Source organism: Lepidochelys kempii, chromosome 7 (genome assembly GCF_965140285.1).
Source record: "Lepidochelys kempii isolate rLepKem1 chromosome 7, rLepKem1.hap1, whole genome shotgun sequence".
NCBI classification, from domain to species: Eukaryota; Metazoa; Chordata; order Testudines; family Cheloniidae; genus Lepidochelys; species Lepidochelys kempii.
In genome coordinates, this window is record NC_136386.1 from 102,820,229 (window position 1) to 103,973,661 (window position 1,153,433).

Sequence of the window (1,153,433 nt, forward strand, 5' to 3'; positions counted from 1 at the left end):
GATCATAGTGGACCCTTCTGGCTTTGGAATCTATGAATTCCAGATCCGACACATGGATCAATTCTTGGTCTTAGCCCTTCATATTCTATGGCATGGATAGAGAATAAGTATGGCCACTCCTGCTGCACTAAATAATTCTGGGCGCTGATGTATCCTTGTGTACATGTGTCACAAAGATGAAGGAGTGTGCTTGTGCACAAGGATGCAACAGGATTCAGAAATGTATGGTGAGCAAAAGCAGTCACACTGGTTCCCTATTGGTGTCATGTCTTTTGGGTGATGAGGGATGAACACTGGATGGATCTTGGTTTTTGGTTTGCTCAGGCACCAAAATGTTTTGGTGCAGCTGGAAAAGCTAGATTTCGTCTCTATTTAAGCATTCTAGGAGACAGGTTTTTTTCATTTCTACTTATGTGGGATCTGTTTTTTTACAGTACTCATGCTCCAGAATGTCTTGGGGTCCAAACTGCTTTTGGTGCAGTAAGAATGGCTAGACTTCTCTATTTTAGAGTTTGGTAAATAACTTGTCATATTTGTCCTTCCTAGGAAATCAAGCTACCTCCGTCTGTCCCATCGCCAGAGAAACTGAGCCCTTTTAAGGCACTGCAGCTGGGAGTGAGACAGACTTGTGCTTGCTCAGCTCAAGCTAATACACTAAAAATAGCAGTGTAGAATTGCAGTTCAGGTGGCAGCTCAGGCTAGCCACCTGATCTCAGACCCACAGGTTCAGGTGGGCTTGAGATCCAGAGCTGCTGCTCAAGCTGCAACATCTACACTGCTATTTTTAGTGTGCTGGTTTGAGCCAAGCTAACCTGAGTCTGTCTATGCAGCTTGGGAGGCTTGCTCCCAGTTGCAGTGTAGACATACCCTCGTTCCCCTGAGACAAGGTGGGTGAGTAGACAATGAGCCTACACCCTATTCCTATGTTATTCCTACAAGCAACCAACCTGTTTGCCTCTCATTCTCTATTCAAAGCAACTAAAATTCATCTCTTTTCCCTCCAAAAACCAATTTTCCTCTGCCATAGCGTCCTCCAAAGCAACTGCTATCCTGTTTCTCCTGGCCCTAAGTTCATCTTTCTCTTTTCTTCACAGAGAAAAGAGGTGATAAGAAGATAGTCTAGTATCTGAGACTGGCAATGTCTTTGCCAGCAGGCTGTCTGTGAGAGTTTCCCTGGAGTTATCTCTCTGTATGGATCTATTCTATGACTATAAAGACTGGAGATTATCACTCCCAAACCCAAAGTTCTGGGGATTCTCTCAAAATTAGAGTATGTCTAGCGGCTATTCCATGTGTGGGGTGTTTCAGTTATGAGGGGGACAGGTGAACAAAGGAGCTGACCTTCTCCACCTTCTTCCCCAAGTCCTAGTTCCCTCAAAAAACCTGAAAGGCAGTATATCTTTTGAAGTAAAGCAAAACGTTCTTATTGTTTTGCTTTATTAAGAAGAAAATGGGGGAAAAGTAGTGGAGAAAGTTAAACGGATAAAATTTGGAAAGAAATAGAGAGGGGAGGGGCAAAATAGCTATGGAAAATCTGAGCAGCTATATTCTGCTACAAAAAAAACTGACAACCGTAGGACCTTTGTGCGCTGATGCCACTTCTTCTCATGCTGACCAGTCCTGCCTCATTACTTCCTTGTACTCCCCTGTCTATCCCTCTGTATTCACCTGTTGTCTCTTGTCCTATACATAGATTATATCCTGGAGACAGGGACCATCTTTTTGTTCTGTGTTTGTACAGTACCTAGCACAACAGAGTCCAGCTCCTAGGGGCTATGATAATACTACTACTACTACTAATAATAATCATAATCATAAAACTACACTAAGGATAATTAAACCTAGTATTTTTAGGGTGAAAACTAATCCCTTGCAGGGGTCAGGAAAAAATCTTTACATTCAGTGCATTTTGTGTTGAGCCACCTCCTGAAGCATTATTGCCTATTGTTGGGGCATTGTTCCAGTATCTGATCCACACAGCAACCCATTCCTACCTAGTCTTTCCATACACCCTCCCTCCCACCTTCTTTGTGTTTTGTTTCCCAATTCAGAGGTATGCTGCACCATAATATAGATTCCACCACCTAGAACATTGTCTGCCAAGGACTAGACTGAGACCCTGAATCTCATTGCTCTTTTAACTAAAGCAAGCCTTTAGAATTCAAAGGCCATTGCAATGTGTTGAACCACTGTACCCTTAGGCATTATTCCGTGGGGTGAGGAGATCAAAAGTGTTTCAACAGCAGTCTCGGCTCATTATCTTTATCCTGCAGTATTGTGTAACTTTGATTTAAAGAGTTTATATTTAGTAAGATGAATGAAATCAAACTGAAATATTGAAACAAGTGTTCTTGTTCCATTTACTGCTTCTTATCTTTGTTTTTCCATGCAAATGAAAGAACAAATAAAACAGAAATGTAGCACAAGTATTTATGTCTATGGATAAATATTTTGCAATGCTATACAGTCTATACAGTTCCTCTGGTGCTTCTCTATTTGTGAGGGGAAGCTCCAGAAGAGGTTGGCATCTGAAGCCACTGTCACATGTTGGCTCACAGATCTTCAAAACTACTGATGTAGTAGTCTTTTCTAGCATTTACAGAATAAATGCTAGTCTGGGATCCGATTTGCTTCTCTCTTATCCTGGGGTAAATCAGGAGCTACTCCACTGAAGTCACTAAAGGCATAAGGAATGAATGTGGAGCACAGAATAGTGCCCTTAGATGAAGTTTAGTTAACTGTGGTTTGGTGGTCTAGCCTTTTTGTATGCACTATTGTTTCACATCTCGGGTCCCATGTTCAAATCTGAAATTAAATTTGGTGGCCTCAAATCAGGCTATAACTGCACAGCTGTCTACATGATGACAGCAGCATTGGCAGTGTTTGTTCAGGTGGCAAGTAAGGGCCAGATTATGCCTTCAGACTGGCACATACAACTTAATTGGCATATGTATATGTATGTATGTATGTATTGACTAACTGCAGATACCTATCAGAGGCAGAATTTAGGCCTAAAATAGGAGGAATCAGAATTCAAGAGAACTGGAAAAACGAAGGACGCTTGTGCAACTCCTACCTGCACAATAAACTAAATCCTTGTTCTATTGAAGCCAGTGTCAAAATTATCTTTATCTTCACTGAGAGCAGGATCTGGTTCATTGTCTAGTTATACAGCTAAAACTGTCCATTCTTTACCTCTGTAAACACAAAATTCACATAATTAAAAAATATATATTTTATAGACTCACATGAGGATTAATAAAATCAAGTACTAATTATGATCCAAATCCTACAACAGGATCAGCACAGGTGAACCCATACACATATATTGAGCCCTGTTAACTTCAAGTGAGGTCTATATTGCATTGAGTACTTTCAAAACTTTCATTTTAGTGAAAGCCTGTAAAAAACAGGAAAAACCCAGTTTAAACTATGATAGCCAGCAAATAAGATTCCTGCTGATTCATAGTGCACAAATATTCCTCTGGTACTTTCTACAACAAGGGAAAAGTATGTAGTGTGACAAGACTATGAGACTGAAAGTATGAAAACTGTTATTTTTTTTCAGTAGTCAAATAATATTATGTGTTCTTGGGAAGAAAAACAATAATTTTCCATCAAAGTTTGAAATGTTCTAGTTGACAGATTTTCCATACATGTACATAACATGTTTCTACATACTGCGTATATGGTGTACATTACTTACCAATCTAAAGCTCCATCCCACTGCTAAACAGCACATCATATGCAAAATTAAAAATTATCTTTAAAAAGTGAAATTAAAATGAGTTAAAAAATAAAACTCAAATCAGGGAATCAATAACAAACAATGTCTGCAAATTTTATAATATCACTGCATCAGCTGTTTGGATCTGCAGGTTCTGTGTAAATGCACCACGTAAATTAAGGGTCAACTCTCTAGCAGTAATATAAAACATCACTCCAACAGGTTTCAGAGTAACAGCCGAGTTAGTCTGTATTCGCAAAAAGAAAAGGAGTACTTGTGGCACCTTAGAGACTAACCAATTTATTTGAGCATGAGCTTTCGTGAGCTACAGCTCACTTCATCGGATGCATACCGTGGAAACTGCAGCAGACATTATATACACACAGAGATCATGAAACAATACCTCCTCCCACCCCACTGTCCTGCTGGTAATAGCTTATCTAAAGTGATCATCAAGTTGGGCCATTTCCAGCACAAATCCAGGTTTTCTCACCCTCTACCCCCCCACACACAAACTCACTCTCCTGCTGGATTTGTGCTGGAAATGGCCCAACTTGATGATCACTTTAGATAAGCTATTACCAGCAGGACAGTGGGGTGGGAGGAGGTATTGTTTCATGATCTCTGTGTGTATATAATGTCTGCTGCAGTTTCCACGGTATGCATCCGATGAAGTGAGCTGTAGCTCACGAAAGCTCATGCTCAAATAAATTGGTTAGTCTCTAAGGTGCCACAAGTACTCCTTTTCTTTTTGCGAATACAGACTAACACGGCTGTTACTCTGAAACTAGTAATTAGGGTTTCTGTAAGAGCTTCCAAATGGAGGGGTCTTTGGAAGAGTGTGTGCACCAGAGCCATAGCCCAGATTACACGACTCTAGTGTCTTCTCATGTGTTCTAGGATACAGGTTTTTCCACTGGACTTTGATAGTGTTATTTAATGGCAGACAATCAGTGAGAGTCTCTCTGTTTCTACTTGTGGAAGAGGTGTACACTTGAGCATGCCAGGATGTGAGATGTTGCAGTTGTGCTATAAGAAAGTAAAGTAGAAAATTATGAAGGGCCATGCCCCCTCTCAGCTGCACACCTCTCATTACCTTTTTAGGGTATTGTAACAGAGTGCAGGGAGTGATCCAAGCAATAGCCAGGTCCAGCAGGATGGTTCACCTTCCAAGGTCAGAGGTGTAAGGTCTGGTATAGCTGTGCAGGGGGTGAACAGGTGATCCTGCACTGCTAAGTAGTTCCCCAGGAGAAGCTGATTGGGGTAGTTATCTAATCAGGCTGGTGGACTGGATGAGATAAAGAGCCAAATAGCCCACCCACCCAAGCCTGATAAAGAGGCACAGGAAGGAAGGGCTAGGAGAAAGAAAGGAAGAAAAAGAAAAAACTGAATAGGGCTAGCTGAGCCTAATCACATAGAGGCTTTAGAGAAGAGAGACCTCTGGTCCTGTCAGGTCCTGAGGAGAGGGCTAAAAGCACTGTAGATATTGTAAATAGACAGTTGCACAGGGACTGTAGTGATATTGGTGGAGGGAACTTGAATGAAAGGTCAGTAACTACATACCTGGTGGGGTTGCTGTAGCTTCTGTAGGGGAGAAGCCAGGAGCAGAGCCAGGCCCTGTTACAGATATATGTGGGGATTTTTTTTTTTTTTTTGCTCCATAAAAGGGATTATATTGGAGATTTTTATTATTATGTAGACTAACTGGGGTAGTGACAAAAAGTAGTTAATTTTGGAAAGAACTGTCACCTTAATGATGTTAACTTTGTCAATAAGTGTTATCAGAATGGCAGGCCACTTTTTAAATCCTTAATAATTTTATCTAGGAATGGAATGTTAAGTGGAAAGTGTATTTACCTTAATGTCAACTTGTGGTGGAAAAAAGTTGAATTGGGCAGGATTGTGGGAGCTGTGCTATATAGAAAATTACACTAACAACTTCTCACACTTAAGGATACAAGTTAATAGTTCACCAAATTCTGGGAGTAATCTTAATATTTCAGGCAGAGATGTTTAATGAGTATGTGAATAAAGTGTTCTGGATTCTAAATCATAGGAAACTTAATTGTTCAAAGCTTACTCATGTCAAGTGGACTTTAACCTTTACTTGAAATCAGTGAAACTACTCACATGAGTAAGGATGCTACAATTAGGCTCAAAACAGTGACATAAATTACTAGTATAATATACCTCAAAAGGTAAAGGAACTCATCTTAACAGTCAGTCTTTTATTTGCAACCTGATTCTCTTTGCACGAACATTAATGAGCCAACAGAATAGTATTTTATATTCTCTTATTTTAAGAGACATAATATTACCTGTTTTAAGTTATTGTTGAAATATTTACAAGCATTGGACATTCTCGTTCAAAATCAAATAATAAATCCCATGTGCATAGTTTGAGTGGAACTCGCAGACAAGAACAAGCAGAACAAAAAAATCTTTATAAAAGTTTCAGAGTAACAGCTGTGTCAGTCTGTATTCACAAAAAGAAAAAGAGTACTTGTGGCACCTTAGAGACTAACCAATTTATTTGAGCATAAGCTTTCGTGAGCTACAGCTCACTTCATCGGATGCATACTGTGGAAAGTGTAGAAGATGAGCTGTAGCTCACGAAAGCTTATGCTCAAATAAATTGGTTATACTCTAAGGTGCCACAAGTACTCCTTTTCTTTTTATAAAAGTTAGAGAAGTACCATGCAGGTAAAAACAAGTATTTTGTTTTCAGAGGACCATCTGTTTTACTGTGTAAATTCCAATTGACTCAATATTTTTAAAAAGAATGAGCTAAATGTTTCAAACTTTAGCATCAAAACTGAAAAACATTTAAAGAGAATAGGTGAAAAAAGATTACTTGAACTATAATGTATGCGAGTAAAGTCATTACTGATTACAAGCTAGATAATGATGAGTTAGAGACTGACAAGCTCAAGAGGAAAACATGCATTATCCTGTTAATAATACTTTGCACTTATGTAGCACTTTACATTCTCAAAGCACTATAGAAATATTAACTTTCCTTCAAGAGAGAGAAAAGTATCATCTCCATTTACAGCTGAGACACAGCATTTTCAAAACAGGCAGGCACCCAAATGCTGAAGAATCCAAAGTCAGAGACCACTTTTTGAATACTTTTGCCGAAGTGACTTTCAGAAGGCCACAGAATACATCATTAGCAAAGGCAAAGTTAGACTTTAAGAACTCCCTAATTCTATCCTTAGTTCTGTAGAACATGTTCTCCTTACGCTTTTACTGTCGCATGAGTTGGCTGACCATTATATTTGTGAGGCCATGGGCTGTTACGAAGGCCATATATTATGGATATGTCCAGGAACCCAGATTTTTCTAAAACAGCATTTATTCAGCTTTCTGGATTTAAACAATGGTAGCTTTGCTTAAACAATAGATCTTAATAGTTTCAACTCTGTCATTGAGTAACTTTGTTTTTGTTTTTTTTACTTTTGGCTATTTTTAAAGTGCTTCCTGAACTATGAAGGAGTCTCTGTAATATGTTCACAAGTTCACCTGGAAACTATTTCAAACATCATGGGGAGTTGATACTTAACTGTACTAAATTTGAATACTACATTCCTTCAGTATGGTCTATATTTGTAGTTCTTTAGTTCTAACCCTATATGTTGCATGCACAGTCCGTTAGTTTCTTTCAGGCAGAAAGTATGGTAATTTGAAGTTTCTGGAAGCTTTCTTGTTGAGGCTGATTAAGGTGTTACTATCTGATGGCTGTTATGATGACCTATTGTATGCAAAAGGAGTCATGATCTCTGTCCATTGCATGGTGGAGAGCACACATTATAAAAGCCACCATCAGAAATAGTATTGTTTTGGACAGTCTGAGGGCAGAGGCCAAGAACTTGGATAACCATGAAGGCTCAGCTATTTCAGCATTTGTGGTGACCCTTCTAGGAAAAGGTTAAGGCATTTTTATTGTGGGGTAATTCATACCGTTGTTCAGTGTGCTTTGGGTCAAGGCCCAAAGTAAACAGAAGTCCGTGGAAAGACTATCATTGACTTCAGTATGCTTTGGATGACACCCTGCATAAATCAACTGAGCACTTCACTCTGTCTCGTACCTTTCATAAGCACTAAACTCACTTTTTTACAAATATTGCCAGGTGTAAAAATTGCCATAGGCTATGTTCGCTCTATAATATTATGTTTTTATTCATTCCTGTTCTTATATTCTTAAAAATTTAAAAAGGAAAATTATCAAATTATAAATATATGGATGTACCTTTTCAATCTCTTCAAAGCAAAGACAAAGAAATGGTAAGGCAGTTTTAAAAAGATTGAATAGTTGCATGGTGCTGAGCTTTACATCTAAGCCTGGTGTGCATCTGTGCCATCATTTCCCTTTTTGAGGGATTTCTCTTCGTTCCTTTTCCCTTTATAATCTTTGCTTTCAGTCCTCACTTCTTAGCAACCTGTCTACTTGTCATTGAGGGTGTGACTCTCACTCACTTTGGTGCCTGTCATTTAATATTACCTAGATGAGTAAACTAGAGTCAGTCTTCTCAGCAGGTTGAGTTTATTGCCTTTGCAGAGCTGCCATGTCCTGCTGGACTAGGAATAAAAGATCAAGTTCATGATCCAAACTCAATTCCCCTGCATACAGCACAGATTAGATGCTGAGCTCACTGAATTGAAACGAATATTAATGCCTTAGATGGAATTGTGACAGAAGATGAAGATTGTCAAGTTTGGATCAGAAAGAAAGATGGTTCTTAAAATGTCTTCTCGAGTCAAGGCTACTCATGATCTGTAGTGACTTCAAAATACCTGCTATGAGAAGGTCCAGTTATGGCTGAAAGGGACCATCCTGCCTTGAAGGGCTTTACAGAGTTCCCCAGCACACAGAGTGCACCTAGTGATCCACATGCCAAAGGAGTACAGCGTATTACAGAGGGGTATGCCTAGCCAGCTCTGATTGTCAGTGCATGGAGGATAGGAGGGTTTCCAAAGCCCCGTTGCCTCCTCAATTCTTTCTAGCTGCTGACCACACTGCTTGTCAATGCCAATGTCACTTTATAATACAATTAATTAAACTTTAGAATTTGAGAGGTCTATACTTGGGTGTGCGAGTTTATCGTTGTGTGATAGCTCTCTCAATACTGTACAAATTTAAATTTCAGTACAACAGAGTAAGATTTTTCCCCCCTAAAAGCTGGTAACGTATTTGTGTGTTATACCTATCTGTCTTTGGGGTAGACAAGCAGACACAAGAATTGTCTTGTAAAATTGTAGTTTCTCTTTAACAAGCCACATTGACAGGCAATTATTCATGGAGGCTGTTCTGTGCTAAATGTTTTTTCATGCTGTGCATCCCTGTCTCTTGATTGCAGGAATGTGCTCCTGTGAATTCTAATTATAAGTACATATGAACTGATATGTTCAAAATAACTTACTAGAACTTCTGCTTCTCTGTAATATTGATTCTATTCTCCTGCATCATAGAGATATATGAGCTCTGAAAAAGAGTATTTAAAAGGAAATTTATTCTTAGGAAACAGTTTATTTATTGTAAAACAGTTTCATTATATTCTTTCACTGGCATAAATTTTGTTACTGCTTATCTTTCAGGGTAAACTCAGGTGGCCAAATTCTGCCCTGAAAAGTCAGTGGCATTGCATAGATGTAACAGAGGGTGAAAATAATCTAATTCTCCTCTCTCACTTATAAATCAGGAGGTTCCACAGAGGTTCTCACACAAAGAGTAAAATCCTGACCATCTTGAGGTTAATGAGAGTTTTGGATTGAAGTCCTGGCCCCACTGAAGTCTAAGTGTTTTATCATTTACATTAAAATACTGTATTCTGAAGAGTTAAGGTATGTCTGCTATAAATCAGGCTTCCATATGGGAAGAGATTAGTAAGAGTGGGACTTTTCAGGTTTGAAAAGAGACAATTAAGGGGGGATATGATTGAGGTCTATACAGTCATGACTGGTGTGGAGAAAGTAAGTAAGAAAGTGTTATTTACTCCTTCTCATAACACAAGAACTAGGGGTCACCAAATGAAATTAATAGGCAGCAGGTTTAAAATAAGACAGAAAATATCATATTGCCACTATATAAATCCATGGTATGGTCACATCTTGAATACTGTGTGCAGATGTGGTTGCCCCATCTCAAAAAAGATATATTGGACTTGGAAAAGGTTCAGAAAATGGCAACAAAAATTATTAGAGGTATGGAATGGCTCCCATATGCGGAGAGATTAATAAAACTGGGACTTTTCAGCTTGGAAAAGAGATGACTAAGACGGGATATGATAGAAATCTATAAAATCATGACTGGTGTGGAGAAAGTAAATAAGTGTTATTTACTTCTTCACATAACACAAGAACTAGGGGTCACCAAATGAAAATTAATAGGCTGCAGGTTTAAAACAAACAAAAGGAAGTATTTCTTCATACAATTCACAGTCAACCTGTTCTTTGCCAGAGGATGTTGTGAAGGCCAAGACTGTAAGAGGGTTCAATAAAGAACTAGATAAGTTCATGGAGGATAGGTCCATCAGTGACTATTAGCCAGGATGGGCAGGGATGGTGTCCCTAGCCTCTGTTTGCCAGAAGCTGGGAATGAGCAACAGGGAATGGATCACTTGATTACCTCTTCTGTTCATTCCCTCTGGGGCACCTGGCATTGGCCACTGCCAGAATACAGGATACTGGGCTAGATGGACCTTTGGTCTGACCCAGGATGGCCGTTATGTTTCTTATATATTGAAAATTGGTACTTGTTACAGAATGAGAAGCTCCAACTGCAAAAGTTAGATGTGGTTCTGGAAAATCTGAAGTGTTTGGCTCTAAAGGTTTGATTTGGCCCATTGTGCCAGTACTTAACCTTTGAATCTGGGTCTGGATTTATAACATCCCCAGAGCTGAGGGACATTTGGATCTGGAATTTTGTTTCAGATCCAGACTGATGTGCATTACAGTGGTAGATGTAGTTATCTGTGTATACATACGGTAGGTTCTGTCACAACTTAAAGCAGCACCTTGGGATTCTTTGCCATTGGAAGGCACTATATATGTAAACTAATGGGCCAGATTCACACCCGTGGGCTCAGGGGGTGAAAACTGTTCCCACACTTTCACCTGAAGACAGCTGTACTGGGCAGGAATTTACTCTTGAAAGTCAATCACTGCTGTACCTTCTTTGGTAGGTTCGACCAAGAAAAGCTGCTCTAATGACATCTGGAACCCTGTCAGAGTAGGCTGCCCTTGAGAAGTGCACATCTTTTGAATAGCCTACCCTGACCCTTTCCTGGGTCAATCCCACTCAGTTTGTGGGCTGCATCTGCCAGTTCAGCAAAGCTAATTTATAAATTAAATTAACAAGGCAATGTGTACATGGTGATAGGAATGTACCATTTAATAGAAATCCTTCCAAATCAATGATGTACATCTGCTAGGAAGAGAGTGTGTGTGTGACAAATAATTTTGAATCGTAACCAACATGTGTAGTATTAATTATGTTTAATTTAGGAAAATGTTTACTCATGCAGAAACAACTGTTTTAGATCAGATTCTATGTTTATTTCTATAATAAGGTGTAGAATTAAACATTTGCACTTTATAGCAATACTAAATTTACGTTAAAACATTTTTTAAAATGTAATTATGCTGTTTTGTTAGTGTCAGCTTATCCTGTCAAGTACAAAAACAAACTGCATGATAAAGAAGCACAAGGAAAGCATGCCAGTAAAAATATTATAAAATGCTTCTTACTTGTAGGAGAAAAGCTAAGTGCTGAAATGTCATGCTGCCTCAGTAAATATAGCTCTATAAGGTCATATAACTGACAGAAGTGGCCAAAAGGGGTACATCTCAACATTTTATTTAACTTAAAAAACTAATTTTACATTGATTTATAAAGAAGAAATCCTACCAGACAAAACTGTTTTTTTTAAATGAATTATGCAATTAGTGGGTGAAGGGAATGGACTGCATGTAAAGTATCTGCACTTCAGTAAAGCATTTGACATGGTGTTTCACAAAATCTTGCTTGACAAATGACTTCAAAATGGATTGGATACAAACACTATTACAAGGATTAGTAAATGATTTAAATAATGTAATAAGCAACGAGGGTGAAATCCTGGCCCCACTGAAGGATTTTGTCCCAAGAAAGGAGTTTGGGTAGGTTTCTAGTAGAATGCAACAACAGTCAAACCTTGCTTTGTTTTGATTATATGACATTCATGCTGGGTGAAATATAACTTTATGACCCAGGCCTGGACAAGGGCTATTCACTCTGCATTTGACATAGTGACCACATAAATTAATCTCTGTGGGATGTACCAGGGAAGCACCTACTAGTTTTCCACTAATTTTCTTTTTCTAATATGACTAAGTCACTACACTGTGTCTCAGAATAGGATCAACACCCGATGGGGAATCGGACCTCATATGTTGAATGTTCACTTTCCTTCTTCAAAATTGCGTAGTTTCTAAAGCTTCTGAGACCATATAGAATTTGCATCTTGTGTTCCTCTTACTATGTATGTCTGGTAATGAGTCACGCTGCAAAAATAACACAAAACTTCTGATGATGTTGCATCATGAGATGGGAAGATACTGCACATCTTAGACAGATCTACTTTTGATCTCATTATTGCTGGATTTACATCAGGAGCAACTCCTTTGAATCAGCCTCATTAGTATTTTAACTAGATATTGTGAATAGTGATGAAGGTCATTCATCATATATGCAGCAAATTAAGCAGAATTACCATATGACACCAAGTGAGATATATTGTTCTTCTTTGAATGCTTGCTCATGTCCATTCCACTGGAGGTGTGTGTGCTCACCACATGCACTGGTGCCAGAAGTTTTTCCCTCAGTGGTATCTGTAGGGGACCAGCTCTGGCGCCCTCTGGAGTGGCGTGCATATGTGCCGGTATAAGGGACGCTGATGCCCCCCCCGTTTCAGTTCCTTCTTACTGCCAGTGACAGTGCTGAAACATACCCTTGCCTCAGCAAGCTTTAGCTTTTTCCAGTGTTCTTGACATTTCTACTGTATATAGTTGTTAGAGTAATTTTTGTATAGTTCTTCCTAGTTCTGTTAGTGTTAAGTGTAGAAATAGTTTGTTAGTGCCTATCAGGTGTTAAGTGTAGAAATAGTTTGTTAGTGCCTATCAGACTTAGCACAGGGTTGGGGCATGGCTGGTCCCCGGCCTTTAAGTCTTGTGACCGCTGCAAAAAACCTGTGCCCATCAGTGATCCTCACCAAAGCTGTCTGAAGTGCTTGGGGGAAACCCTTCATAAGTGACAAGTGTCACATCTGTAGAAGTTTCAAGCCTCACACCAAAAAGGAGTAGGACATTTGGCTTTGAGCGCTCCTTATGGAGTTGGCCCTCACACCGGCCTCCAAGCCGGCAAGATTGGACTCCGCTCTGAGGACCTCTGTGTCCCATAAAGGGGAAGGAGAAAGGTGGAGGTGAGCAAAGACCCGCATGGGGCAGCTCATCCTCTCTGGATTATAGCCAGGCTTCAGCATCCACAGAGCTATCGAGCCTCCTCTGAGATCTGCCTGCCACCCCACGAAGCAGCAGGAGCATCTGGCACCTGGCAGTGCCATCCACACTGCAGGCCTTCCAGGCTGCTAAAGACATATTGTCCCTTCCATGCTGCTGACACCTACCAGAGAGGTTGCCAGTTTTGGAGGCAAACCCGGCCTGGGGCCCTTCCAGCACTCCCCATCTGGGCACCGCGGCAGGTGGCATCCCGACAGTGGTCTCCAGAGCAGTGCCACTGGCCCTTTGATACAAGCCAGCTTGCCTGCCAGAGTTCCCAGCTCCGCTTCCCAGACTCTAGGCATCCTTCTCCGGGATGCCAGCATCAATCATCAGCTGTCTGGCGCAGATATCACCAGTGCCCAGAGATCAGGCACCAGTCCCCTGAGCATCTGCGTTGCTCTCCGGACTCATAGCATCAATCACTTGAGTCATGATACCGGTCCCTGGAGTCCCATCACCAGTCTCTGGATCATCTGTACCGGTCTCCAGAGTCGAGACAAAGGTCTCCATGCTCCCAGTCAACAGAGCGGCACTGTTCTCAAAGCGCGAGGCATCAATCGCCAGGTTACCATTGCCGATCTGCTAAGCACTGTCACCAGAGATGAGGCACTGAGCTCCACCATCCTGGTCCCGGTCCCCAAGAGAAGAATTGGCAAGGAGGAGGCTGTGGTACTGCCCTGGTCCCCGAGACAAGTTTCTTCCTCCTCAGGCTTGGAAAGGGAGGAGGACCATTGCCTGTGGGCCGAGGACGCATTGCCTGCGGGCCAAGGTCACCTGCCTGTGGCATTGGGATTTCCCCTAGCACTGATAGGAAGTACCTGGCCACAGGGCCAGTAGCTGGCTTCTTGGCAGTTCTGGAACCCTGGGGGGTCCCTCAGATGTTGGAGCATGTGCACTGGTCAGTCTTGGGACATCTGAGAAATGGTCAGCGATGGTCTCCCACCTGCCTCCTGACTGAGAGGAGGAGTTGGAGCAGGGTGCCTCAGGGTAGCCAGCCTCAGCCAAGGCTCCCCCAGCAGGGGAAATGGAGTTGACTGACCACCTGTGCCCACCTCCTCATCCTCTTCACCTTATGAGGCAGTAGCAGGGCCTTCCCATGCAGTTTCCCAGGATGAGGTGAAAGCTTACTGGGAGGTACTTAAAAGGGTGGCAGCAAACCTGGGGCTAGAGGCCGAGAAGTTGTCACAACCACCTAGCACCCTATTTGACATTTTGAGTGTGGCCCCCCTCTTCTAAGGTGGCCTTACCCATCCACGGGGGAGTGGTAAAGCTAATCAAGGCCTTTGGCAACTCCCTCCTCCCTGCCTCCCATCTCCAAGTGGGCGGAGATGAAATACTATGTCCTGGCCATGGGCTTTGAAAATCTTTATACCCGTACCGCCCCAAGCTCTCTGGTCGTATCTGTGGCCAATGAGCGTGACAGACAGGTGCAATCAGGTCCGACCCCCTCCCAGCCTGAATCCTAGATCCGACACCCCTTTTGTTTTCCAACAGTTTATTGCCCAAGCCGGGCTTGGACTTCAGTAACATCAGACCACTGAGTGCTCAGCACTGTGGTAGGGAGGCATATCCTCCAATTCCTTTCTGTCCCCCCCTCCCTCCCTCGCACCCTCCCACCCCATTCCTCTCAGGGACCCTTCTCATGAGCTTCTGCTCGCTCATGAGTTGCAAGGCCTCCTGCGGGTGGGAGCCGTAGAGGAAGTTTTACAGCATTTGAGAGGAAAAGGGTTTTATTCCTTCTATTTTTTTTTATTCCGAAGGCCAAGGAGGGGTCTACGCCCCATCCTTGACCTGCGGAACCTCTACAAATATCCCAAGAAGTTGAAGTGCCTCATGGTCTGTCTTGCCTCTATCATCCCCTCCCTGGATGCAGGAGACTGGTATGCTGCCCTTCATCTGAAAACACTTACTTTCATATTTCGATATTTCACGGCCACAGAAGGTTTCTATGATTCATAGGAACACCCACTACCAGTTCACAGTGCAATGTCAGATCTGATGGCCCAAGTTGCTGCCCGCCTGCTCACCACAGCCCAGGTCTGCCTCAGGCTATTTGGGCAGTGGTTCTCAAAGCCAGTCCGCCGTTTGTTCAAGGAAAGCCCCTGGTGGAACGGGCCAGTTTGTTTACCTGCCACATCTGCAGGTTTGTCTGATCGCAGCTCCCACTGGCCGCGGTTCACCACTCCAGGCCAATGGGGGCTGCAGGAAGGGAAACCAGCACATCCCTCGGCCCGCGCCACTTCCCGCAGCTCCCACTGGCCTGGAGCCGTGAACCATGGCCAGTGGGAGCCGTGATCGGCCAAATCTGCGGATGCGGCAGGTAAACAAACCTGCTCAGCCTGCCAGGGGCTTTCCTTGAACAAGCGGCAGACTGACTTTGGGAAGCACTGTATTAGGGCACTTGTTGGTATGCATTTACGTTGTCCTGCATGCAAGACTGCAGCTCAGACCCCTCCAAATGTGGCTGGCATCAGTCTAGTCCCCAGCCAGACATCACCTGGACATATTTCTCATGATCCCGCCACGGGTACTCAACTCCAGGCAGTGGTGGATCCACCTGGACCCAGTGTTGGAAGGTGTTCCATTTATGAATTCATGACTCAGTGTCCCTGGAGTGAGATGCGTCTGACCTCAGTTGAGGAGTGCACCTCGGGGAGTGCACAGTCAGAACTCGGGGCTATGGTCTCGAGAGGAGCTGTCACTCCATCCACCTGGCTTGTAAAGAGTTTCTTTACCATCTGTCTGGTCGTGTGCTGCAGGTGTTGACAGACAACATTGCCTTCATGTTCTGTGTCAACAGACAGGGCCAAGCTTGATCAGCAGCTCTTTATCAGGAAGCCCTTCACCTGTGGGACTTCTGCATCCAGCATGCTATCCACCTGGAAGTCTTGCACCTCCCTGGCATCCAGAACACGCTGGTGGATCACTTCGGCAGGTCCTTTTTCTCTCACATGAGTGGTCCCTCCATTTGGAGGTCATCAGGATGCTCTTCCACAAGTGGGAAGCTCCCCAAGTGGACCTGTTTGCCACCGGACAGAACAGAAAATGTCACCAGTTCTGCTCTCTGCAGGGTCTCAACAACAGCTCGCTATCTGATGCCTTCCTCCTCTCATGGTCAGGCAACCTAATGTATGCCTTCCTGCAAGTCCCACTGATCAAAGAAGTCCTCTTGAAGATCAAGAGGGAAAGGCTTGAGTCATTATGATCACCTCAGCATGGCCGCACCAGCATTGGTTCGGCACACTCGTGGACTTAGCGGTGGCAGCCCATGGACGCTTCCCAGCTGCCCAAACCTGCTCTCTCAGGAACACAGACAATTACTGCACCCTAACCTCGCTTCTCTCCACTCCACAGTGTGGAGGCTGAATCCCGAGGAGCAGGCCTGCTCTAGTCAGGTCCAGCAGGTCCTCCTAGAAAGCAGAAAGCCCTCTACCAGGGCGGCTTACCTGGCAAAATGGAAGTGCTTCTCCTGCTGGGCATCAGAGAGCAATATCTCTCCAATCCAGTCATCTCTACAATCCATCCTGGATTACCTGCCTCACTTAAAGCACCAGGGCCTTGCCTTTTCATCAATCAAAGTACACTTGGCAGACATAACAGCTTTCCACCCTCATGTCCAGGGTAAATCTCTATTCTTGCGTGGGATGACAATCGGGTTCCTGGAAGGCCTTGAAAGACTTTTTTGCCACCAGTTTGGAATCCGATTCACCAATAGGATCTCAACTTAGTCCTCTCCAGGCTCACTGGCCCTCATAAGAACGGCCATACTGGGTCAGATCAAAGCCCCAGTATCTTGTCCTCTGACAGTGGCCAATGCCAGGTTCCCCAGAAGGAGTGAACAGAACAGGTAATCATCAAGTGATCCATCCCCTGTTGCCCATTCCCAGTTTCTGGCAAATAGAGGCTAAAGAAACATCGCTGCCCATCCTGGCTAATAGTCACTGATGGACCTATCCTCCATGAATTTATCTAGTTCTTTTTTGAACCCTCTTTTAGTCTTGGCCTTCACAACATCCTCTGGCAAAGAATTTCACAGGTTCACTGTGCATTGTATGAAGAAATACTTCCTTTTGTTTGTTTTTAAACCTGCTGCCTATTAATTTTAATTTGGTGGCCCCTAGTACTTGTGCTATGAGAAGGAGTAAATAAGGAAGTGTTATTTACTTTCTCCATACCGTCATGATTTTATCGATTTCTATCGTCTCCCCTCTTAATTGTCTGTTTCCCAAACTAAAAAATCCGTCTTATTAATCTTTCTGTATATGGGAGCCATTCCATACCCCTAATAATTTTCTTTGCCCTTTTCTGAACCTTTTCCAAGTCCAATATATCTTTTTTGAGATGGAGCAACCACATCTGCATGCAGTATTCAAGATGTGGGCATACAATAGAGTTATATAGAGGCAATATGATATTTTTTGTCTTATTATCTATCCTTTTTTAATGATTCCCAACATTCTGTTTGCTTTTTTGACTGCAGCTGCACATTGAGTGGATGTTTTCAGAGAACTATCCACAATGACTCTAAGATCTTTCTTGACTGGTAACAGCTAATTTAGACCCCATCATTTTATATGTATAGTTGGGATTATATTTTCCAATGTGCATTACTTTGCATTTATCAACATTGAATTTCATCTGCCATTTTGTTGCCCAGTCACACAGTTTTGAGAGATCCTTTTGTAGCTCTTCCCAGTCTGCCTGGGACTTCATTATCTTGAGCAGTTTTGTATCATCTGCAAATGTTGCCATCTCACTGTTAACCCCTTTTTCCAGATAATTTATGAATAAGTTGAATAGGACTGGTCCCAGTACGAACCCCTGGGAGACACCACTATTTACCTCTCTCCATTCTGAAAACTGACCACTTATTCCTACCCTTTGTTTCCTATCTTTTAACCAGTTACCAATCCATGAGAGAACCTTCCCTCTTATTCCATGACTGCTTACTTTGCTTAAGAGCCTCTGGTGAGAGACCTTGTCACAGGCTTTCTGAAAATCTAAATACACTGTATCCACCGGATCCCCCTTGTCCACATGCTTGCTGATTCCCTCAAAGAATTCTAGTAGATTGGTGGGGCATGATTTCCCTTTTCAAAAAACATTTTGACTCTTCCCCCAATAAATTATGTTTATCTATGTGTCTGACAATTTTGGCCTTCCCTTCGAGCCTCTGGCTTCCTGCTCTCTTTCCCACCTGTCGTGGAAGGTCACATTCCGTGTACCTATTACCATGGCGAGGCGAGTCTCCGAAATTAAAGCCCTGACATCAGAGCCCCCATAGGCAGTGTTCTACAAGGACAAGGTCCAACTGAGTTCCCATCCGGCCTTCCTGCCAAAGGTAGTCACGATTCCATGTCAACCAGGATATCTTCCTCCCAGTGTTCTATCCAAAGCCACACACCTCCAACAAGGAGAGGCATCTGCAGACACTAGATGTCAGGTGTGCCAACTTGGAGCCCACGAAGCCCTTCCGCAGCTCTACTCAACTCTTCGTTGTGGTGGCTGACAGGGTGACGCACCTCCTGGTGTCCTCCTAGAGGATTTTGTCCTGGATCCACACCTGCATCCATTCGTGCTATGAGATAGCACAGGGTGTGCCTTCACCGATAGTGACAGCTCATTCCACAAGAGCTCAGGCATTGTCGGCTGACTTCCTGGCTCAGCTCCCAGTCCAGGACATCTGCAGAGTCGCGATGTGGTCATCAGTACATACCTTCATGACACACTATGCCATCACCCAGCAGGCCAGAGATGATGCTGGCTTTAGCAGAGCTGTGTTGCAATCGACACGTCCATTAACTCCTACCTGCCTCCAGAGATACTTCTTGGGAGTCACCTACAATGGAATGGACATGAGCAAGCTTGAAGAAGAAAACAACTTGAAGAAGAAAAAATGGTTACTCACCTTTTTAAGCTGTTCTTCGAGATGTGTTGCTCATGTCCATTCCATGACCCACTCTTCTTCCCCTCTGTTGGAGTTCTGGCAACAGGGAATTGAATGGGGTGGGGCGATGGCATCCCTTATTCTGGCTCATATGCACGCCACTCCAGAGAGTGCCAGAGCCGGTCCCCAATGGATACCACGGCAGGAAACACTTCCAGCACGCGTGCATGTGGCAAGCACACAGACCTCCAATGGAACAGACATGAGCAACACGTCTCGAAGAACAACAGTTACGAAAGGTGAGTAACCTTTTCCTTTTTCAGTGACAATAAGAAACAAATATAAACACCCCCAAAACAAATAGTTAATGAAATGGTCAATTTATTGAAAAATGTATTGTGACATGTTGAGCACAAAATCTGTAAAATGGAAAACTTGGTAAATATTAGCTTTTTAAAACAAGGGGAAAAAACATGTTGAAAGAACGCTCTGCTTAACCCCAGGAATCTATGATATTGCTCTGATATTACCAAACATGAAAACTTGCTTCCTTCAGTTTGGTAGAAATCCACTCACTTTAACTCTTTGCAGGATTGAGTTCAAAGGGTGATAGCACATCCTCAGCTTTCCTAAGAAGCTTAGCACTTTGCAATATTTGTTTAACTAACGGCACATCTACACCGTCAGCAGTGAGCCTCAGAGCCTGACTCAACTGACTTGGGCTTTTACTGTGGACCTAAAAGAGCAATTTCGCTCTTCAGGCTCAGGCTGGAGTCCAGGCTCTGAAACTTGGTGATGAGGAAGGGTCTCAGAGCCTGGGCCGCAGCCTGAGACCAAACATCTACACTGCTATTTTTAGCTCAAGTCCTGCCATCCCAAGTCTGGCTCTGAGAATCACTGCTGTTGGTGGGGGTTTTTTTGGTTTTGGTTTTTGCTATTTAGACATACCCTAAGATCCCATTTTAAAAAAATCCTTTCTATATCTTCCTTATTCATGGAGATACTTAAAACCAGCCATGTAACTATTAAGTCTTGTTTCTTGAACTTGTCACCTCAAGAAATAGAAGTGACTTAACTTCTTAATGGATTGTCTCTTAAAGATAATCCACGTTATCTGACAAAAGTATTTGAAATGGTAACACCTTACAAAGACAACATAAGTAGCATTATTTTCTGTTTCAGTTCATTTTTATTGCAGCTAGCATTGCAGTGAAAGGTCTGATATTATACTTCCCACAGTATGCAATTGGAATTATCAGAGTTCATAAAAGTTGGAGAATTTTGATAATTAGTTTTGGTTTATTAGGTAAACCCTTTGCAAAGTTAAATTACAATTGTGAAATATTAGAAGATAAGTGTATTTAGGTGTCCTGATAAAAATAAGTTTAGTGCATAACTTCCCAGTCATCAATCTGTAAAGAAACACTCCTTAAAATTCATTATCTGTCTTTCTCAAATTCAAGATCTTAAAGATGCAGCATTTCAGAAGCAACTGGGAGATCTGCCCACCGTAATTCTGTATAAACAATATACTTTTGGGACTCAGTAAAATCCAACTAAAATCAATTATGCATTGTCTTCTTTATCAGTGCTGGAAATTATGATGTTGCAAAAGACCTACTTTCCATGATTTATCTAGGTGTGATTTTTCCCAACTGAATGAGTATATGAAAACAGAACATAGTTTTCATTCACTGATACTTACCTTTTATGGCTGCACTTAGTGTTTACAGATAGCTGTATCAGCACCGATCCTGAAGACTGCTAATGAAGACTGACATATTCTGCCCTTTGTATTGCATACTACTTTGTGGGTGAGGGGTGGAGATTTTGGTGCACTCACAGAGAACTAGGATTTTCAAATATAAAATGGGAAATTAATGTTTTATCATACACATGAATTTTTTATTGTAAGACGATAGCTTGAAAGCGACATGTGGGAATGGATTTAGCATTATGCTGTGTTTGTACCTACAGTCTTGGAGAACTATAAAACTCCACCCATCCTCCATGGGAATTCCATTAAATAACGTTGAGTTAGTGTACAAAAGTCAAATCTTGCTTGGAATTTTAAGGTGTACCCTATCTTTAGGCTTATTATGAAAAGTAAATTTTCATCGGCTAACTTCCCCAGTGGCATTAGTGGGTGCAGCTCCATGACATCGCACTAGTTGTCCATTTGGACAGTGGATGTAATCATTTTGTGTTAGGGACAACAACCTCATATTAAACATGTATCTGTAACCATCAATTATAACAGAGAACTTCATAAATAAAGTGAAAACAGATTAGTTCAATTTAGATTCACACACTGGAAGAAAATCAAATACAGCCAAATCCTTTACATACAACTCTCTTCCCAACCTTACATGCTCTGGGCCAAATTCAGCATACAGAAACAGCCCTGTCAGCTCCATGTCAAGTATACTAAAAGTTGGTCCAAAACTGTGTGAATGTGGTAAAACCGTATAATTTGCACAGACCTCACACTCAGAAAGAAGATAGTTGGGTCCCCATATTTTATTTTCATCCATCTGCTCTTTGCCTTTCCTTCCATACCCTTCCATCTACTGCCAAATTGCACCATTTTTATAGTTCCTTTTCACATTTTCTGACCAATTTGCACATAACACGTAACTTGCATCATCATTTATATCACCACTGAACTTGGCCAAGAGACTTTCATGGGAATTCCACCCACTTACTCAAGGCTTATCCCAGTCTGACTTTAAACCTCTCTCTCTTCCTTCCGAAGACAGGGAACATTATATAAAAAAATAGGAGCTTTGGAGACATAGTTGGAAGCAATTTAAATTAATCTATTGCTTGTGATCTTGGCAGGGATTAGGACTCAAAGTGAGTAGATAGTCTTGGAAATTCTTTTAAATATTACTAGCCTTGTTCATAAATATGCTGTCTATAGTTCTATAATTATTTCTACAATTTCTAACTAATTCAATTCAGTGGTAGGCACCATAGATCATGACCCTGATTCTGATCCTGCATGCACTTGTGTTAATTGGTGTAACTTAATTTCAGTGGTATTACTCTTGATTTACACTGCTGTAAAAAAGATTGGACTCAGACTTCCACATCTCCACACTAAATAAGATTTTCTGCCTGCTCTTTCATCTTTTCAACGCCTTTGGCTTTTTCTGAAGTAAAAGCACGTCTCACTGTTTCCTCACAATTCACTCCAAGAAAACACTAATTAAATAATCATAGAGATGAAGGGCTGGCAGGAACCTTAAGAGATCATCTAGTTCAGCCCATTGTGCTGAGGCAGGACCCATGTCTGACAGGTGTTTGTCTAACCTGTTCTTAAAAACTTAAAAACTGATGGGGATTCCATCTGTGAAACCCATTCCAGTGCTTAGCTGACCTTATTGTGGAAAACTTTCTAATTATATCTAACCTAAATTTCCCTTGCTGCAGATTAAGTGGCACTTCAGTAATCAAGGAAAACAATCACAATCCTCTCTATAACAGACCTTAACACATTTGAAGACTGTTATCAGGTCTCCACTCAATCTTTTCTCAGGACTAAACATGCCCAATATTTGTAAACTTACCCTGTAAGTCAGGTTTTCTAACTCTTTTATCATTTTTGTAGCTGTACGCAGGGATCTCTCCAATTTGTCTACATCTTTTCTCAAGCTTGGTGCCCACAACTGAACACACTACTCCAGGTGGGGCCTCACCAGTGCCAAGTAGAGTGGGACAATAACCTCCTGTGTCTTACATAGGACACTCCTGTTAACGCACTCCAGAATGATAGCCTTTTTTCAGCTGCATCACATTGTTGACTCATTCACTTGATGATCCACTGTAAGCCACAGATCCTTTTCAGAAATATGACTGCCTAGCCAATTATTCCCCAAGTCAGCTGCTTGATAACTGGAACATGTTAATGGGCAGGAATGAAAGCTGGTTCGTTCTAATTGCTCAGAGTACAGCACCACAGAGGGGAGCAATCTGGTGATAGAGGGCTCTAAACATTTCCCAATAAATCCTCTCAATGTGGCAGAAATGATGGATCAAAAAAAAAAATGCAGTAACCAGTACAAGATGGAACCTGGGCTGTAGGCCCCTAGAAAGATGTGTATTCTTCTAAAAGGTCTGAATGGTTGCCTCACTAGGACTTTATCCAAGTTTGGGGGAAGTTATAATCCAGCAGTAACCTATACTTGGCAGGATAGATTTGGACAGGGAACTCTACTTTGTCTGTTTCTGACACTGTTAAAGCAGATATTGGGGTAGTTAGACACTTCACTTCATGCAGGTTCAATCAGCCATAGCCATGTGCCCTTAGCTACATACTTATTTAAATTTACCATACCTTATTTTCCATCTGCAAACTCCAGATTTACTCCCTCACCCTACATTTAGGTGTCTAGGTAGATTTCAGACTCTCATGCTTCTGAACGCTTGTACCATGCAACTTACATCTTCTCAGTATTTACATCCCAAGGGCCAGACCCTGGACATCACTGTGTGCCATTTGCACCAGGCTGGTGGAACAAAGGGGATAACCTTGAGTGACAAAGGTGAATCCCTTGAGTAACATGAAACTGGCTCTACATCACCTGTTCCTGTGGAGAGCAGAGCAACAAAGAGAGGAGAAGAGAGCTTGGCCAGAGCAGACTGCATACCAGCAATTATAGGATGGAGGATCAACTTAAGGGAGCCGCTACTGCTTCCTCAAATTAGAGCAGCTTTATGCCTTTTTTAACTACTCTGGAGTCCAAACCGGTCTTGTTTGCCCTTAGGATGGGAGGTACCCACTCAGCCAGATCCAAAAATTAGGTCCCCCAACTGATTAGTTTACATGATAGGTTTCAGAGTAGCAGCCGTGTTAGTCTGTATCCGCAAAAAGAATAAGGAGTACTTGTGGCACCTTAGAGACTAACAAATTTATTAGAGCATAAGCTTTTGTGGGCTATAGCCCACTTCATCGGATGCATAGAATGGAACATATATACACACACACACATACAGATAAGTTGGAAGTTACCATACAAACTGTGAGAGGCGAATTAGTTAAGATGAGCTATTATCAGCAGGAGAAAAGAACTTTTGAAGTGATAATCAAGATGGCCCATTTAGACAGTTGACAAGAAGGTGTGAGGACAGTTAACTTAAGGAAATAGATGCAATATGTGTAATGACCCAGCCACTCCCAGTCTCTATTCAAACCCAAGTTAATGGTATCTAGTTTGCGTATTAATTCAAGCTCGGCAGTTTGTCATTGGATATCTTTTTAAGATATCTTTTTTATGATATCTTTTTAAATACCTAATGTAATTGCCTCGGTGTTTGATACTGAAGTGGTAGAAGTGTTCTTAGAGATGCATATCTTGAGTTCTTAGCTCCTGAGTGAATGAACACCAATACTGAGCAATGCATTGTTACAGCCATGGGTAATTAGGTCTGGGGAGCTGTATTCAGTATTTGCTAAAAAATGGAGATTGTGCACCTCTTCTAAAGAATTCCATGTTTCCCTTGAATCATTAAATACCATAATGAGATGTTGTGTATGATTAAGGTACATCTGGTGAAAGTTACAATTTAACTAGTACTGAAACTTTTTAATGTTTGGTGCTTAATCCTCATTTATGTATGGTATACTCATAGCACGCAAGAGAGAATAACAGACATGAATCGCAGAGTTGCAGTGACAAAATAGGGAAAGTAAAAGGCCTTAAATTGGGACTTGGAGAGTAGTTTTCAGTTAGTCCTTCAAGAGAAGGTCAGTTCTTAATCTGGGAAAAACAGAATATATTTCTGAGAGATTCTATTCAAATAGACAGAAAGTGCCTATATTTGGAATATAAAGAGCCTATATTTGTCCAGGGTATTGCTGTTGACTTTTGATGAGAAATTTCCTCATTGATAGAACATGTTTTATAACTGTTTTTTGCACGTTTGGAGTAGTACGCATCTCTTCCTGCTGATTAGAGCCTTTTCCTCTCTAGTTATTTGTCTTTAGCCTTTTTGATAAATTGGACTCTCCAGAGGAGCACTCATGGAGTTTTTATGCATTACTTACATGCATTTTAAAAACAATATAGCATATTAAAAATTAATGGAAAAGTTAAATATGCACCGATCACTTGTACTAACAGGAATCTGCAAAATATATATTGGAGTCTGATACATGTTTAGTATTTTCAATTCATTGTGTATGCCAGTCTTCCTGTCGTCCAGAGCAGTCCAACAAGATGTTAAATCTTTCTGCTCTCTTTCAAGAAATGAATCTCCTGTGTCCAATTAGGTTTTTCTTTTTTTAGCATCCGCAGGGTTAATATCTACAATTAATAATATACACTTTAGTTAATAGATACTATTAACAGACTTCGTAAGAATTAGTCTTGCATTTAAATCTCTCTGGTCATACTAACAAATAATTTAGGACTAAATGAGTCTGAAGCCTTAAGCATTTGATTGCATTATAGTCTTATTTATACAACTCCATAGGTGTTCATGGTACTATACAAGGGATTCACAGTCTAAGATACTTAACACAGCAAGATCTTTATGGAGATCATAGGAAACAGGAGGAGGTGTAGAAGTGTGAGGGTTATACAGTAATGATACTTCATGAATTATGCTCATTGTTAGATTCTTGTCTTGTTAATACCTTTTTCATTTATTAAATATTGGGGACCGTGTCTGGAATGAAGGCCAGGGGGAGATCAATGATGGAAAGTTAACCAAAATAAGATGTTTTGAACAAGGTCTAAAACAGTGGGCATATGTGGTACACAGGTTTGTAGTGTGGACTTATATCCAAAGCAGTTTTGTTTCCGTTCTGAATTTTCCTCAAAAGGTGATCCAGGTTTTCTTCCTACATTTATTAGTTAGCCTTCCATGAGGGTTTTCAATGCAATGTCTAATAGGTCAAAAAAAGACCATAAACTTCACCCTGAAATAATTTTTTAGCCAGTGAAGTTCATGGAGACCAGATGAAGTGTGCTCCCTACAGAAAATACCAAGGTTCCCTGACTTCATCCTTTACCAAGAGGAGGTAGGTCTGTGCCAAAAACATAATCAGTCAAGGAGACCTGAAGACTCTGGATAGCATGGAGCTGTCCCAAATCAATTTCCATCCCCACTCCCAATCTTCACCAAACAAGAGACAACTCAATACAATGTTACAATCTATAAAACTTCAATATCAATCGTCAATATCAAGAGATGTTTTTAGGAATGCTCTAAAAATTGTTTCTTTTTAAGCAGCTGGGATCTTTCCCGCCTGAAGAAAGCATTAGCAATCAACCACAGCAATGGTCCCAGTATCTCTCTGTTTACCGTCACTAGCCGAGAGGGTCATGACTCATTAGGCCTACTTTCACGCCAAAGCCCACAGTTCCAGTAGCACTTAAAGAATCACACTGGACAAACTTGGAACTCTCTTTGCCTCTTTTGGGTATGAGACAGTACAAACATGGAGGGCATGCAGCGATTTGAATTGATCCTTGTTGCAGCAGGGAGGATTATGGCTACAAAATGATTTTGAAATAGTCTGTTTTTGGACCTCAAGTTCGCCAAACATCATATATTTGTATGAAGTCCATGGTCATTTCTCAAAGCAGAATTTTACCTGAATTTATTAACACCGGCAGAAGTCTCTACAGAATACTGCTGCTTCTTGCATAGTAACACATTCTGGTATTTTTATGTGATAGACTGATTTATGCTTTCGCACCACAAATCATTTCCCCGCCCCCCTCCTTTTTTTTTTTTTTTTTTTTGCCTTAAAGCAGAATCATAGGATTGGCAGGGACCTCGAAAGGTTATCTAGTCCAGTGCCCTGCACTCGTGGCAAGACTAAGTGTTATCTAGAATAAGACTTTCTCCTGAGATTTTTCATCCTATAGACTTGGTCCCTTAAATAGCTTCTTAGAAAAAACAAAGGATTCAAATTTTATGATCAGAGGTAACTTCTTTCTTTTTGAAAAACTGATCAATGCCCACCCATTTACCATGATTAGTTAAATGTGGAACTAAAGGGGAAAAATGAAAATAGGTGGGAGAAATAATTGGATGGGATATAATTCTCTTTTGTCACAGCTGGCATTTCTTTGGGTTTTGTGCTACCATAATTTCCATGACTATGGATCATAATTAGCACAATTCTGATTTATTAAATCCAGTATAAGTCAGTTGCCATTGTATTACAGTTAATCAGTGTCTTGTTATACTGTTCATTGTGAGGGCCCAGTCTTCAGATGGCGAAAATTGATACAGCTCGACTGGCTTCATGAAACTATGCCCTTTTACATCAGGGAAGGATATATCCCTGTCACAGGGTGCTCTCTCTCACCATAGGTAGCACTGCCTCCTGGCTGTTTGGAGAATTAGCTCTTTCAGGTCCAACACCTCCCCTTGTGGTCTTTCCCACCATTGTCCTCTTTCTCACTCCGCAGCCCTTCTCTCACTCCAGAAGCTACAGCTTCCACTGTGTAAGTTAGCCCTCCAGTCAGGTGATGGTGTGGTTTCTCCTTCTGGGGTAGAGAGTATCACTGGACACTCTGTCCAGGCAATGCAACTCCATCATTGCCTACTAGGAAGGAACCCAGGCCCACCCACTACTCCAGGTTCCTGCCTAGGGATCCTACAACACACAGCCAAGGTCTGCTTAGTCCCCATCCTTGCTGCTATCTCCTGGGCTGCTTCCTACACTACCTCCCACAGGTTCTCTTCTCCACTGTGGTCTGTTCAGGGTATACCCTTTCCTCAGGGGCAGGCTCCTAGGGATTCTACTCATTTCAGAGGTTCCCTCCTTCCAGTACTTGATTTGTGCCAGGGCTGAGCCCCAGCACTCTGAGCTTGGCAATCCATAGCTCCAGCACCTCTTGGCTTGCCACATCAGTTATAAAAGTAAAAAAATTGCTTGAGTTCTACATCTCTTTCATTACAAATGAAGCACTGCCTCCATCCCTCTATAATACACAGAGGGTAGGTGCACTGTCTCCATTTCTGTTGCCAGCTTCCTGGCTTTATATTAGCCCAGCCCACACCTGCTTATCTGAGCTTCATCCTCCATTCAGGGGTTGCTTCTCCAACCTAAACCCTTCATGTGTGGCCTATCACACTAATTGGCTCTTACTCGCCTTCCTTAAACCTTTCCAGGCTGGTGTGGAGTGAATACCCCATCACCCATGATGTCCTTTTTGTTTTTTCAAAAAATCAAATAGTTATGTGTAATAAAAAAATGATCCAAAGCCAATCACAGTCAGGAATTAGCATCCTAAATAACATAATGTGCTTTTACATGTTTGCATTTATTTGATACCTTGTTCACTCAATGTTCTTTTCCTTTTGCAATTCCCTTTTCTTTATATCGTGTTTTCATTGTCTCCTTTCTTAAGTTCTTTACTTCATTATTTTTTCTTTTCACTTTTTACTTTGATATTTCTTTCTTCATGTTACTTCCCATGTCTCTTCAAATATCAGTTCCTCTTCCTATTGTATATGTTTTACATATATATTTCTGCGTTTGCTTTTCTTTAACTTTTCTATAATTTTCATGTTTTTTCCCTTCTATTGCAATTATATGACTAAGTTGACTTGAATTCTGTCAAAATGTGAGATGATGTGAATGAATAGGTCATTTTTGCAAAATTTCTGACTCAAGATAAAAAAAATAGTGTTTTTTAATCATGTACAGTGATGTGTTCAGCACATCTTCATGAGTATGCATAACATACATATAAATGTTCCAGAGCCACTGGTAACCTAAGAAAACTCATAAATCTCCTTGCAAAATATGGCATTTTTTGTTCACATGTAAAAATTAAAGTAACATTTTAGCCTTTATCTTCAAAATCGTACAGTGGATTGTGTGTTTGGGAAACCTCCTTGATAGCTTCCAGAGACTGCACAGCCTTATTCTATTTTTCCTCAATCTATTTCACATTTGATGGATTCTCTCATTTTTTTCAGACTTTCTATAACATTCCCATATCCCATTAGGAGACTCCCTTCTAATAGGGTACATCCAAAAATGCTTAATAAAAAGACTTTAGAATTCATTTGGAAATGCAAGAGTTATCATGTCAGAGTTCAAAGGGAACCTTTGGGAGTGGAAGCTGAGATTCTTATACAGTATTTCTTTTGTACACAGAAAGCTCGGAAAGAATCACTGGAGTTGGTTCTTAAATACTTGTGACACCAGCAAACAGTGAGGTTTCCCATTTCAAAGTGGTCAAAAACTGCTGCATAGCTGTTTTTATTTAAAATGAAAAAAATTCTATTATTGAGAACTTATTCTCAAGCGCTGTCTTTACTAAAATTGCTCAGAAATGACTCTTCTGATGAGATTTTACAGAGAACAAGATGGCAGTACTTTTTACTACATAATCCTCACAAGGGAGTAATGAGGCCTAGCTTTCTTCTCATGGCAGGAGTTCCCAAATACAAAAGATCAGCTGGATAAATCATTATTGAAAAATAATCTTTCATCTTCAAGACATAATCACTAGTCAGCCAGTCTTCTACACTTGGTCTCCATGACTGTCTTGAAGTGCATAATTTACCAGCTTTGTTTAAAAAAAAAAAAAAAGTGAACAAGAATATAAAAAAGAGTGACAATGGGAACAGAGTGGTTCTCTGCTGCTCTTTGCTAGACACTAAAATTCCTGGACTGAATAGAGACACTGGATTTATGGCTTATTACAACAATCTGTAACCCACTATCCCTCCCTCCCTCAGCTTTTTCCCCTCCTTTCCCCGCTGTGACTGGAAAGATGGCCATTTCACCTTGAATGGTTCCCTGAAATATGTGTTAACTACTTATGCTAAACAATATGTTCCACAGTGTATGTTTATACTGCACCTAAACACTGACATCTGGCCACACTGGCATCTGGCCTGTGCTAGCTGACTGAGGCTCGCAGGACTCAGGCTAAGGAGATGTTTAATTGCAATGTAGACATTTGGGCTTGGGCTGGAACCTGAGCTCTGGGATCCCCTTCCCCCCCCCCCCCCGAAAGTACATTTCCTAGACCTGAAGAAGAGCTCTGTAACCTCAAAAGCTTGTTTCTCACCACTAAAAGTTGGTCCAATATAAACTGTTACCTCACCCACCTTGTCTCTCTGCTTCTCTAGCACTCAAAGAAATGTTCTATGCGGAATATTTGTGCATAGAATCATAGAATATCAGGGTTGGAAGGGACCCCAGAAGGTCATCTAGTCCAACCCCCTGCTCGAAGCAGGACCAATTCCCAGTTAAATCATCCCAGCCAGGGCTTTGTCAAGCCTGACCTTAAAAACCTCTAAGGAAGGAGATTCTACCACCTCCCTAGGTAACACATTCCAGTGCTTCACCACCCTCATAGTGAAAAAGTTTTTCCTAATATCCAATCTAAACCTCCCCCACTGCAACTTGAGACCATTACTCCTCGCATGTTTTATAAAAGACCAAAATACAAGAAGTATTTTAAGGGGTACTGTTTCTTGGAAATATTTTTGTTTAAAATGGGATCATGAGAGTATATAATAAAGTACCTAGCTCAGTATTTGTGTGTGCACTTTCCCAGTCCAAATACATAGTCACAGTATTTATGCATGTAAACCTGAGAGTGCATGGGTGGCGTGTGAACCACTGGTTGGGAGAGGCTAGCCCTGAGTCCCACCTCTTCTGTCCCCCACTACCAGAGCCCAGAATCCCCCACTGCAGCCACCTGCCTCCCACCGCAAAGCACTGGGTGGCATGGCCCTAGCCCCCACAGCCTCAGCCCCAGAGTGCTGGGTGGGTGGCATGGCCCCAGTCCCGGAGCACCCGTGGCCTCAGCTCCAGCCCAGGCAATGGCACAGGGGAAGAGCTGCAGACAATGGGAAGCTGGAGGGGGCCTGGGTCCTGGGAGTGGACTGTGGGCAGGGCCATGTCTGGCTGTTTGGGGAGGCTCCTCCTCCCCCAGCCTATGATACCCGCTGCCCATGTGAGAGTGCAATTACACGCAGACTTCAGGCTTCCTTTTTAAAAATGTGGCCCTTGCTGTTTGAATGTTGTGTCTGTATCTAACAACCTCAAAGTCTTTAAACTCTCCCAATGCTCAAACTGAGTGCAGCCAGCCTCAGGACAGCACCTTTTTGGAATAGGCCCAATAATTCTTGCACCTCTGATGGAGTATCTAGGCTAAAACCTCACTCCTGACTCTGCCTCGTCTAAGATCTGAGGTCATGGCTGCTCTCTGGATCATAAGTCAGAGTTTATCCTGAATACAACAGTATAAATAAATAACCAATTTCAGCATGTTTGGAGATTTCCTTCATCTGTTACCTAGGGGCTTGTCTACACTTATGGCGCTGTAGCGCCAATGCAGCTATGGTGCTGTCGCGCTTAGTGAAGACGTTACCTATGCAGTTGAGGAAGTATCTCCCATTGCCATAGGTACTCACCCCCTGCCCCACCCCTCAAGAGGTGATAGCTATGTTGATGGGAGAAGCTCTCCGTCGTCATAGCACTGTCTACACCAGGAGTTAGGTCATTATAACTGCGTTGCTCAGGGGTGTGAATTTACCATACCCCTGAGCAATGCAGTTTACTGCCATAAGTTTGTAGCGTAGACCAGGGCTAAGATGTCAATATACATTGGAATGGATCTCTACGCTATATTTAATCATGTTCCTGATACACAATTTCCTGCCGCAAGCCCAGGCCAGTGAGTGACCTGCACTCTGTCTAAAGTGCCTTGGGGAAACTCAAGTATAGAGAGAAGTGCCAGATCTGCAGGGACTATAGACCACCCACTCAAAAAGACATTTTTCTGAGGGCCTTGCTCATGGAGGCAGTGCTCAGACTGGCCTGGAAGCTGAGTTGCTCTGAATCAGTACCGAGCACTTTGGCTTACATGCGAAGTGCTCCACGAGCACCATGCTCTTCCCTGCACTGTTCTCCCTCCATGGTGCCAAGGAAGAAGCATAAGAAACAATGAGCCAAGAGAGGGCACTCTCTGGTGCTGAAGAGGGACAAGCAGGGAAAGACTAGTGCAGTGAAATCCGTGCCGAGCCACTCATCCTCCCCAGAGCCACTGTTGGCTCTGGTGACTCCGCTGAGAGCACCGAGTACAGTCCGGGACCTACCTCTGACTCCCAGGAGTGGTCATGGGACCTCACGCCTGCAGCCCCCTTCAGCTCCAGAGGGTTACCAGGGATAGAAGGGATCAAGGGGCAGTGAGCTCCATCACAGCACCGACCATCCCAGTACTGTCAAGAGGAAAGCCCTCCTTGGTCCCATTGCAATGGTCTCCAACCTGTCATAAGTCACCAGTTCCCTGGCACCCCCTGGAGGTAGAAGCAGGTACTACACCACCAGGTCTCTGTGTGAAGAATCTTCTTCACGGTGCAAAGGGGAATCCTTCACCCTGTTGAAGAAGTATTGGCACCCGACCTACGCACCGGACTTCGATACCAGCCCTGCAGCCAGCGCTTGGCCACTGAGCCACTAGCAAATGCAGTGGCAGTACTGGAACCTCTGGGGGCTTTCCCCGGTACTGGGGGCCCCTTCCAACCATTCATACTTGGTGGTGTCTGAGAGGCTGTTATGCTTATAAGAAGCAAACTGGGTCTTTTTCAGGGGAGAAGGCAATATACCATGTTTATTGAAAATACAACAATTAGCATATGCATTCAATCACACACACACACAATTGTCCCACCAGTCGATGTTATAGTTACCAGTCCAGATCAATCTAGTGGCCAGGGAGGAGTAGGGAGGAGCCGGAGTCTGTCGGTCATGACAAAATGCTCTGGGGAAGTCTTGGCAGGACGAACCCAAAGTTTCATGGCAAGGCAGCCTGTTTATATAGTGATTTTCCTTCATTGGGACCAATGAATTTTGCATTGTTATGCTGTAATTAATTGTTGTTTAACAAGTGCTTGTTTTTTTATTAAGTTTTTTAGAGAGTTATCACATGGTGGTTTTGATCACAGCTATTTTGTCCCCATTGACAGGCGCCTGTCTTAGTTTTAGAGTTGTTAATCTGCCCTCCTTTGACATTTCAAAAGGGGCATATTGCAGCCTCCTGGCGCCCTTGCGTTTGTTTTTGGTTCCTCCCAAGAACATCTGGTTCAGTGATGGCCTTCACACTTATCTCTTAACACACACATTCCTCATTCACACACAAAATAGAACTGATTTACACAAAACATTTTGAACAGGGACATCAAGTTGCAATGCAAAAGAAAAACAATCATGGCATTCTTTTACTTATTTTAAAATGCTAAACCTACAACAAAGTGGTGACTCTAAAAGGTCTGTTACTGCCTTGAAATCAGCCCAGACACAGATTCTGGTTGATGCAACTCTACCAGTGGCACATTAGGCCATTTCTTTCTGCTGTCTAAAAAGTGCGGCTGGCAGGATATGGTCAAATCATACATTAACACATTTAATACATGCTACATTATTATTTTATTATTTTTTATTCTTAATTCTAAATTAAACAAAATACAAACATAAAATCCTACTACTACATGTCCCCCTTTTGACCCCTCAAGAACAATTCTTGAGTGGGTCATATTTTATACAACTGTTTCATAGCAATATACTCATAGGCAATTTAAGCTTGTGATTGTAATTTAACAAACTTTTTTTTTTGTTTAATAGTACATGCAACACATTTTTAGCAAGCAAACACAGGACAATACTAACATAACTAGTAATGGGTGAAACATAATAGATAATATGCCCTTAGAGGTTGGGGATGAGCCTGTAAAAAAACAAACAGTGATAGACTGATTTTTTTTTTTTAGATCTAGCAATTTTAGCATGTTTTTATTTGCATGTAATCTTTGAATGACACACTTTTTATATTTTTTTTGTCTTTGTTGTAAAAACATTTTTGTTTTTCACACATGATTAGTGAGTGTGCCAATTTAGGTCAAGAGTAACAGAGAAATTAACCGGGGTGGCAGGTATAGTGCTTTGTGCTTTTTTAATTTTTGATAAATAGTATGTGTGATTGCTAGTATATAATATATGGGCAGTATATTTACATTTATTTACTGGGGATTGGCTAATACTTGCATTTTTTTTAAATATTGTTTTTTAGGATGTAACACATACATATTGTTTGTTGTACAAAACACGTTACATTTTTTAGTTTATTTTATATATATGTTTTTAATTATGTGTTTTTGCTGCATGGTTTTGTGGTGATAGGTAGGGACAAGCACACCCATTTTTGAGGGCTTTACTCTGTATACCTTTGGGTGTTTAATAATTTATTTTTTTTAGCCCACTGACTCATAACCCGGGATAACCCAAAAGGATTTTATGGTTAATTTTGGGAGCGGGCTTATTTTTTATATTTTTGTTTTTATAGATTGTTGGTGAGCAACTTTAATAATCATTTTACTTAATAACAAATTAGGATTAACCATGATGGAAACATATTGCATGTATTTATGTTTGTAAGTGTTAAACAAAGACCTTTTTTGTTGTTTTAAAAGATGCGTTAATACCTGAATATTTTTACCCAGAACATTTTGTGATTAAGTGAAGCTAAACCAAGAATTTGCATTTTAGTACATTTTATGGCTAAGGCAGTTTTATTTGTATTAAGTTTATAGTAGTATTTGCTTGCTTGTGAATGAGACTATTTTGCAGTTGTGATAAGGAACTTAATTTATTTTTAATTATTTTTAGAATTATACTATTTATCATTTTTACTTTGAAACTGATTTTTTTTAATATGGTGTTTATTATATTTTGTTTTGTTTGGCTTTTGTAGTGTTGATGTGTTTTTATTTAGGCTGTTATAATAGGAAGGGAGTAGGGTGAACATTTGGGTTTTAATTTAGACATGTTTAATTAAGTTTAATTTTATGCTAATTTTTATTTTTATTAATAGTGGATTTAATAAAAAATTATTGGATTATTGTGAGTTATAAACAATTTTGTTTTTTTATTTTAATTGAGGTTTGTTTGTTTTTTTGAATGCATAGTTTTGGTTTAGGTTTTGGTGCATGTGTTTGGGAACCATAGGTTTAATTTATTATGGACTATTGGATAGTACCCCACAATAATTGTTAGTATTGTTTTTGTTTTAATAGGCTTAATTTTTATTTTTTAGTGGCTTGGTATTTTTTTGGTGTTTATAAGGTGAATTTTAAGTTTTTTGTTTTGTTTTATTTTTTAAAGGCATACACATTGGTATTTTTTAAGGGTTTTAAGATTTGGCTAATATTTTTATTGTACCATTTTATGTGGATTACTGGATTATGGGTAGAAATTTATGATTGGTTGGCAGGGAGTGAATTATCTTTTAAATATTGGCTTAAGGAGGGCTGAATTTTTTTTCCCATGATTTCTTTAATTATTTGGTCACTAAAAGTTTTTAGTAGCAGGTAAAGCTAGAATTTACACTGGAGTTTTATTTTTTGTGGATTAAAATTGTAGTGGTTAAGTAGCGCTTTGTGCTTAGGTTTTGGGATTTTTTTTTTTGCAAAGAATTTTATCATTATTATTCATGTAAACAATTTAATTTGTGAAATATATACTTATTTTAGTTTTTTTTTAATATGGCATATTAATGGGCTAAGGCGGTTTTTTATGGAGTAAGGGCCTATTTATTTTTATTTTAGTGAGTGATTTTTTTTTTTTATTTTAAGGTATATGATTTGGTTTTTTGTTTTTTATAGGGTTGCCTTTGTGGGCCTTTGTTTTTGAATTTTATTGATTATGTGTTTGATGGCCTGATAACTCTATACTGGAGGGTGGTTTTATTTTTTTGTAATTGTTTGAGCCATTGAAAATAATTATGCTGGGTTATATTAGAGCCCTTTTTAAAATTTTCTATCAGGTAATTAGGATTATTAGGTGCACTGAATGTTCAAACGGAATTTGAAAGGGTTGAATTTTTGTCTTTAGTTTATTATTGCTGCGGATGGCAGCCAAAATTAGAGGCAGTTTATTTGGCCAGGTTTTTTTTGGCGTGATTTACTACTTTTTGGAGTGCTTTTTTAATAGTGTGATTTATGCGCTCTACTTGGCCTGAGGACTGAGGCCGGTATGGTATATGGAGCTTTTGTTTAATTTTTAAGGCTTGTATTATTGTTAGAATTTATTGTTATAAAGGTTTTTTTTATAAAGGCTTTTTTATTGTTAGAATTAATTATTTTAGGGGTGCCATATTTGCATACTACCTTATTAAAGAACTTTTTGGCTACTACCCTGGTGCTATTATTTTTAGTAGGAAATACTTCCACACATTTTGAAAAGGAATTACCTGTAATTATTACCAATTAATATTTGATTTTTAAATTTTTTTGGCAATTTATTAATACAATTAATTTGAACCCTGTGCTATGGCCCAAGCCTTTGTTGGTGCATTACGGGTTGCCAGTGCGGGAGACGAGCCTTGTCCTGAATGCAGCACACACGATTTCGGACCTATGTTTTAACATTTTTTATATACTTTTATTTTGCTACTTGCTTTAGCTTTTTATTATTATTATTTTTATGCATAAATTGATGGGCTTCATTAAGTAACTTTTGATTTTTAATTTTTTTGGCATTTGGTTTCTTGTATATTGTTGTTTGTAGGGTTCCATTGTTGAAGCTTATCGTGGTGTCCAGGAAATTCATGCTAGTGTGGGAGTGTTCCAGAGAGAGTTTAATGTATGAATGGTGGTAGTTGAAGCTGTGGTGGAAATCTGAGGGAGTTTAAGTCGTTTGTCCAGAGGATGAAAATATCATCGATGGATCTCAGGTATATCATTTGATTACTACTTATGCTAAATTACCTTGTATTTAGCTATTCCTTTCTTTTGTTTTTTGTTCAATAACCCTGCATCAGAACTGGTGCAAATTTTGGAAGCCTGGTTGTTCATAGATAGGAAGTAGTTGGATGGACTAGATTAGTATATTCATCAAGATTCATCTCCACAAGCAGCATTGAGTATTTGCATTGGGTTTGTTATTGGTATATCACCCAGCAGAGAAGCTGGAGTTTAAACACAGCTGCAGCACTCTCATTTTAGTAGAGAGCTGTGATAAAAGGTTTTCAGGATCAGGAAGGTTTTTTTTATATTGTTAGGGTAGTTTATATGTTGGGACTGCAAACCTTGTTATCATTAATAATGTCTTTTATATTATAGTATACATCTTATTTCATGTTCAAAATTAAATTAGCAGCCATCAGCACATCATAACTCCACAAGCATAAAGGATGGGCAAAAAAAAATAATAGAAAACTATTTGTGTGGGAAGTGAAAGTTTTCAAATAAAAACATGTGCTAACTATCAGTTTCTATCACACCAGTTGGTCTTTGCTTTGAAGGATCTATTTAATTATCTTCTTTGTTTAAACCCTGCCGGGTGTAAATTCAAGCATATTTAAGGGAAGAATGCTCACAGAAAATCAAAACCTTTCTGGCAAGAACCCCATTCTGCTTTTATTTTTAATATACAGTGGTGCTGTTTTCAGCACTGTAGCTAAGGATCTGTGTCATTGTTCCTACTAAAACATCCATCATCAGGGATTATAGAGTGACTGTGAAAAATTTTCCCTACAGCAATGTCATGCAAGTGTTGTTTGCATTGAAAACTCTTTGGTGCATGGTGCAAAGCACACTGTTGGCAGTCCACTAATAATAAAACTAACAGAATACAACATTTTAATGGTACAGTGCATTGAAAACACTCAAAGGTAGAGAGAAGTTAAAGGTAATTACAGCATAAGAAATCGAGACACAATACAATTGCACTAATTGTACTGAATATATATATTGTACAAAAGGGATATTAATACAATGCATCCATGAACACACATAAAGGATCCAATCATCAGGCAAAGACTCCCGTTGACTTCAGTTGACTCTTGTGCTTGGGTAAGGCAAGATCAGGCACAAAAGTACATTTAAATACTGCACTTCTTGTCTGTTATCATATGTCCCACTAACCATTACAAATACATGCAAACAGTACTTTGTCTTTGAGTAGGGATTTTTTAATGTCTTTTGATTCAGCCTGCAAAACAATTATAGAACTGTGTATTACAGGTAAAAAGGATATGTGATGGGAATACATCCAGGTCCCAAGAAACCCCCAGACAGTTTTACTAGAGTTGTGCAGCTGGGGCCAAAACCTACAAAGCAATTTTCCTGGCAGTCTTTGGGAGAGCAAACAAGGCCAGCAAGAGTTAAATGGCTGAAGGCCGATTCAGTAGGGACTCTTTAAACTAGAAGACCCTGTTCTGAGGAGTAGGAAAGGAGCAGTTGGTGGTGATCCTGGTCCTAATCTGAGGGGAGAGGGAGAGTGCAAGTGCACTGTCCTGACTGTTTCCAACCTGCACAGGAGGAACAAAGTTAAACCCAGCAAAGGGCAGAACTCTGTGGCTTGTGTATCCTGTGAGCCACTAGGAAGCCCACCCAGGGTTATATTGTATTAATTTATCATTGTCTCAACTTGGTCATAAATCCCTGTATTTCCTTAAACAGTGATCCTTGCCTGCTAAAAAAATCATTTACTACTTATGTACTATTTGTGTCCGCATTTTTTCTTGTTATAAAGGGAAGTTTTTATCCTGTATATTTGACATGTTTTTGAACAGGTATAAGTTCCACTACTACTCTTATATGGATCACCTGGATCGATCAGTCTTCAGCTGTCGTTAAGACTGACTTGATCACAACACGCCCTCCATTCTTCTCACACTCTCGCCTTTCGTCTGTTAAATATATTTTTTACCAGGACTAAAACTGACTGGATATGTGTTTTGATGTTTTTTGCCATAACTTATTCCATTAGTTCCCCTTCCCATATTCACCCAGCTCATGTAACTAGGGCAAGAGGTATGTAGTTGGGAATGGAAGTGAATAATTAATCAATATAGTCATAATATAACTTCTCTGGTGAATTTCATGAATATTTTCAAATTAAATATTCAGTTTTTTGGGTCAATGTTCAGTTCTAGATAGACTTTTCAAATGTATAAACACAATTATATTTTCAGTCACTGGCAGGCGTCAGGAAGGGATTATTTTTCCCTCAATATATTATGGGGTTATTTTTAATCTCCTTCCTCTGAAGCATCAGGATGGCCTGGACTGGAGATGGGACACGAGGCAAGTTGATCCAGGGCTCTGAGGTGGCACTGAGCTCTCTCTCTCTCTCTCTCTCTCAGGTGTTTGACTGGCTGGTTCTTGCTCACATGTTCTGGGTTTAACTGATTTGCCATATGTGGGGTAAGGAAGGAATTTTCCCCTAGGTCAGATTGGCAGTGACTGTTGGGGGTTTTGCCTTTCTCTTCCGTGTGTTGGTGCAAGTCATGTGCCAGGATTATCTGATTATATCCCACTTAATCATTTCCTTTCCATTGCAGGGGCTTCAAACATTAGTGCATCTCAGAACGCCCTAATCTCTCCCTCTGGCATGTAATACTCTAGTCTCCTGTGGGTGTCATTTACTTTGGTCTCATTTCCATTGCTGCATTTAGTGTACAAGTGCTAGGGGGTGTTGGTGGTCTGTGATATACAGGAGATGATCTAATGGTCCTTTCTGACCTTAAACTCCTGACTCTAACTAGGACTGTGCATGTACTCACAATTACTTGATGTGAATGAGACAAAAGGAAATGGAATGTATAGTCTGCTGGACAATCAATAAATCAGGCTAATACATTTCTTTCTCCCTTAATCAGACAAATCTGGAGTCTACTTACATAGACAAGTCTAATATGAAAGAACAGGAGAAGACTTAAATCCCCCAATATTTTTTAGGCCTGATTGTCTCCTCTTAAAGCTCCTCCCTAAAACTCTCCTTTCTGGATGGAAGTCACATGTTCAGCACAATAGGAGAGAATTTCTTTGAAGCACAGAGGTTTGTCCTGATCCACTGAAGGGAGAAGTGGCCAGACTCTAGCAGAAATGGAATTACAATGATTCCATATGAGAAAGTTGACCCAAAAGGAGAAAAGATAGGAAGAAAACCATATTCTGGCATTTTCTTTCTTAAATGTCTTGAAATAAGAGACAAGATGACAAAAAAGTAGAATAGTGCTGGGAGAGGGAATTGTTCAAATATGAACTAGTTCTAAGATTAAGTTCTGATGAAATATGAATGATTTTCCCACTAAATTCAAGTCCTCTAAAGGAACAGAACTGCTGGCTACTACTAAAGGTACTGAATGCAATAGACTCCTAGAAAGGGCCACCAGATTGGAACAGACTGTTGGGGCATTGACAATTAATGGGGATATTAGTGACCAGCTCTAGTCAAAGGATCTATAGAATTTTAATCTTTTTTTTCCCTTTGTGAACTCACTCTAGTTTTTGGTTGGTTTGTTTCTTTACTTGTAAGGAAGCAACATCTTAACCTAAGCTAATGTCACCTATATTAATCTCAGTGGAGAGGAATGAGTAATTGGCACATTAATGTAAATTCTTTGGAAGAGGGGAAAAACACTTACTTTGAGTTTTAATATTTCAAGTCATCCTTGTTGTTTCTCAATCTGATATACAGTTGTTTTTTCCTAATTCTATATTTGCTGTTTCTTTTGGGGGATCAGGTTAAAAAGGGAAGATCTTATCATAAAATTTTAGAAATGTAGGGATGGAAGTTTGCTGTTTTACCTTTAATATTGTTTCTCTGAGAAACTGCCAGCTCTCCTGAACAAGATTTCCCCTTAGATATTTCTTCCCATGGGATCTTACCAGCCAGTTCTCTAAGTCTGTTGAAGTCTGTTTTTTTTTAAATCCATCATCCTTATTCTGCTGCTTTCAATCCTGGCTTTCCTTGGAATCATAAAGTCATCATTTCATGATCACTTTGATCAAGTTGCCTTAGGTTCACAACTAATTCTTCCCTGATTGTCAGAATCAAGTCTAAAATCTGCCACTCTGGTTACTTCCTTCACTATCTGAAACAAGAACTTGTTCCTAGCACATTCCAAGAACTTATTCAACATTTTGTGTGTTTGCCATATTTTGTCTGGGTAGTTGAATTCTGCCATCACTACCATGTTTTGGATATGTATTTGTTCTGGCTTGTGAACTAGAATCCTTCCTCAAATGGGGTCCAATACAATGCCCATCGAATTCAGATGCTCAATTAATGAAAGCATCTATATTCAAGATAGCAGAAACTAATTATGCCCCCCAATTTAAGCACTTGCTTGTTTAGAAAGCACTTCAGCACATGTTTAACTGTATATGCATAAGTCCTGTTGAATTTAAAGCAAAGTTTAAGTAAGGGATATGGTTATTCATGTATTTAAGTGCTTTTCAGAATCAGGCCCATAATTAGTTTCGAGATAATAGCTATTAAGATTTGTCTGGTATCTGAACTGACTAGTGACTGTTGCTTCAGAATTATAGAATTTAGAAACGGAAAATCTCTACTAGATTATCCATTCAATTTCCTTAAATAAATGTTTAATTTAACTGTCTATGTCCATACAACACAGCACCCAGCATTTCCCTGAGAGACATCCTAATGAATCCCATTGTCGGGAAGTTTGTCCTGATATGCAGCCTAAATGTTCCCTTTCTTCATTAAATCCAGTTACTCCTCATCACATCCCTTCTTGCTATCCTAAATAACTCACCTTCTATAACTGAACCTAACTACGGATGCATAAATTAGCTTTCAACAATGTAGCTACAATGGTATGTGAAGATTCATAAAGATGTACCAAAGTACTTGGGAATTCCAAAGGACTGAGGAATACAAATGAGGACACTTGTGTTGTTATATGTGGTTTCATCTTTTTCAAGGTGTACATGGGGCCAGTAGGTAGGTTTGCAAAGAGTCACTGGTTCTGGTCTTTTCAGTATGTTGGTGATTTCCATCTCTATTGCATTCTCATCCAACTCACTAAACACTGTCAAACCCAATAACCACCCATACACCTAACTGAGATATATAATTTGAACACTGGATGTAGGAAATACCTTAACCTGCTGGTATAGGCTGTGCTGTGTGGGGGAACATGAGCAAAAGAGCTATGAAGTGAAGTGTGATGTGTGGTTTGTTGGAAACCATCAGCAGATGTTCAAGGCCTGGCCTTGCTCCCTAGGTATTTCCAAAATACTACATCTGTTCCCTCTGGTATTCTGGGTTAAGTTTTAAGTTCAGCAGTAGAATAAATTTTCTAATATTATTATTCCATATAAATTGGTTGCTTATCTTTTCAAGAAGTTTAAAGATTTGTGTTTGCTGAAATCTAAACAAAAAACAAAGTGGTCCATGTGACATTTTTGCCTGCATTTTAAGTCTTTAATCAAAAGAGGATTTCCCAAAATAGAAAGAGTGAGTGGATGTGAGAACTGGCAATTTATATTTTAGAAAAAGAAAGCTACTTCAATTAGAAAGGAAGCAATTTCAATGGAGAAATTTCAATGTATCTTGTTCTGTGTACTCTCTCTCTAACATAACAGAAATGACCTATGAAGGGGCATGGAGAAGTGCTTCAACTTAATGTATTTTTAAATAATTAATAATGCCTTTATATAGGGCTGTGTTCAAGAAACAGCAAACTTTCTTTTATCAGTGAAAGGGTAACTTAAGTTTTGAGATCAGATAAATCTGAGTCAATGGCTAGATTTTCCTCTGTTTTTTCTGACACTTGTATGATTCAGAAATATGTTTGGAATGATGTACAAAATAATCACAAGTTATCCAAAAATGAAGATGCTTTTCAGAATAAAGATTTTTTTTTTTGGATTGGTGAAACCAAAAGACCTACCCAGTCCATTCCGCTGCTCTCCAACATTTGCGGTCTGCTTCTCTGGATGTGATTCCAGTTATCGTATCTTCCTAAAATGTCTTTAAATCCCTCCATGCTACTTGCCATGGTCATTTGACTCTATCAAGCTGCACTAAAGCTTTATGCCACATATTGATAACCTTGGTGAAAGGTTTCTCAGGGATGCCCTAACTATTTATTACTTTCTTCTTCTATTCAAAATGTGACAATGTATTGTTCTTCTTCCTTGCAGTGGGATTAAATCTTGCCTTGATAAGCTTCTTAGATACTTGTGACCTAATTGTGGTCTACTAGTCCATCAGATTTCAGTAAGAATGAACATGTTTTAGCTCCTGAAGTTTATCCTCATAAGTGTGAACCTTGTTAACCCTCTTTTGTACTCCCCTCCTCCCTCATCATCTGAAGGTCTCTTTATAAACAAGGCTTCCAATAGTTAGGAACAGCTTAACTACTTTTCAGTCTTCCTCATGTTCATGAATCTGATGTTTCATCCAGGGAAAAGGATGATAAAGATTTTTAATATTAACACAGTGAATTAAGATCCATCTGGCCCCATCAATTCACAAAGTCTAATAGAAGGGCCTTCAGGCATTGAGAGGGGGAGGGCAATGAAGCAGGAATAATTTCCCAAAGGGATGAGAGAGAGTTGAAAAAAGTCTGAGTGTGAGGTGTGGGAGGCAGTGGAATTATTTTAATGATCTATTAGCCGTCCTTCTTTGTGATTGCATTGTGATGTTTTACAGTCTCTTCTCCTGCTGGGCACTCACACCAAATTCTACCCTGCAACACTGTTGCAAACAAAAAAAAATGTATTTTTCCTGTTATGAAAGTTGTGTAAAAATGATGTGCAATGGCTTTAGTCCGAGCACCCTTTTTGTAAGAATATGATGTTAACAGTAATGTCAAAACTAGATTTCAGAGTAACAGCCGTGTTAGTCTGTATTCGCAAAAAGAAAAGGAGTACTTGTGGCACCTTAGAGACTAACCAATTTATTTGAGCATAAGCTTTCGTGAGTTATAGCTTATGCTCAAATAAATTGGTTAGTCTCTAAGGTGCCACACGTACTCCTTTTCTTTTGTCAAAACTAGAGTTAGTTAGAAAGCAAAACTGCAAAAATGTTTGCCCCTGCTTTTTAAAAATGTACAGCTTCTCAAGTTGTAGTCTTCTCTTTCAGACCACAGGCTCCTTTTACCTATCTTAACTCTTAATATGAGCACCTGAGACTCCCTGCAGAAGTGTGGGTTTCAACAGTCAAATATATCTGGATGTTTTTCAGAGTTTAAGGAATGGCAAGTTACTATTACAAATGTTACCAAACAGCTACGCAGTTTCATTTTGAGCTCAGGTTCCTTACAATCTGCCACACCAGTCCTTCACACAAAGATATGCCATGCAGACATTGAAGATAGAGGCAGAACATGAGTTAGCCTAAAACAGTACCCTCTGTGACACCCTTTGCCCTCTGTAATACCCGTGGAACCTCACTGAAATCGCAGATGATTGAATCAGGCCCCATAAGATTTTCAGTGGGATGTGGTAACTAATGGCTTCCCACATCAAAAGAGAGCAGAAAGCCACTGACTTGGTCCAATCAGAAAGGTTACTCAACTTAAGATTCTTTAAAATCAAAACCCAACCCACAACCAGTGACCACTTTCCTTTAACTTGTGGTTTCCAGCTTCAGCTGAAAAACGTTTCAATGATTTTGTGGGTGATATTGCTGCTACAGAATACAGAAAGAAGGAACTAATATCACTTACCACTATGTATATGTCTACATCACATGCTTCTTTTGGTGGTGTGGAGTGCATACACAGGTAGTCCTCCATAGCATAGGTATAAATAGAGACTAGAGTGAAGACATACCTGGAGAGTGTAGGTTTATATGCCAATACACACCCTACATGGCTTTCTACTAGCCCAAGCTGTGCCTCCCCATTTATGCTGCTGGATCCCTTCTCCACCTCACACAGCTCCCCGTAGGGAAAGACTCTGGCAGGGGAAAAATCTCTCCCAGCTCCCCACTGCTGGAGCCCTTTCCTCCCTCAGGGAAAGACTTAGGCAGAAGGGAGCAGCCGAAGCCTTTTCCTGCTGCCTCCCCCCCATGCCAGAGCCTGTCACTGACATGCGTAGATGCAGCCTGTGTTTCCCGGCTTGTGTAGCTACATGTACCCTACCCACCTACACCCATGTAGTGTAGATATAGCCTGTGATTAGCTTTAGAGTTTTACTCGGTGTGCACTTTTAGCTATTCGCTTGTGCAAACGCACAACTTGTTGAAACTTTCTTCCCAATCACCCACTATGAGATATTCATACAGAAATAGGATTTAAGTAAAGGATTCATTCATTGACCTTGGAAAAAAATACAGCAGAAGAATTTGAAAGTGACTCCATCACAGCTTTAACGTGGGTATAACAACATCCAAAGGTTTGCACGCTGGTCCCATGTTTGTGTGCAATATGTTGTGAGGACTGGTTTGTCTGAAAATGAAAAATGATTTTGTTTTAAACTGCCGTGTCCCAGGACACTTTTTTAAAGGAATAATTTTTTAGTCTTCAGTGAAGCATAAGAGAGCTTACATCCAGAATCAGCTAGGATTTGCATGAGTCACTTGCCCTTTTGCTTCAGGGCAGGAGGTGCCAATTTATTGAGAGGGTTCTGTTGATTAGTCTGGATCCAGGAAACCAAAGAAAAGATAGCTAAAAACTGGTGGTGATAGGGAGGGAATACTACATAATTAGTACAGCAATGAGTAAATTATATTTATTTGTCTGATAATTTATGATTATTACATGATAGTTTCTCTTTGTGCAGCCATTGCTTTTGGAAAGAATCTATTAGTTTAACATTCTGTTTCAATTATCCTATAACTGAGTCTTCAGCAGCCATTTTAAAACATGAAAATCACATCTCCCATCAGTCAGCTAGGTACTTAAGCCAAGCGAAAGGATCTAGAAGAGTGTTTTTTGAATTTTACTGCAGAGTTTTCACACTAAAGTCACAGAAAAAATAATTTGGACTCCCCCTTGGGATTTTTTTTTTTAAAGAAGCTGGTGGATTTCATGCTTTCCCAGTCTTTACCAGGGAAATAGAACACTTGTCAATTATTGATGAGATGTGAAATAAGGGAATTTGTATTCTCCAAGTAAACCCATAGTGCATTGGCATATGGGGATAATTTTCCAAAATGAATTTTTGCTAATTTTGATGTGAGTAAGCTCTTTATTGCTGTTCATTCTAAAATAAATAGTTAGTAGTTTATAGAGGAAAAAATGATGCAGGGCAACTTTGATGTTAGATTCAGGAGCCAAAATTCTTTTAGGATTCTCCCATGGTGCACAGGCCAGTGCGAGGGTCTCCTCACCACTTAAGCCTTACAGTGGTGATGCACAGGAGAGCCACCAGCAAAAGTGTCTCTGCGCTAACTCTGTATACAACAGCGTAGAGAGCAGTGATGAGTTTGCCAGGGCATGGCATCCAAGTTAATACACCTCACACAGAGGGGATCTGGTTTTACTACTTGGGGCATTCTGTGACTTGCAAGCAGTGATAGGATTTGCCCCTAATTGAATGAAACTAAGTGTGTTCTGCAGTTTATTTGAATGAGAAATTTTTAAGTCATAATTATAAAGGCAGAAGGGACCATTGTGATAATTTAGTCTGTCCTCCTATATAACACAGGCAATAACGCTTCCCTGAATTAATTCCTGTTTGAACTAGACTATGCAGGGCCAAACACATATAGCAGGGTCTCAGCTGGAGTACAGATGCCAAGCACTGGCTGACAGCCAAGTGTTTCTTGAGTCTGGCCCTGGAGAATGTGAAGCAGGAGGGATTTTCCTTTGCCAACCTCTCTCTTACCCCAGTCATTGCAGTGCTGATAAAGTTTTGATTTGGGATTCGGTTCATCTAGTTTAGGAAGCTGAGCCTCTTCTGGATCACAAGGAATGTGAGACGAACACTATCATCCCCATTTTGCAGATGAGGAATTGAGCCAGAAAGAGAGGAAAAGACTTGCAAAAATGCCCAGTCATTTTTGGATGCTTTGTATTTTTTTTGCGGGAGGGGTTGTTTGAGTGCTCACCTTACAACACCTTCAAGGGTCCTGATTCTCATAGGGCAGATGGTGAGCACCCTCTGCAAATCAAGTTATTTTATGGTATTTCAATTTGAGCACCCACATATCTTTAGCTATTTCTGAAAATCCTGGTCTAAAGTGACTTGCCCCAAGTCGCACAGGAAGTCTGAGTGCTAAGAATTTAACATCGGTCTCCTGGGACACACTCTAGTGCCTCAATCACAAAAACTTAATCTGTAAACTGAAAACTGGTTGATGGGAATATCTTCTTCCCAGAATGCTTTTCACTTTTGGAGAAGAGGGGCTAGCATAGAAGGAAATAGTGGGCTGGATCCCAAAGTGCCATGCAATCACTCTGCACCACCCACTGACAAAACCTGGCTGTGGAGCTGGCATAACCAGCTGCAGGAGTGTTACCCCAGTACAGGGGAAGCTGCTGACGGCATTCAGCCAGCATAGCAGCACCTACATCACCACCTTCCTTGCTACTAGTGTAGGTGGTTTAGCCAGTGTGAAGGGGGTATGGGTGGATTCCTAATCCACTGATCAGCCATTAGAGCATGTAGCAGGCTGCTATGAACACATCCCCGTGTGGTATGGCATGCTACCAGAGCCACCCTACCTCAATTTCTTTCCTGAATCTTCACCACCAACTCTCTCAGCTTTCAGCACATTCAATTACCAGCTTTCAGTTGCTGAAGTGACTTAGTCCTCCAGCAGAGTTATGTACAAGTCCTAACCTTCTAGGGCATTAGAGTCTGAACAAACACACATATTATAAGGGCTCGACTCAGTTTCTCCCACTCTTTAATAGAGCACTGACTCTTACAGCTGTTCTTGAGCCCACCCCCAATCCTCTCCCCTAACCCAGGGGTTTCTGTGAAAAGCTAGCTGAGTTCTTCCACTCATTTAAGCTCTTCATGACTTTTTATGAGCACAGGTGCGCCTCAGCCTATTACCTGATTTAGTCACCAGACTATTCAGCATCTCCTCCACCTGGGGGAAGGCTTGCCAGGTCTGTTACAGATGCAGTTGGGCCCAGGGCCCTCTTAAAATGGCCAGCTCATCCTGTGACCGAGATTTTGACAGCCACCATAAGGCTGTTCTGATTTATGTCTGGGGTCTAGACAAGCAGCAACACAGGCTCAAGTTTGGGGGAGTGTAAAAGTGAGCTGTATCCCACCTTTTGCATCTTCTCTATTCTGAGTTTCACCAAGTACAGCTGGACCTAAAATCTGTTCCTAAATTTAGTCATCATTTGAACAAATAAATTGGGATAGCCTGCTGATTTTTATCACTCATTTTCACTTATGGCTCAAAGGCCAGTTTCTACCTCCTTTGCATTTATACAGCTTTAACTAGGGTTGCACAGACATCTCCTGGGGAAGAATTTGGCCTAGGAAAAGCAGAATCCTGGATGTTTTGTCTAGGACATACCGCTCCATTTCTGTGGATTCTTTCAAGAAAAAAGATAAAACAAGAAGAAAATGTATTAGCTTTTTCATTTCTCCTGAGCTTCTTTGAGTCTCCTTTGAGAGAGGTAGGAACTCTCCCAAAGATGCCACGCAATATGAGAAAATGAGCCTCCAGCTTGAGAAACACTGTGCACTCCCACTGGAAAGCTTCAGATGTGAAAGTTGCTAGGGGACAGATATAGTCTAAGTATTTGAAAACAACCAGGGTCTTCCTATCTTTGCTCTCTTTAGTATTTTGCATTGTGATATTTACATAGTGATGTTTATATAGCGGTCACAGGCTGCCATGTGCTATACAAACTCCATGCAATAAACTCAATATTTTTTCAGAGGTTCCCAGGCTACTGACCTTACTCTTGTAAAAGACAAGCAATTGTGCTACTCCATGTTTTCTTGGCTTTTCTTCGCTTTCTGAGTACAAAGAAGAGGAGCAAGCAGCAGTGTATCTGTGAAGCAACACAGTGGACTCTACTGCAAAACAAGCTGTATTCATTAATATGTATTCCATGGTGATTTTGTATTTCATAAGCTTCTTTTCTATTTCTTCTCAAGCCCTCAGGAGATGGCAGATGTTTCCAAGTATCACATTGTGAGCAATGTCTTCCTTTACTGTGAAGATTTCTTCTCACTTTAAAGGATTAGGAGAGGAAGACCTTAGTTGTTTGTCAAATGTTTAGTCAGCCAACACTCCTGAAATTTCTGCAGTGGGAGAACATTCTAGAGCTTTTGCTTTTTCAAAAGTCTAAACCACTCATTAAAGCAGGCTACATATAAGTTTAGACCCCTTACATTTTAGAAGACACAGCTGATCTACAGTAAAAAATCAGAAGCAGAAAAGTTGCAGAACATCTCTGGGTACACATTTCTTTCATTTATGTATTTATTTTTAAAGCAAATGGTACAAAATATTTTGGTAAATCAGATCCACAAATTTGTTTTCTAAAAAAGTATTTTCTGTCATGTAATGTCTCTAACTGGAGAAACATAACATATCAATACAAATTTTTTCCTAGTTGAATCTCACCTACATTTGCAGTAAAACACCATAATATTTTTCCAGATCTGAGAGGAAGAAAAGAAAATAGGGACACTAAAAACCTGTTTTTTTCTACTATTAAGTTGTTATATGTTAGTATTCAGACTCTCAGATCTGATCTGTGATTTTTCTTTTTTTTTCTGGTGGTTGCATTATTTTCATTTGTAATAGAAAATGCTCTTATAAGTGCATGGCAAGAACTTTGTGTAAACAGCTTTTTTGATAAATTACAAGAATTTGTAGCAATAAACCCTTCTTGGGGTAAAACAGCTGATCTTAAAATGATCTAAATGCAGAAAAATATCTACCACCAGAGGGCACTAACATCTTAATGAACAAAAGCTGATGGGCAATTGGCACCATAGAGTATGTTTTTAATACTGTTCCTGAGCAGTGACTTGTGTCAAGACACTTATATGCTCTGTCATGAAGGCAAAAGCCTGCTGAATAAAATTCAGAACCATTAGTCACTTAATTTTACAGGATTCTTACATGCTTTGCTGGAGTATTGTACCTCAAAGGAAAAAGAGGTAGGCCTAAGGCGCATTCATTCATCCATGATGGATGAGCATACAGAGGAGTGCATGTTTTTCCATGGTATACTCAATTGCTGTCTTAAGAATGCCTTGTGAAATGGGGATAAATATTAGAATAACGCAGGCAATGCTTTACCCATTGGGTATAATTAGTGCTAAGTTACTGATTATCTAATAATAATCAAGACTGGAGGCTAGTTAACTTATAGAGAAGCTTTGCTTACCTGCACTAGCAATCAGTGAAGGCAAAGCAGTGGTATAATAAGTTCAGGAGATTTAAATAATATAGAAGATGACCACTGAACAAGTGTTAATTGTACAGCTCAGGTAAAACCCAGATCTTGTTCACCTGGGCTTAAAATGCAGCAGATAATTTTTTTTTAAAAGGACAGCAAACATGAGCAGTTTCATAAAGTGCTATTTGTTGTATTCTATTATGGAGTTTAAGAATAGCCTCTGATTAGGGGTCTCTTGTACATGGAGTGTCAAGTCTTTGCCAAACATTCTACCCTTTTGACATTTAAAATACTTCACTGCAAGACTATCTGAGGTTTAAAAGGACATGGTCAAGTTGTAAGGCCCTAGTATTCATTTACCTTACTTTAAAAATTATTCTTCTTTTCAAGTCTGAAGATGGGGACTCTGTCTTTTTAACTGAGCTTTCTTTCTTTGAAAAGAAAAGAGTCAGAATATAATAATATAACAACACAATTTATTTTTATATAATGTCCTTCACCTAAAGTATTTAGAAATGTTTTACAGAATCAGGCTGGGTATCTTTCAGACCAGGATAAAGTAACTTGTACAAGCAGAAAGAGATGTGGAATAGTTATATAAAGAAGGGAGAGAGAGAGTTTACTTTTAAGAGATGGATTGTGCCTCACAGGCACTTCTGCATGTTGGCTGTGGTGCAGAAAAGGATTGCCCCAGCAAGTGCTCCAGGGGGCATTGTGTCTGGCATGTAGGTGGAGAAACACAGCAGCTGTGCCAACCATAAGAAAGTGCAATATGTTCTCCTGATCAGGGTGTGTCATAGCCCTTCCTCCTTCTTTGCCCCACTGCATCCCCTGAGGTGACTAGCGGCACGAGCTTCATGCAGTCCTTGAACACCAGGGAACCCAAGGACTGTAATTTGGCCTTGCTCACAGTTAAAAATGGGGTAAGTTCCTTGTGCAGCTACATTAGAATAAGGTGCAACCTAGCCTTAAAACTATAGAGATGCAATTATTTCTGGAGGCAAGCTACAGAGACAGGAGAATAGAAGTAGGTATTGCTGGAGGAAGGGAAATATGAGGGAAATTTAGTATCGGACATAGGCTAAACTGAACAGGATAGGTTTAAGGTGAGACATAGAATCATAGAAGATTAGGATTGGAAGAGACCTCAGGAGGTCATCTAGTCCAACCTCCTGCCCAAAGCAGGACCAACCCCAACTAAATCATCCCAGCCAGGGCATTGTCAAGCCGGGCCTTAAAAATCTCTAAGGATGGACATTCCACCACCTCCCTAGGGAACCCATTCCAGTGCTTCACCTCCCTCCTAGTGAAATAGTTTTTCCTAATATCCAACCTAAACCTCCCCCACTGCAACTTGAGACCATTGCTCCTTGTTCTGTCATCTGCCACCACTGAGAACAGATGAGCTCCATCTTCTTTGGAACCCCCGCTTCAGGTAGTTGAAGGCTGCTATCAAATCCCCCCCACTCTTCTCGTCTGCAGACTAAATAAGCCCATTTCCCTCAGCCGCTCCTTGTACATCATGTGCCACAGCCCCCTAATCATTTTTGTTGCCCTCCGTTGGACTCTCTCCAATTTGTCCACATCTTTTCTATAGTGGGGGGCCCAAAACTGGATGCAATACTCCAGATGTGGCCTTACCAGTGCTGAATAGAGGGGAATAATCACTCCCCTCAATCTTCTGGCAATGCTTCTACTAATGCAGCCCAATATGCTGTTAGCCTTCTTGGCAACGAGGCACACGAAGAGAGGAAGTGACTCAGTGGATCAGCATGTATGCCTGTATGACCCACTGAATTCTTGAACACCACTAGCCCCAAATCTGTTTCTAGGTCTAATTTATTTAGCTAAAGCCTTTTCTTTTTTTTCCGGAGATGAATATTCCAATGTTTCAGAAACTCCCATTACAGTACTTTAAAAATCACAGTTCAATTAGCTGCCATTCCCATCATTTATTGTAGAGTCCATAGCTTTTCACACATAGTTTATATTTTCAACTCTTCCTCATATGCACAATGTACTGTAAATGAAATTAAAACAGGACAGCTGCAATGGATTTCGCAGCTGGCATGAGAAGCTGCCATGACACCCTTGAGAGAAGGTGAGGAACCTGAGTAATGCTACAGATCATTTGGCAATGGTTTTGTTTGCAGTTTCACAGAGGTTTTTACATTTGTATGTATGTAAGTTGAGTACATTGTTGCTGTGGATCTCCCACATGTGAGTAAGAAATTGAATTCTTATGCAGATGTGTGTCAACAGTACATAAGTATGAGGTTCAGTGAGCATGCAATTATGTGTGAGATTCAATTTTGAGCTTTTGAAGGCATCTTTTTCATTATGAAAAATACTTATATAATTTCTGCAGGATACACATTGCACCGTTCTCTCCTTGTTTAAACTAAAAGAAAAAGTACTGCCAGGACAAAAATTCCACTTGCCTTTGCCCCCCTCCACATGGATTCTTTTGTAAATGCAAAGTGGTATTCAAGAAAATTCTTGAAGCAGCAGATTCATAATTTTCCTCTCTGTCCCCATGGCACACTCTCTTGAAAGAACACACATTCATTCTATCATTTCATATCACCCCTGACACTTTCAAATCACACTTCACTCTGTGCATTTCAGAATAACACATTCCACACTAGTTTTGACAGCAATTTATTTTCTTCCTTCTTTCAACAAACAGTCAATATCAAACATTACAGCCACAACAGATGAAAAAGTCACAGTCACACTGATATCACACATTGTCATGGATTGGCAGACTTTGTCCTATCACCCAAGAAGTCCTGGAATGACTTAATAGCACAGTGTTTGTCTGGTTTTCAGCCTCCATCCAAGTTTTGGGAAGACTTTCAGAAAATAGCTTTATGACGTGATAGTTTAACTTTTGCCAGCTCCAGTTAGGCTAAAATTGAGTCAAATGGTCTCCAACACTAGAGACTAGTTAATCAGTTGGTGTAGTCCCCATTAGCTGACTGGAGCCAAGATTCAAACTGGGATACTTGTCATTGACTGCAACCAGCATTATCAGGTGAGCTGAAAATCAAGGTTGGATCCAAACTACAGTCCTTGACCTGAATATTCCTGAACTTTTAAGTGATTAAAATCCAGATTCAGTTCATAATTTTGCAAATGGTCATTGTCTCTACAAGTATTGACATTCTTCCACCTCCTCTGATTGATCTGTAAGAAAATATTTCCTCAAATAGATATGTAGGTAAGCTGCAAAATTCTGACCAGATTTAGATTCAAATTCCTCCAAAGTATGATTGAGTTTGGGTGAGGTTCCAGTTTGGGCCATCTCTATCAAATCCTACAAATCACTTCCTCTTTAGAGTAATAAAATAATCTTTCTTCTCACAAGCTTTATTTCTTTTGCCATTGTAAAGTATTGGCCCTATATATAAATATAATGTTACTTTATTAAATCAAGTCTACTATCTTGATTAAACACAGTTATTGAGATTTATAAAATTTTAGATGGTTAAATAAAGGAAAAATAGCAAAAAATTTAAAAAGAGGCTTGGAAGGATTAGATTTTTATTGTCAGTAAACATCTATTTCACCATACCCACACAAAAACCAATGAAAAAATATTTCCATTGATGATAATAGAAGTTTACAGACAGATAAAGTACGAAAAATGCTGCTTGAGAACTTTAGAGCTTGATTTAAGGATACTTTGTATATTTGGACATGAGATGCAGAGTATTAATGTTTTAACAGTTAAGGTTTTAACTTCCTGAATCTCAGTCCACTATCATTAAATAATTGCCTGAAACACCACCCTACTCCATAATTTCCCAGGACTGTGAAAACTTAAATCAATATTAATGTTTATTTTAAAATACTTTTTTATCTGTCAAAACTATAAAAAAAATTAAAATTGAATTCTGCCAAACCTGTTTAAAAAGGACCTGAGATAAGCAAGGCTGTTATGACTGGAATAATTCAACTCCAACTTCTTATTCCGTAAACCAGTGTTGAAATTTGGAGGTATTTCCTTTTAGAAATTAGAATCTCAATAAGGAACTCTATAAGATATGGTAATCTTCTATAATAACTTTCATCCATACATTTCAAAGCACTTTACAAAGTATCATTAGACTCATTTTACAGACGGAAATCTAAGACACGGAGAAGTGAAGTGATTACTCCAAGATCAAGGGCAGCAGATGAAGGATGGCAGGTCAGTTGGAAAGCCAGAAATAAAAACTAGGCGTGAAATCCTGGCCCCACCGAAGTCAGTGGAAGCATTGCCATTGACTTCAATGGGACCAGTATTTCACTTCAGGTCTCCTGACTCAGTCCAGTGCCCTATCCACAAGAGCATGTGAATTTCCCTACACATAGCAGCTGTCCTAAATATATCAGAGTGGCTGTGAATCCATTCCTTTTTGCAGATGTCAGCATTCTGATGTCCCACATCAGTTGCACTTCTAAGGATAAGGCTCAGTGCTCAGATACTTTTTGAATAGTGTCTTTGTGTATGAACATTCAACACTCTCTTTTCATCTCCAACAATATTTTTTACAGAAGATGGAAACCTTCCCTGTCAAAGGTTTAATGAGTCACACTGATCATAAGTACAATTCACTCTGAATTAAGCTTTTGAAATCTCATTCAACAGTTAGCGAAACATTTTCTTTAGTTTCTTTGCTTCCTTTAAGGTGTTTTATGAATGAATTATTCCACCAAGAACATTCTTAATTTAAAAAAAATAAGACCTCCTTCTAGCTGTTCAGTTTTTAAAATGTTCATAATAATCTAGATCAACATGGCTCTTATTTTCATTTGTATGGTTCTTAATTCAAAGTGTATTTTTGTTTTCATATATTAAAAATATAATTGGGAAGATGGATAAAGCTCTGGGTAGAGATTTGGGCCAACTTTGCTAATGGCATAAGTGGGTAAAACTCCATTATAATGAATCTGCTTTCTGTTAGCATGAGGCCCATGCCATCAGAGCATGGAATGTTGTTTTTCTCATCATTTATTTTTAATTTTTTAAATAGCACCACAGGTGTGCATGCTGCTAAATTGGCAAATGCTTGTTCATTTATCTCAGCTTCTGAAAATGTCCTCATCCAATGCTCAGAAAACATGTAAAATCTTTATAAAAATACAGATAACAAAAAGGATCCAGTTTCCCAGAAACCAACACCCTGTTAGGTCTCCATAATTTAAAACTTAAAGGTGGATTTTCAGAAACACCCAGTCTTGGCTTGAACTCTTCTTCTAATGAAAACCTCACTCTTTCTCACCACCCTGGTTATCTACTTGTTGCCCAGCCTGCAAAAGCCCAGGACAACATATGGGTCTTGGAATATGACCTGAAAGTGAATCAAGTTCAGCGTCTGGTAGCTAATGAGAGAAATAAATTCTACATTCCAAGACTTTTCACTGAAAACCACCTGCCTCCAGTCCCTGGTAATTAAATCAGGGGGCTGTTAATTCAGGCACCTCAGCTGATCTCAGTTACTGAAGTATCCCACAGGGAGAGATACAGGCGATGGAATAATCAAGACCCAAATCCCTGACCCAACAGCTAAAGTTAAACTGAAAACACAATGAAAGGCAAACGGACACAGAAAGGTGAGAGAAAAAAACTGGGTGTTTAAGAAGCACATTTCCCCATGGACAAATAAAAGTTGCATCACAGATTTTTTTCTCTAGTTACTCTATTAATTTTTATACATATTTGCATAAATATATAAATGAGTAAATCATCTTGAAATGAAGGACTAGCATTGGTAGTCTTTGTGGAAGAATAGAATTTTAAGAAGAGATTTGAAGGAGAGCGTGATCTAGCCAGGGACTTCAGCTCATAGAGGACATGAGGCAACTAAACCACAACTCCCATGAGGCACCATGGCAGCATTTCCTAATCAAAATATTTTGGCTGAAGGCATCAGAGTGTTTTTGGTTTTTGCCAAAAAGCAGATACTTCTTCATGAAAAATTCATTGAGTTGGAAACTCAATTTTCCATCCAAAAATAGTTTAGAAAGAATTTTTTTGACCAGCTTTAATTGCAAGTCTTCATAAATCCTACTTAAATTCTTAAATCCCACTTAAGCCTTACTTTAAATGGTATACAGTCCTCTTGCTGGCCATCTGCATATGGGTGAATTTCACTCTCAGAGCACTGGAATCCAGTCAGGAGGTTAGGTTGAGTACTGCAATTTTCTTGAAGTGCTAGAAGCTCACAGAAGGTTAAAAAGATTTCAAGGAAATAAATCCTAGTTAAAATGGGGAATTGAAAGGAAATCAGATATTCTATAATCAGAATTTCAGATTAACCTGTAACACTGAAACTTTTAAACAAGTACATAGTCCAAATGCTGCTTGCCTTAATGTCAATGGTAATCTCCGTAGAGTACATCCTTGAGCTAAAGAAGTTAATAGCTCACCTTTCCTGATCACTCTTGTTACAGTCTGTATGGTAACACCCATTGTTTCATTTTCTCTGTGTATATAAAATCTCCCCACTATATTTTCCACTGTATGCATCCGATTAAGTGAGCTGTAGCTCACAAAAGCTTATGCTCAAATAAATTTGTTAGTCTCTAAGGTGCCACAAGTACTCCTTTTCTTTTTGCAGATACAGACTAACACAGCTGCTACTCTGAAACCTAAAGAAGTTAATTTCAGTTATAGTAAACTACTGCATTGTCCGTGTGTGTGTGTGTGACAGAGAGAGAGAGAGAGAGAGAATGTAATATATGAGGCTCGTTTGTTTTTAGTTGGGGAGGGAAGTTGTGGTGATGGAGTAAGGAGGTCGGTAGGGTGAAGTAATAGTATTGTTCTGGGTAATCAGTAAGATGTCCCTATGGTTTCAAAACTTAACCCTTTGATCCTGATTCTTCACTTGTGCTGTCATTGTTTACACCAGTGCAATGTGAGTGCAACATGAGACGTCACCAAACCAGAATGATTTTACAGCCATTTTACCCTCCCTTTGTCCAGGTGGAAATGACTACACAAAGTACAAGGCAATGGAGAATGAGGCACAGAGTCTTTATTTCTGTATTTAATTGTGAAGCACTATAGGACCATTAAGTATTTGAATACTTAGTTTTGAGAGAAGAATAAAATGAAATAGTGAAAGATTGTATCCTTGTTTGCTTTCCATCTGGTAAAACACTTCTAAATAAACTAACTGACTAAACTGTACTCCTCATAATAAGCACAAGCTCTTGATCTAAAAACATCAGCCAGCTTTTAAAAATCCAGTTAATTATTAAACAACTCATGAACATTTTGGCTGCATGACTGGCTTTTGTGCATTAATCTGATTAACCGTATTTCCTTTTTGAGTTTATTTAGATAACCTGAGCTGCTCTTCTTCTGAACGAAAATAATTTACTTTAATTTTTTTTCCAGGACAAGGAAGACAGTAGGTCAATTTTATGTAAGATATACTTTTAAGAGACACTATGCAGAAATGAGACTGCTCTAAAAATGTTAAGAGAAGTGGAATAACTGGATTGTGGCTAAAGGCCATTTTTGGCACTTGAAGGTCGCATGGAGAGCTCATTCTCAGAGGGTATGACGGAAGTGATGTAGGCAGAGGTAATTACTTTGCTCATTCTATAGAAGAAAATTAGATGTATAATCATAGTCTTTCCAATTAAAACATTAGCATGTTACAGTTAAGTGGAAATACTGATTGCAGTTATATGTACATTCCACCTTTCTAATGCAGCTTCAAGGAAATAGGACAAAACTGTCAGTACTAAAGACATGCATATTTAAGGGCTTCTGTTTTATAAGTCAGATCACTTCTTGATTTTATTTTTTGTTTTTAATTTTTTGCATTTCACTTCTTAAAAAGAGATAGCAAATATTTATCCCATTGCTGCTTGATCTTTTTGATTGTGGATTCTTCACAATAATACTGCAAAGCTGTAATGTTAGTATGTGTGTATTTTCCCTGACAGCGTGTAGCTTAATTTGGGAATGCATGTAATTAAGTGGGTGAATTTTTCATAATGAGTTTTTATGATTCCTTCCAGAGTGTGGAATATACATTTCAAAAGTGGAAATGATTTATATCACAGATCTTCTTATGAACATTATTCTGTCAGGGCTGTTTACATATGTGCAGCATTGCTCTGGGAGTGAAGTGCTCACTGCCGCTATCATAGGCCTCTCTTCTGCCCTGTATATATGAGCTCTGCTGGATGGTCCTCATTAGCTAGCACTAGTTTGGTGGTGGAGTCATATTGCTGTGCTGTAGATAAAGAATGAATTTTGTATAAAAATGAAATCTGTGGACAATAATATCTATAATAACAAGCCACTTAGGATCCAGGACAGTAAAAAACAGTTTGGCATTTGAAACATACCAATGATAATGACCAGCTCATGCTTACCTTCCCTTTTATTTTTCCTAGTACAAATTTAGGCTCCAATTCTGCCTGCATTGAAGTCAATGGGGCTCCCTGCCTGTGCACAGATCTGTCTGTGTGGATCAAGTTGCGGGACTGGAGCCTTACTACTGTGCAGTATTTCAGATATGTGATTTTGATATGGGGGAGATTTTCAAGGGCTCGAAGGAGAGTGATGTCAATGGAAGTTAGGTGCCTAACTGTATGCCAGTGGGAGTCAGGTGCTGTAGTGTAGTGTATAGGGTAGTAAAGCACTTCTCAGGCTTAATTTGTAGCATGTTGTATGGTTAGTAAAAGTAATTTTGAGAGTGAGGCATTTGTAACTTTTTTGTCCTTTACATTAATTCAGGGTATGTTGACACTGCAGCTGTGATGATGATTCCCAGCATGGACAGACAGACATGTGCTAACTGAGTTCGAGCACTAAAAATAGCAAAATAGCAGTGTGGCCACTGCAGCTCAGGCTAGCCACCTAAGTACGTACCCAGCCAGGCAAGATTATACTCCATCATCTAGCACAAACCACTGCCCATACCACCAGAGCAGCACTGCTGTTTTTAGCACACTAGCTCAGGCAGCTGTAGTGTAGACATACCCTAAAGGGGAGTTGAATATACTGTATAGGAATAGGGTAGTATCCCTTTAAATAGTTGAGTCTGCTAGCGGTGTTCACTGTGTTCTGTGTTTAGCTCATTGCTAGAAGTGAACCCAACCAGTTTATATTCAGTAAACACAAGTTGTTTGAACCCCAGCATGCCAATATGGTTCCTAATATTATGTTTGTATAAAGAGCAAAAGGCATAATAGGAAATTAACTCCCCTTTGTGCCTTTTTAAATATCCCCCATTATTCTTAATAATTTGATATAGAGCTAATCAAGGTATCTTGATTATCTAAATAATTCTCTTGATAATCTAGATTTTAGAAAACTCTTGGCTTCAAGATGATATCATGTGGCAATGAGTGCCACTGTTTTTAAAAATGATAGAAAATAATTTTATCTTCATCATCATTTCAACCCATTCCAAACACTTCAGAGTTCTGGCTCACTCAGAGGTAGAAATAAAAAAGCAGAAACACGTGCAGGAGCTGAACATTAAAACCAAAAATATTAACCTAATTTTCAAACTGTTAAACATATGAATTGGGTTTTGTCTCAGAGAAGAGATAGGTGAAGTCTAATCATTCTTATTTCCTCAGCCAGTTACCCACCCACACACAAACTCCAACTGTAAATGTCTTTAGAGGTTTAAAAAAACCTACATGCAGTATATGAATTACATTGTAAAATATATTATGACATAAGCACATCCTTAGCTGTGAGCTAATAATAGTATAATGCAACCCAGCAGTGAATGAAATCAAATTTTTTAAAAAGAGGTTGTTTGCAAGTGTGCGACTCCCCAGACAATTGGAGATGGGCCTGAACTACAATAATGGTTCCAAATGCCCCCCTAGATTTTGGGCATTTGGGATCTAGAAGCCAAGTGTGTGACTTGGATCCATCTCTACAGAGGCTACTTTTATTATTGTGTTCAAATAGAAAAATCCTTTCTGATGCTTGTTTAAGTTAGTCATGGTGCAGGACTTACCCCAGCAGCTAAATGTGTTTCCTGGAGTGAGGCATACTAATGTCCCAATCCTGTAACTGAGAGTGTGTTGAGCAGACTGCTGGTCCTGCGGGGAGCCACCCTGAACTCAGTGGGATCCTGTGCAGGCTCAGCAGTAATCTCATCATCTATCAACTAAAGGATTGAGATCTAACCTGTTGCATCACACAAAATGCCAATGTAAGCATGGATAGCACACTTTGAACCTGCGTGTCTCCAAAGTGGGGTGTGGTGCCCCCGGCATCACAAACCTCAATGGAAAGTGGGGTTATTCACTGCCTATCAGTTGGGAAATGCAGCTTGAATGTTGAACAAGTACCATATGTTCTGAAGGGGTGAAGCATGTTTACCCCTAGGGTCATTGCTCTCTTGGGTCTCTAAAGCTGCCACTGCCAGTGCCTTATGTGATTTCTACAATATGTTCTTGAATCATTGATTCTGCCCCCCCATAACTACCCACTGTTGTAGTCCAATTTCCAGCTACATGTTTGATGTTTTACTCTTTCAGCCTTAGGGTCTTTGGTGCTCCTCATGTTATTTAAACTGATTAATGGGTTCAAGCATCACATTTATATTATCTTGTCTAACTCCTGCTTTCCTTCTATCAATTGAGTAACTTAAAGTAAGATAGCTTAACATACAATAGCTTATCCCTCTCCACATTACTTCCTTCTGTCATTTGTTATTCCGACTCCTCTTTGCATCTTATTTTCTTTTAAGGATTAAGTGGATATCCAAATGTTTTAAAAACTATTTAAACAAGATATCAGCAGCATATTTCAAAAATACATTCGTAAACACAGTGGGCTAATTCTCCCTTCATTTGTGTCTGAGTAACCCCATATGTGCAAATGCAGTTGCTCCATAATGCACACTTAGGCCAACTATGTGTCCTATAGTAGACATGACAGAAAATTTGAGTCTTGTCAATGAAGAGTATAAAAGCTTTTTGTAGAAGCATTTGTATCAAACTTTCTTAGTATAAAATGGACACACGGAAGCATAAACTGGGTCTTAGATGACAATGGTTAAATCATAACTTTAAATAGTGTCTTATGATGGTAAAATATACATTGGAGATGTCAAATCAGGGTGCATGCTCTAATGGCTGTGTCATAAAAATAAGGGAGGGGTAACCACCTTTCTGTATACAGTGCTATAAAATCCTTCCAGGCCAGAGGCAAAACCCTTTCACCTGTAAAGGGTTAAGAAGCTAAAATAATCTCACTGGCACCTGACCCAAAATGACCAAAGAGGGGACAAGATACTTTCAAATCTGGAGCGGGGGGAACAAAGGGTTCGTCTGTCTGTGTGATGCTTTTGCCGGGAATAGATCAGGAATGCAGCCTTCCAACTCCTGTTAAGTTAGTAAGTAATCTAGCCAGAAATGCGTTAGATTTCCTTTTGTTTAATGGCTGGTAAAATAAGCTGTGCTGGATGGAATGTATATTCCTGTTTTTGTGTCTTTTTTAACTGAAGGTTTTGCCTAGAGGGATTCTCTATGTTTTGAATCTGATTACTTTGTGAGGTATTTACCATCCTGATTTTACAGAGGTGATTCTTTTACCTTTTCTTTAATTAATATTATTCTTTTAAGAACCTGATTGATTTTTCATTGTTCTTAAGATCCAAGGGTTTGGGTCTGTGTTCACCTGTACAAATTGGTGAGGATTATTATCAAGCCTTCTCCAGGAAAGGGGGTATAGAGATTGGGGGGGATATTTTGGGAGAAGATGTCTCCAAGTGGGCTCTTTCCCTATTCTTTGTTTAAAACGCTTGGTGGTGGCAGTATACAGTTCAAGGACAAGGCAAAGTTTGTACCTTGGGGAAGTTTTTAACCTAAGCTAGTAAGAATGAGCTTAGGGGGTCTTTCATGCAGGTCCCCACATCTGTACCCTAGAGTTCAGAGTGGGGAAGGAACCTTGACAGGCTGTATGTTTCATTTTCTCTTTATTTAAATATGTCATGTATAATTTTATATTAATGCACAATCATAAATACAAAAAAGTTTTAAATGTTGGTGTTTTATTTCATTGTTAAATTACAATGAAACTAAAATGGATTTAATATTCACATCCAGCTTTATACTAAATAAAGTTGTCATGATTAATGTTACGACAAGAAAAAACAAATTAATTTTTAATTAAATTGCTCTTGCAAGATCAAGCTAAATGTCTATAACCAGACCTGGCAGCCCTTTCTAGTTCAATATGCCAACTAAAAGTTCATCCTATATTATATTTAATATAGATTACACCAGCCATTCATTTTTCAGTAATACAGAACATTCTCCCTGTTCAGCTGCAGGGGTAGATATTTTTTAAGCCCTTCTTGGTATCGCGTCACCTTTTCTTTGTCACCACTTACACACTCTGGGACCAATTCTCAGATTCCATTGATCTGTACTTGGTGCAGGACCTGAGGAAGAGGAGGAATAAAGGTAGTTTTATGCCCTCTTACCTTCTCATTCCCTCAATTCTGGGATTGGCTGGGGGCCAGCTGGGCTCCCCCCACATTTTAGAGCAGTTTACAGTGGTTCTAAATTGCATCTGCCTGGCAACAACCCTAACAGGTCATTCTGTCAGCTGGGGAATAGTTGGATTATAGCTGCATTCCAGCCAGAGACTGCAACTTCTTTGAGGCAGGGACCACCTTTTCATTATGTGTGTACAGCACCTAGCACAATGGTGTCCTGCCTTCTAGGGGCAAACACAATATAAATAATTAATAATAATTAAGGCAATAATATGCTGGGGATTAGGAGGTGGAGTTGGTACTGAGCCAGTACACCTGGCTTAATGGACACCTGCGGTTCCCCCACATCAGGACAATCATCATTTGGCTATTTAAACCAGCTTTACAGCCCCTGGAATATACAGAGTGGCACAAGGGCGTCATTGCAGACCTGAGACTAAGGTAATCTATCTTTTACTTAACCTCTTATGTTTTTATTACATTGTGTTTATAATTTGTCATACATAAGATATAATGTATGGTGATGTCGTGGTGGGAGTCTCCTATAGACCACCGGGCCAGGGGGATGAGGTGGATGAGGCTTTCTTCCAGCAACTCACGGAAGTTACCAGATCGCAGGCCCTGGTTCTCATGGGAGACTTCAGTCACCCTGATATCTGCTGGGAGAGCAATACAGCAGTGCACAGACAATCCAGGAAGTTCTTGGAAAGTTTAGGGGACAATTTCCTGGTGCAAGTGCTGGAGGAACCAACTAGGGGCAGAGCTCTTCTTGACCTGCTGCTCACAAACTGGGAAGAATCAGTAGGGGAAGCTAAAGTGGATGGGAACCTGGGAGGCAGTGACCATGAGATGGTCGAGTTCAGGATCCTGACACAAGGAAGAAAGGAGAGCAGCAGAATACGGACCCTGGACTTCAGAAAAGCAGACTTTGACTCCCTCAGGGAACTGATGGGCAGGATCCCCTGGGAGAATAACATGAGGGGGAAAGGAGTCCAGGAGAGCTGGCTGTATTTTAAAGAATCCTTATTGAGGTTACAGGGACAAACCATCCCGATGTGTAGAAAGAATAGTAAATATGGCAGGCGACCAGCTTGGCTTAACAGTGAAATCCTTGCTGATCTTAAACACAAAAAAGAAGCTTACAAGAAGTGGAAGATTGGACAAATGACCAGGGAAGAGTATAAAAATATTGCTCAGGCATGCAGGAGTGAAATCAGAAAGGCCAAAACACACCTGGAGTTGCAGCTAGCAAGAGATGTTAAGAGTAACAAGAAGGGTTTCTTTAGGTATGTTAGCAACAAGAAGAAAGTCAAGGAAAGTGTGGGCCCCTTACTGAATGAGGGAGGCAACCTAGTGACAGAGGATGTGGAAAAGCTAATGTACTCAATACTTGCCTCTGTCTTCACGAACAAGGTCAGCTCCCAGACTACTGCGCTGGGCAGCACAGCATGGGGAGGAGGTGACCAGCCCTCTGTGGAGAAAGAAGTGGTTCGGGACTATTGAGAAGCTGGACGAACACAAGTCCATGGGGCCGGATGCACTGCATCCGAGAGTGCTAAAGGAGTTGGCGGCTGTGATTGCAGAGCCATTGACCATTATCTTTGAAAACTCATGGCAATTGGGGGAAGTCCCGGACGACTGGAAAAAGGCTAATGTAGTGCCCATCTTTTAAAAAGGGAAGAAGGAGGATCCTGGGAACTACAGGCTAGTCAGCCTCACCTCAGTCCCTAGAAAAATCATGGAGCAGGTCCTCAAGGAATCAATTCTGAAGCACTTAGAGGAGAGGAAAGTGATCAGGAACAGTCAGCATAGATTCACCAAGGGCAAGTCATGCCTGACTAATCTAATTGCCTTCTGTGATGAGATAACTGGCTCTGTGGATGAGGGGAAAGCAGTGGACGTGTTGTTCCTTGACTTTAGCAAAGCTTTTGACACGGTCTTCCACAGTATTCTTGCCAGCAAGTTAAAGAAGTGTGGGCTGGATGAATGGACTATAAGGTGGATAGAAAGTTGGCTAGATTGTTGGGCTCAGCGGGTAGTGATCAATGTGTCCATGTCTAGTTGGCAGCCGGTATCAAGTGGAGTGCCCCAAGGGTCGGTCCTCAGGCCGGTTTTGTTCAATATCTTCATAAATGATCTGGAGGATGGTGTGGATTGCACCCTCAGCAAGTTTTCAGATGACACTAAACTGGGAGGAGAGGTAGCTACGCTAGAGGGTAGGGATAGGATACAGAGGGACCTAGACAAATTAGAGGATTGGGCCAAAAGAAATCTGATGAGGTTCAACAAGGACAAGTGCAGAGTCCTGCACTTAGGATGGAAGAATCCCATGCACCGCTACAGACTAGGGAGCGAATGGCTAGGCAGCAGTTCTGCAGAAAAGGACCTAGGGGTTACAGTGGACGAGAAGCTGGATATGAGTCAACAGTGTGCCGTTGTTGCCAAGAAGGCCAATGGCATTTTGGGATGTATAAGTAGGGGCATTGCCAGCAGATCGAGGGACGTGATCGTTCCCCTCTATTCGACATTGGTGAGGCCTCATCTGGAGTACTGTGTCCAGTTTTGGGCCCCACACTACAAGAAGGATGTGGAAAAATTGGAAAACGTCCAGCGGAAGGCAACAAAAATGATTAGGGGGCTGGAGCACATGACTTATGAGGAGAGGCTGAGGGAACTGGGATTGTTTAGTCTGCAGAAGAGAAGAATGAGAGGGGATTTGATAGCTGCTTTCAACTACCTGAAAGGGGGTTCCAAAGAGGATGGATCTAGACTGTTCTCAGTGGTAGCAGATGACAGAACAAGGAGTAATGGTCTCAAGTTGCAGTGGGGGAGGTTTAAGTTGGATATTAGGAAAAGCTTTTTCCAGTGGTGAAACACTGGAATGCGTTACCTAGGGAGGTGGTGGAATCTCCTTCCTTAGAAGTTTTTAAGGTCAGGCTTGACAAGACCCTGGCTGGGATGATTTAGTTGGGGATTGGTCCTGCTTTGAGCAGGGGGTTGGACTAGATAACCTCCTGAGGTCCCTTCCAACCCTGATATTCTATGATTCTATGATCCACCTTTTATGTTTGTGTAGCCAGTGCTTAATGTATTTGTTTTCTGTTTTTTTTTAACCATTGTAACTCTTCCTTTGGATCCTAGAAAAAGGAATATTTTTTTTCCTGGCCACTTTTGCCTTTTAATGTTTAGTCAATGTCATTGGACCAATAGAGAGTTTCACTTAAAAAGTGACGGCCCATTGACTTTTCTGGGCCTGTTCTGAACAGAGCTGAACATGACAGGGCTTACTTTGTTCAATGATAACTTCAGCTTAGAAAGATTCTTTCTGAGCCAAAACATTGTTGTGTTGCAGTGTTAGAGACATATGAGACCACAAATAACATAGGGTAAAAGCTAAATGCAGATCTGTAGTATAGCTGTGCATAGCATTTGTAACAGAACTTGAAATCAGACAAAACTGTCATGAGCTGGGTTTTTTTGTTTATGAACCTGAAACTCAACCCAGTTTGCAATGTCCTATTTTATTACCACAGAACATTCTGAGGCATTTGTTTGTCATTTTTGGTGGGGAAAAAAGATTCCCTAAGTCAAGTGATCCCACTCATGTACCTATTAAAAATATTTGTAAAAGGAGAAAAGTGCAGTCTTTAGGTAGGTCCTGATTTACACCAGAAATAGATTAGGATTAATGTGCAGTCCCTAATCCTCCTACACAATATTGCTGATTACTTCCTACCCTCTTTTATCATGCAGTTGTTCACTGGCCCTCAGACTAACATGCTCAAACCATTCTGAAAGTGGCAGCTAAGTATGCAGACGTGCTTTATGCACCTGCCCCACAGTCTTTACATCTCTGATTTTGTTCTGCGTTCCTCTTCTATCGTGAGAGCTATTATTTTCTATGTTTTAATTATAGGACTATCACCAGTTGTTAACTTTAATAACTATTCCTTGCTCTTGAGGTAGGCAAGAGACATGACCCTCTTCCCCCAGACTGATTGGAGAAGGCAGTGCACATTTAGTGCAAAGACTGAACAACATATATAAGGTCGGGGAGGAGGGGAAGGGGAAGAATCCAGCCTTTTTGACCCTTGCTTGCTGGAACTTTTTAGTGCTGAGGAGTGTTGTTAAGGCTGCTAAGTTGTTAATGCTGCTCATGCTGCTTTTCTTGGATCTCTGGTGTTAGCTGCTTGAGCAGGGAGTGCAGCATGCTGATTCAACAGACCTCAATATTATTCAGAAAGCCAGACCACAGGTTTGGTTTGGCGGCGAAGGTGCTTGGCCAGGTTTATTGCTGACAAAGCATGATACTAGTACCCTATAGCAGGGGTTCTCAACCTTTTTCTTTCTGAGGCCCCGCCCCCGACATGCTATAAAAACTCCACAGCCCACCTGTGCCACAACAATTGGTTTTCTGCTTATAAAAGGCAGGGCCAGTGTTTGGGGGTAGCAAGCAGGGCAATTGCCTGTGGCCCCACGCCATAGGGGCCCCGGCGAAGCTACATTGCTCAGGCTTCGGCTTCAGCTCTGGGTGGTGGGACTCAGAGCCCCAGGCTTCAGTCCCATGCGATGGGACTTTGCTTTCTGCCCTGGGCCCCAGCAAGGCTAACACTGGCCCTGCTTTGCAGCCCCCTTGAAACCTGCTCATGGCCCGCCAGGGGACCCCAGACCCCTGGTTGAGAATCACTGCCCTAGACCAGCTCAAAGATGCCCCTCCTATGACTTCTCCTTTAATACACTGATACCAACAAGTTAGGTATTATGCTCCAGATGTTGTTAGTTACCACCCTAGTCCTCATAACTGCTAGTTCAAACAAAACATCCTTATCCATTATCCTGTCATGCCCTCCTTGTCTTTGTGAGGGGTTGGTATGGTCTTGTACCATCTCTTAGGAATGCGTTTATGTAGTTACTTGAGAGATCTGTGTGTTTTTGTACCATAACTCTCTGGTCAGGAATGTGCTTACCTGGTTAGCTGATAACCAGTGTGTTACTGTTCTGCCAAGCCAGGCCTTTTTGGTTCACAGCCTTTGGTTCACACTGCTAGTTAAGCCTAGGCCTCCAGCAAAGCCTATATTACTTACTTTTCACCTATAATAATATACATTGTTGTTCACTGCAGCAAGTCTTTGACTCAGTGAACATTTCTATTTCATAATAAAGTCAGAAATCCAGTAACATTTAAAGAAATTTACAAAATTAAATTAATGAGTAATGAAAAACTTGGGATCTGGTTTGCTGCTGATAGAATCGCCATTACTTTCAACATGCTAAGGGCTAATTTATACCATTATGCACAGTTCATACGTAGAGATGCAGCGGAAACTGAGCCATCCCTAGAGTAGCCCCAGAAGAGGCTGAGGCATCATTCCCATCCTTCTTCCCCTTTGCTTTGCGGGTGGCTAGCCTACACAAGCAGCAAATTACAACCCACCCCTGTGTTGGTGGGTCTGCATGGTCTGGTGCACTGATAGCTGGAGCCAAGACTCCTCCCAATCCCAACCCTCCCCATCCAGTCCTAGAATACATATGAGCAGTGCACCTGATCTAAAGTCTGAATTCCAGTTTGTGTGTATGTGTGTATATATATTTATTATATTTTGTATATATAAAATTTTATATATAACAGCTTTTTTTTTTTAGTAATCTAGGGGAATCTGTCTCTCTTGCAGGACTTGTGGGACAATACAAAACTAAGGTTTTTGCAGGTGGGAGTCGGAGAACAATGAGGGAGTGCATATTGGGGGGCAGGATGGGAGCAGGATTAAAAAGATGGTGTCACGCAGGACTCTAGTTTAAGTCAAAATATGGTGTCATGAGTATATATTTTCAACAGAATGAACCACTTGCCCCACATTTAAAATGATTAGTTTAGTATAAAGATGTGTTATATGTTCTATACTAGTGTTTTATTACAGTAAACAAATTGTTGCCGGTTTGATTTGTTTAAACATGGAATTTGAGATAAATCCTCTTACATGTAAGAAATTTGCCTAGGTGCAGTCTGTCATATACAGGGGCTAGAAGAAGGCATAGGTACCACTTAAGTGCCATTTTGAGGGTTTACGTAAGACTAAAATGAAGTCTAGGACATGTACTGGTCCGCTGCATGGAGTGAATTTCATTCCATCTGTTGAAAACATGCATGTTCTTATGTTATAACTTCTTGGTTTAGATGCTGGATTTTTTAATTGAGATGCACACTTTCAGTTACTGTACAATACTCGACATACCTTTAATGATTAATAAAATTTGGGGATGTAAATATTTGAACAGTGCTCTTTTAATTATCTGTATTTAATGTGATGTGACTCAGTGAGCTGGTATCACAAGTTATGGGATTTGGAGTCTTTCACCTCTACAGGTCAGAGGTTTATCTGTTTCTATACACCACCACTTATTATCCTTTGATAATTACTTGGATTATGCACAAGCAATACAGTTTCTACTGGGTAGGTGTCCACACCACTAAAATTATCAGAGTAATTTGCACCCTTATTAGTAAAGAGGCTAAAGACTGAATGGGGTGATGACAACTGAACTCTGACATCCTTCATAAAGTTAAGTGAATTAGGTTAAAACATTTTGTCAAGGCAATTTGCATCATTAAATCCAATTGTTGCTTGTTCTGTGAATTGACTTGACTTGAATCTCCAAGGCTGCGCAATTTGGTACATTTCATGAGCACTAAATTCAATTTTAAAATCAAGAAGAAACCACATTAGTTCAGAGCAAGCTAACGTAAGTGGGAGAAGTTGTATTTGAATTTCTGTATCCAGTGTTTTCCCCAAAGATCAAAAATAGAACAAGATACTAATGATATCAGCACTTTTTTGTTTTGGTAAAGAAACAATAGTCCTCTGCTAATTCCATCTGCACAGCTCTCTCTTACACTGCAACAGAGCTGTCCTTTGTTCGCTGAAGGAAGAACACAGTCACTGTTCATATTAGGGTTAATAATATTCTGTAAATTCTTTTAGAAAAGGGTAAACATTGTGATGGGATCTAAATCAGGCAAATAGTTTTACAAAGCTTTTCAGGCAAAACACCGATCAGGGTTACAAAAAGTTTTCAATTACAAGAAGACAGAAAAGCTCTTAAATATAATAATTATTTTCACTGAATTCACTGAAGAGTTAGTGATAGATAAGCAAGAGTGATGTTCCTTTAAAAAAAATTGATAAGTAGCTTGAATGTTTACAACTGATCTTCTCTGGAGAATAAAATCCCCACATGTTTTATTCAAAATGCCAAGGGCATCAAAAGTATAGAAATATTTGTTTCCTTAAGAGGAAAGTGCACACCAGTAAACATAGAACTGGTTCTCATTTTACAGTCACCATACACTATGATGTTCATACTTCTGCTATCTGAGAAGGATCCATTATTTACATGCTGCATGGGGATTTCATTCATGCATAAGTCTCATCAGGTAAGGAAGAATTTTGTCATGTCCTCTGCCTGGATATATTTTCTCTCTCTGTACCAGTCACGATATAGTCTAGGGATGTGGCATGTTGGCGCAAGGCATTCATGTTGTGACTATTTTAAATAAACTGAATAATTGTTCTCAACCTGATTTACTTTTACTTGATGCAACACCAAACTAACTATGATGGGTGGAGACCATCCATGGTATATGGGCTCAATGTAAAGAGGGCATTTGTTTGAATTCTTTTAATAAGGGCTCTTGTTTCATGAAGAAGGCAGGAACATGAATCCACTGAGCTGAGTAGTCAATGAAATGCCCAGAAGTAAAAAAATAACACCATATCCCCTCAAAAGAAACTAAATTACCCATTCATGAATTCATGGTAATCTGTTTTTATTGCTACTTAATGGCTTGTTGGATCTGTTCAGCCCTCTGCAGATAAGCTCAGAAATGCTACCTACATTGGAACATCTTTCATAGCTGTAAATGCTGATCTCACTGTAAAACATATTAAGAATCCACAGACATGAATTTCTGGCATGCTATACCTGTGGTTTCTTTTCTTTTTGAAGAATTTTAAAATACTTAAATTCGTGTCAGATTCTGCATATCCCTTTTCATTACAAGCAAGGAAGAACAGATTAATCCCATATGTGTTAAAACAGTCATTGGAGCTCATTTATCATAGAATCATAGGACTGGAAGGGATCTCGAGAGGTCATGTAGTCCAATCCCCTGCGCTCATGGCAGGACTAAGTATTATCTAGACCATCCCTGACAGGTGTTTGTCTAACTTGCTCTTAAAAATCTCCCTGGAGATTCCATAACCTCCCTAGGCAATTTATTCCAGTGCTTACCCACCCTGACAGTTAGGAAGGTTTTCCTAATGTCCAACCTAAACCTCCCTTGCTACAATTTAAGCCCATTGCTTCTAGTCCTATCCTCAGCGGTTAAGAAGAACAATTTTTCTCCCTCCTCCTTGTAACAACCTTTTATGTACTTGAAAACTGTTATCATGTCTCCTCTCAGTCTTCTCTTTTCCAGACTAAACAAAGCCAATTTTTTCAATCTTCCCTCATAGGTCATGTTTTCTAGACCTTTAATCATTTTTGTTGTTCTTCTCTGGACATTCTCCAATTTGTCCACATCTTTCCTGAAATGTGGCACCCAGAGCTGGATACAATACTCTAGTTGAGACCTAATCAGCACAGATTAGAGTGGAAGAATTACTTCTCGTGTCTTAGAGTAACAGCCGTGTTAGTCTGTATTTGCAAAAAGAAAAGGAGTACTTGTGGCACCTTAGAGACTAACCAATTTATTTGAGCATAAGCTTTCGTATGAGCTTATGCTCAAGTAAATTGGTAAGTCTCTAAGGTGCCACAAGTACTCCTTTTCTTTTCTCGTGTCTTGCTTACCACACTCCCGCTAATACATCCTGAATGATGTTCACTTTTTTTGCAACAGTGTTACACTCTTGACTCATATTTAGCTTGTTGTCCACTATGACCCCCATATCTCTTTCCTCAATACTCCTTTCTAGGCAGTCATTTCTCATTTTGTATGTGTACAACTGTTTGTTCCTTCCTGAATAGAGTACTTTCCATTTGTCCTGCCAATGAAATACAATTGGTAGCACTGCTATGCTTTTACAGATAGCACTAAGGATTCAGTTTAGAAGAAATTTAGGAGTAGGCTGACTTTGGTCTTGTGCAAATGCAGGAGTAGGGGTTAGTACAATGAGGCTTCCCTATCACCTCTATCTCTGTACAGTTGGCAGCCATTATGTAGCAAAGGAATGTAGTCCCTGCACTAGCATCATTGGTAACAGCAGCCTCCCAAAGAGAAAAGGTCAGAGGAAAGGCTGAGGCATGTTCCTATCCCCTTCTATACCTTACTTAGAGCTTGGTGAGCACAGAGAGGAATGCATACTATACCCAGCAAAGGACAGCTATCTCCTGCCTACACCATGGTCCTGCTGAGCTCCAGGAGGAATGCTGGTGGAGTCCTCCTCCTAGGACTGCCACTACAGTGTCACTCCCTTGATAGCCTTCTGGCATAGGGCTGTGTCTTAAAGGCACAATCTGTCCCCTAGTGTAGGAAGCTGAAGAAATTCATAGATTGATTTATACACCTGGCTTTTATTTGGTATTAGGACTTGGCTGGTTTCTTCAGAGACTAGAGAGAAGAGGACTCACCCTGGAAACACCAGCCATGAATGGCTCCCTAATCAGAGATGGATAAAATATTGTATTTTTACTTGTTGCAATGTTGTGAAATATTTTCTGGGGTTTTCCCCTCAGAAATCGTAAACAAACCAAATGTAGAGGTCAGAGGCTGCCTAGCTCGGCACAAAACAGCTGGGGAAAGAGGATCTCCCTCATAATGTTTAGTCCAACGATTAGAGCACTGAACCAGGATATGGGAGACCACTGGTTCAAGTCCCCACTCTGCCTGAGGAGAAGGAATTTGAACCGGGATTTGCCATCTCTCAAGTGAGTGCTCTACACATGAGGCTACAGAGTCAAAGGAGGGATGAAAGTTCTCTGCAAATGGGAGGATGGAGGGGCGAGTGAGGGGAGGCACTAAGGCTCAATGGAAGAGGGAGTAGAGCTGGCTGCAAAAGAGAGTCTGGGGATTCTATCTGGTCCTAGGCCCATTCCAGCCCCTCTGGTTCCCATTCCCTGCTCCCCCATCGTATCCTGGTTGCTGCTATGGCTGCTTCAGCCCCTCTGGGTCCTGTTCTCACCTCCACTTCCCCTGGGGGTATATGAGTTTTCATATTTCTATTTTGGCTGTGCTAGCCTCCCCCCCACCCATTACCATTTGGCTGCTGTGGGTTCACGAAAATGGGTTTGGCTGCTGTGGGTTCACGAAAACGGCCAAACTGCGGGCTACCGTGAAGCTCCAAGGGAAGCAAATCCGCCAATAAGCACAAGACCCACCAAGGTAGAGGAGGAACTTTGTCACAACTCCTAGTTCGGGGATGTAATTGGGTCAGGAGATTCCAGACCAAGCCCTAGCCACAAAGCAAGGAGAACTTGAGAAACTGACTAACTTTTTCACAGTAGGGGGACTGCATTTTTTGCCAGACAATTTAAGGTATGGCTGTTTATTTCATCTTTATTTTGGTTTCCCCTGGCTGAAGCAAGGCTGCCTACATTAGACAATGGACTCTCCCCTTTGGGCCAAGCTGAAGAAAGCCTTGGCCTCACTGTGGAAGTTGTCCAGTGCAGAGGGGCTCCATGCTTAAAGCCAGCTAGTGTGCTAAAAATAGAATGTAGCTGCAGCTAGCTGCCCCATGCCTACACACATTATCTAAGATCCTAGGCACATGTATGCTATTTTTAGCACACTAGCTCAATGAGAGTTAGTGCAAGTAGGTCTCCTTGGGCTGGGAATAACTTGAAGTGTAGACTCACCCAAAGAGACAATGGGTGAAATTCTGGCCCCACTGACGTTAGAGAGTTTTTTGTCATTGACATCAATAGGGGCCGGATTTCACCCAATGTTTTGTTTTTCCTTTTTGTTGTGTCCCTCCCTTTCGTTGGTACATAACACTGTAGCCTTAGGCTGCCCTTGTAGAGGGAGCTTTAGAACCTCAGTTCCCTGATGAGCTAGAGCAAAGTCCCATGATCTCCTTCCAATCAATAATTTGTTTATGATGGAATTATGGTTCAGGTCAATGGGTCTCTATATGTGGCAGAATCTGATGAAGTGCATGGCTTTTTTAATTTCATCCTAGACAAAAAGTTGCTGGAAGACGATTGTAAAAAGCTCCACCGACTTACTTACAGCTTTCCATTCTGTACTGGGGCCAATAGACTTTGGTAATGGGTTCATTTTAAGTAAACTCTTCCATACTGGGACCATCCCTTTGTTATGTGTTTATACAGTGCCTTGCACAATGGGAGTGGGGCCGCTAGGAAATACCATAATAAACATAATATAAGAGGTTTTTTTAAAGTAAGGAGTTTGCAAAATATATCTAATAATCTAGAGTTGTAGATTTGTAAAGACATAACTGGCCTAATTTTGTGCAAATCAGTGCATAATTTGTCACTGCAGCTTCATTATAAATGAAGTTCTTTCATTACAGAATGATTGCTGGAATTATTTTCTCTATGTAGGAAGTTTTGTTTCCTACTCAAACGTGTATTTTGTCTCTTTCCTTACCGAGGACATTCACTATACCTATTATATAGTATATGCTCAATTACCAGTCACATTTAAAAAAAAAAAGCTTTTGCAGAATTCATATAATTGCTGGAGACTCTCTTATGAAGGCCTTTTAAAATTATTTGGATCCAGGGGTTTTGGTCTGAAAAATACAGCATCTTGCTTTGTAAGTGGATAAAATCATTGGTTCAGAATACTTTACCATAATGTGAAATAAAACTGCTCCTTTGAAATCAGAGAAGAACTTAAAGTTTAAGTGATAATCATGGAGCAGTGGAGCTACCCTGCAAGCAAGCAGATGAAATATAAAATATCAAATGGTGTGAAGGGGCTTACTAGGACAGTGTAAGGCCACAGGTGAGACTTCTGCATTCAAATTCTCTTTCTTGATCTTTGGAAATAACAAGCTTGAAAATTTAACTACTCAGTTTGTACATTTTTTGGAAGTGTAACAAGTTAGTTTAATAGCAGTGCCTTTTCAAGAGATTTTCAGTACCTGAACTCTAAACAAAAAGTCCCGTTCATCTACCAGACTTCTTAACAACAGCAACAATATTGTCAATAACATGCAGTATTCTGGAATCTGTATTCACAACTGTTGCAAGAAATATTCTTCAAGGGACATAGAAAGTGTGGCCAGGAAATGTCCAATAAAAACCTAATGTACAAAACTAAAAAAAAAAAAATGCAATAACAATGGATTTTGGTGAAAGTAACTGGTTTTCCAGACACAGCAAAGCTCAAATGTGTTTCATCTACACTTTCTGACAAAATAGAGAGCACGAGGTTTGTACAAGACTACTTAACTATAGGAAAATGTCCATCTGTATATTTAGTGGAAATTATTACATAGTAATAAAAACTTTTAAGATAATATGGTGACGGATGTCATGGAAATGTCAAAAATGGATGTATACATTAAACTACATGTTTAATTTATTTATCTGATTTTTCAGTTTAGAACAGAAACCATACATATGCCCTTACAATGTGCATTACTGGCTATTATAATGTTCTTAATACAGAAAAGGCTGATGAATAAGGGTCTGATCTTGCAATTGGATTGCTTGTTCAAGTAAGAATTACTTGCTCGAGTAAGTGATTGTACCATCAGGTCTTTTACATTATAAATTTAGATATAAGATGACCAACTCTAAATTACACAAACTTATAATAGTATCAATTTAAGAGTCTGTTGAAAGTAATTAATTTTCTTAGCCTTTAAAATTCTAGGGGAAAAAAATCTGGTTAGTTTTTTTGATATGTTTCTATTGTTTAATTTAGGCATATGTAATACACCTGAATGGTCTTTATATATACTGAATGTTTCAAACAATATAACTCATCTCATGTTCGGGAGAGATTATTCTCTTATAAAAGAGAACTGCTATGTGAAAATAACAAGGATAAGAAAGTTTTAAAGATTAAAATGTCAGGGAGATAAACACATTACTTTGAAACATATTTGTATTCTCCAGCTAGTTCAAACACGCAGGCAATTTATCTTTCAGAAAGTAAACATGCATGAAATCTGATCAGCTTTTTATTGTACATGGAATAAATTAGGCAAGACATTGTAATAGACTCCTATATAGCTCATTTACACATCTTTTGATAAATGTAATATGCAGCTTCCCAGTACTTTGTGAGACATTAACCTTCTTGCATATTGATGCTGCTGTTCTGAAATCTGACGGGCAGTCAAAGACCTTTCTTTCACCCTGTGGAAGAAAGCAAGTCTCCTACACAGGAACGACTTGCTCAGTATTCTACAAATGTAGTTTCTTCAGAGTCCAGTGTCTTATGTGAATTCCCATCTAAATATCAAAGATTTAAGGAGATCAAATAATTGCAATAATAGTAACACAGCAAAGTGTTATTCACAATATTGCAATTATCCAGTGTGGAAGATGGGCAATTAGAATACAACCAATTGGTGCTTGATGGGAAGATACTGCTTATTCACCAGTAATTAACAGGAACCGTTTAATAGTTCTTTTGGTGTTGCAAGATAATACAGTTCATTCAGATCTGATTGAGAGAATGGTCAAGATCTTCAAGAGTGACTAGTGATTTTGGATGCCCCAATTTTTGGATGCCCCATTTGAGACACCTTAAATGAGCCTGACATTTGAGAAAGTGATGAGCCCACTCTCAGAAAATCAGTTCCCTTCAAGTGTCTCTCAAGTTAGGCACTCAAAAACTCAAACAACTAAAATCAACAACTAAAAACTCAAACAACTAAACAACTAAAGTAGTCACTTTTGAAGATCTTGTCAAAAGTGATTGTTACATATGTGTCCTACAAGAGAGTATGTAACCATAGGTTGTTTCTTTTAAAACCTTTGGTTTGATATATTAGAGGAACTATGCAGCTGTGTCTCGAGAACTTTGAGAAATGGTTATAGAAAGCTTGCTGATAAATGACAGTGAATTTCTACATTGTGTGTGATGGTCTGATTGTGGAAATAAGTTTGCAAAAGTTATTTTTTCCTGCAAAGAGAAAAGACAGCCAGGAAACTGCATCACAGGCATATTATAGGTTTTTTATTTTGGTAAGTTCAAAATCCTTACTAGAGAAATACTAAGGAAAAAGTGAAAGAAATAATATTTTAAGGCCAAGAGGCAGCCAAGAGGTGGGGTCAAGTACAATGCAGTGTTGACAGGTTGTCAACCTAGGCTGCAAGCAGAGTCCAAATGGTTGCGGCAAACCAGACATTCTTTGATAAATAAGTCTCCTCACTCCCTGCATAAAGGTCATGTCTTGTTTATGGACACAAAAACATCTTCACTCAGACAAAGCTCAGGATCTGCCCAACCTGTGTATTACCTGTATTGCTATATGGTTCAGAACCTGGATTCTCTTTCATGCAGACCCCACCACACCCCAGCACACCACACACAGATGCTTCACTGATGCCCAAAGGGTACCTGACCTGACCCTTCCTGGCATTGCCTGTGGAGCTGCCCAAGAGATTCATAGAGTTGCAGAATTGAGCCAGATCTGGGAACTTCACTCCACAATGCCTGGTGTGACACCATCAACTGTGGACATTCTGGCTGGTCCAATGGTCCTCAGTAAACTATGCATATTTGATGATGATTACTGGGCTAAGCAATGTACACACATAGTAAGAGAGAATCCCTGCCCCCAGAGAGCTTTTAGTCTAAATAAAAAATACTTTAGATTTGAAGGTCTGTGCATTTCTCTATAATTTGTGAAAGAGAGAGCACCATCTTACCTGCCACCACTCTGGTATACTTTCCACCTGGCTACCTTTTGCAAGGTGGCTGGCCTCTTCAAGGGAAGATGGGTCCCAGCCCAGCCTGTGGTACACCCAATTCCCTTGCCAAGGTGGAGAGAATGAGTAATGTCATGTGACATGTGAGTCATGTAGATAAATCAGGTCTCTGGGGATAGATAAGAGAGGCCTGTGGAGACTATAAGACAGAGAATGTCCTGTGTCCTTTTGAAAAGGAGACTCCAGATAAGAAGTTTGGGAGTTGCTCCTTGATAGGGAGAAAGTTGGCATGATCAGTCCCCCACACAGATTATTCTTAGCTCCTAGGGTCCTGGACAGGAGGTAGTACCAGCAGCAGGGCTGGAGAACGGGAACATGTGAGCTGAATGAAAAGCTTCAGCCAGAGAGTTGTTTTTTTAAAGTTCAAAACAGCCCCCAAGAAAAGGTGTTCTAAAAGGCCACATGAAAGCCTTTATGAGTTACTGAGGAGCCCAAGAGGGGAAACTGAGACAGCAGCAAGAGTAAACCCCATCCAGGCGAGCTGCTCAGTGCCTCTGTGCCCAAACTGGAATAGAAATAATTCAGCACATATGATTGCTGAAAGGTCTTGGAAGCTACTGCCCACATAAAATTCTTGCTCTCATTTTTCAGGCATACCTGATGGTCAGTGATTGCGTGACAGGCATCATCTGCTCCAGAGCATTGGATTAATGATGAAAGGTTGTTCTCTCACTTCCCTCACATCACAGTACAATTGTAGTTAGTGGACTGTATGCTCAGTGTGCAGGCTAATAGCAGTATTGTCAAACTAAACATTCAAAACATGAGACTTTTTTAAAAATGGAATTTTATTTGCCTTCTGATTTTTGAACATGTAAGGTAGATTTAGTTGACATTTTCTGGCTTTTTTGCAAACTCGGAGACTGAGGAACATACTTTCACTTTTAAAATATGATCCATAAGTCTTTACCTCTAGGAGCTAGGGCTTTAAGAAAAACCTATAAACTGGTGAGACATGGCAATGCTGTTTAATAGTGCCAAAAGATTGCAGCCAGCGGGATTAATTCCTGGTGTCTGTCAATCTCTGTCTGAGAAATTTTTAAAGAATTTTATTATCCATGCAAGAAGTTGGGCCAAAAAGGGATCTGAGAGTAAAGAACAATTAAACAGACTTGCTATTTTTCTGGAATCTTTGTGCCAAATTTTAGACTAATTAGCAAAATCATCCTAATAAACCCTTGACTTGGTAAAACATTTGAAAACTAAATATTTTCAGTTAAATGTACAGTTTATTTGATGGGTTTAGGACTTGTGTGATGGTGAAAAATTGCTCATTAGTGAAATTATTTGCTGGCTGCTGGGATGGAAAAGTGTCTCTGTGTTTCCCTACCTTGGGCATGAAGTGTCAGCTGCTGAGCCCATTGTCTGTCTGCGGTACTTATACAGTCCTGGTTATCAAAGTATCTGAGACCTTCATAATCTGTCTAGCGTGTTTATCCTTGCAACACTCCTGTGAGTTGGGGAAGTGCTATTAGTCCATTTTACAGATGGAGAACTGAGGCACAGAAAGACGGGCTCAGAGTTTTAAATATATTTCAGTGGGACTTATGTGCTTTTTAACATCCCACATTAACCACCTGTCTGCATCTTTAGGCACCACGTGACTTGTCCAGGGAAACTGGCAGAACAAGAAGCTGAATCCAGATCTTTTAGAGTCTCATGGTAGTGCTCTAAGCACTGGACCATCCTTCCTCTCCAGAGCTCACGACTCTGAAATCTCCCACTAGCCAAAGGCTACTAGTTTTAATGAAATCAAGTTTCAGATAATCTCAAACAAAATCAACATAGTGAAATCAAAAAGAAGGATCGTAATTGGCAGAGCTCTCATAGGCTCTGCAGGTTCTTCTGGGTCATCAGTCCAATCTGATTTACAGGAACTTACTGCCTCCTCCACGGCAGCTATCACTACAATTCTGATCATCAAAACTCTTGAAGAACATGAATGTCAGCAATGACTGTCAGGATGTGAAAATCAGTCATGCAGTTAGAGAACCCGTGTGAGTTGGCTTCATCCACAATATTAACATTTTTCAGAGTAGCAGCTGTGTTAGTCTGTATTCGCAAAAAGAAAAGGAGGACTTGTGGCACCTTATGTCTACACTATGGAATAAGGTCGAATTTATAGAAGTCGGTTTTTTAGAAATCGGTTTTATATATTCGAGTGTGTGTGTCTCCACAGAAAATGCTCTAAGTGCATTAAGTGCATTAACTCGGCGGAGCGCTTCCACAGTACCGAGGCTAGAGTCGACTTCCGGAGCGTTGCACTGTGGGTAGCTATTCCACAGTTCCCGCAGTCTCCGCTGCCCATTGGAATTCTGGGTTGAGATCCCAATGCCTGATGGGGCTAAAACATTGTCGCGGGTGGTTCTGGGTATGTATCGTCAGGCCCCCATTCCCTCCCTCCCTCCGTGAAAGCAAGGGCAGACAATCATTTCGCGCCTTTTTTTCTGAGTTACCTGTGCAGACGCCATACCACGGCAAGCATGGAGCCCGCTCAGGTAACCGTCACCCTATGTCTCCTGGGTGCTGGCAGATGCGGTACGGCTTTGCTGCACAGTAGCAGCAACCCATTGCCTTCTGGCAGCAGACGGTGCAATATGACTGGTAGTCGTCCTCGTCGTGTCCGAGGTGCTCCTGGCCACGTCGGCTGGGAGCGCCTGGGCAGACGTGGGCGCAGGGACTAAATTTGGAGTGACTTGACCAGGTCATTCTCTTTAGTCCTGCAGTCAGTCCTATTGAATCGTCTTATGGTGAGCGGGCAGGCGATACGGACTGCTAGCAGTTGTACTGTACCATCTTCTGCCAGGCAGGCAAGAGATGAGGATTGCTAGTAGTCGTATTGTACCATCTTCTGCCAGGCAGGCAAGAGATGAGGATGGCTAGCAGTCGTACTGTACCATCTTCTGCCAAGAAGCCATGAGATGTGGATGGCATGCAGTCCTTCTGCACCGTCTGCTGCCAGCCAAAGATGTAAAAGATAGATGGAGTGGGTCAAAACAAGAAATAGACCAGACTTGTTTTGTACTCATTTGCCTCCTCCCCTGTCTAGGGGACTCATTCCTCTAGGTCACACTGCAGTCACTCACAGAGAAGGTGCAGCGAGGTAAATCTAGCCATGTATCAATCAGAGGCCAGGCTAACCTCCTTGTTCCAATAAGAACGATAACTTAGGTGCACCATTTCTTATTGGAACCCTCCGTGAAGTCCTGCCTGAAATACTCCTTGATGTACAGGCACCCCCTTTGTTGATTTTAGCTCCCTGAAGCCAACCCTGTAAGCCGTGTTGTCAGTCGCCCCTCCCTCCGTCAGAGCAACGGCAGACAATCGTTCCACGCCTTTTTTCTGTGTGGACGCCATACCAAGGCAAGCATGGAGGCCGCTCAGCTCACTTTGGCAATTAGGAGCACATTAAACACCACACGCATTATCCAGCAGTATATGCAGCACCAGAACCTGGCAAAGTGATACCGGGCGAGGAGGCGACGTCAGCGCGGTCACGTGAGTGATCAGGACATGGACACAGATTTCTCTGAAAGCATGGGCCCTGCCAATGCATGCATCATGGTGCTAATGGGGCAGGTTCATGCTGTGGAACGCCGATTCTGGGCTCGGGAAACAAGCACAGACTGGTGGGACCGCATAGTGTTGCAGGTCTGGGACGATTCCCAGTGGCTGCGAAACTTTTGCATGCGTAAGGGCACTTTCATGGAACTTTATGGAACTTTCATGGAACCCTGCCCTGAGGCGCATGAATACCAAGATGAGAGCAGCCCTCACCGTTGAGAAGCGAGTGGCGATAGCCCTGTGGAAGCTTGCAACGCCAGACAGCTACCGGTCAGTTGGGAATCAATTTGGAGTGGGCAAATCTACTGTGGGGGCTGCTGTGATGCAAGTAGCCCACGCAATCAAAGATCTGCTGATATCAAGGGTAGTGACCCTGGGAAATGTGCAGGTCATAGTGGATGGCTTTGCTGCAATGGGATTCCCTAACTGTGGTGGGGCCATAGACGGAACCCATATCCCTATCTTGGCACCGGAGCACCAAGCCGCCGAGTACATAAACCGCAAGGGGTACTTTTCGATAGTACTGCAAGCTCTGGTGGATCACAAGGGACGTTTCACCAACATCAACATGGGATGGCCGGGAAAGGTGCATGATGCTCTCATCTTCAGGAACTCTGGTCTGTTTCAAAAGCTGCAGGATGGGACTTTATTCCCAGACCAGAAAATAACTGTTGGGGATGTTGAAATGCCTATATGTATCCTGGGGGACCCAGCCTACCCCTTAATGCCATGGCTCATGAAGCCGTACACAGGCAGCCTGGACAGTAGTCAGGAGCTGTTCAACTACAGGCTGAGCAAGTGCAGAATGGTGGTAGAATGTGCATTTGGACGTTTAAAGGCGCGCTGGCGCAGTTTACTGACTCGCTTAGACCTCAGCGAAACCAATATTCCCACTGTTATTACTGCTTGCTGTGTGCTCCACAATATCTGTGAGAGTAAGGGGGAGACGTTTATGGCGGGGTGGGAGGTTGAGGCAAATCGCCTGGCTGCTGGTTACGCGCAGCCAGACACCAGGGCGGTTAGAAGAGCACAGGAGGGCGCGGTACGCATCAGAGAAGCTTTGAAAACCAGTTTCATGACTGGCCAGGCTACGGTGTGAAAGTTCTGTTTGTTTCTCCTTGATGAAACCCCCCGCCCCTTGGTTCACTCTACTTCCCTGTAAGCTAACCACCCGCCCCTCCTCCCTTCAATCACCGCTTGCAGAGGCAATAAAGTCATTGTTGCTTCACATTCATGCATTCTTTATTCATTCATCACACAAATAGGGGGATGACTACCAAGGTAGCTCAGGAGGGGTGGTGGAGGAGGGAAGGAAAATGCCACACAGCACTTTAAGCACAGCACTTTAAAAGTTTACAACTTCAAAATTTATTGAATGACAGCCTTCTTTTTTTTGGGCAATCCTCTGTGGTGGAGTGACTGGTTGGCCGGAGGCCCCCCCACCGCGTTCTTGGGCGTCTGGGTGTGGAGGCTATGGAACTTGGGGAGGAGGGCAGTTGGTTACAGAGGGGCTGCAGTGGCAGTCTGTGCTCCAGTTGCCTTTGCTGCAGCTCAACCATACACTGGAGCATACTGGTTTGGTCCTGCAGCAGCCTCAGCATTGAATCCTGCCTCCTCTCATCACGCTGCCGCCACATTTGAGCTTCACCCTGTCTTCAGCCCGCCACTTACTCTCTTCAGCCCGCCACCTCTCCTCCCGGTCATTTTGTGCTTTCCTGCACTCTGACATTATTTGCCTCCACGCATTCATCTGTGCTCTGTCAGTGTGGGAGGACAACATGAGCTCGGAGAACATTTCATCGCGAGTGCGTTTTTTTTTCTTTCTAAGCTTCACTAGCCTCTGGGAAGGAGAAGATCCTGTGATCATTGAAACACATGCAGCTGGTGGAGAAAAAAAAAGGGACAGCGGTATTTAAAAAGACACATTTTATAAAACAGTGGCTACACTCTTTCAGGGTAAACCTTGCTGTTAACATTACATACATAGCACATGTGCTTTCGTTACAAGGTCGCATTTTGCCTCCTCCCACCACGTGACTACCCCCTCAACCTTCCCCCCTCCCTGTGTCTAACAGCGGGGAACATTTCTGTTTAGCCACAGGCAAACAGCCCAGCAGGAATGGGCTCCTCTGAGTGTCCCCTGAAGAAAAGCACTCTATTTCAACCAGGCGACCATGAATTATATCTCACTCTCCTGAGGATAACACAGAGAGATAAAGAACGGATGTTGTTTGAATGCCAGCAAACATACACTGCAATGCTTTCTTCTTCAATGATTCCCGAGTACGTGTTACTGGCCTGGAGTGGTAAAGTGTCCTACCATGAAGGACGCAATAAGGCTGCCCTCCCCAGAAACCTTTTGCAAAGGCTTTAGGACTACATCTAGGAGAACCGCAAATGCCAGGGCAAAGTAATCCTTTCACACGCTTGCTTTTAAACCATGTATAGTATTTTAAAAGGTACACTCACCAGAGGTCCCTTCTCCGCCTGCTGGGTCCAGGAGGCAGCCTTGGGTGGGTTCGGGGGGTACTGGCTCCAGGTCTAGGGTGAGAAACAGTTCCTGGCTGTCGGGAAAACCGGTTTCTCCGCTTGCTTGCTGTGAGCTATCTACAACCTCCTCCTCCTCATCATCTTCTTCGTCCCCAAAACCTGCTTCCGTATTGCCTCCATCTCCATTGAAGGAGTCAAACAACACGGCTGGGGTAGTGGTGGCTGAACCCCCTAAAATGGCATGCAGCTCATCATAGAAGCGGCATGTTTGGGGCTCTGACCCAGAGCGGCTGTTCGCCTCTCTGGTTTTCTGGTAGGTTTGCCTCAGCTCCTTCAGTTTCACGCGGCACTGCTTCGGGTCCCTGTTATGGCCTCTGTCCTTCATGCCCTGGGAGATTTTGACAAAGGTTTTGGCATTTCGAAAACTGGAACGGAGTTCTGATAGCAAGGATTCCTCTCCCCAAACAGCGATCAGATGCCGTACCTCCCGTTCGGTCCATGCTGGAGCTCTTTTGCGATTCTGGGACTCCATCATGGTCACCTGTGCTGATGAGCTCTGCATGGTCACCTGCAGCTTGCCACGCTGGCCAAACAGGAAATGAGATTCAAAAGTTCGCGGTTCTTTTCCTGTCTACCTGGCCAGTGCATCTGAGTTGAGAGTGCTGTCCAGAGCGGTCATAATGGAGCACTCTGGGATAGCTCCCGGAGGCCAATACCATCGAATTGTGTCCACAGTACCCCAAATTCGAGCCGGCAACGTCGATTTAAGCGCTAATCCACTTGTCAGGGGTGGAGTAAGGAAATAGATTTTAAGAGCCCTTTAAGTCGAAATAAAGGGCTTCATTTTGTGGACGGGTGCAGGTTTACATCGATTTAACACTGCTAAATTCGACCTAAAGTCCTAGTGTAGACCAGGGCTTAGAGACTAACCAATGTATTTGAGCATAAGCTTTCGTGAGCTACGTAGCTCACGAAAGCTTATGCTCAAATAAATTGGTTAGTCTCTAAGGTGCCACAAGTCCTCCTTTTCTTTTTGCGAATATTAACATTGTAAATGTGGTATAATAGCAAATGTGTTCCTTAAGCCATTTTGGGAGGGGGGTCAAAAACCCATCAAATCAGTAAGAACAACTTCATATTTAAAAAAAAGGAAGTCAGATCATGTACTTGCACAGCTCTGTAAATCTGTGGCCTACTTCATTAGAAATTATTCAGTACTACAGAAATTGAGTAAACTAAAGCAGAATGGGCTGTCAGTTTTCCACAACTTTTAAAGGTGTCTCTAAATTTAGCCCTTGCCTCCAGACTAAAATGGTCAGCATGTATTGATTTATGAAAAAAATAGAATAGAATAAATTTTATAGCTTCTTCCATGAAAAATGTAAGTCAGTACACTTTGTAGAGTTAACCAGTAGCACTCTAGAGTTTAACAAATCAAGAGGAGTTTGAAGATATAGGCAAGGAAGAAAGGGTCATTTACAACATTACAACAGCAGGTTCTGGGGAGGAGCAGATCATCCCCAAGATGTGGAGAACAGACATGAACACAGGCCCTTGTTTCCTCTGCACAGTACATTGGGATTGGTTGGATATGCAACGGGATTGAAACAATGATACATTGTGCATGTTCCCGCCACACAATAGGGAGCAACTGAGCTCCAGTGGATAGTGCTTAAATGGCACAGTTTGGTTCTCAGAACTGTATTGAGAAAGCTCTCTTTCCCCCAAAGTGGCTCTTGTCTTAGATTTTTAGCTGGAGGAAGCTGAGATGAAGTTTCTGTTTTCAGTTCTCTTGTGATTTTAATAGTCCATTTTTGAGATTGATAAGTGTACTGAAATAAATAAGGAATTGTCATTAATGTGCCTTGGTCTAGGATAACTCTCAGAATACAACTGTGACTGAATGCTTCCCTGTATTCACACCCTACACACCATTATAATAATGTTTATACAAAATATGCCTTGTGAGGTATCATTTGAAAAAAAATAAGTTGCCGGTCAATAATATCTTGGTTAAATGTGTGTAGCAACGTTATATGTAAAGTTCTGAACATAAGCTGAAATTGACTGAAATGTGTTGCCCATATAAGTCTGAGGAGCAGGTAAACATGTTTCTCAAAGAGAAAGGACAAGCTGATGCTTCTAGCTATGTGTCATCAAAATTGATTGGCAATTACCAGTCAGGTGGCCATTCTTTGGCATGTGGGGGGGGGCAGGAACAGGTCAATCTGCATTTTAACAAACAACAACATAGAACCTCTTTCACCATGAGACTGTCTCCATCCTCACAGCAGGAAGGAACTTTATCTAGGAAAACTTTATCTACCTCGGGAAAATGCATTTCACAGGGGGACTGGACTATAAAAGTGAGGGGCAAAACACCTCAGGTTCTCTTTCTTTCTCTCCCTCTTTTTTCTTTCTCTTTCACCTAAGATGACAAAGGAACCAGTCTTTGGACTTTGTGAAGGGTTATGACCTGAGAATTTGGTCAGCGCTATTTCTGAGAATGGATGGTAAGGATTTTACCTTGAACCAACTCTGTCTTTTTAAGTTTTAGTTACTAGAATACATTTTATATTTATTTCTCTTGTAACCATTTCTGACTTTAATACCTTAGATTTTAAGTGAGTGCAAGTATAGCACTTTGTAGTTATACATTTATCTTATTTTTAATCAAAACTAATCCACTGTTGTGTTTAAACTGTACTGTTTGGGTAACTCCAGTTGAAGTGGCAAACTGTTGGATACTGACCCCTTACATGGGCAACAGGCCTATAATATCTCAACTGTCCAGGAGAGGGGTGGACAGTGCAGAACACAAGTTTTTTGGGGGAAATTTGAAGGCTTGGCAGTGTGTTGGGGTTGCCCTGCAAGTGTCATCCAAAACTGTTGGAAACTGGAGTGTGACTGGAATGTTGCTGGCAGGCTGCAGCTATACACAGGCAATCAGGGTGTGACCTGCATGCTGTTTGATTGTTTGTGAGGGGCCCAAGTTGGGAGATACAGCAGCAAAGCATTGCGAGGCACCCAAGATTGCAGGGCAGGTGGGGATGCAAGTCCTCACTAGTTTGGACTGCACCCCAGAATGTGCTAACTTACAGCCCAAACTTTGATTACGATGTCATTATGGTAGTTATATAATTATTTATGTACACAATAATTAGTACTTCATAGTATACCCTACCGTCTCACCCATTCCTACAGTTCTTCTACTTACAAAACTCTCATTGATTTCATTGTGGTTATGCACACTGCATATGTCATCCAGTAGATGGTCTTAAATTAAAATTTCCTCTTGGAAATTGACCTGCATAGATCAGGAGGTAGTAGTAGTGAAGACTGATGCAGAGGATGTGCTATTGAATTGGGATAAAAATATTTCACGGGAAAAGGGTAAAATCAAAGACCAAGACCTGCATTCACTAGTCCTGCCATTCTCTCTCCTTTAAAAATCTTTAAACTACTTAAACTGTAGTTGTTGATGTACCAAACAATCTAAAAATCATTCACATAGCTCCCAAGCAATCATGCACTTGAAGAATGTGAACCAGCATTTTAATCTGACCTTTATGAACCTTCAGAAACCAAAAAAAAATCACATGGGAGAAGAGTTTTATTCTGTCTCTTCAGTCAGCACTTTCTGAAAAGAATAAAATCAATACAATGTAGGATTTACACTGGGTTTTGGATGAATAGGTTATAAAAAAAACCCTACAAACTGTTCAGATAAGGTCAAAGGAAAGAAAAGACTCAAATAGCAAATTCACCAGTTTCCATAGGAGAATGCTCTTCATGTCTTTATATTTACCTGGTGACTGCAGTATTGACTAGGAATACAGAAATTTCAGGTTGAGATCTGTGTATTCAGTATGCAAAGGTGCAGGATATTCTAGATAATAGCATTTACCACTTATGTAGAACTTCATTTTTCCAAAATTCTATACAAAACAAGTTTCATACCAGTCCCAGGAGAAGAGGGAACTGAGAATTATTGTCACTTTATGGGTGGAAAGGCTGAGACACTCAGAGGTGAAGTGGTTTGCCTAGGCCCACACAGTGAGTCAGAGGCAGCTCTCAGATTAGACTTCGGTTTTCTTGGCACCTGGTGACATTATGCAATCTGCTTGACTGCCCTGCCTCTTGGAGAGATGCTCCATGATCCTTGCTGAACACTGGAAATTAGAATCCAGCCCTTAGAGTTGTGCCAAAAATGACATATTTGGAGAAAATTCTGGTTTCATATAATTTAGGGCTGGAAGGGAACTTAAGATGTCATCTAATCTATCCCTCACCCCCCGTACTGAGGGAGAATTAAGTATACCTAGATCAGCTTATTTTTCACATGTGTATGTGAAATATTTTATAAAACCACCCTGTATGCTAGAATGCAGCCTCCCACACTGGAAACTCAGTACTGCAAAATAATGCTTATAAAGTAATGTGTGCCACAAATAATCTTAAAGAACTTCACAGACTCTTTGTCAACATCATATTGGCCCAGCACCAAAAAGTAGGCCTCTTCAAAATCAAATAGAGAGGTCCTTCACCATCAAACAGCAACTTTTTGGGGGGAGATTTAATGTGGCTAAAGATCTCCATTAATGATCTGGATGATGGGATGGATTGCACACTCAGCAAGTTTGTAGATGACACTAAGCTGGGGGGAGAGGTAGATATGCTGGAGGGTAGGGATAAGGTCCAGAGTGACCTAGACAAATTGGAGGATTGGGCCAAAAGAAATTTGATGAGGTTCAACAAGGACAAGTGCAGAGTCTTGCACTTAGGACAGAAGAAGCCCATGCATTGCTGCAGGTTGGGGACCGACTGGCTAAGCAGCAGTTCTGCAGAAAAGGACTTGGGGATCACAGTAGACCAGAAACTGGATATGAGTCAACAGTGTGCCCTTGTTGCCAAGAAGGCTAACACCGTATTGGGCTGCATTATCAGAAGCATTGCCAGCAGATCGATGGGAAGTGATTATTCCCCTCTATTTGGCACTGGTGAGGCCATATATGGAATACTGCATCCGGTTTTGGGCCCGCCAATATTTGGATGTGAACAAATTGGAGAGAGTACAGCGGAGGGCAATGAAAATGATTAGGGAGCTGGGGCATATGACTTATGAGGAGAGGCCGAGGGAACGTGGCTTATTTAGTCTGCAAAAGAGAAGAGTGAGGGGGGATTTGTTAGCAGCCTTCAGCTACCTGAAGGGGGGTTCCAAAGAGGATGGAGCTTGGCTGCTCTCAGGGGTGGCAGATGACAGAACAAGGAGCAATGGTCTCAATTTACAGTGTGGGAGGTCTAGATTGGATTTTAGGAAAAGCTATTTCACTAGGAGGGTGGTGAAGCACTAGAATGGGTTACCTGGAGATGTGGCGGAATCTACATCCTTAGAGGTTTTTAAGGCCCAGCTTGAAAAGCCCTGACTAGGATGATTTAGTTAGAGTTGGTCCTACTTTGAGCAGGGGGTTGGACGTGATGACCTCCTGAGATCTCTTCCATCCCTAATCTTCTATGATTCTAATTGTATACATCTGGGAACAAATAATGTAGGCCATACTTATGCGATGGGAACATTATCTTGGGAAGCAATGACTCTGGAAAAAAATGTGGTTTTGGTGGACAATCAACTGAACATGAGCTTCCAATGCAATGCTGTGGCCAAAAGGGCTAATGCAATCCTGGGATGCATAAACAGGGGAACCTTGAGTAGGAATAGAGAGATTATTTTACCTCTATATTTGGCACGCCAGGGATAACAGCTGCTCTGGCGGCCCCAGAAGAAGTCCCAGAGGTCCCAAAAAGTCCTGGAATCTGTGATATCCATGACAGAATCTTATCTTTAGTCATAGTGGTCTAGTGAATGAATGCATTCTGAATACTTCCATGCTCAAAGTCATGGCAACCATATTAGATCTGGATATATTTCAGACTGCTCAGAAACACAACCAAGGAAAAGAAGGCAGTGGCAGGAAACAATTCCTCTGTAAAGAGGTTGGTGCATCATACAATGAGCATTTTGGACTGCCTACCATGCAGGGGAATATTGTAAATTAGTTTATATGAAAAAGAGTGTAATTGCAATGAGACACCCACTAACACAACAGAACAATTGTGAGTAGTCACAGATCACACCTGCAAAACACAAGCACAGGGGTAGTTTATTGCCAGATCAGGTTGATACAGATGAATTTAAGTAATCTATTTATACAAATATTTTTTAAATTCACAAAACTATTTAAGGTAGAAATTCATTAATGGAATCTGTGCAGACTGAAAACACATTGATTTCTAATTTTTAAAACAAAATATTTGAAAATTGGTACCACATTTATTAACTTGGTTAGACCCAGCACAGTGTTTCTCCATTTACTGTTGAAGATGTTGCAAAGTCCTGAAGTAGTATACAGAATGCAGCTCCCTGCTCTGCTGTAGGTGTTGGTAACGTTATCACATTTGTAGGGGAAGTACAGACCTCTAAAGTCATATCAAAAGTTTTTTACTATGCCTTTTAAATTCCTACGTCCCAATTCTCTGCTGGCCTAACTCTACAGAAGTCAGTGGTGTTAGGCCAACAGGGAAATTAAACATGAGTACAGCAATGCTGGGTGAAATTCAGCCCACTGTATACATCCCATAAAAGCGCCTATGCAGTAAAATCCTATTTAAATGGCTTACGTGATCCATAGGGTGTCTACACCAAGGTGAATTTTGTTCATAAAAGATGTCAAACCATTGTTAGTTTATTGTTATAAAAGCACTCACCTATAATAAACGAGTATTCTGTGTCAATTTGGGGTAGGTTCAGAGATGTCCATGCACAACTAAGCCAATTCATCTCAGTCTAGTACAACATTTTTTAAGGCAAAATAAAAATGAGGCTCATTTGGATTGTGGAACCATAGCATTTTTATTCATATCCAAACAAGGGAATAAGCTACCATTTAAAATCAGACAAGGGATATTATCTCTGTAATAAAAGGCAATTGAGAATCTAAATGAAAAATCTAATGCTTTTTCATGCTGATTTATTTTAGATTAGAAAAAGTTAAACCAGCTGTAAACATGAATTGATGAAGCATGAAAAGAGAATAACTGCAGAGTGATAAATTTCTGTTTCATGGTATAGGTTCAGATTTGCATTAACTAAAATAAGTTGATCCATAAGCTTCTCCAATACTTAATTACTGCTGCAGAAGAAAATGTAAGAGATCAATTGTCAACATGATATGCTAACATAGATCAGTTTGGTCTAGGTTAACCATCAAAGATTTATGCTATCAGCAGAAGGGTGAAATGACTATTGTGATGGAACAAAAAATTCAGTTCTATGCAGGCTGTCCACAAAGAGCCATCAGAACCACTTACACCCATAGATGGATGTATGACAAATGGGTAAACTTCACCCACAGAGCTTGGTAATGCAGGCAGTATGTGCTTAAGAACACCCAATTCTGTCTTCATCTGTGCATGTTTGCATATCATGTTGAAATGAATGAGAGGCACACAAAAAAGTGATTAGATAAGTAGTGTGTTTTTAGCTGCAATTCGGCAGCTAAGGAAAGGAAAAACCAACTCCCTATAACCAGCCATTTCTCTCTGGACAACTGTGTGAAAGAGCATCCATACACCGTATAGGAGAATATAGGGTCTGAACCCCAAAGACTAAGTAATTGAATCAACTGATTCTATACAACATTATTGTATTATAAAAGTGCATTAGTAAGGTTTTTTATGAAAGATGGTGACCCTCTGGTCATTAATATTATTGTGTGATGTATATACAGTTAGTATGTAAAGAGTTATGTGTGTGTGCTGGAAATATGTTCCTAAAATATGTTTTTGGGGGCATTCCTGATAAACATTTATCCTAGACAAAGGTATGTGGTTTTTCCTGGTTATGTGTGTCTCCAGTGTAAATTGAGCAAGTTGATGCCAGACATACAAGTCAGCAGGGAGATGGGAAGTCAGTGGAAAAAGACAAACAACAAGGGAGGAAAAACTTTATCTGGGGCATACAATTCAAAAGAATACATTTCTAAGGTTTACTGGACTTTAAAAATAAGAGAAGAGAACCCCTTAATTATTCATCTCTTAAGGGCTAAAGAGGACAGCATCCTCCGATGCTGTGAATGTTGAATCCTCCTTCCAGAAAGACTGGAGGTGCTTGTAGCTTGATGTAAATGAGAAAGCTGTTTAGGTTAAGATTGTAGCTTGCTAAAGTTAAGTTTTGGCACTAGAAAGTGTGTTTTGTTTGTACCCATACCCGTTTCTGTTACCTCTGCTTATAATCATTTAAGTCTGTGGTCTTGTAGTGAGGCAGAGTGGCCTCCCTCTGGACGTGAGGCAGAGGGACCACTATGCTCTCCCCGGTGGGTGGAGCCAAGCCAGCCTTGCCCCCTGTGCCGGAAGCAGAGGGGTGGGACAGGAAGTATAAGAGGTGGGCCCTTCAGCTCAGTGGAAGCTGGAGCCAGTGAAGGAGGCAGATGTCTCCAGCCTGCTACAGGACTCTGGACTAGCCCCTGAGCCATGTGACACTCTGCTCCCAGGGGAGACTAAGAGTGGGGAAGAGCTGCTGTGACTGCTGTCATAGAATCATAGAATATCAGGGTTGGAAGGGACCTCAGGAGGTCATCTAGTCCACCCCCCTGCTCAAAAGCAGGACCCATACCCAATTAAATCATCCCAGCCAGGGCTTTGTCAAGCCTGACCTTAAAAACTTCTAAGGAAGGAGATTCCACCACCTCCCTAGGCACTGTCTGCCACTTACCACCAAGGAGACTAAGGACCTGAAGACTATGGAGTCGCACCAATGGACTGGGGTAGGAAGTAGCTCAGGGGAACCAGACATTAGTCATGTTGTGCAGTTGCAATACAAGCCAGTGTGTTTCAGCAGGATCCTGCTGACCCAGTGGCAGGACTCCCTGCCACTCTTAGGGCCCTGGGCTGGGACCCAGTAGTGTAGGATGGGCCTGGGTCTCCCGATTCCCCTGCCACCAACCCCAACCCTGGGGTAGCAGCCTACTCACCGTAAGCAGAAGGCCTGTGCTTTGCTTGTGGCTTGCCTCAACCAGAAGACTGCAGGCCCTTAGACTATGTTTGGTGTCTGCCTTAGCCAAGAGGCTAGGCTAAAGACTGCTTAATTGCTTACTGCTCTGCCTTGCCCAGAGGGTTAGAGCCCAGACTGTAGTTACTGCCTGCCTCAGCGGGAAGGCTCAGGCTAAAGATTGCTTGTTGCTCTGCCCTACCCAGGGAGTCAGAACCTCGTGTGGTAGGCAGTTGAGACACAATTTAAGCTCCTGCAAAGCTCTGTCTTGCTGAGGGAGAGGGGTAACACAGTGGTTCCTGGTTCTGGGCAGCCTGAGGAGAACCTCACAACAACCAACAGTCCACTGGTCACAGTGGGCATAACTAGGAGCAGCCAATGTTGATAGAAAGTGACTTCTTTTCCAGGACAAGAGAGTGTTTTGTTGATAGAGTGGGGCTTACCATGTTGCAGTTTATCTGTAAGAAATTCACTTGGGAATATAGTTGGTGAGGCAAAAAACGTTGCTTCCTCTCATCTGGTAGTGTCTTGGGGCACTTTCTCCATATATTTAATTTACTTACATTTTTAGTGATAATGTTTTATTAAAAATCAGATGCAGTGGCTAGAATATTTTGTATTTCATGTTTGTGCAACACAACTCACTCTGTCTTTACAGTGGGAGCAAAACAGGCAATTTATATTTGGTGCTTGTCTCTAGATGTACATCAAGTGCTAATCTCAAATGTGAGTTACTTCTATAGTTGATATTAACTTACATATATCACACATCATTTACGACAGGAAAAGATTGAAACAGTTGCCTTGTAATGACCTATTTAAGATTATCCTTGGTTCATTAACTTACTGTATATATTGATGGTGACAATTGGCACCATCAATACCTAATTACACTTCATACCTAATTACTTTTTCTGGTGAGCAATTGCTACAGTTGCCACAGATGGTCAATGGGAGGGCAACTAGTTGCCTCGTTCGGAATACGAGGGTAAGTTGTCCAGGAAAAAAAGTTTGAGAAACCCAATCCCAGAACATCTGTCAGGCATATTATACACTAATACAATTGGCTGATGCCACAAGAGATGATGTATTATCATCCACATGACCCCTTCTTCTAGATGAGCTGCCAGCTCTTCCATGACATCCCAAAGCAGTTCGGCCTCACTTACAACAACAGTGAGGGAGTCTGAAGATTGTTTTAGGAGTTTTGGCCCCATTCTAATACTGACTGGCTGAATGGCGATAGAATGTTGTGTGGCTATAGCAGAGCTCAATCTCTCCTCACACATGGTTTGTAAATGTCTGGGGAAAAGAACACAGCTTGGAGTGGGCTTCAGATCTCTCCAGTTCAATTGTATTGCTCAAAACACTGTTCCATTTTATATTCCTAACCAGATAACCCTACTTTCTTTTTTAAAGGATTCCTTTGAAGATGTTCTTAATTAAGTAGAAAACAAAATTGCATACAATTCATATAAAGACACACAGCTAAGCAAATGTCCTGTGGTTTCAGACACCTGCTGGTGTTAAACTTCTTTAAGGGAACAGTTACAGAGTCACTAAATAGAATTTATCATTTGATTAGATCTTTCCATTTAATTTCTAACTAGATAAAAGACAGATCCTCATAAAATATATTAATTAAATATTACTGAATTGATGCAAATGGCATAAGGGAATTCAGTCTGATAAAAGGTATCTTACTACATGTTTGTACAGCCTTAGCACAAGAGAACAATTCATGGCTGGGGCCCTCTAGGTGCTACTGTAATACAAATAATAAACAGAAGTCCGGTAACCACTGGGGGCTGTTTAAGCCAATAGTTCACTCTGACAATCCTGCAGCCACCACCCACAGTGAACTGGATTCTAAATTAAACAGAACATCTTCTAAATAGCTGATAATTACATCAAGAAAAATGGAAATAACATGGCCCCACCTCTCCAACGTTGTTGTCTTCAGTATTATATATGTACACACCATTACTAACTCATTATACCCTATAGAAAAATACCAGAGACTTAAAATATGTTTTTCTCTCCTCTATAACATAGCATAATCTTTATCAGAGGGTATTTAAGTGTGTAGGTTGATCATGGCTTGTTGTTTAGTCTTTGCTGTTTCTTTGAAGTCATCCATATCCCAGCTTCGTTTTCTGTTAGAATTAGCTCAGGGGGAAAAGAAGAAATACATGAGTATGATTCCACAGCTAACTGCCTCTTTGGAGTCCTTAATCAAGCAAAATTCCTACCCTTAGTCCGAAAATGCTAAAATGCTCTAGGATACTGTTTTTGCTTATTTTTATACTGGTATTAACGATTTTAAGATTATATATCTTGTAACACAAGTATGTGCAAGAGTGAGAGTTTTGTTTTTATTTGATCAGTACAGATTGTTCTCATCTCAAAAAGATCACTGTCTATGGATCAGAAATTAAAGTCTTTCTTATACAGACAAAGAAAACTGTTTTCAGGCTATAGGAATATTCGGTGGAGCATTTATTTACCACTTCATTTACTAATTAGTAATAAATAATGATACATTATCTTTGAAGTACAGGCTAGCCACAAATATAAAAATACAGTGCAATGGTAAGGACAAGATGTGAGGCAGATTTGAATTTCTAAATAAAAACAAAAGCTTTCAGAATAAAAGCCACTGAAAGGAAAAGAAATGCAAAAGAAAACTTGTTGATTTGACTTTTGGGATTATGAGAAGATTGCTAATTAGCCCAGGTTTGTACCAGCCATATTGCAGCATGCCATATAGCATGATTAATGGAACATACAGCACATTTTTTCATGCATGATGCATTTTAAATGTAGATAAAAACCCCTTTTTTATAAATCATGTTTAATGTAATAATGGTACCCCTAATGTGGTGTCACTAAATTGCAACCACACAAGTGAGTGTGTCAATGTAAATTGTTTGCAAATCAAGCTTTATTTCTTTGATGAGATCAGTTCTCTATGTGGGGGCCAAACTGTCTAATGTGTATTCACTTATTGCTGTTAGGTTAATGGAATGTTTCAGTTCAGAGACTGCAGCAAGAATAAATACAGAAAGAATACTGTAGGGCAGGAAAGTAGGATTTATTAAAATAGCAGTCCCAGTTTCATTTCCAATTCTCCTAAGTAACAGATTGGTGGCCTACCTCAGAAAAGGAATTTCTCTTTCATGCATAAAAATGATACCTATGATCAACTGGGGCGTGGGATCAAAGTTGGTATTTCAGATGAGACTTTTGTACCCCACTCTCAGCTGAGAAAGTTTCTTCTTTTTGGAATGCTTGCTCATGTTGATTCCAAGTAGGTGTGCGCGCTGCATGTGCACAGTCGTCGGAAGGTTTTCCCCTAGCGGTACCTGTTGGGTTGACTGTGGAGCCCCCTGGTGTCATGCCTTCATGGCAGTGTATATAGTTCCCTGCCAACCCGCCACCTCTTCTTACCGCCAAGGACAGTAGGAGCTGCTCTCTTCTCTTGCTACTGCAAGTGCACCTAAGCAGACTCAGGGTCTCTGGTCCCAGACAGAACTTTCGCTGCACATCAGCGTCTGGGAGCTGAGAGCGATTCGCCTCGTTTGGCAGATGTTTCAAGCCCATCTGGAGGGCAGATGTTTATTGGTATTGACCGACAACACAACAGTGATGTTCTGTATAAACAGACAGGGTGGTGCTTGCTCCTCTCCCCTAGTCTGGGAAGCCCTCAAGCTGTGGGACTTCTGCATTGCCCACTCAATACATCTAGAGGCATTATACCTTCCAGGCTCTCGAAACGAGCTGGCTGATCATCTCAGCAGGTCCTTTCACAACCATGAATGGTCCCTCCACCTGGATGTCGTGATCAACCTCTTCCAAAGGTGGAGGATTTCCCAGATAGACTTCTTTGCAACATGGAACAACAGGAAATGTCACCAGTTCTGTTCCTTCCTGAATCACAGCCCGGGTTCGCTCGCAGATCCCTTTCTCCTCCCTTGGAAGGGGCACCTGGTGTATGCATTCCTGTCCTTCCTGCTCATACACAAGGTCCTGCTGAAGGTCAGAAGAGAGGGAGTATCAATGATCTTAATAGCACCAGAGTGGCCATGTCAACACTGGTTCACCACACTTTTTGACCTTTCGGTGAACATCCCTATAACACTGCCGCTGGTCCCAGACTTGATCACTCAGGACCACAGCAGCCTCTAGCACCCCAATCTGGAGTCTCACCATCTCACAGCATGGAAGCTCCATGGCTAAACACTTCAGAGCTCTCATGCTCAAATTCTGTTAGGGAGGTTCTCCTTGGCAGCAGGAAACCATCTACCAGGGCCACTTATTTGGCTAAGTGGAAGAGATTCTCAATTTGGTCATTACAAAAGGTCACTCATCCTTTACAGACATCAATTCCTCTTATCCTGGACTATCTATTACACCTGAAACAGCAAGGCTTGTCAGTGTCATCAATAAAGGTGCACCTGGCTGCCATCTCAGCTTTCCATCCAGGGTCAGCCAGCCAGTCAGTTTTCGCTATCCCCATGGTTGGCCGATTCCTCAAAGGACTAGATAGACTGTACCCTCAAATAAGACAACCAATCCCCGCACGGGATCTCAACCTGGTGCTCTCAAGGCTGATGGGCCCTCCCTTTGAGCCCCTAGCAACATGCTCTCTCCTCTACCTCTCCTGGAAAGTAACGTTTTTGGTGGCTATAACTTCAGCCAGGAGGGTGTCTGAGCTTGTGGCCTTGACTTCTGAGTCCTCCATACCATTTTTTATAAGGAGAAGGTACAGTTGTGGCCACACCTGGCTTTTCTCCCAAAGGTAGTTTCGCAATTCCATGCGAACCAGGACATATTTCTTTCAGTGTTCTGCCCTAAGCTGCACGCTAGCAACTGGGAACAAATGCTCCACCCCCTGGATGTCAGACAAGCATTGGTTTTTACATTAAATGAACAAAGTCATTTTGGAAATCAACTCAACTCTTTGTTTCAGTTGTGGAATGAATGAAGGGACTCCCCGTGTCATCCCAAAGAATCTCCTCCTGGATCATGGCCTGTATTAGGACATGCTACGACCTGGCAAATTTACCTGCCCCCACACTGACAGCACACTCCACAAGGGTGCAGACGTCCTTGACGGTGTTTCTGGCACAAGTCTCATCCAAGACATCTGCAGGGCAGAAACATGGGTATCAATTCATACGTTTACATCACACTACTCCATTACACAGCAGGCCAAAGATGATGCAGCATTTCAAAGAAGAAAAACCGGTTATCTACCTCCTCTTAACCTTTGTTCTTTGAGATATATTTTTCATGTCCATTCCAAGACCCACCCACCTGTCCTTCTGTCAGAGTATTCTGGCAAGAAGAAATTTCAGACGCGGTGGGTCAGCATGGACCTATATACACCGCCATGAAGGTGCAACTCCAGGGGAGGCCTCCAGAGCCAACTCGATGGGTGCTGCTGGGGGAAAAATCAGATATGGTAAGTGCTGTTAGAAGTGGAAAGTGACCAATTCCATGTTCTCCATGTCCAGTTGTCACAGAACTTAGCAAAGGCTCTCTGCTACTATCAGGTAGGATTGCTGTGAGGGGGATCCAAGCTCAGAATTCCAAAAGTCTGATGCAAAATATCTGAGGTTGAGGGCAGGAATGAACAACATCCAAATAATAGTCTTGGAGGATGTCAGAAATTCCCTTAGTCACTGAATTCCAACTGCCATCTGAAGGGAAAGCAAACCAAAGCCTAGTGAATTCCCAAGAGTTCTAGGCCATTAGTGGCTTGGCAAACCAGGATGAAAAGGGCATTCCATCCACAGAGTTGGGGTGAAAAAAAACACACTATGGACCAATTTCAGGCTGCCTCTTCTGTATATGTAAGAAATGAGTTGAATGGAAGGAGAACTGTGGGACACAGCTATCAACCAGCAGAGTTCTCATTGCATGTGCCTCCTGATGCCAGAGAGTAGGATCAGGGGTGTGGTGCTTTTTAATACATATGCTGCCTGACTCAGCTGTGCAGACTGCTCATATAGATTGGCTGCCTGTCTCCTTCACTTATATAGTTTAATGGCAATATCAATAAACATATTCTAAAACCATTTTTCTCATGCTAGAATGGCCTTTGAAGGTATCTAAATTATAGCTTATTAGTTGGCGCTGTTCACGGAACCTCCGGTTTCTCTTGTCTATCTGGACATATATACCTGGCACCTTGTTTTTGTAGAATCTCCAATATAAACAACTTTGTGTGATCATCTTGGGTTAGGGTCTCATTAACAAAGGGACTGGCTAGTAGCTGGAAATAGGACCTTCAAGGAAAACCCAGAGTTCTGTTCACTTGGAAGCAAATCCTGCCCTCTTCTTTGGTGCCTCAAAAGATCCCTTGTCAGTAGACCTGGTGCAGTTCTGCTTCCCAAAGAGAGGTGTTACTGAGGGGATGATATGGCCAGTCTCCCACTGGAGGGAAGGAAAGAAGGGTCCAAGAAGTGCTGCTTCAGTCTTTGAGCTGAAATCTGCATCTGCTTTATTGTTGCTTTGTGGCCTGCTCGGAAGATTAGTTTTCCTCCCATTGCATCTGCCCAGGTACGTGAGTTGTGTGTGGAGGATTTGGGAGAGGTTTATGCCATTAGGTTCCCTTAGCAATAATAGGAGATACATGTACAATTCCCTCTGTGTCGTACTCTCAGCTTAGGTGAAAAAGAATTTTTCCTTGCCGTCTTCTTGGTTTGTCTCAAACTAATCATGCAAGGACATTCAAATACCAAGAGAGGTGTTACATATTGTAAACAGTGTATCATGAAATAATGTACTGTATAAACATCATGCTTTCCTCAGTAATTCTTGTATCTGTTTAGCTTCTTGTTTCTTCTACATTTTTCCAAAGCCAGAGGTTAAGATTTTGGATGGTTGGGTTTCTCCCCTTGACTGTGTTTTTAGGAGGAGGTTGTGTCTGTGGCGATGAGCTAAGGAATGGTATTCCATTTTATCATATACTTGTGTCTAGTGATTTGCTATGGCCCAAAATGTAGTCTAACACTGGTACTGGCTGATGCTAATGCTGATCAGTTTCAGCTTTTTATTTGACAGCTAGACAAGCAATTTTTCAGACAGCAACGAATATTCAAGGGCTTCTGTTGTTTTGCCTTATTACTTCAAAACTGATGTAAATTTACTCCAAAATTAATGCAAATTAGATGCAGCGCTCAAACTCTTGACAAGTTTCCCTTGCAGCCCCAAGTAGACAACTCTTTATGGGAAGAGTGATCATGTAGTCTGGCCTCCTGTATAGCATAGGCCATAGAACCTACATGAAAAAATTCCTAAAGCATATCTTCTAGAAGAACATCCAATCTCAATTGAAAAATCGCCATTGATGGAGAATGCATTGAAACCCTTGATTAATTACACTTACTCTTAGGGGTTATTTTTTTGTATTCCTTATTCGCAGTCTCAATGTGTCTAGTTTCAATTTCCAGCCATTGGATCATGTTATCCCTTTCTCTGCTAGCCTGAAGAGCCCACTATTAAATATTTATTCCCATGTAGGTACTTAAAGGATGTAATCAAATCACCCCTTAACTTTCTTTTTGATCATTTAAATAGATTTTGCTCCTTGAATCTACCACTATGAGGCAAGTTTTTAAATCCTTCAATCATTTTCGTGGCTCTGAACCCTCTCCCATTTCTCAACACTCTTCTTGAATTGTAGACACCAGAACTGGATGGCAGAAGTGGCACCAGTGCTAAATACAGAGGTAAAATAATCTCTCTATTCCTACTTGAGAGTCTCCTTTTTATGCATCCAAGGATTATATTAGCCTTTTTAGTCACCGCATCACACTGGGAGCTCATGTACATCACACTGGGGCTGATGATATATCCACCCTGACCCCCAAATCTCTTCTGGATTAACTGCTTCCCAAGATAATCCCCCCATCCTATAAGTATGGCCTGCATTTTGTTCCTAGATGTATATATTCACATTTAGCCATATAAAAACACATTGCTTGTTTGCATCCAGCTTACCAAACGATCCAGATCATTCTATATCAGTGACCTCTTCTCTTCATTTTTCATCACTCCCCCAATCTTTCTGTGATCTGCAAACTTACTGTGTTATGTTACATAGAAATGACGCTATATTTTCCATAGACTACAGTCCATAGTGGTGCTCCAAACAGAATAAGTATAAGGAAGAATTCTGATCATTTGGGGTCCTTTTTCTCACTTTTGTGAGCCAAAGCAGCATTGTAGGCATTGGATTTGCAGGATTGAGGGCAGTAGTTTTGAAGGTGAAATAATCTTCCTCTTCTAGGCTATCCCCATGCACTGCATCATCTGTTACTCTTCCAAAGCAGTAAGTCATCCTCAGAGTATTTTTTGTTCGTTTTTTTTTTTTTGCTAATGATAGACTTCCTGTTGGCAGATTTGTCTGTTTGGTTTGAGTAGGGGTCTGGTCATTTGAACTCTTGGGATCTGTTCCCAGCTCTGCTATTAACCAAGTATCCCAATTACTATGTAGCTCAGTTTACCCTTCTGTAGAATTTCCAAACTCTGCCATGGCTTACCAAGGGCTATTGCAAACATTAGTGTTCGTAAAGTGACTTGAAATCCTTGGATGAAAGGTACCATTTAATTTTAAGCATAATTCTGATATCTGTGGGTGAAAAATACAATTCCCCTGGGTTCCCCTATCTGATTTAATACTGCATATATGTGAAGAATGCTCCGGAAAAAAATATTTATGGTGACTAAGCTTCAAAAGTAACTGATTCATTCATACAAAAAAATTTTCAGGCAATTACTGTACATGAGTCATTACCAAATCCTGCTGTTTGCTGCTTGATTGCTTGTCTTAGTGAAATGTTATTAATATAGCAGTGGATGGAAAGAGTTGATAACGAGGTAATGTTTGTGTATTTTTGTGACACTTATGCCAAAATGATCATTTAGCATATTATTATTTTAAAATAAATAGTGTGTGGATTGAAACAACCATGGAACAAAACGATATGTTAACTTGTGCTGATAGATGATAATTATTCATCAGCTATTTGTTTTTATTTAACGCACCAACAATTCTATATTGTCCTCCTGATACAAAAAGGAAAGCCTGCCAAGGGTAATATGATAGAAGCCACTAAACTGAATTGGCTCTTGGGTCAGCTGAAAAATGTTTTCCTCAGATGAATCTACAATATTAAAATATCCATTCTATTACGAGGAGTTGTATATGTTCCCATTTCAGAATAGTTAATGCTTAGTAGCAACAGGTTCTGCTTAGCAATTAATATATCTGTAATAGTAATGAACTGTATAAAACCTTTGGTAATATGAAGGATCTATAGAATCATGTTTGTTATATTATTTAAAGTCTTTATGAAGGCTATAATGGGAGAAAAGTTCAAAAGCAGCATGTAATGTTGAACACACAATCTCTCACACCTACATTTTTGACAGGCTTGAATTTTGGATGGGTAAAAGTGATTTGCACATGCAAAATAGGGAAATACCTGACAAATCAATTTACTTGTGCAAACCCCAGCTGTGAATTTGCAGAAACATGCAATAAGGGACAAGTTTGTAGAATTTTATGTGCCATTTGGAGCCCATTTTGAAAATGTGTCTCAGTGACAATGAATGGCTTTTTCAAATAAAAAACTGTAAGGGATTGCATCTATTATGTAGATTGTGGCAGTGTTCAAATTCACAGGTGCTTTGCAAAAACTGAGGAAGACACAGTCCCTGTCCCTTTTTAGATCACCTAAAAAGATAGATGGGAAATAGTAGTAGTTCACCGCTCATGTCAGAGGTGTTTGGGGCCTTTCGTACTTCTCAACTCATGCTGCCCACTCAGTCTGTGGGCTCCCAAGACTGATTTCACCTCTGGTAGAGGGGAGGGGAGTCCTGGTAGCCCCTTGTACCCTTGCTGCTACTGCTACCTAGGAATCCACACCCCTCATCATAATGGCTGTTTTGACAGTTGCAAACTCATCTGCTAGTTTCCCCTGAGCAGCTCCACCCCCACAGCCTCAGATTAAATAGAGTCTAAAATCAGGACTGAAAACCATCTGAGCCCAGATTAAATGAAATGGTTTTAATATTCCTCTAAAAGATTTCTCTCATTGGCAGTGAACCGTGGACTCTCTCATCCATGCCTGGAAATCTTAAAATTCTTAAGGACCAGCCTTTCAAATGCAATGAGTTAGAACTGGCTTCTGATGCCCCGGGTTCAGTTTTCCCTGTGCCTGACAAAGTCCAGCTGCACATGGTTATATTTCCTACTACTAACTGAGGCAATAAATAGGCTCAGATTGGGGCAGTCACTGGGTTCTCACCAAACTCCATATAAAGGTGTTCCGTTTTCTTTCTTACACCCATTAATGGATCAGAGTATTTGCCCTTCACCCAAGACAGTTTCACCTTTCCCAGAATTTCCCTATCTCTTCCAGATACAGGACAAGGAAAGGCAGCTTTTGCCAGACCCATGCTTTTAATGATACGCTCTTGAGTGGGTGTGGGGTTGCTGTTGTAGCAGAATCAGCCCCAGGATTTTTAAGCTGTATTCTCAACTGACGCTGGGCCAGAGAATGAGACAGTAAAATGTAAGGTCCTGGTCCAACTTCTATTGAAGTCAATGAGACTCTTTCCATTGACTGTAATGAGAGTAGGATTGGGCACAAAGGGGATTGGGCACAAAGCCTCAGCTGGTTTAAAATGTCATAACTCAGTTGAACTTAATGGAATTATGATTATTGAATCAGATGAGTCTGTGCCCTGAAATTGGTGCGCTTCTCCAGGAACACATAGCTCTATGTCACAGCCAGAAGGATGATCTGTTTTCCAGCTATTATAATGAAATAAATTCTGACATGCAGAATGGGTAATCATGCAAAAGTACCAATGAGAGAGAACTAATGGGTTAGGGCTGATCTTTTTGAAAAAGTTACATTAGCGTAGCCTCACATATCAGGGGTGCGAAAAATTCACACACTAGGAGACATAGTTAAATGGACCTAACCACCCATATAGACAGCGCTATGTTGACAGAAGAAATCTCTCAACCTAGTTACTGTCTCTCAGGGAGGTGATTTACCTATTAGAGAGATGGGAGAGGTTCTCCCATTGATTTAAATGTGTACACTGAAGAGGAAGGCTGCAATTGTATCACTGTAGTGTTTTCAGTGTAGACATAGCCTTACAGATGTACATTTATATACAGCATCTTCAACTACCATGATAAATAGTTCACTGTATTAGCAGAAAATTGGAAGTCTTTATTTTTTAAATGATGGATTGTTTGGGGGAAATCTTCATTTCAGATACAAAACAGATTTAAAACCAATTATTATTATAATCACCAGTAAGATGATATATAAGCAGAGAGATAGAAACTCCATCCAATAGAAATTCTGAGAGGAAGGCAGCAACTCAACCCACAACCAGCAGATGCTAAAACCCACTGGCTTTTACTAGGCTTCTACTAAGTACATTTTGAAAAGGGATAAAATACTGTATTATCCTGAATGGCCATTTTCAATATAATACAAATACTGTGCGCTTTCATATTGCTACACAAGGGTCTCAGAGAGCTGTACAAATATTAATGTCCATGTCCAGTAGGGAAGTGGTGTTCTCATGTTTCATAGGGGAGAAATGAATCAAAGAGAAGTTAGGCAGCTTGCTCTGCATCACAGAGTATATATATCCATGGCATATCCAACCACAGAATCCACATCCCCTGACTCCTAGCTCTGTGCTTTAGCCCTAAGGTAAAGTCCAGCCAGAGCTATTTGCGTTGCAGATACTTTGCCTTTATATTCATTTGTAAAGTAAGTCTTATTAAAGGTCTTCCAAGAGGACTCTGGTTATTGCCCTATCTATGGAAAGGAATAACTAGTTCTGAGATGATAAGTCTAAACTAATAGTTTTCTTCATAGGAAAGCTAGGTTAGCAGAACTGTCAAGTCAATTAAATAGAGCTGCAATTAAATATTGAACTGTATCAGAAATGACTGAAAAGCACTTGGTCTGACTCATGGGAACTCTGAACTTCTTCTCTGTAATGCTAGTCATGCAAGATAATCTGGTTGGGGTCAGCACACCAGACTTTTCTGACTAGTTTTGCATGTGTAACTCCCTCCATTGAAATGCATTTGCCCCCTCTCTCCTCAGTTGCTTCCTTTTAGCCGTGACTACTCTCGTTAGTCTCTTTAGTAGTAGGTTTCTTTAATCTCTCTAGGATGAGTCTCTTTAGATCATGACTAGTCTTTTTAGTAGTAGGTCAGCCAAGCATTTAATTGTACTTCAAGAACTCCAAGTGGGTGAGCACTGAGTTAAAAAAAAACCAAAATAAACAAAAAACTAAGCATTTACCATATATGGTAACCCAAAATCAGCATTATTTAGGGCACAGGCTAGTGCAGAAGAGGAGACTTAGGAAGTTCTCACAAAATCTGTTGTGATTGCTAATAGGCACACTCACATCTTTTGAACTACCAGAACTATTAGATTCATATGTATTTTAAATTGTTGACATGCTACATCAAACATGCAGAGTAATTTCTCAGTGGTAGTAAAACCACCTCTAAACAATAGATATAAGCTGTTAAATTCAGAGAGAAGTTACTTTACATACATTAAATTAAAGTGAAGGTGCATATGTCACAGATCTAAGCAGTTACTAAACATAAAAGGTATTTTTGCCCTATCCTTGCAGATGGCCACAGACTAGTTTCGCCTCTTTTTGCAATGCCAAGGACAGTTACGCTTTCACATAAGAAGAATCAAGGTTACAGGGCTTCTGTTGAAGTGGTTGTCAACTCAGCCCTGTTTCTTTAATTGCCAGTGCCGTCTAACCGTGCAGCCTGCAGGAGTTGCACCACTATAGCTCTGATCATTGATCCTTGTGATTCAGTATTTTTGCTCAGAGGCATAAGTCAGCACGTTTAACGGATCAGTTAATGGTTCATGATCAGTCATTATTTCTCCCTCCTGATCCATTTTAATTCTGATATCAAAGATGGAGTAATCCTTACTTAGGTTAGAAGATATCTTTAAAGCCAGGGCAAAATTATATTATAAAAGCAGTAAGACTCTGATATGCAGATCTAAAGGAAAATCTAAACCTAAGATCTGACTTGAAATTAAGCAGCCAGTGATGCTGAGCTTAGTTTAAGCTATTACACCAAGCAATTCAGTAAATACTTCACCTTTCACTTAGAAGTATTTGAAATATGGAAGGCAGCTTTCTCTCCTGGACAATGGAACTCTAGGAAAATTATTAAGCGCAGGCTCAAACTCTTTGTTTTGACATTCAGGGGTGACCCAGTGTGCTGATGGATTCTGGAACGTTTGTAATTATAGGTCTGATTTGAACTTAAGCTTTTTTATTTTTAAAGCCCTTCTAGTATTCAGCTGGAATTGAAGATGAAAGAGAATGAACATGTCATCACAAAACTGTGCTACATCTTTTGAAAGACATAACAGGAACTGGATTTGGTAAAGACCAATTAAGCCATCTTGTCAAAATGCCTGCTACCGTAGGCATTGCTCTACAGTATTTTTTCTAGAGCTTTAAATATTCAGCCCACAAGGTCTTGCTCTCAAATATTCCATAGAAGAGGCTTGGAAACCTCTGAGTATCCCTTCATGAAAATGGACAGAAACACACACACACTTGTCAGAGAATTGAGATTTGTGCCCCCTAAAGAAAATAATCTAACCCCAAATTTGACAAATATCCTGGGAAACTCATGGATGCCCTGTGCCTCAACACCAGCCCTAGCTTCCTGGCAGCAAATTTCCTAGTACCTCCCTTTCCCCTTAAATGGAGGTCCACAGAAAAGATAATACAGCCCTAGGCAAGGCTGTCTTTCCTGACTAATTTCCATGTGTCTGGAAGTAGTTTCCTTGTGGCTGGAAATGGAACAATGTGTGACTCTCCCTCCCTCACACCCCATTGCCAAGTCTACATCTAATACCTGAGCAAGTCAAAACACCCAAGTAGCCTCTTGGTTTGGCAGACACTGATTTTTTTCTATATGGTTTTTGTGAAGCATAGGCTCACATGACTCAATTTCATTAACTTCTTTGTTTTCTCAAGATCTGTTTCCTTCTCAACTGCCAGTTTTTCAGGAATGGATAATTCTGCGTTTAACTGAAATTGCAACACCCACCTCTGGCTATACAAAGAAGCATTAACATACACAAATCAGGTAATATATCTAACTACCCAACTGGCGTGCACAAATGGGCACTGATGCAAAATCCAGACACACAAATTTAAATGAGTTTGAGCCTGGGAATCAGTGGCAGAGTGCCTTCATTAAGGTGGGGGTGAGGGAGAGTGGAAATGGAGCAGAGGGAATTAAAAAAATTAGGAAGAAAGTGTTAGCACATAAGGCTGGAGCGGCAGAGAATAACAGAAGGGAAGCAAAATGCAGATTCAGTGGAATGGGAACACACATCAGGTGTTTGGACAGCATACAGGCAATATTAGATGATCTTGTGGCAGGCCAGCAGTAAAATGAGGTCATGCTGCAGACAGATGGAACCTAATGGGCAAGGTTAGAGGCCTTTAGAAATTAAGATGTACAAAAAGAATAGGAGATTAGAGGTGGGATTGACACTGAACTGCAGAGACAATGAAGATGAGTGAAGAGAAAAGGAGGATGAGGAAGAGGAGATGGATGGTTACTCTCTAAAGATAAATATTCCAATTTGGTAGATAACCTTTTAATAGGCAAAATCCTTTGAAAAAACAACGAGGAGTCCTTGTGACACCTTAGAGACTAAATACATTTGTTAGTCTCTAAGGTGCCACAAGGACTCCTCGTTGTTTTTGCTGATACAGATTAACATGGCTACCACTCTAAAATCCTTTGAGACTTTCCTAACTGTAGAGGGAGCCCAAACCCTAACAGTGGATGAATGTGGGGAAATTTTGGGACTAACATAACCTGCATGGTACAATCCCAACTCTATAAAATGGAGCCAGGCCAGGACCAGACACCTTTCACTTTGAGAAAGTTCAGATTCTGCTTTACTAATAACTCATTTAGGTCTGCTCAAAACCCCCAGAAATAAAGAGATATGGTATCCAGGATCCATATTCTGATCCCTGTCTTGTACTCCAGGACTGTCTCTGCTCCTCACCTTAATAGACAGGGGATAGCCACATCCTATATATTTTAGAAATCATTGGGTTTGACAACTTCTGAATGACTGAGCTGTTCTCTTCCCCCCACTCAGTCTTTCTGTGTGGAATGAGCTATAGGGCTCAATTCACTCTCTATCTCCTGACATTTTCTGCTCTCTTCCTCCCACCTTGGAGGGGAGAACTTATGTGCCTCTCTTCCTCATTCCCCCCACCATACAATCCTATTTTTTCCAACTATCTATGTCTATGGCTGTATCTGTCTCTGTCCCCTGCATGTTATTTGTCAGTCCTTCCTCTCATTTGTGCCCCTTGTCTTCCCTTACTTTGCCTATCTCATATTTGTCTCCCGTTTCCTTTTCTGAGTTCTCCCTTTTTTTGTGTTCTCTCTGTTTTGGCCCCCTTGTATGTGCCTTTGCCCTTTTTGTGTCTCTTTCCTTCCTTCCCTTCACTACAGCATACGGAAAAGGGAGCTGATGCTTTCATGGCCTTGAGCAGCAGTGAGGTGAAGGCTGAGAGCTGAGTGCTCCTCTGGTACCTGCTTGAGCCTTTGCTAGCTGATGTCTAAGTGCCCAGAGAAGCTGAGGTGGAAGGAATATTGCTGCAGGATGCTTTGCTTCTGCTTTGCACTGCACCTTCTAGTGGCAGGGAAATATACTTACTTGCTGTGACAGCTGCCTGGAATTGGACTGGGACTGAAGAGATTCAGGAGTGTATTTGAAAACCCTGGGCAGTCCAGGCCAAAATGAAACAGCTGGCAAGAATGTTCTGTAATTGCATGGATGCAGGTGTGTTTTGTTTTAATGAAGGTTAGCCTCTCAGCACTTGCCTGTGGAGAAGCAAGTTTGTAAAAACACAAACAAAGCACAACCCCTACCTCCACATACACAAATATCCATGAATCAATCTATCAAGTGCATTTGAATAATAAATAACTAGGAGTAAATAGCAATCTACTCAGAGAATGTCTGGAAGCAGAAAGAGGCTGAATTCATTAAGAAAATTATTTGCTGTGACTTATTCATGCAGCAATATATGCTCTATGGGAATTCCTATGCAGTAATACTGGAAAAGGAAGGCCAGAGAACATAATGTGATGCAATACCCCTGACTTTCATCAGAAGGACTATTCCTGTGATGATGGGATGATTATTTGGGCAGAGCTGAAAAAATTTGGAGTAACAGCTGTTAAAGAAGCAAAATTTCCTAATGGCTATTTCGGAAAATAACTGATTTTATTAAGAGGAAGACATTAATTTAAATGAAACTTCACAAGCAGGCTAAAGAGGGAAATTTCTAGTTTCTTCTGGTTCCATAAAAGCTCCATCCACTAAAACTACTGCATCTGTCTATTAAAGCAATATATCATCAGAAGAAACTCATCATGGATCATCAAACCCTGTAGACTTGACACTGTTGCCTAGCTGCCGGTGAAAACTGTGGCTCTAGCTTTATACAAATTACAGTTTTTACAGGTATTACATAGATGGTCTCTCCTGGGGCATATATAAATGATTAAATTTAAGAGTGGTCCTGAGTCCATGTTTGGAGGGACATGAATCTTCTACAGTTAATTTGTCGCAACATGAACCAAAAATGTTACTGTTGGAAGGGAATCCATTGCAAATATACTTCACGTGCTCAGGATAAGTTTCCTGTTATCTAACTACAGTACTTTAATTCTCGATAAATCCTGTTATAATTAAGCTCCTTATAACAATACTCACTCCTCAGAATGTTGGGCCCCTGCGGATACTGGTGTAACAGAGTGCAACATATCTTCCTGCTAAAAGACAGCAACAATTTATGATCAGATGAGAAGGAATTCATGATTTAAAAATCTCTGGTGGTACTTGAATAGCAGAAAAAGAAACGAATATGGAAGACTGATGCTTCAAATGGAATGCTAGCAGTTGTATTGGTTGCATAGTTTTGTATCCCCAGCCACGCACTATAGTTGGCCTCTACACATTCCCTGGCACATAGACAGTGAAATACTGAAGACTTTGTTGGAATTGCAAGCTATCACTTCAACAGGGTTTGTTTGCGGAAGGAGAGAAGGGAAGGTCCTTGTCCTGCTTGCAGGCTAGGGGACTCTGTAGTGAAGTGTGTGATCAGCAGTTAGTCTGGACTCTGGAAAGAATCAGCCTAAAGATGCCTTCAGGAGCAGCCTGCTTTGTGTCTTTCTGTTTTTGATTACTGTGTATTATTGTTCTGGAGTTCTAAGAATAAAATAGAGTTTCTCTGTAATCTTCCAGCATGATTTTTATCTCACTTGTCTCTATATATGCCATGGACATAACATAGACCCACATATAAGAGTGTACAAATATAATTATTTGATTAAAAATTAGCTGCTGAAGGGCCTTGTCCTACAAATTCTCACATCAGAGTTCAGTGCTTCCAATGGAATTACTTCTGGTAGCAAGCTCATGCTCAGTAATAAGTGTTGTAGGATCCGGCATAAAGATAAGTGCCTTCTTTATAAATGCAATAAGATGTTTTATTTTACTAATATGATCTAAAAAGATTCTTGTTTGCTTGTTGCTGGAGTTACTTTATGTTTTTCTCAGCCAGTATGAGTAGATAGGTGATTCTGGATATTATCTGTTTGTACTTCCCCCCCCCCAACACAAGCATATCCTTGAAAGAATTTACTGAAGTTACCTACTCTGTGCCAAGAACTTAGAAAGCATAGTCAAAACTTTGTTTCACATAATAAATAATCAGATCTGTTATTATGCAAAGTGGTTGGAAAATTTTGGTGGTGAAAGCTAATTGGTTTTTATCAATACACACTGTATCCACAATAATACTTAACTTTCTCTGACTCCTCTAGGTACTTATGGCCTCCATCAGAGAGTATTTGAGCACTTCCCAAAGTGTTTAAAAATAGAAGGACAAATAACAATCTCTCCCATCTTTCCAGCCTGGGCAAAGTAGCCTGATCAGTTTGCAGTTTTTGTGTGTGGGTGTGTTTTCTGTCTGTCATGTGTGAGTTTGACAAATTTATTGGGGGAAAGCTACATCAGAGATGGGTTTTGCATTAAATTATTAATGTGATTAGGTCATTGGTCATTCTTATCTGTTCTGGTACTGAGTTTTGTTGTCTTAGTGCAGTTCCTGTCAGTGTTTTGTCTCCTGCGCTCACAAGCCTCTCTGTATTCTGTAAAAAGAAAAGGAGGACTTGTGGCACCTTAGAGACTAACAAATTTATTTGAGCATTAGCTTCCGTGAGCTACAGCTCACTTTAGCTCATGAAAGCTTATGCTCAAATAAATTTGTTAGTCTCTAAGGTGCCACAAGTCCTCCTTTTTTTTTTTGCGGATATAGACTAACACGGCTGCTACTCTGAAATCTGTATTCTGTATAACTCTTATAAAGAAAAAGGCAGCACAAGTTAGCTAGTAAGATAAAATGCTCCTTTAAAGATGTGGTTCATGTTTATTGCATAATGACAAGAAAAAAGTACAGTAATTAATATTAACAATTGAAAGATTATAGCAAAAATCTCCTATTACCAGTTTCTCTAATCCACCTATAATTGTGTACCAAGCTACCACTGAAGCACTTAAACCTTAAAAAGCTTTAGTAAGAACCAGAAGGCAATTGTCTGCTCTAGCATCTCAGAGGAGTGGATGTGGACATAATCCAACTGCTGTCTCTTACTCTTTCCTTCCAATATTTCTTCCATCCCTTGGACAACTTGACAATCTTATAATTTTGACTTCCAAAACGTGATAATTTGGCTAGCTACTAAGGCTCATAAAATCCACTGTATAGTTTTTGTGGGAGCTCTTACAAGGAGACAGCTGAAATTAGAGTGTAAGGGTCTTCTCTTGTACCATTGAGGCCAATGGGAGTTTTGCTCCAATGGGAACAGAATCAGGCACAAATTAAGCAGGTGTGTATTTTTTCCGGCAAAAAGCATATTCTCTTTTTTGTTTTTAGTTATAGATTATATTAGATATATATGTATATATATCAATACACAAATGCATGCATGAATATAGTATACTGGGAGTAGCTCATCAATGGGTCTATGACAATTTACATCAGCAGATGATTTTCAATATTCTAAAATGGTGATAAGTAACAATAGTTTGGTTTTGTTTTTATGTAATTCCTCTGTAGTTTGTCTTAAAAAAAAATTGAATGATGTAGATCTGATTCCCACTAGTTTGTATTACTTTTTACTGAATATCGGGAATGGTAAAGCTCTAGTAAGCTAATTAATTTTACTCAATTTTGACATACTGCTTAAATCAGCTTAGAAATGCCACAGCTGAATAAACCCATCTAAAAGTTTATGATTGCTTCCTTTTGAGGGACTTGGTCACATGCCAACAGCAACTGAAACAGCACACTGAAAAGAACCACTTAATTAAATAACTGTTATAAAAGCAGGCAATGGCAAAATGTGTAACATTCCTGATGATATTTTTAAAAATAATAAAACGAAGGGGTTTTTCACTTATATATTTTAAGGAGCATGGCTGTGATTCAATAGTTAAGGTTGTAAAACAGATTCTGTTCTAGCCCAAACTTGATCACACCTTTAATTTTTGCAAAAATATTGGTTCATCCTTAATATTTACATACTCTAGGTTCTAATTTTGCAAACAGTTAGGGATTGCCCATATGTGTAAACTTAATCATGTGTTTATCTGTTTACAAGATTAGGGCCTTAGTCATGTTCCAATAGAAATTTGTTTTGACAGTGGGAGTGGGAAATGTCAGGTTAGTTAAGAAGGATGTTTTTAGATTGCTTGTTTTTAGAAAAAAATGAAAGGGCTCAATTCTCCTCTCACTTTCTTTGGTGTAAATCAAGAGTAACACCATTGAACATAATGGAATTACATTGGGACAAAAGTAATGTGAAAGGGGAATCAGGCCTCAAGTTTTTAACTTTTTGATGACTGGTCTAGGGCTGTGTGTGTGTGTGTGTGTCCCAGCACAACTCATGAAGAGATTGGTCAAAAGACTTCAAACATATTTTACACTTTTATTCTCAAAGTAAACCAGTGCCTGTGCCTCATTTTACTATTTTTTGGAGTTCCTTTTTCATTTGTTGCTTTCTTAATTTTCCACCAATATTTTAAATTCTAGTCAGTGTTTGTGTAGATCATTAATTCTGTGTTTATTCCTGCTGAATTTGCAAGGCCCACAAGTGCAGTCTGTGGGCTTTATGAGCTCTATGTTGACTACTGTAGAGTTTAATGACTGTGGACAAAGATGCAGCCATTAGAAGTTACAGAGCTCCTAAATTCTGTATTCAGCACTATGATGTTATTAATCTCCAATGCAGTGCAACAAAGCTTCTAAGCTTTGTAATATAACCACCAGTCTACTAAGTTTAAGTATGACCACTCCTGAGCCACATGTTAATATTTCATAGTATAATTATACATCCACCTTTGTACACAATTTTCTGACCTGTGCTCTGTATAGTTCAGCCACCCCCCAATGAACTTCTTCTAACTTTCCTACATCCTCCTTAAGTCTGCCTCACTATCCTTAACCACATAGCCCCATCTACCATAAATCACCTCTATCCCACTGTTGGGAACACTGGGGCATGGCCACTAGGTAACTCGAGGGGATGGAAGACCACGAGTGTCGATGAAGCCCCCTCGCACTAGGCCCCGGTGTCCTTGGCGCCCCCCCCCCCCTGCCTGGAGGCACTCGCAGCAGCTCTGCGTGCTAGGCCCAAGTGTCCTTGGCCCCCCTGCCTGAAGGCACACACAGCAGTTATGCTAAAAATCTGCAACAGTATGTTGCAGAGTCAGACTGCCTGAAACTAAGCAAGGCCAAACAGGGGAGATATGGAAAAACAATGCTAAATAAAGCAGCTTTATGTATAGTTTAACAAATAATACAAAGAATCAGGGAACTAGCTGGGAACTGGATTGGCTGGCTATATGGATACTTAAAGCAGCTTGCTATTAAATAAGTATGCTAAAAAAAAGAATGTATAAAAGCCTGTATAACTTCCTGCTCTGTTGTACAGGATTTGAGATTCAAATCTCCCTGTACCTTTTTGAAGCTTCAAATAAACTTTTCTGCTTCTCCACCCCGTTGTGATTGTTGGGTGTAGCACACCGGGTAACGAACCAACTCAAGCTGTTGTTCAGCCTCTCGGCACTGGGTGCCGGCAACAGCTTTTGGCGTCCCTGGGTGGGCTAGAGGCTGCAATTTAGCCTTGCCCGGACCCCTCCTGGAGGTCAAGGATTGCGGCGAAAACCGACGCCCAGCGCGCACCGGTGAGTTCATCGGGGGCCTCGGAGGAGACGCAATTTGATCGACCCCAGAGGGCACAATGGTGCAACGCACTCATATAGTGGAGAAGCTGTTGTGGACGGCGGTGAAGAACCGGTCCCTTAGACGTGGGGGAGGAGCAGCTGCAGAACGGCGGTGAAGAACCGGTCCCTTGGATAAGGTAGGAACCTTTTAAAATCCGGATTATATGCTCTGTTGGAACCTGGGGACGCCCAGAGTTACCCTGTAGGTATGGGACAGGGACAAAGCTCAGAGGTTAGGGCACGGTGTACGCCCCTAGAGTGCATTCTAGCAAACTGGAAGGTATTTGGTGCGAATCCAATAACTAAAAGCCAATTAAAACAATTCTGTACAGTTGACTGGCCTCAATATCAACTAGAGGACCAGGAGTGGTGGCCACCAGAAGGGTCAATTAATTACAACACGATCCTTCAGTTACTCCTGTTCTGTCAAAAAACAAGGAAATGGAATAAACATATGTATGCGCATTTGTTTCTGACTTTATGTACTCGACCAGATATTTTACAGCGCTGTTATCTAACTCCAACTGGTTTGGTAGCAGCTAATGTTAGTCCCCAGACCCCCACCCCCACTGTAATGGCAGAGCCGGTGTTCCCTTCGGCCCCTACACCCACACCTTGTAAGTCCCCAGTGGTTGGCCTATACCCCTTAATCACCAAAACTAAAGTCGCCCGGTCTGGATCGGACAGGCGTCCTGCCACAACTATGCAGGTTTATACTCATGTGCCCTTTAATCCAATAGACTTAGCAGCTTTCAAAACACAGGCTGGGGAATTCTCAACGAACGCAAGCAGGTTTATTTCAGTCTTTGAGGGGTGCCTCAGTAGTCACAAGCCGGACTGGAATAATTGTAACGTCCTCCTGAAAACCCTGTTGTCTGAGGTGGAGAGGAATCAGGTTACAGCTAAGGCAAGGGGAGCGTCAGCTTTCAAAAAAAAAAAAATCTATCTGTCAAGTTCCTACCCCAAGTAACCGTAAGCGGCTCAGGGCATTTCTGGGTATGGCAGGCTTTTGCAAAATATGAATCCCAAAGTTTGGACTGTGGGCTAAACCCCTGTACAACTGTGTAAAAAAAGCAAATCATAACCCCTTCTATTGGACCCCAGAGGCTGACAGGGCATTTAAAATCCTAAAAAAAAAATTAATGGAAGCCCCGGCTCTGGACCTGCCGGATCTCTCTAAGCCGTTTCAGTTATATGTACATGAACGAAGGGGGGTGGCCCTAGGAGTGCTTACACAGCTGTTAGAAGCATAGAAGCGTCCTGTGGCTTATTTTTCTAAGCAATTAAATCAGGTTGCAAAGGGTTGGCCGGCATGTTTACGGGCGGTCGCAGCTACTGCCCTATTGCTTAAGAAAGCCGAGAAGCTAACATTGGAAGGGGTTATGCAAATCTATACTCCCCATATGGTCCGAGCCTTATTAAATGCAAAGGGAGGGCTTTGGCTCACCCAGGCTCGGATTGCTCGGTACCAGGCTAAGCTGTTAGAGAACTCTGAAGTCACCCTACAGCCTTGCCCCTCCCTTAACCCAGCCACTCTCTTGCCAGAAACAGAGGAACAAAAACATGACTGTTTAAAAATCATAAATGTCCAGTACTCCAGCCATCCGGATTTAAAGAATGTACCTCTCCCAAATGCAAATTATAAATGGTACACTGATGGTAGCAGTACTGTAATAAATGGGCAAAGAAGGGCGGGTTATGCTGTTGTGACCCTCCATGACACTGTGGAAGCTGAAGGTTTGCCTGCTGGGACCTCTGCCCAGCTTGCCGAACTAATAGCCCTGACCCGTGCACTTGAACTGTCAAAAGGAAAGCGGGTCAACATTTTTACTGATTCAAAGTATGCTTTTGGTGTGCTGCATGCTCATGCTGGCCTATGAAAGCAAAGGGGAATGCTGACAGCCCAAGGCTCCCCAGTCAAGTACGGGCCCCAAATCCTCCGGCTCCTAGAAGCCGTACAACTCCCCTCGGAAGTGGCGGTGGTACACTGTAAAGCCCATCAAAGGGAGGATCAAGATGTGGCCAGAGGTAACGCCCGGGCAGATAGAGAGGCTAAGCATGCTGCCACCCTGCCATCCCCTCAGGCTGAGAACGCCCATATGCATGCCCTTATCCCATCAGTAGGGGAGCTTCCAACCCCTCAGTACTCTAAAAAAAAAAAAAACAGCTAACTGACAAACTCAGTCTCCGGAAAAAAAAGGAATGGCTCCATTCCCCAGAAGAAAAGGTCCTCTTACCAAAGGGCCTAATCCGGCCAGTGCTGCAGAAACTACATCAAACCACTCATGCTGGCAGAAAAGCACTTATCCAGCTAATGGAAAAATACTTTATCACTTCCGGACTCCGACCCCTGGCTGCCCAGGTACAAGCGGACTGCTTAGTCTGCCAAAAAAATAACCCCCGACCGGGACATCCTGTGCCACCAGCTGCCCTAGAACCCACTCTGGGCCCCAGACAAGTGTGGCAAATAGACTTTACTGAGTTTCCCCGGACTCAAGGGTTCAAATATCTCCTTGTTATAGTGGATCGGTTCAGCGGATGGCCAAAAGCCTTCCCATGCCGTAACTGCACTGCCAGGACAGTGGCCCTCAAGTTTGTTAAGGAGATCATTCCTCGCTTTGGACTCCCCCTGTGGATGGAATCTGACAATGGGACACACTTCACGTCAAAAATCATTCAAAGCATCTCACATGCCTTACAGATCCCCTGGAAACTCCATACGCCCTGGAGACCGCCAGCCAGTGGTGTAGTGGAGCGTACCAATCAGACCCTTAAACGGCATCTCTCGAAAGTGTGCCAAGAAGCCTCACTGCGATGGCCTGATGCTTTGCCCCTCGTCCTACTCCGTATCCGCGTTCTCCCAAAGGATAAATTAGGGCTAAGTCCCTTTAAAATTATATTTGGAAGGGCATGGCCCATGAATGGCACCCCGGTTCTGTCAGGGGAATGGGAGTTGGGTAATGTTTTTTTGTCACAGTATATGTGTTCCCTGTCTGCTGTTCTCTTGTCTCTTCACAGGTATACCAAGGATTCCCAGCCTCTCCCCTTGGACACTACCGTCCACTCCTTACAGCCCGGTGACTCTGTGCTTGTTCGCACCTGGAAAGACGAGCCTCTCCAAAAAAAGTAGAAAGGACCCTATACCGTCCTGCTGATCTCCCATACAGCGGTAAAAATCAAGGGACACAAGAACTGGATCCATCACTCTCGTCTGAAGGCAGTACCTGCCCCCTCGTCAGCAGAACAGTGGACTGTCCAACCTGCTGACTCCTCATCTAGTGACAATCTCAGGCTAAAGCTACTGTTTAAAAGACACAAATAGCGGGCACCTTAATGCTAAAATGGGCCCACCCAGGTACTGGAGACCCTGGGTTGGGAAGACTCTGGTAATAATTAATTGGGTAACATTGTTATTCTTTGTATTGGTATTTCCAAACTGTGCATATCGGGAGCATAACTCCTTTGTTTTGCTTGCGCACCATGTTGCTACTTTAACAAACCAGACTGATTGCTGGGTATGTGCTCCAACTCCACTATCCCCCAAAACGGAAATGCCTCTTGACATGCTGCCCTTGACCCTAGCAGAATTAGCCACCACCAAAGAGCAGGAAAGAACGGACTCACCGTTCTGAAACAAGACCTCTTTACAGCAAGCCACCTATCAGAACCAAAAGTATTCAGTTGCAGTACTCACTGAAGGAGTGTTATATTTTACCCAAAACCAATCTAATCCCTATGGGCATCCTGTGGAAAAGAGCTCCTGTGTTATTACACAGTGGGCTAATGGGTATTGAATAAAGACCAACAGGGAAGGCCAACGGTGTGGGTGTAATGGTTCCTCCCCTTTTAGGGAAACACTTACAAATAATCTTACCACAAAAAAAAGGTTTGGAAATGTAATTTGCCGTCCAGTTAATATCTCCAATGTAGCAAGCCAATGGTGGGTTTGTAGTGGTCCCTATGGCAAGTGTAATTTAAACAGCACAATTAAAAATGCCCCCACTTGTACCCAATCAGGAGAATGGGATGCCCCCCTAGGGGCATATGAACTGTTTAAAAAAGCAGCCTTAAATATCCCAGAAATCCCCTTAAGAAACAGTCCTTATTGGGCCCTACAGGGTCACTATTTTGTATGTGGCCGAAAGGCTTACAAGGTGCTGCCAGCCAACTAAACAGGTAGCTGTTATATAGCTCATGAAGTTCCTCATCTTTCCATAACTGCCACACTGCCCAAAAAAAAATTAAAAATGCCCAAGACACCTCTGTTAAGTCACAAAAAAAGACCCTGCGGCGACTGACTAAAGCATTGGCGGGCAATATAAAAAATCCCCTCACAACCAAGAAGCTGGTAGGGTGCTCTGTACTAAAAATAGCACCACTGTTTACTGGGCCAGCCCTGGCATGCATAGGCCGCTATACTGTAAGGCTGCAAATGGTACTTAAAAAAATAGCCTTAAAGTTAAAGGACTCGGTTAGTAATTTAGGGTCAGCAATAAAAACATTAAATAAAAAGGTACAGCAGCTCAAAACGTTTTCCCTCCAAAACAGGCTGGCTTTGGACTATCTCTTGGCATCCCAAGAAGGGGTTTGTGCCCTCATCGGGCCCCAATGTTGTGTATATATAAATAATAGCAGTTATAAAATCTATAAAAAAATGGTACAGGCTAAGGCCCATGCCCGAGCCGGAGCACAGGTTGCCTATACTGCCCCAAAGAACAATTGGTTGCAAACCTTGTTTTCAGGCTGGGGTTTGTCGTCTTGGCTTGGTGGTTTATTTAGCCTGCTATTGAAATTTCTCTTTCCTGTACTGCTTGTATTACTGGTATTATGCTGTGCAGTATCATGTGTCAGGGCCCTTTTGCAAAAGTTAATAAGTCATTCTCTTCAGGGCTATCACAAAATGCTTATGCAAAATCATATTGTAAAAAAATAAATAGCCCAAGTAAGAAAACTCAGAGCCAAGGCTGTTGAGTATTCTCAAAGGGGGGAGTTGTTGGAAACACTGGGGCATGGCCACTAGGTAACTCGAGGGGATGGAAGACCACGAGTGTCGATGAAGCCCCCTCGCACTAGGCCCCGGTGTCCTTGGCCCCCCCCCCCTGCCTGGAGGCACTCGCAGCAGCTCTGCGTGCTAGGCCCAAGTGTCCTTGGCCCCCCCGCCTGAAGGCACACACAGCAGTTATGCTAAAAATCTGCAACACTATGTTGCAGAGTCAGACTGCCTGAAACTAAGCAAGGCCAAACAGGGGAGATATGGAAAAACAATGCTAAATAAAGCAGCTTTATATATAGTTTAACAAATAATACAAAAAATCAGGGAACTAGCTGAAAACTGAATTGGCTGGCTATATGGATACTTAAAGCAGCTTGCTATTAAATAAGTATGCTAAAAAAAAGAATGTATAAAAGCCTGTATAACTTCCTGCTCTGTTGTACAGGATTTGAAATTCAAATCTCCCTGTACCTTTTTAAAGCTTCAAATAAACTTTTCTGCTTCTCCACCCCGTTGTGATTATTGGGTGCAGCACACCGGGTAACGAACCAACTCAAGCTGTTGTTCAGCCTCTCGGCACTGGGTGCCGGCAACACCACAGAAAAAATTTGCTTGTTACTGCGCCTACTACTTAGTGACTAGAGACCCTTCCACTCCTTGCTCTCCTATTATGGGCAGCAGCTCACATCTTACACTTGGCACACTGTCACTGCTGCCACTTATCATCCCACTACGAGATGAAAGCCTAATGTACCCCATTCACACTCCCCATTATTGTTCAGGCAAGAAATTCAGTTCAATCACATCTAATTTTCTGACCTGGGACAAAATTCTGTTCTTGATTACACGTACTGAAATTGTAATATGTATTGGGTGATGGGGCTGCTTGATCTAACTGTCTTTTGCACCTCTAATTTCTTTGACTTTGAAAAATATAGAGAGACATCCGCATTATTTGCACATGCTTTATTTTTATTACGTGGAACCCTCCACTCACATTCCATGCAGACATCTAAATTAGTCATATAGGAGTGGGAATAGCATTTGCATTATCCTCTAATTGTTTTCCTAAATCTTAGCACATAATCTTGTCAGTCAACCTAAGTGACCTGTTTTAGGTTTTAATTTACCTCAGACCTCTCATTCATTTGAACTCCCTGGGAAGCTACATCCTGCCTAGCATCCTTTGAAATACCAGACAAACCTTTATCTCCTAGTTGCATTCCCCCCTTTGAATTATTTGAAGAGGTCAGTGGTTTCTCAGCTGACCAGGCAAAAGGGCTAGTGAACCTTTTTAGTGAAGGTTAATTTTCATAAGTTTGCATCAGGGTAATAATGTAATTAGTAGAGTTAGGAAATAGGATCATGGCCAAAGGGAACTGTGAAACTTCATACAGTGAATGATGGAGTTACTCCTTGTAGCCAATTGTTCTTGGTCATATAGGTTGTCATGCCTGTACATTTCACTTAACATAAAGCACAATATCAGCAAATAACAAAGCAATCTAAGTATGCACCAAAGAGATGTATAGTACTTTACAAGGCAAGCAAAGACAGGATGAAATACTGGTCCCATTAAAGTCTGTGGGAATTTTGCCATTGGCTTCAATGTGGCCAAGATTTCTTCCAGAATCTTGAAGAGTTTACAATCCAAACTGACTGGGGGAAATGCAACAGAGAAAGATAAATGGAACAGTGATTCTCAACCTGTGGCCCGTTGTCCGCTTGCGGCCCAGTCAGCACAGAGCTGCAGCCCATGTGACATCCTCAGGGCCATACAGGTAGTATTGGATGCGGCCCACAATGGTAAACCAGTTGAGAACCACAGAATAACATAATAGGTTGCTCAGGCACATCATGTTAGCTTACTGAGTGTTTTTGTTTTTGTTTTTTGTTCTTTTAAATTTATTAGAAGATCTAATGATTAACTAACTAAGAACAGGAAGAACTGAAAATACTTAGGTAAGGTTATTTAATTATCAAAGACAATTGAAAATTTTAAAAGACACCCATGGTACTTTCCTCTTGCTCTGTCTTGCTTGCTGCCACATAGTTATTTTTTCAGAAGTAATGGTAGACTTTCACAGGTTGAGGAGTTGTGTGTTGGTGTGTGTGTACGTACATCTGTTTCAGAATGAATGAGCTAGATTTATTGATCAGTGCTGTGGAGAGGCCAGTTTCCTTAGAATCAACTGGCAAATTTTACAAACATTTTAAGACCTGATTCTGATCTCAAATGCACCAGTTTAATTCCATTGATGTCAGTTACTCTTGACTTATATTGATATATGAGAACTGAATCTAGCCCTAAAAATGTGGCATCACATTTCAGTGATCTACTCTATTAGCACACTTTCATTTTCTGAGTTCTTTAACACAAATCATATTTATTTCTTCCGATTTCTAAAATGTAACTAGAGATGACCACCTCGTGATCTGGGTGCTTAGTCTATAAACTAAATCACAATAATTCGGAAAGATGGTCCATAAACAATAGCTTTATAAAAAAGATAGGGCTGGTCGGGTGGGGAAAGATGTGCTTTTCACCATTTCTAGAAGGCATACTGGGCTCTGACAGACCAGGGGCCTAGCAGTGAGTTCTAAACCTGAGGGTCTCTCATAGAGGATTCCTGTTGTCTCATTCTTGACTGTGGTGCTATGTCATGGGAAATTACAAATAAAGAAGAGAACCTTAATGAGGCTCTATTCCAGGTATTTGAAATAGGCCATGAATGGCTTCTCTCTCTCACTCACTCGTCGTATATCCTGGAATATACACTAGATGTATTGGCCACACAGCATTTCAACAGGGACATCCAAAATAGCCAACTCTGCTTTAGAGTGGAATTATGCCAAAGGTGGATTTTAAATGGAAAAACTTCACGTTTCAGCATCAAATTATACACTCTCCTTGTTACACAGTGACAAGGAGATGACCTAGTACTCCAGAGCTAATTGGTTTTATTGAACAGTGTATGAACATTACCAAAAGACAGCTTGCTAATGCTACTACTTGTGGTTCTGTGAAGTTCCTGGGACAGATGATGAATATTCTTTGTATTGTAGTAGCACTTAGCAGCTTTGTTGTGCTAGGTACTGTACAAACGCATAATAAGATGGTGCCTGCCCCCAAAGAATTTTACAATCTAAGTAAATACTGAGACAACAGGTGACTGCAACCATATGACAAGGAGAGCACAAGATAACAGTGAGACTATGATGATCAGTGTTTAACACTATGCAGAGGTCAGACTAGATGATCACGATGGTCCCTTCTGACCTTAAAGTCTATGAGTGGGATAAGCAACAGTCACAGGATACTAGTTGCCTTACCATTGTCAAGTGTTTTTTAGGAGTCATGGCAGAGGTGAGTTTTAAGGAAGGATTTGAAAGAAGAAAATTAGGTGGCTTTGCCAAATGTTCCATGCAGCCATAATGGCTGGCCTCAGACACAGAACAAAGGTGTTTGTTGGAAAATATGGCAATGAACGCTGGCACTGTTGGCAGACTGGATGGAGGAATCAACACTTCAGTAGCATAGGAGAGATGATAGAAAAGGTGGAAATAGGCCATGAAGGGCCTTTAAAGTGAAGACCAGTAGTTTGTTTGATGCTGCAGACAAGGGGGAACCAATGGAGAAGTGATGTGGTTTAAGTGAGGAGCTAGAAAAACAACCATTGTAGCCGCAAGGATATAAATGGGGCAGGAAGAGATTTCTCAAGGTCAGAGAGGAGGAGGTTGTGGTAGCCAAGACAAAAGATTATGAGGGCCTGGCAAGGGTTTTAGCTGTGTGGATGGAGAGGAAAGATGAGATCTATCTTAGAGGAGATGTGCAGGAAGAAGGAGCAAGATTATGGACTAAATTCTATGGAGCTACACCAAATTATGCCATTTGATGACATGGCCCCTCTCTTCACAAACTCTGCTCTTCGTGTTACTGTGAAGCAGGGGCCTTTGGCAGGCAATATATTAGACAAGATCATTTATTGAAGAGATTGTACATTTATATCCATTCCCATAATTTTCATTTACATGTTTAAGATTTTTTTATGGTAACATTCCTTGGTTGACATGTTTCCACTGTAAATGCAAACTAAAAAATTTAAGTTGAGGGTAAACAAATATTATTTGTTAATAAATACAGGGATGCTGCAAAGATCAACCTGTGTCCCATGTCCAGAGGTTGTAGTATTTATGCTAGGTGTACAGTGTTGTCAGCTACCGTATATATTTATTTAAGTGCTATGAGCACAATTAAAAACAAATATTTACTAGGCAATGAAATAGCTCGTGTTAAATTGTAAGGTCTTCAGGAGAGAACTAATTTAATAAGTACAGGCCATTTCAAGTGCATTGTCAGTTTAAACAATAAAATTGACTCAACGTATTTTTCTGTTTATTATGGGAACTAAGATAATGCAAAAAGCAAATGCTTCTCCTTTGTACAAATTGCTCTTGAACATAATCATTAAGCAGTAGGCATGTCTGTTTATAGAAATAGTTGTTCTGTTTAGCTTGATCTCTATGTCACAGATTCCTGGTAATACAGAAAATGATTCATAAATACCCTTTTCTGCTAAATTAAGATGAAGAATTTACAGACTGCATCTATTTTTAATTCCTCAAAATTAGGAAGGATACAGGTCTAAGTTTTAAATACCCTTTGCACCAGGGCCCTGCCTGAATAAAGAGATTCTCTGTTAACATAATTTATTATAATTTTGATATGAACCTTTCCAGGGTGCTTTTATGTCTTTTTAGGTCCCAGTCCTGCAATTGAAACAATGGGACTTTCCATGACCATAGGGATCTGTGTTAGTGAATCTGGTTGCAAACCTTTAATATCAAATGCTGTGTTATAACATTAGCATTCATGCTGCAGTATACTTAAGGTTATATTATTTTTTCCAATGAAGTCTGTCAGCTAAGATGATTATTTATTTGTATTAAGATAGCATCTAGGAACCTCAAACAAGGATCAGCGCCCCATAATACTAGCTACGCACTGTAGATATATGTAACAGAGAGACAGTCCCTGTCCCAGAGGCCTCAAAATCTAAATGACAGACCAGATGCAATAAGTGGGTGAAACAAACAAGAAAGATTTAGAGTGAAATCCTGTCCTCAATGACGTCAATGGCAAAATGCCGACTGATTTCAGTAGGGCCAGGATTTCACCAGTATTATGCAAGATCTAGGGGAACATCATTGGTAGTCAAAACTGAAATGAACTAATCTGCCAATTTTTAAATTACAAGTTTATGAAAGAAAGATATTTTGTAATTTCAGATATTTTTGCACTCCTCTAATGGGAAAAAAGCCAAGAAATTTGGGGGAAAACATCTAAATGAAGTTTAGAAAAGTAGTTTTCATGGAGAATCAGAGAGAATATTGTGGGACAATAGCAGTTAAATTGTTGAGGGCAAATGGCATTTGGTTCAATTCCCTTTTCGTGTGTGAAAGCTTTCCACTTATGTTTTACTGTAAAATTGTTGCTGATGACTTTTTAGCAATAGAAATGCCAAATTGTAAAGCCAGAAAAATTACTAAAATTTTGGCTCAACTGTTGACAACTTGAGAAACTGCACCATCTTTTAGATACTTATAGGAAATGGAAATTTGTGCCCCACTCCTACAATCAGATCCACAAACAGCGAGTCTGGATCCATGCAGAGACCATCTGAAATCAAAGAGGTTTGATATGGATGCAGGGCTCTGTGCTCATAAAGTCAGTTACCAGACTGTGGCCTAAATGAGTGTGGCGTAGAAAGTGCTGGGTCCTCTCATCTCCCATTGACTTCTATTGCAACTGAAAATGCTCAGCACCTTGTAAAATCTTCTCCTAAAAAGGAAAGATAGAAGGTTAATTATACTCCAAGTGAATATTTAGTTGCTTTATTTAATGCATAGAAGAAATAAGCCAGCATACTATATCTGTAGCCCAAATATCTATACTGCTGCAACTATCTGTGTCTGTCTTTGCAACCTATCTTAAGGTTATTTTTTTCTCATTGTACTGATTTATACAATGCAGTAATTATATGTCTCAAACAATGGAGCAGAAATAAGACAAATGCATTTTGTGTATTCATACGATCTTTTTCTTCACAAAAAACTACTATGCAAAGGGTTTTATTGTATTAATGTGTAGGCAAAGCTACTTGCTTCATGGCTCTTTTGAAAGTGCCTATAAACATATTACACAGAAAAACACACGTTAAAAGAACATTATTAAGTCTGTAAAATCAATCACTCAAAAGTTAAGAAATTCCAGAATTAAGGTTGCTTCTGCAGATGGAATCTTCAGGGACTTTAGCTGTAAATCTGCAGCAAGTTTCTACTGGCTACATGTGAACTGACTTTTTCAAAGGCTTATGACTTGGCTAAAGTTTGGCTGACTTTTGCCATGGAGAGCAAAAGGCGCATACCTGGCACAACAGTGACTCCATGCCAATTTCAAGTACTTGCTCCAGAGCATGGGGGGCGCTAGAGCTTCTGAAGGAAATAGTTTCCAGAATTTTTTAACTTGGGCATAATGATGGATCTTTTGCTAAACTCATTCTTAGAAACAGCTGAGCCAGTTTTGCTGAAATTTCCCCCCCAAAAATTCAACCTGAGGCAGCCACGTGACATGGAAAACTTCAGCTCAAAGGCTTAAAGTTTGGCAAAGTTAGAAGCAATTGAAAACAGAGTCTTATAATAGGAAGTATCGTACAAGTCCCCAAGGTGATGCTACTAAACCCATCTATCTTTGTGTATCTATATATTTTAGGTGTATTCTTATCACTTGGCTAGTGATAGAGGTATAAAAGAAAGAATCAAGATCACTGTCTGCTGGTGTAAGGGCCTTCTCTTACTGTGACAGTCTGAGGCCCTGTTCTTAGGCTAAGGCCTTTGGCTAAGCAGCAGAGGCAGCCATAAGCTGGGAAGTGACCGGTCACATCCTCACATTCCAAACTAGTCACATTGAAATAAGGTGCTATTGGGCTGTTAGGCACTATCAGGACAGGATTGTATTCCTATCACCTCCAGAGAAAGGGAAGTGCCTAGAAAATGTAAAAGGAAACTTAGTTTGATAGCATCCTGTCTGGCAAGAACTCACTTATCAATAGCTGGGATGTGAAATCCTCACTTCTGTATTGTTTTGTCATTATAGTTCCCACTTTGCTGTTGTTTGTCTGTATAATCTCTGTCTGGTTCTGTGATTGTTCCTTTCTGCTGTATAATTAATTTTGCTGGGTGTAAACTAATTGAGGTGGTGGGATATAATTGGTTACATAATCATGTTACAATATGTTAGGATTGGTTAGTTAAATTTCAGGAAAATGATTGGTTAAGGTATAGCTAAGCAGAACTCAAGTTTTACTATATAATCTGTAGTCAATGAGGAAGTGAGGGGGTGTGGTTGGGGGTGGGCATGTGGGTGTGTGAGATGGGAACAGGGAATGGGGGTAAGAAAATTGGAATCATGTTTTGCTAAAGGGGGAGATGGGAACAGGGAATGGGGGTAAGAAAATTGGAATCATGTTTTGCTAAAGGGGGAGATGGGAACAGGGAATGGGAGTAAGGAAGTTGGAATCATGTTTGGCTAAGGGCAGGAATGGGAACAGGGACACAGGTGTAAGGCTTTGTGGTGTCAGAGCTGGGAAGGAGGATACTAAGGAAGGAAACTGGAATCGTGCTTGCTGGAAGTTCACCCCAATAAACATCGAATTGTTTGCACCTTTGGACTTCGGGTATTGTTGCTCTCTGTTCATGCGAGAAGGACCAGGGAAGTAAGTGGGTGAAGGAATAAGCCCCCTAACAGTAAGTCTAGGCACAGTCAGTGAGTTTGTTGTGGGAAAACAGCCCCTTTAAGCATGGGGGTCAGTGGGAACTGTAGTCTCCAGAATAGGCACAGGATGATGGCAGTGAGCTGACTGAGTCATGTGTCTGCCTGATGGAAACTCTATAAAGGAATACTGTTGACTCGGTCTTGTGAAGTTGAGTGTTCAGGTAAGACCCTGAAGGAAGCCCCTCCATGGGGACCAGGTAGGACACCCCGGGAGGGTGTGTCCTCTCCTTTCCTAGTCTGGAAAAAGATGGAAATACCTCTGCTGGCTAGAATCAAGTATTCTGAGTTTCTTTGCTCTTTCTTTGAATCCTTTTGTAGTAAACCAGATCTGAGCAAAGAGCCTTGGACTGAACTACAGTTTGGGCTTTATTTTACCTTCCTTGGGTGGTGTATGTGCCCACCAGCTTACAAAATAATGTATCAATGTGTGCCTCCTAAATGTTCAGAATGTTTAGGCAAGATACAAACCAACAAAAGCTTGGAAGTTCCATTAAATGCTGCCATTCTAGGCTTAAGACCTGCTCCTGAGTTAATGGCTTGAGTTAAGGAATCAGCATTATCTTTGAATTTTCTAGCTTTTGTCATTTGTTTCACAGCTTGACACTTTAAAAATACTTTGTTTTTTCTGGAATTTTAAAAATACAAATGGGAAACAGTGTCACAGTAGAATGACAGGTTTCAGAGTAGCAACCGTATTAGTCTGTATTTGCAAAAAGAAAAGGAGTACTTGTGGCACCTTAGAGACTAACAAATTTATTTGAGCATAAGCTTTTGTGAGCTACAGCTCACTTCATCGGTTGCTTTCCGAGTAGAATGAATAACTCCATTGTAAATCAAGGCTTTGCACTGCTACTGATCTACAAAGCCTTAAAGGGATACGCCTGTACTATCTCACTACCACAACTCATCGCAATATCTATAATCAGCTAGTTTGTTATTCTGAAGCTCACTTAGTCAGAGACCTGAGGGAACTGTTGGTAGGGCTTTTTCAACAATGAAGTCTATGGCTTTGTCACAGAACCAGCGAAGTAAGGGATAAAAAACAGGCCACACGTTGAAAGACAGATAGCAATGATGGGTAAACCAGAGGGTAGGATGGAGAATTGATTGATTGACTGACTGACTCACTGATTTTCTGCAATTGAACTGCAGCAACTAGATACTATAGTGATAGCTACTTTGGAGATACCAGTAGACATTTGGTCCCAGATCTCCTCACTCCCAAACCTGTTCTGTAGTTAAATGATCACCCTTTCTCTCCATAAACACAAAATATATTTTCTCTAGGTACTATTATATAAAATATATATTCAACTATGAAAAATCTGGAACATGTACAAACCATTTCAAATTCTATGCTATAACTTATGTGACAAAGCTCCATCCTCGCCTCCGTGGGTCCCACGTTTCCTGGCAGATTTCACTAGCCTCAGAGGCTCGCTGTGACCGTCCACGTAACCCTTCTCTCTCTAGAGACAAGGGTCACAGTCTACTGAGCCATTTTCATCATAAGCCAGCAAGGGAGGTGAGGAGAAGTTATCCTTCCTTGCACAGTCTCTATTGTCTCCCAGTCTCAGTGATTAATCAGGGGGCAAAGTGGGGGGGAACCTGGGCCCACCCCCTACTCCGGGCTCCAGCCCAGGGACCCTAATAGTATCAGCTGTGGTAGCTGACCTTTTAGAAACATGACATGTACAATTCCCTGGGCTACTTCCCCCACAGCAGCCCTCACTTCCTCAAGCTCCTCTTCACCCTGACCTCAGGGCCTCCTTCCTTGTGCCTGATATGGTGTGTACTACTCAGTCTCTCCAACAGCGCAACTTCCTCCCACAGCTCCTGACATGCACACCCACCTCACTAACTGAGAGGCTTTTAACTAGTTTCAGCGAGCCCCTGATTGGCTTCAGGTGTCCCAATCAACCTAGCATTCTCCCTGCCTTCTGGAAAGTTCGTAATTGGCCCTAGGTGTCTTAATTGACCTGGAGCAGCTGCCATTTCACTTATCCTGGTCCCAGGGATTTGTTTAGCCTGGAGCTAATATTCTATCTCCCACTACTTTTCTGTAGCCATCTGGCCTTGCCCCGTCACACTTAATATGTTCTAGATATACTCTAGAAATAAATATCTATATGGGTTACAATTTTAATATGGTAAAACTGAAGTATGTGAATTTTGGTGATTGATACATTTGTACAAATACAATTTATGAACTATACAGTATAACAGTACATATCTTTGTTTTGTACTGAATACTATCTCTTAGATCTTAGCGAAATCCTTGGAGGGGGTAGCATTTTTGTGATCTTTTCAGTATAGAATCATAGAACTGTAGGACTGGCAGGGACCCCGAGAGGTCATCCAGTCCAGTCCCCTGCACTCGTGGTAGGGGATCTAGATCATGCCTGACAGATGTTTGTCTAACCTGCTTTTAAAAATCTCCAGTCATGGAGATTCCACAACCTCCTAGGCAATTTATTCCAGTGCTTAACCACCCTGACAGTTAAGAAGTTTTTCCTAATGTCCAACCTAAACTGTCTTGCTGAAATTTAAGTCCATTGCTTCTTGTCCTGTCTTCAGAGGATAAGGAGAATCATTTTTCTCTCTCCTCCGTGTAACAATCTTTTATGTACTTGAAAACTGTTATCATGTCGCCCCTCAGTCTTCTCTTCTCCAGACTAAACAAATCCAGTTTTTTCAATCTTCCCTAATAGGTCATGGTTTCTAGACCTTTAATCATTTTTGTTGTTCTTCTCTGGACTTTCTCCGGTTTGTCCACATCTTTCCTGAAACGTGGCACCCAGAACTGGAAACAATATTCCAGTTGCGGCCTAATCAACACGGAGTAGAGCAGAAGAATTACATCTCATGTCTTGCTTACAACACAATATATCCCAGAATGATGTTTGCTTTTTTTGCAATAGTGTTACACTGTTCACTCATATTTAGCTTGTGATCCACTATTGACCCCCAGATCCCTTTCCGCAGTACTCCTTCCTAGGCAGTCATTTCCCATTTTGTATGTGTGCAACTGATTGTTCCTTCCTAAGTGGAGTACTTTGCATTTGTCCATATTGAATTTCATCCTATTTACTTCAGACCATTTCTCCAGTTTGTCCAGATCATTTTGAATTTTAATTCTATCCTCCATAGCACCTCCAACCCCTCCCAGCTTGGTATTGTCCGCACACTTTATAACAGTACTCTTTCTGCCATTTTCTAAATCGCTGATGAAGATATTGAACCGTATCAGACCCAGAACTGATCCCTGTGGGACCCCACTTGTAATGCCCTTCCAGCATGACTGTGAACCACTGATAACTACTCTCTGGGAATGGTTTTCCACTCATTTATACACCCACCTTATAGTAGCTCCATGTAGGTTGTATTTCTCTAGTTTGTTTATGACCAGGTCATCTGAGATAGTATCAAAAGCCTCACTCAAGTCAAGATATATCAAATCTACCAAACCTTCATACCTATCCATAAGGCTTGTTATCCTGTTGAAGAAAGCTATTAAGTTGGTTTGATGTGATTTGTTCATGACAAATCCATGCTGACTGTTACTTATCACCTTATTATTTTCTAAGAGTTTGCAAATTGATTGCTTAATTATTTACTCCATTATCTTTCCGGGTTCTGAAGTTAAACTGATTGGTCTGTAATTCCCTACATTGTCCTTATTTTCCTTTTTATAGACGGGTACTATATTTGCCCATTTCCAGTCCTATGGAATCTCTCCCATCTTCCATAACTTTTCGAAGATAATCGCTAATGGCTCAGATACCTCCTCAGTCAGCTCCTGGAGTATTCTAGGATGTATTCCATCAGGCACTGGTGCCTTGAAGACATCTAACTTGTCTAAGTAATTTTTAATTTGTTCTTTCCCTATTTTAGCCGCTGATCAGACCTCATTTTCACTAGCATTCACTATGTTAGAAAGTCCAATTGCTATTCACCTTTTTGGTGAAAACTAGAACAAAAAGTCATTTGCCACTTCTGCCATTTCCACATTTTCTGTTATTGTTCCCCCTCATTAAATAATGGGCCCACTCTGTCCTTGGTCTTCCTCTTGTTTCCAGTGTAATTATAGAATATTTTCTTGTTACCCTTTATGTCTCTAGTTGAATCTCATTTTTTGCCTTGGCCTTTCAAATTTTATTCCTACGTACTTATGTTAATTGTGTATATTCATCCTGTGAAATTTGACCTAGTTTCCACTTTTTGTAGAGCTCCTTTTTGAGTTTCAGACCATTGAAGATCTCCTTGCTAAGACAGGGTGGTCTCTTGCCATACTGTCCATCTTTCCTACACAGTGGGATAGTTTGCTCTTGTGCCCTTAATAATGTCTCTTTGAAAAACTGCTAACTCTCTTGAACTGTTTTCCCCCTTAGACTTGCTTCCCATGAGATTTTACCTACAAACTCCTTTAGATTGCTAATATGATTTCTGATAGGAAGGAAGCTTCAGAGGGGTAGCCGTGTTAGTCTGGATCTGTAAAAGCGGCAAAGAGTCCTGTGGCACCTTATAGACTAACAGACGAATTGGAGCATGAGCTTTCGTGGGTGGATACCCACTTCGTCGGATGCATGTAGGCTACATGCATCCGACGAAGTGGGTATCCACCCACAAAAGCTCATGCTCCAATACGTCTGATAGGAAGGAAAACATTTGTGAATATACCATAGGTTAATCCTGTGTCATCCTTGTTGTTTAAAGTATCAGGAAGGCTATGTGTGTGTTTTGCTTTGATTTTGTAGAGAAGGTACCAGTCTGAGTGAATAATGTATTGACAATAATACAATAGTTGCAATGTAAAGAATTAGCTATTGAACTGTCAACAGCACTAGTGGCCGTAAAAGATGACGTCCTCACAGCAATGGGTATAGGGGTCATATCTTAATGCTGATGCTACTCAGCATCTCTGCAGCTTTCAAACACAATAATGCAGAAGCTGCTGCTGACCCACAAATATTATATAGGTGAAGTAGATGGATTACATTGCAATTTCCCTAATCAATCTCTTGAACAGGACCCAGAGAGCAGTGATAGGTAACTTCTCTTGTTTACTGGAATGATTGACAAACATCAATGTTAGTATTATTTTATCATTGAAATTTTAGATGAAAATGAAATTGTCAAAATGGAATAAATGACCTCCAAAATATCACTTGTTGAAAGCTGATATTTTTTCTTTGCAATTTTTTTCACTCATTTCTATTGATAACGGGAAGATTTTGAAAACAAGTGTTCTCTAACAAACCAAGAGATCATTAGAGAAACATGTGCAAGCATTATGCCTCTAGATCTGTTCTTAATTTTGCTCAAGAAGGCACTCAGGAACAAAGAACACCAGTTTAAATATTAACGTCAAGAAAATGCAACATTCATGTGCTGCAGCCAGATAGCCTGCCTGAATGAGGTTGGAAAAGCATTGACAATGTAGTGTTGTCAATAAAGCCTGCATTTCGAGACACACATACTAACTAATCAGACTAAATAAATCAGCAGATCCAGGTTTTATCTTCACAGATAACCCTCATTAGCCCAGTGAGCTTTTCCTGAAGACAAAAGAAGCAATGAATCGCTTCATTTGTGTTGCTTGCATGGAATGCTAATGATGGGAGGTGAGAATACATGAATTATTCATGCCTGTCAGGACTGAGAAGGCAGATCCTGGCTTTTCCTGTTACCATTGCAACAAGTGGCCGCTGGCCTAGTCAGAACAAGGCCATAAAACATTTCAACTGAAACAGACTAGAGATCCCAAGTATGCCTTCTGGAGAAAGGAAACCCATGTTCCTGAACTGTACAGAACACATTCAGATGGATTTAAAAGCTAAACCTTATGCAAAATGGACCCAGGAAATGAAGCCTTTTGTGTCTCAAATTTACTTTACCATAAACAACTCTTCTTTGGAGAAAGAATGTTGCTCTGGTAAGTTTGTACAAGTTGAGCTTTTCCAAATGAGTTGGAAACTGTTTTATATTTCATGGCAAATGTAACGTGCAATGTTTTTCTGTGTCTTGCAAAGGAATATTGAATAGCTTGCCTTTTTTTAATTTCAAAATAGATTTTAAAAAGCATACAAATGGTAAGAGTGATGACACACAATTCTGCACATTGTTTTAACCCTAGAAAAGATGTAACAGCAATTGCCTTTAAAAGTTAAAATCAAAACTTCTAAAAATTGGTCTGCATTATTAAATAAATATTCCCTGACAATCAAATCCTAATAAGATTTAAACAAAGAAATAAATCTTTGATCCAATATCTGGTTTCTTGCAAGCAAAAGAAAGACTAATGCAACATAGTATCAAACTAGAGAGGCCAAAAGAAATCTGAATAGTACTCTGCAGAAGGTATTTTGGTTCTCTGCTTTAAGTTGCATATTTATGTACACTTTGTATGGTTGCTGCTTTGTGCAGTAAAACACATTTTTGATTGATCTGGGCATAGAAATAGAGAACAGTGTAACATTCTTATAGGTTACATAAACTATACTGATGTAGCATAAATTAGTTGAAAGCAAAGTAAGTAATGAATCTTATTTTTCTAAATAAAGAAATGACAGATGCTGTGCATGTAAAACACATAACAGTGGGGAAGCAGTGTTTGGTGTCTGTTTCCATTAGCGTAAGGAAGAAAAGCATCTGAAAGTTTTTATTTGTTAGTCAACACCACTACAACTGTAAAATTTTCCATAGTCTTGATTGAGCAATGAAAAAAATCTTAGTGTTTACACGATTCCAATAGAATTCACAAGTCAACTGACTAAGTAGAATTTTTCATCATAAAAAGAATTGGAAATAAATAATCAGTGTCTAAGATGTGAGGCCAAAATGTTGTTAACTGTCTTGTGAAAATATTGATTGTTTTGGTGTATATTCTGCTTTTGATGTACATTGCGATAACTGTCAAAGTGAAGAAAACAATCTTTTTATTTCATGTCCAGAAGAATCATATTTATAAGAGTTGAAAAGAGCATGTATTAAGGCAATGTACTAAAGCAAATTGCTAGGTAAATTTTATGCAAAAAGTGGGGAAAATAAGGATATGTAGACAGGGCTACACAAATATGGGGTGTGACCTAGCAACTCTTACTCACAGGAGTATGCAAATAAGTAGACACTATTGTCTTCAACAGAGTTACTCACATCAGTAAGGATTGTAGCAGAGGGCCCATGTTTTACCAGGAAATAACTGACTGTCTTATGTGGCTGTTGTGCAATGTAATTTGAGCAGCACGGTTTTTTAGTGATGTGTTTAAATGCCTTAAAGTATTATGATTAAATTAGAGTTTACAGAATGTCTTTTTTTGTTTTTAAAAGTACAAAAAATAAAAATGGGACCATATATTAGATGTGTCAGTAACAAAATACAAGACGCACATGATTTATTGTAGAGATGTGCTACCGGTGGAACAGCACTACTCACCTCAATTTATTTTATTTGTAAAAGAGATTAATTTTCAGTACATGAAGCATGCAAACTTTACCTTGCTTTACACTGGTGAGGGTGCATCATTTAGCATAGAGAACACAATGACACCATCTCAAGCTACTTTAAGCACTGGACTATAACACAAGTAGAATTGGTGCCTCTCCCTCGTGAAATGTAATGACTCCATGCCTGCCAAGACTTCATAGTTATTAGTGGAAATAGAACTCTGGAACCTGTGTTCCTGGCACCGAAGTTCCTATCACTTGGGCAAAAGGAAAGGGTCTATTAGCTGTATTAGTACTAGGGCTTACATCAGATTGTGAACTGGAGCTGTTGGCCTGCCTTAGTGATGATGTGGAACCATGTTGACCCATGGGTAGCTCAGGGAAAAGTGGTGCCTTTGGGGCTCACTGATCTCTCCCGGGTCCCAGAGGTGTGGTAACACTGCACCTTCCCTCTGAAACAAACTTGCTTCTTTGTCCATGAAACAATACAGAGAGGAGGCCTACAGCCTTCCCTTTGGGGGTGAATAAACCCCCCAGGGGTGCATGGTGACTAAGGGTATAGTTGCACTACAGCGGCACACCTGCAGCGTTGCTGCTGTAGCGTAGACACTTGCTATAGCGATGGAAGAGGTTTTTCTCTCACTGTAGTAGATCTGCTCACTCCAGAAGTGGTAGCTAGGTCAATGGAAGAATTCTTCTGTCAGCCTAGCAGTGTCTAGATGAGAGCTGGGGCTGGCTTAGCTACGTCTCATGGGGTGTGAATTTTTCATACCCCACTGAGCAATATAGCTAAGTCAACGTAAGTTTTAGGTGTAGACTGGTGCTAAGATTGTTCTGTCTCTCAGACCTGGATGCGCAAAGAAATGCAAGTTTCCATATGCACTTGTAACCTATCGCATGGTGTATTGGTGCTTATATACACTGCAGGTAGGTAACTTGAGCAGATGTGATCACATACACTTGAGGAGGTGTGCCATTCCATCCAGCAGAGGGCAGGGAACACATACACCCTCTGTGCATTAACCAGTAAACATTACAGTGGGAGATTGTGAAAATTCATCATTGAGAAACTCTGTATGATGATAACAATAAGAACAAACAGTCCTTAGACGCTCTTGGTACCCTCAACCTATATGGTAGCTGTGATAATAGAGCTGTTGCTGTTGAAATGTAAACATGCCAATAGCTGCAGTGATAAAACATTCACGTTGTGGAAACATTCTTCTGTGTACTTTGGAAGGACAAGAACAAAATGGAAGAGCAATACTATGAATATCATAAAATCATAGTTCTGGATGATAATGTATCATTTGCAGATGATATGAAACACCTGTTGCCTTTTGTAATGGTGTTTGCATTAGATAGAAAACAACAGCTTGACTAATTCTCTAATTTTTGATCTGTTACATGAAAATAATTCTCTTGTTTTCTAAGTGCTGAGTTTTGTTATATTATTTTTACCCACTCATGCAGATTTGTTGCATCCTTGTCTTCTAGTGTTCCTCATTTCTCTTTGCTTCAGTTTGTTTAAAATTTTTAAAATAAAACAAATCAATAGTTTTAAATTTTTGCAATAACTCAGTAAGGATAATAATGTGACTAAACACGTACAGCATAAGTTGGTGGGTGTGTGTCATAAATATAAAGGGAAGGGTAAACCCCTTTGAAATCCCTCCTGGCCAGGGGAAAGCTCCTCTCACCTGTAAAGGGTTAAGAAGCTAAAGGTAACCTCGCTGGCACCTGACCAAAATGACCAATGAGGAGACAAGATACTTTCAAAAGCTGGGAGGAGGGAGAGAAACAAAGGGTCTGTGTCTGTCTGTAGTCGCCTTGGCCGGGGATAGACCAGGAATGGAGTCTTAGAACTTTTAGTAAGTAATCTAGCTAGGTATGTGTTAGATTATGATTTCTTTAAATGGCTGAGAAAAGAATTGTGCTGAATAGAATAACTATTTCTGTCTGTGTATCTTTGTTGTAACTTAAGGTTTTGCCTAGAGGGGTTCTCTATGTTTTTGAATCTAATTACCCTGTAAGATATCTACCATCCTGATTTTACAGGGGGGATTTCTTTATTTCTATTTACTTCTATTTTTTATTAAAAGTCTTCTTGTAAAAAACTGAATGCTTTTTCATTGTTCTCAGATCCAAGGGTTTGGGTCTGTGCTCACCTATGCAAATTGGTGAGGCTTTTTATCCAACATTTCCCAGGAAAGTGGGGGTGCAAGTGTTGGGAGGATTGTTCATTGTTCTTAAGATCCAAGGGTCTGGGTCTGTAGTCACCTAGGCAAATTGGTGAGGCTTTTTACCAAACCTTGTCCAGGAAGTGGGGTGCAGGGTTTTGGGAAGTATTTTGGGGGGAAAGACGCGTCCAAACAGCTCTTCCCCAGTAACCAGTATTAGTTTGGTGGTGGTAGCGGCCAGTCCAAGGACAACGGGGGGAATATTTTGTACCTTGGGGAAGTTTTGACCTAAGCTGGTAAAGATAAGCTTAGGAGGTTTTTTCATGCAGGTCCCCACATCTGTACCCTAGAGTTCAGAGTGGGGGAGGAACCTTGACATGGTGGCAGCGGTGGGATTAACCTGAAATCATAATCTAACACATACCTAGCTAGATTACTTACTAAAAGTTCTAAGACTCCATTCCTGGTCTATCCCCGGCCAAGACGACTACAGACAGACACAGACCCTTTGTTTCTCTTCCTCCTCCCAGCTTTTGAAAGTATCTTGTCTCCTCATTGGTCATTTTGGTCAGGTGCCAGCGAGGTTACCTTTAGCTTCTTAACCCTTTACAGGTGAGAGGAGCTTTCCCCTGGCCAGGAGGGATTTCAAAGGGGTTTACCCTTCCCTTTATATTTATGACAGTGTGTGTGAGGCTTTTATGTTGAGGCTGATCCTATGAGGTGCTGAGCACTCCTGCTATGTGCTGCATGTCCTAAGTTTGATGCATCCATCATCTTCCCCTCCTTCAAATCCTGCCTTAAAACTCAACTCTGCCATTAGCACATACAGAAAACTGCCATCTGATTATAAATAGGCAGGTGGTGAGCTGAGATTATTGCTACTGACTGGTTAAGAGTTGAGCACAAAACTCCTCTGTGCTAAACCCCTATTGTTTTGGTACTCTGTCCTCTTCTGCTTGTTTGTCTCATCCATCCTTTATTTCTTGTTTGTCCTCTCAGCGGTGAGCTCTTTGGGGTAGGAACTGCAATTTACTATAAATTTGTACAGTGCCTAAAACCTGGCTTTGTCCTCTAGCTACTACCACAGAAAGAATATTAAATAATGTATGCAATTCCCATTGGAGTCAACAGGAGTTGAAGATACTCAGCACCTATAGGCATGTGTGCACTAGGTGGAGATTGTAGCTTAGTAATCAAGGCATCAGGTTTGGATTATGTGAGATATTTCTTGGAGTCACAAGTTCAGACTCTGGCAGTATCTTCCCCAGATAGATATGGTAAGTACTGTATTGTGCAGTTTGACACGCTGGCCTATCAGATGGGACCTTAAATACAGAGATGGGCTCCAAACAGAAAATGTAATCTGAACCAAAACATTCTCTTCAGCAGCTTTCTGCTTACAAACCAGTCTGCCTGCAAGCAATGTGTTCTAACTATCCCACAGGACTTCTCCTATGAGCAGAGGTTTGTCTTGTTCTCCTAAACTAATATCTCCCCCACCCCTTGCTCCCCATGGTGAAATGGGCTGGTTACTTTTGTGGTTGCCTCCAGTCACCCCAAAGGGGGATGCACTTCAGAGGTGCTGTGTGTACACAGTTTGTAAAGCACTTTTAAGCCTTTGGGAGAAAAGGCAAGAGATATGTACATACTTAAAAATGTTATTTGTTATCCTTCATTAAATTTACTGTAGATAGTGCCACATGTTATTCGCAGAGTAGTCATATTACCACTGTCTTATTTTATCAAAGTCAGATTTGGTGTACTATCCAGTTGTATTTTGTTAGTAAATAAAATGCCATTTTGTTCCAGGATGGGTAAATACTGAAATAATATACCTAGAGAAATGATCTCATAGCATGGTGGGCTAAAGGTACTCTAGTAATACAGGGAAGAGGCCATATAAACTTAATACAGATACTCTCATGCTAATATGTCAGACCAAAAAAACCTGAAACCAAACCCTACAGTAAACTGGAGTTAAAGTTGAGAGTACATATAAGCAATTTAAGGGTTAAAAAAATCATAGGAATGTTTTAATTATTCCAGCTATAAGCATTTCTACAACAGATCATTCAAAGTCAAGGTTAAACTTATGTAAACATATGGAAATGCACAGTTAGGGCATCCAAACAAACTTAACTCTACCCTGTAGATTTCAGAGTAGCAGCCGTGTTAGTCTGTATCCGCAAAAAGAAAAGGAGGACTTGTGGCACCTTAGATACTAACAAATTTATTTGAGCATAAGCTTTTGTGAGCTACAGCTCACTTCATTGGAGACACTCTGTAATAACTATACAAGTACAATAGTTCAGTATTTGTTGATCCAGATTAGGCTAAACTGATTAGATTAGTTTATTATTTACTTCATGGCACCATCACAGAAGAGAGGTAAAATCATCTGGGTACCATAACTTCAATTACTGAGATTATTAGGGACAGTAAAAGCCCCAAGAAGTGCTAAATTTCTTACAGGATCCATTTAAATTTTCATTTTAACTCAAAAAGAAAAGGAGTACTTGTGGCACCTTAGAGACTAACCAATTTATTTGAGCATAAGCTTTCATGAGCTACAGCTCACTTCATCGGATGCAACTCTAGCTGTAGCTCACGAAAGCTTATGCTCAAATAAATTGGTTAGTCTCTACGGTGCCACAAGTACTCCTTTTCTTTTTGCGAATACAGACTAACACGGCTGTTACTCTGAAACCGGTCATTTTAACTCAGAAACAGATTTACCTGTAAAATCTTAGAAAATTAATTCTCTACTCAAAGAGTAAGTCGTGTATATTTGGGGAGAAGACACTATATTCTTCATCCATAACAGAGAGGTTGAATCCTTTCTTCAAGGGCAAAACTCAACCTTAATATGGATTTATGACTGGTGCTTCTATGATTACATCATCTTATCAATACCATAGTCACACCTATACTAGCAACATGATACCACAAAGGAAGATTTAGTCATCATCATCACTCTTTCCTTCCCATATATCTTTCATAGGCTCTGTCAGTTGTAGGGAGAGTCTATGTTGCGCTCCTTCTCATCTTCATGTGAAAGAGGACCCAGAAGCTCCCATATCCCCTGTTCTTTTGCTACACTCTATCCACTCTGCTTGGAATGATCCTGTGAGAGGTACTCTGTTCTCTGTGACTGAGATTCCAGAATTTGGCTGATTCTGGATTTATTGGCAAGGCTACAACATATAAATTACACTCTGCCACAAGAAACTCCTCTTCAATAAATGTGTGTGCATAGAGTATACAGGCAAATACAGTCTATGGAAAGAGTACTGCGAATGTCAAGCTTTTGGCACCTTTGTGGAAGTGAAGAACTATTTTGCTGACTTATCCTGGCAGTTAAACCAGAGTAGGTCTCATTATCTCCAGCTCAGGGAGATTAAAAAGGTAAGGAAGAGACCTCCAACTCAGAGAGAGAAGTAGGTAAGAAAGAGCCAGAGTGAATTCCTGCAGGGAGAAAGCCAAGGAATAACTAACGTGGGACAAAGTTCATGTTGCAGTCTAGGTTGAGCTGTCTGTAAATACAGTACTGCCTCAGCGCTTCACTACTCAAGATTTGTCTCTAAGGAAAAGGAGGGAGTTTGGACAAAAGCTTATCATGTGTGTGCTGTGCTAGGAAAGGATGGGAACCCTGTTCCAGGTAGATTGCAGTTGAGCTTGGCAGGTTATCAACATTGCAAAATCATTAAGGTTTGATCCTGGATGTTTTCTACCTGTCTGGATTTTGAATGTGCTAGCTTGCCTGCTAGTCACATTGGGTTCTGCTTTATTAGTTCTAATGTTTTTCTTTTCCTTTCTGCCCTCCTGTTAGCTACTTCCTTTTGGATTGTTTTGGAATTCAAAAGTAATATTTTCTGAGACATTTTATTTCTTTAATTTGTTGTTGCTTGTTGTTCTGGTGTTTGACGTTTCCTAATCATGCACAACTCTCACTGGACTCAAGACTCTTTCTGCAGTGCTACAGATTGTAGACACAATTTGCTTTAATCAGGGCCCTTGGAATTTTGTAATACTTCAGGCCAATTTCTACAGCAAATTCGAATATGTTCAGCAACAACTTTTGCAGCCATGATCAAATATAATTGCCTACAATTTCACACACACACACAGGATACTTGGTTGACTACAAAATTCCCGGAACCTCAGCTTTTCACAATTTCGTCACCATGGAATCACTCACTTGCTGAGGAATTCAAGACTTTTTAATACCTTGAATATAAATTGTGGGATGAATTTTCAGCATGACATGGGCAATTAGCTATGCAACACTTCTGTTACTGTTTATTAGAGTAACAGAGATGGAAGGATCAAAAAATAGTGATTTGCAAATCTCAAGAGGCTCAGCGGCCAAGTATAATATAGACAATCATCCAAATATTCTGAATCTTACCTCCGCCTATGGAGCATCAGCTGGAGTTCGAACAATGAGTTTTACATGAGACCTCTGCCACCTACACTTCTATTTGTGATTAGAATCCTGAATTCAAGTGCTTCTTCCAAACCTACCATTGTTGTTAATAGAACTTGGAACCTAGTTCCTTGTCCACGTCTTAATATAGTAGGGAAAAATATCTGGGGAAATCCAAACTGCTAACACTTAAAATGATTAATAACAGTAGAAATAGAACAGAACCCAAAGCTCAGATGTGGAGTTGGTTGAGATTTCATCAAATATGTTATTTAACAAACGTCACCGTTATTCATAGGAATAGAGGAATTTACATAGTGGGTTAGAATGGTGATCCACGTAATCTAGTGTTTTTGCTCAGAAAGTGACCACAGTCAGAAGCTCAAGAGGAAAGTGCAAGAAACCTCTTAGTAGACAATGAAGGGGAAGTTTCTTCCTATCTCTTCTAAGTTAGAGGTAGGCTTATGCCCTAAAGCACAAGGGTTTATTTGTGTTCCTTTTCCTTATGTAACTGTGGATGTTCCCATTACCCATAGAAGTGTCTAATCCTTTTGTGAATCCTACTGTGCTCTTGGCCTCAATGATATCTTGTGGGAATTAGTTTGATAGGAGAATGCTGCATTATGTAAAAAAATAGCATCTCCTTTCATCAAATTTACTACCTTTCAGTTTCAGTGATTATCCTATTGTTATTGGATTATTAGGAGGGGTGAAGAGGTGCACATGATTCTCCTTCTCTCCTCAATTCATTGTTTTGTATAACCCTGTCATGCCCCTTATTGTTCCCCATCTCTCTAAAGTAAATAGGCCTACTCTTTACATTCTCTCTCCATATGGACGTCTTTCCATGCTCCTAGTAACTGTCCATCTCTGAACTATCTCTATTGAAATCCCTTTAGAGATAGAAGGTAAACATTTCAAAAGCACCTAGGTGTTTTAGGCACTTGTGAAAATTTTACCCAGAGGACCAGGACTGGACACAGTATTCTAACATACTATCAGTTTATATATAGACACGATTACATTTTTAGCATTTTCCGTCCCATTGTTTATGCACTCTAATATGTGGTTTGCTTTTTTTACTGCTGTTGCATCCTGAGCAAAGTCTTCCACTGAGCTGTTTACATTGACACCTGATTATTTTTCATCATTCATTATGTGATTTTCTTTCTCCCCACATCTGACTTGCTCTACTCTAATACCATTCCAAAGTTTGGAGCAGTTTGGTTATGCAAGCAGAGCTGAAATCAAAAATTGATCTTGTATTTCTGCTTGCTGAACCAAAAACCCTCATTCTGAACACCTATAAACTTTGAGGAAGTTTCAGATCCAAATGTTGAGGCTTGGATCCATCTGTAATATTCAGGTTCCATTAATTGTTGGAAGTGTAACATTCATGGACAGTATAAAAAGTCTTTTTAAATGGAATGCATTTTGTAAGCAGTGCTTGTATATAGGAGAAAGTGGTGCAGGGAAATATAAATACTGGAAGTTCAGAGAAGAGAAAAAAAGCTATATGTCTGTAAGAAACATCCTGGGTTCTCTTTTATGCTCAGTTAAAACAGAACAAAATGTAACTGTGGGCTGTTATAACTGAAGTCTCCTTTAGCAAGCTCAAACAGAGTGAAACTGCAAGGAAACAAATCCCAAAGCAAAATGGATGCTTGAGATCAGAGCTGGGGAATGGGATAGTTCTACAATTTCAAAGTACAGAATAAATTTTGGATGGAGAAAAAAATAATAAAACTGTGGCTTGGTAGATAGGTGTTGTCAAGACTTTGAGTGAAATACTGTCATCTTTGAAATCAGTGGCAACATTTCCAGTGTCTTCACTGGGGCCAGGATTTCACCCTTGGTTGTCAAAGATACAAAAAACAAAACAAAAGCCTGAAAATATCTGTGTGTCCAGTAGGATAGACTTAAACTGCGCATCATGGAAAGATCACTGCTAATAGCACCAAATTCATAACCAGGTGAGTTCTGCATGAGGCATCCAACTTTGCATTTGTTATATTTTTATTGATTATGCAGCAGTATTGAAGGGTTTATAAATTAACAGCAAACAGCACAGGAAACCAAGCTGGTATCCAATTTAAATTGTCATCTGAAATTCTTAGTTCCAGCTCTAAGCAGCATGTCACCACATCTCTGTATGTATTTGGCCAGGAGAGACCAGCCAAACCAAAAGGAAACGTCAGAGAAGTCGTGAGGATAACTATAATGAATGGGGAACTACTTCAATCAAAAGACAGCATACTTGAAGTCAACAAAAAATTTGCCCCATAATTTTGAGGCTTTTAAAAGACCATTCCTCTTTTATTTCCTCATCCTTTTTTGTTTTATTTGTTGTTTTATGCTGCCAGCATGAATCATAATGAATCATCACGCTTCTGTTGGGGCATGGTAGCTTTGGTTCATTCTTACTAAGCTATTCAGAATCCTGGAGTTAAAATCTTGGCTCTAGTTTGTGTGGATTGCTCATGTCATTATTTTCCCTTTGTTCACAGTCAAGGAAGAACTTGAATTCCAGAGAGGTGAAAGATTCATGGCCACCCTACTTGTTTATTTATCAGGATTTCAATTGATTGTTGGGGGGCGGGGTCCCCTACTTCCTCCTCTCCATATTTTTCTCCTCTCCTCTTTTTCATAATTTTTTAGAGTCCAGAATTTGGGAATTAATAGAAAATATTCAAGTTCTGGTTGCCCTTCATCCTTCCAAATTTCCCTTCCCCGGGTTTTTATTTTATTTTATCTTTGCACCAGCCTATTCCGCTTCCTCCATTCTTATTTTTCTCCCCTCCCTTACACAGAAGAATTTTCTGTGTAAAGTTACCAGCACTTGAGAGCCTAATGGCTGCCAAAAGTGAAAATTTAGTTGATCTCCAATATTCTTTGGTAGCCCATATAATTTTCAGAATAAATATTTTGTTGGGTACTAAGATAAGTAAAGAAGAAGAAAAAAGTTCTTGTCCAAGTACCATTGTCTACTCCTGTATCCTTCTTCTGTATACCTCTCACCTGACCATTTATAGTTTTTCTCCTTATTTGTATCTACTTACTGTTCTCCAAGTTTGTCTTTTTCCTCCTCTTTATTTGTTTTTCCTTTCATTTCTACATCTACCCTCTGCTTTGTTTCCCCCTCACTCACTTTCTGATGACTGTCCTCTGTTTATTTCTCTTTTTTAGCTCTCTGTTGCTTCTTTTAAGTTTGCCTTTGAACCAGCTGGCAACTGCAAAAGAATTCTGTTAGTGCTGGGCTTCTAAGAACAAGTGCTTTCCCATCAGAGCCACCTGCAGAGTGAAACTGACTAGGAATCTACTGGCGCCAGGAGTACAGTGCTAATAGAGTTCTTCTAGTCTAGCTGCAGGAGCTGGTGGTCCCGTGGACTTAAAAAGGTAGCCCACTGACAGTCAAAGTCTGTACTGATCTGACAGACAGTTGCTTTGTTCACCCTGCAAGCTTGTGATTTTGTCATCAGAAAAGAGTGGGGTAATATGATCAGAGTATTATTTGTCATATGTAACTGTTCGGGGAAATTTGATTTTATACTGTAGTTGGTGGGGTACAGGGATGGTATTCTTGGAGGGATATGCAGCATTCAGCTGTAACAGGTTACTTTTACAAAGTAATTTGAAATATTTGACCTGACAGAGGGAGTCTCCTGATTAGCACATACCACAAATACTTTCCCTATGATTTACCAGAAAGGACAATAGTACAGTAGTTGGAGATAAACACCTGTTAGGAGATAGAATCCATTCCCCTGTACAAGAAATGGTCCACCAAACAATGACCTATTGAATACTAAACACATTATCACCTGGTTTTGGTATTATGTTTTCTTAGGCAAGACAAGGAGGGGAAGGATGATCAATAGTTAGGGTGCTAACTGGAGCATAAAAAGACCTGGATTCAGTTCCCTCCTCTATTGCAGACTTCCTCTGTGACCTTGGGCAAGTCACTTGTTCTCTCTGTGCCTCTCTTCAACGTTTGGAGAAAACAGAACTTCCCTACTTCACTGGGGAGTTGTGAGAATAAATACATTAAATACTGTAAGGTGCTCAGATACTATGGTGATCAGGGGTACATTAAATATTTTCAAGAGTAGGTACTTCAGGTTAGGCTCCTAAATCCATATTTACACACCTAAATATTTGGCCTGATTTTTAAACGTGTTAAGCACCTAAGCAGCTGCACTGAAGTCAATGGCAGCTTCTGGTATTTATGCCTTTCTAGAGCACCGATTACTGTAGCATGTGGGTTTGATATAAAATTGAAATATATATGTTATTCTATAAAAGGCAGAAATTTCCGGTACTTCCCCAGTTATATCTGGTTTCTTATACTGATCAGATGGCAGATGACTTCCCCAAGAGTAGCAGTTGCTTAGAAGATTTTTTAAAAAAAAGTCTAGAACCAAATCTGTGGAGAACTTGTAACCTAATATGCGTTATACATTTTCAAAATGACTCACATACCCTAAATGACTTATCCTGCAGGGCCTACCTAAGTCAAAAATTCCTGCTTGGCCTACAGCCACAATACCTTGTGATATGATTCCTTCAGCTCTGGTAAACTAAACACAGTCGGGCTGGATTCATATATGGATGGGGAGACCACCAAAATGCACTTGCGGTGGGTGTTTCAGGACATGTTGCTGGTGCTTATTCCTCATAATGAGCCATTGCTTCAGCATTGTATTCAGGGTGCTCATTAAAGCTATAGGTGCTGTTTCTGGAGGACATATAAAATTCAGGTCCTGATCACATGTGCACAATTAAAGAATCTGTTTTTTTTTCTTTAATTGTTATTTATTTATTTAGTTATTTATTTATTTTGCAGTAAATAAGAGTGCTAATGCTGCTGTCCTGGCCAAAGATCAACTCAAGCCATTACAGTTTATTTTCTTGAATTCCTCCAGTGTTTTCCGTTTGGTATAATATTCGGCCACAAATTGTTGTGTAGGGTAGATTTGCAGCTGCCATGTTTGAGGCGTTTGGTGGTGTATAATGTGACCCTTCTGTATAATTTCTATATCTGTTTGTTTGTAAAACACTGTGGAGATCTTTAAGATGAGAAATCAGATATGCATGGAAGATGACATCAACCCATGCGTACATGATTTACATAGTGTAAGTTTAGCAAAGTATCATGTAACATACACACTGTCAAGGTTTCCAAATATTCTTGCTGTTCTATATGTTAAAAAGTTCTTAGAGTGTAGTTTCAGTTTGGAAAATTAGTTTTCCCTTCTCTTCCTAAAAACACAATTAAACAGGATGTCTTGGGGTTTTGTCTACAGTGTTTATTTTCCCAGCCTATTTTTCTGCACTTTGTACCTGGGCAGAACTGTTGTCTGGGTATCTGCCATCCTACAAACTCTATTTTAAAACAGACTCCAAATCTCTTTGGGCTTGGCAAAGTATAATAGTATAACACAAAGTCAATGAAGCGCAACATGATGTTGTGATGGACGGTGTTTGCTGGTGGCATTGCATACTGGTTAAGAGGTTAGGCCTCTGTTTGCCATGACTCTCATCTTTCCCCTAGGCTATCATCCTGCCCTGTAGTTGTCTGTCTTTTGATGGAAGATGACCATACCCTCCAGTCAGGTCACCAATCAGTCTTATTTCTCCCCACGATGATTGGGTTCTTAGGAAGATATGGGTTCATCTATTGACCCATGTGGGTGTCCAGTTCAAGCCAGGGGTTTCCAAGGGTTTATACCTTTCCCTTCTTTCCTGCAAGGAAGGAGAGTTTAGAACAGCAATTGGCAACCTTTGGCACATGGCCCGCCAGGGTAAGCCCCCTGGCGGAGCAGGCCAATTTGTTTACCTGCCACGTCCGCAGGTTCGGCCAATCGTGGCTCCCACTGGCCACAGTTCGCCGCTCCAGGCCAATAGGGGCTGTGGGAAGAGGTGAGGACCGAGGGATGTGCTGGCCACCACTTCCCACAGCCTCCACTGGCCTGGAGCGACGAACCGCAGATGGTGAGAGCCACGATTGGCCAAACCTGCAGACGCGGCAGGTAAACAAACCAGTCTAGCCTGCCAGGGAGCTTACCCTAATGGGCCAAAGGTTGCTGATCCCTGGTTTAGAATCAAGAGTTTTCATGCCACTCTTTTCATCCCACTCCACCAGGCTCAAGCCCAGAGCACTGTAAGAGGTACCAATGTCCAGCACCCAGCTTTGTAGCTGCCTCCCTGGCCCTCTTCCTACCACCCACTGTCTTGCCAAAGTCTTATAGTTTGCCTCACGGTAGTAAAGGAAAAGATAATAGCTGAACCTTCAGCAAACTATGAGCTCAGCAGGCAAGTTCTTGATCTCTGGAAAAAGGTTTCTGCAGCACCCTTCCCCAGGAGCTCTTAGGAAAGGTCTCTCTCCCTGTCCTGTCAGGCCCTTCTGCACTGCCTAGCTCCCTTTTTAAGCATCACGTCCAGCTGCAGCTTGCTCTGCAGGTGTGGCTGGGCGGGGTCTCCTGTGGCCAGACTTGTTCTTTAACCCCTTCAGTTCCAGTGTGGGGTTTATATACTCTGTCACAGGTATAATCATGTTGTCATAAAGGCAACAACCCTAAACTTTACTTGCAAATTTCTTGCTCTGGGCTGGATTATTACTTTAAGCCACAACCTGAATTGGAGGAGAAGGAGCCACACTGTAACTGGAACCTGAGGAGGAACTCCAGCTGACTCCTCCAGAATTCTTCTTGAGGCTCGGAAGAAAGCATGATACCACGGAGAGTTCACCACCTTGTGCTGGCCCATGTGAGCTTGTTGGTGCAAAGGAGAGCAGGGTTAAAGACCCATAACCTTGCCCCTTTGCAATGATAGTAATTGCTGTCCTGGGAACTGCGATTTTAAGCCTGCCTTGCTCTTTGGGAGGTGTGGGAGAGAGGTGCAGGCTGGAGCCACAATGGGTCCGCTTTCTCTCTGACCAGACAGGAGAAAGGGGAGCCTACTTTGTTCTTAGCAGATCAGTCTCAATCCCAAATAACCCTGTTAGTACTTTGATTTTTCCCAACAGCTGAACTGTTGCCCCAAGACCACGTCCTCTATCTCAGTGCCCCACTGCCACTCCATATTGTTCAAGTAATGGGTGTATCATGATAATGTAGTAGCATATGCTTATAACATTTGTGGATGATACCACACTGGGAAGGGTTGCAGGCACCTTGGAGGACAGGATTAGAATTCAAAATGACCATGATAAACTGGAAAATTGGTCCGAAATCAACAAGATGAAATTCAATGAAGACAAGTACAAAGTACTTCAGTTAGGAAGGAAAAGTTGAATGCACAGCTCAAACTGGGGAATAACTGGCTACGTCGTAGTACTGCTGAAAAGGATCTAGGGATTATAGTGGATCACAAATTGAATATGAGTCAACAATGTGATGCAGTTGCAAAAATGCTAATATCGTTCTGGGGTGTATTAACAAAAATATTGTATGTAAAACACAGGAGGTAATTGTCCTACTGTAGTCATCACTGATGAGGCTTCTGCTGGAGTACCGTGTACAATTCTGGTCGCCACATGTTAGGAAAGATGTTGAAAAATTGGAGAGTCCAGAGGAAAGCAACAAAAATGAAAAAAGGTTTAGAAAACCTGACCTATGAGGAAAGGTTAAAAAAACTGAGCAAGTTTAGTCTTGAGAGAAGACAGCTGGCGGGGGGTGGGGGTTGTCGGGGAACCTACTAACCGTCTTCAACTATGTTAAGGGCTGTTGTTATAAAGAGGACAGCAATCAGTTATTCTCCATGTCCACTGAAGGTAGCATAAGAAGTAATGGTCTTAATCTGCAACAAAGGAGGTTTAGGTTAGAAACCTTCAAACTATAAAGGTATTTAAGCTGTGGAACAGGCTTCCCAGGGAGATTGTGGAATCTCCATAATTGGAGGTTGTCCAACCTGTTTTACTTGGTCCTGCTCGGGTGCAGGGGACTGGATGTGATGGCTTCTCAAGGTTCCTTCCATACCTACAATTTCTATGATTGTGCGAGTAGTGGAACTGGAGTCAAAGGGCCCATGCTCCCTGAAGGGAGTGTTATGGACTCTGGGAACTGATGGAGATAGGAGTTAGGCTGGAAGCAACTCAGCCACATGGTCAGAGCAGTCCACAGGATTTAATAAAATTCCACTTGTTCAACTTAACCTGCATTCAGCTTTGCTCTTCACTAATGAAACAATGGGGAGCACTGGCACAAGACAGTTCCTCTCTTGAATCTTAAAAAGCCAGTATGCCCTACTACAGTTGTCAGTGTGGCTCTTTCTACTGTATGTCTATGTATGAAGAAATCTACTAATCTTCATGTGTGTCGCTTATTCTTTCTGTAACACAAAGTAACATAAAGTGCATAAAGCTAAAAAACAAAGCTTAAGCTTGTCAGTAACTAAAAGCAGAGAATCCTGCAAACTCATCAAAGAGAACACTGCAGTATTTAATCTAGTCTATGAAGTTTCTACCACAGATGCCCTCTGCCATGATTGGGGCACTGAAGGTCATTTGTGAGCTCTGAATTGCTGGTTGTGTGACAGCAAAAAAAGAGGGCTGAAAGAAAGGTTAAGTTAGAGAGGCAACTGGAAGTTATTCTTGTACGAAGAAGTACATTAGCTAAATTAATGACAGTAAACCTCCAATTAGCTGAATGTTGATGCTGATTTACAAATTTACAAGGTAAATACGTGCTTTTTCCAGCTAAAGAATTGGATAGGGAAATGTCTAGCCTGCACCATTGTAATAAATGGATGTAAGTAGTCACTTGCTATGTATCAGTGCATACTAATTTCATTGATATTATTCACACATTTTATGTTTACAATAAATCTCTCTGGATTTCTGACCACAGTACAGAAAACATAATTTATGACCACATTTTCTAAAATGTCATCCCATAAATATGAGGGCGGACAAAGGCATGGGAATAGGTTCAGTATCCCTTCACTTTACAGTAAGCAGTTTACCTCTTATTTATAAAACAGGGAACTCCTGGTAGGCTCAATGTACCTGCATTTAGCTGATACTAAAAGAAAGTGGAATTTCCAAGCCAGTATCTGTTTCATAATTAATATGAATTTATTGAATGCTCATATTATAGCAAGTAGAGACAAAAGAGAATAGCTATTATAAATTACATCAATTGTTTCTTTTACAGTGTGTTGGAGAGTAAAATAACTAAAATATGAAGCTCTTAATTGGGCAGTGTAATTGTGAAATAGCTATAGTGAGACTGTATAGGGGTTTCCTACAAGGTGTCTTTCAGGGGATAATGGGTGTAAACCGCTTGGCATTGTAGAGATTTCTAAGGGTATGTCTACACTACGGAATAAGGTCGAATTTATAGAAGTCAGTTTTTTAGAAATTGGTTTTATATATTCGAGTGTGTGTGTCCCCACAGAAAATGCTCTAAGTGCATTAAGTGCATTAACTTGGCGGAGTGCTAGAGTCGACTTCCGGAGAGCTGCACTGTGGATAGCTATCCCACAGTTCCCGCAGTCTCCGCTGCTCATTGGAATTCTGGGTTGAGATCCCAATGCCTGATGGGGCTAAAACATTGTCGCGGGTGGTTCTGGGTACATATCGTCAGGCCCCCCTTCCCTCCCTCCCTCCGTGAAAGCAAGGGCAGACAATCATTTCGTGCCTTTTTTCCTGAGTTACCTGTGCAGACGCCATACCACGGCAAGCATGGAGCCCGCTCAGGTAACCGTCACCGTATGTCTCCTGGGTGCTGGCAGACGCGGTATGGCATTACTACACAGTAGCAGCAACCCATTGCCTTGTGGCAGCAGACGGTGCAGTACGACTGGTAGCCGTCCTCGTCGTGTCCGAGGTGCTCCTGGCCACGTCGGCTGGGAGCGCCTGGGCAGACATGGGCGCAGGGACTAAATTTGGAGTGACTTGACCAAGTCATTCTCTTTAGTCCTGCAGTCAGTCCTATTGAACCATCTTATGGTGAGCAGGCAGGCGATACGGATTGCTAGCAGTTGTACTGTACCATCTTCTGCCGGGCAGGCAAGAGATGAGGATGGCTAGCAGTCGTACTGTACCATCTTCTGCCGAGCAGCCATGAGATGTGGATGGCATGCAGTCCTTCTGCACCATCTGCTGCCAGCCAAAGATGTAAAAGATAGATGGAGTGGATCAAAACAAGAAGTAGACCAGATTTGTTTTGTACTCATTTGCTTCCCCCCGTCCCCTGTCTAGGGGACTCATTCCTCTATGTCACACTGCAGTCACTCACAGAGAAGGTGCAGCGAGGTAAATCTAGCCATGTATCAATCAGAGGCCAGGCTAACCTCCTTGTTCCAATAAGAACAATAACTTAGGTGCACCATTTCTTATTGGAACCCTCCGTGAAGTCCTGCCTGAAATACTCCTTGATGTAAAGCCACCCCATTTGTTGATTTTAGCTCCCTGAAGCCAACCCTGTAAGCCGTGTCCTCAGTCGCCCCTCCCTGCATCAGAGCAACGGCAAACAATCATGCATCTGAGTTGAGAGTGCTGTCCAGAGCAGTCACAATGGAGCACTCTGATGGGGCTAAAACATTGTCGTGGGTGGTTCTGGGTACATATTGTCAGGCCCCCGTTTCCTCCCTCCCTCCGTGAAAGCAAGGGCAGACAATCGGTTTGCGCCTTTTTTCCTGAGTTACCTGTGCAGACGCCATACCACAGCAAGCATGGAGCCCGCTCAGGTAACCGTCACCGTATGTCTCCTGGGTGCTGGCAGACGCGGTATGGCATTGCTGCACAGTAGCAGCAACCCGTTGCCTTGTGGCAGCAGACGGTACAGTACGACTGGTAGCCGTCATCGTCATGTCCGAGGTGCTCCTGGCCACGTCGGCTGGGAGCGCCTGGGCAGACATGGGCGCAGGAACTAAATTTGGAGTGACTTGACCAGGTCATTCTCTTTAGTCCTGCAGTCAGTCCTATTGAACTGTCTTATGGTGAGCAGGCAGGCGATACGGATTGCTAGCTGTCCTATTGCATCATCTTCTGCCGGGCAGACAAGAGATGAGGATGGCTAGCAGTCCTACTGCACCATCTTCTGCTGAGCAGCCATGAGATGTGGATGGCATGTAGTCCTTCTGCACCATCTGCTGCTAGCCAAAGATGTAAAAGATAGATGGAGTGGATCAAAACAAGAAATAGACCAGATTTGTTTTATACTCATTTGCCTCCTCCCCTGTCTAGGGGACTCATTCCTCTAGGTCACACTGCAGTCACTCACAGAGAAGGTACAGTGAGGTAAATCTAGCCATGTATCAATCAGAGGACAGGCTAACCTCCTTGTTCCAATAAGAACGATAACTTAGGTGCACCATTTCTTATTGGAACCCTCCATGAAGTCCTGCCTGAAATACTCCTTGATGTAAAGCCACCCCCTTTGTTGATTTTAGCTCCCTGAAGCCAACCCTGTAAGCCATGTCGTCAGTCGCCCCTCCCTCCATCAGAGCAACGGCAGACAATCGTTCCGCGCCTTTTTTCTGTGTGGACGCTATACCAAGGCAAGCATGGAGGCCGCTCAGCTCACTTTGGCAATTAGGAGCACATTAAACACCACACGCATTATCCAGCAGTATATGCAGCACCAGAACCTGGCAAAGCGATACCGGGCGAGGAGGCGATGTTAGCGCGGTCACGTGAGTGATCAGGACATGGACACAGATTTCTCTGAAAGCATGGGCCCTGCCAATGCATGCATCATGGTGCTAATGGGGCAGGTTCATGCTGTTGAATGCCGATTCTGGGCTCGGGAAACAAGCACAGACTGGTGGGACCGCATAGTGTTGCAGCTCTGGGATGATTCGCAGTGGCTGTGAAACTTTCGCATGCGTAAGGACACTTTCATGAACTTTGTGACTTGGTTTCGCCTGCCGTGTAGCGCATGAATACCAAGATGAGACCAGCCCTCACAGTTGAGAAGCGAGTGGTGATAGCCCTGTGGAAGCTTACAACGCCAGACAGCTACCGGTCAGTTGGGAATCAATTTGGAGTGGGTAAATCTACTGTAGGTGCTGCTGTGATGCAAGTAGCCCATGCAATCAAAGATCTGCTGATATCAAGGGTAGTGACCCTGGGAAATGTGCAGATCATAGTGGATGGCTTTGCTGCAATGGGATTCCCTAACTGTGGTGGGGCCATAGACGGAACCCATATCCCTATCTTGGCACCGGAGCACCAAGCTGCTGAGTACATAAACCGCAAGGGGTACTTTTCGATAGTGCTGCAAGCTCTGGTGGATCACAAGGGACGTTTCACCAACATCAACGTGGGATGGCCGGGAAAGGTACATGACGCTCTCATCTTCAGGAACTCTGGTCTGTTTCAAAAGCTGCAGGAAGAGACTTTATTCCCAGACCAGAAAATAACTGTTGGGGATGTTGAAATGCCTATATGTATCCTTGGGGACCCAGCCTACCCCTTAATGCCATGGCTCATGAAGCCGTACACAGGCAGCCTGGACAGTAGTCAGGAGCTGTTCAACTACAGGCTGAGCAAGTGCAGAATGGTGGTAGAATGTGCATTTGGACGTTTAAAGGCGCGCTGGCGCAGTTTACTGACTCGCTTAGACCTCAGCGAAACCAATATTCCCACTGTTATTACTGCTTGCTGTGTGCTCCACAATATCTGTAAGAGTAAGGGGGAGACATTTATGGCGGGGTGGGAGGTTGAGGCAAATCGCCTGGCTGCTGGTTACGCGCAGCCAGACACCAGGGCAGTTAGAAGAGCACAGGAGGGCGCGGTACGCATCAGAGAAACTTTGAAAACCAGTTTCATGACTGGCCAGGCTACGGTGTGAAAGTTCTGTTTGTTTCTCCTTGATGAAACCCCCCGCCCCTTGGTTCACTCTACTTCCCTGTAAGCTAACCATCCTCCCCTCCTCCCTTCGATCACTGCTTGCAGAGGCAATAAAGTCATTGTTGCTTCACATTCATGCATTCTTTATTCATTCATCACACAAATAGGGGGGTGAATACCAAGGTATCCCAGGAGGGGTGGTGGAGGAGGGAAGGAAAATGCCACACAGCACTTTAAAACTTTACAACTTTAAAATTTATTGAATGCCAACCTTCTTTTTTTTTGGGCAATCCTCTGTGGTGGAGTGGCTGGTTGGCCGGTGGCCCCCGCACCGCGTTCTTGGGCGTCTGGGTGTGGAGGCTATGGAACTTGGGGAGGAGGGCGGTTGGTTACACAGGGGCTGTAGTGGCAGTCTGTGCTCCAGCTGCCTTTGCTGCAGCTCAGCCATACACTGGAGCATACTGGTTTGGTCCTCCAGCAGCCTCAGCATTGAATCCTGCCTCCTCTCATCATGCTGCCGCCACATTTGAGCTTCAGCCCTGTCTTCAGCCCGCCACTTACTCTCTTCAGCCCGCCACCTCTCCTCCCGGTTATTTTGTGCTTTCCTGCACTCTGACATTATTTGCCTCCACGCATTCATCTGTGCTCTGTCAGTGTGGGAGGACAGCATGAGCTCGGAGAACATTTCATCTCGAGTGCGTTTTTTTTTCTTTCTAATCTTCACTAGCCTCTGGGAAGGAGAAGATCCTGTGATCATTGAAACACATGCAGCTGGTGGAGAAAAAAAAAGGGACAGCGGTATTTAAAAAGACACATTTTATAGAACAGTGGCTACACTCTTTCAGGGTAAACCTTGCTGTTAACATTACATACATAGCACATGTGCTTTCGTTACAAGGTCGCATTTTGCCTCCCCCCACTGCGTGGCTACCCCCTCAACCCTCCCGCCTCCCTGTGGCGAACAGCGGGGAACATTTCTGTTTAGCCACAGGCAAACAGCCCAGCAGGAATGGGCTCCTCAAAGTGTCCCCTGAAGAAAAGCACTCTATTTCAACCAGGTGACCATGAATTATATCTCACTCTCCTGAGGATAACACAGAGAGATAAAGAACGGATGTTGTTTGAACGCCAGCAAACATACACTGCAATGCTTTGTTGTACAATGATTCCCGAGTACATGTTACTGGCCTGGAGTGGTAAAGTGTCCTACCATGAAGGACGCAATAAGGCTGCCCTCCCCAGAAACCTTTTGCAAAGGCTTTGGGAGTATATCCAGGAGAGCCGCGAATACCAGGGCAAAGTAATCCTTTCACATGCTTACTTTTAAACCACGTATAGTATTTTAAAAGGTACACTGACCGGAGGTCCCTTCTCCACCTGCTGGGTCCAGGAGGCAGCCTTGGGTGGGTTTGGGGGGTACTGGCTCCAGGTCCAGGGTGAGAAACAGTTCCTGGCTGTCGGGAAAACCGGTTTCTCCGCTTGCTTGCTGTGAGCTATCTACAACCTCATTATCATCATCATCTTCTTCGTCCCCAAAACCTGCTTCCGTATTGCCTCCATCTCCATTGAAGGAGTCAAACAACACGGCTGGGGTAGTGGTGGCTGAACCCCCTAAAATGGCATGCAGCTCATCATAGAAGCGGCATGTTTGGGGCTCTGACCTGGAGCATCCGTTCGTCTCTCTGGTTTTCTGGTAGGCTTGCCTCAGCTCCTTCAGTTTCACGCAGCACTGCTTCGGGTCCCTATTATGGCCTCTGTCCTTCATGCCCTGGGAGATTTTGACAAAGGTTTTGGCATTTCGAAAACTGGAACGGAGTTCTGATAGCACGGATTCCTCTCCCCATACAGCGATCAGATCCCATACCTCCCGTTCGGTCCATGCTGGAGCTCTTTTGCGATTCTGGGACTCCATCATGGTCACCTGTGCTGATGAGCTCTGCATGGTCACCTGCAGCTTGCCACGCTGGCCAAACAGGAAATGAGATTCAAAAGTTCACGGTTCTTTTCCTGTCTACCTGGCCAGTGCATCTGAGTTGAGAGTGCTGTCCAGAGCGGTCACAATGGAGCACTCTGGGATAGCTCCCGGAGGCCAATACCATTGAATTGTGTCCACCGTATCCCAAATTCGAGCTGGCAAGGCCGATTTAAGCGCTAATCCACTTGTCAGGGGTGGAGTAAGGAAATGGATTTTAAGAGCCCTTTAAGTGGAAATAAAGGGCTTCATCGGGTGGATGGGTGCAGGTTTACATCAATTTAATGCTGCTAAATTTGACCTAAAGTGCTAGTGTAGACCAGGGCTAATAGGAACAAAGCTTTGTGGTTCCCTATACAGTAAATATTTGCAGTGTAGTGCTTGCCTCTGAAGAGGAATTTATTAGTGGATACAGGCTTTGCATAGTATCATTGACAGCAGCTACTCAGTCAGTTAATATATAAATCCTTCATGTTATATTCTCATGTTTTCTTGTCTTCGAGCCCATAGCTCAAAGAAGATTTATACAATGGCCACAGTGTATATTGCACATAGGATGTGGTATTTTCTTAGCATCCACATATCTTCAGGCCACTGTCTTAGTAATAACAACGAGGAGTCAGGTGGCACCTTAAAGACTAGCAGATTTATTTGGGCATAAGCTTTTGTGTGTAAAAAACCCACTTCTTGAGATGCATGGAGTGAAAATTACAGATGCAGGCATTATTATACTGACACATGAAGAGAAGGGAGTTACCTTACATAATGCCTGCATCTGTAATTTTCACTCCATGCATCTGAAAAAGTGGGTTTTTTACCCACAAAAGCTTATGCCCAAATAAATCTGTTAGTCTTTAAGGTGCCACCAAACTCCTCATTGTTTTTGTGGACACAGACTAACACAGCTGCCCCCTGATACTTGTCCTAGTAATGCTCTTTCATATTGATTCATTTTAGCAAGGTATTGAGATATAAGGTGCATTACCAAAATCCATAGCTTTTCTTCCTAATAGATTTCCCACCTAGGGTCCTTTTGTATCTCTTTGAAAGGTCACCTGCAGGCTTGAAATACTTGAGCATCTAGATGCCCGCTAATATTGACTGCATATCTGAAATCAATGAACTAGCTCATTAGAAGAGAGTGTAATCTAAACAAAATAAGCGGTTATATTTGCCTATCTCTGTAAAGAGAGAATCATAGCTATATGTTGTTGCAGGTGCATTTTGTACAGGTAGATGTCCACAAAAATGGCTCATGGATTGGACTAGACAGTGTAGGGAACTAATGTGCAGAAGAACTTAATTGATAAAATGTATTAAAAGTATATAAAAATAAATAGTTGAGTGACAGTTTCTGATAGACTTTATGCTGAATACTTTGCAGTTATCTATATAAGATAAGTAATGTGGTGTCACTTTAACTGTGGTTGATCTGTACACTGCAATTAATACAATGTGATGGTATATTGGTTGGTTTGTGCACTTGAGCAAGTAAGAAGTCTGGGTCACTTTGGTCACCATATTGGCAATGTGTCGTTCGCTGCTGCACAATTTGTTGTGGGTATATTGGAACGGATATAATATTAGTAGAGATTTATTTATGGCTATAGGGTGATCTTGACATCCCTTCACCAGTTCTGGCTATAATATGGATTACTCAGTTCACAATTTTACAGGCATTCAGAAATATTTCACAAGTTTTTATGATAGATTAATATGTTAAATTGACTCAGGTGGAGATGAACTTTATTGAAAAAAATTATTCGTTTCTCATATTTATGAGGATTGGGTAACTTCCTAAACCTTATTAACTATTCAAGTAGAGAGAGAGAGAGATCTGCGTTTCTGGTTAATGCTAATTTCATTTCACACTGAACTAAATACGAGTTTGGTGCAGTTTAATTAGCTTCTTTTAAACTTTGTGATGAAGATGTGTAATTTTAAACATGTTACATTGGTACTGTTTTTCTCTGAGCTTTATGTTGCTGTCAATGAAAATTGCTTTGTTTATTTTTTGCCTTCAAAATCTGCTCCATTTCACCTGCAAATTTTTGTCAACCTCAGGTCAAACTATCTGTTAAGAAATGAAGTGCAGATTAGAGAGACTGGACCATATGGTATCATTTCCCTCTTAAGTCATTTAGTGGGAAGGTGCAATAATGTAAACAAGACAAATCACTGCTGAGAAGGTAATTTATTTAGATTGTGTTGTCTCTAATACAGAAATGTATGATGAAGGGAAATGCCCCTAACACTTTTAAAGATGCTGAAATATGGGAAGTACTTTTTGGAATTAAATGGCAAAATGTAATGGCTCTGTAAGCTCCACTTTCAAAGAGCTGTCAGACTGCTTTTTGTAATGAATAACATTTAAAGAGAAAGGAGCTAAATTTTACATTACCTTTTTGGCAAAAAAATTAGCATTTGTTTTCTGTAAGGTAATTAGTGTCTGCTGTAATATCTACACAGGCAGCAGTACATCAGCTCTTTTGTAAAAGATGAAAAATGATGGCATCTTTTGCATATTTGAGTCATGAAAAATAATTTGTCCCAGAGAAACTCCTTAACGTTCTTGGATAATTTTATCATCTGGTATTTGGCAACCATACATTTTAGAGTAGCCATTTCCTTACTGTATTTTGATACATTATTTTACTATTCCAGAAGTGTAATGCACCTGGTTTAGAAAAAAGAAATGTGTCCTTTATTTAAGATTTCTTTTACAATAGTTATTGCATCTTTTCAAATTTAATTATGTCTTAGTCCCTTCCAAATCACATAAGTTAAAGGTCCCATCCTACCTCTCTCTGAGGCATCATTACAAAATGTTCCCAGATGGAGTCTACTGCTTAACTGATGATTTTAGAAGAGATTAGCCCCTATGTGATGGTCTTACTCATTGATGAGGTTGTATTTTATGAATTTGTAGCTGCCAAATTATCCTCTACTGTAATATATAGGACACTTCATCGTAAAATGGACTGAATTTTACAAATGACATGCCCTTTCTGCCAATCATTTGCATTTTAAATCATAATTATTTCTGGCTCACATTTCCATCAGATGAGTTTTTATTAATCTGCATTATTATATCAAATGAGCAGGTATTGTGTGTCTGGTAAAAATGATGTAAGTAAAGAACGGAGTGAGTGCAAATTGACATAGCAGAAGTGTAAATATTTCTTAGTGACTCAAGCCTTTACTCAGGGAGTTAGGTGACAACAGTAGGTTGGCTCCATTATATTTAGCCCTGGCTTGAACCATCATTCTGTCTTTCATGTGCAATGACCTTCATCGTTCTTTAAAATGAATGACTCAGCATTTTCCCCTCCCAAAAGGAATATTGTATTTTAGAGTCTTTAATTCCTGAAGGTGTTGGAAGTCTAATCTAGTATTAGCCCGCCATTGAGTCAGCTCTTTCAAGCACTGAGAAGGAGTGAATATCTAAAAAGGACCAAATAACTACATTTGTGATTTCAGTGCCATACATGGTGGAAGTCAGTAGTATTAGCCATTTATTTCCTCACACAGAGAAATGGCCTTAACCAGAAACACTCTGGGCTGAGTTACTGGCAGGTTGTTCGTTGACAGAAATCAATTTTATTATAACACTGCTTGATATTATGTAGGTTTCTTTCCCTTCCACCAATTTTCCACCAACTTAGCCACACTGAGGCTACCATAGAGGCTTGTGGAAGAGCGGACGCCACACAAGCACCCCCTGTGGCCAGGGGTGGCTCTGCAGCAGTCTGCCTCATATCCTAATTGAGTGATTGGTATATTATTGATTAACCTTTTAGAGCACAGTGATGTCAAGGGGTTCAGCCATTAAGTCAGCTACAGTATTCTGATTATCATCAGAGTGAGAGACTTGATGAGCACAAGAGAAATAACTTGAAGTAATTATACTTGTGTTTATTAATATGTTTATTTTCCAAATAGCTACTGCCAAGAATATTCTGGGTACGTCTTCACTGCTACGAACTACCCACCACATGGCTGCGGCTAGCCTGGGTCAGCTGACTGAGGCTCGTGGGGCTCGGGCTGTGGGGCTCTGAAGGTAGACATTCAGGGTTGGGCTGGAGTCTGGGCTCTGAGGCTCCATGACAGGGGAGGGTTTCAGAGCCTGGGCTATAGTCTGAATGTCTACACTGCAGTTTTTCGCCCCAAAGCCTGAGCCTAGTGAGCTCTGAGGCTGTGTCTACACTGTTTCTCCCGCTGACACAGCTACTGCCTATCGTGGAAGCAGGAGTTATTAAGCCAGTGGGAGAGCTCTCTCCTGTCGGCTTAGAGTGGCTTCACCAGAAGCGCTACAGTGGCATAGCTGCATCAGTTCAGCTGTGCCACTGAAAATAATGTAGTGTAGACATAGCCTGAAACTCAGTGCCCACTGGTTTTTTCATCTCCCTATAATATAAGAGATGACATACCCTATAGAGAGAGAGATAGTACAACATGTCCAGCACTTGTATATTCATCACTTATGTCTTCTGGTGGTAGAAACCCAGAATAGGTGGGGTGATCATCAGGTGTACATCAGTCTGGAATGTCCCAATGCATCTCACATGGCACGCAGGCCAGGTGACAACTTCTATAATAAGTTATGCTGATTCCAGCCTTTGATACATGCTTATTCATGTATTCCTCTACCTCCTACTCCTACAAAATCGCTAACATGATATAGTTAGCTACACTCTGTTTCCCCTCTTCAGAGCCCCTTAGAACTTCACACAGTCTTTCCAAATATAAAGCCCTTTGCTGGGTAAATTTATTACAAGAGTGCCATGCATGAAAATCATAACAAAAGTCCAAAAACCATAATCCAGAGTTCCCCAGCACAGTTCAAATATTATATCAGTCATCACACCAAGTACAGTTCTGGCATCTCTCACAAGGGCTTGGCATTCCAGTATGGCTCTGGTGTCTCTCACCATACCCCACCTGCCCTTGTATCTGGGGTGCTTCTCTGCCCTGTTTTTCTTAACATGTATGGTTCTAGCTCTTGTTTGAAGACATCAGCAGGCTCACCGTTCCATCATTCCCCAGCCTTCAGTCCTTTCTGAACCTCTGGTTTCAACTCTCCAGCTCAGAGAGCCAGCCTCTCAGCCTTCAGCTCTCTCCAGCCTTTTCTAGCCATGGTTGTCTGGCCTGGGGAAATTTGTAGGTGACCAGCCCTTTCCCCCTCTCTCCCCCCACCCCCAATGCCTCCCTGCCTTCAGCTTTCAGCAGTCTGATCTGGCTCCACTGCTCACTAGGGAATTGGTTACAGTATGTATGGTAACACCCATTGTTTAATGTTCTCTATGTATATAAATCTCCCCACTGTATTTTCCACTGAATGCATCCAATGAAGTGAGCTGTAGCTCACGAAAGCTTATGCTCAAATAAATTTGTTAGTCTCTAAGGTGCCACAAGTACTCCTTTTCTTTTTAGGGAATTATAAACACTCTCTGAGGAGTGTTTCCTCCATGAAGATCTGACCCCAGCCTCTGCTCTTCTTCTGAAGTCTCTCTACTTCTTTTGGGGCTTTGGGTGCTGAACTCTCTGATCCCTCTGGCGTCTTTTCTTCTGGGTTTTGAACTTCTTTGCTTTTGGGCTGTCTCTCATTTACAACTCCCAGGGGAAGCTCCGACATTCTCATTACACCAGCCTTGGGAGCACCTGGACTGGAACAGGAGAGCTGGGCCCAATTTCATTTAAGGGAACATCCTCTTCCCCTCAGCATCCAGAGCTGAACTGAAAGCAATCCATGGCCCAAGGCCAGTGGTCCCCAAACTGTGGGGCATGACTCCCTAGGGAGGCATGGAAGAACTTTATGGGGCTTCAGCAGGGCCTACGCCAGCTCCCACAGGGTGTGGGCAGATAGCGCCACCCAGCCCTGCTCTACCCCAGCCTCAGCCCCCAGCCGCAGCTGTGCCCCGGCTCCTCTCCTGCCCCCTCTCCTGGCTGTGGCTCAGCCGCTGGCCCTTGGCCCCCCACTCTTGGCCCCTGGCCCCTGCTCCTGGTCATGGCTCAGCCCCCACTCCTGGTCTCCGGTCATAGCTCTGCTTCTGACCCCCCACCCCGTCCATGTCTCCCTGGACTCAGCTCTGGCCCCAGCCCCAGGCCCAGCCACGACTCCACTCCCAGCCCAGGGGGTGAGGACATGTTCTGTTGCTGGTGTGGGGGAGTGAGAGAAAAAGTTTGGGCACGACTGCCCTAGTCACACAGTGACATGCTTCCCTCACAATTGCTGTGCCTTCAGAGTCCCACTCCTGCACTGCGGCCCTGCCTTTTTTGACATCTTCCACATGGTCCCATCCTCCAGATCCTTACCACTTCACTGAGATACCTGGGGCAGTACAGACATCTAAGGGCTGTTTCTTCAGGCTGTCTGATACTATATCGGTTACATTCAGGTCACATTTCCAAGATCTTCTCCCTAGCCAGAGGGCAGGAACTTACTTTTTCTTTTAAATGAAAGCTTAAACTCAGAAGTAATCATCTGGCTCTAGGAACTTGGGAAGTAAGCGTTAGCCTCTAGCGTTTCTACTAGGGCTGTTGATTAATCGCAGTTAACTCACACGATTAACTCAAAAAAATTAATCACGATTAATTGCACTGTTAAACAAAAGAATGCCAATTGAAATGTATTAAATATTTTTGGATGCTTTTCTACATTTTAAAATATATGATTTTAAGATCATCAGCATGGACGCATGTCCTCTGGAATGGTGGTGGAAGCATGAAGGGGCATACACATGTTTAACATATCTCTTTAGCGCATCTGGCACATAAATATCTTGCGACGCCGGCTACAACAGTGCCATGCGAACGCCTGTTCTCACTTTCAGGTGACATTTTAAATAAGAAGTGATCAGCATGATCTCCTGTAAATTCTAACCAAACTTGTTTGTCTTAGCGTTTGCTGAACAAGAAATAGTACTGAGTGGACTTGTAGGCTCTAAATTTTTACATTGTTTTATTTTTGAATGCGGGGGGAGGAGGGTTGTACATAATTCTACATTTGTAATTTCAACTTTCATGATAAAGAGGTTGCACTAAAGTACCTGTATTAGATGAATTGAAAAATACTATTTCTTTTGTTTTTTACAGTGCAAATATTTGTAATAAAAATAAATATAAAGTGAACACTGTATACTTTGTATTCTGTGTTGTAATTGAAATCAATATATTTGAAACTGTAGAAAGCATCCAAAATATTTAAATAAATGGTATTCTATTATTGCTTAACAGTGCAATTAATCACAATAATTTTTTTTAATTGCTTGACAGCCCTAGTTTCTACTTTAATCCAGCCCTGTCAGTATGATACAAGTAATTCCCATTACTTTCAAAAGGGCCCCAGTAATAAGGTAGGACAATTCAGAAGGAAGCATGGCCTCGTAGGTAGAGCACTGGACTGGCACTCAGGAGACCTGGGCTGTATTCTCCACTCTGCCACTGGCCTTTTGGGTGACCTCAGATAAGTCACTTCTTCTTTCTGTATCTCAGTCTCCACATCTGCAAAATGGGGATAATGATACTGACCTCATTTGTAAAATATGTTCAGCTCTACAGATGAGAGGAGCTCTATGAGAGCTAGGTATTATTATTTTATGATATTGGGTCTTATCCTCAGCTGCTGAAATCAGTGTAGCTCCACTGAAGTTAATATAGCTATACTGATTTACCCTAGCTGAGGATCAGGGCCATTACCTTTTAAAAGAAATGGCATAACTAAAAAAGGCAACTCTCTTTGAAATAAACTGATAGTCTGAAAATCTCTGTAAAGCTCCTAAACCCACACACCATATCTAAAAAACCTGCACCTACTCCCAAGGCACAGCCACACCTGGTCCTCAGTCACCTATTTAAAAATGCCATAGGTGCATAGATTGTCCATATATACCAAACGAGGTGGATTAGTCTGTGTTTAGGTGCCTATTCAGCTTTAAAAATACTGGTCAAGTGTCTGTATCAAACGTACTATCGCTAATGCAGTAATGCATCCTATGCAGTAATGTGATACTGAATAAATGTGGTAACAAGTTACGGATCTATATTGTTCCTCCAAAGAAGCATTTATGCACTTGGGTGTCAAAAAATTAACCCTTTAAAATCAAAGTGCTTAAGAATGGTTTGACCTTACACGATAGATGTATAATACCCAATTTTAAAATTGACCAAATACTTATTCACATTAATTACATTTTCGCTTATTTCACAGATGTTTTAAAATAAGACTGTTTTAAAAAAATGAAACAGATCCATAAAAACCCTATATTTCAATCTGTTAAATGAGGTAACAACCTCCAGAAACCAAGCAATTCCATTATGACTAAGATACAGCACTTAATTCACCCAGTTATGTCTATTATTATAGTTGGCTTTGAACAGTGTGTGACCTTACATAACTTCAGTACGTGCTGTAAAGACTGGTAACAACAGAACGTATAAAGAATTGTGCAAGAGAATATTTTCTTATACTCCTTGGTTTCTCAGACCCTTGACATTATTTGAACTTAGTCTTTGTGATTAATTAAAGCTAAAGTAATGTATGAACCTCAGGTTAATCTATTAAAGATTATTTTAATTAGTAAAATTCTAATTTACAATAAATTCTACCATAGTAAAAGTCAGCACTATATCCTCAGCTCTTCTAGTATTGCAATAATTTGTAATGAATCAGTGTCTGCATATGTACCAACACCATCCTTGCCAGCCAAACAGCAGACTTGTGGCATGGAGAAAAGAAAACAAGAACTTTGAGCTCTAAAAGGAAAAAACAGGCCTCTACATGTCACTTTGACCTAAAATAATGTTGGTTGTCACTTGATGTATTTTATCTTCTCTATGGGCTGGCCATCAGAGGGTGCTCTGATCCCATGCTTATAACTTCACCAGCTGGGATCATGTTGTTCTCCATTTTTTTCCTGCTGTATGGGAGGTCTGTGAGATTATCCACAGATAAGCTTTTTGACTGTGTGGAAAACATGTCAACTATGCAAACTAATGGAAAGAACAGCAGATCTTTCCAGGTTTTTGAAATTATGAAAAATAATTGTTTTGTTATGCAGCAGCATAGGCTGATACATACATGACACACAAAAAATGTAATGAATACCTTCTACATGTGTTCTGTTTGTTACAGATTTTCAATGCCGTACTCAATTAATACTGTCATTGCAAAATTATTGTTGTAGATTTATCTTTCAAATATACTTCACTCATTAGAAGACTCTCCATTTTAAAACTTTCTCTTCCTCTGATATAATGTTACTGAACTGCAGCAAAGCCCATCAATCATTCAGGCTTTTATAATATCTCAAACAAAATGCTCTGTTAACCCAAGGATGGTGTTTAGTTTTCTAAATAACCTGACGTTGTGTAAAGGCACTTGCAGTTATTCCCAATTGATCTGAGGCTCTGTGCACCACCTATAGGGTGATACTCCCATGTCTATGGGGACAAATCCAAGATGTAGTCACGAGAGCTGATCAAAAGTCAGAATACTATCCTGTGCAAAATTCTGATATTTTGACATTTATTTTCTTCCTGAATTGGGACAAGAAGTCAAAATATTGAAATTTTTCACAAAACAAAAAGTTCAGAAGAATTTTTATTTGGAAATGTTGCAATGCTTTGTATTGACATTTTGGATCAAAACAAAATGTTTCAACCTTCCCCATTTGAAATGGTTTGTTTCAAGTTGACATTCATCTCTGCATCTGCTTGATCTCCTATGGCGCATGTTTCCCACGAGGAAACCTGGCAGCTCAGCCACAAGGACCGAATGTGATACATCATGGATGTAGAATGAGGACATGAGGGACCCAGAACTACAGCTCCCATGAGAAGCACAACAGCTCAAAGACGTAGAGATTAATGCCAAGCCAAACTGAAGTGTTGCAGTCAGATTTTCCTGACAGAAAATAGCACCAAAATCAAATTTTGGCTGTTGAAAAGAGACTTAAGTAGGATTCAGTGCATAAACTTTGTGCTGGCTCTCTAAACAGGGGTGATTTTTTTTCCCACAGTGCAAAATTCATAGGTCTTGACTTCACACACAGCAATAATTTTTTTTGAAAAATGGTAGGCAGAACGAACCCTTTTTCTCTCCTCTTTTCTCTTTTTTATCTTTAAATACATCCGAGAGGCTTCATATAAAGGAGCATATCAATCAGCTATCCCTTTGGCTCATATGAGCCTGAAAATCTTCACCTTGTGATCATAGAAACTATTCATGTTCTAAAATTATTCCAGCCTAAGGCTCAGCTTAACTGCTGCAGAAGTCACTCCCTCACCAATACCCGAGGGCCTGATTCTCCAGCATATCTGCTAATGATTACAATCCCATGTAAGCATTATACTCAGCAGTAAGTATTTCCAAGACTGGGTCATCAGCCTACAGTACTTGTACTCCATGTCAATCTTTTAAATACTGTATATTGGCCTGAAGACTTTCCATGGTTCCTAATCAGTGAATTTGCCACTAGTTATCCTTTCAGAAAACCACCATAATGACTTAAGAAATTTCCTAAGCAGAGTATACCTGCTTTAACTAGTTGTCATAAAGTTATGTTATGGCTTGAGACTCTCAGCTAAATTCTGGTCCCATTGAAGCCAGTGGAAAACTGTCATTGAATTGAATGGGACCAGAATTTGACTTTGAGTGGAAGTTGGGATTGACAGAATACAAATCACTTTTCAGAATGTGATACACTTAGGCTCTATGGGTGCTTAGTCCATAATTCTCCATAGAGAGAATCAGTGAAACTTCCAAGCTTTGATTAATACATGTACTTAAAATAGGAACCAGTGGGCTAACTGTACAATGGCCACCCTTAAAAACATTCTGTTTTTGCTTTCTTAGACGAATATATATGGTTACCTTAGCACTTACAGGATTAACATTATCTAAACTGTTCACTAGTTGCTATAGGAAATACTTAAAATAATGCAACCTGAGGTAAAAAAAAATTCATTCTCCAATGCATTGTAAAGAATAGCTGACAAGTTTTTAAGGGTGACCACTACAGTAGTCACTTAATAAGTGATTGTACATGTGACATATATTCAGCATAGGGTGACAAGATAGCAACTGTGAAAAAACGGGATGGGGGTGGGGGGTAATAGGCGCCTATATAAGAAAAAGTCCCCCCTAAAAAGAACAGCTGGTCACCCTAATTCAGCATAATTAATCAAAACAAAGGTAAAACAATAGTGAGGGCAAACTACTAGAGAGATGCTATTGAGTCAAACTTAAGCACCTAACTCACTTTTGTGTTTTGAAAATCCTCCCTTAAAATTGTACAAGACAAAATTTGACATTTGTAACATCAATACAAATATTACCATGATTTTTAATGTCCTAATAGATACAGATATTTTTAAAAGTATGCATTGCAGTGTTTTCAGCCTTAGCATGAAAATATTATTACATGAGAACATAAAGGATGAAGAATAAGCTGACAAGAAAAAATGTACCCAGGCAGAAAGAAATGCAAAAAGCCAACGGAGAAAGCACAGTGTAAATGGTAAATTAGATTTGTAAAATTCTTTCAGTTTGAATAGTGCATCGGTAATAAGGGGGAAAAAATCATCTTTTTTTAAAATACACAGTGACAAATTCTCTGCTAGCATAACTCTACTGGTTTCAGTGCACTGATGCCAGCAGAGAATGTAGCCGGTGATGTTTAACCCAACAGTCACTCTTTAAAAGACCAGTCATGAAAATACTCATGCATGGGAATGACTTCTGGCCAGTTGTGAGTCAAGTTACTTGCATATGTAAATGTTGGCAGTATTGGCCTCAAATCCATATGTTTTAATGCTCATGAGAAGATGTCACATTGCAGAATAGGAAAGTCCTTTAGGAGATAAAAAGTATAATCTCATTTTCTTTGCTGCTTATTTTGCTGTTGAACGTGTCAATTTGGGGTCTGAGGTTTTAGGTTTGCATGAGATTTTGGTTTGTTGCTAGGCAACTAGCTTCTTGCTTCTTGAAAATGCTACAGAGTCATTGCCTGGTATGAACTACCCTGCTTAGATAGAGGTAACAGGTAGAACTGCTAACAATTGAGAACTTTTACTCATTTTAATTCTGGTAACAGCTCCAAAATGAAATATAATTCTTTGGTAACTCAGATGTCATTCTTTGTGATTTCCTCTGCTGCTTGTGATTTTTTTTAAGTTAAATTCTACAGGGGTTATTTAACTACTAGTATTTTCTAAAAGAATAGAAAATTAAAGAGCTGGGGCCTTAATATTTAAGCCATAATATCAAGCTTTTCTACACTCACTACCACTTTTAAATTTAAAGTTTCAGTGATAAAAAAAACCAATTACCAGCTATCTTTTGTTGAAACTAGAGATAAGCACAAAATCGGCTTATGTTCTGTTTTATTTTTATATGATTGCATTTTGTTTTAATCTTGGCAATCATCTGTGTTTCTTAACCTGTTGCAGTGAAATTGGAAAAATAGATTCCCAAGACCAGACACATCAGTTGCATGTTACTTAGGTCTGTGAGTTACTGAGTGGGAAAAGCGGAGTGGCTTTAAGCCCCTTGGCTCAGAAGAGACTGTGGTGGGTAGGATGTTTCATTCAGAAGGGTGGAGATTAGCATGCGCCATTCTTCTGGTTCCCCTCACTGTTGCTGTAGGCTGGGTACAGCTCAACTGATGGAAGGAAGGGGGTATATGGATGACAATGGGTGGAACTTGAACTGAAGAAAAAAGTAAGAGTGTAGTTGTGAAGCGCTCCCACTTTATCTCAGCTCTCTGACAGCCGCAGTCAGAACTGGATGTGTGTGACATAATCACCTTTTATCCCAGCCCTACAATTCAAGCACTGAGGAAAAATAACAATGCCAAATGAACCGACTATATAACACTATCCAGACTGAACCTCCCACCTCTGCATGTGTCTCAGGTATTTTATCTTTTAGACCTAAGCAAGCCTCTGCCGCATGCCTATCTAGCTTTCATGATTGTAAATTAAGCATGTCAGAAAAGCGGCCTGAGGGAGCTGTGATGGACAATGTTATAAGAGCTAAAGACATCTTTTCCATACTATTTAAAATCTTGCTGTAATATCTTCTTTGCATCCCTCGGTTGGAATCATTGTCCTGCATTATACTCAGAGAGTAGATGGGCTCAGCAGGTGAGGAGAGTTCGTCACTACTTGAGGGAGCTGAGAAGATCTGTTAGCATATCCCAGTACTGCAAAGCGAAGCACATGCTTGGGTTCTTCCCTACACAAATAGAAATTTTTTAAAAAGGGACTACCTTGTTAAAATAACTCTGGATGGCTGATAAGCTGCAGGTAATTCCATAAAGAGGGCACTTTATTTTGTTAAGTAGGGATACAAAATAATAGCAATGTAGAATGAAAGCAGACTTCACAATATAGGTCCTATGCCAATGGCACTCTTGCTAGCCCCCTGATGAGAGCCTTGCTTCTAATAGCACATATAATGAGAGATTTACGACTTTTGGCTTTCTGATAGCAGACCAGAACTCATTCGTCCGTTTCATGGCAGATCCTGTAATCATCTCTGCAGGCAGTCAACTACTGCTTCAAGATGTGCAAGCAGTGAAAGATAATTCAGTTAACAAATCTCATGATGCTCCTTGTAATAAAAGTAAATTTATCCTGACATCTTAAGAAAATAATTTTCTACGTTGTTTACACAATGAATCCTCTTGCGGAGAGGACTGACTTCAGCTTGTTTTGTTTACTCTGTTTTGAAAAACTTCCCCAATGAAGCTGTATTAAAGTGTTGATACTTCTTTAGCACAGACTTGAAGCACTTCATTTTGGGGTGGTTGGGTTTTGGTTTTGATTTTTAAATTCTTTTCTCGGCAAAGAGTGGATCAGTTTGCAAAAAGGAATCAAAGGAAGGAGATGGCTGTTATTATATTCCCCAATTAAACCAATACTTCACTCTGACCCACATTACAAACTTTTGTCTGTTGCTCTGTGTAGAGATGCTGAAAGAGATACAATAGCAGTGCTGATGCCTTCTCTCTCTCTCTGGCCCTGTTAATTCAATTGAAAAGCTCTCTTAATGCTCATTAACACTATGACTAACTGTAAAAAATAGGTGTGTTTTTTTTGTTTAGTGGAGATACGGCACAGGTGGTTTTCAACTCAATGTAGTTGCTTGGGGTAAACCCCAGGTGGGGAATACAGGGTTTATATATGCAGGATGGGATTTTCAAAAATATTCACCATTTGCCTACCTCTATTCCCATTTTAAATGTTGACCTCAGCTTGGTTGTACATTTTTGTGTTAATAAAGATGTCCTGCAATTGAAGAAAAATGCAATTTTATTTGCTTCTTGATGAAATATAAAGAAACCTGAAAAGTGCTGAGTAAGTTTGGCTTTTACCTTCGGCCTTTTTCTACATTAGAAAGGATTTGCTGAGCTAGGAGGAGGAAGGGAATCCCTTCTTGACCCCTGCAGGTGATGGCTGGTATAGCTTATACCAGTTCAACATATAAAATAAGCTGTACTCGCTAAAGAACTTTTTGCCAGTATAACAGCCTTTATGCTAGGGCTTTTGCTGGCACAGCAATGTTGGTTAGTTACTGACTTGTTTCACATTCTTAACTGACATAGCTATGCTGGCAGAACTTCACAATTTTCAGCATAGAACAGGGCTTAGAAATATCAGGAATGTCAAATCTGGTCTTCCCTGGTTTTGCTGGATGACTCACTGCAGATCTGAGATGTGCACTGGGAGCTTTCTTAGCCTTTCATTGTGGAGGCTGGGGTACTGAATCTTTGATGATTGCATCTTTTCCCCCAAGTATTTTTCAGGTTTTTGAGTTAAATAGTATTAAGAAAAACAACAAAAACCCAAACTGTTTTAAACAGTATAAATAAAACTCCTTACATGTCTTTGAATGATGCTATATATAAATATATGCATATAGCTTGGGATGGGAGAGTTGCATGGCTCTCTTATCTATAGATAAAATGCCTTAAACAAAAGTTTTAAATTATACCTGAGCTCATTTTGGTTTTTAATGTATAAGTTACAAGCATCTTCAAACATCAATGTCAAATCAAAACAACTTCTGTTAATTACCACAAAAGTTTTGAAGATGGAATCCTAATATAACTGTCCTAGTAACAAACAGTATAAACATTCCAGTGACTTGGGTACAATTTAGAACTTTGTGAAACTCTTTAGCCACAGAAGTGGAATGCTGGGAGCCTGACTTGCCTCTGAGATATTTTTGGATCTTAAACTGTCGGTTTTGTGCTACTTGAACATAACATTTATCAGCTGATAAAAGACCTTGTATGGTTTCTAAATCTTTAGTTAAATATGATCAATGAAGGTGAATTTTCTCTTTCTAATATTATTTATATAGTGCTAGAAATTATTTGTATAGTTCTAAGTATTTTACAGACAGCCAAAAAAAAAGTCCCTGTCCTTGAATACTTACTTTTAAACAGACAATTTGGAGATATAGGATAAGGCTCCTGGATCAACAAAAAGTAGATGATTGAGTGGAGATGTTTATCAGCTTTCTTGTTAGTTCCAACTTGTGTGTGTTCCAACATTTCTCTACTAAACCCTTATTTAAGAGAGAACTACAGTTGAAGGACTCTGAGAAGTTTGTTCTGAGGAGAGACTTAAAGATGGAGGTCAGATGAAGGCAACACAGGTCAAGTCAGGGCATAAAGTATATGGGATAGGCTGAACAAGCAAGAAAGAGCTAAAGGCCCAGTTAGACAAATTCACTTCACCACAGTGGTCATTACGTAGTTACCTGTCAGCCAGACAAGGTGGGACTGAAAGGATCAGGTGAAAACTCAGCAGACCCCTGGGACTTATAAATAGGCTGAGAGTTCAGTAAAGAGGGAAGGAGCCACAGGGAGCAGGCAGGGTTGCTTGCTTGCTTGTTCACTAGTTTGTTCACTTGCTCCCTCTGTGAAGAGCTGAAATGCCAAAGACTGTGGGAGGCTAGAGGCCTCAGAAATACTTTGACTGGGCAGCACAGTGCTCAGTACCAGAGGCAGGAAAATACAGTGGATTAATCCCAGTAGGGGATTAAGCTCAGAAGACCGGTTGATTCTCTGGGACTTTGGACTACATTGAACATTTTGTTAACTAATCGCTTGTCAGCCGGAGGGCCGAGTGGCATGTAAAGGCAAACTACCTACAGTGGGGAGCTAGAGAGGAAGAACCCATGCAACACTGTGTCATGACACGAAGAGGTGCCCACAGAGTGATAGCATGGATGGGAGTTTGAAGAGAGAGGAAGAGATCAGAGGGTAGTGGGGAAGTAAGTTTGAAAGTTGTCAAAAGAGATTAATGTTGTCACCTGAATGAAAGTGTGCAACTTGCACTACTAAAAATAGGGGTGCTAAATGCCTTTTGGTGCCCCCACACACAATTTCTTCCAATGACAGGCATTCACCCCACTGCTTTGACTGCACTTGCTCTGAGCGAGGTATACCATGTGTCAAGGTTCCTTCTCCACTCTGAACTCTAGGGTACAGATGTGGGGACCTGCATGAAAGACCCCCTAAGCTTATTCTTACCAGCTTAGGTTAAAAACTTCCCCAAGGTACAAACTTTGCCTTGTCCTTGAACTGTATGCTGCCACCACCAAGCGTTTTAAACAAAGAACAGGGAAAGAGCCCACTTGGAGACGTCTTCCCCCAAAATATCCCCCCAAGCCCTACACCCCTTTTCCTGGGAAAGGCTTGATAAGAATCCTCACCAATTTGTACAGGTGAACACAGACCCAAACCCTTGGATCCTAAGAACAATGAAAAATCAATCAAGTTCCTAAAAGAAGAATTTTAATTAAAGAAAAGGTAAAAGAATCACCTCTGTAAAATCAGGATGGTAAATACCTTACAGGATAATCAGATTCAAAACATAGAGAATCCGTCTAGGCAAAACCTTCAGTTACAAAAGACACAAAAACAGGAATATACATTCCATCCAGCACAGCTTATTTTACCAGCCATTAAACAAAAGAAAATCTAACGCATTTTCTAGCTAGATTATTTACTAACTTTACAGGAGTTGTAAGGCTGCATTCCTGATCTGTTCCTGGCAAAAGCATCACACAGACAGACCAAACCCTTTGTCCCCGCCCCTCCAGATTTGAAAGAATCTTGTCTTCTCATTAACCATTTTGGGTCAGGTGCCAGAAGGGTTACCTTAGCTTCTTAACCCTTTACAGGTGAAAGGATTTTGCCTCTGGCCAGGAGGGATTTTATGCACTGTATACAGAAAGGTGGTTACCCTTCCCTTTATATTTATGACACCATGTCATTCTGCAGCATGCCCATTTACACAAGTGTAGTGCCAGCCAAGACCAGAAGTTCTGGTGGCATAGTTGCAACGGTGGCCTGTCTGGTTGAGTTTCTATCAAGCTTTCTACAGAGTCCCTTCCTATACAAATTGTGCTGTGTACACCTTAGGTTCATAACATACTGTTTCTCACCAGCATACCCATCTTTGTAATCTCTGTGTTTTAACAAGCCAGTTTCAGACATCACCTGAGTGTGCTGCCAGTTGGCCCAAGGCAGATATCCAGGCATTTGTGAGTTGAAGATTCAGTTCCAGCTCCACTCTGTAATTATGAACACCACAGGCTGTGTGTGCTCTGGTGTCCAGATACCAAGGAGTGTATCATTTGGCCCACAAACAGGGCTGTGAGAAAATAAAAGGGCTAAAGGTGCAATTTAGATAGCAAGGGATAGGATGCCAACAGCTGCCTCCCCCATTTTCACGAACTGGACTGTACATTCAGCATGCAGCCATCTACAGAGCCTGAGGATACTGTTGGAAGTACTGAGGGACCAGAAAAGTCTTCCTCAGCCTTAAAGACAGGGTCTGTGAAAATGGGTTACAAATGGAATAGGATAAAACAGAACTCCTCAGGACTTCATATCAGGCAGGAACAAGCTTTCTTTTCTCCCCACACTGATAGGAAGTACTTGAAATGCCATGACTCCCATAGCTGTGTGTCAGGGAAATATTGAACTTTATATTTTGTTGAAAGATAATTGTTATAGCACAAAACACTTTGTCAGCAACAAGAACCTGTATGGGTGCTCTGAGCCTGACATTTACTTCTAATCTAAGCTGCTGTTATTTCATGCAGTGTCCTCATTTTAAATGAGGAGCTTCAAGCTCTTTTCATAAGGTCAGTATTGGTGTTTTTACTGTTCACATGAATTAACAAACGTGAGGCTTCCAAGAATAGGTATTTGAATAATAGCAGGGAAGTTGGTGGAGGTTTATTCACTACTTTTATTAATCCATTACAGCAATTGTTAAATTGTTTGCCAAAAATATCTGCCAACACTGGGATTCCCATGGTAGCATATGACTGTCATTACCCAGGATACTATGCAAAAAAACAAACTGAATGTTTTAGCAGACAGGAGAAACATTCACTTCCCACTTCTCTTCTAACTTTCTCCGACTACAAAATGGCTGAACAAACTTACACCAAGGAGATCTGTGTGGAGTGAAGAGGTTGAATCTGTGGACTGTAGCCACAGCTGTCTATGGATATGTTTTCACTGTGGAAAAAAAGGGGTGTATTTAATTCAGGTTAGCTGACTCAAGTTAAAATATCAGGGAAGACATGGGAACTTGGGTTAGCAGCTCAAGTTAAAGCCTGCAAGTGAGCCTAGGGCTGGACTTGAATTAGCTAAGTTAAGTTGAGGACACATGTTTTTTTGCTGTGAAAACATACTCTAGGAGAGGTTACCTTGAAAGCAGTAATTTACATCTTACATATTTCTCTGTAGACTTTGACATCTTATCCTTGTTTGACCGTGTAGTGTTTCTTCTTTCTCTTGGACTTTGAATACAAGTCATCTGAGAGAAACACAGGGGAAAAAAAACATCTGGTACAGCATGCTTGCTCAGTTTTGGTTTATCTTTATCCAGCCTTCCAGCTTTCCTTATACGCTGTGATTAGCATTAAAAAGTCAGTATTTACCCACAGTTGCCTCACAGAGCTATCTAAGAGAACAGCAGTTTTCCCACTTTACTTATAATAGGAAACAACTGAAAACTGTAGGTTAATGACTTTTCAGTTACTACCATTGCATTTGGCAAACCTCTGATTTTCTCCTGAACTAATTCTTACATTTTGCTTTCATGACCTACCTTGGCCACTTATCCCACATTTATTTATTAAAATTAATATTTAAAAAGCACAGAGGAGAGTCACATTTGACAAATAATACAAGTAAATGAACACATGCAACAGTCTCTCTTCATTGAAATATCCACATTTAATTTATCACTGGAAGCATCCCTTTCTCCCTATAAACACCAACCCACATTGTACTTCCCCTTTCCCAAACAGTTGTGGACATCTGTAGGTTTTGCAGCTTCCTCTGCAGGTCAGCAGATTTGTTTGGCCTCTTTCAGACAAAGGGGAGTTTCAAAGCTGAGGACCCCTCCTAGTCACTTCCGTGCCAGCAGCTCCGGGTGTTTTAAACCAAGGAAGTGGCAGCTCCAGAGCATTCATTAGTGGTGGAATGAAGCCGTTATTACTATTTATGTGGCACCTGAGAAGGGTTAATTTGTCACCAGGAATCCTGTGTTGCTAAGTAATTCTGAAAGAATCTTATTCCAAACATCAATCCTCAGTTCTCTGCCTATTTATACCCTACTTCTTGGAGCTTTTACTGGTGTAAAACATGACCTTTGTCTTTCACCTTTGTAAGAACTTCCGTTGGCTCCCATCAAACCCACTCCTTCCTGACTCCCTTCATCCCCCTCCTCATTGCTGGATTCTTCAGCCTTGGTATCTTCTCTGTGGCTCCATGACTGTGCACTTTCCATGGCAACAACAGACTTCCTTTAATATGGTGACTAGTTCTGTACATAGTGAGATTGATCCACCACAGAGTGATGTCAGCCGAGCCCCCGTGGTGGAAACTGTGCCCATAAGAAGCAGTGCGAAGAGGTCTGCAGCCAGTCAGCACTGCTCTCAAAGTGAACTAGGGGCACTCCAAGAGATATTCTGTATCACTGAATCCTTCTGGGCAGCCTCTGCTAGCAGGCCTCCTAGGGCCTAGAGCCCCAGCTGCAACTTGCAGCTGCCTTTCCACAATGGAACTCTCAGAAGAGCAGTTCTCACTGAAGCAGATGGAGTCAAACAGTACCCCCACCCCTGAACTCTGCACCAGTGGGAAGGAATCAAACCTGCTATTGCAGATGAGGTTTAATAAGCAGTTTCTACAGTAAGAGGATCTGACTTCTATTCCTCTGCTAATACAACAATGTATGTAAAATGAAATTACATGTAGTAAAAACTGCAGCCTTGTGCAGTGTGTTGCGAAAACTAAAGTCTGTGTTCCGACAAATTTTTACTGTAGAGTTGGTTGGGCAGAAGAGTGAAGGAATTTTATGCCATTTAAATACTTATTTTATTACTTTACAGATTACATTTTGAAATGAGCACTGAGAAGCAAAGAAACATAATTTATGTAAAATGAATCACAAGGTGTGGTGTTAAAGAATGCCCAGTTACAGCAATCCCAGACACCATGCTACCCAGAAAACTAAAAAACCCCTCAAACCAACAACCAAACAAAATAAACAAAAGTTAGACCAGATAAATATACTGATATTTACTAATGTGATTTATGACCAGTTTAAGGCCCCTTTGCACTGCCAGGGTAGTTTATAATGTTCTTAGTTGAAATAAAAACAAGGACCATAATGTCTTGTATCAGACACTAGTCTCCGATTCTGTAGGCTGCAAAAGACAGTCAATTTGTGAAGGCCTGTACTCCAAAACAATGGGAAACCTTCCATTGTCTTCCATGGACTTTTGATCAGGCCTCAGTACAGTGTGAGACTGTCCTGGAACCAATCCTGGGAGCAGCCTCACAGTGTGGTTTAAAGTGCAACCACTGGAAACAGGGAAATGTGATCTCTCAGATAAGTGGATCCCAGACCATTCAGAATCAGTTAGTAATACCCTTTTGCCTTATATTTATACTCGGTTTTATACCCCATTTTAGCTCTACCATCATGAAGTTGACAGTAACGTTTCTACCTTCTTTCCTCCCCCCAGGAATCAGAGAAAAACAGTGTGGTGCTAACGATCCAAAAGAACTCAAAAGCCATCAGCACGACAATGCTGCAGAGAGAGATTCGGACTCCACTAAGGTAAAAACAAAAAAATCCCACCATTGAGCTTTCATAGTAGTCAGCAGAATTCATTCAGGTTTAAAAAATGATCACCCTGTCTCCATATAGTGTGTTTACAGTTGTTTTTTTTTAGTCACACTCAACTTAGGCAACAGAAACACCAAATAAAGTGATGGCTAAGTGGTCATGATTCTGTTTGCAGTAGATGTAATTCATCTTTTTATCTATATTCTTGCTGAAGAAAAATAAAAGGCATATTTTGGAGAAAAGTAAGTTTTTGAGAAATATCCCAGGCAGGCTCAACCAACGATATAAGTGAGCTAAGCAATGTGTGGGATACTCCCATCCTCTGATCCCCTGAAAATAAAGCCATGGATTTGCAATTCACCAGAATTCTCTTTCCTTTTGCATTAAGACTATGAAGCTTGGAAACTCCCAAAAGAATGTAGGGCCAGCTCAGAGAGACTCATTACCATTTCAGAACATTGGGAGGAGACATTATTTGCTATTTATTTTTATAATTTACTCATTCAAAATACTGTTACATGAGCTGAAACTAATCAGAAGCATTTCTGACTTGCATTTGGACCATTATGTGCGATTTCCATCAGTTTTGTACTTAACAAAAGAAATTAAGTAATTTTCATGTTAATTGCTGGAGCCCATGAAAGATATACAAAATAATGCATTTCAAAGAACATTTATCCTTATTGATCTGTAAAAATCGAAGGGAGATTGAGAAGATTGGAAGCCATGCAAAGGTCTTAAAGATGCAGGTTGAGGTAAATGTAGTACAATACAATATGAAGAAAATATTATTCAAGCCATGAAAAAAATTAGGGAAGGGAAAAAACACATTCCCTGGAGCTGGGAAGATATTGAATTGTCAGAGTCACAAACAGTTAGTTTAGAAGACAGGGAAAATTTCCCTGGATTTGCTCTGGATTTGCTCTGCTGTTTAAGTCCCAAAAATCTACTTTCCTGAGGATTATTTAAAAGACAGTATTCTGTGCTATTTTCCTGTTATGGCAATACCAGAGTAAACAGGGGAGTAGTTTGTACGGAGTGTGATGGTCTTCAACATGGATTCCTCCACAGGAGATACCCCATGGACCTCAGACTTATCACTCTGAGCCTCCCATCTCAGAACACTAACAGCAGGAGGCCCTGTGATCACCTGAGATTTCAGTGCTCTGGTATGAGGCTCTGGAGCTGGTGCTACTGTCGTAGAAATAAATAATAATGTCAAGAGAAGGAGTTTAGAAGTGTGGAGGGAGAGAGACAGGAGAGAAGGAGTTTAGAAGTGTGGAGCGTCTGAGATGACACAGGGAAAATTTCAACAGAAATAGCAAAGCAAGTACAACTTGACTCCAGGGCCAGAAACAAGAGAAATAAACAAATTTCTGAAGTGAACATAGTTCACTTGGATGGAATAGATTGCTGTCAGCCTTCAAGAAAAATATTAAACCTCAGGAGAATATTTTCTCCCTCTCAGGCTATATTTTACAGTGGTTGCTGTCCAAATTAGTCAATATTTATATAAAATGATTGCTTTATCATTGAAGTCTTGGGTGCTCAAATACCATTGTGACAGGTGTGGTATAAGAATAGAGTATTGAATACCACCTAAACTCATGCAAACACACAGTCCTTCTAAAAAAATAAAACATTCTTCCATCTTTCATCATCCCCTTTATATTCATATTCTCCTCATCTACCTAACAAATTCCAAAGCTTTGCATAATTAACTGGATACCAAAGCTTACTACACTTGTTGTTACTTGCAGCTTGGCTATGATGGGAGGGATGGGGGCAGATGATCTTTGTAAGCAGGTGAGCAAGCCACCTTTCCCCTTTCTTGTTATGACCAATCTGATAAGAGCAAGTAGCCTCAGCAAAGACTTTAAGAAGGCCATAAATTTCTGCCATAGTCCTGTCCCTACTTATGATTTAGCAGAACCTTGTGACCTTCTGTGTGTAATGTGTCATCTAATACCTGGTACAATTACAAATACACAGGGATGGTTCTCATAAATTGAGGGAAATTAGAGTAGCATTTTGTGGCTATGAAGTCAAACTATATGGGTGTTTTATTTTTGTAATATAAACAAAATGTGTATTAAACGACTGTGCATTTTCTAATATATAAAGATGTCCTGTACTTTACTCCAGATATTCATAACTGTGGTTATCTAAATTGAACATTTTGGTGTGTATATCTGAATATATATTTATCTAACTATGTGCAAATGTACATCCTGAATACTCTCATGTTCAAGTCAGATAATAGCTGTGTGTCTCTGAATATACAATTGCAGTAGAGCTTCAGAGTTATGAACACCTCAGGAATGGAGGTTGTTCATAACTCTGAACAAAATGTAATGGTTGTTCTTTCAAAAGTTTACAACTGAACATTGACTTAATACAGCTTTGAAACTTTACTATGCAGAAGAAAAAAATGCTGCTTTTAACCCTCTTAATTTAAATTAAACAAGCACAGAAATAGTTTTCTGTCAAACCTTGTCAAATATTTTTTCTTAATATTTCCCTTCATTTCTTTAGTAGTTTAACTTGAACACAGTACCTGACTGTATTTGCCTTTTTTGGTGGGGGGCATCTCAGCTGTTGCCTGATTGCATATTTCTGGTTCCAAATGAGGTGTGTGGTTGACCGGTCAGTTTGTAAAACTCTGGTGTTTGTAACTCTGAGATGATGGCTGGCTTGGGTAAGATGAGGGGATTGGGTAATGGGCTATGGAGCCTTTGACTTAATGGTCACAGGATTGCCTTTAGCCATATTGGTAATGATCAGTGATTTTGACCAATTGTTTGGTGCCATACATGACATGGATTTATACTTCAGCATAGTTCCTGGTAGACATGTGTTTACATCACACAACCCATCACCTCAGTTGGCTGCCTGAATAGCACACACCGCAGAAAAATTAAGGACAGAAGGGAAATAAAGAAATCCTGCTTACCCCAAAAGATTGTCCCTCAAGAACAAGGTTGAGGTGTACTAGTGAAACTGTTTTAGAGAAGTTTGGATGGTGGTTGACAGTGGTATCACTTTCAGTTGAGTTTCCAGGGCTATCAATCTGGCTAACTTCATGAGCAATAAAATATCTCCCATAAACCACTTAAATAAAAAAATGAGTCATTCAGATGAGAATTCACCATGGTCCCAATCATGTAGAATTTACTTTGTGACTCAGTGTGAACTTTGACTAAGTGAGGACTGAGGATGCTCAGATCATACGGCCAAATTCCCTGCTGGTATAAATTGATGCAGCTAATATTGACCTCAGTGGAGATGTAACAATTCACAGCAGCAGAGAATTTGGGCCATATACGCTGCATGAAATAAACATTGTGTAACCAGTCATCTAGATAATAATTGTAGGTAGAGTTAAACTTCATGCTTACATGTATCAGATAAATCTTAATACAATACCACACTCTTTGTCACATCTAAGGACATCAGGAACATTATGTGAAGATAGATGGTGATTGTTGTGGTTAGAAAAATGAGTCTGGACTGCTGTCAATCAATCTTGGGCAAATGCCTCCTTACCCTGTCATTTTGTGCATCCAGCAAATGTTAAGCTCGTGAATTAAATGGTATCCAAAGCACTTACAGAAATCTGTGCATATCTTTTATTGGAGAGAACATGGAGGAATTTCCCCCTTGGTCATATTTGATGCTTTTGTGCAGCAGCACTGACCCAACTCCCACATAAACACTCCACAGAAAATCACAGTACACCTACGTTGTTCATTTTGTACAGGTAGTAAGTGCTTAAAGCACTTTTAATATTTCAGTAGATCAGCATGAAAGAGCAGGTTATTATCTGAAATTGACAATCACCATTGACACATATATTGTTAGACAAACATAGGACCAGATACTCCAACTGAGAGAATTAGTTAATCATTCACACTAATGGTTTCCGAATGTTTAATTTTTGTGTAAAATGGATCCAATTTTTGCTGAACTTTTCTAGACAATTCTGAATTGATTTTACGAACATGTCTTTGAAATGACAGAAAGCAAACTGAAATTTTGTTAAAAAGAAATTTAACAAGAAACCTTGACCAAACCCTATTATAGACTCTGAAGGAGAAATAGTTGTATGTTTGACAATAGAATATTTTAATAATATGGGTCTTTTTCATTTGCAGGAGTCTGTGGCATCACAAAACACAAAAATGATTTCATCCATAGTCATTTCACAGTTGATTGATGAGACTAAATCAAAAGAAAATGGGTCTGCTTTGCCGATGCAGTCTGTGATCACTCAGCCTAATGCTTATCATACGAAGCAATCTCTGGCTAATCATAGTTCAGTCAACATTAATAGAGCATTCATGTTACTTTCCAGCAGATTAGGAATTCAGGCATCTTTCAATGACAACGTATCTAGAACAAACTCTCGTAAAAAAGGATTCACATCCATAACAGTTACCACTAGACGGGTTGTTCCACCTTTTAACAACCCAGTGCAAATAGCTGTTACTGATTCTCTGTATTTGAAATGCTGGGGAGGTGATGTACTAATGAACACTACTGCTACTTCAAACAATGCAGGACGAGCTCAGCACTGCAAACCTTTGCATAATCAAGAATCTTATATAAACCGATATGCCACCAGATTAAAGGTTTCTGAATCTTATTCACAAGTATGCGAAGGGCACGGAGACTGGATTTTTAACATTGAAAACAAAGAAAACAGAATATTTCCTCCAGGCAGCAATCACAGGAAAAAAGCACCAGTTTCATTCACTTCTTCTGTTCACTTCAAAATTTCCCAGGATTGTCCAAATACAATCTATTACTTCAACAAGTCACTTTCTGTATGTATTGACCAACTTCAAATTAAAAGCCAAAAAATTCATAGATCAATATTGTCCTTCAATATAAATTGCAGTTCACCCAGATTAACACCAGATGGAGCAGATGGCATAGCTAATGGAGAGTCAATAGCAGAGATACTTAAAACGAAGCTCCCAGGAGAAAACAAGACTCCACTCAGAGCAAATTCAAATGCAGATTTAAAAGAAAATAATGTAGATAAAAAACAGACAGCAGAAAAGGAATATTTGGGTACTACATGCCCTTGGAAAGGTACATCTCCCTCTGAATGTCCAGCATTTGTGGATACAGCCAAAGGAATTAATACTTTAATAGTCACAAAGCAAAAAGAAGATAATTCTGATAAACAGTGTACTGGCAATGACATCAAATTGTCCATTCAAGTTCCTAAGTGGAGTTATGAGGCAGGTGAGTAATTTGCATAAACTTGAGTCTGTTTCAGAGATTCAGACTGGAACAGACCCATCATAGCATTATTATGTAAGCAGGTAATACAAATCTTTGCTTCTGCAAGAATAAATCCATGATGAGTCTGAGTGCAAACTGGACATTTTAAATTTTAGGATTGCTGTGGATATAACGTTTACCATACCAGTGATGGATGCCACCTGCCATAATATAAGATAAAGTGGTACCTATGTTTACAGCATAAAGCCCCTATCTTTAAGCGTCTGTAACTCTGATATATTTGTTCCAAATACCATATAAGCTCTAAGCCCAAAAGAGAATTTCAACAAAGTCTTTGTTCTTAAGGATTCACTTTTAAAATAGAGATTGTGGAAAATAAGAAATGAATGGATTCAGCCTGGTTTGTGCTCTTTATGATTAAAAAAAGATTGTTTCTAGCTTTAATTTGGAAGGCCATAATAAAATAAAATAATAAGACCAGTGATCTGGCAACTAAAATAGATGGCAATTTTCCACGTGTAAAGGCTGCGGCTTCATCCCCAGCAATGTTTTGCAAGGCTTTAAAATATTTCTTCCAAATATCTCAAAGCATTTGACAAATATAAAATTAATCCTCACATCTGTGAGTTAGGTGAGAAGTAGATGTTGTAGGGATTGCTTTAGTCACCGCTGAAGCGTAACCTCCACTGGAGTGGAACGCAGCAGCTGTTTTACAGTGCACAAGCAAAAACTATGGATCAGTTTAGGGCAAGAAAAATATTGACCATGCAGGGAGAGAATGCAGAGAGGCAAACATATTCAGATGAGTTGGAATTTGGCAAAGCCACCAAAGCTAGCACACTTTCTCTTGTGAACAATACCATCCGATGTAGTAGTGATCGTAGGTGTGCAGAACCTTGATTACATCCCATCTGAAGTACTTTGCCTTTGATCACAGTATGAACATTAATTAATTAAACCTCACAACAACCATTGCGTTTTTTCCATTTACGGATGAGGGGAAAAATGAGACACAAAAGGATTTTGTTCAAAGTCACACACTGGCTCAGTGGCAGAGCAAGGCATAGAATCCAGGTGGACATGTTTCCTCGTCCCCTGTCGTTGCCACTAGACTCAGGAGCTGCCCATCTCTGAAATGTGTAACAGTAACCTTTACTGTTATAATTAATATTATTATTTATTATTTATTTCATTTTATTTATTAAGGCAAAATGATTAAATAGCAGATATTCTATACAGAAAAGCTGCTGCTGTACATCCCAGGTAACTTATCAATGGGAACTTTCTGCAGGATGGATCAGTGAGGACAAGATTTTCAAAACAGAGGACAAGGTTTGGTTTCTAAATCCATATTTAGGCACTAAATCAGTAGCTGGATTTGCAAAGGTGCTAGGTTCCCAGTGGCAGAGTGTTTAACACAATTTGAACACGAATAGTTATTAGACACAAACCTCTTGCCATTGGAAGTCACAGAAATGACAAACCATAGTAAGGAGGATAAGGGAAATGGGGAGGGGCAAGAAGAACATAGGAGGAGCATCCTCTCTGACTGATGCTATTGACTCTTTCACTTCTCTGCTTAGCCATGATACCTGTATATCTGAGGCATTTGCAAGTTTACTTTGAAGAACAAATGTTCTGTTGGTATTTTGACAGGCAAATGCTATGCATGCAAGGCTCTGCTGCACATAGTTTAGATGCTGCATGTGATTTACGCTAGAAGTGGTTACCTAGAATACTTTTTGAGACTACTCAGGGGTCAAGAGAAACAGTGGTTTCCATTAAAAAAGTCAGCATTTGCCAGAAGTTATTAGAAAATGAGGTGTGAGATTATCACAATTTATCCACCTATACTTTAAGAGGAAATAACTGTGGTAACCAGGTGGGAAGTGTTGTCTTTTTAAATGGCTTACACTGTTTATACACATGACAATGTAATATGCAAATGTATATGTTTCTGTATAATACATAACAAGATGTTTTATCACCTTACTACAGCTTTCTTATGTGAGATTTTTAAATACAACTGATATAATGCCTCCAAAAGGGCATGGTCTTTCTTGTTAGGATCCAAAAATTAATGAGCACTCAAATATTGTCAGACTTTAACTGTGACAAATCTTAGGAAACCTAGCAAAAGTCATGAGTCATGTAAACTGCTCATTAAAATGAAAGGAAATTGGTTTGATTTTTTTCACTTGTGAGAAAATGAAAAATAGAGCTCTTTTGAGTTCATAGAATCATCACAATGAGAGATGGAGAAGATCTATTAGGTTGACTAGTCCATTCCACCGCAAGTGCAGTATGTTCGTGCCATTTATCTAGGCTTTTGTCTAAACTAGTTTTAAATATCTCAAGTGATGAAGCCATACCTTCCTGTTTCATGATGTGACACCTCTGTGTATGTAGCCAAAATTGCAGGAGCCTTTTTAGATGCCATATCACGTTGTAAGTAAAACTAATCAACTATCCACTGTCATCTCTAAGTATTTTTCATAATTACTGCTTTCCAAGTGTCTTTCTCCCAAAATGTACTAGCTTGAATTTGTCTATGTTGGAGTCTGAGTACTACTAGATGTGTCTCCTAGACCCAGATAGGTCCAGTTGCAAGAAATGTCTTCTTACAGCTAACGCTAACTAGAAGATTCTGCCTATACCTCTGAAGAGGACTAGCAACTGTGATTCATACATTCTTCATTTCAGGCCTAGACTATGAAAACTTTCTTTATCTAGTGCTATCAGTCAAGGTTAACAAGAGACTCCAGGTGGTGTAATATGTGGCAGCCTGCCTCTTGAGGATGACTAGCTGCAGGAAGCATATTGTCCCATACCCAGTTTTCCATTGGCTCACCATATACTTACCTTAGACCTTAGTCCATCCTGTGCTTTGTTGCACATTGGGCTACCCACATTTGCCATCCTGGCCTGTCAACTGCCCTTCTCTCCAAATCTTCCCATTTTATGTTGAGGTGCTTGATGTCATTCAGAACTATTAGTTTCCATGTTATTCACAGTCTTCCAAATGCAGTATCCATTATGTTATGATATGATATGTTGTTATTGATATGTTACTGGGTCCAAATCAGGAACCTGATCCTGATTTCTACAACTTTTAATGGGCTTGAACTGGGCTACCTTAATGATAGCCTTTCTGTTCTTGATGCTCTGAGACCATTGGAGAGATAGAAACTATCTAAGCCTGGGGTGAAACTACTGAGAGCTGGTGTCAGTGTTTCTTCAGTGTTGGGTCATGGGGTATGTAACAAGCCTACTCACATTATGATAGCTGAGAATAACATTTTAGTATGAGGGTAATATGTAGAAGGAAGGAACAAGAGAAGAGGAGGATGAGAGAAACAAAGAAAGAAAAGGAATGATGAAGAGGAAGAAATAGTAATATTCCCAGTATAAATGACTGAGCCCAAGAAATACAAGTGGAGTTCCTTCATTTTATACTCGTATACCACTTTTATTCTACCATATGTAGTGCCTATCTATTACAGTGACTGATACTCTATACAGTAGATAAAGTTTTATTTATTTTTGCCCTTTCTGATTAAAATGGAAAGCCTTTTTAACTGCACCCACTAAAATACCTAAATTACAGAGTTAAAATTTCCAAGGCCAACACTCATTTTCTTCGTCCCCTCTTATAATATTGACTGGTTTGGTTTGAAGATGGCCATGTCAAACTGCACTTTATCCGATGCTTCAGTTAGGGCTGTGCAAGGAATGCAGGATCAAACCATTTGACAAGCAACCCATGCCACCATACAGTGCATTACAACATTAGCTGGCTTGCCAGCTGAGTTCACAGCAACTTAAAACATTTGAACTTATATCAATTTGGAGCACTACATAGTTAGCCAATAGCTTTCTGGGGAATGTGGGAAGGGCAGTAGGTGGATAATATCCTTACCAGGAAAAGGAAAGAGAAAGTCAATAAGTGAACTTTTATTTTGGCTTCTAAAATTTTGGCATATTAAAACAAATTCAGTTTTCATGTGACCTGATCGCGTATATTCATCAAGCAATAGTTAACAACTCCCTTAGCACTTTTTATGTTTAAATCATTCTAAAAACATAATCTAATTCAGAAGTGCTAAAATGTTTATGTTAGTGTGGGCCTCATGTTAATAAAATGTCTGGTGAGCCTCTTCCAATTTGTGATCACATATCACAGTCACCTGTTCAACTACAGCAATTGCTTACATGGGAAAAAAAATTAGAAAATTATTTGATGTGTGTTTAGCTGCCTTGTAATGCAATTTGGAAGCTGTAAACCAGCAGGAGAGCCAGTACCACATCACCAGACAGGTCTCCATGGACCACCCAGGGTGCCTAGACCACAGTTTGGATTGGGTAAGTGAATTGTGCATCAGGAACATCCATCTTGTGGAATGGGAAGGTATCTTCCTTTTCCATAGGCAGGTGACCTGATCCTCCACTGTTCCTTGCCTTGTGTATTAAAATTTACACCAGTGCAAAGTGCTCGAAATGGGGTAAATCATTAACATTCTGAATTGGTAATGTGTTACACTCACTTTGCAATGGCACAGGTGACTATAGAAGATGCAGGGCAACAGAGAGGATCTAGCCCAGTATTCACACAGCTTCATCTCATTCAGTGTTTTACATTTAAATTTTATTGTCAGGCTTCCTGACAGTAAGTTGTTCATGTTGCAAATAGAGTTTGACTTGGATTTCAACAGCTGAGTTTAATAGTGGGTGGCATCTAAAGAACTGTCAGCTAGCAATAGGCCTGTTTGCTTTTGATGTAAATGTGAAATGACTGATCTCAAGTTATTGAAATTTTTTGTGTATATCATACCATGAATGTATTTTTTCTATAGCATATTTTGGGGTGAAAATCTGGAATATGTTTATAGATGCTAATTCTCCCTAGTAAACCAAAGCTCATTATCAGCTAGTGCACAAAGACATGTTTCATGGTTGTGACATTCAAAAGCCTTGTTTTAGAGCTGTGGTTTCACCTCAGTTGACTTTGTATTTTAATTAATCGCATTGTAGAATTTAAATAAATGAAAATAAAGGGTGTCTATAGGGGCTTAGTCACTTGTGAAGCTGCAGCTCCTGTATCCATCAAAGAGCTGTACTGTAAGTGCCTCAAATCCATGTGTTACATGTAAAAACAAGCTAGAACATCAGAGGTGGGATTTCTGAAGCTTCCTAAAGGCCTTTGGGCACCTAATTCTTATTAATTTTAATGAGAATTGGACATCTAAATCTTTTAGGCAGCTTTCAAAGTCTCAGTCTGTATGTGCATTTAATACAAAATAGTTTTCTTGTTAAAATCGGTAGACTCCATCCCCATACATAAACTACAACACAGACTGAGCCTAACTGACGCTACATACACTCCTCAAGTTCCGGATGATATCACAAACCACGTCAGCTTCATTCTCATAGTGATCATGTTGACATCAGGACCATTTGAGGTCATAATCTGAGCCCTCAGCAATTAAATGTTTGCTAGTCTGAGTCTGGTCATAACTTTTAATGAGATATTGCCTTAACCTTTTTAAATTAACTTAAACTTTCATTGCAAGCTGTGTGGTATCATGTATCTTACCTGATGTCTCATAAATACAAGGTAAGTTTAAAAATACAAAAATAATTTGTCTTATTTCAACTCAAGACAGGAGTATAAAGATCTTTTTAAGTCTTAATTTCATACCCTAGCTTGCAAGAAGAATAACATGGGATCTTGCAGAGGGGTGTGTGTGTGTGTGTAATTCTGACGCTTCCGGGGTTTACACATGGTTATGAGCCATCTCACTACCACGTGCCCTTAACATGAAGGAGCCTTGTCTGTGCCTGCCAGGTGTCAGGTCCCTGCGCCACCTGCCACAAGCCACACAAGCATTCCCCTCTCAGCCCATGTGGGCTTTATTGCCCCTCTTGCAGGCTAGCAACAGGTGCTCCAATCCTCAAGTCCCCTGAGTGTCCATGTCATATCTAGTATCCAATATCTCTCCCCTTATCTACTAGATACTCATAGAATTTCCAGGCCTCCTGTTCCCAAAGGAACAGTACATGGCAGCTTACTAGTCACACCTTGGTACACAGCTCCACTTAACAGATAGCACTTATACTTGCTTTCACTATAAACCAATCTAAGTTTAGCAAAGCATAGGGATTTGTATGATAACCCTTTGTTTCCAATATTTCTGTTTGCTATGTATACAATAAAATCATAACATGCATTGTAGAATCTACACTCAACTAAAAAGATGCACTCTTATCTGATAAGACACTACATACCCCAAAGTCTTTCTCACAGCATTTGTCAACCAGGATTACTGAGATCCTTCTTTCATGAGGTCAAGACTGCTGGCAGATTGCCTTACCTAGGTGAAGGATGCCAAAGTGTCTCTCTTCACCTCCAGATATACCAGACTAGTCCATTGGTGTTCACCTCTAAAACAGGGTGCCCCCTCTCCCACCTTTCCCCTCTCCCCCTGCTGTTTACCCTTTCCTGGTAATTTCCTTCTGAAGTCCCTTGGAGCTCTTAATTAGCATTGGACTCAGTATGTGAATAGACTTCTGTGGTAAGACACATAACACAGTGGTCAGCCAGGGAGTTGAGTTTCTCCCATCTCTTGAATGGAGAAGTCTGCTTCAAGGTGCTACTTCTGAGTGACCCACTTTTAATGTCAAGGCCTTAAGAACGTATTTTCCAATACGTATATCTCACTGTATATTGTCTACACACATATTTCGCAAAGACTATGATGATCAGTGTCACACAGGCTTTCAGTAGAAACCCTACATGACTCTCTTTGGTGAACTAGAATGTAAATACCGTACCCCCAGGATTCCTGTAACCTGTATGCCCCTTGTGCCCTCTGTCAGTTGTCATCCTTGGCTCACAATAATATATAAATTTTACATGTCCTATTTGGTTGTGCAGACTGAATCTTTAAAAGGAGCAAAGAGAAATAAATTAAACTGTTTTAAAAGTTCTTTTTAACCTTTGAATGAAATAAAAGTCTTTTTTAAACTAATGCAGATTATTAATACTGATATATCAATCTTGGTCCTGTAGGGTGACTTCATGAGTCTCTGGTGGTCATATCTATAATTTAAACTGGGTTAATTTGAGCAGAACAGAAACTGAGGTGTGGGAAAGGAATACAGAGCGCAAACTGTGATATGCAATATAATTTCAATAAGACACAGGGATACAGGAAATCTAATTCAGATGGTAGAAGCAGCAGAGAATGCTCTCACACTAAGAGTGGTGAGTAGGGTTACCAATTTTGGCTGGACATACTCCTGGAGGTTTCATCACATAACATAATCTTTAATTAAAGATTAATATTTAATTCCTGGAGACTCCAGGACAATCCTGGAGGGTTGGCAACCCTAGTCATGAGGATAAGTGAAGCCAGAGAAAGAGCCAGTGCTAGATAAGTGAGGAGAGCAGAGAGGAAAGTGGAGATGGGCAAGTTCTGTTGTGATGAAGGTTGGAACTAATCCATGAAAGACACTTGAAACAGGAGAAGCAATTTTGAATAGGGTTATGGAATGAATAGGGAGCCATTGGTGATGTTTGAAGACGGAGGTGTTATGGTCACCCTTATTAGTGTGGGCAAAAAGGTAGGCATCAGAATTCTGTACATGCTGGAATCTAGGGAGTTGAGACTGGTGAAGAGCACAGAGAAGGAAGCAGCGATAATGGAGACGGGATGTGGCAAAGGCATTCTGCAGATGAAGCTTCAGTCAGAGCTAAGTCAAGTGAGGTGGCACATGCATAAATAACTCTGCAGAATTGGGGATAGGCAGACATAAGGGTTGGGAGAGGAGTGTTCAGGATCAAGGATGACACCCATGTTACACATGGAGATAGTAAATGGAAGGTGTGAATTAATGAAGGGTACAGAGCAGAGAGATGGTGTCATAGACCTAAGAGGAGTGTTTCTGACTGTCAGTCATTTAGTTGAAGGACTGTTGAAATGAAAGCACAAGTTTACTTGATCAAGGCAGCCTAAGAAACTGGATGAGGAAAGCTAGGAAAGGAGCTGATCTTGTGGAAAGCTAAATGTCTCCCAACACACTGTAAACTTGCTTCATTCTTGAGCAAAAGAGTTCCTTCAGCAAATGCTGGAGCAAAAAGAGTCCTATCAACTAGTACTTGAACTTGAAGAGTTCCAACAGCTCTTGCGTGGACAACATAGATATCTGATCACAAGTCTTCTTAGTTAAAGGGGAAGAGAACTGGTTTTCAATTATTTTATTTCAAGATCCCATATTTAAGTATGTGTCTTGTTATTTGTTTAAAAATATTTAATATTTGTATTTGGGCTATAAAATAATTATTAAAATGTTATTTAAAACTTCACCGTATAACAAAAAAAAAAGCTTGTCATTTGCCTGAACTCCCGTGTCCTGGTCTCATAGACCATTAAAGGACAAACACCTGTGACATCCCAGAATGCATAATTCTGGGATGTTATGTGCACTCAACTACCACATTCAGTGAGTGTGGTAAAAATGCTGAGCTAGATTCCAGAGAAGCTGACGTATCTTTGGGGTACCTGAAATGCAAAAAAAGTCTGTTTAAAAAATAGTTATACATTGAACTCTCCTGGATATTGGAGCATTCAGCACATAAAGATAAAATTTCTTCATTTTTATTGAAATATGTATTTGTCACCTTTAAACTAAAGGGAGCTCATGGTTAGCAAGCTAACCTAGTCTGTTACTAAGGCATAGGAGTGGAAAGTAGTGTTAGCATTGTATTTATTTTCAGTTACTGAATATGTTGGAAAGGTTACAGTGAAAAAAAAAAAGTGAGCTTCTGAAGGTTTTTTTGATCATCTGCCCTTGAGGAACTCACCACACAAAGGCCTAGAATTTAAGATTAGAAGAAAAAATGATTTGGTGTTTAAAATATTACATGAGAACCATTAATTACAATATGGAATTTATTGTTCAGCAACTCGAGTAGCTGCAGCTGGTGCCAATTTGTTCTCAAGTATTAGTATGAGTGTAGCGGTAGTGGCGGTGAAGACAGCAGAATGTGAAGTATGACGCAGAAGATTTCACTTTAGTGTACACTTGCTAAACATGAGGGACTAGATCCCCACATGGTGCAAATCAGCATATATCTGTTGACTTCAGTGGAGCTATGCTGATTTATCTGAGCTGAGGATCTGGCCCAAAATGTTCATAATGGGGCTTTATGGAAGTAGTAACTGGTGCTGACTTGTTCAGAGCCGAGGATCACATGCCCAAAAACATATTAAAAGGAGTACTTTGATGTTTTACTTCAGCCGTTATACATTTAAAAAGAGGGAGCTTGTCAGTTTTCTCTAGATCTAAATGTTTCGTGTCATTGTGTATATTTCACATTAGATTATTTTAGTTTAACAATTTTAGGAAAATGTCCCAATCCTGTAATCTACTGAGTAACTTTTGTAAGTACTAAGCACCCTCAATTTCCATTGACTCTAGGAGTCACTTACCACTTGCAAGATGGAGGCCTAGCTGTATAACTTGTAGTCAGCAATGTCAAGGAATCCCTTATTCTTGGTTCCCTCTTCTCTCCCCTTATGCTTTTCAATATAGAATGTCCCCTAATCTCAGGGCAATCCTTTTAATTGCTTTAAATAGCCAGAGTATTAAACCCTATAGTTTTGCTCTCTCATTGAAACTATGATTATCAATTTCCCTGTCATCCCAGAATCTGGTGGGGTGAAGTGAGAGGATGAGGCTCATTATGTCTAAAAGGAAAATGAGGGAATAGCTCAAGTTGTTTTTTTTTAACAGAACTTGCATGAATTTAATTTGGTTAATTATTTATTTGGAGAAAATGTGGGAATCAAAGAACATCTTGTCTTGCCCCAACCCCACTCCTTGTTGATATATAGCTCACATTAGAGGTCATGGGAGATAAACATATACATGAAGGGGAGAATATACTCCCAATTGCATAAACCAAAGCAGCCCCTAGATCTGCTTTCAGTTACATGATTAGTACTTCCGCAGCAGGTCATTAGATGCTTCTGTGACCTTGGCTGTAATCACAACCATAATATTTTCACATGGAACTAATTGTTCACAAACAATTTCTCCACTGTATAAGACTATACAGAGCCCTTCACATTAGCCATGGAGTCCCTCTCATCCCACTCATTTTAGGGCCCAATCCTGCAGTAACTTGTAAATTGACTGGGAAGCTCCTTGTACAATCAAGCTTTTATCCTGCAACAAACATTAGGCCCAGTCCTACACTCACTGGAGTGAATGACAAAGCTCTCATTAACATGCACGATGCAGGCTCCATTATTTTCTCTTGATGATGAAAGAAAAATCACATTCATTTGTGTCTGGAATTCCTTTCTGCCCCATTTATGCTATTCTAGGCATTAATCCAGTACAAGATTGTATTCTAAGTTCCTGGAATTTTCCAAGGAGCCTCTTTTAATTTTCCATAAATGAAACTGATTGTGCTAATTGATCTTTTATTTAAAAGGAGAACAGCTTGTCTGGTAGGGACAAAAGTTAAAATATAGACTGTTCTCATTTTGGCATGTGAAAATCGAGGGACTGATTGTTTCCTGTCTTCCTACTTTTTCATTCATTTGCACTTGTTCAAAGTGAGTGAAAAATACCATGGTTCTGATCTGCCTACACTTTGTTCAGATGTAAAATGCTATGCAAAGCTGTGGATGATGCTAAGGTAACCTCAGGCATTCATTGACACTTTCAGGACAAATAGTGGAGGACAAGATAGCATTTTTAGGTAATTAGAATAATGTTTTGAAGTGAGCTATGTGGTGTCGCTAACTGTATGCTTCTTTGATGGAGTCAGTGGACCCAATTCTCCTCTCACTTACACTAGTGTAAATCAATAGTAACTTCACTGAAGTCAATGGAGCTGTTACCTGGGGTTCTCTCTACCCAAAGCTCTTGGTAACTTTACTTTTTGTGAGATGGTGTCAGGAGATAAATCACTGGGGACACAGCCTGTCCATCTGGTTAAAGATTGGCACAAACCCAAATTGCTTTTATCCAAAATTACTGTTTTATTAGCTCTTCAGCACACACACATAAGCAAAAGTGTTAGAGTGCCCCCAAGCAATAGTTACCCATGGTCTGGAAGGGTCTTGAGTGGTCAAACGACAAGATTCAAGTGGCCAGCTATCCGCCTGTCACTGGGGATTCCAAGAGCTGTCCCGAAGGTCAGATCCAAATTCCTCAGACCTGTCTACCCCTTTTATGTTAGTAACTGCTAAAATTATATCAGCAACATGTCAATCAAAAACAAAACAAAACAAAAACCATTAAGCAAGCACTTTTAATCTGTTAGTCCAGCAACTGTATTTCCATACAAGAACAGTCCAAAGATATAACTAGACTTCCTGTTTTTTTTAAAGAGACAGACTTCAGCAATTTCAAAAGAGAGCCTAACTAGGAAGGCAGCAGGGTCATGCTCACTTCTCATGGTCACTCAAACTGCTCCCCTCTGGCTTGCCTAGTTATGCTAAGGCTGCTACAAAGGCCTAGTAACTTAGATGTGTTTGCCAATAAGCATAATAATCAATATTCCTGTACTGACCTAGGAATTTTGTTGGGCTGTCAAAATCTCCCTAACAGAGCCACACTATTGGAAATGAGATGAGAATCTGGCTCAGTCTGTCTATAGCAAATTACCAGAAATAGTTGATGAATAACAAGATACACTGGCCACATGGTATTCTAATCAAAGCATATTAAGGGTATCTCTCTTGTCACTTTAAAATCCCATGAGCCATTTCACTGTATTGAGTCACACTGACATTTTTTTATAAAAATTAGCACAAAAAATACCTTCTCAGCCACTACGATATAGTGTAACATCTTCTAGTAGGACATCATTATGATGTGAATATGAATGTCTAATCTAGAGAGCATATTAAAATGTTATGAAAAAGGCTCACAAATGCATCAGCCAATTTGAATAATTTTCTTAATAATAACCATTTTCATAATTCTTCTTAAAAATATCAACAGAGACCCACTCAGCCTAAGGACCAGCTACCTGGAAATGTTTGGTTTGTAAAAGATATTGCTTTGCTACAGCATGACCAAAAGGACACCACAAGAAAGGCAACAAAGATGGGTCGAGGTATGGTTTTAGGATTAATTATGATGGAAAGAAGAATAATTAACAGGGGCTTGATTGAGGTATTTAGAATTATGAAGGGGTTAATGAAAACTGAACAGTTCCCCCTTTTATCCTGCCCCTAATTACAAGAAGAAGGGGGAGGACTCAAAACTATAACCACAGTAAATATAGACTAAATAAAAGAAATCTGGTTTATGCAGTGTAGAATTAATTGCAGAACTCATTGATGCAAGAGGATGAATCAAATAACATTAGTGGATTACTTCATGGCCACTAAAATATTCTGTAGCTGTTCAACATAAGATACCTTATGGTCAAATCTAATGATTCAAGGCATAAGATGATCTCCTGCAGGTGCATGTGTTAGGCAGAATTATTCCCCTTCATTCTGATGCAGTTGTTCCACATTGTGCTCTTATTTCATCAAATCTCTCAATTGAGCAGCATTGGGCTAGATCAGTACATCATGTCCTTCCTAAACTGCAGTGCTCTTATATAGTATCTGTATAAGTACACTAGTGTTGAGTGTGATTCCTTTATCTATCACAAAATAGTGCTGAGAGGCTTCATTAATTAAGTGCTTTTGAGATCTTAAATTGGAAGGCACTATGGAGTGCTTATTACTATGTGAAGCATTATTAGCCAGTTGTTTAGATACATTATGGGATTATTTTCACCTTCCTATGAAACATCAGGTATTGCTTAAACCCCAAACCTGCAATAAGCTGTATGCAGGTGGAGCCCTCTACCTCCGCTGTGCACTGAAATCAATGGGCCTCCATCCATTCAGCTCCAGTTTCAGGGCTGGAACCTCAAGGGACAACGCCTACGTCAACCTTTGTATTGCTGTTTCGCAAATACAGCTTTTCATAATCAAATGTTAGTTTTCACAAAAGCAAGCCATTTTTGTCCTAGAAACTGAAAATATGTGATTCCTAGAGCACCACTGTCATTTTTCCATTTTAACTACAAAATAAGCAATGCAATAGATTCAGCTTCTACAGCATTTTTTGAAAAACCATTTATTTTCAGAGTAAGAAGGCTCGTGTACACCCACACAAAGTGGTGTGATTATTTGTAAGCTAATAGTTCAGGCAGATGTGCCACAAGCTTCATGCAGAGTTCTACTCGTGCCTTTTATTATTGTTGCTATTATTTATTATTGGTATTATAGTAGTGTCTAGAGAGCCCAACCAAGATCTGGGCCCCATTGTACTAAGCATTATATGTACATGTAGTAAGAGTCAGTCCCTTGCCTGAAGAGCTAAACTCTAATTAAACAAGCCAGAAAAATGTGAGAGAGGAAACAAAGACAGACAGGGCTGTAGTGACTTGGCCAAGATGTCACAGCAGGGCAGAAAGCTGGGAACAGAACAGAGGTTTCCTGACTCTCTATCCAGTGCTCTGCCCACTGGACCATGATGCCTCTCAAGTATTCCTCTTTATTTGTGACCTAAAATGCTCTTATTAAACTTGTTCTAGGCCTTGAGCAAAACTGGCCAGTTTGGATGAATTTTGTGGTGGTTTGTGATGTGTATAAATGAGGAGTGAGATGGATGGGGGTCACGAAATACATCTTTGATTGGAAGTCAAACGAGGCTTTGTTGAATCTGTAGTAGGTTTCCAGAGGTGAAAATTCTAAATGGCATACCCTGCCACCCCACAACCCATTCATTCATTTATATTGAAAAATTAACTTTGAAAGGCAGCTAACGAGATATTTTGGCTTGAGTGCCAGGCAGTGGGACTCAAATGTCCGGCTAGTCTCTGCTAAACAACTTGGGCTTGATTTCTTCTTGACTGGGTAAAAAAAAGTGATGATATTGTTCCAAGGATCACCCGCAGTAGATTGTACAGATCTTCACAATATGTTTGCCACTATTCTTTTACATGCTTTGAATAACAGTGAAATAGTTAACAATATTGACATTTATAGTAACATAACTGGGCATCTGAATTAACACCCCATTAAGATCACCTCTGGGGCAGTTCCCACCTTTCAGAACTATTGTTTCAAGCTCTTTGTGTACTGCTAGATTCATGTTTTGAAGGTTTTGTTTGCAATCATAAGAGTTTGAGACTTATGTTTTTGCTTTAAATGAAAGCTTTGATTCTGGAGCAGAAGTTGCCAGCTTGGGGGAAGAGGTTATACAGCATATAAGCGCATATGGCCCCAATTTGAGCTTTGTACAAAATATAAACTATCCAGAATGTTTTAGGATTTTTAAAACACTGTGTTATTATATACAGTGACTGCACTTAAACGGTTCCTTTCCAGTTTGAGAGACCATGTGGGTTTGAGAAAGAGACTATGTCTACAGTAGACATCTGCCACCATAGCTATGTTGGTCAGGTACATGAAGAGGTGTGATCCCTAATTGGAAGAAGTCCCTAGTGTAGATGCAGCTATGTGAGCAAAGCTGTCTTTTTACCAGTCTAGCTTGCTTCATTTCAGGGGACAGGCATTGGTGGTTTTACTATACTGGTACAAAGAGGAGCTTTGCTGGTATACCTGTGTCCACGCTAGGGTCAGGTCTATACTACAAACGTACATGGATATAACTGTCGCACAGGGGTGTGAAAAATCCACACCCCTGAGTGACACAGTGATATCGACCTAATCCCTGGGGTAGACAGCACTATATTGACAAAAGGATTTCTCCCATTGACATAGCTACTGCCTCTCACAAAGGTGGATTTGTCGGCGATCCCTCGAGGTTGAGGATGATCTTTGTCACAGGTTTTATTTTGTATGGGTCCTTTGGTGACTGAGGAGTCCAATCCTTGAGCCACAGGCTCATTGGCATATGTTGCAGGTGGTGTTGGAAGTCAGGGTTGGGCCCCGATTGCTGCATGACAGTTGTCTTTCCTTTCTTTTCTGGTGTTTTTCTGCGACCAGGGCAAAGTGATTTTCCTCAAAAGTGGACGTTCCCTCTCTGACGAGTCTTTGCCAGTTATCCCTATCCTGGGCTGCTGTCTCCCAGTGTGTGGTTTTGATGCCACATGTCTTGATGTTTACCTTGAGGGTGTCTTTAAAGAGTTTCTTTTGGCCTCCCCGTTTCCTTTCTCCTTTGTGGGGTTGGGCATACAGCAGTTGTTTTGGTAAGTGTACATCAGGTATGCGCACATAGTGCTCGCTCCAGCTCTGCTGGTGCTGGATTATCAGGGCCTCTACACTGAAGATGTCGGCCTCTGTGAGGACACTGACATGAGTGCAACGATCCTCCCACTGTATGTTGAGAATCTTCCGAAGAACATGCTGGTGCTGGCGTTCCAGGTTTTTCAGGTGTTTTCTATAGGTCACCCAAGTCTCACAGCTGTAGAGGAGAGTTGGGATGACCACTGCTTTATAAACGAAAAGTCTAGTATGTGGTCTGATGTTGTGATTGTTGAACACCTGGCAAGACAGTCTGCCAAAGGCAAGGCTGGCACAGCAGAGTCTGTGCTGAATCTCGACGTCTGTGTCTGCCCTCTGTGAAAGATGGCTGCCAAGATAGGCAAAGTATTCTACATTTTCCAGCTCTTCTTTGTCGATGTAGATCTTCCTTGCTGGATCTGCTGAATGACCGGGCACTGGCTGGTGGAGAATTTTTTGTTTTGCTGAAGTTCAGAGTTAGCCATAGGCTTTTGTTATCTTCAGAGAAGCAATGAAGGGCTGTTTGTAGATCCTCCTTTGAGTGTGCAACTACAGCACAATCATCTGCGTACTGGAGTTTGGTTATTGTTGCCAATATTACTTTAGTTCTGGCACGGAGACGAGAAAGGTTGAAGAGGTGGCTGTCAGTCCGATATTGGATGCCAGTGCCCTGTGGGAGACAGTCTTGGGTTAATGTTTTCATAGCTGCTAAGAAAATGGAGAAAAGGCTGGGTGCCAGCACAGAACCTTGTTTTACGCCAGTTGGGATGACAAAGGGCTCAGCGGTAGAGCCACTGCCCAGGATGGAGGCAGTCATCTGGTCGTGGCGGAGTCTTACAATGGTGATAAATTTGCTTGGGCAGCCAAACTTTAACATGATTTTCCACAGAGCCTCATGGTTGACAGAGTCGAAGGCTTTGGTCAGATTGATAAAGACCATATAGAGCTCCTGGTGTTGTTCTTGACATTTTTGCTGGATCTGCCTGGCTGCGAAAATCATGTCGGTGGTGCCTTGTGATGGTCTGAAGCCGCACTGGGACTCTGGAAGTACTTCCTTTGCAAGAGGGAGCAGGTAATTCAGTAAGATTCTAGCAAGACTCTTTCCAGCGATGGAGAAAGAGGATTAACTATGCCGATGAGATAAGCTGTCCCGTTAGCATAGTAGCATCTTCACTGAAGTGCTACAGCAACCCAGCTGCAGCATGCTAAGTGTAGATCTGCCCTAGGAGAGATTTGCCTTTGTAGTATATTGGTACTCCTGTACTAGTAAAGCACTCATAGTGTAGACACAGCCTGAGAGTGCCTCTACTTAAAATGGGACAAACTATTGGAACCAGTAATATTTCTCAAAACATAAGTTTTTAATTGCTACCCTATGGTTCTGTCAGAGCTTGAGTTGCTGAGCACCATCAGTTCCCACTATCTTGCAGGAAGTGTTCAGCACCTAGCTGGATTGGACCATTATATAAAATGGCCGGTGGCCTAGAAAGAAGATCTGTGGTGTGATCGTCTGACTTCAGTGATTACACAGAGAGAAACAACTTATGCATCTCTTTCTCTGATCTTATCCTGTCAAGCTTGTTTGCTGATCATTGCTAATTCATAGTTCCATACAGCTGTTAAAATGATCTTTGATCAATTTCAGAGTTATTTTGTCCTGAGTTGTAAAAATCCCTGAAATGAAATAAGAGGAAGCAGCCTAAAAGCCTCCTTATAATGCAGTAAAGCAAGGAGGAATATTAAGAGACAATGGCAAAAGAAGTATATTTTTGCATAGACTGGACAATATTTTTGGGATGATGCAGTTTAATCTATTCTAGTGCAGGACAAAGTCACTTTCTTTTAGTTCCAAGCAAATACTCAGCAAATAAAATTAAAAAGCACACATGACAGTGAAAAATATTTGCATTTTACTGTCATCAAGAAACTAGTCACATTTGAAAACCTACCATCAATTTTACAGAACTGTTCTAACCTTTTTCCTCTTTTTGTTACAAGGCTGGGTTTTGGAGTGGTACTTTCATCAAGTGCTTATTTGGAAAATGATCTGCTGTATTCTGCTTTGTGCATCAGGAGGCAGAAATAACTTTTCTTCCAGTTTAATTAATTGCTCTTGCTTTTTCTTTTTTAGTTCAACTTTTTACAACTAGGATGAATATTTTTAGCAAATTTTATTAACGGCAGTCATTCTGCTTTCTCTTTCTGTGGGCTTTGTTCTCCTTTGTTTCCCAAAGCATTACACTTTCATGTCTTTGTTCATTGGTTTTAAAGTCTTTCTTCAGCTGGGATAATAGAAAAAACATCCCTCTACTCAGCCAGTGGCGATTCTAGCTGTTCTCAGAGGGGTATATATATCTCCAGTTTGTTGCTTGGGGAGTTAGATATACAACTCCAGATAGACTTAATGAGAGTTACATGCTTAATTCCCCACACAGTACGTGGAAAATGTACCCAGAATGTGAAGAGTGAGACTCTGTGATTTCAGTTTTAAGCATCTTTGCCTTTTTCTTTTTTTAATGCATTATTTCATCTGCATACATTAGCTAAAATTATTGACAGCTTGTTTGAGTTTTTTTTTCCATCTTCTGAGTCTGTGTCTGCTTTTTTTCTAGGGAAGGGCTGGGTTTGGCTGCATCTTTTGAATTGAAAGACTAGCTAATTCATAAGGTGGGGAGAGGGATTTGCCAGATTGGCTCTGTTTTTAACCTTGGCTTTATGTGTGAGCCAAGAACAAGGTACATCAAGGTCCATTGTCCTGAATTACAGAAATGCCCACTGTGAGTCTCACTGTGAGTTATCATATTTAGATATTTACATTTATACAAGTACTGAGAAAAAATCTGGGTGCAAGGGAATATGGATTTACAGGGGCTGTTGGGGGTTCTGGGTGCAACGGTAATGGGACTCTGCAGGGGGGTCCAGGTGAAGGTGGTTGGGGCTCAGTTTGGGGGGGGTCTAGGGGAGATAGAGCTCGGCAGGGGGGTCTGAGTGGGGGGCTCACTAGGGTGGTCCAGATGCAGGGGGAGTGGGGCTTATCAGGGGGTTCCGAGTGTGGGGGGGTGAGGCTCGGCAGAAGGGTCTGGATATCAGGAGGTCTGGATGCATGGGGGTTGAGCAAATGGAGGTGCAGCTCCCTGTACAGGGATCCCTCCCCATGCAGCTGAGAAGCAATGGGTTCAGAAAGCAGAGGGAAGGGGAGTTTGCAGCACGTGGGTGCTCTGGGGCTGGAAAAATTAGTGGGTGCGCTGTACCCACCGGCAGCCAAGCTCCCCTCACCGCTAGCTCCACCTTCTCCTCCTCTGAGAGCGCCACATCCCCGCTCCTCCGCCTACCTTCCAGCGTTTCCCGCCTGGCTGCCACCAAACAGCTGTTTGGCAGGGTTAGCAGGCTCCAGGGGGGCGGGGGGTAGGACCGAGAACGTGGCACGCTCAGGGGAAGAGGCAGGGAAGAGGTGAGGCTGGGGCGGGGATTTGGGGAAGGAGTTGGAATAGGGGCAGGGAGGGGGTTGGAATGGGGGTGGAGTGGGGGCTGGGCCGGGGCAGTGCGTGGTTTGGAAACCTAAGACTACCACCTCACCCCAAACCTTCACTTATCCGTAATCTGTCAGAGGTGGGGGAGAGCCAAACATGTCCCTGATCAGTCATCTCTTACTTCGTGGCAGATTTTATTCAGGGATGGAGTGGAGGGGAAAATTAATCCTGTCATTTGTGTCTCCTCTTCAGGGAAGTATTGGGGCTGGAAAGACAGAGGGTCACATGGCCAGTATTTCTAAATGTGATTTCCACGACACATCAGTAGCTTGTTAAATGTACTTCTATTTGTTGCAGATAGAAGACAATAAAATTCCTGTCTCTTACTTTTGGCCTGAGTCAGGTTTTTCTCTCCCGTTCCTGCCCCACACCACCTAAGTCTCCAGTCTTCCTTCTCTCTCAGATTTGTTCTCCAAATACTAGATGAATCCAGGTCATTTTCATCCCCCTCAAATCCTCAGGTCCTGGGCCAACTTCCTGTTACGGATCACCAGCAGGCAATATATGCACATCACTAACAATATAAGGCCAGAACCATGCTGATGGATGCACGGCGGTGCAACTGCACACCTCACAGGAATATAGGGACCGGTTCATGGGGACTTAAAATAAATCTCACCTAACTGATCCCCTTTATATCTTTCTTTCTCTCTCTCCCTCTGATCTTGATGCCCTTTTTCCATGCTGCTGCTAATGCTTGGAATTCTTCTCTCTCCTCATTCAAATTTCTCCTCAGAGCACTCTTCTCATGTGAGATTTACACTGTTGTTCTGTAAAGTGTGTGTTTCTATACACATATATTGTTTGTCTGCTTAGACTGTAAGATCTCGGTGTCAGGGACCATTACATCCCTGAAATTTTGTACAAGACAGAACACATTGTCAGTAGTCAATAAATAATAATGCTGGACTGACTCATGCTTCTACTGCTGCTGCAACAGGCTTCTGCTACTGCAATGGCTGTGCTTCTGGCAGCAGCAGTTTGAGGTTGGAGAGCGTCAAAATGGAAAATGCACCGTATGCAAGTTACACTCTCTGCTACTGGTCCTGCTGCAGCTTTGTGTGGTGATGGAACATGGCAATTTCCCTTTAATTCTGGGACTTCCAAGGTAATAGCCCAACTATATAGGGCAGTACTGAGGCAATTAAAGTTCTGGTCCTAAACTCCTAACTACTTAGGCTATGCCAGTCATCATGGATCTCACATCTCATTATCACTACCATTGCTGCTGTGGTCCTTGCTATGACTATGCATTCAACAATCTCTCTTGAACAGTTCTGCCCAGCCCAAAAATCCATTAGCAGTGAGAGAAAGAAGCAGGAAAAAGTCAAATAGCAGCTGTGTGTGTGGAGTAGCCTTACACTGACCCCTTCCAAAATATCTCAGTAGAATATATGTGTGATTTAGATCAACAGTCTATCCGTTATGGAGAATAGCCTTTGCAATAATTTTTCTTCACAGTTTTTTTTAAGACACAGATAACATTGCATTCCAAACAATCTGCATCCCAGTGGCAGTAATGCATTGGTATTTGTATCAGATCTGAAGTTTCTAATTTATAATTGCAGGCAGTTGTATTAGGAATAAGGATAACATGCTGAAATGCAATTTATGGAACAGGGAACTGAGGAAGCTAATGATCTCACACACTGCTTTCTTATGGCTGTGGTACATCATCCCTGTTGCAAAGTTATATGGTGATGTTAATTATTATATTATTAATTAATGAATTATTAATTTGATGAAAACATTACTTGTGAAGTAGCAAACTGCATTAAAAAGAAGCTCGCAAAAATGTTGTTTTCAGTAGCTGTTAGTGTGAAATGGGCTCTTTTCCCCAGGTGCTTCTTCCATTTGCTTTTATTTCATTTTTTTATAGGAATGCAAACTTTTTCTGGAAACCGCAGGAGGCAGTACACTAAAGACAAGTACAATGCAACTGCTCCTGCTTCCCTTATGGAGCGAGCTCCCAAAGATGAATTCAGGGCTGATGTTGATGGCTCTTTGAAAGACAGAGATCCATCCAAAGGCACTTCAAAGTCCAAAGAGAGTCGAGCACAAAGCTTTCTGAAACCAAAAATCTCTGTGTCTGATTGTGTATGTGATATAAAGGCCTTATCAAAAACTGCACTGGAAGAAAATGATATCCACAGGAAAAATCAGTTCCCAAAAGGTAAGCTGTAAATCTTGTCTTGGATCTTAGGAATGCAATTTCAGTGTTCAAACCAGGTGAGACTTAAAGGTATAAGTGAAATAATACAAAGTCTATCCATAGTTGTCTAGTTTTCAAAACTGTATAAGAGTTATTTGGTGACAGGTCACTTCACATAATTGATCTGTATAAACACTGTACATTGCTGACGTCTACAGAGACCAAAAAGGAAAAGGAAAAGCCAGTGCCTTTATAAACAGATTACACACACAAATAACTACCTTAAAAATGTTACAATCGTAGAGTCAAGCACTGAAAAGGAAATGCCAGAATTCAGGTTGTCCTTGCAATCTTGATTTGGCCCCCTTGTTTTAATTACATGGTCACATACTGTTTTTTCCACAGGACCCTGGCCTCATTCAGTATGCAATCTCAGCATGGAAACACTGCCTAGAAAATTTCAGCCCAAGTAGCTGAAGTAGGAACATTGCCAGCAGATCAAGGGAAGTGATTATTTCCCTGTATTCGGCACTGGTGAGGCCACACCTGGAGTATTGTGTCCAGTTTTGGTCCCCACAGTACAGAAGAGATGTGGACAAATTGGAGAGAGTCCAGCGGAGGGCAACAAAAATGATTAGGGGGCTGGGGCACATGATTTACGAGGAGAGGCTGAGGGAACTTGGGTTATTTAGTCTGCAGAAGAGAAGAGTGAGGGGGGGATTTGATAGCCACCTTCAACTACCTGAAGGGGGGTTCCAAAGAGGAAGGAGCTAGACTGTTCTCAAGCTAGGCCGGTATCAAGCGGAGTGCCCCAAGGGTCAGTCCTGGGGCCACTTTTGTTCAACATCTTTTTTTAATGATCTGGATGATGCGATGGATTGCACCCTCAGCAAGTTCACAGATGACACTAAGCTGGTGGAAGAGGTAGATATGCTGGAGGGTAGGGATAGGGTCCAGAGTGACCTAGACAAATTGGAGGATTGGGCCAAAAGAAATCTGATGAGGTTCAACAAGGACGAGTGCAAAGTCCTGCACTTAGGACAGAAGAATCCCATGCACCGCTACAGGCTGGGGACCAACTGGCTAAGCAGCAGTTCTGCAGAAAAGGACCTGGGGATTACAGTGGACCAGAAGCTGGATATGAGTCAGGGATGTGCCCTTGTTGCCAAGAAGGCTAATGGCATATTGGGCTGCATTAGTAGGAGCATTGCCAGCAGATCGAGGGAAGTGATTAGTCCCCTCTATTCGGCACTGGTGAGGCCACATCTGGTGTATTGCATCCAGTTTTGGACCCCCCGCTACAGAAAGGATGTGGACAAACTGGAGAGAGTCTAGCGGAGGGCAACGAAAATGATTAGGGGGCTGGGCATATGACTTACAAGACGAGGTTGAGGGAACTGGGGTTATTTAGTGTGCAGAAGAGAAGAGTGAGGGGGGATTTGATAGCAGCCTTCAACTACCTGAAGCGGGGGTTCCAAAGAGGATGGAGCTCGGCTGTTCACAGTGGTGGCAGATGACAGAACAAGGAGCAATGGTCTCACGTTGCTGTGGGGGAGGTCTAGGTTGGATATTAGGAAGCATTATTTTGCTGGGAGGGAGGTAAAGCACTGGAATGGGTTACCTAAGGAGGTGGTGGAATCTCCATCCTTAGAGGTTTTTAAGGCCCAGGCTGGGATGATTTAGTTGGTGTTGGTCCTGCTTTGAGCAGGGGATTGGACGAGATGACCTCCTGAGACTCTTCCAATCCTAATATTCTATGTTTCTAAGTCTGGCAAAAGGTCTAAGAAACTGAAAACAGGGTTTTATAGTGGGAAGTGATAGGCAACCTTAACGATATGCAGCACTACATGCCATGCCTAAAATACTGCCATCTTACAGAATATATCTATGTATTTTCTGTTTTTCAAAATGTAAATACATCTTTTTCATGTCATTATATTAAAACACATATTTTCTTAGGGTTCAGTTCCCGCACAAAGGTTTTACCTGCATACACATTCATATATCTATAACTGAGATGACCCCAAGGGGCCAAAATCACCCTAGGAGAGACACCAGAGTTGAATTTGCAAAAAGAAAAGGAGTACTTGTGGCACCTTAAAGACTAACCAATTTATTTGAGCATGAGCTTTCGTGAGCTACAGCTCACTTCATCGGATGCATACAGTGGAAACGGCAGAAGACATCTCCTGCAGCAGGAGAGTGAGTTTGTGGGGGGGGGGGCAGAGGGTGAGAAAACCTGGATTTGTGCTGGAAATGGCCCAACTTGATGATCACTTTAGATAAGCTATTACCAGCAGGAGAGTGGGGTGGGAGGAGGTATTGTTTCATGGTCTCCGTGTATATAATGTCTTCTGCCGTTTCCACGGTATGCATCCGATGAAGTGAGCTGTAGCTCACGAAAGCTCATGCTCAAATAAATTGGTTAGTCTCTAAGGTGCCACAAGTACTCCTTTTCTTTTTGCGAATACAGACTAAGACGGCTGTTACTCTGAAACCTGTCAGAGTTGAATTTGGCTGTAATATCTATTGGTTTCTAAGAAATTACTCCAGGGACAATTTGGCCCAAGGCACTATGAAGAAATATACTGGTTTTGCTATGATAGTAGCAATTCAACCTATTTTTCCTTATAATTTATGACTGAATAAAACTATAGTATATAACACCTGTTTAACTGACAGAGGACACAATTTTCAAATATCAGTACCTAAAGTTAAATCTATTTTAATCCACCGACTAAAAGTGACCTGATTTTGCAGATTTGCTGAATATTCACAAATCCCATTGAAGCAATAGGCAATTAGCATCTTTGAAAATAAGACCCCTTTATTTAGGGGTTTAACTTCAGGTATATCAGTTTTAAAACTTTGCCCAAAAGAAATAAAGCAAACCACTAATATGAGAGGGGAAATGTATCAGAAACTTTTTTAAGACGTGTCAAATAATTTAGATAATTTTGATTTTTTTTTCAAGTACAGCATAATGTTTATAGTATGTCACGAGGGAAAATATTTTCAGTTTGCTGCAACCAATCAATTGAAGCAAACAGCAATGGGCTTTATTTCCAGATATAAAAATCTCAGAAATCGTACTGTTTGGCATGAGAGATGCAGTTAGTGTTGCTGTTTTAGAGCAGTGCATATGGGGATTGTTCAGAAGTTAATTTGTTAGTCTGGACTAATTTACATTTTAAATCAGAGGCATGTGAACTATTTTGAAAAGGTGTCTTTTACATTTTGGGCACAGGTCTTCTTTTGGATCTACATTATGCAGGAAATATTGATTATAAAAGAGCAATAGAGCATGATCATAAATGAGGAAAATCTTTTTAAAAGTCTGATTACATGACCTATTGGATTAAGTCCAGTTATAATGAATTGCTGTAATGTGTTTTACCTTTTCTTTATTAGCATTTCATATAATCACACCAAAATAGGCCTAATGAATGCCCAGGAACAATACAAAGAAGGAAAACCAATATATTAGAAATTAAAAAACAATACCAATTCTCATTAAAGCCTCAGTTTGGTCAGAGAGAAGTGATATGTGATTAAGTTCCATAGCAGTTTATTATTTTCCATTGTCAGTGCAATAATTTTAAACGATCTCAAAGTCTGTGAATTGCAGTGCAATAATATTGCTTCATATAAAGTCAGTGTGTTATGGAGGTATCTTGCTTTTCAGGAAGCAAACACCAAACGGATCTAAATATCAAAATGGTACATTTACACTTAATTGTGAAGACTTGCTTAATATGAAAGATACTTCTGTGTCACAGGGCAGTGACTAGCACCTATGATTAATGAGGCCTATTATTAACACCTTGGCATTCTTATTTCAGAAATTGTCCTCCATTTCTAATGATGTACGGAATCCAATCAAAAATTAACCACGCACCCTTAATGAACTTTTAAATCTCTCTAAGGTGATTACAAATTCTGTGGTTCAGTTGACAAAATAAAGGATTGTAAGAAGAGCGACAAACAAGAGACGGCCAGCAGGGTAACAACCTCTGCAGCTCACTCACCAGATGTTACTCATGAGAAACAAGAAGCATTCACACAGCCAGAAATCTGTGCTGTGCCTGAGAAAATTCCATCCAGCCTACTGTCTCTAAGGGTAAAATATCAAATGTTTTTCTACTGTTAATTCTGGGACTGATTTTTCATGAATGCTGGTTCCTTCCTGGGAACTCACCAAGGGCAGAAGTTCACCATTTGTTCTGTGTTTCTTTTTCACTTAAGTGTTTGTCACTTGCATCTGCTGTTGAATTATTCACAGGACCATCTTGTCTGACTGCAAAAGATACGCAGTACAACTGTTTGCCTCTAGAACAAATGCCATCTCCACTGCTTCAGAAGCCAATGGAGTGATGATAAGAGCTGGGAGCTCAGTGTTCATAAAGAGACAGGTTTCAGAGTAACAGCCGTGTTAGTCTGTATTCGCAAAAAGAAAAGGAGTACTTGTGGCACCTTAGAGACTAACCAATTTATTAGAGCATAAGCTTTCGTGAGCTACAGCTAGTTTCCATATGCTCTAGATCTGCTCCTCAACCCTCAATGAGCCTGGGCATAATTTACACAAATCCTATAATGACACTACTCAAGCACAACTCTTAGCAGTAATTATTAGTACATGCTAGCTGTAATGTAAATTCTTATTGGCATTCAGGAAGATGCAGTGCTTGGGCAGAGGCAGCAGCCATGGCAGGAAGGGTAACAGGGAGTGAACTCCTGCCCAGACTCCCACCAGGCCCTGAAAACTGTCTCATCTATTGCAATAAGCTACACCAGCCCCCTTTCTCCCCCATGACTCAGTCTCATTGGTTGAGCAGGGCTGCTTAGGCTATGGTGCTTCCTAAACATGTCACTGACAGCAGTTTATTTTCTTTGTGTATCATCTGTGAATGGTTTCAGAGTAACAGCCGTGTTAGTCTGTATTCGCAAAAAGAAAAGGAAGTACTCCTTTTCCATCTGTGAATGAGTTTTCAAGAAGATTTAAATATAAGGAAAGTTTGTGAGCTGCTAGTGACAAGCTGTTTCTGAGCTGTTGTTTTTTTTGAGAAACATTGAACAAAAAGTCAGAATCTTAAATCAGGATAATTTCATAAAAATCTGAAACTCAAAAACAGTTTAATACACTTACTTCAAATTTGGCAGCAATATTCCCCTTTGCCTTTAGAATAAATCTGGCAATATTCAAGCCAAATCAGTTTTCCAAGCTGAAGTTAGAGGGGAGCAAATACAAGGTTGTTACCTTAACTGTTGAGATGCATGGACTTCTCCATGATAATCCTTTACTAAATCATATTTGATGAGCATCTCAATGTTTTGTATTCCATATTCTAAAATGAAATGTTTTGACTGTTTTTTTTAGGAGGCTCTGGAAGTCCATAAACCTCAGTTTATTTCTCGTTCACAAGAACGGTTGAAAAAACTTGAACACATGGCACAACTGAGGAAAACCCAGCAGAGTGACACTCCAGAAAAGCAAGAAGGAGCTCTTCTTCCTCGCAAACTTTCCTCAGCATCCATTTCTAACAAAAAGAAGCAATATACCGTTCCTCACCCTCTCAGTGGTAAGATGAATTGTGATTGTTGCATCAACATCAGGTTTGTAACTAGATTTGAAATCTCAGCATGAATGCAGTATTTCTACATTTACTTTGGTGAGAATCAGACACAACTGTCAACACGCCAACCTCTATTCTAATGTTCTAAACAGAAGCTGTGCTAGGATGCAGAGGGAGAGAGAGAACAGTTTTAGGGACAGTTACACAGATTATTTAGGCACCTGACTCCCATTGAAATCACCCGTGGCCTTATCAAAACCTTGGAAATTAGCCAGTTATGAGGTTATACCATGGTGCTACTCAGATGCTACAGAGATGAGCACATGGGAGACAGACTGGTGGATCAATACACCTTAAAACTGGCCACTTTCCTAAGAATAAACCTGGATATGCAAGAGAAGTGGAGAGGTTCTTAGCCCTAGTGAGTAACATACTGAATTGTTTTGGTGTGTGCAGTAGCTGTACGCCTGATAAACCTCATTGCTCAGATCACAGAGGTGTCCAGATAAATGACACCAAACCACATTATGTAAAACTTTTACTTGTGGACTTTCTTAGCTTCATCATCCATGTTTTTCTTTATTAATACCATTTACAAAAGAAAAGTGTGTGCTTAAATTTCAGATTTATTTACATGGATAGCATTCCTCTTTATATTTTTAAGTTCAGTTAAATCTGCAGGCTTCTGAAACCACAGGTTTGTACCAAAAAACCAAAACAATGGAAGGCCTCATCAAACAAGTACACAATAAGAAGCTTGTCCTCAGCTATTCTGCTGACAAAGCATTAAAAAGCAAAAATGCAGTTGTTTTTCTTACATGCTAAATTAGCTAGTAGACCACATGCTTGAATGATCTCTTACTGTAGTGTTCATGCCACTGTTTTGAAAGGGACTCTGTTTTCTTTTAAAGTTATAGTTGGACCAGTATGTTGGCAGCAGTGCTCTGCGCTGGGCCAGCAGAGGCTCAGGTATGTAACCTCCAGTCCTCTGCTCCCCAGCTACTGAATACCAAACTCATTCCAGGAATGACATGCTTGATACTCAAATGGTGTGACAGGGAGGAAATTAGACGTTTCCTCCCAATTGTTTATGAATGAGAGGCCTTGGAAGAGATGGCAAGTTCTGGTTCTCCAACAAGAGGCAAAATCCTGCACTGAGAATTAGCAGGAGGTTTAATTCAAGTTTTGATGGAGTAGTGGCGAGATGAAAATCCCAGAAAGATAGTTGCAAGGTGCTCACTCGTTCAGTCCCAGATTGGCAGAAGCCTTAGGGGGATTTGACTTTCATCTGAACACAGCTGCCACTAAAGTTTTCACTTTGCAGGCCAAGTAGAAATTAGTAGATTTCCATGGCTCAGCTTTTTCTCCTCTTCCCCCGCCGTCTCTTGGTAGTTGGAGTATTGAACCTATTCTCAGACTCCTGATGCCTTAAATGCACAACAATAAAGCTTTAAAACAAAATCTAGGGTGTTCTATAGTTTTCAAGGTTATTCTATCCTCAACCCCAAGTGACATTGTTAGTGCTAATGCATTTTGGATCATTGCTTTGGGGAATCCTAATTCCTGGTGCTATTTAATGTATAGTATAATACAGTCCATTCTACCTTGGCTGTAAAACTGGTATATAGATTATTGCTTCACAGTTCAATAGATGTAAAAACAAAAGCCAAAGAATACTTTAAAAAGGTGAATAAAATTAATTCCCCAATCCAATTAATCAGGTTCATGTATTTACTTGTTGCGAAATCCTGACCCCATTGAAGTCAATGGCAAAACTCCCAGAAATTCACCCTTGGAGATTGTTATGCCATAAACCTACTGGTTTCCCAGTCCAAGGAAGGCAGGAAGGCAAGACCTGGATTTGTAATGTAAAAAACAAGAATCAATTACATGGTTGTGACTGTATGGGTTTTTGTTTGGTTGGTTGTATTTGTTTGGGGAGGCAGTATTTGGATGGTATTGGAGGGGAACATAGGATGTGGGATATCAGGTTTTTGTCATACATCTTGGAGAATAAGCAAAAAAAAAAAAAAGACACAACTCAATGTTTTCCCTTTTTTAGGTCATGTTAAAGGCCCCCAAGTCCAACTATACAGAGATTTTCTGAAATAAAAATGAAAAATTTAACCTCTTTCTCCTTGAATGATTATTAAATATTAATTTATATGCTTGTTCAATGAGAAAAACGGAATATTGAAAAACATTCATTAATGGCTCAAGTAAATGGCTGTTTCCATCTCTTATTGGTTAGTTATTAAAGATAAATGTGTCTAAAGAGGAGCTTTTGTTCCCATAACTCATCTGCCACAACTTGTTACTCATAGAAAGTCTCATTGGATTTTCTATTTGTGATATCTTGTCATTCTTATCATGACAGAAATAGTCACATATCTACCATAGTAAATTAGCGTATGAATAAATAGTAAATTTTAGATGTCTGACTAAGCATAAATATGTAGGCTACAGATAAGAAATGGTTTACTAAATTGGTAATGACCAAGTAAAACTTTTTAAAAACGACTCTGTTTACTTATTCAATTAAACACAGCCACAACAAAAAAGAGAAATTGGGAAGTATACAAATACACTGAGCATACTTAATCTGTACTGAGTTGTGACCATGGGCATTTTGAACCTTCTACTGATGGTGGCTATTAGGCAGAGCCTCCTGTCGTTAATGGTATTAGCAGTGCAGGCAGAGGCCTTTCTAGTAATAGGCAAACTTTGCAGCTGTCCAGGGGCAGCAGATTTCTGGTAGAAGCAGCACAGCAGACTGGTTTATTGGAGGAGATAGATTAGGGTGGAGTGAATTGCAGAACGATCTAACTGGTCTGTGTGGACCTGGCTGGCACTAACTAAAAGGTACCTACTGCCTGCTCATATAGTCCACAGGACTATATCAATGTGTACTAGATACCTTTTAGTTCACTGCAGCATGGTACACATAGGCCAGTTAGAGCAGTACACATTAGAGTGCTTTGCAATTCACACCCCACAGACCCTGCCTCTAGGCAGTTGCCTCCTTAGGAAATAGCTACTTAGTTTGCCTATAGCAAGAGGGGCCTCTGGGTGAGAAGTACAGGGGCTGGAAAACTGTAGCACAAAGCGGCCAGTGTGGCACTGTGTCTCTCACCTCTCCTTGATCCTATCATCTCCCCTTTCCCCTTTTTGCTTCTGGACACAAATCTGAGTACTGTTCTGTACTCAAATGTTGAAAAAAGCAGGCAGCTGTCTGGAGCTGTAAATTACCATCCATCTGGGGATGGGAAGAAAGGGAGGTTCTGATGCGCTCGAGTCAAACGGGGGAGCCTGGGACCAGGCCTTTAAATGATAGGCTAAAATGACAAAACATGCCCCCCCGGAGCTGGGGTGACCTGGAGCAGAGAGGAAAAGGGGAGTCCTGCAGCAGTCTGACTCTGGGGTATCATAGGAGACCCAATCTTGCTCCTATTGGCAGGAGAGGAGAGAGCTGCTGACTAACCCCCTTAGCTCAAAAAGAAAAGGAGTACTTGTAAGCTTTCGATGAAGTGAGCTGTAGCTCACAAAAGCTTATGCTCAAATAAATGTGTTAGTCTCTAAGGTGCCACAAGTCCTCCTTTTCTTTTTGCGGATACAGACTAACACGGCTGCTACTCTGAAACCCCTGAGCTCAGTTTAAGCTCCACAGTTTGCTACCTGTTTGCAAGCACCAAGCTCCTCATACCACTGGCTGGGAGGGACAGCGGGTCCCAGTGGAGGGGAGTAACAGGGAGCAGGGTTCCCACCAATGGCCGCAGATGCAAAAGACTAAACCCTGAGGTGGTGACACCTGTTACTCAGGAGTGATTCATTGCCTGGAGGGTAGTGGGGTGTGTGTCTGAAAATGAAGATGAATGTGTGTGCAAGTTTGTTTGTGTTCAGGCACGTGTGTGTGTGTGTAAAAGTAAATTGAAATGGTAGCACCAAATCCATCCAAAGGCAAATGCCCTGGGCAGGTTGCCAGGGGAGGTGGGGAACTGTCCCCCATGTGGACTTGGGACTCTTGCTGACTCCATACTGCCAGGGCCCCACCAATGAATATTTTATTTAAGAATAAATATTTTAATTCCTGGTGACTATGGCTGAGCACTGAATGCTGCATGAGACAGAGCCCGCCAGCTAGGAACCCGCCAGCTCCCCTTCCAGCTTTTCCACCTACCCCTTTTGCCTTGCAACTTGCCTATACTTCTCTTTCTTCCCCTGCCTCTCTCCTGTCACCTCCAGCCCCTCGTTCCTCACCTTGTGATCATTCCTTGCTCACCCATTCATCCCAGTTGGCTGGTGCTGCCAGCTCCGCAGCAGGCAAATGCTTGCACAGCACCTCATACCCCCTAGAATCAAACGTACTGCCAACCAGGCAGGCCAGTGTTCCCAAGGCATGGAGCCCAGGCTGCCAAGGGCCAACTGTGGAACAAGCAGAAAGTTAAGGCTGACTGTCATCAGAGCCTGGAAGTGTGGGCATGGCCACCAGTGTGTTGAGGGCTAGTCTGTCCCTGCCCTCAGCCTGAGCGTGAATTGGTGACCAGCTGAGCTGACTGGAGTGGGTGACTGGGGCAGGTAAGGCATCTCCAGGACCTGCCCAACTACACGGGGTATATATAGCAGGCAGAGACAAAGGGCAGGGCAAAGCAGGCTATCTGGGGGGTTGGGAGGGAAAGACCTAGGGCTACCAGGGGAAGGCGGGTGGTCCAGGAGTTGGGTGGAGGGGCTGTGCAGGGCAGTGCGTCTCAGTGCTGAATCCTGACCCCACTGAGCCTAAACCACCAGAGGGCGGGAGTGTGATCCCTGCTGGTGAACTGTTTCTCAAAGCAGGCAATAAGGGGGTCAGCCTGGCTCAAAGTCTTCAGCTCCACTGTCATTTGGCAGAGCCCCCAAATTCTGATCACTCCAGCCCTCCACTCAGTCCTAGGTCCAGTGTTGGGCAGAAATGGCTGCCTCTTTGTACCCCGCACAGGAGCATGGGCCAATTGTTCTATGTGGGAGCCGCCTGCGGTGCGTATCCCTGCTGATAAATTATAGAACAACTTGACTCAGAATTAAGTACACTTGTGCTGAAGGGCTAAGCCAGCTGTACGCTCCCGAGCATGGGAGAGGAGCCTCTCAGTGAGACCGCATTGGTAACAAATGACTACGGAGTGCAGGCTGCACTGGTAACAAATGGCCCCAGATTCCAGCAGCCTGTCGGAGTGCATTTGTGTGTGTGTGTGCACACGCGTGCATGCCTGGTTCCATTCCACACTTCTGTTCCATGGCTGTGCTGCAATAAGATTTGATAGTCTGCGGTAGGCAGAGGAGCAGCACACTGAAGTTTTGCTTAGTGCATCAGCTTGTCTTGAGTAGCCTTTGAGTGCAGGATCCTTATTTAGAAGGTTGTGGAAGAGTTATTGCCCTGCATTAATACTATATAACCTAGCAGATGTATATGAAAGTTTAAAGGTTTGCTTTTAAAACAATTTGAGGCTTTTTAAAGATATTTAATACAATATTAAAATAGAATGGAGATGGATCCATAGGCTGCTTTGGGGATTTCAACCAATTCACATTCATTTTAGTGGGAAATGGCATCTGTATCCCCTAGGTAGCTTCAGAAATCCCAGCTGTAGTCTCCAACACAGTTCTCTCATGCTACTAGTACAGTGTGCTCAAATGATGTCACTTTGCAACAGAATGCCTGGAAGTCAGTCAGTTCAGAAAAGGTGACATCGTATGACTAATACATAAAGCTGGCTTTCCCCTTTACGTGCTCATGAGCCTGAGGCCAACCCAAAATGCAAGCTGCTCAGATAACACTAAGTCATCTTAGTTACCTGCAAAGCATCATGCAGAAATCTGATCCTACGTAAAGAATAATATACCCTAGCAATGGGAATATTTATTGTGAACTTAGGTCTTGACAGGTAAGTAAGGGAAGAAAAATTTTCCAATTATTTTGTATTAAAATGTAAGTGTGCTTGTTTCAGATTGTAAACTCATTTTAGGGTTGTAAGCTCATTGGGGGCAAGGATGGTCATTTACTATATCTTTGTATGGTTTCAGAGTGGTAGCTCTGTTAGTCTGTATCAGCAAAAACAACGAGGAGTCCTTGTGGTACCTTAGAGACTAACAAATTTATTTGGGCATAAGCTTTCGTGGGCTAGAACCCACTTCATTCGGTGCCACAAGGACTCCTCGTTGTTACATCTTTGTATGGCCCCCGCCACCATAGGAACCTAACCTGCTTTGAGGCCTCTCTGCACTATCACAATATAACTGTTAGTTTATTATTTATTATTATTACTTGTTATTTATGGGCCATATTTTCAAAAGTGCTAAGTTCTTTGAAAGTCTGATTCTGTGGGAGAGATTTTAAAAGGCAAAAATGACAATTATGTGCCCAATGGTCATTAAAAGTTAATGGGAATTGTGCACTTAACTGAGATTTTGACTTCAAAAATTTCTTAGTCTAATCTGATATATTCTGTTAAAAAGCTGGGACGTTAAAGTGTTTTTTTGTTTGTCTTTTTTTTTTTTTTTTTAACAAATGCACTGAATTTCCTTTTTAGTGCACAAGTCCTTTGGACGGCTGCTCCTTTCTTTTATATTAGCACTGGCTGCTCCATTAGGTTTGCAAAGGCAGTAGCCTTGTAACCTCACTTCCATTCTCTCTGCTGATCTAAAAGGAATGCTACAGCCTTTAAGCTTCTTCTCCCCGTATCACTGGAGATGAGAATGAATATCCTGCTGCAAAAATTCCAGACCTTGGTATACCTGAACTGTGAAACAGGTTAAATTAGTATCCATGCAAGTGTTCATTACCCTGAAGTCCACAGGGCACTTAGCAAGGGCAGTGCCATTATCAAACACTAAGAACTATTGGAATAAAGAAAATAACATGGCAAGGGTTAAACAGCTAATTCTTAACCTCTAAACTAGCATCTTCTGGGGCCATTTTCGCAACAGCTAAGGGAAAACTGCAGGGACTCTGCCAAATCCAGCTTGTCCGCACGTTTCTTGGTCTCTGGGGAACAGTATGTTCTTTCAAAACAATAGACATAAAAACAGCATTAGAAAAACAGAGAACCCTAGAGAATAGAATGATGAGATGGAAACCAGGTTAAAGCATATACTGTATTTTTTTAATAGGGTCCATAGGCTTCAGAGTATGGTCTTTTGATTGCCTCTTTAGTCTGAGAATGATGATTTACACTCTTTCCTCCTTTCCTGGGGTCTTTGTAACCATGTCAAACACACAGCTTCTTTTCAGCATATCATCAATGGTAATTCATGCATTTGCCAGCAACAGTTTTTGTAAGGGCAACTTGACTAGCAGGCATGACTTCCACTGGCCAGGACATAAGTGACCCCGGGGATAGGTTCTGAAACTCTCTCTGGCTGGGCAGCACAGCATCCTTATTATACTCCTGGGCTACTTACAGTGAGTAAACTTGCAGGTGTTACCCTATGACTGGAGAATTGTTAGCATAGTTCCTATTTTTAAGAAAGGGGGAAAAGTGATGCGGGAAATTACAGGCCTGTTAGTTTGCTCTCGGTTGTATGCAAGGTTTTGGAACAAATTTTGAAAGAGAAAGTAGTTAAGGACATAGAGGTAATTGGGAAAAAATACATCATCATTTTACAAAAGGTAGATGATGCCAGACCAACCTAACCACCTCCTTTGAGATAACTGATTCTTTTTTAGACAAAGGAAATGCAGTAGGTCTAATCTACCTGGATTTCAGTAAGGCATTTGATACAGTTCTGCATGGGAAATTATTAGTGAAATTGGAGAAGATGAGGATTAATAGGAGAATTGAAAGGTGGATAAGGAACTGGTTAAAGGGGAGACTACAACGGGTCCTATTGAAAGGTGAACTGTCATGCTGTAGTAGAATTCCACAAGGATTTGTCTTGGGATCAACCTTATTTAACATTTTTATTAATGACCTTGGAACAAAAAGTGGGAGTGTGCTAATAAAATTTGAGGATGGCACAAAGTTGGGAGGTATAGCCAGTACAGAGGAGGACTGGAATATCATAGAAGAAGATCTGGGTGACCTTGTAAACTGGAGTAATAGAAATGGGATGAAATGTAATAGTGCAAAGTCTTGCACTTAAGGACCAACAACAAGAATTTTTGCTCTAAGCTGGGAATTTATCAGTTGGAAGTGACAGAGGAGGAAAAAGACCTGGGTGTATTGGCTGATCACAGGATAACTACGAGCTGCCAAGCTGAGGCGCCATGAAAAAGGCTAATGCAAACGTAGGGTGCATCAGGAGAGATATTTCCAGGGTTAGTCATATTATACAAGGCACTAGTGAGACCTTGTGTGGAATACTGTGTTACTGGAGGTCAGACTAGATGATCATGATGGTCCATTCTGTCCCTAAAGTCTGTGAGTCTCTTTAGTCTATCCACTGCAAATCCCAGCAGCCACTACTTCATCAATCTTTTTTTCTCCTTCTAATTCACATCTAGCTTCTAGTAATTTGACAGATGATTTTATCAGAAAGGTTTTAAAAACTGTGATTGAGATGCTGTTTGTCCTGTTGGCTTGAACAAATCTGTATGCTGTTGCACTGAAATTGCTCCTAGATAAGCAGGGTCTACACCTATTTCATCATGAAGAACACATACTTTTTATCTTAATGTTACTGTGAAAAAGAAACATGGGCATTTAGAGACCGCTCTTTAACATCACTTTAACAGAATGAAGTGTGTTTATTGAGAATATAGGATTGTTAGATCACACGTAATCTTCAAACCATTTTGCCCAGGTTGTTATAACTTTACTGTTTCTCACAAAGGAGAAAGATAATTGGTATCCAATATCATTTCCATATAAATACTAACATCTGTGCAGCTTCCCTGTACCTTCTCATCTTCAAAAACAAGTTGTTTACGATTTCTAATTGTAATTCATGAACAGAATTTCACAAAATGCCCGAAGTAATGTTACAAAAATGCGAATGTTTATCCATCAGAAGATTTTATCATTACAAGTACATTTCTGAGGCAAACAACCTACAACTCTTTTACTAGCCTGTGTACTGTGCACTGTGTACTGTTAAATTTCTCGAGTGCTAATTATTCCAAGAAATACTATTCTGCTGTTGACTATGTCAAACAAATTAGAGATCCCACTGTGATGAACTGAATGGAAACAATGTTCAAATAACTGGATTTAAATCTCAAAAACCATGATGTAATTACTTTAGTGACTAGACGACCAGCTGTTTATAGGCCTTTAAATCCTCCTAATGAACAGCTTTGTGATCATAGTGTACATAAGCACTTTTAGAGGTTTTTTTTTTTAATTCACAAGAACATATTTGTATACCCTCTATTTTCCTTTCCTTTTGGAAGACTGTTTACTGGAAACAGCAATATAGGAAATCATAAAGTTACCATCCACCCCTTCAATAGATGTCTGCTGATTTCTCCTGATGTATATTAATATCCAGCAGTCAGCCTCAAATTCTCTATCTTCAAAAGTATTTTGGAAGCAAATGCATGGAACACCTCCTGAACTGTGTTCAAAGTGACTGTAGAAAACAGGCTTTTTCCTTTGGGCTGTTCTGAGAAGAACTGTGTAGACCTGATTCTCGTTTAGATTATAGGTTTAATAGGGAATGTGGACAATGGCAATCAGAGAATATGGACCAGAAAACAAACAAACCCACAACCAAGCAATTACACAGCTGTTATAATGCAGCCTGCCTGCCTTCAGGTGGCCTTGGTGGTTGATTAAATGTTTGCAGCCACATTTCCATTGCAAGTTGTATATTACTCTCATTTTGACAAGACTCTGATTTTTTCCCCCCAGACATTATTCATTGCTAGCAACAGCATCACTCACACTGTTGGCACCTTGCTTGTAGTTTGGAGCCAAAAGTGATGAATACAGATGAGGGTATGCTCAGGAAAATCTAATTGAGAACAGCAGCCACCTATTTCTGTTATTATTTTATTAACCATGTTTATTATGGTAATGCCTGTGGGCCAAGCAAGACTAGGGCTCCATTGTGCTAGACACTGTACAAACACAGCCCCCAAGAACTAACAATGTAAATAGACAAGGCAGACACAGAGCACGGGAGGGGGTAGAACACACAAGCAGAGTGAACAATGGGATGGTGACACACGTTAGTTCCACATTTGGGGGAGGGAAGAGGGGATAAGCTACATGAAAAGACAAGTGAAGGTAGAGGGGATTGAAGGGAGTGGGTGAGAGGGACAGGGCAGGGGAGATGAGAGTAAGAGGGGCAGATGGGCAGTGAAGCTAAGGTGAAAAGGCTGTGAGGGAGGGGAAGGGAGAGGGTTGGAGCAAACAGCCAATCAGCACAGGTCAGAGAAAGTCCAGTCAAAACTGTAGAAAGTTCTCTGAATGTCCAAAGATCCCTGCTTTGGCTCCTTCTGGCTTGTTCCTCTCTGCAGTTTCTCCTCAGCCCCACATGGGGGGAGGAGGAGAGAGACATGCTTGGGTCCTAGTGCCCCAGAGTGCTATACTGTACAAGACAATTGTTATTCCAAAGTTTTCTGACCTATGGGCTAAGCCCTCCAGAAGATCTTGAATGACAGAAAAGTAAATTTGGACAAGGGACTGAATTCATCCCTGGTGTGACTTCACTGAAGTTACACTAGGGATGAATTTGGTCCAGAAGCTTTTAGCCTTACACTGGCACTATCTGGAATTCATAAACAAACTTGTCAGGTTTTATAGGTTTCAGAGTAGCAGCCGCGTTAGTCTGTATTCGCAAAAAGAAAAGGAGTACAAGTGGCACCTTAGAGACTAACCAATTTATTTGAGCATAAGGTTTCATGAGCTACCGCTCACTTCATCGGATGCATCACGAAAGCTTATGCTCAAATAAATTGGTTAGTCGCTAAGGTGCCACTAGTACTCCTTTTCTTTTTAGGTTTTATGGGATAACTGGTGAAGTCTCCCATTGTTGGACCTGTCATGTTAAGAAAGGCCCGTGAGGATGGATATCCAGAGCACAGATCAAATTTGTACAGGGGGAAATGATTAACAAGGGGTGAAGAAGCAGAGAATCAGGCTTACACACTTTAACTTACACCTTCTTCTGGCCCTTTGCCATATAAGTTACACCAATTTAGGACAGATTCTCCACTGTCACCAGATCAAAATGGTAGCATGTTACTCCTACACTTCATCCATTCTGCACTGATGTAAATGACCACACAGGCTGCACAACAGAGGATAATCAGGCCCTTAGACTCTCTTCTACTTCTTTAGGGTTTGTTTTGACTAGGATAAAAAGTGTGCTGGTAGAATGTGTTCTAAGGGTGTAGTATACACTAGGCAGTGTAGACTTAAACATGAGGTAGCTGGTTGAGTTGAAACTTAAGCAGGAGCTCATGTTAATGTATCCACCATGTTGTCCACACTAGACCTTTAGAATGTGTTAGTTAGCATGCATTAACTAACAACACTCCTTTAAATCCTGGTCAAGAAAAAACCCTTTAACTCCCTTGTACAGCTGACCGGCATATAACATACAGCACATCTGAATTTGGCTACTCTGAAAACATCACAGGGAAAAATTCTTCCCTCAGTTAGCAGCGTGGCATGGGTGTCACTAAGCAGAATTTGGCCCATGTATTCAGTTTATGTTCAGGGTTAATTTTCTTTTTAAAATGGACACACAGACTAATGATTTAAAAATGCAGTAGCCATGAAGTCTGTATGTACTCAACGGCATCTCTGCAATAGACAGCATAGTGCAGTGCCAGACATTAAAACAAATATTCTGCAGTGCATGTTTGCTGCTGAAGTTTTAAAGAAAGTCAAACCACTGAACTGGGGGAAGTAATTGGCTAATTTGTCAGTCAGTTTGTGCTTTTGGTGGATTCCTGTTTTAGTTGAACGGGAGAGAAGCCCATGAGTATAACTACCTGCAAGTGCAACACCAAAAGTGCAAGTGCTTCTCTTTCTCGTGGCTGGCAAGATACAATGCAGGGTCACGTTCTAGCTGTGTTCCCATTTTTAGGGCTCCCACTCATAAGTGGAAGGCACATCCATGTACCAGTTGGCAGAAACTAGCCCACCGTACATTTTGTCTCTCTTTATTTCAGTGGCTCCGTGATTTATTTCTACGTTGGAAGCCAAGGAACCTATTCCTACTCTTCTCATTCCTAAGCTATCTGTCCTCTGTCTAAACATTTAATAGCTTTCCAGCCAGGAAATGTATTTTTCTTCTAAACCATCTCTGGGGTTAGCATTAGCATGTGTTAAAAATATATTGATGATGATGAGCTATTTATCTTGGTTAGCAACTTCAAGACCTTGGTGTGGCTTCCTCACCCCATTAAAGGAATGTCACAAATAAATCACTGCTATGCATGGTATTGTTATAAATACCAGTATCTCAGCAGCCTTACAGGATTTGAATAAAACATGGATGAAACATCTCATAGTAACTTTTTTTTCTGTGGAATTTCTCAGCAAAAACCCTGAGTAGCTGTCAATCTTAGAACTCAGTACTTTTCCCTGCTTCAAATATTTTTCACATTAAAAATCAAAGCTATGAATTTGATGCTGAATTGTAATAATCTAACAAATGTAATTTAGAAGTTGGGCTATTGTCATCTTGGTGCATTGTCTACTTTATGCCTTAGTCTGATCTTCGCTCAATAGGGATGTTAATTCAGGTTTTGATTATGCATTTGGTCCGCTATTATAATTCTTAGCATGGTGGCCCTTTTGAAGAGCCAGCATGGCTGACTTCCACTTGGAACTGTATTTTGCTGCTTGGATGTTAACAATAATTAAGTACTATGCACATATTATTTTTACTCTATAATTTGCATTGGCTTTTCATTTCCTTTTTAAACGATTTTAAGATTTTCTCCTGGTGCAATCCCCCAAGGTTTCACCTTTTTGTAAAGCCATATTTTAAGTTATTCTTTTATCTTGAGTATTGCCCTGAGAGTTAGTTGAGAGATGCTATGTGACTGGGTATTGCATGGTTTGCCTATGACATTGAATTATAAGTCTTACGGCTGTTCTTTTATACAGCAGATATTTTTATAAGCAAGATTTTTTTTTTTAAATTTTCCAGGGAAGATTTTTCAGGATTCACCCTTTTATTTTTCCTCTAGAAGCCTCTACCATGGCAACCTCTCTTTCCTGCCAAGGTGTGCTGGCTGTGTCTTGTTCCAGTGCCCTTCAAGACAGCTCCTAGGTCAGCTGGAATTATTGCTCTAGAGCAATAGAAGGCATATGCATCCTGCTTCCTGCCTCTGTGGTAATTCTCTGTAATTCAAACATGGAGGCCATTTTGTCACATTGACTTGTGGTAAAATTAGAGAATAGTCTCAACCTATTATTAAGAAGTCACAGAAAAGTCATGGCCCTGCATTTCAGAGCACACCCTCTTGTACCCTGTTTATTCCCAGCATTATGTGCTGAGGCACTGAGGAATAGTTTACTCCTTTCCTCAAGAGTCCCTGAAGGAGATGTCTTATCCCCCACTATTTGAGCAGGTGGGCAGCCTTATTCTCCATGTCCATCTCTGCCCTGCTGGTGGCCCTGCTTCTCTGCAAAGAAGCAGCTTGGTGCTGGCTTGACCTCCAGTTCAAGCTGCAGCTCTTCTGCCATTTCATAACCGGAGGGAATAGTATGTAAATAGCATTTGCGGAGAAATCTTATGTAGGCTGGGGGACATGTATGGCTGGACTAGACACATAAATATGAGTCCCAGCCTAACCTCATTTCCCAGCTGCAGGAAATTCTCCTTCCTCTTCTTGCAATTATTGACCAACCACCCCTTGGAAATTAGCTAGTCCTCAGGTGAAACCTACCTGGAGATTAACTGCTTTCGGAAGAGATGAAGCCAGCTGCTGTTGTCTTCACTGCACTCCAGGGCGGGGAGCCCAAAGCTTGTGGCAGGAGTCTGATTAGTCTGAAGCCAGCTGACGTTTCTTCACTGTGTTCCATGAGTGGGAATCTGGAGGGAAGCCTTTCCAGCTTGCTGGCTGGAAATGCCACCAACATAGCTTTTTATTAAAAAAGTAAAACCTTTTAAGAGATTATTTTTGTCCCAGCTGTGAAAAAATCACTGCTCTCCAGACAAAAAATTAGAGGTTTCCGCAAATGTTAATCTTGATGTATAGGGAGTTATGTGAGCAAATGCTCTGTGCACACAAATTACATTATTCATCTTATCCGTCCAAATCCACTGCTTGCCCCAAGCTGAATTTGAGTTCAGGAAGGCTCAGTGTAGGACAATCAAGGCCACTGCAGGGGCTACTGGCTCACCCTCACTCCTCCCCGGCTGTCTCCTGCTCTGCACAGGAATGTGGAAGGAATACTCCTGGAGCTGGACTCTATGCTGGGCAGGGGTATGATTCCTATATACTGGATCCCCACATCTTAGTTCTGTGCAACCACAGAGGAGGGGAGTTTGTCCTTTATTTTTAAATATCTGATCAGCCAAATTCTTAGTTCTGCTGTGTTCCTTTGCACCCTTCCATTGCAAAGGGGCTGTTAAGCTGACTTAACAAGACCCCAGAGGATTCATGTGACCTTCTGCAGGTTAGAGGATGTGGCTTAGGGAAAGGAGGAGAGGCAGCTTTAGGGATCCCTGGCTGCCAGAACTGGCCTCTTGTGACCTTAGGCAGCTGGATGCATTTTAGAGCATCAGTGAGGCAGCTCTAAGGTACATGAGGAGCCGAAGTGGCCCCACTTAACTTTGCAGCCTCCATCCTGTGCCAAGCTTTGCTTGGTCATACCAGACAATGTGTCCTCATATGTATGGGGGGATATTGTTTGTTTAAAATTTGTAATACAATATGATTAAGTTTAGTTAAAATTTGGCTAAATTATAGGTTTCTTTGCCAGTTATAAAGCATTTGAAAAAGGGTTAATCCTCAAGCATAGAGGAGTTTCTTTTTGCACAGCTTTCATTCTGAAAACTGTATCAGCTCAGGAGGGAAATTGCTGAACGGTTCCATCCATTGTAACTCAAATATGTGAATGACAGTGTTCTTAAAGACAAGTTCCTTTTTTCCTCAGTAAACTGAGTGTAATTGAGATGCTGGGTGTGGCCCCTTTAAATGGCTCTAGGCTGTTTGGTTGCCAGGGGCAACCTCCATAAATACCAGTGAAACATATGTGGTGTCTTAAAAAGCTAGGAGCAGAATGTGAAGGGGGAAGGTCTGTACTCCGAGCAGTGGATACAGGCTCAGCTCTGAGCTGACCTGTGTGTCAAGTAGTTCTGGAACTTAATATTTATTTCTTCATCTTCAGTATTATTTTCTCTTATTTGTAGTGAGACAAAAGAGAGGCACATTTGTCACTTACTGTGAAATATAATGTCTTCTACATTCCTTTGATATGCAGTGGTATTAAGTAATATGCATGTGTTTATCATAAAAAATAAAGCTAGCTTTGATGACAAAACACTGAGAACATAGGGCCCCTGGATCCGTATCCCTCTAAGTGGTCCAGTAAACTTGCATTACTGAAACCACTCTGACCCAGGGTGGATAAAAATCAGTGATTTTTTTATTTATATTGGATTTTTTTGATAAAATGCTTTTTGAGGAAAAAAACCTAAAGATAGTTTTAATTAAGATACATTATTGCTCAAAGATATCTCATCATGGAATATGGATTATAAATTCCAATTCTATAGTATGAGACAATATATTCATGTAATGTTTAAGAAAAGTTTTGTAAATGAGTTCCAATAGTTCATGGATTAGGGACTCAATCTTATGGGGGTCCACAGGCTTCTGTATAGATTATTTAGGTTAATCTTTCTATCTGACCACTGGGACTCAGTGCTCAGTCAAGAAGATACCATCAGAGATGCTTAGTTTTGCAGTTGTCAGACTGTGGATGTGTGGCTCCAGAGGTAACGTGCTTGTTAACAGCAAAAATGTTTTAAAATAATAGAGCGGTGAGAAATAACAGACCTCAACTCTATTGTCCCTCTGCAAATTTGTGTACAGAGAGTCAATCCCTTACCTCTTTCTAAAAATGCAAAGTTTCAAAAAGTTAAATGAGTAGAAGATTGTTGGGGATGGAATAGATCTGGACAAGGAGAAGAAATCTGGAGATAAATGTGAGAAGCAAGGGACATATGCTTGTTTTGTTAAAATATTATATGTTTGCTGTTGAAGAAAAAAAATCCAGAATACTTAATACTGTTGTTTTAGTTAAATAAAACAATTTAAATGTCTGCTGATGTTCTCCTTCTAATACAGCATGGCAAGAAAATCCTCCAAATATTAATTATTAACCTGTTTAATTGGAGGGAGATAGTTCACTTCTCAATGACTTCATAAATATCTGCTTCAATTACCTTTGGTAAATGAAATAACCAAACAATCATTCATTTTCTGATATAGCTGTAAAACTAATCTGAAAAAAGTTTTCAAAATGAATCACTGTTTAAAAATGTATAGTGTACACCTTCTAAAAATGAAACTTACATCTGTCTCTGAGTTGTGAAGAATATGTATTAAAGGCTATAACAACCAACAAGAATGCACTTTTATGTAGAAAACCATGATTAATTGAGTCTTCCTGACTAGTGATTTAAATCAAATCCACCTGCCATGACCTTGCTAGTAAATACCCTATGATGGTCTTTTTTTAAAAAAACAAACAAAAAAACACATGGGTCCAAGGCCCAGTGAGGATCTAGAAACTCATGATATGAGGACCCAGCTTTTCAGTGATATGTAGCAATGTTTTCTGATGATAATTTGTAAAATATTGGGTTTTCAATTTTAACCAATTATTTGGATTATACTCTGCTTTGTTTACTGTGTCCTGTACTTTTATAATAGTCTTGTGTAATGTTTGCCTTTTCTCCTGACCCATCCACTCTTCCAATACAATCCTTAAAATGCATTCCCACTGCAGTCCTTCCTCTCATTCCCCTGTAAACACATTCACACTCCTGCAACAGGTGTAAGGTCTTCACCCTCAAATCATGAACCAATTCCTGATATAGTAGTGGGATGACTACTCATCCACCCTGCTACTAAAAGCCTAGGTGATAGCAGAGTTATTATAAAATTGTAACACATATGTACAACAGGGCAGAATTTAAAGTTGCTGTCAACCGGCAGGACTCAGGAGCAGGGAAGGTGTCTGTTGGGAACACTGGGGCCGGCAACATGTCTGGGTTAAATTGTCTACATTTACTTTGCATTAATAAGAGTTTATGAAAGAAGAATATAAAAATTACCTATCTTAGGAATCAAACTAACCATTTTGATCCATAATTATTTCCCCTTGGCCAAGGAAGTGCTGGCTGAGGTTGTTGTGAGAGTCTCCTCATATCTTGTCAGCAAAGACTACTGAGCCTGATTCTCCACTGCCTTGTGCAGTTATTTACACCTGTGCAAAGTGGGTGTAAAATTCTGTCAAATCAGAATTGCACCCACTGGGCCAAGTTTCTGCAGGTGTAAATCAGTTGACACTGGCAGAGGATCTCACCCACTTTGCAAAAATGTTATTTACTACAGAAGATGCAAGGCAGTGGAGAATCAGTCACTTGTGCTCTCCAATAGCAGGAAAGAATGACAGAAAAATAGGTCATCTTATGCCAGACTAATCATCAGCTGGTTCATGGCTTGAATTGGAGATATGCACTGCTGCTTGTGACAGTGACAAAAGTTATATGCATTTAAAATAAATGAACCATGTAATGAGACTGGTGGCAAGAGGTCTTATCCATCCTTCCCACTCTAAAGGGCAGCTTAAGGGTCTGATTCAACTCCAGGTGAAGTCATCAGGAGTCTTTCCTTAGACTTCAATGCAAGCTGGATCAGGCAGTAGGTCAGCAATGATTTAATCAGAAATACCACCATGTGAATTAATTTAGGGAAAGCAGTGCTGTTATTGTTTCATTAAAACATGCTAAATAAAGATTCCTCAGAAATTAACTATATGTTTCTTTTATTGAGATAACCTGTTCAAACCAAAGGAAAGGTTCATTTCGGAGAAGGAGATGCACATGAGATCTAAAAGGTACAACACATTTCAGTTTAGAATTCACTGATTCCCTGGGATCCAGTGCCAAGACTTTGCACTTCCTAATTAGCATCATAATATTGAGTTTGTGGTACATCATGCCTTGTGCAATATGCACAAACATGGACAATGTTCTTCCCCCTAAAATGACTTGAGTGAATAGGGGCTGTAGCCCTACTTAGTGAATCGTCTGGAGCTGTATTGTCCTAGCAGAAGCAACAGGAGGCTCTCCCCTGCAGGGAGAAACAATGCTTCCGGGGGCTGTTATGAGCACTGAGGGAGAGGGAAGAGAGAACACACCCCCTATTATCCCCCTTTATGGAGTGCAGCTTACATTGCCTTGGATGGACACCAGTTCTTCTGCCCAGTGTGTGTAGGTCTTGGTTCTGCCTCCTCACACCCCTTTTTGGGGTATCTAGTGCCCTGGGGGTGATGGCAGGGAGCATCCCTGCACTCAGAGAGCACAGGGGGTGCATTTATGGCTGGCCTCTGTGGAGGGGTATAATTTGGGAGGCTTCTGTCTTCGTTTTGTGGCCCATAATGCTCCACTTGCTCTTACATGTATCGATCTTTAGTAATTTACTAAATGTTATTTCTTCCAATCTATTCATTAACAACATTTTAGAGATTTGTGATAATATTGTGCGTTAATTGTAGCCCTCAAAATATACCAGAAGTTTCAGCTCTGTAATACATAATTTCACTTCTCACAATCCCACCTATGTGGAAAGTCCAAAATCACAATGAAGTTTGCACCACATCCTTCCGAATATTCCTTTGAGGGCTCTTATTCTGCAGGCTGTTTTCTCCATCTTCTGCCATACTTGTTGTTATTCATCTACCATAAAAAATCCAGTGCATTTTCTTGTTAGCAGAAGTTAACTTCTTAGATAAGCATTGAATGTGAATAAGGAATCTTTTTTCTCCAGTAGTGAGAACTGTCTTTCTGCAGAGGAGTATAGGTCAAGATTTAATAGTGACTAGTGATTTTGGAGGCCCAATTTGAGGCACCTTAAAAGTACCTGATTTTCACTTATTCATCCTGTGAAAACTAGGCCTCTTTAAGGTGTATTAAGTTGTGCACCCAAAAGTTGAAGGCAGAGTCACTAATTTTGTAAAATCTTGACCACAGCACATATCCCAGCAAAGACTGCAATTTATTAGATACTTCGGGGTCTGATCCTCCATTGCCTTGCACCTTATATAGTCATTTACAACAACAAAAAATGCAAAAAGTGATGTCAAGGAGTTTTTCTGAATGTAACCTAATGTCACAGAGATCAGAATCTGTCCCACTGTCCTTAAAAATAAAACACTTCTCATAATGTATAAGTCAGAATAGACTGCTATATGGACTCTGTAGTGCAAAATAGGTTGGGGGGAAAGGAAAGTTTTATAGTCCACTAAACTAATTAAGTCTGAATACTTGTGATTTAGATCAGAATATACACAAAGAGCAGAATTGTTGAGTAGGAAGATATTTGTTACAGAGAGCCTAATCCTGCTCCCACTTGAGTCAGTGGGAATTTTGCTATTGACTGCGATGGTAAAAAGATCAGACCCAAAGTTACTTTTATGATTGTAACCAAGAACTGCAATTACATTAAGAATTGACTATTTTGTTTTCTGGTGAAAGGGTCACAGTGACAGTGAGAAAAATCTTATCAGTTAATATAATTATCATTTTATTTTTCTTACACATTTTTGAGCAATCACTGAAGGTTATTGCTTGGAATCTGTATTGTGATATACCTACAAGAAGCTTATGGGACAGATTCTTGTCTCAGTTACACTGCTATAAATCTAGATTATCTCCATTGAGCTCAGTGAAATTACTCCAGAATTGCACAGACATCACTGAGATAACCTGGCCCTCTACTTACAGTTAATCATTTCAGAATAAAGACCATTTCTCAAGTTTCTCAGTTCAAAATCTTTCATTGTGATACCAGTGTTATTGCTAATATATACCTGTATGAAATCAAATTCAGATATTTACAAATGCATAATACCACCAGTGATCACCTAGAAGAATTTTTTCCACTTTGAAAAATTAAGTTAGTGGTGACACTGTAGAATGATCATAACTTTATATTCTGAATTTATGCCAGGATTTATAACAACTTGCCTGAAGTGAAAAAGAAAGAAGAAGAAAAACAGAAACGAATAATCATACAAAGCAACAGACTACGTGTGGAGGTCTTCAAAAAGGTAATGGTTCCATTGTGAATATGCATAATTTGGTTATAACTGTGCCCTACTGCATTAAAATCATACCTCTGGTCCCATAACCTCCAAGAAACCCCACTCACCTATCTATCTTATGCATTTCTATAGTAAGCACCTCACAGTCTTTAATGTATTTATCCTCATAACACCTTTGTGAGGTAGGGAAGTGCTATTATTTCCATTATATGGACAGGGAATGGAAGCACAGTGGTTATGTCTACACTGCAACAAAACACACATGGCAGGACCATGTCACTTGCCTCAGGCTTGTACGGCTCAGGCTACAGGCCTATAAAATTGTAGTGTAGATGTTTGGGCTCAGGGACTCTGTGAGGGGTGAGTTCAGGAGCCCAGGCTCCACCCTGAGCCTGAACATTTACATTGTGGTTTTATAACCTTGCAGCCCAAACCCGAGTCAGCTGACAAAGGACAGTCACAGGTGTTTTACTGCAGTGTAGGTAAACATTGCCGGAGAGACTAAGACCCAGATCCTCAAAGGAGAAATCAATGGGAGTTAGGCTTCTAAATACATTTTGAAGACCTGGGTTTAAGTGACTTGCCCAAGGTCACACATGGACGTGAATCTGGGTCTGAGTCCCATGCCAGTTCCCTAACCACTGGACCATTCCATTTCACCATTGTATTCCAATACTACTGGTCACACCCTTTTCTCCCCTGGATGGTGGGCTCAAAGGGAAACCCTGTCTCTACACCCAGGTCCAGAGCATCTGGCTCCCATCTCTGGCTAGTAGAAGGAAATGCAAGAGAGGAGGAAAAATTAGTGAGGTTACAAAACAAAGAAAAAGAGGAAGAAAAAACAAAACTAAAACAATGCAATATACATGTTAAATGATAATAAAATGAGTAAATTTATGAAATAATGAATCCAAATTCCTTACCTCCTCAAGAGCCACTAGTCAAAGATGTCAGAGTTCATGATCCCCAAACCTCCAGATTCAGAGTTGCTCTGGCAGGTGTTTATGGGGAAACTGGTGACTCTCTGCCATGAATTTGCAAAACCAAGGATTTAGCAGGGTATAGCCTCATGGTTCGTGTGATGCCTCTGTCCTGCAGAGAGATCAAGTATCCAATGGAAGAAATGAAAAAATATCAGCAGGTGCAAATAGAGATTATATGCCATAGACATCCCAACCTGTTCCAGGGAGCTTTGCTGGGAACTGTGGGATAGATAGATGCAACAGTCCGAAAGCCCTAAAATGTTTGTGAGCACTGCTGCATGTGGACATGGTGCAATGGGAGAACCAGAGATGAGATGGTTCGTACAGATGATGTGCACAGTTGTATCTTTCAGTTCTCTACCCCTAACTATTTTGACACTACAACTTTTCAAACATGGAGTCACAATAATTTTTTTTATAATAGGAAGGTATTGTTTATTCACTGCTGTCATACTCAAATATCAACAGTTTTACACACACACACACACACACACACACACACACACACACACACACACACACACACACACACACACACACACACCCTGTTGAGGAGAGACCAAACCAGGAACATATGTGGCTGAAGGGTGAAAGTTTTGAGTGACTGAGGTCAGTAGGTTAGAATGGAAACTGTTAATGCAACCCTTAATTATAGTGGTGACTGTGGCTTCTGCTATGCGTCCCAACCATGCATCCAAATTGTGACCTAAGGGTTTGTTCTTATTTTTACCCTCTAGCAACTACTGGACCAGCTTCTTCAAAGAAATACGGAGTGACAAAGGATGCCATTGGATCTTTAATGTCTTTGACTATTAGATAAGACATAAAATTTAGCATTATCTTAATTACCTGGAAACATCTTTCTTACCTTTAACTCTCTATGTAAAGGAAGATAATTTGTTCTTCAGTAGGATTTGAATGAAAGTTCCAAATAAGCAAGAGAGAACCTATAAATGAGATGAGAAAACTGCTTTAGGACTATCATCTTATAGTTGGTTTACCCAGGGAAAATAATTTTAAGAAACTTTTATGCAAACATTGGATTACAATGGTATTTATTTTCACCTTTTAAATATATATACCCTTTTAGCAATAGAACTGGGTTTACAAGACCTAGGAAAATTATGTTTCCAAAGTATTCTACTCATTGATTTCCTGGGAGTAAAATCCTAGAAAAATGAATATCATTATTTGTTATGCGTAGAAACTAGCTGAAATGGCGTTACCACAGTCATATGAGCAGCAGTTTTAAATTAATGGTTAACGTACCAAAAGGGACCAATATTTTAGTGCTCTGAAGGGAGTTCATTCCTGTTTATGTAGTGAACCCAAATAGCAGGGTTACCTTGTAGAAAGCAATATTTAGAACCTCAGTAATAATACTTTTTACATGTTCTTCACTATTACATATAATTCTGCTTGCTTATATGAGCATAAAGTATTTAAAGAAATAGCATATTAAGAAGTGGCGCAGACCCAGGCAATGTTTTCCACCAAGAAATAAGTGTGTGTAAAGATTACATAATTAAAAACATCTGTAATGTTTCCTCCAACAATATTTAAATCTTTATTTGTACATTTTGGAAGTCAAATCTACCAATTTTCAAATCAAATGGAATAAACAAATATAATAATCCAAATGCGATTTTTATATTCTTATTTCAGAGCATTTATAAAATCATGGCTTAGTATTAATAAAGAAGTCTTCATTGTGCCATAAATTCTACTGTGAGAACAAACTATATAATAGGATTATTATACATTGGGCAAAATTCTCATTTTATGTATACCAATGTAAATCAGAAGTAACTCCATTAACCTCAGTGGAGTAAATTGCTGATTTGTATTCATGTGAAGGAGATCAGAATTTGACCCTTAGCTTCTAAACTCCTAATTTAGATTGAGATTTAGGACTAGATTTTTTTAAAAAGCATCCTCCCTTTTCGCAAGAGCATTTATTTGTATAGGCCATTTAGATATCCTCCAGCCTTGCTCATGTGGAACAATAGTAACTTAGTTCACAAGCAGTCTCATTGCAATCTATGGAACTAACTGAAGTAAGTTACTACTCATTGTGAGAAAGGGTAAAGGAATCTGGTCTTCAATGCACCCATGTGCTTGGTCTCCCACTGACTGAATCCCACATAAAATATCTTTCAAAATTGTTCTTTCCTAGTTTTCTCAGGTCAATTCCATTCAGGGAGTTTCCAAGGATGAAATCCTAATCGTATTGAAGTCAATGGCAAAATTTCCATTAACTTTCTAGGTTTGAAATTCCGATCCTATTATTTTTCACCCTTATGATCATACAGTCTTAAATACACTGCTCTGTGATTTCTTGGTTTGACTTTGTGCCCCCCCACCATGGAGTTATATTTGCCCTGGTTCTCATGGGAGACTTCAATCACCCTGATATCCGCTGGGAGAGCAATACAGCGGTACACAGACAATCCAGGAAGTTTTTGGAAAGTTTAGGGGACCATTTCCTGGTGCAAGTGCTGGAGGAACCAACTAGGGGCAGAGCTGTTCTCGCCCTGCTGCTCCCAAACAGGGAAGAATTAGTAGGGGAAGCTAAAGTGGATGGGAACCTGGGAGGCAGTGACCATGAGATGGTCGAGTTCAGGATCCTGACACAGGGAAGAAAGGAGAGCAGCAGAATACAGACCCTGGACTTCAGAAAAGCAGACTTTGACTCCCTCAGGTAACTGATGAGCAGGATCCCCTGGGAGAATAACATGAGGGGGAAAGGAGTCCAGGAGAGCTGGCTGTATTTTAAAGAATCCTTATTGAGGTTACAGGGACAAACCATCCCGATGTGTAGAAAGAATAGTAAATATGGCAGGCGACCAGCTTGGCTTAACAGTGAAATCCTTGCTGATCTTGAACACAAAAAAAAGCTTACAAGAAGTGGAAAATTGGACAAATGACCAGGGAAGAGTATAAAAATATTGCTCGGGCATGCAGGAGTGAAATCAGGAAGGCCAAATCACACCTGGAGTTGCAGCTAGCAAGATATCTTAAGAGTAACAAGAAGGGTTTCTTCAGGTATGTTAGCAACAAGAAGAAAGTCAAGGAAAGTGTGGGCCCCTTACTGAATGAGGGAGGCAACCTAGTGACAGAGGATGTGGAAAAAGCTAATGTACTCAATGCTTTTTTTGCCTCTGTCTTCACGAACAAGGTCAGCTCCCAGACTACTGCACTCGGCAGCACAGCATAGGGAGGAGGTGACCAGCCCTCTGTGGAGAAAGAAGTGGTTCGGGACTATTTAGAAAAGCTGGACGAGCACAAGTCCATGGGGCTGGATGCGCTGCAGTGTGCTAAAGGATGCTGCCAAGAGTGCTAAAGGAGTTGGAGGATGTGATTGCAGAGCCATTGGCCATTATCTCTGAAAACTCATGGCGATCGGGGGAAGTTCCGGATGACTGGAAAAAGGCTAATGTAGTGCCCATCTTTAAAAAAGGGAAGAAGGAGGATCCTGGGAACTACAGGCCAGTCAGCCTCATCTCAGACCCTAGAAAAATCATGGAGCAGGTCCTCAAGGAATCAATTCTGAAGCACTTAGAGGAGAGGAAAGTGATCAGGAACAGTCAGCATGGATTCACCAAGGGCAAGTCATACCTGACTAATCTAATTACCTTCTATGATGAGATAACTGGCTCTGTGGATGAGGGGAAAGCAGTGGACGTGTTGTTCCTTGACTTTAGCAAAGTTTTTGACACGGTCTCCCACAGTATTCTTGCCAGCAAGTTAAAGAAGTATGGGCTGGATGAATGGACGATAAGGTGGGTAGAAAGTTGGCTAGATTGTCGGACTCAACGGGTAGTGATCAATGGCTCCATGTCTAGTTGGCAGCCGGTATCAAGTGGAGTGCCCAAGGGTCGGTCCTCGGGCCCGTTTTGTTCAATATCTTCATAAATGATTTGGAGGATGGTGTGGATTGCAGCCTCAGCAAGTTTGCAGATGACACTAAACTGGGAGGAGAGATAGATACGCTGGAGGGTAGGGATAGGATGCAGAGGGCCCTAGACAAATTAGAGGATTGGGCCAAAAGAAATCTGATGAGTGCAAGGACAAGTGCAGAGTCCTGTACTTAGGACGGAAGAATCCTATGCACCGCTACCGACTAGGGACTGAATGGCTCGGCAGCAGTTCTGCAGAGAAGGACCTAGGGGTGACAGTGGACGAAAAGCTGGATATGAGTCAACAGTGTGCCCTTGTTGCCAAGAAGGCCAATGGCATTTTGGGGTGTATAAGTAGGGGCATTGCCAGCAGATCGAGGGACTTGATCATTCCCCTCTATTCGCCATTGGTGAGGCCTCATCTGGAGTACTGTGTCCAGTTTTGGGCCACACACTACAAGAAGGATGTGGAAAAATTGGAAAGAGTCCAGTGAAGGGCAACAAAAATGATTAGGGGACTGGAACACATGACTTATGAGGGGAGGCTGAGGGAACTGGGATTTTTTAGTCTGCGGAAGAGAAGAATGAGGGGGGATTTGATAGCTTTTTTCAACTACCTGAAAGGGGGTTCCAAAGAGGATGGATCTAGACTGTTCTCAGTGGTAGCAGATGACAGAACAAGGAGTAATGGTCTCAAGTTGCAGTGGGGGAGGTTTAGGTTGGATATTAGGAAAAACTTTTCACTAGGAGGGTGGTGAAACACTGGAATGTGTTACCTAAGGAGGTGGTGGAATCTCCTTCCTTAGATATTTTTAAGGTCAGGCTTGACAAAGCCCTGGCTGGGATGATTTAGTTGGGGATTGGTCCTGCTTTGAGCAGGGGGTTGGACGAGATGACCTCCTGAGGTCCCTTCCAACCCTGATATTCTATGATTCTATGATATGAAGCCGTGCTTTAAGACAACAAAAATTCTCTCTGTGGCAGACCTAATTTCTCATTCTAATCTTGTGAGAACAGAATATCCTACATTATATCCAAACAGTTCTGACACTCATTTCAGTTTTACAGTCAGGTTATTGTAATAAGTCATAGGCCTTCAGGGAAAAATGCTACTTGATAAAATTTCAAACCACCTGAAAAAGCTGTATAGGTTTAGAGTCTTTGTAACCAAAGAATAAAGTTTAGAATTACTGCCGAAGTTTGCACAATTCCATTTTAAATTTGCACCTGCTTTACAATAAAAGAGAAATTTTGCCATTTGATATTATTCAACATGGAAAATTCACAGGCCTGATTCTGATTTCAGTAGTTATATACTACTATAGTTCCACTGACTTAAATAGAATTAACCCAGTCACACCGGTGCCTAAGACTGTATGCCCAAACCCTTATAACTTAAGTAAGGACACTCATTTTATTGCTGAATATTAGATATTACGATTTGTTCCTCAGTTTTGACTAGGCCAGACCAATTTCTGTGTATAACTTAATCCATCTTTTTAGTCCTAATATGTGAGCTCCAGCAGAACAATATTGTGCCCTCTGCCAGTTGGCAGATAGAAGTCCCTGGTTCACAGTTGATGCATAGAGTTTTACAGGGATCCCCAGGGTCTGATATCTACATAATAGTTCACCAAAGGGTGGCATGTGATGTTCCTACCACAAGCCAGAGTTCCACTGGTCATCATAATTATTGCAAGATGTTTGTACAAGAAATAGTTTGAGATATGCAAAATATTATGTTCCAAAACTGTTGAAGTAAAGTTTGTCACCTAAATTGAGGCAAGCATGAGGGCTAACTCAGTCAGCACACAGAACAATGGACATCTGTGGAGACAGGCTATGCTTATAGGCTGGGACAAGTATGGGCCAGAGGATTTACAGAGACAAAGGAACCACAAGGGTAAGTCTTTGAAGAGCGGACCTCCTGAGGTAAGAAACAATAGTATGTAATTGCATTTTTTTTTTATTTTTTATTTTTAAAAAAGAGGGAGGACAAGATTTTATCCTTCACTGAGGATTAAATAGGGTTGTCAACTTCCTACTCACACAAAAATGAACACCCTTGTCCTGGATCTGCCCCCCCCCTTCTCCGAGGCCCCACCCCTGCTCACTCTATCCCCCCTCCCTCTGTCGCTTGCTCTCCCCACCCTCACTCACTGATTTTCACTGGGCTGACTCAGGGGCTTGGGGTGTGTGTGGGGGGGGTGAGGGCTCCGGCTGGGGGCACAGCCAAGAATGAAGAATTTGGGGTGTAGGAGGGGGTTCTGGGCTGGAGGGTGGATCTGAAGCATTTTGGAGCATGGGAGGGGGCTCTGGGCTGAGGCAAGGGGTATGGGCAGTGGGTGTAGGTTCTGGGATGGGGCAGAGAGTTGGGGTGTGGGCTCCGGCTGTGGGTGCGGGATTTGGAGTGCAGGAGGGAGCTCTGGGCTGGGGTAGGGGGTTGTGGTGTGGGGGAGGGATGAGGGTGCCAGCTGGGGATGAGGGTTTAAGAGGGTGCTCCATGCTGGGATTGAGGGGTTTGGAGTCTGGGAGGTGGCTCCGGGCTGGGGAAGGGGGTTAGGGTGCAGGGGTGTGAGAGTGCTCCTGCTGGGGGTTTGGGCTCAGGAGGGGGTTTGGGATGGGGAGTTTGGGGTGAAGGAGGGTGCTCTGGGCTGGTGTGTTCGGAGGGCAGGAGGGGGAAATCAGGGCTGAGGCAGGGGGTAAGGAGTGCAGGCTCCATGCAGGCGGCTCCAGGAAGTCGGGGCATGTCCCCTCTCTTGTTCCTACAGGAAGGCACGTCCAGGCGGCTCTGTGTGCTGCCCTGTCCGCAGGCGCCACCCCCGCAGCTCCCATTGGCTATGGTTTGGGCAATGGGAGCTGCAGAGCTGGTGCTTGGGGTGGGGGCAGCGCGCGAAGCCCCCTGGATGCCCCACACGTAGGAGCTGGAGGGACGACATGCCGCTGCTTCCAGGAGCCTTGCGGAACCACGGCAGGCAGAGAGCCTGCCTTAACCCCACTGCACCGCCAACTGGACCTTTAACAGCCCTGTCAGCGGTGCTGACTAGAGCCGCCAGGGTTGGTTTTCAACTGGGTGTTCTGGTCAAACACTGGACACCTGGCAACCCTACTGAGGAAGCATGCTGATAGCATGGTTGTCTCATGAAAAGAGGGTCCACACAATGGCTGTAAAGCACTGGTGAGCACTACTTTATTTGACATGACTGTACCTTGTTAATTAAGTCAAGGCTCCAGAATGCATGTTATGATTTTATATGTAACTGTTTCCATTACTTCTGCTTGCTATTACTTGAATCTCTATGCTTTGTTAAATAACCCTATGTTTGATTTTATTAAGTGCAGCGCGGTAAGCGAAGTGGTGAGCTGAGGTGGAACTGGTAAGCTACGGTGTACCTTTTCTTTGGAAAGAGTGAATCTGTCAATACTGTTAGTGTCCAGTGGACCAGGGGCCGGACGTTCCAGGGAGACCCTCAGAGGGCTTGGGAGTTGGTGTGTACCTATTGCTAACCTGTAGCGAGACAGTGGCGCCTGCACAGACCTAGAGGGAAGGGCTTGCGTTGCCCATGGCTGGTGGAGTTGGGGAGTTGACCCCCAGGAGATACGGACAAGGCTTCCTCACACTAAGGGCAGGTGGTAGTGCAGTGCCTCACAAGAGTGGGTACCCCTAGGAAGTGTCACAGTGGCGTTTGCAGTACCTGAACCCCATTTGCCGGTTAACCAAGGGTCACGCTCCAAGAACTTATCTACCCAATAAGATAGATATAGATTCAAACGTGAGAAGGCTGGAAACAGGAAAAGAAAAAGATGATGATTTGTTATTTTCTGTTTATTTTGGGTAAGGGAAATAAAACAAGGAAAGGACAGGATGAGTAAGCTGGAGACCTGTGCTAAATATATACCAAATTGCATTTGGAAAAACTATATAGACTGTGGCTTGGAAACTTCAGGGGAAATGGGAGAGGGGATCAGAGCATTACTCATAGACTATGATGAGCATCAGGAAAAAACCTGTTTAATCTACTGGTAGTATCGGAGGCCGAAGAGGATGCAGGCTCAGGAAACTAGCCTGGTATAGATTCCAATGCTGCAGCCATGCGGTTAGAGTTGGGCAGAATTCAGCTCCAAAATCTGGAAATTGTGGAGAGAGGTAGAGAGCAGGAAGCAAAAGAGAAAGCCCAGAAAAGGGAGATGCTAGCGGAGAAGTAAAAAGTGGGAGGCAGAGAAAGCAATGCAAGAGGAGGCCTATCAAGGATTACTGGAACTGGAAGACTGAAAGTGCAAAGCCTGAAGAAAAATGAAATCTTGAATCAGAGGAGTGAATGTGGTGGCAGAAGCCCAAGAAAGGGAGATGTATTGCATCAATGAATATCTGACCACCTTTAAAAGCGTATGCAGGATATACACAATCCCTGATGACCAGAGAATGACTGTTTTACTTCAAAACTGACTGGTAAAACTTTACAAGTGTTTCATGACATGGATATAAATTATGCTATGTTGTGTGATCTGTTTAAGGGGTCTGTGTTAAAAAGGTTTCAAATTATTTCAGAGACATATTGCCTGACATTTAGAAACTTAAAAAAAACACTTGATTAGTCACAGGAAAATAGGTTTATAAAATGGGGGATTATTTGAGAAAAGAGATACAAAGTAAAGAAGCAGAAAATTTTGACAAGTTGGTCGATCTGTTTGCTCCAGGAGCAGTTCTTTGATGTCTGCTCTGATGAGGTGAGAACAACAGTGTAGGGAAAGTCCTCACAACTGTGGAAGAGGCAGTTGATACCACTGACTTATACCTGCAAGTGAGACCATTCATAGAGTGCAGGTCCCAAAGAGAAGAGAAAAACCTTGGCAGAAAAGGGTGTCCCTGGTTTGTTCTTGGGGAAAAGGAGGAAGGGGAGGGGACTAAGAGCACACCACTCCAATACCAATTCCTTACTGGTAACCCTAATTATCAGACTGCAGTCCCTGGGGAGGGCCCAAGAAAGTGCTTATTATGTGGGTCCCTTGACCACATGAAGAAACAATGTCCTAGGTATGGGGTATGCAAATACAATGCCCTATCCATTGAGGTTAATGTAGCTAACCTTGAGTCAAAGACTTCAGTGATGGCAGAGAGGGCTTAGTTGACCTCCTGGAGGTAGAATTTATCAAAGAGGCCAAGGTAAATGGTAAAGTGTGCCTGGGGTGGAGACACACTGATGCGCAGATCTCTAGTCGAGAGAGGTGATTAATGAGATTGATATGCTCCCAAGGGAAGAGGTAAAACTCCTTTGCGTGGGGCAATTTTGAACCATGGTGCTTTCAGGCAGCATTGAATTAGAGTCGGAAGATTTAAGGGGTACTTTGAATGTGGAGATTCTTAAGAATTTATCATGTGATATATTGATGGGAAATGACTTCAGTCCCCAGAGCTGTTAGCATTGTGACCCATAGCAAGAGGGAATATGTCCAAAACTTCCCAGAAGTAAGGTCTGGGGAGAAAGAGGCAGCTGCAAGAGGAGAGGAGTCCTCTGCAATTTTATCAACAGAAAGCGGCAATAAGAGACGAAGGAGGCGGTGGCCCCCTTACTTGAGACAGCTCTCAGCGCAAGCAAAAGCCAAATGGAGTTTGCTTCAGAACAAAGTGCAGACACCTCCTTGGAGAGCATAAGGGAGGCTACCCCAGCAATGCCTCGGAGAAAGATACCACAAGGGGAGGTTCTTTACAGATGAGGGAAGGATTTACATGGAGCTCCTGGTTTGGAAGAACAGAAGCTTCATGCTGAGTTAATGATACTAGCCCTTTTGCTGGTCACTTGGGGATGAAGAGGGCATATGAAAGGCTAAAGAAAGATGTATGTTGGCCCAATATTCAAAATGAGGTAAAGGAATACTGCAAGCCTTGTAACTTATGTCAAAAGCAAAAAAAGTATATAGGTCTCTGCAAGGCTCCTTTGCATCCTTTACTATTAGTCAAGGAAGCATTTATCAGGGTTGCTATGGATATCATAGGCCATTACCCAGGCCAGCCCAAAGAGGAAAAAGATTTATATTAGAGGTGGTGGATTTTTCCAACAGGTATCCAGAGGCCGTTTCTCTGTCAAACATGGAAGCGGAAACAGTTGTTAAAGCACCTTTTTCTATATTCAGCACGGTAGGTTTTCCAAAGGAGATCTTATCGGATTGTGGGTCAAATGTCACATTTCAGCTATTTAGTGAGTTGTGGAGGGTAAAATCTGTCCTATATCACCCAGAAAGAAATAGATTAGTTGAGATGTTCAATTGGACCCTAACATTTCTGCTGAGAATGCATGCAAGCAAGAGGGGAAGTGACTGGGATATAATGTTACCCTATCTGTTGTTTGCTTACTGGGAGGTGCTCCAAGAGTCCACCAGTTTTGCCCCATTTCGCATCCTCTATGGGAGAAAGGTCAGAAGTCTCCTGAATTGCTTAAGGGACTCCTGGGAGGGTGGCACTGAAGCAGAGGGGAAAGCCATTTAAACAGGATATGCTGAGCAGAGGACAGAGTCAGCCCCTTCTATTGATTTGATGACTGAATGTCATAATGATACCCCCGTAGAGAGCATGGATTTATATGAAATGTTAACCTGGACTGAGGAGAGAGATGATGGCTATGCTGAAAAGTCACCCTTAGATATTTTCCAGCAGGTCAGGCTCACAAAATAATCCTAAATGGTCCATAACATTTCCGGCTTACAGCCTTTGCCCCCAGAAAAGCACACCAAACAACTGATAAAATGATGCAGCAAGTTTGTAAGGAAATAGCAAGCATGCTGGACATGAGAATAATTACAGAGTCAAAACAATCCCAGGGTTTCTCCAGTAGCTATAGTCCCCAAAAAGGACAGGACCATAAGATTTTGTATTAATTACAGAAAGCTTAACATTGGCACAGTTCCTGATGCATACCTTATGTCCAGAATCAATTATGTGCTAGATGCTTTAGGCAGGGCAAAGTTCCTAAGCACCCTGGATTTAATAAAAGGGTATTAGAAATCCCCTTAGACAGTGAAGCACAAAAAAATAATCCACCTTCATTACTAATTCAATGCTTTGAGTTTAAAGTGTTACCTTTTGGATTAATTAATGCAGGAGATACATTTCAGAGGCTGGTTAATCAAATATTAGTCAGGTTATAGGATTTTGCTCAGGCCAGCATTGATGATATTGTAATCTTTAGCAGTGCCTGGCAAGATCAGAAGGATCATGTGGAGATGGAACCAACGAGACTCAGAAATAGAGTAAGTGTAAATAGGAGGGAAAACTCCTTAATCTATGTCACTGGGTAGGAAGAAGCTAGATTTGCCCAGATCCACTGAAAGTAGAATCCACTGTTAACTAGTCTGTACCCCCAACCAAAGTGCAAATCCAGTCTTTGCTATCCTGAGCATTTCTGCCTTCTCTTCCTTTGCTGAACTCTCTCCTTTAGAGCAGGCCTCCTTTCCTCTATTGGCTGCAGCTGTGGGTGCCTGCCTCCTTGCTTGGCAGCTGTATGGAGGTGTGGTCTGTAAACAGGAGAGGCTTTCCTCCCCCTTCTGTCTATGCTCAGTTTGGGGTTTGTAGACACCATTAGAAGCCCTCTTCAAAAAGATCTTCTGACAAAGGTGGTGTCATAACCGTACAGCTAAGGGTAGCCTAGAATTCCTCCTTACCTGTAAGGGGTTAAGAAGCTCAAATAACCTGGTTGGCACCTGACCAAAAGGACCAATGGGGAAAGAAGATACTTTCAAATCTGGGCAGAGGGAAGGCTTTGTTTGTGCTCTTTGTGTGTTCTCTGGGGAAGCAGAGAAGCATCAGAGCAGAAAACTCCTTCTTCTAAAATCATTCTAAAATGAGTCTGAATATTGCAAAAAGAGTAAGTAAATAAGGCAAGGCATGTTAGATTATCTTTTGTTTTTAGCTTGTGAATTTTCCCTGTGCTAAGAGGCAAGTTTATCCCTGTTTTTTGCAACTTTAAAGTTTTGTCTAGAGGGGAATCCTCTGTGTTTTGAATCTGATTACCCTATAAAGTTACCTTCCATCCTGATTTTACAGAGGTGCTTCTTTTAATTTTTTTTCTTTATAATAAAGTTCTGTTTTTTTTTAAGAATCTGGTTTACCTAACTGGTTGGTATATTATTCTCAAGCCTCCCCAGGAAAGGGGGTGAAGGGGCTTGGGGGAGGATATTTTAGGGAACAGGAACTCCAAGTGGTCCTTTTCCTGAATCTTTGTCTAACTCACTTGGTGGTGGCAACAGTACCCATCCAAGGATAAGGAAGGATTTATGCCTTGGGGAAGTTTTTAACCTAATCTGGTAGAAATAAGATTAGTGCATCTTTCATGCAGGTCCCCACATCTGTACCCTAGAGTTCAGAGTGGGAAGGGAATCCTGACAGATGGTTTGGTCTACAGCCTGTTGGGGGGGCTTTAATAAAGTGAAAAGAATTCTGTCAGAGAAACTGGTCCTAGGCAGTCCAAACTTTGATAAGGTATTTGAACTCTGTACTAGTGCCTCTAAAGCAGGCCTGGGGGCCATGTTAATGCAAGCAGGCAAAGGCAATAAAAAGCATCCTATTGCTTTCTTAAGTAAAAAAAAAAGTGATTCCCACTGAACAACATTACTCTACAATAGAAAGAGAATGCTATGCACTTGTGTGGTCCATCAGGCATGTAAGGTCTTACCTATTCAATAGGAAGCTCAGAGTCTTAACAGACCACTTTCCACTGGTTTTTAATTTTCACATTATTCAGAAAGGGGACAAAATTAAGGCTGCACGATGTTTTAGGTTTGCAGGATATAAAGGCTCTCAATGATGTTGGCACCAACAGTTTTATCTGAAAAGAATACATCAGTAAGGGCCAAAATCATGACACCACAGGACACCAAGGGTTTTGGTATTCTGGGCATGTATTTTAAACTAATAATTTCTTGTATGTGTCTGTGCAAGACAATAGTTACTTACTAGAATTTACTTAGCTGGTCTGATATACCAGTAGACTCTCTGCATAAAAGGACTTGCTATTAATTTTGTTGCTTACTTGAGTATCTGCGATTTGGTTATATTAGTCTAATGAATTCTGCTATGGAATCAATTTACAAGCAAAACAAAATGGCAAAGGGGGAGAATCTTTCTGGTGACTCTGTTCATAGCAAGCTGTTCCATGCTACATCATCAGTAGTCACAGGAACACCAGGGCTGAAGATCAGCAAGCTTGCATAAAGATGTTTGACCTCTATGACTTCAATAACAAATAAAACCTTCCACTTATTCTGATAGAGTGGGTAATCGTGTGTTCAAATGGATTTCCCACCTACTTGTTCACTGGTAGAATAGATAGTTACACACGTATCTCAATGTACAATACGTCATCTCTCATGTAATGTATCAAGTTATGTGACATGAGTCTATATAAGAGAGACAAGATTGGTTTGTTAAAATATATTGCCTCATTCACCTTGTCCCTCTCATATCCTGCGACCAACACGGCTACAACACTGCAAATAAGCCTGCATCGTTCACTACTCAATAAGCTTTTTGTTGACTTCTCTTCAGGCAGATTGAATGCTTTTGAGGTGGGTTTTTTCCTCTGTTGCTCTCTGTCTTGACTTGTTTGTGATTTATAAACAGACCAGGAGGTTTCTCAGATAGCAGCCACCCTTAGAAGTGATTGGTTTAAATATTAAATGCTATTGTCACATTTGGCATTCTTCAGTTTGAAAACTGACAAAATAAGATGCAAGAGCTATGCTTTAGTGTTTGGTACAAGGGAAAAAATCAACATAAAATTAGACATGCAAAATCTGTCAGCTATATTCCTATTTATGGACAAGCAAAAACTAAGAATCCAAATTCTGCCCTTTGACATAAATATGCAACTATCATTAAAATTACTGGGAGCTGATTGAGAAAGTTGAGGAAACAACTATAGGGTCATCCATTTTGGATCTGGCTTTGATCAACAGGGATGAATTAGTTGCAAATATAAAGGTAGTTGGGAACTTGGGAGGAAATCATCATAATCTGATAGAATTAAAGATCCAATGGAAAGGAGGACATGAGAACAGCAAAACAAGGACACCTCACTTCAGAAAGGCAGATTTCAAATGGCTCAGAGAAATAGTAGGCAACGGCCCACGGAAAGACCAATTAGGGAAAAAAGGCGTAGAAGGGGACTGGCAGTTCTTAAAAGATGTAATGCTATAGGCTCTAAATCATGCTATTTCGACATAGAGGAAAGATAGGAAGAGCCACAGGAGGCCAATGTGTCTGCACAAAGAGCTTTTTAGCTATCTAAAAAACAAAAGGGATGCATACAGGAAATGAAAGGAGGAGTATGTCACCAAGGAAGTATACATGGGAATAGCGTGAGTGTGTGGGGACAAAATCAGGAAAGCCAGGGCATGGAATGAGTTACAGCTGGCAAGAAATGTTAGAGACAAGATGAAGGGGTTCCTCTAGGGTTGCCAACTTTCTAATGGCACAAACCCAAACACCCTAGCCCTTTAACCAGACTGGGGTAGGAGGTTGCGGTGTGGGCTGGAGGGTGGGGCTGAGGGATTCGGAGTGTAGAAGGTGGCTCTGGAATAAGCCCAGGGAAGGGGGTTGGGGTTCAGGAGGGGCTTTGGGATGGAGTTTGAATGTGGGAGGGGGCTCCGGGTTGAGCCTGGGGCAGGTGGTTGGAGTGCAGGAGGGGGTGTGGGCTCTGGGAGGGAGTTTGGGTGCAGGGGGTTGGGGTGCAGAAGAGGGTGAGGGTGGGTGGTGCTTACCTTGGGTGGCTCCCAAAAGCGACTGGCACCGGTTCCTAGGTGGGCGGGAGGGGCGAGGGAGCGCCGCACATTGCCCCTGCCCGCAGGCACAGCCTCCGCAGCTCCCATTGGCTGCAGTTCGTGGCTAATGGGAGCTGTGGAGGCAGCGCTCGGGGCGGGGGAAGCACACGGAGATTCCTTGGTCCCCCCACAGGGGCTGCAGGGATGGTGCCAGCTACTTATGGGAGTGGCACGGGCAAGGGCAGGCAGGAAGTCTGCCTTAGCTCCGCTGGGCTGCTAGACTGTTAGCGCCCAAAATCTCCTGGTTTGGCTGCAGTAGGCTCCAGGAAATAAGGCTGATTCCGGGAGACTCCCAGCAAAACGGGGTTGGCAACCCTAGGTTCTTCAAATATGTCAGAGAAAAAGAAAGATCAAGGATGTTGTGAGTCTGCTGCTCAAGGGAGAAGGTGAACTGGTAACAGAGGATGGTAGGAAAGCAGAACTGCTCAATTCTTCTTTGTTTCAGTCTTCTCACAAAAAATAACATATAACTGGATAACTAGTGAAGTTACCATCGACAATAAAGGGGAAGGGATGCAGATTGGGATAAGTAAAAAACATGTCAGAGATCTTCTGACCAATTTGAATGAATTCAAATCAGCAGGACTGGATGCTATTCCCCTAAGGGTACTGAAGGAATTAGCTGAAGAAATCTCAGAGACTCTGGCAATAATATTTACAAACTCATGGATGATATGAGAGGTCCCAAAAGACTGGAAAAGAGCTACCATAGTGTCCATCTTTAAAAAGGGGGGAAAGGAGGAGCTGGGGAACTATAGACTAGTCTGCCTGACTTCCATACCTGGAAAGCTACTAGAGCAATGAATAAAACATTCAATTTGTGAATACGTGGAGGATGAAGGGGTGATTGCTAGCAGCCAGCATGGATTTACCAAGAACAAATCATGCCAAACCAGCTTGATTTCCTTCTTTGATGGGGTAACTGATTTGGTGGATTGGGGAATGCAGTAGACATAGTATACCTGGACTTCACCAAGGCTTTTGACACAGTCCCATTGGCCATTCTGATAAGTAAGCTGGAGAAATGCGGGCTTGACAGAGCTACCAATGAGCGGATACATAATTGGTTAAACAACTGCAAACAAAGAGTAACTATTAATGGAATGATGTCGGATTGGAGGGAGGTCTCAAGTGGGGTTCCACAGGGAGCTGTTCTATGTCTGGTGTTGTTTAACATCTTTATTAATGACCTGGATATAGGTATAGAGAGGTTACTGATCAAGTTTTCAAATGAGATAAAGCTAGGGTAGGGTTGCCAATACTGTGGAGAATAGAGCTAAAATTTAGAGGAATCTTGATAAATTGGAGAACTGGGCTATAGACAACAAAATTAAATTCAACAAAGACAAATGTAAGGAGCTACACTTAAGGAAGAAAAACCAAATGCACAAATACAGAATGGCGGAAAACTGGCTTGGCAGCAGCACTGCTGAGAAGGATCTGGGAGTTGTGGTGGATCACAGCCTCAACATGAGTCAGCAAAGCAATGCTGTTGCAAAAAAAGCAAATGCAATTTTAGGTTGCATTAACAGAGGCATAGCATGCAAGTCACGGGAGGTGATAGTACTGCTCTATTCAGCACCCGTTAGGCCTCAGCTGGAGTACTGTGTCCAATTTTGGTCACTAATGTACAGAAAGGATGTAGAGAAACTGGAAAGGATCCGGAGGCAAGCAACAAAAATGATCAAAGGGATGGAATGAAAGTCATATGAGCAAAGGCTGAAGGAACTGGGGATGTTTAGTTTGGAAAAGAGGAGATTAAGTGGGGACATGATAGCAGTCTTCAAACACTTGAAAGGCTGCCTTAAAAAAAGATAAGAGTAAAGTTCTCTTTTGCCACAGAGGGCAGGACAAGCAGCAACGGGTTCAAACTACAGCATAGCAGATTTAGATTAAATCTCATGAAAAACTTCCTAACTGTAAGAACGATAGCACAATAGAACAGACTGACTCAGGAGATTGTGAAAGCTTGTTCACTGGAGGTTTTCAAAAGGAGGCTGGATAGCCATCTGTCTTGGATAGTTTTAGATGCAACAAATTCTGCATCTTGACAGGAGGTTAGACTAGATGACCCTTGTAGTTCCTTCTGACCCTATAATTCTGAAATTTGGCCATACGGGACTATTTTCCTGATGGGCAAGGGATTGTCACATGCCACTACTCCTGGTTAGTGTTACCAGGCCAAATTCTGCTCTCAGTGAAGCCTCAGTGCATCCATGTCCCTGAGAGTATGATTTAGCCCAAAGAGTGTCACTTGTACAAATATCCTTCATATTGATGGGAGAATATACATATTTAATATTGAAATAATTGTTTCTATGAGTCCTGCAAAATATTTTTAGAGTATGGTGCATAAGAGATGATAGGATTTCGCTTCATAACACAACCTTGCCTTTTTGTATAGCCTTGACGTTCTTTCTAAAAGAGAGAAGCCTATTTTGGTTGTCTGTCATGGCAATAATACTAGCTGACAACAGAATAATATTTGATTCCATTTTGTAAGTGAAAATCCTTTACCAACCAAACCTACTGGAAATATTCCATGTTTTAGGAGATCATGACTCCAGCCTCCAGCTCACAACTGCTTGGCTATGACAAGGCTGTTGAAAGAAGTATACCAAGTAGAACCATCTCTTGTTCTATTTTGGAGGAATAACAAATCCTATTTCTCAAGAATCTTGAATCTCTTTTTCACTAGTTCTGTTTGGCTCTTTACCAAAGCTGTAGGAGGTAAAATTGCTTGATATCCATTTTCGATATCCTACAAAATCAGATAATGATGTGTATCATCTGCCTACCAGATGATGAATGAGAAGAGAAGAAGGAAATGTGCCACTGTGCTCATCGTACATGCAATATAAAACACTAAACAGAATTGTTCTAAGGTTAGTATAGTAAAAGCTTTGTTATCCGGCATGTTGGTGGAATGGGGGGTTAGTCAAAAATTCCAGTGAACTAAGAGTTATACTTACAAATGTAGGGAGGGAGTTTGGGTGTGAGAGGGGGTGCGGGGCACAGGCTCTGGGAGGGAGTTTGGGTGCGGGAGGGGGTTTGGGAGAGGGGGCTTGGAGTAGGGGGTTGGGGTGCAGGAAGGGTTTTGGGGTGCCAGATCTGGGCAGCGCTCACCTCCGGCAGCTCCGTGCAAGCGGCAACATGTTTCTGCTGCTCCTAGGCAGAGGTGCAGTCAGGTGGCTCTGTGCACTGCCTCCGCCCACAGGCGCCACCCCGGCAGCTCCCACTGGCCGTGCCAACTGGACTTTTAATGGCCCGGTCAGTGGTGCTGACCAGAGCTGCCAGGGTCCCTTTTTGACTGGGCGTTCCAATCGAAAGTCAGACACACCTGGCAACCCTATTGAAGATTTGTATTGGGAGATATCAGAAATACCAGTTTCTAGAGTTTTCCGGTTGGTAAAGGATAACACAGCTTTTACTGTAACTAGAGAAGCAAAATAAATTACTTGTTCATATCACTGTTTCCCTTATAGGAACAAGAAAAAATGAATCCACTAATTACAGAGGCCTTTTTCAGTTTATAAATTAAGACACATTTATATGAAGAAACTTCATCTTTTAAATATTTTACAATTCTTTTATTGTCAACATTTTACAACAACTGGACATTAATGTGAAATTGAAAAATAATTCCTATGCATTCAGATATTACAGAGATGCTAATAAATGGCCCTGGATTTAATATAATGCTACAATTCACTTTAGAGAGCTCTAATACAAAATGGCAATGTGTCTGTTGAATGAATTTTAGTCTTATATTCTTTCTTAGGCCCTCTAATGTTGTAATGATATGTAATGCTTTTTAAGAGAAAAGCTCTGAAGATTTATTTTGAAGTCCATGCTTAAGAAATAACCACGCGGGCAAAGAATGGGGAGAAAGTTGCAATTTTATAGCTTTATTTCACATTTGGCTTTGCTGTTCTTACCTTTTAGATTTTTTAGTGCACTGAAATAATTGAAATTGTATTGTGCCTGATATCACTAAAAAGGTATTACCCTTTCACTCGTGTTAAAAATACAGGATATTCTTACCACCCCCCCCATTGAGCTCAGGGAGGTTTTACAGCCTTCCAAAGATGTCAGTGAAAGGGAATTACCAGTGTGTTCTCTGTTGACGATTTACAAAGAAATAAACCAGTATTTAAATATTATATCCACATTAGTTCTTCATGACTAATGTTATTACAATGCATACGAAAGGAATTAGTAATGAATACCCACTTAGTGTAAAGTGTTGCCAAATACATACTTAACTTGTAATGCTACTGAGAGCACATATATAATTTTTGTATTTGTTACTGTGTAAAAATATTATTTTGAGTACTAGCTGGTCTTAAATGTAATTATATAATGGCACATGTTAAAGCCATGGAAGATATACAATTATGGGTTAAATGTTCTATCAAATATTATCAGCTGATGTTAAAAAAAAGCCAACTTTTTACTTTCCAGCTTTTAGTTTTGCATATTTCACTTGTTTTGTCTATGGTCTGAAGGATGTGAGAGAAAGGTTTGATTCAGATAGTAATCATCAGGAAACCACTAATACCACCAAAAATAAAAACAATGATACCCTACTCTTCACTTCATCCCTAACCGGAGATACAGACATTTTTCTTAACACTCACATCACATACACAGCAATGCTTTTTACTGAGTACTGCATGAAGGGTAATTTCTTCTTTTTCATTATAGTGACAAATTTCTCTAGGGGATTTAATATTTTTAGAAAAACATTGTTCATTGTCCCAATTTTTGGTCATGTTATGAATTATTGTATTGCTTTCTGATGGTACACTGCAGAGGATTACATGAGCACAGTAGAAAAAAAATCTGATTTTAATTATACTTTTGACCTGGCTGAATACTACTGTCTCTTATCCTGAGAAAGCTTTAAAAAAAGTAATTTTATTTAAATCATCAGAGACACAGTAACATTAAAATGAGCGGAAATAACAGAGACTAAAAGTGTTAATTTTTAAAGTCTGATTAAAGGAAGGAAAATTTTAAAAAAATTTTAAATGGTGTCAAATAAGGAGACTTACTTATTTGGGGACCAGCAAGCATCTGAAAGTGAAATGTCTGAATAAAGGGCTCCTGGAGAAGAACATCCTCCCTCTAGATAGGTAGGCTTGTCAAGTGGATAGGAAAATTTAAAGCGCTTCTCCCCAGCACCCCAATAGGCTCAAACAGCACATTTGTTGCCCTGCCAGTCTAATAAAAGTAAATAATAATATCTAGTTCTTATAGCCTTTTTTCATCTATAGATCTCAAAGCACTTTACCAAGAAGGTCAGCCTTATTATCCCCACTTTACAGATAGGGAAACTGAGGCACAGGGCAATGCTGTGACTTGTCTAAGGTCTCCCAGCAATCCAATGACAGAGGTGGGAATAGAACCCAAGACTTCTGAGTAACAATCCAGTGCTTTATCCACCAGACACTACTGCCCCAGTGGGGTACTATGTGGTGAGTACAGTCTGTTCCTGACCCATGGCAACAAGTTTCATGGGCTTCTCCATCCCAGGACAGAAAAGCACTGGGGTGGAACAAAGCACTGAGGGAACCAAGGAGGCAGTGGAGAAGCTGCAAAAGCCCTGGGGCTAGGTCGAGGAAACACACTTGGGATCCTGGTTTAGGACTAATAGTGTGAGTTGGAAATAATTCTTGCATGTTTTAAAATCCACATTAGTGCACTGGTGTGAAAACAGAGTAGAAAACAGATGAAGACAAATTGACAGGCCTGATCCATTCAGGGTCCAGCCCATTTCTCCACAGAACCTTGGTTTGGGGGAGTCACTGCTTTCTTTAGCAGTGGTAATTTGGTATAGGACAGAGGAGGAGCTAATCTATAGCAGGCGGGGACTAAAGCCAAACTTTTGCATGGCAGAGAAGACTGTGATCAGGGCTGGGGGAGCTGGGCTTTTGCATAACCCTATTGTCTGCAACAGCCCACTCTAGAAACAGGGCCAGTTCGATGCTGTGTCCTCCTTAACTTCCTGTCCTAACAACTCCCAGTTCTCTCTCTTCCAGCAAGCAAAGCAGGGTTCAGGCTGTGCTGTTTTCTGGCTCTCTTTTCCTGCAGGAGGATAACTAGCAACTCTTCAGGTGGGTCTGATTTGTTTGTTTGATTGACTGGAGGGGAAGGAGCTGCAAAGAGAAAGGAACAGGTAGGTAGGTCAAAACCCATGATTCTCTGGCCAAAACATAGCCCTTTGGATTTTTTTCTAAATACAGTTTTGTAGCAGGTTATGGACAAAGCAATCATAATTTTTTTTCCTTCCTGCAAACCAGTCTTCCCTCATCAGTATAATAGAGGGACAGGTCTGAGAGAGTATAAAGTTATACAAAGCAACAAACAATTTTCCAGAATACTATGACAAATCTGATGAGACAGAATTTACCCAGTATCTCATATGTCATGGCTACTGTGCTGAAAAGAGAGTCTATCAATTATTATAACAGATTTGATTAAGAAAATGGCAGTACAAGAAAAAAATGATGGGAATTTAGAGAAGCATATAAGTATTTTATTGAGACACCTTATAGGCTTTGAGAGACAAAAGATTTATGGAGATAAATATACAGATGTGTAGCAGGATATTAAAACAGAAGACAGTATAAATGTTTTGAAACAAATCTGTTGCTTTTTCACAAGAGGCTGGAAGAGGAAGGGAAGTGATATTGCAAAGATTTTAATTGTGTACATAATGAAATTGAGAGCTGTACTTGAAGGATCAGCAGTGATTTAAAGTCCAGTAGTTAGAGATATCCAGGTGGAACAGGGCAGCAGAGACAGTGTGAGACGAAAGCTCATGCTCAAATAAATTGGTTAGTCTCTAAGGTGCCACAAGTACTCCTTTTCTTGATGGGGGAAAATGGCTCCAAGATTCCAGGCTTACACTGCTGGTAGCTAAGCTTGTGAGAATGATAAAATACCCAACTCCTTGGAGTAAAAGTGATACGGTGACAAGGAAGGAGTATGCGTCTTTTGATACCTCTGCTAAGGGACTGTGGAGTTACAATACACCCTCTCCCATGAGTGCTCCTAGCAAGAGGTACTACTAAACTGGGGCTTTTTACAGGGCTGGGAGGGAGGGGAGAGTCAAATCCCCACTGGGCTTTTCAGTCTTCTCAAGGAAGAATTCTCAGCAGGGAAGTGATTAGGTGCAGCTGAAACTAGTTAGGCTCAGAATTGTATTAAGAGACTGGGTTGCTGTAATAGAGAAGAGAAAGGAGTTGTTGTTTAGGGGCTGTGGCAGGGAATTTTAGAGGTAAAAGTGCTGGCTTGTTTATGTCTGTGTTTTTTTTTTTATGAGTGAGGGTTTATGCGACAAGAAAAGGATGTGGTTGGAGATTTTGTGAGGTTTGGATTTGTGTTTTAATTATATGAAAAACTCATGGTGTCTCTTTGTTTTGGTTTTAAATAGCTTTGAAGTCCTAGTGAGGTGGGTTTATTTGTTTGCTTATGTTAGAATATAGTTTCCTGCAAACTCTCTCTTCAGCTTCTCAGACTCTGGTTCTGTTCCATTCAGCTATAACAATTCTAACATATCCTCCCTGTTAGGTAACATACAGAGCTTTATCAGAACTGCTTTAAGAAATTTAGCTTATTGTGTTGCTTCATAGCTAAAGGTGAGTTAGCCTAGAGAAAAGGCAAGAAGTATCAAGCTCAACAACTTTTTTGGGGGGTGGGGGATGGGAATGAGGTATTATAAGAGCTATACCTCATGTCCTGGCTGTTCTGATTTGAAATTATGCTTGGTAGCAACTTATAAGTGCTGTTTAATGAAAGGTGTTTATTCTTTCAGAGTAAGCCTTAGCTTTGAGACAGGCTGCTGCCAAAAGATTAAAATTGCTGCATCTCATTTTGTTATAAATGCATAAATAACTTCAGGATGGCTCTGTTTTATTTATATGTGAAAATAATTTTACAGTGCTTTATGATTTTAATAAGAAACTATGGCCTGGCACATTTCCCCTCTGAAGCTGAGAATGCTGTTGTCTCCTAAAAAAAAAACCCCACAATAATAATCGGGTGGTTTTTTTTAAATACTTAACAGTCCAGTCACTCTAATGTGGAGGACATACAATGTCTAGTAGTGAATGTGAATTTGGCACAATAAATTCATTAGAGACTTGAAGAAAATATTAATCATATAGGATCTCTTGGGAGTAGCAAGGCTTTTTACAATAACGACAAACACATGCGTAATTCATAGATCATAAGGCAAGAAGAGATCATTGAGTCTGGATTTGAATTTTTTTTTGTTGTAAGATAGCGACCTTCATGTCTGTGATTGCGTGACCAGAGGCCCAACTTGGTGATCACTTTAGATAAGCTATTACCAGCAGGAGAGTGAGTTTGTGTGTGTATGGGGGTGGGGGTGTGTGAGAAAACCTGGATTTGTGCTGGAAATGGCCCAACTTGATGATTACTTTAGATAAGCTATTTCCAGCAGGACAGTGGGGTGGGAGGAGGTATTGTTTCATGGTCTCTGTGTGTATATAATGTCTTCTGCAGTTTCCACGGTATGCATCCCATGAAGTGAGCTGTAGCTCATGAAAGCTCATGCTCAAATAAATTGGTTAGTCTCTAAGGTGCCACAAGTACTCCTTTTCTTTTTACCACTGTACTTACATTCTACACATTGCAAAACAATCTGACGGATCCCTGATTTCATAGGGAGCCAATGAAGAGAGGGAGACATGATCTCTCATTGGCTTGAGTTCTGAATTGAGTCAAGCTTTATATAAAGGACAAGCATTTCATTCCAAAATACAGAGAATCTTAATCGTCAATCCTTTAGGCCATGAATACACAGATGCCTGCGGAAACAGTCAAAATGTGAGAAGCACGGATGTGGACTTCTTGCCAAACACAGATGGGCAGCGGTATTTTTTTGTCCCTTGGGCTGTTACGGGTATTTAGAAGAAGTTGAGGATCTAGGAGAACAAAGTCTATGTTTGATCCTTAATGATCTGAGAGCATCCTCAGTGGAAGACAATGTTATAACCTTGGGCTAGTCACTTCTCTCCCTGTGTGTCCTTTTTCCCCATCTGTAAACTAGGGATGATGATACTGACTACCTTTTGTGAAGTGGTTTGAAATCTATGAATGAAAAATGCTACACAAGAGTTGGGTATTATTATGGAGGTGCCATCTCTCCACCAGAAACCTTTTGTCTTTCTGGAATTCAGGTTCAGCCAGCCGCCCTTATTCCAGTTGCTGATCTCAGCCAGACACGTAGAACCATTTCCCAGGTGTTCATTTCCATCTGATGTGAAGGGGATGTAGGGCTGGGTACCACCTATATATTGCTATCAATGTTTCACAATCCACCTTAGTGGCTTTGCACAGATGTTGAGCGGAATGCAGGAGAGGATGATGAATTCCTGTAGGACCCCACAGGTGGGCATTCTGGAGGCCGAGGAGTTAGTGTCATCAAGACTCTTTGGGTGTAGCCTTAGAGGAATGATTGACATGATCTCAAGCACAATTGTGCTAACTCTTGCCGTATATCTGTGATGAGATGCACAGATTGCACAGGCGACTATATCCAATTCCATGGAGAGGTCGACCAACATGACTCAACGTATAATATTGCTTAGCTCTGACACAATGCTTTTCATCAGCAGATTGCAAAGCACTCTACAAAGGAAGCAAATATCCTAATTTCATAGTCCTTCTCCATTGCCTACTGGAGAAACTTCAGAAATGGTGTGGTTTGCAATAGATAAGAAGGCTGTTATTTAGCAGCTGCAATGGTGGAGGAGAGATCTATGATGAGAGTGTCAGCTTGCAAGAAACTTTTTTTTTCTTTTTCTTTTTTTCTAATTCTGAATCCTGTCTGCGTCAGTTTTTCTTCCTTGTGACCCTGGAAAAGTCATTTTAATCCCTCTTTTTCTCACTCTCCTCATCTGTCAAATGGGCATAATACTTGTCTACTGCACAGATGTTGTAAGGCTTGATCTAGTCATATTATAGTGCCTTCCATCTAAGGATATCACAGCACTTAATGAGTATAACCTATTCCTTGTGCACTGCTTTCTTTAGGCCATGCTTGTCTTTGGGTGACTTCTGCCACACTTTGCATCTTTCTGCTGCCTACTCTCAAATCTACCTTTTCTGCTTCTGAACATACAAACATGTTGCATTTATTATAAAATAATACATGCAAACTTTTGGATAACCAAGCATTTCAATTAGCTTGGATTCTGGTAATCAACGTGGACCTATACTGATACGTGAATAAAATTTCAGACCAAGTGTCCCCTGGACATGCTTGTCTGGTACAGACAGGTTGTCTGCAGCTGTGAATGACAGCATGTGCTGTTCTTGTGGCTTGAATGTAATACTCCCTGTTGTTACAAGCATCTCTTAACCTCTCAGGTTCCTACTGTTACAGCTGATGTGCTGCTTATTTTTTCATTGTGCCTTATTTTCAACCACTGGTATATTAATCAGTCATAGTGACAGTGCACACCTTCCTTGGGCAAAGTTTTCACTCAGTCACCCTAAGTTCTCTTTCAGTAAAGAGATCAGGCCCAGGCCAAGGAACAGGGACTAATTCCACAAACAAATCCTCTTTCACAGGTTTAACACTGCACTCAGAAATATTTTAGCAGCTGTGTTTATTTAAAAACAAATTTATCTGAAAGCAGAGGACACTAAAGCTCTGTCAATTTTCATTTGATACAGTAATAGGCAGTTCTATGCAATACAGTAAGAGGTGGTTGGGAAGCTGGAGAACAAAGCACACTTTCCTGGCCCCAATGCATTAATGGAAATAAATTATGATACTAAGCACTTATATCGGATTTAGCCTTTTTGAAGTGCTGTACAGATGTTAACTAATGAACTCTCTCAAAATTCTGTGAGGAAGAATTCGTCTCCAATTTACAGATTGTGAAGATTGGGCAAGTCCCCTCACTTCTTCACCTCAATCATATAAGATTAGGGTTGGAAGAGATCTCAGGAGGTCATCTAGTCCAACCCCCTGCTCAAAACAGGATCAACACCAACTAAATCATCCCAGCCTGGGCTTTGTCAAGCTGGGCCTTAAAAACTTCTAAGGATGGAGATTCCACCACCTCCTTAGGTAACACATTCCAGTGCTTTACCACCCTCCTAGTGAAATAGTGTTTCCTAATATCCAATCTAGCCCTCCCACGCTGAACCTGAGACCATTGCTCCTTGTTCTGTCATCTGTCACCATTGAGAACAGCCGAGCTCCATCCTCTTTGGAACTCCCCTTCAGGTAGTTGAAAGCTGCTATCAAATCCCCCACCCCACTCTTCTTTTCTGCAAACTAAACAAGCCCAGTTCCCTCCGCCTTGCCTTGTAAGGCATGTGCCCCAGCCGCCGATCATTTTCGTTGCCCTCTGCTGGACTGTCTCCAATTTGCCCACATAATTTCTGTAGTGGAGGGCCCAAAACTGGATGCAGTACTCCAGATATGGCATCACCAGTGCCGAATAGAGGGGACTAATCACTTCCCTTGATCTGCTGGCAATACTTCTACTACTGCAGCCCAGTGTGCTGTTCGCCTTCTTGGCAACAAGGGCGCCCTACTGACTTATATCCAGTTTCTGGTCCACTGTAATCCCCAGGTCCTTTTCTACAGAATTGCTGCTTAGCCAGTCGGTCCCCAGCCTGTAGCGTTGCATGGGATTCTTCTGTCCTAAGTGCAGGACTCTGCACTTGTCCTTGTTGAACCTCATCAGATTTCTTTTGGCCCAATCCTCCAATTTGTCTAGGTCACTCTGGACCCTATCCCTACCCTCCAGTGTATCTACCTCTCCCCCCAGCTTAGTGTCATCTGTGAACTTGCTGAAGGTGCAATCCATCCTGTCATCCAGATCATTAATAAAGATGTTGAACAAAACTGACCCCTGGGGCACTCCGCTTGATACCGGCTGCCAACTAGACATTGAGCCATTGAGCACTACCCATTGAACCTGACAATCTAGCTAGCTTTCTATCCACCTTATAGTCCATTCATCCAATCCATTTTTTTTTTTAACTTGCTGGCAAGTATACTGTGGGAGACCATATCAAAAGCCTTGCTAAAGTCAAGATATATCCTATCCACTGCTTTTCCCATATCCACAGAGCCAGTTATTTCATCATAGAAGGCAGTCAGGTTGGTCAGGCATGACTTGCCCTTGATGAATCCATGTTGACTGTTCCTGATCACCTTCCTCTCCTCCAAGTGCTTCAAAATGGTTTCCTTGAGGACCTGCTCCATGATTTTTCCAAAACAGAGCCAAGATTACCTCTCAGAAGCATTTGACTCTTAAGCCTTCACTGTTTTTGTTTTTTCTAGCTCACAGTGCCTCTCAGGTGGGTCAAAATGTCACACCAGTCTAGAAGATTCCATCCAAGCATGTCCATATTATACCAGTGAGACAGGGCAGCTATCTGAGGCTTGACACCAAATGAGGCTGAATTGTCAATTCAGTTGTGAGTTAGTGATTGTGTTAATGCAGATTACTGTCATGTTACCACACGCCATGGAGACCAGCTACCTACCTTTTGTCTCCTCTTCTTCCCTCCCCCATCTCACAGCACAAGAGAAGTAGTGGCCCAACTGTCAGGAGGAGAAAACCAAGGGGCTGCACGAGCAGCAGTTGCCTGAAGAGCTGCTACTGTCACAGGATGTCATGTGCCCCAGATAGAAGGGGTGTGGGTCCCAAACATAAGTAGTATTGGAAGCAAGGGGGGCAAAAATGGGTGGGGGGGAAGGGTGAGAGAGTAAAATCGGGGTGAAAGAATAAAACATGACTGATAAAGGACCACAAACAAGAAAAAACACTGATACCTTTAAGTGGATAAGATTTTTAAAAATTAAAAAAATGACTAGCCAGGCATTTGCTTATATGGAAAAATCTGGAGGACCAGGGCCTACCTTTGAAATATCCAGGGCGCCTAGCAACAGCAGTTTGATTTGCTGCAGGAGCAACTCACTCTTTCATTCATCTAAGGTAGATAAGTTAAGTTTCATAAAATTTATTGCAAGACGGTTTTTTAGTATGAGTCCTTAGGAAATCAAGGGTTGTTTTGTTTTACGTGGTCAGTAATGAGTTAGTTTTTAATGAATGAGAGTTTTGTTTTAGATCTTTGGCCAGAATTGTATATCCCGCATTTTTGAGAGTTTGCCGCTGTCCTCTACCCTGAGATGATTAACAAAGCACTCTGGATTCGTTGGTGATAAAAACTCTGTTAATAGATTCACTTTAAACCCCATGAAAATAACTTGAATTATATAGTCCAAGTAGTAGGACAGGAATGATAGTATTCTCGGTTCCCTCACTTGTGTGCTTTGGGTGGGGGGGCAAATCCACAGGTCTCTTCCCCCTCCCCCCCCCCGGCAGACTTGGTGAATTAACAAAAAATAGGGCAACTGGTGAATACTTAATTAATACAAATCACAACATTGAAATGCATTGCCAGTAGTCTATATGAGCATAAAGAGGAGCTGTCTAAAAGCATTCGTTGCTTTTTAATTTTTTACCCTATGTTTTAAGAAAATAGACCTTCAAAGGCCAGAAAAGCGACAGCCTCTCCTGACTTAGTTGGGTATTATCAAGGGGCATTACTGAAGAATCTTCTGGCTCTTTGGACGCAAATGGGTGATTGTTTTTAACCTTCATGTTGAAGGTATTGGGATACATACAATAAATCACCCCTTAAAAAAAGTCAGTGGCATCACTGACTAGATTTTAAAATTAAAAAGTTGAAATTATGTGGGTCAATAAAAATGAGCACTGGCAACCTTACACCTTGACACTTAACTGTTCCAAAAAACAGATCTGTGGGATCAGGAATAATCCTAGCATAAACCAATTTAAAGTTATACTGGAAAATCATAACACCTGTCTGAGAATTATAGTTGTATGTAGGCAGGGTAGAGAATGAGTTATTTCCAATCAGAAGTTTTCTCTGTTTTTAGGATACATTTTCTCCCAATTACTACTTCATTTAAACAACCCTGCATGAATCATTCTACATTAGAGATGACCTACATTTTGGATAGCAGCTTCCAGACAAAATCTGGCTATTTTGGAGTGTGATCATTTGCAAATTCAAAAAATTGTTTTGCTCTTATTGGGATTAACTCATTCAGTGTGCTTTGTGCTGTACAGTACACAAAAATGAGAGACCCTGCCCAAAGGGCTTTATCTAGCTGTATAACTTGGAATAAGGTATCCATTAAAGACATACAGTTTAGATTCATCTAAAACTTGTCCATTTCTTCCTTTTGTGCAGGTGAAATCTGGATAAAATGAAACCATATTACCATTTGCGGATGATACTAAACTAAACTGGGAGGAGTGGTAGATACGCTGGAGGGGAGGGATAGGATACAGAAGGACCTAGACCAATTGGAAGATTGGGCCAAAAGGAATCTGATGAGGTTCAATAAGGATAAGTGCAGGGTCCTGCACTTAGGACGGAAGAACCCAATGCACAGCTACAGACTAGGGACCGAATGGCTAGGCAGCAGTTCTGCAGAAAAGGACCTAGGGGTGACAGTGGACGAGAAGCTGGATATGAGTCAGCAGTGTGCCCTTGTTGCCAAGAAGGCCAATGGCATTTTGGGATGTATAAGTAGGGGCATAGCGAGCAGATCGAGGGACGTGATCGTTCCCCTCTATTCGACATTGGTGAGGCCTCATCTGGAGTACTGTGTCCAGTTTTGGGCCCCACACTTCAAGAAGGATGTGGATAAATTGGAGAGAGTCCAGCGAAGGGCAACAAAAATGATTAGGGGACTGGAACACATGAGTTATGAGGAGAGGCTGAGGGAGCTGGGATTGTTTAGCCTGCAGAAGAGAAGAATGAGGGGGGATTTGATAGCTGCTTTCAACTACCTGAAAGGGGGTTCCAAAGAGGATGGCTCTAGACTGTTCTCAATGGTAGCAGATGACAGAACGAGGAGTAATGGTCTCAAGTTGCAGTGGGGGAGGTTTAGATTGGATATTAGGAAAAACTTTTTCACTAAGAGGGTGGTGAAACACTGGAATGCGTTACCTAGGGAGGTGGTAGAATCTCCTTCCTTAGAGGTTTTTAAGGTCAGGCTTGACAAAGCCCTGGCTGGGATGATTTAACTGGGAATTGGTCCTGCTTTGAGCAGGGGGTTGGACTAGATGACCTTCTGGGGTCCCTTCCAACCCTGATATTCTATGATTCTATGATTCTATGATTTGGTGAAATTTTATCAGAAACATATCCTTGCTCACCTCTCAGACGCTCTCCTTGTCTGTGTGTCCTCCACAGAGCTCAGTTCATAGAATTTTTTAGTGGGGGTGAGAAATGCAAATCAAAACTCTGAGAAATGAGAGAAACAGAGTTCTGAGAATGTTTTGACACCTTTTGGTGGAGGTGGGGGAATATCTTAAGTCTGAGGAGAGGCAGGAGGCGAAAAGGATTTGTCCTATCCCATTCCAAGTCAGACTGTATAAATCTTTCAAACCCATATGTGATCTGAAGATACCCTTCATGGTAGGGTGACCAGATGTCCTGTTTTTAAAGGGACAGTCCCATTTTGGGGGACTTTTTATTATATAGGTGCCTACTGCCCCCCACCCCCGTTCTGTTTTTTTCACAGTTGCTATCTGGTCCCCCTACTTCATGATGTAACTACTGTCTTTAAACCCTCAAGAAGAGTGGCTCTCAACCAGGAGTGCAGAGTCCCCTGGGGGGTGGGGAGGCTGTGAGCAGGGTTCAGGGGGTCTGCAAAGCATGGCCAACATTAGACTCACTAGGGCCCAGGGCAGAAAGCTAAAGCTGCACCACTTAGGGCTGAAGCCTGAGCAACTTAGCTTTGCAGTGCTCCCCAGCCAATTGGCCGGCTTGCTATCTCCTAACGCAGGCCCTGGCTTTTATATGTACAAAAGCAGTTGTTATACCACAGGGGGCCATGGACTTTTTATAGCATGTCGGGGGGGGAGGGGCAGGGAGGGCCTCAAAAGCAAAAGGTTGGGAACCCCTGCACTAGAACAGTCACTATTTACAAATTCAAATTTGCACAGCTCTGTGTGGTTTGTGAGTGTGGTTTTGTCTTTGTTTTTTGTTGGCAAAGGCCCAAGCTTAGGCCCTGATCCTGAAAATTGTTCCATGGAAGAAGAATCGTGAGTGGAAAAAGTTGCAGAATTAGGGCCTGACACATACGAGTTACTTTATGCCTATGAGTATTCCCCCTGATTTCAATAGAAGTGTGTGTGTAAAATGCAGGCAGCTTTGTGTTTCCAGGATCGGGGCCTTTCTTTCTCCCTTCCCTGGGAGAAGCCCTAAGATGCATCCATTGCTGCATTTATATGTATTTCAGTGGCAGGCCAGGGGTTTGATGGGCATAATGTACTGTGTGGGGTTTTTTTTGTTTCCCAGACAACTGTTGACAATGTGAATGAGGAAGATATCTTTTTTAAAAAAAAACAAAACCAATTTTGTTCGTTAATCTTTTAAACACTGTAAAGTAATAGCCCTGAGCATCAGAAATAACCTGCAATATTATGAAACCAATAAAGAATTTCTCTACTCTTATTACACATTCAAGTTCTTTTTCAGAATAAGCCACCACCACCCTGTGTGTAACAGAAATCACTAGCACACACACTATACAACCCTCCATGAGCAAGGAGAAGCTTCATCCAGATCACTTATCACTAGAGGGGGAGACTTCTAACACATAGACCAATCACACCAGCAAAAGAGGGGGATATTTTAAAGCCAACCTTAAAATTAATCCTACAGGAGGGAGTCTCCTTCCAACTGAAGGAGACTTGGCAGGTCTGAGAATGGGGGTGATGTGTCTTTGCAGGAACATACCACCGTGCCTGAGTAAGCTCTCCTCAACAGAGTAACTGTTACCGTGTGCACAGCGGGAGTGGAGGGCTGTAGGACCCCGCGGAGACGCCCTGAGGCGAGGCAGGAGGACAATAATTTGTTCCATTGTAATGAGAACTGTAAATGTTGGCAAGGGGCAGATTTCCCAGGCAGGCCTGCCTTCTTTCACCAACGATCTTTAGTGCCTCCTGCTAGCCAACACGGACAGTCTGCTCATTTATTGCAACGGTCAACAGATAGTTCTTGCCAAAAAAAAAAAAAAAAGCCAAACCCCAAACAACTTTTTTTTTTTTGTTATTTATATATATAAAAGCAAAGCCCAGCTCATCAGCAGTCCATGCAGGAGCAGGAGGGGTTTGGGAGTTAACTGCATGCAGGAAATCTCTCACATCCTGAGTCCCAGCTCGCTCCTCTCTGTAACTGTATATTATGGTGCTATTCTCCAGACCTAGCTGATGAAAGTTTGTCTCTTTCAGTCTGGGCTAAGATGTCAAAGCGTCTTCATGCAGAGCAGCGGCTCTTCCCTCCTCCTCACCCCCCAGCCCAGATATTCATGCTGCTGTTGAGCCTAAGCTGGTTCTTTATAGCATCATCCAGGGCTCAAGGTAAGTTGATTATGCTTTTATATATATACACACACACACACACACTGCCAGGTCACAAGCCAGCATATGGCCAAGTTTGGACCCCTTCACCCGCGCCGACGCGGTTAGAAAGAAGCAGAGTTTCCCTTGGCATTTCCCCACCACCCTGGGGCTTCTGCATATTTGCATCCCCCCCCCAAACAAAACAAAACAAAAAAAGAACAAACAAACTTCCCCTCCTCTCCTGGCTGCTTTGCAAACGTTGCAGCCCTCCTCTTCCAGTTACCGTGCCGTCCCATCTGCTCTGCAAATCCAGTTCAGCCGCACCGCGTCCCCCAGCCTCCCCGGCTCCTCTTTCGCTCTGGTTGCGCCGCTGTGTTTGCGTGTAAGGGGGAGTTAGCTGTCGCCTGGGAGTGAAAGCATTCACGCTGCGTCGGCTGCTCATTGCAGCCCACTGAGCCGGGCTGGAGGATTGCTGCCCGCTTAGCTGCAGGGCCAGCTCTCCAGCCGCAAAGCACCCAAGCTTGCATTGCACTGATGCTTCTCATGCCTCCTCCCGACCCCCCCCCCCCGCGCTCCCCCTCCCCAGCCGGGGCAATGTGACAGGCGATTCTCGTTGCTGATGCAGGGGACGGAGGGACACACGCCATACAAAAGTTGTCTTCACTTTCGAGTTTTGCCTTGACAAAATCTGTCCGCTCATTGCACAAATCAGACCTAGTCTCACCCATTTGGGGTTGAAGGAGCGTGGGAGACCTTTTTCTAAAGTTTCTCTATTTTCTTAGGAATGAAGGATTTTGTAATGTGTTTCAACGAGATACCAATTACACTCGAGATTGCTTTGAAATCTCACATCATTTACATTGTCCTAGCAACTTGAAATGCAGACCTGCATCCGATGAAGTGAGCTGTAGCTCAGGAAAGCTTATGCTCTAATAAATTGGTTAGTCTCTAAGGTGCCACAAGTACTCCTTTTCTTTTTGCGAATACAGACTAACACGGCTGCTGCTCTGAGACCTGCATAAATAGCTCAAGGACTAAAGAGTATTCACACCATAGCCTTTCTTTTGGGTCCTGTTCCAGTATGTAGGGAATCTTCAACTGTTCCCTCCCTCCTGCCCCTTAAACCTGTTGCTTTGGGCTATTCACCTGGTTCCTGTTTATTTTACAATAAACGCTTGCATATCTTTATTGTTCAGTTGAAGATTCCAAAGAACTTTAGGGAAAATTTAGCCTTACAACACCCCAGTGAATTTGGTAAGAACTATTTATGGAAGGGCCAACAATTTACAATGAGTAATATATTAAAAACGCTTTGCTTCTCTGTTTATGAATTTTCTGTACATAAATTGGGGAAAATGGATGTATCATTCAAAATCACTTGTGAATACAGCTATTAATCCTGAGTCTGTAGACTCAGTGGAGGACAGTTCCACATGAATATTTGAAAGTGAATATTTGTACTTTGCTGATTAGTTTCCTGGGTCATGTGGTATTGTTTCTGGTCTCTGAGTGGATAATTTCTGTAAGTAACCACCAACAGTAAGAATTTTGAATTACATGTTGGTGCAGAATTTGAAATCTGAACTGTTAGTCAGATGTGAGTCATAATCCACTTTAGATGAGTATCTGGGCAATTCGGGTTTAACATCTGTTTTTTTCCCCTCATTAGTGAAAGCTTTATTTTCTAGCTAGAATATTCATGCTAAGGGAACACAGAGAATTTATTTAAATATTTGAATAAATATTTGCTTAAAATGTTTAACATTATTGGCTTAGCTCTGTTATGTCAGTTTCACAGATATATTTGGAGTCATCTTGTCAGCAGTTCACTCAGCAAGTTAGTGACAGAGTCAGGAATCAAACACAGAGGTCTGAATCTGTCCCCTGCTTTAACGAGTAGCTGACGCTGTATAATTTATGAGAGAGAGAGAGAGAGTTGTTAAATTGCATAAATATATAGCACAGCAATGAAAGAAGTACCTGTTCCTACAGACCTGATTGCATGTGTCTACTATTCCAATTTGAAATTTAGCTTTTGTTTAGTCCCTAAATTTATGCACAGGAGATTTACGCTGGGATTATTGTTTTGTCTTTGTTAGGAAAATTAACGTTATGGTTACTAACATGGATTAACCCATGTTAACTAACGGGTTAAGAAAACATACCTTTATGAACACACTAGTTAACAAGGGTTAACCCGTGTTAGTTAACATACCATTATCATTTTCCTAGTGAAGACGGAGCCATAGTCCTATCACAAATAGAGCTTCATGATCCACTTGATTTGAGAACATGCATATTCTATGTAATTGTGTCTGAGTGAACTGGGGTCATTATTTTAGTCAGCTGACATCCCCAGATAGTGAGCTAGGAAGACATCAACTGGTCATGGTCAACTAGTAGCATACAAACCCATCAGATGTGAGAACTAATCCTTGTCTTCAGTAGAACTCTGTGTGGGCCCAGGGGACAACGATGCATATGAGCTTGTGGGATCAAAGCATGTCTAGAGCTTCTTCAATGACTTGCAGCTGCAGTGTTGCAGCTGGCCTGAAAACTTGCTATGCGGGGTTCATAATATAATCTGCTTGATTTTTGTATTTTGAAGATGGAAAGATTTATACATCTGAGATATTAAACCATATACAGTGGTTTCTGTGCTTGCATAGTAGTACTTCACATGGACAGTTTGAGAGTTTAAGTGCCTAAATATTTATACAATGAATGTTAATGGCTCTGAGAGTTTAAGATCATGGATAATTATAACTTCTCTTAAGAGGCAACCATCTGTCAAGAGCCACTTATTGGATTTGGCTCTTTCTTTGTGTCTTCCTATTTCCAATCCTAAACCTTCTATGTTAATAACTATTAGTTCTTACAATTCCCAGTCTCCTGCCTTTCTTACAGTTGCCGTTGAACGTGTCCTTCTCTTTTTTCCCCTCTTGCCCCCCCCATTCTCTTCTCTTCTCTTTTGTCATGTCATCTTCCTTGCTGATACCTTTGGATGAAATTTACCTTTTGTGTTGGTCCTCAGCACAGGAATAGATTTCATCCTTAGTCAACCTGCAAAATTAAACACTGTTACTTTGTCATATTGCTCCCTCTGGAGTTTTTTTGGAGTCAATAGATTGAGCTCTACTTGATTCCCATGTAACTCTCAAAGCTCTTTTTAGTGTCATTTTGAAACTGTTGCTGAGGTTGAGGGAGATGAGCACATGGTTGTACAGAGTCTAAGCTTGTTTGACTGTTGACCAAACTGACTTTCCTACAGATATTTTGGACACCCTGGGTAAAATATGTAACTGCTGTACATAGGCGTGGCTCCGTTGTCTTTGATGGAACTGTGCCAGCTTACACCAGCTAAGGATGTACCTCTTCTGTCCCCGCCCTGAAAATGCTCTGTTCCAGCTGATCTTGTCTGTTTCCCCTGCCTGCAGGGGGAGGTATTCAATTTGTTTGTTTTTGCCAAGTTTCTAATCTCCCTTTTCCCTTGAAGGTTGTTGGAAATGTTGCTACCTAGCTATGAAGAGCAACTTCTAAGTAATGATCTACTGCATACATTTCAGACTACTTGTCATCCTGCTCACTGCACTGAGACTGCCCTGATAGCAGCTCTCTAATGATCTGTGAGTGACTGTAACAAATCAGGGTTATGTTTATCTGTTATTCCTACTGAAACTGTCAGCTGGAGTTGACACACTATTGATCATGAAATTCTGTTTTAAAAAGTCTGAATTCCTGTAATAGTTTATCTGGATCTTCACCAGCCTGGTTCAGATCTCACATTTCCTAATCCTGACAGTTTTATCACTAGTGGCCCTTATGCTTCTAACATTTCTCAAATTGCCAGTGTAAATTGTCCATGGATCCTGCCAGGGTTTCATTTTATTCAGTATTCATATGCTTCCTTTTGGGCAGTATCATTTCTAGTAAAGGGCTTCATTGTAACATGCAAATTGACAACCGTGAGATCTATTTTTCAAGCAGATCGTGTGTCACTTTCAATCTTCTGCTAGTTCAGAGCCCCTAGGGGCAATGGAGCAATGTGCACATGTGTATCTCTGAAAAACCCAGAGCTGCTTGTTGTTGTTGCCAAGCCTTGCATCTGAGTTCTGAGAATCTAATTATTAGAGCCTGTGGCCCTTACAGGCTGAGAGAATTATTTTGTTCTTGGCTCTTCACAGCGAAAGGTGTCATAAACTGGAAAATGCCATTTTTAGGGGTGTGTTCAGTTTAGGTTTGAAATATTCTAATGTTTACGAGGCCACGCTCCGTTTACATGGGCAAACTTTCCTTGGCTCTCTATCTCCTGCAATAACCAATTCTGCTCAGAAGGTATGACTCTCTTGTTGGTATTCATTTTGGAGGGATCTCTTGTTTGCTCTGATCCCCTTTTCCATTTCCATTTTTCTCTCATTCTGTTTTCGCGTTTTTTCCTGAAGGCTACCTCAAATATTGGGTTTTTTTAAGTTTAACATTCAACCATATATAAACACATACATTATACGTTGCGGTGTATCATTCAAATCACATTTAACATCTCTAAAATTCATATGACAAGGAATCTTGATCACAGGAAATCTCTAATATGAAAAGAACTAAGTAAGGTCTGAATTGTGCCTGCTAGGCAGAAACTTTCATTTGGGGCACTAGGTCAAATTTAGTAGTGTTAGATCAATTTAACCCTGCACCTGTCCACGTGATGAAGCCATTTTTGTCGACTTAAAGGGCTCTTAAAATCGATTTGTGTACTCCTCCCTGATGAGGAGATTAGCACTGAAATCGACATCGCCGGGTCGAATTTGGGGTAGTGTAGATGCAATTCGATGGTATTGGCCTCCGGGAGCTATCCCACAGTGCTCCATTGTGACCGCTCTGGACAGCACTTTCAACTCAGATGCACAGGCCAGGTATACAGGAAAAGCACCAGGAACTTTTGAATTTCATTTCCTGTTTGGCCAGTGTGGCGAGCTCATCAGCACAGGAGACCATGTAGTCCCAGAATAGCAAAAGAGCTCCAGCATGGACTGAACGGGAGGTACTGGATCTGATCGCTGTATGGGGAGATGAATCCATTCTATCAGAACTCTGTTCCAAAAGACAAAATGCCAATATATTTGAAAAAATCTCCAAGGGCATGATGGACAGAGGCTATAACAGGGACCCGCAGCAGTGCCACGTGAAAATTAAGGAGCTCAGGCAAGCCGACCAAAGAGGCAAATGCCCGCTCCGGATCAGAGCCCCAGACATGCTGCTTCTATGATGAGCTGCATGTAATTCTAGGGGGTGCCCCTAGCACTACCCCACCCCGTCCATGGACACCTTCAAGAAGGGAGTCTCATGCAACAGGGATGAGGATTTTGGGGACGAGGAAGATGAGGAGGAGGATAGTACATAACAGGCAAGCAGAGAAACTGTTCTCCCCAACAGCCAGGAACTGTTTATCACCCTGGAGCCAATACTCTTCCAAGATGGGCTCCTGGACCATGAAGCAGGAAAAGGCACCTCTGGTGAGTATACCTTTGTAAATATAATACATGGTTTAAAAGCAAGCATGTTTAATGATCGATTTGCCCTGAAGACTTGGGATGCATTCGCGGGCCAGTACAGCTCCTGGAAAAGTCTGTTAATGTGTCTGGGGATGGAGTGGAAATCCTCCAGGGACATTATTAAGGGGACATTCAGAGGTGGCCATTCCTGCTGCGCTGTTTGCCTGTGGCTGAAAAGAAATCATCCCCGCTTTTAGCCACGCGGGGGTGGGGAGGCTGTTCACGCAGAACTGTTTGTGTTTGACTGGCAGGGATCTTCCCTGATACTAGTTACATGGTGGGAGGAGGGGTGAAGCGATCATCCCAGAGAACTGGGTGTGTGTGTGTGTGTGGGGGGGGGTTAGTTGGATTTGTGCAGCACGTTAACCCGAAAACCACAGCCCCTCCTTTTAAATGGCCAACCCAGTGGGCGCTTGGCATGGGAAAGAAGGGTGCTGCTGTTTGAAATCATTCTCACATGTTATGAAGGTTGAAGAAGCCGAAAAACTGTGGCTTACCATGGCTGCCTGCAAGCTGAATTCTGTTGCCCAGCCCTGCGTGCGTGATCTCTCACACCAAACGGGCAGGCCCTCAATATAAGAGGCAAAATGCGACCTTGTACCGAAAGCACATGTGCTGTGTAATGTTAGCAGCTTGGTTCACTGTGAACGAGTCTACCCATTGTTCTCTAAAATGTGTCTTTTTAAATACTACTCTCCCTTTTTTTCCTCCCGCAGCTTCAAATGTTTCAACGCTCCCCCTATCATCTCCATTCCACTGGCTAGCGCAGATATGAAGGCAGAAAAAATGCACTCGCGATGAAATGTTCTCTGAGCTCATGCAGTATGCGTGGAGGCAGAGTCCAGGAAAGCAGAAAATGAACGCGAGGACAGGAGGGGAGAGCGAGGTGAGAGGTTGCGGGAGCAAGAGGAGAAGTGGTGGCAGCATGATGAGAGAAGGCAGGATGCAATGCTGAGGCTACTGGGGGATCAAACTGATCTCCTCGGGCATCTGATGGAGCTACAGGAAAGGCAGTAGGAGCACGGACCGCTGCTGCAGCCTCTGTGTAACTGCCCGTCCTCTTCCCCAAGTTCCATAGCCTCCTCACCCAGATACCCAAGAACACGGTGGGGGGGCTCCGAGCACCCAACCACTCCACCCCAGAAGACTGCCCAAGCAACAGAAGGCTGACATTCAATAGGTTTTGAAGTACACTGTGGCCTTGTCCTTCCCTCCTCCCCTCATCCACCACCCACTTGGTGCTTTCCTCCTCCCCCACCCCTCCCAGGCTACCTTGGCAGTTGTCCCCCTATTTGTGTGATGAATTAATAAAGAATACATGATTTTAAAACAACAATGACTTTATTGCCTCTGCAAGTGGTGATCAAAGGGGGAAGGACGGTTGGCTTACAGGGAAGTAGAGTGAACCAAGGGGGCTGGTTTTCATCAAGGAGAAAGAAACAAAACTGTCACACCATAGCCTGGTCAGTCATGAAACTGGTTTTCAAAGCTTCTCTGATGCACAACGCGTCCTGCTGTGCTCTTCTAATCGCCCTGGTGTCTGGCTGCGCGTAATCAGCAGCCAGGCGATTTGCCTCAACCTCCCACCCTGCCATAAATGTCTTTCCCCTTACTCTCACAGATATTGTGGAGCACACAGCAAGCAGCAGTAACAATGGGAATATTGGTTTCACTGAGGTCTGACCTAGTCAGCAAACAGTGCCAGTGAGCTTTTAAACATCCAAATGCACATTCTACCACCATTCTGCACTTGCTCAGCCTATAGTTGAACTACCCCTTACTACTGTCCAGGTTGCCCGTGTAAGGTGCCATGGGAGCAAGGGGTAGGCTCGGTCCCCTAGGATAACTATAGGCATTTCAACATCCCCAGTGCTTATTTTCTAGTCTGGGAAGTAAGTCCCTTCCTGCAGCTGTTCAAACAGACCAGAGTTCCTGACGATGTGAGTGTCGTGTATCTTTCCCGTCCATCCCACGTTGATGTCGGTGAAACGTCCCTTGTGATCCACCACTGCTTGCAGCACCATTGAGAAGTACCCCTTGCGGTTTATGTACTGGCTGCCAAGGTGGTCCAGTCCCAAGATAGGGATATGCGTTCCGTCTATCGCCCCACCACAGTTAGGGAATCCCATTGCAGCAAAGCCATCTAGTATGACCTGCACATTTCCCAGAGTCACTACCCTTGATAGCAGCAGCTCAGTGATTGCATTCGCTACTTGGATCACAGCAGCCCCCACAGTAGATTTGCTCACTCCAAATTGATTACCGACTGATTGGTAGCTGTCTGGTGTTGCAAGCTGCCAGAGGGCTATTGCCACTCGCTTGTGAACTGTGAGGGCTGCTCTCATCTTGGTATTCTTGCGCTTCAGGGCAGGGGAAGGCAAGTCACAAAGTTGCATGAAAGTGTCCTTACGTATGCAAAAGTTTTGCAGCCACTGGGAATCATCCCAGACTGCAACACTATGCAGTCCCACCAGTCTGTGCTTGTTTCCCGGGCCAAGAATCGGCATTCCATGACATGAGACTGCCCCATTGCCACCAAGATGTCCATATTGCTGGGGCCCATACTTTGATAGAAGTCTATGTCCATGTCCTCATCACTCTCGTCACTATGCTGCTGTCGCCTCCTCACCTGCTTTTACAGGTTCTGATTCTGCACCTACTGCAGAATAATGTGCAAGGTGTTTACAATGCTCATAACTGCTGCGGTGATCTGAGCAGGCTCCATGCTTGCCATGGCATGGCGTCTGCAGGAGAGCAGAGTTTCAGTGGAAGTGGTGGCTGATGATGGATGCCGCGAGAATAGATCTTTATAGAGAATGATGAGAGGACTTGCAAGGTGGATTCATGAGAGCAGAGTTGCAGCGGAAGCGGTGGATGATGACCGTTAGCATCGCACATTTCCCAAGGAAGAACGCATATACCTGGGAGCCCATGACAGACAATATGGAGAAATTCACTATTGAGACAAGAGCAGCAGAGCAGAGTTGCAGCAAAAGCGGTCTGCTGAAAGCAGTATGGCATCCGCACGGAAAAAAGGTGTGAAACGATTGTCTTCCACTGCTTTCCCAGAGGGAGGGGCGACTGACAACATGTACCCAAAACCACCTGCGACAATGTTTTTGCCCAATCAAGCACTGGGAGCTTAACCCAGAATTCCAATGGGTTGTGGAGACTGCGGGAGCTGTGGGATAGCTGCCCACAGTGCACCGCTCCGTAAGTCGATGCTAGCCACGGTGGACTAATGCGCTTAGTGTGGACATACACAATCGACTGTATAAAATCAATTTCTAAAAAATTTCTATAATATTGACCTAATTTTGTAGCGTAGACATACCGTTAGCCTCCAACATTGGAGGTGTTGCATCAAAACTGTAGCCTACTGAAGTCACTGAGAGTGTTGCCATTGACTTCAATGGATTTTGGACTAGGTACATTGTGCCACAAGCGTGCAGGCAGATTACTGTATGTTGAGTAGTACAGCCTTGTAATAAGTTGCAACATGCACTCCTTTCTTTGTGCAGCTAGCTGTAGTGGCCAAAGGAGAGCAAAGATTGTGGTTGTGACAATGTGGGAAAGGTATGCTCCTTTCTCCCCCAGACAGAGACTGGCCACAGTCTGGCCTTAAGTAGAAACTGAGATGTACTGGTGGTAATGGAAATACACTCAGTGTCACGTATAAATATATAGCTTTCAGCTATATTTATTTCCAGACTGCATTTTCAGAAACCAGTGTCACATACTCAATGGTTTTTAATAAAGTGTAATTCTGTCTCCCTAGAAACTGTCAGTCCTTAGTGCTACAGATGCATTAACTGATTAAAGCATAGAATGCTGATTAGCTCCTAGCCTATGTGTAATATAGCTGGTTACTAATTATTATTAACTTTTGTTTAAAAGACAACAAGGAATTAGGAAAATGCCGTCTTCTCTCAGGAGAATCCAAATCTGTTGGTCAGGGTTGTTGACCCAGATTCCATTTAGGAAAACTGACCAAGGAAGTTGAGCTGCAAAATGTCCTGCATATAACAGTTTGGTGATATCTGTAATTGTGATAATTAATGCATCTGTCCTGATCATAAGCAGAAACAGAATACCTTTCTTCTCTGCAGTAGCTGCATTTCATAATGACAAAAATTAAAGATTACTGAAAAGGGCATTAAAGCCCTTGGAAGTTGTAGACTCTCGTGATGGCTATTTGAAGGTTCTAATGCTTGTGATCATCTTGTGTGGTAGGCTAGCTGATAAGCATTTCTTGTGATGACTGGGCCCTTGTGTAGCTCAACCTTAAATTGAGTTTGGGCCAGAATTATTGGAAATCCTATATCCTGTTTTCTGTAGGAAATTAGATTAGATGGTCACAGTAGTTCCTTCTGCCTTTAAAATCTGTGAATCTACACTTGGTTTGTAACGATCCGTGTACCTGTATTGGGGCAAACCCTAATGTACATATGATTTACACTAAATTAATATAAAACCATATTACTGTAGGGCAGGAAGGGACCTCAAGATCATCTAGTCCATTTCCCTCTCCTTGCCCTGGCACTAAATTAGGATTAAATATGCCTGGCATGAATTGTCCAGGTGCAGTTTACTCAGGCTTCAAACAGAGATAAGTTGCAACAATGTAAATCATGGGCCAGATCCTCATCTGGTCTGAATTAACATAGTTCTAATGATGTAACCTGTAAATTGTGATGTAAGCACAATTTAAACTGGCTGAGGACTGGTTCCTTGTAGATATTTGAAATTTACACCAGCAGTTAAAACCCACCACAGACAAGGTCCAGGACCAGCTGCTGAGACAGAGATGCACTTAGGTCCAGATCCTCAAAGCCATTAGGTGCCAAACTCCCATTTAAATCAATCGGAGTTAAGTACCTCAATACCTTTTGAGGATGTGGGCCTTAGTCTTTATCCCTATGAGTAGGGGATCTCACCAACTCCATGAGGCTTGAACTGGTTGGGGTCCCCAGGTGATGGTGGTAGTTCAGGGTCCTGAGTGCTGGAGACAGGCAGAACCCCCAGCACAATCAGTCAGGAGAAGATAGAGTCCCAGTGGAACTGATGCATAGTTTGGATCTAAGCATCAGAATATTTACTTGGGCATAGGTAGGGGTTTTTGTAGAAAAAACACAATGGTTCAAGGGAGAATGCTAGAATTGTTTATGAGTAAACTGATGACTTAAGGGTTTTCTTTAGGCTAGACAATAGGAGCTGATCACTCTTGGCTATGGGTGGTGTTTTCTTCCAGGGAGTTCACAATTCAACTAGGCTGCTTCAGTATTTTGGATATCAATTGCGGATTTATACTAGAATTGGTCTGATAATTGCTGAGCTGGGTGTGTGCAGGTGTAGGTTCATTAATATCTGGAGCAGAGAGCCCCCAGGATGCCGTGCTTCCCTGCTTTTCTGATCCCGGAGTTCAGTGTGGTTCTCTGTTCTCCATTCTGTATGCAAATTGAAATGTCTCCCTGTCCCATCTTTCATGCAGAGGAGGCTAGGGGAGTTATCTCTGTTTTCCATTCTGTATGCTAATGAAGATGTCTTAATCTTGTCATCCTTGTCAAGAGGGGTCTAGGTGTGTCTCCCATCCACCCTTCATTGCTCTCTCTAAGTCTTTTCTCTGATGGGTTTTGGTTTAAACAGAAGCTGGGGCTGGGGTGGGGGCGTCTTTCATGAGTCAGACAGGCTAGATACTGCGCCCTGGTTCTCCAAGAACACAGAGGTGACTGGTATCAGCCCTCAGTCACCAGCTGGCACTCTCCGGTCACCCAGTTCTGAAGGCAGCAGCTCAGAAGTAAGAGTGGCATGGTATTGCCACCCTTACTTCTGTGCAGCTGCTAGCAGGGCACTGTTGGACAAGAGCTTGGCACTTGGCCAACAGCCGCCACTCTCCGGCCACCCAGCTCTCAAGGCAGCGCAGAAGTAAGGGTGGCAATGCCATGACCTCCTCCTAAAATAACCTTGTAACCCCCTCTGCAACTCCTTTTTGGGTTAAGACTCCCAATTTGAGAAACGCTGGTGTCCCCAATGAAATCTATATAGTATAGGGTAAAAGCACGTAGAAGACCAGATTTCACAGGGGAAGACCAGATTTCACAATCTGTGATGTGTGTTTTCATGGTTGTGAATTTGGTAGGACCCGACCTGTGCGATTTTTATCTACTGTGAAGAATTGGGCTGTGTGATAGGCTGGTACTCTAGGACCCGACCTGTGCGATTTTTATCTACTGTGAAGAATTGGGCTGTGTGATAGGCTGGTACTCTAGGACTATTCATTGGAAGTAACAAGTGAAGCATCTTTCTGTTGGTGGAGAAAGGTCATATAATTCTACTGAGTGCTAAAATTATTGTTCAGGCAGAAAGTGTTAATTGATAGGAATCCTGTTTGTGTGGCTAATAGCAAGTTTCTCCTCTATTAGTCACAGGGTAAAAACTGAAGTTTGGGCTTTCTTCTCTCTTAGGGTCCCGTTTAATTATAGGGTTCAATTTTAATGTTTGTACTCAATCTTAGGAGATCATTTTGGCCTAGTAACTAAAGTCATCAGTCAGATGGAGGTTAAGGGTTTTCCTTCACTAGAGTCTTTACTTTCAGTTATCTTCCCATTGACTAGAGTAGTTAACATCAGTAAAGGCTAGTCTGCCATTCCAGAAACTTCTGTTCCAGACAACAAATGCTTGTAGTTTACTCTAGATTGATCTCAGGATAAACCACAACCATTTGGGCAGTTTCCAGACTAGCCTTTGTAAATGTGGTAACTTTTAGTGAAGTAACTTGAGGTAAAAACTCTAGTACAGATAACTCAACTTTTACGTTACTTGACATAGTTTTAATTTTTAGTAGTAGTTTCTTTTTTTTTTGTTAAATAAATGTAAGAAATAATTACACTTATCTGACAAAATGGTTTGCCCCTACACAATCATTTGCTGGTACTTTCAGGATCAGGGTCCTAAGGAGGTTGGAAAAGAGATAACAAATCACTTTGAGAATCATCAGGTAAACTTTGCAGTAAGTGTCTGCATTATACAGCACAAGAAAGCCATTTATTTGACAGAGAGCATTGCCAGTGGAACGAATGTTATCATGGGAGTCGAGTGGTGGAGTTCTAATTCTTGCTCTGCCATTGCTTTCTTTTGTGGCCTTAGTTAAGTCACTTAACTTTAGCCTCAGCTTCTCATTTGTGAAATGAGCACAGTAATACTTATCATGGAGGACTGTTGTCAGAACTAATTGTCTAATGTTTGCACATCTCTTTGAAAACACGTTGCTATGTAATGTGAAGTATTAGTGTCAATGGTTCAGTGAGTGACTTAGCAACTTCAGAATCCAGTCTGTAAAAACTATGTCCACTGTTTCACTTAAAATCTTTAAGCAACCTTGACCAATTTTCCAAGTAATTCCAAAGCCAAGAAATGCATAAAAATGACTTAATTTAAGTGCCCTCCCTGGTTTGGAACTTGAATAAATATGAGAAAGCTGTGGGTTGATTTTGTTTGTTTGCCCATCCAGAAGTTCAACATGACGAATCCATAGACTGGATAAATGCATTCTTTCTTGTACCAAATATATGATCTAATATGGCAACAATGGAACATTTCATGGCCTGTTAACCATGCTGGCTATTCTACAATGAGGCATAAAAAAGCTGGATGCAGAACTTGGCAAAAAAAAGGGTCATCAGCTCGTTTATTCCACAAGATATTTGTTAACAGTTAACATTTGTCATCGTTAAAAGTATGTTGTAGTTATGTGTACACATTAAGAGAAAAAGTCTTTTCTGACAATATGATAGCAGTTTGCTATTTTCTGTGTGTTTTTAAAATCTCTTGTTACTCTGTAGAGAGAGAACTGCTGATTGAGGAGGGGGAGCGGGAGGGGAAAAAGGTCATGTGACAGCCTATCCTTGAAAGATTTAGGTATGAACTTCCCTGGGCCCAAATGTTGATGTGCCTTTTTTTTTTAATACAATCATGAAAAATCCTCCAGCTCCCTTGTATTAACGCCACATTAAACAAGTGAAATGAACATACACACACAAATAGATGTGGGGCTGGGCATCATCTGAGTACTATTATTCATCATTAGTCACAGAAGTGTGCTCCTGGGCATCCACTAATTTCTTAGGTTTCAGAGTAGCAGCCATGTTAGTCTGTATCCGCAAAAAGAACAGGAGTACTTGTGGCACCTTAGAGACTTAACAAATTTATTTTTGCCGCAAGTACTCCTGTTCTTTTTACTAATTTCTTAATGTGCCTAACTCTCTGAGGTACTCCTGCTAGTTCATTAAAAAAAGTGAGTATCGTGACAAATATTATTTAATCTACATTATCTGAGACTAAATTCTGTCACTGGTTTCACCCATTAAAACTGCTAAGATTGCACACCTGTAGATGAGAGCAGAATTTGACCTCAGATATAGTCTACTGAGAAGTATTGAGCCATGTCATTTGTAACTGGTGCTTCTCTATGAACTGGAGGTCATATTTATGACCTCCAAATGAATCTTTCTTTTCTTGTATTTTTGCCAGGGCACCTAGAGGACAGGACGGATATCTCTCTTGGCTGGAACGTTTGTTATCTTTGAAAGAATGTATAAATAAAATAGGAAAAGATTGAATGGAGATCAGTGTATTTCACAGTTCCTTTGAGTCCCACTAAGGGGAGAGCCCCGAGGCGAATGCATGCATTTTAGGTGTGCTAATAGAATCATTGCTGTACCTTTCAGGTTACAGAAGAGAGGATTTTGTGTATTAATGGGCCAGATCCCCAGCTGGTGCAGATTGGCATAGCTCCATTGATTTGGCCGACCCTATGTAAATCCACGGATAGGACACCAGGCGTCAAAGAATCTTTTATACCAGAAATGTTACCCTTACTTTTGACTTATATATATAAATTTAACAAAAAGACTTAACTGGTAACTTTATTAGTACAGGTGAAGTAAATTTTCTGTTTCTATCATGTAGCACCAGTAGCAGCTGAAGCCATAAAAACAAAGGTGCATTATGGACATAACTACCCATCTTAGAATCCTATTCACCAGACATGGGTAAATGCCACAAAATGCTTCTTTTTAACATTGACTTGAAGTAATGCTGGAATGTGCTTCAGTCACATTCTCTCCTCCTTTCTATGTGCTTTCTGGGAACATTGGAACAAATGACTTTCATGCACACGAATGTATGTGAAAAGCACATTTGAAGTTCACACTCAAGGTATTCCTTACTTCTAGTGGTATATGGGATGGAATACTACCTGACACAGCGGAGGTCTGGGTTTCCTACTTCCCTCACCGGAGCCCTGGCTCAGAGGCTATTGAATAATCCAGAAAATGATCTCACTGCAACTTCTACAACTAGGATTGAGAGAACATTTAAATTTGAGCTCTGCACCCAGCCAATAAATCTTTGAGCAGTCTCTTTCTGAGGGTCCAGAAAGGAAAAGTTTTAATGTTTTCCTTCTGCGTGGATCTCAGCACCTGCAAGGGGGAGGTGGGAAATGCTGTCACTAATTTAAAATGGAATTACTTCAGATTTCTGTTGGTATAATAGTAGCAGAATGAGACTTGTGGTTTAATATAATAAGCTTTATGGTTATTGTGGCTGGGCAAATAATTTACTGCTAATATTTTACTTGACACACTTCACTGCTTTTTCTGCTCATAGACCCTCTCTGATTTATTTGGTGTTTGATTTTTCTTTTTCTAATTCTGTAGATTGATCACAAAAAAAATCTAAGTATATTTGATGCTTGCTATTTAATGTTGGAGCTGTATGGATTACTTCTGATTAACTGATCACAAAAGATACTTGTTTCAAAGTAGCAGTCATGTTAGTCTGTGTTTGCAAAAAGAAAAGGAGGACTGTGGCACCTTAGAGACTAACAAATTTATTTGAGCATAAGCTTGCGTGAGCTACATCCGATGAAGTGAGCTGTAGCTCATGAAAGCTTATGCTCAAATAAATTTGTTAGTCTCTAAGGTGCCACAAGTACTCCTTTTCTTTTTGAAAAGATACTTGGTATTTCTCTTCCCTGTAAGTGTTCCTCCTGTTGGATGCTATCAAACCCCCTTTGAGATCAATGAGCTGCTTTCCATTGATTTGATTGTGAGATGGATGGAGCCTGCAATCGGAAGGAAGGCTTGGATTTTCTTACGGAGAGGGAGCATTTGAAGTAGAAGAAACAGATGTGCCCGAATAGGGTATGGGTGGGGGTAAGTGAGGTGGGATTGTTCTCCACCCTCAGAGTTCAGGGGGAAAAGACAACACAGTCTTAGGCAGTAGTATCTTTCAGTGGCTTCCCATAACCGTGAGGGTTGGAATCATGTTGCCAGGGAGTGAGGCTGCTGGAGACCCAGTGCTGGTGTAGGGACACAGCACCCCCTACACTTGGCCTTGGCCTCCTACGGGCCTGGTTTAGGTGGCAATCCCATGGCCGGTTTCATGAGAGTGGGCTAACTCTTCACTTCCTCCATCCAGCAAAGCAGTTGGGGAAGAGGGCAGTATCGTTCACGGAAAATCTCACTGAGATTTCCTCCCCTTTAGCTTTTTCCTGCTAGTTTTTTCATTGGCTGGGACATCTGGGAACGTTATTATTGTAGTCCACGTTGTGTGTGTGTGAAGCACTCCTGCCCCTATGTCAAATCCTGTCTTCAACTCACTTTTTTTCTAAAGCCTTGTCTACACTACAAAATTAGGTCGAATTTATAGAAGTTTGTTTTGTAGAAAGTGTTTTTATACAGTCAATTGTGTGTGTCCCCACAAAAATGCTCTAAATGCATGTAGTCTGCGGAGTGCGTCCACAGGACTGAGGAGAGCGTCGACTTCTGGAGCGTTGCACTGTGGGTAGCTATCCCACAGTTCCAGCAGTCTCCGCCGCCCATTTGAATTCTGGGTAGAAATCCCAGTGCCTGATGGAGCTAAAACATTGTCACGGGTGGTTCTGGGTACATATTGTCAGGCCTCTCTTCCCTCCCTCCCTCCCTCCCTCTGTGAAAGCAAGGGCAGACAATTGTTTTGTGCCTTTTTTCTTCAGTTACCTGTGCAGATGCCATACCACAGCAAGCATGGAGCCCGCTCAGCTAACTGTCACCGTATGTCTCCGGGGTGCTGGCAGATGCTGTACTGCATTGCTACACAGCAGCAGTTTATTGCCTTTTGGCAGCAGACAGTGCAGTATGACTGGCAGCCGTCGTCGACATAGTCCAGGATGCTCTTTTAACCGATCCCGATGAGGTCAGGGGCGCCTGGGCAAACATGGGAGTGACTCAGCCAGGTCATTTCGCTTTTAAGTTTCGTCTCATGGCGATTCAGTCCTACCGGCAGTGCACAATGGAGCACTGTGGGATAGTCTTTTAATCTGCAGCCAGCAGAAGATGATGGCCAGCAGTCATGCTGCACCATCTTCTGCCGAACACCCAAAAGATGACGATGGCTAGCGGTCGTACTGCACAGTCTGCTGCCAGTAAGATGTATAAAGATAGATGAAGTGGATCAAAACAAGAAATAGACCATATTTGTTTTGTATTCATTTTCTCCTCCCTCCCTCCGTGAAATCAACAGCCTGCTCAACCCAGTTTTGAGTTCTATCCTTGAGGTTTTGAGTTCTATCATTGAGGGGGCCATTCTGTTTCTCGCAAAGCCACCCCCTTTGTTGATTTTAATTCCCTGTAAGTCAACTCTGTAAGCCATGTTGTCAGTCGCCCCTCCCTCTGCCAGAGCAATGGCAAACAATCGTTTTGCGCCCTTTTCCCTGGATTGCCCAAGCAGGAGCAGACGCCATAGTACAGCAAGCATGGAGACTGTTCAGCTCACCGCAGCAGTTATGACCATTGTAAACACCTCGCACATTATCGTGCAGTGTATGCAGAAGCAGCACCCAAAAAACCAGGCAAGGAGGCGACAGCAGCCCAGTGATGAGGGCATGAACACACTTTTCTCTAAAACCACGTTCCCCCGCAATTTGGAGATCATGGTGTTAATGGAGCAGGCTCATGCCGTGGACCACTGATTCTGGGCCCGGGAAACAAGCACAGCGTGGTGGGACCGCATTGTGTTGCAGGTCTGGGATGATTCCCAGTGGCTGTGAAACTTTTGCATGCATAAGGGCACTTTCATGGAACTTTTGTGACATGCTTTCCCCTGCCCTGAAGCGCAAGAATACCAAGATGAGAGCAATTTGGAGTGGGCAAATCTACCGTGGGGGTTGCTGTAATGCAAGTAGCCAATGCAGTCATTGAGCTGCTGCTATCAAAGCTAGTGACTCTGGGAAATGTGCAGGTCATACTAGATGGCTTTGCTGCAATGGGATTCCCTAACTGTGATGGGGCTATAGACAGAACGCATATCCCTATCTTGAGACCGGACCACCAGGGCAGCCAGTACATAAACCGCAAGGGGTACTTTTCAATGGTGCTGCAAGCAGAGGTGGATCACAAGGAACGTTTCACCGACATCAATGTGGGATGGCCGGGAAAGGTTCATGACGCTCCCGTCTTCAGGAACTCTGGTCTGTTTAAACAGCTGCAGGAAGGGATTTACTTAATATCCCCAACAGTTATTTTCTGGTCTGGGGTAATGCCTATAGTTATTCTTGGGGACCCAGCCTACCCCCTAATGCCCTGGCTCATGAAACCGTACACAGGCAACCTGGACAGTAGTAAGGAGCTGTTCAACTATAGGACAGAGCAAGTGCAGAATGGTGGTAGAGTGTGCATTTGGACGTTTAAAGGGTCGCTGGCGCAGTTTACTGATTCGCTCAGACCTCAGCAAAACCAATATTCCCGTTGTTATTGCTGCTCACTGTGTGCTCCACAATCTCTGTGAGAGTAAGGGGGAGACGTTTATGGCGGGGTGGGAGGTTGATGCAAATCGCCTGGCCGCTGAATATGTGCAGCCTGACACCAGGGCAGTTAGAAGAGCACAGCAGGAAGCAGTGCGCATCAGAGAAGCTTTGAAAACCAGTTTCATGACTGGCCAGGGTACTATGTGACACTTCTGTTTGTTTCTCCTTGATGAAAACCCAGCCTCTTGGTTGACTCTAATTCTCTGTAAGCCACCTGCCCTCCTGCCTTCGATCACAGCTTGCTTGCAAAGGAAATAAAGTCACTATCATTTAAAAAAATGTATTCTTTATTAATTGATTATAAAAATAGGGAGATAACTCACAAGGTAGCCCGGGTGGGGTGTGGGAGGAGGGTAGGAGGGAAGGAAAAGGCTACTTTAAAACTTGTTGAATTTCAGCCTTCTGTCGCTTGGGCTGTCCACTGGAGTGGAGTGGCTGGGTGCCCGGAGCCTACCCCCCCACCCCCCGCACCCCGCGTTCTTGGGCGTCTGGGTGAGGAGGCTATGGAACTTGGGGAGGACGGAGGGTAGTTAAGCAGAGGCTGCAGTGGCAGTTTGTGATCCTGCTGCCGTTCATGAACCTCCACCAGACGCCGGAGCATGTCCATTTTATCCCGCAGTAGCCCCAGCGTTTCCTCATGCCTCCTCTGATCTTCCTGCTGCCACCTCTCCTCATGTTCATCGGCCACCATCCTGTACTCTGATATTGTGTCCCTCCACACAGCTCTGTCAGTGCCGGACGACTGCATGAGCTCAGAGAACGTTTTATCACGCATGTGTTTTTTTCGTGCCTTATCTGAGATAGCCTTTGGGACGGAGGAGGGAGGCTTGAAACATTTGTAGCCTCTGGAGGAAAAAAAGGGAGTGAAGTATTTAAAAAGATATATTTTACAGAACAATGGCTATACTCTTTCACAGTGAACAACGCTATTCACATTACATAGCACATGTGATTTTGGTACAAGGTCGCATTTTGCATCTAATATTGAGTGCTTGCGGCTTTGGTGTTAGAGATCATACAAGCAGGGCCAGACAACAAAATTTGGCTTGCAGGCGGCCATGGTAAGTCGTAGTCTTTCAGCTTCTGCAACCTTCATAACAGCAGCCCCCTCCTTTCCAATACCAAGCAAAGCCTGTTGAGTTGGCCATTTAGTGCTGCAGTTTTCCTGTTGACGTGCAACAGCAGAAACCAAACTAACCTCCTCCCTTCATCCAATTTTCTGGGATGACCACTTTTCCCCTCACCCCACTGCCTGGCTGGTATCAGGGAAGATCCCTGCTAGCCAAACGCAAACAGCTCAGCGCCAATAGCCCCCCCACCCCACCGCGTGGCTAACTGCAGGGAGGATTTCTTTTCAGCCACAGGCAAACAGCCCAGTAGGAACGGGCACCTCTGAATGTCCCCTTAATCAAATTCCCCTATTTCAACCAGGTTACCATGAACGATATCACTCTCCTGAAGATAACGGAGAGAGATAAAAAACGGATGTTGTTTGAATGCCAGCAAACACCGGGACCATACGCTGCCAGGTTTTGTCATGTAATGTACCAGATTACTTGCTACTAGCATGGCATGGTAAAGTGTCCTACCATGCAGGACGGAATAAGGCTGCTCTCCCCAGAAACCTTCTGCAAAGGCTTTTAGAGTACCTCCAGGAGAGCTTCATGGAGATGCCCCTGGAGGATTTCTGCTCCATCCCCAGACACGTTAACAGACTTCTCCAGTAGCAGTACTGGCCACGAATGCATCCCAAGTCCTCAGGGCTACTTTATCATTAAAAAATGCTTGCTTTTATAACAACATGTATTATATTTTAAAAGGTACACTCACCAGAGGTCCCTTCTCTGGCTTTGTTGGGTTGGGAGGGTATTTCAGTCAAGGTGATAAAAAGATCCTGGCTGTCGGGGAGAATGGTGTGCTGTGTGCTCTCTCCAAGCTCCTCCTCATCTTCCCCATCTGCAAAATTCTCAGCCATGGCAGAGAGTACCCCATCATCAGAGACCACGGACAGGGGTGGGGTAGTGGTGGTGGCCCCCCCTAGAATTGCATGCAGCTCAGCGTAGAAGCAGCATGTCTGGCGCTCTGTCCCGGAGCATCCGTTTGATTCTTTGGTTTTCTAGTACGCTTGTCTGAGCTCCTTAAGTTTCACCCGGCACTGTGTTGCATCCCTGATGTAGCCTCAGTCCCTCATGGCGTCTGAGATTTTTTGAAATGTTTTGGCATTTCGTCTTTTGGAATGTAGTTCTGATAGCATGGATTCCTCTCCCCATACAGCAATCAGATCCAGTACCTCCCGTTTGGTCCATGCTGGGGCTCTTTTTTGATTCTGGGACTGCATGGTCACCTGTGCTGATGAGCTCGCCTGGTGAAACAGGAAATGAGATTCAAAAGCTCCCGGGGCTTTTCCTGTACACTTGGCTAGTGCATCCGAGTTCAGAGTGCTGTCCAGAGCGGCCACAATGGTGCACTGTGGGACAGCTCCCAGAGGCCAATACCTTCGAATTGCGTCCACACTACCTCAAATTCGACCTGGCGATGTCAACTTCAGTGCTAATCCCCTCACTGGGGAGGAGTACAGAAATCAGTTTTAAGAGCCCTTTATATCGAAAAAATGGCTTTGTTGTGTGGACGGGTGCAGGGTTAATTCAGATTTAAGGCTGCTAAATCCGACATAAACTCTTAGTGTAGACCAGGCCTAAGATGCCATATGCTGCTTTCTTTGCAAGCCTTCTTGGTTTTGAATCTTGTACTTCAAATTCATCTGAGACAGACTGAACTCCAGGAGGCTGGGCTCTTAACTTTTTCCATGTCATGGGAAGCACTGTGCACATGTGGAACACTTAACAAACAATATAGCTTGGTTTACTGAAAAGTATTCAATTTCAAATTTTTTATAGTCTTTCCCTCTCGCTGAATTCTGAAATGCTCAATCCAAAAAGAACCAGAATTCTGTTCTTTCACTGACCCTGATTCAGAATTCCTTTGTCAATCACAAACAAACTGCAAACAGGAATGGGCAACACTTTCCTCATCAGAATATATTTATATTGTATGGAATACACATATTTTATTTATTTAAAAATATAGAAATAAAATGTGTGTATTCCATACAAGGAAACTAAGCATAGATCCTACTTGTTAAAATGCACTATAACACTTCTGACCCCAAAAAAATCAATGGCAAAATTTTATTTTCAAAACTCCACTTGTCACAGTTCATTGTGGTGAACAGGCAGGATATTGAAATATACAAGACTCCTGTCTGAGTGCATTAGAGTAGGATTCTTGTGCATTTCAGTATCCATTCTGCATACAAATCACGCTCACATTACTTTTGTTTTAATCACCCCAAACACTCATGTTTGCCTTATTTAATCATACTGAAGTCTGTGGGACTAATTGTATAAGGCGAGGAGGGTTTGGTCTGAGAACAAGGCAGAGAGTCAGTGCCATGAGCATGTATAAAACTGAAACTTGAGAGTTAAGAATTGTCCTGGTTTTAGTATAGAGCCATCTAGCAGAGAACCAAAATTTGAATATTAGCCATGTTACAGCACTGTGATTTGAGGAACAAATAGACTTTCCAGAATCGGGACAGTAGGGTGAACAAAAGTTGTTATTAAAGTTGTTAAAAAAGTAATTAATTGGAAGGTTAAAAAAATGTATCTGCTGATTAATCATGCTATTAAACAATAATAGAATACCATTTATTTAAATATTTTGGATGTTTTCTATATTTTCAAATATATTGATTTCAATTACAACACAGAATACAAAGTGTACAGTGCTCACTTTATATTTATTTGTGATTACAAATATTTGCACTCTAAAAAAACAAAAAAAGTATTTTTCAATTCACTTCATAAAAGTACTGTAGTGCAATCTTTTTCATGAAAGCGCAATTTACAAATTGAAGTTTTTTTTTGTTCCATAACTGCACTCAAAAACAAAACAATGTAAAACTTTAGAACCTACAAGTCCACTCAGTCCTACTTCTTGTTCAGCCAATCACTAAGACAAACAAGTTTGTTTACATATATGGGAAATAATGCTGCCCACTTCTTGTTTACAAGGTCACCTGAAAGTGAAAACAGACATTCTCATGGCACTGTTGTAGCTGGAGTCGCAAGATATTTACGTGCCAGATGCAGTAAAGATTTGAATGTCCCTTCGTGCTTCAACCACCATTCCAAAGGACAGGCGTCCATGCTGATGCTCTATAACGATTCAAAGTAGTGTAGACGGATGCATGTTCATTTTCATCATCATGAATCAGATGCTACCAGCAGAAGTTTGATTTTCCTTTTTGGTGGTTTGAGTTCTATAGTTTCCTCATTGGAGTGTTGCTCTTTTAAGACTTCTGAAAGCATGCACCATGCCTCATCCCTCTCAGATTTTGGAAAGCACTTCAGATTCTTAAACCTTGGGTTGAGTGCTGCAGCTATCTTTAGAAATTTCACATCGGTACCTTCTTTGTGTTTTGTCAAATTTGCAGTGAAAGTGTTCTTAAAATGAACAACATGCTGGCTCATCATCCAAGACTGCTATAACATGAAATACATTGCAGAATGCAGGTATAAAACAGAGCAGGAGACATACAGTTTCTCCCCCCAGAAGTTCAGTCACAAATTTAATTAAAACATTATTTTTTTTAACGAGCGTCACCAGCATGGAAACATGTCCTCTGGAGTGGTGGCCGAAGCATAAAGGGATTGTACTGTAGTACTTGTATGAGGTGAATTGAAATATACAATTTCTTTTATCATTTTTACAGTACAAATATTTGTAATAAAAATAATATAAAGTGAACACGGTACACTGTGTTGTAATTGAAATCAATATGTTTGAAAATGTAGAAAAACATCCAAAATATTTAAGATCAATTGGTATTCTACTGTTTAACAGTGCGATTAAAACTGCAATTATTTCTTTTGAGTTAATTGCGTGAATTAACTGCGATTAATCGACAGCTCTAATTTTTTGGCATGTGTTAACTTCGAAAAAGTTTCATGCAATCTCGTGCAAGAGAGATCATTTTGTAATTTAATGACATGATACGAGAACTGAAAAGTTATATAGCTATTACACCAATATATAAACCATATGTGTTAGAAAGACAAGTTCAGTTTTGAAATATTTGACTTAACTATGCTTTTCACTTTCAGTCTGTGCCAAACATGTGCTTGAATGACTGATGGAGTCATATGGTTCCCTGAATAAAGCACTTTATTGTGCACAGTCTTGGAGCCTTCCAACTGTTGTATTACAGAAGCTGGGAGATTAAGATGATCCAATGTCTTAGGGGGCATGTTCCACAATGAACATTTTATTTTTGTGTAAGGATATTTTCCCCCCCCCTCTTTTAAACTGTCACTGGTTTGTTCAGCTGGCTTGTCAGTGACACTGACCACAGTGACCTTCAGCTTAGAAGAGTAGCATACTTTAAAGCTTTCATTCCCATGTTCATGTTAATTTTTTTAACATATATTTTCCACAAAATTTATGGGACTGTTTTGGAGGCTGTTCTCTTTTGCAGACTATTTCATTAACAAAAGTTAAATTTAGGAAGAGCAAGTGGTGACATGAAATAGTTCTTAGAATTAGAAAACTGAAATATTGAAGGGTACGTTTTTAATGCTGCTTATTTAAAGGGATCAGTAAGACTTAAACTCCTATTTCTCATCTGAGCAGTCAAATCTCATGAAACTGAGCAGTGTGAAAGATCAAGTGGACATGCTACAAAACCATACGCAGCTTAGTTCAAAGTTGGCAGACCTGTCAACTTAGAGAGAGGATCTTTTTTGATTAGAAGCAGAAGGAACAGAAAATTAAATTCAGAAGTGCATGGAGTCCATCTCTCTACTGCTTGTCCTCAGGCTCATCAAAGGCGTTTGACTTTTTTCCCCCTCTTCTTCAAAATTTTATACAAAAGTAGTTATTTTGCAGGGGGAAGGAAAGAGTTGTTTGTTTGCAATGCTTAAATGCCTTGGGGAATGGGTGAGAGAATTTTACAAGTTAATACAATTCTGTGTGTAGTAGATGGGATTATTTTTAATGTGTCTGAGTACTGTTAGTAGGGTAATGGGAAGTACCTCAGCAGACTGGTAGGTCTCTATTGTTTGAGCCAGGAAAACAGTGTGTGTTTGGGCTGGTGGTTAGAACAAAATACTAGATGAGTTGTAATCCAAGCCAAACTACCAATCATTTGACTCTTACTTGTGCCTCTGAAACCGGCCAAGACAAATATGTGCAAGAATTCTTACAATACAGTACAACAAAATAGTGTCCAGTGGATCCTCTCTCTCAGAGCCTTTGAAGCTGATCTATAAAATACTCTTCATATCTGTCATGGTGACCTTTTGGTTCTTATTTCAAGACACAGTGAAATTTTTATGTATATACACTTAATGCACTCTACGACTTAGGGATATTTTACAAATGGCACAACATTTTACTAAGCATAGTGCTAATAGTAACGTTGTGATCACAAATCCTGGTGCCGAGTCCTTTCTTATGTACCATGGACTGTGTTCTACCTTAATATCAGAAAGCATAAAATCTACACAGCGAATATGAAAAGGCTGAGTCATCTTCTCAAGCACAAAAACCATAAGGACCTTATTCTGATCTCACCAGAATAAACTGTGCAATTCCATTGAAGTCAGTGAAGTTATAAGCAGTGCAAGTGAGATCAGAATCAGGCTCTTAATTATCAAAGGGTGTCATAAATATAAAGGGAAGGGTAAACCCCTTTGAAATCCCTCCTGGCCAGGGGAAAGCTCCTCTCACCTGTAAAGGGTTAAGAAGCTAAAGGTAACCTCGCTGGCACCTGACCAAAATGACCAATGAGGAGACAAGATACTTTCAGAAGCTGGGAGGAGGGAGAGAAACAAAGGGTCTGTGTGTCTGTCTATATTCTGTCTTTGCCGGGGATAGACCAGGAATGGAGTCTTAGAACTTTTAGTAAGTAATCTAGCTAGGTACGTGTTAGATTATGATTTCTTTAAATGGCTGAGAAAAGAACTGTGCTGAATAGAATAACTATTTCTGTCTGTGTATCTTTTTTGTAACTTAAGGTTTTGGGGGTTCTCTATGTTTTGAATCTAATTACCCTGTAAGGTATCTACCATCCTGATTTTACAGGGGGGTTTCTTTATTTCTATTTACTTCTATTTCTATTAAAAGTCTTCTTGTAAGAAAACTGAATGTTTTTTCATTGTTCTCAGATCCAAGGGTTTGGGTCTGTGGTCACCTATGCAAATTGGTGAGGCTTTTTATCCAACATTTCCCAGGAAAGGGGGGGTGCCAGTGTTGGGAGGATTGTTCGTTGTTCTTAAGATCCAAAGGTCTGGGTCTGTAGTCACCTAGGCAAATTGGTGAGGCTTTTTACCAAACCTTGTCCAGGAAGTGGGGTGCAAGGTTTTGGGAAGTATTTTGGGGGGAAAGGTGTGTCCAAACAGCTCTTTCCCAGTAACCAGTATTAGTTTGGTGGTGGTAGCGGCCAATCCAAGGACAAAGGGTGGAATATTTTTGTACCTTGGGGAAGTTTTGACCTAAGCTGGTAAAGATAAGCTTAGGAGGTTTTTCATGCAGGTCCCCACATCTGTACCCTAGAGTTCAGAGTGGGGGAGGAAGCTTGACATGGTGGCATAGTGGTGGGATTAACCTGAAATCATTTTGAGATCAATTTGAGATTTTTTGAACTAGAAATACAGATTTTAAATACAGATTTTTTTTTCCCTTTGGAGCTGCTAGAAAAGCAGCTTGTTTTCTCTCTGCTTTGGAGCCAGAGCTGAGACAAAAGGGGATTATCTTTGTGAATTGCAGGTTTTCTTTGTCTGGAGGCAGGGTACTTAACTCCTGCAGGGAAATTCACAGTCTTCCAACCCAGACTTTTTTTTTTTCCCCTAAAAGTGAATAGGGAGGGGGGTGTTCTACCCATTTGCCTGGAGACAAAAGTGGCAAGGTTTTTTTTTTTTTTAGGATTTTGATTTTTTTGTTTTACAAGGAGCACAGGTTTGAAAAGGAAATTTTTTTTTTCCTTTGGGCTGCTGGTAAGCAGGTTTCCAAGTAGTTGGAGGTTTTTTGCTTTGATTTGGGCCCAGAGCAGAGACAAGGGAATTGTCTTTTTCTGTAGGCTGACAATCACTATCAGAGAATAGGTATTCTATTCCAGCACAGCAAAATTTTACAGCCAAGTTTTGTTTATTTCTAAACCTTGGGTGTAAGGTTAGTTAAAACAGAGAGGTTAGAATGACAAAATCCACGGCTCGACACAAGCTGGAATTAGCCAGATTTCAGGCTGCGGAAAGACAAAGGGAACATGAAAGACAGATAGAACTCATGCGGCTGAAGAAGGAGGAGAAGGAACAAGAAAGGGAGGCAGCGAGAGAGGCAGAACAACACCAAGCGGCTGCTCACAGGAGAGCTATGGAAGCAAGGGACAAAGAACTGGAGGAGAAGGAAAAAGAGAGGAAGTATGTGGCGGAGATGGAGAAGATAAAGGCTCAGCAGAATATCCCAACAAACCCTAGTAATCCTTCTCCAAGTACCACTTCCCATCCCAGAAAGTTCCCCACCTACAAGGCAGGCAATGATACTGAGGCCTTCCTAGAAAACTTCGAAAGGGCCTGCCTTGGGTACAACATCTCTACTGACCAATACATGGTAGAGCTGAGGCCGCAGCTCAGTGGACCCTTAGCTGAGGTGGCAGCTGAAATGCCTAAAGAACACATGAACAAGTATGAACTGTTTAAATCCAAGGCGAGAGTCAGAATGGGGATAACACCCGAGCAGTCTCGTCGGAGGTTCAGAGCCCTAAGGTGGAAACCAGACGTGTCATTTACCCGACATGCCTACCACATTGTGAAACATTGGGATGCCTGGATATCAGGAGCAAGTGTTGAATCTCCAGTAAATTTGCCCTTCCTAATGCAAATGGAACAATTCTTAGAGGGGGTTCCTGAGGAAATAGAAAGATACATCCTAGATGGGAAGCCCAAAACTGTAATCGAGGCAGGAGAGATTGGAGCCAGATGGGTGGAGGTGGCAGAGAAGAAGAAAACTGGTCGCAGTTGGAGTGGAGACCAGAAGGGACAACCCCAGACCACACCCTATTACCGGGGGCCGCCCAAAGCCCCACCTACCTCCCAAAGAACCCTCCAGACCCCTTATCGTCCCACCACCCCATTCTCCAGCAACCCACCTTGCCCCGGTGACCCGTCAGCTGGACGATGTTTTAAATGTAACGAGCTGGGGCATGTAAAGGCCAACTGCCCCAAGAACCCCAACAGATTACAGTTCATTGCACCAGAATCACACCAGAGGTCTGCAGGCCCAGATACCTCCCAGATACCCTGGGAGCGGAGGGAAACTGTGAGTGTGGGCGGGAAGAAGGTCACCGTGTGGAGGGACACCGGAGCACAAGTGTCAGCTATCCATGCTTCCTTAGTGGACCCCAATTTAATCAACCAAGAGATCCAAGTGACGATTCAACCCTTCAAGTCCAACTCTTTCGATTTGCCTACAGCCAAGTTGCCTGTCCAGTACAAGGGCTGGTCAGGAACGTGGACTTTTGCAGTCTATGATGATTATCCCACCGCTAACACCATGTCAAGGTTCCTCCCCCACTCTGAACTCTGGGGTACAGATGTGGGGACCTGCATGAAAGACCTCCTAAGCTTATCTTTACCAGCTTAGGTCAAAACTTCCCCAAGGTACAAAATATTCCACCCTTTGTCCTTGGATTGGCCGCTACCACCACCAAAGTAATACTGGTTACTGGGAAAGAGCTGTTTGGATGCGTCTTTCCCCCCAAAATACTTCCCAGAACTTTGCACCCCACTTCATGGACAAGGTTTGGTAAAAAGCCTCACCAATTTGCCTAGGTGACTACAGACCCAGACCCTTGGATCTTAAGAACAGTGAACAATCCTCCCAACACTGGCACCCCCCCTTTCCTGGGAAATGTTAGATAAAAAACCTCACCAATTTGCATAGGTGACCACAGACCCAAACCCTTGGATCTGAGAACAATGAAAAAACATTCAGTTTTCTTACAAGAAGACTTTTAATAGAAATAGAAGTAAATAGAAATAAAGAAATCCCCCTGTAAAATCAGGATGGTAGATACCTTACAGGGTAATTAGATTCAAAACATAGAGAACCCCTCTAGGCAAAACCTTAAGTTACAAAAAAGATACACAGACAGAAATAGTTATTCTATTCAGCACAGTTCTTTTCTCAGCCATTTAAAGAAATCATAATCTAACACATACCTAGCTAGATTACTTCCTAAAAGTTCTAAGACTCCATTCCTGGTCTATCCCCGGCAAAGACAGAATATAGACAGACACACAGACCCTTTGTTTCTCTCCCTCCTCCCAGCTTTTGAAAGTATCTTGTCTCCTCATTGGTCATTTTGGTCAGGTGCCAGCGAGGTTACCTTTAGCTTCTTAACCCTTTACAGATGAGAGGAGCTTTCCCCTGGCCAGGAGGGATTTCAAAGGGGTTTACCCTTCCCTTTATATTTATGACAAAGGGTGACTCTATTCTGAAAGGTGACTGTATAAAAATGGCTCCTCTTTACTAATCAGAACTTTTTCCCTTGTGTATTCAGGATCATATCTGCTCACTTCTGTGATTAAAATAACATTTTACTAGTTTCTTCACTTGTCAGCCCTGGAGAGCCAATAGGATAGGGATAACTGGAGACCAAGCCAGACATGTAGAGCAGGCTGGGCTGAGTTGTGAAGGACCATGAAGGTGAGGGCAAGAAATTTCAAATTTCTTCTCATGGTCAAGGGGAATCCAGTGAAGCAATTTAAACTGTGGGAGGAGTGACAAGGTGTAACTGATAGACAAGGACATGGTTTTGTTTGTAACATTTTGAAGTATTGGAGGAGAGTGAACTTGGTATCTGGGAGGCAAGAGAGAGAGAGGTTGCAGTAGTCAAGTGGGAGATGACATGGAGGGTGGACCAGTGTTTTACCTTTGAGTGTGGAAAGGAATATTGTGGAAAAAGTAGCAACAATATTCATGCATGTGTGAGACGAGGGAGAGGTCAAAGATGACGCTGTGTTTGTGAGCCTAAGAGACAAGGAGGATGGTGGTGACAGGGATTGGGAATAAAAGTAAGTTGCATTTTGGTCATATTGCGCATGCGCTGACAGTGGCTGTCTAAGGTAATACCTGTTAGAGAGGTGTGGCTCTGAGTGCAGAAGAACAGGACAGGCTCAGAGAGGTAGACTTTTATCTCTATGTTGACAGCTCACTGTAGTAGAAACCATGGGAGCAGGTGAAGTCTCCAAGGAGTAAGATGTAGAGTGGGGAAAAGGAAGAAGCAGGGAGAGAACCCTGTATTACTTTTATGGAGAAAGGAGAGGGAAGATGAGGAAAAGTTAGCAAAGGAAGCAGTAAAAGAGGTAAGAGAAGTAGAGAGAGAGAGAGAGAGAAAACAGTGAGGGGACTGGATTACAGAAGCAAAAGGAAAACAAGGTGTTCTAAAAGCATATGTGATCAACAGCACTTCAGTAGAATGTGAAAGAAGTAGAGGACTTGAGACTTAGCCCTGGTCCGCACTCCATAGTTAGGTGAACATAAGGCAGCTTATGTCGACCTAACTGTTTCGGTGTACACACCACAGCCTTGCTCCCGCCAGCGTAAGTGCCCTACTACACTGTTATAATAACTCTGCCTCCACAAGAGGCATAGGGCTTATGTTGGTATAGTTAGGGTGACGCAGTGTCCATGTAGACACTGTGTTACTTACATGGGTTGTTGGCTGTCATTCATATCAATTTCATGGCTCCCTGCTGGAGTCCTTACCAGGGCTCTATTACATCAATGCATACTACATTTGTGAATTTTTTCCACATTCTAATCACCTTGCTCAGATCTGTATGCGAAGGCTGGATTTGGCTGTGAAATGTTCTGGGATAACTTTATATGAATGATTCTATATAAAAATAACCTGTGTTGGAGTCTATAAAATACTATAGGCCTGATCTTCATGACCCATCCACCAGTTTAACTCCACTGATGTTGGGAGAGAAGAATACAGTCCTTTGTCTAGAACTGTTACAGGTTCTGGTTTTGTGTTGGCTGGATTAAGATCCGGAGTGTATTGTTTTCTACCTTTAGTGGAAATACCTTGCCTGATGCATCCTAGTACTTAGGCAACTTAGTCTTTTTCACAGCTGCCTCACATTGGTGGCTCATAAGCATCCTGTGATCAACCCATATACCCAAGTCTTTCTCCTCCTCTGTCACATAAATCCCCAGCTTACACCAAAAATTCTTGTTAGTCCCTAAGTGCATGACTTTGCAGTTCTAAATTTCATCCTGTTTCTATTACTCCAGTTTTCAAGGTCCTCCAGATCTTCTTGTATTTATTGCGGTCCTCCTCTGTATTGGCTATATATCCCAATTTTGTGTCATTCTCAAATTTTATTAGCAGAGTCTCACTTTTTATGCCAAGGTCACTAATGAAAATGTTAAATGAGACTGTTCCCAAGAAAGATCCCTTAGGAATTCCACTAGTAATCTCTCTCCAGCCGAACAGTTCACCTTTCAGTATGACCAGTTGTAGTCTCCCCTTTAACCAGTTCCTTATCCACCTTTCAGTTCTCCTATTAATCCCCATCTTCTCCAATTTAGCTAATAATTTCCCATGTGAAACTATATGAAATGACTCACTGAAATCCAGATAGATTAGATCTACTGCATTTCCTTTGTCTAAAAAAATCAGGTATCTTCTCAAAGAAGGAGAGATTAGGTCTGGTACAATCTACCTTTTATAAAACCATGTTGTTTTTTACCCATAATTACTGTTTACCTCTATGTCCTTAACTACTTTCCCTTTCAAAATTTGTTTCAAGACCTTGCATACAATTGAAGTCAAACTAACAAGCCTGTAGTTTTGTGGATCACCCTTTTTCCCTTTCTTAAAAATAGCAACCGTATTGGCAATTCTCCAGTCATAGGGTATAGTAATAAAAACCACAAGTTTATAGATTTATTAAAGATTCACCCTATTAAGCTTGCAATTTAATGTGCCAGTTCCTTTAATATTCTTGGCTGGAGATGATCTGGGCCCCCCGTTTTAGTCCCATTAAGCTGTTTGAGTTTCCACCTCTGATGTGGTAATTTCTACTTCCATATCCTCCTCGTTCCACTTAGCAACCCTGGTATCATCCCATGTTGAGCCATGCCTAGATTCTCTTTAATCTTCACCCCATCCTCTGTGTTTAGCAGTCTCCTGAGTCTCATTCCAGTACCTTAATCATAAAATCATTTTCCCGCACTTGAGTTAACTTCTGTTTTAACCTGACAACATGGCAGTAAAACCAGGCTCAATATGTGTGGGTTGAGAAGGCAATTAATAGATTAAGGAGAAAAGCAGGTAAATCCATAAAAACCAGACACGTCTCATGAAATTTTTTTTCTATTCAAGCTGGCTAATGACTTTTGTTACTCTTATACACAGATTCTCTAATTAGTCCACTCATGGTGAAATCAGCACCAAATGTTAATTGAGCTCAAATTGATTTAGTTGGTGGTGTTCCCGCTTTGAGCAGCGGATTGGACTAGATGACCTCCTGACGTCTCTTCCAGCCCTAATATTCTATGATTCTGTGATTCAAATACACATTGGGCCGCCTTTTCCCTTTAGGAGGAAAATCATGGCTCATTGCCTTTATTTCAGATACCCTGGAGGGAGCCCTCGCAGTGGAATCAGGGGGGTTCTACTGTGGAAGAATGTAGGCAGGATTCTGGGGTCCCATACTGGTGGGCCTCATTCTATGTGGTGAGGATTCCCTGGTGTTCATTACTATGGTGGAGGCTGAGGGAGGAGAACTGCTTCAGCCATCTAATGCTTCCTCCAATTAGCTCTGCTTCACCACCAGCATATCTGTCCAGTGTCCAGCTCAGCGACTCAGGCTGGACACTGATATGGGATTGCATGGCTGTGTCTGAGGGCGAAATAGGGTCCACCGTTCGAAGCTGTATTTCTGTGTTCCTTTTCCTTCTGTTCATTGACTCTAGACACCCTTTCTTTCAGGCTTCTTTTGACTGCTTGACTTCTGTTTGCATTCCCCCTTTTTAATTGGATTGTTATGGACTCTATTTTAATTTCTTTACTTATCTCTCCACCAGACACCCTACCATATATCTGTATCCCTTTATTCAGAATAGGCACCATAGCTCCTTTTCATATCCACACCTTTTCTCATCATATTAATACCTCCTCTCTCTCTATTTTCTTCATTATCCTTTTTTTGTCTCTCCAGGTCATACTTTAAAGCATTGCAGTCAAAGTCTCATTTTAACTCTTTCTCTTTTTAGCCTGCAGCCTACTTAACTTTTATTTCCTGGAGTGTTTACATTTTTTGTCAGTTATACACTGCTGTACCACTGAGCAATGAGTGGGTATGTAGATTTGTAGTGAAAGCATTGCATTGACAGGTGTACTCTGTTTTGTACAATATTTCAAGAATAGGAACTACTTGTGAGGGACAAAGGTAGCTGTTTCTCTTCCTTCACCTGTATGCAGCTGTGTAAAGGATAGACCAAATTTTAGAGACTTTGCAAAGTACAGAGAAATGATACTGCAGCTAGAGGTGCTCCATATCCTAAAGAGGGGGCATGGCTGGATGGTGTGAGGCAGGAGTGTAATAAGAACCTTGACTTTCTTCCCTCCCCCCCACCCATGCCACTTGGGAACCATCCCATCCTATATAAATTAAGATTTATTTTTAACACCAATCCAGAGCCTGTGACAGGGATTTTTAGAGCTGTTCTCTTTGACAAGCATAATACCATTAGTATTTTTGGATAGAAAAATGCCCAGTAAATTATGTTACATGCAGATGGCTTTTTTTATTTTTTGACACTGTAATATGAACCTAAGTAATCTGACTGTGTAGGTAGAGCATTAACTCAGTTAGGGCTTATGTTCTCTCTCTCTGATATTTTCTTCACTGATGTGCATCCTGGACATGTAGGGATTCTAAATACTTTGTAACTTGCTTGCGTGTCTAGATAGAGGAGTTTGAGACCGCTAAGATAAGTGAGTATTAAGGCTTTTGGTGAACAAATTTCATATTAACTTGTTAAGTGGAGCACAACTGCAGATTTCCACATGGAGAAGGATAACATGGGGTAGATTAAAAGGTATTTGGGGAATAATAAAAAGTCTAGGATTAAAATTGCTAAACCCTTTATGCACAATAAACTTGGAGGCTTCAGTAACGTAAAACTGTATCATTATGTCTGTGCAATGACTCAAATGCTCAAACTATGAGGACCAACTGACTCAGCCAAAGAAATGGAAAGAACATAAGAGGAAATCTGTGATCATCATCTATCTTTTAGGAACTAATACTATGTAACAAGCATAGTAGGAAGCTTAAATTACCCAAGAGAAATCGGGGATCTGGTTACACAGAAGAGAAACCCTATCTACATTTTTATGTACACGGTAGGTCTGATCATGCGAACATGCAGCTGAAGGGCAATGATCCATCTCCCTGTTAACTTCTTACCTTGAATATGGAATAATAATCCTGATAAAATCTGAGCTATACTAGCTCATCCTCTTTCACGTCCCTCTTTAAGGCTCCCCTTAGCCATGAGGTCTGCAGAACCCAATTTGTTGATTGTGGCTAGACAGACCAGCTATTTCACTTGCCCTTCTTTCCTTCTCCTACCCCAAATTTAAAGACACAAAAAATAAGTACAATATAAGTAACTAACAAAACAGGGTCAATTCTTTACCAGGTTCATTGCTCCTCATGTTGTATCTCCATGTCCTGCCCTTTGTCTGTGTCTTTAGACTGTAAGCCTTTTAGGGAAGGGATTGTCTCTTTTCTGTGTTTGTACGACATCCAGCACAACAGGGCCTCAAAACTGATCAGGAGCTTTGAACGCTACCGTAATACAAATATTTACTATACTACCTCTGTGTCATATTAAATAGAGGCTACTGTTATTAATTAATACTCTACTTTGCAGTATGGAGTAGGGGTGCAAATATTATGGTATGGCACCAGGGCTACACATCTCGTTTTAAGATTGGGGGGGTATTCAACTGCTCACAAGCTACTGTTGCTCTTGTTCTGCTACCTCGAGCCACTGAGTCCTCCTTTTCACTCTCCCATCCAGCCTCTATTTTCATTGCATTTTTTACAGAAGTGCAAAGTTTGCTGAAAAGTAGAAATAGCCTTAACAGCCAGAGGGTTCTGTCTCCTGTTCTCTTAGAATTCTATGAGGATTTTGCCATTGATTTCAATGGAAGGAAGCATCTGCCTGTTATGTTTTCATATTTCATTCTTCCTTGAACTTACTGTGTTTTGAAATATTCTGCCAAGTCACCTTAATAAGGATTATGTTGTCAGATCCTATTTCCTACTAACACAAAACTTTTTTTTCCTATCCCAGGAGAGAATGTGGCCAGTAAATTGGAATCCTCCAGGCAACAGATGTCAAAGACCCAGTCAGAACATTATGAGATAATAATTCCCTACACTTTGAATGGAGAACAATGGAAACCAATAAATGGCACTGATTCAAAGGTTAGTTTTCATTTTTCTAACTATTATAGGACAACATTGTGCAATGACTGAAAGACTTTACATGAAATCAAATGACTATATACGTCACCAATAAAATGTCTGCCAGCTAGACATGATTATTTGCCTGATTTGAATGAAATCTTTAAAAAAAAAAAAAAAAAGTGAGATCTTTGAGTGGTTAAAATGAACATTTGCCTCAATTCAAAGTGACATTTTATTTTTGATAGAAAAAAGTTAAATTTCAAGAAACCTCTCTCAGAATACTGTGGCTAACATTAATTGCTTGAAATCTATTGACAAGTTTTGACAAACATTTGTGGGTTTTTTGTTCTTCAGATAGGAATCTGGGAAAGAAAGCACAGGGATAACTTTGGAAGGGAAGGAGTTTGAAAGGTCGCTTAGGGAAATGGAAGATTTTAGGAAGGTTAGGGAAGATTTTTTTGTAAAAGGCAAGACTGGGCTTAGTAAAAAGTCAGTGTATGCAACTGACTATATGCTACTTTTACGCACCCGCTCCCTTACAAATCCTGAGACCATTTACCCCTGGAGTAACTTAGAACATATATGTAGCTACTCTGTGACAAGGACTGCTCCCTGTTGCTTACCGTAATGTTGCTTGTTAGAGCTAGCTCAAGACATTGCGTATCGCCCATAGAGAAATTTCCACCTAGTCATGCTGCTCAAGGAGCAGCTAAGGGAAGGAATTCTGACCTGAGTCACAGTTGCTCCCTGCTTTCCTGCCTTGCTTCAGGGGGGAAATCTGCAACTGGCTATAACCAGTTAGAGTGCTTCCCCCTTAGTGGTGGCTTAGATCTGGTGGTCAGCACTGTAGAGGAAGGTGGAGCCAAGCAACTACCCATTCCCAGCCCCACCCAATTTCACTCCCCTACATGGTGGAGGAGGACCAGCCCCACTGAGCTTTCTCTCCCCTCTCATGCACATATTGGTGATGTTGGACTACACAAAGGAGTAAGAGGACATTTTTATGCTCCCTTAGTCTTCTGCATGAGCATATAGATCAAGTGCCCAGCTTGCTCCCTAACTTTTATATGCAAATTTTTGTTTTGTTCCAGTTCACTTTTTGAATTATTCCAAAAGTCATGTATGAAAAAAATGTGTAAAATTAAACAGAAGCTTAGCACACAAAAAAAGCAGAGTTGTCTTGTAATTTAAAAACCTTTTACAGCGAAATGGTATTAAATTACCTTAAGAGTTCTCCTTTTGAGGGATACTGCTTTTGAGTTGTGCTAACTAGCAATTGACAGAAGTGGCTGTGAAGAGATTTTAAAGCAATGGACTAGACTTCTTTTAAAAAAAATTCATATTTAAATTTTGCTTCCTTTTTTTTACCCCCTAAATTGGAAAGAAAGAATAGTCGTATCGTTTTTGAATTTGAATGTCTGTTCTGACAAGACTGATGATGTTGTGAATCTATAAAAACATGTGAAATATTATGAGAGAGAACTGGGATGGCTTTGTCCTAAATGTATGTGCAAGTCTATTTTTAGAACATTTAATTGGAAGCAGATGTTCTCCTTGTAGAATACTTTAGGCTGCTGTAGTTTTCTGAAAGGGTTACAATTGAGTACCTTTTATGTAAGTAATGATAATGATTTATATCATTAATTTGTTTCCCAGATTTGCTTGCAGTTTAAGATGAACATTAGAAAAGATTTGTGGTTTGGTAGACAGATCCATTTGCTGTGTCAGCACTTCTTAAAAATATTTCTCTTCCATGGAAACTGTTATAAATTAAATACATAAGTGCAGATCAAGCTGTGGGAAGAACAACAATGTTATGCTGGTTGAGGGAGAAAAATTATGAAGAGCTTTTCATGTTATTGATCAAAAGCAGGAAAGTTAAACAATGTGTTGGAAGTTAAATAAGATCCTTTGTTCTTTACTTCTTTTGAAAGTGTGCCACCATTTTTGTTTTGTTTTACTGTATATGCTAAGTGAGAGGTAACCAGGGGAGTTACACTGTTGTAGAAAATATAGAAAGGTAAACAATTCAGTCATTGCGTGTGTGTAATGCTGATGTATTAGTTACTTGGGTACGTACTTCAAAATAGATAATTACACTCCACTCTATTCACCCAGGCAGTAATCTACTTTGATCTCAAAAACTTTAAGGTAGGTTGATCCTGCTTATCACTTGTATGGGAGACCATTGAATTAAACACACAGAATTGTGTTGGTCATTCAGTAGATCACAGTAGCTCTGCCCTCTCAAGGAAGATTCTCTTCTCAATTATTCCAGTGCTTGGTGGAGCTACGCCTGATTTACATTGGAGTATCTGAGATCAGAATCTGGTCCTGAATTAATACTGAAGCAGTGTCTCATGCAAGGGTCCACCCATGCAGAATAACCAGCAGAAGTGGGGCAATAGTGCCCAGTCTTGCTTAACTGAAATCAGTTACTCTGTCATTGACGGTAGTAGGATTGGGACTCAAACTCTCAGCAACCAAAATTGTTAACTTTCTTAATTGCAGCCTATTTTTTATAAACATAACTGACGCATGAACTTTCAAGGATACTTAACAATATGGGAAGTTCAGGGAGAAATTACCAGCCATTTTCAAGCAAGAGGGGATTAAAATAAGTGGTAGGGGAAAAAACAAAAATTTCAAATCAGGATAATTTGAAATGACCTATAATTCAGAATTAGTCCAGTGATTTTTTTTTTCAAACTGTGCAGAAACAAAGAAGAATCTTTATAGTGGAAGTTGGAACATTACTATGGAAACGGTACTGCTTCTCTGTAAAATATGTGTGTATGTATATATATTAAACATACATATCCACACCCACAAGCTAACTTATCACTTTATATTTAAAAAAATAACCTAGGCATCTTTAACATAAGTTATAGAGAGACGTATATCTGTGATTGTGAATATACAACTCTATATTTGTGATTGTTAGAGAGCCCCAATGTTGTTTGCAGTATTGTTGTAGCTGTGTTGATCCCAAGATATTAGAGAGACAAGGTGGGTGAGGTAATATCTTTTATTGGACCAACTTCTGAAGTTAGTCCAATAAAAGATATTACCTCACCCACTTTGTGTCTCTAAAGATTCACAAGGCATTTTTGGTAAGAGTAGAGTTGTCAGCCCCAGTGTTCTGACTAACCTCCAGTTTGGGTGTTTAATTATGCCCAACTAAATTCCTTTCTTAGTTTTAAGTAGATATAGTATTTAATTTCTTGTGCTGCCCTAGGACCCAGTCCTGCAAACACTTTACTCCCAGGAGTAGTGTCTACTATTGTGAGTAATCCAGTTGTCTTCAGTGGAACTACTTATGAGTAAGGTTATTCATGTGTGTGCTTGCAGAATCAGGCTCCTAAACAGTTGTGTGGCATTGCTGTGTGCTTTTAAGCAGCTGCCACATTACACTGAGATATGGCTGCTTTTTAGTGTTTAGTGAAATTATTCCTAAATATGTGTGTATTAAAGAAGGTGCTGATAGTGGTATTATATTGTAAGGCTGAATTCCAGCTTCCGTTCGAACTCCCCGTTTTTACTTGTTCATAACTTTCCCTAACAAATCCATTTTAGTGCTGACATTTTCCATGCTTGGTCTCAACCCAAGGTGTTAGCAAAATCATTTCAGGCGCTTTTGTTATTCAAGTGAAGAAAAAAATACTCTTTCCCCAGTTGCTCCAGGCTGAATTTTTTCTTCAAATCCGTTTTGAGACTTAAAAATCAAGCCAATTTTGATGAAAGTTGGGCCAATAACTTTATAGTGCACAGTAGGACTTTTAAAATAAGAATGTTAAGGGACCATCTGCTTGGCCTCAACCTTCAGTCCTATACCTGGGGTAATAACACTCTACCGGTTAAGTATGTAGGCCAGATCACTCAATCACTCAAGGAATTGAGAAAGTCAGGTAATTATGCCTGAGTTAAAAATGGCTCTAATTGGAGCTGGGGCCGGGGCCAGAGCAAGGGTCAGGAGCCTGCCGAGCCTATCATTACCACAGGGGAGAGAATTGCCAGGCCATCGTCAGGCTAGTTTACTAGCTCTGCTGCTGAAGCAAGTGGATCATGTAAATCTCCAAAGCCAGTAAGGTGCAAGTGGGTGGTGGGAAGGAAAAAGCCCTAACTAGTGGGAACAGAATGAATGTAAAGAAGGCAAAGTGCATGAACAGGTAGTATTGTGAGTGGTTCTTCATGGTTTTGTTTGTATGGGTGGTCCACATCAGGATGTGCATACACCGGGCTTCTGGATCAGAGATTTTTTTTTTTTTTTTTTTTTGGTCAGCAGTGTCCTGGGTCTACACCTGTGCCCAATGCATCCTCCGACTCTGGAATGAGGGTATAGAGCAGTGGTTCTCAACCTGCGGCCCATGGGTCGCTTACAGCCCAATCAGTACACAGCTGCTGCCCATGTGACAATCTCAGGGCTCTTCAAGTAGTATTGGATGTGGCCTACACAATGGTAAATAGGTTGAGAACCACTGGTATAGAGGGAGGAGTGGACCCCTCCCTCTGCAGCTCAAGACAGAGTATTGTGGTGTCTGCGAGTTAGCTACACGGCTTACTTTGCTTTATTCTTTTATTTACTAGTATTCCTTTTTGTTTAGTTTTATTGCTTTTTGTTTTTTAGCAGAAGCTTGTGCTTTTAGGAGCTTTCCCCCCTCCCCACCCCTTTTCTGTGCCGTCAGGTCCTCCTTGCCCTTGGTCCCTGTTTTGTTTGCAGCCTTTCCGGCACAGGTTATGCCAAAATCCCTGGGTTTAACAGCGGGTCTTCTTCCCTTAGTGACAGGCATTCCAGCTGCCTTGGAGAGCCCCACATCCCATCTAAGTTCCAGTTTCAAGAGCAGATTTACAAAGCTGAGGGAATATAGATTCAAGCCACTTCTTATGGAATGTTCCCTAAGACCTGCTGGGTCCATCACCACCTAACTCTCTGGTATATTGGCCTCAGCCACTCATAGTACTCCAATGATTTCTCCAGCCCTGGTAAGCAGAGGCCATGGGGCAGCTTCAGACACTTCAAAGTCTCCTAAAAGGAAAAGACCCAATTTCCTAGAGGGAGACTCTAAAAGAAGGGAAAAAACCCACCTCTATGGCCAGGGAACAAGGAGACCTTGCATCCTGGTGCCTAGTGCTGAGATACCAGTACTTGCAAAAAAGATGTCTGCCATGCTTCACACTGAAAAGTCTTCTGGCAAGCAGGACTGCATGGCACTGTTGTTGGTGCCAGGATCAGAGCCCTGCAAGCACAAGGACTTCAAGCGCTCCTCAGAGAAATTACCTTTGACCCAGGCTTTGGTACCATCTTCCTTGGGTCCTGGTCACAAAGAGTATAAGAGAAGATTCTTCTCTACCATCTCTGGTTCTGCTTGATGTTTTCCTGAACATTGTTCAACATGAAATTATAGCAAGTTACATATGGCACAATGATCTTGCCAATTCCAACACCAAACCTCTGTGAGGCCAGTAGGACCACCCAGAAAGAGGTCCAAATTCCTAGTAAGGGGACCTCATCTACAGTCACCTCCCAGTCAATGATGATTTTGACCTGTTGGTTGGGGGTTATGAATCTGGATCTCATGCTGCACACAACCACCGTCCTTCCACCCTATGGAAATAGTTTCTCCCATTTCCTACCTACCTGAGAGCTCATTACTTCAGACAGATGGATCCTAGAAGGGATATTCCATCCAATTCAGCTGCATACCCCCTCCTTCCCTCCCTCTGTTCCTATTTAGGGACCCTTCTCACAAGGGTCTCCTAAGGCAGAGGGTAAATCTTTCCTGCTTCTGGAAGTAATTGAAGCCATTCTCCCCAACCCGATCAGAAAAGGGTTCTGCTTCTGGTACTTCTTGGATCCCAAAATAAAAGGAAGCTGGAGACCTCAGCACTCTGAATACCTTTATCCTTGCCAAAGTTACCATCCTGAACCTTTATGTAACACTAATTCCATCTTTAGATCCGGGCTACTGGTTCGCCCAGTCCTCCAGGGTGCATACTTTCATATAGCTATGCACCCATCTCATTGGCATGGATCATTACCAGTATCTTCCCTTTGGCCTTTTGACCGCCCCAAGAATGTTCACAAAGGTCCTTGTGGTCATTGCAGTACATAGATTCATAGATACTAAGGTCAGAAGGGACCATTATGATCATCAAGTCTGACCTCCTGCACAACGCAGGCCACAGAATCTTACCCACCCACTCATGCGAAAAACCTCTCACCTATGTCTGAGCTACTGAAGTCCTCAAATCATGGTTCAAAGACTTCAAGGTACAGAGAATCCTCCAGCAAGTGACCTGTGCCCCATGCTACAGAGGAAGGTGAAAAACCTCCAGGGCCTCTTCCAATCTGCCCTGGAGGAAAATTCCTCCCTGACCCCAAATATGGCTATCAGCTAAATCCTGAGCATATGGGCAAGATTCACCAGCCAGATACTACAGAAAATTCTTTCCTGGGTAACTCAGATTCCATCCTATCACAGGCCATTAGGCCTATTTACCATGAATATTTAAAGATCAATTTAATTACCAAAATCATGTTATCCCATCTTTCCGTATCTGAATAACTGGCTGCTCAAGAGTTGTTCCTTTCTCGAGGTGCAGTCAGGTACCAACCAGGCCCTAACCCTCTTCCATTCCCTGGACCTTCGTCTCAATGTGGAAAAGTCTATACCCGGACATCTGTAAAATACGTAGACTTAATCAGAACCATTCTGGACAGCTCAACTGACAGAGTGTATTTGCCCGTAGACAAGTTCACCACAATATCTAGCCTCATTTCCAGGCTACAACAGAACCCACAAACCACAGAAAGGGCTTGTCTTCAACTACTGGACCCCATGGCAGCCTGTACATTCATAACAGCCCATGCAAGACTGCATTCTCTGTGTCCTGAAATCTGGATCAGGTCTGTTTACACTCATAACAAGCACAAACTTTTCAAATGTGTGACTATACCTCAAGGTTCTTGAATGCCTGAACTGGTGGAAGGAGCCTTGCAAGATTTTTGTGCCCTCCCCCACCAGAGGTGTCTTTCTGCTGGATTAGGGTGTCCACCTCTAGGACTTCACAGCTCAGTGCAAATGGACTCCCCAGGAGTCATCCCTCCATATCAATTTTCTCAAACTCAGGGCAGTCCGCTACGCTTGTCAACACTTCCTACATAACGTCAGGGCCACTCGTCAAAGTGATGTTGGACAACAGAGCAGCCGTGTACTATATAAATTACCAAGGAAGAGCAAGATCCCAGTCCTTATGTGCAGAGTCAGAAAGCTATGGAACTGGTGCATATCCCACCATATAGAAATCTCAGCCTTTTATCTGCTGCGTCTGCAAAACATCATAGCCGACTCCCTGAGCAGACGTTTCCTTTAGGACCATCGAGGGAACTTAGCAATTGGGGTTTTTCAGGAGATTTGTCAATCCCAGGGTCTTCCAGAGAGAGAGCTCTTCGCAGCATTGTCCAACATGAAGTGCCGATGTTTCTGGTTGAGGGGAGGGCGTGATTACCACTCAATGGGGACATGTCTTCCTAACCCTTGGCCTCACATTCTGCCATACACTTATCCTCCGACACCATTTCTCCTCCAGGTTCTGAACAAATTAAAACAAGAGAGAGCAGAAACCATCCTTTATAGTGCTCTCATGGCTGAGGCAGGTACGGTTCCTGGATCTGTTTTTCCTCTCTCTCCAACTGCCTTTTCTCATTCCTTGGGCAGCGGATCTTCTTACCCAGGAATTGGGCACCATAATCCACCTCAACTTCTCTTTGCTGCATCCCGAGACCTGGCTCCTTGATGGATGGTAGGCATAGAATGAAACTGTGTTCTTGAGCTACAGAGTCCTGCTTAATAGCAGAAAATGCACCAAGAGGAAAAGTACTCCAAAAGTGGAAGTGTTTCCATGCCTTGTGGGCTCTTCGGTCCATGTCTCCTTCTGACTCTCTCCTTACGAGCATACTCAATTAGCTGCTAAATTTTAAAAACACCAGGGTTGTCACTGAACTCTGTTAATTCAATTTTCAGACACATTACCACTGGTAGATTCCTTAAGGGTTAGTCTAATCTTTCCTCATCTACTCCCCCTTGAGACGTTAGTGCCTTAAGAAAACCCTTATTCAAACCTATGTGAAGCTGTTCATTTCTTCATGTATCCTTCAAAACTTTGTTTCTTGTAGCCATAATCTCATCCAGAATGGTTGGAGAACTAGGGGTGCTTATGGCTGACCCACTGTACATGATAGTCTACCACAGGGGTTGACAACCTGTGGCACGCGTGCCCATTTTTACTGGCACGCTGCTGCCAGCCGGGGTCCCGGCTGCCGGCCCCACTCAGCCCGCTGCCTGCCTGGGTGAACGGAACCCCAGGCAGGCAGCGGGCTGAGCGGGGCCAGCGGCCAGGACCCTGGCTGTCAGGAGCTGGTGGACGGAACTCCAGACCGGCAGTGGGCTGAGCCGCTCAGCCTGCCACCGGTCTGGGGTTCTGTCCACTGGCCCTGCTCAGCCCTCGGACGGTCTGGAGTTCCAGCCGCTGGCCCCTTGCTAGCTGGGGTCCCAGCCATCGGCTCTGCTCAGCCCACTGTCGGCCTGGGTGAACGGAACCCCTGGCCAGCAGCAGGGTGAGTGGGGCCGGTGGCTGGGATCACGGCTGGCAGGAGTCGGCGGAACCCCAGACCAGCAGTGGGTGAGCCACTGCTGGTCTAGGATTCTGTCCGCCACCCAGCTCAGCCCACTGACGGTCTGGGGTTCTGGCTACCGGCTCCTTGCCAGCTGGGGTCCTGGCCATCGGCCCCACTCAGCTTGCTGCCGGCCTGGGATACCAGCCGCCAGCCCTGCTATCCTCGCTGCTGGTCTGGGGTTCCAGTCGCCCAGCCCCCTGCCAGCTAGGGTCCAGGCCTCCAGCTCTGCTCAGCCCTCCTGCCAGCTTGGGGTACTGGCAGCCAGCCCAGGGTTCTGCTCCCAGCCTGGGCCCAGCCCTCTGCAGCCCTTATCAAAAAATTACACTACAATTAGCTTAAAAACTTGAAAACTTAAAAACTTTATATATTATGGTAATTGTTAAAAAATGTATATTGTTAATAAATACATAGGTTTGATGAAACAAAGTAGTTGTACTTACGTGCCTGTGCTTAATTTGTGTTTTCGATGATTTACCTTCTAAAAAAATCTCATGTCTCGCACCCCCAGAAAGGGCATCTTGCACCCCCATGGGGTACATGCACCCCAGGTTAAAAACCACTGCACTAAACTGATAAGATCAGCATTTTAATTTAATTTTAAATGAAGCTTCTTAAACATTTTAAAAACCTTGTTTACTTTACGTACAACAATAGTTTAGTTATATAATATAGACTTATAGAGCAAGACCTTCTAAAAACAATAAAATGTATTACCAGCACATGAAACCTTAAATTAGAGTGAATAAATGAAGAATCGGCCCACCACTTCTGAAAGGTTGCCGACCCCTGGTCTACCACGATCAAGTGACTTTACATCCCCATTCTCATTTCTACCTAAGGGCTCATCGGAATTCCACATCAATCAGGATATTCAGCTGTCAGTATTTTACCTCAAGCCTCACTCTTTGAAAGAGAAAGCCAGTCTTGATATTCTGGATGTAAGAAGGGCTCTTGCCATCTATCTTGATAGGACTAAACCCTTCAGGGCTTCTCCTTTGCAGAAAGAATGAAGAGGTGACGGAGTTCCACATGCAGACTATCATAATGGGTTTCAGGATGCATTTTGACATGCTGCTAAGCTTCTGCAGCTCACCACCCAGCTAAGGTTGACTGCCCATTCCGCTAAGGCCCAATCCACCTCCATAGCCCGACTTAAGAACATACCCATCACAGACATTTTCAGGGCTGCCACCTAGCCATCTGTTCACACATTTTCCCAGCACTATGCTATCATGCCTGCTTCCGGAGAGGATGCAGTCTTTTGTGATCCTATCTACACTGAATGCATCTCCCCAGCACCTTCCTCTGTATTGAGGAACTGCTTGAGAGACTCCTGGCATGGAGTATCTGTAGGGACAATAACTCAAAGAAGCAGTTTTTCTTACATGTACAGTAACTGGAGTTCTTCAAGATGTTTTGTCCTATGGGTGCTCAACCACCCGCTCTCCTTCCCCTCTGATCCAGAGTCCTTGCCTCTGGACTTTGTGTTTGAGAAGGAACTGGAGCGGCAGTGCGTCTGCCCCTTCCCATATACCTGCATACCAACATGAAAATGTATAGGGCATAGGTGCGGATCTGTGGACCGTGCTGACAAAAAGCTGAGTTCATGAGACCATGATCATGCAGACCTTGAGCCTCGATAGGGACAAAACATCTTGAATTCCAGTTACTGTACAGATCAGTAACTTCTTGCACATCCTACAGTACTACACCACAGAGGTGCACACGGAAGCGCATGTGGCTAATGCTTCTGGCTGTGGACAAAACACAAATGGGAGGGTGTGAAAAAAGGCATAGCCAGGCCAAAATACCAGCTATCTTCACACTGCCATAGTATGTGCAAATCACCATCCAGAACAGAGATGAAAGAACATGTGCCCTGCAACACATTAGGCTGTCCCAATATAGAATCTTACCCTCTGCTGACAGGATTTCTGTTAGTAAACAGACACCTGCTGATGCTCCTGGCTTTTTGTCATTTGGCCAGAATTTGGTTCAGTTCTTAAAGCACTTCGGGATCCTTGGAGATGAAAGGCATTTTAAGTGTGCGTATGAACACATGAAATAGTCCCCATGTCTTACTAAATGAGTATATACCTTGGGTATATACTCTTAAAAAATGTGGGCTACTTTCCCCCCCAATTTTGTGGCATAGCACGTGAGGCATTCAAATGCTGGTTTTCCCTTTCTCATTCTTTATGGCATTCATAAGGCACCCCACTGGCATTTTGGGGAAATAGGCACATGTGAAGACTGCAACAGGATCAAGATTTACAAATGTATTTAGGTGCCTAGTGGGATTTATACAACTGCCTAAGTAGGCTGGGTTCCTAATTCCCATTGGTGTCAGAATGGAAGGCAATGGGAGTTAAGTGCTTGGCCTGCTTAGCTGTTTTTGTAAATCTCACTATGTGCCTATTTAAATCTTTTTGTACCCAGATACCACTGTAAATCTGCCCCCTAGTCTTTAGAGGTGGAATATTAGACTATTCCAAATGGTTTTTTTCCCTGGTGTCCTCCTTGGAGAAAAGTTCCTCCTTCCTGTAGTGTTTTTGTATGGTCCCATGGCACCTTTCTGTTAACTTTTCACACTCAAGCTTTCTTTGACCTGAGCCTTTCAACTGTCAGTGCCTGTTTTCCTGTCAAGTGGCTGTGGTTTGTCTTTATTACGGGTAATCAGCCTAAGCCTCACTGCTGTGTTTCAAGAAGCTCTGATATATTTACATAATCTGTCAACATAGGGCGCATCCATGGATGAAGAGAAAATAGTTTGTAAGGCTATAATTTGGGACACACACAAAGGATAAGAGAGAAATTTGTCCCTGGTTTCTTATTAAATGGTGTGAGTGGTCATAAATAGCTAGACACACATAACAAGCTTCCACAGACTATGGGCCTAATTCTGCCTGCTTTAGGCACATTGAGTATTACTGTTTTGAGTAGTGCCAGCGATTTCAGTGAACAAAAGGAACTACTTGAGAAGTAAGGTGTTCCTTTAGTGTGCATAAGGATGGGAAAATTGGACTCACAGTTAGGAGGAAGCTCAGGTGGAGTTTCTGTTCTCTCTATGGTGTGTGGAGGGCTTAGCTCTGCAGCATAGCAGGCAGAGGTGAGACCCACCAAACACACACAGATCCTGAAATCTGCAGGAAGATCCTTTGGCTCTTGGAATCCAGGCAGAAGGCATGGTCATTTGTGTGGATCCCCACTGCCTCCACACAGCTTCTTACAGGGACAAATATGGTTCTAAGGGTATGTCTACACTACGGAATAAGGTCGAATTTATAGAAGTCGGTTTTTTAGAAATCGGTTTTATATATTCGAGTGTGTGTGTCCCCACAGAAAATGCTCTAAGTGCATTAAGTGCATTAACTCGGCAGAGTGCTTCCACAGTACCGAGGCTAGAGTTGACTTCCGGAGCGTTGCATTGTGGATAACTATCCCACAGTTCCCGCAGTCTCTGCTGCCCATTGGAATTCTGGGTTGAGATCCCAATGCCTGATGGGGCTAAAACATTGTCGTGGGTGGTTCTGGGTACATATCGTCAGGCCCCCGTTTCCTCCCTCCCTCCGTGAAAGCAAGGGCAGACAATCGTTTCGCGCCTTTTTTCCTGAGTTACCTGTGCAGATGCCATACCACGGCAAGCGTGGAGCCCGCTCAGGTAACCGTCACCCTATGTCTCCTGGGTGCTGGCAGACGCGGTACGGCTTTGCTACACAGTAGCAGCAACCCCTTGCCTTGTGGCAGCAGACGGTACAGTACGACTGGTAGCCGTCATCGTCATGTCCGAGGTGCTCCTGGCCATGTCGGCTGGGAGCGCCTGGACAGACATGGGCGCAGGGACTAAATTTGGAGTGACTTGACCAGGTCATTCTCTTTAGTCCTGCAGTCAGTCCTATTGAACTGTCTTACGGTGAGCAGGCAGGCGATACGGATTGCTAGCAGTCGTACTGTACCATCTTCTGCCAGGCAGGCAAGAGATGAGGATGGCTAGCAGTCGTACTGTACCATCTTCTGCCGAGCAGCCATGAGATGTGGATGGCATGCAGTCCTTCTGCACCGTCTGCTGCCAGCCAAAGATGTAAAAGATAGATGGAGTGGATCAAAACAAGAAATAGACCAGATTTGTTTTGTACTCATTTGCCTCCTCCCCTGTCTAGGGGACTCATTCCTCTAGGTCACACTGCAGTCACTCACAGAGAAGGTGCAGTGAGGTAAATCTAGCCATGTATCAATCAGAGGCCAGGCTAACCTCCTTGTTCCAATAAGAACAATAACTTAGGTGCACCATTTCTTATTGGAACCCTCCGTGAAGTCCTGCCTGAAATACTCCTTGATGTAAAGCCACCCCCTTTGTTGATTTTAGCTCCCTGAAGCCAACCCTGTAAGCCGTGTTGTCAGTCGCCCCTCCCTCCATCAGAGCAACGGCAGACAATCATTCCGTGCCTTTTTTCTATGCGGACGCCATACCAAGGCAAGCATGGAGGCCGCTCAGCTCACTTTGGCAATTAGGAGCACATTAAACACCACACGCATTATCCAGCAGTATATGCAGCACCATAACCTGGCAAAGTGATACCGGGCGAGGAGGCGACGTCAGCGCGGTCACGTGAGTGATCAGGACATGGACACAGATTTCTCTGAAAGCATGGGCCCTGCCAATGCATGCATCATGGTGCTAATGGGGCAGGTTCATGCTGTTGAACGCCGATTCTGGGCTCGGGAAACAAGCACAGACTGGTGGGACCACATAGTGTTGCAGGTCTGGGACGATTCCGAGTGGCTGCGAAACTTTTGCATGCGTAAGGGCACTTTCATGGAACTTTGTGGCTTGCTTTCCCTGCCCTGAGGCGCATGAATACCAAGATGAGAGCAGCTCTCACAGTTGAGAAGCGAGTGGTGATAGCCCTGTGGAAGCTTGCAACGCCAGACAGCTACCGGTCAGTTGGGAATCAATTTGGAGTGGGCAAATCTACTGTGGGGGCTGCTGTGATGCAAGTAGCCCACGCAATCAAAGATCTGCTGATATCAAGGGTAGTGACCCTGGGAAATGTGCAGGTCATAGTGGATGGCTTTGCTGCAATGGGATTCCCTAACTGTGGTGGGGCCATAGACGGAACCCATATCCCTATCTTGGCACCGGAGCACCAAGTTGCCGAGTACATAAACCGCAAGGGGTACTTTTCGATAGTGCTGCAAGCTCTGGTGGATCACAAGGGACGTTTCACCAACATCAATGTGGGATGGCCGGGAAAGGTACATGACGCTCTCATCTTCAGGAACTCTGGTCTGTTTCAAAAGCTGCAGGCAGGGACTTTATTCCCAGACCAGAAAATAACTGTTGGGGATGTTGAAATGCCTATATGTATCCTTGGGGACCCAGCCTACCCCTTAATGCCATGGCTCATGAAGCCGTACACAGGCAGCCTGGACAGTAGTCAGGAGCTGTTCAACTACAGGCTGAGCAAGTGCAGAATGGTGGTAGAATGTGCATTTGGATGTTTAAAGGCGCGCTGGCGCAGTTTACTGACTCGCTTAGACCTCAGCGAAACCAATATTCCCACTGTTATTACTGCTTGCTGTATGCTCCACAATATCTGTGAGAGTAAGGGGGAGACGTTTATGGCGGGGTGGGAGGTTGAGGCAAATCGCCTGGCTGCTGGTTACGCGCAGCCAGACACCAGGGCAGTTAGAAGAGCACAGGAGGGCGCGGTACGCATCAGAGAAGCTTTGAAAACCAGTTTCATGACTGGCCAGGCTACGGTGTGAAAGTTCTGTTTGTTTCTCCTTGATGAAACCCCCCGCCCCTTGGTTCACTCTACTTCCCTGTAAGCTAACCACCCGCCCCTCCTCCCTTCAGTCACCGCTTGCAGAGGCAATAAAGTCATTGTTGCTTCACATTTATGCATTCTTTATTCATTCATCACACAAATAGGGGGATGAATAGGGAATAGGAGGGGTGGTGGAGGAGGGAAGGAAAATGCCACACAGCACTTTAAGCACAGCACTTTAAAAGTTTACAACTTTAAAATTTATTGAATGCCAGCCTTCTTTTTTTTGGGCAATCCTCTGTGGTGGAGTGGCTGGTTGGCCGGAGGCCCCCCACTGCGTTCTTGGGAGTCTGGGTGTGGAGGCTATGGAACTTGGGGAGGAGGGCAGTTGGTTACACAGGGGCTGTAGTGGCAGTCTGTGCTCCAGCTGCCTTTGCTGCAGCTCAACCATGCACTGGAGCATACTGGTTTGGTCCTCCAGCAGCCTCAGCATTGAATCCTGCCTCCTCTCATCACGCTGCCACCACATTTGAGCTTCAGCCCGCCACTTAATCTCTTCAGCCCGCCACTTACTCTCTTCAGCCCACCACCTCTCCTCCCGGTCATTTTGTGCTTTTCTGCACTCTGACATTATTTGCCTCCACGCATTCGTCTGTGCTCTGTCAGTGTGGGAGGACAGCATGAGCTCGGAGAACATTTCATCGCGAGTGCGTTATTTTTTCTTTCTAAGCTTCACTAGCCTCTGGGAAGGAGAAGATCCTGTGATCATTGAAACACATGCAGCTGGTGGAGGAAAAAAAAAGTGACGGTATTTAAAAAGACACATTTTATAAAACAGTGGCTACACTCTTTCAGGGTAAACCTTGCTGTTAACATTACATACATAGCACATGTGCTTTCGTTACAAGGTCGCATTTTGCCTCCCCCCACCGCGTGGCTACCCCCTCAACCTTCCCCCCTCCCTGTGGCTAACAGCGGAGAACATTTCTGTTTAGCCACAGGCAAACAGCCCAGTAGGAATGGGCTCCTCTAAGTGTCCCCTGAAGAAATACACTCTATTTCAACCAGGTGACCATGAATTATATCTCACTCTCCTGAGGATAACACAGAGAGATAAAGAACGGATGTTGTTTGAATGCCAGCAAACATACACTGCAATGCTTTGTTCTACAATGATTCCCGAGTATGTGTTACTGGCCTGGAGTGGTAAAGTGTCCTACTATGAAGGATGCAATAAGGCTGCCCTCCCCAGAAACCTTTTGCAAAGGCTTTAGGAGTACATCTAGGAGAACCAAGGAGTACTTGTGGCACCTTAGAGACTAACCAATTTATTTGAGCATGAGCTTTCGTGAGCTACAGCTCACTTCATCGGATGCATACCGTGGAAACTGCAGCAGACTTTATGTGTGTATATAAAGTCTGCTGCAGTTTCCACGGTATGCATCCGATGAAGTGAGCTGTAGCTCACGAAAGCTCATGCTCAAATAAATTGGTTAGTCTCTAAGGTGCCACAAGTACTCCTTTTCTTTTTGCAAATACAGACTAACACGGCTGTTACTCTGAAATCTAGGAGAACCGCGAATGCCAGGGCAAAGTAATCCTTTCACATGCTTGCTTTTAAACCATGTATAGTATTTTAAAAGGTACACTCACCAGAGGTCCCTTCTCCACCTGCTGGGTCCAGGAGGCAGCCTTGGGTGGGTTCGGGGGGTACTGGCTCCAGGTCCAGGGTGAGAAACAGTTCCTGGCTGTCGGGAAAATCGGTTTCTCCGCTTGCTTGCTGTGAGCTATCTACAACCTCATCATCATCATCATCTTCTTCGTTCCCAAAACCTGCTTCCGTATTGCCTCCATCTCCATTGAAGGAGTCAAACAACACGGCTGGGGTAGTGGTGGCTGAAACCCCTAAAATGGCATGCAGCTCATCATAGAAGCGGCATGTTTGGGGCTCTGACCCGGAGCGGCCGTTCGCCTCTCTGGTTTTCTGGTAGGCTTGCCGCAGCTCCTTCAGTTTCACGCGGCACTGCTTCGGGTCCCTGTTATGGCCTCTGTCCTTCATGCCCTGGGAGATTTTCACAAAGGTTTTGGCATTTCGAAAACTGGAACGGAGTTCTGATAGCACGGATTCCTCTCCCCATACAGCGATCAGATCTCGTACCTCCCGTTCGGTCCATGCTGGAGCTCTTTTGCGATTCTGGGACTCCATCATGGTCACCTGTGCTGATGAGCTCTGCATGGTCACCTGCAGCTTGCCACGCTGGCCAAACAGGGAATGAGATTTAAAAGTTCGCGGTTCTTTTCCTGTCTACCTGGCCAGTGCATCTGAGTTGAGAGTGCTGTCCAGAGCGGTCACAATGGAGCACTCTGGGATAGCTCCCGGAGGCCAATACCATCGAATTGTGTCCACAGTACCCCAAATTCGAGCTGGCAAGGCCGATTTAAGCGCTAATCCACTTGTCAGGGGTGGAGTAAGGAAATGGATTTTAAGAGCCCTTTAAGTTGAAATAAAGGGCTTCATCGTGTGGACGGGTGCACGTTTACATCGATTTAATGCTGCTAAATTTGACCTAAAGTCCTAGTGTAGACCAGGGCTAAAAGTCTTTGCTCAAAATGCGGGGGGAGGAAGAGTCAGCAGATAGATTTGGACATACATTGGAAACATTTTCAATACAAAAGAAATTGGCAAAAAATGTTGGACAAAAATTACTTTCTCTAACATATTTTATCTAGGGCTTTATTAAAAATAGAGACTCTTCTAACTCTATTAGAATGCTGTACTGTGATTATGACTCCAGTACTGCTGACTTGAAAATCCAAATATACAAAAAATTCATTATGACTAGAAAAAGTGATTTTGTGTGTTGTTAAGTGACTAACCAAGTTTTAAACTCTCAAGGCCAGATCCTCAGCTGGTATAAATCAGTGTAGCTCCATTGTCTTGAGCTGATTTACACCAGTTGAAGATATGGCCCTCAAACTTGCAAAACAAAATCTGAGAGAAAATACTTGGAAATCATAAAAATCGAGTTTCATTTCTCATAGCAACTTTCTTATATTTTTTCCTGGTGTTAAATTATACTTGAACAGAAACTCCAGCTCCGAACTGCAAAGATGAAGACCAGCTATAAATATGTAGTTAAGCCATATTTCTTCTATTCTTTAACTATATTGGTGTCCTAGCTCAATCGGTTGTGCATATAAATTGGCAAGAATATCGTCATTTTCTATTGCTTAGGGCTTGGATACACTTGCAAGTTAGAGCGCATTAAATCAGCCCTAGGTGCCCAAACTCCTGAGGTGTCCACACTGGCAAGGCACATAGAGCGCCTGGACTCTGCAGCTGGAGCACTCCTGGTAATCCACCTGCACAAGAAGCACAAAGCTTGCTGCCCCCTGGCTGAAACACCCGAGTGTCAGTGTGGACGACATGTTGCATTACTGTGTTGTGATTGGCCTCCAGAAATGATCCCTAATCCCCTGAAGTCAAGCAGCCACTCTTGTCATTGTTTTGAACTCAGCTGCAGACATGCGGATATCCCCTTTCAAAGCTCCGTTTCTGACAACTCAGCCAGCATGCTTATCTGCTCCGGGAAAAAGCAACCCATTACCGTGGAATGCTGCTGCCCCCAAGACAGGCGTGTGTGAGAGAGAGGGTGGGGGCTGATGTCGGGGTTTCCCCCTGCTGCTGTCTGAACTTACAAGACAGCATGCTGACACACTCTCTCCCCCCCCCACACACACACTCCCTATCACACTCCACTCCCCCCCATTTGAAAAGCATGCTGCAGCCACTTGCACACTGGGATAGCTACCATAAGCACTGCTCTCTGTTTCAGAGTAACAGCCGTGTTAGTCTGTATTCGCAAAAAGAAAAGGAGGACTTGTGGCACCTTAGAGACTAACCAATTTATTAGAGCATAAGCTTTCGTGAGCTACAGCTCACTTCCTCAGATGCATATCGTGGAAACTGCAGCAGGCTTTATATATACACAGAGAATATGAAACAATACCTATTCCCACCCCACTGTCCTGCTGGTAATAGCTTATCTAAAGTGATCATCAGGTGGGCCATTTCCAGCACAAATCCAGGTTTTCTCACCCTCCACCCCCCCACACAAATTCACTCTCCTGCTGGTGATAGCCCATCCAAAGTGACAACTCTTTACACAATGTGCATGACAATCAAGCTGGGCTATTTCCTGCACAAATCCAGGTTTTCTCACATTCCCCCCACCCCCATACACACACAAACTCACTCTCCTGCTGGTAATAGCTCATCCAAACTGACCACTCTTCAAGTTAAAATCCAAGTTAAACCAGAACATCTGGGGGGGGGGGGGGTAGGAAAAAACAAGAGGAGTTCCTCTTGTTTTTTCCTACCCCCCCCCCCAGATGTTCTGGTTTAACTTGGATTTTAACTTGAAGAGTGGTCAGTTTGGATGAGCTATTACCAGCAGGAGAGTGAGTTTGTGTGTGTATGGGGGTGGGGGGAATGTGAGAAAACCTGGATTTGTGCAGGAAATAGCCCAGCTTGATTGTCATGCACATTGTGTAAAGAGTTGTCACTTTGGATGGGCTATCACCAGCAGGAGAGTGAATTTGTGTGGGGGGGTGGAGGGTGAGAAAACCTGGATTTGTGCTGGAAATGGCCCACCTGATGATCACTTTAGATAAGCTATTACCAGCAGGACAGTGGGGTGGGAATAGGTATTGTTTCATATTCTCTGTGTATATATAAAGCCTGCTGCAGTTTCCACGATATGCATCTGAGGAAGTGAGCTGTAGCTCACGAAAGCTTATGCTCTAATAAATTGGTTAGTCTCTAAGGTGCCACAAGTCCTCCTTTTCTTACTGCTCTCTGTGGCTTTGCAAGAGCTGCTAATGTGGCCACTCCACTGCGCTTGCAGCTGACTGTGTAAACACGGCAGTGTTTTCCCTGCTACACTCTCCAAAGGCTAGTTTAACTCCCAGCGCTCTACATTTGTGAGTGTAGCCAAGCCCTTGTAAGTTCAGATAGCAGCAGGGGGAAACCCTGACATCAGCCTCCTCCTCCTCCCCCCCGCCCCCCCCTCCGCACACACGCCTGCCTTGGGGGCAGCAGCATTCCACAGTAATGGTTTATTTGTCCCGGAGCAGATAAGCATGCCAGCTGGGCTGTCAGAAACGGAGTTTTGAAAGGGGATATCTACATGCCTGCAGCCGAGTTCAAAACAATGACAAGAGTGGCCACTTGACTTCAGGGGATTATGGGACATTTCCAGAGGCCAGTCACAGCGCAGTAATGCAACACGTCATCCACACTGACACCCGGGCATTTCAGCCAGCAAGATTTATGCTTCTCGTGGAGGTAGATTACCAGGAGTGCTCCAGCTGCAGAGTCCAGGCGCTGTAAGTGTGGACACCTCAGGAGTTAGGGCGCTTGGGGCTGATTTAATGCACTCTAACTTGCAAGTGAAGCCAAGCCCTTAGTGTGTATTTCACTTGGTTGAGTTTAGGAAGAAATAGTTTTTGTATTTTTCCTTGCCTCAGTCATTCAGTTCTTTATTAATTACTCTGATTAACACATACTACATTCTTGATGATCTGCATGTAATCAGGATAGCCTTGAATGTAATTAAGAGTTGTCAGAGGATGTGATGCTATTTCACAGGTTGTTTCAGGTTGAGGTTTGAGTAAAAAAGTTGGGTTGTCCTTTTTGCCTGCTTCAATGTTCATCTCCACTGTGAGGGCCCAATCCATTGCCTGTAGAAATGAATGGGAAATTGTCCACTGACAGAAATGGTAGCTCAGTTGAGCCCCAGTGGAGGGTTGACGGAGGAATGTGAAGTAACACTGAAATGGGGGAATGCAAGTTAACAGGTCACAATAATTATGCAAGGTGATCCCAAATCAGAGAAACTCTGAATTTTTATTTGTTGTTATAATGTACCATTAATTTAGGATTTGAGCCTAAAACCCATCCTTACAGGAGAAGTCCCACAGAAGTTTTTCATACAGAGTATAGCCCTCAGGTAAGAGATAATTGTTTTCATTTGCTTCAGAAGAGCTGTGAAAGAAGATGATCTGCCCCTTTAAGTCAGCCCTGTTCAGTTAGTCCCACCGTGCTTCACCTGGACAGGCTATGGGACTTAAAAGGAAGAAAGCCCAGCAGTAGAGGGTGGCAAGGGTAGCAGAGAGTGGATAGACTCCTGCAGGAGTCCCTGAGACACAAGGGGAGAAAAGACTTCAGCTAGGTATGGGTGGGAGTGGCCTGGCAAGGAAGGGAAAGACTGCAGTTAGGAGGATCTGGGAGTGGCTGACTGGAGAGGGGAGTTCAATAGCTAAGGACAGAGGCCACCTTTGTAGAGGGCTGGGCACAGAAGAATCACTTGCTGCTACATTTTGTTTTATTGGACTGTATCAGGTGGACTCTATTACCCTGGAAGTGGTTTAACATTCTCAGGAAACTTAACTGGAGGGTCAAATCACTGCTATGACATAAGCAGGTCACAAGCTGACAAAAGGGAAATTGAGGCAGAGCTGCAGAAACACCCCATTCTGTCATGAGGTGGCGCTCTGGGACTGTGTTGTACAGGCCCCATGCTGCTCCTTCTGAGGTAAAGTAATTTACAAAGCTTAGACTTGGAGTTGTGTCAATGGAGTTTATGCAGCTCAATCTAAGCAACTCTTTGAAAACTTAGGGGACAGTGTTCCCATTTGTGATGCTGCATACTTTAGAGGAGATACCAGTAAATAGGATATCTGAGCCATTAGCAATTATTTTCTAGAAGATAATAATGTGATAAGTAACAGTCACCATGGATTTGTCAAGAAAAAATGATGTAAAACCTACCTGATAGCTTTCTTTGATGGGGTAACAAGCCTTGTGGATGGGGGGAAGCAGTAGACGTGGTATATATTGACTTTTTAGTAAAGCTTTTGATACTATCTCACATGACCTTCTCATAAACGAATTGGGAAATGCAATCTAGATGGAGCTACTATAAGGTGGCTGCAAAACTGGTTGGAAAACTGTTCCCAGAAATGACAGGTTTCAGAGTAACAGCCGTGTTAGTCTGTATTCGCAAAAAGAAAAGGAGTACTTGTGGCACCTTAGAGACTAACCAATTTATTTGAGCATGAGCTTTCGTGAGCTACAGCTCACTTTTTCCACGGCATGCATCCGATGAAGTGAGCTGTAGCTCACGAAAGCTCATGCTCAAATAAATTGGTTAGTCTCTAAGGTGCCACAAGTACTCCTTTTCTTTTTGTTCCCAGAAAGTAGTTATTAGTGGTTTACAGTCATGCTGGAAGGGCACAACGAGTGAGGCTGGGCTTGGTTTGTCCCATACATGTCCTGATGAAGTGTGAACTGCCCCTCTGCTCTTGGAGAGTTTTGCCTGGGCCTGTTTTAAGCCATGAGGACACATTTTCAGCCTCATAACTATGTACATGAAATTATAACCTATAACATTACTATAACAACAATGTTCAGTGCATCAGGAACCTTCTGAAGACACCCAACATGACAAATTTTGCATTGGATACCACACAATCATTTTATAAGGATGAACATGGAGTGTGGGGTGTTCCATCGAGGCACAGAGCACCACAGCAATATAATGTTATATTACTTTATAATAATAATATGTTATATTACTTTGCATTTATCAACACTGAATTTCATCTTCCGTTTTGTTCCCCAGTCATCCAGTTTTGTGAGATCCCTTTGTAACTCTTCACATTCTGCTTTGGACTTAACTATCTTGAGTAATTTTGTATCAACTGCAAATTTTGCCACCTCATTGTTTGCCCCTTTTTCCAGATTGTTTATGAATATGTTGAACAGCACTGGTCCCAGTACAAATTCCTAGGGAACGCCACTATTTGCCTCTCTCCATTCTGAAAACTGACCACTTATTCCTGCTACAACAAGCCCTAAAAAAACTGAAAATAAGTATTTACTTAATTTTATATGTGTACTTACTTTTTTTTTCATTTACAACAAAGGTTGTTTCTTTAAAAACTTTGCTTTCATTGTATTTGTAGCATTCCACATCTTTAGTAGAGAAAATACAACAATGATTATATTAAGTTACCAAGACAATTGACCTTTTTAAAGGTAATCACTCTGCTTTCTTTTTAGCATTTAGTGTTGGAATAGCAGCCATTTTAATAAAATAGATATTCATTACAGTCTATTAAACCCTGTTACAGAATGTACCCCTGTATTTGCACCTTATACACTATTGTAATACCTTTGTACAAAGTATGCCTTATAAAGTATCATTTGGAAACTCATAATTTGCTGATCAGTATCATCCTGATAAAATGTATGTGTTTACATTGTATGTGAAGTTATAAGATTTCACTGTATGATGTTTTTAACACATGTTCCAAACTGAGATTGGCACTCAGGTTGGTCTCAAACAAAGGAATGTGTGCTCTGCTTAATTTGCATTTAAGCAGTAAACAGAGTCATCAAGCAGGAAGGGAAACAATGGAAACTCAAACAAGTGAGTAAAAAGCTGCAGGGAACATCCTTCCCCATTGATGTTTTGTCTCCTGGTACCCAGCTGGAAATATTTTTCAAGAAGGGTACTGAAACTATAAAAAGGGAAAACACCTCATGATACCCTGCTCCTCCCCATCCATGGCATTCTCTATACCTGAAGCAACAAAGGACGCCTTCACTGGTTTCTGGAAAAAGGGGTCCTGACCTAAAGGGTTTGGTCAGTAAGACTGTTGAAAGAATATGGTGAGAAACTTTGCCTGAATCTGTTATAGTTTTAAGTTAGGCCCACCAGTAGCATTTTAACTTTATTTTCTTGTAACAATTTCTGATTATTATGCCTCATTACTTGTACTCACTTAAAATGTATCTCTTTTTTTAGTTAATAAACTTGTTGTATTGTTTTATCTAATCCAGTGTGTTTAAATTGAAGTCTTTGGGAAACTTCATTTGGGGTGGTAAATTGTGTGCCTATTACATCTATTAAAGAAATAACTGATTTCATATAAACTTTGTCTTGTCTAGGACAGGGCTGGGCAATACAAGGCATACATTTCTGAGGAAAAACCTAAGCTTGGGAGTGCAATGGGGTCACCCTGCAGTATAACCCAGACTGGTAGAGCCGCCGTGTGGCTGAGTGGCAGCAGCACAGGAACAGATATAGCTGGGAGTGACTTGCGTGCTGGAAGCTGTTTGTGAGCAATCCAGGCTGGAGGCTACAGCAGCAATACATTGTAAAGGGCATCCCAGGTTAAAGGACAGGAGTGACACAACTATTCATTAGTTTGGATTGTACCCTGCTATGTCTCAAACCCATATTTGCAAATCAAGTAAGAGCTGCTTATGTCCCATAATGAAAGTGAGTCAGTATCAAACTTCAGAACTAATAGAGGAGCCACTTTGGCCTAGTGGATTGAGCAGTGGACTGGATGCTCTTCCTGGTTTTGCCACTGGCCTTTTTGATGACCATTCTCGCCATACCTCAGTTTCTCCTCCGTAAAATGGAATAATGATACTGGATCTCCTTTGCACAGCATTTTGTTATCTACTGATTAAAAGTGCAATATAAGAGTATAATCCACTTTTAAAAAGTGCCTAATGCAGTACTTCCCATATTAAATTGCAAAAAAAAAATGCATCCTTTAGTACCTACGTGCTAGAATCCTCTTAGATCTACCAAGCTAGGGATCTACTCAAGTTAGACTTGAGTTCTTGGATTGGAGATCTCAGACGACTATTAAGAAGTGGTGTGGGTAATTCAGTAGGGGATGTTGTTTTCCATTAGTCAGTACTGAACCGATGCCCCAGTTTCAACTGGATATAGTGTTCATTTCCTGCCTCTAAACTACTTGGGTACTGAGAGGTGTTAAAGCATTGGTGTGTTTCATCCTAGAATATGGTGCAATGTGTTAAGTTTGTAAAGTTCTACGGGATGCTTAAGCTCTATATAAAAGGACCTTGTTATTAAGAGGCATTGCTGCTTCAATATACAGAAAATGGGGGGCAGGGTTATATTAGATAATTTATCAGCCTCTTCGTCAGCATTTTGGAGTCCCCTGCAGGGTTAAAATCTCTTCCATAAGCATATGTCATGCTGAGAAGTTTGGCTGGAACTTAGTCCTACTTGGCCAGTGAAGGTTGGCAGTATGATGTGTGATGGTCTTGGCCAACTCAGTTTTCCCACTGATCCTACTACCCTAGTTGAACTTGCCAGAGATTGTTGTATCTAATGGTGCTCCTCAGCGGTTCTTTGTCACATTCGTTGCCTCTGACCCACCAACGATGAGGTAGCGTCTCAGACTTCGGGCCCAGAATCTGTTAATACATTCCTGTGTTACATGATGTAGTCTAATGTGATGTTCTTTAATGTGAATTTTCAGACTGGTATTAAAAAATCCCCAAATCATATTTTCCATCATAAAGGGAAAAAGTAATTTTGCTCTTACTTAGGAATACAGTTAATGCCTGTAACCCAGTAACCCTTTAATCATATTAAAAGCTTCAGCTAATTTGCTGCAATTTTGTTGTATTTTAGAGTGTGTGTGTGTGTGTGTGTGTGTGTGTGTGTGTGTGTAAAATGCTTGTACTGAGACATTTTCATATTGAATTAATTTAGCCCATTGTTGGCTATTTCTTTCTTGTAACAGACTCTGCAAGCATAAAGTATGAATTTCGATGCTGGAAAGTAAAGTCTTATTTTATTCCAGCTGTGAAAATGTGATCTTTCCTCTATAGGCAAAAAGGAATGTCTCCGATGTTCATACGCTTTCATCGTAACATACTTTTAGTGCTTGGTAATAATAAAGCACATGGGCTGCCTCTAGTAAAGTTGAATACATTCTAACTGCTGTGTAAGGTTCTCTCCTGTAATAATAAACCTTAAAGGTGATGAGTGCCCTGAGCTCCGTCGCAGCTGAGAGTAGTATACATCTCACAGAATCAGACCCTTATCTCATAGCATTCCACAGATTAAACTGAGTACAGTGCAGCTTACTGTCTTTGAAGGATGAAGGGCTGAACTGAACCTGTAGCTTCAGTAAATCCAGCTATTGTAAATGTGATGTCTGGTTTGTATAACTGGTCGTTTGCAAAACTGGCGTTCGTAAAATCAAGGCTTTACTATACTCCGTTTTTAATGCAGCACTAATATCAAGGGCCTTACCTATGAAGAGTTTTCAGACAGCTTTAGCAATTGGCACCTTTCTACAGACTGTATTTGTTTATTTAGGTGTTTTGTTTGAAAGTAAGAGTCTTAACAAGAAAGATGCTACTGACACATAGCTAGATCCCAGCGCGCTTGAATAGTTTCATTGAAGTCAGTGCGACCATTTGCATAAATAAGGCAGGCAAGGATTTAGCGCTCAGTTTGTAGACAAGTCTGAACTATGTTATAAAATGGCTTAAAACTCCATAATATAGTCTAGATCCTAGAGTCATTTGAGAGTCATTTTTATAACACAATCTTGGTCAAGTATTTAAATTGTATAAAAACTTTTCTACCGGAAACTCATTTTGCAAACTGATCTCAAGGAAGCTGCTAACAAAATTAGTAAACTTTTTATATACATGGTTTAGAGGTGGTGTTTCATGTGTTGAGGGGTGCGGGGAGAGGGCACTGTTAATTTTATTCAATTTCTGCCTTAAATAAATTCTGAGTCCCCCCCTTTTTTTTCTCCCCAAGGATGTAATTTCAGAATATAGTTAAGCTTTAAAAACTCAAACTGTTGCAAATACAGTAGATTCTGTGAGGCAATGAAGCTAAGTGAACATAACACATGGTTATAGAATACAAGTTAATAATAATAAAGACTTAGGTATTTGGGGTTTTTTATACTTTTGCCTTATTTCACTTACAAAATCCGTTTTGCTACTTACTTTCATAGATTCCAAGGCCTCACTAGTCCGCACCATCACTGTTAATAATTTGCACCTTATTTCCAGTCTGAATTTGTCTAGTTTCAAATTCCAGCCACTGGATCATGTTACTTTTCTCTGCTAAATTGAAGAGCCTGTTACCAAACAGTTGTTCCCCAGGTTGGTAGTTACGGATTGTAATCAAGTCACCTTTTAACTTTCTCTTTGTGAAACTAAATAGATGGACCTCTTTGAGTCAATATAAGGCAGGTTTTCTAATCCTTTAATTATTCCTGTAGCTCTTCCATGAACCCTGCAAATACAGAGGTAAAATAACCTTTCTACTCCTACTCCAGATTCTCCTCTTTATGTATCCAAGGCCCTTTTGGCTCTAGAGCTGCAATGGGGCTTTGTGTTCACCTGATTATCCACTGCAACCCTCAAATATTTTTCAGAGCCACTGGTTCCCAGAATGGAGTCTCCCCCCATCATGTAAGCACGGCCTACATTCTTTGTTCCTAGATGTATACATTTATATTTAGCCATATTAAAACACACATTCTTTGCTTGAGCCCAATTTACCAAGCAATCCAGATCTTTCGATATCAGTGACTTGTCCTCTTGATTATTTATCACTCCCACGATTTTTGTGTCATCTGCAAACTTTACCAGTGTTGATCTAATGCAGGGGTGGGCGAACTACGTCCCGGGGACAACATCTGGCCCTTTAGAAGTTTTAATCTGGTCCTCGAGCTCCCGCCAGGGAGCAGGGTCTAGGGCTTGCCCTGCTCTGGTGCTCCAGCTGGGGGCTTGCCCCGCTCTGTGTGTGCTGTGGCTCTGTACGGCTCCCGGAAGCAGCAGCATGTCCCGTCTCTGGCTCCTAAGTGTAGGGACAGCCAGGGGAAACCACGGCCAATGGGAGTTGCAAGGGTGGCACCTGCAGACGGGGCAGTGTGCTGAGCCGCCTGGCTGCGCCTCTGCATAGGAGCTAGAGGGGGGGGGGGGGACATGCTGCTGTTTCTGGGAGCTGCTTGAGGTAATCGCCGCCTGGAGCCTGCACCCCTGCTCCCTCCCATTCCCCAACCCCTTCCCGCAGCGTTGATCCCACTCCTGCCCTCCAAACCCCTTGGTTCCAGCCCAGAGCACCTTTCTGCACCCCAACCCTTCATCTCCAGCCCTACCTCAGAGCCTGTACCCACATCTGGAGCCCTCACTGCCCTGCCCCCCAACACCCTGCCCCCAGACCAGAGCTCCCTCCCACACTCTGAACTCCTAATTTCTGGCCCCACCCCAGAGCCCACACCCCCTCCCGCACCCCAACCCTCAATTTTGTGAGCATTCATGGCCCACCATACAATTTCCATTTCCAGATGTGGCCTTCAGGCCAAAAAGTTTGCCCACCCCAATCTAATGTTTTCTTTCATATCATTGAGAAAAATGTTACATAGCATGGGACCAAGAACGGATCCCTGTGGGACCTCACTAGAGACACACTTGCTTGATGGTTCCTTGTTTAAAGTTTCATTTTGAGACCTATAGTTTAGCCAGATTTTAATCCATTTAATATGTGCCATGTTAGTTTTTGTGTTTTTTTTTTTTTAGATTTTTAAACAAAATGTCATGTGATAGCAAGTCAAGTGCCTTACAGAAGTCTAAGCATATTACATCAACACTATTACTTTTATAAACAAAACTTCTTATCTTCTTTTGGTGAGATTGCAAGTTAGTTTGACTGGATCTATTTTCATAAACCCACATTGATTAGCATTAATTATATTTCCCTCCTTTAATTCATTACTAATTGAGTCCTGCATCACCTGATTTATTATCTTGCCCAGATCATCCTGTTTACTCTTCTTAAATACTGGCACAACGTTACCTTTCTTCCAGCCTTCTGGAATTTCCTCAGTGTTCTAAAATCAACATAAATGGTAGAATGAAGTCTTTTAGAATTCTTGGATTATCAGGACTTTCGGATTTAAAAATGTTCAAGTTTAGTAGCTGCTGTTTTAACATCCTCCTAAGACACTAAGGGAATGGAAAGAGTGTTATCACCATATTATATGACTACATCATCTGTTTTTTCCCAAATAAACAACAGAAATATTAATGAACATATCTGCCTTTTTTGCATTATTATTGATAATGCTACCATTTCCATCTGTTAATGGACCAATATCATTGTTATGTTTTTTTGTCTTCCTTGTATACTTAAAAAATCTTTTATTGTCCGTAACTCTGCTGGCCATAGATTTATTCTTGTCCCTTTGCTTCCCTTATCTATTTTCTACAATGCCTAGCTTCTGATTTATATTAATTACTATCACCTTCTCCTTTCTTCCATTTTTGTTAAATACTATTATATTTTTGTTTTTATAGCTGCTTTTACTTTGCCTCTAAACCAGGTTATTTTGTTAACCAATATCTTTCCTCGATCGTGGCTTTTTGGCATCCAGTACAGTATTCTTAAACTATTCTCAATTTACTTTTCACTTTTTACAATTCACTTTTTTTTGCTTAAATTGTTCCTCCAAGCTGATCTGTCTCAACATTGTTTTCAGCTTTGTGAAATTGTCCCTTTTTAAAACACCAAATATATGTAATATGAATCAATGCTTTGGACTGTATTCTGTTTGTACATAATAAATGTGAACAAATCATGATCACTTGTACCTCAGTTATCATTAATTCTGTGATTAGTTTGTCTTTATTCGTCAAGATGAGATCTAATATACAATAGATGGCAAATTGTACATTTAAACTAAATAAACCTTGAATTCTTGAATCTTAAAATAATTTTTGATTTTGGGGAGAAATGTCACTAAAGGAACAAAATGGACACCATGTAGAATCAAGCACATGGGTTTATTGCTCACAGCACTGGCGGAATGTTACCTTGCTAATTAGGCTCAGAGACACTGCCAAACCATTAATTACAGAGGATTATATGGATTTTCCATGGGTGGACAGAAATGACTGGGTAGATAGTCCCAAACACCTGGATAGGTTTAGCAGCAAGACAAGATAAGCACAGTAGCCAATAGTTAAAGATTACATAATGTCTCCGCCCATGGTTTCAGGTTAACAAGTAACATACAGTTAGTACTTTAAACAATGTATAAACTGTGTTAAATTCAGGTTCACAGGAATAAAGTAGCTCCTTTGATTGTCCAACAGCTATGTACCTGGGGGTTAAAGCAGAAAAACAGTGAAAAGTATATGGCACTAGAAATTGTCTTTCAAGTTGCTTATTTCTGCTTCTGAAGGCAGACACTGGTATCGTGGGGGGTGAGGAGGAGAAAGCCATATCTCATACTGGCATGCTTGAACCTCTTTCATAAACTCAAGGTTGGTGTGTGGGGGAGCATGGTTACCTCCTCTGCCTGAGGATTGGACACAAACATGGCTTCTTTGGTCTGTTTGCAGCTTCAGATAAAAGCGCCAGTTATTGCTCCCCACCTGGCATTTTGCTGACCAAGCTTATTTTAGTAAAAAGCAAGGTTGTCTTTTGTTTGTTTTTGCTTCTCTTAGCTAATATTGTTCACTGTTTTTACTGGGCCTCTTGGCCAAACTCTGGACTTTGGGCCTGTAAAATAAATAAATAAATAAGGTAACAGCCTATATTAGATGTTTACATAAGCAGCACGTGGATTTTGGCCCTTCAGTCACTTATTCCCTTGATTTCCACCCACTACATTAACTTGGTCTTCGTAAACGAGGAAGGAATAGGTTTTTACCTAGAGCAAAGGAATATATCCATTCTACTTTAAATTCCCAACCTATTCCCCTCCTTGAGTTTCAGATGAAGCCAATGGGGTAGGTTCTTGAGATATAAGTAGGTAACTTCCATTTAATCTAATATTGCTGATGGTTTTTTATCTTCTTGTTTTAGGACACTTTCGTTATGGACAAGGGCACTACCAATATCCATTTACTAAGCAAAATCCCAGGGTTAGGACTGCATGTGATTGTGATATTTATATGTACACTTGTTTTGCTTTTGCCAGTGTGTAAAATGTTAGAGAAGATGTGTCGGACTCCAACTTACAGAGGTTCTCATCCAGGCAGATGCTATTTGGTGATGCTTATTATAGTCCTGTTACTGATATTAATTAAAATGTTGAATTAATCCCACTTTGATTTGGCCTAATCCCATCTCAATGAATTAGTGGCAGCATTTTGAAACAGGGTTTAAAGTTAGGCACCTGCCCCCATATTTCTTGATGTTCATGAGAGCTGTGGGTGGTTAATTTAATTTAGATGGAATATATGGGCCCAAAGAGTCAAAGGTATTAACATGACCCTGTCACTGCCCAACATTAAACAGTTTTAAACAATGTTTGGGGTTGGTATACTGAGCCTCTGCTTAGTACCATGGCAAACACACCATTAAAATCCTTTTAACCTTTTATTGAAGATACAGAACAGAAGGGGAAAAGGTTAAAGCATTTGAAATGTAAACTGTTAAGTAAGGCTTTCATTTTAACAACATCCCGTGTTTCCTTTCTCACTAGCAGGACAGAGGTTTTTAAAAGGAACATCCCTAACCCTATCCTGCTGATTTGACACTCTTTTAGATTGTATTAAAAATGATGGTAACTGTCCTTTTGGGGGGTGGGGGGGAGAAGAAAAAAGTTAGTTGAGATGGACCAGAGCTACAGTTAAAGTCCAATCCTGTTTCCTAGAGGACAAAACAAGACACATGCACACAAAAGGGGAAAGAAGAGAACAGCAAAGATAGAAAATGCAACTTCTGTTTTTGGTACGTTGACTTGCACTTGCAGTCTGACACCTGGAAAAACACAAACTCCTCACAGTTTTAACAATTGCTCTAAGACCTGGCAAACTTTTATATCCGCACCGGGCTGTTTTAGGGTATTACTTTTAGCTGCCTTTTCTGGTCACGGGCTCACAGACGTGTTGCAGAAGGTTCAGATGCCCTAACTCCTATTAGGGCAGAAGGAAAAAGGAGAGGCATAGGAAAGACAAGAAGTAAGGTGGGAACACACGGGTGTGGGGAGTGGGAGGACAAAGCCCAACATCCCGGATGGTGTTCAGGATTTGGCTGGACCTGGTGGAGGTGATAGTGCCATCTGGGTCCCTCTCTTTGGCTTGGTCTGGTAAGGACATCTCTCATGATTAGAACGACAAAACCTCAGTGATGTCACAGTGGATCCCTGGGCTCCAGGAGATGGGGGTGGCAGCTCGCTCCTTCCCATTCTCTCATTTTTCAGTCAACCAGTATCTGCTTCTTTCCTAATTTTCCCCCAAAATCCTTTATTTTAAGGACCCGAGAAAGGAATGATGTGTGGAATAGCCTGCCCTCTTATTATTTGGTCCATCAATTTGGCCTCATAGCCAAGGCACCAATTCCTGTTCACTGATTTCTGATACCACAATTCTCTTATTTACCAAGCACGATCCTAACATAGTCCTTGAGTTATATCAGTAGGCCTTTTTGTTTGGACTAATTCAGTTACTATCTCCCTTTTGCATCTTTTCCCAGTAACATTTATCTTCATATTTGACTGGAACTTTTTTGTAAACTTTTATCTACTTCCCCACAGTTGAGCTCACAACTAGGGTAAAGCTGTAGGTCCACTTATTACAAGTGTACGGTACCTCAAAAGGGCAGGCCCCTAAAGGGTATGTCTACACTGCATTTAGACACCTGCAGCTGGCCTGTGCCACCTGGCTTAGGCTCGGGCTGCAGGGCTGTTTAATTGCAGTGTAGATGTTCTGTCTTGGGCTGCAGCCTCAGCTCTGGGACTCTCACCTTGAAGAGTCCTAGAGCCTGGGTTCCGGCCCAAACCTGGACGTCTACGCTTTAGATAAGCAGCCCTGCAGCCTAAGCCCCCTGAGACTGAGTCAGCTGGCATTGGCCAGCTAAGGGTTTTTAATTGCAGTCTAGACATATCCTTAAAGGGCTTGATCCTGTACACCTTTAAGGCAATGGCAAAACTGCCGTTGATTTAATGGGTGCAAGATCAGCCCTTTATTTAGGTGCCTAACTTCATCAACCAAAGTTGGACAATTCTTTTTCTTGTGAATCTGTGTGGGATTGCAAGGTCTTCTGCGGCTGAGAATGCAGACCATATTCTAAACTGGTACAAATTGGCATAGCTCCATTGAAGTCAATGAAGTTAGATTCCTCAGCTGAAGTTAGTTTGTCCCATCATCTTTCTCTGTGCACTGTAGCATTAAGTGCACATTGCATCGAATAAATAATATTGAGAATTTCTTCAAAGTTTGACAAATAAGAATGAGACAAAAGTTCTTACGTTCATCAACCGAAATAGCCTTAGCAACATTTCCCGCTTAAAGGGGCTGTTTTTCATTGCCAGGTATTGAACCTCTCCCTTTTTCAAACTGGGAAGGAGTTTCTGGAAATCAGTCTGTCACAGGAAAAGCCACTAATAGGAGCAGCATAATTCTATCCTCCTTTTGAGTTCCATACAATTAAATTCCTGTTTCTAATACTGCATCCTCCACTTACATTGACACGGTCATGTACATTTTTGTTAGAGAGGACAGGAGTGGTATACTTAAATCAAATATCATAACCGAATACCATTTTGCTGGTTACAACATACAGAAACATTGTATAAAAGTCTTTTTTTTTTTTTTTGGCATTTATGGACATTACTGAGGAAGAGTTGGCAAGGAAAGTTGGCAGATGGAAATAAGCTGGAAAAGCTTTGAAGATATTTTTCTGTAAAATAAATGTCCAGAAGCTGTGTAAATGTACTTATTTTTAAGTTAAATTCCTGAAACACAACAAATGTACGTTTTTTCACTGAAACCATAACAGTAAACAACTGCTCATGTCCTCAGATTCAAAATGGCTCAACAAACAGCCCATCGAATTGTATTCAAACCAGCCGATTATATTGATTAGCTTGCAAAGAAAACTCTTTTGCAGTCAGGCCAAAGTGGATTTTAACCATTTATTGCCAAGAGGTTGGGACTTCAGACTAGCGCCGCAGCTGCTGGAGTACGGGGGATGACATCAGCAGTGGAAATGTCGAATATAACTAAGAAGTAGGGATGCATCCTTTCCAGGGAAATAAAATCTTTCATTTATACTTAATTTGAGATATTTGGATGAGTATTAGAGACTCATATTTTCTTGAAAATTAGAAGAAAACCAGAGCAAGTGTGTTCCTCAAATTATTTTTCTGGGATAGCTATTCTCTGATCTCACTCATGCAGCTCCCTGTTTTCTGTTTACTATGCGCAAACTTCTGTTTTCAGTACAAAACCTGAATAACCAAGCTGTATTCTAGCAAGTTCCATGGGGGCAGGGAGAGACAGGGTAGTTCAGGGAGTTTATGTGACAAGAAGTTACACAGGGCAAGTTACTGGTGAAGCAATCAAAGGACTCAGAACACTAGGGTAATGTGTTTTTGTTTTTTATTATTGGTTCTGACATGGCATTTGAGTTTTCCTCTTGCTAATGCATACGAATATCAGAGCAGCTCCTGGATCCCTGTCACCCCTTTATAAATGTACATGCTTTTTAGTATACTGAATTGTAACAAGTATTATTGTACAGTATAAAGATATTAATGTTACACCATATTGACCTTCATTTCCCCAGTTTAAGTTTAACCAATAAGAGCAACAAAGACATATGAGCTGTGAAGCTTAAAGCACAGTGTAGTATTTCCTCAGAGCCAAGATGTGTTGATATTGAGCAAAATGCATGCTTGAGAGTTTATTGCTGGAATGGTTTAGGCCCAGATTGTGAAAGCTGTCCATAAAAGACAGTTCCCCTCCCACCCTCTAAGGGATCAACCCCATGAAGGGCAGTTTAAGAAAAGGAAAGGGTAAAATATTTTACCCTTTCCTGTTCTGAATTAGGTATCTGGATTTTAGGAATGGCAAGTGCTGTGCCCTGTTAAAGAGCTGTGGATTTGGACAAGTCACAGAAGGGGATTTTCAAAGGCACAGATGGGAGTTGGGTACCCAAATTCCACTGATGTTGAAATTGGGCACCTAACTCCCATCTGTGACTTTGAAATTTCCCTCCACAATCTCTTTCCCTCCAATTTTCCAGTTGAAAAATTGGGATTTCATTTACTTGCTTCCATGGAGTTCTGTGCAAATTAATGTTTGTAAATGGCTTTTAAGATTAAAAGTATTATGAAACCGTATTATTATTTTTTGTGTGTAGAAGATTGAGGTGGCCAGTAATATGTTACAGTTTTGGGGAAATAGAAATATCTTTCAGGGTTGGGGAAATGAGGTGTGTTTTTTTGAAAGGACAGGGAAAACTGTGTGCTCCAGGGATGTGTTCACTTGTGTGTCTGAAGAATTTGGTGTGTGCTGTGTGCATTGTGTTGCATGCAAGTAGTTCACTATTAAATTATGGAACAGTTTATTTTATAGACAGTTCTTAAGTATCATGGAGAATGTTAATTGGAAAGTTATAGTATAGCCAGAGCCCAATACACGTTGCTATGGGCTTCCCTGCTGAACCCTTCAGTTGAGCCCCCTTCCCTCCTAAAAGGCCCAAGACTCAGTGTGAACCTGTCCTGCTGTCTGTCTCAGATTGCTGTGCTATGCCAGTTAGGAGGGTCCACTCTCAGGGAAACAAGGGGAGCAGGGGAAGTCAATAGGGAATATGGGGTATGCTGGGAATGGTGTTTAGAGATTTGTTAGAGAGAGGTGTCCCCATCCAGGTCTGTGTTAAAAAGAGGTAGACATTCTGATTTTGCTGGGGACTCAAGCTAGAGTCTTCAGATACTACAAAGCAGCTTGTCCATCTTGCCACAGGGCACCGTACCATATATATAACATGCTAGCATTTAGACCAGTCCCTGCTGGCATGCAGCTTTATGACTATGAGCCTGCTGCTGCAGGTTTGGCAGTCTTGTCTACCCCACCTTGGTGACATGTTTTGGTGTCTGCCCACCTAGTTTGTTCTGAGTTGTGATGCTTTTTATAGGGAGCATCTTTGTCATTCCCTTGTCCTGATGTTTTTCAGAGTTGTGGAACAGAAAACATGGTTTTTATCTCCCCTTTATTTTGAGATGAAGTTTAACAGAAGTCAGTGTTTTTCTTTGATCTAAAGACAAGCAGCCTAAACTCTGCAAGCAGGTTAGAATGCCATACAGGGGATTACAACTTTCATTAGCCCCTCTCCACTGTACATCCCCCTTCCTCCTGGCCAGGTAAGGAGAAAGGTCCTGAATCAAGAAGCAGCCAAGCTCTGGGAAAGCAGGAGCTGCAGGGAAGCTGGAGACAGAAAAGATTCCCCAGGCAGAGGCACTGCATAACTGTTGATGGGGAAGGGGGCACAACTGAAAGGTTCTGGCGGTATGCAGAGGGGTTCAGGGCAGGGCATATAAACCCTGGCAAAAATCTGGGGAGGGGCATGTGACCCCATGTGGCCCCCCATAAGGCATCTCTGTCCCAGGAATCATATGCAGAGCTGTGTGTGGAATGGGCTGGAACAGCTGAACATTATAGCTGGAGGCAGATCTAGGTGGGATTTATGAGGGGGGCAGCAGTGGCTGGCCAGGGAACCAGTGGAGAAGGTGGCCTCAGTGAGAGACATTAATTGAGCCTCGCTTGCAAACCTGCAAACTCCTACTTGCTTGGATAGAGACTGGAGAGGACACTCTGTGCGCTAGGCTTGAAGAGCTGTGACTCTTTATTGGATTGTCCCAGGGACCCAAACATTTACCACTATTGCTCACTTTGAACTGTAACTGTTAAGTCTCTGTACCAAGGATATTTGCAACCTTTCCCTTTCCTGTCAGCCCTACTAAAATACCCTTTCCCTTAGCCATGTGTCTGAATGGTTACTGGGACCCACCAGGGCTAATGCTAACGAGTCTTAGCTGCAGAAGCAGCTACAGTGCTTGCCTCTGTGCTGTGGTACACCTGGCAGGCTACTGGCAACTTACAGGTTTCGTCTACTTCAGCACTGAGCAGCCTCAATATTTATAGAAATTTGGATTTTAAACTTCCAGAATGGAGGGGAAGACCAGTGCAGTGGTTAGGGCAGTAGCCAGAAACTTGGGAGACTTCAGTTCAAGTCCCTGTTCTGCCCGAGATTTCCTGTATTAACTTGAGCAAATCACTTACCTCCCTGTACCTCAGTGCCAGGGGTGGCAGGTTTGTATAATTATTGGTGGTGCCCGGAACAGGTCCAAGTCCTGCCGCCCCATCCTCCCCGCCCCGTAAGCCAATATACAGTAACTCACTTAAAGTTGTCCCGGTTAATGTTGTTTTTTGTTACGTTGCTGATCAATTACAGCAGTGGCTGTCAAACTTTTTTTTCCGCGGACCACTTGAAAATTGCGGAGTCTTGGCCGACCACTTAATGACCTATCCAAATGTTGTTTGTACCATTAGCTAACTATTGCAAAGTGCTTTCGATGGAAGTGCTATATAAAAAAAACCCTTAGTCATAATAAACTTTTTTTGTTCCACATAAAAGCACACAACTCATATTTTAATATCAGTAGTCTTAACCTTTCTAATGTGATGGATGTGCCCTCTCTCCCCCACCGCAGCAACCCCCAAGCTGGGGCTGGGAAGGAGTGGTGGTGGGGTCCCTGGAGCTGGGGAAAGTTGCCTCTTTCTCTGGCCGCTGTAACCCTGCACGTCCAAAATTCCCCCCACCCCCTCTTCTCACACCACTGTCCCCTCCCACCTACTCCCTATTCCCCACAAGGCCACCACCTCACCTTACACGTCCATCTTCTCCAGGGGCCAGGCACCTAATTAGTGGAGCCTCGCCTGCACAGCTCCACTAATTAGGTGGGTGGCCCTTCATTCTCTTGCGTGTGGCTGCACTCCTTAGAGGGAACTATCCGCGGACCACTTGAATGGAGCCACTTGAACTGTCCGTGGACCACAGTTTGAGAACCTCTGAATTAGAGACCATGCTCGTTTAAAGTTGCGCAATGCTCCCTTATAATGTTGTTTGGCAGCCGCCTGCTTTGTCCACTGCTTGCAGGAAGAGCAGCCCGTTGAAGCTAGCTGGTGGGGGCTTGGAACCAGGGTGGGCCAACAGCCCCCAAGTCAGCTCCCCTAAGTTCCCTGTGCGGCTGCCGCCCAGAGGACTATCAATTGCAGGGGTGTGGGCTCTTCAGGTGTCCCTCCCTCTCACTGCTGTGTGCTGCGCCTGCCCTCTGCCTTGGAACTACTCCCCGGAGCCTCCTGCTTGCTGTGTGGGGGCAGGCGGGGAAGAGAGGTGCTGATGTCAGGGTGTCCCCCTCCCCTGCTCCTGTCCCCCCCCTCCACAGAGCAGTGGGGGACACGATAGGGCTCAGAATGGAGGGAGCTTGCTGGCAGCAGCTGCTATCTCAACGTCTCTCTCTCACAGGCGGGGTGTGTCTCTCTGTCTCTGTCTGCCATGCTGTCTCCCCTCTCTCCATTCGTGCTGCCTTGTAGAGTGTGAAGCTACATTAACAACAATGTGTTAACCCTTGAGGGCTCAGCCGAATGCTAGTTCATCATTTGGCAGTAAGGCATTCCCTGGGAAATGTCCCACCCTCTTCCACCCGCTGACTTCACCACCTCAACCAAGTTTCACAATCATCATTGCTGTGTACAGTATTAAATTGTTTGTTTAAAACTTATCCTGTGTGTGTGTGTATATATAGTCTTTTGTCTGGCAAAAAAAGTTCTTTGGAACCTAACCCCCCCATTACATTAATTCTTATGGGGAAATTGGATTTGCTTAACATCGTTTCACTTAAAGTCGCATTTTTCAGGAACATAACTACAACGTTAAGCAAGGAGTTACTGTATATTTTTTAAAATAATGTAAAAATGTGAGGGCTCTGGGGTGGGGCTGGTGATGGGCTTGGGGTGTGGGAGGGGCTCAGGCAGAGGGTTGGGGTGCAGGGGTCAGGGCTGTAGATGAGGGGTGCAGGGGTGTGGGAGGGGGCTCAAGTCTAGGGCAGAGGGTTGGGGTGCAAGGGTGAGGGCTCGGGGTGGGGCTGGGGATGAGGGGTTTGGGGTGTGGGAGGGGCTCAGGGCTGGGGCAGGGGGTGAGGGCTCTGGCTGGGGGTGTGGGCTCTTGGGTGGGGCAGGGCTGGGGATGAGGAGTTTGGGTGCAGACAGGCTGCCCCGGGGCAAGGGCCAGAGAGGAGGATTCCCCCCAGCCCTCTCCACGCAGGCAGCAGTGAGCTCCGGGAGAGGGCCCCTCCACTTCTCCCCTGCACCACACTCACCTTGCACCACTCTCACTGCACGTGCTCCTAGGGCCTCTCTCAAGTACAGGAAGCCCCCTCGCCTCTCCTGCAGTGGGTGCCACGGGGGTGGGGGGTGGCCATCACATGTGTGCCTCTTCCCCTGCTGCCGCCCCTCACTGTAGCCTCACTGGGGGTGGGGCTGCCACTTGTCCAGCATGGGGCAGGAGCGGTGACTGCGGGCGAGGGGGCCTCCTGTGCTGATGGAGGGTCCTGCTGGAAAATGAAAGGGTCTGAAGGGGAAGGGCAGGCTCAGGGTCAGTCTGCCCCAGCAGTAGGGGATTTGAGCACTAGGACCCTGCGTCAGCAGTTGATGCAGGGAGGTAGCATAGAGCTGCATGGGAGAGGCAAGGACACTCTGCTCTGGGGGCCCCAGGAAGGTGTGCTGGGGCAGCAAGTGGGGGCCAGGGGACACTCAGGGGAGGCGCGGGGGCAGCAGGGGGCCAGGGGAGAAACCCGGCCCTGAACATTGGTGGAGCCAGGTCCTGGGATCCTGCATGTTGCTGGAGCCCGGGCACCATGGGCCCATACAACTCGCCGCCCCTGTTCAGTTCTCCATCTATAAAATGGGGATAATAGCACCCCTCTACTTCACAAGGGTGTTTCAAGGATAAATTCATAAAACATTATGCAGGGCTCTGATATTACAAGGCTATATAAAGTATGGAAGAGCGATATAGTCATAGCCAATAATAACAGCCAGCATGAGGAAATGGCAGCTCCTGGGCCATGGGGGTTCAAAAAATGTACAGCAATGTAAAGGCACCTCTCATTTCCTAAACCCACATAGACAGGATATGAATAGTCTCTTACTTCCATATCTTATTGACACCAGTTCCCACAGTATATGTTCTTACACCATTTTCCTCTGTCTCCCTTCTTAAACTAGTTACTTTGCAGTGCAATGAACACAAATTACGTGCACAGATTAATCTAATGAAAGCAACTGAAATCTGCTTTGTAACTCCACAGTGATTTCATAGAGAAATTGTTACACAAAAATCATCACTGTTGACCAGAAGTATTCTGTGGCTTTTCTAGGAGTATAATGGCCATAAGCCATGTTGGATGGCAGTGACAGAGCAGTATTTCTGTCACGTATTATGAGAACCATGAAAGCTCTGAAATCTCTTCAGGAAGGGTAGGGTGAGGGCAAGAGGGTTTAACTGCTGTGCCACAAAAATACACAAAATCCTAAAATGACAATTTGACTGTTTACAGTGAGCACAGGGTAATTCAAAACACATGCTGGGACATTTGGGCTATATAGGCCTTCTGGTAAATCACACAGGCTATGTCCCTGAACTGTTTTATTTTCAATTAGCAATGAGCTGAAATGTGAGAGCTTTTTCTATTTTAATTTGATGTGAAATGCTCACACAGAGAGGTGTTCTGCCTGAATTTGCTTTCAGGGCCTTTTTAATTTTTTTTGCAGCATGTGGTTGCTACATTTTACCATTGGTACCTCTGATACAGGCAGCACACTGTGGAGTACTGAAATATTTTGTGACTGAGGTGGTGGTGGTCCTCTTACTAAAATTTTTCAGATGTTCAGCAGATTTTCACTAAACACTGTCTTGTTTCTTCAGTGTAATTTGTAAAAGGCTGCCAGCTCTTCCTAATGTTAAACTGGAAAATGTTGTGGAGTGGGTTTTTGGTTTTCTACCTATTCCATTTCTCTTTTATTTCTACTGAGGGCTACTCAGTTTATAATTCCAGATTGTTCTAATGAGGTTTCTAAAACAGGCAAGGAAGAGAACTCTTCAAATAGTGGGGATTTACCCTTGGACAGAGTGCAGGCCCATTGCTGATGGAAAGTCAGCAGCATTCAATATAGTAGGTGCCTCTACTATAAATAGCCTAGATACTTCACTGGTATATAATCCCTACTTCTCAGGGTCAGCTCCTTGCAGATGGATGCCATCAAAGTCTAATCTTTGGAGACTTTTTTTCAAATCTGGTTTCATTTTTCATTTGGTTTTAATATGTAAAGTATTCTCCATTCTTTAAATATGTAATCCAGAACTTTCTGATTGAGAAGATAAGCAATGGTTAAGTCATGTTGTTTAAACTGTGAAAGAGCTAATACATTTGTTTAAACAAAATGATACATAAAATAGGCATATCTGTCTCTGATGATCTTAACCTTTTTGTAGACCTGTATTGGTTGTGACAGGGTGAGACCAGATGGCTACAGGAAAGTGATAGAAGATAGATATAAAAGCCCCAGATTAAGCAGGTCCCTTTTCCCTGAGGAAGATCATGGGTTGTTCCAGAACAATCAGGAAATTGCTGGAACCAATTAAGGCAGGCTAATTAGGACACCTGGAGCCAATTAAGAAGCTACCAGAATCAATTAGGACAGGCAGGCTAATCAGGGTACCTGGTTTTAAAAAGGACCTCATTTTAGTTAGTGAGGCAAGTGCGAGGAGCTGGGAGAAGAGGTGTGCAAGAAGCTGAGAGTGAGTAGGCGTATTGCTGGAGGACTGAGAAATACAAGCGTTATCAGACATCAGGAGGAAGCTCCGGTGGTGAGGACAAAGAAGGTATTGGGAGGAGGCCATGGGGAAGTAGCCCAGGGAGTTGTAGCTGCCACACAGCTGTTACGGGAGACACTATAGACAGCTGCAATCCACAGGGCCCTGGGCTGGAACCTGGAGTAGAGGGTGGGCCTGGGTTCTCCCCATCCCCCCTCAACTCCCAATTTGAGGCAAGAGGAGGTGAGCTGGACTGTGGGTCCCACCAGAGGAGAAGGTCCCTGGCCTGTCCCCCGACCCACTAGGTGGGTCAGCAGAGACTGCGGGTATTGTTCTCCTCCCTTTCCCCATGCTGGCCAGTGATGAGGTTAGCTGAATAAAGGGCAGGTTTGAGCCACTAAGAAAAGTGGCCAAACTGAGGGCTGCCATGAATCTCTGAGGCAACCAAATCCGCCAATAAGCACAGGACCCACCAAAGCAGAGGAGAAACTTTGTCATATGGTATACCAGTGTCTTGTATTACTTCTATCAGACACAACAGATGGGGTATGAGAAACTAAGAATGAGCTCTGAGAAAATGGAAAAATCCATAACATTTAATTTAGGCCAACTCTTTAACTCAAGTTAGGTTGGCACAAGGGGATTTAAAGCTGTCCTGAAGAAGCAGTTGGCTATTCCCCTATCATAAAGGAATACTCTGGTGGCAAAAAGCATGCGTAGCCAGTTCCATGCTGCTCCCCTCTCCTTTTGGGTATGGAGGTAGGCCAGATGGGGCATCGTCAGTGTGCTGAACTCTAGCAGTTCCTAGCTAGCAAAAGAAGTCCCTAAGGGGCAGTTCCAATTTGCATAAATTAGAGCAGCCCTGTGGCTGCTCTAACTAAAATAACACCTCGTTCTTGTGTAGCACTTTCTGTCAGTAGATCTCAGAGTACGTTATAAAGAACGTCAGTATCATTATCCCCTTTTTACAGATGGGGAAACACAGAGAACAGAACTCATTTTGCCCAGTGTTGCTGAGTAGGCCAAGGGCAGAGCCAGAAAGACTCAGTGTTCTATCAACTAGGACACATTGGTTTCCGAAGACTGGTTTATCAGAGGGCCTGCACTGGTACTGGGGGAGATGCAAAGGTAGCTTAAAGTCACCTTTGTCTTCCTGCCCCTTCAGCTGTTGTGGATCATGCTGTTAACATCTGTTATATTTATAATGTAAACCAAAAATTGTTTATACCTTCACCCACCAAAAGTATCACATGAGACACCAATGAATATTGATTATTGTCCATGAAGCTTTTGAGGAAACGGGGATTTCACCTCCCTGTGCATCCCAGAGTAAACGTTCATCTTGGAGAAAGGAAAATTGAAGTAATGTTTATGGTGAGTTATTCCATTAGCTCTTCATCTTCTGTAATCCCATGATTGATTTTCAGGTGTTTAAATTATTGTATTTTCCCACAATTCTGTTGGGTACAAGACCCCAGCATCTACAGAGTTTGCTGAAAAATAGTCTCATTCATTCTACTCCCTGGAACTGAGGTCAGGTAATGAAAGTGCTTTATGAGCCTCCTGCAGAATTTCCCTTTTGTACTCTGCACAGTTTAACAAACAAGAAATTTATTTTATTCGTTTACATCATGGGGTAGAGCTGTAGGAAGGTGACTGAACTTTTATAGCATGGTTGCAAATGACTTTTGAGATATTTTTCCTTCTGTTATCTCAGGCTGCTGTAGTATATTGATTTTTGTTTTTTCTCTAAGGGGCTAAAAGTTTTCAGCAATGACCCTGAAGCCAGCTCTGATAATTGATTGTTACCTCCTTGTTGGTTATTTTCCCTCATGCCCTTCAAATGGAGGAAGGATGTGATATTTCTAGTTGGTTTAGCATGAAGGGCTCTTTGCTGATCTACAATATATTAATTTGTGTAACCTTATTCTTTTTTTTTTAATGCACAAACTTTTCTGGTATATCATGTGAGAGAGCTTGTCCTAGAAAATACTATTTTGTAGGTTTTTGTGTTTGAGCTTTGTGGTCTACGTTAAAATATTTTTTAAAGGTAACCTCTTTTTAAAAACTTGTTAGGAAGATATTTATTGCAATGTAGCACTTTCTGATGTACTGATATTGTACAATGGTTAAGCAGATCTCTAGTTAAAATGCTGCAGCAACGCAGCTGCACCAGTGCAGCTGCAGCGCTTCAGAAAAGATGCTACTATGCCGACGGGAGAGCTTCTCCCATCAGCATAGTTAATTATCCTCCACAAGAGGCGGCAGCTATGTCGACAGGAGAAGCCCTCCCATCAGAACAAGAAGCAATGGTCTCAAGTTGCAGTGGGGGAGGTCTAGGTTGGATATTAGGAAACACTATTTCACTAGGGGGGTGGTGAAGCACTGGAATGGGTTACCTAGGGAAATAGTGGAATCTCCCTCCTTAGAGGTATTTAAGGCCTGGCTTGGCAAAGCCTTGGCCGGGATGATTTAGTTTGTGTTGGTCCTGCTTTGAGAAAGGGATTGGACTAGATGACCTCCTGAGATCTCTTCCAACCCTAATATTCTATGATTCTATCAACATAGCACTGTCTACTCTGGGGGTTAGGTCTGTATAGTTGCATTGCTCAGGAGCGTGAAAAATCCACACCCCTGAGTGACGTAGTTATACCAATGTAAGTTTGTAGCGTAGACGTGGCCTCATGATAAAGTGGTGTCCCTTCTGTGGGATAGAAATGAATTTATAATGAAAAGAACTCTCAGGTTCTCTTTTACTAGCTTATTTACCAATTTAAAATATGTTGGGAACTTCTCTACAGCAAAAGTATTTATGTATCACTCTTCTACATAAGCTCCCCTCCTCATAGATCATATGTTACCCCTCATTTGACCCATGTGGCTAGCCAAAAATTCAATGCAGTTTGGTTTATTTACAAAGAGTCTACAAAGTTTTGTGTCTATGAACAGAGAAGGGAAACAACTTCTTTTGCTCACAGTACCAAGAGCACTCTTGTCAGCCTGCATCCATGACCCAAAAACCTTTCCCCAGGTTTCTTCCAGGGTCATATACCATCCTTTCAGCTGCTCCTTCAGGCTGAGTGTCTCCTGGGTCCCTCTGTGGTCTGTCTTTTTACATGCAGCACAATCCCCTGTCCGCACACGCACACAAAAATCTCCTGGCTGGATTCCTGTGGTCTTCGGCGGGGGCTTGTGCATAATTTATTCTTAATTATGTTAACCGAAGGGTGCATTCCCATCCATCAATTTCACCAAGGTTTTAAGTAGACCCATAACAGGGTTTTGCCCAGCTCATAAAGTTATTAGTGACTAGAAGACCCACAAACTGTCAAAAGAAAGTAAATACAGAATGTTACCAACGTGTGCATCCAGATCTTTTGTGAAAACACATTGAAAGGCCATAATTCTCCCTTGATGGCCACTAATATTTTGAGGTATGGGGTATTGCTCAGAAGAGAACATTGTTTGTTTTCTCTACCCAAAGAATCTAAACGGTGTCCTTTTATCCTAAGGAATGCTTTTTTGGACAACAGTTTCTGAGCTTTCTTGGCTAGTTACTGTCAGTGATTCATTTTGTACAAGAATGAAGATGTACAGATGAGGTATTTGGAAATGAATCCCATTTCTGATTTCTCAGAAAAATGTGGGAATACAGTTCATGGATTGGTACAGTCATTCATTTTCCTAGAAAAGCTACAGATCTTTATTTTAAGTAGAGCACAGTCCAGGATATAAAAATGATTCATTGGTCTTAGGAATGGAGCTTTGGAAAGTTCCTTGAAGTATCCTGAGTAGTCTGAGAGGAGAGGTGAAATCTCCTCTTCCATTAGTTTATAAAAAATACGTTATCTTTTTTTGTAGTAACTAGTTTATCGCCTTCAAAAGATCATCAAAGACAAATTGCAGTTTAAAGGAAGAGAAATTAGATACTGACTCTTCTCTTCTGGCTCGTATTCCATTATTTCTCACGCAAAAGAGAACATTAATCCAGAAGCACATGTGTGATTGCAATAACAAATAAACAAAGAAGATTTAATCTGAGCCACATATTATGGAGCAGTGGTTCCCAAATTTGTTCCACTGCTTGTGCAGGGAAGGCCACTGCCGGGCCGGGCTGGTTTGTTTACGTGCCGCGTCCACAGGTTCGGCCGATCATGGCTCCCAGTGGCCGCGGTTCACTGCTCCAGGCCAATGGGAGCTGCTGGAAGTGGCGGCCAGTACGTCCCTTGGCCCGCGCCGCTTCCAGCAGCTCCCATTGGCCTGGAACAGTGAACCGCGGCCACTGGGAGCCGTGATTGGCCAAACCTGCAGACGCGGCAGGTAAACAAACCGGCCCAGCCTGCCAGGGTCTTTCCCTGCACAAGCGGCAGAACAAGTTTGGGAACCACTGTTATAGAGGGATGTTTAAAGAGCATAAAGTCTGAATTAAGGGATTTTTGCACACAACTGGTGTAGTGAAACAGTGACTGGTCTGGAGCATGGACGATCCAAAAGGAGAGAACAACATGCAAATTAAGCCAAATAATTAAGCAATTTAAGGATTCATCTGGGCAACCTTGAGAGTTATCTCTCCACAAGGTGGTTTTCCTGATGGATTCTTCCTCCCTATTCATGCTGGTGAGTACCCCTTTTATTCTGTTACACCTATGCCCATAACCCTTATGCACAAGGGTTGAAACCTGTTTTCTGGACTTCCCAAAAATGTTGGCGTGCCCTGCTTCTCATTGGCTATCCTTTTTGTTCCTTATGTCTTCGTTAACATTTAGGTCAATAAGTCCCCATGATAAGGATTTCAGGATTTCCCATGTTGTTATATTCGGGCATCTTGTGGTAGTGACAGGCACATTGTAACATATTTTCCAAAACATTAATACATCTTTTATGATAATCTTGCAACTTTGCTGGTACAAAGTTACCTCTGGGTCAACTACTTAGACCTGAAAGCAGTTGACATAATGTCTGATATGGGTCAGCTGAAATTTGACAGGCCTCAAGCTTGCTTTACAGCCTTACTTATATCCCTTACCAATAATATATCCTTATCAATCCTATACCCCTATAATGGTATACTACATATTCCTACACTTATACCTACCACGTAAATTTATTCATCACACATTGATTACATATGAATTAACCACAACAATAGATAACACATTAAATTATTATATAAAGAGATTAGCTACAGTGAATTAATGCAAATGGCAAGATTGGAACTCCTTCCTAATTAGAAACCATATATTTTGAGAAATATGAAAGAACCTACTTTAGAGAATGATATTTGGAGAGCATGAAATGTGGCTTGAAGGAGATGTGTGTATTTCACACAGGCTTCTGAGCCCACCTAGATTTTGTGTTGATGGGAGAGGCAACAAAGTATCTGAAATCCTACTTCAGTGGTAAAAAATAAGTTATGTTGGTCTTTTGAAGCATTCTGTATGGATCTTTAGTGCTCTTCTACTTCAGTGAAATGAGCAGAGGGCTTCAGTTCAGTTCTTAACAGACATGTGCAGTAATGCTGCAGTAATCATCATAGCATCACTAATTAGCAGCTAGAGCTGATTGATCATTTTTATCAAAATGTGTTCTGTGCTTCTGACTCCACCTTCCCTACTCCTGAAGGCATTCTGCACCAAAAAATTTAAAATTATGTGCCAAAAAATTAAAAATTCTGCACACAATATTTTAAAAGTATGTAAGTTTTATTTGTCAATAAATAAATGCAGTGGATCCAGCATGGTAGTGGGAAACATAGGCCACTGGCTTGCTGAAGGTGGGGGATCACCCTGCAGCCCCCACACCTCCCACTCCCAAGACATGGACTCAGTGGTGAGGCTGCACCTGACCCTGACACAGCACAAGGCCTGGGCCTGCCCCAGAAACACCCTGGAGCCCTGCCCCTCTGCTCCAGTCATACCAGATGTGGGGTAGGCAGCTCAACAAGGCAGGATCCAAGTGTGGAGGGGCTCATTGTGGGTTGAGACGATTTTGTATAGGACAATCTGGATTCAGGCAGCTCAGTGTGGGGATCTGGATGCCCAGAGGCTCTGTGAGGAGTTCCACATGCAGGGGCAATGGGACTCTGCAGGGGTTTCCAGGTGAAGGTGGCTGGGGCTCAGCCAAAGGTCTGGGTGTGGGGGTCTCAGTTCGGGGGGGTCTGGGTACTGGGGGAGTGGGGATTGGTGGGGTGAAGTTCTGGGTGCAGCTAGTTGGGGGTCACTGGTATGGGGGTCTGGATGTGCAGGATCAGGCTGTTGCAGGAGGTGGGGCATCAGGGTGGGGGTTTGAGTGTAGGGAGTTCAGTGCGGGGTGGTCTGGGTGCAGGGGTGGGCATTCAGAGGCAGGGCGTCTGGGTGCAGGGATGGGCATTCAGAGGCAGGGCATCTGGGTACAGGGGAGCTCCAGATGCAGGAGTTGAGGTTCTGTGGGGTGAGGTTTAGGTATATAGGGGGCTAGGGGGGTTCTGGATGTACCTGGTGAGGCTTGGCAGGGATGTCTGGGTATGGGGGTTGGGTGGATGGGGGAGCAGCTCCCTGTACAGTGACCCCTCCCCTTACAGTTGAGGAGTGATGGAAGCAGGAACTAGGGGAGGGTGCTGAGCTTCCTGCAGCTAAGGGAGGTTTCTGGGGGTGGTTCTGACACAGCCACAGACACTGCTTGCAGGGGAAGAGATAGTCCTGCCCTCTCCTGCCTCCCCCCCAGCTGGGACTAGCAGCTCAGGGTAGGAGCCACTGGCTGGGGTGTCCCCAGCCCTGCAGTGATTTACCTTTCTGCCATCTGTTCTGGGCCCCTGAAATGATATACCTGCGCAGCTAAGGAGTGATGTGTGACTACTCTTGCAGCTTCCCTTTGCTTCCCTGTCAGAAAGTAATTTTTCTGTGGGAAAGCAAAGAAATCTGCAGGTGACATGAATTCTGCACACATGCAGTGGTGCAGAATTCCCCCAGGAGTAGTTCCTTCCAACCGCTTTGGTTCTCCCTCCTTGGGTGGGGAAACTGCCATGCTGAGACAGAAGAGTCTGAGGATCAGGGGGCCGATGACAGGTGGACAGATTTCAGAGTTGACTTCACAGTTTACTGATCCCAACCCTCCGATTTGCCCCACATATTCATCCATTGACCTAAGCACACCTGTACATCCCCCTTCTCCCAAACCAATTCCCCACTACTGCCAGGGCCCCACAGAAACTCATTTATTTTGATGCTCTGCTATCTCCCATCTGTTTGTGGTTTCTTCTTCCCCCTCTCACAACACAGCATATGGGTTGTATGGCAAGGGGGGGACAGGTACTCCTCTCTCAGGACAGGACAGGCAGACAAGAACTCAGCACTTTGAGAAACGAACAAGGAGTTGTTTAGTTCTTATAAATGTGAACCTTCAAGGAGTGTAATTTTCATTGTAAACCTTTTCCATCCTCATGCCCAGATGCTAAAGGGATGGGTGCCTTCTAAATGTGTGCAATAATAAGCAACCTTCAGAGAGGTGGAGAGGAGACACTTTTAGGGTGCTGACATTATTGTCAGGTTCATTATTCAGTTACAGGTTTGGGGAAGTGCGCTGGAGTCCTGGAGATGGGGTCTAGGGGTGGTGGAGTGTGCTAAAGGATTTGGCTGTTGGGAAAATATATTGCAAGATGTGTGGTGCATACAATTGGCATGGTGTTAGAAGCTGCTGCACATAGCCCTTGACTTACCTAGTCAGTGTTTGAATTTGATTTACTGTGTTCATTTTTTACAGTATGGTGATCCTTCTTAGTGCAGAAGGCAGCATTAAAATGGATCATAGTATACTCTGTCACTAGAGAGGGGAATTGAACTTTACTTTTAACACTATGCATGATGGATCATCTACTAAATGTGAATCTTTATATGAGAGAGTTTATCAAAGAAGTTTGCCTAGATTTTAAATTGGTGGTTATCATCAGCTGCTTGTTCCCATTACAGTTACTCAGATTGCAGAGGATCTTCTGTAAAAAGTTCTGTTTAATAACTAAGACTATCCAGACAGAAAGCTATTGCTTTCTCACTGCCTGCTCTGTTAAGTTTTTGTGTTGTAAGACTTCATTGTAAAATAACATACTTGTTTTCCCTGCAGAGGCTTAGGCAAAGCATTGCATAAGCAGAGCAAAATGTGTTTCAAGAATGATGTATTCTTCATTTGTCTGTTTGATAGCAAAGTGAACAGGTGTGAATCAAACCTGAAGTATAAATACTGTATAATAACTATGAATTTTACTTATAACAAAATCTACTCTATTTCATCTTAGAATCATAGAATCATAGAATATCAGGGTTGGAAGGGACCTCAGGAGGTCATCTAGTCCAACCCCCTGCTCAAAGCAGGACCAATCCCCAATTAAATCATCCCAGCCTGGGCTTTGTCAAGCCTGACCTTAAAAACTTCTAAGGAAGGAGATTCCACCACCTCCCTAGGTAACGCATTCCAGTGCTTCACCACCCTCCTAGTGAAAAAGTTTTTCCTAATATCCAACCTAAACCTCCCCCACTGCAACTTAAGACCATTACTCCTTGTTCTGTCATCTGCTACCACTGAGAACAGTCTAGAGCCATCCTCTTTGGAACCCCCTTTCAGGTAGTTGAAAGCAACTATCAAATCCCCCCTCATTCTTCTCTTCCATAGACTAAACATCCCCAGTTCCCTCAGCCTCTCCTCATAACTCATGTGTTCCAGTCCCCTAATCATTTTTGTTGCCCTCCGCTGGACTCTTTCCAATTTTTCCACATCCTTCTTGTAGTGTGGGGCCCAAAACTGGACACAGTACTCCAGATGAGGCCTCAACAATGTGGAATAGAGGGGAACGATCACATCCCTCAATCTGCTGGCAATGCCCCTACTTATACATCCCAAAATGCCATGGGCCTTCTTGGCAACAAGGGCACACTGCTGACTCATATCCAGCTTCTCGTCCACTGTCACCCCTAGGTCCTTTTCCGCAGAACTGCTACCTAGCCATTCGGTCCCTAGTCTGTAGCAGTGCATGGGATTCTTCCGTCCTAAGTGCAGGACTCTGCACTTGTCCTTGTTGAACCTCATCAGATTTCTTTTGGCCCAATCCTCCAATTTGTCTAGGTCCCTCTGTATCCTATCCCTACCCTCCAGCGTATCGACCTCTCCTCCCAGTTTAGTGTCATCTGCAAACTTGCTGAGGGTGCAATCCACACCATCCTTCAGATCATTTATGAAGATATTGAACAAAACCGGCCCCAGGACCGACCCTTGGGGCACTGCACTTGAGACCAGCTGCCAACTAGACATGGACACATTGATCATTACCCGTTGAGCCCGACAATCTAGCCAGCTTTCTATCCACCTTATAGTCCATTCATCCAGCCCATACTTCTTTAACTTGCTGGCAAGAATACTGTGGGAGACAGTGTCAAAAGCTTTGCTAAAGTCAAGGAACAACACGTCCACTGCTTTCCCTTCATCCACAGAACCAGTTATCTCGTCATAGAAGGCAATTAGATTAGTCAGGCATGACTTGCCCTTGGTGAATCCATGCTGACTGTTCCTGATCACTTTCCTCTCCTCTAAGTGCTTCAGAATTGATTCCTTGAGGACCTGCTCCATGATTTTTCCAGGGACTGAGGTGAGGCTGACTGGCGTATAGTTCCCAGGATCCTCCTTCTTCCCTTTTTTAAAGATGGGCACTACATTAGCCTTTTTCCAGTCATCCGGAACTTCCCCCGATTGCCATGAGTTTTCAAAGATAATGGCCAATGGCTCTGCAATCACATCCGCCAACTCCTTTAGCACTCTCGGATGCAGTGCATCTGGCCCCATGGACTTGTGCTCATCCAGCTTTTCTAAATAGTCCCAAACCACTTCTTTCTCCACAGAGGGCTGGTTACCTCCTCCCAATGCTGTGCTGCCCAGTGCAGTAGTCTGGAAGCTGACCTTGTTCGTGAAGACAGAGGCAAAAAAAGCATTGAGTACATTAGCTTTTTCCACATCCTCTGTCACTAGGTTGCCTCCCTCATTCAGTAAGTGGCCCACACTTTCCTTGACTTTCTTCTTGTTGCTAACATACCTGAAGAAACCCTTCTTGTTACTTTTAACATCTCTTGCTAGCTGCAACTCCAGGTGTGATTTGGCCTTCCTGATATCACTCCTGCATGCCCAAGCAATATTTTTATACTCATCCCTGGTCATTTGTCCAATCTTCCACTTCTTGTAAGCTTCTTTTTTGTATTTAAGATCAGCAAGGATTTCACTGTTAAGCCAAGCTGGTCGCCTGCCGTATTTACTATTCTTTCTACACATCGGGATGGTTTGTCCCTGTAACCCCAATAAGGATTCTTGAAAATACAGCCAGCTCTCCTGGACTCCTTTCCCCCTCATGTTATTCTCCCAGGGGATCTTGGCCATCAGTTTCCTGAGGGAGTCAAAGTCTGCTTTTCTGAAGTCCAGGGTCCGTATTATGCTGCTTTCCTTTCTTCCTTGTGTCAGGATCCTGAACTCGACCATCTCATGGTCACTGCCTCCCAGGTTCCCATCCACTTTAGCTTCCCCTACTAATTCTTTCTGGTTTGTGAGCAGCAGGTCAAGAAGAGCTCTGCCCGTAGTTGGTTCCTCCAGCACTTGCACAGGAAATTGTCCCCTACATTTTCCAAAAACTTCCTGGATTGTCTGTGCACTGCTGTATTGCTCTCCCAGCAGACATCAGGGTGATTGAAGTCTCCCATGAGAACCAGGGTGTGCAATCTAGTAACTCCTGCGAGTTGCCGGAAGAAAGCCTCGTCCACTTCATCCCCCTGGTCCGGTGGTCTATAGTAGACTCCCACCATGACATCACCCTTGTTGCTCACACTTCTAAACTTAATCCAGAGACCCTCAGGTTTTTCTGCAGTTTCGTACTTGAGCTCTGAGCAGTCATACTGATCTCTTACATACAGTGCAACTCCCCCACCTTTTCTGCCCTGCCTGTCTTTCCTGAACAGCTTATAGCCATCCATGACAGTACGCCAGTCATGTGAGTTATCCCACCAAGTCTGTTATTCCAATCACATCAAAATTCCTTGACTGTACCAGGACTTCCAGTTCTCCCTGCTTGTTTCCCAGGCTTCGTGCATTTGTGTATAGGCACTTGAGATAACTCGCTGATTGCCCCTCTTTCTCAGTATGAGGCAGGAGCCCTCCCCTCTCACGCGCTTCTGCTCATGCTTCCTCCCGGTATCCCACTTCCCCACTTACCTCAGGGCTTTGGTCTCCTTCCCCCGGTGAACCTAGTTTAAAGCCTTCCTCACTAGGTTAGCCAGCCTGCTTGCGAAGATGCTCTTCCCTCTCTTCGTTAGGTGGAGCCCGTCTCTGCCTAGCACTTCTCCTTCTTGGAACACCATCCCGTGGTCAAAGAATCCAAAGTCTTCTCTCCGACACCACCTGCGTAGCCATTCGTTGACTTCCACGATTCGATGGTCTTTACCCAGGCCTTTTCCTTCCATGGGGAGGATGGACGAGAACACCACTTGCGCCTCAAACTCCTTTATCCTTCTTCCCAGAGCCACGTAGTCTGCAGTGATCCACTCAAGGTCATTCTTGGCAGTATCATTGGTGCCCACGTGGAGAAGCAGGAAGGGGTAGCGATCCGAGGGCTTGATGAGTCTCGGTAGTCTCTCCTTCACATCGCGAATCTTAGCTCCTGGCAAGCAGCAGACTTCTCGGTTTTCCCGGTCGGGGCAGCAGATAGATGACTCAGTCCCCCTGAGGAGAGAGTCCCCGACCACCACCACCCACCTCCTTCTCTTGGGAGTGGTGGTCGTGGAACCCCCAACCCTAGGACAGTGCATCTCATGCCTTCCAATCGGCGGAGTCTGCTGCTCCCTTCCCTCAGACGTATCATCTGGTCCACTCTCCGCATTAGTACCTGTGGAGAGAACGGTTACTTACCTGTATGTGCGTTGCTGGTACATGGACGTTCCCCTTTTTCCTTCTGGAGGTCACATGATGCCAAATTTCTTCACCATCCTCCTGTCCCCGATGTGCAGCCTGCTCTGAATCTTCAGAACCTTGTGCCTGTAGAAGCATATCCTGACTTCTGTCCAGGAAATCTTCAGTTTCTCTTATGCAACGCAGGGTTGATACCTGTTGCTCCAGACCTTGAACCTTCTCTTCCAATATGGCGACCAGCTTGCACTTTGTACAGACAAAGTCGCTTCTGTCCTGTGGAAGAAAGACAAACATAGCACATCCAGTGCAGGTCACAACAGCTGAACACCCCCCATCCATATTACCTTTCTTCTACGAGCTTTTTCAGGAGTTGTAGTAATTACTCAGAGACTTCGGCAAGATGTAAGCCTCAATGGGCTCTCCCCAGGCAAACTCCTTCTGTTAGCTGCTGTGCTGTTCGCTGCTCAGCTGGTTCACAGCTGACTGGCTTTTTATACAGTCAGGCCCATGTAAGGCTCACCTGGAACAAAGCACTCCCAGTTCCCGCCCTTTTCAAACAACCAATCAAGCACACGGTCAAACTGTCCTCACAACAAACACTCAGATACTCACAGCAAACAAACACTCAGATTCTTAGTGTATCTCCTCTCAGGCAGATCCCAGGCAAACGCCTTCTGTTAGCTGCTGCGCTGTTTGCTGCTCTTAATGTCACCTGTTAGTGAAGTGTCAGGTTAGTACATGATTCCTGGCATAGGGCATTCACCATACAGCCACCAGTCTGTTGTGAGTAGACCTGACTGCTGGATTCCATGTGCTTCTAACCAGGCTGTTCCTAGTTATGGGTCTATATGTCACACTCCCAGGCTAGAACCTCTTGTTTGAGTCCTTCCTTGGGATGTGGGATTCTGCAGTTCAGCATCTTAGACCCCAAAACCAGTGTCTCAGACCTCCTGAAGCTCCCAGTTGCTTACATACCCACCCTCCGCCTCCCGCTACCGAATCCCACCTAGCTGTGGGAACTCTGGCTTCTAGTTTAACTTCTTTTGGGGACAACATGACATGAAAGCAAGGAACACAAGCTTACCAAAAGAATGTCTTAACCACATTCACTTTACACTTAAAAGCATTTGAGAGTTACAGATCTTTGAAAATAAAAGTCTTGAGAAGCCCCTCCCTGTGGCTAATTTCACCTCTTACACATAAGGCTGAGGTTTGTCAGCATTCAAACTGGGCACAGTGCCTTCTGCTCTCTCTCTCTCTCACACTTTCAGCTTCCATGTGGCAATGATTGTCCCGCTGCTCAGAGACTTAACCTTCCGCCTTCAGTATAGTCTCTCTCCTTTTTCCATGTGTGCAGGCTGAGAAGTTGCATATTCATCAGTCATGCTACTGCCCTTCTTAGAAAATCCATTGTTCCATGGGGTTTGTTCAGCGGTTGAGGGACAAATGGCCCTACATTGGGTTGTGGTGGCTTCTCAGTGATAGTCCTTCAATGAGGCAACAAACATTTTCCCTACATTGCAATAGACTGTGGTACCTATGTTCAGCACATAGAACTAAGTGGAGGTTACAGGACAAAATGGAGTTCACAATTTGATGCAGACCCATCCTTCTCTGTCACAAGTATATCATTTTTTTCCTCTCTTGGCAAACCTGAATTGTCTTCTCCATAAAACTCTTGTGCAATTCATCTTTGAAGTAGATGTCTATTGAAAATGAATGCAGTGCACTATATTTTTCTCCAAATGTGTTCTGTCCTCTGTTGCTTATGCTCTTTAGCACTGGCCACTGGGACCATAACAATCAGGAAGTAAGAGAACTTGGAAGAAATAAACTAAAATGAAAGATGATCTTGTAGATGACATTGGGTTATTTCCCTTGCATCTTGAGATAACCATTGCAGCTTTATCATCCTCTTTGGGAGGCTTCATTTCCACTGCAGCACATAAACTATTGTCATTTTTCTGTTTTTACAACCAAATGAACATTGTGGAGGAATATCTTTAGCTGTTCACAGAAGCCTAAAGTTTTGTCACAAAATAAGTAAGTCTAACTCTCTTTATTCTAGAGATAATTTCTTTTAAATGGTCCCTAGTAAAGGTAAATGTCTATAACTTGTCTTTTTTGATCATCAGTGGGAAAAGAACTTTGCAGCCTGGAAGCTACAGAAGACTCATTTCAGAGTGGCAGCGTGTTAGTCTGTATCCACAAAAAGAAAAGGAGGACTTGTGGCACCATAGAGACTAACCAATTTATTTGAGCATAAGCTTTCGTGAGTTACAGCTCACTTCATCGGATGCATTCAGTGGAAAATACAGTGGGGAGATTTATATACACAGAGAACATGAAACAATGGGTGTTACCATACACACTGTAACGAGAGTGATCAGGTAAGGTGAGCTATTATCAGCGGGAAAGCGGGGGGGGGGGAAAAGCCTTTTGTAGTGATAATCAAGGTGGGCCATTTCCAGCAGTTGATAAGAATGTCTGAGGAACAGTGCAGGGGGGGAGAGGAGGGGGAAAATAAACATGGGGAAATAGTTTTACTTTGTGTAATGACCCATCCACTCCCATTTTTTATTCAAGCCTAAGTTAAGTGTATCCAGTTTGCAAATTAATTCTAATTCAGTCTCTCTTGTTGGAGTCTGTTTTTGACGTTTTTTTGTTGAAGAATTGCCACTTTTAGGTCTGTAATCAAGTGACCAGAGAGATTGAAGTGTTCTCCGACTGGTTTTTGAATGTTATAATTCTTGACGTCTGATTTGTGTCCATTTATTCTTTTACGTAGAGACTGTCCAGTTTGGCCAATGTCCATGACAGAGGGGCAATGCTGGCACATGATGGCATATATCATTGGTAGATGTGCAGGTGAATGAGCCTCTGATAATGTGGCTGATGTGATTAGGCCCTATGATGTTGTCCCCTGAATAGATATGTGGACTCATTGTAGTTCAGGCACAGAGAGGGACAGTTGGTACACACTGAGCAATGGATTATGTTTATACTTATTGCAGGGATACAGGTGGGGTTTCCCTTATTTCTGACAGGATGTTTCATGTCATTACAGCAAGTCATAGGATTGGGCCCTGCCCTATGGAAGGTGAACACTTATTCCTAATCATCGTGGTTATTAGTCTAAGTGTTCGCAGTATTGGGTCCCTCTTTTGTATTTCATTAGTCTTACTCCAACAACTTGTTTTTTAGATATCCCTGAATGATTTTTTATCTCAAAGCTTGCTGTGAAAATAGGGTATTGATTTACCTATTTTTAGCTTTTATACTTAGGCTTTACCTTAATGGGATAGCCATTTTAGGAATGAGGTTGGGATCGCTGCTCAGTTGAATATTAATAAACAAAACAAAAAAATGAAAACACTTGACAGTTTAAAAGTTTAACTTTCTGAAGTTTCTGTGGATTCCTGTATGCTTGTCCAGAAGCACTTTGATATGGTTTAGTCTAGTTCCTCATGGGATGATCACAGTTAGTTTGACTGTTGAATTAAATCTTTGGGCCCGATTCTTCTCTTACACCAGCAACTCAGTAGAGTTACAACAGTGTAAAATCAATGTGAATGGGAAATCATGCTCCCTAGCTCTAATTCTGTTTTCAAGACCCAAATTAATTCATACTGTTTTGATTGTCTGTTTCAGATAGTTAATATTTATTTTGAAAAGATTAAGAAGGATGCCTCTCGAAAAGGATGTAATAAACCTGTCAGCAGGCTTTCCCCAGAATAGGCATGGTGCCCTCATATGTTTTCCTGCACAGAGGTCATGAAACCTTAGTCCAGACCCTCAGCTGGTGTAAATTGTCATGGCTCCATTGACTTCATGAGAGAGAACTCCACTGGGACAGACAGAAGTTTCCTCCCAGGTAGGGGGATTTGCCTGCCCTGCCTACGTAAGAATTTGTGTGGTGCTCCACCCTTTAAACCTAAACATGGATTTTATTTCTATTCGACATTGGTGAGGCCTCATCTGGAGTACTGTGTCCAGTTTTGGGCCCCACACTTCAAGAAGGATGTGGATAAATTGGAGAGAGTCCAGCGAAGGGCAACAAAAATGATTAGGGGACTGGAACACATGAGTTATGAGGAGAGGCTGACGGAGCTGGGATTGTTTAGCCTGCAGAAGAGAAGAATGAGGGGGGATTTGATAGCTGCTTTCAACTACCTGAAAGGGGGTTCCAAAGAGGATGGCTCTAGACCGTTCTCAATGATAGTAGATGACAGAACGAGGAGTAATGGTCTCAAGTTGCAGTGGGGGAGGTTTAGATTGGATATTAGGAAAAACTTTTTCACTAAGAGAGTGGTGAAACACTGGAATGCGTTACCTAGGGAGGTGGTAGAATCTCCTTCCTTAGAGGTTTTTAAGGTCAGGCTTGACAAAGCCCTGGCTGGGATGATTTAACTGGGAATTGGTCCTGCTTTGAGCAGGGGGTTGGACTAGATGACCTTCTGGGGTCCCTTCCAACCCTGATATTCTATGATTCTATGATTCTATGGATCTTGGGACGCCTATAGAGAGCCAGAACATCTTCAGTGAATCCCTTTGGATCCTCATCCAAGTGGAGCCAACTGGCTACAATGAAACCTGTCACCTGGGGGTAGGGTTGCCAGTTTTGGCTGGACGTATTCCTGAAGGTTTCATCACATGACATATTCTTTAATTAGAGATTAATCTTTAATTCCTAGAGACGCCAGGACAATCCTGGGGGGGGGGCTGGGATTGCAGATGTATAGAGGGACTGCTGACGAATGGAATTTTGGTTGGAAATCTGAGGTGAAGTAAGACACATTCAGCAGCTCTTTCCTGGTTCCACTCACTCTCCCCTCCTGAATCATGGAACCCCAACTCCTACTGTGGTGGCTGAAAAGCAAGAGGAAAGGCATCAGAGTTGCTGCTTTCCCCACCCTCACTGCTTTGGGCCCAATATGGTACTGTGTACATCACCCAGCAAAGGGATAGCATGTGGCCCACCATTTGTGAACAACCCTTAGCTGTGTTTATGGCAGACTTACAGTTTGGGAAGTAGAAATGGAAGGGGAAAAGTTATGAATGTTTGTGGACTTCAGATTGCCTAAGTATAATAGGAGAGGAGAAAGTCCTACATTGGATATGTTGCCTTTCCAGACATTAAGAAAAAAAAATGGTGCAAACTTTTTACTGTGCATGTTTATGCACATTTATCATCCCATAAATAAAGGTTGGAATTGCAAGTATTTTTGATGTCTCAGAAAGAAAATCTCCTGTGTGTGTGTGTGTGTTGTGTTGTGAAGAATTTCTTCAGGTTCCTACATTGAACTCACCCATGTCAAAGCGTTAAAGGACTGTGGTTCTTTGCTGCTTCCTTAAAAAATGAGTTCTGTTTAAAAATGCTGTGTTCTCTTTAGCTTTTAGTTATTTACTTCCAGAGGGATGAGGGCATCGCGCTTTACAAAACACAGTAGAGTTCCCTACCCTGAGGAACTTGTAAAACAGTATCAACTACATCTAAATATTTATTCTCTTTGTCTGCATGAAATATCATTTGGTTCTATAGGTGTTTGTACAGAGTGTACTCTGCCAGTGTTTGTTTCATTTCCTATGGTTTTAGTTTAGAAAGAAGTTTTTAATAGGAGAGAGAAATAGTCCGAGCATGGAAAGTAGTGCAAACCATTTGTAATACTCTGTAGTAATTGTCTTAAATAGATATGCTTGTTGGAGAACTGGTGTTTGTTGGGTTGCATTTTAGTTATCACTCTGATTCCCCATCAGGTAGTCTTGGTTCTGATGGATCTCCTTACACCTCTCTCTTTTAGGTAGGTGCTACCATATGTTGTGAGGTATGTAATGCCAACGTAGAAGTCTGACACCTGTAAACATACTTTTCAACCTTCCAGGGTCCCAATGTAGAACATCAATGTGTGACAAATAAGGGATACAGATGTCCCTTGTACAGAAAACTTAAAATGACGTGAAATTTAGGCCCTGTAGTGTAAGACTTCCTATAACATGAGTTCCTTGGTTCTGAATTCCTGATTGAAAAAGAGAGAGAAACCCATATTTGTGTGGAACATACCGGTAGTTAATTTTGGTGTCTCCACAAATGAGGGATATTTGAGAGGTAGGCCTGTGAGGTAATGCATGTGTCTGATCTTGCTTATTTGTGTTTAATTTTTTTCAGGAGCTTAGAGGAGAAAATAAACATGATCCTACCCTTACAGTGAATGTTTGTACTTCTTACAGAAATCAAAAAACTAATGTGTGCCAGGATGCCCACATCAGAAGCATACCATTGAGCTTCCCTAAATGTCCTCAAGGGAACGGTCAGATCTGGAACTGACTGGGGCCCTGTTAATTCTTCTATTACCCTTGGTTTAAGGTTACCCAGGAGACACACTGTCTTTACTAGTTTCTCCCGAGACCCCTACCACCCCACATATGTGTCTTACACACACGCACTTGGATGTCTTCCTTTTCTTTGCCTTTTCTGAGAGGGCATCCTTTGGTCTGGCCCACTGCTGAGGCAGCTCGGCCTCCAAATAGGTATCTGTTTTCTCCACCGCCTCACCAGCACTGGCCAGAACCACTTGACCCAACTTTGGACTCCCACAGGCAGAATATACAGGAATTGCTCCAGGACCACTAGGTCCATGATTTTTTTCTGTGGAGTTTGTCTCTGGAGCCAGCCAACAGCTCATGAGGTCCCAAAACTGTTGGGCTATTATCCATGGCCATACTCCCTGTGGGAATAGTTTGACCAGGAACTTTTGCTGATACCTCTTCTGAGTCAAGCCCAGCCAGCCCAAAATAGCTGCATATCAGCCCATCTGTTCATTATTCAGCCTGATATGCTGCCTGGGCTACTGCACTCAGAGGATCCTGTGGCTACCCAAGATGACTCCTCCCAGCTGGCCACCTGCACAGATGTGCAGAGGAAGGCCTCAGTGTCATCTTCTGGACCCAGCTTTGCTGATCCAGCTACAGGCCTGCCTGAGCTACCCTTTCCTGATCATCAGATTTCTTAGAGCCTATTTCTCCAGCTTTTTAGGAGCTTCTCCTGGTGCTGTGCCCTCTGCCATTGCTGCTCAGCAGCAAGCTGTGTCTCCTGCAGGTTTTCTAGAAGTTTATAGGTGGATGGGCTGGGTCTGCTCTGCTGTTCCTGTGTTGCTGGCCTACTGCCATCAGGCATAGAATGGCTTCCATTTTTCATTCATAAATACCACCCCACCCTCCATAAAAAGAAGGGAAGGACAACAGAAAATACTTCCTAGTTATCTTCCTTCTATCACTGGCTCTTCCATATTTGTTCTAATAGCCCCTTGATTCCAGGGATCTATCGAGTGTCCATGTTCTCCACTAGGTTGTCATTGCATCACCACACTCCCGATGTGCTGCTTTGTAGTGGAGCAAAACACTGCAGCTGCGGTACCTCAGTTTCTCAAATGGAGTTTCTAGCCTGCTCTGGTCGTTTGTGGGTCTGCCTGCCAGCTTGGTCACAACAAAAATTCATCCCCCTTCTGGGGTAGCAGAGTCCAGCGCCATAGTCCAAAAGAAACACAAACTAATGGAGTCTTTGTCCTAGGTGGACTTAATTCTGGAGCCCTTCTGGTGGTGTTTGTCCCCTTACTTCCCTTCCAGTGGATCACACCCTGCTGAATCCTGCTTAACAGCTGACAGGTCCAGGGACACACAGAGTCCCATGTCAGAGCCTACCTTCCTTCCATGTAGGCAATGACCGGCAGGAATTTTATCAGTTCCTGGCCCCAGCCTGGCTTCTCTCCCCAAGTTAGAGCTGTTGGTCTGCTCCCTTTCCCTGCCAGCTCCCAACTAAGCAGGCTGTCCCCTTTTTAGCCTTGTCCTTCAGGCCTGACATCCACTTCAGGTGTAGTAGTTGGGGCTGATGGAGCTCACAGCAGCTCACTGACCTTTTACAGGTCAGTGTGAGGTTTGTAAAACCCATCACAGTGCTTACCCCCTCAACCTCAAACTACCCTGTTGTACAATACTTTACTTTGACCACCAGATTATCAATTAGAATGTGACCTTGGTAAGTACTTGCTGAAAATAGTGACCATTTGGTGACCTGTCATAGTTGATATGGAACGGGGGTCTCAGTCCAGTTCCTAGTCGACAAATGTCCATGTTAAAGTTGACAAAAATTGTCACTGTTACTGGCAATCTCAGCAGAGTTCCAGAGAATAGGCACAGATGTTGAACTAGTTATTCACCCATAGAGGTGGTCCCACAGGTCGGGTTGGAGGTATTCTCATAGGGTGGTGTTTGGGGATTGTTGCACATTCTTGTTCTAGGCATACAGGCTCTATCCAGCAAACACATAGACACCTGCTTCCTTCAAAGTACTTAGCAGGCATCTAACTGCTTTGCTGGATGAGAGCTATAAGATTTGATTCAGAGTCAACAGCAATTTTCCATTTTGAATCAGGCCCACAGAACTTTAGGTTAGTATTTTCAGAGGATCCTGATGAAGTTAAGCCCCCAACTCTTATTGAAAGTAAATGCCCAATATCTTAATTCTCCTAAGAACTACATCACTTGATTTCCACTAAGGTCAAACTTGGGGAAAAAGTAAGTGTTTTTTACCATATTGGGGTGATTGGCAGGTTCTTGTGGTGAGTTAGGGATATAAACCACTTTCAACTCAAAACAGGAAAGACTGAGTTAAACATGCACTAGATGAGTGTTAGAGAGACCATGACAAAACCAAAGAGATGTCTGCAAATCACAGAAGCAGAGCCAATTTCTAAATATTGTCTTGAGTGATTTATGCATCAGTCAGAAATTAATTACTGACTGAAATTTAAATGATATATCTATTTGGTTTCATTCTGAAGATTATTGGTTCCATTTAGAGTTTTATTCTAGTTTATTTATCTTCCTAAGATTTTTGCTTCCCCTCTCTTCTTATTTCTTAACTTCCATTAAGCACACATTATTTTGCCTTTTCCCCAACTCATGTTGCTGTATTACAAATATTGTACATGACAACCACCAGACTTGCTTGGCTCTAACCAACTCTGTCAAAATAAATGACATTAATCTTCCACATTTACAGGTGCTTGGTGCATTCTGTGGGGAAATCACATTCAGGCAGCTTTGGGCAAATCTAGTAATATGTATATTTGACCTAAGCTTTGCACACTGCTGAAACATCCCCCCCAAATCTAGTTTCATGTGCTTGTGTCTTACAAGGTGATTTCTCCTTCCCTGAAGTAGAGCCCATGCAATTAATCATTGAATGTGAAGGTCTATGAGCTCATTTTTGTTGTTGCAAAGTTTTCCTGTCTATTTTGGATCCATGTTTACTCGTGGTATTTTTTTAGACAAAAGGTACCTGATTATTATATCCATATACCACATATTGTCATTAATTTGGCACTTGGGTGAATACAAGAGAAACCTATGTGTCTACATGCTGTGTACACTCTGATTTGTGCACTCAACTATGGGATTTGACATTTTATACAATTTAAATTTGGACTTCACAAATTTATTAACACTGATACCTGAAATGTTATAGAAGACATTTCAACTTTCAAGTTGTTTTTGTGCTATTTCTCTAGTCTTTTTATTTAGACATTGTTTTATTTTTATATATAAATGCTAATAAAACATTTTTTTTAGATAGGGGAGTCCCAGCATAACTCATTTATCTTAATCCAGTAAAAATGTTGAATCCTTTGATAGTGAGAAAAGTACAGAGTCTTATAACTTAGGAGTGGCCACTCCATCAGCTTCCTTTTCCTTCAGATGTAATATAACATTATTTAGAAGTTTTCTATCCTGATCTTGACAGCTAGTAACAAGGGGAAAGCTAACAGCACTGCAGCATGATTACAGTAAATGCCAAATCTGCAGCCTAAAGCAAGGTGTAGTCCAGCTATGAATAATACTTTTTTGTAGATTACTTTGCAACAAAAATATGCTCTGTGCAATGCCCTTTGTAATTAAACTTGCAGTATGGATGCAACAAACATGCTGAATAAATCTACTCCATTAATATTTTCACACATGAAAGCTGAAGATGATTGTATGGCTATTGCTATAGTAACATCTTTGCTGCTTAGTCCATCCATCAAGACAGGGACAGGTTCAAGGATCTGTTGTTAACAAATCAACATTGGGTTCACTTTGAGGCATAAGACGAAAACAAGTGCCAGTGAATATAGAAAAATATACATACTAATCATTATTTTTATTATTTGTATTCCAGAACTGCCTAGAAGTCCCAATCAAAATAGGGGATGCATTATGCTAACTGCTGTACTTATAGAGTATGTCTCCACAGCATTTGGGAGTCTGCAGAGCAAGCTTCCCAGCCCAGGTTGACAGACTCTAAAAATAGCTTTGTAGACATTACTTTGAAGTTTGGGTCTCAGGCTGCAGCTTGAGTGCTGAAACCTAGGGAAGGAGGTTTCTGAGAGCAGTGTGGATGTTGGGGAGACTTGGCCTAGCCACTCAAGGTTAGATACAGGGAGCCAGGTGGGCTTGAGAGCCTAAACTTCAATGTCCACACTGCTATTTTTAGCATGCTAGCTCACTAGCACAAGTCTGTATACCCGGATTACAGGCTTGATCCCAGCTGCAGTGTAGGTGTACCCTAAACATGTTAGTCTGTCTCACACAGGACATCTGTGGCCAAGTTGGGATCTGAACTTGGGTCTCCTGAAACCCAATCTAATGCTTTAGCCACAAGACTATCCTTGCTGTCATCTAACTTTTTACCAAAATACCAATAGCTGTCTTGTTGGGAAATGACCTAGAATCCCACCCCCTGAATCTCCGGCCCCTTGTGCGGTTACTCAGAGCAAAAATCAGAAAGCCATAGCCCTTGGCTCTGACCCTGAGCTGTGAGCTTTCTCACAGCAGAAGGCCTGGAGAGCTTTCCTGTGATTCTTTTTTAACTTAATAGTGATTTCTAAAAACAATATTTAATTAATTGTTTTACTTCAAAATTCTTCTGCCTGCAGTTTTCAATTTAAATTCAAAGAGGAAAGTTAAGTGCAGAATGACCACAGGAGAGCTCTCCTGAAGGCAGCTTCACTGCCAGGGAATAAGTCCAGACCAGGAAGCAGTTGTTTACAAAAACAGTTCCAGCCAATGATGGATATCATCAGAAGTTGCAGCTGCTTTTAGCCAATCAGGAGCATGGAATTTTTGAAGCCAGGATTTTTTTTATGGAACAAATGATGTTTCCTAGTCAACTTACATTTTCATTTGGCACAATATTGCGCTTGTATTTCTCAATCATTCATATTCCAGACAAGCAATAAATCTAAAGTCATTGGCTACTCTACTTATCAGGTAGACATGCATAATGATTCTAGTTCCATTATAAGAAATGAGAGGGCTTCTTCCCTGCCAGTTGGCTCTTGGATATGTCATATTTTTTTCTCTTTTGGTCTGTTTCTGTCAACAGTAGCCTAGCATCTCATTCACAAGAGATGATTTAAATTGTCTATTATTTGTTTTATCTATTTTTAGGGGGTTTGTCAGAGTAATTCCTGCTTGGCCTCAACTGAAGGTCGAATTCAAATTGTGTACAGTTTATTCAGTGTTTCAATATTTTTTTCTCAGATTACTAAATAAATTGCACTAATCCTAATTCAAACCTAAAGAAAAAAACAAACACCAAAAACCAAAATAAAACAATGGACTGTAAATTTGCGCACACTTTTAAAAAAAAATTCCAGTACAAGCTAACAGAAGTATGTGCCTTAGAATTATGTCATGGGAGAGTGCATAAGGAAATGAATTTAGGTACTCTGAATTAGGAGAGAAGTGAGGAAAACAACAGAATACTTTAAACGTCTTAGGGTCAGGACTGTTTCTTAACACACAAACCATTCTCTGGTCTCATATAAGTACTAGTTGCGTACTGGAAAAAACAGTGGATTGGTGGGATATCCCAATAGAATAGGTCAGAAAGCAATAGGCTACTTGGAAAGGCCATTATAGACTTGGCACATCTGTAGTGTTTTGTTGTCGTGTAAGTAATGTTGTTTTAATAAAAGCATTTTAGTTTCACATTTTGTAATATTGAAGGATCTTGCACATGGAATAAGTGGTATCAGCATGGAAATTAATGGTCTATGTCCCTCATTATTTTTTGCTTGTGTCTTACAACAAATGAGTGCAAACATTGTTTGGTTCTTTCTAAAAGAGACTGTACATAACACTTTTTACATACCACAATGATGTGGTGGGGTTTTTTTTTGGTTATTCTAAGCAGAAAACATAAACCATTTAACTGACATCAGCGTTTATCGCGAGTGGGATTTTTATTGAATCTTGCAACTCATTTTCAAAAAGTTGTCTCAAAGTGGAAATTATTATACTTTGCAAGAAACATATACCGTTTTGAAAGACTTGCAAAAACAAATGCCCTAACAGTTTGGAGGAACATTAACATAACTTCCTATGAAATAATAACGTTCAGCGTGTTTCAGAGGTTTATACATTAAAACCCAACTTCTTCAGAATAATCCCTGATTCTCTTGCACATTTGAAATATATCTCTGTAAGGTGCTTACATGGCCTCTGTTATCACAACATCTGAGCACCTCACAATCTTCAGTGTAGTTATCCTCTCAACATCCCTGTGAAATAGGGAAGTGCTACTATTCCCATTTATTTTCCAGATCAGGAGCAAGGCCATAAGTCACTTAGGACACACAGGGAGTCTATGGAGGAGCAGGGAGTAGAACTTGGATCTTTCATGGCCTAGGCTAGAACCCACACCGCTGGACCATCCTTCTCTAGCAGTGACAGAAGGACTCACTATTATGGATGAAATATTATTTTAAATTACCTGTGCACCTTTTGAAGAGTGACAGTTTTATCTTTTGATGGCACGTTCTCCTCTGCATCATTTTTATATCACAGCCTTGTAGTGTTAATTGACTGTCAACGAAATTTTATTATGAATTCATGAATAAACATATTCATCATTTACATATTAACTAAAGGGCCTTAAGGCTAGGAGAACCCATTATGCTTCTGCAATATCTTAATTCTTTACTGTGTAACATTATAGTTAATTCTGTTTTGTCCTCTTAAATTCTATGGTGTGCATATCTCCTGGGCTTTGGAATCCGTGCACTAATATTAAAGTTGTAATCAAAATTAACTCTAAATATTCATGCAAATAAATGACTCCCATGTGTCTGGTGAATGCCAAGGCTGCAGTTAGAAGCATTTATTTGGTATTGTAGAGCAGGGGTTCTCAACCTTTTTCTTTTTGAGGCCCCGCCCCCGACATGCTATAAAAACTCCAAGGCCCAGCTCTGCCACAACTATTTTTCTGCATATAAAAACCAGGGCCAGTGTTAGGGGATAGGAAGGCAATTGCCCAGGACCCATCACACCACAGGGGGACTGCGAAGCTAAGTTGCTCAGGCCCTGGGTGGTGGGGCTCGGGGCCCTGGTCATCAGTCCCATGTGGCGGGACTTTGGCTTTCTGCCCTGGGCCCTAGTGAGTCTAATGCCAGCCATTCTTGGTGGACCCCCTGAAACCTTCTTGCAGCTCCCGGGGGCCCCAAACCCCTGGTTGAGAACCACTGTTGTAGAGGGTTCTAGTTATTGCAAAGTACACTAGGACACTGTATTTTAATGTTGTTACTGTTTTGCTAGTGGGGGGCAGGGGGGGAAGCTGCGTGTGAATCTGCACTGGTGACGTTTGAAACAAATGATTTAAGATGGAAGTAACTATCTCTCTTTAAAAGTCCAGTCTGTGCTTCATGGTGTGTTTGAGATAGCTTGAGTTTTGCCAGGTTTTTAATATAGTGAATTTGTAATTCTGCCTCAAGCTCCCATATACACACACATAGCAATCTTGCCATAATTATTTCAATTTTAATAAAGGGTTGTGATTTTTCTAAATCACTTATAATTAATCATACTTCAAAGACATGCTGTCATTCAGTCAATCTGAGGTAATACAGACTCTTTGGTCCATAAATCAGAAATTCAGAAACATTTCTCTATAAATCAGTGAAATGCTAAATCACTAAAATTCAAGTATTTCAGCTCTGATTGGCTGACCTAAATTTAGATAGTTTTTTCAAAAAGTAAATTAAATGTACAGGAGATCCACTGACTCTCTTAAACTACAAACAATGTCAAAACAAGAAAGTCTTTTCTAACAATTCAATGAAACTTATTTGTTAAGGTGCAAACTGAGCATAAATGGTCTGTGATGGATATACCAACCCGACACTTGGCAACAAGGGGTTAAGGAACTGCTCTGGGCTTAGCCAGCTCTGCCCCATTGCACCTGTAAGAGACACACAGCCTGGAGGAGGAGGTAAAAGGGAGCAGAACAATTCACTTGCAGGCAGAGAAGGGAAGAGAAAGGACCTCTATCTTGCAGCTTCTGAGGAAAGATCTGAGTGAAGGGAGGACCTGCTTCCGTTTTACCCTGAGAGGGAGGCATTTCCCGCTCTTGCAAACTGACTCTGTTTGTTGCGTTAGTTTGCCTTGTTTTGTATGTGGACTACTCTGGAAGGGGAGAGTCTTAGAACAGACCTGGCCACCCCAAGAGGGAGAGAGCTGCCACGCCACCACCAGCTGCGAAGAGGCGCCAAGCGATGAGCTGATCCCCTTCACACCTTCCCGTTACAGGCTGTAAACTTTGGACATTAGATGGGTGGTAGGAAGTGGCCCAGGGAGGGCAGCCCTAAGGCGCTCCTGGGTGTCAATCCCTTTGGTCGCCTGCACAGGACCCTGGGCTGGAGTCCGGTGGAGTGGGAGGCCCTGGGCTCCCCTACCAAAGCCCCCCTCTGCATGTCATAGGGCCTAGTCCCCTGACCAGTAGGCAACACTCCCCCCAAGCGAGATGATCACATGGTCCTTAGTATAAATGTGGGCTTTGTATTAGGACTGACTTTGCACATGTAAACTGTAATTCAGCATTCAAGTGCAGTATTCAAGAATTACTGGATGGTTATTGGCTCACTAGGCAAAGTAGTTGTGATGGGTTGGGTCACAGAGACCCCCTTGGGACTGCCACCTGATATGCTGAGACTACCTCTGAGTTTTCCCAGCTAGCCTGGGACTTCAGTACCCTGTCTTATTGAATTAGACACTCCAATCTGCTGCAAACACAGACCCAGATCTGAACCACGTTTCCCACAAGCTGCAGACTTAACTGGAAACAGCTTAAGAAGTGCTTGTGTCTCTAGCACCCAGACACCCAGTTCCCAATGGGATCCAAACCCCAAATAAATCTGTTTTACTCTGTATAAAGCGTATACAGGGTAAACTCATAAATTGTCCGCCCTCTATAACACTGATAGAGAGAGATGCACATCTGTTTGCTCCCCCAGGTATTAATTATTTGCTCTGGGTCAATTAATAAAAAGTGATTTTATTAAATATAAAAAGTAGTATTTAAGTGGTTCCAAGTAATAACAGACAGAACAAAGTAAATTACCAAGCAAAATAAAATAAAATCACGCAAGTCTAAGCCTAATACAGTACGAACAGATGAAATCTCACCGTCAAAGATGTTCCAATAAGCTTCTTTCACAGACTAGACTCCTTTCTAGTCTGGTCCCAATCCTTTCCAATCGTACAGTCTTTGTTCCAGCTCAGGTGGTAGCTAGGGGATTTCTCATGACTGCAGCCCCCTTTGTTCTGTTCCACCCTCTTATATATCTTTTGTACAAGGCAGGAATCCTTTGTCCCCCTCTGGGTTCCTACTCCTCTTTCTAAATGGAAAAGCATCAAGTTAAAGATGGATTCCAGTTCAGATGACATGATCACATGTCACTGTAAGACTTCATTATCCACTTGCCAGCTCACAGGTATACAGGAAGACTAACAAGTAAACAGAGCCATTTACAACCAATTGCATTGGTTAATGGGAGCCATCAAGATTCCAAGCCACCATTAATGAGCCACACTTTGTCTAATTACAATAGGACCTCAGTTATATTTCATATTTCTAGTTGCAGATACAAGAATGATACATTTATACAAATTGGATGACTACACTCAGTAGATTATAAGCTTTGTAATGATACCTTACAGGGGACCTTTTGCATGAAGCATATTGCACTTATATTATATTCACACTCATTAGCATATTTTCATAAAATCATATAGAGTGCAACATTACCGTAGTATTTTAATGCCCACTCCTCCACACTCTTAGAATCTTACAATAGTTTGTTTCAGGCCTTTAACCTTCTCTCTGAGTATCTCTTATTTAATGAATGGAGCTTCACACCTCCTTAATATAGGGAAGAATTATTATTGGGAAAGTGGGGAACAGAGAATTGAATATCTTGCCCAGTATCTCCCAGAAATTGTGTCAAAGTTGGAAATAAAATCTAGAAGTCCTGAGTGGGATTTTTAATTTTTTTGGTGCTGTTCTCCAGTTGACATCTGGTATAGAAAGTCCTCCTCTTAAATATTTGTGCATTCTTAATGGTGCTCTAACTGTGACCTAGAGAGATCAAATAGTTTGTCTGTTTTCACAGAGATTGTTGTGATTATTATTTTCTTTATTTCTGATCACTCTGCCTGGAATGGCAGTGGTGGTGGTTGTTTTTTTTTTAAGTTAAAAACCTTGGGAGGGAGAGGTTGGGTTTGGTATGTTTTTGTTTGGGTTTTGTTTTGTTTTATAGAAAGCTTATAAAAATACCTGTTAAAATTTACAGATATTCCTAGGGAAAAATAAATTAATTCAGCAGTGGTGCCTTTCCCACCGAAGTTCCAATGATGGTCATAGGTCTGTGCTACCCAGGGGGTCTACACTGTAGGTCCTGATTCAGCAAAGTACTTAAGCACAAGCTTCAAGTACATGACTATTTTGACTGGAGCCATATAGCTGACTCCCCAATCTCAACACCGCAGATTTGGTTACAGGTGAGGAGGGAACTGGATGTGACTATGAACATCTTAATTGCAAACTGCCCCACAAGGCCTAAGGCTGATTCAGCTCATTTTAAAAGCTCAACAGTGAGCGAGAGCTTTCATGAGGCATTAGTGGCAAGATGTCATTACACCAGCATTTGAAGAAAAAGATTGTTTCAAAATTGTATTGGGGACGTTCCAGAAGGCCTCCTGAAACTGATTTGTAATGTACAGCTGTGGTTCTGTCTTATAAACTGAATCAGAGCTATATTCCTGCCACAGTCTGATCTCAGGAAGAGTGCAAGTGATATAATTCCTTAACATGTATAGAGTCTTTCATCTGTCTTTATGAAGCAAGTGTGATACCCAGTTGATACCCGTACTGCCATTCTCTCTTATTTATTAACAGAGAAATATTGCTTATAAGCTGTTGCATTGCGAAGAGTTAATGTTCTCTCAACATTACGTTCTCCCTTCTAGGAACAAGGGCCCTATCGTGCCAGGTTCCCTGAGTTGCCATTGTATACAGTGGGATTTGGGTGCTGAGCACATTGCAGCATCAGTCCCTAAGAGAATATTATTAGCATTGAACTTAGTTGTCCTCTTTTTCATTTTTCAGAGTCACCCAGCACTGCTGAAGTTTCTAATACAAACTGAAAGTAAACAACTAGTCATCAGTCTGGAGAGAAATGAGTAAGTAGAGCTGATTCATATTCCTTGCACACAAGAGGTGCTAGTGGAGGGATTATAGTCTTAAAACTGATGGGGTGTGTAATGCTTGGATCTGTGGGAAAGTCTACTTCCTAGCGCTTATGGAAACAAACTCCTGCCAATAGTGTTTCATTCCAGGTTGTATTTTGGCTCTTATAATTCTCGTTACCATGTTGTAAGAATCTAGTATCTCTATATAAGACATTGAAAAGAAAACCATTCCCCCTGTGTTTTCCATGTTATCAGCCTTTTGTTTTTCCAGTGGTAACTTCCTCTGTTTACATATTGAGGGAAACCCTGTGGGTCCTGGAGCATCTTCCTGGAGGGTCTGTTCTTCCCTGATACTCCCTGCTGCCATTGGCTGACTGCCTGTGCACACACACCCTGCCCCTGAGATGTAGAGCATGAGTCAGTCAGTATTAATCCCCTGCTGGAATTTTCAGTGGAGGTTCCATGGGTTTCTTGGAGGGGGAGGGAAAATGATGCCACATAAAGCAGTTATCATCTGTCTTGGTCCCACCATCCCTGGAAAGATGATACTCCCAAACTGCAAAGCCCCAGCTGTGTGGTGTTCATGCAGTAGAGCCTCTGTGCGGGTGGTGAACAATTCCTGTTCAGCTCTGTTCTCTCTAAATCTGCACTTACCGGCCACATGGACTGGGTTTTGTGCAAGTTTCAGCTGCCCTTGCTGGTACTGTATGATATGCCCATAGGTAGGCAGGACAGAACTGTGTATTTCTCTTTGGTACCACTAGTTTGGTCCATTATTATGAGACTGAGGTCAGGGCCCCCTGGTACTAGGCTCTATACATACACATAGAAACAAAGGGTCCATGTCGTGAAGAATTTACAGTCCAGTTAGACAAGACAGACAAGGGGTGAGGAACAGAGGTACAGAGAAATTAAGTGGCTTGCCCAGGGTCACTGAGGAAGACTGTGTCAGGGCCAGTAATTGAACACAGACCACCCAAGTTTTAGTCCTTTGACTTAACCATGAGGTCATCCTTCCTCTTTAGGCCTAAGTTCTCATGCCAACAGTACCAACCACATTCTCGGAAGCAGACAGAGGTGGAACCATCTAAGTTAACAGAAAATGAACAGTGTGTTTCATACAAAATACTATACAGTGTGTGTTACATTGCAGATCCAGTCTCAGATACGTTCTATGATCACATTTTCCTAAAACTATAGAATAGCGAAAAGGATTTTCTGCAGGTTTTCTAGCTGGTGAACTCTAGCAATAAATGCTTCTTTTCATCTGTCAGCGAAGCTGCAAGCACAGACATACAATGGTAGTACTGTATAAACTTGGGGGGGGAGGGGGTTAGAGTGGGGGATGAAAACAAATGTTCACAGTATGAAACGTGCTGCACTCAAGCTCGTGACAAGTAACCAGTGTGGACCTCAGTGAGGGCACCTCTCGACTACTTCATGGTAAAACCAGGAATAATGCTTTTTATTACCATTCAGTCGGATGATCCGAACATCATCCCTCTGTGGCACAGTGTCCACTTCACTCTCCCAGTCGGTGTTATACCCAAATCACAATGGTTGCTGATTTTCAGTGCTTCTTAGTAGTTCATTTCCTCTGTCTGAAACAAGATACAGATTGCAGCATTCTGAGATTATTCAGTTCCAATTGTTCATTGCAGCTAAAAGAAGACTGAATTTGCTTAGTATGGTATTAGTTTTATATTCTTTTAATCTTTGACAAAGGGGATGCCTAGTTTCCTGAATGTAGAATATGCCACAATTGAGGAAGCTATTCATATTCTCTATCAAAGATTTAAAAGAACATAAAACCACTAATATTGACATTAGTAAACATATTAAATCCTGTTTTACCTGCAGTCAACAACTGGATTTAGATGTCTTTAGGCCTGCAAGTTGTGCTGACTTTAAGCGATAAAAAGCACATGAAAGGACTGCAGATCAGCTAATGTGAGAACTCAAGCATCTGCTTGATTAACAGGAATGATGATATCATGCATCAATTTGGGAATACGGGGGTTTACTTTTTAAAAAAATCCTTTATTTACAAATTATCTTTACTTACTATCCATTAAGTTTTTCGGGATCAAAATGTGATTTTTTAATTTATATTTTTTATTAATTTTTCTAAATACAACAAATATACTAATATACCAGATTTATCATAATACACAATGTAAATAAAGAGAGTTAGGGTAAAGGGAAGGGAGGAGAAGTGACATACCTATCTTCAGGGTCTATGTTAATCCTAGAGCTCTAAAAAGTCATCCCTAATTGCTTTGCATTTTGGGCATTCCTTTTTTGTGGAATGCCAGTCATTTGCTTGCTGCGAGGTCAGCCATATCACTGAGCCAGGCATCAGTATTTGGTGGGGACTGACTTTTCCATTTTTGCAGGATAAATTTTTTAGTGACCAAAGCTGCACATTGGAACCACATTGCCTTGTCAGATAATCTCCAGGTACCAAGGATGTATCCCGAAATGAAACTTAAGTGGGAGGGCATCAGTTTAGCATCCAATATCAAATTGGTCTTCCTCCCCACCTCTTATCAAAAATTCTCGATACAGGGCCATTCCCAAAACATATGAGATAATTTAGCATCAGCAGTGGTCAGAATTTATGAGGTCCATTACCATTAGCCTATGTGGGGACCAGTATGTTAGAACAAGTATTTTTTTATTAATAACCATAGCCTCAGGTCTAAAGTTATTTTTTCAACATTAGATATAATTGTTTTCCCTTAGGTCGGAGATAGTTGTCCATCCAAATTTCTATTCTAAACAACTCTCAAATTATCAATCTTTGGCAGAGATTTTGGGGCCAGAAAATTGTAGAAGGATACCACTGGCTGAGTAAATCAAGAAATTTCCTCCAAAATATGTAGTTCTGGAGCTCCCAATGCATCTGGTCCAAATACAATCATAAGTAAAAGCTTTAACTGGAGCTATTTCCATGCTCCGGAGCAGAGCAAGCCAAATTATTGCTGATGATCTACAAATGGTTTAAATTTACAATTGTCAATTACCTGTGACATTGTCATAATGCCTCTGTCCATCAAATCCTACCATCAGTTTTGAATCCAACAGCAAAATTAGTGCAGCAACATCAATAACTTGGTTAAGGTACACATTGGTGAACACCAGTTTTGTGTACATTGCTTCACAGTGCGTACTGGATGAATATCTGTGTGCTATTCATTATTACTGTTGACGTTCATGGGAGTATGCTGATGTATAAGAAGAAATAATCTATGCTTCACTGAGTTTACAATCTAAGGACTTGATGTTTTTCCCACAGAAATCAGTGGCTACATTCCAGTGGTGTCAATGGCATATGTAGAGGCAGGCGCTGTGTTGCAATATGTAGCTATAGAATGATGGGGTATGAGAATGGTCGGAGAGAACACGCTCTTGAAATTTGTATTGTTTAGAAGCAGCACTATGATTTCCTTTGTTTCCAAGAACTTTGGAAGGTCGTTGTGGCTGGGTTCTCAGAATTATGATGAGAAGCCTTCAGAAGAAAAGAATAGAATAGGCAGGATGCTTAACTAGGGCCAGATCATTCCGTAGGCAGATTATTTCCATTAGAATTATTTTGTGAGGAAGAGTGTCCCCACCCATCTCCACAGAGCTGGTTTGGATTTCATCTCATAAGTCTCCCCTGAGGATCCACTAAGGCAAAATGAAGCTGCTATACTTGATCGGTCTCCCCTCTACCCGCACCACATGCATTCCAGTTCCCTGACAGCACATGCTATGCTGTTAAGAAATCCTACACTGCCCTGGGATCTTCCTGAAAGGGAATTTCAGCCTCCAGGGCTGAAACCTCATCATCCCTGAGGTATATGTGTTTGTGGAACATGATGTCCTTGACTCCTTCCATCCCCTTTCTAGTAGCACAGCCCATATCCAGTAGAAGGGTTTCTGCGGGCTCACAATAGGAGGTGGGGAATAATTCAACGCAGCAACACTGTTCCTTTCAACTCTCCTCCATGCTGGGATATGCTGTATCCCTGTAACCTCTACTTGTGAATATGGAGGGCATGATATGCCCCCTAGAGATTATAGCTGCTGGGGACTGGGAGTTGGGTGGATTCTATTCCCAGCTGTGCCACAATCTCACTCGCTCTGATGGTGATTAAATCACTTAACCTCTCTGCTTTCCATTTGCAATATGGAGATAAAGCCACTTGCTTCACACAGGCATTGAAGGCTTAATTGATTAATTTGTGTAAAGCCTTTTGAAATCCTCAGCTTAGCGGCACTAAAGTAACACAAAGTAGAAAGTACCAAAATTAACCTTTTGGAGAATGCAGTTTAACATATGAAACACAAACTGCCTATTACAAAGATGAGTGTTGGAAAAAACTATTGTCAGTGTGCTTGAAATAAAGTGGAATACTAAGTACAAATACCTTTACAATTTGTCCTTAAATAAGTGATGACAAAGTTCTGACATGCATGCTCTGTAATGTTACTGCTGATTGTTTCATGTAAAATATGTTATCCCTTGAGGAATCGGGGGGGCAAAACCTAAATGACATAAATTCTGCATTGGGTTATGCAAAAACTGGGTACAGTTTTCCAGACTTAGCAGAAACAGCTGCTCTGAGTAGCCTTCACGTTAAAACCCATTTACTGAAAACTGTAGAGATTTTCCAAAGCTAGAGTTGTATTTCAAGAAATGATTTCAGATGCATTAGCTGACCCAATTGGGGAATGGTGTGTTAAACCATCTGTTATCTGTGGGAATATTTAATGTGAATTAAATAGTTTGTTGATTTTTAGGATCAGAAGATGTGTTCATGTTTTGTTTTTATGCAGCATTTATAGTTGGCACTGGGAAGGATTATGTAAATACATACTCAGACACATACATAGATTTCAGGTTTTCTTGAAGTTCTTCAACTATTAAGCATACTTTAAATCTCCCTACATAAATTTTTGCTCAGTGTTTGAGAACTTTTATTTTAGTGACCAGACAGAAGTCATATTTGGTAAAAGCAGAATTATTTGCAATAAATTCCATTTGTCTGTCTTAGAGGACTATCTTGGGAATGTATGTTGCAGGCACATTTATGATTTAGTTCCAGAATACGATTGCACTTCTGGGTGCCTTGAAGTTCTTCAATACCTCAAAATGTTTTAGAAACACTTGTCATCTGAAGAGACTTTCAAAATCAGCAAATCATCTACCAGCTACAAAATAAAATTTCATTCGAAGTAGCCCTCACTGTATTATACTGCATTACATGAAATAATACCGATGCAGTTTTATTGTGCAAGCTACAATAATTTTTGTGCTTGCAAATTCCATTAAAGTTAATGGGAGTTATGCATGTGGTTTAAAGGGAGAGCAGATTTAATATGGTAAATGAAACCAGAAAAAAAATTAACATTAAATCTGAGTTTGTCAGTGGAGTGGTATGTGGCAAATCTGTAACTGTTTTCTAGGTGCAATTGTATACTGATAGCAGAAACATACTGTATACCGATGCAAAAATAGGCATCTATTCAGCAAAGCATTTAAGCACATGCTTAATTTGAAGCATGTGAGTAATCCAGTTGAAGTGAATTAAATTTCTCACTCACAGTTAATTGTATACTTAAATGCTTTGCTAGGGTGGGCAATGATTAAGAAACACATCTTTGAACAGATGTTAGCCGTTTTTAACTTTGAATCACATGGATGTAAAAGGGTCAATCAGACAAAGATGGAAGGTTAAAATAGGGTGGTAATTTCATAATAAATTAGAGAGCATCTGAGGGAAGAGTGGGGAAGAAGGATGGCTTTGTTCTGAGGGCCCTTCCTTGAGACTCAGAAAATCTGGGGCCTGTTCCCAGCTTTACCACAGACTTCCAACATGACCTTGAGCATCTCACTTATTATGGAAATAATAATTCTCCCTAACCTGAGAAGAGTAATATGGCATATCTAAATGGAGATATAGAACACATGGATTTCACTGCCCATTTCCCTTCAAGTTTGTGTTGTGTTAAGTCCAATTTATAATGTATTTGAATAAAGAAATAAAGAACAGAAAAAGATGATCCTCTCCTGTTCCCCTTGCAAATTTCCCCATGCCTTTCTCTTGCTGGGGCATAGTCTGCCCCACTACAGAAGAGACCAATCATCTAACCCTGCAGATCCCTTGCAAGTGTAGATGTCCACAAGTCAAGGGTCATGTCTGACTATGCAGCGGCACTATGTTCTAGCAGTAATGCTATGGTGGAGGCACAATACCAGGGATTCCTCTGGCTGTGAATACCACAAGGGTCCTCTTGAAAAGTGAATCCAAAAGCAGAAGTTTCTCATGGAAAAGACAATTCAACCCTGGTATGTGTTAACTTTTTCCCTGTCAGCTCCTGGTGGCTGGAAAGAGGACGATGTGTATGTCACCATTATTATTATAATTTATCATCATTTTGACCTGTCTACTCCTGCCCCAATTTGTCTTCTTCCCAAGGGTGGATATCCAAACCAGCAGAGAGGTGTTCTAGAAGCCTGGATTAAGCGGGGTTGTAGAGGCTACCTCTTACACAGGCGGGAAGGAGTTGATCCTCTCCATGCCCAGCTCAGGGGCACACTCTCTCCCTGAGATTTATTGTACAATGTATGCCATTACTATTTGCATGTGGGTGCTTTTATGGTTAAAATACAGGCCTGAGAGCCTGTGGATAGGCCATAGACTTCCTGCGTGACCTTGGGCAAATCACTGACCTTTACTTTGCCTACGTTTCCTCATCTATAAAATGGCACATTTGGGAAGGAAGGAGATGACTAAAACAGAAATGAAATACCCCCGTGGTAGATTTGCATATTAGGATGACTAAAGCTAGGCATCTAAATCCATATTTAGGCCCATAAATAAAAATGATCTGATCTTCAAAGGGGATGAGCATATGCAGCTCCCATTTAAGACAGTGAAAGATGTTGGTGCTCACCGCCTCTGAAAATCAGAACATTTTATTTAAAGACCTAATTATGGCATCTGATCCAATTCCCATTCAAGTAAGTGGAAAGACTCCTCCTCTTGATTTAACTAGGAGTTGGATCAGGCCTTAAGCCTTTAACTTTAGGCACTCACATTTGAAATTTTGGCCTAAACCATTCATCGAATCTTTTCTTAATCATAAAAATACTTTGTGCATGCTTCTGTAGGGAAAAAAAATCCCGATGTTCCTCCCAACCTGTTCTTTCTGAATAGGAATCATGACTGGCCTGTTGATGATGCTCTAGCTGGCATGATTTAAAAGGAAATAAAGGACTTCTACTGCCAAAGAAAATAACTGACAATATTTGTTAATTAATTGACATATTTGTATATAATCATTGGCTTGAAATGTGGATAAAGAAAACGAGTCAAAACAAACAAAATTATTAAATGGAGAAATAGGGCCTCCCAGAATATACTTACTGTTGTAATTCACTGCTGTAATTTGGTCAAGGAGACTGTAACTCCCTGACTATTTTATCTGCAAGTACAGGAGCCATACTGCAGTGTTTCAGAGCAAGCTAACAATTGTAGTTACACTTTAGTGGCAGTAAAAAGTTGTTCTGAAAGTCAAAAATGCAATTGACTTCCACATTGGTACCAGTCTAAATGTGTGCACTGCATTGAGATATTGGGAGTCAGTTATTAACAGTTAGTGGGAAAGGGTAGAGTTCATACCATTGTTTTATTAATTTTGAAAAAATGAAGTAAGGTCACTTCTTCTGCTTAGCATATGCACAACGTGCCTCAAGTGGCATGTGACCAGGATTCATCACCAAATTTGGCCTAGTTGTTGGATCATTAGCTTCCTTGGCCCGAGTTGGGTACTGATGGGGAGTGCAACATGAACACCAATTCATGCCCCCAATAAGATCACTTGCAACAGTTTTTTGGTTGTATAAGGATTGCATGTTTTATACATAGAATTGAATACTGCTAAGTATTGTAAACTGTCATATCTTTGCTAAAAGTAAACCATGGTATTGTTTTCTAAAGTCAGCAATTATTCATTAGTGTTAAAATGTGTGTGCTTTGATCTTTTGGCAAGTTTTTTTTTTAAATAAAAAGGAATATTCTGTGTTTGAGGGGGGAAAAAAGAGAGGTATCTTTCCTGATCAGATGGCTAGTGATGATTACAAATTTCGCTAGTCTCATTAGTAACTTTGATAATTTTATAGGATAATTACCAACATTATCTTGCATTAGAACTGGCAAGCAATTTACCAATTGTAGGCAAAAGCTATTGTTAAGGACAGAGTGAGACTTCCCATATAATGCTCTGTATTCACAGTCTCTCAACTTTCTGAAAAAAAAATCTTTTTAATTAAATTGTTCATGCTTGATCTCAGACCAAAGATTATATTTTTGGAAGGTTTGAGCAAAATCTACTTACCAATTTTTGTTTTATGGGGAAGAAAATATATATACTACTACTCCTAGTGTTAAGACATTTCACCCCATACAACATAACAGTGGCTGGATTTTACAAGCTGAAACTTCACAGGCAGCCAGTCTTCACCTAGGACTTGTCTCCAGGCCAGTTTGTGCAAACAGTGAAATAATAAGTAACGGGGTTCCAAGTAACATGGAATTTACACATTCACAATTTGAAATTTCCTCCAGTTGCATGGCCAGATTATTCCACAGTCCTGTAAGTAATATTGTAAATTGGTAATAGAAATGTTAGTTATGTGCATGTGGATTTGGCTGCTACTCTGCTGTCTAGTTCCATTGTTGTACCAGTTTTGGGTTATGTCAAAATGGAAGTACCCAATGAAATCAGGAGAGAGAGCTTTGATGGTTTGATCTGTCTCCCACCCTGCCTTTTTTTTTAAACCCACAAAAAGGCAGGTTGGGGAAAAGATGAATTATAAATATTTATATTAATATAACACTTAGAATGGGAAGGAGAAAAGAACCAAACTGCTGTTCTAGAGCCGCTATTGTGACCACCATGGTGATTGCATGTCACCGTGTCATGAACATGTCCATGCCCTCTTTATCTCATGTCCTCCAATGTCCTGGGAAATAGCTGTTCTGTGTCACACAATGAAGTTATGGAAGAACATGTTTATACCACCCCGAGGTCAAAAGATTGTGGAGCCAGCTGGGAACTGAAGACGTGTGATTCACTAAGAACATTAGTTTTAGATGCTGCAACCTGGTAATAGCCTTGAATCAAGAGAACACAAGGTATTTTCTCATGTAAAGTTTCTCTGTCACTAGCATCAGAGTAAAGCAAACAGTTGTATCTGCTAATGAGCTTTATAAAAAGTGTTAGGAGAACATACTTGCTAGTGTACTTAACAAGATAAAGGAATGTTAGCTTTAAATTCTTACTTCCTGTCTTTAATGTCATGTTTTCAGATAACTGTATTCTAACATCACTTGGTAGGGAGGCTAGAGAAGAGACTCAGCTGTAATAATGCAGGAGGAATGTCTACTCCCTCTCCTGTGGCAAGAAACAGTACTGATGGCGATGTTAATAAAAACACAGACAAAATATAATAATCCATGGCTTCAAAATAAATAATTAGCAAAGAGGAAGGGAGAAAAATATCTTTACATAAATCTTATAAACACCCAACTAAATATTATGTTCCAGCACATGTGGCACATGAGCATCAGAACTTAAATGAAGGCCTCTCAGATGCCACCAAGTCATTTTTCATTTTGGCAGTTGACACATTAATGTTTCCAACTAACCCCACACATTGTTTGAAAAGCTCTCAGATGACTTCTTGATTATTCCCCCACAATGTTCCCATCTCCCAACCAGGTAGATCTCAGAGTTTGCAACCGTTTGGATTAAAGTGGAAATACTTTGGAAAAAGCATGCTGTTTTTCCTTCGGTGTTCAATGTTTTAGTGGCACTGAAAGTTAGGTGGTGACTTTGTCTTGCACTGTCTGATGCGTTAAAATGCTATGCTGAAACGAAGAGGCATCTGCTTCCCTTCGCAGAAAAGTTGGCAGGTACTACATTCTTGCTCTGAAAAGACAAAGAAAATTGTAAACGTTCAGCCCTGATTTTGAAAACATTCTTTTAATGAATTTTCTGCTAGGTATTTTCATTTTGATGCTCATTTCTTATTTAGATTCCTGAGACTGAGAGATGACAGTAAGTCCAGTGACCTCTAGAATTTATCTTCTCTTTGCTCCTAGTGACACTCCCTGGGCTTGTATTCAATTTCTCAGAATTTTTAGTCTCTTCCAAAAGTTCTGCAGAAAAAAAATTAACTTGTTGCTTTGATAAAGAGTTTTATAGGGAAAAATGCCAGCTTATTAATGATCTTTTATTATTCTCTGTTGAATTTTGTATATGTATTTTAAAGGTGTTAGTGAATATAGAATGCACTGAAGAGCAGTCCATCAAGGCGATTTTCCCATTATTTTATGTAACATCTAGAGCAGTGGTTCTTAACCTTTACTCCAGCCTGCACCCCTTTGGTTATCAAAATATGTTCTCGCACCCCTTATCAAAAACCGTTGAAGTAGGTCAGTTATTTAAACCTGGATATATTTTTTGTTTGTATATTACAGTAATCGTTAAAAAATGTATAATGTTAATAAATACATAGGTTTGATGAAACAAAGTAGTTGTACTTACGTGCCTGTGCTTAATTTGTGTTTTCGATGATTTACCTTCTAAAAAAATTCTGGTATGTCTCGCACCTCCAGAAAGGGCATCTCGCATCCCCAGGGGGTAAATGCACCCCAGGTTAAGAACCACTGACGTAGAGATTGAAGGAATCAAAAAGAACAATTCAATTCACTCCCTGGTCCTTCTTCTGGAACCCAAGCTACTGCTACACCATGTGTGGGACTTCAGTTAGTTTCTCTGGAAACTAAATGCAAGTTCACTCTCGGGCCCAGGAGGGCAACAGGATTTTTTAGCCTGCAGTTAAACTACACTAAGCTTTCACTGTAGCTAATGCAGGACCTAACTGGAAACTACAAGATATAATTTTCTAGTAGCATTAGTTGTTGGTCTTTTTGTCAATGTCTGATTTCAATAGACCCACCACTGTCAGCAAGGGATTTGCTGTTGCTGATTTCTTGGGTTGAGTTGCTTAAGACTGACTGGATGTACTTGCTCTTCCACATACCTTTCTTCCCCAACTACCATTCATTATTTGTCATATGTATGTTAATTTAGCCAGAGTTATGGTCTAGATTGTACGTCATTTTAAATATCGATGGAGTATAGTACATGTGCTATAGGATATGTCCCACCTAAAAAACAAAATAAAGCACAACTCATGTATTTTAGGAGTAGCACATCAAAGATTTCTGTAAATAGGTAGTGAACTTTATAGTCTTCCTAAAGCTGCATATTTTAATATGTGGTTCAAGCCATTTATTTTATCATAATAGTATGGCTACAACCAGAGCTGTCCCTAAGGGGGTGCAGGGCCCTGGACATAAGTGCCAGGGGGCCCAGGGCTGTCACCCCAATTTGCCGTACCCTAGGAATGGCTCTGGCTACAACATCCATAAGTATTCTAGATCTGTTTGTTTCCAATAAGAAGTCACGTTCCCTTGCTTCAAAGCTTAAAATACATTTTGGATTTGAGGAACCAAGTGGAGGTAACACCACAGAAGGGAGAGGATAGGGTGAGGAAGGACAAGAGCTACAGTAATAAAAACACATGACTTATTGCCAACTCCAAGCTGTTCAAAAATTGAGTCAGACCCCCAACATCACAAGATTGCTTTAAAAATGATGAGGTTTTTTTAAAAAAAATAACACACATTGAGTTTTTTTTAGTGCCTTCTCGGTTTTGAGCCTTAGGGTTCATGTTTTCAAGTTTGTCTCCACAATCACGAGGGCTGGAAAAATTCATTCTGTCTTTGAATGGGATTGTTCCTAGCAATTTATTTTTTCTCAGACCTCACTGGATCAGAGCAGGGATTGCCTGTTCCTTGCCCTGATCCACATATTTACGCTGTCTTAATGTTCTTTAGTTATAGATAAGGGGCACACTGCCCTATTCCTACATGATATTCTATTTTGTGTCTAAGAAAACCAAGTTAGGACATTTAGCATGCAGGGCAGCTTTGATGTGGTATTTTACCTGATGGCTGTGACAGGTGATATTTTTCTAAACTTTCATTGTTGTTTTTAAAATGATGTTCAAATGTCAATAAAACAAGTTTCTAAAACATGTGACATTGGAATGGTATGTGTCAGGCTCTCCTAACAAAATAACAGTCCCCTGTCTAGACAAGTTAAACTTGAACTGAATTTTACAAGGGTTTTGTAAAGTCAAATTTTAATAATAGATACACACACATTTTCAGAGGGAATGGTGTGCATTCACGTGAGCTGGATATGGTCCATATTATTCTCTATGACTGTTACAGTGCTTCCATTTGTTATAAAATAAATGGAAAGTTTATGTCTGGGGCTGAAAGAGAATTCCAACCCTTTGAATGTTGTGATTTTTGAAAGGTGCATGTGTTTATTTTTTATCATAGTCTTACCAGAAGTGCGGCTTCTTCCATGGTTTCAAAGATGCAATTTTATCACACTACCACAGTTCTTTGCATAAGGCTCGGGATTTCATTCTATTTTCCTTCACTGTTAGTTTTGTCAACACAGTTTTCAGGGATTGTAGTTGGCAGTGGGGATGGTTCTGCATTAACTCAGGATAGAACATGCTCCAAGGCTACGTTTTTCTCCTCTCCCCTTTAGGTAAAGCAGGTCCTACATTTCCCCAAAAAACACAGTTTATGCTTGTTGTAATTTAATACTGTGGCAATAAATGCCTTATCAGTCCTGAAACAGCAGTCTGGATAATTCTAAGCAGATGTTTCTCTCTCGTTAATCATAACATCATTTATTTCTTGGACAGTCCTGATTAGCTGATTTTTACATAATGAAAATGGATAGTTAATGGCCACTCTTATGTGGGGGTGAACATGCTAAAAAGAACAACTTATTCGCTTGGGAATAAAAGACTGATGAGCCAGTAAAATTAAGCTAAATGGAATGTGTCTTCATTATGAGTCATTAGAAAAGATGACACTTTGGCTAAGAGATGAAAAATCTTTGAAGACCAGTTGTAAAAGCACAATCTAATGTTAATAAATATATCATGGCGACTCATAAATTCTATGTATGCATTTTGTTTCTTTGCAGTAAATGTCAAGTTTGATGAAACAACATTTCCTGTATTAGACAGGACCCCTAGTTGGGTGTTGGTTTTGAAGAAACACTTTTGAAATTATTGGCTGCAAAGATGAGTTTAACACCATAATTTAGTAACCACATCAAAAGTTGGAATAACAGTGTTTAAAACCCACTATGTTCTGCTGGAAACAGGGCATTAAGTGTACCTGTTAATAAGCAAAATTTTCTATTATGGATCTGGTGCTCCAGCGTGAATGTGTGCGTACATGTGTGAGTGTGTGTTGAAATTTGATCTACGTTTTCAAATAGATCTAACTGCATTTTGTCATGGTGGGGGTGATGATAGGATGGCTGGTTTGATAGACCTTATTGGTGCTTTCTCTTGTTTCAGTTGGACTAATAATAATAAGAATTAATAACTTTATTTATTTATGAACTGCCAAAGTACTCAGGGTGCTACACAAGGAATTAAAACAGAATATATCTCAAATTATCCTAATACAGATCCGATAAAACCAGATAAAATATTAAAAAGCCACACCAAATGGCACCATTAGTAGGGGTTTGCAGTAAGGTCAACATAAATGCTGGCAATAATTATGATAGAAAACACCTCTGAAACAGAGTTTTGTATGTGTGTGAGAAATTGCGGAGGAGTGGGATGATGCGGGTTTCTTATGAAAATGAATGTGAAATGTAAGCATCTACTGTTTCCAAAGACTCATTCACCTGCCAAACTAAGGTGCAATGTTGCAACCCCTAAAATGTGATGTGTCTATTACATAGTTTCTGGACATTCAAAAGGTGACTTATAAACTGTAATGAAATGTTAATCAGCTATAGCTTTTTAATATAGCATGTACTGGATAATATTTTGTTTTGGAAGGGTGAGCAGGGAGTTGATGGTTAAAATTTGCCCTGACTTGATCAATGACTCGAATTGTTAGTTAAAATGAAAAACAGTACTTTAAATAAATACCAGAAAAATGTTTAATTTGTTAAAAGTATAAGTAGATCATTGCTAGTCTGTGCTACTTTGATGAATAATAATAAACTCTTATTTCATCTGTGTATCTCAAAGTACTTTACAAACCAAGGTAGGTAGCAGTATCCCTATTTTACAGATGGAGAAAATGAGACGTGAAGGGGGAAGGTTATTGGCCTAGATGGGAGTATAACCCAGGTCTCCTGATTCTCAGTCCAATATCCTGTCTACTGGATAATGTTGCCTGTAGTGTTGTTTGTAGTAGTGACACTGTTTTATTGGACACTAATACTCTAATAAATATACTACATTGCTGTTTTTGTTTATTTAGAAAGAAGACGATGAATCAACTTTTGAGAATCTGTCGCTGCATTTAGTGAAAGGAAAAGGGGAGAAAAGCTAGTATCTTGCCCTAGTGTCCAATTTTAGTGTTTTTCTGAAGTATCACAAAAGAAAGTAATGCTTCAATAAGAAATGCACTTGATTTCCTTTAAACTCACAGGTATATTGATTTAGTGTAATAATAAGGCTTATTTGAAATGGCTTTTCATAGTTGTTACTGAAAGGGTTTCGGCTAGCAGCCACTTTCTGATCTATTTAAGAATAATTGGTGTTATTTTCAGAAGAGACGTGGTTGTGTACATATTTGGAGCCATTTCCATCAGAATTGCAAGTGAATTCTTCTAAGAAGATCACAAATGCGTGGACATGAAAATGGCTTTGTATTAGGAAAGTTTGTTGGAGTGGTATTATCAGAGACAGAAATGTTGGTTGCTCAACCTGACAATTCTTAGAAAAAAAATACATGCACATTCTCTTGGCAACGTCAGGACTATGGCACTTCAGTCTGGTTGGAGGCAGGGGAATATGCTACTTTGTTTTCAGGGGGGGAGGAGTTCACCTGCATTGCAATATGCAGCAATTGACTATGGATTAAAGTCACAGTCTCAGAAGATGCCTTCCTCCTGGCTGCAGTGAATGCAGCTGCTGTGAACCAAAGGAGTCATGCTAATTTAAAAAAAAAAAAAAGCCCAGAATGAGGGGATGTGACATTTTTATCTTCTCCCCGCCCCTCACTGAAATTATCTAAGAATGTGTCACTGCCTTGAGGAAGTCAGAGATGCTTCTCTACCCCCACAATTGGCATGCACCCCAAATAAAGTAGGTACACCCTGGAGCAATTAGTTTGAACATGTGTGTCAGTGACTGGTAGTGGAAGTAAATGGAATAAAAAAGGACCAGCAATAACTTTTGATAGGTAATGAATTCACTTAGTAGGAAAGGGCAGAGAAGAGACTGAATTGTTGAATGCATTAATGTGAATGTCTTTCACATCTTACTTATAAGCCTTTTAAATCCCTAGTGTGCAGTTCATATGGTGACCTGAGCCATGTTTTGTTCATGTACATGGGAAAGATTTCATGTTAGATTTTTCCAATTCCCATGCAGATAGCACAGAACTGGACTTGATTACATTGGTTTACTTATCAAGTGATAAAAGGCTTCTCTGGTATGCACTGGGGAGAGGAGGAGCCCACACAAATCAAAAGAACTGCTGCACCAGCACAATGTTTTGGAACAAAGTAATAATCCCTCTCTCTTGTGTAAGCTCTCCATGAAGGGCTGGATTCCAATAGCCTTGCTCATGCTGAATAGCACCTTTCTTCCCAAATACCCCTGCTGGCATCAGTGGGGCTTCCTAGGGAGTAATGCACTACAGTATCAGAATCCAGCCCTCACTATGTATAAGCTGTTTCTACTTCAATGGGCAAGCTATGTTTGCTGTGTTTGGATATGCAAGGAGAGAGAGCCCAGAAGCCTCAGTGGTCCCTGAGTGCAAGGGCTGAGTGCAAGGTCCCTGAGTGCAAGGGGAGCCACTAATGTTGCAGACAGTTTCATCTCCCCCTTGGGGGCTGAGTGGGAGAGATCATGAGCTGGGTCCTGAAACTCTTTCCCTCAGCTAGTGCCTGGAGAACTAGTGCCTGGAAGGGAGAGAAGGGCAGTCATAATGAAATTGATTAATTGATTGCCACAGCCTGACTCAGTTGTTCAGGGAATAAAGCTCCCCTGCTAGTCCCTGCTCAGAGTGTGACTCCCATGACGGTGAGGAGATCAGGAGCTACTCACCTGTCATTCTTCATTGTGAGCCCTGGCTCCACCCCTTTATTCATAACCTACAGCAGCCTGGCCAGGTTCACACAACAGAGCAAGCTGCTCCACAAAGCAAATGAGGGAGCAGGGGAGGCTTCGTGATTCTCTGAGTCACTCTCAATTCATTCTTTGTTCAGCACCTGGGGTAGTGCAGCTACATGCCAGCCTTATTCAGGGCAAATTTTAAGGTTACTGTGTAGCTCCACAAGTAATGATTTTGGGTGAGATTGTGATTCATTTGGGACTAGGGTGACCAGACAGCAAATGTGAAAAATCGGGATGAGGTGGGGGATAATAGGAGCCTATATAAGAAAAAGACCCAAAAATCGGGACCGTCCCTATAAAATTGGGACATCTGGTCACCCTATTTGGGACTACTATATGAGGAAGGGTGGCAGAATCTAATTCAAGGTTAATATTGCTTCAGCCACAGTCCCCACTATGGTACACTAACGGTAGTGTTACCTCGTAGATAAGTAGTTGAAAGCACAATTACTTAGAAACAAATGAATGTCGTTGGTCTTGTTCTCAGTTAAAGAGGGGAAGTAGCTCTTCTCTCCCCACCAAAATAGTAGAAGGCATTAGACAGCTTAGAAATTCTAAAACTGGGAATGTTTTTTTAACATAACCAAAGAACAACTATGTAATATTTTTTTTCTCCTGCTGATAATAGCTAATCATAATTAATCAGCCTCTTACAGTTTGTATGGCAACTTACATCTTCTCTGTCTATCTATCTATCTATCTATCTATCTATCTATCTATCTATCTATCTATCTATCTATCTATCTATCTATATCTTCTTACTATATGTTCCATTCTATGCATCCGATGAAGTGGGCTGTAGCCCACGAAAACTTATGCTCTAATAAATTTGTTAGTCTCTAAGATGCCACAAGTACTCCTGTTCTTTTTATGTAATATTAAGTAGTTTTGCATTTTAAACCACTAGTAGGATTTCTACTGAGTACATGAAATAGAACTAATGCAAACATGACATAAATATTTTAATAGTTTTTTATTGCATTTCTTTAGAAAATGTTTAAAGATCAACTAGTGTATGGCAGGAGTACTTCATATCCATGCCCCTCTTAGTTCTTTTTTAATTGTTTTATTAACACTGTTTAATTGAATATTGACATATGGCACATTTCTGCATGGAGCCTATTTTATGTAGGGATTTCACATGGGCTGTTTAGATGTTGTTAAGTAGGACAACATAAGAATGTTGATTAATTGCATGTGCATTTAATTGTATTTGAACTAATTCTGTATTACAGGTAAAACACTGATGTTGATATTACTGCTAGAGGTTTCTTTTCTGATTAATGTTCACTATTTTATATGTATACTTTTATACCACTTAATTTAGGTACATTTCAGTTCTCAAGATGCCGAGTTAGCATGTGTGATCAAACTCAGAGCTAGGGGTCTAAATATTTTAGTCTACGAAATGTTCTCCCTTTTATCTCTCCTGGTATGAATAATTCACTTTCTGCTTATTTTCAAATGTGAATCCTCTTCTGGGAGAAAAAAAAGAAAAGAAAAGAGGGGGTGGGGATGCATACAGATAAAAGTAAGTACTACAGGGTTGTTAACCTTGCCCTTAAAAACTATTCACACAGTATAGAGGTATGTAGATAAAGGCATTGTCTTATGTCAACTGTCTCAAGAGCTTGTTGCGAATGTCCTTTACATGCGAACAGAGGAAGGGCTGGCAAGGCCATATATATTTAGCCATACTAACTTGATTGCTTTTCTCAGGGTAAATGGATTTTCTTGCTCTTTTGCTCATATCTTTGTAGAAAGTTGAGATAGGATGAAAGTCAGTCCAGCAGCAAGGGGACCTGTCCAAAATCATATGCAACCTTTAAGCTGCTCATTCAGACTTTGTGTGTTGTGGAGTACCTTGCATGGGCCCTCTGCACTGGGGTGAATGTTACCCTGTTTATAAGAACTTTTGAGCCCCCAAGACGGAGAAGATAATTTTATCATGCTCAGCAAGAAGGTTGAAATCATGACGTCTCCCTCCCCTTGAGTGGTGTTGTCAGGTGACTGTTTTTGTACATTGCCGTGTTTCAGGAGATCAATATGAGCGTTCTGCATTTTCAGGTTTTTTTGGTTTAGCAATGTCTGCATTTTAATTTAAAGATGCACTAAAACTAGAACCTTCAATCTGGACCACTACATGTTCTATGGGAAGATTAGATTCCCAGATTTGGACCACCTCTATGATTTTGGTCTTGTGTTAAATAAAAATGTATGGGGCATATTTTCTGAAAATCTTGTGAGAGCTGATGCGCCTATAAGAATTCCACACACACAGGTAGAAATCTCATGAGAGCAGCAAATCCCACAAGATTTCCAGCACTTTGGGCTGAAATGTTTCTTGAGATGCTTTTGGGGCTTCAGTGTTACTGAACCTGAACCTGAAACCTTGCTAAGCTGGGCCTCAAACATGAAATGTAGCCTAAACCTGACCTAGATCTTCATTCCTGCTCCCTAGCCCGTTTGTTTTAATTCAGTCAACCAGAAGAGTAAATTATTGCTTATGACATTGATCTTTTGTGCCATGTTTTAGTGCTCTTGTGAGATTGTAAAGAATGTCATGACACTGGTGTATACTGTAGAAGTGTGTTGGAGGAGGTTATTGATGGACAGAATTTAAGGCCAGAAGGAAGCATTAGATCATCTAGTCTGCCCTTAAATTTCACCCTGTTACTCCTGTATTGAGCCAATAATTTGTGTTTGAATAAAGCATAAGTACCAGAAAGACATTTAGTCTTCATTTGAAGACATCAAGAAATGGAAAATCCACCATTTCTCTTGGTAGTTGAGTAGGGGCAGAGTAGCAGACAGTTCTTGCCCCAAGAGCTTACCATCTAAATAGACAAGACACGCAAACAGTGGGGAAAGGCTTGTAACACAGAAGCATGCTATGTTGGTGTCATGTTAGTTCCATAATTTTTGTTGGGTTTATGTAAAAGGAGATAAGCTAAATGGAAAGAACTCAGAAGTGGAGGGGAGAAGAGCGTAAGAGTGGCAGGTGTGGAATTAACATAAGAACAGCCATACTGGGTCAGACCAAGGGTCCATCTAGTCCAGTATCCTGTTATCCGACAGTGGCCAATGCTAGGTGCCACAGAGGGAATGAACAGAACAGGTAATCATCAAGTGATCCATCCCCTGTTGCCCATTCCCAGCCCCTGGCAAACAGAGGCTAGGGACACCATCCCTGTCCATTCTGGCTAATAGATTGACCTATCCTTCATGAATTTCTCTCTTTCTTTTTTGAACCCTGTTATAGTCTTGGTCTTCACAACATCCTCTGGCAAGGAGTTCCACAGGTTAACTGAGCATTGTTTGATTTAAACCTGCTGCCTATTAATTTCGTTTGGTGACCCCTAGTTCTTGTGTTATGAAAAGGAGTAAATAACACTTCCTTATTTACTTTCTCCACACCAGTCAAGATTTTATAGACCTCTATCATATCTCCCCGAAGTTGTCTCTTTTCCAAGCTGAAAAGTCCCAGTCTTATTAATTTCTCCTCTTATGGCAGCCATTCCATACCCCTAATTATATTTGTTGTCCTTTTCTAAACCTTTTCCAATTCCAATATACCTTTTTTGAGATGAGGGAACCACATCTGCCCTCAGTATCCAAGATGTGGGTGTACCGTGGATTTATATAGAGGCAATATGATATTTTCTGTTTTATTATCTATCCTTTTCTTAATGATTCCCAACATTCTTTGACTGCTGCTGCACATTGAGTGGATGTTTTCAGAGAACTATCCACAATGACTCCAAGATCTCTTTCTTGAGTGATAACAGCTACTTTAGACCCCATCATTTTATATGTATAGTTGGGATTATGTTTTGCCATGTGCATTACTTTGCATTTATCAACATTGAATTTCATCTGCCATTTTGTTGCCTAGTCACCCGGTTTTGAGAGATCCTTTTGTTGCTCTTCAGAGTCTGCCTGGGACTTAACTATCTTTAGTAGTTTTGTATCATCTTCAAATTTTGCCACCTCACTGTTTACCCCTTTTTCCAGATCATTTATGAATGTGTTGAACAGGACTGGTCCCAGTACTGACCTGTGGGGGACACCACTATTTACCTCTCTCCATTCTGAAAACTGACCATTTATTCCTATCGTTTGTTTCCTATCTTTTACCAATCCATATGAGCACCTTCCCTTTTATCCCATGACAGCTTAAATGAATCCTGTGAAGGAAGAGAAGACTGCGAGGGAGGAGGAAGGACAGGGTTTGGAGCAAATGGTTAAGCAGTACAGGGCAGAGAAAATCCACTTAAAACTGAAGAGAGCTCTCTGGATATCCAGAGGTTCCTGCTTTCGCAACTTGTGCTCCTACTAGCTGACTATCTGTCTGGCTCTTCTTTGGACTTTCCCCCCAAGGGTATATGGTGGGAGGAGAAGAGGCACCACTTGGGTCCTAATACCCCCAGTGTGTGTGTGTGTTCCTGCATAACACTGGGACCAGGGAGGTGCTGGGGATGGGTTTAGCCCTGTCTGGGCCCCATTTTGCCTCCTTCCTCCAGTGCAGCAGCCCCTTCTTTGGTTGTTTTCTGCTCCTACCAGCTAGTGTCTTCTCTCTGCCATTTTCTTTCTTCCTGTGCTAGATTAAAGAGTCCTTCAGTACCCGTATTTGTGCCCCATGAAGGTACTTGTTCACTGTAATCAAGATGTTACAGTTCAGGGCAACTACATCTGTATTCCTCCTCTGTGGTCAGAAAGGGCAACTACTCTAGGCATTTGGCTCCCCAGCTGTGGCCTCTTCTGGGTGGAGACACGTTTCTCCCTCCTGACCAGGATTTTTCCAGGCTGCACAGTTCCCTGCCTACATTGTGATTCCCAGCAAGCCACACTGCCCAAATGGCTTTGCTTTCTCCTCAGAGGCTATGTTAATTGCCTCTGGTTTTACAATTACAGGCCTTTCTGAGCGAGCACATATATTCTTAATGTAAAAGCATTACAGAGAAAACATTAAAAACAAAAGTGCTAATAAGCTTATCAGGATCTCCCCCTCCCAACTCCACAAGGGCTGTGGTCAGTGTCAGTCCATCCAACCCTTCCGTAAGGACGGGGCCTTATGCTTGGAGAGAAGGTCTTGTCCATTTGACAGATCAGAAGGAAGGCCCTGAGTCTGTTTAAAGTCAGGCTATTTACCGAAATACCCTTACTTTGTTTGTCTGGTCTCTAGAAAATCCAGTTTGAACCTGTGTATGCAAACATCCCCAAGAGAGGTGCCTTTCTGGAGGTGTTACAACCTGAGTGAATTTGCCTAATCACCTCCCACTGATCTTAGTTACCAGAGGACCTGTGGTTACCCTCCTTCATGGAATTACACACAGTTCCTTTACCACAATGTTTCATAAACTTAATACAGCAAGAGCTTCCAAAATATGGTAGGAAATTGCCATATCTGTCTCACAAGTCACCTCTCAAACTTCTTTTTGATAAACTAAATAGACTGAGCGCTTTAAATCTCTCTCTGTAAGACATTTTCTCTAGCCCTTGAATCATTTTATGGCTTTTTCTTGGACCCTCTGCAATTTTTCAACATGCTTTTTAAACTTGATGCCGTATTCCAGTATTGATACCACTAATGTTGTAGAGAAAGGAAAAATCACTTCCATACTTCTACTCATTATTCTCCTGTTCATACAGCTGAGGAGTGCATTGGGTGCCACAGCATTGCACTTGAAGCTCACCTTGAGTTGATTGTCCACTATGACCCCCTAGATCCTTTCCAGAGTCACTGCTTTCCAGGGTACAGCCCCCCATTCTATATGTATGTCCAGCACTGCTCATTTCTAGGTTTATGTCTTTGCATTGGCTGTGTTAAACCACAGAGGTCGGGGGTGGGGCGTTTAATTGGCCACAGTGAATCCAGCGCTGTGTGACAGCCCAGTCCTCATCATTATGTACCATTCCACCAATCTTTGTGTCATCTGCAAACTTTATCAGCAGTGCTTTCATATTTACTTCCAGATCATTGATGAAAATATTGAATAGGGTCAGGCCTAGTAACAATTCCTGCAGAATCACAGGAGAAACATCTACATTCAGTGATTCCCCATTGACATACTTCTTGAGATCTGTCAGTTAGCCAGTTCTTAATTCACTTAACGTGTGCTTTATTGATATTGTATAGTGCTATCTTTTTAATCAGTGTCACATGGTACTAAGTCAAACATCATAGAAGTCTAAATAGCATATATTATCAAACAAACTTGCAATATTCTCAAGTATGTGAGTTAACAGTGAAGCTCAGAGTACAGTTCAGTATTGGCTCTGCATTGCTTTCAGAAGTGAAAAATGGTAAAAACTTATTTTTGTCAATATATTAAGCAGGTCTGACTAAGCAGACTTACAAAGATCAGATCCGTTAAATGAGATGGTATCATTAGAATAGGTTTTTAATAACCACTCTAAGGAAAGAATCACAGATAGAGACTTGATATTGAGGACTAAAAGCAGAGGAGTCTATGGAGGAGGAAGTTGTATTTAGCTGGGGAGAAAAAGCAAAGCTGACAGAAAAAAAAAAAACAAATCTCTGTGGGTTTTGTGGCAGAAAAAGACTGCATGTGAGTAGGAGTAGGACTTGCTCTGTATACTGTTAATGCTGAGGAGAAGAAATGAAGGTGAGGGGAGACCTGGCTCAGGTTTAACATTAAAGGGGCAGAGAGGACCGTAGAAAAAAGAATGCCATTATAGAATTGATGGAGGGTAGGGAAATCAAAGAGTGCACAAGAGAGCTGAAGGCAACCCAGAAGTCTGAATGATTAATAGATTAGAGGTCTTGCCAGGGGCAATTAGAAGACATGTCATCATGTGATACACTCAGCCAGACTGCAAAAAAATCTTGTTAACTATGTGGTATCCTGAGGGGTCTTTTGGAAGGAATTTGGTAGGGTGTCTCACATTCCTGCAGAAAGGGGGCGTGGGGGGGGAAGAGGACAATGAATTTTATACATCAGTCCAAGAAAAAGTAGAATGTCATCTAAATAAGGCTAGTGGTAATGGAGGTATTGTTTGGACCACAATGTGCAAAATATCTTTATGCTGAATGTTGCAGACCAAAACAAGGTAAGAATGTCTGCCTAGTTTTGGAAGAGGAGATTGACATAAATGATGTAAAGAAAAGGAGTACTTGTGGCACCTTAGAGACTAACAAATTTATTGAGCATAAGCTTTCGTGAGTTACAGCTCACTTCAATGCATCCGATGAAGTGAGCTGTAACTCACGAAAGCTTATGCTTCAAATAAATTTGTTAGTCCCTAAGGTGCCACAAGTATTCCTTTTCTTTTTGCGAATACAGACTAACACGGCTGCTACTCTGAAACCTGTCATAAATGACATAATTTCCTAAGGAGATTGACATAATTTCCCAGGCATGTGATGAGATGAAATCAACCTGAAATGATGATTCCTGACTACAAGCTGTACAGGAAGGATGCTCAGTCATGTGGAAGCATAACTCATGAAGAAGACCATAGATGGTAATAAGAGAGATGACCATGGGACAGAATCTGTTAGCTTACAAACCCTAGGTAACATAAAAACACAATTGGAGGATATGCAGTAGGCACATATATCAGAAAAACTAAATGAAACCTAGTAGGTTTGCCTGTTAGAGCCCCTATAAGACAAGAGGCAAGTCTGGTTTTGTGTGTGAGATGCACAGTATATTCTAACAGGACATGAGTGTAGGTGTTTGTAACAGGGCGGCAAGGTTCCCCTGTTGACCCACTCCATTAACAAGTGTTAGAGCCCTGGAAAAAGCTACTGAGTAAATTCTGCTGACTTATTGTGACAAGTGTGTCATATTAATTTCAGCAGGCTGTAAAGGAGAAAAAAGAGAATGAGGGTCTTGCGGGGGAGAGAGGTTTTTGCAAGGAAGCATTGGGAATATCCAAGCACTGGGAAAAAAGGAGTAGTCTGAGGTTTATGATGTGCTATTGTTGCTTTAACTATTAATGAAGCCAAACTTCAAGAAGTAGGTAAGTTTGGAGAGGATACTGACTGTATTCTATACATTTATTGTATATTCCAGGGGCGGCCAAACTTACTGACCCTCCGAGTCGCATACAACTTTCTTCGAGTTCGAGGGCTGCCGGAGCTCAGGGCTTCAGCTCCATGGGAGGGGTCTGCCAGGGTTTCAGCCCCACTCCTGATGAAGCCCTGAGCTCCAGCAGGTGCGCCCCATGGGGCAGAAGCCCCAAGACCCCCTCCCCATTAGGCAGAAGCCCCTACCCCACCACCTCACTGCAAGGCAGAGGTCCTGAGCTCCCCTCTGCCCAGTCTGGTAGGTGGAGAATGGGGGGTGCTGTGCGGGGCTCCGCAAGCAGCACTTTAAAGGTAAAAGAGCCGCATGTGGCTCATGAGTTACAGTTTGGCCTCCCCTGTTCAGAGCAAAGTGGGAACTCCACTTACTGGACTTCAATGAAAAATAGTGATCATTGTACAACTAGATGAGAGCTACTTTAGTATTTAGATAGTGTTCTATTGGAATATATTAAATGGAGGCACTCAAAGTGAAATTTTGGCCCTATTTAAATCAATGACAAAACTCCTATTGACTTCAGTGAAGCCAGGATTTCACCTTCATATATTTTATTGTCCCTTTTCAATCTAATAGATTTGAACTGCTCCAAATGATGTGTAAAACATTGTAGGGAGGCTTAAGCTGATGTTTATTTCCACAGCTTTTGTCAGTGTTGTTTATAATATATGTTTTTATTTTTATTTTATTTTGTTTGTTCATCAAAATTCACCCCAAACAGACTTGTATCAAGAGAAAATGAAAAGTAAAGGATATTTCTTTCATATAAACCCTGGAAAAATGTAATGAGGAATGTCTTTTCTATATCATTTTTAAAACAATCTTAGAAGTGAAATAAAAGACACATCATTTGCTACTGAATCCTATAGGTTGGATTAAACGTGATATAAAGGCTATGAACTGCATGGTGCGTTTTTCAAATAATTTCTATATTACCCATTAGTTTTGGAGAAAATGTTCAAATGCAAAAAGGGCAGTTGGGCACCTAAACTCTCGTTTGTGCCTTTTGAAAATCTTTTCCTTCATCCCTCTTAAACACTATACATTTTTTTTCTCTAAGGAAAAATTACAAAATGTGCTGTAAACATTTTAGTTGCAGTATTTAAGCTTCACTGCATCCCTATGAGGCAGATAAGTTTTATACCTACTTTAAGATGGACAAAGAGAGACAAAGGTGAAGTGACTTGTCCAGCATTATTGAGAAAAATGGGGCAGAACCAGGAATAGAACCCAGGAGACCGGACTCCTAGTGACACTGTTCTCACAGCTAACCAATACTTCCCTCTGTGGATAGAGTCTTATAGAAAATATGGTGATATTGCAGCTTACTGGAATTTAACGCAGAGTAAATATGGTTTGAAACACATTAAAATGTATTTTAACAAAAGTCTATCCTGACTTCCATGTATTATCAGTGTCAGTGTATTAATCATTGCAAAAAGTAGGAAGTGCTGGGAGGATTTTTTAAAACAAAAACCAAAACCAAAAGCTTATTATTTTTCACATCCTGTCAGTTATGACATTTAATCTTAACTGTGTCTGAATTTGACTGATTTTATTCGTTTGCTTCAGCTTAGCAACAGTTTGTTGTTGCTAGGACATGGCCACTCCATGTGATACCTCTATCATCTGTGTAAAAGATTAATTCTAAAATTGATTGCCGTATTTACACTCTCAAAGGTATTTTGAGTGGCAGTGTCCTAAATACATATGAGCACTGTCACCATTCTGATTCTGAAATGAAGGCTTCCATAGGCAGTTGAGAGAAGCTCCTTTTTGGGGTGGGGAGAAAAAAAATCTCCCTGATATGTCTGAGAGAGGTGCACTCTGTAACATTACCTATGTTTTCATTAATTCGTCACCAGCTGTTTATTCATCACAATCTAGATGTTGTTGTTCAGGGAAGTGAATCTGGTTTTATTTTGCTTCCATTCCACTGTATCTGAAGAATCTCTTAATATTATTCATTTCTTCCACAGAGCTCTCTTCTTCTTTTGACAATAAACTGTTTGTTTATTTCCAAGAAATGACTCATCTATAATGGTTATGCATTCCCTTGTAAAATAGCAGTGAACTCATATAGCCTACTCCATTTTATGTGATCATGACCCAAAGTACTTCACTGCACGTACGTACACACACACACACACACACACGTAAAATCTAGTATGTTGACTTTCATTCCCAATTTTGTTAACTGTGGGGAGATTTCAAAGCAAGCATTGGAGCTGGGGTTTTTAAAAGGCCTGAAGGGCTTTAGGTGCCCATATCACATTGAAATTCAACTGGGAGCTTGACTCCTGTAAATGCCTTTGGAAATACCAGCCACAATAAATAAAACATGTTTACAATTCAAAATATCATTTGCAAGATAATGATATTCGATGCAGGCCATGGGAATTCCACATATAGTCATTATGGAGAATCAGTCTCTGTATCTGTAGGAAATGAGATTATCTACTGTTTGGTTTGAACTGTCACTCGAATTCTTGATAGCATAAATAGCTAGGTAGTGGTTGCTTGATATTTCATTTAAATTCAGAGTGCATCATGCTTCCATTTATTTTTTTATGTCTGTGACCTAGCTGCAATGTTACAATACATTTTGAGCTGGCTTCATTTCAGAAATTGATAGCCTGACCTCAGTAATCAGACTTTTTCACCTGAGGAACAAATGACTTTAAATACTGAATCTTTAAGACTATGCATTAGTGAGGAATCTGCCAAAATTATGGACACTCTTGGAGAGTTGGCAACTTACTATGAAATCTGAATTGTCATACAAAATCTTTTGTTTTAGCTCAGTCTTGATTTAGTATTTTTACATCATTAATATATAGTTAGATGACAGCAAAGTGACAACAGTGAACCCTTTCACTTACTAGCATTTTTCTATTATCTAATTGAATGTGTTTTGTCCATCTAACCCAATCCATCCAACTACCTGAAACACACTGATCTAATTTCTGTATTTATTCTGTACTTATAACCGTGGTATCAGAGTACCTTAGAAAACAGCAAAGTCTACATTCCATTTGCATTTGATTTTCTTGCCCCTTCTCCCTTTTCCATGCATGTACATCTTTTGCTCTCTTTCACTTTCTCTTTTCATTCTCCCAGCAACATCTGTTAACTTCCTGGCAGAATACTGGGCAACTGCTCACTTGTACTGAATTCTGCTGCAGTTTCCACGGTAAACATCTGATGAAGTGAGCTGTAGCTCACGAAAGCTCATGCTCAAATAAATTGGTTAGTCTCTAAGGTGCCACAAGTACTCCTTTTCTTTTTGTACTGAATTGTCACTCAGATGGGATTTCATTCTGTTACCTCTCTTGACCAGTGTATGAAAGAGGGGGTTTAATAGAACTGGCCACAAATGTGTTTTTTGGTTTTCTGTTGTTTTTTGCATTCCCACAGAAAACTTTAATTTTTTGATGAAAAATTGAAATCCAAAATATTTCAGCTGAAAACCTAAATATTTCAATTCTGAATCAAATGCATCTGCATCAAATGATTTCATCTGACTGGCAGATACTGTTTCATTAGGTTTTGTTTAATTTTCTCCAAGAACACTGCAGATTCCACAAGGATAAGTGGTTCAGGGGTGGCAATGCAGTTGGCAACTGGTAGAGAAGTGGAATTAGGAAATAGGGAGGGAAATTCTTCAGAAAGATGAGGTGGACTTTGCTTATGCTTGCATGAGTTTCTGTCTGAGGAAAATAATATAATGATACACAGGATTCCTTCCGTACCATAAGCATGCCACATAACTTTAGATTTTAAGATACCTAGAAAAGAGAGGGGAAAAAGTGTTCACATAATATTTTACTTCTATCTTTGCATGTAATTCTTGAGGAACTGGCACTAATAACCTACAAACATCTACCACTTCACTCTGCCACTCCACTGTTCCGTTCCCCATTCTGGGATTGATCAGCCATCACATTGTGTTAGAAATTTTTTACTTCTGAAAGCAAATATGACAGTACAACATTTAGTGATGCACTGACTCCTACCTGTGATATAAATTAAATAATAAATCTAATTTGTATGTGCTACATACAAATTAGGGTACAAATCCAGTTGAGCTGTTGACAAGTGCTGTTGAGCATCTGCCAAGTTACAATTTAAAGCTTACATCATTTTGTTATTTAATTGATACAAAACAACGGGAGGTAATGTGTCTTACAATGCTGCCAAAATGCAGATTTTCCCTAGTATGTCAGTTTCTTGGGTTTGCGAGTCGTTTTCACTTGATCGTTCCCCTGATGAACAATGAGTATTTTTCCTCTCAGCCACCTCTGGTTTCCCCTCTCAATGGCCTTTCTTTCGTTGCCCTGTCCCCCATATGTTTCCTCAGGATACTTCTTAGCCAAATGACTTTTAGCCTTTGGTCATTATTATTAGGGCTGAATCTAAGATGCATTACGTTGATATATCTAAAAAACAGAGATGGACTCAGACTGTAAAATTTAGATGTAGATTTTAAACACCTCAAAGTTTTGGGCATGTTTGAGCCTGAAGTGTTGGGTTTGGCCTGTTAAAAAGGACGGGGCATTTGAAAAGTTGGTATCTGGATCCAGATTTGGATTTTGAGCATGCTGCTAAAGTTTGGGAGTACTTGAAACTGTTGCTTTGGTTTGTGTCTATTCCTATTTAAAATTAGAAGCCAACACAACAATAAATAATTTAATGAGACTGTAAAAACTGAATTACATACGTGGGTGCCAGTACTGCCATGTGCTGTGCAAGGATGGACTTCTGTGCCCACACGGGCCCATGTGCAGTGTACGATAGGATTGAGGCCCAAGGATTTATCTACATGGGCAGTTATTCTGGAATAGCTAGTCCTGATTAACTGCCTGTGGGGATGCTCCAGAATAAGAGTGCGGTATTCCAAATTAATTTAATTCATTTTTAAGTGGATTAAGCTAATTCAGAATAAGGTACTTTTCATAGAATCATTGAATCATAGAATATCAGGGTTGGAAGGGACCCCTGAAGGTCATCTAGTCCAACCCCCTGCTCGAAGCAGGACCAATTCCCAGTTAAATCATCCCAGCCAGGGCTTTGTCAAGCCTGACCTTAAAAACCTCTAAGGAAGGAGATTCTATGCCATAATAAAAACATCCACACAGGGAGTGAACCTGAAATGGCCTGCCTCCACAACCATCGGAGAGGAAGTTTGATCAACTGTAGGGGAAGGAAAAGGACACGGCACTCAAGTGTGTGCATGTGTTGGGGGGGAGCCAATGCGAGAGAGCGTGTATTGCTAGGAGAGGAGGGCGCCTGCTGGCTTCCCATTGGCTGGAGAAGTGACAGTGGGCTAACTGATTAATTGGCTTCAAGGGCTCTCCCTTTGCCTATTCGTCAAAAGTCTCTTGTTCTGGCCAGCTACCTCACCCTCCCTCCTATTGGTATGGAGTCAGTACTGTGTTGTTTATGATGTTGGCTGTCTTACCAATTGCCTGTTTTGAATCAGGATGGAATTTTCCCCGTTAAACCAAATTGGCAAAATGTGAGGTGGGCTTTTTCGCCTTCCTTTCAGCAGCAGAAGAGACAGCTGGGTTACAACACTGTGATTTTAAAAGGACTAACTTTGGGAAAATTAACTCTTTAGCTTGTTGCAGCTTGTGTCCAGTGTCCAGTGCAGATAAGGAAAAAACAGTACAATTACCAGAAGCAAATGATCCCTGTAATTGTGCTGGTGGTCATTTTGCCAATTAGAAAAGGAGAGACCTGAATTCTTCACAGACTGAGGACTTCCCTTAGGAACCTCTCCTGTCCTGGTTCTTGAGGGAGGAAGATTCAGAAGTGAGATGATTCCTGGGGGTGAGCCCCTGTGGCTCTACTCCAGATTGTAAAATTCACTTCCACGTGGCATGATTTAACTGGGAATTGGTCCTGCTTCGAGCAGGGGGTTGGACTAGATGACCTTCTGGGGTCCCTTCCAACCCTGATATTCTATGATTCTATGATTCTATTGGTTGTATGGTTGGAGTGCTGAACACCGCACTGGATCCAGTTAAATACCTGGTAGGAGAAAGCAGGGCACACAATGCCCTTCTCAGTGTTAAATCATCAAAGTTGTGGACTGCCATTTAAATCCATCCCAGGTGTCTGTCATTCATTCACTTGCATGTACTGATCCATAGTTACTCTCCTTTAAATTCACACACTAACTTAATCCTAGTTAACTTCTCTGTGTAGACAAGCCTTTAGTAATGTACAATAAGAGTATTTAGTCTATTGTCCAGCTGTATATTTCATGTAATAGTGGAAGAAGTTAAAGATTTATGATAGTGGAGGCAATGAGTATTTTACTAGAGCCATTCACATCCATCAAATTAAGGATGTTCTCTTATATAAAGTGTGAGTTATGTCGGAAGCTCTGGCAGCCCACGTCTTGTTAGAAGCAAAGACTTAGAATGTGATGATAATGGAATAATACTTCAGAGATATATTACTAGATCAAAGTCAATTGATTTTAATATCAAATCTCCATTTTCTTTATCTTTTACAAGAGGTCATTACTTTAATTTTCTGTGATCCATATTGCAGTACTCCATTGTTTCTTTGGATTTTTGTGTAACCCTTGCAGGAAAAGTTGGGATGCATTTTTAACATGCATAAACTGCGGTTTGACATGGTTAGATGAGTTCTTCAAGCGGGCACCTTCCAGATGCAGGATTTTATGTAAAAGTGGGGTGTTCCTGCTTCCAGCATCTAAAACAGATATGCTGAAGGGGAGAAAGGGACAATTTATATTCTAGGAAGCTCTTACTTCTTGAGGGTGGAGTAACATCTGGGACTACAATACAGATTCAGATGTCTTGAAAGAATGCAAGCAGTAATGGTTTTAGCCAGAAAAAATTAAACTGATGTATTGCTAATAAAAAAAATATTTGTGTTATCACCCTTGGCTAACATTCCTGACTTTGCGTGTTGTTTTTATATCAATTATTGAAAATGGTGTTTTGATGTGTAATCCCTGAAGAACGCTATTTATTATTCCGAATACAGCTGACAAATGTACAGCTGCCAGCACCATCTTTAGAAGATATGATCTTTTTACTCTTGCTGTGTCTTAATGTATACTAAGCCATGCCAGTGCAACACTGCATTAGGGAGAGAACAGTATATCAGATACTTTACATGCCATACCATGCTACCTTTGTAGACTGACACTAAATAGCACTTTGTAGGGTTTTGTTTGTTATTCATAGACACAGAAAGGATTTACCAACAAAACCTTAATTTAGGCAAAGCTGATAAAATGTGAGAAGGATGCTGACTCTGGGCCAGATCTTTAGTTGGTGTTAATCAGTGTAGCTTGATTGACTTGAATTGAGCTGTGCTGATTTACACTAACTGAGGATCTGGCCCAATATATGTTAAAATAAACCTAGGCAAAAGCAAGCAGATATCCTCCAGCAGATATTTGCTAGAGGGAAATGGCCCATTCTGAAGAACATTCAGGCTCATGACTGGCTGAACTGATGCATGCCTTGGGTCAGTTATGCATGTATTGAGTCAATATTATGACCTCCATATTACAACCTGGGAAAATGTTAAGCAGAGCCATCCTCACTGGCATGCCAGAGAATAATAGCTTTCCCTGAATGCATGCTGCTACCAGTTTGATCACACATGCAGTTCTCTGCATCATGATTTGCTCATTAGAGGGATTTTTAGGACCACATTGTTCACCTCTTCTTCAAAATACTAGAACGATCTACACTAGAGTAAAGCATTTTGCACTTAAGAAACTAATGGTTGTAATGGAGAGATTTCTAGAAAAGTTTGGATGAAAATATCCTGAATTCTTTTGTAACATCTAATGATAGATAACAAAACCTTGATCCAAAAGAGCCTGAAGCTTCACAACATGCTCATGGTGCAGGGCTCATCACTTTAAGAGGGCTACTAAAGAAGTGAATATTGTTCTGGAGTGATGTATAGGGAAAATGGGGGGGTATATGGGGTGTGGGTTGGGGACTGTTTTTTTACTGCATGGCTTTTCAGTACTGTTTGTTGTGGAGATGCTATTTATTTTGACTATGCAAATCTGATGCATTTTTAAAAGATTATCAGAAGTGCCTAGCATTCTGATAAGCACCACTCATTAATTTAGAAATCCAAATAAATGCATCACATTTGTGTTTTAGTGTCAGACTGTGAACCTTTTATTCCCATCGGTGAGACATTACTCACATGAGTAGTTTCACTGCAATCACTGGGACTGCCCTTGTGAATAACTCTTCACCAATGGGAGTAAAGAGTTCACAATCTGAGTGAAATATCAGGATTTATTGTTCCTATATGTAAATATCTCTATCTATGGTAAACACAGATTAACTTTAACCTTAACAGACATCAGTAGTTGCTTATAGTTACTGTGGGCCTGATCATGCAAATGGCTTTGGAAGTTTTGTATCCAGAATTAACTATTGGAACAATTTACCAAGGGTGAGGGTGGATTCTCTATCACGGATAAGTTTTAAATCAAGATAGGATGTTTCTTCTAAAAGATCTGTTTGAGAAATTATTTTAGGAAGTTCTCTGGCCTGTGTTTATACATGAGGCCAGATTACATGATCACAGCGGACCCTTCTGGCCTTTGAATCTTGGAATCTATGGCCCTTCCATTAAAGTCATTGGGAGTTTTGCATGATGACTGAGTAAACAATGAGGCTATACTTTTATTAGGTCATCTTGGGTGTAGCAAGAACTTGTAGGAAAGAAGTCACATGGGTTTATATAACAAATTTTGCTGTACAATAAAATGGGACTAGAAAGTGCCACATACCATGTTTTCTCCTTGTAACAGTGGAACCTAACTGTTTGAGGGAGAGATTTTAAAATAAGCCCAAAGGAGTTAAGTACCCAACTGCTACTGAAGCTCAATGAGATTTAAACACACAAATCCTTTAGGCCTCCTTGAAAATCCCAGCCGCAGGCATTTTTAGTAAGGAACTAGTAGGCTTTTTCTACTAAATGGAAACTGACACAGTACCTTAGTGTAAAATCAGATAAATGTCCATTAGAGAGTCAATACTGCTATAATATATAAACTACTCATATTTTGTTCCAAAGGTTTGTCTTGCACTTAACTTTTCAGAATAATATTTAAGTACTAAGCTCACACTGACAAACAATGTGTATGTGAGTTTGGATTGGCAGTTGCAGTATTGATCAGTACTTTTGCAGTCAGCACACAAGGATTTCAGAATAAATGTTAAATTTTCCTTTTTTTGTGCCTATGCAAGTTTTTGTATGCAGCAACACAAAGATGTCTGCAGGGGAAAAAAAATCTGTGAATATAAAATACTGGGTCAGTTTCCTAGAATATGTATCTATGTGAGCCAATACGTCAATAACATTTGCCGGCAGCCTTATTTGACAGAAATAATTGGCCTCTCATTGTTCAACTTACTGTCATAATACTTTTGCTTAATAATTAGTCATATTTAGTCGATTTCCAGTGAAATTTAGATGTTCTGCTATGCTTTTCCTCACTGTTTTAAGGCTAGATGTTTTGAACCCTAATCAGTTTTGCTTTTTAAAACAGAACTTGCAAACATGTCAAGTTTCCTTTTTCTCAGTTTTAATAAATGACCAATTGGGCTGATCATGACAGCAGACTTTTTGGTAACACTACAAGACTGTTGTCAAATAACTGGCTATAGTTTTGCATAACTGCAGGCACACATGGATTTTCTGTAGAGCAATGTGAAGTTCATTGGCAACACAGTGATCAGAACAACGTCAGCAGAAACATGTAGCTTTGCACCAGCATTTTGTGGTGTTTGGGCAAACACGGAGAAACAAGTAGAAATTTCTACTTTTTAAAATTAAAGAGATTATAAGTTTTTTAACCCATATATGAGAACAGCAGCACTCTAAGAGGCCTGTTTGCCCCTTCATATATTGATTTGCCAGCTAGTTATTTTGAAATGTATATCAGCGTCCATTGCCAAGCATATGAATGCCTTGCATCCATTCAAAACAGGCATTAGCAAAAATCAAAATATAAGTCTTTCAGCTTAAAATGTCAAACAAAGAACCTCCTATTCCAAACCAAAAATCGTATAATGTCTATTACGTTAGACCACAGATGGGTCAAAAGCTTGATCCAACAGTTAAGATTTATATTTTATGTGGTCTCCACTGAGAATAGCCTATGAGCAAGCACAGCAATTTGATCCCAAGAACTGGCAACTGGAGCAACAAAGCCGATTTAACTTCTGCAAGAAGAGAGAGGGAGAGAGGGCAATCTCTCAGATAACTAGTTCTTGAGCCAATAAGGCCTTTGCTTGTAACCAACACCTTGAATAGCTAGCCAGTACAAAGTACAGATCATTTGTGTTGTGTGCTCAGTGTGGGACACGCTGTTATATTTTGCCCTACTTAATATACTGGCTATTTTTCAAGGATAGCCCCAAGTGGAGTATATTACGGCAATGTAGACTTGAGATTAATAAAGCTTAATTCACCGTGACAACAGTCTTTAGGCCAACCACAGTTGGGAAATGTTACTATGTGCTACACTCCAATAACAGTAATGGACCCGGTTTAATCTTAAAACTGCAGACCAGGACTGACACCTCTAAATAGGATGCATGCTCACAGTCCCCACCCACTACTACAGCCTGATCTATTTTGCACCCATTCATTTCTTTACCTTGATGCATTAAGTTGTGCATAGGTCTTGTACCTGGCCCTCTACACTGGTGAATTGTAGGTTGAGAGCGCAGAAACCACAGTATCTGATTCTATGGAAAGGAGATATAGAGCTGGATGTCATTGCCTGTTAATGAGGTGATATTGCAGGCCAAAATGTAACAGAGTTCCTCTGAACGCTTTGGAAGCCTGGATCTAATCTGCAGAAGAGTTTGGCTTTGGTTTAATGAAATATAGCCTTTGGTAATGGTTTATTTGTAATTTAACAGTTTTTCATGGTTGCTTAACCTCAAATGTTTTGGATTTTAGTGCTTTTAAACTTCTCTGTTGAAAAGATGAATGAGAGAGCATGTATGGAAATATAACATGAACTGAGAAGACTTGAAAGACAATTTGACTGTTCAGTACCCAGTCAGAAATCATTAGTTCTGTATCCTTTCATTTGCCTACAGAGGGAATAAATATCAGATTAATAAAGAAAGCATTCAGGTTTGGGGCTGACAGTGCTGTAGCATTTGGTAACAAAAAGATTCTAGACCTAGACAGACCGAGATTGTAAAGGGAGCTGAGAGAACTATGTTTGAATAACATGCTCTGTGTTTATAATCTGGTTTGTCTTCAGGGAATTAAGAATTGATCCATTTGGAGATTCAGCTGAAATTGCTGATACCTCATATATAATGTCATCCGGGCAGGTTCTATTACTCAGTGTATTGCATGATAAAATACCTCTGAAATTCTCTAACTATAATTGATTATTTGATTTTGAGGAAACATGTTATAATATGCTGAAGTAAGAAGGACACAGGGTATAGGATAAACCATTAGTTTGGAACTCTTCCAAAACTGTAAATAAATGCCAGTCAGGAAACCTATGCTGTAAGGGAAATGCTAATGTTTAATGATCTCCTCAGGAGTAGATCCTTGTTTGCAGCAGCAAAATGGACAGTCCTCAGTTTGGCCTATGAACATGGCTACGTTTATGTCACAGAGGTCATGGAAGTCACAGAATCCATGACTTCCAGAGACCTCCATAACAATCTCTACTTCCGCCCCTGGGGCTGCGGGACTCTGGAGCTGGCAGCCAGCGGGGCCCTGGCAGGGTTCCAGCAGCAGGCAACAGCAGTGACAGGGGGCCCCCTGCAAGGTTCCAACGACAAGTGACAGACTCCTGAGGGGGCCCTCCTCGGGCTTCCAGTGATGGGCAACCTCGTGCTGTGGGAGGGGGATGCCTCGGGTGAGCGGCTGAGGGTGTCCCATTTTCGATTTGGGAAATATAGTCACCCTGCAGCTTCCAGCTGCTGTGGGCAGAAGGGGAACCCCACAGCTCCCAGCTATCACGGTGGTAGGGGAAACCATGGAGCCACTGCAGCAAAAGTCACAGACGGTCACGGCTTCTGTGAATTTTTGTTTATTGCCCATGACCTGTCTGTGACTTTTACTAAAAATAACCATGACAAGATCTTAGCCTTACCTATGAACATTCAGAATGTGCTCCTTTTACTGAGGCCCAAAAGAAACCACTGACATGGTGGGTGAGTATTTCCAAAGTATTCAGCACTCAAGTAACTCATCTTCCATTGAAGTCAGTTAGAGTTTTACCATTGCTTCTACTGGAAGCAGTCTTAGTCCAGTACTGTGTGCTACTGAAAATCCCATCCAGTAGTTTTTGAAGAAGTAGTATGCAAGCCCAAGGGTCAAACAGATTATTTCTAGAAGATCAAGGAGCCACAATCAGTATATTAGGACAGATTATCTGGCATTTGCATTATTCTGGCAGTGATGAAGGGAGCAGAAACCTCCCATAAGTCCCCTGCTGGTCATTCCCCCAGTGAATCTGGCTCGCTACAGCCTCCAGAGCAGGAGGAGCATGACAAAGATAGGGACAGGAGGTGGCTGGCACATGCCATGCTGCAGCTATCTCTAGCTACCAGAGTAGTGTTACCATGGGCAGCTGGTACAAGTGAAGAAGATCAGGGAGCTGTAACTAGTTTTGTTCTCAGCTTCTCCTCCTCCTCCTCCCCCCTGCCTTAGCTGGGATTCTCTAGTAGGCTGAGTAGGAGTGGAGGGGGACACACACTTGGGTACAGCTGCCCCTAAGCTCAGTAAAAGCCAATCAAACTACTCTCCTTGGGGCTGTTACGGCCTGGCAGAGAAGCAGATAATGGATCCAGCCAGAATTACTCTGTTCTGTCTTCATTGGCCACCTGCTTCATCACAAGGGGGGGAGCTGCTATGCAGCTGGAGCAGAGAAGGAACAGGAGCTCCTTTCTTTTGCCAGAGCTGTTCCTGGAGGGGGAAACAGTGCCTTTTTCTGTCAAACAGTTCAAGTCGGAGTTGCAGGGTGCAGATCAGGAGACAAATTTTCAATTCATAAGCAAATATAAATTTTCTTGTTTGCCCAGTCACAATTTGTAGGCTCAGTGGTCACATGTCTCTCGGGCTATAGGTTGGACACCATCTTGTAGAGCTTTCAGAGTGGCAGCATCGGTACCATGAGCACAAGAAGATGACTTAGAGTCCATTTTCCACCCTCAACTGTGAAACCAGCCAACTTCTGCTCTCTACAGTCCCTGTAAGAGCTGATTTGGTGTTCGTAATTAAAAGGTAACGTACTCAGTCAGGGTTGAAGTTTGTGCAGTTCTTTGATATGGTTAACGAAAGGGGAATCCTACCAATATTTGTATCTGAACATGAGAGCATATAGCTGGTCAAATCAGCCCACATTCTGCTCTACAGGTTTTGAACGTCCGCTGTGTGACACCCTGGCACCCCTTATTCACCACTGTCATACAATTAGGATATGTAATGCATAAAGTATGCCTTGTGAGGTATCACTCTAAGAGTCTTGATCTGCTAGACATTAATATCTCATTGGATTGTAGGTGCTGTCATCGTATGTGAAGTTATGAAATTTGGCTATGTTTGTGTTACTGAAACATGTTGTGAGATAGAAAACACCCACAAGCAGCCTTTCAGGTACAACAGTAAAAAGGCCAAACAAGTTAATGTCTGATTGCACACAAGCACAAGGATTACTCCAGGAACTGTGTACAATAGAAACCTCTCAGAGATAGCGCTACACAATGGGAACTGTTTGACCCAGGTTACAGCAAAAGAGCCTTCCAGCAAGTGGGAAGAAGATATAAAAGGGAGAAATGACATCATTATGGTACTTCACTTTCCCTACACAACACACCTGAAAACACCTGAGGAACAAAGACTGAACTGTGGGAAGTGATGGTCCCAGGCTAAAGGGATTTCTAGCCTGTGTATGAAAACTTGAGAAACCCAAGCTGCAAAGTAAGGGCAGCTTGTGCCTTAAGAATCTGCCAGCCTGTTTATCACTCGGGGTGAGAATTTGCTAATTCATATCTTACCTATCTAGTATGTGAAGCTCAGTTTGCATTTTTGTTTATTTACTCGGTAATCTCCTTTATCTGTTTGCTATCATTTATAATTACTTAAAATTTATCTTTTGTAGTTAATAAACTTATTTTATGTTTTAATCCAAACCAGTGTGCGTTTGACTAAGGTGTGTGGGGAAAATCTCAGCGTAGTTACCACAAGTGTGTATGGTCCTCTTCACATTGAGAGAGAGGCAGGCTGGGTAATAAACCCATATACTGGCCAGATTTGACCAGGGCAGGACAGTTCTGGGGTCCCAAAATGGGGGGCTGGTGGTTAGAGAGCCTGCATGTAAATGCAGCTGGGTACTGTGTCCCTATCTGTGTGAATGCTGGTGAAAGTGCAAGCTTGGAGAGCTTTGCAACTTGTCACAGCAGCACAGTGTGAGAGGGAGCCCAGGCTGGTGAGTCAGAGAGCTCAGTGTTACCCCAATTCCAGGTAGCACCCCTGGGGGGAACCTGTCACTCGCTGGTCTGGAGCTTAAATGGGCAAAGTGGATGACTTTGAAAACATGGTTGTATAAATTCAATATTACGAGGTCCAGGAATCAAATTAAATTGTGTGCAGGGGTATGGAACTTGCTTTGTAAGATTATTTTCCGGATTCCCTCTGTTGCTGAGAACACTTTCTATGTACGGTATGGTACATTGTGTGTCAGCCTTTTCCAGCTATTGGCAGGATGCAGCTGATACAGCAGATGTAGAATGGGTTATAAACTCCAGTATAAGCATTAACAGACTTTAAAAAATCATTTATATCAAGAGAAAATAAAGCATTGTACAGTTCCCCCAGGAAAAAAGTTTGTCCTTGTGTGCGTGATCACTTGGGACAATGGGGACAGCTCTCTCTTTGCCTTCACTTCCCCGTTCTACCTCAGAAAGACTGTTCTGGGTCCCACAACTGCTTGTCACTTAACATTACAACAAATTGGAATGGACATGGCCCAGACTACAATAGGATGATCTGTCTGTGGTACTTGTACGGCCCCCATTACTATAGTACTGGGCATCTCAGTCTTCATAAGCGTAACCATACTATGTCCTTGTGAGGTAGGACAGGGCTATTATCTCTATTGTACAGGTGTTGAACTGAGGCACAGAGAGGCTAAATAACTTGCTCAGAGTCACATGAGAAATCTGTAGCAGAGCAGGGTCTAGATCTCTGGTCTCCTAAGTTCTAGGCTGGCAGCCTAATCACTGGAACCTTTTGCCTCTGAAAGTCTTGATTTTAAGTGAAGTGCTTACTTCACAGGAAGTGGATGGGAAAGCACAGAGGCAGTTTTGAGACACCCCCCCCCCCGGAGATGTTGGCAAAGTGGAGCCATTTATCAAACCTCAAATGAAGATTTGGTTTGTGGTGGTTATCTGGATGATTTTCATTGGAGTAGGGAAGGCACGTATTTCATTCACACCTCTCCAGCCATCCCTACTGTGAGGCACATAGATGTTAATTTAGGAACAGAGCCAAGTATCTCTGAAATACTTTACTTGAATGACATTTGTCTTCAGGCATAGTAGTGTGACCCTGGTTGCAATTTTGAAAGAAATTGTAATTCCTTTGTAATACTAAAGAAAATTAGTTATTTTTTATAGATTTTATTACAAATCAATAAAAAGGCAAACTTAAAATTAGGGCTGTCAAGTGATTAAAATAATTAATCATGATGAATCGCACGATTAATCACACTGTTAATAATAGACTACCATTTATTTAAATATTTTTGGATTTTTCTACACTTTCAAATATATTGATTTCAAGTACAACACAGAATACAAAGTGTACAGTGCTCACTTTATATTTTTTTTATTACAAGTGTTTACACTGTAAAAAGACAAAAGAAATAGTATTTTTCAATTCACCTAATACAAGTACTGTAATGCAGTCTCTTTACCATGAAAGTTGAACTTACAAATATAGAATTATGTACAAAAATACTGCATTCAAAAATAAAACAATGTAAAAATTTAGAGCTTGCAAGTCCACTCAGTCCTACTTTTTGTTCAGCCAAGTTTGTTTATATTTGCAAGAGATAATGCTGCACTCTTTTTGTTCACAATGTCACCTGAAAGTAAAAACAGGCATTCTCATGGCACTGTTGTATCTGGCATCACAAGATATTTACCTGCCAGATGCGCATGCTTCAACTACCGTTCCAGGGGGCATGAATCCATGTTGATGCCAGGTTCTGCTCGAAAACCAAAGCAGTGCGGACCGACACATGTTCATTTTCATTATCTGAGTCGGATGTCACCAGCAGAAGGTTGATGTTTTATTTATTTATTTTTTTTTGGTAGTTCGAGTTCTGTAGTTTCCGCATCGGAGTTTTGCTTTTTTAAGACTGCTGAAAGCATGCTCCCTACCTCATCCCTCTCAGATTTTGGAAGGCACTTCAGATTTTTAAATCTTGGGTCGAGTGCTATAGCTATCTTTACAAATCTCACATTGGTACCTTCTCTGAGTTTTGTCAAATCTGCGGTGAAAGTGTTCTTAAAACAAACAACAACATGTGCTGGGTCATCAACTGAGACTGCCGTAACATGAAATATATGGCAGAATGCAGGTAAAACAGAACAGGGGACATACAATTCTCCCCAAGCAGTTCAGTCACAAATTTAATTAATGCATTATTTTTTTAACGAGTGTCATCAGCATGGATGCATGTCCTCTGGAATCTTGGCTGAAACATGAAGAGGCATATGAATTTTTAGCATATCTGGAACATAAATACCTTGCAGTATTGGCTTCAAAAGTGCCATGCAAATGCCTGTTTTCACTTTCTGGTGATATTGTAAATAAGAAGAGGGCAGCGTTATTTCCTTGAACATGTAAACAAACTTGTTTGTCGTAGCGATTAGCTGAACAAGAAGTAAGACTGAGTGGAGTTGTGGCCTCTGAAGTTTTACATTGTTTTGTTTTTGAGTGCAATTATGTAATAAAAAATCTACATTTGTAAGTTGCACTTTCAGAACAAAGAGATTGCGCTACAGTACTTGTATGAGGTGAATTGAAAAATACTATTTCTTCTGTTTATCATTTTTACAATGCAAATATTTGTAATCAAAATATACACTTTGATTTCAGTTACAACACAGAATGCAAGATATAATTGTAAATGTAGAAAGACATTTAATAAATTTAATAATTTTAATAAATATTTAATAAATTTTAATAAATATATAATAAATTTATAAATATAAAAATATAATATAAATTTATAAATTTATATTAATAAATATTTAATAAATTTCAATTGGTAGTCTTTTGTTTAACCGTGCAATTAAAACTGTGATTAATCACAATTAATTTTTTTAATCACGAATAATGTTGTTGAGTTAATCGCATGAGTTAATTGTGACTAATCGATAGCCCTACTTAAAATCCATTAGACTTCATGCTCAAACTATTATAATTTTTAGTAGCTAATTAAGAATTAAACAACAGAGTTATCAAATCAGTATTAGAATTGAATTAATAAATCCGTGAATGGGAAATACTGTGAAATGTAATCAACAATTGACCAAATTATTGGATGAACACAATCAAGATTTAAATAATGAAGTTAACATGACACATTCTATCCTGGAAACCTAAGGAGACTCAGTCTACTTCTCAGCCCTTGTTAGCAGTCTCTAGACTCCTTCAAGATTGCTGTTTACTAGATGATGTCCACAGTTGACTTTCTCTGATTAATTTATGTCTGCTATAATACAGAATGATTAAGAACCCATAATTTCCCTTGTGAGAGCAGAGTGATTTCTGCACACACATTTTTGCAACCTAGGGTAAGAGTAATTTAAGATAGGATTTATTTAGAATATGGATGCGCCTGTCCAATTTCTTTCTCTCTCACTCACTCACTCACTCACACCCCTTAAAAAGTGTTAGAGAAAAAATTATTGTGAGTGACAGACACCCCAGCCAAGCCATAAGATAGGAAAAAGAGAAGAAGTTATTTTAAGAGGAAACTGTTAACTCTTGAGCTTGTGGGTCTTTGGAACATCAGAGTGAGGACTACAGTTCAGGGAACCAAGTGATGTCATCTATTGTTTGTGCTTTATGCTGGTCAACAGGCACCCTCTCAGCACTTGGCTGGTCAAGCTGGGATAGCCTGTAGAGTCTTGGTCTCGTCCTTCCTGGGGACAGGTGGAGGTTAGCAGCCCTTCTTGGTGTTGTGGTGGCCTCGGAGGATCACACCACTTTCTGCATTTCCCTGGCTCTTTAAGATTGCAATTCTAGCTTGCTCCACCCAATGATACCTCCCTTGAGATCGTTCTAAGCAAATCAGATGATCCTGATCCCAATAATGTGGTCAAATCCAGATTGAAGGCGGGCACACTTGAATTTTGGTCAGTCTGGACAGTCCCATCTCTTCTGGGCATTTCTGTAACCAGATGTACTTCACAAATATGGAGAGCATGGGATTAACAGAAGATGACTCCGTGGGTGCAGTTTCAGACCCCTCCTCTGTGATAGAGGTTAAAGGGTACAGATGGGTGAAGTTTCTCTAGGCCGCTACACATTCTGGATGTGATCAATTTCCCTAATAAGTCTATTATTAATACTTCATTGATACTTCCACTCATCCATATTTCATTTTCTGCATTTCTTAAAATATTTTGGGCCTTTTACTGGCAAAGAATTGGTGTTCTAAATGTTCATAGCCTGACTGGGTGAAGGGTCATCTCCTAGCAAATGTTCTGTCTTAGACTCTATTAATATAAACCTTACATAAGCTAAAGAAAAATTAAGAGTTTCAAGAAAATTGAGATGTATAGACTAGGTTTTACTCAGATAAGCCCATTTCCCTCACACTAGTAATAATTCATGTTTCTAAGAATAGTAAGTGCTTTATGTTGAAACTCTGCAGGAAATGTAAAATTATTCAAGCAGGCTCTTGTCACTTAAACTTTTTATGTGTCAAAGCTGTAAAGAAAGAGTCAAAGGATATTCGTACTGCACTAATTTAATCCAGCCAACCTGAATTGCCCCCTTTAGTTGTTATAGTTTCTGAAGCCTGTATGATTCATTAAATTTTATTCAGTCAGGTGTGCATGTTTTCTTTCTTCTTGGAAGAATCATAAGAACTATTTATGCTAACAATGATGTGGTAATGTGTCATTTAAGTCTTTGTCCTATTAGAAATTTCTTCTCTATCGAAGGACTTGTCTACATGGGAAAGTTATACCAGTATAACACAGGATGTGAATTTAAACTGCTATAGTTGTATCGGTATAACTCACCTGTAGGTCAGTCTTTTTCCGAATAAGAGTGCCTTTTTCCAGGATAGCTTATGTAATTTTGGAACAGTTTAAGTTAAGTGAAAAAAAGCCTCTTGTATACTACAATAAGCGTGTCCACATAGGGAATTGTAGTGGTATAACTGTAGTGGTTGAACAATATCAGTATAATTATAGCAGTATAACTGGAAAAAAAACCTCCCTTGTAGGTAAGCCCTAAAAGTTCTTGAGCAGCCTTTTTCATTTCAGTAGTATGAATTTGGAATACAGGAGACTGGAATATTTAAAATGATTGTTTATTTGATTTTCTGAAACATGTTTCAAAGGAAACTCATTCAGGAGGTTCATGTTTTCATTTCCAGGTTCAGATCAAATTACATGTTCTAGTCAATGCACCTAGAATTTTTAAGTATAGGAGAGATCAAATCTTCACCTAGTCCTTGATGGAAGGACATGCAATATCCAAAATATACAATATGATGTAGTGTTTAAATCTAACTCATTTTTCTAACAAAAAACAAAAAAACAAAAACAAAAAACCACCACAAAACAAATGGGGTGATGGTGAGAGGAGAGGGGTAATTGTATTTTCATGTCAGCCATGAACATTTTAGATTCATGTTGACCTTGAATGAGTAATCTAAACAAAATATCGTAGATTGATCCGTGTATTTATTAATTCTGTACTTGGCCACAAGCAAGATGCAAGCTCAGATCGGAGCTCCTCAGTGGTCCTCTAGTGGTTCTCAACCTTTCCAGACTATTATTGCCCCCCTCCCCATTTTTTTTTTTTGCTGACAAAATCAAACATAAAAATATAAATATGTCACAGCACACTGTTACTGAAAAATCACCTACTTTCTCATTTTTTACCATATAATTGTAAAATAAACCAATTAATCAAACTTGTTTTATTGTTCACTTGGGAGTACAGCTTAGGTGTTGACTGAAGCCATTTTTGGTAACATTTACTGGGTCTTTAGTTTTCTGTTATGTCCTTAGTCACCAATGGTAACATTATGGTCTCAACACCAGATTCTAAAGCTATAATATTGAATATCTAGTTTGCAGTGAGAAATAGGGTTTGAGCAGGTTTAAAGGGCTGCTACTAACACGGTTAACATGTAAATAGCATCAGTAGTAATTTGTTTTGCAGTCATTCAAGGAACGCTGATCACAATACATTAAATTAGTATTAGTGTTATGATGTCACATTGAAATATTTAGTAGGATTCGTCTCATTCGTTCTTTTGTAACTTACACCTTCTAAAATGGTAAGCATTCCACACTGTATATTTGATTGCATAGGCCTGAGAAAGACATGTCAAATGAATAAAAACATGAAGAATGATTACTTCCTTCAGTGGTAAAATTCTGGCCCCACTGAAGTCAGTGTGACTTTTGCTGTTGACATTGATAGAGTCAAGATTTCACTCCAAATATCTTAACAAGATGCAGAATAAGCAACATAAACTGATCTTCAAGTTGTGCAGGTCCAAATCCAAATTTTTCTGTTGGTAAGGGTCCAGGATTTTGGGTTGGGTCTAAATGAAAATTGAAAATTGAGACCAAAAGCAAAGCAATATTTTAAAATGAATGCTTTTATGTCAATGCGTAATTAAGGTGCAGGGAAAACTACACAGAAAGTAGTTTTACACAAATAGGCCATCAAAGAAAGACACATAAAGGAGGCGACTTGTGCATTCAGGTAGATTGTATGATAAAATCTTATTTTTCAAAGGAAAAAGATCAGTTATCCAAAAAATGTGTGGTGAGCTGATCTGAAAGCCTAATGTCAAAGCAACAGCATGCCCTCCGGTTACAGAAGGAGCTGCAACAGCAGCAGGAATTACAGAGTTGGGAGTCTGATGCAGAGCCCGTGTAATGACAGCAAAATGGGTAAAATTCTCTCCTAAGATCATGTAACAGATCTCAGCTCCGTTCTTCCCAAGTTCAGTATGAAAGAGAAGAACATGATATCAGAGCCAAGATCCATCATACAAATCTGAGAGGAAATCTTGCCCATAAAGGATTATCATTAACCAGTGGTAAATAAGTGACAGAATTTTGTTCATGGTTTGCCACCAACCTCTGATAAATAAGCCATCTGATAAATAGGCCATTGATGAAGAGTACAGATTCTACATGTAGAGTTGTGCATCTAACTTACTAGTGAAAAGTAACTGCTTCTCCATTATCTTACATTCAATATGAAATTGGCAGTAAAATGCACAACGAGGTAAACTTTCTAGATCCCTGTGCACATTTACAAAATTGTTTGGCTTGTAGAATAAAACAAACATGATGAAGACTGAATTAGTTTGTGCATATATAATCACAATGTCCTTTCTGGGGGAATATCTATGTATAAGTGGAAATTTATTCACCGATTTGCATTCAGGCAAAGCCCCCTGTAGTGTCTCATAGATTAGATTTAAATTATGCAGCTAGTCCCAATAATTTATGTGGCAGGCGTGCACTGAATTATGTGGTTATGTTAGTTAATTACACAATCATTCTATAGCTTTCAGTTTATTGAAACACTTCCCAAATTATATCCCAAAGTGAAAACAGAACAAATGTATGTTGTTATCAGCATTGTAGGAGAGCAGTGGAATAAAGATTTCCTGGCATTTCCACAGTGGACAAGTTGAAACACCATTCAGTGACAAGTTCTCCTGCCCATATGTGTGCAGTAAATTAGTTATTGTATTGACTCCAGCCAGAAGTTTGTGAGGGTTTGAGAGTCAGTGTTTCTAGCAGCACTTAGAGTTATCTTTGGATTTATTGCTCAGCGAGGCAGTGTTGCCAACTCTCATGAGTTTATTGAGAGTCTCATTAAGTTTGGTGTGTGATCTTAAATCTCCCTGGAAATCTCAAATTTATTTACTTATTTTTCTTTTTTAGAGTAAGTTTCTAGCCCTTGTGGTTGTGGAGAAAAATTGGAAAATGTGACCCAACTGCACCGCCAAGGCCCAGAAGCCAACAGGCAAATAAAAATGTATTCTTCTTCGAGTGCTTGCTCGTGTCAAATCCATTCTAGGTGTGTGTGTGCGCCCACGGTCACAGTCGTCCAAGATTTTTGCCTTAGCGGTATCCCTGTGGTGCACTCTGGAGTACCACATTCATGTGGTGGTATATTAGTTGCTGCCGACCCTATGCCCCCTCAGTTCGTTCTTACCGCCCATGATGGTTGGTCGGAACACCTTGTCTTGCATCGCAAGAGCGTTAGTGGTTCTTACAGTCTATTGTTCTGTCTCCTTTGTTGTTAGTTTATAGGTACTGAGTTAGACCTTTAAGTTAAGTGTTAGAGTAGTTGTTTCAGAGTTAGAGCCCTGGATGGGACTTCGCCTCGGAGTGGGACATGCCCCGTTCCCAGGCTTTAAGCCATGATCATGCAGCCAGCCAGTGCCCATTAGTGGCCCCCACAAGAGCTGTTTGAAGTGTTTGGAGGAGTCCCACAGAAAGGACAAGTGCAGGATCTGCAAAAACTTTCGCCCTTGAACTCAGAAGAAGCAGGATATCCGCTTGAGGGCCCTCCTCATGGAGGCTGCGCTTCATCCTGCCTTGGAGCCCTCTCAGTCAGACTCCACACCTAGCACCTTGGCGTCAGCGTGCAGCACACCACCGGAACACACCCAGCACCAGTCTTCCTCCCCAGTGCCTAAGAAGTGATCGAAGTCGATGTGCCTGCCAGCACCGCAGAAAAAGGAGGTTTCAGGCCCAGTGGCCAAAGAGCAAGTAGATCGACTGGCACCACAAATGCCAAGCCAGGCGACTGACCCGGCCAAGACCCCGGCATCTATGGGCAAGCCGGTTATGGGACTGCCCCCTAAAGTAGCAGAGCGTCCCCGATTCCCAGACTGCAGGCGCTGGTCCCCATCATCGTGGCCTCAGACCCTGGCACTGCAGCCTCGGTCCCTGATTAGAAGACCCAGGTCCCTGACGCCAAGGTCTCTGCTGCAAGGCATGGGACACCTAGTCATGACGCTAATCCCCGTGACCATGGTACCGTCGGGCCTCCTGCCAGAGTTCACCACGGTGCAGATCACCATCGCCTAGGAGGTCTCCCAGGCATCAGTCCTCCCCTGCGTGGGATCATTCCTGGTTGCAGCACCGGTCTCCGGCTCCCCAGTACCACTCTTCGGGCAGGCACCGGTCCTCGCCTTCTTGTTACTGGTCACCGATGATGGTTAGTCAGCAGACTGAGGCATTATTGGCTCTGCCCTGGTCACCGGAAGGGCAATGGTCTGAGCCTGAAGGGGGGTTCAACCCCTCACCTATAAAGTTACTGTATTGATTCCAGCTAGAAGTTTGTGAGGGGGCGAATCACCACCTGCTCGTGAGACTGGCATAGCTACTGCGGCGGCAGCATGGTGGCAGGAGCAATGGTCCGCTCAGTGGCAATACTGGAACCCATGTGGTGTACCGGTTATGCTGGTCCCATTCCTCCCAGGCCGCATCAGACAAGCTGCCCCCGGCACCCGCGTCAGAGCACAGTGCCAAATCTGACACGGCACTTGGGGCGCCAATGCCCAAGGAGCTGTTGCCGGATGAGCAAGGGGAAGCAGCCACTCCCCCTGCTGTGCAGTCATCTTAATTGTCGCTGGACGAAGCTGTGGTGGGCCTCTCGCAAATGAGCAACCCCCCCAAGACTTCAAGGAGAACCAGGCCCTGCTCAAAAGGGTGGCTGCCAACCTGAACTTGGAGGTCGAGGAGCTAGCGGAGGAGTCCAACCTCTTTAATGTTATACCGTCTTCCGCCATGGCCCAGGTCACATTGCCCGTCCAACCAGAGGTCCTTAAAATTGCCAAGTCTGTGTTGCAGACCCCCCTCTTCCATTCCACCTACTTCCAGGAAGGTGGAAGATACATACTATGTCCTTGCAAAGGGATTTGAGTACCTGTACACCCACCCTCCAGTGGGGTTGTGTCCGCCATCAACAAAAGGGACAGGCAGGGACAGGTTAGTGGCACACTGAAAAATAAAGATGCCAAGAGGCTGGACTTTTTTGGCAGGAAAATTTATTTGACAGCCAGCCTGCAATTTCGAGTGTCTAAGCATCAGGCCCTACTAGGCAGGTACAATTTCAACCTGTGGGACTCCATCAGCAAGTTCAATAAGGGCCTTCCACAGGACCGAGCCCAGGAGTTTGCTACCTTGGTGGACGAGAGGAAAGTGGTGATGAGAGGTGCCCTCCAAATGGCATGGGACGCTACAGACTTGGTGGCCAAGGTAGTCACCTCTGCGGTGGTTCTGAGGCACAGCTCCTGGTTACAGTCCTCTCGGCTCTCCCAGGAGATGCAGACTACAATTCAGGAGCTTCCATGTGAGGGAGCAGGGCTCTTTTCAGAGGTTACTGACACATGGCTCCACAGCCTTAAATACTCCCGTGCCACCCTTTGTTCCTTGGGCCTTCACACCCCTCAGCAGGCTAGAAAGCTGTTCAGTCATCTGCCTCCTCTGCCTCTGTCCAGGTCCTGGGGTGTACCCTAGTCCAGCTCCTAAAGAAAGAAGGACAGAGACAAAGGATTTAAATGGCATCACTCTTTATCTTCCTGTTCCTCCACCCAGCCTGTTTCTTCCAGAGGCCAAGGAAGCCAGAAGCAGGCATTTTGAGGATGCACCCGAGGATGGTGCCCCAGTCATTTCCCAGGATCCACCCTCTTGCTCTTTCCTCAACCACCTGTGCCCCTTCAGGTCTGCCTAGTTGTGGCTGACCTTGGATCATTGGGTGCTTGACATATCATCTTCGGGCTACACCCTACAATTCATGGCTGACCCTCACTCCCATCCACCCCTTCCCCATCCCTCTTCAGGGACACGTCTCATGAACAACTCCTTGTTCAGGAAGTTGAGCACCTCCTATGCCTGGGGGCAGTAGAGGAGGTCCCTCCAGACTTCAGGAGAAGTCTATTTTCTAATCCCAAAGGCAAAAGGGAGCCTCAGACCCATTCTGGACCTGCATTGCCTCAACAAGTCTCTCAAGAAGTTAAAGTTTTGCATGGTCTCTCTGGCCTCCATTATTCCCTCTCTGGATCCAGGAGACTGGTATGCCACCATCGACTTGAAGGACAAATATTTCCACATTTCTATTTTCCCGAGGCACAGACATTTCCTCTGTTTTGTGTTGGACCACCGCCATTTTCAATTCATGGCACTGTCCTTTGGTCTCTTGTCAGCGCCAAGATTGTTTACAAAGTGCATAGCACCTGTGGCTGCTTACCTGAGGTGCTGAGGGGTGCAAATTTATCCGTACCTCGACGTCTGGCTAATAAAAGGCCAGTCCTGGGATCAGTTGTGGTAACATCTCGATCTGGTTTACTCCACCTGGTGCAACCTGCGGCTGTTGATAAACAAGAAAAAATTGCCCTTAATGCCTATACAATGCACAGAGTTCATTGGAGTGGTCCTCAACTCTACTCAGGCCAGAGCCTTTTTCCCCGAAGCTTAGTTCCAAGCCATGGTGGACTTGATCTCATGCATACAAGCCCATCCTCTCACCACTGCTCACACGTGCCTATGATTGTTGGGCCACATGGCAGCCTGCACTTACATGGTCCAGCATGTGCGGCTCAGCCTCAGGCCCCTACAGGCGTGGCTGGCATCGGTCTATGTCCCCAACAGACACAGCATGGACTGTGTGGTCAGGGTCCCGGAACACGTACTGTCCTCACTCACATGGTGGCGGAACCCTGCATCGGTATTGGAGGGGGTTCCCTTCGCAGCTCCATCCCTGTCGGAGATGCTCATCTCCGCTGCCTCGAACCTGGGGTGGGGAGCCCACCTAGGTGATACCAGCACTCAAGGTCTTTCGTCGCGTCACGATCACTCCTACACATCAACATCAGGGAGCTCAGAGCAGTTTGCTCTGTTGAGCCTTCCTACCTCACATAAAAAGCAGGGTGGTCCAGGTCTTGACAGACAATACAGCAGCTATATTCTATAACAGTGATTCTCAAACTTTTGTACTGATGACCCCTTTCACATAGCAAGCCTATGTGTGCAACCCCCTTATGAATTAAAAACAGTTTTTTATATATTTAACACCATTATAAATGCGGGAGGCAAAGCGGGTTTGGGTTGAAGGCTGACAGCTCATGACCACCCACATAATAACCTCACGACACCCTGAGGGGTCCCAACCCCCAGTTTGAGAAGCCCTGTTCTATAACAACAAGCAAGGCAGGGCCAGGAAGCCCTGCCCTTTACCAGGAAGCCTTCAAGCTCTGGAATTTCTTTGTACAACACGGCATCCATCTCTTAGCTGCACACCTCCCTGGGGCCAGGAACTCTTTGGCAGATTGCCTCGGCAGGACCTTCTCGTCTCACCACAAATGGTCCCTCCATCCGGAAATGGCCAGATTCATCTTCCAGAGGTGGGGAACTCCCCGGGTGGACCTGTCTGCGTCCAGGCAGAAGAGGAAATGCCACATTTTCTGCTCGATTTGGGGGATCAACAAAGATTCCCTGTCAGATGCTTTTTTGATCCCAGGGTCAGGGGCTCTGTTATACGTCTTCCCTCCGGTGCTGCTGATTCACAGAGTCCTAATGAAAATCAAGCAAGACAGGGTGAAGGCGCAGGTTGGCCTCACCAGCACTGGTTTGGCACAGTGCTGTACCTCTCAGTGGCTGCTCCGTTACATCTACCACTCAGGTTGGACCTGCTGTCCCAAAACCATGGCAACCAAACCTGGCGGCTCTGCACCTGATGGCATGGCTGCTGCATGGTTAAATGCAGTGGAGCAGGAGTGCTCAGCCGCTGTCCAGCAGATCCTGTGAGGCAGCAGAAAGCCCTCCACCAGAGCGACCTACCTGGCCAAATGGAAGTGTTTCACTTGTTGGACCTCAGATAAAGGTATCTGGCATGAGTGGACTTTGCTACAGTTGATCCTGAACTACCTTCTGCATCTCAAGCTCCAAGGCCTGTCCCTTTCAACTATCAAGGTCCATTTGGCCACTATTTTGGATTTCTGTCTGCCGCTCGAGGATAGGTCGGTTTTCGCCCAGTACGTGGCTGCCAGGTTCCTCAAAGGCCTTGAGCGCCTCTACCCACACATCAGGGATCCTGTTCGTGATTGGGTGCTGTCATAGCTCAGAGGACCCACCTTTGAGCCCCTGGCTTCATGCTCTCTTCTCCTCCTGTCCTGGAAGGTCACATTCCTAGTTGCTATAACATCCACCCACCAGGTCTCCAAGATTAGGGCACTTACCTCAGAACCACCCTATATGGTCTTCCACCAAGACAAGGTTCAGCTGTGGCTTAAGGTGGTCTTGCAGTTTTATATGGGCCAGGACATTTACTTACCTGTCTTTTTTCCAAAGCCACGTAAGTCAGAGGAGGATCATGCATTGCATTCCCTCGACTTCAGGAGGGCGCTAGCCTTTTACATTGAAAGGACCAAACTATTCCACAAGTCAACGCAATTATTCATTGCGGTGGCCAACATGATGAAAGGTCGTCCAGTGTCCACTCAAAGAATTTCTTCTTGGATCACTGCCTGCATTCACTGCTGTTACAATCAGACAAGCGATCGTAACCACGCATTCAACCAGGGTGCAAGCCTCCTTGGCAGCTTTCCTAGCCCAAGTGCCTATCCAGGACATCTGTGGGGTGGCCACCTGGTCATCCGCCCACATGTCCATCCATTACGCACTTACCCCAGCAGGCCCGGGACAATGCTGACTTTGGTAAAGCAGTACTGCAAGCTGCTAGACTGTGAACTCTGAGCCCACCTCTGAGGATACTGCTTCTGAGTCACCTAGAATGGAATAGTCATGAGCAAGCACTTGAAGAAGAAAAAACAGTTACCTACCTTTTCATAACTGTTGTTCTTTGACATGGGTTGCTCATGTCCATTCCATTACCTGCCCCCCTACCCCTCTGTCGGAGTTGCTGGCAAGAAGGAACTAAGAGGGCGTAGGGTTGGCAGCGTGTAATATACAACGCATGAACACAGCACTCCAGTGCGTGCTACAGCTGACCCTACGGATACAGCTAAGGCAAAAATCTCTGATGACTGTGCACGTGGGTGTGTACACACCTAGAATGGGACGGATTTTAAAGGCAATCTTATTATTTTGGGTTGCCTGACTTGTGATTTTATTTTTTTTTTGAATGCTGAGGGTTGGGAACACAGTTGAGGTGAATGGGCACTGTAGTGAGATAATTAGGGGTCACCTTCTGACGTTCATGTTTCACTTGAGAGCATACAGGGAGCAGAGAGGCTGTTCACATTTGCTGCTGTTTGTGTTTGGAGATGGTGTTGTATTGTGCAAGGTTGAGAGAGTAATGAAATGAATGGAGCGTAGGTATGTTCAGAGAGAAGGCTGCATGGCAGCCATCATATTCAGCAAGCCTCTCCTAAGCCTACAAACTCAGCAGTCACTTCAGGCCCTCCTTCTCAACTCCTCCACCTGGCCACAGTGCCTTCAGTCTTGTGGAGCTGCAGGAGGGGAGCAGTGTTTAAAGATGGCTCATCTCACCCTGGCACAAATGGTAAATCCTAGCAGACCACTCCTTCCAGTACCTACACAGAACCCTGAGAGGAGGCTTGGACAGGCTGCCTATTGCTTGTCATTGCTGCTGTTCTAAGTGGGGAAGGAGCTCCTTCTCACTGTGCTCTGCTCTGTTGTTTTAAATGCAGCAGTGAGGGAGTGGATGCAGGAATCCCCTCAGTTTTCTCTTTTTGGGGAAAATCCCAGAAGAAAAAGAAAAACTGACCAGGGTCCAGAAAGCAGAAAAACTCAATGAGACCCTCAAGTGCAGGAGGCAGCATTTTGTTGATCTGTGCGATATAAACAGGGATTTAAGCTGTAGCTTGAGCAAAAAATGAGTTGTGTGTCCATTTGTATTGTTCAACAAATCACACTGCATGTAGGGACCTGCCTAAAGAAATGGGAAGGAGAATCTTTTTTGCATGTAAAATAAACGATCATATTGCGAACAGCTGACATTTAGTTAGATGCTGATTTAATAAACAGTAGTAACAGTCCATTCTGCAGTCCCACATAACTATCTGGAGTGACACATAACAAAGCTGTCAACTGGCATCACCAGCTTTCTTTTTTTTTAACCCCTTTTTAGATCTCTTTTTTTTTTTTAAATGGGAGAAAGTACAAAGGGACTTTAGCTTACGGAGACTTCAACACTTACCCTTCGATAATAGATTTGCAATCTGGCCAAAATGTGCTACTATGGCAGCAATTTCTTAACAGACATTTTTTCAAAATCTCAAGCACGGATGTTCACATGTTGTTTCAATGCTCCTATGATTTTCACAATAGTGTTCTGTTTATTGCAAAGCCGTGGTTGCAGAGTAGATCAGAGAGTGCACTGGTAGGCATTAGCTGTTTAATAGAAGACTTAGTACATGTACTTAAGTAAACATAACTTGGGTCTGAACTTCACAGTAAGTGATGGAGCTACCTTGATGCTTTTGGAAGAATTTTTTTTTAAAAGATCTTGAGTTCTAATATATAATAAAATACAGAATGGAAGCCTCCATTAGTGACCACAGTCATCCTCTTTTCTAATGGGAGTCTTCTCCATGACAATATCTGAGAGAAGGGTTTATTTACACATCTTGAAACAAAGCACAGTGATTAGGGTGACCAGACAGCAAGTGTGAAAAATCGGGACGGGGGGTGAGGGGTAATAGGAGCCTATATAAGAAAAAAGACTCCAAAATTGGGACTGTCCCTATAAAATCAGGACATCTGGTCACCCTAAGAGTGATGTACATTGTAAGTTCTAACAGATTTATTTGGGCATAAGCTTTTGTGGGTAAAAAACCCCACTTCTTCAGATGCATCTGAAGAAGTGGGTTTTTTTACCCACAAAAGCTTATGCCCAAATAAATCTGTTAGTCTTTAAGGTGTCACTGGACTCCTCATTGTTTTTGTGGATACAGACTAACACGGCTACCCCTCTGATGACAGTAAGTTGATGTGAGGCAGGGGACCATCTTTCTGTTCTGTATCTGTAGAGCATTTAGCACAACTGGGTTCTGGTCTGTAACTGAGTCTTCTATCTTCTAGGATATCACAATACAAATATAAATAATAATAACACTAACTTGAATCTCAACTCTATAGAGCAGGAAACATTAAAAACTCAACATTTTCCCATCTGTACCTTGGTATCTCCTAATCCAGGAGTTCTCAAACATTACCATAGCATAGGCCACAATTTAATAGAGTGTTTGCCTCATTGACCATCTGCCATTGCAGTCTTAAAAGCATGGACTGCCTTCTCTTCAGCTCATGATGACCTAACCTCCCTGTGAGAGCTCCATGGAGAAGTCATTTTAGGAAATTATGTAACCTCTTTTAATGTGATTTGTGAGTTGGAAATAAGGAGTAGAGTCAGCATCATGAGACTGTACCACTCTGTACAGACCACCACTGAGTGACCCATGAAACACTAATGTTGTACAGACTCACTGTGTTAGTCTAATTATAGAAAGGTATCAGAGGTGTTGTAAATATAGGGGGGCACATGGATGCTGGGTTCTTGATAGTTACCTCTGTGTGTGTGTGTGTGTGTGTGTGTGTGTGTGTGTGTGTGTGTATACACTTACCTATTGGTGAAAAGGATCTGAAATCTGCAAAACATAACTTTCTTGGCAGGGGTGTGTATGTTCTATAGAGGAATTCCACTGCAGTGTCATAGGTGCGGGAACCAGGGGTGCTGAGGGTGCGGCAGGACCCCCTGGCTTGAAGGTTTCCATCATATACAAGGTTTACAGTTTGGTTCTGTGGCTCTCAGCACCCCCACTATAAAAATTGTTCCAGTGCCCATGTGCAGTGGCTTTAAAAAAAAAAAGAAGTAAAAAGTGTCTCTCTCAGTATTTTCATTAAATGTGAATTTAGCTGTGATTTGAGTTGTGGTTTTGGGGGTTTTGTATTTCTGTAAGTGTGTTATTCTGTTAAATGGATGCTTAAAGACAAAACACTAAAAGTCTGATTAAAAATTCACCAGCAGGAAATCCCTGCTACTGTTGTTACCATTATAGATCACATTTACAGCTCTCTGCAGGTGCTAAATCTGGGATGGTTTGGTTAAGAGACCATCAAACTTCAGAAGTATTTGGTGTTGCTTTATCTTTTCTACCTTTTTTACAACTAAGATGCTGAAATGTCATCTTTTATTTTAATTTATTTTATTTTTTCCTATTCCAATATTGTGACTAGAGACAGTTGTGAAAAGTGTACCTGTTAAAACAGAAGACCTGACTCAATATAGAAAACTTGCCAAAGCCTGCAAAATAATCATGTAAATGTACCTGCTTAGGAATGGAACTTACCCACCCATCCTTAACATGATGATGTTGCTATGTATCCATCAAAAAAAAAAAATTGCTCACTTCAGGCAAACTGGCGACTAGAATTTTGCAAGAGTCAACAGAGGACCCTCTATAGCCCTTGTATTGAACTTTCTTTTAGGAAGTAAAATCCCAGCACTCTTCACTCAAACAAAAAAACAAAATAAAATGGCAGCACTGAGATTAAATATGGTTTTTCTTCTCAGTGGTTTGAGGTTTTGAGTCTCATTCTGACCTTTTGAATAATTACAGAGAATCATTTCAAAGAGGCCTCGCCTAGCAAATGTGAAGCAGTTTGGGACCTCATACAACTTTGACGTCAGATGAGTCCTGTACAGCTCTTTCTGGGATAACAAAAATCTTGAAGAAAAATGCTTTTGTCTTTTGGCACATACAAAATGTAACATTCATGTGAGACTGAACTTGTGTTTTCAGTTGAGGCTTTTGCTATGAAGGTTTAACTGCAACTTTAATTTTATTTGTCATAAATCTGCCTTTTGAAAGTTAGTCTTTGAAGTAAGCCCATCTCTGCTATAATTATAATTCTGCTTAAAGTACCCTTATTTGTAATGATTTCAGAAACCCATTATGTTTCTTATTTTGCTTGTTCTTGGATTATAGGGTAGAGTGTTTTATAATGAAAAAGGCCATTTTTAGACCTCAATGAGTGTTGTAGACATTATAATTTTTCCATTATACGCCAACAATGGGTCATATGGCTGGAACAGGCAAAAAGAGGGGAAGATGTCAGAAAAAAATTAGATGACCTAAAACAACAACAATAAAAACTCTTAATAATTGCTCCTAAAATTAAACCTCATCAAATAACAATCATGATAGACATAACCCTGTTTATGTTCCTGAAGATAAGAAAATAAAACACAAGAAGTCCTTTGCAGATGTTATCACCAGGAGGGAACCTTAAAACTATAAACCAACCGGTTAGTGTTTTTGTGAGCCAAAAATCTAAACACTATCTTCTGGTTTGAAATTTCATGTTAGTTACACAACAGCTAAACTAAAATAAACACATATTGTCCTGTGTATTTTATGACTTATGTAACCTCCGGCTATTTAGCTGAAAAATATATGCTGTTGTATGGAATAGCAACTCAGAATACTATAAAAATAATTACTTTAAAATCTATGTCCCACATATGCAGATGGTTAAGACACACTACAGCTGACTAAACAGATAAATGATATAGGGAAAATCCATGCTCTGGAGAGGGACACGTTTGTAAACTAATGGTACTAATATGCAAAACATTGATGACTTGCAATATATACTTCATTCACATTGTTCTCCAGATGTTCTACTTCTTGCATCTCTTGCTGTATCAAATAGCTTTTGCTTAAAAGTTACTGTACACTACAGACTTGTCTAGACTATGATAAAGGTATATATTTCAAATGTAGTAGCTAAAATGTTTGAACGATGATGTTTTAAAAGTCTGATACAGACAGGACGAGTTGTATTTTAATACATGCTACTTGGTCAATGTGACCTCTGGGGTCTCCTTTAAGGCTTCACCTTTATGAACTAACATCCACTAAAATGTTAATTGTCCTGTCTGCACTTGGGTTTTAAAACATGTTGTTGAAATTGTTTTTGGTAATGCATTTTTTAAATATATCTTTTATCCTAATCTAGACAAGTTCAAAGGGTCTTAGCCAATCCCGATTGAGGTGAATGAGAGTTTTTCCATTAACTTGAATGAGCACTGGACCCAGGCACTAAGGGACAAATTCTTAAAAGTATTTAGATACCTGACTCCCATTCATTTGACCCATTAAAGGTCTAAATGTGTAAATTTGGCCCTAATTGAATAGTCGGTACAATCTTGTTCACCTTCCTCCCCTGAGTAGTCTCACTGATGTCAGTGGGACTACTTGCCTGGGTAAGGATTTGTCCTCTTGTAGATTATATAGATTGTACTATTATAGTTTAACAGGTTAGGAGAGATGCTGTATTCCAGGACCACATACAATTCTGTATTTAAATGTAGGCTTGAACCTAGATTTTATTGAATGGAAGTTGCTAACATAAATTATACTGCTTATATGTACTTTTCATCCTTATGAACCTTGCTTAGTATATTAGTATCTAATTATGGCATGTAACAGGAAGCTACTTAATCCTTTAGAATAATAGCTCTTTATATCCTTCCTTTGTGTGGGACCATTACTAAGGGGCCAGCATTCATATTGTTTCACTCTAGCTGTGAGTCATGTCAGACATAACAGAGATTTGCAACGGCTTCAATAGTCACATTTTTTAATGGAATGTGGTTAAAAAAGTGATTCCTTTAGTTAAATACAAAAGGTTTTCAGTGAATTTCTTTGTTTTTCTTTCTCGGTGAAGACAGCTTTTTCTAAAATTTATAAAGTGCAAGTAAATACCGGAGGTACACAAGGGGATTTTTATTATGGTTTAAATCTATTTGAGTTGTCATCCTTTATCCTTATTCGTGAGTCACTTAAACAGCAATTTCCAAGAGCTACCATAACAGTAGTAACTGTCACAGGCATTATAGTTATCAGGAGCCATCAACCCTCCATCCTAACAAAATGTTAGTGTTCCTGTTAGTTTACCAGACATTTTTTTAGAATGCCAAATGCTACCGGCATTGTTTTAAATTCCCTTAGAATTTCATAATGGAAGTAAATCTCTCTTTAAACAAGTATGGGCTGCAAATGTGTGAGTCTTCTGGACTATAATGCATTTTCCACATAAATATAATTTTTAAAAAAAGCCAATCTGGTTTAATAGGCATATGACAAGTAATAGTGCTCTACATTTTAATTTGTGGGAGGAATTGTTTTCTACAAAAAGGGCTCATCTTTTTCTAGCCAGGGCTGTGACTTTTGAATATGTATTAAGTATGGGAACGATAGCTAAGCCAGGAATTTGGCAGTAATAGTATATTCATAAATATACATGAAATGTGGGGGGAAAACTTTACAGAATTGAAAGGGCACATTGTAAAGGGTAAGCATACATACCTTGAGACAAAAATTGTGAGCCATTACCAGCATATAAAACTTTTGCTTTAAATGGTTGAATGTTAGATATCATTAGATTTCTTCAGCTATAGCACGTTCCTGCTATTCAAAAGGTGTTAACAATTGAATAGTTGTTTAAAGGAACAAACAGGGTCCTATACCAAGACAGTTCAAGCTATTTCATATCCACTGACTTTGGTGAAACATCTTTGGTCTAAATACTCTCCTACAGAAGCAACACATTTAACATTCCAGGAGGAAGCCTGGGTTTTTTTATCCACTAATTTCACCTCAACAAACCAGGTGGCAAGTATTTCACTGAAAGAGCCAGTGAAACTAGTGGGAACATCTGGCCACCCCGATGTCTTCCTTGCAGGAATGGGGGGAAATGATACAGACTAAGGCCTTTAGGTGAGCCCTTCTGGCCACATGCCTGGTTTTATTCATTTTGCATTCTAACACTTCATCAGGCCATTCTCCAGACAGTTTTTACTTATTCTCATTTGTAGCAGGGCAGAGATTGTCTTTGAAATATATTTGTTAACATGGTATTTCATGTGGCATCTGTCAACAGCAACTAAATGTATCTTCAGCCCCACTATTTGTAAATTATATTAATACAAGCTTGCCAGTGTTTCATTCATGTCTGCAAGAGTCTGTGCCTCATCACAGGCATCTGTTATGACTGAAAGCCAGAGCTATTGTATAAAGAGATGCTTAATTTGTATCTTCAAATTTCTTATGAAACAGAACCATTAGCTTGATTAGCTAATATTAAGTAAGAGTTTTAAATCAAAACTGCACTTCTAGTGTTAACAGTACACCATTGAACTGGCTAAGTTATGTTTTGATTTTTATTGTTAGCTGTACCACCAAATAAGGTGGATGGAAAGCTGGCTAGATTGTCGGGCTCAACGGGTAGTGATCAATTGCTTGATGTTTAGGTGGCAGCCGGTATCAAACAGAGTGCCCTAGGGGTCAGTCCTGGGGCCAGTCTTGTTCAACATCTTTATTAATGATCTGGATGATGGGATGATGATGATGCATCCTCAGCAAGTTCACAGATGACACTAAGCTGCGGGGAGAGGTAGTTATGCTGGAGGGTAGGGATAGGGTCCAGAGTGACCTAGACCAGTGGTTCCCAAACTTGTTCCGCCGCTTGTGCAGGGAAAGCCCCTGCTGGTCCAGGCCGGCTTGTTTACCTGCTGCGTCCGCAGGTTCGGCCGATCGCGGCTCCCAGTGGCCGCGGTTCGCTGCTCCAGGCCAATGGGACCTGCTGGAAGCGGCGGCCAGTACGTCCCTTGGCCCGTGCCGCTTCCAGCAGGTCCCATTGGCCTGGAGCAGTGAACCGCGGCCACTGGGAGCCGCGATCGGCCGAACCTGCGGACACGGCAGGTAAACAAACCGCCTGGCAGGGGCTTTCTCTGCACAAGCAGTGGAACAAGTTTGGGAACCACTGACGTAGACAAATTGGAGGATTGGGCCAAAAGAAATCTGATCAGGTTGAACAAGGACAAATGCAGAGTCCTGCACTTAGGAAGGAAAAATCCCATACACTGCTACAGGCTGGGGACTGACTGGCTAAGCAGCATTTCTGCAGAAAAGGACCTGGGGATTACAGTGGATGAGAAGCTGGATATGGGTCAGCAGTGTGCCCTTGTTGCCAAGAAGGCTAACGGCGTATTGGGCTGCATTAGTAGGAGCATTGCCAGCAGATCGAGAGAAGTGATTTTTCCCCTGAATTTAGCAGAGGTGAGGCAACACCTGGTGGTAATAGCTCACCTTACCTGATCACTCTCGTTACAGTGTGTATGGTAACACCCATTGTTTCATGTTCTCTGTGTATATAAATCTCCCCACTGTATTTTCCACTGAATGCATCCGGTGAAGTGAGCTGTAGCTCATGAAAGCTTATACTCAAATAAATTTGTTAAGTCTCTATGGTGCCACAAGTCCTCCTTTTCTTTTTGCGGATACAGACTAACACGGCTGCTACTCTGAAACCTGGAGTGTTGTGTCCAGGTTGGGCCCCCTACTACAGAAGGGATGTGGACAAATTGGAGAGAGAGCAGCGGAGGGCAATGAAAATTATTAGGGGGCAGGGGCACATGACTTATGAGGAGAGACTGAGGAAACTGGGGTTATTTAGTCTGCAGAAGAGAAGGGTGGGGGGGATTTGATAGCAGCCTTCAACTACCTGAAGGGGGGTTCCAAAGAGGATGGAGCTTGGTTGTTCTCAGTGGTGGCAGATGATAGAACAAGGAGCAATGGTCTCACGTTGCAGGGGGAGGTCTAGGTTGGGTATTAGTAAACACTATTTCAGTAGGAGGGTGGTGAAGCACTGGAATGGGTTACTGAGGGAGGTGGTAGAATCTCCATCCTTAGAGGTTTTTAAGGCCTGGCTTGACAAAGCCCTGGCTGGGATGATTTAGTTGGTGTTGGTCCTGTTTTGAGCAGGGGATTGGACTAGATGACCTCCTGAGGTCTCTTCCAAACCTAATATTCTATGATTCTATGAAACATTTTTAAATTAAGGGGAAAATTAGCATATTTTCTGTAGGGTTTTATTTTTTCCTTCTGCTTCAGCATCTCACTTGAAACAGTAAAGAAATAAGAAAAATATAGTCTGGAAATTGGTTTCTACATCTTTTCCTGTGAGATTTATTTGACACTGATACTATTATCGCTGTTAATATTATCACATTAAAGGTTTGAACACCTACTGACTAACTGTGAACTATAGTTGTTAGGTAATAAATTATGTAAATTTTGCCTGTATGTAAATTTTTGTAGCAAAGTCTAATGGGTTGGAAAAACTATTTCCTTTATTCCACTTATTCCCTCTTTTAAAAAAATATTTTATTTTGCTGTCCTCCAAGTAAGTAGCAACAGCCAGCCTAGTTCTGGATTATTCACAGTACAAAAAAGCCCTGCTTTGCATTTACTTGAAGTGTCATCCATTACTAAAGTAAGGTACATGTCATTAGTTGAGTGACTTTTCTTTGTTTCTTAGTTATCTGTCCATGGAAGCATCCCTGCTTTGGAACTTAGGAAAGACACACTGTATCTTGCTGTGATATTTCAGAGTGATCTGGGTCTTGAACTTGTCATTGCCGTATATCTGAACATGCTAGAAACATGTGCAATGCAAATTCCATGTTAAAGTATGGGTTTGGGGATTTTCTGCGTGTTTAGAGTGTTTTTCTTCATAATTTAAGTTTTCATTTACAAAAAATAAGTTTATAATGTAGTCTGTTGTCTTACAAAGACAAACTCCATAAGTGAGCAGATGCAGTGTTGTTTTACTGAGTATTGAGGCTGACAGACTAACAGTAGCTCTGAATTGCCTTCATTCATCTTAACTGTTTGTTAACTCTCAGGCATAATTATGACAATTTTAATGTTGGTATTGTTTGTTATTTCATACTGATCCTCTTACTAGAAGGCAACAACTAATGTGTCTCATCCAGTTTGGTTTGAGTCCACCAGGAAAGTTTTTAAAAGACTTGAATGTTTTTATTAACATTTGCGGTTTGGGGTGAGAGGTGGGGTTTTTTTTTGTCTTGCCAGGCCTATGTCCTGTTATGAAAGAATTGCAAATTCTGTATAGCAAGTGGCTGGTACATATACATCCAAATGGGACAAATTCTCTACTGGGTGCACCGTCACTGGCTTCACTGGAGCTTCACCCGCTTACGCCAGTTTTGAAATTGGCCCTCTGAATCCCCTGAAACAGCAAAAGTGCATCTAATGCCCTAGTAGCAGCAGGCTCGGATACTGCAGTTCCCTTTCAGATTTCACGCTGCTGCTCATCCTGCTGTTCTCCAGTGTGTATTGATAAAAAGTGAAAATGATCTGGATGAAAGGAAGGGTAAGCTAAGTGAGATTTCCCTAGGGTGTCATTCTGTTGTATTAGCAATTGTCTACTATGTTAAAAGCTTTACATTCTATTATATTAGTGCTAAATTATCTTTTTAAAATTATCTTTTATGTGGTAACGTAACTATATATACCCTGCCATCTTGTTAGACAAATATAAATGTGGTGAAATGTGAAATCTTTGTACCACAATGATGTAATAAGAAGATAGAACTAAACTATAGCAACAACTAGTTAGGTAAAATAAAATGAACGCTGGAGTGCTGGTCTTGTCAGCTGCAATTCATTCACAGTAAAATCTTTACAGTCAGATGGGATTCTTCTTCGAGTGATTGTTCACGTCGATTCCAATCAGGTTTATGCGCGCCACGTGCACGGTTGTTGGAAACTTTTTCCCTTAGCAGCTCCCATCGGATCGTCCAGGGAGCCCCCTAGAGTGGTGGCTGCATGGCGCTCAATATATGACCCTGCCAGACACGACCCTCCTTTAGTTCCTTCTTACCGTCCGTGGCAGTGTTGGAATTGTGTTTCACTTGCTTACAAGTATTCCCTTAGCTATTACTTAGTTCTACACAGTTTTCTTTTTGTTTTGTTTTGTAGTTAGTTTACTGTTCGGTAGTTAGGATAGTCCTGGTGAGTGGGTCATTCTCCCTCATCCCGCCTTGGGCTTTGGGGCATGCCTCAAGCCCAAGGATTTAAATCTTGCCCAATAAAGCCTAAAGCCTTTGCCCAATAGCGACCCTCATGACTCATGCCTGAGGTGTCTAGGGGAGGCGCAGCAGTCCGAGCTCTGGAAGATCTGTAAGGCTTTCAAGCCCAGGACTAGGAAAGAACGCGACTTCCGTTTGAAGCAGCTATTCATGGAAGCTGCACTCCATCCAGTGGTACCTGACCACCAAGTCCCGGGCCCGAGCTTGGTGCGGAGCACCCTGGCGTTGGTCCGCAAACCAGTACCGAGGAAGGACTCTGGTTCTAGAGACCCTCAGTACCGGAGATACTGGCACCGGTCAACATCCCTGCCAGAAGCATCAACATAAGCACCATAAGAAGGCTGACAGAGGGCGCTTGCCTCAGAGAGTGAGACCATCCGGGGAGACTTTGCTGCCTCAGAGGAAGGATTCAACTTCCAAACAGCAAGACATTGTGCCGTCGACTCCGGCGCCCCAGTTGGCACGGTTGAGTCCAGCACTCGGTGACTCTCTGGCAGGGCAATGCTTGGTGGAGGAGTTGGAACCCCCCTCCACCCCAGATACTTTTAAGGCTGCAAAAGAGCTTATGGAAAGTACTGTGCTTTAGCCTCTTGCTGTTTGAGAGAAGCCTCCGGCATCACCTAGACAAGTGCCATCTAGAGGCAAACCTGCAATGATGAGGCCCTCTTCCTCACCAGATTGGCACGGTTCACTGCACGGTTCAGGGTCTTCATCACTGCAACACCTCCCAGCACTGGGACAGGGAGCGCAATGTTCAGTGTCTCCAGCACCGAGGGGTTGGCACCGTTCGCAGTCACCCTCTATTGGCTGGCACCGAGATACGGCACTGGAACACAGGAGCCATTCTCTGGCACTGGACTCGCGCCAGCGGTCTAATTCACGGGACAGCTGGCACTGATCCTCCTCATGATCGTCGCGGCTCTGATCTCCAACTTCCTCTTCTTGGCACCGAACGCTGGCTCAGGGATCGTCAGCACCACCATGGTCATTGCCCTTTGGATCCTTGGACTCTGAGGCCGACTCCTGCTACTCGTGGCACAGTAGGCACAAGTCGGATATGCACCGGAGACATGCTAAGCCGACCTGGCAGCCACAGTGGCCACCCGCTGCACAATGGCCCTTTTGGACCCCCGGGCTTACCATCAGGCCCAGAGTAACCCATCCAGGGTTTCTAGGTCCGTGACATCAGGGCATCATCCTGCACGGTCACCGGCAGATAGACCCACCCCTCGTACTACAGAGGTGACCCTATCCAGACCGACCCTTCATACTACAGAGGGCACATCGGAACCGGCCCACCCACCACCCAGGTCACATCTGACCATGCTGAACCACTTGACACCAATGCTACTCAGGACCAACCTGGGCACATAGTGGGCCATGACAACTCTGTACCTCCATTGGCCTCCTCGTCATCTTCGCCTGATGAGGCAGTGGCTGGAACGTCAGTTTCAGGTCCTCCGCCCATTGACCCCAGGGCTCACCAGGACCTGCTCTGCCGCATTGCCCGTAACATGGGCCTACAGGTGGAGGAAGTCATCGAGTCAGAGGACTTTGTGGTGGACATTCTTGCTCCAGAAGGTCCTTCCAGAGTGGTTTTGCCAGTCATTAAAACTATTTGCAACAATTATAATACCCTATGGCATACTCCAGCCTCCATTCTGCCCACCATCAGGGGTGTGGAAAGGAAATACTTTGTTCCCTCCAAGGTTTATGAATTCTTGTTCTCCCATCCACACCCTTGCTCCCCGGTAATCTCAGCGGTAAATGAGAAGGAGCACCAGAGACAGCAGGTGCCGGCTCCCAAGGCCAAAGAGGCTGAACATATGGACCTCTTTGGCAGGAAAATTTATGCCGTGGGGGGTCTACAGCTGAGGATAGCTAACCAGCAAGCTATCCTCATCAGATATAATTTTAATTTGTGGGACTCCATATCCAACTATAAGGAGTTACTCCCCACTGAGTCGAAAGCTGAGTTCTCGGCTCTGGTCGAGGAGGGGAAGACAGTGGCCAGGTCATCCCTGCAGGCCTCACTCGACTCGGCTGACTCTGTGGCACATAATGTCTCCTCGGAGGTGGTCATGAGGAGAACTACATGGCTTCAATTTTCTAGGCTTCCACCGGAAGTTTGGCAAACCCTGCAGGACCTTCCCTTTGAGGGCGCAGGGCTGTTTTCAGACCAGACAGATTCGAGGCTCCACAGCCAAAATGACTCGAGGGCGACTATGAAATCTCTGGGGTTGCACACACCTACTACCCAGAGAAAGCCCTTCAAGCCTCAGCCACTACAGCAGCAGAGGCAATATCAGTCTCACCCAAGGCAGGAAACATACTGCCTTAGGGGCAGGAATTCCAGGCGTAGACCCTCCAATCCTCCCTCAGGCCAAGGGCAGGGCCTGACCAAGCCATTGTTGGGATCCAAGCTAGGGTTTTGAAGGGATGCCCAAGGATGGCGTACCAGCCACTATCCCGGATACTTCCCCCCGCTTTCTGAACCATCTATCCCACTTCTACCGTGCTTGGTCCCATATAGCATTGGACCACTGGGTTCTTCACACAGTAGAGGTGGGATATTCTCTCCAATTCTGCTCCTCTCCTCCCTCCCCCCCCTCCTTCCCCGTCCCTCTTCAGGGACCCCTCTCACGAGCAACTCCTTATCCAGGAGGTGCAATCGCTCCTTGCCATAGGGGCAGTGGAGGAGGTTCCTCAAGAGCTAAGGAGTAAGGGATTCTATTCCCATTATTTCCTAATCCCCAAAGCAAAGGGGAGTCTCAGACTCATTATAGACCTGCGAGGACTCAATCAGTTCATTGTAAAGTTGAAGTTCCGCATGGTCTCCCTAAGCACAATTATTCCCTCCCTGGATCCAGGGGACTGGAATGCTGCCCTCAACATGAAAGACATGTACTTTCATATAGCCATTTGCCTGGTCCACAGACGTTTCCTGAGGTTCGTTGTCAACTGCATACGTTATCAGTTCACAGTGCTCCCATTTGGGTTATCAACAGCCCCCAGGTGTTCACCAAGTGCATGTCCGTGGTTGCGGCTTCCCTCTCTGTCAGGAGGCTCTCCACCTCTGGGAGTTTTGTATAGCCCACTCCATTCACCTGGAGGCATCCTAACTCCTGGGAACAGGGACGGAGTGTGTGGACCACCTCAGCAGGTCATTCCGCAGTCAAGAGTCGTCCATCCACCTGGACATCAGACATTCCATCTTCCAAAGGTGGATAGACCTATTCGCCACCAGGAGCAACAGGAAGTGTCCAATGCTTTACTCCTTCGAGAAGCACAGTCCAGGCTCCATCTTGGATATGTTCACAATGCACTGGGGGGAACTGTCTACTGTATGCCTTCCATCTGATACCACTCATCCACAAGGTTCTCCTCAAGATCTGCAGGGACAAGGCAGAGGTAATTCTGCTGGCTCCCAAGTGGCCATGCCAACATTGGTATTGGCTTCTGGAGTTGTCCGTGGGCACCCCGATCGCGCTGCCGCTCCTCCCGATCTGGTTACACAGGACCATGGCTGCCTGCTTCACCTGGACCTCCAGTTTCTCCATCTCACAGCCTGGAAGCTTCATGGTTAAACCCAAGGGAGCTCAAATGCACAGAATCGGAAAGGGAGCTGCTGCTGGGGAGCAGGAAACCTTCCACCAGAGCCACCTACCTGGCCAAAGAGAAAAGATTCTCATGCTGGTGCGATCGCAGTCATGTATCCCCACTTCAGGAATCTATACCATTCATCCTGGACTATCTACTACACCTGAAGCTGCAAGGCCTGGCCAGATCATCCATCAAGGTACACGTCATGGCCATCTCAGAGTTGCACCTGGGAGAGTTGGGGCATTCAGTCTTCACCAGCCCTATGGTGGGCCATTTCCTTAAGGGCATGGAATGCCTATATCCACAGTCCCGCCCACCAGTACTGACTTGGGACCTCCACCTGGTCCTAGCTAGACTAATGGGAGCCCCAATCGAGCCACTGGCTACATGGCCTCTTCTATATCTCTCATGGAAGGTGGCCTTTCTGCTTGTCATCCCATTGGCCAGGAGGGTGTTGGAGTTAAAAGCACTAACCTCTGACCTCCCCTCCCCACAAACACACACAGAGTCTTCCACAAGGATAAGGTACAACTCAGACCACACTCAGCTTTCCTGCCCTAGGTGGTATCCCAATTCCACCTCAGCCAGGACCAGTCTTTTTTTCTACCAGTCTTCTATCGCAAGCCACGTGCCAATGCACAGGAGCAGAGGTTTCACTCACTAGATGTGTGGAGAGTGCTAGCATTCTACACTGAGTGCACAAAGCCTTTCAGGAAGTCAAACCAGCTCTTTGTAGTAGTGGCAGACCGGATGAAAGGGCTTCCAGTCTCCTCACAATGCATCCCTTCCTGGATTATGGACTGCATCCATACCTGCTATGACCTCGCCAAGGTCCCAGCCCCAGCTATTGTGGCCCACTCAACAAGAGCTCAAGCCTCGTCCACCACTTTCCTGGCCCAGGTTCCCATCCAGGAGATCTGCAGAGTGGTGACCTGGTCCTCAGTGCACATGTTTGCCACCCACTAGGCCATCACTCAGCATGCTAGAGACGACACAGCTCTCAGTAAAGCAGTGCTCTAGTCAGTGATTCCTAATGGCTATTAGCCAGGAGGGGCAGGAATGGTGTCCCTAGCCTCTGGTGTCCCTAGCCTCTGGGAGTGGGTGACAGGGCGTGGATCACTTGATGATAACCTGTCTGTTCATTCCCTTTGGGGCACCTGCCATTGGCCACTATCAGAGGACAAGATACTGGGCTTGATGGACCTTTGGTCTGACCCAGTATGGACGTTCTTATGTTCTTATGTAACTCCGACCCTGCCCCCATGGGGAGAGCTGGGGAGTCACCTCATTGGAATTAACGTGAACAAATACTCAAAGAAGAAAAGACAGTTACTCACCTTCTTATAACTGTTGTTCTTTGAGAGGTATTCACGTCCATTCCAATTCCCATCCTCCTTCCCCTCTGTCAGAGTAGCCGGTGTGACAGGGTCGGGCCAGATGGCTATAGGAGAGTGATAGAAGGCAGATATATTAGCCCCAGACTAACTAAGTCCCTTTTCCCTGGGTAAGGTAACAGGGAAGGTTCCAGAACAATCAGGAACCTCCTGGAGACAATTAAGACACGGTGATTAGAACACCTGCAGCCAATTAAGAAGCTGCTAGAATCAATTAAAGCAGGCTAATCAGGGCACCTGGGTTTTAAAAAGGAGCTCACTTCAGTTTGTGGTCTGCGTGTGAGGAGCTGGGAGCAAGAGGCACTAGGAGCTGAGAGTGAGAACGCAGACTGTTGGAGGACTGAGGTGTACAAGCATTATCAGACAGCAGGAGAAAGGTCCTATGGTGAGGATAAAGAAGGTGTTGGGAGGAGGTCATGGGGAAGTAGCCCAGGGAGTTGTAGCTGTCGCACAGCTGTTCCAGGAGGCACTCTAGACAGCTGCATTCCACAGGGCCCTGGGCTGGAACCCGGAGTAGAGGGCGGGCCCGGGTTCCCCCCAAATCCTCCCAGCTCCTGGTCAGACACAGGAGGAGTCGACCTGGACTGTAAATTCAGAAAAACGGCCAAGCTGAGGGCTGCCATGAAGCTCCCAGGTGAGCAAATCCGCCAATAAGCGCAAGACCCACCCAGGTAGAGCAGGAATTTTGTCACACCGGCAAGAAGGAACTGAAGGGGGGTCGGGTCGGCAGGGTCATATATTGAGTGCCACGAGGGCCACTCTAGGGCACTGTTTTGGCCTAATTCTGCTACTGTTGAAGACAATGGGAGCACTTCTGAAAATTGCACCTTAACAGTGTCCTGAAACTGAAGCCATGTATGATTCTGCGAGCGAAGGTATGCTTAGGGTTCATTTATTAAAATACAAAACTTCCCCTGCCTATCATTTTTTAAAACAATAATCCAGTTTTTTATAATGTCAATTCAGTTTCTTTTTTCCTGAATCAACAAGGTTATGCACTGACATGTATATTTGATCCTGGATAGGGAGAGCAACTTGTAGTGAAAAGCCTGAGGATATAATGATAGGGTGGTGTTCAGCTAGCAGGGAAACGTGAGTTTGAAGTCAAACTCAATATTCTTTGCCTCCAGCAGTCAGCTCGTAAGTGGAAAAAGGGGGGCTGATGGCACAAGAGAATTGTGTGAAATGCACACTGAAAACAAATGTCTCAAGCCACAAACCTGTGACTGTAATATTGCCTTAAGGAATAATCTGTAAATAAAAAATAGATATAGGTGCTAGGGACATTTAGCATCATCACAGCAACCTTTTACTTCTTCTCCTGGATCAGACCCATCAACATCTATTTTATTTTTACTTGAATTTAAGTTGATTGTATAGATTCATAGATTCCAAAGTCAGAAGGGACCATTGTGATTATCTAGTCTGACCTTCTATATAACACAGGGCAAAGAACTCCCCCCAAAATAATTCATTTTAAACTAAAGTATATCTTTAAAAAAAATGCCAATCTTGATTTAAAAATTAGAGTTAGTAATGAAGAATCCATACTGATTCTTGGTAAATCATTCCAGTGGTTAACTACCCCCACTGTTAAAAATGTATACCTTATTTCCAGTCTGAATTTGTCTAGCTTCAACTTCCAGCCATTGAAGTTGTTTCCATTCCACCGGAGCTGATTTATTTTTATTTGAATTTGAAATGATTTGTGTTGTATTATAATGGCTTTTAATACATTGAGCAATGCCCCTGTGATTTTGTGGGGAAATTGTTAGATTATCAAACATCAAGGGTGTGCTTTTCAAAAGTACTCAGTGGTTAGCCTAACTCTGTTCCCATTTGCTTCAATGGGAGAAGGTAGGTTGACGCTTAATACTTCTGAAAATTCCATCCGCCTACTATATAAATAAAGTGAAATATCATTATTTATATGGGCAAAATATAGGTTTGTGGAAGAGAGCAGCAATGAGAGCCACTAAGTAGGAGGTTGAAGAAGTATCTGTACTGAAAAGGTATAAGTAAGGTGAAGGGTTTCACAAATTGGTGATTACAAGAACAGGCAATGTTATATTCAGAAGATAAAGATGGCAAAATGTAGCACCATCGAAACAGTCATTAGATGGATTTTCCTGGAAGACTTGTGGGAACCTAAGTCTATGTTGAGTATGCTTTGCATTTCTTTGGCTGTACTCTGCATTGTGTGAACCATACTAAGGCCTTGTCTTCACTAGAGAAAGGTGTATCTTTAATGTTTGTTAAGTTGTTAAAACATTTGTTAGCTTGTTGTTTAACTTGTTAAAATCCTATTGTAGTCAAGGCAAGTTATAGTTTTAAGTTAATGTGTTAACTGGTTCAGCAAACTATGTTAAAATTACAATACGTAATTTGGGGAACATCTCTTTGAAGAAGTAAATTACTTCGAAAGGTCTTCTTTCTTATGATATTTTATGGTATTAAATATTTTTTACACTTAGAATAAATATCAACACTTTCTCCTGGTAACTCATCCTGTGAATCAGAGTCTTTTCTTTGTATAAAATGGGACAAAGAGGGTATTTGAGAATGTAAGTGAAATAATAATGTCCTCAAAGAGTTGCTTGGAGCTCACCAGCTACTGAAAATAAAATACAGGCTATGTGTCTGTTCCAGCTCACACTGTTCCAGCTACTGTTTTCATATTGGCTAGATGACTTTTCTTAAAGGTAATAGCTGCTAAGTATTTAAATAGAATATCATAGCCCTAAAGGAATTGTCTAAAGTCACTGTAGCGTGAATGCCTGACAGCAGAACATTGTACATTATAATGTTTGAAGACAAAAGTCAAAGAAGGTTATGGAGTAGACTTTACTGATGCAATCTTAAAAACAGTTAACAGTAAAAGAATTTATATAAATAAAAACAACCCGGTAATTGTATTTTAGACAATTACAAATATACCTATGAGTACTTATTGAGGCAATAATTTATCCTTTTCCATTTTCCCATTACTTTTTCTCACCATCTGGCCGTGGCATTGGAACAATTTTCATAGTGGGGGAGCCAAAAGCCATTGAACAAAACTGTCAACCCTGTATATGATGGAAACCACTTCAAGCCAGGAAATGCTGTCGCATCCCCAGGACCCCTAGTTCCAGCACCCCTGCCACGTGGTTCTGATGCCTCATAACATTTCCTTCTATTTCTTGAAGTTGTGAAAGCTGTAAGATCCCGAGTAATGTTCCGAAAATATTTTTGCTACTAATAGTGTATTTTGTGCTGATACTTAATAGTAATGATTCATTCGACTCATCTAGCACTTTGTGTCTTTAAAGCACTGTACAGACATTATCTAATCAAGGTCAGCTGTAGGTTGTGCATGGTTCTATGTGAGTGACATGTGAGGCCCCAGACAGCTCCCTCCCCATCTCTGACTGGGCCGCCTCACCTTTGTACCCACAGTGCCTCCCATCTTCAACCATCTTTATTTTACTGCAAATCTCATCTGTTGGTAGCGAATTATCACGTCTGGTTATTCTTCCCAACCCCATCATTGCTGGCCCAGAGATCTACGTGGTGGCGCTAAAACCCAACTTTTGGGGCAGGGACAGTCATCCATGCCCTATGAGCACTAAATTCTGATGAGATTATGAATGTGAAACTGATTACAGCGTTCTGGTTGGGGGTTGGGTGTATGTGTAGTGCAGGGCAACCTATGCAGATGGCATAGGCTTATGGTTACCGCTGTAGTTAATCTTCACAACTTCCTTGTCACTCTGAGGCACATAAATATCTCCATTTTACAGATGAGGAAATTGAGGCTCAGATAGGGTAAGGGATTTATCTAAGGCACCTCAGTGGCAGAACGGGAACAGAAGTCAAGAATTCTTGACACCCATTTCTGTGCTTAATCCTTTTTTCCCATATCCCCTTCTAGTATTATGCTATGTACTGTCAACTGTTATTTCACATGCTTCAGATTCAACCAGTCTTTTATAGATCAAGTATGTTATTTTTTCACCCTGTTGTGCTCCATATTCAGGCAGCAATTTATTGTGCATTTCAGGTATGGTATATGCTAACTTATCTTGACTAAAGAGGTAAAAGAGATCAGGCAACCCCAGCATTTCCCAATACACCCAGTCCTCAGAAGGGATGGATAATTATGCCAAAAGATATGTGTTTCAATTTTCTTCAGCTAAGGAAGCACTTTCCTAGCATTCTTCAGCTAAGACAACTACACTCATTCACCTTTATTCTGTAAGGTACAATCCTGGTGCAACTCACAAAATGAAAGGCTGCTAGTAGGTGACTTGCATCACTTTTATGAAACAGTGATACATTTGCAAAAGCGTTTCCATAGCATAAAAGCCCTTCTTACATTGTGGGCATCAAACCAAAGGTCTGTTTTTATGGCAATAATTCTGTCTCATCAACCAATGTTATGGGCAGTTCGCAGGAGCCTTTGTAACTTAAGCATATGCCTAAGTATTTTGCTGAATAGTGTTGGACTTAGGCACATGCTTTAACTTAAACAGGTGGTGAAGTGCTTTGCTGAATGAGGACCTGAGTCAGTCAGTTTTCTTTTGTTTAGGTGGGTCTATCACTCAGTTACAAGAGGGGGGACATTTAAAAAAAATAAATCAATGTAATTGTAAAATTACAGAAAAGTGGCAGAGGAGCAAAGAGGCACGAGCATACTTGAAACTGCTTTTAACTATGTGTTTTAAATTGACTAGATTTCAAGTTCATTACAGCAGTGATTAGTGGGATGTTCTGTGCATACCTGCCTCTTTGCAGATATTGCATAGCTCTGCCTCTCCCTCTCCTATGTGTTGTCCTGTTACATACACCCATGAATAAATATCTTCTACTGAATTCTACCTTCTTGCTCTGTCCAGCTATTAGTTAATTAACTTTTCTTATTAAAGTATTGTGGGTGAAGTCCTGGCTCCATTGAAATAGATGGGAGTTTTGCCAGGTCAGGATTTCTCCCAAGAGTGGTAGAAAAACATCCTAATCAAACCAATTGCAGAACCAACTGCAGGGTAGAATAAGTAATCAGAGGAGCAAAACTGCTACCAGCTTCTGATGAGGAGAAGAATAATATCTCTCTGGAAATAAAATTAATCATACTATGGTATGCCTGGTTTTTAAGAAAGAGATGTAGAGCATAGGAAAGGGATTTGTCTACCTTTTGTCTTCAGTATTGCCACAATTGGCATTTTATAATAACTATATATTAGTTTCAAGGTTCTGCTGTAATAAGAGCTGCACCTCTTATGGAAGACACTAAGGCTATGTCTGCACTACGAAATTAGGTCGAATTTATAGAAGTCGATTTTTTAGAAAGTGATTTTATACAGTCGATTGTGTGTCCCCCCACACTAATGCACTAAGCGCATTAAGTCGGCGGAGTGTGTCCACAGGACCGATGCTAGCGTCAACTTTCAGAGCGTTGCACTGTGGGTAATTATCCCACAGTTCACGCAGTCTCCGCCGCCCATTTGAATTCTGGGTTAAGCTCCCAATGCCTGATGGGGCAAAAACATTGTCGCGGGTGGTTTTGGGTACATGTCATCAGTTGCCCCTCCTTCCGTGAAAGCAACGGCAGACAATCGTTTCATGCCTTTTTTCAGTGCGGGCACCATACTGCTATCAGCAGACGGTGCGGTAGGACTGCTAACCGTCGTCATTGTCATCAACCGCTTCCACTGCCACTCTGCTCTCCTGCTCTTCTGATACTATGAATCCACCTCGCAGGTCCTCTTTATGACCATCGTCATCCACCACTTCTGCTGGCACTCTGCTCTCCTGGTGGTCTCGCAGGACCGCTTCCACTGCAACTCTGCTCAGCTGCTCTTGTCTCACCATACCACGGCAAGCGTGCAGCCCACTCAGCTGTTGTGTCCTGGCAGCAGATGGTGCAGTAGGACTGCTAACCATCATCATCGTCATCCATCGCTTCCACTGATACTCTGCTCTCCTGGTGGTCTTGCAGGGCTGCTTCTGCTGCAACTTTGCTTGGCTGCTCTTGTCTTACCATACCACGGCAAGCGTGCAGCCTGCTCAGCTGTTGTGTCCTGGCAGTAGACAGTGCAGTAGGTCGCAAAACTGGTCATCCAACCACCGCTTCCCCTGCAACCCTGCTCTCCTGCAGACGCCATACCATGGCAAGCATGGAGCCCGCTCAGATCACTGTGGCAGTTATGAGCATTGTAAACACCTTGCACGTTATCATACAGTATATGCAGAACCAGAACCTGCAAAAGCAGGTGAGGAGGGGATGGCAGCGCGGTGATGAGAGTGATGAGGACATGGACACAGACTTCTATCAAAGCATGGGCCCCAGCAATTTGGACATCCTGGTGGCAATGGGGCAGGCTCATGTCGTGGAATGCCGATTCTGGGCCCAGGAAACAAGCACAGACTGGTGGGACCGCATAGTGTTGCGGTCTGGGATGATTCCCAGTGGCTGCAAAACTTTCGCATGCGTAAGGGCACTTTCATGGAACTTCGTGACTTGCTTTCCCCTGCCATGAAGCACAAGAATACCAAGATGAGAGCAGCCCTCACAGTTCACAAGCGAGTGGTGATAGCCCTCTGGAAGCTTGCAACGCCAGACAGCTACTGGTCAGTTGGGAATCAATTTGGAGTGGGCAAATCTACTGTGGGGGCTGCTGTGATCCAAGTAGTGAATGCAATCACTGAGCTGTTGCTATCAAGGGTAGTGACTCTGGAAAATGTGCAGGTCATAGTGGATGGCTTTGCTGCAATGGGATTCCCTAACTGTGGTGGGGCGATAGATGGAACCCATATCCCTATCTTGGGACTGGACCACCTTGGCAGCCAGTAGAATCATAGAATCATAGGATATCAGAGTTGGAAGAGACCTCTGGAGGTCATCTAGACCAACCCCCCTGCCCAGAGCAGGACAAATCCCCAACTAAAACATCCCAGCCAGGGCTTTGTCAAGCCTGACCTTAAAAACTTCTAAGGAAGGGGATTCCACCACCTCCCTAGGTAACGCATTCCAGTGTTTCACCACCCTCCTAGTGAAAAAGTTTTTCCTAATATCCAACCTAAATCTCCCCCACTGCAACTTGACACCATTACTTCTTGTCCTGTCATCTGCTATCACTGAGAATAGTCTAGATCCATCCTCCTTGGATCCACCTTTCAGGTAGTTAAAAGCAGCTATCAAATCCCCCCTCACTCTTCCGTAGACTAAACAATCCCAGTTCCCTCAGCCTCTCCTCATAAGTCATGTGTTCTAGACCCCTAATCATTTTTGTTGCCCTTCGCTGGACTCTCTCCAATTTCTCCACATCCTTCTTGTAGTGTGGGGCCCAAAACTGGACACAGTACTCCAGATGAGGCCTCACCAATGTCGAATAGAGGGGAACGATCACGTCCCTCGATCTGCTGGCAATGTCCCTACTTATACACCCCAAAATGCCATTGGCCTTCTTGGCAACAAGGGCACACTGTTGACTCATATCCAGCTTCTCGTCCACTGTCACCCCTAGGTCCTTCTCTGCAGAACTGCTGCCTAGCCATTCGGTCCCTCTTCTGTAGCAGTGCATTGGATTCTTCCATCCTAAGTGCAGGACTCTGCCCTTGTCCTTGTTGAACCTCATCAGATTTCTTTTGGCCCAATCCTCCAATTTGTCTAGGTCCCTCTGTATCCCATCCCTACCCTCCAGCGTATCTACCACTCCTCCCAGTTTAGTGTCATCCGCAAACTTGCTGAGGGTGCAATGCACACCATCCTCCAGATCATTAATGAAGATATTGAACAAAACCGGCCCCAGGACCGACCCTTGGGGCACTCTGCTGGATACCAGCTGCCAACTAGACATGGAGCCATTGATCACTACCCGTTGAGCCCAACAATCTAGCCAACTTTCTACCCACCTTATAGTGCATCCATCCAGCCCATACTTCTTTAACTTGCTGACACAAATACTGTGGGAGACCATGTCAAAAGCTTTGCTAAAGTCAAGGAATAACACGTCCACTGCTTTCCCTTCATCCACAGAACCAGTTATCTCATCATAGAAAGCAATTAGATTAGTCAGGCATGACTTTCCCTTGGTGAATCCATGCTGACTGTTCGTGATCACTTTCCTCTCGTCTAAGTTCTTCAGAATTGATTCCAGTACATAAGCCGCAAGGGGTACTTTTCAATGGTGCTGCAAGCAGTGGTTGATCACAAGGTACATTTCACCAACATCAGCGTGGGATGGCTGGGAAAGGTACATGATGCTTGCATCTTCAGGAACTCTGGTCTGTACGAACAGCTGCAGGAAGGGACTTACTTTCCAGACCAGAAAATAACCGTTGGGGATGCTGAAATGCCTATAGTTATCCTTGGGGACCCAGCCTACCCCTTAATGCCATGGCTCATGAAGCCATACACAGGCACCCTGGATAGTAGTCAGGAGCTGTTCATCTATAGGCTGAGCAAGTGCAGAATGGTGGTAGAATGTGCATATGGATGTTTAAAAGCGCACTGGCGCAATTTACTGACTTGGTTAGACCTCAACAAAACCAATATTCCCACTGTTATTACAGCTTGCTGGGTGCTCCACAATATCTGTGAGAGTAAGGGGGAGATGTTTATGGTGGGTGGGAAGTTGAGGCAAATCGCTTGGCCGCTGATTACACGCAGCCAGACACCAGAGTGGTTAGAAGAGCACAGCAGGGTGAGCAGTGCATCAGAGAAGCTTTGGAAACCAGTTTCATGGCTGACCAGGGTACGGTGTGACAGTTCTGTTTGTTTCTCCTTGATGAAAACCCACCCCTTTGGTTCACTCTACTTCCCTATAAGCCAACCGCCCTCCTCTCCCCTCTTCGATCACCACTTGCAGAGGCAATAAAGTCATTGTTGTTTCAATTCATGCAGTCTTTATTAATTCATCACACAAACAGGGGGATAACTGCCAAGGTAGCCCGGGAGTGGTGTGGGAGGAGGGAAGCACCTGGTGGGGTGGTGGATGAGGGGAGGAGGGAAGGACAAGGCCACACTGCACTTTAAAACTTATTGAATGCCAGCCTTCTGTTGCTTGGGCAGTCCTCTGGGGTGGAGTGGTTGGGTGCCTGGAGCCACCCCCACCCCATGTTGTTGGGCATCTGGGTGAGGAGACTATGGAACTTGGGGAGGAGGGTGGTTGGTTACACAGGGGCTGCAGTAGCGGTCTGTGCCTTTCCTGCACCTCAACCATATGCTGGAGCATATCCGTTTGATCCTCCAGTAGCCTCAGAATTGCATCCTGCCTCCTCTCATCATGCTGCCACCACCTTTCCTCTTGATTCCGCCATGTCTCCTGTTGCTCCAGCCATCTATCCTCTCGCACGTCCCTCCTGTCCTCATGTTCATTTTGTGCTTTCCTGGACTGTGCCATTGTCTGCCTCCATGCATTCTGCTGGGCTCTTTCAGTTTGGGTGGACTGCATGAGTTCAGAGGACATTTCATCACGAGTGCATTTTTTTCGCCTTCTTATCTGCGCTCGCCTCTGGGACAAAGATGCTAGTCACAGCGTTGAAACATTTGCAGCTGCGGGAGGAGAAAAAGGAAGATTAAAATTGAAAAAGACACATTGGTCATTTAAAAGAAGGGGCTGATGTTTTCGGGTTAACGTGCAGCACAAACCCAATTAACCCCCCCCCACACACACACGCAATTCACTGGGATGATCGCTTCACCCCTCCCCCAACTGTGTGGCTAACAGCAGGGATGATTTCTTTTCAGCCATAGGCAAACAGCCCAACAGGAACGACCACCTCTGATGTCCCCTTAATAAAATTCCCCTATTTCAACCAGGTGACCATGAATGATATCACTCTCCTGAGGATAACACAGAGAGATAAAGAACAGCTGTTGCTTGAATGCCAGGAAACACCGGAACCACATGCTGCCATGCTTTCTTATGCAATGATTCCAGACTATGTGCTACTGGCCTGCCGTGGTAAAATGTCCTACCATGGAGGATGCAATAAGGCTGCCCTCCCCAGAAACTTTTTGCAAAGGCTTTGGGAGTACCTCCAGGACAGCTTCACTGAGATGTCCCTGGAGGATTTCTGCCCCATCCCCAGACACGTTAACAGATTTTTCCAGTAGCTGTACTGGCCGCTAATGCATCCCAAGTCTTCAGGGCAAATTAATCATTAAACACGCTTGCTTTTAAACTGTGTATTATATTTACAAAGGTACACTCACAAGAGCTGACTTCTCCGCCTTCAAGGTCCGGGAGTCTGGGTTGTGAGGGTATAGGCTCCAGGGTGATAAACAGTTCCTGGCTGTTGGGGAGAACGGTTTCTCCGCTTGCCTGGTGTGCGCTATCTTCAACCTCCTCCTCCTCAGGAGTCCACGTACAGGGGTGGGGCAGTGGAAGGGTCACCCCCTGGAATTGCATGCAGCTCATCATAGAAGCAGCATGTATGGGGCTCTGATCCTGAGCGGGCATTTGCCTCTTGGGTTTTTTGGTAGGCTTGCCTAAGCTCCTTAAGTTTCATGTGGAACTACTGTGGGTCCCTGTGATAGCCTCTGTCCTTCATGCCCTTGGAGATTTTTTCAAATATTTTGGCATTTCGTCTTTTGGAACGGAATTCTGATAGCACAGATTCATCTCCCCATACAGCGATCAGATCCAGTACCTCCCATTCAGTCCATGCTGGAGCTTTTTGCGATTCTGGGACTCCATGGTCACCTCTGCTGATGAGCTCTCCACACTGGCCAAACGGGAAATGAAATTCAAAAGTTCGCGGGGCTTTTCCTGTCTACCTGGCCAGTGCATCCGAGTTCAGAGTGCTGTCCAGAGCAGTCAGAATGGAGCACTGTGGGATAGCTCCCGGAGGCCAATACTGTTGAATTGCGTCCACACTAACCCAAATTCCACCCGGCGATGTCTATTTCAGCGCTAATCCCCTCGTTGGGGAGGAGTACAGAAATCGATTTTAAGAGCTCATTAAGTTGACAAAAATGGCTTCGTTGTGTGGACGGGTGCAAGGTTAAATTGATCTAATGCTGCTAAATTTGACCTAAACTCGTAATGTAGACGAGGGCTAATTCCCAGACTTGGACAATTGCAAAGGAAATACTAGCAGAGTCCAGAATATCCAAGAAAAGCTGCATCAGTGAATGTTGACCAACATGTAATGTATATATTACAAGTATCCACTGCTCTGATTCTGTACTATATAGAACTTCATATCTTCCCTTGCTATTTACATACCTTGCTACACACATTTTTAGATTGTTTTGATAGGAACCTATAAACCTATACAACTTGTAAGATTGTTTGTTCTGTTGAGAATCTCTCTAAGATTTCCTCCCATCTGTGATTCATAGGACAGAATAACATCCTTATGGGAAAACAATAGACCTTAAAAGACTCACTGATACATTCTAGATTTGCCAGTATTGTGCAAAAGTATGGAGACAGAATGTCAGTATGCATTATATAACTATTTATCTAAAGATTTCATGCAAATCTATGTCTGAGACAATGATATTTAGAATCATGTTAAAGGAGTAAGTCAAGTTTCCCTCCCTCTTTCTGCTAGTTCATTTGTATCTGGCTTCAGAAGCTGGGGGAATGAATTGTACCCCTGGTTTGGCTACTTACCACAGATCCTCCCCAACCAGTGCAGTGTAACAGCAGTTTTGGACTGCTCCTTGGGCTGATCCATCTTAAATTTGGTGATGAATGGGAAAAGTACATAGAATATTGGTGTGCAGTATGTTAGTTCTAGCCTAGTACATCGACTTTGATTGAGGAAATGTATTCATGCCTTCCAGAAGTCAAAAGAGAAACATGTTGGGAAGTAATTTGGACTGATACTGTTGGGATGGTGAAGTTTCTTGACATATCTGTTGTGACAGCTGAAGATGTGTAGAAGTAAAAAGTGGAAAAGAAAGACAGTTTTGAGTCCAATAACAAGATGAATCTATACTATTTATGGCAGCTGTTGGCAAGCATGATATCACTTTACTCATGCAATCTACTGATACTTTGGAACATTACAAACTTCAGTATCATGTTTTTAGGCAACTTGTTAGAGGTAATAGATTTTGGCAGCTGCATGCAGTATTCACCAATCTAGATGCAGCCAAGGCTTTTCTCCAAATACCGGCCAACACATGTAACCTTTTTGTGGAACCTTTATTACACTACTTGGTCACCTCTTCCATTCTGGAGCTAATTACACCTATTAGACTTCTTTGCTTCCAGCCCTTCAAAACCAAAAAGCACATGAGGAAATAAGAGCGGAAACAAGATCAGAGTTGTCTGAGATGAAGAGAGATTTTTGTTGCCTTTCTTTTGCTAAAGCTCAGTGCCACAGACCGATTGGTGTGTTATACACTGGGCCAACTTAGAGAGCTTTTCAAGAAAACAGTGCCTTAAAATAAAGACAGTAGCAAATGTTCCAGATGCCAAACACTGTTGAAAACTGACATAAATGTGTGTCTCCTCCCTGTTTCCTCCTACCCTGCTGTTTTTCTGCCACCTGGGCTTTCAAGATGTATTAGCCAGGACACCTTTACCTTTCCAACTTTTAACCATCAGGAAGCTGAGACAGGCCAAATACTCTCTGGTCACATCTTGTTAATGTTTAAAATGTGTTGTTTTTGGCAGGCCATTCTGTAGCTTGGCAGATTTGGCTCCCTGTAGCTTCACTCATTTTGCTGTTTCAGTGACATTGTACACTAAGCCTTTCATCCTTCTGAGAGGATAAGAGAAATTTCCTCCAAGGATAGCAAATTTCAGGAATTCCACAATACCTTGGCTTTTTTTCCCCCTCATTCACAAGCTAAGATTACTGTCTTGTGTTGTTTTCAACAACTCAATCGTTTTGTTTGCTGCCTGGTTTTAATTCAAAGAACAGACCCTTTTGTGTGTTTTTTTTTTTTTCAGGACTATATCTTCAGCTGTGTGAAATGGTGTAGCTCAGGAGCTAATAAAGGAGCTATGCTGATTTACCCCAGCTGAGGATCTGGCTTAGAGTTTATAATGTGTACTGGGTCACTGAGCACGTGTACAAAAATATCTCTGAAACCAAATACATATAGTCGTCAGTTGAGTCATTATCAGCTAATGACAATTAAACCCTATTCCCCTAAACACACACAGTCATGCACACATCCTTACCTACCTTACCAAACACACACATTTGAATCATCCCAAGGAAAGTCTAAGTCAATAAAAAGACCACGCAATGTGCCTAATAGATCAATGGTATTTGTATTAAAATAACAAGCAAGCTCTTTTGGATCAAGGCAAAGAAACAGCTGTTAAACAGAGGTCCATCTTCTGAGAAGGACTTCTCACAGTCTAAGGCTAGAAAGCATCAGCTTGATTGCTACCACTGATTTCAATTGTCAAGTTACAGTGTGAAGAGGCAGTCTGCCTCAAAAAGACAACGGGCCCAATTTGGTTTTTGTTGGTTTTTTTAAACTATCTGGAAGCCACTGCCGTTTCTGGAGCACAGTTGGAATATTCATGCTGTTTGAAACAACACAAAGTGGATAAGTGCAGTTCAGCAACAGTTGGAAGTTTCCAAGTTACCTTCAACTGCAGTCTCAAGTAGAGTAAATATCTGTAGTTCAGTCTGGAGGAGACAAGCTATGGATAACGGTGTTTTCTATACAACCCTCCCTTCTTCATTAAAAAACAAAAAGTTTGTTAAGTCTTTTGGTGAAGCTTAGGAGCTGGCTCCCAGGTGGAAAATTAGACCAAAATGAGAATAAAATGGAGATGAGTGGGTTCCTTTTTCTGCAGTGAGAGAGACATTAGGAAAAGCCAACCACTTGATACGCAAAATAAATAAAGAGGGGAAAAAAGGAAAAAAACGTCAAACCAGAAGATGAATTGTTCAGTACGTTAGAGCCATATAAAGTGCCTACTGCTTGTTGCTGTGGCAGTATTGAAATCTTTCTGACTTGATTTTTTTTTCTTGAATTTATTTAATTGCATTGTTGGTTGCTGTATATGCTGGACTAACAGCCCTGGAAATGAAAGAGGTCTGTTCATCTACAGAACAGATAGAGCATAGTTCAGCTTCAGTGCAAGCCTCTTCACATTGTCCTGTTAATGTGCCTCAGCTCTGACTTACTGTGACGGGTCCTTATTCAGCCTTCTTTGACCCCTTAGTGGAGACATCAGCGCCCTGACATTCCCCATCCAAGGAAAATATACCCAGACCAGGTAGATGATCAACAAGACAGCCCTCCGGGAGGCATAGAAGGGCCAGGAGGAAATACTGACCAATCAAGAACCAGCAGGGCAGTTAAAAAGACTTGTCTGCTTTTGGTCAGGAGCAGAGCTGACACTGGGACAGAGGAGGAGCACCTCAGGGGCTCACACAGGCCCAGGCCATGGCCTTGACGTAAATGCTCTAACTTAGTGCTTGCATTTTGAAAAATTTGTTGGTTTTGTATCCTTTTCTCAGCTCAGACCAGAAATCCATTTGTCAGAGACTACACTGCAGCTATCTGATGCTAGAAAACTTTTCATTTATACAGACAAAGACCTAATTCAAACAAGAGATGCAGAGATGAAAAGCTCAGTATACCATTACCAGTCCTCCAAACCACTAGTTTTCATCTGCAGCTTTAACTCTGATAGTATCTTCTCTTTCTTCACCTATCTGAACATGGGATAAAACTTTTTCTGTTAATTGTGTCTCTACCTCCTTTGCAAGATGGCATCTATTTTTATAGTGTGTCTTCTCTCTTAATCTTTTTCTACAATGCCAGTGTTGACATGTACAAATGTCAAACAGACACAGTAGGAGTAAAACCCCTCCCCTCCCTTTACTATGCGTTTAGTTGTTTGGGCACCTGGGAAGATATTGATAAAATCCTATCCTGTACTTCGCTATGGTTATTCCTGTTGTGCAGCACTGTGGCACACCAATGATCAAATAAGACATGGCCATTGTAGCCTTTTATTGTATTTAAAGTGCATCTAGTGATATTGTATTAAGCCACCATGGGTTCGGCTTCAGTTGCTACAGTTTCAAGCTCAACAGAACGAAAATGCTGCTGGTGCTTTTCTCAGATTTGGAGGCTCTACGAACACACGAAATTCAAGGATAATGACCACAGACTCAATCACAAGTACAAAGACTTATCTGTACCACAAGTTTTTTATTAAAGCAATAAGTAAAGTTACAATTACCCATGCGTATAGAAATCCTACAGAAACCTATACAATAATTATAACTATAATCATACTCACATCATCAAAGATATTCTGGGCTCTGATGGACTTCTCCACAGACGATCATCGGGATAGTTTCCTCAGGGTTTTCCCATGTCTTCCCACTCTAGAGTCTTCCCACTCTACCCAACCAAGGAACCCTCTTTTATATTGTAATTCTGACTACGCCTAACACCTTATGCATTTGCATGAAGGTGTCAACCCTCTTTTTCCTTTTCTGCAATTCCACAACTCCATGAATATTGGAGTGCTCCATTTTTCATAGGTTGTTTGTAGTGCCTCTGATTCTCATTAGCATCTACGCATGACATGTACCCTGCGGTCAAGACAGATGTTCAAAGATGTTACAGTCAGGTGTTTCATGGTCTTGGACAATACATTACGGTCTATTGCAGTCCATTTTTCCATAACCTCACCTATTGGCACATCTCATGCACTAACCTTCTGACCTTTGGGTATAGGGTTTTTCCTAGGTCACTCACTCATATCAAGTGTTCTATGGCCTAATATGACTAAACTGAATCTTACAGCTCTCAGCCTGTAGGCCTTGCGTTCCAGCCATGTTTTACTTATATACCTAATACACACTCATCACTCCTAAATACTTATCAGTCCTATACTTCTGTAATCCTAAAATTTAAATCTATCTAGTATACATTGATTATATATGAAATAGCATATAAATTGACCATAACATCATGTAATACAATGATAAATAGATGATAAAATGAATTAATTGGCTACACCATGGAATCCATATCAGTCTTTTAACTTAGCTGCCAGACTCTTGCTTAAATAAAGGGTGCCCCTTATTCAGAGTCTGGGACTCTAAAAATAAAATATACTGTGTATTCTCTTGAATGTTGCTATAAGGAATAAATGTTCAGCAGTGTTTGTGAAGAAGTAAACACAAAGCTCCTATGTTGAAAACAATACAAATTGCATATCTGTTTCCTTGAACACCAAATTGAAAAGGAATCCTCAGTCTGTGACACTAAGCTCTCAGAGTATCACACAAAGTTATTTATTTCTATTGAAGAGACTATGGAGTTGGGTTTCTCTTCTAATTTTTCTTTGGATGGGTAGTTTCTTGGCTCATCCAATGTCAACACATGGAGCGAGAAAAACTAGCTGGCAGGAGGTCGACGGAAATAAAACAAAGGAAATGTGTAAGATCTGAGGGAAACAACGAGAAGAAAGAGAGTGGAGATGGTATCTAGCTTTCAGCTGAAGGATATGCCTGCTTTTTGTTAATCTGGATCTTCAGGTTGCAAGCTTTACTTTTGGACATAGACCTTATGCCTTTGCAGGTCTGTTGTGAGGATTAACTAATGTCAGGGAAGCTCTTTGTAAATTTGAAGTGCTATAGCAATAGGTAGAATTACTGCAGTATGGTTTGCACATGGTTTATATATATATATATTTTTAGCGGATGGTGGGTTGCTATTCTTGGTTTTGGGAAAATTTAAGTGGGATTTTATTGTTGTTTGGGTTTTGGGAGTTCTTTTTGGCAGGTATCTATATTTTTAATATGTAAATGTCAATAATTTTAGTAAGCATATTTAAATGTCATATGTTTTGTGCCTAAAATGTCTGAGAAAAATAAATCAGTAATTATCTGTTTCGAAAACAGACTATTGACAATCTGAAATCAAGGGACTTAACCCCATCCATGGATACGAGGCTAGAAATTCCTTTATTCCTCTGTTCTTCTAAACTCCTCCCTCCCTTAGTTTACTACTGCTTCTAAATTCCCAGTAATCCCCTCCTTCAGACTTAGAGATCCTTGATTATGAGAAGACAACTTTGTTCCTACTATCAGATTCTTCTAGTAATAATTGAATCCATCAGTCACAGGGGCACCTCTCTGTAATTATTAAAGTACTTTTGTTGTCACTTTATATATTTAAGATGAATGTCACTGTTGCTCAAACATAGTTTGAATCTGTGGAAGCTTTCTCCAGGATTGTGACAGTTTCAGACCATATATACAGGTGAACTGTCCAGGGAATCTATAGCTATACATCCCTTGTGCCTGGCCTACCCCAGAAGTCTCTTCTTCTTTCTGTTGTATGAGGAGTCAAATTTGAAAGAATGCAATTGTCTTATCTTTCCTGAAAGCTAGGTAAACTGCCACTGTCTAATCCCTGGAATTAGACAACATCCTTCTCTTTGTCCTGCTTGCTTTTCTGATTCCTTAGTGTCAAATAGTTTCCTTGATTGATACCAGTAGGTGTAGGAGTATTTTTATGTAGCTGCCAGAGCTCTGTGAAAAAACTATTTTTAAAATAAAATAGCAATCTACATGTGAAGTATTCAAATAAATGCAGAATGGAGAAGGGTTCTCTCTCACTGACTTTATTCCTTGGGGTGGGAGGAAACCTATGTGTAATCATTCTGTCTTTTATTAATTATCCAGTTTCCAGACTGAATTGACATATAAAACTGTCTTTAAAATATTGATCTGTTCCCTAATATTTGTCAACTCTCAGATTCTGGGGCAGATTCTACCAACTGTGATTTTATTTTTTTCTTTTCTTCTCTTATCTGACTCAGGCATGTTTCTCCTATCCCTTGTTACTGATGTAGCCTTTGTGTACTAATGCTAAATCATTGGAATTATATCCATACACACAGTCATTAAACAACATCTCTCTGTGTAACTAGAATGTGGATTATAATGGGGGCATGAAAAAGGCATATATATGGAATGTTTTTTAATGTCATCTCTATTTACTTTTAGTTTTAAAGTAACATGTAAAGTCTTGTAAAAATATAAGAATCTGATGATACTTCAGAGTCGGGGATCATTTATGAGACACAGTCTTCTCTAGTTGAAATACAGTTAAGTGCTCCAAAATTGAGCAGACCTCCACATGAGATTTTCTACTGCTGCAAACCAATCTTAGAAACTCTAGAGACAACCTGAATCTCAGGACTCTCTGTTGGCTAATAAATGTTACCTTAACTTTGACCCTTGTAAACGTTTTACAAATAATTTTATATAAATTCCAGTATCCTTGACTTATAATTGCATAGAAACAGTAGAAGACAATATGCATGATTGCTAACCCTGCTGTTTTTAAATTCAGGCTGTTAATTCAATGGTTTCCTGTAGAAATTTATGGCTTAAATTTATATTCAAGGGAAGCTTTTTCTTACTACAAATCATCTAGGTCCTGATGCTGGGAAATCTAAATTAGTTCAGAGGTCTTCTGAAATGGATTTTACAGCTCAAAAGAGGTTTCAGTATAAATAATTTAAAATTTAGTTCAGTCAGAATGACACTGTATAATTGCGTCCAGGTGGCTTTTCATATATAGGCATGGCTCTTCACTGCATTGTATCTTGTGTAGTTATTTACACTTGTAAAAAGTGAGGTAATAAACTACCAGATTAGGTTTTGCTACTCATGTTAGCAGTAGTATTGTTACACCTGCTTTGCACAGTTGTGAATGGCTGCATGTGATGGTAGGTAGTGGGGAATCAGATGCATATATACTTTATTATAAACACCTACCTAAAAATACCCATGACCAAGATTTTCAAGTCACTAGTGATTTTGGATGCCCAACTGAGACAACTTAAAGGGGCCTGACTTTCAGAAGGTGGGCATTCAATACTTTCTAAAAAGCAGGCCCCCTTAAGGTGTCTCAAGCTGGGCTTCCAAAATCACTGTCACTTTTGAATATCTTGGCCATGTGTATACACACACTCTGTGTGTGTGTGTGTGTGTGTGTGTGTGTGTGTGAGAATGTGTGTGTTATGAGTGTGAGAGAATATAAACCAGTGGTTCTCAAACTTGTATACTGGTGACCCCTTTCACATAGCACGCCTCCGAGTGCAACCCCCCCTTATAAATGAAAAACACCTTTTAATATATTTAACATCATTATAAATGCTGGAGGCAAAGCGGGGTTTAGAGTGGGGCCTGATAGCTCACGATACGCCATGTAATAATTTTGAGACCTCTGAGGGGTCCCGACCCTCAGTTTGAGAACCCCTGATTATATACGATTTATTGAAACTGTATTTTCTGACAGATGAGTCAACACAACTTTTTAAGACTCTGAACAGTGACTCACTTTGCTGTGTTAGGGAAAAACCATTACAATCAAAATGAAGCATACTTTTAATTATCTGTAGTAATTTGGATGAAATATATAATGAGCTTGATAAATGCAAAATGCTCTAGGCATCAATTCTTCAAGCTGAAATAGAACCAAAAGTGCCGGAAAATGCATTGTTAGTTCAGAATACACCATATTTTTGAGCAACTGCTAACCAGAAATTATTAAAATGACTTATGTAAGATAACTCTCATCTGTGTCAGTGACTATATGTTAAATGAACAGGTGTACTTGTGGCACCTTAGAGACTAACAAATTTATTAGAGCATAAGCTTTCGTGGGCTACAGCTCACTTCATCGGATGCATAGAATGGAACATATAGTAAGAAGATATATATATATACATACAGAGAAGGTGGAAGTTGCCATACAAAAACTGTAAGAGGCTAATTAATTAAGATGAGCTATTATCAGCAGGAGAAAAAAACTTGTAGTGATAATCAAGATGGCCCATTTAGACAGTTCACAAGAAGGTGTGAGGATACTTAACTTAAGAAAATAGATTCAATATGTGTAATGACCCAGCCACTCCCAGTCTTTATTCAAACCCAAGTTAATGGTATCTAGCTTGCATATTAATTCAAGCTCAGCAGCTTCTCATTGGAGTTTGTTTCTGAAGCTTTTCTGTTGCAGAATTGCCACCCTTAAGTCTTTTACTGAGAGGCCAGAGAGGTTAAAATCTTCTCCAACTGGTTTTTTAATGTTATAATTCCTGATGTCAGATTTGTGTCCATTTATTCTTTTGCATAGAGACTGTCCGGTTTGGCCAATGCAGAGGGTAATTGCTGGCACGTATCACACTGGTAGATGTGCAGGTGAACAAGCCCCTGATAGCATGGCTAATGTGATTGGGTCCTATGATGGTGTCACTTGAATAAATATGTGGACAGAGTTGGCATCGGGCTTTGTTGCAGAGTTTGGTTCCTGAGTTGGTGTTTTTGTTGTGTGGTGTGTAGTTGCTGGTGAGTATTTGCTTTAGGTTGGGGGGCTGTCTGTAAGTGAGGACTGGCCTGTCTCCCAAGGTCTGTGAGAGTGAAGGATCATCCTTCAGGATAGGTTGTAGATCCTTGATGATGCACTGGAGAGGTTTTAGTTGGGGGCGTGTAGATGACGGCTAGTGATGTTCTGTTATTTTCTTTGTTGGACCTGTCTTGTAGTAGGTGACTTCTGGGTACCCTTCTGGCTCTGTCAATCTGTTTCTTTACTTCACCAGGTGGGTATTGTAGTTTTAAGAATGCTTGATAGAGATCCTGTAGGGGTTTGTCTCTGTCTGAGGGATCAGAGCATATGCGGTTGTATCTTAGAGCTTGGCTGTAGACAATGGATCGTGTGGTGTGTCCTGGATGGAAGCTGGAGGCATGTAGGTAAGTATAGCGGTCAGTAGGTTTTCCAGTATAGGGTGGTGTTTATGTGACCATTGCTTATTAGCACAGTAGTGTTCAGGAAATGGACCGCTTGTGTGGATTGGTCTAGGCTGAGGTTGATGGTGGGATGGAAATTGTTGAAATCATGGTGGAATTCCTCAAGGGCTTCTTTTCCATGGGTTATAAACCAATTACTTTCTTGAGTAGAAAAGAAAATTATATTCTTCTGCTGAAAGTACTGAAGAATATAGGGCCTAATCTGCCTCTCACACTGGCTTTACACCAGTGCATCTCTATTGATTTCAGTGAAATTATTCCTGATATAGCACACTATGAGAGGGAGTATTGGTCCTTGAGGGCCTGGAGCTTTGCTCAGTCCAAAACCCTGAATGAGTGAAATCCTGACTCCACTGAAGTTAATGGCAAAACTCCCATTGATTTCAATGGAACTAGAATTTCACCCAGTATAATTAAGAAGCTAACTTAGTACTCTGCATATATATATTTTTCCTAGATGTTCATCTGTTTAAAGTTGTATCAGAGACAAGTGCCAACTACCTCTTGGTTCTCAGACCAACCCTGTCTAAACAACATCTTCATGTCAACTTTTCTGAACCCTGGAGTTAGAAAGGCTGTATGTTTTTCCCCTGGGAGGGAGCATCAGTCTGCATTTAACACCCCAGCCCAAATGCTGCCTCTTTTGCTGCCTGCCCCCACACCCTAATACCTCTTTCCTTGACCTTTCTCCTTAACTGCCCCCCACCCCTCTCCGAATAAGATTTTTGTAGTGCCTTCCAGGCCATTTTGCCTCCAAAGCGGCCATCTCTGCCTGTCAAGTGGTATCTGAGAGATCAGCAGTACTGCAGGGCCAGGCTTTCCCTGGATAGTGGCACCCCAAAATCCAGTGAGCTCTGAAGGGAAGTCCCAGTAGTTGGGATCTTTCTGTGGCTGATTTTATACCTTTCTAATAGGGCAGACTGTATAGCCAGAATAATGGCAGAATATTGAGGCAGAAGGCATTAAAAGGATTTTAATGTTTTCTAATGAGGGCATGGGGAAAATGGTGAAAAATGTAAAGTCAGGGTACAAATGGGAAGGAAGAAGAATGGGAAGAAAGTAAAGAATGGAGAGGAAAAAGTGCAAGAAATATAGGGTGAGGGAATGAGGATGGGGAAGAGAGTGAAAGGAGACAGGCACTTGATGGAATTTGTCAGGTTGTATATAACAGTAAGATGGTGTGCCCTTTTAGGATGGTTGCATGAAGTCTCTGGTCTTTAACAGTGCTTTTGTTTGCATATATTAATATTGCATTGTTCCAGTTTCAAGTTAAATATTTAATCAGAGTTAGTGGAAAACTAGCCATCATCTTCTTAGAATGAAGCATAGTAACTGGAAAGCCACAAGTGATTTCTCCTTAGCCATTTGAAATGTGCTTTGCAAAAGGCTGACACAGCTGGTTGGATAAATTGCAGTGGGTAGAGAGGGAGTGGGTAAGTGAACAATTTGGGATTTCCAGATTCTGAAGCATTGGCGGCTGAAAGGTGTGGTGAACTTCAGCAGAGGTGTCAGGAAATTTGCAGTTAGAGCTGTGCGCAAAAGCTGATGCCACTAGTGAAACCAGAAAATAATCCAATTTTTGTTGGACTGGAGAAAAATTTTAAAATTCTGTGATTTCACTCTGTAAAGAGGAACCCTTACTCACTTGAAAACTACAGGAGCCTTGCCCCCACTCAGAATAAAGTGCACTTAGGGTATGTCTACAGTACAATTAGACACCAGCGGCTGGCTGGTGCCAGCTGACTTGGGCAAAGGGGCTCTGGCTAAGAGGCTGTTTAATTGCGAAGTAGATGTTCGGGTTCCAGCTGCAGCCTGAGCTCTGGGACCTTCCCACCTTGCAGAGTTCTAGAGCCTGGGCTCCAGCCCAAGCCTGAACTTTAACACTGCAGTTAAACAGCCTGTCAACCTGAACCCCACAAGAATGAGTCAGCTGGCAGGGACCAGCCGCGAGATTTTAATTGCACTGTAGACATGTGATAATGGGGATCCTTCTGTCTGTTACTCTGCTGCGCTGGAATTGTTGCCTAAAACACTGAAATCATGGTCATGTTGAATTCAATAAGAATTTGTAATTGATTTCCATGGGACCAGGACTTCACCCTACAGCTCCCAGTAACTATACGTAAGGCTATGTTTTAGTCACAGGTATTTTTAGTAAAAGTCAAGAACAAGTCATGGGCAGTAAAGAAAAGTTCATGACCTGCGACCTGTCCATGACTTTTACTAAAAATACCTGTGACTAAAACTTGGGCGGGGGGCTGCGGGGGTGGGGGCAGTCCAGGGGCACTGTGGGTGCTGGGGGAGCTGGCCCGGGACCCCTGCTGATGCTGGGTGGGGAGAGCTGGGCTGAGGTGAGTGGCCCGGGATCACCGGCTCCTACCGGCTCTGCATCTCTGAAGCTCCTAGGCGGTGGAGGGGCACAAACATTGGCTGCCACAGCTCCCATCGGCCGGGAACCACAGCCAATGGGCGCTGCGGGGGTGGGGCCTGTGTCCCCGAGTCGGGCAGTCCCTGAGCCAGGACCAGCCGCTGCAGAAGTCATGGAGGTCACGGAAAGTCACGGAATCTGTGACTTCTGTGTCCTCCGTGACAAACTCACAACCTTAACTATAGGTGTTGCCTTTAGTTTCAATATATATTCTTAAATCACAGCTGAAATTTTGCTGTGGAGCCAGATTGATGGATTTGCATGGAATTCTTTGTTTTAACTGGAAAAGAAAATTGTAAGAAGAAACTGGGAAAGCTCTCTTGGTTCTAGTTCCAGCCATAAGACTCTAGCCCTACAAAGGCTTCCATGTGTGCTTAACTTTAAACGAATATGTGCATAAATCTTTGAAGAATTGGGGCCTAATTTAAGATTTTTCAAGGGTGGGTGCCAGAAGTGATGCTCATGCCTTGGTCTCTGCACAGAGTTTTCCCTGCACACATCTCTCTGTTCTTAACCTTATGCTTTTAGGTAGGATGTGAAAAGTGAGCAAGAAAGACAGTAAAGAAAACCAGGGACATAACTGCACAAACTAGCAACATTTTACAAGTAAAATATGAACACTGAAAGGTCATGTCATATAGTTCATTCTTGTGCCAGAAGGAGAATTTGTGGATTTAGAAAAATAAGACTAAAATATTATTTTTAGTTCATGTGACTGACAGCTTCATATGAAGTGCTCACACATAAAAAGTAGGAATTAAGGGTGGCATTTTCAATGCGGCTGTAGGAGAGTTAGCACCCAAGTCCCATTGATTTTTCAATCAATCTCTAATCTTAAAAGCACAGAGCATTAAAAATACAGGGGTAGTGCCTTTTGTAACCCTATAGTATTGTTTAAGTTCTGTTAGTTATTTTTTAATAACTATAAATTTCTTCATTGGAGTTACTTAAATTTCTGTTTTATAGATTTTTTTCCATGTTATGGCTAGTTTTCATTGACCCTTTAAATGGAGTTCTGTGCTATTCTGGAAGCATGCAGATGAAGCTGAAGTTTATCTTGTGTGACGGGGTCGGGCTAGATGGCTATAGGAGACTAATAGAAGGCAGATATATTAGCCCCAGGCTAACTAGGTCCCTTTTCCCTGGGTAAGGTAACAGGGAAGGTTCCAGAACAATCAGGAACCTTCTGGAGACAATTAAGACAGGCTGATTAGAACACCTGCAGCCAATCAAGAAGCTGCTAGAATCAATTAAGGCAGGCTAATCAGGGCTCCTGGGTTTTAAAAAGGAGCTCACTTCAGTTTGTGGTGTGTGTGTGAGGAGCTGGGAGCAAGAGGCACTAGGAGCTGAGAGTGAGAACGCAGACTGTTGGAGGACTGAGGTGTACAAGCATTATCAGACAGCAGGAGAAAGGTCCTATGGTGAGGATAAAGAAGGTGTTGGGAGGAGGCCATGGGGAAGTAGCCCAGGGAGTTGTAGCTGTCGCACAGCTGTTCCAGGAGGCACTCTAGACAGCTGCATTCCACAGGGCCCTGGGCTGGAACCCGGAGTAGAGGGCGGGCCCGGGTTCCCCCCGAATCCTCCCAACTCCTGGTCAGACACAGGAGGAGTCGACCTGGACTGTGAATTCAGAAAAACAGCCAAGCTGAGGGCTGCCATGAAGCTCCCAAGTGAGCAAATCCGCCAATAAGCGCAAGGCCCACCCAGGTAGAGGAGGAACTTTGTCACACTTGTCAGATGATGTCTCTTCAGCAGCATAATTTTATTTGGACAAAAACGACATCTTTAATTGAATGAAATTTTTCAAGTCTAGTTTGTCATCTTTTCAGTCCAGTATCTCCCATCTTGCTGTTCAATGAAAATAATTCATCCTAGAAACATCACACTGTTACAATAAGGAGATGTTTATAAAGAAGGTCAATACTAGTGATGTTAAAAAAGCACACATGAAAATACTACTTTTGCCCCGATAATATTGCCATCTTTTAAAACATGTTGAAACATCTGAACATTTTTTGATTATCTGTTTTTGAGTCGTCACTGTGTAGTATTGTCTGAGTACCATGTATATGTAATTCTATCTTGAATTCTGCACGCCAGATGAGTATGTTGAATGAAGTCATTAGATTATTTGTGTGGGTTTTAGTAGATGTTTTATAATAGGAAGTATGCATTTCATATGAAACCACAGGGTTGTCATCTGAGGAATAGATCCACCGATCCATGGCAGGTGAGCCAGAAGTTTTAGACTTGTGTTAGTCTTTAGTCTAGCCAAAGCCAATTCAGAGAAATGAAGTAATACTCTGGATTGTGTAAATTTGTCTGGTTTCAATGTACATTACAGCAATGCACATTACTTTTTGCTCTGTGCCTTGGATACCTCAGTGATGTAATGGTGTAGTAGTTATTTCTAGCATAATGTTTTAACTTTTTGCAGTTTCCTTCAGAATTTCACAGTCACTGCCATTATGCTAAATTTTAAAAAATAATTTAATGCAACTAATATAATAAAATAATGTGAAAGCAGTGTGACTGCAGGGCTTGCCTAAATATATGGAATTATATTTTCAATCACATTTGAATTAGTTAATAATCCCTGACATTCTTTTTAACTAATATTACAATCTGTGGCCAGTGGTGTTCTGTAGCCCTTACTGAAGATTTCTGCTTTTCATGGCATAGCATAATATTCTATTACTTAGCTAAACTGATAAGGTGGTTTATATTTTACTGCTACAGTGGGAAGACCATGGAGGCTTCATAAAATATTCCAAGCAGTTTGTATAGGATAGTTGGCTACTAGAGAGAGACTGAAAATTAACTACCAGATTCTTTAACTTGTCTTGAAATCTGGGGCATTTGAATTAGAATGAAGAAAATGTTTTAGGGCATCTATGAAATGTTAACACAGAATAGATGCTGAGAGAGAAATTCTGACTTGAGCTATGTGATCATGCAAGCAGGTAAGGAGATGAAGAATGTCCTTCCACTCCTACGTAGACTATCTTGACCAGACATGGATGTAAGCAGGGCTGCTCACTCTCTGTTTGGAGAGGTCTCATTACCTCTACAAGTCGTTTCATGTAGATACGGAAGAGGAACATGTTTGTGCAAAAATGTTGCATTCACATAAGTATTGTAGAATTGCAAATGTAAAATCTACTCAAATATAAATGACAGGTTTCATTGTAAGGAGAGTGGTCACTTTGGATAAGCTATTACCAGCAGGAGAGTGGGGTGGGAGGAGGTATTGTTTCATGGTCTCTGTGTATATAATGTCTTCTGCAGTTTCCACAGTATGCATCCGATGAAGTGAGCTGTAGCTCACGAAAGCTTATGCTCAAATAAATTGGTTAGTCTCTAAGGTGCCACAAGTGCTCCTTTTCTTTTTTCAAATATAAATTAATCTCAGCCACCTATTCAGTAGCGGTTCAACTTGTAGGAATTAGTTTGGGAGCTGATTTTCACCATAAAAGTCTGCTGTGGAGTGGTAATAGAGGAATGGGAGTTCCAGGTCTCACTGGCTGCAGTGATTATGCTGTTGGAAATTCAAACATGTCCGCTTTTATTTGAAATTGAGTAACAGTCGTATTCATTATGAAGATTCCTCAGGATCTTAAAATGTCTCTTGCTGTTATGGCCATGGGACAAATCTCCATTAATTATCGTGGATTATGGGCAGTTAGTCATTGTCATACACCTGTAAAGCCTCATGGCTTCTTTCAGCAGATATTAGTATTTTCAGGTTTCCACGATTTGTCATCTGCACAGGCTATTATTCACCAGACACATTCTCAAATTGACTACAATACAGAGAAGACCATTTCTGACATTTCTTTCGTTGCTTCATAGCCCACTCAACAGATCTTTTGGGTTTCCCCTTGTCCTTTCCTTAATGGCTATGTCAGGCATATGCTCACTAATGACATCCCATTTTATCTCTCAGAATGTTTGAAACAGATAAAAAAGAAGAAGATTGATGAAGGCCAATTTGAAGGGCCTAGGTCATTTTAAAGAGAACTTGTTTGGCCATTTCTAAGCATTTAGGAAAGATTAGGCTGAGGTGTGTGTGGGGAAGGGTAACTCATGATGGAAAAAGTCATTTTTGCCACACTATCAATTATCAGTAGATCACCTCATCACTGATTTGGAATTGGGATGAAAAGTGTCTGCTACAGTTGTCACACTTTCTTCTAAATGGCTTAACAGCCATAGAACCAAGATATTTGGCACAGAGCTTTAATCAGAATGGAAGACTGTAGATGTTTTTTAGTTAATCAGTCCCTAACCAGTACATCATAGGAATGTACAAAATAGCCCTGTTGTTTGTTTTAAGACTTTGCATAACTTAGATTTGAGTCTCTGGGATGAAAGATAACGTATTTGCTGCTGCTTCTCTGTAGGTTTTTTTTGTCATTATCTACAATTCTGAAATTTCCTTGGTGAGATGGGAGCTGGGAAACAGTTATCCTTAGATTCAAAATCATCCACTGATCATCAGCTGTAGTTAGAAAGGATTTTTCCCTATAGTAATGCACAATTGGCTGGGTAGAATATTACTTGCTTTGCTTTGCTTTTGTCTCAAACATTAGATAGAGACTACTTCTGAAGGAAGGTTACTGTCGTAGATGGACCATTGGACTTTTCCAGTATGCCATTCTTAAATAAGTATGCATATGTCTCCTGTCTATTTTTCTCAGGGTTATAAGAAATAAGAAATCATTGAAAATATTTTGTTTAAACATACTGTCTGGAGTCAAACTTCACCAGGCTTCTACATTGGTCTTACAAATTCGTGTGTGTAAATTGGGTGCTTAAACAAAATACTGCTGAGTTTGTGCCTGACCATGCACCACTACAGTCAATGGGGAGCTTTAACATTGACTGCAGTGGATGTTGGGTCACGCCCTCTGTGTACACAGTGTAGCAGGTAGAAATACAGAGGCCTATTTTCCAAATGCTGATCATGATTGACTCAAAAGTGTTACCTGTTGGCTGTGTAAGAAATAAGGGAGTGGCTACTACCATACATACAGTATTGAAATTTTGAATGCTTGATTGTTTTCCTAGTTCTATTTTATGCCTCTTTTTCCCTGAGAATCACGGTGCTAATTAAGCATGGTAAGTTTCAGTCTCTCGGGGTCTTTAATTATGACATTGCAGTTCTGCCATAGCAACACCCTGGAGTATAGCAGATAGGATATTATGAAGTGGATATATTCAGTGGAAAAATGTCCAAAAGCATTCCAAATCACTTAAGATAATTAAACAGGGGGGAAAGAATATGGTGTGTTTAAAGAATATGTAGTGATTGTACGACTAGGGTGATGTTAGATGCATGAGCGTGGGAAACTCATTACCATGCTTCATTCATCCTGTATATTGTAATGAAAAACAAAAGTTGAAAAACGCCACTGCCAAGCTAGCCCAGCTGAATATTTGAAGATATTTTCACTGAGACCACCGCTGCAAAAGGACAACGGCTTTAATAGACTTGTTTATTTCACTGAATGCATATGGTAATCCAAATGGTTACCATTTGAGAAATAACTAATTCCAATGTAAAGGTCAAGATAACCAGGACTGAGATGCTGCAGCATTAATGGATGACATTTTAAGTAATAATTTTTTAGTACATCTCCCTGCGCCCCTGTTTCCGTCCCCCCCCCAATATTTACAGTCAAGATTTCAAAATATATATCAAGAATTTTTAATAAGAATTCTTGCAACTGAGATTGAGAGCAAGACAGGGAAAACGAACGGACACTTTATCGTTCAGAAACTTTATCTGAGGGAGGGGCAGGAGTAGCAAAGTTAAATAAAGACAAAGGGCCAGCTCCCTAACTGCAGTAAAGCTCTGGCAGCACATCAGAAGGGAAGGTGGAAGATGGCTCTAAGGCGCCTTGCCAGTGCTGTCTCAAGGCGATTTCAGCTCCTGGAATAAATTAGAACAGCCTCAGACGCTGTTTTGTCAGCCAAAGATGGCCACAGTGGAAGGTGTTTTGGACCATCCCCTCCTTTCACTGCCCATGACATGCCCCTTTACTGAGAATTGGAGGAGTAGGTCACATAAACCAGATATGCCAGGTTTACACTACCCAGGGACTCCCCAAAACTGGGAGCAACCCCTGTAGGGCAGCTCTCCAGCTGTTTTATGCTTGAATGGTTAGATGATGGTCCAGAGATCTGGAAACTGAGCCTTAAAATGATGCATTGCTCTCACAGAATAGTTAGAACACAAAAGAGTGTTGCTAACTCTCATGATTTAATCATGAGTCTTATGATATCTGGTGGTGTTCTTAAGGCCCCAGGTCCTAGAGTCATGTGATTACAGAAGAATCTGCTTTCGTTTAAAAACAAAGAAGTAAGTTGCAGAGAAAAGCTTAAAAACATGAGCCCTAAAGGCTCAAAAATCAGGAGGCAAATAAAAAGAACCCCAAATATACTATTTTAAGTCAATCTCATGATTTGGGGGGTTCGTGAGTCTTGTATGCTTGGGGCTGGCAATGTAGGGCATTAGTTACAGAGTTAGAATTAAAAATAAGAAAATAAAGGAGATCATTGTTATAGCAGGATTTAATTAGGTATATAAAATGAAGCTAATGGGCTGCATTTCCAAACCCCTTGCAGTGGGGTTGAGTGCTGGAGGTGGGAGCATTGCAGAAGAAATCAGAAACAGATCCTACATCTCACTGTTCTTAGATTAATGAAATCTATATGCTGCATCTCCAAGCCCTATTCCCAGACCTGTCAGCCCTCAAAATCAAAGTGACTGTCAAAGATGGATGTGTATGCAGTGGAGGAGGGGTTATGTCTCAGCTTTTCTGGTTACTTTCCACCCACTGGAGAATTTATTTATTTATTTATTTTTAAGAGCAGCTTTTAAAGAGGTTTGGGGAATTGCTTAGAGAATTTCTATTTTAGGACAAATGTGGGATTTCTCCTATTCCTTCAGTTCCTGCTTCACTTCACCACATCTCAGAGTTCTGATATAATTCTTAATGGAACTAACCTGAGAATGACTGATCACAAATACTCCATGTTGTTTTCAGCCAGCCTATGCGGTGTGCCACAATGCGCATTTCAGAGAACGGAAACCCAGACTCCCAACATTGCTTTTGAATGCAGGCTGTTATATAGTGCTGCCAGAAGCAGACCAGTATATGGGTTAGTTGTTTTAAAAACTTCTCATCCCTCTTTCCCATAAGCTACTATTCCTCCCAACTTTAGAAAACCCCACCAAACTGATACTGTACGGATTGTAGCAGTGGAAGCATCATCGTACTGCCATGCCAATTAGTCCTGTTCCAGAGGACATCTACCTGCTGAAATTTATCAGGCAGGCATGACTTAGTGCCAATAGTATTAGCTGTTTTTTGTAATGAGGACTCTTATCCATTGGGGTTGAATGGAGCCCACAACCATGTCTCAAGTAGCCCATTGAATCAGTTGTGATTGACTTTTGGACACTAGCAAACTGAGGCAGATTTGAACCCATAACTTAGAAGTGAAACATGTCCCAGGCCATAGAATGACAGAAGTGTAGGACTGCAAAGGACATCGGTAGGCCATCTAGTCGACTCCCCTCACTCAAGGGAGAACTAAGTAATAACTAGACCACTCCTGACAGCTGTTTGTCTAACCTGTTCTTAAAAACCTCCAATGATGGAGATTCTACAACCTCCCTAGGCAATTTGTTCCAGTGCTTAACTACCTTGACAGAAAGCTTTTTCTAATGTCCAACCTAAACCTCCCTTGCTGCAATTTAAGCCCATTGCTTCTTGTTCTATCTTCAGAGGTTAATGAGAACAGTTTTCCACCTTCCTTCTTGTAAAATCCATGTATGTATTTGAAAATACTGTTATGTCTCCCCTCAGTCTTCTCTTCTCCAGGCTAAACAAATCCAGTTTTTTCAATCTTCCCTCTCTAGGTCATGTTTTCTAGACATTTTATTATTTTTGTTGTTCTCCTCTGGACTTTTTCCAATTTGTCCACATCTTTCCTGAAATATGGTGCCCAGAGCTAGACGCAATCCTCCAGCTGAGGCCCTATCAGCTCAGAGTAGAGTGGAAGAATTACTTCTAGTGTCTTGCTTACAACACTTCTGCTAATATATCCCAGAATGCTGTTCACTTTTTTTGCAACAGTGTTACATTGTTGACTCATACTTAGTTTGTGATCTGCTATAACCCCCAGATCCCTTTCCACAGTACTCCTTCATAGGCAGTCATTTCCCATTTTGTATGCATGCAATTAATTGTTCCTTCCTAAGTGGAGTACTTTTCATTTGTCCTCATGGAATTTCATCCTGTTTCATTTAGTTTTGACCAGTGGTTCTCAAACTATGGGACAGGCCTCACAAGGGAGGCGCGGGAATGTGTCAAGTGAGGCATGAGGTGTGTGTGGGTTTGTTTTGTTTGCTTGTTTTTGAAGACTTCTGGCTGTCAGCCCTGGGTAGCTGGGGCTCATGCAGAAGGGCTGTGCATACCCAGGAGGTGAGAATAAAAGAGACAGCCAGAGCCCTGCCACCTCAGGGCTGATAGCTGGAGCCCTGCCACTCTGGCTCAGGCTCTTCTTCCCCCACCCCATCTCAATCCTTCACCTGGAGGCAGACAAGGCTCAGACTCTCCTTCCTCCCTCCAGTCCCTCGCCTGGGGGTGGCAGGGCTCTGACTGTCAGCCCCAGGGTGGCAACAGCAATGCAGAAGGGTGGCAATTGGGGTGCTCAGTCTGCAGTGAAAAGTGATGACAAATATCACTTTTCACATTGCCACTCTTACTTCTGCATTGCTGCTAGTACAGCATTGCCTTCAGAGCAGGATGCCCGGCCAGCAGCTGCTGCTCTCCACTCTGCCTTCAGAGCTGGAGTGTGTGGAGGGGTGTAAACAATTACAGACACAAAGAAGGGGAACCCGATCAAATAAGTTTGAGAACCACTGGTTTAGGCCATTTCTCCAGTTTGTCTAGATCATTTTGAATTTTAATCTTGTCCTCCAAAGCACTTGCAACCCCTCCCAGCTAAGTGTCAGCTGCAAACTTTATAAGCATACGGTCTATGGCATTATCTAAAATATTGATAACGATATTGAACAAAACTGAACCCAGGACTGATCCCTGCAGGATCCCACTCAATATGCCCTTCCAGGTTGACTGTTAACCACCGATAAATACTCTCTGGGAATGGTTTTCCAATCAGTTGTGCTCCCACCTGATAGTAGCTCCATCTAGGCTACAATTTTCTAGTTTGTTTAGGAGATGGTCATGTGAAACAGTATCAAAAGGCTTAGTAAAGTCAAGATTTATCAACTTTATCACTTCCCCCACATCCACAAGGCTTGTTACCCTGTCAAAGAAAGCTATTAGGTTGGTGTGACATGATCTGTTCTTTGAGTACTTGCTCATGTCAATTCCATTCTAGGTGTGTGCGCGCCCACGTGCATAGTCGTCGGAGACTTTGGCCTTAGCAGTATCCTTAGGGTCAGCTGTGGTGCCCCTTGAGTGCCATGCTTATGTGTTGGTATATTAGGCGCCATCAAATCTATGCCCTCAGTTTCTTCTTTCCACCCATGGTGGTTGGTCAAAGTGCCTTGTCTTGCATCGCAAGAGTGTTAGCGGTTCTTACAGTCCATTGTTCTGTCTCCCTTGTATTTAGTTGATAGGTACTTGGTTTAACCATTAAGTTAAATATTTAAGTAGTAATGTAGTAGTTTAGAGTCCAGGCTGGACTTCGCCTCAGAGCAGGGCAGACCCCATTCTCCAGGCTTTAAGCAATGCTCATTGTGCAGCTGGCTGATGCCCATTAGTGACCCCACAAGAGCTGTTTGAAATGTTTGGGGGAGTCCCACAGAAAGGACAAGTGCAGGATCTGCAAAAACGTTTGCCCTTGAACTCAGAAGGAGCAGAATATCTGTGTGGTCAAGGTCCCAGACCACGTCCTGTCGTCACTTGCATGGCGACAAAATCCTGCAGCAGTGTTGGAGGACGTTCCATTTGTGCCCCCCCCCATCGGTTACCCTGGTCTCCGATGCTTTGGACCTGGGATTGGGAGCCCACCTGAGCAATCTCAGCACGCAAGGTTGTTGGTCCCCTCTCAGTTGTTCTCTGCACATCAATGTCAGGGAGCTTAGAACCATGCCTTCCTACCACACCTAAAGTGCAGGGTGATCCATGTCCTGACGGACAATACAGCAGCTATATTCTACATCAACAAGCAAGGCAGAGCCAGGTCATCTGCCCTTTGCCAAGAAGCCCTCAGGCTATGAGACTTCTTTATACAACACAACATCCATCTCATAGCTGCACTCCTACCCAGGGCCAGGAAAACTTTGGTAGATCGCCTCAGCAGGATATTCTCATCTCACCATGAGTGGCCTCTCCATCCAGAGGTGGTCAGCATCATCTTCCAGAGGAGGAGTACTCCCTGGGTGGACCTGTTCATGTTCAGGCAAAACAGGAAATGCCATGGTTTCTGCTCCTTTCGGGGGTAGACTCTTCCCTGCTCCTGTGGTCGGGGTCTCTAATGTATGCCTTCCCCTCAGTTCTGTTGATCCACAGAGTCCTCCTGAAGATCAAGCAGGACAGGGTGAAGATGATCCACATAGCGCTAGCTTGGCCACGCCAACACTGGTTCGGCACGCTGCTGGACCTCTCGGTGGCTGCTCCATTACAGCTACTGCTTCAATCGGACCTGCTGTCCCAGAGCCATGGCAGCCTTCTGCATCCGAATCTGGTGGCGCTGCACCTGATGGCTTGACTGCTGCATGGCTAAATGCAGCAGAGCAGGAGTGCTCGGACGCTGTTCAAGAGGTCCTGTTGGGCAGCAGAAAGACTGCCACCAGAGCAACCTACCTGCCCAAATGGAATTGGTAAGCTTGGAGAAAGGCATTCGGCCCGAGTGGGCCTTGCTGCAGTTAATCCTGGTCTACCTTTTGCATCTCAAGCTCCAAGGCCTGTCCTTTTCAACTGTCAAGGTCCAGTTGTCTGCTATATTGGCCTTTCATCTGCTGCTCCAGGGTAGGTCGGTTTTCACCCAGGACATGACTGCCAGGTTCCTCAAGGGCCTTGAGCGCCTCTACCCACACATCATGGACCCCATCCCTCCGTGGGACCTGAATCTTGTGCTGTGAAGGCTCATGGGACCTCCCTTCAAGCCTCTGGATTCCTGCGCTCTCCTTCTCCTTTCCTGGAAGGTTGCATTCTTGGTTGCAATAACATCTTCCCACCGGGTCTCTGAGATTAGGGCTCTTACCTTGTAACCACCTTTTATGGTCTTCTACCAAGACAAGGTCCAGCTGTGGCTGCACCCTGCTTTCCTGCCCAAGGTGGTCTCATAGTTTCATACGGACCAGGACATTTACTTACCTGTTTTTTTTCCCAAAGCTGCATAAGTTGGAGGAGGAGGAGCATAGACTGCATTCCCCAGACATCAGGAGGGCGGTGGCCTTCGACATTGAAAGGACCAAGCCATTCCGCAAGTTGACACAATTGTTCGTCGTGGTGGCCGACATGATGAAAGGTCATCCAGTATCCACTCAAATGATTTCTTTTTGGATCGCTGCCTGCATTCACTGCTGCTACAGTCAGTCAAGGATGCCACCTCCAGTGATCATGACTGCCCATTCAACCTAAGTGCAAGCCTCGTCGGCAGCTTTCCTAGCCCAAGTGCCTATCCAGGACATCTGCAAGGCAGCCACATGGTCATCCGTCCACACGTTCACATCCCATTATGCGTTTATTCAGCAAGCCCGGGACGATGCTGATTTTGGTAGAGCAGTGTTGCAAATTGCAAGATCGTGAGCTCTGAGCCCACCTCCGAGGATACTGCTTGTGAGTCACTCTCCGGTACATCGGCCTGATTCAGCGATGTGTCAGCCTCCTTCTGCTATGTCTGACACTGGTGCTAGAGAATCTGCCCCCAGAGGCCCTCTGACAAGATCGTCTGAGGAACCCAGGAAACACTCTCATATGCAGGAGTCTAAGTCTTCCTCAAAACTCACTTAGAAGAAATCAGATGTGACTTGCAGCAAGCCCAGCACATTGTCCCAAGAGGACTTCGTATGTCTTAAGTCCCAGAGGCTTGACAAGAAAATCCATAAACATTGAGCTTCACTGGTACCAGAACATGATCCATCGGTGCCATCATCCTCAACACTTTTCGCTATATATACATTTTTGGAGCACGGATCAAGAGCAACCTGTGGCCCATGAAGTGGAGCGTTAAGTACAAATAGTGGATGACGGAGTCAAAGCTGTATTGTAATATATTTGCATTTTAGTAAAGCATTTGATATAGTGTTTTATGAGATCTTATTCTCAAAATTAATACAGATTGGCTTGGATATGAACACTGACAGAGAACTGCCTAAAAGACTGTCAGGAAAAAAAGGTGTAAAGAGACAGAACAAAAGTAGAGTAAAGAAATGTACCAGGGATGGCTTGGAAAATCTACCAGAGACCAGTTATCTAGAGGACTAGCCACAGGTAGCTATGAAGAGGCCCACCAGCAAGGTCCATCTGTGATGCCCATCTCCACTGCTACCCAAGCTGCTGGGAAGGAGGATGGTGGCTAGTCTTTCTATCAGGCTGCTCTCCCTGGAAATTGCTTGAGATTTCCACCTTTCGTATCTGACTAGTGGGTCTTTTTATTTGTTTAAAACTCTCCCCTCCCACCTCAGCTGCTGGAGAGAGAATGAACTTTCTGTCTCTGCTTACCCCTCCAGGATAAGGCTGGTTGGAAATTGCTAATTTTCCACAGGAATTTTCAAGACTGTTTCTTTATAGGTATGTATTTGATACAAAATTCAAACAAAGAATGTTTTTCAAAAAACTTTTGTCCACATTTTCTGGTTTGGAAAACCTGAACATTTTTATGGGCCCCCAAATTTTTGCTCAACACCCCGCTCCCCTCTGCAAAGGGGGGGACAGGTGAACCAAAATTAAAGTTTAGTTTTAGACAAAAGCCATGTTTTGTTCAACAAAAAAAATCAGCCTGCTTGCTCTACTCCATGGGCTACTGGCTGCTGGGAGAGGGAGGGTCTCTTAGTCTCCCCCTCTTTGCTTCGAAAGGATGTAGAAAGAGATCACTGCTGCTCTGTCCCTGCCGCCAGTACCTTCCTCCCCAAGAATTATTCCATTGTCTGCCACTGCTGTTGCCACTCATTGCCCAAGTAGCAGGAGTGTGAAATGTGCAAGATTCTTGGCACTTCCATATCCTCATGGGAGTATTACTTGGTTAAGTAATGGTTCAGAGAGGACATGGTAACGGTCTACACCCATTTGAAGGATGTATGCACCAAAAAGGAGAGGAATTATTTAAGCTAGTAAAAGGGGTATAACAAGGAGAAATTAAAACAGGGAAAATCTATGCTGAATATCAGGAAACAAATCATGACAGTCACCTCTGCAATGCAGTGGAGGCTGTATTGCTTGTGACATTTGAAACTAGGTGAGGCAAAAATTAGTTGCTGTACAACATCTTGCGTTTGCAGAGAGATTTGTCTGTTTGATCTAGTAGATCTGTTCCATCTCTGACTTCTCTGATTCTATATCTCTTTGACATTCCCAAACTTATGGAAGGATCCTTATGACCTTTGGAAATAATATATTGCTGCTGGGGGGAAACACAGTGTGGTTTTCTTGTTTTGGAGATAAGAGGCTAAGTTGTGTTGCGCTATCAGATCTGTTAGTGAGTGGATTGAAAAAAGATCCTGTTTGTGTATTTGAATGCAAGATTAGCATTTTTGAAAAATCAACAGCTCAAGTTTCTGGGTCATTAACTTTTTTGTTAAATTATGTCCATTATGTACTCTGGGCCTTAGACCAATGGAGGTAGCTAACACCTGAAAGTTTGTAGGAAAATCTGATAGGTAAGTTTAGAACTAATTTACAACTGCACTATATTTGACTTAGCTCAGGGCAGGCAAAGCTTGTCCTGCCCTGCCCTGAGAAGCTTCCACTTGTTTGTTCAGAGAGACAGAAAAGGAAGAGCTGTTTCATGACACTGTCATTGACTAAGCAATTTAACTCAGGAGGAGCATGTTTCTCATCTACAAAGAATTAATCAGGAAGCTCTGGTGTTCCATTAGTTTTCTTTCTCTCTCATATGCCCAGCAAGTAATGCGGTTCCTGATACTATTTCCCTTGTTTCCACTTCTTCGTGCAGTGCAAAAAATTGATCATTTGCCACCGTTGAACATTGTGGACTGATGGTGTTTGGAACTTCAGATGTAGGCATGAACTAAACCAGAGCTCCTGCACTATGATGTATTAATGTTATTTTGATCCATGTTCTTTCTGAATTACATTGATCCAATTAGGTTAAGTAGCTTGCCATCTAAATTGATTTACTTTCCTGTATTAATCTCCTTTGCTATGAGTCAGAAAAGGGAGATGTAAATTAATTTAGTGAATTATATCTCTTTCTGAGGGAAGCAATTAAATTACCTAAGGGATATATATGTTAGATTTGTTGTTTAATATTAGTGCCATAATGGAAAGTTCAAGCACACCTTTCCTGATTGCTGAACTTGAGTGCTTGTTATACATTTTTTATAAGCTTTCAAGAAATGCCCTTACAGGACTTAGTCTCTTGATACTCATGCTAAATGCTTATTCTACTAGACAGCTTTTAAGGCATTAGATGTTTTGAAAGAGGGGTTAACAGCTTTGCCTGCCAAAAAAATATTGGCTACCCTATGGGCTGTTGTATTAAGTTAGATGGAATATATGGTCCAAAGGTGTTAACGTAACCCAGGCCCTGTCCAACATTAAACAAGGTTTGGTGTAGTGAGACCTTAGCTTGCTTAGTACCATGGTGCAAACATGACTAAAAATCATTTTAACCTTTTATTAAAAATACAGAAAAGAACAGTTAAAGCATTTGAAATGTAAATTATTAAATAAGGCTTAACAACATCCCTTTAGCTGAAGAGAGTTTTTAGAAGGAAAAAATACCTTGGTTGACAGTCTTTTAGGTGGCATTAAAGATGGTAATAACTATCCTTTTGGGGCAGTGGTTTTCAACCTTTTTTCATTTGCGGACTCCTAAAAAAATTCAAATGGAGGCACGGACCCCTTTGGAAATCTTAGGCATAATTTTCAGAACCCCAGAGGGTACACGGACCACAGGTTGAAAACCATTGTTTTATGGTTACCGACAACCTTTCGTGGACCCCTTAGACATAGTTTGCAGACTCCCAAGGGTCTGTGGACCACAGGTTGAAAACCACTGTTTGTGGGAAAAGAGCAGAAGTAGAGATGGACAGGAGCTGTCATTGTTGCTGCTGCTGAAGTCTGATCCCATTTCCTAGAAGACAAAACAAAATGAAGAGACACAAGGTGGGTGAGGAAATATCTTTTATTGGACCAACTTCTGTTGGTAAGAGAGAAGCTCTGAGATAGCCTCAAACCAACACAGCTACAACACTGCATAAAACAAAATGAACACAAAAAGGGGGAGAGAAAAATAACAGCAAAGATAGAAAATGCAGCATCTGTTTCTGGTGTTTGACTTTCACTTGCAACCTGATTGCTAAAAAAACACAGCACATGGTCTTATCAGGCAAACTCATACCAGCATTGGGCTGTTTAGGGCATTGCTTTATTTGTCCCTTTCTGGACACAGGCTCACAGCAATGTTGCAAAACATGCAGTCTTGGCTGGCTAAGCTAGACTCTTATTAAAGAGGTAGAAAAAGGAAAGGGATAGGAAACAGCAGAAATAAGATGGAGCAGAACAAGGCCACTTGTGTGTGTGTGCGCGCGAGAGAGGGGTAAGTTTTACATCCTAGGTGGTATTCAGGTATTAGCAGGAACCAGTACAGTTGGCAAATGTCATCTTGCTCCTTCCTTCTGGCCCAGTCTGGTCAGAACATCTCTCAGGTTCAGGATGACAAAGACCCAGGTTCCCAGGAGACAGTGGGGGTGGGTGGTAGGATAGGGAAGCTCGCTTTGATAAACAATTTTTCTCCATATGTCTCTTTAAGGACCCTAAAAGGGAGTGATGGGTGGAGTAGCCCATCCGGTTGTTTTCTCACCCATAGACCTAATTTCTGACACTAATTTTGGTTCATTAATTTTAATTTTGCTTCTCATACTGTGTGTTTACTAGGCATGATCTTAAAGTCCTTGAATTATATCACTGGGCCTTTTATTTTGGACTAATTTAATTTGTTGTCTCCCTTTTGTATGTTTTTCCACGAACATTTATTGTACCATTTTATGAACTTACTTTTTATAGTTGACCTCGCAATTAAGGTAAATTTGTAGGCCCAATTTTCACAACAGGGCATGCATTATACAGTCGCCATCCTTTACATCATAAGGAAAATCTGTCTGTCTTACTATCAAATTAATATTCATGTGCCACAGTACATGGCAAAAGAGCAAAAGGAGAGGTCTTAAGCAGAGAAATTTCAATTCCAGCTTTAGTAACTAGACTCAGAACTACTCAAAAAGCTTTTTTAATGACTAATATTATTACTGAAACCCTCTGAAGCGAGGCAACGACTCACTGGTGCAGCACCTCCTGCTGGTTGTCTCTGGAATAAGCTCTCTAGCCTTCAGCGCACCCTCTGCAGACCAGCATCTCGCCTGCTCCTGGCCCACTGTCCCTCCCAGACCCTGGTGCCCTTTACCCTGGGGTTCTGCCCCAGCAGTACCCCCACACTCCAGATCTCCCCTCCCTGGGGAACCCCCACCCCTCTAAACCCACATTGCCTCAGTGGCTACTGCCTGTCATCTAGCCCCCACTCACTGGAGCAGACTGCAGTCTGTAATTGCCACTCATCACAGGCAAGGGGTTAGGACCAGCTGCCTCTGCCTATTCCCAGGTTGTCCCTCTGCAGTCCCAGTACCTTTCTGGGCCTTTACCAAGGCCTGCAGGTTTACCAGGCTGGAGCTCTCCAGCTCCCTTTGCCCTTCCCCAGCACTGCTCCACTTCAGGTACCTTGCTCCCAGGCAGCTAGCCCTTCCCGCTCCCAGGCTGGAGTGAGACTTCCCCAGCTCCTGGCCCCCAGCCCTCTTATAAGGGCTAGCTGGGCCCTAATTAAGCTGGCCACAGCTGTGGCTGCTTCCCCAATCAGCCTAGCTTGGCTGCTTTTAACCCCTTTTCCCCAGCTGCAGCTCTCTCCAGGGCTGCTTTTAACTCCTTCAGGGCTGAAACGGGGTGACCACCCCGCTGCACCCTCTCACACATTTAAAAGTAGAATCGTCCTGAGCAGGCCTATGACCTGTACAGGAAATGTGCAGATCTTCAGCTGCTGCATTAGGAGCAGATCATTTCACCTGATTATCTTCCTTTGGGAAAGTCTGCTGGTGGACTTCTATTGCCACAGGATTTTTGCTGACCCTTTACCACTCTTAGACTATTCAGCCTTACAGTTCAATCGACTTTCTCAACAGACTAGTATCAGGCTACTGAGCCAAAAGGCTCTGAAGAAAGAAGCCTGCCAAGGATTGATAGTAGCACCTTTGGGAGTTTGTTTTGCTTGGTAAACTTTCTTAATTCAGGAGCTGGAACTTTCCAGGAAAGACACAAGAGAAATGAAACCAATGATGCCAGTGAATAAGATCCAGTGTCTGGAAGTTGAAGCTAGACAAATTCAGTCTAGAAATAAAAGACACTTTTTTGACAGTGAAGGTAGTTAACCATTGGAACAACATGTGAAGGGTTGTGGTGGATTTTCCGTCACTGGAAATTATTAAATCAAGATGGGATATTTTTTCTAGAAGAAATACTCTACATCAACCACAGCTATTGGATTCGAAGCAGGAATTAATTCAAGGAAGTCCATGGCCTGTGTTATGTAAGAGGTCAGACTAAGGGCTTATCTATACTTACAGTGCCACTGTAGCACTTAGTAAAGATGCTACCTATGCCAATGGGAGAACTTCTCCCATCGGCATAGATACACCACCTCCACAAGAGGCAGTAGCTATGTCAAAGGGAGAATCACTCCCACTGATGTAGCATTGTCTACAGCAAGGGTTAGGTCAGTAAAACTACGTTGCTCAAAGGTGTGGATTTTCCACATGTGATCACAATGGTCCTTTCTGGCATTAAAACCCATATAGCCTTTCCTGAGCCCTCTCTCGGGGGTGGAGTTCACCCTAGTCATCGTTCCCATTGTTATTATTCTCAGTTTTTGATCTTCGTAATGATGATATCAACATCAACAGTCTCCCTCCTCCAGTACCCAAGGAAATGAGCTTTCCTCTCCAGTCTCTTCCTTAAAATTCCCTTCTTCAGTCTAGCACTCCAGCACTGAGTCACCTCCCCTGTATCCATCTCTCATCTCATTAGATCACTACATTATTGTGAAACCCTTGAGAATAACAGGGCACATGCCAAGAGTACTGTTCAGTCACTTTGCCTCTGTGTTACATCTTTTACCCTGTCCAATGTCAGTATTTTGTCTGTTTAAATAGTAAACCCTCTGGTGCAGGCATCTTGGGTGAAATCCTGGCCCCATTGCAGTCAGTGGCAAAACTCTCATAAATTTCAATGGGAACAGGATTTTACTCTTTGTCCTTACATGTCTGTACAACACAATGCTGACCAGTGTTGCTATATATATATGATAACACTAATTAATAAAACAGCTGGTCTTTATGATGATGCTTTCAGAAACATTGGCAGTAAGGGACTCTAGATACTTAGGGTTGCCAGGTGTCTGGTTTTCGACTGGAATGTCCGGTCGAAAAGAGACCCTGGCAGCTTCCCCAGCAGCAATGCTGACCGGGCCGTTAAAAGTCTGGTTGGCAGGGCTGGCAGGCTCCCTACCTGGCTCTGCGTAGCTCCTGGAAGCAGCAACATCCCTCTGGCTCCTAGGCAGAGGGACGACCAGGGGGGCTCTGTGCGCTGCCCCCGCCCCATGTACCAGTTCTACAGCTCCCATTGGCCAGGAACCACAGCCAATGGGAGCTGCAGGGGCGGTTCCTGTGGACAGAGGCAATGTTTACTGTGCAGAGCTGCCTGGCCACGCCTCCGCCTAGGAGACAGAGGGACATGTTGCTGCTTCCTGGGAGCCTCCCAAGGTAAGCTTTGCCTGGATCCTGCACCCCTTCCCACACTCCTGCCCCAGCCCTGAGCCCCCTTCTGCACCCTGAACTCCTCATTTCTGGTCCCACCCCAGAACCTGTACCCCCAGCCCAGAGTCTGTACCCCCTCCACACCCTAACCCCCTGCCTCAGCCCAGAGCCCCCTCCCATACTCTGAATCCCTTGTCTCCACACCCCCAGCTCAGAGTCCCCTCCTGCACCCCAAACTCCTCATCCACCCCCCCCACCCCAGAGCCCCCAACCCTCTGCCCCCTCCCGCACTCTGAACCCCTCGTTTCTGGCCCCACCCCGGAGCCTGCACCCTCAGCCAGAGCCCTCACCCTCTCCTGCACCCAACTCCCTGCCCCAGCCTGATGAAAATGAGCAAGTGAGTGACGGTGGGGGAGAGCGAGCAACAGAGGGAGGAGGGATGGAATGAGTGCGGGGCGAGGCCTTGGGAAAGGGGTGGGGCAGGGACGGGGGGGGTAAGGGTGTTCGGGTTTGTGCAATTAGAAAGTTGGCAACCTTAACTATACTTTCTCTTAAATTAGCAGCCATTCCAGAGACTGTAAATGCCTGGGGTATGTCTACACTGCAATAAAAAACCTGCGGCTGGCCCATGTGAGTTGACTCAGGCTTCTGGGGCATGGGCTAAGGGGCTGTTTAATTGCAGGGTAAACATTTGAGCTCAGGCTCTAGGATCCTGCAAGGTGGGAGGTCTTAAGAACATTAAGAATACCACAATTAAACAGCCCCTTCGCCCGAGCCCCATGAGCCTGAGTCAGCTGGCACTGACCAGCTGCAGGAGTCTAATTGCAGTGTAGACATACCTTGGTGTGGTGATAATATCTGCTGCTTTGCTACTACCCAAATTGCCTCTTGTGCAACCCAGTGAACCACTGAAAAATTTTGCTGGATTTTAACATAAAATATGACTATACAAAGAAAAGTACCCCACACATGCTGAAATTTGGGATGAGATCCATGATTAAAGCTTGTGCTGCTTTCTTTAGTGTTACTTCATCCTCCTTTTCTCCTCATTTGCTTGATTCCTCCACTTGTCATTTTCTACTCTCATCTAGGTTGTAAGGTTTTTGGAACAGGGACTTCGTTTTTTAAAAAGTGTTTGTACAGTGAACCCTTCTAGTGCAATGGGTCCCTGATCTTGATTGGGCATTTAGGCACTACCATAACACTAATAATAATAATTAATAATAAAAATATTAGTCTACCAGAGATGTTAACATGTGTACAAGCTGAAAAAAAGGTGCGTTAACGAAGATGCAAACATGACCAATTTTGGAAAATATGTATTAATTTCAAGAACAATTCAGTCCATACTTTGCAATATAAAGAGGTGGACCAGTTTGGGCAAATGAACTTCCCAAACAAAAACCACATTTTTGGAAGAAAGCAGAACATTTCAAAACTCTATGCCAAAGATATATTCTGTAATCTGAATTCTCTGGTCCATTGCAGGTGCGCAGATGATATTGACATTTAGTTTTGATATCATCATCTGTCTGGAGCTTTTATATTTCACTAAAATGTTTGTCAAAACCTCAAACACTCACAGATGGTATTTTTTCACCTATGTTGAGAGCCAATGTAAATATATATTCTTCCTTCTGACCTTGTTAGAAATGCTTTCTAGATGAAATATTGAAAAACAGTCAATACCTTGACTGGAAGGAATAAAGTCCCTGAGCAGAGATTGCACTCAAAAGTAATGCTTCCCTATTCCCTGGGCTTTTCGCAAGGAGCAACTTTATATACAAAACTGCAGTTATGGACTCCAAAAATCTGTGCCAAGATCTTTGTTCTCGGTGTGGTTTAAAAGAAGGTACAGTTAGCATTGAACACTTACAAGGTTTGGAAATTCTTTTCCAAAACACCTTAGACCACTTACATTTCCTTGCTGACATTCCTTTGTCCAGGAACCTTTAAGTGCCATGATTATAAATCTTCCTGAGAACTTGAGTCAGAAGTGGAAAGTCTTTTATTAATAACAACTCTTTCTTCAAGAAACAGTTTTATGGGTACCCATAGTAGAACCTTCCGATTTTTTTTTTTAATATTCTGGGGACAAAAAGGTTAATTCTGTGAAGCATCCCTCTCATTTATTGAAAACTAGTCCAATGCAACTGCCAGTCTAGTGGAGCCAATCTCTCTCTCCTCATCCCAAACTGCTTTTCATATACTTTTTTCTTGAAAAGTGAACTGCCCAAATAGCTTTTATTTTACATTAGAAACTTATTTCCATAGCAGTGAATTTCTTGTTCCCCTTTGTTTACTTGGGTAAATTATAAAGGTGTTGTCTGAGTCTCTAACAAATGGAGGCCCACCTCACAGACATCATATTCAGTAACGGTAGATTTTTCAAAAGTGCCAAAATGACTTAAAAGCTCAAGATTCAATAAAAATAAATGAGGCTTGTACCCTTATGTTGCTTAGGTACTTCTGATAAGTTGCTGTGGGGAAAAAAGAATCCCATTGTGAACATGTTCTCCTTTTGATGTATCCTTGCAAGTTATTGACTGCTGTGTGTGGTAATCCAGTTTATTAGGAGGAATTCTTTCATCTCCTCCTGGATTCTCTCAAACCCTTTCTATCAATCGAACAAGTTTGTTTATTTTACTCTCATGTAAACTAACCTTAGTGCCAGGAGATCATGTTGCTTTTGTCTAAAATAATCAATTATCCTACCATCACAGGAGGAGAGCCCTCTAATACTTTGGCTAGAAGGCACAGTGATGCCTTGATGAGTAAGTCACTTTATTATGGCATAAAATATACCCCTTCCATAGAACAGAGCTGCTTGCACCATGAAAAAATAATGACAATGTTGGGATGTGTTTATTACTTATTATTACAATTTTTAATCTTAAAGATAAAACCTTATCCTTAGGGAATCTCTGATGGCAGGAGCTGAATAGTGTTAGAAAGTAGGTGTCTCTGAATTTCAAAGACAGCTGATATTGCCCTGGCACTAGAGTAGCAATGGTCAGTGATGCTAAGCTTAATACTGTCAGTTGCTGTATAATCACAAGATGCTTCAGTTGTTACGTTCTGGAATGTAACAAAAATTAAATGGGCACTGACAGAGCCCAGGAGATACAAACATATAATCCTCTTCCCCTACCTGCTTGAAATATTTGAAGTTTGAAGGTTTGTGCTCCTTGAAGTTGTGGGGTAAAATTTTCAGAAGAACTCGTCATTGGCCTGACTCTGCTCCGGTTGAATCCAATGAGAGTACCATTGACTTCTCAGGGAGCAGAATTACACTAGAGCTGAGCATTCTTGAAAATCCCACTGATGATATTCCAGTGACCTCATTTCTCCCACCTCCCTGTTACCCAAATACACCAGGCCAATAAATCCATGGTATTTTTCAAAACCAATGTTTTACATTTTTGTGAGCATGTAAATGTGGCAGCAGTGGCTAGCCAGTGGCTGATGTACACAGTGCATTAGACAGCAAAGTGATGGATAGAATGTGGGACACATTACCTTTTTTCCACTGTGTGTCATTTTTTCAGCAATTTTACCATGACTGAATTACTTTTAAAATATTCCAAACGTCTAGATTTCCAGTTTGATTGGAAAGATACTAAAAATGACATGAGGGGTTCAATATTGAGCTATGCTTATTTTTAATCTTCATTTGGAAGAAAGGACATCTAGCAGCTTGTAGTAAATATCAATCACAACAAAGACTTTTTATTATTAATGGAGGAACTTTTTATGTTCCAGCCTACTAACCTACTAGGTTTCTTTGCTGTTTCGAGTGATTACCCGTCACATTTTTTTCCTAATCTCGTGCACAGTTCTGCACTAGTTCATGCTCTAGTCACGGTGACCTATTATGAGGCTTTCTGTTTCCAGGCTTGTTAATTTTAAACTTCTTATTCTATCTCAAATGGAACCATGGAAGAACAAAAGTCATGATTATTTGATCTTAATATGACAGATGTGTCATTTTGTTTTGTTTTGTTTTGTTTTTTCAGAGGCCTCTTAGCTGATAGCTTCACAGAAACGCACTATTTGAAAGATGGCACTGATGTCATTGTCACACGCAATTACACGGTAAGGTTTGTGTCTTGGGGAATAGATGATGCTTCATCATTAAAACACCCACCACGGGAGAGTTGCCAGGATAGGGGGGTGAAATAAAATAGCTAGCTGGGTATTCTTTTTAGAGTGTTGTCGTTGGCAACTGCTTGTCCCTGTGTACCTAAGCAAGAATTTTGAGGGGGAAATTTTCAAAGTGAGGCGTGGGGAGTTTCACCAATGACTGTCATTGAAGCCTTAAGATTTTTGCTGTTAAAGCCTTACACAGCTCTTTGAAAATGCACTTGTTAGAGTTTTCTAGTAGGCCACAAACAGCCATTGTTGCACAAATGAGGAGTGAAGGCCTGATTGAATTAAAAAGAAAGCCCTAAAAAGCTGGCTTCCGCAGGCCAGTGCCGAAGGTCACATAAAGGCATTCCAAGGTCTGCGTGGGTTTCCACAATGCAAAAGAAAGATGTATCTTTTATTTTTTGTTTTTATTGAATCAGGCCTTAAGATATTTACAAAAAATATATCTGGCTAACTTGCTCTTCATTAAAATTAGCACAAAATGCCCTTTTTTCTCTTTTAAAAAATGCATTTTATAAATAAAGTACTGTTTTAAGGCACTCAAAATTTTGTCCTCTGATGGAAAATATGAATTCCTTAATTAAAAACAGTGCAGCAATTGATTTTAATTATGAAGTTTATCTTTTATCTGGCTTAGTAGATCCAGCTCAGATGGACTATTTCTTCATTTATTGTATAACATCAATAGCTATCCCATGAGCTAACTTTATTAAAGGAGGGCTGTACAGTCTGTGCTATAAGTAAACAGCGAAAAGGCAAGTAAATGAAAAATTTCAAAATGGTTTTAAAATTCTTAATATTCAAATGAGGAAAGAATATACAACTTTTTGTGGTTCACTATTGAAGCAAACTAATCTCAGCTATGTGTACGGCTGACTGTAGAAAGTTTCCTCTTTACAAATACATTTGAAAGAAAAGTTTTAAGTAGGCAATGTACTTTGGTACAGTGATGATGGCAGAAAGACCCTAAATAAATAGTACTAACGGTGCAGTTTGCTGCCAAAAATAGTTTGAAGAGACCAGTACAACACATTTTTGATCAAGAGCAACTGCAATATTGTTTAAAAGAAATGTCTTCCTGAGGTTCTATAATTTGATTTTACATCTTTTTTCATTCAGTATTCCTAAAGTGCCTGAATGGTGCACTCTAAACTAAATCAAGTTACTGATTTATAGTTACCTGGCTGTGGAAATGAAATCAGGTTTTGGTCCCTGTGCTATTTGCAGGTCTGAGCATTTGCTTGGTGCAGATGTTGCTGTTGTATTCTCTTCACATTTAGACTAAAAACTAAATAGCCCCCCCCCCCAAAATCTGTCAGTCTCAAAGTTAACCACTGCTTTATTAGTTAATGGTCTGCAATAAAGCCAGAGCACAGCTTTAAATACAACAAATCAGCTAACTGTAGTGACTATTCGTTTTTTGGGGGGGATCATCTATTTCATTCAGTAATTTAAAACAGCAAAAGTCTTTCTTTGGTGGGTGAAAAATTCTGTAACTCAGCTGAATTACTGAGCTAGAAACCAATTTTCCACCAGTCCAATCACAGGATATGATCTGATAGGTTTACCGTTTTCAATATTGAACTTAAAGGAACCTTACCTTCTTGCAGCATGTGGATCTTGAAGAAGTTATGAAATGAATAGACAAGTTCAAAGTTAATGAAATATCTAGTTGCATGCGTGGAGTGGGAAGGAGTAAGAACCTTTTCCATAATACACTCTTCGATAATGTCAGTTACACTTTAGGTGCAGGCTGTATGAGCCTGGGAATCATCATCCCCTTCCTCTTTCACCAGACACTTTCACAGACCAGGCAAGTCTACAGTTAAAAGGCTGCATCAGTGCCGCTGTAGCACTTTAATGAGGATGGTCTAAGCCAATGGGAGAGAGCTCTCCCATCAGCGCACTTAATCCATCTCCCCAAGTAGCTATGTTAATGGGAGAAGCTCTCCTGCTGACATAAGGCTGTCTACACAAAGGGTTAGGTCAGTATAACTACATCACTTGGGTGTGAAAATTCCACACCCCTGAGTGTGACATAGTTCTACCGATATAGGTCTGTAGTGTAGTCCAGGAGTTTGCTGCATACAGCTAGAGCACACAGATATCTGGCTTCCATGAGCAGCACTAGTTATAAATTGTGCTCCTGCCTGAGACTCCAGACTACTAACCCTTATGACTTTTAGTGGATGTTTATGTAACCAGGCTGTCTCAATGTCAAGCAGAAATATTGTGGCCATGCTTAACAGCTACATGCCCTTAGCTGTGAGAAAAGCAAACCTTTAGAGAGAATTCAGTGTGTGGAATTGCTCCCCTTTGTGATTTTCTTTCTCATCGGAGTGTTACTAGCACTTTACTGAGGCAGACAATGAAGACACACTAATAATAAGTTACTGACACACCATTTTTCTCATTGCTTTAACTATGGCAAACCATATAAATTCAGGTTTCAGAGTGGTAGCCATGTTAGTCTGTATCAGCAAAAACAATGAGGAGTCCTTATGGCACCTTAGAGACTAACAAATTTATTCGGGCATAAGCTTTCGTGGGCTAGAACCCACTTCTTCAGATGCACAGAGTGGAAAATACAGGAGCAGGTATAAATACATGAAAAGATGGGAGTTGCCTTACCAAGTGTGAGGTCAGTCTAACGAGACAATTCAATTAACAGTAGGATACCAAGGGAGGAAAAATAACTTTTTTGTAGTGGTAATCAATGGAGATATGCTGGTGTAAAGCCAGTGTGAGAGGAGGATAAGGCCCTATATCCTTCAGCACTTTCAGCAGAAGAATATAACTTTCTTTTCTACTCAAGAAAGTAATTGGTTTATAACCCATGGAAAAGAAGCCCTTGAGGAATTCCACCATGATTTCAACAATTTCCATCCCACCATCAACCTCAGCCTAGACCAATCCACACAAGCGGTCCATTTCCTGAACACTACTGTGCTAATAAGCAATGGTCACATAAACACCACCATATACTGGAAAACCTACTGACCGCTATACTTACCTACATGCCTCCAGCTTCCATCCAGGACACACCACATGATCCATTGTCTACAGCCAAGCTCTAAGATACAACCGCATGTGCTCCGATCCCTCAGACAGAGACAAACCCCTACAGGATCTCTATCAAGCATTCTTAAAACTACAATACCCACCTGGTGAAGTGAAGAAACAGATTGACAGAGCCAGAAGGGTACCCAGAAGTCACCTACTACAAGACAGGTCCAACAAAGAAAATAACAGAACATCACTAGCCGTCATCTACACCCCCCCAACTAAAACCTCTCCAGTGCATCATCAAGGATCTACAACCTATCCTGAAGGATGATCCTTCACTCTCACAGACCTTGGGAGACAGGCCAGTCCTCACTTACAGACAGCCCCCCAACCTAAAGCAAATACTCACCAGCAACTACACACCACACAACAAAAACACCAACTCAGGAACCAAACTCTGCAACAAAGCCCGATGCCAACTCTGTCCACATATCTATTCAAGGGACACCATCATAGGACCTAACCACATCAGCCACACCATCAGGTGCTCATTCACCTGCACATCTACCAATGTGATATATACCATCATGTGCCAGCAGTGCCCTTCTGCCATGTACATTGGCCAAACCGGACAGTCTCTACGCAATAGAATAAATGGACACAAATCTGACATCAGGAATTATAACATTAAAAAAACAGTCGGAGAACACTTCAATCTCCCAGGACACCATCACATTAGGCCTGAATAAAGACTGGGAGTGGTTAGGTCATTACAAACCTAAACCTAATTTCCCCCATACTAATTTTCCCCTACTGTTACTCACACCTTCTTGTCAATTATTTGCAATGGTCCACTCTCATTGCCACTACAAAAGTTATTTTTCCTCCCTTGGTATCCTACTGTTAATTGAATTGTCTCTTTAGACTGACCTCACACTTGGTAAGGCAACTCCCATCTTTTCATGTATTTATACCTGCTCCTGTATTTTCCACTCCATGCATCTGATGAAGTGGGTTCTAGCCCACGAAAACTTATGCCCAAATAAATTTGTTAGTCTCTAAGGTGCCACAAGGACTCCTCTTTGTTTTTGCATATAAATTCAATTCAGATTATAACCCACTGTTCTGAATTTTGTTACATTCTCACGTTAAAAAAAATGCTCCAAATAAATATTTTCTTATGAGGGAAACTAGTTTGCTTAGGATTCATATCTGAGCTATTTCATTTTACCCTGGTCTTTCTCTAGATTATTGCTTTCTTTAAGAAATCAAGGTGGGCTTTAGAAGTGTGCTGTGAGCGGCTGTGTAATTGAAAACCATTCCCTGACACTGAAAAGGTTAATTAATGCAGCTAGATGTGAATGAACCAAGTAATAAAAAGGCATAGTGAGATGACTGTCAGTTGAAACATGAGTGATAACTTTCTTTTGAACTAATAAGATAGCAACCTTTTAGAATAGTATTTTCAGCTTCCAGATAGCATTTAAAGGAGCTGTGAAAAAAAGAAATGCTGAACGTGACACAATCATTACTTTCCAGCCAGTCACATAATTGGGGATGTAGTATAACCTTTAGTCAACAATAAAATTAATGTTGATTGCAGCGAGAGTCAGTAGCTTTGTTGTGGTTGCCTTTTGCAAGCGGATGGATTATTAAAGAAATACAATAACCCAGCCACAAAATGAAAAAGGATTGTTGCCTTTCAAAATAGAATAAGACCCTCTTATTTTTGTTTGTTCGTAATAGTGTGCTGCTACCCGGCTAGTTCATTTAATAAAATGCTTCCTTTCCAACCCACTTTTCATTTGCTCTGTGAGTTTCTCAAGCCATAGATTTGAGAATAGTTTTAGTACATCTCACAGTATGCTTAATTACCTCCTATGAATTTACATCCTATTACTAAAGAAAACTTACATCTAAGCAAAATGTTGATGTCAATGTGATTTGTTCAGCTGCTTAATTTTATAAAATGCCCCATATCATAGCTTTCAGATAACATAATCAAGGAGAAAAAACTTGTCACATTTTAAATACACTCTTGATTGTCTTTTAGCAATTAGGGATGTCACAGGTACTTGTGTGGACTCCTTTGGTCCAACATTAAACCTTGAGAATGCTCATTACAATATTTCATGGAGGCAGAATGATTGCTATCAGTGGGATACTGGATGCTGTCGCCTGAAATCAGACGAGGTTTTTAGATAGAAATTAAGGGAGAACCTTATAAAAACGAGGCACTAAATAGAATTTATGATTACCTAAATGTTTGCTCCTTCCTTCCTTTTTGCAATTAGGGTCACTGCTATTACCATGGTACTGTGCAAGGGTATCCTGATTCTGCAGTCAGTCTCAGTACCTGCTCTGGACTTAGGTAAGTGAGCTTTCCCAAGACATCTTGGACATCTAAAAACACATATAATCACTACAATCAAATCCCATGCTTCAAGGCTTCAGTTGGTTGCCTGCAGGAGTCAAGAAGGATTTTTCCCCCCAATAAATAATTGGCTAGATGTATTCTGGATTGATGTTTTTTCTATCTTCCTCTGAAATACCAAAGCTAGGCCAAACCTGGAGTTGCGACACCAGACAGGGTGGACCAGTGTTCTGAGGTGGTAACAAAAATCCTTTTTCTAGATGCTTGATTGGTGTGTCTTGCTCAGGGTCATACTGCGCTCTAGATTTGGGGTAAAGAATTTTCCTCCAGATCACATTTGGAGGGACCTTGGAGTTTGGTCTCTTGGCACCTGAGTCTCTCCTGTTCTCTGGCTGTGGCAGACAGTTTAGTCCTTGATGACTGACGTGCTGTTGTCTCTAACTAGAGTCTCTGAGCTCAATATATGGGAATGTGATTGAAATTTAGTGGCCTGTGATGTACAGAAGGTCATGGTTTGTGCATGATTTGTGCAACCCAAATATTAAAGCTGAACGTGGGGACTGGGAATGAGAATTCATAGAATTTAAGACGAGGAGGGATCATTAGATCATATAGTCCGACCTCCTGTATATCTTAGACCAGGGGTGGCCAACCTGTGGCTCCGGAGCCACATCCAGCTCTTCAGAAGTTCATATGCAGATCCTTGTATAGGCACCAACTCCGGGGCTGGAGCTACAGGTGCCAACTTTCCAATGTGCCGAGGAGGTGCTCACTGCTCAACCTCTGGTCCTGCCACAGACCCTGCCCCCACTCCACCCCTTCCCGCTGCCTCCCCTGAGCCTGCTGTGCCCTCACTCCTCCCCCTACCCCCACAGCCTCCTGCACGCCATGAAACAGCTGTTGGGGAGGGAAGAGGAGGCGCTCATTGGCGGGGCTGCTGGTGGGTGGGAGGCGCTGTGAGCAGTGGGGGAGCTGATGCAGGGCTGCTGACATATTACTGTGGCTCTTTGGCAATGTACATTGGTAAATTCTGGCTCCTTCTCAAGCTCAGGTTGGTCACCCCGTCTTCGACCATTACATTTCACCCAGTTATCCCTGTATTGAGCCCAATAACTTGGTTTTGGTAAAAGCATATTAACAGGAAAGGCATACTGACATGATTTGAAGACATTAGGAGATGGATAATCCACCACTTCCCTTGGTGATTTATTCCAATGGTTACATACCTTCCTTTAAAAAATAAAAAAGCCTTATTTCTACTTTGAATTTGTCTGTATTCGGCTTCCAGCCATTGTTTCTTCTTCAGGTGATGGCCTCTATTTGTATTCTACTGTGGGTGCACATACACCCCATGCACCAGAGACTGGAAGATTTTTGCTAGCGGTTCTGTTGGTCTGTGCCTTTGTCTTTCTCCTCTTCATGCTCCAAACCAAGGGTATAAGGGGTGATGCAGACTGACTGATTCTACAGTTCCTTTCTACCACCCATGGTCCAAGATGGAATCCTTCAGTGTCCACAGTGTTTGCTACAGCAGCATTTGCTTTATTCAGTAATTACCTGTAAATAATTGTCTATAGTCTTTAGATAGTTGTAGATGGCATCTTAGTTCTTAGTTTAGCTTAGTTAGTTAGTCATAATAGATGAGGGAAATCTTCCTCCAGATACACCTCTAAAAAGAAGATTTGTTCACCAACACCATCTATGTCTGCACCCCAGTACAGGAGGCTAAGGAGGTCAAAAGAGGCATGGTGCCAGTCTCCAAGATCCTAAAAATAAGAGTGTTTTGAGGCTGCCACCACCCACAGGAGCAGGACCATCTCTGGTACCAACAAAGGAAAAGCATCATGCCCCCCTGCGCAGGCGGTACCACTGCACTCTGATAAGGACTCGTCAGCACCTAGAATTCTGGCCAGAGTGACTTTGCCTGTAAGCAAGAATAGGCATCCTCACTCCCCACAGCCCTTGTCTGGGGAGAAATACATTACACCTGAGGACATAATCATCCTTCCCAGATCCCAAGTCTGCCATCCTTTCAGATCCAATCATCTCAAGAGAGATCCTGACGCCAATGGTCCAAGGATGGCACAAGAGAGCACGTGAGCTGCTCTCTGGTACCTTCTGCCATTAGGGCATCACAAAGTCTGTACTGACAACAAAACCCATGGAATCAGAGCCTACTTTTTCCTCCTTAGCTGAATCAAATATTATCAAGACAGCATTACTGCTGAAAGAGGAGATCTAGCTGGATAGTGGATCCAGAGTCTCCTGGGGCTCCCCCCATGCAACCTCATAAGACAGTGTGCTAAACGTGGTACCAGTGGCACACAATGTCATCAAGACCAATCCAGCCACCTTTTGTTCCCACTTACCTGCCTTATTGGGGGTCATGGGACCCATACAAGAACTATTCCGAGTTAGTAAGATGTTTTTGAGAATCGTGTCATTCTTCTTCTCACAGGGAGGAGATGGAACCCCCACAGGAAATGGATGAGGAGTGAAGAACCAACATCAATGGAAACGCCTGCTCTGATGGGTCTGTTCTCATCTTCATCCCCTGATTAGAGAGTGGCACCAGCCTTGCCTTCTCCACCTGATGATTGCAAGCAATTCCAAGGCTTGCTAAAGAGGGTGGCAGACGTACTCCAGATTCCCCAGAGGAAGTGCAAGAGATATTTCATTAATTCCTGGGTATCCTACAGAGTGTGGGCCAGGAAGGTGGTGCTTCCCATTTTGCAGACTGCCAGCATGGTCTGGCATACCTCAGTTACATGCACTCCTATGCCAAAAAGTACAGAAAAGAAATACACTTCTACCCCAATATAACACGGTCCTTGGGAGCCAAAAAATCTTACCGCGCTATAGGTGAAACCGCATTATATCGAACTTGCTTTGGCCTCGAGCATTTCCGTTATTAATAGTCACTTCCCGCCCCCTGACTGACCCCTCAGAACCCCCGACCCATCCAAAAACCCCCACTCCCTGTCCCCTGACTGCCCCGACCCCTATCCACACCCCTGCCCCCTGACAGACCCCCCGGGATTCCCACATCCTATCCAACACCCCCGTCCTCTGACCGTCCCGCCCCCAGAACCTCTGAACCATCCAACCCCCCCTGCTTCCTGTCCCCTGACTGGCCCCGAGACCCTCTGCCCCTTATCCAACCCCTCAGCCCCGGCCCGGCACCCTTAATACGCCGCTCAGAGCAGCGTGTCGGAGTCAGACATGCTGACGTGCTGCTTTACCACGTTATATCCGAATTTGTGTTATATCGGGTCATGTTATATTGGGGTAGAGGTGTACTTCATACCAGACAAGAGAGCAGAGTTTTAATTCATACCCCTTTTCCTGAATTCCTCAGAAATCCAGGCTGCCACTGAAATAAACAGGCAATGTCATCCTTACAGAAGGGATGGATCTTGGAAGCTAAATATTTGGACCTATTTGGAATGAAGGTTTTTACAACAACCAGCCTGCAATTCCACATCAAACTGTCATGCATTAATGTCTAAATATGGTTTCATTCATTATTCCAAGTTCATGGAATTCACTGACAAACTCATGCAACAGGATTAAGTGCCATTCCAAGCATTTATTGAGATAGGTACAATGATTGCCAGATAATCCCTTCAAGCTTCACTTGACACAGCATCCTAGTCAATGGCTATGGCTTTTTTTCATGCATAGACTGTTGTGGCCTCAATCCTCTGGATTCCCCAGGGAAGTCCAATCTACAGTGAAGGACTTGCCCTTCTAAGGGAACAGCCTGTTCAGTGAGAATATGGATGATTCATTATGCACATTGGAGGACTCAAAGACAACCCTCCACTCCATGGGAATCTACATTCCACCAAGGAGGAAATTCTATAGACCACAGTCTCATAACCAACACCTCAACCCTTTTTCCATCAAAGGGGCTATGAACCACTACAAAAATGGCAGAGGATGCAGGGGAACAAGTACAATGTTCTCCTCTCTTCCTCCTTCAAACCCCAGCCTCGCACTAAGAAACACTTTCGAGAGATCTGAATCAAACCAGTTGCCAATCTAACTACCCAACATTCAGAAACCCAATTTGGTGACCATCTAGTTCATTTCTCCCAAGCCTAGCAAATGATAACAGAAAAATGGATCACTGATATCCTCTAAACTATAGCGTTCCTCTCTTCCACTCCAAAACCCCCAACTGCATCTGTCTTCAGGGACCACTCCCATGAGAGGATGCTCATTCAGAAAGTAGACTCCCTTCTTCAACAGGGACCCACAGAACTGGGACATCACCAACACTGGGGAGAGGGGTCTTACTCAGAATATTTCCTCATTCCCAAAAAGAAGGAAGAATGGAGACCCATCAATATCGCAGGCAGCTTGATGCCTTTATCTGCAAATTGAGGTACAGGACAGTAACCGTGGCATCAGTAATTCCCCCTCTGCAGCTGGTTCACAGCTCTTGACATGAAGGATGCCTGTATTCACATAGACATATACCCCACGCACAGAAGATTCCAGAGTTCACTGTAGGTTTCAACTATTGTCATTACAGAGTGTTCCCCTTTGGCCTCACAACAGTGCCAAGAATATTCACAGAGGTGTTATCAGTTGTGGTAGCCTATTTGCACTGCCACAGATCATCACTTTTCCCTTACTTCGAAGACTGGGTATTGCTAGGGAGCTCTCGTCAGGAGATTCTGACAGTGATCTCATCTCTGCTTAACCTTCTGTGCTTACTGGGACTTGGTGTAAACATAGAAAAGTCTGTTTTAGTTCCCATACGGACCATAGAGTTAATTGGGGCAACACTGGACTCTGTCAGTGTCAAAGCATACCTTCCTCAGATCAGATTCCAATCAACCATAGTATTCAGCTCCAGATGAGCCTGTTCAGTCTGTTCATTTGTCATCCTTCTAGGTCATATGACCCCCTGCACCTATGTTACTCCCTTTGCAAGACTTTGCTTCATTGCCTGCAAGCTTGGCTCCAGACGGTATACGTGCCAAGGAGACACAATATGGAAAAACTAGTCTCTCTCTCCCACAAATCTCTTGGGAGAACAGGGAGCAAGTGTGTGTGGGAGTTTTCTTCATTCCCCCCCCTCACCCCCCGAGAAGACATTGATCACAGACATCTCCTTGTTAGGATGGGGCACTCATCTAGATGAGCATACAATGAGAGGGACATGGAAAGTGGAGACTTTCCAAATGAGTTTCATTCTGCATGTTATGAGTTAACAAACACCCCTCCTCCCCAAGGTCTGAGAGTCCACTCTACTAGGGCCAAGACCCCATCAGTAGCCTCGCTTTGGGATGTTCTTCTCACTGAAAACTATAAGGCAGCAACCTGGGGTTCTGTCCATACCTGTAATAGACATTACACTCTGGTACAAGCTTCTCCAGCTGACGCACCTTTCAGCACAGCAGTACTCCAGTCATTGGTACCACAGAGATTCTTGCATCTTCTTTCTCAATTAATACTGCTTGTCAGTCACCCACAGTGGAAAACACATAGGGACTATCACTTGAAGGAGAAAGAAGGGTTCTTATAGTGTATGGTAACTGGAGTTCTTTGAGATATGTGGTCCCTATCTGTCTTCCACTATCTGCCCTCCTTCCCCTTTGTTTCTGATCCTTGATGCATGGTTCATGGTAGAGATGGAACTGAAGAGGCAGGTGGTCCACACCACCCTTTATACCCTTGGTTCGGCACATGAGGAGGAGAAGGGTGCAGGAACAGACCAACGGACACTGTTAGCAAAAAACTTCTGGTCTCAGGCACATAGAGGCAAGGCACGCCCAAAGTGGAATACAGATAGGGACCACACATGTTGAAGAACTGTAGTTACTGTAAAAAATAAATAACTTTTATTTCTTATTGTACCTTTCTCCACTAGATTAAAGATCCCTTTTAAACCCAGTATTTTCTCCCCATGAAGCACTTAATGCACTAATCCAGTCACCTCTCACTCTTCTTTTTGATAAGGTAAACAGGTTGAGTTCTTCAAGTCTCTCACTATAAGGCATTTTCTCTAGCCCATGAATAATTTTTCCAGTCCTTTCTCCAATTTTTCAAACATCCTTCTAAAAATACAGATACCAGATCTATACACAGTATTCCAGTATCAGTCTCATCCATAGAGCTGGCTGAAATTCAGGATTGCTGGTTTATGAGAAACGTTGACTTTTTGAAATTTGGTTCCTAGAAAACCTGAAAAAACTTCATTTCAGAAACACAGCCACATGGTGTTTCCTAAACAAAATATGCTCCCTGGACCAGAAGCTGCTGATTGAATTGACATACTTGTGAGGGGAAACTGACAAGAATTTCCGTTTGTCCATAGTTGCTGGGATTCCCAAATCTGTGACTCTAGGGCAGACTTGCGCTTGGAGCAGAAAGTGGTGAGGTTTGTGATGGTCCTTTGTTCCTGGGGGGACGGCGACTTTGTCTCAGAGCTTTAGATGATTTTGTTAGATATCCTGGGCCCAGACTTTGGAGTGCTTTGAAGATAAGGACCTAGACCTTGAACTCGATTCAAAATTCTCTGGTAATCCAGTGTAGGGAGCGGGTTCTCCATTGACAGCTATGTTTTGAGATCTGTCAGTTAGTCAGTTCTTAATCCATTTAATGTGTGCTTTATCGATATTGTACAATGCTATGTTTTTAATCAGAATGTCATGCAGTACTAAGTCAAAAACCTTACAAACGTATGATACTACATCTACACAGTTACTTCTGTCAACCAAACTTGTAATGTCCTCAGATAACAAAATCAGGTTTGTGTGACAAAAACTGTTTTCCATAAATGCATGTTCCTGCCCTTAATTCTCTTTTAATGGAGAATGCATATTCCCTGCAGCTGCATCAAGGGAGACATCAACAGGATAGTAGAATTTTGGGGAGTCTATATGATTGCCATTTTCCCATGGCAGTTGTGCCGAGGTGATGCTATATTTTATTCTGACAGTACACTGGTTGGCATCTATCAAACTGTGACAGAACCTGGTTGCCTTCCAGTCCTTGTTTCGCTGTGGAGTCCTCAAACATGTCCCCCTGGGGTAGTGAGCAATGGTATACACTAGCAATGACAAGAACTGCTGTACTGCTGTGAACTCCTACAGCTTCCAAGAGCCCAGTAGTTCTGAGAATTTGCTTCCTAATGTGGCTATGAAGCTCAATAAATTGTTGTGGTGAAAGATATACCATGTAGCAAGTAGTTTAGATGCTAATGTTAACACACACCAAAAAAAAAAAAAAAAGAGTGAGAGAGACACACGTCAAGAAAAAAATTAAATTAACCAATTTAATAATTTCTCAGTCAACTTTCAGAAAGGTACTGACTGATGGTAGTTTTTAAATACACCATAGACACAATTCAGGAACCAATTACCCTTCTTAGTCGGTCAATCACAGAATGGTATTTACTCACAGAGCAGTTCCAAATCACAGTAAGTAACTGTAAACTGGCTCTAGTGTTCTCCCTGGAAAACCAGTTTTCCTGTCAAATTTCCAGCTGTCTCAGACTTTTCTGAATTTGTTTAATTTATCTACGAACAGCATGACTATTTGAGCCTTTCCCTCCTCTGTTTTGCATTCTGTATGGTGGTGGTATTGTCAAGGCTTTTATATTATAGCCTTGGAGATCTTAGGAGCAGAGGAGGAAGAAAACAGAGTAAACAAGCAATTTGTTACCAAAATTCTTTTCCTTATTAAAAGGGCAACCTTGGCCATAGTTAGTAGGATTCCACTGTTGTCTTCCAGCAAGAAAACATTTTTTACGGGTGCTTTTCCATCTATCTGGCATTGCCACTAAATTTTATTCTAGTTACCCTATTACGTTTGTGGTATTTTAAAGAGCATTAGTCAAATATAAACCATTGTCATGGCAGGTAAAAAATAATTTAGTGCCCCTTAAATATTTTAAAGAATTGCATGATTACAGTGAGAGCAGTGCTAGGAGTCTACTGCAGCTAGGGAAAAATTGCCCTTTGTGGGGAAAATAAAAGATCATATTAGTCCTGCACTCCAGAGCTATTTACAAAGAAAAAATCTAACAAGAACAGTTCGGCTGTATGTTAAATGTGGTTTCTCTCTTTTCTCTGATTCATTCTCTCTTTCACTTTTGGTGAATTTTGTGCTCACAACTGACTGACAAACCTAATCCTCTCTTTGAGTCCAGTCATTGTTTCCCAGCTCCTTACACAGTCATTTATACCAGTACAAAGTGGATGTAAAGCCTTATCCAGTCAGAATAGAAACATTTTTCACTCAAATTGCACTGGTGCAAGTAACTACATACAGGGCAGGTTGGTGGTTAACGGGCCCCTTATTGGTGTAGCATCTTCTTTGCCAGGGCAGGCTTTCCCATTTCCCTGCTAATGTGGTTCAACCTTAGCATGCAGGGAGAACATCTAGGGTGAGGATATATCTCAATATCCATTTAACCGCTGCATTCTCTCTTGGGACTGGCCATATGAGTGCCCATGAGTGATAGCGGTTTTGTGATAAGAACACCTGTTGACTTAGACCCCAAAACTCATTTCACAGCCTGGTAACAGATAATAACTTTGTCAGTATCTGAGCTTGAACAGAAACATACAGTTGAAAGACTACATATTGCAATATCAGTTCCCTGAACCATCCACTTCCCCTCATTAAGATAAGTTAGGAATAAAAGGCCAGATGATGCAAAATACTAAGGGCCTGCTGTGAAGTCGTAAGGGCACTGAGTACCTCACAGATTTGGGCCCACCATTCACACAATACCTCTCTCACAAAAACATTTTTAATAATCTCTTTAGTCAGAAACGTTAAAATGCATATTATTAATATGAATGTTTTACTAGTATGCACAAAAAATAGTTTAAAACAGTACAGGAAATTCAGAGCTAAAGCAACCACTTTGGTCCTTAACACATTCCATTGTGCCCGAGTATTGTAGAAATTAATGTCTAATGTGTTACATTAGAAAGCTAACATGCTGCAGTTTCCTTGTTTATGTTGCTTTTCCCTCCAGGGCTCTGGTTTGATCTCATATAGTTCCAGGAATCCTAGCTCCACACGGAGTTTCACAAGAAAGTACTGGGATGCAGTCATGGGTTAAAGAGGGCAGCCTTGCTTAATGCTCCAAGATTCTGTTTCTGGCTCTGCCACACAGTTGCGTGAATTCGGACAAGTCACTTCTGTGCCTCAGTTTTTCCATCTGTAAAATGTAGATAATAATTCTTATCTCCCTCCCATGAGTGTTGCATGAGCCTTAAAGTTTAAATACCATGTGATCCCTTGATGAAAGGACGCACAAACTATTATAATTATTTCATTTAAATTTCAGGATGCCGTCATCTTGCCATCTGAAACTAGCAGTCCATCTTGGACACTTTTCCATCGATACTGGAGAAAGACACGTGCCTTTCCCATAGACCAAGAAAATGCATTAAAAGGCATGAAACTGACCCAAAAGAGAAGGTTACGCATTTTAGAAAGCTGTGAAGCTTACATATACAATGCAACCATGGGGCTAAGCATTTAAGACAAATTATTAGCTTATATATGGCATTTGATTGCCTATCCAGTATTGCATAAGGAATAGTGTGAAATGTGAAAATTAAGCTGGATTTGAAAAGCACATGTTGCTCATGCAGAGGGAAGGGGGTTTGAAGGTCATTTTGCCATCCAAAATACTCTTCTTTCTTTCCCAGGAAAAGGGGCCCTCCAGTTTAGTAGCAAATACGTGAGTCTTCTGGGGATATATTTGCACATCTGCAAACCTTTTGCATGCAGGGTATAGAATATACACACATAAAACCTATTTGTCTGAAGAAGATTTGCATGCACAAACCCCTTTACCTGAATACACAGGAGCAAGTGCTGGAAAAGCTCATATACAGGTACACGTGCATACACTAGAGGAAGCCATGTTGAGATCTCACTGATCAGCAGACCCTAGGTGGGATTTTAAAAAGTGCCTCCGTGATGTAGGAGCGTGTGTCTCATTGAAAGTCAGTGGAACTTTTGCTCCTGGGTTGCTTATGTACTTTGAAAACCTTACCCCATGTGCCCAGGTGCAGCATATTTGCTAAATAATAAGCACAACAGAGTCATACATACATGACATTTTTAAAAAAGAAAAGGAGTCCTTGTGGCACCTGAGAGACGAACAAATTTATTTGAGCATAAGCTTTCGTGAGCTACAGCTCACTTCATCGGATGCATGCAGTGGAAAATACACTGTAAGCTCACGAAAGCTTATGCTCAAATAAATTGGTTAGTCTCTAAGGTGCCACAAGTACTCCTGTTCTTTTTGTGGATACAGACTAACACGGTTGCTACTCTGAAACATGAAATTTTTAGTCACTGCACAAAAACAACAAATAGAAAGTACAATCTTTTCTGTAGGTCCTACGGTATTTAAAATCCCCTCTTTATCGACTCCAAATCCGGGGCCAAGTTTGACTTCAGTGTCTCTTTACTGTTTTCCTATATTATTTATTATATAGTTCTACAAAATAACACACTAAAATGGCATTGTTCCTCTAGTTCCTTTGCTATCTTCCCTGGTCTGTCTTGCCATTCTAATGGTAAAGCTCACTCATAACACTTTATCTGATAATACAGTTACTGTACCTTGACTCCCAAGTACAGGACATTAAATTCTATTGTCACTCTGTGTAACTCCATCCTTGAATTCTGGGCACAACGATTTCAGACCAATAAGCAGTGACACTGGATAAATCTGACTTGCAATGTGAAAGGATTAACCTGCCTAACTACGTGTTACAACGGTCTCTGTACATGGGTAATTTTTATATACTGTACTATGGAATAGATTTTCAGATTGATGAAGGCCATTTTGCTAGCATAAAGCAGGTTCATGTGACTGTGGGGCATATCTAAATGAGAACTCCCTTATTGTGCTGCAGTACCTGAAAACAACACAGCCATTGTTTTAGTGGTCGCTTTGAATTTCTCTGTTGTTGTTTTGAGTCAGACCTTTAAGTTCTGATGTATGTAATAATAAGCTCCTATATTGTGCTGTTCATCAGTAGAACTTATAGCTCTGTACAAAGAAGGGAAGTTTCATTACTTCAGTGAGATGAAGTGAATTACCAAGGGTCATCCAGCAGGCTGGCGGTAGAACCTGGAATAGAACCATGGTCTCTTGAGTCCCAATCCTGCGCTATATCCAGTAGGCCATTATGTTACAAAGGGGAAGGAAATAATGCTCTTAAGGCAAGGTAGGTCAAATCTTGGACTACTTACTCAGGCAAAATTCTCATTGAAGACAATATAATGTAGATTGGCCTCTACATTTGGAAAATTGGTACATATCAACACAATAAAGGCTATGTTTCCTTTTCCTTTCAGACGGCCTTCATTCCATGCTCATCCAAAACTTGAGCAAACGCCACATTTGTGCACCCACATGGGCAATTGCACATTTCCGCTGTGTAATTGTCTGCACACTTACCTGAGTGGCTTGCACTCTTGAGGGGTTCCCAGTGCTCATAAAATGGAGGCTGGCAGAACATTTTCCCCTACAAGTATAACTGAAAAGGAGCTGAAACAATTTTAGAAGACTCTTTCCAGCTGAGCTTGTCTGCAGAGTTATGAACCTTTGAGAACAGTTATACAGAGGAAATACAGAGAGACATTAACTAATGGCAGTAAAGTTTCCAGAACCAGAATGATGTGTGGGCATGGGGAATAGGCAATGAGCATGAACTACTGAAGCTACAAGATTCATAATTAGTTAACTTCACTGCTGAGCAGAGGGGCAGCATGAGATATTCTCAAAACTTAACTCCCTTAGACTTAAGTGGAACTTCACTGATAAATAGGCCTTGCATTGAGCCTCTGTATAGAGGTGAATTTCACCCAAAATGAATACATAATATATACAAATGAAACAGTCTTCTATTTCAGTACATTTCTTATGTAGTAAGGCAAATTACATATACATTCTTCTTCCAATGATAATAGGATTTTTTATTGTTTTTATTTAGAAATGAGCATAACTTTGAGCTTCATTAAAACCAAATGTTTAATTGCATTCATGAGTATCAGATTTATTGATTTACTTAACTCTCCACTTGCAATGCAGCAGAATAATATATCATAGCTTCGGATAATGCTGCCCTAGCCAAGTTTTCCTTTAGTATCTCAATTTCTCAGACAAGTATGCATCAATGGTTTATATTGGCAGGGCCCACTCTTCTGCTGACAGGTTGGAAAAGAAAAATCCCTTTTGTATTTTAAGATTTCCAAAAGCCTGTTGATTTATGAAATATTACTGGCTTTGCATTAGGTTTTGTTTTTTAAAAAAAGGAAGGGAATAGACCATTTCACTTTGTCATATTAAATAAGTTGAGTTATTCCCTCTAATTACACTTCCCCTCAGGAGGTTCCTGGCAAGTTAACCAGCAATTAATAACTGCATTTGTTATTTTATGTTTTAAGTTTCCTTTCAGTGGGATGGAGAGAGAATTCCATGTTGTGTTCCCTCCCACTCCACAGACGAGGGGGATCTGCCCATCCTGAGGAGGGATCAATCCTCTGCAGCCTTGTTTGCCTTGTCAAGGCAGTAGTGAAGGCTTACGGGGCTCAAATTCCTCCTATTTGGGGATGTGGGCAAGGGATTGTTTCTCTTGTGGGCAGGAGAAGGGGAAGGAGTTAACTGTGAGGCCAAGGAACCCCTTCTTTTCTGTAGGAAGGAGTGGGAGTATGGAGGTGACTGAGCAGGAAGATGAAATGGAGAAAGTGTGATGGGGCTTTGAGGACAGAGATAGGAGGAGGAGGTGAAGATATGAGCAAGAGACCGTACCCCTGTGACAGATGCTAGTCATGTCACTTAAGGCAATACTGGAAGGTGCTCAGGTACTCTGGTGATGAGGGATTCCGAATTTTGCTTTTGTTGTCACTCAGCTATTCAAGAGGGAGTCCTTTCGGTAGGCAAACTCCTTCCCACCAAGCACAGCTTCTTCCAGTTCCCTCCATGCTCCTTCACAGGTTTCTTCCAACTTCATGACCCATCACCAGCTGGAAGGACTGGGGAGAAATGAAGAGGCACAGGGCCTGTGTGCAGATAGCACAAGCCTTTGGTAGATCTCGGGAGATCCATGATGGATCCCCATCAGCTCTTTGAGCTCTCCCTTTTTGATACTTCAGTCTCTAATGCTGACGTAGAAGGGCACTGGGGTCCGGGAGCGACACTGGCCTGCAGAGGGCACTCCGAAGCTGGAAAAGAGCTAATTCCCAGGACGATCAGCAGGAGGTGCTGCACCGGTGAGTTGTTGCTTCGTTACATTTAGGCACCTTTTATGAATACCTATGCCTTGTCTACACTTGTGGCAGCGTGTAGGATACAGGTAGCTACACAGAGGAGTAAAAGGCTCTGTCAGGAGAGGCAGTGGCAGTTGCCCACTGTTGGAGCCTTTTCCTGCTGCCCCCTTCCTCTGTCCCCCTCCACAGCCTTTCCTTGATGCAGTGAAAGCTCCGGCAGTGGGCAATTGCCAGAACCTTTCCCTGCTGCCACTTTGCTGCCCATAGATTTTCCCTGCTGCTGGACTCTTTCACTGCAGCAGAGAGAGGTTTTGGCAGCAGGACACTACTCTGATATTTTTCGGCAGAGTAGGTGTGGGAGGCACTGCTTGGGCATGCAGAAAGCCATGTAGGGTATATAGTCTAAGGGTTCTGGCACGTCAACTCTACTCAACATAGCAGTGCCTCACTGTCTACCCTGATATTTATACCTGCACTAGGGAGGCATGCAGTGTCTGTACTCTTCATGCTGCTGTAACTGTAGATGGATCTTAAGACGCTGCCAAGACAATAGGTACCCCTTTCCATTTTCAAATTCATTACCCAATTTTGTTTCCATTAAAATGGCAAAATTCCCACGGGCTTCACTGGGCACAGGAGCTGGCCATTAACTATTTACAATCTCAAAGGAAAGTTTAAAGAACTGCACCAAAATTGAACACTCATGTTGCACAATGTCACTTGAATCCTTTAATGACTCCTCTTGTCATATTTGCTCAGGTACATGTTCTGTACATTATGTACTTACTGCATTTGTAAGGCATGGATCAATGAGCATTAGTGCTGGCTGGGAAATGGAGAACAAAACATAGAATACTGTATAATTTCCAACTGGCATCGTAGCCCTGTACAGTAATATCAGTACTGGGGCCTAAAATAAAAAATAAAGCTCCAAACAGACCACCATCCAGAACCCAGGACAAATCCAACAACTACACCACCAAGGAAACAGGAACATTCCCAGTCAACACAAAATTTCTGGAACAAAAAAGATTGCTGTAGCCTAGAAAGAAATAGAAAAATGAAAAATAATGGAGGAAACCTAAAAATGGCCCAGGCTAAAGATTACTGCAGTCAATGAACTTTACATCAGCAAGGACCTGTGGATAGAGCATGGGTCTGGAATGCAGGAGATTTGGGTTTTATTCCCAGTTCTGTCACTGGGTTGGTGACTAATCTTGAGGAGTCATAACTTCCTTGTGCCTCAGTTTCCCCATCTGTAAAACGGGGGTATACGTACTGACCTCCTTTGTAAAGCTCTACAGATGAAAAGAACTAAATAATTTAATTATTATTTGACATCATGTTGTAAATGCAGCCAGAAAGGACCTCCAGGAGAGAGGACTGCCAGAGAGGACTGTGAACTGAGAAAACTACTCTTGGCTGAACTCCGATACAAAGGCCCTGACACAAAACTCACTGAAGTCAATTAAATTCTGCCTATTAACTTCAGCAGGCACTGGATTAAATACAAAAAGCCAGCTCACCCCATTATATCATAACTGCTGGGCAGGAGCATAGGGTAGGAGGCATTCTCTCTGGTAAATAGAGCCTAGGTTATGGAGGGGTTCATATTCTAATACGAAGTAATAAAAATGTGGAATATTTTAGATAACTGGCCTATAATAATAATAATTCTTCCCCAGCTGTTTTCCAAAATTGGAATGGTTCTTGGTAAAAACTAGTAATATACAATGCAGTGGTGGTAAAATCAATAAATGTCTCCCAGCATTGACTAGTTTTTATTCTTTAAAACAAAAAGGTATTCAGCAGAAAATCCCAACTGCTGACTATTCTGCTTCGGAAGAGAACATCCCAGCTGAGCCATATCCTGTCTTGGCCTTTGAGAATGTGTACACTATGCAGGAGCGAGAGAAACCCATGCTCTTGAGGAAGAGGCAAAAGCAGTGTGGGAGTAATCAAACCTCTGAAAAATCTGCGACAGAAATGTGCAAAGAAAAGAGTAATTTAGGATTTATTTGATTTGCATCGGATTCTGAACACTGAAAGGCTGTAAGGTTCAATTATTTTCATCCCCCACCAAAAGAAGGAAAGATGTAGAAGTTTTCAGCTAACTACATTTTTAAGGTGCTGTATTTGGCACTGATTATTGGAAAAAATGCATTTGTAGGAAAAGAAAATTAGTGAGAAAACAGAGAGCCAGCCAAGATAATACATATTTGATATTCATTATCTTATTACAAATGGTCAAAACCAGGTGTTGATATCCTGTAGGCAGCACTCAAAGAATAACAATACATTAAACTGAAAGTTATATTTTTCCTTTATGTTGAATTTGCAGATTTTTGTACAGCATGATGGCCTGTATGCAAAGGTAGAGCTGTTCTTAAAAGGTGGTATTCTCATTCAAGAGGCACACTGAATTGAGGGTCCCATTCTCACTACTTTAGTTGGAGAATGAGATTAGTCACTCAATTAGGTGTCTCCTCTTCTCTTGCATCCACATTTCCTGCTCCTGGGGAAAATACAATGGAAGGGAAATAATGCTTATTGAGTGACTTTGGACAATGGTTGGGATTACAAAATGATACACTGGGAAAGCTATAGTAATGATACTACCACTTGCAACTTGTGCATTGTACAGCGTGAGCAATTTGTTCTATAAACCCCTGTGATCATGATGCTGATGGAGAAGTGAGAGGTTTTTAACCAATTGTACAGAACAAATAAGGACTTTGTGTAAGTTTAAATACAAAATATAACATGTATTTTAGTAATTTGTATAGTTTAAGAAACACCTAAATGTTGTGTAGTATTTAGTGTTATGTAGCTGTCAATGCTGTAAGAATGTCAGAATTGCCCATCTTGGACAATGAAGCATGGAATTCTGCTTTCGTTGTTGTCTCTAGCAGCCTTCAGAGTTAAATGATTAGTTACACCAGAGAGGCTACAACAATTCTTTAAGTTGTGTTGTAGAGTTGCCAATTATGGGAGCAAAGGGAATGTTGCCCAAGTTTCCTAACCTCTTAGCCTTTTTGTGGGTGACTAAAGACTAAACAAAAGTGGAGAACTATTCATTTGAATTACGCTGTACAGAAGTTTTCCAGTGACTCATAATGGTTGGTTAATTTGTCCCTGGCCTTTTATACTTCATCCTGCTCTACATTTGCACTGTTCCATTTTGGCACATGAATGAAAGTAATATAACATTTAATGCAAAAATCCAAGATCAGTGGCTCATTAAGGTTTTGATGTTTAAATTTACTAAAGTCAGGAAATACCACACTAAAATTGACACTTCTCTCTTAGACCTTGCTTGTTCTGTCCCTTCCCACATTACTCTTCATTTGGACTTTCTGTTTTAGTCTCTTTTTAAGCTAGTGAAAACACTTACTCTCTGTTTTAGCTGGTCTACACTAGATGTAAAGCTCTGGGACGGAGGGGAGGGAGAGAATAATGGTTATCACTGAATTATAAATGCTCCAAAACAGTGCACCTCAGCCTCAGCTATATGGGTTGCTGTAGAAATCTAATACCCATATCTGATGCTCTTAATCTTCAAGATGTTTTTATAAAGGTTTAACAGTCCACAAAACATGCCTGTGTGGTGGGTAAATAAGAGTCTCAAGTGACTGGCCAAAGGCTACCGAGGGAGTGGCAAATGAAGAATTTATTGGGCCCTTGTTTTGTTCAGAGCAGTAAATTATGCCTCTCTCTCTCGTAAAGATCTTCTTGTGGATATTACACAGACTTTTTAATATGGTGGAAAAACCCAATCTTCATCCTCAAAGTAAAGATCATTAGCGTTAACAGAAATGAACCTTGGTTGACCAGGCTGAAGCATAGTTGTTTTATCCTAAAACTGTATGTCAGCTTAGCACCAAATTTTATTTAATTGGTTATGAGACATGGGCTTTGATCTACTTCATTTTTTTTCTTTTAATTCCAGCTCATGGTGGGGCAGCAACTCACTGGTGTGGCGCCTCCTGCTGGTTGTTCAGGGAATTGGCTCTTACCAGCCCTGGAACGCTCTCTGCCAGCTGATGTCCCTCCTGGACCCCAGTGCCCTTTACCCAGGGATTCTGCCACCACAGCAACCCACAATCTGGGTCTCCCCATTCAGGGGAGCCCCCAAATCCCCACCTCACCAGCTACTGTCAGTCACCATCTAGTCCCCGCTCACTGGGGCTGACTGCAGTTTGTAAAGGCCACTCATCATTAGCAAGGGGGGGTTTGGACCTGCTACCTCTGCCTGTCTCGGGGCTGCCCCTCCTCAGCCCCAGTACCCTTTGTGGGCCCTTAACTCAGCCTGCAGGTGTGCTAGGCTGGAGCTCCCTCTGCCCTTCCCCAGCACTGCTTTACCCTAACAAGTCCTACAGCCTGGGGTTTTGCTAGGCTGGAGCTCCCGGCTCCCTCTGCCCTTTCCCAGCACTTCTCCACCCTAGGTACCCTTTTCAGCTTCCCAGGCAGCCCGGTCCTTCCCTCTCTAGGGCCAGAGAGCGAGTCTGAGTTCTTCTGGCCCATTGCCCTCTTATAAGGGTTAGCTGGGCCCTGATTGCACTGGCTACAGCTGTGGCTGCTTCCCCAATTAGCCCAGCTTTCTGCCCTGCAGCCCTCTCCAGGGCTGCTTTATCCACTTCCGGCAGGAGTGGGGTTACCACCTCGCTACACAGCTGTATTGCTTTTTTCCTAATAATTCTGGTTTTTATTATTATTTCTTAAAGTCTGTGTTTATGGTGTTCATCAGTCTTCTGGGACACTTTTCACTCACTGCCCCAGGAAGCATACAGAGATCCATGGTGCCATAATAATAAGTATAATATCTTATACTTACGGAGCATCTTTATCACAAGCACAGACGTATTAAGAGTATACACTTCATATACACAAGGATACATATACACCACTGAAATAAAGCCAGCTCTGGGCTGAAAAATGTCAGCTGTTTCACAGCACACATGGACAGTACACAGCAGATTAGGGCAGGAATTAAAGAAGAATGTCATAGTCAGTTCCAGCTTTCACAGGAATTTTAGGCAGGCAGAATGCAATTACCTCTGCTGCAACTTTGCCAGTGTTCAGGGATTAAAACTCCTTATTTTACAGATATGGTAAAAATTAATTATACTATGCATTTTTGTAGTGCTTTTCAGCTGAGGTGCTAATTAATTAAGCGTCACAACAGGCTTGTTAGCTAGGTAAATGTTGTCCCCATTTTACAGAAGGAGAAACAGCTGTAGGGAGCTGATTTGCTTTTGTTACACTGTAACCCAGTAAAGCCCGATCTACTGATGTCATGTGCCATAACTCTTCAACAATCTCTCTGCTGCCTTTTGATACTGCCTGACAGGTTTTCCCCTTCTGTAACCCTTAATTAGCAAAGGGGCCTGAGAAAGGAAGAAACTGTCTCCAGTGTCCTGCCCAGCATCACCTTTCTCAATAAGAGCAGGTGCTAATAGCCAAAGCTTTGAATTCCGTTGGTTCTTTTATCCTCTGCTTACCGTTATGTAGTTATTGCACTAAGGATGCAACTCATTGTAAAGCTCTTTGCAATACCATCCAATATGAAAAATAGCTAAATGTCATACTCTCTCTTCCTACTTTAAATTCCACCTTGGAGCTGGAGTCCTGGCTTCTAAACCACCTTTATGCCCATCTGTGCCAGTTTCATGCCAGTCTGGTCCATGATATAAATTAGAGCAATCTTTTGATTCTGCAACCTTACATGGGCAGCTTTAACTATCTACTCAAATGATATTATCATACTATGAGTCTATTGTACTTTACGCTAGCCACCAATAGCCCCTGAGGGGCTGTTCCAGCAACTAGGGATTGCTGGGGCATCGGCACACTCTGGTCACGCTCCCTATGCAGTGGGGAGTAAGTTGAAGTTGGTGTAAGAGCACTGTGGTAGCACTCTGACACCAGAGGGGGTTCCCTTAGGTAAGGGGAATTTGCTGTATGCGGCTGTGAATGTGGCAGGACGGTATCCAATGTGATAAGCCTTTTTATGTGAGCTGTAAGAAGTGTAAAAGGAGAGTGGTTCTCTGGCCAGAGCACAGGACTAGAAGCTTGGAAATATGAGTTCTGTTCCAGGCTCTTCCACAGACTTCTTGTGGGACTTTCATCAAGTTACTTGTTTTCTGAGCCACTATCTCTCCATTACATACAACAGATCTCAGGTGTTTAGCAAGGGTTACTTTATTAATGTGTGTAAAGCTCTTTGAGATCCTTAGGTGGCAGGTAATATTGCAGTACATATTATTATTCTTGGGGTTGATTGTATTAAACAGAAATCCAGTGGTTAATGCATCTGGGCTTCATTATAATTCCCTATCATACAGTATCCGATAACTCATTCTGATACTGAGGTGCATCTTTGAACAGGCAGATTTGCTGCTTGCAGCAGCATGCACTTAAAAAGTTATAATACATATTGCTGATCATAATGAATTCTGTATTTTTTCTTATAAAAGTATTTCACCACATTCTTGTTCATTAATATTTGCTAGGAGTCCTTCCAAGCAGATGCAGTGGTAATGCATCACGGGAAGAATGGAAAACACATCAAACACAAATGTAATTTTGCTCTACAGCACAACATTTCAGAGGAATATTTTCTCTCTGCCTTTGCTTCTTGTAAAGTACAGTATGCCTAGATGACACATACATCACTGATGTCTAAGACCCCAGTAGGTTTTGACATTGTAAATCAGTACTTTACTGTTTCATATTTCATCATCATTATTAAAACCTGTAGGTTGGCTGAAAACAAACACACATCAGCACTTAAAAGCAATGTGTCATTTTCTGATCTTTTATAAAACAGGGGACTTATTTTATTTGAAAATAAAACCTACATTCTGGAGCCATTGGAAAATGCTACAAGTGAACACAAGATCTACCAAGCAGAGAACCTGAAAATAGCTTCCGGATCTTGTGGCAACCAATTCAACGTCTCTGGCATCACTATTGATGACATACCACAGTCTTCTCAAGCATTCATTAGCAGGGTAGGTGGAAAGATAGTTTTATGTTTTGGAATTGTTGATCATCTCTTTATGCTAATTTCCAGAAATTGGTGAAATATCCAGATCAAACTTAATTGCTGCACTACATGTGTATCATTTGAAGTAATGCATGGATGGGGACATCAAGGCTCCATTGAGTGGGGCCAAGATTTCACCTTGAGGTGGTGACCATCATGAAATCAAGTAAAATAGAGATAATTGGAGAAGACCCAGCTAAATTCTCTCTTCTTTGCTTGCTGGATGGTTCCCTACACTACAATATCAGATGATTAGCTCAGCCTAGTTCTAAACAGCCCAGCAAATGGAGCTTCTGCCATTTCTCTTGGGATTGAGATTCCATTTTTATATAGAGAGATTTTCCCATTTCTAAATTTCATCATGACTTCTGGTATTATACCTCTCTGGATCTACCTGGACATGTGGTTTAGGACAGCGGTTTTCAACCTCTTTTCATTTGCAGATGCCTAAAAATTTCAAATGAAGGTGCATACCTCTTTGGAAATCTTAGATATAGTCTGTGGACCCCGCCAGGGATCTGCGGACCACAGATTGAAAACCACTGGTTTAGGAGGCTATCACTTCTCCTCCCATACTTAGGTCAAAATGTGGCTTTTTCCAAGGAGAGGCATTGGGGAAATTGTGCAGTCTCTTGCTGCTGCTCCCTGTGCACAGCAGGAGCAGTTTGTTCCTTGCATTAGGCAGAAGTTTCCCTGTGGTGTGCCCGCCCTGCTCCATTGACTGACGTAGAGGGAAGAGATGCAGTCACAACCCTGCCTTCAACATCCTGCTCCCCTGGGAATAGCAGGAGCAAGCAGGCCTTATGCTGCTCAGATTATGAGTGAGCCCTGGGGAACTTTTTGCGCATCCTTCCAGCCCTGCACAGGGGCCACTCACAATCTGAATCTTACTGCTTTGGCAATCAAACTTGTTTAGTTCTTTTACACTTTGTCCATGAGTTAATCTCTCCAGTGTCTTAGGCTTCTATTCATCAAAGCATTTAACCACATGGTAAGGTCTCTTAAAAACAATGGAACATAAGCATGTGTTTGAAGTTAAACATGTGCTTAAGTGCTTTGCTAAATCAAGGCCTTTAATCATTTTTTTTGCTCATATTTTAATTCCTCCCTGTTTTCATTAATGGGGTGGTGCAGAATTGTAGGCAGATTACAAATTTTGGTAATATATTTTGATTCCTGTGCCACTTGCAATTCAATCTTAAAGAAAGCAGCTGACAATGTCTAAATAGCTTTTGGCCCACACAAGGAGGAAAGGAGAACGTTATAGCCATGTTACTTTTCTAATAATACATGTTGAAATTTAAACAAACTTTTACATTGTAATAGGAAAGTATTTTATGCACCCCGAACATGTTCTCAGCATTTTATTCTAGGGATATATCATTTGTAATTGTTTTTATGTAGGAGGAAATGTACTTGACTTGCAATGCAACTAGCTAATGGAAATTGTATAAAATAAATGACTTTCGAACCAGATGGAAAAAATACTGCCACAAATTCATGTGCATCTTGGATTGGGATTGTAGAAGGGAATGTTTGAGATGTTCAAGAGTAACATAGTAGCACAAATCTGTGCACAGGTTTTATTAAATGAGAAATATTAGTGTTTATAGCCACACTGCCTACCTAGTTCATTTAGTCTTTACATTAAGTTCAGCGTTAAGGAAAACAGCTTAAAGGGCATCAAGGGATGTTGTTTATGTACTGGAACAAATTCATTTGCCTTGCAGGAACATTAAACATTACATTTCCAAATTTCTTTTTCTCCAAATGCATGTACATTTGCTGTAGATATGTTGCTGTTTCTTTTAATAATGCTGTAAGTATGGATAAGTCAGAACATAGACTGCACCACAATGCAATTAACTGCAGAAGACAAGCTGAAAGAAGTGATAATTAAGTACTTTTTATAAATAAATAAATATTGTACCTGAGGAACACACACAGCCTCTGGCCAAGTCGCGGGAATAGATTCAATATACTAATATGTCACCACAGGCTCACATGATTATGCTCCTGCAGTCAACTGTTCAATTTCTAAATCTTCCCTGTTCCAAGCAGTGTTACTTTGGGATGGGTTAAATTGATTGGCATGCCTAGGGTGACCATATTTATGCTGAATACAGGACACCTGGTAAAATTACTTGTATTCAAGCAAGTTCAACGGCAATCAATCAGAACTATGCAGTACAAACATTCAAATTAACATTAAGTTGACTGAGCCCCTATTAAAAAGAAATACTGCATTGGAGTCTTTTTATTTTACCTTCTTATCTTTAAGGCTTTAGGGTTCACACGGGGGGGTGACACACACGCCCCTACCCCCCCCATACACACACATGGGGAGAGGTGACATAGACACATTCCTGTACATCGCTCTCACATGGGGAGGTGACCGACCCTCTCTGTCCAGCGCGCTCCATCTTTCATGCCTGGCTGGGCCTGCAGGATGGACCCGCCTCTCCCGGTACCTGGCGCTGTATCTTCCCAAGGCAATGGGGGGGGCATGCAGGGTCACAGGCTCCCCCTCCTCAGATTTCTGCCAGCATTCACATCAGAATGTGGCCAGCAGCAGCCTTTCAGCACTGTGCAGGAGGAAGGGATGGGAGCTACTTCCATCCTCAAGGGAGAAGGAGCGGGGGAAGGGATTACCTGGCCCATGTCTTTGCAGAGCTCATCTCTTCTCCGCCTCCCCCCAACCACCACCACGGGGCTGGAGACGGCTTGTCCCTTCCTGCCTGCGCAGTGTCGAAAGGCAGCTAACACCTCCAAGCTGCTGCTGGCCACCAACATAACCCAGCCGCCTCTTGTCCCCTTGGCTACAGTGCGGGCAGGAAGGGGTTAAGCCCTAATGATGCATTGTGCACCAAGGCCCAGGGAACCTGAGGGCAGGGGCTTCAGCAAACCCAGTCACAGAGGTGGCTCAGTAGGGGAGGGTGCCTGGGGACAGAGCAGCGCAGTGTCCCCTGGGGCCAGGAGCCAGAGTGGGAGTGGGTGGTGAAGAGCGTGCTAAATCCCTGACCGGGGGGGCTGCTGTGGAGCTTGCAGGTTTGGGGTGGGAACAGGCTGGAAATCATTCCTCCTCCCACTCCAGAGCCCTCACACAACCGGAGCTGCACTGACGGACTGGCAGGGGGAGAGGCCTGGACCTGCATGCTGCAGCTTTGTCCCGCCACCAGCCTTGCACACCCACCCCCATTGTGGGCCATTGGACCACCCCACTCACTGCTGGCGGGCAGGCTGGTGAGCAGGGATCCAGCCAGCAGCAGGACCTGCCGGTACTGATGAAGGTGGGGAGAAAGGCAGAAAATACAGGACAATTTGCCCATTTTAAAGAAAAGGTCAGGACACCTACAGGAGGGCTTAAATACGGGACTGTTCCATTAAAAATGGGACATCTGGTCACCCTAGGCATGCTCAAGCATTTCTAACATGTTTACATCTATGCTGTCTTCTATGGTCTTAATATTAGCTTTGGGGGAAAACCAAAGCATCTCACAAATCTGCAGTTTTCTGAATAACAGCTCAGACTAAGTCTCAGACATCTATTAAAAACTACAGTGGCAGAGAAACCAACTCTGCCACACGTAGGAATGTGTAGTCATTTGTTTATTTCAGTAATGTAGCGTTTCACCCATGCCCAGTATTTGTGGACAGAGATTTTAAAAGGAAGGTAAATCAAGATGCTTAGTCATGCAAATCCATGACTTCACAGCAATGGTGCACTTAGCCATAGATTTCTCCAGCCCAGCCAGTTCAGAGCATTTGCTCCACCCGTACTTTGATTATTATACAGGTACTGTGGTTTAAATGTTACAGAATGAATAAATCTGCTTATAAAAGAACATGTACCACTTCAGAGTTATAAGGTTATTGAAATTACAATTGCCAGTAATTTTTTGCCCTCCTCCTCTAAGTCTTCGTGGGACACCAAAAGTTGATGAATTTAGCATCATTTTGCAGCCTCCAGGATGAAGTTTGTATCTCTGCGTTTTCTTTCTCAATCCTTACCTTTGTCCACTTTTGATTACCTTTCTTTTTCCTTTCCCATTTTCTCCCTTCTCCCGGAGTCTGTCCAGACCTAATCTTACTCCCCTTCCCAGTTTTGCCTCAACAGTCTTTCTTCTCCATCCATCACTTCCACTCACCCGTTTTGTCCAGTAGTTCATGCTCCTCTGTAGCTTCCCATATTTATGTCATTCATTGATTCCCCTCTTCATATCTCCCCTATTTCACTCCCCATTCCCTCCTCACAAGTGTTTCTTAGCGGGCGTAGAGTCATAGGCTCTAAGGCCAGAAGCGACCACTGTGATCATCTGATCTGACCTCCTAGAGTGCACAAGCCATAGAACATCCCCAAAATAATTCCAAGAGCAGATCTTTTAGAAAAATATTCAATTTTCATTTTAAAATTGCCCGTGATGGAGAATTCACCATAAACCTTTGTAAATTATTCAAAGGGTTAATTACCCTCACTGTTAAAAAAATATATGCCTCATTTCCACTCTGAGTTTGTCTAGCTTCAACCTCAAGCCACAGGGTCATGTTACAGCTTTCTCTGCTCGACTGAAGAGCCGTTGTCGACTGTAATTGCGTCATTCCTTAACAGTCTCTTTGTTAAACTAAATAGATTGAAATCCCTGAGACTATCACTATAAAACCCATTTTCTAATGCTTTAGTCTTTATCATGGCTCTTCTCTGAACCCTCTCCAATTTATCAACATCCTTCTTGAATTGTGAAAACCAGAACTGGACACAGTATTCCAGCGGTGGTTGCACTGGTGCCAAATACAGAAGTAAAATAACTTCTTTATTCCTACTCAAGATTCCTCTGTTTATGCATCACAGGATCTCATTAGCTCTTTTGGCCACAGCATCACACTGAGAGCTCATGTTCAACCGATTATCCACCATGACCCCAAAATCTCTTTCAGAGTTACTGCTTCCTAGCATAGAGTCCCCCTGTCACTGTGCCTCAGTGGATCACAACTGAGAATACCAGATTCAGGACAAACTGCTGAGAACTGTAGCAGACTAGCCCCAAACTGGTGGTTCTTCTTCCATAAGATATACTATAGCAATAACAAAAGTAAACTTCTTTCTCACCACATTGGCTAATAAGAAGTCAGAAATGTAGTCTCCTTAGGTATCATAATCCTTGTTTCAACCCCCAGATGCGAGACTTAATGATGAGTGGTTATTTAAAACCAATTTCATCAACCAAAGGGTTCCACTGATCCCAAAGGACTAGTCGCATACCCAGGTCAATATATAACTCAGATCTGGCCCAATAATCATGCTGTTGCCAATCCTTTAGTATCTAATATCTAAAGGTTTATTTATAAGAGAAAAGAAAGAGGTGAGAGTTTAACTGGTCAAAGGAAATCAAATACATACAATAATTGTAAAGTTCTTGTAGCAGGTTTGAAGCAATGATGGAATAAACTGCTGGCTTATAATGTCTCTGGTAACGTCCAAAAGCTTGGAAGGTCCTCAGACCCTTGGTTAGAATGCTCCCATTAGTATAGGTCCATAGTACAGAGATCAGAGCAGGAAAGAGGCAAAATGGCTCTTTCCAGGCTTTTTTATAGTTTCTCCCATGTGGAGGGAAACTCATTGTCCCAAGCAAAGCCCCCAGCACAGTTTGTGGAAAAGTACAGGCACAAGATTGAGTCTAGTGTCACATGCCCTTGCATGCTTCAATGAATCATAGAAGCAGTCATTACCCATATTTTGGCTAAAATGTCCACAGGAAGACCCATCAGGTGGGAATAAGCTTCTTCTGTGACCCATTGTGCTCATTAATGGGTCAGCAACTTGAATGATCCATTCACAATCGGCTGGCTAGATTGGATGTAAACTACCTGGTGGGTGTCACCCCAGAAGCAAACGCATTTGAAACATTGGTACATAGTCAATATTCGTAACTTCAGATACAAAGATGATACACATACAAACAGGATAATCATATTCAGCAAATCATAACTTTTCCATTGACATGTTACATGACATACTTTGTGTAACATTTGTTGCAGTTTTATAACAGTGGTAGCAACAATGATGTACTTGGTGATATTTTAATCATATAACATCACACCCCCATCCTGTAAGTATGACCTACATTCTTTGTTTGCAGATGTATAAATTTACATTTTGTCATATTAAAATGCATATTGTTTTCTTGCACCCAGTTTACCAAGCAATCCAGATTGCTCTAAACGGTGACCTATCCTCTTCATTATTTACCACTACCCCAAATTTTGTGTTTTCTGCAAACTTTATCAGGGATGATTTTATGTTTTCTCCCAGGTTATTGATAAAGATGTTAAATAGTGTAGGGCCAAGAACATATTTCCCATTTACAGCTACATTTTGAGACCTATCAGTTAGCCAGTTTTTAATCCATTTAATGTGTGCTATGTTTATTTTATATCATTCTAGTTTTATAATGAAAACATTTTGTGGTATCAAGACAAATGACTTACAGGAGTCCTAAATATATTACAGCAACACTATTACCTTTATCAACCAAACTTGTAATCTCATAAAAAAATAAGATTAGTTTGACAGGATTTATTTTCCATAAACTCACGTTGATTTGTATTAATTATATTACTCTCCTTTAGTTCTTTATTAATCAAGTCCCATATCAGCTGCTCCATTATCTTGCCTGGGATCGACGTCAGGTTGACAAAGCTATAATTACCCAGCTCATCCTGTTTACCCTTTTTAAACACTGGCACAGCATTAGCTTTCTTCCTGGCTTCTGGAACTTCCTCAGTCCTCCAAGATTTATTGAAAATCAACATTAACAATCCAGCAAGTTGTTTGGCCTGCTGTCTTAAAACTCTTGAATGCAAGTTATCTGGACTTGCTGATTTTAAAATGTTTAACTTTAATAGCTTCTGTTTAACATCCTTCAGAGATACTAATGGAATGGGACGTGTGTCATCACGATATGATGAGACTGCATCAACCCTTTTTCCCCCAAATACAGAACAGAAACATTTAGTGAACACTTCTGTCTTTTCTGCAGTATTATTGATAATTCTACCATTTCCATCTATTATATTTAACAAACTCCCTCTTATTGTCCTTAAACTCTACAGGCCATAGATTTCTTCTTGCCTCCCTTGGCTTCTCTTATCAGTTTTCTACAATTCCTAACTTCTGATTTATATACTTCACTCTCAGCTTCTCCTTTCTTCCTTTTCTTATATATTATTTTATACAGCTGCCTTCACTTTCCATCTAAATCAGGTTGGCTTTTTAACCAGTATAGCCTTCTTGCTCTGCTGTGGGATTGTTGCTTTTTTGAGCATGTAGGAAGATGTTCTTAAATTATTCCCAATTATCATTCACATTTTTCTGATTACATTTTTTTCTCCCAAAGATTTGGCTCATAAATATTTTCAGCTTTGTGAAACTGACTCTATTAAAGCACCAAACATGTATATCACTGGTCTGGACTTTATTCTGCTTGCACATTATAAATGTAATCAAGTTATGATCACATGTACATAAGCGACCATTGATTTTTAGTTCTGTTGGAAGTTCCTCTTTATCTGTTAGGACAAGGTCTAATATAGATTTCCCCCATGCTGACTGCAACACTTTTTGAATTAGGAAATTGTCATCTATAAAGTTTTGAAATTCGAAGGGCGTTTTAGTGCCAGCAGCATAAGACCTTCAGCATATGTCTCTCAAATTGAAGTCCCTCATGATCACTCGGTTCTTTTTCCCTACACATTATAGATAGCTGTGTAAGAAGGCAGTTATCCTGTTCCTGTGATTTGGTGGTCTATAGCAGGCACCAACTTGTACCCCATCTTGTGCCTTATTTGTTAGGACATTGATCCATAAGCATTCAAGCTCATTTTCTTCTGAGTTATTAGTGACTTGAAAACAGGTAATGTCATTTTTAACATAGAGCACCATTCCTGCTCCCTTTTCCTCACTCGAGCCTTACTAAATAGGTTAAAACCATTGTTTTTGACATTCCAGTTTTGTGAATCATCCCACCAAGTTTCAGTAATACCTACCAGATCAAATTTATGCTGATAAATGAGCAATTCCAATTGCTCTTATTTGTTACCCAGGCTCCTAGAAGTGGTGTACAGTCAATTCAAGAATTTCTACTTCTTATGTCATTTGGTCCCTTGACTAATTTTCATCTCAACATCTCGATTTTGTGCTAAGTGGTTAGTTGACCATTATGTGAAATATTACAAGTTGTTACCACAGTGCATCTCTGAAGGTATTGCAAGAAACAGCTGAGATCTTTCCACAAAAAAAGATTTTCATTGTGCAAGGGTCACCTGAGCATTTCAAATAGAGAAAGGTGGAAGGTTACAAATTACAGAAAGGCCATTTGCCTACATGTACTGCCCAGCTTTCTTGATGATTGGGTGAGTGTCATGTAAACATCCTCTCCTTTTATTGAAGAGGGAGAGGGTTATGTAAGGAGGAGAAAAGAGACCAAGAATTGAGTGGCATGAAGCTTGAGAAGGAAATTTTTACTATCTTTGACAATGTCTTTGCTGGGGTGAGCGAGAGCTGATACTCAGGTGTTCAGGGTCATTTGATGCAAAAACAAATTTCTATTTGTTTTGGCAGCACAAAAGGGAGACTCTGAAGATAACAAAATATGTGGAGCTTGTTATTGTTGCAGATAATCGAGAGGTAAGAAAGTTTTAAAGAAAAGATGCAGTTGGTATAGGGAGTATTCGAGGGAAAGTGATTGTTTAGTTCAGTTTTCATGGTGCTGCAAACAACTGTGCTTAAGAGAACAATACCGTGCATTGCAAAAACAACAATATTTGTCATCTAAGTAGGGCTATAGTAACAGAAAGGACTATTTAAAAACAGTGTAAGAGTGACAAGTATTTGTTCCAAGGCTAAAATGTTCCTTGCAACACTTCGGAAGGAATGTAGTGCTCACAAACATCTGGGGCCTCTTGCAGTAATTTAAATGGGCGCCTGTAAGTATTCACTGGCCATGACCCAGTGAGGTGGTTGAGCCCCCATTGCACTATTTAACTCTGACCTCTGGAGACCATTACTGTCTAGAGTAAACAGCAGAATTCAGTGTTGTTGGTTCTTCAGCTGTAGTTTAGCAATTATGCTGAATTAAGCAAGACTGTATGCAGAGTTTGCAAAGTGGGTTTCAAAACAAATAAAAAAGAGACACTGTTAAAAATATCTCAACGGGCTGGAGTGAAACCAAAGATGTGAAATCTTGGAACGAACTATTTTCCAATTTACATTTTTTCTTTCAAAATGTGACAGATTCCTCTTCTTGAACCTTGCTGGTTAAATAGCAAAAATCATTTTCTTGCAATAGCAAAGACAGCTAAAAGAAGAACCTTTCCATTTCTTTAATAAAAACAATCCTAGGGAGATTCTGCATAGCAGTGTAAGGGATTTTAGAATCTTTTCTGAAAACAAAATCACTTAGCGCAATTTGTGCCAAATTTTGTGCCATTTTGAGACCTGTGGAAGTCAATGGGTCTTTGGCCTTTTATGCATTTAAACCCCAAATGTCAATGTTAATGTCAGTCTGACAATGGTAGGTGATTTTTGCAGCAAATGTGACAATACTAATGCTAATTATGCATTACTCTTTTACATTCTAAGTTTCAGAGACAGGGCAAGGATGTGGAAAAAGTTAAGCAGAGGCTGATAGAAATTGCAAACTATGTCGATAAGGTAAGAGCATCAAAAATATTTAATTTTCTCAAGCCTCACAAATATTTCCAAGGGGTATTGCTGTGAAATCTATGCCATCTAGGCTTATTGGGAAGGAAAAACATTCTGAAATTCAAAAATTATTACACACCATTCCTGCAAAGACAAGAAAATGGCTTCTCAGTGAGAATGTGTCAGCCAGTAAGAATGGCAAGACCTAGATTTCCAGCACTGCAGATTTTTTACTACGACAACCATGGAACAGTTTGGGGGTGCTGTGCATGTGGCAATGGGATGACTACGGTTCTGTTAATGCAATTTTTGAGGCAAACATTAACCTAGACCTGACAAATTTCTTTCTAAGTACAAGAGAAGAACCACAGACCTAACTTAGACAAAGATACTTTATTTAGGTAATGACCAACTTGGGCATTCCAGTGGCTGCGATGAAAGTTTGTTGCATTCTGAGGCCTTTTCTATTTAACTAGAACATTTGTATGTTGCCAGCACCATTGCAACCCCTCTGCATGCCTGTTACATACCACATGTCCATAAACAGAAGTGCCTGCAACACTGTGCAAAAATGCACCCCACTACTGTGACTGTCCTTGCTCTGAGCAAGGCTGTGCACTATATGATCCACCACTGTGTCACATTGTACTGTTGCAATGCTAGTGTAGACATAGATGTAGATGTAGAGCTAGACTTCTTGTATTTAATGTGGTTTCTTTTAAAATACTATATACACCAGGATTCTTCAGGATGAAAGGAATTGTATAATGTTCAGTGTTGTTAATAAGAGCTTCTAGAACACAAACCAACCACCATGTAAAATGGGATTAAATCTTACAGTACTGCACCATATGTTCAGAAAATCTAGGAGAGTCCAGAAATGGAATTGTGACTGAGTCTGATTTAACTGAGAACTTATCAGCTGGTATCTCAAAGACTCTTACTCAAGGTTAGGCAATTTTAGATTAAAAACAAGGTGCTGGACTGAATTTGGCTTGTTCTGTAACTGTGTTGCTGACTTATTAAAGAAAGGAGGGAGTTTATTTGCTACCTGTTTGAAACTAATTTTGCATGTTATAGTCATTTTGGCTTCAGTTTATGTTCTCAGTAAATTGCACTGCCACCCAAATGACTGCAAAGCATACAAATCAGACAAAGATGCTCTATATGCCTGGTTTTGTTTGGACTGTAAGCCATAACACTGCTAGAATGGTTGCTGCCTACTAGGTATTCTCCATACTAGACTTATTTTCCTAAAATTTCCTGCCATTGCTGGCACTAGTGCAAGTTTATCAATGGTCATTGATATTAGAACCACTTTGTCATCTAGACCTGCTTTGAGCAGGATTAGATGGCTCTGGCAACTGACATTTTAGTTACAAGTCTTTACTAGCACTCCCACCAGTTGTGCTGCACTGGTGGTAGCAACAAAGGGAAATTTTAGGGGTCACTTGGACTTGCAATGAATTTGTTTGGAATTTTATTGGGTGTGGAAGCCATTGCCCTGTTGCACCTTTTAGGAAAGTACCAACCCTGGCCAGGACATGGAGATTTTACCACGAGGCCTGCCGAGAGTTTTAATGTTTTTCCTGAACATTTCCTAGATAGTTAGCCATGGTCAGATCTTTCTCTGGGTCAAGGCAAATGTTCTATCTGATGCCAGTGATTTCAGGTGTTCATTTATGTGGAGAGACATTGTACCATCCTCTTTCATCCTAAGAGAAAAGGTTTTTTCTGGGACCAAATAGATTTCTGGGAGGATTGTGTGAACATTATGATTTTGTTAACATGCATTGATTTAACACATTCCTCTAAAACAGAATATAGAAAGATTCATTTGTTTGCCTCACTAGTTCTACAGGCCATTAAATATTCGAGTAGCCCTGGTTGGAGTGGAGGTGTGGAATGACATGGATAAATGCTCTATAACACAAGACCCCTTCACCAGCCTCCATGAGTTTCTGGATTGGAGAAAGCTGAAACTACTACCTCGTAAACCCCATGACAATGCACAACTAGTGAGGTATAGCCAGCAGTGTATTTAATATTTGCATGACTATTAGCTCGGGTTTCCAGGAACTGAGAAAAATCACACAAAGTTCTGTTACTTTTTTTTTTTCTTAAAATGTTTGGGTGATTGTGTTTTTGAAAGGAAAAAGCAGCCCTCCATCCTCACAAGCTCACAATTTCTTCCCAGGACGCTGCATTGGTGTGGGAAGATGCTATGTCCGCTTCCTCACACAGTTCTGCAAAAAACTATTACTCATGGGTCTCCTCTGAGCAGCGTCTGTGTAGAATTGTGCCTAGGGCACAGTCACACAAACACTTACTCACGTGCCTAATGTTAAGCATGTGAGTAATCTCACTGAAGTTAATGGGACCACTTACATGCTTACAATTAAGCTTGTGTGTAAATGTTCGCAGGACTGGTGCCTAGTTTTATCCATTTTAACAGACAAGAGTCTTGATCCAAAGCCTGTTGAACTCAATTAAAGACTTCTCTTATTTGTTATTAATTATTATTATGTTATTATTGTAGCACCAAGAAGCCCTAGTCATGGATCAGGACCCTACTGTCCCAGGCACTGTACAAACACAGAACAAAAAGACATTTCCCTGTCCCCACAGACCTAGATTGAGATTGGCATGTTCATTTTTACAGTAGAACCTTGATTTTATAAACACCAGTCTTGTGAAGGACCAGTTATACTAACCATTTTTGCAGATGGAAAAAAATATCCCATAACAAAAGTGTTGTCTACAAAGAACAAGCTGATATCCCTTCACATTCCATTGCCTTCAATGCATTGGAAGTTGCTTTGTAAGTGGTCTGAAAGACATAAGAAAGTGATGCAGTCCACTATTCCTCAACTTATGCACCATTCCTATTGTAATTTTGAGATGTTCAATTTTATGAACTTTTCAATCTTTAAGAACTCCTCAGTTCATAGTGTAAGGATTCTACTGTATTTGTGACCTAAATAAAGTGAGAAACCTGTCATTGTATAGCTTAACAAAGAGAGGCAAAGTGGATGAGATAATATCCTGGGACCTACACGGCTACAACAACACTGCAAAAATTATATGGCTTAGATTGATTTATTTTCTACAGGCAAGTGTTCGTAGGTATAATTACAAAATCTTCCACTGGTCACAATGACAATCAGATCAAGAAAGTATATTTTTATAGAGAATATTTATACTTGACCAGAGCTAGTATATGTTTTCTCTTAATTATTTTAATTCAGTAGACAATAATAAGTTGAAAGATCAAACGTTCACTGTGCAATGACTCTTAGAAATTAAAACAAAAATGTATTGAGACATTCAGTATCTTACTTAAAGTACAGGAGGAGGTCTTCCAAATTGTTGCAATATCATTCATTGCTCTGTAAATACAAAAATATTTCAGTTGGATTAATAAATTCTGGGTACACTTTATAGCGAATACATTATAAATTTGCACTGTGTTGTACTGACACTTGCATGAGCTGCAAGCATGTCTATATGCATTTCCCAAGTTAAATAGCAATGGCAGTTTTCAATTGTTGGCATGGTTGTAATATATTGTATTCCAAAAAAAAAAAAAAAAAAATCCTACTGCAGCAGAAACTCCAGAGGATGCTCAAATGCATCTTTCTTATAGCAGGGATTCTGTCATTGTCAGTTCCACAGATTTGCATGACTAATTTCTGATCCTCATTGTTTTCAACTTTCAATGTCTGGAGCTGGCATTTTGAAAGTGGGATTGTTGCCTAAGATTGGCAGGAAAAAGAAGTTATAAAATATTAGGATTCTCTCATTTTGTATTAAATGGTGATTATGTGGTTTGTCTTCCTCTCCCCTCCTTCAGTGGGGTGTACTTCCAAGGGACTACCATCGGCATGGCACCTATAATGAGCATGTGCACTGCAGAGCAATCTGGAGGAGTTGTTATGGTAAGTATGGGGAGCACAAAAGTTGAATTTGGTCCATCTTGTGCAAAAAGTTTTCATGTTATATAATACTGTATCTTGTCATGGAAAGTCTGCTTTTTAGTACTGTTTTCAATCTAAACTCTTGCTTTGTCTATATCTACATACAGTGTATGTGTAATTGTTTTAAGTATCATATTTCCTAGTGAATGAAATAATACCTTGCATTAAAATATAGTTAAGCATCTTTATAGAAATCCTTGAAATCAGTGGGAGTATTCACAGGGTTCTGAGCATTTTCAAGATTAGGATCAAAATGCGCAAGTTTGCTGTGCACATATGGATATCAGTGCTATGTGCAATGAAAGCCTCTCATAAATCTTTGATAAGAAATAACATTTTGAAATACTGCATTTACCATGTACCAAGGACATACATTTACAAAGCCTCCAGTGTAATAGTTTATTTTCCGTGTTTCTAATAAAGTGGTTTTACTGTAATTGTCAGACTTCAAGCACAATCTACACTAGCAACAGTGGCAGCATTCATGTTAACTACATTTCTCTCACAAAGGGTATTACTGTTGCTTTTGTTGTCAGCGTCCAGCCATGTGACTAATACACATAATCTATGAGTTAGAACATTTTGGCCTTTATCAGAACTTGTCACTGGTGATAAATGCAACATAATTACATGTCCAAATAAAGAAAAGATGCACTGAAACCAATATAAACATTGAAATTCTGACTTATGCTAAAAGAAAAGGAGTACTTGTGGCACCTTCGAGACTAACAAATTTATTTGAGCATAAGCTTTCGTGAGCTACAGCTCACTTCATCAGATGCATCTCTAAGGTGCCACAAGTACTCCTTTTCTTTTTGCAGATGCAGACTAACACGGCTGCTACTCTGAAACCTGACTTAAGCTAGCTACTCAGCTCATAACATCCCCTGTTGTGTTGAGTTATTTAAGGATCTTAAAATAAAATATTGTTTTATTTACCATGCTTGGCATATACAGCAGGTTCTGGACTGGCATAAAGAACTATTGTTGATTTCACTGAAAGTTACATGCATTGAAAGTCCTCAAAATATTGTATAGTAGGAGCTGTTAACCTGGAGGACCATCCACAGTAGAATTCCTTGATTTCTTCCTTTTAAACTATCTCACACCCAGTATTCCTATACTGTGTTACTTTGTATTTTAATGCAAAGTTTTACCTTGTTCACTACAAAAGTTCACTCTATAAACAAAAACTAAATTACTTTATTCAACTGGTCATATTACAAAAATGAATGTCTCTTTAAAATGTTTTCGGGGTTATGGATATTAGGCTGATAAATAATGCTTTATGTTTTCTAGAACTATACAAAGAGCTCTAGAAACCATGGGCCAGCTTGTGCAGCTTTATTCACATTGAGTAGTTCCCTACTTCTTAAGAAGTCCCATTGAAATAAATGGAAGCACTTAAGGCCTTACATAATGTAATGCTTGCACAATCTTGGCCCTAAGTGCTTTTCTAATTTTTTAGCTAAATCTTTCTGAAAAACAGACAGATTTTTGACCCAAAACAAAATTTTGGTCAAATTTGACCCAAAACAAAACAAAAACCTACAACCAAACCAAATCACAAGCACTGAAATTTAATTCCTGTATAAAAATGAAATACACAAAAAACAACACTTCAGAAAGAAGGATATGTAGGTGAATTAATCACTGGTTTCTAACCCTAGAGTCTACAGCGCTCAAACCCTCCAACACATGGCACATATTCATGTACATGCTCTTCAAAATGCTACACACCCTACTCCAAAAGAGCTCCCACCACTCTGGAAGTGCATTTCTAAGCACAGAGGTGGTGGAAGTCACTATATACCAAATAATCTGTGAATATCAAAAGGGGGAAGGATCACAGAATCCTAGGATTGGAAGGGACCTCGAGAGGTCATCTAGTCCAGTCCCTTGAACTCATGGCAAGACTAGGTATTATCTAGACCATCCGTGACAGGTGTTTGTCTAACCTGCTCTTAAAAATCTCCAATGATGGAGATTCCATAACCTCCCTAGGCAATTTATTCCAGTGTTTAACCATCCTGACAGTTAGGAAGTTTCATCCAATCTAAACCTCCCTTGCTGCAATTTAAGTCCATTGCTTCTTGTCCTATCCTCAGAGGTTAAGAAGAACAATTTTTCTCCTTCTTCCTTGTTAACAACCTTTTATGTACTTGAAAATTGTTATCATGTCTCCTCTCAGTCTTCTCTTTTCCAGACTGAACAAACCCAATTTTTTCAATCTTCCCTCATAGGTCATGTTTTCTAGACCTTTAATCATTTTTGTTGCTCTTCTCTGGACTTTCTCCAATTTGTCCACATCTTTCCTGAAATGTGGCACCCAGAACTGGACACAATACTCTACCTGAGGCCTCAGCAGCATGGAGTAGAGCAGAAGCATTATTTCTCGTGTCTTGCTTACAACAACTCCTGCTCATATATCCCAGAATGATGTTCACTTTTTTTGCAACAGTGTTACACTGTTGACTCATATTTAGCTCGTGGTCCTCTGTGACACCCAGATCCCTTTCCACAGTACTCCTTCCTTGGCAGTCATTTCCCATTTTGTATGTGTGCAATTGATTGTTCCTTCCTAAGTGCAGTGCTTTGCATTTGTTCTTATTGAATTTCATCCTATTTACTTCAGACCATCTCTCCAGTTTGTCCAGATCATTTTGAATTTTAATCCTATCCTCCAAAGCACTTGCAACCCCTCCCAGTTTGATATCATCTGCAAACTTTGTAAGTGTCCTCTCTCTGCCATTCACTAAATCATTGATGAAGATATTGAACAGAACCAGACCCAGAACCGATCCCTGAGGGACACCACTCATTATGCCCTTCCAGCATGACTGTGAACCACTGATAACTACTCTCTGGGAATGGTTTTCCAACTAGTTACGCACCCATCTTATAGTAGCTCCATCTAGGTTACATTTCCCTAGTTTGTTTCTGAGAAGGTCACGCGAGGCAGGATCAAAAGCTTTACTAAAGTCAAGATCTTCCGTTTTCCACCATCCACAAGGCTTGTTACCCTGTCAAAGAAAGTTATTATCCTTGTCTGGTCTGATTTTTCTGTCTGCACTCTTATTCAAATCTAATATCTAATCTATCTTGGTTCTTTTATCATGCCTCTCTGAGCACCTGTCCTGCTATATACATTCTAGGTGGTTTGATTCTCTTTGTGATAAATGAGGCTCATATTTTCCATGAATATTAATGCAAGTTAAGTGTAAAGGTAAAATGTTGCTTTCTTGCTCAGACATATTCTGCTGCACACATTCAGGCAAAAACTGTTTTCCTCTCATGGGAGGTTAGCTTTAGTGAGAAGTACAGAACTGAGCCACTGAGATTTATTTAACTTAAGAAACACCTCAGTGGAAAGTGTTTTTTTGTAAATGTCCCAGTTTACAACTTAATGAGCCTGCCTGGAGTTAGTTCTAGGACTGAGGTGCTAGTTTGCAGCAGCATTAGACAAAGTTATTCTATTATTAATGTTCAAGCTGAATCTCAGTGGAATGCAGCAGAGTTCAGTTGAAAGCAACTGCATATTTGGTATAACAGCCTATAACGTGTTCAACAGGAGAAGATTTCCTGTTTGGCGATTGTGAAACTGTTTGCTAATGACTTTTACTACTGAACTTAACTTAAAAAAATGTAGAGGAATAAATCAAAGCCTCATTCCTTGTAAGTCTATTCATTTCTCAAGTGCTGCTGAGCTTAAATGGTCTTGCTATCAAACTGGGCATATTACTGTTTGTTTGGATAGTCTTAATTTATGCTGTCTTCCAATAACCTCTTTTGCTGAGACATCACATTCTTTGTCTTTAAAAACCCACTCTAGAAACCTGATAGCATTCAGAGTGATCCAAGCAAGTAATGAGAACCGCATGTGCTGTAATAATTACATTTCCGATCATTTCTTGCTCTAATTTTGTCATGGACTGTGCAAATCATTATTTTAAAAATTATTATCTTAGGAGATGTTGAAATAAGAAGAATCTCACTGTTTGTGCAGAGAAATGGCTGTGAGCATGAAAGTAACAGCTGTAATAGGGTTGCCCCTTACTGAGAACCCCCTCGTGGTGAGGGGTCACTCTTCAGAACCCTGCCTCTGTTTCCCCTTATTGAGGGCCTCTTACACAGGCTCTCCACACTTTTTCTGTGGTCAAAGAACCCCTCCTTGCAAGTCTGGGTTTATTCACAGAAAATAATTCAAAATGAAATTCAAACTCCCAAATTGACATCCAACAGACAAATGTTTCTCTTCCTACTCCTAGGCCTCCCGGCCTGGAGAACTTTTGCACTCTCTCCCCTGCTTGCTCAGGGTCTCTCCTGACTTAACAGGTTACTCCCAGCCCTTCCTGGCTAGAGTCTGTCCCAAAACCCAACAATCTCTACTCTCCCTGAACATCTCCCCCATCTTCACTGCAGCTTCCAGCTGCTCTTTATAGGAGAAACACCTGATCCCTCTCTAGCGGGGCTCATGCTCTAATCAGAGCTGGCTTAGCCACAGGGTTTCCAGCTCATGAGGCAAGCCACCCTGTTACAGGCTCAGTTTATTGTCTCTCTAAATTGTTCAGGATTTGAAGAAAGTTCTAAATGTTGAACACATCTAAAAGTGAATGCGGCTGCTACAGATCCCTAATTTAAAGGCATGACTTTCTGTGCTGCTTTGTTAAAATGTGGGGGACATTACATCATTGTCCTGTCAATCCGCAGCCCTGTTTTACTTTTGGTTCTTCTGTGTAGTCAGGTGTAATTACAGCTATTGATTAAATATTTGGGAAATTCAGTGCATGCACCCACAGAGATCAATCAAACTAGATATTAAGACATCTTGGTGTGTAACTATGTGTCATGAGAGAACATTTTTTAAAAACATTATAAATGTACATGTGCACACTGCAGTTTGCCATAATAACAACAAAAAAATTGCTGTTCAGCTTCCCCGAAAACATCCATTTTAAAATACGATACACACACAGCTCAAGCATAAGTGGAATTTTAGAAACAACATTTTTGTATTAAATATTGCAAGATTCAGGAGATCCTGAAATGAGAGCACTTTGTGATTGTTTGTTTTGAAGATAAAATTCCTTGAATTTACTCCATGAGCCAAATAACAGTGGCCATTTGTCGTCTGAAATGATTACATTCTTTTTTCAAATGTGTTTTCTACTTGAGAATTGATTGATTTACTTAAAATATTAGAGAGTTGAAAAAGGAATCTATAAAATCTAAAACAAATAATTTATTAAGGGTTTCTCTTATATAAGGCTGAAATTTTAGACACTTTTTTGCCTTTCACTTTTTTTTAGTCCTAAGGCTGGCTAAGACAATAACAGAAGTTATTTAAGCTGAATATATTCATTTATGCTTTTAAAACAGGCAGCAGTACATACTAATTCCATTTACTGACTGATAAAACGTAAATCATGCATTTCTATTACATGTTTTATGCCTTTTGGGAGAGTTTTTATAAGAAAGATGGTTTTTTTCCCAAGGAAAGTGATTGATGTCATACAGAGCTTTTATGGAAAGATCTCTTTTATTCACGGCCAGGCCAAAACATTAATCTGATCAGTAGCCCCTAATCAAACCACACAGTGCATTTCTCAGAAACATTTGTTTGGGAAAACAACATTCCCACAAGGATCAATGCCAATGTTTCTATTTTTTTACTTTTTCACCAAGTAAAACACTTACAGGAATTAACTAGAGGCCACGTGAGGACTGTGTCTTTTTTACTTTTTTAATTAAAAATGAGGTCCTGTAAAATGGTTGCTTGAGCTCACAGCTGCTATAATTTCTGCTTCAGCTTCGTAGTGGATGTTAGAGACAAAGTCAAACCTCTTCACTGCACTGTGGGGATTGAGCTCCTAAAGTGCAGGATGTCCTGCCCTCTTTCACCCATTCCCTTCTCTTATGCCACTGCCATCCCCATCCTTTAGGACATGTGCAAATCATTTTCTGCTGTTAATGCAATATCCAAATTCTTGGACATAAAATGAGCAGGGGTTACGAGAGAATTTCTAGCTGTAGAAGAGAGACTACGAAGATAGTCAAAGCTGCCTCAGCTATCTGAATGCGTAGTTGCCATGAGGAATTGAGTGTCCCGATGCCACAGGCTACTTTGATAATCCCAACCTAAATGGCTTGTTGAGGGAAGAGGGGATGCTGATAATTTGTAATTTTATCCATTTAACAGCAATCGAGTAGCTGCAATTATAATGGAGAGGCTTATAAAACAATTTAGGATACTGAGGATGGATCCATAGCAAACATGTATTCTTTTATCCATCATTCCTTCTTGTACATGGGCTTCACAATTCATTTTTTTTCTTTGAGGATCATTCAGACAGCCCTCTTGGTGCAGCAGTAACCCTGGCTCATGAGCTGGGCCACAACTTTGGGATGAATCATGATACGCTGGAGAGGGGCTGTACCTGCAAAGCATCTACTGATAAAGGTGGCTGTATCATGAACCCCTCTACTGGGTAAGTGCAAATATTAGTTAGCGTTAGTTGGTGGGGAGGAAATTATGCTGTAGTTTGTTATCTTGGGAAGCTTTTGAGCAAAAGTTTACACAGTGAGGCCAGTCAAAGCTTCCCACAAAAATCCCTCCAGAAGTAGAAACAATAAAACTTGTTAGTAGAGCAAAATTTGCCATGTTGAGTTCTCTGGTGTGGAAGAGAGAAAAACGCCATAAGAAGCAATGAATTGTTTGTCATTTTGAACAACCCCTGTTATAATACAGTGCAGGCGTTTGTATCAGAACTTCCAATGCTGTTATCTTGCCAGTGTGACATCACAAACAATCATAAGGGTAAATGACCAGAATAAAGCCCATGACCAAAATTAGTATGTAGGAAATAAAGTGCTAGGTTTTCTGTTATTTCACTTTTGGTGAAGTTCATTCCTGTGCAGATCAGCACAAGCATGATGCACCACATAAGTCCCAACTTCACCCTGTTTTGAAGAAGTCTGAAATGGGATGTGAATGCTTTGTAGGCTTTGCATGGGGTGAGGGATGAACTTTGCTCTTATTTTTTGCAACTATACCAGCATGAGCTGTGAACAAATCAGATCTCATAAGCTAAGCAGAGTCAGGCCTATTCACTATTTGGATGGGAGTCTTCCGAGGGGAAAAACAAGGCAATCTAGGAAGTTATGGTGACGAATCAATAGGTGACGCTCTTCTTTCTGAGTCAATACTGAGTGGATACTCAAGCATGGTATTAGGAGGCTGCTGCTGACAGCCTGACCTTTTATGGACATTAAAGATACAATGGTGTTTTCTAAAAGAGGTCTTGGACTTCAGGCCCAGTTCACTAATTTCAGTCTGTTCTACAATATTAGAAACTGAAACACACCACCTTGGATGTGCATATGTTGTGTCATCCATATTACGTATACATGGGCTTTTTTGTATATTTTACTCTGTCAGTTACGAAGCTTTTCAGTCTTAGGATTTGTGAACATGCTCAGGGCTCTTTCGTCTCTGCTGGTGCAGTGACTGCATGTTTCTTGGAAAGGAGGTAGGAGAGGAGAGGGAGTGTCATGCAGGAGAGCTCCCTGCTGATCAGCCAAACAGCAGCTTTGGCATCTGCTTCAAAGGCAAACTGTCATTCGTGTTAAGAAAAGAAAAAGGTGCTGGCCAGTGGCCAGTCATAGCAAGCTAGGGGACAAACAATGAAAAGAGATTGGTGTGTTTGTGGGGGAAAGTGAGCGATTTCTAAAGTTTGCATAAGAAAAATAGCTTGGCTTTTCTAAAACGATAGGTAATAAATATCCTTGCAGAATTCTGTTCAGCAGCACATCACAGCTATTACACAGACTAGAAAAACAAACTGAAATTGGTAACTTGACCACAAGGAATGGTAATGTGATTGGTAACTCCTGACTTCATATCAGCAATGGGCAGACAGATTTTATATCTTAGTGCCTGAATGATATACACAACCTTTAACCATCAGCCGAATTCGTACTTGTGCACCTGGTCACCCCACAGCTTCAGAAGAAACCACAAGAGGGCCCTGCGGGAGGAAACCTCATGAAGTTTTCCCCAAGTTATTCTGTCAGTTTGCCCTACCTCTGTGGATTAGGAAGCAGTGCTATGCACAGAATTCCGTAAATCCGCACAAAACCCCTGTGTCTCTACATTGGCTCTGCAGCTGTCTGCCCCTATGGGCTCGCTGACAGCTCAGGTCCATTAACTGCTAGGGTTTCCCCTAGCAACCACAAGTTCTGGGCCTCACCTGCCCTCAATGATGGTTCACCCAAAACAGAGCCGGTTGGGAAACAGTTAACATAGCCTCAAGCTGCATTAGCTTTTCACTGGCTTTTATGCTTCTCCCCATCCACCTCCTGGCCCTCCATGGATCTCCAACCTCTGAAGGGCTCTCCTTGGGGGTCTGTTCAGAGGGAGACTATGGGAGGTTGAAAATTAGAGAAGAGCCAGATTATTTAAACTACTAAAACCTTCTTTTTTTATTCATCCAGCTTCTTTCATTTGTTTTTCCCAGGATGCATGATAAGCACTCAGTGAAGTGAAAGGTCTCTTTAGACACCATATAACCATGCTATGACATGATAAAAGGTCAGGTCACGGACCATGTAGAGAATAGGTGTCTCAGAGCCACCTTTCTGCAACCCTAATCTTGAGGCCATCCAGAGGCTAGTTTCTCCAACCATACTTCAGTTCTAAATTATGCCAGCAACGATGGCCAACCAGACATGGATCACAACCCCCTTTCCTCCATGCTTCTCCGAGGAGCTGGCCCAAAGGCTTTTAATAGTAATAACATTCTGATTTCTAAGTCCCTGGAGGACTAAGTGCATGTTTCTAAAACAAGGCATTTTGGAGTTAGGAGAGAGAGGAGGAAAATTGAGAACAATTGTCAGAAACCAAAGTACACACAAACTCAACCCTAGGAAGAGATGTGACATTCAGAAATCCGAGCGGAAACGGTTTACTTTTTCCCTGGAAGGCCCAGTCACATTGGTGACCTGCCGAAAGATTGATGTCTTGGCAAGATCTGTGAGGGGCACTACAGTGAAGTTCCAGAAAAAATCATCTTAGTAGCTGGCTATGACTAAAAAGGACCACACCACTGTTTTTAGTCTTTGGGATGGGAGTACTACCCATTGTCTCTACCTTGGTTTCTTGCTTGCCCACCTGGCACTTTTTCGGGATTTACTGTGAGATTGACCTCATGGAGGACTGCAGTATTGCAGCCAGATTTTAGAGGTGAATAAGCCACTCTTGGCGGTAGACCACAACATCATCTAGAAATGCCACTGCATAACAATGGTGAGATCGTAATACCTGCTCTATCAACTTCTGGAAGATGGCTGGGCCACATGTAACCCAAAGTCATGGTGGAAAGTGGACAAAGTGGAACAAGCCTATTGAGATAGCAAAAGTTGTGTTTTCCTGAGAGTGAGGAGGAAAGAGGAATCTGCCAGATCTAAGAGGAATTTGGTCAGATCTAAAATAGTAATATATGGGGTCTGGCTAAGACACTCTAGTAAATCATTCACCCGCAGCATAGGGAAGATATCAAAGCAGGAAATGGCATTTACCTGTCTGAAGTCCACACAGAAACAGATGCCTCCCTAGAGTTTCAGGAGCAGGACTAAACGATTCCTTGATTACCCCCAGTCTCAACATTAATTCAACTTCCCGAATCAGTACCTTCTTTACCCCTTATGATATTCAGTAGGATTTCTGTGCCAGCTTGGCTCCTCTTACTATAAGGGAAGTCCACCCTTGTAGCAATGAGAATATGTCCTTAAATACCTTCCGGAGTTTATCCATTTTCCCTCACTGTGCCATAGTTAGCTGCAGCCCTAGAGCTACATTCTCAACACTCACAGGTTCAGGAATCTGGGTCCTAAATCCTCCGCACCATCCTCTGAGGGAATGAAAACACCCTGCTGAGCCCTCCAGGGTTTTTGCAAATTAATATGAAAAATATGTCTTTGTTTTTATTTGTCTGGGCACTGCACCTTATAGTCTACAGGCCCAAACGACCAGAGTGCCTTACCACTTAGCCAGGAGCTTGCTCCAGGGAGATCAGTTTCTTTTGGTGAAAGGTTATTGACTTACAATGGGAATTTTTAGCCTCTGTCTTTACCTTCAAGCTTAACTACGAAGTAGCTGCTGCCTGTCTGTAATAAACATTCCAGGAGATATACTTTGCACTCTTATAAAAGAATTCGAACAATATTTTGTTAGTCTAAAATTACCAATCTGAATATTTACCAAAATATATAATCTCTGGGACTATTCTTATATGTAGGTTACTCGCTGAACCCTGAAATGTTTGCAGGCTTGGAAGCTAAGAGTGTGATCAGTTCAGAAAATGCTAGGTGAATGTTCCCTACCTGGAAAACATTCTTGGAACAGTAGAAACATCAAAAGAAAGAGGATATAAAGAAGCCCCAATACATAGGCAGTCTCTGCTTCCAGTATATGTATTCTCTTCCCATCCATGCCCCCTAATTTCTGTTAGTTTAAGCAGGGTGTTACAAAACTATAAAAGAAGAAAAAACTCCCTCAGGTTGAGATTAAGCTTTAAAATAGGATCAGCCCTGAAGAAGTCTTTATTCAAGATCTATAAAGGGTCGGAAAAACATAGGTTGGAATGGACAGGCTCCTGCAGCCTTAATTTTGTAGTCACTAATGTGGTTCTGTAATGAAGGAAAACGTTTTGAGGTTTTTTCATTTTAAAGTGATTTCATTAATTATTGCCATCTTCTTTCTTTGAAGAATTTAACATTAAAAACTTGTCTTGGAAATTATTACTTAGTGGAAGCAGCCTCCTGGGATCAGGAACCTAAACTCTGTTGGATCTATCCATTAATGAGGTTCCTGTAGCTTTTAGTCTTAAAAGGTACCTGAAAGACGTGTATGCCACTTTTGTATGGGCAAGAAATGCTTTAAAGAGTCAAACACTTTAGCAAAGTATATTTGGCATAATATTTCATATAGAATTATGGATCAAAAGAGCAACATGGTCTCTCTGCTGCTCCAGAGATTCAAATATCATCTAGCAAAAACATACATCCCAGTACAAGAGTGGGGCTTTTGTGATAAATAAATTGTATCAACAAAAAAGTGTTTAATAAGGCACAATTTCCTTTCTAAGCTTGTCTTTTAATTATACTTTTTTTGCCTCTTTTAGTTCTTTTGAATTTAAACTCTTTTTGAGAGAGGAAGAATGGTGAAAAGCCCACATGTCAGATCTAGAGTCTTAATGAGTGCTGGACATAACAAGAATGAGCTGGAGCCAAAGGCATAGAACTAACTGTGGGGCCATTCTTGTATTCCATGTACATTTTATCTTCTTAACTTTAATCCCAGAGGCATAAGTATCAGTTTGAAGAGAAAAGCATTTTATAGTTCATATTCCTTGATGTGTCTGTGTTTGGCCTTATGCAGCAGACCCACCTTTCTCCTTGATACAGAAGGAGGGGGTCACTGTGGTAACATTTCAATGACAAAAGGGGGGGGTCTAAAAAGTGGCCGCCTTCGAGGCTATGATCCAGTTTTCTTCGTGTTCTGCTGTAGAAGAGGTAAAGATCTCCTTAAAGTCTGCCCCCCAGCCCACCGTGTACTTTATTTCCTATCCAAGTAACTTTACGACAAAATAAGTCCTATTCTCCTAGAAATGTCTTGAGCATCAAGAATAAGGCATAAACAGCCTTTACAGCTGGCAAAGAAAGCTGGCATGCACAGCAAACTAGCCACTTCAGCAATCTGTATTAACCTTACTGCATTCCTGCATTCACCACAGAGCGTACAGGTGGGAATTGAGAACCTTCATGCAGCTGATTAATACATAAGAACGGCCATACTGGGTCAGACCAAAGGTCCATCTAACCCAGTAACCTGTCTTCCCACAGTGGCCAATGCCAGGTGCCCCAGAGGGAATAAACAGAACAGGTAATCATCAAGTGATCCTTCCCCTGTCGCCCATTCGCAGCTTCTGGCAAACATGCTAGGGACACCATCCCTGCCCATTCTGGCTAATAGCCATTGATGGACCTATCCTTCATGAATATAACTAGTTCTTTTTTTAACCATGTTATAATCTTGGCCTTCACAACATCCTCTGGCAAAGAGTTCCATAGGTTGACTGTGCATTATGTGAAGAAATACTTCCTTTTGTTTGTTTTAAACCTGCTGCCTATTAATTTTCATTTGGTGGCCCTTAGTTCTTGTGTTATGAGAAGGAGTAAATAACACTTCCTTATTTACTTTCTTCACACCAGTCATGATTTTATAGACCTCAATCATATCCCCCCTGAGTTGTCTCTTCAAAGCTGAAAAGTCCCACTCTTACTAGTCTCTTCTCATATGGAAGCCGTTCCATACCCCTAATCATTTTTGTTGCCCTTTTCTGAACCTTTTCCAATTCCAATACATCTTTTTTGAGATGGGGTGACCACATCAGCCCACAGTATTCGAGATGTGGGCGTACCATGGATTTATATAGAGGCAACATGATATTTTCTATCTTATTATCTATCCCTTTCTTAATGATTCCCAACATTCTGTTCACTTTTTTGACTGCCGCTGTACATTGAGTGGATGTTTTCAGAGAACTATCCACAATGACCCCAAGATCTCTTTCTTGAGTAGTAACAGCTAATTTAGCTCCCATCATTTTATATGTGTAGTTCAGATTATGTTTTCCCATGTGCATTACTTTGCATTTATCAACATTGAATTTCATCTGCAATTTTGTTCCCCAGTCACCCAGTTTTGAGAGATTCTTTTGTAGCTCTTTGCAGTCTGTCTGGGACTTAACTGTCTTGAGTAGTTTTGTATCATCTGCAAATTTTACCGCCTCACTGTTTGTCCCTTTTTCCAGATCATTTATGAATATGTTGAATAGGACTGGGCCCAGTACAGACCCCTGGGGGACACCACTATTTACCTCTCTCCATTCTGAAAACTGATCATTTATTACTACCCTTGTTTCCTATCTTTTAACCAGTTACCAATCCATGAGAAGACCTTCCCTCTTATCCCATGACATCTTATTTTGCTTAAGAGCCTTTGGTGAGGGACATTATCAAAGGCTTTCTGCAAATCTGAGTACCCTATATCCACTGGATCCCCTTGTCCACATGTTTGTTGACCCCCTCGAAGAATTCTAGTAGATTGGTGAGGCATGATTTCCCTTTACAAAAACTATGTTGACTCTTCCCCAACAAATTATGTTCATGTATGTGTCTTACAATTTTGTTCTTTATTATAATTTCAACCAGTTTGCCCAGTACTGAAGTCGGGCTTACTGGCCTGTAAATGCCGGGATCACCTATGGAGACCTTTTTAAAAATTGGCATCAGATTAGCTATCCTCCAGTCATATGGTACAGAAGCTGATTTAAATAATGGATTACAGAGTACAGTTAGTAGTTCTGCAGTTTCACATTTGAGTTCCTTCAGAACTCTTGGGTGAATACTATCTGGTCGTGGTAACTTATTACTATTTAGTTTATCAGTTTCATAGATTCATAGATACTAAGGTCAGAAGCGACCATTATGATCATCTAGTCTGACCTCCTGCACAACGCAGGCCACAGAATCTCACCCACCCACTCCTGCGAAAAACCTCACCTGTGTCTGATCTATTGAAGTCCTCAAATCGTGGTTTAAAGACTTCAAGGAGCAGAGAATCCTCCAGCAATTTGTACCTGCCCTGTACAATAGTAGCCACAGTGGGAGGAAAGAGTTGTGCTAGAGAATTTTCAGGGGAGCTACTGCCACTGTCTGGTGCTGAATCCTGAAAATCAATGAACCAAGTTTTAATCAGCTCCTCTGTGTTATGAGCTGAGCTTTACTTAATAAATAAATGCTAGGAAGTGACTCAGAGAAGAGCAATGAAGATGATCAGGAGGCTGGAGTGATTGGCTTGTGAGGAGGAGGAAGAGTTGAAGGGGGTATGTATATGTAGCCTGGCTAATGGGAAATAAGTGCACACCACACACCTATCTGAATGGTATAATGTCAAAGAGGTCCAGGGATGCTTTACGGTTGTACATAAGTGTATAGCAAGGAGAAAAAGATGAAATTAAGAAAGGGGGCAATCAATGAGCTGTATGCATCTATGGCTTTGTCTCCCAATGGGACTGCGTGAATCCCCAGATTTTGGAAATTTGAAGAAAAGAAAATGGGACAAAACACTGTTAAATATGCTGTAGGAAACAATTCTGCATTAGCAGGGAATTGGACTGGATATCCTTAACAGGCCTTTTCCCTCTTTCTGTTCCAGGCACTGTTCATGCCTGTGCCCATATGGAGGCCAATGTACTACCTAGGGTTGCACCACTAGGAAATAGCTGCCCCAGCCTCATTTCCCACCATGATGCTCCTCTGGCACACCCCTGCAGTGGGGGAGCACCTTTGAAGGGGGTAGAGAGTTAATTATGCCACCTGTGGGCAGTATAAAGTGGCAGTAGCAATACCGTGAATTTCTCTCCAAAAGTCTGATTCTTTATAGCTCATTTGCACCTTTACAGAGAGAATGTAAACTGGGTGGAAAATGCTACCTTTCTTATATGGTAACATTGTAAAGCCACTTGGTGTGGATCTAGATGACTACACAAGGTACAAGGAAGTGGAGACTCAGACACTATGATTCTCTGATGTCAGTATACTGTTGAGTGTTGGCTGGGCACATTGCTGTATTAAATGGGTTGTGGCCTAGGGAATCTGGTTACTTGTGCCGTGGTCATAAACTCAGTGAAGAAAAAAAGGAAAATGGAATTGGAACCAACTCTTCATTAACCTCTTGGCTATTGTCAATTAGTTTACAGGATTTTAGCAGGATTATTCCTCTCAGTAGGAAATGACTAATTTTGATTAATTGCCTTTCATCTCACTTTAATTATTGACTTTTGTGGGGGGGGAGGAGGACAAGAATATGGAGAATATGAAACAAGTTAGCACGCAGTAGAAATTCTACCTGAGGTTGGAAAAAATATGTTGATTGCACATTCATTTACTGCTGAGGTTTGGAGAAAACTTTTTAGAAAAATCATAAAAGCATCCCCCCCCATCATCAACACATTTTTAACTAAAATTGAAACCTTTTGCAGTTAGAAGAGAAAGAAAATGACTAAGGGGAAGGAGCAGATGGTGTAACCTGGACAAGATAAAAATATTACCTGGTTAGAATCTATTTAGCTACCCTCCCAAATTAATTTAATTGGCTCAGTCTCGATTTTGTTAAAAGAAAAAAGAAAGCTATCGAGGGATTCTTTAAAATGCTGTTTCAAAAGAGCATTACTTTTACAAAGTATGTTCTAATTTTCTCTAGGCACAATTGGATGTTCCTCACTCAGAGGTGGGGTACATTAGTTACAATTAAGGCTAAATAAAATTTTAACGTGAAAACATAATTGCATTTCTGTGTTGATACTGCCAGGTGTCCACAACTCCTTTTTTTTTTTTTTTTCCCATGAGAGGCTAAAAGAGACTTTGCTATGAAGATTTCATGAATACAGTTTCCCATTTGCAACATACTATCTGTGATTTCTTTATACCATCAACCCAATTGTCCAAGTTGTATTAGATCTAGAAAAATTTGCTCTGGCTTAGAAGTAGAGTTGTTTTGAAAATGTAACCCTTTTGTGCATTTTGAAAGAGTGGGATTTTTTTGTTTTGTTTTGTTTGTCAAGGGGCAGTTCCCATATGACTGAAAAACAGTTGAGTTAAGCTGCTATAGCACAGAGGGATCGCAATGCCTCTTTGGATGCCTTAACTTCGGTGTCCAAGTTTGAACATTGGGCCCTATATTATCTTTCTTTTTTACCATTAGTTGCATGTCTGTATTGCTGCTACTGAGGAGAAATTGGTTGTGGTTGATGTGCATACATCTAGCCTACATTCTAGCAAGCTGATTACTAGTGCAGTTTGTTGTAATGTTTTCTGGGCGCCTCTGACTTGCAATTTTTAATAATTTACTTTCACTTTTTTTTTCAAACCTTCCCACATTTTTACACTGATAATTCTCATACTTTTTGTTCTCTTTTTTTAAACTGGGTCATCCTATGCTTTTATTAAAAGCCAGATTTGAAAGTGCTCAATACCTGCCATTGGGGCCAGATTTGCAAAAGTTCTCTGAACCCAGTAGCTCCCATAATGACACTTAGGACCATATTTTCAAAAGAGCTCAGCACCCAACATGCACCTACTTTGCTGACCTTTTCTGGCCATTTATTTAGATTCTTAAATGGAAGGTGAGCCCTTTTGAAAATTCCAGCCATGGTCACTAAGGCTTCACATTGCTAATTATTACACTTGTTCTCTTAAAAACAATGCCATGGACCGTCTTAGTAATGTGAATTATAAAGGCTGCATGTCTGCCAGATGAACTATCTGAATGTCAAATTCACTGTCATTGTGTGAATTTCTTTTTGTTTTCTCTTTTTTCGATAATGTGTTGGGAGAGGGGTCTGTTCCCACCTCTTGTGTATTGCCTATTAGTGTTAATGAGTTTAAGAATGCATATCAAAGGAAGTCTGGTAATAATACAGATTTTATAACTCATCTAAATATATATTTGCATGATAAATGGTTGATTAAGGTCTCTGGAGGATCCATTCTGCTCAGTAGTGTCAAACCTCACAAAAGTTTAGGGAGCTTTGTTATTTTGTCATCTGTTTTTTGTTTTGCTTTTGTTTTTATGACTGACATAGATCAAAAGAAATTAAATCCAAAAAGTACACTAATAACAATAAAACATTTAAATTAAAACCCATTAACAACAATCTAGAAAAGCTTAAGCCTATGCTTAACCGTTATATATATTAGGTGTTCCAACACAATCCCATTTCTGAGCTGTGAAAACATTCTCTCTCATGAGATTTCCAGCAAGCTGGCTCCTGGTCTCAGCCAGATGTGCCATGAGAACAGTGTTTTGGCTTTGGTACCAATCTCAGCTTGAATCTGGAAGTAAAAAACCATTTATCCCAACACTACAGAAAAGTTTAAAAAAAAAAAAAAAAGTTGGTCTGAAGTTTAGTGCTAAAACAAGCAAAGAGTCATGATGGAAGTGGGACAGAGATCAGGGAGTATGGGGGTCGGTAGGGAGGATTTTTTATTTTATGCAAATTGATTCTCCCCTCCTTATTCCAGAGACCTTTTAGAACCTAGTCACCATAGGGCAAGTCAAACACTGAGTTAACTCTGAATTTCCTGACCTCCCTTGGATTGCTTTCAGTTGAACAGACTTTGCTTTGCATTTCTCAAACCTGCTGTTTACAGACTCATAGACTCTAAGGTCAGAAGGATGTTAAATTGCAGAGTCAGCGGACCCATCTGGAATGATATCTTTAACCATTTGAAGAAAATGAAATTATCTTGTAGATGTAAACAGACCCTAATTAAACTCTGGAGGTGTTTGTCTCCAGCCCAGTGCTAGCTGAGCTCTGCACAGAGGCAGACTTTATTTAAAAAAAAAAAAAAGTTGAATTACTGATGTAATAAATTGCTTGTGACAGAACTAGCTCTGTTTTGCCAGCAGTACAACTGCTTTTTTAAAAACCTAAGCAACATATCCTTATGCCCTAGTAATTTAGTGCATTGCATTCCAGTTCTTCCTTTAGTAGGAAACAACCATGAGATTACAGAACAGACATATGTCAGCATTTCATTTAGCTTCCAGAAAATCCCTGTGTGCAACTAGGAGACTATCAGTGCTCATGTGGCATCCTTTTTTAATAATTCAGATATATTATAGATACATTTAATTGTTTTGAGGGGGGAGAAAGATCACAGTTCAAGTGTTAGTAGCATTAGTTATAACAGGTTGTAAATTTTCCAGCCCTCCTCAGCAGTTTGTCACTATTAACAATTAAAACACAGTGCTGTGTTGTTGATATGTTTTTTTTAAACAGTTCAGTAGACAAAATTTGTGCCTCTAGAGACCCTAGTATGTTACTTTTGTGGTGCATTCCTGATCAGAACCAGATTTATCCAGAACCAGATCATATTCAGATTTACAGCAGCCATTTTCTAGAATTGCCTTGACATGGACAAACATTACTTTTCGAATGAAAACACATTTTATTTTGTACTAGTTGTTTACAAGAAATGTTTAAGAACAAATCATGTTGTCCACCTCATGAATATAACCTAGGGTGACAAGATAGCAAGTGTAAAAAATCAGAACTCTTTTTAACAGGGGATGGGGGGTTAAGTTGCGTATATAAGACAAAGCCCCTAATATCGGGACATTCCTGATAATTTAGGGACATCTGGTCACCCTAATGTAACCAAATCTGTACTGTTTTGCTAGCAGAGACACTTGTATGTAAGAGTATAACTACATTTTGTCTTGTGAATATAGTGTAAATACAGAATATAGCTCTGTTAGGAACACTTTTTCCCCTAGTGCTGTGACCCATATGAACAAATCATATAAAGAAAAGGAGTACTTGTGGCACCTTAGAGACTAACCAATTTATTTGAGCATGAGCTTTCATGAGCTACAGCTCACTTCATCGGATGCATACCGTGGAAACTGCAGAAGACATTATATACACACAGAGATCATGAAACAATACCTCCTCCCACCCCACTGTCCTGCTGGTAATAGCTTATCTAAAGTAATCATCAAGTTGGGCCATTTCCAGCACAAATCCAGGTTTTCTCACCTTCCGCCCCCCCCACCCCACACACACACATACAAACTCACTCTCCTGCTGGTAATAGCCCATCCAAAGTGACCACTCTCTTCACAATGTGTATGATAATCAAGGTGGGCCATTTCCTGGACAAATCCAGGTTCTCTCACTCCCTCACCCCCTCCAAAAACCACACACACAAACTCACTCTCCTGCTGGTAATAGCTTATCCAAAGTGACCACTCTCCCTACAATGTGCATGATAATCAAGTTGGGCCATTTCCAGCACAAATCCAGGTTTTCTCACCCTCCCCCCCCATACACACACAAATTCACTCTCCTGCTGGTAATAGCTTATCTAAAGACATTTCCATTTACCTTCGTCTTGGCTTTACATTTCATCAGTTGAACATTTCAGTCTGCAGGGGTAAATATGCAGTGAAGTACATGGAGAATTAAGCACACAATTTCTATTGTTAATTGGTTGATGAATGCCAAATTCCCTATGTGTCAGTGGATATTTACCCTAAAGGTTATATCCTAAGGTCACTTGAATGCTCCTTTGTTGGGCATATGCTGTATGCCCTGAATCACTTAAGGAGTTGATGTTGACTTGGATGTCTGAACCACTATAATTAAATGATGCTTAAGGCTGCATTTTTGCTACAGCTGTCGTGAGAATCAGAGTCCATCATGTCTGGGAGGGATGGGACAAAAACTTGAAAAATTTGAGAGAGATGTTTGTTTTACCCAAACAATTACAGCCTGCAAAGTAGCACAAGGGTCTTTTTCTTTTCTAATGGCAAAGTATTGTCGAACTCAGTGTGCACTTACAGTAGTTTACTAATTGCAGAAATGTGAGAGTTTTCCATTTCAGCTATTTAAATGGATGGTACAGAATAAAAATGACCTCCCCTTTTTGGACAAAACTACTGAGAATACAGTGGCAAAACAACTCTGGCATCCAATAGAATCCTCAGGTTTCCCTGATCTCTTTTACTGTGAAGACTGCACTAATCTTGGTCAGTAATATCCTCTTGGCAATGGATAAACGTCCAGGTGTGAAATCCTGGCTCCACTGAAGTCAATAACAAAACTCACCTTGTCTCCAGTGAGATCAAGATTTCACCCCAGGTGTCCATACAGATCCTCTTTAGATCTGTCAGCAGCATTGGATTCCTTTTGAATGCAAGGTTTTGTTGGCCTGCCTGAGGACCCTGATGGGATTGATCTCAACTGGGTTCACTCTTCTCCTCTTAAGGTACATCTGCACTGAAATGGGGAGGGTTGATTGTAGCATGTGTGGACATACCTAAACTAGCTTTGATCTAACTGCTCAAGTATGTACCCATGGTACTGGGCAGGCAGAGCTTGTCCATGCAGCCTCCCATTCTGCGCACACAGAGAGAGAGAGCTCACTCTGGAGGTAAGTTGGTTGCTGCTAACTTGACCCGGTCTCGTATCTCCTACTGCTGCTCTCTTATTTTCCCCTTCTTGATCTTCTCAAAAACTGTATGAAGTCATTTGCTAGTCAAATAACGTGCCTTCTTGGGGTCTGGTTTATTAAGAGAACATTGTAGTTCAAGTGTCAACTGAAAACAAGTCTTCCTTCTACTCTACAATTTGTTCAGCCCCTGGCTGGGCTCAAGAATTCCTTCCCAAAACCCAGGTCCTGCTGACTGGCATGTCCTCAAGCCTCTTCCTCTTAAGGCTTCTGTTCCTGTCTCTCACTGCAGGTAACTTCAACCAGGCTTTTTCATCTGCCTTGTGTTGAGATGTCCTTCCCCGGTCCTCTCTGTCCATAGATTTTCTTTAAATTCACAGCAGGTGTCAAGGTTCCTCCCCCACTCTGAACTCTAGGGTACAGATGTGGGGACCTGCATGAAAAACCTCCTAAGCTTATCTTTACCAGCTTAGGTCAAAACTTCCCCAAGGTACAAAATATTCCACCCGTCGTCCTTGGATTGGCCGCTACCACCACCAAACTAATACTGGTTACTGGGGAAGAGCTGTTTGGACACGTCTTTCCCCCCAAAATACTTCCCAAAACCTTGCACCCCACTTCCTGGACAAGGTTTGGTAAAAAGCCTCACCAATTTGCCTAGGTGACTACAGACCCAGACCCTTGGATCTTAAGAACAATGAACAATCCTCCCAACACTTGCACCCCCCCCTTTCCTGGGAAATGTTGGATAAAAAGCCTCACCAATTTGCATAGGTGACCACAGACCCAAACCCTTGGATCTGAGAACAATGAAAAAGCATTCAGTTTTCTTACGAGAAGACTTTTAATAAAAATAGAAGTAAATAGAAATAAAGAAATCCCCCCTGTAAAATCAGGATGGTAGATACCTTACAGGGTAATTAGATTCAAAACATAGAGAACCCCTCTAGGCAAAACCTTAAGTTACAAAAAAGATACACAGACAGAAATAGTTATTCTATTCAGCACAGTTCTTTTCTCAGCCATTTAAAGAAATCATAATCTAACACGTACCTAGTTAGATTACTTACTAAAAGTTCTAAGACTCCATTCCTGGTCTATCCCCGGCAAAGACAGAATATAGACAGACACACAGACCCTTTGTTTCTCTCCCTCCTCCCAGCTTTTGAAAGTATCTTGTCTCCTCATTGGTCATTTTGGTCAGGTGCCAGCGAGGTTACCTTTAGCTTCTTAACCCTTTACAGGTGAGAGGAGCTTTCCCCTGGCCAGGAGGGATTTCAAAGGGGTTTACCCTTCCCTTTATATTTATGACAGCAGGTCTCTCTCCTTCTCTTCACGGATGGAGCAGGTTCCCTCTTCAGGAAGTCCTGCCCCTTCCCTGTCCCCTCAGGCTATCAGATGATCAACTGATCCAAAGGCCAGGCTCAAGCCCAAAAACATCAACCAACCAGTCCTTTCTCAGGACTGAGTTTGAAGTAGCCCTCTCTTGCATTTGGTGCTATCAGTAGAATGTACATCTCTCTCTTTTAGGGACATTTGCTCAAGCTCAACCAGAAGAAATGGGCTTGATGCAGGAATTAGTTAGAGAAATACTGTGGCTTCCCTTATGCAGACTAGATGGCCATAGTAATTTCTTCTGAACTTAACCCTTGAGTCTAACTAGCAACATCAATCAATCAACATCAGTCATCCGGCATGATCTTTGAAGTTTCCTATGCTTTTCAGAACCCAGTACTATTAGCAGTCTCTCACGTGGACCCACATATGGCATCTGCAGAGCAACATTCTACAGATGCAGTTGCCACAAGCCATTTCAATACCTCCTCTGTGATGTTGTGGGTATCATCCAGTTCACCTCTGAGTGCTTATTTGGAACACTGTGTTATGATGGGTTCAATGGTTTGGATGTTCTCACCGCAGTTGCACAAAGCGGAGCTTTGATTTTCAACTTGTGCATCAGGTAGCTGCATCTTCCAGGGTTTGTTCTGATGTAGTTCAGTGTGCTCCAAAATCTGCATGTCGGGTCAAAACCAGGAAGATGGCTTGGTGGGTCAGTAATAATGTGCTAATTTGGAATGGTAGATGAGGTTCAGACACTTTGGTCATTCCCTGGTCAGACACAGAGACATGAGCTGGTTGTGTGTGGCCCACAGTGGTTTTCGTGATTTCAGGTGTTGTTGAGGTACATTATCCATAACCTGCCAGAAGGGAAGTTCAGGGTAGTCTTTGGTATGTTTAAATTCTTGTGAATTAGCTATATCTTGATGGGTAGATGGAGGTTTGATGTTTGCTAATACAGAAACTCACGGTAGAGGTGTTGATTTTAAACTTCCCATGATGATTCACATGGTCTGGTGCAGCTGCCTGTCCACATGTTGATTATGGCAATTTCTTGTCCACACTAGTGCACAGTACTCTGCAACTGACTACACCCAGAGCCAAGGCCAGTATTCATAGGACAGAGCCATTGATCCTCAGCTTTTTTCCCCACTAACTTTTGAATAATTTGATGTGAGACTTCACTTTAGAGGCTACTTTCTTGAAGTGATCATGAAAGGTCAATGTGCGGTCAAGAATGACACCGAGATATGTTAGCTTTGGGTCATAACGCACAGTTTCACCACAAAACTCGATAGAATGTACTGTGCAATTCTAATGTCAAGGTGGAAAGCAGAGACTACCGATTTGTCCAGATTTGGTCTCAGGCACCATTTCTGGAAGCACTCCTCCATCATTTTAAGGTCAAAAGTAAGGGCCACTTCAAATTCTTTAAAGCTATGGGGCTGAGTTGCATAACTGCTAACAGCTAACAAAATAAGCTTTTAGCAGTGATACTACAGTATACACATAAAGGACTGGAAACAGGGAATGAATATATTTATGTTTGGGTATAAATTTCATGAATTTATTTTGGTTTGTTGGCAATTAACTGGGTTTGGTAATCCCACTGTTTGGCGATTCTACTGTATCATCCTGGGTCCATCCCTGATCAGCCTTTCTGGGGACTGACGTAATCAATTAGTGATCCCCAGCTCCCTACATTCAATTTTGCCTTGGTACCCAATCTGCTCCCACTATCTGCTATTAAAAAATCATTTCCATAGTCCATCAAAGGACAAAACCACATTATAAATGTATTTTTTAAAAAGTCAGAGTCCTGAAATCATGTCATGAGCTAATGAAATTCCATCATCAGGCAATACAGACCTGGTACTTCTCTGAGACACTTGTAAGCCATTCCAGACAGGGTCCCTGTAATCTAACCAAAAAATCAGTAGGAAACAGAATGTAAGCTGTGTATTTTGAACAGCAGCATTAGTCATGTATCTTTATTCACTTATCACTTGCGGAGGATGTTCCGTTTTGTGCCACAAATTTAAACAGAGAATAATCTAGTTTCGCTTCTTATCTACAATTTCCTCAGATGCTGGTAATCACTACAGGGCACAATGTAACTACTACCATGTTTCTCCTTACCCTAGCATCACCATTGGTCTGGCCTTTTCATCCCTTTCTCTAGTATTTGTTCCCTCTTTATTTTTTTCTGTAGTCAGCATTGGATTAACATCAACTACTAAATAGTAAACTGTGTAACCTGAACTCTCAGCAATCTGGTAAATTTTTATTAATGTGGTAGCAGGCTAAAAGGAAACAGAGCAAATGATGAGTCAGAGGTGAATTCAAACTGATTATAGCTACTTTCCCTGGCTGTCTGGTTTCCAACAGGAAAAACAGTTGTTTAAGCACAATTCCCGTAGAGCTTTTGCAAGGCAGATAACTCCAGAATACAGTTAGAATACTGTCAAGATTGATAAATTGGTTAGTATTGCTTCACCTCCGGAATACAGGAATGAAAATCACAATAGGCCTCTCAACAAGAAAAAACTTTTCTGACTGTACATTTGTCAAAGTAAAAGTAACTTCTAATAATGTTTTACTTGGCAGTTTTGTGACTGCAAAAATATTAAGCCGTGAGAGTGTATACTGTACAAAACCATAAGTGTTGTTCCTCTGCCGAAAGTATTTTTCAGAATCATCGAACCATGTTTCATTACTACTTTCTACACTGAAGTCTTGCATTCAGCATTCTAAATCTGCCCTTCAGAATATTTCTGGTAGTTAAATTCTCACCCTGAGTATTTCAGCAGAGGACAAATCTACCAGAGGTTCTGGCAATCCAGTCTAGGCACCTGAGGTGAATATTATTTGAATGTAGACTGGGAATCTTCAGAATTACCAGGGCCCAATTCAAATAAACCTAAAGCATTTATATGTGAAATTTAAACATTTCGGTGAAAAGGCTTTCTTTTTATAATCCTGGAAATTTCATTGTAACACAACAAGCTGTTATCGCCACATAGCAATTCAATTAGCCACTAGCCTGACCTTCACAATTACATATTGGGAGTGTAAAAGCTACATTGTAAAGAACATGCCAAAAGCTATATAAGAAATCTAGGCTTGCTTTTAAACCACTGACCATGAACTATACAAGTGAGAGCTTTGATATCATGTGTAACAACATGGCCCAATTTCGTGCTCTACTTTATTGATGCTCTAGGGATTAAAACTATAAAGGAGAGAAAGAGTAAAAAAATAGGCTAGAAAATAAGTGTGAGTTGTCACACATTGGGTTTCTTTTGAAGCAAAATTTATATTTTAATACTATATAATAGAAAAAGCTCTATTCCTTTAGCCAAATCCTCTCCATTCAGCTGAAGAGGGATAGTGGAAAGATGCCTCCTATCCCCAACCACTCCTGGGATTGGTTGACTGCTGGGTCAGTCCCCAGCAGGTTGTTCTAATTTATGCCACCTGTCAATAGCCTCAAGGGGCCATTGCAGCAGCCAGGAATTAGTGGAGTGCAGGCATGCTCCAGCTATCCCCCTTTTCCCAGCCACGTCCCCTTTGCCTGTCACGGGCAGTGAGATTGTATAGGAGGGGGGCTCTGCAGAACCGCATGCTTCTCCAGCGTCCAGGTATGCCTCTTTAGGAATGCTCTACACTGCTTGAGCCACATAAAGCTGCCTTAATACCCAGCAGGATCCGGCCCCTAATCTTCAAGCTGTTTGCTTGCATTAGACTTGTGGGATCTACTTTAATTAAATGATTCTGATTTCTTTTAAAAATACATAAATGGATCCATCATTTAAATGGAAGACTGAGACATAACATCCCCCATCTGGCACTTGTCTAACTTGAGACAATTTCTGTGAAAACTTGAGTTATACAAAGGCAGATGTAATGTCAATGATGAAAATCTATAGTATTTAAACACCTGTTTAGATATCAGATAAGGTTGGGTTTTACCGGCTGCTTAGTGCATGATGGCTGCTACATTCCCTGTGCTTATTTAATTCATTACCATAAGATGCTATACAGGACACTTGGAGTCTGAGAGATGCTGTGTAATAGCAGGATGAAACTGTATTTGCTATGTTTAGACATCTCAAAGGAGGCCTTAAAAAGTTAGTTTGGAAAGATTAAAAGAACATTAATGTCTTGAAAGCTAAACCAAACCCAAGCGGATGATTGTTTTACTGAAAGGGAATGTTGTGTAGTGGGTCAGGAGTTTGCGTGTTTGGAAGCGGGTCCTCAGCCAGTTTAAGTTGTCATAACTCCATTGAAATCAACACCCTACTGCAGTCAGTGGCACGAGGACACTTTATGCCAGCTGAGGATCTGCCCCTCGTAATCCTGAATTCTGTTTCTATCTCTGACATTGATTTTTGCTATGTGATCTTGGGCAAATCGCTTAGGGATAGATTATTAAAGGTATTTAAGACCTAGCTTCCATTGATTTCAATAGGAGCTAGGTATCTAAATACCTTAAAAAATCTGACCCTTAGGCCTAAATTAACCTCAGGATCGTTCCTCAGCTTGTTCTCTGCAAAGGGGGTGGTGATATTTAAGCCACCTTCACAGGGCTGATGTACATTTTAATTGATTGTTTGTTTGTAAAATACTTCATGTCCCTGCCTGAAAGGTACTGTATAAATATTGTTAGAACAGTGGACATCAATGAGGATGGAGAGAGGGCTGGAATAAAAGCAGCATAGAGGTACTGGAATTGTGGTGAGGAAAACTGTTATGGCAATGTTCTAAAATTCCTGGAAATAAAAACACTGCAGAATATGATTCTAAGCAGTGATAGTCATAATAATCTGAATGTTCCTGTAATGGGGATTGGAGGTTTGTAAGAATAAATGGAGCACAGGAAAAAATCTGCTCAGAACAAGTGCAGCTGTTTAACATCAAATTGCTGAAAAGGAAACCAGCTAAAGTTCAAAATGTTACAGACTAGTACATGAGTTTAAGGGCACTGGTGATTAGGAAGACAGGAAAATAAAATCACATTTTACTGAAATGAGAAGCCAAGAGAATCTGAGGCGAGATGGGGCTTGATCCTGGAAGGTGAAAAATGATTCTTTGAGATGCTGAGCATCCTGTACTTACAGTGAAGTCAGTGGGAATCAAGGGTGTTCAGCACCATTGTGGTACCTGGCAGGATCAAGCCCATAGTCATGGGGTCAAATGCCATCTTGGGATAACTCTGATGACCTCAAATAGGTGTGGAGTCAACAGAGTAACACCTGGGCTGAACTGTGACAATTTTTTCTAGAAATGTGTGACTAATGCATACATATGCTGCCGCTCGGATACTCAAGGTGTCACATCATGGGTTGATAACTGCCTTGGTGTAACTGATCCCTTGGTTTGATCCTTCACTAGCACCAGGTGTATCTTCCTGGAAATGTCTGAGAAATATAAACTAGGTGCAGGATTAGGGAGATTATTTCTCAAATGAGGTGGCACATTAACTAGGAAAAGGTTGGGGAAGATAGAGACTTGGAATTTGGGAGGATGTGGGTTTGATTAGAATATAACAGAATCACTAACCAATCTAACCTTTAGCAACAACCCAAGCAGGACTCTGAGACACCGCTCCTGATGGGCCATGGTGTTGGGAGTCAGGCAGGGATGAGTGAAGACTGGTCATGCTGGTGCAGCTCTTCTACCTGCCTTTCTCTCAGCAGCTTTTTCACAGCATCCTCCAGTCTGGGAGATTTAAGAGGGACCCGAGCCATATGGGTAACAAGAGGCAGGTCACACAAGGGAGGTTTGCTAGGAGTCTCCACTGTCTCCTTCATGATGTTCCCTGGGCAGAGCCCGTCTGTGAGAAACTAGCTACCAGGGACAATCCTCAGGAGGGTGGCTTAGGAGTGCCACGGATTGAAAAGGGACTCAAGTTCTGCTGTCTGGACTGGAGCAGCCAAGCTCAGGTGGACTCAGTGGTGAAAATCTGAGGGTATGAGGGTATGATTTCTGAGGGTATGAATTGAGGTCCAGCCTGGCCCTAGAACCACCAGAACAAACTCATGATCCTGTCATTGGAACTCTTGCCTTCCTCTCCCCTTACCCACTCTTTTGGGGTGTGGTCTCCCTTATCTTTATTGTGAATGTAAATTGTATGGAGCCAGGATCTCTCAGGGAGGTCCTACAAGGCTGGTTGGCAGTGTAAAAAAGAATAAGAATAATCATCTTCAGGTCATCATGAGCCAGGGGTTTCTTCTCCTATGCAACATGCTATGAATTACAAGATATTTTAATAATAGTATCTCATATGGCACTTTTTAGCGATTTATTTAAAAACAGTTTACAAAGGAGGTATCATTATCCTCGTTTTACAATGGGGAAACAGAAGCATATGGAGAAGAACCAGAGTTTTCAAAGTATTTATGTGTCTAAAGATGTATATAGGCATCTAGTGTGATTTTCAAAAGCACCTTGATTCCCTGAAGTGACTTGCCTAAGATCACCCAGCAGGCTGGTGGCAGAGCTCAGAATAAAACAGAGGTCTCCTGAGTCCCAGTCCAGTGCTCTATCCATTAGGCCATACTGCCTCTTGTGGTATTCATTGGTGTGGACAATCTGAGAGGCAGTGTGGTCTGGTGGACTGGACATGACTAGGAGTGAAGCTGTCTGGATTCTGCTCCCAGCTCTGCAACTGACCTGCTGTGTGACCTGGTATGAGTTGCTTCACCTTTTGGTTTCTCTTTCACCTTTTGTCTTTTTTATCTATTCAGACAGTAAGCTCTGTGGGGAGGGACAGTCTCTCTTACTGTATTTGTGTACAGTGCCTACCACAATATTCCTCAGCCCTGTTCTAGCAGGTCCACCCCTGAAATTGAGAGGACAAGTTAACCTCTGAGTTCATGCAAAAGACTCTTAACTGCTAGAGTGTACAGGGCAATAGTGTGTGCTGCAGTGGTAGCATTAACAGAGGATTCTGAGTTTCTTAAAGGGCACTCTCAATGATGCCACTTCACGTACTTAATGAAAAGAACAGGTCAACAAGGACTAAACGTAAAAGCAGATGTATAGAAAAAGAGCTGGCATTTACATGGCTTAAATATTTGAAATAATAATGAATGGAAAATGTTCTGAATGGAACAAAACCAGGCGCTGTCACATCACTTACTACTAATGGCATCATCTTGCTAAAATGAATGCCTCATTTGTAGATGTGAACAATAGCATCTTGCTTCTGATGGGAACTAGAGCATTAATTTCATGAGACTCTGCACCCAAGTTTCAGTATTAAAGGAACATGGGTGATGTTGTTACAGAATGCTGGTAATTCAAGAAAGCTAGATGTCGTGGGCCAAACTTGTCCCTGCCGTAAGCCCACTGAAGCCAGTGGTGGTGTACCAGGGATGATTTTGGTGCTATGGGTGTATATCTTCAGCAGGCATGTTTGAATTGAAATTATCCATGGTGGGTAAAATTTACCCTTATGCAGAAAATCTGTGCACCATTTACATGCCACTTAGGATCTCAAAATAAGTTGGACTCAAGTAGTGCTTAAACTGGCCTTGTGCTGGGCCTCTGCACAGCGGTGAAATAAGATATATAAGAAACATATAATGATAGTGGCTTCAGTGATGGATAATGAGCTATATGGTGTATTTTACTAGCTGTAGGTCAATAACCTGAATCTGCCACAGGACGGTAGTTATGAAAGCTGTTACCTTCTGAAAGTTCTTTAGTGCCCTCTGTGAAATGAGCTGATGGTCTGAAGTGAATTCCTACAAAGGGAGGGCCTGCGATACCATACAAGCTGTCACCACCCCCATTTGGCACCTGTGTTGAAAGTTTCAGGAGACAGATAAAGGACTGCATGGAAGGTGGAGACCAAACTACCTTCTCATGTCTAGAAGTGGTTGCTCTAGGTCAGGTTTGAAGCATTTTGGCAGAGCAGTGTGAGGAAGCTTGCTGTATCTGTTCTCTGGAGGACTTCAGTCCACATGATGACTACCCCACCAACTTTCACAAGCTCTAAATTTGTTTAAACTGATAACATGCCTAATGCTGTTGACATATGATAGTTATTGCTCCATCCCCCTCCCCACCAAGTAGCTCATGGTGCTGCTGAAACAGCATAAAAATAACAGAACCAAAACATCATAGCCTAAAAGCAGAAATATCAAATGACTGTCATGTGGGGAGGTAACATCAAAGAAATGGGAAAAATCTTAACATCAGAATGTCAGTGATGTCAGAGACCAGTCCTGCTTCCACAGAAAATTCCCAGTGGCTTCAGTGGATGTAGGATCCTCCCCTTCGTGGGTGAATTCACTTTTCAAATGCTTGTTTCCAGTTGCTGTGCTTTTCTCATTGTTTGTTTATTTTTTGATTGCTTGGTTGAAGAACAAATATTTTCAAAAAGTTAGTCTTTTCTTTTGTAAATAACACGTGCTCTACTGATGTCAGCTGAGGAAATCAGTGTCAAGAGCAGGAAAAGCCAGAAGATGAATGGGCCTCTTACTTAAAAATAGGAAACAGCTTGAAGTTACTTTTCGGGGGTGGCGGGGGGGAAAAGAAATCTCATTCAATAACAATGACATTATTTTGTCACTGGTACAGAATAAGGGTTCTGTTCTCCCAGTGGTGGACACATGCACCTTCCATTCATATGAACAATTCTGGGCATTCATAAAGGGAAAGATATAACCCTAAATATTCAGAGTTTTGACCAGCATGCTGCTGTAGCAAATTTACTGAGCTGTTGAAACTGTTTACAAAAACAGCAGAGAAGGAAATAAAATGTATTATCTATGTTCCCACAACAAATTTTGACTGAACATATCTGTCTTTATGTCTCTCTTCACGTTGGTGGGTTTCAAATAAACGCTTACCAAAAAACTACAGGATCAAGTATTCAGATATTCACAGCTTGAGGCAAGAATCATGCCTAGTTAAATCATAGAATCCTAGAATATTAGGGTTGGAAGGGACCTCAGGAGGTCATTTAGTCCAACACCCTGCTCAAAGCAGGACCAATCCCCAACTAAATCATCCCAGCCAGGGCTTTGTCAAGCCTGACCTTAAAAACTTCTAAGGAAGGAGATTCCACCACCTCCCTAGGTAATGCATTCCAGTGTTTCACCACCCTCCTGTGAAAAAGGTTTTCCTAACATCCAACCTAAACCTCCCCCACTGCAACTTAAGACCGTTATTCCTCATTCTGTCATCTGCTACTACTGAGAACAGTCTAGATCCATCCTCTTCGGAACCCCCTTTCAGGTAGTTGAAAGCAACTATCAAATCCCCCCTCATTCTTCTCTTCCGCAGACTAAACAATCCCAGTTCCCTCAGCCTCTCCTCATAAGTCATGTGTTCCAGCCCCCTAATCATTTTTGTTGCCCTCCGCTGGACGTTTTCCAATTTTTCCACGTCCTTCTTGTAGTGTGGGGCCCAAAACTGGACACAGTACTCCAGATGAGGCCTCACCAATGTCGAATAGAGGGGAACGATCACGTCCCTCAATCTGCTGACAATGTCCCTACTTATACATCCCAAAATGCCACTGGCCTTCTTGGCAACAAGGGCATATTGTTGACTCATATCTAGCTTCTCATCCACTGTCACCCCTAGGTCCTTTTCTGCAGAACTGCTGCTGAGCCATTCGGTCCCTAGTCTGTAGCGGCGCATGGGATTCTTCCATCCTAAGTGCAGGACTCTGCCCTTGTCCTTGTTGAACCTCATCAGATTTTTTTTTGGCCCAATCCTCTAATTTGTCTAGGTCCCTCTGTATCCTATCCCTATCCTCCAGCGTATCTACCTCTCCTCCCAGTTTAGTGTCATCTGCAAACTTGCTGAGGGTGCAATCCACACCATCCTCCAGATCATTTATGAAGATATTGAACAAAATCGGCCCGAGGACCGATGCTTGGGGCACTCCACTTGATACCGGCTGCCAACTAGACGTGGTCCATACAGAATCTGTGAATCGTGCATATGTATGATGCTTGCATTTATGCCAGAATTTGAAAATGCTGTATGTCTGCCTACCTGTTCGCATTCACATACACAGAATGTTCTGTGCAACTTTCTCCCATCAAACCAAGAGTTGTCAGGAATCACCAATTGAGAGAGCTGTGTGTGGCTCAAAAGCTTGTCTCTCTCACAAACAGAAGTCAGTCCAATAAAAGATATTACCTCACCCACCTTGTTTCTCTCATATCCTGGGACCCACAGGGCTACAACTACACTGCATACAATCAAGAGTCCACAGTTATGCTAATCTCCCCTGGTTCTATACAAGGGTAGGTAGGAAGGTTTCTCAAATTCCCTTCATTTCCTTCCCCATTATCCCCAGATCCCTTCCCTGTTTCCCCTAAGAGCCCAAGGCTTCTGAAAAGTAGCCTGACTCCTCTCTCATGCTCCTCTGAACATTGATAGTTTCTCTTCAGCACTGTCATCCTACTAAACATTAACATTTTCCAGAAACCAATTCCTTAAGTGAAGATTCCTGTTAGCTTATTAGAGTCATGTTTCAGTGAACCACAGCATTGTTTAGTTTAGCAAGTCAAGCCCCATAAGTGTTCGGTGAAAATTATTTTCTTCTTCAGAAGCACATCTGCATCCTGTGCTAGAGAGCTGATTATTTTATTTCAGAAGAATCTGTGAAAAGGTAATTTTAAATAGGAGCAAATTAATTCTTTGCATAAGGTACTCTCCACCTTACTGTAAGATCCTAATTAACCTTTCTAAATCAACATAGGAACTTAAACCTCCATTACATTTACAACTGTTGCAGTCTGGGTTTTTTTCTTTAACTAGAAAGGATCCTTTCTCTGCTGTCTCTGGGCATGGTCTCACAGGCTCTGAGAACACTTTCTACTCTCCATTATTAGAAATAACAATTGATTCATTAAATTCTGTAAATCAACAGCATAGGACTTTCATTTATTATCTTATTTGCCTGTTAAGATTATACCCTGTTCTTAATAATATGTGACTGATAGAAAGCATTTAGGGAACAAAGCCCAGTCATCATCAGTCTGGCTTCCTGTGCTGCCATGATGTTGAATTACTGCCTGACTGCAGAGTGGTGGTGAATAGTGTCCAAAGTCTTCAGGGAAATAAGACAGCTTGCATGTTATTTGCCAGCTGGTTGCGATCCAGATCTAATGTAACCATACACATGTCCCAGTGGAGAAAGGGAGCTTTGGCATTCTTTACAGGGTGATAGCATGATTTCCACAGTAATGTACCAGTGACCAGATCCAAGTACTACTGAAGTCAGTGGGCCTTGGGGGCCTGGGCCTGTTCTCTTTGAATCAAGTGATAAACATCCATTGACAACAGTGGGTGCAGACTTGAATCCTCTGCAGTAAAAGCACAGAGCATTGCAGAGCATGTCTGTAGACTTGGTGCTAACACCCTTTGAGCATCTTAAAAAGGAAGTTAAAATATTCATGCCCATGACCAGTAATCAGGGGAGTCAAATTCTGCTTTTGCACCTGTGTAAATCCATAATATGGGTGGCTTCAGTATTTACTTTGGATCCATCCTGGTATAAAATGAGAACAGAATTTGCCTCAGATCCATGGTCCCTAGGCCTTGACTTCAAGGCAAGTTTTGCTTGCCTGGGGATTGCAGGAGTGGGCTTGGTATTTAAATAACTTGGTATTTTTCTCACTTGATTTCCCTAAGAAAACCATGAGTCTACCAAGATGAAGGCAAAGGGGCCTACAACTTCTCTCTAATAAAATGTGGTAACTTTAAAATGAGAGTGAAATCTATAATTTTGGGCCAAATTTTCAAAGGGGCCTTAAACTAGCTCCTAAGGCCCTGCCGACGATTCTGCACTTGTGGACGGTGCAGGATGGCCTAAACTAGCACTCAAAATTTTGCATGCATAGTCAGCTATGTAGACATCCAGCTCCTGATTTGCAGGCAGAAGTCTTGTTTGCATCCATAAGTTAGGTGGTTAAGCATGGAAATTCTCTTGGAAATAATTGAGTCTAGTCTCAAAATGTTTCTTGGAATGGTTCAACCTACTATGAATTCTGTGTGGAATGGTGAATAATGGAAAGCCTGGTGCTTGTTTGTGTATAGAGGTACAGGGGGGTCATCTGAAAATGCTAATCTTCCTCTTTTTCAATCTTTTTCTCTCCCAGCTATCCATTCCCCATGATGTTCAGCAGCTGCAGTAAAAAGGACCTGGAAAACAGCCTGGAAAAAGGAGTGGGGATGTGTCTCTTTAACCTGCCTGAAGTTAAGGAATCATTTGGTGGACGGAAGTGTGGGAATGGCTATGTGGAAGATGGAGAGGAGTGTGACTGTGGGGAACCCGAAGTAAGGCTGTCTCTCTCTCTGTCTCTTAGAATTACTGCTTTTCTCCTTGCTACCAATCTTTTATGGAGAAGAGGGCAAGAGTGCTTGCAAATTAGTCAAAGTACTTTTTTGAGACTGATGGGTATTAAATAAAATTCTCCTTCCTCCTCCTCCTCCATTTCTCAATCTCAAACCTTAATTAAACTCCCCAAAATAGCTGTTAGACTCCGCTTTTCATTGTGTCTGATTGCAGTGCAATAGGCAGGCCTAAGTGTCATATTAGTGTGGTTTTACAAACTACCTGTATCTCTTAAGATTAGTGCCGGAGAACTTTAACCATGTTCCTATTGGGATTTGCAACTTGGGAATCCCTTTCAGTACTACTTAATGACCTGAAACCAACACAAATTAGTTAAAATTACTAAGATTTCTCAAGATACCATATATTAGCTGGAGATTTATTTCCTTGGATTTGGAGCTACTTGCTTTTATAAACTAAATAATATCATAAAACATTGCTCCCAGGAAAACCTGCTTCCATTGTTATGCACAATACATTTCCCACTTTGGTTTGAATTTTTTCTTTGCTGCCATTTGATTCAGTTGCCTTACTAATAGAAATAACCTACACTACTTACAAAAAGGTTACTGCTACTTCAAAGCTGATTCAATTTAATTTAGTGTATGTGTCAAAGGACTGCTCGAATCAGGAGAGATGATGCAGAAAACCAGGATTAAAATGATATCTGATCAGACATCCGTACTTCTTTTGGCCTCAATATTCATTGGTCATATTGAACTTCTCCCAGACTAACTGAATTGAACACATCAGCAGATGAGGCATTTGTCTCCTCTGATAAATATGGAACTGCTGACAAAATAGACCCAGGGCAGTTAAAATAGCAAACGACCGCTGTAGCCTTTCCATACAGTCTATTGAATTTGTACAGCCCATAAGGGTTTCCTGACAGCTCACTCATTCTTTGGGGTAACAGGATTGAAGAAGTAGGCTTATCTTCTTGTTTAACTCCTCTAGAGTGTCAATAGCTTGCAAATAGCTTTCTAATCCAGTTATCTTTCTCATTTTTACTTGAGTGTTAGTGACACCTTTTTAGAGTCGAAGCCACTTAATGCCATTGAATAGTACCTTGATCTGCCTCTTCTTTCTTTGTTTTCTTAAATATGTTAGAAAACTGTGACTCAGGTACAATGGATTGAACTTGCAGTCTCCCAGGATAGTCTGAGAGGTACCAGCAAATCTGTTACATTAGTTAATGTTTCACTTATCAAGTCGTTTAGAGCAGTGTCAGTACACCAGTGCTAATGCAATACTATATGGCACCAGTCACAGTGCACCTCTGGATATGAGACTGTCGCATGCTGCACATTCTAGTTGTTTTTATCAACTTTCAAGATTAAATATCATTGCAAACATATTTATGTACAACAAGTGGTTTGTCCAATGAGTTAGAATCACATACTACAATTTTCTTTGCTCTGCTCATAAAAGCTTTACCCAGGAGTAGAGGTGTATTTAATGTCCAGGTTTAAGAAGTTTGTGCGCTATGTGATGATCACACAATGACCTTGAGTTTTTGGCTCTGCAGGACCTGTTAACCAAGACATTAGGGTCAAGTTCTGAGACCCTTATTCATTGGGTCATTGAGAAGTATGCATCTCAGTATAAGGGTCAGCTAAGGGTAGCTGATTACAGCCCTTGCTACGTTACCACAATTAAGACAAGATGTGAAATCCTGATTAAGACTGATGTCAATGCAAAACACCAGTTACGTTCAGCATTCCCGTTGTGGCCCACATTAAAGCTTTATGTACAAAGAGAGCTGAAGGATGTGCTGCAGGCGTATTCTGCAGCGCCTGCTTCCTTCTTTTATTTTAAAAATTAAACAATTTTGAAACAGACCACAGAAAACGTGTAAAGTACTGTAACATCTTTTGGGCAGCAGAGAGGTTCATTGTAAACCCCACGTCCTGGAGACAATGGAAGAAATTATGAGAGATGTTGGTGCCTTGTGATAACAAGATGGTCTGTATTATCAGTAACTAACATCTCTTGTGGAATGCAGGAGTTGTAATTTGTTTGGCTGAAATGCTGTCATAGGCCAGGAAACCTACTCCAAGAAACCCAAGTCCTATGCTTTTCTGTTCCTGTGAACAAGAAATATTTTGAAGTAGCAGCCCAGGCTTGTGACTTCCCATCTCTCCTCCATCACAAAACTCTCTTGCCAGCATTTAAAAGACAACACCACAGTTATGACAATTTACCAGCCCAGACGCAAAACCTGTTCGCCTGCCCTTTACCATGATGAGTAACAGGGGAGTGAGTGATTAGAATTTAGCAAGAGGGATTTTGATTTTTGGTTGGAATGTCATTCATAGCCTCTATCCTACTTTTGAATATTCTGTAGCATGGATAGATGGCAGGCTGACTTAACACTGCTGAACAGCAGTTTCATCTGCTGCTATTTTAGATCTGAGACAGATGTGATTCAAGTGCTAGTGATTTAGCTTGCAACTCATGACTATAATCTCAGAAGCAAATCCACTAGTTTCTTAAAGTTTTTATTGTTTCAGTCTAAGACAATAAAGTTTGTAAAAACCCACATACATGGGAAGTGCCACAATCTAATGCACCAACATGAACTGAGAATGTATCAGTTAGTGATAGTGCCGTTCATATTTTCTACAAAGCCCTATTATCAGAATAGCTCTGATATAAGACTATTGCACTTGCATTCTCAGCAGTATTGAACAATATTATTATCTCAGTCTTTATAACAGCCACCAATCCCCTTGCAGTACAGAATTCTGATTAGATACTTTCTTAAAAGGGAGGACTGTAATGCTCATGTTTAATGACACCATAGAGCCCATGTGTCAGATTCTCAGCTGAGGTAAATCAATACCGCTCCACTGAAGTCAGTGAAACTATGCTGATTTACACAGCTGAGGATTTGGCCTCTAGTTACTCTCTAAACAAGTGCAATATCTGTTCAGTATTTTAACAAGAAATAACTAACAATTAAGGTGGGTTAGGTTCATTTTTTTCTTATTCTATCTAGGAATAACTGACAATTAGGATTGGCTAGATTCATTTTTTTTTCTTATAATGTCTTGGAGACTGTCATATCTTTAGGGTTAGATTCGGTTATCAGTGATCCTGTGCAGCCTCATTGACAACAGTGTCACTGCCCACACATAGCTGAGGACAGAATTTGGCAATGAGGATTTGGGCCTAATTCACCACTACATTCCTCCAGCTTCATACTAATGGAACTCCATTGATTTCAGTGGAACTATAACCACTGGTGAATCTTACATGTATATATTGTACATGTTAATAATATATGGGGCCTGATGGTCAGTAAATAGGCATAGCTCTATGACCCTTGCTGGTTTACTACAGTTACTTATGGGGTCATAGATTTCAAGGCCAAAAGGTCAACTAATTTGAACACCTACGTATAATTTCACAGTATTTCTTGCATCGAACCCATAACTTCTGTTTGAGCTACAGCAAGCTTTTTAGAAAAATGTTGACTCTTGCTTTATAGCCAGTTTTTATTTAAAGTTGTCCAATTATAATTTACTCTCCATCTAGGAATGTACAAACCGTTGCTGCAATGCTACGACCTGCACTTTGAAAGAAGAAGCAGTGTGCGCACATGGACTTTGCTGTAAAGACTGCAAGGTGAATTTGTAGAAAGGTTTCTTATTTCTGTGGAGTGGCAGAATTCCATAATCCTCTTAATTGCAGATTAGTAAACAAGGAGGCAGAACAAACAAATTGGTATCATTAAGCATTAAGACACTTGTGGTGTTTCATGTAAGCAGTTAAAAAAAAAAAAATCAGCCAGAAGCAGCAGCTGAAGATACAGGGTCAAATCAATAGGCCCACCTTAATCGTGTCTGCAGTATTTGTGGCTGTTTCCACTCGTGCATGCAAAATCCCTGCATTTGTATGAACTTCTGCATGCAGATTTTTGCAGACACTTCTGGATGCTATGCCATGGCAGGCAATCAAGGTATGCTGGACATGCTTCATATGCTGTATCTGGAGGGGTTCTTAAGGAGGATGAATGTTAATGAATTCTATTAAAACAAACTTTTTTGTTGGCAAGTCACAAATGGCAGCAAATCTTAGCCTTGTGGCTACGGTTATGAGCACCCAGGCAGGGTTGCCACAGACAGTAATACACAGGATTGGTCGACGCTACGCACGGCTCATGCGGCGCCTCATGGTCTCGGACACCATCCGATGGTCCAGAGACATCTACATCGAGTACATCACCGGCCACCGACAGTACCAGGAGGAGTGAGCCGGTACGACATTGTGCACCCACTGTGGGAAAAAGACTGAGAGGCCTTCCCCATCGGACCGTATGAACTGGAACCATAAACCCACTGAACATTAAATCCCACCAAATGAGGGTAGACCCATCCCCACCATCGTATTCACTCACTATACTCCGCACCTGAACATAGCCGTTATGTGGATAACTTACCCCGATAGCTCAATGTCTGTACTCTGACCGGTTAAACTTTTACGCCCAGTCGTGGAGATGGCAGATTATTATGTAATCCTTACTCCACCAGCTCCTAAATCGAATTTCGTACCCCTTGATAATCTGTACCTTATCCCCTGACAACCAGAAACTTCTATACTTGAACTCTGTACCGTTTCTTATTTCAACATTATCTTAATAAAATTATTAATTCCTAAGTCCTCAAAACAGCTTTTGAGTTTGAGCTAGTAAGGTATCTAGGCGGGGTTTCAATGAGGCTAGCAGGCACTGTTTTAAGCCTGCTTAGATGCTTTTCTCATGCATACAGTTTATCAGAGTCAGTACTGAAGCCATTCTGTCTGTTGTCTAGAATACCTTGTTGATGCAGTTAAAAATTTAGCTCGACTCCAGTACATAACCATTGTCATCTTGTTGATAAGTAAGTACTCAGAATGGCTAGGTCCCCAGTTACTGATTAATTGCTTTCAGCTCTGAAGAGAATGAAGTCATTCTGTTAAGCAATGCAAGGACAGGAGCAGCTATCTGGACTGGCTATACTCTTGTGGAGGGTGGGGAGATTTGAAACATGTAAAGAGAAGCATCTTTTATGAGAAACAGGCCACGCAGTTCAGTATGCAGGAAAGGGGGAGAGGATAACCTGTTCCTGAGTTAGCTGTATTAATTAAGGCCAGAACGTGTAATGTTACATGGTTAGTTTGCTGACTCAATAGTTATGTCATTACAATCACCTTGAGCATGTAATGTAGACCCAATATCGACAGTGAACCACTAAAAATATTTTCAGCCTCACTTTTGATCCGCACGTACAGTTGCCGTTTGCCATAAAACACCACATGCTTTTATGTCTGCAAGAGCAATTAAGGAGGCCCCTTGAAAAATTGATGCTAATTCTTTCTCTGTCTATTTAAAAACCAAACCACTGTGAAGGTAACTAAAGGCCAAATTCTACTCTGAGGTGTACTACATGATCCATACACTTTCATCTAAGAGCAGAGTTGTGCCCTTGCTTTGAAAATGTGCCAAAAACCTTTAAACAATATGTTAAATAAATTATATATAAAGTGCTCTATTGTCTTTATGCTGTGCTTAATGGTCAGTTGGTGCAGAGCTACTGAAATAAAACATTAATGTGTAGCATAAATTATACCACCGGATATCTTTTATTGATTGGAATTACAGCAGCTTTTTTCTTCCTTCAGTTGAAGCCAGCAGGGATTTCTTGCAGAGATTCAAGTAATTCCTGTGATCTTCCGGAGTTCTGCACTGGAGCCAATCCTCACTGCCCAGCTAATGTATATTTGCACGATGGACATCCATGCTACAGAGTAGATGGGTATTGTTATAATGGCATATGTCAGACTCATGAACAACAATGTGTCACACTCTGGGGACAAGGTAAGTTCAGAGTACAAAGAGCTGGGTATTCTAGGTATTATGTCAATTTTTAATAAAATAACAAATATCATATGACTTTGGAAGGATGTGCAAGAAGTACCCATTGTGATCAGAAATACACTTGAAGATGTGCCAGTTTTTTGTTCACAAACATATTAATAGATTTTAAGACCTCTGTATTAATAAAGTTCAGATAAGTAAAGAAGTTTAGTTTTAGGGGTTTAGGGCCAGATCCTCAGCTGATGTAAAGCAACATAACTTCATTGAAGCCAATAGAGTTACTCCAATTTACACTCTGAGGATCTGGGCCACAGTATTTTTTGTTCCGATGGAACAGTTTTAGGATTTGTTTTCCCCTTTTGTTCAGAGTGGTGTCTAGTGGTTATAGCAGGAGACTGAAAACAATGTTCCTGGCTACTACTAACTGGCTATGTGACTTGAGGCAAATTACTGTACTTAGGCCCTGATTCTGCCATGACTTCACTGGGACTTAAACACATATTTAAAGTTAAGCACGTGCTTGAATGCTTTGCTGAACTGGGGCCTCTTGTCATCCTGTAAGATGCTGAGCACTCTCAACTCTCGTTGAAGTCATTAATGCAAATGGAAACAAGGCATTAAGACCTCAGGAGTTTACAGCCTGATTTGTGTGTTTGTTGTGTGTACATACACAGTCCCACACAAAAGTTGCATCTGAACTACTCCATCAAATCCACCAGTACGCTAGCAGCCTTACTTGCAAACCATAGACATACTCGGTGATGAAATCCACTTTTAAATCCCATGGATACAGGAAGTTGTCTCATGTACAAAACAAAAACACTTTGTAAAACAGTTTTCTATACAATGGAACGTTACTCAGTTGAATTGTTAGTAATTCCTGTCACTGAGATAAATCCAGCTGAAGGTCAGGAAGCTGAATTCCCAGGGCTCCATTGCCATCTTCATTTCCTGAGGAAGAGGTTCCTCTGGAAGCTCCGGTGCTCAATGTCCATTTTCTCACTACCGTCTTTAAAAAATTCTGTGTAATGTGGGCTGTGCTGCGTCACAAGCCTACAGCACAGAGGAGCTATTAGGGCACATTTATTGGGAAAACGGTCCAAGATCTTGTTGAGCCCGGTTGGTCATGAAAAACCTTACCTGGAATTACCTCATTTGTCTCATTTGCACTAGAACAATGATTCTCTGAATTACAGCAACAGCCAGAAATGGTGCAGCTAAACAGGAGGGAGTAACAGTATAAGGTTTTTATGGCATGGTGATAAAACCCCTTGAGACTTTTAGCATTTGTGACGTTACACTGTTGCCAACCCCAAATCGAGGGGTCTGATTCTGATCTCACTAACACCTTTGTAAATCAGAAATAACTCCGCTGAAGTCACAGAGTTACACTGGTTTAAATCCTCTCCAAGTAAAATCAGATTCTGCCTCCTGTATCCCATTAGAATATGTCAAACAGCCTGAGTCTTTCTTCCTAAATGAAATTACAGATACCTGGTATGGTTGTGGCTTCAATAGCTGTGTTATTTTTAAGGCACAAGGCCTGTACCTACTCCTGAATACAGTCGTGTTTGTGAGAATCAGGGCGAGATCCTCAGTTGGTATAAAATGATAAAGCTTCATTGATTTCACAGGATCTACCCCAGTTTATACCAGCTGGCCCAAGGCTTTTAAATAATTGTTGAATAAAACTCCAACACTGAAGGAAAGAAAAAAAGTACAGCAGCTGGGAGTAAAACAAAATACAAAACCACTATGGTGAGTTTGAGGGCTGGATATGTGGACTAGCTTCCAACTAGACCCCACTTAACTACACTAGAGAGGCACATTTTGGGCAAAGAGCAGTGATTCATAATAAGCATCAATGAAAACTGGAGTATGGTTAACCAGAATACTGTATATTCTAGGTACTTGAAGTGAGCTGTAGCTCATGAAAGCTTATGCTCAAATAAATTTGTTGGTCTCTAAGGTGCCACAAGTACTCCTTTTCTTTTTGCGGACACAGACTAACATGGCTGCTACTCTGAATCAAGCAAGGATGTTAATCAGTGAAGAATTATAGCAGAGCTGGAGATATTTACCATTTACCATTATAAATAGCAGTAATGTAATGCTGGCACAAAACAGTCTCTCTTAGAGCCTAACATTTTTATATTAACCTTAAAACAACAGATGTGTAGCTTGACTCTTTTATAGAAAAAACAGATTTTACACTTGATTGTACAGCAAAACTCCCAGCTGGTGCCAATAGATCTCAGATGTGTGAGTTGAGAGCAATTTTTCCCACTTTAATTCAATGCCATGTAAGAATGAAGTTTCAGTGGCCTCGTCTACACAAAAACTTTAGGTTGACCCAGCTATCTCACTCAGAGGTGTGAAAAATCCACACCACACAGCGGCGTAATTAAACCGAACCTAACCCCAGTGTAAACAGCACTAGGTTGATGGAAGAATTCTTCTGTCGACTAGCTACCCTTCTCAGAGGGGTGAATCTTAATGGGAGAACCTCTCCCATCAGCATAGGTAGTGTCTACACTGAAGTGCTACAACAGCATAGCTGCAGTGCTGCGGCTATGCGGCTGTAATGTTTCAAGTGTAGACAAGCCCAGTGTTTTCTATTGTTCTTTTTATACTGCAGTAATGTGGGAATCATAAAAATACTTCCTGTAAAGCAAAAAGAGAGCCTGAACATTCTACGATGCTTTTCTTAGCCACGTCTTTATAATATTAACAGCACCTTACAATGTATAAATTTCACGTTTGAACCCAAATTGTTATAATTATTAAAAAAAAACCTACTGTAGCCAGAGAGAAACACAGACCCTGGTTCACTCTCTCACTTGCACACATCACCTGCTCTTCTTTTTCTTCCCAATAAGCAAGTTAGAATAGCAGGAAGTTGTGTGGGATAAAGCACAGTAAGGTTTCCTGTATAAATATATTCAAGTCCTTGGTCTGGGTGTCCTTTGTACATGTTTATTTACAAAGGCCCAGTACCCCCACCTCCATGATAAATGTTGATCCTATGTAGATCTAGTTAAAGAAAAGCCATGAGAGATATGAGTTTGTTTAAATTAGGGAGAGCAATGAGAATCTGTTTCAGGAACAGAAGAACTACACTGTATCATGTTCCTTCAATGCTTCAAGCAGATAAGGCCAGTTTGCATGGAGAAGTACTTTTCATGACCCTGCCACCCAATAAAACCAGCAGTATTTTAGGGTTGAGCATACCAGGATATCATCTTTCTTAAAATAATTTGGCATGTTTTTCCAGAGTCCATTTAATCTTTGTAAATTAAGTAACTCAAGACCAAATCCTAGTCCACTGTGTATATCCACACAGTGGAGCCCTCAAGAGCTGCCTAGGTGTCACAGAACCTTGCACTTATCTTCAGGACATTATTTAGTGCTTACATGACTGACCATTCCCTGACAGGGGAAACTGTGTGGCTCATCTTGAGTAAGGCTTTGTCTACACTGGCAAGTGAACGACAAAACTTTTGTCATTCAGAGGTGTTAAATCACCCCAAAAAGGGAAGGCACCACTGTGAACAGCACTTTGTCGGCAGGAGCACTATTGCCACTCATTGGGGGTGGAATTTTTTTTGTTGGCGGGAGAGCTCTCTCCTTCCGACATACAGCGGCAACACTGCATGCCTTGTAGCTGCATAGTGTAGACATAGCCTAAGACAGCACCTGAATGACAATTTAGCATTAGAGCTACCAAACAAAGAAAGTAAGGGCTTGTTTGGAAGATACAGCGTGGGAAGGAGTTTTGCAATACTCATTGAGACCCCCAAACCACTTCCTTCACTCAGTCTTTTGCCCACAGGAGCACAGATCATGGACTAACATGTAACTTCTGGCCTTCTCTTCATTCAGTCAGTTGCAGCCGAAGACTGCAGTGATGTTAAATAATCTGAGTGTAGGAAAGAGAAGCGCAAGCAGCCTCCTACCCCACACCTAGACACACTTGGGAAAAGTGCATAACCTCTTGGATGCTCAAAGGCCTCCACAGCTAGAGTTTGGTCCTAGATCAAGGCCACTTACAAAACATACATTGTGTGTTTCACCAAGCCTTTGGCTGGACAGAAAACACTGCTGCTGGTGGAATAAAAGCATACACAGGGAACTGTCTCTAAAAATAACAGTAAACTTGTTAAAGAGCATCCACATTGTGCTCTGCCCCCTGTACGCAGAATATTTTTTCCTATTTCACTCTTGCATGTGTAAGTGACCAGGTGGGTGAGGTAGTATCTTCAGAAGATCTCTGTGTAGCTCAAAAGCTTGTCTCTCTCATCAACATAAGTTGGTCCAATAAAAGATATTACCTCACCCACCATGTCTCTAATATCCTCGGACCCACACAGCGACAGCAACACTGCATACTTTTGCATGTGTGTCATTTTTAATATTAAAAGGGTAAAATGCATCTACTTGAAACCTTTTTAATTCTAAAAAGTCATATTGCCATTGATTTGACCTATTGACAGTAATATGACTGAAGGATACATCAATCGTAAATGCCTTTGTATAATGTCTGCTGCTCCATCGGCATTTTCTGGAAAAGCTAGATATGCAGATAAAACTATTAGAAAGAGACAAATTATTGATTTCCTGGGAGTGGAGGAAATGTTAACCTTTAGACTGCTGGCATTTTTTACACTGACAGGCAAATGAATCTTTAGGAAGGGTGTGTGTGTGTGTGTGTGTGTGTTTTGTTCCTGTGTGAGTAATGTGGGGCAGATTGTGCAGCCGAGTGACACATGGCATTCTTGTTGGATGGAGTCTGTCTGCTGGTGCTATAGCCAGCCGTTGCAAGTAACAGGGATTATCATCTGAGCTAGTACCCCGTTAGTATGAGAGAAGAGAGGGCTCTGCTAGATGACCATTCATTCCCTATGAAGAGTCTGTGACTCTACAACATGCTGGTGCTTCAGGACATACTGCGGTGCTCATCTTCTTCCCGGCCTTTTCCAGGCATGGTGTAAATGAGGGCTTTGGGGAGCCAATTGCAGGCACTGGCTTTTTAATAATTAGTGGGCAGCTGATTTTGTTATGTGGCTGTTTGAACAGCCATGGTCATTTGTTTAGGAAGCGTTCTTCTGCTTGTATGTGTGTGTTTGCTGTGGGTACCTATGCTCAAGGCAGAAGCTCTTAAGAAAACAAAAAACCTACAGCAGTAAATCAAGATAAATTAGGACATTATAATACAGGTTGCCCCCATCCAAACTGTCTGTTTAAACTATGGTTAAATCATTTTACCTGGAACTCTGGTCTAACCAAGCTTTAAATTGATTTATATCTATCTGCATGACCAGTAAATACAAATGAACTTTATATACCCAAATTCACAAGTACTTGAACATGATAAAACGTGATTACCACAAATTTAGGCCCAGTTCCTCCAGTCCAGCTAGAGCTACAAAGTTAGTATCAAGCACAGACTGGGACTCGTTGGGACCCAGCATGTTCCCCAGTGCAAAGCCGAGCAGCTTAAAAATTGGGCTGTCTTACACAGACTGCCAGCAGCCCACCAGAGCCCACCCAGATGGACAGTTAAGGGCCAGTGATGCAGGCACTATACTAGCTCTGCACCACCAGACTATTCCCCCTATACAAAGAGACTTCTCCATTGGCCAGAGAAAGCAGGTTGAGGTCTGCTTTGCACCACCGAAACAGCACAAAGCAGACTTAACAGGATGGAGAATCACGGCTTTAGCCTGCAAAATTTAGGATTCCTGCGTGTCTTTCTTGTATTTATTTATACACGGTTACATGATTGATACTCATTAGTGTAGTGTCTGAGCTTCAGGTCTCCCACTCACCCTATGGGGTTATTTTCCCCATTTGAGAGACCAGGCACAAAGACACAGAGAGATTAAACATCATGCCCAAGGTCCCACAGGAAGTTTGTGTCAACATTGAGAATTGAACCTACATTTCTTGAGTCCCAGTCTAGTCTCTTAACAAGACCATCCCTCCTCTCCTGTCTGTTTTTCATTCCAGCACCTGGTACTTCTGTGTTTGTACCCTCCTCTGCTATCAGAACTTTCTCGCCTTCCCAGATTCGAACCCTCCTTCTTCGCCTGGACTGTACTCTTTAAGCTATTTTTTAATTAAAGCCGGTCATGGAAGCATCTGAAACCACACAACATTTCTCTGTTTCTGTATTATAACTAAAGAAATGAATTTATCAGTTTGCCCATCTGAAAAAAAAAATCTATCCAGGCTGACCACTTTAATGGCATGTTTGCACGTGATGTGATTTCAGATGTCTGATTTAATTCCTTGAAAAAAAGATTTGGACAGGAAGGGCTGATAGGACCTTAATTATAGGGTTGCAATGCTATAATTATCAATAGCAAAGTGAAATAAACTCCGCTCATCCAGATCAAGGAGCTTAATATCCACTGGAAATATTTTCACAAATCATTTTGTTTCTTCCTCTTGAAGTAGCAAAATAGAGAAAGACAGCTCTTTCTGCTTCAGTTTATGTGCTGAAATTGTGATAAATGGGCTTCTTCAAGAAACACACCATTATGATTTTCTTCCATAAGTGTCCTTTGAAATCTTTCTTTTAACCCAGTAACTCCATCTGTTCACTTTCCTCACACATTTATATGTTTGCAACTACAATAAATCCAAAGCTGGTAAAAAGACCAGTCTGGAGAAGGCTTCAGCCATCTGAATCCCAAGCCAATGAATGTTGTGCTTTCAATTAGGAGACAGAAATTTAGAGCTAGGATTTGGTTTTCAGACCACAGTTGACCAGTGGGAGTCAGGTGCTTTTACACGCAGAGTATTCAGAGCCTGGTAGGAATGGACTTTCTGTTCTCTAAAGGTCTATTCTCTTAATAAGTAACATCAGTTTGAGTTGAATGTTCCTGTTGTGCTAGAAGAGACAGATGTGTTCCCTGTCCAGCAAGGCCTCTTTTGTCATCTTTAACATGCTGGCTGCTTCCACATTAAAAAATATAGGTGGGTGTCCCACTCTAAAGGTTCAGTCAGAAAATAAAAATATACCCCGATCTGCTCTTCTTCTTCATCCAGATCCTTATCCAAGGAATGGCCATTGCCTTATTGAACCCTGATTGCTGGTCTTGAGGCAATGCAGGTGCATGTATGCAAGCAATGCTTTTACTCTGCTGAACCCACATATCATTCTGGTGCAAACATATCTGTGCTTTGGACTGCCAGAGTGAAGCATTCTCTTGATACACTCTCAGGGGAAGTGTTCATTACTGTAGTAATATAACATACTACGTAAGAGGTTTCCCAGATGAGAAGAAGAGACCAGAATCAGGTGCACAAGAACTATTTAGTGTTGCATTCCTTTGGTCAGTTATGAAAGCTGGGGCTAAATAATTAGGTCTGTGCAGATGTAAGAGGAAACGGAATTAGGTATACTTGATTTTTTAACTTATCTCCCCTTCTTCCCCATCCCACTTTCCCTCTCAAAAACCAGTCATAGCCTGTGCACGTTTTAATGTTAGTCTGATATTGAATAGCCATTGGCCCTGAAATGGAAAGTCAAGAAGGAAATCTCATAGAAAATGAAAGTCGCATTTTGGCTTTCATCTGGCTAGTTTATTTTTCTAGATGCTTCAGTCAATTCACAATTATTGGCTGTGGTTTTCTGAAAAAAGTGCAAGGATTCCATGTGAGACCTTTTTAATAGTCTCAGATTTGAGAAGTATCCTGAACTCAGCAAGCTTGTTAGTAATCATTCAAAGATTTCAGTCTCTTGTCCTTCTCTCCAGGAGAGCAGCAGCTCATATTTTGTTCCCCCTATGCCCTATTTTCTGGGTTTTCCAGTTTAAATATGTAAAAAGTTAGAGGAAGGTGGGGAAGCCATCTAAAACCTATCTTTAAGATTGCAAATTTTGTCCATTGTAGCATTACCTTGCTGTTCAGTTAAGGATATTCTATTAGTCAAGCTTCTGACTGTGAAATGTAGATAATTAATTGAGGCTTTAATCTTTGGATTATTAGTGAAAAGATTCATACTAACTGTAACTCTTTTCAGCATGTTTAATTTTATTCTCCAAGAGTATGAAACTCTTTTTTAACCTCCCTCTTTTAAAAGTTTTTCCCCCAAACTGCAGACTTTTTACTATATACACACACTTGGAAACAGCACAAAACATTTGGCAATTGTAATGCTCACTAGGATATTCTGTTTCTGTTGTTAAGGAGTAGGGACATAATGTGCTAAAATTGTAATATTCTCAGCCTGCAGGTTTTCAAATCATTTTGTTTTGTTCTTTCATTTTCCTGATCCGGACAAAAGTCCAATGCTTGTTGGCTGTATTCTACACGAGGGCTTTTTTTGTTAACAGCCACTGGCATAGCTACATCAATGCTATCAATGGTGTGAGTGCTGGTACAAGCAGAGGTCCAGGCATCTGCTTAAACTTTAACCACTGTGCCATCTAACTCTTCTCAGAGCAAGTCATGGCGCTTGGAATGCCAGTGATGACTTGCACACACTGTTCCCTCTAAACTGTGCACGTGTGCGTGCACACACAGATCCTAAACCTCGTGCACATGGCGAAACACCGCCTGCACAAAAATTTGCACAGAAGCACAAAAATTTGCACAGAAGAAATTTTTTGCGCACAGGGCCTGCCAAAAATTAGAGGGAACATTGCTTGCACATGGTGTATAAGTACCTCCATGGGGAGAAAATATCAGTGACTAAACCTGTTTACTAGCAGATAAAGGTGTAACAAGAACCAAATGGCTGGAAGTTACAGCTGTGCATTCAAATTAGGTATAAAGTGTGAATGTCTAACAGTGAGAGCAATCACCATTGCAACAACCTACCCAGGGCAGTGGTGGATTCTCCATCTCTTGAAGTCTATACATCAAATCTTGGGTGCTTTTCTAGAAGATAATGCTTTAGTCAAATACAAGTTATTGGGCTCAGTACAGAAGCAACTAGATTAAATTCTATGGTCTGTGTTATACAGGAGGTCAGACTAGATGATCTAAAGCTCCAATCTGGCTTTAAAATCAATGTATCTGTGACCTGTCTGTACAAGCATTCCCACCTTTGCTGTAGCCAAAGAAGCTGCACTGGTGTTGGGAAATATTTACATTAAAAAGGCTAGTGTAAATAACGTGCAGGTGTCATATAGCTTAATGGTCTCCTAGCTCAGCCACTTCATTAGAGAATTACCCTTCCCTCAAACCAGTCCTTCCTCTTGTTTGGAATTTTGAAGAACTGCATGTGTTTTATGAGCTCTTTACATATCCCTTTCTCCCCATTTCGCTCAGTGACCTAGCAGTTCTCTTTAGCTATTCTTTAGCTCTTAAGTTCTCACTTAGCTACTCTGAAGGGAAGGAAGCCAACTGGCAAAGTATTCAATATCTTTCTTAGCCAAACTAGTTACAATTGTTATGTCCTCGGAGGATACATGAGGGACACCATCTAGGCATCTTAAAGGAGAACTAAGCCTGCCATGCTTATCAGTTAGCCTAGCCAAGAGAGACCACCAACTGCGGACAACCCACACATTCAGGTTGCTCAATTAGCAGGCTGAGCAAGCACAAGTGTTTTGCTGTGCTTTGTCTGTAGGCAGGCTACATCTTACCTTCACCTAAAAAACCCATGGAGCTCAAAGACAATTATTAAAAACACTGCATCAGATGAAAGTCTTGATTTGTTTTTGTTTCAGGTGCTAAACCCGCCCCTGGGATCTGCTTTGAGAGAGTCAATTCTGCAGGCGATCCTTATGGCAACTGTGGCAAAGACTCCAAAAGTTCCTTTGCTAAATGTGAACCCAGGTAGGGTCTCTCTTTGCACTCAGAACAACTGACATTGCAACACAAGCCTCAGGTTTTGGATATCTTTAAAATTATTTAAATCATTTTTCCCTTCAGAGATGCTAAATGTGGAAAAATTCAGTGTCAAGGGGGAGCAAATCGACCTGTAATTGGTACCAATGCTGTTTCCATAGAAACAAATATCCCGCTGCAGGAAGGAGGCAAGATTCTGTGTCGTGGTACCCATGTGTACTTGGGAGATGATATGCCTGATCCTGGTCTCGTTCTGGCAGGCACAAAATGTGAAGATGAAAAAGTAAGATTCAAAAATACTCTCCAAGCAGCCAATTCTCAATGTATAAAAGTGGAACTTTACCATCCTTGTGTTTCAAATCTCTGTGTACTAAGACAAGTGTCACTTTTTTATTTTATTATTATATCTCACTGTCTTCCATACCCTCATACTGTGCCAGATTTTTACCTACTCCTTCACTTTGCTTCTGTTTTTGAACCCACAGTTTTGCAAGTAGAATGTAAATCACTTAGACATGTGATTTATGAGCACAGACAAGTACTTTTTGTACACATAGCAGAGATTTTACCTCCTGCAAAATAATTCCAGAAGCCAAAATAAAGGCCAATTATTGAAAATCTGGCTAAGTATATTTATTGATGGGAGCTACACCTGGACATTAGGATTGTAATTAATCAGGTCTGCATGTTGTCTTGATTCAAGATTTGTTGTTTACACTGTTGAACAGAATTCATTTGTTAGGTCAAAAGATTTCCATACACAGGGTACCCAGTACTTCCTAAATGTCCTTTAGACCCATTCAGAGCAACCAGTTTGTGTTTAATGAAACATAAGATTCAAAATATAAATGTTCCTGAATTTTCATACCAATATCCAAAACTTTCAGAGTCCATGAGGTTTCTTGGTATTTTTTCAAAATTCTGATTAGCCTCACACCAGCTTCGTAATGTGTTCATCAGTTTTTGCTAATCATTGCTCACACTTCCATTTTTCACTTTCAGAAAAAGCTGTTTATTGAAATTGAGGCAATTGCTAAGAAGAAAGGCAGCTTCTGCCTGCAAAGAATGGCCTTTCACTTCAAAGGGAAACATAAACCAAGTGTTGTGCTGCCACCAAAGCAGATTTTTGCACGTGCACACACACACACACACATTTTGCAGGCATTGCTAATTGTTTTGCACATTTGTAGTACAGTTTCCATCTTGGCACCACATCCATAGTTTTGGCTGCAGAGGAAAAGAGCAGAGGGGGTAATGGGAGACAGAAGAGCCCTGTGGACACTGGAGTGCTATGAATTTATTGGGGGAGGGAAGAATGGTGTCCCGGAACTACTGAGGAGCAGGGGGCAGTCATGCTATTGGAGGATTGTGGGCAGAAAGGAAAAAGGGGAAGAGCCTAGAAAAGTTTAGGTAAGTTAAAACAAAACCATTCATATATCCAAATGCTTGAGTTTTGCTGAGTTATCATAATTTGTTAGGCATATTGGCAACCAATTTAAAACATGTCCTAATCATGACTACAAAAACTATATTATAAGAAAACGCACTACCCTCCAAAAATGTTTTCAAGTAATTCTGTTATAAAATGGTCTATAAAATGGCTTTTCAAAGAGAAAACTAGTGAGGAATCCAGTGGTATAAAATCCCCCCATTCAAGTTCTGTAGTGAGTATTTAATCTTTCTAATCTGTCTAATCGTATACATATACACAAACTATCGAATATACAGCCTAATACTTATGAAATTGTATGTTTTACTTTGAAGGCATTACCACATTGTATTACAGATTCAGAATATGAATTTAAATATTCTTGATTTTTTTTTGTGCTAAAGATATACAGTTTGAAATGCAGCCATTTTAATGGGCTCAGAATTCTCTGTGACAGTGTACTCTGAATATCTGAATTGTAAATACTGCTGTAATCAGTTATTCCCCCAGAGGATAACTTCCCTGATTAGACATCCCTTTTGTCTACTACCATCACTTTTACCCAGCCTGCTGCTAATTATTGTGACTGCCTTGTAATCCTACTAAACTTTGAACTACAGAGTTAAAGGAGAGCAGAATTTATAACTGTGGTTTTTATTGTTGAGTTAGTATAGTAACAGTCATTCCAATTGTAATATTTGTTTCAGCTTGAATTGGATAACTTTTCATTACCATCAGTTACATCAGTCATTTCAATTTGTATTGGTTGGTGTTTTTATTAAATGGTGCTAATCTTGCTTTATCCCAACCTTCAACTGTGTGGGAAGAGTGAAGTTAACTCTCCGTAATGATTGCAAAACAAAGAACTTTGCATGTGATTATATATGACACTCTATATTTGTTAATTTCTATTTAACAGAAGGGTAAAAGCTCTTCCCCTAGGCTAATGCTAATTTGTAATTTCCTGTGAGATGATTATTTTACCTAATCTGCAACTCTATTTATAGTTGATTTAAAAAATAATTTCTCTTGAAAAAATTCAGTTAGAAAGGTTTAGATTTATCAGATGAGATTAAATTAGCCGCGTCCCCCCCCCGCATTGATCAGTATTCTTTTGAAAATATTCAAGAATTTCCAGACATCCCAGGCCATCTCCTCCACTGGTGTAAATCAACATAGCTCCACGTACTGGTGTAAATTGAGCTATGTCAGTTTATACCAGCAGAGGATCCGATCTTTTAATTCAGGAAGTTGTCTGTTGGCTTGTGAGAATTCTAATATAGCCAGTTCAAGTACATGAAAGAATCCAGTTTGGCATGTTCATAATTCTGGAAGAATAAGAACACAATTACGTAAATAATAAAGTATTTTAGTAGTTGTTAATTTTCAAAAACTAAGAGACAAATCCTCACCTAGTATAAACTGGTGTAGCTCCATTGAAGTCAATGGAACTATGCAGATTAACACTAGCTCAGGATATAGCCTTCGATATCAGATATATCTGAAATTCAATCTTGCAATACCCTGCATGCTAGTCAAGAGTGATACCAACCTTTACCCTGACCTGGGATTGAAGTGGATTTTAACCCCAAGGATTTACAAGGATGATAATATAAAGGACATACTTTTTAAATGTATTTAGACATTGCTGCGCTCAGTGTCACAATGCCTAACTGATTTAGGAAGCTAAGTCTTGTTTTCAAAAGTGATTTAGGCATGTAGAAGCCCAAAGCCCATTGACTGCCATGCATGGCGCATAAGTGCCTAAATTCCTTTTGAAAATGAAACTTAGGCTCCTGAACCAGTTACACATTTCAACACTGAGTGCAACACCTAAATATCTTTAAAAACCTGGGCCATAGGTTCTGATTCTGATCTCCCTTACATTGCTGTAAATCAGGGATAATGCCACTGGTGTGAAATCAGTTGCTGCATAGGCAAATCAGTACAATTGCTACTGGAAAGGTGATAGATGAACAAATGTAGCTGTAAGGATATAATAGTTCACTGTGTGCACCCTAGGTATGTTTTTTTCAGCAACATTAAAGCTGTTCTTTCTCATTTTGCAGATCTGTCTTAATCGCCGGTGCCAAAATATTAGTATATTTGGTGTTCATGAATGTGTAACAAAATGCCATGGACGTGGAGTAAGTATTACAGAAACAATTTTTTGCAGTCAGTCAATACCCAGCTGAGCAATAAATCATTCATTTGTAACAGCTCTGGAATCTATGATTCTTTGTAATATATCAGCCAAAGTCTTTTCAACATTTCACTCTAAAGATATTAATTTTCAGTGCCCTTTATACACTGCGAGAAATTAAATGTGATTTTTATTTAACAAAAAAAAATTGATCCAGTAGTAATTAATCTTTTTTTAAATTAACATTCTGTGATGAAAAGGAATTGTGTCATCTTCAAAGTGATTTTAAACCTACCCTTCCTTCATGAAGAATTTCCTATTAACATTTCAAACAAGTTGTTTCTCTGTGGTCCCAGCAGTGAGTTATAGTATGCATCTGAATTGAGATTTTTCAAAAAGCACTTCAAAAAGGATTAAAATTAAAAAAAAAAAAAGCAAAACCATGCTGACAGCAGTGTATGAATTACAGGGGAATTACAGACCAGTCACCTTAACTTCAGTACCCAGAAAGATAATGGAGCAAATAATTAAGCAAATCAATTTGTGAACAACCAAGAAGATAATAAGGCTATAAGTAATAGTCAGCCTGGATTTGTCAAGAACAAATTATGTCAAACCAACCTAATAGCTTTTTCTGACAGAGTAACAAGTCTTGTGGATGGGGGGAAGCGGTAGACGTGGTATATCTTGACTTCAGTAAGGCTTTTGATACCGTCTCGCATGACCTTCTCATAAACAACTAGGGAAATAAAACCTAGATGGAGCTAGGTGGGTGCATAACTGGTTGGAAACCTGTTCCCACATAGTAGCTGTCAGTGGTTCATAGGCAAGCTGGAAGGGCAAATTAAATGGGGTCCCACAGGGATCAATTCTGGGTCTGGTTCTGTTCAATATCTTCATCAATGATTTAGTGAATGGCAGAGAGAGGACACTTACAAAGTTTGCAAGTGCTTTGGAGGATAGGATTAAAATTCAAAATGATCTGGACAAACTGGAGAAATTGTCTGAAGAAAATAGGATGAAATTCAATAAGAACAAATGCAAAGTGCTCCAATTAGGAAGAAACAATCAGCTGCGCACATACAAAATGGGAAATGACTGCTTAGGAAGGAGAACTGCAGAAAGGGATCTGGGGGTCCTAGAGGATGACAAGCTAAATATGAGTCAACAGTGTAACACTGTTGCAAAAACAGCAAACATCCTACTGGAATGTATTAACAGGAGTGTTATTAAGTAAGACATGAGAAGTAATTCTTCTGCCCTACTCCATGCTGATTAGGCCTCAACCAGAGTATCCAGTTCTGAGCGCCACATTTCAGGAAAGATGTGAACTAATTGGAGAAAGTACAGAGAAGAGCAACTAAGGTCTAGAAAATATGACCTGTGAGGGAAGACTGAAAAAATTGAGAGGGGACATAACAGTTTTCAAGTACATAAAAGGTTGTTACAAGGAGGAAAAATTGTTCTCCTTAAACTCTGAGGATAGGACAAGGAGAAATGGGCTTAAATTGCAACAAAGGAGGTTTAGGTTGGACATTAAGAAAAATTGCCTGTCAGGGTGGCTAAGCACTGGAATAAATCACCGAGGGAGGTTGTGGAAGCTCCATCACTGGACATTTTTAAGAGCAGATTACACAAACACCTGTCAGGGATAGTCTAGATAATGTTCAGTCGTGTCGTGGGTGCAGACGACTGGACTAGATGACCTTCTGAGATCCCTTCCAGTCATACAATTCTATGAAAGTTACATGAGAGAGATTATCATAACTTGTTTAAATCTAAATCTATTTCAGATCACAAAACGTTTTAGTGATAAAGAGCACATAAATGTTTTTAAACACAATTTATATTTTTCATGAAAGTGTTAATTATTTCAAACTACATCATTTTAATCTTGATTTTCTGCATGATTGGTTCATTTGTTTCTGTGAAAGCCTGTGCCAACAGAAATCATGCTTCAAGAACTATAGGAACTAAAAATCCCTTTTTATAATTAATAGATAATAGCTTGTGTTTTGAGAATGTTTGCAGAGTCAATGATAATATAAGTTCTTCTTCAAGTGCTTGCTCATGTCGATTCTGTTCTAGGTGTGTGAGTGCCCACATGCACACTTGTCAGAGATTTTTGCCTTAGCGGTATCTGTAGGGTCAGCAGTGGCGCCCTCTGGAGTGCTGTGCTCATGTGTCGATATATTAGGCACTGCAAGCCCTATGCCTCTAAGTTCCTTCTTACCGGCCATGATGGTTGGTCGGAGTGCCTTCCCCTTGCCTTGCAAGTGGATAGCGGTTCTCTCTAACTCTCATTGTTGTTAGCTTTGTATATTGTTTCTTTACAGTAGGTAAGTGTTAAGTAGTGTTACTTAGTAAGTTAGAGTCCCAGAGGGGATTTAGCCCCAGGGCGGGGTATGCCCCGGTCCTCAGGCTTTAAACCTGGTTCTGCCTGCAATAGGCCTATTCCTGTTAGTGACCCCCATACCAGCTGTCGCACATGAAGTACAAATGTCACATTTGCAAGAACTTTTGTCCTCGAACTCAAAAGCAGCACAACATTTGTCTAAGGGCCTTCCTCATGGAGGCTGCACTTCGCCCGGCATCAGCACCTTCCCACTCTGACTCTACGACCAGCACCTTCACCCTGGTGCACAGTGCACCGCCAACACTGGGCTCTGCCTGGCCCTGCTCCCCTTCGCCGGTGCCCAAGAAGCATCTGAAGAAACGAGACTCCCCAGCACTGAGCAAGAAGGGTCAAGGGAACCCTTGTTGGGCAAAGGACCCAGTTCAGGCCACCTGCCCACGCCGTAGCCACAAGGGGGTACCTCTCCGGCTGGATGCCCCAGTCCCCCTTAGGGATCCACCACCAATTCCCGGGAGTGGTAGGGCACCCAGGCACTTGGCAGGGCCGTCGACGTCTGAGGCCCTCCCGGTGGCCAGGGATCAGAGAGCTCTCCCAGCGCCGCCAGTGCAGTGCATGGTGTTGGATCCAGCTAAGGTTTCCCGAAGGGGTAAGCCAACCATGAGACCTCCTCAGAGGGAAGCCAAACGCTGTTGGTCCCCAGAGCAGATGCAGCATTCCCCATGCCTGTGGCTGGGATCCCTGACTCCACAACCTAGGTCTCCTGTCTTACCGCCCAGGTTGCTAGCACTGCGCTTGCGATCACAATTGATGTGCCTATGGTGAGACGTGGTCTCCGTACATCTGACACAGATCATCCTCCTGCCAGCCTACCTCTCGGCGTAGATCTCCATCGGTGCATCGTTCCCCTCGGAAATGGGATCAGTCATTGGCATGGCACTGATTTCCCTGCCGCCAGTACTGGTCTTTGGAGTGGCACCGGTCCTTCAATTCGAGGCATCAGTCTTCCACGGCTCCGGTCAACTGCCAGACACAAGCTTCTACGGCCCCACCCTGGTCCCCGGAAAGGGACTCGTCCAGATCAGAACAGGACTTCAGCCCCTCGCCATGACAGCAGCAGCCCTTGTGGCCACCCGAGACCACCTCGGCTTCCACAGTGCCAACCTGGCAGCAGGGCCAATGGCAGGCGCAGTGGTCATATTGGAACATGTCGGGCATGCCAATTATGCCAATGCCCTTCTCGCATCACTCCTCCCTTGCTGTCTCAGAGAAGCAACCCACAGCACCGATGGCACCGGGCCCGGTGCTCAGAGCAGAATCCAATTCTGCAGTAGAGGAGCGGGCACCCACTCCAAAAGAACCTTCCCCCACGGGGGACAATGTCCCAGGCCCTCCCTGCAGTGGTCTAATCCTCATCCTTGTCACCAGACAAGGCAGTAGCAGGCCCTCAAGCGCCACACCTCCTGATGACTTTAAGGAGCACCAAGCCTTGCTCAGAAGAGTGGCTTCGAACTTGGGCCTGGAGGTGGAAGAAATGGCAGAGCAGCCTGATACTTGATTCACCGTGCTTTTGAAAGTTTATTTGACAGCCAGCCTTCAGTTTAGGGTGTCAAATCACCAGGCTTTATTGGGGAGATACAATTTTAATCTGTGGGACTCCCTCAAAAAGCGTAAAGACTCGCTACCCCAGGGCTTGGCCCAAGAATTCACCGCCAATTTGGAGGAGGGTACCACAGTGGCAAGGACCTCCCTCCAGATGGCCTGGGACGCAGCCGATTTGGCAGCCAGGGTCAGTGCCTCGGCCATGGTAATGAGGTGCAGTTCCTGGCTTCAATCTGCAGGTCTGTCCCAGGAGATGCAGTCCTCCACCCAGGACCTCCCATTCGATGGGAGCGGTCTCTTCTCCGAGCAGACAGATGCAAGGCTGCATGGACTTAAGGACACTTGAGCCAAATGCCCTTCTGCACCAAACTCCCTCCCAGAGCCTGCACCCCTCACCCTCTCCTGCACCCCAACACTCTGCCCCAGCCTGGACCCCTTCCTGCACCCAAACTCCCTCCCAGAAAGAAACTACTATAACAGCTGTTCTAAGGTAAGTAGTAGGCTATTTTGAATTAACTTAACTATATTTTACATGTTTTCAGATTGAAATGTAACCACAGAAGGGCTTTATGTTAATTAAAAGGCAAGTTTAATATAGTGTTAATAGCCTCAATGCCATAATTGTGATCATTTTGTTTTAAATTAGGAAAAAGACTTGTATTCAGGGGCCCCACAAAATCTAATAGTCCCGGGTCCAAGGAGAGTTAATCTTGCCCTGACCAGGGTATCCCGTGCAAGCAGGCTTCACTGTGATTGATCTTGGAGTACCTTCTGCACCTCAAGCTCCAGGGCCTGTCTCTTTCCTCAATTAAGGTCCACTTGGCACTATTTCAGCCTTCCAGCCTCCATTCCAGGGCAGGTCAGTCTTCGCTAACAACATGACGGTCAGGTTTTTGAAAGGTCTGGAGCAACTCTATCCCCATGTTCATGACCCTGTCCCTCCTTGGGACCTGAATCTCGTGTTGACGCGGCTCATGGGTCCCCCTTTTGAACCTCTGACTTCCTGCTCCCTTCTTCTACTCTCCTGGAAGGTCAAATTCCATTTTACAAGGACAAGGTCCAGCTACAACTGCACCTGGCTTTCCTGTCCAAGGTTGTTTCACAGTTTCATACAACCCAGGACATATACTTACCTGTCTTCTTTCTAAAGCCTCCTAAGTCAGATGAAGAGCGTAAATTACGCTCTCTGGATGGCAGGAGAATATAGCCTTTTACATCAAAAGGATCAAGCCATTCCATAAGTCGATGCACTTGTCTGTCATGGTGGCGGACAGGATGAAAGGTCTTCCAGTGTCTTCCCAGAAGAATTCATCATGGATCCCCTCCTGCATCTGTTTTGCTATGATCTGGCGAAAGTGCCTCCACTGGCGATTGTAACCACCCAGACAACAAGGGTGCAAGCCTCGTTGGTGGCCTTCCTGTCCCAAGTGCCGATTCAAGGTATCTGCAGGGCTGCTACCTGATCATCCATTCACACTTTCACGTCTCATTATGCACTTACGCAGCAGGCCTGAGATGATGCTGTCTTCAGTAGAGCAGTGCTACAAGCCGTACCTCCATGGATACTGCTTGTGAGTGACCTAGAATGGAATCTACATGGGCAAGCACTCGAAGAAGAAAAAACGGTTACTTAGCTTTCGTAACTGTTGTTCTTCGAGATGGGTTGCTCATGTCCATTCCATTACTTGCCCTCGTACTCCTCTGTCAGAGTTGCTGGCAAAAAGGAATTGAAAGGGTGTAGGGCCAGTGGCGCCTAATATACCAACACATGAGCGCGGCACTCCAGAGGGCGCCACTGCCGACTGTATGGATATCGCTAAGGCAAAAATTTCTGATGACCGTGCACGTGGGCACACACACACACACACACACACACCTAGAATCTAATGGACATGAGCAATACATCTCAAAGAACAAGTTACGAAAGGTAAGTAACTGTTTTTTGTCAATGTGCGGAAATAAGCATCGACTTACAGATTGGCATTTGTACACCAGTGCTATGGAGAACACATGGTGACTTCTAAGAAGCAAAACAAGAATTTGCAGAGTTGTAGATGGTAATCCTTGTAGAGTTGTAATTTATAAATTACTGTAGCCTACATAATATTTTTAACTGTCCTCCTGTATGTTGAAAACAAATCAGTTGTAATGTTTTATATGACTCTGGAACATTTCCTTTAAAAGTACTGTGAGAGGAAGCGAAGGCTGAGTAAATGATTATTTTTATTGAACTATGCAGATTCCCCAAAATACGGCCTTACTGAAAGCATGCAAATTGGCTTCCTCAGAAAAAGCATCTTGAGAGGTTATTTGACCTAACTAGATTGTCTGAAGCAGGATTCTACTGATCAATCTGTTGTCAAGTTTTCCCATGGCAAAGGTTCCTGCAGAGCAGTGATGATCAATGTTAGTAGGACTAAGGATCCCCTTGGCACCTTGCCATAAGTGCAAGAGTGTGAGAGTGATACAAGTGTAACTCTGCCTTGCTTAGTCCTATGCAGCACAATGTTTATCTTGTTCAATCGTACCATAATGGCAAGGGTGCATCATTAGCCGCTGCTTAAAATCCCGGCAGCACCTCATTTGGATGGGAGGAGAGGGTCTTCCCCTGGGCGAGAACTGAAGAGCTAGCCCTTCGTTGGAGAGCTGAAGATTTCTTTTTTTTTTTCTTTTTAGTATCTCTCAAGAATAAATCACTGGGATCCTGTTAGTTCATTCTCCCTTGTGCAATGGAAACAGGTTGTTATTACCCTATTGGGTCTGTCCCTTGGTGCTCCCTCATGCTGCAGGTCATGCAAATCTAGTGTCAAGAAGAAAAGTTTTAGTCACAGGAACCTGGGCCAGGTCAGGTCTGTTCGGAGGTGCCCACCTTGCACCATCCTTCTCATCTGTCAAGATCCCTCTTCGTCCAACCTGCATACCCAGTGTCCTGCTTCCAGTTCCCTGTCCCCTCCCTTTGACTGAGAATGTTGGTCACCCTTAGAGCTGAGGCCTGAGAAGTGGCAGTATCAGTCGGCAGTCCAGCCCAGATAGATTAGGACTGGGACCAGGAAGCAAGCTGCTCAGGCATTGTTGCGGCATTAGGAAGGTGAGAGGAATCTTGTTCCTTACAAGGGAGAAAGAACAGGAGTTGTGAGAAAGTGGGGCTCCTGCTGGAGAGGAGAAAGGGAGACACTAAAGACGACTGTACTGAGTGTTATTTTGGATGACTGAAGATGAACACTACTCCTCTTTGATGCTCTGAGGTTTATAGTTCCAATAGAGGTACTATATGGCACTTACAGTTCAAGTTATCAATACAAAAATAGTGATTTAGGTTCCACATTGCTATTAGGATATACACATTTTGAAAAATGTGTAAGCAATTGTATTTAATCGAGGTGGTGGCAGCAGGCTGATTTGGATGTGTTCCTGTTGTGACATGAGCTTTAATCCCCATGCATCTACCCCTGCCTGAGTGAAAGCTCCTATAGTCTGATAAGAGTCAATCTAAGCTGCCTGGAATAACTTTTCATATTACTTCATTTGTCGTCATTTTATTTTGAAGGTCTGTAACAATAAAAAAAATTGTCACTGCGAAGCTGACTGGGCCCCTCCCCATTGTGACAAGCCAGGGTTTGGCGGCAGCATGGACAGTGGACCAACCAGACAAGCAGGTTAGTAATAGCTGATGCTTTCCTGCCATTCCATGGTAGAAAGGGAAAATCCAAATGGGTTTTATTGAAATAGGTACTGAGACTGCAAAACTGTCAATAAATTGGGCAAGCTAGTCCAAATGAATTGGCACTAATTAAAATTTAATGAAGCAAAAAACACTGCCAGTTGATTGTAGCAATGTTACTGCATAATTAAGAACACAACAACGCAGAGATTTTGTTTGTTTTTAAGAGTACATTATCCAGTTAGGTAGTTCTGGGATGTGGGGTGATGGTATATTGGTGTGAGCACAAGATTACGAACCAGGAACTCAAGTTTTAACCCTAACTCAGTGGTGGACATGAGCAAGTAACTTAACTTTTCAACTGCTGTAAGGGCTTACAGGGTACCCTGTAACAGTTCCCACGTATTTATTGGTTTCAGAGTAGCAGCCGTGTTAGTCTGTAACCACAAAAAGAACAGGAGTACTTGTGGCACCTTAGAGACTAACAAATGCTCTAATAAATTTGTTAGTCTCTAAGGTGCCACAAGTACTCCTGTTCTTTTCACATATATGGTAATATGATAAGAGACTCAATAAATAAGAGAGAGAGAGAGTGTTTCTGATCTACCTTGAGATACATCAAACTCCAGAACACCCTCCATTGCCTACAGCATCACTGTATCAGCATGGGTTTATGGAAAATAAATCTTCTCAGACTAACTTGATATCTTTTCCGGATGAGATTACAAGTTTGGATGATAAAGGTAACAGTGTTGATGTAATTTACTTAGACTTCTGTAAGGCATTTGACTTGATACCACACAACATTTTGATTAAAAAACTAGAATAAAGAATTATCATCACACACGTTAAATGAATTACAAATTGGCTAACGGAGAGGTCTGAAAATGTAACTGCAAACAGGGAATCATCATTGATCGGGTGTGTTTCTAGTGGGTTTTGGGGATTGTTTCTTGGTTTGACGCTATCTAACATTTTTATCAATGACCTCGAAGAAAACTTAATATTCACTTATGACACACAGACTGTGGGAGTGGTAAGTAATGAAGGTGACAGGTCATGGATACAGAACAAACTGGATTACTTGCAAACCATGTGTATTTTAATATGGTCAAATGTAAACAAAGAATGCAGGCAAAACTTACAGAATGCGGGACTCTGACCTGGAAATAGACTTGGAGGTTATGGTAGATAATCCGCTCTACATGAGCTCCTCGTGTGATACTTTGACCAAAAGGGCTAATGTAATCCTTGGATGCATAAACAAAAAATCTTGAGTAGTATTAAGGATATTACCTCAGTATATGGCATTGGTGTAACTGCTGTTGGAATACTGTGTCCAGTTCTGGGGTTTACAATTCAAGAAGGATGTTGATGATAAATTGGAGAGGGTTAAGAACAGATCCACAAGAATGATTAGTGGATTGGAAAACATGTCTTACAGTGATGGACTCAAGGAGCTCAATCTATTTAACAAACAGAAGGATAACAGATGACTTGGTCACAGTTTGTAAGTGCCTATGTGAGGAACAAAAAATTGACAATGTGCTTTTCAATCTAGCAGACCAAGGATATAACAAGATCTAAAGGCTGGAAGTTTAAACTAGACAAATTCAGACTACAGATAAAGTGCAGATTTTTGACAGTGAGGATAATTAACCCCTGGAACAATTTAGCAAGGATCGTGGTGGATTCTCTATCACTAGCAATTTTTTAAAACAAGATTGGATGTTTTTCTGAAAGATATTCTCTAATTCAAAAAGAAAATAATTCAAGGAAGTTCTTTGGCCTGTGTTATATAGGAAGGCAGACTAGATGGTTACAGTGGTCCTTCTAGCTTTATACTCTATGAATTATGAGACTGATTTTCAATGATATATTTGTACAGTTTGTGCATGCAAAGCCACACCCACAATTGTGTGCCTAATGTAAGTCTGAAATTACTGTCATTACAAGTGCAAATCGGGAATTTGTGCACTCATGTGACCAGACATTCATGCATGCTATTAACTGATTTGCATGCATGCACTTTTAAAAATCGGAACCTCAGAATATGACAAATCCAGAAAAATAAGTAACTGTCATATGGTGGCTTTTATAGTGGGGGAAACTTCTGAATATGTCACAAACATAAATCCATTTAACTTTCACATATTTTGAAAATTTGATGCTAATGGAAGATATATATATTTCCTGTACCCTGTGCCTTCAATTTCCCTATGAGCAATCCCTGAAATACTGGCCGTCGCATCCTATTTCTCCTCTAGCCAGACACAGATTTTTTCGATATGTGTTGATAATCCTTAGATACATGTTACATTTCAGAGTACCATAACGTTAGTGATTTCAATGGAGTTCTAATTTATATCAGTGACAGGAGAATTAGGCCCATAGTCTACTCACATTTGCATATGTGGCCTATGATTTCCTGGGAAGTAATCTGAGCTCTTTTCATGAATAATGCTATTCAAAAATAAATTGGATTGTATTCTCTACATACTGGATCCTGCAGTGAATTGTAATGCTGAACTAGTGACCTCACAATCATTTCCATGGCAACAACATGATTTCACTGCAGGACATAGCAGAAGGAAGGTTCTGAGGGAGAAAGATTTTATTTAAACACCAAACTTCCGACAAAACAGTAAAGAAACTGAGCTCAAGAAGTGAGCAAGTACAGTTATTAATGTGTAAATATTCTCATTTTTCCAGGTGTGCTCTAACATAAGTCCTTCTTAAACTTACCTTGCTATGGCTAAGTAGTTCAGGGAACTACAAAATCTGACTGTACATATCATGTAGAATGTGCTGCAATACACAGAAGGCAAATATAGGGTGTCTTCAATAATTCAATTCTCTACTTTGAAAGGATGCCCTTTAATGTTACTTTTAAAATTAGTTTTCTGCAGTTTTATATATCATGATACTTTTGCCATCTATTTTCAATGCCCATGCTATACTCAGTAGTACTAGGAATAAACAAATATAGAAATTGCTAGGGGAGCTAATTTTTCTTCCCTGACACTTGTGATTTAAATATGAGCAGTTGATACAAGGTTCGGATTATGACCTGAATAGTTTGCACATCTGTAAATCAAACGGTAGAAGGATTAACTCAATAAAAAAAGAAACAAACAGTCATTTACCTTAGTTAAATGAGACACACGGCCTGATTTGTCTTTAGTAACTGATTTCACCCAGCTAACTTTTACTACATCCGTGTACTCAGCACACTATATCTTTATTAAATAGCAGCACTAAATATTTAACAGAATCATTATGTAAAGATAAATTAAATGTAATTGCCTATACTCAGTTTACTCATTTTTATTTAGCTTTTAGGACTGGAAAGAGATTTATTACTGTTACTCTGAGCTAAAGGGCTCTGTGTCACTGTCAGTCAATGCAATCAATACTGTCAATTGCATTGGCCAATGTCTAGTTGAGGTTGGGGTACGTTAAAAATCTAGCTGGCTGAAATTCAGTCAGGATAAGACTGAGATAATGCTGGTAGGTTGCCATTATAAGCATTATAACTGTACCTTTTACTGAGGGTGAGAAATTCCATACATTGTTAAAGTTTGCAGTTCTAGAGTATTATTGCATCTCCAGCTGCTGGTAGATGATCATATAGCAGACCTATCTACCAGAGTTTTTTCCCATCTCTTCCCGACCACAAGACTGTGACTGATTTTGGGGGTTTTTTTAGTTGCAAACCTTGCAGGCATGATTGATTCATGTCTTTGTTACCTTTAGATTAGACTATTGCAATGTACTCTGTGCAAAACTGCACTTTAAATCATTCTGGAAACCTAAGGCAGTGTAGAAGGCAGCAGCCTGCACATTAAATGGTGTGTCTCATCACAAGCACATGATACCAGATTCTTACATTGCTTACTCCTTGATTTCCAAATTGAGATGTTGGCTTTGACGTATAAAGCTCTAAGGGCTTGAGACCTTCCCACCCCCCCTGTCATAATGCCACAGCTGCAGTTAGCAGAGAACCTTGAGCTGGAGCTCCCCATTAGTATAAAAGAGAGAGAGAGAGTGCGCGCTCCTGGCAGGGTTTTCTCCAGATTGGGTTGGATGGAATCTTTGATTAGATCATGTTCTGGTTTTGGAAGAGCAGAAGCTGCCAGCATTATTCATTATTGCATATTACTGTATTTAGAGCAAAGGCCGCCCATTATTCCAATCCATCTGTTGTTACTGAGCTCAAGGAGCATAACCATTGTCACAGCAGTTGCCAACCTGTAATGTAAAGGGCTGACATTTGGACTGTAAAATCCAGAGTAATGCAATCCAAATAACACTGTGAAGTGGGCCACTGGAATACAGTGAATCTGGTAAAGAAATTGCCATTCTGTAGTGTCTTAAATAAATACAACCACGAGTAGTCTTATTACTTCATTTGACCCTTAAATGGTAAGAATTATGTTTTTCCACCATAAGACAACTGATTTTTACACTTTCACTAATATCCATTTGAAGGGGAGAAACCTTTAGTAAATTGAGACACAACCATTTTGCTATCAGCTGTTGAGTTTTGAGTCATAATCTCAAATTGAAGCTAACAGAATATCAACGTTTTTAGTATCTGTATCACTGAGAGTGATATTTAATTGCCTCTTCCATCTTTTATTGCACCCTCTTTATTTTTTTTCCAGTTTTCTGCTTTGGATATTTATACAGTTGAGGAATGGACTGAGTCTATCAGCGTGTATTTAACCATTTTGGTTTTGGAGTTGACAGAAACAAATGATGTGAGAATTAAGTTCAAGCATAATCATAGCAGAAATAGTAATAAATTATTTACTAATTTCATTTTGTATGTTGCTAGAAAGTAGGCCTAGCCAGCAATATCCCGCTCTTGATATCACACAAATTTCATCATAACTGACCCCTACCAGAAGTAAAAAAAATGTGTTTTATTTCAGATAATAGAAGTTTAACCATAGGAATACTCGTAACCATTCTGTGCCTTATTGTTGCTGGTTTAATCATGTATCTCAAAAGGAAGACTTTGATTAGACTGCTATTTACAAATAAAAAGACAACAATAGAGAAACTAAGGTATGATGATTTTCCTTAACTACTCACTCATTTTTATAAACTTCAGTAGAAATTGACTGTACTCATTCCATTTCTCAATACTTGTGATGTGTATATGAGACATTGAGTCAAGTTTACTAAAAGTTCATTCATTCATTAATTGAGTTTTTCAGAAATGTTCTTTCTTCACTTCAACTTCATTGACGTCAGTAAATAAAATGGGGTTTGACCATATGCCTTTTTATTATGCTTTCCATGATCAGCAATTAAAAAGTAAAGGAAACTTTGCCTTGATTTTTGGATTGCTTGAAATATTTTCATTATCTGGTTTGGCCTTTTATCTAAACTCAGTCAAGTGAGCTAAAACTTCCGTATCTGAGGTCATTACTACTTAAATGTTAGACTCATTAGAACAGTCTCTTGGGAGCTATAAAGCTGCATTTCCACAGATTGCAAGAGCTAATTTAACAGACTAGTGGCTTCAAAAAAATCTATATTTTTATTCTTGCAAGATTTTTAGAAAATTTTTACATTTCCTTGTTTTCCATAGAGAGAAAAAATAAGAAAGCCCTTTCAAAGTGTTATTCTGAGAAAGATACTGTGAAAAAAGTAAAGTTGTAAGAACAAAGTTGCATTCAATAAGTGTATACTTGTATTGCAGGTCTGTGAGTCCAGCAAGGCCTTCCAGTTCATTTGAGCCTAACCATGTTCATACCACAACTCTCAGTAAAAATCTAGTCATAAAGCCACAAAATTTAAACATACATCAGGTGGGTTATTAAACAGTCAAAATATCATTACTAGAATTTTATATACATTTCCTGTATGTTTGAAGTAATTATGACACTTAATGATAATAAGCATTAAAATTATATAAAACTATGAACAAGTTAAACAAGAGCAGAAAAGGTGGGCCCAAAATGCACTTTGGCTTCCAAGTTCCAAACAGATGGAGACTTCAAACGTTGAAAGGAAATATAATTAGTCTCTGGGATACAGCCAGCCATCTCAGACAGAAGCGCTACCTTCTGAACAGCCAAGGACTAGTATTTGAATAGGCTTCTGGAAGTTGTTAATTGTTTGTTCTCTGGCTACAGAAAAGGAGTTTAGGGGTACGGTAAAGCAGGGAGGGAAAGAAGGGGAAAGCAAGTGCAGAACAAGGAAGATTACAGTGTTTCAAACAATATTGTTTGTATCCATAATATTCATTGGGAATTTTTAAAATTACAAATGTTATTATTTTATGGCTCTATAGAGAGATGGTACGAGAAGATTGCTACCATATCAGACTACTGATATCAGTAACCCTGTAAAGACATCTGATGTGCTGAGGTTAAAAACACCCCAGCGAGTCCTACCACCCCTTCATCAGCTATCCTGTCATCAGACTGTACCTGCACGACCACTGCCAGCTAACCCAGCTCTTAGGCTTGCTCAGGTAAAGCTACATTTTCTTTTTTTCTGGTATTTACAGATAGTGATGTCAGGCTACAGACTGCAGTATGAATAACGGCATATAATCAATCAGAATAAAATGTTTTATCACTTTTCATATATGGCTTCTCCCACAGCATTTCCTGTGTCATTGATTGTGTAGTGAGTGGATAGCCAGACAGCAGTCATTATGGCTTCACTCCTGAGCTTGTGTAAAGTGGTGTAGCTCCAATTAAGTAAATGGAGCTGTTCTGATTATTCTGAATGAGGATTTGGCCTTAACTATTCCTTGTACTTCAGCCAATTAAAAGACCAACTTAGAACATGGTTGCAATATATAGTACAGGTGGGAACTTTACCATGGAACCTTTCTGTAACTGGTATTTTCCAGTTTAGCATACTTGTCAACACTAAAATTTGCAGTGGAGTTTTCCTCTGTGTTGTAACTGGTTTCCCTTTCTTGGTTATATGTGTTGATGAAAGGGACTTTAAACAAGGGAATGTTGGCCAAGTGACCATCATTATTGCTGCTCCTTCCTATAAGTAAAGATCCTTTTTATCATTAATCATGTGAGAGGAGATCATCTTGTGGCTGAAGTGCAAGACTGAGAATCAAAGGTACCTCTTCTCTGCAGAGTTAATTTGCATGACCACCATCCAGGTTAGCCTAGCCTGGGTGTGTGCAGCCGCACTGCAAATCTCCAGATGAATTACTGTGTGCTCCCTGGCGCTGTACTCACCTATATATAGTGTGACAACTTCTCAGGACATATCCTTTGATAGTTCTTTGTACTGAGGTTAACTGAACCACTCTGATTCTTTCCTGGTGAATTCTGGAAGAATTTTTCTGTCCTTCTGCACTGATACACAAGGAATTGTGGGAAGGCACTGGAAAAGTGTCAGCACTCAAGTGATTTAGCCTTTGTCCTAACTGCAAAGTGGGCAGGTTACTAGCCCGAGTGAAAGCTTCACTTGAGTTTTAGCCTGCAGCCCCAGATAAGCCAGTTAGCTCAGGCTGAAGCACCACAAAACTTAAATGATACAAAGTTTTGTATGTGAACAGAAAGGGAACAAGGGCAACACCTGAGTAAGATCCTGATTTAACTCTGCAATGAAGACATACCACAAGAGATGGCGACAGTGGTCACAGCCCTCTGCTTGCTTCTGACCCCACTGAGCATGTGTGTCAACATGGAGAAATCCGTGCTCCTCCCAATGCAGACAATCCACTTCCTTGGAGTGCGCCTAGACTTCCTTCCGACATACTGCTTTGCCACCTTCCTGGCCCTCATGAAGATCTTGCGCTGCAACCAATGCACAATGGTGGGCGGTTGTCTCTGCCTCCTCAACCACATGGTGGCCTACACCTATGTGACGTCGCACACGTGTCTCCATATATGCTGCCTACAACTGTGGCTCATCTCTGTCTACAGGCTCCATTAAGACCACCTGGAGTCAGCCTTGACCATTCCCATTGTGATGGGTTGGATCACAGAAACCCCCTTGGGACTGCCACCTGATATGCTGAGACTACCTCTGAGCCAGTTTTACCTGGCAGCTTGGGACTGCAGAACCCTGACTGATTGTGCCAGACACACTAGCCTGCTAAAACACAGACCCAGGTCTGAACCACATCCCCCAAAAGCTGCAGGCTTAACTGAAAACAGCTTAAGAAGTGCTCCTGTCTCCAGCACTCAGATACCCAACTCCCAATGGGGTCCAAACCCCAAATAAATCCATTTTACCCTGTATAAAGTTTATACAGGGTAAAGTCATAAATTGTTTGCCCTCAAAAACACTGATAGAAAGGTATGCACAGCTGTTTGCCTCCCCCCCCCCCCCGGTATTAATACATACTGTGGGTTAATTAATAAGTAAAAAAGTGATTTTATTAAATACAAAAAGTAGGATTTAAGTGGTTCCAAGTAATAACAGACAGAACAAAGTGAATTACCAAGCAAAATAAAATAAAACATGTAAGTCTAAGCCTACTACAGTAAGAAAGTGATTATAGATGAGATCTCACCCTCAGAGATGTTCCAGTAAGCTTCTTTTACAGACTAGTCTCCTTCTAGTCTGGGTCCAGCTATCACTCACACCCCTGTGGTTACTGTCCTTTGTTCCAGTTTCTTTCAGGTATCCTTTGTGGGTGGAGAGGCCTCTTGAGCCAGCTGAAGACAAAATGGAGGGGTGTCCCAGGACTTTATATAGTTTCACTCTTGTGGGTGGAAAACCCTCTCTCCCCCTGTGTAGAATCCCAGCTACAAGATGGAGTCTTGGAGTCACATGGGCAGGGACATTCCCAGGAAAGCTCAGATGTGGATTGGTGTCTATCAAGGTCCCTTGTTCACCAAGTACTTCCATTTACTTGAATAAACCCTTCACACTATGTTGATCAAATCTGCCTTAGGTGCCTTCTACAGCAAACATTTTAAATACAAGCATAGAGCCAACACTCATAACTTCAGATATAAAAATGATACATGCATACTAATAGGATGAATACATGCAGTAGAACATAACCTTTGCAAAGATATGTTACATGGCATATCTAGCGTAAAACATATTCCAGTTATGTCATATTTACATTCATAAGCATATTTCTATAAAGCATTATGGGGTGCAACATCACAACTATCTGGGTCTGTGCATCACTCACTTGGTGGACCGATCCTACCCAGGTGCTTGGAGGCACTCCTTTTGCCACCCTCACCCTGGATGCCGCCTTCGCAGGGTGGGGCACATATTTGGGGGGGGGCTGCAATGCACAGGGGAGGTTGACTGCCAGGGAAGCGCATGTGCACATCAACACACTGGAGTTGCATGCAGTCCTCCAGGTTTGCCACGTGTTCTTGCCTCTTCTCCGCGACCGACACATTCAGATCTTCTCAGACACCACCACCACCATGGCAAACAGACAGGGTAGCACCAGATTCCTGTCACTTTGCATGGAGGCTGTCCACCTCTGGAACTGTTGTCTCTGCCACAACATTGTGTCCCATGAGGCGTGACTCCTGGGGACACAGAACTCCCAGGTGGATGCACTAAGCAGAACTTGGTACCTCAACCACAAGTGGGAGCGCCAGAACCCTATGCTCTGCACCCATGTGCTAGGTCTGGGGCACCCCCCTCTGGGATCTCTTTGCAAGTTCCCCCTCTAATTCTCCAGGGAGGGCCAGGGGTCAGGACTCCAAGGTGACACCCTCCTTCTTCCATAGCATAGCAACCTTCTGTACTCTTTTCCCCCATTCCCTCCACAGGACCTACCAAGATCTGGCCAGGGTCATCCTGATAGCCCTGTGCTGGCCCCAGCAGTTCTGATTTCCCGAGCTATTCAGCTGTGAGCCTGCCCACTGATCAACCTCCCCAACAGGCTGGACCTTCTCACACAGGACCACCATAGGGTTTGCCAACCCGGGCCTGTTCCAACTGACGGTCTGATTTTTGGATGGGGCTAATGCACAGACAGTGCCTGTTCATCACCCGTCTGCCGTATGCTTATACGCAGTAGGCAGGAATCTATGAGGGCATGCTATACCACAAAATGTAAGTTCTTCACCTCCTGGGTGCACCACCGGGACCTCCCCTCCACTGTCTCTGTATTCATCATCCTAGACTATCTCCTGGAGCTCAAGAACTCAGGCCTCACACTCAGCTCAGTCCGCATCCAGCTTGTGGCACTCAGCACCTTCCTCCCTCCCTCCCAGGGATGGCTGGTCAATATATTTACCCATCTTACTACTACCTGGTTTCTGAGAGGCCTAACAAACTGCTTCCCACCAGTCCTTACCCCTACTCCCTCCTGGTACCTCAACCTTATGTTGTCTGCCTGAGCTCACCCAGCCTCCATTCAAACCCCTGACCACATGCACCCTGGCCCATCTATTCATGAAAGTCCTCTTCCTGGTGGCCATCACCTCTGCCTGGAGGGTCAGCAAACTAGCAGCCATGGTGGCTGACCCGCTCTCTTCTCCCCCCATCCCCAATACAGTTTTCCATAAAGAGAAAGTCTCCTTACGCCTTCATCCTAAGTTCCAACCACAGGTCGTCTCCAAGTTTTCACTCAACCAATCTATCCATCTCCCAGTCTTCCATCCTAAACAGCACGCCACTCCCGTGGACAGGATACTGCACTCCGTGGACATCTGCAGGGCACTGGCCTTCTACTGGGATAGGACTCGCGCCTGTCACGCCTCCCCACACCTCTTTGTAGGCATTGTGCAGGGGTGGGCAAACTTTTTGGCCTGAGGGCCATATGAGGTTTCTGAAATTATATGGAGGGCCAGTTAGGGGAGGCTGTGCCTCCCCAAACAGCCAGGCATGGCCAGGCCCCCGGCCCCTATCCGACCCCCCCTGCGTCTCACCCCCGAAACCCCCCCCCGGGACTCCTGGCCAATCCAACCCCCCCATTCCCTGTCCCCTGACCACCACCCCCGGACCCTCCGCCCCTGACTGCCCCCCCACTGCCACATCCAATCCAGCCCCTCAATCCTGACTGCCCCATCCAACCACCCCTTCTCCCTGACTGCCCCCCGCCATCCCATCCAACCCCGCTCTCCTGCCTGACTGCCCCCCTGGGATCCCTGCCCCCATTCAACCCCCCTGTTCACTGCCCTCTGACTGCCCCGACCCCTATCCACAACCCTGCCCCTGCCCACCACCATGAATTCCCCTGTCCTCTATCCAACCCTCCCTGCTCCCTTATCCTGCTGCCTCTAGCACTGGTGGTGCTACAGCCATGCCGCCCAGAGCACCAGGACAGGCAGCCGCACCACCCAGCTGGAGCCCGCCACGCTACCGCACAGCACAGAGCACCGGGTCAGGGCATGGCTCTGCAGCTGCACTACCTGGCAAGACCTCACAGCCCCGCCACGCAGAGCATTGTGCCGGCGGGGCAGGGAGCTGAGGCTGCAGGGGAGGGAGAACAGAGTGGGAGGGGCCAGGGGCTGGACTCCTGGGCCAGGAGCTCAGGGGCCTTGCAGGAGGGTCCCGCGGTCCGGAGGTGGCCCGTGGGTCATAGTTTGCCCACCTCTGGCACAGTGGGATGGTTGAGAGGGCAAACCCTCTCAGCGTATGTCCAATTGGATCTCTAAGTGCATTACAGAATGCTATACACACTCCAAAGCAACGCCACCTGGCAGAATCATGGCACACTTCATGCAGGCACATGCGACTATCTCTGCCTCCCTGGCAGATGTCCCTTGGCATGAGATCTGCCATGCGGCAACGTGGTGCTCTGTCCACACTTTCACAGCACACTATGCCGTTGACTAGTAGGCGGCCGCAGAACCCAATATAAGACACGCTGTCCTACAGCAGGTTTTCTCCATTATGTCCTCACACCCACCTCCAAGCTGATCATTACTCCATACTCATCCACATTTGGAATACATATAGGTACCATCACCTGAAGAAGAGGAGGAGGTTACTTACCAGTAACTGGAGGTTCTTCAAGGTGTGTGGTCCCTATTTGTATTCCAGTACCTGCCCACCGTCCCCTCTGCTGCGGAGACTCTATGCTGCGGTAAGAGGGAGACTGAGGGTGTGTCACCCCACACAGCCTCTTATAACCTCACACAGCGCATGTGGCGTCATAAGGAGACCATGCGGGTCAACAGACACTGCTGGTGAAAAAGCTTCCAACTCAGGCACATGGCACGCCTGTGCACCAGTGTTTGGAATACAAATAGGGACCACATATCTCAAAGAACCTCCAGTTACTGGTCAGTAACCTCTTCTTCTAAATGTTTGTCAAGTGTAATAGTTAAAAGTCTGTGTCCAATACAAAATTTTATTTTGTACAGAAGTCTTCATGAAACAGTTTGATTATCCATAAGTTAGATCTTCAGCTGATGTAAATCAGCATAAAGTTATAGCACTTAGTGGATCCAGTCCATAATTTAGGTTAAGTTCATGTATGTTTTTCCTGGTTATTCTGTAATCAGTTGCATGCTATTGCTGTTTTGCCACACCACAATCTCATCTAAATCAACTTGTTATAGGATGTCCTTACTGTAGGACAGTGGTTCTCAAATGTTTGTATTGGTAATCCCTTTCACACAGCAAGACTCTGAGCAAGTATAATTTATTTAATTATAAATTAAAAACACATTTTAAATGCTGGAGGCAAAGTGGGGCTTGGGGGTGGGGTGGAGGCTGACAGCTCACAACCCACTGATGGGTCCCGACTGCCAGTCTGAGAACCCCTGCTGTAGGATATAGTTGGTAAGGCACCAGACCTGTACTTACTGTCTGCATGTTCTGCCACAGTCATCTCAAACTGGGTTTACAGTCAGCTCCCGGATACAGAATCCATTGAAGCACCTTCTTCAAGGCCCCTCTTTCTCACATTGCATTTTAGATTAGAAAACTCTTCCATAAGCATACCAAAAGAGCTTTGGTCAGAACATACCAAAGGAGCAAATTAGAGTTGATATGCATTGTTTATAGCTGCCTAATATATAAGAAATACACTTTTTTCCCCTCCTAAGCACAGCTGTAACAAGAGCTAGTGCCATTATTGAAAACAGCCCTTTCTCCAAATATAGATGAAAACCCGACATGCTGAACTCGACTCCAGGTTACTGATATAAAACTGGAGAAATAAATCTGTCCATAAACACTTTTAGCTGAGGCTCTGTAGTGGGGGAAACAGGGTCAGGGAAAGGGCCTTATTAGCAGAGATAACCTGAGCAGAGAAGCACCACCTTTTCAGTACTGAGGGCCATACTAGCAAGTTGCCAGGAGCTCTAGGGTTACAACTAATTTCCATGTTCATTTCCATAAATTGACATGGCTTGTGTCAATTTGTATTCCCTGTGATACGCTGAGAATATGAAACACAGCTGTAAAGATGCATCTTTTTTGTTTTCTGTTCTCTCAAACATGCATTTCGCTCCTTCTGAGGGCCACTGTTTTCGTATTGCATTTTCTCCCAGTTAGGTGATTTCTTCTTCGGCCTCTCTCTCCTATCACATCACTGTTTTCCAGTCCATTCTTTGTCACCTCATCCTCTGTAACTCCCTCCTTCAATCATCTGCCTCTACCGCCAGTCTCACCTTTTTCCTGTGCCCCTCCTTGCGCTCCTCATTTTTCTCCTCTTCTCCATTCTGTTTTCCCAACTGCCATAATTACCACCCCCTGCCCGTCCCCATTTTTCCTTTGTCCATCTACTTCATTGCACGCTGCTAATACCATGCTTGTCTCCCTGTGGAAGATATTCCAGAATGACAGAGGGTGTGAATTTCAAGTGAAATAGCTATTCCCAAATAGCTCCTAATGTGCATGTTCCTTCCAGTGCAGCTCCCTCCACTTTCAAATTTTCCCATTAAGCTCTATCTCAGGGATGGGCAAACTACAGCCCGCGGGCTGGATCCGGCCCCTCAGGACCCCCAAAAAGACACTTCAGTGGAATGGCTATTCTTGAATAATTTCCCCATGGAGGCAAGTCCAAATGCTAATGATCTGTAACCAAGGTGCTGACGCTTCCTTGTTCTGTGCCTCTCAGCTACACAGTAAGCAGTTCCATTTCCTACTAATGGGCTTGGGGAAAGGAAGGTGCTACTAGCAGAGAGCCATGGGAGAGAAGCTATGAAATAGTAGCTATCTACCATTTAGGATAGGTAAAATGGAGAAAGTAACATTCCTGCACTTTGTTGATCTTGTCTGTAAGATCTTCAGACCAGGGCCTATTTTTTTTTTTTAGCGTGCCTACTCCATTCAGGTCCCCATCTTCATCGTGGGCATCTAGATAGTGCCATAATACAAATAAATAAGAGTAAAAGAATTTTCATTAAGGCCTGATCCTGCAAACACAAGTGAATAAGTAACTTTACTTGTTACTTTACTTTGAGTTAGAATGCTCATCTGAGTAAAGCTACTCACATGCCTAAGTAAATACTTGCAGAAGCAGGTCACTTTCATATTATTGTAGGCAGTCAATGGAACAAAGGTTTTATGATGCAAGAAGACTTATTTCCTTCTAATTTCTTGCCATCGCTGTAATACTGATTTTTATTTATTTGGTCATTAACTCTTTGGCAAAGAAAGACCAACTGCAACCAAATATGATATAATAAAATTGCACAGAATCTCTCATGTGCCAACCATATTGAAAGGTGGTTTAAAAAAAACACCAAAACACCACCATCATTACGTTAGGGAACATAAAATATTTCAGTAAGAAGCAATTCTACATAGATGCATACATGCAAGTTTTATTCCTCAAGAAATCTAGCACATCTGGTTTCTTGGAATAGAAAGGCTGCTTCTCTCTTGCAGATTTCAGGTTGTCCATTTTATATCCACTGAAAATTACCAAATTTTGAACAATTTCATTTGCTAGTATCTATAATTGACTTCATAAGCATCATCATTATATTCCCATCACATAGAAAGATATTTACAAGAAATTGCTGTTTTTTCTCCACCATGGCTGATTACTTCATTACTATTTGCAATATCCCTCATATTTTCCTTGTATGAAGTCTATTCTATACACACAAAACAGCACTGATAAGAAAAATGTTTATTCCTTTATTTTAAAGGAGGAAGTTGATAAGAGCTCAAAATTCTTTTGGATGATGGGCAAGATTGACTTTTATGGAGTCAGAGATTGGCTACTATGATAAGTTAAAATAAACAGAAAAAGAATTTTATTTCATGTTGCCATTCCCCACTTACACACAGCATTAGTACAAGTTATGCAGTGACTGCAAGCAAGGAGAGGAGGGACACAAAACTCTAGTTTTAAAAATTGAAACTGTTCTAAACTTGAGCTGACTGAATCCAAAGTTTACCTAAAGTCCAGCTTTTTACTTCTTTGTGATCAGCAGATTTAGTAGTGGTCATTCCCCATTTCCCTTTGAAAGTGTAATGCTTATGTTGAAAATGAGATGCTTAAACAGATACCTCTTTCTGAAAGAGTAATTAATGTACTTAGTTGTTCTTTGTCAAATCGCTCATTGTTTTCCTACTTATAGTACCCCTTTAAGCTGCTCTTTTTCTTTTTCATCAACTGCACCTTTATTCCGCCCTAATTTTTAGTAGTGGGGAGTTAGATGATGTAACTTTCAGATTCTTTAAATAAAGAATTTGGGGGATTTTGAAGAGGAAGGATGGCCTTTTGGTTAAGAAGAGCCGAGTCCATTTTCTGACTCAAAAATGTCCTGTGACACCTTGAACAACTCATTTAATCTATCTGTAAATTGGGGAGATGCACACATAAATTCATTATTTGGCAGATGCTCAGATGCTCACTAATGAGGTCGATAGTCACATAGCTATTTTTAACACGCGTTAATTTTTCTAGATTAAACAAACATTTAGTGAATTAGTTTGTACAGTTGAAGCCTAGATTGCACAGATCCATTAAGTTTCCATTAACTAAAAATCATTGTTGGAAGTTTCAGATTCTGGAATAACTCTTGAAATTTGGTGTTCAGAAACCTTTTTTTGCTGAGCTGCACACATGCCAAATTGCAAACAATATTAAATGGTGGTAGTTTTTTGGATCACAAACTGATCAACAAAACATCCTTCTCTCTAAGACCAGTGAAACAATGTTACCATGTTTGCAGCAGTTTGAGGACCACACAGTAATGACATTAATTCATGCCTTGCAGCAAGATTAATATTGTTCTCCACTAATGAACTACTTAATTCCTCAGTTCTTTTGGCTGAAATAAATTGCAGCTGCATTTATAACAATTCCATGAATGCTCACCAGTCAAACTGGAATCAGACAGGTTGATTCTAGGGTCATCCAAAATTTGCATTTTGAAGTCATTTCCACTCTTGTCATCTCCTGCAGGAAACCTTGTATGTGTTTACTAATTGTAAATTAACCAGGCCAAAAACACTGCCCGAGGAAACAATGGATGATGGAAACTCATTCTGGAGACCTGGATGTGCTATTGGAATGCAGCTGCATCTAGATTTGCAGAGGGAGAGGGTTGTAAGAAAATAAAAGTTGAGCTTGCGCTTTTTTTTTTGCTCCTTGTAATGTATAAAGATGACCTGAAAGGGTTTCTTTAGATAACTAAAAATTGTTTGCTTTTTTAAATATTTTAAAAATGGTAGAAATTCAGACCCTGAAAGACACTAACTAGTGAAATTATGACATCACATGAGTTAAACAAATTAAAATTGAGCAACTGAAAAAGGAGGGGATGTTTACTCTAGTTGTTTAAAACTGTTTGTTTTGTTTAGTTTTACATTAACACCTGCTAACTTTCAATGATTAATTAAAATTTTGGACAAAAGATGTCTTTTTAACACCACTGCTTCTTCAATAAAGGAGTGAAGTCACAATACACATGCAATGAGACCCATCAGAGGTTCTCCCACAAAGGTAGTGAAGATCAGATTTGTTATTCACAATATTTCTAAAATAAAAACAAAGAGAAGGAAAGAGACTAAAAAGAAATCCTTTGCAGCCCTCTTTATATATCATAAGACAATAAAAAATAGTAGAAGTTCATTTATTTAAAAAAAACCATACTTTACAGATCAACCTTATAAACATATGTGGACACAATGGACTAAATTCATCCTTGATCTAATTGCATTCTTGTTACCCACCCTCCTTTGATTTGCTACTTTCTTTTGTATGGCCTGAGCATAATTGAGGGCAGAATATGTCCCACAGTCCAAAACATGAATTATGGAATTACCACATTTGCAGTAGGAAAGTTAAGAGTGAGTTTTATCTAAAAAGGTCGTTTGGTCTAAGTACACCATAGTTCTGAAAATATGCAATATAAAAGATTTGAAAAACTTACATCAATTACATCTGAAGTGTAAAAATTACATTCTGTAATTTGGACATTGTGTGATATGCTGTAGGCTTAAAATGCACCTCTCCGATGAGCATTTAAAAAAATAAAACGACAACAAACCTTAGTGTTCCATGTGTTCTATCTACTGCATATAAAATAGTCTAAAGCAACTCCATTTAAAATTTATGTTTATTTTTTCATTTTGTTTACAAAGATTACATGGTCTGATATCTTTTTATAGGAAACTCTCAAACCAAACCCTCCTCAAAAGCCTTTGCCAGCAAATCCTCTGAACAAAACCGCTCGGCTTAACAATGCCTCCAGCCCAATACTTGGACATCAGAAACTTGTGCCTCACATTACTCCTGTAAGGTTAGTTTTGCTAATCAAAATGTTTTTATAACCTGTAGCAAATTCTTTACTGGAACTTGTAGACTCTCCCTTACTTGGAGCTGACTTACCATATTTTTGGAAAAACCACCATCCTCTCCATTTAAATGATCTGTCATCATATAAGGTTCCCTGCACCTCCTTTACCTAGATAAATATATTAGCATTGTGTTTGTATCTTACTCGGTAGTAAACAAGTATATCACAGAGGAGATCAAAAATGAAGACATCTATTATATAGCAGTGAGATATTATACCATAGTAAGTTATATTCTAACTGCACATAAAATACCATTGTATAGCACCTTTATTTATTACCAAGATACATAGCAATCATTTTCTCTCTGTTTACCAAATATGTGAAAGATAGGGCCAGATTCTCAGCTACTATAAATAAATGTAGCTCATTTTTTTTTTCAATGGAGGTATGCCATTTTATCCCAGCTCAGGATCTGTCTTTAAACATCTAATTCAATTTATTTTTTAAACTCTTATGTAATGGTAATTTCATATTGTACATTACTCAGACTCTAAGGTCAGAAGGGACCATTATGATCATCTAGTCTGACCTCCTGCACAATGCAGGCCACAGAATCTCACCCACCCACTCCTGCAATAAACCTCTCACCTATGTCTGAGCTATTGAAGTCCTCAAATCATGGTTTAAAGACTTCAAGGTACAGAGAATCCTCCAGCAATTGACCCGGGCCCCATGCTACAGAGGAAGGTGAAAAACCCCCAGGGCCTCTTCCAATCTGCCCTGGAGAAAAATGCCTTCCCGACCCCAAATATGGCGATCAGCTGAACCCTGAGCATATGGGCAAGATTCACCAGCCAGATACCCAGGAAAGAATTCTCTGTAGTAACTCAGATCGCACCCCATCTAACATCCCATCGCAGGACATTAAATATTCATGGTAAATAGGCCCAAAGATCAATTAATTGCCAAAATCATGTTATCCTATCATACCATCTCCTCCATAAACTTATCGAGTTTAATCTTGAAGCCATATAGGTCTTTTGCCCCCACTGCTTCCTATTGTGATCATCTAGTCTGACCGCCTGCAAGGAATGATGAAGAAAGACTGTGGCAAGGAGCACAAGAAAAAGATAGAGAGCCTTACTCTACAGCCCTCAAAGGCAAAACTCATGCAAGAGCTATTTGATCTTATATAATGTATGAAAGACCACATGCAATAACTTTGCACATTGAGATGATATTCTTCTGGATCAACAATGCTTTATTGGCAGGCACCTCCTATAAGGAAGCATGCCATTATTTTATAGTTTCAGCATTACCAGAAAGTAATGTAGTTGGCAGTGGTTCAGAAATTTAGTGTCACAAAGGATGCGAGGATTTCATTACATTACTTGGGAAGAATTCCTGGTGAATAAAACAGAATAAAACTAAAAACATACAAGCAAATAAGTTCAAACAGGCATAGCAAAGATTTGCAGTAAAATCATCCATACTGTAGATACAGAAAACTGTTTTGAAGCTTCAGTGCTTTGCTTTGTGGTTTCTGTGTCAACACACGATTTAAGCTGTGCCCATTAAAAAAAAGCAAATACAGTTTTTCTTTCAAAATCAGGGCATTGCAGTTACTTTTCATTAGGAAAACTGTGTGGCAAGATAAGTGTTTGTTTTTACACACCCCTGCCTCCCGCCAAAAAAGTGAACAAACAAGCAGATAGTGATGTTGCAGCACAAACTGAGATTGTGAAAATTTTTCAGTAGCACAAGAGAGATGTCTCTTACAGCAGCTGCTTCGAAAGAATCCAGTAGCTAGCCTTTTTAGACAGCACAGTACTGCTGCAGACAACTAGAACTGGGGATGATAGCATTGCCACCCTTTTGAAAGATGATAGCAATTTAACAGAGACTCATATTTGATAGAAAGGTGGGGGTTTTTTTAACTAGTGTAGCCCTGTATATTGGAAATGTACACTGAGAATCTTCATTATATTCCTCCCTGAGCCATCTGAACCCCATACCTCCTCCACACACAAACATTTAATCCTTTTAGGTGGTATTTTAAAGGGTACCTCTTAGACCTTATCTTCACTAGGAAGTTTTATCACCCTTTATCTAGAAATTCTCACCCATGTTAACACCAGTTCATCTCCACCAATGGTAGCACCAGTGGGGGATCTAGTATAAATAAGGCTCCATTAACTTCCAAATTTCCATTTTATTATTGTATCATCTAACCCTAAAGTTTAAATCTTCTACGCTTTAAAAAAAAAAAGTCTCAAAGAAATAAAAATAATGGCGTTGGAAGTACATAGCAGTTCTACCCTGAGGCACCTAGTGTGATGCTCAGCTCAGAAAACTGAAAAATAAAACCAAAATAACATTTTACTTTCCTAATAATTCTGTATGTTATGCATAGCTCTTAACTTACCAGTATTACTCTTCCACGTGGAAGATCCATGGGAGGGAGAGAGGAGTTCTTCTAAGACCCTGTATTGCGTCCCGGTAAGATGCTCCTAAGAAGCAGTAACAGTACTTCAAAGTGGCATCTTTGAACTGGTAGCTACAGTACAGGACTAAGAAGCATTTTTTAAAAGTGTCCTAAATTAAGTGACCCCATAGGGAGATAAGGAAGGTTAGAACACACACGTAAAACTTAAACCTAGTTCTGCCACTGGTCAGAGGAAAATGTTTTAACAGCTGAAGGGACTTGTATGAGGGTCACACAAGGAATCTGCTTCTGTCATGAGAGCAAATCTGATGGTGGCTTCAAAAGAAGTTGGACGTCCTATCTTTTTCCAACATAAAAGTTCTGTGCTTCTTCTCCACAAAATGAAGATAAAATTGGTAAACCCCTTTATTGCTGAATGAATTAAGCTATACATCCTAATGCCAAAATTAAAAAACAGAAGAAGTTTAACAATTTTACATTTTCATTTATATATTTCTCATCTTTTTTTAAACAGACCTGCACCTAAACATCCACAAGTGCCCAGATCCAGCAACACTGCCTATGTGAAATGACAAGAAAATCTGACACCTTTCTGAAAAAAGTGAAGACAGAAGTTTGCACTATCTTTAAACTCCAACTAGAGTGGGTTTAAAAATATAACAATACTTAGAATTTTTAATGTTTAAAACACCATTATTTTTAAGAACTCTGAGCTACTGCTTTTGGTGCTGTGCTGTGCTATGGTGCTCGTGTACTTGCTCAGGTACTTGTAAATTATTAATTTATGATTAATATTTATTACAGTGCAGTGCACTGTAGTAGATATTTTTTTTACCATAGCTGAGTTTTCCTAGGAAGGAAGCCTTTTTTATAATATTTTAGTGAACTTGAAACATTCTGCTTTGTGTCTTATGTAGAGTGTTTAGGTTTGATCTATTCTTTATAGAGTATTGATACTCATGGATAAATCAATGAATAAACAACTCTAGTGATTTCAATGGTTTATAACAAACCTTTGAACGATTACATCAGGGTGAGCCATGTTTTCTGGAATCCAGTGAAATGCCCGATATCTGCACACAAATGTATACCATATCTGTTTAACCAAAATAACTGTTACTAGTTGTACTGTAATTTCAAGAGGCCTGGTATCACTGTTGGAAATTGTCAGGAAATCTGTACTTAAAGGGAGCATATTGGTTTTGGACAAATACTATATATCATAAAATTGTATTTTTAGCTCACGGTTTTATCAAACACAACACAATCATTCCATATCAATGCAGATTCAGGCCTTCCAATATAATTACATTTTTTGATGCTTTGGTAATTAGATACATTCAATATCATATAAGATAGTGACATCTTACTATGCAATACAGCTATACAGTCAAATACATTGAAAACACTAAGATGCTATATTTACAAATAATTGTTTTAAAAATAGATTATATGCATTTCTGCTGCCTCACTTCTGCTTATCAACTGTATTTTTCATATTTACTACTGTTTTGTATCTAACTTCTAAAATGTTATTGTCTTCTCTGATGGATTTTTTCCCCCTTTTTAATCTCCAAAATACTCATACTCCTGTGAACGAAGTGTTAAAAAGACATACTTTAGTATAAAGACATGATGTATCTGAAAACATGGACAGGATCTTCATATCTCTTGAGTACCATTCAGTGTAAAAAGAAAAGCTACTTTTGCCCTTCATCTGTATATCTAATCTTCATCAAAAAGCAGAGATCGGAAATCAATAGCTTTCTGATTTTATTTCTTAATTCACACGGCTGAAATTGTTAGAGGAATATTTTAACTCCCGCTTTAGTTCCCTCAAATCACCATGTGGTGGATCATCTCTTTTACAGTGATAAACAATCAAGCTACTACTGACCATTGCTCCACATGTGGGTTAAATTATATTAGGAAAATGGCCATTTTGCGGCAAAGGCTCAGTGACAGCTCCTCCCTACCTTTTCCACCACCCTGACCTAGCCCAACTAATGTTGTAAACACTTCCACTGTGAGCGTAGATGCAACAAATTCATTTTCAACACTGCTACAGGAAACTTGAGTGTGTGCGGTCCCTTCCACACTCTTTCTGTAACACTGCTAAAAATAGTTTGTTTCAGCTACACTATCAACAAACTTTTCTTTTCAATACAAGTTGAAAAAGACTAAGTGGGAGCCATTACTAACATTATTGTTAAAAATGGGTTAGTTTCCTGTTCATAGTTTTGGAGTCTTCAAGCAGAAAGAAATGTACAGAGGCCTTTGGTTCTCATTTCAGTGAGTGTAACTCTAACTTTTTTAGTCTCCACTGTATCAAGACAACAATATAGCAGCCAGATTTATGGATGTACTAGCTAGCTAAATCCACATTACTAACAAAACAAATAAACCAAAACAGAATCCTCCTTGAAGACATTTCAGTTCCTAAAACATGCATGTTTAATAAAATTACCAGTGCTTTAATTTATAAGACATTCTGAATAATGCGAACAAAATATTTATGATAAACATGGAGACATGGTGGCACTCTACTTTTTTTTTTTTATATTGGATTTGGCAAACACCAAAACCAGGTGCTGTTGTGGCTATTTAAACAACCTTTTTATGAATTTTGGATGGGAATTTTTGTTTTTAAAAGCCTCAATTCCTCAGTGGCATCTTGTTCTGTTGCCAGAATTAGGAAAATACATCACTTTTAAAACACACTAGGTTTCATATGGACACGTCATTCCTTTCATAGTCCTTTGTTAGGCTCCCATTGACTATACTGTGTCAAAATATTTCTGTATTTCTGATAACATTTAAAGACTATGTGTGAAACTCTGGCCACATGGAAGTCAATGGCAACACTCCCACTGACTTTAGTGGGGTTAGAATTTTACCTAAGGGTTAGCTTCTCAGCTGGTGCACATCAGAGCAACTTTGTTGACTTCAATGGAGCTGTAATAATTTACAGCATCTTGGGACCTGAACCCTCAGATTATACTGGAGGAAGTTTTCAGTATGATAAGCAGGGACTTAGTCCTAAAACTTCTATTAATATTAAAAGGACACAAAATCTTCTGTATCTTTTTCTTTGTGATAATACCCTTCTGAGGTAGGAAAGTATTCAATATTTTTGCATAGCTTTGCACATGTATTCTATGAAAGTGTTATAGTTTTAGAAAATCCCAACAACCACATCATTTGAAAGTAAATATTTTTTCTTCGTTACCCTTTTGCAAATATTAAACTTTCCCCATGTTTCTTATACAACAGAAGATAATATGGCTTTCCTGTCTATTTCCTTATTTATGTATTAGCTTCCCTGCATAATTGTGTGCAGTGATGGAAATACTGTTTAGTTGCTGCTTCAGACCCTGCAAAGGAAGCATGGCGAGTACTACAAATTATAACTGTAAGCCCGATAAAGGGGTTTTTGAGGGGATTGGGATTTTTTTGTTTTGTTTTTGCAACTCTTTCTTGATTTCTCAATGAAAAGGTTATACTTCACAGATTGTGAATGGGTCAAATTATGGGCCTATATAATAGTGGTCTCAAGAGCTGAGAGGCTAATTTTCCAGTGCCCGCAACTAAAATGTATAACTTAATTCTTTCTGAAAATAAGGTATTTCAAGACTAAGAAGCACCAGGAGACAAATTCTTCCTGGTGTAATTCCATGCAGATGCACCAAGGAGGATTTTTGGCTACTATATAAAAAACGATTCTTTGTCAAAATATATAAACAGAGTGAAGAGTGTACACTGCCTTATAATCTAAATTTCTTCAAGTTCACCATCACATGAACCACACAATCAACAAAATATAAGAAAATAATGGCTACTTACAGAGGGAACCCTTTTATGCCTATTGGGCATTGTGAAACAACAGACAATGGCCTTTAGTTTTAGTAACTGGCAAAATTTTGTGACAAGTGGCACACACTGTAAAAATCAAACTGCTGCAAGGAACCTAATCATTTGAACTGGTACTCTTTAGTGGTGCTAAGGCTTATTAGGTAGATACATGTATGATTCTTTAAGTCTACTTTTGTGAAAGATGTATTAGCAAGAACAGTTTAACATGATATAGAGGAATAGAAGTTGAATGACTGCTCTGAAAGTTTTTTAAACCAGATCAACTTCCCCTCATCATCATCAATGTGTTTAAACACAAAGGTGCACTTCTTAAATAACGTGGACTTAAAAAAGGTTCCGTTTGCATGTGGTATTATAGATGTTACTACTCATGTTTTGAATATGCTTGAGTAACACCAACAGACCCCAGTTTCGAACCTGGGACCTCTAGGAGCTTAGTACATGATCCTCTACTGTATGAGCTAAAAGCCATATGGTTATTAGCTAAGGCTGTAGCGCAGACTCATTAATTTCTCTCTAAGTGGTCTCAGTGCCACTAGATGGGACAGAACACCACACCCAGAAGGTGTATGGGTTACACTTGCATATATTACAGGTGGTTATAGGCACATCAATAGATGGTTGTAAGCCACAAGTAACCTATTAACCTGTTGGATTCTATAACAATTGATTAACCATGTATCAAAGCATCTGTTAATCACCCATTAACCTTTTAAAAACTATTTATAAATGGAACCTTAAAGTGTAACCAGCATTTCTAAGCAATACCCCTTTAACAAGCTGGAATTCCTAGCATAAATATTGCAATGCCAAATCTACAAATGCTTCATGAATCCAGTGAGGTTGTGTGTATGGCTCTTATTACAGGATCAGAGCCTCAGTTAACACCCATGCTGACAAAACAGATTTACAAAGATCATAGATGGGTTAAAACTAATCTGAACCATAACAGTTAAGTCTCGATACTTTAAGATTGACCTCCATATGATCATGCGTTTTGCTTATATGACCTATAGTGAGATGATGCATCATTACTAATAAGACAACACTTGCTATCCTAGGGTTCATCTTAAGTCTGCATGAGAAATCTCTGAAAAACACCTTTAACCAACTTGTAAATTAAAAATTTACAACTACTTAAAACAGCTGACTAAACAGGGGGCCATATATCAACAGTTATGAAACATTTAAACTTCTTAAAGCAAAACAGCTCAAGAACACATAATAATTTTGAGATTAATTTTACAGTTAAAGGCTATGATAGAAGTATGTATGACCTACTTGAAACTTGCTGACTCATGTCCTGGTTGGGGAATGCCAGAGAGATCTGGACCCTTTGAAAGCATTCCCTCATTCAAAAGAGGTAAAAACTTAAAGCGTTGTTGCTCCTGTTACTGGTAAACAACACTCTCCTAGGAAAGAGCACGTCGTACATGGGCTCTTCACAGAGCAATGCATGAAGTTGCATTATGTTAGTGCATGGGACTGGAAGTATAAATGACCATCAACAAACTAGTGAAAATTACTAAATATGCGAAGTACAAAAACTGTATAAAACAGAGACAGATATGGGATTTTCCCATCTAATGTCTTTCAGTTTTAGTAATCATAGGTATTGCTTTTATATAGATAAAAGTGTGATTTCTCCACCTGAGCGTCTTCTTTTAAATGCCTAGTTAGTTCAAAGCTGCTGTACATGGCTTTATTTCCCTGGCAGTTACTTTTTTTAGCATCAGTTCTGTTTGGTTCTGATTATTTGAAAATGTAATGTTATTGCGCTATTTGCTAATGCCCAATAAATGTTACTAGTTATAGTTTGTTTTTAATGCATTTAGACATTTACAATAAGGTTGAAGGAAGATTCATTCGTTAATTATCTTTTAGTACACTAGGAAATTTACTTTTGTAAACTCTTTAGTGCCAGAACTCATTCTACATACAGATTATCCCTTCTGAACAGCAACTAAATAAATCTATCCACAAGAGATTATGCCCCTATGGATCATCATCACATTTCGCAAAATATAGCTAAATATAAATTTAGCTAATAGTAAACAAAATAAAATACTAATCTACTACAGATTTAAGAGAGTGTGGGGTCTAATGGTTTAAATATGGGAGTAGGAATTGGGAGATCCTGAATTTGCATCCTTCTCTTGATACAGATTTCTCTTTTCATCTTGAACAAGTTACTTAACTTCTCAGCATCAGTTTTCCCAATCCGTGAAATGGATACAGTAACACTTAATTACCCAATTCATAGGGTGGTTTTGAAGCTTAATTAGTATTGATAAAGCACTGTAAAAACCATTGAAGTGCTACACGTTATCTAAGTCACCTCATAAACTTTCATCTCGCTGTCAAATTCCTGCTTTCACATACTCTCTTCTGCATGGTGTTTGCTTCTCCAACATGCCTGAATATGCCTTTCCAACATACATTCACATCTATTTCAAAACACCACAAGACTTTTGTATGTATTAATTTAGGCTTTTAAACAAAGCATTAAAAAGTGTGACCAGTGACTGTAAACAGTCATTAACAGAGCAGTCACAGAAAAATATTTTTAAAAGCCCTTTAAGGCAGGATATATAAAAATACAAGGCATGTTTTCATTTGGTTAGACTCTGGAAAAAAAGGTGCTATTGTTCTTTAAAAAAAAAAATGTAGCAACTGATCAGTAATTTTAACTGTTTAAACTGCAGACCATTTAGCACAGTATGATCTGAGATTAAACCTACATAAACCAGCACATTACTTTTTATGAACCATTCATTTATCATGCTTCAGTTAAACTTAAGTGTGCTTACTTTTTCACACACTTAGCTATATAACAGTTTGTGTTACTTTTGTACACATTTCTTATAGAATTTGTTATTTTAAGGTATTACAAGTGGACACAATGTAATGTTGCAATAGCAGGACACTCTATTCATTGTTAAGAATACTATATTCAATAAACAATAAACACATTTGTTTTGTTTTGTCTTATGTAATTACCAAAATTGATTGAAAAAAAAATGCAAGCACCACATCAAGAAAAAAAATATAAGATACTACCTAAGAAATCAGTACGATAGCATCTTTCTTTGCTAGGTATGTCAATATTTTATTTTGATACTCTAAATAACTGTAAAATTTCACCATGCAACAGTATTATTTTTCTTATAAATCAGCATATCACAGGCACTTTTTTGTTATACATGTATGCAGATATTTTCTAAATATGTACTTAAAAATTTGAAAAAAATTTATAGGAGTTTGAACTACCATCTTTATATATGATAAACTAATGGAAAAAACTTGTTTACAAATAGTGTTTTCTTTAGCCATTGGGAGTCGCAGAGCTACAAGCTCCCATTTTTAGAGCTGCATTTGACATAGCTTACTGAGCATATGAAGGAAACATAGATGTCTAACATAAGCTTAATTTCTCATACAACATTCCTTGCTAAAGCGTTTGCAGAACAGAAATTACGTTAATATTGAAGGAGCAGTTTATCTGCTTTTCTATTATCAAAGGTTATGAGCAGCTTTAGGCAGGCTAGATAGCTACTTTTGGTGTCATACCTTTGGGTATCCTGAAATTTCCTTAAAAAACTTGTGTTTCAGCATTATGTGAGTTTGTCATTAGTTTAAGAAGCTTCCAACTCCCTCCCAGCTGCAAAGCAACCCAGTTGCACACCTTGCTCTGTAAGTAGACCTGTACATCTAATATATACATTACTGCTATACTTGTTTTGAACATTATATAGGGGGTACTGTGGAGAAAACAGTATGTAAATGTAATTAAAGACGTTTCCTAATTCATATGGATAAGAGGGCTGAATTAAGGTTGCACAAGCAACTTTAATTCTGGTATTTCTTTTTCAGTGCTTCTGTTTGCAACTTGAGAAACATTCTTCTAACACTTTTGTGTGTAATTTCCTAAATTTTTAAAAAAGCGAACTAAAAACAAGCAAAAAAATTTAACACCTTCTCCCCCTGAAATTCCATGTTGTTCTTCAGCAGGGTTGGAACCTTTAGATTCACCTCATAGATCCCTGGTATTTGAGTAAATTCATTATAAAGTGAAGGAAGATTGTCAAATAAAATATAAAATGACAGAAGAGTAAGAAATAGCCTAGTTTCCCTCCAGCACAAAGTGAGAGATAAAAACATCCTGTGTTAGATGGCAGGTGTGTAAAGAGCCCATCCTTGGAAAAAATGTAGATGCAGAGGATAAACATAAAAACAATCAATTATTTGTTAGTTAATTGCCATGCCTGTGCAGTCTCTTTGTTATCAATCTTCTTCTTGCAGGAATTTCAAGATACTGAGGTTTATTTTTTTTTCCAATTAATAGAATTTTAGCGTACATTTATTTTTTGAATTTTAGTAAATTGCATCCATATTGGCTGTGCTGCTGGGCAACTGGACTGCTTAAAACAACATAGCATCAAGGATAGGAATGTTGGCGGCATTTGGGGTGGGGGGAAATCGACAATGGCAGTCTTGGTACCTTAAAAGGTAAAAAAACAAAACAAAAAAAACAGTCTAGCCCACCCCACAAAATGAAAGTCACTTCTTGTGGAAGCATACTTTGTGTTTCTATATAAAGGTAAATTGAAAGCAAGTCCAGCTTATGCTTTAAAACATATGATAGCATTATCAACAGGACAGAAAGTACAATGATTGACACTTAAAAGTAAACATTTACACCTAAGAGAACTGATGTGCCCCATTGCAATATTTCATTGTAGAAAGGAAAGTATTGCAACGTATCATGATAAAGGAAAACATCTACATTTTAATGTCAATCAGTGTATATTTTAAAAGTGGATGTGTTTTATATAAAAAATGTCAACTATAATTACCATATGAAATATGGTAATTGTCAGTAAATAGTATTGATGTGCACTCTCCCCTCTACAAATTTAAGAGTACTTTAATTACATTTCAATGGTCTTCCCATTGTGCAAATTTAAAGCATTCAAATTGTATATAACTCTGTTACTTGTTTGCTCACTGTTGATAGTAAATCAACATTTATCTCATTATTTGTACAGTTTACATTGGCTGCTACTAAAATTGTGTTGATTTTTAATTTTTATTATTAATGTTTAAAGCTTATCACTATTTAGCTCCAATTACCCATTTCTGGGTTTTCTAATACCTTGTACACTATATTGTGAATGCAAGAGTTACAAGCAATTTTTAAAATAATAAAACATTATTTGGTGACCAGGCCAGGTTAAATGTTACATTAATGCTTTGGAATTCTTTAGCTTTGAACTCCAAAAAGCTGTTAGACTGTACCTTTAGTGACGAGTAGACTGTACCTTTAAGTGATGATTTCCTCTTACCTCCCCAGTATAGGCCTTGTCTTCTCTACTGAAAAAGGTAACTAACACACATGAGCTATCCCAAGGTAAAAACACAGAGAAGACCAGGCACTTTATTTTTACCACAAAGTGAACTTGGTGAGGTCAACCCCTTGAAGTGAGTATAAGGCAGTTTATCTTGTGATAAAACTTAAGTGCTTGGACTTCATTGCGTTTCTACTGCAGGATAGGTTGTGCATGCATGTTAGTTGCCCCTTGATGCTGCAAGACAGTGTATGAGGAGGTCCCTGATTATTTACATCAGATAATAGTTACAGTTAATGTCACAATTCAGCTTCCACCCTGAAATCCACATTTCAACTTAATTTATTACATACACCTTCCTAACCTAACACATTATCCTGGAAGGATATTACAGTTCTTAAGACTTAAACTTAGTCCTTCACTCCTATGGCTGAGTCTGGGCATGCTGCGCAAGCAAGATGCTCATTTCCTCGGGAGAAAGAAGGGACTTCCTGGCTATTTTAAGAGTGACAATAGGCATCAGTGGGAGTTACTGAACATTCTTTAGCCAGAGGGACAGGACTAGGACAAAAAGGAAAAGAAAAAGAGGGAAGTAATAAAAAATATGTGAAAAACAATCTTTGTCATGAGCTCTAAGAAGGGCTTAGAACAGGGAGGGGAATGATATAAAAACTGCATTTATGACAACATTATTTTGTTTTACATCTAACTCTAAATGCAAGTGAATATAAAGTAGCATTAGGGAACAATGACAGTACAACATACATATACATTTAAATACAAGACAACATCCTCAAGAAGAAGCTGAGCTACACATTTTAATGAGCATCCAAGAATCTGTAACAACTGAACAGTATAAAGTAAAACAAGCAAATTCTAGTGCTTAACTGAGGGCCAGTCTTCATGTTTTCACCTTACTGGTAGAAAAAGCACTCCTTTTCTTTTATTTAGTTACCTCACGTGACTGAGAGCCAAGAGCTGGTGGAGGAAAATTGTTTTTCTCAGTTAATTTTCTCTTATTTTCTTCTAACAAAATGACCACGCTCTAAACCAAAAAAAAAGCAGAAAGATTAAGGGAAAGGGAAGGGTTTTAAAAAGCAAAACCAGTAGAAACCAGGAAATCAATATGTAAAATAATTATTCATACATGTCTGTGAAAACCTCTAGCCATTTCTAGGAGACCTTTGCCATACTGAAAGACAAAACAATGGCATATTCAAAATCTTTTAAATATTTTTTAAATCTTTTTTTTTAAATAATATAATTGTTTTTAGCTACCTCATTTTTAACAGTAGAGTCTGCTCCTTTATCCAGCAGCAACTGAATCAACTCTTCATGATTATTTAATACTGCCACCTGCAATATAATACAATACTAGAATACATAGCCTCATATTACAGTGTTGTTATCTGCCACAAGTTAGTGTATGTATGTTACATTACACAGGCCTAAGTCTTATACCGGGATCTGCTAATGTGGACTCCAGTGCCCATGCAGAGTTCCACTGGCTTCACTGAGATTCCAAATGAGAGCAGAGATCATCACTAGCTGAATCTGAGGCAGGATCTGGGTTTTAGACAGCAGAGAGGGCTCTGCAATAATATGTAGACTTACAAAGATCAAAATATCACGTACACGTATTTCTAAATGTTATGAATTTAAAATGTACAGGCTACGTTCCTCTGTGATGACTGAAATGATAACATGATATAGATAGCATTTTATCATCTTTATAGAACATATGAATACAGTACTTCAGAAAGATAAATTCTGAAAGGGTGAGATAATCAGAGGACTCATCCTAATAAAAATACATTTGAGCCTCTGAAGTCTTCTCCAACTAAGTACTGTTATTTTACAAACCAAACCAAGAGTTTTTTTAATGTATTAGTAGAGGAATAGTGGTAGTTTTTTCCCTTGAATAAAAGCCCTCTGGGAGTGAATGCATAACCATTGCTATCCTACTGCACATCTGAGTTAACAAGGATTTTCTAATTGCAGTCAAATTCCTGACCTTAATTGCAAGTACACAACTAAACTGGTTATAGAAAAAGGCATACCATTAAAGGTGTTTTGCCATCTTTATCTTTCATATTCACATCTGCTCCTGCTTCAATTAAAAGAGATGCCACATCCTTATTCCCTGTTACTGCAGAAACTCTCATCAATGGTGTCCATTCTAAGACTGTATCTTTAGTATCTACCTATTGTAGAAAGGAAGACATTTCTTATACTTGAAAAAAAAATCCCTATTTAACTAAACAAAGATTTTTCACATTGCTGAGCAATTGCCGAGTTGAACAACTCACAACCTCTCTGAGGATGCCATATTTTTATAATGTGAAATCAAATTGTGCCATAAACCTAAGGGGAACTAACTCACATATTTAAAATAAATTATATGCTGAAGAGCTTTGCTGGATCAGGGCTACAGTACTCAGTACCTTCCTTGCTGGATGAAGCCCATAGGAGTTAAGATTGTGGCCAGCCTCCCAGAGGATATTAGTAGTAGTACTTTGGGTACATATTTTAACTGGAACCCCAGAAAGTTTCTCCTACAAGCTCCAGTGAGTGCATGCTCCTTTAAGAGGAGGCAATGTATTCCTTGCTCTGCACCCAAGTTACATGGTAACTGCTTTAAGAAAGAAGATATTGGAAGTGACTCCTGTATGTTTTCAGGCCTTTGAAGCTTGTGCATTGAGAATAAATTTCTTCCTCATCCAAAAGAATCATAACATCATTATGTATTTATTATTTATTGCAATTTAAAATAACAAAAATGCAAAGCATTAGGCACCCTAAACATATAATTAATATTACAACAAAACCTCAGCAGTATGCCAATCACTTAAATAAGACCTCTTCTACCAAGTCCCCTACAAAAAAAATCTCCTTTCTACTCCTTGATTTCAGAACCTTTGTACTACTGCTCCAGCAGTAAACCTGAATATGGCTGGATATCTGATAATTTAAGTATTCCAAGTCCATACTCTTTTATGGTGAAATAAAAAAAGATATTTTATGCCAAAGAAGAACATGGTAATAACCTAGATAAAATTATTTTAAATCTGAAAAATAGAAACATGTCATTTCTATGTCAATATTCATATTTTTCAGACTGCAATATGCAAGTTTAGGTCCTGAAAATATACAACTCATTTTCCTTTAGGTTGAAGTCATTGTGGAATGCAACAGGACCAAACTTCACTCCAAGATTTGCAGATTTTTCAGTTATCAGTAACCTCTACTACCCTACTCACTGGGCTAAGAATGCTATGCGACAATAAAGTTATAATGTGAGGTTTAATTTTGACCTATCTAGCACATAATCTCCTTCTCTCTCACTTTGCACTCTTGCAGGAGCCTCTATCAACATGACTTTTCTTAATCTGAATTTGTTTTACAGGTCATTTCTCAATTCTTTACAGTTCTTGTATTCTCAATTAGAATAACATTATACCCATCAATCTTTATCTCCATATCTTTAACTTTTCATTTAGCCTTCCTGCAGTCTTGAACCAGAGCTTTCGAGCATCTTATCAACTGCAACCACTTGATTAAATTATATCCATCAATTTGCTAATATTTGCTGAGCTGTTACTAAGCATATCCCATTTTGTTTGCTAATGCAAGTTTGTGTCTCCAGATGGTGCGAAATCAATAGTAGGCAAGACTGCCTGTCTTCAATTTCATGGTGGCTTGGGAGCAAAACAGAATGCCAGATTTTTATTAAAACTATAAAACCTTCAATTTCAGGGTCTATCTACAAAACAATTACCAAAGTATAGTAATTTAATTATAAAAAAACAACAGAGCTAAAAGGTAGCACTTTCCCCAGCCTCCTATAGCAGATTCTCAATGTTCCCATCAGAACTCTGATGACCTGCACTTTCCCCATTTTTAATTCAGTTTCACAATTCCTAGATGTTCAGGACCTATGTCATGGTCACTATCCTTCCAGCCAAGGGCTTTCCACCCAGCAATAAGATGCACTCCTTTATCCTAAGGGGCTCAGAGATATACTTAGAGAGCACTAACATTCCCAAAGTATCACCAGGTTATCAGACAACCTCTTTATGTCCCATAAAAATGCTGTTTTCTCTTAAAAGCACACAGATAAAATGCATACCTGACAGCCATCATTAATCATCCATTCAATAACATCACAATGTCCTCCATCCACAGCCCAGTGCAAAGCTGAACAACCTCCCAGATCTCTGACTTCCCAAGAAGCTCCTTGTTCTCTGAGGTATTTAACAATATCCAGGTGACCAGCAAAACACGCTAACATTAGGCTGTAACATAAAGAGAATTATTTTGCTGGAAGAACGGGACATCATTATTTTACTTACATTGATGATGTACTTTAATTTGGGCAGCCTTTTCTCATCAACTATTAATTTCGAGCTAACAACCACCAACTTTACTGATATTTAATGTACAGCTAAGCTGTAGCTGTCCCTGGGAAAGGGTGAAAGAAAGGCACAAGACCCTTCACGTACCTTGCTGCACCCCACTTTGCCTCCAGTGCTCCAAAACAGAAGAGAACCATAATGCTAGAGCCAGCATAACCCAAACTACAGAGGAGAGAGCTGCTAGTACTGAACACCATAGTGGCATCTTCCTGCATGCTCACAAGCGAGTGGAGGTCAGGGTGTAGAAATGGCCATCAATGAGTTCATCTTCAGACAGCGACACTGGAAGCATTATGCCTTCTCCAGCCCTACACAGGCATAAGAGGCAGTATGTTTCTCAGCCTCTCTCAGGTTGGCAACCCCTTATTCAAAGTCAAAAATGTTTGAAACTCCTTTACATTTACCATAAATGTTACAGTAAAAAAAGTATCATTAATAATCCTATTAATCTGTGTATCTTTGAGACGCTAACCGAGAATACTAGACCTTAAGACCGTAAGGGTGTACAGAAAGTGAGGGAGAAGATTTTTTTCTTTGCTTTAGATAGTAATATAATTTTCAATGCCTTGTGATCACCCTGACTGCCATTCATGATCCCCACTGTGAAATTCTGATCTAGTGGATGGGAGCACTGGACTAGGAGTCATGGAATATGGCTTCTAGTCCCTGCTCTACCACTGCCCTACTGAGTGACACTGAGCAAATCACTTCACCTTTCTGTCTTGTCTATTTAGACTGTAAGCTGTTCAGGGCAGGAATGGTCTCTTCCTATATTTTACCACCACCTAGTACAATGGGGCATAGGCGCCAACTCCGTAGGTGCTCCAGGGTTGGAGCACCCACAGGGAAAAGATGGTGGGTGCTGAGCACGCACTGGCAACCCCCCTATCAGAACTGGCCCTCCCCACAGTGCCTCCCACCCACCGGCGGACCCATGGATCAGTGCCTCCCCACCCCCCTGCGTCTCCCACCCATCGCAAACAGCTGTTTTGCAGCATGCAGGAATCTGGGAGGGAGGTGGGGAGAAGCAAGGAAGCAGCGTGCTCGGGGGAGGGAGGTGAAACCGGGTGGGAAGAGGCGGGGCAGCGGTGGAGCAGGGGTGGGAAGGGGTGGAGTGGGGGTGGGCCCTGGGATGGAGACAGGGGTCAAACCCCCCCCCCAGTACTTTGGAAAATCGGCACCTGTGCAATGGGGCCCCTGATGTTGGCTGGGGCATGCAGGCGCTACTGTAATATTAACAACAATAACACTGTCAAAGTGATAAGGTGGGTGAGGTAATATCTTTTACTAATAAGATATTACCTCATCCACTTTGTCTCTCTAATACCCTGAGACTGACACAGCTACAACTACACCACATACAATAACGCTGTCACTGAGGTGAGGCATTTCCTACACTAACACAGTTCCGGCTCTTAAAGCCTTAACTGAATCCTTAAGGTGAAATGAAAATATAAATATGTTTTTAATCAGAGTATTAAAATTAAAACAAGATTAGCCTGTAATAAATAATAATAATACTATGATGATATTTTAACTGGCCACCTGCCTAGATAATGTCTGTACAATTGTCTCATTAGTGATTAATATCTCTTTCTCACTAATCTCTTTTAAATAAAATAAATATGTAGCTATCAAACTGTACATTCAGCTAATATACTCACACTTTGTATTTCTATTATCCTTGTCTTTTCCCTCCCACAAAATTTGGTTCTATACCCACCTGTCCTGTCTTGTCCCTATTTAGACTGTAAACTATCAAGACAAGGACTTATTTTATTTTTGAATAGCACCTGTCACAAGGGAGCTACTCAAGTACACAAAATGAAATCACACATTTAATTTTTGAGCCCTTAAATTCATTGTCAACCAAAATAAAATTGTTCTATGTTAATCTCACAAGAAACATGAAGCAGTGATCAATTATCAAAGTTTTCCCTTTACAGTACTTTTAAATTGGAAAGAATCTAATTTATATCACAATGTTGTGTATATACACTTGTTAATCTCAGATGATATCCGACAGTCTTCAGATTTTCCCAAAACCATGACCCCTGGCATCAAATGTGTGCATGGATAGAGATGGAAACACACTTTACCAATGCACAGGAAAACAAGACAAATACATTTATTTGGAGCATGTGGAATAAAGTTAATTGAATACTGATGCTCTGTGTATAAGAAAAGTATTGAGCCTGCCAGTTCATTACCAGGCAAAACACATGTATGCGTGCATGCTACAACCCCAGAAAGCCATAACTGGGCCACTGATCATCCAAGGGGGCAGGGAAACAGATTCGTGATCTAACAAATAGAGAAGCAGATGGACAAATATCCTGGGACACTTGAAAAGGTTCATCACTGGGAGCATCTATCTTTTGGATAACGTATGGAACCAGGTAACTCTACCTCTCATTGTCTGATTTACTAAGTACCAAACAGAGTAACCTAGTTATGATGGAGAGGACAAGCAGGATAACGGAACTGCCAGAAAGGGCTGCCTGGAGCTAAGAATGCAATGGGGAAATCAGAGTGACTACACTAGAAACTCAAGTAGCTACAAATGGACTGGGCTTCCTGAATGCTTCAGGGATGACAGCTGTAAGGGATTCCAGCAGATTGGTAGCAGTCTCATCAGAGAAGGAAGTAGGGTGACAGCTGCAAGCAAAGGGACAGGCACAGTAAAGAATATACCAGAAGGAAATCACTGGGGAAGCCAAGTTCAAAGGAAGACGTTTATGTAAAATGCCATGAGGCCAGACTAGAAGGAGCCCAGACAGCATCAAGATAGTAGCCCAGATAAAGACAAGGTCCAGCAGAAACAGAAAGACCTAGCAGGCTTACCTAGATTTTAGGAAGCACTGCCTTATGCAAATCAATTAATTGACTAATTTGCATATTTAAAATTTGCTTATTACCATAAACTTGTTTTTAAAAATTGTGTGCGAAATTAGTGATGACTAAAGGCACTGTCATGATAGTCCTGGTAAATGATACCTTCTGTTTACCTCGAGGGCAGCAGCAGCCTCCATAGCCCATGCACTTATCAGTATCTCTGTTGAGACTGCCCATTATTATACAGCGTTGTGGTGACTTTGTGATGTGGGAGCAGACACACACCAAATTTATCTCATATAGGGGCCACCAAAGAGTCACTAGATGGGATCAACTTTCAGCTGAATATGAATTTTGTATAGCGGCTCTAATATAGAACAGCATACGGTGCCTAACTACATATATATCATAGTTATCAGCCACTTCTCTTATCTTACTACAGTCTGTTCTAGTGTTTATTTGAAGAGAGGGTTGTTCCTTGAAGATATATTTGTAAAGAAAAGAGACAAATAAAAATGAGTGAATTTAGAGATTAGAGCCAAGCAGTGAGAGTAAATACTGTGTAAGCTTCCTCTTCAGACCTCTGCTAATACAGCTGACTCCTGATCTACAATTCTCTTTTCTAATGAAGTCCTGTGTTCTTTCTGAACAAAGATTGCCAGTTTACTGAATTTCGTAGCAATTTTATGATGTGATCAAATGGAAACTAAGATTAAATCAATAAAACTCATTTTCAGTTGTGACCAAAACTAGAATTTGAATATCAGTTTCCAGAACTGAAAAAATAATGATGCAATAATGCATAATACCAGTTCCCCAAAACCTCTGGTGAAGCAATATATCTGTGCAGTACCTGTCCTTTCCACTTCCATTCTTCTGATTTACATCTGTTCCATTCTGTACCAATATTTTCGCAAGCCTACATAGCAATAAATATTTTCATCAAGAACAATGCCCAGTAAACTAACATTTCTCATTAAAATAGAAACTCTGAAAGAGTAAATAAAAACTTTGTTTTGCACACACAGTCTATTACTGATAGTGAAAAAATAAATAAATAATAATCCTAAAAAGGGACTTCTTTGATTTTCAACAATAAGTACACAGAAGAATAAAATAAACACTCTGGATGAATTTTATAAATTGTCAAAGTTGCCTTTATATTACAAAAAAGCAAAACATCAATAATATTCTACTTTTCCTAAACTGACCGTCTATTATTGTGCTCCAAATATATTAAACAAGTGTAAAAATCAATCCTACACAACAAAGAGGTAAAATAAAAGCAGTAATACCTATCATATCCTTTCTGAGAAGCAACCATCAGAGCAGTAAAGCCTAGTTTATCAGGAACATCCACCTTCACATGTCTTACAGAAGGAGAAAAGAAAATGTTACAAACTAGTGTATCTCAAATATTTTCAGAGACAACTATAAATCTTTCCATAACATATTTCTAAAGAGTGTCTTATAAATTCAAAGCATTGTAATCACTGATTAATTTTGCCAACAGCGTGAAAGTAAAAAACATTGATCGTTTTATCAAAAATTCTGACTACTATTCTTGCTGATTTCTATTAGTTTGTTTTTTATTGTTTTTTTCCATAGAAATTCATTTACAAATACTTTTCAAGTTTCATTTTTCCAAGAAAAATAAGCTACTTAAAAAATTATAGCTGCCTAGGTAAAATGATATTTTTAGGGAAAAAAGAACTTCACCATCTCAGAGTTGAGGTTGGAAATATAATGGCAGTCAAAATAATAACTAGAATATTCTAATAAACATTTGAAAAAAATCAGGAAAATTGGACAGTTTCACAACAAGCTTATTCTAACCCTGTTGACTTAACTAGGATACTAATCTATTATACAAATGAAAGCAACTAGAAATTGCATGTTACCAACTGCAACTGAATGGGATGGTAACTTGCTAGTGATTAAAATATATACAGTTTTATATAAATAACTTAATGAGTCTGTGTGCATCTCTATGATTATGTTACTCTATGACATCTGTGGTCAATTTGTGACGAACAGACAAGAGAGATGTGCCTATCATATGGGGAGGATGGATGAGGTTGATACAAAAGGTGAAGTATAATGGATTCCTTTACTCTTACTGGTCTGTTAAACTGGGATGGTATCTCTGTACATGCAAAGAGCTGTGGAGCTAAATCCTGGAATCAGAGTAGCAGCCATGTTAGTCTGTATCCACAAAAAGAAAAGAAGTACTTGTGGCACCTTAAAGACGAGCCTTTCCCTTCCTCTGTGAGATACAGTAGGTTCAGGCCACCAAATTCTGGCCTTATCTCTCAGTTTTCCCAAAAAAACTTTGCTCCTGCTGATACATCCTATACTTTCTACCCTGCACACCTGCCAAAAGTGGTACAACAGCACTTTAAACAGCTAATTACTAACACCCCCTGTCAAGGTTCCTCCCCCACTCTGAACTCTAGGGTACAGATGTGGGGACCTGCATGAAAACCTCCTAAGCTTACTTTCACCAGCTTAGGTTAAACTTCCCCAAAGATACAAATTAATTTTATCCTTTGTCCTTGGATCTCCACTGCCACCACCAAATTCTAACTGGGTTTACTGGGAAACGTAGTTTGGACAAGTCTTTCCCCCCAAAATCCTCCAAACCCTTGCACCCCACTTCCTGGGGAAGGTTTGGTAAAAATCCTCACCAATTTGCATAGGTGACCACAGACCCAAACCCTTGGATCGGAGAACAATGAAAAAGCATTCAGTTTTCTTACAAGAAGACTTTTAATAGAAGTAAAGACATCACCTCTGTAAAATCAGGATGGTAGATACCTTACAGAGTAATTAGATTCAAAACATAGAGAATCCCTCTAGGCAAAACCTTAAGTTACAAAAAGGACACACAGACAGGAATAGTCATTCTATTCAACACAGTTCTTTTCTCAGCCATTTAATGAAATCATAATCTAACACATACCTAGCTAGATTACTTACTAAAGTTCTAAAACTCCATTCCTGGTCTATCCCCAGCAAAAGCAGCATACAGACAGACACAGACCCTTTGTTTCTCTCCCTCCTCCCAGCTTTTGAAAGTATCTTGTCTCCTCATTGGTCATTTTGGTCAGGTGCCAGCGAAGGTTACCTTTAGCTTCTTAACCCTTTACAGGTAAGAAGATTTTTCCTCTGTTCACGAGGGATTTTAAAGGGGTTTACCCTTCCCTTTGTATTTATGACACCACCTAAAACAAACCAAGTTTCTCAGGCGCTAAGTAGAGAGTGATAAACACCTATGGTCCCAGCTATGCATGTGAGGAGTGCAGCCAGCAGAAAGAGTGCCCTGGCTCCGCCACATCACACCCCATGAGGGCCATTCCCTACTTACCAGGTGAGAGCCACAATCCACCATCTAGTATAGGGAGGAGGCAACAGTCTTAGTTCTATATATATAGATGGTAAGGTGAAGGTTGTGGTTACTACTGGAAATGCAAATGAGCATGAAAGTTTGTCATGGATAAGGGTAGCAGACAGAAGTTGATCTGGGTTTAAAGTTCAGATTGTCTTCAGAATCTGAATACTACAGTTCCTAGCTTTAAAATATTTAGAATATTTCACATCTAAAAGTTTTAATAATGAATTTTATATGTATTTAAAAGCTTAACTCTATCTTAACAAAAAGGTTTTGTCTAGGTATTTCCTTTTCAAATATAATATTTAGAATATTGATATGCGCCTACTTGATGTAGTTGGTTATTTTGTTTCAATTTCATAAGTTCCTTGGATCTAATTAGTTCAGCTGAAGAGCTTTCAAACTCTCACAGTAATTACTTTAAAGGGGTGGGGGGAAGACACACCCCAAAACATAACAATTTAGGTTTCAGAGAGATAGCCGTGTTAGTCTATATCAGTAAAAACAATTAGGAGTCCTTGTGGCACCTTAGAGACTAACAAATGTATTTGGGCATAAGCTTTCGTGGGATATAACCCACTTCATCAGATGCATGGAGTGGAAAATACAGTAAGCAAGTATAAATATATAGCACCTGAAAAGATGGGAGTTGCCTTACCAACTGGGGGGTTAGTGTCACCCCTTGTCAACTGTTGGGAATGGGCCACTTCCACCCTAATTGAATTGTCCTCATTAGCATTGACCCCTTTCCCCCTACTTGGTAAGGCAACTCCCATCTTTTTCACATGCTGTATATTTATACCTGTTTCATAAACATACAGCTGAGGGTAGCATAAAATCCCTCCTTTACCTGTAAGGGGTTAAGAAGCTCAAATAACATGGTTGGCACCTCACCAAAAGGACCAATAAGGGAAGAAGATCCTTTCAAATCTGTGGGGGGAGGTTTTGTTTTTCTGCTCTCTTGGTTATTCTCTCCGGGACAGAGAGAGACCAAGGCAGGAAAAACATCTCCTAAAACCCTACCTGAAATAAGCATCTAAGATTACAAATTGTAAGTAATAGCAAGGGAATGCATTAGATTATCTTTTGTTTTAGCTTGTGAATTTCCCCTGTGCTAAGAGGAAGGTTTATTCCTGTTTTTGTAACTTTGAAGTTTTGCTTAGAGGGGAATCCTCTGTGTTTTAAATCTTATTATTCTGTAAAATTACCTTCAATCCTGATTTTACAGAGGTGTTTCTTTTACTTTTTTCTTTATAATAAAATTCTGCTTTTAAGAACCTGATTGGTTTTTAGTGTGCTCAGCTTGTTTACCGATTTGATTGATATATTATTCTCAAGCCTCCCCAGGAAAGGGGGTGAAGGAGCTTGGGGGGATATTTTGTGGAAACAGGATTTGTGCCTTGGGGAAGTTTTTAACCTAAGCTGGTAGAAATAAGTTTAGAGGGACTTTCATGCAGGTCCCCAAATCTGTACCCCAGAGTTCAGAGTGGGGAGGGAACCCTGACAACCCGCTTACTGTATTTTCCACTACATGCATCTCATGAAGTGGATTATAGCCCATGAAAGCTTATGCCCAAATAAATGTGTTAGTCTCTAAGGTGCCACAAGGACTCCTCATTGTTATAACAGTTTAGATTACTCCTGATGCCCAACTTCACCAGGCACAGATGGAATTTTTCCAAAAGCTCTAAGTTTCATATCAGTTAACCCCAAAATTTACCACCTGGCCCTTCTAAAAACATTAGTTCTCAAGGACAATATACTAAAATAAATTTAGAATTTATAGACCAACCTAATATTTGAAATATAACATTCCAAAGTAAATGAGAAAACTTTTCCAAAAGTAAAAAGAAACCTCTATTTTTTCCATATCTCATTCTTCCAATATGTCTTGTCCAATTAGCTTCAAAATTTTGGAGAAAAATATATCTTCTGGCAATGGAATATACATAATAAATTTCAGGGAAAAGATACTTTTTTCCCTAGATAGTTGACAGAGGGAAAAAGAAAAAACAAATATATAGTTTAATGCTAATTTAAAATGTATCAGTGAAGTGACCAGGGTGGCCCTCTAACACAGTAAATCTGGAGTTAGAAGAGTTTCTTCATTTCTGCTTAGCATTACAGAATATTTGGCATTGTGTTCCATCTGGGCAGTATCTTGCAAATTCTTTTTCATAAAAGAATAGATAAAGATTTGAAGACAGACTATATTATGAAATAAAAATGAACTAAACAATATTTTTTCATGTAAGTATAGTAATTACTTAGAACTTTACATCATATATTAGAACACAGAATTGACACACTAGATCAGATCAGTGGTCATTCTAGCCAGTATTCGGTCTGTGACAATGGCTACTATAGACATTCAAGACCTTTTAGAATACCAAAAAGATAATGGTTGGCTTATGCATAAATCATTAGAATTTATATTCTTTCCAAAATTCAGGAATTTTATTTTTGAATCTCTGGATATTCTGATTATCCATAAAGATTATCTTTTTTGAATTCTGCTAAACTCTTGGTCTCAGTGATAGCTTGGGTCAATGAGTTCCACAAGCTAACTGTGCATTGTGAGAAAAGAGTATTTCCTTTCATTCGTTTTGAATGCTCTACCTCAGCGGATCTCAAACTGTGGGTCGGGACCCCAAAGTGAGTCACGACCCCATTTTAATGGGGTTGCCAGGGCTGGCGTTAGACTTGCTGTGGCCCATGGTCAAAGCCTAAGCCCCATAGCCTAGGATCAAAGCAGAAGCCCGAGGGCTTCAGCCCTGGGTAGCGGGACACAGATTACAGGCCCCCTGCCTGGATCTGAAGCCCTTGGGCTTTGGCTTTGGACCCCTCCCTGCTGGGAGACTCGGGCTTTGGCCGCCCCACCTGGGGTGGCGGGACTTGGGGGGTGAAGGTGAGCTTAGGCTTCGATCCCCCTCCTGGGGTCACGTAGTAATTTTTCTTGTCAGAAGGGGGTCATGGTGCAATGAAGTTTGAGAACCCCTGCTCTACCTTTCTGTTTCATCAGAAGTCCCCTCTTTCTTGTGTTATGAGAAGGGATGAATATAGGTGCCCATTTTCTTTATTTTGTACCCTTTTATGATATCCCCTCTGCCTTATTTGTCAACTCTGTAAAATAAACACTACCAGTTTCTTCAATTTCATTTCACATGGAAGTGTTTCCATGCTTCTGATCATTCCCATTGCCTGTATTTGGATCCCATCTATTTCTGATATACACTTTTTAAGGAAGAATGACCAAAACCAAATAGCACATTCAATTTGTAAAATGATATTACACAAAGCAAATTTGTAATTTGTCACTTTATCATAAAATGTAAAATCTAATTTTTAGGACATGGGGAAACTAGCTCATTGAAACAAAACACAATAGCATCAGGCAGTTTACATGATTTCATGTCCACTGTAATACTTTATAGATATTTTATAATCAGAATATTTTCTCACCCTCCCTGAAGAATGTTAAGAACTGCCTCTACATCATTCATACTGACAGCTCGATGAAGTTGTTCTCCACTCATCGGCTCTCCTGTAGAAAACAAAATAGGGAAGTACAGTAACTCCTCACTTAACATCCTCCCACTTAACGTTGTTTCAAAGTTACCTTGCTGCTCAATTAGGGAACAGCCTCATTTAAAGTTGTGCAATGCTCCCTTATAACGTCGTTTGGCTGCCTGCTCTGTCCACTGCTTGTAAGATTTTGTGGAAGAGCAGCAACTTTACAAGGGAGCACTGCACAAGTTCCTCTTCTCCACCTCCTCTCCCTCCCTCCCAGCGCTTCCCCCCACCACCAAACAGCTGTTTGGCGGCACTTAGGACTTTCTGGGGGTGGGGGGGGAGGAAGGAATGGGGATGCGGCGTGCTCCAGAAAGGAGGTGGAGTGGGGGTGGGAAGAGGTGGGCCTGAAGTGGAGCGGGGACAGGAAGAGGGGGGCCTGGAGCATCCCCCGACAAAGTCGGCGCCTGTTCTTCTCCAGGTAAGCTGCCACTGCTGCTGCAAAGGTGCTTCCTAGCGTCCTTGCCTGCAGTGGGCTGTGCCTGTGTGGGGTAAGCCAGGGGCACTTCCCAACCACAGTACAGTACGGTATTGTATAGTATATAATGCCTTTTGTCTGCCCCAAAAAAATTTCCTTGGAACCTAACCCCCCACATTTACATTAAATCTTATGGGAAAATTGGATTAGTTTAACATCGTTTCACTTAAAGGTGCATTCTTCAGGAACATAACTACAATGTTAAGTAAGGAGTTACTGTATTTGCAAAAAAGTTCAAAGATTCATTCTAGTAGTGTTGGCAAGTATTGAAATACTGCAAATAAATGATTAGCTTTCATATTTTTCAGTACCACTTTCTGGATATTTTCTAGATTACTAAATTAAACAACAGAATCTGTATCATTGTTACATAGTTTTTATTTAAGAGGTGATTCTTGAAGTGTGGTTACACTCACTGGTATCATTCTCACAATACAGTATGCTCATTACTAAATCTTTGTCTTTTTTCATTACCATTTTTAAAAATCAATTATTTTGGTGGAAGACTAATCCCTTTATATACTTCTGTACTGGAGGTGAGCCTGTATCTGGGAACTATCATGTTAGAGATTAAACATGAGCAGGACCTACTGCTCAGTCAACATAGTATGGTCCCTTGAATGCTGTGGTGATTGGGAGAGATCTGGCTTCCAGTTCTCTCTTCATTTTGTCTTGAAGGGCAAAACTGCTGTGTCTGACCATGACTCCCTCCTGACTAGGGTTTGGACTATGATTAGCCTACCTTTACTCACTAAGATATTTTCCTACAGCCCTTTGCCAAAATAAAAATAAGAACCAGACACTGCCCAGAACTGGATTAACAGCTGTTCTAGATATCTTCTCTCATAACAAAAGCCAGTTGTAAAATGGTATTTCCTAAACAAATCAAATTTATTGTTCCTCGTGCCCATAAATGTTCCCAGTTTCAGTGGGCCATCTCTAAAACACATCAGTTCCTGTGGCCATTGGTAACGACCACATTTCTAGTCCATATGCCACATCTTGTGTGTTAGTCTAATGATGAACATGGGCATTAATGAACCAAAAAATAACAACCTTCTTTTGGATGCAGAATGATCTTTTTCCTATTTACAGAGAACACAGCTACAGTTGTAGTTGTTGCTATCTACCCAAGCCATACGAAAGACGATGAGTAGAACACAGCAAATAGATTTGACTGCTCAGTCTCTAGGTCCAGCACAAAGTGTTGCAGGTCTCTCTCATGAAAATTAACCCTTGAAATATCTGGTTGTGCTCTGAAAAAGTAAGGGCAAGGATGAAAAGGGCATGTAAAGCCCGTGTTGTGGAAATAAACTTCAAAAAGTGGAAGATCTTAATTTGATTATTGGATAGGCACCTGATGACAGCATGCCAAGTGAGGCAAATCCTGTTGCAAAACAAGCAACTAGTGGTTAGCCACATTTCAGTTTAAGAAGCTTCAGACTGCATATTTTCTAGAACCTGTATGCCTCTGCATTTTTGGAAACTACATGTTAAAATGCAGTATTGACTCAAAGCAAGATTAAAATTATTCTAATGAGAGAGTGTGGAAGTATTTAAAGAAAGAAAATGTGGAGGGTTCATGTGAAAATACTGCAGTTGTCATCCTTTGAGATTTTACAAGATAGCTACAGAGTTGATGACTTAACTTGCTTGTAGGAGACATTTGTTAACATTTTTCAATTGCCAGAATATGCTTATTTTATTTGCCTGAGAACCAGCTTCAATAAAAATTATAGAATTTGGCATACTACTTTAAATCTTAATTCTGCAATGTTTATATTGTTTGAAGTTCTTATTAGCTAGGTATCCCAAAGATGGTACTTTTTAGGGCAGGGCATCTATATTTGAAAAGTACCACAAGTCATTCAACAAGACTCTAAAGTCAGCCATTGCATCAGGAAGACCAAACAAAAGCAAAGAGAGAGGACACTACAAAAAGGGAGTGATGCTGTTGTAGCTGCTAAAACAGTTTACCATGAAAGAAAAGGAGCCAAGGGAACAAGAGAGAAAAAGAAAAAATTAGAAAGAAAAAGGAGAAATCAAAAGAAGATAAAGATAAAGAGGAAAAGACATAATAGCATGTTGGTGAGTCAGATTTAATTCATGCATTTTACTTCCTACATTTCACTGTACTTCTTTGGAAAACACTTCACAGTTCTATTAGGGATAGAGTGTGACATTTAGCCACAACCCTGCATTATGGGTAGTGAAGAGACATACCACTCCTGTAGAGTGGCATTGTGAGGAAGAAGTTTCCCTGGTATACTTCAGATTCTCTCTCTTGGGTTCTTGGTTGGCTGCCTGAATCTCCTATTTTTCAGGCAGCTTCTTGGGAGGCCATGCAAATGTGCCTGACATCAGCTCAGAGGCTCTGTGCTCTCCACTCATCTCTCCCTGCATACCCATTGAGCAGGTGTTGAATTGCTGTTCAGCAACACAAATAAAGGCAGCTTTGCAGATGCAGCAAAAGGAGCAACAGGCTACAACCCAGACCGGGATTTAGGGAGGAAACTTTCTTAGCAGTCTGTCCCTTTCCAGCACATAACCAACAGATTGACAGAACCAGAAGAGTACCCAGATGTCACCTACTATAGGACAGGCCCAACAAAGAAAATAACAGAATGCCACTAGTCATCACCTTCAGCCCCCAACTAAAACCTCTCCAACGCATCATCAAGGATCTACAACCTATCCTGAAGGACAACCCATCACTCTCACAGATCTTGGGAGACAGGCCTTGCTTACAGACAGCCCCCCAACCTGAAGCAAATACTCACCAGCAACCACACACCACACAACAAAAACACAAACCCAGGAACCTATCCTTGCAACAAAGCCCATTGCCAACTGTATCCACATATCTATTCAGGGGACACCATCATAGGGCCTAATCACATCAGCCACACTATCAGGGGCTCGTTCACCTGCACATCTACCAATGTGATGTATGCCATCATGTGCCAGCAATGCCCCTCTGCCATGGACATTGGCCAAACTAGACAGTCTCTACGTAAAAAAATAAATGGACACAAATCAGACGTCAGGAATTATAACATTCAAAAACCAGTCGGAGAACACTTCAATCTCTCTGGTCACTCGATTACAGACCTAAAAGTTGCAATTCTTCAACAAAAAAACTTCAAAAACAGACTCCAACGAGAGACTGCTGAATTGGAATTAATTTGCAAACTGGACACCATTAAATTAGGCTTGAATAAAGACTGGGAGTGGATGTGTCATTACACAAAGTAAAACTCTTTCCCCATGTTTATTCCCCCCCCCCAACTGTTCCTCACATGTTCTTGTCAACTGCTGGAAATGGCCCACCTTGATTATCACTACAAAAGGTTTTTTTTCTCTCCTGCTGGTAATAGCTCACCTTACCCGATCACTCTCATTACAGCGTGTATGGTAACACCCATTGTTTCACATTCTCTGTGTATATAAAATCTCCCCACTGTATTTCCCACTGCATGCATCCGATGAAGTGAGCTGTAGCTCACGAAAGCTTATGCTCAAATAAATTTGTTAGTCTCTAAGCTATCACAAGTACTCCTTTTCTTTAAACAGTTCCTTGGGTTCCTCTAGCATTCAGGGGGGAAAAGCACTTCAGCCAGGGGAGAGAGGGGCAAAAATGCGGGGTGGGGGGACAAGCATACTCAAGAGAGGAAGGGGAAGCCTTAGAAAGGGAGGGACCTGGGAAAAGCCCAAGGGAAAAATCAAACAGAAGCGGGATAGGAACCTCAAGAAGAGAAAGATAGGAGGACATCTAAACTCAAGGGAAAGGGGAAGGCAGAGGGAAACCAGAGAGAAGAAGGGCTGGGGGAATACTTAGGGCAGGGTATGGGATATGGAAGACAGATACAGAAGGAGAGACTGGGGAAAACCTCAAGGGAATTGATGGATGACTTGGAAGAGGAGAATTGGTACAAGTTGATGGCTTGGGGAAAAACTGAAGGAGTTGACAGTGAAGGGGAACTGCACCATCCTGAAATATGCAAATTTAAGCAAAATATAATTTGCATAAAAGCTCCAAATTTCTAGACCTTCCAAGCTTTAACAGTTACTAAGAAAGGAAATGAAAGTGATGGCAGGATATTGTTGATGATGACTGATGATAAACAGACATATCCGAAACAAAAGACCCAATAGTAATGGGGACTTTAACTACCCACACATCTGTTGGAAAAGTAATATGGCAAAACACAAAATGTCCAGTAAGTTCTTGGACTGTATTGGGAACAACTTTTTCTTTTAGAAGGAAGTAACCAGCAGGGCAACCATTCTAGACATGATTCTAATGAACAGAAAGAAATTGGTTGCAAATCTGAAGATTGAAGGCAATTTGGGTGAAAGTAACCATGAAATGATGATTTCATGATTCTAAGGAAAGGAAGGAGTTAGAGCAGCAAAACAGGACAATGGATTTAAATAAAACAGAAAAAACAAAACACAGAGAACTGGTAGGTAAGGTCCTATAGGAAGACAATCTAAGGGAACAAGTCGTTCAGGAGAGTTGGCAGTTTCTCAAAGAGACAATATAGGTGCAACAGCGAACAATCTCAGTGCAAAGGAGAGACAGATATGGCTGCATCAGGAGATCACTAAAGACCTGAAAATCAAAAAGTGCAAACATGGGCAAATTGCTAAGGATGAATACAAAAGTATACCACACACATGTAGGGAAAACATCAGAAAGGCTAAAGCATAAAATGAGTTACATCTAGCAAGGGACATAAAAGGCAATAAGAAGAGGTTCTATAAATTCATTAGGAGAAAGAGAAAGATGAAAGAAACTGTAGGTCCTCTGCTTGGCGTGGAAGGAGAGCTAATAACGGATGACACCAAGAAAGCTGAAGCTTTTAATGCCTATGTTGCTTCAGTCTTCACTAAAAAAGCTAATAGTAATCAGATACTTAGCACAATATTAACAACAATATTAAGGGGGAAGAAACGCAAGCCAAAATAGGGAAACAACCTCAGGCAGAGGTTATGGGTCTATTACAGGAGTAGCTGGGTGAGGTTCTGTGGCCTGCAATGTGCAGAAGGCCAGACTAGATGATCACGATGGTCCCTTCTGGCCTTAAAGTCAATAAGCCTGAGAGATAAGATAGATATATTCACGTTGACAGGGCCTGTTGAAATTCACCCTAGGGTTCTTAAGAAACTAGCTGAAGTAATCTCAGAACGGTCAATGATTATCTCTGAGAAGTCATGTAGGAGGGGTGAAGTCCCAGAGGACTGGAGAAGGGCAAACATAGTACCTCTCTTTAAAAAGGGAAACAAAAGTAGAATTACAGGGAATTATATACCAGTCAGCCTAACTTCAATATCTAGAAAAATACTGGAACAAATTACTAAACCATCAGTTTGGACAAGCACCTACAGCAGGGTAATAAGTAATAGCAAATATGGAATTGTCAAGAACAAATCATGCCAAACCAAACTAATTTTCTTCTTTGACATGGTAACTGCCCTAGGGAATGGGGGCGGGGGTGCTGCACACTTGATATACCTTGATTTTAGTAAGGCTTTTTACACCATCCCACATGACATTCGCATAAGCAAATTAGGGAAATGTGGTCTTGTAGAAGAAATCAAATCCTCTCTGTCAAGGTTCCTCCCCCACTCTGAACTCTAGGGTACAGATGTGCGGACCTGCATGAAAACCTCCAAAGCTTACTTTTACCAGCTTAGGTTAAAACTTCCCCAAGGTACAAATTAATTTTATCCTTTGTCCTTGGAATATCCACTGCCACTACCAAACTCTAACTGGGTTTACTGGGAAACGTAGTTTGGACACGTCTTACCCCCTAAAATCCTCCCAACCCTTGCACCCCACTTCCTGGGGTAAAAATCCTCACCAATTTGCATAGGTGACCACAGACCCAAACCCTGGGATCCAAGAACAATGAAAAAGCATTCAGTTTTCTTACAAAAAGAATTTTAATAGAAATAGAAGTACATAGAAGTAAAGGAATCACCCCTGTAAAATCAGGATGGTAGATACCTTACAGGGTAATTAGATTCAAAACATAGAGAATCCCTCTAGGCAAAACCTTAAGTTACAAAAAAGACACACAGACAGAAATAGTCATTCTATTCAGCACAGTTCTTTTCTCAGCCATTTAAAGAAATCATAATCTAACACATACCTAGCTAGATTACTTACTAAAGTTCTAAGACTCCATTCCTGGTCTATCCCCAGCAAAAGCAGCATACAGACAGACACAGACCCTTTGTTTCTCTCCCTCCTCCCAGCTTTTGAAAGTATCTTGTCTCCTCATTGGTCATTTTGGTCAGGTGCCAGCGAGGTTACCTTTAGCTTCTTAACCCTTTACAGGTGAGAGGAGCTTTCCCCTGACCAGGAGGGATTTCAAAGGGGTTTACCCTTCCCTTTATATTTATGACAGTCTCTCTCTGTTTGGATGCAGTAAGTCAGAGACAATTTTTATTTCAAGCAATTGCAAGGGGAGACTGCAAGGCAGGAGTTACCCTAACCTTAGACAAGTCTCCGAACAACAAGCAATTTATCACAAATATTTATAGTTTTTGTTACATGCATTGATGAATAGCAATTGCACTTTGTTCATACATTTTCCTTCCTGATATATTATTATTATTATTATTAATGATTTTCTGCTACCACTACATTCTATGTGCACACCCGGTTGAAAGACCATATCCAAAAAGCAGGTATCAGTTGTTCACTGTCAAACTGGAGGGACGTTATCTAGAGGGATTCCACAGGTGTCTGTCTTGGGTTCAGTACTATTAGTTACTTTCATTAATGACTTGGAAAATGGAGTGGTGAGTACACTTATAAAATCTGCAGATGACACCAAACAGAGGGATTGCTAGTGCTTGGAGGACAAGATTCAAAATAACCTCGACAAATTAGAGAACTGAAATCATCTACATGAAATTCAACAAAAATAATGCAAAGTACTACAATTAGAAAGAAAAAAAAAATCAAATGCACAACTACAAAATGGGGAATAACTGACTAAGGACTGAAAAGGATCCAGGGGTTACAGTGGGTCACAAATTGAATATGAGTCAATGAAGTGATGTAGTTATGAAAAGGACTAACATCACTCTGGGGTGTATGGACAAGAGTTCATACGTAAGATATGAGAGAGATAGCTGTCCTGCTGTAATCTGCACTGGGGAGGCCTCAGACGGACGGTGTCCAGTTCTTGATGCCACACTTCATGAAAGACATGGACAAACTGGAGAAAGTTCATAGGACAACAATAAAAAATGACAAAAAGTTCAGAAAACCTAACCTATGAGGAAAGATTAAAAAGAACTGGACATGTTTAGTCCTGACAAAAGATGACTGAGGGGGGAACTGATAATACTCTTCAAATATGTTAAAGGCTGTTAGAAGAGAACAGTGATCAATTGTTCTTGTCCGCTAAGGTAGAACAAGTAGTAATCAGCTTAATCTGTAGCAAGAAAAATTTATGTTAAATATTAGGAAAAACTACCTAACTATACAGATAATTAAAGACTGAAATAGACTTCCAAGAGAGGTTGTGGAATCCCTGTCATTGAAGGTTTTTAAGAACAGGTTAGACAAACACCTTTCAGGGATGATCTAGGTATACTTGTCCCTGCCTCTGCCCAGTGGGGCTGGACTAGATGACTTCTCAAGGTCCCTTCCAGACCTCAATTTCTATGACATTATAGTTAACCACAGAACAAAGATAAAAGGTCAGGAATTTTTAAAATGGTATGCCATAGTAGCAGGTAATTTCTCCCTGAATTTCAAGACCAAAGCACCAGTTATCCATTAGTATGTACGCCAACAATACAGTGAGAGTTATTTAGTCTACAAACAACATATATCACAAACATTTTCAGGACACTCTACTTCAATTAAAAATAAGATAAAGTTTCTAAATTGCATATTAAAATGAAATATATTAAAAATAATATATAATTTTGACCAGTAAATAATCAAATAGTGGGAACGTTCAAATATATTTTAATCCATAATTTGGAATGAGTGTTTGCAGGGGTACAGAATTCTTATGCCCTTTTTCCACTTAGATTTCCTGAAAAAATATGAACGTGGTTAATTATGCATATTAATGTCTAATAAAACAAAGATATAAACATAAATCTAATTATTTACAGTCTTGCATAACTGGCATAAATAACTGGAGAATTAACTACCATTAATGTTGTCTACCTGGATTCATCATTGCAAATATCCGGTCCACACTACTGAAACATACATATTTTAAAATAATCTTCAAAACTCTAAATTCTTCCTGAGCATTGCCACTGCAAAACCTCCCTGTCAAGGTTACATAGCCACATGGCAGGGCATCTAGTTCCCAAAGTAACCACAATGTGACTCTTCAGGGGTAATTTATTTGGAAAAGAACAGTTATCTGGTTGTGCAGGGGGCCAAAGTAAGAGTCAGGGGAAATAAAAGTGAAATTAAGGAAATTTTTTAGTGCTGTTCCAAAATTTAATGTCAATATTTTTAAAAATTAACATTTCATACGGTGAATTTAAGCATGCATGCCTGTGCTTTCATATGAAAGTTCTGTCCACTCACTATAAAACATAATAATTACACAAGCACAATGAATCTGCACAGGTGAAAGTCATAAATTTCTCTTTTTAAATGAATCCTTCCTGTATTATAAATGAGTCATTTGGTTACAGATGTGCAGGCAGTCATACCATAATGTGGTGATAACACCTTTATTTATGGAATTTAAGGCTCCATTGAAAGTAGTGAATAAATGATGAGCTCATTGGTGAAGACATTCACCAATTAACAAGCAGCAGCTGTTTGTTTCTCTTTTTTTAGGGCCCAATTGATTAAAATTGCATGCCTCATTTAAGCAGTATTTTCTTGTATTTTTCCTGGAGGAAAAAAAAAAGGCAGAACACCCTTTTATTCAAACAGAGTAGTTGCTTTTCTGATTTATTAAACCACTATACAACTGAAAGCAAATTAGAAACGTAGAGACAGTCTGTTTTCATGTGCACAGCCTATTTTATAAATGAGTTAATGGAAAATAGGTTAAGTGAGCATGTACCACTTGTGGCTCTGTCTCTGTCACTCACAAATTTGGAAGACATCTTTCACTGATTAAAGTATTTTTGATATCACACTCAGTGACATGTTTTTTTTCTAAACACAGAAAACAAGAGATAGATTATGTCATGAGTGTTTGCTGTCCCTTCTCCCATTAAACCGTCTTTCAAATCTCCAGATCTACTCTCCCCGTTTCAAACCACAATTCATACCATCTCTGCTCTTAAGGCCATCCCCTGTGACCATACCTCCTCCACACTGAACTTCAAACTCACCACTTGAGATACCTACTTATACCACCCTCTCTTAAACAGAACCCCAAGCCACCTATATCCTTCCATCCTTGAGTCAGCTCTCCCACACAAAACCCTCCTCCTGCCGATTCTTTCCCTTGTGCTACTCCCCAATGAGACAATCCAAACCACAGAGTCCCATGACCCACTCTCTCTGGCACAGAAAGATTCTCTAGCCTTTCTTGAAACATGTGGCTGACAGACTCAGACGTATTTTCTGTTCTTCCTCTTTAAGGGACAGACCTTTATTTCAGTTTGAGAATAAGCTTTGTTTCGAATTTAATTGAAGTGAGTAAAAAAAGAAATCACAGTAGCATTTGGTGGAACTAGTAACACTTCTGGCCTATTCTCTACTCCAACAGTTGGGGTCTGAATAACATGAAGAGAAAATTGAAATAGCCCACTATATTTTGTAAAATGACACTACTATTTTAGAAAATACAGAACTACTCAGCCTGTAGGTGACTCATAACCCATAATACTCTTAGAATAAGTAGTAAACATATGCAATATATTTATGTTTACAAAATATACATTTCAATTTTTGTGAATTCCTAATACAGTTTTCAATTCAACAGCTATTTTATATCAATTTTTTAAAAAATAGTAAGAAATTTTTTAATTTTTGTCACTTTATAATAAATTAAAGTCTATACTTACTAATAGTGGATACAGAGACAGCTGGACTATAAACACACTCCCCTGTAGGACTAGTGATCTTTAGTCGAAATCTGTAGGTTGTTCTCGGCTCAAGACCTTCCACGACATGTTGTCTAGCATATCCCCTAAAAAATTTCTTATATAATAATTCAGATAGTATTTTTCAAACATTTTGGCAAACAACATTTAAGCATAATGTCCTGATGCATAACTGCTCAAGCAAAAATGCACATACAATTTTACACCACTGCTCCCATGCTGATCTATCTACAGGATCTAGACCTTATGGCTGTGTCTACATAGGGAAAGTTTTTGCAGTATAAGCTAAGTTGTGAATTTAAACCAATAAAGTTATACTGATATAAATCCAGTGAGGATCCACTTATTCCAGGATAAGAATGACTTTTTTCAGTTTATTTTATGTCACTTGGGAAAGGATTTAAGCTAAACTGAAAAAAAACACTCTTATCCTGGACCAAAAGCATCCACACAGGGGATGACTACACCTATAGAACTATATCAATATAACTGGTAAAACTTTCCCATGTTGACAAAAGCCTAATTTATACACCCACTTAAGGTTAAGTGCACATGTAAATTAGATATTTTCAGATGGAAACTGCTCATTAGAAGCATAAACAGCCATTTGCCTATACAAATGCCTAACCTGTGCACGCAGTTGCTGCAATTGTATCCGAAAATTAGGCACAGATCTGTGTGCATCTTTAAAAGCCAGACACTGAATATATACAGTTTTGTCATCATTTATAGCTTAAATACATTTTGCAGCAGTAATACCCCAATGGAAAAAAACAGGTGTCTAATAAGTTTCTTTTACATAACAAATACAAAGTGAAAGTGCTAATTAACTATTCACAAGAATTCTAGAGAGTCTGCCCTTTGACACCTACTGCATCCAAGATGCAAAATTTCTACTTCTAAAAAATGCTATAATTATTAGAATTTTTTCCCCAAAACCCAGTGTCTTAAAAACATTTTAAATATGAAAGAAACTGCTTCAGCGGAGCATAAAAGGTCAGTATTAACACAGTCTAATTCTGCCACCTAGTGACAAATCTTACACCGCAAAGTTTTCTAAAGATTGGGAACTATATTATATGTCACTGAAGAATCTGGAGTCAGTGCAGCATGCCATACAACAGTGCAATGCAACAGGCTTGAGTTAAGAAGTGACTAATCTTAAGAAGTTTAATCTCCTGGGGCTTTAGGGGAAGGCAAGTTGTACTGTGAAGAGCAGCACAAAACATCAGTCCTTGGACTGCTTTACAAACAAGCTGCTCATCTTACAGATCTTATGTTGGTGTCCATTGATATACAAATATGAGCAAAAGTGAAGGGATGGAGCAGCTCCTACGTCCTCTGCCCTCTAACCCTAACATCCCTAATCACTCTTAGCATCATCTTAGCCCCTTACTCCTATAGAGGCAAGTTCTGCAGTTTGCTAACTAATCATTATTCAAGTTAGGTGCAATGTGGAAGGGAAATAAAGGGATTCAGTGCTCATTTTGTGGGAGTAGGGTATGAAGCCACTTTTGGGAGGTGGCTAGTGCCCCGCTCTCCCACATTTTGCCTATACAGACCATAACCCAAGGAAAGAAAAGAAAAAAGAGGTCATCCCTAATAATATTAAATATAGTCTCATGGGCATTGGCCATCTTCTCCCAGATGATTGCACCACTTTGGAGCTGTCAGCCAGCAGGTTGCACGGTAGGTTTAGTTTTATTTCAGCTATTAGTCAGCCAAGCAGAATCCACACCTCTCAAACACACACACAACGTGAAATTCTGGCCCCAGTGGAGCCAATGGAAGTTTTGCCACTGACTTCACGGGGGGCCAGGATTTCAACCATTGTCTCTGGACATCACCTAACATACTGACAGCCATATATAGCAGTTAAGGGGACAGTCACTAATTGTGACCAAGGGAAGTGAATGGAAATTCATAGATTCATAGATACTAAGGTCAGAAGGGACCATTATGATAATCTAGTCTGACCTCCTGCACAACGCAGGCCACAGAATCTCACCCACCCACTTCTGCGAAAAAACCTCACCTATGTCTGAGCTATTGAAGTCCTCAAATCATGGTTTAAAGACTTCAAGGAGCAGTGAATCCTCCAGCAATTTGTACCTGCCCTGTACAAATTAACAGCCATGTAGGTGTTACTCAGTTGCTTCAGGTATGCACCCCTCATGATCAAAGCAAGGTGGAGCAGAGTAACAACATACCCTTTTTTTACAAAAAATTATAGGTCATAAGTGGTATTACCTCAAAAATTGTGCTTATATTAAGTAATTTAATTCAAAAGAAATTATATTTTAAAAATTGAATGAAAAATGTAATAGTTTTCAGAACATAACAAAACCAACATTGCCACCATAATAAATATTTAGCATTTCTTCACCACTTTTCATCTTCAAAATGCTTTGCAACCCATAACTTATTAAGATAAAACTTCATTAACATTTCACCTACGTATAAATGGTACCATAGGTATGTAATTTGGGGTCCTCTTCTTCAATTGACATCTTTAGCCATTGCTCTTGAGGTCCTTTTCTTTGTGTTATATTTTCCAAATCCCAAGAGAGTTGAATGCTGTGATGGGTCACCTCACCTACAACTGGAGGATGTGGTTTTGGGATAGTACGTTTTCCTAAAAAATATTTCAAAATGTTATTTCTACAACATAGAATGTAAAAAGATCTTCATATGTGTGAAACTTCGTTTCAGGTGTTCATTGATTAGTTTTGTTATTTCTATTTTGATTAAGATCTTGCATTTTTCAAATATTTTTGACATATATCCAATTACCCAAGAGTACACACTCATATATAGAGAAAAACACTCTTAAATTTTGCATCCCTTCATCTTGCAAGTAAGATCATATTTTAATTCATCACTTGACAGGGAAATAATACACAATTATTGTGCAAAGATTATTTTAGAAACATAATGCTGAGTTGGTGCAGTGGACATATGTGTAGTTTGAAGTGTGTACTGAACGTGTTTTAAGTACACTACAGTTTGTACATGAAAATAAACTCAAGAAGGAGAGTTCTCTACAACATCCAAGATGCCACAAGTTCTGGAACACATTTTAGGAAGCCTACAATGTTACAGTTTATCAATAGTGAAGTTTCCCAAGTCACAAAACAAAAAAGTCTAGGAATAAAAATATAATAATCAATAATTAGGCTAAGATTTCAGAAGTTACATACTTTTAGTTAACATTATGCTCAGTTAAACTAATCAGTGAAAGTGCCCTTATAATTTGTTTCTGTTCCATTTTAAATGCCCGTCACATATATAGTCTAAGGAACATACTGATACTATTTCAAATTGTTTATTAAATGTTCAAGGGATGATGTCTCTCATTCTGTCTGGAGTGGCTCAAAACTGTGAGTGCCTATCTCAGGGCAGACGGTCAGAAAACAGGGTAGACACCCCAAGCTGGTATGTTCTATAATTAGATTTCATCAAACCAGTAACAAATATGAATTCCTGGGTCACTATACCAGTTTTATCATGGAGTCACAGACTTAGACTCTACAGTCTATCTTGCCAAGCAAACTGAACTTTGTGATAAAAGTTTACTTAAACCAAAAATCAAACCACATCAGGCTGCTCCCAGTCTCAAGAGACCAATCACTTCCCCAGATCTTACACAAAAGACAACACTGGTAGCCAATTTTACAGTTAACTAACTGAAGGTTTATTAGCTAAGAAAAGGAAGTGAGAGTTATTTAGAGGTTAAAGCAGGTAAAATATATATATAAAAGGTGAGTCACAGTTTGAGATTCCAAATGGTGGCAGTGACATTATAACTGCCAGACTCCCAAAAATCTTTCAAGGCTACCCAGAATAACTCTGGGAATCTCTGTCTTCTTGTTCAGTTTTCCTGCCCTGTTAGAATACAAATCCATATTTCATATCCATATTTCGATTTCCTCGAATCCATATTTAAAGTTCCTTCTGACAGAACGCAAGCTGACAGTGTCTCTCCCCACATGGGCTTTTCCTTTGATGACAGTGAGTGAAGAAAGCACTTTGAGTCTCTGACCTTCAGTCATCACACACCATGGCCACTTGCTTTGAAATTAGCCTTTTTGCTGTTAAAGTTCTTTATCTGCATTTCATAAGGCTTCTTTCTTGTCTGACGATTTATTCAGTTATAGGGATACTTGCAATGTAAATGTTTGCTATTACATTATAACATGACACACAAGCAAAACAATACATGAAAGATCCCATTAGTTTTCATGTAGTTTAAACACCAAATACACTCTTTTTATACATTTAACAATTACTTTGATCTATACTAATACACAAGTGAATTGACCTGATTACACTCTGGCATGACCTGGTCTACTAGCATCACAATGTCAATCATCTCTTCAGCACTATGAGTAAGCAACTGCTGAATAAACCAATACCAGTTTTTTCTCAAGTTTTGAGTTTTTCAGTTGTGTAAAGGTAGGTTCTTGTCCTGAAGAGAGACTAGCTGCAGCAAAAAGAGAGAGAGAGAGAGAGATGGGGGCTTGAGACTATTTTAGTCATACATCTGAACCTAGCCCAACTGTGGGAAGCAATGTATAACAAAGAACCAAAGGTACATAAAAATTATTTATGCAGGAAACTTAAAATTACGTGGGATTCATTCCTTTACTGTAAATGAGTTTATCACCTGTTTCTTAATTATTTGGTTTTGATGAAGATAATTTCCAAAAATAAAGATGAGGGACACTAAATTTGTGCAGATCATAGGTGATCCTGGATCTAAAATGAATGACATCCCTTGAAATGTGGGATATTTAAGAGATAAGGACCTGGTACCCGAGACTAAAAATACAAAATAAAACTGGTTCAAGTCCTTGCCTCTGACCACCAGCAATCACTGCTCCAGCTGAGCAACCAGAGAGTTCCATTTTGCTACTGTCATTGCTCTCCTCATTGCTTTCCATAAGCCGGAGACAGCTACAAACAGCAGCAGCTTCAGCTAGCCTCCACATTAACGGAGCTGTAATCGTATCACGTATCCCACAATGTGGAGAACGACAATGAGATTCCTCAGCGAAATGGGAGAAAAGGGGGAACAGTTAAACCCTGTGTGGAGGAGGAAAGAGGACAACAGGATTCGGAGACGGGAGGAGGGCGAAAAACAGGGAGAGAAGATGAACATTATACTGGGGATAGGCAAAGATAAAAGGGGACCCAGCAAAGGTGGCAGAGGGAGAGTGAAAAGAGGGAAAAACTATACTGTGGGATAATTTGGGAGAGGGAGGTGATTAGCGCCCCCATAAAGTTGCCAAAATGAGAGAGCAAAAGTTATTGGCTGCCCCAATCACACTAGATAGGATAGCAGGTTGCTAGGTTTTTCCCCAGTAAGTTAAGGCCTAAACGGGGAAAGGTGATTTTGTGGGAGATGATCACAAAATATTAGGGGGAATCTATGGATTCAGATTCACATTTTGGAATGTTTATTTCATCTCAGAACTTTTGAAGTTCTCCCAACAGTAGTTTTACATGTGCTATATGAATGTCAAAGTCTATAGTGCCAGCAGTATATCACTGTGATGAAACAACACACACTGAGGCAATATCAAAAGTCTACATACATTCAGTGTAAGATTTAGTGGATTTCTGCCTTGGTAGAAGAGCAGCTCTTTAAGAAAACTGTATTAGTTTTGAAGTTTTAAATGACAAAATATTTTTATTTTTAAAACCCGTATTCACCAGAATACACACTTGACCCTCTAGTAGCTTAGGGACCAGTTATATGGAAATTGTTCCTAGCAAAAATATTAATATGCTGGCAATTATGAATGTGAAATGAACTCAACTTCAGCATGAGATTTTCTTGGAATATTTTCAATACCACCATTATGAACAAATAGTTTCTCCATAACTAAGACTGCAAACAGAATTTCATTACAATAAGGTGATTTTCATATGCATTACTCTTAAAATTCAAGACTCTGTTATGTAGGGTAAGTCCCAGGCTGTAACAGTTTTTTCCACTAAATCTGAAGGAAATTCAGAGAGACACTTTTGGAGTTAAACAGCTAAAATGGATCTAGGGGATCGAGGGGTGCAGGAGGTTGGGGCTTGTCAGGGTGGAGGTTTTGACTGGAGCTCAGTGGGGGTGGTCTGGGTGCAACGGTGTGGGTCAGAAGGCAGGGGGTCTGGGTGCAGGGGGCTCCAGATGCAGGGGTTGAGGTTCAATGGGGTGGGGTTCAGATATGGAGGGTCGAGGTGGGTTCTGGATGTACTGGGTGAGGCTTGCCGAGGGTGTCTGGGTACCGGAGGTCCAGATGCATGGGGCCTGGGCAGATGGGGGAGCAGCTCCCCATACAGTGACCCCTCCCCCACATATAAGAAGCGATGGGGGCAGGAAGCAGGGGAGGATGCTGAGCTTCCTGCAGCTGGGGGAGGTTTCTTGTGGTGGTTCTGACAGCCCCAGCCACTCCTTGCAGGGGAAATGGAAATCCCATCCTCTCCTGCCTCCAGCCCAGCCAGGACTGGCAGCTAATCCCAGGGTAGGAGCCACTGGCTGGGGGTGTCCTCAGCCCTGCAGTTATTTATCTCTCCATGGCTGCTCCAGGTGCCTGAAATGATGTACCTGCGCAACTAGGGAGTGGTGCGTGACTGCTCTTGCAGATTCCTTTTGCTTCCCTGTCAGAAAGTCATTTTTCTGCAGGGAAGCAAAGAAATCTGCAGGGGACATGAATTCTGCATGTAAATTATTGTGCATATAATACTTTATTTATAAAATAAAATGGAAAAAATTCTCACTCTTAGCCATTAATAAATGTACATCACAGAAGTCAATAGCAAAAAGTTTATAAAAAGCCTACACATTGATGATGTTCTCAGTGTCAAAACTCTTGTAGAAAATTATGTGTGAGGTCTTTTGACAAAAAAAGAGACAGTTACTTACCTGTACTGTAACTGTTGTTCTTCAAGATGTGGGTGCACACAAGTATTCCACTTAGGTGTGTGTGTTCCCAGCACACCAAAGTCAGAGAATTTTGCCAAGCAGTACCCATACAGGCAGTGCATGTGCCAATACCTTGGCTATATAACGGTGGAGCTGTCCCCCACCCCCCCAGTTCCTTTGCACCGAAATCCCCAGCTGGAGACTCTAATGCAAAGGGACAGAGGGTGGATCACAGAGTATATGTCTGTACCACATATAAAAGAACAGCAGTTACAATACAGGTAAGTAACAATCTTTTCTTAGAGTGGTTGCAGACATGCATTCCACTCAGGTGCACAAGCAGTTCCAGCAGGAGGTGGGCTTAGGTCTATTTGAACAGTGAGTGCAGGACTGCCTTCCCAAGGTTTGCATCCGATCTTCATGTTATGGTGACAGCATAATGTCTAGCACAGAGGACCACATTGCAGCCCTGCAGATATCTGCTATGGAGACATCGCTAAGGTATGCAGCTGATGTTGCCTGAGCTCTCGTTCAATAAGCCTGCAATGACTGTGGAGGTATCAGCTGAGCCACTCCATAAGACATGGTAATAGAGGCGGTTATCCATTTGGAAATGGTCTGAACAGAGACAGGTTGTCCCTTCATCCACTCAGTGTAGGACTCAGAGTCAAGGTGACGAACAAAACAACTTGGTCCTTTCTAAATAAAATGCTAAACATCACCTCACATCTAAATTATGTAAGAGCTGCTCCTCTGCACTTGAATGTGGTTTGGGAAAACATACAGATAAGTAAATAACCTGGTTAAGGTGAAACTAAGATACCACTTTGGACAAAAAAATTTGAGTGTGGTTTTAAAGCCACCTTGTCCTTGAAGAACTGAGTGCAAGAAGGATCTCCCATTAAGGCCTACAATTCCCTAATTCTTCTTGTAGATGTTACAACCAAAAGGAAGGCTATCTTGAATTAGGAGAGCCCATGAACATGTCACAATTGGCTCAACCAGTGGTCCTATCAGTGCTCCTAAAACTGTATTAAGGTCCCTTGATTGCACCATTTCCTTCACTGGTGGAAAAAGATGGATAATCCCCTTGAAAAACCTCACCATCAAAGGGCTTGAGAATACCAACATCCTTTGAATGGGAGGGTGAAAAGCAGAGACTGCCACCAAGTGAACCCTCAAGGAGCTCAGAGTAAGGCCTGAAGTTTTCAAAAGCAGCTAACAATCCAAACTGTCCTAAATCCACGCTAACATGGCCTGAATTTGCTTAGACGTTGCCCAAATCAAAAAAGATTTCCTTAGACAAGCAGGTGGCTCTCGTGGCCGGTTTTCTACTATTAAGGAGAATAATTCTGTTTCCAAGAACTGCTCCTCTTCATCTAGCCATGCAGCATCCAGACACTGAGGTACAGACTGCTCAAAGCGATGATGTTGAGTGAGTAGATCACGAAGAAGAGGGAGAGGCTTGGGAAGTTGAGCCAATAGACAGAGGAGGCTGAAAAACCAACATTGTCTTGACCATGTTGGCGAAATCAGAATTAGTTTGGCATGATCCAATTTGAGCTTGAGGGTAACCTGAGAGGAATGGGGGGTGGAGGGACGGCATATATCAGGCTCCCTTCCCAGTTCAGATGGATGGCACTGGTAAAAGACCCAGAGCTTAGTCCAAGGGTGGCCAACCTGTGGCTCCAGAGCCACATGCGGCTCTTCAGAAGTTAATATGCGGCTCCTTGTATAGGCACCGACTCTGGGGCTGGAGCTACAGATGCCAGCTTTCCAATGTGCCGGGGGGTGCTCACTGCTCAACCCCTAGCTCTGCAATAGGCCCTGTCCCCACTCCACCTCTTCCCACCCCCACCCCTGAGCCTGCCGTGCCCTCGCTCCTCCCCTCCAGAGCCTCCTGCACACCACAAAACAGCTGATCGGGAGGGAGGGGAAGACACTGATCGGCGGGACTGCCGGTGGGTGGGAGGTGCTGGGAGCAGGGAAGATGATGGGGGGCTGCCGATGTATTACTGTGGCTCTTTGGCAATGTACATTGGTAAATTCTGGCTCCTTCTCAGGCTCAGGGTGGCCACCATGGCTTAGTCCTACTTTAGGACAGAACTGATGACATTTTCTTTGGCCCTCTGTTGAAAACAAGTCTATGGAAGGGATGTCCCATCATAGACAAATGGACTTAAATAAACTGTTCTTTAGAGACCACTTGTGGTTGATCGAAAACAACCTGCCAAGTGGGTATCTCATCTTCCTTGGTGCAGAGATGCAACATCTTTATTGCTACCTGACAAAGCTGATTAGAATAGGCACCCTCCTTCTTGTTCACGTAATACACTGCAGTGGTATCATCAGTGAGAATATGGATTGCCATTCCCTAGATGTGATCCTAAAAAAACCAACAGGCATTGTATATTACTCAAAATTCCAGCAGGCTGATATAAGCTTCTGACCACAAGCTCTGAATTTTTAATGTTCCCAGATGTTCTCCCAACCTATCGTGGAGGCATCAGTAACCACTGTTTTGGTTGGTGGAAGGTGGGAAAAGGAGACATCCTGACACACATTGTTGTATTCCATCCACCACTGTAAATAATACAGTTTCTCTGGACACCGAAACAAGGGTGTTCAGTAGCTGGCAACTCGGGCAATAGACTAACTTCAGCCACTACAGAAGAAGGCGAAGGCACAATCTCGCGTACTGCACTATGTACATGCATGCGACCATATGGCCCAGTAACCTCAAGCATACACAGATTGTGGTCAAAGGGTGCAAATGGAGGCCCTGACAAAATTTCTGAATTATCTGGAACTGTTCATATGGAAGAAAGACTCTACAAATTCGAGGGCCTATCAGGGACCCAATGAACTCTATTTTTTGAGTTGGCTGCATAAAGTTGATTTGCCCCCGTTTAAGATTAGACCTAGTTGATCAAAAAACGTCTAGCATGAACTTGACATGACTGAGAACTCATTTCTTGGATGAGCCTCTCAGTAGCCAATTGTCCAGGTATGGGAAAACATGAATTCCCCTTCTCCAGCCACCACTGGCATACACATGGTAAAGACATGGGGCTGATGACAGGCCAAAGGAGAGGAGCGTTAATGGTGGCCGATGACGATGAATCTGAGGAACTTCCTGTGGCCTGAGAAGATTGTCACATGAAAATAAGCATCCTGGAAATTGAGAGCAGCAAACCAACTGCTGTGTTTCAAAGCGGGGAGAACAGTAGCCAGGGTAACAATGTGGAATCTCATATGCTTAAAGTATTGAGTGCAGAGATAGAGGATGAGTCTTATTCTTCCCTTGGATTTTGGGATCAGGAAGTAGCAGAAATAAAACTTCTTTCCACAAAGGTGATGAGGAACCTCCTCTATAGTCCCCAGAGTACCCAGCGTCTATACCACCTGCAAAAGCAGTGACTCATGAGAGGAGTGCCTGAAGAGGGCCTAATAGGGTAGGGGGATGGGAGTGAGGAATGGGTAGGAATGGAATGGCATAATCCAACCCCATGGTACTTAGGACCCATCTGTCTATAGTTATTGTCTCCCAAGCACCATAGAAGCAAGACAGCCTGTTCCCAAATAGCTGGTGCATGGATATGACACTGACAACTACAGTGCTGCTCTCGAAATGATCATCAAACAGACTGTCTAGCAGAAGCAGGAGGAGGAGGACAGGCCATTGGACTAAAACTAGACACAGAAGATTTCCTTCCGCATGATTTGTGCCCCTTTCTGGGGAAATCTTGCTGCCTCACAGAGTAGGAGGATTGATGGAATTATCACTGAGGATACTACTGCTGTTGGTTCACACAATACAATCTCTTTATGGCTTGTGTATAAATCCCCGATGAGCATAAGGTGACCTGGGATGAAAGAATGTAATGTCTCCTCAGTTTTCCCTGTGAATAGGAGGCAATCAAATGGCAAGCCCTCTATGCTTCCCTAGATCTCAGGAGCTATGCTGAATTCTGGGACCATGAGATTCCTCTCATTATTACAGTCAAGGCCATGAGCCTGGATGAAGCATCTGCTATAACCAGGGCTAACTATAAGGATGTCTTGAGCGCTAAATGGCCTTCCATAACAAAGGCCATAATTTCCTCTGGTTCACAAATTTGGACGTGGCATCCAGTTCACAAAATCCTATTTCAATAACAGAGCTTGCTGGCTTGCAAAGCACATCTGCAAGGAGAAAATCAAGTAAACCTTTCTTCCCATTATATCTAGCCTTTTGAACTCCTTTTCTTTAGGCGCAGATTTATATCTTCCCTGTCTTGCTTGCTCATTTGCCACTGTCACAACCAGGGAATTTGGAGCTGGATGAGAGAAGAAAAAAAAAGGACTCAAAACCCTGCACTGGCACATAGTATGCTTTGCTGTGGGCTTTAACAAAGCTGGGGTATCCCATACAGATTTAGCAAGTTCTAGTATTCCTTCATTTATAGGAAAAGCAACTTCCCCAGGAGCCAATAGCTGGAACATATCCACCAGTTTATGGATCTTCTCCCATAGAAACTCAGCCTGAATACTTCAGGCTGATGCCATGTGCCAGAACAGAAAGTATCACCAGTTGTGGTTTCTTTAGGACTGTGTGTCATTGTTTATGCTTCTGTAAGTTAGAAATTTAACACTAAAAAAAATGAACTTATTTTGTGTAGTTTAAAAAAAAACACTCTAAAAATGGTAACTCACAGTTAGTGGTATAACATATGTTCACTTTTGTCGGTGCTGTCTAAATATCCATTAATACAATTTATGGACTACACAGGCCATATCATCCACATATTAGAAGTACAGTAGAAATACACATGGGGAAAAACAGGGTGGATTATTTTCCCCCCACAAAAAAAAATATATATATGGTTTCAGTGTAGTAAGGCAGTTGGTTACAATGCTCAGGCCAAACACAAGATTAGGGGATACAAAAATCCAGTGACCTATTGCTTTTCACATTAAATTTCTATTTGTTAATTTTCCAAGAAAAAGGTTTGCATGTCTCATTTTACAGAGCAAAAGCACTTTTAGGCCTTAAAGCTTGTCTTTGCTTATATTTTCCTTTGTTGGAGAATAATTTCCACAGTGTTTGCACTAATTTGTTTATTCGAGCTCTGTACAAACAGTGGAAGGTGATTTAAGAGTTTGGGGTTTACCGAGGCAATGAATCATTTACTGTTTGGTCAATATGTCAGTCTGTAAGAGACTGGTTGTAAATAAATACATTTCATATGAAATATTGATTCAACAGTTTAGGCACATAGCTTTATGAAGCTAGCCCAAAATTAAAATCAATTTTCATTTATATTTTCAATGTTGTGAGATATTCTTGTGGTTATGAAACAATGATCAGAAAATAAGTACCATTTTCTGACAGTCATTCATATGGCACCATAGTAAAGGAATAAAGAATAGGATTCCTTTCTTTATTCGATGAGTAAACATAACTCATTAAGTTCAACAAGAATTACACATACAAATCAAGGGAAGACTACATTATACCCTTGCACTCTTTTTATACAAGCCTTTTTAAATTGTATCAATTAATTAAACTACTTCTCTCAGAATATTTTCACAATCAGTAAATGTTAATTCCAGACTATCTCAGTTTAAAATGATGATATGGTAACTAGAATGCTAGTTTTAATGAAACTATTTGTTTTAAATGAAACAAATGAAACATTTAATGAAACATTTGTTTTAAAATTAATACAGAATAAAAAGAAACCCAGGCTGTAATTAGATATTTTACAAGCCGGTAAAAGTAAGAGGGGTGGGAAGCAAGCAGTTCTTCCCCATATTCACAACTACTATTTCTCTAACCTATCAGCAAATGTTAAGAAAGAAAGGTAGCTAGGCACCTTCATCAAATAGTACAGAATCATAAAGAAGAAGCCATTATTTCTTGCTCAAATAAATTGTTTTGACTAAAACTGAATCTTATACATTTTCACCCTAAGAATCTGGTACAGAAACTTAGAAAAAGTTTGACATTCTGAAAGACAATTTATCTCCTCTCACTTCTTTCAGTAACAATCCCAATCCAGCTATCCATATCCTCTGAACAAAGTAATTCTGCACAAGGTTTAATGTAATAAAAATACTTGATAACACAAAACTCTTTCGCTCTATTCGATGAAACTGTACAAAATGTTGTCTATCAGGGAGCTCAAAGTTAGCATACCAAACATTTTATACTCTATTGTCTTTGAAGAGCTATGCCTATTTTCAAATTACGAACAGTTAAAACATTATTCTTGTTTCAGTCTAGTAGCAACTTGGCATGGAGCAAATACTGGCCATTGATCCTGGGCGTGCCATGTAAAAGTTTCAAATTAGTCCTGTGAAATTACCATTGGCAACTAACAAAAGCAACTTTATTGCTTATTTGCTGCCTAAAAGAACATTATCTGTCAGTATGACAGCAAGTGATACTATAGTTTCACTGGATGGATTTGTTGGAATATTTAAAAAAATCTCAAGCCAAATAAACGGTAATATAATCTAAGTTTTACTGTCCCATCTTTTGAGAAATCTATATTGAATGAGGAGCTCAGCCAGAAACAGGATTTGTAATATGCATGACAAGTACTGATTTGTTAAATGCTTATCACTTCCATGGATAAAGTACAATCTACAATACAGTTATTCTCCATATACTGATTTACTTTGGGCTCATTTAACACCTGATGATATGTTTCTATTTTTATATACATATATATACACACATATAATAAAAATACACAGACATATATATAGTTATGCATATAAATACGTATCTCATCTTCATGAACATTAGATGCGTTGTACAGTAGGTCAGCCAGCCAGAGGCCAGAAAGACCAAACAGCCTTACACAATTAATACAAAACTCAATCTCTTGGTTTAAATTTATTTTTTAGGTCTTTGTGTGTGTGTCACGAATACTACTGCCACAGAAACTTGAAGTAGGATTTTCTAGGCCACAAGCAGAAACTAAACTAGAAACCTACTCCACATAGGAGTTTTCTTAAATCCTCAGATGGAAGTTGCTTTAACAAAAAGTTACTAAATTCTCTCAATTTCCTCAGACACATACTGTGAACGACAAAAAGACAGAAACAACAGACCTTATGAAACACTGTATTTGCTAGGGAGAGCTGTACTAGGAAGCATCAGATCAGCTTTTTAAAAGATATTTTTTAAATCTGTCAGCCAGAATCTAAAGTTACTCACTCTTATAATCCCTTGCTACAAATTCAATTTTGGAGTTTACTTTAACTTCTCTGGAGACAGCTGAAACTCATAAATAACCTAAAATAAAATAGACGTGAGCCTCCCTTTTAGTGTAAATCTTTTTAATTACTTAAACTACTTTAGCAGAATACTCAACGTTTAAGGATTTCCTTGCTTTGCATTATCAGTTATTCCTTCTTTGAATCTGATATCTGAATCAGGAAAGGAAAAATAAGAGGGGGAAAAAAAATCAAGATTAAGGGCTAGACTTTCCTATACTTACTTACTGTGGCAAATTTCTGCCATCCTTACTCAAGCTAATTTCAATGGGACTCTTGCAGAGTATTGTGATACACATTGCAAGTAAGGGAGCCAGAATTTGGCCCTAAAAGAATAAAATCATGAAAAGTGATAAGAATAAAAAAAGATATTCATATGAAGGGTTTAACCTTAAATTCCTATATATACAAACACATACTTATACAGAAAAAATATTTCTAGAACAGAAAACTATTCCCACAGTTTAAAAAAAAAAGTGATGTATTCTGGAATAAAAAGTTCAAAGCTGCAGGTGCTGAAAGCATTGTTGCCCTCTAGAGTAACCGTTTTGACCCAAGAGGAAACAGTTTTGTTCATATACTGAAAAATTTATTTTTGGGGTAAATGTGCTGCTTCAGTTTGCTACTCCTGAGGGAATTCTGCACCTAAAAATTCTGCACACAGTATTTTCAAATTCTGCAAAATTCTGCACATTTTATTTGTCAAAATCACACAATATAATCACACCAGCTTCAATTATTTTTGGTCATTTATTTAGAAAAACCTGTCAGCAAGTATGTCTGTAAGAATACAGACAACAAAAAAGATTCAGGAAATGTCTGACAAATAAATAGATTCCTTACTAGGCATATTAATACAGAACATCCAAGTAATAATTAATTTAAATTACAATACAGAACCGTATTTTCCACACCCCTCAGAAGCACTGCAAAGGCTTGGGGGAGTCAGGAATAACAGAAGAGCTGAGGGAGAGGAAAGTAATTGCTGGGAAGGAGCCTGGGTGTGAAATTGGAGGGTTGTTAGGTATGGGTGGGAAAAGTATGGAACAGGGTTTTTTGGGGGGGTGGGGAGAGATTGTGAGGGAGCTTCCCCCCATGCAGACCTGGCTGATCCCTAGACACTCCCATTCAGTCAAGCACATCTGTTCCTGTCCCCATGTGTCCCTGTACCCCATATGTCTTTGCACCCACTGTCCATGTGTCCCTCCACTCCCACTCAGACACCCACTCCACCCATCCCCATGTAGCCCTGCACCCCCTCCCCATGACTCTGTGCACCCACTCAGCCACCTCCCATTCCTATGTGGCCCTGCACCCCCGCCCGCATCCCCATGTGGCCCTGCACCTGCCTCCCCCATTCATCCCCTGCTCCAGTTTGTCCTTCCCCACTAGCCCTTATGAGCCCGTCTGACCCCCCCACTAGCCCCACGCTGTCTGTCTTCCCATATCCCCTGTCTCCTGACCTGGCCCGACAGATGTTGTGAAAAAGGCAGCCTGTTTCTCTTCCCTAGCTGCTCCTCTGTTCTAGCACCATAGTGCCTTCTAGTGGGCAAAAGGTGGAACTGCAGCAACTTTCCAGCAGAAACTCTTTTCTGCACAAAACATTAAAAATATGCACAGCTCATTAATTATGCACGCACAGTGGCACAGAATTCCCCCGGGGTAGTTTTCCTGTTGCAAGTTTTTTCTGTTTTAAGTCACAGGATGTCTCAACCATAGCACCAAGACCAGCTGGGGGACAACAGTAAAAACTTTTACATCACAGATTGCATTCGGAAATCCAAGGTTGGAATATATTTATTAACATGAAAATTATCAATCAGTTCTATAAGCTTCATCAGACCTGTGAAGTTTCCTGATTGGTTAGGAGACTCCCGTTTGAGGCTGTGTCTACACTTCAGAGGCTCTATTGGCATAGCCACCTAGCGTAGACACAGCCTTCACCAAAAAAATCCATTTGTTTTTCAAGACAAAAGCACTCTTCCATCAACATAGCTGTGCCTACACTGGGGGTTTCATTGGCAGAACTATGTCAGTCAAGGGTGCGCTTTTTTATACCCCTGACCAACATAGCTATGCTGATATAACTTTGCAGCACAAAACAAGCCTTAGCTGTTTTCTGCACAATTGCTGCCTACCTGCTTAAAGCTCCTGATGTGAAGAGGTGAGGAAATACTCCATGCCAGTAGTAGGCAACCTGCAGGCCGCACGCAGCCCATTAGAGCAAGCCGCTGGCAGGCCGCCAGACTGTTTACATTTGCACAGCCGCCTGCAGCTCCCAGCCAGTAACATAGAAATTTCTGTTAGTAAAAGTCAGGCCATACTGCAGCCTTATCACAGTGTTATATTTGCTGCAATTTATTGAAATAAAGAAATGCATATTTACCTATGCAAATTAGGTTACTGGTTCTTTGCATTAAATCTCCAGACTTCTTAAATTTCAGCCATAACAGGTATGCCCCAGAGCCAGTGAGATGCATCTTTTACCACATGAAGAAGGGAAGCAAAGATTTTTAGATTTACAACTCAGCAGATTTATCTATCTGTGTATGTTTTATATAAATATACACAGATACATTTTATAAAAATAAAAAGATCATATAATTATTTTGGATTATCTTCATAGTTAACATGGATATTAAAGCAAGAGATGAGACAAGTCTGGAAGGTCAAGAAAAGACAACATTTAAAAAATGTTTTGCAGCTTTAGACAACAGCTCCAATCACCATGGATTTGTTGTGGACATCTATTTACAACCAAGGCATAAATAACTAAATTAAAGAATGTCATCTTAAAAGGACGAGAGTCTTTCTAAATACATTAGAGTTTTTGTTCAGTTAGAGTTTAAGCTTATTTTCTATACTGTCTTCCAAGACTCAGACGACACTGACAACTCTCCTTTAATTTCATTCATTATGCCCACATACTAGGGATTGCTGATTTCCTGTGCTTCCTAAGAGATGTCCTTAAAAAATAGGCTCTCTTAAAGGAGCTGTCTGGGATACTGTTTTAACATGGTGACAAAATTTCCAAGCTGCCAACATCTGATACAGTGCCTGAAAACCTCTTCTCCACATTTTCCATACTCTGTTTCTCACAGGTAATCTCTGGTCTCACACACAGAGCTGGTCACCACTGAGTTCTTCACTCGAGGAAGTAGTAGGAAAATACAGGCGCTAATTCCTATTTTATGGTATTGAGTTTCTTTGGCTACCAATCTAATTAACTAGGATCTTTATTTAGATTACTATCCAAAAAGAACTCAGAAATACAACTACTTACTGAAACTTTTAAAATTCCCCATCACACTTAATAAGATGTGTTTGTAGAAAATTTCCCATCGCCCAAATGCAAAAAAAAAAAAAAAAGGATTCTCCCTTCATAGGAATATACACTCTCTACAGTTATGCTACAATTAGGAACTGCTACATTTTCCTGAAAAGAGTCAGGCACTTCTCCTGAAAAGTTAAGCTAAGTTTCAATGTCTCAAAATGGAGAACTAGTCTGAAATATATGTATATACACACACAACCCAATGTTTTCCATTTAATGAACAATAAGATTTGCTTTCACTAATTCTCAACAGGTTGTCTCATATCTGTGGCTACACTCAGGCTTATTTTACTTTTTTGTGGGTGAAAAATATTTTCCCCCTTGCACTGGCTCTGATGCATTGGCTGGTGTGTTAAGGGGTAAACCAAAGCTCCACCCCCCCTGCCCACCTACACAGAATGGGGAATAACAGCCCAGAAATGGCTGTTCTCATTCCTGTGCAGGCTCCAGCAATGTGGATACCCCACACAGGGAAGCAAGGTGGTTCCATGCACACAACCCAACTCCCTCTGTGTATGCACAAATGAGGGCTCACAAGTGAGCCCTTAGGCCCAGGTCTTTGGCACCTAAATAGTTTTGAGGATCTGGGCCCTAGTGCTAGAAGTTTTTTGCTTAATAGAAATTCCTCCATTGCAATTAGCATTCAATTTCTTTTCCTTTTCTTTTCTTAAAGGGCCTTTAAAATGCATCTTTTAAACAAAATCTCCTTACTATGTTACCAATACACTAGCTTATTGACATTTAGAACATTTTAAAATCCATCCACTTTTCACTTTGCTGTATATTATTTCCTGTATTTCTCTCAATTTAGGCAATGAAAATAAATTAAGTAATTTTCAATTTTGTTTCAGTTTAAACTTTCAAGTTTTCAATGCTTGGGCTGCAAATACTGCTGGGAAAATATTAATTTAGAACAACTGTTTTCACAGGAATATTGTAATTTCACATATGTGACTGATCCACGCTCCCCGCTAATGGCTGAATCAAGACTGAAGATGAGCTGGGTCACAAGGAATATCCTTTCTCCCAAGCACCGAATAATAGCAGAGCAGCTGTAACCTGTAAATTTAAGCCACATCCCTCCACAGGGATGCAGAAGAAGAGAAAAAGACCAGAGAATCCGCACAGTGACAGCCCACAAACCCCTCTGCACAAAAAAAAAGGAAGCACATGCAGAGTTGGGGGAGGGGTAGTCTAACATAAGAGGGCCTCACTTTGTACAATGGAGCCACAACTGTTGCATTTCAAACCCTTCAATGAAAAGGAAGCATATGCTCCTTTAACAATACAAAACAGCAGATAAACAACAGATCAAGAGCATAATATTTACTAGATTTTACACAATATTTACTTTCTTTCATTAACTGATTGTTAACATAGTTAGTTCTAGAAGTGAATTATATTTTCCAGGAAACAATTGGAACTGCTTTTTGCACTACATTCACATCTCCCACTGTTCCCATCACACCATAACTATTTGCATTTGCTTCAGGAATTGCCATTTTCTGGCTTGTTTTTTTCCTTCCCAAATTCAGACTATGGCAGTGAGAGTTATTATCTAATTCTGGATGCACAATTAAGTCATCTTGCAAACAGTTCACTAATCACGCTAATACTAAAATCACTGCTGATGAAGCTGAAGTAGATGAAGATTCTAACAAGAAAGAATGACAAGGAGGAGCACATGCAGTTTAGGAAAACTATAAAAATACTGCATTACAGATCATGGAAGATTTTTCCCACCCAAAACAAATTAGTTTAGTAATTTTATTCCTAACATTTATATAAACATATTTAAACTTGACGATCCGGCAATAATTAGTTTGGCTATCCCCTTCCAGGACTTCAGACTAGGATCTTGTGGGACATTTCCAAGGTTTATTTCTATCATTAAAACTTGTAAACACAAATCACTTGTAGTAAAAATAAAGCCTTGATTCTCCATTGTGTCCAAGCACTTCCATGTGGAGAAGTGGGTTGTAAGGGAGCTGGCCACGTCTCCTTGATGCTTATTCACCAGGCTGCAGTGCAAATTAAAGCTGCCGAGGGACAACTTTAACGTATGCCACTGACATACACGAGTGGAGAAAATCAGGCATAGTCCATGCTTGTCCATGCTCCCTTCACCTCATTTCTCTCCCTCATTACACTAACTTGGGTTCCTGCACAGGAAGAAACAGAGCTGCCTCCACCAGCTTTACACTAGCATAGATTCCTTTTACATATTGGGTGTTCTCATGTAAGAATGTCCAGCTACTTTAGGTTCACCATGTGCCACATAAACAGCACCATGCTGGGTTTTTTTTTTTAAATTTGCATTGTCACTCTATTTGCAATCTGAAAAAAATGCCTTAAAATCAGTGCTGACGCACAACGAATTTTCTTTGTATTGATTAGGCAGATCCTGTTGATAATGACAGTTTAAATCCCAGTTACCTACAGAAGGAGCTCAGAATAAATACCTTCAGATGATTCCCCAAGGTCTGCAAGTTTAAATGTGGTCTGTACAATCTCAGTATCATTCCAGTTGCCTCAGGTCAATAGAATATCATAGGAAATAAGTCCATGCTGAGATATTGTCTATCACGACTGTAACAATTTATGGCTACTGTGTCCATTAGTCACATAGAGAAGCAAAGCATTTACTCAACCTCTGCCAATATTAACCATAACACAACATTTGCACTTGTTACTAAAAATCAGTATGTACAAGGAAAACTGTCCTTTAAATTAAGAAGAAAAAAAATCACGTTTTTCACAGATAACACACAGCTTCCCTGAATTTTTTACAGTTTAAATCCACTGAATAATGAGCACAAAGGAAAATATGGCAAATCAGGTTAGACATATTACTTACTCATTCGTGTACAACTCTGAATTGGCTCCTTGATTCCATATCCAAGGACCCAAAACAAATTAGAAATAATATTCTTCAAATATTGTTGCTCCAATCTCATTACAAATCAGAAGTTCCTTTGTCCCTATACCTGTTCTGTAAATATACAGGGAATTTCAGTTTCCCATACTGTCAATCCAGCACCTCTCTCAAACAAAAGTTATAGCTAATATAAATAAATCTGAAAAGGGCTAAATTTGAAAATGTAAGACCTTAGAAAGCTATCTTCATAAACTGAAAAGTTATTAGAATCTAACTGAATCACAAAAAAAACCAATAGCAGGTCAATTTTTCATTAATTGTTTTCAGATATTGATAATAAAAATACTATTGACGTAATGTTCAAATATTTTGGGAGTAATTCCCATTTTATAAAAGGGTATTTATCTAGTTATATATTGCTCCTCATTAAGCAGGCAAGGCATACATTACAGTTGCTTGGCCCGGACTGCAGGAGACAGAGCCTTAGGAGGGCTTTATTCTTGCTACCTTAGGGAAGTTTGCTAACAAGTTAATCTCTTTTTTTGCACAAAAAATGTCCACACTAATAATGCATCATGTTATTTACAGACTCATTTACAATTAGCAGCAGCCATGACAAGCAAACAATTAAAAAAATAAATACCAAAAGCACAGTCAAAAACAAAGCAAACACACAAGTCGTTTTTGTAGAAGCTGTGGGAGGATTATGATTTGCTGTGACCTTAAACATCTGAAGTGACTTCCAGCATAATTCACAATGGGGAATCACCACAAAAATCTAGGACATACTTTAGTTACAAAATTACAGGCAACATTTAAACAAGAACAATAAAATGTGTGTGTATTTTATTATCACCACTGTATGAACTCTGTTCATCTGAAAAGATACACAAGCTTTTGTGTTGTAGAACTCTCTTGAAGTTACTAATTCGGCTTGAGGCATACTAGCTATTTTCAGCCAAGCACAAGACAAAGGCATCTTTAACATTGTTCCTGCTCCGTGTCACACATGGCCAGAGCAGATTGGTGAGGCTGTGAAGCTGTTTGCCAAATCTAACTTTCCACTGACTTTTCCATCCAGGATGAACCAGAGATAACATGTATACCATCACTACACTATTATTTATCAGCTCAGGTTTTCAGCTGACACCATAACATTTCAATGGTATATCTGACTTCTAGGAGAGATGAGATCTTTCTTATATTCATCTCAAATCACTGCACAATGTATAGGCCACATCCTGTGGTATTTCAATGGGACCGCTGCCAAAGTAGAAAGAGAGAGAGAGATTTGAAATGTCATTTCACTCAACACTATAGCCCTGATCCTGCAAAGACTTATTCATGTATTTAATTCTAGGCATTGGAGTACTTCCATTGACTTCAATAATAAACCAGTGGGGCTACCCACATGCTCAAGAGCAAGAATATGCATAAGTCTTCACAGGATTGAGGACACAGTTTATCCTAGACATCATATTGTGCAACTGGTTCTACACATTATACATTGCTAGTGCCCTGATTAGCTGTCAGACTTTGCACAATTTGTGTGTATTTTTTAACGATTTAGTTAACAAAGGTTATGCCTAAAAGGAATAGAAAACTAAATATGCGGAATTGATGGATCAGCCTGATTTGAATACTATTTCTAATTATTTCATGGTATTGTACAATATGTTAAATTTTTAAAAACTTATAGCATACTCAGATTAATCAACTTCCTGTTACAGTACTGTGCTTGTAAAAAAACATTTGCAATCACCTAAACAGGCCAAAGATACTATATTTACTTCGTACTCTGGAGCCATGTAAATTAAAGCTTTGTTAAATAAGAAAAAATACATTTTCATTTTAAAACAACTGTTCTTTAATATATACCAGATTTGATTATTTTAATAACATTACAAATGTTTACTAACATATACTATGAAATGGTTCCATACATTGAGGTCTGTTTTAACAGTCTCCTAAAGGAAGTGGAAACCGTCCCATTTCTGGAGTCTTTCAGATTTATAATGGGAAAAAAAAGCATTTGCTAATATATCAGAGAGTACAATTCTAACCACCTTGGGGATGTCAGAATGACAAAATTACCAAATAGGTATTTTCCATTTTTAATATCTAAAATTTCTAGGTAGTGGTTGATGTTTCTCTAACAGAGGTGAACAGAACTATATAAAGAATGAAAAAGTGTACACTCAAGAACACTATTATTAAAAGCCAAGAATATTATTTTATTATTTAACATTTACACTGCAGTAGCACCTAAAAGCAACTACCAGATTTGACCCCCTAGATTATAATAAATTATCTTCTTAACCAAAAATTCTACTAAATATAACTATACTTCTGCAAAACTTTTAGCCATAAATTTTCTATAGACATTTTAATTACACTTTCTGGGTGAAAACTTGGCTTATTTGAAACGGTAAAACTCCCATTGACTTCAACGGGGCCAAGATTTCACTCTGTTTTTGTTATTAATTAGAAATTTCAATTTGAGAAGATAGCCATTTCTTTATACTGAATATCATCTACACAAATTGTTAAAAATTTAAAACAAAGAGGGCCTGACTCTGCACATCACTGCCTAATATGCTGACCAATATAGTCTCATTGTTTCCTTGTACTCTCCCGTCTGCCTATATCTTATATGCCCTGTTTTATACTTGGATTGTAAATTCCTTGGGGCAGGAATTGTCTTTTTGTTCTGTGTTTGTGCCTAGCACAATGGGATCTCACTCCACAACTGGGCTCCTATGCAGTATAATCATACAAATAATAATCAACTTCTCTAAAAGTTCGGTGTGGATAAGGCCACAAGGGTGAAATCCTGGCCACACTAATGTCAATAGCAAAGATCTCACTGACTTCAGTGGGGCCATGATTTAAGTCCAAGGGTTCGTCTTCACTACCCGCCGGCTCAGCCGAGAGTGATAGATCTATTGGGGATCGATTTATCGTGTCTCATCTAGACATGATAAATCGATCCCCGAATCAACGCCTGTACTCCACCTCAGCAGGAGGAGTAAGCGGAGTCGACGGGGGAGCCACCGCGGTCGACTTGCCGCTGTGAGGACAGTCAGGTAACTCGAACTAAGATACTTTGACTTCAGTTACACGAATAGCATAGCGGAAGTTGCATATCTTAGTTCGAACCCTCCCCTAGTGTAGCCCAGGCCCAAGTGTTCAAAAATTAATCCAAAATGGTGGCTGTAGTAAAGGTGGGATTTTCTGGGTTCCAACAGGCTACCACATCATTAAAGTAATACCATTGTAAAGAAATACAACACTGTCCAAATGTAGTTGAAAGTCAGTATACTAGAACATTGTCCCAAGATAACAGTCTCCTGCTGCCAAAGCAAAACTAAGACTTCTTTTCAAAGCATAAGACATTGACCACATTCAGTTACAGTAACTGTGATTAAAGGAAACCAACCATGACAATTTCAGCTGCAGTCAAATCACAAGGGAAATAGTGCCAAACAAAAAAGGACTAACTGGTGAGAGAAAATATTTTACTTGTGTGCTTCCCAGAAGATTACAAACAATAAAGAGAAAAACATTTTAAAAGCAATTAAATAATTTGACTTTTTTTTCAAATATCTGATTGCAGGGTAGGTTAATTTAATAGAAAGCAATTTAAATCAGTTGTTTGAATCCAAATTTAAAATACCTGCTTTAAAGCATTTTAATCATTTTTTTCTTTTCTAAACTATTTTAGAGCACAGGGTTCATCCCCCATGGTACCCCGCCCCCGCACGCGCGCACACACACACACACTATCTAGTAACTTTACACAAAACCAATGAAGCCTGAATATTTTTGTATTAGTTGAAAATAAATTATTTTTCATCTCTTGATACATAAAACTAAGAGATAAATCAAATAACCATCACATGTATATACCTTTCATTCTGGAAGATCCAAAACTTTACTAGCCATTTACAAACTTTATAAAGCAGTGGTCTCCAACCTTTTTACGCCCAAGATCACTTTCTGAATTTAAGGGAAACCCAGGACCTACCCCGCCCCTTCCCCAAGGCCCTGCCCCTTCCCCAAAGCCCCACCCTGCTCACTCCATGCCCACCCCCTGTTGCTCGCTCTCCCGCACCCTCACTCACTTTCACTGGGCTGGGGCAGAGGGTTGGGGTTCAGGACAGGGTACAGGCTCTGGGCTAGGGCAGACGGGTTTGCAGTGTGGGAGGGGGTTCCTGCTGAGCCTGGGACAGGGGGTTGGGGTGCAGGCTCCTGTCAGGAGACACTTACATCGGGTGGCTCCTGGTTGGCGGCACAGCAGGACTAAGGCAGGCTCACTGCCTGCCCCGGCCCCACACCACTCCCAGAAGGGGCCAAAGTGCCCCTGCGGCGCCTGGGGGGGCACGTAGCGCCACGCATTTCCCCTCCCTGCAAGCACTGCCCCCACAGCTCCCATTGTCCACAGTTCCCAGTTTCCAGCCAATGGGAGCTGCGGTGGCCATGCTTGCAGGCAGGAGCAGCACGCAGAGACCCATACCCTCCCCCGCCCTCCTGAGCCACTGGGGCGTGCTCGCCGCTTCCGGGAGGGGCATGGGTCTGGAGCAAGCATGGAGCCTGCCTTAGCTGCTACCCCACTGCACTGCCAGAGATCACAATCAACCGGAAGAGTCTCCTGGATCGACCGGTTGGTGACCACTGTTATAGAGATTACTCAACCCCTATTCAGAAAGAATAGACACCTATGGAGAGGAATGTGGCACCTATTCTACATGAGCAACACTGGGATTTGATTTTGCTGGATGAGACATGAAAAATAATCTCTTCAATTAACACTAGATGGAGAGGTTGGAATACCCCTATTGAAATTTGGTCATTAAAACAGGAAGTTCTATACAGATTGATGTTTCTTACCTGACAAATTTCCTTTCCACTAACAGTGTCTCCCACAATTCTGATACATATGGGCTATTTCCCTCCTGTCTGCAGTTTCCAGAAGCAGTTCAAAGCAGCCCAGTGCTAGCCTACCCCACTCTGCTATCAGATGTTTCATTCCAAGCTGTGTAAAAAAACTCACAGAATAGGATTAACAACAATACCTTCAGTACCAACCAATAAACTATGTACAGTATGCTTGTAGGCCCATAGCCTATCAAAATGGAATACTGTCCCTCGGCTAGGAAGCCATGCAGAGAGGGTAGAATTGTGGGAGAGACTGCTATCAGAAAGGAAATCATCATCAGGTAAGAAATTTACCATTCTGCAGCACAGCGTGGGAAGTAGCAGGCAGTGAACAGAAGTAAGGAGGAATAAGAAAAACAAAATAAGAAGGAAAGACACACACACCCAAAATGGTAATGCTATTACCGGGCCACCACCTGCAGCAACTTCCTGCTAAATGAGGCCTTGGCAGAGGACTGAATGTCCATTCTATAGTAGCTAATAAAGGTGTTAACTGATTACCATGTTGTAGATTTCTGTGGTAGTAGCACAAGCTCTTTCCACCCCACAAAGTCACCATAAATAAATGTAGAGGGGTTTTATACCACATGAAATAGGAGCACCTGACACCTTGCATACCTCGATGATGCACAGTTTGATCCATCTAGCTAGTGATAGCTTGGATACTCTGCGTGCTTGGCACTTCAAATGAAAAGAGACAAACAAGGAGCCTGACCTTCTTGTCAATTTGGTGTGTTTGATATAAATCTTTAGTGCTCTTCAAATTTCGAAAGCATGCTACAGCTTTTCTGTTGAGTGCTGATGCTCTGGACAGAATGAATGTAAAGTGATCTCCTGTAAGGCATGGAAAGATGATTTCACCTTAGACAAACAATTCTGGGATTCTTAGCAGCACCTGGTCATCATGGAACACACAGCGGGGTTCTGCATGTACAAAGCTGCCAGTTCAGAAACTCATCTAGCAGATGAATGAATACAAGAAAACAGGTTTGGATGAATACATAGAATGGAGATACTGTACTGATGTCAAAAGAAAAGGAGTACTTGTGGCACCTTAGAGACTAACAAATTTATTTAAGCATAAGCTTTTGTGAGCTACAGCTCACTTCATCGGATGCATTTCAGTGGCTCAAAAGGGTGTATAGTTAGGGTTTTTAACACCCATGGTAAGTCCCACTTAAGTGCCACAAGATTAGGCAGTCTGACTGTTCTGGTTCCTTGACAGAGGACCCTCAGGTATCCAGATTCCTCCAGGCGAGCTTCAACACTAAAGGCCTACCTCTCCATTTGGAGAACTTGGTGTCAAGAACACAACAAAAATTCCAAGAAACCTGGACATTCCAGATATTCTGGACTTTCATCAGAAAGGTGTAGACAAGGGACTTCAGTCTTGTACTAGCAGCAGGTACCAGCTATAAATAGCATCCTATTTGCAGGCTCTTCTGAGTAAAGGAGAGTTCCAGTCACTTTGTGGGACAGTCCTAGTGCAGTTAACATTTCTGTCAATAGCCAGGCTGTCGGTTGTAGACAGTCTGAGTCCAGATGGAGGAACGGCCCTTGTAAAGGATGTCTGGACTCACTGATAGCTGCAAAGGTGGTTCCAATTTCAGTTCTATCAGATTGGAGAACCATGGTCTCCTTGTCCCTCGGGGGACTAGCACTGTCACCTTTGCGTCTTCTCGCCTGATCTGCTGCATGACCTTTCCTAGACTCAGAAAGGGTCGGAATGCATATGGCCATTTTGTGCCCCAGAACATCTGTTCCCAGGAATTTCAGGAGTTTCTTTGGTGAAGGACTTCAGCCACATTTTGTTCTTGCAACTGGAAACAGGTCAACTGCTGGGAAGTCAAACTTTAGAGTGAAGACTTTCTGCTTCAGGCACCATTCTGAGTTGTTCACTATGTATCTGCTAAGCCAGTCTTTTGGTTGAGCTCTCCTTTTATGTGCATTATGTGCATTTTATGCGCATCTCTTCCCATTCCATTATCTCTTCCACATCTGCATGTAGAATTACCCTCCTTCTTACCCCTTGGTTGTTGATATACATCACAGTGGCTGAGTTGTCTCACTGAACCAGAACACATTCTCCCTCTAGGTAGCTCTGGAACCTTTGTTCAGATAACTTGACAGCTCTGACCTCCAATAGGTTGATGCTCAGACTCCTTTCCTTGGATTTCCAGGTGCCTTGCACATTCCTGTGCCCAAGATGCGCTCCCCATCCCATTAGGCTGGCATCAACTGTGAGTACCTGTGGGTCTAACAGGCATATGGGAAGACCCTTGCAGACATTTTATGTGTTTGTCCATCATGTTAGAGAGTTCAGAACCAGTACCTGATCCTGCAAGTGTTCTGGGGAACGGTTCCATACTTTCAGGAGACAGGCCCGAAGGCACCTGATATGGGACCTCACCCATGGGGTGAGTCCTATAGACAAAACCAGGAGGCTCAGTAGAAATAGACTTGAGCTAGGGTCAGCCTCGCATACTTTACCAACATGGATATTAGGTTCTGGATCTTGTGGAATATATCCAGTGATGCGTAGACCATTGCAACACATGTGACTATTTCCACTACCACATGAACTGTCTTTGTTAAGGGAGTCAAAGAGCTCTTCTTGGTGTTTATCACAAATCTGTGTGCTTGAAGCAGATCCAGCATCCTGACTGTGGCACGGTGTGACACTGCCTGGGTCAGAGCGCTGATGAAGATGTCATCAGGAAGAGATACACATCCGAGTCTGGCTGATATTGCCACCAGAAACTTGGTAAAGACCTTGAGGGCCAACAAAAAATGTTTGGCACTGATAGTGGACCATGCCTATCAATGCAAGGACTGGCTGACTGAGAACAGGCAGGGCACAATTCACCCTCTGAAGAGCCTGTAAAAGCTGTTTCATAGATAGAGCACCACTTGGATTCATGTTGGTGTTTCTGCAACAGCTCTTCCGGAGGTAAGAGGGCTGTGGGGGTAGCAAAAGCGTCTGGTAGGTAGGCACTGCAGTGCTGAGTCCATACCCCACTACCTGATACCCAATCCAAGACAGGGAGAAGAAATAAAGGCAGCTCACTACTGTCAAACATACACACAAAATAGTTTAAATAGTAAGATGGAAAAGAAAAGTCAGGAGCAAAGTGAACTGCCACTTTGCTGCTGCAAAGGCAGAAGGTCTGGCAACAAGCCGCAAAGGGGATAAGATTAGCACAGGCTGTGCTACAACTTTGAACTGCCTCTGGAAACTGCAGACAGGAATGGAGTAGCCCATGTGTATCAGAATTGTGGAGAGACACTGAACTGCAGAAATTATTACAACTCTGGCACCCAATCATCATTCACTTTTCACATCCACAATAATTATTGCAAAGTTGTATATTTGCTGCTAAAATCCTAAAGAAAACTAAAGTAGTGATTTAATAGAGCTGTTTGTCAACTACTTAGACACACTGTTTGTTAAAGTGGCAAATGTTTTTTGTTTGCAGTAACCTCTTCTGCAGCTGTAGAGAGAATATTTTCTTCATTTGGACTATATAACTCTAATTTGAAAAACCAATGAGAAGTCAGTATAACTCCATCGCCTCTACCACCTTTCTTAACTCTGACTTCCAATTTGTTTGCACTGTCTGTAACTGTAGTGTCAACTTTGCCTTTCAAGCTCTGTGGATGAAATCCTGGCTCCATTGATATTAATGGCTAAATGCCCATTGACTTCAACAGGGTCAGAATTCCATATTTCATTTCCTCCAACAACTCCTGGGTCTGCAAATCTAACATAACCTCTCTGTACCACTATCCATGTAGACAAGTGCCTCACTGCCACCTCTGTTGAAATCCTCATCTATGCTACACTCCTCCCTCTGACTGTTGCCAGTCCCTTCTATATTTTCTTGCCTCCCTCGACGGCCCCCTCCCCCAGCAATTCCTAGCAACACAAATTCCAGCATGAGAGAAACACTTCTTCCTACAAGTGAGAAGACAGAAGCATGATCACATCACCCCACACAATTCAACTGGCTCCCCATTTATTTCAGGATCCTTTTCAAAACTGGCACCTCCTTCTTTAAGCTTGGGCTTTATTCAGCTGAGCTCACAGATCTGGTGTCTGTCCGCTCATTTACCATTAGCCTTCTCACTATCCCATTAGACTTTCTGGTCCCCACCCAACCTTCTCATCTGCAGCTTCTTCCATCTGGTACAGATTGTACTAACACTGTCTAACTGACTCTCCATCTAATTTCAAATCTCAACCGAAAGTGTATCTTTTCTCCCTTGCCTACAGGGTACTTCAATTTCTCTCTTGTCCTGCTGTTGGTTAATCTCTGTGGTTGGGTTAACACGTTAACACTCCAAAATGTTTGGGAATCAGTATGTATGAATGACTACATAAAAACTCAGTTATATTATTGACTACGGAACAGAAAAAGGAGGTCTTGTGTTTTCTAACAAACAGAACAAGCAACAGATTTATCAGGGGCGCACTTCACCTTTCTACCATCAATTATCTCAACGTGTGGACAGTTAGACAGGACTAACAGGCATTCTACAGTCCGACTTTGAAATTCTACTCAACCAAGACAAAAATATTTGTGATGGCCAAATCTTCATCACAGTGGTAAACGGTGGGCAAACACATTTGGTGCCTGGACAGCCAATTTGCATGTTGCTGCTATATGGCTGCCACAGTGCAAGTTATAGGTGGCTTATTTAATAAATCAGACAACCGACACATGTTATGAACACTATTGTGATGGTATAGATATACAACAAAGAAGATCAGTCAACACTTTGAATTGTTTTTTTAAATCATGTAAATTATTAAAATTCCGTATACTAGTGACCTTTTGAAACAGGTGGATAGCAGCATTCTTTCCGCTAATATATCTAAAATACATTCTAAGAAGAGCAATATTCTAATAGAAATATTTTATTAATTAACAAAACAATGTGGAAAATTACATACTTGAAATTATAGTTTTTGTATATTGCTATACAACTTACATAGTGGAAATGCAGTTTGTGCCTCACCATTCAAACCGACACATAGTTACAACATATGCTTATGTAGTTATAACATACATGGAGTGAAATCCTCGCTTCACTGCAAAACTCCCATTGGCAAAGCTCCCACTGACCTTAAAGGGGCAGGATTTCACTCATAATATTTATATGCTGTTTGCAGACCAAATATCAGGCCAAAACTCCACCATTTTCACAAAATTGCAACAAAGAAAAAGATTAAAACGAGAGAGAAAAATATTACAATGTCCTTTTTCAGACTATACAGTAACAATGCTCCACAAATAATTTAAATGTTTTTTTAAACTTGAGAGGCTCCACTCACAGAACCCAAAGTCTTCACCTATGATCAAGTACATTCTTTTTACAAGTATGAATTATTATTTCTGTCCCTGTTCTATGTAGAAAAATAAACAAGAAGATTTTTAGCTCCCTGGAATGCATGAATCCAATGTCGCTGAAAGGCTCTGAACTGGGGGTTTACTATAGGATTTACACCAACCTGTCACCAGGCTCCATTTTGAATTCTCTGGCTCATTTAAGCATTGAAAGATAGACCTCCAGTGACTGAGGCCTCTTTAAAGAGTTTCAATGCCAATGTTCCTTCTCTCACTTCTTTTACACACACAAACACACCGTCCTCACATCCCCAGTGCCCTCTGCCACCCCACTACCTCACCCCCCACCAGCACCCTTTTCTCTCTCAGGGGTCACATCCCCAGTGCAAACTGCCATCCCACTACTTCAACCACCGCCAGCACCCTCCTCTCTCCACCAGAGTCACATCCCCAGTATCTCCTGCCATACCACTACTCCATCCCTTTCTACAACTCCCCTCCTCTCTCCAGGGTCAATCCTCAGCAGCCCCTGCCATCCCACTACTTCATCCCTGACAGCCCCCTCCACCTCTCTCCAAATCACTCTCCAGCACCCCCTACCACCCCACTACTTCACCCCCTGACAGTCCCTGCACCCTCCTGGGCCATTCCCCAGCACCCTTGCAAGCCCCCCCATCCTCTCTCCAGGATCACATCCCCAGGACCCCTGCCATCCCACTACTTCAATCACAGCCAGCACCCACCTCTCTCTGCCAGGGTCAGATCCCCAGTACCTTCTGCCATCCCACTACTCCACCCCCTTGCTACCACCCCCTTCCTCTCTCCAGGGTCACTCCCCAGCACCCCCTGCCATCTCACTACTTCACCTCTGCCAGACCCCTCCCGGTCCCTCACAGCACCCTGTTACCCCATTATTTCACCTCTGCCAGCCCCCCCGCCGGTAACTCCCCAGTGCCCTGAGCCATCCCCCTACTTTACCTCTACGAGCCTCCCTGTCACTCCCCAGCGCCCCCAGCCACCCCACCACTTCACCTCTGCCAGCCCCCAACCCCATCACTCCCCAGCCACCCCACCACTTCACCTCTGCCAGCCCCCCAACCCCATCACTCCCCAGCCACCCCACCACTTCACCTCTGCCAGCCCCCAACCCCATCACTCCCCAGCCACCCCACCACTTCACCTCTGCCAGCCCCCAACCCCATCACTCCCCAGCCACCCCACCACTTCACCTCTGCCAGCCCCCCAACCCCATCACTCCCCAGCCACCCCACCACTTCACCTCTGCCAGCCCCCAACCCCATCACTCCCCAGCCACCCCACCACTTCACCTCTGCCAGCCCCCAACCCCATCACTCCCCAGCCACCCCACCACTTCACCTCTGCCAGCCCCCAACCCCATCACTCCCCAGCGCCCCCAGCCACCCCACCACTTCACCTCTGCCAGCCCCCAACCCCATCACTCCCCAGCCACCCCACCACTTCACCTCTGCCAGCCCCCAACCCCATCACTCCCCAGCGCCCCCAGCCACCCCACCTCTGCCAGCCCCCAAACCCATCACTCCCCAGCGCCCCCAGCCACCCCACCACTTCACCTCTGACAGCCCCCAAACCCATCACTCCCCAGTGCCCCCAGACACCCCAACACTTCACCTCTGCCAGCCCCCAACCCCATCACTCCCCAGCGCCCCCAGCCACCCCAACACTTCACCTCTGCCAGCCCCCCAACCCCATCACTCCCCAGCCACCCCACCACTTCACCTCTGCCAGCCCCCAACCCCATCACTCCCCAGCGCCCCCAGCCACCCCACCTCTGCCAGCCCCCAAACCCATCACTCCCCAGCGCCCCCAGCCACCCCACCACTTCACCTCTGACAGCCCCCAAACCCATCACTCCCCAGTGCCCCCAGACACCCCAACACTTCACCTCTGCCAGCCCCCAACCCCATCACTCCCCAGCGCCCCCAGCCACCCCAACACTTCACCTCTGCCAGCCCCCCAACCCCATCACTCCCCAGCCACCCCACCACTTCACCTCTGCCAGCCCCCAAACCCATCACTCCCCAGCGCCCCCAGCCACCCCACCTCTGCCAGCCCCCAAACCCATCACTCCCCAGCCACCCCACCACTTCACCTCTGCCAGCCCCCAACCCCATCACTCCCAGCCACCCCACCACTTCACCTCTGCCAGCCCCCCAACCCCATCACTCCCCAGCGCCCCCAGCCACCCCACCACTTCACCTCTGCCAGCCCCCAAACCCATCACTCCCCAGCGCCCCCAGCCACCCCACCTCTGCCAGCCCCCAACCCCATCACTCCTCAGCCACCCCACCACTTCACCTCTGCCAGCCCCCAACCCCATCACTCCCCAGCGCCCCCAGCCACCCCACCACTTCACCTCTGCCAGCCCCCAACCCCATCACTCCCCAGCGCCCCCAGCCACCCCACCACTTCACCTCTGACAGCCCCCAAACCCATCACTCCCCAGCGCCCCCAGCCACCCCACCTCTGCCAGCCCCCCAACCCCATCACTCCCCAGCGCCCCCAGCCACCCCACCTCTGCCAGCCCCCAACCCCATCACTCCCCAGCGCCCCCAGCCACCCCACCACTTCACCTCTGACAGCCCCCAAACCCATCACTCCCCAGCGCCCCCAGCCACCCCACCTCTGCCAGCCCCCCAACCCCATCACTCCCCAGCGCCCCCAGCCACCCCACCACTTCACCTCTGCCAGCCCCCAACCCCATCACTCCCCAGCGCCCCCAGCCACACCAACACTTCACCTCTGCCAGCCCCCAAACCCATCACTCCCCAGCACCCCCAGCCACCCCACCTCTGCCAGCCCCCAAACCCCATCACTCCCCAGCCACCCCACCACTTCACCTCTGCCAGCCCCCAACCCCATCACTCCCCAGCGCCCCCAGCCACCCCACCTCTGCCAGCCCCCCAACCCCGTCACTCCCCAGCCACCCCACCACTTCACCTCTGCCAGCCCCCCAACCCCATCACTCCCCAGCGCCCCCAGCCACCCCACCACTTCACCTCTGCCAGCCCCCAACCCCATCACTCCCCAGCGCCCCCAGCCACCCCACCACTTCACCTCTGCCAGCCCCCAACCCCATCACTCCCCAGCGCCCCCAGCCACCCCACCTCTGCCAGCCCCCCAACCCCATCACTCCCAGCCACCCCACCACTTCACCTCTGCCAGCCCCCCAACCGCATCACTCCCCAGCGCCCCCAGCCACCCCACCACTTCACCTCTGCCAGCCCCCCAACCGCATCACTCCCTAGCGCCCCCAGCCACCCCACCACTTCACCTCTGACAGCCCCCAAACCCATCACTCCCCAGCGCCCCCAGCCACCCCACCTCTGCCAGCCCCCAAACCCATCACTCCCCAGCACCCCCAGCCACCCCACCTCTGCCAGCCCCCCAACCCCATCACTCCCCAGCCACCCCACCACTTCACCTCTGCCAGCCCCCAACCCCATCACTCCCCAGCGCCCCCAGCCACCCCACCTCTGCCAGCCCCCAAACCCCATCACTCCCAGCCACCCCACCACTTCACCTCTGACAGCCCCGAAACCCATCACTCCCCAGTGCCCCCAGCCACCCCAACACTTCACCTCTGCCAGCCCCCAACCCCATCACTCCTCAGCCACCCCACCACTTCACCTCTGCCAGCCCCCCAACCCCATCACTCCCCAGCGCCCCCAGCCACCCCACCACTTCACCTCTGCCAGCCCCCAAACCCATCACTTCCCAGCCACCCCACCACTTCACCTCTGCCAGCCCCCAACCCCATCACTCCCCAGCGCCCCCAGCCACCCCACCTCTGCCAGCCCCCAAACCCATCACTCCCCAGCACCCCCAGCCACCCCACCTCTGCCAGCCCCCCAACCCCATCACTCCCCAGCCACCCCACCACTTCACCTCTGCCAGCCCCCCAACCCCATCACTCCCCAGCGCCCCCAGCCACCCCACCACTTCACCTCTGCCAGCCCCCAACCCCATCACTCCCCAGCCACCCCACCACTTCACCTCTGCCAGCCCCCAAACCCATCACTCCCCAGCGCCCCCAGCCACCCCACCTCTGCCAGCCCCCAAACCCATCACTCCCCAGCCACCCCACCACTTCACCTCTGCCAGCCCCCAACCCCATCACTCCCCAGCGCCCCCAGCCACCCCACCTCTGCCAGCCCCCCAACCCCATCACTCCCCAGCCACCCCACCACTTCACCTCTGACAGCCCCCAAACCCATCACTCCCCAGTGCCCCCAGCCACCCCACCTCTGCCAGCCCCCAACCCCATCACTCCCCAGCCACCCCACCACTTCACCTCTGCCAGCCCCCAACCCCATCACTCCCCAGCCACCCCACCACTTCACCTCTGCCAGCCCCCAACCCCATCACTCCCCAGCGCCCCCAGCCACCCCAACACTTCACCTCTGCCAGCCCCCAACCCCATCACTCCCCAGCGCCCCCAGCCACCCCACCACTTCACCTCTGCCAGCCCCCCAACCGCATCACTCCCCAGCGCCCCCAGCCACCCCACCACTTCACCTCTGCCAGCCCCCCAACCGCATCACTCCCTAGCGCCCCCAGCCACCCCACCACCCCACCTCTGCCAGCCCCCAAACCCATCACTCCCCAGCACCCCCAGCCACCCCACCTCTGCCAGCCCCCCAACCCCATCACTCCCCAGCCACCCCACCACTTCACCTCTGCCAGCCCCCAACCCCATCACTCCCCAGCGCCCCCAGCCACCCCACCACTTCACCTCTGCCAGCCCCCAAACCCATCACTCCCCAGCGCCCCCAGCCACCCCACCACTTCACCTCTGACAGCCCCGAAACCCATCACTCCCCAGTGCCCCCAGCCACCCCAACACTTCACCTCTGCCAGCCCCCAACCCCATCACTCCTCAGCCACCCCACCACTTCACCTCTGCCAGCCCCCCAACCCCATCACTCCCCAGCGCCCCCAGCCACCCCACCACTTCACCTCTGCCAGCCCCCAACCCCATCACTCCCCAGCGCCCCCAGCCACCCCACCTCTGCCAGCCCCCAAACCCATCACTCCCCAGCACCCCCAGCCACCCCACCTCTGCCAGCCCCCCAACCCCATCACTCCCCAGCCACCCCACCACTTCACCTCTGCCAGCCCCCAACCCCATCACTCCCCAGCGCCCCCAGCCACCCCACCTCTGCCAGCCCCCCAACCCCATCACTCCCCAGCCACCCCACCACTTCACCTCTGCCAGCCCCCAACCCCATCACTCCCCAGCCACCCCACCACTTCACCTCTGCCAGCCCCCAAACCCATCACTCCCCAGCGCCCCCAGCCACCCCACCTCTGCCAGCCCCCAAACCCATCACTCCCCAGCACCCCCAGCCACCCCACCTCTGCCAGCCCCCCAACCCCATCACTCCCAGCCACCCCACCACTTCACCTCTGCCAGCCCCCAACCCCATCACTCCCCAGCGCCCCCAGCCACCCCACCTCTGCCAGCCCCCCAACCCCGTCACTCCCCAGCCACCCCACCACTTCACCTCTGCCAGCCCCCCAACCCCATCACTCCCCAGCGCCCCCAGCCACCCCACCACTTCACCTCTGCCAGCCCCCCAACCGCATCACTCCCTAGCGCCCCCAGCCACCCCACCACTTCACCTCTGACAGCCCCCAAACCCATCACTCCCCAGTGCCCCCAGCCACCCCACCTCTGCCAGCCCCCAACCCCATCACTCCCCAGCCACCCCACCACTTCACCTCTGCCAGCCCCCAACCCCATCACTCCCCAGCGCCCCCAGCCACCCCACCACTTCACCTCTGCCAGCCCCCAACCCCATCACTCCCCAGCGCCCCCAGCCACCCCACCACTTCACCTCTGCCAGCCCCCAACCCCATCACTCCCCAGCGCCCCCAGCCACCCCAACACTTCACCTCTGCCAGCCCCCAACCCCATCACTCCCCAGCGCCCCCAGCCACCCCACCACTTCACCTCTGCCAGCCCCCCAACCGCATCACTCCCCAGCGCCCCCAGCCACCCCACCACTTCACCTCTGACAGCCCCCAAACCCATCACTCCCCAGCGCCCCCAGCCACCCCACCTCTGCCAGCCCCCAACCCCATCACTCCTCAGCCACCCCACCACTTCACCTCTGCCAGCCCCCAACCCCATCACTCCCCAGCGCCCCCAGCCACCCCACCTCTGCCAGCCCCCCAACCCCATCACTCCCCAGCGCCCCCAGCCACCCCAACACTTCACCTCTGCCAGCCCCCAACCCCATCACTCCCGGCGCCCCCAGCCACCCCACCACTTCACCTCTGCCAGCCCCCAACCCCATCACTCCCCAGCGCCCCCAGCCACCCCACTACTTCACCTCTGACAGCCCCCAAACCCATCACCCCCCAGCGCCCCCAGCCACCCCACCTCTGCCAGCCCCCAAACCCATCACTCCCCAGCACCCCCAGCCACCCCACCTCTGCCAGCCCCGCACCCCCATCACTCCCCAGCCACCCCACCACTTCACCTCTGCCAGCCCCCAACCCCATCACTCCCCAGCGCCCCCAGCCACCCCACCACTTCACCTCTGCCAGCCCCCAACCCCATCACTCCCCAGCCACCCCACCACTTCACCTCTGCCAGCCCCCAACCCCATCACTCCCCAGCGCCCCCAGCCACCCCACCTCTGCCAGCCCCCAAACCCATCACTCCCCAGCACCCCCAGCCACCCCACCTCTGCCAGCCCCCCAACCCCATCACTCCCCAGCCACCCCACCACTTCACCTCTGCCAGCCCCCAACCCCATCACTCCCCAGCCACCCCACCACTTCACCTCTGCCAGCCCCCAACCCCATCACTCCCAGCCACCCCACCACTTCACCTCTGCCAGCCCCCCGCTCAGGTCACTCCCCAGCGCCCCCACCACTTCACCTCTGCCAGCCCCCCAACCCCATCACTCCCCAGCGCCCCCAGCCACCCCACCACTTCACCTCTGCCAGCCCCCCAACCGCATCACTCCCCAGCGCCCCCAGCCACCCCACCTCTGCCAGCCCCCAAACCCATCACTCCCCAGCGCCCCCAGCCACCCCACCACTTCACCTCTGACAGCCCCCAAACCCATCACTCCCCAGCGCCCCCAGCCACCCCAACACTTCACCTCTGCCAGCCCCCAACCCCATCACTCCCAGCCACCCCACCACTTCACCTCTGCCAGCCCCCCGCTCAGGTCACTCCCCAGCGCCCCCAGCCACCCCACCACTTCACCTCTGCCAGCCCCCAAACCCATCACTCCCCAGCGCCCCCAGCCACCCCACCTCTGCCAGCCCCCAACCCCATCACTCCTCAGCCACCCCACCACTTCACCTCTGCCAGCCCCCAACCCCATCACTCCCCAGCACCCCCAGCCACCCCACCACTTCACCTCTGCCAGCCCCCAAACCCATCACTCCCCAGCGCCCCCAGCCACCCCACCTCTGCCAGCCCCCCAACCCCATCACTCCCCAGCGCCCCCAGCCACCCCAACACTTCACCTCTGCCAGCCCCCAAACCCATCACTCCCAGCGCCCCCAGCCACCCCACCACTTCACCTCTGCCAGCCCCCAAACCCATCACTCCCCAGCGCCCCCAGCCACCCCACCTCTGCCAGCCCCCAAACCCATCACTCCCCAGCACCCCCAGCCACCCCACCTCTGCCAGCCCCCAAACCCCATCACTCCCCAGCCACCCCACCACTTCACCTCTGCCAGCCCCCAACCCCATCACTCCCCAGCCACCCCACCACTTCACCTCTGACAGCCCCCAACCCCATCACTCCCCAGCGCCCCCAGCCACCCCACCTCTGCCAGCCCCCAAACCCATCACTCCCCAGCACCCCCAGCCACCCCACCTCTGCCAGCCCCCCAACCCCATCACTCCCCAGCCACCCCACCACTTCACCTCTGCCAGCCCCCAACCCCATCACTCCCCAGCGCCCCCAGCCACCCCACCTCTGCCAGCCCCCAAACCCATCACTCCCCAGCGCCCCCAGCCACCCCACCACTTCACCTCTGCCAGCCCCCAACCCCATCACTCCTCAGCCACCCCACCACTTCACCTCTGCCAGCCCCCCAACCCCATCACTCCCCAGCGCCCCCAGCCACCCCACCACTTCACCTCTGCCAGCCCCCAAACCCATCACTTCCCAGCCACCCCACCACTTCACCTCTGCCAGCCCCCAACCCCATCACTCCCCAGCGCCCCCAGCCACCCCACCTCTGCCAGCCCCCAAACCCATCACTCCCCAGCACCCCCAGCCACCCCACCTCTGCCAGCCCCCCAACCCCATCACTCCCCAGCCACCCCACCACTTCACCTCTGCCAGCCCCCAACCCCATCACTCCCCAGCGCCCCCAGCCACCCCACCTCTGCCAGCCCCCAAACCCCATCACTCCCAGCCACCCCACCACTTCACCTCTGCCAGCCCCCCGCTCAGGTCACTCCCCAGCGCCCCCAGGCACTCCACCACTTGCCCGCCCCCCGCGCCCCCTCTTCCACGGCTGTTGTCCCGGCTCTTCCTCTCCAAGCTCGCTCACCCTTGCTCGACTCCATGGCGGGCGGCGGCTGCCCTAGGATCTCTTACGCCGCCTCTGTTCACTTCTGGGCGGAGCGCGGCGTCCCGTCTCCACGGCAACGCTGAGGCGGGGCTGGTCGGCCCACAGCTAAGCGGAGACAGGCCCAGAGGGCTCCTCACACATCGATGGGGCGCGGCAGCGCGCCTGCTCCAAGAGAGAGAGCGAAAAGCTTTCGAACTACGGGTATCCCTCCGCCCGCTACTTCTAGAACCGAACTTCCTGGCCGGCTGACCCACCCAGTGTATGTCCATGCGCCAGGCGCCTCCAAAGAGCCATCACCCACAATAGGGTTCTGTCGTAGGTCCCCATCAACCAGCAGTGCCCCAGCCCCCTGACCCGCACACCTCATCGGTCCCCTTTAACCACCCTGAATGTGTTTGCTAATGGTCTCAAGGCTCCTGCCCAGCCCTGTATCCCTCCACTCCTCCTTGATGAAGGGTTACATACTAGCTATGGGCCCTTTGGGTCCAGTGGTTAACACCTGTTGGGTGCAGGTTCTCAGTGACTCTGAGAGGAGGTGGCTACAGGGTGTGAGTTGCTCCCTATGGAAGGATTCGCTGTCCCTAATGGAGAGGGGTCTTTATGTTCCTGGGAAAGGCTAAGAGTTCCTGTTTCCCCTGGTGAGTAGGAGGGGGAAGTGCTGATGTCATAAAGATGTTTCTCTGTAACCCATAAGGCACACCTGGAGGCTACATGGATTTTTCCCTCCTACTGTTAGGTCTGCAGATGCTTTCTCAGGGTCTTCACTCTGGATAAGTGTCCCTTCTGGGGTTTACCAGGATTTATAGACTGCTGAAATTGCATACTTCCTTTTTCAGAACGCTATGGACTTGTCTGCACTAAAAAGTTTTGACACTTCAGTTATACCATCGTGCCTAGTTTATACAAGTATAAATTAATAGTCTGCTACAAACTATACCCCTATAGTGTGGATGCATTTATACCGGTATAGAAGTGCTTATACCAGTATAGCTTATTCCAGTTCAAGAAGTGAAATAAGTTAAACCAGTATAACCGTGTCCACAGAAGAGCTTATGCTGGTATAACTGTATTGTTAAAACATCAGCCCCCCAAACCTAAATAGTTATACAAGGACAACTTTACTAACATAGAGCAGGCCTAATTCAGGGCATCAGGGTCCAACTGCAGCTGTCCCACCTTCACTGTTTCAGTCTTGAGTTGATCTTAACTCCCACTGTTGTTTCTCAGTCAGATAGTTTTTCCATGTGGATCTTCTAGAATATTTTCCAAAATGGGCCTAAAACTCATATTACTGCTAACTGAACACCTGGGGACAGGTGCTAGTACATCACATCACTGCATGTAGTCTCATTTTGAGACCTGTTTTATTTAACATATATGTACATAAACATACCAAAACATATACACATAGGGCATACTAATAAATATGTTATACAACACACTGTTTGATCTTCCTGTTTCAGTGATTCTCAAATCACTGGTATATCGTATAATACTGTAACGATGCTGCCTTTGGTGGGACACTTCTGAGAGTACCAATTCAGGACAAATTGCTTAGAGCAGGGCAATTACAGCCCAAGGCTGGGGTCCTTTGCACACCAAACCAGCCAAACAGAGAGGACTTTGGTTTTACCCCACTGGCCAACCAATAAATCATACAAGCAATTCCCTTAGACACTCCAGTTTCCCAGTATCACCACCAGCGCCACTCAGTATATGGATGAATGATTATGAAAACCAATATCCCAGTAAAAGAAAAAGAGGTTCTCCTGATCCCAAAGAGCCAAGCCCCAGATCCAGGTCAATATACAAGTCAGATCTTACCCACAAATTACACTGTTGCCAATCCTTTAGAAAATAAAATCTAAAGGTTTATGCATAAAAAAAAAAGAAATATTGATGAGAGCTAGAATTGGATAAATGGAATCAATTACATACAGTATGCGGGCAAACTATGGCCCGCGAGCCACATCTGGCCCTCAGGACCATCCTGCCCGGCCCCTGAGCTCCTGGCTAGGGAGGCTAGCCCCGGCCCCTCCCCCGCAGCCATGCCACCATGCAGGCAGCGCTCTGGGCGGCAGGGCTGCGCACTCATGCAGGGCAGTGCAGCAGCGTGTTTGGCTCCGGCTGGGCAGCGCAGCTGCCAGACATGCTGCTCTGAGCGGCATGGTAAGGGGGCTGGGGGTCCCAGGGGGCAGGCAGGAGACAGGGAGCAGTTGGATGGGGCAGAGGTTCTGCGGGGTGGTGGTCAGGGAATGGGGAACGGGAGGGGGCTAGGTAGGCGGTGGGGTCCCAGGAGGCGGTTAGTGTTGGAAGTCCCAGGGGTGATCAGGGGACGGGGTCGGGGTGGTTGGATGGATGGGATGTTCTGAGGGGGGCAGTCAGGGGGCAGGAAGTGGGAGGGGTCAGATAGGGGCAGGGGCCAGGCTGTTTGGGGGGGCACTGCCTTCCCTACCCGGCCCTCCATACAGTTTCACAACCCGACGTGACCCTCGAGCCAAAAAGTTTGCCCACCCCTGGTTTAGGGTGACCAGACAGCACGTGTGAAAAATTGGGACAGGGTGTGTGTGTGTTGGGGGGGGGGGATATAGGCACCTATATAAGACAAAGCCCCAAATATGGGGACTGTCTCTATAAAATCGCGACATCTGGTCACCCTACCACTGTTATTCTATAGGTCCCTGCTTTTCCTGTTGCTATGGCTTATGAAACTGTACCCTGATTTCAGAGGATCTGCCAAAAGAAGGTTCAACTACACACTCAGTAGCTGTAGGACAGGGGTAAAATGTTTATTTGGTAGATTGAAATCCCATTGGCACTACTTTCAAAACTATTTGGATGCCAGTGTCATTAACACAGTCTACATTACTGGGGCTTGCTTTGCTCTGCACAATGCCTGCAAGGAGAAGGGGGAACCTTTTCACCAGGAGTGGACTCAGGACACTGCTAAATATCTGAACTGGTACACAGAGCCAGACCACACACCTGTCCAGACTGGTGCTAGATTCAGACACACAAATCAGGGATGCTTTGGGAGCCCACATAATGAATTTGCACAATCTCTGCACGAGGAGGAATGAAATTGCATACGAGGTTGTTCTGTGTGTGAAATTTTTGTAAATGTGTAGGTATCGTGCATCATGAAATCTGCAAACACTTTCATGAAATGTATGGGGATGTGTTATGTATTTTATCCATCCTGGCAATGTACTGCCATTTACAGTTTCTGGAATAGTGTGATGACAGTTCGTAAATTTTTATTCTGTAAGGTTGACATTCGGCATGGAATGACCTTCATTAAAGTTGGTGCCACTTTGATGATTACATATAATAAAATTTGTTATTGTACCCTGATGTGCAAATCCAACATTTTATTTTACAGAGGTAATTATATATTGTCATAACCAATAATGAAGACCAGCTGCCATCATGGCATGCAGTGCAATAATATAAACTAACAATCCAAAAAAAAAAAAATAGTCAAAGGTCCATATTGCCCTCGGCCTTGCTGGCAAGTTTTGCACATACAAGCCATACCTGGACCAGAGTGAATTAACGCACAGGGTACATTTGTCCAGTCCACGTACTAGTGTTTGCCTGTGATATGCTCCAGCCACCCCCTGAGTTGTCCAAAGAATGGATGCTCTGCAGGACTTGATAGTGGTGAGGGGACTGAGGTCCTGGGTCAGGAGCAGGAGATGAAGCTTGCACTGGAGCCTGCAGTCCGGTAGCCATCAGCTCCAGAAATTGCTCAAACGTCTACTTCTGCTATGCTGTTTTCCTCCCTCAACCTGGTGGTCATGCTTCATGAATCTGTCTGCCAGTTTCTCCTCACAGTGTCCAGCCTGTTTTTTTCTCCACCCAGTGGTCATCCTTATCCTTTTGGTAGCTGAGCTGGGCTTTCTGGAATTGGATCTGCCAATTTGTTTTATCAAACAGGTCTCCCTTCAGCTCATCTGAGACTCTCTTTTTTCTTCCTCTGCAGTAGGATGGTCTGCACATCCAGGCCATGTGCTTGCCCTGTGGAGATGAAAGGACCTCAAAAGGAGGGAGACAGAGAACGTTATTGTCTGAGCATGGTATAAAATACATTTTACAGTTTATGAAAGGGGTGCCATTAATACAAGGTCAAAAGATTATACTTTTTATCAGTGGGCTGTATTCTATTCTATTCACACAAAAACCAGCATCCACTTCAGACATCTTTGGAGCAACATTGAAAACCAGACATCATGGTAAGAAACACATAGAAAATTAAATTAAAATTATTTCTATACCCTCTTTTTGGGGGGAAGGAAGTTTATTGGAGGTGTGGAACTTATGAGTGGTCTAGTTACAAGCCATGACTGTTCGTTCATGTTAAGCAGGCAAGCTCTGGAGAACATTGATATTCTGGAGGTCCCCAAGTGGAACCGTGAACTTCTGGTCCAGGCCAGCAGAGGAGAGCCATCTGTGTATGCTAAGGAGCTATTTTGGCAACTGGAATGGATGGGGCTCATAAGATAAAAAGGCAGCCCAAATAAGTATGCTCTGTCCTGGAACATAACAGACTGTCTGGAGTTCCTGCTCTGTGAGAGGTTTGCTTTCATCACCAGCCGGCAGTGGGTGAAAATTCATGGTGAAATTCCAAAAGGTTCCCAAAGGTGCTGTTAGCTGTTACTTTTCTACAATAAGGTTTTCTGAATGGACCTTTTCACATTATATTTATTAATAGTTCAAGCCAGTAGCAAAACTTGCATTGACACCAATGGGAACAGGAGCAGGCTCTAATTTGTCACTCATCTGCAATGGATCTTCCATTCATTTATTTAAACTAGTGAGGTTCTGTTCTATACTAATTTTAAAGGATACCCAGTCAATGTTTCTGAGCCTAGTATAAAGATGGCCATCTTGCTAAAAAAATTAATGACTTGTGGAATTAGTAAAGAAAGAGAATGTAAACTGATTGTCGCCTTGTTTTATTAAAGGCTTAACAGTCATAACAATTATTATTTAATTAATATTTCATTTTCAAATTTTTCTGGCTTTTTAAACCATTATTCAAGAGATATGGAAACTTGTTTAAACTTACTGTTGCCTTTTAATGATAGAATTTTTTTTAATTTACTTGCCAAGGCAAAACCTGACTTTCAAATTTGAATGAGCAACAAGAAAATATGGTGGTCTCAAAACTTATATTGTAGTCAGGGTCTGAGCCCCTTCCCCTCAACATACTATAAAAGCTCCATGGCCCAGGTGTGCCAAAACAACTGCATATAAAAGCCAGGGCCAGCGTTACGGCGTGGCAAGTGGGGCAACTGCCTGGGGCACCATGCCACAGGGAGCACAATGAAGCTAAATTGCTCAGGCTTCAGCTTCAGCCCTGGGTGGTGGAGCTCGGGGCCCCTTGTTGCAGTCCTGTGTGGTGGGGCTTCAGCTTTCTGCACTGGGCCCTACCAAGTCTAATGTCAGCCATGCTTGGCAGCCCCGGACTCCTTGTTGAGAACCACTGCTCCATCGCACTCATAGCTTTAGTATATGAGTGCTTTATAAACATTAAATAATTAATCTTCACAACAACCCTATGAGATGAGGAGGTGTTATAATACCCATTTTATGGAACTAAGGTCAAAGATTAAGGTCAAAAGTTTCCACTAATTTTGGATGCTCAATTTCAGACAACTAGGACCTGATTCTTCCAGGTACTTGGCTTTATAAAGCCCGTCATATGTTCAAAGCACAGCTCCCATTAACTTCAGTTGCAGCTGTAAGTGCTCAGCACTTCCGCAAATCAGACCACAGGGCATCAAGTCAGGCAAACAGTGACCTGACTAACTTACTAAATTAGATCCCTCATGTCAGATAGGCTTTTTAAAATTTCCTCTATTTGGAGACCTTTTTCATGAGTATTAAAATAAACTCAATTTGCTAATTTTGGATCTAATGATTATTTTTAAATGGATTTTAATTATAAAAAATAGTGACATATACTTATCATGTGGATGATATTGATTAAAGGAGAAAAGAAAATAGAACTGAATTATATGAGAGAGTTTAACACACTGTAAACACTGATAAGCATAGTATCTGAGGACATTTGTTTCCCTCTAGTCCAGGAACAGTTGTGCTTTTTTAATGTACTTTTCTTTCATGTAATTTCCAAGCACATTTCTCCAGCCTGACAGTTAAGCATATCTGAACCAATCTCTGGGTGAAAGTAGTTACTCTAATCTCCATTACAATATATCAACATGCTACTGAAATAGCAATACAGAAAAATTATGAGACAGCCACTTAGACTTTACATATCAGTGTTCATATAGGGATGAAATAGTTATAGTAAGGATGAAATTAGCAGGTTCACTATCTAAGTCACTTTGGAACTTACTATTATGATCTTAGCCCAGTTAGAATTTAAAATATTAAAAATGTCATGAATTGTGTCTATTTAAAAAGCTTCCTTCCTATTTATAACTATTATATTGAAAGAGGCATGGACATTTTAAATTTATTTATTGAGGTTTTTTCCCCTCCAGTGTTAGGGTAATCATATTTCCCTGCATGTAGGGCTGGTCTGTTCCCTGCCCCTCTTCCCTCCCCCCGCGCACGGGGCTGGCATTGCCACTCACCCAAACTCTGCCTACCCTTCCACGTGGGGCTGATGTCACCACTTGGCTCCCCCCCACATGTTCCTCTGCAGTCTGCTAGAGGTGCATGCCCCACTTTTTTGGCAAAAGTGGGCATTTGTCAAAAAAAGACAGGATAGCCGAGATAGAGCTTAAAAAAGGAACTGTCCTAGCTAAAACGGAATGTATGGTCACTTTATCCAGTGTCAGACTCTGTGAAGGGAACTAAAATAATGAAATGCTAAAAAGCTATGTTGTTGGCACATTAAAGTTAAGAATTTAAATGCATAAAAGTCCAAAAGTTAAAGGTGAACTGCAAAGGTTTTCGGGATAGAGGGGATTCTTTTAATCAAGCAATCTCCTTTCACTTCCACAAAAAGTCTGCTTGCAAGATATTTTTAAGCGAGTATATAGATATTGTTTTAAAATGTCTTTAGTGCTGTGTGTTTTAAAAAAACCCTGACAATTATTACATTCTTAAAATCCTGAGAGATCTGATCTGCACTTCCTGGTTTCTATGTGACACTGAGTGATATCAACCATCAGTTTGAAAGAGCCATTCTATCTAATACAGGTGTGAAAGAGCTATTCTGTTTAAATCCTTATTTCACTCCTACTTTCTTAAAGTACTTCCTTGAGAGCTAAAATATTGGACTAGTTTATAATACAAATCCAGTTACAAATTTTATGTCTGGCCTTGAACTTTGAACCACTAAATGCAGCCTGCTCGGTCTCTGCTTACAGTCAAAGTGCTTACAAGAGCAAGAGAATTTAGGTCTAGGGTGGTATATTTTCACTTTAGTGTGCAGGAAATTACCCAAGTATTGCGTGTGTGTGTATGTATGTGCATATATATATACATAAAATATGTATGCAAATCACTATGAAGTTATACCCCTAAAGCTCAAAACACAAAGCAGAGTCAGGGTAACAGTGTTGACAAAATGTCTCCTTGAAGGTGCTCCAATGGCATCTAAGTTGACATTTTGAGGCTAGTTTAGCAACTTGGCCGGATACACCATAAAAGCTAAACTTTTCCTCTTAACTTATTCTATGTTTATGTTCAGGTTAAAAGACACTTAGAATCATAGAAGGTTAGGGTTGGAAGGGACCTCAGGAGGCCATCTAGTCCAACCCCCTGCTTGAAGCAGGACCAATCCCCAATTTTTGCCCAGATCCCTAAATGGCCCCCTCAAGGATTGAACTCACAACCCTAGGCTTATCAGGCCAATGCTCAAACCACTGAGCTATCCCTCCCCCTGCTTAATTGTTAAGGAACCATACACCAAATCTTAAACTTTAATTAACCAATAAAACCTACAATGGAATGTGAGTTATGGTGTAATAATTCATGCTAGATGTGGTGTTCAGTGTGAAGGTGAAGATTAAGTGATCTCTTTTCAATTAGGAAGGAATTATCACACCAGTATGCAAGCTCCTCCACCCCCCTCCATAAACACTGAAAAGTTTATGCTTTTCTCTGATTTTATATATTTTTCAATGCAGGCATTGATACATGCATTGGAAGGATTCATTAATGTTTGTAAATCACTTTGAAGATATAAAGCATTCTGTAAAAGCTAAGTATCATCATTATTAACAAAATTACATAGCCATGTCTTTCTGTATATAGCATGAAAAATAATTAGGGCTGTCAAGCGATTAAAAAAATTAATCGCAATTAATCACACTGTTAAACAATAATAGAATACCATTTATTTAAATATTTTTGGATGTTTTCTACATTTTCAAATATATTGATTTCAATTACAACACAGAATATAAAGTGTACAGTGCTCACTTTATATTTATATTTTATTACAAATATTTGCACGGTAAAAAACAAAAGAAATAGTATTTTTCAATTCACCTAATACAAGTACTATAGCGCAATCTCTTTATCATGAAAGTTGAAGTTACAAATGTAGAATTATGTACAAAAAATAACGGTATTCAAAAATAAAACAATGTAAAACTTTAGAGCCTTGAAGTTCATTCAGTCCTACTTCTTCAGTCCTACTTCAGTCCTTCTTCAGTCCTACTTCAGCCAATTGCTCGGACAAACAAGTTTGTTTACATTTGCAGGAGATAACGCTGCACACTTCTTGTTTACAGTGTCACCTGAAAGTGATAACAGGCATTTTCATGGCACTCTTGTAGCTGGTTGTGACATTCCCCTGGTGTTATCTGGACCGGTGATCTGCTAGGTTGCTCCAATCCTTGACTCTGGGAGCCAGCGTTACCCTGCTTTGCTGTGAGAACTCCCAATCCTGGCCTGTTCACACACAGCCTCTGGCACGTAAGCTGCTCCCAGCTATGTGAGTGAGCACTTTCGGCCAGCCACTGCTTGGATTGTGCAACCAAATGATACTAGCCAATATGATCAGTTTCAGACACAACCCTAGGAACCTCCGTCTTGCAGTGTCCAGTTATGCCCACTGGATGCTGCAAGCTTGTATGAGTTCATCAATTTAACAAAGAAATTGATATGTACCAGGCCTATCCCAATGGGAATCTCTGACATGCTTCAAACCAAACACACTGCTTCAGGTAGAATAAACAAACAAAACAACAAACAAACAAAAGAAAGATTTTAAGTGATTATAAGTCAAAGCACAACAAGTCAGATTTGGTCAAATGAAATAAAAGCAAAACTCATTCTAAACTGACCTTAATACTTTCAGTGCCCTTACAAACTTAGATGCTTCTCACCACAGGCTGGCTGGTTGCCTATCAGCAAGGTTCTCCCCTTTGATCAGCGCTTCAGTCTCTTCGTGGTGGTGTCTGTACATGGAGGTGGAAGAGAGAGAGTATGGCACCCATCTCTCCCTTTTATCATGTTCTTTCTTCCCTCTTGGCTTTGCCTCCCACTTCGGAATCAGGTGAGCATTACCCCATCATAGTCCCAGACTGACAAAGGGAAGGGGGGTGACTCACTCGAGAGTCCAACAGATCCTTTGTTGCTGTGAGGCTGGGCTGGGTTTGTCCCATACATGCCCTGATGAGGTGTGAACTGCCCCTCTGCTCCTGGAGCGTTTTGCCTGGGCTTGTTTTAAGCTATGAGGACACATTTTGAGCCTCATAACTATATGCATGAAATTAAACCTATAACATGACTATAACAACAATGCTCAGTGCATCGTGAGCCTTCCAAAGACACCTGACATGATAAACTTTGCATTGGATGCCACACAATCGTATTATAAGGATGAACATGGGAGTGCAGGGCGTTACCCCGAGGTACAGAGTGTCACACCGGTGTAGCAAGATATTTACATGCCAGATGCACTAAAGATTCATATGTCCCTTCATTCTTCAACCACCATTCCAAGGGTCATGCTGATGATGAGTTCTGCTAATTAACAATCCAAAGCAGCCTTCTTTTTTGGTGGTTTGGGTTCTGTAGTTTCTGCATCAGAGTGTTGCTCTTTTAAGACTTCTGAAAGCATGCTCCACACCTCGTCACTCTCAGATTTTGGAAGGCACTGCAGATTCTTAAACCTTAGCTACAGCACTTGACCAATCTTTAGAAATCTCACATTGGTACCTTCCTTGTGTTTTGTCAAATCTGCAGTGAAAGTGTTCTTAAAGTGAACAACATGTGCTGAGTCATCATCTGAGACTGCTATAACATCAAATATATGGCAGAATGCTGGTAAAACCGAGCATGGGACATACAATTCTCCCCGCAAGGAGTTCAATCACAAATTTAATTAATGCATTTTTTTAATGAGAGTCGTCAGCATGGAAGCATGTCCTCTGGAATGATGGTTGAAGTATGAAGAGGTATAGAAATGTTTAGCATATCTGACACGTAAATACATTGCAATGCCAGCTATAAAAGTGCCATGCAAATGCCTGTTCTCACTTTCTGTGTGACATTGTAAATAAAAAGAGGGCAGCATTGTCTCCTGTAAATGTAAACAAAGTTGTTTGTCTTAGCGGGATTGGCTGAACAAGAAGTAGGACTGAGTGGACTTATAGGCTCTGAAGTTTTACATTGTTTTGTTTTTGAGTGCAGTTATGTAACAAAAAAATTCTACATTTGTAAGTTGCACTTTCACGACAAAGAGATTGCACTACAGTACTTGTATGAGGTGAATTGAAAAATACTATTTATTTTGTTTATAATTTTTACAGTGCAAATATACACTGATTTCAATTACAACACAGAATACAATATATATGAAAATGTAGAAAATCATCCAAAATATTTAATAAATTTCAATTGGTATTCTATTGTTTAACAGTGCGATTAAAACTGTGATTAATTGCGATTAATTTTTTTAGTTAATCGCGTGAGTTAACTGTGATTAATCGACAGCCCTAAAAATAATACTAGTAGGGTGGCTTATATATATTTATCTTCTACGCGAAGACAATATATTGAATGCAATGGTGAATTCAGTTCCCTTTGCTGCAGCTACCACAGAAATCAACTCCTATAAGCGGAATTAGTGATACATAGTAGGAGGATGGTGCTGATCAGCAGGAAGAATAGTTTATTTTTATTTACTTAATTTCTTTTAAAATAATCATCCTGAAATATTGGTTCCTTGGAAACAGACAACCAGTTCGGTTTGTCTAATATGCAGCTTTTATTGAGAGGTCTGCTGGATATACTGGGTACTGTTAGAGAGACAAGGTGTGTGAGGTAATATCTTTTATTGGACCAACTTCTGTTGGTGTGAAGGACAAGCTTTTGACCTACATAGAGCTCTTTTTCAGGTCTGGGAAAGATACTAAGAGTGCTGCAGCTAAATACAAGATTGAACAGATAGTTTAGCATAAGTAGTTAGCACATATTCTAAGGGACAAAATGTTTATATATTGTTGTAATGAGCCCTAAATCCATTGTCTTTAATAAGGCCATACATTTTAGTGTCTAGCAAAGTTATGTATTTAAGCTCCCAGGCTTATCTTTCAAAAGTGTTGTGCAGGTTTCCTTTGACAATGAGGACTGATTTGTTAGATATAGAGCGATCGGTTTGTGAAGTGTTCGCTCACAGGTGACAGGGTGGTTTTTTATCTTTCATTATTTTCCTGAGTGAGTTCATTTGAGAACATAGTGATTGTCTGGTTTAACTTGAAACCAGGTACTGATGTAGCTCAAAAGCGTGTCTCTCTCACCAATGGAAGTTGGTCCAATAAAAGATATCACCTCACCCACCTTGTCTCTCTTATATCCTGGGACCGCTGTGGCTACAACAACTGAACACTGTTAGACATTCCTGGCAGAGGCGTGACGTCCTGACATGGATTCTAGAGTTTTGCTGTGGGTATTAGCAGAGATGAAAGGAAATTAGATGATCAAAAACATGAGTGTGTGCTAAAGGGAATTGCCAAACAGACTGATGCCTTAACCCCTGTTCAGAAATAGTTCAGTCTTTTTAATGTGAAAAAAGTGTTATTCTATATCCAATCCATATATTTATAAATAGCAGGACGAAGTCAAATGCAACTTTGAAAAAGTCCATGAGTTGTTTTTTTTAAATGAACTTAATACAAACTGTTGTGAAGCACCAACCACACCTTTGGACACTAATCATTAGTTTTCATTAGTTTATAAAATCTATACAATGAATTTGGTAAAGGATACATATCCCTTTTGTGCCATTTTGACTCTCTGTTTTATAAGTTGCTTTGGGGAAGTGAACAAAATCTAAAAATATGAAGAGATTCTAAAACGTTACTGGAGGTAGATCACCCAGTCAATAGGACTTTCTATTATGCTTTCTGTTTAAATTAGAGCAGCTTTCTATTCATCAGCAGCCACTTCAAAGCAAAAGTAAGTATTGTTTTAAGAAACACATTTTCAGGGATTCAAAAACGGATTCTATATTTAAGACTGAAATAGGAGCATTTTCATCACCAGCTGGACAGATCTTCTCTGAAGGCAAGAATGAGTCCGAGAAGATATTCAGTCCCTTTAAAACTTCAAAATGGTTCATCTTCAAGGGCAATATACTTCCCTTTTGTGGGAAAAGTCTGAGTGAGTGGCAGGTAACTCAGCAAGTTTCCATTTATGCAATTTCTTCCAAATCATTTTGTTTGGATGTCCAGATTTTCTGCACCCTAACTAGCAAGAGCTTTTAGGCCAAACTCATAGATGTCATGATAGCTGCACAGATGTCAATCACTCAGAGAACAGGTATATCCATGCAGATGGCCAAGATGACCTCATCTATCATGCCATATGGTTTGTGTCAGTGGGTTCACTGACCAGACTTAGAGAGTTTTCAACCATAAAGGGAAGTGCAACCAGAAATAACTTCCAGGAAGACTTCAGCTAGAAATCAATGCAGATCAGGAAACATGCCGTAGAAAGCAGCTATTTCCTACCTCCATCCCCAGCCATCCCTGCTACAAAGCTGATGTTATATGGAGTGGCAACAGTAAGGCCTCTGCAGTATCCACTCCTATGCAGCTGTGGTCTTGGGCCCTAGTGTGCCACTTTTTGCTACGCTCCATGCAACATAGCAGAGGGGCATGTATGGCTATTCACAATAAATGATACTTCGTGTGCTTGTCTATGCTGCCTATAGAGTATAGCAGCAGGTGCAGCCAAGCTTATCTGTAGGAACATGATATGGGGGAGGAGGGGAGCTGTAATGGTAAATGCAGTGTGGGAATGTTCAATGCCTCAGCTAAATCATGGTAACAGTATGCTTATAATTCATGTAAAGGCCTAGAAAAATGGATTATAGATTGAATCAACCATCTCTGATTTCTTCTCTGTTCACATGCTGGAGAGATCACAATATCATCCCTCTCTTTTGTATGATGTATCTCAAAGAGCAATCTTAAAGCAAACAGGAAATGGTCTTTTTGAATGCTGCAGGTGTATACAACTTCTGCACAGTGTTTGTTTTCCACTCTTATGAGGGGGATGCTACCATAAGTCTGACATTTGCTGGACATGTGAAGAGATATAACTATTACCAGCTTCAGTCCTGGTATTGATATGAAAACATCTTTAAGAACTCCAAGTAATATATCAGTTGCAACTGTTCTTTCATGCGCTTCATCTAAGATGACTCCATAGCAGCTCAGAAGAACGGTGGACGTCATTTCTCTCTGTAGTATATCATGTGTACAATATCTGTAACACACAAACACAGAAAACTCGCTATACAAAATTTATCTTTGGTGAATATATAGACTTCACTATCTATAAGAAATTATTTCATGGTCCTGGTGACAGCAGAATCCTTACATGCTGACAAGAAAAAAATTGGTAAAGAAGAAACTTAATGTAACACATCTATTTGGTAATTATAGTCCCTGTGAGGCTGTAACATAGAACATGTTTCCAGATCTAATTAAAAAAGGATAAATCTTGGAAATCACTTAAAGTAAACTGTAATACATAGTTAAACTTCTCTGAAAAGAGATGTGGTGGACAAAAAGAGGAATACTTTGTGTAATATAAGATCAGAATACTTATTGCTTTTCAATTTCAAATTTTTAAATATACATTACAGTAATTATCACAATATCTTTGTGAGGCAGGTAAGATACTACCCACATTTTAGATGAGGTCATTGAGACTGAGTCCATCTCAGAGCCCAGCTTAGAGCACAACTTATTCCCAGTGTATTACTCAGATTGTATCACACTCTGAGACTTGTCTACTCTAGTTACTGCACGGCAACCCAGGGTGTGAACTACAGTCTATTAGAATGCCACACGCTAACTGGCTGTGTGGACCCTGCAACCACGCACTAATATGTCAAAGCACATTAAGGAACTGTTAGTGTGTGGTAGCAGAGTCCACACAGCCAGTTAGGGCTTGTAGCTTGTCATTGTATTTAGTTATTTTTTTCTATTACTCAAAAACTCTTTTTTTCAATATTATTTTTAATTATGCCACAGTTCAGTAGACTCTCTCTCTCTCTCTTTCTCTCTCTCTTTTCTTGGACCAGATTTTTACAAATGTTTTGTGCGTGAACTTCAGGGCTAGGAGCCAACTCTGTCTTATCCTCTCCAGGGAGAGGCACTGAGCATCCTGCCTATCAAGCCACTGAAAGGTGTGCTATAAAATGGAGGGAATATTGCACAATTACATATCCGGGGAAGGGGCCTCCAAATTAAGAGGTAAGTACTAGTCCCACTGGGACTGATTTTTAGAAGTGCTGAGGACCCCAACTCCAACTGAAGTCAATGGGAGCTGTGGTGATTGAAAATCTGAACCAAGATCTGAAATTTGAGGCTTGTTCCTATCTCTTTAAAGAACCAGAGTAAGCCCCCTGTTCTGAACCTTCCCAAATGGTGGTTTTGTTCAAAATCTGAATCTAAATTTTATTGCCGAGGCCTATCTACACTTAATATTTTCTTGTTTTCTCAATCTTAAAATTAACTCCTAAATCCAACTCCGGTTTCTCCCTACTGACTGCCTCCCTTGCTAACCTTCTTTTTTTTTTTCTCATTTTGACTAGGATGCAATCTTCACTGCTTTTTAATTTTCAACTTTATTTCCTTTGCTCTACTCCATCTTTGTATAGAATTTTTCCTTTTCCTGCCTCTACAAGCATTGCTGAAACTACATCCATAAATGATTCACTTTAATTGACCATATCTCTCTTCCAAGCATGATGTGGCACTTTTGTACAAATATTGCTTTGTGGAATAAAATGTGTTCCGTTTTATGTCCATTTCCAAAGTCTGGGTCTCCATCACAAAAAAATAGAATTTCAGGTTGGAGAACAAGGAGAAAAAGAAAGGAAATTAAAAAAATGCCCTCCCCCCACAACCAATAACCCTTTAGTATACAAATATTGAGATTTCAGACACAATTTTGAACTGACACCTAAAATAACCCTACTTAAATCAATGAGTTTGCATGGAATGTACTATAATTCAGCACAGACTCAGACTATGGCCCTCTGTCTTTCATAGGTTACTAATTAATCATGAAATCTCAACTAATTTGAAATATTGGAAATATTTTACTTGCTAAAACCATGATATTGTGTGATACACATTCTTATTCACTTTCAAAGGATACAGTAAAAATATTTCAAAATACAATTTTTTCCACACACCAATGGTCAATTTCATCCCTAGTTGTTGAGGGTGTGGGGGGTGTTTGGATTGTGTGTGGGTTTTGGGTTTTTTTTTATTTTATTTTGTTTTTGTTTTGGGGAGTTGTGCTACAGTTCAGTGATTGGCAAAGGATACCAGAGCTGCCATTTACCTACGTCTAGTGCTTCATTTCAAGGAATGACATTCATACAATGTTAGAGGGATTAAAGACAAATCCTCAGACCTCTGAACTGTTTCAGCCCTGGTCTACACTAGGACTTTAGGTCGAATTTAGCAACGTTAAATCGATTTAAACCTGCACCTGTCCACACAGTGAAGCCCTTTATTTCGACTTAAAGGGCTCTTAAAATCAATTTCCTTACTCCACCCCTGACAAGTGGATTAGCGCTTAAATCGACGTTCCCAGCTCGAATTTGGGGTACTGTGGACACAATTCGATGGTATTGGCCTCCGGGAGCTATCCCAGAGTGCTCCATTCTGACCGCTCTGGACAGCACTCTCAACTCAGATGCACTGGCCAGGTAGACAGGAAAAGAACCGCGAACTTTTGAATCTCATTTCCTGTTTGGCCAGCGTGGCAAGCTGCAGGTGACCATGCAGAGCTCATCAGCACAGGTGACCATGATGGAGTCCCAGAATCGCAAAAGAGCTCCAGCATGGACCGAACGGGAGGTACGGGATCTGATCGCTGTTTGGGGAGAGGAATCCGTGCTTTCAGAACTCCGTTCCAGTTTTCGAAATGCCAAAACCTTTGTGAAAATCTCCCAGGGCATGAAGGACAGAGGCCATAACAGGGACCCGAAGCAGTGCCGCGTGAAACTGAAGGAGCTGAGGCAAGCCTACCAGAAAACCAGAGAGGCGAACAGCCGCTCTGGGTCAGAGCCCCAAACATGCCGCTTCTATGATGAGCTGCATGCCATTTTAGGGGGTTCAGCCACCACTACCCCAGCCGTGTTGTTTGACTCCTTCAATGGAGATGGAGGCAATACGGAAGCAGGTTTTGGGGACGAAGAAGATGAGGAGGAGGAGGAGGTTGTAGATAGCTCACAGCAAGCAAGCGGAGAAACCGGTTTTCCCGACAGCCAGGAACTGTTTCTCACCCTAGACCTGGAGCCAGTACCCCCCGAACCCACCCAAGGCTGCCTCCTGGACCCAGCAGGCGGAGAAGGGACCTCTGGTGAGTGTACCTTTTAAAATGCTATACATGGTTTAAAAGCAAGCATGTGAAAGGATTACTTTGCCCTGGCATTTGCGGTTCTCCTAGATGTAGTCCTAAAGCCTTTGCAAAAGGTTTCTGGGGAGGGCAGCCTTATTTCGTCCTTCATGGTAGGACACTTTATCACTCCAGGCCAGTAACACATACTCGGGAATCACTGTAGAACAAAGCATTGCAGTGTATGTTTGCTGGCATTCAACCAAAATCCGTTCTTTCTCTCTCTGTGTTATCCTCAGGAGAGTGAGATATAATTCATGGTCACCTGGTTGAAATAGGGTGCTTTTCTTCAGGGACACTCAGTATAGCCCATTCCTGCTGGGCTGTTTGCCTGTGGCTGAACAGAAATGTTCCCCGCTGTTAGCCACAGGGAGGGGGGAAGGTTGAGGGGGTAGTCACGCGGTGGGAGGAGGCAAAATGCGACCTTGTAACGAAAGCACATGTGCTATGTATGTAATGTTAACAGCAAGGTTTACCCTGAAAGAGTGTAGCCACTGTTTTATACAATGTGTCTTTTTAAATACCGCTGTCCCTTTTTTTTTCTCCACCAGCTGCATGTGTTTCAATGATCACAGGATCTTCTCCTTCCCAGAGGCTAGTGAAGCTTAGAAAGAAAAAAAAAACGCACTCACGATGAAATGTTCTCCGAGCTCATGCTGTCCTCCCACACCGACAGAGCACAGATGAATGCGTGGAGGCAAATAATGTCAGAGTGCAGGAAAGCACAAAATGACCGGGAGGAGAGGTGGAGGGCTGAAGAGAGTAAGTGGCGGGCTGAAGAGAGTAAGTGGCGGGCTGAAGACAGGGCTGAAGCTCAAATGTGGCGGCAGCGTGATGAGAGGAGGCAGGATTCAATGCTGAGGCTGCTGCAGGACCAAACCAGAATGCTCCAGTGTATGGTTGAGCTGCAGCAAAGGCAGCTGGAGCACAGACTGCCACTGCTGCCCCTCTGTAACCAACCGCCCTCCTCCCCAAGTTCCATAGCCTCCACACCCAGACGCCCAAGAACGCGGTGGGGGGGCCTCCGGCCAACCAGCCACCCCACAACAGAGGATTGCCCAAAAAAAAGAAGGCTGTCATTCAATAAATTTTAAAGTTGTAAACTTTTGAAGTGCTGTGCTTAAAGTGCTGTGTGGCATTTTCCTTCCCTCCTCCACCACCCCTCCTGGGATACCTTGGTAGTCATCTCCCTATTTGTGTGATGAATGAATAACGAATGCATGACTGTGAAGCAGCAATGACTTTATTGCCTCTGCAAGCGGTGATTAAAGGGAGGAGGGGAGGGTGGTTAGCTTACAGGGAAGTAGAGTGAACCAAGGGGCGGGGGGGTTTCATCAAGGAGAAACAAACAGAACTTTCACACTGTAGCCTGGCCAGTCATGAAACTGGTTTTCAAAGCTTCTCTGATGCGTACCGCGCCCTCCTGAGCTCTTCTAACCGCCCTGGTGTCTGGCTGCGCGTAACCAGCAGCTAGGCGATTTGCCTCAGCCTCCCACCCCGCCATAAACGTCTCCCCCTTACTCTCACAGATATTGTGGAGCACACAGCAAGCAGTAATAACAGTGGGAATATTGGTTTCGCTGAGGTCTAAGCGAGTCAGTAAACTGCGCCAGCGCGCCTTTAAACGTCCAAATGCACATTCTACCACCATTCTGCACTTGCTCAGCCTGTAGTTGAACAGCTCCTGACCACTGTCCAGGCTGCCTGTGTACGGCTTCATGAGCCATGGCATTAAGGGGTAGGCTGGGTCCCCAAGGATACATATAGGCATTTCAACATCCCCAACAGTTATTTTCTGGTCTGGGAAGAAAGTCCCTTCCTGCAGCTTTTGAAACAGACCAGAGTTCCTGAAGATGCGAGCATCATGCACCTTTCCCGGCCATCCCACGTTGATGTTGGTGAAACGTCCCTTGTGATCCACCAGAGCTTGCAGCACTATCGAAAAGTACCCCTTGCGGTTTATGTACTCGCCGGCTTGGTGCTCTGGTGCCAAGATAGGGATATGGGTTCTGTCTATAGCCCCACCACAGTTAGGGAATCCCATTGCAGCAAAGCCATCCACTATGACCTGCACATTTCCCAGGGTCACTACCCTTGATATCAGCAGATCTTTGATTGCGTGAGCTACTTGCATCACAGCAGCCCCCACAGTAGATTTGCCCACTCCAAATTGATTCCCAACTGACCGGTAGCTGTCTGGCGTTGCAAGCTTCCACAGGGCTATCGCCACTCGCTTCTCAACTGTGAGGGCTGCTCTCATCCTGGTATTCATGCGCTTCAGGGCAGGGGAAAGCAAGTCACAAAGTTCCATGAAAGTGCCCTTACGCATGCGAAAGTTTCGCAGCCACTGGGAATCGTCCCAGACCTGCAACACTATGCGGTCCCACCAGTCTGTGCTTGTTTCCCGAGCCCAGAATCGGCGTTCCACAGCATGAACCTGCCCCATTAGCACCATGATGCATGCATTGGCAGGGCCCATGCTTTCAGAGAAATCTGTGTCCATGTCCTGATCACTCACGGGACCGCGCTGACGTCGCCTCCTCGCCCGGTATCGCGTTGCCATGTTCTGGTGCTGCATATACTGCTGGATAATGCGTGTGGTGGTTGATGTGCTCCTAATTGCCAAAATGAGCTCAGCGGCCTCCATGCTTGCCTTGGTATGGCGTCCGCACAGAAAAAAGGCGCGGACCGATTGTCTGCCGTTGCTCTGACAGAGGGAGGGGCGACTGACGACACGGCTTACAGGGTTGGCTTCAGGGAGCTAAAATCAACAAAGGGTGTGCCTGTACATCAAGGAGTATTTCAGGCAGGACTGCACGGAGGGTTCCAATAAGAAATGGTGCACCAAAGTTATCGTTGTTATTGGAACAAGGAGGTTAGCCTGGCCTCTGATTGATACATGGCTAGATTAACCTCGCTGCGCCTTCTCTGTGACTGACTGCAGTGTGATCTAGACAGGGGAGGAGGAAAATGAGTACAAAACAAATCTGGTCTATTTCTTGTTCTGACCCACTCCATCTATCCTTTACATCTTTGGCTGGCAGCAGACAAAAAAGGCGCGAAATGATTGTCTGCCCTTGCTTTCACGGGGGGAGGGAGGGTGGGAACGGGGTCCTGACGATATGTACCCAGAACCACCCGCGACAATGTTTTAGCCCCATCAGGCATTGGGATATCAACCCAGAATTCCAATGGGCAGCGGAGACTGCGGGAACTGTGGGATAGCTACCCACAGTGCAACGCTCCGGAAGTCGACGCTTGCCTCGGTACTGTGGAAGCGCTCCGCCGAGTTAATGCACTTAATGCACTTAGAGCATTTTCTGTGGGGACACACACACTCGAATATATAAAACCGATTTAAAAAAAACCGACTTCTATAAATTCGACCTAATTTCGTAGTGTAGACATACCCTTAGGGGTAGAGCAGCTCTCAAATGGGACAACATAACCCACTTCATGGCAAGTATTGACATCCATCTCATCAGCTACATGTAGTGCCAGCCGCATTGCTGTCTGCTTGTACACACCACTGTCTCCTGTTGATAATGGGAAGAAAGACAGTACTTAGAACACCACTGGGGAAGAGAAGAATACACTCTGTATTTAACATGTATAGTACATAATATAAAATGAGCATACAATCTAGTATTTATACTGTAAAAGTTATACCAGCAAACCATCTCTTGCTTACTAGCTGTCTGGTTACTGGCAACTGAACTGCATACTAAACAGAAATTATCTGCCTGAATAAATGTTAAGATACTGAATCTGTTAAATGGTCAAGAGTTGTAGGCACATGAACTGAAAGGCAGGTTTGGGAATTTCTTGTCTTAAAACAGATTAGGATATTACAGAAGTGACAGAACTGGTTTCTAGAGAGGAGGGAAGAGTGACCCCTCTATTCTTGATCCAGCAACATTAGAGCTGTTCCTGGTGAGGGCCTTCCATTTGGCTTCAGATAATTGTAGTAAATAATCCATTCCAGGAAGAAGACGACCTCAAAATTATAAATAAAAAGTGATAATTACTTAATTTCAAATTAAGTTCTGTAAATAAACCTAGTTGTATATGAATTGTCCCAGAAAGGTACGTAATCTTTTTAACTGATAAAAGAAAAAATTCTAATAAATATTGAAACTATATTATCACATTTACAATGGAAAATAAGTACAACAAAATTGTAAAGCAGTGTTCCATTATCTTCAGAATCTAAAAGCATTTTGAGAAAATCACTTTAGTGAAAGTATTAATCAATTTCTAACTCAACCTACTTAATTTAACTCTGGAACTCTGGTAACAACTTACAACTAACTTACAAATTTCACCTTACTGGTTAAAATTCTGACTTAAGTCAAAGGACTAAAGGAAGGGCCATGCAAAATATGACTAAAGTTGCTTAATTCAGATTTTAATATGTCCTACCATATGCTATGAAAGCTGTTGGATAGCCCTGACTGGTCATACAGGAAGCCCAATCAGCTTCTTATTTGACCAAAGTGAAGGGAACAGACTTTTTTTTTTTTTTAAACGGTACCGTATCCACTTTTTTTTTTTCAGTCTACACACACATGCTGCACTGATTGTTATCAGTGAGCCAAAGACCTAGAGTTGCAATGGAGCAGAACATTATCTAACAATGTTGTGATTCTATCATTGGAAAAAAGGTGGAAAAATACTCCTCTGAGAATGCCTTTCCATTATATGGCATAAGGATATGTTTTGTGCTTTAGTAAGGTGCATTTCATCAATAAATGAGATTTATTTTAGCAGAGAATACAGAAATGCCAACAGAAAATAAATTGTTTGAGACACTGTCAATTCTCATCGAAGTGCTTGCAGGTCTCATTTTAAGAGCAATGAGACAATAGTGTGTCCAGGAAAAGAATCTATAGCAAAGTATTTTATGAAAAAACTACCAAACAAAATTTCAGTGCAAACCCGTTTAGTATTTGTAGAGTCTTCATTTATTGAATACTGAATGTCTCTCTTTCACTTCAAAGGTATGCAGTCCTAGAATCAGGCTGCATTACAAGAGAGTCTGCTCTACCAATAAAAGCCAAGAAGATATGTGCAAGCAAATTCTGGGCACGTCTTCATCAGAGAGAATCACTGACACAAAATTAAATAATAAAATTAATATATACAATACTATAAAAAGCAAGAGAATTTTCTGAAATCTCTTACAGGCAAACTCTTCTGCCTGTACCCTGGATAATTTACATACAAGGAAATGAAATCATGCCTCTCAGCTGGAATACTGGAATCAAATCATGGTTCTTTTTCTGAAGAGGATGGATTTAGCAGGCTTAGGCCATCGGCTTCATAAAGAGGCCAGGTTATACCTTACATACCAATTTTCTTTACACGTCTTATTACATAGGCTATTGCATTTTCCTTAAGATTAATTTTATTTTTCACTGTTATTCACAAAGCTGATTTAACAAATAGGAGTTCCCCATCTCTGCTACTGAAGATATAATTTTATGGAGCAATTTGCCTTTAGAACTAAAACACTGTGATACTTTCATTTATAAATAGTTGTGGTTGGTGAATTGCTTGCTCCAAGAAAGAGAATAAAATCTCAGAAAAACAGAATGAATGGCATAATCAACTCAAAATCAATATTCAAAAACATCCTATCTGGGGTTCTTCAGTATTTGTACTAAGTAGGGATGAGAGGCCCCAACAAAGCTTGGGGTTCCCTTGTGCTAGGCACTGCAAAGGCATAGCAAGATTCACTCCTTAACCCCAAGAGTTTACAGTTTAAATAGACAAATACGTTAATTAATGGGTACATTTTCAGGTGATCAGTTTTGTCCTTAGCTCTGTGATGCATGAAAGGACATTGCTTAGGGCTTGTCTACACTACCACGTGGGGTCGATCTAAGATACGCAACTTCAGCTACGTGAATAGCACAGCTGAAGTCGACGTACTTAGATCTACTTACCGTGGTGTCTTCACTGTGGTAAATTGACAGCTGACACTCTCCCGTTGACTCTGCTTGCGCTCCTTGTTCTGATGGAGTACCGGAGTCGACGGAGGAGCGCTCAGTGGTTGATTTATCATGTCTATACTAGATGTGATAAATCAACCCCAGTGGGATCGATCACTGCCCGCTACTTTCAACATTTATTTAGTTCACTTATTCTGGAGTTATATCTTTCTTCAGTACCTACTAGGGTAATACAGAAGGAATTTTGTCTCTTTCATTTTAAAGAGCAGCAAGTCAGCTGCAGAGGAAAGAGCATGGTAACAGTGCAGCGTTAACACTATTATATTTTCACACCTGTCCTCTCATCATTTCCACAGCCAGTCATTTTAGAAATATAGGACCATACCCTCAAAATATTTTAAGGGACTCCCATTGGTTCCCCTTTCAATGACTGGGGCTTCTTCAGGTATTTTCTTCAAATGGACAAGATCAGTCCCTAGATGAGAGGGGGTTTTGCTATAGGCACAAGTTTTTAATGCCAACCCATGCTACCCTGAGGAACCTAATATCTTTCCAGATACCAGAACAAATGGTCAGCTCTCACTAGAACTGGACTGAGGTGAGCTAGTGTTTGGCTTTTGACCCACACAAGGTTCAAAGCAGGGTCTGGAGTTCAAGTTCAAAGCTGACAGCACTGCAGTTTCATAAATTATTCTCAGGGGACTTTAGCAAATAGTGAAGATCTCAGCTAATTTCATGAGATTTTGGTAACTCACTACTGTAACCTAATCTCTTGAAGGAAAGTCCTCACTGTGAAATGATCAACCTCATCTGTCTGTCAGACGGCAAGTCACTCAACGTGCTCTACAATGTGCTTTTATGTTGTCTCTATAAGTAATTCTTCTGTACTTTGCAGTAAACAAGGTAGCCCTTGACCCTAACTAATGTGCTGCTGGCTGTTTTTTTCCCCATTAGTTATACTGGAGTTTTTACTCTCTTAATGTATAGTAGCTTGACCTCCATTGTGTTTTTAGAGTTAGAAAATAAATAAGCTATTTACTTTATTATACAGATTTTAGTTTATTGCACTAACAGCTTGCTTCCTTCAGTATCAAACTCCCAAACAGTCTGAATTCCTTAGTGCTCATTCTGGGCCTGATCAAAAGCCCACTGACACCAATAGGATCCTTTTCACAGCAATGAATTTTGGATTAGGTCCTCTGGTACTAAACTGAGAATGCTGGTCAGGGAAATAATCCACTTCATTCCTTCCCTGATGAACCAAGGGACGCACCCCACTCATGTACTTATTCGCTACGCCAATACTGAGTTGGACTCTAAATACATTCTATGGGTGGTGTACCAGAGATCACTTATCCACTGATGTCTTAAAAACTCCCGCCCCGCAATCTGGGTCTATGCTGGTTATGTGCTATGTATATATCTTATGAACCCTGTAACCGACACTTGTAATCCCTCATAACCCAAGCCTGACCCCAAATGTAGAGTACCTTCCTTCTTAGCTTGTGTACATTTGATTTTAAACATTAACTTTTTAAATCTACTTCTGTGCTAATTTCTGAGCAAAAAGGGGAAAGATTTTGTCCCTTCTATACATTCAATTACAATTCACTAGCCACGCATCTACTCAGTGCTTATCCCACAGAATAGTGGTTAATTCTCACTGTTGGGTGCTATCATGGGGAGCAGAAAGAATTTGTCTGCTGAGAGTGGATTAGGTCTCATGCATGCAATAGCATCCCATTTCCCCCCTACTAGATACCTGCCTGACAGAAGCAAGGCACATGGGGCAGTCAGAGGCTCAGGCAGGAGGAAGTAGCACATTAACAGCAATGTGAGAAAGTGGGGCCAGTTTGGTGGTAGATGAGAAGCATAAAGCTCCTGGGCTCTTGAGGGGAATCATCTGACACACAATCCAGAATACCTTGTTTGACAGAAGTAGTCACTGAGTATACTTAGCTTCCATCCCTCAGTTTAGGCACATTCTAGTAAAAAGAAAATTATAGGATAATTCTAGGCCTTGTGTGAATGCAAAAGAAGTTATGCTTGTGCAGTAGGTGGAATCAGTAGAGTTATATTAGGGAAAATGCTCTGTACTGCTAGACCTAGTATAAAAGTAGCATTATAGAAATGGAGAGGTTATCAAGGATGAATCATAGAATCATAGAATAGAATCATAGAATCATAGAATATCAGGGTTGGAAGGGACCCCAGAAGGTCATCTAGTCCAACCCCCTGCTCAAAGCAGGACCAATTCCCAGTTAAATAATCCCAGCCAGGGCTTTGTCAAGCCTGACCTTAAAAACCTCTAAGGAAGGAGATTCTACCACCTCCCTAGGTAACGCATTCCAGTGTTTCACCACCCTCTTAGTGAAAAAGTTTTTCCTAATATCCAATCTAAACCTCCCCCACTGCAACTTGAGACCATTACTCCTCGTTCTGCCATCTGCTACCATTGAGAACAGTCTAGAGCCATCCTCTTTGGAACCCCCTTTCAGGTAGTTGAAAGCAGCTATCAAATCCCCCCTCATTCTTCTCTTCTGCAGGCTAAACAATCCCAGCTCCCTCAGCCTCTCCTCATAACTCATGTGTTCCAGTCCCCTAATCATTTTTGTTGCCCTTCGCTGGACTCTCTCCAATTTATCCACATCCTTCTTGAAGTGTGGAGCCCAAAACTGGACACAGTACTCCAGATGAGGCCTCACCAATGTCGAATAGAGGGGAACGATCACGTCCCTCGATCTGCTCGCTATGCCCCTACTTATACATCCCAAAATGCCATTGGCCTTCTTGGCAACAAGGGCACACTGCTGACTCATATCCAGCTTCTCGTCCACTGTCACCCCTAGGTCCTTTTCCGCAGAACTGCTGCCTAGCCATTCGGTCCCTAGTCTGTAGCTGTGCATTGGGTTCTTCCGTCCTAAGTGCAGGACCCTGCACTTATCCTTATTGAACCTCATCAGATTCCTTTTGGCCCAATCTTCCAATTGGTCTAGGTCCTTCTGTATCCTATCCCTCCCCTCCAGCGTATCTACCACTCCTCCCAGTTTAGTATCATCCGCAAATTTGCTGAGAGTGCAATCCACACCATCCTCCAGATCATTTATGAAGATATTGAATAAAACCGGCCCCAGGACCGACCCTTGGGGCACTCCACTTGATACCGGCTGCCAACTAGACATGGAGCCATTGATCATTACCCGTTGAGCCCGACAATCTAGCCAGCTTTCTACCCACCTTATAGTGCATTCATCCAGCCCATACTTCCTTAACTTGCTGACAAGAATACTATGGGAGACCGTGTCAAAAGCTTTGCTAAAGTCAAGAAACAATACATCCACTGCTTTCCCTTCATCCACAGAACCAGTAATCTCATCATAAAAGGCGATTAGATTAGTCAGGCATGACCTTCCCTTGGTGAATCCATGCTGGCTGTTCCTGATCACTTTCCTCTCATGCAAGTGCTTCAGGATTGATTCTTTGAGGACCTGCTCCATGATTTTTCCAGGGACTGAGGTGAGGCTGACTGGCCTGTAGTTCCCAGGATCTTCCTTCTTCCCTTTTTTAAAGATTGGCACTACATTAGCCTTTTTCCAGTCATCCGGGACTTCCCCGGTTCGCCACGAGTTTTCAAAGATAATGGCCAGTGGCTCTGCAATCACAGCCGCCAATTCCTTCAGCACTCTCGGATGCAACTCGTCCGGCCCCATGGACTTGTGCACGTCCAGCTTTTCTAAATAGTCCCTAACCGCCTCTATCTCCACAGAGGGCTGGCCATCTCTTCCGCATTTTGTGATGCCCAGCGCAGCAGTCTGAGAGCTGACCTTGTTAGTGAAAACAGAGGCAAAAAAAGCATTGAGTACATTAGCTTTTTCCACATCCTCTGTCACTAGGTTGCCTCCCTCATTCAGTAAGGGGCCCACACATTCCTTGGCTTTCTTCTTGTTGCCAACATACCTGAAGAAACCCTTCTTGTTACTCTTGACATCTCTGGCTAAATAAAATGCTATAGGGATTTTAGGATCTTCCATATAGGAATTGAGAGAAAAATTTGGTCTGTGTTTATGGAAAGATAGAAGATAAAAAGGGAATTTTGCTAATATTTACAAGATTGTGAAATAAACAGAGACTAGGTGTTTCAAGGCTATTTGGGATAAGGTCAGATACAAGATAGCTACTGCCAGCTAAGAGAACACAAGTGTGTAAACTCAGGGTAAAGAAGAGTTTGAGGCATTTTTGGGGGTGGGGAGTGGGAAACAAGACTGTGGAACAAATAAAAACTGTGGAGTAAATAAAAGAAGAGATTTATAGATTCCCAGGCCACTACGATCATGTAGCGTGACCTAGTGTATAACACAAACCATAGAACTTCCCCAAAATAATTCCCAGAGCATATTTTATAGAAGAACATTCAATCTTGATTTAAAAATTGTCAGTGATGGAGACTCTACCACAACCCTTGGTAAATTTTTCTCTCAATATTAAAAATTAGCTCCAGTCTGAATTTGTCTAGCTTCTACATCCAACCATTGGATATTGTTAGATCGTTCTCTGCTAATTGAAGAAACCACTATCAAATATTTGTTCCCCATGTAGGTACTTATAGACTATGATCCAGTCACCTCTTCACCTTTTCTTTGTTAAGATAAATTATTTAATCTCTTTGAATCTTTCATTATAAAGGCAGGTTTACTAATCCTTTAACCATATTCATGACTCTTCTCTGAACCCTCTCAAATTTATCAACATCCTTTTTTGATGATACCAGAACTGCAAACAGTATTCCAACAGCAGTTGCTCAAGTGCCAAATAAAGAGGTAAAATAACCTGTCTACCTCTATGTGAGAATCCCCTGTTTATGCATCCCGGGATTGCATTAGCCCTTTTGGCCACAGCATTGCACTGGGAGTTCATGTTCAGCTCATTATCTGCCACCAACCCCAAATATTTTTCAGTTACTGCTTCCCAGGATAGTCCCCCATCCTGTAAGTATGGCCTACATGCTTTGTTCCTTGATATACACATTTACATTTAGCCATATTAGAAAACACGTTGTTTGCCTGCACCCAGTTTACCAAGGAATCAAGGTAGCTCGGTATTAGTGACCTGTCCTCTTCATTATTTACCACTCCCCCAATTTTTGGGTCATCTGTGAACTATCATCCATGATTTTATGTTTTCTCCCAGGTCACTGATAAAAAATGTTAAATAGCATAGGGACAAGAACAGCTCCCTGCAGGACCCCTCTAGGAATGCACCCACTTGATAATGATTCCTTGAGATTACCTGGATGACCCTATGAGATTACCTGGATGAGAATCTGGCTAAGAACTTTGGCCCTCCAAATCCTCTGCTGGACCCTCTATCCTGTTAGTTAAAAAGGAGGATGGAACATTGCGCCTCTGTGGTGATGATCAGGCCTTGAGTAGTATTACCATCAAGAACAAATGCCTTCTCCCTCTGATCAATGAGTTTCTAGAATGGGTTGGTGAAGCAACAGTCTTCACAAAAGTCAATCTGCGCGGTGCTTATAACTTGGTCCATATCCTGGAAGTTGATGAGTGGAAGACAGCTGTCCACACAAGAGATAGCCACTATGAGTACCTGGTTATGCCCTTCGATATCACCGGTGCCTTGGCCACATTTCAATATTTCATGAATGATATCTTCGAAAATATCCTAGACCAGTTCATTCTGATCCACTTAGATGACATTCTCATCTTCTCAGAAAACTAGACTTTGCATAACCAGCACATCTACAAGTGCTGGAATGCTGAAGGAAAAATGTGAGTTCAACCACACCACCACTGATTTCCTGGTTTATGTCATGTCACCTGATGGGATCAGTATGAACCCACAGAAGGTTTCCACCACTGTGGACTTGGCTACGCCAAATACCACGCAGAACATCCAGTGGTTCCCACTCCTCTCAAGTGCAGCATTTGTCTGCAACTGAGGACTGAGCCTAAATGTAAATAATCTATTATAATTTAAATTTTAAATTAATAGTTTTGGTACTGGTAGCACTGGAGCATGACGTACACATAAAAAAACACCCACTAGAAGGGTGATAAGGGGATGGAGAGAAATGAGTAGCAGACTGAGGGAACTGAGACAAACGGTCCAGAGAAAGGAGGATCCCAGAGTAACTTGGCTTAAAAAACAAAACAAAACAAAAAAGCTTTCAAACACATGTAGCATCTCTGTGGCTTTAGTTTCCTACACAAGAAGTAGTGTAGAAAAACCTCATGTTCTGGAACTATGATTAGTCTAGCAGTTCTACATTACTGAAAAAATTGCTAAGGTAAAGTGTAACACCGACAGACCCTGGTCATCGGTGGGTGAGATTGAACCTGGGACCTCCGGAGTTTAATGCATGAGCCTCTACTGCATAAGCTAAAAGCCTCATGCCTGTTAGCTAAGGCTGTAGAGCAGACTCATTAATCTCTCTCTCTCTAAGTGGTCTCAGTGCCACTACACAGGACAGAACATCACACCCAGAAAGTGTGTGGGTTACCAAAGCAATGTTTTGATTCATTGTCTGGCAAACCCCAGCTGCTTATCTCTGTTCAAAACCCATGTCCCTCCAGCAAAAGCTCCTATCGGCTCTAAAACGATTATAGGTACTTTTGCAGAAGTAAAAGCTCTATCAAGGAACAGGTATTGTATATGCACCTCAGAAATTTTCAAAACATGGGAAGAAAGAACAGGACCCAGCATTGTGAAACTGAAATCGGTACTGTCAAATCTGATCCTCTAAATAGGCAGCAATTAAAACTGGTGGACTGGAATTGAGAGACCTAGCTTTCATTCCCAGCGCTGATACTTATTTACTATGTAACCTCAGGTAAATCACTTAACCTATTTGTCTCAGTTTCACCATCTATGAAACAGAAATAATCATACTTTTCTACCTCATAGGAAGGTTGTGATGTTCAATCATTTAGGCCATGATGCTGCAAAGACTTATACATTTTAGGTATACGTGATATACCTGAATACTACTTGAGGTGTGTAGGTTCACTTTAGATATGTGAGTTAGTTCAGCTGAAGTCAATAAAGTTAAGCACATGTATAAATCTTTGTAAGACAAGGGACGTAGGGTTAGATCAACAAAAGAACACAAACACTTAACTGCCATCTTAGGTGCACTATCTAGGCACCATCAGGATCCTCAAAACTCACACTCAGCTGCTGCCTGAAGTCCCCTAGGTGCCTAAAAATCTGCCAGTGAGCATGTGCACAGCCACCTCAGAAAAGGCATCCAGGTGCCTATCTCAGGCCTAAGCCCTACTGGTGTCCTCAAATGAGGCATTCCCCCACTCTCACACTTGCAGGGTCCAATTTGGTAGGATGCTCAGAGCATGCCTAAACCAACACAAAAGAGCCACTGATGGAGGAGGTGCTGCCACCTCTCACCTCCTTTTAACTTTTAGCCCAGTGGTTAGAAGACTCAACCAGGACTTGGTAGACCCAGGTTCAGCTCTCCTCCCACCTCTGGCTGATCTGGAGAAGGGATGTGCACTTTGGTCTCCCCCTGAAAGAGAGTCCTAACCAAAGGACTATGGGGAGTTCTAGGGAGCAGGCTTTCTCAGTCTCTCTTGAAGCAGTTCCACTGTGTATAAATAAAATAAATATGCATTGGCACAGAGGCATTAGAATGTGCCTAATGAATATTTATGTATTTATAAACAGTAGAACCACTTTAATGGGAGAGATTGAGAGAGACCTGCCCTAGAAAACCCCACAGCCCAGTGCTTACACAAAGCAGAGAGAGAGAACTAGAACTCAGGTCTCCCACACCCTGGGGAATGCCAAACCACTGGACTAAAAGTTATAAATGGGGAGGGGAGCACCTACTCCTCCTCACTTTTGTGTGAGAAAGGACACAGATGCTTAGCTCCAGGAGGTTCATGGCTCTGTATCCCAAGTGGAGATAGACACCTAACTGTCTTTGAGGGGTGGGGCTTAGGTCACACCTGTCTCCTCAGCTTTTCACATAGAGTAGCTTAGGCAGCTCCCCCTGGAGCATGCTGGCTTTTTGGGTCCCATTCTTAGCTGCCTAACCCCCGCCCCACCATTGCACTGAAAAAGGGAGATTAGGCACCTAACTAAGGAGCCTAAGTACCTTTGTGGATATCTAGCCCATAATGCTTGTGAAGCACTTTGAAATCCTCACATAGAAGGTGCTATTGAAATGCTAAGCATTATACATAATTACATTTTTAGGTTGCAAAGTCCACCTACTTACTTATACATTATTTTCCAAAACAACTGCTTCCTTCCTGTTTTTCCTTTAAAAATGATCTATGACCAATTCAGTATGAAGTAGTTAATGTGCACAGGCAATAGAAGAAAAATATCTGATAAGGAAACACTTTGCATTTTCAAACTTCCAGAGATTTAACAAGGAAAAATATGTAAACAACTACAGAAGTCTCAAGTTTCCTTTTAGATTTGTTTTTGTAGAAGTAGAAGTTGAGTCACAAAGCCTCGCAAGTTTGCCTTTAGGATAGCAATAGAACTAGCTTTGGCAGGCAGCCCTGATAATGACATTTTTCTCAGTGTTAAAAATCTTTTTTATAAAACAATGCAGATCCCTATTCCTTTAAAGAAAGCCTTTCAAATATAAGCATTTATGCTGCTCTTGTTTGCCTTATTTATGATGGGTTGTATTTAATAGGAACAATGCCATAAAGAATTCTCAAATGAACATTTGCCATTTTTACAATGGCTTTTTTATTAGCTGCATTTGTGTCTGAAAATTCAAACTAATATCTAAAAATCCCTTCAATTTTTTATTGTATTACTGTTCCTTCACCTGAATAATCTGCATTTATTAACTTGCCCTTTCTAATATAATATTTTTTTCGGTTTTTGTTTCTATAACACTGCTAGCAAAATCACAAAGCCATTCCTGCTTCTAAACTTCATGGCAACTAACTCTGTGGCATAAAAATGCAAAGCACTTAAGACTATCCAGGGACTGAAATTGGCTGACAACCCAGATGCTTATAAGGATGTCAGCCATATATTTTGTTTCTTATAATGCAAACTGCTTTTTTGATTTATAGAAATTAGTTTTTCCATGATTCCCCGGTAATTACTTTAAGTCTGAATAGCTATTCCCCGCCTGATCTTTTTAATCTTGTGTCAGTATTTTCTGTCACTGACTCTTGTTCTCCTCCCTGTTCATCAGCTATTACTTTTCATTTCATGGCTCAGTGGTAAAACTCAAACTTTTTTTCCTTATTATATATCCAACCTATTTTCTTCTCAGATGCTTTGACTTTCTCAAGGTCTCATCTATTATCATGTTAAATCTTGTATGCCCAGTAATAAATGCTCCCTAATACTAGAAATCTTTAATATTGTACAGGCAGGGATGTGAATTCTAATATTAAATACAAAACAGATCCAAAATACTGCTCTCTACATAAACACATAGCAGCTGAGTGGAATAAAGTTGTTCATTTGCAATAAAATGCTGTTCATGCTTTTAATTTAACTATGGGCACAACACTATGGTGAAGTTATGCATCACATTATTTCTGGGTGAGCCTTGTAAAAGGAAAAGTAAGGGGAATTAATAATCAATGAAGACTTAAAAATAGACCTTTTTTAACTTGCTTTCTATTTTACTAATTGATTTTCTTTGACTCATTGCAGCCGGCTCCTCTCTGTTCAGAGTCCACTGTTAGCATGGTTGCACTATATGAACCATCAATGTAAACAAATAAAACTTTTCTGTTTCTTCCTCCTGGCTCAGTTGGTGGATCAGAAGCAGTATTGCAAGTGATTTTTAGTCATCTATCAGGGAAGATGTAAGTACTCGGCACTGGTGAGGCCACATCTGGAGTATTGTGTCCAGTTTTGGGGCCCCCACTACAAAAAGGATATGGACAAATTGGAGAGAGTCCAGCACAGGGCAATGAAAATGATGAGGGGACTGGGGCATATGACTTTCGAGGAGAGGTTGAGGGAATGGGGCTTGTTTAGTCTGCAGAAGAGAAGAGTAAGGGGAGATTTGATAGCAGTCTTCAACTACCTGAAGTGGGGTTCCAAAGGGGATGGAGCTCAGCTGTTCTCAATGGTAGCAGATGACAGAACAAGGAGCAATGGTCTCAAGTTGCAGTGGTGGAGGTCTAGGTTGGATATAAGGAAACGCTATTTCACTAGGAGGGTGGTAAAACACTGGAATGGGTTACCTAGGGAGGCGGTGGAATCTCCATCCTAGGAGGTTTTTAAGGCCCAGCTTGACAAAGCCCTGGCTGGGATGATTTAGTTCATGTTGGTCCTGTTTTGAGCAGGGGATTGGACTAGATGACCTCCTGAGGTCTCTTCCAACCCTAATCTTCTAGGATTCTATGACTCTAGGATTATGTATGTGTGCATTTATTTCTGATTAAGTGATTCATGGAAATTTGTATGCAAATTGGGAGCAGGCCTTGGACACCTGGAAAGTTGTCAGTACAGCCACTGTTGTCTTGTAGTTTCCACAATGAGGAAAGAGGGCCAAATTCTGTTCCTGCTGAATTCAGTGGGATTTGCCACTGACTTCAATGGGACCAAGATTTAGTCCAGTACCTGAAAGACACAGAGAATCAAAGGCTCTCAGATTTGAAAGATGAGTATATTGTTGTGATGATAATAGAACAATTGTGAATTTGAATGATCTGGAAGTCGGAAAGACATATTGGCACAGCCTAGATCTTTCTTTTCTGAAGACTAAACAGACTCAGTTTTCTTAATCTTTCCTCATAGGTCAGGTTTTCTAAACCTTTTTCGTTGCTATCCACTGAACTCTCTCCAATTCTTTCTTAAAGTATGGCACCCAGAACTCTAGCTGATGTCTCACCAATGCTGAGAAGCGTGGGGCAGTTACCTCCTGTGTCTCACATATGAAACACCTGTTAAAAAAACAACAACCCAGAATATTAAGCTTCTTTGAAACTGTGTCACATTGTTGTCTCATATTTAATTTGTGATTCACTATAACCCCAAGTGCATTTTCTGCAGTGCTATTGCCTAGTCAGTTATTCCCCATTTTATATTAGGGCATTTGATTTTTTCCTTCCTACGTGTAGTACTTTGCACCCGCCTTTATTGAATTTCATCTTGTTGATTTTTGACCAACTCTCGAATTTGCAAAGGTAATTTTGCTCTCTAATCCTGTCCTACAAAATAATTCTGACCCTTTCCAGTTTGCTGTTATTTGCAAATTTTATAAGCATAGTCTCAACTTCATTATCCAATCATTAAAGAAAATACTGAATAGTACTGGATCCAGGACAGCCCCCTGCAGCACCCCACTAGATATCTGTTTCCAGTCTGACAGTGAACCATTGGTAACTATTCTTTGCACATCGTCTTTCAACCAGTTATGCACCCACCTTATAATAATTTCATCTAGACCACATTTCCCTTGTTAGCTTATGAGAATGTCATATAGGACTGTGTCAAAAGCCTTATTAAAATCAAGATATATCTATAAGCTTGCCACCATCCACTAGGCCAGTAACCTTGTCAAAGAAGAAATTAGATTGGTTTGGCATGATCTGTTCTTGACAAATCCATGTTGGCTATTACTTATTATCCTATTACCCTCTGGGTGCTTACAAACTGATTGTTTACGAATTTGTTCCAGTATCTTTCCCAGTATTGAAGTTAGGCTGACTGGTCTATAATTCTCCAAATCCTCTTTGCTCTCCTTTTTAAACATAGGTACTATGTTTACAATCTGAAAACACTCTCAAGAAAAAACCCAGTTTCCTGCTGGTCTGGCCAGTCTCGTTTGTATTGTCAAGGCAAAGTCATTCCAAGTTAACAAATTCTTTGATTGTCCTGCAGCTGCTTCCAAATTGGGTGTGTGATATATGATATGGTCCCTGTCAGCAAATTGCTAATTTAATACACATTGAGGGTTAGAGTTATAGAGTTCATCAAATCAATCAATTTTTAAGTTGTTCATAGACAGATTCTGCATATGGTCTGAGGTGCATAGAAAGAACTTTGTTCTAGCAACACCTCTAACAGCAAATGAGAAATAAAATGAGTTCACCCAGCAGAAAAGAGGCAGTGGAAGGTACCTAGCATAGTGGAATCGTGGCAATTCCATTGCATTCAGGGAAGGTGAATGCAGATGAAGTACATCCAAAGCCTATTTACTCGTGCTTTACTCGAGGGTATTGAACTTCACCCCTACTAGGGGGATTCCCAGCTTTTCATTTTCGTTTACTGAATTTAAGTTCTTACCTGTCGTCTTTGAGTCATGTTTCCTTAGCATGTCACCTGAAGGATGGAACCACCATCTAATGTGATAAAAGTCTGAGTTACGACTCAATTTTTCACTGAGAAAAATTGTGGTTGACAAGACTTCTTATAACCTGGTTATCAGATTTTGAAAAATGTAACAGAAATGTACTCACCAGTACCTGCATTTGTTGACAGAGTAATTCCTGTTCTCCAGTTGCAGGAATCAGAATAGCTACTTATTATGGCATAATCTACAGGAAGCAAAAAACACAATATCAGTGAAAGACCTATGGTATACATATAGACTGACTTCACTTCCCACCCAGTTAGGTAGTTTGGAAGCAGAAACCCATGAGGACAGAGTTAAGGAGAAGAGGATCACTTGAAGTCTTTACATCTAGACTGGATGTGTTTCTAAAAGATACACTATAACTCAAATAGCAATTATGGGCTTGTTGCAGGAGTCACTGTGTGAGGTTCAATGGCCTGTGCTATGCAGAAGGTCAGACTAGATGATCATAATGGTTCCCTTTTGATCTCAAAATCTATGAAACTATGAGAGGGATACATGATGGGAAAAGAGAATGGTCTCTGACAAACTCCTTCATCAGTGAAATGATCATCATCTACTCCCATCCAAGCAGAATTATCAGAACAGCTAGTGCAAATAATATGCTAAGTCAGAAGGTGATCTTACTTGAGAGATAGATTGGATTACCTTATGCCTAAAATCTGGCTCTGGATTTGAAGTCTATTCAGAAGTGTTTAATGAAGGTACAATCTTGAGGGTGATACTCTCAGCTACCTCCATGCTTGAAATAGAAAGGCATTTTGCTGAGTATGCTTTTGCTGGCAGTGGTGGAGTCCTACCCTCCTGTCAATAAATCATGTTATGAAAGGATTTTAGTGAGCCACTAATGGAGGCCATACACCATAGCAATTCTTTCTTCAGACCGTGTAAGTATTTAGGTGAAAATACATGTGATCATTTCAGCTTTAAAATCCAGTGTCAAATGCGCACCCAAACATAGACCTCCCAAATGACTGCTCATGGCGGGAACTCAGCTTACTCTCTTCTAACCCCTGGGGTGAGGAAACTGCCATTCTAGTCTCCATCCCCCTCACCTACCATTGTTCTGACTCTCTCCCTATCCAACCAGCCCTTCGCCTCAGTCTCCTCCACTCCCCTCTCCCTTTCTTCTAACTCAGTTCCTACCCCAGCCCATGTCACTCCCTGCTACCCACAGTCTCCTGCCATATTCTCCCTCCTTTTCCCCCTCAGCTTTCTGTATCTTACATTCCTCTGACCCACTAGTCATCCTCCCTACCCTGCACATATCCTGTCTCTACACATTCCCCTGTTCCCACATTGCCTCCTGCCTAGGTCAAACATAATAAATAGGGAATGGCTATCTTGAAAACAATGGGAGTCCGTGACTATCTTTACTAGAAACAGCCTCACTCCCACCTGCAAAGGCTATAGGGAGATGGCAGCTGTCTGTGGTGAGAGCAACCTGTGCTTCAGGTCTGTGGAAACAATAGGGAAGGGCGGCCATTTTTGGTGAGCGTAAGATCATCCTAATAGTTCTTTCGACACTTGAGCAGTTATTAAAAAAACAAATACAATCACAAGGTTCACAAAAAAACTGGAAAAGTTGGCAGCTCTGTAAGAGCTTGCCCTTGGCTTTCCTCTTCGTTGTCTTCTCCCTGCATTCAATCCTCTTCTTGGAATCGTCCCAGTATCTTTTGTCCACTTCCACTGAAAAGGAAGCAAGCAAAACATGAATGAAGGGGTGAAGGAATATTCCTATTCCTCTCTTCACTGTCAGGCACCACAAGAGGTCCCAGACTGGAGGCCAGTGTGGAGGGTTGTCAAGGTTCCTCCCCCACTCTGAACTCTAGGGTACAGATGTGGGGACCTGCATGAAAAACCTCCTAAGCTTATCTTTACCAGCTTAGGTCAAAACTTCCCCAAGGTACAAAATATTACACCCGTTATCCTTGGACTGGCCGCTACCACCACCAAACTAATACTGGTTACTGGGGAAGAGCTGTTTGGACGCGTTCTTCCCCCCAAAATACTTCCCAAAACCTTGCACCCCACTTCCTGGACAAGGTTTGGTAAAAAGCCTCACCAATTTGCCTAGGTGACTACAGACCCAGACCCTTGGATCTTAAGAACAATGAACAATCCTCCCAACACTTGCACCCCCCCTTTCCTGGGAAATGTTGGATAAAAAGCCTCACCAATTTGCATAGGTGACCACAGACCCAAACCCTTGGATCTGAGAACAATGAAAAAGCATTCAGTGTTTTACAAGAAGACTTTTAATAAAAAATAGAAGTAAATAGAAATAAAGAAATCCCCCCTGTAAAATCAGGATGGTAGATATCTTACAGGGTAATTAGATTCAAAAACATAGAGAACCCCTCTAGGCAAAACCTTAAGTTACAAAAAAGATACACAGACAGAAATAGTTATTCTATTCAGCACAATTCTTTTCTCAGCCATTTAAAGAAATCATAATCTAACACATACCTAGCTAGATTACTTACTAAAAGTTCTAAGACTCCATTCCTGTTCTGTCCCTGGCCAAGACGACTACAGACAGACACAGACCCTTTGTTTCTCTCCCTCCTCCCAGCTTTTGAAAGTATCTTGTCTCCTCATTGGTCATTTTGGTCAGGTGCCAGCGAGGTTACCTTTAGCTTCTTAACCCTTTACAGGTGAGAGGAGCTTTCCCCTGGCCAGGAGGGATTTCAAAGGGGTTTACCCTTCCCTTTATATTTATGACAAGGGTACTATCAGAAAAAAGTTAATGGACTTGTTGCCCACTGTACATTGTGACAGGCACCTAGTGGTTTGAATTATTGTTGGCTTGATTTGTTTTCCCCTTTTCTAAAAGCACCTAACATCCATCCCCTGGAACAGAGGAGGTTACTCTTACCTGCTGGCAAAAAATCTTCCACCGCACAGGAGATCACTATACTCTTACCAATGTCTACAAGGCCTACAAAGAAACGAGCACAAACTCCACAAGCCAATGTAAATGTGTACACCACACAAAAATACAGCATAGGTCACAAAGAGACACAAAATTCACTGCTAAAGGTTGGTTCATTCTAGAGTATTTGTGAATAATTCTTTCAAGTTGTTGTTAGACCCATTTCAATCCACAGGGGAGTAAAAAATTAAAAAATGACCCATAGTAGGTAGATTTGACAATTTTAGCTTGTAAGGTCTATTTGTTTGTACAGAAGCCAGGACAAATTATCTCATTCTGACTGAGCTTTCTAGGCACTAGCACAATAATAATTAATTTGTACTACCATTGCACCTAAGAGCCTCCATCATGCACCATGGCTCTGTACAAACACAGAACTAAAAGACTGTCTCTGCCCAAAGCAGCTTACAATCTAAGTATAAGGCAAGGGATAACAGATAGATAGACACTGAGATGCAAGAATACAAGGTACCAGAGCATCAGTGACTTAACTGTTGTCATTTTTTTTGTAGACCTCACAGCAAAGGAGGGTTTTGAAGGAGTGCAGTTGAGCCTCTCACCTCCAGAGCAACCCTCCTGTCAAGATAGGGTGTTGCAGGTGTTCTTTCAGTCTAAGGCCCCCTTTATCCATCCTCCAACCAGGTCACCTCTCAATTCATTTTGCTTCCAGGGTTAGCAGAAAAGTCCAAAACAAGAAAACCCAAAAGTCTAATGGCCTCTAAGCCCATTCCTTGGCTTCTGTTTGGAACTCATAGTTCTTGACTTTTTTTACTCTTGATGCCTGTACTTCCCCTATTGGTCTGGGGGAAGTGATAAGGATTCTAGCCCAGGGACCCTGTTTAGCAATATTCCTTGCTAATTAATTTGCATGTGTTAACACAAGGTTCTTGCTCTGTCGTCCCTGTGCTTGGTTCCTTGTCACACATTTCTACAAGCTTTTCAGTGCCATGGTTGTGTATTTCTATTAGGTTCTGGAGTTGTTTTCTCAATGCCCCATGTGCTTCTGCAAATATGTGTCTTCTACCAACCTCACTGGCCAACTCAGCAACCTGTTGCTGAAGGGTACGCTGAATCATCCCTAACTCCAGCTATGGCCTGTTCCGATTTCTTCTTGTAGTGGGATGGGATTGGGGGGTGGCAAGGGAAGACTATTCTTCTGTAGCATGAACAGATATCTTGCTTCCTTCTATCTGTCCTCCAGAGGAACAATCTCCTTTTCCAGGCCTTTGTTCTGCTCAGCTTCTTTACGTATGTGTTCTTTGACATAGCTCTTCTCGGTTTCTGCAAGCTCCAACCTAGCATCGAGACATAGCCTTTGGCATTTCTCTTCTTGCAGCAACCCCTGAGCTCCTTCCAAGCATGAGGGACAGCATGGGAGAAAGTATGAAAGTGCTTGTTTGAATTTTAGCAAATCAGTAATAACTGGCCAATTGGAAGCTGGAGTTGACATTTCAATAGTGAATGTGAGATGATAGGTAGGGTAGGGATAGACTGTGAAGGGCCTGAAAAGTGAAGCCCAGCAGTTAATGTTTGATGTGATAGAGAAAAGGGAACCAGTGGAGGGATGCAAAGAGAGGCGTGCCTCCCTCACAAACCCACACAGCCCAATCTAGGTGGCAGTTAGATTCTAAAAATGTTGATGCATATTTTATGCTGGGGGTTATTTTGTTATAATTAAGGACTAAAGGAATGATCTGGTCACTGAATGCGGGAGAGGGATTTAATGGGTACTTATCAATTTTTCCCCCTTTATTATTTTTTGTGGCCTCTGTTTTACCCTAGTCTTCAGTATTTAGTCTATATGTGAGTTTGTGCCATCTAATTGTAAAGAGACACAAACCTGAAATGGTTAGGCAGCCTCAGCAGGCTAAATTCAGGATAATTTTATAGATATCTTTTGAACAATAGATCTGGATATTTGGATTTTCTGTTCTGAGTAACTTTCATTTTGGAAGATGTAACTGAAAAATTCTATAAAATAAAAAAATATATAAAACACTAAGTAAAGACTCAGGAGTTGGCCCACTATGTACTTTAGATGCAAGCTAAATGAGGATAAGTTTTCCACGTGGCTCTTGGCCTCAAAATTTGGGCAGTTCTGTCAGAGACAGCTGCTCATCCCCACTCTTCTTTCAAGCTCTTGCACAGATAGAACAGTATTTTATCCTGGAGCTATGTCTCTGTGGGTAAGAGCAAGTGCCAAAGGGATCATCTACTTATTCTGCTACATCACATTAATGTACTTCCTACCCCCAATCTGAATTGTACGTCATAGCAAAGCAATATGCCAGGGGTGGCTAAACTTACTGGACCTCTGAGCCACATACCACAATCTTCAGAAGTTCGAGAGCTGGGGCACACCTGCTGGGAGCTGGGGCTCCAGCCCCACGGGAGGTACCTGACAGGGCTCAGGGCTTCAGCCCCACTCCTGCTGAAGCCCTAAGTACTGGCAGGTGCACCCGCAGGACTGAAGCCCCAAGACCCACCTCCCCACTTCCCTGCTGCAAAGCAGAGTTCCTGAGCTTCCCTCCCCCCCAGTCTAGTAGGGGGAGAATGGGGAGGCGCGGGGGGCTCAGCAAGCCGCACTTTAATGGTAAAAAAGCCGCATGTGGCTCGTGAGCCACAGTTTGGCCACCCGTGCAACATGCTGTCACTTCTTCTCCCTCAGACTACGATGTTGAGAAATGGTGTCATGTTTATTTCTTAAGCTGTTCTGCACTGAGGAGGGCAGAAGTTATCAGAGCTGAACTGGCAGAGATTGTGAAATGTATTGAACTTACCATTTCAGAACCTGACTTTGAATCAAAAGAAAACACGTTAAGCATAAAGAAAGCTCTCTTATCTGGTTACTTTATACAAGTAAGGAAAAAATATGGTTTAGTTTAATTCAATAGATATGAATAAAAGACAGCACAGTATTTAAGTTAAACAAATTGATTTTAGAGATCTCGAAATTAAAACAGATAATGGTATTCCCTTGATTCCTGCAAAGGATTACTGGTACACTTTTCTTCCATTTATTCAAATACTTATGATTTATACAACAAATTTCTCTTATAGTGTCAGCCAAGTTCACTTTTGTTACAAAGCTGTCATTAATTAGTATATTTTTAAAATTTTTCTACCCACTGTACTGGAAACATTTGTACGCCATTAATTCTTTAGATGATGTGACCAATACTCCCACATACTCTAGCCTCCTCCTCTGGTATTCATCTACCACAGCCTGAAGGCTCGCTAGGAAAGGGAACCTCTGTCCATACATCCATGTTAGAGGCTGAGAGGTGGTGTAGGCTTCCAGAAACGTGTTACCCTTCAGCACCTCTCGTTACAGGGTTGTTTTCTCTTTGGGGTTGTCTGTGTGAAATTACCCAAAGAATAATCTTAATTCCAACCAAATTTACAACAGAAAGACAACACAAAAGCAGCAGTTTGTTGAACATTTTTAGATTTACATTCCTCCTATTGTAAACTAGAGGAATCATTCTCAGTTTAGCTACAGAAAAAACAAGACGGAGAGTGGCTTATATCTGGGCCCCTACCAAATTCATGGTCCATTTCAGTGAAGAATCGTAAATTTCATGATTTCAGCTATTTAAATCTGAAATTTCAGTGTTGTAATTGAAGGGATCCTGACCCAAAAAGGAGTGGGGGTGGTCACAAGGTTATTGCAGGAAGAAAGTACTGCTGTCCTTACTTCTGCGCTGCTGCTGGCAACAGCACTGCCTTCAGAGCTAGGCAGCTGGAGTGTGGCAGCTGCTGGCCGGGAGCTCAGTTCTGAAGGCAGGTGCCTTGCCAGCAACAGCGCAGAAGTAAGGATGGCACAGTATGGTATTGCCACCCTTATTTCAGCCCTACTGCATGCAGAGCTGGGCCCTCAGTCAGCAGGCGCTGCTCTCCAGCTGCCCAGCTCTGAAGGCAGCGCAGAAGTAAGTGTGGCAATAACTCAATGCCCCTAAAATAACCTTGTGACCCCCGCCCTGCAACTCCCTTTTGGGTCAGGAACCCCAATTTGAGAAACACTGGTCTCTCTATGAAATCTGTATAGTATAGGGTAAAAGCACACCAAAAAAACCCCCAGATTTCACGGACGGAGACCAGATTTCACAGTCCGTGATGTGTTTTTCCATGGCCGTGAATTTGGTAGGGCTATTTTTATATCCCCCTTCAAAACATTTGTTCTTCTCTGACCGCTCTGGTCTTCCTGTCAGCATAGCATTGCTTTCTAGCAAGAAATGACTCCCTCACTCACTCTGCTTATCAAGACTACCTCTTAACCGTCCCTAATCCATGGTAGCCAGCCCCAATTCCAAACTATGTCCATCTGCATCCATACCACTCCCCAATCACCAAATCAACTGCTGGGACTCTGACCTGTACCTCTCTTGAGCTGGATCCTTGAAGGATGGCAGAGCACGTGCATGTGGAGGGGAAGTGAAGTGTTCTATCAAGTAGATGGTACTCTACCTTTAAGCCTGCCCCACTGGGCCTATCAGCTCAGGAACCTTCCCCACCTTGCTCTCCAAACCCAGACATGCCAAATCAGAAAGTGAAGGCAACATCTGACAGAAGCTCATAGAATCATAGAAATATAGGCCTGGAAAGGACCTTGGTAGCTCCTCTAATTCAGTCCCCTGCATTGAGGCAGGACAGATACAATGAATGAAGCTGATAAACTGAATTAAAAGCACCCCTTCAAGCTGTGCATTAACTACATACAATGCACATGAAGAGATGAGGCAGAATACTTTGACAGTAGTGCAAGAAAGTTAGGATCTGGACAATGGTCTACAATTATTTCTATGACAGTAGCTTTCCTAGTATGCACTAGATCCTGTTCAGCTATACAGTATTGGTAAACCAACTCCTACCACTCTGAGTTCATGATCTAAAAAGGCAAACAATAAACAAAGGGTTGGATGAAAGACAAAACAGTCAGCTGATATTTATAGAAGGGGAAAAAAGTTAATTTAAAATGGTCCTTGACCTAGCCAGTAGTACTTGGGTAGTTTCTTTCAGGGATTTATGATAGAAATGGGTTTTCAGGAGGAGGAGAAAGGATCTCACCATATGAGGTTTCAGTTTGTTTTTGTTCTGATGCACAGGGGAGGAAGGACCAGACTCTATAGCCTGGTAGTTAAGTCACTGGTCTGGAGATGCAGGTTCAAAGTTCCTGATCTGCATTTATTAGGAGCAGAGACCGGAACCTGGATCTCCCACATCCCAACAACCAGATTACAAGAGACAGTCAACTCCTGCTCTCTTGTTCTGACCCAAGAATCCATCCTGGACTTCAGAAACCTTCCTGACTAAAAAGATGTCAAAACGGAAGTTTCCAAAACATTTTGGTTTTGATAAAATAGCATTTTTCAACAAAAGAAAATTTAATCAGAAATATTTCTGCCTGCTTTCCTTATGGTTTTGTTTGAGAGAGGGGTCCAAGCATAACCAGTGCCCCTCTTGGTGGTGTGAAAAAGTGTGAAGATGGTCATGAGAGGACAAACTGCGTGCATAAGTTCACGTAGTGGGACAATACTGGCATGGTGAGGAGTTATTTTCACTCAGATTTCATAATCTGTTTACGAACATATGTGAAAGTGCTTGGAATTTTCAGCTTTTTCTGGGCCCAGTTCTGTTTTGTTTATATTTACTGGTCTATGCTGTGTCTTTCCATAACACGGTACGGTATATTGTATGTATACCAACCTTTTATTATGTTTTTCACTAAAAAAAAATACAGGAAATCAGACTGTACATTCCCTAAATCAGAGTGTACATTCTGTAAGCCACACTGCACCTTCCTGTACATTCAATACATCTCCAAGTCTGTCATTGTAATTGTACTCAATCCATTTAAAAAAGAATGTTCCTAAAATGATTAAACATGCATTTCTAAAAACCGAAAATGTATTTTAGCATTAAGACCAAAGGGGAGCTAAAGCAGCAAGATTCCTCTAGTAAAATAATTTAATTGAGAAAGTTAACCAGTTTTTTCCCCCCAAAATGACACTTCCAGCAAATGCTTTTTTTAATATGCCTATGCAACCGAATCATCTCATACAACTACCTGCATCTACAAACACCTCTGCCTGTTCTGACATCTGCTCTGTACTGGGCATACACATTTCACCAGGAAAGTTTCCCTCTGACTTCTTCCCAGGGCTCTACAGAATGCACCCTTTCTCTGTATTTTGTTGAGCATGCTGTGCACTCAAATACAGAAAAACTCCGTAATTAATATTTAATGTGATTTGCAGCATTGGGAACTGAACCCAATCACGCCAAGTGCAAGCTGAGCATGTTAATTTGCAAGTCTGCTTAGAGCACAAACATACAGCTACATTTTGGTGGAAGTTCTTCTTTTTGAACTAAACCTAATACTAACTGTTGATGCGTTAAATATGCAGTTGCACATATCACTGGCTTCAAGCACTTTTTTGCACAAGCCATGAAGTCTATATATAAAGCATTTAAAGATTCACCTTTTAAAAAATATATTTTTTTAAACTGGCACCTCAATAATATTTTAGCAATCTGCCTCATAGTGAAAGCAAGGAGATTCTGCAGGAAGTAATCAATCATTTATTACCTGTTTCAACAATGAAAGAGGAACACTGAATAAAACAGTAAGACAAAGAATATGAAAAATATCCCCGAACTCCTGCTGAACAAAGATGAATTATTCAGTGACTTTTATATCCAACTACTTTCAACCAAACAGAACCAGTATGTGCAATATGTCCCAAAATTAATCCATTCAATGTTTTTTCAACTTGAAGTATACAGGTATTTAACAGGAAAGAGAAGAAAAATTAACTTCTTTAGAAGTCTTAGGGATGTAGGAATTTTTTATTGCATTCTTAATGGTGACTCCAAAGTCTACTAGGATATAGTATTTTATAGTAACAGTATGATTGACATTGTTAGTTGTACAACCTAGACGTTTCACCAGAATACAAAGGTGATACCTGAGGAACATAAAACTGATGACATAATAAAACTTTTGGGAAGCTATTCAAAAGGCATATAGTTTTGCATGGTTGCTTTATAAAAACATTATCCAAGGAAACTGTCTAGACTGAGAGATATTCTTTCAGTTTATCCATGATTGCATTCATCCTTTCAGATGGAATCAACATAACAGTTCGCAAAGGTTTCATTGGTACGTCATCAAAGGACCATCTGCCTCCCAAACACGTGTCACACTCCTCTTGCACAGAATAGCTGAACTTCAGAAGGGCTTTCTACAATAGAAATAAATAAATCTTGATTTTAGTAAGGCTTCTGACACAGTCCCACATGACATTCTCATAAATAAACTGGGAAAATGTGTTTTAGATGAAACTACTATATGGTGAGTGCACAACTGGTTGAAAGACCATACTCAAAGAGTAGTTATTAATGGTTCTCTGACAAACTGGGAGGACTTATCTAGTGGGGTCCCACAGGGGTCACTCCTGGGTCTGGTACTATTTAATATTTTCTTTAATGACTTAGATAATGGAGGGAAGAGTATCCTTACAAAATTTGTAGATGACGCAAAGCTGGGAAAGGTTGCAAGCACTTCGGAGGACAGGATTAGAATTCAAACCAAGCTTAACAAATTACAGAATTGGTCTGAAGTCAACAAGATGAAATACAATTAAGATAAGCACAAAGTATTTCACTTAGGAAAGAAAAATCAAATGCACAAATACAAAATACGGAATAACTGGCTAAGTGATAGTACTGCTGAAAAGGATCTGAAGAACACAGTAGATCACAAATTGAATATAAGTCAACAATGTGATGCAGTTGTGAAAAAGGCTAATATTCTGGGGTGTATTAACAGGAATATCATATGTAGGACCTGGAAGGGAGCTGCCCCACTCTTCTCAGCTCTGGTGAGGCCTCAGTTGGAGTACTGTCTAATTCTGGACACCACACTTTAGGAAACATGTGGATAAACTAGAGAGAGTCCAGAGAAGAGCAACAAAAATGATAGAAGGTTTAGAAAACCTGACCTAAGGGAAAAGGTTAAAAAAACTGGGCATATTTAAAGCTGAGAAAAGAAAACTGAGGGAAGACCAGATAAATCTTCAAATATGTTAAGGGCTGTTATAAAAAGGACACTGATAAATTGTTCTCCATGTCCACTGGAGACAGGACAAGAAGTAATGGACTTAATCTGCAACAAGGGAGATTTAGTTTAGATATGAGGAAAACCTTTCTAACTATAAGGGTAGTTATGCTCTGGGATATGCTACCAGGGAGGTTGTGTAATCCCCATCACTGGAGATTTTTAAGAACAGGTTGGACAAACACTAGTCAGTGATGGTCTCAGTTTACTTGGTCCTGCCTAGCATAGGGGAAAAGACTTGCTGACCTCGCAAGGTCCCTCCAGCCCTACATTTCAATGATTCTACGAATTATGTTTCAAAAATCAGTTTTAAGCTACTATGCATATCATTTTAATTGAAGTAAAAAGAGAAAATTTTGTTTTGTGGAAGTGCAGGTTAAACAGAAAAAATCCCAATGAAAAATCCAATGAAAACTAAAATAGTTTCAGTATCACTATTTAAATTATAAAATAGTTTTCAGTATCACTAGTTTTCAGTATCCTGTTTCACAAGCCAACACTTAGCATTTCATATTATAAATTCAAAACAAACTGAATTCATTGAGTAATGTGCATTATCATTAATGTAGGGGGACAAATGAGAGCATGAAACAAAGAAGAATGACTCCTTGGTCTACCAGTCACTAGTTGTGGATGGCCTTGGACAAATTACTTAGTTTTTAAAATCACAGATAATTCCTCAGGTGTTACAATCAGGTATTATAGCCAGGCTCTTAGGAGATACTGTGGCAGGGAGTGGGGATTTCTGGCCCGTGATGGGAAGGACACGTTCAGTCTCCTGCCAAGAATACTACCCACTGCTTGCTAATGAACCCCTAGCTCCCTAAAGCCAGAAAGCAGCAGACCCTAGGCATGGGGGGAAGAAGTTGACTCCTAACAAGAGCTGAAGCAGGGCAAGGGGAGCTGGCATGCATCCCGGAGAGGATCTGTGTGGGGATGCAGGGCCAACAGTGCAAGGATGTCAGCTTGATCCCGGGAGGGGGGCGGTGCTGGGTGGGGTGGGGGCCTAGTGTGTGGAGGGACTGTAGCAAAGTATACTCTTCTCCAATCACTGCTAAAGAATCATTTCATTCGCAGCCTTACCGGTTCAAAGGTTAACATCTTTGTGACCCAATATACCCAGGTTTAAAAAAAGATGTAGTAATTCCCTTTCTCTAAGGCCACGTACACTACCCGCAGGATCGGCAGGTAGTGATCGATCTATCGGGGATCGATTTATCGCGTCTAGTGTAGACGCAATAAGTCGATCCCCGATCGCTCTGCCGTCAACTCCGGAACTCCACCAGAGCGAGAGGCGGAAGCGGAGTCAACGGGGAAACGGCGGCCGTCAATCCCGCGCTGCGAGGACGCGAAGTAAGTGATTCTAAGTCGATCTAAGATACATCGACTTCAGCTACGCTATTCTTGTAGCGGAAGTTGCGTATCTTAGATCGATTCCCCCCCGTGCAGACCAGGCCACAGTGGCATTAGGAATCTTTATGTTAAAATACCTAGATACCAAGGTGAGAGGCACTAAATAAAAACCTTACATACACCTTACATGGACAGAATCTTCATAGAGCCCTGAGAAATCCTGGAAGTGCAAGTTATTTATAGAGGACACTTTTTCCAAATACTGTAATTAGGTTTTCATAATGTTTCTATTTCTATTTATTGACTCAATTTGTATGTAATATATATCACAGAGTAGTGTGCTTTTACAGAAAATGCAGCCTTAATTTTTCTTCCCCAGAGCTCACACAAATTAGAGAAGTACTATCCTAAACCACTTAGGGGAAAAACAATCTAATTTCCCATGGCTTCCTACAGATTTCCTATGTAGCACACATGTCTCAAGAATGTAAATTTCCACTGTGGGAGAGCCATATAACTAATCCAGAGATGATGTTCAAGAATGAACACAGTGAAGAATGGGGGCCTAAACGTTTAATTGATTCTAAGTCTGGGTATAGCTTTTCTTCCACTCCCTCAGTTACATTTTAAGGACCACAATGTAGCACAGTGAGTTGATGACTGGGGGTTGGCTCCTCCATACTTATTAAATTCTCAGCCGCTCATTATACTTAACAGTAGTTTGTAGCAATCTGAAACCTAACATTATGTGTGATCAGGGAAGGATACATACTCAGACTATTTATTTTGTGCATATACATTATTAAATGCATCTAAGTTAATGTAACTTTCCTGATCTTACTTAAAATGACACTTGTATAACAAATGCCAGAAAGACTAGTTTACAAGCAAATAGTGTGTCCTGACTGGGGGGACGGATAGCTCAGTGGTTTGAGCATTGGCCTGTTAAACCCAGGGTTGTGAGTTTAATCCTTGAGGGGACCATTTAGGGATCTGGGGCAAAAATTGGGGATTGGTCCTGCTTTGAGCAGGGGGTTGGACTAGATGACCTCCTGAGGTCCCTTCCAACCCTGATATTCTATGATTGAGACGTTCAAAACAATTATAATTTGGAACAAACACAATTACTAAGTCTTGAAAAAATGCAATTTAAAATGACAGAACATTTGAGTGTACAAAAAGCCCTTTTAGAACACAAGACCCATGGTGACCCCAACTTGGAATTGAAAGTCCCTTTACTACATGCTGGTTTTTGGTCATTTGGTGTGCACAGAGTTCAAATTCAGGTGCTGGAGCCCCTGCTACAAAAACATAAAAAGAAAAACCCTTAGCTCCTTGTTACTTTTACATCCCACAGCAGTATTTCTTGCAGGCTCATAATGAATGTGCCCAGACTTTGAATTTAAAGTTTTCCTCTTCTTAAATGACCACTATTAGAATGATAGCCATTTCATAGACTGCACTAGGGAGAGGTGTCACATGCCAACATTTTACCCTGTGTGCACTGCCATCAGAGAGGAAGAACAGGGAGCTCTTGATATAGCAGCAGTGCTGTGGAATAATGTTTTTAAAGCTCTGAAAAAATTAAAGAACGCTGAAAAATTCCATGCATTTCAAATTATATTTTAAATTTAATTTTCTGCATCCTCCCCCTTCTATATGGATTGGGACCAGCAGAACTGAGTGGCAGGGTTCCCTCAGGAAATTATAAGTAATAGTTCCAGTTCACTATTTTAGTGCTTTTTATTAATGTACTTGTCCCAGATAGAACATACAAAACAATGGGATAATGACATCCGTACATTTGGCTCTTCAGAAGATTTGTTCTGAACAGTCCTTTTAAATAAAAAGAACAAAAAATAATGGACAGTTCGGGGAAGAGTACAACACCAAAAGCAGCACAGATTCAGAGCTTTAAATCTGCCAAGTTTCTTGGGAAGAATTCTCAGAGCATAAATTTGATGCCCGTTTGTGAGAAGGTGATTTATTTTTTGGGGATTCAGAGGGGAAAATATTTATGTTTTATATGAATCATGCATGCAGCAATTTGATTTGGTCCTTCATAACACCACAGATTTATTTTTTCCTAGAAGCCTGAAAGATGCAATTGCTCTGATTCTTTGAATCATGTTCTGCCAAATAGTTATAACTTTTTATGCAGATTCAAATAGAAGACTAGAGAGAGGGTACAACTGCCTCTGAACTAAGAGGGTTTTTTCCACCCCTAGGATTAAAAACCTTGAAGGGCCAATTCATACGGTTAAACTCTGTGCTTCTGCTCTCTTCAGTCCACTTTTTTCAAAACCTTGGAAATTTCATTCACAGACCCTCAACCAGATGTCTCACTTAGTTCCGAATCCTTTGTTAAATCCCTTCAGCATTACCCTCAAGATAACCAGTTAATTCTTTGTGACCAAGACACTGAAGGTAAGTCTACATCAGGCATTTTTGGGAAGTCTCCCACCCGTCTTTAAACTATGATTTGAGGATTTCTATAGCTCAGGCACAAGTTAGGGGTTTGTCGCAGGAGTGGCTGGGTGAGATTCCGTGGCCTGCGTTGTGCAGGAGGTCGGACTAGACGATCATAATGGTCCCTTCTGGCCTTAAAGTCTAGGACTCTATGATTGCACGGCCACTGGTGCAGCTCCAATGGTGGTAGCAATAGTGGGAGGGCTACTGAAAACAGAGGCTAGGCACATGCCCGTGCTTTCATCAGCATGCCACTGAGACTTGCTGTAAATAATATCAAGAAACTACTACAAAAAAGCCAAGTGCCGTTTTATACTCTGCATCTGTAGTAGTGCAGCTCTCAGGAGTTCCCCCAAGGCAAAACATTGTTTACTTTCGTCAAGAGTGAGTGAGTATAAATATTCTACAATAGCAAAAATTGATTGTTTGTGCATTTTTCAATAGTAATTACACAAAAAACAGCTGGATTTAAATAAAAAGATCATTTTACCACCTTTTCATAATCACTGCAAGTCAGATTTCTAAAGTGGCTCAGTAAGAAAGGCCATTGTTATTATGAAAAAAAAGTAGAGTCAGAACCTTCATTTCCCTGCTCTATAAAAAAAGAATCAAACAATTGGATTTAACGGTATCAGAAGTCTGTTACCTCATAAAAGAATTCTTCCTCTGCATTTGCAAACATTAATTCCTCTTTCTGCTGTCTGCTCTCTCCTCTCTTCTTAGAGCTGCGCTTTGCTGTCTCTGTAAAGGTCTTGCTGATGAGAAGGTAGTAGTAGCACTTTCCACATGGCTTATTTGTTCTTTGAGTTTCAGCCAATTCTTTCCTAAAGACAAATATTATTTACATAAAGAATATTTTAACGCCCCATCAAATGCACACAAATCTCATAATGCAATAACATACTGATGCTTTGCCCAGTCTTCATAGTTGTCACTCAAATAGCAATATTGACTTTGTATATGCATTTATGGCAGTAATTTTCTTTGAAGAGTTCTCTGCAGTCAGTTACTCTTCAAATCACCACCAACAAAACCAATTCCCTACTCCTCATAATACACTTCTCCTGTTATGGAACCCTCACTAAGGACACACTATGTTCTTGGGGTTGTAAATGCTTAGAACCCAATTAAACACTCACCATTAACTACCATTCATAGGACCGGCTTCCTCCCCAGCCAAAAACTAGCTCATTTCTTTTACCCTGGGTTTTATTTATTTATTGCCCCTTTCCAGAAGCCCTTAAAAATGACAAACTTCTGTCTGGCAAAGAAGACTGGATGCTCTCATCCCTCCCTTCAGTTGAGTGTGTTGCCACTGCAGTGCTGCAAGCCCCATCCAGTAAAAAAGCCCAAGACCCGAATTCTGACTGTGTGTGTCACGTTCCACTGGAAATAAACCTCAAATCTCCCCCAGCCCCTCCTCTGACAAGCCATTTAAAAGTTTATCAAACAAAAAAGCAGAGACAGTTTAGGTTTTATCCTATCCCAAAGTATTCATTTCTTAGAGATCGATATTACTACATAAAAGAGCAGATGAAAGCTCCCTAACAGCAATGGCAGATTAAGATTAAATGAGGCCTGGATCCAAGTCAAACAAATTCCCTGCTTCTTTCAATCCAAACAAATGAAAGGCCCCTTCCTTTACAAGCGTGCTCATAGTTCCCCTAGCTCCTGAACCTGTAAAGTCACACTGTGCTCCCTAGTCCCCAGTGTGGGCAATAGCACTCTATGTCAGTGCACCCCAGCATATTCAGCCTCCGTGGGTTCAAAGACCCCTCCTAACCTAGAGCTAGGATTTATTAATCCTACCTGCTTAATTCTGGATGTGTTAATAGTCTATTGATTATTCCCTCTTCAGTAGGGCATGGATTCACCTGTGTAAATTCCTCTTCCACTGATGGAAGAATAAATGTGTGGTTCCATCTACTATTCAGGAAACTGACTATTTCTGACTAGTCTTAGCGAAGGTGGGGAGAGGAAGAGGCTCTGACCACTGCTAATTTTCAAGTCCTGCAAACCTTCATCTTCTTATAAATCTCATTATTTTACTGAAAGTCACTCAACATTACCTAAAGACCCAGCTCATGAAGCCATGTCTGAGCATCTCATCCTTCATTTAAAAAAAGGTATGTGTCTAGCCTTTATGTCTGCAGATAAAAGCTAGAAAATATGAACTATAAATGCTCAAATACTAGAAGGCAAACAAAAAGAACCCCAAATCTATTGTTAAAAGCCCCATGATTTTTAAGCCAAACTTATAATTTCTGAATGCTTGATGTTTGCAAGAACGATCTCCACTAATGCACAATTAGCTGCAATTGAGCCACTAAACCAGTAATGGAACAGTGATGGCTGAGAATTTGTATTTCTCAGTTTGTTATAGAGTAATAAGGAAAAAACAAAGTAGATACTGCACCTTCATTGTGAGGCTCTCCCCTTTTACATTCTCACTGACATAAAGCTCATGTTTCCTGGCTCTTAACTACATGTATCCCTAGCATAATCACTATTCTATTCTACTCAAAATACTTGGATCCCACATTTGGTGTTAAAAATTAATTCTATAGCTAAAAATTAAAACTATAGGGTGAAAATAAAGTGGGGTCTAAACCAGTGTAAACTTTTGGAATCCTCAATTCTCTCCCAATTTGATACATCGGATTAAGAGACTAACCAGCTGATCTCTTACTTTCGGTTTCCCCCTCCCAATTCAGAGCAGAGTAGACCAAGCAGAAGGCCAGGAGAGTTTCTTCTGTGAGGAGACCTTCTCAGGATCCAGAGATAGGAACTCTATACTCCCAGATCAAGGACACTTAATTCTGCCAAGGGAAGGGGCTCAGTGTCTGGATAGTCTGGTGGTGCATCCCCATCCATCCCAACACACGTCTTAAATCCTTCAGAGGCAGCCCGACAAAGTCCTCTTAAGCACTTGGGACTCAATATGTTGGGCCACTCCCACCAATCAGGGGTAAGTCCAATAATATCCCCACAAACCCACCAATCCATCTCAGGAGAAAAAGCTCAAAGATCTCCCCTCAGGTTCTGAAGTGGGCAAGAGAGCTATCTGGCTAGGCATCTTTTACATCTCCTTTTCTTCCCAAGATAGATCTTGGCTCATTCAAGGACATACTCCTAACTCTTCCTCCCCTGTCACATAGTGGAAAATAAAGAACACAGGGGTTAAAGACCTACCAATCTCCTGAGATAAATCCCGCCAAAAAGAGAGACACAATGAAGAGTAGAGAGACCAGAACCCCCATCGTGGGGATAATCATCCTCTCTCAAAAGGCATAAGAAAAAGAAAGTCCAAAGGCCAGAAGACACAAAAAACACACTTTCTTCAAACACTTCTTACAATCTTTTCCCACAAGCTCCAGTGCCTCTGCTGAAGTGTCTGCTCCAGATCATGATAACTCCAAGCCAGAGGAGCAGTAGAAATTAATTCCTGCAGACTTCAAAGGGGTTATTAATAAGGAATGAGAAACTCCAAAGGGAAAGGGGGAAAAGCACTGAAACTCCAAAGTGTCCTAGAACAAAAAAAAAAAATTCTCTCCTGAGTAATAAGAGGAGGAGATGAGACAAATAGGAATGGAAAGGCAAACCTCAATGAGAGAAAACCCATCCCTGTGGGAGATTAGATAGTATTTAATAGGACTAGAAGGCAATGCTTCAAAGAAAACCTAATTTGGCATTTGGAAGTGGACAAATTAGAAGGGCCAGCAAGTGATGTGACCTGTAATAGGAAGAGAGGAAAAAAACAGAAGAGCAAAGGGTGTCCATTTTCCCATTAAAATACTACCAGATTACCAGAAAGTTGTTTAAAAAAAAACAAACCCCACACACACGAAACCTGAAAGGATTTCCTGTCCTCTCTCTCATCTTTCTACACCCTATTTCAGTCAAAGCCACAAGCAAATTTACATTCCCTTCCTTGACATCTCTGCTTACTCTTTCTTTGCTCATGTCTTTCCAAATCATCTATCTTGATATCCCTGACAGGGCCTTAACACTGAACCCGGTTGGGAGACAAAGTAGTGCCTAACCCTCTACACTCATTTCAGACACTGATTTAAAAAATATTTCAATGGCTCATCCAGAGATCATGCACTTACAAATCTGCTGAAGCCAAGATTTCCATCCCAAAGCCTGAGTTAAGCACAATAAGCAAGAATACCTCAGATAGCCATTATTAAAATGCTGTAAGTTGTTTAATTTTTAATAAGCTTGCTCAATTTTCAAAACAAAGATCAACTACAAGTCATGCACTTATCCTGTTCTAGTAGTATGTGGCATAATTTTAAAGTGACTTCCTATTTCTCCAAGAGACAATGATTAGGAATTTTAATGCATAAGGAAGTAATATCAAATAAAGAAATTAAAAGTCAATTCAAGGACCTTATATAAAACAATTGTATTTTTTCTTTTAATCTATTTCTTACTTAAATCTGTGGTTTCATTCCCTCTCCTTCAACACATTTCCATTTAAATAAGGTTTCTGAAGACATCTGAAGGGAAAAAGTTACTGTTCAAAATCATGTTTAGAATGACTTTCTTACTGAAGCTGCTGGTGCATGGGCAGAGCGATCTGTGGTGGTACGTTAATGAATCTTTCGTTTAGTAGGAAGCCCACAGGCTTGGTGGTGTCATTTAGGAGCTTATCCAGCTGTTCAACCATATTCTGTTCACAGTTCTTCTCACACAGGCTTAGAATCAGCTCTTTTATTTGTTCAGCACATTGAGTACCCTAGGAATCAAAGGGTACATTTTCTTTACATTCCAGAACGATTATTTACATAAGAAAACCTGAAAGTGAACTTCAAGAGAGTATTCAACAGGCCTGTGGGCAATTTCCTGCAATGGTCTCTAAAGTATTGTAGTATTTGTTTGATAGTTATATTCACCAATCCTCAAGATGATGGCAGGCTGAGGTTCCTAAATGATAACAATGCAGCTATGAGTTACAACTCCACTCTTCATAATAACCACAAAAACAGGGTACAACCCCAGCAACTGAGAAACATGAAACATGAGATGACGGATGGCCCAGTTGCTAGGGCACTAGCCTGGCAGTTGCGTGACCTGGACTGAATTTCCTATTCCATCACAGACTTCATGTGTGACTTTGGGCAAGTCATTTAGTCTCTAATGTCTGGTCTACACTGTGGGGGAAATCGATCTAAGTTACGCAACTTCAACTACATGAATAACATAGCTGAAGTTGATGTACTTAGATCTACTCACCGCGGTGTCTTACTGTGGTGAGTCGACTGCTGACGCTCCCCCGTTGACTCTGCCTTTGCCTCTCGCTCCAGTGGAGTACCGGAGTTGACGGGAGAGCGCTCAGAGGTCAATTTATCATGTCTACAGTAGACGCGATAAATCAACCCCCGCTGGATTGATCGCTGCCCGTCGATCCAGCGGGTAATGTAGGCAAACACCCAGTTCTCCATCTGTAAAATGGGAATAACAGTTCCCTACCTAACATAGCAGCCACACTAAAGACCATGGGGCACTCAGATACCATGCTAATGGGGGCCCCATAAGCACTTACACCGTGGCTTTCATTACCATTTTCACCTAAATATTTTAATAAATTCTATATGCAAAAGTATCAAGTTAGCAAAAAAATTTAATTCAAAGCACTAAAACAAACTAGTGATATAAATCACGAAATTAGATTAATCCAAAACCTAAGATGAGTTTATAGAATAATGAAGGGAATATAGCTGGAAATATTAAACACAGGATTTTGTATTTACTGGCCTCTCTTCATCCCTATTCTCTGCACATATTTTATCCCTTTTGACTGGTGGTGAAGTTTGCCAGAGAATCATGGGTAAGTCATTGTACCAGATCTAGTTCAGGTTGTCTGTATATTTGACATGGTAACTTTTATTTTATGGTACAGGTGACAGGAATGCCTTTCTAGTTGCCTTACAAATGCATTAAATACATTTTTAGAAGACTGTACTGCATTGTGACATGACCTGCACAATGGTAAGGTCTAACAGAAATATGAGCTTTATTTACAAATTCTTAGTGGCCTGTCTAAAACATACAGTGCTTCAGTGGCGTAGCCAAGTGGAGAAACCAAGGGGAGCGGAGATTAAAAAAAGGCGCCACCCGCTAGTACTCACCCGGCGCGCTCTGGGTCTTAGGTGGCGGGTCAGGCCGTGCTCTGGTTCTTCAGCAGCCCTTCGGCGTCGGGTCCTTCACTCGCACTGAAGGACCCCCCCCACCCCACCCGCACTGCAATGCCACCGAAGACCAGAGCGAGTGAAGGACCTGATGCCAAAGTGCTGCTGAAGACCTGGAGAGCCGCCTGACCCGCCGCCCAAGACCCGGAGCGCCGCCGGGTGAGTAAAAATTTAAAAGGCGCCAAAGAATTTAAAAGGTGCCACTTCTGCTCGGTGGGGGAGCGGCCGCTGCCCCGCTCCCCCACTAGCTATGCTACTGCAGTGCCTGTCCATTATTACCATAAAAATGCAACCTAACTGCTTGGCCACACAATGTTCAGATACTTTACAGTGTAACCTTATAGATGCAGAACACAATGTCAGAACAATTACATTATTCGTAGTATAAAAGGCATTTGAGTAGACTGTGACAGGGAAAAAAAGAGGGACAACCATCTGGCACTTGCCTTAATGTCTACAATGTAATTTTCAGCAAGACAGGATGAATAGAGTGTTTTAATTTCTAGAAATTACCATCCAGAAGTTAACCTGTATTACTGACCTTCCTTTCAGTTAAGTTTAAGAGGCTTATGAAGCCAAAGACTTCATCTTCTTCATCATCATCATCATCATCACCACTTTCTTCTTGAACTTCGCCTTGCTATTTAACAAAAGTTAAAAAGGACAACTAATACCAAGCTGCTTTTTAAAAAACAAACAAACAAAAAAAAACCCCATAGCCATTATTCAATGTCCAGGATGTTTTACGCACATCTAAAAGCCATTCTGCAAGTCTATGGAACTGCTTAAGAGACAAGAACATTAAAAGGGTGAAAAATTGTAGGTTGTCTAAATAATTTATTCTGTTAAACCTTTATAAGAATATGTTACAACCTCCAATTTTTACTTACTTCCAAGAAGAACCTCACTAATTCACACCAATAACTGGGAGACTTCCATATTCAGCTACTTGCAATGGAATTGTTGTGTAAAAACAAATTTTAAGAAAGCAAGAACATGCATAATCTAGGTACTTTATTTATCTGACCAGAGTAATTTAGTTTTATTCATAATACTTCACAATAATAAATAGTAATAATAATAAATGTTCTGGGACATATTTTGTAAAAGTAATGAAGTCTTTGAAATGAGACCATCTGACAGTTATCTACTATTAAAACTCTCCTGAGCACTGGAGAGAGACTTGGGGGGGTGTGAATTATGGGGTGGGCAGATTAACCAACTACAAATTACAAGGCTCTAGATTTAAATCATTAAGAAACAAAATCTAATAGACAGCTAGCAGTTTCTTGGAGGAAGGAACCACAGGACTAAAAATATGTTGGTATGACATAACCATGTATTGTAATGGTCTAAGGAGATACCACAGTTCACGCTTGGAGTTTTATGGGTTGGGGAGGGGCAAGTTTTCATGTTACCATTTGCCTGACATGAGACAGCTTTGCAAGGCAGGGTCAAAGATAAAAGTAGTAGTAATCCCGGTCTGCACTAGAAATAGAAATGTTTTAAAAAGTATATTATTTAGATTTAGAAGAACATAGCAGAATGCAGACCATAAAAATCAAAGTGTTTTTGCAGGGAGCAGGGCATTTTTGGGCAATTTATTTTCTTTTGGAAATTGTTAATGTGTTTCAGTGAGCCATTTACATTCTCCCTAACCCAAGTAGTCCAAACAGAAGCATTTATCCATACCCAACCCTCTAGTCTGGATAGGAAGAAAGAATACGCAATTCTCTCTGCCCGTTACATCATCTCACAAGTGGGTTAGGGGATGGGTTTTCATTAAGCTATGCTAAGTTCTTAGGAGATGTCCAATGAATGTGCACAGAAACCATTTTTCACTTGCTTATAATCATTTTCTTCCAAACAGAAACTCAAGACAGAAATTTGTTGGGTTCGGAGATTTAGCCAATTTTAAATTCGGTGGGGGGCGGGGGGAGACGACAAAAAATTTTTAAATTAAAGCTCTCTCTTCTACCCCACTTACTTAACACTATTTCTAAGCTACTCCAGAATATCCCTCAATATCCTAACCTCTCCCCGCCAAAAAATAACCCCAAAACAAAAAACCTCCTCATTTGTTTGAAATGAAGAATGGAAAATTTCAGCCTCAAAAGGAGAATTTTTAACGTTATAAAGAAGAGAAAAGAGGGATTTGTAATAGGATATGATAAATAATGTTCGCTACTGTAAGTGCTATACCACCACCACAACTCTTCTAGTCAGTTACTCACAGAGACACAGGAACATAGATAGTCTGCAACAGTTTGACTTCAGCTCAGACTCGATAAAGGAAATAAGATTTAACTTACTATATCAAGAGCTGAGGTGACCCAAAAACTCCACTTTGCCCTCTGAAAGCAGTGGTTCTCAACCTATTTATAATTGTGGGCCGCAGGTTGAAAACCACAGTACTGACCCTGCTAACCCCCTCTCCCCCACTCCCACCCCGGACTCCTATGCCCAGTGCTCCCTGCCCAGAGACCCCTCCACAGTGCACGGCCAAAAGCAGAGCCCTGGGCCCTGGCCAGACCCTGCCATGCGCAGGGCTGGGACCTGGGCCGCAGGTTGAGAACCACTGCTCTAAAGAGGGGATTAGAACATGAAAATACAAGTGACATCCAAGTGCTTTATGTTGCAACAGCCTGAGCTCTAGAACTCTTAGTTACATGTATATTACGAAGGGGACCTCAATTATTCCATTCCAATTTAAAATTATACTGTGCTGAATTAGGAAGAATGGAAGCCCTTACCTTGATAACACTCCCAATATGATTCTGTTGTATTAATATGTCAGTTAACTCAGCAGTGTCAACTGGAGCTTTTAGAAACAGCTACAAAAAATTAAAAAGAACAAGTACTGTGAAAACAGTCTAAAATTTTCCTGTTGTGAACTACTTGTTAAAACTTGGATCCTGCTGTGAACCTCCTCCCAGCCTGCTCCCACATATTTTCTCAGGCAGCTATAGTGCTCAGTTACATGAAAATGTTAGGACAGCATTAAGAAGACAAGATCAAAATATATTCTCTTTAAAATAATCTATTTAGATTCTTGTACCATGCTCTTAACCCCCACTCCCATTCAGTACATTTATCGTTTATTTCCTGACCCTGGGTGTAGGACTTCAAGCACTAATAAACCTAATCTCCTGTAGCTGCCTGCAGCACCAACTACACTAATGTCTCCAAAGTACTTTGCATTTGGTTTGTCCTCTTCTGTATTTTCCAATTGTGGCAGAGTCTGCAACTTTGTTTGACACGGAATTTGAAAAAAGAGAAACCACTGATCAAGAGAGGCATGAAGCAGCCAAACAGGCTGCAGATAGGTACTTTTTAAAGTTGCAGTTGGTCAAAAAACCTCTAGAAACCCAATGCACTGGGATACAAATCTCAGGAACCACCACTGCTTGACGATTGAGAATAATGAGAAAGAAGGGACTATGGTCTATCTGGGTGTGCATTGGGGTCACAGGTTGGAACCACTGCATTTAGTCAAGTGCATGTTGTAGCTGTAATTATTCATGTCGTCATCTACTGAGGCATAGTAAAACATTAAATCAATACTAGTAATGGTGACTGATGACAGTTTAAGGCTGTAGAAGCTATTTCTTAATGGAAGAAATCCGGATAGGAGCAAGAAAGAATATTCTGAGTCTACCTGTTGCAGTAATTTCTTTATCCCATCGTAGTCATTATCTGATATCGAATGTGCTTCAAATTCAACATTCACTTCCTGTGAATAAGCAGAAGACAGCAAGTATCACACATATGGTTGGCAAGCGGAATATATCTTAAAACAAAGTTAAAGCAAAACTGTATGACATGAAGTAGAGAAAAAAAGTCAACCAGCTTAATCTAAAGTTTTATTTCTATCACTCATTGATATCAGCCATTTTTGAAGCATTTTTACAAATGCTTTTTTGTAAAATTCAGAGAGACTTTGTCAAGTTAACATTTGAGACAAACTATTTTCCATGTTTGTGTTGCCAGCACCACCTTAAAGCCTTGATCCTGCAATCTGGTCCACACAGGTGCACTACTACAGCCATACAGAGCTGGGCTCCATGTAGCTTTAGGAGTTCACCTGTATGGATCAGATAGGAGTCTAATTTTTTTAAATGACAAGTTCAAAGTCTATTTTTCCTCCACTTTTGCTCTTTTTTATACTTAATTCAGCTTATAAAATAAAACAAAGACTACTGTTAGTGCCCACCCACTAGCAAAATGCTTTAATGTTTATTTTGCCAACTCTATGGAAGTCCACCTACCAGTTAAAAAAAAAATATTCCTCACTGGTATTTAAAAACAAGATTAAAACATTTATATTACTAGGCTCCCCTCAGATTTCACAACCACCAGGCTGTGTATGACATAATTTTGAATACATTAGCCTGAACCTTAATGAGGATTAAGAGTATGTCTACACAGAAAAGAAAAAAAAAAGACCTCAGTGAGCCTGAGAGCCCAGGTTTACAGACTCTGTCTTGTACTATGGTGTTAAAAATAACAGTGTAGACATTCCTGCTTGGGCTGGAGGTCAGATTTTGAAACCCGGAGAGAGGAGTGGGTCTCAGAGCACAAGTGGGAACATCTACACTGCTATTTTTAATACTTAGTGAAGGCCCCACAAGCACAAGTCTGTAGACCTGGTCTCTGAGACTTGCTGCCGCAGGGATTTCTTTTCTTTTTTTTTTGGCAGTGTAGATATACCCAAGAGGTCTATACCATCATGTAAAGCTAACTCAGTGTTACCATGATTCAGGGTGGATTTGATTTAAATCACTAGTCAGGAAGATTCGATTTAATGATGGATTTCTACATAAAAGTGCATTCTTGTAGGTTATTATAACCTTTAATACATATTCTTCACAACTCAGAGATATAGATTTCATTTTTAGAAGGTACATACTATACATTTTAAAGTGATTTATTTTGAAAACTTTTGAGATTAGTTTTATAGCTATATCAGAAAATGAATGATTGGGTCTCTCATTTACCAAAGGTAATTGAAGCAGATATTTATGAAGTCATTGGGAGGTGAACTATCTCCAATTCAACAGGTTAATCATTAATATTTGAAGGATTTTCTTGTCATGATGTATTAGGAGGAGAACATCACCAGACAGACATTTACATTGTTTTATTTAACTAAAACAACAACGTTATGTATTCTGGATTTTTTTCTTCAGCAGCAAACATATAATATTTTAAAAAAAAGAAGCATATGATTTTTTAAATTTAGTTAAACATTCAAGTTTTTTAAAATCAGGTTTGTTTGGTTTTTTTAAATTGTTTTAAACTCAAATAGTTAATGAAATATTTAAAAAAAAAAACTAAATTGACTATGTCAGCCAGGTCAATCTGAGAAACTTAAAATATTGGCTTCTGCAGCTAACTCAGTCATCTTCACCTTCATTTTCCTGTTTGTTCATAATTTGGAAAAGAAAAACAAGCTTTCCTGCTTTTTCAGGATTATCACTTCAGCAGTCTCTGGATCCAAGTGCTTAAGTGACTTCCACCAGTTCACTGGTGTGACTTTCCTTAAAACATCATCATCAAACATATATTTCTTGAACGGTTCTTATTCTCAAACTGGGGGTCTTTTACAGCCTGCTGCCATTATAGGTTTTCCCTTCTAGTGAGAGAATGGTATAGTAGATCTCAAATCAATGAAGGCTACACTCAAAGACCTCAAAGCTTCTGGAATATGTTGCTCAAACAGTTTCACTTCTGTTTCTACTGCCTATCCCTCCCTTCTCACATTTATCTCCAGACTTCTCCTTGTCCAGATCTAGTCCACCCCCAACAATTTTCTATTCATTGAGCTTTTGGAAACTTTGCACTTTTAGAGAGAGGTAAGGGATTGACTCTGTGTACACAAATTTGCAGAGGGACAATAGGGTTGAGATCTGTTATTTCTCACCTCTATATATTTATTTATTTTAAAATATTTTTGCTGTTAACAAGCATGTTATTTCTCGAAAAACAAATCCACAGTTTGAGAACTGCAAAACTAAGCATTTCTGATGGTATCTTCTAAACTGAGCCCTATTGGGTAGATAGAAAGATTAACCTAAATAATCTATACAGAAGCCCCTGGAACTCCATAAAATTGGATCCCTAATCCATGAACTATTGGAACTCATTTACAAAACTTTTCTTAAACATTACATGAATATATTGTCTCATACTATAGAATTAGAATTTATAAACCCTATTCCATGATGAGATATCTTTAAACTATAATGTATCTTAATTAAAACTATCTTTAGATTTGATTTTTTTTGATAAAATGCTTTTTGAGCAAAAAACCTATTTAAATTAAAAAAATCCGTTTTTTTTTTAAAATAATTATTTTTATCCACTCTGCCACGATTGAAACATACTTCTCCCCCCCCAACCAAAACAGGGCGTTAGGCTGTGTCTTCACCAGGAAAACGGGTGTGTTCTTAACTGGAAGTAAAATCCCAGAAGTCAAGGCAGTTCGTAGTTTTCACATGCATTAGTGTCACCCACACACCTTCTAAGTGTGGTGTTTTGTCCCATCTAGTGGCATCAAGACCACTTAGGGCATGTCTACGCTTCCCTGCGGAGCAATTGATCCAGCAGGGGTCAATTTATTGCGTCTAGTGAAAATGCGATAAATCTACCGCTGAGCGCTCTCCTGTCGACTCTGGTACTCCACCGGAGCGAGAGGCACAGGTGGAGTCAATGTGGGAGCGTTAGCAGTCGACTTACTGCAGTGAAGACACTGTGGTAAGGAGATCTGAGTACATCAACTTCAGCTATGTTATTCACATAGCTGAAGTTGCGTAACTTGGATCGAACCTCCCCTCTCCCAGCGTAGACCAGGCTTTAGAGAGAGATAATGAGTCTGCTCTACAGCCTTAGCTAACAGCGATATGGCTTTTAGCTCATGCAGTAGAGTTTCATGTATTTAGCTCCAGAAGTCCCAGGTTCAATCCTGCCTGCTGACAACCAGGGTCTGTCAGCGTTACAAGTGGGGGCTCATCCAGGATTTCAACTGAGAAGTCTTTAAAGCTTGGGATGTGCTTCTTCAGCTAGGGGAAGTATGTAACCCACACACCTTCTGGGTGTGGTGTTCTGTCCCATCTAATGGCACCGAGACCACTTAGAGAGAAATTAATTAGTCTGCTCTACAGCCTGAGCTGACAGCAATATGGCTTTTAGCTCATGTATTTAGTTCCTGAGATCCCAGGTTCGATCCCACCCACTGACGACCAGGGTCTGTTGGCATTACTTTAGCAGGTCTAGCTGAAGACTTCAGGGGAGTCTTCTCTGTAACTTGACCTACTAACTCACATGAAAACTACAAGCTGCTTTGTCTTCTAGGATTTTACTTTGAGTTAATTAGCTTTAGTTAAAAACACCTTTTTTCCCTACTGAAGACAAGAAGTGTATTTTCACTATGGTGTTCAGTGAGCACACTGTCAACTTCACACAGCTCTGGAGGTACACACTGCAATCACTGCAGAAATAATGACAGGTTTCAGAGGAACAGCCGTGTTAGTCTGTATTCGCAAAAAGAAAAGGAGTACTTGTGGCACCTTAGAGACTAACCAATTTATTTGAGCATGAGCTTTCGTGAGCTACAGCTCACTTCATCAGATGTTTACCGTGGAAACTGCAGCAGACTTTATATACACACAGAAATCATGAAACAATACCTCCTCCCACCCCACTGTCCTGCTGGTAATAGCTTATCTAAAGTGATCAACAGGTGGGCCATTTCCAGCACAAATCCAGGTTTTCTCACCCTCCACCCCCCCACACAAATTCACTCTCCTGCTGGTGCTAGCCCATCCAAAGTGACAACTCTTTACATAATCAAGTCGGGCTATTTCCTGCATAGATCAAGGTTTTCTCACATCCCCCCCACCCCCATACACACACAAACTCACTCTCCTGCTGGTAATAGCTCATCTAAACTGACCATTCTCCAGGTTTAAATCCAAGTTAAACCAGAACATCTGGGGGGGGGGGGGTAGGAAAAAACAAGAGGAAACAGGCTACCTTGCATAATGACTTAGCCACTCCCAGTCTCTATTTAAGCCTAAATTAATAGTATCCAATTTGCAAATGAATTCCAATTCAGCAGTTTCTCGCTGGAGTCTGGATTTGAAGTTTTTTTGTTTTAAGATAGCGACCTTCATGTCTGTGATTGCGTGACCAGAGAGATTGAAGTGTTCTCCGACTGGTTTATGAATGTTATAATTCTTGACATCTGATTTGTGTCCATTTATTCTTTTACGTAGAGACTGTCCAGTTTGACCAATGTACATGGCAGAGGGGCATTGCTGGCACATGATGGCATAGATCACATTGGTGGATGTGCAGGTGAACGAGCCTCTGATAGTGTGGCTGATGTTATTAGGCCCTGTGATGGTGTCCCCTGAATAGATATGTGGGCACAATTGGCAACGGGCTTTGTTGCAAGGATAAGTTCCTGGGTTAGTGGTTCTGTTGTGTGGTATGTGGTTGTTGGTGAGTATTTGCTTCAGGTTGCGGGGCTGTCTGTAGGCAAGGACTGGCCTGTCTCCCAAGACTTGTGAGAGTGTTGGGTCATCCTTTAGGATAGGTTGTAGATCCTTAATAATGCGTTGGAGGGGTTTTAGTTGGGGGCTGAAGGTGACGGCTAGTGGCGTTCTGTTATTTTCTTTGTTAGGCCTGTCCTGTAGTAGGTAACTTCTGGGAACTCTTCTGGCTCTATCAATCTGTTTCTTTACTTCTGCAGGTGGGTATTGTAGTTGTAAGAAAGCTTGACAGAGATCTTGTAGGTGTTTGTCTCTGTCTGAGGGGTTGGAGCAAATGCGGTTGTATCGCAGAGCTTGGCTGTAGACGATGGATCGTGTGGTGTGGTCAGGGTGAAAGCTGGAGGCATGCAGGTAGGAATAGCGGTCAGTAGGTTTACGGTATAGGGTGGTGTTTATGTGGCCATTGTTTATTAGCACTGTAGTGTCCAGGAAGTGGATCTCTTGTGTGGACTGGACCAGGCTGAGGTTGGTGGTGGGATGGAAATTGTTGAAATCATGGTGGAATTCCTCAAGGGCTTCTTTTCCATGGGTCCAGATGATGAAGATGTCATCAATAGCACCCATAGCAGTGCCGCTGATCTGAAGGTATACATTGTCCCCAAATGTGAAATAGTTATGGGTAAGGATCCTTACCCATAACTATTTCACATTTGGGGACAATGTATACCTTCAGATCAGCGGCACTGCTATGGGTACCCGCATGGCCCCACAGTATGCCAACATTTTTATGGCTGATTTAGAACAACGCTTCCTCAGCTCTCGTCCCCTAAAGCCCCTACTCTACTTGCGCTATATTGATGACATCTTCATCATCTGGACCCATGGAAAAGAAGCCCTTGAGGAATTCCACCATGATTTCAACAATTTCCATCCCACCACCAACCTCAGCCTGGTCCAGTCCACACAAGAGATCCACTTCCTGGACACTACAGTGCTAATAAACAATGGCCACATAAACACCACCCTATACCGTAAACCTACTGACCGCTATTCCTACCTGCATGCCTCCAGCTTTCACCCTGACCACACCACACGATCCATCGTCTACAGCCAAGCTCTGCGATACAACCGCATTTGCTCCAACCCCTCAGACAGAGACAAACACCTACAAGATCTCTGTCAAGCTTTCTTACAACTACAATACCCACCTGCAGAAGTAAAGAAACAGATTGATAGAGCCAGAAGAGTTCCCAGAAGTTACCTACTACAGGACAGGCCTAACAAAGAAAATAACAGAACGCCACTAGCCGTCACCTTCAGCCCCCAACTAAAACCCCTCCAACGCATTATTAAGGATCTACAACCTATCCTAAAGGATGACCCAACACTCTCACAAGTCTTGGGAGACAGGCCAGTCCTTGCCTACAGACAGCCCCGCAACCTGAAGCAAATACTCACCAACAACCACATACCACACAACAGAACCACTAACCCAGGAACTTATCCTTGCAACAAAGCCCGTTGCCAATTGTGCCCACATATCTATTCAGGGGACACCATCACAGGGCCTAATAACATCAGCCACACTATCAGAGGCTCGTTCACCTGCACATCCACCAATGTGATCTATGCCATCATGTGCCAGCAATGCCCCTCTGCCATGTACATTGGTCAAACTGGACAGTCTCTACGTAAAAGAATAAATGGACACAAATCAGATGTCAAGAATTATAACATTCATAAACCAGTCGGAGAACACTTCAATCTCTCTGGTCACGCAATCACAGACATGAAGGTCGCTATCTTAAAACAAAAAAACTTCAAATCCAGACTCCAGCGAGAAACTGCTGAATTGGAATTCATTTGCAAATTGGATACTATTAATTTAGGCTTAAATAGAGACTGGGAGTGGCTAAGTCATTATGCAAGGTAGCCTGTTTCCTCTTGTTTTTTCCTACCCCCCCCCCCCAGATGTTCTGGTTTAACTTGGATTTAAACCTGGAGAATGGTCAGTTTAGATGAGCTATTACCAGCAGGAGAGTGAGTTTGTGTGTGTATGGGGGTGGGGGGGATGTGAGAAAACCTTGATCTATGCAGGAAATAGCCCGACTTGATTATGTAAAGAGTTGTCACTTTGGATGGGCTAGCACCAGCAGGAGAGTGAATTTGTGTGGGGGGGTGGAGGGTGAGAAAACCTGGATTTGTGCTGGAAATGGCCCACCTGTTGATCACTTTAGATAAGCTATTACCAGCAGGACAGTGGGGTGGGAGGAGGTATTGTTTCATGATTTCTGTGTGTATATAAAGTCTGCTGCAGTTTCCACGGTAAACATCTGATGAAGTGAGCTGTAGCTCACGAAAGCTCATGCTCAAATAAATTGGTTAGTCTCTAAGGTGCCACAAGTACTCCTTTTCTTTTTGCAGAAATAATAAATTTTCTGGTATCCTGTGTGGTTTTCTCTCTTCCCTGTTTCTTCCAGGACTGAAGAAATTCTTTTCTCAACAAGTTGTCATCAATGGTCCTACAATTTGAATCCACCTAGGCAGACCCTTATTCCTACATGGTTTCAACGGGCTCCATATATGTGTAGGGGTTTGCCCATGTGGAACTGATTGCAGGTTTGGCAATATAAACATTAAAAAGTAAAAATATACAGAAGTTAAGGCTCTAGCAGTAACCAACTCATTATACACACATTGCATTGTGCATTGCTATTTAGGCTGTTAAATGTATACTTTAATATAGAGGTCCTAAAGGAGGCCTCCTTGAGACTACAGCTTGTTCTACATTGCAGGTTTGGGGCCACAGAAAACAGGTGTTTTCTTGAATTGGGTGCAATAAGACCCAGTATATGCCACAAGGGCAAACAAATGTTGGTACTATAATCTTAATATTATGATGAGATGGCTTACATTTCCTAACTTTGAACTGTTCAATTTTTTAACTTTAACTTTGCATTTAAGCTTTCACGATTAGTGTTATTTTAATTCTGTAAAAATCAGTACATCAAATATAGAGAAAATACTAGTACATTATTAGTATCAACACTGACATCACCCTCTCTCGGCATAAGCACTTGAGCCTGTTAGCTGGCCTTTCTTGATTTTCTAGTTTTGCTCAATTAACTTTGCTTTGCTCCAACAAAAATATTAGCCTAAAAATACTGTATGTTGCCTGAAAACTGCATTTAATTCCGAGTCTAGGAGTGCTTTTGTTTTGTTTTTTTTTTTCCAGGAAGGGCAGAGATAATAAATCAAAAGTTACTCTTCGGGAAACAAAAACGGGGAGGAGATGAACATGTAGAAAGATAGACTGGAGAAAGGAAGGGTGAGACAATATAAGAGGAACACACAGGGATAGCATAATAATACCTCCTAGCTGCCATGTAGTACTTTCACCTGCAGATCTCAACGCACTTTCCAGAGGACTTAAATGTAGCACCCCCCATGTTTACAGCCCAGGAAACTGAGGCACAGGCTGGTGAAGAGTGTAACTGGGAATAAGGGGCTGACATTACGAAGGGGACCGGGAGAAGAAAGGCGTAGCCCCGGTGCTGTAAGAAGCGGGGGCAAGGGGGAAGAGAGGCGCAGCAAGAGGGAGGGCGGCCACCCGCAGGAGGGGGCGGCAGGGGCCCTGGCAAGGGGACAGAAGGGGAGAAGGGCTCCGGGACCAGCGGGAGGGGAAGGCAGAGCGGGCCCCGCTGCCCACGCGGCTCTAGCTGGACCGGGGCCTCCGGCCCTCTCTCCAGTCACCTTGTTGATCTCTTCCTCCTCGGAGGCCGAATCCCCCTGCTCCGAGTCCGAGTCCTGCTCTTCCCCGTCCGGCTCCCGCCGCTCGGGCGGCCCCGGCGCCCTCCGCTTGGCCCAGGTAGCCATGCCGCCGTCCCGCCGCTGCCGCCGCCGCGCGCAGGCGCCCCGGAGCCGGAAGGCCGCAGCGCGGAGGAGGAGCGGGCAAAGGGCCGGGGCGGCCCCCGCGGGTCCCCCGCACGCAGGTGAGCGGCGGGAGGGGCCCGGCCGCTGCCCAGCCTGGGGGCTGTGACTGAGAGCGGGCCGGGGAGCCGTGCGCTGCAGCCGCCGCCGCCGCCTGTGTGAGCGCGGCCTGGGGCCGCGGCGGGGCCCAGAGCCGGGGGCAGCCGGGGGCGGCCGAGGGACGTGGAGATGGGGTGGCCGGGGCTCCTGGTGCACAGGGTCTCGGAGCACGGAAACATGGCAGGGTGGGGGCGAGGGCACGGTCTGCGGGACACGGCAGGAAAAATACCGGCTCTGCGTCTTTGTGTGACGCCCAGGAGCTTGACAGCAGGTGGACTCCGCAGAAGAGCCCGGCCTCCCTGTGCAGAGTCTGAACAGCAGCCACTCTGTTCCCCGGTGTTTGCAAAAGCAAAGGGGTTTAAAGGGTATGAGTTAAAAAAAAAAACAACAGCTCTCCTTTGTGTTTGTTTCTGTAATTTCGTAATCCTGGGAGGTTTCTAGTGATACGTGGCATCTTACATGGTAGATAAAACCTGAATTTCTAATGTAAAAATCAAGCACAACCCTCCTATCCTTCGCTTTTTAGGCCTCCTTTATACATCATAAAGAAGCAAAAAAAAAAAAAAGGGGGGGGGGCAAAAGCCCCTTCCTTTGCAGATCACCTTATACAATTTACATTAGCACTGAAAGACAATCATTGTAATGATGGCATTTTGGAAGATTGGCTTTAGTTACTTGTTTTAAGGCAGGGGTAGTCAACTACTTTTTGTCAAGGTCCAAATTTCTTGATCAAGGTCCAGACTCCAGAGAAAATAACAAAAAAAAGATAAGTAAATAAAAAGATTTTGGAGTCTGTTCAAAAAGCATCTGGCAGTCCAGATTTGGCCCACGGTCTGTTTTAAGCATTTGACTTTTAGGCAAAGAATTGGCAGTGGGAACATTTCTGCTTCATTTCCGATTTCCAGATGTAAATCAACAGCTGCTGAGTAAATGGACTTCATTTTCCATTGATTCTTCTTTACAGAAACTTTTTTTAATGTTGGTCACAAGTTTGTGTATATCTCTTGAGAAATATGTAAAGGAGCGTAATGTTTAAGTATATGTGGGAACAGACTGAATATATTGCCAAGGAAGTTGTCTGTATTATTCATGTATTTCCACCATTTCTAGGGTACATAGGACTCTTCTATACACCAGAAATGTCTCATGGGGTTCTATACTTTTTCAGTTTATTCAGCAGGAATCCAGCAGTTCAGAATAATAATTCATTAGCCAATTTCAAGGGCTCCTTCTCAGAGTCTCAAGGGCTTGAAGATTCCATTATAAATACAGATTATTATTCCTGTGTCTGTGGCACCTATAACACATTGTAATAAGCCGCAAAAGATGTTACTTTTAAAAAGTATTATTTCTAAAGAAAATCCCAATTTATAGTTTAAGTACTGATGGTATATTCCCTTAGTCATGGGACTACAACTTCAGCAATAACAGCTGTTTCAACATTTCTGGTTTGGGAATACCATGTTCAACATGCATATTTGCCCACATTCAGCTTCTTGGCTGTCTATACTCATCCCCGTCTGTTACGGTGGCATTGTGCCTACACTTATGGTGATGTCAGTTGTCCTAGGGCATAATTGCTAAGAAAAATGAGTTTGGATAGGCTGTATCCAAAACAATGCAAGGTTTGTCTCTTCTATGGGACATCCCTGCTGCGAGAGAGCATTGCCATACTGGTGTATTATATCACTTCATATTTTATCATACATGTCAATATATTTGCCAAATAAACCTGCCTGAACTGTGAAAGAAAAGACGACACAAGGTTCAGAGAGGTTTGTAGCTGCTTTTACAGCAGATGTACTAAAGCCCCTCAAAGGACACTAGCATGGCATGACAAATATTACAGGAGTGCACAAAGCCGCAGCAACTCTTGCGCAAATTCTGTTTTCAGTCACACACTTTGCAATCCCTTTGAAGTCAATAAAGTAGCTGCTTTCTGGCAGAAATTAAAGCAAGCCAAAGACATTCTTGGTATCAGGAGCAAGCAGGCTTACTCAAAGTAAACCAGGTGGCTGAGTCCAAAACATAAGTTGTGTGTTTTCTGTGTAAAGTGGGCATTCAGCTAATTGCATATTAGAGTAGTTTGTGATATAAGACTTTTCCCAATAATTTTTCTATAGTTTTAATATATATTTTGCCCACAAGAACTAAACAGTGGAATTCATTTGATAGTTGGAAGCCTGTAATAAGCTTATAAGTATGGATGCTTACCTGTTTATTATTATTCGGTATTTGACAGACAACAGGCTACATGACAGGGAGATAATTTGGTTTTGACTACATCCAAAACATCCGTGACAACTCCCCTCCTTCCAGAATGCACCTGAATCAACTTTATGATTTCATTCTGGGGTTTTATAGCTCTAGTTTGGCTTTTTTACTCTTTCCTAGTAGAATTATTGCCTTGGGAGGATTTTCATTTTTTCTTAGATTTACATTTTTGATGATTTCATTCTTAGTATTATTAAACATTATGTCTTCAAAGAGGTGAAAGGATTTTTTAAAATGTCATTGTATGTATGTCATCTATTATTTAAAGTATGTAATTAGTGATGTATATTTTGGAAAAGTTTGTAAGTTCATATTGTGGTCAGAGTTTAGGTAATTTATGAAGTGTGTGTGTCACTATTGTTAAGAGAATGTGTGAACTGTAAGGATATTGGAGTACATATGTATTTCCTTAATAAATATTTCAATACTCTCTAAGGCTTAGACTGTTGGATTTTTTAATTGTAATGTTCTTTTTATGTAATTTATATAACAGTTGTAGTAACTACTGGAACAACTTTTAAGAGTAAGTTAAAGATTTTGTGTGTGTATTTCCTATGTTTAAAAAAAAAAGAAATATGAAAGAAAAACCCAGCAACATGTATACTCACAGACAGACAGAGAGGCACATACCCTCCCGAGGGCTTGATGAAGTCTGCCAAAGTTGAGACCTACTTCATTAGTCTATGTAAGAGAATTTGGAGCAGAGCTGTTCTCCTGTGTATCTTATTTGGTCTGTCAGCAAACTTGGGCTTAGATCTTCCCCTGATATACTGCCTCCTGTGGACTTGCTAATGTCTGCAAGAGGAGAGCTGTGCTATAGGAAATTTAATAAATTATTCCAAAAATGGATTCTCCTTCAGGGAACTTTAACAACTCTGCCAGTTCCACACTGCATTGCAGTGCTTTAAGTTCATTATTATTAAGTGTTAATCTGTAACTGGTTGAAGTTTTGAAATGCTTAAATTTTTTATGGTGGGGTGGCTAGTGGAGATCGAGTCAATAGCAGGAAAGATTGTTAATGCCTTTAGTTTCAAAATCAAAATTCTAATAACCTATACTCTGCAGAGGGGTATACAAAACTTTGTTTATTTTGACTTTGGGGTTTATGGAATTTTTTTTCAAAGTTATATATGGATGAAAAATCACAAGAACACTTATTTTTCAAGAAAAAAAGTTCTGTGTTTGACACTCCCCAAAATATTTGCTCTCTCCTCTAAATTAAGCATAAAAATGTTCATGGGAATACCTTCTTCCTATGAAAAGTTAAAAGGATGTGTGTGTCAAAATTAGACTTCTTATCATGCAACTGTCATCACAACCTTATCTCAGGAGACATGATTAGCACCTAAACAATAGGAAGTGTTATTATGAGTTCCAGTCATGGCTCTGATATTGAATCCTCCTGTAGGAGAGAATCACTTAGGCCCCAATTCAGCAAAGTATCTAAGCTCATGCCTACATTTAAGCACGACTAGCTGGTCTCATTGACTTCAATGGGGTCTGATTTTCAGACATTGAGCTCCCATAGCTTCTGTTGACTTCATTTGGAAGTGTGTGCTCTGAAATACACATATTATAAAAATAAATTCCAAGATAAAACACTACTACATACACTTTTCTTCCTGGGGAGAGGATGAAAGAATAAATGTGACAGATGTTAGTTATGTAACTTAGTGCAGGGGTTCTCACAACACATTTTTTGGAGTCCTCAGAGTGTGGCCACCAACTCTTGCTGACGGCCACTATGACAATTTTTCCGAAAAACTTAATTAACTTCAGGAAAAAGAAATAAATATGCACACATACCTGTCCAAATCATTGTAATGTATTTATGTAGGGTTGTTGGGTTTTTTGCAGATTCAGGAACAACAACAATGTACAGTTCTTTACTGGACCTAAACAGAATAGAAACACAAATAAGGTGCTCTGCATGTTCTTGTCTTTTTTCGTAGTTGTTGCTTTTGCTTTTTTTGTTTCTGTTTTTTTCTTTTGAATAGAATTGCTAGCTAGTAAGTCTGCTTCTGCGAAAAATTATATTTGTATATTTGTTAATATCACTTTTCACAGCAGCAGACTTGTTAGCCAGCTGTGAAGCAGTGAAAAGTGATATTAACAAACATACAAATATCACTTTTCACAGCAGACTTACACAGCCTTGGCAAGCCAGGGGACAAATTAAGTCTTGGATAGGATGGTGGGTAGTGAGGCATTGGGGGCCAGGGGTGATGGGGTGGATGGGTCAGGGGCCGAGAGAGGCAGCGGGGGCCAGAGGCAATGAGGCAGGTGGTGAGCCTGAACCCCAGTTTCCAGACGCTGCCGCCACGTGGCCGAAGCTTGCTGCCTGCCACCCGGGGCTGAAGCTGGAAGCCTGAGTCCCACTGCCCGTGGGAAGGTGGGGAACTCGCACCGGCTGTCAGCTCCTCCTGTGTTTGTGGCTCCAGAGTGGGACAGGGCCCAGCCTCTACTTGCAAGCCCAGAGGAGGGGCTCAAATACCATGTGATGAGGTCAGTATAAGAAACAATATAGAATAGAATAGCAAAGCTGTCAGAGGATGCTCATTATATTACTATGTTAATATGTTACTGAAATCATTATTCCTTTTTAAAAGTGTTTTCTTTCAAAGTTCTTTCTTTTTGTTGGTTTTCATTGTCGTTTGTTTCTCTGTAAGTGGTATCATTAAAAACCAACATGCTTTTTGCTGGCCTTATCAGGGTGGGTGTTCACTCCCAGAGAATGTTCGTTAATTGCTTACTCATTGTGTAAACGGTAGTGCATCTGTCAATTATCCTGTTTCTTGTGATGCATAACTTTTACTGGCATTGTACAGGGAGAAGTCCTCTAGATCTAATTTAGATATTCCTTTGTTGTGTTTCAGTGATCTGTGGCCATTTTTGGTAAACAATGAAAGTTCTGTTACTGAAGGACCCCAAAGACAGAGACTCAGGACCAGATCCATATATTCAAGTAAGTAACATAAGGGTGGGGGAAGCTATCCTTTGCCTTGTTTCATTATTAAATTAATAATAATAATAATTACCAATTAAACAAGATTAATGTGATTGGGTGTTACAAAACTAGGAAAAAGTGTTTCAAATGTTAGTATCCATTGAGAAAACTAACTTTCCAGTGTAATTTGCACTATTACAAAGAGTAGTTTTAGATATGACAGTTAATGTTCTTAGCTAAGTAATAATCCATTGTTATTGAAGTTAGTTTTAAACTGCGTAAATGACTAAATATCAGTTTGCTTTCATATAGATCAGAATTAGGATTACAGTATTTTGTAATTGTTACAAACAATTGTTAGCAGTCTCCAGTGAGAGTCCAAGAACATAAATGGATACTTAAATACCTTTTACCCCTATAATTGGCCTTATCTCTGCAAACCATATTCATGTGGGCAGTTCTTACTTGTGCAGATAGTCCCACTGGCTTTAATGAACTTCATATACATGTAACAATTTGCAGGATTGGGCCCTTAGTAGTAAGGCACATCGGTAGTGAGAGACCGCTTATATCAGGGGTGGGCAAACTACGGCCCGCCGGCTGGATCCAGCCCATCAGCCATTTTAAACTGGCCCTCAAGCTCCCGCTGGAAACTGGGGTCTGGGGCTTTCCCCGCTTCAGTGCTGCAGGAGGGTCGGGGCCGCTCCATGTGGCTCCCGGAAGTAGCGGCATGGCCCCTCTCTGGCTCCTACATGCTCCAATGGCCCTGTTCCAATGGCCCCGTTCCAATGGCCCCCTCCGGTGCTCCAATGGGAGCTGCAGGGGTGGTGCCTGCGGATGGGGCAACATGCAGAGCTGCCTGGCTGTGCCTCGGCATAGGAGCTGGATCAGGGACATGCTGCTGCTTCTGGGAGCTGCTTGAGGTAAGTGCTGCCTGGAGCCTGCACTCCTGAGCCTCTTCCCAACCCCCTGCCCGATCCCCCTCCCACCCTCTGAACCCCTCAGTCCTAGCCCATAGCACCCTACTACACCCCAAACTCCTCATTCCGAGCCCCACCCCAGATCCCACACCCCAACCAGAGTCTGCACCCCTGTCCGCACCCCAACCCCCCACCCCAATCCAGAGCCCTCTCCCGCACCCTGGACTCCTCATTTTTGGCCCCACCCCAGAGCCCTCACCCCCTCCCACACTCCAACCCCAATTTTGTCAGCATTCATAGCCCACCATACAATTTCTATTCCCAGATGTGGCCCTCAGGCCAAAAAGTTTGCCCATCCCTGGCTTATATTGTACCTGTTTAATGGATAAATAGAGGGCCTCAGTCTCCAGGGCTGTAAGTACAATATCTTTCAGCAGCACTAAATTAATCAACAACAAAAAAAACGAAAATTCCATAGATAGTTTTGGATTTTAGTTCAGAAAAGTAGTTGAATAGTTCTGTTGCCAAATAGCCCATTCTTATAAATATAAATAGACACTATTTGTGATGCATTCCAATGACTAGATATACTTTTTATCCATAGGAATTAGGATTATACGGATTTGAAGCAGCTTTAATCCCTGTTTTGTCATTTGAATTTGTGTCTCTTCAGACTTTCTTTGAAAAGGTAAGCTTTCAACCTTGTAGTAGTCCTGTTGGAGAAATTATGCCCTATGACTGCCAAGCTACAAAGACTAATCCTGATTCAATAATACCTTCTCACTGCTTTCTGTATTGCTGTTTCTCTCCTGAATTGATAGGGAGTTAAAGAACTTTTCCACAACTCCAGTCCCCTCCTTAGGTATATACCTTGTTAGTCTCATCCCTCATTGCCTAATTGGACCAAAAAGCTGCTACTAACGATGGTGAAGAACTTCACTGAGCATACCAAACTTGTCTCCCTGACATCCTTAGATGATGTAGTCCCTTCTCATGTAACTAACCTGACAGATTCAGCTGGGATGAGCTATATCCAGTCTTGCAGTGACTATAATACTAGGTCAGTTGCCTAGAAAACTTTGCCATGGAAGTGTATCTGCTGCCTAGTTAGAAAACAGGCTTGAATTTAGAACTCTCTTTCTTGCTCTCCAAACGAGTGGGGGCTAGGACAGGGGTTCTCAACCTTTTTCTTTCTGAGCCTCCACCCCAACATGCTATAAAAACTCCATGGCCCACAACAACTATTTTACTGTATGTAAAAGCCAGGACCAGCATTAGGGGGTAACAAGCAGGTCAGTTGCCTTCGGCCCTACAAAGCTAAGTTGCTCCGGCTTTGGCTTCAGCCCTGGGTTGTGGGACTTGGGGCCCCGGGCTTCAGCCCCATGTGGTGGGTGTTTGGCTTTCTGCCCTGGGTCCCAGCAAGTCTAATGCCGGCCCTGCTTGGTGGACCCCCTGAAACCAGCTTGCGGGCCCCCCAGGACACCCTGGCCCCTGGTTGAAAACCATTGGGCAAGGAGATGGCACACTTAGTGGTTTGAGCTGCTCATCAGTGACCTCTGTTTGTTAAGATCTGACTGTGCTTTCTTCTATGCTCCTGCCTACGGCATAGTGTGCTGTAACACCAGGATTTACATAAAGGAAGGTATATGTAGGAAGGTGGATTTATGCAAGAAAAAGATAGGCCTTCGTAAGAACTTGTTTGTATGATATGAACCACCTGTCGCCTAGATTCTAAGGACAGTGTTTTCTGTTCTAGTTTCCCTACCTGACGGGTGCCCAATGGTGTGTTCCACAGAATGCTCTAAATAATGGGGATTTTATGGACTTGAGAGAGGAGGGAAGGACCATGTGAGCTGGAGAAAGAAACAGAAAAGAAATGTGTTTAGTAGGGCTGGTTGACATTTTTCGTTTTGAAACATTTTGCGGACAAAAGATGGTCCTTTTCCTAAACTGAAAACTTTCACAAAAAGCTTTTGGGTTTTTTTAAGATTTTCCGTTTTACTTTATTTTTTTGTTGAAATTGAAAGTTTCAAAAATTTTAATTATTCATTGTTGCTCCCTCTTGCCCCTCCATTTTGTCATTAAATTAATCATAGCTAGGTTTTTGGGGGAGGGAGAGTGTCACTTTTTCATTTTTCTCTTAGCCACTCTAACTTTTTAAAACTTCTTTATCTTGGAGAAGCTAGAGTGGCAAAAGGAAAAATGAAAATTCAGACTCTTCAAAAACTGGAGACGTTTGAGTAATTACTGTGGCAGAATTAGTTTCATTTTTTCTTTCGCTATTTTACAACTTTTCAAAGGTTAGGAAAGAAGAAAAGTTAATGACAAATGCACATAATTTATTTTATGGCACCTGGTGGCAAAAAGTGAGAGGAGGAAAACAAATATTCAGACATTTTTAAAAGGTATTTCCTGAAAATTTGTGGGGAGGGAAGTGAGAAATGGATCCAGTTTGAACCCTGCAAGCTAGAAACAACTTCAAAATTTTCAGTTCATTCTCATAAAATGGATTTTCTTTCCGGTATTTTTTTTAAACCCTCTACTCTTATGTTTGTTTAGAAATTCTTATTGAGTCAGTTGCCAAGCACCTGGGCCTGTTACATGATTATTAAAACTAAAAAATAAATATAAACTTTTTAATTAAACTGTAATGGAAACCACCTCTTTGTAACAAAGCCCCTGAATCCCTAATGACAGCCAAAAAGTTTTCAAAACCTAGAGCTAAAACTCAGTCTTTTACTTTATTCTGTAAAGTTGGTTAAGTTCTGGCTGTGGTGAAGTACTTAAGGGGAAAGTTCTTGAGGAATGGATAAAAATAAAGTGAAAAACATCTGGGCATGAGTTCTGAAACACATTGGAAGAGCTGTTCATCCCACAGAGGAAGACTCCCCTTAGAATGCATTTGTTAAATTAGAGGATCATCTCATGCAGAAGCAATCCACTTTTCAATATACTTGAGGCAGATAGGCAACTTTCTGCAATATCTTTGGGAGACCCTTTTGTATTAAATGTATGAATGGTACCTCTCTGGGCCAGAGATTGTATGCTTTCCGAGAGGTGAGGGTTACCACGGCTCCTTCAGGAACTGAAATCAGTAAGGGATGATGAGCACAAATCATTCAGTTTATAACACCTCCAGAAAGGTACTACCACCAAGGGAGGCTTGCATATTCTGGTTCTAACTGGATTTTCCAGAGGCCAACAGACAAGAAAGTACTTTTGGATAAACAGCCCCATCTTAAAATAACTCAGGGCCTTCATTCTGGTTCTTGATCTAAAGACTGAACTTGCACCCATGTGGAAAACCTAGTTGTCAGGTTTGAAAGACTGACATTACCAGTGACCTATGTTGAAATTGGGGGTGACCCTGGTAAACTTTATAGCATGTGTGTACGTTTTTTTTGTTGTTGTTTTTATATGCTTTCTTTTTGATGATTTTACCTTAATAATAAATGTACTGGCTTAGAAGGAGCTGTGGGGTAATTTGTAAGTGCTGGCAGTACACTGGCCATATCCCTCAAAGAGGAAGCAAAGGACAGGCACTGACCTTTTAGGCAGACTGGCTTACTGAGGTATTGCAATATAAAGCTGGGAGCTGTTCAGCCTTAAAACCCCCAGGTCAGAAAGGAGTGAGACACTGGTTTCCATCCAGGAGAGGTGATGGCTGGAAGCCAGAAACTCTTGAGGGAGCATGGTGGAGAAATGTAGCTGCAGTTACCCTGAAACTTTGAAATACGGCTTCATAGTTTTCCAACCTGATGCTGGATTTAGACTTATACATTATGAGAGTTTACATCTAAAATGTTGTGACACTCTGTACCTCGAGGAGCACCCTGTAGCCCGCAGATTCATCATCTATATATAATTGTGATATTGCATATAAAGCATGCCACGTGAGGTATCAGAGGAAAGGTTATGATCTTCTGAAACCCACTGTTGCATCTAAATATGTATATCATCAATGCATATGAAGTTATGAGAATTGTGTTGTATGATTGTCACTAAAATATGCTGTGGGTTTGGGAAGCGTCCAGATACTAGCTCCCCAAAGACAAGGAGGGGATAACCAAAGCCCAGGCGGGTATCCAACAACCATCAACAGCCATTGTCAGGCAAGGCAGTTACAATTCAATGGCTCACTTGCACAAGGCCACACCAGGGGAATTACTTAACCTTGCCTGGGGACTCAGCAATGCCCACCGACATGGCTGGATTAGTGTTCTCCAAGCACATGGATTAAGGGTATAAAACAGAACACAGGGGCCCCATGCTTTGCCCTCTCTCCTCCCTGCACCTATGCTGCAAGCAGCAAGGAAAGACACTCAGAAGACTGAAGATTCCAACAGAGGAAACTGGCCCAGGTTTCAAGGGTGAAACCTTTGTCATATGAACTGTAATATCCAGTGAGGTGAGAAAAACTGCTTAATCTAGATGTTGCCCAGTCTAATAGAGTTGAGAGTTTAGATTACGTGCTTGTATTTTCTTTTCTTATGGTAACCACTCTGACTTTTTGCCTATCACTTATAATCTTTTATAATTAATAAACTTGTTTTACTGTTTATCTTTACCATTGAGTTTGCCTGAAGTGCTTGATAAATCGGCACAGGTTTACAGGCTGATGTATTTCCACTTTCCATTGATGAAGTGGTGAACCAATTAATACACTTACATTGCTCAAGAAAGGGTGTAAACAGTGCAAGACGGTATATTCCTGGGGTACAAGGCTGGGAGCTGGGGGGGATTTGCCAGGTGCCTTTCTCTTTGTGATTCATGAGTGGCTCTGGGAGCATTCATGCAGTCTAGCTGGGTGTGGGGCTCCACATGTGGTTGTGCTGAGTGATAGTGCCTGGAGGGGTTTGCTGGTTGTCACTAGCAAAGCACTGTGAGGGATAGCCCAGGCTTGAGAGTTAAGGGGGCACAGGGGTCCCACAGTCCCAGGCTGCACCCTGTCACAAATGTATAAAGTTGCAGTAGAGTGAGTAGCTTAAACTGAGCAGCAGAGTTGAAAATGATGAAAAACCATATAGAAGGAGTGTATTGGTCCTGTATACATTATGTTACTGTCACTTAAGTCTTAGTGAATGCATTAAATACAGAGCCTTTTTCTATAGAATAGCTCTTTCAATGTGCTTTGAGAAATCATGCTCAGGCTTAGACAGTATTCACATCTGTTCCCCATCTGAACTCTGGCAGGGCCTGTTAGTCAGCTGAAGAGAGCTTTAAATGCTAGCTGGTTCAAAGAAAACAATGAAAGGAGACTCGTGATGGATGTTCTGGTTATATAGCTCTCAATTTGACAAGGGGGATTTCTCCTTCCCTCTCCTCTGCCCCTGGGCTGGAGGCAAAGATATTTTTAAATTACAATTGTTTTAAAGTTTGGGAAACCAGGTTGCTGAGGGTCATCCCTAGCTGTGTGAGAATTTCTCTAGCGCCAGGCAAGTGATCTTACTGTCCATGAACATATTGAGGCTGCAGCACCTCTCGTTCCAAATGCTTGCTGTACATGCACAGTGTGTTTTCTAAATGTTTATGGAAGTTACTGTGGGGCAGCTCATTAGCACAAGTTCTGCACTTACACATACTTTACCATATCCTGCAGCTGCAGAACTAAAGACTTGAAAAAAACAAACCCCTTACTATGATACAAACTAATTAGCAGTGAATGAGTTGGCCAGTTATGAATCTAATATACACAGCCAGGGTTATGAGGCATGGGTGATCCCAGTTATATTCTACTTGAAAAAGCCCTAAGCTAGTGCTTTCTTTGCAGCTTCAGTAATATTAAATACACTTTATGAGGGGGTTAAATGAAACAAACAGCTTTTGTGAAATCCTGGTTTCACTGAAGTAAATGGGAGTTTTGCCATGGACTTTAGTGGGGCCAGTATTTAACCCTACTTTAAATCCTATCCCTTTTTATTCTCAGAGTATGCAATATACATGCGTTTGTTATTAGTATTTTGTGTTGTAGATCTTTATATGATCTCTGATTGCTAACCCAAATTTATCTATAAGCCTCAGACATCCGACAGTCCTAATTTTTATTTTATCATCTGTAAAGAAATCATATAACTGAGATGATAGAAAATGCTATTTATGCTAAAGAAGTTTTCCCACATTATTTGAATATTCGTTATTTGTGTGTTCTATATTAGGGTTATACACCTGCAGTAGGTTCCATACAGAGCCATTTTCAGGATTGGGCGCTTAGTTGTTAAAACATATCTTAAACAATTGCCCTGTACTCCTATATAAGATGAGTATTTTACACTTTTAATGCCAGGTTTTGAAAAGAGCTCAGCACCCAAAAGCTCCCATGCAGGAACCTAAATAAAGAAGTGAGATTTTCAAAAGTGCTCAGTACTTTTCAGCCCCCCATTACGCTAGAACCAGAAGGGGGAAAAAGTGTCTTTAACAGCTGTCTTGCCCTGGGCTTCAAATTTTGTGCTGCACCCACAAAATTGCACACTTGATGTTCTCTCTACCATTTTAAAAATTATTTTGTTTAAAATTTGAGATACATAGTTTTGTGTTTTCCTTGTTCTTACAAATATCCAGGGATATTTACTTAAATGCTGAGTTTAAATTTGTAATCTGTTACTTTGTTCAGACAAGGCCTACAATTATTAGGGTCCACCAGAAATTTTTTGGTTGGTGTTGTTTTTTGCATAGACAGTCAGTAATCTGAACTATTCTTCACCCTGGCAGTGAGGCAAGCACCTGCCCTCATGATACTTTCTGAGTTACTGCTAACAATAATTATTAGCTTCCCCTGTAAGAATTTTAAATCCATCATATACTTTTCTCACATTCCAGTCTGGTGAGAAGAATTTATGTCTGTTCCTATATTCAGATTTCAGAATTAACGTTGTCTTGTGTGAAAGTTTGAGTTAACCTGAATTCAGTGTTATAAATCTCATTAATATTTCTGCTACTTTTATTAAGTGATCAAAATATTTGACACTTTGGACTGTAATTTTCATATTGTAAAATTGTAACATTCACTGTATGTTTTTTGAACTTCCCAGAGTTTATCTAAATATATTTTCTAAATTGTTTTTTGGTAGCTCTCTCATCCAGATAGTTATGAGGGTTTAATTTTTACCAGTCCAAGAGCAGTAGAAGCTGCCAAGTTATGTTTGGGAGAGAATAGTAAAAATGAAGGTAAGTGCAGATTTATATCTTTGGTTCTGTCTTTTTAAATGAAGTTTTATAAATTTCATTCTCTCGCCCACCAGAAGCTACTTAGTGTGCATGTATGGGTATATTTAAAAAAAAAAAAATCTAATAATTGACTTTGAATATTTAAAGGCACCACGCTGCTTTATGCTTAGGTGAGCTTTCACATGTAGAGATTGTTTGTTTGTTCCCCCCCATAATAATATTTTTCTAGTTATTATAACAAAAATAACTGAGTGCAAATAACTCTAATTAGACTTCATTTTTTCCCATGAAGTGAATGAAAGTTATTCTTCTTAGTAATGCTAGGACAGTAGTAAGCACCAACTAAGGAATCTGTTTCAGTTTTTAATATATAAAGGTATATTCTGGGACTGTACATAGGAGTTTGCTGAAAACTCTCTAGCCCACTAGAAACTGGCCATCCCATCATCATGCATGTATGATTCTCATGAAATCTTACTTGAAACAGTTTTTTCAAATCTTGAATATAAAATCTGTCATGTGGATTGAAAAGTAGCAAAAAGACAGTGAACAAATGATAATGAATAAACAGCAATGTACCAGGTTGGGTGGAAAAGTCTTGTGGAACATTATATAGAAATTGTCATACCAGATTAGATCAATAGTCTGTCTAGTTGGGTATTCTGGCTTTAACAGTGGCTAGTACAAGGTGCTTCAGAGGAAGGTGCAAGAAAGCATATAAATGGACAATTATTGAATAGCCTGCATATAGAGAGAGTTTCTTTCTATTCCCAGACAGTTAATAATTGGTTTACTCTCCATAGAACAAGGATATATACCCTTTAATATTTTTATCTAACTGTCCTGGGGTGCTCTACTCACTCCTGCAGATTAGCTCTGCCAGGCCAACTCCCCTTCCTGCAGTGTCACTCTATCACTCTCTCTGTGCCTCAGTCTCTCAGGACTCAACTGCTCTCCCTTTGTGGCTTGGCCCTCCAGCCAGGTCACTTTAGTATTCCCCTTCCCGGGTATCAGAGTCTCTCTGGTCTCACTGTCCCAGGCAGTCTTCCCATTCACTACCCCTTAACAGTGCCACTTCTCCAGCGGCTGGTAGGGGAACCCAGGCCCTCCCTCTATACTGGGTTCCAGCCCAGGGACCCTACAACAAGCTGTCAAGGTCTGCACAGTCCTGAACCTTACTGCTGTATCCCTGGGCTACATCCTACCTTACCCTACCCTGAGAGTGACTGTCGCCTCACTCTCTATATCCCCCATCTGCCCTCAGCTTCTGGGCTTTATACAGACCCAGTCTGTTCCTGTCCAGCTCAGCCTCATTTCTAATTAGTCCTTGCCACCTCCTTCAGGTGCCGCCTATGTGTTTAATTGGCCCACCTCGCCACCTTAACCCCTTCAGGCCTTGTGTGGAGTGGACATCCCTTCCCATTAACATAACTCTGATAGTTTTATAGTTAATGAGAACAATCTTATCCTTTTTTAAAATCATACTAAACTCTAGAACTCAATGTTTTATCTTCTGGCAATGAGTTCCACAGGTTAAGTATGTATTGTTTAAAAAGTATTTCCTTTCACAAGTTTTAAATGTATTTATCTTTTCATTTCAAATTATATCCCCCTTGTTCTTGTATTATGAGCAAGGGTAATTAGAAACACCTGACCTTCTCCATATTTAGGCTTTGATCATGCAAACATGAGTAATTTTACACATGTAAGTAGTACCAGCTCAGTGAAACTGTTCCTGTGTTTAAATGTTTGCAGGATTAGCATCTTAGATTTTAAGGTTTTTTGGGAAAAGACCATATCTTTATTTGTATTTGTACAATACTTATTACAGTTGGGCCCCAATTCTGATTCGGGCTTTTGAGCACTACTGGAATACATACATATTTTAAATAATTACATATACCTCTATCATGTTATCGGTCAGGGTGCAGTCCAGAGAAGTGAGGGGGTTGTATCACTATTTGCCCTGCAAACTGTGCGTCTTACAATGCTTTACTACTGTAGCTCCCAGTCTGGTATACTCGCAGCCAGCCTACAAGAATGCAGGTCACACCCTGAAGTGTCTGTGTTCTAGACAGCCCTGGTTCAGCAGCTCTGATCCCAGCAGCCTGATTACAGCCCCTCTCTGGCTTCCACCAGCCTTGGTTACAACCAGCAATGTGACCCCAACACACGTCCAATCCCAAATTTTCCCAGACCCATGTGCTGTGCACTGTCCTGCCCTCTCCTGGACAATTTAGAGGAACAAACAAACTTTCTTATTTCTTTGAAGACACAAAATCACATCACAGCTTATTTACTTAAATGAGGTAAATACACCTTTCCATTTAAACGCAACACTTAAGTTGGTTTATAGTAAAAATAAAACAAATTTATTAACATAGGACGTAGGCCAAGTGATGCCAAGTAAATGAATAAAGTTAGAAAGGGTTACAAGCAAATAAAAGTGAAAACACACAGCTAAAAGTCTAAAACTTAATCTAGAAAGGTACAGGCCTTGTTCAACATGGTTTCTCACCTATATTCAGTTTCCAGAGACTTCCACCCTTCCTTCCTCCCACCCCCCGTCTTTGGTGGAAGGATCCATGTTCTCAGCTTGCAGGAGCGCTGTTCCCTTCTGTCTGTCTAGTGATGGATGCCAAAGATGACTTCTGCCCTTGCTTATATTTTCCTAAATTCAATTAACTTGTTTCAAGAGGCAGGATGACCTCATGCTGTTTTTCCTTTCCTGTGGTCTTCCCTTCCTCTTGCTGATATCTAGGTAAATAGAACTTCCAGTATATCTGGTCACACCTTGCATAATTTAATTGGAGACAGGTAGACAGCTGTCTGCATTCCTATCTGGGGGAAAGGATGTTTCTCCCTTTGGTCACAGACAGGAAAGCCTAATATCAATGAGTATCCATAATTTCTTTTGTACTGTTAACACGTACAGTTCACATTGATATTAATCACTGTTGTGTCATGGGGTTTCATAAAAAGACCTCACTCTATACACTTTTATAATATAGTAATATTGTATACAATCAGTTAATTCAATTGCTTATCACTTGAGGTTCAGACCCCTGTCTTGATAGACTAATAAACCTTTTAAATGAATTCTTCTGAGGGTTACCCCTCAAAATAAAGTTTTTTCAAACTACAAGGAAGGCAACATGAAGTCTGGTCATAAAGGAAGCTCCATGCTCTTTCTTCCCCGTCTTGTTAGTTTAACAGCTTTGTTTACCTAATATGTAAAAGTGGACCTTCATTGTCTTTGCCTGAAGAACAGGCTGGTCAGAGAATCAAATACACATTCCTTTGTCTAAGGCAGACCTGTTTACCATCTCCCTCGACATACTTGGTTTAAACACACTTTAGTCATATTTCCAGCATATATTCATAACTTTTTGTACACACTCTGTGCATACATCATGCAAAAATGTTAATGATCAATGTGTTATTAGTTTTGAAATGAAACCTCACAAAGATATTTGTACAAAGATTGTTACAATAGTGTGTAGGGTCTGAATACAAGGTGTGTAGCATCAAACATGTCTCCTTTTATTCGGACTCCCGTGTAAGCTAATCAGTCTCAATCTTTTCAATATCACCTTATATGGAAGGCTTTCCTTTCTTCTGATTATTATTATTATTATTTTTTTTTTTTGCACAACTCTCTCTGGATCTTTTCTATTTCTATTAAGCCATTTTTTAAAAAAACTGAAGGGCAGAAATGAACTCAATATATTTCATGTGAGTCTGTACTGTTGTTTTATATAAGGCATTATAATAGGAGACCTATCAGATCTATCTCTGCTCAATCAGTTTTTCAGGAATTGGGAAGAGGAGGCTGGAGCCGAACAACATTGCTCAGTGTGAAGCTATAATTTAACTCACATATTTAGAAAGAAAAGCTATTTCCTAGCCACTTTATTTTGGGGTCTGCTTCTCTAGGATATTTTTTTTCCATATTGATAGATCTCTTTTTCTTTTTATTCAAAGCACAATCAGCGTATACATTTGTCGTCTTATTTTTATAAAATAATAGAGCTGTATACTGAAGTATTCCAGTGCATGAATATGGGATTTATTTACCATTCTTTGATTTGTTGGCATGAAATCTTCGATTTATTCTATGTCTAAGCTTTCAGTTTTATGACCGAATCTATACTGGATATCCTTATTGCGCAATTTGAAATTCATCAGTTTATCATGCACTTTTTGCTTTGGAATTCTTTTTCTTCTGCAAGTTTAACTGAGTTTTTATTCCTAGTTAATGTCAAAATATAAATGAGCATTACAAGTTACAGTTGATCTGGTACCATGCAAGTATCCATTAAAAATACTACTTAACACAAGTAATTGAAAACAGTTTTTGTTCAACCAAAGCTTTTTGAAGCATGTTATAGACTGTTTTTAGAGTGAACCATATATCTGATTTAAAATCTTTATTTTGTACACGTAGAATTGCTGACATTTATAGTGTAGTATTGGTTATTAGTATTTTGGTGTGCTCACAGATTTCTCAAGATAAATAAGCAATCTTTTGGGCAGAAGTCCAAATACTCTAGTGTTTATGCTGTATTGCCAAATGCTTACACATAATGTAATGTTTTACAGCCTGGAGAAATTCTCTACAAGAAAAATGGAATACCAAATCAGTGTATGTTGTAGGAAAAGCTACAGCTTCTCTAGGTAAGCCAGATTAAAGAAGAAACCCGTATACAAAGCAACCTCTTCAGTACAATTCTTGAAGCATTAACCTTAGCTCAAGGTTGCACAGAACAAAGGCATGAGAAGCTCCTTTTCATTAACAAGTGAAAGTTTCTAAAAAGTCAGCTTTATACATATCATCAGAACAACACCAGCTAAGGATATGGCCCTGGGGTGCACGTTATTTTCCCTATTATAATGCAATTGCGATTACATTAACGGTGATTTAAAAGATTAGTCAAAAAAAAAACCAGGTATTGAATTTATATATATATTTTGTATGGATGAAATGCTGGTGCCATTGAAATCAGTGACAGAATTCTCATTGACTTCAAGGGGGTAGGATTTCACCCATTGTTTCTATGTTGTGATCCACCATCAGAGAGTTTAAAGAAATTGTATACATTGTTTTAATTATGTTGTACAAATAACTCATGCTGTGGACAAAGAATCCTTCTACCATATGTTGAAATCCTATTAATTGATAGCTAAGTTGTTTGCCTTTTGTTTTTGTTTTGAGAGCATTTCAAAGCAGCGGTAGGCTGGTAGCACAAATCAGCTATTATATAGTTCTCTTAATTGGAGTTTACTGCACTTTTTCAGTTTTATTAATATCAGTTTTATTTATTTACTTTATCTTTATTTTATAAATGACTTATTCAGTATACGGTTAGCTGAATTAATTTTAACCACTTTATCTAATGTGTAGATTCACTGTTTGTTCGTTGGCCTGATACGTTGGTTATAACTCTTTAACTCAGTGTTTATGTTTAAGTCTGACCTCGGTGTCCCATGCAAGTTCTACATTTCTTCTATTAAGATACTACATCACATAGGTAAACAAGATGCAACATAGGCCTATAAAGAGACAAGCAGCACAGTTTGATTATCAGTTTTTTCTGCTACTGTTAGTTATTGTGTGTGTGGTTTTTAGTGTTATGGGTAACCAAAGTCTAAATCAGAAAGTGTAGAACATTTGACATTTAGCTGGGGTACTGCTGGATAAATCAATATTGTGTTGTTTAAAGTGTACAGGACTGTGGGTTTTTTTCCTCCTGTTAGTTTGGCACATTTTAAATGATATGTTAATTTCATTTAAACCCGGTCTGCTTGTAAACTTCAGTGTGCTAGATGACATTTTGTTGTTTGAATTAGAAGATGAATTTATATGGCAACTGTTTTGTTACAAGTTGCATGATGTTCTTCATTAGCAGGTGTCAATAGCTATGTGATGTGATTGCTTGCACCTATCTCATTGCCTATACCACCTCAATTTGGTTTAAGTACATAGCCTGAGCAATTGTTCAGTTCCCTGCAAAAAATATCTTATAATCGCATGCCCATGAGGACAAGCAAGACTCCAAAGCTAGATACGGGGTTTCATTCCCCTCAGTATGACTGTATAAATCTCACTAAGTCTACCAGGATGTATATGAGAGCCTCAAGGAGAGAAAAGATAGCTTAGCTTTGCATCAGATGTTTTGCTTTTGTGCAAGAGACCTAAAATGTTTAGTGATATTTAGCATATATGGATTAAATAAAAAGACTGATTCAATCTGATCCTGAATGGCTGCTTAGCATGGGGCTAATCTGGATTTAATTTCTAGAAGTGCAGAAGAAATTAATTTAACTGCACATAGAAGGTCACAGTTCACAGTACCAGTCAAGATAAAGAAAATAATATGGACCGAAAGGAAGCTTGAGCCAGTCGCATCTGACCCTTTTTAGTTAATTTGGGATTTCCACCATATATGCCTTTATGGTAAATAAGAGACATATTGTACTCTTGGTTTTCAGTTTTTTATCCTGCATTGCAGAGGGGAGCTACACACCTGATGAGCTATGTCTATATGCTCCGCAGGAGCACAGGTGCAATCACAGGGAGTGCACTCTGTTTTGTGCAGCAAGCCAACATGGGCACCTTTGCCCTCTGTAAATTTGGGGACCATGATTAAGGGTACGTTTTAGTCACAGGTATTTTTGGTAAAAGTCATGGACAGGTCACGGGCACTAAACAAAAATTCACGGCCTGTGATCTGTCCATGACTTACTAAAAATACCTTTGTCAAGATTCCTTCCGTGACCTCCATGATAGACTTGCAGCTTTACCCACAAACAGGCTCCAGAGTGAAGTTTAGATACTCAATAATCCCCCATGTTGCTCTCCTAAAGCAGTTCCCTCTGTGTGATCAAGGATCAAATCCTTAGGTGGTATGTTACTTAAAAAAATGATTCAAGAAAATCTAAAGGAAGTTCAGAAAAAGATGGATCAAGTTGGATCTCCTTTTTCCATTCAAGTGTTTCTGAAAATAAATTCAGATTGGTTGTCACATTCTGTCAAACAATATATTTCTTTGTTACTTTTCTTACAGTGGAGGAGATTGGCCTTGCTCCACAAGGAGAAAAGTGTGGAAATGCTGAAAAACTAGCTGGATACATTTGCGCAAGTATGCAGAAATATTTCAATTAAGGCAAATTTATTTTAAACTTATTTAAATTTGTTTTAAAGTACTGCACATAGTCTGTGTAGAGGTGTTCAGTAGAATCCTGAAACACCATTTGTTGGAATGCTTCAGATGTCCCCAACATGTTTTGGAGAAATAGGTTTGTGCTATACAGAATCCAATCAGTATATTAGTTTATAGGAAGTAAATGGTAATAATAATTATAAAATATTTTATGGTCCAACAGATAAAGTGGCATTTACTGACCCTATTAGCCATGACTTTCATAACATAATGAAAGGCAGAGCTGCAGATGTCGCCTGTTTATGTATCTTGGTGCAACTGGTATTCCATGTCCCCTTGATACTGACTTTCCTTGCTGCAGAATTAGACATTACCCCAAACCAAATGCGGCTGGCATTCCGCCCCTCACCCCATTGTCCAATGATTCAAAAGTAGATAAAGGGATAACCCTTTCTCCCTCACAATTAACCAGACAAGTCCCAAACGAGAATTGTTTTGAGAAAGTTATGAAAGCCGGGATGGGAGGAAGGTTCCAATGGAAAGTTGAACTTCGCTTTTGTTATGGTGAAAGCTGTAATGCGGGACTACTAACTACTTCTAACAGTATCAAACTCTTGTCTGTTCTATGTGATTTCAAGACAGCTGGTGCAAAAGCCAGTGCAAAATGCTAATTTAGAAAGCTTAGGTATTGTGTTTATTAGTTTTTGTTATACTGACCTGCATTGCATATAGCCATGATGTTAAATTGTTATGTATTGTATGCACAAATAGTGGGGAACCAACCAGCTCCATAATCAGAAATTTAAAGTATCAATTTTCCCTGTAGTAGTGTTTTTGAGAAACATGTTTAGGCCTGGTGGCTGATTATTGTTTATTGGGCAGCTGTAAGATAGAACAACTACAAGCTGTACAGAGATGTTTCATGATCAAACAGCTGGGATTCTAGACTTAGGAGAAACCTATGCCATAAGAGATAATTGCTAAGGAAGTGAGACTGGCATCAGAACTTCTGATAATATAGTGTTTAGGAGAGTTCATAATTGATGTTCATACTGACTTTAAAGTGTGTGCAAATTCAGATTGATATCTGCTTGATGAGATACTTAACAAAAGAAGATCAACAGATTTAGGCAGGAATTAATGTTAAAAAGGCTTTGAGATTTATTGCTAAATTGAGCTCTGTGTGTGTGCGCCAGCTGTAGAAGCTCTATAAGGTTGTACACCCAGTGTCTAGGTGCTCTGTACCCTAAGTCCACTGAATACTGAGTTTGTCCCTCTGCCGGCAATGCAAGGTATCAGGGAGTTAAGGAAACTGCACTGCAGAGTCTCAAAGAGATAGTGAAATTGAAGATTGGGGGAGATAGCCATTCAGCTGAAGAATTGCTTTTTACAGGCCAGGGAGATGAGAGCTTTCTGCTCCAAACATTGTGGGAGAGGGGAGAAAACATTGGTTTCGGTACACAGGCAGCATCCATCAATAGAACTGAGAATGACCCAGGCTTTGAAGTGTCATTTTATCTAACCAATAAAATGAAAATGGTCCACCTTTGGGCAGCCAGATGCAGAAACACAGATGGTGATTAGTGCAGTTATTCTAGCTGTTAGGTGAATTACTGTAGCTGCTGTCTTAAATACTTCATTACTTGACCACACCTTATCATCCTGCTGACTACATGTATCTTCTAGCGAGGTGCTACAATACTGTAGTGATGGACACGGGGTCAGAACCTAGACAGATTATTTTTTGGCCATTGGACATAACATTTGTTGTGGGTGGAGGGTTATTAGTACAGTCTTTCATGCACAACAGAAATTTATGTAGCTAAATGAAAAAGTGGGATTAGAGCTGTCAAACTTTTATTTACAGAGAGGCTACAATATTTTTGTTAAATTGCATAAGCAGCTTTTTAAATAAATTGAATCATCTTAATAATCAAGAAAAATAGCTGTGGACTTAAATAAAAAAAATTCTGGAAATGAAAAATGTAGTAATATTTTGGCCTATACAAGACTGCACAAGGCATAAAAGAACAACTCATGGTCCCTGTCCTAAAGATCATGCAATAGGTTTTCTATTTTTATTTAAGGTTTTCTCTGAGATTATTTTTTTAAAATGTGTGGGTAACTGTAATTTTGGATTATAGGTTAGTATTTGTGGATTTTGCAGAAAAGGTGCATTTTGAAGAGAATTTGAAAGAATTGAGGACAGATGTCTGGGCCATGTGATCTGAGAATGTGGGAAAAAATCATAGATTTAGGATATATGCAAGATAAGAAAAAAAAAAAAAAGATCTGTAATACCACAGATTACTCTCCAGTGCCTGGAATTGTGACATTTTTAGGAAATCCAATAATAAGAAAAGACCTGAACTGCACAAAAGAAAAATGACCTTTAAGAGCTCTATTGATTGCTCCAAGACAGTGCTGTATTACAGAAAAGGAAGTCTTTATCTGACCCCAATAAATGACTGTACCATTGCAATGAGTACAACAGCAGCCCTGGAAAAAATAGAAGATTGACTACCATGCTGGTTCAAAAGTGATGAAAAGGAGGGAGGGCAAACTAGACCTTTGTTTTAAATTAAATCTAAAGAGATTTTTGGTTTGGCTGCTGCTTATATTTACTTTTAGGAAGATAACCTGCCCCCACCTGGGTGTGTCCATTAAAAGCACTGCCCTCTCCCCAATAGACTTTGTCTCACTCCCCCCTCTGTAAGCCCCTTCTCTTCCTCCCTGTGTGTTCTCTGTGGGTTGGAGGGACAGTGGATTGCTCTGCTGATACACTTATCCCAGCTTATTGTTCACTCTTCTTGGCCCGGCAGCTGCTTCCCTGTTCTGCACACACTTGGGCAGTGCAGAGCAGGGAGCTGGTACTGATAGAGGCAGCCAGATACAAAACAGTACCTTCTGGTGAGAGCAAGTGAACTACCTCCAGAACCAACAGCAGCCTCTGGAAGCCACCAGCAGGAAAGCAGGAACTGCATCTTTTACACCAATTTGGGAAAAATTCCTGGGCTGAGGGCAGCTTCTTGTTAAATCACAAGCAACATTTTAGAATACTACAAAATTGCAGGACTCTCAGTACACTTGCAAGAAATGCAATCCTGAATGTATCGTAACAATATAGAAAATTTCAATCAGTGGGGACTCCTGTTGCTGATGTAAACATAACCAAACTCAGTCTTATCAGGTTGGGTATAAATAGGGGCAATCAATTTATTAAATTGTTTATAACAACCTCTGAGGTAAGAGTTAAATTATAATAATGTCCTGAATCAATGTTTTCCATTATGCACTTATTAGTCAACTATTTCTTTTTGCTTATACATAAAATTACAAATAAGGAATTAATTGAGAAGACTAAATCTAGATAGAGCAGAAGATTGTATGTCATAAATATATGCTGTCAGCTCAGAAAAAAAACCTCTGAAGTGGTTACATTTCTTTTGTTATTCACTTTCTATGTCTTTGGTGCTGACTTTGGCTTAGCTAATCAGGAGAATAGATCAAATGGCTCCTTAATTAAATAGGTAGTTTCAGTCTGTTTTCAAGACAAATCTTTTTAGCTTTATTAGAATTTAATGTCTTTGTAGTGTTGATTATGTAAGTTAGAGGATGCTTCTGGGGCCAGTGTTTGTTACATTGTATATTGATACAGAGCTATCGAACTATTATTCTTTGCTTTGTAAACACAAGTCAAAAAGGATTAGTGTTACTTTACAGATATCACATTGGCATTTCAATTAACTGACATGAGCTTTGGTTGGAGTGATATTAATGTATTTTGCCTTTATCTCACAGAATACTCTTCTGCATTTCATCTCAATTTTTTGCTTCCTGTAATTTATTACAAACATGTCTCTGGGTCCTAATAAAACTTCAGTTTTCAATTAGGATATTCAGATCAATCTGTGTTGACTGCTAATAAGGTCCTTCGATTTGATTTTTACTATGGTGTCTGTTTTTTCCCCAGAGGCAACTCTGGTGCTTAATGCTGAAAACCAAGAATCTCCTTTCAGTGCTTAAAATAAACAACCCAATCTGTGGTTTATTGTTCTGATAGACTCCTGAAGAAAATTCTCTTTAAGGACCTCACTTATTTAAAAAAGAGTAATGTAGTTGTGCAGAATTTTGCCTCAGACCGTTGTGTGCCTCAGTATATTTTTTACACTAAGTATCCTATAAAAAAGCAAATGTGTGCACAATCTTTATTAGAATATGTCCACTGCTCAGATGTTGTTTAGTGCTGAAAAAAATCACAAGGAGTTTGTTGTTCCATTTAGGAAAAAAGGAAGATGGGTAATTTCCATAGTTTCATTTGCTTCTGACATGGACCCCCATTTCATTAAAATATTAATTCCCCAATTGGGATCTCTTTTCAGCGGTAAAAATAACAATTGCAAAACCATTATTTAGAAACAGATACTACAGGAAGTTTGGTTAGAATATCGAGTATGGTGTAGTATTTCAAGTCGTAATATGGTGGAGGGAGCTATGTTACTACTTTTGTTAAAAGCACTCAAAATGTTAACCAAACGCCCGCCAAACCACTGTCTTGTTTTAAGCAGAAAGCAGTGATGGGCAGTAGCATAGAAAAAGACTGGGAAGACTGCCCATATACACCTGGCCTTCTGGTGAACCTTGAAATAAATAGTGATCCAGATTTTTTACACACACACGCACAAACACACATACACACTTACTTACTTACTTTTCCCCCAGCATCTAGCTCAGTGAGGCCCTGATCTTGATTCGGGCTTCTGCACGCTACCATTTTACAGAGAAATATAATCATATCCCTCCTTCCTCTGTTATCTTTCACCTCTTTTTTATAAGTACACAATCCACTTGCAATAAACAGCAACAGTTTTCTGAAGCAATGACCTAAATTTAAATTAATTAAATTAATGTTATCTCATTCCCATCCAGTGGGGAGCTTCTATTCACAAACACTGCCGTCATTCTTGTTGGAATGAGTCTTCACTTTCATGCCTGCCATATCAGATAGAGTTTGTGGGTACATAGATTCCAGTAATAGACAGTTAAAAATGCCAACATAGAGATCTGAAAAACCATCTGATAGTGCCTTATAGGATCTTATAGCTGTGTGGGTAACGATCTTAGAGAGATTGGAGTCCAAATGTATCATCTCCTTTTGAGCTGATGTCTTCATTTAACTGATCAGTCATGAAGAAGCAAGCATCAGAAACATACAAATCAAAGATTGTCCCCTTTCCAAAAATCAACCAGGAAAGACCAGCCTTCCTGCTCTTTCAACTGATGTAAGCAAGCTCTTCCCAGCATAGCAACAATTAGGGATGGGGGCCCTCCACCTCAAAGGGTAAGGATGGTTGGGGAGACTCCTTTGAGACACCATGGTAAAGGGAGTAGGAGTTGCTAGAGGTAGTTTTGGAATGCCTTTGCAAAGCATTCTGTCTCTTTCTTCGATTGCCTGTTCTATCCTCTACATAGCATGATCTATCATGGAGTTATCCACGGCTCAGATGGCTGCAGCTACATTCTGTTGGATTAAGCCTTTGAATAGCAAATCAAGTATATTTCTGAAAATTGGGGAGTGACTGTCGAGAAGGAGATAACTTAGATTTTACTTGGTATTCTCTATTGAAAGGCAAAGGAAATAGAATATAGGAATGCAATTTATCTTTTCGCCAGATCTTTTTAGCCAATGTATTCACACTACAGCAATGGAATCATTTTTAATTTACATGCTAAATAGCCTCTGCCTTCTGAATTGCAGACGTGGCTTGAACTACAAATGTTTTCAGTGATCTTAGTTTTGTATGCACTTATGATGAAGCATACTGCATTTTCAGTATATATTCAAAATTTGACATTTTAAAGTGTCATTTGTGCCAACTGTTAAAAATGTAACCATGATTTAAATTTGCTAATGTGCTTGTTTACAGGGGAAACACCTAATTCATCACCTCTTCTTTTTCCTTGTGGATCTCTCAAAAGAGAAGTTCTTCCAACAATACTCAAAGAAAAAGGTTGTTGCAGCCTTTAGAGCTTTATTTTAATTTGTTAACTTATTGTGGAAACCCCCACCCTTCCTCAAAGTAATAGTAAAAGATTAAAGGCTTATTCTTTATTGTGAACCATCCATGGATTTGTATATATTGGATTTGTACTGTCTGGAGATTAGAGGACAGGACTGAGAATCAGGAGATCTCAGTTCTCCTTCCAGCAATGCTATTGAGTCCATCTCTGACATTGGGAAGCTAATTTGATCCTTCTTTTTAGCTCAGTGCCCCATTAGTAAAATGGCAATTACTATGTTTATTTTATTCACAGTGACGTTGCAAGGCTTAAATGGTGTTTGTAAAGTGCTTTGAGATCCTCAGATTAAAAATGCTCTAGACATGTAAAGTACTGTAGTTGCATCTTGTAACACGAAGTGCCCAGGAATTTTTTAAAAGAAATATTCCTACATCTTAGGCTTTAAAGTAATATATTTTAATGCAATCAATATTATAATAGTGTTGTATTGGAATAATGGGAGCTATTAAAATCCTGTTTAGTTGCTGATGTATTTTCTCTCTTCTAATTACAGGTATTTCACTGGAAAGCCTTACCGTTTATCAAACTGCTCAACATCCCAGTCTCCAAGAATCCTTGAAGAATTATTTCTCACAACAGGTATGGCATAGTCAGTGGTCACCAGTGTAAATGTAAAGCTTTCTGATATATATATGAAACCTGATGAAAAACGTACTACTTTCTCCCTCAGTTATCTGTACGAGATATTATTGTGAGAAGAATCCCTTGGCTATAGCTTTAATCTTTTGAATATAGTGAATCGGTCCTTAAATTTGGAGAAATAACCCAGAAAATTTCAGTAAATACAATGGCACTTAAATACTATGGTAACAGACATTATAGAAAGTCCTAAAATATATAGATAATAATGCCTCTGTGGGAGGGAAAAAATACAACAACCTTTGATGGACCTTTCAAATTTTTGCCCAGTTTCCAAGCTATATTTTGTATCAGTATTACTGGGGAAAACTATTTTATAAACAATTACATATTCACCTTGTTCTTTTTGATCTGCTTAATAAAACTGAAATTTTGAAAAAGTCTGGTTTTAGATCATGTCACATCAGAGACAAATTTACTAACGGTATTTAATGATTTACTTACTTATGGCCATAGATATACGATCTCTGTCACTGAATGTGTTTGCTACAACTTTTTATGAATCTGAATTCAGCACTAATTATCAGCTCTCCATGGTGGCTGAGCCATGTTCGTACGCTGATTATTCTATTTGAGAATGTGTTACTGATTCCATTTTAAGTGTAAAAATTTTGGATGATACCCTATCCTCACATAGATCTGTTTCTTAAAATCCATACTAAAGCTTCTTTTTGCCATCTAATAAAGGTGATTAGGTTGAGATCAGTGGATAGCAAAATAGATTTGGAGCCACTGATACACATTTTTGTTTTCTCAAGATTAGATTATTGGAATGTTTTTATTTGCAGGAACCTGCATTATATCTATGATTCAGCATATTTTGAATGCAGCCTTGCATCCTTATAGACACTCGCTTGCCTGAGCACGTTATTTGCATTGACTTCCTGTTAAATTACATATTGATTTTGAAATTCTTCTTACATTCAAAGTCCTGAATGGCTGTGGTCCCCCCAGCCTTGCTGCTATGTTGTGCTAATTATATGTTCCAGATGAATATTAAAGTCATAATTATCAAATCATATGGTTTCTACAGGTCATAAATGTGAGTAAGTAGCAGCCAGGACATCTTGTAATTTTGTATCCTTGTTATGGAATTCATTTCCTGTTGCAATTAGAGGTGTTCATTCTTGTCATTCAAGGCTAAGCTAATACAATGTTTATTATAAGCTTCTAGCTCCTAAATTTTGATATTTCTATTGTGGTTAAATGTGCAGTGCCCTGCATAAATATAAGGTGGTGGTGGTGGGACTCTATCCCAAAGTGTACAAAGGGGACTTAGGCATTGTGATGCCTAATTTTTAGGCTCTCTGCCTCTTACTGGAGTTCAAAACCCTGAGTTAGGCATCCAGGCTCCCTATGCAATACATGGGGAGAGTTAAATGCCTAATAAGGAATTCACTGAAGTCAGCATGCTGAATGGGGAGTTGCCTACGCTAGTAAATAGGAAATGCTGAGGAGAGGGGTGTGGCCTAAGCCCCACCCCTCAAAGGGAATTAGGTGTCTATCTGTGCTCAGGATTCACAGCTGTGAACTCTTCTCTGGAGTTAAGCACCTAAGCCAAGTCAGCCCTTCTGCATGAAAAATAGAGGAGGTGGTAGTCTCCTTATAGCAGTAGCCCAGTGGTCACACCTTCCAGGAGAGTGCCCTAACCACTGGGCTATAGATATTCTAGGGTGGGTCTCTCTCAATCTCTCCTGTTGAAGCTATTCCAGTTTGTTGGTCGTGAGAGAGAAAATGAGTGACTGGGAGAGTTTAGGGTGAACAGGGAGGACATGCAGGGTGGGAGGCATCAGGAATATGTCCAGAACGGACATGTTTGTGAAGGGAGTTAGGAAAATAACGTATCAAAGTTTTCTGTTTAACGGGAGTAAGAGAATCCAAAGGGTACCCCATCTGGGTCATTAATAAAGAAAGAAACATCCTGATCCCCGTATTGTTATCACCAAAGAGCTCACAATCGTCTCATGACCTTGGAAAATGGATGGTTTAAAAAAAAACAAACGAACACACAACACTTGAATTTCAGTTGGTCCATTGTGTAGTGCAGTTTTGGCAGACTATCAGCATCAGGTCAGGCACCACAGACTGTCTTCAGTAAATCTCTCCTGTTGGCTGACTTCAGCACTTCTCAGCTGACAGCATGGTGCCTACATAGAGAGACTGCTGAAGAGATTGATATGAAAACATGTTATGATATGCAGCTAGAGTCAAGAGAAACATGTTCCAAGCTGCTGTTCCTTCTTTACTTTTATACAGGGTATTCCAGCAAGCATCACATTCTTCAGTCCATCGGGTGTCAGATTTTGTCTCCAGCACATTCAGAAGTTTTCTGGTGATCTTATTAATCAAATTAAGGTAAAGTATCCAATAAGTGTTAAAACATAGCGGGGAGGCATGTGGTCTAGTGGTTAGATCAGGGGATTGGGAATCAGAAGAGGTAAATTCTATTCCTTCCTACCACTCGATTACTCTGGGACCTTGGACAAGTCACCACGCTTTTCTGCCTGTGTTTACCTGTCTGTAAAATACAGATTATAATGTTTACTGGCCATTGTAAAGGGCTTTGAGATCTTACATTGAAAGTGGCTAATTAGTGCAAAGACAATGTTTCTTTTTTTTAAAATATCTTAGATTCCTTGTGCGAGTTAAAATGAGTTGTTTACCTCTTTCTTTTGTAAATCCCTTGTTGAAATCTGTGTATTTAACAGTATTAGAAATGAGTAATTCATTAATAGATTTTTAAACTTTGACCTCTTCAGTTTGAAAATTCCTTCTACCACAGCACTTTAAGTGAATGATAATGAATTAGGGTTTTTTTGTCTTCTTTTAAAAAAAAATTAAAAGTTCTACCATCACATTTCCTTTATGCATTTAAGATCATTGCACAAATTAAACTAACTGTACAACATAGGTCCGTTCTTAGAGTATAAATTACATAAGGTTGGTACCTTCAGAAAATAATGGAAATGGTCGCAAGGTGCACCTATTATGGAGATGGTCCTCCATCATGGGGTTAGGGAGAAATGAAGTGCAACTGACTACAAAGATAAAGCTACTTCTGTTTGACTTGCTGCAATATGAATTTGAGCTGCCTCTCTGTGGTAATCTATTATCAAATGAATCATTTCTTCACATTCAGGATGATAATTGACAAACAGGGATACATACTTTTCTGGTCCACTTTCTGACCTAAGGTGAAAATTTCCCTTCAGCTCAAGTGTATCTTTTCTTCAGTCCCCCAAATTATCATATAGTTTTTCCTCATGACACAAGAAATGTCTTCCTATAGGAATTTACATTCACACTAGAGATGAGCTGTAAAGTTCAGATCAGAATACGAACTTTTCCAAAATGTATGGGGTTTGAATCAGCTCATTATTCAAACAGGGACCAGCTATAGAGGTTGGATCTGGAGTCATAGTTTGCCAAAAGTGGGGGCTGTTTGGATTTGGATTACCCTCTAGTTTAGACCTTTTATAACTAAAGAAATAAATCTACTTGACCATATAGAAAGACTTTGGCCTAAGTCCTGATTCTGGGTACACATACTTTTATGGTCCAAAAGATAAACTAGTAACTTCAAAGTCCAAAGCTCCAGGCTGAGGACTGTGGTCGACAGCACCAGGGCTCCTTCTCACTCTTCCTGCTTCTGGCAGCACTACCTCATCAGAGGTCCTGCAAGGTCCCTCAGCCAACCACACACCATCCACGCTCCTCTAACTCTAGCAAAGAACTGGAATTTACTCTGGCCCTGCAGCTCTTCTTATGAAAAAAAGAAAAAAAACGAAAAAAAGAAATCTGATGAGGTTCAATAAGGATAAGTGCAGGGTCCTGCACTTAGGACAGAAGAACCCAATGCACAGCTACAGACTAGGGACTGAATGGCTAGGCAGCAGTTCTGCGGAAAAGGACCTAGGGGTGACAGTGGACGAGAAGCAGGATATGAGTCAGCAGTGTGCCCTTGTTGCCAAGAAGGCCAATGGCATTTTGGGATGTATAAGTAGGGGCATAGCGAGCAGATGGAGGGACGTGATCGTTCCCCTCTATTCGACATTGGTGAGGCCTCATCTGGAGTACTGTGTCCAGTTTTGGGCCCCACACTACAAGAAGGATGTGGATAAATTGGAGAGAGTCCAGCAAAGGGCAACAAAAATGATTAGGGGTCTGGAACACATGACTTATGAGGAGAGGCTGAGGGAGCTGGGATTGTTTAGCCTGCAGAAGAGAAGAATGAGGGGGGATTTGATAGCTGCTTTCAACTACCTGAAAGGGGGTTCCAAAGAGGATGGCTCTAGACTGTTCTCAATGGTAGCAGATGACAGAACGAGGAGTAATGGTCTCAAGTTGCAGTGCGGGAGGTTTAGATTGGATATTAGGAAAAACTTTTTCACTAAGAGGGTGGTGAAACACTGGAATGCGTTACCTAGGGAGGTGGTAGAATCTCCTTCCTTAGCGGTTTTTAAGGTCAGGCTTGACAAAGCCCTGGCTGGGATGATTTAACTGGGAATTGGTCCTGCTTTGAGCAGGGGGTTGGACTAGATGACCTTCTGGGGTCCCTTCCAACCCTGATATTCTATGATTCTATGTTGACCTGGTGTGCACTGATTGGCTGTATCCCACACAGCCACGCTAGACAGCTCGGAGGACCCTCTCCACTGCCCTTTACTGGGGCAAGGTGTGGCAGGGCCACGAGGCCTCCAGCAAGGGGCCTCAGAGGGTCTTATATACCCTGTCACAGGCCCCAACATATCTCTAGTGTTGCCACGCTTGCAGTGCGGACTAACAAAATCATACCATGTGAAATTTGACAGTGAAAATTAAGTTGTTTGCTGTATTGTTTTTCCTCTTCAGGGAGACAAACCTTTGTACACTCTTTCATGGTGTTAGGTGGTGGTATTTGCATTTAGCAGAGAGTAAGAGGGATAGGAATTCATATTTGTGTAGGCTAAAAGAATCAGTAGGCTGTATCCCGGGATCAGAAGCAGCTTGTGGGATGAGTTCAACAGCAGGGAAGTATGCACTGGATCATCATTTTTATGTATCATATCAGTTGCTGGGAATTACTACAGAGTTTCCAGGGAATGTGGAAATAAATCATCCACCAATAAACAGATGAAATTATGAATTTAAAAAGCAACTGAAGGGGAAACCAGCGTGAAGTAAACAATTCTTTCAGCATCTCATGTGCATTATTGTTGTGAATATATCAACACATTTCTTATTGTGGCATGAAGACGACGAGAGATACATTAGATGAACTCTAGGTGCTGCTGGACTTGGAGTTAGTAACTACAAAATTACTTACAGGGTTTCTGGGCTTTAAATTTAAGGAAGTACAAATACTCTTACATATAACCTTAAACTCTGTGCTCCCTGTTGAGATTTTAAATTTTTCTTTGCATTCAGTGAAGATTCTACTAAAGCTGGCGCTGGCAGTTTCTGAAGATGTACCTTAGGGATTTGTTGGTGAATGACTGACTTGATGATTCAGTATATCTAGGAGAAACTTGAACTTGCTCAAAAGGGCCCCATAACTTTCTCTCTAGCAAAGTTTACAGCATTCTGGAATGTATGCACAAAGTGAGTTACTCAGCATATAGTAGGATTCTCCTTATGGGTGTGTGTGGGACAAACACAAAGTTGTAAATGATTCAGAAGCAGCAATCTGTACCCATTGCATTCCTGTATAACTACCCAACATTACTACAATCAGCGTTGTCCTTCTTCCCTCTGATTGACTGATACTGACTTGTTGCATCTTACTGGTAAGCCAAGCACCTGCAACAGGATCACCTAACATGAATTAGGGTGATGTAGCCTTTGCAGGGACATTTTTCCTGAGAAGGAGGTGTTTTTTTCTGACTTCCCCAATCCATTTCCTCCTTTGGATAGAATTTGATTTTCTCATGATTATTATAAGCCAAGAATAAGTGCCTGCTTGAATTGGCACTGACAAGGCTGATGCATGTTCGAATCTATCTTCTTTGAGTATGAAAACAATAGGATTTTTAACTGTTTGGACCAGTGAACTAAGCCATAAGCTTTACTAAGTCATTACAAAGCAGCTAAATTTGGTCGTGTTCATTAAGTTTGATTAGAGGCAGGGCAGAATGATAGAAGACACTGAGGTAATGTAGCAAGAGCTGATGCTAATACCACATCTGATCATATTAGAGTAGAAATGTTATTTGTCATTTCAGTTTGCTGCTATAGGTCCAACAACAGCTGAAGCAATGGAAGCTGAAGGAATCCCAGTGAGCTGCACCGCAGAGAACCCTACTCCCCAAGATCTCGCTGCTGGTATCAAAAAAGCCCTTCACCTGTAGAATTGCCATTTACCTGAGTAGAAGCACCACACATGTTGCTGTAATAGTCCTCCAGAAATTTAAGACAATTCATCAGTGTTTAACCACGATACTAACATTCATTTGGATTTTTTTAAAAAAGTCATGCTCTCTGCCTTATCATTCAAGCCTTCCTTGACTATCCATCTACTAACAGCACTGTGTGGTGGGAATGGAAAAGCTAGATTGATCAGTCCAGATCAAATATATGGCTAATTTTGATGACCCATTGTAATAATGGTCATTAAGAAAAGACCGTGATTTTCACCATACGTCAGCCAGCAGAAGTCCAAAATGTAAGAAGTCAGTAACTAATACCACCCAGCATGTTTAAGAAATCAGATTATTAAACAAGTATTTGGGTAGTGTTATATCTGCTATTTTTCATATTCAAGATATACTTTTACATTATGGCATAATATCTTTCAAAAATATGGCTCAGAGTGACTTGGAATAAGTGAAATTGTTTCATTCAGTCAGTGGTCAGGTTTATAGAGGACACTTTTGTATTCTAAATTGCCTCTTTCTTCAATACTCAAGAACGGCTGCATCTAAAACTTCACGGGTCAGATTCCACCCTCATACGCACACTCTCATTGGAAATAATAAGAGCTGCACTTTAGTAGCTGAAAGCAGAATTTGGCCACATAGGTAGCATGAAACAAGTTAGGTTTTTTTCCCTTTAATTTCAACCAGGGCTGGAGTATGGATAATTTGGTATCCATTAAAGTCCTTAAAAGTCAGTTGTTTACAAGTTGTGAAAGGCTAGTATTGGACTTACTTGCGTGCGTGCACACACAAAACCACATTGGGTAGCCGATAGCATATAAAACAGCGTTTTATGCTTTGGCTTCAATGTCATGTTGTTTGTGAGCACGTTTTGGGGTTTAAAACAGATCATGGTAAATAATTGTAATTACAATAAAAACAATCTGTTGTGAAGGTTGCTTTGCAATTCTGTTGCCTCTTTACCTCAATAAGCACAAATATTTGCTTAGATAATGGTTGGAGAGCATGGTAGTAAAATATTATGAAGCATTTATATAAATAAATATTGCAAAAATTGTAGCAGTCATGGAGCTAAAAGTAGAATAATCCGTGCTACTATATACAATTTTCATGCTGTACCTTTCGACTCCTATGTCACCAGATCTAAATTTTTTGGTTTCTGTCCTTCAAAGAAAGGAGGTTTATTTGTAATAAGAAATACTAGTTTATTAGTGTTAATGAAGAAACATTATAAAGATACTCCTGTGGTTATATAGTTGTCCATGTTAGATAGGGTTTATAGTTTATCTGAGGCAGGAGAAAATTTAGCACTATAGGTACTTTCAGCTGATGTTAACATACATTCTTTTTCAAAGAAAATTTAAATCAAGATGTGCCCAATTATAATCCTCATGATTAAGATTTAAGTAATTAATCTTTAATGCGGGTAAAGGGACATGACATCACAGCACACCACATAAATGTCTCATTTGATTTATGTTTCTGTTGATTTAATTCAAAGTGTCTGAACTGAATGACATTATTTAAACAAGAAATTCCTTACCCAAAATAGTAGTTAAAATCAGATTCCAATTCTGCTCTACAATTCATTTGGGTCAATGGACGTTGTACATATGTATGTCACTATGACTCAGCCCAGTAAACATATAAGGGTTGTGACAAAGTTCCTCCTCCGCCTTGGTGGGATCTGCGCTTATTGACGGATTTGCTCGCCTCAGAGGTTCATGGCAACCCTCAGTTTGGCCACTTTCGTGGCTCAAATCTGCCGTTCACTCAGTTAGCCTCATCACTGGCCAGCATGGGGAAAGGAAGAACAACAATCCCCACAGTCTCTGCTGATCCACCTAGTGGATCAGGGAACAGGCCAGAGACCTTCACCTCTGGTGGAACCCACAGTCTAGTTCAACTCCTCTGGTATCAAGTAGGGAGTTGGGGGAGGGAATGGGGGGAACCTGGGCCCACCCTCTACTCTGGGTTCCAGCCTAGGGCCTTGTGGATTGCAGCTGTCTACAGTGGCTCCTGTAACAGCTGCATGACAGCTACAACTCCCTGGGGTACTTCCCCATGGCCTCCTCCCAACACCTTCTTTATTCTCACCATAGGACCTTCCTCCTGATGTCTGATAATGCTTGTACTTCTCAGTCTTCCAGCAGTACGCCTTCTCACTCTCAGCTTCTTGCGCCTCTTGCTCCCAGCTCCTCACACACATGCCACAAACTGAAGTGAGCTCCTTTTTAAACCCAGGTGCCCTGATTAGCCTGCCTTAATTGATTCTAGCAGCTTCTTGATTGGCTGCAGGTGTTCTAAGCAGCCTGTCTGCCTTAATTGTTTCCAGAAAGTTCTTGATTGTTCTGGAAACTTCCCTGTTACCTTACCCAGGGAAAGGGACCTACTCAACCTGGGGCTAGTATATCTGCCTTCTATCACTCTCCTGTAGCCATCTGGCCTGACCCTGTCACAGGGTCCATAGTGGCTTGACTCCTTAGTCTGAGATAGACTTGCAGAAGTATAACAGCTGAGGGAATTACTTTGTATCAGTTTTTGCTTAAGTGCATTGAAAATCCTCACAAGGTGAAATCTTTAATTACTCTTCTCAAGAATAGTGGTCAATGCTGGTAGCAGAACTTCATCATAAAAATATGCTAAAACTCTCTGGTGTTGCTGTGCTCTTTGGATGTAGGTGCAAGACTGTGTATAGACATGTCCCAAAGGAAAAGTGGAAGAGAATGATTAGAAAACAATTGTTGACCTTCTCTGTCACAATTTTCTCTAGCATGATTGAGTATACACTAAGCCAAGCTGTATAGCGTTCAGATTCAACTATGTAATATCATTATGCCATAGAAAATATGCAGTTCAGCTCGTTCCTTCTTTCAAAAATAAAACTACGGCTGCTTGAGGATTTGGAAATCTGCTCAGGTTCCCTGCAGTATACCACTCAGAAAGCTTTAAACTTTAAGCACGTTCGTAGTGTGAAATATGTCAGACATCTGAAAGCAGATTTATATGAAACTTACTGTTCAAGGGGGGAAAAGGCAGAAAAATCGACTGGGAATAGAGAGATGAGCATAAGTTTCTCTGATGGTTGCGTTTATTCCCTCGACAGCATTAGTATAAGATGAATTCAACTATTTGCCAGTTACTAAATTTAGACCCCTCTTTTAAACTATTTGTCTTTCTGGCAGACACCAACGTCTATAATCCAATCTGAGTAACATATTTAGCGTACACAATGGTATAAAAGAAGTAGGGGGAGTGTAGTCCAGAAACATCATCCATTGCTTGCTGATAAACAGGAAATACTGACCGAATCACTTAAAGTTGCATCCTGTATACTACAGTTATTAATGCTACTGCATGATGTTTGTTGCAGGATACCTTTTAAAAAGACAATGAATAAAACTGAAACAGGTTCTGTTCTTGAGGATCTTATACTCCAAAGACAACAAGCACCTAATAATTTACAAAATAACCCTTTAATTGTCTATTGGCAAGTAACTTAGGACTCAATTACACCTTCCTGCAAGAAAACCCAGGGATGTAAACACTACCAGATTCTCCTCAAGGAAGTTTGTCCTCAGTCATTCTGTTAGGGGATTTGCTCTCCCCATTGTTCAAGCCCTAGAGTTGACCTCCAAGCCCTGTGGATCACAGGAAATCAGCAGGCCAGGGGTCATCAGCATGGAGGCCCTGCACCTTTTACGAGTTATGTAGCCATGGCCTTGCTTATCAGGGCTGCTGCAATCAGCAGCTGCTCTGAGGTCCCCAGCATTGGAGGGAGGACACTATGGAAAGACAGCAGTCTGGGGCTAAGTTATCTTGCTCCCTGTAGGACTAGTGGGGGATGATGCACTCTCCTCCTAGTTTCTGGGATTTCTTAACATGGTTGTAACCTTGTGTTTAGTGTCATGACAATGGTGCCTAAAACAAGGGAACTGGGTAGTCTGGAACTTTATCAAGGGCTGGTCAGCACACTTTAGCTTTTGCTGAAAAGTATTTTGCGAATCCTTATTTGAAGGCCTGTTTGCGGGTGCATGGTCTGACAGGGTCGATGTTGCAAGTCAGTAACATGGCACTAGCAGGGCACACTCAGATGTGCATGAAGCACATGGATCATCTGGTCACCACTAAGGGAAGAAGTACTGCAGCAGATGGATTAGCCTCTCTTCCAGCAGACTCTGCTGGCTTACAAGTCCCAGCTAGGGGTGGTCTAACCAACTTTTCCTCAGGTGAGATCTCAGCAATGGAGATTTCTGTTGTTATTGAATCCTATTCTGTCCAGGTAAGAGGAAATCACACCTTTTTGTCTTCATAAAACCTCCCACCAGTCTAACATGAAGCACTTCAGCTATTTTTTTTTTAGTTTCAAAGGGATCAATTCAGCCAAACTTGCCTTCTCAGCTTCTGGGGCACAGAAGCACCTCACCCCACCTCTGGTCTTCCACAGCCATGAAAGCTAATCCAAGGGCGAATTCCGTCTCCCAGCTGATAACCACGTCACTGTCTTCCCCAGAGCTCTCACAGAATTACCAAACTTGACAGGTGTGCTCTTGGGTGTGAAAGTGACAGGGATCCCTCTAAAGTAGAGGCTGGTGCTTCTCAGACTGGTACCATTCCTGTATTGGGGACAAGGTTCAGGGCTATTACTAATTAACAACAATGAAGCACTTATTGAGATATTTGGAACTGCTGAGGCTGTATACTCCTAAAAGCCTGGCTGTGTGGGATGGGAGAGGTCATTTACTAGCTGCCTTTCCATGCAACCCTGCTGCAGCGTCTCTTCACTCCAGAGGCTGCTGGGTCCACATTACAGGGCCAGTCCTGTAGTGCTTTCTGCAAGAATCTGTCTGTGCTTCACAAACATTAAATTATATTTACGTTAGAAATACCACAAACCACACCACTACCACACAGAGGCCTCCTTAAGTATTAATGCCGTCACCCCCTGCTCTAAGACTGCTGGAAACTGCTCAGAAAGAGGCATCGTTACTGAGTTGCAGTAGTCGTACTCCATTATCCCTTGCTTTTACTCCAGGCAGGATTTTTTTTATTGACTTCCATTTTTCCCCATTTTTCTCCTGCCTTTTTCTGTAACTCATAAAAACATAAGGTCGGCGATACTAGATCAGACCAATGGTCCACCTAGGCCAGTATCCCGACTTCCAACAATGACTGGTGCCAGATGCTTCAGAGGAGTAAACAGAACAGGGTAATTTATTGAGTCATCCTGTCCCAGATTCTAGCAGTTGGAATTTCAGGACAGCAGAGTATAGAGTTGCAGCCCTGGCCATCCTGACTAATAGCCATTGAAGGCCCTATCCTTCAGAAACTTATCCAATTATTATTTGTATCCAGTTATACTTTGGGCCTCCACAACATTTCCTGGCAACGAGTTCCACAGATTGTGCATTGTGTAAAGAAATACTGCCTTTTGGTTTAAACCTGCTGCTTATAATTTTATTAGGTGACCTCTGGTTCGTGTGTTTTGTAAAGGGGTAAATAACACATCTTTATTCATTTAGGCATTTCAAATTAGAGGCCAATTATGAAAATTTAGCCCCTATGTGTTGAAAAAAAGATGCTTAATACACCTGTCACCCTTCCTCCCACCTTCCCTCCGACCCCCTGCAATACTTAGTACAATAAGATTAGTTTCTGCTCTGTTTAGGTCAGAACTTGGGTTGTACTTGTGAAGTACACTGGATCAACAGCTCAGGGGTTTATACATGCTTGGTTTCAGGCACTTTTTTTGAGCACTGGGTGAGTTACGAGGGAAAATTTACTTAGCCTAAGCCGAGAACATTTGGTTCCCACCGCCGCCCCGCCCCGCCCCCATGTATTCATAAAATCTCAGGCATTGAAAGAGTTAAAATATTTCTGTATCTATTAATGGGAAGGCATCTAAAAACTGAGCTAATGCTGGTTAATTTGAGTTCAGCTTGGTGAGAGCAGTTCATGTCCTAGAATTGTTGCCTAGCTGGAGCACTGCTTGAATATATTCCCCGTTAGATGGCGTTTGAAGTGTATTTTAGAAATAAAGTACAGAAACGGCGTGACAAGGGAGTCTGAGAGATCAGGTATCAATGTGGAGGTTCCTCATAAAAAATGCTTATTATTTCACAGAGGAGAAATGTTTCACTTAACTTCCCTAAGTCTGTACTTTGAATTGCACCAAGACCATACTACCCAGCTACCAGTCCATTAGTAGCTGCTCCTAAGCCTCAGACAAGAGATGAGCTGCCTGGCCACCTCACTACAGAGCAAAAGACAAGGTACATCACCCAGGTTATTTAGCGTTCTGGCTTGTGTCCTGACAGTCCCTGCTGTGTAATTTTGCTCAGATGCCGAAGTGCATTAACTGTGAGAAGACAAGAGAGTGAATTGCTGCTTATAAAACACAGGGAACAGAGTTATAGGTACTATAGCCATTCAGCTGTTTTTACAATGACTGGTCCACATGACCAACAGTGTCCACATAAACCACGTGAATCAGACCTTGATGGAGGAAGTTGGTCCCTATCCCAACAGGCAAAAATACATGGCTTAAGTTATGTTTATATTCCTGCAACAGCCATCTATAATTTACTAAGGGAGAATGCTCACAGGACGTACTAATTTAATTAAAATGACAAAAATAGAGACCCATACATTGGAATGGCAGTTGGGTTAGTGATGGATTCCACTAACCTCACTTGGGGGAAGAGTGGTAATGAGATGAAACACAGGCCCCATTACAGTAACCTGGTCTGACAACAACAGGTAACCTAACCACGTCATCTGCTATTGCGATAAACAACAAGGAGAAAAAGTCACAGGTGCTTTTTCTAGAGGCATCGAGCCACATGCATAGTGCTTTGCTCCAAGTTTCATTCATCTCTCCGTGCCCAAAGAGTGGCCAACACCCGCTTCTGAAAAACCCCAAATGCCGCAGAACAATTTGGGCTTGCTCCTGTTCCAACTGACATCTTATGGCAAAGTGACCTTCAAGTTTTGGGGGTTCTAAGGTACAACTGATGGGGGTTGTCATTCCAATTTTCATTTATGTGGGCTAACAAGAGTCAGCCAAAAATCGGTTCCTCGGCTGTTGCCCAGCTTCCTTGTTTACAGCAAACAAAATCTGAGCACAGCAAGCAGTCAGCCTGGCTTTAATTTCAAGTGTTATTAATTCTGATTTAAAAGAATTCAAGTATCTAAAGATGCTAGATGTAGAAAGGTGCTTTAGCGGACAGCCTGCAACATTATTCTCCAGGAAAGAAAAGGTGATACGGGGAGTTAGAGATTTAATATTTACTTCTTTTGTGGCAGTTGGTACTGGCTTCATGAGAACTACAATCACAGAACACTCTGAAGTGGCCCAACTCTAGCCAAAATAGCAACATGGAATCGCAGCATGACACTGGTGCCTTTGTGCATGTCTGGATACACAGAAAAATAAAGGAATAAGTGTCCACTTCAAGGAACAAAGGAGAATTTTGCAGTGTTGCCAATGCTCACTGTTTTAACATGAATATCGTATTTGGTGCTTTTCTTAAAGGCCGAGTTCCTAGAGTCACATTATACTTAAGACACTCAGCTTTCATTTAAAGTAAGGGCTTGTCTACAGTTACTGAGGGATTGACCAGTGGTGGTCGATTTAGCGCTGGAGTGGGCAAACTTTTTGGCCTGAGGGCCACATCTGGGAATAGAAATTGTATGGCGGGCCATGAATGCTCACAAACTTAGGGTTGGGTGCGGGAGGGGTTGAGGGCTGTGGTTGGGGGTGCAGGCTCCAGGGTGGGGCTAGAAATGAGGAGTTCAGGGTGTGGGAGGGGGCTCTGGGCTGGGGTAGGGGAGTGGGGTGCAGGGGGGGAATGAGGGCTCCAGCTGGGGGTGGGGGCTCTGGGGTGGGGATGGGGATGAGGAGTTTGGGGTGTAGGAGGGTGCTCTGGGCTGGGACTGAGGGCGGGAGGGGGAGCAGGGCTAGGGCAGTGGACTGGGGTGCAGGAAGGGGTGCAGACTCTGGCTGTGAGTGCAGGCTCTGGGATGGGGCCGGGGATGAGGGGTTTGAGTAGCAGGAGGGTGCTCCGGGCAGGGATTGAGGGATTTGGAGGGCAGGAGGGGGATCAGGCCTGGGGCGGTGGGGTTGAGGCATGGGTGCAGGTTCCGGGCGGCACTTACCTCAAGTGGCTCCCAGAAGCAGCTCCCTTCTCCAGCTCCTATGCGGAGGCATGGCCAGGTGGCTCTACACACTGCCCCCATCCACAGGCACCGCCCTGTCCACAGGCACCACCCCTGCAGCTTCCATTGGAGCATCTGAGGGGGCCATTGGAGTGTGTAGGAGCTGGAGGGGGGGCCATGCCACTGCTTCCGGGAGGCGCATGGAGCGGCCCCCAACTCTGCTCCCCAGCGGGAGCTCGAGGGCCGGCTTAAAATGGCTGGGCCATAGTTTGCCCACCCCTGATTTAGCAGGTCTAGTGAAGACCCGCTAAATCGACCGCAGATAGCTCTCCCATTGACTCCTGTATTCCACCTGACTGAGGACCCTACCTACTGTGGGGTCCACACTACGCGTTATCGATGGGAGACGCTCTCCTGTCGACATTGCATAGTGTGGACCCCGCAGTAAGTAGATCTAAGCTACGTCGATTTGAGTTACGCTATTCACCTAACTCAAATTGTGTAGCGGAGATCGAATTTCCCCTGTAATGTAGACAAGGCCTAAGTTTCTACCTTTCATGGGTTCAGAGAACAGCTTGCAGACATGAACCCTAAATACACAAAAACTAGAAGACAAAAACAGTTATTCTTTTAATGCATGATTTTGTAGCTGCCTGACTTTCGACTGGTTCAGGTTAGCCATACCGCATTTTGTAATTTGAAGGGAAAAAAACAACAATAATCATTAGGGATATTGTGACACATATTGCAACCCTGCACATTATCTCTTGGAACCACTGTATTATATTCGTTAATGTTTTCTGTATGAACTGTGTTCTACTTCATGAGGGAGGGTTACCACAACTCCTCTGAGAACTGAAAACAGTGTGTGGGGGTGGGTGTGAATACCCTGGGATTGTAAACGGATCTAGAGCAAAACCACCTGCTGGAATGGTTTGCATGTACTCATTCAGGCTGGGTGTTCCAGACACTACGAATCAAAGAAAGGGCTTATGGTATAAAAGGATGAACTAAATGACATGAGGTCTTCCTTTTGATTCAACAAACAGACAGGAGTTGGTCCTAGGGAAACCCCCAACCTGGAGGGAAGAGTTGGAAGGCATTGGCCTACCAAGGTCTGAAAGACTGATGGGCAATTTCTGATGTTTATTAGTAAGTGTATAGGAACTTTTTTTCAAATAGGTTTTCCCTCTAATGCTTTTGCCTTAAGAATAAACATGCTTGCTGAGAAAGCAGTATGGATTATTGATACAAATGTCATTGTCCTCAGAGAAAGCACAGCTTAGCTGCTGTCATTAGACAAACTGGCTTGCTGGGATATCACAATGTACAGCAGGAAATGTGCAGCCTTAAAAACCTCTGGCCAGAAAGGAGTAGGACACAAATCCCTGCCAAGAGACAGGTGATGGCTGGACTCCTGAAACCCTACTGGGCACTCCTGGAGTGGATAATGGAAGGGGAATATATGTGCAGTTACCCCTCAAACTGTGACAGACACATCGGTGAAGGCGTAAACCCCAAAAGAAACATTGCCTCATCAAACATTGTTAGAACATGCATTAGGAAGGGAATGGGCTGGCTTTATGGATTTAACATCTTCACGTAGAGGACTCATATGGCCATATCCACTGTGCTATGTTCTAATTAGCTGGTGCAAGCTAAACAGGGTCAGGGTGGGTCACACCTGGATAGGAGACTTCCTGGGAACATGTGGAGGAGCTGGTGCTTATGATTCAGCAGTTAGTACTGTTATGGTGGAGGTCCTGATCCTGCAAAGACTTACACACATGAATAACTTCATACCTGTGAACTCCTAGGGATGCTATTTATGCATAATTTTTTGTTGGATCAGGACCCAAATTAGTACTGAATTAATGGCCTCGTGTTAGAGTGTACCATGCTGCCTTGCAGATCAAGGCTTAAAAATGAGATCTCAACCACTTGTAGCAACTATTGCACAAGTACTGGGAGGTGGATTTAAATCCTGATGCCCTGCTGAAATTCCAGTTGAGATAGTCAAAAATCAAAGTGATAAGCTCAACCAGTTGCTAAATAGCTGAAAATACCTGACCCTGCTCTTATAAATTCTGCAAATATTTAAAACTTTTTAAAAATTGCATTAGTTTACAGTACTAGATTGGGCTTCTAGCAGTTAGAGACCAATGCAACAACCAACGACAACTGGCCATTAGTTTCAAAGTTTTATACTTGGTCATCAATGGATGGTTGTGAGCGCATTTCCTGGCATTCCAGTATCAGCACCAGTTGAGGAGCCAAAGAAAAGCTTGTTCACATTACTATGCATTTATTTGCATAGTTAGAGATTGTACACAGATGAAATGATAGCTATGTGGGGTTTTTTTTTCTCTCATCAGCTATTCAGTATTAAAGATAGGATCATGAAAGATTAGATATCCAAAAGGTGAGGCAGTGAGCAAGTCACGATGACGCCCACAGAATAGGGATGTTAACAGATGAGGTTATGTATATCAATGGGATTATTATTCCAAACTCTGACTGCAGCAAGACAAAGTTGTTTCCCAGCACTTCACAGAAGATGAGTTTTCATGCTTGAGGAAAAAGTTGTAGCTTGCTAACCACAAATGCCTGGTGAACACGTCAAAGAAGAACTTCTGTTTTCCAATCTAGTTTCCACTGCAGTGTGGAATTGTATCATGATTAGCCATTAAGAAACTTCAGAAGTTACCATTTTTATAGGGAAGCAAACTCAAAGGATTAGATTAGAAGTCTTTAGTCTCCTAGTTTACTTTTTGGCTCTCTAACTATAGCTCTTAAAAAAGAAAAAAACCAAAAACTCCAGAAGAATCTTACCCTTTCTTACTTCACAGATGTTTGCTTTTGATGTAAACAGGAAAATTAAAAAAAACCCAAAACAAAACACTGACGTTGCTAATCGTCCTCAGTTGATACTTTCCAAGCAATTGTATGGCCATCCTAGCAGAAATCTAGATTCAACATATTATTCATATGCATGCACCTCTGATTAAATGGCAAGGTCCAAAGTGAGCCATGACAATTCCAGAAACACTTGGGTGGCTGCATAATAATAGGTATGATTTGAAGACAAGGAGGCTGTAAAAGGATGTTCCTTTGGTGATACATTTGGTTTGTTCAATTGATGGGTCCTGATGTCTAATGAAAAAGATCTACCTTGACCTGCTGAGTCCAGGTCAGGTTTGCAGGGCTGATGAAAAAAAATGTCATTCATAATACGAGCAAATTTAATATTAAAAGCAGCGAGATACTCTAAAAAATTATATGGCTTTTCATATCACTTTTCAGAGTAGAACTACAATCTAACATGATGATAATCAGGATTTCATGATGAGACCTACTTTTTTCCCCCCTAATATAGGATCTTCCAGAATAAATACTGTTCAACTCTCTCCCTTACCCTCCCCAGTTCTCAAAAGAAAGGCAATGAAATATGTACCAGTCTTAAGCACAAAACACTGCTTTGATTTTGCACTAGTATTCAGAGAATTTCTAAACAACTTCAGACACAATTTCTTGCTTGATGTGAATATGGAGCAGACAATTAAAAATAGTAATGGAAGGTGCTGCCCAAGACTAACACCACTAGTAGATAGATTGCAGGGAATCCAGATTAGTGACGAACACATATATAGTACTGTTTAACTTGTGGCTTCCAATCCTATTTTGATTCAGGAGAGTTAGGAACAGGATAGCTATTCACCAAAATAAAAACTTGCATTTAAGAACTTCTGACAAATCAGATGACAGATCATTGTTGTACATACATAGTTGTAATACTTCTAATTTTTAGAGCAACACTAGTAAAAAGACTTCATATCTCATGCTTCTGAATTCCTCACTGACACTTGGGGAGAGATAGGACTTAAAACATGTAGCTAACATATTGAGATGAGACTAAAGCCTGATTTTCAGATTTCCGAGTGAAATTAATTAGAGCTGTGGATGCTCAGCACATATGAAAACGAGGCCTGTGGTTTTTAAACCTGTTTTCAATGTGATTGGGCAGTTTGTGTCTCTTGGACAGAAACATTAAATGATAGCAAAAATTTAAAAAAAAAAACTTAGATTTGTATGTTCTAGTTTTAATAAATAAAATTTATTTAAAATATGCTTTATTATTTATTCACAGTTTCAAGTTTGAAGAGAGGATAATACTATTCCTGATAAAAAAATCAAAATACAGCTAACTCCATTTCACTCTGTGGTGAAAATGACATTCCAGCAAAGGCTAATATCCATGGAAAGTCTTGTATTGAAGCTAAAAAGGCACACATTTATATTTATGCATGGTATTAACTGTAGTTAAAAAGGAAATATGTTTGCATATAAGGGAAATTTCTTTATACAGTTTCAGTTAACATTACTGGAAAAAGTCTTCCAATACCGCTTTGCTTATGAAATAACATTTTATACAAAAATATCAAACTGATCCAACTGTAACAGATTACATTTTTATGCTAAATATTTTATTTTGCATCACTGCAAAGCCCACGGCTTTTCAGAGAAATCAACTGTATTTCTTAAATGTAAAAGATTGGAAGTTTTACCTATAGATTTCCATTTTAGCACTTCACAAATGTAAAAACATTAATAACCAAATCATAATGGAGTTGTCATGGGATAGCAATGAACTCCTGTTTTTTCCCCAGCTGTACTATGTTATAAATAGGCAATGCTTACCTCAACTTCAATAAAACTAAGCACCACATGGGACAAAGCTACTGACCCCCATGTTTAACAAGGCACTGATATTTCTGCAATCTGTAGCAGTTTTATATTTAGCAAGTCACCGAATTCCTGTCTTATCAGCTTCACTGTTGAGTCAGCTGCTCCAGCAAATTTAAAATGACTTCTATTCTTGCTAGCAGAGTCACACTTTTGTTGGCAGTTGCACGCAATAAAAGGGAGTAAACTTGCTTGTTGGTCTTAAGAACTTCCTCCTCTTCATTACTGCCACTGAAAAAGGAACCATAGGTATCCTGAACTATTACATTGTATCAAAGCATAAACAATTACATTGTGCAAATACTGATTAAAACAGTGACTACCCATCAAAAATCTTCTTGTCCCTGGGATTCCATGACTCCTGGTTCTCCCACTACCTCTCTAATCACTCCTTCAGTGTTTCATTCCAAGTATCCACCTCACCCCTAACTCCAGCTTTCAGAAAGAGTCCTATGGGGCCCTGAGCCTCACCCTGTCATCTTCCTTTACAGTTTCTGGGCAGCATATGCACAAACATGACTTCAAAGTACCATCTCTATGTTAACTCCCAGAGCTATTTCTCCATGCTATACCGGTCTCCAAATTGAAATCTCAGCCTGCCTTTCTGACAGCTCTTCATGACTATTGAGCCACCAGTTTAAGCTCAATGGGGCCAACACAAAACTCAGTCTTTCCCTACACAAGCCCTTCTGCTTTCTCTGTCACCGTGGGCACCACCACCATTCTCCCTGTCACTGTTATCTGGGCATCATCTTTGACCTGGCCCTTTCTCTAGCTCACACCTAAGAAATGTCTAAATCTTGCAGATTTTTCCTGCATAACATCTTTAGAATCTTGCCTTTCCTCTCCATACACAGCTAAATGTGTCATTCAGTCCCTTGTCATCTTGTGTCTTGGCTACAGCAGCCTTCTCCTTTCCAGCCTTGACAACTGCCATCTTGCCCCACTTATCCATTCAAAACATTGATGCGAAGGTAATTTTGCTGGCTCATCGCTTCAACTGTATTACCTTTCTCTCTGAATTCCTAAACTGGCTTCCCCTTCTCCAGTACATTTATGCCACTTTAGGAAATAAAACTCCAAAAGCCAGTTTTTAAAATCTCAGAAAAATAACAATGTTGCCACTGATATTACAGGTAATATATGTGACTAGTTGGTTTAATTGTAAATCCATCAAAAATTGCTAAGAAACAAAGCAGCAATTAGTTCATAACATTTGGCACAAAGCGGTGGAAGGTTTATTTAACACAGAGAACAGGTATACAATAAAAAAAAGCCACTGAAATGCAAGCTATTGCCAGGATAAATTACAAAAATGTCTGGGACAAAACATCACTTTGAATTACTATTCCCCTGCTTACAATTTTACACAGCCAAATTCAGTTCTGCTTAAGCACTTAATTTTTAAAGAAGTCTTGCTTTTATGCAGGTTTATAGCCAGATTGTAACTTTTGTGGCTTGAGCACTGCAATTTCAAAGATGGGGTAAAAATTTCCCTTCTGCATTCTCCTTGAATGACTGCATCAATAACCATGGATCAGCAAGAGGAATTACTCAATTCCCACTCTGACCAAGCTAACCATTGCTGTGGAGGCATGGGGGAGGGTAGGCATTCCCCCCAACCCTATAGACAGAAAATGAACTGGGCATATACTATTTGCACATTACATGTAAAACGGTTAGAGAGAAGTGAATTTAACTTACCCTCAATGCACTTCTACAGTTTTTGAATGACACACATTAGCTGTATTAAGTTTGTATGACAATAGCATTCTGCTTTTATTTTGCAGACCTTGAAAAATTAAACACTATAACATAATTAAATTGAAGTGTATGTATCATATATAGCCTATTAATTTAAACAGAATATTAGTGATTAGAACGGTAGATGGGAAAAGAAAGTCTAAATATTCTACTCTGACATCACACCCTCTTCAAGGCTATGAAGTATGATCGCACAAAACCAACACAATTACTAGTGTTAGTCAATTACCATACATGTCAATTTGTTTAAAAAAAGATTGATTATACTCTGGTCCTTGGCATTTTGTATATTTACACTGCCACCCTGTGGAAGCTTTTTTAAAAATTAAAGGCACCTTACTGCTGCTACACAAGAAAAAGTCAGACTCTTTTCTAGTCTTTTGTCCTTCCACACACCCACCCACCCACCCCTCTTTCCCCCCTCTGCTTTATGGTCCTTGTATACAGGAGGATGGATGCTTCTCTAAATGGCATTTAGCCAAACAGCATCCAACATAATAGTACGTCAGCTGCTTAAAACCTGGCCAGCGACTGTATTCCAATGTGAAAATACAGACAACTGTACTTCGATCTTAATGCCAACTGTGCAGCTAATACAGCATTCAGCAATAAAGAAAAAAAACTGTCAATGTACATGACCCTGGAACTAGCTAGAAGAAAAGGTTTTGTAAACATGACTCCAAAAAGGTGATTTTTGCTATTTATGCTATTTCTGATGCTCTACAAGCTGCCATAGTATCTACATAGTCTCAGCTGATGGGGTCACCACATATTTGCAGCTGATGAGATAAAATGTATTTTCTGGGTCCCCCTAGGAAAAATTTAAAATAATTACATCCAAGAGGAGTGATACTGGTGTCGGCAATTATTACACTGCCATGACTCTATTCAAGAGAGCCCTTGAAGGTCAACACAAAAAGAAAAAGAAAAAAAAAGAAAGAGGCCATGTTTTTGTTTTGAATTAAATCCTAGCAGTTAGATACTGTTTGAGAACATAAGGAAATGCTTACACAAAAAAAAGATAATCCTTTAGGCTGCCACACCAATACGTATTTTAGAAAATATTACAGTTCAACCTTACTAAGCATTAGCCCAAAATTTGCACATAAAAACATCACTTCATAATTTTTTAGCTATAGTGGGAACTTCAGCATACCCTAAATGTCATACTTCAAACTACATAGCCATCTGCTAAGTTCAGTAATTTGCAGTGGGTCTCCCAGTGTCTGTTCGCAACGTTCGGTCATAGGTGGAAACGTAAGGTAGACCCACCCATGTCAAAGGAAAGCACATCCACCCAACTTGCGGCACAAACAATATATCACTATAGAAAGATGATGCCAAAGTCGGAGAGATTTTAGGCTACCTGCCAACAGCTGATTGCTGTGCAAGTTAGAGATGATCTCTGTACATGTGTATGCACATCCCTCCCTCCCCCCTGCACACACAAAACACACAGCTCGGGATGAGGGGCAGACAGAAGGAATGTCTGTTTCACCATGTTTCATAATCTGCCAGGGACAATATAAAGTTTTGATCATTTTTCTTTTTGTTATGGCCTTTATTTTCTCTTCTCAAAATCTTACACAGCTCTTTGGAAATAACAGATACAAGAAGCTGCCCATACACAAGGAGCAGACAAGTTTTTTGTCATTCCCTCAGTTACACAAATCACAAAACAGTAAATTCTCAGAAGAGTAGGTCAGAGTTGACATGTAGCTTGATCATTTACACACACACACACACACACACACACTCTTTCCAAAAAATACAAATTGCATATACAATTGCATTTTCTTGTGTGTATATAATATGTATAGATGCATCCTGGATTATATACATTGTAATTTTGCATTTTACCAAAGGTTAACAAGTCTCGACTTACCCAATTTTCTTTTTTGTTGATGTTAGCAATTTAATTGATTGGAGGAGGAGGAATGACAATCGAGATTCATATATAGTGAGAAGTTTTATTACTTCATCTTTATTAAGGTTAGAAGAGGAGTCACCAGGTGGTGTCTTCTGATCACTACTTTTGACATCCTCATTTATCTAAAAAACAGAAAGGCATTTCACCTCACCCAGCTAGCAAACTATATTTTTTAAATCAGGTTCAAATAGTACAATTTCAATTTAATTCACTTGTTAAAATATACAATGTTAATGTCAAGACTATTATTCCATGCTGTTTATGGAAATTGTTTTGGTAATAACTTATATCAGCACTGACAGGTTTCAGAGTAGCAGCCGTGTTAGTCTGTATTCGCAAAAAGAAAAGGAATACTTGTGGCACCTTAGAGACTAACAAATTTATTTGAGCATAAGCTTTTGTGAACTACAGCTCACTTCATCGGATGCATTCAGCATTGTTCACCAGTTACATAAGGCTGGCTGTGAAATTTTTCAAAGTTGCTTTAATATGTTCTATGTACTCCATCAAATTTAGTTATGAAAATAATGGGAAAGCATGGATTTTGGTAACTGGTTGTCAGATGGCACTGGCAATCTGAGCATGACAAACGTATCTCTGAATAAGTAAATATTGCTGCTTATGCTACCATCAGGATCCCTGTGATAGGGCTTAACTGCAAATGACCTTCCAAATTTTTAATACTTCAGTGACATGGTGAATCTTAGTGGACAAATATCAGCCTTGTTCAAAAGAAGTGTACATGCAACTCTCAGAGACTTCAGGGGATCCATAAGTGTACTATAGATGACGACTACTACTACTGGAAAGGAAAAACACGTCCCATTATACAGAAATACATCGGTCCTAATCAATCTCTGCAGAACTATGAGAATTCAGAACTACATTTCTCTTTGAAATTTTGGCAATTAGCTTTAATAAAACTACAGTTATGTCCAGTATTACTAGGATTACATTAAAACTTGTCTTATAAACTTGAATTCATCTGGCCGAGTTACAATATGTCACGCTAATAATATATAATGATGTTTGCATATACTATTTTTGTCCTCAACATTTTAATGCAGAACTTCAGTTCTACTTAGATCTCCAACTATTCCGGTGCTGTCTGACAAGGCAGAACTTGACAGGATTCTAGAATGGGTTTAGCTTCAAAACATAAGATAGTTTAACTTTTGCCTTCTCTTTGTGCCCATAGAAGGAAACATCAATTAGAACTGGTCAGAGAGGAGTATTTCTGGCATATATATGCTTATCCAGACACAATGAAGAGAATTTAACAAAAACCTGAAGATGAACTGTAATAACTTAATATTTAAAGAATAGTTCAATTACAATTTCAAAACCAGTATTTTATTCCCAAATGAACAGGTATAAGTGACTACACAAGGTTCAAAGCAATAGACAATCAGATCACTTGTCCTTTTGCTTACCTGTTCACATTCAGCTAAAAGCTCCTTTCTGATCAGCTGGAATGCACACTGGGTCTTTATCAATATGTCTAGAGCCCCAAACAGAGTCTTTAGTTTTCCAGCACTACTGTTTTGACCTAAAATTAGAAAGACATGAGCTCTGGACTAATACAGCTAATTTCATGCAAGGATTTCAGAGTGTCTTACAAAGGTATTACTATTTGTATTACTGTGGTGCCTAGGAGCCCTAGTCATTAACCAGGGTCCCAGGCATTGTACACACACAATACAGACAGCCCCTGCTCAAAGGAGCTTACAGTCCGAAGTATAAGACAAGAGACAACAGATGGATACAGACAGGGGAGTACAAGTACACAATATAACAAGACTGGTCAGCATGACAGGCAGCGGTCTCAGCACTCCAGCAGCCTAGCTGTTGTCAAGATTGAGGTTTTTTTTTTTTTTTTGGGCAGGCATTGTGGAAAGAGGAGACTGCTAAGGAGGCATTTTAAAAGGTGGCTAATACTTATGGGGAGTGCCTCGCAAATGGGTGGGGACAACATAGGAGAAAGCACAAAGGTGCTTGCTTGAAAATTTCACAAGTGGGTAATGGACTAAAATAGGTCTTTCCCAGAATGTGGTTGTGTCCCAAAGCAGTGGAAGATTATTACTTTCTCAAAAAAATGGAGAAGTGGACAGTAACAATTTTAGTGTTGTTGTGGCCATGTTTGTCCCAGGATATTAGAAAGAAAAGATAGTTAAGGAATATCTTTTACTGGACCATCTTCTATTGGTGAAAGAGATAAGCTTTCGAGCTTACACAGAGGTCTTCCTTCAGGTCTGGGCTTGAAAGCTTGTCTCCTTCACCAACAGAAGATGGTCCAGCAAAAGATATTACATTACCCACCTTGTCTCAGTAACAATTTTACTCTTTTTTGAGATTCTCCCACAGAGATTCTTTATTTGTAGTCCAACTTACTTGCCATCTGAAACTCTGCAAATGCTACTCTTTCCAACTGCACACGAAGGAGCTCACAGGGTGCATCCTTTAGGAGTTGAAAAAGCTTTACTGCTTTACTGTAATGAAGTTCAGCTAGTACTCGATGCTGTTTCCTTTGATGCTCATCGCCAACCTGTAACAGAAGTACATTATGTAGTAAGTGTTTAGGCATTCAGGTAACAGATGCAGTGAAAAAACTGCTTATGGGGGCAGATCACAGCCACAATCATTCCCCTGCTCAATCCACAATTATGAAATTTGGAAGAAAAAAAAATACAGGGTTGGCAATTTCCCAGGAAAAGCTAGTTTAAGAGAGTGTGCTGGTAAATACTCATTTAAACTAGGAAAAAAATCTTAGAATATACTAATGAAAATTACTGAAAAATACTTAGCCATTTGATAACAGTTTTGCAGTAACAGAGTCTGTAATTTCAATTAAAGGAAATAAAACAAATAGCATACAACTTTAGATTGATGCTATTATCTTTGCTACCTCAAAGAAAAACTTCTGAATCTGGGAATTCCCCTTCTTTGTCCGGCAATGAAAATTATGTGTTTGTTTAGCAAATTAAGAAGGGAAATTCCCAGATTCAGAAATTTCAGTTTCTGTTTGAGATAAACTGCCCAGTCTAGTACTCTGCCTCTTGATTGGCTGGCTGGAGTGCAACTACTTCACCTGAACTCAGTGAGGACTCAAGTCAGAATATTCCAACAGGAGCAAAGATGGAAGACCACTTGACCCAATTCATGGCTATTCTGAGAAAGTTCATGAAGATGGCAAAAAGAGTCTTAGATACAGAAATTAAAAGGAAAAGTGTGTGGAAAGGCAGACAACATGAAGAAATGTTATAGCAAAATGCAGTTGAAAGAATAAAGACACCAGAACCACTGACTTTGGCTGAAACGTATGCGAGTATCAGAATCAGACTGAGGATGAAAGTACAACTACACTGCCATTGCCAAGTACATCAAAAGAAAACCAGATCCACGTCGCCCAAAGACAATGAGGGTGAAGTATCACTTTTCAAACATATCCATATGTGATTTTAAAAACAAAAAACTCTTTCAGAACCAAAACAGAAAGAAACTTGGGGGGGGGAGAATCATTTATCTATCTATTTTTACGGCTATATAAATAAAACAGGAAACGCTCCGCTCCTGCTCTCTGGTAACACAGAAACCTGCTCAGACTCTGCCAGTTAGGTAGCAATATTATGTAGTTTATGTTCATGTTCCCTCCAGCAATACCTTTACAGTTCCATGCAGCAATGCTATTTACAATGTCCTTTGTATCTTAATCCCTTACCTCAGGGTCTGAGAGGAGCAGACATCCAACTTCTCTGAGATAGCTGAGCCTAGACTGATGGCAATCCCTGTTCCTCTCCTCTCCCTCCCCCACCCCTTAGCATTTCCTTCCTGTCTCTTTTTATCAATCTTTAGCTGGTGTGCTAATTAATTCTTTAGCTCCCCCATGCTTCCCCACATTAATGGGTGCCAAAGCGATCAGAGTGCTGGCTTATCTGCTAGCGCCCAGCACTCTATCACACTGTAATATTTCCTTTTCTGTTACTGACCTTTTCTGTTTTCAAGGAATGATCAGCTGTCTCAGGCCAGGCTACAAAGCACTCAATTGAAAGCAGGTAGTAGATGAACGGTTAGACGCAGTTACTGACAACTTGAGTGTGGAAACACTCAATGAAATACATGAAAAAGCAGTTACATTATTACAAGATAGCTGGAGTAATGTTCACAATGACCCGGTGATAGCTAACTGTGTGCAGATAGGGAATACTGTGGTTTCTGCATCAGTGGTTGATAGTGGAAGCAATAAGACTGGGAAGTACTGTGCGACACTGACAAGAGAAGCCAAGGCATTAACAAATGACTGCATGATTGTGATGCAAAGAGCTACTTGACAGACACAGAAAAAGATGCAAAGTATGGGAAGCGATTTGGAACAAGACATATGGGTTACGTACTGATGTGCATCACAATGGCTAAATCCACTTGGACAAGACTCATCAAATCATTTGGTGTAAATGTTGTAGATTTACAAAAAAATAAAAATCTGTAATCACCATCAGCCTGTAGCCTAGTTAAAAGGCCAAGCATCTGTAAAACCCCAAATTCCTGGTGACACATGATGAAACAGTCAAACGACATGCCTGGAAACACATTAAAAACTGGCTGCATTATTTCAGGATTAGGAGTGATTATGAGGCAGACCGTGAAGACAAAGTGGACAGTATAATTAATAATTAAGGAATTTACCAAGAAGCAAAGACCTCGGTCAATTGAAACCAGTTGCTGTGGCACTTGACACATCCCAAAGAGACATATCAACAATTGCTGTTGTATGTGAACAATGATTGATCTACTGATGAATGAAGATCTTGCACCACACAAAGCAAAAGTACAAGAGATTGCATGAGGCAATTACTCCTCCACACATCTTGCCCATCCTCCTTCATCCAATACACACAGGAAAGAAATGCTCAGCTGAACAAGAAGAAATTGCAAAGCAGTGGCTGCTCAACAAAAATTATAACTTTCTCCCTTTACTTGAATTAAAGTAGAAGCTCTGAATCCAAAAACAAATGTTCTCACCCATTATCAAGGAAAAAAGTTTCCGCTGTAACAAAGGTGGAAAAATCTGAAGAATGATGATAATCCATCTGACTTCATAGCACTAGTTTAGGACAAATCTTTTCAAACTTTGGATACATTCATTCAAAACTGAGCAATAGGTTTGGTCTATCCACTACACCAGAGTTGGTCTTCTGCTCCAGAATGCTGCGTGGCAAAACGGACCTGGACTAGTAGTCTGCAACTCTGCATGCTTCTGACTGCTTAATGTTTCAAGCCTACAACTCTGCGTTGTTGTTGTTTTCATATAATGAAATTGGCTTTTCTTTATATAATATTGAAAAACTGAAATGAGTCATGACATTTAACTTCTTTGAGAAAACATCAAACCAAAAGTATACAGACATTCCCATGTTTAACATTATAATTATATATTAGTATGTCCACTGAAGATTTATGTGTACAATCCTAAATTAATCTCTGAATCTACTGCTTTATGTAACCACAATTTGAATCCATATGTAAAACAGTGTAGTGTGTGTGCAAAAGCAAAATAAAGTTAGAAAGCAACAAGCACTTTTTAAACCACCATTTCTTTATGTGATAAGCAAAACAACCCACTGCTATGAATACCAACCTTCAGCAAAAATAAATAAATAAATAAAATTGGATAAATGCCATAGAAGGCAAAGAAACTGCCAGTCTTCAAAGAGATCAGAATGTGTCTTATTAAACTTTTATACCGTGGTAATGCTAGAGGCCATGACCAGGTTGGGCCTCATTGAATTAGGCAGCATGCAAACACCGTGACAGCCCTTGCTTCAAAGAGCTAGTAAATGTCATAGGTCAGGATTTGTAAACAAAAATCCACTTCAGATTACAATCATTAAAAATATCACACACATGTATATATACACACACACACACAGCATACTCTCCATTATCTGACTAGCATGGAGGGCACGGATTATTAGGTTAATCAGGTGTTCAGATAATCGAGAGAGCAGAAGCCATTCAGCAGCGAGGCGGCCTTCCCTGTAACCAGGGGCTCATCCTCCTCCTTGCAGTCTTACCCTGGATTTTCTGCTCTACCCAGCTCACTCACTTCCATAACAGCATGGCTGCAGAGGGATCCCTGCACTGTCACGAGATCCCTACATTCATCAGATGTGGGCAGAACAGAATTCTCCTACCCCCAGCCAGGACTCTGCTCTCCCTTCCAAGACCACAGCTTCCCCCTACCGCATCTTAGCTATCACTAGCCCTGTGGCAGGACACGAAGCCCTCTACAGCTCTGCTGTCATGCCCCTGCTGACACTCCTATGACAGGGGCTGCAGAGCGCTCTCTGCACTGCTGCAGGAGCCATTCAGCAGCAGGGGGCCTCCCTCATGGCCAGGTTCACCGTCCTCCTCTTGGTCCTGGCCAGGGGTTTCTGCTCTATTATCCGAAATGCTGCATTATCCAAATCCCTTCCTTGTCCCCCAGCATGAGATACATGATGAACAAGGAAGGGATTTGATAATGCAGATGTTTGGATAATAGGGTTTCAGATAAACAGGAGTATAATGGACACACTGTATTTATATTTGTGTACACACACACACAGCACTCCTAGTCAGTACCCAGCCTAAGCCGGGGAAGCTAATGAGTGGACCAAATCTGATGACGACTCCTGGTGATGTGCCACCTGAGACATGTTGCGCATATGCTAAGAAGATACAGAGCATAAATTACAGCATACAAGAAAAAAAAAAATCTATAATGCAACTCAATATTCTGGACTATTACCTGGTTTCTCAAGCAACTGTGATACATGGAAGCCAGTCTGTGGTGAATAGTTGCAGCCCGATACTGGCAGAGGGGTTGTCGTGCAGACTCTGTATCAACATCACAGTATTTCAAAGATTTCATCATGGCCTCACTAACTTCCTTCTCTATCTACAAAAACAAGATTTCACGATGCAGTGTCAAAACATTTACTTTGAAATCATGAAGACCCAATATAAAAGAACAGGTTGTAGATGTTTACATAGCACTTTATATTTTAGTTTCTACAAAAGAAAAAAAAGATACGACAATATAACCATTTTACAGTGTACTCTTCTTAATGTGCCATATTCTGTTAGCAATAACTGCTACACAACAGTTTTTAATCATATAAAGATTTACAAGTTATGTATCTACTTTGGCTCAGAGCAGGAGTTCTCTACCATTCTGCTTGTTCTCCACAAAAAACTGAAGAATGGTTTGTTTCAGTGGATGTTGTTACAAATCCTCCTTCATTACCTGTTCCTGAGCCTTTCTAGATAATGGTGCATAATCCTGCTGCAAAGTTGCCATAGTAAAATGGGTAGTGGACAGTTCCCAGTTCACAGAATCCCAAACTGCTGGATGCATCTCTCTTTTGCCCAGTGATCTTAAAGCCTTCAGATAGTAATCAATAGCCTATAAACATGTTGTAAAGTAGTAGTTATTGACATGGATTTATAGTATAGTGAGTGGCAACAATCCAGTATGCTTTATTCATTCTAATACGGAAGCATTTCACAACTCATCTGGACATTTTCTTAGCATTTTCCTCAGAACCATTTTTGTAATCTATTTAAATCATGCATCTCCTACATCTAACAACGGGCAATACCATGCAAATACAAAATTGGAGTTTAATTCAGACTAAAAATATACACAACACAAATTACGTTTACATTACAGTGTGCAGGTATGGAAATGGAAGCAAAATTAAGCAATAAGGATGAAATCCTTATCTCCTGTGTAGAAGGGAGGCCTTGGTACAAGGTAGCTACACACGGGAAGGGACAGAATCCACCCAATCCTGGAAGCAGAGTACATTATACAATGAGCAACTAGCCCCCACAAACATGGGACATGTGGTGTACTTTAGACACTCCCTAGTCATGGTCCATCCAGCTTCCCTGTCCACCCATAAGCCTACCTCCAACATGATACTGCAAAGACACTGCTTCAGAGCCAAGCTTTATGTACAGGAGGCTGCAAAGGCTATCCAGCTCTTTTTCCTGCAAAAATGAACTGTCCAGTTCAGATATTTTGAGCTCTGAGGCCAGGAGGATTTCTGCCCAAGACCTAACACACTGAGGACTTGTTTATACAGATACTAAAGATTCCATAGCATTATTCACAAGAGTTGGAGGGTTCAGTCCCAGTGTTCAGGACAAAAAGGTCCCTCTATCTTAAAAAGTGCTGTCAAGTTCTACTTTAACAGTATATCAGTGGTCTTCTATGTACTTTAGGAAGCCCTGAGAATCCTTTTGAATTAAAAGTGCTACTTAAGATATTTTCTTCTGAGATCTTTACCAATCAGTTAGCAATGAGATGGAGAAGACTGAATGTCCCCAGCTTCTCCTAGTAGCTTCGGGATCTGTCCAATCATTAAATGAATGATGCAAAATCTAAAAAGGACAATATTTAACTATAGCAAGGGTGATCTTTAAGTTCATTGGTTATAGTGTTTCCATCAGATATGTTCACAATTTTTGCTCTCCTTTCACTGAGGTCCTAAAATCCATTAAGGACTGTTTTATAGCTAATCTGAAAACTCATTTTTGAATGCATTTTTTGAATGTTTAAAATATAAAATTTTTGGTTCCTAAAAAGAGGGAAAAAAAGTAGTTTAAAGAGTTAAATAAAAAGAAAAGGAGTACTTGTGGCACCTTAGAGACTAACCAATTTATTTGAGCATAAGCTTTCGTGAGCTACAGCTCACTTCATCGGATGCAACTCACGAAAGCTTATGCTCAAATAAATTGGTTAGTCTCCAAGGTGCCACAAGTACTCCTTTTCTTTTTGCAAATACAGACTAACACGGCTGTTACTCTGAAAAGAGTTAAATGTTAGTTTAAGGTCATCTGTTAAATACCACTTTCCAAGTCCCAATACTACTGCTGCATGTAATAATTCAAAAACACTGCACAAGGGGCATTGTAGGCCTAGGACAAACAGAAATACATATGTTGAGAAATATCAAAATTATTTACCTCTGATAAATTGTGTGTATAACGTAAGGTAAGCAAGGAAACGGCAATCTTTTTAAAGATGATCAGATCTGGAAAAAGTACTACTAATCAAAATACTACGGGCCTGATTTTCTAAACTCGGACATGCCTCTTCATGCTTAATTTGAATGCGTAACTGCAAATGTAAATGTCTATGTGTAAGTGACTGTATGCATATACTGAAATCGGCACATTGCTTCACAGAAATTGCTCTCACAAATTAAGTGTGCATTTGTGAGAGCAACTCCCTGCTTGTCAGGGGAAGGGGGGAAAAAAAAAAATCAATCATCAACTTTACTTTTTGTAACTGACAAAACACATACCTGTTATTTTTCATAGTGAGCATTTTTACATAGTTATGTTTATTCTTGGTATTTTCCTATACACTTTCAATTAATATGAAATCAATACACAAAATATTTTTAGTTTCTACATTTAAAGCTTCACCTGAAATAGTCATAATGTGTCTGCTAGTTGACCCAGAGGCCAATCCACCACTCCCCCACAATAAAGATTAGTTTGAAAATGCTGAACTACAGAAAATGATCCATCCAGAGAAATCTATTTTACGCACATGCTTAGTGGGAAATCACTGCAAAATAGCAAGGCCCATTCTTTTAAGCGAGGAACTGCGAGCTGATCAACAAGCCTTTTACCTTATTATAGTAAAGGGCCTCTTCTGGGGAAAATTCTCGCTTAAAATCTCCTCCGGCAGCACAATGTGCTTGAGCACAAATTCGCATCAGTCTTCCAGTGTTACATAAAAGAAGGGCAGAATTGGTTGCATCATCAATTGATTCAAAGTTATGAATCCCTTCTTCAAAGCAAGAGAAGCTTTTCTTCCACAGTTGCTGCTCTGCTGTAGATACACTTTTGCTCACTAGATCAAAAGAGGGGGAGGGGGCAAAAGGTCTTACAATTTCATTCAAGCTTCTTAAAGATTTTTAAACCATCAACATCTATATTAAATTATTGTTCTCATGTTTCTATAGTGTTAAATTCCAGAAAAGCATACAAGTCAAGACTGAAGACTTAATAGTTCACCAAGAGGGCTCGGTCTTGGCCAGAGCAAAGGAAAACTTAATCCATTATCTTTTGGCAACTAGCAATGATGTAGGCTTTGTGGTTAGTGTCACAAAGTGGTTGAAATTCTGAATAAGTCAACAGATGCTACCCTGTACTGCCTTGCTGAAAACAGTCAGTGCCTTCTGATAACATTAAGTCGAAAACCACTGAAAGTTAACAAAGACCTGGTAAGACAATGACCATTAAAAAGACAATTTTCTCAGCTACCTCAAAGTACTCAGATACCACTTCTTTCCTACTGTAAGTAGACAGAAATAACTCAGATACTATGCTATGAAGTAACCATGAGTAATTTGTTTAAATAACCAGTTGCTTACAGTTTAACATTAAGGTTCGATTTCAGCTAAATATTATTTTGTTAAAGAAAAAGAAAGGACAGCAAAATAATCATCAAATCAGAAATTTGGCAATAATATCCTACCTATAGTAATAGCCTGACTATAATTGGGCATTTTTGTGAGGACAATTGTGCTAGTATTCATATTTTTTCCAGGGAATTATAACTACTATAAAGTTTCTCCAGAGTCTTATATTCCATATTTTAGTACAAACTAAGGTGTTCACGTGTAAGGTGGAGTACCCTGAAAAACATTGCTTATAATGGAAGCACTAATATGCCATTAACTACAGGAGAGCGCATCTGTTACAAAGAAGTTCTTTGAAATTCCCTTTCTTCCTGGAATAAAGAATTCAGGTGACATCTCTCAAATACTGTTGCTGAAGATAATTACTGTTACACTGTTTGATGTAAACCCCTGAATAGAATAGTGTATAACAAGTGAAAAAAAAAATACTTGCCCACTCTCTCACTCTGCACTGCAGCAGCCTGGTTCATGTAAAATACTCCAATTTCATTTCTGATGTTACCCATCCTCTTCAGTACTTGTGTATGCTGCTCTGGATTTTGTTTTTTTAAGTTACTAAAAAGCAAGATTTCATTAGCTGCCTCATAGCACTTGCAGCTAACCGAAAGCTGACATTCCAAGTCTGTAGACAAGTCAGTGGCCCATGCAAATACTGGAAAAACAAACAGCAAAAACTGCATGTCAATTATAAATTCTTTCTAAACAAATGTTATTTATTTTAGGGACTATGAAAAAAGTGTAATAGTAAAGGTTTGATAAAAATGACTGAGTTGTGCCCAAAAATCAAAGGGGTTCCACAGAGCCTAAAGAAAGGCAGAATTTGGCCATTACTTGAAAGATGTGAAGAATTTTTTTTAAACTCTAGATATATTTAAAGTACATGATTTTATCATATACTCTCCAGAAAAGCCATATGCCTAAAAAGCTATTTTAATTTCTATGTTCAGCTTTCTTTTTGACAAGAAAGAAACAGCACCAAAGCACCATAAGGTTCCCCCACCCTCAGGAGTGATATACTATACTGTTTTGCCAAAATCTGAGGAAACACTGTGGGATAAGTATTGGCAGATAGGACCACACTAATTCAGCCAAATATATTATTATTTTGATGTTATACCTTGACAGCTGGATTCTCTATGAAGACTGTGCAATATTTCGTGATCTTCTTTTGTTTGGTAGTTATATTCTTCAAGATACGCAGCTCTGTTGTTTGCATTCTGGGCAAGCATTAGCTGGATATCACCACAAAGGGTTAAACATTGACAAAGAAACAGTAGCACTTCAGCAGGCATATTGGTGCAGAGGCAGCAGTAAGTATCTGGTGGGGGGGAACCCAAGAAAGCAAAATTAAGCACTAAGATATTTGAGACATGTAGAACCCAAATTTTACTATTCGTAGAAGAGTGACCATGTAAGACTGGTGACATCTTACACAACAGTTCTGATCCCTGTATGTGTAGTTTGAGTCAGGTACTACTTTTTATCCCTGTTACAACTGCACAGCAATTACAGATAAGGAGGATAGACTGAATTCTATCCCTGCTCACACAGAACTGTTAACTAACCTACAAATGCAAGGTCTAAACCTGCCCTCAGTGTAAAACCACTGAAGACTGGTTTCAGTCTAAAACCACTGGTTTCAGTGTAAAACCACTGAAGACAATAGGATTTTCACAGGTATAACTGAAGGCAGGATTTGGCCTACAGAATTTTTTATTACTAACGATGATGTACGAGGAAGAAGAGTTTGACTTTCAAATCTCAGACTGATTTTTTAGGGATGACAATGAGAAACTATTCCCCTCACATATTTTTACTAACAAATAGAGCTTGATCTCAATTCACTGAACAACAATGAATTTGGCAAAGCACAATGCACTTTTTTTTTTTAAAAACCAGAATAGAATTTCACTTTAAAGCTATTATATTTTCTGATTATTCAAACTCTCAGTGTTATAACCAGGAAACAGAATCAGAATATTCTCCATCATTCTACTCAAAGTCTCAGTATTAGTTGGAAACGCACTCCACTCTATGGGTATCTACTTAAAGTTTCTGAGTGAATATAGCACTTCTGAAAATGAGGAATATGTAAGAATAGCTCAAACCAAATATAATGAATAAAGGTGCTATTTTAGCCTTTCTACACATTCCAGGCACCAGACTTCAAGTCCCAGTCTATACGCTGATTCCTGCCCCTCTGCCTTCAAAGTGAAACTGCCACTTGTGCAAATTGTTATCATTTTGTAATGGGGACAAAGGGAATGAGACAGAAGAAACCTATGATCTAAACTAAAAGGCTTCCCTGCGTCCAACTAGCCCAAGCCAGTTCTTTATTATAATATATTTGTTAAAAGCATGGGATTTATGTGCCTAATTCAGTCCTCCGATGCCACAGACTTTTTCAATGTGCGGCAGAAGTATTTGCCATTGTCTATGTGCACTGTTTAAGAACTCCAATTACTTACCATGGCACTGTAAAGCTAACTTAATGTATCGTAATGCTCTTCCGTATTTCTGAAGACTCATAGCAGCATCAGATAGAACATAATAAGCCTTCGATGACTTCAGAATCAGCTGGAGTTTCATTTTATACTGCCAGGATCCAGGAATCATTCCTGATTGACTGGAATGTTTATCCTTTTGAAATGAGCCCACTATAAATACAAAAATAAAATAAGTAAATCTTAAATCTAATCCATAAGAATACGATTTAGTCAGAGAGGTCACGGCAGTCACGGATTCCATGACTTGACTAGAACCTCAGTGACTTCTTTGGCTTCAGTTGACAACTGCTGAAGCAGGGAATGGAGCTGGGACTGTGCGCCCTGCCCCACAGCTGGGGCTCCAGCGAGATCCACAAATGTGACCTTTTTGGTTTGTACTGAATCCTTGCAACCCTAATATTAGCTCAGAATCGACAAACTGTACTGTCCAATTTCAGCCTGGAAGAAGGAACTGTTGAAATCTTCCACCCTGTTAGTGCCAGGACATCCTTAGCCTCATCAGAAGAGTCTGTTTCCTTGATGCTGGAGTAGCCCTGCTACCAGACCGAATGCGCCACTGCTTTGGGCCAAAGGCCCTGGTCCTCGCACCAAAGGCTTCTGCCGCACCAGTTCAGGGGGCTTTGAAGCAGATAAAGTTCTACAATATTCAGGCCAGAGACTCATTTCTGTACAGGAAGGCAGACCCCAGGGTCTGGCTTATAGGATCACATCGTTAAGTCAGCCTGGAGAAGAGCACACCTCTCTTTCTGGACAAGTATGATACATCATACAGACAACCTAAACAGTCAGACACAGTGCAGTGGGTGTCAGCAAAGGTTCTTTTTAAAACATTAAATTTGAGGGAAAACTACTGTTAATCCTGCCTCCCCCAACTCTTTCTTCATGTATGGGAAAGATTTCAGGAGGAGCATGATACTACACGTTTTGCACAACAAAAGCATAGGTACAATAAAGGGAGAAACTTTGTTTCTCACATATCTTCGAAATTTCTTGGTCTAGTTTAAATTCAATCTCTATTATTCAAACACTAGCTGGTACTCTGAAAGACTTGAGTCAGTTCCTTTTGCTGCTATCAAAAGTTGAAAAGGGAGACTTAAATCAGAGGTACTGCTTAGGTGTTTATCCTAGCTCAGATTGTAATGCAGCTATTTGGTGGTATATTTAGTCTTAAATTCTGGACCGATTATGGGGAAAAAACCGCTCACTATGTCCTTTGCAGATCTACAAGTCACCGACTTCCAAGTGACACCATCGGCTGTAAATTAAAGTTGGAGGAGAAATAGTAGACCTTTCCCGTGATTATTCATTAAGACAGACTTGGGAAATTTTATTATACATTTTTGGTTTGAGAGTTGGCAAAGCATAGCAGTATTATTTTATATCTTGGAAGCAATAGTCACTACCTACCTTCATGGCAATAATCTTCTTAGTATTTCATCTACCACAATATAGGTATTTAAAGCTAGATTTCAATGTTTAATATATATTCTAAAAAGTTAACTCTTAAATACCTTGTCATTTTCAGCTCCCAGAAAAAAAAATTTAGCAGCCAATTCAGCTTTCAACTAAACTACTGGATTAATGGAAGGAAACTCCAACTAAAAGTTAAATTTTAATTACACATCTAAGAACCCCTACATTTGTTTTTTGAATTATAGTTATAGGACAACTGTGTCTTATTGCTCTTTTACATAGAGCCAGAACACTATAGTAAGGTGCTCCGATACTATGGTGAAGCAGTAAATGCAGGCTATTGCAGCTTTAGTGATTTAAAACACACTCAACAGACATTTTTATTCAAATATTTCCTACAGTTCTTGCATAAAAGGCAGAATTATAACTGCAAGGCAAGCAAATAATATCCTTGTTAATGTTTTATACGTTGGCAACATGCGCATGTGTAGCACAGCAATGAGCACGATGTTGACACTAAAATTATTGCCAAAATCCATAGTCTTATAAAGATAATATCTAAGTGACAAAACCTAAAGCTGCCAAAAAAAAAATCTAAAGGGGGCACTACATCACAATCTATGAACAAAATGAAATCTTTATGGAAGCCAGTGGCAAGCCACATCTAAATAAAATGCAGTAACCTTATGTACTTACTATAAAAGGATCTTTAATATGCTAAAAGAATCCCTACTGTCCTGTTTCTTTTCATATTTAAAAGGAGAGGCCTATATTCTCCACTTCTGTTTGTGTGCAATATCCTTTTTTGCTTTTTCAGTGCATGGCGTAATTGATGATTTACAAGTACATTGTTTAGACGATCAAAATAAAATAGCAGCAGTGTGCTGTGCCATTGAAAAGGTCCTATTTGCAAAACAATTCAGCTTACTTTTGTCTAAAAACAAAGCCATCTGTTTTTCCAGACACTCAGGACCACCACTCGTGGATTCATCTTCGTATTTTAATGGGATTGGGGTGGTGGGGTCGGCTGCAGGGAGGTCACCATCTTTTTTAATGCTGCTGTCAACAGATTTCAAGCCCTTTAAAAAGAAAAAGCCTTTCATTAAGTATTTACTTGGAAGGTGAACTAAATATAAACATACCAAAACACAACAGCATTAGGAAACTTACCTCTAGAACATAGCTGAGCACAAGTCTACACCGTTCCTCAGTGTCATGGCAAACAGGAAATGCACAACTAGGCTTAATTAAAAAAAAAAATTTTAGGAAGGCAGAGCTACTTAAAAAAAAATACAAGCAAACTAACTACGAAGCTTTAAAAGATAGACAGCAAAATCCAGTTTATTGGGATATGTTAAACTATAATGAAGGCCATTCATGAAATATGTTAAACTTCATACTATATCTAGACCTCAACATTTCTTTCCTTTACTTCAGGAACTGAAGATACTGTCATTGTAGGGTTTAACTAGATTTACCAAAACTGACCAAAATTCATAACCAGTTTGTTTTAGTGACCCAAAATCCTAAAATAAGGGCCACAGAAGGAAAGCAGCCTTTTTCCAGAAAAGCAGCCATACAGTGACTGCAATGAAGCCCCACACCCTAGAAGGAGGTAAGGGAGGGAGCAGGCGGGCAGGTGTGTAAATTCTATTTCCTTCCACATAACCCATTACTCTAACTGTGCAACGAGGGATGAATTTCACCCTAACCATCTTTTCTAAATGACAGGAACAATCTTCATTGACCAACTTTTAGTATGAGAGAAAGATGAAATCCTGCCAGTGTAATATCAATCCAAACCCTGCAAATAGAAGTGCAGTACTCTCCAGTTATGAATCTGAGTTTTAAGAAGAAAAATCAGTGTAGGGCTTCTACCACCAACAGGGTGCTACATTTTCAGCAGTGGGGCCTTGAAGTACTAAAGCTTGCAGCATATCAACCACCATGGGTGATTGATTTTGCAGAATATCAGTCTCTTTCGGTTATTTGGCATAGGGACTTGTAAGAAAAGTCAACCTTTTTGATATGATATACATGTTGCAGAAGGATAACTAAGCATGAAGGAGAAATAGAGCTTCAGAATAGGTTTGCAGAGTTGGAAAATGAAGAAGGGGCTCAGCAGGTAGTCACTGAAGGTGACAGGGCAAGGAAGAAGAGAAGAGCGGTTAGTCCTATAGGAAAAGGGGAAGAGTTAATGGAGATTACACCAAATATGAGCCCCAGGAGGATACAGGATGGGTTAAAAAGGATTACAAGGGAGAATGGGAATGGAAAAAACTTGCAGCCAGAGGGAACAGGGGATAGACTGGAGAATAGCACCGTCACTAGGAAAAGGCAGGTCTATGTGATTGGGGACTCTTTATTGAGAAGAATAGATAGGCCTGTAACCAGAGCTGATCCAGAAAATAGGAGGGTGTGCTGTCTTCCAGGTGCTAAGATACGGGATGTAGACCTGAGGTTAAAAAGGATTCTAAAGGGAGCGGGAAAGAATCCCCTAATTATCCTTCATGTGGGAACAAATGATACGGCTAGATTCTCACTGGAAAGTATTAAGGGAGACTATGTTAGGCTGGGGAGGACGCTTAAGGAAATTGAGGCTCAGGTGATCTTTAGTGGGATTTTGCCTGTTCCTAGAGAAGGGCAACAAAGGTGTGACAAGATTATGACTATCAATAGATGGCTTAGGCAGTGGTGCTATAAGGAGGGCTTTGGGATGTATGGCCATTGGGAGGCATTCATGGATAGAGGACAGTTCTCTCGGGATGGACTTCATCTGAGTAGGGAAGGAAATAGACTTCTAGGATGGAGGCTGGCACAACTGATTAAGAGAGCTTTAAACTAGGAATTTGGGGGAGATGGTTGGGAGATGTCCAGGTAATCTCCACGCCAGAATTTAGCATAGAGTGGAAAGAAAATGAAGTAAGAGTGGATACAGCTGTAGGTAGGAGGAAGGGCAGTGTAGATACAAGTCTAATAGGTTATACTGGTAGTAAAATAACCGTGCCTAATAGGGTACAGAATGTGAGTGAGGCCAAACAGCAAAAATTAAGATGTTTGTACACTAATGCAAGGAGCCTAGGTAACAAAATGGAGGAACTAGAGTTACTGGTGCAGGAAGTGAAACCAGATATTATAGGTATAACAGAGACCTGGTGGAATAGTAGTCATGATTGGGCTACAGGTATTGAAGGGTATGTGCTGTTTAGGAAAGACCGAAATAAAGGTAAAGGTGGTGGAGTAGCACTGTATATCAATGATGAGATAGAATGTAAAGAAATAAGAAGCGATGAAATGGATATGACTGAGTCTGTCTGGGCAATAATTAAATTGGGGAAGAAAACTATTAGAGCCTCCCCTAGGATAGTGCTTGGGGTGTGCTATAGACCACCGGGATCTAATTTGGATATGGATAGAGCCCTTTTTAATGTTTTTAATAAAGTAAATACTAATGGAAACTGTGTGATCATGGGAGACTTTAACTTCCCAGATATAGACTGGAGGATGAGTGCTAGTAATAATAATAGGGCTCAGATTTTCCTAGATGCGATAGCTGATGGATTCCTTCAACAAGTAGTTGCTGAACCGACTAGAGGGGATGCCATTTTAGATCTGGTCTTGGCGAGTAATGAGGATCTCATAGAGGAAATGGTTGTAGGGGATAATCTTGGCTCAAGTGATCATGAGCTAATTCAGTTCAAATTGAATGGAAGGATTAACAAAAATAAATCTGCAACTAGGGTTTTTGATTTCAAAAGGGCTGACTTTCAAAAATTAAGGAAATTAGTTAGGGAAGTGGATTGGACTGAAGAATTTATGGGTTTAAAGGTAGAGGAGGCCTGGGATTATTTTAAATTAAAGCTGCAGAAGCTATCGGAAGCCTGCATCCCAAGAAAGGGGAAAAAATTCATAGGCAGGAGTTGTAGACCAAGCTGGATGAGCAAGCATCTTAGAGAGGTAATTAAGAAAAAGCAGAAAGCATATAGGGAGTGGAAGAAGGGAGGGATCAGTAAGGAAAGCTACCTTATTGAGGTCAGAATATGTAGGGATAAAGTGAGACAGGCTAAAAGTCAAGTAGAGTTGGACCTTGCAAAGGGAATTAAAACCAATAGTAAAAGGTTCTATAGTCATATAAATAGGAAGAAAACAAAGAAAGAAGAAGTGGGACCGCTAAAAACTGAGGATGGAGTGGAGGTCAAGGATAATCTAGGCATGGCCCAATATCTAAACAAATACTTTGCCTCAGTCTTTAATAAGACTAAAGAGGATCTTAGGGATAATGGTAGCATGATAAATGGGAATGAGGATATGGAGGTAGACATCACCATATCTGAGGTAGAAGCGAAACTCAAACAGCTTAATGGGGCTAAATCGGGGGGCCCAGATAATCTTCATCCAAGAATATTAAAAGAATTGGCACAAGAAATTGCAAGCCCATTAGCAAGAATTTTTAATGAATCTGTAAATTCAGGGGTTGTACCATATGATTGGAGAATTGCTAACATAGTTCCTATTTTTAAGAAAGGGAAAAAAAGTGATCCAAGTAATTATAGGCCTGTTAGTTTGACATCTGTAGTATGCAAGGTCTTGGAAAAAATTTTGAAGGAGAAGGTAGTTAAGGACATTGAAGTCAATGGTAAATGGGACAAAATACAACATGGTTTTACAAAAGGTAGATCGTGCCAAACCAACCTGATTTCCTTCTTTGAGAGAGTAACAGATTTTTTAGATAAAGGAAACGCAGTGGATCTAATTTATTTAGATTTTAGTAAGGCGTTTGATACTGTGCCACATGGGGAATTATTAGTTAAATTGGATAAGATGGGCATCAATAGGAAAATTGAAAGGTGGATAGGGAATTGGTTAAAGGGGAGACTACAACGGGTCCTACTGAAAGGTGAACTGTCAAGTTGGAGGGAGGTTACCAGTGGAGTTCCTCAAGGATCAGTTTTGGGACCAATCTTATTTAATCTTTTTATTACTGACCTGGGCACAAAAAGTGGGAGTGTGCTAATAAAGTTTGCAGATGATACAAAGCTGGGAGGTATTGCTAATTTAGAGAAGGACAGGGATACCCTACAGGAGGATCTGGATGACCTTGTAAACTGGAGTAATAGGAATAGGATGAAATTTAATAGTGAGAAGTGTAAGGTCATGCATTTAGGGATTAATAACAAGAATTTTAGTTATAAGCTAGGGACGCATCAACTAGAAGTAACGGAGGAGGAAAAGGACCTTGGAGTATTGGTTGATCATAGGTTGACTATGAGCTGCCAATGTGATATGGCTGTGAAAAAAGCTAATGTCGTCTTGGGATGCATCAGGAGAGGTATTTCCAGTAGGGATAAGGAGGTTTTAGTACCGTTATATAAGGCACTGGTGAGACCTCACCTGGAATACTGTGTGCAGTTCTGGTCTCCCATGTTTAAGAAGGATGAATTCAAACTGGAACAGGTACAGAGAAGGGCTACTAGGATGATCCGAGGAATGGAAAACTTGTCTTATGAAAGGAGACTCAGGGAGCTTGGCTTGTTTAGCCTAACTAAAAGAAGGTTGAGGGGAGATATGATTGCTCTCTATAAATATATCAGAGGGATAAATACCAGAGAGGGAGAGGAATTATTTAAACTCCATACCAATGTGGACACAAGAACAAATGGATATAAACTGGCCACTAGGAAATTTAGATTAGAAATTAGACGAAGGTTTCTAACCATCAGAGGAGTGAAGTTTTGGAATAGCCTTCCGAGGGAAGTAGTGGGGGCAAAAGATCTATCTTGCTTTAAGATTAAACTCGATAAGTTTATGGAGGAGATGGTATGATGGGATAACATGGTTTTGGTAATTAAATATTCATGGTAAATAGGCCCAATGGCCTGTGATGGGTTTTTAGATGGGGTAAGATCCAAGTTACCCGGGAAAGAATTTTCTGTAGTATCTGGCTGATGAATCTTGCCCATATGCTCAGGGTTTAGCTGATCGCCATATTTGGGGTCGGGAAGGAATTTTCCTCCAGGGCAGATTGGAAGGCCCTGGAGGTTTTTCGCCTTCCTCTGTAGCATGGGGCACGGGTCACTTGCTGGAGGATTCTCTGCTCCTTGAGGTCTTCAAACTACAATTTGAGGACTTCAATAGCACAGATATAGGTGTGAGGTCTTTTTTAGGAGTGGTGGGTGAAATTCTGTGGCCTGCATTGTGCAGGAGGTCAGACTAGATGATCATAATGGTCCCTTCTGACCTAAATATCTATGAATCTATGAATCTATGAGGCAATCAAGCGCTTCACTGCTACAGATATGGCTTAATTAACTGTCAAGAGGCAAAGTGAAACCTTGTTAACATTTGGGAGCTAAATGACAAAACTCAGTTTCACATTATTTGGTTGTTTTAGATATTGTACTAATGAAAAGCGGCTTTGGTGAAGTCTGACAGATGGTAATTGCATTATATTTTTGTTCATCTACATATTATGGAAGCATATACCAGACAAGTTTTTGGAAAATTTATGACTGAGGTGCATGCAGACAGCATTATGGCTTACACTAACGCTGCCTAATTCATCTTTTCATACCCGTAAGTGGGGCAGAAGGTAAGATTTCTTCCCTCAGAATGGCTTCAACACAACCAAACTTTTAAACAAAGATTCCTAAATTCTGAGAGCGGACAAGGAGGGAGCTGAGGAGTAACTCCATGGTTTTGTGGGGAGGTAACACTCAGATTCTCTGCATGTCAAGCTGTTAAGGTACATTCCAGAGATATGCTGGTAAACCACATGTTTTAGTATGGACCGCCCTTAATTCTCAACAGCTGTTAAGTACCATTCCATATTCAGAATATTCCTACAACAAGGATGAGTAATTTCTCTATAGGTGGCTATGCAGAAATTAACAGGCAAGTAGAATACACACACAAGATAATAAAACAAAAACAATATTCATTTGCATCTGCAATAGGATAAAACTCAGAGAGCCACAATTCGGCCCAAAGTTTTTATTTCCTTTCTGCCAATATTCCAATTCATCTGAGGTACACAAATAACTGGTGACATAAAGGTCTTTAGACAGTTCCTTTTTTAATAAAAGGAACTGCTCCCAGTTAACTATATTTTGACAATACAAGTCGCACTATGTTCATTTCAAGTTTCCCCCTCCCACCCTCTTAAATTCAGCACAGCTTGTTAGTAACTTACCCGTATTTGGTGAATAGATTTATATTTTTCTGGTACTGATAACTCTCCAACAGATTTGATTACAGCTACTGCTTTATTGTCATCTGGTGGATCGGAGCTGGTGCTGTAGGAACCATTTTCATCACTATCTGGCATTTCTTCTTCCTCTTCACTATAACTTTCATCAGAGTTCCCATTTAAAGGAAACTCTGCACCTTCTTTTTTAGGCTCATCTAACTGGAAGAGTTCTGAGAGCATGTAATTTGCTGAAGCAATAATCTTATTTAAAAAAAAAAAAAGTATTTTAGTGTACCCCACTACTACAAGTTACTAACAAGTTTTTAAATAGGCTACTCAAATAGAAGTTTGCATCTTTCCACTCTGAGACAAAGAACAAGTTTAGAAAAGGGTCCAATAAATGCACACACAAGACTGTACAGGTACCTGCAAAATCCCTAACCAGTGCATGCAAATAGATATTAATATGCTTAAAATGTCATAGCCAATTTAAAAAAAGACTGCCACTACAGTAAAAGAATAATGGTCTGTGGGGTTTTTTAAAGTGTATTAATACATTTAAATTTACAGCTGTTTAGTGGTCAAAACTAAACTGCTCTTCCAGGATCACTCTCCCTTAACAACTTTTAGTCATTTTTAATAGTATTTGACTTCTACTAAGATACAGTCCACATGGACTGTACAGATATGGATGTTACACCTTTTGCACTGTAGAAGTCCTGTAATGGAACATTTAACGTTAGGTTAAGAAGTGACTCTACAATTGAAAGGTAGCAAGACGAACAGCTGATCAGAGCAGTGTCTGCGGGGGGGTGTGGGGGAGTAGGAGGGAGGGGGAGAAGATGACTTCTGGATTTTATTTCTGACTGCTTCAGATTAGCTGCACGATAGCGTTCAGCTCAAGGTCTCAGTTTATTCATCTACAAAAACAGGCATAATATATTTGAAAAGGTTAATTAATATGGTCACAAGCTTTCAAATACTTGGATGAAAGGCACTATTGATATACAAGGTATTATATTCTGATTATCCAAAGGTATTATTCATCAATGTGAAGGTTACTAATGAAGAATAAGTTTAAATCTGCTTAAATTTACAAGAACATCCTCCAACCTTAGCTCCATTATCAAGAAAAATCAAGCTCAAATACATCCATCACTGCGAACACTAAAACTTGAAATTAGAATTTTAAAGATAAACACACCACTGGTGCACAAAGCAGAAACTGGCTCTGCAGATATGCGTGACAAAAACAACTTACAGGAAACTAAGAAGTTACAACCCTATAAAGGGTCAAGATCCCAACCCTACTCTCAATGCAATGCACATATAACAGGTTGTGGTCAAAATTTATCCCATTTTGGAGGTTTGCCTTTATTCTTTATAAAGTAACAAAACCCCTGAGGTAGGAATGTAGTAACAAACTTTAGCTTCAGCTCCCTCCTAAGTAGACTGTTCCTGGCGATCCTCTCCATATTACTTTGTATCCGTCTTGCCACATTTCTTGACACAGAAAGTAACTCGGTCATTTGAGATCAAGCCTGACTACCAGCAAAACAGCACTACACTTCTACAGAGTTTCAAAGCTAGCTTCAGGCTGCAGGCCTTTACTTCTACCTCTCTACTCCAGACCCATCTCTTTCTGTTCAAACTACAGTCTCATTCTCTTTCTCCAACAGCTCCTTGTGGATATCTAACCATCAGCTTGAGCTCAATATAGCTAAACAGAGCTCTTAATCTTGCCTCTCCAAACCTTCCCTGCTACCTCCTTTCTCAACGACTGTGGACATGATCATCATTCTACCGGTTATTCAGACCTGTAACCTGGGTGTTATCTTCAAGTCGGCCCATTTTCTGGGTCCTCACACGCAGGCTATATTCAGTATTGCCAGCCTGAAGTTATCCAAAAAAAAAAAAAAAATCACAAACCAGATCCCCCAAAATCATGAGATTGGCCCCAGACAGCATGAGGATATCATCATGCCACGTATTTTGGTACTTCTTGACTTAACTTCCCTTTATTCTTCTGTGAGTGTGTGAATTTTAGGTGAAAAGTCAACCTTTAATGCACACAAAAATGCATGCCTCGACTTGGCTGCTCAGATGGAGACACCACTTACTATCTTAGGAGTGAGCAGAGGATAACAGGGAAACTGCCATATATTTTCCTATCTTGACACTCCCTTCTCCTCAGTCTGGATCGCAAGTAGAGAAGTCATCCCAGGCAGTGGGAGACAAGAAAGCGTAGCTGCTGGGTCCGGACTTTCCCCTGACTTCCCGCTCCACATCTCTCCAAGGACCATCCTCTCTGCTATAGGGCTATTCAAGGCAGAGCTCAGTGGCAAGACCCATCTGTGTCCTGTGCTCCAAGGCTCTCACAAAGCTTTGCCCATGTGCTCAGCCCTGAAAAAAAAATCACAGGATCAGAGGAGCTGCTTGCATCATTGTGAGAGCTCCTCCTGCAGCTGCCAAAAATCTCATGACTCGTGATCTATTTGCAAGAGCTGGCAACACAGCACTGCCTTCCCCTGGCTGCTCAGACAGGACTGCCCACACCCACCACTAACGCCAGGCTGAGGGGGCTCCCATTCTATGGTCTTTGTCTCCCACCCCATTGCTGTTCTCTGAACCCCCATTCTGCCTCCCATATGCCGCCACAGCCCCTGCTCCCCATTCCCTTATAATTCCAAAATCTGCCTCTTGGGCCCCCTAGCATCCCACTCCTACTCATTCTGTTTCATCCATCTTGCACAGTGTCTCAGCTGATCTCATAGTCCCGGTGTCCTGTCTAGCCCTCCTGAACCATAGCATGTCAGCCATTTTGCCTCTCAGTGCAGCTTCAGCCTCACTGAGAACAGTGCCAGGTATCAACCAACTTCATTAAGGGCACTTCCACATGTAGATAGACTGTAGGGAAATAGAGGCCATCTTACCGGTTTCAGCCCCATTGACAACAGAGATGGTAGCCATTTTGAATAAGAGAAAATTCATGAATTGGCAGCCTCTCATGTTTTCATGAGACAGGTTAAAAACTCTCAACATTGCTAGAGTTGCGATAAAAAAAATATCACAGGAGCTCACAATACTGCATATCTACAGAAACATGTATTGCATGGCAAGGTGAAGTGTTAATCTACAGCCCTCTAATAGGGACATACTAGGGACCCTTTAGCGCACAGGAGTAGCATCCTCACGGTCAGGGCATAACACAGTGGAGTGCTATAGATTTAGAGCACAGTTTCATATGCAGGAAGTTTCGTGTAGACATGCCCAACAATATGTTCTCTCTTAACCATCCACACAGCTAAGACTCGTGTCCAGGCTCTCCTCATCTCATATCTTGATTACTGCAACACCCTTCTTTGTGGGCCTGACAAACGTAATTGTGCCCCACTGATACCCATTTGGCATGCAGCTGCAAAGATAATTTTCTTAGCCTGTAGCTTTGACTATGTCATCCCTTTCTTTGGGTACCTTCTATGGCACCTTCTTTATCATATGAAACAAACTACCTGTCTTCACTTTCAAGGCCCATCATGATCTATTCCCACCCGATCTATCTCACATTCAGTATTGAAAGGTCAATTCTCACCTCCAGTTGGCCCATTCCGCACTTGTTAATATTTCATACTGGCACCTTCATTCTTTTTGCTATGCTGCCCTCGTGCTTAGGAGACGCTCCCCATGAAATCATTATCCTCCTTCAAAACCCTCCTTTCCTGTGTGATCTAGATGGCTAGTGTGCTGAGAACACAGTCTATTATATTTACTACTACTATCTCATTGTTCCATTATATTCCATCGGTCTGTCTCTATCCATCTATTGTCTCTTGTCTTATACGTAGATTGTAAGCTTTTTGGGACAGGGACTGGCTTCTTGTTCTGTGTTTTTTGCAGTGCCTAACAGGTTCACGACAGGGATTCTTTGTAGAATACTACAAATAAATAATAAAATACTACATTTGTCTTCTCTCTTATTTAACCTTCTGTTTAAAAAAAGGTTTTCTGATCATAGCCACACTTGAAGATTAGTTTAATACAATTCCACACACAGTATATCCAGATTTTCTCAGGCATGTAAATAAGTCCATGACTATGGTGAGGCAAACCTCTGGATAAATCAATGAACTTTTTGGCTAACCATCTGGCTTTATAAAAGTTCATTTCACATATTGGCATAAGTCAGCTGCAAACTACTGTGGTGGATGGTAGTATAAAACCAGAGAGAGATAGACTACAAGTTATTTTTGAGGTGATGTATGTATGTACTGTTAGTTATCTCGATTTAAAAAAAACAATTTTTAAAAGCCAGTGAGTGTTCATGCAAAAAGCTTATATCAGCTCCTATGGTTTATTATATTTTGGTCTTTAGTTGTATTTTGTCTGTTCAGCAGTCTAAACTCCTCATTTGGAGGAAGACTGTAAAAAAAGTCATTAACACCACTGCTATGAAGTCTCTTGTGAAAAACAGTCTGAAAGTCTCACCTATTATATCTACTTTTTCTGCTCTTCTCCCACCCCCACCATAAATTTTTTTACTGTTCAAGGAAGGCTTTGTATTTAGTGGACGTCTTTGAAAACTGAAGCCCTCTATGTATCTATGAAACAGGTACTTCAGGAAATAGCAGTAGCTGTTTTGAGGTCACAATGCATGAATAAGAGCAACCAGTGATGAGAACCAGGAGGTGGAGGTGGTCACCACCTAGGTGCAAGGAGGAGCAACAATACATTTGGAACTAGAAGTCACTAGATTAGTGATTATAGAATCATAGAATATCAGGGTTGGAAGGGACCTCAGGAGGTCATCTAGTCCAACCCCCTGCTCAAAGCAGGGCCAATCCCCAATTAAATCATCCCAGCCAGGGCTTTGTCAAGCCTGACCTTAAAAACTTCTAAAGAAGGAGATTCTACCACCTCCCTAGGTAACGCATTCCAGTGTTTTACCACCCTCCTAGTGAAAGTTTTTCCTAATATCCAACCTAAATCTCCCCCACTGCAACTTGAGACCATTACTCCTTGTCCTGTCCTCTTCTACCACTGAGAATAGTCTAGAACCATCCTCTCTGGAACCACCTCTCAGGTAGTTGAAAGCAGCTATCAAATCCCCCCTCATTCTTCTCTTCTGTAGACTAAAAATCCCAGTTCCCTCAGCCTCTCCTCATAAGTCATGTGTTCCAGTCCCCTAATCATTTTTGTTGCCCTTCGCTGGACTCTCTCCAATTTATCCACATCCTTCTTGTAGTGTGGGGCCCAAAACTGGACACAGTACTCCAGATGAGGCCTCACCAACGTCGAATAGAAGGGTACGATCACGTCCCTCGATCTGCTCGCTATGCCCCTACTTATACATCCCAAAATGCCATTGGCCTTCTTGGCAACAAGAGCACACTGTTGACTCATATCCAGGTTCTCGTTCACTGTCACCCCTAGGTCCTTTTCCGCAGAACTGCTGCCTAGCCATTCGGTCCCTAGTCTGTAGCTGTGCATTGGGTTCTTCCGTCCTAAGTGCAGGACCCTGCACTTATCCTTATTGAACCTCATCAGATTTCTTTTGGCCCAATCCTCCAATTTGTCTAGGTCCCTCTGTATCCTATACCTGCCCTCCAGCGTATCTACCACTCCTCCCAGTTTAGTATCATCTGGGAATTTGCTGAGAGTGCAATTCACACCATCCTCCAGATCATTTATGAAGATATTGAACAAAACTGGCCCCAGGACCGACCACTGGGGCACTCCACTTGACACCGGCTGCCAACTAGACATGGAGCCATTGATCACTACCCGTTGAGCCCGACAATCTAGCCAACTTTCTACCCACCTTATAGTGCATTTATCCAGCCCATACTTCTTTAACTTGCTGACAAGAATACTGTGGGAGACCGTGTCAAAAGCTTTGCTAAAGTCAAGAAACAATACATACACTGCTTTCCCTTCATCCACAGAACCAGTAATCTCATCATAGAAGGCGATTAGATTAGTCAGGCATGGTAAGGATTACCTTAGATTAGGTAAGGAATGGAAGACAGTTCAGGATCCCTTCCCTTACCGCCCCCCACAACACAATGTTTAATACCAAAATACAGATGTAATGAAGTAGACAGTGAAAGCTAACATTATGGTCTTTACCATGGTAATACACCATTTAAAAAGTGATCCATGAGCTGTAATACTATATTTTAAGATTATTTTTATGTCACTTCACAACTCTGATCCAGAGCATCCTACTGATAATTTAATTCAGTATGTTCTAAGCTATACACCGAGTCCAGATGACAACCACCATTTGGTTGTTTCATGATCTGCCTTTCACATATATGGAGTCAGTTTTCAGTTGACAACAGTAACAGTCTGAAGAAAATGTTTTAAATCTAGGTTAGGAAACCACCTGTAATGATAAATAATAATAATAGTGTGTAATAAGCATGTCATAAAAAACAAATTTCCAGGATCACTGCTTTTATAAATTGACACTCAGGTTAAGGAGAAAATCCCTGGAAATATTCATTTTTAGGAGGGGGTTTGCGAGACTTGACATTTTATTGAAAGGGGTTCACAGGTTGTTTAAGTTAGGGAACCACTGCTTTAGACATTTCTACTGCCTTTCATACTGCTGCTGGATATGCAAGATGCCAAATCAGTAACTTGGGAGGCATCACAGTCTAGTGTATAGAAGTCAAGAGATTTTGGTTCTATTCCTGGCCCTGTCACTGACCTGCCATTCAAGTCTGATTCTCCCTCCTACCTTCTGGCTGTCTTGTCTATTTAGATTGGATGCTCTTCAGTACAGAGTCTGGTTTCTTAATGTGTGTTTGTAAAGCGTTAAGCATGAAAGAGCCTTGATCTCGGTTACAGAACTTCCCCCAAGGAAAAGTTCATGTGAAGTTTTAATTTAATCATAAGGAGGGATTTTAGACCCATACTGGTGATTTGAGCTTCAAAATAAGAAAAGTGAGGTTCTGCCAAAAAAAAAAAAAAAAAGCACGCTCATGCAGGGACATTTGAATTGTCACTTTTCAGTCCAGGGAACTTTTATAACCAAGATCCACTGCCACTGCATAAGAGGATGAGATTAGCTCACTAACATGTTGCAATCACACTGTAATTAATATAGCATTTGGTTACCTTATTGGTGCTTTTAGTTGAAGGTACATCATCAATATCCGTATTTTCATTATATACAAGCTACACATCTCTCTGTAGTAAAAAAATGTATTAAAATAGAATTCTTACTTGTGGATGTCTGGCTTTGTCCAATAACTTAACACAATTAAGGAGTAATGTTCTGATAGTGCCATAGTGTTTCTTGTTCTGGTTTTTTTTCATCATCATATTGCAGGCAACTCTAAAAAAAAGTTGATCAGAATAGACATAGAAATGTCATTGAAGTGTCTATTACCATTTTTTTCTTATTATTTCCTGCACATCTAAGCATTCTGCAAAGCCCATCTTTTTGAGTAGGCTTCTAGGGAAGCACTCAGGTGACAGAGAAATGTGAGGAATGGAGAGACTGATTCAGTTAATATCATGATTTGGTTGGCTGATTGTTGTATGTATAAGGGGAATGTGGTGATGTTTTGGTTTTATGATTTTTGGATTGCATTTTTAACTGGTGGCCAGAGTACCTAGTACCCAAGTCAGACATTTAATGTCTTACATTTAAATCTAAGTAAATTAAATATTGCAACAGTTTTGCTTCTGTAAGACACGCTTACTTGTACAAGAGAATTGCCACAGGCATTGTGAAAGGGTTTTGGTATTTATCTTCAGTTTCTTCACAAAGAGTGGTGAGGTCATAGAGCTTTACTATATCGCTTCCACTTGCTGAAAGAGAAGATTTTTCCATTAGCCAATCTGACAATATATAGGTCTCAAACATCATTTATTAACCCAACCAAGGAATTGCTTACCTTTAAATAGCCAGTAAGTATGCCCTTCTTTGGTGCAGTTAGATTTCAGAAAAGATAAGATATTTTGAGCAATATCCTTTATCACTTTGGTAGAAAAATTGGAGTTTTCCAAATTGGGAATATCTTCAGTCTTGATCATTTCATATTTCTGTATAGAATGTATTTTAAACATATTGAAAAATCCTCATAATATATACTGAGGTTGGCTATACAAACAGAGAAGCCTTTCATCATCCATTAAATTGAAAACAGGAGTTCCATTATTAATGTTTATTAATACTGAAAGCCCTCAAAATTGTGAGTTATGAATTTAGTGCTGCATCCAATTATGTTTGTGTAATTTTACCGCTTATACCCCTTTGTTTTAATATAAGGACTCATCAGGGCCAAACTTAAAGCGAAATTCTGTAGACTGGCATTTAACACATACAGTAATCTCAATAAAATGATGCAGAATGAATGTGGTTATGCTGAACAGATTGGCTTAAACTATACGGTTTACAGTTAATTAACAACTCTGTTGTCTCAGTATATATTAATAAATTTAAATAAAGTATGGATCTGCCCTCCAGTCAGTACAGACTTTTACTACACACTAGTTTATAACCACATTTCTGTATTTTCTTTACAAATTTCAAGACTGCTATATAATTTAAGATTTTTCAAATCTGCAAAATTAAGTTTACAGAGAGTTTAGAATTGTACACTTCTTAAAATTTGGAGGGAGTTACAAGATACACCTATAAATATCAACAAATGATAGTTCAAAATGGAAATGCTGACACTGGGCCCTTTCATGTTTACAGAGCACTTCACACAACAGGCTTCCACCTAGCTTGCTTCTAGGTGCTACCACAATATATATCCTAAATACAAAGATTATGTTAAAAGAACATTGTTTAGATTACAAAAATCAAGCACTCAAAAGTAAAAAAAAAAAAAAAAAAAAAAAAAATCCAAGAGTTACAGTTGCCCAGGCATCCTTAATTCTACCTCCTTGTGCATCCAGTTGTACACTAAATGAGGCAGGAGTCCTGTGGAAACAAACTACATATGCAATCATGTAATTAAAGACACTATCACAATACACAAGGAGAGAGAATATTAAGGTTTCACCTGAAAGTTAGGACATTCCAGATTTACAAGTGCTTGACTTTTCAACATTGATAACATTCTTTTAATGTCTGATTTGTAATTTCCTAGGTTTCTGTATTTGTAAGGAAACAAAGCGAACTAAATGTCCCCTTCATGCATCTTCAGCAGGGCTTGAATTCTGAATACCTTCAGCACTAAACCACACAGTCCTGTATTTCAAATGGTAGAAGTATGTACATTAGCTAGCAGCAGGACGTGGCTGTTAACCCATTTTCGGGTGGCGGGGGGGGGGGGGAAAGAGGGGGCTCTTTTTAAATTGTTCATCAGTTCAGCCACATCTGAACAGAATTTCATGGAACTAACAAGAGTGACATCTCTAGCCCCAGGACTTTGTTTGAAAATAAGGCAGGGACAAACAATGGAAGTATTAAGAGTTTCTCAAAAAAAGGTTTATAAGAACTTTTCTAGTGCAATGTTGCTACCAGTTCCCACATAACCATTCATAACGGTGAAGTTGGTAATTAATCAAAGAATTGGTAAAGTGGACATAAATGTAAGACGTCAGGACTTACCTGAACAATTCCATTAACATGAAAACACATCACAAGCTCTGGGACGTTACATATTAAGTTGTCCAACCAATAGTCAATTCCTGTTAGCACGTTTATTGGCTTGTTGTTATCCCTACAACAAAAATATTTTTGGTATTGCTTGGAGCAAATAAAGATATTTAAGTCATCAGGGTACATCTAGTAGAGGTTTTGTTTGCTTTTTTTAAATTGCCACTTACAATAAATGTCTGTTGAGACTTTAGCTATGTGTGTGTCAGTACGAGGAGAACAGAGCAACCTTAAAATTGAGGTAAAAAAAAGCTTTCATTTGTGACTAAGGTTATATTTTAAACTAGCACATGTGGGGAGCTATACTAACCACTATGATGATATCAAGTTTCAGAGTAACAGCCGTGTTAGTCTGTATTCGCAAAAAGAAAAGGAGTACTTGTGGCACCTTAGAGACTAACCAATTTATTTGGGCATAAGCTTTCGTGAGCTACAGCTCACTTCATCGGATGCATACTGTGGAAACTGCAGAAGACATTATATACACAGAGACCATGAAACAATACCTCCTTTCATGGTCTCTGTGTATATAATGTCTTCTGCAGTTTCCACAGTATGCATCCGATGAAGTGAGCTGTAGCTCACGAAAGCTTATGCCCAAATAAATTGGTTAGTCTAAGGTGCCACAAGTACTCCTTTTCTTTTTATGATATTAGCATCTGTTACTGCTAATGGAATGCATGCTATTACTGCCCTCACCACTTTAAAATTACAGCCCACATTATTACTGAGATCACCCATAGTTTTCTAAACACTTTTTAAGGGAAAAATTAAGGGATTAATAGAATTAGCTGGAACCAAGCATATTGCAAACTTTCTTACACAGTTCTTCCAAAGGCACCTCAGTTCTGGGCTGCATTTACAGTGCCCAGCTACGTGAACCTTGAGTGTCTTTTGAGCAAAGATGGCCCAGTATGCCAAGCTGACTTCAACTTTTTAAGTTTGCCTCCATCTTTCCCACCCTATGAAAGGCATACTGGTCTTTCCTCCCACCCTTGCTGTGGGAGACCAGGCTCCTTCACCTCTGCATGGGCAAGAACCCCCCACAGCAAGAACAAAAGAGTCAGAGAACAGAGTAACCACAACATCAAGTACACATTTTCAGTTATATATGGACAGTAATCCGTAACTGTATTTTACATGGCATCCAATACTAGCATTTGAGCATCTCACGAATATTAATGTATTTATCCTTACAACATCTGTGCAAAGCAGAGACGTGATACTCCCATTCTACAAATTGGGGATTAGAACAGAGATTAAGGGCCCTAATTTTCAGAAGTGTTGAACACCTACAACTCCAAAGGCAATGGGTTGCAGATAGTTGGCACCTCCAACCATCAGGCCCTAAGTGTTTTGCCAACAGTTACACCAGAAGTCTGAGGAAGAGCCAGAAAGAGAACCAAGACATCCTGAGTCCAAATCCAGTGCCTTAATCACAAAAAACACCCTTCTACTACTTCATGAAATCATTACCACTTCAATACTAGAGTATAAAATTAATCTTTAAATGCAGATTAAGAATTAAATTATCCTACAAACTTATATATACACAAAACTGAATATGAAACTGAAGCAACAAGAGAGCCAGGTTTGGGATACACATCACATTAGTTTAAGAATTCACCTGAGACGCAAGCTCACAGCAGGGTATCTTCCACCTCCAAATATAGGCATATTTGATCCTACTAACATGTGAATGTCTTCAAAGGTCCACAAGATGTTCCGAACAAAGTCATTTTTAAGTCCCTTTGTTTAAAAAAAGAAAGTGTCTAAATAATCCACTCTGTTAATTTTTTCTCCATCACAATCTGCAGAATTACTATGAGAAAGCAAGATGCAAAAAAGGCAAATAAAGGACAGCACATAAAGACTATGCTATGCGTTCACAGTAACTTAAAAGACCAAGATCACTGATGTCACAAGAGCTATTGCTACAGAAGGATTTAATTTTTCTCCCCTCGCCACCAACCCGAATCCAATTTAGACCAAATTTAAAATGATTTGTTAAACTGGGGATTGTTGTTTCCGCTCAGATTCCACAAAAAGCATACCTGACTGTTTTCCCCGTCATTGAACAAAGTACTCAGGTTTTGTTCTTTGGGGGCTGAGGCCACATGCCCCACTACATATGAGGGTTCAAGAGGCACACTTCCCTGTGAAAAGCACAAGGACATAAGGAGTGATTCTATTGCTGAGGTAAAGTCAGGCCATTTTCAAAAGTGTATATATATCCTGAACAGCAGAAGCATAAAAAGTGAAAACCTTAATTCCATCCTTATTTTGTTTAATGTATACAACTTTCTTCAGCCAGTGGCTTACCTCAATTCTTTCTTACTGTAGCTACTGCATTGGAATTCTAGTATGATTTGTTCAAAGTCAGTCTTCATTTACATATAAAAATAGTTTAATTTCTCAAACTTTGCAAAATTAAATACAATAGGAAAGTGAAGAGAATTAAAAAAATAATAATTTGGTATCCAAGAAAAGTAACACATTCACAATCCTGGAGATTTAAATTTTCTATCCTGAAGTTTTATTTATCCACAGTAAAAGCACAGAATGTGCCGCAGCAGTGCAAGGTTTTCTGCACCACCTTGCAACACACCTGAATCACAACTTGGAAACAGTGCCTCCGTGGAGGAGAGAGAGCAGCAGTTTTCTCTTTCTTTCTCCATGCCTAATCAGGCATCGAGGTGGCTTTCTGCTGTGAAAGAATGGCATTTATGGTTCCACCTCAAAGCACATAGAATTGTTACAACTTTACCAATGCAATCTAGATTCTATGTGGTGATCTAGAGCAGAGAATCTTCATAATCCTTTATCAATCTGAGTCATCTAGTGTCCCTATTAATGGTAGAGTCTTCACAAAGGTGGGTGATCATTACCATCTAAATGTAAATAGAATGCTGGAGTTTAAATGTATTAAACTTACATTAATTAGGAGGCTACTCTACATGCACAAGAAATACTACTTTTCATAATGTATTTAAACATCCATTGCACAGACTGAACTCTTAAGATGTTGTACAAAGTCCCTTTAACTTCAGAAAACCTTAATATTCACCTCTACTGTCTGATAAGATAAAGAAAGAAAAACCTGGCTCCTATGCATATTTTCAGCCACAAGTCAATCTCTTTTGGCCCCTTTGTAAGCATTTATACTGAGGTCTGGAGCAATACTAACCAATCAAAATGCACACGCAATTGCTTGTATTATATTGTATGAGTTCAGTGGTACCTATTCTACTCAGGGTAGCAGATACCATATGATCTCTGCTTACTTTGATATATAATCACAAAATAGATATTTGCTTAACTTTCTCTCCTTCATTAGTGTAAAATCTATTACACTTAATAAATTCATGACCATAATGAAGAAAATTCCAGGTATGTTCAAAAAATACATTCTGAATGACTGATTTAAAAACTAACTACCTGTCTACAGACACTCTTTTGGTGAGCATCTTAAACATAAATACAGTTTGACCAAGATTTTGCTTCAGTAAGTCTGGATGGTTGCTTCAACATCAATAAATATTGGAATAATATTAACATGCACTGTGGAAAGAAAGTATTCTGAAATTCTTCCAGATTTCAGGTTCATCCATTTCAGCCCATGTCAATGCTACAAAAGATGATGATCACCACGCCTTAGCACATCCTCACAGTACCAGAAAAAAGACTAAAATAGAAGCTCAGTGGAATCAACACAGGAAACAGAATAAGGAAAGAGTCATCTTTTTTCAGTACGACTGTTGAAGAAACAAATTGTCAAAATACAGTGTATTTTCCTTTAAGATTGCGATTGACAAACCAACAAAGAGCAAAAATGTGCAAATACGATTTTTCACACTAATTCAGTATTGCAACACAATGTATGAAAAAATCACTTTTCTCAGACCCTCCCATACTTTCGTGTTCTAGGAGCACGCAGGACATTCAAGTTACATTTATATGGCTATATTTTTATTCCAGTTTTTTTATGACCAAGTATACTAAAATGGAGCCACAAATGGAAGGCAATGGCTCATTCTGGAATGAAACCCAACATTAGAATTATATATAGAAAACACATTAATCCTATTTAAGGAAAATCAATTATAAGCAAAATTAGTTTCTGATGTCTATCTGTATACAGCTCATAAAGCATTAGGTACCATATATTACTGCTCAAGGAAAGCCAAAAATGGTGCTTTTAGAGTCTAGTTGAGCAAGGCTTCTTCAATACGTTAGATTCTGCTTCTTTAGCTAAAAGGAGGACTCTTGACTACTACATTTTTATAGCTTATATCAGACACCAAATACCTCTCTCCTATAAAAATTAAAGGTCTGTTAAGATTTAATCCATACTAACCTGGTTAGAAGAACCTGGATCTTCAGATACTGACGAAGGCATTTCAAAAGGGGCTGGCCAGGAAGCCCTTCCTACTTCATCACTCTCATCAGGAAGTGGATCTTCATGATGCTGTTCTGCAGTGGAAGACACTGGCTGAGCCGCTCCATCACCATTAATGCTGACAGAAAGACACATTCAAAGAGACTGAATTTGAGATTGTTATATTTAATGCCTAACCGATATTAACGCATTTTATTTTCACAAAAGAGACACAAATGCGGATTTAGTTAAAAACTACTCAGCAACACCCATCTTGTAAATTCATCAGTTAGAGCAGAAAGACAGGTGTCCAGGATCATGTTAAAAATCCTTGAAAATTACGTGTTTTTCCGAGAGAGCAGTACTGCAACGTGTTTTCAACTAAATCATGCTCCAATACTAAAATATTTTAAATAAAGAACTTACTTGTATCAGCGTTATGTTCTTAAAACTACATCCTCTGGATTTTGTTTTAGGATAAAGAGACAGTTTCATATCTTTAACTTTTATTTCAATATAATGAACCAGAGAAAAGTAAATTGGGGTAGAACTCACAAGTTATGCAAATAAAAATATATAATCAAACTACCTGTAATACAAAAACTTGGAAAGTATAGCCTTCTGGTACCAGTGTTCTTTACTCTTCTTCTTTCTTTGCCACTTCTGATCTATTAGTCTTTGATAGAACTCTTTAAGCCACGTCCAGTCCCCCGTCTAAGCAGCATAAATAAGCATGAAATTAATGTGAAATAACTTAGATTCTTTTGTTCATGTGTTAAGCATTTAGCAGATACAATATACCCATCCCACATGAAATGGCACAAAATAAAATAAAATGTTAAAAGATAAGTTTTTACAACAGTGCCTTGACATCTGAACTCTGAAATCAGTTATACTTAACATATTTCAGTGAAATCGACTCTTCAAAAAACAGATTATAGTTTCATGCAGTGTTAAAAGACTGAGTAATAGATTTGTAAAACTGTCCAGCAATATCAAAGACATTAAATGAAAAGGTGAGAAGGGGTATTTTAAGCATACAATACCCTCAGTTAAAAAGATGCCTGATCTATTAGTGCAACCTGTAGTTCTATAGGAACTAGAGAGAATCCACGATAACTAAGTGCTTTGTGAACCCCTTTTTCGCCTTTGTATACAATTCTCAACAATTTTGCTACATTTGCTATACCTTTGTGCTGATAACACTGCACTTGAAATACATATGCCAGGTGGCCAAAGACATTAACAAAACAAATGGTTAACCTGAGATGATCTCATGAAGAGCTCCTGAATATCTAGCTCATCCAGTAAAAGGGTTCGTCCAATACGGTGTACTGCCATGCTCACATGTGACTTGCTGTAAGGTATCTTCAGAAGTTTTTTAATGTTCTTGCAAAAAGACAAAACAGAAAAGTTATATTCCCCACAATTACACTGAATTATAAAGAGAAGATTTACTAATTAGAATGTTCAGAAATGAAAGAATCTATCATGAGTGAAAAAAAAAATAGTACATTTTTTTTTTAAAAGGACTAGTCACTTTTTTTTTTTTTTAAATATCTTCATTCAGCCATCTAATACTCCTGAACCAAGTATGCCTCAACTAGGTTTTCAGAAAGCTTCGTTTCTCATCTGACAATCACAAAAGGCACCATTTATGACAGCAAAAAGACCATCTTGTATCTCCACCTGTTTTCCACGTTCTGTGTTTCGCCCTCTGGCTTTCCTCCCCTTCCTCTTGCTCCTCTGGCCAAGCCTTGCTGCTTTTGATTTTAGCTGTAGTTCTAATAGTCCCCTCTGAGGGAGTACACCATGCTGCCCCAATGGGTTATCAATAAGGCTACGTTTTAGTCCTGGGTATTTTTAGTCAAAGACATGTACAGGACACAGGCAGTAAACAATTATTCATGACCCGTGACCTGTCCATGACTTGTACTATACACTCAACTAAATCTTAGGGAGTGGGGGCAGCCCAGGGTGCCGTGGGTGCTTGGGGGCCTCAGGCAGAGGCATGGCCAGGCAGCTCTGTGCACTGCCTCCACCCAGAGTGCTCCGCAGCTCCCATTGGCCAGAAACCACGGCCAATAGGAGCTGTGGGGGCGATGCCTGCAGGCGGGAAGCAGCACGCAGAGCCACTGGCCATGCCTTCACCTAGGAGCCGAGGGATGTCACCGCTTCCGAGGAGCCTCCCGGATATAAGCGCCACCCAGAGCCCTCACCTCCTCCCATACCCAAACTCCTGCTGCTGTCGGGTGCAGCTGGCCCAGGGGCTGCTTGAGTTGCTCAGGGAGCCCCCAGGCCAGCCATACCAGCTGCTGAAGAAGTCACAGCATCTGTGACTTCCATGACAAACTTGCAGCCTTAGTTATTAAGCACAAGAGATCAGGATTGCTTGTCTATGAAGTTAAATCAAATGTATGTTCTCATCATTAGTCTAAGCAGAGCCCAATCCTATAGAAGTATATCTGGAAAAAAAAAAAATACCCAAGCCTTTGATATCAGTTGTCAGCGCTCAAGAGATTACCACTCAGTATGCTACTACTTAAACTGCAGAGATTCTACTTATTATGTGTATTACCACAGGGCCTAAGGGTCCTAGTCTTGGTCCCATTGTGCTAAGTGCTGTACAAACAAAACAAAAAAAGACAGTACCTGCTCTAAGACGCTTACAATCTAGGTATAGGACAAGAGACAACCGATGGATACAAACCAATAGACAGAGGAGTAAAAGGAAGAAATGAGACAAAATTGGTAGCATGATGAGCAGTGGTCTCAGCAATCTAGCCATCATCAAGCGTTTAGTAGACTTCACAGAAACGGAAAGTTTAAAGTAGGGTTTTGAAGGATGTTGATGTATTAGTTTTCTAGATGTTTACAAGTAGCTATCTCCCATGCACCTCCTCCATGGTTGGGAGAAAGATGCTTGTTTGAAACTTTAGCAAATAAGAGATGATGGCACCATGGGGCCCATCAGAGGCTGGAGTCAACATCTCAGGAGTGAATGAGAGATAAGCAGGGGGGGATAGGCCATGAAAGGCCCTGAAAGCGAAGAGAAGCAGCTTATGTCTGATTTGATAGAGAAACAGGAGCCAGTGAAGGGATGACATGGTCAAAGCATGGTGGATAGGAAAATTATCTTTGCAGCAGCACTCTGAATGGATATGAGCAAGACCAGAGAGAAGGATGATGAATTAACTGACATCATGAGAACCTAGACCAGAATTTAATTGTAGATGGATAGGAGAGTCTGTACATTGCATATTTTTTCAGTCTGACATCTCTAAGATTTAGACATAGCCTAGATGTGAGGGAGGGAGGCCCGAGTAGAAGCGGACACCCAGTTTAAGAGCCTAAATGATAGGCAGAATGGAGATGATGTCCACGGTGATTGAAAAATGAGATAGTTGGAAAGGGGGAGTTTAAGAACTCTGTTTTAGCTGCTTTGAACTTGAGCCCACAGCTAGACATCCATAAGGAGATGTCAGAGAGACACCAAGATTTTAGATTGGACAGAAGGAGACAGGTCTGGAGTACGGAGGTAGATCTCAGAATTGTCAACATAGAGATGGCAGTTGAATTTGTTTGCAGATGAGATTACCCAGAGATAAGGTGTAGAAAGAGAAGAGAAGGGGACCAAGGATGGATCCCTGTGGAACCCCCATAGAAAGTTGTTGGGGGGAGAGGACATGCTAAAGGAGTAATGCGAGAAGTAGGAATAGAATCATGAGAGGACAGAATCACAAAAGACAAGATTTCAAGAAGAGGAGCATGGTTGACAATGCTGAAGGTGGCTGACAGGTCAAGGAGCTTGAGGATGCAGTACTGCTTTGGCTAAGAAAAAGGCCAACAGTGACTTGAGACACACAAGGTGGTCCAATAAAAGGTATTCCCTCACCCACCTTGTCTCTCTAATATTCTGAGACCAACACAGCTACAATTACAATGCACACAACAATTAATGACTTTGGCAAGGACAGTTTCAGTGAGTGGTCACACAATGAAATTAATAGGCAACAGGTTTAAGACCAACAAAATGAAGTAATTCTTCACACAATGCACAGGCAACCTGTGGAACTCCTTGCCAGCGGTTGTTGTGAAGGCCAAAACTATAACTGGATTCAAAAATGAATTAGATAAGTTCATGAAAGATAGGTCCATCTATGGCTATTAGCCAAGATTATTAGGGATGCAACCCTATGCTCTGGGTGTCCCTAAATCTCTGACTGCCAGAAGCTGGGAGCGGATAACAGGGGATGGATCACTTGATATTGCCCTATTCTATTAATTCCCTTTGAAAGATCTGGCATTGGCCACTGTCGGAAGACAGGATACTAGGCTAGATTGACCATTGGTGTGACCCAGTATGGTCATTCTTATGTTTTGTTGAGTGCAAGAGGGGGAAACCAGATTGGAGAGGATCTAGGCTGGAACTGGAAGAGAGGAACGCCAGACTGCAATCGTAAACAATGTATTCAATGAGCTTTGAGATGAAAGGAAGCGGGTGGTAGTTGGAGATGCAAATAGGATCAAAGGGAGGGGGTGTTTTTTTCCTGTTTTGTTTGGTTTTGAAGATGGAAGAGACTAAAGCATGCTTGTATTGTGAGGGGAAAGAGCCAGAGGAGAGTGCGAAGTTCAGGCAAAGAGTAAGGGAGGAGATGAGAGTAGGCACAAGGGAGATCAGCAGATGGAATAGGGCCACTGGAATGTTAGAGGAGCAGCGCAGACAAGAATCTTCTGTGTCTGTGATCGGGAAGGAAGAGAAGAGAGTTATTGAAAAGGAATGGAAGGCAAGCTGAGTAGGAGAAAGATCATTTATTTTGTCAATTTTCTTTTTGACTAAATTTACAAGATCCTGTATGGAGAGAAGCGGAGACAAGATGGCAAAAAGGTGGCTGAGACTACAGACATGGGATTCTCTTCCAATTCGCTCCCCAGATTTCCTAGTGGGAATCTTACACAAAAATAAAAATATTCCTAAACAGCACTTGCAAAGGACTTGTGGGTTTCCCAATTTGTCTAAGTTTCATCCATTAGCAAATTATTGCAAATGGATTAAATATTATAGAGCTATTTCAATTAGCATGTGCTAACTTAGAGCTCACATAAGTCCCTTTTAGTTGATGTTAACTGAAAAGAAAACCTCCAACGCTTTTAAAACAAGAGAGGGATTTTTAAGTGAAAAAAGTTTGTACAAATATGGTGACAGCAAGTTGATAGAGTTCTTGTTACTCAGGATCATGAAAATGAAAGTAGAGGAAAGAAGTTGAAAACATAAGGTAGATGTTGAATATGCTACAGTAAACCAAATTCTCATAATGAAAACATTAAAGAGAAATTGTGGATTCATGTTTAAATGTTATTGCATAATGCCACCACAGAAAATACAAGGTTATAGAATATTAATTATGAAAAGAAATGTTTTAAATGCTTGAATTTAATACAAGAGATTTTCAAAGCAAAAAAGAAACCCAACCCCTCCCCCCCTCAAGAAGTTATACCAAAATATTGTATTTCTGCAAGCCCTACAAATATCTTTATTTGGAGATAATGGTCATCTTATGCCAATACTTTTGAGAGTATATATGACAGCTATCTTATCTGTTAAGCAAACAGTAAATGTTTGAGTATTTACCAGAATGTTTAATTATCAAGGTAAAACAGGAGGCTCTATTTTTAAAGCAGGAAAGGTTGGTCCCATAACAATGTTATTCCACTGATAGTGTTTTGGGTATAAAACGCCTCACTTAGATGCAATTATTTTGTTGGAGGGTCGTTGGCATAGCAGATAAACGGTAGTCCCCATACCATTACTGACCTACTGAGTTCCAAATAAGAGTATTAGGGAACAGACCTCTTGTAGGAGCTTTGAGACAGCAAGTCAGGGAACAGCTTGGCAATGGGTCTTCCTCACAACTATAACCTAGATACTAATATTTGACTAGGCGTGGGTATAAGCTACTAGAATGCTCTTCCCCTATTGCTAACGTGAGTTAGATATAGTAAAATTTACTGTAATGCATTCAAATAGGCTACTGAAGTGGTCCTCATCATGCTCTCATTCAGGTCAATAGCAAAACTCCGACTGACTTTATGGAGACAATATCATGAATGCTTGATTTTAGCAGCTCACCATTTCAATTTTTTCCCCAAATGTAAAATTATTTGGGGTGCCCCAATTTTCTTTTTCCATCCTCTTTGTTTCTCACTTTTCCTCAGTGCTCTTCTGTCTATCTGTATCTTTGGGTATGTCTACACTGCAAATAAAAACTCGACGCTATTTGTACTTTATTCATTCAGTTGTCACAACTTCCTTTGAACTATAAGCAAATAGCCAAAGTGAAATGAAGTTTTCTTAAATAATTTAATAAAAGGTTAGTAAAACAAAATCACGGTAGCATAAGCCATTTTCTTAATCAAGATACCATCACAAAACTGAAGAATTATTGAACTATAAACGGCACATACCTCAGAATCAGACACAACATCCACATCATTTCCAACTGAGTCAATGAAGTCATATGCCATGCCAAAGCTATTTTAAAAAAATATTAGAAGTTTAAACCATTGCATTTTGACATTTAAAACATAACTGCTTGTTCCTCAAAGAACTTAGTGCCTCTTTAAGAAAACCCATTCTTTCATTAAAAAAAAAAAAAAAAAAAGAGTTTGTGCATTTCCATCTGTGAACAATTCCAAAATAAAAAAAAAGGCAGAGAAAGTAAAAACAGGAATTCACTAACCTACCTAATTAAAACACATGTATTAATTCTGCCCACTGTTTAATGTTTTTTTTAAAAATTCCCTGCTGCGCACAGGGTCCACAAGAGTAATGTGCCACTTCAGCCCTAATTTGGCAATTTAAGAGGTGTAAGCCCTGTGCATAGTGATTTTCATCCCAGATGCCAATCTGCTTTGAGTGATTTGCACACATTCAGCAGATCATCCCAGACTTGACACTGGCTGTGATACCAGAGATGCCTTTTTTCATTGCTGAACTTTCCTTGTCCAATTTCCAAAATATCAAACCACCACGTTTTACTAATTATTTTCCTTAGGTATTTGCCACCTATTTTTATTTTTAAAACATACATTTATTGTAGGCACTGCAAGAAAATTTCCATAAACGTGTCCATTCTTATTCCTGAATTTCCAAGCCCGCAGCCAATTCCAGACTAACAGTAAGTAGGCTACAGATTTGTTTCAGAATACTATTCCATTTCCTTATATGATCAAAGAGCAGAATTCCTATTACTACCTCAGTCAATCTAGCCTGACCAACTGATGCCATCCAATTGCAGGTAGTCAACATGAAGTGAGTTTGATTGTCTCAGTCCATTTGCCAGCATACACATCGCAAAAGCTACCATCATAACTGGAATTCTTAATCACCTTCTAAGCAAGACGGGATTAAAGCATACTGGGTGAGGGAAGGCAAGGGAGAGTGCAAAGACAGAGAAAGAAGGAGAAACAGAAGGGATAACAGAGAATAGGACAATTTGTAGTGATGTCAGTGTTACCTTGAAAATAGTTTGCTTTTCTTGCTGTTGCCAAGAATGGTTGTTCCTGCTGGCCCCAGTTTGGCGCTTTCACGTAACCAATTGGCAGGTGGAAGTTTCAAATCAGTCTTCTCTTGAAGACGGGCAAATGCTGCTTGTGGTGGGGCAGATGAATATTTCACCACAGCACTGCTTTTTACTTCATTGCCGCCAAGAAATAAAACCGATCCCTAGTTTGCAGAACAGAAATTAGAGTCCTTCATTCATAAATTAGTTTCTTAAAAAGTTATTAGACTTTACTTGATGTCAATTCAATTCCATTAACTGACGATACTAGGAATACAATTTAATTAAGGCCTAATCCTGTAAAGATTAACACGTTTAACTTCCCACATTGTGATGAGTTCCACTGACTTCAGTAGTATTCTTAAGCTTATGCTTAACTTTATGTACTGTGAGAAACGCTACTTAAGTCAGTAGAACTTACCACAGGGCATAAAATGAAGCACATGCTTTATAAATCTTTGTATGATTTAGACTAAGAAAACATACTGCAGAACACTGGTCTCATTACAGATTAAGTATAATGCTTTTCACTATTATGTGCTGACAGAAATAAGGGTTCATAATTACATTTTTAACTAGCATACCTCAGTCCTGGTGTAAATATACAATTACTAACACAATTGAAGACAGGGTATTACACGTCAGACAACCTTAACTACATGTGCTGCTATGTGCTCTGCTTAAACTAGCGCCTTTCATTTTAAGCCTCCCAAAGAGTTTTATATCTATATTCAGAATATGTATCATTCCCATAAGATTAGTAATAACCAACCTGTATCAGCATATCACAGAACATCTGAACATCAGAAGAACAAACAGCAACATAAATGCATTTTAAGTATTACCACGTAGAAAACTGAAACAAGCCCTCATTCTGGTGTTCAGCTGTTTTGCAATGTGCCAGTTGCTCATTTTCTACCCCAGAGGTTACTGCTTTGTAGCAGTAATGTGCACGCTGCGTGTAGGAAAGGTCCTGATTCTGCAAATGAATCTGAGTGAACAGATCCGTAAGCCCAGGCAGACCCCCAAAGACCTGAAGTGGGGCCTATCCAGGGTCTCTTTACTAGAACTTCTGGTTTCCCAACGCTGCATACAATAGGTGTAAAGTCTGAATATGCAACAGTCATGCATAGCAAAAGTAACCAGTACTCTCTTATATGACAACAAACATGCAAATTCTTTTAGACGAATGCCTTAGGGCAGCTTCATCTGGTCTACACTAGGATTTCTGACACTCTGGACATAGCTACACTGGAAACTTCAAAGCGCTGTTGCGGGAATGCTCCCACAGCAGCGCTTTGAAGAAGTGAGAGTGTGGTCGCGCGCGAGCGCTGGGAGAGCTCTCCCAGCACTCCTGGTAATCCACCTCCATGAGGGAATTAGCTCCCAGCACTTGGAGCCTGCCTACACTAGCACTTTAAAGCGCTCAGACTTGCTGCGCTCAGGGGGGTGATTTTTCACACCCTTAAGCCAGCAAGTTACAGCACTATAAAATGTAAGTGTAGACAAGCCCTTAGTGTAACTACACCATGCAAATCCCTACTCTAGACAATTTATACTGGTACAGTTTACTTTAATTTGAAACTGAAGCGAACTTCCCCAGATCAGATCTACACTAAGGATCTGCACCAATGAAGCTATACTAGAAGCTGACATCCTAATTTAACAAGGCTATTTTTGTCTGTCTTGTACAGAACCAAATACTCTGTCAGTGCACAGCAAATAAATAATAAAAACTGATTACCCTGTAGAACCAATCATTTGTAATATTCCTTTTTATTAGAAAGGTTAGCAACCCTGAGTTTAGTGAGACCAGAGGGACTCCTATATTTCATTTCTAATGACTATTTTCAGAGGGCTAGGCTTTGCAACCCAATGGGGCACACAAGCATAGATACCAACAGTTACACTATGGCTAAACACAACAAAGATTCAATAGCCATGCCCCAAACCCTAGTTTTGGCTACTGCATTAAAATTCCAAAGAAATATTAAGGAGAGTAGGATTTGGGGAGCGTGGGGGGAGGAAGAGGGAAAGGCAGAGTGAGGAGAAGGAAGACAGGCAAGAAGGGGAAACGGTTTGAGGGGGTGGGGAGGGAGGGAGAGAATTTAAAGCTATGCTGATTTCTTCATTGAAAAACATCCAAATGGTGGCTTTGGAGAGCTCCTCTTCTTTCCCCTGCAGCTCAGGCACCACACCACTACACAGAGTAATTTGGCATACTAGGAAGTTTGCACTGTGGTAGTGTTGGATCATATTAAAGAAGTTCTGTATTAAAATCACAAATGAGTTTGATTCCCCAGAGTTTAAATTCCAGGGTATTACTAATTAAGAGGTCTCTTGGTTTTTGGTACTGTTTCTCTCCCTCTGTGTGTGAAACTTGCAAGCTGCTAATTGCCTTAGTACATTCTAAGACAGAGTCTGTTCTCAAAGCAATTCACAGAGAGAGAGACTCAAAGCAATACTCTAACAACAGAAACAGCACCCAGAGACTCCCCACCCTTTTGTTGTATTAACAATTGTGATTAAAATAGAGATAGAGGATGTATGTGGATGGATGCTTGGTGTGGATAATAACTGAATCATCAGGGAGGTGCCAGCCTAAGAATCCAGTGTCCATCGGCTGAAGAAGGCGTCAAGTGGAAATAACCAGAGGACCCCCCGGAGGGCAGACTGGAATCCACCCAACAGCCTCAAGAATGGGAGAACCAAAGAACAAGATAACATCTTGGAGCCGTCAGGAATGTGCTATCTGCTGATTGATTCAGCAACAGCATGATGAAGCAATTCCCATAGACTGGCATAGGAAGAAATTCCTATAAAAATAGACTCTAAAAAGTGAGAACTTTGGGGTCTGATTCTGCAAACCAACTTCCAGGAGCATCAGATGAGCATCTGACAAGGCCCTGCTCCCTCCTCATGTCCAGGCCACCTGGCCAGTGGCTTGGCATGAGCAACTCTAAGGCTGGTAACTATGATAACAACCTTGCAGAACCTCTGTGTGTGTGTGTTTGTATGAATGAATGTGTGAATAAATATGAGATTGAATGGAATGTTATAACTAACTGCTTACTATGATTCTTTCTGTATTCACAATAAATGTGGTATTTTGCCTTTTTCCCTTTAATAAGATCCTGCTGGGTTTTATTTTATTGGTATAACAGTAGCAGTTCATTATTATCCTCACAGGGTATGTCAGTTTACTACATGTTTGCACTGTTGTTTTAGCTGTGTTAGTCCAAGGACACAAGGAGGTGAGGTAATATCTTTTATTGGCTCAACCTCTGTTGGTGAAAGAGACAAGCTTTCAAGCTATACAGAGCTCTTTACGGGTCTGGAAAAGGCACTCAGAGTATCACAGCTAAATACAAGGTGGAACAGATGTCAAACTGCAGTGTAGGCAGCAATGCACCCCACCTACTAAACTGACGAAACTGTACCTAATGGGTGTTCTCTAGAAGCCATTCTTACTGTGATAGAAGAGAAAGTGAAGCTAGATGTGTGGTATTATAAGTTTCGTTGAAAGAGGATGGCTAATGAACCCTAATTGCATAGAGGACGCTTATTAATAACTGCCAATATTTAAAAGGTCACCTTTACATGTTTACCCTGAAACCAGGTCACCTCTATGAAGCAGAATCCAATGAAAGAAATTGAACTCAGTAGTGATCATCGCAAGGTGCAACGTTGACAAGATAAATAGATGTCTATTTTATCTAAATTTAGCACATTTTATGGAAGTACTTTACAAGCTCTCCCTCATCCTAGAGAAATATATTCCCAGCAGCTCCTCTGGAGTAGGCCTATATTTGTTTCCCCTCTTCAAGACAGGAGAGGGGTGGCTTATTCACACTCCTGCGGGCCATAAATTATATCAACATAAGTGGTAGTGTGTATGAGCCCTAAGTGCAAAGTAGGGAAGAGGAGCATAGTCTGAGCACACTCAAATTCATTCTAGACACTGACCCTCTGACTTTGGGAAACAGACTTAACCACTCTTGTTTTCCTGTCTTGAAGAGGGGAAGGGCCTGTGGCAGAGCCAAGGGTTGAGCAGTGAGCACCCCCCAGCACAGTGGAAAGTTGGCACCTGTAGCTCCAGCCACGAGTCGGTGCCTATACAAGGAGCTGCATATTAACTTCTGAAGAGCCCCATGTGGCTCGGGAGCCGCAGGTTGGCCACCCCTGGCGTACACTATCCCGAAGCGGCAGCCCACTCCACCTGTCCAAAGAAACCGGCGGGACGGGGCGGGGCAGCCACCTCAGGGCGCTCTCTTTCTAACTATAAGTCTGGGCGATGAAGGCTGACGCCGAGGCAACGGGAAACTGCCACCCTGTCAGCGTGCCGGAGTGACACCTGGTAATCCCACCGGTGCGGAGCGGGTGCCCAGGCCCCCTGGCTTGCTGACACCCCCTGCCCCGCACCTCCGGGGGAAACCGTGGACGGTACCCCGGCTACGGACACCGGTGCGAGTCCGCAGGGCAGACACCCCGGCGTATGTGTAGACGGGGGAAAGGAGCGGGCGCCCCGGGTCCAGGACATCGGGTGAGGGAGCGGAGCCCACAAGCGGACCGGGCCGCAGCGAACCGCGAGCTGCAGGCTCGGAGCCCGGGGGGAGGCTGCCGCTCACCTGCTTGAGCTCCTCAGGGTCTCCCTTCAGCGCGACGGGCCCCCCTAAGTCGCTTTCCGCGGCGGGGCCCGCTTCAGCGCAGGCTCCCCACGGCGGGGGAGCTCCTGTGCCCTCCATTGGCTCTGTCCTCACAGCCAGCCAGCCCAGCCCCGGCGGGGGCAGAACCGGAAGAACCGTGAGGCCGCGGCTGCCACCAGCGGCCCCAGAAGCGGAGGGGAAGGAGGAACGGAAATCTCGCGGAGAAGGCTTCTTCTCGCGGGACTTGCCGAGCGCGGCTGGCTGCCGGCGCAGCCCTTGTGTACGCTCGCGGCTCGCAAATGTGCTTCGGCACGTGCGTCTTTGGCAGGGTCTGGGCGCGCGCCGGGCGCTGAGGCGTCAGCGAAGGCTGCACTGTGGGGAGGGGCTTGTTTCGTGTCCGTGCCTGTGGCCCTCATAAAAGTAACAGCAACGAGTCCGTTGCATGTTGGAGTGCGCGGAAGTGGCGCCCGTGTGTGCAAAGCGCAGCAGCCAGTAAGAGGATATCATAATGCCATAAATCCATGGTATGCCCACACCTTGACTACTGTGTGGCGTTCTGGTCGCCCCATCTAGAAAGAGCTATATTAGAACTGCGACAAGTAGAGAGAGGGGCTAGACAAATGATTGGGGTATGGAACAGCTTCTGTGTGAGGTGAGTTTAAAAAGACTGGGACTGTTCAGTTTAGGAAAGAGGTGACTAAGGGGGAGGTATGATGGCTATGCAGTCATGACGGGTGTGGAGAAAGTGAATAGGGAATTGTTTTTTTACCTCTTTGCATATCACAAGAACAAGGTGTCACCCAATAAAATTAATAGGCAGCAGGTTTAAAACAAACAAAAAGTACTTCTTGAACTCATTGATGGGGGTGTTGTGAAAGCCAAAAGTATAACTGGGTTCAAAAAATCAAGTATTGGGTAGCCATGTTAGTCTGTATCTACAAAAACAACAGGGTGCCACCAGACTCCTTGTTTTGGGGTTCAAAAAAAGAATTAGATAAGTTAATGGAGGGTAGGTCCATCAATGGCTACTAGCCAGGATGGTTAGAGATACAACCCCATGCTCTGAGTCTTCCTAAACCTCTGGCTGCCAGCAGCAGGGACTGGACAACAGGGGATGGATCATTTGATAATTGCCCTGTTCAGTTCATTCCCTATGGGTATGTCTACACTACGAAATTAGGTCGAATTTATAGAAGTCGGTTTTTTAGAAATTGGTTTTATATATTCGAGTGTGTGTGTCCCCACAGAAAATGCTCTAAGTGCATTAAGTGCATTAACTCGGCGGAGCGCTTCCACAGTACCGAGGCAAGCGTCGACTTCCGGAGCGTTGCACTGTGGGTAGCTATCCCACAGTTCCCGCAGTCTCCGCTGCCCATTGGAATTCTGGGTTGAGATCCCAATGCCTGATGGGGCTAAAACATTGTCGCGGGTGGTTCTGGGTACATATCGTCAGGCCCCCGTTCCCTCCCTCCCTCCATGAAAGCAAAGGCAGACAATCATTTCGCGCCTTTTTTCCTGAGTTACCTGTGCAGACGCCATACCACGGCAAGCATGGAGCCCGCTCAGGTAACCGTCACCCTATGTCTCCTGGGTGCTGGCAGACGCGGTACGGCATTGCTACACAGTAGCAGCAACCCCTTGCCTTGTGGCAGCAGATGGTACAGTGAAGGGTTAATGTCTAGCTATTCCACCTGGAAGCAGGCGGGGCACACCCTGACTGTTTCCTAGGAGCAATGCACATATTGCTCTATCCAAGGACAAGGGCTAGATATGAACCCTGAGAACTTGATTGTTTGGACAGCAACTGTGGGAGGTTTCTTTAGCCTGGGCTCAAGGCCTGAGAACCAGGATTGTAGTAGATAGAGGATGGTAACTAAGCATATGAATCAACGTCATACATTCCTTTGTGTAGCAGTGTGTAATGCTTAGGGGGAGAAATATAATAAAAGGAGAAGGTGGAAGGCAGGGGGGGGCAGAACAGCCCATCTTCGCTGACCAGCCTGTTTGCTTGCATAAAGCTGTGTTCTGTCTCATCACTGAACCGCAACAACTGGCGCCCAACGTGGGGCCCTCAGCACTCACCTCGCCCGGCAAGGGTTTCAGACGCGTCACTCATCCACTTCGTGGATCCCGGACCGTTGTGGGTTCCAGCCCGGTGCGTGCGACCAGCACTTAAACAACATGGCATGGCACCAGGGGCTGTCGAATCCCATACCAGAGTTTCAGCTGACCTTGGGGGAGACCGCGTTGCCCCCCGAGTCGACAACGGCGGGACGGAAACGGAGGAGGCGTAACGTCCCAAGCCAGCCCGTGACAGGGGGAGCAGTAAAAGCATTGGTCGCCACGGCTCAACGAAAACTGGCAGCAGATCAGCAGCCAGAAACTCCTAAGACTTTGTTTGTGGCGATTCTCGCCCAAATCACTGCTAATTCTGTGATGATTGTGTGCCTTTTGTGCCTGCTATTTTCTGTAGGGGTTGGCTCGGAAGCGCCTCCCCCGTTACAAGCCCGAAGGAGAATAAGATACTGCTCTTTGCTTATGCTAATCTTTTCTCCCAGTACTCTAGCATGGCTAATTGGGGCCCGGCCAACTATATTCTGCCTCGCACGGCTATATCCCTTCACACACCGCACCCGGCCGGGGCTCACAATGTCACCTGTGCGCGTGTAGTTAACTGCACTAGTACAAAGGTGCCATTGGGCTGTCAAAAAATTTCTCAATCCCTTTTAAATTGTTCCCATGCTGTTAATGTTTTATATAATTATGGCCATATCATCCTACCATCAGGATGGGTTTTTACTTGTGGTTCATGCACCTTTAATTATATTCCTGCAAATTTAAGTGATGGCACCCTTTGCTGTCTTAGTAGAATGATACTTATATTGCCTTTTGCTGGTTACAATTGTAGTAAAAGAAGTGTATCCCTTTTAGATGATTATATTGCAGATGTTAAGCTTTTGGTTATTTTGTGTTTGTAATTATTGGGCTTATTTTTTGTTGTTGCTGTGTACAATGTATTCCTTCCTTGTTAAGACTTTGTAAAATTTTTGCCCTGGAAAGCTCCCCAGGTTATGTCCTTGTCTGTCTGGGAGTTAAATAGCATGATAAAACAAATTGGCGGCTACCATGAGATGGCCAATTATCAATAAACAAAAAAGGGGAGATGAAGGGTTAATGTCTAGCTATTCCACCTGGAAGCAGGCGGGGCACACCCTGACTGTTTCCTAGGAGCAATGCACACATTGCTCTATCCAAGGACAAGGGCTAGATATGAACCCTGAGAACTTGATTGTTTGGACAGCAACTGTGGGAGGTTTCTTTAGCCTGGGCTCAAGGCCTGAGAACCAGGATTGTAGTAGATAGAGGATGGTAACTAAGCATATGAATCAACGTCATACATTCCTTTGTGTAGCAGTGTGTAATGCTTAGGGGGAGAAATATAATAAAAGGAGAAGGTGGAAGGCAGGGGGGGGCAGAACAGCCCATCTTCGCTGACCAGCCTGTTTGCTTGCATAAAGCTGTGTTCTGTCTCATCACTGAACCGCAACAGTACAGTACGACTGGTAGCCGTCATCGTCATGTCTGAGGTGCTCCTGGTCGCCTCTGTGAGGTCAATCAGGAGCGCCTGGGCAGACATGGGCGCAGGGACTAAATTTGGAGTGACTTGAGCAGGTCATTCTCTTTAGTCCTGCAGTCAGTCCTATTGAACCGTCTTATGGTGAGCGGGCAGGCGATACGGACTGCTAGCAGTCGTACTGTACCATCTTCTGCCGAGCAGCCATGAGATGTGGATGGCATGCAGTTCTTCTGCACCGTCTGCTGCCAGCCAAAGATGTAAAAGATAGATGGAGTGGATCAAAACAAAAAATAGACCAGATTTGTTTTGTACTCATTTGCTTCCCCCCCTCCCCTGTCTAGGGGACTCATTCTTCTAGATCACACTGCAGTCACTTACAGAGAAGGTGCAGCGAGGTAAATCTAGCCATGTATCAATCAGAGGCCAGGCTAACCTCCTTGTTCCAATAACGACGATAACTTTGGTGCACCATTTCTTATTGGAACCCTCCGTGCAGTCCTGCCTGAAATACTCCTTGATGTACAGGCACACCCTTTGTTGATTTTAGCTCCCTGAAGCCAACCCTGTAAGCCGTGTCGTCAGTCGCCCCACCCTCCGTCAGAGCAACGGCAGACAATCGTTCCGCGCCTTTTTTCTGTGCGGACGCCATACCAAGGCAAGCATGGAGGCCGCTGAGCTCATTTTGGCAATTAGGAGCACATTAACCACCACACGCATTATCCAGCAGTATATGCAGCACCAGAACATGGCAACGCGATACCGGGCGAGGAGGCGACGTCAGCGCGGTCCCGTGAGTGATCAGGACATGGACACAGATTTCTCTGAAAGCATGGGCCCTGACAATGCATGCATCATGGTGCTAATGGGGCAGGTTCATGCTGTGGAAAGCCGATTCTGGGCTCGGGAAACAAGCACAGACTGGTGGGACCGCATAGTGTTGCAGGTCTGGGACGATTCCCAGTGGCTGCAAAACTTTCGCATGCGTAAGGGCACTTTCATGGAACTTTGTGACTTGCTTTCCCCTGCCCTGAAGCGCATGAATACCAGGATGAGAGCGGCCCTCACAGTTGAGAAGCGAGTGGCGATAGCCCTGTGGAAGCTTGCAACGCCAGACAGCTACCGGTCAGTTGGGAATCAATTTGGAGTGGGCAAATCTACTGTGGGGGCTGCTGTTATGCAAGTAGCTCACGCAATCAAAGATCTGCTGATATCAAGGGTAGTGACCCTGGGAAATGTGCAGGTCATAGTGGATGGCTTTGCTGCAATGGGATTCCCTAACTGTGGTGGGGCTATAGACGGAACCCATATCCCTATCTTGGCACCGGAGCACCAAGCCGCCGAGTACATAAACCGCAAGGGGTACTTTTCGATAGAGCTGCAAGCTCTGGTGGATCACAAGGGACGTTTCACCAACGGCCGGGAAAGGTGCATGATGCTCGCATCTTCAGGAACTCTGGTCTGTTTCAAAAGCTGCAGGAAGGGACTTTATTCCCAGACCAGAAAATAACTGTTGGGGATGTTGAAATGCCTATATGTATCCTTGGGGACCCAGCCTACCCCTTAATGCCATGGCTTATGAAGCCGTACACAGGCAGCCTGGACAGTAGTCAGGAGCTGTTCAACTACAGGCTGAGCAAGTGCAGAATGGTGGTAGAATGTGCATTTGGACGTTTAAAGGCGCGCTGGCGCAGTTTACTGACTCGCTTAGACCTCAGCGAAACCAATATTCCCACTGTTATTACTGCTTGCTGTGTGCTCCACAATATCTGTGAGAGTAAGGGGGAGACGTTTATGGCGGGGTGGGAGGCTGAGGCAAATCGCCTAGCTGCTGGTTACGCACAGCCAGACACCAGGGTGGTTAGAAGAGCACAGGAGGGCGCGGTACGCATCAGAGAAGCTTTGAAAACCAGTTTCATGACTGGCCAGGCTACGGTGTGAAAGTTCTGTTTGTTTCTCCTTGATGAAACCCCCCGCCCCTTGGTTCACTCTACTTCCCTGTAAGCTAACCACCCTCCCCTCCTCCCTTTAATCACTGCTTGCAGAGGCAATAAAGTCATTGCTGCTTCACAGTCATGCATTCGTTATTCATTCATCACACAAATAGGGAGATGACTACCAAGGTATCCCAGGAGGGGTGGTGGAGGAGGGAAGGAAAATGCCACACAGCACTTTAAGCACAGCACTTTAAAAGTTTACAACTTTAAAATTTATTGAATGACAGCCTTCTTTTTTTTGGGCAATCCTCTGTGGTGGAGTGGCTGGTTGGCCGGAGGCCCCCCCACCGCGTTCTTGGGCGTCTGGGTGTGGAGGCTATGGAACTTGGGGAGGAGGGCGGTTGGTTACAGAGGGGCAGCAGTGGCAGTCTGTGCTCCAGCTGCCTTTGCTGCAGCTCAACCATACACTGGAGCATACTGGTTTGGTCCTGCAGCAGCCTCAGCATTGAATCCTGCCTCCTCTCATCACGCTGCCGCCACATTTGAGCTTCAGCCCTGTCTTCAGCCCACCACTTACTCTCTTCAGCCCTCCACCTCTCCTCCCGGTCATTTTGTGCTTTCCTGCACTCTGACATTATTTACCTCCACGCATTCGTCTGTGCTCTGTCAGTGTGGGAGGACAGCATGAGCTCGGAGAACATTTCATCGCGAGTGCGTTGTTTTTTTTCTTTCTAAGCTTCACTAGCCTCTGGGAAGGAGAAGATCCTGTGATCATTGAAACACATGCAGCTGGTGGAGAAAAAAAAAGGGACAGCGGTATTTAAAAAGACACATTTTATAAAACAGTCGCTACACTCTTTCAGGGTAAACCTTGCTGTTAACATTACATACATAGCACATGTGCTTTCGTTACAAGGTCGCATTTTGCCTCCTCCCACCACGTGACTACCCCCTCAACCTTCCCCCCTCCCTGTGGCTAACAGCGGGGAACATTTCTGTTTAGCCACAGGCAAACAGCCCAGCAGGAATGGGCTCCTCTGAGTGTCCCCTGAAGAAAAGCACTCTATTTCAACCAGGTGACCATGAATTATATCTCACTCTCCTGAGGATAACACAGAGAGATAAAGAACGTATTTTGGTTGAATGCCAGCAAACATACACTGCAATGCTTTGTTCTACAGTGATTCCCGAGTACGTGTTACTGGCCTGGAGTGGTAAAGTGTCCTACCATGAAGGACGAAATAAGGCTGCCCTCCCCAGAAACCTTTTGCAAAGGCTTTAGGACTACATCTAGGAGAACCGCAAATGCCAGGGCAAAGTAATCCTTTCACATGCTTGCTTTTAAACCATGTATAGCATTTTAAAAGGTACACTCACCAGAGGTCCCTTCTCCGCCTGCTGGGTCCAGGAGGCAGCCTTGGGTGGGTTCGGGGGGTACTGGCTCCAGGTCTAGGGTGAGAAACAGTTCCTGGCTGTCGGGAAAACCGGTTTCTCCGCTTGCTTGCTGTGAGCTATCTACAACCTCCTCCTCCTCCTCATCTTCTTCGTCCCCAAAACCTGCTTCCGTATTGCCTCCATCTCCATTGAAGGAGTCAAACAACACGGCTGGGGTACTGGTGGCTGAACCCCCTAAAATGGCATGCAGCTCATCATAGAAGCGGCATGTTTGGGGCTCTGACCCAGAGCGGCTGTTCGCCTCTCTGGTTTTCTGGTAGGCTTGCCTCAGCTCCTTCAGTTTCACGCGGCACTGCTTCGGGTCCCTGTTATGGCCTCTGTCCTTCATGCCCTGGGAGATTTTCACAAAGGTTTTGGCATTTCGAAAACTGGAACGGAGTTCTGATAGCACGGATTCCTCTCCCCAAACAGCGATCAGATCCCGTACCTCCCGTTCGGTCCATGCTGGAGCTCTTTTGCGATTCTGGGACTCCATCATGGTCACCTGTGCTGATGAGCTCTGCATGGTCACCTGCAGCTTGCCACGCTGGCCAAACAGGAAATGAGATTCAAAAGTTTGCGGTTCTTTTCCTGTCTACCTGGTCAGTGCATCTGAGTTGAGAGTGCTGTCCAGAGCGATCAGAATGGAGCACTCTGGGATAGCTCCCGGAGGCCAATACCATCAAATTGTGTCCACAGTACCCCAAATTTGAGCCGGGAACGTCGATTTAAGCGCTAATCCACTTGTCAGGGGTGGAGTAAGGAAATCGATTTTAAGAGCCCTTTAAGTTGAAATAAAGGGCTTCACTGTGTGGACGGGTGCAGGTTTAAATCGATTTAACGCTGCTAAATTCGACCTAAAGTCCTAGTGTAGACCAGGGCTATGAAACATCGGGCACTGGCTACTCCTGGAAGACAGGATATTGGGATAGTTGGTCTATTGATCTGACCCAATATAATTATTCTTGTGTTCTTACAGTAAGCGATCTCCATGAGCTTCCTTAATATTAAGACTAATGGCATCCAAATTATTGCTTTGATCTGTAATTACCAGACATTCTTTAGCTGATGCTTACAGAAGTTACAGCACTCTGACTAGTCAGTTTAGCTTGTGTTGGGAACTAAAGCCTGGAGGTATATTGGGTAGTATAATTTAAAATTGAATGACAGCTTCTTGACACCTGGATGAGGTTAGGTAGTTACCTACACATGACAGATCTTTGCACTTTTATTTACATTTTCTTTTTAGTTAATGCAGTTGTCATTCACAGATCTCACTATCCATGTGTGTTCTTTTGTTAGCTAATTAGTAAGATGAGATGTAGAATATTAAAACACCAGGAGCTTTGGCCCAGAATCTCAAAGGCACGCAACTCTCATTAAAATAAATGGTAGTTAGCCGTATAAATACCTTTGAGGAGCTGGACATTTGTACTTGCCTGCAGTAAATGGCTTGCAATGCTCCAAACCATTCATATTTAGTGTCAGTTTTTTCTTGCTGCATTTTCCACTATGGCATTTGGTTCCCTTTAAAGTTAGACTAACCCATCCACATTTTATAAAACAAGCCAGCATCATCTAAAACGCAAATGTCATTCTCTGAACAGTTTATAAGAAGATAAAGACAAGTGTTGTTTAGTCTCTAGATTAGTCAGGACTTTTGGGTTCTACCTACAGTAGTGCCAAGACTCACTGTGGGACCTTTAGTAAATACTTCACCTCTCTATGCCTCCTTTCTCTGTCTGTAAAATGGGCAAAGCAGCCCTAGTATTCTGTTGACTGTTACTCTTCACTTACCTTCACAAAAATGTTTGTGAAGTGTTGCTAAAAAAAGAAAATGGCTGCCATGTCCACCTCAGATGAAGTGATCCCACTGTTTACAGATTCCTTCCAGAGAGAGATGTTGCAGATTATATCCCACTGTCATCTGACAATTTCACCATTTGTTACCTTGAATTTCTCATTGACAGCTCTTTCCTTGTAGCCTGATTTGTGCCCTGTGATCTCATGGGGCTATTTTCAGCAGACAGAGCCAACTAGTGACAAGTTTGCTACATTTGTTCACTAGTACAATTCCCCAAGGATTTACTGGGGAGGATTTAATAGACTTCTGAAGTATTAGTGAAAGAAAGAAATATCTAATACCTATCTTGATATCTCTTTACCTAATTAGATGTTTAATTGCTTGGGGAACTAGTGTTCTTCATTTAAAATAAAAATAATGGAAATTTTAATTATTTATAAAAATGAGAATTTTAAACAAAGCATTTATTTATTGTTAGTTTTAGAGACTGTTTATCATATCTAATGTTAACAACAGTTGCTCCACTATTTGTGAGGTTCTGTCAGCCCTTCCACTGTAAGTCCCATCTTGAATGCATATAAAATATTTGCCATAAAAATTAATTCCAGGATGAATCTTGCAAATAGATCTTATATGATAGGCACAGTTTCTAGTTACATAGTTCAGAGGGCAAATCCTGATATTCCCCATTCACCCAGTTTTATTAGGTCTCGCTACAGTTTCTGTGGCATCATCTCTAGCCTTGACTAACCTAAATGATTTTATATTTGCAAATTTTACCACTCCATGATCACTCCCTTCTTCAGCTCATCTAAAGCAATTTAATTAGGTCAAGAAGATATTACGGATTTCATGTTATGGGAACCCTTGAACATATTATGGGGTATATATATGTAAACCTTCACACATGGGGGAGGGGAGGGAGAGGAGGAGGGGAAAGGGAAAGAAGTGGTTCAGAGGAGCTCAGTGCCAAATGGAAAATGTGGAGGAAGGTTAGTTTTGTGGCTACGGCACCAAACTAGGATCAATTCCTGGCTCTGCCACAGACTTAGTTAATTATCTTTAATGATCAGACATTCTGCAGCAGAATCAGAATGTAGCCCAGGCTGCAACTTCAAAGTGCTGTCTATATAGCTATTTTCAGAGAGCTAACGCAAGCCCACTAACCCAAATCTTTTAGCCTTCCATCTGGGAGGCTTACTCCAAATGTTGTGTAGACATACCCTTAGGGCAGGGGTTTCAAACTCGCGGCCCGTGGGCCATCTACGGCCCGCAAACCTCCCCAATGTGGCCCGCAGGGCTCCAGCAATTTTGGGGCCACCTCTCTCCCTTGGCCCCACCTGCCGCCCCCAGCACTCCCCACCCCAGGGGCCCCAGCAGCACAGGGGAGCAGAGCAGCATCTGCCTGCTCGCTCCACTGGCTGCCAGCTCCTCCCTGTGGCTCCGGGGTGGGGCAGGACTGTGCTTCCCCGCTCTGCCCCCGCCCCGAGTGCCCCTGCAGCCAGTGGGAAGCTGCGGGGGCGGTGCCTGGGGGCCACAGCGCACGGAGGCCCCCCCGGCCCGCCCCTCTTTGGAGCCCCAGGTAAGCACTGTATCCCCACCCCCTCCAAGAGCCTGCACCCCTACCCACACCCCCAAACTCCCTCCCAGAGCCTGCACCCCCACCTCCTCCCCACATACTCCCTCCTGCCCCAAACTCCTTCCCAGAGCCTGCGCCCCCTCCCCACGCCCCCCAACCTCCCTCTCAGAGCCTGCACCCCTTCCCACACACCTCTTCCAAACCCCCAAACTCCCAGAGCCAGCATCCCCCTTCCCACATACCCACTCCTGCCCCCTAAGTCCCTCCCAGAGCCTGCACCCTCTCCCGCTCAAACTCCCAGAGCCTGCACCCCCCCCTTTCCTACACACTCCCTCCCACCCCCAAACTCCCTCCCAAAGCCTGCACCTGTCCCCCCTCCTCCCTCCCAGAGCCCGCAACCCACCCCCTCCTCCTGCGCCCCCACTTCCTGCCCCAGCCCAGAGCCTGCACCCAACACCCAAACTCCATCCCAGAGCCTGCACCCCAATCCCGTACCCCAGACCTCCTCCCCCATCCAAACTCCCTCGCAGAGCCTTGGGCAAGTGTGGGGCAGAGTTTGGGGGGGCGGGTTCTGGGTGGCATGAGTGACATTATTGGCCTGCTGGGAGGATCTGAGGACTGGCACTGGTCCTAAGGTAAATTGAGTTTGAAACCCCTGCCTTAGGGGAAGATTCTGCTATCCTTATTCAAGGTGCTACTCAACAAGAATAAGAGGAGCAGATCTAGCACTCACTACTGTGCTTCACTGCCCCATTTGTAAAATGGGAGAAAATACTTCTTTGCTTCATTGGGATTGTAAGGATAAATTCATTAGTGTTTGGGAGGTGCTCAGATACTGGCAAGATGGAGCCAGTATAAGTTATCTAGATAGGGAGAGCATTCTTACTGCCTCTGCCAGATTACTGGTGGGAGAGTACACAGCAGGATCTGTGTTAACCTTTAACAGGGGGCCATGTGTTTTCCTCCCAACTCTGGTTCAGCTCCCTTAGCTGGTGTTACTGAATAGGCACGCCCGTGATACACCCTTGTGTTCCCTACATCTTTGACGGTCTAATACTGCTGCCAGTAGACGTTTCTTGTCCTTGCACGGGTGCAGAGACTGAGATTGTAACTCACACCATCCATCAAGGTTGTGAGCAGCAGGGAGAAGGTTCCTTTCACCCATCCACTCTTTGTGCACCTGTGCAGGCCAGCAACAGTCCTGCCTTCAGTATTCTCACTACAGTTGGGCAAATGTATTTTTTGCTTTTTTTTGGCTATGACATGTAGGAAATTTATTTTAATGTATGTATTTATTTTGCAATGGAAAAGAACCTAAATGAATATCTTGTGTTTCCATTACCTGGCTGGAATTAAGGCATGTTAATGATGATAATCATAGAATCCTAGAATATCAGGGTTGGAAGGGACCTCAGGAGGTCCTCTAGTCCAACCCCCTGCTCAAAGCAGGACCAATCCCCAACTAAATCATCCCAGCCAGGGCTTTGTCAAGCCTGACCTTAAAAACTCCTAAGGAAGGAGATTCCACCACCTTCCTAGGTAACGCATTCCAGTGCTTCACCACCCTCCTAGTGAAAAAGTTTTTCCTAATATCCAAGCTAAACCTCCCCCACTGCAACTTAAGACCATTACTGCTTGTTCTGTCATCAGCTACCACTGAGAACAGTCTAGATCCATCCTCTTTGGAACCCCCTTTCAGGTAGTTGAAAGCAGCTATCAAATCCCCCCTCATTCTTCTCTTCTGCAGACTAAACAATCCCAGTTCCCACAGCCTCTCCTCATAAGTCATGTGTTCCAGTCCCCTAATTATTTTTGTTGCGCTCCACTGGATGTTTTCTGATTTTTTCACATCCTTCTTGTAGTGTGGGGCCCAAAACTGGACACAGTACTCCAGATGAGGCCTCACCAATGTCGAATAGAGGGGAACAATCACGTCCCTCGATCTGCTGGCAATGGCCCTACATATACATCCCAAAATGCCATTGGCCTTCTTGGCAACAAGGGCACACTGTTGACTCATATCCAGCATCTCATCCTCTGTAACCCCTAGGTCCTTTTCTGCAGAACTGCTGCCGAGCCATTCGGTCCCTAGTCTGTAGCGGTGCATGGGATTCTTCCGTCCTAAGTGCAGGACTCTGCACTTGTCCTTGTTGAACCTCATCAGATTTATTTTGGCCCAATCCTCTAATTTGTCTAGGGCCCTCTGTATTCTATCCCTACCCTCCAGCGTATCTACCTCTCTTCCCAGTTTAGTGTCACCTGCAAACTTGCTAAGGGTGCAATCCATGCCATCCTCCAGATCATTAATGAAGATATTGAACAAAACCGGCCCCAGGACCAAACCTTGGGGCACTGCACTTGAGACCGGCTGCCAACTAGACATGGAGCCATTGATCACTAGCTGTTGAACCCGACAGTCTAGCCAGCTGTCTATCCACCTTATAGTCCATTCATCCAACCCATACTACTTTAACTTGCTGAAAAGAATACTGTGGGAGACTGTCAAAAGCTTTGCTAAAGTCAAGGAATAACATGTCCACCGCTTTCCCCTCATCCACAGAGCCAGTTATCTCATCATAGAAGGCAATTAAATTAGTCACGCATGACTTGCCCCTGGTGAATCCATGCTGACTGTTCCTGATCACTTTCCTCTCCTCTAAGTGCTTCAGAATTGATTCCTTGAGGACCTGCTCCATGATTTTTCCAGGGACTGAGGTGAGGCTGACTGGCCCGTAGTTCCCCAGATCCTCCTCCTTCCCTTTTTTAAAGATGGGTACTACATTAGCCTTTTTCCAGTCATCCAGGACCTCCCCCAGTCACCATGAGTTTTCAAAGATAATGGCCAATGGCTCTGCAATCACATCCACCAACTCTCCGATGCAGTGCATCCAGCCTCATGGACTTGTGCTCGTCCAGCTTTTCTAAATAGTCCCAAACCACTTCTTTCTCCACAGAGGGCTGGCCACCTCCTCCCCATGCTGTGCTTCCTAGTGCAGCAGTCTGGGAGCTGACCTTGTTTGTGAAGACAGAGGCAAAAAAAGCATTAAGTACATTAGCTTTTTCCACATCCTCTGTCACTAGGTTGCCTCCCTCATTCAGTAAGGGGCCCGCACTTTCCTTGACTTTCTTCTTGTTGCTAACATACCTGAAGAAACCCTTCTTGTTAGTCTTAACGTCTCTTGCTAGCTGCAACTCCAGGTGTGATTTGGCCTTCCTGATTTCACTCCTGCATGCCTGAGCAATATTTTTATACTCTTCCCTGGTCATTTGTCCAATCTTCCACTTCTTGTAAGCTTCTTTTTTGTGTTTAAGATCAGCAAGGATTTCACTGTTAAGCCACGCTGGTCGCCTGCCATATTTACTATTCTTTCTACACGTCGGAATGGTTTGTCCCTGTAACCTCAATAAGGATTCTTTAAAATACAGCCAGCTCTCCTGGACTCCTTTCTCCTTCATATTATTCTCCCAGGAGATCCTGCCCATCAGTTCCCTGAGGGAGTCAAAGTCTGCTTTTCTGAAGTCCAGGGTCCGTCAAAGCTCTCCTTTCTTCCTTGTGTCAGGATCCTGAACTCAACCATCTCATGGCAACTGCCTCCCAGGTTCCCATCTACTTTAGCTTCCCCTACTAATTCTTCCCGGTTTGTGAGCAGCAGGTCAAGAAGAGCTCTGCCCCTAGTTGGTTCCTCCAGCACTTGCACCAGGAAATTGTCCCCTACACTTTCCAAAAACTTCCTGGATTGTCTGTGCACCGCTGTATTGCTCTCCCAGCAGATATCAGGGTGATTGAAGTCTCCCATGAGAACCAGGGCCTGCGATCTAGTAACTTCCGTTAGTCGCTGGAAGAAAGCATCGTCCACCTCATCCCCCTGGTCCGGTGGTCTATAGCAGACTCCCACCACGACATCACCCTTGTTGCTCACACTTCTAAACTTAATCCAGAGACTCTCAGGTTTTTCTGCAGTTTTGTACCGGAGCTCTGAGCAGTCATACTGCTCTCTTACATACAATGCAACTCCCCCACCTTTTCTGCCCTGCCTGTCCTTCCTGAACAGTTTATATCCATCCATGACAGTAGTCCAGTCATGTGAGTTATCCCACCAAGTCTCTGTTATTCCAATCACATCATAATTCCTTGACTGTGCCAGGACTTCCATTTCTCCCTGCTTGTTTCCCAGGCTTCTTGCATTTGTGTATAGGCACTTGAGATAACTCGCTGATCGTCCCTCTTTCTCAGTATGAGGCAGGAGCCCTCCCCTCTCGCGCTCTTCTGCTTGTGCTTCCTCCCCGTATCCCACGTCCCCACTTACCTCAGGGCTTTGGTCTCCTTCCCCCGGTGAACCTAGTTTAAAGCCCTCCTCACTAGGTTAGCCAGCCTGCTTGCGAAGATGCTCTTCCCTCTGTTCGTTAGGTGGAGCCTGTCTCTGCCTAGCACTCCTCCTTCTTGGAACACCATTCCATGGTCAAAGAATCCAAAGCCTTCTCTCCGACACCACCTGCGTAGCCATTCGTTGACTTCCATAATTCGACGGTCTTTACCCAGGCCTTTTCTTTCCACAGGGAGGATGGACGAGAACACCACTTGCTCCTCAAACTCCTTTATCCTTCTTCCCAGAGCCACATAGTCTGCAGTGATCTGCTCAAGGTCATTCTTGGCAGTATCATTGGGGCCCGCATGGAGAAGCAGGAAGGGGTAGCGATCCAGGGGCTTGATGAGTCTCGGCAGTCTCTCCGTCACTTCATGAATCCTAGCTCCTGGCAAACAGCAGACTTCTCGGTTTTCCTGGTCGGGGCGGCAGATAGATGACTCAGTCCCCCTGAGGATAGAGTCCCCAACCACCACTACCTGCCTCCTTCTCTTGGGAGCGGTGGTCGTGGAACCCCCATCCCTAGGACATTAATGACATGATGATTATTAATATAAAACTATCATATTTTCAATGGGTGATTTCTCTTTTTTTAACTGCTGTGGAACATGTTAAACTTATTATCTTGTTTTCTTAGGATTCTTGTAATTTTCTGGTTGCCTAGTTGAATCTTTTACTTTAACAACTGATAATATATATTTCAGAGGAACAGCCGTGTTAGTCTGTATTCGCAAAAAGAAAAGGAGTACTTGTGGCACCTTAGTATATATATATATATTGATTCCTGTATTCCTTTTAATACACAGGTGGTGCTCAGCATTGGCCTAACACACTCCCATTAAAATCTGATTTAAATGGGAGCAGAATTACGCCCAGAATAAGTGCCTTTGAAAACCTACATTTGTATCTCATTGGCTGGCACTATTGTTTTAATCATTCCTGTATTTCAGAAGCGAGCTGTACAATATACTAATTTTGTTAGATGAACTGGCTTCCAACCAGCTTGTTTTAGGAAATGGTTGGGATCCTAAGGATTATTTAAGATCTGTCAAATGTAACTAGCTTCTTAGAAGGTTTTTCATGGACAGATGTTTCAAGATTGAGTGTAAGCAATAAATACCAGTAGGTGGTGCAAACTGACACAGTTTAAGCTCAAAATGTAATTTAAAATTGTATCGTGAATAGCTTCACATAAAAACAATATTGTAACTTGTTTGCTCATTTTATACAGTTTAGGTTTAACTTCACAGAAATTGCATTTCATACACAAACGTAATTTTGTTGGCCTCTCCTTCCTTTTGTGCTAATGTGGTCATCTCAGAGGTTACAAAATACATGGGGACACAGGGAGAGAGGTTAGAGAAATGATGGGTCATTGTGAAGCGTGTGAGGAAATATTGCTCTATGTTTGGTTAGATGTTTTCTGGAAAAGATATGTATTTTAACTGAATACTCAAAAATAGCATTGTTTAAATACGTTTGAGTACAGTGAGTTTATTAATGAAAATGAAATTATTATTCATATTAAATTAATATACTAGCTTTTCTCCTGCAGCGACCTGCATTGTATTGCTTTTAGATTGTGTGTAATTGACTTTTGTGATCTCCTTGTTTCTTAGAGTAGACATTTGTCAGCATAATGAAATCATAATTGAGCACATCTGCAGTCTCTGCTTAGGGGAGGCCTGTAAAGTTTAGAAAGAAGCCTCCGTATCCATAACTAGGATGCTGGCGGGGGGAGGGTACAAAGAATAAACAGGCCTTAAGATATCTCTGCTAGGTTTTACACAGGGCCCACTGACTGATTGCTGTAGAGGTGGAGAATATTAGGGCTTGATCCAAAGCCCAATTAAGTCAATGGTAGTCTTTCTGTTGACTTCATTGGGTATTGGAGTTGGCCCTTATGGAATTATATGGCATTGTCAAGCTAGAGTGAATGAGTTCAATAAGCTAGAGAGTTCTTTATGTTGAGTCTGGGGATAGATTCTTGATAGTCTTTTGTGAGTGTATTAGAACTATATGAGGAAATAGGGAGTCTTTTCCCCACAGTAAAAAGAAGAGGAGTACTTGTGGCAGCTTAGAGACTAACCAATTTATTTGAGCATAAGCTTTCATGAGCTACAGCTCACTTCATCGGATGCATACTGTGGAAACTGCAGAAGACATATATACAGAGACCATGAAACAATACCTCCTCCCACCCCACTCTCCTGCTGGTAATAGCTTATCCAAAGTGACCACTCTCCTTACAATGTGTATGAAAATCAAGGTGGGCCATTTCCAGCACAAATCCAGGTTTTCTCACCCCCCCCCCACACACACACACACTCACTCTCCTGCTGGTAATAGCTCATCCAAACTGACCACTCTCCTTACAATGTGTATGATAATCAAGGTGGGCCATTTCCAGCATAAATCCAAGTTTAACCAGAACGTCTGGGGGGGTGGGGGGTAGGAAAAAACAAGGGGAAATAGGCTACCTTGCATAATGACTTAGCCACTCCCAGTCTCTATTTAAGCCTATTTTCCCACAGTACATTCATATGTATGACAAAAGGACCGTGTTGCTGATAGTGCTTCCTGAGTACAAAAGGAAATGTGGCTAGTGCACTTAATGAACCTCCAAGGCCCGTAAATTGGTGAGGTCAACCTCCCTTGTGTGCCTGGAGACAGGTGTAGAAAGGAGCCCACATTGCACTGTTCTGCAGCAGGCATAAGCTGTGCTGTTTGAGTCATCCTGACTGCATTTGTCTTGTGTAGACAGAATTTCTCAAAGTACCACCCTCATCAACACAACTTCAAGGAACAAGAGCATAATTTTGCCATATATTTCATGTTATAGCAGTCTCGGATGATGACCCAGCACATGTTCTTTTTAAGAACACTTTTGCTGCAGATTTGACAAAACGCAAAGAAGGTACCAATGTGAGATTTCTAAAAATAGCTGTAGCACTCGACCCAAGGTTTAAGAATCTGAAGTGCCATCCAAAATCTGAGAAGGACGAGGTGTGGATGGAGCATGCTTTCGGAAATCTTAAAAGAGCAACACTCTGTTGCAGAAACTACAGAATCTGAACCACCAAAAAAGAAAATCAACCTTCTGCTGGTGGCATCTGATTCAGATGATGAAAATGAACATGCATCAGTCCACACTGATTTGGATCAGTATCGAGCATGGACGCATGTCCTCGGGAATGGTGGTTGAAGCATGAAGGGACATATGAATCTTTAGCGCATCTAGCATGTAAATATCTTGCGATGCTGGCTACAACAGTGCCATGTGAACGCCTATTCTCACTCTCAAGTGATGTTGTAAACAAGAAGCAGGCAGCATTATCGCCTGCCAATTGTAACCACACTTGTTTGTCTGAGCAATTGGCTGAACGAGAAGTAGGACTGAGTGGATTTGTAGGCTCTAAAGTTTTGTATTGTTTTATTTTTGAATGCAGTTATCTGTTTGCACATAATTCTACAGTTTTAAGTTCAACTTCCATGATAAAGAGATTGCACTATAGTACTTGTATGAGGTGAATTGAAAAATACTATTTCTTTTGTTTTTTACAGTGAAAATATTTGTAATAAAAATAAATAGAAAGTGAGCACTGTACATTTTGTATTCTGTGTTATAATTGAAATCAATATATTTGAAAATGTAGAAAACATCTAAAAATATTTAATTAAATTCTGTTCTATTATTAACAGCGCGATTAATCACGATTAATTTTTTTAATCCTGTGATTAATTGCGATTAATTTTTTTAATCGCTTGCTAGCCCTACTTAAAAATATAGTTTTCCTGATTTCAGCGATTCATGGATTCTAAAGCCAGAAGGGACCATTGTGATCATCTAATCTGCCCTCCTGTACAACACAGACCATAGAACTTCTGAATTCCTAGAGAATATCTTTGAGAAAAACATCCAGTCTTGATTTAAATATTGTTGTCAAGGTTCTTTCCCCACTCTGAACTCTAAAGTACAAATGTGGGGACCTGCATGAAAACCTCCTAAGCTTACTTTTAGCAGCTTAGGTTAAAACTTCCCCAGTATACAAACTATTTTACCCTTGGTTTTCCACTGCCATCACCAAACGTTTCTCTGGGTTCCTGAGAAAGCGTTGTTTGGAAACGTCTTTCCCCCCAAAAATCCTCCCAACCGTTTACCCTACTTCTTGGGGAAGATTTGGTAAAAATCCTCACCAATTTGCATAGGTGACCACAGACCCAAACTCTTGGATCTTAGAATAATAAAAAAAGCATTCAGTTCTTGAAAAGAAACATTTTAATAGAAGAAACAGTAAGAAGAATCACCTCTGTAAAATCAGGATGGTAAATACCTTACAGGGTAATTAGATTTAAAACATAGAGAATCCCTCTAGGCAAAACCTTAAGTTACAAAAAAGACACACAGACAGGAATATTCATTCTATTCAACGCTATTTTCTCAGCCATTTAAAGAAATCATAATCTAACACACATCTAGCTAGATTACTTACTAAATTCTAAGACTCCATTCCTGTTCTGTCCCTGGCAAAAGCATCACACAGGCGGACCCAGACCCTTTGTTTTTCTCCCTCCTCCCAGCTTTTGAAAGTATCTTGTCTCCTCATTGGTCATTTTGGTCAGGTGCCAGCGAGGTTACCTTTAGCTTCTTAACCCTTTACAGGTGAAAGGATTTTTCCTCTGGCCAGGAGGGATTTAAAGGTGATTACCCTTCCCTTTATATTTATGACAATTGTCAATGATAGAGAATCTATCATAACCCTTGGTAAATTGTTCCAGTTATTAATTACCCTCACTGTCAAAAATTTACACCTTATTTCCAGTCTGAATTTGTCTAGCTTCAACATCCAGCCATTGGATCATGTTATACCTTTTTCTTCGAGACTGAAGAGTACATTATTAAATATCTAAAAGAAGTCTAGATTCTTTTAGACTGTAATCAAGTCACCCCTTAACCTTCTCTTTGTTAAACTAATTAGAAAGAGCTCTTCGAGACTATCACGGTGTGCAGCATGTTTTCTAATCCTTTAATCATTCTCGTAGCTCTTCTCTGAACTCTCTCCAATTTATTTCCTTGCTCAGTGTCTTGTTTTCATGACATACTGTGTCTAATGTGTAATGTGTTACCAATAATACAGCACTAATGGATAAGTGAACTCTAATTGCTCCCCTATAAAGGATAGAGCTAAACAAGTATTACAAATATTTCAGAAAGATACTGAGACAACATAAGTGAACTTAGACCTATTAAGACTGAAAATCTCATCCACAGCTATAGTGTAGAGCCTTCCCTGACTCTGTTTTCTTTATTACTATTATTTATATTTCCTATAATATAAACCACAATGTTTCCCAACATTCATCCTTCAACATTCAAGCCCCCTATCTACAAAATCTAAATCTTGCTGTGCCAGTGTGTGGTAGCAAGAAGATAGAGAAAGAAGCATTAATATAGAAATGGTGTTATCATGTCTCCTTAGACACTATAAATATAATAGAATCACACTTACTGGCTAAACTAGCCAAATGATTTTTAACAGCTTCTTCTTCGTTCTTACATTAACTGCTGCAATAGAAGCATGGAGCAGGGAAAGAGCTGTCAAAACCCTAGAACAGCCTGAAGATATGGGGCCAGTTCTCTTATTTACACCCAGGTAAATTGAGAGTGACTCTACTGAAGTTAATGGAATTACACTAGTGTAAATCAGATGTGATTGAGAGGAGGAACAAGCCTATGGTTTGAGCACAAGCAAATCCACTATAGGCACAGTGTGAAGGAATATAGGAGAAACAATTTCTAATGTTCTAAAGCAGAGGTGGGCAAACTACGGCCCGCAGGCCACATCTGGCCTGCGGGACCATCCTGCCTGGCCCCTGAGCTCCTGGTCCGGGAGGCTAGCCCTATCCTCTGCTGTGCCCCCTCCCCCACAGCCTCACCTCACCACACCACCGGCGCAATGCTCTGGGCGGGGGGGATGCAGAGCCCGGACTGACCCAGTGCTCTGTGCTGCGCTGCACGGCTGCCTGTCCTGGTGCAGCTGCGCTGCCAGCCACCAGTGCTCCAGGCAGCTCGGTAAGGGGGCAGGGGGCAGTGGGGGTTGGATAGAGGGCAGGGGAGTTTGGGGGGTGGTCAGGGGTGTGGATATGGGTTGGGGCGGTCAGAGGGCGGGGAACAGGGGGGTTCAATGGGGGCAGGAGTCTGGGGGGGCAGTCAGGAAGGAGAGAAGGGATTGGATGGGGTGGGGGGGCAGTTAGGAGCAGAGGGTCTGGGGCAGTCAGGGAGAAGGGATGGTTGGATGGGGCAGGGGTCCCGGGGAGGCAGTCAGGAAGGAGAGGAGGGGTTGGATGGGGCGGCGGGTGGCGGTTAGGAAACGGGGAGCAAGGGGGGTGGATGGGGCAGGGGTCCCCGGGGGGGCAATCAGGAAGGAGAGGGGGGTTGGATGGGGTGATGAGGGGCAGTTAGGGGCAGGGGATCTGGGGGTGGTCAGGGAGAAGGGGTGGTTGGATGGGGCAGGGATCCCGGGGGGCAGTCAGGAAGAGGGGGGGTTAGATGGGGCCACGGGGAGCAGTTAGGGGCAGAGGGTCCGGGGGCGGTCAGGGGACTGAGAGCAGGGGGGGAGGTGGATGCAGCAGGGGTCCCCAGGGGCACAGCCTCCCCTTACCGGCCCTCCATACAATTTCAGAAACCCGATGCAGCTCTCAAGCCAAAAAGTTTGCCTGCCCCTGTCCTAAAGGACTGAGTGGAAAGTCCAACCCCAGCTCCCTTAAAACAAAACAAAACATGATTTAAACTTTAGCAATAAAACTGTAAGAGTGGTCTGGCACAAATTGTATGCACACCCCTTCAAAGTACTAAATGAAAAAATTAATGTCATAATCTGCAACAACAAAATGATAGAAAAGAGACAAATCAACGTACAAAAGGGAAATGCTTGATTCATCACAAATGGTTTTGATTTCTACTTGCTAGTTTGCCTTCCAAAAGATCCCTTGGTAGACTTTATGAAATATAAGAAGCTTCATTCAGACCAATATAATAACAATAAAATAACCCAGCTCATGGATAGGCCTTGACAACATTTGGAAGGAGAGTAGTAAAGAAAGCTAAGCAAAAGAGAACTCAAAGAAAGAGGGTATTGTGTGATACAAAGGATGTCATAAGCTGGTCTAGCTGTGGTGCGCAGCATAAAAATGTCATGGTAAGAAGAAGAGAAAAGGCAAAAGATGATATTCAGATCTCAGGTACTCCAGCGTAACTCTGGAGTAGCTACCTTAAAATCAGTAGAGCCACACCCAAATTACACCAGTTTAATTAAAATCATATAGGTTTTTTCATTTAATTTCTTTGGTTTTAGTTGGAATATGGTCTAAACTTAGATACGATCACCTAACACACCACTATTTTCTTTCTCTCTGTATTTAGTAACATAATAATTCAATAATTTAAAAGACTGATGAAAGATGTACATCCAATATAGAATTCTTATTTACCTGTTACCTTGCATTGTAGTTGTTATAATGTTTGGACCATATTCTGCCATCAGCGAGTCACATATAATTCTCTGTGTGCCAAATCCTGGGCTCCTTAATGCTAACAGCAAACTCTCAAGATTTGATTATTGACTTCAGTGAGAGTTACACAGATGTATTTGAGGACTGAACTGGACCCTTTGTGTACATTTACATCTCTAATTATGAAGGATTTTCCTTTAGAGTATAATTTTAGAATTGAAGGTGTTGGTGCCAAAAATCACCAATTTCACAAGAGGGAGCTTCATGTTGCATAAATTCTGCTATATGAGATGAATAATTTGTTTTTAAAAGTAAATATAGTGCCCATGAAAGGTTTCGTTCCAAAAGGACAAGAAACTGAGGTCCTTTCTGTTTCCACTTTTAACACATACAGCACAGGCAGTGGTAGTAATGTGCCACAACCCTATTTTTCATAGATTACTAGTGATGAGTGTTCGTTGATTATCCTTAGCCTCCAAGACTGGCATTGTCACAAGGGTGCCATCTCTGGGGTGAGTTTTGTAATGAGTATATAACTTAATCATGGGCAGACCAGCTTTGCCAGAGTTGTAGTTTTCTAGTAAATTGAGTGACATTTTAAAGGCAGCTGCAGGCTTTTGTTTTGAATCACAGGTTTAAAAGCAGATGGCATGATATGGACCTATGGATTTTTGGGATGCCAGCCTCAAGTTGCCTAAACAGAAATAATGAGCTAATCAGGACATCCTGAGTCATCCATGGCAGAGTTTGCTTCAAGGACTCACATTGCGTGGTGGAACTACGGACTGGATGGGGAAGCCAATCATTGCCTACTATTGTTAAGTTCTTTTACCATTTCAGCAGGGTTTTTTCTACACTTTTAGCAACATTACCAAGGTACATATTCACAAGAAGTAATGCAATTGTTTGTTATAGCTTTCAACATAGAATGGCAGGCTAATATGTTAACTAAGGAACAAATGTCATACAGTAATGAAAGGATATTGTATTTTGACTATAACTTTAAAACTATGTATCACATAAATTAAGTTTTATGAAGAGCACAATAAAATTTCATTCTGTCAAAATCAATGGTGGAAAACAAGATGTGTTTGTACATTGCAGATCTATTTTAAATAAATTTGCACTAATGAAAAAGAAAATAGGAAAGTAGATTGGGGAAGGTTTAAATTTGTGGTGCATAAAGTATTCTTAAAAGTTACAAATAAATGGGAGAATGTTTAGATAAATCTTTTAAACAGATGGTTAAACAGTAAATAAATCTTCACATACATAAACAAGTGTTGTTGGAGAACAGTCAAAGAAAATTTTCAGATCAAAGATGTGATGTCATCTAAATAAGATAAAGCTGCATCTCCCCATCTGACTCATGGTTATAATAATAGTTATCTCAAAATCACTAAAATCCTATTAATGTTAATTTTCACAGTGTGGATCTCTGTTTATCTGCTCACCTGCACTTAACTTAATTGTTAGATTCATAACTTAATTATGCCATTGTTCATATGGACATTTATAATCTAACTTGAAAACTTTCCCTAAAATTGTTCTAAAAGCAGTGGTGGTTCAAAATATTGTTTACTTCCTTCCTATTCACTTGAACTGGTAAGATGTTGAGTATGATGAAAACGTCCTTACTGGGTGCTGAGTATTTATTTAGGTCCTGATCTTGCAAAAATGTATGCACATGCTTGACTATGCACGATGACATAATCTCACTATTTTAATCACAAGATTTGTGATATTTGATGTCTTTCTTAAAATACCAGCTCTTGGAGTCCTGTTATTTTTTGAAACTCTCAGCTTTTATTTTATTTATTTATTTAAAAAAATAAGTTTCTAGCCCTCATAGTTACAGAGAAAAGCTTGAAAATGTTAACTTTACAGGCTCAAAGCTAGAAGGTAAATAAATACAAGGCCCTTAAATTTATTATTTTTTTAAATCTTGTGATTTATTTTAAGTCAATACCATGATTTTTTTTTGGACCTTACTCATGATTTTTGAACACTTGGATTTGGTGATGCTGGAGTTGTCCCACTGAACTTTATCAGACTACTCACAGTGCATTAAGTTAAGCATGTGCATAAATTCTTGCAGAATTGGGGCTGTAGTATGTAATATTTTCCTTCACTTCTGTTAATATTGAAATTTGGTAGGTCATCTTTTACACTTCCTTAATCTCTTGCTTTTTTTTCCAGCAAGTAGCCTTGCATATTCATCTGCATTATAAACTGGTTTTCCATTTTTTTTGCACATCTAAGAAACTGAGATTTTTTAAAATGAACACTGTATACAATGTATTCAATTAAGATGTGTGTAAGTCTAAAACAATTCAATATAAGTACACAGAAATTTATCTCACAGACAATACATTGGTGAGAAAACAGCACCTGTTTTATACACAGCACTATCCTATGGCAACAATTAGTATAACAAAATTTAATTGTGGAAGTAGCCACAGCTGAGTGCACAAACACTCTCATAGGGGGAAAAAATAGCAAGAAAAAAAAGGCAGGGAGAGAGAGCTTATTTCCACGGCTAATGTTCTGCTTATAAATAATTTTTACTTATAAAAAAGCTAGATGTTGACTTTTTAACATTAATCACTGTTATAGCTATATTTTTTCTAAATCAAGTAATATTTTATCTGATTGGAATTTTTGTATTGTTTCTGTTTCAGTCATTAGAATGGCCATACTGGGTCAGACCAAAGGTCCATCCAGCCCAGTATCCTGTCTACTGACACTGGCCAATGCCAGGTGCCCCAGAGGGAGTGAACCTTAACAGGTAATGGTAAAGTGATCTCTCTCCTGCCATCCATCTCCACCGTCTGACAAACAGAGGCTAGGGACACCATTCCTTACCCATCCGGGCTAATAGCCATTAATAGACTTAACCTCCATGAATTTATCCAGTTCTCTTTTAAAGTCTGTTATAGTCCTAGCCCTCACAACCTCCTCAGGCAAGGAGTTCCACAGGATGACTAACATGATATCCTAACATTGTGACAGCCATACTGCTTTCAAGTGTCCTTGTTTTTAGGGTTAGAATTCTTTCTTTTTTCTACAGATATTATCATCCAGATTGTAAAATGTTATTGAAATGCTTGTTTTAAAATACTTTATTGGTTCTAAACAAATTAAACATGTTTCAGAGTCTCTATTGCCTTTTTCAAGAGACTGTCCAAGATTTTGTTTTTTTATCTCATTTTTGTGCAGCTGCGTTGGAACACAGGAAAAAATGGTTTTGTCTTCACTTGTGTGTTGACCTGGACCTCACTGAAATATCAGAACCCCATGACAGCTTGATTTACATAAATGAACATGCAGGAGATTCATAATATAACTTGGTTGATGTTACACAAAGCTTCTTGGTGTACATACAGCCTGAACCACTTAAAGTGTTGCACAGACTCATATCACAAAGTACATAGAAGGACAAAGGAAAATGACCCCACTGATGTTTTCTTAGCTGATTCCTGAATTTTAAAATAGCTTCCTTTAAATAAGGTATAGGACCTTTCCTTTCCCAAAGGAGAGGAGTTTAGAACAAATGTATCCTCCTTGTATGGGGATAAGCCCCCCCATTCTCCCTGATCCTTCACTTTGGGGAAGGCATCCACACAATGGGGGGGGGTCTCTCCTACCCCCAGAAGATGGAGTCTTCACCCCCACAGGTACCCCCCCTCAGAATAAGGGGTCCTACAGGTGATGAATAGCAAGGTCTCACCAACCATAAAAGGGGTCTCTCTCCCTGTGCCAGAATGAGGGAGGGGGGTCTCCTGCACCCACAAGGATCTCCACCTCCTCCCTGAGGTCTCCCCAACCATAACTTACGATTATGGGGGAGGCTGTCACTTATGGTCTATAAGTGAGAGTCGCCCCCATCCCCTGATGCAGGGCTTCCTCAATCCCCTTAAATGGGAACCTCTCTCATCCGCTGGGGATCTCCTCCGTCCCTTTTAAGGCGTGGGGTCCCCCTAATCCAGGGCGTTTTCCTTCCCCCGTAGCAGGGCCTCCCCAGCCTTTAACATGGGGGGTCTCGCTCAGCCCGCGGGGGGGGCGTTCCGCTGGCGGGGGAACTGCGGGCCCCCGGAGTTCCAGGGGTCGCGGGGCGGGCCGGTGTCTATGGCAACCACTGTCCGGCGGCTGAGGCCGCAGGCTGGCGGCGCAGCACTGCGGGGAGCGGCGGCAGCCCGGGCCCAGCGATGCCCAAAGGCAGGTTGGCCAATCCCAGCACTGCGCGGGACGGCGCTTGGGTGAGAGACCGGCGGGGGGGCGCGGGGGCGACCCGGCGTCTGTCCCCGGCCAAGCAGGACCCGAACCAGCCCCCTTCGCGCCGGGCAGGAATAACCGCCCGTGGGGAGCGGGCGCAGAGCCCAGCCCGGTGCCGTGGCACCAGCAGCGGCACGCGCTGGTCCCGGCGGGGGCAGCTCATCGCTGGGAAGCGGGCGAGCAACCGCCCCGGTTGCTCCAGGCTCGCAGCAGCCCCGGGGCTGGCAGAGCGCCCCATCAGCGGGCGGGAGGGTTTGGCCCCGGTCAGCCAGCGTGCTGGCTTTAAAGAGCGCGGGCCAGCATCCGGCTGGCTCACGGCCCTGAGCCCCACCGGCCTCCCTGCCCCTGAGCAGCTCGGCGGCCGTGGGCACGTTTCTTAACCGGGCCCCGCAAAGAGGAAGCGTGGCGGTGAGGCTGCGTTCTCCCTGGGACAGGGGAAGAAGGCCCGTGAGGATGCTTTTGTCTTTGTCCTTTATAGAAATCCATCCAGGCCTTGTCTACCCTGGCAGGCATCTGTTAAAACTGGTCCGACTATGTCCCCTCCTGTCCACCCCCTGACAATTTTTGATGGAAGCAAACAAAAACAAGCCTTTCGTTTTCATTGACAGATCCCCTGGAATTTTCCAGTTTTCAGCAGAAAACTCACTAACCAAAAGGTTTTGGCCAAAATATTTGAATGATACAACAAAATCTTCTTTGGAAAGAATGCAAAATGTTTTATTTTATTCCATTTAAAAAACAGTTTTGTTGAGAATTTTTCAACCAAACCTACTCTGTGGTCTGAGATATTGACATTACCAATACCAAGAAAAGGAAACCTAGTTACTTGAGTTAGTTTGACTAAAATTGTGCCCTATCTCTAACTTTGTTTTTGTTAATACTTGTTTAACTGAAACTTTTCAATGAAAAAGATATTGGAGGATTCAATTCCTCTACTCCTACTAAGGACCAAGACAGCTAACAGTATACATTTCAGAGTCAAACAAATTTTTCAACCAAAAAAGGAAGAGTCTGGGAAGTCTTGACATTACTGATATTTCTGGTGTGCTCAGATCTTTTTTATAGGTGATAAAGAAACAGAAAGAAACACAACACCAGTGTTTTCTTTATAGAGCACCTTTAATCTCTCTCTTTCCACTTCTCTGAATGGAGATAATCATGATTATTTCCTTACATCACAGCATGTGGATTAATTAGTTTACATTTTCAAAAAGTTGCCCCAAAGTGAAGTGATTTGGAAAGGAGGGATAGCTCCGTGGTTTGAGCATTAGCCTGCTAAACCCAGGGTTGAGTGTTCAATTTGTGAGGGGGCCATTTAGGGATCTGGGCCAAAAATTGGGGATTGGTCCTGCTTTGAGCAGGGGGTTGGACTAGATGACTTCCTGAGGTCCCTTCCAACCCTGATATTCTATGATTATTATTAATTTCTATTTGTAATTAGTTTGTGATGACAAGGGTATTATCAAGTTACATGCTGGAGCTGTTGATGTTAAATCCACATGAAACATTTTTTAAAAGTGCTTCCCCTTTCCCACTGGAAGCTTTTTGCAACATTTTCATGAATAGGACAGCAACATAGAAAGAAGTGAGATTAATTTTACAGTTATTGAAATTGATTGAATAACTTTTAATATCACAATCTCATCACCCTCTGGTGTGCTGTTCCATATGGGTTTAGAAATCAATCTGTAAAGACATACTAAACATCACTTTATAAACCTAGATCCATTTTTCCTTTGCAACTTTCTTAGACTTTCACAAAAAATCTCTACGTTCAGAGCACATTTTCAACAGATTTTTTTCCATGTTTCTAAGCTGCCTTGAATCCTCATCTTTCTTTTTACTTATAGGTAATTTTCTATTTCTCCTCCAGGAGAATTCTACCTTATACTTGTCTCAATTATAGGTTACACAAGAGGAGCAGCAGCAGCAGCTTGATCTTACTGTTGCTGAGGTCTAGGCTCCTCAGCACTGTGAATGTATGTACACACACTTTCCACGAGTGCTTTGCTTCCTCATGCAGGTTCTAAGATCCTGAACCTATAATGTGCTAGTATCTCCTGCAAGGTGCTTAGTGCCATCATGTCCAGTATCTTTCCATATAGCAGCAAGAGCAGCAGTAATAGTAAAGATAACAACCTTGCAGCTGTGGCTGTGTAAAGGATGCTCCTGCAACATTAACTACCACTACATAATCGACTTTCAGAAAAACCCCTGCAGAACTAACAGGATGTTTGCAACCCATCATTCTAAATATGCTCTTTGTATGTTACATCCCTTTCTCCTTCCTTCATCTATTTTATGTATCTACATCAGAAGCTCCTCAAGGCAAGGATTGTGCTCTCTTCTGTGTTTTGTATGGTGGTAGCACAGTGGGATCCCGATCCTGACTGGGGCCCCAAGTGCTACTTAATACAAATAATAAAAATAAATGAAAATAAAAATAATAAAAATAACTGCTTCTCTGATGCTGATGTGTTTGTTTTCTGGATCAAAACATTTATATTTTCTAGTTCCCGCACCTTGGATTATTCCATAGTCAACCCGAATCGATCACAGACTATATGCTAAAACAGGTACAAAATCCAGAAGAGGTTCAGTATATTGAGAAGAGATTGCCACTAGTATACAAAATTCGGGAGCAGGTTAGTTATTGTGGATATATAATTGACTTATGGAACTCCTTGCTGCGGGATGTTATTGAGTAAATGCTTACTAAATTATCTGAATAAGAACTAACATAAAAAGTGTAATGGCTTTCAGTCTTCATGCTTAAGGGAATAAGTTGTTTGTCATTTGTGATAAGGAAAAATTTATCCCAAGATATACTGTTGTTCAAATTATTGCTATTTTTGTTAGTGATGATAACTTTCTGAAACAAATTCTTTATGTGCTGAAATGTACTATAATTGGTCTCAGTCCAACAAATGTGGATAAAATATGTATGGATGAAGGTTTGATTGAAATCTGGTAAGCAATTTTGAATTGTGTAGGAAATATGTATTCCCTTGAGGAAGTTTGTTTTGCTAACTGAAACCCTTAAAGCCAGAAATTTCAAACTTGACTTATTTTTTTTAAATACTTCACTGAGAGTAAGAAATCAAACCAAGTTTCAAAATAATCAGTGCAATGTTTTTCAAGTTATGAACATTTAAAGGTGACAGTTTCATGCATGCACATGATCCTACAATTGAATCCATGCATGCAGACCCTTGCTTTTTTCCCTTCTTTTAAAAGACCAGTGGAACCTGAATGCACTCCAAATGCAGGAAATTTCAAAGTTAAAGTTGTACCCACAACATTAATTGTGCGACATTGCTCATGTAGAGTATTTTCTGTTTATGCTTTTTGTAAGGGCAACACTTAGTACATACCATAAAATATATAGAATGTGCTTTGGGGCCACATTTACTTTGTGTCAACAATCTTAATTTTTAGAATGTCCTGATTTCTGAGTCCATAAAGGCAGAATTAATGGTAGTTGTGTTCATATTAATTATTTATAGATTGCTCTTAATATCTGGTGAATGTTATCATTTTAACAAGATATCATACTAAAGCAAAAGAAAGCCATAATTAGCTCACATAGTGCCAGTTTTGGATAACTTTACTCCTCAACTAGACTAATGTTCTACTTAGTGTAAAGTTTCAGAATCTGCAGCATACATAGCACACTGGGCTCCAGTTCTAGAAGGCAGGCTGTCTTATACTCAGATCCCTGTCCCTCAGAAAGTAGGGAACTTAGCCCACTTTCCTAAAGCGTTGAATGTCTTGGTTTCATTGAACACCACTGTTTGGGTTTATCCAGTATGCTTTTTTGGAAGCTGGCATATTTAATCTGAGAGAGACAACCAACTGCATCCTTTGTTGCAGTTTGTCATCAGTTTGTCTCTGGCTCTCCGTAGGGCAAAATTCCTTCCCCTCCACCGAACAACTCTGTAGTTTTCTTGATGATTTCTCTTGTCCTCCCTGAGGAGGTGGCATCTTCATATTACATGAGACCAGAGGCCAAATTCTACTTCATTTATACTTGTTTAAAACCAGAGTAACTTCACTGACCTCAGTGTATTAAGAGCAGAATTTGACTAAAAGGGAGTAGTTAGGAGGGGAGTTTGGGAATAGTGAGGAGAGGACTAGAAGGTTACAGTGCATTATGGGGATTTTATACCTTTCTCTGGAGCATCTGGCATTGGCTACTGTTGGAGAAAGAATACCAGGATAGCTGGGCCATTGGTCCATACTCATATGACCTTTCATATGTTGTTGTGACATCCATTTATTTTGTGTAGCTGTTTTCACTGTCCCGAAGAATTAATGATGGCCCTTTCATCCATTTATGATGGATTAGAACAATGTCAGTAGAAAGATATATTAAAGAGACTGGAATGTGAAGTCATAAAAACACAGTTTGAGAAAGTTTGTGTTGCTTTGACTTTTAAAAAAAACCCTGCAGATGAAAACTGTTTCAGTTTGAAAGGAGTTGGAAGGTCACTGTGTGCCAGAGCTGACTGTCTCTAATCTCTCTGTGTAAGGGAACTTCCTGGCTGTGAGGTTAATTACTTTTTTCAGAGGCAGGAATACAGTTCGTACTTAGATTATATTATTCATTGTTCTTACTTTGCTGTAATCTTAAAACTATTTTTACTATAGCTTTTTTTTGCTGTAGTTAATTTGTTAAATAGTTCCCAGAGACATTATTCAATATATATGTATCTTTTGTTTTTCAATTTTCCCACACCATATAAAAACTATAAATAAACTCACTATTCCTTTGTAAAGGTGTTAATGACTGGGTCTTAACCACACTGATGTGTTTCAGTGGTAGCTCTGTGCATTTTATCCATCCAGGAGACATTACCTAGGGCCCTGATCCTGTAAGCAAGTACACGTGAGTAGTCCCACTGAACTCAGTGGGAGTACTCACAGGCATAACACAACTCCGGTGCATAACTATTTGCAAAATTGGGCTTAGAGGGATATTCATGGTGTAGCTGATCTGTTTATGAAAATCCCATTGACTTCACTAGGAGTTCTATGCATGGAGTAGCTATAGAATTGGACCCTTGAAAAGTACTATAGATCTATAATTAAGCAAAAAGCATGTGTGGCTACAGACTAGTTGAATTTATATAAGAGATTATATGGTCATGAGGCACACAGCACAAGACCAAACCAAGATCTATAAAGTGTACCAAATGGAGATCTTCAGTTATAATCTAGGCTCTGATCCTGCAGCTGATTCCATGCAGGTAGACTCTGGCATCTGCCTGTTCTTCAAGATTGGGACCATAATTATATTTTTCTTTATAATTGATTTATATTTTCTGTTACAAACCACAATTTATTTCAAATAGCTTTTGTATTATAGCACAGTAAAACTCGATACGCCCTCTGGAGATGAAGATCTACAGTTATAAACTGGAATATTCCTGCCTCCGTATTAAGTGTAAAAATCATTAGAGAAGTTGTAAAAATGAACAGAAAGTTACCAACACAAAACCGAAAGATGGTGCTTAGGGAAACAAAAAGGACAAGTCTAGTAGTCCAGAATAGTTTTTGAAATTTCATATTTTAACCATTTTATACACATAGGACTGAAACTTTATATAATGCACAATTAATTTGTAAATTATTAAATTTATTACTTTCCTACAATTCTGTTCATGCATTTTCAGATGCTTTTTTAGTCATTTTTTTTTTGTAGTGGTTTACAAAATGGATAAAAAGTATGCGCAAAAGGTGAGTTTAAAAACTAATTCTGTGTTTAATGGGCTCCCAGAGCCTGGTTACTGGATGACATTCAACACATAAATCTCAGATTAACTCAGTTTTGAGTTCCCTTGTGTAGTTCAACTTTCATTTATTGTGGGCTCACTAATGAGCCACACAAAAAAGTTTTTACATTTCTGTAATATCTTGATGCTTCTATAGAGAATATGGTTTCTCTGATTTGGAAGTTTGCAATTAATCGTGTGCATGTTCAGAATATTAAATTCTGATATTTTGGAGAAAAATACAGAGAGCCAGTTTTGCAGGAATAAAGCCATGTGGAAGAAGATTTAACAGATAATGCCTTTGTTAATAAAAACATAATTTTTGCATCTGTCAGAAAATGCGAACTAAGATTATAGCACACACAGATGGCATAAGGTATATTATAACTTATCTTTTCTTTATCTCTTTTTCAGAAAGCTGTAAAAAATCACTTTCCATTTTCAACCCATGACAACAGGAATTGTTTACAGAATGTGGGAGAGTACTTTGATTTTGTGAGTATCCAGCACTGAGAAAATCAGCAAGTTCATATCTCTCAACCTGCCAGAGATTAAACACAATATTCTTGCAAAATTCATGGATGCTCAAAAAGGTGAAGACAGAAAATGCACAGTAAACACCAATGATAACATGCACAGATTGTTGGGACATAACTTCTTATGTGTAATGACATATGGGTATGTCTTCTGAATCCTCATAACAATATAATATGACATTTACAGATACCCGGAATAACATGTATCTGGCCGGAGTGATACATACATAATTGACTTCTTGTGGAGCATAGCAGCCCAAATCATGTCACTTTCTCTTAGTCTACAGGTTTATGAGTTAACCACTTGCAAAAGTGTTTTTATACTGATTTTTAATCTGGACACAGTGATTGCTTGGTGTGCAAATGCAAATCTGGCATTCTGTTTTGGAAGCAAGAATTTTGGAAGTATTCTCACACTGCTGTGTTGGTGAAATTCATCTCTTCTCACAAAAAGTTAGAATAAATGGTCTTTTTGTAGGCAATTAAGTAGGGATTGTAAGAAACAACCTATGAACAAGCTTCAGGACTGCAGCACAGCCTCTCTGGACATGTCTATACGAACAGTTAGTGCATGGCAAGCTAGGGTGTAAATCTACAGCGCACTAGCCTGCTATGCACTAACTGTCCATGTGGACCCTGCTACCATGCACTAAAAGTTCCATATTGTGTTTTAATGTACTCTGCTTTGATAGTAGCATACCTTGTTACAGTCTGTGGGGCTGTAATAAAGGCTGCTTTGCTATTCCAGACTCTAGATCTGCACAAGCATAGATCATGTGCCCCTCTGGCACAACCCCATTTCTCCCAGCTTATTTGGAGCTAACATGGAGCTTACCTCTGTGGTGAGCAAGAGTTATAGGGGCCTCTCTATGTAGCTGCTCTGCCTGGAAGTTTAGTAGACTAGAGAAGCTTATAGGATATGTGTTTAAAGGTATCTTAAGGCAGTGGTTCTGACCTTTCAGGGGTCTGATTTGTCTTGCATACCCCAAGTTTCATCTCACTTAAAAAGCTACTTGTTTACAAAATCAGACATAACAATACAAAGTGTCACAGCAAAATGGCTTACTTTCTCATTTTGTTTCTATGAAATTGTAGTTTGTACTGACTTCATTCGTGCTTTTTATGTAGCCTGCTGTAAAACTAAGCAAATATCTAGATGAGTTAATGTACCCCCTGGAAGACCTCTGCGTACCCATGGTTGAGAACCACTGTGTTAAGGGAACCACCATTCTGAGTGAATTTTTAAAGTTTCCTCTTTTTTCTTTTATGTTTGCATGTGTAATAATTTTAATTTTGATTTTTTTTCCTTTTTGGAATGTTGATATGTTTCTATGACAACAAAAAAGACAGCATGATCTACTAGATAGTGTACAGAGTAGGGAGTCAGAAACTCCTGTGTTCTGATTCCTGCTCTGCTACTGAAATTACTGAAGTTGTGAGCTTCGGCAACTCTTTGGCCCAGATTTCCAAAAGCATTCATTAATGTTGAAAATCTTTAATTCTTTTGCCCAGTGTGCTATAATCAATGCCTGATAATTTTAAGAGACGCTGATCACAAGGAACTCTAGTGGGAGTTCAGTGTGAGTTGTGGGTTCATCACATAAGAAGAATCAGACTCTCTGGTCTCAAGTTTGGCACACAAAAGTAAGGGACACTTTTGAAAAACTTGGTTTTACACTTTGTATGTTTATCTGTAAGCCAGAAATAATGTTATTTACCTGACTCAGTGGGCTGTTATGAGGATTCATTGATTTAGTACTGCACTTTGAATAGATAAAGTGCTATAGGAATGTAAATAATTATTATTTTATTCATAATAATAGATCAAAAGTCAAGATGTCTGTTTCTGGTTTTCCTTTGTCTGTGCACCAGCATAGTTAATCATGCTACCAGAAAGGTATATATTGGTACGTCTGAGAATATTATTTATAACCTAACTGCTTGCAGCAGATCAGTAGTGGTTCTCATAATCACTTTGGTAAGTTCTTCTTTAATTTTTAACTGCTCCATGACAAAGTAGAGGATTTCTTTCCTAACATTCCAAACTTTAACAGTGAAACTGTGATCCTGAAATGTACATTTTCATCAGTTTTTCCTTCAATCTTTTTCCTAGAACGTAGGACGAAAGAAGGTTGAACCAGAAAGAAGGCAACAGAATTCACAAAACTTCTGTCTATGGGCACATGAGTACATTCCTAGCAGTCATGATGGTTTTACCATTTATCAAACATCATTCATAGGTGATCAAGATACCAGACGTCCTTTTTGTAGACGATATCCAAAACAGCACTTGAAAATGTGCTACACTTATACATCTATTCCTGAGAATGAAAAACACATGTAGTCAAACCACCATGTTAATTGCAGAACTCCTTATTTAGTAACTACTGAGACTGATCAATATCCTTTCTCTGGGTCTGAACTATTCTTACCCCTCAAACACACGATGGAATAAATATCTATGTAAAATGGATACTGCGGAACATGTTGCAAATATTTACAGTTGGCAGGTTCATTGAAATTAGCAATTATCTTGCTGTTTGAAAATTCTTCAGTTTTGCTGGAAACTAAAATTACTATGAAACATAAGTCACAATAAAGTAATGAATCACAACATTGGGAGGTAAAATATAGCTGTCTTTGTATAGTTACATTTTTTAAAATAGCAATATTGGAAGAAGAGAGGCAGGCCCAGAACCACAAGGGGACTTAAATGTTACTCTGAGCTCACCTACCAGATTGGTCGAGATAGGCTTCCCTCCACCTATCTTCACCTGGTTTGAGGATCATCTGGGGCTTAGGCATGAGATATTCACTCAGATGGCTAGGGTGTAAGGCAGAAACGTAGGCACCAAGGGGAAAAAATTTAGGCACTGAGGGATTTTAGGCACCTACTGGGTTAGGCAGCAGCCAAGCAGGGGTTTTGAGGTTCTCTGGTGCCTAAATTTTGGACGTAGGTGCCTAAAGTGGAGTTAGGTGCCTAAGTCCTTTTGTGGATATGGGCCACAGTAAATATACTTGTACAGTATAATTTGAAATTGATTTATGCCTTTTGGGCACAAATCATGGTCCCTGTCTCTGCTGCTGCAGAAGCTCCTCCAGCAATGGAACCAGTAACATAGGGGGCAATCAGGGCTGTCCCCAGCCATTTTTGTGCCCTACGCAGCCCCCCCCACTGGGGGGCTGTGTGGGGCCCCAGGCCTCCGTAGGGAGGGGCTGGGGGCAGGGTGGAAACCACCCTCTGGCCCCAGCCCACAGCCTGCTCCACTCCTCTGGCTCCCAGCCCTGCTGCCGGTGAGTGCTGGGGGGAGGTTCTCCCCCCCCCCCAGCACTCCCAAGGCTGGGAGCCAGAGGAGTGGATCAGGCTGGGGCTGGGGCGCTCCACTTACCACGTGGTGAGTGCAGGCCTGACCCCTGCAGCAGTCCTCAGGGGAGTGGGGGCAGGGCTGGGGCGGAGGCCGGGGGGAAGAGGCAGAGCAGAGGCCGGAGCAGCATGCAGCTGTGCAGGGCACCAGGAAATGTGATGCCCCAAATTTCCTGGTGCCCTACACAGCTGCATACTTTGCGTATGGGTAGGGACGGCCCTGGGGACAATGTGCAGGAGCTGATGGGAGCTGGGCAGTCTGGTGGGTACAATGAAGCTGGATTCTTGGGACCCACCCCCACACAGGAACCATGTCAGGATTATGCACTGTAGTTTCAGACATGCAGATGAACTTTGCTGTGTTGTATCATGGGTGTGAAAGGGGGATTCCTTTCTTTACTTTCCCCGCAACACACACACCTCCGCCCAGGTTTTAATTATGGTGGATATGGCCCATGAGAGAAACTATGTAATAAAGCAACTGAAGTCTATATTATGGTGTAAAATAAGTGTAAGCATAACAAAGAAGGAGATGGACAGAAAGGGATGTCACAATGTGTGTATGTGAATACATATAACATTGATAGTGGTACATAAGAATGACCCTACTGGGTCAGACCAAAGGTCCATCTAGCCCAGTATCCTGTCTTCCAACAGTGGCCAGTAGGACAAGGACCACATAATTTAGGAAAAGGTTTAGAATGGTAAGCTGTGTGAAGGCTTTTATAGAGCTTAGCATGGATGGGGTCTGGAAAGAACTCTTCTTATGGTTAAACACCACCACCAGCAAAATAAACTAAAAGCTGATCCTACAAGCCTTCTGCACAAGGACCTCCTATGGATTGCAACGTGTGGAAGAATTGTAAGATTAGTTCCAAAAACAACATGCTTTCCTTCTGCAGAGCATTTTAACTCATATATTTAACTCATAAATCATCGTTCCAAAACCAAAATGTACACATCTTTGAACAATCTGTAAACAAACACATCACCATGCAAAATAGTGAAAAACAGGCAACTAAAGCACAAACTTCTAGGAAAGGTTGACTTGACTACTAAATACATTTATTTCCACCTTGAATTCACTGAGTTGGAAAGATGCAACAAGAGTTATTTTTGATCTATGGATGCCAACATGCAATGGACAATCTCCTCACATCACATCAAAATATATTGGAAGATTTCCAGAAGCATGTAGTAATTTCCTTAGCACATGTTGAAATAAATAATAATATAATAATGATTTTATTTCTAAAGTGCCCCCCTACTGAGGTACTGCACAACATTTTGAAATACAAAATATCATTAAACCATAGGAAAAAAACAGATAAAAGGCCAAGTAACATAGGGTCATTAAAAAAGAATAATTTTGTTTGTTTGTTTCAGAGTGAATAGAACCAGTCTGACAGCTCTAAAATCAGATTTTCCAAAGCTTTAGCCAACAAATTTCACCCCCAAACTGATTCAAAGCCAATGTACATGCCAATTATATGATATGAGAAGTACCCCACACTGTTACCCAAGAGGGATAATCTCAGGCCTTCACCAGAAGGAAGAAAAACATTACAAATACAGAAAGAATGTGTATCTGTGGTTTACTATTACAAATGAATATAGTGAAATGAGTCTCTGGGTTGATATGCTTTTCTCCAACAATCAAAAGATTTCAAATTTGTTTCTCTAACTTATTTTTGCTTTGCTTAAATTTTGATTTAAACTATTTAAAAATAAAAAGTAGTTTAGTGTGTCAGTAAGTTCTCAAACAGGATTGTAATAGATGCCAGAGGAAAAAGTGGAGGAAACATGTTCTCTATCCAAACTGGAATTTAAATGGTCTTAGTTGGGCTGAGTAAAACAGGTGATTTCCCAACTCCCACTGATACTCTAAAGAACATGTTTATATGTTTATAGATGAGACAATATATGCAACTATATGTAATTTTTAAATGACTGGTGAGAAGCCCAATCTATTGGAATGTTTGGTCTTCTGAGACCAGATCCGCAAAGGGATTTAGGTATCTAACAACCAATTGTAGGTGGTACTGCAATCCACAAACCCCTGAAATAGGGAACTCACTGTTCAAATCCCTTCTCATCAAGCTGTGGGAGGAATTGAACTGAGGTCTCCTGCATTCTGGATGAATTTAGCCTGGATGCAGTTATAAATGTGGTTAATATTAATATAGCTTATTCCCAGTATAAGACACTTCTACACAGGTATGGCTGTGTCCACACTAGGGTTTGTACTGGTATTTTTTTATTTTAAAATCTCTCTCTCACATCCCTAAGTGACACAGTTATACCAGTGCAAGATATGTGTGTAGCTCAGGCCTTGGACCAAGTTAGTATTAGTTTGGTCAAGTCAGAATTCCTAAAATAAGTAGAAACCTCAGAGAAAGTATTTGTGTGTTTACACCTGAGCTACCTGTGAACTTTCTCTTGTTGTTCAGACACTCCCTGTCTGCTGCATTGCCCAGGAAGCACTAGCTGGCAAATTGTGGGAAACCATTCTACTGTGGAGCAAGAAAGGAGTCCATACAGTTACCTCCTCCCAGATTTGTTATTTTATTCCTACCTTCCCTACAAAGTATTAAAATAGTGAGATGTTCCAATGCTTTATCTCTAGAACATCTAATTAAAGGGAAATCTATTCATCAGGGTAGTAATCCTGCCTGACCTTAATTTGGATGCATGGCAATTGTGGGTGTGGATGAAGCATAAAAAAATACCCAGCTTATGATTCATTCAGGCAGCTGTGTAATATTTATGACAAGTCAGCAGAGGTGGTCAACTCTATCTTTCCTCCGATCAATGTTTTCTAAATTTCTTATATCTGAGTAATACAGATTTGTAAGTGAAATTTCTAGTTTATATTTAAAAATTCTTGAGTATGCTGAGCAGTGAGATTTCAAATGAGAAAATATCAAGAGAATATTTTTTGGTTTGGGGGAGAATTCCATTCCAATGCAAAAGAGCCCCAAATCTCTAGGTTCCACTTAAGCCCATAGGGTGAAATCAACTTGTCATTACACCATCTTTGGGAGAGGTGCAAACAGGTTGGGTAAGGTGAATCCAGCCTGCTATGTAGGCCCCTCTCTCTTCCTTTTCTACCTGTGGGAGACATACTGCTAACTGAGATGGAAAGCTTTTGGGGGTACCCCTCGCTAAAAGTTTGGCAGCACTGAACTGAAGTAGTATTGTGCATCCTTCTAAACAATGCCAGTTATTTCTGCTCCATATTGCAAGTGATATCTTGTAATGCTTTTCTCCAGCAATGATATTTCTTGAAATAGCAAATGTTCATCGTCCCCTTTAATATTCTCTAAAAATGCAAGGCAGTTTTTACAAGTGCAAACTTGCTATTTCCTTAGGTGAAAGTAAATACTGTTTAATTTTTTCATTTTAAAAAAATCAGAAATAAAGATCTGTGTTATGGGTCCAGACTGACAAACCATAACTGCCATAGAGCACAGGGCCTGCTACTGTGAGCAGTGCAGCTAGGCTTGCCACCTGTCCAGGTTTTTGCAAGATTATCCCTTTTTGAGGTAGCTGTGCTGAGAAGATCTGTAAGGGTGCTTATTATACACTTTCAGCTGTCCAGTTTTATGGGCACAGGATCTTCTCAGATGCCCTGATTTTTCATAGCTCAGAGGTGGCAACTCCAAGTCCAACACTAGTGAATGGTTGGAGGATTGGTTCTATAACAGTTGCAGGTCATTCATACCTCGAAAGGCATCATAGGCATGCATTAATGGCCCTATACACAGAGCTTCTCATCTTATTGGATGATTAATCAATGCCCCAGTGGCACTTTGGCAGTGCTTTTTTTTCATTCTGGGCTTTCCCTTACATGGTAGTCAGATGGTGTATGGCTGTATCCATTTATGGGGAAAGTCAAAAGACAATAAAGTTTAATTTCCTGATTCTCATAGGATACAGTGGTTCTTTAACAATGATTCTTCAGTGGAGGAGAAATTAAAAAGCAGCATGATCAACATATTGCATAATATTTCATGCTTCGGGTTAAGTACCAGGTTTAAAGACTAATTTTTAACAAGACTGTAGTATTACTGAGCAAAACCTTTTATCAAAGGTGTCTAAAGCTAATAACAAAAGTAAGAGTAGACAAAGCACCATATCCTTAAACGGTCATCTTAAAAATATTTTGTAGCTGGTAATAGTTACATACCACAAGAAGACAAATAGCTGTACATACCACAGTTCTAAGTAATAAGGAAAGAAGAGCTTGATTTGAGTCTCACACCAGTTGTACGTTAGTGTAACTCCACTGTTGCCAGTGGAGTTAGTCCTGGTTTACATTGGTGTAAATCAGACTAGGAATGCAAGTAAATTGATTCAGACTCAGATTAAGAGACTTATAGACTTTAAGGTGTTTTTAAATTGAGTTTTCATGTTGTTACAGGGTTCAAAATCTTTCATTTCGCTATTGTTTCTCTTTTGTCTTTATGAAGCTCTGTAACCCGGCCCCATCTATTTAACTGAATCAGAATGAGAAAATCCTATAAAGTAGATAACATTTAAAATAAGTTACCTATGAATTTAGTTTTAATTCAACATTAAATTATGTTTCTGCAAGTTTTGGATGTGTGCTAACCATGGGAACTAATAGGATCCCCTTTAGAACATACACATATTGATTTTTGGAGAAAGCTATGGATAATAACTCCAATTTCAGTGTTAGCTTAAATTTTTGATTTCCATATGGGTTCAGTAAAACATTACGCGTCTAAAGCTGCTACAGTGTGTCTTTATATTACAGATTATAGACTTTCTAAAGTATCTAAATACCCTATTTTAAGTCAAGGGTTAACTAACTACCTGTGAAATTTGGAATTCTTGTTAAGCATCATTTTCCTTTTCACAAACAAGCAAGAAAACTAGAGTCTTTTTTGCTTTAATTCTGGTTTTGTACTTCTTTATTTAGAAAAAAATATCTATGCATATTCATGGGCTATATGATCCCCTCTCACAGAGAAATGTGCATACTATGGAGATGGATGCCAGTATGAAAACCTAAGCATTGATCTGCAACTGGGTCCATGTGGGGAGACCCTTACCTCCCATGTACAGCCTCACTGAAGTCAATTGGGCTTCACATGCTCTGTCGATATGGATTCAATTCCAGAATCAGGGTCTTTGTTAGCTGGGTAACTCCACAAGAGAATAAAACCTTTTTTTTTTTTAAAAAAAAGGGGGGGGGGTTGGGGGAAGGATCAAAAGAATAAGATGACCCTTGCCAAGATCTCAAGTAATTAAGTCCCTCAGGTGGAAGGGGAGTGTTAGGGGAGTGAAGACAGTAAGAGCTACACTGCCTCCCAACCTTGAGGATTTGAAAGATCTACATTGAAGACAAACCCTAGTTTCCCAGATACAGAAGCATCTGTGTGAAGGACTGGGGTCCTTGCTGTTCTGCTGGCTCTGCCTTTCCCCTCCTGAGAGTACAGTTCTATATTGGCTGATTCCCTACCCAGCTATGCAGAGTTAGTGCAGCCTTAACTCCTGAGCAGCTATGTAAGTGGGTATTCATGGGGTGTGATTCAGCAGAATGACATTCTACCCCTTCCCTGCTACTGGCTCTACCCTCAAAGTACCACAAAAGAGAGACTCTGCTGAGATATGGCAAGGAGACACCCCCACTTCCTCCTTTGTCACCAGAATCATGGTCACCCTCCTTGGTGGAGGGGGTGATACCATTCTAGGTCATTGTATCATGATACAGTCTAGGACTACCAAATTCTGCTAAAAGCCATTTGTGAATTAGGTCAGCAGTGGAAACAGTCTCTTCACCTGAATTATCTAGTTTATTTCATCTTGTTCTTAAATTTAAAAATGTCTAGACTCTGATCTCGTTGCCAAAATATAAAAATGTAGGCCCAGATCCACAAGTATATTTAGGTGCCTATCTTCCATTGATTTCAACAGTCCCAAACTTGCTAGGGTGACTGGATGTCCCTATTTTATAGGGACAGTCCCGATATTTGGGGCATTTTCTTCTATAGGTGCCTATTACCCCCCACCCCTGTCCCGATTTTTCACACTTGCTGTCTGGTAACCCTAAAACTTGCTCACCACTCTGTGATCTGTACACTAGTACTTACAACGTGAAAAAATGTATGTCACGACTACTGACATCCTCCAAAATATTCTACCCCCATATCAAGCTTATCTTAACATATTTGTTCTGCATCAAAAGTGCAGAGAATGTATAAAGTGTACTTGTGAAAACCTTTGCTAATGAAAACTTCCATTACGTTTTCCTAAACAGCTTTACTCCAGAGCTAACATGCTGATTATAAAAATGAAATAACTTCTAAAACCAGCTATATTTTGCTATTTTTCCCCTGTAGGTTTTTTGCAATATGTTTCTAGAAATATTTTATGCACTCTGACACAAAACAATATCTACAGCTGTAATAATAAATTAGATGCAGTGGGAATTTAAGCTTGTTCTTTTGTTCAAGATGATATAGTGGAAATCATTCATAATGAAGAAAAAGTCATTATTATGCAGAATTCTTTTATTAAACATGCTACCAAATTATCCTGAGTATATAACAGAATGTTTCTAGGGCTTTGTTACAACCATGGTCTAGTAAAATCCATATGAATAACCCCATATTTGCATAACTGAGATTTCTAAGAATATAAACCTTTCATATTTTAAGCTCTGCCAAGCCTTTCTCCTTCTCTACATATCTGTCAGTTTTATCATGAAAAAAAAACAACCCCAGAATCAATAACATGCATAATCAGGCTCCTTCTGATTCCAGTATGCAAATGTACTACATATTGATGAAAATTTTCTGAGTCTAAAGTTGTTTTGTTCTTTTTCCTCTCAGCAGTCCCTATGTCTTTTAATTTTAATATTTCATGCACTGGTGCACAAACAATATAAACATGAAATCATGTATCAAATAACTAGTTAAAATATATTTGTTAGATGGTTCACTTAATAGATTTCTTTTCTTGACTAACTTTAAAGACAGGTTATGGATTCTGAAAGGCCAATAACAAATAGATCACAACGGCCCAAATCCTGCAATTGGAAAGGGGATTGCTTCACCTGTGTACATGCTATCAATTGGAGGATCAAGGCTATCCCAATACCAGCAGTTGGTTGATCAGTGAAATTCAGTCATTTGATCACCAGCTGCATGGCACAGAGCTAATCACAAATGCCTGTTAAATTGTGAGGTGATGAAGTTGATACTCTACCAAGACACAGTTATGTCCTTGATGCACCCAAATGAGTGAACTTACATTAATTAGTCACCTAAGCAGGGGCAATGTTCAGATGGGATATGGATTAATTACTGTAAAATGTTCAGGAGATGGTTTTCCATTACACAAAGTCAAAAATTATCAGATCATGATTATTGCAATATATTGTAGTACTGTTCTGTGTATTCTTAGACTGCCCACCATGCACACACAATATGCTATAGGAGATATATTATTGTTTTCTAAGGACATACCTCTTTTTATTCTTGTGTGTCTTTCCAGCCATCTTGGTGCCCCCGACAAAGAAACAAAACAAAGTAAACACTAAAAATGAGCTTTGTAATAGTTCATATAAGCAGCAGATAAAGATATTTGACTTCACAATCCAACACCCAACAGTAACAATCATGCTGAGTGTGAGAGAAACCTGTCCCCATGTCTGAGATATGGGCCTTTGTATACAAATGCATGATTTAGGTATTAAATGCAAAGGCGATATTGGCTATGGAAGGGGATGGAAAGATGGTACAACTACCCTTGTTGCTCAAAAGGCAAAAAAATACGACCTGATCCTGCAAAGTGCCAAGCACCCATAACCCAAAAATGAGCCTGTTACAGGTCCTCCTCTGCGCTTGAACAACAAAGGATATGAGCCTGTTACAGCGCTACGTAAAGAGAGTTGTGTTTTTAGTTCAAGCTGTAGCAGCTGATAGTTTTAGTTCTGAAGGTTGCTGGTTCAATCCCTGAACTGTCAACTAAGATGGTGACTTTCATGCAACCTCAACTTCCATTGAAAGAATGGGCCTTTAATGAATAGTCTGAAAACTGACAGCACTAATTCAATAGGCAATGAGCACTCGGTACATGAAAAATGCCAAACAGAAGATGTTAGCTTTAAAATCCACTCTGTTCAGGATACCTTCTATGACCCCCTGAAAGCTCAGGTTTGCAAAGAATGGAGCTGCTTGCCTCCTACACAGGTTAGGATCTCCGCTATTCTCATTGCAATCCTATGGGTGTCCACTGGAATTTGGCCCCCTCATGCTTTTGTGCATGCAGCTTCTCCATAGCCCCCATTTTTCCATCTCTCATATTGTCACTGAGGTTAGTATTAACTCTCATCAGTGTAAGACACATGACAAAAATCAGGTCTGAATGTTATAGGGTCTGGATGGTTCAAGGGTTTGGTAATAGGATACAGAGTCCTTTTTACCTCTCCATCACTGGTGGGGATCCACAAGCCATTATCCTATTAAATAGTGCAGGTACAAGCAATGATTTATGTTACTTATATATTTATTACTTGTGTTATAGAGTCCACAAACAGGATCCAGGTGCCATTGTAATAAGTCTGCATCAATACAGTGTCTCACCCAAGGAGCCACTAACAACATGTACTAATCCATGTAATAATCCTAGTCTTTACATACACTTCAGCTGCTTTGTGTGCCATTGCTACCTTCCACACAAAGGCAAAGATCACACTAATGCAGTAATTAAAGTACAGGATGGGGAAGATACTAGCTTCTCTGCACATTTTTGCAAACCTACTTTAGGTGAATTGCTTTCAAGCCTTCACACAAAAAAACATCCTCCTCACAGTTGCCAAATTCAGAGACACCATAAATGGAATGGAGACTGATCCAGTCTCAGGATGGACCTCTGAAGTTTCTTCCCCATTGTCATAAATATAAAGGGAAGGGTAAACCCCTTTGAAATCCCTCCTGGCCAGGGGAAAGCTCCTCTCACCTGTAAAGGGTTAAGAAGCTGAAGGTAACCTCGCTGGCACCTGACCAAAATGACCAATGAGGAGACAAGATACTTTCAAAAGCTGGGAGGAGGGAGAGAAACAAAGGGTCTGTGTGTCTGTCTATAGTCTGTCTTTGTTGGGGATAGACCAGGAATGGAGTCTTAGAACTTTTAGTAAGTAATCTCGCTAGGTACGTGTTAGATTATGATTTCTTTAAATGGCTGAGAAAAGAATTGTGCTGAATAGAATAACTATTTCTGTCTGTGTATCTTTTTTGTAACTTAAGGTTTTGCCTAGAGGGGTTCTCTATGTTTTTGAATCTAATTACCCTGTAAGATATCTACCATCCTGATTTTACAGGGGGGATTTCTTTATTTCTATTTACTTCTATTTTTATTAAAAGTCTTCTTGTAAGAAAACTGAATGCTTTTTCATTGTTCTCAGATCCAAGAGTTTGGGTCTGTGGTCACCTATGCAAATTGGTGAGGCTTTTTATCCAACATTTCCCAGGAAAGGGGGGGTGCAAGTGTTGGGAGGATTGTTCATTGTTCTTAAGATCCAAGGGTCTGGGTCTGTAGTCACCTAGGCAAATTGGTGAGGCTTTTTACCAAACCTTGTCCAGGAAGTGGGGTGCAAGGTTTTGGGAAGTATTTTGGGGGGAAATATGCGTCCAAACAGCTCTTCCCCAGTAACCAGTATTAGTTTGGTGGTGGTAGTGGCCAATCCAAGGATGACGGGTGGAATATTTTGTACCTTGGGGAAGTTTTGACCTAAGCTGGTAAAGATAAGCTTAGGAGGTTTTTCATGCAGGTCCCCACATCTGTACCCTAGAGTTCAGAGTGGGGGAGGAACCTTGACACCCATAAAAGCACATGGAGGGAGCAAGGGGAAGGTTCTACAGCTGTTGCTTATACTGTGCTGTATCTGTTCCATGGGCTGGGAAAGGAGGAGGGAGTTGTAATGTTTACAGCAGGAGTCTCAGGACTCATGGATTCTATTCTCTCATCCTCTACTGACTTGCTAGGTAACCTTGAATAGGTCACAACCTCTGTGCCTTGGTTCCCCATCTGTAAAATGGGTATAGTGTTACTTTTCCTTCTCCAAGCAATACCCTCGCTTTCATGTTTACATATGTCCAAATAACAGGAGAAAGAGGGGGAAAAAATCTATCAACCCCCCCAAAAAATTACCATCAAGCCTGTTTGTTTCTGGCAGGGAAGGAAGAGAAAGTTATCACTGCTATTTTATTATTACTCATGGGAGCTGCTCAGATACAGTGAGTAAGAATAGAGCGTGGGGGGGGGGAGGATGGTGACAGTGATTAATGTTTTTAAAGCACTTTGAAATCTTTGGATGAAAAGATCTAAGTGCACAGCATTATTAATCATAAGCAAAGGATTTCTGTTTCCAGGACTGTCGGTCTGGCACCTTCTATGACCATTACATTAAAAAGAGAAGAGAACAAGAAGAGAACTAACCTACACCCTGGTAAGATCAAAAACCATTGTAGAGAGCTATAACCAGGGAGATCTTCCCTTCCAGGCAAGGGGGTTGTGAATTCCAGCATAAAGCCCCTAATGTGACTCTAATGAATCAGACTCATTGAGTTTATTTATCTCTCAATATCACACATTGTCTGTGTAGTTAAACCTTTACAATAATGCTTTGCATTTCTATAATACTTTTTATGAGGATCTCAAAGTGCTTTTGCAAACAATAATTAAGCCTCTCAGCACCCCATGAAGTATTAACTCAGCTATTTGGCAGAAGTGGGAATAGAACCTAGGAATTCCCTTGCTTTTATCACCTTACCCCCATGTGAACAATTCTGTGACCTCTTTTGGAACAATTTTAATTAAGCAGTATGGAACAGCAAACCTTTTTGCTCCTCTCCCTACTGCACACTGTGGTTTGTTTTAAATAAGCTCAACAGTAAAGTCATTTAAGGAAATTAAGATATTTCATAGCACTTTTTAAGCATTTGCATCTGAATATAGGCCACCCTGCTGTTTGATTAAACTGAAATTTAAGAAAACTATAAGAATCCAGGTTCATATACAGTACAGTACTTTACATTCACATTGCAAAGGTTGTTGGAGAAAAAATGATAATATCCTTGGAAGCACATGACTAATGAGAATATATATAGCACTTCTGAGACAGCTCAAATGTATAATTATTGTGAAGATTTCACAGACACATAAATATAATGATCTTCAGCTAAGCAAATTGCTAGCTACCAATTAAATAAATACTGTCCCTTCAGATTTTGAAATAATTTGGTACTGTAGGTTGTGGGAAATGATTCACCTTAGTGGTTATCTCTGGAACAGTAATATAGAAATATATCTGCCAGCACTGTTGCATTTACATTGTTCTTCATATCCTGTGGAGTTTGTCAGAAGATCTCTGGTCCCTGCTGATTTCCAACCCCTTATTTTGATAAGCCGCTGCACAGCATGACTCAACAATGGGTTGGAGCAGCTAATATTGTTTACCACAGTAGGCATCACAGCCATAATATTTTTCCAAGAAACACTGATGTGTTTAAAGGTCAGGTTGTTACTGATTTGACTGCTTAACATGAATTCATCCTTCTAGGAGTAAAATGGTGTACATGCCTTGGGATAAAGGTTAAACTGTTTGTGCACTGGATTGGTGGAATACACAAGACTTCTGCACAGAAACAGCCTATTCTGGTCAGTCAAGGAGATGTAGTGCTTTACATTGTAATATAAGTTTTGAAACCACTGGCATCCTCTGACTATATTTAGTTGCAGAAGAAAAATGATTGAAAACTTGCTCCCATAAGACATTGTCACACGTACACACCAGGAATCCACACTTGGCAAATCCCCCCTCCCTCCAGCTGCTGTTGTTCCTTCTTGGGCACCAGACTTCAAAGGCAGGACATGTTCTGGCTGTTTGAAAGACAGCAGTCAAGGGTGCCCTAGGCTGGAAGAGGGTCTCACAAGGAGGCAGAGAGAGACTTTGGCTCCTGCTTGCTCAGTTCCACATTCCTCCATGTGGCATGTTAGGAATGAGCATGATGAGTTCCCTACACTGAGCCTCACCTGACCCTCAATCCCGTCTAGGGCTTGCCCAGAAATTGGAACCTCTCAGAGCTGAGAAGCAGCTCCCTCCCACAGACATTAGGGGAACGGATATGTGTGGGTACGGGTTGGTGTTCTCTCCCCTCCTGGATCTCATTTCTAGGCATGCATGTTCCTGCTCCAGACAAAGTTTCCTCCAGCCTCTGAGTAATGTCCTGAGCCCATCTGGGACTTAAACTGGACTCCTGCCTGCTTTCTAATGGCTGCTCCAACACCCTCAGAGGATTTCCTTACCTCTTCATGCTGCCTCCTGGCCTGCCAACCCACCTCTCTTGCAGCCTCCTTATGTTTTCCAGTCCTTGTCTCCTCTCAGATTCTGTGTCTGATGTTCCCCCTATTCAGACAACCTGCCTTTCTGTGCATCTTCTCCCAGCCTCTGGGAAAATTGTATTTTTAAAGGTTGTTTTTTTTTAGTTTGTCCAGCAAGGCCTGATGTGTGATAGCTGGGGCCATTGTGTCAGATTAAAAACAAGTAGACAATGGGCTAATAGGTACAATTTTAAAAAGGGACCAACAGTAGCTAAAAAGAAGGCAACTGAATAGAGCTGATACATATTAATAACGTAACTAACCTGAGCTTATCCCCCTGATGTTTATCCCCTTTCCCTAACCTTTTGTTTGGGGGTAGGGGTTAATCTATTTAGGTTGTATGTTATTCAGAGAAGGTGCAGTTTTAGATATCTGTATAGGTAGGGTTGCCAAGTGTCTGGTTTTTGACTGGAAAGTCCAGTCAAAAAGGGAACTTGGCTGTGTCTGCTCAGCAATGCTGACCGAACACTGAAAGTCCCGTTACCTGCAGTAAGAGGCCTCCACCATCGGAAGGCAGGAAGAGCGGCAACCGCGGCTGGAGCCTGGATGAGCAGTGGAGCACTCAGGAATGGCTCCAGAGAAGAGAGATACCAGCAGCTCCCCATCCTGCCTAGGGTGACCAGACAGCAAGTGTGAAAAATTGGGACAGAGGGTGGGGGGGTAATAGGAGCCTATATAAGAAAAAGACCCCAAAATCGAGACTGTCCCTATAAAATCGGGACATCTGGTCACCTTAGTCCCGTCCGAAGTGCGGCTCTCCTTGCCCCAGTCACCCTCCACTCCCGGAGCACAGCTCTCCCTCCCTCCCCCGCCCTGCCCCAGTCACCCCCCAACCCGGAGCGCAGCTCTTCCTCCCCCATCCTGCCCCAGTCATCCCACCCCGCCCCCAGAGCCTGGCTCTCCCTCTCTCATCTTGTCCCAGTTACTCACCCCCGGAGGCTGGCTCTCTCTCCAATGTCCTGCCCCAGTCATCCCTCCACCCCTAGAGCCCTGCTCAGCTGGCAGGGGGAGGGTGGTGGAGAGAGCAGTGAGTGACGTTGTGGGGGAAGAGGAACGGGGGGCAGGACCTTGAAAGAAAGAGTTGGAGCAAGGGGCGGGGCCTTGGGGAAAGAGGCAGAGCAGGGGATAGGGGAGGTTCTGGTGCTCAGTGTCCAGTTTTCACAAATGAGAAAGTTGACCACCTTATGTACAGGGCCTAGCACAATGGGGTCTCTACCTTGACTGAGGCCCTTGGGTGCTACCACAATGTAAGTAATAACAAAATGGGAAGAATATTTTTAAACCTAAATTTACTTTTCATCATTGAGGCTGTCTAACTGTTGCATTTGCCTGTACATAGTATGTGGACAAATCAGTTTAGCTTTTGTTTTGAGTTAGGGCTTATTGACACAGTGCAGCAATGGTTACCAAAGCACTGTAAATTGTAGAGTGGTCTATAGCATAGCACTAACTGCCCCATACAGACCCTGTTGATGCACTCTAAATGGTACCTAGTGCACACTGATTTGAAATGGTACTATGTTATTGTGCTCTAGCAACCTTTTAGAACACATAAGAAGAGTCTACATGGGTCAGGTACAGTGCAACATTTTAGAGAACTCTCCAGTTATACCCCCATTGACACACTATGTATACAAGCCCTTAATTTCACTTTCTGGTTTAGTAACATACTGCTGCAATGGTTGGGTTGCAAATACCACAGGAAAGTGTTTAAATGCAAACAAAATAAAGATTTTAATTGAAACTAAAAAAATCTAGAAGACATTTGTTCGTATTTTATTTATCCAAATTTTGTAACTCAAGAACTCCAGTTCTGGCACCACAGTTCAAGTCAATCCTTTGATCTTGTTTTCGGGGGCATATGTTAATACCTTGATCATCTTGGCATTTGCTTTAGGAACAGATGGAGAAAGTAGTCCATAACGTTCCTGTTGGCCTAAAAGCAGAGTGAGTGTCTACTAGAGTCACGAGTAGCCTGCTGGCTATCTTCAATAGCACATGACTGGTAGCTGACGAGTTTTGCTTTCACAAGAAAGAAATGCTGCATTGGTTTGAAGAATTTGTTCAACTGTATTAGCAAAACTTAAAAGTACCATGCAGGTACATAAAGAGAACAAAAGTGAAATAGTGAAGATGTCGTGAATAAAAAGGCTTGCACTAGAATTTGAATATCAAGCACACCTTGAACCTGTTTGAGGTTCAGAAAAGCTTTTGGATTTTTTCTGACAGACCCATCTAGAAACTCTACAGAAGAAGGATGTGTGATTTAAAAAAAAAATCATGCTATAGTTTGGTTTGATGTTTTAACTCAGAATTACAGATATTCTCACATCAAGGATCTTAGCCTGAATCCTGGAATTATTTCAAATACTGTAGTGTGATAGTAACAAAAGAAATCCCCTCTAGGATGTCGCTCCTAGTTGTTGTTTTTGCCAGGTTGCCTCCATTCCTCACTCTGAGCACGGCAGGTCAAAAAGGTGATGCTGTTTTCTTTAGGTTTCAACTAGATTTCTCAGAGGAAGGACTCCATGCATCTGAAGAAGTCGTGCTTTACCCACAAAAGCTTATGCCCAAATAAATCTGTTAGTCTTTAAGGTGCCACCAGACTCCTTGTTTTTGTGGATACAGACTAACATGGCTACCCCCTGATATCAGCGGAAGGAGTATTTCATGAAAGATATACAAGTGGGGGGGGAGGGGTTTGATTTTGTTTAAGCACCAGGGGAGCAGGCCCCTCTTGCAGAAGCAGCATGAATGTAAAATGAGGATTTTCATTTCTTGTGTACACTATAGCTTCTTCCAAGCCAAAGCCCCTATCCCTGGCTTTATAAGTATTCCTTCTCGCCTTGCTATCTGCTAACTGCCTTCATAGAAAGGCATCTTTCTGACTTCCTCATAACTGGTAACTTATCAGTTAAATGTGAAGCAGTGGTGACAGCCACTTGTTAGATTAATTCCAAATATGTATTTTGCAGGGTTAAGTCTATGTATCTTGAACACTTTAAACAACTATTAAGAGTACAGTACTGACAAAAAATGGATCTTTCTACAGACTTCTAGCAAAGATTTTCATTGGGTTGTTATCTTAAATCTATAATCTTACAGATATTTCTGTAAACCAGAACACTGAAAAATGAAACAAATATCAGTTCATGTAGTTAGGAATAGTTTCAAGTCTTTTCATCCAGAACAGTGGAGTTGGGGGTGGAGTTGAGGGTGGGCGCAGGAGGAGGACACTTCTCTTAAAAATGTGAGCAGAGAGAAATTCTAGATTTTTTTTTAAAATAGGAAAAGAGACTTGCCAGAATGCAAGGTTTGAAATATTCATTTGAATAAAAGGTAGAGAATTATATTTTCTTTTCTATTCCATAGAGATGCTTATACTGCCTTCATCACTGTAGTATCTGAGCACTTTCCAGTAGTGCATTAAGTGATGTGATTAACATCTGACATGTATGTGGGGGAAAACTGATGGGAAAACCCAAGACTTGCAGATGCAAGGTGAACTGGAGAACTCTAAGGGGAGACTGCTGACTGAGAAAAGTGGCCAGTAGAAATATGTGACTACAAGAACCAGGCTGCGGGGCGGGGCGGGGCGGGGGGGGGGGGGGAAGACCTGCTAGTGAAGGAGAAATAGAGCTGAGAAACAGGTTTGCTGAGTTGGAAAATTAAGGGCCACAGCAGGCAGTAACAGAAGGTAGGAAAGCAAGAATGGGATAAGAGGGAAGGTTCTCTCATGGATTGGTAACTGGTAAAAGATAGGAAATAAAGTGTAGGAATAAATGGTCAGTTTTCAGAATGGAAAGAGTTAAATAGTGGTGTCCCCCAGGGGTCTGTACTGTGACCAGTCATATTCAACATATTCTTAAGTGATCTAGAAAAAGGGGTAAACAGTGAGGTGGCAAAATTTGCAGATGATACAAAACTAATCAAGATAGTTAAGTCCCAGGCCGACTGGGAAGAGCTACAGAAGGATATCACAAAACTGGCTAACTGGGCAACAAAATGGCAGATGAAATTCAATATTGATAAATGCAAAGTAATGCACATTGGAAAACGTAATCCCAACTATACATATAAAATGATGGGGCCTAAATTAGCTGTTACCACTGAAGAAAGATCTTGGAGTCATTGTGGTTAGTTCTCTGAAAATATCCACTCAATAAGCAGCAGCAGTCAAAAAAGTGAACAGAATGTTGGGAATCATTAAGAAAAGGATAGATAATAAGACAGAAAATATCATATTGCCTCTATATAAATCCATGGTATGCCCACATCTCAATACTGCATGCAGATGTGGTCACCTCATCTCAAAAAAGGTATTTTGGAATTGAAAAAGGTTCAGAAAAGGGCAACAAAAATTATTAGGGGTATGGAATGGCTTCCATATGAGAAGAGACTAGTAAGACTGGGACTTTTCAGCTTGGAAAAGAGAGGACTAAGGGGGGATATGATAGAGGTCTATAAAATCATGACTGGTGTGGAGAAAGTAAATAAGGAAGTGTTATTTATTCCTTCTCATAACACAAGAGCTAGGGGTCACCAAATGAAATTAATAGGCAGCAGATTTAAAACAAACTAAAGGAAGTATTTTTTCACACAATGCACAGTCAACTGTGGAACTCCTTGCCAGAGGATGTCGTGAAGGCTAAGACTATCACAGGGTTCAAAAAAGAACTAGATAAATTCATGGAGGATAGGTCCATCAATGGCTATTAGCCAGGATGGGCAGTAATGGTGTCCCTAGCCTCTGTCAGAAACTGGGAATGGGCAACGGGGATGGATCACTTGATGATTACCAGTTCTGTTCATTCCTTCTGGGGCACCTGGCATTGGCCAGTCAGAAGACAGGATACTGGGCTAGACTGACCTTTGGTCTAACCCAGTATGGCCATTCTTATGTTAAGAGCAGCTAGTCCTACAAGAAGAAGGGAAGAGTCAATGGAGATAGCCAGAGTTTAGAGCTCTAAAGGATGACTCGCAGAAGATTGCAAGGAAGAACAAAAGACAAGAGGACTTGCAGCCCAAAAGAACAGAAGGGGGAAGTCTGGAGAATTGCACCAACACCAGGAAGAGTCAGGTCTATGTGGCTGCGGAATCCGTACTAAGAAGAACAGATAGGCCTGTCACCGGAGCTAAGCCAGTCAACAGAAGGATGTGCTGTCTGTTGGGAACAAAGATATAAAATGTGGACCTGAGGAGGATCCTAATGGGAGCAGAAAAGAATCCATTGATTGTCCTTCATGGGGGAAGGACTGACACAGCTAGATTCTCACTGGAACACATCAAGGGAGACTATGCCAGGCTGAGAAAAATGCTGAGGGAAATGGAAGCTCAGGTGATCTTCAGTGGGCTTCTACCTGTCCCTAGAGGAGGAGAACAAAGGCAAGACAAGTTTATGATGATCAACAGATGGCTCAGGCAGTGGTGCTATAAGGAGGGCTTTAGGATGTTTGACCACTGGGAGGCATTCATGAACAAAGGGCTGTTCTTATGGGATGGACTCCACCTGAATAGGGAGGGAAATAGATTTCTGGGATGGAGGACAACTTATTAAGAAATAGCTTTAAACTAGGAATTTCGAGGAAACAGTTGGGAGATTTTCATGTAATCTCCACACCTGATTCCAACATTGAGCAGGAGGATAAAATCAAGTAGAGATGATACTTTCTCCATTTACTGTAACAGAGGGTAGGAGAATGGACAACAAGAGGAAAGATAGTGCCAATACCAATGACACTAACAGCTGGGTAGGCAATACTGGGAGTAGAATGACTGTACCTAATTAGGCAAGGAATCTGGGCAAAAACTACTAAGATGTCTGTACCCCAATGCAAGGATCCTGGGTAACAAAATGGAGGAACTAGAACTACTGGTGCAGGAAGTGAAACCAGATATTATAGGGATAACAGAAACATGGTGGAATAGTCGTCATGACTGAAGCACAGATATTGAAGAGTATATTTTGGTCTTACCTGAACAACACGAAAGGTGGTGGAGTAGCATTGTATATTAATGACGAGGTAGACTGTACAGATATTAGAAGTGATGGAATGGATAAAACAGAATCACTTTGGGGAAGAAAGATAACAGAGGCTCCATTGGGATAGTGCTTGGGGTCTGCTACAGCCCCCTGGGATCCAATTTGGATATGGATAGAGATCTAATATTTTTAATTATATTAAACAATACTGGGAATTGGGAAATTAGTCTCCCGTAATCACATAAATATAGATTGCAAGACAAGTGCTGCTAATAATGGTAAGGCCCAGATATTCCTGGATGTGACAGGATTTCATCACCAAAACAAGAAGAGGTGATGTCATTTTACATTTAGTATTGGTAAGAAGCAAGGACCTCATAGAAGAGCTGCCTTGTAGAGGACAGCCTTGGTTTGAGTGATCATGAGCTTGTTCAGTTTAAATTAAATGGAAGGAAAACAAAAATAGGTCTGCAACTAAGGTCCTTGATTTCAAAAGGGCAAACTTTTTAAAAATTAAGGAAATTAGTCAGGGAAATGGATTGTACTGAAGAACTCAAGGAGCAGAATGTGGTGGTGGCTTGAAATTAGCACCTGCACCTTTGACTTAAAGAATCTGAAGCATGCATCACACGCAAGGGGGAAAAAATCACAGGGAAGGGTTGCAGAGCAAACTGGATGAGCAAGTCATCTCAGACAAGTTATTAAGAGAAAGCAGAAAGCCTATAAGGAATGGGAAGGATCAGCAAGGAAATCTACCTCTTGGAAGTCAGAAAACATATGGGAAGAGTGAGAACTGCCAAAAGCCAAGCAGAATTGGAACTTGCAAAGGGTATTAAAACCAAGAGCTAAAGGTTCTATAACCATATAAATAAAAAGAAAGTCAGGAAAGAAGAAGGGGGACTGCTAAACACTGTGGATGGAATGGAGATTAAAGATAACCTAGGCATGTGCCAACACGTAAATAAATACTTTGCCTTGGTTTTTAATGAATAATGAGGAGCTTAGGGGTAGTGGCAGGGTGGCTAATGAAAATGAAGATATGGAAATAGAAATTTCCATGTCTGAGGTGGAAGTCAAATTCAAACAGTTTAGTGGGACCAAATCAAGGGGCCCAGATAATCTCCATCCAAAATATTAAAAGAACTGACACAGGATATTGCAAGTCCAATAACAAGGATTTTTAATGAATCCATAAACTCAGGGGTCATACCCTATGACTTGCTAATATAGTACCTATTTTTTAAGAAAGGGGAAAGAGTGATCCAGGAAGCTACAGACCTGTTAGTCTGACCTCAATTCAGTGCAAGATCTTGAAACAAATTTTGAGAGAAAGTAGTTAAGGATATAGAGGTAAACAGTAATTGGGATAAAATACAACATGGTTTTTACAAAATCCCTCGATCATGCCAGACCAACCTGATCTCCTTCTTTGAGAAGATAACTGATTTTTTAGACAAAGGAAATGCAGTAGGTCTAATCTACCTAGATTTCAGTAAGGCCTTTCATACAGGTCTACATGGGAAATTATTAGTTCTATTTGAGAAGATAGGGATTAATATAAGAAATGAAAGGTGGATAAGGAACTGGTTAAAGGGGAGACTACAACAGGTCATACTGAAAGGTGAACTGTCAGGCTAGAGAGAGGTTACTAGTGGAGTTCCCCAGGGAGCGGTTTTGGGACCAATCTTATTTAATAATTTTATTCGTGACCTCAGCACAAAAAGTGGGAGTGTGCTAATAAACTTGGCAGATGATAAAGTTGGGAGGTATTGCCAATATGGAGGAGGACTGGACTATCAAACAAGAAGATCTGGAGGATCTTGAAAACTAGAAATGGGATGAAATTAAACAGTGGAGAGTGCAAGGTCATGAACTGAGGGACTAACAACAAGAATTTTTGCTGTAAGCTGGGGATGTATCGGTTGGAAGTGACAGAGGAGGAGAAAGACATAGGTGTATGGGTGGATGACAGTATGACTATGAACCACCAATGTAAGGAGGCTGTTGAAAAGGCTAATGCAATCCTAGGATGCATCAGGTGATGTAGTTCCAGTAGAGATAGAGAAGTGTTATTTGCCACTATACAAGGCACTGGTGAGACCTCATCGGGAATACTGTGTGCAGTTCTGGTCTCCTATGTTTAAGACAGATAATTCAAAGTGGAACAAGTACAAAGAATGATTACTAGGTTGATCAGAGGAATGGAAAACCTACCTTACCAGAGGAGACTCAAGAAGTTTGGCTCACAGGTGCCAATTTCCCATTATTCCCTGGCACTGCTCTAGGCCCCACCCCACTCCACCCCTCCCTCAAGGCCACACCCTGCCCCTCCCCCACCCCACCTATTCCCACCCCCACTCCACCCCTGCCCTGCTTCTTCACGCCCCCTCCCCCGAGTGCGCCACACCCTCGATCTTCCCCCCTCTCTCTCCAGCCTCCTGCATGCTGCGAAACAGCTGAGTGCGGTGGGCAGGAGGCACAGAGAGGGAGAGGAAGGCGCTGATTGGCTGGGCTTGCCAGCGGGCAGGAGGCACTGGGGGGAGGGGAAGGTGCTGATGTGGAGCTGCCGGTGGGTGCTCAGCACCCACCCTATGGCTTGGCTTGTTTAGCCTAACCAAACAAAGGCTGAGGAGAGATATGATTACTCTATAAATACATCAGAGAGATAAATATCAGGGAGGGAGAGGAGTTATTTAAGTGAAGTGCCAATGTTGACACAAGAACAAAAGGATAACTGGCCATTGTCAAGTTTATGCTTTCTAACCAGAGGATTGAAGTTCTGGGACAGCCTTCCAAGGAGAGCAGTGGGGGCAAAAAACCTAACTGGCTTCAAGACTGAGCTTGATAAGGTTATGGAGGGGATGGTATGATGAGACTGCCTACTAGGGTGACCAGATAGCAAGTGTGAAAAATTGGGATGGGGGGGGAAATAGGAGCCTATATAAGGAAAAAAACCCAAATATCGGGACAGTCCCTATAAAATGAGGACATCTGGTCACCCTACTGCCTACAGTGGCATGTAGCTTACCTGTGACTGCCAGTAGCAAAAATCCCCAATGGCAGGAGATGGGGCACTAGATGGGGAGGGCACAAGTTACTACAGAGAATTCTTTCCCAGATGCCTGGCTGGTGGATCTTGCCCACATGCTCAGGATCTAATTGATCACCATGTTTGGGGTCTGGAAGGAATTTTCCCTCAGGTCAGATTGGCAGGAACCCTGGGGTTTTTTGCTTTCTTCTGCAGCATGGGACATGTGTCACTTGCTGGTATAAACTACAGTAAATGGTGGATTCTCTGTAACTTGATGTCTTTAAATCATGATTTGAGGACTTCAGTAACTCAGCGAGAGGTTATGCATCTTCTGTGGCCTACAATATGCATGTGGTCAGACTAGATGATCACGATGGTCCCTTTGGGCCTTTGAGTCTGAGTCTTTTTATTTTCTCTCCTCCTCTCCCCAGAGGTAGATTTGTGTGTGCAGTGTAGTGTTTTGGCATGAGGACTTTTGTTTTTTAAAAATGTACACACTGTTCTGTGTTTATATTGGAGAAGGCAAATCGAAGAGATGAGCCTTGCGTTTGGAGCAGAAGGTGATGAAGTTTGTGATAGTCTCAGATGCCAAATTAGCAGCTGGCCAAAGTAAAGGGCTGAGCCAACAACCCACATCTGAACACCTTCAAACTTTGGAAAAGGGAGGTTCCAAAATTGGATCCACACTCTGTAGCTTCAGACCACCTCTACTTAAGGATGCAGCATGCTTTATATTGCCAACCAACTAAAGGTAAGTTACCTTTTCAAGACGCGCCCACCAAGCCTCACTCACAAGAATAATGATTTGGGAGGATATTTCTAGCCCTTTATTGTCCTTTTGCTCAGTCTTGTGACCTGAGAGTATAAATGGTGAGACTTCAAGAAAGCCTACCTGATTTTTCTTGAAACTGAATTTGACTGATGTAAATGGGAATTTTTCCTGAGTAAGGATTGTAGATTCAGGCCTATTACTGGTTAATGGTCTTATAACAATGAAGAATTCTTGGAAACTTTTGCGGGAAATAAAACATTTCCTCTCCATTTCTACATAGTTGTGTATAGTACCTTTTGAGTTTTCAGTTTGTTGTATGTTAAATTATTTCAAGTTAGGTGACAAAGTTACAAACCCTATTACTATTCACACCCTCTATGGCAAATAAAATTTCATAATGGAGTAAAAATGGACCTGAGAAAGAATCATCTTAAATTCTAAATGACAACATGTAAAGATGGAAATAAATCTGTAACAGTTGCTGTATAATTCAGAATCAACGGGGCCATATTCTGTGCTTATTTACACCCCTAGCCCCGCATCTGCACTGAGATCATCAGAATTTCAGGTGTGTAAGTCAGAGCAGAATTTGTCCCATATCAGTTATATAGAAGGAACTCTATCCTAGGCCAAACTGGCTAGTTACATATTAGTTACATTAAACAGTCAGCTCTCTTGTCAAACAAACTATATTGGGCTAAATTCATTCCTGGTGCAAGCTTACTAAATTTAGAAGAGTTACATTAATGATATTTAGGCCCAATGATTTTTCAATTAATAATGCCAACATTTGCTATTGTGCAGTAAGAACAAGAGCTTGGTCATATACCAAAATGTAACTTTTAAGCCAAAGGTAAGGAATAATTGTCATGGTATATTTATCTAAACACTGGATCTCCAGTGTATGGTATGTTTATTTTAGTTCTCTGTTCCCTGTGGACATGTACTTTTTTTTTTTTTTTTTTTTAAAGAAGCCCCTGAAAAAATAATCTAATGCTGCATAGTACAAGCTGACACACAGTAATGTAGAAACACCAATAAACTGCACTGCAAGGAACTGGGAAAGCCAGCACTTCCTCAGTGATAACACGATATACACAAATAGGGCTAAGATTAATATTAAACTGAGTGGATGTAGTTTTTGTTAATAGTTAGTATAAGGCCAGGGTTGTGGACATATTCAGACTAAAAAAAGTTTCTCAGTACTTATTCTACATCCAGCTAGCATGCTAGTTAGGACTGTGCTGTTCTCCTTCCCTGGTATTCCAGCCCAGGGAGATAAGAAAGTGAGTGAACCCACTGGAAAGTTCATTGCTTCAGAGTTCTGGTGCTCATCTCAGTAGTCACATAGGGACTATTCAGAGAACCCAAGTGACCTGATGAGAAGTTCAGACTAGCTCAGACTTGGCTAATGGGGCTTAGAAGAAAAATCTGATGTTACTGAATTTACTTAGCCAGATTTCTGGTGACACTTTTTGAAAAGGCCATAAGTCAGTCACTTGTCAGTGTACTTTGATTAGCTTGCCCTGAAAAATCTTAATTGCCCAATCAGAGCAGAATAACAGATTTTTCCCCTACTGGCAAAGAGTAAAAGGTTATTCAAGCCAAACAAGGATTCTTCAGGAAATGGAAATCCAGCCCAAATTGAGCCAGTAGAAAATAAAACTAGGGCCAGCAGAAATAAGAGGAAAATTAAGTGGGGTTAAGAGGGAATTTAAAGATCAAATTACCAGAGAGAAAAAAAAGAAATTCTTTCAAGTATACCAAAAGCAGAAAGATTATGAGTCTTCAAGTCTGCTGGACTACCAGAGAGATAATGGAACAGTTAAGGAAGATAAGGATATGTCAGAGAAGCTAAATGGTTTCTTTCAATCAGTTTTCACCATTAAGGATGTTGGGAAGATGCCAGACAACAGTAGTTCAGAGGTAATTGATCAAGGTGAGGCAGCATAACATACCTATGTACAAAGAGAGGAAAGGCTGGAACTGAAACTAAAGAACAAGCCACCTAGACCAAATGGTATCTTTGTGATAAAGTTCCTCCTCTACCTTGTGGGTCTTGCGCTTATTGGCAGATTTGCTCCAACAGTATGCATTCTCACTCTCAGCTCCTAACACTTCTTGCTCCCAGCTCCTTACAGGCACACCACAAACTGAAGTGAGAGCCTTTTTAAACCCAGGTGCCCTGATTAGCCTGCCTTAATTGATTCTAACAGCTTCTTGATTGGCTGCAGGTGTTCTAATCAGCCTGTCTTAATTGTCTCCAGAAGGTTCTTGATTCTGCTGGAACCTTCCCTGTTCCCTTACCCAGGGAAAAGGAACCTGCTTAACCTAGGACCAATATCGCTCCGTCACATCCTCTCGTTCCACCAGCAAGTGCAGCTTCAGCTGCCGCCGGTGTCACGTGACGGAGAGGTGCTCGAGGGGTCATTCCTGGTCCCCTAGCAGGGGGCCCATTACCAGGTGCATTATTCCACAGGGGAGGCCCGGTGCTACCTCTGCCAGGCGAGGGGGCATGTCAGGAGGGACTGACCCCTGGCCCAGCAAGGAGGGGCATCCGGGACCCCCGAGCCCCGCCAGGATGCCAGCCCCGTCATTGCCGGTGCCCCTGGCTGCCCGGCGCCCAGAGCCACCCTTCCTCCTCCTCTGTCCACCAGTGCTCCCACTCGGGCCCAAGGGGTACTTCCCCCAGCGCGCCCAGACGAGTGGGAGAGCCCCGCCTCTGCTGCCTGCAATCCGGCGGGGCCCCTAGAGGAGGGTGCAGCAGGGATACCACCAAACATAGGAGAGGTCCCGCCCCAGGGGGAATCTTCCCTCCCTCATGCCGCCCCACCGCTGCCTCCCACAGTTCCTGAGCCATCGCCCCTGCCCCCCGACCCGACCCCTGTTAACCGGCCCCCAGATGATGCCATGGAGGGCTGGGCCCTAGTCCAGGGGAAACGGGGCAAGCGGAAGGCTTGAGCTCCGCTCCTTTCCACCGATGTGGAAGCCCCCCGGAAGACAAGAAAGGGGGGCACTGATGCCGAGCCTTCTGTCTTGCCTGCGGGTGCATTCCATCAATTGATACCAGCTGGGGAAGATGTGGCAGCACGGGAGGGCAGTACCGCCCCTCCATTGTAGTCCCTTCCCTCCAAGGCCCCTGATGGAGCCCCTCCTGCCCCGTTACCATCTGGAGCCCCTGTGAGCCCCGAGGCGGGTGTCGCTTCAGGCACGGCGGGGAGAACTCTGGAATGGTGGAAGGAGAGCTCCCTTCCATCTATGAGGAGATTGAGGCCCTGGGTCTGACCCCGGTCACCCAGGGGGAGGATGACCCTCTGCCAGTGGGCCTCGATCTGAGCGACCTCACCCAGGCCCCCCCTTCTCCATGCTCCCTCCCCCTAACCGCTGTTTCTGCTCCCGCCTCTGAGGGTTCCCTGGGCTCCTCCATCTGCCCGGCCGTGGGTGGCACCCTGCTGACGGCCGCCGAGCCCACTGAGGAGACGGCCGGTGCCATGCGGCTGGGACCCAAGCCCAATGGGATGTCCCTCATGGGCGTGGGGCAACCAACCTCCTTCCCCGGCGGGGACCCCACTGAAGGCTGTCCACCTTTCAATGCCGTGGCTATTGCACTGGCCATGGAGCCAGAGCCCGGCATCACGGAGGGCCCCCTTCCCTGTCCCGACTCATCAGGGGCTGCTATCTTCCCTCCGCTGCCCCCAATTGAGCCGGGGTTTGAGGGAGGCCGCATGGTACCAGCCCATTGGGCACCCTTGCCTGCCTGTCTCAGTGGGCCACAGGGCTGTGTCAGTGGTCCCTCCGGAGGAAAGCAGGGGGCTAGTGACCCCGGCCCCCCATATGCTGCGAGAGGAGCTGTGGGAGTTCCTTGAGGACGTCTGTGGCTCCCGTAACAAGGTGCAGCTCGCTCTCCAGCAATGGGGGGACTTCCATCAAATCCTCCGGGCCACGAGGGCCTTCATGGGGGAGGGTAAAAGGACTGGGAAACAGGCTGCCGTGGCCTACCAGCGGGTCCGCCTCTTCCATGATGCCTTACTCACCCACGGGGTAGGTCACAGACTGTTGCGCAGCCCGTTGGGAGCCGCGAGCGTCCCTGCCAGCGAGAATCCCCCCCAGCCCTCCTCATGGCACCTCTCACCGTCACAATGTTGAACACCCGAGGCTGTAGGATGGGTCTCCGCAGGTGCCAGGTGCTCTCCTTCCTTTGGGAGGGGAGTACTCTGCGGTTTTCCTGCAGGAGACCCACATGGATCCGGCCTCCAAAGACAGCTGGCAGCTGGAATGGGGGGACAGGGTCTACTTTAGCTATCTCACAGTTCATACGGCTGGAGTGGCGATCCTGTTCTCCCCGACCTACGGCCTGAGGTGCTGGGGGTCGCCGAGGCTGTGCCGGGCTATCTGCTGCACATCCAGGTCCGTCTGGAGGGGCTTGTTAACGTCTATGCCCCGACATCGGGCCCGGAGCGGCTGCAATTCTATCAGCAGGCATCCGCCTTCCTTTGCACCTTGGATCCTCATGAGTGCCTGGTCCTGGGTGGAGACTTTAACACCACCCTCGAGGAGCGGGACCACTCGGGGACCGAGCAGTGCCCAGCCACCGTGGACGTCCTCCGGGAGATAGTTGAACACCACTCCCTGGTGGACGTCTGGCGCGATCACCACCTGGATGACATTTCCACATTCACCTTTGTCCGGGTGGAGGCCCATCAGTCGTGCCACTCCCGGTTGGACCGCATTTAATTATCACGCTTCCACTTTTCACGAGCCCACTCCTCCAGCATCCGGCTGGCCCTATTTTCTGACCATCATTTAGTCATCATGACGGACTCCCTCTGCGTGGAGAGGCCGGGGCTGGCCTATTGGCATTTCAACAATAGCTTGTTGGAGGATGTGGGCTTCATGATGTCCTTCCGGGAGTTCTGGCTGGCCTGGCGAGGGCAGTGGTGTGCCTTTCCCTCAGCGCAATGGTGGTGGGACCTGGGGAAGGTGTGTGCCCAGCTCTTCTGCCGTGACTACACCCAGGGCACCAGCTGACGAAGGGATGCGGCGATAGAGGAGTTGGAACAGGAGGTCTTAGAGCTGGAGAGGTGTCTGGCTGCCAGCGCCAAGGATCTGCCCCTCTGCGGAGTGTGCCGGGAGAAGTGGGAGGAGCTCCGGGCCCTCGAGGACCATCGGGCCCGGGGTGCCTTTGTTCTATCCCGCATCCATCTCCTTCGGGAGATGGATCGTGGCTCCTGCTTCTTCTACACCGTGGAGAAAAGGAGGGGGGCCAAGAAACACGTCACCTACCTTCTGGCAGAAGATGGCACCCCTCTCATGGATCCGGTGGAGATATGCGGGAGGGTGAGAGCCTTCTACGCAAGCCTTTTCTCCCCTGATCCGACCGATCCTAACGCTTGCAGAGTGCTCTGGGAGGAGCTCCCTACAGTCAGCGAGGGCGACCGAGACCGGCTAGAGCTGCCTCTCACTCTGGCCGAGTTCTTGAAAGCCCTCTGTCGCATGCCCACCAATAAATCTCCGGGCATGGACGGGCTGACCATGGAGTTCTACCACGTGTTCTGGGACGTCCTCGGCCCAGACCTAGCTACCATCTGGGCCAAATCTTTGCAGAGTGGGTTCCTCCCTCTTTCGTGCAGGCGAGCCGTGCTTGCCTTATTTCCGAAGAAGGGGGACCTCTGCGATTTACGAAATTGGCATCCCGTCTCACTCCTCAGCATGGACTACAAAGTCATGGCAAAAGCAATCTCGCTGCGGCTAGGCTCCGTGCTGGCGGACATGGTCCACCCAGACCAGACCTACACCGTCCCGGGCCGCGGCATCTTTGACAACCTATATCTAGTCCGGGACCTTTTGGAACTTGGGTGTAGGGATGGTTTATTGTTCGCCCTCCTGTCCTTAGATCAGGAGAAGGCGTTCGACAGGGTGGACCATGGGTATCTCCTAAGCACTCTACAAGTGTTTTGCTTTGGACACCAGTTTATGGGTTTTCTCCGGGTGCTGTACACCTCCACAGAGTGTCTGGTCAGGCTCAACTGGACCCTGACCGAACCAGTCAGCTTCGGGCGAGGAGTACGGCAGGGGTGCCCCCTCTCAGGCCAGCTGTATGCTCTGGCGATCGAGCCCTTCCTCTGTTTCCTCCACAGGAGGTTGATGGGGTTGGTGCTGCGGGAGCCGGAGCTGCAGCTGGTCCTGTCAGCGTACGCCGACAACATGCTCCTCGTGGTCCAGGACCCGGGCAACTTGGCGCAGGTGGAGGCTTGCCAGGCCATCTATTCGGCAGCCTCTTCCGCACGGGTCAACTGGGTCAAGAGCTCTGATCTGGTGATCGGGGACGGCTGGCAGGCAAGCTCCCTCCCACCCACACTTCAGGCCATCCAGTGGAGCGCAGGTCCGCTGCTCTATCTCGGCATTTACCTTTCTGCCACGCATCCCTCTCCACCAGAGAACTGGCACAATTTAGAGGGTGGGGTGATAGAGCAGCTCCGGAAATGGACAGGGCTACTCCGGTGCCTCTCCCTTCGAGGAAGAGCGCTGGTGCTTAATCAACTAGTCCTGTCCACGCTCTGGTACTGGCTCAACACCCTGGTCCCAGCCCCAGGTTTCCTGGCCAACTTCTGGATGTCAATTCTGGAATTCTTTTGGTCAGGACTGCACTGGGTCCCTCCAGGGGTTCTCCATCTACCCCTGGAGGATGGAGTGCAGGGCCTGAAGTGTCTGCACACTCGGGTCCATGTCTTCCACCTACAGGCCCTGCAGAGGCTCCTTTATGGTGCAGGTAGTCCAGCATGGAGCATACTGGCACACGCCTTCCTGCACCGCTTCCGAGGGCTCCAATATGACCGGCAGCTCCTTTATCTCCATCCGAGAGGTCTTCCGCAAGACCTCTGCGGGCTGCCGGTCTTCTACCAGGACCTCCTCCAGACCTGGAAACTGCTTTCAACGACCAGGTCTGTGACGGCCACCGAGGGGGCAGATCTCCTCGCGGAGCCCCTGCTACACAACCCCCAGCTTCGTGTGCAGGTGGCGGAGTCCCCCTCGGTGTGCCAGAGGTTGGTCCTGGCAGAAGTCACAAGAGTCGGAGACCTCCTGGACTACGACCAGGGAGACTGGCTGGATCCCTTGACACTCGCTCAGCACATGGGGCTCTCCAGACCTCGTACTCCCCAGCACGTACTTCAGGAGGTGAGGGCCACTTTGCCGCCCGCTGCTCGGGTTTACCTCGACCGGGTCCTGCACAAGGGCATGCCCCGCCCACCCTCCACCCCAGGCCCACAGGACCTTTTCATCTGAAAAAACCCTGCCCCGTGGACCCAACCGACCCCCCCTACCTCTTCACCGTGAGGTGGCTGCTTCCAAACTGTGCCAAGGAAACATCTATACACGCTCGTGCTCCATACCCTTCACACCCTCACCCTTCTGTCCTGCCCCGATACAAAATGGCGGGACCTCCTGCCACCTTTGGAGGGTGAGGAGCCCCAGTGGGTCAGCCTATATTCCACCTTGGTCCCAAGTCCTGCCGGGGATATCAGTTGGTGGCTCCCTCACAGAGCCATTAGCACGGGCATGTACTTGGTGTGGTTCACCCCATCCCAGATACCTGCCCCTTTTGTGGCGTGAGGGAAACTCTGGCACACATATATTTGGAGTGTGCCAGGCTGCAGCCCCTATTACGGCTCCTCACCAATATTTTATTACGCTTTTGGTTGCACTTTTCCCCTCACCTTCTTATTTATACACTCCCTATCTGTGGCCCCACAAAGTCACGGGATCTCCTGGTCAACCTCCTCCTGGCCCTAGCTAAAATGGCCATCTATAAAACCAGAGTGAGGAGGTTGGCTGATGGAATCTCCTGTGACTGTGGGGCCTATTTCCGATCCTCGGTCCGTTTATGTATCTGGGCAGAGTTCCTCTGGGTGGCGTCCACTGACTCCCTTGACACCTTTGAGGAGCAGTGGGTGCTGTCCGGGGTTCTCTGCTCGGTGTCCCCGTCCGGTTCCCTTCGTTTGACCCTTTGTCCGCACTCCTGTCCCTGTTATTTCATTAGTTGTCTCCCGTATTTATTTCATGTCCAGGTCCTGTGGATCCCCCTCTTAGGCTGGGGGCGGATCCTTTAGCAGTGGAATCCCAAAAGGATTACTCTCCTGTGGCCCGGATCCCAATAGGATTGCTCTCCTGTAGCCATCTGGCCTGACCCTGTCACATCTGAAGGTATTTTAAAATAAAATGGCTGAGCTGCTACCAAAAATATGCAACCTTTCATTAAAATTAGCTAGCATGCCAAAGTATTGGAGGGTAGCAAATGTATCTATCTTTAAATATGGTACTGGGGGTGATCTAGAGTGTGTTACTTTGGTATCAGAATAATTGTTTGAAATGATAATTATGGTGGGCCAAAATTTTCCATAAAAATCGAGTTGGATGGAAAATTGGGTTATTAAACAGAAACATTAGTTTTTTTGTGGGGAAAAAACAGTTTTCCATAGAAAACACTTTTTTTCTCAAAAACAAAAAAGACACAGTTCTGAAAAAACCCGTATTTTTCTTTTTCAGCTGGAAGTGTTCCCTATTTTGATGAAAGATTTCCACAGAAATATCCCCTTTTCCAACCAGCTCTAGTGATAACAGAATTATAGGACACCTGTATCAAGTTCATATAATGTTGGGGCAAACCAGTACAGCCTCTTTAAAGGACAATCATGCCTCTCTAGTTCACTAGAATTCTTTTTGATACCAGAGAACCAGCTGATGTAGTTCATTTGGACTTTTCAAAAGCATTTGAAAGATGATTAAGAAAGCTAAAATTGTTATGGGGAAGAAGCGAAGTTCTGTCATGGATTAGAAACTGGTTAAGAGACAGAAAACAACATCTCAGAAAAAGGGTCAATTTTTGGCATACTATGTTTATTAAGGATCTGACAAAGGGGCAAGGATAGTGGAACCAGGGTTCAGGGGATGAGGGCCTAACACCCCCCCAACAGAAATATCAGGGGGGCAAATCTATGCATGTGCAGAGGGTAGAGATGAGAACAGGATCCAGAGGAGAGTCTAGAGTGGCTGCTGCAGGGTACAACATTGGGCCTGCTGCTGGGAAGCTGGTAGGAGGAACATAAAGGCATAAGGCGCCTGCTACCCAGGGGTGAAAGTAACTTAAAGGACTTACTAGTACACTGGCGTCCTGGGCGGGGGCGTGGCCTCAAATGTAAGAGGCGTGGTCTCAACCGGAAGAGGTGGGGCCTTTAAAGATTTAAAGGCTCCGGGGCTCCGGCTGCGACTGGGAGTCCCAGGGCCTTTAAATTACCCCTGGAGCTCCTAGCTGCAGAGGTGGCTGGGAGCCCCGGGGCAATTTAAAGGGCCCGGGGCTCTGACCACTGCAGGGAGCCCTGGGTCCTTTAAAGCATCAGCCTGGGGAAGCCGGTTTAGTCTGGCACGGCGTACCGGCTCTTGCCATATGCCATACTGGACCGTACCAGCTTACTTTCACCTCAGCTGCTGCTGCTGCTGCTGCCCAGGGAACTACCACTGGGCACGAGCCACCAAGGAACTGCTGTGGGAACCACTAGTGGGATAGTCCCCCTCACTCTACCTCCTATCTCTCCACCACCCGCATTCAGAGGGATTTTCCACCCACCCCCCTGCTTTTCCCCCGCCCTGCAAACAAGTGAACAATGAGGTGGCAAAGTTTGCCAGTGACACCAGGTTACTTAGCAAGTCAAGACTAGAGAAGATGTAGGGACTTCCAAGGGACCCAGGGTAGTTAGGTGTATAGCCACCATGATGGCAGATGAAATTCAGCATTGACAAAACACATTAATGAATACTGAAAGGAAACATCTGAACTACTCAGACACATTGACAGGTTCTAAATTAAATGCAGCCCCTCAGGACAAAGATCTGTGGTCTCTGTGAGAATCTTAATGGAAAACCTCTACTCAGTGAGCACAAGCAGTCAAAAAAAAAAAAAAAAGTAAAGCAAATGTTAGGCTGTATAAAGAATTGTTTAGAAAAATACTAAAAATGTTATATAGCCATTATAGAAATTCCATGTATAGCATCACCTGAATTCCTTTGCTTGATTCTGATCAACCTGCTTCAAAGAAGCTATAGCAGAAATAGAACGGATACATTATTAGACCCATGGGAAGGCTTCTACAGAAATTGGAGTAACAAAAAAACCAAACACATAATATCAAGTTAACCAGAAACATTGAAATAATTAAAAAAAAGTTGTAAATTCAGTAAGAGAATCATATAATCTTCATAATGAGATTTTCTTGTTTATTTATTTAAAGCTCTTCAGTTTGAGTCTTTAATACTTTGCAGGTTGTGTTATGTGCTTTGAGGTGATTGTGAGAGAAAATAAACAGCTGCAATTTTCCCCCTTTAAGTACTCTGTTTGCCATTTCTGATTTAACTGAAAGATAGAAGGTGTCCCTTAGAAGCTTAATGTTATTAAGATCAGCAGGAAGACATCTGACATGGTTTGCCATTGTTCTTAAGAAATAATTAGACCGCCTAGTGAATAAGCCTCAGTGGAACACAGGTATATCTGTTTTATAACCCTTAAATCTTTAGTCTTAATTACACAGTAGCAGTCATTTTAGCACTTCAGCCCATTTTGTTATATATTGACATTACTAAACTGTCTTTTGTTCTAAATGAGAGTGGCAATTTTCCTGCAAATTTACTTCTTAGGAACCAAAAGATGGATTAGCCCAACTCCTATTTCAGTAAGAACTTACTCCTTTGGTGACAGGAACAGTGTCCAAATTAATTCAGGTAATTCCTTTAGAGTGTGGGTAGAAGGGGCAATTGTAGCTACATTGTGAAAGAGGGGCACATACACAAGTAAGACAGGCTTGCTGCTATACTTGCACACAAGTCAAAGTTTTCAGCGGGCTGGGCTTATGCAGCTATATAAGAACAGAGAAATAAAGTGGGTGGGCCTGGGGACATGGGCAGCTGTTTAAGAGCCCAATCCTGCTGCTTTTGAAATCAGTGGTAAAATTCTAGGTACTGCAATGGGAGCAGAATTGGTCCCTAGAAGGATGCAAGTGCATTTTCAACAGTTAGGTCCCTTCATTTAATCAGTGTGTTTGTAGGTATAAATAATTAGAATTGATTTTTGTCTCTCCTATTATATATCCATATACACACACAAGTCCTGTCATTAATATTTAGTCCAGTATCAGTGCAAGACTTTATAAATGCCCTGCTTTCTCTGGTTGAGTTGTGAGGTTTGAATATGTTGGGGGACTTGCAAGTAGTATCTTTTTCCCTTTACAGATGGTAAATCTGAGGCAAAGAACTTAAATGACTTATCCAAGGTCAAGCAATGAGTCCAGGGAATAGCTGAGAATACAACCCAAGTTTTCTGAATCACACTGTCATGCCCTATCCACTAGACCTCCTTCCATCTGATGATCTCATAATGTCTTACAAATATTAATACCTTACTCCTTTTGAGGAAAATAGGTATTATCTCCATTTTACAGAGGGGAAAACTGCGGAACAAGGAGTTTAATAGCCCAAGTCTCAGAGCTGCTAACCACCAAAAGATCACAGTATCTTCAACAGGAGCTGCAGATGCTCAGTGCTTCTGAAAAAAGATCAGTTAGGTGTCTTGCCTCAGTTCACATGAAGTCTGTGGCAGAACTAGGAACAGAAACCCCATTACTCCTGTGCATAGGTGCTGGCACTAGAGGTGCTGGGGGTGCAGCAGCACTCCCTGATTCCAAGTGGTTTCCATCTTATACAGGGTTTACAGTTTTGTTCAATGGCTTTCAGCACCTGCACTCTATAGAGTGTTCCAGCACCCCTGCTTCTGTGCTTTAAACTCAGAACTATCCTTCTTCCCCTATCCCTACCTCCATTTGCCTCCAGGGAAAGAAGAATGCATTTCTCTAGTTTCCTTGCTGGCAGGTTGGAGGGCTGAGGAGTCATCCAGTTTGTTTAGCCAGTGCTCCCTCTGCAGCCTCATCTGACACTACACAGAGAGGAAAGTGGCTCCTTTCTGTTGCATGGACTTCCTGAGAGCCACAGGTTGCATATCAGTGACCTCAGTGCACAACATTCGACTTAAAAAACGTGTGCTGAAAGTTTTAAGTTTACAAAGGAAACTCAATGTAATAAAAATATTTCAGTGAGCTCCCCAGTAGATGGTGCTGCTGTAAACTTTTGCATGACTCAATATGCAAATCATCCCTGGACAGGGAAGGGAGGGCTGCCCATAGAAATTTATGCATAGGCTAAAAACATGAGTCCTTGCTTACCAAATGTTACCCAAAGGGGCTTTCACATTTCCAGATATTCCAGAACAATTTATCCTACTTGTTAAGGAATATGGCAGAGAGTAATTTGGGCTCCTTCAGCTTAACTATGTAGGCTACGAAGTGGTGATAGGACAATGTAATAAAGCTGATCTAGCTAATGGCCCAGCCATGCCTCTGGCACTTATTCCCCAGAAAGATCAGAATGAACGTGAACCTTGATGCCCTCAGAGTGAAATGTAAGACCTACTTCATTGACCGTCAAAACCCACCAAATCAATACAAATAATCCCCCCAGACCAGGCATTAGAACTGTGTGAGCTCCCTTTAATGAATTTGTAAAGGTGCTCACATACCATGGTGATAAGCACAGTATAAAAGCCTAGAGAGCTAGGAAGATATCTATGCTTATAATAGTCCTTTGTAATCTCTAAGTTTAGTTACTGACATCTGTTGTGTGATTAGATTAAGAAAAAGAAACAGGTATGATGGATCTAGAAAGTCAAGTTCTTTCCTGAGTACTTTTCCTTTCAATATTGTAATAATCTGTACATTGGCCACCTGAGTAATGGGGAAGTATGAAAGTTTTTATAAAGTCCTATTTGAAGAATTGAACTTTACTATAAATAGACAAATCTTTTCCAATGTAATCAATAGGAATTTTAGCTCAGACCTATGGGGAGTACAAGACCCTGTCACTCCTAGAAGCCTCACATGTAGTAGGGTTTAGAGCCACAAATGTAGAGAGCACCTAAACTGAAGTGAAAAACAAGTTTATGCAGATTAAAAAATCCCCTGCATCAGACGGAAGCCATCTTTGGAGAGGAAGTTATCACTACAGTTGTATTTTAAACAAATCATGCTTGTTACCCATCATGCATCACTAAACAAACCTCCTCTCAGGAACTGCACTACACTCCCACCTCACCCTGGAGCGGTCCACTGAGGCCAGATTAATCAAATCCACTAGCAAGGCAATTAGATCAACATTATTTTGCATCCCTTCCTCTCTAATTTAAACAGAGATAGTTTATTGGGCTGCTTTGATTAACATTTTGTATGGATGGATACACCTAAAGCAATGACTTCCACTTTAATTCCAAGAAAGCAGCTAGACCAGGGATGGGCAAACTACAGCCCATGGACTGGATCTGGCCCGCAAGCCGTTTTAAACTGGCTCACGAGCTCCCACTGGGGAGCTGGATCCAGGGCCACACCACGCGGCTCAGCCCTGCTCCGGCACCCCAGCTTGTCGGGGACCGCACCACACAACTTGGCCCTGCTCCAGTGCTCCAGCCGGGTCGCCGGGTCGGGGGCCGCACCACACGGCTCCTGGAAGCCACGGCATGGCCCCGCGCTGAGGGCCACTTCACGCATAAGAGCTGGAGAAGGGACATGCCACTGCTTCCGGGAGACGCTTGAGGTAAGCGCCACTCAGAGCCTGCATCCCTGAGCCTCTCCCCACACCCCAACCCTCTGCCTGAGCCCTGATCCCCCTCCTGCTCTCCAAACCCCTCAATCCCAGAACAGAGCATCCTCCTGCTACTCAAACCCCTCATCCCCAGCCCCACTCCAGAGCCTGCACCCCCAACCAGAGCCCTCGTCCCCTCCCATACCCCCACCCCAATTTTGTGAGCATTCATGGCTTGCCATACAATTTCTATTCCCTGATGTGGCCCTCAGGCCAAAATTTTACCCATCCCTGAGCTAGACTCACCCTGTTGTGCACTTAGAATGCATTCCCTGGCCTAAAACTCCTCTGTTTTGATTAAATTAGTTCAATCATGCTAGATCCTTTGGAACATTATCCTTTGGAACATTATTATTGGTGGAGCAAGACCAGGAGGAAGCAATTGTGCTTAAGTTTTCACACACACACTGTGAAATGCAGACTTTCATTGGGAAGTTAGATATTCAAGTTTCAGTAAGACAACAAAAATAAAAATAGCCATGAGAGCCCACAGCATGTTTTCTGCTGTGACTGGCTAAGGTTCTGATCCTGCAAGATACTCACAGGGGCAGATTCATGTGTCCATGCAGAGCCCCATTATCATCCTAAAAGCAGAGATCCACCTATGCAGAATAACTTGCAGGATTTTTACTGCTTTTGATTCCTTTTAGGCTTGCAAAGGCAATACAGCTAGGGGTTGCCTTCACTGCAAGAGTTAGCCCAAATCAGTACACTCACTCCTCTCAAGCCAACTGAGTGACAGCAACCACATCACAAAACACTTGAGCCACACAGAGTGACTGGATTCACAGCAATGAGTTGTAACTCATGCTGTTGCATCCCCATTGCATTATTAGCCTAACCATCTGTAGAAGCTGAGCTTCAAACTTCCCTTCCTACCCACCCATCCCTGACAGGCCAGCTATCTTGAGCATAAAGCAGCACTTAATTCAAGCTAGAGATTTGGATGGGAACTGGGTTAAGGACAAAACTTGAGTTATAGCTTGATTTAACAATGCAGCAAAAATAAGCCCTAGGAGAGAGTGGGCTGTATTCTATGGCCCAGATGCTCCAAGGTATTCAGGTACCCAACTCCTGTTGATTTAAAAGGGAGTTAGGTAGCTAAATACCTTTGAGGATCTGGGCCTATGTCTTGTACATTTTCAAAAGAATTACTTCCTATGCTGCAATCCATTACACCTATGCATGCATACCCCGCCATGAAGGCAATGGCTTTATCCAGGTGACACCTAGGTCATCATTTCAAAGCAATAAGGTTGCACAGGTGTCACCGAGAATCTATTACTGGTGGCCGTGAACAAGATGGAAATAATTTAATATGAGTTTCAGATTCCAGGCTTGGTTTGCAGGGATGACAGAGAAATCATTGTTGAACTTGCAAACAGAGCACATTTGATACAGAAATCATAGTCACACAAACACAGAGCCACACAATGTCATTATTAGAGAGCTGAACCATACTTTAAGGTGGCCAGAAAGAAGGATTAGGAAGAACAACAGAACATTCAAAGACTTAAGAATCAGACTTTCAGAAGAGCTAAGTATTGGCCTAACCATCTTCCACTAAAGTCAAAGGGTGTAGAACAAGGCCACTTGCCATTCTTTTGCCAATCTGTGGCAGAAGTGGGCTGAAACCTCTAAGGTGTTGTGTTATGTTTTGGAAACAGAGTGTTCCAGAGTCACAGTGACATCACAAAGAAGTTGGCTTGATTTAAGTACAAACCAAGCTCCATCATCTCCAGCTGGTGCTGCACAGACAGCTTTCCCCAAGAGCTGGGCTCACACTCTCCCATCATCTTCAGGGCACTCAAAGGCAGTCCAAGCTAGCATATAGCCACTTCAGGGTAGCCCCTACTGGGGAAAGTAGGGACCAACTGAAAGACAACTATACACTGAGTTTCTCTGGCTTGGTAGAGATGTTGGAAATATAGAATCAGGTGCTAATAATCCTAAAATCAGATATTTACCATAACTTATCCGGGGAAATCACAATTTGTGCATTTATCTGCAAGCTGCTACTGTATATTTATTTTCAGTAGATGGGGTTTTTGTCTTTACTAGGAGCCCGTGTGGTAAGGAATTCCAAACCAGGCATTTGTAGCAAGCCCCTGAATTGAGCGATTGCTATATGTTAATTTTCTGCTATTAACTGAGGGCGGGTGTTTAGATTTTAACCCAATTAACAATTTGGAAGGATGGTAGACACCTGGGGACTTTAGGTTCCGGCAGACTCTTGTGAGACAGAGTAGTAAGCTTACTAAAAGGAGTTTGGGCTGGAAATGAAAGTGTTTCTGGTTCAGTCCTGATGGTGAGTTGGTTGGTTCTGGTGTGCTTCAGGATGCATAGGAGCTCTCTCAGAGAAGGAGGACTTTTTTATTTTCATTTGGCTGGAATAAAGGGCATTGAGAAAGGGGAGGGAAAGCATGAATAATACCACAGTTATTAACAGTAGCCTGTGAACTCTGCTAATACCTACTTCCTGAGGCTGCTTGAAAGTGAGACACTTTCCCTCATTGTGGTTAAGATATCTCTGCTGCTTTCCTGGTGTCAAAATTAACATAATGTTTTTTGTTGCACTCTTATCACAACTGGCAAGTGACTAGTAGTAAAAGGGATATTGTCTAATCGCAATAATTACCTGTGGTAAGAAGCAGAGTTAAAAGCCTATAATGCTACTGTACATTATATTTTCCTGTAAATTTGATCCTCCCTTCCAGCTCCTGATCCCTTTTTGTTTGTTTGTTTGTTTATTTATTTTAAAGTTGAATTTAAGTTCTCAGCAGTAAATATTGCCTTGTTAAAGGTTTTTGGTTGGTTGGTTTGTTTTCCCGAGGGAATAGGTTCTTTCAGGTTGTCTCGGTGCCCCCTTCACTGAACAACAGGTTGGTGCCTTCGTGTTCTGCCAAAAAAAAAAAAGGGGGGGTTGCCTTATGTGCCTTGTAGTATTTGGTGTTTTCTGAAAGTCCTAGCTCCTGGATTCATGCTATTTGAGAATATCAGCTTTCATTTTAAATAAGTGCCCAATCCTCATGGTTGTGGGGGAAAAGCTTGAAAATGTTTCCTGAATGTGCTCCAAAGGTTCAAAGACTAGAAAGGAAAACCAACCCCAAATATATAAATCGTATTTTTTTTAATTGTCCCATAATTTTGTGGGGTTTTGAATTATGAGTCTTCAATGCTTGAGGTTGGCAATACTGAGACTATTTTAGTGCATCTCCAATAGATAGTGGCTCAGACATATTCTGCTCTGTGTGCATAACATACTTTTTTGGCCCTGAGGAGGGAAAACAAGAGATTAAGTCCCTCACACAGAATTATTTCTGGTTTGGCGGTTCCTGTTCTGATGTTGGTTGCCAGGAATTAGTCATAGTTCTTTAGTGCCAGAGTATGCTTGCTTCCCAACATGCTGAGTTTACCAAGTCACTGGATTAATTAACAGAGACCAACTCCTCTATGGCTGCCTGCACCAGCACTGAAATATGAAGTTGCTTTTAGCATAGCTAGCATCAGCTGTCATACTAAATATCTACCTTAGCACAGATCTACAGTGGCTGCAATGGAATAGACCATAGGTCCATTCTGTTCATATCTTGCTTCTGGCAGAGGCTAATATCTGATGCTTCAGAGTAAGGGAAAACAAAACCCAAACAAACTATAATGTTCAGACTATTCAGCAGCTCTGTGCATGGCTGTGGGGAAAAATTCTTTTCTGAGACCTATAGGCAATCCTCTTACAGTCCAGAACATGAGATCTGATGCTTATTATTTGCTTGAATAACCACAAGTGTTATAAATGGTCAAAATTCCTCAAACCCCATTATTTGGGTCTCTGACCTGTGATGGGAGGGCCGTATGAAGGGGCAGCCTGCCTGTCTGGGAAACAAGATGCCAAGATATTATGCTATAAGAGGCATAGCACGGCCTGAGTTTATGGTCTCGTATTTAGGGATCCACTTCAGCAGGGTGTGCTACCTTAACTTTCTGTTCAGTGTATGTTGTGGTCCTGCTCTGTGTCTGATCCACTCCGGATATGAATTTGTTACAGAGCCTGGCTCTTTTACTCGAGCTGCAGAAACTGATGCTTCTGGCTCTGGAGGTCCCTGGTTCAATCCCTGCTGTTGGCCAAGATGGTGGAAAAACACACTATAACTTAAGGGAGTCACTTTATTCTCCAGTTTGCAGAAGTGACAACTGCAATTAATTGACAGCCTACTTAACTCATATGATGAACTAAAAAAAATTAATCATGATTAATTGTGGTTTTAATTGCACTGTTAAACAATAGAATACCAATTGAAATTGAATATTTTGAATGTTTTTCTACATTTTCATATATTGTATTCTGTGTGTTAATTGAAATCAAAGTGTATATTTTGGTAAATATTTGTGCTGTAAAAATGATAAAAGAAATAGTATTTTTCAATTCACCTCATACAAGTATTATAGTGCAATCTTTGTTATGAAAGGGGAACTTACAAATGTAGATTTTATTTTTTTGTTACATAACTGCACTCAAACAAAACTGTTTTTAAAAAAAAAAAAAACTTCAGAGCCTACAAGTCCACTCAGTCCTATTTCTTGTTCAGCCAATTGCTAAGACAAACAAGTTTGTTAACATTTACAGGAAATAATGCTGCCCTCTTCTTATTTATAATATCACCAGAAAGTGAGAACAGGCATTTGTATGACACTTTTGTAGATGGCATAGCAAGGTGCCAGATATGCTAAACATGTGTATGCCCCTTCATGCTTCGGCCACTATTCCAATGGACATGCTTTCATGTTGATGACGCTCATTAAAAAGTGTTAATTTAATTTGGGACTGAACTCCTTGGGGGAGAATTATATGTCCCCTGCTCTGTTTTACCTGCATTCTGCCATATATTTCATGTTATAGCAGTCTCAGATGATGACCCAGCACATGTTCTTCATTTTAAGAACACTTTCACTGCAGATCTGACATAACACAAAGAAGGTACCAATGTGAGATTTCTAAAGATAGCTACCGCACTCAAACTAAGATTTAAGAATCTGAAGTGCCTTCCAAAATCTGAGAGGGATGAGGTGTGGAGCATGCTTTCAGAAGTCTTAAAAGAGCAACACTCCGATGTGGAAACTACAGAACCCAAACCACCGAAAAAGAAAATCCACCTTCTGCTGGTGGCATCTGATGCAGATGATGAAAATGAACATGCGTCGGTCCATACTGCTTGCATTATCGAGCAGAACCTGTCATCAGCATGGACACATGCCCCCTGGAATGTTGGTTGAAGCATGAAGAGACACATGAATTTTAGCGCATCTGGCACATAAATATCTTCTGATGTTGGCTACAACAGTGCCATGAGAATCCTGTTCTCTCTTTCAGGTGACATTGTATACAAGAAGCAGGCAGCATTATCTCCTGCAAATGTAAGCAAACTTGTTTGTCTGAGCGATTGGCTGACCAAGAAGTAGGACTGAGTGGACTTGCAGGCTCTAAAATTTTACATAGTTTTGTTTTTGAGTGCAGTTTTTTGTACACCATTCTAAATTTGTAAATTCAACTTTCATGAGAAAGAGATTGCCCTACAGTACTTGAACTAAATGAATTGAAAAATACTATTTTGGATTTTTACAATGCAAATAGTTGTAATAAAAATATAAAATGAGCACTGTACACTTTGTATACTGTATTGTAACTGAAATCAATATATTTGAAAATGTAGAAAATGCCCCAAAACTATTTAAATGGTATTCTATTGTTTACCAGAGCAACTTCTCGCAACTTTTTTTTTTTAATCGCTTGAAAGCCCTAGTGCTAAGTAGAACTAAATACTAGGCTTCATTTTAGAGATGTCAGGAACCCTGCCTTTACATGCCCTTGGTTATTTATAGCGGTTGCATTTTTTTTAAGTTAACATAACTCACTTGGATGATGCTATTCCTACTAGTATAACTTGACAGGTCTGTTTCCATTTGCACTGGCCCTCTAGAGGAAGCTTCACCAATACCACAGAGGGACAACACAAAATTCTCAGTACCACTTATGCCTCTGTAAATGTGTGGCCGCCTCCTGGTCACCACCACCCACCCTTGTGGCTTCAGGGAAACCCTCTAAGTGACCCCCTTCACTTCAGTTTCCCTCAATTCTTCAAAGTATAGAAATAAACTTACCCCAGAAAAAGGGCTATTACCCAAAGTCCTACTACCATAAACCAGAGTCCAGTCCAGTCCAAACCATACATTTGTCCCATCCCGTGCCTCTCCCCACACCTGACTCCACCCCATCTTCCTTAGCTAGGGTTGTTTCTCTGCCCTGTCGGCTCACCAGGTATGGCTCCAGCTTTTGTCTGGCGATATCAGTGAGCTTACCTTTCCATTGTTCTTCAGCCCTTTCCAGACATAGCTGTCTGACCTGGTGAAATTTGCAGTTATCCCCTGACTACCTATTTTCATCAGTCTGATCTGGCTCCGCTGCTCAGCTAGGGAACTCTCACTGCTCCCTCCTTCAGGGGTATTCCCTTTATGAAGCTCCCAGCCCAGCTCTTCCTTGCAGTGCTTCATCACTTTCAGGACTCTAGAATGTCTCCTGTTCTAAACTCTCACTCTAAGGGTTCTGAACTCTCTCTTCTTAAGAGATGCTGTCACTTGTAACTCCCTGGGGCAGCCACCCACTTCTCATTACACCAGACTAGGATGCAGATGGACTGGAAAAAGAGCACTGACCCCAATTTTATTTAAGGGGCCAGCTACCCTGTTACAGCCCCATAGCAATCACCCAAAACAAAGTTGTGATTTTCCCCTCCTCCCCCAAATAGCTAGAATGTTCATTAAATAGTTGCTTTTCTCTTACAACTTCATACAACCCAAGTTGTAATGTGCCTGAAAAGAGACTCCAGAAACCTACATAGCCATTGTTATGAAAAAATATTTTGAACTGTTGCTAAAGGAGGTGAGAAATGAAACAGTGAATCCTGGCCTAACCAAACAATGGCCAATCTGTGAGAGAGACTTCAAAAGCAATTTGTTTCCACTTCAAAAATGACAATAGCATAGCAGTTGGTAAGGTTGAACTGGGTCTATATCACTGATAGATGATGAGTCATACTAGGAAGTATGTAATTTGGAAAAAACTGGCTCTCAGCTTTGTGAGGAAGCAAAGTTCAAGGCCCAGATTCTGATCTTAATTATACTGGAATAAACTTTACTGAAGGTATCTATACCAGTCTGAGTTCAGAATCTGTCCTAATGTTTCCACCAGAAAAGCTGGAAGAGATTTCTCTGTTCTACTTTGTCTTATCTTCTTACGTTATTAGAACTTCAAGTTCTGAACTGTCACATACAATGCTGTATTCATTCTTTCACCTGAAACAATCAACACTTAATAATCAGTTGCCTTCTAAACTGGAGACTTAATTACTACCATTAAGCAACAATTTCCCACCACCTTATCCTTCTGTAACACAATACATATACTAAACTCCTTGTTAGATGTAGGAATGAAGTAAAAAATATATTCTTTGAAGACACAGGCAGGTATTTTAGATCAATTTATCTATCCAACATGCTGTAATACTGCATTTTGGTACCATCCCTCTCCTCTCCCTAAATAAATTCAAGGCAATATGTGCACAAAACCAAACCAAACACTATTTCACAAGACAAAACTGTATGCTTGAAGTTGCAGAGGATGGAAAATAAAATGTTATATCTAATAGAGAAGACTGGAGAACAACAATGGATTTTTGTATAGTCTTAAAGTAAAAATCTCACTTGACAGCCATTGGAAGCAGGGAGGGAGAGGGACCAGTCCTTAGGCAAAAGCCTCATTGAAGTCAATGGGAATTTTGTCTTACTGTACATTGTGTCTGCTTACTCCATATGTTGGATTTTGGTCTTCTGCCTAAATGGGGAAAGAAAATGAAACAACGAATTTGAAAATATTGGGAGGGAAAGCACCAAGGAAAGACATCACAGAGGACTAATGAACAGTGAAGGTTAATTCAGTGGTGGAAGAAATACCTATAACTTTTTCTTAATTTTAAAGCAATACCTTTCAAACCAAGAGAGCCAGATCTACAGACCCATGTTCAGTACGAATGTGTAAGTTAAATAATTCTAGGTAATTCTCTATTAAACTTCAGTATTGTCAGATGCTAACAATCAGCAACTACTGTGGTCAATTTTCCCCAGTGCAGCTTATTGCCTCTACTTTCACAATACATACATTTCCTAAATTGCAGCAATTAAAACCTATGCTTGTTCCAGCCCCTTTAATGTGAGCAGCTAAATGTTTATCTTGAATCCAGTTACATATAATGTATCCCACTTGCAAACAGAGGTGGTTTAGATGAAGATTAACATCATTTTCCTACTGGAAGGAGTTTGACCCTGGAAGCTGTCTTCAGTCTCGAACTATGTTACTCTTGGGGGTTTCTATGAGTGGATGTGACATTCCCTACTTGCCCTCCATAGAGAGGGTGAAATACTGACTCTGCTGAAGTCAGTGGGCATTTTACCATTGACTTCAATGTGGCCAGGAATTTGCACAGTCTTATGTTGCCATGGAAAATGTTTGTCTATAGTTTAGGCCTTTAACAACTGTCTGAGTCATCTTATATTAGTGAAGCTTCCAAAATGGCTAAGCTACGTTAGCTGGCAACATTTAGTTTCAATTTGAAGGGACAAATTTTGCACCCTCAGATATGTGTGCAACTTCCAGTCTGTAATGGATTTGCAGAAAGAATGTGGCCCATCGAACTGTGTTTCAGGACAGATCAGGAACACTGTGTCACAGGAGACTATTTCAAAAATGCAGATCACGTAGTCTGTTTCTCAAAAGTAACATGTCAGTACCATGTTATGCTGTCTGTACACACACTTAAACTTTTCAAATGGTTAAGGCTAGAAGTGACCATTAGATCATCCTGTATACAGGTCCTCCTGTACAACACAGGCCTTAGAATTTCACCCACTCACCCCTGTATCGAGCCCAGTAACTTGTCTTCTCTATTTAAAGGGAAGAGTATGAATTGCACTTTATACAAATCCTCTTTGTTCTTATGTAGGAGGAGAATATAATCAGTTATATTATTCTAGAACTGCTAGCCACTTTTCCTACAGCATCAAAAGCCTGGCTTGAGGGCTGGATATCAACCAACCAAGGGAATAGGCTCATTTTGGTGGTGGTTTATTTTTAATCTTTTTTCCTGCTACTTTTAAGCTTATTTAAAAAAAAAAAACCCACACACAATTGGAGGAGCTATTTTTCTGCTTTGTGCACTCTTGCTTTAAATCAGCTATAAATGTTCCGTTTACTAACAGTGCTTAAAAAAAAAAAAAAAAAAAAAAAAAAAGCCTTGATTGTCAAAAGATATTCAGAAGGAATATGCATTAATATAATGGTAAAATCTGCAGAGCAGAAAGAATAAACATAAGAGCGAATACAGATGAAGTGCAACTGTTGATAGAGGAGTTCAGTCATCAGAGCTAGCAAATTAATCTGCACATAATGAGGACTATGTTCAACTTGCCTGTGGAAGAAAACTTCCATTAACAACAAGGAAACATTGTTCAAAAAATACAGAAAACCGTATCCACTTGATCATGTTACACTTGAAAATCCAAAGGAGAACCATGCATCCTGGAGAGCAATCTTGTATTCAGCCTAAAGAAGATCTGAGTTAGATACCGGCTAGGCATTTCTTCTGACCACCTTCTTAATGGGAAAAAAAATACAAAAATAAATTCCAAACGAAAAGTTCCTGGTTGCTCAGTTGTTGGAGTGACCTCTCCAGACACTCTTATACATTTTCAACCTCTGTGTCTATGGTTTGAAATATGAATTACAAAAAAAGAACTGGGGGGAGGGGGAGGCAGAAGAATGTGTGTCATTTCTTTTGGTATTTTGTTTCTGACTCTAGCCTTTGATCTCTGCAGCAGTGTAGTTCAGACAATCTGTAGGAATATTGCTAAATCAAATTACTTTGTTATATTTTACTACAGTCATTTGTCAGCATATACCAAAATTTTTTTAGTTTTTCTCTCTTGATCTTTATCAGAGATTGCTGCTTTCTCTTTGATGTCTTCTTTCTTATTTGACATTTGGGTCTGGTTTCCCATTTAATTATCTAACTCTCTATTGCTATTTTAGTTTAAAAGTTCACTGCAATATTTTACTCCTTCTATTTCTCAATTCATCACTCTGCTCCAGCTGATTCACAAGCAACTGACTGGGATAACTACTGGGCTAGAGAGTTTTGTACATAAATTCTCTGGGGAACTGATTGGTGCTTAGACTCTTTAATCAGTAAATATGAACTGGAAATATAGGCTCTAATTTTGTGGTTCTTAACAGATCGAAGTTCCGATTTACTACAATGGGAGCTTTGTTTGATCAAGGACTGCAGAATTTAGCTCATCTAGCATAAACTTGTCTTTAAAATAGCAACTATGTAGTAAAAGAACATCTATTAAAATATGAACATAAAATGTTCTGTCACTTAATGTAGATTCAGTTACATGCAGAAAACTACATTCTAAAAATGATATGGCTGATATTTAAACATGGAAATATAAAGTTGTTTCCTACAACATTTTTAACTTAGCCCCTTGTGCATGGGTAGTGTTGTTAGGTATTAAAGCCAACACTGTATACTATAAACAAAGTAACCTGTTTTGTTTGTTGCAAAAGCTTTAATTTTGGATGTCATGGTTTACATTTTTTCTGATTATCAATGCATATAAATATCCGTTAAGTTAATGTGTTAAGACAGAAGAAACATCATTATGTGTATAACTTAGGTATATAATGTCAAATAAGCTGATACATCATGTAGTAAGTAGTAGTAATTTTTGTTTCCTTTTTGAAACAAGTCAATCTGCCACTTCTTTTGGTCTCTACATGGTTCTTATCAGCTTAGTATGAGTGTCTCACAGATATGAACAGATTTATCCACGCTATATGCCTGTGAGCTAGAGAAATCTTCATCCTCATTTTAAAAGAGGGTTACAAAGTCACACAGAGAGAGAGAGATTTGCCCAAGGCCACACAAAAAGTCAGACAGAAGCAAGAATTGAACTTGGATCTACTGCATCCCACCCAGTCCAATACCTTAACTGCAACACATTTCCCCACCAATAAAGGTAGCCATTTGTCCAGAATAAAGGCCTTGTGTTGATTAGCATGACCAGATTTTTTTTCATCAGGATTTAATCAGTTCTTGCGTAGGGTGATCCATTTAACTTAGGTGGGAAGCTGTTCAGTATTTTCATGAATTAATATGTATATTTTAGCTAGTACATACAGAGATCTTATGCATCTCTTTTGGAATCTTCTTTACACTGTATTTTCCAGTGTTTTGCACATTAACTCCAACCAGAATTTTGTACTCAGATGATTCTCTTTATTGAATTTATCTTTCTGAGGAAATAAAAAAGGGAATTCAGATGTTCTAGTATGTGGTGTTTGAGTTAAGTGATCAATAATGTTGATAATATACAAAATCAGCATTTTGAGGGACTGTGCAAATGCCTCTAGATACCAGAATCAGTGTATGCACAAGGAATTGCCTCAAAGCATCTGCACACATCTCAGGATATCTGTCAGATCTGATATCTCAATATAATTCCTCTAAGCTGTGGAATGCCAGGTGCATCAAAGAGAGGTTACGTGTGATTGGACTTTTTTTTTAAGCTGTCCTTTACTTGAATGTGTAATTGCTGAAATAAATGCAAATCTCTGTTTCAATGTGTGATGTTCCAGATAAGATATGATTGTGTGTAAAACCAGAATAGTGCAACTCAGCACATTAAAAAAGCACACATGCGTGAAAAGTACCTTTCTTCTTCCTATAATTCAGAAATGGCTTAAGAGGAATTTTACCAATTTTCCAAAAAGTCCATTTCTTCCTTAGGACGCACCTTTTTAGCAGAAATTTCTCGTGAAAGTTTCAAGCAGCTGGAAAATAGAACGTTATCATCAAAGTGCATTTTCAAACATGAATAGCATAGCTAACAGCTTGTATGACACTAATTCTAAGAACGTGTATATAAAGCACTGAGATAACAGATTGTGCCATAATACTGCCCTGAGCTCAAATCTAACTAATAATCTCATTCCAGCGCTAATCATCTTTTATTCATAGCATCAGTGGATAGGGGAAGAAACTGGCAGTGGGGATACCTAGTTTCTAATTTTGGGTCTGCTAGTTACTTGCTGTGTGATGGTCAAGTTAGGCAAACTGAGGCACACAGAGGCTATCTACTTTTATAAAGTGTGTGGACATTTACAGATTAAGTGTTTATATAATTATTAAAAACACAATTTCAATGAGCCATGTACACTTCCAGGATTAGTCCTTGAAAATGAACTAAATTTGTCCTATAGTAATAGAAGGAATGTGTTGCAATGGGCTTCCTCATCCCACTGTAGCATTTGCAGGTGGGTGTGGATTGAGAGACAGCATGGAAATCAATACAAAGTGTGCTACTGGTGTGTTGTGCTGCCTGTTGCCAGCTCCAGAGGAGGCAGGTGCTACTGTGTAAGGGCTCTGTCTGCATTAATGTTTGTCTAAATATCCCTCGTTCCTGCAAAATACCCCAATGATACACTCTCAATGTGTGCTGCAAAGCGTTCTGGCTTTTTTTTTTTTTAAAGCACTAGTATAGGAAAACCACATATCTGTACATACTCAAGTATATACCCACATATACTGAGGTTCATAAACTGTTTGCAACATTTTACAGCTATGGTCTTAGCCTGAGAATAATTTTAATTACAAAGGGCTGGAAGGCTGCATGTTGATGCCCACATAGAAGAGGCCCTTTGTGTGGATCTGCTCTCTCCCTTCGCAGCAGAGTCCCCCTGTGATCTTTTACTCAGTCCATATCCTTGTAGGTACTTCTCTGTGAGGGTCCAAGTGGCTGGAGCTCTGTGGACTCTAGAATGAAGGAAGGTGATAGGGGTCAGAGAAGGAGTACTCATGTCTTCTGCATTGGCCCTCTGCTGTCAAGCATCTACGCAGAAAGCAGGATGGGAAGTAACAGAACTCAGTATTGGCTGCCTCTGGGTCCCCGCCATCACCACTCTGTCCAGTTGTGGGGGACCCAGCAAAAAGCAGAGCAGCTGCCAGAATGGCAGGAAGGCCACCAGAGCAGCAGATGAGCCTAAAAGATGGCTCCTGACTCAGTGCAGAATGTGGTTTTTTTTTTGTTTTTTTTTTTCCCCCCCATGGATCTTCGAAATGAGGTTGGGCCCAAGCCATAGTTCCATAACCTCTTTCCACAGTGCAAGAAGAATCTCGGCTGTTCTCCTCATTCTCGCCTCTCCAGTGATCTTTATTCACAGAGGGAGCCAAATCAGGCAAAATTCAGTTTGTGCATGAGTGTTAGAAACTCAGCTGGCTCCAAGTGCACCCACCTACCCACCCAGTGAGCTTGGCTGGGCTCAATAAACTCTCACTATGGGATTGTGCTCCCTGACTGGACCCAGCTGCTCCCCACTTAGGCTTGGTAGCAACAGCAGCACACCGGCTGCTCAGTGTATTCTGTGCCTGCTGCTACACAAGACCTGCTTCCTGTACTGGCCATTGTTCCAAGCTCCTGTATCAGCCCTAGTCTCAACCTTCCTCAGAACTCCTGGCTCTGACCAGTGGCTTGTCTCCTGACCATGACTTTTTGGTTCTGCTCCAACCACTAGCAAGACTCCTGTTCAGGCCACTAGGTCACATTGCCTACTGCCAGTGTCTTACAACAAGCTATGATGGTTGATGGCAGGGGTGTGGTAAGCAGGATGGGAAGTAACAGAACAGTAGAGTGCTGTTGGGAGTTGGTGATTCTTTAATATTAAAGAGAGATGGCTGAGTAGTGGGAGGAATTTCTCCAGTAGTAATGGCTAATAACCTGGGATATCTTCACATAAGGAAGGGAGGGAGCTTCATCAATACTGAATCATTGGACTGAGACTGGACAAACCTCTGTACAATGTACTGTAGGGAGGCTCTTATGCTGGCTAGAGGAGGATGAGATGGCCTATGGCAATCTTGTCCTTGATTTTTGTCCTCATCATCATCCCCCTGTAACTTTTTTGCATGCACAAAATGATATATTCCTAAGGAACAATGGCACATTGATGATGAAGGAAATGAAATAGCATCTTAGGACCTCATGGTGCAGGATACTTCTACCACAAGAACCTCAAGTGAAGGAGCTGATTTCTTTTTGTACTTTAGGCCAAATTATGTCCCTCTCCCTTTCCTTGTCTCACCTCCCAGCCCCAACTCCTTTGTTGACAAAGCCCTGGTGGGGCAGGGAGGAGGAGGAATACAGTGATTTGGCACTAAATGCCTCTACAACAGTTTCACGTCCCCTGGTACAGGCTATGGACTGCTATAGCATATGAGGCCTGGGAGTACACCTTACAAAGGGAGTTCAAACTCCTGGTTCTGTGTTGTGGCATATCTCCTGGCTCACCATGCCATCACCTGCTGTCCCTCCATTCTATTCTGCCATGGACAGAGATATTAGGTCTCACAGGCATCTCTGTGGCCAACACTTGGCTACAACAGAGCCAAAGTGGTTCCACTGTACTCCACACCTTGTATGCCAATAGGGACTATGCATTTGACCCTTAACCATGGAAGACGGTGTTTAATATCTTTCAGCATTTCCTTTGAATGTGACTAGAGGAAATAAAATTGCTAAGGCATTAGGAACTTTACAAAACCTGGCAGAGCAGCAGGGTGCATAATAATAGAAAGACAAAGGAACTTAATCAGTGATATACAGGGTGGGGATGGAGGAGGGGAGGAAGCATGATGTAGTTATAATGAGAAACCGCAAGACTGACATGAAAAAGATGAGACAGGCAGCAGAGTATAAATAGTAGCTGCAGCTTATTTGTAACTTTCATTTTTAGGTGGGGATGATTGACACATGGATGGGCAGGATGAAGGTAACCTCCCTGATCTTTAACTTGCAGGTCACATGCAGAAAACTTTGAGAAAATACTCCAACATGTAGATGTCAAATTGAGTGACAGCCTCGTGTGAGGTGAATTGCATTTACTGGCTTTTTTACATGCATCGCTTCACAGAAATGATGGCTGCCATTTGAACAAAAAGACATCCTTCCCGACCAGGGTCAAGAAACTGACAGTGCCCACTCATTAATAGAAAACACTGTCATTTAAAATAAAATGCTGGGTGGAAAACTTCAGAAATCTACTAGCCAACACAGAGGATAGTATCAGTTTCTGCACATGAATTACTGTATACCGTTCCAGTGATAATGTACAGCACAGCATGTGGTACAATTTTCATCTGTAACAATATATCTGGAATGCCATATGGCTGACGGCATGTACTGCACATGTCAGTCTGTTCTATTTTCTAGCTATCTACATCTTATTTGCTTCTGTCTAATTATCTTATTTTGCTGGAGGGAGGGGAGAGAGAGTCAGAAAAGCCAATAAGAATTTAAAGATCAAAGCCAACTAATGGTGTGAATGATTTAATTCAAGTTTCAAAATATTTTTGTAATTTTTTTTAAAAAGAGGCAAACTTCAATTCATTGCTAGAAATGCAGATCTATGAGTGCCTCTTCCTGAGATCTCAATAATACTGTGCCCTTTGTTGTCCATTTATGTTTCACTCCCAGCATTACTTTTCTAGCTATTAAAGTGCTCATACAGCATGTTCTTCAGTCATTTTTTTTAAAGTGGTATCTGTAATGATTTTTTCCCCAGCAGAAGAAAAATTGTCCCATAAGGAGCAATATAAAATGGGACCCCAAAATCTGAGTGTGTCTGAAACTCTTTGGGTTGGGGTTAGATTTTGAGCCCTGAATCCAAACTTAACTGAGGGATTAGACCAAAAGTCCTAGGATCCATTCTTGTTCAGATCTCTTCTAGTTCTGAATTGAGCAGTCACTCCTACTCTACTCTGAACTGGAGTGATTTGTCCAAATTCTCTCCTTCTCATGACAGCCTTCAGCAGAGCTAGGAGTACTATGAAGACATGTCTCTACTATTGTAGAAGATGGTAGATCCCACCTGTTCTCCAATGGGAATGGGACATAAAGACTGCCACTTCCCCATTGCCTGATGGAAGAAGCTAAAGAAACCCCAGTATGAGAGGGAGAGTGGGCCTACCATCCACTTCAGAAGATGCTGGGTGTGGGGAGGGGGAGATGGAGGGTTAGGGTTAGGGGGCCATCTGTTAAGAAGATGTAAGAAGAGTCTCTGTTTAAGAAGAGACGGTTGCATGGTCTGATAAGGCTACCACCATAACTTTTGGTACTCTACAGGTAAATGTCCAGGCCTTTGGAAACACTGAACTCTTGAGGTTCTCCTACTATTAGGTGTGGTTTTCCTTCCCCAATATCTCCCAGCAGAAATATTGCTGAGTTTGGTATGATTTTTTAAAAATTATTATTACTGTTGTTTATTCCTTGATATAGTCCTAGAAGGAGGACAGGTATTACTTAATGGACAACCAGGGGGGGAAGGAGGGAGAAGGAATGAGTTGTAAGTCACATGTGAGCAGTAACCTGTCAAGTAGTAAACACTTACAGGGTGTGCTGCATGAGTGTTGAGGATACCACAGATCTACTTAGAAGCTGGAATGTTGTCTGTCACAGAGAGCAGCTATAATCTTCAGATTTTGCACTTGTGTAGAACTATAAAACAAAACAGTTAATTACATAGTTTAAAAAGATTATTTGGGCCAATAAGCTTAAAATAGTGACATTTTTGGATCATTAATTCTTGCTAGCTGCTGTTTGTTAAATGAAACTTGACACCATAGTGAAAAGTCAATGTAGTTTTGAAACAAATTATCAAAGTGGTCAGGAAAAACAAATGAACACAAATAATTGGCTTTGTTTACTGTTTTTTGGGTGGCAGATGCTCAATAATACTAGTCTGTGAGTTTAATATAGTCATGATTTATGTGTAAAAAGTGAACTCCTTTTTTAATCCATGTGGTGTAGTCTGTCAAGCAGATAAATGTATATAATCCATTAATACGATATTTAATGCTACCTTTCTAAAATACCCCTGATCAGCATGATGATTGGAATATTCCACAAGGGGGCATTAGTAAGATAGTTGTCCTCACCGCTTACAAAGGCAAAATGGTATTTATAGTAGAAAGCTCATTGAAAATTCAAAAGGCAGACAAAATTAACACTACTCTGCTCTGTGGTATGAGACTCTGTTGCCATATTTTCTCCTAAACCCAATTAAATGTAACTGTCCATTTAGGATAAGAACTGCTGGCAACATTTTCTAAAAGTTGTCCTTATTCAGTAACATCACTTAATACCATACCAGTTAGTGCCATTTCTACTGACTCCTAGCATGACTGCTACCGTAATTTCATCCTCCCAGTAATGTTTGTTCTTACTTTCTGTTGTGTTGAGCTTTGTGTCAGCTCCAAATACACAACCATTCATTAACACGAGTTTCTCTTGTGTGGAAGAAGTATATTCCACACACTTGTTTGGTGTGAAACCAGTTTCTGCAAATGGTATATAACTTCTCTCTTTCCCAGCCTTTCAGTGAAGAGATTAAATTTCACACCAGAGGTGTTTACAGCTGCAGAAAGGCAATCTAGTGCAGCAAGGCAGAACTAGAAAATGTCTAACATGGCAAATATGAATACTTCCTACAATGGACGGTCAAAGCTGCAACTCTATGAAAATGTTTTGGTTTTTGTTCTGAAAACAGCACAAACAATATATGATTTTTCCACCCCACTTATGCCGAGTGTGAATCAGGATTGCACTGTTGCTACCCCCTGGTGAACAGCCCGTGCTACAATGCCTGATGGAGGGGGCCAGAGCATAGCTTTGCATGATCCTTACAGAGTCCACTACAATGTAAGCATTCTGGGATGAGTTCAGAATGGGATAGACAGGGAATGAGGCCATGGTGGGTGCGAGGAGGCATAATCAGGACAGTTTTGTGTGCTAGCTATTCCCTGACTGTTGCCAAGCCCATAGAGGTCAGAGTACCGCTAAGGACAGCCCTGAGGGACCTACTCTGGGGGCCACTCTGGCCCCTCAGAATTGGGGAGGAGTGAGCTTTCTCCCCTCACTCCCTGTGCTTGTCCTAGCATGGGTACCTAGATGCACTCACCTCTCTATTTTCCCCCCAAAACAAAGGTCATTATGAAAGTTAAGATATTAAAAATTCCAGAGACCGAATGGCTTATTAAATAACTTATTAAAATTTGATAAGATATTAAATAATTTTACAAATGATCAGTTACACACAATGGGCTAAATCCCACTCTTCTTAATCATGTCAACTTCACTGAAGTCTGGCCCTGCATCAACAGACAATCTACAGCAATGCAATGTCAAGACTGAATAATATTTCACCCATACGTGCCAAAATACAGGGCAAATTCTGCTGTGTTCCATCAGTATAATCCATAGTAACTCCAGTGAGTTGATTGGCATTACTCAGGGTTTACACCAAAGTAACAGAGAGCAGGATAGAGCCCCAGTACTTAAAGCCTGTCAGGGTGTTGAGGATCCGTGGTATTCCGGAGGTGAATACGTTATGTTTACAGCAAAATCACACCATTTACCTCTAATAGTTAGCACACACAGACACTGACTTTTGTCTCAGTAATCTGACCTGCAAAATATATTATCTCATCTTCTGTTTATGTACATGTCTTTTGTGATTATAATTAAATGTTTGTTTCTTTTGCCCTTTCAGTTAGCTAAATTGTTCTTCTATTCCTAAACTCTGCTGGTGTTACCGGGTATTGTTAAAGAGTTGCTGTGTTTCACCATGTCCGCTTTGCGCAGTGGGGTTTTGGGCTCTGGCTCTTAGGCACTATTGCTATACAAATATTTCTTCACTTTCCCCCGTCCAGGAGGAAAGTTTCCTTCCTCCTCTCTTATTATGACCTGGGTAAGTAGGCTGTTCCCCTTGCTCATGCCTAAACTGAGTTTTCACATGTAAACTTGTTTAACTTGTTTCTTAAATGTAACCCAGATGCTTTTTATTATCCCACAAGAATTTATAGGGCCCCATGTTCCCTTCTGCTTCTGCCAGTTAACTCATATCTGGCAGCAGGAGGCATGGAAATCCAGCTTGACAACAGCCCACAGAAGCTACTTTGTGACAGCTCTTCAGTGGTCCAGATCTGCTGGTAGTCAAGGCAGGTGGCTTTCCACACCCAAATACATGGTAATGACAGGTGGCAATTACTGCAGGCTTGGGATGCTGCCCGTGCAGTTTCCCACTCTGTACCATGGTACCCACCATTTCAGTTAGGGAAACTCTTGTCTGCATAGCTTTTATGGGAGCAGTGCTGTCTAGGGTGTTACAAGAGAGAGCTCACCAACAAAGGGTTGCTATAGTATGCTGATGTATAGGGTAATATCTAGGAACATAGAGAATTTTTCATTCAATAAATGCTTGATGAGGCCAGTACCTGGAAGGAATAAAGCCTGAATGTTGCATTGGCTTTACTTTCTTGCTGCTTATGCCTGAACACAAAGGCCTTGATGAGCTGTGTGCAGTGGGCCTTTGTTGACACCTGGATGGGAGAATTCCAGGGAAATCTGCAGCTGCAGTAATGTTTGTTCCTAGTGGTTGGCTTGGGACGCTAACAGAGAGCAGGAGCTGAAGATCAATAAATATAGGGACACAAAGGACCAGACCGATGAATTCTCAGATGCTACATAGTGGGGTAGGGTGAATCTCAGCTGTGTAGTGACTGTCATGGAAAGTGAGTGCATAGGGGTCTGTTTTGGTTTTTAAATAACATGACATAAATCCCCTGGGAATGCTGTCACCCTCTCCTGGACACTTTGCAGATCCTCGACAATGAGCTGTGTTTGGAGGATATTTTGAATGATCAACAATGGCTGCAGCTGTCTAGTACTGTTCATGGGCTGACAGCTCAGAGGTGGCTGAGTAATCTTTATCAAGTTTTTATTTCTGCATTCAACAGTCAATGTTTTTTCTCAGGCTGATGTTCATATGTCAACAGACTTCTCTTTACTTTCACAAACATCAGAGTTCACCACTTCTTGTTAAGCCCCTTCCAGGAGATGTTCACTTTTTGGGACGTGCAGAACTTGTGCTCTTCCTCTTGCATGATTGCCACTGTATTTCAGTTTGCCCCCTTGAGCAACAAACTGCCATTGGACTGCCTACTGTACCAGTGGTATACCCCAGTTATATGTATTTGGCCAGTCAGCAGGAGGAGGGTACTCTCAGAAGGTTTGCAAGAAACCCTCTCCGATAAAAGCTTTCTGACATGCAGATGTGCCCATTAATTTTCCCCTTCCTTTCCTTTCCTGTATGTGTTCTCTATGTGCAAATGTCAACAGGTGTGATCAAGTATAAAGAGGCATGTGGTGGAAAAAGACACCTGCGGTGTTACAAAAGATGCCAATTTAAAGTCATCGTTACCTGGCACCTCTCCCCTTGGTACTGACCAGCTTGTGAATGGGCAGCATGTCACCCTAATAGACTGTTTGAGAGCAGCCAGCCAGGACACCATGTATGTGCATTAGTGTTTTGTTAAGCAAGTGATTCCCCGATGGGTACATTGGAATAGCTGTCAATCCTGATCTTGCAAGCCTGTGCTTAGATGAATGTCCCATCATAAATCCAGCACCACCTAAGGAGATTTTTAAGGCCGGACTTGACAAAGCCCTGGCTGGGATGATTTAGTTTGTGTTGGACCTGCTTTGAGCAGAGGTTTGGACTAGATGACCTCCTGAGATCTCTTCCAACCCTAATCTTCTATGATTCTCTGGGCTGGTTTGCTGTTCAAGGATAAATAGCATTGGGTTACACAAAGCTAATACAGAGGAAGCATCTGAGTCCTGATTACTTTATGCTTTATCACTAAAGCTCCAAAACATTTTATTCATTTTCTTCTAGAGGAATCAAGTTTAGAAACACTGGGACGTGCCTTCTATGGGACTTCTTACAACCTAAATAGCTGATTTCTCTTTCCCTTCACTTCTTTCTACTATTCTCTGCACTTGATGTGCTTAAAATTCATCATGCCTTACAAATTCAGGAGCTATAATGGGGAACAATTCCGCTCTTTGTATTATTTCATCATCCGGCTTGGATCTGTACTATATGCTAAATAATGCTGTTAAGTTTGGTTTTGATTTTATTGCCTTACAGTCTTGTAACATTCCTAATTTTGTCTAATCTTAATGATGTTTGTCTGAGAGTTTTACTCATTATTTAAGCCAACCTTTTCCAAATTGTCTTCTAATTCGGAGGCCTCACTTTTTTGGGGAGCCCAACTTGGGATACCTAAAGCCTGATTTTTTTTTTTCCGGAGATGCTGAGCACTTTCACCTTCCATTGACGTTAATGGAAGATGAGGGCACTCAGTACCTTGCTGGATTGTACCGCTAGTGCTGAGTGAAAATGCGAGTAAGCTGCACTGGCTACTGTGCAGCTGGATGTACTTTCTTTTGAATGAGATGTTAAAATGGCTATGTGTGGTTGTTATAGAAATGCCATGCAACTTTTCACAAACGAATGGGTGTTACCCTGGCCAAATTCCATCCTGAATAACTACATTTTGTCTACCTAAATCCCTGCACCTTCAATAAGAGAGAGGATTCATCTACACTCTCTTTCCTAACCTACTGTAACTACTCACTGTTAAACAGCTGCTACCTTTCATTCCCAAATGGCTACATTCCAGTGGTGGATACAGCACTTTCTATCTTACCTATCTTGCAGGGGGTTTGCAAAACTTAAATAATGCTAGTAAAGCTCTAGGATCTTTCACTGGAGGATCAACCGTATTCGGGCAACTGGCATGCTCAGGCTGCTACTTGTCAGGCTGACCAATATTTGTTTGTTTCCTGGTGCTATCCCCGTCTGTATTCACCTTTTGGGTTTATATATGGATTGTCAGCTCCTTGGGGCAGAGACTGTCTTTTTGTTGTCTTTGTACAGTACCTAGCACTGTTGGATCCTGGCCCTTGACTAGGTCTGTCACAATACATGTAAATAATAAAATAAAGTGCAAAGTCTTGTTCTTCAGTTTGGGATGGTAACCCAGCAATCTGTTTTGGAGCAGTGTAACTAGGAAGTATATAGTTTCTGTAGCTCGCTATACCTTGTTTTACCTTTATCCTTTCATGTTAAACATGGATATGGTGGGATGAGGAGATGCTGAAGCACAGAGCATTAGCAGTATAGACCAAGCTGACTAGCACCACAGTTACTTTAAATGTGTCTATTTGTGAAATCCCATGTTTAAAAAATAGTTCAGTACTTCATCTGGCTATGGTACAATCCAGTTCTCTTGTGTCTGATTATGGAATGCTCATCTACCCAAGTGATCTGATTAGCTGAGCGGTGTGATTCATTCTGCTGCAAATGTTTCACTGTTCTAACTCTGGCTAGGAGGTGAAACCATAATGAAGGGGCAGTAATATCCGGGAGACTTTTTATTTTAGAAATGTATATGGAATAAATAAATAGGTTCTCCTGCGTATATAAAGCTATAGTTTTATGAAGCCTGGTTAACAGTAATCCTCTTTTCATTGAGATGACAAGACTAATCACACAGCCAGCTGTTAGAAGTAGGATATGTTTATTTCCCATCATAAGCGCAAGATGTGGCCTTAATTCAGGAAGACAAATATATAGACCCTCATTTTAAAAGGGCACATGCTGACAGCAGGAGGAGGTTTATTGTAAAATCTAGTATACTCAACTCTGTCTCCCCACTTTGGTGGTGAATAATTATTATTCCATGAATGTAGAGGGGAAGGTGGGGCATTCCTTGATGAATTAGTGGCTAGATGTTATGAGCACTCTATTTGGAGAGTATAAGGGGAGACCATTTTTACTGCCTGTTGCAAGTAGACAGAGTAGATCTTCCCAAAGATCAAAGTATGTCTCTAGGGCAGCCAGTAAATTAGTGGAGATTATAAGTTAGTGTGCAGTCACTGAGGTCTTGAAAGCTCAGCTCAAGAAATCAGAGTATTCTTTCCCCTTTCTGTTTGTAAGTCTTGTGCTCTCTCTAGAATAGATTACTTAAAAGTAGTATTCTTGGACTTCATAAGAACAAGTATTTCAGTAGGACATCATCTGATCACATCACTCCCTGTTGTCTTTGTTCTTATTATGGGCTGATGCTTCCCTTAATATGGAGTCATAGAGACTGATCCCAGTGATGTCTGTTTGGGGAATCTTATCACTTAACTAATTACAGCATGTTTTATAGCAAATCTAGGCACCACCGGAACTTTTAGGCAGACTGAGAGCTCTTCAAGGCTTTCTGATTGGGTATAATGAGTGTATGAGACAGAGAGAAAGCAAATAACTTGAAAGAGGAGATAATAGCTATGGTGGGGGGAAGGAAGTGTAAAACAAACTATCCTAAAAGTTGCAAAGAAAGAGACCAGATTAAACTTCTCCATTTCAGGAAGAGCTGTCAAGTTAACTTCTAACATCCAAGCAGGGAGATATGTTGGAATAGTGTCTTTATACAGAGGATGGGAACAGATGTCTCATTTTCCATAACACATCTAAATTCTGTATATTATAACAACTTCAAAATAAAATGAATGTTTAGTAACTTTTTAAAAGTTAGTGCATGTGCAACTCCACATGGGATAGAGAAATTGAACTGTGAACTTATTTAGACAACTCACCTGTTGGGGAAATATTTGGGACAGAAATTACCAGTGAGGAAAGAACTGAGGGCCACATTGTATCATCAAGCTTTAAGCTGAACTCTCTATTGGAATCAATGCAGCTAATCCATAATGTGTTTTTTAGAGGTACCATTGGTTCATTTGTGCTAGCATTTTGTTACAGGAAGCCATCTCCAGCCATGCCTGTGCATGTTCTGATTTGTGTTGCATCTGAGAACCTTAACCCAGTCCATACTCAGCTAAGAGATCTACAAGAAGCACTGAAACGGCAGCAGGGAGTACAGTTGGCAGTTCAGACAATTACCATCCTGCAAGATGCTTAGTGCCTCCTGCTAGTTTGGTATCAATCAGTTAATTTCTTTTAAAAGCAATAGACCCCTAAAACACTGATTTCAGAGTAACAGCCGTGTTAGTCTGTATTTGCAAAAAGAAAAGGAGGACTTGTGGCACCTTAGAGACTAACCAATTTATTTGAGCATAAGGTTTCATGAGCTACAGCTCACTTCATTGGATGAGTGACTGGGGCAATTCCACCAGGCCTATCTTGAAGTCTTTACTCAAGCAAAAAAGACCATGGCAGTTTGCTTAAGTAAAGACTGCAGGAACAGCTCCTTTTGTTTTTGTTTTCTTTCTTAAATGAGGACCAGTCCTCATGCGAGCACTACAGAGGTTCTGAGGCCTAAGCCAAGGAAATCAAATTTTGATGTGAAGGCAGTCTAAATAATAATAATCCTAATAACTAGGTCAGTTGATATATTAACTGATCCTCTATTCCTGCCTTTGGGGACAACTATATCTTTGTATTGTGGACAGATCTGGTGCTTGCTGTATTCAAAAGTTTTTTCCATTAAATCTTTAAGGGCCAGACTGGGATACTTGCACAAAGTACTACCTTACTCCGTGTGTTGCCCCGTTGAAGTCACTGGGACTAATTATGTAGTATGGTACTACCAGCCTTGATTAAGGGTTTCTCAATCTGGCCCTAAATATTGTTTCCCACTTGCAGGTTCTCTTTTCCTGGTTAATCCACACCCAGGTCTTTAAACTAGCCAGAAGACAACAAAACTTTGTTAAAAATAAAGAATTACTAAGTGTTGATGAAAGCTGCCATGTTGATAGTCATGCCAACAAATCCATAACAGGATTGCCACTATGAGCTTCCTCATGATGCATTGCTAATGTGCCTCAGCACTAACCTGGCGAGAAAACCCATAAGAATGAGAAGGTTTTTCTGTCTTATGCCAATTCCATCCTTCGTTCCTCTGCTGACTAATCATGTCTGTCAATTACTGTCAGCTGACAGGTGGGTTTTTATGTGGGCAACTGGCTACTTGGAACTGGACTAAGATCAAAGATTCATTTCACTGAAGTCACTAAATAGTCTTTGGATGTGTCTTGGTCCCTACCAAGCTGGATGGCTTAAAACGTTTACCTAAAAGATTACATAATTAAAATTAGTTATCAAAATGCCTTAATAAAGAAAAAACAAGCAAAAACGATATTCTTTAATGTTAAATATTACTATGTTAAATTGTGTAAAATAAATTTGTCAGTGGTAAATAAAAATGCTTAGAATTTTAGAATTGTCTGTCGTGTTTACAGTATGTCACAACTTAAGTGAGTGACATGACGCAAAGTGACACCTACAATGGTGTGTAACGTACATCACTTTGTGCAAAATAGCTCCTAAGGGCTCAGATGAAAACATCATCTTTCTGAATATCTTAAGCTGTAACATCTGCTCAAAACTGTGGCAAAAAAAGATGTCATTAGTTTTTACAGTCAGAAATTCTTACCACTCCAATGAATTTCCTAGGTGACATTCTCTATCTTGTTGGGGGAAGGGAGGAATTTAATGAGTGATAAAATGTCATGTCAGTCACAGGTTTGATACTTCCCCTTTTTTCATATGGGATGGTGCTTTCTTACTTGTAATGTAGACCCTATTTTCTAAGATTTTTTCTGGAGCAAATTAAGATATTTGCAATTATCATAATGTAGTGGTTTTCCCCTTTGCCAAAAAAAAAAAAAGCTTTTGTAACTATTTTTGAGGAGCAATTTGATATTTTCCTAAATGTCAATTTATATCAGCTTGCTATGAAATCCTGTGCTGCTCACTAGTCTACTTACACTCAAAACAAAACACTTTAATTTCCTCTGTTTTTCTCTCTTTTTGTTCAATGGTCTTGATTACCCGCTTTGGCTGTTACACAATGTAACTATTTGCTTTATTGTTAAGACCCATCTGAGTTCAAGCTAGGATGAATAGCTAATGTAATGTAAACATGTGTGACTAATCCTTGTTATACGTACCTTTTTTGTCCTGGATATTCTGGTTTTAAAGATAATGTCTGGACATGTCTATAAGGGAGGTGAGGGCAGAGGGGGAGAAGAAAGCGGTTTCCTCTTGTAGTTGAAGATTAATGTAATTGACAAATAGTTGGTAATTTGGGACTTGAACTTCCCATTGAAATCAGGTGCCAAACTTTCTGTTTCTTGGAAGAATGGTTGGCAAAGTCAACTTTGTTCCTCCAGGGTCTAGGTATTTTAGACATACTTAAGCGAGTAAATTATCCCTTCCAGCATCTTGTATGTGAAGAGAAACCCCATATAAGCTTAACCATAGGTAGGTCCTTTTAATAATTTTGGCCTCTAATATGTAGGGCCGAATTCTGCTCTTGGCTACAGTGGTATAAATCTATGGATGTAAAGCATTCCTGGATCATTTGGAATGACAGGAGAAATATAAGATATTTGCTTTATTTCACTTAGCGTAGTGCTACTCTGACTTTTTAAAAAGTAGCTCCTGTAAGGAAATGTACATCTAGTACTGATGCTTCTCTACGAAACATTTACTGATTGCACTGGAATATTTGCTCCATGAAAATGTGTGAATTGCATTTGACTTCAGAAATGTAAATGCAAATAGCATTTGACTTCAGAAATGTAAATGCAAAATGTTATGTACGCAAGTACAATTAAGTTGTGAAATTTGGCCACAAGCAATGATAAATTCAGAGATGTTTGCATTTGTTCCAGCTAACAAGGGATGATCTTTTTCCTTCATGGGCCTTGATTTTGAATAACTTTGAATAACCTGAGGGAGGAAATTGTGTTGGGAAGATGAGCATGTATCTGGAATAAAGGAAACCAGATTCACAAAATAATGAGGCTGTAAAATCAACAGAAGGAATAGTGCATTTATCTTGATGTAATAATTAAAGTTCAGAGCCTCCTTTTTATATACTGAAAAACTGAGTTGCAGTCCAATTTGTGTGAAGCAAAGTTGGGATTAAGTTGTGAAGCTATATAGTATGGTACAGGGTATATCTGTGGGCAAATAAGAGGACTGAATTAAGTATATCTTTGCAGTACCCTGGACAACACTTCCCCACAGATGATGGGCTATGAGCTGATTCATATTGATTGCAATGCTGCTGACACCTGCTCAAAGCTCCCTCTTCTGTTTCCATAGTAACCAAGAGAACTGAATACTTGTCCACATACTTTAGGAACCTCATTAAATCAGGCAGCAGGACAGCAGCTGTGTTCTCAATGTGTTACACTGACAGCCGTGGACTAATTTTATGATGCTCAGGTGATTTTTGGCCCTCTCCAGGCCTAAGACATGGAGATAGTGGGACAGATGGCAGAATGAATAAATATTGCCAATACGTTCAATGCACCCACATCTTCTGAAAGGTGCAACTGACCACGGTAAATTTTATCAACTCCGGCAATTTTTTAAAAAAGCATAAACAAAATACTTTTGACTGAAAGTACTTTTTTTTTAAATTAATTTGAAATAGGTTTGCAAGTTAAATGAATTGAACATAAGGATCATAGCAAAAAAAAGTGACATGAAGTACAGAGTGGAGAAAACGATTTCTCTTGCCGCATCCTGGTTAAAATACCATGGCCCAAATTCAGCAAAGCTGGCACCAGCTGTAGTGGCTCCGCCTTCATCTTCCATTAATTTCCAGCAGAGGGCAGCAACTTTTATTCCTAATGGGGGAGTGTCCACAGCAGCAGCACACCTTTTTGTTTTTTGGCCCAGCACCACTCTTTGGGCAGCTGCTTTGGGCAGCTGCTTTGGGCAGCCGTGTTCTAGCTCTCTGCTGCAGTTTCCTGCACCAAGGCCACCCATCAACTGTGTGAACAAAGGTATAAAACAGGATACCATGTGCATAATCCAGAGGTAAATGTAGTCTAATTCCTCTTTAAAATACCTTGCAGTAATTAGGAAGTTTTTATAGTCTACATTATAATTTCATATTAGTCCTTTAGCATTCACTTATTATCTTTAACTTACTCATGAGGTGAGAAAGCAGTAAGATCAGAATTGTAATCAGAAATGTATGGAGCCTGGACTTACGCCCCCACATAATTCTGATTTTCTTTTGCATAAATTAAATGGAAAAGTGGTGGCATGTCGTTCTCCCTTTTTAATATAATCCAAATTTATATTAATCACCAATGTATTATTCACTCTGCATTGGGACAGAATAGTCACCCAATATGTGTGCGTGGTTATGTTGAATTAAAGGGCCAAAGAATGCAAGGAAAAAAACCAAAACCGTACAGAATAAATTCACAAACCACCTTTAATTTCTCAAATCAGAGGTACCAAAGTGAGAACTGAATAGCAACAATTCTAGGACATTAATTTTGCCAATGAAGCACTTATTAACCTTGCTAATACTTTCAGAACAATTCATCCATATAAAATAGTGATTTCTGCTACATAATACTAGTTACAGTACTTTTTTTGCCTTGTCCAGGTTTACTACTTTGCAGCCAGATTTCTAGAATGTATTTGGAATCCAAGGATTAATCTCTTTCTATGTAGCTTGTGATCAGTTGCAAAGATAGTGTGAACAGCTAGTTTTGTTCCATCCATTGGAAAGAAATGTGGTGCAAATATGCTTTGTGATTATACGAGCAAAGTGACTGAAGGGAAGCCAAATTTAGTGGCCAAATCAGGAGTAAGGCAACTTGGCACTTGAGTAAATGAATAAAGTGAACAGAATCTAGCCTTAAATCTAAAAATTCTATCTGAGGGAATTGAAAGAGTTGCTTAATGGCCCTTTCTGTGAATCCTGCACAGGGGAGAGAGAATATCACTACATATGCATATACTTTACTTTGTGATCAGAAACTGGAAGTAACTGTGCTGACCAGGTTTACTTGCCTGCACAACCCTCGAGCTCAAGAAAAGCTATTGGGACGTGTCACTAATATAGATGCTGTAGAGTACTGTTGATAAACAATCTCTCTCAGACCAAACTTTGCTTTTTTGAGTCGAGCAAAATGTATCTGACTCATGTGTGTCAGCTCCATTCTACAAGTAATTTGTAGTAATGTCAGTGCTGACTATGAGCAAACACTTGGGGAAACAACTTCAATATGGCAGGATCCAGCTCTGAATCACCAATGAAGTGTTCAATCGCTGGGCACCAGGAGACCCTGATAAACAATTAAAATAACTCAAGTCTATAACAACTTTACTTACAATAGCCTAACATTAGTAACTGACACTATTCACACTAGTAACACAATCTGTCCATTCTACAAGTGATCTGCAGTACTGTTTAGGAAATGAGAGCAATTTCAATTATTCATTTTCTGGAGTTCCTGGATGGTTGTTTGATTTACATATAAATATTTCTATTGTCTAATTAAAAATGGATTGATGGCTTTCCAAAAATACATGGATTAATTTCAAATAACTCTAAGGCCATGTCTACACGTGCAGCAGCGCAGCCGTGCCATTGCAGCACGTCTGGTGAAGACACTCTATGCTGACAGGAGAGAACTCTCCCGTCGACGTGAGAAAACCATCCCCGCGAGTGGCATAAGCTGTGTTGGCGGGAGAAGCTCTGTGCACACTAGCACGTGTCTGAGCGTAACTTCTGTTGCTCAGGAGGGTGGAATATTCACACCCCTGAGCGACACAAGTTTTGCTTGCTATAAGCAGTAGCGTAGACATAACCTTATTAAAATGAATTAAGCAAGTAACTGTTTTACTTTATAGGGGTAATTTTAAATCGGCTTTTAAAACTGAAGAGCGGAATATGGAGCAGCTGATACTCCTGTGTTTCATAGTGTACAGTACATGCTTTAAAAATAAAATAATAAAAAAGCTAACAATTCTCCTCCCTTACTCCACCCCCTTGCCCTGATTCAGCACACATGCAAGTACATAGAATCATAGAACTATAGGGTCAGAAGGGACCACAAGGGTCCTCTAGCCTAATCCTAACCAAGATGCAGGATTTGTTGTGTCTAACCCATCCAAGACAGACAGCTATCCAACCTCTTTTTGAAACAATTCCACAACTTCCCTATGTAGTCTCTCCTATCGCCCCATGCTTAACTTTATGCAAGTGCCTTGATCTCATTAACTTTCATCTCATTGATTTAAGCATGTACTTAAGAGCTTTGCTGAATTGAGCCCTAAATAAGGAGTAACTCTATTGAACTCCGTGGAGTTGCACTGGGGTAGGAAAAATAATCAGACCCAGGGTTCTTAATTTCTTTTTCGAACTCCAATTTTTTTTGTTTTAACTTTATTAAACATTTTACTTGATTGCATTGAGGGCTAAAAAATAACATGGGCCCATTTCTGCTCCCACTGAGGTCCCAAGTAGATCTGGATTCACACCAGTGTGACTGAGAGCAGAATTTGGCCTAAGTCTTTATTCAGGTTAAAGTTTTGTGGAAGTCGGTTGGAGTTTTGACTGAGTCGTGCAAACTAAATTTGGAGAAATGTTAAACTTTCACAGAGTTCTTGGTCTTCCAGTTCTCTGAAAGGGCCAGGATATGTTGTAGAAGAAACTTAAAGTATTAGACTTCTGGGACAAAGGGTCGTTCTCAGTTTAAACACATACAGTCAGTTGTCTTTCTGCTGATGCAACACACAGAAACCTGGTGCCTAGATAACCCACTCACATGGAATTACTAGTAGGTGGGAGTTGGGGCAGGGGAATCTCTGGAGTCTTCTACAAATTATGTATTGTTTTGGACAGCTGTCCCACCACACACATCCCTGTGAGATTAGGATTTGGCCAACACCCTCTGAGTGGAGGTTAGTGAGCCCAATGACTGGCATAGAGGATCTTAAGGGCTTGTCTATACCTACAGCTATCGGAGTTCCTTTCCCCACTCTGAACTCTAGGGAACAGATGTGGGGACCCGCATGAAAGACCCCCTAAACTTATTCTTACCAGTTTAGGTTAAAAACTTCCCCAAGGTATAAACTTTGCCTTGTCCTTGAACAGTATGCTGCCACCACCAAGCGTTTTAAACAAAGAACAGGCAAAGAGACCACTTGTAGACATCTTCTCCCCCCCCCCCAAAGCCCTACACACACACACCTTTTCTGGGGAGGCTTGAGAATAATATCCTAACAAATTGGTTACAAAAACATCAAAGACCCAAACCACTGGATATTGGAACAATGGAAAAATCAGTCAGGTTCTTAAAAGAAGGATTTTATTTAAAAAAAGAAAAAAAGAAAAAAAAAGGAAAGGTAAAAATCAAAATCTGTAAAATCAGGATGGAAAATACAACCAGGTAAACAAAGAGCACTAACAAAAGCCCTCCCCCCTCCCCCCCAAGATTTGAAAGTATCTTGTCCCCTTATTTGGGTCAGGTGCCAGCCAGGTTAGCTGAGCTTCTTAACCCTTTCCAGGTAACAGGATGTTGCCTCTGACCAGGAGGGATTTTATAGCACTGTATACAGAAAGGTGGTTACCCTTCCCTTTATATTTATGACAACAGCGCTGCAGCAGCATCCCTGTAGTGCTTAGTGAATATGCTACCTTTGTCAATGGAAGAGCTTCTCTTATTGGCGTAGGTAATCCACTTCCCCAAGACATAGTACTGTTTACAGTGGGGTTTGAGCAACCTAGTTAGATTGACATAATTCAATAGTGTTCACCCAGCCTAACAATTTCCCTCGTTGTCTGCTAGTGTGGCCCCATTGGGGTGTGCTGTCAAACTTTCCCATGAGATACCCCTACTTTTAAGGGGGCTTTTTCTCAGCACCTAGCAGGGTGCTGTGGGTTAAAGGCACCATCAGGAATTTAGCTTTTTACAGGGCTTGTGTAACAAGGAAGATGATGGATGTTCATAGAATCATAGAATATCAGGGTTGGAAGGGACCTCAGGAGGTCATCTAGTCCAACCCCCTGCTCAAAGCAGGACCGATCCCCAATTAAATCATCCCAGCCAGGGGTTTGTCAAGCCTGACCTTAAAAACTTCTAAGGAAGGAGATTCCACCACCTCCCTAGGTGACGCATTCCAGTGTTTCACCACCCTCCTAGTGAAAAATTTTTTCCTAATATCCCACCTAAATCTCCCCCACTGCAACTTGAGACCATTACTCCTTGTCCTGTCATCTGCTACCACTGAGAATAGTCTAGATCCATCCCCTTTGGAATCACCTTTCAGGTTGTTGAAAGCAGCTATCAAATCTCCCCTCATTCTTCTCTTCTGTAGACTAAACAATCCCAGTTCCCTCAGCCTCTCCTCATAAGTCATGTGTTCCAGTCCCCTAATCATTTTTGTTGCCCTCCGCTGGACTCTCTCCAATTTTTCCACATCCTTCTTGTAGTGTGGGGCCCAAAACTGGACACAGTACTCCAGATGAGGCCTCACCAATGTCAAATAGAGGGGAACGATCACATCCCTTGATCTGCTGGCAATGCCCCTACTTATACATCCCAAAATGCCATTGGCCTTCTTGGCTACAAGGGCACACTGTTGACTCATATCCAGCATCTCATCCTCTGTAACCCGTAGGTTCTTTTTTGCAGAACTGCTGCCGAGCCATTCGGTCCCTAGTCTGTAGCGGTGCATGGGATTCTTCCGTCCTAAGTGCAGGACTCTGCACTTGTCCTTGTTGAACCTCATCAGATTTCTTTTGGCCCAATCCTCCAATTTGTCTAGGTCCCTCTGTATCCTATCCCTACCCTCCAGCATATCTATCACTCCTCCCAGTTTAGTGTCGTCTGCAAACTTGCTGAGGGTGCAATCCACACCATCCTCCAGATCATTAATGAAGATATTGAACAAAACCAGCCCCAGGACCGACCCTTGGGGCACTGCACTTGAGACCGGCTGCCAACTAGACATAGAGCCATTGATCACTAGCTGTTGAACCCGACAGTCTAGCCAGCTGTCTATCCACCTTATAGTCCATTCATCCAATCCATACTACTTTAACTTGCTGGCAAGAATACTGTGGGAGACAGTGTCAAAAGCTTTGCTAAAGTCAAGGAACACCACGTCCACTGCTTTCCCTTCATCCACAGAGCCAGTTATCTCATCATAGAAGGCAATTAGATTAGTCAGGCATGACTTGCCCTTGATGAATTTATGCTGACTGTTCCTGATCACTTTCCTTTCCTCTAAATGCTTCAGAATTGATTCCTTGAGGACCTGCTCCATGATTTTTTCAGGGACTGAAGTGAGGCTGACTGGCCTGTAGTTCCTAGGATCCTCCTCCTTCCCTTTTTCAAAGATGGGCACTACATTAGCCTTTTTCCAGTCTTCCGGGACTTCCCCGGATCGCCATGAGTTTTCAAAGATAATGGACAATGTTCTCCTTCTGCCCCAAGGGGACACCCTACCCAGCTGCAGATTGTAAATTCCATGTGGTATGGGTGTCTTCCACATGGGAATAGGCTAATCCTGTGGCACCCTCTCTGAGTTTAGTATTGTACATCAGTCAGGTTAGTAACATTCGTTGGAGTTATACATATAAATACTCATGCATCAGGATGATGATTTATTATTTAGTAGGTGTAACTAAACAAACTAATTTTCAAGCACTAGCATAATTTAAAATAATAAAAATCACTTTAAAATATTCATTTTAAAAACAAAGTTCAAAACTCAAAGTTGTTGAGAACAAAGTAAGGGTTCTCAAACTGGGGGTCGGGACCCCCTGGGAGTTCCAAGGTTATTACCTGGGGGGTCGTGAGCTGTCAGCCTCCACGCCAAACCCCGCTTTGCCTCCAGCATTTATAATGGTGTTAAATATATTAAAATGTGTTTTTAATTTATAAGGGGGGGGGTCACACTTAGAGTCTTCCTATGTGAAAGGGGTCCCCAGTACAAAAGTTTGAGAACCACTGGCCTAATGTATTATGAGTTGATGGTTTGGGAACTTTTGTTCATGCAGCTAATCCTGACAATGGTGGGGAGGGGAGGTAATTAACAAAGACAACTGAACTTTCATTTGTGTTAATAAAGGCTGCGAGTTAAAGTGTTTTGTGCAAACAACTGCTATTTATGTTTCCAAACAGCATTTTCTTCTATTGTCACATCTTCTAAAGATGCTTTATTGTTTGGGATTCTACTTGACATCATGTGTAATCGATTTCTCGGAAATAGAGTTTAACCATTAAAGATGAGGAAGTGTGTCATTACTTTCTGCAGTTAAATGCCTGAAGGTGAAGCTGAGTGAATTTAATGCATCAAGAAGGGTAATTATCAGATAATCTTGATTACCAAGATTTTTCTTGCTCCAGCAGAAAATGGTTAGCAGCATAATCTGTGTACATAAAAACTATTCTTTTCTAACGCCTTCATTTTTATCACGAGTATATGGTGATTTTGCTGTCTTTTTTTCCTTTCAGTGTTTTGGCTGCATTTCTCATCTGTTTTGCAGCCTGATTCATCCCCATAAATTGTACTTATTTCCTTAGTTTTTTTTCTCTCAGCAATAATTATATGGTCAAATGGATTGCTCTGCATTAGAGGCTAAAAGAAAAAAAATTGGCAAAAATTCTAGCAGCAGATTTTAATTTGTTTTTTTTTAAAGCTGAGCTGTAAGTTTGTCACAGCTTTTGCAAATCTTCTTTCTCAGCAGTCATGCGTCAGAGGTTTAGAACTGCTAATGAATTATTTTGATTACAGTTGCACAGGGAAGATCTCTGGGGACCTGAGGTGAGAAGCTTCGCTCCTGTCCATTCCCTGTAGACCAAATCCAGGCTCACTGAAGTTTGATGGGAATTTTGCCACTGAAGTCAACTGGGCTAGGATTTGATGTGAACAAAAGGGAATGTTTTGGTTAAAAATCAGAATCATGCTAATCTGAGCTTGCACCAGAGCTTGACTCCTCAGACTTTATAAATGTAAAAATTCTGGTTCCCTGCACAAAACCTAAATTAAAGGGCTTGTATGTGGGGAGCAGAAGGCAGGGTGTGGGGCACATGCACAGAAAATAAGGTTTAAAATAGAAAACAAGCCACCTTTTGTGGTGTATTTACATTTTCAACAGTGCAGACATCTTTTCCCTGCCCAAGATCTTTGCTTTTGACTGATAGATCCTGATTTGGTTTCCCCTGATATCACGTTTGTGGGAATGCTCTATAGAATTTAATTAGGATGACACCAATAAGGCTGTATACATATTAGTCTCTCATTCACCATTTAAGATCCTTTCTATATGACTTTTGGACTATCCTACAGAACTCTATAGTAGAGTGACATAATTATCTTTTAAATTCTACAGGATTTTTTCCACAAGGACTGACTACTCAGGGTATGTCTACACTTACATTTAAAGTGCAAAAATTCCCCTTTTTGCGCTAAAACCGCAGGAGCTTCTACACTCGTTAATGACTTTTTGCGATGAAACTCAGAAGTTTCACTGCAAAAAGAAAACCATCTTCACAAGAGGTGTACAGTTCTTACCGCTGTTCTTTTTGCTCTGCTGTGAAAGTGAAGACACGTTCTAGCAGTGTAAACACCCTTTGGCATCCAGAAGATATCCCACAGTTCCAAAAATGACCACTCTGGCCAGCATCTCTGCTGCTCAGATGCACGGACGTCCGCCCCTCCCTCTGTAAGCCCAGACTGGGATTTCCCTACACACTCCTATGGGGGTGTTTACCCCCCTGAATTTCCCCAATACACATTCCCCCCCCCAGTTTTGTGAACTAGTTACATGCAGTGTTGCCAATTAAGTGATTTTTTTTTTTTTTTGGAAATTTGAATTGAAATTGAAACATTAATACACACTTTAAAAGCATATATAGTGTATGATAAAATACATGTATCTGAAAAAGTATAATAGATTTGAGAAGTATGAACATAGACTAGCTTCCTTATACAGCTGTTGTTTTTATGACCATGTCAGTGCATTCATTTCTTACTTGCCAACCTAATAATTTCAAATTATGATTTGTAAGCAAAGTCTAAATGAGCTCTCCCTGACAGCTAGTGATGGGCTGGGGGGAAAGGCTTCAGGACCAGATTGTATTTACATTCACACCTAATCTACCTAGGTATCCAGCAAACAGAGCTGTGTTACCCAAGTGATTGATAGATTTTGGCTAGGGTTGGGTTACAAATCACTTGAATGCAGGTGGAGGGCGGGAGGGGAGAGGTATAATGAAATGTTGTTGTTCTTATTGTATGAGTAAAGGGCAGTAGAACTGTACTTAGCCTGTGCTGATTGAGGGCATTGAGAGAGAGAAAGAGGGTGGGGACAGGTGTTTTGCTTGATGGTCTGCCTGAGTCACAAGTACTATTAGACCTGCTCCTCTCCACTGTTTAAACAGAGAGCTTATTAGGCTCCATAGATCATCTTTGTTTTGTAAAGTGATCACTACAGCTGAAATCACTGATGATCAGGTCTAAGTGCTTAGACCTACTGTGGGACAGTGTTTCTGTGGAAGAGACAGCCCAGTCTACACTAGTAGTGAGGTTCCCACACTGAGAGCTCAGCTAAAATCACTGAGAGCTGGGTGAAACCTCAAGAGACCAACTCGCAGAGGTCACAGTGGCAGGTGGCAGCAGAAGGTGACGGCGCAGGACCATTGTCAACAGAGCGATGGAGTGAACGGTGGCACAACGAACAACAGTGGCCAGAGCGAACAGTGAGCAGCTGGAGGAACGAGCAAGATGCCTTCTTGCCTCCCACCTGGGAGATGAACTCATGTGAAAGCACCTCTGAACTCTGAGTCTCCACTGACCAAGGACAACACCAGTGAGTGTTAATGAGGCTGTTAAGAATGTTGGAGACACAACACAGTTCATGTGAACAAACATGGCCGTGGCATCATACTTTCTATTTAAGCAAGAGATACCACACACTACAAACTGGGAGGCCAGTGTTAAGTGCACTGTCACTTGTTCATCCTGAAGTTGAACACTGGTTCCGAACAAGACCAGGAAATGCTCACTATCTTTCTGCAAGAAACTCAGCTGACTGGCTAGACGCATGTGGTGCAACAGTGAAAGACTCAACAGTTGAAAAAGTGAAGAACTCTCTCACCACATTCAAAAAATTTGCATACAGGGCTGATGAATGCACCAATGCAAATGGTCATCAAGTATTAAGTCATTGTGTACGTTATCCTGATGTCAGTGATAGGCCAGTAGATGCATTTCTAGATGTTCAAGTTATAGAAGACAGATTGGCTGCATCTGTGACAACCCACATCTTAGAAGAGTTAAACACTTGTCAATGGGACCCCAAACAGATGGCTGCGTGTGCATTTGATGGAGCTGCAAACTTCTCTGGAAGACCTGGTGGAGCACAAGTTTGCTCAGGGAAAAGTGTAACCCTAGTCTCTCTTATACAAACTGCAGAGGCCATCTACTCCAACTAGTGCTTGTACGAGCTGCAGACTCTTCAAAAGACATTTTAAAAAGCTCTAAATTTAATGTCTTCATTATATTCTTTTTTCAGTAAGAGTCCAAAAAGACTGAATATCTTGGAAAATATAGAAGATACATCGGGCCTGAAATTCAAATTAGTTCAACCTGGGAAAACCCTCTGGCTTTTTCAGGAGCAATCCTTGGCTGTTGTCTTAAAATTACTCCAGCCATTATTACTGGCTTTGGAAAGTATCTGCCAAGATGGGATGGGTCTAAGTAGTGAGGCTGGTGGATTACTTTTGCTACTACATTCAGAGAAGACTATTGCCATTCTCTCTCTCGTAAATCTACTGTTGAAACCACTTGGGTCATTAAACAATGCCATCCAGGCATCTGCTACAACGGTAGTAGATCTTTGTCCAGCAAAAGAAGCTACATTTGGATCAATCGGAGAGCTATCCATTGAAAAAATACTGGAAGAAGCAAAGACTTCAGTCCAGAAGTTGACTAATGAAGGCATTTATATTGAATCCTTAAGTGAAGAGGACAAGAAGTGTTTAAGACAACTGAAAAAGTACACAGACTTGATTCTTAAAAATCTACAATAGTGATTTCTAGATTCTACTCAACCTCTACGTAGCTTTTACAGATTCCTGTAAAACACCAACAGTTGAGTGGAGTGAGGCATTACCAGCAATGGGGCTGCAATGTACTCAGGACAGAATAGAGAATTTGAACACAGAGTGGAATATCATACGACGAATGAATGAAGATTTGACTTCAACTTCTTTTTTTATCCTCACTGATGGCTCGACCTGATCTTTATGCTATGTTTCCTTGGCTAAAAGAAGTAGGAATTCATCTCTTGCTCCTCCCAGCACAAGAGCTACAGCTGAGCGTTCTTTTTCATCATTGAATAGAATTTTGTGTTTTGAAAGAAGTCACCTTCTGCCTGATCATGTGAATGAACTAATGAGCATATCAACTGAAGGAATGGACGTACCGGACATACAAGAAGCCACCAAAGATGAATGCATTGCATTTAAGAAGTTCATTAACAGAGTTGTGCAAAATTATAACAAGAAACCAAGAAGGATGTAGACTTAGTGCTTCATAGAAGGGTTGAGTAGCCAACTTTCAATTTGTGTGATGACTTTAAAATCTAATAAAATGGTCATGAAACATTTTTTCAGTTTTTACTATGGTGCCATACAGCCCACCTTCGCCCTGACCCAGCCCCAAATTTCAATTCCTGGGGAAAACACTGAGCCCTGGGAAGTTTTGAAGTTCCCTTTCCCTTTGTTCGTAGATGTGGTGGGGAAAACAGCCAGACAACAGGAGGTTTTAAAAAAAAAAATGCTGCAGAAGAAACCAGGAAGTAATGGGGCTCCTGAGATATGAAGCAGAGCAGCACGGGGCACTGAGCAGGGACCCAGAATGCCTTCCGCTCACCCCCTTACCCCCCCCCCAAGATCTGTTGAGAGAGCTGCACTGTGAGATAGCTGCCCTACAGCACTGCTCTCATCTGCGTTGGAAGACCTGGGAGTGTGAACACTCTCTCTGATGCCTGAGGAATTGAGTGAGTACATAAACCAGCACTTTACTTTCACCGGTTCCTTATCACCGGTGAAACTTACAGTGCAAAAACTCTGTAAGTGTAGACATACCCTCAGTTGAAACAGGTGGGGGTATTCTCCATGAGGGACTTTGGCTTTTGGAATTCTCTTTGTCCTTTGTACTTTCTTCCCTCCTTTTTGGTCTGCCAGATCCCAGATTTGTTTTGCTTTGGGACATGCAGGAATGCTCTCCTGTCCTGTCCTCCCAGGTATTCTAGTAGGGGCATGAGTGTGTGATAAATGATTGGGTGAAGAGGGAGGTGATGAAAGGGGACTCGTCCTGGAGTGGGGAACTTTTTGTAGGAGTTTAGCATTTTTAATATCATGTTAGATACTGTGCCAGCTTCCCTGCTAGTATATATTGACCTAACTCCACTGACTTTAGTGGAGCGTTGCCAGTTTATCTGAAGATCTAGCCCACTGAGTTTTTAATGGATGTGCTTTGCCTAGAGAGTTTTGAAAGAAAATAAACAACCAGACAACAGTATCTGTCATGAATCAAGGCCAAAATAAGCTGATGATTGTTAGCTGTTTTCTAGTTTTAAGTGCTTTTATTATTTTATAAAATAGAAAATGGGGAGAAGTATACAGTGGGGGGGGGGGTATCGTGTGTGAGAGGCACAGAGAAACAGACTGATCTGTGCATATCTTTCATAAATGTATATATTTTAAGTTGCTAAATACAGATATAAAATACCAGTAGTCAGTTATGTTGTTGTACTTATTTATGTAATGCCAACGGTGGCTTTTGCAGATAGGAAGAAGACAAGGTGCTTCCTCTGAAGAGCTGATAAATACTTACTCACTGGAGTCCAACTGTGTGTGTGTTTTTAAAAGACTGTCTTATGATATATGGCAACATCAAGGGTCTCAATTTTATGTGTCACGAGGATGGAATGGATCCAGTTTTGTAAAATAATGTTTCTGAATATGAGACTAGGGAGGTGTAAAGAGTTCAAATGACTATATTGAAATGTGCTAGACAAGCATGGACTTTTGGGACAATACTTGTTAAATGGAACCCACAACTCAGTTTATGCAAAAGAAGCTACGCCCACAGGAGAAGGCCATTGACTGGTGATTACCTCTTCTCAGAAACTAGAGATCAAAGGCCCGAGCTGTATAAAGAAATAGCTGATCTGCCCAGCCTTGATTCTGGTTCCTGATCTAAAGACTGGTGTGAACCTGTAAGCAGGGGAAAACCCAGTTTTGGCATTTGAGAGACTGACACTTATCAGAATCCTATGCAGGAGTTGCGGATGACCTCTGGAAAGCATTTGTGTGTGTGTGTAGGGTCTCTTATATTGGTTTTTATATGCTTTTTCTATAATGGTTTTACCTTAACAATAAATGTACTTGCTTAGAAGGAGCTGTGTGGTAACTTGCAACGGCTGGCAGAACACTGGTCATAGCCTTTGAAGAGAATGCAAAGCACAGTTGCTGGCAATTTAGGCAAACGGGCTTGCTGGGGATATCCCAGTATAGCTCAGGGACCTATGCAGACTTAAACCCCTGGTCAGAAAGGGAGAGAGATGTGCATCCCCACCCAGGAGCAGTGAACTGGGAACCTTTAAGCGAGTGCCCTTGAGGGACCACAGAGGGGAAAATATAGGTGTAGTTACACTGAAACTTTGACAGTGTTCATAGTCGGCATGGTGGAAAATAATTTCATAGACAGTTATAATCTTTCTATGCCACTTTAAAAAAACAACAACATTCAAATAGAATTTAATAGAGAATATACCTGCTGTAGGTTGGTTGGAAAAAAACCTATGGAAAGGCCCTCATACACTCTACAATTCAATTTTTTAGAGTAATTTCCATAGAGCCATATTACATTTCTATAGATTTTATCTCTATTCAGTTCCCTGGGATTTTTCCATCATGGTACATCTGTTTGGTATAATATTCTGTCTGTTTCCTTTATAGTCACTAAAGATCATGAACTAAATGATCACTGAATATATGTAAATGTTCGAGAGTATATGGTCTGCTGATGATTTAGATTTCTAACTTCTTCTTATTAACAATGTATATTATTTATGAGAGACTATTTATTCACATCCAATTTCCAAGATGAAGACCAAACTGGAATTAGCTGCTGAAGTATGAAAATTTTAAAATATCACAGTAGCTTTGCAGGATTCAAAAAACAAAATAATTTCCACCCCAAGGAAACAGTTTCAAAATTTCCAGTGGAACTGCCTTTCTCTAAATTCAGGCTTATTCAATGATGGAAGGGCAAAACCCAGTGTTTGCCCAATGATTGAAGACAAAAATGTTAAAGAAAAAACATTTTCCAGACTCTCAAAAAGAAAAGGAGTACTTGTGGCACCTTAGAGACTAACCAATTTATTTGAGCATGAGCTTTCGTGAGCTACAGCTCACTTCATCAGTTTCCACGGTATGCATCCGATGAAGTGAGCTGTAGCTCACGAAAGCTCATGCTCAAATAAATTGGTTAGTCTCTAAGGTGCCACAAGTACTCCTTTTCTTTTTGCGAATACAGACTAACACGGCTGTTACTCTGAAACCTTTCCAGACTCTGAAAGTTTTCCAAACAATGGAAAAAATTTAAAAATTAATTACAAAAACTATATTTAACAAATTATGTTTGGCAGTCCTCTTAGCCTTTTAAGCAAAGTAATGCAAAGCAGCTTTCTAGAGGACCCTGGCAGAACATACTGTAGCTTTCAAGCTTTCCACTGAGTACTGAAGAATGAAATGTTTGACAGAGAAGCTGATGTGGTGTTTGGCAACATTGCTTAACTGATATTGTAAAAGGAAAGATGATGCTACTTTGAATAGCTGCAATAGTAACTAAAAATAGGTCCTTGTCTAAAAGTCTGCAGTCTCTATTCCACCTTTGCCTCCCAGAACAAGCTAATCACAAGTACACAGTCCGGCACCCATACATCTAAGGCTGAAAAAGTGAGAGCTTTCTTTCAGGTTTAACTGATAGTATGAAACTGTTCATTAGTTATTCCTCATTCCTGCTGCAGAAAGAAAATATATTTTAATAGAATCAGAAAAAAAACAACCAAAGATGTTCTGTCACTGGTCTTCTATGTATCTTGGATGGTCATATAATCTAACTGTGAGGTAAGTAAATAATATGATATTGATTTTACAAGTGGCATTTCACACAGCTGCCATCCCCACTACAACATGCACTTTTGGATACTAACACGAGGTCAGAATGTTCAGTAACATATGCCTGGCAATGCAGTAGATCAGAATATATATGTATATCAATTTTAAAAATTACATTATATCTCTAATTGGAGTCAATGGGAATTGCACATGCTTAGCACCTCTCAGATCAGGCCTCTAACTTTTAGCAAATAGCTGAATATGTGAGGCCCTGTTCTAATCTCTTGAACTGACACGCACACATCTTTTGACCCAATATTTATTCCTTCTACTTCCGGGGAGAGCCTCCTCTTCAGGGAACCGTAAGAACTGCTAGACTGGATCAGAGCAGAGGTCCTCTAGTCCAGCATCCTGTTACTGACAGTGGCCAGTACTAGATAGGAAATGTATAAGAAACACCATAAGGGACAATAAACTCCATTTGTTAGTGGTTAGTGTTGTGCAGTGATGTATAGCTCTTAAAACAACATTAATTGGAAATCCTCCATGGAGGACGTCTCCTGGAATCTTCCTTGCTTTCCTTGGCTTCCTCTGTGGGTTCTGCCCTGGAAATGGCTGATATGGCCCTGATTTCAATCAATTTAAGGAAAAGCTTTCATCCCATTAACCACATGAACATCTGTGTTACCACCTGCTCAGCAATAGAGTCCCCAATTGTCAAAATTTGTGATATGAAAGAATTTTGTAGAAAATGTCTGGTCAGCATAAAAGTTGATCACCCCAGGATTTCAGCAACTACAATGCTTATGAGCATTGTGGTACGTTTCCCAGTTTTGTATAAATATAATTTGTGAAAAATAATTTCATTTGAGTGTGACTAAAAAGTAGTTATATTGCACATAGTCATTATCAGTATTAGCCTCCTCTGCGTCCAGTCATCTGAGTTTTATTCCCATTCTGCCTGTACTCATATTACACACAATTAATAAATCCTCTTTAGAGGCTCTATTTTTTTCCTAATATGTAATTTTGGCTGAATGACATTCAGGGATTTAAAAACAAGGATATCATTGCAGTAACTGAAATTATTTCTTCATTATAATTTGTATGCAAAGCCTTTATTTCAAACCTCTCCTTTTATTTAGTAACGTACATCATGTAACTGTGGCAGGGTTATGATCATAATAGAATACTTAGTAGTGAAAAGCTAAGCCAATCTTGTTCCTGTTGCACTCAGTGATCATTTGAATAAGGATAAACTCAAGATGAGTATGGACAACTGGACAATGGACTTGAACAGAAAAACAGATTACATTTATCTAATAAATTGTGAGTCACCAGCTCTGATTTGGATTATTGAGCACAGATGCCACCATCGTTACAGGAGCAGTCCCTCTGGCCTTGTCCGGAGTGAGGATTTTCAGAAGTTCTCCCAACTTTGCTGTAGCAGTGGTTCAAGTCCACCACCAATACTGGTAGTAGTTGGAAGCACTAATGTACACTGGCTGCTGGCATTTTTACCACTGTGTTGTCTAGACCCACTCAGGACAGGGTTAGATGAGATGGTGGTAAAAAAGCCTGAGCTCTGTCTACATTAGAGCTTTCAACGTTGCTAGTGGAGTTGCATCAGGGTTGGAACAATGATGGGAGAATCTCTTAAAATCCTTGGTGTAGACACTGTAAATGATTGACTATGGGATTACTCACATGCAAGGGGAGTGAGATTTGGCATGTACTCCCTCAGTATTTTCAACCCTAAGGATTTAAAAATCACACGTTAGCACTCCCCCCCCCCCCAAAATAATGAAGTTAACTTAAAAGTAATAATTGTGGGATTGTTTTATTTGCTTTTCTGGTTTTTGAGCTGCTAAGAGTCTTGTCTTTCTCTACTGCAAAGAGGGCTAGAAACACAGCTTTTCTTGAAAGAAAAAAGGTTTCAACATTTCATAATTTTCACACCTTCACATGACTGTAGGAGTTTGGGCTTTAATAACACAAGACTTGTGATTAGATCATGAGTTGGCCAGACTGCTTCTCAACCTTTTTATAAGCCTGCCAAAAACAGTTCACTTACTGCTAGATATTAATTTGTATTTGGGGGGAGGGGAGCGGGGAAATAGCACAGAATTTTAATGTAGCACCTCATGTTGTTCTGTCCATTTCAGCCATGGACTTCACATGGCTACTATTCCAAATTACAATGGAGGAGAAAAACTTCTAGAGTTTAACTAGTGAGCATACATCAAACGCTGCAAATCTGTGTTTATTGTAGAGTCTTCACTCAACAGATTAATCCTGTTTGAATTCATGGGATTATTCACCTATGTAATTTTTGAAGATTGGGTCCTAAATTCTGAAAAATATCCAGAAAAGTGGTCCATTCAGTTGTACATTTATTTGTTAAACAAATGTTTTAGAATTCAAACTTCCTTAAACAAGTGTAGTAAACTGGGAGCATGAGATATAATACGCAAACCTTTATTTTTTTTAGCAACTTTGGATACATTGTTTTTTCTTTTTTTTATTTAATTTTTAAAAATCCCATATAGACAAATGCATGTTCCTGAACTGATGTCATAGCCCAGAGTGGGGCACCTGATGTACTGGCCACAGAGGAGATGACCTCTGTTCTTGTGAGTAGCAATTAAGGGCCTTCTGCTGAAATTGACAAGGATGCCTATAAATTCTGGCTGCCCCTGGTCTTCACTCCAACTGATTAAAAACAAACAAGCAGTGTTTCTCGAGATTTTTGCATTGGAAAAATAGCAGCTGCCTGTTGTGACTGATGTAGCTCTCCGAAATTAATTCCAATAAAGTTGCGACACACGGGAATGCTGGTAAGATCTTTATTTCCTGGCCTCTGGCATGGGGCAAAATTATACTAAGTTATATCCCATCACAACAGGGGTTAGTATTCACTAGCTCCAATGGCTACTGTTAAAATAATGTTGTGCCTTCATTTATACCTTGAACTCAATATTATACTCCATTACTAAGAGCCTGATCTTGCTCCCATTGTTGGCCAATGGCAAAATGCCCAATAACTCCAAAGGAAGCAGAAGTAGCTAACACAGTATGCATACCATAACTAGGGACTGCATTGTAAGATGCTTCCATGCTACATATTTTTCAGTATTTTGTCTTTTTTACTGACCGCCAGCAGCTTGAATGGCCTGTGTCCTGCTACCACTTTGTCTCCTCTCTAGTTGCAAGGTAATTACTAGTGTCAGACAATGCTCTGGATATTAAGTTTATAATTTTTTTTTTTTTGAAAATTTGAGTTTGACCAAAGAAATTCCCCCTTCAATTAATCTTTTCAGTTATTTATCTGTAGAGCAGATAAAAATATTTCAATGATTCCAGTGTTTTACTGAAATCACAAAATATAGGTATATATATATTTTTTTAATTTAAAAATCAAGTAAAAGTTTGAAAAATTCCTGCCAAATGTTACTGTTTTTATAATGAGCTCTACTATTTACACAAGTCTCCAACTCTGTCTACCCTTGAGAATTGCATTTGTGTTAACATCATGCTAAATTGTTGTGATATCTGAGGCTGCATGTCTTCTTCCTCACCCATATCTTTTTAGGATACTCTTTTTACTACTCTAGAAATAAGCGTAGGTGGTCATATTTTGTATTACGTTTTTGCTTCTTCTGACAGGAAATCATGCTGCTTCCTCTCCTATAATATTAATGTGTTCTGAACATGTGTATTAGTCAATTCTTAATTTGTAATGAAAGAGGTGCCAGGGCTCAAGCAATTTTTTTACATTCATGACTGATGCAGCAAGCCCAGAGGTGCTGGGGATATGAACTGCCAAGCCTCGAGGTGTCGGGGCTTAGCCCTGGGAAGAGCCCTGGCACAAATTAAGCTCTGATATTAGTATTGCCATTGGTTCATTATCACCAGATGCCAATATGTGTAACAGCAAAAAATGTAAAGCCAGAAGAATCTGAAGCCAGCAGCAGCATATACGTAACAGAATCATTTCATGCACTGTGAAACTGAATATTTCCTGCCTATAACTTTTTTTTTATACAAGCATAAAAACTTGCCACTTATCTTTAGCTAATTGCAATGTACCATCACCATTAGATGGCAGTAAAGCAGTATACCTTTCCTCTCAGTGGTCTTCCCCTTGCACCAGGTGTGTTTTTATAGGTTGTTAAATAAGGCACAATGTGACATCTTGCCTGGAATACCTAATTCCTTAAAAGGGGAAGAGTATAGGGTGGTTTTTCCTCTCTCGCCCTCATCCGGGATTCTTAGTAGATATGTCCTGCAGTTCACATTTGGCTAAATTTGAGTATGTAACTGTGCATTTTAGAAGTTCTCACTGTGGCATACCACAAGCTAGTACACACTTCCTGCTGTGTAGAGCATTAGTCCATTTAAAAAGAAAAAGGATTAGTATGGGTAAGCACAAAAAATCTGAATACAGTAGACCACTTAGTTGGCTAACTGCCATCAACCATTTCAGCACTTGCATCTTCCTAGCTACTTGTACTGTATTATTAGAGGAGAATAAATCATTTGACACAACTAAGTTTTAGAAAAATATGTGAAAACTGTTCAGGCACAAAATCAGTAGCAATGTATGAAATTTTCCATCTGAGTGCTTTCTACTAAGGGAAAATATTTCAGTGAGGTGCAATATTTTTAATCTTGTTTTAGATTAAACAGTTTTAATGTATAAATCACTGCAGGGCATGATTGTTAAGTACAATGCAGTTTTATTTATTCTGCTTTTCAGCCTATGGTATTTCTCTGTGCAAAGCTAAGGAACAAGTTTTAGACAAACATATATATTTTAAATAGCCTCCCTACTGTACATTACAAAGCAAGAGTACAAATATAAATAAAAGTGTGATGGGGCAATCTGCCCCTTCAAGGCAGGAGTACCTAGTGGTTAGTCCATCCCAGCATGTTTCAAGGCCCTTTAAAGGTTTCAGAGGTCCAATATAAGGACCTATGAGGGATATGGATAGAGAGGAAGTGGTCAGGGGAATGAATGGTGGTTGGGAGGAAACCCTGTTACTGTATTTTTAAGGGCCCAGCTCCAGGAGCCTTGCAGAGAGGGCTGGGCAGGGATCCCCTCTCACTAAGGTGATCATACATCCCCTTTTGTCCGGGACAGTCCCTTTTTTAAGCCCTGTCGCGGCCATCCTGACTTTTTTGGCAAAAGTGGGCATTTGTCCCACTTGCTCTTGCCAATAATGGTGTGCGGAGGAAAGTGCAGGAGGCGAGCAGTGATGTCAGCCCCACGCGGGGGGGAGGCAGGGCTTGGGTGAGCAGCGACGCCAGCCCGAGCCTCATGCAGGGAGGGGGGCTTGGGCGAGCAGCTTGGGCCAGGCCCATGGGGGGAAGCGGGGAGGCCTTGGGCTAGCCCCACGTAGTGTCCCATTTTCTCTTTGCGAAATATGGTCACCCTGCCTCTCACCCAACCACTTGGGAATGAGATGGGAAATAGCATATGTGCTGCCAATTGCCATATACCAGGGCACAAAGGCGCCAACTCTGTGGGTGGTGTGGGGCTGGAGCACTCACAGGGGAAAAAATAGTGTGTGCTGAGCACCTACCAGCAGTCCCCCATCAGCTCTTCCTTTCCCCTCCCCCCCCCCGTGCCTCCCGCCTGCCGCGAACGGGTGTTTCGTGGCATGCAGGCAGGAGACTGGGAGGGAGGGGGAGGAGTGAGGACGCAGGACACTCGGTGGAGAAGGGTGGGAAGAGGCGGGGGGGGTGTTGGGGGAAGAGGTGGAGTGGGGGCGGGGCCTGGGTCAGAGCTGGGGGTCAAGCACCCCCCGGCACTTTGGAAAATCGGCACCTGTGACAGGGCAGACACCCATAGTAGAAGGTTGTCAAATCTGCTGAACCTGAGGAGTAAGTAGGGCCAGCTGAGGGAGAAGCTAGTTAAGGCCCCATAGCAGGCTAAAAGACACCATTTGGGAGGAGCTGGGGACACCTGGCTTGAGGAAGGAAGAACTAATTGCCTAAATTACTCAGCTCCAGCAGGAAGGCTGGTGATGCTGCTGACTATCTGAAGTACACCTAGCTCCAGGAGGAGAGCTGGAGGGTCCTGGCTTAAGGACAGAGGCAATAGCTGCCTGAGTTACCCACACTCCAGGGAAGCCATCTGAGGGCCCAGTGTTCCATAAGAGGAGCTCAGTTCAGGAGGGGTGAAAGACATTTTGTTTGTGTTAACGAGGGAGTGTGTATTTTGGACTTTGAATATCCTGGAGGGCGACTGAACTTTTAAGTGATCTGGCTAGAGGGCTAGGCCACAGAAGACCAGACAGAGAGAGCTAACAGGAGGCGGTGACCCAGGGGAAGGACAAGCAACACCACATCTATCCACAGGAGGGTGCCAGCTGGTGAGTTGCTTCTGGGCACAGGGGGCTTGCTATGGAGTGGGACCCTATGACAACATGCAATGGTCAAACTATTTGACGCTTTGCAAATGTTGCTCACAAAATGCACATCTGTGGCTTCCAAATACAAACTACAGCACTTGCACATGTCAGTCTGCAGTATACACCTTAGGCCAGATGTTCTCTTCACTTACATTGGTGAAAATCTGTTGACTTCAATGTTGGATTTATACCAGTATAACTGAAAGCAGAATCTGCCCCCTGGATGAAAGTAAAATGAATAAATGGAAAAACCCATTGTGAGAAAATTTGCTAACAACTTAAGTCCAATCAAGTGAGGTGCTTGGTGCCCTATAAAGCTGAAAGGAAAGTGAGGCTGTATGGTACCTGCCTTAGCTTTATCTCACTGCCAACATAGCCTATAAGAAAATAGGAAGGAATCTTCTCCCATAGATTATAATAATAACTAGTTCTGATAGCACTTTTCATCTATCAATCTCAAAGACCTTTACAAAGAAGGTCAGTGTTATTAGTCCCATTTTACAGATGGGGAAACTGAGGCACATGGGGATGAAGTGACTGGCCTGCTGGGTGACATTCGGCAAGTGGCAGAGCCAGAGCCTGGAATAGAACCCAGGTCTCCTAAGTCCCAGTGCAGTGCCTGCACAGCTGCTCTAGAGAATACTTCAACCCAATGGGTTAAGTAGAAAAACTAAGGAGGAACATTCCCTGGAGGCAGAGTATCCCAATGTGCACCTTCCTCTGAAGTATCTGATACAGCCACTCACACAGGCTATTGGCCAAGATGGACTATGAATCTGGACATTCCCATGTAACACGAAGGCAATGCACCATATAAGTTTAGATTGGACTTCTGACGGTGTCAGTTTAGAGAGACAAGGAGGGCGAGGTAATATCTTTTACTGGACCAACTTCTTTGGGGGAAAGAGATAAGTGATTGAGCTACACAGAGCTCTCCTTCAGGTCTGGGAAAGGTAGTCAGTGTCACATGATGGAACAGATTGTTTAGCATAAGTAGATCATGCCTATTGTGAGTGACCATTCAAAGTGAAGTGGACTATTAACACTTTTGCCGTTCATAGGACAAAAAACACGGGGTGAGTGGGTTACAGATTGTTGTAGTAAGCCATAAGTCCAGTGTCTTCATTAAGACCATGGTTTTTAGTGTTTAGCAAAGTTGTGAATTTAAGCTCCCAGGCTTGTCTTTTGAAGGTGTGTAGGTTTCCTTTGAGGACAAGGACTGAGAGGTCAGATATGGAGTGATGGTTTTGTGAAAAGTATTTGCCCATGGGTTACATGGTATTTTTCTATGTGGGTTCATTCAAGAGCTTAGTGATTGTCTGGTTTCACCCACATACTTGTTATTGGGGCATTTAGTGCACTGGATGAGATACACCACATGATGTGATAGGCTCATGTAGGACCCAGGAATCTTGAAAGGTGTGCTATGGGGAGTATTGATCACTGTAGCAGTGGAGATATGTCTGCAGGTTTCTGTCAGTTTGTCTGCTTGGTGGATATTGCCAGTATACATAAAGTTTATCAAAGAGCAAAATGAACAGATGTTCTAATAGAAAATCTGCTATTTAGACAAATTCTAACCTGGAACCTAAAACTGTCACCCCTCAGTAGTTTTTTACTACTTATTTCCAGTGAGAATTTTTCTCTTGATGTGTTAAAACTATAGTTTTTGTCTGAGGCAAATGCATCATATGATGTAGTTCATTTAAGGCCCAATCCTGGAGAGGATGAGAGATCTTTGAGGTGCTTCAAACGGAAGTTTAGGATGCTCAGCAGTTTGCAGGACTTTGCCCTACATTGCATGATCTAAAAAAATACAGTACCATACGTGATGTACATGACCAACACAACCAAACATTAAGCAGCACCACATGAATTCTCTTAATTATTAACTGTCATATTCAGATTAAATTGGGCATTAAATTAAGGTTAAAGAGAGATTAAATTGTGACCTGGGGTGCAGTAAAGGCACACTAAGCTTTCAAATATAAAGCCATTATTTAGAGAATAAAATTAAGGACCTGCACTGCCTATATTATAGTTTAGTGTTTGTTCTTTTTGTGGTCCATAAGGAAAAAGTAAAAGTCCATGCAGTCTGTATTTTCTCCCTTATTTTGGAGGATCCCAAGAACTGAATTTGATCAGTTGTTTCTCAGTGTACTGTCTTTTACGATGGTTTGTGTCCTAGACATCAAATACACCATTTCAGTTAGCTACCAGAGCTAGCTGTTGTTATAATCTATGGGGGAAAACTCCTTCCCATTTTCTTGATGTTAGGTCTCTTGTTCTGTTCTCTTTCTTTGCTCCCCATGTTCTTAGCTCTGTCTTCCACATTCCACCCTGTATTTTTTTTTTTTTGTTTCTCCTCTCTCAGGCTGAGATTTTCAAAGGTGCTTAAGTCAAGTAGGTTCCCAACTCATATTGAAAGCACTGGAAGGAGTTGAGTGCCTAACTCCCTTAGCCCCTTTTGGAAACCCTCTATTGGTCCTATATTAACACTTCCGTGAAATGCTAGCCTCAGTATAGAATGCAGAATTTGGGCATGTTCTCCCATATGGCATGGCTGCCTCGAGCTGCATCACTGACCCAGTCTGGTTCTAAAGCTGGCATACTTTACTGGCATATTGGATCCCTGCGCAAGTGTGATCCTCGAGGGCTCTATAAGCTCTTATACAAATTCCCCTCAAATATTTAATATCAGTACAAGGGGACTGGCCCCACACGTAGCAGCAGGACTGGGAAATGCAAAGGGATGCTTGGTGCACTTCATCCATAGCTGCTTTGGCCCTCTTATATTCTCTGCTGCTCTTTGATGAGAATTGTACTTGTGTGAAATGCTTTAAAAATGTATTTTAATTTTCATAACTCCCCTGTGAAATATGGCTGGCAAGTGACTTTGAAAAACAAACTTTAGATTTGTGGATAATCTAAGCACTATACCCAGATGTACAGACACTCTTTCCCGACCTATGTATTAGCTAATGTTAAAAAAATTATATTTAATAAAATTTTAAAATCTGATACTGAACCATTGCAGAGGGGCTCAGTAACTTACCCAAGGCAAAGAGTGAGTCACTGTCTGAGCTAGAAGGTAGAACTTACAAATTCCTGGCTCTCAGTCCTCTAGACCATGCTACCTCTTTAATCAGTTCTACGTTTTACTCTATTAAGCACTTTCTTCCTTCTCCATTTCTTATTCATAGGGCTAATCTTTTACTGGATGTTTTAAAATTAATTCTTCAATTCTAAGGAAAGATGAACACATAATATAAGGCTGTGGTATTTTTCAGACTCTAAGCAAATATTAAATAAAAGCTTTATAGCTAAACAATTCAATCAAGGAGCAAATTCAGACTTCTTACAACAATTGAGTGGATTATCTCTGCAAACAAATCAAATTCATTTAATGTAGCAATAGAAATGCCAAAACTAGGCTAATTTAAATAGTCCCAGACACAGAGTCATTGGTTAAGAAGAAGTCTGTGAGGAGATCTGCATTCAGATCAGACGTCCATATAGAGGATGGTGGCAAACAAGAACTTCATATAAATGGGCATTAGCCATAGGTGGTATATTACTGTAAGTACAAGTAATTTAGGGAGACTAGATAACACATCAGTTGCAGATTTGGAAAATGTATGGGAGTTTGATAAGAAAAGTTAAGTATCCCTATATTTAGCAACACCTAAAAAGGTTCTATAAACCTGGAGACCAAAGCATTCCACTTTAAAATCATCCAGAGGATCTACTGGGTTCCAAAGCTTAACAGAATGCTGGCTTTATCACTATGATATGGGAACGTTTGTTCAACTGCTGTGGGTTATTCCAGATTTAGGTTATTTGAGGCAAGTACTGAGCCAGATTCTGGGCTGATCTACACTTTGGCAACATTGGTTTATGCAAGATGGGAGTTAGAGCAGGACTGGCCCACTTGCTCCAAAATGAAAGTGATAGTGAATGAGCTTTCCTTTTTTCTTTGGCTACATTAATTGTTTTTTCACTGACTCTAAACGTGCCTTCTCCATCCTTCATCCAACTATTGTGCAGTGTGCTGCGTACATTACCTTGCTCATGTCTTGTATCTGTAGACTGTGCCAGAGGTTACATTTTTACTTTTTCCCTTAAGATTGAATTGCAATCTGTTTTCATAGAGGTTTTCAAGGTTAAGTGCTCCCCTTTCCTCTTGCCATTTCTAGACTCATAAAGTTTCCCCCTGCTATGTCTTCACTGAGATGTTAAAAAAGGAGAAATGACTTAGGGCTCCCCATAATGTTTGGGAGAATCTGCTGCATTTCACCTTAGTGGAATGGCATGTTATGAGGATTTTCTCCTGTTAATTGTATATCTTGTTTTTCCCCTTTCTTTGTTGAAACAGGGTAATGTGCAATACCTTTTGCGGCTCCTCCCTCAACCCCCCTACAGACCAAAGCTAGGAGGTAGTGCTGTTTAGCATGTAAATAAAGCACCGCTTTTCCCCAGTAAATAGATCTGTCTGGCATTATATGCCAGGAACTCTCATCTACACAACAATGAATTCAAGTCCTGCATTGTTTGTTTTCTTTCACCGTAGTAAAGGTGATCACTCCATAATTAGGTTTTTCCCCTCCCTCCCTCCTTCTTTAACTTCATCTTTACTAGTTATACTTAGTGCTCAGCATTTCACATCAATCAGGTCAAAATCCAAAGGTAGCCTATTGACATCCATTTAGTATTACTGGTTCCTATCATCCAGCCCCACATAAAATACGCATGTTCTTGAGCTGACGAAGGACATTGTATTGCAGATATATTTGGAAAGAAATGCCTAGAATTCACTATTCTGGCCAGAGGAGTGGGGCACATGCTTTTTGCATTTTAATTTGAAATTCAGTGAATATTTTGAATGCCACAGCATGTCTATAATGTTATTTAAAGGATATTGTGCATTCAGGCATATAATGATTGACATTGGCTGTAACTTGATGCAATGTTGCCTGTTTTAATTCTTTTTGGTGCAGTGGTATCTTTGATCACTTCCTATTCACTGGAAAAACCCCACAATTGCAATCCCACATGATGTTTCAGTGAGAGGATGCCAAGTACTCTATGGTACGTAGCTATTCAAGGCACTTTGTCCACCCTCAGGCTGTTCATTAAAGTGATGGCAGTTTCTATTTTAATGAATAAAGAAGAGTGCAAATTCCCCACTCCATTCATGGACCTTGAATAGTAAAGAGGAATGTTTTGTTTTGTTTTTTTCCCCTATTCCCTACTTCTTTGTTTTCTTGGAAATTGTGTAAACTTCTTCATAACTATAGCCACCACTACGTATGCATGCAAAGAATGTCCCAGTTACATTTTTTTGAGTCTAGGGTAGGTGTTGTTTAGAAGTCCATTCAATCTCCCCAAATCTCATTGAAATACATAACACAATATATTACCTGGGGGGTGAGGGAGAGAGAATTCACTATTTTTCTTCTCTATTCCTCCCTCCCCAATGGACTGTATTGAGACAAAATGTCTTTCCCTACAAAAACAGCATTTTGCACTCAGTGACTTCCACTTAAAAGTCAGGATTTGCTCACTGTTTCCCAGCTGGGGTATTGGAGAAACTACAGAAAGAAACTGGAGTAGGAATGTATAGCACTTTAAAGTTAAGCACATGCTGAAGTGCTTTGGTGAATCTGGTCCTAAATGCCTACAGTCAATGTAAATGGAGGGTAGAATGCAGGATCTCTCCCTCTCAGACCACTTCTCTGATTAGACTGCTATCCAAGGGAGAATGCAATGAACTCTATCTGTTGTACACAAAAGCTACCCGTAGGCCAGTCAGAGGGCAATGACATGAGAATTTCTCTTCTCTAATGGGCTGAGTTAGTAGAGGGAGATTGATTTAAAGACTGGATTTATTCCCAATCTTTGCTGGCAGCATTGAGAGTTGCCAGGAGGCTTGTTTGTCCAGTGGGTTAAGATGTATATGTATTGCATGCTGTGCTCTTGTTCACATCTACTTCACTGTCTATGATGGCAGAAAAAATTTGTGGTAGGAAATGTTACCTAGATATCATGGTGATGGAGCTACTACTAGTCATTAATGAGTACAGCATGATGGGCCTTAGCTACTTTGGCTTGGGATTTGGATTAGGGGCTTTATGGCCCACCTCTAGATTGTGACTGAGTGAATAAAGTAGCAAGAGCAGAAACCCTGTTCCCTGTCCCAAAGACAGAGGCAGAGTAGTGTCACTGTGCAAGGAGCAGTGTAACCCTTCTGCAGGCCCTAGCATGAAGGCCGGGCAAAAAGTGGATTTTTGTAGACGTGCTCTGAAGGGGCTTTCTCCTCAGTTGGGGGAGATGAGTTCCTTTGCTTGGTCGTATGATTTGTATTCAAATGTATGAAATCAAGTAACTGCATACAGTTTTATCTTGCCAAGGAAAAATTGAGACAAATATTCAAACCTAAAACGTTGCCGTATTTCATAATTACATATTGGTTCCAAGAGAGTGGGGAATTATTTGAACATTAATTCTATGTGCATATATTCTTTCAAAGCCCCATCCCAAAGCATGCAAACATTAGGAGGTTGAAACATTTAATCACTTAGTAAACATCTCTCAATGGGATTGCCATTTAGTTATTGTCTTAATTGATTTTCTACATTGAAAATACAATGAGCATGGATACATACAGTGAGCATGGATCCAGACAGGAAAAAGTCTACATCTTTACAGCTAAACAAAAGCATGTCTTGCCTCCTTCTGAAACTTCCCTGCCTTCTTAGAAGCTGTCTGCTTGTGTACTTCCTCCTTTCTCTCCCTTGTTCATGCATATTTGAATGACTTTTTTTTACCACACCTATTGCTATGGCATTTGCACTCCTAAAAGGGATTACATGAAACTGCCCGCATTATATAGCACAAACAGTCCCCTCCCTTCTACTGTGCCACCCTAAATGAAAATTTTCCAGCAACAAGCATGTCAGATACTTGATCCAAAAGAAGTGCCTTGCCTTGAGCTCTGAAGGGCACTGGCAGACCACCTGAGGGAGTTAGTGTCACAGCTAAGGACCCCCGCACTGAAAACATGATGCCTTAGTCCTCAAGAGTCCGCAATGGGGGACTGTCAACAAATATACCTCATCTCATCTCTGTCATCACCATGAGACTTTCTGGGACACAGGAGAGGGGACACACCCCCAATCTGACAGCCTGTGTGCTGTCCAGGAGGATAAAAATCTCAGAGAAGGAGAACATCAAACTGGAGCAGAAAGAAATGATGTCATAGTTGGGACGTACCTTCTCCCTAAGGATACCTCTCCAGGGAGGGAATCTCAGTTATGAGGAAGAGACAGGTAATAGTAATGGGTGATTCAAATCACTAGCAATATAGATAGCTTGATTTGTGATGACCGAGAGAACCTCATCGTGAATTGCGTGCTGGGTGAGAAGGTTACAGATCTCTCAAGACATCTAGACAGGCTTATGTGCAGTGCTTGGGAGGAGCCAGTGGATGTGGTATATGTAGATACCAGTGACATAGGAAAAGATAGAAGAGTGGTGCTGAAGGCCAAATTTAGGCTGCTAAGTAAGAGATTAAAATCCAGGACCTCAATGGTAGCATTCTCTGAAGTGCTTCCAGCTCCAAGCGCCAGTTAGGCAGAACTGCAGGGTCTCAGTGCATGTATGAGATGATGATGTAGGGAGGAGGGTTTTAGATTTATTAGGAACTGGGGAACCTTTGGGGAAAGGAGAAGTCTATACAGGAAGACTAGGCTCCACCTAAACCAAAATGGAACCAGACTGCTGGCATATAAAATTAAAAAGGTCGTAGAGCAGTTTTTAGACTACGGGCTGGCTGCTTTTTTTTTTTAAATAGACTGCTGAGTTGACAAACAACTTTCCCCGAGTTGTTACCCCTGCAACCTCAACCTGGAATAGGAAGGTCATTTTGTGTTCTTTCACATCACCATGAACAAAGATTTTGCATTAGGAATGTAATTAACAATATTCTTGATACCCACATGTTGTAATATTCCCACTTGCTCTCCTATAGCTGTGTTGACTCTACAGAACTAAAAGGAGTAGAAGGTAGTAAAAAAAAAAAAACCCAACAAACCCACCATGTATTTAGGTACTGGTCCTATAAAGACTTAAGCAGGTGCTTAACTTTAGATACTGTGAGTAGTCTGAAAGCTTGAGGCTTTAATCAGTGAGGTGAGTAGATATGACCCAGGAACAGGGCTTTGGAATAAGACTGTGGCACTTGCCCAAATAGAACTCCACCTTAAGGGCAAAAATATCTTCATATTGCCTGGATGTGTGGATTTCCTTTCCATAACTGAAGCATCAGGAATAATTAGATGGAAAGATACTTAAGCCAGTAAGGAAAATACACTGTATTTTACGATGCTCTCTCTAGGATTCTTGTGTAACATGAGAGAAATTACATAAACATTGGTAAGTTAGGGGTAGAATTACAACCATGCATTTGTTTAAACTGTTCTGTGATGCTTTCCTCACTTTTTTATGGTTCTATTAATGATTTTGAAAATTGTGAGCTTAAGGAGTATTAAAATGTCTTGGCAAGTATTGTTTCTCAATCTTTTTACTGCTGGATTATATATACCTTGTTTCTATTTGATTTTGATTGCTTGCTTGGCCTAGATTCACTGCAAACATTTGGTATGATTGAATAATTTTTAGTTGTGCTTTCTTGCCATGCTTTATGTTTTGCAGCTACAGCATTGCCAGTCAGCGCCACAGACTACAGTCTTTTTATCCTTTGCTGGATTTTTAAAAGGGTATTTTATTGCCTGTCATTACCATTCATTGTGGCTTTATGGACTGTGCTCACTGCTTGCGCACTCTCCTGATGTTTCCTTCTAGCTTCTCTGCCACATATTGTGCCCTCTATTATGCTAGGAGGTTCAGGGCTTCTGTTGAAGGTTTTATATCTTTCCTTTTGCAGCCCCCACTTTTTCAGCATGCTTTTGATTTTTCCATTCTATGAGAGTTGCTGGAGTTTGAAGAGGAGAGAATGAATTCCTTAATGTCCAGATGATTTAAATTGTACTGAATGTTTTCAAATATTGTTGCCTGTTTCATAGCATGTAGGTTAACTAAATTCCAAGCAGGGCTGTTTAAGAAGTTCTTTGTTACTCTTCTATCTCCTCTTGCAGTGCTGCTGGGCTAGGAAAATTAAAGGTAACTGCAGTGATTAGTTCAAATACTTCAGTTTGGTGTGGATAAAATGGAACTTGACTCCAACTAAAAGATACCTGAGGAGTTTTCATAACTAGACTCTCCCCATCTTAGTCTATCTCTAATATCTCCTTAAATGTGACAAGTGCTGATGTCTGCCATCTTCCTGATGCAGTATTTCCCTGCTGAAAGCCAAGTCTGCCACCACTGTGGCCCCATCCTGAATTCCTCAGCTCAAGCAAAACTCCCATTGCTTTATATCACCCAGATTCATCCTTGCTATAATTCTATCAACTGTACCAAGACTTCAGCTATGGAATTATTATCATGGGGGTGAATTTGACCCATTTGGAAGATCAGGACTGGACCCATAGTTGGTGACAAAGGTAGTGTCATTTAGCAGATTAAGGACATGTCTACAGGAGAAAGTTGTGTAACACCGACAGACCCCGGTCCTCATCAGGCGGGATCAAACCTGAGGCCTCTGGAGCTTAGTGTGTGTGTGTATATATATAAAGAGAGAGATCTCTCTCCTCCCCTTCTCCCACCCCCCCCCCCCCACTTCCCCACTAGATGGGACAGAATACCATACCCAGGAGGTGTGTGGGTTACAGTTACGTTGGCATAATCTAAGCGGTGAATTTACGCCAATATCATTAAACCAGTGCAAACCCCTGTGTAGCACGCATTGGGGACATATTTAAACTAAACCAGTATAAGGGATTGTACTGATTTTAACTATTGATTTTAGAATAAATTTAAGTTAAATTAGTGTGTCTTAACTTGATTTTTAAAATTCAGATATTTGCTTCCACAGTATTGCCACTAGATGAAGTTATCTGTATTTTTAAAATACAGTTTTCCTTTAAAATAACATAACTGAAACTCACATTCCCAGTGAAGTACCAGGTTACTTTGTCAAAATGGGACCAATGTTATGAACTCAAGTCTCCTCTTCTCCCCTCCTCTCCTGATTATCTGTAATAGCTATTAACCTGTGATTTTAGTCCCCTTGTGTTGCAAAGATAGATCATTTTAAATAGCCCAACCATCCCATTGACTTCAGAGGGGGTTGAGGTTGCTCAGCACCTTCCAGAAGATGCTCAACACCTCTGAGGGCTGGGCCTCAAATACTTATTTGTATGAGCCCTTCATTATCTATTCTGAAAATGAAACTGGTTGTAATGTAAATTATAGAATGAATCTTTCTATCGCTTAAGATCTTGCAACTTAAACCTCCTAGGTTGCTTATCTGCCTTCTGCCACCTCCCTATGGTTTATCCCGTACACTTGGCATTCCTTGCATATAAATTTCAATCGTACCCAGAGGGTACCTCTATTCTGTAATAAGTTGCATCGTGAACAATTTAGCAAGAGAGCTGTTCTGTCCAAACGGTGAGTGAAACATTCTTTAGCAGGAAAAGAAAAACGCTTGGGGGCTCCATGCATATTTCTATTGTAACACTGTAATAAGTCAATTGTATTGAAATTAAAATGAAGCTCAGAGTTTTATATCTCCATTCAATCACGTGATAATATGGAACTTTCCAAAAAGCTCAAAGCAAAGCATCCCCAGCATGTCCCAAATCATAAGGTCCAGAAACTCAGGTTGATTGGCTAACCATTTCTACATTGATTCACAGCAGTCATTAAAATATGCCCTTATCTTAGCAGGATACATTTGCAATGTCATAATCTTATTATATTCCAGTTGTCCATTTCTCTGCTGGTCAGGTTATATATAATACTTGTCTCTTATGATTCCTTAGCGGCTTCTGACCCTATTTCATGCACAACTTGAAGGTTACCATTTCCTGTATTTTAGAAAGAATCCTGTTGTAAAATCTTTTTTGTATCACTCAGGGAGATGCTCCCTGAAGCCATTTTTGGCAGTGCAGTCTGGTATACATGGACTTACTCTACTCAGTATGTTTTGTGTGTTAGCCAGCAAGATCAGCAATGGAAGGCTTCTTGGAAGCACTGACTTTCAAGGGCTGATTAGAAGAAAAGAAATGGAACTTAATGTACAGAGAATGAGAGGCCAAGTGCCTTTCTTGGACATGGAAAAAGCTCTGTCTGCCCATGATGTTCATTTTATTATGGCCCTAGTTTGCACTTCCATAGCTTCATATCTACTGAATATGTGCAGGAACTTGTAGGGTGAAGAGGGTTTTAGCTGGGGGAGAACTGGAGCTTTCTGGAAGGCCTGGGTTGGGGAAGGGGGCTGCTGATTCACGACAATAGGGCATCAACCATTCCTGAAACACCAAGCCAGCAGCAGCATAGGGAGCCTGCAACAGGGTGATCTGCCCCTTTCAGGGCTGGCAAGCCTGGAGCCAGTCAACCCTGTTCAATTAGTCCTGCCTGCCCTGCTACATCTGCTGCACTGCACCTAGGAGGAGGAAAGCCCCATTGTCCAGCAGTTGGGAGGTGACTGGGAAGAAGAGCAGGCAGGCTGTGCCTACAGGGGGCAAGGAGCCTGGCTGGGAGTCAGGACCTGTCTGAGGACTCTGCTCAGCCTGAGCTCGTTGTAGGAGAGTGGGGCCTAGTCCAGATGGCTGGGGGCCTGCCTGTAAAGAAAGGAGCTGGAAGCTGAGCCTGGTTGGGCTGAAGATTAGTTTTGTGCTTTTGTTGGATTTGTCTAAAGAACTCATTACCCTGGGATAGGGGGAACTGTCTGTAGTGGCTTGGCCCATGGGCCACGTCAGATCTATAGCTGAAGTAAGGGAAGCTGAAGCAGAGATGCTGCAGTGCTACTCTGTGCCATGAGAGAGTGTATCGGGATGGGGAGTCTTGTACAGAGCCCTTGATACCTCATTTTAGACACCTCTCATTCAACTCAGGCCTCTCCTTCCCCCAACACGTGATCTTCTTCTCCCCGGCTCCTACCCTCACCCTACACTTTCCAGCTCAAATCAGCTGTTTCACTAAACCTTGCCCAACCTATCTGCCCTTCCCATTCTCCTCTCATACCTGTGCCCAGCCGTCTCCTCTCCCCATCCCTAATCCCTGCAATCATTAAAATGTGAAATGGAAGATTTAAAGTTGTGCAAATCTCAGTGCATCCTGAACTCTGGAGTCACTATCTGTGGATCCATAATATTCCATTAGTCTTAGAATAAGCCTTCTGGAAAAGGCTTACTTTTCTGGAAAAATTACTAAATAGCTTAATTTTGATGGGTGACGTCACTGTACAAAATTACAGGCCTCAGCTAGTGGGATCCAGTGCAGTAGATATAATCTGTTTCCCCTTTCAATTTTTTGCTATGCAGCTGCAAACAAAGCTAGAAGAGTCTTGAAACTGTGTTTACCAGCTCTGTGTAGGTTGTTTATAACTCCAGAACCACTTTCCTTGAGTCACTTCAGAGTTTGTAGAAAATTTCTCCATCCTGCATCTAACTGGACTAGAGACTATTCTTTTGGGGGATTTTAGAGAGGAGGCTTGAATAAGGCTTACAATGAAAACTAAGTTGGTGGTGGTTTATCTGTATTACCATAGTTCCCAAAGGGGCAGTGTGAATGAATGGCAGTCATCCCAGAGAATCCCCTTTGGCTAGGCATAGTGTGGCAGGTGGGCTGTGCCCCACTTGCCTTCAGCTGTTACAAACAAGGTCAGACACTGTTTCTTTAAGGACCTTGGACTAGGAGCCGGGCAGAGTGGGTGGGGCTAGGCTCTCCTCTTCCCCAGTCAGTCAGGGACTTGGATAAGGAGACCAGCATAGTCTGCCTCCTCTCTCAGAACAAGGCAGATACCAGCAGGGGAAGGTACCCTGCTGAAATCTCCAAAGTGGGAGAGTAATTAGGAAGGGTGCCCAGCTGAAGGAAGCTGGGAACAAGAGGAGATAGGTTATCAGACAGTTTCTTTAATGAAGAACCCCGTTCTTCCAAAGGTCTTATTTATTGATAGTTGTCATAAACATAGGTAAAGTGCTCTGTTAATCAAGTTCTCTAGAGCCCCTCAGCTCTCCTCTCCGGAGCTGAGTTGGAATTTCGCCAGCTGTAAGGCCTTTACCAGCTTCTCCCTCATTTGGGTCCTTTTCTTTAATTATTCTCCAGGCTTTCAGGCTCTCAAGCTAGCCTTTGCTAGCTTGCGTCTCCTGCTGTCTCCAACCTCTTGCCTTTGGGTAACCTATCTCCTCTTGTTCCCAGCTTCCTTCAGCTGGGCACCCTTCCTAATTACTCTCCCACTTTGGAGATTTCAGCAGGGTACCTTCCCCTGCTGGTATCTGCCTTGTTCTGAGAGAGGAGGCAGACTATGCTGGTCTCCTTATCCAAGTCCCTGACTGACTGGGGAAGAGGAGAGCCTAGCCCCACCCACTCTGCCCGGCTCCTAGTCCAAGGTCCTTAAAGAAACCGTGCCCGCCTTTCTGTCAACCACTACTACTTCTTGGGACTTCTTCCTCTCCATGTCTATCCCTCTTTAAATCCTCCAGTATTTCTGTTGGACCTTTCAAATCCTTAAATGGCCATGCCAGATGGTGGGGTCGGCTGACTGCTGAGCCCTACTGCCTTTAAGGGCACACAGTCCCATCACCGGTGGCTTAAATAAGATTGACAAACTCCCACCAATTGAATTTTCCACTGAATGCATCCGATGAAGTGAGCTGTAGCTCACGAAAGCTTATGCTCAAATAAATTTGTTAGTCTTTAAGGTGCCACAAGTCCTCCTTTTCTTTTTGCGAATACAGACTAACATGGCTGCTACTCTGAAACCTGTCATTATATTACAGTAATTCTTAGAGGCTGCAACTGAGATAGGAGCCCCATTGTGTTAGGGATTGTACAAAGGTATGTAAGAGACAGTTCTTGCCTGGAAGAAGCAACAAGCTAAGTAGATGAGATGAAAGAAATGTTATGCCCATTTTGCAGATGGAGAACTGAGGCTGTGTCTACACTATGGACTTTACAACGGCACAGCTGTACTGCTACAGCTGGGCCATTGTAAGGCGTGCAGCGTAGCCTCTTTTTGCCACTGGGAGACATGACAAAATAAAGCCACCCACAGTGAGGGGTGGTACCTTCGTCGCCGGAAGACTGTCTCCCACTGATGAAGCGCTATCTACACCGATGCTTTTCATTAAAACTTTTGTCATTCAGAGGTGTGTTTTTCTACATCCCTGAGCAACAAAAGTTTTTTAACAATGAAAGTGCAGTATAAACATAGCCTGAGGCACAGATAAATTAAGTGACTTGCCCAGGATCACACAGGAAGTCTGTGGTAAAATCAGGAACTGTTCAGAGTCCCAGTTTAGTGCTTTAAACAAATTCATCCATCCCCTTAGTTAATTTCATCGTTTGCTATAGTATGGCTGCTAATGCTCCATATATGCTAACTTCTTTTTCTGACAGGAAGAGTCATTGATCACATTTTTGTAGCATTCCTCCTAATGAGTCATATTCTGCTCCCACTGAAGTCATTCCTACTGACTTCACGTGCGGCCATGAAAGGCTTATATAGACAGTTTGTGTCATAGTAATTACATCTATTTATTTTACTTCACAATGAGTCTACTTACTGGACTTGCCTTTGTCTTTATCCCATAAGCTATTGTATGTCTTAAAAATCAACAAAATGATACCTTTAAAAAAGATTTGTTGATGTTTGGACTTGGACATAAAATTAGATCCATTCATCAATATTACTACAATGTGACAGCATCATTACCATATGTTGTTTGAAGACCTTCCTCATTTATCCACTTATAAAATAACTGCATCTTGTAGTAATAAAAACTAAAAATTAATGCAAGAAGAATAGTTATTGGCATCAAGAAGTAAACTATAAACTACTTTTATTGTGCCTTCTTTCTCCTGGCTTTCTTTGTGTTGTATTGTCATGTATTCACCACTTTCCTTACATGACATGTCAGAGGACTTAAAACAATGAACAATATAGATTTCACAATGGGATTTATGCAGCATTTATTACATTGTAAATAACATTCCACAAATACAAGCACCTTTTCTACAGGGATGGAACCTTAAGCACTTACCAGTGTATAACATTATCTTCATATAGTACCGGCTCCAGCATCAGTAATCCGCGTTTGCTCCAGAAATCTACTACGTGAATTTATATAATGTTTCAGAGGACTTGTTTGTCCTCATTGTCCTAAATTTTAATCTTGGCAATGTTCAACCATTACCTGTCTGAGTAATTGGCTAGATTATCTTCCCAGTTTGCTTTGCCACAAACCCTAATTCAGTAAAGGGATTGATTGTGATCTGAGTTACGCTGGTCTAAAACTGGAGTGACTCCCCTAAAGTCAAACTTATGTTAGGATAAAAACAGCTGTAAATGAGACCAGAATTAGACACAGACTAGAGGCCAAGGAACCAGATTTCCTGCTGTGCCCATTATCCAATGTGTGTAGTATGGGGTGACAGAGAAACCGGTTGTTGCTCACTTTTGCAGGAGCTAGTTCTATGCTAGTCCAGGTCCTGGCACATTTTTACAGCAGCCTAGAAGCTAATATAAAGTAAGCCTGCTTGCAACGTCTACCCAGTTGTAGTTCATCAGTAGAGAATAGCTGGGTTGTAGTTGACCAGTAGAATAGCTGGAATGCTGTATTGTTCTGACTATAGGCCTGGTGGACTACAGAGGCAGATGGCATAGGAGCTGACTGTGTGCCAATCTTCACCCACATTGAGGGAATCCACAGGTGTAGAGATGTCATAAATATAAAGGGAAGGGTAAACACCTTTAAATCCCTCCTGGCCAGAGAAAAAACCCTTTCACCTGTAAAGGGTTAAGAAGCTAAGATAACCTTGCTGGCACCTGACCAAAATGACCAATTAGGAGACAAGATACTTTCAAAGCTGGGGGGGAGGAAACAAAGGGTTCTCTCTGTCTGTGTGCTGCTTTTGCCTGGACCAGAGCAGGAATGCAGGTCAGAACTCCTGTAAAGAGTTAGTAAGCAATCTAGTTAGATATACATTAGATTCTGTTTTGTTTAAATGGCTGATAAAATACATTGTGCTGAATGGAATGTATATTCCTGTTTTTGTGTCTATTTTAACTTAAGGTGTTGCCTACAGGGATTGTCTATGTTTTGAATCTGATTACCCTGTAAGGTATTTACCATCCTGATTTTACAGAGATGATTCTTTTACTTTTTCTTTAATTAAAATTCTCTTTTAAGAACCTGATTGCTTTTTCATTGTTCTTGAGATCCAAGGGTTTGGGTCTGTGCTCACCTATGCAAATTGGTGAGGATTTTTATCAAGTCTTCCCCAGGAAAGGGGGTGTAGTTCTTGGGGGGATATTTTGGGGGGGGAGACGTTTCCAAGTGGGCACTTCCCCTGTTCTTTGTGTAACACTTTGGTGGTGGCAGCGTTTAACCTACGCTGGTAAGAATAAGCTTAGGGGGTCTTTCATGCAGGTCCCCACATCTGTACCCTAGAGTTCAGAGTGGGGAAGGAACCTTGACAAGAGAGCAGCTTTCTGTCTCTTTTGCTCCTTAAACTTCTATCTGTTCTACAGAAGGGAGTTGGGTTGGATTTGTTCTGCATATTTGTTAAAAGAACTGCTGTCTAATAGAACGTGCCTAGAGGGGCTATGGGAAGGCAAACACTGAACATTTTTCTATTACAATTCCCACTGCAGAAAATAAGGTACAGGGAAGCTTTGAATGTGCTTGTAGCCCACAAAAATCACTGGGCTGAACTCTGCTCAGCTACAATAGTCTTTCTCTCTTTCGGCTTCAGTTCAATTTACTCCTGGTTTACATCAGCAGGACAAGGATTGGGTCCATCTCCTCAGCACTTCCCCTCTATTGGCAGTTTCCTTTGTTACAGATGAAACGCAACACCAAGAGTTCCTTTGCCTAAATTCCTGGACACCGAAGAGAGAGCTAACCAGATGAGTGTTTGACATCAAGCCCCAGTCATCTCTACTGTTTTGGTTAAATCTCTCATTAGTTTTATGGCCCTTCTTAAACTTTTGTCATGTCTGATTGCTTTTTCACAGATTTGCCCCACTAAACTGGTTTTATTTGCTGAGCTGTGTTTTTGAGCTTATTTACTATCAATGAGTCTTCTCTGTACTTCAACATTTGCTGCCAACCTGTAGATCCTTTAAACTTTGACATTTCTTTCTGGTGCTGAATGTGTTCTTGCATTCGTGCAATTAGCTGCCTAGGTCACACAGCAGATCAGTGGTGGAACAGGGAATAGAACCCACATCTCCTGGATACCAGGCCGGTGCCTATCCACTAGATTACACTGCTTCTTGAGAACTACAAATGAAACTTTCTGAAACGATTTGACTTGTTTAAACAAAATACAGTTACAAGAGACACGTTTGTGTCTGTAAATTGTTAAAGTAGCAATCCTTATAAGTACATGGGACCTGCAGTCAGAAGTTGGATCCAATAGCTAGGAAAAAAAAATTGGAGTGGGGAGTGGACTCTCTTCTGTTCATGGGAGAAAATTTAAACCTATGAAGAAAATGCCATGATTTTCTAGAGCTTGTTCATGCTGCAAAATCAGTTCTTTTGTAGTAAGAAGCTTGGTGGTTCTTGTGAATTAAAATGGAAGATTCTTATATCAGTTCTTTTACAGTTTGAATGTTAAAATGTGTGGATGTGAAAACCACTTGTTAAGATGTCTCTGAGGATGTTTGTACCTAATTAAACACCTTAAGCTAAAACAATCCTTTGTTTTGAAGGAACCAAGTGTTTTTGTTAAAATCCTGGCATATTTAATTTCATTTCATCATACTGACACCCCATTGACCAAAAAAAAAAAAAAAAAAAGGCAATTTCATTATTTCATTTGCTTTTGCTCTGTATGAAAATGAAGCCCAGTTGAGATTTTGTAATTAAGTTCTCTCACATAACACAACATCGGAAGAAAGGAATATGTCTGTGAAATGTGCACTGAATCTGAATGGAGAAGCTAATTCGGAATTTAAAAAGACTAACTTCTGCATGTTCATAAATGAAAATCGCCCTTCACAACGTGTCTCACCAGTGGGGGCTCTGTACAGGGCCAGATGGTGGAGACCATACTCATGCCAGTGAGCAATTACTCAGGCAAGTCATCCCATTGATATCAATGGGACCATTCATGGAGGAAGGTGCTATTCAGCACGAGTATCTGAATCTGGAGCACAATGAGGGTCACTTGCAAGACTCTAAGCAACTAAAAAGAAGTGTAGACTCCTGGTGCAAATAATTTCTCTCACTGCTGCAATCATACTGGGTTGCACGGGGTAACTGAGAACAGTGTATTGAATACCTTAGTTATCGATCTGGGGCCCAATCCTGCAACCTTTCTGTGGGAGGCTTGCAGGGTCATGTTCTTTATAAAATTATTTTGAGCTCACACCTCAAACCAACAGGAGAGTGGGTTTGTGTGTGTGGGTGGGGAGAAAACCTGGATTTGTGCTGGAAATGGCCCACCTTGATTATCATACACATTGTAAGGAGAGTGATCACTTTAGATAAGCTATTACCAGCAGGAGAGTGGGGTGGGGGGAGAGAAAACCTTTTGTAGTGGTAAACACACACAAACCATGAAAAAATGGGTATAAAGAGATCTTCTGTACTTTCCACAGTATGCATCTGATGAAGTGAGCTGTAGCTCACAAAAGCTTATGCTCAAATAAATTGGTTAGTCTCTAAGGTGCCACAAGTACTCCTTTTCTTTTTGCGAATACAGACTAACACGGCTGTTACTCTGAAACTTCAAACAGTGTTTTCTATTGGAGTTTAACAATGAATGATGGAAACCGTTAGCCAAATCATACTCTATTTGCTTATATTAAGAGTCTGACTTCACTCGGAGTACCTGAATGAGGAAGTTGAATAGAGGTTAGCCCAACATCTTACCCTCAATCTGTGGAACTACTTAGTTTAAATAGGATCTTTTTTTAAAACCCTTTAAAATGTAAGGGGATTAAATAGAAAATAATAGAGTTCAGTGACTGATTAACCTGTGTAGGCAACATTTAAAGTGACCAGCTCTGGTTCTCTCTTCTTGTAATGATTCTTACTGAGATTCCCAGCTGCACTTGGCCCCCCATAGGAGGGTTGGCAAACCAATTCAGATACAAGGAAGAATCAACCCCAGCCTTCAGCTGATTATTTCTTTTGTCCTTGGCTTCCATGTACTTGGTGGTGATCAAACAGGAAGAGAGACCTACAATACTGAGACCTCGGTAGCACCTGTAATGTTGGGAATTTCCTTGGTAGGCAGATGGCAGTGATAATACTTGTGCGTAGCTATATTTTTTAAGTGAAACTCCTTGATGTTGGTTAGAAGTTCCCCGAAGAGGGTAAACTAGACGGTAGTGTTTTTTATTTCAGTATCCAATACTTTCATCAGTGAGGATGGGAATAATTACAGTATATATCAGTACCCTGAATATTTGGTAAGATAAACATTTCTGTCTCTAACTACTCTTCTTCCCCTCTCAACCCCCAAAATATCTAAAGCACAGAAGGACTTTAAGGGTTAAATTTTCTCATGGCTCATGTAATAATCAGTCACCTCCACTTATTCCATTATAGCTTAATTAGTATTTTCATGTGCATTTCCTAACACCTTTCAAAAAGACCTAGGTAAACATAAGCTGTTCTGGTGATTACTTAATCATGTGATACCTGCATCTCCCTTTGGCTGCCCTACTAAAACTTGCCAGCCTGCTCTGCAGTATTGTCATTAGTGAGCTGTCATCTGTCCTTGCACTAGGTTATACTTTAAGGAATCAGTCATACTAACTATTGTTATGACTGTTCTCAAAAGTATTATTGAGAAGCACTTTGACAGTGCATGCACAATATTTTTATTTAAATGCAAGGCATTGATTCATGATGTGAAGGCACTAATGTTAATGAGGCAGAAAAAATGAATCATCGTTCTTCACTAGCATCTTCCAATGTTTCTGGAAATGATGAAGGGGAAGGTGGTGAATAGCTGTGTGTGAGCAAGAAGCAGCAGAGATACCAAATTGACTGCCCTATCTCAAGGGTTAGCAGGGATCCATGTGTTCACACAGACAGTCACATCCTTGTGGGATTTCCCTCCAATATCATATCTACTCATACTCTTGGAAAAAACAGAGTGATTGATTGGGCTCCATGCTTGCACTGGACTCAGTGGGAGTTTTGCCATTGAGCCCAACAGGAGGAGGAGTGGGGTGCTTGTCGTATTGGATGTCCAAGGAGGAATAGACTTTTTAGAGATTGAGCCATTGCCTGTTAAAGTCAACTCAGCTTTAGGCTGTTAGAGATGGGGTTGCCAGTGGATGAGAGGCAGCAGAAGCAAATTATTTAGTTATCCTTGCATAATTCTTGACAGCATAGTCTGCTATCATTCTTTGTTGACTGACAGCCTGCATACATTTTTAGCACATTTCACATTTCACTGCAAACATCAGAATTATATGTTTTAGCTGAAAGGCAGCCAAAACATCTGAAAGGCTCATTGTTTACCCAACTAACATTTTCAATACAAATTAAGTTGAACAATTCTAGAAAACAACTGTATATTATTACGCCCCTGCAAGCACACTGGCCATTCAGGCCCACAAATGTTAATGTAAACTGTAGTGTGACTTGATAAAAGCACTGTGAAAGGTTCTGTTTTTGTTAATGTCAGTGACCTTGTATAGCTGTCTGAGAACTGTTCAATCTCCTATTCAGGATGTATAAAATTAATATACCTAAGGGGAGGATGTTATTAGGAGCAAGATCGGAAATGCTACAGGAAATGCTGCTGACGGAAGGCTGAAATTATCCTCTAGACATTATTCAAACAGATCCATGCTTAAAATTAAACCTACAAGAAATCCTTTTAGTAGTTAGTCACCAAACAAAATAAGTCTATTGATTGTATCTTCATTTGTTGCATCTTAATAAAAGAGAGGGTTTTAAAACTAGAGAAAAGAACGGAGAAAATGCTATTAGAAGTGTTAACATATTAAAAGGTAACCACAATGGATATAATAAAATACAGTATTCACAAGGCATGATAGCAGACCTCAGTGAAAATATCTGTGCCCCTATAAGTTCCTAACAAAACTGAAAAGAACTCTTAATCTATTTTCTATTGGGAGGCTTTCCCTCAAAAGCCATGCATTATTCTCCGAATCAATCTCACTGTACAAGATAATTATCTATGCATGGATGCTTAGTAGGAAAGACATCTCCAGAGAAGCTCAACTTTTTTTTTTTTTTTAACAAAAGGGGCAAAAAAAGGGGATGTGGGGGGGAATGAGGATCAGTGTTGAAAACCCAGTTAATGACATGCTAATGCGCACAAATGAATATTGAAAGAACTCCAAACGTTGCTTTGAAATTAATTATACCTCTCCCATTGTCCTTTAAAAATGGAAGATTAAAACCTGTACGGCAGTGTTTACTATGTTTAATTTTCAATTGTTTCTTTGATGTAACAGATAGAAAGGCTTGCACCTGCAAAGTAAAAAGGCTGTGAACAGACTGCAAACATTCTGCAAACACTTCATCAGGAATGTTAGTGGTCTGCCTCCCCTAGCATAAGGGAGCCTTGATGATATCTTTGTGCCTTTGACTCCTTTTGATTAATAAATGCAAACAAATTTCTCTCAGTAACCTCTGTTGCAATTTCTGCATGACAATTAGGGACAACCTCTAGTGAAGGGATACACTGAAGTCTGTTCCCTTTTCCTCTGCTACAGAATAAATAGTTGATGTTTAATGCTTTTTGACAAATAGAGAATGAAATCTTTTGTAGCCATGCAATCTTGGCTACTGTTCATTATTCTGCTCTCAGCAATGAAGGATCAATGTTTACCGCAGTATTATGATAGTCTGGGTGGACAATCTGATTTTTGTTCAGGGGTGGGGGAGGCTACTGTGCCCTGTTATTGAAATGTGGAGTACAAAAATTATTACTTTTCTGCAAAACAGATTTGCAACTTCATCAAAATGACAGATTTCAGTGGGAACCACTAGAAAGTCATGTACTACTTCAGTGGCGTAGAGTATTGGTTGACCCGGCTAGTCAACTTATGGTATGTCTACACTGGAATCATCTAGCTTTGATCCCCCTAGATCAGTGGTCCCAAACTTTTCAAGGTCTTGCCCACCCTTACCCCTGTCCGTGTGCCCCCTCCCCCACCAAAAAGCCAGGGCCAGGAGCGGGGCTGCAGCTCCCAAGTAGGGAGGGGGAGAAAACAGACAGGGGTAAGGGGTTTGAGGCTGGGAATGTTACTGTTGTGTTACATTGTTGTTTGCATTACAATAGGGCCTAAGGGCCCCAACCACTGTCAGGACCTCATTGAGCAAAACACTGAATCTAACTTTAGTAAGAGACGATCCCTGCCCTGAAGCGCTCAGACTGTAACATAATAAAAAAGGTGGGAGAAATTAATTATCCTAATTTTACAGTTATGAACTGAGGTAGAGACGGACAAAGAGCTAGATTTTTAAAGGTATTTAGGTACCTAAAGGTGCAGATAAATGTCACCTTAGACACCTGCAGCTGGCCCGTGCCAGCTGACTTGGCCCTGGGGCTTGTGCTAAGGGGTGTTTAATTGCAAGGAAGAGGTTTGGGCTCTCCCCTTGCAGAGTCCTAGAGTCCGGGCTCCAGCCGAGCCTGAACATCTACACTGCAATTAAACCGCTCCTTAGCGCTAGCCCTGCAAGCCCGAGTCAGCTGACATGGAGCAGATGCAAGTTTTTAATTGCAGTATAGACATGCCTTCTGTGTCTTAAGTTCAGAGAGGATGTCTGTGGCAAGGTGAAAAATGGAACCCAGGACTTCTGAGTCCCAGTCCAATGCATTTAACCACAAGAGAAGCTATATGTGGTACTCCAACTGAAGTCAGTGTAAGTTCTGCGTATGCACAGATGGCAGGCTACGTTTAGGGAGATTTTAAAAAAACCTAACCCTGCAATATTCTGTAAAGCTTTTCTTTCAGATGGTTGTTTAGTGGGCGTCACATCTCTGCTCTAAAGAAGTTGGTTTAACAAGGGTGCTTGGACTGACATTTTGGGAGAACCTACAGGTTTATTCCCTAGATGGCATTTCTGCCATTAACATTCATAATCTCCCCTTCAACTATTCAGATGATAACCCTACAGCCAACTATCTACTAGAAATCCACAGATCACCGGACTTACCTCCACAAATCCAATAACTCCCCCAGACACCAAGAAATCTGTTATCTATAGCCAGGCACCTCAGATACTGTAAAGTATGCTCTGAAGAAAGAGTCTGGGAATCACACCTTAACACATTCAGAACAGCCTTCACCAAACAAGGACACTCCTCCAGAGCAGTAGATCACATCCTGGAACGGGCCACCCAAATATCGCGGGAGAACCTCCTTCAGTACAGAAAAAAATACCACACCAACCACACGCTCCTAGCTGTCACCTACCACCCCACATTAGAACCTATATGGGGTATCATCAAACAATTACAATCCATACTCAATGGGGACCAGATTTCCAAAGAATCTTTCCCAAACCCCCTCTTCTGGCCTTCAAACAACCCCCACCTTCCCCCCCCCCGCCATCCCAACCTTGCCAAGTTCACCTTCAGAAACAAACTCCCCACAGACCAGGATACACCAGCTCAAAGTGGCACCAGGCCCTGCCAAACTTGCAGACATATCTCCACTGTTGTGATGATCAATACCTCGCACACTATATCTTTCCATGGGTCCTACACCTGCCTATCATAACATCGGCTGAACCTCATCAAATGCCCCAATAACAACTATATGGGTGAAAAGACAATCACCATGCTCTCAAATGAACTTTCACAGAACAATAAGACAAAACCACCCTATCGCCCATGGACAAATGCTTTTCCCAGAATGACCACTCCATATCTGATCTCTCAGTTCTCATCCTCAACGGAAACCTGCACAACACTTCAAAAGAGGAGCTTGGGGACTTAAGTTCATAACTCTGCTGGATATTAAAACCATGGACTTAACAGGCACTGTTTTATGGGCCATTACCACAACTTGTACCATACCCTGTTACTGACTAACCTTCCTTTGTCCGATGACTGCACGAATATTAATTGCCCACTTCATTTTAAGTGGTCTCCTACTACATGTGTGAACCTTTTAAGCTTAACATAAGTTCACACCCACATTCACACCTTGAAAACAGGTTCTCCCACCCCACTTTCCATCCGGGGTCTTGGGATTGTGCGTGGCTTCCCTTTGTCCCCCAAGGGATCGGCTGTCCCAGCGATGGGTTGAAGTTCCCTACTCTCTCAGAAGTGTTACAAGCAGAAATTCTTTGGACCAAAGGGAGAAATAAGGTAAGACTGCCTCCCGGACTTATGAAGCAGCTCTGAACCTTGCACTGCTTTTAAGAGCAGAGGAATCTGGCAAAGGAGACTCTTCAAACCTCCCCGATAGCCAAATTCCTTCAGTGGCCTAACCTCTGCTTCTCTAGGGAGAGGAGTACTGATCCCCACATACTGAGTCAAGGTGAGCAGAACTTTCTCTCCCACCCAGCACAGGGTGCTTTACATTTTGACAGACCACGAGGCAGAATGTGGAAAGAAGTTCCCTCTCCTTCTTCCCTGTAGTTACCTTTATCATCTCCCAAGCAGCTGTAATACACTTAGTTGAGCATTTTCAGCACTTGGGTGGGGATCATGGAGATTTGGCAGTACACTGCACCTGCCTCAGTGTGCCTAGTTCTGGCTGGAGACACTGACATCACCATGGACCAGACTGCCTAGGAAGGTTGTGGAAGCTCCTTCACTGGAGGCTTTCAAAAGGGGGCTGAATAACCATCTGTCTTGGATGGTTAGATACAACATATTCTGCATTTTAGAAGGGGGTTAGACTAGATGACTCTTGCGGTCCCTTCTCACCCTATAGTGATACGATTCTATGCTTTGTATTGCCTCTGGTACCCTGGTAAGGGTAGGCAGAGAGCTTATTTCTCTGTCTCGGGCTTCAGGACTCAGATAATTTCCCTTCAAGTCAGTAGGTCTCTTCATTCCCCTGGAGAAAGACTGTCCCATCCTCCCTGTCCACAGGTATTTGTCTGCATAAATTGGGAAGGTACCTTGATTCCTTTTGGATACTGGCAGGAAGGATACACACCCTGTCAGCCAACCCATTTACATTTTGGCCTTCACAGTCCCTAGCAAGTCAGGAGCTACCTGAGGGAGTCTGATTCACTCCTCCTGTTTTCAAAGTCATAATATCATTCCCCAAAAGCAAAGACTATGGAATATCTGACAACACACCTACAACCAGCACTCTGACTCTTCCTGGGCCTGCATAGAAATCTGTGCCATAGGCAGAGAGAAGGCTCTTACACCAGGAACTTTCTCCCAGATTCACACTCTGGGAGCATCAGATGGGGTTTCACGACCTGAGGCTTAACTGTAGTTTTAGCAGTCCCAGTATCTCTCCATCCAATGAGTGTCTCTCTATTGACTACCACCTTCAGCTCCCACTACTGAGCCCATGGACCTGCACCCAGGAGTGTGCTGCATGCCATGTGGGTAGTGGTGTGGGGTGTAAATGGCTTGGCATGAACATTATATGTCATCGGCAGACTGGATGTGAGACTCCTTCTGGAGATTCAGTCACACAGTTAACTCTGTGAGGCTAGAATGCAACTGACCTTTCGAGTACTGCACTGGGTCTCGGTACTGCACTAGGGCTGTCGATTAATCACAGTTAACTCAAGCGATTAACTCAAAAAAATTAATCACGATTTAAAACATTAATTGTGATTACTCACACTGTGAAACAATAGAATACCAATTGAAATTTATAAATATTTTTGGATGTTTTTCTACATTTTCAAATATGTCTATTTCAATTAAAACACAGAATACAAAGTGTACAGTGCTCATGTTATATTATTTTTTATTACAAATATTTGCACTATAAAAATGATAAAAGAAATAGTATTTTTCAATTCACCTCATGCAAGTACTGTAGTGCAATCTCTTTATCATGAAAGTGCAACTTACTAATGTGGTTTTTTGTTACATAACTGCGCTCAAAAACAAACTAATGTAAAACTTTAGAGCCTACAAGTCCACTCAGTTCTACTTCTTGTTCAGCCAATCACTAAGAGAAACAAATTTGTTTACATTTATGGGAGATAATGCTGCCCATTTCTTAATTACAATGTCACCTGAAAGTGAGAACAGGTGTTCTCATGGCACTGTTGTAGCTGGCATCGCAAGATATTTATGTGCCAGATGCGCTAAAGATTCATGTGTCCCTTCATGCTTTGGCCGTCAGTCCAGAGGACATGCTTCTGTGCTGATGATGCTTACTAAAAAAATAATGCATTAATTACATTTGTGACTGAACTCTTTGGAGGGGGCAAAATTGTATGTCCCCTGATGTTTTACCTGTATTCTGCCATATATTTTATGTTACAGCAGTCTCAGATGATAACCCAGCACATGTTGTTCATTTTAAGAACACTTTCACTGCAAATTTGACAAAATGCAAAGAAGATACCAATGTACATTTTTAAAGATAGCTACAGGACTCGACCCAAGATTTAAGAAACTGAAGTGTCTTCCAAAATCTGAGAGGGATGAGGTGTAGAGCATGCTTTCAGAAGTCTTAAAAGAGCAACACACTGATATAGAAACTACAGAACCCAAGCCAACTAAAAAGAAAATCAACCTTCTGTTGGTGACACTGACTCAGATGATGAAAGTGAACATGTGTTGGTCTGCACTGCTTTGGATCATTATTGAGGAGAACCAGTCATCAGCATGGATGCCTGTCCTCTGGAATGACAGTTGAAGCATCAAGGGACATATGAATCTTTAGCTTATCTGGCGTGTAAATATCTTGTGATGCCGGCTACAAAAGTGCCATGCAAACGCCTGTTCTCACTTCTGGTGACATTGTAAACAAGAAGCAGGCAGCATTATCTTCTGCAAATGTAAACAAACTTGTTTGTCTGAGCAATTGGCTGAACAAGAACTAAGACTGAGTGGACTTGCAGGCTCTAAAGTTTGACATTGTTTTGTTTTTGAATGCAGGATTTTTTTATACATAATTCTACATTTGTAAGTTCAACTTTCATGATAAAGAGATTGTACTACAGTACGTGAATTAGGTGAATTGAAAAATACTATTTTGTTTTTTACAGTGCAAATATTTGTAATCAAAAATAAATATAAAGTGAGCACTGTACACTTTGTATTCTGTGTTGTAATTGAAATCAATATATTTGAAAATGTAGAAAGCATCCAAAAATATTGAAATAAATTGTATTCTACTATTGTTGAACAGCACGATTAATCATGATTAATTTTTTTAATCACTTGACAGCCCTATTCTAAACTCATTAATTCTTAGGCCTTATCAGCTGTGGTAACCCCCCAACCAGCTCTCCGCTTTCTTCTATAACCTCTAAGTTGAGCTGGAATTTCAGCATAGCTCACGTCCTCTCTCTTCTGAACTCCCTGAAGCCTTCTCCTATGTGCTGCAAAGGTCAGTTTACACTTTTGCAACAAAGCTTGTTTACATTGCTCATAATCTGTATAGTCCTCCCTGTCCATAACATTGAAAATGCCAGGGACAAAGGCTTTTGGACAATAGTGGAGCCAGATACTGTACTGTGTTGTCAGGGGTTAAAGTAACTTAAAGGACTTACTGGTATGCCGGTGTCCTGGGCAGGGGCGTGGCCTCAACCGGAAGAGGCGTGGCCTCAACCGGAAGAGGTGGGGCCTTTTAAAGATTTAAAGGCCCTGGAGCTCCCAGCTGCAGAGGCTGCTGGGAGCCCTGGGGCTCAGGGGCGCTTTAAAGGGCCCGGGGTTCCCCGCAGCGGCTGGAGCCTTGGGCCCTTTAAATCACCACTGGAGCCCTGCCACCGCTACCCCAGGGCTCCGGCAGTGAGGCTTGGGAGGCAATTTAAAGGGCCCTGGGCTCTGGCCACTGCAGGGAGCCCCGGGCCCTTTAAATCACCAGCCTGGGGAAGCCAGTCCGGTCCAGCACGGTGTACCAGCTCTTGCCGTACGCCATACCAGACTGTACCGGCTTACTTTCACCTCTGTGTGTCATCCTATCCCACCTTGTTCAATCACACTCCATTTCAGAAGCATTTAGAAACAAATCCCTGTCAACCCCCTCCCTAAATTGAGGAAATAACTTGGAATCCATGCCACCCGCTGGAACAGGTACATGGGAATTTGGCTTTACAAACTAGATTTGGGTCCTGCTGGCGCAGTCTCTCCATCTCAAGATGGTATTGATGCTTCCTGTCCTCCTTGCTCTCATGAGCTAGCAGTGGGTGGTGCTTCTTTTTTTCCTTGTGCTGGTGCTGTGGTGCTGGTTCTCCTTCTCTTCTCTCTCAGGCTGGCACTGCTTCTCCTTTCCAGACACAGTTAGTCCCTCTCCAGCTGTGTTCTTTCTTGTTCTACCTGTAGATGAGTACAGCATCCCAATGGAACATAGTTGCTGCCTCTGTCAGCCTTTTCTCTGCTTCCCTCGAAGGAGTTGGCTCCAAGATTTCCCCTATCGGCTGATCCTCTGCCAGTGGGCTGGATGTTCTCTGTGGATCTGGACTATTCTTTTTCTTCTGGTCATCAGAATACAGCAAGTCAACTAGCTGCACCTTTGTCAGCTCCCCTGCATTGAGCTGCCTTTCTTCGCATAGCTCAACAAGCTGATTTCTCTTCACCTGTTCATAATTCATTTTCCCCTGTCTCTCTCTTCACTGTTCCTTTACCCAAAAGACACAGACTTTTCTCTGCCTTGCATGGTGACAGGTTTCAGTGGTAGCCATGTTAGTCTGTATCAGCAAAAAAAAAAAAAAAAAAACCAAGGAGTCCTTGTGCTTTCCCTTCTACAGTACTTCCTTTCACTGCTGTTGGCATTTATGGCAATTCACACTGTCGTAGACATCCCACTGCTATCACCATATGTCACAGTTCAGGGCACCTTAGTACTTCCTGCCACCTTCCCCCCCATGGTCCACCAAGGACACCCACTCTAGGCTCCCAGCTCCTCAGCCATCAACTCTCTTGGGTGGAGACCCATGTCTCTCTCCCTCCTGACCAGCAATATTTCCATGCTGCCTGGTTCCCTGCCTGTATTTGATATTTCCAGCAAGCCAGACTGCCTCAACAGGGCAGCATCTGCACTTTGCTTTTTCTCTCCAGAGGCTATGAACTGAATAATTGCCTGCAGTTACAAGGTACCAAACTGCTCTTTCTAGGCAAGCACACTTATACTTAAAATGAAAACATTACAGAGAAAACACATTAAACTCTAAAAGAACCTACATGGATACTAAAAAGCTTACTGAAAGTCATCCCAATTCCAGCCTTGGGCTCTGGCAGGTGTCAGTGCTTCTAACATTTCCCTAAGAGTTGGGGGGGCCTCCTCGTCTGAAGGTTGGTCCATTTGGAGGATCACAGTTTAAACTCAGGCAGTTTATCCTTTGTCCATTTGGTCTCTGGAGAATCCAGTCTGAATTAGTACAGTATAGGCAAGCCTCTCCAGGTGATGGTAGCTCTATGGAGGTGTTACAACATGAGTGACTTTGCCTCATCACCCTTCACTGTTCTTACCTTCTGGAGGAGATGTGGTTACCCTCCCCCATACAATCCTGGCCCACAATGATACATGAACTTAACATAGTTAGATCTCGCCCAGATATTGCAGGAAGTTGCCATATCTGTCCCAGTGGGTCTACACATTCTTAATGCCAACTTAGCAAAGTTTTTTTTTTTTGAAAACTTTGTTTTTAATGTATTTATTTATTTTTTTAATTTACCATTTATCTAGTGTGGGAGTTCCCTCCCCGCACATGCCCCGATTCTCTTATCTTAAAGCAGGGTAAAACAGAAGTAACAATTTAGGTCCACTGAGTTATACCAGGTTAAGTGTGTGAGAACCAAGTTCCCTCACTTTCATAGCTGATCAGCTGGAAGCCCCTTGTTAATGGAGCAACATTTTTTTTTAAATAAAAGCTGAGGGGGCCTAATTCTCCACTGTTACCAGTTTTACTCTGGTCTAACTCCTTTTGAGTCCCCTCCACACTACACATAAATAGCAGTGACTCACCCCACCAAATACTAACCAGAGCGCCAACCCTTCTCCGTACTATTGAAAATTCCATGATTTTTCCCCATCTTTTCCTTTAAGCTCCATGACTTTTTGTGTCAAAGTAGCAGCCATGTTAGGAGGACTTGCAGCACCTTAGAGACTAACCAATTTATTAGAGCATAAGCTTTCGTGAGCTACAGCTCACTTCATTGGATGCATGCAGTGGAAAATACAGTGGGGAGATTTATATACACAGAGAACATGAAACAATGGGTGTTACCATACACACTGTAACAAGAGTGATCAGGTAAGATAAGCTATTACCAGCAGGAGAGTGGGGGGAAACATTTTGTAGTGATAATCAAGGTGGGCCATTTCTAGCAGTTGACAAGAATGTGTGAGGAACAGTGCAGCGGGGGTGGAGGGGAATAAACATGGGGAAATAGTGTTACTTTGTGTAATGACCCATCCACTCCCAGTCTTTATTCAAGCCTAAGTTAATTGTATCCAGTTTGCAAATTAATTCCAATTCAGCAGTTTCTCGTTGGAGTCTGTTTTTGAAGCTTTTTGTTGAAGAATTGCCACTTTTAGGTCTGTAATCGAGTTACCAAAGAGATTGAAGTGTTCTCCAACTGGTTTTTGAATGTTATAATTCTTGATGTCTGATTTGTGTCCATTTATTCTTTTACGTAGAGACGGTCCAGTTTGGCCAATGTCCATGGCAGAAGGGCATTGCTGACACATGATGGCATATATCACATTGGTGGATGTGCAGGTGAACGAGCCTCTGATAATGTGGCTGATGTGATTAGGCCCTATGAAGGTGTCCCCTGAATAGATATGTGGACACAGTTGGCAACGGGCTTTGTTGCAAGGATAGGTTCCTGGGTTAGTGGTTTTGTTGTGTGGTGTGTGGTTGCTGGTGAGTATTTGCTTCAGGTTTGAGGGCTGTCTGTAAGCAAGGACTGGCCTTTTGGGCTCATGACTTTTTGTGGTGGTTTTTCTTCCTTAGTTTTCTCAGATCTCATTGCTGCCTGTATTGTAGAGATGGGTGTGGGAGAACAACACCATCTACTCCTCAATGTCAGAGACATCAACTGAGATCACCTCACTATGGGGATGAGATGGATTACAGGCTTGGTGCCTCACACCCAGGGCATGGAGATGGGGCCAAAGCAACTTACCAAATATGATGGCATAGGGGGACATCTCCCTGCAGACTTTCCCCAGTGCCTAGAGACATTCTCCATACAAATGTTATTCATATGGACTCCATTTTGTTATGTATTACATTTGCTGTAGCACCTAGAGGCCACAATCAGGTCTGAGGAACTATCAGGCTTGGAGCTGTACATAAATATAGCATGAGACTGTTCCTGCCCTGAAGAGCTGAGGCTCTCAAAAGACCAAGGGAAAGAGAGTAGCATGCAGTGAGCAGTCCAGGTAATGATCAAGGAGATGATCTAAACTGGGCTAGAGTTAGGGGCAGTGGTGATTGCTCAAGTGAATTATTAGTATGTTCCAATGGTGCTGTAGCTAAGAGCAAATGCAGTAGTGTGGGGTATGTGTGAAGATTACAGCATCCCCTGTCTCCCATGCGGTAGATGGGGAGGGAATATGTGAAAATGCCAGGCCCTAAGAGCAAGAAATCAAGGTAGGAGATCTGGCAGCTGAGGTCAGTTGGCAAGAGTACAGATGGGGTTGGACTGATGTTTTTCCCCCTCCTGCCTTAGAAGAAAAAATCACTATGAATTATTCCTGCCATTTAGTAGAAATTGCCATGATAAACATAGAGCTTTAGATTTTTGAGGGATCTGTTAGCATGACAGAAGGCTAGAGGTGAATGTGTCTCTTTAAATAGAAGCTTAGACTAGGCAGAGTGGTGATTGTAACACATGCCAGGCATCTCATGGAAGCTATAACATGTGCAGAGAGCCTCTTATAGCTCCCAGATGTTAAAAATTCCGCCTCTAACTCAAAATGTTTCCATTGCTCCCCAGTGAAAAATAGTTGTATTCCCTAGAGCTCTGTGAGGATTAGTGACTAAACCAAGATTGATGCTTTTACATCTAGGCATTTTTAAGTTACAAGTGGACTGAGAAAATAAGTTAAAACAATTTTCAGAAAGTGAAACGTTACCACTTTTCCCAATTCCCACAAATTTATAATGGCAAGTTCCATGAACCTCAAACATTTAAAACCAATAATTCTTCATAGTCAGAGGAGAAAATCAGAGGGTTTTTTCACCTCTTCCTGGGATGTTAGAGGCAATGAAGGTGAGGATTGGTCTCAGACTGGGAATGTTTTCAACTTTAATCTATATGGGCCAGATCCTTGGACTCTCCTGTGTCCACTCTGCATCAGTCCAGAGCATCAAAGGGAATGTGAAGGTTCCTTAAGGCAAGGACTAGGGAAGCCTCAGCTGCATTGTGCTATGCCAGCCACTCCTGCCCCTCGTCAGATAGTTTCTTGGTATAGGAGGGATAAGAAGAGGTGATTGTGGCCCCTGGAGAGGCTCCTTGAGGGGCATTATCTGTTTAGTGCATATTAGAACGTCCCTGAAGTTGCATTTGTGCATTCAGGTGAGTGTTTGGTCCATAACAGTTTGTTTTTCACAGGAGTGGCTGGGAGAGATTCTGTGGCCTGCGTTGTGCAGGAGGTCGGACTAGATGATCATAATGGTCCCTTCTGACCTTAGTATCTATGAATCTATGAATGGGTTTGATATTGATACTGTGAAAATGCATCTGCATATTTGTCCCTCCTATTTCTCTTCTAAATTCTGAGGTGACAAACTAGAATGTGTCTGCAAGCTATCCAATGTATAAAGAAAGAAAGAAAGAAAGAAAGAAAGAAAGAAAGAAAGAAAGAAAGAAAGAAAGAAAGAAAGAAAGAAAGAAAGAAAGAAAGAAAGAAAGAAAGAAAGAAAGAAACTACGAGATGGGTATGGTGGGCAGGTCCTCTCATTGTCAGGCAGTTCCCACACTGCACTGTTGTCAGCTGAGGTACTGACAGTGGAGAAAGAGATGTTGGACAACTGTTTTCGTGCTAGACATTCTGTTGCTGAAAGCTGCTTGTTTTCTCCCCAAATCAGAGTGTTTTTAATCTCCATTATTCATAAGCCAATGATCACCGTTCAAAATGAAAAAGGAAGTGTTTATTGTGATGGGCTGGAACCCCCATCACTGGTGAGGAAGGGTTAAAGACAGTTACACTTACTTCACGTGGAAAGTAATGTGATACTTACTTGTCAGCCAGAGATGGAGGTGGGGAACTAAAAGGATCAGGTGACAACTCAGCTGGAAGCTGGGCCTTATAAACAGGCTGAGAGAGTTCAGTCAGGGGGGATGGAGCCATGGGCAGTAGATGAGAAGGTGGGTTCCTGTGCGAGGTTAAGTGCTAGAGGATGTGGGAGGCTCAGGAAGACTTTGGTTGAACAGGACAGTGTTTGATACCAGAGCTGGGGATGAAAGGCAATGAAGTCCCAGGAAAGGGTTGAGCATAAAGCCAGGAGGATAGGTTGATTCTTTCGGACTTTGGACTACACTGGACACTTGTTATCCTGGAAGGGTTTTGGACTAGCTGCTTCTCAGCTGGAGGGCTGAGTGGTGCACAAAGACAGAATGCTTGGAGGGGGTTCAGGAGATGGAAAACCCCGCTAACATCGCACTCAGACACAAGGGGACATGCTGGGGTTGAGTTTACTTCATTAGTTGTTCTTTGCCTTTGTCTGACTCTCAGTTAGTTTTAATCCTAAATGGTACATTATACTCTTTCTCTACTTCCCTGATTTCCATTTGTTTCTTCTAAATTATTCAGTAATCTGAGGCATTGTTATGTAAGATCTGTTACAGAAGTGCTCTATGAAAACAGGTTTCAGCGTGGTAGCCGTGTTAGTCTGTATAAGCAAAAAGAATGAGGACTACTTGTGGCATCTTAGAGACTAACAAATTTATTTGAGTATAAGCATGCATGCATCCGATGAAGTGGGTTTTAGCCCACGAAAGCTTATGCCCAAATAAATTTGTTAGTCTCTAAGGCACCACAAGTACTCCTCGTTCTTTTTTCTATGAAAAGAGATGTCTGTATATATGCTAATGATCAGTTAATAGACAAAGTGATAATAGATGACACTCAGGAATATGCCCCGGTGTTCCTGGGTTTTGTGGGACCAATAAACTTTTTGTTGTGGTGCACTCCAAATGGCTTTTTGTGCGCAGCTCTTTACATGCAGCTTTTAACACCCAGTTAAGTACTGCTGAGGCATTTATATTCTGTGTTGTTTCTTACTCAGATAAGTATTACTAGAGCATTTAATGATTTTTTAAAAATAAAAAATCCAGAGTCACACATACCTCCAGCCTTATTTCATCCTCTTAATGTACTCCAGCATCTGCTCTGGTAATTTAAAAAAACTCCCATTACTATCACTCTTCCTTTTTATTGCTTTTTTTATTTGCTCAATCATTTCACAGTCCGGTTGTTTGTTTTTGGTCAGGTGGGCTATAAAATATCCCTGTGTCCAGTTCAATCTCTGCCATCGCCAGCCTCCCTCCATAATGACTTTTCACCATTGCTAGTTTCTCCCAAATCAGCACTCTCAAGAACTAACAAATCCTCTCTCTCTCACTCACACACACAGACACACACACACAGTCTCCTTTATCATTTGCATCCCTTCACACACACACACACACAGAGTCTCCTTTATCATCTGCATCCCCTGCCTACTCTTCTGAAGCAGATAACACACTTGGGATTATAGCCCTGTTAAAAAGATTTCATTTAAAAGGGCACAGTTGATCTTAAAACCAAAAGGACTGAGTAGTTTCCAATGCTACTCCTGCTCCTGAGTTCTCTGCCAATATTTGCATTCTACAGCTATATTTTCCTTACTTTTTAAGAAATGCTTTTCTTTCTTGTTGCCTTGCTGTAGATCCACAAAAACACTGGGAAATAATTGAACAAGGCCCTAATCCTCAACAAGATCTGCTTGCTCCCATTGACTGTGTGGGTGCAATTTCTGCCCATGTGAGAGTTCCTTTTCCACAGCTAGGACCTAATTGTCTGTATTCAGGGAAAACTGAAGCTTAACTATACATAGGGCCTTTTGGTTTTTTATTTAATTTAATTTTTCCTGGGAATTTATCTGTTTATTTGTACAACCAAAACAGGTGAAAATTGGTGGTAAAAAACTATTAATAATTCTTCTGGGTAAATATGGGGGTTTATTTTGGTAGCCAGAAGGACCGGGGAAAACGTATTCAGTAGATTAATGCTTTGATGAATGGAATTCAGTGTGGTTTGCTACAGAACTAAAACAACTCAAAACACAATGCCACCTCTGAGTTTAGGAAAACAATATATCTCTAAGCCCCAAGTAAAACTTTTCATTTGAATAAACAGTTAGAACTATTAGCCTATAAATATTACATTTAATAATTGGGCCACACCATTTGCAGCGCATACACTCAACTTTATTCTTTTATCCTGTTTTTGTTTTTTTAAAACTTCCTTGTGTTCTGAAATGTATTCCGCTACAGATTTTCATTTTCTTCCCATTTTAGTGTGTCAGATCTTTAAACCTTTATCTGCTAACAGCTTGAAATGTGTACCTGGTGAGCATGAGATTCATCAGTATGTTCAGATGTGCATGCACTTCAGAGCTTGTGTGCGTTCTTGTTTGTTTATTGTGTGTATCTTCTAGACTAATACAGGTAGCCTCAATTCAACAGGCAGCTTTGCATATGCACACAGACTAATACATTATCATAATACATATATCTCATGCAATGTATTGTATTTTTGTAATAAAACGAGTTATTTTTATATATTTGAATGATACAAAAGTAGGGTGAAAATCGGGAAAAAAAATGAATAATACTTTTTGTAAAACCCAGGATTTTTCCTGTAAAAATTGGCTTAAACTGAAAATGAAGGGGCTTAACTATACCGTAAGGGCTGGATTGTGCCAGACCCTCACGCCAGTGTGCACAGGAAAGGGAATGTGAAGAGCCATCCCCTACTCAATGGTCTATATAAGGGCTAATCACAGTTGTAGTCCCTGTGCTCAGGTGTGGAGAAGATTGACCTGGTGAGGACCAATAGTTCTTGGAGCAGGCAGGCTGATCCAAGGGAAGCATTGATAGTGCAGGCTAAGACTCTGAGTCACTTGCCTGCTTTGTAGCTACCACTAAAGCTGTTGAATTGAGTTTCCTGTGCTGTCATATAATGGGACTTGAGGGCACGCAGCAGCTCTCAGAGTCTGGGACTTGATCTTCTGAGGCATTAAGTGCCCTCAAGTCCCAGTGATGTCAATAAGAGATGAGGCACTCAATACCTCATGAGTATTTATTATGTGTATTATGAAAATGCCTAGGAACCTAGTTGAGGATCAGAGCCCCATTGGGCTAGGTCTTGTATAGATAGGTAATGACATTCTGTGCCCTGAGAGTTCAAAATCTATACAACAGACAGGACTCAGATTCGGTCCATGGAAAGTAAAATAAACATTCAAGACACACTTTAGAAATATCACACTACTACCAACTCCAACTGTGCAAAAATCATTAATAAGGCTGCCCCCGCCCCCCCCCAATCATGAGATTGGCTTTCAAATCATGAATTTTTTATTAAAACAATACATCTTGGGGGGCAAAGGGGCAGGTCCTCTTTATTTGCCTGCTACTTTTTTGAACCTTGAGGCATGCTCCACTCATCCTTTCAAGCCTTTCTCCACCTCCAAGGGGGAGGGCTTTTTAAAAAAATAAACACTGAGCTTCTCATGTATTCACACAACTTCAAGAACTGGAGCTTTAATAAAACCAAATATCAAGAGATTTGTGATTAAAATCATGAGGGCTGGCAATACTCAGAGAAGTCTGTTTTTTAACTCCATAACTGTGAAAGGTAGAATAGATTCTTGGTGGGAGCTGCCATGTTACTGTTGGCATAGAAGAGGACTCCTGGAATGCAGCATCTTTTCTGTGTCTGACAAAAGGAGGCTTTTGGTGACATTGCATGTGCTCAAATTTTCTTTTGGGTGGGTGGTGAAAATCTGGTGAGTGAGGGCACTTTCAGTTATTAGCACTGAGATATTTTCAAGTAATGAAACTTATTTTGCAACAACTCTGAAAATCTCCATTTTTGTCTTGTGTTCCGGCAGTTCTTCCTTCCCTTGAGTCCTACCCTACAATGTGAGTCTGTCAGGATGGAAACTTCTGCTTTAATTGGATTAGGATTTACTCCATGTTGTAACTAGATGTAATATCTGCAATATCTTTGTAGATTATACTGCATTTTTCCTCTAACTGTCTGGCTGTGATCTCCTTCTCCGCATATCCTGTCTTGCAGGTAACCATCATCTCCTATACACCATGCATTTTATCTCTCCTGGAAGTAATACCTATGTAAGTCAGCACTTTAATGATTTATGTAATTAAAATATGATGGATCAAGTCATTAAAATTCATAGGCACACGTAACCAACTTATTCCCAAGTACATAAGCCCCTTCACTTCAAATAAGACTTTTTTTTGTTACTCAGACTTTTATTCTATATCAGAAAATTATTACCATTATAGCAGACTGAAGAGTGAAATTAAGAACAACAGTGCCTGGTATATATTTCTGCTTGTATTTACTTTGTCACTTCAGAATGACAGCCTTGAAATTCTTGCATGATCTTCAGCATGTTCTAAAAATGACAGCTACAATAATTCAAATTTACTACTTTTTTTTTTTACTAGTAATGAAGTTGTAAATGCAGTATTTCTTTCATTACTATTCATTAAAGATATGCTATGAAAACAGAGTTACCATGGAAATGGCTCTGTGGATTCTGAGTACATAATAAGAATTTCATTGTTTACACTACCGCAAAGATAACTGATGGGTGTTATTGCAGCTGGTAAAGTCTTATTTAGCCTCAGGAATGCTTGTAAGGGGAAAAGGTTATGCAGTTGGTCTTCCACTAAGTGCTTGCATACAAGCTGAGGCCTGTAAAATCATCAGTGCAAAAGAGTTTTATGATGAAAAGGACTGAATGTGTTGTGAGCTTTAAATCTTTGAGCATCATTTGGAGTTGAAAATTTAAACACTGAAAATAGAGTCTAGTTCATGTGTTACTAATACTCCCATTGCAGAGATAATGTGCACACATCTAGTGTAAATAAATTAGCATATATAACTTTATATTTTTTACACTTAAAATGAAAACAGGGTTTAGTAATGTGAACATGTCCAATTTACTGAATAACATTGATAGCTTTGCAAAATCAGGTAAAGGTATTAGAAGCTTTATTTTTTACTACTAACTTATAAAAATTGAATACGGTATGGAATAACAAACTAGACGCAGAGTCCTTCAACTATACAAAGGGCTACACTTATGAATTTATACATAAGTATAAATTTGTACACTATTTCTTTATACATAAGTCTCTTCACATTTTTAAATACCCAAAATTCCCTGTAATACTTTTAGATTGACACTTCTGATTGCAGTCAGTGAGTACATATAAAGCCTTATTTATATATATTTTAAAAGTTTTAATCCAGTTCTGTGTGTAGTGCACAGTTTACACAAAACATGTTCAACAGGCTTTTATCCTATGAATTATTCCTAATAATCAGTTACACTGCAAAATCCTGACTACCTGTCTATCACTCAAAGTTGACACACACTAGGAAAAAGAGGATATAGTTGGGCATGATGAAGGGAAACTTGACAGACCATCTGGTAAAGTACAGGTTTCAGAGTAGCAGCCATGTTAGTCTGTGTCCGCAAAAAAAAGTACTCCTGTTCCTTTTTTTGGTAAAATACAGTTACTGCCATGCAACCCTTCTGCCTTAAATAGGGATGTAAGCGTGGCTCCATTGAAAACAAAGAAATCCGCACAGAAAAATTATGCTAAAGGAAAACATGGGTTATTGGGCCTGATCCAAAAGCCTTTGAAGTCAATGAAAACACTCCCCTTTACATCAAGGGGCTTTGGGTCAGGCCCATTGTGGCTGTATCAACACCCTACAATTCCAGAATCACAGATCCATGATGGAGCACAATGAATACTGTAATCAAGGTTGATTGACAGAGTGACATAAATGGTGGCCCTAGAACAAGCAGCATGTTCCATTTTCCTAGACACTGTCTGAGTTATGAAAACAGCAGCAGCGTCTGATAAGAAGTGGTGCCTGTGAAAATAGTTTGTGGCAATGAAAAATCAGAGGGGTTCGGCTTTCTCATGACTCAATGCTCAGGAATAAGGGGAGGGAGTGTGTGTATGTATTTGTGTGTTTTCATCTCCCTAGCAGATGAGCCTAGATGATGGTCCCATAAGAAATCCCCTATGCACAGTTCTGCAATCTAGCCAACACCCATTAATTTAAACTCCCACCTTAACAACCCTAATTAACCTTGGTAGACTGGGTGCTAAGTCTGCCTCTTTTTGTTTGCTTGTGTCTGCTCTGATTTGTTCTCTGGTAGAGTTGTTTGATTTGTTTCCATAAATGTGGCACACCATCGTATTAACCATTCCGGAACAAGAGAAGAGCCTAACGCTCTTGGGCAGGGGGGAACTACAATGGAAAAGGCCAAAAAAAATCCCCATTTTCTTATTTGTGTTACAATAGAACTAGGGGCCCCAGTGTGCAAACATTTAGGTCTAATCTACACTGTCACTTTACAGCGCTGAAACTTTCTCGCTCAGGGGTGTGAAAAAACACACCCCTGAGTGATGCAAGTTTCAGCACTGTAAAGTGGCAGTGTAGACAGTGCACCAGCACTGGGAACTGCTCCCCTCGTGGGGGTGGATTTTTTATAGTTGTCATAAATATAAAGGGAAGGGTAAACATGTTTTCAATCCCTCCTGGCCAGAGGAAAAACCCTTTCACCTGTAAAGGGTTAAGAAGCTAAGATAACCTTGCTGGCACCTGACCAAAATGACCAATAAGGAGACAAGATACTTTCAAAGCTGGAGGGCGGAGGGAAACAAAGCGTTCTCTCTGTCTATGTGACGCTTTTGCCGGGACCAGAGCAGGAATGCAGGTCAGAACTCCTGTAAAGAGTCAGTAAGCAATCTAGTTAGATATGCGTTAGATTCTGTTTTGTTTAAATGGCTGATAAAATAGGTTGTGCTGAATGGGATGTATATTTCTGTTTTTGTGTCTTTTTGTAACTTAAGGTTTTGCCTAGAGGGATTCTCTATGTACTGAATCTGATTACCCTGTAAGGTATTTACCATCCTGATTTTACAGGGGTGATTCTTTTATTTTTTCTTTAATTAAAATTCTTCTTTTAAGAACCTGATTACATTTCATTGTTCTTAAGATCCAAGGGTTTGGGTCTGTGTTCACCTATGCAAATTGGTGAGGATTTTTATCAAGCCTTCCCCAGGAAAGGGGGTGTAGTGCTTGGGGGGATATTTTGGGGGGGAGACGTTTCCAAGTGGGCACTTCCCCTGTTCTTTGGTGGTGGCAGCGTAACACTTTGGTGGTGGCAGCGTTTAACCTAAGCTGGTAAGAATAAGCTTAGGGGGTCTTTCAAGCAGGTCCCCACATCTGTACCCTAGAGGTCAGAGTGGGGAAGGAACCTAGACAACAGTGCTGGGTGAGCTCTCTCCCAGCACTGGTGCTGCAACTACAGATAGTGAAGAGAGGTTCTGTCTACACTAGAGAGCTCACAGCAGCAAAGCTGTACCGATGCAGCTGTGCTGCTGTAAGATCTCTCGTGTAGCCAGTGTGTGCCAACGGGCGATCTCCCCTTGACATAATTAAACCACCCCCAACGAGCGACTCTCATGCCAACATAACACTGTGCACACTGCCACTTATTCTGGCATAACTTAGGTCACTCAGGAGTGTGAAAAAAACACACCCCTGAGAGACATACATTTTGCTGACTTAAGTGGTAGTGTCGACATGGCCTCTGTAAAAGACACTCTCTCCCCTGAAAGCTTCTGCTCTAAATAGACAAGACAGACCAGGCAGAGGAAACAACAGTACAGAGAGGTGAAGTGACTTGTCCAAAGTTACACAGGCAGTTAGTTGCACAGTCAGGAATAGAACCAAGGTCTCCTGACTTCCGAGACAGAGCCTCGTTCTAGGCTACGCTGCCTTCCATAACCAAGTAGCATTTGATAAGTGTTTTGGGACAGCAGGAGTGGCAGGTGGCAGACCTATACATTTAGAATGAAAAGAATGTAAGAGCTTCAGGTTGCCACCTATTAGTACTAATATGACAACCATTTTAAATCTGTCTTCACGAATAATTAGCTATTTCCAGTGTTCTGAGGGCTAGCCATGAACTGCAGTTATTACATACTATGCCATAATTTTGTAACCAAGACTTAGAAAGGTATTTCTCAAGGTATTTCAAAGTTCTTTAAGGGGAAGTGAATTCCACAGTTGTGATGTAGTGGCAGCTATTATGTATCCAGCAATAACTTGCAAAGTTGTCTTGGACCTTCGAGTTCATTTCTCATCCTTACAAGTCTAACACCTATCTTGAACGATGCTAACATACCGGTGAGCTGTCTGGTTTCCAGCTATGAATTTATCAGTGCTCAGCTGACACCTAAAGCCTTGGCAAGAGCTGGCACCTGGTCTACCTGTCACAGGGGGAAATACAGCTTTTGTTGATGTTCTCGGAACACTGAACGGATGGATACTTTAGGTTAGCAGATTGGCCACGGAACCTCTGCATGGACTCTGGCTCCCATTCCAGTCAGAGATGACATCCTGTTGGGCCCATTCTCCCCACACAGTGCCTGGCTGGAAGTGGGAGTGCCTGCAATGCAGTTGGGTTTGGGATCCATTGAATAAAGTGAGAGAGGTTAGGAGGAAAAAGTAGCGGAAGCAGAAAATAACACAAAAGGGAAGGGAGACAAAAACAGGCACTCCCATGGCTCTGCAGTATTAACAACTGGGTGTCCACTGATGGGCTGAGGACTGGCAGTCATGATGATATGATGACTTTCAGGACTTAAAGGTCAAAACCAAAGTCCCTTAAACAAGAACAAGGCATGATGGCCTTCCTCTTGAGAAGAAAATGTTTCAGTCTGGTTTGCTCCCTCTGTCTTGGGGTCAGGGAAGTGAGATGAGAGCTGCTAAGATTTTTTCAAAGACTCTTTTTAAGAACCGCACAAAGTGGAAAGTGGATGACACAGTTCATTCCCTCATTTTGTCCACCAATTAGGCCCCTCATCCAACATACCAATTTTTGGGTAATTAATTTCTGGTTTCAAATCTTCTGTTTTTACCAATCATTTTAACATGGAACCATATCAGTAGGCCCGTTTTGTACGAACTAACTTAGGGACGTCTACACTTAAAATGCTGCACTGGTGCAGCTGTGCCACTGTAGTGCTTTAATGAAGACACTCTCAGCTGACGGGAGAGAGCTCCAGTTCACAAAACACGCTGTCCTCTTTCCTCTTCAGTGGAAAGATGTAGTTTCTCAGTTGCTGCAGTTATAGTCCAAAAATCTATTCTCTACACTTGTAAACAGGATAACCCCAGAATTTGTTTTCCTATATGTGGTCTCTGCTAGAGATTTTGCAGTCACTTGATTAGCATTTTGCTCAGACTGCAAATGGGTGCCTATTGTGAACCATACAATACACATTTAACAGGTACGTTTCTTTCAGGCAAAAAATGTTTATCTTTCTGTCACCTTTTCAGATGACCAGCCCCAAGTCATAGACTTTAAGAACATAATTTTCAGGGTGTATATATACATATTTGTATGTACACTTCACAATGATCGAGGACCGGTATGACAAACTTTTATTAGACCTTACATGACACTCTTTGAACTAGTATGTAGTTACCAGACCCAGGGGATCCCTGTAACCATTATGCACCCCGTGCCCTCTGCCAGGTGGCACCAAGTGGTCCCTGGGTCACAGCCTCCCCAGACCATGGCCATACAGAAACATTTCTGCAGGGCCTGGGGAAGGGGTTGGGGGTATGTGCTGCAGAACTGCCTCTAGTCTGACCATGTCTCCCAGGTTTAGTTCACCAGGTTTCTCTCCTCCACAGAGGGAACAATTTGTACATAATATCTGTGCTTCTGAGAGCTTTTATGCTGCATCCAGTTTAACAGTGGTTATAAACCCTTCAGAAATAGGGGTATATAAAAGAGAAGTGCTGATAGACCTGTAAATGGGCTGCTTGATGCCACATGAATCCTATATCTATAAGCCTAGGTAGGCTAACTTTGTAGCCAGTAATATCCAAGTATCCTGGGATAGTTGACTTTATTTTTAATGCAAATTACAACTTGTTTACAACTGTTGAATTGCTGTGACTGGGAGCCTTGCTTGCTTTTATAACTGTTATTAGTAATTCAGAGAAATTGATTACCTAAAGAGCAGGCACATCTTTACAGCTGAAGTGATAAATACAATTGTTTGTTTGCTTTCAGGGTGGATTTTGTTGGTTATTTTTAAACATTTATTAAAACTGGTAGAAACCATGATGGCTAAAACTGGAGTTTGCAATTTTCTGAGTGCTTTACGTCTCTTTCAGAGGAATTCATTATAACAACAAAGTACTCAGGCTATGACTCTCTTTGTGTAAAACAGGCTCTCTAGAGATATTAGAAGTGTAACAAAACAAATGTACAGTGTCCTGATAGAGATAAAAGTAGTGATTTGATGAGCACTGCAGCCTAAAGACGATAGGGCATTGGGATGTAATGAAATCTCGTTGTTTGGCTAAGAATGGTAACACTGCTGCTGATCACCATGCTACTTAATTATTCAGAGATCGTATCTTCGGTAATATGCCTATTTTTTTTAAAAGGACACTTTCGGTTTCACACTCTGTGCTTCTTGATCTGTAAAATCCTCTTAAAAGATGGAAAATAAAATGTTTCCTTGCTGATGCTGCCCTGTTTGACAAACAGAGTTACATTCTGTTCTGTTTCACCATCAGGAATGAAGCAAATAGAATTATTCCAGATTTGCAGTGGTGTAGCTAAGGGCACAGTTTGGCCCACTATGTTGTTGATCCTCTCGCGCTGACGTTGGTGAGAGCTTGCAAGGTTCTGAATATCGTGGGATTTAGAAGCTGTGGCTTTGAAGTTTTGAGACTTAGGGCTTGTCTACACTGACAGCGTTAACGCGCTGCCATGGTAGTTGCGGCACAGCACTGGGAGAGAGCTCCCCCAGCCCTCTAAAAAACCCACCTCCACAAGGGGCGTAGCTACCAGCGCTGGGAGCACAGCTTCCAGCACTGGTGCACTGTTTCTACTGGTATGTTACAGCGCTGAAACTTGCAGCGCTCAGCGGGGTGTTTTTTCACACCCCTGAGCGAAAAAGTTGCAGCGCTGTAAAGTGCCAGTGTAGACAAGCCCTTAGACAGAGAGGCACTAACTGGGTAAAGCTGGTCCAAAATCCGAATTTCATAATACAGGAACTTCAGACATTTCAAAATTTTTCATCCCAAATCAGGACAAAAGTCAAAATATGACAGAATGGAAGATGACCCACTTCAACATTTTTGATCAGAACAAATTCTTCCAACATTCCTGAATCTAGGTTTCATTTTGGTATGTTGAACTGAAACTTATTTCAGCTTGGTTCAGGATTAATATATGTCCACCTGAGCTGCTATGCTATGCCTTGGGGGTGGTAGTTTGTGTGCCTTATGCCCCCATTTGTCTTTTGGGGCAGGGCTCCCTAGCCAGATGATTTCCATGATGCCCCATGGTAGTTAAACCAGAGGGGAAAGTTTTTGTTTTGAAAAGACTGTCATGGCTGAATCCCCACTCTGTCACTTTGAGTACAGAAGGTGGGGGCCAGCAAGGATTTTAAAAATTAATATTTGCCACTCCAGGCTTGAATTAAACTCCCAAGCTTTTCTCTGACCTTGGCTTGGTAAACGCTGCCACCACCCAAATGCAAAAAACCCCCTTGGACACAGGAAGGAGCACTTGGGAATTCCTCCCTGTGGGGTACCCTCAAGCCCTTTCACGCCCCCTCTGGGGATGAGCTGAGAAAGAAAACAAAGGAAATTAGCTATTGCTACCAGCTAATCAAACAACGTGGAGAAACCCTTTAGGACACCAAAAATCCAATTCTGTTCTTAAAAAAGGTAAACTTTATTAAAAACAAAAAGGAAGAAAGTGCATCTGGAACTTAGACTTTTGCTAGATTTTAAAAGAGCAACTCCAAAATTAAGCACCTAAAATAGCTTTCTTGGGGGTTCAGCTTAAAGGTTACAAGCAAACAAAAGCATCTGGGGTTAGCACAGAGGAGTCCACCAGCCTTAAAAAATAAACAGAAATAAACCTAATCGCGTCATCCTAAACATTCCTAATTTACTTACATATTTGGGTTGTTAAAAGTAGTTCTAGATATGATCTGATGGTTTTCATATCTGGTTCAAACTTTACACAGCATTCCTGCTGCCCGTCTCTTCAGCCGAGGGAGAACAACAGACAAAGGGAAAATTTCTTTCTCAATTTTAAAAAGTTCTAGCCTTCCCATTGGCTCTTCTGGTCAGATGCCCTTTTTTTCCTTTCTTTACCTAGGGGACTTTTTAACCATTTACAGGTAAAGTAAGTAGAGAACAGCTACCAAGAGGGATATTACAGCTAACCGGCTGTCTGGGTGTCCATCAAAGGGAGCTCTCCCCCCCCCCATTTATCACAAAGACGCTTCAATGGAAAACTTGCAGCCAGCCCTACTGTTGAATCCATCCAATTTCAGTAGGAGACATAAAACTCCTATACTGCCCCGCCATTCTGTTTTAGCATCCTCTCTCTTGCAGTGCAAACAGAATAGGCTATGTGTTAAACAATTCAGTTGGATGGTCATTCTCTCCTTAATATTTTTTTCATAGTCCCATATTTGTTTCTCATTCAACAGAATTACTTCCAATCCTGCACTGCCCTAATGCTTACGGGTGCCTAAACCAATGTCTTGCTCTCATGACAGTAAATTTGAATTGTCTGGAGCCATTGCCTGCCAAAGGAGTTGTAGTCTAGCCTGTCTTTTTCACGTCGAGGTTTAGGAGCTGATGCTGAATTATTTCTCTGTCTTGCAATCACAGGTGCTGGCTTCCTGGGGTCCTGGGGGTAATCAACCCCCCTCCCCCGCTCTGCCCCCACCCGACCTCTTCCCCAACCCCCCCACCCAACCCCACCTCTTCCCACCCAGTTCCACCCCACCCTCGAGCACACCACGCCCTCGCTTTTCCCCCTTTCCCCCAGAGCTGGGGGGGGGGGGAAGCTGGCTGCCAGTGGGTGCTAAGCACCCACTCATTTTTTTTGGTAGGTGCTCCAGGACTGGAGCACCCATGAAGTCAGTGCCTATGCTTGCAATCTAATTGCTGAAATAGCAGATGGCCAGTATCAGTTTGTCTTTGCACCTCTGAGGATATACGGATTACCTCAGTACATGTCTCACTGATTGTCCATTCACCATCAGGGGTGCTGGAACAGTGTGTATGGGGGGGTGCTGAGAGCCATTGAACCAAACTGTAAACTTCAAGTCAGGGGGTGCTGCAGCATCCCCAGGACCCCTAGTTCACCATGGAGGACACACCACTGTAACCAGTACCACTTTTCTGAATGCTTTCCACATGCTTTCATCACTTTTTTCCAACAAAAGATTGTGGTTTATGTGTAGAACTATGTATAGAGCTATGTCCAGTTTTATATCTTGGGCATGGATGACAGAGTTTCACCATGAAACAGACAGTACTCTGCTGCACGTAATGTTTCCTACTGGTTTAAGCATGTTTTATTAACATACAGTTCAGGAGAGTCCTTTGCTATTTCCACTGAAATCCCTCTCTCAACACTTGTTGGTTTGTCAGGTTCACTCTGTAAGTAAGCATTTCTGAACAGTTCATTGTATTGCCTTCAGGCTAATGGTCACCCAAAGAGTGCTCCAGGTTGATCTCAAAGTCGCCTACTCTGATAGCTTTCTTAAAAGTGCTCCATACTATGTAAGGGTATGTCTATACTACCCGCCAGATCAGCGGGCAGCGATCGATCCAGCAGGGGTCGATTTATCGCATCTAGTCTAGCTCTCCCATCGACTCCTGTACTCCACCGCCGTGAGAGGCACAGGCAGAGCTGACAGGGGAGTGGCAGCAGTCGACTCACCGCAGTGAAGACACTGTGGTGAGTAGGTCTAAGCATGTCGACTTCAGCTACATTATTCACGTAGCTGAAGTTGCATAACTTAGATCGATCCCCCCCCATTCCTCCCAGAGACCAGGCCTAAGACTTGCTTTCAGCCTGATCTCACTTGGGGAGTCTGAACAGCTCAGCTTTATCAATAGTCTTGATGGTCATTATCAAACAACTTGTCTGTAGGCTGCCTTGGGCACTGATACTTCTGAACAAGCATGTTCTGGCATTAGTGAGACTTAAGACTGCTAGCACTTGTCTCTCAGGATCATTCCTTCAAAAAAAGCTGTAAATATTCAACATATGGTAAGTAGGCGAATCTTCCACCAGTCATCACTTGTTCATCTTGCCCCTGCAGGCTGCCATTCCTATGAATCAGTTGTCTCACTTTTATTTCTCTTGTTAGTGTGGTTTCACTTGCAAACCTTCAATCATCATTGCTAATTATATTGAGTGTTTAGTCATGCTGATTTGTGTCAGGAAGAAATAATACATTCAACATAGTTTTGTGGGCAGAGGGCAGTGCTTTGCATGCTACACTATACTCAGACAGCAAAGCATGCAAGGGTGAATTCGGAAGTTCTGACACAGTCCAAGTTCATGCCAAACTCAATTCCAGTGGGGTTGTACAGGGATAACTGAGGGCAGAAATTGGCTCATCAGCACTGCCAAATCCAAATGTTCTGAAACCATGAGTCAGGTGCCCTTAAATTGTGGGGTTTGGGGTTTTTTTCAGGTTTTTTTTGGCTCTTGTTTCTGAACTTTTAGATCTCACTTCATGTTTGCAAGCTTTTCTCAATAACAATAAAGGCTAGAAACTTTTTTTTTTAATTGAAACTTAAGATTCTTATGCAACTGCTTGATTCCAGCAACTGAGGGTTTAAGAAAAACACCAGATATCAAAGGACTCATGGTTAAATCGTAAGTTGGCAACACTGTGGAATTGCTACCTTTGCACTCTTGAGTGATGTGACTTCCCTGGAAGCATGGCCTCACTGAGTAAGGCATCCCGGAGTTGGCCCACAGGTAATAAAAAATAATGAAAGGATTTTTGCCATCCGATGGTGTAACAGTAATCCTGCATTTTTAACATTGATTTGCTGCAGGCAGAGTGTGTGCTGGGCAAATAGGATTCTGCCAACTGACCTACATTAGCTGATGCTATCATACTCCAATGGTCCCCATCACAGTAGTCTGAGTGCCTTGTATTCTTAAAGAATTATGCTCACAACACCCCGTGATGTAGGGAAACGCTGTTATCCCCATTATGCAGATGGGGAACTGGCACCGAAAGGCCTGGTCTACACTACAGAATTAGGTTGACATAAGCGGTCTTATGTCGGCATCTACACTACAGGCTTGCTCTCGCCGATATAAGTTCCATACTACGCCAACATAATAACTCCACCTCCATGAGAGGTGGTGTAGTTAGGGTGATGCAGTGTCCATGTAGGCATTGCATTACTTATATTGGCTCTTGGCTGTCACTCTTACCAATTGCACAGCTGTGCTCTAAAAAGGGGGCTCATAGCTGGAGCTGTGAAATTGACAAGAAAGGTTGGTAAGCTCCCTACTATGAAATTGAGCAGAGCCTGGGGCTCACAGCTGGCTCCAGCCAGCTGTCAGCCAGGCGCTGGGCTCATAGCTGGAGCCTTTGTCCCCCACTCCAGAGTGACTCCCCCAGCTGTGAGCCTGGTGCGGGCTCAATTTCACAGCAGGAGCCTACCAGCCTTTCTTGTCAATTTCACAGCTTCAGCTGTAAGCCTCTCCATTAGAGCCTGAGCCATATGTGAAATTGACAAGAAAGGCTGGTTGGCTCAGTGCTGTGAACCCTAGGCCAGCCTCACCGCTCAGGCTGTCACCCCAGGGTGGGTGGGGGCATAGGTGGCACGTGAGTCTTCCATTGGAGAGGCTTACACACGAGAACCAGTAGCTCCCTAGAAGTGGGGAGGGGGACCACCAGTGCCCGAACTGTGGCCCTGCCTCCCCAAGGCCCTGCCCTCGCTCCCTCCCCAAGGCCCTCCACTTGCTCCTCTTTACCTCCTCCCCCAAGGCCTGCCTGCTCACTTGTTCCTCTCCACCTTTTCCCTTGAGGCCCGCCCGCCATTCTCTGCAGTGGAGAGGAGCGAGCGGCAGGTGGGGGTTGCCTAGGGGAAAGAGGCACAGCAAGGGTGGGCCTCAGGGGAAGAGGCTCAGCAGGGGCGGGGCCTCGGGTGGAGCGCAGGTGGGGCCACGGACCAGGCGCCGGTGTCTCCCCCACTTCTAGGAAGCTTTGCTTCCAGCACTCCAAAGGTGGCAGGCTGATGTACCTCCAAAGGGTGGTGACCCATGCTGCATCCATTGCATTTGCCCTCCTGCATAGCCAGCCTTTCTGGAGGAGGCTTAGTCTCCCCAAGCCTCTTATATGCACCGCCCATGTGTGTGGGGTGGGTTCCAGCTGTGATCCCGGCTACCGCTAGGGCTCTCAGCTCCCCACAGAGCTAACCAGCTGGAGTCTGGCAGCTGGGGAGCTGAGAGCCTGGGCTGCAGTAGGGCTCCATGCTCTTAGCTTCTCATAGTGCCCCTCTTAAGTCAGTGCAAGCGCTCTTGGTGAGGATGCAGACTACTGACAGCAGGCAGGTAGTACAGACATGAAAAATCACAGTAATAACTGCAGTGGCTGTATGTCAACTTAACAGCGCAGACATGCCTACACACAAGTGACTTATCCAAGGTCTCACAAGAAGTCTGTAGTGCAGTAAGGGAATTGAATTTGGGTCTCCCAAGTGCCATGCTAATGCCCTAATCACTGGACCGTCCTCTACCACATAGAAGGGAAAGCTCAAAGCAGTTATTTCCTCCATGCTATGAAATCTTTGTTACATGCTGTTAATGGTCTTCTTAAGAAGGATTGGATAAACTTTGAGACAAATCCTGGTCCTGGCAACAAAGCTGAAGTTAAAGTTCCTCTGTGCAAAGCCTTATGCTGCATTTGAAAGGACAGAATCCTCCTGCTCCTTGTCCTTAAGATAGGGATTGGGTCACCCTGCCAGCCAAGCTGCAGATACTATTACAGCCTCTGGGCTCCTGCACCCTCTTCAATATAGAATTTTGGATCTAGACAATCTATATGCTATCAGCAGATGACCTGGCCATCCCTTCCTACTTCACCAGTCCATCTAAAGGCTGACCCCTGCATCCTACAGGGAAACAATTCTGCTCTTATCTCTTTTACCTTAACTTACTAAGCTATTTGGAGAATTCATCTGCTTGAGAATTTATCCTCCCAGGTAGAACAGCTAGCTTTTCCAAAAAATGAAAGTGAACCCTTTCAGCCCCAGTGTAGTTTAAAAAAAAAAAAGTCAGCTGCATGTCATAGGAATGAATTAAAAGCAGTGGAATTGGATTTTTGTGACCCTTTGTATTGTACATACAGTGTCACAGATATAATCAGCCCTATCCCAAGAAGCAGATTTCAGTCATCCAGAGGGAGAGACTCAATTGTTGTCACTTCATTCAAGCACTTGTATGACAAGTAAAGTCACTAACGTATCCCCTAAGTGTGATCTTCCGCCCCCTCCTTCTCTTCTAATTTGATGTAACTTGCTTCCCTTTGCCTTAGATGCCTTTGTAGTATGGTCCCACATGTGCTTATCTCAATACACAGACTAGGCTGTCAATCTGTTTTATCATAAATCTTTGTTATTACTCTTTTGTGTTTAACTATCAGATAAAGGAAAATAGGTAGCATTTATCTATGGAGTCCTTTTTAAGATACTATTTTATTATATGCACAGTCTTGATGTTCGGAATTTTTTAAGATAGTGTACTTCACTTTTATGTTCTGCATGTTACACACTTCTGAGTTTGACCCTTTGACAGTAGTAAACAAGTTTTAAGAACACATCTACTTCTGCTGTCTATTGACCTGAGCCAGAGTTACCCTCTTCCCACGTATATGATTTTCAAAGCAACCAGTTTTCATACAACAATGCACATGAATGTTAGACAGTATCATCCACACAGTCTCACAATGAAAGCAGTTACTACAGGGGCACTGGTGCTATAAGAGGGTGTGAGGTGGGGACAATAGACAAGGAGACGCAGGTAGGTTGTTAGGGTTGGCATGATATTGCATCCTGGAGTGGCCAAGTGACTGATGCTACATTAGCTGTGGGCAACATAGAAAACATGGGTTATGAACTGCACTTTAAGAGAAGATGGGGGAATTGCTAAAACAGAGGCTGGTGGATTAAACTACTCAGTACACAGACTAGTTGATATGGTAGCAAGAAATTGACCTGAAAGAAGGGAACAGGGAACTAATGCTTGCCCATTTTGCATACCTGTATCCCAGCTACTCTCTTGTGGCCTGATCCAGAGCCCACTGCAGACAACAAAAAGACTCCTATTGACATCAATGGTCTCTGGATCAAGCCCTCAGAGTTGCTGCCATGTAATAAGTAGTTTGGAGCACAATCCAGCCCAAGATCTCAGAGTGTTACAAGCATAAAAAACAAAACCAGGCCAGGTCAGCAGACACTACTGTTGTCATTACATCCAAAAAAAGCTATATTAAAAGAATGTTAAGGTTGCAAAATCAAGCGCTCAGAAATTAGGAAATGCCAGAATTAAGGTTACTCAGGCGACCATAATTTGGCTCCCTTGCACACCTACATTATGATATAGTCTTTAATTACATGATCATATACCACTTTTTCCACAGGACCCTTACCTCATTCAGTGTACAGGATAGATGGCTATTCAGCTTTCATTCTTAACTTCATCATTCAACATGTGGCCCTCGGTCCTACTTACTGCACACCAGCTAGACCAGTGGTGGGCAACCTGCGGCCTGCAGGTCAGTCAGAGTAAGCTTCTGGCAGGCCGCAAGTTTATTTACATTGACCGTCCACAGGCACGGCCACCCGCAGCTCCTAGTGGCCGTGGTTCACCATTCCCAGCCAATGGGAGCTGCAGGAAGTAGCAGCCAGCATGTCCCTGTGGCCTGCTGACGGTCAACGTAAAGAAACTGTCTCGGCGCCCACCAGCGGATTACCCTGACAGGCCATGTGCAGGCTGCAGATTACCCACCATTGATCTAGACCCTGCCCTGAGTACAGAATTACTAGCTTCCTTACAGGCTATTCTGTGGCACTCATCACTGTTAGTATGCGTCCTTCGGAAACAGGTCCAAAAGGACGTGAGAGGCAGACCAGTTGAAAGTCTCTAGGTGAAGATAAAAAGGGAAAAAACAGGGATTATGTCATGGTAAGGGTCTATCATAGACCACCAAATTAGGAGGAAGTGTATAGCACAGCGCTCTCCACTTGTGTCTCCTCACACCACAAAAACTTGCTCAGACTCCACTGGTTGGGAATCTACACCATGTCATTTATTTACATTCCCTCCAACAAGACCTTTTTAGTCTCTTGCAGCAACGCTGTTTCTGGTGTCCTTTGTGCTTTCAGCCCTTTTCCCAGGGCCTGAGAGGGGGAGAAATCTCACTTCCCTGAGATCTCTGTGAGACTGGACCTAGCTAGCCCTCTTCCCCTCCCTGCACTTCTGCTTGTGCTTTTTTATCAACCCTCAGTTAATTAATGTGCTAATTAAACCAGGCCTGCCAGTCTGATTAGATAACTGCAGTTTATTCCTCAGTCAGACCTCCCTGACAGAACCAATTAGTGCTGGAGTGATCAGAGTGCTGGCTCACATGCTAGCTCCCAGCCTTGGTGTCCCCCTCCAGATCCTTGATTTTGTACCTACTACACTCACTCCAGTCCCTGTTAAATAATTTATTGTCCCCCGGAATTAGTTGAAACCTGGGTTTAGTGGCTCCTCCCTTAGGCTGGAGGAGGGGCCTTCTGATACGTGCAGGCTTGCGCCCACACCTTCCCAGAATTCAATAGGTGCTAGCTCCCAGCCTCACTGTCCCCCCTATGGATACCTGATTTTGTACCTATGACCCTCACTCCTGACCCTGTTTAATCATTTGTTGACCCCTGGAATTAGTTGAAACCTGGGTTTAGTGGATCCCTCCCTTAGGCTGGGGGAGCACTTCTGATACAGGCGGGGCACCCCAGAATTTCAATAGGTGCTAGCTCTCAGCCTCGATGTCCCCTTCCAGACCTCTGATTTTGAACCTATGATCCTTACACCCATTCCTGTTTTATCATTTGTTGTTACCCACTTTCATTTGAACCCTGGGTCTAGTAGCTCCTCCTCTTAGGCTGGGGGAGGGCTTTCAGTCGCAGGTGGGCTTCCACCTGCCTGTCCCCGGGATTCAATAGGTGCTAGCTCCCAGCATTCTGTCACAAGGTGGATGATTTCTACGAATAAATATCCAAAACATAAGATCTGTTAAGTAATGGGAGAGCTTTAACTACCCAGAAATCTGTTGGAAAAACAGGGGACAACAACCTTCCTTTGAGGTTTTTAAGGTCAGGCTTGATAAAGCCCTGGCTGGGATGAGTTAGTTGGGGATTGGTCCTGCTTTGAGCAGGGGGTGGACTAGATGACCTCCTGAGGTCTCTTCCAACCCTGATATTCTATGATTCTATGATTCTTTCAGAAGGTGAAAGTAGTAACCGGGGGACAGACATTTTAAACTTGATTCTGACCAATAGGGAGAAATTGGTTCTTAATCTGAAGGTAGAGGGAATCTGAGTGAAAATCATCATGAAATGATAGACTTCATGATTCTAAGGGAAGGAAAGAGTGAGAGCAGCAGAATAAGGATAATGGACTTACAGCCTGTTTTTTTTTCCTTCTTTTTTTAAACAAACTCCAAACTGGTAGGTGTGGTCTCATGGAAAGAAAATCTATGGGGAAAAAGAGTTCAGGAGAGCTGGCAGTTTCTCAGAGACAACATTAAAGGTGCAACCACGAACTATCCTTATGCAAAGGAAAGACAGGAATAATAGTAAGAGGACAATATGCTCCATTAGGTGCTCGTTAATTATCAGAAAATCAAAAAGGAATCCCAGAGAAAGATGGACAAATTGCTAAGAAGAATACAAAAGAACAGCACAAGCATGTAGGGACAAAATCATAAAGGCTAAGGCACAAAATGAGTTACACCTAGCAAGGGACATGAAAGGCAGTAAGAACAGGTTCTATAAATTAGGAGCAAGAGAGAGACTAAGGAAAGTGCAGATTCTCTATTTAATGGGGAAGGAGAGGTAATAACAAGCAATATCAAGAAGACTGAGGTGTTGAATGCCTATTTTGCTTCAGTCTTCATTTAAAAGGTTAATGGTGACCAGATACTTAGTGCAAATCATATTAACAACAAAGGGGAAGGAACACAAGCCAAAACAGGGACAGAACATTTGAAAGACTATTTAGATAAGTTAGGCCTTGTCTACACTGGCAGTGGCATGTAGGGTATGTTTAGCCACATGTGGTAGGAAAGGACTCCGGCAGGGGAGAGGCAGCAGGGAAAGGCTCTGGCAGTGGAATGCCAGTGGGACATTACACTGCTAAAAATGGGAGAGTAGACATGGGAGGTACTGCTTGAGTGTGTGGAGAGCCATGTAAGGTATATAACCTAAGGTGCTAGCATGTCTTTACTCACCTAAGCAGTGCCATCTACACTGCTATTTATACCAACGCTAGGGCTGTGTGCAGTGTATGTACGCTACACACTGCCATTACGTGTAGACAGCCTGCTTGACAGTGCCTGATGAAATCCACCCTAAGGTACTAAAGAACTAGCTGAAGCAACTTAGAACTGTTAGCAATTATCTTTGGGAACTCATGGGGGACTAGTGCCATGCCTGGGCCTGATCCGGCTGTGGCAGGTCTGGGCCACAGGCTGATTTGAGACCAGGGGAGGGGCGCCCCTTGCCCAGCAAGTCCCCGGGTGGGTTCTTTGAGCACCTGCATGGCGCTAAATAGGCTGCTGCATGGCCGCGCAGCTTACAGGGAACTTAGACTATAACTTAGGGATTTTTGGCTTGTGGGGGAGTTTTTTTGGTAAGGCTTATGACAGTGTCACATGACATTCTCATAAGCAAACTAGGAAGATATGGTCTAGATGAAATTACCATAAGGTGGGTGCAAAACTGGCTGACAGACCATACTCAAAGAGTAGTTATGGTTTGCTATCAAAATGGGAGGATGTATCTAGTGGGGTCCCACAGGGTTCTGTCTTGAGTCCAGTATTAGTATTTTTACTAATGACTTGGGTAATGGAATGGCAAGTATTCTTATAGAACTTGTGGAAGACAACAAGCTGGGAGGGGTTGAAAGCACTTCGGAGGTCAGGATAAGAATGCAAAATTACCTTGACAAATTGGAGAATTGGTCTGAAATTAACAAAATGAAATTCAATAAAGACAAGTGCAAAGCACTACACTGAAGGAGGAAAAAAGTCAAATGCACAGTTACAAACTGGGGAATAACTGGCTAGGCAGTAGTACAGCTGAAAAGGATCTGGGGGTTATAGTGGATCACAAACTGAATGAGTCAGCAATGTGATACAGTTGCAAAAGTCTAATATCATTCTGTGGTGTATTAACAGGAGTGTTATATCTAAGTCACAGGAGGTAGATGTTCCTGTAGCTGCGCCTTTCACCTGTAGAGTGTCTTCTAGTGTCTGGGTGTGATACAGGGATTTTCTCAGTGTAGCTCGTCACTTTGGTGCCACGATGGTCTGCTGTTGTACATGGCCTAGCCCTTTGGCCAGGGTATGTCTTAGTTCATTCCCCTTTTGGAGTTAACACTGAGTCTAAAAAATGAGACTGTAAAGACAAATGTCCTTTTAAACCTGTTCTTCAATCCCATCTGGGGCTCACAGTTCTCTGCCTCTTCCATATCTAGTGCTCATACCTTTCCTTTTGGTCTGGGAAAAGGTAGGAGAACCTGGGTCCACTTTCTCCTCTGCGTTCCAGCAAACGGACCCTGTTTTAGATAGATAAAGTCTGTTTCTTTGATCCCTTCACCACTTGCTTGAGCTGCTCCTGTCTTCCTCAGGTCTCTGGGCTCTGTTGTCCCTGTCTGGATCTGTAATTCCGCACAGCTTCTCCTTAACCAGCTATGAAGGTGTCTTCTCAAAGACCATTCCCAGCCTTCCTCTGCAGCAGCTGGGCTGTATTGTGAGTGGTCCCTTTGTCTTTCACCTTTTGAACAGTCAACATCCTCCTGACAGGAGTTCCCCCTCAGCCCTCCTTCTGGGGCTGGGAATTGTCTCAGGGTTCTTTCTTTAGGATAATCAGATTTTTCCCTCCTTCAAGCAGGAATTCCTCCTCCAGCCCTCTTCCTGGAGCTGGGGTTGTGATTTAAATCAGCTGCAAAGCTTTTGTCAATTCCATTCAGGTGAACATCCTTTCCAGTTAGCCTTCTACTCCAGAGAGTTCAGCAGGTCAGCCTTCTGCAAACAGTGTCTATCTGCTGTGAGGGAGGAGATAGCCTTTATGCTGGTTCCCTTCTTCCAACTCCTTCCCAGTTGGCTGGGTGAGAGAGGAGCCTTGCCCTGCCTTCTCTGCAAGGCTTCAGGACCTTAAAACTACAGTGTCAAGATTCCTTTCCCAAATGCCATTCATTCCCAGGACCCTTAGGTCTCTATCTACTGGACCCTCCCAAACCCTTAACGGGCCATGCCAGATGGTGGAGTGGGCTGGCCACAGGTCACTATTGCCTTCAGCGGCAGACTACCCCATCGCAGTCCCAGTGAACTCAGGACTGGTTAGGCCTCAGCTGGAGTATTGTGTCCAGTTCTGGGTGCCATCCTTTAAGACAGATGTGGAGAAATTGAAGAGAGTCCAGAGGACAGCAACAAAAATCCTAAAAGGCCTAGAAAACCTGATCTGAGAGGCAAGTTTTAAAAAAACAACCTAGGCACATTTAGTCTTGAGAAAAGAAGACCGAGAGGGGACCTGATAACTGCCCTTAATGTATCTGAAGACTGTTAGAAAGGGGATGGTGATCAATTGTTCTCCTTTTCCACTGAAGGTAGAAAAAGAAATAATTGGCTTAATCTGCAGCAAGGGAGACTTCGGTTAGATATTCTATCTGTAAGGGTAATTAAATACTGGAATAGGCTTCCAAGGGCTGTTGTGGAATCCCCATCAGTAGAGGTTTTTAGGAACAGGTTAGACAAACACCTGTCAGGGATGGTCTAGATATACTTGGCCCTGCCTCAGTGCAGGGAGCTGGACTAGGTGACCTCTAAGGTCCCTTCAAGCCCTACATTTCTATGATGAACGAACTTCCCTCACAGGAATGTTGAAGATAAGGGGATGGTCCTGCTCCATTCAAGGTGACATGCAGACAAACACCTGTTCACAATTACCACGTTGCCCTCTTGCAGAGATTGTAGTTTAGAGAGAACATACGGGCATTCTTATAACTGACCATGGACAGCCTCCTTTAGCTTGTCTCTTTGGAGCTGTAGGACTAGGATACAAGTCCTGCCTCTTCAGGGGTGTGTGGCTTGTTTAGTTAGATGTATGTGTGTTTGTAGCAATGGATTCACTGCAGAATAGCAAGAAAATTGGTCAAACTGGATTTGAGTTATAAGTCATTTAAAATATTTCTCTGATTATGGAGCCACTTAATATCAAGTCCATAGTTATTGTTGCAACCAAGATGCCATTCCACACCTTAGACCTTTGGCATGGAGCAAGCATTTTCAGCTTTTAAGAATGTGGATACTTTTCCGGGTGTTCTAGAATTTTGCTTTTCATGTTGGAATAAAATTACTCTTATATTTGAGTTGTAGGTGCCTAAAAATGACTCTAGTAATTTAACTCAGCATCTATCTATTTTGGGATCCTCTAAATTAAAAGAGCGGCTTAATTGTAACACCTGAGACATTTTACATACCATGAAATAATATTGAAATTTAATGCCCATACTAAGCAAAATATATAAAAGAACTATACCCAATGAAAAGGCAAATTATTTTATTAATGTTTTTAAAGTTTGGATGGCCCCCATCTGGTTTGGGAAGTCTGTTGGTCTTACAGCAATCACGCTTTAATCAATGTGTGCGTGGCAAAGAGTTGTGGGGCAAGGGACAAGAACTGTGCAAACCTTTTAAGCTCTGTAATAGAGTGCAAGACAAGGGGAGCTGGTTACTCTGCAGCATTGCAGTGTCCTGGAAGGCAGATGAAGCAAACAGGAACAAATGGAATGCATAGTCACTACAGAACTGATGAATCCTTAATGAGCTGTGGGACATGCTCTACAGATCTCCAAAGCTCTGTAGAGGAATGTGATCTGGTTGCTCAGCATTCAAGCATAAGAAAAGAGAGCCAAGATAGTGCAACATTCAGGGTTTATTCCTTCCTCCACAATCTTCTCCTATCAAACACTTTCTTGAAATAGAGTTCTCTAAATTATTAGATGTTTCCCTACACATTAGTGTACTATCGAACTATAATGCCTATCTCTTAACATCCTTCATTCACATTTGAGATAGCAATATTAAACATGAATGCTATAATCTGATTACATATTTACCCTTCTATTGTACTCCCTTGAGTAGTTATATATAAAATAAAACTACCTAATGCCAGCTTTTTATTTTTATTGCCAACTCTACTTGCTTGGGAACTAAGTTCTTTTTTCCTCTGAGTAGATGGTTTGATGTTGGAGCAAGTATGAGGTTTTCTTGGGATGACAGCAGATTTCCTTCCACTTGGTTCCTCTAGAGCAGGGGTGGGCAAACTTTTTGGCCCAAGGGCCAAGTTGGGTTCCGAAACTGTATGGAGGGCCAGGTAGGGAAGGCTGTGCTTCCCCAAACAGCCTGGCCCATGCCCCCATCCAAGCCCCCCATTTCGCCCCCGACCCCTCCCAGAACCTCCGCCCCATCCAACCTCCCTTTGCTCCTGACTGCCCCGACCCCTATCCACATCCCTGCCCCAACCACCTCCCAGGACCCCACCCCCATCCAACCCCCCTGCTCCCTGTCCCCTGACTGCCCCGACCCCAATCCACACCCCCACCCCCTGACAGCTCCCCTGGGACTCCCACGCCTATCCAACCCCCCCTACTTCCTGTCCTCTGACTGCCCCCAGGACCCCTGCCCCTTACCCAACCACCCCCTTACCATGCTGCTCAGAGCAGCAGGAGCTCACAGCCGTGCTGCCCGGCCGGAGCCAGCCACACCGCCCGCGCTGCCCAGGAGGAGCAGCGGGCCAGAGCACTGGCGGCATGGCGCGTTGAGGCTGAGGGGGAAGGGGGACAAAAGGGGAGGGGCCGGGGGCTAGCCTCCCCAGCTGGGAGCTCAGGGGCCAGGCAGGATGGTCCCACGGGCCGTAGTTTGCCCACCTCTGCTCTGGAGTGATGTTTTGAGAGCATTTTCCAATATCTGTTGGTTGTTCATTGGCCTGTGTTCCTTTCATGTCCTGCTGATCAAGTCTCAGAAGTGCATATTTCACCATCCTCCATGTCCCTATTTGTCCTGTTCTTAGGGGATGAATGAATTCTGTGGTTTTGGTGAAATATGTGCCCACCCAGTTCTATGTTATATGAACAAAATTTTAACTGTTCAACACATGCACTTAGAAGCAAGTTACATGATTTTGTCCTGAGAAAATAATTTGATCTTGACAGTGTCTCCAGGGTGTAATTCTGGGGGATCTTTAGCTTGTTGGTCATAGTAGGCTTTGGCCTTGGCATGAGTATTACTTTTTTTAAATTCCACTCCTTCCATCATGGCAGGTTGTAGTAATGCTAAGGCAAAGGTATGCATGTGTCTTGATATCGAGCACACTGAGCTGCTGATGTAGCTTTGCCATTTGACTGTCTGGTAAGGTGTTGATGCAATATGACTGTCTTCTCATTCCTAGGTAAATTTCATAGACTCACTGCAAGTAAACTGAGGTCCATTGTCTGAAATTAGAGTTTTGGGATACTGCACCGGCTGAAGTGCTTCATTGTTTTGTCTGTCGGTCACTGTGGTAGTGTCTGACAGGTCATGTAGTTCCCAGAACTCTGTATAATTGACAGTAATGAGTGGTTTGCAGTGAAGAAGTCCATTCCCACTTTGCTCCAAGGTCTGTTAGTTCATGGTCTCTTCTTGCTGTTTGGCTTGTATTTCACCACATATATCACATCTGCTCACCAGGTCTCAGATATCTTTGGTCTTGTTTGGCCAGTAAACTGGGTCTCTGCCTTTCCAGATAAAGGGTTCTATTCCAGAATGGCTCTGATTTGCTCTTGAAGTGTTTCTATTTTCAGTGAATGAGGTATTATCGTTTTGCTGCATCTTGCCCATTCAGCTCATCTCGATAGTTCCAGTCATCTAGAGAGGCAGGTAAGGCTTCTCCTTTGGTGTCTGGTCACCCTGACAGAATGACGAATGTGAGCACTTCTAAATCTCTGTTTTGTAAGGTCTGTTCTTGGATTCTTTCCAGCACCTGCCTTGAAACTGGCACATTATTGTCCTTTTCGTAAAACATTTTGAGATCTACTGATGGAAAGCACTACATAATACCTAGCTCTTCTAAGTCAATAGAAACATTAAAATGATTAGCCATATTATTCTAAAAGCAATGAGGATTAGGGTCTGTTTTATTAGTCTTTGCCAGCCTTCCTCAATGAATGTTAGCACAGAAGTATGAAAACTGAAAGGTGACCCACATTTGACTCAACAAGCTGCCTAGTTTACTTTAACTGGAGGTTCCCATGCTGAGAAGCACTTTTGCCCCCCAGATTAAGTTTGAGAGACACTTTGTTTACAGGAGCAGAGTGGGGGAAGTGGGCCAGATTATCTTGGCAAAACATTGTGTGAAAAGAACAAGTTTTCCCAGTTCAGATAAAGGAGGACAAGTAAAAATGAGTTAAGAACATACCCATCCATGTATATTTTAACTTTCATTGATGTGAATAGCTGGGGGTTCATGACTAAAGTCCCACGCATCGAGATGAGATAATTACAGTTATACAGTAGTGGAGGCATTGCCAATTTCTCATAATTAATTTACACAGAATATTTCCTCCTTCTTCCTCCCCACCCCCACCCCCACCCCCACCCCCAGCCCATTAAGTGTGGAGAAAAATGTTCTTTGAAGTTGGCAATTTCTCTTTAGTTTGCATAGTCCTCCTAAACATGAACATTATGTTGTTTACTAATCTGTTAATGACAGCTGATTATCAAACCATAAATATACATGTTGTATCTAATCGTTTGTGAACATTAAACATCAGAATGTAATATGTGGGTGTGTGTAGAAACCTAGTACATAAGTCACTATTTAGCATGTCAGTTTCTATAGTGGTGTCTGACTGTGTGCAACTGTCAGCTTTCCTTGTGTAAGAGAGAGAACTTATTTTCCCAGCTTCTGTTAAGATGTTTGTTCGCTGCAGTCAGTAAACAGAGTATTTTTTACTTTGCTTGAGCTGTCTGGTATGCACAGCCTGGATGTCTTGCTGCTTTTTGCTAGCTTCTGTGTCTTGCTTTCAGTGTTGTAGCTGTGTTGGTCCCAGGATACTAGAGACAAGGTAAGTGAGGTAATATCTTTTATTAGACCAACTTGTGTGTGTGTGTGTGTGAGAGAGAGAGAAGTTTTCAAGATACACAGAGCTCTTCAGGTCTCAAAACAGCTAAGCCTTCATCTCTTCTTTCTGGCTATCCTTTCGGATGTCACTATAGCCTCAAAACAATTACTCCTGGGTGAATTTTGCATCACTGCATGCGCAGAATTCATGTCCCCCTGCAGATTTCTTTGCTTCCCCGCAGAAAAATTACTTATGAAGGGGAAGCAAAGGGAAGCCATAAGAGCGGTTACACGCCCCTTCCTGGCAGTACAGGCAGGTCGGTTTGGGCACCTGGAGCAGCTGGTAGAGATGTAAATCACCGCCAGGAGGAGATGGGGGCTGGATAGTCGTACATGTGAGAGAGACACACACTCTGTTCCTCTCGCTCGCTATTGTGACACACTTAGCATGGAGGGGCAGGGCTTTGGGATGTTTCTGAGGAGGTAGGCATGGGGCGGGCTCTGTCCCCTCAGGCAGAGAGGAATGTAGCAGCCTGCCTGCTTAGTAAATTGTTCCCATTATCTTTGTGAATTTCACCAAGAATATAAAAGAGGTGTAAAAGTTTTAAGGTTCCTTTACATTGCCAGAACAGTGTAAAGGACAATATGGCCTTATAAATGCTTATGGTGCTTTAGTGATTAGAACTGGTCTAAAATTTTGGACTGAAAAAATGTGCTCCATGAACTATCTGCTACTGACCTTTCTAGTGATGGTCAGTAGCCAGTATAAATTATGAGATTGATTCCCCAGCCCTCACTTGCTCTTCAGTTGCCTATAATGTAATACTGAGCATATGGCTGCATATATTTGTTGACTAATAACTAGAAATAAATGGTCAAACCTAGCTACTTTACTATTAGGCAAGGGGGATTGGAGACTTCCTCCTATGCTCCTCACTCCAATTCTCCATCCATTGCATTGTAGTTTAAAAAACACCTCAATTTTAATGTATGGGAGACTGGACAGCTTAGGTGATTTATGTCCGTTCCCACGGTTTCTGTTACTGCTTCATTGCCAACAAGTTGAGAAGCTTTCCTTGCAGCCCCCAACTTGTCCCTCTCTCCTTCTGTCACTCCAGAGCACACACTCATGCTCTCTCTCTCAATCTGACATCTTCTCCTAGATATCTTATCTCAGACTAAATTCTCTCCAGAACAGAGCTGGTCCCCTTTTTTTCAAACTCACTACTTCCTTTGTCTTTCACTGATAAAATCACCATCCTCCTGATGGTATCCCCAGGGTGTAACCTGGGACTGTGGGACCGTTGTGTGATGGGTTGGACCCCCATTCTGGGATGCCACCTGATATACTGGGATTTCACTGAGCCTCTCCTGCTCCACCAGCCTCAGTTCCCACTCCCTGTTTTGCTGAACTTCCTGTTTCTCCGGCCTCTTGCAACACACACACACTCACAGCTGCAGCCACAGACTGAAGTCAGCTCTATGTGAGAGGGCTCCGCCAGCACTCACATGCACACCCCTTTTGGGAGATAAAACCCAAAATAATATTGTCTTGCACTGTATAGAAATATCTGTACAGGACACGCTCATAAAATTCTGCCTTCTTCCTCAATGTGAAGAGAGAGAGGCACGACTTCTTGTCCCCCCTCAGTTAGAAATTACATAAACTGGGTTTAATAATAAACAAAACAAATTTTATTAACTATAGAAGGCAGACTTTAAGTGGTTCAAGGGATAGCAAACAGAACAAAGCAGACTACTAAGTGAAAAAAAACCACACAAACTGAGGTTGACACACTAGATAGGTAGGATACAAATTAGCAAATTCTCACCCTGAGTGATAAACAGGCTAACAGATTCTTAAGGCAAAAGTTGCCTTGGCTTTCCCAGGTTTTCATAGACAGGCTAAAGATCTTAGCCTGGGACCATCACTTCTCACAGTTGTCTTTGTTCTCAGGTGTTTTCAGGTGTGTTGTTGTAGGGAGAGCGAGGACCCCCATGTTGTCATTGTCCCTCTTTTATATCTTCCCCCCTACACTTGCTGGAAAGCTTTTTTGCTGTGACCTGGGTCAAACAGTTCCCATTGTACAGAGCCATCTGACCTGGGTCAACAGTTCCCATTGTGTAGCGCTATCTCTGAGAGGTTTGTATTACACTCAGTTCCTGCAGTAAGCCTTATGCTTGTGTGCATTTCTTCAATAAGCCACTAACATTGTTTGGCCTCATCCAACGTAGCACATTTGAAATACAGAGACATGGTCAATATTCCCAGCTTCAGATACAAAAATTATACATGCATACAAATTGGATAAACACATTCCATAAATCATAACCTTTCCAATGATCCCTTACATGAGTCATCTTGCATAAAGGACATCAGTTATGTCATGTCCATATCATAAGCATATTTCCATAAAGAATATGAGTGTAATGTCACATGCTGTGCCCCCTTAACTCTCCAGCCTAGGCTGTCTCACTCAATGCTTTGCTAGTGACAAGCAGCAAGCCCATCTGGGCACTGTTGTCACTCAGCACAACCGCACATGGAGCCCCACACCCAGCTAGATTGCATGAATGCTCCCAGAGCCACTCATGAATCACTCAGAGAGAGGTACCAGCCAAATCCCCCTGGCTCCCAGCCTTGTACCTCTGGGATATACTGTCTTGCACTGTTCAAGATGAGCACTGCAAATTTATTAACTGGCCTACCACTTCATCAATGGAAAATGGATATATACCAGCATTTGTAAACCTGAGCAAACACCCTTCCCAAACACTTTAGGCAAACTAACTGATAATGATAAACAGTTAAGCAAATTTATGGACTACAAAAGATAGATTTTAAGTGATAGGCAAAAAGTCTGAGTGGTTACCAAAATAAATATAAACACACAGTCTAAACTCTCAACCCTATTAGACTGGGAAACCTCTAGATTAAACAGTTTTTCTCACCCCACTGGATATTGCAGTCCTTAATATACAGGTTTGTTGCTTAAACCTGGGCCAGTTTGCTCCGTTGAAGTCTTCTGAGTGTCCTTGATGCTTGCAGCATAGGTGGGGGCAGGAGAAAGGCCCAGCATGTGGCCCCTGTGTTCTATTTTATACCCTTAGTCCATGTGCTTGGAGAACACAAGTCTAGGCATGTCTGGTGGGCATTGCAGCATCCCAAGGTGAAGCAATACCCCAGTGTGTCTCCTGTGAGTGAGTCATTGAATTTTAACTCCTCTGGTGGACAATAGCTGGTGATGTCTGTTCAGCACCCACCTAGGTGTTGGTTACTTCCCTTGTTATTGTCTCTGGAGAGCTATTATCTGGGTGCCTCACATATCTACAGCATATTTTAGTGACCACCATAAGACACATTCTCATAACTTCATATGCGTTAATGATATACATATTTAGATAGAAAAATGATTTTCAGCAGATCATAACCTTTCACCTGATACCTCACAGGGCCTGCTTTATATGAAATATCATAATTATATATAAATGAGGAATATGGGGGTCACAGCGTGGTCCCCTGGGATGTAGAGTGTCCCACCTCCCCATCTCACATTTTTTGCAACCTCAGTTTCGCCTTATCTAAGGGCAGGTCTACACTAGAAGCACTACATTGGTGCAACTGCAGCACGTCTGGTGAAGACACTCTATGCTGACGGGAGAGCATCTCCCACCAACATAGAGCTAGTGTGGACAATGTTTAGGTCACTGTAACTTGCGTCGCTCGGGGTGTGTGTGTCTTTTTTCACACCCCTGAGTAACGTAAGTTAGATTGACTTAAGTGGTGGTGTAGACCTGCCCTAACTCCTCATTCATCCGCCCTTTCCTCTTACCTCTGAAGCCACAACCCTTGTTCTGTCCTTGAATGCTCTCTCTCCTCAAGTCTATCCAAAAGGTTGATGGTAAAGTCAACTTCTCCTACCACTTTGGCCATGTTGGCTTCCGACTCCTTGAAATCCTTCCCTGACTTCCTGTCTTCTGCCGCAAATTCAGTCTCCTTGTTTTCACCTCCACTTCATTTCCTGCTTCTCGCACTCATTTCACACTTCCCTTTACACCAATTCCCTGCACTCCCTTAAAGATTCCTCCTTGGCACCGGTGTTTAAATGCTGAGCAAGTGATCTCTGGGAAAGTATCTCCCCCAATGATCCCAACCACCACTGTACGCTCCTAAATGGCACTATGACACCCAATGCCGAAGACAAAGGCCCTCTGCCAAATATGGACAGCTCGCTCCTCAAGGGGCTACCTCTCATGCACCCCCAGCCAAGCAACAATTCTGAAGGTATGGTCAAAGTCCCAAGAAGTCTCCTCCTCTTCCAGTCATTTGAACCATCTTCAATATCCCACCAGTTTGGCAACCGATTAGCTCAATTTCTTCCACCTTGGAGACTAATCTCCTCAGAAAAATGGGTTCTAGAGATAGAAAGGGAATGGAGCACCCTTCCCTGACTATCTATTCTGCACTGCCACCCCTGCTCCCTGTCTGTCTTTAGGGACCCCTCTCACAAATCCGTTCTAAGGGGAGAAATAAATCATCTTCTGCAATTGGGCACCATCAATCCATTCCCTTTCCAACACAGGGGATGGAATTTCTACTCCCATTATTTTCTGATCCAGAAGAAATCCAGTGGCTGGCAACCCCTCCTGAACCTTCAAAATGTAAACAAGTTAATCAAACTGCAACTCTTCAAGACGGTTACCCTCTCCACCATTATCCCAGCACTGAAACAGGGGGACTGGTTCACAGCTCTCAATCTCCAAAACATGTATTTCCATATCAAAATACACCCTGCCCACAGATGGTTTCTCTGGTTCACCATGGGTGCTGATCACTATCAGTACAAGGTACTGCCTTTCAGACTGTTGACAGCCCCACATGTACTCTCCAAAGTCCTTGTGGTAGTCGCTGCCTACCTCAAGAAACAAGGCATCGTCATCTTTCCATACTTAGATGACTGTCTCCTCAAGGCCTCATCTGAAGCTGACTCTCTTCACACTGGCCGATTGACAGTGGACCTTTTCATGAACCTAGACCTCCACATGAATATGGACACGTCTTCTTTAGCACCAATACAACACCTAGAGTTCATCGACCCACAACTAGATGCCATACAAGCCAGGGCCTGCCTTCCACCTCACAGATTCTTGACTATAGAAGATCTTGTATCCATGGTATAAGCCTGCCCCCAGATCTCTGCCAGAATGTGTCTCCAGCTACTAGACCACATGGCAGCAGACATGATTGTGTAAAGCATGCATAGTTACACATGTGATGTTTTCAGGCATGGTTCCTTACAGTATATGTCCCACACAAATACAGCCTCCACAAAATTGTATCCAAGCCAATGAGGGTCAAGGACTCACTACTATGGTGGACACAGCCCAAGAATGTCTGTGTGTCAGGGTTCCTTTCCTTCAGCTGGAACTGACAATCATTCTCACAACCGATGCCTCTCCTAAATCAGTTGGGGAACACACCTTCACAATCATACAGTGCAGGGCAGATGGTCCTTAACAAATCCACCCTACACCTCAATCTCCTAGTGGTCCACAATCTCCAAGTGGTCCGCAATGCCTGCCATAATTTCCTCCCACTACTGGAACATCACATCATCAGAGGCATGACAGACAATATTGCCTGCATATTTTACATCAACAGACAAGGCGGGGCAAGGTCCCATTCCTTCATGCTCAGAGGCACTGAAATTATGGAACTGATGTATCCAACACATCACCATCTCAGCCGTATAACTCCCTGGACACCAAAACACCACTGTGGGCTCATTAAGCAGTAGATTCTCCCACAACTGTGAGTGGGAACTGGATATGTGAATCCTTCGGCTCATCTTCAATCACTGGGGATTCCCCACTGTAGATCTTTTTGCTACTCCACAAAATGCCTGCTGCTTTCAGTTCTGCTCGACAGTGAGACTGGGACATGAATTCCTGGGAGATGCATTCCTCACCACATGGGATGCCCCACTACCGTATGCCTTCCCTCCCTTCACCCTTCTGTTCTGAGTACTCCGCAAGATACAGGAGGACTGAGTTCATGTCATCCTTATAGCTTCAACATGGCAACGTCAGTTCTGTTATACTTACCTCCTTTGCATGATGGTATGTCGACCGATCTCTCTCCATCCAATGCCATGGCGCCTTTCACAGGATGCAAAGCGTGTCCTCCACCCCAATCCACAAATGCTCCAACTCAAAGCCTGGGTCCTCCATGGCTCCAGGATTTGGAAATAACCTGTTCAGATGCAGTTAAACAGATACTTCTGAATAGCAGGTGCAACACGACTAGACTCACTTACCTTCAGAAATGGTCCAGATTCCAATACTGGTATGCCTCCCATCCAATCGCAATCCATGCTCCCACTACCACTTATCCTGGACTACATATTACACCTTAAACGATCAAGACTACCCACCAGCTCCATTCCGGTGCATTTTCCCCACGTAGACGGCCATTCCATCTTCACGCACCCACTCACAAAATGTTTTCTGAAGGGTCTCCAAAATCTTTATCCCCACATACGAGACCCGACCCTGGCCTTGTCCTACATTCTCTGACTAGACCTCCATCTGAACCAATGGCAACATGATCTTTTATTCATTTATCAATTAAAACTGCCTTTCTTGTCGGCATCACCTCAGCCTGACAGTCGGCGAAATTGCAGCCTTTATGGCATATCTCCCATACATAATTTCACAAAGCCAAAGTTACACTGCACCCACATCCAAGATTTTTACCCAAGGTTCCATCATCTTTCTATCTCAATCAACCAATTCACCTTCCTTTCTTTTTTCCAAAACCTTGCCGCAACCAACAGGAGGGAGCTCTGCACACCCTAGACGAGCATTAGCTTTTTACTTGGACAGAACTAAACCTTTCCAAAATCACCACATTTATTCCTTTCAATGACTGAAAGATCCCGGAGTGCAGCCATCTCTAAACTGCACCTTTTGGATCTCACAATGTATACATTTCTCCTATGAACTACACAATAGACAACCTCCTACTGCAATCAGAGCACATTCCACCTGTTCGCTTTCCACCTCCATTGCTTTTCTCAATATTGTTCCCATTGCTGACATTTGCAAAGCTGCCACATGAACACCAACAGACACTTTTGCCTGTCACTATGCTATTACTCACAATGCCATAGCAGACATTCTCCTAGGACATACTGTCCTATCATATGCAGTAAATACTGCCCCGAAGCCCCAGCCTTCTAGTCACCAACAATGAAGCACCCACAGGGACACGCATCTCAAAGAACCTCAGTTTCTGCACAAGGTGAGTAACCTCTTCCAGGTTTTTCCTCACCACACTGTTCATTAATTAAAGGGTTGTCCCAGCCATTGTCCTGTGTCTTTCAGATTGCATTGTCTTCAGGAACACTGCCTACTCTGTTTTGTAAAGCACGCTTTGTGGTGGTTGGCAGTGACATGGTGAAAGGAAGTCTTTTGCTGCTACATTGTCTCATTGAATGCAGGCCAGCTCGATAGCAGTGAGTTATAGTCACTATCTGTTGGTCCAGTTTGATGGTCCAGTTCCTGGCAGACAAGTGTCCACATCATAAGATCACCAGAGCTTGCATTAAGTGACATTCATTTCTGACAATCTCAGCAGTGAGGTCCAGGGCTGGGTAAAGTTGGGTCAACAGTTAAGTGAAAACACAGGTTAACTAGTTAGTGAAGACAAAGCCAATGTTACCCTAAGAGATGGTCTCTGGTAAGGAGGAAGGTGCATTGGCAGGTCAGTGTGGGAAAGCTTATGGTGACATTGCCTGTGCTATCCTTTTACAGTGGTTGAATAGCAGCTGTCAGTCTTCTAAACTGTGGAGCCAGCATCTTTAATGAGAACTAATTATTTATTAGAAAAGATGCTTCTGCAAAATTGTACCCAGTACCTCCACAAGAACTGCTCCATCCTATTGCCTGGGAGGAGCAAGCCAGGAGGAGGCAGGCCTATGGATCCATACCCTCTCCATGGTACCAGCAGAGCATGCTCCCATTACATGCTTGGGAACTCTGAGGATTCCCCTGGAATTTCACCTGCACCGGTGCATCTCTGCACCGTTCCCAATGCAGGACTGTTGCTATCAGGCACAATTGATCTCACAACTTATAACCTATGTTCTGAGCTTTGCATATTCCCTAGTCTTAGTGCTGAAGGTGGCAGTAAAAAAAGAGTGAGTCTTAACACACAAATGGGAAACACTATTATAGCAGCACCAGGCCATGCCAGCGCCACAAGCGACAGGCAATGAAAGACTTTCTGTATTCAGAAGCAGCCTTTGATGAATGGAAAGGATGAGCTCTAGGAAAACTAGGTAAGTTCATTGCTGAGATTCTATGCTCATGAGTGATGTAGAAAAACTTAGCAAGCTAGACAAGAGGGAAGAAAAACACAGCTCTGCAATTCCATCGAAGCATGAAGGTGAGCTTAGTGTTGTAGACTGGTATTCCATTCAAACGAGTACCTTGTGCTTCAGAAGAAAATGAAAAGCCACCGTAGTGAATGAGGCCACTTGTGCCAGGCTATGTGTGAGGAAGAAATGTCCTCCTTGATACTGGCATCAATCAACCTGAATCATGAGATGTGACTGTTTTTAACATCCACCTATATTATAAACTGCTCATAAAATTATACAGCCCTTTAAAAAAATTCAGCCAAAGTTATTTAGCTCTGACCTCCTGCAATCAAACAGTTGATTGTGGGAGATGGTCCTTTTATCCTGCAGTCAGTCCCCCAAACATACACTTCACAAGGTGCCTGATCTTTCCAGGTGCTCAGCACCTCAAATGATCAAACCCATATTGCCTGAATAAATCTCTTATTCAGTCCTCTGCATTCAGCTAGAGAAGAAAGACATCACATTGTAATTAATAGAACAGGTCACGAATCAGTGACAGCTTATTTTCATTTTCAGGAATTCACTTCCCAAATACCTATCAGTCAGCATTCTGTTGGTCTAGTTCCAGGCACAATGACTTGCTTACTATACAATCTGGCATGCTGGCAGGGCAGAAATACGAACAGCCAGTCCTTTGTGTTCACCTGCAGCTTTGTTCCATTCATCAATAATTGCTAAGGAGACAAGTAAAATATTTCATATGCTGACTCTGGAATTATATCACCAGTGAAATGATGTTTGTTTGATATGTATGTTCTTTAACCTGAATCCTATAAAAATTACAACCCTGAGCGTTACATGTGTGTTATCCTTACTTAGGCAAGAAATCCCACTGAAGTTACTGGGACTAGTCGTGGGACAAATCCTGCTCACCTCACGTAAGTAGTCCCAACACAGTCAATTATTCACCTGCTTCTGCTTCCACTGAGGGCAATAACATTCTCAGTGCCTCAAAGCAGTAACAGGCACAATGGGACTGCGTGAATAGAATGAGCAGGGTTTCATTCTAGGGGCTCAGTCCTGCAAGATGCTGTGCAGTCTTTTGACATTGTGAGAGCCTTCAACTTCCATTCTCTTCTGAAAGAGTCAGGACCTCAGCATGTCCTAGGACTGAGCCCCATGTGAATTGGGATTACTTATTTGAATAAGAGTTTGCAGGTCCAGTCTAGGTTCTATATTGTGAACATACCACCAATCAGTCTGCCTCTTTACTTTGTGTGGAAGTGCTTAAGTTTGGAAATCTCAATATGAAAGATCAAGAAAGATTAAAAAACGCAATGAATTTTTGCTGGCCCCTAGCAATTGCATGAATGGATGTAGATGGCATCAGGTGTCTATAGATAGGGGACACAATGGATCCTGGATGGAATTCCTTGTGATCTGTCTTTGCAGCAAGGACCAGTCATTCCATTTGTCTGTAAAGCACGCATGTAGTAGTATAAAAAACAGAAAACAATGTTGGGCCAGCTCTTGAGATCCAGTTTTTACTCTGTGCTTATTCAGGCAAATTTCCGTTGTGATCAATGAGAGAATCATAGAATCATAGAATATCAGGGTTGGAAGGGACCCCAGAAGGTCATCTAGTCCAACCCCCTGCTCAAAGCAGGACCAATTCCCAGTTAAATAATCCCAGCCAGGGCTTTGTCAAGCCTGACCTTAAAAACCTCTAAGGAAGGAGATTCTACCACCTCCCTAGGTACCTCACATTTTGTCCCTGTAATAAATAATATCCTGTATACATTTTTCTGAAGTTTCATATGTAGATTTAATGCAAAATAAAAAGTAAACATATTGTAATAGGTGCTTTGTCAAAGCTCCCATGTATAATTGATAGTCTGTCTCTCACACGCACACCCTCATTAACAACGTTAGAGTAGAAACTCCCTGATATGAAGTACAATTACCAATAAATTGTCTCAGTAAAGATGGTCAGAAAAACGGATGGAACCATTTTCCACTGGAGAAAGTATCTTCACCAAAATGCTTTGAAAAATTGTTTTTTGCCAAAATTTTGTTAGAGAAACACCAAGGATGTCCAACAATGTAAAAGCACCCTGTTTTGACACTTCTGGAGCAAACGTTTCAAATTTTTCAAGTTGACATGATTGTTCTAAAATAAAGGCAAAATTGAAACAAACTATCCATTTTTATCAAAATGGAACATTGTGATTGATGCAGACTCTTTTTTTTTTTTAATTTTCTTTCTAGGAGAATTTCTAAATGTTTGGGTTTCATTCCTGATCAGAATGAAGATAAATGCTGAAATGTCAAAATCCTTCACAAAGCAGAATTTCTATCCTTTTCATAGCTCTAATAGAGAGTAAGTTGAATTTTGCTTCAAGTGGAGGCCAATCAATTAATTAGATGGCAGACTTGCTTTACTTGAGATAAAAGTGAAGCACTGGTGGGAAAAGGGAATGGTGGGAGCAAATGAAACAAAAGGAAATGGGCAAAGTCAATAACATAGAGAGACTAGGATTTATCTTAACCTTGGTCTACACTAGGAGTTGAGGTCGAATTTAGCAGTGTTAAATCGATTTAATCCTGCACCCATCCACACGACGAAGCCCTTTTTTTCGACTTAAAGGGCTCTTAAAATCAATTTCCTTACTCCACCCCCGACCTGGGGATTAGCACTGAAATTGGCCTTGCCGGGTTGAATTTGGGGTCCTGTGGACACAATTAGACGATATTGGCCTCCGGGAGCTATCCCAGAGTGCTCCATTGTGACCGCTCTGGACAGCACTCTCAACTCAGATGCACTGGCCAGGTAGACAGGAAAAGAACTGCGAACTTTTGAATCTCATTTCCTCTTTGGCCAGCGTGGCAAGCTGCAGGTGATAATGCAGAGCTCATCAGCAGAAGTGACCACGATGGAGTCCCAGAATCGCAAAAGAGCTCCAGCATGGACCGAACGGAAGGTACGGGATCTGATTGCTATATGGGGAGAGGAATCTGTGCTATCAGAACTACGTTCCAGTTTTTGAAATGCCAAAACATTTGTCAAAATCTCCCAGGGCATGAAGAACAGCGGCCATAACAGGGACCCGAAGCAGTGCCACATGAAACTTAAGGAGCAGAGGCAAGCCTACCAGAAAACCAGAGAGGCAAACGGCCACTCTGGGTCAGAGCCCCAAACATGCTGCTTCTATGATGAGCTGCATGCCATTTTAGGGGGTTCATCCACCACTACCCCAGCCATGTTGTTTGGCTTCTTCAAGGGAGATGGAGGCAACAAGGAAGCAGGTTTTGGGGATGAGGAAGATGATGATGATGAGGTTGCAGATAGCTCACAGCAAGCAAGCAGAGAAACCAGTTTTCCCGACAGCCAGGAACTGTTTCTCACCCTGGACCTGGAGCCAGTACCCCCCGAACCCACCCAAGGCTGCCTCCTGGACCTGGCAGGCGGAGAAGGGACCTCTAGTGAGTGTACCTTTTAAAATACTATACATGGTTTAAAAGCAAGCATGTGAAAGGATTAATTTGCCCTGGCATTCGCGGCTCTCCTGGATGTACTCCCAAAGCCTTTGCAAAAGGTTTCTGGGGAGGGCAGCCTTATTCCGTCCACCAAGGTAGGACAGTTTACCACTCCAGGCCAGTAGCATGTACTTGGGAATCATTGTAGATCAAAGCATTGCAGTGTATGTTTGTTGGTGTTCAAACAACATCCGTTCTTTATCTCTCTGTGTTATCCTCAGGAGAGTGATATCATTCATGGTCACCTGGTTGAAATAGGGTGCTTTTCTTAAGGGGACATTCAGAGGTGCCCATTCCTGCTGGGCTGTTTGCCTGTAGCTGAACAGAAATGTTCCCTGCTGTTAGCCACGGGGAGGGGCTAGGCACGTGGTGGGGAGGCAAAATGCGACCTTGTAACGAAAGCACGTGTGCTATGTATGTAATGTTAACAGCAAGGTTTACCGTGAAAGAGTGTACCCATTGTTCTATAAAATGTGTCTTTTTAAATACCACTGTCCCTTTTTTTTCTCCACCAGCTGCATGTGTTTCAAGGATCACAGGATCTTCTCCTTCCCAGAGGCTAGCGAAGATTAGAAGGCGAAAAAAACGCACTCGTGATGAAATGTTCTCTGAACTCATGCTGTCCTCCCACACTGACGGAGCACAGATGAATGTGTGGAGGCAGACAATGTCAGAGTGCAGGAAAGCACAAAATGACCGGGAGGAGAGGTGGCAGGCTGAAGAAAGTAAGTGGCGGGTTAAAGAGAGGGCTGAAGCTGAAAGGTGGCAGCAGCATGATGAGAGGAGGCAGGATTCAATGCTGAGGCTGCTGGAGGATCAAACTAATATGCTCAAGCATATGGTTGAGCTGCAGGAAAGGCAGCTGGAGCACAGACCGCCGCTACAGCCCCTGTGTAACCAACCGCTCTCCTCCCCCAAGTTCCATAGCCTCCTCACCCAGACGCCCAAGAATGTGGTGGGGGGACCTCCGGCCACCCAGCCACTCCACCCGAGAGGATTGCCCAAGCAGCAGAAGGCTGGCATTCAATAAGTTTTAAAGTTTTAAACTTTTGAAGTGCTGTGTGGCATTTTCCTTCCCTCCTCCACCACCCCTCCTGGGCTACCTTGGTAGTTATCCCCCTATTTGTGTGATGAATTAATAAAGAATGCATGAATGTGAAGCAACAATGACTATTGCCTCTGCAAGCAGTGATCAAAGGGAGGAGGAGAGGGTGGTTAGCTTACAGGGAGGTAGAGTGAACCAAGGGGCGGGGGGTTTCATCAAGGAGAAACAAACAGAACTTTCACACCATAGCCTGGCCAGTCATGAAACTGGTTTTCAAAGCTTCTCTGATGTGCACCACGCCCTCCTGTGCTCTTCTAACCACCCTGGTGTCTGGCTGTGCGTAACCAGTGGCCAGGCGATTTGCCTCAACCTCCCACCCCACCATAAACGTCTCCCCCTTATTCTCACAGATATTGTGAAGCGCACAGCAAGCAGTAATAACAGTTGGAATATTGGTTTCGCTGAGGTCTAACTGAGTCAGTAAACTGCACCAGTGCGCTTTTAAACATCCAAATGCACATTCTACCACCATTCTGTGCTTGCTCAGCCTGTAGTTGAACAGCTCCTGACTACTGTCCAGGCTGCCTGTATATGGCTTCATGAGCCATGGCATTAAGGGGTAGGCTGGGTCCCCAAGGGTACCTATAGGCATTTCAACATCCCCAACAGTTATTTTCTGGTCTGGGAATAAAGTCCCTTCCTGCAGCTTTTGAAACAGACCAGAGATCCTGAAGATGCGAGCATCGTGTAACTTTCCCGGCCATCCCACGTTGATATTGGTGAAACGTCCCTTGTGATCCACCAGAGCTTGCAGCACTACTGAAAAGTACCCCTTGCGGTTTATGTACTCGCCGGCTTGCTGCTCCGGTGCCAAGATAGGGATATGGGTTCCGTCTATAGCCCCACCACAGTTAGGGAATCCCATCGCAGCAAAGCCATCCACTATGACCTGTACATTTCCCAGGGTCACTACCCTTGATATCAGCAGATCTTTGATTGCTTTGGCTACTTGCATCACAGCAGCCCCCACAGTAGATTTGCCTACTCCAAATTGATTCCCAACTGGGGCTGCTCTCATCTTGGTATTCTTGCACGTCAGGGCAGGGGAAAGCAAGTCACAAAGTTCCATGAAAGTGCCCTTACGCATGTGAAAGTTTCGCAGCCACTGGGAATTGTCCCAGTCCTGCAAAACTATGCAGTCCTACCAGTCTGTGCTTGTTTCCCGAGCCCAGAATCGGCGTTCCACCGCATGAACCTGCCCCATTAGCACTATGATGCCCACATTGCCAGGGCCCGTGCTTTGAGAGAAGTCTGTGTCCATGTCCTCATCACTCTCGTCACCGCGCTGATGTCGCCTATGTGCCCGATTTCGCTTTGCCAGGTTCTGGTGCTGCATATACTACTGGATAATGCGTGTGGTGTTTAATGTGCTCCTAATTCCCAAAGTGATCTGAGCGGCTTCCATGCTTGCCGTGGTATGGTGTCTGCACAGAAAAAAAGCGCGGAACAATTGTTTGCCATTGCTCTGACGGAGGGAGGGGCGACTGACGACATGGCTTACAGGGTTGGCTTACAGGGAATTAAAATCAACAAAAGGGGTGGCTTTGCGAGAAACAGAATGACCCCCTCAAGGATAGAACTCAAAACTGGGTTTAGCAGGACGTTGATTTCACGGAGGGAGGGAGGAGAAAATGAATACAAAACAATTCTGGTCTATTTCTTGTTTTGAGCCACTTCATCTATCTTTATACATCTTGCTGGCAGCAGACTGTGCAGTACGACCGCTAGCCATCATCATCTCCTGGGTGCTCGGCAGAAGATGGTGCAGTATGACTGCTGGCCATCGTCTTCTGCTGGCTGCCGGTTAAAAGACAGTGCACTGCCGGTAGGACTGAATCACCATGAAACGAAACTTAAAAGGGAAATGACTTGGCTGAATCACTCCCATGTTTGCCCAGGCACCCTGACCTCATCGAGATCGGTTAAAAGAGCACCCTGGATTACATCGACAATGGCTACCAGTCATACTGCAGTGTCTACTGCCAAAAGGCAATAAACTGCTGCTGTGTAGCAATGCAGTACCATGTCTGCCAGCACCTAGGAGACATACAGTGATGGTTAGCTGAGCAGGCTCCATGCTTGCTGTGGTATGGCGTCTGCACAGGTAAGTCAAGAAAAAAGGCGCAAAACTATTGTCTGCCCTTGCTTTCACAGAGGGAGGGAGGGAAGGGGGGCCTGACGATATGTACCCAGAACCACACATGACAATGTTTTAGCCCCATCAGGCACTGGGATTTCTACCCAGAATTCAAATGGGCAGCGGAGACTGTGGGAACTGTGGGATAGTTACCCATAATGCAATGCTCCAGAAGTCGATGGTTTCCTCGGTACTGTGGACACACTCCGCCGACTACATGCACTTAGAGTATTTGTGTGGGGACACACACAATCGACTGTATAAAAATGCTTTCTACAAAACCGACTTCTACAAATTCTACCTAATTTCATAGTGTAGACATACTCTTAAGTACTGGAATGACAATGCTGTGTTGTGTAGAGAGACTGATGTTTGTTAACTTTTGATTAAGTCTTGTATAGAGCAGAAAGAGTTGAGGGAGAATGAAACAAAATGTTGACTATCTTCTATTTTCTTGGCAAACATAATCTTCTCTATTAGGATTATCAGAGAGCTAGTCCCTGGATGTGGGTAGCAAGGCAGATTTCCAGTGCCTTTCAATTGCTTTCCTGGCTGATGCTGCCTATGCTAATATGGCCACAAATATAATCCTTAGGACCCAGGAGACCTAGAATGCAGATGTTGCTCATAGAGTTTAAGCAGAAGTGCAATGTGTTGCTCAAACTTGGACACTCTCAATGCCAGTTTTCATGTAGCTAAAAGCTCAGTGTTGCCTCATCCTAGCCTTTGGCACCTGACAGGCTATTCAGTCATTTAAAACACTGCACAGTCTGTTTCCAAATTGCACAAGAATAAGTATTCTTCCTCTGCTGATTTTTGCTTTCCAGTGCAGAAACCTAGGAATTCCCCTATTTGATCAGACCATTGGCTAATCTAATCTGGTATCCTGATTCTAGCTGCAGCTAATAATTGATGCTTCAGAGGAAGAGAAAAATAAATAGAAAACAAACCACCATGATATCTAGCTAATTGCACAGAGCTGTACATGGGTGGTGGGGGTGTGGGGGTGTATTCCTTCCTGACATCTACAGGTGATGAAAATATGCCTCGAAGCATGAGATGAGGTTCCCTTATCATTATCTTAACTTGCATAGCAACAAACATAATTAGGGGTCATAAAAGTATCCAGCTGTTTAGGGTTTTTTGAGTAAACAGAGCCAAATGCATCCCTGATGTAACTTCTTTTACATCAGTTTACATCAGTTTACATCAGTGATGAATTTGGCCCATCAAGTCTACAATCTGTCCTTGACTACAGACAATAGAAAACAAAAGGCAAGAATTAAAACTAGCTGTGGTCTCTTAAGGCAATGTTTACCACAATGTTTACCACATACTTGTACTGTTTCTTAAGATGTTCTATTCAAACATATTTTTTTCATGTGTTAGCAAGGTAAGAGGTGAAACTGTGCTGGGAGTAATAAAAATATGCACAACAAGCAACAACACTTCAAGCAGCCTCTAAATTGATCTACCATTAAGCAACATGCTGCAATAATCGAAAGGCAAGCAGTATCCCTCACTTCCTCCAAATCTGAGGTACACCCCAGTGAATATGCAGCAAAACGAACAGACGGGTGTTAGTGAAACAGACGTGCAGCAAGAGATCCTTTAGCACCACTGTGTCAAGCCAATATGTGACCAATTAAACACAAACCAAGCTAACAACATTAGTCAGGTACTGTGTCTAGTGAATTAAACGAGATTCCAGAGCAAGGAAGCAAGGATAGCAACTTGTTCAACACTGGCAGAAGTGCATTAACCAAGTTTGGTGCCTAACAGTTACGGTTCAAAGCAAGGCTGTTAGGGTACCAGAGATGTACTTTTGATTATGTAGCCACAGAGCCAGTGATGAACTGCCAAAAGCTGAAGAACCGGTTCCTTCAGTCGCTCTGGGTCTTCGGCGGCAGGTCCTTCAGTCGTCAGGGTCTTCAGTGGCACTGAAGGACCTGCCGCCGAAGTGCCGCTGAAGAACTGGAGTGAGTGAAGGACCCGCCGCTGAAGTGCCACCGAAGACCCGGAGCGCTGCCAGGTGAGTAAAAAATTAAAAAGGGATTCTCAGGGGAGCCTCCCTAGCCGAAAGCTCAGGAGGGCTGGACAGAATGGTCCTGTGGGCCAGATGTGGCCCGTGGGCCAGAGTTTGCCCACCCCTTTAACAACCGGTTCTAAATTGTCTTCAAAATTTAACAACCGGTTCGCGTGAACCGGTGCGAACCTGCTCCAGCTCACCACTGCAACACTACCTTCTTACGCCATTCATAGCCTCACCATTTACATTTTCCCTTGTATTGTCTTTATTTGTTTTGCAGTAGCTCTAGGAGCCCCAGTTATGGACCAGGTCTGTCTTTTTGGTCCTGTAGGATGACCTTCAGCTGTTTCACACTTGTTTGTCAAGGTTAACTGTATTTTTGAGAACTGTTGTGTGTCCTCAAATATCTTTCACTGCTATGGTACCTATTGCTTAACAAAGATGTCCTTAATAGATCTACTATAGCTTTGTGATGAAGGTGAGTGCCTCCTGTCAGCTGGGTGTGGTGCTGCTATTTTCTTTTTCCTGGAACCTCTTGCAGATGGTTGACAGTGTCCGGTGGGTCTTCAGTGGCTCAGTCCTCCAGCTAAATCAAACAGTCAACAATGGATGAACCTCTTCCAGGGTAACAAAGTTCCAACAGAGCATATTGCTGTGCCCTCGTTCGTGTCTTTAGCCCTGACTCTGGACTCAGTTCTCAGCCTCTTCTATGCTAAATTCATTCCTGCCCTGTTAGAGTACTGCCCTGGGGATTTCTCCCTCGAGACTTTATCTTCACCAGTTCTCACTGTTCCAGCTCTCCCCTTAAGTTTAGTCCCCTTCTGGGGTTGTAAAGACCAACAAATGGTTGGCCCTCTCAGGGTCTTCAGCCCCATATCTTGGCCTGTTTAAACTCCAGTCCCTTTCTCAGACTTTTAGTAACGAATCTTATTCCCTTTTCAGGGCTTAGGCTACTTCTCCAATGGCTCATGGGGGAAATCCAGGCTCACCCACTACTCTGGGTCCCAACCCAGGGTCCCTATGAACAGCAGTCAAGCACTGTTCCCTTTAAGTTTTTCAGTTAGCTGCTACTGTTTTTCCCTAGACTTGTTCCCCCTAGTCTCTTCCCTGCCACTCAGTCCCTTAGGGTTACTGTTCTCAGGTCTGCACTATCTTTGCAGAAAGCAAAATGCAGCCAGAACTAAACTTCTGGTTATCTGTTGGGCTACTTTGGCCAGAGCAGAGTACCCTTCTTTGCCACTCAGGTCTTGCCATGCAGGAGCTGACCTGCTCAGCCCCTGCATCTCCTTTTAACTGAGCCTGCTATATTCTGGCTGCTTCTGTGCACCTTCATGGCTCCTTTCCTGGGGTGGGATGTGGTAGGACCACAAGGCCTCCAGCAGTGGGTCTCAAAGGGCATGGTACATTCTCTTACAAGCTTACACTCATTGGTGCCCATTCTCATGACTTTATCATAACTCTCATGATATCTAGTGTTCTTGTAAAGCCCCAGCTCCTGTGCCAAGTGAGTTCATGAGAATCCCAGCTTTCATTTAAGCAGCAGCAACAAAATAGGATGTTTCTAGCCCTCATGACTGTAGATAAAAACTTGGAAGTGTGACCCAAATGCTTCATAAATACTCAAAAACCAGAAGGCAAAGGAAAAGGATCCCCAAACTTTACTGAAATCTCATTATTTTTAAACTAGTTCCTCTTGGGGTCTGACTCATGATCTTTGAATGCTTGGGGTTGGCAAAAATGCAAATAGTTGTATTCCAAACTAAAGGCTACATTGTAACTGCGGGCATGAGGATGGGGGTTGTGCAGAGGTGCTCTTCACAAGTGGCAGCGCCCAGAAGCATTCTAGATGCCAGAAGCCCTTCTGGTACACTGGAGAAATGCATCACAGAGCGAGGGCTATTGTAAACACCCAGTAATAGGATGCAGCGTGTGTTGTCCTCTGCCTTGAATCAGCTCAGCAGGCTGGCGTGGAAGTAGACCATGGCCATAATCCTGCATCTCTTCCTTGCGGGAAGACTAGTGCTGTCAGCTTGGCTAGACTTTCCTGGTTTGTGCACAAAAGCAGCATGCAATAACTAGGATTGTGGCCCCTGACATCCTCCCCCTTTTCATGCACCCAACTAGGACACTCCTTCGTTCGGTCCTTAGATTATAAAAATTTGGGGTAACAACCTGTGCATTCTAGTGGGGCTGTATTTGTACTATATGATTTTTATGTGACTAGATGGCCTTATGCACTTAAGCAGAGAGCACACTGCATATAATTAATCTTTTAATTGAACAAATGCTTGTTGCACCAACTATTTGATGGAGAGAAAATAAAATATTTAGCCAGACAGCTGGAAGTTAAAATACAGCAGACAATAAAAGGATAAAATTATGTCTCAGACACTTAAATGAGAAAATAGTCTATGTTAGGAAGCATTACTCATTTAGATAGCATAAAGCTTATAATTTCAACAAGGCCACAATTTTCATAAAGAGTCTGTATTTGTGATTTTCCCTCCTTTTCCCTCTTGCAAATTGCAGTTAAAATGAATAAGCCTTTCTGCTTACAGAGAAATTCATTTTTATTTTACTTTGCCTTTTTCATGTCAATTACAGAACACTTTGTTAAAATGATTACATAATTTTTGCAGAAGCTTGGTATTGCAGGCTGGAGGAGATAAACCCACTTAAATGTGACTAATGTACTCACAAATTCCTGCCCAAAGCACAGTTTCTCAACTAGACATCACTCACACCTTCCGAAACCACTGCACAGAATCAGTGCAAATATCAAAAAGACAAGCACCCTTTCCTGCTGAGGGAGGTAGGTTATGAATTCTGTTTTTAAGTAGAAGGTTGGAGGTCACTTGGTACTAAAAACTCTATTTCTTCACACCTCGCCTCATTGCTTGGTTCCTGTCTTGTGATAAGGTTATACTGAATGGCGCTGGCATCCTTCAAGGTTATTGTTCCAGAAAATATTTGCAAATAATTTGATGTGTTGTCAGCCAGCAGGCAACAGTGAACTCATATAATTCAACATACTAATATGGGTTTTCATGCCTTAAGCTATAAATAAGCTTGATATTCAAAAGTTTCTGTAATGTTTATTTAATAGCAATATTTTATAAATAAATCTTGATTATTTCATTGCACTCCAGAGGAGATCTTCCTCCAATATAACAGTTGTTTCTGACCTCAGGCCTCTTTGTCCTCTTCAGTCCTCCCCACATTTCTCTTAAAGAAATAATGTTTTCCTTATCAGGATTTCTCTGAGATAGTCACATGAGAATTTTGACCATCACAATTCTGACCTCACCTCTTCCACCACAACCCCATACTCAAGATATAGAAGGCTTTATCCTGAAGTTCTTCATCAGACAAGATCACCATTGACTTCAGCACAAGTTTTGCCTGGGAAAGGACTTCATAAGGACTCCACAATAAGGCCCTGAAAGTCTAACTTGAAAGAGCCCCAAATTCAGATTGTAGATGCATCAATTATGGAAGAAGTGATAGTCCAGAACCTCCTGTGTAACTGAGATCCAGGAAACAGTGGTGTACACTGTCTTTTCAATACCCAGGGTCTCTCCAAGGCAAGGGAAATCCGAAGAAGACAGCTCTCTATCCCTTTTATGCAAACCAAGGGGATGATCTGAAGCCAAGTATCTGCCCACAAGTCCAATCTGAACATCCTCAATTCCCATTCACTGACTCTGACCCATGCTACTACAGGAACTTAGGACTCAATTCAAATCCCACAGAAGTCAGTGGGAGGCTTTCCATTGACTTCAATAGGCACTGGATTGGGTTCTTCAGGAATTGGGAAGAGCTGATACTTTTCAGAATGAATTTGTGGCTGTTCTTTTTCTGGTGATGGTGGCAGTGGCAACAAGAACAGCAGTTTCTGGTGATGTTCTTCCTGCTAGAAGACTATTCACCAGAACCTCTCTAGTTCAGACTAGCTCCCTTCATCAAAGCGATGCTGTAGTGCAGCTGCACATGGGTTGGATCATTGCACTATTGTGATTCCTTGTTTTCTCTGATGGTCCAAGCTCTTCAACATCCTGTACAAACAAGCAAATATTGCATATTTGGGAAACCAAGGACACATATTCTAAACTAAGGACGTGTAGTGTCACTACACAGCACCCAATACAAAAAGGCAGAGGTATCTCCTGGTTCTCTGTTAGTGGGTGCATTCCAAAGAAAGGGATGTAGGAATCATTACACTGCTCTGTTGATAATGTTGAAACTCAAGTCCAAGAATACAGAATCTAGCATATAAGGCTCTAAGAAGTACATTCCCACAAAAATGTAAAGGACTGTGAGGACTTATGGGGCTCTGCACAGGCACAGAGGTCTGCCCACCTCACTCTCCGTGCAAGTTTGGAACCTAGGAGTGGATCCTAGGAAGTGCTGAGTTCAATCAGTAGCAAAACTCCCATTGACATTTACTGGAGTAGGGTGTTCAGGGTGTTCAGCACCTTAAAATAGAACTTACTCAGTATAGCCCAATCCTTTATATTAATGAAATATAAAGGAAGTTAGTAATATCAGTGAAACAACTTTTTTGTGCTGTACTCTGCAAATATTTGGATTACTAAAGCAAATTTATGAAGCAATTACTTCTAATGCAATAGAGAAAATTAAGTACTCATTGATTCTTGATTTATAATCTGGAGCTAAAAGATCATGAAAAAGCAAATATAACTTAATTAAATGTCCTTTGGCTTTGCTACTATTGTGGTCCTCACTCATAAAGTAAAACAAACCATTCCTGGAACATAAATGTATATTGGTTCTTCTAGTTTGGAAGGCAAATAATTTACTGGTTAAATAAATTCAACAAAGTTAAGCCAAGTGAAAGATTTTTCTAGTTGCCTCTGGGTCTTGAAGGAAAGATGAAAAACTGGTAATTTAAGGAATTCACTCTACTTGGAATGACAGGAACATTTACTCTAAAAAGAGGAAATACTCTTGTTTTCCCTTTTTATACTGAGGAAAATATTTTGATGTGTTCATAGAGTAGAATATGTTGTGAAAGGAATGAACCTTTATGGACTATTCATTGTCTGCATACTTGTGGTGATCATTCCTGACAATGAGCACATTAACCTGGGAAGTTTAATCAAATCCTATAGTAATGTTGCTGTTTTCCCACTCTGAAGTGAAAATAATTTGGAAAAACAATGAAGTTCTAAAATGTAACACTTCAAGTGATGTATTTAGCTATTTAAGTAGCCAGTTCAACTCTTTTTTGTACTGCAGAAGCAAGGGAATAAGGGGGCGGGGGCAGGGAACTCAAGAACAAAGTACTCCCCAATGAATCATGGAAGAAAAGCAATTGTAACAAAATGTAAACTATTTGTAGATACATTCAGTCAATCTTCCATTAACCTTTGAGTCATTAATTGGGTTTTATTTCTGCACAAGCAAAGGGATACTGTGACCCTACTAGCATTCCTATGCCAGAAGGCAAGGGACTCCCCATTATCTAGTAGTGAGTTTCCATTGGCATGACCAGCTCAGTGTACCCCAACTCACTGTTGGCATAATTTGTATCTAACAGGTGTCATGTACTTTAGAAGAGAATATTTCAAAGGCTATTGGACTACAAAGAAAAGTGGAGCAAACCCCTAAATTCTCCTTTACTTCAGGGAACAAAGAAACCAAGCACTTTGAGCTCTGTGAAGGGTCCTTACTAAAAAAACTGGCCAGCCATGTTCAAAGAAAGACTGATGAGAACTTCTTTGAACAAAGGACTCTAGTTTAAGTTAGATTGAAGCGTATTTATACTTTTGTGTATAACCATTTCTACCTTTATTCTTTACCTGATACGACTAAAACTTATATCCTTTATTAATAAGGTTACTTTACTTCTCTTTTAAACCAGCTTAGTGTTTTGATTGAAATAGTGTCTAAGGGCAGGTCTACACTACAGCTGGGATCGACGCTCTGAGATTGATCCACCAGCGGTCAATTTAGTGGGTCTAGTAAAGATCCGCCAAATTGACTGCAGATCCCTCTCCAGTCAACTCCTGTACTCTATCCCCGATGAGAAGAGTAAGGTAAGTCGACAGGAGATTTTCTTGTATCAACCCCCCGTGATGTAGACCCTGTGATAACTCAACCTAAGGTACATCAGCTCCAGCTACAGTATTCACATAGCTGGAGTTGCGTAGTGTAAGTTGACTTACCGTGGTAGTGGAGAGATAGCCTAACACTAGCTAAAGTGAGAAGTTGCTGTTTACTGTCTCTTTAAAGGGGCAGCAAACTTGATAAGCTTTTGCAATCTTATAGTAAGAAGAAACTGTGCACTGCAGAAAGATGTCTGAGGAACTGGGGTTCACTGCTTGGTGTGTCAGGGAGCTTAGCAGCTGCAAAGCTCTCATTTGCAAAGGCTGAAATGGATAACACAGTAACTCACAATTCTGGGAACCTCAACAGATCATAGATGCGTTCAAAACAATTTTGAACCCACTTGAACCTTGAGGGGTTTCAAAGTTATCCTTGCAGATTAAAGTTTTGAAGGGCTCTGTCTCCATTGGCAATAGCACTATTGGATACCCCACCATCATCTGTGAAACAGTTTTAAGGGTCATGACTTCTGCTAAGAAAATGATGGTGGCAATGCAAATAGCACACACAGTTACTCCTTAATACCAGTGGTAGCTATGGCTTGGGTTGTCCCTGGTGACTTGGCTCCTATGAGGACTTTGTGCCAGTAGGTTTATGGGTGCCAGAGCCAAGGTGGAGGCTAGGGTCTCTGAATCGACCCCTGGGATCTGCCAGATTTTTTTGGGGTGGGGGTTAAGGAGAGGGGGCAAAACCCAACCTCCTAACAGGGTGATGTCAGAGGAAGATTTCCTCAGCTTGAATCTCCTTCCATGGATTTTATGACAGGAGATGGTAATCTGGGCCCCTACATGTAAATGCTGATCTTTAGCACCCAAATTGAGAATTTTGGCTTTAGGTATCTTCAGTGTTCTATTTCTAGGATTTCACTTGATTGAAAACTTGCAACTTTAAATTAAAGGGAACAAAGTTGGGCTTTTTTGGGTCTGTTTAATTTCGTAAACTCCATGTGTGTGTGGGGGGGAGACTTTACAAAGTGGGCACCACTCCCACCCCATATCTTTCCTTGACTTCTAGAGCTAAATTAAACATAAGAGGTCTGCAGAGCCTCAGTCCCTCACTCATCTCTATCTGCAATATAGAGCTTAAGACCACTGCAGCACCCCCAATATTATGATAGATAACTTCTTAAGAGTGGCGTTATAGAATGCTTTTGTACAGGGTAGTGGCTAAGAACTCAGAGTGCTACTTTGAAGAAGTGCTTGATGAGATAGGACTGGACACGTGGGGGAAGGAATAAAGCCCGAATGTTGCACGGTCTTGGCTCTTGCTTTTTATGCTTGAACCCTAATCATGGTGTCAGATGTGAATCATTTCCTGTAGGCACATGAAATGAGAAACTAAGAACATTCCAAACAAAAATACCAGAGCCAACCATAATGGCACCATACCAGATTCTTCCTCCCAGCTGATGGATATGAAAGGGGATATGTTTAGCAAATGGAAATTCCTTAGATCACAATGGAAAAACTACAAAAGTGAAATGGGACTGGGGAAAAAAGGAAATCAAAATAAGAGCAGCTACACTATTAGCTATAATGAGCAGAGGCCGCCACATGCTACAGCAACATCTGGATATGTCAGCAGAAGAGCTGGAGGACTCACGTAAAACCCTAGAAACAGTCCAAAAGCATTTTTACCCCCTCCCCCAAAATTCATATACACCTTATCTGTCTGCTAAAAAGAGCCAGAGAAATAAATTTTAAAATGAAGTAAAAAAAAGATGAAGTTGTTTGACTGCAGTACTGTACATGGGGCACTTGCTGATCTCCCAAGGACTATGACTTGATACCGAAAAGATAAAAGCAATATTGTAAATGCCTATACTAAAGATATCAAGTCAGTTCAGCGCCTGTTAGGATTTGTAAATACTGACATTTCTTCCAAGCCTCTTGGATGTGTGTGAGCCTGAGAAGTCTACTAGACAAAGATGTAGGATGGTCACAGTTATTACTTCAACATGATGCAACCATCATACAGATCAAGGAGCTGGTGACCAGCTATCCCATCTTAAATACTATGATGAGGAACAAAGACAACCATACAATGTCATGCTAGTGAGACAGTGCTTGGGTCACCATTCCTACAAGGACAGCCATGAGTTTTGCATCAAGGTCACAATCACGAGTGGAACAAAGATAAGTCCAAATTGCAATAATATTTACATATGAAATGTTACACCGATATGTTCATGGATGGGGAAGCATTCAAGTGGAACATAACCATAAACCACTAGAGAGCATTTTTAAAAGCCACTGTTGGCATCTCCAAAGGACCTTCAGTGCATGCTATTTAAACTGCAATGCTACAACCTAGCTTTATATTACAAGAAAGGGATTGAAATGTCCATAGCTGACTTCTTATCCAGAGCAGCCTTGTAGCTTGAAAATATGGCAAGTGAACAAGAATATGAGATCCTCTACCTGATAGAAAGCACCCTTGTTTTACAGAGGAGGAAACTGAGGCACAGAGAGGGACATGACTTGCCCAAGGTCACTCAGCAGGCCATTGGAAATAGAACATAAGTCCCAGTCCAGTGCTTGATTCACTAAGCTACATGATCCTAGATATAATATCAAATATGGACAAGCAGCAGAAAACAAAACTAACTGCACAACAAAGTTCTGAACCCAGCTACATCGGCGTACCCTCTGAGCAATTACACACACTACTCACTTGTACTTCTCTGCTTCCCTTGAGAAAAGAGAAATTCTATTTCCATGAAACTCTTCAATTTTGTTATTAACCTCATGAGATGATCACATGCAACTATTTGTCATGTCAGCCTTTTAAAATGGGGTATCAGAGCTTCTCCAGCTTCTAAGTATCAATCTCTTTGCAGAGCCAGATGTGCTAATTCGAAGACTCCTACTGTATACAGCTAGGCTTATTGGGATGCATTGGTAGGTGGTAATTCTCTAAAATGTAAAGGGGATTTCATGGGGTGTATATCAGTTCCCACTTGGCCAGAGCCTGCCATCCCACCACCCCAGGGCTGAAGCCCAAAGCTTGAGCCCCACTGACCCAGGGAAGGTGGGGAACTCACTGGCTGCCTGGTCCTCCCGCATTGTGCCCCAGGTGTCTCCAGAGGTGGGCAGGACCCAACCCTAGCTGGTGGCCCTAGCAACCAACATCAACATCAAGGCAGTGCATCCAGGAGCAACAGGGAGAGGGAAGGGCTGCTACTTTGACCCCCTCCCCCAGTCACAGCCCAGGAGGCTGTGGCCACAAGAAAAGCCTCTGGTGGCCTCATGCGGCCACAGTGGTCGCATGTGAGAAACGCTGAAATACTTAGTCCTGTCATGAGCACTGGGGACTGGACTAGAAATGATGTCTCGAGGTCCCTTCCAGTCCTACGATTCTCTCAGTCTAGAAATTTTAATCGTATATGTGGTGCAATATTAGTTATATTTCTGCTTGCTGATAAAGTTTTCCCAATTACAGTTATGTATCTCAAGCAAAATTCCCACTGGCTTTAGTGGAAGTGTTATTTGAGAGAGCACTACAGGAATCAGCACCAAACTATCAGAACTCACAATTTGTCACTAGTGGTTTATTATGCTAACTCCAGAGTAGATATGATATTTCTAATGTCTGCTTATATTTATATACTATCTTCCATCCTACCAATTTTTCCAGGACTATTTCTAATCTCCCAAAATTCTGAGCATAGTTACAAATGCCTGTCCTTATACTTTAACTCCCCCCGACCCCACCACCACCAAATTCATCTACCAGAGGAATGTTTGCTTCTTTCGCCCATATGTGTTTCCCAGCCACCGTCTGATGCTCAGGAGTAATAATATTCAGATCTAGATCACAGACATGTTTAAGATCGGTTTCAGAGTAACAGCCGTGTTAGTCTGTATTCGCAAAAAGAAAAGGTGTACTTGTGGCACCTTAGAGACTAACCAATTTATTTGAGCATGAGCTTTCATGAGCTACAGCTCACTTCATCGGATGCATGCCGTGGAAACTGCAGCAGGCTTTATTTATACACAGAGAATACGAAAAAATACCTCCTCCCACCCCACTGTCCTGCTGGTAATAGCTTATCTAAAGTGATCATCAGGTGGGCCATTTCCAGCACAAATCCAGGTTTTCTCACCCTCCACCCCCCCACACAAATTCACTCTCCTGCTGGTGATAGCCCATCCAAAGTGACAACTCTTTACACAATGTGCATGATAATAAAGTTGGGCCATTTCCTGCACAAATCCAGGTTCTGATACCTTGCAAGTCTTCAGCGCTAGAAGCGGCAGCTTTTTCCCACGGGGAAGGAAAAGGGGAAGCATCCAAACTTTCCAGTAGGATGCACCTCTTGCTTCTAGTCCTTGAAGACCGAGGAGTCAGACATTACTTTTCTTAGATAAACTATTTTTAGTTCATTTTAAGAGATTTCTTTAAAAAATATAATTTTCTTTTCAGATGAGGCTTGTAGTTAGCACGTGGTCTCTTGATACTGTGACAGGAGGCTTTCCAAGTGTGGAGAGAGTGAAAAATAATCCCAATTCATTCAAATATTTGTAAAATGGTTCTGTATTTTCGGTCGTACATAGGATATGTGACCATTCAAAGTATCATAAAGGGTTTATTGCTGCTTTTGTCGGATGACCTGCCTAACTCATTTCCCACTAACACAGCAATCCCAAAGCCATGTTGACCACATTGATATCACACTCTGGCATAAAGACGTGATGGGACCAGGCATACTATATTATGCTGAGCTTAGATCTCCACACTGGAACAATATAGAGGAAAGAGGAACCCTGTCTCATTCTGCTTCTGCTAGCTAGAGAAATGACTGGACTGTGGAAGAATTTCCACCTCCCTAGTCTGGTGTCAACTCTCCTCGGTCTAAGGGAACATACCTTACTACCCAAGGCTGTTCATTACACTGGAGGTAAAAGGTAGGGTGTGCTGCAGGAAACCATGCTGCCTTTTCCCACCTGGGGCTGGGCTTAGCTTGCTGAGTGAGGTGGGGGGACAATGCTTTTTCTCCCCACCATACTCCTTTGGAAAATGGAAGGAGAGTCAGTGTGAATGGATGCGGAAGAGGAGAGATGAAATCTGGAGAGAGGGAGTTAGAAAGAGAGCTGGAGAGAAAGCAAAAGAGTGAGGGGGTGCCTATAACAGAAGGTTGAACTGGTGAAACATCACTTTTTCTAGCAGAAGATGCCTTGTCCATATCCTAACTGTCTTACATCAATTCATCTCACCACTTAAATCAAAATAATTAAACCACTTTTGAGCTGGCTTGTAACTCTCTTTTGGTAAGAGTTATATGGGTATAAGACCAATGTAGACACATCACCATATTGATATAAGTACACATTCATTTAGCTTTCCCACTGCTAATCCACACTGCATCTATCTGCATCTGGGATGATTTAGTTGGGGTTGGTCCTGCTTTGAGCAAGGGGTTGGACTAGATGACCTCCTCCAACCCTAATCTTCTAGGAATCTGTGATCTCTCTCATCCCATTTCCACTCTCCATGCTCTGAGGTGGTCTGGACAGGATGTTCTCATGCTGTTCTAACTGGGGAGCGTGGGGATGTTAAGGGAGTGCAAGGCAGTAGAAAGGACATGAGGAAGACAGTAAAGGGAGATAGAGTGAGTACAGCATAAAAAGTATGTGAAAGGAGGGGAAAATGAAGGAAGCACAAAAGCAAATGCATAGATTTCAAGGCCAGAAATGACCATTGTGATTTAATCTGATCTCCTGCACAACACAGGTCATAGAACTTCCCCCAAAATTCCTACCTTTTCAAAAACATCCAATATGGACTTAATCGTCTGATGGAGAATCCACCAGAATCCTTGTAAATTGTTTCAATGGTCAATTACTCTCTCTTAAAAATTTACACCTTATTTCCATGCTGAATTTGTCTAGCTTCAGCTTCCAGACATTGAACTGTGTTACACCTTTTTCTGTTAGACTGAAAAGCCTACTATCAAATATTTGTTCCTCATGTAGGTACATAAAGACTGTAATCAAGTCACCCCTTAAGCTTCTCTTTGTTAGACTTAAGGAGCTCAATCTGTTCAATTAATCATAAGGCAGGTTTTCTAATCCAGTAATCATTCTCATGGCCCATCTCTAAACCTTCTCCAATTTATCAACATCCTTCTTGAATTGTGGGCACCAAAATTGGATGCAGTATTCCAGCAACATTAGAACCAGTGCCAAATGCAGAGGTTAAATAACCTCTCTGTTCCTACTTGATTCCCCTGTATATGCATCCAAGGATCACATTAGTCCTTTTGGCCACAACATCATCCCCCCCCCCCAGTCTTTCTCAGCGTCCCAACTTCCTAGGATAGAGTTCCCCATTCTCTAAGCATGGCCTATATTCTTTGTTCCTAGATGTATACATTCACATTTTAGTCAGATTAAAATGCACATTGTTTTCTTGTGCCTAGCTTACCAAGCAATCCAGAATGCTCTGTTGTATCATCAGTGACCTGTCCTCTTCATTATTTTCCATTCCCCCAATTTTTGTCATCTACAAATTTTATCAGCGATTTTGTTTTCTTCTAGGTCACCAATAAAAAGGTTAAATGGTGTAAGGCCCAGAACCAATCCCTGTGGGACCCCACTCAAAACACATCCACTCAATGGTGATTCTCCATGTAGAGTTACATTTTGAAACGGATCAGTTAGCCAGCTTTTAGTGCTTTTCACATGTGCCATTTTGATTTAAAATGAGTGATATCAAATCAAAGTGGCTTTGGTACCAAGTCAAACACTTTGCAGTTTAAGAATATTATATCAACACTATTACCTTTATTAACCAAATTTGTAATCTAATTTTTTAAAATTAAGTTAGTTTGACAGGATCTGTTTTCCATAAATCCATGTTGATTGGCATTAATTACATTACCTTGTTTCAATTCTTTATTAATCAAATCCTGTGTCAGCTGCTCTATTAACTAGCCTAGGATCGGTGTCAGATTGACATGCCTATAATTACCCAGCTCATCCTGTTTTACCCTTTTTAAACACTGGCACAACATTAGCTTTCTTCCAGTCTTCTGGAATTTTTCCAGTGTTCCAAGACTTATTTAAAGTAAGTATTGTTCTCAAGTTCTGAACGCAAGTGGTGTTCTCGTCCATCCTCCCCGTGGAAGGAAAAGGCCTAGGTAGGGAGCGTCGAATCGTGGAAGTCAACGAATGGCTACGCAGATGGTGTCGGAGAGAAGGCTTTGGTTTCTTTGACCATGGGATGGTGTTCCATGAAGGAGGAGTGCTGGGTAGAGACGGGCTCCATCTTACGAAGAGAGGGAAGAGCATCTTTGCCAGCAGGCTGGCTAACCTAGTGAGGAGGGCTTTAAACTAGGTTCACCGGGGGAAGGAGACCAAAGCCCTGAGGTAAGTGGGAAAGCGGGATACCGGGAGGAAGCACAGGCAGCAATGTCTGTGAGGGGAGGGCTCCTGCCTCATACTGGCAATGAGGGGCGATCAACAGGTTATCTCAAGTGCTTATATACAAATGCACAAAGCCTTGGAAACAAGCAGGGAGAACTGGAGGTCCTGGTGATGTCAAGGAACTATGACGTGATCGGAATAACAGAGACTTGGTGGGATAACTCGTATGACTGGAGTACTGTCATGGATGGTTATAAACTGTTCAGGAAGGACAGGCAGGGCAGAAAAGGTGGGGGAGTAGCACTGTATGTAAGGGAGCAGTATGACTGCTCAGAGCTCCGGTACGAAACTGCAGAAAAACCTGAGTGTCTCTGGATTAAGTTTAGAAGTGTGTGCAACAAGAGTGATGTAGTGGTGGGAGTCTGCTATAGACCACCGGACCAGGGGGATGAGGTGGATGAGGCTTTCTTCCGGCAGCTCACGGAAGCTACTAGATCGCATGCCCTGATTCTCATGGGTGACTTTAATTTTCCTGATATCTGCTGGGAGAGCAATACAGCGGTGCATAGACAATCCAGGAAGTTTTTGGAAAGCGTAGGGGACAATTTCCTGGCGCAAGTGCTAGAGGAGCCAACTAGGGGGGGTGCTTTTCTTGACCTGCTGCTCACAAACCGGGTAGAATTAGTGGGGGAAGCAAAAGTGGATGGGAATCTGGGAGGCAGTGACCATGAGTTGGTTGAGTTCAGGATCCTGACGCAGGGAACAAAGGTAAGCAGCAGGATACGGACCCTGGACTTCAGGAAAGCAGACTTCGACTCCCTCAGGGAACGGATGGCCAGGATCCCCTGGGGGACTAACTTGAAGGGGAAAGGAGTCCAGGAGAGCTGGCTGTATTTCAAGGAATCCCTGTTGAGGTTACAGGGACAAACCATCCTGATGAGTCGAAAGAATAGTAAATATGGCAGGCGACCAACTTGGCTTAATGGTGAAATCCTAGCGGATCTTAAACATAAAAAAGAAGCTTACAAGAAGTGGAAGGTTGGACATATGACCAGGGAAGAGTATAAAAATATTGCTCGGGCATGTAGGAATGTTATCAGGAGGGCCAAATCGCACCTGGAGCTGCAGCTAGCCAGAGATGTCAAGAGTAACAAGAAGGGTTTCTTCAGGTATGTTGGCAACAAGAAGAAAGCCAAGGAATGTGTGGGCCCCTTACTGAATGAGGGAGGCAACCTAGTGACAGAGGATGTGGAAAAAGCTAATGTACTCAATGCTTTTTTTGCCTCTGTTTTCACTAACAAGGTCAGCTCTCAGACTGCTGCGCTGGGCATCACAAAATGCGGAAGAGATGGCCAGCCCTCTGTGGAGATAGAGGCGGTTAGGGACTATTTAGAAAAGCTGGACATGCACAAGTCCATGGGGCCGGACGAGTTGCATCCGAGAGTGCTGAAGGAATTGGCGGCTGTGATTGCAGAGCCACTGGCCATTATCTTTGAAAACTCGTGGCGAACCGGGGAAGTCCCGGATGACTGGAAAAAGGCTAATGTAGTGCCAATCTTTAAAAAAGGGAAGAAGGAAGATCCTGGGAACTACAGGCCAGTCAGCCTCACCTCAGTTCCTGGAAAAATCATGGAGCAGGTCCTCAAAGAATCAATCCTGAAGCACTTGCATGAGAGGAAAGTGATCAGGAACAGCCAGCATGGATTCACCAAGGGAAGGTCATGCCTGACTAATCTAATCATCTTTTATGATGAGATTACTGGTTCTGTGGATGAAGGGAAAGCAGTGGATGTATTGTTTCTTGACTTTAGCAAAGCTTTTGACACGGTCTCCCATAGTATTCTTGTCACCAAGTTAAGGAAGTATGGGCTGGATGAATGCACTATAAGGTGGGTAGAAAGCTGGCTAGATTGTCGGGCTCAACGGGTAGTGATCAATGGCTCCATGTCTAGTTGGCAGCCGGTATCAAGTGGAGTGCCCCAAGGGTCGGTCCTGGGGCCGGTTTTATTCAATATCTTCATAAATGATCTGGAGGATGGTGTGGATTGCACTCTCAGCAAATTTGCGGATGATACTAAACTGGGAGGAGTGGTAGATACGCTGGAGGGGAGGGATAGGATACAGAAGGACCTAGACCAATTGGAAGATTGGGCCAAAAGGAATCTGATGAGGTTCAATAAGGATAAGTGCAGGGTCCTGCACTTAGGACGGAAGAACCCAATGCACAGCTACAGACTAGGGACCGAATGGCTAGGCAGCAGTTCTGCGGAAAAGGACCTAGGGGTGACAGTGGACGAGAAGCTGGATATGAGTCAGCAGTGTGCCCTTGTTGCCAAGAAGGCCAATGGCATTTTGGGATGTATAAGTAGGGGCATAGCGAGCAGATCGAGGGACGTGATCGTTCCCCTCTATTCGACATTGGTGAGGCCTCATCTGGAGTACTGTGTCCAGTTTTGGGCCCCACACTTCAAGAAGGATGTGGATAAATTGGAGAGAGTCCAGCGAAGGGCAACAAAAATGATTAGGGGACTGGAACACATGAGTTATGAGGAGAGGCTGAGGGAGCTGGGATTGTTTAGCCTGCAGAAGAGAAGAATGAGGGGGGATTTGATAGCTGCTTTCAACTACCTGAAAGGGGGTTCCAAAGAGGATGGCTCTAGACTGTTCTCAATGGTAGCAGATGACAGAACGAGGAGTAATGGTCTCAAGTTGCAGTGGGGGAGGTTTAGATTGGATATTAGGAAAAACTTTTTCACTAAGAGGGTGGTGAAACACTGGAATGCGTTACCTAGGGAGGTGGTAGAATCTCCTTCCTTAGAGGTTTTTAAGGTCAGGCTTGACAAAGCCCTGGCTGGGATGATTTAACTGGGAATTGGTCCTGCTTCGAGCAGGGGGTTGGACTAGATGACCTTCTGGGGTCCCTTCCAACCCTGATATTCTATGATTCTATGATTCTATTAACAGTCCAGTCAACTGCTCAGCAGGCTATTTTAAAAATCTTGCATGCAAGACATCTGGACCTGCTGATTTTAAAAATGTCTGACTTTAGTAGTTGTTGTTGAATATCCTCCAGAGATACTAGTAGAATGGAAAGAGTGTTATCACCGTCTGACATGACTACATGTGTTGTTTTCCAAGTTGATCATCTTTCATAAGGAGCTGATCATCTTGTGCTTTATCTGTTAGGACATTGATCCATAATCATTCAAGATTATTTTCAGTGACTTGAAAACAGCAAATGCCATTTTTGAGATAATGTCCCTCCCCATCCTTCCCCTTTTGCTCCCTTGATCCTTCCTAAATGGTTTATAAGCATTGATTTTTTTAACATTCAAATCATCCCACCAGGTTTCAGTAATACCAACTAGACTGAATTTTTGCTAACAAATGAGCGATTCCCATTCCTCTTTTTTGTTACCCTGGCTCCTAGCATTGGTGTATGGGCAATTAAAGAATTCCTTCTCCAAGTCCTTTGGTTCCTTGATTAATTTTGTTCTAAATGATTGGTCATTTGTTGCCTCTTTTCACCCTGCCCCTTTTGTTGTTAATTTAACCCCCTGCCTGATTACTTTAGACAGCCTGTCCCCAAGGATATTGGTTCCCTTTCTACTGAGGTGGAGGCCATCCAAACTATACGGGCACCTTTCCCAGTAGAAGGGGAATCAATGTTCCACAAAACCAAAGCCTTCTACCTTAACCTCAGGCTAGTTAAGTGGTGGTGTAACTTTGCTTGTGGGACGGGAAGAATCTCAAGATTTCATGGACATTCTTCTTCAGCAGGTTTCCAAGTTCCCTGAAGTCTTCTGCTATCTTGAAGATCTTCTGTGACACATTGTCCTTAGTGCTCATATGAACCATCACAAATAGATCCTTGTCTGTCTACTTCAGAAGCCTATCCAGTCTTAGTGACATCTCATATCTTGACTCTGGGAAGGCAACACCCAGTCTATTTGTCCACTTATCACTTGTAGAAAGGGTCAAAGGGGACCTAAGTAATGTAAAAACTATCAACGAATAGTAATGCAAAAATATTAACAAAAGCTGTATCCATGTATTATTAAAGGGCCCTATTCAAGCTCTGAATTTTGTGGGCTGTTCAGTGGGACTCGCTAGCTTCCTTGCACCAGCCAATCTGGCTCTGGTACCCACATACTTTTTTTTCTAATTATTCTGCTAAATGTACAAATTCCTGACATAGAAATATAGGGCCAGATCTGCTCTATGTATAAATCACCATAGCTCGACTACAGAGATGTCACTATCTCAGTGACTTCAGTGGAACCATGTTGACTTACACCAGCTGTAGATCTGGTCCAGAATTCCCCACCTGTGGGCAGATGGCAGCTTTTTGCACTCATTCATATTGCCATTTTTTCAGCATTTGGTTAATAGCCCCTCAAGAGACAGAATGGAGACAAAAAAACTTTCTTTCTTCCTGACATCCACTCAGCAATTTTAAGAATGGGGAAAAAAAACTATAAGCGAAGAATCACTAACTTCTTGGTAATAGTTAAATATAAGTAGTTCTTAAACCATATTTGTATTTCACTTTTAAAGAGAGACCAGAAATGCCCCTACCCTGTTTATAAGGCCCATAAGGTGTTAGTGCACTTGTTATCTCTGATTTTTGTGAACGCTCTCAAACACGATTTATGCTGGACATTGTTTTTGACAATGCAGCATGGCAAGTACCTGGACTGGGGTTCCTTAGAATGAATAAAATACTTATAGTGGAAATTTTACAAGTAATATTTTTTATAATATATTTTTGTGCTAACTATAAATGACAAGTGACTGCTCATACTTGTTCCTGCAGCTATCAGGTTTTCCTCTTTAATCTTCTATTAGCCCTTCAGAAAAAAGAAATGTGAAACACAGGGAGAGCTGTCTTTTCATTTATTTTATCTTGCCTCTATAAGAATATTTTCCTGGTAAATTCAATACTTTGTAGGAAATGTTAATGGCATGTACAATATATTTTTAATTCAAATATGGTTTTTAAACATTAAAAACCTCTTTTGTAAAAAGCCATAATGACAGAGGTGCAGGGTGTTTCCTTGGTCTTAATAGCCTAGAGGAAGGAAGGGAAGGATGGCTTTGATAAAACTTGGAGATCTGGGCTCACATGCTAGCTCTGCCACATGCTTCCTGTGAGACCTTGCACAAGTCACTTAATCTCTGTTGCAGCTCCCCATCTGTAAAATGGGAAATGTGCTGTGGGACGCATACCCTGTCCTACATTGAACCAGGCAGGGGCAAAGTAAGAAGACATGATTGGATAGCCTTAGACACAGTTAACTGGCCATTGACTACAACTGGTCACTAGTTCAAAATAAATGAGGTTATTGCTATAATGTAATAACTTGATAGTTTATGATATATAAGAAAAAGATCTTGGGCTAATAAAGACAGAGCACAAGAGCATTAGAGTTTATTAGCCCAGATATTGTTAATATAAAGTTAACAGGCAGCATTTAAGAGTCATGATTCTGAATTTTAAAAACATTCACACTTCTCATGAAAAATTTCAAAGCCCTACTATGAAATGTGAGACTGATGAAGGGTGAAACATCGTCCCAGACTGCAGTATATTCAATGTACATTGCAACAAGGGAGAAGTGTATGCAAACAATGCAAACACAAATACACATAGGTATTGCTAGACTGGATCAGAGCAGCAGTCCATCTAGTCCAGTATCCTGTCTGACAGTGGCTTCTACCAAATGTGCTTCAGCGTGTCACACAATGGTCAGTGATGAGATAGTATACCCACAGGAGAATTTTCTTCCTGAACCCTAGGCAATTAGTGGTTGGCTTATATCCTAAAGCATGAGGGTACATATCCCATCTATTTCTTTATCCTGTCTAATGTGACTGTGGATGTTCCCATTATCTGTTTCGTTTTTAAACTTTCTACATAATGTCTGACATCTTAAGGCTGAGAGTTCCATAGGTTACTGTGTGGAGAAGCCTTGCTGGCTTAGAGGCGAAAGACATTTGGGGGAACAAGGACAAGAGGAAGAGACAGGCCCTGACCAAATTGAATTAAATGGAAGCAGGACCAAATTGTGGGATCATGGGTGAGGCCCTGGGATAGAGAGGTGAAATTACTTCCTAAGGTCATGACATAGTTGAGTTTGGCACTCGGTAGTTCCTGGCTCCTAGACCCATTTAGGTCTGCTTCAAGTCTTCTCATTCTGTTCTAATAATATTGCCTTCAGACTCTATGCCTATTTAACGCTTGGGGTATGTGCTGAGACTGTCCGCAAGGGTGCCAACTGAGTTTGTCTATGTGATGTGGAGAGCTATGCACCGAGAACAGAGACCACCAAACAGCTACTGTATGGGTCAGCTTTTATTGCGACTAATAGCGGTTAGTCAGTGGTGACACAATCTCCCTATTAAAATGTGGTCCACCCTATGAAAAAGCTTCAGAACCCTGCTCTATCCCATTACCTTGTCAGGTTGAGTTACTCTTCAAGCATCTGTCTGTAATGCGTGAAAATTTTTTAAAATGGATTCCAATTGGGGAGACACATGCTGGAGGGCGCATACTGTCAGCAGTAAAATTTGTCAGTTTTTAAACACAAAAGGTAGTGCAACCAGCATGAGGTAGCTCTATTCTGGAGCTCATTATGATGCATAAATTCATCACTGGACTGGAAGATGGTATTTGCCTAGGGATCAGTAATCATGACCTGATTATATTCAATACTAGCAAACAAAGGACAGTGTTCTTCTTTTTATCCCATTACCTGGGGTTAGGTCATCAGGCAAGCATCCGCCATCTTTGCGTGTCTGTACATGGGTGCAATCCATCCAATGCTTCCTCAGCTTTTGGTGGAGTCTCTTTCCTACCACCCTCTCCTGCCATGCAATCTTCACCAGAACCTCTGATCTTTTTGCCAGCCAGCTGTGGGTAGTTTACAAGATCAGCAGTCATTTGAGCACTCTTTGGCCTCTTCATTGATCCTCTCTGTTTGAACTAGCAAAATTTTGCATCCTGGATTTTGTCAGCCACACCACAGACTGGCTTTCATTTCAAAATCTGCTCCTACATGTAACTCCTCTTCTGCGGCAAAGACATCTAATTTCAAACACCGGTAGGCATTGAACCATACCGCACCATACAGCAATGCAGGGTAAACCATTGTTCTATACAGTTGGACTTTCAGTTTCCATGGCATATGCTTGTCATACACAACACCTGAGAGATGTATTCCACTCTCTCTCTCTTCCAGCACTTCCTAGCCTGGACCGTGTCTCACGTTCAAGATCATTGTCTTTCATAGCCAGCCACCAAGGTAGTTGAAATGGTCAGTCTGGTTCAGTCGTAATCCATTAATCTCTGTGTTCAGTTTTTCTGTGCTATCTCTGCTAACCCACATGACCTCGATCTTAGTCATGTTAATTTTCATCCCATGCCTGCTTAGCTGGTTATACCACTGGTTTACTGATGCTTCTGTTTTCTTTTGATGACACTCTTATTACTGTGTCATCTGCATATGGCAGTGTCATATTCTGACGTGCAATACAGACCAGTGAGTGTTTGTCACTGCCTGCCCTGTAACCCAAAGTGCCTCAAAAGGGTCGGCCACTTGTCTGAATGCTCCCACATACAAGTCTGCACTGAGTGTCTATGGGTAAAGGAGCTCTTATTCCAGCAGCCTGATTGTTACATCCCAGCCACACTCTGGTTACACCTAGCAATATAACCCCCAGTCACAAAATTTTCCCAAGCCATGTGAACTGCAATGTCCATCCCTCTTCTAGACCACTGAGAGATATTTAGGTTCATTCATTCTTTTAAAGGTACAATAGTCAGTAACTTGACACATTAACTGAAGTTAACATTCACTTTAAATCAAACACAGCTCTGGGTTGGTTTAGATTAAACGTAACTTGCATTCCCATTGTCTTTTAAAGTATTTGGAGATTTTCCTTTGTCTAGGATGGAGTAACTCTTTAGACCTGCTTGGAAGACACACTTTGATAATTTCCAATATGTTTGTAATTTTGAGTGTGTGATCCGTACATACACCATGCAATATTAATGATCTGTGTGTTGTTAGCTTTCTGCTATCTTACATGACACCTTTTGATATTGGTTATGGTATTAATGAGTTGGGCTAGACTGCTCAGGCAAGCTGAAACTCACCCCCAGATACCAATGAGCCCCTTGCCCTCTTGCATTGGAATGCTGTTAGGGTCACAACTGAGTCAGAAGCAGCTTCTCACCTTTTCCCATTGGGGCCTTGATAAACAGTAGCAGACCAATGGCCAGTTCCTGATGCAATTTGATATACACTTCAAACGGGCTTCTCATTCTAAAACATGTTGTTGGGATCACTGATCTATATAGTGTATTCACCATAATTATTAAATCCCCAGACACTTCATAGTTTTTCAGCACTGGTGTGAGCATTGTTCTGTATGCTTTATCATGTGCCTTTTCTAGGGCTACAAAAGCCCAGAAGCTATCCTGTTGGTACTGTAGTGGCTTCTTTATCGCTTGCCAAATTACAAACATGGCATCTATGGTTCTTGTCGTTTCCTAAAACTGACTGTTCGAGGAGGGGTTTGCCATTGTACTAATCCTAGAATCCAAGATGCATTTCAGTTTGTTTATTCCATGAGACAATAACTTTATCCCTTGATGATTTCTGCATTCATGTTTGCTTCCCTTATGTACTGGGACCAAGATAGACTTGCACCAGTCTTTGGGAATTCTCCTGTCTCACCATTTGGCTTTAACCACTCTGCTCGTCCATTTCATGCCTTTCTCATGCAGGTCCTTTCACCAGGTCCACTGTCACTTCATCATGTTGGGCTGCCTTACCATTATTCATTATCTGGACTAAATTTCTCACCTCTCCTGCCATTATGTCAGACTCAGACACCATATTAGGATCACATGTTGGCAATTCTTTCCCAAAAGGGGTTTGCTCATTTTAAGAGCCACAAAGTATTGTTTCCAGATCCCCTTCACTTCTTCAAGTGTCACTAATAGTCTCCCTTGTCGTCATTTATAAATGGTGTTGCAATACTACCCTCCTTCCCTTTGCATCTCATTTTTGCAGTTCTATAGATCTTTTTGCCAGCCAGCTGTGGGTAGTTTACAAGATCAGCATACAGGTCATTTGGGCACTCTTTGGCCTTCTTCACTGCCTGCTTGGCAGCTCACTTTGCTTCTTTATATTCACTTTCATTTGCACTTGATGGGTTAACTTCTTTTTATGCATCAATTTCTTGTTTTGGATTGTTACCTGCGCTTCATCGGTCCACCACCTCTCCTGTCCTTCTTTGAGTTTCCCCCTTGTGCACCACCCACAAACCTTTTCCAATACTGCAATCCACATTCATTTGAGGTGTTTCCACTTTTCTTCAGCTAATGGCAAATCTGTGTCCCAATACTTATCTTGTTCTGCTTGCACAAACTTTTCTGCATTTCCCTTAATATCCCCTAGTCTTAACCTTGTTTCCCTTGAGCTTTTTCCCTCCTTGCACAACACTATCTACCACTATCTTTACCACAAGAGGCTCATGTTGCAGTGTTACTGTCTCCCTAGGTATCACTTTACAGTCTATAGCTTGACTTTGAGATTTCCTCACCAACATCATATCAGTCTGGCTTATGTTTCTACCACTGATGTGTCTGTACCCCTTCTGCCAGTCAGAGTTGGCAGCAACAAGGGCGAGCTTCAGTATCTAGGGGTTCCTTTTCAACAATACAACACAAAAACCAGCTCAAGCCCCCACCCAGTGACCTGGGATAATTACATACCACTACCTAGGCATCTTTTGCATCCGAGACACTGCCCCAAAGCAGTTCTAATGCTTAGACCTAGGTATCAGTGATTTCAGCTCTGCAATGTGTAACAAGACTCTCAGTTGAGTCTCTTTTCTTACACAGTGGAGAGAGGACAGACCAAATAGCATCTAAGACCTTTAAGCAGGGCCCATACTCTCTCAGCTCACTGGGCTTTGGAACCCATGTCTCCTGCCTACTGAGTGCCATTTAGTTGAGGGTGAGTCCCTCAATCGGGGTATGCCAAGTACAGTTCTACTGCCCTTGATTCACATAACAAGGATAACAATGCTTTATTACTCTTGCTCCAATAACAAGGAGACTAGGGATCCAACAGCAGCCAGAAGTGATCATTTGGGCAAGCAATCCCATCATGCTGAGCACCTAGGCAGGGTGGGTGTGCCCATGCAAATGAGATCAGCTTCTGAACTTCTCTCCCATAGCTCATCACTAGATATCAGGGGAGAGCTCATTCAGACTCTGCTTATATGTGTGGCCAAAAAAGGGTGAATCATTTGTAACCATGTATTGGCTCTCCCTTGATTGGCAGTACATATATCTAGTAACACTTTCTCTTCCTTATTCATGATGCCTAAACTGAAATTTCCTAAGCACAAGTCATACCTCCTCCAGTTGGTCTGTGTGGTCGTTCATATCATCGAGCACCAACCACAGCTCCTTTGTGGATGCTGTGTCCATTAGTTCCTGCACATCTTGGCAGAAACTGTTGCATTCTTGTTAAGGTGCTTATGCTGATATCACAAACAGAAGACACTCTTTAACTTGGGTTCAGATAGCCATCATAAACAGAGGACAGCCCTAATCAGTAATATATATGTAATAGGTGCTTCAGAAGGATAATTTTCAACAACTGAGAAAAATGGAGAATAATTGACTGGGAGGACAAAATTAGACAGAAAAATTTGAATGAAAATTGGTAGCTCTTTTAAGAAGAGTTTATGAGATGGCCATAAAGCCGTGATTCCACACTCAAGAAAGTGGACAGCTTTAGATAAAAGCCTGTCCTGGTTTGGTGGCAAAGGGAAGGCAGTGCTTAGGAATAAAACAATATGTAATAAATGTGGACAAACGGGGAAATAGCAATCAATATCAAATAGAAGTTATGAAGTGTAGAAAATTCATAATGGAAGCTAAAGACTTCAGGGAAAAATCCATGGGAGGCAGAGCTAAGAGCAATAAGGAGGGTTTTTTTTAAAAAAAATATTGGGACCAAAAGAAACCCTAGTAATGGTATAGGTCTCACCCCAGGTGCTTTCTCTTAAAACCAATTAGGAGGCAGCTGATGAGTTCCAGGGATACTGGTCCTTCTGCCTCTTAAAGGGCCAGCGTCAGCACAGGACAGGACACTTTTTTCTTTGTCACTATGCCACTAAAGAAGACACAGAAAGGGAAAGAGGGAGGTGGTTTGGATAATTTTCTTACCACTGATCTAATGCCTGGTGTATGCTAAAAAGTTGCACAGACAAAATTTCCCTCTTTTGGCACATGCTGGCACGTCTCAACACTTACTTTGTCTCTTACTGACAAAACCCATCATTTTTTCCCCGGCATAGTTATTACCTCTTTCAAAGCAGCATAAACGGCCCCGTTATAGTTCCATCAACACAGGGGCAGCATGAGCACACACACCTGAAATGGAATCAGCAGTCTTCCAGCTGCAATCCCACAATGCAACCTTCCCTTCAGGAATGACCTTTCTGACAACACTTTTGAACTCCACTGTCCGGAGGTCACAGTGACCGGAAGTCACTTGCTAACCTAAGTGGAGCTAATAATGGCAGAGCAGATTTCCATGGTTGGCTTTACTGTCTCTGGCTTAGAAGCAGTTAAATTTAACAGAACAGAAATCTAATTCCAGTTCTTCACGACATTCCACTTCTGAAGTTACATTGGAGAAGATTCTTCTCTCCAATAAAAACTCTTGAAACTAAATTTGACACACATGTCTAAATTAGATGGTTTCATATAAAATTGAAAAATATATTACAATATACAGAGAGGGAAAATGCCGTAAGCTTGTAACGAGATGAAGGATTTTCTGATACTGAATGATTGCACTAAAGCGCTATCTGGAGTACTTCTCCAAAATAATGTGCTCATTCACTATACGCTTGAATGTATGGAAAATTTTGTTAAATCTACAAATAGATGTGGGGTATTATGGAATCTTTCTATTGTGGCTCTGTCACTTAAGGTTTCAACTGTTTGGGTTGTTTTACTTCACCGATTTCAGCTGATGCTCTTTTAAAAACAGTGGCTTCAGTCCTGACTCTAGCTCAAGCTGCAAAGCAGCCCTGAAGGGATATCTGTGGTTTTCCTCTGGAACAGGGGAACCTTTGGATGATGCAAAGATTTGCAGACTTTCCAATACTGCCTCCCTCAGCGTGGAGGGCAGGGATGAGTGAAAAGGGGGGATGCCAGGTTTGGGATAGGGAAAGGAGGGGAATATTGGCATTCCACTAACTCCTCAGCTGACAGCCTCTGACTGCAGGCAGTGTGACTTCAAGCAACCCTGTAGGTGCTCTAGTTACACAAGGGGCATCCAGCCAATTCAAGATCAGGGCAGCAAAAAAATGACGTAGTGTCACCTTCCCCACAACTCTCCTCAGATACACAATATGTATAGTTGATGCAGGTGAGGACTGAGCTGACTTGCATCATATCTTACAGCCTCAAAAAAAGTCCTGTATTTTGAAAACTACTTCTACGCTAACTACAACTATTCTAGTCAATGTCACGATGACATGTGACCGATAGCTAATCAGTGAGATTTGCAAATGAATGGGTAATGTACTATTGGATAAAAATAAAATTTTAGTTTTTTCCTGATCTCTGCAACAATTGATATACAACATTATAAAAGATTAATTTTCCAATTAAATTCTCTTGTTAGTGTTTCCAGACCTCAGTATTATTTCTCACTAAACTTCGTTTAATTAAAGATAAGTAATGTAAGTTTTTGACTATGAGAATATAAAGTCTCTTTTTGTTGTCTTACTGTATTAATTAATAAAAGCCCCGGTCTCTCCTTTCACAGGTGAAGGACTGAAATGTTGAAATCTTTGCTCCCTAAAGTCAATATTTTGTGATGTTTTATTTTTCATAATACTAGATAAGGTTTTATATTTAATTATAGTAAGAATCTCTGAATTACTTTTTTTATTAAAAGAAGATAAGCTGACATATGCTCAATATTCTTTCCACTTTGCTGTTTCTAGTGGGCTCAATTTTGTGGACTTTACCATGATTTGATATGCTTCTTTAAAAACAAACCTCTTCTTCCATGTGATTTATTATCTGATTCCTGTATTTTGTCTATTGAAAAAGTTAATTTACTTGTATTTTCCAAATTTAGTAAAAATAAGTGGAAAGAAATCTGTAAGAGGAGTTGCTTTCCATATTACAGTCTGTGTAGTAAGTTATCCAGCTCTTATATATTGGTTTTTATATTCAGTTTGAAAGCAAAGTTTATGCCTGTGATAAAATTAACACAAACTGATTATTACTAATAGTTTGCAATTACATAGTGTTGGATCTCCAAATACTTTATAGATCACACATACAAGAGCAGAATCACATTGGTGCCTTACTATTAGATTAAAATTGTACCTCTTACCCAATCAAATTGTTTGACAGAATCCAGGTATGACAGAATCATCTATAGGATAACTCAATTATTTTCTCAGTATCCTCACTCATAACATCTTCAGAGCTTTCTCTGTAAGGCTCTGGCTTAGTAAGGTGTTTAAGTATATGCCTACTATAAGCAAGTGTGTAGTTTCACAAAATCAATGAAGCTGCTCAGTGTTTAAAGTTAGGTACATGCTTGAGTACCCTGATGAATGAGGAGGAGATTGAACTCAAGGAGTACAAGGAGATTGGACTATCATCCTAGCCCTTGGAGGTGGTCCATTCAAGTCAGGAATGAGGCACATCAGTGGAAGAGTATAGGGAAGCTTGCATTGCTTATGTATGCATAAAGAGGTAAGGTAGGTCAGGTAATATCTTCTATTGGACCAACTTCTGTTGCATAAAGCAGCTACATAGGACCACTGTTCCCAGTTCAGTCACCTGAGCACATAACATGACTGCTGCACTCACTATATACAGTGCCTGTCATGCTGACCAGTATTGTCTTTTTGTGCTCCCTTATCTGTCTGTCTTTGTATCCACTTGTTATCTCCTCTTGCACTTAGATTGTCCATCTGTCTGGACCATGTATGGGACCCCTAGACACTACCCCAACACTAAAAATAAAGAAACTTGCAAGCAGCTCATATCGTTTAACATATCTTGAGCTATGGTAATAAAATCAAGGGTTAATTATATTTACCAATATATATAAAATATATATCAAGTCATTGGACCAGATCCTCCACTGATATAAGTCTTGAAGCTAATGGAACTATGACCATTTACAACAGTAGGGGATCTGACCCATTATTTGCTATTAGGTGAAGTCAGTGTGCTTCGTGCAGTAGCAAAGACAGAGGAAGAGGAGACCCTGCCCCATGGAACTTAATAGCTAATCAAAGGTAATTTTAGAATTTGGTATCAGTATGGGTTAGTTCACATCCCTTTTAGGTTTGATTGACTTTAAATCATCTGCTATTCTAATTACAGTACGGCCACAATGAAGGTACATATAATATCTTATAGCCAAAAGCTGACATTCTTACCCAAGATTGGTTCAGGCAAAACTGCTGTTGAAGAAAACGGGAGTTTTAAATTGTTCTTTAGTTAGTAATTGTAAACAAGGAATCGAGCGGATGTGTTTTTAATGGGGTCTGCAGGGATCAGTTCTATGTAACACTTTTACCAAGGACCTAGAGGAAAACATAAAATCCTCACTGATTAGATGACACAAAGATTGGGGGAGCGATAAATAACAGAGATGACAGGTCACTGCCACAGAGAGATCAAGAGGCCAGTGAAGAAGCTTGGCAACATGTGACCTCCAGAAGAGGTAAGCGGAATGTCTGGGTTCCAGTAACACAGACACAGGTAACTAACCACTTTCATGTTCTCTCCACAGGTATCGTTGCGGAGAGTGGACCAGATGATATGTCTGGGGCGAGAAAGCAGAAGGAGACTCCGCTGGTTGGAAGGCATGAGATGCTATGTCCTGAGGTTGGGAGTTCCACGACCACCACTCCCAAGAGGAGAAGGCGGGTGGTGGTGGTCGGGGACTCTCTCCTCCGGGGGACTGAGTCATCTATCTGCCGCCCTGACCGGGAAAACCGAGAAGTCTGCTGCTTGCCAGGGGCTAAGATTCGTGATGTGACGGAGAGACTGCCAAGACTCATCAAGCCCTCGGATCGCTACCCCTTCCTGCTTCTCCATGTGGGCACCAATGATACTGCCAAGAATGACCTTGAGCGGATCACTGCGGACTATGTGGCTCTAGGAAGAAGGATAAAGGAGTTGGAGGCGCAAGTGGTGTTCTCGTCCATCCTCCCCGTGGAAGGAAAAGGCCTAGGTAGGGACCGTCGAATCGTGGAAGTCAACGAATGGCTATGCAGGTGGTGTCGGAGAGAAGGCTTTGGTTTCTTTGACCATGGGATGGTGTTCCATGAAGGAGGAGTGCTGGGCAGAGACGGGCTCCATCTTACGAAGAGAGGGAAGAGCATCTTTGCCAGCAGGCTGGCTAACCTAGTGAGGAGGGCTTTAAACTAGGTTCACTGGGGGAAGGAGACCAAAGCCCTGAGGTAAGTGGGAAAGCAGGATACCGGGAGGAAGCACAGGCAGGAATGTCTGTGAGGGGAGGGCTCCTGCCTCATACTGGGAATGAGGGGCGATCAACAGGTTATCTCAAGTGCTTATATACAAATGCACAAAGCCTTGGAAACAAGCAGGGAGAACTGGAGGTCCTGGTGATGTCAAGGAACTATGACGTGATCGGAATAACAGAGACTTGGTGGGATAACTCACATGACTGGAGTACTGTCACGGATGGGTATAAACTGTTCAGGAAGGACAGGCAGGGCAGAAAAGGTGGGGGAGTAGCACTGTATGTAAGGGAGCAGTATGACTGCTCAGAGCTCCAGTACGAAACTGCAGAAAAACCTGAGTGTCTCTGGATTAAGTTTAGAAGTGTGTGCAACAAGAGTGATGTAGTGGTAGGAGTCTGCTATAGACCACCGGACCAGGGGGATGAGGTAGATGAGGCTTTCTTCCGGCAGCTCACGGAAGCTACTAGATCGCATGCCCTGATTCTCATGGGTGACTTTAATTTTCCTGATATCTGCTGGGAGAGCAATACAGCGGTGCATAGACAATCCAGGAAGTTTTTGGAAAGCGTAGGGGACAATTTCCTGGCGCAAGTGCTAGAGGAGCCAACTAGGGGGGGCGCTTTTCTTGACCTGCTGCTCACAAACCGGGTAGAATTAGTGGGGGAAGCAAAAGTGGATGGGAATCTGGGAGGCAGTGACCATGAGTTGGTTGAGTTCAGGATCCTGACGCAGGGAAGAAAGGTAAGCAGCAGGATACGGACCCTGGACTTCAGGAAAGCAGACTTCGATTCCCTCAGGGAACGGATGGCCAGGATCCCCTGGGGAACTAACTTGAAGGGGAAAGGAGTCCAGGAGAGCTGGCTGTATTTCAAGGAATCCCTGTTGAGGTTACAGGGACAAACCATTCCGATGAGTCGAAAGAATAGTAAATATGGCAGGCGACCAGCTTGGCTTAATGGTGAAATCCTAGCGGATCTTAAATATAAAAAAGAAGCTTACAAGAAGTGGAAGGTTGGACTTATGACCAGGGAAGAGTATAAAAATATTGCTCGGGCATGTAGGAATGATATCAGGAGGGCCAAATCGCACCTGGAGCTGCAGCTAGCCAGAGATGTCAAGAGTAACAAGAAGGGTTTCTTCAGGTATGTTGGCAACAAGAAGAAAGCCAAGGAATGTGTGGGCCCCTTACTGAATGAGGGAGGCAACCTAGTGACAGAGGATGTGGAAAAAGCTAATGTACTCAATGCTTTTTTTGCCTCTGTTTTCACTAATAAGGTCAGCTCCCAGACTGCTGCGCTGGGCATCACAAAGTGGGGAAGAGATGGCCAGCCCTCTGTGGAGATAGAGGTGGTTAGGGACTATTTAGAAAAGCTGGACGTGCACAAGTCCATGGGGCCGGACGAGTTGCATCCGAGAGTGCTGAAGGAATTGGCGGCTGTGATTGCAGAGCCATTGGCCATTATCTTTGAAAACTCGTGGCAAACCGGGGAAGTCCCGGATGACTGGAAAAAGGCTAATGTAGTGCCAATCTTTAAAAAAGGGAAGAAGGAGGATCCTGGGAACTACAGGCCAGTCAGCCTCACCTCAGTCCCTGGAAAAATCATGGAGCAGGTCCTCAAAGAATCAATCCTGAAGCACTTGCATGAGAGGAAAGTGATCAGGAACAGCCAGCATGGATTCACCAAGGGAAGGTCATGCCTGACTAATCTAATCGCCTTTTATGATGAGATTACTGGTTCTGTGGATGAAGGGAAAGCAGTGGATGTATTGTTTCTTGACTTTAGCAAAGCTTTTGACACGGTCTCCCACAGTATTCTTGTCAGCAAGTTAAGGAAGTATGGGCTGGATGAATGCACTATAAGGTGGGTAGAAAGCTGGCTAGATTGTCGGGCTCAACGGGTAGTGATCAATGGCTCCATGTCTAGTTGGCAGCCGGTATCAAGTGGAGTGCCCCAAGGGTCGGTCCTGGGGCCGGTTTTGTTCAATATCTTCATAAATGATCTGGAGGATGGTGTGGATTGCACTCTCAGCAAATTTGCGGATGATACTAAACTGGGAGGAGTGGTAGATACGCTGGAGGGGAGGGATAGGATACAGAAGGACCTAGACAAATTGGAGGATTGGGCCAAAAGAAATCTGATGAGGTTCAATAAGGATAAGTGCAGGGTCCTGCACTTAGGACGGAAGAACCCAATGCACAGCTACAGACTAGGGACTGAATGGCTAGGCAGCAGTTCTGCGGAAAAGGACCTAGGGGTGACTGTGGACGAGAAGCTGGATATGAGTCAGCAGTGTGCCCTTGTTGCCAAGAAGGCCAATGGCATTTTGGGATGTATAAGTAGGGGCATAGCGAGCAGATCGAGGGACGTGATCGTTCCCCTCTATTCGACGTTGGTGAGGCCTCATCTGGAGTACTGTGTCCAGTTTTGGGCCCCACACTTCAAGAAGGATGTGGATAAATTGGAGAGAGTCCAGCGAAGGGCAACAAAAATGATTAGGGGACTGGAACACATGAGTTATGAGGAGAGGCTGAGGGAGCTGGGATTGTTTAGTCTACGGAAGAGAAGAATGAGGGGGGATTTGATAGCTGCTTTCAACTACCTGAAAGGGGGTTCCAAAGAGGATGGCTCTAGACTGTTCTCAATGGTAGCAGATGACAAAACGAGGAGTAATGGTCTCAAGTTGCAGTGGGGGAGGTTTAGATTGGATATTAGGAAAAACTTTTTCACTAAGAGGGTGGTGAAACACTGGAATGCGTTACCTAGGGAGGTGGTAGAATCTCCTTCCTTAGAGGTTTTTAAGGTCAGGCTTGACAAAGCCCTGGCTGGGATGATTTAACTGGGAATTGGTCCTGCTTCGAGCAGGGGGTTGGACTAGATGACCTTCTGGGGTCCCTTCCAACCCTGATATTCTATGATTCTATGATTCTATGATCTAGAATGCACCCCGCTTATCAAGCAAGAAAACAACGTCCGTTTTAATATGGCTAAATGTAAACATATACATCTAGGAACAAAGAATATAGGTCATACTTACAAGATGGGGGACTCTATCCTGGGAAGCAGTGACTCTGAAAAAGATATGAGGCTTCGAGTGGATAATCAGCTGAACATGAGCTGCTAGGACAATGTTGGGACCACAAGGGCTAATGCAATCCTTGGATGAAAAACAGGGAAATCTCGAGTAGGAGTAGAGAGGTTTTTTACTTCTGTATTTTGCTCTGGTGCCAGCGCTGTGAAATAGTGTCCAGTTCTCGTGTCCACAATTCAAGAAGGATGTTGATAAATTGGAAAGAGTTCAGAGAAGAGCCACAAGAATGATTAAAGCATTGGAAAACATGCCTTATAGCGATAGACTCAAGGAGCGCAATCTATTTAGATTAACAAAGAGAAGGTCCAGGGGTGACTTGATCACAGTTAAAATACTTACATGGCAGGGAAAATGTTTGATAATGTGCTCTTCATTCTAACAGACCTAGGTATAACAAGTTCTAATGGCTGGAAATGAAGCTAGATGATTTAATCTGGAAATAAAGTGTAAATTTTTTAAACAGTTAGGTAAATTAACCATTGGAAGAGTCTACCAAGGGCCACAGTGTATTCTCCATCCTTGACAATTTTAAAATCAAGTTTGGATATTTAAAAAAAGATATGCTCTATAATGTTTAGCTCTTTTATCTTTCTGGGGTTTCATTGTCCTTGAAAGCAATCCCAGTTCACTTGCTCTGATCATCCAGATTACAAAAAAATCAGTATTCCAGTGCTTACCTTTTTGTTTTTAAATTTTGTTCTGATACTCTGAAAAACCCCTCTTTCAACCAATGTGTATAAGACATATCCTCTGTATAATCCAAGTAATGCTTAGCATCAATCTAAAGTTCACATGTTGTTGTCACCATTATGACAACTGTGATTACTATTTTCCAAGGAAATATATCGAATACCTTTAAAATAACATTGTCTGATTCCACTTCAATATCTGTCATACGTATTTATAAGTTTAATACAGTGGGTGGGGAAATCTTGAAATAAAGGAGTAGAAGGTAGCTCATCAATATATTTTTTTAAGTGCTTTTATCTGAAACATTTAAAACACATTTAAAAGAAAAAAAGAGAGACCTTCCTGAAAATCCTGCAAACTATCATTTACATTGGGTTCCTGTATTTGCTGTTAGAGATTTAGACTGTATATTTTACTCCCAATGTGTAAATGCTCCCAATAATGGTAATGTGAATTACACACAAGCTTCCACAACAAATTATAGTCTTAAATCTGTTATTTTCTTGTCTCGAAGAAAGAAAAGGATTTCCATGCTGCTTTTAATTGTCATTTTGACAGGAAAAAAATGAAATAAGAAATTAATAATACTTTACGGATAGAAGGTGCTGTTGAAGTTCAATGCTTTTGACACCATGTAATGTTTTGGTTGGTGTGCAGTACATCCTTTTAGGCCGCACTGAAGAAATGAATCCAATCTCATAGGAGAAGAATTGTGTGTTTGTTTTGTTTTAATGTGCACACAGTAGTGTGTACATAGTAGAGAAGGCAGCTTGTACCAGTGTTCCTTGCACTTGGAGCTGAAGGTGGTGGGTGTATGGGTTCTTAATGCCCATGGGAACTAGCTGTGAGAGCTATCTGTAATAGTACCACCTGGTGACACGCAATGATATTACAGCATTCATTCCTCACCATCTGGGATTTCTAGTATCACCACCAGTGTTGGAAACACCCAGGCTGTTGAACTCATATAGCTCAGGAACCAAGATTCTGCTTGGTCCCTTTCCAAGGGGGTAAGACTTCTTATACCCTCTGCCCCCAATCCCAAATTCACCCATCCTTGGCTAGGCAGAATTTGGCCCTCATTAAGCTTCACAACACTTCTGGGAGATGGGTAAAAATTAATATCTCCAATTTACAGATGAGGAAAGTGAGGCACAGACAGTGACTTACCCAAGATCATGTAGGAAATCCATGGCAGAGGAGAAAACAGTATGAAGACTTCTTGACTCCTAGTTCTATGCTTTAGCCACAAGGTCACCCTCTGAGTCTGTTGCATTACATTAAGTTTGTTAAGTGCATTCATTGAGACATAGAACACCAATATGCTTAGCAAAGTGACCTGTTCATGTGTTAGCCAAATGAATGGCCAGCGGAACTGTGCAAATAATAAAACCCACTAAGACCCCTGAGGTGAAAAACACTGAGCAGTACCTTGACCTGCAAGGGGGTCACATTGAAGTCCCTAAGACTATTCCTGGAGTAACAAATGTTTAAGGGGGAGGATAGAATCTGAACCTTAATGATTATTTATTTGCTTATTAATTGATTCATTTATTTTTAAAACTGTTTCTGTTGCATTGATTTTGTGTGGAATTCAGATTTGCAACAAGGCACAGGGAGCCACAAGAAATGGGCATTTGTCTTAAGTCTGTGGGTGTCATGAGGAATAGGAAATTATTGTACAAGAGCGGTGCGAGTTGAGCTACAGGAGTTGCATGGCCCGGGCGGGAGGTGAAAGCAGTTGATCAGAAAACAGCAGGAAGTCAGGTTTAATTACATCCCAGCTAAACCAGTTGGTTCAGTCACTTGCTCACTTAACAGGCTGAGGAAAATTATGTCAAACCAGGATAGTCCTAATGATGGATAAAGCTGGTGGTGATAAGAAAAGTCAGGTTTCTCAGAACCATTAGGAAATCTACTGTATATTGCTGCACAGTTGTGGGGAGCATGAAAAGAAGGGGCCTATGACAAGAAGAGGAAGAGGAGGAGAGAGAGTGATTATCTGAAGGAACAGAGAGATGCTTAAAAGTATAACCCCGTTGCCTCCCATTGTTACATTGCTAATGCATTCCCTTACAAGCGCTTGTGAGCTGACTTAAGATTGGATGGCTCTTTGCTGACTCTGTACCATGCCCCTTGTAATTTAGCCAGTTTCTTTAATGGAGAGATCTCTAAATGTTGGCAGCCTCAGTCCATTTTCTAGTACAGAGGTGGCAACATCCTAAATGCCACTGTTGGCATTATCTCATTAGCACCCTTTTAGTCAGAGAAGAAATGGCATGGAAACCAAACTCGCTTCTCAAACCTAGAGATGTTTCCTCCTCAAACTAGGAGGTGCCATAATGGTGGAGCCACATGGGGAAACTTGTATTGCTTTTACCCATGCCGTACCTTCTCTGTAGATAACAAAGGAGTTCAGTCTTCAGAGTTATCAGTCTGGAATCTTTCACCAGCACAAAATTAACTGGAAAAAAGTGTGTGTGTGTATACATGAGAAGTATAAAAGATGAGCATGCTATTGAGGCAGCAGGAAAGTATTTTAAATGCTGATGCCACACACTAATTAGGGGAATAGCTTATTTAAAAACAACAAGTATTTCAAACATAGGGTATCTTGTAATCCACCTGTGTGTTAGGAAAATCTGTATGCAGAGATGAAGCCAAACAGGCTGGTGCCCTTTCATAAGTAAGCAAATAGCCTTTGAATTCAAAGTCAGGTCACATGTGTCTGTACAGGATTATAGTTCAGTTTATTAGCCATGTTGCCACAGGAGGCAGGAGGTTTCTGCTTTTCATCATTAATGTCTAAGGTACCGTTTAGGTCAGAATTTTTAGATGGTCAATGCAGCAGAAAGACACAAGGAAAGATGGAGACATTTCAGAATGAGTCCAGATATAACTGTGCTTTGGCAAGACAATGTTACCAATATTTATCCTCATGGAAAACTATCAGAATTTTTATGTGGGATATCTGATGATGGCTTTTTCAAACCTTCTGAGAGTTCATGAAAAACATCATGAGAAACTCAAGATGAATATTTAGAATGTCAAAAATTGTTAGTGGTAGAGAGCATAGCAGCTTAGTTCGAGAGAGACCCTATGATTCATATGTGAAATTCCATCTTCAAAGTGGTTCTTAAAAATGTATCTTATGAATTTAGTTATACACCAGTTTCTTATCCAGAAAGTGAATATTTTTGATCAAAGGTAATTGTGCGTGTGTGTGTACATACTTATGATATATTATTTGTAAATACACTGTCACCTAGAAACTTCAACTGAAATCAAAGCCCCTCTGGGCTAGGAACTGCACAAATACATGGGAAAGTACCCTGAAGAGTTGACAGTCTAATAGACAAATGTAGGAAGAGGAAACAAAAACAAAGTGATGACAAAGTGACTTGCCCAAGGTTACCCAGCAGCTCCATGGTGTTATAGTTCGGGCCTGCTACACACATATTCCCCTTTAGTGGTCCCTCAAGAGCACCCATTCTAGGCTCCCAGCTCCTCCCTTCTGCAGAGACTTGCCTCTTTCTCTCCCTCCTGATTAGGATTTTTCCAGGCTGCATTGTGATAGTCCCAGTAAGCCAGACTCCCTAAACAGGCCAACGTCTGCATTTTGCTTTTGACACAGAGGCTATGAACAGAATAATTGCTCACAGTTATAAGTTACCACACTGTTCTTTCTAAGCAAGCACATTTATTCTGAAGGTATTTTTAAGCATTACAGAGAAAACATATTAAAAACAATAAAAGAACCTACACATATGCTAAAAAGCCTACCAGGCTCCAACCTCTGGCAAGTGTCAATCCTTCAAAACTCACAACTGGGTTTTCCCCAAATTACAAATTCAAAACCGTCTCAGATTCAGAACCAGAACAACCATGAATAGTTTGGTCTTTTCTTGATACAGCTGGGGTCTTAGAACTTGGCCTTATGTATCAGTAGACAATGGTTCACTCCTCAGGGTGTAGTTGCAAAAGGCTGGGTTTTTGCCTAACCAGAGGTGGGAAATTTGCGCTCATCTCCTCCTAGATTCCCCAAGAAAACCACTTGACATTTTTTTGTCCCAAAAGTCCATTCTTAGTTGGCACAATATTCAATATAGTTCTTTTGAATCCTCACATCTCCCACCTCAAGAGGTTTCATACATTCCCAGCCAACAATAATACATAAATAATTAATGTAATACAACGGATCCCAAAGATACTTAAAATTAATTCGATAAGGTCTCCCAAGGGTACTTCAGGAAATTACCATATTGGTCATGAAAGGCAGAGCTAGGAGTAGATCCTAGGTCTCCTGATTCTACACTACAGTAGAACCTCAAAGATACGACCACCAGAGTTATGGACTGACTGGTCAACCAGACATGATGTGAAACCAGAAATAATCAATCAGGCAGAAGCAGAGACAAAAATAAATAAATAAAAGCAAACACTGTACTGTGCCTGAATTGAATCTTAAAGGTAGACACATCTGGGCTGCCTGTCCGCCCACCCTCCACGCGTGAGGCAGCCACTTATAGCAAGATGCTGGGGCTGCCCGCCCAAGACAGACTCCAACCAGCAGAGCCGGCACACACACACACACACCACAAGCTGTTTTTATACACACACACACACACACACACTCTCCACTGGGATGGGGACAAGCTTGCAAACTCATGCTGATGCTGAGTAGGGAGCTCAGTTGTTACTGAAACCTGGCCTGAAGTGTCAGCTGCTGGATCTGGAGCTTGAATGCACTTTGTTCAAAGTTATGATCATTTCAGAGCTACGGACAACCTCCATTCCCGAGGTGTCTATAACTCTGAGATTCAACTGTATATGACTTCCCTGTGCCTCAGTATGGCTCAAGTAATGTTTTGGGGCAGAGAGTTTTCTTTTACTTGTTTTGTAACATACCCAGTATACTTTTGGGTGCTGCAAAAATTTAAAAAAAACAACATAAATAATTACTGACAGAGGTGAGGCTTTAAAATAGCAGGCACAGCTACTGAACCTGTTTTTCATGTAATGGTAACATTAGTGTTGATAAATGTATTCTGATAGACTACTCGGTTTCTCATTCATGGAGATATTTAGTACATTCCTTTAACGGTTGGTGATGCACAAATCGGTTTTAATATCAATAATGAACCATTTGGATGACATTCAGATTCTAAATACTCCAAAAAATTGCTACATTTCAGGATTTATTGGTTGCCAGAGAGGTTGGAGTTCCTTTAGCAGAAGAGTAAACAGATGGTCCCAGGAAAGTGAGTGCATTCTTAAACACTGAATTAGATTTGGACAGAATGGTGTCACATCTGCCAAGGTTTGCCGGCCAGAAGTATGGCAGAAGGCAGACATCAGAAACTAATGTGGCATTCTTCAAGCTCTTTCACTTAATATTGGTATTAGTAATCTAATAGGAATGTTCCCAAATTGCTAAGTATCCTTTTGGTTGGATAATTTGGAGGAAGTAGACGTGATTAACAGTTAGTAACTGGATACACAAATGAAGATTAGATCTGTCTAAAGAATATATTTCTAAATACGTCCTTTTAGATCATATACGTCCACCTGGCCCAGAGCTGAAATGGTTGATGCACCTCATTTCAAGTTATCTGTTTCAGATTTCTGCTACCAGAGGCACAAAATAACCTTGCAAATATAAGAATCCCTCTGAAAGGTTGCCTTAAAAAGACCAGTCTCCTGAGCGTATGGTCAGATTATTTTGGGAATCTCAGATTTAGCAACATCAGGAGATTTTGGGGTTTAGGAAATATCTGGTCTATGCTGTTGTATAATATAGTTTGGTTTTCAAACCAGGTGAGTGAGGGTGGGTTAGAGGTGGAGGAGAGTTTAGAGTGGTGCTGTGGCCTCAGTGTTATCTCCATTTTATAGGTGAGGAAATAATCTCTCATAAATTAGTGAAGATTTATTAATTAATGTTTATGCAGGACTATGAAGAGAGAAACAGCTATGTGTAAGAAGAATGACGTGTTCTTCAGCTGCTCCCCAACTTGTGTGGCTGTGGGGTCCAAATAGCATAGAAGGAGAGAGATGATTTGGAGCAGTACAAAAAGAAGGGAAGGTTGTTTTTTTGATTAAAGCAAAGGACTGGGCGTTAGAAGATCTAGATTCTAATCCTGGATTTTCCACAAACAGTAGAAAGAGCCACTAATCATCTCTGTGCTTAGCTTCTCACCTGTAAAATGGGGATAACAATTCTTACCATCTCACAAGCTTGTTTTTTAAAGCTTAATTCATCAATGCATGTAAAACACTTTATCAGCAGGGTAGCCATGTTAGTCTGTATCCACAAAAATAATGAGGAGTCCGGTGGCACCTTAAAGACTAACAGATTTATTTGGGCATAAGCTTTTGTGGGTAAAAAAAACCCCTTCTTCAGATGCATTTGGTAAAGCACTTTGAGAGCCTCGAAGGCAAGGTGCTCTTGGAAGGGAAGGTGCTTTAGGAATACATTTATGGGATGTAACTAAGACTCATGGGAGGAAATTAAGCATCATCGATACAAGGGAGTAGGCTACATAAGAGCAATTAAGTCAAACCATACAAACATAATTTCCACAGAAATATTAAGGGGCAGTTTGTACATGGGTGGGCAGAGATAGAGGTGCAAGGAGCCTCATACAAACACAGATATGTTCTCTGTACACAGGGCTGAACGCTGCCCAAAGGTTTCAGGGAGGAGGTGGGAGCATGGCCTCTATTCCAATCCCAGCCCATTGAACAGCCTGGGTGTACTTGAGGAACAGTAGCACCAGCTGATGGTGCAGCTTCCCATGCACTGGAAAGCTGGGGGAGAGCTTGCTCTATAAGCATGATCCCTCCTTGGCCTCTCCTGGACAAGTGCCATATTGCAGTGCCCACTACTCAGGGCACACTTGAGCCTAACTCAGCTGTATTGCACACCCTATATATTTTGTGGAATATGTTTAGTGATATCTTACGTTATATCTGCTCTACGCTTGGCTCTCATATTTCTGCCACTCCTTGTGGTCAGCTGACTTTTCCCACATGGCTGCTGCCACTGTCAGGGAGGTATCTTCTGAGTGTCACCTGGATTAGCTGCCTCCTGTTCCTTCTCTGCCTTTCCTCGGAAGATTAGTTCCTTTCATGAACATGCCCCATTCAATCTGCCCCCAAAATCTATCCAACAGTGTCCTAACTAAAAAGGAGTTTATTCCACAGGACAATAACAGGGAGAATAATTTAAAATAAAGCAAATCTCAGTACTTCAAGCCTCAGGTTAAGAGCTTGTCTGCAGAGCCCCACAGTGTGGACCACAGGGCGTGGAGGGGTGGTATTCCAGTGTACACTAAAGTGTTGTGCTGTAACTGCCCTGTGTAGACCCAGCTATCACAGACTAATAAAATAACTAGTTCATGTTCATGTAGTCGGAGCCAGGACTACCGTGCAGTCTGCACTGCTGGTCTGTGTAGACAAGCCCTATGTCAACCTCACTGAGTAGGTAAAAAGAATGTTTGTGTTACAGGTAAAAGTTGAAGTGGAATCCCTCTCGATCTATGTTCTACCATGTCCTTCATTGCCTATTTCCAGACACTACAGTGATGAGTGTGATATGAATGGATTAGAGAGAAATCCCACTGAGTCAATGGGAGCCGAGGGTGCCTTGTAAAAGTACCTTGTGAAAGTGCTGAGCACCTCACAGGATCAGAACGAATGCAGCAGCACCCCTACAGCTGCAAATGAATTAAAACAAATAAGACTTTACAGGGGTGTGGGGGTGTTGGCTGGGGGCGGGGGGCGGGGGAAGGAATGGGTGAAATTCTGTGACCTATGTTTATGCCATCTTCGTGATCCCTTCTGACAGTAAAATCTCTAAATGTACCAGTGTGTTTTATGTACACACAGTGGGCCTATTTCATCTCCAGTATAACTCCATTGACTTCAGGGGAGTTACACCAAGGATAAATTTGGCCTTGTCACTGTATTTTCTAATGTAATTGTGCTTTAACACTTTCAGCAGCTTAATCTATTATTTGAAGTACTGCATACGTATGTAATGCATTTCTTTGAGCAAAGAAAAATATGCTAATATGAATATTCCTACTTTGTCTCTTTCTTGTTACCAGTTAATCAATCACATTGAATGTTTGTGATGCTTATTAAAGGGAATGAGTAGATAAAAGTACATGACTTTCATTTATGAGACTCTGAGAAATTGGAAATACAAAGGATCTTACCAAAGGGAGTCAGTGTATACTAATGGTTAGAGCTGAGAATGAAAGAGCTGAGAATGAAAAAGATGTTGGATTTGTATCCCAGTTCTATTAACTCCCTTTGTGATCTTATGTAACTAAGCTAGTCCCTGCACTTTATGCATGTGACCAGCTTCAAACTGGTGGCTGCGCTTCAATTGAATATCATCAGAACAATTATTCTTTTAAATAAAATACTTCTGTGCTGTCATCTTTTAATTGCTATCAGCCAGAAATCCAGATTAAAATCCCATAGTACGGATCTGGGAAGATTATGTTTTTAATAGGCAAATCCCAAACACTGTGAACATCACTTATCTTTTCATTATTATTTCCGTAGGTATTTGAACTGAGTGCCAAATCTGCAAATCTTTATTTCACTTGGTTGCAAAGAATAAACTGAATGAATAAACTAAGTGATCAGCTGTTCTGTTGAAAACACTAAGTTTTCAGATAATTAAGACTCTGGAAATACTAATTTGAGGGACAAAGAGGGCATTGATCCACTGTGTAATCTATTTCAGAACACAGGGTTTATTCTCCTTTAGTACTGGCTAGTATTTCAGATGGCAAGAACCCAGCCTCTTGAGGCAGGTCTTATAGGAAGAGGGTAGATGGGATGGGGTGTACCAGGTATTTGTTGTCCCCTACTAGAGGCTGCCACAAAGAACTCCAAAGAAAGTGTCCTTTGGAGAAAAAGAACAGTGAGTTTAGAGCTCCAAGGGCTGCCTAGAGAGCCCTCCAATGACCAGCTTCTCAGAACCAACAAGAATTGGTCCTCTAGCAGTTAGAAAGGCCAGGAGCAGGCAGAAACCAATCAGGGACCAACAGGTAAGATTAAAGGGGCTGGCTGCTTCTTCAAGGGGCAGTTCTGGGTGAAATTAGGAAAGGGAAGGGAGGATTTCCCCTGACTTTACCCAAGAAATCTGGCCTGGTCAAAGGCCAAACTCTGAGTACCCATTTTTGGTTGAACCAGCAGACTGCTTTATGTCATGGAATTTAAATCCCAGGCATCTATCTTGAGTGAACTATCAATTCACTGCTGTAAAACTAAGTTGAGTTCACTTTGTGAGACACCTGCTGTCACCTCCAGGCAATCCTGTGACACATGCATTTGTGTGGTAATGAAGAAGACCAGCACCCATGGTTGACTGCTATAGGATTGTCCAGGAAACAATTTCTATAGTGCATGTCAGCCCAAGGGGTCCCAAGAAGTTTCATAAACTAATTTACATTTGATTCAAATCTCTCACTTTCTATCAGAATCACTCCTTCCACCTCTGAAATGCAGCCACTTTTAGAGTGGAGCCTGGTAGCTGTGTAAGAACTCACAGCAGCATTGTGCAACTAGAGTTGAATGATCCTTTGTCCTGGATGTGACCTTAGCATTATTGCATCACCTCATTTTAGGGATCTAATATGTTCTTCAAATTCAGGAGGGTTAATTCATGAAGATAGATTCAATGCTGCTAAACTTGAATGCCCTTTAAAGGGATGTTTTTAAAAAAAGAGATATAAAAGGGACAAAGGCTTTATTTTTCACACTAACTGTAGATTGTGGAGAGCTTTTTAATATCCCCCAAAAGGTATATGTTAAAAAAATGGCTGGAGAGAAAGCATATTTATCTTTGTAGATTTTGCTTCAGTGGTCCTGTCATGTCTACAGAATGATGACCAGAAACTTTAACAAACTGAACCATGTATTGAAACTGCTATGTAAAAGCGGCATTTATTGGTATATAAATGTGAACCAACCATTTTGATGTGAACCTGCAAGCGAAACCCAACCACAGCTGGCTGCTTCCTGCCTCCAGTCATCCTCCATGGGTCTCTCTTTAGCTCTCCCAAGAATGCCTTGGTCTCTTCAACAAGTCCCTCTGAAAGACAACTGAGGTAAGAGGGGAAAGAAGAGGGTGGTGTGTGCATGCTAGAGTTGTTTAGGAGTGGACAAGGAGAATTTGGGGATGTGGAAAAGGGGTGTGCAGGTTTCATCTTGTGTAAACAACCTCATGTTTGGCAATTGTTCACAAGCATGGGCTGAGGTTTGTCAGCATCTTGCAAGCCTCAGTTCAAACGTGTGACCTAGTGGATAGAGCACTAGACTGACACTCACGAGATCTGGTTTTATTATTGGCTCCGCCCCTGGGCAAGTCACTTCAGTTTGTCTCAGTTTCTCTATCTGTAAAATATAGATGATGATACTGACCTCCTTTGTAAAAACACTTTGAGCTCCATGGATGAAAAGTGCTCTATTATTGAGTTGCAGAAGCTATTAATATATTTGTAAATTTATTATTTTTAATTGTGGCATCGTAATAGAGCATAGCTGATTTTAAACTTGATACTGAGATATTTCTGTGCAAAATGTAGATTTCACATTTGTTGACATTCTATTGTCTGTCATCTAAAAACTTCCCTTATATCAATAATAATTCTGTTAGAATTTAGAAACTAAACACAAGCATGTAATCTAAATGCTTAAGAATGGCAAACATCTCACTCCTGAAAAAGTAGTTGAAAAGTCAGTTAAAGGCCCAATTCTTAATGAATGAAAATAGTAATTTGCATAGCACCAGCAGTGTGTTAGGGACTTTATTAAAGTATACAGAAATACAAAATTTGGCATAGTGCAGTAGTAATAAATGAGCAACTATAAAGAATTAACTATCTCTGATCCCTAAAGGAAGTATATCTTTCCCATCAGCACTGAGGTTCTTTGTAGTACAGTGTGGGGAAAAAAACATGACATGTTGGCTGCAAGCCCAACACCTGGTCTGGTAGTTTAGTTTACAGTGGCCAAGTGTCTTCAGTTTCCAGTAGATAGAATGTTTATAATTTGAAATCAGTGCTAAAGTTACCTCCAGATCACTGTTGTTCTGAAAAGGACAAGAAGCATCGAAATACAGTATTTGCCTGTGTTTGATAATGTTTCAATAAATGAGTGTCAAAGTAGTTTCCCCAACTGCAAGCACAGCTATTGTACCCTAACCTCACCTTGTCAAGTATCAGGCAAGCACAGAAAGATGCTATTGTCTGGGTTAAATATAGAAAAAATAAACAACTTAAATAAGTGTGTTTGTAGAGTGGGTTGGAAAATGGGGAAAGGAATTTTGTTTCTCCCCCTACCTTCCCTCCCCCCCCCACTAAAAATGTGTAACTTTTTGGCAAAAAATCAAAACGCAAAATATTTCAGTTGAAAACTATAATAGTTCGATTCAGAAATGCCACCTCTAAATCTCAAGAGAGTTACAATTTGTGTGCCTCAGACTCCTGTTCTCCTCTATAGGCTAGGTTTTCTAGTTGGACTACATATCCCATGACACACTTTTGTCTCCCCTCTTGGTGAGTAGGGGTTGTGCATCATGGGAGATGTAATCTAATTGGGGAACGTAGCCTATAGAGAAGAATGGGAGCATGAGGCAATTTAACTATAAGGCACCATGGCAGCATGTCTGAATCAAAATGTTTGCGGTTTTGGCCAAAATATTTTGGTTTCTGGCTGAAAACCAAAAGTTTTTGATTTTGGGAAACAGTTTTTCAATGGAAAATAAATTTTTTTAATGGAAAGCTGACACTAGTAAAACAAACAATAAAGTTTGAAAAAAACCCAGTTTTTAAGAAATGCTTTGACCATCCCTATATTTTTGTTTTCCTGTAACTCAGAACAATGTTTGGTTTAACTCTTTTCATCTAATTTTTTATTTGAACACACACTAACACTGTAAACTGGGAAATGCAACTCTGCCATTATTGAGTTGACTTAGGAAAGACACTACAGAAAGAAGAGAGATGTAGAGAGGGTGGAAAATGACGCACCTTGTTCTGGTACCTAGTTGTTCCAGCCTAACTTATGGTGGTGGAAGAGTTTTTCTATTTCACATACCTAGCACAGGCCTCTGCTCAGCTAGAAAAACCTTTTTCCTTAATTAAATCTCCCTTCAAAAACCAAACAAACAAAAACCATGGGTTTAAATTAAAAGAAGAGTTTTGCAAACTGTGAACTAATTTTGCATACCCTCAAGATAATGCAGGTTATTCACAAAAGCTCAAGCTCTGTTGGGTTCACTTCACTCATCCCTGCTCAGAAACGCAACCCTCCAAAATAACAAACGAACAAAAAAACCACAGCTATCTTTTAGGCAGCACCAGAGTCATATGACCAGGTACTGCAGTCCTTGGTGTAGAAATGTTGTAGTGCCCTTTTCAACCACTAGATGATTCAAAAGACACAACACAGGGATTCACTGATTACATATAACTGGCTGGTAAATTTTAGGAAATAATAAGCTAAGATAGCCACTGAGGTAGGCATAGTAAGGCTGGCTTAAAAATGAACGCAGAAGAAGATATTTTGCCTAGCCACAAAACCTATAAAGCAGGTGGATTTAATTGCACTGAAATTTGTAAAATACAGCAGGCAGAAATATACAAGTGTAGCGATTTTATACTTTCCCATATTTGTAAATATGCCTTACTCAGTAATAAGGGATCATTTTACTTTGGCATGGGAAGAGTTAAACATTCCCCATAGCCATATTAATGTTAATAACATACTAATCAAAAGCTTTTAAATCAGAATAACATTTACATTAAAGTTGCAGAATTCCATCATGCTAAAACGCTTTACAAGCTTTTCCTAAATCTGTTTCAGACAGCTTTTCTATGGAGGTACTTCAGGGGGAAAAAGTTAGCTGGAGCTAGTCCCACTTACCTCAGTACTGTTACATTGTTGCCAATGACACCATTGCTAGTTGGCTCTTGTCAGATCCTTTCATCCAGGTTGTGCTCCTCAGCAGAGTGAGGAGATTGTACAGAGCTTCATACTTCATTGCAGTTCAACTTTGCTAGTTTGGAGCTCTGGTCACTATTTCAGGTTTAACAGGGAGCTGGTAGGCAGTATGGTTAGCCTGATGTAAAGGGACAATGACAAATAAGATCTAGAACATCTTGGAGAGGAGACAAAGAGACAAAAGTTTTCGAATTCAGCATCAAGACAACAGGCTGAGGCAAGTGCTGGGTTTTCAATACAGAAAGATATGAATTATAATACTGTTCTGTGTGTTTGGCTTTCATTTTACTTGGTATCCCTATCACAACAGTGACCCAAGGCACACTTCTCTTGTTGCGTTCATCATAGCTAAAGGAGTGAGCTTGATAAGAATCTCTTTGCCTCCAGATCCCCAAGCCCAGTAAATAACATGCCACTTAACATTTAGTATTTCCATGTGTGAACATTTATTGTAGCTGAAGCCCCGTTCATTTGGCTACATCACTTTCAGGTGTGACTCTGCTGGAGCAATGTGTGCATTCAGTGCCCTGCCAAATGTTCAGCCCAGTGGAAGGAGTTTGGCATTCAATGTAGCACAACATTTGTCTGGAGAGGAATTGTACATTTAAAAGTCTACACTATTGATTCCTTTTTTTTCTTACCTGCTGCACTTAAGGGTATTATACATATTAAATACAAGTCTGGACCTCAAGATTCAAATCCTCAGCTAGAATAAACTGTTGTATTGAAGCCAATGATTTACACCAGCTGAGAATCTGGCCCCCAGTGCATAGTCCATACTCTTGTAAGTTTTACCTGAAGGCTCCAGCACTTTTAGTTCTGGCATCACGGGAACATTATCTACCTGTAGCAGACTTAATTTACACACTCTCCAGTAACTTTAAGATTTTTATAACCTTGAAAATCCCTTGTCAACAAATATTCTCTGCTAACATATGCCAGCAACAAAACTGCGCAATGTAGCTGTACCAATTAAGACTGAAAATTTCATTCATGCTTGGGCTTTTTATTGAGGTCCTGTCTTTCTTTTTAACAAGTATTGTTTTTATTGAAGTAAAAACCTGCCCTTTCAGATGAGAAAGCTAGTCTATCAGAGTTGACATTTAATAGAAAACAAAGAACAAGTATGAGAAAGGTTACAAACGCTGGCACATGTTTTCGCACAGATTATCCCATAACAAAATTGGACATGTCTCGTTTCACTTTCATAAAAATTCTTCTGTCAGTAAATTTTGCATCACTAGTAAACAGAGTCAGAGATCAGAGCAATAATATTAACCAGACAGTCATAGCTAAGGGGAAATTGTGGTTTCTTCCTCCTAAACCAGCTTATCTAAGCCAAATCCCAGGATGTAAAGTGCAATACAGAGCTGGATAAGATAATAAATGTAATGAGTCTGATTCTACCCTAACTTGCATTCTGTGCATCTCCACTGACAAATTTCACTGGGGTAAATCAGGGCAGAATTTTGCTCATGAAATTATCGTAAAAATGTGTTTGAATATTATTCCCTCTGGGCCTGAGCAGAGCATCATCTGTGAGGGACCCCTGTTCTCCAGTGAGATTTCTTCCCATGAGAGGCACAAAAGCTAATCTAATTCAGCCAAGTGAAGATTTGAAGAGAAATATTCCTTGCTACAAAAAGATCTGTGGTAAACAACAGTTTGATTTTGTTTGCTTTTTCGTGCAGTTATAATTATTTGTTGTTAAATATTAATAGCTTAGATATTTCAGCTAAAAGTTTGAAAGAAAAGCTTTTCCACTGCAGTCCATTTCCCTTTATCTTCCTATTCATAAACCCAAGTCAAAATTCTTTACTCTTAACATCATCATCTGTTGTCATAGAAACTATTGCAATACATGAGTACTGTAAATGACTGCAACTTCATTGAATGGAGAGGGATCAAGATGGACCATGATGGGGGTGGGGAATACTTTCATTTAAACAGGTCTGTCTACAATAATTGATGGTGATAAGAGGAAACATTCAGTATTGCAGCAATGCAATGTGAACTATTATTATTATGCTAACAATATAATTAAAAAGGTATTTATTGAACCTTTTGTTTATTTGGTGATATTGTTTTCCATATATGCAAATATGCTTATAAACAATGAGACCCTTTGTTGCTTGAACAGAGCACTATACTCCAGTTGTGTACTAATTTTACTCTGATTCCTTGGTGGGAGTTGAGGTTAATTTGATTTGCGTTCTTTCCTTTTTAAGTCTCTGTTGAGCGACACCTTGGTAACAAGGAAGCACTATGTTTGGCAATTTGTATGTGGAATATCTATACACCTCACCTCACTATAAAGTAGACAGCTCTCATTATCCCCAAATAAATGGCAAAAATTCATTTACGTAAAATAGATTTTCTTCAGAAATGTTTGCAGTGCCTTTAAATCTCCAGCGCAGTCCTGTAGGTATAGATCTACAGCACATGCTGTTCTCAGGAAGCAGAACAGAAGGTCAGTTACAAGTTAACGTTTTTATTCCTTGCTATAGCTGCAAAATGCCAGAAGAGCTTCGATTTGAAGCTTCAAGTAACTGTTAATTCCTGCATCATCTCAGTGGAATGCAAAGCTCAGACAGGTCTTTAGGATGTGTAAATGTCACAGAGATTCAGTTTTGCAGAGAAGTCAGTGACACTCCAGTGACAGCACAGCAGTATTTTGCTTCTGGTTCAGTACAAATTACAGACAACTTGACATTAGAGACCTTAGAATGCAAAAGCAGACTGAAATCCTACATGATCACCTGACTTCTCCTATTTACAGAAAATGCAGCTTTCATTTATGCAGCTCTTAAGGGACAAATCAATGGAATGGAAATAGAGTTGGGGGTAGAGGTGTGAGAGGGGATAGTAAAGTTTCTAATTTATATAGTATTGCCTGCTCCCGACTTAAAAACCTGAAACATAGCTGTGATTTTTCCTTTGTGAGATATTACACATAAATGTTATTAGCACATTCTTAGAGTTCTAATGTTCAGCCTTTTGTCTCTGAACCCCTGTTGCATAAAGCATACAAAGCCAAACCATTCAAATAAGAAAAGATTTTAGCATTTCTAGCCCTCCTTCATGTTGTTTACTGCAGGTAATTACCTACATTCATACACATTTTCTAGTGACTTTGCTCTTATCATCTTGTCTTCCTTTTGCATGTAATAAGTAGCTGGGTGTCCATTTTGTCAAGATGTCTCCCAGCTTGAATTCTGCATTTTAATACAGATGCTGAAAATAAAGAGAAGAGAAAGCATCTTCTTTATCACATCTCAGCTAAGAACTACTACAGCTCAGAGATAAATATAACAACTTTGGCTCAACAAAGAAATGAAGGAAGTAGATGAGACAGGGTGTGTGTGTTGTGCAAGGATATTGTCATGCTTTGGGGTAAGGACAAGGACAAAGGCCACAGCTACCTGAGAAGTGGTTATATATATCCCAGCAGGGGACACACCCTGCCGTGTTTTATGGAGATTATCAAGCAGTACAGTACAAATATTATTGCAAAGAATACACTAAGAAAGAAGAATCAATAAAATAATTTGTGGCAGTACTAAGTAATGCATCCTCACCCAACTTGTTCCTGCTCTTAAATGACAATAAATAAGACCAACTAAAATAAATGAAATATGTAAATCTAAAGGAAAATATCATTTTTCTTACCTGCTTTTTTTCATTGTATATTTCTTGCGGTTTGTGTGTTTTGCCTGCTTTAGACCAGAGCTGGGTGAATCCTGTAAAAAGAGTAGTTGTATATGTTTGTTTTGAATTTAAAAAGAGCAATTTTTTCTACTTGTCAGTTTTCCCTCTCTGAGAAAGGTGTGTCTGTGGGTGTGGTTTGAATTCCTCTCTTGCAGTCTCTACATACAACTAAAGCTGTCAAATAGAGGTTGACCTTGTCCATAGGTCCCACCCTTCCAAAGCGAAGATCTCAAACAATATATATTAATAACCATATAACTGACAATGAACTAAATATTCAAAGGTGCTGGCATCCAGAGCTCCCATTGACTTCAAGTGGGGTTGGGGTGCAAGGCATTTAGATTGTAAGATGTTTGGGGCAGGGTCCATCTTTTGGTTCAGTGTTTGCACAGGATATGCTGTTTTCTCATAGTGTGGAGTGCCATCCTGCCATAGACAACATCAGCTGATGATGGCAAGGCCAGTTTATAATCCCTATAGGTGTGTCTGAAGGACCAGATAGCTGCTTTACCAATGTTGATGGCTGTTTAGCCATGCAAGCAGTGGTTGCTCTGGAGAAGAATGCCTGCATAACCTCTGATTGTATGAAACTGTCTGGCTTCATATAATTCAGTTACACACATGGGGAACTAGGCAGCTCTAGGATCCAGGGGAGTGCTCTGTCCTCTGCACCTAGGTTTAATGTACAGTAATAGCAAGTTTGATTTTTCTGAATTGCTCAGTTCTGTTAACATAGAATCATAGAATCATAGAAGGTTAGGGTTGGAAGGGACCTCAGGAGGTCATCTAGTCCAACCCCCTGCTCAAAGCAGGACCAATCCCCAGTTTTTGCCCCAGACCCCTAAATGGTCCCCTCAAGGATTGAACTCACAACCCTAGGTTTAGCAGGCCAATGCTCAAACCACTGAGCTATCCCTCCCCTCATAAATGTTTATATTTTTGTATGTCCAGGCAGTCCCATCTGTTCTCTTTATCTTGCCTGTGGTGAGGGCCGAATGATGGGACTTTTAGGGAAGTCCCACGGCCCGTGTTATACAGGAGGTCAAACTAGATGATCACTATGGTTCCTACTGACTTTATAATCTGTGCAACCAAGTAACTCCTAATTCTTGGGCCTGGGTAAGCTGTACATAGTAGAGAAGCTAATGGAGAGATAAATATGGCTTTATGCTACCTTTGCATTCCCCTGATCCTGGGGCTTGTCACGAGCCAGTTCTGCTCTCAGAGCCTTAGAGCTGCTCTACAGTGCACCTGGCTGCTAACAAGTCACTGCAACAGCTGGCAATTGCTAGAAGACAGGAGTTTATGGCCACACCCCCTTATGCCTGGAAATGCCTCCTGAGTCAGTGGCTTTGGAGGTGGTAGAGAGCTATGGGAATCCCCATCTGGCTGACTGCACTGGCTCTGCGACCTCTTTGTCCCCCAACAGATGAGGCACCTGGGACAGGGGTGTAGAAACGGGACTGGGGAAGGTGGAGAATGGGGTCTGTTACTCTTCTATCCTTACCAGAAGCAGAGGAGCTGCTTTTCTCTGATTTCTGAACTTCTTTCACTTTCTGTGGCAAAGGTGCTGGCTCCCCCTGCTGCTAAACGTGAAGTGTTGCCACAGTGGTCTGAACTTGGCACTGTTTTTGGCTCTGTGGTAGCTGAGTCACTGTTCAGGAGCCTCTGATTCCTTTTTGTGGTGGGCCTATCTTCTCCTGAGTGGTGTTCCTCACCCAGTCCATGAAAGGCTGGGTGAGAGCTTGGATCCTGTGAACAGAATAGGTTTTGGCGGTCCCTGGACCTTATGGCTGGGCAAGAGTTCAGGCTCTCCTGTGTGATGGAGCCAGCTGCACAGCTCCCACCCAGAGGTAGAGGTACTCCATGTTGGATGGGGAAGGAGAGAGCAGAAAGAGAAGGCTGGGAAGGGAAAGGAAGAACTAGGAGATAAGAAGGCTAAGAAAAAATGGTTCTGGTGAACCCCAAACCTTAGGGAGTGGCTATTTAGCAGTGGGAGCTCTGAAACAGCTATGCTGAAATCCTGTGATGGCAGGAACTTCCGCCAAGAAGGTGGGGCGGGGGGGCGGGGCCTCTGTTCATGGTTGACTCGTGAGGCACAGCACGGTGATGTGATTCAGTAAAGCAAAGTAGTTCCAATTCATGGTGTCATGTTAGCAATGAGCACAGCAGCCACTGGCCAATCAGGAAACAGGATTTTAGACTGCCTAATTAATTCAACTGTCATAAAATTAAATTATCATGTACTTTGATATCTGTCGGTTTTCTCAGGTGCAGTTATAGTTGAAGAGACCCCACGCCTGTTTAGCTGTGATCCCTTTTGGAAATAATTGGTGCTGTTTGATTGATAATGTGTATTCCTCTTTAAAAGAAAACATACTATTTTTCATAATCAGAGGCTGAATGCATAATGAGTGCTCTGGTGCTGCCTTTAGCATCAGGTCTGTCAAACTGCACAGTTATTTCCATATTGATGCAAACTAAGATATTACACTCCCTCATTACATTGACATGACACATCTTTCAACAGTCAGCTTCCAATCAGACGTTCCTTGCAAACAAAATTACCTTCATTTTCTCTTTTGCTACAGAAGGAACAAGCAGTAGAAATGTGCCCTAACAAGCTAATCAACTAATTTTTAGAATATGTTTGAACCATTTAATATTCTAAAAGAAAACAAGAAAAAGTTGCTAATGGATCTGCTGGCGTAAACAGAAATAAATAGACAACTGGTTGACTGAACATTAGCATACTTAAGTTTTATTGAAGTCACAGTGGAATTCATTTTGCAAGTCAAAAAAGCGAGATCTATTTGTGTCCATAAACCAAACAACCTCATTTAGTCTGTGCGTACTTGAGCAGATAACCTGGGTTATGAAGGTAAAAGAAAAGGAGGAAGCTGTCCTTTGTGCTGTGATAATGGTACCTTTGCATATGGGACTCAGGTCATATTCTTTCTTGGCCATGGTCTTTCATTCATTGGGTTGGCAGAGGATTAAAGTGTTTCTGAAGCAACACCTAGGGTTAGGAAGGATGGACAGAATGCTTTGTATTGCTGAACAGTAGCTCCTATAACAAATTAAGGAAAGGCATTAAGGAGCTGTGAAAGGAGTCCCATCCAGTCTTCCTCAGCTAGAAGGATGGTGGCTGCAAGTACACCATCAGGACAATTACAGCTTAGGCTTTCTATGGTCCAGCAATGTAAATGATCCCCTAGGAGATATAAAGGTGTTAGGGGTTTTTTGGTTTGTTTGTTTGTTTGTAAAAAGGAACCAAAACAACTTGTTTACCCTTATGAAAGAGTCATCTAGAATTTAATAGGGATGGAATCAAGAGGACTTGGTACATATTTAATACAGTTCAATAGAAATGACTCTAAAAAATCCCATAGAATTTATTAGAGAATAAATCTTTTCTATAGGATTCTAAACTATATATTATAAATAAAAAAATTATCTGTTAGGTTCAGTAGAATGGTTTAAAAAACTATAGAAAGGTTATCATTTTGAATTATACGTTATGGTATTTTGCCATAAAAGTCCCTTTTTTCTCTTCACATTGAGTAGCTCTCTTTGTTTTTTTTCTCCTGTTTAGAGCTAGTCAGAAACTTTCCAATGGAACATTTTTCTCTCAGAAAATGCCAATTCATCAAAAGCAGAATATTTTATGGAATTGTTTTGGTTCACATGAAACTTTGTTTTGAAAGAAAATGGGAGGAAAAAAGCATTTTGATAAGGCTGAAATGTTCCATTTCAGCCTTTTTGGAGTGTAATTGTGACAGGGTGCGCTGAATCAGCCACTGACTCAGCACATCCTGTCACTCAGATTGCCATCAATTTAGGTTAATTGAGACCTAACTGGAAAGTCAGTCAGCTGAGTAAAGCTACAGCTGGGGGGCTAATTAGAGGGGCAAGCAACCCCACAGCTCCGAGCATGTAATAGAGGAAGGAAGCCCGAGAAGGGAGGGAGCTGAGAGCCAGAAGGAAGGTAGAGTTAGGCAGGGCTGGCAGTGGCAGCCTAGCTCAGTTCCCTTCCCTTCCCCAGAAGCAAACTGGGGAGCTGGCTGGGGCTTGTAAATATATGTAAATATATAGGCGTGGCCTGGTGAAATAACAAAATTTTAAAAGGCGGTGGTGAAGAAGACCTAAGTAGTGTGGTCTGTAGTTAAGGCCTGAAAGGATGCATAGGAGATCATGCCATGACAGTAATGTTTGGATTTTCCATTTTGAGATGACTTTTCTTTCCTTTATTCATTTATTTTGTGTTACATAAATATAAAATCAAAAAGCTGAAATCAGAATGAAATGCTTTAATTTTATTTAAATGAAATGTTTTGATCAACCAGAAACAAAAATTTTGGAATTTCATTTCATGGGAAACTTCATTTTTATTTTATTTTATTCCATTTCAGAATGGATTTTTTTTTCCAAATCGCAAACCTCAAAAAGAATAAACAGAATAAACTCTATTCATGTTCTTCCCCTTAATAAGGCCAAATGGAAACAAAATCCCAGAGCAACGATAGGATGGAGGATCTTGTCTTCTTTTAACAGGGTTCTCCTTTCAGGTTCCTACTCATCACTGAGAGTGATTTTCTAGAATAGCGTTAGGTTTGACATGTTAGTGCCTCTCCTCAGTAAATTGGGAGCCGGAGTATGTCCCTTGTTCCTTCAATAGCCAGGACCAACGTCTAGACAAATGTCCTCGTCCTGAAATATTTGTGCTGTTGCAAGCGCTTCTGGCCCTGTCAGGCTGTAAACAATTGAACCACAAAGAGTGGGTGTCAGCTAATATATTCAGTTCATTCTTTTGATGTTTCTATTAAGTGAATGGTGGCCAGGTAACATGTCTGTATGGTTTCACAGTGCTTAAAGGAGAGGGGATATTTGTACTTCCATTTTGCTACCTCCAATAAGTTTGAGAGTCTTTGAGTCTCATGCTGCTGCTACTATAAGTCATTCCTGTTTCGTTGTTTGGTGGAGCTATACAACAGCCCAATCAAATCAAGCAGAGAAAATGGAGGATTAAAAAACAAAAAAGGAAGAAAGTCTAATATTTCTCCACTTACTGCTCCTCTTCAATGTGAGATCAGGAGCAGCTTGTAAAAGTAAGCAGTGACATGGGACTTGGCTGGTAGTTAATATTTGGTTGCCTGTATCCCTCTTAGATTTGTTTAACTCCTTACATATCTTACATAGATAACCTTCAATAACAATAAAAGTATTGAAAATGTAATTTATTGGGTGATACCATGCTTCACCTTCAGATATTTTGATTGTGTCCTTGTTTCTTCCATACCCTTCTTCCTATGCCCCGCAAAAGCGCACCTATATATGGAACAGATCCTCAGCTGGTGTAGCTTGTCATAGCCCCATTGACTTCAGTAGAGCAATGGCAAGTTACACCAGCTAAAGATCTGGCTCATAGTTCCCAATTTTGGCAGGATTTTAGCAACCAGTATTCTCATTGATTCACAGAGATAGACAGAGAGGCTTACTATATCTTGAAAAATGGGATTTCTGATTTTCAGACTCTCTGATTGTCTATGTGACATTTTCCAAACTAGTGTCCCTAAAATCAAGGTAGAACTTGTCAGTGACAAGACAGTACCTTCTGAATTAAATGATTTCAAGGTCGGATACCTCACAGACCTCCAAGGCTAGTAATTTCTAGCCCTGGTGGCTGGTAAACTATAAGATGCTGCAATAGTCACTGGTCCCTCAAAGCAGCAGTGCTATTTTAGCACTCATTCAGCATCTAATATATCAAGTCCTGGACCCTGGATAATGGTAACTTTCAATCCCAGATGTCGGTGGGTGGATTTTCAATCTGTCCTTCAGGTCTGAATGGGGACGCAAGTCAAAATCTGGCCCTAAATCCGTATAGAATTGCATGGGCCCTGAAATTATGAAGGCCTGCAAATGGTCACTAAAATTGCTTGTGCCTCAAGACAGACCTCTGCAGTAACTTTCCCATAGGCTGGAGAAGCAGAAGCAGACTCAGCTGAAGCAGTGCCCTGTTTTGTGCGTGTGTGTGTGTGTGTGTACATATAAACAGATTCAGACATAGTACCGATATGTTTATAAGACAGCCTGCCTCTTTCAATCAATGTACATTGTGCTAATAATAAGAGCTACATTTTCAGCCTGTTTTTTTTTCCACTTGCAATTATTTGCAGATACAGGTAAGGTCACCTGGACCTCAAAGCACCTGGCCTATGGGTAGGGCCATGTACTTAGCTGTCCAAGTGATATTGAATCAATCACAAATAATCACGGGCATAATATTGCATAATTTACACACACAACACCAAGATTTTAGGGGCAAAAAACCTGGTCATCCAAAAATGTGGGCACTATTTTTGGCATGCAGGTTTCCATACCACTCTTGAGAATTTGACCTAAAACTCTTAAGATTGGTGGTGTTATTAAGGAATTTACTGAATGTGACAATGAGTTGAGTTTTTTATATAGATCCAGGGGCAATTTTCTTCAAAACATGATTTTCAGGTAAGAATTCTCTAGTTTATTCCTTGAAATGGGATTAAACAGCTGATTGTGTAGCAAGATGTACATACATATGTTTTGTTATTGAGTTCAACGGTACCAGGATCAGAATAATTGGGTGAGAGAGAGAAGAGAAGATATACAAGTCAGGTCTGAACCTGAGAATCATGAAGACAGAAAAGATTCAAGATTCTCGACAGCTGTCATCTTGGCAAATATCCCAAGAATGTGCACAGTAGCAGCACACCAGAGTCAGCAAATGAATCTGCAGACATTTATGTCCAGAAATCATAACTCTGTGATCTTAACAAGAGGGTTATAGAACAGATGTCCCAAGATTTATCAGATTAGCATGTCTTTTATGGACATTTAATCTAGAAAACAATAAGAAATTATTTTTCAAAGGATTTCTGAAGATAAGAAGGTTGTGCAAAGGAAAAGACAGAGGGGATTATGTTGGATCATATTAAAGAAGTTCTGTATTAAAATCACAAATGAGTTTGATTCCCCATAGTTTAAATTCCAGGGTATTACTAATTAAGAGGTCTCTTGGTTTTTGGTACTGTTTCTCTCCCTCTCTGTGTGAAACTTGCAAGCTGCTAATTCTGTTAGTACATTCTAAGACAGAGTCTGTTCGCAAAGCAATTCTATGTAACAACAACTACTCACACAGAGAAAGACTCAAATCAATACTCAGAAACAGCACCCAGAGACTCCCCGCCCTTTTGTTGTATTCATCTCACTTTGTTAACAATTGTGATTAAAATAGAGATAGAGGATGTATGTGGATGGATGCTTGGTGTGGATAATAACTGAATCATCAGGGAGGTGCCAGCCTAAGAATCCAGTGTCCATCGGCTGAAGAAGGCGTCAAGTGGAAATAACCAGAGGACCTCCGGAGGGCAGACTGGAATCCACCCAACAGACTCAAGAATGGGAGAAACAAAGAACAAGATAACATCTGGCAGCACAGAGCCGTCAGGAATGTGCCATCTGCTGATAGATTCAGCAACAGCATGATGAAGCAATTCCCATAGACTGGCATAGGAAGAAATTCCTATAAAAATGGACTCTAGAAAGTGAGAACTTGGGGGTCTGATTCTGCAAACCAACTTCCAGGAGCATCAGATGAGCATCTGACAAGGCCCTGCTGGCCTGGCCAGTGGCTTGGCATGAGCAACTCTAAGGCTGGTAACTATGATAACAACCTTGCAGAGCCTGTGTGTGTGTGTGTATGAATGAATAAATATGAAATTGAATGGAATGTTATAGCTATAACTAACTGCTTACTATGATTCTTTGTGTATTCACAATAAATGTGGCATTTTGCCTTTTCCCCTTTAATAAGATCCTGCTGTTTTTTATTTTATTGGTATAACAGCTGTAGTCTAGTACCCATTGTGGTTGTCCCAAAAATGTTAGGTGGCGTTTATCTCCCATCTGAAGGAGCACCCAGATATGTAAATGAATGGCATATGGGATTGCTGATTGGGGTGGAGGTTGAGATGAAGTGGTCTAGAAGTCCAGGACTTTATTTTTGTAGCGTTTGCCTGCCTAGAACTTATTTTTAAGTGTAATTAGGCATCATTTTCAAATCTATAAGGAAGATGAGGAAACATTGTAGGTGGGGCAGCATATCCCCTCTTAGCTATATGTGCACTTCCTAATTACTTTTAAACATGGCTTCTCTGCTGTGGCCTCCTTTCACTGTACAATCCAGGATGCAGCAGCAGTTGCCCCACCTTCTCTCATTCCCCACCCCAATCAGCAATCCTGTGTTGCCACATTTACCTGGCCAGAATATGTCAGGTTTCTGGAGTCAAATTCTAGGTTGCCCTCAGATTGTCATTTTAAATCTCCAAAATATGTTTTATATGCTCTCTGATTCAAAAGATGGAAACACAAGCCAAATAATTTCAAGAGTCAAACTTGTAAGAGATTCTTTAGTAATATACATTTTAGAAGCAAGAGGAAGATCAAGGACAGGGTAGGCCCATTACTCAATGCGGGGAGGAGGGAAATAATAACAGAAAATGTGGAAATGGCAGAGGTGCTTAATGACTTCTTTGTTTCGGTTTTCACCAAGAAGGTTGGTGTTGATTGGACGTCTAACGTAGTGAATGCCAGTGAAAATGAGGTAGGATCAGAAAAGGCTAAAATAGGGAAAGAACAAGTTAAAAATTACATGGACAAATTAGATGTCTTCAAGTCACCAGGGCCTGGTGAAATGCATCCTAGAATACTCAAGGAGCTGACTGAGGAGATATCTGAGCCATTAGCTATTATCTTTGAGAAGTCCTGGAAGATGGGAGAGATTCCAGAAGACTGGAAAAGGGCAAATATAGTGCCCATCTATGGAAAGAGAAATAAGGATAACCCAGAGAATTACAGACCAGTCAGCTTAACTTCTGTACCCAGAAAGATTATGGAGCAAATAATTAAGCAATCAATTTGCAAACATCTAGAAGATAATAAGGTGATAAGTAACAGCATGGATTTGTCAAAAACAAATCATGTCAAACCAACCTGATACCTTTCTTTGACAGGGTAACAAGCCTTGTGGATAGGAGGTAGATGTGGTATATCTTATCTTGACTTTAGTAAAGCTTTTGATACTGTCTCACATGATCTTCTCATAAACAAACTAGGGAAAGGCAACCTAGATGAAGCTACTATACGGTGGGTGCAAAACTGGTTGGAAAACCGTTCCCAGAATGTAGTTATCTATGGTTGACAGTCATGCTGGAAGGGCATAACGAGTGGGGTCCCACAGGGATTAGTTCTGGGTCTGGTTCTGTTCAATATTTTCATTAATGATTTAGATAATGGCATACAGACTACACTTATAAAGTTTGCGGACAATGCCAAGCTGGGATGGGTTGCAAGTGCTTTGGAGGATAGGATTAAAATTCAAAATGATCTGGACAAACTGGAGAAATGGTCTGACGTAAATAGGATGAAATTCAATAGGGATATATGCAAAGTACTCCATTTAGGAAGGAACAAGCAGTTGCACACATACAAAATGGGAAATGACTGCCAAGGAAGGAGTACTGTGGAAAGGGATCTGGGGGTCATAGTGGACCACAAGCTAAAGATGAGTCAACAGTGTAACACTGTTGCAAAAAAAGCAAACATCGTTTTGGGATGTGTTAGCAGGGGTGTTGTAAGCAAGACACGAGAAGTAATTCTTCCGCTCTGATCAGGCCTCAACTGGAGTATTTTGTCCAGTTCTGGGTGCCACATTTCAGGAAGGATGTGGACAAATTGGAGAGAGGTCAGAGAAGAGCAACAAAAATGATTAAAAGTCTAGAAAACATGACCTATGAGGGAAGATTGAAAAAATTGGGTTTGTTTAGTCTGGAAAAGAGAAGACTGAGAGGGGACATGATAACAGTTTTCAAGTATGTAAAAGGTTGTTACAAGGAGGAGGAAGAAAAATTGTTTTTCTTAACCTCTGAAGATAGGACAAGAAGCAATGGGCTTAAATTGCAACAAGGGAAGTTTAGGTTGGACATTAGGAAAAACTTCCTAAATGTCAAGGTGGTTAAGCACTGGAATAAATTGCCTAGGGAGATTGTGGAATCTCCATCATTGGAGATTTTTAAGAGCAGGTGAGGCAAACACCTGTCAGGAACAATCTAGATAATTAGTCCTGCCACGAGTGAAGGGGACTGGACTAGATGACCTCTCAAGGTCCCTTCCAGTTCTATGATTTTATGTATCTCAGAGCTTATTTTCATGGGGTTTTTAAACTGGATCAGCTTGAGTTAATCCAGTTTGAAATGCTTGCATACATATGACGCAACCTATTACTGTGCATTAACTCCACATTTATCTGGAATGCAAATCTTCTTGCCAAGTGGACTCGGTTTGCTTCCAGCTGAGTAAGTTCAAATCTTCTGTTTGTATGCACGTAATTGCCATGTACCACCTTTTGCATGCTTCCAATGGCTATCCCACAAAGCTTTGCAGGTTGGCCGTTACCAACCTGTCTGTTTACTTGTGTGCCCTCCCTGCCCTGGTACCAAGTTTCCAGGATGACCTTTGCCCCCATTAAAAGATGGTACAGAGCCAAATTTTCCCTGTTTGATCCAGGATCCCTGTGTATCATTATTCTGGTGATACAACCATGATTGCAGAAGGCCCACAACAGGCCTCACACAGCTGGTTGGAGCCATGCTGAGGCCCTGGATCTCATTGCCATCTGGGGAGAAGAGTCTGCTCAGGAAGGAATCTTGTGGCCAGCCACCATGTCTTTTTTGTGGACATTGCAAAGCAGTTGTATGTGAGGGGTCATGACCAGGATACCGACCAGTGAAGAGCAAGCATCTCAGGAGAAAGTACATTGAAACAAGGGATAAAAGGGATAGTAACACTTCCCTAACTCATAGGAAGTTTGTGAGGATAAACCCATTAAAGTGTGAGAGGTGCTTGGCTAACAAGTTTATTGGGGCCACGTAAGAACCTGTAGTAGAAATAGAAGGTCCTGATCCTGCAGTCAGCTCCGTGTGAACCACTGTGGCTGCCTGGAGCCCCATTGCCTGTCGTGCGACTCCACGCAGGCACAGCAGCTTGCCTGCACACAGTGAATTGCATGATCAGGGTCTCACACTTGTAAAATAAATCAGCCAGCAGTTGATAATCTGCTTGTAAACTCCTGTTTGAAAATAAAGACAATCCCCTTGTACAGTAACCAGATGTTTAACTGAATATCAGTCTCTATAAGTGCCTTAGGCCATTGCTTTATAACGGTTTGAAGAGAGCTTAGAACAGTTTTAAAATCCAAAACAATTATACAGTTCAGAGACTTCTCAAATGTGGTATTGGATTCCCTTTTGTTTGTATTTGGTATGTCAGGTATGACTGATTACAAAGTGTTCTCATATAACTTACCCAACCAAGTATTTCTGCTCTCAGATTTTCCCTGTTCTTTATTATCCATAATTGGATAACTTCTCTCCAGTTTTCACCTTGGAACATTGAAGATAAGGTTTCCGTTTAATCATCCCACTTTAAGTACTTACAATCAGACTGGATATTGCTGCTTTTAAAATAAGACAAAGACATTTAATGACTTTCATTTCTTCCTGTACAAAAGATTAATTTCTAGGCTGGAGTTACCTTTGTATAGGACAATTCTCTCTACTCTTTCAAATGATTCATCCTGACTTAACAACTTAATTCTTTTATATTTTTGATTCTTTTTCTTTTTAGCAAGTGTTCCTGCAAGCGTTTGCCATCTTTTTACCACAATCTAATTTAGCTTTTGTTTTCAAATTAGTCTGAAATTAAGCATTCAGACAAGTGGCAAGGTGTGATGGTTTACCCTGATAACACCACTCCTGGCATGCAGTGCGAGGAATGAGGTCAAAGGCCAACTGTCTTCAATTATTCTTAAGGCTGGTTTGGTGGTAGATCACCCTACTCTGAGCTATCTGAACCTTTCCATAAAATGATACAATTAAGGAGGGGGAAAAATCTTAGTCCCGAGGGAAAAAATAAAATTATTTCTTAATGGCTCTCAAGAATTCAAGCCCTAGTGATAGTGAAAGTTCATGGAAAACATTTGCATGTCTGTGAGCTGAGGCAGGTCAGAGGGGTGCTGCAGATGACAGGGTATTTATCCATGAAATGCTGGGTGCTCTGCAGATATACAGGAAAGTCCCTGTTCCAAGGAGCTCAAAATCTAAGTGTGGACAGACAGACAGGTATGCAGAGACCATGGGAGGGGAACAACTAAAGATACTTTATATACAAATCAACAAGACTCAATATAGGCAGCATGACAGAAGGCCATTTTTAAGAAGCATTTAAAAGCAGCAGGAGCAAGTGGGTGAGTTCAGGAAGGTCAGAACATGGCCATCAGGCTGTGTGGTAGGAGGCACGAAGATGACTGAGAGATCGACAAATGGGTGAACAGTGGTGGAAACACTGGTGGAGAGGAGAGGGTGGGATCACATGATGCTTCACAAGGGAAGGCCAGAGACTAAACTGGATGCTATCATGGGTGGGAGCCAGTGAAGGGATTCAAGAAGGGTAGTTTGAGCAAGGAGGATGACTTTAGTGGCTGCATTTAACATGGTCAGAACTAAGAGGGGCAAGATACGCGTTTGGGAGACCAGACAGGAGGATGGGACAATAGTAGGGACTTGTCAGGGAACAGAAGCTCCACCATGTGACCTATCTGATGGTGGTGAGGAACTGACACTAAGTGACCTCTGCCCCCCAGCAAAGGAAGTCCTTGGAGGGCTTGTCTTCCCACATCCTACAGGCAAGTAGAAAATTCATTCTGCCACCCCATTCTTCCTGCCCCTAATATCGAGCCTGATGCAAGCCCCAATTAAGTTAATGAAAAGATTCTCAGGTCCATGGCTTACTCCAACTGGACACAACCAAACTTAGCTCCTCAGCTAACAACACTGCTAGCAATCCCCACTGTGACTGGATGATGTGTTGTCTCAGTAGTGATGAGGATGGGAGGAAATGCTCAGCAGAATGAAATTGCCTGAACAGGGTGTCATTCTGTGTTCTGAAGTACTCTGACACGTCTCATCTGAGGATTCTGAAATATTATTGTGATGCTATAACACAACTCAATTATCAAATATACACTCCTTCATAACAAAGTACAGTGAGAACAAGAATGTGAATTCAACAGGGTGTGGTATAAGAACCTATATAGAATAGAATAGAATAGAATAGAATAGAATAGAATAGAACAGAATAGTCACATGGACTGGACATGGCTTCACAATTTGCTTTTGGGTGAAAAACAGAGAATCAAAATTATTTTTTAAATCCTTTAAGTAAGTTTCTTTTTAATTTGAACATTCTCCTGCAGCATTTGCAACCCAAACAGAAAAGCATTATGCTGCTGCAGGAGAATCGGAATATGAAGCTGATAAGACAAACAGACCAGTCTTGCTTTACTATCCGGACTAAGGCCCCAATCCTGCAAGGAGCTTTACAGAGATGGACCTCTGTGCCTGCGTATAGTCCACAGGTCAGTGTGTATTACGCATCCCCTTCTGCGCGTGATCCACAAAGGATGAGTCTGTTACAGCTCCTACCTGCAAAGCCTGGCGCACGGTGTAGAGTCTGATAATTTCAGTTCTGGAGGTCCCCAGTAAAGTGGATGAATAATAGATTTTTCAGTTCACTGGCACTACTGAAAACAAAAAATTGTTTTGAGTCAAACTAAAAGTGAAATATTTTCAAATTTTCAGTGAAATGGAAAGTCAAAAAATGTTTGGGGTCAAATGAAATGTTTCATTCAACCCGAAACAAAACATTTTGCTTCAGTTTTGAGCAACTTATAAATTTTAACTTTTTTTTAAAAAAAAAGTCCATTTGAATCAAAAAATCAAAATATTTCATTTCAAAAATGTCAAAATGAAACTCTTTTGATTTTCTCAGAATTATTTATTCTGACCAAAACAACTTGGGGGAGGTTGACACAAATTTGCAAAATGTTTCAATTGACCTGAAATCTGCATTTTTTTGCCAACAAAATGTTGTGGTTAGAAAATTTCACCCAGCTCACATCATAGTTCAGTCCTTAGAGTATCAGCCAAGAGAGTGGCCATCTCATAAGATTCCAGTGAAGTCAGCAAGGATTTGCTTCGGTGTTGGGTCTGCCCATTTGGTACAGCCTTGCAGGATCAACATGCAAGGAGAAGTAAACAGTGTAAATGATGAAAAACAAAACAACATTGAAAAAATATTTCACTTTGAACATTATAAGGAAATTTTTCTTTTCAAAAATATGGGATCAAATTCCTGTCCATGAACACATTTATGCAACACCAAGTAATCTGAGCACCTGAGGGCAGATGCTAGCCTTTGCTATTTAACCCAAAATAATTTTTTCTCCTGTTGGATCTTTTTGCTGTTGTTGATTAGGGAGACATCCTTATTGATGTTATTCCTTTAAGCATAGTTTTTACATGGTAATTTCCTTTTAGAAAAAATGCAGTGAAGTGAATGAGAGATGACATGACAGATTGTAACTGCTGTGTCTATTGGCCCCAAAGGTAGTCATTTGTGTTTTTAAAATTCCGTAATTATATATGTACACCATAGATTCTAATGGGCTCCAAACAGTTAGCAACTTATGCACCATCCGTAAATACTGTGTCGAAAAAGTGGTAAAGATTAAACTAAAATAAGCTTGTAAAGGACGGGAATTATACCTGAAGTGAGGAGAAAGACTGGTAAGTAATAAGAAAAGGAGTACTTGTGGCACCTTAGAGACTAACCAATTTATTTGAGCATGAGCTTTCGTGAGCTACAGCTAGCTCACGAAAGCTCATGCTCAAATAAATTGGTTAGTCTCTAAGGTGCCACAAGTACTCCTTTTCTTTTTGTGAATACAGACTAACACGGCTGTTACTCTGAAAACTGGTAAGTAATGTATAGCAAAAGGTACTCCAATCACTAGAAACAACGCTTTTAAGAAGTCTTAAATATAATAAAAGATAGGAAGCTGCCACATTCACAGTCTGATTACATAGGCTAAGACAGAGTAAATACGGCTCAGCATTGGAGCACTGAGAAGGGCTATTACTTAAAAACTTAATAATATTATCTGGAAATGGTCAAGCTTATGTGAAACCATTTTCATCCATTTGTGACTTGGTTTGTTAGAAAAACCCTATGGGCAAATCATGCTGCTGCCATGGAAAAAACATGGACAACAAAAATCTGGGAAACTCCATGAGTTCTCTCTCATGGAATTTCCTCCAAATCATCCCCTCAGGGATGGAGGGAAAAGGGAGAGTTTGGCTTCCATGGAGTTGAGTAGGGGGTGTGGTCCTCCCAATCTAGACCGAAGATTGGTGGCATCCTAAAAAGGTTACATTTGTGGTGAGACCTACTGTCTCCATGCTACTTCTCAGGCCTTCTTCGGGGAACACAGATACCCCTGCAAGTAGGCTGATCTCCTCTGATAGGGCTGGGTGGGGGTGGAGAGTACAAAACTGGGGCTTGTGTAAGATGAGGGTAACAGTGTCATCTCTGTCTTATATGGGGCAATCTTCCATGAGTTTGGTGTGGATAGAAGCTATAGATGATGGCTTTTGCTTGTTCCACCCAGTCAGGGGTGCTGCAACAGTTTGTGTAGTGGGGGTGCTGAGAGCCATTGAACCAAATTGTAAACCCTGTATATAATGGAAACCACTTCAAGACAGGGGGTGCTACTGCACCCCCAGCACCCCTAGTTCCAGCACCTATGCACCCACTCCCTGCCCTGCCACTGCACTCCTTTAGTTCTCTCCACCAGAGAGTGGAGGTGAGTGATCTGAGTGTGTATTGCAATAATTGCGTGGTTCCCCTTTAGGCTTGGTTTTATTTTAGAGTTGGTTTGTTTTACAGATTACTCCAGCTAAACACTAAGAGGTGTGATGACAGAAGCAGGCTATCCAGCAGGTTCTAGCACTTACAAATATGAAAGCTTTCCCTTGGTCCTCTTCCAAAGGCTCCAGGACTTAATATATAAAACTGTGTATATCTAGCTCCGCATTTAATCTAATCTAATCTTCTGAATTGTGGTGGCTTCAATGGCACGAGAATGTTAGTCAGGCAAACCTAAACAGCTAATTTGACTTAATTATAAATCGTAGCTCTGGAGAGGCTGAGGTCTGAACTGGCCCTAGTTCTGACTCATTTTTCCTCCTTCAAGGGGCTGATCCCTCCCTAAAATCAAATTGAGGTTTTTGGTCCGGCACAATGGGCTATCAAAACAATATCTGTTTAATGAAACAAAAAAGCACCTTTTTTCTACCACTTCTTAGTGCCCTGTTCTTACATGTACAATTATTATAAAAAGTCAGAAGAGAGAATGTTGCCTTGAGATACGATTTCCAATTGGGATGGATTTTATTATCCCATCTGTACAACAGCCACCATTATCATTTTGATTATATTTGCACTCATTTGCACCATTAGAACATTATCTGTGGTACATTCTTTATTACTTTATAAGAAACTGAAACCACTTCCTTCAGATGAATTGGAAAGAAGGATTTCTATTTTTGCAGATAGATATTCTCGCTGAGAACATTAAGCAGCAAACATTATTTGTAAACGTTTATTTTATTTTATTTAACCAAATTTTAAAAGAAGGATATAACACAGATATTTCTAACAGAGAGAAAAGCCTGCAGCTAGTTGCAACAAATTATTGCAATTTAGAATTCATGTACTGTTAAGAAGTTCTGGTGATAGAATTGTAAGTTCCTTGGGAAAAAAGGAATTCAAATAAATGTAAGGCTGGAGTTGGCCAACTGGCTTAGAGAGCCTGAATTATGCTGTCTTGTGGGAGGCTAAGGTTCAGCTGTGACCTGAGGGCTTTTCCTTCCTGGACAAGTGAAGATCAGACATATCATAAACAGAATGTAAGTGGGCTCAAGTGTATATGAATAGATAGTGCTTAAGTGTCCCTTGGCAGTGGATTTAGAAAGTCCATTTGCTAGTTTTCCTAGCTGGTGGCAATACTATTTATTTGTGTTACATAGTGCCTAGACTGCCTGAGATTGGATCCCATTGTACTAGGCACTGAACAGACACATAATAAGGGACAGTCCCTGCCCTGAAGAGCTCACATGCTAAATAGGCAAGGCAGGCAAAGGGTGGAAGGTAGGAAGCAATATCTTCCCCATTTTACAGATGGGAAACTGACGAACAAAGAGATTGAGAATTGCCCAAGGTCGCATAGAAAGTCTGTGGCAGAGCCAAGGGTTGAACCAAGAACTCCTGAGTCTCAGACCAGTGCCCTGATCACAAGTCCATCCTAACCATGAAATGATCCTCCCTCTGGTAAAGTACTATAAAAAGCCAATGCTAAGAAGTTAATGTATCTAAAGAGGTAAAAGGTGGCCTCATAATGAAAAGATGGGGAAAATATGAGACTGTTTTCAGAGTGAGGCTAAATCCAATAAGGAAAAGCTCACAGTTGTATTCTGGGGGCTTCTACAAAAAAAAATTATATATAAAAGAAAGGCCATACTGGTCAGACCAGTGATCCATCTAGCCCAGTATCCTGTCTCTGACAGTGACCAGTACCAGATGCTTCAAAGGGAATGAGCAGAACAGGGCAATTTCGAGTGATCCATCCCCGGCTGTCATCCAGTCCCAGCTTCTGGCAGTCGGACCTTTAGGGGCATCTGGAGCAGAGGGTTGTATCCTGACCATGTTGGCTAGTAGCCATTAATGGATCTATCCTCCATTAATTTATCTAATTCTTTTTTTAACCCAATTATACTTTTGGCCTTCACGAGATCCCCTGGCAACGAGTGTCACAGGTTGACTGCGTTGTATGAAGAAGTTTTTTTGTTTATTTTAAACCTGCTGCCTATTAATTTCATTGGGTGATTCCTAGTTCTTGTGTTATGTGAAGCCTTAAATAACACTTCCCTATTCACTTTCTACATCTGATGAAGTGAGCTGTAGCTCACGAAAGCTCATGCTCAAATAAATTGGTTAGTCTCTAAGGTGCCACAAGTACTCCTTTTCTTTTTGCGAATACAGACTAACACGGCTGTTCCTCTGAAATCTACACCCAATTCGTGATTTTATGGACTTCTACAGATCCTTGAGAGACCCCATCTCTCTCCATTGTGAAAAGTCACCACGCTTTGCTTCCTATCTTCTAATCAGTTACTGATCCATGAGAGGTTTTTCTGAAAGTCCAAGTACACTATATTAACTGGATCACCCTTATGCACATGCTTGTTGACTCCCTCAAAGAATACTAATTGATTGTGAGTGTGAAATGCTCAGGGAGATTAGAGAGACTACAAAGGCAGAAAATGCAATATTAATGGGATATTTAAACTTTCCTCATATTGACTGGATATATATCACCTCAAGAAGGGATGCAGAAATAAAGTGTCTGGCCACACTAAATGACTGCTTCTTGGGCAGCTTGTCCTGGAACCCACAAGGGGAGACACAATTCTTGGTTTAGTGGAATGCAGGATCTGGTCCAAGAGGTGAATATAGTGGAACCACTCAATAACAGTGACCAGAATGTAATTAAACTTAACATCCTTGTAGGAGTAAAAATACCAAAGAAACTCATGACAGTAGCATTTAACTTCAAAAAGGGGAACTACACAAAAATGAGGAAGCTAGTTTAACAGAGCTTAAAAGGAATGGTCTCAAGGGTGAAATGCCTGAAAATTGCATGGAAGCTATTTAAAAACAGCATAATATAGGCTCAAACTAAATGTATACCTCAAATAAAAAAATAAGAGTATCAAAAATGCCACCATGGCTAAACAGCAGAGTAAAAGAGGCAACCAAAGGCAAAAAGACATCCTTTAAAAATTGGAAGTCAAATCCTAATGGGGAAAATAGAAAGGAGCACAAATTCTGGCAAGTCATGTGGGAAAGTATAATTACGCAGGCCAAGAAAGAATTTGAAGAACCACCAAAGAACACAAAAACTAAAAGCAATTTTTACAAGTACATCAGAAGCAGGAAGCCTGCCAAATAGTCAATGCGGCCACTGGATGATTGAACTGCTAAAGGAGCACTCTGGAGAAGCTAAATTAATTCTATCCATCAGTTTTCACTGCAGAGGATGTAAGGAAGTTCCCCATACCCGAGTTATTTTTTTTAGGTAGCAAATCTGAGGCACAGTCCCAGATTGAGGTGTCAATAGAGGAAGTTTAGGAACAAATTGATAGATTAAACAGTAATAAATCACCAGAATCAGATGGTGTTCATTCAAGAGTTCTGAAGGAACTCAAATATGAAATTGCAGAACTACTAACTATGGTATATAACCTATCTCCTAAATCAGCTCTGTACCAGATGACTGGAGGATAGCTAATGTGAATCCAATTTTTAAAAAAGGTTCCAGAGGTGATCCTGGCAATTACAGGCTGGTAAGCCTAATTTTTATACCAGGCAAATTGGTTGAAACTATAGTAGAGAACGAAATTATCAGACACATAGATAAACATGATATGTTGGGGAAGAATCAACACAGCTTTTATAAAGGAAAATCACGTCTCACCAGCCTAACAGACTCTGTGCGTCTGTCTGTCTATCTGTCTGACTCTTAATTACTGCAGTAGAATAATACCAATGCCATCACTGATACATGTGCATGCATCCATTTCCTTACACACAATGCCATACATTTCCTTTTTCAAGTGGGACGATGAGATGAGTATGACAGAGCACCTGCTGATCGATGTCTATCTCTAGACAGTGCTTTCAATATCTCATTTTCACTATGTTACCCATATTAAAATAATAATAATTGATTAAGTCCCATGAGGACATAGGATAGCAAAAGAAATCTCACCCATGCTATACAATGTAGGTCAAGATTTCTCATCACTTCTTCCAAATGAAACCAAACCACTGCTGCCTAATATATCAGAAGTGAAATCCTGACCCCACTGAATGACAAAGCTCCCATTGACTTCTATGGGGCCAGGATTTCATCCCAGATTCCTGTGGGGATAGCACCTGCACTGCAGCACTGCTGACCTGCAGTGTCCATGTGGAACTGGACATTTGTATTTTAAAGCACATCTCCTCATTCAGCTGTAGCAAAGCAGTTATGCCCCAAATCATGAAGACAGTTGGCACATCCCAGTAAAATTGCTAATACATGAAGTACTGTGTGCCCATTGCCAATTTTTAAAAAATGGTTGAAGACTTAACTGGAAGAAATCACACTTTTTCTCTGTAGCTAAGGGAACATTTTCAGGTTGGTTGCAAATCATAAATATTTTATGTACTATAATTGCTGATTCTTAAGTACCATTTTCTAAATGATTATTTCTATTAAATTGCACAGGAACTGGGGGTGATATAATGAGTTAATGCAGTCATCACTGGAGGCTCAGTTGAAAGTCATATATTTAAATGAGCTTGTGGTTTTCTACCTAATCTCCAGCTGACATTTGTCCACAGCACAAGCCACTGCATGCTTTGCAGCCTATGTTTAGGTGAGCACAGAACTAGAAGCCCAAGAAAGAGTCTTGTGTTTTATGTTGTGTTGCTTACACAGCATCTGCCTGTAGAATGCCTGGCTCTAGCCAATATTCTATTCTCTTGAGTACCAAACTCTTCCAGACTATTCATTTCACTTTTAAAAGACTGGGGAAACTTTTAAACCTAGCATTAGCAATGAGTCACAAAGAAACGAAAGCTATAAACAAAATTAGTTCAAGCTGGTACTCTCTTTTGGGAGACTTCAGAGTAGCACTCCTGTTAGTCTGTATTCACAAATACATGAATACTGTTCCTCAGACGTTCTTGTCAACTGCTGGAAATGGCCCACCTTGATTATCACTACAAATGGTTCCCCCCCCCCCCCCCCCCGGCTCTCCTGCTGGTAATAGCTCACCTTACCTGATCACTCTCATTACAGTGTGTATGGTAACACCCATTGTTTCATGTTCTCTATGTATATAGATCTCCCTACTGTATTTTCCACTGAATGCATCCGATGAAGTGAGCTGTAGCTCACGAAAGCTTATGCTCAAATAAATGTGTTAGTCTCAAAGGTGCCACTAGTCCTCCTTTTCTTTTGGGAGAGAGTGTAGTTTAAGTGGTGAGCACATAACAGTGGAAGCCAGGATTCATGGGTTCTGTCACAGTTACTGCGCTAGCTGCACCTCTGACCTCTCTCTGAGTGCACCCCTCAGGTGCCTTGTAATTTTTACCTTTTTGGGGTGGGATTACATAATTCTTTCACTCTGAGGCTTGGTCTACACTAGAAAATTAGGTTGGCTTAACTACGTTGGTCAGGTGTGTGAAAAATCCACACCACTGGGCAGCATCGTTAAACCGACCTAACCTCCCTATGCAGACAGTGCCAGGTTGACAGAAGAATTCTTCCGTTGCCTAGCTACTGCCTATCGGGGAGGTGGATTGCCTATGCCGACAGAAGAACCGTTTCTTTTGGCAGAGGGGTAGTGTCTATGCTGAAGCAGTGCCGCTGTAACACTTCAAGTGTAGACAAGCCCTTAAACCGAGCCCTGGGCTACAGTATGCTGTGGATCCACTGTGCTTGTCCAGCAGGTCCAACTAGACTGGGCACCTGTAGTGCTTCCCTTTGGGAGCCTGTGACTAGTGGAGAATACTATCACCTACAGCAGCTTTCTTAAACAAAAGTATTGTTTAATCTTAACACTAGGCTCAAAGTAAAACATTAAAGAAAAAGGATTTTCAAACAACAAAATGTCTACATGCATGGCTATCTTACCTAGAGTCCTACCCATCCTAATATGGAGACCTCAGGAGGTCTAATTTCACAGATACCTCAACCTCTGGAGTCTGGGTTTACCTTAGCTCTCTCTCCCCAGGTTCTGAGGGATTTTAAATCCAGCCAGAAATTCTGTCTCATTTTTCTGGGCTTGTCCCCTCCCCGCTTGCAAAACCACAAAGGCTCAGCTGTGAGTCAGAGTTAGAACGTCAAAGAGAATGGCTCTTGCATTGTCCCTTAAGTGTTCATAGGGGGTAGCTGCCTTAAACCATTGTCCTGCTTCCTGCTTATTTTATCAACCACCTGCTATTAAATGATAGCCACATATTCATACAGTAAACACTCCAATAACCAAGTCCTAATATAGTATTCATAAATCCATTACAGAGCAGGCCCATGTCCTTCTCACATTCTGTTTCTGACTGAAACTAGGTCATCACTGTGACTTGGGCAAGTCACTTAACCTCTGTGCTTCATCGGAATTACCTATAAAATCTGTATGATCCTGCCTATTTCACAGGGCTATTGTGAGGCTTAAAGCACATTGGGATCTCTGATAGTAGGTCCTGTAGTAATACAAAGTAAAATCCATAGAACTTCCTTCTCCCACCCATTACGTGTTCATATTTCACCCAACCCATTTTCCCTTATACTAGGATTTCCTAACATTAGGTCTTTTGTACACTGGGGATTTCAACCACTGGTGGGAATCCATAAGTGTGACGGCACTAGTGCTAATCCGTAGCAGGAAAACCCACACTATACCTTGATTTTCACTGGTGGCTGTTATCAAGGCAAATCTTCACTCTAGACAAGGCCTTGAATGATCTTCATCACCATGCACATTAAAGAGGCCAGTCACAAAAATGAGCATTATGACAAGCTGAGGGTTATGTTCACCGTTGGGTAAGCAGATGCATCCTCATATTTAGCCTGGGGTCTCCATCTTCGCTTTGAAAGAGCTGGCATTGTGTTGGTTTATGTCTGACCCCTAGCGCTATCTGAACGTAGTGAGTCTGTGGTTCGTTTATGGCTTACAAGTTAGTAAACAGAAGGGAAAAAAATCAGACTAATCAGGAATAAGTCAGATATACTTTTTTCACTTCTAGGGAGATTTTAAACTATAACAATGTAGCTTTGAGCCTCTGGCAGATGCTAATGAATTGTTGTTTACATGTTTGATTTACTGCCTAAACAAAGATAAGACATGCTCTTGAAAACACATTGACTGCACAATCCAAACACATCCATTAAATCTGTCACAATAAACATGACAGCTTTCTTCGAACCTAACAACTGGCATGCCTCATTTACATATTAATGAGAAAACTGGGATCAGTTTGCACAAATTGCTTCTATCTTGTGAAGGGGAAGTTATTGATCTACAGAATAGCACTCAGTGGTGTAAATACAACAAGTAAATACCTTAGCCATTTTAATGGATTTTATTTTTATTTGCCTGTTCGGTACTACTGTTATTAATTAGTTTTCTCTTGAGAGCTACATTGATAGACATTAAAACTACAATACCTACATTAAAACTACCTTTAACATCTCTGAGTTGCCGTAGGTATTAACTGTATTTTAAGATACTGAGTTTGCTGAGTGTGCATTGAGGATTTGATACACCTTGGATCTATCTGAGGTATTTACGTGGTCCACCACTACCATAGTATCTGAGCACCTCACACACTTTGCTGTATTTATCCTCACATCTCCACTGTGAGGTAGGGAAGTACTATTATCCCCATTTTACAGATGGAGAACTGAGGCACAAAGAGTAAAATTTTCATAAGCACTTAGGTTCCTAACTGACCAATGTCCCATTTTCAGTAGCATTTATGAGTATATGTATTGTTGACTTTCAATGAGATGTGAAGTGTTTAAGTTACTTTTAAAAATGGGACTTAAGATCCTGTGTCGTAGGGCACTTTTGAAATGTTTACCAAGAAAGACTAAGGCCCACATCCTCAAAGGTAGTTAGGCACCTAATTCAAATCAATGGGAGTTAGATGACTAAAGGCTCTTGTCCTAAATGACATACCAAGGGTCACAAAGGAAGCCGATGGCATTAGGGAACTGAAACTCAGTCTCACAAGTCTCAGTCCCCACCACAGGGCCATCCTTCCTCTCTAGAAGGGAGCAAATATAATCCACTGATTTAGAACAGTCTGACTAAAACCTAAATACAGAAACGAGCTAAAGCCATTAAATTTTGGATCCACTTTTCCAACACCACAAAGTTTCAGGGTGTTCAGATCCAACAATTCTGTTTGGTTCATTTTAAAGACACAGGAGAGGATATTTGCAAAAACTGGAAGCAGATTTAAATGTAGATTTAAAACATACCCAAAGTTTGTAGGTGTTTGGATCTGGAATAATTTACTGTTATAATGGTTTACTGTAGCAATGAGTGAGCCAGTTTGGATAATACAAAACCCAATCTAAACATTCACCAAGAACTGGAGTGAAATGGATGCAATTTTTTAAAATTGTTTTTGAGGTTTAAAAACATTTTGTCTCACTTTTGTTGGGGTGGTGTTAAATATTGAATACTGCTGCACTTGACATCTGGACATCTACTCTGGCCCACTGAAAAGCAGGAGGGACTGGAAATCTCACAAGAATACCTGATCTCCTGAAATTTACAGCCCTCTCTCCAGCCCAAAGGAGATATGATCACTTACACTTTGGAGACAGAGAGCATGTTGCCCATTGACTCCTTATTTGACCATGTCTCATAATTTTAGTTTGCCCCATCACTAATCTCCTATCTGTTTATGGCTTGAACAGTTTGTGTGGTATTGGTGTATGGTACTATAAGGGAATTCTTATAAAATAATCAACTGCAAATCAAACAGATTTTGTGCCAAATTTTGTTGTGCTTCACAAGTGAATAAGTGTTGCCTAATTAGATGTAAAAAACAAAAAAAACCAACCCACCACCTTTCTGCAATGACAAAGATTTTCATTTAAACACAGGGACAAATTCTGTAGTTTTACTCATGTAGGTTTAGTTTGCAACAAAGGAGATTTTAGCTTAGATATTGGGAAAAGCTTTCTAATTATGAGGGTAATAAAGCCCTGGAACAGGTTACCGAGGGAGGTTGTGGAATCCTTGTTGTTGGATGTTTTTAAGAACAGATTCGGAAGACACCTGTCATGAATGGTCTCAGTGTATTAATCCTGCCTCATTGCCGGGGGATGGAGTATATGACCTGTTGTGGTCTCTTCCAGCCCTACATTTCGATGATTCTAGCCTTACCTTACTCTGCAAGAAGCCCCAGGAAAGCCAACTGGGTATCTACCAGTATCAGCACATACAACATATAAGCAATGAACTGATTTCATTTAGCTGTCAGTCAACAAGGAAAAAGGGCCAGCATGCTCCAGATAGTGACTTGCCTTCAATCTAAGAAGAGCTTTTAGGGGAAATATTGCAAATGTCACAATACAATATGTTAAATTTAGTAGTTAAATATTGTTCAGCAGCCAAATTCTATTCTCAGACACATATGTAACTCCCACTGGCATAAATGAGAGTTGTGCAGAATAGCCTCAAATTTAGAGAAAACTCGATGAAAAGAAAAGAGTTGTTGGTTAGCGTTTGTCTGTCCTCTGGGAATTGGGAACAGAGGGGGGATGCATATCCATACGTGCATGAATATCAAAACTATCCAGTTAAGATAATTAATGACAATTAAAAATTCAGAAGAGATATTTAAACCTTGTGCTTCAGGGCCTACACCATTCTAAACTATTAGAAATCAAGATGAGATTTATATTGGGGTAGATTACCCCACCTCTGCCTACTGTGGGGTTCTTACACCTTCCTCCGAGGCATCTGGTGCTGGCCACGGTCAGAAATCAGATACTAGACTATCTGGTATTTATGGTATCTGATCTAGTATTTATGTTCCTATGTAACACATACTGACCCCTGGATTATATAAGCCCAGGACTGGAAGCCGGGAACACCTGAGTCCTAATCATAGTTCTGACTGTGACTCTTTGTGGTTCAGTGCAGGTCACCGAATGCTGCCACCCTAAGCACAGTTCTGTTGAGGCAGGGGCAGGCTGTGGAGGGGCTGCGTAAACAGACTTTGGGTCCCCTGCTCCATAGTGCCTCTTTGTTGGCTTGTCTATGCTAGAAAAATCACTGTGAGCTAGATTGTGTGTTACCTAATACCACTGTGAATACTGTTATAACTAGTTAGCATTTCTACTGTGGTAGCACCTAGCGGCCTCAACCAGGTTGGGCCCTATTGTCTAAGGTGCTATACAAACATGTAGTGAATGACAGTCCTTGCCCCAAGCTGCTTACAATCGAACAAGACATAACAGATGGACGAGACAAAGAGGTAAGCGAGGCTGTGTCGGGGAGACAGGGTAACAAATAAATATATTTGGATGTGCACAGTTTTTGCCACCTGGTAGTTGTAGTGATCACAGTTTACCACTTGCCTATCCATTATTAGGTTGTAGTTTACTGTTAGCATTATGGAAGAGGTGAGTTTTGAGGAGGAATTAAAGGAGGAAAAGATGTGTGTGGGGGTTTGACAGATCTTGAGTAGGAACTTTTCCCGCTCACAAAGGGCAGCAGGGGAAAAGGGCCACCCTAAGGTTATGCACCACCAGCTGGCACAGTGTTACACATGACTAAGTCCGTGTCTACACATTATGTTTATCATGCAAATTAGCATATGTGCTAACATGATGTAATTTTCCAGTGCAGAAAATTCCTGAGTGGTGTCGAGGCTGAATCCCCACTCTGGCACTTTAAGGGCAGAAGTTGGGGGCTTGCAAGGATTCTGAAAATTAATACTAACCACTCCAGGCTTGTATTAAACTCCTAAGATTACAGTTTCTCTCTGACATTGGATGGGTAGATGCTGCTACCACCTAAGTGCAAAAACCCCCTTTTGGAATCCAGGAAGGCACACTTGGGAATTTCTTCCTGTGGGGTATCCTCAAGCCCTTTCACCCCCCTTTCCGGGAAAGAGCTGAGAAAGAAAACAAAGGAAATCAGCTGTTGCCACCAGCTAATTAAATAACATATGCACAAACCCTCTTAGGACACCAAAAATCCAATCCTGTGCTTAAAAAAGGTAAATGTTATGAAAAACAAAAAGAAAGAAACTACATCTGGAACTTAGGCTTTTGCTAGATTTAAAAAACCCACTTACAAAAATTAAACATCAAGAATAACTTTCCTGAGTTCCAGCTTAAAGGTTACAAGCAAAACAAAAGCATTTGGGTTAACCCAGAGGAGTCTTTGAGCCAATAAGAAAGAAACAGAGATAAAACTAATGCATCTTTCTAGACATTTTCTGATCTACTTACATATCTGGGGCTTCAAATGAGTAGGTTTTAGGTATGATCTGATGATTTCCATACCTGACAAAAAGCTTTTTACAGCATAGTCCCAGCCCTGTCTCTGCTCTGTCCCCTCTCTCTGGAGAACAACCACAGACAGACAAAAGGAAGTTTTTTTCCCCAATTTTAAAAATTCTAGCCTTCCCATTTGCTCTTTTGGTCAGGTGCCCACTCCCTTCCTGTTACCTATGCAGAGAGACTTTTTAACTCTTTACAGGCAAAGCAAGTAGAGAATAACTACCAAGAGGGATTCTGTAGCTAACTGGCTCGATGGGTGCCCACAAAAGAGAGCTACCCCGCCTCTCATTTATCACATGAGGCATGACCAAAGAGTTTGCAGTGAGTTGCCAGCAGCTTTTTCAATTGTATTGCATGGATAGTTTTCCACTTTGTTTGCTGAGCATGACAGTTTGCAGCTGAGCAGCTGTCATTTTTAACCTATAGGCTACATGCTGGGAAAGGTTTGTAATACCCTTGTATTGCAAAGCAATCAAACATTTTTGTATATAATGATTTATTACTGAATATAAAATTGGATATTATTGTTGTTAGGGTAGGTACAAACCATCTCTTAAAACAATGCCGACACTGAATTGGTATTGCCTGGAGTCACAGTAACGAGAGATTCTGGACACAGTTTATGCTATGGCCTGGTCTACAAAAAGATTTTCTACCAGTATAACTACATAGGTTAGGGTTGTAATTTTTTTTAACCAATATAATTATATCAGAACATCCCCTTGTGTCAGTGTAGTTATACTTTTTTAAAGGTGCCTCATACTGGGATAACTTATTCCCCTTGCCATACAGGTATATGCTATACTGGTATAAGCACATTAATACTTGTATAACTGAATTAAAACTACTGCTTTAACTATATCAGTATTGTTAAAACAATACAACTTTTATGTGTAGACAAGGCCTTACAAAATAGACCTGAGTCAGAAAGTTTGGTTCATGTTTGAAAGAAGAGCATTGGGCAAACTTAAGATATGGCACTTGATAACCCAAGGTTGTACTGAGCTTGGCAGGATTATATCTATAGTATTTTTTGCCAAGGATGCCATTTTCTTGTACAGTTTCTTCCATGTACCCAATAGTTTCACTGTCTGTGTTAAACATGGGTAGAGTGCAATCTGTTCCATTTTATTCAAATTAAGATCAGCTCTTGGACTACTTGCAAGTTGCCAGGGCACTCCCCTGTTGTGCAAAGTTTGGGTATATCTGCCCTGGAGTGTCGGATCTGGTACTTAGTCACAATTTGCACATATGGTGCTAGATTTTGAGACTTGAAATTGATTTTCCTTTCCTTGGCATGTCCAAATCCAGGAATGGTGCTCCACAGTTCATGACCCAAGGCAGGAAAACGATATCATTAACAAAGGAAATGAAATCAGCAGCTTTTAGGACAGTGAAAGTGGCACAAAACAAAATAGAACAAAACCAAAAACAGGATTATAGTCCAATTGTATTTCTGGAGTTCTATTTTGCAGGCTGTCCCTATTCACAGACAGACTTTTGTTGATGTGATATTGTTAATGCACACTTATAGTCATCAAAAGAAGAGGAATCCCTTCTAGCAGAGACTTGACTCTATTTCCTTCCAACCAGGTTTTTCTTGGACTGAGGCAGGTATAAATATTTTATTTTTCAGTACTAAATAGAAGACCCTATGACCTTGAAACAGAAATATTCAGATAGGCAGTAGCCCAAATCCTGGGTCCCTCAATACCTGTGTGTTCATCAGCTATACAGGTCAAGGATAGTCCTGTGGATAAAGTTCAAGAGATGAAGGCTCTGTTGCCCACTCTGCCACAGACCTTCTCTTGACTTTACGTAAATCACTTAACCACTGTGTCTCGGTTTCCTTACTTGCCAAACATGGAGGATCCTTAGCTATCTCACAGGAATTTTGTAGACCCTGTTTAATTAATGTATGTAATGTCCTTTAAGATACTGAGTTGGAAAATGCTATGAAAATGCTGAGTATTATTATGATTGTAGATCTTGGGACTTTTTGCTGATTGAATTCTGTTCAGACACTGAAGAGAATCCCATAAAAATAAAGATATGTTCACAAGATGAAATACTGATGAATAAAGCCCTTAGCTAATGATAAATGCATTCACAAGATAGACTTGAATGGCATAGTGAAAAGGCTTACATCAGATGAGGTATTATGAATGAATATAATGCAGACCTCAATAAACAGACTGCACTGTTGTCACTGTAAAAGATTAATGCCTTAACAAGATGTTATGCAACATTCAGATCTAATTGTAAAAGCTGAAATGTAGGAAATGTGAGCCTAACTTAGTGGTACCACTTAATATGTTTGTGGTAATATGAAGACAAACATGAGGTTAACAGATAGGTCTTTATTTGCTGCATATGGAGGTAGGTCTGCTGATATGCAAGAGAGATCGCCAGTCTGTTATGTTCCTTTCCAAAATACTAGGGAAATTGTGAAGTGACGTGAACATACTTATAGGGAAACTCCCAAAATAATATATATTCTTTTTTTTATGAACTCTTTTGTAAATAACACCTCCATGCTAGTGATTATAATCAATAAAGGAAACGTGTATCCAGTATCATAAATTTACAAGGCATTTTATAAACATAGATAAGACGCATTCCCTCAGAGCTTATAGTCTAAATAAGGTAAGACACAGACAATGGTGCAGAGAGGGAGAGTGTGAGGATTATTAATTATGAGAAGGGAGATGGGTTGTAAGGGAAGATGGGGGGTGAGTACTTGACAGCGAAGGGCCAGGAGATTGTTCCAAGGATAATCTGATGTGATACGAGACAAGAAAACAATGGAAAGACTCAGTAAGGCGGTGAAGAGGTCTGAGTGGGGAAGGAGGAAGGAAGATGTCCTGGAAGATCTTCAGGGAATGGACTATATGTTTATATAGTGCCTAGCACAAAGAGGCTGGGCTCTCTAGGCATTACTACTATACAACTAATAATAATAAATAATGTTTCTGGCATTTGGGACACACTGGTGAGAACAGGAGAGAAGGGAATCCCAAAGAAGAGGAAGTTATAATAATCAGAGTGAAAAATGGGCACAGACAAGGGGTTTTTTTAATCAGTGGAGATAGTAAGGAAAAGGCAAATGTAGGTGATACTAAAAAGAAAAGGAGTAGCTATATGGAGAGGGAGGTTACATTGAGCTTGTGGGTTGGGAGACAGGAAGGTGAGAAGAGAGATTGAGGAAAGACAAGAATTCCAGTTTTGGAGAGACTAAGCTGGAGAAGGTGGCTTGACATCCAAGAAGAGATGTCAGAGAGGCAGCAATCTGGACAGAGAGTAAAAGGTTAGGGCCAGAGATTTGATGCCCTGGATTATGAGAAAGCTGCAGAGCACAAGAAAAGGAGGGAACTAAAGACAGAAGTTTTGGGACACCAACAGATGGGGGAAGAAGAGAAGACAACGAGCCATTAAAGAAGATGCTGGAAGAGTGGTCAGTAAGGGAGGAGATGCAAAAGACAAAAGCTTCAGAAACCAGAAACAGGGAGAAATGATCAATGATGTCATCAAAGAGGAGTAAGAGAGAGAAGTGCCATTTAGATGTGGCTAGAAGAAGGCCATCAGTACCTGGTATGAGGGCCTTTTTGGTGGAGTTGAGAGAGCAGAAGCCAGACTGAGGAGATGGAGAGAGATAGAGGAGAGGAAGTCAGTGCAACAGGAGTTAAGAGCGCAGCCCATGATCCTGAAGACAAAGGGAAAGGAAATGAGAATGATAGAAAAGTAAGTGGTATTTGGTAGTGGGGTTAAAGATAAGGAATACAAGAACATGAAAGAAGGGAGAGAGGGGAAAGCCAGAGGAGAGTGGACATTAAAAATAAGGAGGGAATTAGACAAGGAGGCTGGCTGGCAGGAGGCACAGATGGCATGAAGGGGACAGATTGAGGGGCTGGAAGCAGAAGGCAAAAAATAAACCTTTGGGTCAAAAGCAAAATCCAAGAGAGGGGACAGGAAAATCTTGTCAGCTGTTGCCATTTCCATTGTTGAAGTTGCATAGATCCTGGGCAGAGAAGGATACATACGAACAGGGAGAGGGTTTAAGGAGAGGATTGTAGGTGGAGAGGAGACAGCAGGGCTTGGCTTCATAAAGACAATTTGGGTGATCAAGAAAAGTGGCCAGTGAAAAAAATGTGAATAATTGCTCTTTTATTGGAACACTACTAACTGTGCAATGCATTAGGTTCCACAGTGTTCTGGGTCTTTAAGAAGTGTTCAAGTCCTGGCTCTGACATGTGTCTAGTTCCCTCCCAGATCAGTGGAATTCTGGGACTTGTAGTTCCCAGGGATCAGGTGACACTAGGCTGAGAACAAATTGAACAATGCTGCTGGTGAGGGGGAAGCCCTGTGTCAGCACTTTCTCAATGGGAGGAAAGAGCTTGCGAGTCAGGCACAGGTCATGCATCTGGGACATGAACCCTTTTCAAAAGCCCAGCTCACTCTGTTTCAAGACCATAATTTGCTTGGAGGAATGGCAATAAGTAAGTTTTTCCTTCCGCTTTAGCTTGAAGGACTCTTTAATGTTTTATTCTTAATAGAAAAATAGTTACTTTAAAAAAGTAGGATAACAAAACTATGGCCTTATAATTGTCCCTCATCATGGGCTTTATCCAACTCCTGTTGCTAGAGTCTTTACATTGACTGGGAGTTGCATTGGGGCCTATATGCAGTATACATTGCAGGGAGATAGTTGTCTTACATTTAGTAAAATTGGCTCCCAATACAAAAACATAAAGTCTAGAGAGTTGAAAAATTAAATACTTTCCAATATTTCCCCACAAAAGATAAGGTCCATATATGTCTTGTTTATGAAATAGTGAAATACTTTGGTATTTTTAGTTTTTGTTCAGACAAAAATGAACTAGATAGACTAGTCAAAAATTATGCGAGAGTTGAATTCACTGATGATGTCTTTCATTGGCCTCACATACAAATTAGAAGTATATTATATTAATCTGACATGATGAAAAAAGAATACCCTTTTCAAATGTATTCATATTAATTTTGAGCTTATCCCAAATGTAGATGTTACCTACAATTTGATTACTTCTGACTATTTAACAGGAAAAAAATCTTTTGATATAGATTACTGCCAAGTGTTCAATGAAAGAGAATTTGAAATCTACTGCAGAACTCACCCATTCACACTCACACACACACAAATGATTAAAAAAGACAAATCTATAATTTTTCAGACTTTTCTTTTGATAGTAATTATTTTTTAGTAAATGTCTGCATTTTTAGATTGACAAAGATGGAAATGCTTCTTTCCCAGATGCATATCAGAGAGGTATCCAATTAAGTAGGCATTAAATTAAAAGGGTATTTAATTGTGAAAAAATATCTTTTCTACTACAAAAATGGTGTTCTTGTATTATTATTTTTATTACGCTGATGCTTCAAAGGCCCCAACCAAGATCAAGGCCACATTATGCAAGGTGCTGCATAGCACTTATTATTGAGAGATACATCCTACTCTGAAGTGCTTTAAGTCTAATTAGACAAGACAGACAAAGGGTGGGAGAAAGAAAGCATTATTATTTCCATTTTACAGATGGAGAACTGAGACACAGAGTTAAGTGACTTGCCCAGGATCACACAGGAAGTCTACTGCAGAGATGAGAACTGAACCTAGATCTCTTGAGTCTAGTTGCAGGGCTTTGGGATACAGGCACAGCAGCACAGGAGCCAGCAAAGACCTGAGTTTGAGTGGGAATTCTGTTGCAGAAGAAGGGAGGAGGCAAGCCCCAGGTCCTCAGGGGCAGTGAGTGAGTTTTTTGGGGGCTGTTGTTCATTTTTTCTGTTTTGTGGTTTTTTTCTTTCCCTGTACAGTTTGTAGAGGCTGGTAGGGGGCAGTGTGCTGTGAGAGAAGCAAAGCCCTGATTATGGGGTGGGTCTTCCCTGATCAGGAGGCAGGGTTTCCCCTGATTAGGAGTCCTATAAGGGCAGCCAGTCAGCCAGCGGCACAGGTGCCATGGCACAAGCGCCAGCAAACAGAGTAGTGGGGTTCTGCCTGTCCCTAGAGGAAGAGAACGAAGATGAGACAAGTTTATAATGATCAACAGATGGCCCAGGCAGTGTTGCTATGAAGAGGGCTCTGGGATGTTTGGCCTCTGGGAGGCATTCATGGACAGAGAACAGTTCTCAGGGGATGGACACACCTGAGTAGGGAGGGAAATAGATTTCTGGGATGGAGATTGGCACAGCTAATTAAAAAAGCTTTAAACTAGGAACTCAGGGAAACGGTTGGGAGATCTCATGTAATCTCCACACCTGATTTTGACATTGAGAGGGAAGAAAATCAAGTAAGAAAGGATACAGCAACGGAGAAAGGAACAGCAGTGGATAGGAGAATGGACATCAAGAGGAAGAATAGTGCTGATACCAGTCATATAGGCAATATTGACAGTAGAATGACTGTACCCAATCAGGAAGGAATGTGGGCAAAGCCAAGCAGCAACCATTAAGATGTTTGTATACTAATGTAAGGAGTCTGGGTAACTAAATGGAGAAACTAGAACTACTGGTGCAAGAACTGAAACCAGATATTACAGGGATAACAGAAACATGGTGGAACAGTAGTCATGACTGGAGTACAGGTATTGAAGGAAATGTGCTGTTCAGAAAAGACAGAAATGAAGGCAAAGGTGGTAAAGCAGTGTTGTATATTAATGATGAGGTAGACTGTAAAGAAATTAGAAGTGATGGAATGGATAAGAGTGAGTGTGCTTGGGGCAAAATCACTTTTGGGGGGAAAGCTACTAGAGGTTCCCCTGACATAGTGCAGGGGGAGTGCTACAGACCACCAGGATCTTTAATGTTTTTTAACAAAATAAATACTACTGGACATTGTGTGATTGTGGGAGACTTTCAATTCCCAGGTTTCAGAGTAGCAGCCGTGTTAGTCTGTATTCGCAAAAAGAAAAGGAGTACTTGTGGCACCTTAGAGACTAACCAATTTATCCGATGAAGTGAGCTGTAGCTCACGAAAGCTCATGCTCAAATAATTTGGTTAGTCTCTAAGGTGCCACAAGTCCTCCTTTTCTTTTTTCAATTCCCAGTTATAGATTGGCAGGCAAATGGTACTAATAACAGTAGGGTCCAGATTTTCCTGTATGTGATATCTGATAGATTTCTTCACCAAATATGTTGGTGGATGGAGCCGGGGCTGTGTGCCCCCTCACACTTCCCCATGGCTTTGGCCGGAGCCAGGGCTGTGTGCCACCCACCCCGTGGCTTTGGCTGGGGCTGGAGCCGGGGCTGTGCTCTCCTCCCTCCCCCGTGGCAGGGGGGGCTTGGACTGTCAGTCCCCCCTCCCATTGGGCTTCAGCTGTTATTCCCCCTCCCTCCCCACTCAGCCCTCCCCCCCAAGTTATTTTTAGTAAAGGTCACAGACAGGTCATGGGCTCCTGTGAATTTTTATTTATTGCCTGCAACCTGTCTGTGACTTTTACTAAATACAACCGAGACAAAATCTTAACCTTAATCATACAAGAAGATGTGAAAGACCTTGTAAACTGGAGTAATAGAAATGGGATGAAATTTAATAGTGCAAAGTGCAAGGTCCTGCATTTAGGGACTAACAACAAGAATTTTTGCTATTCGCTTGGGATGTATCAGCTCTAAGTGACAGAGGAGGAGAAAGACCTGGGTTTATGGCTTGAGCTGCCAATGTGAGATGCCATGGAAAAGGCTAATGCAATCCTAGGATCCATCAGGCAATGTATTTCCAGTTGACACAGGGAAGTATTAGGACCACTATACAAAGCACTTATGAGACCTCATCTGGAATACTGTGTCCAACTCTGGTCTTGCATGTTTAAGAAAGATTAATTCAAACTGGAACAGGTGCAGAGAAGGGCTACTAGGATGATGCAAGGAATGGAAAATGTGCCTTATGAGAGGAGACTCAAAGAGCTGGGCTTGTTTAGCCTAACCAAAAGGAGGCTGAGGGGAGATATGATTGGTCTCTATTAATATATCACAGGGAAAAATACCAGGGAGGGAGAGAAGATAAGCACCAATGTGGACACAAGAACAAATTGATATAAACTGGCCATCAACAAGTTTAGGCTTGAAATTAGGCAAAGGTTTCTAACCATCAGAGGAGGTTTCTAACCATCTGGAACAGCTTTCCAAGGTGGTCAGTGGGGGGCAAAAAACCTAACTGGCTTTAAGACAGAACTAGATAAGTTTATGGAGAGGATGGTATGATGAGACTGCCTACAATAGCATATAGCTGATCTGTGACTGCTAGCAGGAAATATCTCTAACAGCCGGTGATGGGACACTAGATGGGGAGGGCTCCAAGTTACAGTGAATTCTTTCCCAGGTGTCCGGCTGATAGGTCTTGCACACATGTTGAGGAGCTAACTGATCACCATATTTGGAGTCAAGAAGGAATTTTCACCTGGGTCAAGTTGACAGAAACCCCTGGGGTTTTTTCACCTTCCTCTGCAGCATGGAGCATGGGTCACTTGCAGGTTTAAACTAGTGTAAATGGTGGATTCTCTGTAACTTGAAGTCTTTAAACGATTATTTGATGACTTCAAAAAAAAAGGAGTACTTGTGGCACCTTAGAGACTAACCAATTTATTTGAGCATGAGCTTTCGTGAGCTACAGCTCACTTCACGAAAGCTCATGCTCAAATAAATTGGTTAGTCTCTAAGGTGCCACAAGTACTCCTTTTCTTTTTGCGAATACAGACTAACACGGCTGTTACTCTGAAACCTGTCTTGATGACTTCAGTAACTCAGTCACAGGTTAGGGGTCTATTACAGAAGTGGGTGGGTGAGGTTCTGTGGCCTGCAATGTACGGGAGGTCAGACTAGATGATCGTGATGGTACCTTCTGACCTTAAAGTCTATGAATGTAGTCCACACCTTAACCAGAAGACTATCCTTCCTCATGTTATGAAAGAAAAGTATATACATGAGCAACCAAACATCACTGTAAAGTAAGACGCTGAAATATAGTGATATCAGAAGTTAGATATAGTGATATCCACTTAGCGTCTGATCCTGCTCCCTTTAAAGTCAATGCAGCAAACTCCACAAAGACTTTAATGGCACAGGATTGAGCCCCGAGGTAGCTTTCAATCTAATTAGTCTATTTTAATTTACTTTGTATTATGTCAGTGAATACATGTACTTACTGCAAGTCTCTTCGGAGTATACTTCTGTTTTTAAGTTGTAAATATAATATTCCTATAACCACACTGTTGGTTCATGCTTAATATATCATTATCCCTTATTAATGGGGAAAATATATTAATTCAAGACACTGTTCAATCATATTGATGGAATATAATGAGGCAAGCTTACCTTCAAAGTGGCATAAGATTGGTTAATTTTCACTCAAACTTACACGTCCATGCTGATGACGGGTTCTGCTCGGTAACAATCCAAAGCAGTGCGGACCGATGGATGTTCATTTTCATCATCTGAATCAGATGCTCCCAGCAGAAGGTTGATTTTCTTTTTTGGTGGTTCGGGTTCTGTAGTTTCTGCATCAGAGTGTTGCTCTTTTAAGACTTTTGAAAGCATGGTCCACATCTCATCCCTCTCAGATTTTGGAAGGCACTTCAAATTCTTAAACCTTTGGGTCAAGTGCTGTAGCTATCTTTAGAAATCTCACATTTGTCCCTTCTTTGCGTTTTGTCAGATTTGCAGCGAAAGTGTTCTTAAAATGAACAACATGTGCTGAGTCATCATCTGAGACTGCTATAACATAAAATATATGGCAGAATGCAGGTAAAATAGAAGCGGAGACATACTATTCTCCCCCAAAGAGTTCAGTCACACATTTAATTAATGCATTTTTTTTAATGAGCCTCATCAAAATGGAAGTATGTCCTCTGGAATGGTGGCCGAAGCATGAAGGGGCATACGAATGTTTAGCATATCTGGCATGTAAATATCTTGCAATGCCAGCTACAAAAGTCCCATGCGAATGCCTGTTCTCACTTTCTGGTGACATTGTAAATAAGAAGTGGGCAGCATTATCTCCAGTAAATGTAAACACATTTTTTTATCTTAGCGATTGGCTGAATGAGAAGTATGATTGAGTAGACTTGTAGGCTCTAAAGTTTTACATTGTTTTGTTTTTGAGTACAGTTGTGCAACAAAAAAATCTACATTGTAAGTTGCACTTTCACGTTAAAGAGATTGCACTACAGTACTTGTATGATGTGAATTGAAAAATACTGTTTCTTTTGTATATCATTTTTACAGTGCAAATATTTGTAATAAAAATAATAATATAAAGTGAGCAGAGTACACTTTGTATTCTATGTTGTAATTGAAATCAATATATTGGAAAATGTAGAAAAACATACAAAAATATTTAATAAATTTCAACTGGTACTCTATTGTTTAAAACTGCGATTAATTGTGATTAATTTTTTTGAGTTAATCGCGTGAGTTAACTGATATTAATCAACAGCCCTAGTTATAAGTAATATATATATATTTAATCATTTAACAGCCTTCATTAGATTGTTTTGTAGTTTTTTGAGAGTTGAGATGTAAAAAGAAATAAAGAACATATTTTTTATATTAGGCCAGTCAGTCATCCATGTTTTTGGCCGATTTTGGTCTCAATCTTGAAAACTGTCCCTAAACCCCCTCCAGTATCCCCTGATGTCAAGGGGGTGGTCTTTCCACTGACTTCAGTGAGCATTCGACCAGGTCTCATGTGCAGAAATGAATGTGCAGCACTTCAGTGGGAGTTCTGCATACAGGACACTAGCCTGATCAGCTTTCCACTTACTCTATCAATGTTGTGAGTGTGAATGTGTGTGCATGAGTGTCTATGCCTATTACCCTAGTATATTACAGAAACTTATTAAATTTAGGGCCATTGCCCAGCATTGCAATTGTGGGGGCAGATCTCCAGTCAAACTGGAAAGAAAACTACTTCCTTGAACCCCATCCTAATAGATATGTGTCTTCTGACACCACTTATGTCACCACTGGGTTAGAGGTTGACAAAGAAATGTGCTATTGGTTTGGTTGGCATTAGGATGTGGAAAGCTCCCAATTGACCTTCATCCGCCCACTTTTACACAACACCTTCCCCAGAGATGCTGCCCATATGACCTGTGTTGATTCTCCTATTTAGAACTTTTCAGTCTCTTCTCCCAACTCGGTCTCTTTCTTCATTCCCACACCTTTTTGGGAGTTTTGTAAAGTTTTATTGTAATGTTGTTTTCATTTGATTGTACGGTGTGCTGTTCCCTTCCCTGAGCATTGTGGTGTTGTGTTTTTGTGTACAGAAGGTGAGGTTTCACAAGTAAAGTTAATAATGATTGATACTTATTGTGCAAGTCCCCCCACAATGATTAACCTCACACTAAACTGCCTTGAAAATTGCACATTTAAACAATTTTGAACTTTCATCCCATCTCATTTTAAGTGAGATAAGTCCCAGCATCCAAACAGACATGATCCAGATCCAATCCGAACCTCCTGAGTGTTTCATATCTAATCTGTTCATCTAGCTGAGTATCTCTAATGTGCCCATCATCATGGTATCTGGACACCAACAGGCCAAACCAAACTCTTAATCAGGACTCTGAAATTTGTGAAAAGCTTGGATCTCTAGCCAAACTCTGTGGCTTAGCTCCATTAAAGGGGGTTTCACTACATCTGATTTCATTCTCAGTGTGTTTCCTTCTATTAGCGTCTCTCTCTTAATTCAACTTTGTTGCTCCCCCTGCATTTTCTCACTTAATGATGGAGGCTCATTCACACATGTTCAGTGTTTGTGGCATGTTAGAAAGACCTTCTCTATAGGTCTCAAGGGAGACTGTTTGTTTAGTGCGGAGGGAAAGGGGCAGATGTTGTTTTGTACAGGTTGACAGGAAATGAATGTGGCTTTCCTGTTGAAGCTTTTTCAAAAGAATACTGTTCTATTCCCCAGTATAAATGATCTTTTTCCATGCCTTCTTTTTCCATCAATGCTCTACTATCTACCTCCTGCACTACAGAGAGGAATAAGGCAGGAAAGAGAACATATTGTGGGAAATACAGTGCATTAATGATTCCTATCACTAATCAGTTTTACCAGTACATTGTTAGACACATACTTCATTAAAACAATCATGATGACCAATACAGTACGTTCTGTAGGGTGCACGTAATATTCTGGGGAGATCCCATCCAGTTTCCTGATGAGAACTTGGAACAAGCAAAGTGAAGACTATCCATAGGGTTATTATTATTGAGCCCAGTGCAGACTGGGACAGATGTCTGTAGTCTTTGTACCCGATTTCCCAGTGCCTTGCACCTTGTGCAGTCATTTACATCTGCGAGTGCAAAGTCCTGAAAAATGTTTCCATTCTGTTTGGTACCATTCTACATTCCTTTTGCAAAGGTGTAAATAACCATATCAGGAGCAACATGGTGGCAAATCGGGCCAAAGGACTTAATTGCTCCCTCCTTGTCTGTCTGCCGAGATGTTGTGTGTTATGGGTAGGTTTGAGATGGAGGTAGAAGCATAGGCGCTGACTCCGTGGCTGGAGCCCCCTCGGGGAAAAGTTAGTGGGTGCTCTGCACCCACCGGCAGCCAAGCTCCCCGCCCTGCCCAACCTTACCTCCTCTTCCGCCTCCGACTCCTCCCCTGAGCCCGCCGCGTCCCCGCTCTTCTGCCTACCTCCCAAAGCTTGCCACTGCCAAACAGCTGTAGCGAGCTCCGGAAGGGAGGGAGGAGGAGCGGGAACATGGCGCACTCAGGGGAGGAGGCAGGGAAGAGGCGCGGTCGGGGCAGGGATTTGGGGAAGAAGTTGGAGTGGGGGTGGGAAGGGATGGAGTTTGGGTGGGGACTTTGGGGAAGGGGGGCAGGAGGGGCTGCGGAAGGGGTGGAGTTAGGGAGAGAGGGGGGTCAAGTACCCACCAGCGCCTGTAGAAGTCGGCGCCTATGGATAGAAGCTCAGTATTTTCAGATTTTGCTATGGAGAAAAGAGATTGGGTTTTTCATTCCTTGTTGTATGGTTTGTTGAATAACAGCAATAATCCTTGCTGCTTTGCAGGATACTTGTACTAAAGGGTGGATTAAACTCTTTGGCACTGTCTCAGTGATTAATCAATCTCAACAGGCATTTATTGCTTTGTATACCACAGAGCTGGAGAGATTATCCCTTAAATATACTTGACTCTTTTGGTACTGTTCAATTATGCCAAAAAGAGCCCTAACACATATACAGTTATTTTGAACTACTTCTCTTGTAAGGAGCAATTGATCTTTGAGAGTCTCTTCCCCCTCTTGTTACACTGATTAATAGCCTTGAAGATAGTCCCTGCAAGCAAAATATTTCCAAAAATAGATGACAGTTCTCATCTTTATATTTTAATCCCACAATGGTTCTTCACTTCCATAATGAAGCCCCGAGGAGCTTCCCCATTTTTTTAACTTCACAAGTCCCATGACTCAGCCACCCTTCTTCCAGCTGAGGAGAATTTAACCTGATTCCTTCTAACATCCATCATTCTCTCTTCCTCAATTGGCCAGAAGAGTCACTTGCAGAACAAGATGGGATGATGCCTGCCCATCAGGACTAAATGACACTGTCTCTGAATTATTCTCAGCCCCTGTGGGGCACAGAAGAGCCTGTATTTACAAGTCAACATGGGTCCCTTGCATATGCTTGGTGATGACCAGCAACTCTCATTAAGGTCAATGGGAGTCACAGAGGTAAAACCCCAGGGAACACTTCCAGAGTTTACCCCTAAACATACAGAAATATTAACTGCTCTCTGTTCACTGCTCACCATCCATATTGCTCCTGGAATATATTTCTAAACTATGGTCTGTTTTCTTTTACTTCACCTCCATGCTAGAAAAGTCATCCACCAAAGAGGCGAGAGAAATTGGAACCTATATTATCCATCTATGTTATCCATTTACATTCAAAAGGAGAATACCTGGCAATATGCACAGTGGGAGTATTCACAAGGAGTTGATGGTGGCTTATGCAAGTGTAAACTTTGGCAGAGGGTCCAAGTGGTGAAAAGTTGACACGAAGTCACTGCAACCTCACTACAACTGGGCAGCTGATGGGGAAATATTGTTCTCAAAGTGGGAGGTTTGGCCATGGCCATTGAGGAGCACACTGGTTAAGTGCTTCCCCCCACAGCAGCTCCCATGCACAACTCTTATGGAATCCATGATGATAATTAAACCTGCTTACCCTGGTGAAAACCTGAAGGATGAGTGATGATAGAAATCCCTGGGATGCAAAGAACCTCACTGACACAGGGAAATGTGTGCAGAACCTGACCCAGACTATTCAGCTGCTAATGAAGACAATCCCTTGCACATTCCTAGGTCAGTCTTTAAACATGTGAGTATTCGATCTAATTATGAATTTATATCTGCTTCTACAGCAGCAAGAAGAATCTGATGTTCACTCTTGCATTAAGTTTACTGTATTGACTCTCATTATAGGTACACTTATTAAAAACAAAATCCCCCAAAACTAAAAATACCTGGAACAAGTAGTTGATCATAAATCTAAGGTCATCCTATTAACCAGATCCATATAAAAACCCACTACATAAGCAAGTCAGTCCAGCTAAAGCATCCAGTGTGACTGTTTATTGAGGCTAATAGAACTGCAATGAGACCTCTCTTGCAGAGGCTTTAACCCTTCCCTCTTCAAAGTCCCTGGCCTTGCTCAGAAGCTAAGACACTGAGGATTTGCTCTGGTTACAGACATCAGTGGGGAGGGGTTTATGTAGCTGCACTTATGCAACCCCTAACCGAGGCAGGCAATGCTGCTGTTTGCACCAGTGTAGTTAACCACCGTTTCAACGTGGAGTAGGCTCTGTTGGAGTAGGCTGCAAATAGCAGCATTGCCTGTCTGCACTGGCGCAAATCCTCAATATGGACAAGACCTCAGGCTCCTACCATAAAACACTTCCAGCTTATCAAGAGAGGTTCATAAAAGGTGTAGGCATGTTTGCATTACGCATCCTGACTATGAGTATGAAAAAATATGCAGTGCTACACAAGGATCACTGAAAATGTTTTCCCTTTAAAAAAAAAACGGTAGCCGTTTGCAAACAAAATAATGATTTTTGTTACATTTCAGGAAATTATATTTAATATACTATACTGGAGCGAGGGAAGAACAATTTAATTGAAAGAGCTGCTCTGAACCATATTTAACCACCAATATACTAAATACAGTGTTTCCAGATAAGTTATGGTTTTTAATCTAATTTAAACCATTATGTAAATAAATACTTTGTGTTTGCTAGTCTAATAACTGCCAGCTTGGACTTAATCAACTCTTTTTTATCATCTTTTCTTTCTTCCAAGACAGAATGCTCCATTTGAACTTTAAACTATATTTTAGATTATATTCTCCTTCATTTCTTTTATATAATAGGAAATGCAATGCTATATTCTTAAATCTGAGACTGATTTCTGTTAGTGCACTTATAACTTACTAGGGGTTTTAAAAAGACTGGCTAAAATTCTTTTATTCTTTTAGAGCTGCATATTGTTAGGTATTCATATTTCATCTTCACTGGATCACATCCAACGATCTGCTAATAGTTCAACATACTGATTAATATTTTACATATACTTTACTAGCACTTTAAATGAAATTTCTTGCCTGCAAAGATTAGATTAATTACTGAATGAACAATATTGAAACCTTATTATTCCCATAATTCATTTGTGGGGATAATCCTGGTAAAATTTAGCATATGCCTAAAGTTAATAATGTGACAGTAATGGAGGTAGTTTAAGATTTACAAAGGTTTCCCTGCCCTTTGAATAACTATCCCTAAGTTGCATCAAGATGCTGTGCAGAAGAAATTGCATTGGCAATGGACCAAAAATATTATTTTTTAAAAGAAAAAGAAAAATTGGCTTTTCCACACACTTTCAGGTTCCTTCTTAATAATACTTGCACGTCTATAGCACCGTTTATCCTGAGATCTCAAAGTGCTCCACAAACATTCATTAATCAAAGGCTCTCAACATGCCTGACAGCTAGGTAAGCAATATTAACCCCATTTTACTGCTGGGGAACCTGAGGTACAGATAGGTTAACTCAGTTGCCAAAGGTCACAGAGAGAGCAGGGGCAGAACTGAGAATGAAACCCAGATGTCTGTGCTCCCAGTGCCCCTGCTCTAAGCACTACAAAACATTGCTTACTTCATAATAGTCACCTTTTTCACAACTCAAAACTTGCTAGTTATTACAAGAACTATATTAATTTCTTATCACCTTGTCCAACAATCTCTGTTATTTAAAAAAATACATCAGAACCACATATCAAATTCTTGGAAAACAATAATCCAGCTATATTGTAAGGCTGTAAACTTATTTTAAGGCAGTTGCTCCACATTGCCAAGAGAAACTTTCATCTGCTTCTAACCTCAGTTTACTCCATGTGCTGGGGCTCTCTCCGGTCCTTTTCCCATGGCGGCGGTACAAATCGCTGGTAGTTCAATTAACAGCAGACCAATAACAATACTTCGAGCTAAAAGGAACTCTGTAGGTATTCATGGGGCTTTTTTTTTTCTGGACTATTATTCTTCATTCTTTTTCTATTCCATTTTTCCTCCCTTTTAGCAAGTACTGCTTGATGCCTGGAGTCATCAAGAACCAATGGGACTAGTCTTGTGTGTAAAGTTAGGCACATGTTTAAGTACCTTGCTGAAGCAGGGCCTAAGCTGTTGACCAAGGCAAACAGGTTCTTCTAAGGGCAATACTGACACTGGGATAATTGTATGAGCTTTTTGGATAGAGTAGAGCACAGTGAACATGAGCAGCTGTAGTTCATTTCTTCTGCAAATGTTTTTAGCTGGCTGGTTTGCAGAAAGAAGAGTAAATGAGGCTTATGCATCCCACGGCGTTTCTAGTTAAATGCTGACATTGTTCCAACTGAGATTTTGCAAACATAGTTAGCATAGTGTCAAGTATCAGGGGGTAGCCGTGTTAGTTTGTATCCACAAAAACAACAAGGAGTCTGGTGGCACCTTAAAGACTAACAGATTTATTTGGACCTAAGCTTTTGTGGGTTCTAGAATGAAAGCTTATGCTCAAATAAATCTGTTAGTCTTTAAGGTGCCACTGGACTCCTTGTTGTTTTTGTGGATAAAGACTAACACGACTAACATGGTTAACAGACTAACACGGTTTTGTGAATACAGACTAACATGGGAAGCGGCATGGGCCAAGGGATGTGCTGGCCCCCGCTTCTCGCAACGCCCATTGGCCTGGAACGGCAAACTGCGGCTAGTGGGAGCTGTGATTGGCTGAACCTTCAAGGCAACCAGTGGCTTGACTGCTACAACCTGTCCCCTTCTCATTTGTTGAGTGTTTCAGAAGTATACATATTATTTTTGTTACGGTACCGTGTTCCTTTGTACGTATATGTACATTCCCTTGGAAGATTTTCACATTGTTGGCAATTTCCCCAAAGAACTTCTTGTCAGAATATTGTTCTTTTAGGAATCACTCATTCTGATCTGAAAATATCTTCTCAGTAACAGTGGATGGTGAGAGGTGTCCCTTGAAAAAATTCTGATCATCCGAGGAGTTTACTCTGGAGACACCATCACTAAACATGAAGGAAAAATATGCTCTTCAAGACTAAAATTGCCAGCCTGCTAGAATCCTCAATGGACTCTAGACGAAACACAAAACAGAAAGGAAAAAAAATCATCCGCATTTTTATATATCCATTTTAAAGCCACAGCAGGCCTTTCTCCATGCAGCAGATCTTTAGGTCTGCTAATGACAAAAGCTTGAGACGATGGAGTCACATTACCTTTCAGTTGGAGAAGGTGCAAGATAAAAGTTGGAATAGCACAAGGATGGAAGCATGGAAATGGAACACTATTCAAAAGGCATCTCGCAGGATACTGAGCAGAAAGAAAACTTCCCATCAGACTCTCCTGTGAAGAGTACATGGTAGCTGCTAATGCTTCTGGCTTGGATTCTACTTGTTTTTACATCCTCTGTTGCTTCTACTGGCAACCCAGGCACACAAACTGGCTCCACTGTAACAAGGAAAAGAGAACTTAATTTCCTGTCTCAAAAACCAGAACAGGCAGTGCTGAAGGTCATCAAGTACTAAAACGCCCTGTCCCAATCTAGAACAGTGAAGTAAAGCCCTGCCAAAATGGTCATGGCAGAGGACACTCACAACTATTAAATTCCTTGGCCATTCTTAGAGGGGCATGGGTAGGAAGGCCAAGCACAAACAAAGAAAGCCCTAAAAGACTAGTCAGAGGGAAGCTGGCCCTTGCCAGCCCAGTCTATGAAATGTCCCATTGCAAGAAGGCTCACAAAGAAGACATGATATTACCAAATTTTAATCCCCTGTTTGCCCCTCCTTGCTAATGTAGGAATACTGTTGTTGGTAGCTTGGTATGTTTTATGTCATTTAGACCAATAAAGATCTAACTGTAGGAATCTGAGTTTGACACGCGTGGCCACACTGTGCGTTAAATACAGACTCATAGATTTATAAATTCCAAGTCCAGAAGGGACCATTGTGATCATCCAGTCTGACCTTCTGTATAACACAGGCCATAGAACTTCCCCAAAATAACTCCTAGACTATGGCTTTTAGAAAAACATCCGATCTTGATTTAAAAATTGTCAGTGATGGAACATCTACCACAACCCTTAATAAATTGGTCCAATAGTTGATTACTCTCACCGTTAAAAATTTACATCTTATTTCCAGTCTGAATTGTCTAAATTCAACTTCTAGCCATTGGATTCTGTTATACCTTTCCCAGATAGCTTGAAGAGCCCATTATTAAATATTTGTTCCCCTTTTAGATAGTTATAGACTGTAATCAAGTCATCCCCGCATCTTCTCTTTGTTAAACTAAACAGGGCAAGTTCTTTGAGTCTATCACTATAAGGGATGTTTTCTAATCTTTTAATCATTTTCATGGCTCTTCGCTGAAACCTCTCCAATTCATCAACATCCTTCTTGAATTGTGAACACCAGAACTGGACACAGTCATCCACCAGCAGTCACACCAGTGCCAAGTATAGAGGTAAAATAACCTCTCCACTCCTACTCGAGATTCCCCTGTTTATGAGTCCCAGGATTGCATTAGCTCTCTTGACCATGGCATCACACTGGGAGCTCATAATCCAATCTGACTCCCGAATCTTTTTCAGATTCACTGCTTCCTAGGGTAGAGTCCCCCATCCTGCAAGTATAGCCTACATTCTTTGTTCCCAGATGTATACATTTGCCTTTAGCCATATTAATATACATATTGGTTGCTTGCACCCTGTTTACCAAGCAAACTGGATAACTCTGAATTAGTGACCTGTCCTCTTCATTATTTATCACTCCCGCAATTTTTGTGTCATCTGCAAACTTTATCAGTAATGATTTTATGTTTTCTTCCAGGCCATTGATAAAGATGTTAAATAGCATAGAGCCAAGAACTAACCGCTGTGGGACTCCACTGTAAACAGACCTGTGCACCATAATGATTTCCTGTTTACAGTTACATTTTGAGATTTATCAGCCGTTTTTTAATCTGCCATGTTAATTTTATATTGTTCTAGTTTTTTAATCAAAATATCACACAGTACCAAGTCAAACACTTTATAGAAGTCTAACAGTATTACATCAATGCTATTACCTTTATCAACCAAACTTGCATTAATTACATTACCCTCCTTTAGTTCTTTATTAATCAAATCCCATATTAGCCACTCCATTATCTTGCCTCCAGTATGTTTGGCTAAAATATTAGTGATTTAAATGTCTTAATTTGGACATTATCTACATATTAATTCAGTTACATCTCCTGCTAGCCTTTGCAATAACAACTTGGATGTAATTCTTCTCTCACTCACACCAGTGCAACTCCATTGACTTCAGTGAAGTAATTTCTGATTTATGCTGGTGTAAGTGAGAGGAAACTCATGCTCCCTGTGACTACCATATGTACATTTTTATTTGTTCTCTCTTGATTCCTAAGGAGCAGATCACACAGGGGTAGAACAGCACTGTCCTAATAGTAACAATAATAGTTTAATAGGAAAGCTGGGACTTTATTGTGCTTTCCTACCATGGCTATTAAAGCACTTTACAAAGATGAGATTATTCCCATTTTACAGATGTGAGATTGAGGCATTGAGAGGTTAAGTGACTTGCTCAAGGATACATAGAAATTCAGTGCCAAAGGGCTCAATCCTGCCAGATGCTGAGCTCTCTCACACCAATCCAGCAAAGCACCTAAGCATGTGCTTAATTTTAAGCATGTGAGTAGTCCCACTGAAGTCAGTAGTATCAATGGGACTACTCATCTGCATAAAGTTAAGCATCTGCATAAATGCTTTGCTGGATCAGAGCCAGAGTGCTCAGCATCTCGTGGGATCAAGTCCAGAGTCAGGAACAGATTCCAGGTATCCTGACCCCCCAGTCCTTTGCTCTTACCACTAGAACACATTGCCTCCCTGTAGTGCAGGCTGCTTTAAACTCATCCACCATTCTCAGTTTGTAAACATGTGGTCTGCAGACAATTTTGCCATGCTAAACTGCCCCCAACTAAAGAAGCTAAGGGATATGCCTACACAAGCACAGTGAAACTCCCTTATGCGACATACTCTATCCTGTTGTGTTCCCCAAAACCATAGATTGTTTAATCGTATGGTATACGTTGGCATATGTGTCCAATTCTGAATGAATATCTACTCCACAGTCTGTCAACAAGTAAACTCTCTCTGAGATGTAGTGTTTGTCACTCCCTCCATCACATGCACTCTCAGTGTCTTCACGTCTTTCCCTGTCTCACCCTCAACATCTCAATTTTCTGTCTGCCTTTGAAATCTTGGCTAATTAGGAGGCCACATGTTCCCTGTGAGACTGGCCTTTTGTGCAGAGTTTGTAATTAGAGTGACTGTGTAATGCTCTATTAATTGCAAGAATTGTGATTTTTAGATTAATGAGTTAATTGCTAATATCTGCATACAACATTCCCTCAAGATGTATTACATTACAGTAAATAAACCACGTATCTGGAATGGCAGACATTAAAGGAAACTGCTGTGATTAGTTCAAATTCGTTAGATAGCTAAATCAATATTTACTCAAAACACGGGGATTTGTAAAACTGGATTTTTCTAGATTTTTTTCCAGAAATTCCTGTCACTGTGTAATATTTCCATTAACTGTGAGTGGCTTTGATGTCTCTCACAGTGAGACCTGTCCTTTTACTGGTCTTCCCAATATAAAGTCTAGTCTGCTAACAAAGGGCCTACAAATTGCTTCCACCTGACCCTGTTCCAACTTCCTGCTCCACTTGAACTCTCCCCAGCCTCCAGGTCCTCCTCCATCAAACCCTCCTTCCTGCCCTGGATTCTTGCATTATTTCCCACACCTCCCACTAACACACCACCCAGGTTTCTGTGCTTCCCTCTTTTTACACTCCTATTCCATTCAGTCCTCAACCATCTCGAGCTTCTTGCTATAGCTCCTGCAGACTGCTGCTGTATCCTACACTGCAATGCTTTACAGTGATTTAGGACAGGATTAATCCAGCTGAAGCTACAGAGGGTGAAGTGGGATGAAGAAAATTACGCAAATTCCTCAGGCACCACACCAAAGCCAAGTCACCTAACTCTGGTGGGAAAGCACTGGGGTGTCTTTAATCACCACAATGGTCAAGACCTTGGTATTGCATCACAGCCAAAAGGCAGATATTCCAAAAGCACAGTACCTGCTAAGTCATAGTTCATTACTGACTCAGCAGGAATGGTACCACCTACTGAATCACCCATACCACTTCCTGTAGCATCTGGATTTTCTGTGGAAGTCTCACATCCAGGTACTGACCAATCGCTGGTTAATTTATGAGGTCTGATAAGGTCAAAGCTCTGGCTACAGGTAGCAGACTTCTTTCTCTTGTGAATTTTCCTCCAAACCCTTCTTGAGGTTAGTATAGGTAGGGCTAGCAGCTCTGTCTATTATGAAGGTTGCCCAACACTTCCCATTATAAGACCGTATTATCAGTTTCTTATAACTTTGTCAAACTTTAACCATTTGAGATGAAATGTTGCATGTTGGGTGTCGGCTTCAGGATGAATATTTTTGGACAGTTTCACCCAAGGCAATTCAGTTGTCTCCAAGAACAAGGCTAGGAGAAAATATGTTGTTTGCCTGCATTAAACAATTCTGGTGATTTAGCACCCCTTTCCTTGGGGCAGGGACTTGAAATGTGGCAGAGGGGTTGCCATTTTTGTCAGGGACGTACCTTTTGCTGTCCCTGTTGTAGCCTATAGGATGGTTTGGGTTAAGAAATAAGTAGAAGTTAGGTTTTAGGCCTAAGTTAGCCTAAGAGTAGAGGAGTATGGGTAATTGAAATTGCTAGTGTGAGAAAATTTAAAGATAAGTTGGAGACAGAGTGTTATGAGAAAATAAGAGTTAGCAAGAATATGAACAAGGGTTATGTTGCCATTATGTTTTGGTCATAACTTGTGTGAGCAAGGATTTCAATGAGTGTTTTTGCGAATGTTTTATTAATTTGCTATCTATATTGATAATATGGGAAGGACATTGGTGCAGACGTTAATTTAAATCATGTGTAATGTAAAGAGTCATAAAGAAGGTGGCAGAAATATAATTACGGTAAAGGGCAGTTTAATGTCAATTAGTATTATAATGCGGTATAAAAGGAGTAGCCTTGCTAAATTTCAGGAGAGCTCCAATTAACATCCAAAGGATACTGTTAGGTTCCAGGATTATAAAGGTGTACTGTTGTCAGTGGATGGAGCCCCCACTTATACACCATTTCATCTTTACGTGTGAGTCCAATAATAGCATTTGTGTAAATAGTAATTGCACACCTGTTTGCTTAATTAATCATTTTTCTTTTTACTAAAGTTTGGTTGTATCATTCCAAGTATCACCCAGTGGTCCTCTACTAAATTTTCTGTAACCGATCAAGAGGCTCAAACCTGGAAACTAAGTTGGGTTGTTATTGCCTTTAACAACATAATATTAATTGAGAATATTTTAACATAAAAGTTATAAAAGATTGCATTATGAAAATCCACCCAAATTGGTGAAACTATAAGTCTTTGAAAAATTTCTATTTGCACATGCTCAGTGGAGACCTCTTTATATTTTAGCAGCTAAATTCACTGATGATTTTGTCTGTAATGAGCATGCTCCTCCCCGGGGCTCAGAAGGACTTTCCCTGCAATTGCAGCTATGAGCGGCTGTGGATTTTGCTTGGTCTAGGCTCCTGAACTCAGAGCAGGGAGACTGTCTGTCTTGTGCTCTCAATGACTCTGTCCTGCCCTTTGCTGGGTCCAGAGAATGCAGAGGAGGAAGCTGCCTGATGTGAATGCACAGGGGATGAGAGCTGGACCTGTGGAGTAGATTAGGACAAGGAACCAAGGGGAGATGGGGCAGAAACTGGGACTGGATACTGGCAGGGAGGAGTAGAAGAGGGAAAACTCAGACTGGAAGCTATAGGGGAGACTTGGATTGGCTGGGCCAGGAGACTAGGATGGAGAATCAGTGGGGCACAGGGAAGGAAATGAGAGGGAGAGGAGAGAGAGATCTGATGAGGAGCCAGGGTCCAGGGGACGAACTGGTATTTTCTGGGAAAGATTCTGGGACTAGGACTGGGGGAAGACATATTGAGACTGGACAAGGAGCCAAGGAAGGAGATTGTGACTGGAAACTAGCGGGTGGGGAAAGCAATTGGAGGAAGAGGCCAGGAGGAGGGAGAAAGTCAGATTGGCTGAAAAGTTAGAAAGGGGAGAAATGGGACTGGCTTGTCAAAAAGAGTTGGGACAAGGAACTAGGAGATGGAGTGGGGGAACTGGGAATGTCTGGGCAAGAGGCAACCTGAGGAGTGATTAGCAAGGTAAAGAGAATGGAGCTGGGACAAGAAGCCAGACATGTGGAAGAGACAGGACTGGAATAGGTTGGAGAGAATGTGGCAGAAGGGGTCATGGTTAGGGGAAATGGGCAGAAAAGTCTGGGCCTACTGGAGCACACTCCCCTCCAGAGCCTGGAATGGAACCCCAAGATTCCTAAATCTCATCATTCCTCAGCTGTCAGCAAGTAACTGTGAAACTCTCTGGCAAAATGTCCCATCCTCCCTCTAGTGCTGGTCCTCATAGATGACGGCAATCAAACTTTAGCAAGCCAAGGATCCCCATTTTCATTTAAAAATTTTGCGGACCCCAAGCTGGCTTTTAATTTTCCCTGAGGGTGCTCAGCCCCAGGCCCCACCCCCATTCCACCTCTTCCCCCAAGGCCCCACTCCTACCCCACCTCTTCCCACCCCTGGTCCACCCCTGCCCCTCCTCTTCCTTGCCTCTTTCCATCCCCTCCCCTGAGCGCGCCCATCCCAACTCCTCCCCCTCCCTTCCAGTGCCTCCTGCATGCCGCTGAACAGGGAGTGGGAGAAGTTGATCAGCGAGGCCGGTGGCCCCGGACATGACTCACAGATCCCGCTGTGCTACTGTTATCAGTTACTAAGTTGCAGAAGTCTGGGAACTTAAAGGTTCCAGCCCTGCTGATGACTAATGACGGGGGTCAATATGAAGCTACATGATGGAATTTCTGTTTTTTTCAGTTTGCTTTTTTAAAAACATAGGAAATTACATTCACACAGACAACAACTATGTTAAAAGAATATTATTAAGGTTGCAAAGTCAAGCACTCAGAAGTTAGGAAACGCCAGAATTAAAGTTACCTGTGCAACCTTAATTTTGCCCCTTTGTGTCTAGGCACTCAGAACCAGTCTTCATTTATATGATCAAATAGTATTTGTTCCACAGATCCCTGTTTCATACAGTGCTTGACTTAATAAAGTTCTTTTAACATACTGTGTGTGTAATAATTCCTAACTGTAATAGTCTGTCACAACTTTAGTATTATATATGAGAATGTGAGGCATGTACAGTTTTGTGTGTCTATGTGTGGTCACTGTGTTAAAATCCTTCTAAAAAATTTAGAGTGAAGACCACGTGTAACTTGTCCTTCCTGTCCAAATGCTTCATTAAATTTCCTGTTCGATTTGTGAATCATAGAAATAAACTTCTTGCATGATGTTACCTAAAGCCACTCTTGCCACTATAGGTCTCTCTCTCTCTCTCTCTTTCTCTCTCTATATATATACACACACTCTAGCTGTGAGAACACCTATACATAATTAATTAAACTATGGAGACTGGGCCATGATTTTGTCCTATTTATATAATTCTTGAGCCATACAGACTAGAGCCAAATATGGGTGAAAAAGCTGCAAACTCTGCACACTTTGCTGATTGCTGGTATACAAATATCATGTTTGAGACATAATTGAAAATGGAAAATGGGGCCTGATCCAACTCCCAACAAAGTCAATGGAAGCCTTTCTACTGACATCATAGGAAGCTTGCTCAGGATCTCGGTGCATGTTGATGACAAATGAATATTGTAGCCTGTCAATCTGATGGCTCAGATGGAAAGAAGAGGTGTTCCATTTCCTCCAACATCTGTCAAGCTAACACCAAATTCATCGCTGAATGTGCAAAAACTCAACCCTATTTCTGAGTTTCCTGCTTCTGCCATACCCTTGAGTAAAAGGAAGGGTAATGTAAAATATAGTGTTTATACAATACTTGCAAAATATTTAAACAATGAGAAATAACATGCAATGCTCTTTGGGAGCATTATTATATAACACATATTCCAGGTGTAATGAAAGGCCAAAAGACTCCAACCATCTGGGACTTTGTCCAAAAGACTTCAACTCTCCCTAAGAAATGTAGTGCTTGGAGAATCTCATTGTTGCAGTATTCGGAAATGCAAAGAAGATCATTTAAATGCTTTGGATAAGATCAGACCTTAAGAGAGTAGTCTTAGTCATCACTAATTTCAGGAGAATTCTCATCAGCCTGTACTGGGACCACAAATAATATTCCACGAGGAGGTGCTTCTAGCTCCAAAGTTTTTCAGTGTCTATATGCTGCATTTAGGAGAGCAATTTGAGAGGAACTGTGTCAGTGAAATCACTACCGTTATGCACATTGATACCCAGCCTTACGTTTCTCTATCCCCAGACTCTGATTCAGCTGGTTTGCTTAAAGCACAATTATGGCCAGAAAAGTGGCTGTGTCAAAACTGCTTCTTATTCATCCTGTCTGCACGGCATGTGTATCCTAGCTCACTTTTTTTTTTTTTTTTTTTTAACTTTACTGTTTTATTCCTGTTAGTCTTTGGGGGCCAGTGCAGCTGTGGGGAAATGAGCTGGACTCTTGCCCTCAACAATAGAATGGTTAACTAAAGCCTGGTCCATGCACCCGGATTTTGTCCCAGTCTAATTATGTCAGTAAGGGGTGTGTTTTCTTACTAATATAATTATACCAGGACAACCCCTAGTGTGGTGCCTTCTACTAGCACAGCTTATTCCCCTTGTCAGGCATGAATAATTTATACTGGTATAACTGCGTCCACACTAGGGTTGCACCACTTTACCTCTGTCAAGATGGTAAAAGCGTTTAGGGTCTGTCCACACTACAGAGACTATACCAGCCTAGCTATGTTGTTGCAACTATGCTGGCATAACCCCATAGTAAAGTCACAGCCCGTAGCAGTGGAAGGGATTTTTCCATGGGTGTAGAAGCACTACTACCCCAAACAGTGGCACCTACATTGACGGAAGCATTCTTCTGTCAACACAGGTGCTTTTATTTTGGGGGTGAGGCTGGCATAACTAAAAGTTGGCCTAGGGTGTGTTTTTTCACATTCCTGCCAAATGTAGCTATGTTGATCTAACTGGTAAGTTCAGACTAAGCCTTAGTGTGTCGACAAGGCCTGAGCTCTAGCTGCATAATGGACCTGGTTGGATCATTTTCAATGAATTTTTATTTTTCTGAAAAATGTTCTTTTGTGGAGAGGTGTTGTAGTTAACTGTTGTGGGAGGTGGAGGGGATAGCCAGACTCTTTCATGCTCTATAGCCTGGTGGTTAGGGGCAATAGCCGACCCATGTTCAAGTCCCTGCTTTGCCTGATTAGAAGTGATCTGGGATGAAAAAGAGTGCTCCAGATCAGGGATTTGAACCTGGGTCTCCCACATCCCAGGACAGTATCCTTACCACCAGAGGAGTGGGACACACACAACCTCTTCCCAACTTGAAAAGCTGAGATTTCAGTCTTCAAATTCATTCCAACACCATTCCATTTTTGAAAACCCATACAAAAGGTTTTGTTTTCTTTTCTCATTGGAATGAAAACCAATTTCAAAGCCTCAAAATTTGCAACAGAACAGAATTGTCATTCTCCAATCAGCTCTACTGCATAATCTTTTTATTGGTGATGACACATAAACCAGAAATAACACAGTTTGACTTTCAGATCCCACAGTGAGTTTGCAGGGCTAGCTGTCAGAAAAATGCCACCACATCTTTCTACTGGCAAACCGAGCATGTTTTATAAGGATTCACTGAGAGAAATCATAAACATCAAATCCAGCTATGGGATTCTTATAGTCCCTTTTCAGATTCTAACTGCATCCTAAGAAAGAGACTGTTTATGTGTGACTGACTGGCTGTGATTAAATTCCAGCAAATATGATATTACATTAGCTAGTTCAGGTAGCAGTTTCCTAGGCTTGCTATCTTCAACGGGGAATTCCTTCATCAGGTTAATGTGGTGTGCAGGCTAGCATTGTCCTTGATCATCAGGTGTCAGTTTCAGTCTTTTACCCTCATATGTATGTCATCAGACTGTGGCTTTTCTTCCTGCACCATACTCTGAGACCCATAGAACATGCTTCTGTGACACCAAGGTTGGACGCTTGCAGTGCGTACTATTTTGGGCTTTCTGACACCCGCAGTTTGTTCAGAAGGAAGCGGTGTGGTTATTGCTGGGGACAGAGCAAGCTGATTCTAACTACCTGCTGCTTGTTACTCAGCACAGATGCCTTCTGACATACAGACTGAGTTTTGAAGGGCACAAAGGCCTTTTAATCCCAAAAATCCTTTCCCATGGGACGGTGACTGATGTGATTGTTTTATCACATTTGTAAAATATCCCAGGTTTTGTACACATTTCTTTATTTATTCTTTATTTTAATCCAGCAGCCCACCAGCATTTGGAAAGAATGAGTTACGCTGGCATAAAACTGGTGTAATGTGGGATTGAATCAGGCTCTTTATGGATAAAAACTGGACACTGTTGCATTTAATTGACAATGTCTTAAATCCCTCTAGTCACTGAACTAGGTAGGGTAGTGTGGGTTGAAAATGGAGTAAGGCAAATGCAAATAATGCAGGGTCTATCATTTACTATATGTGTGTACAGTGCCTAACACAATATAATGGGGCCTTGACTTGTTTGAGGCCTCTATCTGCTACGACAATATAAATAACAATGATTAGCAACCAAAAACTGGGTCTTACAATGGAAAGTGTAGGCAGCCTTTACTATTGGCATCACTGGTGGAACTCCATCACTGACATAAAGACTGTAGAAACACACGGTCCAGTGAATAGGACAATAGACTTGTGAAACCAAACTCTGCCAGTGACCCGCTCTGAGACCTTAAGTAAATAACTTCACTTCTGTATGCCCCTCTTTTTCCCTCCTGCCCTTTAGGGTTGCCAACCCTCCAGGATTGTCCTGGAATCTCCAGGAACAAAAGATTAATTTTTAATTAAAGATTATGTCATGTGATGAAACCTCCAACCAAACTGGCAAACCTAGTCTTCTCTATTCAGACTAAGTTCTACGTAACAGGGACTATGTGTCACTAGGGGTATGTAGAGCATCAAGCACAATGAGGCCCTGATCTCATTTGGGGCCCCTAGGCACTATCATAATTCAAATAATTAATAATAACAACTGGCATGGGGCAGTGATGGATCAGGGCCAGCGTGCCTAATTTACTCCACTGAAAAATATGGTCCCAATGTTGCATTTTACCCATCAGTAATACCTATGATGCATTAACACCAGTGTCTTGGTGAATTGCAAATTACTTTGGAAGGCCCAGTTCACCGTTTTTTGTTGCTGTCATTGTATCAAATTTTTTTGTATTGGTTTTATATTATTAACAAGCTACAAATATCTCAGTGAGTAATTTATAAAACAATCACAAAGGCAGAACTAGAGATTACAGAGCATAAACATGTTAAGATATTAAAGTACAACGAAAGCATTCTATTACCTAACTAGATGGAAGCTGTTGCAAAGGAAAGTTTAATGTTTCAAAGACTGCAAAGCCAGAAGGGACCACTGTGATCACCTAGTTGAGGAAGTCCACAGTTTATGGAGGCAGAGGCGTGAACATTTGTTTATCTATAACTGTTTGTTTAGAAACACCTGGCACATTTATCAAAATCGTACATTCAATTGCCCTTTAAACTTTAAACCAAATAGATTGACTCAGGAGCCATTCATATAATTTTCCTGGAAGGATTAAACAGAACCATTAGATATTTCAGGGCTATCTGCTCTCACAATGACCAAATTAAAAAAATTTATGGAAGGGTTACACAAACTGTATGTGTGCATTTTATAAGACCTTTATTGTGTCTTGTCTTGCACAAAAATACAAGACAAATGGAAGACAAAGCAGAGAAACCTGTTTGAACAACAACCAAAAAAAGCCAGGATTGTCAAAAGAGACATTTCTCAGGTGGTGACAGTCCTTTTACTCATGTTTACAGAAGGGAATGGCTTTGAGAATTTTCCACTAGTGCAGACCTCAATGTTTGTAGTTAAGGCAGAAGTAATATGTGTTGCCTGCCTCTCTAACCACTGATTCAATTCAATAGTTCTCAGCATGCAAGTATTTTTCTTTCTCAATGGGAATAAATTTGGCAAGTGGAAATAACAGGGACATTTGTTGAAAAATATCAGATGTCCTTGAACTAGTGTGATAAGTATGATAATTAAAACGGAATTATTTCACAGAATAACTGCTAGCTTATTGGCCAACGTACTATTGAATGAAATTGTTGTATTTATAATATATGTGAGGGTTTTTTTATTTTATTGCTTTTAGAATGTGTTTAATGCTGCAGTGTTAATGACACTGAAGGATTGCAACTCTTTGCATAAGTAGTTGCTATGTAAACTTCCCCATACAGACCCCTGCCTTCAACCTCACTGTGATTCCATGCCTAAGTCTCTCCTTTACTGCTTACCATATCATATGCCTTGAAAAGGGAGAAGGGAATTTACGTTGTATCTACTGAGGAAGTATTGCACACCACCAGCCTCATTTCACCAAAGATCACACTCAGATATGAGCCCATGTCCCCAGAGGTGAAAAATTAGTGCAATAATCCCTTATGCATACTATGCGGAAGTCGCTAGTAATGTATTATTACTATGCTACAAGATAGTGATTATTAAAATTTATTTTTATTTTCTATTGATTTAGAGTCACACATCCATCCACACATATGCTGAGTGAGCTGCCTGTTGTTTGAAAGTACAAGAGCAGAATGCAATACAATGAGCATATCATTTCTACCAAGCAGCAGCACATAACCAAATACTATCCCCGCATACACTGGCCTGCACCTTGGTCCACATATCGCTCCTAAAAGGCCAGGTGAAACAAATGGGTCCTTCAGTGTGCTCTGAAACTCAACACATCTAGGTTATTTTGGACCAGGTGCAGAAGAGCATTCCAGAACCCAGGGGCCGTTATAAGGAATGCCCTACCAGCACCTCTAAAATATCAGTTTCTCTTCATCATAACATACTAAGTAATATTTAACCCCCAGAAACTGGCTCTGCGTAACTCCATTGAAGGAGGGGAGAACAAATATTGAAAGTAGCTGAAAGTAGTTATCAATGTTCCCTTCATGTTCTTTCTCTATTCTGACCAAAATTTAGTTTGATTTTGAAAAAGTAAAGAGACAAATCTATTCAAATCTATCGTATTTCTTGTCTCCCATCCTCATACTCCCACTATGTAACTTACTGTTTACATGATAATTATCTATTTATATTGAGTTAAATGTTGTTGCTTATATGTTATGTAACTCCAGATGTGTAAAGAGTTTTGCCCTAGATTTGTGAACAGAGACATTATGGTAATCAGACACAACACGAAATAATAAAGGGGGAAATCGCTAATGGGATAAGATGGCATATAGTGTGTCTTATTGGTAAAAAAAGATTTTCCTACTCACTCTGGCTCTCTTTCAGAACAGGATACAAGCTTAAGGTAAATGGCATAAAGACTGAACCATCCTGTTAGCACATTTAGTGAAACAAGCTGCACTAATGTTACTAATGTTGACATTAATGGCCGGATTCTGATCTTGCACTAGAATAAATCAAAAGTAACTGAAATCAATGAGGTTACTACACCACTGTCAATCTGGAACGAGACCAAAATCATAGGAAAGATAATTAATCTTCTAAATGCCTACATCTAGAGTAAGAGAGAGACCAGGTGGGTAAAGGTAATGTCTTTTATTGAACCAGTTTCTGCTGGTGAAAGAGACAATTTTTTTGGGCTCCATAAAACTCTTCTGAAAAGCTTTGTGGAGCTTGAAAGCTTGTCTCCTTCACCAACGGAAGTTGGTCCAATAAAAGATATTACCTCACCCCTCTGGTCTCTCAAATCCTAGAACCAACACAGTTACAGCAACACCACTTCTAGAATAGTTTTCCAAATATTTATCTAATGGAACAAATTCATCCTTGGTTTAAATCCACTGAAATTATGAATAGAAGGATGAATTTGGCCCAATATGTTTAAAAGTTAAATCTGTTAAATTACAGTTAAATATTGGTTACCTAGTTGGATAAATAAACATTTAAGTTCATTTATCGGATCTCCAAATTTACATACAGTAATTTCTTTAGGGAAATACCTTGATTAATTCACATTCCTGCTGACTGTCCCTGCACTTACAAACAGTTTAACACAAATCATATATGAGTTTGCATATCAACATGGAAAAAGTCAAATATTCCTCTTATGGGGGAAAAAAAATGGTTATGACCACAAATTTCTAAGTAAATTTTTGCATCTCTTCCAAACATATTCTAATCCTACTGTGTGTGTTCATTATAGGCTACCAGAAGTATTTGTTTCTTTAAGAATGGCCAAATTATTGTGATATTGAGATCATGGGTTAAATTCAAGATTACACTGAAAATCTAAAGTAAATTACCTTTCCAGTGGCAGCAGGCAAAATCTTCATCTCATTAGAGACTATGAAGAATTTATGTCAGACTGTTTATACATACATTTAGAATCCTCAAATTATATAGGTGTTCACAGCAGTAGAATAGGTCGTTTATAATATCCAACAAACCATGATGCCAAATCTACAAAGACTTATGCACATGCTTAACTTTATGCACTCTGAGTAGTCCTACTGAAATCAGTAAGATTACTCACACTGTATAAAATTAACCATGTGCCTGAATCTTTGCAAAAACAGGGTCCATATTTGCGTATGCAAATCAACATCTTTTTAGAAACACAGATTGTATTTTTTTAAGTTACTTGCAAGATTTTGAAAAGCACCAATGTAACAGGAGGTGCTGCACTCAGACTGACATGTCAATGAAGTGTAGAGGGAAAGTGTGATTGTGTACCCAGCTGATGGGGTGCCTTGTGTGACTTGCATTCAGCTGCTTAGAAACCAGCATATGGGTCATGAAGCAATATTTGAACATCCTGGTCTTTCTGAATACTATACACTGTTAGTAGAAAGCAAAGTTATTTGTAAGAGAGGCATGTAATCACTTACTGAAAATAATTATAATTAATCAAATATAACTATTACCGCTATAGTCACTCCAGATTTTCTATTAGATCTTAGTAAGTAGTTAAATCCCAACACTGGACTAGAATAGTGAATATCAAGGGCCCATTATCAGCTATAGTGTGTAGCATTATTCCAGAAAGTGAAGTGAACCCTGCTTGACAGTCAAAAGAGAACTCTAAATAAACCTTGCACACCAAACTCTGTGTAATTCTCACCGTAAGTACCGACACTTGTAATTCTTAAGTGTATTTCACCAGTCTATTTTCTTTCACAAAACAATTATGTTAAAAAGTCTCACAACTCCTTCACCATTCCTCTGATGATGAATTTGATTTGTGACATTTTTATTTCGAGCTTTGTAGATACGTCTCTTTCTCCAGTGATTCATTACAAAGATTCTTTCACAGTTGCAAAATCTGAAAAATGTTTAATAGAAAGAACAGATATTGTATAGAAAAATCAATTGACTTTCCCTGATGGTTTCTCTTAGGGATGTAAATATGGTTTAAAAAGTTAACCGGTTAAACGATTAAAATTATATCGTTTAACTGGTTAATCGATTAAAGGGAGAGGAACTGAGGCTGCTCCAGCCAGTGGGTGCAGGGCCAGAGCTGCTGCTGGGGTTGGCTGGCGCAGCCCGGGGCTGCTTCTGGGGTTGGCCAGCCCACGGGGTGGGGCTGCTCCGGCCCACCCAGGGCTGGGGGTTAACGGTTAGGCTGAGTTAACCAGTAAGACTAATCCTTACTGGTTAACCGTTTACTATTTTACATCCCTAGTTGCTATATTCCCCTTGCTAATTTTGAAAACGTGTTTGCATAACAGTTGTATCTCTTAAAACCTAGCATTGAGTTGCTCCTCTAGCAAAATCACTTTTTTGTCTTTATGACCTCAATGTATGTTCCTGTGTTTGTCAAAAACTCAGTTTTATTTATTATTGTTGATTCCTACAGCACCATAGGTTGCAGAGATAGTACTTTACAAATGCATACAAACACATGTGAATTAAGTGTACAATAAAGCAAGGAGAAATGGTGATGCTGGATGAAAAAAATAGGTGTTTAAACACAGTGGGCAATTCTCAGCTGGTGTAAACTGTTATAGCTTCATTTTGCCACAATTTACACCAGCTGAAGATCTGTCCCAAATATCTTTGATAATTAGCAAAGTTGTTAATGATGAAAAACCTGAGACGTATTTGGATTTATGTTCTTGAGGTTGTCCACATTGTGAAATTCCATTCTGAAGAGCTGGAGCCTTCTCTTCAGTGGGAGTTTGGTCAGAGCAAAGAGTGCTGGATTGGGTACTAGGGCAAGATTGGTAGCTCACTTCAAATCTACTCAGAGGTTCACAGTTGGATCCAGTGTAATTTGAATCTTTAGCTTATGGTATGATTTTTTTTTTGCGTTCTTTCACAAGGAGATTGAATTGTCATTTGCATATGAATACAGCCCCCCCCCAACACTTAGTACATTTGTAATTCCACTGAATTCCAGATACTCAAGCACTTGTAGGGCCAAGGCCACAATTCACAACTTCAAGTGCTCAGACACCACAATGAGGGGTATGGTGTAAAAACCTAGAAAAATCCTACAATTTACTGGCGAGAATTAAGATTTTTATGCCATTGCCTTGTAATTGCACATACAAAACTCAAAGTTTTTTTATTAATTGTGATGGACAATTGACCTGGTTTAAGGTTTTTATTCAACCAGAAAAGGAATCTGTTTTTTTTCTCTAAAATTGAAAAGTATGGACTATGTACACCCAGGAAAGCTAGACTATATAACAAAAAGAGAGGCTCACCACCTGCCCACATCCTTGTTACAAGCAGATGCAGAATGTCTGTCAAAACAGTAATTCCCAAACCTCCAGGATAATAGAGAATACAAACACAAATAAATGCACCTTTTGAGTGTGCTCCTGTTATCTCACATTCAAACAAACACCATGATGTGATTATGATATTCCTATCAAATTTGGTGCTCGGTGGGGGTGTACACTTCAACTCCTCTGTCTTCAAAGATGTCAGCAGAAGGGGCTCAGCATGTCTAGT

General features: G+C 41.7%; 8 protein-coding genes and 1 long non-coding RNA gene across 25 annotated transcripts; 5 read left to right on the forward strand and 4 right to left on the reverse strand.

Annotated features, from left to right (window-relative positions):
* Positions 1 to 57,637: 57,637 nt before the first annotated feature.
* C7H10orf90 (chromosome 7 C10orf90 homolog) lies at positions 57,638 to 231,554 on the forward strand. 3 transcript variants are annotated; one of them, XM_073354065.2, is made up of 9 exons: positions 57,638 to 57,815; positions 176,889 to 176,983; positions 181,147 to 182,245; positions 202,927 to 203,220; positions 207,126 to 207,319; positions 208,577 to 208,778; positions 226,717 to 226,780; positions 228,895 to 228,994; positions 230,709 to 231,554. In XM_073354065.2, exons 3-9 carry the CDS (start codon positions 181,174 to 181,176, stop codon positions 230,745 to 230,747), a joined length of 1,965 nt encoding a protein of 654 aa, XP_073210166.1. In that variant the 5' UTR covers positions 57,638 to 57,815; positions 176,889 to 176,983; positions 181,147 to 181,173; the 3' UTR covers positions 230,748 to 231,554. The 3 variants fall into 3 exon arrangements, with proteins under 3 accessions (XP_073210166.1, XP_073210165.1, XP_073210167.1); XM_073354064.2 differs by lacking the exon at positions 57,638 to 57,815 and adding an exon at positions 132,692 to 132,933; XM_073354066.2 differs by lacking the exon at positions 57,638 to 57,815 and adding an exon at positions 142,963 to 143,023.
* Positions 226,692 to 262,565, reverse strand: LOC140914952 (uncharacterized). Its single transcript, XR_012160050.2, has 4 exons — positions 262,416 to 262,565; positions 230,840 to 230,918; positions 229,912 to 230,080; positions 226,692 to 227,621 (listed from the first exon to the last, which is right to left on the reverse strand). It is a non-coding gene; the product is annotated as an uncharacterized LOC140914952 (long non-coding RNA).
* ADAM12 (ADAM metallopeptidase domain 12) lies at positions 250,591 to 603,874 on the forward strand. Its single transcript, XM_073354062.1, has 24 exons — positions 250,591 to 250,801; positions 262,022 to 262,150; positions 296,966 to 297,099; positions 367,453 to 367,526; positions 482,367 to 482,445; positions 487,800 to 487,876; positions 507,975 to 508,158; positions 516,811 to 516,876; positions 517,831 to 517,902; positions 519,747 to 519,916; positions 521,747 to 521,831; positions 528,210 to 528,358; positions 555,419 to 555,596; positions 559,195 to 559,284; positions 561,319 to 561,514; positions 571,198 to 571,306; positions 571,403 to 571,601; positions 574,817 to 574,894; positions 582,393 to 582,501; positions 587,444 to 587,579; positions 588,220 to 588,328; positions 588,814 to 588,996; positions 600,012 to 600,142; positions 603,101 to 603,874. Exons 2-24 carry the CDS (start codon positions 262,033 to 262,035, stop codon positions 603,156 to 603,158), a joined length of 2,784 nt encoding a protein of 927 aa, XP_073210163.1. The 5' UTR covers positions 250,591 to 250,801; positions 262,022 to 262,032; the 3' UTR covers positions 603,159 to 603,874.
* Positions 603,875 to 611,361: 7,487 nt separating this feature from the next.
* On the reverse strand, positions 611,362 to 675,996 carry FANK1 (fibronectin type III and ankyrin repeat domains 1). Of its 3 annotated transcripts, XM_073354069.2 has the most exons (11): positions 675,813 to 675,996; positions 639,013 to 639,190; positions 636,517 to 636,641; positions 625,911 to 625,992; positions 620,353 to 620,427; positions 619,911 to 619,976; positions 615,937 to 616,102; positions 613,868 to 614,011; positions 613,086 to 613,163; positions 612,955 to 612,999; positions 611,362 to 612,852 (listed from the first exon to the last, which is right to left on the reverse strand). In XM_073354069.2, exons 1-11 carry the CDS (start codon positions 675,826 to 675,828, stop codon positions 612,751 to 612,753), a joined length of 1,077 nt encoding a protein of 358 aa, XP_073210170.1. In that variant the 5' UTR covers positions 675,829 to 675,996; the 3' UTR covers positions 611,362 to 612,750. The 3 variants fall into 3 exon arrangements, with proteins under 3 accessions (XP_073210170.1, XP_078709979.1, XP_078709978.1); XM_078853853.1 differs by lacking the exon at positions 613,868 to 614,011; XM_078853852.1 differs by lacking the exons at positions 619,911 to 619,976; positions 620,353 to 620,427.
* Positions 675,997 to 720,740: 44,744 nt separating this feature from the next.
* Positions 720,741 to 744,602, reverse strand: BCCIP (BRCA2 and CDKN1A interacting protein). The gene is made up of 7 exons (XM_073354079.2): positions 744,297 to 744,602; positions 735,707 to 735,781; positions 734,802 to 734,882; positions 732,590 to 732,688; positions 730,408 to 730,595; positions 726,498 to 726,675; positions 720,741 to 721,154 (listed from the first exon to the last, which is right to left on the reverse strand). The coding sequence occupies exons 1-7, from the start codon at positions 744,417 to 744,419 to the stop codon at positions 720,984 to 720,986; spliced, it is 915 nt and encodes a 304-aa protein (XP_073210180.2). The 5' UTR covers positions 744,420 to 744,602; the 3' UTR covers positions 720,741 to 720,983.
* UROS (uroporphyrinogen III synthase) lies at positions 744,226 to 779,050 on the forward strand. Of its 8 annotated transcripts, XM_073354076.2 has the most exons (11): positions 744,226 to 744,535; positions 748,704 to 748,767; positions 749,723 to 749,811; positions 751,318 to 751,401; positions 757,781 to 757,877; positions 762,480 to 762,554; positions 764,945 to 765,019; positions 770,968 to 771,051; positions 771,615 to 771,700; positions 774,017 to 774,115; positions 777,961 to 779,050. In XM_073354076.2, the coding sequence occupies exons 3-11, from the start codon at positions 749,749 to 749,751 to the stop codon at positions 778,084 to 778,086; spliced, it is 789 nt and encodes a 262-aa protein (XP_073210177.1). In that variant the 5' UTR covers positions 744,226 to 744,535; positions 748,704 to 748,767; positions 749,723 to 749,748; the 3' UTR covers positions 778,087 to 779,050. The 8 variants fall into 8 exon arrangements, with proteins under 8 accessions (XP_073210177.1, XP_073210175.1, XP_073210178.1 ...); XM_073354074.2 differs by lacking the exon at positions 748,704 to 748,767; XM_073354077.1 differs by lacking the exons at positions 744,226 to 744,535; positions 748,704 to 748,767 and adding an exon at positions 747,352 to 747,369.
* Positions 779,051 to 790,362: 11,312 nt separating this feature from the next.
* Positions 790,363 to 842,783, reverse strand: EDRF1 (erythroid differentiation regulatory factor 1). Of its 4 annotated transcripts, XM_073354080.2 has the most exons (25): positions 842,485 to 842,730; positions 837,812 to 838,020; positions 836,760 to 836,826; positions 831,558 to 831,683; positions 830,884 to 831,008; positions 830,274 to 830,433; positions 827,971 to 828,072; positions 827,544 to 827,665; positions 825,869 to 825,980; positions 824,202 to 824,349; positions 824,007 to 824,115; positions 823,525 to 823,636; positions 816,298 to 816,555; positions 810,279 to 810,350; positions 810,037 to 810,187; positions 807,657 to 807,845; positions 806,306 to 806,506; positions 805,622 to 805,840; positions 804,394 to 804,617; positions 801,993 to 802,151; positions 801,495 to 801,644; positions 797,099 to 797,252; positions 796,141 to 796,256; positions 794,663 to 794,829; positions 790,363 to 791,244 (listed from the first exon to the last, which is right to left on the reverse strand). In XM_073354080.2, the coding sequence occupies exons 1-25, from the start codon at positions 842,599 to 842,601 to the stop codon at positions 791,100 to 791,102; spliced, it is 3,714 nt and encodes a 1,237-aa protein (XP_073210181.2). In that variant the 5' UTR covers positions 842,602 to 842,730; the 3' UTR covers positions 790,363 to 791,099. The 4 variants fall into 4 exon arrangements, with proteins under 4 accessions (XP_073210181.2, XP_073210183.2, XP_073210184.2 ...); XM_073354082.2 differs by lacking the exon at positions 827,971 to 828,072 and having other exon boundaries at positions 842,485 to 842,783; XM_073354083.2 differs by lacking the exon at positions 801,993 to 802,151 and having other exon boundaries at positions 842,485 to 842,731.
* Positions 842,784 to 868,842: 26,059 nt separating this feature from the next.
* TEX36 (testis expressed 36) lies at positions 868,843 to 878,113 on the forward strand. Its single transcript, XM_073354958.2, has 4 exons — positions 868,843 to 868,965; positions 871,495 to 871,626; positions 875,170 to 875,250; positions 877,405 to 878,113. The coding sequence occupies exons 1-4, from the start codon at positions 868,915 to 868,917 to the stop codon at positions 877,633 to 877,635; spliced, it is 495 nt and encodes a 164-aa protein (XP_073211059.1). The 5' UTR covers positions 868,843 to 868,914; the 3' UTR covers positions 877,636 to 878,113.
* A 75,137-nt stretch (positions 878,114 to 953,250) lies between these two features.
* LOC140914956 (uncharacterized) lies at positions 953,251 to 1,037,787 on the forward strand. Of its 3 annotated transcripts, XM_073354086.2 has the most exons (6): positions 953,251 to 953,441; positions 1,000,334 to 1,000,521; positions 1,033,983 to 1,034,041; positions 1,035,986 to 1,036,084; positions 1,036,181 to 1,036,586; positions 1,037,156 to 1,037,787. In XM_073354086.2, exons 4-6 carry the CDS (start codon positions 1,036,007 to 1,036,009, stop codon positions 1,037,668 to 1,037,670), a joined length of 999 nt encoding a protein of 332 aa, XP_073210187.2. In that variant the 5' UTR covers positions 953,251 to 953,441; positions 1,000,334 to 1,000,521; positions 1,033,983 to 1,034,041; positions 1,035,986 to 1,036,006; the 3' UTR covers positions 1,037,671 to 1,037,787. The 3 variants fall into 3 exon arrangements, with proteins under 3 accessions (XP_073210187.2, XP_073210186.2, XP_073210188.2); XM_073354085.2 differs by lacking the exon at positions 1,000,334 to 1,000,521; XM_073354087.2 differs by lacking the exons at positions 1,000,334 to 1,000,521; positions 1,033,983 to 1,034,041.
* The last annotated feature ends 115,646 nt before the right edge of the window (positions 1,037,788 to 1,153,433 follow it).

What these genes read in the sequence shown, in the direction of transcription:
- C7H10orf90 (XM_073354064.2), top strand. Translation starts at nt 132,768, where the DNA reads ATGCCTTCTGGAGAAAGGAAACCCATGTTCCTGAACTGTACAGAACAC. An exon ending in TAAGTGGAGTTATGAGGCAG is followed by an intron (nt 182,246 to 202,926) that starts GTGAGTAATTTG and finishes ATTTTTTTATAG; the next exon opens with GAATGCAAACTTTTTCTGGA. An exon ending in GAAAAATCAGTTCCCAAAAG is followed by an intron (nt 203,221 to 207,125) that starts GTAAGCTGTAAA and finishes AATCTCTCTAAG; the next exon opens with GTGATTACAAATTCTGTGGT.
- ADAM12 (XM_073354062.1), top strand. Translation starts at nt 262,033, where the DNA reads ATGTCAAAGCGTCTTCATGCAGAGCAGCGGCTCTTCCCTCCTCCTCAC. An exon ending in AGCATCATCCAGGGCTCAAG is followed by an intron (nt 262,151 to 296,965) that starts GTAAGTTGATTA and finishes TTCCTATCCCAG; the next exon opens with GAGAGAATGTGGCCAGTAAA. An exon ending in TGTCACACTCTGGGGACAAG is followed by an intron (nt 561,515 to 571,197) that starts GTAAGTTCAGAG and finishes TTTTTGTTTCAG; the next exon opens with GTGCTAAACCCGCCCCTGGG.
- FANK1 (XM_073354069.2), bottom strand. An exon ending in TCTCAGAAAGGATATGATAG is followed by an intron (nt 619,977 to 620,352) that starts GTATTACTGCTT and finishes ATTGCTATGTAG; the next exon opens with GCTTGCGAAAATATTGGTAC. An exon ending in ACTCTACTGTTAAAAATGAG is followed by an intron (nt 613,000 to 613,085) that starts GTAGCTAAAAAC and finishes TTTGTCTTTCAG; the next exon opens with TATGGCAAAGGTCTCCTAGA.
- BCCIP (XM_073354079.2), bottom strand. Translation starts at nt 744,419, where the DNA reads ATGGCTACCTGGGCCAAGCGGAGGGCGCCGGGGCCGCCCGAGCGGCGG. An exon ending in TAAAGAAATTACTGCAACAG is followed by an intron (nt 734,883 to 735,706) that starts GTAGACTCAGAA and finishes AATTTTTTGTAG; the next exon opens with CTGTTTCTAAAAGCTCCAGT. An exon ending in ATATTGGGAGTGTTATCAAG is followed by an intron (nt 732,689 to 734,801) that starts GTAAGGGCTTCC and finishes TTTGTTAAATAG; the next exon opens with CAAGGCGAAGTTCAAGAAGA.
- UROS (XM_073354070.2), top strand. Translation starts at nt 750,501, where the DNA reads ATGTGGCTCCCGGAAGTAGCGGCATGGCCCCTCTCTGGCTCCTACATG. An exon ending in TTCAGACTTTCTTTGAAAAG is followed by an intron (nt 751,402 to 757,780) that starts GTAAGCTTTCAA and finishes GTTTTTTGGTAG; the next exon opens with CTCTCTCATCCAGATAGTTA. An exon ending in AGAATTATTTCTCACAACAG is followed by an intron (nt 771,701 to 774,016) that starts GTATGGCATAGT and finishes ACTTTTATACAG; the next exon opens with GGTATTCCAGCAAGCATCAC.
- EDRF1 (XM_073354080.2), bottom strand. Translation starts at nt 842,601, where the DNA reads ATGGAGGGCACAGGAGCTCCCCCGCCGTGGGGAGCCTGCGCTGAAGCG. An exon ending in ATGTTAATGGAATTGTTCAG is followed by an intron (nt 824,350 to 825,868) that starts GTAAGTCCTGAC and finishes CATTCTATACAG; the next exon opens with AAATATGAAATGATCAAGAC. An exon ending in GTTAGCTTTACAGTGCCATG is followed by an intron (nt 806,507 to 807,656) that starts GTAAGTAATTGG and finishes CCCCCCCACCAG; the next exon opens with ATACTTACTGCTGCCTCTGC.
- TEX36 (XM_073354958.2), top strand. Translation starts at nt 868,915, where the DNA reads ATGCCCAAAGGCAGGTTGGCCAATCCCAGCACTGCGCGGGACGGCGCT. An exon ending in CTGCGCGGGACGGCGCTTGG is followed by an intron (nt 868,966 to 871,494) that starts GTGAGAGACCGG and finishes TATATTTTCTAG; the next exon opens with TTCCCGCACCTTGGATTATT. An exon ending in TGGGAGAGTACTTTGATTTT is followed by an intron (nt 875,251 to 877,404) that starts GTGAGTATCCAG and finishes TCTTTTTCCTAG; the next exon opens with AACGTAGGACGAAAGAAGGT.
- LOC140914956 (XM_073354086.2), top strand. Translation starts at nt 1,036,007, where the DNA reads ATGCAGAGCTCATCAGCAGAAGTGACCACGATGGAGTCCCAGAATCGC. An exon ending in CAGCATGGACCGAACGGAAG is followed by an intron (nt 1,036,085 to 1,036,180) that starts GTACGGGATCTG and finishes AAAATCTCCCAG; the next exon opens with GGCATGAAGAACAGCGGCCA. An exon ending in AGGCGGAGAAGGGACCTCTA is followed by an intron (nt 1,036,587 to 1,037,155) that starts GTGAGTGTACCT and finishes TTTCTCCACCAG; the next exon opens with CTGCATGTGTTTCAAGGATC.